This window comes from Ranitomeya variabilis, chromosome 4 (assembly GCF_051348905.1).
Source record: "Ranitomeya variabilis isolate aRanVar5 chromosome 4, aRanVar5.hap1, whole genome shotgun sequence".
Classification (NCBI taxonomy): Eukaryota; Metazoa; Chordata; class Amphibia; order Anura; family Dendrobatidae; genus Ranitomeya; species Ranitomeya variabilis.
Window position 1 is genome coordinate 426,585,784 of NC_135235.1, and position 1,129,300 is coordinate 427,715,083.

Consider the following 1,129,300-nt stretch of genomic DNA (forward strand, 5'->3'; position numbering starts at 1 on the left):
GCACATAGTCTACAGCAGAGGTGTCAAACTGCATTCCTCGAGGGCCGCCAACAGGCCATGTTTTCAGGATTTCCTTAGCATTCCACAAGGTGCTGGAATCATTCTGTGCAGGTGATTAAATTATCACCTGTGCAATACAAGGAAATCCTGAAAACATGACCTGTTGGCGGCCCTCGAGGAATGCAGTTTGACACCTCTGGTCTACAGTATATGTCATGAGTAGTGTTGAGCGATACCTTCCGATATCCAGAAGTATTGGTATCGGATTGGATCGGCCGATATTAAAAAAATATTGGATATCGCCGATACCGATACCAATGCAAGTCAATGGGACAATAATATCGGAATTAAAATAAACCCTTTCTTTCCTTGTAGGTTAATTCTACATGAAGGAAAACAACTAAGAATAATGTAGGATGTATTGGGGGAGGTGGAGGAGACATTAAAGGCATAGAGGTTTAGCCCAATCAAATGGAATAGCATGAATTAATTTATTTTTTTTAAGACGTTCAGAGTTACAAAGATATTGACTATGTTAAGATTTTTTATATTTTGTCAGATATTTATGTTTCACTACTTCCATGCTCTTCACCTTATTTTTTACTTCTCCCAATGAAACTACCGAGGACCAGCTGATGGTACTGGAACCCGGTTACTAAGCAGGAGGTACCCGTGCCAGAAAGCACTACCAAGGACCACCAGATGTTGGTGGAACTCGGATACCCAGAATGAGGCACCTAAGCCAAAGGCTCTGCCCGGAACCAGCTGACGGTACTGGAACCAGGATGGGGAGCAGAAGGTACAAGAGCAAAAGACACTGCCGAGAACCAGCTGACGGTACTGGAACCCAGATGGCTAGCTGAAGGTACAAGAGCCAATGGAACTACCAAGGACCAGCTGACGGTACTGGAACCCGGTTACTAAGCAGGAGGTACCCGTGCTAGAAAGCACTACCAAGGACCACCAGACGTTGGTGGAACTCGGATACCCAGAAGGAGGCACCTAAGCCAAAGGCTCTGCCCGGAACCAGCTGACGGTACTGGAACCAGGGGGACCTATTCAAGATTGTCATCCAAAGAACCAGCTAATGTGCTAGAACTCAGATAGGCAGCAGGAGGTCCACAGGATAAAAAAAAATTGCTAGGCCGCGAGCTGCCATAGTTACCAAAAACCCACAGTCCTACAGGGGGAGCTTGTCCTATTGGCACTACAGAACCAGCCTTCATTGCCAGTTCCCACAGCCCACATAGGAAGTACCTAAACTGCAGGCACCATAGAGTCGGCTAACCTGACCGCAACATGACTGGATAACGTATCGGAGGCAAAGTGACCTTGACACTACCCGGAAACAGCTGGCGTGCTGGAACCGGACTGGGCAGGAGGGAGTACTCGTGCCAAAGAGACTTATGAGCAGCAACTGGCGGTGTTGGAGCCCAGGGAATAAAGGAGAAGCAGAGTGTAGGCTGAGGCCTAATTGGAGCAAGTTGAAAGGGAACCTTTAACCCCCCAGGTGTTTGCAACTAAAGAGCCACCTTGTGCAGCACTGATGCTGCACAAGGAAAAGGTGGCTCTTTTAATTATGCTCCTTGCAAACGCTGAAGTTAACACTTATAATATGTGTCCCCTCATACACTGAAACCATCCCAGAGGCGGGACTTTCCATCTTAATGAGAAGCAGCACAGCCGTCATTCACACCCCCTTGGCGCCGTGTGCCGACTCCACATCGTTTGTTGTCAGGCTGGCTGCGCCTGTGAGGCTACCCTTACAGAGATCCCACCACGCAGTGTCTTCTGATTTATTCACACTGCGGTGATTCAGTCTGAAGAAGGCGGAAGGAGATGAGTGAGAGGCCAAGATATGCACTGCGCATGCTCAGGAATCCCTGCTCTGCAGTGTGAATAAATCTGAAGACACTGCGGGGCTGGGATTCATGGGCATGCGCAGTGCATATCTTGGCCTCTCACTCATCTCCTTCCGCATTCTTCAGACTGTGCACCGTCAGCTGATCCCGAATCGCATGCCACGGGGGAGCAGCTGATGTTACTGAACCCCAATAACACGGCAGCAAGTGTTGACTGTGCAAACGGCACTTCCGGGCAGCAACTGGCGGTGTTGGAGCCCAGGGTCAATCAGGGTGTAGGCCGAGGCCTAATTGGAGCAAGTTTCAAATCTGTAGTAGTGTGAATGTGAAGAGAGCAGGAGAAATTGCCGCACACACAGCAGGGGAGCATCTGGCGCTACTGAACCCCAATAACAGAGGAGCAACTGTTGACTGTGCAGACAGCACTTCCGGGCAGCAACTGGCGGTGTTGGAGCCCAGGGAAAGCAGGAGGAGCAGAGTGGAGGTATTGCTGCACACACAGCAGGGGAGCAGCTGGCGTTACAGAACCCCAATAACTGAGGAGCAACTGTTGACTCTGCAGACAGCACTTCCGGGCAGCAACTGGCGGTGTTGGAGCCCAGGGAAAGCAGGAGGAGCAAAGTGGAGGTATTGCCGCACACACAGCAGGGGAGCAGCTGGCGTTACTGAACCCAAATAACAGAGGAGCAACTGTTGACTGTGCAGACAGCACTTCCAGGCAGCAACTGGTGGTGTTGGAGCCCAGGGAATGCAGGAGTAGCAGTGTGGAGGTATTGCCTCAAACACAGCAGGGGAGCAGCTGGCATTACTGAACCCCAATAACAGAGGAGCAACTGTTGACTGTGCAGACAACACTTCCAGGCAGCAACTGGCGGTGTTGGAGCCCAGGGAAAGCAGGAGAAGCAGAGTGGAGGTATTGCCGCACACACAGCAGGGGAGCAGCTGGCGTTACTGAACCCCAATAACAGAGGAGCAACTGTTGACTGTGCAGACAGCACTTCCGGGCAGCAACTAGCAGTGTTGGAGCCCAGGGAATGCAGGAGAAGCAAAGTGTAGGCTGAGGCCTAATTGGAGCAAGTTGAAAGGGAACCTTTACCCCCCCCGGCGTTTGTATCTGAAAGAGCCACCTTGTGCAGCACTAATGATGCTCAAGGAAAAGGTGGCTCTTTTATTTATGCTCCTTGCAAAAGCAGAACTAAACAGTTATAAAATGTGTCCCCTCATACCGGGAAACCGTCCCGGAGGTGGGACTTTCCTTCGTAATGAGACGCAACACAGGGGTCATTCCTACCCCCTTGGCGCTGTGCGCCACCTCCTCAGCGTTGTTTGAATCTGTCCCGGAGCCTGCGCTGTTAAACCTTGGGCATGCGCACTTAGCGCTGCCTGTCTTCTGACATCATTTATTGTCAGGCTGATTGCGCCTGTGCGGCCAGGCTGACCGAGATCCCGCCTTGCAGTGTCTTCTGATTTATTCACACTGCGGGGCTGGGATTCATAGGCATGCGCAGTGCATATCTTGGCCTCTCACTCATCTCCTTCCACCTTCTTCACACTGTGCGGCGTCACGGCCGTGGCATGCGATTAGGGATCAGCTGACGGCGCACAGTCTGAAGAAGGTGGAGGGAGATGAGTGAGAGCCTGAGGTGAAGATATGCACTGCGCATGCCCATGAATCCCAGCCCCGTAGTGTGAATAAATCGGAAGACACCGCGAGGCGGGATCTCGGTCAGCACGGCCACACAGGCGCAGTCAGCCTGACACCAAATGATGTCAGAAGACGGGCAGTGATAAGTGCGCATGCCCAACGTTTAACATAACAGCGCAGGCTCCGGGACAGATTCAAACAACGCTGAGGAGGCGGCGCCTGGCGACAAGGGGGTAAGAATGACGGCTGTGTTGCATCTCATTACGAAGGAAAGTCCCACCTCCGGGACGGTTTCACGGTATGAGGGGACACATTTTATAAGTGTTAAGTTCAACGTGTGCAAGGGGCATAACTAAAAGAGCCACCTTTTCCTTGGGCAGCATTACTGCTGCACAAGGTGGCTCTTTCAGTTACAAATGCCTGAGGGGGGGACAGGTTCCCTTTAATTTCTGTAGTAGTGTGAGTGTGGAGGTAGCAGGAGCAATTTCCGGATACACAGCTGGGGATCAGCTGAGGTTACTGAAACCCAATAACGCTGGGTCATGTGTTGACTGTGCAGATGGCACTTTTGAGCAGCAACTGGCGGTGTTGGAGCCCAGGGATTACAGTTCAGGTGGTAGAAACATGAACACAACAGGAGACCTGGATACTGTAGCCAACCAATTAATTTAATCTGGGAGAGGAGTGGCAAATTCCTGCTAGATCCAGGCCTTGTTCATTTTCAGAAAAGTAAGCCAGTCAACGTTATCGGAGGATAGTCGCATGTGACGGTCTGTTAGTACACCACATGCGGCACTAAAAACGCGTTCCTATAATACATTAGCAGCAGGGCAAGCCAGCACCTCCAATGCAAACTGGCTAAGCTCTGGCCATGTATCAAGCTTAGAGCCCCAAAACTTGAAGGGGGAAGAGCCGTCTGGGAGTACACTGAGAGGGAAAGACATGTAGTCTGTCACCATCTGACAGAAACGTTGCCTCCTTCTGACTGGAGCTGCCTGTGATGGTGTAGACATTTGTGGCGGGCACACGACTTTGCCACTGTTGGGCCATAGTGGCCTTGCCTTGTGCTGAGGTACTGCTTCTGCTCCCTCTTTGTGCAGAGCTTCCTCCACTGCCTCGACGCACTGAGCTGCTTTGTAAAGCACTAGCAGCACTGCTCTCGATTGGACTGGAGAAGATGATGGACTGCACCAGTGTGTCTTGGTACTCCCGCATTTTACGCTCCCAGTTCAACGGTGTTATGAGGCTTTGACAGTTGTCCCGGTAGTGAGGATCTAGGAGGGTGTACACACAATAATCAGCCGTGTTGAGAATGTGGGCGATGCGGCGGTCATTTCTCAGGCACTGCAGCATGAAATCAACCATGTGCTGCAGACTGCCAACTGGCCAAGAAACGCTGTCCCCTGCTTGAGGCGTGATCTCTGCCTGCTCTGCATCACCCCACCCTCGCTCTACATACTGACTACTGGAGATTTGTGTAACTATCCTCTGGACAGATGTCTTCCTCCTCCACTGACTCTTCCTCATCCTCCTCACAAAGTGTCCCCTGCCTAGGACTTTTTGAGGAACCACGTTGCGCAGACTGTCCAGAAGCAGATGGCGTTTGTGACTCCTCATCCTCCACCTCTTCCACAACCTCCTCCCTTAGCGCTTGCAGTGTTTTTTCAAGCAGGCAGATAAGAAGGATAGTCATACTGACTAGTGCATCATCTGCACTCGCCATCCGCGTGGAATCATCGAAGGCACGCAAAACCTGGCAGATGTCCTTCTTAGTGGCCCACTCAGTGGTTGTGAAGTCTGAACGGCGCGCAGTGCGACTTCTTTGCGCCTGATGCAGCTGGTACTCCATTACTGCTGGCTGCTGCTCACACAACTGCTCCAACATATCCACGTAACGTGGAATTCCACCTGGTGGGTAGGTCACATATGATGCAATGTTCCGGAAGGCGGAATCGGCACTGCAGAGCTGCAATGCGCGATCTTGCCATGCTGGAACGCCGCAAGTGAGCACACTCTAGGCGGACCTTGTGCAGCAGTGCTTCAAGATCCGGATAGTCCCTCAAAAAACTGCACGACCAAGTTGAGCACATGTGCCAGACATGGGATGTGAGTGAGGTTGCCTAGGGCCAGAGCTGCCACCAGATTTCGGCCATTGTCACACACTACCATGCCTGGCTGGAGATTCGCTGGCACAAACCACATGACGCTCTCTTGCTTGATGGCATTCCAGAGCTCCTGTGCTGTGTGGCTTCGATTTCCCAAAGAAATTAATTTCAATACGGCCTGGTTGACGTTTGGCTACAGCTGTGCTCATATCGGTCGTAACAGGTAAGCGTTCACAGGTCCATGTGGAGGTGGACTGTGACGGCTCCTGCAGCGCTGATTCAGAGGAACTTGAGTATGAGGAGGAGTTAATGTGTACAGACTGGATTCCTGCAATCCTTGGAGTTGGCAGAACACGTACAGCGCCACTCTCATGATCTGTACCCGACTCCACAACATTTACCCAATGGGCAGTGAGAGTAAGTTATCGTCCCTGTCCATGGTGACTGGTCCACGCATCGGTGGTGAGGTGGACCTTGCTACTGATGGCGTTCAGTAGCGCGTATTTTAGGTTTCTCTCCACATGCTTGTGCAGGGCAGGGACAGGTTGCCTGCTGAAATAAAAGTGGCTGGGCACATTGTATTGTGGGACTGCCAATGCTATCAAGTTACGGAAGGTGTCAGTCTCCACCAGCCTGAATGACAGCATTTCAAGGGACAGTAGTTTTGCAATGCCAGCATTCAGAGCCTGTGCTCGGGGGTGGTTTGCTGAGAATGGCCACCTTTTCTCCCATGCCTGTGCTACCGATGGCTGTAGACTGGGCGGGGAGTGTGAGGATGACTGGGAACATCATGCTGTGGGTGGAATTACACTGGGTCTCTGGACAACAGTGCCAGAGGTTCTTCCATGGCGATCCTGTGAGGAAGCCGAACCAGCTGTGTGTGAGCTGGAGGAAGAGGCTACAACACGAGCTGAAGAGGTGGTAGGTGCCGCTGGAGGTTGGCCTAGGTCTTCAGTGTGTTTTTGTAACTCCACCGCGTTCTTGGTCCGCACATGTTTCCACATATTTGTGGTATTGAGGTTGCTGACACTTTTCCCTCTTTTGACTTTCTGATGACACACCTTGCATTTGACTAAGCAAATGTCATCTGCAACTGTGTCAAAAAAGGACCAGGCACTGCAAGTCTTGGGAGCGCCCGTTTTGGCTTTTGGAAGAGGCATGCTCCTAATGGGTGCCGAAGTGGAGTCTACAGGCACTGCAGTCTTCCCCCTCCCTCTCCCTCTTTGGGCCGTTCGGGGAATCTCTTCCTCAGAGCTGCTCCAACCACCTTCCTGTACCTCACGCCATGATTGGTCAAGGACCTCATCATCTACACCACACTCTTCCACCAACTGCTTCTCCTGGGTAGTCTCGGCAGCACAGTACGGACCTGAAAGTGGCACCTGAGTCTCATTATCAGATGCGTACTGAGGTGTGCTGACTGGAGGCACTGGCCCACCCGTCTCTTCAGATTCAGAGAGACAAAGCTGTTGGGCATCACTGCATACTGCCTCTTCTTCCATTTCTCCAATGCTGCTTGGCTGGCCCCCTGTTTCTAAGCCAAGGGATTCACAGAACAGAAGTAGAGATGGCTCCTGTCCTGGGCTCTCTGACTGCCTGGGCAATATGGCAGGTGGCGAAGAGACAGATGGGTGCTCTTCAGTGCTCTGTGCCTGAGAGGATGTGGCACTAATTGAAGTCGATGCATTAGCTGCCATCCATCTGACAACGGCTTCAATTTGTTCGTCCCACAGCAGCGGGGTACAGCGAGCTCCAACAAAGCTGCACATGAAGGACTGTTCCCTGCTAAAACTGGGGGATGATGAGTCACCGGTGCCCGCAGCAGGCACAGAATCCCCACGTACTCTCTCTGCTCCACCTCCACGCCCACGCCCATGTGCCTTACTCCCTGCCTTCTTCATCTTGGTAAATTGATAAAGATAGGCATAAAAGTACTAAGGGCTTAGTGTGCTTATTCCTGAACAGCTGCTAACAGGTATAAGAAACACTAATTTTATCAAGTGTGGACTAGACTTTAATATGAGCTAATGTGGCCTACACAACTGTAAAGTGGAGTGTTTGGTGAACTTTATAAACTTTTAGTTTTTTCCGCAGAACAGACTACAGGGTGAGTTGCACTCACACAGAGACCATGCAGACAGCCGTGAACGGCGCTGCAAGGCCAAAAAAAGCTCCTCTATGTAATCCTATATAGTGTTTTTCCACAATCTAGCAGGATACAGATGGAAAGCCACTAATAGTATAAATTTGAAAAAATGTGCAGCAGGCTGCACTAATTGAAAAATGGACAAAGGAACGGTATGAGGCAGTGATGCACCCTGAGCAGACTACAACCGGCTGTGGCAGCAGAACAGACTACAGAGTGAGCTGCACTCACACAGAGACCATGCAGACAGCCGTGAATGGCGCTGCAAGGCCAAAAAAGCTCCTCTATGTAATCCTATGTAGTGTTTTTCCACAATGTAGCAGGAAACGGATGGAAAGCCAGAAATAGGATAAATTTGAAAAAATGTGCAGCAGGCTGCACTAATTGAAAAATGGACAATGGAAGAGTATGAGGCAGTGACGCACCCTGAGCTGACTACAACCAGCGGTGGTGGCAGACCAGACTACAGAGTGAGCTGCACTCACACAGACACCTTGCAGACAGCCGTGAACAGCGCTGCAAGGCAAAAAACAAGGTTCTCACACAGCGGTTGCTAAATTAGCCTGGGTAAAGCACAATGAAGCAAATTGCTATCTCAAAACTGGCCCTCAGTCAGAACACAGCGTCCTGTCCCTAACTGAATTCACAGCAGAGTGAACCCAAAATGGCGGCGGCGACTTTTATACTGCATCATGACATCATTTCAGCAGCCAATCACAGCCATGCCAGTAGTTACATGCCTACCATGCAGAACAGGATGTGCCCACACTTCTATTGATTCCTCATTGGCTGAGTTCAGGCTCTTTGAATTATGGAAACTTCCGATTCCGGTATCCGATATACTGAAAGTATTGGAACTCGGTATCGGAATTCCAATACCGCAAATATCGACCGATACCCGATACTTGCGGTATCGGAATGCTCAACACTAGTCATGAGCATTTCCCTACTATATAGTGTAATGTTGCCATAGGCCCTCATTCAGCAGATGAAGGCCAAAGTATGTATAGTTTGTTTAAAGGGAAAGAAATAAGTTAGCCAGCTTTTGGAAGCTGGATCACCCTCACGATTTTTGGTTAAAGAGAACCTGTCACGAGGCATAACGCTGTTAACTTGCAGATATGGGGTTAATCTGCAGGTTAACAGCATTATTATGGTGTTCGGTGCCTGAATGTACCGAATGCAGCGGCGAGAAAATTATCTGTATTCTCCCTGCCAGCATTCTGTGTTCAGTCATAGGGGTGGGGGTGACACTGGTTCAGTAATGCTCTGAGTGTACAGACCAATGCTGCAACTACGCCCCAGGCCCTGACTGACAGCCGGAGACAATGTAGAGCCAGTGTCAGTCAGGGCTGGGGGTACAGTTCTGTATACTCAGAGCGTGACTGAACCAGAGCCGCCCCCACCCATACAACTGAATGTTGGTGGAGAGAATAAAGATCACCTTCTCCCTGCTGCATTCGGCTGTGTGCAGATACCAGACAGCATCATAAATAGCACGACCACAAGGGTCAGTCCAGCACACGGCACAACATAAATCAACAATGGGATGAAAAAAAGGGAAGACGGCCCTAATAGTAGGGAACGAGAGATGGGGCACCTCGTAACTCAGCCTGTGCCTATCCCTAAGCTCTCATAACGCCCTATGCGGGTCCTTCCGCCTGCCACCGTCAAAAACCTGGTCCCTAGCTGTCACCTCACTTAACCCTGGCTAGTGCACTGGCTGGCAAGGATGCTAGCCTCACTACTGCAAATGATACAAACACAGGGGATAGTGACAAGCACGAGACAGACAGGGAAAATACACAAGTAACTTAGCTCCAGGCACCACTTCAAAGCTCCACACCGCAGAGGACACAGAAACAGGACCCCGAACTCCACAGAAGTAGTCCACCTGGATAGCAAGGGCCATGTCGGCCTCCAATGACCCAGGAGTAGCATACTGCACCTAAGTATCCTGAAGCCTAGGTAACAGACCCTGACAAAAATGGAGCCTAGGAGCAGGGTCATTCCACTGTATGTCAGAGGCCCATCTCCGAAACTCTGAATAGTACTAGTTGGCCTGCCCTCCTGCTTGATCTTATGGAGTTGAGACTCCGCCAGGGAGGTGCTATCAGGATCCCTATATACCAGTGCCAATGCCACAAAAAACTTGTCCACCGCAAAGATGGTGAATCAGTCAACAGGGAGAAAGCTCAGGATTGGGGATCACCCAGGAGAAGGGAGACTATAATCCCCACACGCTGTTCCAACACTCCCTGAAGAAAGAGTCTGAAATATAATTTATAAGCCTCCTTAAAGACCAAAAATGTATCTCTCCCTCCAGAGAACCTGTCAGGGAGAGTTATCTTGGGTTCCTGTTGAGCCAAACCATGAACCGAAACCATGAACCCAGATACCTGCTGAAGCTACTGTACCACCTGAGACCACAGCTCTCTGCTTTGCCATAGGTTCACCGGAAGAATGGTACAGTAAAAAGGGGGCAGAAAGCCCTAATAGTAGGGAACGAGGGATGAGGCACCTCCTTACTCAGCCTGTGCTTATGCTTATGCTCCCCTAACGTCCTATACAGGTCCGTCCCCCACCGCCGTCACAAACCTGGTCCCTAGCTTTTACCTCACTTAACCCTGGCTAGTGCACTGGCTGGCAAGGCGCTAGCCTCACCACTGCAGATGATACAAACACAGGGGATAGTGACAAACACAAGACAGACAGGAAAAATACACAAGTAACTTATCTCCAGACTCCGCTGCCAAGCTCTACACCTCAGAGTATAAGGAAACATGACGCCGAACTCCACAGAAGTAGCCAAATCAGTGCTGACACCAGAGAGCTGCACACTCCAGGGCTGGTTTACTTAGAAAATTCTATCACCAACAGTCAGTTGATGCATTATGTGACTATTTAAAGGATGGTGGGAGTGGTCATCACCCACATCAGCTGACCTAGCAACTTGCAGAAACGAAAACTGACATTAACCCCTGCAAGCACGAAAGCAAAAATCAACGTTTAAATTAAAGCATAGCCAGAGCTGTAACAAATCCAAAAATGGATCATGACAATAACACTGTTAACCTGCAGATTAACCCCATATCTGCAGGTTAACAGAGTTATTTTGCTGACAGGTTGCCTTTAACAGTATATACACACATGGTCAAAATTGTTGGTACCCCTCGTTAAATGACAGAAAAACCGACAATGGTCACAGAAATAACTTGAATCTGACAAAAGTAAGAATAAATAAAAGCTCTATGAAAATTAACAAATGAAAGTCAGACATTGCTTTTCAACCATGCTTCCACAGAATTAAAAAAAAATAAAATAAAACTCATGGAACAACCCTGGACAGAAATGATGGTACCCCTGAAAATAATGTGACAAGGGGTAATGGGACATGTTCAATCAAGATGTGTCCACTAACTAGCATCACAGGAGTCTACAATCTCGGAATCAGTGATTGTGCCTGTGTATAGGGCTACAGATACTCACTCTGCTGTTTGGGGACATGGTGTGTATCACACTCAACATGGACCAGAGGAAGCGAAGAAAAGAGTTGTCTCATGAGATTAGAGAGAAAATTATAGATAAACAGGTTAAAGGTAAAAGTTATAACACCATCTCCAAGCAGCTTGGTGTTCTGGTGACTACAGTTGCACATATTATTCAGAAATGTAAGATCCATGGGACTGTAGACAACATCCCTGGACATGGCTGCAAGAAAAAAATTGATGACAAATCAAAGAGACAGATAATATGAATGGTAACAAAAGAGCCCGGAAAAACTTCTAAACAGATTAAATATGAACTTCAAGCTCAAGGAACATCAGTGTCAGATCGCACCATACTTCGTTTGAGCCAAAATGGACTTCATGGGTGATGACCAAGGAGGACACCATTATTGAAAAAAAATCATAAAAAAGCCAGACTGGAATTTGCCAAACTACACTGTGTTCCAAATTATTATGCAAATAATATTTCCTCATATTTTCTCTAAATTACCTATCTGAATTGCAGTCATTGTTATTTTCCAGCCATCTACTATTCTAGTATAATTGCAATGTTTTGGAACAAACTGCCTATGAAAACAGTATCTTTTAAAAAAAAATAAACACTCAAAATGCATGTTCCAAATTATTATGCACAGCAGAGTTTTCAACCTTTTTTATTTTATTTTGAACAAAAAAATGGCCAGTTGTGAAGTTATAAGCATTATCAGCTTATTACAAAATGAAATCAAACAGTTTTCAAGTGAAAACTTTATTCTAGGTGATGTTACATTTGCACATAGGACCCCTTGTTCGAAAGAAGCTTCTGAACTCTCTCGTCCATTGAATTTGTCAGTTTTTGGATGGTTTCTGCTTCAATCGTTTTGCATGTGGACAGAATACCCTCCCAGAGCTGTTGCTTAGATGTGAACTGCCTCCCGCCATCATAGACACTCCTTTTGATGATGCTCCAGAGGTTCTCAATGGGGTTGAGGCAAGGGGAAGATGGTGGCCACACCATAAGTTTGTCCTCTTTTATGCCCATAGCAGCCAGAGATGCAGATGTGTTTTTTGCAGCATGAGACGGTGCATTATCATGCATGAAAATGATCTTGCTGCGGAAAGCACGGTTCTTCCTCTTGAACCATGGCAGGAAGTGTTTTTAGAAACTCCACATAGATTATGGAGTTCATCTTTACCCCTTCAGGGATCATAAAGGGGCCGACAATCTCTCTCCCCATGATTCCAGCGCAAAACATTACTCCACCTCCTCCTTGTTGGCGCCTTAGCCATGTTTTCATGGGGTGTCCATCAACCAGCCATCCTCCACTCCATCTATCTTGACCATCGAGCGTTGCACGGCACTCATCGGTGAACAAAACAGTTTGGAAGTCAGTCTTCATGTATCGTTTGGCCCACTGGAGCAGTTTCTGCTTGTGTGCAGTGGATAGAGGTGGTCGACAGGATGGCTTACGCACCTCTGAAGGACCCTGCATCTTGTTGTTCTGGGGACGTTGGAGGCACCAGCAGCTTCAAAAACTTGTCTGCTGCTATGACCAGGCATTTTTGCAGCTGCTCTTTTAACCTTACGCAATTGCCTATTGGAAAGGGTCCTCAATTTTTCCTTATCAGCACGCACATGTGTGTGCTGGGAATCAGCTACATACCTCTTGATTGTGCGATGATCACGATGAAGTGTCTTGGCAATGTTGATTGTAGTCATGCCTTGACCTAAATACTCCACAATTTGTTGCTTTTCAGCAGCCGACACATCCTTTTTCGTTCCCATTTTGGCCAAAAATGTAGGTTGCTTAATAATGTGGAACAGCCTTCTTAAGTAGTCTTGCCTTTATTTGGACACACCTGCCAAACTAATGTGCACAGGTATCTGCAATTGCTTTCAGTGATATAAAGAGCCCTGACATACATCACCATCAATGAGTTTAAATGACAAACAAAAAAATTCTAACCTTATCACTCCTAAACACTTTGTGCATAATAATTTGGAACACAGTGTACATGTTGACAAGCCACAAAGCTTCTGGGAGAATGTCATATGGACAGATGTGACAAAAACTGAACTTTTTGGCAAGGCACATCAGCTCTATGTTCATAGATGGAAAAATCTATAATATAATGCTGGGAGCGTCACTCTGTCCGAAGCCTTTATAGACTGCGCAGGCGCGACGATCCTAGTGTTATATTATAGCCAGTGCCAGAAAAAAAATGGCATCGGAAAATGGCGCCGGAAAGAGCGGACTGCCAGGAGCAGGGGGACATTTATGATCTGTGGGGACACCGTGGACATGATTGCGCCCTGATGATGCTGTGGCAGTTCATGCCACAGCAATTTGGTACTTACGCCACCTGATTCCTTTCCGCCGACATTTTCTTGGTCCTCCTGCTGCCGGGATCGACGCCTGCGCAGTCCGCGCTTTCCGGCGCCATTTTCTTGAAGACACACTGCAGTGTGTCTTCAAGAAAATGGCGCCGGAAAGCTCGGACTGCGCAGGCGCCGATCCCGGCAGCAGGAGGACCAAGAAAATGGCGGCGGAAAGGAATCAGGTAGCGTGTGCACAGGATCCCTCAGCACCACCACGCACAGCCGCCCCCACTCAGCACCGCCACGCACAGCCACCCGCACTCAGCACCGCCACGCACAGCCACCCACACTCAGCACCGCCACGCACAGCCGCCCGCACTCACCACCGCCACGCACAGCCGCCCGCACTCAGCACAGCCACCCGCACTCAGCACATCTGCCCGCACTCAGCACCGCCACGCACAGCCGCCCACACTCAGCACCGCCACGCACAGCCACCAGCACTCAGCACAGCCGCCCGCACTCAGCACAGCCGCCCGCACTCAGCACAGCCGCCCACACTCAGCACAGCCACGCACAGCCGCCCGCACTCAGCACAGCCACGCACAGCCGCCCGCACTCAGCACAGCCACGCACAGCCGCCCGCACTCAGCACAGCCACGCACAGCCGCCCGCACTCAGCACAGCCGCCTGCACTCAGCACCACCACGCACAGCCGCCCGCACTCAGCACAGCCACGCACAGCCACCCACACTCAGCACAGCCACGCACAGTCGCCCACACTCAGCACAGCCACGCACAGCTACCCGCACTCAGCACAGCCACGCACAGCCGCCCGCACTCAGCACAGCCACGCACAGCTACCCGCACTCAGCACAGCCACGCACAGCCGCCTGCACTCAGCACAGCCGCCCGCACTCAGAACAGCCATGCACAGCCGCCCGCATTCAGCACAGCTCCGCACAGCTGCCCGCACTCAGCACAGCCGCCCACACTCAGCACAGCCGCCCGCACTCAGTACAGCCACGCACAGCTGCCCGCACTCAGCACAGCCACGCACAGCCGCCCGCACTTAGCACAGCCACGCACAGCCACCCGCACTCAGCACAGCCACACACACTCAGCACCGCCACGCACAGCCGCCCGCACTCAGCACCGCCACGCACAGCCGCCCACACTCAGCACCGCCACGCACAGCCGCCCACACTCAGCACCGCCACGCACAGCCGCCCACACTCAGCACCGCCACGCACAGCCGCCCGCACTCAGCACCGCCACGCACAGCCGCCCACACTCAGCACCGCCACGCACAGCCGCCCACACTCAGCACCGCCACGCACAGCCGCCCGCACTCAGCACCGCCACGCACAGCCGCCCGCACTCAGCACAGCCACGCACAGCTGCCCGCACTCAGCACAGCCACGCACAGCCGCCCGCACTCAGCACAGCCACGCACAGCCACCCGCACTCAGCACAGCCGCACTCGGGCAGTAGAGCCTGAGAGAGAAAGATGAGAGCAACATATGGCAGAATGGAAACAGGAACAGGCAGAATGGGTGCAGCACATTACAACAGAATGGGGGCACAGGATGGGAGCAGCACATGACAGAATGGGGGCGCAGGATGGGCGCAGCACATGACAGAATGATTGAGCACGATGGGAACAGCACATGACAGAATGGGGGCGCACACATGACAGCATGGGGGTGCAGGATGGGAGCACATGACTGGAAGGGGCGCAGGATGGGAGCACATGACAATGGGAGCAGCACATGACAGAATGGGGGCACAGGATGGGAGCAGCACATGACAGAATGGGGGCACACACATGACAGGATGGGGTGTAGGATGGAGCAGCATATGACAGGATGGGGGCGCAGGATGGGAGCACATGACAGGATGGGGATGCAGGATGGAGCAGCACATGACAGGATGGGAGAGCAAGATGGGAGCAGCACATACAAACATGGAGACCATATACCAATATAAATGCTCGCCACCCGGGCGTAGAACGGGTTCAATAGCTAGTTAAGCATATCAAGAAAAGAATACTGATCGTACTGTGAAACATGGAGGAGGCTCTGTTATGTTCTGGGGCTGCTTTGCTGTATCTGACATAGGGTGTCTAGAATCTTTGCAGGGTACAATGAAAACTCAAGACTATCAAGGGATTCTAGAGAGATATGTGCTGCCCAGTGTCAGAAAGCTTGGTCTCAGTCGCAGCTCATGGGACTTGCAACAGGATAATGGCCCAAAACACACAGCTAAAAACACCCAAGAATGGCTAAGAGGAAAACATTGGACTATTCTGAAGTGGCCTTCTATGAGCCCTGACCTAAATCCCATTGAGCATCTTCGGAAAGAGCTGAAGCATGCCATCTGGAAAAGGCAACCTTCAAACACGAGACAACTGGAGCAGTTTGCTCTTGAGGAGTGGGTCAAAATACCTGTCAAGAGGAGCATAAGTCTCATCGACAGTTACAGGAATCATTTGATTGCAGTGATGGCCTCAAAAGGTTGTGCAACAAAATATTAAGTTAAGGGCCCAATCATTTCTGTCCAGGCCTATTTCATGAGTTTTATTTTTTAAAAATTCTGTGGAAACATGGTTGAAAAACAATGTCTGACTTTCATTTGTTCATTTTCATAGACTTTTTATGTATTATTACTTTTGTCAGACTCAAGTTATTTTTGTGACCATTGTGGGTTTTTCTGTCATTAAACGAGGGGTACCAACAATTTTGACCACATGTGTAAAAGCGCTTTCCTACAGAGAGGGCCACTACAAAGAGACAGATAGCATGTACGATATGTTTCTTTACAATAGGTCCCTATGGTGGATGGATGTATCGGTACCTATCCTGAAAGTGGTCACAAGCGCAGTATACATCTAGCCTAAATGGGCCTTAAGAAATTGTATCCCAAGATTCGGAGATACATACAACAGACTGCATAGAACCTATATAACTACTGCATTTTACCCTAAACCACTACTATGAAAAATGGTTAGATCATGATAAAAGATCATCGTTTTTGGCAGCGCATTGTCCTGTGAAAACAGGACTCTTACTGCTAAGAAAAATGGCACCGAATGACCTACTATAGATTGTTCAGCTCACATCTGAAGCCCAGTCTATTAAATGATCACCACTTTGCAGTCATTTAAAGGGAACATATCATCTGATTTATGCTGCACGAACCGCTGGCAGCAGGAAAAAGAGCCTGGATGTAATATCACATTCATGTATACCATATTTTTCTCTGAAACAAAGAAGCAATAAACTAAAAATAAACTTTAAATATTAGGCACCGCCTCCTGACAGTTTGTTCCAGCGCTGTTGGGGTGATTGACAGGGCTCTCCCTATTTATGCACATGTGGGAGAAACCTGTTATTCTACCTACAGCAATGCTGGGAAGAGCTGGTCAAGGGCAGCACCAGACTAGTCTGTTATCTGGTTATGGTTCTCGGATCTGTAAAGGTTATTTCCTCTAAAACACAGAGAAAAATAGACCTGGCTTAAATCATGCACCCAAAATCTTATTCATGCTTCCCGCAGTTTAGGTAGCATGAATCAGATGACAGGTTCCTTTTAACATTGCTCACATTGAAAACTAAGGGGTCGGGCTTAACAATCTGTGTGTTCTACTGTAGACAGGAATGAAGAAGAAGGCTTATGCTCCAACCCGTTGCATTATAGGTAGCTAGACACAAAGATGATTTATTTAAAAAAAAATATCAGTTGTAATTGTGTAGGAAGATGGACCGGGCCGGTGATGCCTCTCTCATGTCGGTTCCAGAACTATCGGGGCTGTCACCATTGTTGCCGGTGGGAAAGCTTTCTGACCTGGACAGACCTTTGTACTCGACTGTAGGGGGTGTGTCAGGGATAAAAAGCACAGTGCGGAGGAAAGGGAGACACTTGGCGGGAAGACAGAGCGTGCAGCAGGAGGTTGACTCACTCTCCGTGGGGCTACGCGATAGTCCAGACCTGCACGGCAGCTCCTCAGCCCTTGCGCACACTGAATGTGAGGTTTGTAGATTTGTGTGCCCTCTCACCCCTGTGGCTGAGGGTCTGACCCGCATCGTTCTGCTGACTGCCATGAGTACGCGGTCTTAACCTGACCAGGCGAATCATCTAGAGCCGGGTAGCTTTATCCCCGTCACCGCCACTAGACTGAGACACTTTCCGGCTGTGTCAGAGACTGCTGCACAACACGTACTTCATTCTGGTAACCTAGGACCTCGCCTCGGGGAGCCAGGATAAGCCACTTCTGTCAAGAGACAGTGCATCAACTTTGTTCAGGAACAGGCCAGAGACTTCACGGCGCCACTGTGGGATTTCAAGCTTCCACAGCCAGGAAACCATCGGACTGATAAGTTTACCTGTTTCATAACCGTTTGTTCTCACCCTGACACTATACCCAATTTTACTCCCCCTAACCCTTTCTCTCCCTGCGAGGAGTATCCCTTGCAATACCGGTTAACTCTTGTTCTACCTCCTGCTCGTCACTACATCCCGCGTTCCTGCTATTCTACAATTGTAATTTGAGCCAATCGAAGAAAAGAAAGAAAAGAAGTGCTGGGATAGATTTCTGTACATTTTTTAGATATAGTTTGCCTTTGTACTATATAGCTACGATATTACTTATACATTGAAGAAAATCAGAAAGTGACAATTTTCTGTTACTTACCCCTATCATAGTTACATAGTTACATAGTTACATAGTTATTAAGGTTGAAGGAAGACTGTAAGTCCATCTAGTTCAACCCATAGCCTAACCTAACATGCCCTAACATGTTGATCCAGGGGAAGGCAAAAAAACCCCATGTGGCAAAGAGTAACTCCACCATGGGGAAAAAAATTCCTTCCCGACTCCACATACGGCAATCAGACTAGTTCCCTGGATCAACGCCTTATCAAGGAATCTAGTGTATATACCCTGTAACATTATACTTTTCCAGAAAGGTATCCAGTCCCCTCTTAAATTTAATTAATGAATCACTCATTACAACATCATACGGCAGAGAGTTCCATAGTCTCACTGCTCTTACAGTAAAGAATCCGCGTCTGTTATTATGCTTAAACCTTCTTTCCTCCAGACGTAGAGGATGCCCCCTTGTCCCTGTCTCAGGTCTATGATTAAAAAGATCATCAGAAAGGTCTTTGTACTGTCCCCTCATATATTTATACATTAACATAAGATCACCCCTTAGTCTTCGTTTTTCCAAACTAAATAGCCCCAAGTGTAATAACCTATCTTGGTATTGCAGACCCCTCAGTCCTCTAATAACCTTGGTCGCTCTTCTCTGCACCCGCTCCAGTTCAGCTATGTCTTTCTTATACACCGGAGACCAGAACTGTGCACAGTATTCTAAGTGTGGTCGAACTAGTGACTTGTATAGAGGTAAAATTATGTTCTCCTCATGAGCATCTATGCCTCTTTTAATACATCCCATTATTTTATTTGCCTTTGTAGCAGCTGCCTGACACTGGCCACTGAATATGAGTTTGTCATCCACCCATACACCCAGGTCTTTTTCATTGACGGTTTTGCCCAGAGTTTTAGAATTAAGCACATAGTTATACATCTTATTACTTCTACCCAAGTGCATGACCTTACATTTATCCCCATTAAAGCTCATTTGCCATTTATCAGCCCAAGCTTCTAGTTTACATAAATCATCCTGTAATATAAAATTGTCCTCCCCTGTATTGATTACCCTGCAGAGTTTAGTGTCATCTGCAAATATTGAAATTCTACTCTGAATGCCCCCTACAAGGTCATTAATAAATATGTTAAAAAGAAGAGGGCCCAATACTGACCCCTGTGGTACCCCACTGCTAACCGTGACCAAGTCCGAGTGTGCTCCATTAATAACCACCCTTTGTTTCCTATCCCTGAGCCAGCTCTCAACCCACTTACACATATTTTCCCCTATCCCCATTACTCTCATTTTATGTAACAACCTTTTGTGTGGCACCGTATCAAAAGCTTTGGAAAAGTCCATATATACTACGTCCACTGGGTTCCCTTGGTCCAGTCCAGAACTTATCTCTTCATAGAAGCTGATCAAATTAGTCTGACATGAACGGTCCCTAGTAAACCCGTGCTGATACTGGGTAATAAGGTTATTCCTCTTCAGATACTCCAGTATATTATCCCTTAGAATGCCCTCCAGGATTTTACCCACAGTAGAGGTTAAACTTACTGGCCTATAATTACCGAGTTCAGTTTTTGCCCCTTTTTTGAATATTGGCACCACATTTGTTATACGCCAGTCCTGTGGTACAGACCCTGTTATTATGGAGTCTTTAAAGATTAAAAATAATGGTCTATCAATAACTGTACTTAGTTCCTGCAGTACTCGGGGGTGTATCCCATCCGGGCCCGGAGATTTGTCAATTTTAGTTATTTTTAGACGCCGCTGTACTTCCTGCTGGGTTAAGCAGGTGACATTTAATGGGGAATTTTTATCACTAGTCATTTTGTCTGCCATGGGATTTTCTTTTGTAAATACTCATGAAAAAAAGTCATTTAGCATATTGGCTTTTTCCTCATCCTCATCCACCATTTCACCCAGACTATTTTTAAGGGGGCCAACACTGTCATTTTTTAGTTTCTTACTATTTATATAGTTAAAGAATATTTTGGGATTATTTTTACTCTCTCTGGCAATGAGTCTCTCGGTCTCAATCTTTGCTGCCTTGATTTGCTTTTTACAGAATGTATTTAATTTTCTGTATTTATTTAATGCCTCCTCACTACCTACTTCCTTTAATTCTCTAAATGCTTTCTTTTTGTCCCTTATTGCGCCCCTTACAGCTCTATTTAGCCATATTGGTTTCCTCCTATTTCTAGTATGTTTATTCCCATACGGTATATACTGTGCACAGGTCCTATCCAGGATGCTAATAAATGTCTCCCATTTTCTTTGTGTATTTTTGTGTCTCAGGATATCGTCCCAGTTAATTGCACCAAGATCCTCTCTCATCCGTTGGAAATTTGCCCTCCTGAAGTTTAGTGTCCTTGTCACCCCCCTACTACCCATCTTATTAAAGGTTACATGAAAACTTATTATTTTGTGATCACTATTCCCCAAGTGACCCCCAACCCTTATATTTGATATGCGGTCTGGCCTGTTGGTTAATATTAGGTCTAGCAGTGCCCCCCTCCTTGTTGGGTCCTGAACCAGTTGTGAAAGGTAATTGTCTCTCATAGTTGTCAAAAACCGATTACCTTTGCTGGAACTGCAGGTTTCTGTTCCCCAATCTATTTCAGGGTAGTTGAAGTCCCCCATAATAATGACTTCTCCTTGAGTTGCAGCTTCATCTATTTGCTTTACGAGGATATTCTCCATTGCTTCCATTAGTTTTGGAGATTTATAACAAACCCCTATCAGTAATTTATTATTTTTTCCCCCTCCCCTTATCTCCACCCACAGAGACTCTACATTTTTATTAGATTCACCTATATTATCACGCAGGATGGGTTTTAAGGTCGATTTTACATATAGACACACCGCTCCCCCTCGCTTATCTGTACGGTCATTTCTGAAAAGGCTATAGCCCTGCAAGTTAACAGCCCAGTCATGGCTCTCATCCAGCCACGTCTCAGATATCCCCACCATGTCATAATTATGCTCCAACAACATTAGTTCTAATTCATCCATTTTGTTGGCGAGGCTTCTGGCATTAGTATACATGCACTTGATGTTACTCTCTGTACCTCTATTCTTTCTTAAATTACTAACTGTTCTAACCCCACCCCCCATGCCACCACCACCCCCAACTTCCTTACTTGTGCCCAGGTCTCTATCTGCACTATCTTCCCCTCCTATAAAATGAATACCCTCCCCCCCAATCCCTAGTTTAAACACTCCTCCAACCTTCTAGCCATTTTCTTCCCCAGCACAGCTGCCCCTTCCCCATTGAGGTGCAGCCCGTCCCTAGCGTAGAGCCTGTAGCCAACTGAGAAGTCGGCCCAGTTCTGCAGGAACCCAAACCCCTCCTTCCTACACCAATTCTTGAGCCACTTATTAACCTCCCTAATCTCCCGTTGCCTCTCTGGCGTGGCACGTGGTACAGGCAGTATTTCAGAAAATACCACGTTGGAGGTCCTTGCTTTCAGCTTGCAGCCTGATTCCCTGAAATCATCTTTAAGGACCTTCCACCTACCTCTAACTTTGTCATTTGTGCCAATGTGCACCATGACCGCTGGGTCCTCACCAGCACTATCCATTAAACAAAAGGCTGAAATACTTCAATTTTTACACTGGCCATTGAAGACAGTACTCATACTTCCTTTTTATCTGAGCACTTTTCAACTTTGTTGTGTACTTTGGGTCAGAGTCAGCTGAGTCATCTCAGCATCATTAGAGAACAGGAAATGTAACAGAAATAATACAGGAGATAAATACACACAGTTTAAAGGCTATTGAATAGTGAAATAAAAATTAGATGAATTAAATTAAAAAAAAATGTTTTTACTCTTACAGCCATATACTTTAAGAGAAAAATGGTTTATAGTTATTGGACAAAGAATGAAGCTGATAGCTTATGATTTAAAGACATCATAAATGTAATTAAAAGGATCTGTCAGCAAGTTTTGCAATGTAATCTGAGAACAGCATGAGGTAGGAGTTAAAATACAGATTTCATCGATGTGTCACATATCTAGCTGTGTGCTGTATACTTACAGTGAAGGTTTTATCACTACGACATTATCATTGCTGTGACTAGCTGGCATTCGAGGAATTGTCTGACTCTGCCCCTTCCTGTGATTAGCAGCTCATTTTCTGTAGACAATGTAAATACAGAGCTTGGTGTGGGCGGGGTTAGCTTTCTCAGCTCTGCTGCATGCTAATTCTAAGAACTCTGTGTCAGAACCACTGTACACAGTAAACTAAGTGATACATCATTGGATTAGGCATTAAAAAACTGGTGGCAGATTCCCTTTAACAATTAAACCCCTATAGAGCCAAATATTCTGTAGTATTTAATAAGTCCTGTGGATAATTTATTCCAGTCAATAGTATAAAAATGTGGAAAGCACCAGAGAACTGTGGATCACTTGGGGCGCACTATGGTTAACAACTGGTACACTGTGAATGATTTGAGGGTACTATATATGACACTGTAACCATTATTGCTGGTACTGGAATAATAGCAGGAATCTTTGTAGCATGGAGCATTGTGATTTGTACACATGGAACTGTAGTCACTAATTGACTATGTATTGACATCGCCTAAAACTGAGTGATGTGTATAGATGATATCGTATGGATAGAGAATTCTGAGAGATTAAAGATTTCATCTTTGAAGCTTACAGAATTATAATTGCAGCTCTAGACTGTAACACAGGTCAGAACTAAAGATTAGTACATCTGATTAAATGCAAGTAATGCTGTATGTCAAGGTACTCAACATAAAATATGTGAAATGTCAATGGTGTTGGATGAAAAACACAGATTTATTTAAAGGATCATTTAGATAGTTTCAGTGTGCAATAAGAAAACACGTCTCCGCGTATTCTGCATGCATCTTATCAATTGATCATTAGATCTGCATGACTTTGTTATTAAGACAGAAGCCACAGGTCACAAACAAATACCAGAATAGCAAGTCCATTAGCATGGCTGTGAGTGACATCCAGGTCCCAGTACTGATTGTCTGGACAGCATAAGTATGTCAACACCCGGATCAATAATGCCAATATTTACAATGGTTTTTTTATGTTGTTTCCTCTCCAGTTTAACAAATTGTTGCTAAAGATTGATTGACAATTCATGACCGTATAATCTGGAGCCTACAAGAATTTGAAGCCCTTTGATTATCAGATTAACAAGAGTATTTGTCTTCTATCAAGACATATCCACAGCGCGCACCATATATAATTGATCGCTGGGAATCTTCTCCACACTTGCTGACTCTTCCAGAACTCCTGACTTATGGGAAAATGGGACTTCAGGAGGTATGGGGAGGAACATTTTCTACGTAGGAAGCACTTTCAGTCGTATCTTTGTCAAGCAGAGAGCTGTAGTTGTTTTTCCTGGCACTCCCATAGACAATGCATGGAGCAAAGTTTGAGCAAGAGAAACAGGCATTGCCCTGTTCTCAAGATCTCTGGCGGGTCCTATCCAGCAGACAGGGGTTGAGTCGTTATTTTGAGAATAACCATTAAGCAGTAAATAGGCTAAAGACATTTTGTAGAACCTCTCTGAGTACAGTCAATGTATAAACCTTCTGCTGTTAGCATTGTGCCCTGTTCTACATTGTATACTGACAACAGCATTTGAAGAAGTACATAGGACAAGGTTCTGAGCACCTCCTAATATAGTCATGGCTGAAAGTGTTGGAACCCTTCAAATTGTTCCAGAAAATTAAGCATTAACACATTTTGTTATACTCATGTTTATTTCCTTTGTGTCTATTGGAAGAACACAAAAAGCTGAGAAAAAAGGCAAATTGGACATCATTTCACACAAAGCCCTAAAAATAGGACAGACAAAATTGTTGGTACCTTCAACTTAATATTTGGTTGCACACCCTTTGGAATAAATAACTAAATTTTAATAACCATCAACAGGCTTTGTACACTTCTCAACTGGAATTTTAGTCCACTCTTCTTTTGCAAACTGCTCCAGGTTTCTAATATTTGAAGGGTGCCTTCTCCCAACAGTAATTTTGCAATCAATGGGATTTAAATCCAGACTCATTGCTGGCTACTTCAGAACTCTCCAGCGCATTGTTTCCATCCTTTTTTAGGTGCTTCTTGAAGTTTGTTTGAGGTAATTGTGCTGAAAGACCCATGACCTGGGATACAAACCCGTCTTTCTGACACTGGGTACTACATTGCGACCCAAATTCCATTGGTAATCTTCAGATTTCATGATTCCTTGCACACAGTCAAGGCACCCAGTGCCAGAGGCAGCAAAACAACCACATAACATCTTTAACCTCCACCATATGAACTTTATGTACTGTGTTCTTTTCTTTGTAGACCTCATTCCATTTTCGGGGATCAGTAGAATGTTGTGCTTTACCAAAAAACTGTATCTTGGTCTCATCTGTCCAAAAGATGCTTTCCCAGAAGGATTTTGGCTTAAGTACATTTGGCAAAATGCAGTCTAGCTTTCTTAAGGCTCTGTGTCAGCAGTGGGGCCCTCTGATGCATCCTGGGCCTGCAGGACAGCTTGAATTTCCTTGGAATGTGATTGGGGTTGCTTATTCACTTTCAGGGCTATCCAGTGTTGCAAAATTTCATCAATTTTCTCTGCCATCCACGTCCAGGGACATTAGCTCTAGTGCCATCAGTTGTATACTTCTTGATTATGTTGCGCACCATGGACAAAGGAACATTAAGTTCTCTGGAGGTGGACTTGTAACCTAGAGATCATTGATTGTTTTCAACCATTTTGGTTATCAAGTCCTCAGACTGTTATCTTCTCCTCTTTCTGTTTTCCATGCTTAGTGTGGCACACACAGACACACAATGCAAAGTTTGAGTCAACTTTCCAAATTTTTATCTGGTTTCAGGTGTGATTTTCATATTGCCCATATCTGTTCCTTGCATTTGGTGAGTTTGGATAAGCATCAGATTCTTGAAACAAAGTTGTTTACCGACAATTTTGGAAAGGTTCCAACAATTTTGTCTGGCCCATTTTTGGAGTTTTATGTGAAATGATGTCCAATTTGCCTTCTCTTTTTCTGCTGTTCCGATACACACTATAACAAAACATGTGTAATTGCAATAATGTTCTGAAACAATTTCAAGGGTGTCAACACTTTTGGCCATCACTGTGTGTATTTACTGGAGATTCAATTTCACCATATTCCCCAAAAATTCTATTTCACTCAAATAAATTTGCCATGAAGCGTGATCCTGAACAGCCATTATTTGTCCACAAAAGAGAAAGAAATCTGAGAGATTTAATTGTTGGGAGTTCCTACACAGTTAATCCATATTCAGCAAAGATTAAGTGTACTGGAAAAGCGAGAATAGCTTGTTGACGCTCCATGCTGGCACCATGCATCCAGAGCATATCCTCCCTTTAAACACCCCTGCGTCATAATGAGCATGCATATATAAATGTGTAAGAAATAAGGGGAATATAGTCAGTACATGTGGGTAGGTACTATTTAAAATAATTTAAACTTTCTGAGCTAGGTGGAGACCCACACTTACAAAACTGCCTGGAGCTCTTTCTACCTTTAATCCACTTATGCCTAGAGTGTCGATGCCAAGTTATAGAAAGTAAAGGAGTCCTCCTGGACTCTTGCAGGCATAGGCACATTGTCAGCACTTTCTACTGTATCTTTCTTCTCAGTGTATACAGTTGGAAACTATGTGGCCGATTCAGTAATCTAGATCTTAATGAAGGGCTTACGTTAGTTAATGAATTTGGCGCGTCTTCTCTGTGGTGTACAAGAACTGTAGTAGGATTTTTGGCATAAAAAAAAATGCTGGCACATTTGCTGAATTTAATGAGCAGTTGTGGCCATGCCCTGTCTCAATCACTTTGACGATGCTACTTCATATCCCAAAAGTTGTAAAAAGGTTTGTGCAACTTTGCATACAAGCTTTGATGAATTGCCCCCTATGCTTTTTCTCTTTACAATAGCTCTTTATCAAAGCCCCTAACATACTTTATCTCACTTGCTCCCCCAAAGTCCTTGATAAGGTTTTTCTCCTCTCCTGTCTCCTTAAGGTACCGTCACACTCAGCAACTTTGCAAAGAGAACGACAACAATCCGTGAGGTTGCAGCGTCCTGGATAGCGATCTTGTTGTGTTTGACACGCAGCAGCGATCTGGATCCCGCTGTGCCATCGCTGGTCGGAGCTAGAAGTCCAGAACTTTATTTCGTCACCAGGTCGGCGTGTATCGTCATGTTTGACACCAGCAAGGAGCATAGGGGGCGTCGCAGCGTCTCCTTCTAGCCAGTCGGTACACTCCGGCTGTTTGACATGGAGCTAACAACCAGTGAGAATGAGAAGTGAGTCGCTGTTACGTCACTGGACCGCTCCTGCATCGTTCTGGAGTTGCTGTGTTTGACGTCTCTACAGCGACCTAAACACCGACGCTCCAGCGATCTAGTTTAGGTCGGCTCGTTGTCTATATCGCCGCAGCGTCGCTGAGTGTGACGGTACCTTTACTCCACATAGTTTTGCAATTTTTTGACTCCTTGCCACTGAACTGCGGCAGCTTTCTCTGCCTAATTCACAAAGTATCTCCACTTTGTATTGTGAAAGCAACTGAATTTGCCAGTTGTTAGTGTTCAATTGAATTATGCGGCTGCATTTATAACCTTTTTGTGTCAGGTGGGGCAGGCACATTGCTGGTAGAGGGGCACAGATATGATATAGATATGATATAGAGTTAAGGCCAAACAAAGCAACCCATGTTGCAGCCAAAAACTACAGCAGCTATGTTTTTTTCTAATTGGTTGTAAACTTAAAGGAGTTGTCCACTACTAGGGCAACCCCTTTTCAATCTGAATGTTTGCCCTTTAATTTAAAAACACTCAGACTCACTTCCCATGCTGGCACCATTTTACCAGGGTGAGCACTTGCGTTCCCAGGTCTGATATGAGGTTATGTCAAGTGGGACCTGTGCCGAATTAATACTGACATCACCGTCCCCACTTTTGGATGTAAAAGTAATCAAGAAGAAGTGACAGAAGCGGTATAACGGTGCAAACATTCAGATTGAAATGTGGTTGTCCTGGTAGTGGACAACCCCTTGAAATACTCACTTTTTGAGGGGAGATGTGTATTAATTGTTCAGTTTTGTATATAATGCAGCCATTTCCTTGAAAAATCAAGTGATTGATTGAGGCAACAATCAATTGGAAAGCTACCGCTACTGCCATTGCCATTGCAGTTTTTGGCTGCATCATGTCCATATGACATGGCTGCTCAATCTGGTCCTAGCCCTAAGTGTTTGATGGAGGCAGCTGGGCGATTCCAAACTGAATCTTTGCCTTGGGTGCATGGAAGCTGCCTATCCACCCCTGTAGTTCATTCAATTTTACTTTTAAGCACATAATTGTCCTTTCATTTCTTGTGTGCTGCCTATGCGTAAAGAACACTACCATAAAGAATAGAAGTGTAAATGTATTCGCCCAGAAAAAATAGTGTGCGTTGTCCCTCTAAACCTCAGTTCTCAAAATCACAACCAATCAAGCAAGCAATCCACATTTTTGTCAAATTTGTATAGGAGTGCACTGATCTATTAAAATGGGAATATGTGAAACTCACTTAAATGTGATTGTCTAATACCTCTACAGGACATGTGTCAATGTGTTAATAAGCAAAATTGCCAGCGGGTACTAAATATAGATAGAATTAAAATATTAGTTACATTGAAGAGCAGGAACTATATGTTGTTATCACATATGGATCAAATTAGCATAAAATTGCTGTGTGCGGCACAAATAGTGACATTAGTGTGGGAGGATACAGCGTCAGACGCCTCATGACCTGCTCTGCTATACAAAGCTCGAAAGAAGTTTGGCAACGTTCAACTGAACTGCCTATAATAAAAGCATTAGTGAGCTCAAATTTTACAGTAGACTACATGTACTAAGCTATATGTGCCAGAATTCTGGTGTAATTTGTTGCCCCCCAAAATCTGTCTTATTACATGCCTTATACCACCTTTATTATGTTTCAGACACTTTTCATAAAAATGCCCAACTAGGTATGTGGTCCACTGGAAAAAGGTTTTGATTTTTGACAAAACTTAAAAGGTAAGCCACATAGGTGGTTTAAACTTCAATGAAACAGTCTATAGTTGTGCCAAATTTGTGGAGAAAGTTTGAGCCACTGTGATAGATTTGATACCTTTTAAGACTGTTTAGGATAAGTTTGGACTGTCTAAAACATAGACACCATTAGTAAATCATCTCTCAATGTCTGGCCCATCTTATGTTGAGTAAAAATATAAGTGTACTCATCAGAACTTTGTGAAGTTGCTGCAACTTTACCCTATAATTTGGCTGTTATACAAATATCTGAAATTAGTCTAAAAAATGATTCAACGCAAATACTGTAAAAGAAAAGATAAAGATACAAATAAATATAAAATATAAGAATAGTAGCCAAAATGTGACTATAGTCAACATGTCTGCAAAAAAATATGGGCAATATATATCTATATATATAATTGTCTAAGGGTCAACAGTCTGCCACAAATTCTGCTGCAGAGACACCATCACGTGTTTCTCAACGCAGTGATCCAGAACACTGCCCCCATCCCTTAAGGGAAATATGCAAATGCATGTAGAAAAGCCGCGGAGACACCATCACGTGTTTCTCAACGCAAGCAATGAATAGCCAGGTCCTTCACCGGGAAGGAACAAGTACGAGAAGGGCAGCATCCAATAAAGGAAAACCACCTATGCCAAAACATGGTATCCATCCACAGACAGCTGTTTCAGGGTATTTGCCCCTCATCAGGGTGGAGTAGGAAACTGGCTATTAGGAGCAGTGCCTAGTGAAAAGACTATAAACATAAGGATGAATAACCTCGGGGAGATCAAAACATCCAACACCGCAGAGACACCATCACGTGTTTCTCAACGCAGTGATCCAGAACACTGCCCCCATCCCTAAAGGGAAATATGCAGTGGGGCAGTGTTCTGGATCACTGCGTTGAGAAACACGTGATGGTGTCTCCGCAGTGTTGGATGTTTTGATCTCCCCGAGGTCATTCATCCTTATGTTTATAGTCATTTCACTAGGCACTGCTCCTAATAGCTAGTTTCCTACTCCACACTGATGAGGGGCAAATACCCCGAAACAGCTGTCTGTGGATGGATACCATGTTTTGGCATAGGTGGTTTTCCTTTATTGGATGCTGCCCTTCCCGTGGTTGTTCCTTCCTGGTGAAAGACCTGGCTATTCATTGCTTGCGTTGAGAAACACGTGATGGTGTCTCCGTGGCTTTTCTACATGCATTTGCATATTTCCCTTTAGGGATGGGGGCAGTGTTCTGGATCACTGCGTTGAGAAACACGTGATGGTGTCTCCGCGGTGTTGGATGTTTTGATCTCCTCGAGGTCATTCACCCTTATGTTTATAGTCTTTTCACCAGGCTCTGCTCCTAATAGCCAGTTTACTACTCCACACTGATGAGGGGCAAATACCCCAAAACAGCTGTTTATGGGTGGATACCATGTTTTGGCATAGGTGGTTTTCCTTTATTTGATGCTGCCCTTCCCGTGGTTGTTCCTTCCCGGAGAAAGACCTGTCTATTCATTGCTTGCGTTGAGAAACACGTGATGGTGTCTCCACGGCTTTTCTGTATACTGATCCCTTAGTGACCTGTCCCCTATTTTACATACTGCATATAAGGCCTCTTTCACACGTCAGGGTGTCCGGTACATGTGGTGACAGTTTTCACATGTACCGGAGACACATATACACGTAGACCCATTCAAATGAATGAGTTTATGCTCATGTTAGTGTGTTTCCACAGACCATGTGTCCCACACGTAGACATGTCCATTTTTTACTATCAGCACTGACGGCAAAATGTCCTGCACATGGAGAACACACATTGATGTCCTCCTTGTGACATGCATCGCCACTGGGGAAGTACTACAGTAAGCGCTGTTTCCCAGCGGCAGGTGCTGAAGCCAGCTCTTATCATTTTCCCCTGCTCTGCTGGCGATCGGTGCGAGCAGAGAAGAATGATAAGAATTACAATAAAGTCCAAACAATGACAGCAGGTGGGGGCTTTTGGGACTCTAACTGCCATCATCCGATACCTGTTGCCGCTAATAACAGTGACAGCAGGAGCGGATGATCGGGGTATTCCTCAGCTGCCAACTGCAATCTAACGAAATAAATGAATGAAAAACTGGAAATGAGTTCCCCCTATTTACTTGAAGCAATCAGGCAAAACTCACAGCTGGGGGCTGCAATCCTCAGCTGTCAGCTTCAGCAAGGTTGGTTACCAAGAATAGAGGTATCCCCACGCTGTTTTTTTAATTATTTAAATAATTTAAAAAAACAGGGGGGAGTCCCCCCCATTTTGACAAGCAGCATTGCTAAAGGTCACAGCTGGGGGCTGGTATTCTCAGGGTGGTAAGGGGCCATTGATATAGGCCCCCCAAGCCTAAAAACATTAGCCCGCAGCATCCCAGGAAAGGGATATCTATTAGATGCGCCTATTCTGGTGCTTTGCCCTGCTCTTCCCACTTGCCCTCTAGCGGTGGCATGTGGGGTTAATATTTGTGGGGTAGATGTCACCTTTGAATTGTCCGGTGACATCAAGCCCACGGATTAGTAATGGAGAGGTGTCTATAAGGCATATAAGACACCTCTCCATTACTAATCCTATAGTTATATGTTAAATAAAGACACAGCCAGAATAAAGTCCTTTATTTGAAAAAATGACAAACTTCTTTAATATTATAAATTAAACCATACTTACAACCTCGTCTAATTCCACTGAAGCCCTTGATATTCTGTAGTAAAAATAAAAATACAACAATATACCATACCTGTCTTTTGTTCTGTCACACGTCGTAATCCATGCCTACGGGCTAAATCATCGAGGTCAGGCTGAACTGCGGTGACCTCAGGACCGTGGAAAAATATCAATGATGATATCACCACTGGGGAATGATGCTGCACTCTCAGCATCTCATTCACCAGTGGTTTTCAGCTGGGACGGTCGAATCTTTTGTAAGATTTAAGCAAACACAAAGAGAATACCTGTGACACATGTTAATTACATATACAGGAGCTTCTCACAAAATTAGAATATCATCAAGTGAATTTATTTCAGTTCTTCAATACAAAAAGTGAAACCTATATGTTATATGGAGTCATTACAAACAGAATGATACATTTCAAGTGTTTCTGTTAATGTTGATGATTATGGCTTACAGCCAATGAAAACCCAAAAGTCTTTATCACAGTAAATTAGAATACTTTATAACACCAGCTTGAAAAATGATTTTAAAATCCGAAATGTTGACCTACTGAAATGTATGTTCAGTAAACGCACTCAATACTTGGTCGGGGCTCCTTTTGCATCAATTACTGCATGAATGCGACGTGGCATGGAGGTAATCATCCTGTGGCACTGCTGAGGTATTATGGAAGCCCAGGTTTCTTTGATAGCAGCCTTCAGCTTGTCTGCATTGTTGGGTCTGGTATCTCTCCTTTTCCTTTTGACAATACCCTAAAGATTATCTATGGGGGTAACATCAGGCAAGTATGCTGGGCAATCAAGCACAGTGATACTGTTGTTTTTAAACCAGTTATTGGTTCTTTTGGCAGTGTGGACAGGTGCCAAGTCCTGCTGGAGAATGAAATTTCCATCTCCAAAAAGCTGGTCGGCAGAGGGAAGCATGAAGTGCTCTAAAATTTCCTGGTAGATGGCTGCGCTAACTTTGGTCTTGATAAAACATAGTGGACCTACACTAGCAGATGACATGGCTCCCCAAACCAACACTGATTGTGAAAACTTCACACTAGACCGCAAGCCGCTTGGATTGTGGCCTCTCCACGCTTCCTCCAGACTCTGGGACCTTGATTTCCAAATGAAATGCTAAATTTACTTTCATCTAAAAACAGCACCTTGGACAGCAACAGACCAGTTCTTTTTCTCCTTGGCTCAGGTAAGAAGCTTCTGTCATTGTCTATTGGTCATGAGTGGCTTGACACAAGGAATGCGACACTTGGAGCCCATGTCCTGGATACGCCTGTGTGTGGTTGCTCTTGAAGCAATGACTCCAGCAGCAGTCTACTCCTTGTGAATCTCCCCCAAATTTTTGAATGGTCTTTTCTTAGCAAACCTTTCAAGGTTGCGGTTTTCCCGGTTGTTTGTGCACCTTTTTCTACCATTTTCCTTCCACTCAACTTGCCATTAAGGTGCTGTGAACAGCCAGCTTCTTTACCAATGATCTTTTGTGGCTCATCCTCCTTTTGGAGTGAGTCAATGACTGCCTTCTGGACATCTGTCAAGTCAGCATTCTTCCCCATGATTGTGGAGCATACTTAAACAGAATAACGGATCTTTCTAAATGCTTAGGAAGCATTTGCAGGTGTTTTTGTTAATTATTCTAATTTACTGAGATAATGACCTTTGGGTTTTCATTGGCTGTAAGCCATAATCATCAACATTAGCAGAAATAAACACTTGAAATAGATCACTCTGTAATGACTCTATATAATATATGAGCTTCACTTTTTGTTTTGAAGAACTGAAATAAATTAACTTTTTTTATGGGCAGCACGGTGGCTCAGTGGATAGCACTGCAGCCTTGCAGTGCTGGAGTCCTGGGTTCATATCCCATCAAGGACAACAGCAGCAAGGAGTCTATGTTCTCCCCATGTTTGCGTGGGTTTCCTCCCACATTCCAAAGACATACTGATAGGGAATTTAGATTGTGAGCCCCATCGGGGACAGCGATGATAATGTGTGAAAACTGTAAAGCGCTGCGGAATATGTTAGCGCTATATAAAAATATAGATTATTCAACTTTTTGATGATATTCTAATTTTGTGAGAAGCACCTGTATAGTGATCAACATAAGTGAGTAAACCCCTTTTGATTTGCAAGATTTTAATCAATATCTCACTGAACACGAACAATTTCCAAAAAATTGACAGATTTCACACAACATATTTATATCCCATGACATATTCATCCTCTGAATCAGTTTCATCAAATTCTTCTTCAGAAATACAACAGGTGTGTTTTGGATCATTGTCATGTTGGAAAAGTGCACGTCTACCAAGAGCACGGAGTGGTGGTGGCAGCTTCTCTTGCAATACAGAGCAGTACATCTGTGAAGTCATGATACCATCAATGTAATGTAGCTCCCCATACCAGCAGTGCTCATGCAGCCTCACATTTCTAAATGTATGGTGCCTACAGTGCAACATGGTGGTGGAAATGTCCCTATGTGGGGCTCCATGAGAGCGGCTCTGCCAATTGCCATTTTCTGGATTTTTTGATTCACCAAGGAAATTTCAATTTTCTTAATGTTTTGTAGAATGGCAAGTTATTATTTTATTATATACCCGCATTCTGTGCCTTACTGACCAAAGTAAAGTTAGCAAGTTTAAAATACCTTTAATTATTCCCATTTATTGTTGCTGTTTTTTTGTTTCTTTGTTTTCCAGACTAAACAAGGTTTTGTTCTAGTGAGTTAAATATATTTATCTCAAAGCCTTGTTTATTCTGAAAAAAAAAAAAAAATCAGATTCATATGGACGCCTCCAGTTTCTGCGAAAGGTATGACCTGTTAAATAAAGGCATAGCAAACTTGCTTACTTTGCTTTGGTCAGCGAGGTCCAGAGAGCAGAGGCATGGGTGTAATAATAATAATAATATGTATAATAATACCTCACTGGCCATGCTGTAAGACACTAAAGGTACCGTCACACTAGGCGATATCGCCAGCGATCTGTGACGTTGCAGCGACCTGGATAGCGATATCGCTGTATTTGACACGCAGCAGCGATCTGGATCCCGCTGTGAAATTGCTGGTCGCTGCTAGAAGGTCTGCACTTTATTTGGTCGCTAGGTCGCCGTGTATCGCCGTGTTTGACAGCAAAAGCAAGGATACCAGCGATATTTTACACTGGTAACCAGGGTAAACATCGGGTTACTAAGCGCAGGGCCGCGCTTAGTAACCCGATGTTTACCCTGGTTACCAGCGTAAAAGTTAAAAAAACAAACAGTACATACTCACCAGCGCGTCCCCCAGCCTCTGCTTCCTGACACTTACTGAGCGCCGGCCCTAAACTGAAAGTGAAAGCACAGCGGTGACGTCACCGCTGTGCTGTTAGGGCCGGAGCTCAGTCAGTGTCAGGAAGCAGAGGCTGGGGGACGCGCTGGTGAGTATGTACTGTTTGTTTTTTTAACTTTTATGCTGGTAACCAGGGTAAACATCGGGTTACTAAGCGCGGCCCTGCGCTTAGCAACCCGATGTTTACCCTGGTTACCCGGGGACCTCGGCATCGTTGGTCGCTGGAGAGCGGTCTGTGTGACAGCTCTCCAGCGACCAAACAGCGACGCTGCAGCGATCGGCATTGCTGTCGCTATCGCTGCAGCGTCGCTTAATGTGACGGTACCTTTAGATAACTGTTATTTCCCCAGAGAGTTACAGAATGCAGACAATGGCGGCCGGCAGCACATGCTGTTATTTACTTACTGGTTTCTTCCAGGAGAAGTATTTGTGTGATTATATCAGTGTCTGAAGAACCTGCAACTAAATAGGTTAATGTGGTAGAAGTAAATGATTAACCCGGGGGGCAGCAAGCTGCGCAGCACCGAGGTATCAGGAATAATGTCACCATTTCACACAGAAAGGTAAATAGCAGTAAACAAGGCGCATCCGCGGCCAGGGGGCTTATGCTTTATTTCCAGTCTTTGTGGGATACATTCTCGTACAGGGGAACCACTGAAGTGGAACATTGGATTAATGTGCTCCATTGTGCCCTGTGGAGTGATGCTCTTCTCATGCCGGCGTCTCGCCTGTGCCCCGGAAAAGTCTTCTGAAAGGCAATTCTAAGGGCTACAAATTTAGGTACAGTGACCCCCCATGATGCCAAGACAGGTGATTTGTGCCTGGAAAGCTTAACCTGAACTCACCCATTGAAGCAAAAAACTAGAGAGTTATACACTGTGGAGTGGAGAATGACATGTAGTGCAGAGCAGGTTAGAGACTGGAGAGTGGGGAATGACATGCAGTGCAGAGCAAGTTGGAGACTGGAGACAGGATAATGACATGCAGTGCAGAGTAGGGCAGAGACTGGAGACAGGATAATGACATGCAGTGCAGAGTAGGTTAGAGACTGAAGACAGGATAATGACATGCAGTGCAGAGTAGGTTAGAGACTGGAGACAGGATAATGACATGCAGTGCAGAGTAGGTCAGAGACTGAAGATAGGATAATGACATGCAGTACAGAGTAGGTTAGAGACTGGAGACAGGATAATGACATGCAGTGCAGAGTAGGTTAGAGACTGAAGACAGGATAATGACATGCAGTGCAGAGTAGGTTAGAGACTGGAGACAGGATAATGACATGCAGTGCAGAGTAGGTCAGAGACTGAAGATAGGATAATGACATGCAGTGCAGAGTAGGTTAGAGACTGAAGACAGGATAATGACATGCAGTGCAGAGTAGGTTAGAGACTGAAGACAGGATAATGACATGCAGTGCAGAGTAGGTCAGAGACTGGAGACAGGATAATGACATGCAGTGCAGAGCAGGTTAGAGACTGGAGACAGGATAATGATATGCAGTGCAGAGTAGGTTAGAGACTGAAGACAGGATAATGACATGCAGTGCAGAGTAGGTTAGAGACTGAAGACAGGATAATGACATGCAGTGCAGAGTAGGTCAGAGACTGAAGACAGGATAATGCAATGCAGTGCAGAGTAGGTCAGAGACTGAAGACAGGATAATGACATGCAGTGCAGAGCAGGTTGGAGACTGAAGACAGGATAATGACAAGCAGTGCAGAGTAGGTTAGAGACTGGAGACAGGATAGTGACATGCAGTGCAGAGTAGGTTAGAGACTGAAGACAGGATAATGACATGCAGTGTAGAGTAGGTTAGAGACTGGAGACAGGATAATGACATGCAGTGCAGAGTAGGTTAGAGACTGGAGACAGGATAATGACATGCAGTGCAGAGTAGGTCAGAGACAGGAGACAGGATAATGACATGCAGTGCAGAGTAGGTTAGAGACTGAAGACAGGATAATGACATGCAGTGCAGAGTAGGTTAGAGACTGGAGACAGGATAATGACATGCAGTGCAGAGTAGGTCAGAGACTGAAGACATGATAATGACATGCAGTGCAGAGTAGGTTAGAGACTGGAGACAGGCTAATGACATGCAGTGCAGAGTAGGTCAGAGACTGGAGACAGGATAATGACATGCAGTGCAGAGTAGGTTAGAGACTGAAGACAGGATAATGACATGCAGTGCAGAGTAGCTTAGAGAATGGAGACAGGATAATGACATGCAGTGCAGAGTAGGTCAGAGACTGAAGACAGGATAATGACATGCAGTGCAGAGTAGGTTAGAGACTGGAGACAGGATAATGACATGCAGTGCAGAGTAGGTCAGAGACTGAAGACAGGATAATGACATGCAGTGCAGAGTAGGTTAGAGACTGAAGACAGGATAATGACATGCAGTGCAGAGTAAGTCAGAGACTGGAGACAGGATAATGACATGCAGTGCAGAGTAGGTTAGAGACTGGAGACAGGATAATGACATGCAGTGTAGAGTAGGTTAGAGACTGGAGACAGGATAATGACATGCAGTGCAGAGTAGGTCAGAGACTGAAGACAGGATAATGACATGCAGTGCAGAGTAGGTCAGAGACTGAAGACAGGATAATGACATGCAGTTCAGAGTAGGTTAGAGACTGGAGACAGGATAATGACATGCAGTGCAGAGTAGGTTAGAGACTGAAGACAGGATAATGACATGCAGTGCAGAGTAGGTTAGAGACTGAAGACAGGATAATGACATGCAGTGCAGAGTAGGTCAGAGACTGAAGACAGGATAATGCAATGCAGTGCAGAGTAGGTCAGAGACTGAAGACAGGATAATGACATGCAGTGCAGAGCAGGTTGGAGACTGAAGACAGGATAATGACAAGCAGTGCAGAGTAGGTTAGAGACTGGAGACAGGATAGTGACATGCAGTGCAGAGTAGGTTAGAGACTGAAGACAGGATAATGACATGCAGTGTAGAGTAGGTTAGAGACTGGAGACAGGATAATGACATGCAGTGCAGAGTAGGTTAGAGACTGGAGACAGGATAATGACATGCAGTGCAGAGTAGGTCAGAGACAGGAGACAGGATAATGACATGCAGTGCAGAGTAGGTTAGAGACTGAAGACAGGATAATGACATGCAGTGCAGAGTAGGTTAGAGACTGGAGACAGGATAATGACATGCAGTGCAGAGTAGGTCAGAGACTGAAGACATGATAATGACATGCAGTGCAGAGTAGGTTAGAGACTGGAGACAGGCTAATGACATGCAGTGCAGAGTAGGTCAGAGACTGGAGACAGGATAATGACATGCAGTGCAGAGTAGGTTAGAGACTGAAGACAGGATAATGACATGCAGTGCAGAGTAGCTTAGAGAATGGAGACAGGATAATGACATGCAGTGCAGAGTAGGTCAGAGACTGAAGACAGGATAATGACATGCAGTGCAGAGTAGGTTAGAGACTGGAGACAGGATAATGACATGCAGTGCAGAGTAGGTCAGAGACTGAAGACAGGATAATGACATGCAGTGCAGAGTAGGTTAGAGACTGAAGACAGGATAATGACATGCAGTGCAGAGTAAGTCAGAGACTGGAGACAGGATAATGACATGCAGTGCAGAGTAGGTTAGAGACTGGAGACAGGATAATGACATGCAGTGTAGAGTAGGTTAGAGACTGGAGACAGGATAATGACATGCAGTGCAGAGTAGGTCAGAGACTGAAGACAGGATAATGACATGCAGTGCAGAGTAGGTCAGAGACTGAAGACAGGATAATGACATGCAGTGCAGAGTAGGTTAGAGACTGGAGACAGGATAATGACATGCAGTGCAGAGTAGGTCAGAGACTGGAGACAGGATAATGACATGCAGTGCAGAGTAGGTTAGAGACTGAAGACAGGATAATGACATGCAGTGCAGAGTAGGTCAGAGACTGGAGACAGGATAATGACATGCAGTGCAGAGCAGGTTAGAGACTGAAGACAGGATAATGACATGCAGTGCAGAGTAGGTCAGAGACTGGAGACAGGATAATGACATGCAGTGCAGAGTAGGTCAGAGACTGGAGACAGGATAATGACATGCAGTGCAGAGCAGGTTAGAGACTGAAGACAGGATAATGACATGCAGTGCAGAGCAGGTTAGAGACTGAAGACAGGATAATGGCATGCAGTGCAGAGCAGGTTAGAGACTGAAGACAGGATAATGACATGCAGTGCAGAGTAGGTCAGAGACTGGAGACAGGATAATGACATGCAGTGCAGAGCAGGTTAGAGACTGAAGACAGGATAATGACATGCAGTGCAGAGCAGGTTAGAGACTGAAGACAGGATAATGACATGCAGTGCAGAGTAGGTCAGAGACTGGAGAGTGGAGAATGAGATCCAGAGCAGAGCATGTTATTAACTGGGCAGCACGGTGGCTCATCAGTTAGCCTTGTTGCTTTGACTAAAAAACACACACACACACTATTACAAACCAATAAAATACGATTCATATATCTAAAAAATATTAAGAGATATAATATATATATATATATATATATATATATATATATATATATATATATATATATATATATATATATATATATATATATATATATATATATAAAAATACGGTGTATGGAGTGTGTGGTAAAAGTAAGTGGTTGTTGCTTTGCAGTGTTGGGGTCCTGGGTTAAAATCCCACAGACAACATATACAAGGATAAATCAAAAAATACACTGGAAGCTATATGCCACAAAATTACACAAAGATTTGTATTGATACAATAAGATTAAAGGTAAAACCAGTTAGTATGGGGAAACAATATGCAAAAAAACAGCCAAAAAAGGCTACACAAATTACAGGTGAATCTTCACTTTTAACAATGGAGCCGTTACTAGATTTAAAATAAAAATTAAGTATTTTTTAAATTTGTGGAGCAATGAAGCGTCCAAGAATTTTTTTATATATATATATCATGCATAGTAAAGCAGTCAAAACATAACAAGCCCCATAACAGTATTTGTAACATCCTTATATATATTCCATTGTCAATCTATATAACAGTAACTGCCTCCACATGATTCAGCCACAAAAAAAGTATGAAAAAGTTTTCAATTACTGCCGAATTGTGACATATGCAGCAAAAAGAAAAATCCATAATTAGGGGGCATGATAGCAAGGAACAGGGAAAGGAAACCTTAAGGATGGAAGCAAAGATAAATAAGTACTGTACGTTTAAATGACTGTGGCACCCCTGACGCGCGTTTCACGTTTAACCCCTTTCTGACATCTGACGTAGTATCCCGTCGAGGTGGGGTGGGCCCGTATGACCACCGACGGGATAGTACGTCATACGCGATCGGCCACGCTCACGGGGGGAGCGCGGCCGATCGCGGCCGGGTGTCAGCTGCATATCGCAGCTGACATCCGTTACTATGTGCCAGGAGCGGTCACGGACCGCCCCCGGCACATTAACCCCCGGCACACCGCGATCAAACATGATCACGGTGTACCGGCGGTATAGGGAAGCATCGCGCAGGGAGGGGGCTCCCTGCGGGCTTCCCTGAGACCCCCGCAGCAACGCGATGTGATCGCGTTGCTCCGAGGGTCTCCTACCTCCCTCCTCGCCGCAGGTCCCGGATCCAAGATGGCCGCGGCATCCGGGTCCTGCAGGGAGGGAGGTGGCTTACCGAGTGCCTGCTCAGAGCAGGCGCTGGTAAGCCTGCAGCCCTGCACAGCAGATCGCCGATCTGACAGAGTGCTGTGCACACTGTCAGATCACCGATCTGTAATGTCCCCCCCCCTGGGACAAAGTAAAAAAGTAAAAAAAAAAAAATTCCACATGTGTAAAAAAATAAATAAAAAATAAATTCCTAAATAAAGAAAAAAATATATATATTATTCCCATAAATACATTTCTTTATCTAAATAAAAAAAATAAATAAAAGTACACATATTTAGTATCGCCGCGTCCGTAACGACCCAACCTATAAAACTGTCCCACTAGTTAACCCCTTCAGTAAACACCGTGAGAAAAAAAAAAAAAACGAGGCAAAAAACAACGCTTTATTACCATACCGCTGAACAAAAAGTGGAATAACACGCGATCAAAAAGACAGATATAAATAACCATGGTACCGCTGAAAACGTCATCTTGTCCTGCAAAAATCGAGCCGCCATACAGCATCATCAGCAAAAAAATAAAAAAGTTATAGTCCTGAGAATAAAGCGATACCAAAATAATTATTTTTTCTATAAAATAGCTTTTATCGTATAAAAGCGCCAAAACATAAAAAAATGATATAAATGAGGTATCGCTGTAATCGTACTGACCCAAAGAATAAAACTTCTTTATCAATTTTACCAAACGCGGAACGGTATAAACGCCTCCCCCAAAAGAAATTCATGAATAGCTGGTTTTTGATCATTCTGCCTCACAAAAATCGGTATAAAAAGCGATCAAAAAATGTCATGTGCCCGAAAATGTTACCAATAAAAACGTCAACTCGTCCCACAAAAAACAAGACCTCACATGACTCTGTGGACTCAAATATGGAAAAATTATAGCTTTCAAAATGTGGTAACGCAAACATTATTTTTTGCAATAAAAAGCGTCTTTCAGTGTGTGACGGCTGCCAGTCATAAAAATCCGCTAAATAACCCGCTATAAAAGTAAATCAAACCCCCCTTCATCACCCCCTTAGTTAGGGAAAAATAAAAAAAATGTATTTATTTCCATTTTCCCATTAGGGTTAGGGTTAGGGCTAGGGTTAGGGCTAGGGTTATTGCTAGGGTTAGGGCTAGGGTTAGGGCTAGGGTTAGGGCTAGAGTTATTGCTAGGGCTAGGGCTAGGGTTAGGGCTAGGGTTATTGCTAGGGTTAGGGCTAGGGTTAGGGCTAGGGTTAGGGTTATTGCTAGGGTTAGGGCTAGGGTTAGGGCTAGGGTTAAGGCTACAGTTAGGGTTGGGGCTAAAGTTAGGGTTAGGGTTTGGATTACATTTACTGTTGGGAATAGGGTTGGGATTAGGGTTAGGGGTGTGTCAGGGTTAGGGGTGTGGTTAGGGTTACCGTTTGGATTAGGGTAAGGGGTGTGTTTGGATTAGGGTTTCAGTTATAATTGGGGGGTTTCCACTGTTTAGGCACATCAGGGGCTCTCCAAACGGGACATGGCATCCGATCTCAATTCCAGACAATTCTGCGTTGAAAAAGTAAAACAGTGCTCCTTCCCTTCAGAGCTCTCCCATGTACCCAAACAGGGGTTTACCCCAACATATGGGGTATCGGCGTACTCAGGACAAATTGTACAACATCTTTTGGGGTCCAATTTCTCCTGTTACCCTTGGGAAAATACAAAACTGGGGGCTAAAAAATAAGTTTTGTGGGAAAAAAAAGATTTTTATTTTCACGGCTCTGCGTTGTAAATTGTAGTGAAACACTTGGGGGTTCAAAGTTTTCACAACACATCTAGATAAGTTCCTTGGGGGGTCTAATTTCCAATATGGGGTCACTTGTGGGGGGTTTCTACTTTTTAGGTACATCAGGGGCTCTGCAAATGCAACGTGACACCTGCAGACCAATCCATCTAAGTCTGCATTCCAAACGTCGCTCCTTCCCTTCCGAGCTCTGCCATGCGCCCAAACAGTGGTTTACCCCCACATATGGGGTATCAGCGTACACAGGACAAATTGGACAACAACGTTTGTGGTCCAATTTATCCTGTTACCCTTGTGAAAATACAAAACTGGGGGCTAAAAAATAATTTTTGTGAAAAAAAAAATAATTTTTATTTTTACGGCTCTGCGTTATAAACTGTAGTGAAACACTTGGGGGTTCAAAGTTCTCACAACACATCTAGATAAGTTCCTTGGGAGGTCTAGTTTCCAATTTGGGGTCACTTGTGGGGGTTTCTACTGTTTGGGTACATCAGGGGCTCTGCAAATGCAATGTGACGCCTGCAGACCAATCCATTTAGGTCTGCATTCCAAATTGCGCTCCTTCCCTTCCGAGCTCTGTCATGCGCCCAAACAGTGGTTCCCCCCCCACATATGGGGTATCAGCGTACTCAGGACAAATTGGACAACAACTTTTGGGGTCCAATTTATTATGTTACCCTTGTAAAAATACAAAGCTGGGGGCTAAAAAATCATTTCTGTGAAAAATAAGAGGAATTTTTATTTTCACGGCTCTGCGTTATAAACTGTAGTGAAACACTTGGGGGTTCAAAGCTCTCAAAACACATCTAGATAAGTTCCTTAGGGGGTCTACTTTCCAAAATGGTGTCACTTGTGGGGTGTTTGAATGTTTAAGCACATCAGGGGCTCTCCAAACGTAACATGGCGTCCCATCTTAATTCCAGTCAATTTTGCATTGAAAAGTAAAATAGCGCTCCTTCCCTTCCGAGCTCTGCTATGAACCCAAACAGTGGTTTACCCCCACATATGGGGTATCGTCGTACTCAGGACAAATTGCACAACAACGTTTGTGGTCTAATTTCTTTTCTTACCCTTGGGAAAATAAAAAAATGGGGGCGAAAAGATCATTTTTGTGAACAAATATGATTTTTTATTTTTACGGCTCTACATTATAAACTTCTGTGAAGCACTTGTTGGGTCAAAGTGCTCAACACACATCTAGATAAGTTCCTTAAGGGGTCTACTTTCCAAAATGGTGTCACTTGTGGGGGGTTTCAATGTTTCGGCACATCAGGGGCTCTCCAAACGCAACATGGCGTCCCATCTCAATTCCAGTCAATTTTGCATTGAAAAGTCAAATGGCGCTCCTTCCCTTCCGAGCTCTGCCCTGCGCCCAAACAATGGTTTACACCCACATATGGGGTATCGTTGTACTCAGGATAAATTGTACAACAACTATTGTGGTCTAATTTCTTCTCTTAGCCTTGGGAAAATAAAAAAATGGGGGCGAAAAGATCATTTTTGTGAAAAAATATGATTTTTTATTTTTACGGCTCTGCATTATAAACTTCTGTGAAGCACTTGTTGGGTCAAAGTGCTCACCACACATCTAGATAAGTTCCTTAGGGGGTCTAATTTCCAAAATGGTGTCAGTTGTGGGGGGTTTCAATGTTTAGGCACATTAGGGGCTCTCCAAACACAACATGGCGTCCCATGTCAATTCCAGTCAATTTTGCATTGAAAAGTCAAATGGCGCTCCTTTCCTTCCAAGCTCTGCCATGCGCCCAAACAGTGGTTTACCCCCACATATGGGGTATTAGCGTACTCAGGACAAATTGTACAACAACTTTTGGGGTCCATTTTCTCCTGTTACCCTTGGTAAAATAAAACAAATTGGAGCTGAAATAAATTTTGTGTAAATAAAAATGAACATTTAACTTTTTTTCAAACATTCCAAAAATTCCTGTGAAACACCTGAAGGGTTAATAAATTTCTTGAATGTGGTTTTGAGCACCTTGAGGGGTGCAGTTTTTAGAATGGTGTCACACTTGGGTATTTTCTGTCATATAGACCCCTCAAAATGACTTCAAATGAGATGTGGTCCCTGAAAAAAAATGGTGTTGTAAAAATGAGAAATTGCTGGTCAATTTTTAAGCCTTATAACTCAATAACAAAAAAAAAATTGTTCCAAAATTGTGCTGATGTAAAGTAGACATGTGGGAAATGTTACTTATTAAGTATTTTGCGTGACATATGTCTGTGATTTAAGGGCATAAAAACTCAAAGTTGGAAAATTGCGAAATTTTCAAAATTTTCGCCAAATATCCATTTTTTTAACAAATAAACGCAAGTTATATCGAAGAAATTTTACCACTATCATGAAGTACAATATGTCACGAGAAAACAATGTCAGAATCGCCAAGATCCATTGAAGCGTTCCAGAGTTATAACTTCATAAAGGGACAGTGGTCAGAATTGTAAAAATTGGCCTGGTCATTAACGTGCAAACCACCCTTGGGGGTGAAGGGGTTAAGCGTCACACTTCCTTGGAAAAAAAAAATTATTCCTGTAATTTTATGGCATATAGCTTCCTATTTTTTATGTAATGTTTGGAAGTGCCATGGATCTAGGCATGGTATATACTCATTGAACATATACAAGGAGTTGGCATGTTCTCCCCATGTTTGCTTGGGTTTCCTCCCACACTCTAAAGACCCCTATGGGAAGTGATGATAACATCTTTAAAGCACTATGCAATATGGTGCTGTATAAGCAAAGCATAAAAATAAACTGGAAAGTAGATAATGATGTGCAGGGCAGATTAGAGACTAGAAAGTCTGTAGATGATGTGCAGTGTAGAGCATATTAGAGAATGTGATTTAGATAATGAATTCCACTGTCAATAAAGTAATAGTAGCAACTTGGAGAGTAACAAGCACTGCACTGCATGTCCTCTCTCTAGAAAGTAGATAATAATGTGCCCTGTCAATTATATAACCTGCAGAGCATGTAAGAAACAGGAAAGTAGATAATGACCTGCAGAACGTGTTAGGCTAGGTTCACATTAGCGTTTCTGTGTGCGTTTCATCTGCATGTGTAAATGCTTGCAAAAACGCATGTATACACAGCGTTTTTATCCGCATCATCTTACGAATGACGGCAAAAAAATGCTGTGTGTGGATGCGTTTTTGCATGCGTTTGCGTTGTTTATGCGCATGCATTCGATAGGACAATGCTTTTCCAGGAGAATTTCCTTGACACAAGACACACACAATGGGCGTGGCTTATAGGATTTCTATATATACACTGCACAGATGAAATCCTCGTCTTTTGCTGCTGCATCCAGCTGCAAGATGAACCTTAGCGTGGAGAGCTTCAAGCTTAATCTTGATTTGTCATTGAAATTGGCTGTAGCATTTGCTGTGGCTTGTGAAGAATGAAGAAGAAAGATGGAGAAGACATCATTGTCACGATTGGTAACTGGAGCTTACTACTCGTTGTAACACTGAGCTGTGTGAAAACCCAGAGAAGTTTTTCGAATACATGAGAATGTCTGAACAGAGCTTCAATGAATTGCTGCTACATGTCCGAGGATCCATCACCAGGCAGGACACACAGCTACATCGAGCAATTCCTGCTGAGGAACGTCTATTGGTGACCCTAAGGTATGTAATTTTGAAAAAGAAACACCTGTCATTAATATTATTGTTCTAAAAGCCATGTACTGATTTTTTTCCCATTTTCTGTTCCGCAGATTCCTGGCTACCGGAGAGACCTTATCATCTCTACATTTTCAATTTCGCATTGGAGTGTCCACCCTTTCTGGGATGGTTGGAGACATCTGCCGGGCTTTATGTTACATTCATGAAGAATTCTTTCCCCAATCCACAACTGAACTCTGGCTGGAAAATGCAAAATTTCTGGACATTTTCAATTTTCCAAATTGTTTGGGGGCTGTGGACAGCAAACACATTCGGATTATGAAACCAGCTGGAAGTGGATCCGAGTATTTCAATTACAAAAATACTTTTTGATTGTTCTCATGGAGATTGCAGATGCTGTCGATTTGTTGCCGTGGACTTGTTGCTGTGGAAGTTGACTCATTTGGACGAGAAAATGACTCCCAGACTTTCAAAAACTCAGTCATTGTCCAACGTTTGTATGGAAATGATTTCAATTTGCCACGACCTCTTCCAAACACTGAAGGACCGCCAATGCCATTTGTTGTGGGTGGGGATGAGGCGTTTCAAATGTGTGGCAACCTCATAAAACCGTACTCAAGTCGGGACTTGAATCACACAAAAAGGATTTACAACTACTGACTGACAAGGGCACGAAGAATTGTGGAGCGTGTCTTTCGATTGCTGGTATCTAAATGGCGCATTTTGTGTACAGCTTTCAATTTTAAAATTGAGACAATTGATGAGGTTGTGAAAGCGTGTGTTGTTATGCACAATTACATCCTGGCAAAAGAGCGACCCCACTTAGAACTTGAGGACCCTGTTAATACCACATTGCAGGATTACCAAGCTCACCCTCTGAGGACTACAGTGGAAGTTGCCCAAATGAGGGATAAATTTGCTGCATACTTTGTTTCGGATATTGGACGTGTGGCATGGTAAGATGAAATGGTTTAAGCTGCCAATTAAAATGTACCTGTAATGTTATGTACCTGTACTGTTTGCTGACTTTAATACTAACACCTTGACTGTAACACCCGTTCACTCAACAATACACACATGTTTAAATAAGGAGATAAAGAAAACACAGGGAGACAGGTATTGTGAAATAAAAGAATTTTTAATAACAACAATAAAAACAATTTGAAATTTAAGAAATAAATAATAAAAAAAAATAATGGGCTTTACTTTCAGGGTCTGTGGGAGGGAGTTACATTGTGGACCTGGGGGTGTCAGGCTGTGATGGTAGGCTTGGAGTGGTTGATGGAAGTTGTTAAAGAGGAAGTGGCAGTCAATTGGAGGATTGGGTCATAAACATTGGCAGAGGACACACTGGGGGAAGAGGACACATTAGGAGTGGAATACAAGTTGGAAGGGACTGACACATTGGATAGGAGAGGACAAAGAGAAGGTGTGGACAGACTTGAAAACAGACACATTCGGAGGTGAGGGAGGAGGGGGTGAGTAGTGTTTCTTTGCTACTTTTCTTTTCCTGGCCTTCATTTTGCTGGTACCTCGGCATTTTTTTTCCTGTTCCTGGGGTGCCAAACTCGGCTGCATGGTGGAAGTTGAAGGTTGGGCTGCTGCACTCAGATGCATGGTGTAAGTTGAAGGCTGGGCTGCTGAACTCGGCTGCGTGGTGTAAGTTGAAGGCTGGGCTGCTGAACTCGGCTGCGTGGTGGAAGTTGAAGGCTGGGCTGCTGGACTCAACTGTATGATGTAGCTGGGTACTATAGGAACATTCCTAATGTCCAGCGATGGTGGTGGTGGTGGATAGGTCACTTGTTGAGCCGACTAGTATCCAAGTCCTTGCGATGTTTGGAAAGGTGCTGGCGGATTCTGCCACTGATGCAGTGCTGTAGCTTGCTGACCTGTAGGGAAAAAGGTTTGTGCCTGCTGCTGATATCGGAATCGCTGCATGGCCTTGACAGGCCTTCATCACATAGAGCTGTAGTTCGGGTCTAAGGTTTTCCGACACGCCCCGCTCTACAGTGGAAAAACAATGTTGCACCGATCTATTAAGGTTGGCTTCCAGGCATCTGTGGACTTTCTGGAAAAGTGTGTTCACCTGAGTGAACCCACTATCCAGTCTTTCTACAACTGCCTTCATCCCATCCTGGAAGACCGAGCTTAAGTGAATTAACTCGGGCATGACTGACCTCTCCCAGGCCCTCTGCTGCTGGCAAGCAGACCCAAGTATTGCTAGAAGGCTGGGAGAGGGGAAAACCAGATGGACCGGCTTCATGTTCCCCAGCTTGTGAAGCCTGCCTGGTTGCTCCATCGCTGGTGGATGCTTGGGCCTGTTTGTTGGCTGGTCGATGAGGGGCAGCTCCAACAGGGGACGATCCAGGTTGTGTGGTGCTGCTCCAGGTTCTGTGTGGAAAATAAATGAAAAACATTAGTAAAAAAAATAGAAAGTTTAAATAATAGTAAGACAACACAAAAGATACTCACGTTCGCTGAGCAACCACAGGCCTCAGAAAAGAAAGCAGATGATGGTACTTATATTTTCGTATTGTTGAAGCAGAACAACTTCGAACCCGTATCTTCTCTCTCATGTTCTTATTGAAGCGATCCTTCACCGAGCACCAACGGACTTTTATTCTCTTCACTGTGAAGGGGGGGGGGGGAAAGGAAAAAATTAATTGTAAAACAATGCACCTATATTAACAAGTGCACTGCCTCGTCAGACAACATTGCAATACTTATGAAATTCCTTTTTGGCATGTGGCGTGGCACGGTCCCAATCACCCAGCAGCGATCTGGCCACTTCTTCCCAGTGTCATCGGATCAAGGCTGAGTTGGAATGATTCCGATCACGGGGGTCCCACAATGCTGCTCGCTCTTGCACAGATATCGTTATCAATGTTTGGTATGCCTTCCTCACGTTGTGGAACCTATAGATGAAGTAAAAAAAAAAATTGTAAGTAAAACTGAAAACAAATTCAATTACAACTCTGATAAAGGCTACTTACACCCAGTCTTTCCTCCTCAGCAACTTGAGGCCGACGACCCTGGGAAGAATCCTTTCCACTCGACTGCTCCTGCTCTTCTGCACTGTCAGGTACTGTACCTGTTAAGAAAATACATGATTTACCACATATCTAGTATTGACAGTCAATACATACCAATCTGTAAATCAAATGTGATTACATAATCAGTGTCATGTCCACTCCCGGAAGCTTCAGTGGATGACATGTTGGAAGAGCAGGCAGCAGTCAAGTGAAACACTAGAGAAAAGAACAAGATAAGAAAAATGAAACTTGTTAAGAGTCAAACACAACGTAGCCAAAAAAAAAAAACACGATGGACACCAATACTTACATTACAGGCAGTAGTCCAACAGCACAGCAGTCAGGCAGCACAGAACAGGGACAGCAGCACAGCACCAGGATGGACCGCAGCACAGTACCAGGTCCTGCAGCACCGGGACGGCAGCACCAGGACGGGAGCACCAGGATGGCAATCCGGGACCGAAGCAGCAAATAGTCTACAAGGAACAGAAAGCAAAATTAGTACAGAGTACAGACTGCAAAGACAGACATTTTCAAAGCTTCTATACTTACATCCAAAGTCTGGTGCTTGCATCCAGAGTATTGAGAGTAATGAAATAATAAATAATAAATAATAAAGATATGTACGCATGACGCATGCTGATCATACACTGTGCACAGATACGCTAATGTGAAACGCTAATGTGAAACCAGCCTTAGACTGGAAAGTTGATAGATGATGGACAGGACAGTGTGTGTTACTTTTCAGTTCTCTAACATGCCCTGCACTGTACTTTTATTGACTTTCCAGTAATAAAATGCTCTGCACTGTACTACTACTTTCCAGGCTCTAAAATGCTCTACATTGCAGGTCATTATTTGAGAATTGAAAGTAGATGATGTACAGGACACAGCATCTTACAGAGAAGAAAGTAAATAATTAAATTCAGCGCAGAGCTAGGTGAAGTGGAGATGAAGTACACTGCAGAGCACGTTAGTAACTCAAGAGAGCAGTGCACATGACGTACAGTGCGGAGCATGTTAGTGACTCGAGAGAGCGGTGTAGATGACTACAGTGCGGAGCACGTTAGTGACTGGAGAGAGCAGTGGAGATGACGTACAGTGCGGAGCACGTTAGTGACTGGAGAGAGCAGTGGAGATGACGTACAGTGCGGAGCATGTTAGTGACTCGAGAGAGCGGTGTAGATGACTACAGTGCGGAGCACGTTAGTGACTGGAGAGAGCAGTGGAGATGACGTACAGTGCGGAGCACGTTAGTGACTGGAGAGAGCAGTGGAGATGACGTACAGTGCGGAGCACGGTGACTGGAGAGAGCAGTGGGGATGACGTACAGAGCGGAACACGTTAGAGACTGGAGACAGCAGTGGAGATGACGTACAGTGCAGAGCAAGTTAGTGACTGGAGAGAGCAGTGTAGATGACGTACAGTGCGGAGCACGTTAGTGACTGGAGAGAGCAGTGTAGATGACATACAGTGTGGAGCACGTTAGTGACTGAAGAGAGCAGTGGAGATGACATACAGTGCAGAGCACGTTAGTGACTGGAGAGAGCAGTGGAGATGACATACAGTGCGGAGCACGTTAGTGACTGGAGAGAGCAGTGGAGATGACATACAGTGCAGAGCACGTTAGTGACTGGAGAGAGCAGTGGAGATGACGTACAGTGCGGAGCACGTTAGTGACTGGAGAGAGCAGTGGAGATGACATACAGTGCAGAGCACGTTAGTGACTGGAGAGAGCAGTGGAGATGACGTACAGTGCAGAGCACGTTAGTGACTGGAGAGAGCGGTGTAGAAGAAGTACAGTGCGGAGCACGTTAGAGACTGGAGAGAGCAGTGAAGATGACGTACAGTGCAGAGAACTGTAGTGACTGTAGAGAGTGGTGTAGATGACGTACAGTGCGGAGAATGTTAGTGACTGGAGAGAGCAGTGTAGATGATGTACAGTGCGGAGCACGGTAGTGACTGGAGAGAGCGGTGTAGATGAAGTACAGTGCAGAGCACGTTAGTGACTGGAGAGAGCAGTGTAGATGACATACAGTGCGGAGCATGTTAGTAACTAAAGAGAGTGGTGTAGATGACGTACAGTGCGGAGCACGTTAGTGACTGGAGAGAGCGGTGTAAATGACGTACAGTGCGGAGCATGTAAGTGACTGGAGAGAGCGGTGTAGATGATGTACAGTGCGGAGCATGTTAGTGACTGGAGAGAGCAGTGTAGATGACGCACAGTGTGGAGCACGGTAGTGACTGGAGAGAGCAGTGTAGATGACATACAGTGCGGAGCACGGTAGCGACTGGAGAGAGCAGTGTAGATGACAAACAGTGCGGAGCACGTTAGTGACTGGAGAGAGCAGTGGAGACGACGTACAGTGCAGAGCAGGTTAGTGACTGGAGAGAGCGGTGTAGATGACATACTGTGCCGATCACGTTAGTGACTGGAGAGAGCAGTGAAGATGACGTATAGTGCAGAGAACTGTAGTGACTGTAGAGAGCGCTGTAGATGACGTACAGTGCGGAGCCCGGTAGCGACTGGAGTGAGCAGTGTAGATGACATATAGGGTGGAGCACGGTAGTGACAGGAAAGAGCAGTGGAGATGATGTACAGTGCGGAGCATTTAAGAGACTGGAGAGAGCGGTGTAGATGACGTACAGTGCGGAGCATGTTAGTGACTGGAGAGAGCAGTGTAGATGACGTAAAGTGCAGAGCACGGTAGTGACTGGAGAGAGCAGTGTAGATGACATACTGTGCCGATCACGTTAGTGACTGGAGAGAACAGTGTAGATGACATACAGTGCGGAGCACGGTAGCGACTGGAGTGAGCAGTGTAGATGACATACAGTGCGGAGTACGGTAGTGACTGGAGAGAGCGGTGTAGATGACGTACAGTGCGGAGCACGTTTGTGACTGGAGAGAACAGTTGAGATGACGTACAGTGCAGAGCACGGCAGTGACTGGAGAGAGCAGTGGAGATGAAATACAGTGTGGAGCACGGCAGTGACTGGAGAGAGCGTTGTAGATGACATACAGTGCGGAGCACGGTAGTGACTGGAGAGAGCGGTGTAGATGACGTACAGTGCAGAGCACGTTAGTGACTGGAGAGAGCAGTGTAGATGACGTACAGTACAGAGCACTGTAGTGACTGGAGAGAGCGGTGCAGATGACGTACAGGGTGGAGCACGGTAGTGACTGGAGAGAGCATTGTAGATGACATACAGTACAGAGCACGGTAGTGACTGTAGAGAGCGGTGTAGATGACGTACAGTGCGGAGCACGTTAGTGACTGGAGAGAGCGGTGTAGATAACGTACAGTGCAGAGCAGGTTAGTGACTGGAGAGAGCAGTGTAGATGACGTACAGTGCAGAGCACAGTAGTGACTGGAGAGAGCTGTGTAGATGACGTACAGTGCAGAGCACAGTAGTGACTGGAGAGAGCAGTGGAGATGACGTACAGTGCGGAGCACGTTAGTGACTGGAGAGAGCGGTGTAGATGACGTACAGTGCGGAGCACGTTAGTGACTGGAGAGAGCAGTGGAGATGACGTATAGTGTGGAGCACGTTAGTGACTGGAGAGAGCGGTGTAGATGACGTACAGTGCGGAGCACGTTAGTGACTGGAGACAGCAGTGGAGATGACGTACAGTGCGGAGCACGTTAGTGACTGGAGAGAGCAGTGGAGATGACGTACAGTGCGGAGCACGTTAGTGACTGGAGAGAGCGGTGTAGAAGAAGTACAGTGCGGAGCACGTTAGAGACTGGAGAGAGCAGTGAAGATGACGTACAGTGCAGAGAACTGTAGTGACTGTAGAGAGCGGTGTAGATGACGTACAGTGCGGAGCATGTTAGTGACTGGAGAGAGCAGTGTAGATGACTTACAGTGCAGAGCAGGTTAGTGACTAGAGAGAGCAGTGTAGATGATGTACAGTGCGGAGCACGGTAGTGACTGGAGAGAGCGGTGTAGATGACGTACAGTGCAGAGCAGGTTAGTGACTGGAGAGAGCGGTGTAGATGACGTACAGTGCGGAGCACGTTAGTGACTGGAGAGAGCAGTGGAGATGACGTACAGTGCGGGGCACGTTAGTGACTGGAGAGAGCAGTGGAAATGACGTACAGTGCAGAGCACGTTAGTGACTGGAGAGAGCAGTGTAGATGACGTACAGTGCGGAGCACGTTAGTGACTGGAGAGAGCGGTGTAGAAGAAGTACACTGCGGATCACGTTAGAGACTGGAGAGAGCAGTGAAGATGACGTATAGTGCAGAGAACTGTAGTGACTGTAGAGAGCGCTGTAGATGACGTACAGTGCGGAGCATGTTAGTGACTGGAGAGAGCAGTGTAGATGACTTACAGTGCAGAGCAGGTTAGTGACTAGAGAGAGCAGTGTAGATGATGTACAGTGCGGAGCACGTTAGTGACTGGAGAGAGCGGTGTAGATGACGTACAGTGCGGAGCATGTGACTGGAGAGAGCGGTGTAGATGATGTACAGTGCAGAGCATGTTAGTGACTGGAGAGAGCAGTGTAGATGACGCACAGTGTGGAGCACGGTAGTGACTGGAGAGAGCAGTGTAGATGACGTACAGTGCAGAGCACGGTAGCGACTGGAGAGAGCAGTGTAGATGACACACAGTGCGGAGCACGTTAGTGACTGGAGAGAGCAGTGGAGATGACGTACAGTGCAGAGCAGGTTAGTGACTGGAGAGAGCGGTGTAGATGACATACTGTGCCGATCACGTTAGTGACTGGAGAGAGCAGTGTAGATGACGTACAGTGCGGAGCACGGTAGCGACTGGAGTGAGCAGTGTAGATGACATACAGTGCGGAGCACGGTAGTGACTGGAGAGAGCAGTGGAGATGATGTACAGTGCGGAGCATGTAAGTGACTGGAGAGAGCGGTGTAGATGACGTACAGTGCGGAGCATGTTAGTGACTGGAGAGAGCAGTGTAGATGACATACAGTGCGGAGCACGTTAGTGATTGGAGAGAGCGGTGTAGATGACGTACAGTGCAGAGCAGGTTAGTGACTGGAGAGAGCAGTGTAGATGACATACTGTGCCGATCACGTTAGTGACTGGAGAGAACAGTGTAGATGACGTACAGTGCGGAGCAGGTTAGTGACTGGAGAGAGCAGTGTAGATGACGTACAGTGCGGAGCACGGTAGCGACTGGAGCGAGCAGTGTAGATGACATACAGTGCGGAGCACGGTAGTGACTGGAGAGAGCGGTGTAGATGACGTACAGTGCGAAGCACGTTTGTGACTCGAGAGAACAGTTGAGATGACGTACAGTGCAGAGCACGGCAGTGACTGGAGAGTGTAGTGGAGATGACGTACAGTGTGGAGCACGGTAGTGACTAGAGAGAGCGGTGTAGATGACATACAGTGCGGAGCACGGTATTGACTAGAGAGAGCGGTGTAGATGACATACAGTGCGGAGCACGTTAGTGACTGGAGAGAGCAGTGTAGATGACATACAGTACGGAGCACTGTAGTGACTGGAGAGAGCGGTGCAGATGACGTACAGGGTGGAGCACGGTAGTGACTGGAGAGAGCGTTGTAGATGACATACAGTGCGGAGCACGGTAGTGACTGGAGAAAGCGGTGTAGATGACGTACAGTACGGAGCACGTTAGTGACTGGAGAGAGCGGTGTAGAAGAAGTACAGTGCGGATCACGTTAGAGACTGGAGAGAGCAGTGAAGATGACGTATAGTGCAGAGAACTGTAGTGACTGTAGAGAGCGCTGTAGATGACGTACAGTGCGGAGCATGTTAGTGACTAGAGAGAGCAGTGTAGATGATGTACAGTGCGGAGCACGTTAGTGACTGGAGAGAGCGGTGTAGATGACGTGCAGTGCGGAGCATGTAAGTGACTGGAGAGAGCGGTGTAGATGATGTACAGTGCGGAGCATGTTAGTGACTGGAGAGAGCAGTGTAGATGATGTACAGTGCAGAGCACGGTAGCGACTGGAGAGAGCAGTGTAGATGACGTACAGTGCAGAGCAGGTTAGTGACTGGAGAGAGCGGTGTAGATAACATACTGTGCCGATCACGTTAGTGACTGGAGAGAGCAGTGTAGATGACGTACAGTGCGGAGCACGGTAGCGACTGGAGTGAGCAGTGTAGATGACATACAGTGCGGAGCACGGTAGTGACTGGAGAGAGCAGTGGAGATGATGTACAGTGCGGAGCATGTAAGTGATTGGAGAGAGCGGTGTAGATGATGTACAGTGCGGAGCATGTTAGTGACTGGAGAGAGCAGTGTAGATGATGTACAGTGCAGAGCACGGTAGCGACTGGAGAGAGCAGTGTAGATGACGTACAGTGCAGAGCAGGTTAGTGACTGGAGAGAGCGGTGTAGATAACATACTGTGCCGATCACGTTAGTGACTGGAGAGAGCAGTGTAGATGATGTACAGTGCGGAGCACGGTAGCGACTGGAGTGAGCAGTGTAGATGACATACAGTGCGGAGCACGGTAGTGACTGGAGAGAGCAGTGGAGATGACGTACAGTGCGGAGCAGGTTAGTGACTGTGCTCATGAGTAAGCCCTGGAATAGGTGAGCGCAGAGCAGATTACTTTCACTGCCTTTATGTGTTACATAATCCAGCAATGTAGTAAATACTCAGCAGCATAATGTTTAGGGCAGAGCTGCAAAGATAAAGTGAAGTGTAAATCATGAAAGTAACCACAGAGCAGCACAGATGGAGTATGTAACAGAACACAATAAAAGTGCAGAGCATTTTGCTCCCTGGAGATGAAGTGCAGTGTATAGACGTCTAGGTGTAGAGACCTGCAGAACACTTCTGTGAATGATCAGCAGCTCACATTCTAGTCTGGCACAGGAGATGTTAATGAATAGCCAGCAGCCTTGTAGTGTAGAGCTGCACGCACAGCAGGCACAACCGCACAGGTAGCCTGAAGTGCAGAGCATTTAGCTGCCGATGCAGAACAGTGCACTGCATGTTATCAGCTGCACTGTAGATGAAGTGTACAGCAGATATGGTAGAGTGCAGTGCAGAACATTTCAGCAACAGAACAGAAAATGACGGCAGCAGCTGCAGAGCAAGAGCAGTGCAGAGCATTATAGCAGCAGCAGTGGAGTCCGTGGCATATGAGCATTGATCTTAGCAGCAGTAGTTACATGACAGCGCATCTCAGCATAGATGACGTAGAGTGCAGAGCCTGTGACCCAGCTGCAGAGCCTGTGACCCAGCTGCAGAGCCTGTGACCCAGCTGCAGAGCCTGTGACCCAGCTGCAGAGCCTGTGACCCAGCTGCAGAGCCTGTCACCCAGCTGCAGAGCCTGTGACCCAGCTGCAGAGCCTGTGACCCAGCTGCAGAGCCTGTCACCCAGCTGCAGAGCCTGTCACCCAGCTGCAGAGCCTGTGACCCAGCTGCAGAGCCTGTGACCCAGCTGCAGAGCCAGTGACCCAGCTGCAGAGCCTGTGACCCAGCTGCAGAGCCAGTGACCCAGCTGCAGAGCCTGTGACCCAGCTGCAGAGCCTGTGACCCAGCTGCAGAGCCAGTGACCCAGCTGCAGAGCCTGTGACCCAGCTGCAGAGCCTGTGACCCAGCTGCAGAGCCTGTGACCCAGCTGCAGAGCCTGTCACCCAGCTGCAGAGCCTGTGACCCAGCTGCAGAGCCTGTGACCCAGCTGCAGAGCCAGTCGCCTCGTCCCGTTGCACGTTGCCAGCAGACATGGCTAGCACTGGACTTAGGTTTGCGCTGCTCCAATTAAAAGTCCTCCAGTAGCGAGCGGCGGCGCCCCCCAGCGGCAGCAGAGCACAGCGCACCCTCTGAATGTGGTGACAGACAGCGGCGAGTCTCCCTGCTGAGCGGGAATGTGGAGCACACTGCCCTGCCAGCCTGCAGCCTCACCACTAGCCCCCCAGCAGTGTGGGCATAGGGGGAAGCAGCAGCCAGCACCTCGGGTAAGTTCTGTTCCTTTCATTGCATGCAGAAGAGCTGGCATTAGAGACAGGACCTTCCTCCACCCTGTGCAGCCCCTTACTACCCCACAGTACTGGGAGGAGTGGGCTAACAGCAGCCCCTGCCATAGTCAGTGTGTCCTGCAGCCATGATTTGCATGCTGTTATGCTCCGCTGTGGTACATAGCATGGGGCGGACATGCAGAGCACCTGAAGTCTCTGGGATGGAGCAGGAGCGCTGCCTGGGTCCGAGCAGTGAGTGGTGTCGGAGCGCCCCCTGCCGCCCAAGCGTGGAGAGACAGTCTTCAGAAATGAGAAAGCATTCAATACTCTGCAGCAGTCAGTCACATAGCATCACACTGCTGCTCCTGGGATATTCCTTTACTATTTGCCTTTCTGTTCCATCCATGTTATTTCCCTTTTTACTGCAGGAAGAATAAAACTATTCCAGGATGTCTGTGGGAACTACATTGTACGGATAAACTAAGAGCTTACTGTCCACCCTTGGGGAACGACTACACGGATAATGATCTCGCTGGTCAACTAGTAATTTAGCCGTATTTTACCGCCTAGCTCGGAGAAGATCTGGCTCCGGAGATTACCTTTATTGGCTTTTTCTTCTTTTTTTCTATTGTCTTGTGCGTTGTTTCCTCTTATTACCATTTCCTTTTCGCTTTCATGGGGAGAACGGAATCAAGTTAAGATCCTTGGCTGGATTTTTTCTATTTTTTTTGGGACATGTGTAAACATATTTGGAGAATCCCTTCAGGCACAGAGGGACCGTTGCTGATCCATTGGGAAGTGTTGTATTGATCGTTCCTCTGAGTGATGCAGGTGGTATGAAAATCATAGAATGGAAATTGTTTGGGAGGTGTTTTTTTTCCTTCAAGCAAATTTCATCGTTTGCATGTCAGGTATGGGCACACTCCTTTCTATATGTTCTGTTTCCGATACCATTTTCTACAGCCCTTACGCTTGTCAAAATGGGTGAGAACAGGATCTGATCAGATTCCGAGCCTCCGATTTCTGGTAATTCGGGGAATTGCCAAAGTGCATTTTCTGGGCAACCTAAATAGACTGTGCCTTGTGCTATTAAGGTATTTAGTTGTGAATATGTGGAAAAATCTAGACAGTAGGAGACACAATAATTAACCCTTTTCCAAGTCTATAGAGAGAGATAAGAAGATCCATAGCTAATTTATGCTGTGGATTAGATAAGTTATGGAAAGATGGAGATCTACAGTCCATACATATCTCTATGATTATACAACCTGTCACTTGTATTAAACATATATTTGTAGATTTGCTTTTTTTAACACCAATATTCAGGCGAATTTATTGTCTTATTCATTTACCCATAGCGGAGATTCAGGTGTATAACCAAAATGCAATGGATTATATGAATAATTTATCCAGCCCCCCGGGAGACGACCACAATTGTAGGGTCTCCATGGTAGAAATTAGACTACAACTCCCAGGAATCGTATAAGTTGGGTTGAAGGGGGGAAGTTGTGCTTAAAAAACCAGATTGGATTAACGAGCACCACATAGTTGGATTGGTTCCAAGATTGAGGATGAGAGGTATTCGAGTTTTTAGTTATTTCTACCGAGCTTCATTGCCAAAGGGATCTAAGTGCATTGAGTTGTACATGGAGTGCTTTCATAAAGGCAGTGGATTAGGAGAACTTTCACTGATATGGCTGGCATTGTGCAGTAATTCTGTGAAATTCCCATAACTTGTACGTGATCAGAAGTCCGAAAAAAAAGAAATGATTTCTTTTTATTTATTCACGTATGTTTTCTTACATTTGGCTTTTTATGTTGGCCGTTTTTTATTTTTTATGCACTAATCACTATCTATAACATCAGTATTGGAATTGCCTGCTTCCAGAGCATAGCTAATGCAGTATATAGCTTACGGATTGTAATGTAGCTTTCAATCACTTCTCCTCTGACAGTTGCCTAATCACTGATACACTCTATCATTCACTCACTGACACACTGTCACGACAAAGGCGAAAGACTTGTGTAGTGCACCCTATGTAAAAACACTGTCTTCGGCTTTCAGGGTCAGTGGACACATATGTTAAGCACAGCACTGCTATGATTATGGCCCATCTGTGCATCCAATATGGAATTTTTCAGCACAGTGTCATTGAGATAGCACTAAGCAAGCATCATTAATTCTCGTTTCTGGGCTAAATGCAATCTATTTATTTTTTTATTTGTACTTTTTATACAGAAATACATTTTTAAATTTTATATTATATATATATATATATATATATATATATATATATATATATATATATATATATATATATTTAATTATATATGTAATTTATTATTATTATTATTATTATTATTATTATTATTATATTGAGTATTTTCTTATTAACCTAACAGGTGCTTGTGTTCCAGATGTATCACCCACTAATGGCATCCATTAAATTGCCCACAGGGATTTTTAACCAGAACTCTCTGACCCGTACATGCTCCTTCTATCCTCTCGGTCTGTGTAAGGGTATGTTCACAAAAGGAATTTTTCCGTTTCTGCCGTAGACGTTTGTCTAATTTCTAAATAAAAAAAAATGGAAACATTTTTTTATCCTATTTCTAAATAAAAATCAAAAATTAGACGTGAATAAATAATAGATTTTGAGATATGACAAAAAAAAACAAAGTATTTGATCAATGAGCCAAGTTCCCTTTTTCCAGGAAAGAAATATTCATGTCTTAAAATGTATTGCAGTATGTGGGAGATAAAATGCTATTATTGTGTATAATGGGAAAAATTCCTTTTACACTCTGGCAAGTTTTGGTTTTTTTTTGAAATCTCATACCAGTTCTCCTCGCCTGCTCCCTAAGAAGTTTACAAACCCATAATTGCTATCACATCCCTGCCCCCTTCAACTTGGCCAAAATATCCTCGTGACACACCACCAACTCTTCTCCTCAACATGGGTGGCCGCGTGGAGGCCACATTCATCCGGCATATCGGTTGATCGGTTTCAGAGTCGGAACAGATAATTCTACATGCAATTATTTTCTGATCCGGCTGAAGACGATGGACCAGTGCAGACCTTATCATCAGATGGTCTGGCTCTGACTTCTACATTGACTGTCTTTAAATTCCCCCCCCAACACCACTCATAAATCAATAGTAGCAGTGAAGATCGGAAACGTGATATATTAGAGAAATCTGTTTCTTTCTCCTTCTGGAATGGTATTTTATTCTTGAATTCATGGATAAAATTTGTCTTCGGTGAAGGCGGATTTTCAGATCACTGCGGTATCAGATGACAACTGCTGTTTATAAAAGTCTATGGAGCGGGGAGAGGAGTAGGGTGGAGCTGGAGACAAGCAAGTTCACCTGAAACAACAATTACATTTTGAAAAAAATACTTGATGACAGGAAATTTGGCTTTCTTTGAAATCTAAATATGGAGCTACTTTAGTGGAGAATTTCTAGTTTCTATTTTTCTTACTTATTCTGGATCAACTACAACTATTGTGCTGTCACTGTTGGCATCGTATCAAATTCAAAGACTGTAAGTGTGTTTGTAATTATAGATATAGATTTTTTTTTGTATATTTGTACAGTGTGCATAGCTGGGGGTTCCTAAGGTAAAAATTAAACTGCGCATTCAGCCTTTATATAGTCTCACGTAGAGTCCCTATGGTTCAGCATTCCTATGTACGGTACCGCTATTAAGCGCTGTATCCTCCTATTGCTGTTAAAATACGTCATCTGATAAAACATTTTAACTTAAGGTGAAGTGGACATAAAAACCACACAGAAATCCAGAAATCGAGTTCAGTTTTATAAAAAAAATAGCCCTTCTCGCTTCTAGATATTCCTTGAAGTTTCGTTAATTTATTGCCTAATCATAGGTATGGTTTAGGGTCATGTAAAATCTGCCCTTGGTTATCTATTTCCACCTATGAAAAATGGTGCATAAATGCCAACCAAGAAAATAGAGAATAAAAAATTTGCTCAATTTGTACAATTCTTGTGTTTTTCTTCTTCCTTTAAGCTCAATATATAAAAAAAATCTGTTTTTATAGGTGAATATTTAAAAAAAAAATAGTATTTCCTTAATATGTACATGGTAATAAAAAGTGTCTGCAATAAGTATTCCAACGTTACCTCAGTTATATTGTCTGCACTCATCAGTATCCAGCTTGGGGAGACAACCCAAAAGGACAAAAAAAAATCTACTACTAGAGCTGAAGAAATAGTGCCTCATCCTGATGTCCTAGAAGCACGTGTGTGCGCCATCCATGTTTTTCATGGCTAGAATACATACGTATTATAGAATATGGTACAGTTCATATCTCCATTTTTTTTGTCCATAAAAAGATCATAGAGACGTCCATTTTTGAACTAAGTCATTGATCAAAATCACCCATTGAAGATTATGGGTCCATGAAAATCACAGTCAGCACGCAAATGCTATCCGTGTGCAATCCGCATGCTGTCTCTTCATAACATTGTAATGGGTAAGAGAAGCAATTTTACTTTTTTCGCAGAGAAAATCATTGATGTTAAAAACTGACACTGACCAAATATTGGTGTCTGATCAGATCAGATGAAATTGGTCCGTTTTTCGCGTACAAGAAAAATCCTTGAGATCTAAATGTCAGTAACAATTTACTTAATGTGAAATATCAGCATAAAAGGAAACCTACAATTTTCTGTCTATATATAAATTGGGGGAAATTCCTGACTCAGCGACTGTCCAACTCCACCAAGAATTGGCTTCACAGTGTTTATTTCTGGTTTGTAAAGCTTGTTCTCGAAGGTCTTGATGAGAAGGTTTGCTCGAGTCAGATGCTCCTGATTCATGAAGATCACTGGATGCTGGAGTAAGACTTGTGGCATAGCAAATGCCGCTATTTGTCATTAATTTGGCAGAGCTGGGAGAAACTAGGGTGAAGATGCCAGAAGTCACCAAGGTGCCGCTCCAAGTTGTGCCTAAATTTTGTGACTTTTCTAAGCTTTTATGCTGGAAATCTGGTGTAAAAGTTTTGATGAATTGGGCCAAAATAGTTAAATGAAACTGACTTTAAATGGCCTACATGATACAACAACATGGATATCTATGCCCCCAGAAAAAGTGACTGTGAAACGTGCGTTGGGGTGAGGGGGAAGCACCATCTTATTCCGGCTTTAACCTTAGGTACTGTACTTGGCTACTTGTCATGCATTCACATTCTTCTACCTGCTATTAGTGCACGTGCATTCTGATCTTTGACCTGCCACTAGTGCATATATATTTAGATTTTTAGATATCTGGTATATCTGTTATCCCCTCTTTGCAGTCGTATCTATGGGCTATATGGCAACAATATTCTCATTGATTGTTTATTATTTTTAATAGCCAATTGTTATGAATTCTACAGTCTTCACAGATTTTATATACTGGGTCGTTTGCACTTGCATTTTTTTCATCTACCATCAATTTTTTGATATATCCATTGGATATTTAGTTGCTAGAGATAGTTTCTGCTTTTTTCGCAGATTTACTAGTGACACATATGATAGGCACATTGTTATATATATATTTATTATTATTTATTTGATTGGCCATCTGATGTCATTGTATATCTGCAACTTTTTCAGATCCCTTCTACTGTGTCAATTGTTATAGCACTTATATACTATATATTATTATATACTTACATGATGTTGTTTTTCCCCCTTCTGGGCACATTGTCTTTTAACCTATATGTATTTTTAATTAATAAAATTAAATTTTATATCTGGCCTTTTGCTTACTTCATCAGCCATTGGTATGTAAGTATGAATCTTATGTAAAATCTGATATGAAGTTCTAGTTATCATTTTTCTTGGGCATACTTCGATAAATTAACATGGATATCTAGCCTAGCCAATGAACCCCTTAGATTTTATACTTTTTAAAATAAAAAAAAAATGAAAAAAATGTTGAAATATTATTGGTTTATTTAAAAAACTATTAATTGATAAATAGTAGAGATTATCAAATCTATTCAAATGGAATTTAATTCTACTTGAATATTTTAATAAATTCCGCACTTGCCAAAATTCCACGTGAGCCCCTCCACTCTTCACTGTCACCTGTCCAGTCCTCACCATATCATCTTATCACCGCCACAAGCACTGAAATCAATAGACCTCTTACACTGAGACGGGTCTTCCGGCTCTGATAAGTCCTGGGATGGTTCTGCACCTTGTGACCTTTCTTATGCCTGTGCATAACCCTCCTGGGCTTCATCAAAGCTTGAAGTCATGGCCTAGCACGAGCAAGCCCAGGAATTCAGTATTCATGGTGGTGATAAGAAGACGAGGAGAGGACCGGATGGTTGACGATGAGGAGCAGAGGAACCGGAGAGGCGAGCGGTAAGGTGAGTATATTTATTTTTTACATCTTAAATTTATAATGCAATAGGGTCTCGAGAACCTAGATAATAATATGGTAGATTTAAATCATGGAGAATAACTTCTCTGTGAGCCTAATTTTTCAGGAAAATCTGTGAGAACAGGCGAATTTAAGTTTTGACTGATGAACTCATCTCTAATATATATTGAATTATAGTTTATTGTTTAAGGAAGACCAAGTAGCCAAGACTCCAGCTGTAGATTTTCTATATCGTCTTTTATTTCTTTTTTTCTTTCTATCATCTGGTATCTCAGATATCATAGAGCCATTGACTATCAGTATATCATCACTGCGGCCCCTTAAGCCTGAGGTTCATGAGCAGTCCCAATTAGGATCGCTACTTTTTATCATGTGAATACCTGTTATGTAGCTTGGCGTCTTTTGTGTGGACTACAAATCACTTGTTAAAAAGTAAGTAAGGGAATACCAAGCTGATTTATGCTGATATAAAGCAGCTGCTACTAAGGTATAGCCATTAATTATGTACATGACAGTGTCTCTATATATTTTAGGTTTCGACTTCTGTAAACATTAGATCTAAGTCCCTACAATGAATGGGAAGAGTTCCTTGGAAGATAAACTGAGATGCTTCCTTGCATTGATGGGGGATGCAGTCATATGATAAATGAAGATGTTTCATTGTAAACCCAACTGGGAATGGTTTAATTAATTACTAGGGAATTGATTCTTGTAGTAACATGGCATTCGTTCAGGTTGAGATACAAATGGCTTCACTTCATCAAGAGACAATTCATGTTTCTCATAAGAAGATATTTCTACATGCAATAAAATGGTCAAAGTTACTGGAAAGCATTTAATAATACATTTTAAATTTATGAAGATTATGCTTTGGTCAATATGATTTTTTTTGCTTTTTATTATAAATCATTCTGAATGATATTACATCACATTGTGCTGAATAACCTAGTCCAGTGCAGCATAGAAGTAAAACACAACGGAGGTACAATCATGGCCACACTAACATTGCACAAGTAATGACACAAGTAGAAGTTGGAACATACAATTGGAGAGAGAACACTGCTCGTTAATCATAAAAATGAGAGTTTGCGTGAAGCGTTACTGACATAAATACATTGTCTGAGTCACTAAGCTTGTGCAATATTCAGACAGTACTTAGACTCGACAGCCTGAATGTTTTGATCCTGTATTTTCGTGCAATTCAATGCACCATTTACGCCACCTTTCCAGCTTTTTCAAGCAATGTGAAAACATGGTTAGAAGCATACAGTCCTGGCCAAAGGTTTTGGCACCTTTGAAATTGTTCCAGAAATATTTCTCCCAGAAGATTATTGCAGTTACACTTGTTTTGTTATTTTGTTTATTTCCTTTGTGTGTATTAGTAAAATAAAAAAATGAAAAAAAAAACAGAGAAAAAAGGCAAATTGAACATAATTTCACACAAAACTCCCAAAATGGGCTGGACAAAATTGGTGGCACCTGTCAAAATTCAAGCATGTAATGCTCGTTCAAATGCACCTGTGGCAAGTAACGTGTGGGCAATATGAAAATCACACCTGATACCAGATGAAAAGCAAACTCATAAATCAAGTAGGAAATGAATCCAAAGAGACAAAGCTTTGATGTACCCTAGATAAAAAGTAAAAAGATAAGATAAACAAAAGTGTATGCCAACAGTGAGCTTATCATCTGAGATTTCATGCACATTTTTCTGAGGAAAAGCTATAGCAGAAATTGACCAGCACTGCAGATTTAACATTCACAGCATGCCAGTGGATTTTCACAGCAAATTTTCACAGTTGCTTTCACCCTTTGAAAAAATGTTGGAGAGAACATGGTGGCTAAGTGATTAGCACTCTTGATATGGTGTGTTGTAGCCCTGGGTTCAAGAACCACCAAGGACCTCATCTATAAAGAAGCGCCAAGGACCACATCTATAAAGCGTTCTACCTGTTTTTGTTTGGGTTTCTTCCTACACTTGAGAGGTATATTAATAGGGAATTTAGATTGTGAGCCCTAATGGGCACACCAATGATAATGTCTGTAAAGAGCTGTGAAATATGGGGCTATGTAAGTAAAATGAATGCCTGAGAAGAGTAATATTTATGACTGATGTAAGAAACAAAGGTTGGAGGATTTTGTGTTCATTATGCTTTGATCACATGGCCATATGTTCTCCATCCAAGTAAATTAGTCCCATTATGCTAATCATACTATGATCAGACTGTGATCAGATTTACTCAGATATGGAGAATTAAAAAGAAAAGTTTCTCCATTTTCTCCATTCAGTCTGTCCATGAAAATCGAGCCATACTCAGATGTTATCCAAGTATGATCCGATATTTTCCACAGAGCCATAGAGTTGAATGGGCCAATGCCATCCGATTATCAGAAGCAAATCGTGCATGCTACAATTTTCGTGCAGACCGGCTTGGTCCAAGAAAAACGTCGGACATGTGCACATCCCAGTACAATAACTTTGAGACGAGTGCTATCCACCCAAATGACTCATTTGAGCTACAGTGTCATCTGCACGAGCCCTTAGTTTGGGCATTTTCTCTAGAATAGTTCAGGTGGAATGTAGACTGTAGATGGACAAGAAAAGGGACAATTATAGAATTTAGAGTAAATTGCTATTTAGGATGTTTGGAAGAGAATATGAAAGTTGAGTAGTAGCTAGAGAAGATTGAGGGATCTGAGAAGTATTTTTTTAAGTCTGGAAAATATTTTGCTATTTACACTGTGTTCCAAATTATTATGCAAATTACATTTTTCTCTGATTTTCCTAAATGGTTGGTGCAAATGACAGTCAGTCTAATAAAAGTAATCACCCGTTAGATTATACATCGAATTTTATTGAATAAACTTCCCAATGATAGTATAATCTCCAAAATGAATAAAAACTTAAAATGCACTGTTCCAAATCATTAGGCACAGTAGAATTTCTAAACATTTGATATGTTTTAAAGAACTGAAAATGCTCATTTGTGGAATTTGCAGCATTAGGAGGTCACATTCACTGAACAAAAAGCTATTTAACTCCAAAACATCCTAACAGGCCAAGTTACATGTTACCATAGGAACCCTTCTTTGATATCACCTTCACAATTCCTGCATCCATTGAGTTTCTGCTTGTATTTCTTTGCATGAAGTCAGAATAGCCTCCCAGAGCTGCTGTTTTGATGTGAACTGCCTCCCACCCTCATAGATCTTTTGCTTGATGATACTCCAAAGGTTCTCTATAGGGTTGAGGTCAGGGGAGGATGGTGGCCACACCATGAGTTTATCTCCTTTTATGCCCATAGTGGCCAATGACTCAGAGGTATTCTTTACAGCATGAGATGGTGCATTGTCATGCATGAAGATGATTTTGCTCCTGAAGGCACATTTCTGCTTCTTATTCCATGGAGGAAAGTTGTCAGTCAGAAACTCTATATACTTTGCAGAGGTCATTTTCACACCTTCAGGAACCTTAAAGGGCCCTACCAGCTGTTTCTCCATGATTCCGGCCCAAAACATGACTCCTCCACCTCCTTGCTGTTGTTGCAGCCTTGTTGGGACATGGTGGCCATACACCAACCATCCATTACTCCATCCATTTGGACCATCCAGGGTTGCTCAACACCTATCAGTAAACAAGAATGTTTGGAAATCAGTCTTCATGTATGTGTGGGCCCAATGCAACCATTTCTGCTTGTGAACACTGTTTAAGGGTGGCCGAATAGTAGGTTTATGCACCACAGCAAGCCGTTGAAGGAGCCTACACCTTGAGGTTCGAGGGACCCCAGAGGCACCAGCAGCTTCAAATATCTGTTTGCTGCTTTGTAATGGCTTTTTAGCAGCTGCTCTCTTAATCCGATGAACTTGCCTGGCAGAAATCTTCCTCATTATGCCTTTATCAGCACAAACACATCTGTGCTCAGATACAGCCACAAATCTCTTACCAGTACGATGATCACGCTTAAGTTTTTGGGAAATTTCTAATGTTTTCATCCCTTCACCAAGGCATTGCACTATTTGATGCTTTTCAGCAGCAGAGAAATCCTTTTTCTTTCCCATGTTACTTAAAAACTGTGACCTGCTTAATAATGTGGAACATCATTTTTAAGTAGTTTTCCTTTATTTAGAATCACCTGGAAAACTAATTATCCCATGTGTTTAAGATTGATTTCAGTGATCCATTGAGCCCTGAGACACAATACCATCCACAAGTTTATTTGAAAAACAATTAAATCTTTATCACACTTAAATCCAATTTGCATAATAATTTGGGACACAGTGTATGGATGTGGGAGAACCAGAGACTGAAAAATTAGTGTAACCATGGAAGAATTCTGAAATATTCAGAATAAGGTTGGAAGGGAATAGGATGAGGAAAGTAGTCGGTAAGATGGAATTTGGAAATTGGGTAAAAAACGTATTTTTGATTCTGCCATGAGGAGCCACGTAATCAATGTACTATATACAGGTCCTTCTCAAAAAATTAGCATATAGTGTTAAATTTCATTATTTACCATAATGTAATGATTACAATTAAACTTTCATATATTATAGATTCATTATCCACCAACTGAAATTTGTCAGGTCTTTTATTGTTTTAATACTGATGATTTTGGCATACAACTCCTGATAACCCAAAAAACCTGTCTCAATAAATTAGCATATTTCACCCGTCCAATCAAATAAAAGTGTTTTTTAATAACAAACAAAAAAACAATCAAATAATAATGTTCAGTTATGCACTCAATACTTGGTCGGGAATCCTTTGGCAGAAATGACTGCTTCAATGCGGCGTGGCATGGAGGCAATCAGCCTGTGACACTGCTGAGATGTTATGGAGGCCCAGGATGCTTCAATAGCGGCCTTAAGCTCATCCAGAGTGTTGGGTCTTGCGTCTCTCAACTTTCTCTTCACAATATCCCACAGATTCTCTATGGGGTTCAGGTCAGGAGAGTTGGCAGGCCGATTGAGCACAGTAATACCATGGTCAGTAAACCATTTACCAGTGGTTTTGGCACTGTGAGCAGGTGCCAGGTCGTGCTGAAAAATGAAATCTTCATCTCCATAAAGCATTTCTGCCGATGGAAGCATGAAGTGCTCCAAAATCTCCTGATAGCTAGCTGCATTGACCCTGCCCTTGATGAAACATAGTGGACCAACACCAGCAGCTGACATGGCACCCCACACCATCACTGACTGTGGGTACTTGACACTGGACTTCAGGCATTTTGGCATTTCCTTCTCCCCAGTCTTCCTCCAGACTCTGGCACCTTGATTTCCGAATGACATGCAAAATTTGCTTTCATCAGAAAAAAGTACTTGGGACCACTTAGCAACAGTCCAGTGCTGCTTCTCTGTAGCCCAGGTCAGGCGATTCTGCCGCTGTTTATGGTTCAAAAGTGGCTTTACCTGGGGAATGCAGCACCTGTAGCCCATTTCCTGCACACGCCTGTGCACGGTGGCTCTGGATGTTTCCACACCAGACTCAGTCCACTGCTTCCTCAGGTTCCCCAAGGTCTGGAATCGGTCCTTCTCCACAATCTTCCTCAGGGTCCGGTCACCTCTTCTCGTTGTACAGCGTTTTCTGCCACATTGTTTCCTTCCAACAGACTTACCATTGAGGTGCCTTGATACAGCACTCTGGGAACAGCCTATTTGTTGAGAAATTTCTTTTTGGGTCTTACCCTCTTGCTTGAGGGTGTCAATGATGGCCTTCTTGACATCTGTCGGGTCGCTAGTCTTACCCATGATGGGGGTTTTGAGTAATGAACCAGGCAGGGAGTTTGTAAAAGCCTCAGGTATCTTTTGCATGTGTTTAGAGTTAATTAGTTGATTCAGAAGATTAGGGTAATAGGTCGTTTAGAGGACCTTTTCTTGATATGCTAATTTATTGAGACAGGTTTTTTGGGTTATCAGGAGTTGTATGCCAAAATCATCAGTATTAAAACAATAAAAGACCTGACAAATTTCAGTTGGTGGATAATGAATCTATAATATATGAAAGTTTAATTGTAATCATTACATTATGGTAAATAATGAAATTTAACACTATATGCTAATTTTTTGAGAAGGACCTGTAGAACCTCCATGTCAACACAGTATCGGTACCATAAGCCTTTGCATAAAGGTAATTTATATATCTGCCCACTTTTCATCAATATGAAGCTGGAAGTTTAAGAAGAACAGTCAGTAAAGTAATTAGGAAGGTATTTGACTGTGTGTATTCTGCATCAATGGCTACAATTAATGGCCCCCTTTCGGATTAGCTCTTTTAGTACGCCATATGAAGAGAACAGCGCACCTCCCAAATTACTGTATGCACAGAATAAGCTGTAGCTCATTTTCTCCTAAGATTCCTAGAAACAAAGTACAGCCAGATGTTAATATAGTCGCACTCTGTTTTCCCTTTAATAAATGGGCTCCTATATTGAGCCGCTTGAGTCTTCTGCAGCACCTGATAATACATTGGGTTTGGGTGTGATAGGTTTTTTTGCACTAGAATTACTGCAATAGCTTTTTTTTCGGCAGACAAGCATCTCTTCTTTTTCCCATATTGGTAATTCCTTTGCAATTGGATATGTCTTTTCATCACAGATGACAGTGCTCATTGAACATTGTAAAGAATATTTTTCTAGAGAATAAAGATAAAATAAAGAGATGTACATTTTACATAGATTCTTATTTAGACCTAATTTATGCTCACGTCATAACCTCACTGTTCAGCGATTGCTCATCAAACAGCATTCAGATTGCTATGAAGCATCAAGAGCTTTGCAGAAATAAGAAATAAATCACTTCTTATTCATATGTTATGGTAAATTTGGAAATAACATGCAAAAGAGAAGACTTTATAAAGTCGTATTCCGCCATTTCGTCTCTATCCGTTTTCTGATAGCTAGCCATAAAAATTTAGAGGTAAAGAAAGCTGGAATTTGTAACAGAAGGATGAGGCGCAATGGAACTATTTTTACAGTGTCTCTATATATCTTACTAAGTGGATGCCTGGAATGCAGGGAAGAACATAGTGCAGAAGGATTGCTGGATTATTGCTCTACATCTCCCTTCCCTCAAGAGAAAGGATCTTCAATTGTTCTATTTTTCTTTTCTTTCTAATATTTCCAGAAAAAAGGGTGATGTGTCCCTTGTGGTCAACATCTTTTATGTGGAAACAGTGTGGTGCTTGGTCGTTGGCTTGGGTTAATTTCAGCTAAAATGTCCATTGGTCATAGTGTCTATGGTATGTACAGTTTGCAAAAAAATATGTACTTATTACTGATCATTTTTCCTTTTGTTCTATTTGTCATGGAAACAGTACAGCATAGTATACTGTATCCACAAAGCTTTAAAAGATGACTTCTATTTAGCATACTTAATTAGCTCAGAATTAGCCATCTGCCAATGTAACCTCCAAGAATAGGAATCTAATTAATCTATAGTAACATACTAAGGTTGAAAAAAGACACAAGTCTATTGAGTTCAATCTATTATCTTGCAGTGGTAATCCAGACTGGGCAAAGTCTGTTAGGATGTTAAAGGGTTATACCCAATTATTATCTAACTAGATTCTAACGCATCGGGTATTCTAGAATATGTATGTATGTACGTCGCGCTGTGAGTGGGGGTTAAATTCTGCGCCAATATCACTGATTGGTCGCGCCCGGCTGGCCGATCAGCGAAGCATGGTTCAAATCTAGCGCCAATTCGCGCCCGGACTTCGCCTGTCGCTGATTGGTCGAGGCCGGGCACGACCAATGACTGAAGCGGTGTTTAAATACCGCACCAATATCGCTGATTGGTCGCGGCCGGCCGTGAGCTACCAATCACTGAAGCGGTGTTTAAATCCCGCGCCAATATCGCTGATTGGTCGCGGCCGGCTGTGCGCGACCAATCACTGAAGCGGAGTGATTAAGTCAGCGAAGCGTGGCTTAAATCCCGCATCAATTCGCGGCTGGACTGCGTCTGTCGCTGATTGGTCGCAGGATGTCGGGGGTTCGGGGTGCAGGATATACAGTAGTACAGCCACGTAGTATATAGCACTGCCACGCAGTATATAGCACAGCCACATAGTATATAGCACAGCCACGTAGTATATAGCAGCCACGTAGTATATAGCACAACCTGTAGTATATAGCACAGCCATGTAGTATATAGCACAGCCACATAGTATATAACACAGCCACGAAGTATATAGCACAGCCACATAGTATATAGCAGCCACGTAGTATATAGCACAGCCACGTAGTATATAGCAGCCACGTAGTATATAGCACAGCCACGTAGTATATAGCATAGCCACGTAGTATATAGCAGCCACGTAGTATATAGCACAGCCACGTAGTATATAGCAGCCACGTAGTATATAGCACAGCCACGTAGTATATAGCAGAGCCACGTAGTATATAGCAGCTACATAGTATGTAGCAGCCACATAGTATGTAGCACAGCCACGTGGTATATAGCAGCCACATAGTGTATAGCAGCCACGTAGTATATAGCACAGCCCAGGCAGTATATAACACTGCCCACGTAGTATATATCAGTCACGCAGTATATAACACAGCCCACATAGTACACAGCAGTGTGGACACCATATCTCTGTTAAAAAAGAATTAAAATAAAAATAGTTATATACTCACCCTTCGGTGTCTGATGCGTGCGAGGCTGCCGCCAGCTTCCGTTCCCAGTGATGCATTGCGAAATTACCCAGATGACTTAGCGGGTCTCACGAGACCGCTAAGTCATCTGAGTAATTTTGCAATGCATCTCTGGGAACGGAAGCTGGCGGCAGCCTCGCCGCTCGCACGCAACGGACGGCGGAATGTGAGAATAGCACCATTTTTTATTTTTTTTAAATTATTTTTAACATTATATCTTTTTACTATTGATGCTGCATAGGCAGCATCAATAGTAAAAAGTTTGTCACACAGTGTTAATAGCAGCATTAACAGATTGCGTTACACCACGTTATGCCGCGGTGTAACTCAGTCTGTTTAACGGACTGCTAAAACGCTATGTGGGCGGTGGCCACTGACTGGGGGGGAGTATGGAGGGGGCATTGACAGCAGGGGAGTAGGGAGTGGCCATTTCGCGGCCGGACTGTGCCCGTCGCTGATTGGTCGCAGCCGGCTGGCCGCGACCAATCAGCGACTTGGGATTTCCATGACAGACAAACAGACAGACAGACAGACAAACAGACGAAAGTGCCCCTTAGACGATTATATATATAGATGGGGAAGGTTTACTTGGAAATTTTTGAAAATCCCCAAAAAAGGAACGGAGAACACTAAAGATGTGCAGTCACCACTCCATTCATAGAATCATAGAATGTTAGAGTTGGAAGGGACCTCATGGTCATCAAGTCCAACCCCCTGCTCAATGCAGGATTTACTAAACCATCTCATATGTCTGTCCAGCCTCTGTTTGAAGACTTTCATTAAAGGAGAACTCGCCACATCTAGTGGCAGCCTGTTCCAGTCATTGATCACTCTCAGTATCAAAAAGCTTTTTATAATATCTAATCTGTATCTTCTCTCTTTCAGTTTCATTCCATTGCTTCTTGTGTTTCCATTGTTCAAATGAGAATAATGATGATCTCTCTACACTGTGAAATCCCTTCAGATATTTGTAGACAGCTAGTAAGTTTCCTCTTAGCCTTCTTTTTTGCAAGCTAAATAGTCACAGATTCTTTAACCGATCCTCGTAGGACATAGTTTGCAGTCTGCTCACCATCCTGGTAGCTCTTCTCTGAACTTGTTCCTGCTTTTTATGTCTTTTTTAAAATGTGGTGCCCAGAACTGGACACAATATTCCAGATGAGGCCTGACCAAGAAAGAGTAGAGGCGAATAATTACTTCACGTGATCTAGACTCTATGCTTCTCTCTGTGTTTGCCTTTTTTGCTACTACATCACACTGTTCACTCATGTGCAGTCTGTGATCTATTAGTACACCCAAGTCTTTTTCACACGTGCTGTTGCTTAGTTCTATTCCTCCCATTCTGTAGATGTAGTTTTCATTTTTCTTGCCCAGATGTAGAATATTGCATTTCTCCTTGTTATAAAGCATTCTATTAGTCGCTGCCCATTGTTCCAGCTTATCTAGATCCTTATGAAACCTTTCTCTCTCTTTTCTAGTGTTAGGGTACCGTCACACAGTGCAATTTTGATCGCTACGACGGTACGATTCGTGACGTTCTAGCGATATCGTTACGATATCGCAGTGTCTGACACGCAGCAGCGATCAGGGATCCTGCTGAGAATCGTACGTCGTAGCAGATCGTTTGGAACTTTCTTTCGTCGCTTGATCACCCGCTGACATTGCTGGATCGTTGTGTGTGACAGCGATCCAGCGATGCGTTCGCTGGTAACCAGGGTAAACATCGGGTAACTAAGCGCAGGGCCGCGCTTAGTAACCCGATGTTTACCGTGGTTACCAGCGTAAAAGTAAAAAAAAACAAACCGTACATACTCACCATCTGATGTCCGTCTGGTCCCTTGCCGTCCGCTTCCCGCTCTGACTGTCTGCCGGCCGGAAAGTGAGAGCAGATCACAGCGGTGACGTCACCGCTGCACTCTGCTCTCACTGTACGGCCGGATCTGTCAGAGCAGGAAGCGGACGGCAAGGGACCGGACGGACATCAGATGGTGAGCATGTACGGTTTTTTTTTTTTTACTTTTACGCTGGTAACCACGGTAAACATCGGGTTACTAAGCGCGGCCCTGCGCTTAGTTACCCGATGTTTACCCTGGTTACCCGGGGACTTCGGCATCGCTCCAGCGCCGTGATTGCAACATGTGACCGCAGTCTACGACGCTGGAGCGATAATCATACGATCGCTGCGACGTCACGGATCGTGCCGTCGTAGCGATCAAAATTGCACTGTGTGACGGTACCCTTAGCTATCCTTCCTAGCTTTGCATTGTCTGCAAATTTGACTAATTTACCTTCAGTTTCCTTATACAGATTATTTATAAAAATGTTGAATAACACTTGGGCCAGGATAGAGCCTTGTGGTACCCCACTTGAAACAATATTTCAATTGGATGTGCAACCATTTATTACAACTCTTTGAGCACGATCACTAAGCCAGTCACAGTTGTGCTCAAAAGTTTACATACCCCAGCAGAATTTTTGCTTGCTTGGCCTTTTTTCAGAGAATAGGAATGATAACACCAAAACTTTTTCTCCACTCTTGGTTTGTGGTTGGGTGAAGCTATTGTCAAACTACTGTGTTTTCTCTTTTTAAATCATAATGACAACCCAAAACATGCAAATTACCCTGATCAAAAGTTCTCATACCCTGATTTTAGCCTGATAACATGCACAGAAGTTGTCACACATGGGTTTGAATGTCTACAAAAGGTAACATCCTCACCTGTGACCTGGCAAAAATTCTGCCAGGGTATGTAAACTTTTGAGCACAACTGTAACTGTATAAATCCACCTAACTGTATCCTTATCAATCCCATACTTACTACATGGTTGTGTTATATCTATTATATTAAGTGGTGACATAAAGCCATAAATCTGTTGCGAGATCACAATTGTGACCACATTCCTACTAATATAGATATAATATGGTCATATAGTAAGTGGTAACATAAAGTCATGGATGTGGAAAGACCACAATGGCAACCACATTACTTACTAATATAAATAGAATATGACTATGTAGTAAGTATTAGCATAAGGCCATAAATCTGTGGAGAGACCACTATGGCGACCACATTACTTACTATATGGCTATACTGTATGTATATTAGTAAGTGGTGACATAAAGCCATAGATGTGGATATACAACAATGGAAACCACATTACTTACATTTAATAAGGCCATTACCAGCTGTACACGACAGAGCCATGTTCCCAGGATTGAGACCTGCATCCATCAGCTATTTATGGCATACTCTCAGAATAAGCCACATATACAGTGGCTTGCAAAAATATTCACCCCTTTGCATTTTTTGTGTTTTGCTAGCTCACAACCTGTAATTTTACAGGGTTTTTTTGAGGGTTTGCATCAGTTCATGAAGATGTCTACAACTGTGAACATTTGGTTTTCATTTTTTTGTGAAGCAAGCAACAAATAGGACAAAATAACTGAAAACTTCAGTGTGCATAATTATTCACCCCCCTAAAGTCTGCACTTTGTAGAGCCTCCTTTTTTGGCAATTACAGCTGCAAGTCGCTTTGGATAAGTCTCTATGAGCTTTCCACTTCTTGCCCCTGGGATTTTTGCACATTTCTCAAGGTGAAACTTCTCAAGCTCCTTCAAATTAGATGTTTTCCTCTGGTAAACCGCAATCTTCAAGTCTGATCACAGATTCTCAATTGGACTGAGGTCTGGGCTTTGATTAGGCCATGCCAAAATATTTACACTTTTACCCTTAAACCACTCAAGTGTTGCTTTATCAGTATGCTTTGGTTATTGTCTTGTTGGAAGGTTAACATCCATCCAGGTCTCAAATCACTGACAGACTGAAACAAGTTTGCTCAAGACTATCCCTGTATTTTACACCATTCATATTCCTCTCGTCTCGACCATTTTCCTTGTTCCTAAAGCCGAAAAATATACCCACAGCATGATACTGCTACTGCCATGCTTCACTGTGAGGATGGTGTTCTTGGGCTGATGAGCTGTGTTGGTTTGACGCCAGACATAGCATTTACATTGGAGGCACAAAAGTTCAATTTTGGGCTCATCTGACCACAGTACCTTCCTCCATACATTTAAGGAGTCTCCCAAGTGTCTTTTGGTAAACTCAAAATGAGCCTTAAAATTTTTGTGTGTAAGCAAAGGCTTTTTCTGCCCACTCTTCCTTAAAGGCCATCTCTATGGAGTGTATGGCTTATTGTGCTCATATGGACAGATACTCCAGTCTCTGCTTGGGAACACTGCAGCTCCTCCAGGGTTACCTTTGGTCTCAATGATGCCTCTCTGATTATTGCTCTCCTTGCCTGGGCTGAGAGTTATGGTGGGCGGCCCTCACTTGGCAGGTTTGTTGTGGTACCTGTTGTGAATTTGGATTCTGGGCTCCCCCGGTGGCTACTGGTGGAATTGAACTGGTGTCTTCATCTTCTCTGTTCACCTGTTCCCATCAAGATGTGGGAGTCGCTATATAGCCTTGCTGCTCTGTTAGTTGCTTGCCGGTCAACAATGTTATCAGAAGCCTCTCTGTGCTTGTTCCTGCTCCTAGACAACTACTAGATAAGTTGGACTCTTGTCCATGTTTGTTTTTGCATTTTTGTTCCAGTTCACAGCTGTAGTTTCGTTACTGTGTCTGGAAAGCTCTTGTGAACAGGAATTGCCACTCTGGTGTTATGAGTTAATGCCAGAGTTTTAAAGTAATTTCTGGATGGTGTTTTGATAGGGTTTTAAGCTGACCATGAAAGAGTCCTTTCTGTCTTCTGCTATGTAGTAAGTGGACCTCAAATTTGCTAAACCTATTTTCATACTACGTTTGTTATTTCATCTTGATTCACCGCCAATACATGTGGGGGGCCTCTGTCTCCTTTCGGGGTATTTCTCTAGAGGTGAGCTAGGACTAATATTTTCCTCTGCTAGCTTTATTTAGTCCTCCGGCTGGTGCTGGGCATCTAGAATCAACGTAGGCATGCTACCCGGCCACTGCTAGTTGTGCGTTAGGTTTAGTTCATGGTCAGCTCAGTTTCCATCTTCCAAGAGCTAGTTCCTATATATGCTGATGCTATGATCTCTTGCCATTGAGATCATGACAGTTTGACCGGCCCACTAAAGGGTTAAAATCCTTGGCTGAGAAAGGAGAAAAATAAGTAGTCTGCTGAAATTTTTTTTTTTTTTTTTTTCCTCTCTCTTTGAATGGCTCTGTGTTCACCTGTTTGCAATGGATCTTCAGAGTGTAACTGCAGGTTTGAATAATCTCGCCACGAAGGTACAAAATTTGCAAGATTTTGTTTGTCATGCACCTGTATCTGAGCCGAGAATTCCTTTGCCGGAATTTTTCTCGGGGAATAGATCTGGGTTTCAGAATTTTCGAAATAATTGCAAATTATTTTTGTCCCTGAAATCTCGCTCTGCCGGAGATCCTGCACAGCAGGTCAGGATTGTGATTTCCTTGCTCCGGGGCGACCCTCAAGACTGGGCTTTTTCATTGACACCAGGGGATCCTGCGTTGCTCAATGTGGATGCGTTTTTTCTGGCCCTGGGGTTGCTTTATGACGAACCTCATTTGGAGCTTCAGGCAGAAAAAACTTTGATGTCCCTATCTCAGGGGCAAGATGAAGCGGAAACTTACTGCCAAAGATTCCGTAAATGGTCTGTGCTTACTCAGTGGAATGAGTGCGCCCTGGCGGCGACTTTCAGAGAGGGTCTCTCTGATGCCATTAAGGATGTTATGGTGGGGTTCCCTGTGCCTGCGGGTCTGAATGAGTCCATGACAATGGCTATTCAGATCGATAGGCGTTTGCGGGAGCGCAAACCAGTGCACCATCTGGCGGTGTCCACTGAGAAATCGCCAGAGAGTATGCAGTGTGATAGAATTCTGTCCCGAAGCGAGCGGCAGAATTTTAGACGGAAAAATGGGTTGTGTTTCTATTGTGGTGATTCTACTCATGTTATATCAGCATGCTCTAAGCGCACTAAAAAGCTTGGTAAATCTGTTTCCATTTGCACCTTACCGTCTAAGTTTATTCTATCTGTGACCCTGATTTGCTCTTTGTCATCTATTACCACGGACGCCTATGTCGACTCTGGCGCCGCTTTGAGTCTTATGGATTGGTCCTTTGCCAAACGCTGTGGGTATGATTTAGAGCCTTTGGAGACTCTTATTCCTCCGAAGGGGATTGACTCCACCCCATTGGCTAATTATAAACCACAATACTGGACACAAGTAACTATGCGTATTAATCCGGATCACCAGGAGATTATTCGCTTTCTGGTGCTGTATAATCTACATGATGATTTGGTGCTAGGATTGCCTTGGCTGCAATCTCACAACCCAGTCCTCGACTGGAAAGCTATGTCTGTGTTGAGCTGGGGATGTAAGGGGGCTCATGGGGATGTACCTGTGGTTTCCATTTCATCATCTATTCCCTCTGAAATTCCTGAGTTCCTGTCTGACTATCGTGACGTCTTTGAAGAATCCAAGCTTGGTTCGTTACCTCCGCACCGAGAGTGCGATTGTGCCATAGATTTAATCCCGGGTAGTAAATACCCAAAGGGTCGTTTATTTAATCTGTCTGTGCCTGAACATGCTGCTATGCGTGAATATATAAAGGAGTCCTTGGAAAAGGGACATATTCGTCCATCGTCATCTCCCTTAGGAGCCGGTTTTTTCTTTGTGTCAAAAAAAGACGGCTCTTTGAGACCATGTATTGATTATCGGCTTTTGAATAAAATCACTGTTAAATATCAATACCCATTGCCGTTGCTGACTGATTTGTTTGCTCGCATAAAGGGGGCCAAGTGGTTCTCTAAGATTGACCTTCGTGGGGCGTATAATTTGGTGCGAATCAGACAGAGGGACCCAATTCGTGTCTAGATTTTGGCGGGCATTCTGTGCTAGGATGGGCATAGATTTATCTTTTTCGTCCGCTTTCCATCCTCAGACGAATGGCCAGACCGAGCGGATTAATCAGACCCTGGAGACATATCTGAGGTGTTTTGTGTCTGCTGACCAGGATGATTGGGTTGCTTTTTTGCCATTGGCGGAGTTTGCTCTCAATAATCGGGCCAGCTCTGCCACTTTGGTGTCCCCGTTTTTCTGTAATTCGGGGTTTCATCCTCGATTTTCCTCTGGTCAGGTGGAATCTTCGGATTGTCCTGGAGTGGATGCTGTGGTGGAGAGATTGCATCAGATCTGGGGGCAGGTGGTGGACAATTTGAGGTTGTCCCAGGAGAAGACTCAGCTTTTTGCCAACCGCCACCGTCGTGTTGGTCCTCGGCTTTCTGTTGGGGATTTGGTGTGGTTGTCTTCTCGTTTTGTCCCTATGAGGGTCTCTTCTCCTAAGTTTAAGCCTCGGTTCATCGGCCCATATAAGATATTGGAGATTCTTAACCCTGTTTCCTTCCGTTTGGACCTCCCTGCATCCTTTTCTATTCATAACGTTTTTCATCGGTCATTATTGCGCAGGTATGAGGTACCGGTTGTGCCTTCCGTTGAGCCTCCTGCTCCGGTGTTGGTTGAGGGTGAGTTGGAGTACGTTGTGGAGAAAATCTTAGACTCTCGTGTTTCCAGACGGAGACTCCAGTATCTGGTCAAGTGGAAGGGATACGGCCAGGAGGATAATTCTTGGGTGAATGCATCTGATGTTCATGCCTCTGATCTGGTTCGTACCTTTCATAGGGCCCATCCTGATCGCCCTGGTGGTTCTGGTGAGGGTTCGGTGCCCCCTCCTTGAGGGGGGGGTACTGTTGTGAATTTGGATTCTGGGCTCCCCCGGTGGCTACTGGTGGAATTGAACTGGTGTCTTCATCTTCTCTGTTCACCTGTTCCCATCAAGATGTGGGAGTCGCTATATAGCCTTGCTGCTCTGTTAGTTGCTTGCCGGTCAACAATGTTATCAGAAGCCTCTCTGTGCTTGTTCCTGCTCCTAGACAACTACTAGATAAGTTGGACTCTTGTCCATGTTTGTTTTTGCATTTTTGTTCCAGTTCACAGCTGTAGTTTCGTTACTGTGTCTGGAAAGCTCTTGTGAACAGGAATTGCCACTCTGGTGTTATGAGTTAATGCCAGAGTTTTAAAGTAATTTCTGGATGGTGTTTTGATAGGGTTTTAAGCTGACCATGAAAGAGTCCTTTCTGTCTTCTGCTATGTAGTAAGTGGACCTCAAATTTGCTAAACCTATTTTCATACTACGTTTGTTATTTCATCTTGATTCACCGCCAATACATGTGGGGGGCCTCTGTCTCCTTTCGGGGTATTTCTCTAGAGGTGAGCTAGGACTAATATTTTCCTCTGCTAGCTTTATTTAGTCCTCCGGCTGGTGCTGGGCATCTAGAATCAACGTAGGCATGCTACCCGGCCACTGCTAGTTGTGCGTTAGGTTTAGTTCATGGTCAGCTCAGTTTCCATCTTCCAAGAGCTAGTTCCTATATATGCTGATGCTATGATCTCTTGCCATTGAGATCATGACAGGTACCATGTTCTTTCCATTTGATGATAATGGTTTGATGGCACACCGGGGATCACTAGAAATTTGGATATTTTTTTATAATCCAATCCTGACTTTGTCCCTGAATTGTTTGGAGATCTCCTTGGTCTTCATGGTGTTGTTTGGTTAGCGGTGTCTCTTGCTTAATGGTGTTGCAGCCTCTGTGGCCTTCCAGAAAAGGTTTGTATATACTGGCAGACTATGTACACTTAGATTGCACATAATTGGACTTCATTTCACTAAGCAAATGACCTGTGAAGGTAATTGCTTTCAACATAAATTTTTTAAAGGCTTCATTGCAAAAGGGGTGAATACATATGCACATGCCAATTTTTAGATATTTGATCCCATAAATTTAATTTATGGCTATATGTTTCTCACTTCACCAACGTAGACTATTTAGTGCTGATGCGTCACACACAAATCAGATTACAAAAATATTTAAACACAGGTTGTAATAGGTAAAAAGCCAATGGAGGTGAGTGTTTTTCCATGGCACTGTATATGGAATAGATCAATCCTTTTAGGTACAGAAAATATTAAATCCGAGACATTGTAGATCTCAAACCCTCTATTACAGATAACATGTAGGATCTTTTAGAAAAAAAAACAAAAACATTATGGACCACTTGTAGAAGATAATTTAAGTTCACACGTTCAGAATTGGCTGTGTTTATTCTGGTGTGGATTCTACATTGTGAATCCACAACAATTTACGGTACAAACCATTGCAGAAAAAAATCTGTTTAATTTTAAAACCATGGTGCGGATTTCAAGTGATCAGCATTCTTTTTCTTGATTTTAATTGTGGATTTTCCTTTATTCCATGCTAATGAAATAGGGTGAAATCAGCAGCCAAATCCGCAATGAAAACCGCAACTAGCAAATGCGGATTCTTTGCTTATTTGTGGCTACATTTTCCACAATGTATGAACATGGCCTTAAGAAATCAAACATTAAAACATCTTGTAGCGTTCCTCTGTTTGTGTTGTAAAAGTCCCTTTTTATGTTGATGCTGAAAGCCTATTTTCCTAGATGTGGATGCCCTCTTTCAGGCTTTGGTATGAAAAAATCATTAGTTAGTTTTGTATTTGTACATGTTAATTAGTTTAGCTTGAAAGGAATATTCTCATTTTATTAGTCTCACATGAGGGATCCTCACCGATCCTGCAAAAGAGAGGGCTGGTAGTGCTTATTTAGTGATTTGTCATCTTGTAAGTTCTCCCTTGCATTGTAGATTCTGTCCAGTTTTGAAATTTCACTAGCATTCCATGTGAATTGGGTTTTGTCTGCACTTTTATGATAGGCTGGATTGTCACCCTAATTTTAGCATGTTCAGGCTTCTCTATTGGGATTAGTTATAGATAATATTTAATGATATTTGAAGGGGTTGTCCAGTCCAAATCGATGTCTGCAGTCACTCTGCGTGACTTCAGACTTATGAATCCCCCCCAGCACATGCACTCTGCACTGCGGGGATTCACCCGTTTCTGACCCTGGACCGAAGAACATGCATGCATTATAGATACTCCCAGACAGGCCCATCTAGTGGACATGGCCTCTCTCCATACACTTGTATTGAGAAAGGCTGTGCCCCATTTAGTGACGCGGCCGTCCAGTGGGTGTGCCGACTAGAGGGTGCGACCTCGCCCCATACAAGTGTACCACTGTCCGGGAGTATGCATAACGCATACTCTCCAGTCCTGAGTCAGAAACTGGCGAATCCTTGCAGTGCACAGTGCATATGCTGGGAGGATTCATAAGTCTGGCCTGGACAACCCCTTTAAAGCATAGCATTGGAGCTTTACATCATCGGTAAATGTGTATATTTTTTGTAGGTTGCATATAACATTGGAGCTTGATCTTGTTCCTCTTGCATATGTTTGGCTACATTGGATTCAGACTTTATAATTTGTAAAATGTTCATTAGTCACGCGTATTCATTAAATTCAAATGAGCTAAAATGCGTGCAAATCAGCATGCGAATCAAAAATGTTTCTGCTGCATTTCATTGAATGCTATGATGGATTTATTTTTGCACATCCCATCTGTGTGACTGAAGCTTTATACACTGATTCCCTTAAATGAACACAATACCCTACATACATAGGATTCTTTCATTCATACAGTGTAGTAATGAGCAGACCCGTGGATGTTCATGTTCGGCAGGTTTGACGAACTTGTCCATGAACCCGAGCCCAATACAATAGTCAATGGAGACTAAACTTTGGTGCTGTAAAATGTAGTAAGGGCTAGGGGGCTGCAAAAGGAAGCATAATGGGGATAGGAGCAGGACAATTGCCCTGCAAACAAATGTGGATAGAAAAATGACTTAAATCCCTTAAATTAGTCAGTAAACATAGAGTTTGCTTACCCACCTGAGTGGATAGAATCAATTGAATGGTGTGAGGCTAGACAACACACAGTCCAAAAACAATGTAAGTCAATGTAAACTATTCTCATCAAGGTCATGTGTAAATATCCATCCATTCATTGAAACCCACCCAGAGTTAAATCACAATAGTAAGAAAAGCAGAAAGCTGTGAGCTGGTGTTATTATTCTGGGAAGGGGCCAATATCCATATAGGTTCCCAGCCTATTAATAACAGCTCACAGCTGTCTGCGTAACCTGTGCTAGTTATTAAAATGGGGGATCCCAAAAAAATAGATGTGGAGTTTCCCCTATTTTTAATGACCACAGCTGAGGGAAAGCTGACAGCTGGAGGCTGGTGTTATTATTCTGGGAAGAGGCTTATTCACATAAAGGTTCCCAACCTATTAATATTAGCTCACAGCTGTCTGCATAGCCTTTACTGATTATTAAAATGGGGGAACCCTCCAAAAAATGACATGGGGTAATAACAAGCAAAAGCTATGCAGACAGCTGTGGACTGATATTAATAGGCCTGGGATTTGGGAGGGATATTGGCCCCCTCCCAGACTAATAACACCAGCCCTCAGTCATCACAGAAATGATGCATTCATTAGTAGACCCTGGTACATCCAGATGCAATGCTGAGCTGTGACATCAAGTGACCACTCAGCACCGCGTCTGGCACACTCCAACACTAGCGTGTGAATCCAGCTGCTGTGAAGAGCGCTGACATCAGTAAGGTTATCGCAGTTCATAGCCAAAGTCACCGCTCACAGTGTGGGAAATTTCTTTGCTGGTTATTACATGTAGGGGGACCCACATCATTTTTGGGGGTTCACCCCATTTTAATTACCAATAAAGGCTATGCAGAAAGCTGCAAGCTGATATTAATCATCTGGAAACGGATATCGGCCCACTCCGAGACTAATAACACTAGCCCCAGCTGTCTGCTTTCCTTCAGCAGATTATTAAAAATAGGGGGGACCCCATGTAACTTTTTTTATTTATTTATTAACAAGTACAGTAAAATACACACCGAAGGTAACCTTAGTTCACAGCCTCCAGGTGTTCCATCATCTGGAAAATCCAGTAACCTTCAAGTGTCCCTCAAAGGTTCCCATGAGGTTTCCAGGTCTCACAGCTGTTGGTTATTAAAATGCAGTGACCAAAAAAATTATGTGGGGTAACAACCAGCAAAGGCTATACAGACAGCTGCGGGCTGATATAAATAGGCTGGAAAGGGGCCATGGATATTGGCACTCTCCAAGACTAATAACACCAAGCCTAAGCCACCCCAGAAATGGCAATGTAATGGCGATGTAAAAACAATCTTCTGTGCTCCAAAAGTCAAATGGTGCTCCTTCCCTTCTGTGAACTGTAGTTTTCAACCACATATAAGGTATCGGCGCACTCAGGAGAAATTCCACAACAGTTGTACGGTCCTTTTTTTTCTGTTACCCTATGAAAATAGAAAATTTGGGACTAAAGCAGTATTTTTGTGGGAAAAGTAAAATTTTCATTTTATCCTTCCACATTGCTTTAATTCCTGTGAAGCCCCTAAAGGATTAATAAACTTCTTGAATGTGGTTTTGAGTACTTTGAGGATTAAGCCTTCTAACGTCCTCACAAAAAAAATGTATGTTTCAAAAATGATGCTGATGTAAAGTAGACATGTGGTAAATGCTATTTATTAACTATTTCTGTGGTATAACTATCTGGGTTAAGGGCATAAAAATTCAGAGTTTGAAAATTGTAAATATTTTACACATTTTTATAAAATGTTCTATATTTTCATAAATAAATGCAAATTATATCAACTAAAATTTACCACTAACATGAAGTACAATATGTCACGAAAAAAACAGTCTCAGAATCATTGGAATACGTTGAAGTATTCCAGAGTTAGTACCACATAAAGTGACAGTGGTTAGAATTGAAAAAATTGGCTTGGTCAGGAAGGTGAAAATGGGTTTGGTGGTGAAGGGGTTAAATGCACACTGGGCATGAGATTTCATAAAATCACATCCACTTTTCTTGAATTTTTCAACGCAGCAGATTTTCTGCACAAAAAAATGCAATGGAAAAATTCTGTGTTCACAAGGGAACATGGCCTAAGACATCGATAATATATTACCTATCATCATTGGTACCCCACTATTTACTGTGCTATACCCATGATTATAACTACCTACAACTATTTCAGAATAACTTTGAATTCAATTTTTCAGATTTTATTTCACTTTTTTGGTTTGTGCAATTGGGTCATAATATTTAATGATATTATATGCAATCACAGCTATATTGTAAATTGGAGCATGTTAAACATTCTCGGTTCCGTCTGTCGATCTCTCTATAGCCGATAGTCTATGTGACACTGCGTTTCAGTATTGGATGACAGGTACAGAGATTGGCTCAGGAAATCCAATTCTTTGCCTAAGGCTTATTGACCTAGCATCTTGGCATTTTTCACAGACAGTTCTTTCTACATCCTTAAAGAAATTGCTTGAGACATGTCTATTTAGCTTAAAAATAGATATCATGAACACATTCCTGTCACCAGAAAATCCCCAACCGCCCTTAAAAAATAAAAAACAATCTTCTGTAAACCACCAGGCCATCTGAATCTGAAATAATATTTAGAAATAAAGTGAGATTATTGCGAGCTGTGTCAACCCGTCTGGGCTACTAGAGGACAAGTTCTAAGCTTTTACAGTGCAGCAAAAACGTAAAAGTTTTGAAGGTTTTGCGGGTGGTCCAGAGCATGTACTAAGAGAAAATGGGACATATTCCCTGTCTTCTATACTGTACGCCTTTGACTAAATGTAAGTCTAACCTGTAGCAGACAATGCAGCTCATCAGTATTTGCAAATTTACTGAAAATTTTAATAACAGATACAGTCGCCAAAAATTGATATGCCTCAGTTAATGAATCACTCCATTTAAATTTTTTTTAGTCCTGTGTATATGTGCATGTAGTGAATTGACATGTGTGTATTAATATACTCACATACCACACCGATGTCCACTACCGTTCTGTTCCTCTTTTGAGTGATGTCACTGCTCTGCAGAGTCTCCAGGTCACAGTGCACTCTGCTTGACCCGGAAGTGGCTTTTACAAAGTACAGTGGCATGTAAAAGTTTGGGCAAACCTGGTCAAAATTACTGTTATTGTGAACAGTTAACCAAGTTGAAGATGAAGTGACCTCTAAAAGGCCTAAAGTTAAAGATGACACATTTCATTTGTATTTTAGGCACAAAAACATATCTATTTTCATCTTTTACATTTTAAACATTTCAAAAAGGAAAATGTGCCGATTCAAAAGTTTAGGCAACCTTGGAGATTTGTTTGCTCAGATAACTTTGACTAAGGTTTCAGACCTTAATTAGCCTGTTAAGGTTATGGATTGTTTACTATCATCATTAGGAAATGCCAGGTGATGCAAATGTTCCAGCTTTATAAAAACCCAGTCTCCGCTAACCTTATGCCAAAAAACAGTAACCATGGGTTCTTATAAACAGCTGCCTAGCACACTTAAAATTAAAATGGTGGAGACCCTCAAAGCAGGAGAAGAGTATAAGCAGATAGCAAAACGTTTTTAAGTTGCCCTTATCCTCAGTTCCAAAAGTAATTAAGAAATAGCAGTTAACAGGAATACTGGAAGTCAAGATAAGGTCTGGAAGACCAAGCAAAATTTGAGTGAGAGCTACTCTTAGGATAGGGGAGGCAAATCAGAACCCCTGCTTGACTGCGAAAGACATTCAGAAAGATGTAGCCGACTCTGGAGATGTTTTAGATTGTTCTACTGTTCAGAGACACTTGCACAAATATGACCTCATGAAAGAGTCATCAGAAGAAAATGTCTTTTGAGTCCTCTCCTCACCATAAAGTTCAGCATCAGAAGTATGCAAAAGAACATCTAAACAAGCCTGATGCATTTTGGAAACAAGTCCTGTGGACTGATGAGGTTAAAATAAAACTCTTTGACTACAACGATCAAAGATATGTATGGAGAAAAAAGGGCACAGAATTTTAGGAAAAGAACATCTCTCCAAGCATGGGGGTGGATCAATCATGCTTTGGGTTTGTGTTGCAACCAATTTCATAACATTTCACTGGAAGAGGAAAGAATGGATTCAATGAAATTTCAACAAGTTCATAACCCAATCTGTGAAACAGCTGAACTTGATAGGAGGATGGCTTCTATGAATGGATAATGATCCTAAACACACATCAAAATCCACAATAGACTACCTGAAAAGGCTTTACAGTGGCCCTCACAGTCTCCTGATCTGAACATAATTGAAAATCTGTGGCTAGACCTCAAAAGAGCAGTGCATGCCAGACGACCCAGGAATCTCACAGAACTGGAAGAATATTCCAAGGAAGAATGGATGAAAATCCCTCAAACAAACTACAAAAAGTGTTTACAAGCTGTGATGCTTGCGAAAATGACTTTCTGCTAGGTACTAACCACGCAGGGTGCCCAACCTTTTGCATCGGCCCATTTTTCTTTTTGTAATTTTTAAAATATAAAACATGAAAAAATACATATATAATTTTTTGGGGGTTTTGCCTAAAATACAAAGGAAATTAAAAAATTATTATGGAAATACATATTTTTAAAGAGGTTTTCTAGGACTGTTAAATTTTCCATTTAGAATTTTTAACTACAGTTAATTACTAGACTCAGAGTGTGACACACCTGTCCTGCCTGAGTCAGGCGCTGCTCCCTTCCCTTATGACTGTCACCCTTTGCTGAGCTCCAAATAGGGATTTACAACATGTCTGGCAAGTATCAGTGGCATTACTTTCAAAGGCCTTTTGAGGCCCAATTTAACAGACACTTTTGTTTTAGGATTGAGACTCTTATGTTCAGTTTTTGTTTACAATGCTATATCATATATATATCATCAGCAGAACTTCCAAAGGCCTTTTGAGGCCCAACTTAACACACACTTGTGTTTTAGGATTGAGACTAGTGTTGAGCATTCCGATACCGCAAGTATCGGGTATCGGCCGATATTTGCGGTATCGGAATTCCGATACTGAGATCCGATACTTTTGTGATATCGGGAATCGGTATCGGGATCGATATTAATGTGTAAAATAAAGAATAAAAATAAAAAATATTGATATACTCACCTCTCCGACGCAGCCTGGACCTTACCGATGTAACCGGCAGCTTCCGTTCCTAAGAATGAGCGCTTGAAAGACCTTAGATGACGTCGCGGCTTGTGATTGGTCGCGTGGCGGTCACGTGACCGCTCATGCAACCAATCACAAGCCGCGACGTCATCTAAGGTCTTTCAAGCGCTTATTCTTAGGAATGGAAGCTGCCGGTTACATCAGTAAGGTCCAGGCTGCGTCAGAGAGGTGAGTATATCAATATTTTTTATTTTTATTCTTTATTTTACACATTAATATCGATCCCAGGGCCTGAAGGAGAGTTTCCTCTCCTTCAGAGACTCTGAAGGAGTTTCCTCTCCTTCAGACCCTGGGAACCATACAGGATACCTTCCGATACTTGGTGTCCCATTGGCTTGTATTGGTATCGGGTATCGGTATCGGTGATATCCGATACTTTTCGGGTATCGGCCGATACTATCCGATACCGATACTTTCAAGTATCGGACGGTATCGCTCAACACTAATTGAGACTCTTATGTTCAGTTTTTGTTTAGAATGCTATATCATATATATATATAGATATATATATATATATATATCATCAGCAGATCTTTCAAGGAACAAAAAAAACCTTATTTATTGCATAACAATTACATTTAATAAAAAGCCTTTGCAATGGAAAAGGTTTACATGATGGCCATGAAAGACTGACGCGTTTTAATAACGCCTTTATTGTCTAAATCAAAGAGTCATGGAAGAGTATGTAAAACCAAGACGGACCAATTAACCGTGAGAAATAAAAAACATAAGTATTTCAAGCTGTGGTATATTTCTGCATGAATCTATATAATCATCTAAGGGTTACTTCCGTCTGTTTGTCTGTCACGGAAATCCCGCATCGCTGATTAGTCACGGCCTGCACAGTCCGCAAGACATTACGGGGAACGGAGCGTCGCGACGAGCAGTGGTAAAGGCCTGGCCTGGATCGGGAGGCCGCCGGAAGGTGAGTATATAACTTTTTTATTTTAATTCTTTTTTTAACGGATATGGTGCCCACATTGCTACATACTACGTGGGCTGTGTTATATACTACGTGGGCTGTCTTATATACTGCGTGGGCTGTGTTATATACTGCGTGGGCTGTGTTATATAGTACATTGCTGTGCTATATACTACGTGGCTGTGCAATATACTACGTACCTGTGTTATATACTGCGTGGGCTGTTCTATATACTATGTGGCTGTACAATATAGTATGTGGGCTGTGCTATATACTACATACATATTCTACTGTAGAATACCTGATGCGTTAGAATCGGGCCACCATCTAGTACAATATATTGAGTGAAGCATGTTCTGCAGTTATAAGAACAGTAATGTTTGTGTTCTATATATACCGTATATAGATATAATGCAACAATCATTTACATGAAAAGAAAAAATATTTAAAGTTAAAAATACAAACACATGATCCCCTGTAGACACGGTCCATCGGATCAACGCTTGGATACCGCAGAATGAAACACAGTGATAAAAAAAATGTATTTTCTTAGTCCTGTTGATCTAGCTTATGTATCTTGAAATTAAAGTTTTCTAAATAACCAAATTCCTTATTATTTCTTGTCCTTTTACCTTTTTCAATCGTATTTTGTCTGCCTTCTTTTTTTCAATCTTTGATTTTGCTGCTGCTTGGATATATCTCATCTTCCTTCGTTTCATTGCCTGGAACATGGATGTATACTTAGTTTTTCGTAGTATGAATCAAGTTCTTTCTCTGGTGTGAAATTAGGAAAACATGTTGAATCTTACTATTTCTGTAAAAATTCCCCACAATAGACACCAACTTCATACTCTGACTCTGATCATTTATGTCCAGATTCCTATTTCCATAAATGACAATTACCTAGATGGCAGAAAAGTATATTGCATTTCTAGTAACATACGGGGCTTTCTGCATAGATATTCAGTGGTTTGAATTTTCATACCGCTTTCGTACATCAGTAATCATATAGCACCCAATACTATCGGGATTATTGTTCTTTCATTACACTACGGGTGATACAGTGGGGAAAAAAAATATTTAGTCAGCCACCAATTGTGCAAGTTCTCCAACTTAAAAAGATGAGAGGCCTGTAATTGACATCATAGGTAGACCACAACTATGAGAGTCAAAATGAGAAAACAGATCCAGAAAATCACCTTGTGTGATTAAGCAAGATTTATTTTGCAAATTATGGTGGAAAATAAGTATTTGGTCATTAACAAAAGTTCACCTGTTGCAAGTCTCAGAAAAGGACAACACATACGAGTACAATGTATTTGTTTCACAAACTAAAAAAAAAGTCACCGTTAATTTATTTTTTTTTAAATGGACATATTCATACTGACCTGGAGAATGACGCTGCCTGGTCATTTTTATTGCAAAATGAACACTGTGAAAACAAAACCACAAAAAAAAAAAAAATTCAATGTTATTTTATTTTTTGACATTTCACTACACTTGGAATTGTTGCCCATTTTCCACTACATTGTATGATAGAAGGACTGGAAATATTTAAAACTCAGATTGTACAACAAAAAAACAAGCCTTCATATGGCTATGGCTATTGGAACAAAGGGAGGAAAAAACAAACAAACAAACATAAAAAATTCCAGGTCCTTAAAGGTGTTGTCTGGTCTTATGATTTCTGAATCTTGACAGTGTGTGGTGTGCACATTGTTAAGATTCAACGATATTGCTGGAGAGAGCAGGCAGTCGCTTGACTACAAATGTGTGATTTACATACAGTACAGACCAAAAATTTGGACACACCTTCTCATTTAAAGATTTTTCTGTATTTTCATGACTATGAAAATTGTACATTCACACTGAAGGCATCAAAACTATGAATTAACACATGTGGAATTATATACTTAAAAAAGTGTGAAACAACTAAAATTATGTCTTATATTCTAGGTTCTTCAAAGTAGCCACCTTTTGCTTTGATGACTGCTTTGCACACTCTTGGCATTTTCTTGATGAGCTTCAAGAGGTAGTCACCGGGAATGGTCTTCCAACAATCTTGAAGGAGTTCTCAGAGATGCTTAGCACTTGTTGGCCCTTTTGCCTTCACTCTGCGGTCCAGCTCACCCCAAACCATCTCGATTGGGTTCAGGTCTGGAGACTGTGGAGGCCAGGTCATCTGGCATAGCACCCCATCACTCTCCTTCTTAGTCAAATAGCCCTTACACAGCCTGGAGGTGTGTTTGGGCTCATTGTCCTGTTGAAAAATAAATGATGGTCCAACTAAACACAAACCGGATGGAATAGCATGCCGCTGCAAGATGCTGTGGTAGCCATGCTGGTTCAGTATGCCTTCAATTTTGAATAAAGCCCCAACAATGTCACCAGCAAAGCACCCCCACACCATCACACCTCCTCCGTGGTTCACGGTGGGAACCAGGCATGAAGAGTCCATCTGTTCACCTTTTCTGCGTCCCACAAAGACACGGTGGTTGGAACCAAAGATCTCAAATTTGGACTCATCAGACCAAAGCACAGATTTCCACTGGTCTAATGTCCATTCCTTGTGTTCTTTAGCCCAAAAAAAGTCACTTCTGCTTGTTGCCTATTCTTAGAAGTGGTTTCCTAGCAGCTATTTTACCATGAAGGCCTGCTGCACAAAGTCTCCTCTTAACAGTTGTTCTAGAGATGTGTCTGCTGCTAGAACTCCTTGTCGCATTGACCTGGCCTTTAATCTGAGCTGCTGTTAACCTGCGATTTCTGAGGCTGGTGACTCGGATAAACTTATCCTCAGAAGCAGAGGCAACTCTTGGTCTTCCTTTCCTGGGGCGGTCCTTATGTGAGCCAGTTTCTTTGTAGCGCTTGATGGTTTTTGCCACTGCACTTGGGGATGCTTTCAAAGTTTTCCCTATTTTTTGGACTGACTGACCTTCATTCCTTAAAGTAATGATGGCCACTCGTTTTTCTTTACTCAGCTGCTTTTTTCTTGCCTTAATACAAATTCTAAAAGTCTATTCAGTAGGACTATCAGCTGTGTATCCACCAGACTTCTGCACAACACATCTGATGGTCCCAGCCCCATTTATAAGGCAAGAAATCCCACTTATTAAACCTGACAGGGCACACCTGTGAATTGAAAACCATTCCCGGTGACTACCTCTTGAAGCTCATCAAGAGAATGCTAAGAGTGTGCAAACCAGTCATCAAAGCAAAAGGTGGCTACTTTGAAAAACCTAGAATATAAGACATAATTTCAGTTGTTTCACACTTTTTTGTTAAGTATATAATTCCACATGGGTTAATTCATAGTTTTGTTGCCTTCAGTGTGAATGTACAATTTTCATAGTCATGAAAATACAGAAAAATCTTCAAATGAGGTGTGTCCAAACTTTTGGTCTGTATTGTACTTTCAGCTACGTTCCAACTAGATGTGCCTTGCTTCTCTCAATAAAAGTGGGTTGAGAGAAGCCTGTATACGTCTAGTCAGCATGTATGCAAATCACATACTTGCAGTCACATGACTACCTGCTCTCATCGACAATACCGGTGAATCCTGACAGCATGCATACTGCACGCTGTACAGATTTAGAAGTATCCAGTTATAGATTTTGATCAGAAAACTGGTAAACACCTTTAAGTCAATAAAGGATGCTCTATTGGATTGAGATCTGGAACATTTAGATGACAAGTCAACACCTCTAGCACTTTGTCCTGTTCCACAAACTATTCCTGAACAATCTTTTCAATTTGGCAGGGAACATTATACTGTTGAAAGTAGCTGCCAAAGTCATTAGAGAATAATATTAACATAAATTCATGTACATTGTCTGCAACAATTTTTAGGTAGGTGTAATGTGTTAAAGTAGTATTCAAATACATAGCAAGACAATGCCCAGAGCATCGCATGGCCTAGACCTGCTTGTATATCTCCTATATTGTATCTTGGTGTCAGCTCTTCAATGGATAAGCAATATAAAGTCATATCGAAATCCACAGGAAGTGCAAGAAAACTTGATTTATCAGACTTTTTCATTGCTCCTTTGTCCAATTATGATGGTTATGTGCCCATTTCACACATAAACCATGCTTCAGCAGACTGCGATAAATGAATGCATGAACTCCACTCTTGGCATTTCACATAAATAACGTGGCATACTTAAGTTAACAGTTTTCATCAAAAGCATAAAAGCCATGCATTCACGACAATGTTTATCTAAATGGGTAGTCCCTATCTCTAATGACTTTCAATGCCTCTCTATGTGCACAGACAGGTATCAAATGAAATGGGGAAAAGAGAATAATGAAACTTTTGGGTGAAAAAATGGTCGAATAAGGCACTTTTAGCAGTGAACAGGGAGCATCATAGAGATTTTTTGATACACTGTGTGTTCTGATATCTTTGTACAATAGCCTGCATTAACTTTTCCAGAAATCTTGTGCTATAGTAGTTCTTTTGTTGGGTATGATGGAATGAGCTAGCCTTTGCTACTCACGTGCATCGATGAAACTTGAAGGCACCTGACTCTCTTTCTGGTCACAGATAGTCCTTTTGGTGTCATTGGAAGGTATTAACCACTACATACTGGCAATACACCCAGAAAGTCTTAATTCTAGGAGCTGCTTAACCCATTTATCAATCAGATCCTTATTTTTACTGCTTGCAATATGTCAGCTTCTACTTGCTGCCTACTATATCAAACCCCTTGACTGCTGCAGTTGTAATAAAGTTATGTATTTTCATTAGAGATGGGTGGACCCCTGGATGTTCAGGTCTGGCAGATTCGGCTGATCAGGTAAAAAAAAGCTTGGTTCGGGTACCAGAACAGAACCCGAACCCAGACCACATTCACTTGAATGGGAGGCTCGAGCATCCAGTGTTGGCTGCACTGTCATGTACAAGCACTGCCTCTGATTTGTGTAAAATAATTAAAGTCAGTCAGAGAGCCGCGGTTCCCATGTTGTGAAATGACATAAGTTCACAGTTGTGATCGGAGGTAAAAAGTTTACCTCCGGCCACTGGCGTCGGCTAATGGGACTACTACTCGTCAGTTTGCCCATCTCTACTCTTCATCTGTCAAAAATTAAAATATGGCTGATCAGTGTAAATTACAGAGTTGAGCTTTCAAGATGAAACTAATGATGAGGCACATCAGAAGGACAGGCATGTGAACACTGCCACAGTATTATCAAAAACTTGACCGTTACGTTTAAAGAGGTTGTGTCTTGAATTCAAGGTTTATCTGTGGATTTCATAGTCTAGGGGAGTTTGATCACAACTCTCTTCTTTGAGCCAGAATAAAGTAGTGGTTCCTGCTCTGGTAGAATAAAGTCACTTGTGTATTAAATGTATAGCAATTCGTCTGTCAAGACTTACTTCTGCAAAGTCAGCCATTCAGATGATCACTGATTACTCATGCCAAGAAGTGTTGGATCTATTGAGACTGCCGCTATGAAGGCGTTGTCTTGGCTAATGATATTGATGACCTATTTTTGAGATATGTTATCACTATCAGGTTAATGGGGTCTGACTCCCAGCAACCCAACCAATCAGTTGTTATAAGCTCCTGTGGTGGATGGATGTAGACAGGGAGAATAAGAAAATAGGAACTGAGCCGCAGTCCATGGCAGGAGCCACTACATGGAAATGTGCTGTCCAGCTTTATTCACTTTATACACCATGGAAGCTGATAACTGATCAGAGGGGGTGTCAGGAGTCAGACCCCTACCAATCACATATTGATGACCTATTCTTAGGATAGGTCATCAATATCATTAGCCCAGACAACATCATAAATGGCTTACTGTTTTTTCTCTTTAACCATGCTTTCTTTACAGTAAAACTTTTCTTTTCCCATGCTATGTACCAGGCTCATTTTAGCTGTCAGAAAGTAGGTAAGACCATCATCAGCTAACAGCTGCAGTAAAACCTGAGGAGTTTTATATTAAACTTGACAGTGAACCGTTCACCTATAATAACAAGTGTATCAAAGCACAGCGACTTTCAATCTGTGTTCCTGCTGTAGTTTACAAATCGGGAAGGAAGCACATTCCAGTGGCAACCTGTCTACATGTAGACCACAATCTATTGTTTCTACCACTGACTAACTGTGGTACCAAATTCATATTTGTTGATGGCTGTTTTTCATATGAAGCCATATCTCAGTCTAAGTTTTGGGGGGAAAATATATCTTGGACCTTACCCTAAGTATTCAGTGACCTACCTGAGTGAAGCCAGTCACTAAAGTTCATAAAGGTATCGTAAACCCTATCTATATTAGAAATGACCATTTTAGTATAATAAATCACATCAAATTATAAAATGTATCCAAGCTTAGATAATCAAAAAGAATGTAAGATTTTATACCAAATTCTTTATTAAAATGTCACACAGATGCTGTCATTGGAAACTGGAGTATATTTGTGTTAAATAATTAGAAACCAAAAAATGTTCCGAAGCATTCTTGGAAGACTTTGAAATTATAATTAAGCCAGTTGTGACATTTATTTTTTAGTATTCACTATCTATTCTCTTAATTTCTGTTAAAATATAATCATGTATACTCATAATTGCTTTCCTCTGTTACCTCAACTTGTATGGCTTGTTACCCCGATTTTTCTGTAACGAGTAAAATAATTCCGGAAAACAATATTTTTTTTACTGGTAGAGTTCCAAATTATTAAAGGCCATCTTACATAAAATATATTCTTATGTTATAAAATTGGTAGAGTTAGACTGCATGAAAATAAAAAAAGTTTGCAGTTCATTAGCTTTTTCTATCTACTGTCATTCCCCAGCTATGACAGTCTTTATCTTACATAGTATACAGCTTGTTACCAATGAAACCAACCACTAGAGCCTTGTCATATGGGCAGTAGTTACATTGCAGGCTGAGGAGTTAACTCCTGAGATACCAGTCACCTCTCTACAGCCTTTGAATTTCTATACAGCAGTAAGCTGCTGTTGGCTACGGATCTAAAACTGTTATCAGTCTTGCAAAATCATAATCCTCTGACACCCTACCATTGGCCATTTCCAGAGAAGTTCTCTTATTCATTGTTTGGTTCAACTGTGGAATAGTGATAACAGTATAGACTTGAGAACCATCTTACTGATATCCTTGAGTGTGTCACAGTAGGAGAATCTGGAGACAGATTCTCAGGGAGATCTATATCCGGCCCATAGATCTTAACGACACATTTACATATTAAGAAAAACATGGATTTCTCTACATGGATTTCTCTGGAATAAGACATTGTATCTCAGATATTAAGGTGTCATTTTATTCAACTTCCTATGACCGCCATGCCCATAAAGATGGGCTGATTCTGACAGATTCCTTTTAATGCCACTTTCAAGAGCTCAGAAATAAAGTGTATGTACAGTGTATTGTGAAAGTATTCACCTCCTTGGCATTTTTCCTCTTTTGCTACCTCACAACTTGGAATTTTTTTTTTTTTGAGGGTTTGCATCAGTTCTTGTAAAGAACATGCCTACAACTGTGAACATTTGGTTTTCTATTTATTGTGAAGCAAACAACAAATAGGACAAAATAATTAAAAACTTCAGTGTGCATAACTATAAACCCCCCTAAAGTCAGTACTTTGTAGAGCCTCCTTTTTCCGGAATAACAGCTGCAAGTCACTTTGGATAAGTCTCTGTGAGCTTTCAACATCTTGCTATTGGGATTTTGCTAATTCCTCAAGGCAGAACTGCCCCAGCTCCTACAAATGAGATGGTTTTCTCTGCTGAACAGCAATCTTGAAGTCTGACCACAGATTCTCAGTTTGTGGTATTTCCTGATGTAGAAGTCTCAGTACTTTGAAACGCATTGAATAAAACCACATTTTATTTAATAAACCCGGATCTTCACTTATTCAGCAGCGCAGAATAAGTCCACGTTTTTTTCCCAATTTCTATTCTACCTGATCTGATATACTCCAGCTCGTCCTTTGTATCCCCACTAGACAGTTGGACTATGTCTTGTATAGGATCCCTTAAGAATATCTCATTTAACAGGGACGTACAGGGATATCTGGGGACAACTGCCGTTGATCGGGGGCGCCAAAAAACACATTATCTAGAGTGACAACCTCCACTGCTAGGTAGAGTCATTACTATAATACCTCAGGGATACATATATATACATATGTGGTATCACCTGGGATAAGCATACATTATCTTTGTGTATTTTCCAGTCTCCCTCTATGGTACCCATGATATATCCTCAAATGGGAAGGCAGTATGTATTGTATGTATATATGTATCATATTTTCAAGTCCAATTTTGGTCTGGTCTTATAGACTACTTTAGTGATCTGATCCAACAAACTGTTGGTAGCTCTCTTTTTTGTTATGCACTGATGGGATCTAGGTGCTCTTTTAGAAGTTTATTATTAAACATTAGCTTTTTAAAGGGCTATATTGTTTAGCATCTGACATAGCTTTCACCCTGATGGCCAAAAAGTTAAATTTTGGTCTCATCTGACCACAGCACCTTGTTCCATACATTTGAGGAGTCTCCCACATGTCTTTTGGCAAACTCAAAATGAGCCTTACAATTTTTGTGTGTAAGTAAAAGGTTTTTTCTGTTCATTCTTCCATAAAGGCCACCTCTATAGAGTGTATGGCTTACTGTCATCGTATGGACAGATAATCCAGTCTCTTGGAAGTCTGCAGCTCCTGCCTCCCCCTCCTTGCCCGGGCTAAGTGCCCTCTCTTGGCAGGTTTGTTGTGGTGCCATGTTCTTTCCATTTGATGACAATGGTTTGATGCTGCTCCTGGGAGTCATCAGAGATTGGGATATTTTTTTATAACCCAACCTTGACTTGTGCTTCTCAACAACTTTGCCCCTGACTTGTTTGGAGATCTCCTTAGTCTTCATGGTGTTGTTTGGTTAGTGGTGCTTCTTGCTTAATGGTGTTGCAGCCTCTGTGGCCTTTCAGAAAAGGTGTGTAATACTGACTGACCATATGTCACTTAGATTGCACACCGGTTGACTTCCTGTCACCACTCATGTGACTTTTGAAGGTAATTGCATCAGAAATTTTTATAGGCTTTAGCGTAAAACGATGAATACATAATCAAATGCCATTTTTTTGTTAATTGATCACATAAATTTAATTTATACCTATATTTTTCTCACTTCACCAATGTAGACTATTTAGTGCTGATGCATCACACGCAAATCGGATTACAAAAATATCTAAACACAGGTTGTAATGTAACAAAATAGATTATGCTTTCGCAAGCCATTGTATGTCACTATCTACAGGGATTTATTACATACTTTTTATTTCCCCATCAAATAACAAATAAAACAGGTTATATTTGTCCAGAGAAAAATGGTTATGCTAAAATTTTGCTTAAAGAAGACACCAACACAAGTGTGGAATATGGTCATATTTATCATAAGCAAAAGAAAATACAATAAAATAATACAGCAGATTATGGTATACATGTCCTAACAGCATATTTCACACAAAACAATTAGGTATTTTGCATTGCTGTATTTCCGTGCGGCTTTGATCTGTGAATCACACTTTTTGAGGCACATATACCTGCTTCTGTACAATGGTGATAAGTATAAGTTCACTCCAAAGCAGAAATGTGGAGTTGCAAAAAAATCAAAATTCAAAAGTAATCAATTGCCTGTTTAAACATAATTTTTGGACTGTAAAAAAAGATGTTTGGTAATTCAGCAAACAGTGTCTATATCAGTGTAACAATGGTGTTACATATCTGTGTAAATGCTAGAGAAATGTATAATCTTTAGTATGTATTTTAAATAAGCATTCTTCCCATCAAATTTTTTATCCTCTCAATATATTGCAATCATCATTACAGCACTGTGTACTTACAATTGCTCATTTTGCCTTTCTACCCAGCTAATTCTTCCCTTTTTCATTAGGTCTATGACATCACGTGATTAAAAACAGACTATGTGAATCCTTCTAAACTTGATGTAGAAGCATGAAGTCTCTTTTAACCGTATGAGTCATCACTGCAAAAGTCCCTGGCAGGGGGAGGAGAGCAGCTAGGTTAGGAGTTGAGTAGTTGGATGACTCATGTAGGGAAAAAAGACTTCCTGTTAACACATAGAGCTTAGAAGGATTCAGCTAGTCAGTTTTTAATCACGTGACGTCATACACCTAATGGAAAGCAGAAGAATCTGGGTAGAAAGACAAAATGAGCAATTATAAGTATATAGTGCTATTTACTATAATGTCTTAATTATATGAATAGGATAAAAGCTTTGATGACATTGCTTCTCTAAATTTAAAAAGGTCTTGCATAATTGGGAAGGGACAATGATCAGGTCACTACAATATTAAAGGGGCTGTCCCATATGAGAAATTCCTTATCTATATGTCATACCAAGTAATGGATTCATACAGTATAGACATTCGTTGCTGAAGATAATTGGCTCTGTGAATCATGTATATATAGTACATGGAGACTAGAGCTGAGTGATTATATTCAAGTGGAAAATAATTCTACTCCCATATTACAAAAATACGCATTTGCCCCAAAAATATTTTTTTGTAATTCGCTTCTGCTCAGATACAGCAAATCAGTGGCTAGCCATAATAGCCCATCAAAAGGTGAAGCAATAAGGACTTCTACTCCTAGCACACCTCTCCGGACCCTCTGCTCTTCACCATCACCCGCCCGGTCACATCTCCTTGTTACCGGCACGAGCGCCGAATCCCTCTTCACACTATGTCGGTCTTTTAGCTCTGATGAGGCCCAAGACATTACTGAATATGAGCACATAAGGGCACAGCGCACATGACTTTATGTGAGTATAAGTCTAGATAAATAATGTCTAAGTGTGTTCTTTACTTTTCACACCTTACATTTATTATGCTCCGAGGTCTGGAGAAACCCTGGAGTATAATAATGGACATTCAATTCATGAAGAATAAATTCAATTCAGGAAAACCCATCCAAACTGGAAAATTCGACATTTCCCTGATGTGCTCATTCCTTATGCAGAGCCAATTATTGATAAAGATTAATTGAGGGGCTTCAGCTTCTTCTGGCCTTGATACCAGATCACCTGGTTTCTGAGAACCTGAAGCAGCAGCAGTTAGTTGATCTCCAGTCTTTCTTTGTTGTTCAGGGTTATAATTGCATTGTTATTGAATTTTGTCCAACTCTATACTTTATTATTATTATTATTTCTTTTCTTTTGTGTGTCATTTAAGATGAAGTAAAGCAAGTGATCATGTTATGTCCAGATGATGAATATAATTTTATCTTCTACATCAATTATTTATATGCGGGCAAAGTCCTTTGGAGATTGATGGAGCTATGTGCATTGTATAGTCCATTCAATTAATTGCAACTATTATTGTGCAGGATTTAGATAATCGTTGGTAATGGGAACCTAGTGACAGATGCATTTTAATGTAGATAAATGCACATCTAGGCATTTGGATAGTAAACCTAAGTAGGTTAAATAAATGTCAAGTGATGCAGTCAGGTCGATTTATTGAAAGGATGGCTTTGATAACACATTAATGAAAACATATTACTCATGCATGCAGTGTCTTTCTGGACTGGTTGCCGACATTGATGGAAATCCTTGGCTTAAAGGTGTAGTCAAAATAACTGATAATAATTCTTGCATGGACTTTGCATTCATGTACTGATAACATATTGTATATTATAGTCAGTGCAACAAGTAATTTTATCATAATACTTTACAGAGTTTTTGCCTCTTAATCTGAGAGTAGCGTAATGCAGAGAGAGAGACACTGATTACAGTGATGTGTCACTTACTAGGAAGGTTATTACTAGAGTACTAGTAAACCTGTAGTCTTCTATATTCATGTATCACCCTGCCCTCACCAGTGGTTGACAGCTTTCTGCCTATGCACAGTGTATACAGAAAGCTGCCACTCAGCGGTGTAGGTGGGGTTATACAGAGCTCAGGATTCTGAGACCCGGTAGATCTGCAGAAGATAAAACTGTGATTTTCTCAAAGCGACAGCAAGCAGCCCAGTAAGTGATACATGGCTGGAACTAGAGTTTCTGCCCCTAAATCATGCTGGTCTCAACTAGAGGAGGAAAAATTTGGTGACAGATTCTCTTTAGGAGATCAAGGTATTGATTTGCATTCTGGAAACTATTATTATTTTTGTAGCTGCTATACAAGAATATGATGAAAAAATGTCCTTTTGTATTGCGGCAGCTAACCTAAGTTTGTCAGGACGCGTCTGCTAACAAGCTCGAGCCTAGTTTTCACTAACAATTGAATGCACCTGATGATCCCTCTTAGGTTCCCAGCGAAAACCTACACAATTGGTTTATTGTACAATATCTTTTCCAGTATCCGAAACATTCTTCTGGGGGTTTCGCAGCAGATACAGTATATTCATGAGAACATATAACAGATGCCATAATTTAGGACAGGTTGTCCCAGATTCTCATTTAGGGGAAGCATGAGACGAATGCACACAGATGCGAAGGGACCTAAATCACATAGAAACAGAAAGACATTGTTTTTTGCAGCAATAACCAGTTAATATATTATGCTCAACAAATATCTACTATCATTATTAACTATACTTTTAATGTGGACCTCCAGTAGGTAGGTGACCTATATACCCCCTAACAAAGATTGATTGGCATTTTTATTAAGAAAAAAATAGAAAATGGCTTATTGTGGTCATATTTCCATCAACTTTATATTTTTTTCTTTTAACCATGGCCAAATTGCAATGATCAAATGATCATTTCCATGCAGGGTGTTGGGTCCTGGGTCTGTATTTATTTAGAGGGTCTGGTCTATATTCTGTATTTATTTACTGCATCTTATCTGGCAGTCTCTATTTATTTAGGGTGTTTGGTCCCAGGTCTATATGTAGTTAGATGGTCTGGCCTTAATCTGTATTTGTTTAGGCTAGTTTGGGATCTGTATTTATTTAGATTGCCTGGTCTTGAGGGTGTATTTATTTAGGAGCGTTTGGTCCTGGTCTGTTTTAAGATGGTCTGTATTTATTTAGAGGTTTTGGTCTTGGGTCTGTATTTATTTAGAACAGTCTAGTCTTGGTCTGTTTTAACCCCTTCACAACATCCACCATACATGTATGGCGTAAGTTGGAAGTGGGTGTGTGGAGCGAGCTGTTTTAAGATGGTCTGATCTGTAGTCTGCATTTATTTAGAGGGTCTGTGTTGTGAACTGTGTTTCTGGGCTCCCTCTGGTGGTCACTAACGGTATTGTGTTAGGCATGTCTTGTTGCAGGCCTGAGCTCCAGCTGTATCGTTAAGCAGCGGGTGTTCCCTATTTAAGTCTCTTCTGGACTCAGTCTCTTGCCTGGCATCGTTGTATCCAGACCTATATGGTCTCCTCCGGATTCCTTTCAGTCTGTCTCATGCAAGAAAAGCTAAGTCTGTTTTTGTACTTTTTATCATTTGCATTTTCCAGTATTTTTGTCCAGCTTGCTTACATGTGATTTTCTGGCTCGCTGGAAGCTCTAGGGGGCTGATATTCTCCCCCCGCACCGTCAGTCTGTGTGCCGGTTCTTGAATAATCAGCGTGGATGTTTTTGAAGGGTTTTCTGCTGACCGCATAGTCCACTATCTTGTTTCTGCCTATCTAGACTAGTGGGCCTCACTTTGCTGAATCTAGTTCATCTCTACGTTTGTGTTTTCCTCTTGCCTCACCGTTATTATCTGTTGGGGGCTTTCTATCTCTTTGGGGTTCAATTTCTCTGGAGGCAAGTGAGGTCTTATTTTCCCTCTAGGGGTAGTCAGTTCTCCGGCTGGCTCGAGACGTCTAGAACCAACGTAGGCACGTTCACCGGCTGCTTTTAGTTGTGTGTGTTAGGATCAGGTATGCGGTTAGCCCAGTTTCCACTTCCCTAGAGCAGTATTTTGGTTTTTGCTATTTTGCCGGAATATCAGAGATCCTCTACCACTGGGATCATAACAGGTCTGGTCTTGGGTCTGTATTTATTTAGATGGTCTAGTCTTGGGTCTGTATTTATTTATATGGTCTGGTCTTGGGTCTGTATTTATTTGGATGGTCTGGTCTTGGTCGGTATTTATTTAGAAAAGTCTAGTCGTGGTTATTTTTAAGAGGGTCTGGTCTGGGGTCTGTATTTATTTAGATGGTTTGGTCTTGGTCTGTATTTATTTAGATGGTCTGGTCTTGGTTTGTATTTATTTAGAAGAGTCTAGTTGTGGTAATTTTTAAGAGAGTCTGGTCTGGGGTCTGTATTTATTTAGATGGTTTGATCTTGGTCTGTATTTATTTAGATGGTCGGGTCTTGGGTATGTATTTATTTAGATGGTCTAGTCTTGGTCTGTATTTATTTAGATGGTTTGGTCTTGGTCTGTATTTATTTAGTCAGTCTGGTCTTGGGTATGTATCTATTTAGATGGTCTGGTCTTGGTCTGTATTTATTTAGATGGTTTGGTCTTGGTCTGTATTTATTTAGATGGTCTGGTCTTGGGTATGTATTTATTTAGATGGTCTGGTCTTGGTCTGTATTTATTTAGATGGTTTGGTCTTGGTCTGTATTTATTTAGATGGTCTGGTCTTGGGTATGTATTTATTTAGATGGTCTGGTCTTGGTCTGTATTTATTTAGATGGTTTGGTCTTGGTCTGTATTTATTTAGAAGAGTCTAGTTGTGGTCATTTTTAAGAGGGTCTGGTCTGGGGTCTGTATTTATCTAGATGGTCTGGTCTTGATCTGTATTTATTTAGAAGAGTATAGCTGTGGTCAGTTTTTAGAGGGTCTGGTCTGGGGTCTGTATTTATTTAGAAAGGCTGGTTTAGAATTTGTATTTATTTAGAGGATCTGGCCTGGGGTTTGTGTTAAGGGAGTCTGGGGACAATAGTAATTACCGAAACTGGGCATTAGCTAGAATTTCAGGAAGGGCCCTGTGGTTGATCGAACATCCCACATTATGCCACATTATAGAAAATACTGTAACTGGTGAGGAGCAATTTAAAAGAAACAAAACAGCTGCCTTGTGGCAATATAAGTGACACCCACCTGGGAAATCCTGGCCTCCCCGAGAAAAGTTCAAGCACTATATAAATGGAAGTGACAAGTCCTTCCTGGGCCTTCCTAGGAACAGCTGGTGGTGTATAAATAATGTTTCCTCTTTTCTCTCTGGAGATAAAAAAAATCTGTCCTTTCTTAAACAGCGGCAAACAGGACAAGTGCATTCAAAATGCAACTTGGCAGTTCCCTTACCGGAGTTCTCTATGTCTTATAAATATATATGATAATATTTGCTTTAGAGGGTCATGAGAAAAATACATATATCCCAGATGGAGATGCTTATTTATAGGATGTGACAGAAAGATGCATTATAGAAAACGGTTCCTGGAAATAGCAGGATGAATTCCACATAAAGGGCATCTACCGCAGGATATAAGACATTATTGTATTCTGTATATTCTATATGAATAATCCCTTCTTTGCTGTATAAAAGCAGCTTTCACATTCCTGGTAAAAGCATGAAAATACCATGAGAGTAATCTCTCAGTAAATGGTAATAGCACACATGTACCTTAAAAGTAACAAATGTATTTTCCTGCTTATCAAGGAATATTGTGTTCAAAAAGCAGTATATATTGTTTCTATATATATCGCCCCTTTACTAAGGTCCTAATTTTAAAAAACACATATAGCTTAACATGAATTAAAAGATTACTATCTACAATACCATATTATTCAAAATGTAGCTAAATCTAGATTGTATCCTTTCTCTTTAAAGAAAGTGGCGAGTTGGCAGTCGTATGGACCGGGCTTTGCCCATTCAGATAGGTACTTGGGTCTCTAGTGCCACCAATTGGAAGTACCCACCTTAGCGGTCAGTAATATTATAGCTGACCATATAATGACCCTTGCTAGTTTACTTGCTTTAGAATATTTAGCCAAATCCGATTTTTCGTTTAAAAAAAAAAGAAAAGTTTTGCAGAAGCTTTTTATTCTTTTTTTCAACACCTGAGATTGTGCTGTCTACCCCAGTGCTCAGAACAATGTGAACGGTGACACACAAGAAAAGAATCGGTGTGCAAGGATGCGGTCTATCATAGTCCACCCCCGAAAAGACCTTTCTCCATCCCTACAGACCAGAAGGCCACAGTGAAGGACAGAAATCAGTGTCCTTCCCTCATCAAAGCTTAGGGTACCGTCACACAGTGCCATTTTCATCGCTACGACGGCACGATTCGTGACGTTGCAGCGTCGTATAAGTATCGCTCCAGCGTCGTATACTGCGGTCCCACGTTGCAATACACGGCGCTGGAGCAATAATTTCATGACGTATTTGCGATGTAGAAGCCGTTGGTTACTGTGCGCACATCGTATACAATATCGTGCACACCTTTGTTACACGATGTGATCATGCCGCCACAGCGGGACACTAGACGACGAAAGAAAGTTTCAAACGATCTGCTACGACGTACGATTCTCAGCGGGGATCCGGATCGCAGTAGCGTGTCAGACACAGCGATATCGTAAATGCATCGCTGGAACGTCACGAATCGTACCGTCGTAGCGATCAAAATTGCACTGTGTGATGGTACCCTTAGAGAGAGCAGGTTGTGCTCCCAGCATCCATTGGGCTGCCACCACAGTGAAACTAGGAGCTCAGTCTTAGTTGGCTTTCCTCCTGAAGGAGGGGAATCTGGAATTTACAGGGGCAGTGGAACTTGATTTCCGCACATTGCTAACCCCTAAACCAATCTGAAAGGAACCCTATAAGGGAACCCTAAAGAGTCCTTGTAAAAAGTGACACACTGTGAAAACAATAATAGTGAGAGACTTTGCAGTGTAAATACTGATCAGACCTTGCGCTGGGAAAGATAAAGTTAACGGGTGTATACTTAAAAGGTGAGAAAGAGAAGGGTGTGTGCTAATGTGCAATAAAGTTGGGGTTCCACATCCAGTGATGCCAGGCACCTCAGGGTCACTACTCTTCGGGCACTTCTGCACTTCAAGCTTTCCAACTGCACTCTGAAGATTCTACTCAGTACATCTGCCATTTGCATCAATGGGGGAGGCCAATCGCACTACACCACCCAACACTGCACTTGGGCTTAATCAAAAGGCCAAGAAGTGGCAGTTATTTCTGTGTTCATGTCACCCTTCAGTGCACGTCTAGGAGGTAAAGCACCTTCTTCCACATGCTGGCTGTGTCCCCTACATGGCATGTGGATGAAGGTACTCTGGTCATATGATACCAAAGTAGAATGTTTTGCACTAAATGCAAAGCGTTACGTGGGGTGGAAAACTGAAACTACATATCACCCTGAAAACACCATCCCCACCGTCAAACTTGTTGGTGGCAGCATCATTCTGTGGGGATATTTTTCTTCAGCAGGGACAGGAAAACTGGTCAGAGTTGATGGGAAGATGGATAGAGGTAAATAATGGGCAATTCTGGAGGAAAACCTGTTAGCGACTGCAAAATATTTTAGACTGGAGCATAGGTTCCCTATCCAGCAGAGGACAACATACTGCCAGAACTACAATGCAATGGTTTAGAGCAAAGCATATTCATGTGTGGGAATGACCCAGTCACAGTCCAGACCTAAATCCCTTTAAGAATCTATGAGAAGACTTGAAAATTGCTGCTCACAGACACCTCCATCCAATCTCACTGAGGTAGAGCTAGTTTGCAAAGAAGAGTGGGGAAACATTTCAGCCTCTAGACGTGCAAAGCTAAGAGACTTGCAACAGTAATTGCAACAAAAGGTGGTCCCACAAAATATTAACATAAGGAGGCTGAATACAAATGCACGTCACAATTTTCAGATTTAAATTTTTTTTAAATTTAGAAAACCATGCATCATATCCTTACACATCACAAATATTTGCTACTTTGCGTTGGTATATCACATAACATCCCAATAAACATTTAAGTTTCTGGGTGTAACATGGAAAGAATATAGAAAAGTTCATGAGGTATGACTACTTTTTCAAGGCACTATTTTCATATTACAAAGACTGCGTCTGTGTTAACGAGCTTGAAAGATGATGAAGAAAGTTCTAGGAGACCTCAGGGTATTATACACAATTTTTCAGGGTAATTGTTAAGAAAAAGTACCTGCGATTTGCTGCAAATGTATTTGCCGGGGAATTGAAAATTTTTAGAAAATTAAAATTTCAAAGGATTTGATAATCTCTAGACACGCCTTCTTTGAGTGGCGATTTTCAATTTGGAGAGGCTGATGGTCATTCTCTGTCATTTTGAGAACAAACTGCTCTATGTACCTTTAAAGCGTATACAGTATATTTGTAAGGGCTACAGAATCACATTCCTGACATGTTTTATAAAATAGGGATAAAATGGACGCCCCCTTTAAGTACTTTCTGCATTGTAACAAATCTCCTTATCATCCAGCTTGCCAACTTCTCTAGACCACTTAATAGTGAAGTGTAATTAAAGGTATTGTCCACTACTGGACAATCTCTTCATAATTGTTTAAGTGTCCCACATAAAATAAAAAAAATATATATGTATTTACCTATCGACTGGTGTCGCTTCTACGATGTTGGGGCTGTGATTCCAAGCAGTCATATGACATTATGTAACATAGCTGTTGCAAAAAATCAGCTATAGTCATGATTCACAGCTCCAATATCACATGAGCAGTGCCACTGCTGGAGGTAAGTACCGGTATATGTTTTTTTTTATTTTTTTTGTGACTTACTTTTATACCTTGCTATGTTACCAATAGCATGATATTATTTCCAATCTTAATCCTAGACTTGATAGACATTTGTAAAAAAAAAATTAAAAAAAATTGGCAAATAAATTTTCAGTCCTAGTCTCATTAGATGAAGTCTAATAGCCAGTCAGTATAGCACACAGTATATTCCAGTGGATGAAAAGGAAAAAATGGAGTTTCTTGTTAATCACGTAGTTTCTCCCAGTCTCTGTTCTATATAGAGGTCGTTGGAAGCTGGTTGGTATAGTATCTAATGGATGGGAGGGAACTATGACTGTGCTCTCTTCACATGCTTTCATTTCACTGTAACAGAACCAAAGTGAATATTCCTTAATGATGGCCGCTTCCTCAGGCACTCGCTGCCTTTGCACATCAAAAGCTAAATTCACTCCCAGTCTGTTCTCAGCTTAACGTAGACTAGAATGGTGAATATTTCTCTACCCTATATGTTTGATGGAATCTCACAGTATTTTTTTTAGTCTATGTAGTAAAGATGTAATAGATGTAAAAATAATTCTGCCATCTCGGAGTCCAAACGTATCAGTGGTGGTAGTACAATTGCTATGAAGTATGTTGGGTGTGGTGAAACGTTGTTATTTCTCAGTGAAATGGTGCAGTTAAAAAAAAGACTTGAATCCATCCATTTCATCCTATTACCCCATCAAATTCTTAGTGAGGCTAAAAAAAACTGTTCAAAGTAGAACTCATATTTAGATAATGGCCTCACCAGTTCCTACAGATTTCTTGGGCATAACATGCAGTTCTGCCACAACTCAAAGGTGATTATTGAACCAGTGCCTGGCCATTTGCATTTTACTGAATGTATTGACTAGTTTTGAGAAGCCAGCTTGAGATATTTTGTGTAAACCTGCTTGAAGGAATCTAATGTGTTATATTATTATTATTTATTATTATATTGCCATTTATTCCATGGCGTTTTACATGTGAAAGGGAAAACATAATAAAGCAAAACAAATACAAAAATCAAGAACAAAACGAGTCACTGATTGGTACAGGAGGAGAGAGGACTGTCTGTGAGGGCTCACAGTCTACAAGGGACAGGTGAGGACACAATAGTTGAGGGCAGAGGGTATAGTGGATCGAGGGTTGCTGCAAGTTGTAGGCTTGTTGGAAGAGGCAAGTTTTCAGGTTCCTTTTGAAGGTTTCCATGGTGAACAAGAGTCTGATAATTTTGGGTAGAGCTTTATAGTGTTTTTGCAGATTCTTGCTTAAAGGGAACCTATCATGTCCTTTTTGGCATGTAAACTGTCCCTACTGCATTGTTAGTGATGCAAGGTGCATCACTAACACGCTTTTTTCAATAAAACGGTCTAATCATGTGGAAAAAAAGCACGCCATATAGTTAGATCGTACCTGCTCATATAGTCATAGGGGTGTGCTTCATTTTAGTCAGTTACGGTTGTCTCCGCACACACAATTTGAATGTTGGTTCCGGGGTTGCACTGACATCACTCAAATCTGCTTTGAAAAAACGCGCTCTTGCGCAGTGTCGATTGAGGAGCCGCACATGCGCCTTGACGAGCAGCTCCCTGCGAATGCATTCTGAAGCTGTGTGTAATACCCCGCTTCACTGACTGTGTGCGGCTAGAGCTGCCAGTCACAGCGCAAGTGCAGGGAGCTGTTTGTTACAGTGCATGCGTGGCTCCCCGATCAGCACTGCGCAAGCTCAGCAATTCACTGGGGACAGTTTACATGCTAAAAAAGACATGATAGGTTCCCTTTAAGGAAAGTGCGAATCCAGGAAATATTTTTGAGTTGGAGTCGGCAGGAAGTGAAAAGGGCTTGGATATTTGGTTTGAAGGTGAGAGCAGATTCAAAAGTTACTCCGACATAGCGAATATGCAGCACTGGGCAGAGTAAGCAGCCATTGACTTTGATCGATAGGTCTGTTTGCGGGGTTGAGTAAGATGACCAATATTTGTCCTTGTGTTGTCATGTTGAAAAACAGCTCTTGAGACACTATGGAGAAATGGTTGTATATCTGACTCCACAACTAAATCAATGTAATGCCAAGTAGTTAGTGTATCTGGAATGAAAATGCAGTCTGGCTACCATACATTATAGCCCATCACACCACAATCCTGAGAGTAGAACCAAAGCCTTCAAGAGGTAATTGCAGGTAATGGAGAAGTGAATGTGTTAAATCTGCGCGCTGCCATGTGGAAACGATGAAGGATGCTAATCCAAGTGTAGGTGGTTTATTTGTCAACACGTTTCAAAGTATACATACTTCTTAGACTGTGAAGCTAGCAACGAGAGCCCAGGCTGCAGATCTCCCTCCTGCTTGTCTTCATCTTTTCCACATGGCAGTGCAGATTTAAGCCATACGCTTCTCCATTACCTGCACGTTCATACTTTTGTGGGTCTGCAGCAGCCTAAGCGTTACCAGTGGTTGTGTGCACACAACCCGACCAGGTGAGCACCCTTAAACAATTGATTTTGGCATTTTAGAGAAGACTCTATTTGTGCTTTTTGTCTTTCCAGTCTTCTTTTAGTTGGATCTTCCAGAGGGACTGTCACACCAGTCCTTCTCCCATGATTATAGAGTGGGGTGGCAATATGTACTGTACCTAGACCCTTGTAGTATTAATTCCAGGTACACTAATAGCTCGATATTACATCGGTTTGGCTGTTGGACCAATGGTATGGTCATTTCTCCAAAGTGTCTTTACAAGGCCACATGTTGCTTGTGTTATTATGAGTTGGCTTCGTGAACTAAATGTGATATCATAGCTTTCAGTTTCTGAAGACTTGTCTCCCATCAAGCACATCAAGTGCGTCATAGATCCACAATTGCAAAGAGAGCTGCCAGCAGTGGATCTTGATGATTTGTGTGTCCAAGTGCATTCAGCAAGCCAGAACAATCCTTAGACAACCATTAATAATATTTCTGCATGTGACCCTTTTACTCGATACTGAATAAATCAAGATGTTTTCAAAGTTTTGCTTCTGTTTTTTCATGTTTTCTATATCATAAACATGTCTATTGGTCCTGTGATTTCCAGATTTACAAGTCTTTTTCTTCTACGTGTTGAAATTTCATTGTTGAGGAGTGTAGATAGTTGGTGTAGAAAAAAAAATCAAATTTTTTTTTAAAAAATGTTTAACTTAAAAACTTGATTTTGATGCTTCAAATTGGTAAATCCTAATAAATACTACACAATCCCATGATTTATTCTTCGTTATTCGCTAAATTCAGGATAGTCATGAATTTAACTCATTTTGACTATTTCACATCATGAATATCTATTTCCATAGTTGTTAATAAAAAAATAGCATTATTTCTAATAGTTTAGAACATGTCATATATGATGTGTTTGAAAACACATTTGCTTAATAAGGTTAGAAGAAAAGTCTAAAGTAGTTCCAGTATGTTATAAATTACCAATGTGAATTAACATTTTTTATCTATGCATGTGCAATTAGACTGGATTGTTGAATAAGTATATCATAAATGAAATTCCCAATCCATCTGCATCATATTTACGTTTTCATTTCAATAGAACAGACAGCATGTTGATTAGTTTTAATTACACATGAGCGATGTGTATGTGGTATCTCTCAGCGCAGGAATATAATTACATTGTAAGCTCGATAAAAGACAAATGTCCATCAGCGTCAATCTGTTATGACTCTGAGCGCTACTGTTGTGTTTCTAGACTAATTGGGCTACAAGTGTTTCCCTATGGTATAGGATTTCATTTTTGGTATGAAAGATTCTAAAACTGAGTGCTGATCATTTGATCAAATACAGTAGATAAACATATATTGCAAGGCAAAAAATTTGCCCTATTATGTGTAGGTATCCTTCATCTAGGTCATGGTATGTCTAGTAGTAGTAGTAATATATCATAAATAGCTGGTTTTTGACATTTTGGGGCATCCACTTCTCATGTTACTTGTTCCATTGTTAAAGTGCTTGAAGTAAGGAATCCACTTAAAGGGAAGCTATAATCTTGCAATGTTCACAGTGGCTACTGAAGCTTTTTTAGACTCATACTTCTTGTCCTTTCAAGAAAAAGTTTTCTGCAAGATTCTTTACCAGCAGAGACAGGATTCCAACAACAGGTAACACCTCTTTACACCATTGATAACCATTCTCGATAGGCAGTGTCATGACTCACATGCCCTTTCACAAGAATCTTTTCCCAAACCTATTAGATGCTTCAATGCAAAGACAGGATCAGAGGCTCAATATATCAAGGTGTTTTCTCCAGAATTGTAGTGTAAGACACCTTGAAATATCACAATTTTTTGTGAAACTCAAAGTTGCACTACATTTTTATGACCTTTGTCATTTTTACACTAGTTCTGGCTGGATTAGCCTAAGTGGGTGGAATTTGAGTGGTATAGGGCATGGCAAGGCCCATCTGGAAAATTAATTATGTCAGAAACATCTTCCAAACCCTGATTGGCATGACATTTCTGGCAGAGGCGCACAGAAGTTGTAAGATGCACCTAATTTGTTTAGAGGTATGCCCCGTTATTATCTTACCCCAGCAGTGTCGTCATTAAGACTGAAGTAAAACAAAAAGAATTTAAAAGAATTAGGCAAAGTATTTGTTTATTTTGGCTAATGTTCATCTGTTCATTTTTTAAAACAACAGAAAGTTAGAATGCCAAAAGTGTAAAAAAAAAAAATAAAACGTACCATGAAAACAAGATTTAAACAATAGGTCAGTTGAGGACAGCTTCCTTTTAAAGTCGTGATAAAATGTCTCTTAGAATGACAAAAGCATGGTCATGCTTGATCACAGTGAAAGAGTTGTATGAAAACATCTAGGTCCCGATTAGTCAAAGAAATTATGCCAGAATCCTCAAGTACATTCTTTTGAAAAGTCCTCAAATTTTTGTGCAACACTGAGTTGTGCAAAAGTTTATGACCAAAATGGTGAAAAGACAAGGATGGGGTGGGGGTTATGTTCATGCCACAGTTACTGACTGGAGTAAGATTTGTAGGGAGGCGCGCGCCAGTCACACTTTGTTCACGCCGGTCATGATTCATCAGGGACCTAGAGTAATCTCACAAAAGTGTCCTTTTTACATAAAGGATAACTGGGCCATTGCATTTGATGCCCTAATTGTATGGTAAAATATATTTCAGGTTATTCTATGATTCTACTCTTCACTCTACTTAATATGTGACTACTCTATGGTTCTACTCTTCGGTCTACTCTACATGTGACTACTCTATGATTTTATTATTATTTTTATTGTTTATTTATATAGCACCATTAATTTAATGGTGCTGTACATGAGAAAGGGGTTACATACAGAGTTATAGATATTGTTTACAGTAAACAAATTTACAATGACAGACTGGTACAGAGGGGAGAGGACCCTGTCCTTGCGGACTTACATTCTATGGGATAATGGGGAAGGGACAGAAGGCCGGGGGTGTTGCAGCTCTGGTGGTGGTGAGGCGGCAGCTCTGGTGGTGGTGACGTGGCAGCTCTGGTGGTGGTGAGGCGGCAGCTCTGGTGGTGGTGAGGCAGCAGCTCTGGTGGTGGTGAGATAGCAGCTCTGGTGGTGGTGACGTTGCACATCTGGTGGTGATGAGGCGGCAGCTCTGGTGGTGGTGAGGCTGCAGCTCTGGTGGTGGTGAGGCGACAGCTCTGGTGGTGGCATCGTGGCAGCTCTGGTGGTGAGGCGGCATCTCGTGGTGGTGACGTGACAGTTCAGGTGGTGGTGAGGTGGCAGCAGAATGGTTATTGCAGGCTGTAGGCTTTCCTGAAGAGATGGGTTTTCAGGTTCTGTCTGAAGGATCCGAGGGTGGTGGATAGTCGAACGTGTTGAGGCGTGGAATTCCAGAGGATGGGGGATATTCGGGAGAAATCTTGGAGGCAGTTTTGTGAGTATTCATTCTACTCTACATGTGACTACTGTATGATTCTACTCTTCGATCTACTCTACATGTGACTACTCTATGATTGTACTCTTTATTGTATGCTTCATATGACTACTCTATCATTCTACTATTCGGTCTACTCTACATGTGACTACTCTATGATTCTACTCTTCGGTCTACTCTACATGTGACTACTCTATGATTCTATTCTTTACTCTATTTTAGAGTGAAGTGTAGAATGTGAAGAGTAGAATGTGAAGTCTTTTATCTGTCATGTGCAATTTATGTCTATGTTTTAGCATCTGAAACATAAAGTTTCATTTTTTCCATGAATATATTTGAACATACTTGAAAATGTCACTGTCTTTCATACTTAAGCCCTTCTGTACTTTAGACCTATTTAATTGAAATAATTGTTTCGTACAAATGCTGGTTTGACATTTTCTAGTTGTACTTAAAAGTGCTTTAATGATATTTCTTGATATAACGTAAACTCTTGACAGTACTATTTGACTTTGCTGTCATACTTCACACTTTACATTTTCAAGAGACCGTTCTTCAAAGGTTTGGTGGACATGCTACAAGCAGTAGGATATACTATGCATAGGTTCCCCTTTGGATAACCTGTCCATTTATGTTAGGATATGACAAATATGACAATTCCTTAAGATTATATAAATTGTTTCCTTTAGAAATGATACCCATCGTCAAGAAGCCACCATTATAATATAATAAGGCATGACAGTATTTAAAACAATTTTTTTTATTACATTTGACATTTGTTTTATATTTTGATGCTGTTCTGTGTTACTTTTATGCGTCTATTGAAATAAAAAAATATTCTAATGTTTTCTTCATTTCACAGTGGCAACTGGAGTTTAGCAATAGGCTTTTCTTTCTGTAGCTCAATTTTCAGATCTGCTGGGTAAAATGGGACAGTCGTTTTATAAGTACAATTAAATGGCAGCTTACGTCTCTATTGTGTTACTGAAGGCAACTTTATATAATGTACACACAAAGAAACTCTATTTGTACTCCTTCTCTTCCTGGAGAGTTTCTTAGTGTATGGACACTTTTCTTACCATTAGCTCCCATTCATTGCAGCTGCCATAAACTGCACATATAAACTGCTGCATTGTTAACACACACAATACAGGAATATGTTTGTGCATATGTGATATTTTAAACATAATTATTTTCATATTATTTTTTAAAAAAAATAATTAACCCCTTAATCCCCAAGGGTGGTTTGCACGTTAATGACCGGGCCAATTTTTACAATTCTGACCACTGTCCCTTTATGAGGTTATAACTCTGGAACGCTTCAACGGATCTTGGTGATTCTGACAATGTTTTCTCATGGCATATTGTAATTCATAACAGTGATAAAATTTCTTCAATATAACTTGCATTTATTTGTGAAAAAAACGGAAATTTGGCGAAAAGTTTGAAAATTTTGCAATTTTCCAACTTTGAATTTTTATGCCCTTAAATCACAGAGATATGTCACACAAAATAATTAATAAGTAACATTTCCCACATGTCTACTTTACATCAGCACAATTTTGCAAACAATTTTTTTTTGTTAGGGAGTTATAAGGGTTAAAAGTTGACCAGCAATTTCTCATTTTTACAACACCAATATTTTTAGGGACCACATCATATTTGAAGTCATTTTGAGTTGTCTATATGATAGAAAATAACCAAGTGTGACACCATTCTAAAAACTGCACCCCTCAAGGTGCTCAAAACCACATTCAAGAAGTTTATTAACCTTTCAGGTGTTTTACAGGAATTTTTAGAATGTTTAAAAAAAATGAGCATTTAACTTTTTTTCACAAAAAATATAATTTAGCTCCAATTTGTTTTATTTTACCAAGGGTAACAGGAGAAAATGGACCACAAAAGTTGCTGTACAATTAGTCCTGAGTACGCTGATACCTCATATGTGGGGGTAAACCACTGTTTGGTTGCATGGCAGAGCTCGGAAGAGAAGGAGCACCGTTTGACTTTTCAATGCAAAATTGACTGGAATTGAGATGGGATGCCATGTTGCGTTTGGAGAGCCCCTGATGTGCCTAAACATTGAAACCCCCCACAAGTGACACCATTTTGGAAAGTAGACCCCCTAAGGAACTTATCTAGATGTGTGGTGAGCACTTTAACCCACCAAGTGCTTCACAGAAGTTTATAATGCAGAGCCGTAAAAATAAAAGGTAATATTTTTTCACAAATATGATATTTTCGCCCCCAATTTTTTATTTTCCCAAGGGTAACAGAAGAAATTGGACCCCAAAAGTTGTTGTGCCATTTGTTCTGAGTACGCCGATACCCCATATGTGGGGGTAAACCACTGTTTGGGCGCATGGCAGAGCTCGGAAGGGAAGGAGCGCCGTTTGACTTTGCAATGCAAAATTGACAGGAATTGAATGGACGCCATGTTGCGTTTGGAGAGCCCCTGATGTGACTAAACATTTAAACCCCCCACCAGTGACACCATTTTAGAAAGTAGACCCCCTAAGGAACTTATCTAGATGTGTGGTGAGCACTTTGACTCACCAAGTGCTTCACAGAAGTTTATAATGCAGAGCCGTCAAACTAAAAAAATCATATATTTTCACAAATATGATTTTTCGCCTCCAATTTTTTATTTTCCCAATGGTAAGAGAAGAAATTTGACCACAAAAGTTGTTGTGCCATTTGTTCTGAGTATGCCGATATCCCATATGTGGGGGTAAACCACTGTTTGGGCGCATGGCAGAGCTCGGAAGGAAGGGAGCACCATTTGACTTTTCAATGCAAAATTGACTGGAATTGAGATGGGACACCATGTCACGTTTGGAGAGCCCCTGATGTGCCTAAACATTGAAACCCCCCACAAGTGACACCATTTTGGAAAGTAGACCCCCTAAGGAACTTATCTAGATGTGTTTTGACAGCTTTGAACCCCCAAGTGTTTCACTACAGTTTATAACGCAGAGCCGTGAAAATAAAAATTCTTTTTATTTCACAAAAATTATATTTTAGCCCCCTGTTTTGTATTTTTCCAAGGGTAACAGGAGAATCTGGACCCCAAAGGTTGTTGTCCAATTTGTCCTGAGTACGCTGATACCCCAGAGTTGGGGGGAACCACCGTTTGGGCGCATGGCAGAGCTCGGAAGGGAAGGAGCACCATTTGGAATGCAGACTTAGATGGATTGGTCTGTAGGCGTCACGTTTCATTTGCAGAGCCCCTGATGCACCTAAACAGTAGAAATTCCCCACAAGTGACCCCATATTGGAAACTAGACTGCTCAAGGAACTTATCTAGATGTGTTGTGAGAACTTTGAAACCCCAAGCGTTTCACTACAGTTTATAACGCAGAGTCGTGAAAATAAAAATTAATTTTTTTCCCACAAAAATGTTTTTTTAGCCCCCCAAATTTGTATTATCCAAAGGGTAACAAGAGAAATTGGACCCCAATAGTTGTTGTCCAATTTGTCCTGAGTATGGTGATACCCCATATGTTGGGGTAAACCCCTGTTTTGGCGCACGAGAGAGCTCGGAAGGGAAGGAGCACTGTTTTACTTTTTCAATGCAGAATTGGCTGGAATTGAGATCGGACGCCATGTCGCGTTTGAAGAGCCCTGATGTGCCTAAACAGTGGAAAACTCCAATTCTAACTGAAACCCTATCCCAAACACACCCCTAACCCTAATCCCAACCATAACCCTAACCACACCCCTAACCCTGACACACCCCTAACCCTAATCCCAACCGTAAATGTAATCCAAACCCTAACCCTAACTTTAGCCCCAACCCTAACTCTAACTTTAGCCCAAACCCTAACTGTAGCCCTAACCTTAACTTTAGCCCCAACCCTAACCCTAACTTTAGCCCCAGCCCTAACCCTAACTTTAGCTCTAACTGTAGCACTAACCCTAGCCCCAACCCTAGCCCCAACCCTAACCCTAGCCCCACCCCTAACCCCAACCCTAGCCCCAACCCTAGCCCTAACCCTAGCCCCAACCCTAGCCCTAACCCTATCCCTAACCCTAGCCCTAACCCAAGCCCTAACTCTATCCCTAACCCTAACTCTAACCCTAGCCATAATGGGAAAATGGAAATAAATTATTTTTTTTTATTTTTTTATTTTTCCCTAACTAAGGGGGTGATGAAGGGGGGTTTGATTTACTTTTATAGCGGGTTTTTAGCGGATTTTTTGATTGACAGTGTCACACACTAAAAAGACGCTTTTTATTGCAAAAAATATTTTTTGCGTTACGACATTTTGAGACCTATAATTTTTCCATATTTTGGTCCACAGAGTCATGTAGGTCTTGTTTTTTGCGGGACGAGTTGACGTTTTTATTGGTACCATTTTTGGGCATGTGATATTTTTTGATAGTTTTTTATTCCGATTTTTGTGAGGCAGAATGACCAAAAACCAGCTATTCATGAATTTCTTTTGGGGGAGGGGCGTTTATACCATTCCACGTTTGGTAAAATGGATAAAGCAGTTTTATTCTTCGGGTCAGTACGATTACAGCAATACCTCATTTACATAATTTTTTTACGTTTTGGCGCTTTTATACGATAAAAACTATTTTATAGAAAAAATAATTATTTTTGCATCGCTTTATTCTGAGGGCTATAACTTTTTTATTTTTTTGCTGATGATGTATGGTGGCTCATTTTTTCAGGACAAGATGACGTTTTCATCAGTACCATGGTTATTTATATCCGTCTTTTTGATTGCGTGTTATTCCACTTTTTGTTCAGTGGTATGATAATAAAGCGTTGTTTTTTGCCTTGTTTTTTTTTTCTTTTTACGGTGTTCACTGAAGGGGTTAACTAGTGGGCCAGTTTTATAGGTCGGGTCGTTACGGACTCGGCGATACTAAATATGTGTACTTTTATTGTTTTTTTTTTATTTAGATAAAGAAATATATTTATGGGAACAATATATATATTTTTTTCTTTATTTAGGAATTGTTTTTTGTTTTTTACAATTTTTTTTTTTTTACTTTTTTACTTTGTCCCAGCGGGACTTCACTGTATAGTGACAGATCACTGATCTGACACTTTGCAGAGCACTGTGTCAGATCAGCGATCTGACGTGCCCTGCTCCTGGCTTACCAGCACCTGCTCTGAGCAGGCACTTGGTAAGTCACCTCCCTGCAGGACCCGGAAGTAGCCCCGTGGCCATTTTGGATCCGGGGCCTGCAGGGAGGAGACACTTGGTACAAGGTGAGCACATCGCCTTGTACTGATCATCTCAGGGAAGCACGCAGGGAGACCCCTCCCTGTGTGATGCTTCCCTGTACCGCCGGAACACTGTGATCATGTTTGATCGCACTGTGCCGGGGGTTAATGTGCCGGGAGCGGTCCGTGCCGGATGTCAGCTGTGATAGTCAGCTGACACCCGGCCGCGATCGGCCGCACTCCCCCCGTGAGCGTGGCCAATCGCATATGACGTACTATCCCGTCACTGGGAATAAAGTCCCAGGTCACCTTGATGGGACAGTACGTCATATGGGATTAAGGGGTTAATGCAGTTGTATAAGCTAAATAGTGTGTCTAATTGATGATAAGACTATAATGAAATATGTTATACATTTCCTTTAAATTCACCAGAATGTCCTTAAAGGGGTTTTCCATCACTGGGACAAACCCTTAAATTATGTATTTATCCCCCCCATGTAAAATAATTAAAAAAAAACAATACTTACCTCCCACACGGTTGCCATTCTAGCAATGCCGACTCCGGTAAGAAAAATAGTGGGTATAATTGATGAGACAAATTAAATATGTTATACATTTCCTTTAAATTCACTAGAATTTACTTAAAGAGGTTCTCCAAAACTTGAACAAACCCTTAAATTATGTATTTCTCCTCCAATGTAAAATAATAAAAAAAAAAATACTTTCCTCCCACACTAGTGGCATTCTAGCAATGTCAGCTCCGGGTCTGCCGAGACTTGCATAACTTTGGCTGCAAAGTCATTTGGCTTACGTTGCCTAACAATCAGTGGCCGCTAATGCTCGCGTTTACAGGGCATGAGGAAGAGAGCAAGAACGCTCTTGAAACGCGTAGGCTCTAATAAACTACCTAAAATATATCCCGTGAGCGCGGTCTTCATTTTGCCTAAGACTTGTGTCTATCATAGCAGAAAAACAAAAATGACTACAGTAAGTGCCTAATCCGTTACATGACCAATTGATCCATAATGAAGTTTCCATTATTGATGTTAGCAAGAGACTCCAATGTTGTAATATAAGTTCTTATCAATTCTTTTTATTAGAATCAATCCATGACATTAAATGTATCACAAGGGGTTCAAATGGATCCCCAGGGATCAGCTGTAATCAGTGTCGGACTGGCCTGGTTGGGTATCGGGGAAATTCCCGGTGGGCCTTGCAGTGGACCAGGGAGATGGAAATGAGAAGAAGAAAAAAAAACTGTGCTTTTTTAGGGGCACGGGCACTTTAAAAGCGCTGGCTGAGTATGTGAAGCTTCTGTCACTCCAGCTCTATTTTCCTTCCAGTACCGAATCCTCCTGCTTGACTGACAGCTTCTATGCTTTGTGACTTCAGGCAAGGGAGTTTTCAGTCAGAAGTAGACAATAGTGGGCAGGGAATGGAGTTGGAGTAGCAAATGCTTCAGATCTTCAGCCTCATTTGCATATAATTTTTAACGCTGATTTCTCAGTAATGGAGGAATGGACTGGCCATGTAAAGGTATTACTAGACTTGGCTTTGAAAGAGCTACATGCAGATAGAAATGGTTTGGGGGGCTGAAATGATGCTGACAGATTCTCTTCAAGGAAGAGCAACCACATATGTTCTCGAGTTCTTTAGGTTCATTTCCACTGAACATATATTTTTGGCTAAAATTGTTTACACGGTATCTGAAATGTCAATATGGACAGTCTGAAGCAGGATGAAACCTTTATATTAGTAGAAGACAGTCTCTCCAGTCAACATTTGTGTTGAGCTTTGTACTTTAGATTGTAAAGTAGAGTAGAAATGTGTCATTATTTGAGGATCCTTGGCTCATTATTTTGTAAGAATGGATAGTAAAACACAAGTGAAACAATAGAACCATTATTTATCTTTTTTTGTAAAAATCACGACAACCCTCCTTTTGTTTTTTGACAGAGCAGTAGATAGTAATGCATCTCCGGCAGATTATCACTATGATTTATCTATTTTATTACTTGTTCTCCTTTCAGCATGGCTTATTCTTCTACAATGCTTCCCGAGCTTGTAAAATAAAGCAATAAAAACTGCAAATAAAAATATACTGTGTAAAGGGAAAAAACAGTGCCATGATTTGTGAAGACAATCCCTAGGTATCTCTTTTAGGTGACACAGCGTAACAGACCATTTTTCATTGAAGGTTGACAGTGAAAACAAACTGCTACCGTAGATTACCAGCTCCTTGTAAATTAGAACCCCGCTTAGGAGCTTTGCTGGTCATGAGATGAAAATGATTTTCAATCACTTTGGTCATTGCAGGATTAAAAATGAGGATGCAGAGATTAATGACCTGTTTTGACTAATCCATTAAGCCTTCCAGTTCTCTTAAATTGACTAAACCAATACAACATTAGCAAATGCAAGACAGTCTGAGAACCCGCACTCCTTCCCTATTGAATATCTTTTTAACTGTGTCTCTTGAGGCTGTGTTAAACAGACCTATATAAATGTAATGGAGAAATATAATGGTTCCTTTCTTCCTAATCCACTTGTATAATAATGGCATCCAATTAAACACACGCATCACTGGACACCATTTCTATTATTTTTGCTGCTACTTATAAGATTAATACATAAAATTGTGCTGACTACAAATGTTCCATGGATAATCTTTTACTCTAATGGCCAGAAAGTTTTATTTTTTATGCTGGCGTGTACATGTTAAGGTATAAATCAATATTTGGTAACCTTAGACAATGGGTTACCAACCTCAGATTCCTCCTCCTTAGGCCGGGGACACACTTAACGTATAAAAAAACGGTCCGTTTTTCACGGCCGAGAATCGCACAAATGTTTCAAAAACAGTGATCCGTGTGCAGTGCGAGGATGCGATTTCCTCGCATCAAATGATCCGTGTGACATCCGTGTGACATCCGTATGGCATCCGTATGCCGAGATTTTCTCGCAAGCTTGCAAAACCGACATCTAATGGATTTATGTGCTCAAATGTTCGGGAAAACATATATACAGTATATATATATATATATATATATATAGAGATATGTCATTGAGACACATATATATATATATAGTCTGTATTTATATTTACTTCAGCGCGATCTATGTGAAAAGCCGGTAATTCAATTGCCGGCTTTTCATTTCTCCTGCACAAACCCGACAGGATATGAGACATGGTTTACATACAGTAAACCATCTCATATCCCCTTTTTTTTTGCATATTCCACACTACTAATGTTAGTAGTGTGTATGTGCAAAATTTCAGCGCTGTAGCTGCTGAAATAAAGGGTTAAATGGCGGAAAAAATTGGCATGGGCTCCCGCGCAATTTTCTCCACCAGAATGGTAAAGCCAGTGACTGAGGGCAGATATTAATAGCCAGGAGAGGGTCCATGGTTATTGGCCCCCCCATGGCTAAAAACATCTGCCCCCAGCCACCCCAGAAAAGGCACATCTGGAAGATGCGCCTATTCTGGCACTTGGCCACTCTCTTCCCACTCCCTGTAGCGGTGGGCTATGGGGTAATGAAGGGTTAATGCCACCTTGCTATTGGAAGGTGACATTAAGCCAGATTAATAATGGAGAGGCGTCAATTATGACACCTATCCATTATTAATCCAATTGTTTGAAAGTGTTAAAAAACACACACACACACATGATTTAAAAGGATTTTAATGAAATAAACACAGCGGTTGTTTTAATATTTTATTGTTCTCTCAATCCATTTGCAATCCCTCGCTTGGATAAAATAATAAAAGCACAAGATACATACCCTCAGGTGAACCGTCACGTCCCACGCGGTAATCCATCTGAAGGGGTTAATTATTTTACAGCCATGAGCTGCGCTAATGCACTCGCTCGTGGTTGTAATCCCCGGGTTAATGAAGGAAAGCTGAGTGATCTGTACTTACATTGAGTTGCGGTGAGGCGCCCTCTGGTGGATGAACTCATGAACTGCAGCCTTGGAAAAGTTCCCACGCTCGAGTTCATATGAGTTCATCCACCAGAGGGCGCCTCACCGCAACTCAATGTAAGTACAGATCACTCAGCTTTCCTTCATTAACCCGGGGATTACAACCACAAGCGAGTGCATTAGCGCAGCTCATGGCTGTAAAATAATTAACCCCTTCAGATGGATTACCGCGTGGGACGTGACGGTTCACCTGAGGGTATGTATCTTGTGCTTTTATTATTTTATCCAAGCGAGGGATTGCAAATGGATTGAGAGAACAATAAAATATTAAAACAACCGCTGTGTTTATTTCATTAAAATCCTTTTAAATCATGTGTGTGTGTGTGTTTTTTAACACTTTCAAACAATTGGATTAATAATGGATAGGTGTCATCATTGACGCCTCTCCATTATTAATCTGGCTTAATGTCACCTTCCAATAGCAAGGTGGCATTAACCCTTCATTACCCCATAGCCCACCGCTACAGGGAGTGGGAAGAGAGTGGCCAAGTGCCAGAATAGGTGCATCTTCCAGATGTGCCTTTTCTGGGGTGGCTGGGGGCAGATGTTTTTAGCCACGGGGGGGGCAATAACCATGGACCCTCTCCTGGCTATTAATATCTGCCCTCAGTCACTGGCTTTACCATTCTGGCGGAGAAAATTGCGCGGGAGCCCACGCCAATTTTTTCCGCCATTTAACCCTTTATTTTAGCAGCTACAGCGCTGAAATTTTGCACATACACACTACTAACATTAGTAGTGTGGAATATTCAAAAAAAGGGGGATATGAGATGGTTTACTGTATGTAAACCATGTCTCATATCCTGTCGGGTTTGTGCAGGAGGAATGAAAAGCCGGCAATTGAATTACCGGCTTTTCAATAGAACACCGCTGCGTATTTCTCGCAATGCACACGCATGGTCCGTGTGTAATCCGATTTTTTCTCGCACCCATAGACTTGCATTGGCGAGTCTTGGCCGAGATACGCTGACAATCGCAGCATGCTGCGAGTTCCCTCGGATCCGAAATACGGTGGAGAAAAAATCGGATGATGGGAGCTGCACCATAGATTAACATTGGGCCGAGTGCTATGCGATTTTTTATCGCATAGCACTCGTCCTTATTACGGTCTAGTGTGACCCCGGCCTTAGCTTATAAATCTGCCATATTATCCTAAAGATAACAGAATATATTCTAATGGAATTGAATTCTACTCAAATTTTACAAAAATTCACATTTGCCAGAATGTGATTTTTTTCGTAATTCCTGATCCTGTACAGATTCAGTAAAATGACAGCCTGCTGGCCACCATTTTGCTGAACTGTAAAGGGCCATCAAAATGTTAAAAATAATAAAAATATTTATACTAACTTTACCACTTACCTGTCCAACCTCACCATTCCTCATTGTACCCTGTCCAGTCCTCATTTTTCACTTTGTCTGCAAGCGCTAAAATCTCAGACCTCTTCATGATGGGCTAGGACTTACAGCTCTCATGAGGCTAGGGAGAGTGTTGCCATCCGTGCGTCTTGTGGGCGCATGTTCAGATTCTTCCAGGCCTCATCACAGTTGGAACTCCCAGTCTATCGTGAAAGGGTATCAGCTCTTGCGGCGATAATCAAGAGATGTGATGAAAACCAGATGGCGGATTGTGAGGCACACAGGAACCAGTGAAGTAAGTGATAAGTAAGAGTATTTTTTTATTGTCTACATTTTATATTTATTAAGCTCTGGGTCTGAAAAGACTTCAGAGCATAATAAGGGATATTCAGTTTAGATAATAACTTGGCTTTAAATCAGACTTCCCTGGAAAATTTGCACAATCTTCAAATTTGAATTTTGCCGGATTTATCTATATAGGCTCTCTAGAAATCAGCTTAAAATGGACTCCAGATTAGAGGTTGGAAGTGGAACTCATAATGCATTTGATTTCCCCCTCCTATATTGTATTATTGTAGCACCTCCTAGTAATGGAAACAATGTTGACAATAAACTCACCCTCCCCATCTCCCGCCTCTCCATACCCATTAGATGGCTGTCATGTCAGTCAAATGATGCTGCAACCGATCGATCGGTACCATACACCAGAGTGCTCATTTGGCCATGCGCTCCTGTGATCTCTATGAGAATGCTGCCAACAATATCAATGGTGGCAGCTTATCTCCAGGAGAACAAAGTTATCAGCAATCCGAAGTTGGACATGGCCATTCCATATCTCCCCGAACAATTAGTTGGCGATCTCCCACATCCACATTAGAGTGTCGGCTGAACCAATCAATATCAGTTGACTTGGTCAACATTTGTTTAATGTGTATGAGGGGGTTTGGACTATGCTAGGGACTTGTTCATTACTTTGGGATTCAGGTCTGATCTCCAACTGATTTGCAGCCGAGAATCAGGACTATATCAATACTGGCTACAAACAGACAACGTAGTTATCCGATTTTAAAAAGATAGTTTGCCCATTTTCCAAAAATATTGCCACTTTTGTCTCATATAGCTGCTTTTTTTATTTTGAGTTAGTTTGCTTAGACACTTAGGACCTCTCAATTCAGCATGATAAAAATATTCCAAAATATCTCAAAAAAGAGATATAAGGGATTGGTCGTTATTGCAAGTTCCAGGCTCTTCCGGAGTTACTTGATGTCTATTTACCATAACACCATTCAAATTTTAGCTTACGACACCACCTTTCGTTGTGAGTTGATGGTGTAACACTTCTAAAAAGGCATTGATAGATTCCCCTTAAGCCTTATGCTTTATGCCAAGGAATTGCATTTATACTGACATGTAAGAATTTAATAGTGTAACTTAAGTCATTGACCTTTACAGTGTTTTGATAACTAGTAGAGCTTTCAACTGTTATATGTGTAATATATTTGTAAAAACCATCTCCGACAGGAGCAAGCAAACATTCAGTTGATCTAAATGCGTTCTCAATCAGCCGTGAAATGACTTCCAATTACCGCTTGCTACATCCAGTGACATTTTATTTAAGTAACGAGACCTAAATGATGGTAAACCGGCATTAATCACCATGCAATGCCCAATCCTTAATTGATTATTATTGGGGATTAGTCTTGAATTTGTTGCAATTACTTTAATGCTTTTCTATCATTTTATTTTTATGCTTTGATGTTTGTACACTTTTATATTTAAATGTGTATATTCCTAGGATTTAGAGCGCATTAGCTTTTTATGGGTTGTAGACTGCGTTTTAATTAAAATGCTATTAGCAACTCTATTGAGCTTATTGATGAAAAAATATGAAATAAATCAAACGAATTTAACAGGGAAATAAAATTGACACATTTCGAATGAGTGTAACCTTGTAAAATAAAAATGAAGACTTGATTGTCAATAAATCTTGATCTTGCCTCCCTCCACTAGTGATCTGAAGTAGTCTAGCTATTGTGACACATAGAAACTGCTTTTGCTTTGGCTTTCTCAGCTGATTTGAGCCCAAGTTGTCACGATTGGCCAAGTATCTTTTAGTCACTTTGTAGAGTACACTAGTACACCATGTGTTAATGCAAATTTCTGATAATAGTCAGTACCCTGAAGGACCTGCTGATATTGCTCAGACCAGACACCAGATTGTAAAGAAATGGGATTTGCATGCCTTTGACTGTACAATGATTGTTGGTGCCAGATGGAGAGGTTTGAGTATTTCGGAAAGTGCTGATCTCCTGGGATTTCCACACACAGCAGTCTCTAGGGCTTACCGAGGATAGTGCACCAGGCATTAAACATCCAGTGATTGCTTGTTCCGAGGTAAATGGCTAATATTGTCAAGCAAAATCAGCATCAAAGTTCACTCAATTTTTTTCCTAAATCTACTTAATTTACAGTTGTACAGTTGTATTAGAACAGCCTCAGTCCATGTACAACATCAGTGTATATTTCTGTCAAGGTAAGAGGAGAGGCTCTCCTGAAGATTGACAGTTCACACCAGTAGCATGGATGCACTCCTGGACCAAATTGAGCATTCTCCCATGTTGTTTGCAGAGGTAACTTTGCTTCTGCAGAAAAATGGGTCAAAGATCAGATCCAGTGATCCAGCTCGATTCAGAGTGGCACAAGGAGGCTCTAAGGCACTCTTCCCCAACTCCGGTCCTCAACAGCCACCAGCAGGTCCTATTTTCGGGATTTCCTTAGTATTGTCCAGGTGATAATTTCATCACCAGTGCAATACTAAGGAAATCCTGAAAACATGACCTGCTGGTGGCTGTTGAGGACCAAAGTTGGGGAAAATTGCTCTAAAGCATAGCGCCAGCAAGCAGCTCTTTTTTCTTACGGTAATTGGCCACTCTGTCACTGCAAAGTCGCTGGTAACACAGGCAACGAGTTGTAGACTATAGAGTTAAAAATCCCTCTGCAAAATTGCATGCTTTCCCACTAACTTTGCAATTTTAACTATTTAAAGGAAAGTATCTCCAGGTTTTTGTTACCTCATCTGAGAGCAACATGATATAGAGACAGCAAAACTCTAGTTTTGATAAATCACAGTTTTCTCTGCTGCTGCTCTACCCAGTTCTCTGAATACTGAGCTCTGTATAACTTCATCCACACCACTGATTGGAAGCTTTCTGTGGACACTGTGCATAGGCAGAATGCTGCCAATCATTGTTGAGGATGTGGTTATACAGAGCTCATGAATATGGAGAACTGCACGGCAGTGAGTTTACTAGTCATCTAGTGATAATCTCCTGCTGAGAAAACTGTGATTTTATCAAAACTACAGCAAGCAGCCCAGTAAGTGACAAGACACTGGAATCAGGCTCTCTGCCTCTACACTATGCCGCTCTCAGATTAGGTAGTAAAAACTTGAAGACAGATTTTAGTTAAGAACTTGAAACAGTTCTTTTAAGGATGCAGTTATCTTGGGAAATCAGGACTTTTTTGTATAACTGTGCCCCATATGTATATAATATGGTTGTGATAAATGGACATATAAAACACAATATAGCTGTTGTCCTTCAGCTTTTTCAGGACTAAAACCAGACAAATTTGCATACATTCATGTGAACCCAGCTGTACGGTGATACCAGGGGCATCAAATCCCATAAACTAGGGTGCCAACCTCCACTGCTAGGCAGGATCAGCCTAGCGGACATCCAAGGGACAAGTGGGCTGAATTACATAGAGCGGTATGACTACCTGTCGCAAGACAACTAGTCCTCTAGCGAAATCTCCTGCTGCCCCCCTGGCAGTGGGGCTCTCAGTGCATGCGCCAGGCAGGTTCAGAACACTATTAGCCTGCATATTAAGCCCATATTTTAAAGTTTATTGCATTTTTTACATGACAGGTTCCCTTTAACTCTTCTATTGCTGGACTGTTGAAAGTATTATTACTGAATGTTTGTCATACACTGTATCAGTATAGTGTGACTAAAGAGACATGTATGTGATTCATCACAAGGAGCCACATCTAATGCAAGAACACAGACTTTTACTCTTGTAATGGCTTGAGAGGATCATGTGATATTGCAGGGTATAGTTTACGGATTACTTGGTGTTATTTATGTAGGATAAAAGGCACAGGAAAGGATTTAATAACATTTCTATTATTACTTTTTTGTTCAAGTGGATTTTCTGCTCATAGCTCAAAATCTTTATTTACACTTATTTCATGTCCAAATGACTGACATTTGTCTTCTAGTTCTTTGTTTATCTGCCATAATAGCATTAAAGCAGCTCTCCTCCAAAATAATAACACCTACATGTTCTTACCACTGTATTTTTATAATGATGTACTAAGGAGTAAGGTTCAGGTAGGGCAGCAGCTCGATATTTCCTGTTACAACATCTGCTAATTAGAGATGAGAGGATGAATCCGTGGAGGGTCGAGTTCAAGTCAAATTTCCTGAAATTTGCAGAGAGTGGGTTAATGCCTTTTTGCATAGCTGCACAGGCCTTCCTATAATGCCCTGTAGCTATGACATGTTACGGATTATCATACCTCGCACAGTGGTGGTCAGTACCTGGGCCATCACAGATCAGCAGTTCCCACTGGAGCAGAGTTTTTACCGCAGAGTTCTTTCCATCTCTAGAGTCACCAGCAGCGTTTGATCATTTAGCTTTTAGATTGCTCGTTTGATCATTTAGCTTTTAGATTGCTGTGACTAGCTGTTCCTTTCCAACCCACCTGTGTTTTGCTGCAGTGAGCTGGTAGGTAATTAGCTCCATGCTAGGAGCCATGGGAAGGGCTACTTAAGGTTGTGCTCAAAAGTTTACATACCCCGGCAAAATGTTTCTCAGTGTCTGGATCCTAGAAACTCACTCTGCTTTTATGCACACACACTGCTAGGCCTCTTTCACACTTCCGTCTTTCTTTTTCTGTCACAATGCGTCGTTTTGTGAAAAAAACGGATCCAGGAAATGTTTCTGCTGGATCCTTTTATTTCTTATAGACTTGTATTAGCGACGGATTGTGACGGATGACCTTCATGCACTGGATCCGTCGTAAAATCGCTGTCCGTCGGGCAGAGACAATGCACAGAGGAAAGTTTTTGTGCAAGTCGGAAAATCGCTCAGCGACGGATCCTGCACCATCCGTCATTGGCTATAATGGAAGCCTATGGATGCAGAATCCGTCGCTGACTGTCAAAAGCAGGAATCCAGCGACGGGTTCCGTCTTTTGAAACTGAGCATGCGTGGAAGAATTTCCAGTCAGGGAAATTCTCTCTCGCTCGCTCTCTCTCTCTCTTTTTACTATTGATGCTGCCTATGCAGCATCAATAGTAAAAAGATATAATGTTTAAAATAATTAAAAAAAATAAAAAATCTTGACATTCTCACCTTCCGGCGTCCCTCGCAGCCTTCCCGATGCTCGTGATGCTCATGATGCTCCCGTTCCCAGTAATGCATCATGGCAATGACCCAGGTGACGTAGCGGTCTCGCAAGACCACTACATCATCGGGTCATTTTGCAAGGCATTACTGGGAACGGGAGCATCGCGAGCGTCACGAGTATCGGGAAGGCTACGGCTGACGCCAGAAGGTAAGAATAACACGATTTTTTATTTTTTTAATTATTTGTAACATGGGTTGTGTTGTGTATGTGTTTTTGAAGTGGAAAACCGCAGCGAAGACGCATACACAACAAGTGCACATAACCTCGACGGGTCCGTCAAAAAAGCAGACCCAGTGCACCCATTATTTAAAATCTGCACAGGATCCGTCTTTTCAACATTTTGACGGATCCTGTGCAGATTGTAAAAATGGAAGTGTGAAAGAGGCTTTACAAGGTCACAGGTAGGATGTTACCTTTAGTAGCCATTCAAACCCATTTGTGTCAACTTCTGTGCATGTTATCAGGCCAAAATCACCAGGGTATGTGAACTTTTGATCAGGGTCATTTGGATGTTTTGGACCTTTTGGGTTGACATTATGATTTAAAAAGAGAAACACAGTAGCTTGCCAATAAATGGCTTCACCCAACCATTAACCATAAGTGGAGGAAAAGTTTTGGTGTTATCATTCATATTCTCTAAAAAAAAGGCCAAGAAAGCAAAAATTCTTCTGGGGTATGTACACTCCAATAGACAGTATCTAGTTGTCAGCTGCTTTGTTCGTTGTAGCTAGACCTGTGCTCTTTGATATTTTGCTCCTGTGTGTGATTCTTTTATATCCAGTTGTCTGACCTCAGCCTCTATTTTCACCACCCCCTTGCCTCCTCACTTTGCCCATAACTTGACTTCTTGGTGTTGACCTCGCATGACCACCTCTTTTGTTTTTGGTTTTCCCCTCCAGCTGGCAGCCATTTGGTGTTAGCAATCCAGTGGACCTCATTGTAAGACCAAATCCCTCTACAGCGGTTAAAGGGTAACGGTCGGGGTTCCTCTGGAATCTGCCAAACATAATGGCTGACGCACAGTTTGTCCAAAGTAGCCATATTGAACCTGTGGCCCCTAACACACATAACACTAAGAAGTGTAATCTAAATAGCTGAAGATAAGGGCAGGTAGCAGAAGAGTCAAAGAGATGGGAAAAGTCAGCTCAGAAATTGGAAGAGAATAATGGAAAACAATTACTCAGGCAAGACCAATTGATGGGGGGGTCCCCTTAAGTATATCAGGTTTCTTGGTAAAACAAGAAGGATCAGAACCCTAGAAAGAGCCCCAGAAGTCCAAGTCAGCGAAGTATGAAGGCGACCACAGCAGGAAAGCCAAAGTACGGCAGGAACAGTAGAGCATTGGCAAGCTGGGATCCAGTGAATAGCGTGACAGTATTCGATGTGTCGGAACAAGCATTTTATGTCATATCCCTTTCTATTAAAGAACTATATCCTTTTCTTATCACATAGATTCCAAAAAAAATACATGCCAAGAAGCAGCCGCATCAGTTGCTATTTTTCTTGTCAGCAAGGTCTGTAAAACTAATTAGTTTTACTTTATTTGTTTTCTTTTACACAAAGAAATCCCTTAGCGTCTTCTACACATTAGACTCTGAGGAAGATTTACACATACTTAGCGTCGAATTAAACAAGTGCACAGTAAGCCAATGTGAAGGAATGTCTATCATAATTAAGAGAAAGCCTGACATAAGAAAGGAAATAATCCTTCGAAGCTGTGTTTTTCCATCTCGTCTTTGTCTTCTCTTAGCTTGTGCGACAGCATGCATAATAAAAGTCTCATATATTAGTGTCTGCATGGGGACGCTCTTGCTCTTGCTGGTTACTAGCATGATCATCTGGTTTAGAAAGCCTATTCCCTATTAAGAAATTCAGAGTAATTAGAGGAATATTCTCTGTGTCTACAAACGCATTTCATGTTCTTACAGATCAGCATTACATGGACAACTAAGGCCCCATTCACATTACATTTCTATGTTTACGCTAGGAAAACTGGGAATTCACATAAAACGTGGTGATTTGGGTAAATTAGCCAGAAGGAGAACATGATTGTGCTTTTGGTTTGTATCAGGCAGGTATATGCTCAGGACTTTACCACCTACTACTTTCAATTGCCTGATTTCTGTGAAAAGGGCATAATGCCCATCAATTCTCACAGACAGAAAAGGGCCCCTGTGCAAGAACAGTATATGGGCCCTTTGCAGTCCAACAGCTCATCATGATGCACAACTCAACCTGTTTTAGAGGTGGAAATAGGCCCCCTTCCCTCTTGGTCCCCTGTAGAGCTGCACAAATTGTACCAAAGATTTCTCCACCCCAATGCTTCTTTTATACTTTTTTCGGCACTATAGGGGAATTATATATTTGCTGTCAGGTTCCCCCTACATGTTCTAGCCAAATGCCAGAGGTCTCAGCAGATGCACAACATCAATTTGCCATCATATGACTATTGTGACAAAATGGAATAATCCAAAGTAATCAACCCACAAACTGCACCTAATAAGAAATGTTTATGGTTAAAATTATTAAGAGTCGTAATAAAGGGTTATTCTTACAATCACAAGTTAGCCTCTATCCTTAAGATAGGGGATAACTTACTGATTGCTGGGATGTAGCCCAATAATGATGAGAACTGGGCTGTAGATCCTTAGAACCAATGGAATGGAGATGTGTGTACGCAACCTCCACTCTATTAATTGACTATGGGACTGCCAGAAATACTGTGTTCAGCTTTCTCAGGCAGTCTAACGGCAATAAGCTGAGCATAGATCAAGTACTGACTGTTTGTGCACCTGTTTGCTCCAGTTCACCAAGATCACCATTCTGCCGTAAGGTGGACCACAAGCGATCATTAAAGTTATTCCCTCTCTTTTTGATAGCTGATAATTTACAGTTTTAGCAATAAGCCATTAAACTCAACAAGTCTGTCTACTGTAAGCTTCACTTGGTGACTACTTAATGAATAGGACAATCCCATCACTTTGGCTCCCTCCCCGCTTATTTGGCAGATATGCCGCTGAGAGTGTATTATGCTCCATTTCATGTTTATACAACTTTCCTTTTAACTCTTGAATGTATTCTCTTTATTATTTTTGTTATTGTATAAATTCAGCAATTTATCGGTTTCTCCATTTCCCACGAACGTCCCACTCACTGCACACTACACACAACGCGTGCCCACACACTGATTTCTATTAAGCAAATTCCATCTTTTACTTAGAACTCCGTATTTAATTTCACTTCACAACAGCTGTAGTTTTTATGGGACTTGCAAGCTTAGACATTCGTCAGATAGTTTGTGCCTTTACACAGCAATTCATTAATTAAGTGAATCGCTGAGAAATTGTAGGCACCAAATCACTCATTGACTGAGGATTGAAATAAATTCACTACAAATTCGCAAAGCAGGACACAGCTATTAAATAAATCCACTATGCTCAAGCACACAAAAACAGAGTACAATCCATTACAAGCCTGATGCTGTCTTCGCTCTGCACTTTTTCTGTAAACGCACAACTTTCACACAAACTTTCCTAAGCTAAAAGTCTTTTGTAAACCTACAGTATGTGTGTGTTTCTAAATATATACAAATTATCTTTTTATTTTCTATAATTCCCAGAGGAGCATTGCAAGGCTTAAAAGTCTCCTCACCTTGGCAAGTCAGGCTTGACATGTCACTCCTCGCAAGGAGAAATTCTAGTATTACGTAACTGATGTGTATTAATGTACCCTTGGTTCCCGATTATATATAAATAGTATTTTGCAAATATTCATAAAAAGGATCCTTACCACTCATGCCTATGCTTCACCTAAATGTAGATTATAGTTTATCACCTCCTGTGTGCACCTCTGCCGTAGAATTACCATTCCTAGGGTCCAATCAAACCAAATTGCCTATTCCGAAATGGCTATGCTAACAGTTTTAGATGTGTATCGCCTACTGATTCAATCGTATTCTAGAGTTTATTCTATTTTTTAGAGTATGGTCTGGGTTTTTCATTCTTGGCAACGAGTTTTAATATTTTTTCGGGATTCATTTTTGGTTCTGAATCAGTACCAGTATTCATTTTGATGTAAGGGTCTGTTATCAAGATTAATTTTAGGTTGTGATGAAGCAGTCATTTACTTTACATTACTTTAGCTTGGCGGTGCTTAAGAAGCAAGTAAACTTTTGGTTATTTTGGAGACAGGAGCATACAGCTGTCATCTAAGAGCTTACACTCAGAGTGGAGTATGGATTTAGAAAATCTATGCCTTTTAGTGCATTTCTACTCCACTGTGTCCATGCTCAGGCAAGATCTAGCTGCTTCTGTAATCCTAACCTGTGCATTTCTAAGGGGTCTTCTGAATGGGAGTTTAAAGACCCAAACCCCCATCAGTTTGTTTAGAATAAAAGAGCCTAAAACATATGAAAGGTGAACCAAAAGTTCACTAACTTTTTAAAGACATTGGCCCCAGATTCATCAAAGTGATCATACCAAAACCATGGCATAAATCGCTTTGAAAAATAGCAATATTTTTGCACAACTCCTCATTGCGACTTTGGCACTTTTTTACTAATTTCACCCAGCGTCACCAAAATGGGTATTGATGGGATGCAATGTGGATGTGACACCTCAGCTCATATAATTCATGATGAGCTGTGGCAGGACCTTACTACCTTACTGGTGTAAGGTTTGTGACAAGGCGCGCGGAGGCGCACACCACTTGTCAGATGCTCCTGTTTCAGTAGGAGGCATGAATCAAGGCCAATGTCAATATTTTTGGTCAATTACTCATCAGAACACTTTTGTATTAGTGCACCACTTATCTAGTTACCACTTTTTAATATCACATATTTGGGAATACTGCAAATCTGATCTTTTGAGAAATATATAACCATGGTTTTAGGGGCTTAACAAGTTGAAAAGATTTGTATAGGAAGCAACGTGCAAATTATGTCTTCAGAGAGGAAGATGACTAGAACTCTAGTGCTATCTATTGGAAGTCGTAATCCTAATGCAGCGCCCCAGAGTCCTGGTTGCTGCAGTGATGTCTCTCTTCCACCAGGGGGAGTGATATTACATCTGATAGTATTAAAGGAGTTCACCTTGCCAGTTATCACAAGTCACACACTACACTTCACACTCCAGTCCTTCAGGGGCTGCCTTGCTTCTATCTATTATGGCACTCCTCACACACAGGTAAAACTGGTGGGTTGGATAGAAAGTGAGTCAGAAGCTGCGTGGGTTTGACCCAGAGAGGACCTGTCAGGCAGACAGGGGGAAAGGAGGAACATCTGAGCTGCAGACAGAGGGTCCCTGTCAGGGGTGGGATCCTGACAGAGGCCTAGCACGAGATAGAAAGCTACGGAGCTGCGCCTGCCCCTACGTGCGGCAGTATCCTAAGAAAGGACAAGAAAGGAATTGCATTGTGGAGAGTGAGAAATGAAGTCACAGCACAAGGAGATAATACTGGGAGGAGTTCTGCCCCAAGATCGGCAGCCTCCTTCTGAGGCGTGTAGCCGGTGGCCGGAACACCGAGGGAGTATTTGACTCTACGCATTACTTCAGAGACCGGCAGGACAGTCAATTTCAAGTTGGCTGCCCGACCTTAATACCTAAGTAGACATGGTGGCAAATTGTGGGGGTCGGGGCATCTCTAGGGTCCTTACAAACAAGCCCCAGGCTATCCCAGTCATACGGGTTGTCCTATCCATACCATCTGGGGGACAGAGAGAGAGAGAGAGAACATCAGAAACATCTACGAAAGTTGTGAGGACTCTCCCGTGGTGCTCAACAGGGAGGTACTACAACACACAGGCACTAGTAGGAAGGCTACTGATTTCCACCTGGTTAAGAGAACTCTGGATATGCCTTCGGCGCAGCCAGACTCCGCCTGCCCTGTGAACGGTACTCTGGACTGTGGATGCTGAAGTCTTCAGTAAAAGGTAAAGAGATTGCACCCCTTTGTGTCCTCGTTATTCATTGCGCCTTACATCGTCCACCATCACCACCTACACATCAGGGAAGCCCTGGGGACATACTTCACCTGTGGAAAGGTATACCATCTAGCTGCCATTCCATCACCCCAGTGGACCCCTAAGCAGCGTCGGTCACCCTGACCGAATACCACAGGTGGCGTCACGAACACCAGACAAACTTCACCTTTAATTGGATGCCCCTCAGAAGGGCCACGGACTGGGTCGGGCCACCGTGGCATCCCCAGAACCGAGACAGAGGGACCCGCTACCGAGTACCCCATTGCCCTTACGCGTGGGGGCGCTCCACTAACAGTCAATGTCGACCCTTTAACAAGCCTTGTCACATGACTTAGGATAAAAGCCAAACCAGAATCTCAATTTGCAGACACTGTGTTTCGAGGTACTGCCTCTCGTCAGTGCAAAGTGGAGATCTGGCTTGGCTGAGTGAGAGGGGTCTGACCGGGATCCAAGAACTATTGTTTCTCCTCGAGGAGAGTGACATGTTAAGCATGTCAAGATGAGGAGGCTTAAAGCCACAATGCTCCTCTGGGAAATATGCAAATTGTCTCTTCAGAGAGGAAGAGGATGAGAACTCTAGTGGAAGCAACGACATTTACTTCCACCTTGGTGTTCAAAATTATATACTTGAAGGTCCTCCGGTATACCTACTTCCCTTCTTTTATTTTTCTACTATTTTGCTGTTAATAAAAGTTTCAACTTATGATTGTGGCATGGGAAGTCTAATATCGCAAGTCTAAGCTCTGAATGACACTGCCACCTGCAAGTAACATTAAAGCCTTTTCACACTTTCGGCAATTTAATTTGCCATCATCTAATCATGACACAATGCCCGTCATTGTGAATTGGACGAAACAAGGCTATCCATCAATGCGATATTCAATTAATTTAGAACCAGCTTATTAGCTGCCGCACAATCATTCAGGCTGTTTTACTGTAATGTAATGGACCGTTTCCAATTTAATTTCAGCGAACCACTCTTTTCAGTTGCTAGAATGCAAATCTGAAATAGTAATCACATTTCAAAATGAGAGATCTCACAAAAATATTTTGGACAAAAGGATGCTGGGCATTTAACTGTGATTTATTATCAGCGCGCGGCTGATAATATATTGTTACAAAAACTAATGCAAACCTGTGTAACATAATAGGATCCAACGTACATACTGCCTTCAAAGAACTACTGCGTTCCAAGTAGGATAGGATGCATTCCCTAGCCATTATTTACATCTGAATGATTACTATTTTTGTTACTAAGAAGTTCTATGTGTTGTACTGCTAACTCTTATGCCAAATATGCAATGGTTAAAATCAAATAAAAAAAATTAATTTAATGTGTTCTATATGCAAACTGATTTAGATTCACTTATGATTTGAAATAATGAGACATGATTCAGTAAATGAACCGGACACGTGCTACCATCCAACCAATCAAGAGTCTCTTATTCGTAGCTTAACCAATATCCTCTTGTATTGATTTCATTCATAATGAATCCTATCACGTAATATTACCTAACATATAGAGCTATGATTGTGTGGAGAGTGGCAAGAATGGAAACGGTCACGTTTAGGTGGGCTACTCTGCGGGAATGAAGAGCTTTGGGATTCTTAACTGGTTTTTATTAATGCCAACGCATTTCTGCAACGAACTGGCGCCTTGCCCAGGGTGTAAAATCCTTACCTTGAGAAAGATGCTGGTGCAGCCCAAAACGCATTGGTTTTAATAAAAAACTATTTGGAATCCCAAGGCTCTTCATTCCTGCAGCAAAGCCCTCCTAAATGTGACAGTTTTCATTTTTTCCATTACATATCTGAAGGAACTATTTTCTCCAGCCACAGGGCAACAGCTGCTGTTTTTCTTTGAGGTGATGTGCCTTCAGGTGAGCGTTACCATCGCTTATACGTATCCTTTACCAGATGATATTGCCCTATTTGTGTGTACTTCTGTTCCTCTCTAGAGCTCCTCATAGTGCAAAGAGTACTCATTTAAGCTTTAAGATATTAAATTATATGTTTTTATAGTTTTAAGTTTGAGAGGCAGGATCACGCATTGAGCAATTATATTATTGCAGTTATGACTCGTCTGACAGACGCTGTATGTAAATTTCTCAACAATGAAATTACAAAACCAAGAATGTCATAGAATTATGGAGATCCCAGGATAGATATGAATATGATGTGAAAATTATGAAATAATGTGAACAAGATTTTCAAAACATCTCAACTTCAGTATCAAGTATCAGTACGACGTGCAGAAATACTTACACTTGGTTTTATGAGGCATGTTCCTCCACACTGAATGCACTTGGACACACAAATCATCAAGATCTGCAGCTGGTAGTGTCACGGAGAGACTAGGTGGGCGAGAGCTTATAACCCGGGCCCCTGCAATTTCCCTTAAACTAGGGAAATACTGACTGGCCCTCTACCTGAAGTTTACACTGATGGTGTGCATGTTCAGGCCTCGAACCTCACCCTGCCTCCTGATACAACCCTGAGCTGGAAACCTCCGCCCTCCACCCAGTGAATGCAATACACCAGTACCCACAGTTAGCACAGACAAGGATAAAGGAAAATCATCACGCTGCAGTCACTCAGGAATACACTATAAATGTGCAGGGCAAAATAAACACAAATATAGGAAGGAGTAAATAAGACAAGGGAAAATACACCACCAGCAACGATACTCCAATGACCAGCTCTCCACTCCAGACCGAGATAACAAATGCGCAAGACAGAAGCTATAATCGGAGACACCCAATGATCAGGAGAACTATAAAAAGGCAATGGAAATGGCCCAGCCTCCAATCCGAGAATCAGGTAAATTAACCCCGGAACAGCTAGACAAAATCTAGCCAACGCCAATGAGCAAATAGTGGTCAAAAGCGGAACTACCGCTGTCTGTCGGATGACCTGGTCTGAACAGCGTCCGACATGACAGGTAGTTCCCTTTGCATTTGCAGACCAATAAATTCCTAGATGTGCTTCATTGGAGACAAGTCTGAAGATGCTGCAGTCCATGGTAGCCAATTTAGGCCACGAAGGCTATTTAAGGTGTACTCTGGGGAGATAAATTATCCCAATGCTCATACCTTCATAAACTATTAGGATAACATGAATAGTGATGTTTTCCATCCTCACAGTAGCTGTAATTCTGTGACGTAGGAGTTTCACCTCCCTTATGGGACATTACGTCAAACATCAAGGGGCATTGCCTGCTCCCCCTTGCTAGCAGCAGCCAACTCATATGGTTGATATAAAGATGACCACTTGATTCCACTTACATTTAGGTCTTTGGTATCATCTGCCACAGATTCCATCAGAGTTAATGGAGGAATACTCTATGTAGTGCAGGACTTGGCACACCCACAGGAAATGGAGTGGTGGGCAAGCATGCGCACTGCTACTCCATTCCAATGGGAATGAAAGTGACCCGTTCCGCTGATCGATGTGGGTACCAGCTGTCGGACCCTAGCCATCATTACGTTATTACCTGTCCTGTGGATAGGTGATAACTTGTTTAACCTCTTTAAGTCCAAAATCACGTCAATAATCAGAATAAACTTCTTTTTTCCAAAGTTGTTCTACAGTCCTGACAGACATCATCTCAACCACAGATATCACTGAAACTGGCCGTGTCTGCTAAAATCAAGCTGATTTCTCAGGAAACGTTTAAGAAATGAAATAGTTTCAAGGCAATAGCTCTAGTACGTAAGGTATTCTGTAATAGCACATATTTTAATTTGCGGATTTCCATTTCACACAGCTAGCAGCATCCAATCTGAATTTACAATAAGGATGAAAGGTAATGTATCTCAAGTTTGTGTTTTTCAGCTTTTTACTTCACACCAGCATTTGTGGGAGGTATAAATCAACTTTGAATTGTAAAGCTGCCATCTTCAGTATACACAAATTGATTGAAAAGTGAGTCCCATGGCTCACAAAAATATAAAATAACCTTCAATAAACAGGCAATTTAATTTCGAGAAGGAAGAAAATGTTTCATTTTCTTTTCCATACAATCAAGTTGTATGTCAACTATAATTTTATGTAAACTGTTACTTCACTCGCTCTCAACACTGATCTCGGTACAAAACAGCCTAAAATGCATGTTAAAAGTAGACGCATATTTCTTTATGTTTACATGACGGAAGCAAGGATTAGTCACAGACTGGCCTTTTTGTAGCTTCATCTAATGTAGACGGGAGCTCCAACCTCAAGGGCTACAATAAGAATGATGCAACCTGAAAAAGTTTTCAACTCTTTTTTTTTACATTAATATTGAATGTTAATGTGAACAGATAGAATGTCAGAACTGTTAGATTACTGTTGGGCCATAGACTCAACAAGTCTCAAGATGTTAGGAATTCCCTCCTTGTTTGGCCCCTACTTATCCAATGGCCAAGATATTATTTTTGGAAAATTATGATTAAATAAAATTATTTGTTGTCAAAGTCATTTACTATTTTTCAAAATACTGGTTCATAAAGGATTTGTAATCGCCAGAACCCTTCATAGAAATTGTCAAAAATCAGGTGAGCCTTATTAAGGGAATGAAGGATGTTGGGGCTAAAAAAAGTCTCATGATGCATAAATGAGATCTGAATAAATTGCCATAAACTGATAGTTTGTCCTTTTAGAAAGTAAAATTAGCATCTACTTCATGACTATTTTCTATAGTCATGTTCTGGATCAAAACAGCATGTTGTATGTTTTCCTAATACTTATACAGTTTTCTGTGACATATATATAAGATACTATGTCTTGGTTTTATTTAAGAGGGATCTGTTAGAAATATCAGTCCTCCTAAGCCATCTTCCTGGGCATGCATGTCATAGAAAGGTGAAGAAAACTTTACCTTTCTGTGTTGACTTATTGCAGAAAAATCCATGTTTGTTTTAAATATGTAAATGAGCTGTTGAGATCTTTGGGTGGGACAGAGATCTTCTCGTGAGTCTGCCTCTTGGTTACTGTGGGACTATTATTGAGCAAGGTTCAACTTATGAACAGTTGACTATCTACTGATCTATGTGGTTACATGCTACTAATGTCCTGTCTTGAACTGATTTTTGGTTACTACTGTATAATTTTTCGTAAAAAAAACAATTGCGTTGTTTAGCTCAAGATATGGGCTTACTAAATTTCACTACAAATTATTATCATCAAAAAGTATGTAAAATTTAGTATTTGTGAAAACTTTCAATAAATACACAGTTAAATTTAAAAATAAAAGATCTCTGAACTTGACAGAGATGTTCCCGAGTTTCTGCCTCCAGACCTTATTTTAATGCTTTTCTATACAAATAGCACTCCATGCTGCATATTGGATGTCAGGCTCCATTCATGAAATCTTGGTACAAAGATCACAGTGTTCTGCACTTGTACAGGCACTGACATGTGCCGGGAAAGATGTGGGCTCAGCGCCGGAGCCCACATCAAAGGCAGGGATTCCGACGTGGGCGTACTATTATGCTCAAAGTCGGAAAGTGGTTACATATAGTATATCAAGTATATAAGAGCTCAGTGCGCAAAAAATAAGCCCTCACCCAGCCCCAAATCATCAAAAATGGTATCAGAAAATTGCGCCATTTTTGATTTTTTTCTAACCAAAGTTTGGATTTTTTTTCACCACTTAAATAAAAAAGAACCTAGACATGTTTGGTGTCTATAAACTCATAATGACCTCGAGAATCATAATGATAGGTCAGTTTTAGCATTTAGTGAACATGGTAAAACAAAAAAAAGTGTGTAATTGCACTTTTTTGCAATTTCACTGCATTTGGAATTTTTTCCCCATTTTTCAGTACACGATATGATAAAACCAATGGTGTCATTCTAAAGTACAACTTGTCATGCAAAAAAACAAGCCCTCACATGGCCATTTTGACCTAAAAATAAAAAAGTTATAGCTCTGGGAAGAATGGGAGCAAAAAATGAAAACGCAAAAATGGAAATCGCTCGGGGGGGTTAAGGGGTTAATTAGATTCAAGAAAAAAATCTTTTACATAGACATATAACTTCAGAAAAAAATATATACATCCATGTAAATAGTAGATTTCCGCAAAATTTAAGTATAATCAATTATGACTGTCGTGTATCAACTATGACCATTTCCTCAAATGGATAATTCCTGGTATATTCCACTGGATTTTTGAAGAAATTCAAGTATAATCAATTGCGACTGCATTGTATGAACTGTGAACATTTCATAACGTTTCGGCTCTTCCCATGCCTTGTGCACATCAAGTCACTAAAATAGAAATTGGCTCAATCAATATTAATCTGTCAATAAAATAGTACACACATATGATGTGTGAGTTGAATATCAGTCTCCATAAATGGGACACACTTTTCCAGGAAAAATATTTGCATGAATCTGTATTTTTTTCTGAAGTTATATATCAATGTTAAAAAAAAATATTAAATCTAATTAAATATATCAAGCATATGAGAGTGCTGTTTCTTTACATTTACTTTTACTTTACTTTTTTATGATACCGTATTTTGTACAAACACCTCCTATAAATACCAAGTTCCGACCTTCTTTTTATGCATTATTAGGCAGTGGTTCTATAAGCCTAGTTGATGGTGTCCACTGTGGTGCATTAATATATTACTTTCTTGGCAAATAAAGCAGTTAAAACTTCTCAACTGAGCCAAAAAATATTAACCAAAAACAGCAAATGTCATCTAATAATGACTTGGATGGAAAATTCGCAAGATGACAATTTCCTTTCTTTTGTTTGCAACTGGCAGGTAATTCTGAACCGCTGTACAACATTTTGGCTTCACACATGAATAGTAATAACCCAAATGCAAGCAAAACGAGATGTAGAGGGAAATGTAGAGGGAAGCATTTCAATGAGTTCTTATGAGTTAGCCTAGTTTAGAAAGTCCATTATCATATGCATATTGGCCAGTATTTCTATGTTAATAAATGGAGATCTTTTGTTCTATATCTTGATTTTTTTTGGTCAGAATGTACAGGGTGGAGCATTTATATGGATACACCTAAATAAAATGGGAATGGTTGGTGATATTGTCCTGTTTGTGGCACATTAGTATATGGGATGGGGAAAACGTTTTAAGATGGGTGGTGACCATGGCGGCCATTTTTAAGTTGGCCATTTTGGATCCAATTTTATTTTTTCCAATGGAAGAGGTCATGTGACACATCATTATTGAGAATTTTACAAAAAAAGCAATGGTGTGCTTGGTTTTAGTGTAACTTTATTCTTCCATGAGTTATTTACAAAGTGCTGTCCATTGTGTTGGATTGTTAATGCAACCCTCTTCTCCCACTCTTAACACACTGATAGCAACACCGCAGAATAAATGCTAGCACAGGTTTCCAGTATCCATTGTTTCAGATGCTGCACATCTCTTATCTTCACAGCAATGACAATTGCCTTCAGATGACCCCAAAGATAAAAGTCTAATTGGGTCAGATCAGGATACCTTGGTGGCCATTCAACTGCTACATGATGATGTGTAGCCCTCTTTATGCACTGAAGATGGCACATTCCCTGAGATTTTCCAGCAAGATGGTGCACCACCACATTATGGGTGTCAGGTCTGAGCATTCCTACATGAACAGTTTCCTGGAAAGTGGTTTGGCCATCGTGAGCCAGTTGGCCACCAAGATCTCCCAATCTGACCCCATTTATCTTTGGGGTCATCTGAAGGCAATTGTGTATGCTGTAAAGATACAAGATGTGCAGCATCTGAAACAATGGATACTGGAAGCCTGTGCTAGCATTCTTCTGCGGTGTTGCTATCAGTGTTTCCAGAGTGGGAGAAGAGGGTTGCATTGACAATCCAACACAATGGGCAGCACTTTGAACACATTTTATAAGTGGTCATAAACTTGTAAATAACTCATGAAAGAATAAAGTTACATTAAAACCAAGCACATTATTGTTTTTCTTGTGGAATTCTCAATAAGTTTGATGTTTCCCATTGGAAAAATAAAGTTGGATCCAAAATGGCCGACTTCAGATGGCCGCCATGGTCACCACCAATCTTGAAAAGTTTTGCCCCTCCCATATTCTAATGTGCCACAAACAGGAAGTTGATATCACCAACCATTCCCATTTTATTTAGGTGTATCCATATAAATGGCTCACCCTGTAGAGTGGTTGCAAAAAATGTCTACCAATCTGAAGGACCTGTTCTGTTCTGTATAAGACAGACAACCCAATAGCTTAATGGTCATTATGTAATAGATAATTCCTTCTTGGGTTCTTCAGCACAGATATTTAGCCTACCACCATGTTTCCCCAAGGAATGAAAGTAAGGTATATAAAGATTGCCCATAGTAAAAATGACTTTAATTTGTTTAATCTGAACCTGTGAGTAGATTCATCATACCCAAACCATGACCAACATGAAACAGTCTGACGGCACGATTGCAGCCAGTTATGTTTTACACTGAAACACTCCAGCATTTCAAAGAAGTTATTGTTTGAAGGGCCAGGCCGAGGAGATCAGAGAGAGATAAGACAAATCTGGAGCCACCACTTTTGGCTTCTTCATGCACAGTCATAGTGGATTGACAGATCCCTATATACATACTGTACATGATAGAGACCTGTCAGTCACCTGGAGCGGTGGGCAGACACAACGTTTCTGAGTAAAACATAACTGGTGGCAATCATGTATCCAGGTTCTGATTCATCCTGCCTGTGGTTTGGGTAGCATAAATCAACTGACATGTTCCCTATAAGGTTTGCAAAAAGGAACACCTTCCAGAAATATTGGCTATAATTAGTGCTGACCGAATATGTTCAGCTCCCTCCTTATTTGGCAAGCTATAGCGCTTACCGAAGAAGCTGCAGTGGGAACCCGAATACCTGGATCTATATCATGCGTCAGGTGCCGCATATGACAGTCCCAACACACAGGCTCTCCATGTATGTGCTGTGAATGTCACACAGCCACTCTCAAACAAAAAGGCAGCACACTGTAGTGCCATAGCATGTAAATATGAAATATGAAATTGAATTGCATTACTGCATTAGAAATATGAAAAATATTAATATTAAAATATGAAAAATGAAATATGAAAAATTGAGAAAGTTTATCGCATAAATTGGCCAATTCAAGTGTACCTTGAAGCCATGATAAGGCATTTCTCGTTTCCAGGATGTAGCAATGCCTTTCCTCATTTAGATTAAAGTCTTCATCTGTATGGGAGCATAAATCCTCTGTTAGACTAAAATCTATATCTGTGATGGGGTAGTGGTCCTGCTGGGATTAAAAATACCTGTGGCTAAAAGACGGAGTGCTCAGTCAGATGGCTAATGAATACAAACTTCAAAAAACTGACTGTCACATCCAAACATAGACTAAGGGTACCGTCTCACAGTGGCACTTTTGTCGCTACGACGGTACGATCCGTGACGTTCCAGCGATATCCATACAATATCGCTGTGTCTGACACGCAGCAGCGATCAGGGACCCCGCTGAGAATCATACATCGTAGCAGATCGTTTGGAACTTTATTTCGTCGCTGGATCTCCCGCTGTCATCGCTGGATCGGTGTGTGTGACACCGATCCAGCGATGCGTTCGCTTGTAACCAGGGTAAACATCGGGTTACTAAGGGCACTCAGTCAGAGCGGGAAGCAGACGGCCAGGGACCTGACGGACACCGGAATGTGAGTATGTACTGTTTGTTTTTTTTTTACATTTACGATGGTAGCCAGGGTAAACATCGGGTTACTAAGTGCGGCCCTGCGCTTAGTAACACGATGTTTACCCTGGTTACCCGGGGACTTCGGCATCGTTGGTCGCTGGAGAGCTGTCTGTGTGACAGCTCCCCAGCGACCACACAACGACTTACCAACGATCACGGCCAGGTCGTATCGCTGGTCGTGATCGTTGGTAAATTGTTTTGTGTAATGGTACCCTAAGTGTGAACAGGTGTTGAACCTAGAGTCACCAACTCATATACTCTCAAACAAAAAGGCAGCACACTGTAGCCCCATAGCATGTAAATATGAAAATTGAATTGCATTACTGCATTAGAAATATGAAAAATATGACTATAAAAAAATATGAGAAATTAAATATGAAAAATGAAATATGAAAAATTTAGAAAGTTTAGCGCATAAATTGGCCAATTCATGTGTACCTGGAAGCCACGATAAGGCATTTCTCATTTCCAGGACCTAGCAATGCCTTTCCTTACTTAGGATAAAGTCTTCATTTGTATGGGAACATAAATCCTCTTTTAAACTAAAATCTATATCTCTGTGGAGGGGTAGTGGTCCTGCTGGGATTATAACACCTAAATAAAGATTTGATTCTATCTCCTACCGGATCTGCAGCATTATTACAAAAGGGTGGTAGAGGAAGAGAGAGGACACATATAAAGGACAGCTAGATAGCAGAATATGTGTGCCACTTACCAAGTGTTTGAATCGGAGTCAACATATTCATTTTTAATGAGGCCTTTTTACATTCTTGTACAAAACTGGTAATAACATTAAAATTATATGATTTTTAAAGGAAAAATAACTACGATGTATAATTATATGAATATTACCTTGTGGAGGCTAATAGCTTACAAATAAGTGTGATAATTAACTTACTTTCTAATGTATTATAAGTTTAGATTAGCATTTTCTCTTACAAATAGTCAATTTATACTAGTTTCCTCTTAGCTGTTCAGCCCTGAATCAGCACCATTCACACGCTAATCTTTTAAACACATCTACAATTTTCCTCCTAGGTATATAGAAGTATGAACATGCTGGGAGTTTTAATCCCATTAATTTTGATTTCTTTGAATTATTCAGAAATAATAAGCATCTGGTGAATAATGCTGAGATCAGCAAGAGGTCGTCAATGTAATCAGAGGTTCTAAGGCTATCTCCTCCTATTTCCTCTGTTTAAGATTAGGTCTTTGCACCATCTTCCTTTGTGTTGTGAATGATCTCTCAATGGGATTTTTCCTACAATAAAAAGAGATGAAGGAAGTGATTAATTGCTAGAAACCTGGAAGACATATTTAGTTAGGAAAATATCACAAGTTTTAATTACTGACTCAAGCAAGAGCTTAACTCTTACTCCTTCAAATCCTAAAAACGCATTTCTTAAGACTGGCCTATCACCTCTCCTCACTTCTCTAACTATCCCACGATCAAGGTAACAGAGCGCACTGCCAATGCATATTGTAAGACGAATACCACAGACCAGTGCTGCCCCTGTAACTGACATCACTTACGGGGTGGCACTAGTCTCTGCTTTTCCTGTGCTCTGGGTAAACCTCTTACAACACACAAAAAAAGTAGTTAGATAGTGCAGTTGGGGAAGGATAAAGACTTTTTCATTAAAGTATATTAGAAATTAGATTAGATTATGGTGTTAAATAGATAGGAATTTAGAATGAAAATTAATTTGTGATTCAGACCATACTTTTAACTCAAAAAATGTGTTTAAAAAAATCTTATATGGTATAGCGAGATTATAGTCACATCCAAGCATTGGAGTCTGATTGGCTCCAGGAAATCCTTGTACCACTTGGGACTACACCAGCAGTTTTAAGGACACATGATTGTTGAGGAGCCACGGGGTTACACATCTTATTCTCTTTTGTAGAACGATCTCAAGCATCTATACCTTGTTCATCAACATTGATACCAGAATAAGGGCTCCGATTTATGATTTTCTGTGCAAAAGCATCCAAATGCAGAACAACTTATTGTAGCCACTGAAAACTGTAGCAGTCGTTGAGATAACCCTAAACAGTATAATCTCCATAACAAGGGAGCATTATTACATGGGAGTTTATGCGACGGATGATGGTCCATGAAGTACAAGAGGGTTAAAGGGAATCCAACAGCTGATTCATGCTGTTTGCACCATGGGCTGTATGAATTAGGGACTCCCTTTAACCCTCTTGTTCTTCATGGAGGGTTAAAGGGAGTCCATCCATCAATGCTGGCTTGTTTTAGCGAAAAAACATCAATGCATTTCCATCAATGCTGGCTTGTTTTAGAGAAAACATGCTTTTAAAATGGATTATTAGTAGAAAAAACATGTTCCCACTGGAAAGACCTGATGAGTGGACAGGGGAGAAGCCACCGAGGACCTGTCCCTTGGAATAGTCATTTTAGTTCCATACTCCCAGTTGGCTTTTAAAAGTATGTTTCATCAGAAATGCTGAAGAACTTTCAGAGGGTAAATTATAGACGCCTCCAATAACAGAATTGGTTTCTGATTTTTGTTGTCCTTTGTTTCAGGTTCCCATTAAGGGATGGAATTGAATTATTTTTGTAGAGCTTTTTTGTAAAGATTAGTAATGGCTCAGGTTGGTGTATATCGAAAGAGGGAATGGATATGAGTTAACTTTAGAACTTTTGTTCATTATTGTGAATAAGAAGGTAAAAAGTAAATCAGAAGGCATAAGCTAATCTGCCTTCATTAACTATAGTGACAATCAGGCTAGATCAACATTCAAACTAATTCTAAATAGTTGCATGAGCGCCAATGTTATTTTATGCTAAAAAATAATTTAAAGTGAACATGTCACCTGCAAAAAAAGCTATTTACTTGCAAATATAGTATTAATCTGCCAGTACATAGCATGTAAATCATGTTAGACTGGTATACTGAAAATGTAGCCATTCACTACCAGTCATCAAGGTGGTACATGGGGCAGTTATAGTCACCACTCACTAAGGTAAGTGCACTGTTATAACTACACCTGCTCCTTCTCTGTTAGTCTGCTTTTCTGCATGTGTGCACAGAGTAGGCTGTCAGACAACTTGCAGGGGAAGTGATCAAAGCACACTGATTGTATAGGTCAGAGGTGAGAAACCTCTGGCCTGCAAGCTTTTTATGCCCCCAACAACATTTACTCCGGCCCTCATGCAGATGGGCAGCAGTACTTAGGCCACTGACCCCATTTTTTCCGACTGCCAGACATTTAATTCCCTAGAGTGTGCACACGCAACATTCACTACTGAATGCCGCAAGGCATGCAACTCTGGATTGCATCCTAATGCTGGTGATTGCCTGCATCAGGTCATTCTTTGAGAGTTGAGTTAGTGTGCTCTGCATTTCTGTCTCTCTCCTTGAGAGGCATTCACCATGTGATGTGTGAGCAGAAGCCTCAGTGTCTTCTAGGAGATATATATAGCAGTCTCAGTGTATCCTATGAGATGTAAAAACAACAGAGTCTTAGTGTTTCCTATGTGACATATGTAAACAGCAGTCAGTGTCTCCTATTTGATATATGTACAGAAGTCTGAGTCCCCCATGTGATGTTTATACAGTAGTCTGTGTCTCTCATGCAATGCATGCATAGCAGTCTCAGAGTATCCAACAGCAGTTGCTGTGACTTCTATATGATGTATATGCACCTCCAGCCTGACTGTCTCCTATGTGATGTATATAGCAATCTTGAGGTCTTCTGTGCCATATACAGTAGTGCCATATACAGCAGTATCTGTGTCTCCTGTGTGATGTATACAGCAGACCTCACAAATCGTCAATATCACCTAACTTAACATGCCTTGGGTGATGTATAAACAGCAGTCTCAGTGTCTCCTATGTGATGTATATATAACAGCCTTAATGTCTCCTATTTGATGTATAACATTAGTCTCAGTTAGTAGTCTATGTTTCTCCTTTGTGATACGTATACAGTAGTGGCAGTGCTTCCTATGTGATGTATATACTACAGTCTCAATAAATTAAATGATAAATGATATGATAGTTTTGTAGTTTGGGTCACTACAGATGCGGCAATGCCAGAAATGTGTTTGATTTTTTTTTCTATGAAAGTAAAGAAAAATCTTATCTTTATGAATTTTTCTCACTGTTTAACTGTGAAGTCATCTGATCACCTGAATAACACACTGCAACATTTCTTTATTGCATTATATATTATACATGTTTGTGATACTAATAGACTCACATCCACAGCAAACCATTTCACATTTGTGATGGAATTACAATTCTTTTTGGCCAGTCATTTAGGTGTTGTTGTCACTATTGATTGGGGCATCTAGGGGGTTAAATGGCAGAGAAGTCTTTGACTGTCATTGAACGGCCAATTACCCATTTCACCTACCAAGGAATATTAGTTACAGAGCTTCTGTCACTATTTTGTAAAAAATCAAAGCTGTAGTATAAAAAATTGTGTTTGCGGTCATTAATAAGTTATAAGCAGAGCACTATATAGTGTTATCTACTGCTAAAGCAAAAAAAGTGTTTGATGTATTAACATATTACAAAAAACGTAGAATAAGTTGCAACTATGCGAGAAAGAAGCTTCGGTTGGGGTTTCCTTATTTTGTTCTTCATGGTCTGTTTTGGGGCTGAGCCTCGTTATCATGTTAGAGCAGGATTTTTTGTTAATATGGAAAGTCAGTAATAAATCCTTGCTTGAATTTTCCTCTACCTTCAATACAATTCTATCAAATGCTGTGGTTAAATATCTGAGGATTGCTGATTTTTATTTTAGAAATGAAGCTAAAGTATAAATACATGTGAAAGTTTTCATATATGAAACATTCGGTGGTAAATCTAAGACCATTATGATGGATGTTTTACAGATGCCTATTATGTTGAAGACACTGCGTTTTCTAAAATTTTTACTCTTTACTGATTTTGCACAAATAATCCCTGCACCATCTTATGTAGCTTATTTCTGGCTTTATAAAATTATTCTCCCTAATAAAACAGTACATGAATGATTTGCAGACTTTTTGTAGATTTCCGCAGGCCTCATTTATACTTTTCACCTGTTACAAACTAATTGAGCCCCTTTCTCATTTTATTTTTGTAACAGTAGAATCACCAAATCAGACCCGATAAGGAAAAACAGTTTGACCTTGTAACAAAGCAATACTGTATCAATCAGCTGTGAAGACGGGTCATATAGATTAATTTAGATTGTCGTGTCAAACAGCAAAAGGAAACAGATCTAGGTCACTAAGCTTGGTCTTGTGTCAGCACCACGTATAGAAATGTTTTCAAGTTAATCAAGATTTTCCAGTCACGTACAGTTTATCTCTTCCTTGGCAGCTAAAATTTGGAAACCACATTACTTGGGGAATTGTTCTATATTTGTTGTGTCCTTAACTTCTTCAGTAATCCCCAACGACTTTAAACTTTAGAGCAGTCCGCATATAATTCTGCAGTTATGTCTTAGATTGACAGTACAGAGTTAGACATTGCACAGAATCACGCATTGGCAAGAGCAGGGAGTCGGCTGATAGACACAGCCAAATTGCCAAAGCAGAAATGGTTTATTACCATATCTGCCTTCCTGATCGCTATATACACAGTGATGATCTGCTCTGCAGTTCTAGAAAGAAGTAGAATTTCCCCTCTAATTGAGGCAAAAAATGTCAGCCTTACTTATAGGGAAAATCAGATGTAAAAAAGGTCTACTTGAATGTTAAAATGCACCCTAAAAGTTTTTTTATGACCTTATTGTGGACACAAATAAGATTCAACGTTGAGCAAAAATTTGAGGACTTTTGCGTTTTCACTCCACTTTGGATAAGCTCTGCTGGAATGTGTGGAACGGCGGATGAGTCAGGCCGGGACTGAGTGTGGCAACCACAACCCTTCCGATTCATGAAAAGTGCCAGCGTTTTTTTCCTCCAGAAATGCTAATCCAGTCCCTGTTCTTGACTGGGGTAGAATTTCTGGTGTGGCACACACCACTCAGTAGAAGCATCAAATCCATCAAGTGACATGCATCTCTTAATAAATTTGTCGCCTTTCGTACTCCATAAAGACTGATGTAGCCAGTTGCCAGTCCAAATCACTGTTTCTTCTCTTATCTCCATTAAGAACAAAACATATGTCTGACATATAATAATTGTTAGAGAAAAGGGAACACAGTTCAAATGCATGGCAATGATCCTCAGTGGTGTAGGAAAAAAATGTGAAAAACAGACACGTTTCCTTTTTTCTCTACATTATCCCCTGGTAATGAAAAAAAATAGCTGGAAAAATTAGATAAAATCCAAAAAAAAAGGCACAATTATTTCAATATCTAAACAAGAAAAATATGTATAGTTATTAAAATCAATTTAAAAAAAAAAGAGCCTGGTCTTGAACTGGTTAAAATTATATGATTTATTTTATTCTGATATTCAGAATGATTATTTACAGTATCACAAAATGTAAAAATCTCACTTCATGTTATTTGGAATATAGGACTATTGTTATAATTCATTTAATCACTTCTTTGATAAGTCTTAGTCTAGAGCAGTGGTGGTGGGGAACCTTTTTTCTGCCAAGTGCCATCCTTCGTGGGCCATCCAAAATTATCAACTTGAAAATTACCCTGCTATATTTGGTCAAACATTTAATTAACTCAGCTCTGATGTGATGGCTGGAACTGCTTCTCTTTGGTGCAACGTATGATGTGAGGTGGTAATGATGATGTTGCTACTTGTAACTGCTTATCCAGGTTTGCATTGGTCTGGAGCGCAGGTGACTTTATGTGATGATAAATATTGTAAAGATCTCGCAGCAGTAAGTCGTACCGAACACAGAGGTATATTACAGTATATGTTGCCATATTACAGTATATGTTGCCTCACAGTGGTAAATTTGTTACTGCTCAAGTTACATTTATGGAACTCAAGCAGAGGGGAGATCTGCAGTATACATCACATAGGAGACACTGACTTTGCTGTATATACATCACATAGGAGACTCTGGGGTTGAAACATATATATCACAAATAATATGTGCAAGAAAAGGAAGGCACTCACCGGTCTAAAAGTTAGCGATCTTTATTCAATCTTCATATAATAAAAGCTTCATGGCCGGGGGAGCGAGGAAAGGAGCTCCTGCGAGCAGGAGTAAACGACGGCCGTTTCTCGCTGTGCTTGCGCTTCTACGGGTGACCCGTAGAAGCGCGAGCACAGCGCATATTATTGGAATTGTTTTCTGTTTTTCTGAAGAGCACCCGGTCTGAAAATGTGCGGTGGGTGGTTCCATAAGGATTGATTGACACCTGGCTCCAGAAGCGGAGCAGCCTTGGCTTTGTTTGGACAGTGCCGTTTTTTGCTTTTTTGGCATACAAAATATATATCACAAAGGAGACACTGAGACTGCTGTATACATCATAAAAGAGACACTGGGGCTTCAGCACAGACATCACACTAGCAGAAAAAGAGTGAGAATAAATTAAAGGGTCAGCAGCCGTCAAAACACAGCTGCCAGGCCAAGCACTTCGGTCCCTGGGAATTAGCCCGGAGACCAGAGAAAAGGTCATTACGGGCTGCAAATGGTCCTATGGTCTAGAATTACATATTCAGTTAAGTGGATAAAGAGGAAAGAATTATTAGTCTTTCCTTTATCAGTCAGATCATTATTATTATATGTACATGTGCAGTACGTGTTAAAATCAGATACCGCTTACTGGTCAATGCTACTGAATAGGGCTGTTCAGATAACAGTTCTTTCACATAGACCTAGTATTCGTGTGAAAAAATGACAGCATTTACTAGTCCCCTCAGATGTGACTTGCCAATTCAAGTCCATGACGCCACAAAGAAAAATCAGATACCCCACGCATCAATCAATTTTTATGGATATATTGCAATTATTAACATAGGAAACAGTATTTGGCCTTATATATATTTTTTTTACTTTGATGAATAAAAACTGGAGCCATATACTGTAAATCCCAAAAGGCATATATACAGATGATAATATTAGGAAAATTACATTTCTTTTCCACATGGAAATTGAACGATTTCTCATGTTCGTGTCTGAACCCGGCCTTATATGCTTCCTGCTTTTCAGATCCGCTTCTTATTTTAGTTCAAAGCAGTACATAGAAATCTTCATCAAATACTGAATATGTGTTTTCAGCCATGTGATACCTGCTTTGGGTCTGAAATTACACCAAAAGCAGCTTGAAAAACTGCAATACAATGCTTATAGCAATTTTCCCCACAATAAGGAGGTCTGATCACTAGTCACTTATTAAGTGGAATCTGTCAGCAGGTTTTTGTATGTAATCAAAGAGCATGATGATGTTGGGGTTGAGAGACTGACTCCAGTGATGTGTTACTGTTTTAATAAAATCAGTATTTTATCAGCAGGAGATTATCACTACATTACAAGGTGTCTTGTGCTTCCTAGTCAACTGCTTTGTGTAACCAGGTCCTCACCACTTATTAGCAGCCTTCTGTCAATGAACAACGTACACAGAAAGCATGTCAATCAATGGTGTAGGTGGTGTTATAGAGAGCTCAGTGTTCTGAGCACTGCTAGATCTGCAGATGGGAAGACACTTAGGGAAGACGTATATTAGCTCTCAGAAAGAAAATTCAATGAACGATTAAAGGCAGCAGAGGTAGAAATGAAATCCATGCATGACCATCAACAATGTCTGGCACTCACACAGATGGAAAAAATTGAGTCAAAAGCCAGCCATATTGGCATGGAGTTCCATTTTCTGGGGGGACATTTAATGGCAAACATTTTTGGACTTGAAATGCCCCCCAACTGAGTACCTCCAGACTGACGAATCGGCTAGGAATATAGGACTAAGCCTTTGCTGTGGAGAAGGTTTGTTGGAATATTCAATAGCTGCAGGCTTATGCGGTGACAGGATTGGTTTTGTGATTGGTGCTCATTGTCAGAGTTCATTAATACTGTGCAGGGTGGCCTTTATTGCTTCATTTATGGTGCATATAATGGTTTCTGTATGCCCTAATTATTACCGTTCATGTTCAATACTCAGAATTTTGGAACAATACATTCATTTTGCTTCATTTTTTATTGAGTGGCATTTTCAATGCACATATTTCTTTTTGCACTGTACAAATTTTATGCCTCTGTGCAAAATGCCAAAAGTTGTGTGCCCATTTCAATATTTCTCTAAAAAAAAAAAGCCCGAATAACCCTAAGAAAACAGTTGACAACTATTTTCATAGTGAGCCTTTGAAGTTTCGAGGTTTTCATCCCACGATTTTATGAGGCAGCATGGAGCCTTAACCTAGTAAAAGCAAAGCACCACTGATCTAAACGGACCACAGTATTGTGTCCACCAGTCAGATAAAATGTACGGCACAAAAACCCATGTGATAGTTACAGAATAATGACTATCTTGTCTGCTTTTACCGCAAAGATCAAAGTGCCTCTAATCTAGCGGAGAAATACGCGTCAGGGCGTATAATGCCTCTCTAAGTGTGCATAAATGCATTTCTAACACATATATTGACTATAATGACCAAGTGAGGACTATTTACAAACCCAAGTTTTTTTTCTGATGGTTTATGACTCACAGTTTTTGAGTTACTGACAGAAACATTACTTGAATATGCAGGAACCGTGCGTGCCAGCACGCTTGTGTAATGTCAACCACTGTGACGTGCCACTGTGTGCGCTTGACAGCATCTGCAACACTGTTGGTTCCGAAAAGGTTTTGGTCATAAAAAATAAACAGCAGATGTACAATTTTGTCTGCCAGGAGACGCATGGAGTAGAAGTTACAAAGTATATCTCATTGTATAAACTTTCGAATCAATGGATTGAAAAGTGAAACCCAAGGAATCTCATTCCATGTACATAATATTATTATGTGCTCGAATATGAATTTATCAAATGAACCAATTCTAAGACAAATTAAATTTATCCTAAAATCTATTAGATTCTGCTTGTTTTATATAGTACCTGCAAATATTTCATCAAGTTTTGTGTCTAATATATTTTTTGCATATGACTACTGTCACATCCTGATCCCTCTGAAGAAGCTGACAGCGAAACACGCTTGTGTAATTTTTATCAATCTTTTCCTTACACATTTTCCGTTCCTGCTGGTCTTATTATAGTTTGCTTTTCCTAGATCTAGGCTTTCCCTTCATGGGTTTACTGTTTCGAACTAACTAAGCTTAGGGAGTATTTAGTTGTATATTTGTTATGCTATTTTTCAATTTTACATCAATATCAGTGTAATAACTTTATTTGTCACTTATTTAGGATTGTGTATTTTGATTATCTGGTTATGCTCTTCTATTCATTCATTGCATTGTACTGGACAGTGAGATGCTTAGAATGTATATTGTGTTCTTTTACTTTTGCGTTAGTAGAGAAGTTGGCTGTTTATTTGGTATGTAATCCTTAATTTGTAGGGTTTTTTTGTGGTGGTGCCATTTATAATTGGCTGGCTATTTTGGGGTCACTTAATTTCACCCAAAAGTCCTATGGATCAATAGTTTTTATTTTTTTGACATTTGTTATAGTTAGTTATTATTAAGGTTGAAGGAAGACTTTAAGTCCATTTAGTTCAACCCATAGCCTAACCTAACATGCCCTAACATTTGAGCATTGCCAGTACTATTTATATAGCGCTATGCGAATTATATAAAAAGTCTTTAGCAAAATTTAAAATGATCTAGGCTTTTATTCATTTCATTATTTGTGTACAGCTATTTATTATATAAATTTAAAGGGTTATTTCTAGACTCACATTCATTTTCATTTTCACAAAGCACTGTACATATTGCTAATATACAGACTAAACTAGCATAACATTTCTTGTTCTTTTGTGCCTTTTTTATCGCTTTTTGTCAGCTTTTATTATTGGTGGAAATCTGCCTGTTAAAAAGATCCCTCACTGCTGACTGTTTCCTGTAGGAATCTATTAGGGGTACTGATGTTATTGTAGGCTGTATATCAATATAATAAAATGTATTATTGTGTAGATATTTTATATATAAACTGTAAATTGCTATCCAAAGAGGAAAATACAGTTCAGCTTTATTAGTAGTGAGTTTGGACTGGCGCATGGATGAATGAAAGTGATGCGTATGCGAAACAAGGTGATAAATTGTGCTTGTAGTGCAGATAACAGACTAACCCTAACAAGGGTCATCCATTATGTCTTACAATATATGTTCTATGTATTTATTATCAAGTGGTTCAGAATCGATGTAATATATATGTACTATTTATCATTGCACCAATTTAAGGTGACCTTGCTTATTGATTGTTTTTCTTATTTTCTTTTCTCCCATCTAGCATTTATCTGCTCTCCTTTCAGCAGCCTCATAGCAATTTTTTGTCTCTCCCCATTTGCAAGAAATATTAAACTTTAATTCATGAGAGCAGTTTCTGCAAAGGTCCCATACCCCGCTCCTGTGCTAATATTGCATGTGAGATTTTAATTTCATCGTATTTTGCTAGGATTGCTTTAATTCAAAGGGAAGCGCGTTCTACTTTGCATTTTGCAGGTTTGAATCCAGACAATTGGTTTTCATGCGCTCTTAGCCTGTCACCTCGCTATGACAGATTCTGTCATGTGCTTCACCTTGGTATCAATACCTTACATCTCTTATTTCAGCCTATTAATCTTAGAAAATGCTTCTGCTCTAAAAGCCTAACCTTAAACTGTCAGATTGGATTCCTTGTATCTCTTCACTTTGAACCTGTATTTATCTATTAACCCCATATGCGTCACCCTCATGTTTCAGCTTACAGAATATTGTTAAAGGGCCACTGTCACCCCCCCCCCCCAGCCGTTATAAACTAAAAGAGCCACCTTGTGCAGCAATAATGCTGCAGTCTAACAAGGTGGCTCTTTTAGTTTTTGATTCATTTATTACCTCAAAAAAGCATTTTAAAAATTGGCCACAAATACCAGATATTATACCTGGAGGCGGTCCGAAGCGTCCTGTATGAATCCCCCAACTGCCGTCACTCATCTCTTCAGGGCCTATGGTCCCCGCCCCCTGAGTGCTGTTATCGTCTGAAATCCGGCGCCTGCGCTGTGCGTGCCTGCCTGGGGCCTGCGCAGTGTTCATTGTCAGTGCGGCCACCCTGTTACTGAATCCCCGCCCCGCACTGTGTTATTCATTATGCACAGTGCGGGGCTGGGGTTCCTGGGCATGCGCACTGCGCTGTTTAGACGCTCCCCAGCTCCGACGCTCCCCCGCCTTCCCAGGAACCCCAGCCCCGCACTGTGCATAATGAATAACAGTGCGGGGCGGGGGCTTCAGCAACAGTGTGGCCGCACTGACAATGAACACTGCGCAGGCCCCAGGCAGGCACGCACAGCGCAGGCGCCGGATTTCAGAAGATAACAGCGCTCAGGGGGCGGGGACCATCGGCCCTGAAGAGAAGAGTGACGACAGTTGGGGGATTCATACAGGACGCTTCGGACCGCCTCCAGGTATAATATCTGGTATGTGTGGCCAATTTTTAAAACGCTTTTTTGAGGTAATAAATGAATCAAAAACTAAAAGAGCCACCTTGTTAGACTGCAGCATTACTGCTGCACAAGGTGGCTCTTTTAGTTTATAACGGCTGGAGGGGGGTGACAGTGGCCCTTTAATGGCGCTTGCCCTAAAGGAATAGTAGAGAATAATCTCACTCTAAAAGAACCTTGTGATTTAATTCTCTTATTCTTGTTCCTGATTATTGACCGGCATAAATGTACCATTTGTGTCAAAAGAGGTCACCGATCACCCCACAAACGAGAAAAATGCTCTTTCGTCAGATGAAATTATAAGCTCATCATTCTCAGCAGCACATCATTCGGTGTAAACAGGAGATGAGCTGCCTATAATAATGATACGCTACTGTATGTGCATACAATGATTGTGTTATCAATTATTCTGTGTGCATAGAAGGCCGTTAGGCCTATTTAAAAGACCGTCAATCTGCTTGCATGTAGCAAATCAGCACTCACTTAAAGGGAATCCGTTACCAGTTTTTTTGCTATCTAATCTGAGAACAGCATAATGTAGAGGCAGAAAGCCTGATTTCAGCAATATATCATATACTAAACTGCTTGCTGTAGTTTTATCAGCTACAGATCTACCAGTTCTCTGAATGCTGAGCTCTATGTAACCCCGCCTACATCACTGATTAAAGAAGCACTCCTCCCATCAAAATTTTAGTCCTCTTAATATATTGCATTCATCATATTATTTGCACTGTGTACTTACAATTGCTCATTTTACCTTTCTACCAGTTAATTCTTCTGTTTTCCAGTAGGTCTATGACCTCACATGATTAAATCAGTCCAACTGAATCCTTCTAAGCTCTATGTAGAAACAGGATTTCAATTTTCCCTGTATGATTCATGAGTCACTGCAAAAGTCGCTGTAGGAGAAGGAGGAGGAAGCAGCTGGGTCAGGAGTTGAAAAGGGGAATGATAAATGCAGGGACAAGAGTCTTTTTGTTTCTACATAGAGCAGAGAAAAGAGAAGAATAAGCTGGGTCGAAAGGCAAAATGAGCAATTGTAAGTACAAAGTGCTATATAATTTGATGATTGCAATATATTGAGAGTATAAAAACTTTGATGGGAGGAGTGCTTCTTTAACAACTTTATGTGTACACTGCCTATAAGGAAAAAGTTGCCAATCAGTGGTAGGGTGTGCAATAGATATACAGAGGTCATGATTATGGAGGCCTGCATCGACAACATGACTAAGGGTATGTGCACACGTTGCAGAAATGTGTGTGGATTTTTCCTCACTGATTTTGGTAAATCCGCAGGAAATCCACACTGCGGATTTACTGTAGAATTACCGCGGATTTACCACGGTTTTTTTTCGCTGTTTTTGTGTGGATTCCACCTGCGGTTTTACACCTGCGGATTCCTATTATGAAGCAGGTGTAAAACAAAGCAGAATCCACACAAAGAATTGACATGCTGCGGAATAAACAACGCAGCATTTCTGCACATTTTTTTCTCCAGCATGTGCACTGCGGATTTTGTTTTCCATAGGTTTACATGGTACTGTAAACTCATGGAAAACTGCTGCGAATCCACAGCGGGCAATCCGCTGCGGATCCACAGCAAAATCCGCAACATGTGCACATATCCTAAGAGCATAGACTAAGAGCAGATACTGAGAATTATACCCATCACTAGATGGCAGCCCGATTCTAAAGAATCGGGAGTCTAGAATCCATATATACTTTATTTATTCAAATGTAAGAATAATACAATTAATAAATAATAGTAAGAAAGAACAAAAAATGGCTGCACTCACCAGCTCTTGACAATTCTTGTTATTTAAGGTACAGTTACACAGGATCCATGAACATGCTTATGAGGGGAGTGATGAAAGACATCAGACAACAACTTTGCGTGTTGTGGCAAATGCCACAACAATGGTTCTTTGCTTAAGAACAATAATGTAAATAATAAATAATATGTATCAATAACTATGTATATTGGTATGTTCTATGACATTTTAAAATATTTCATTATTATGTGGAAAAGCTCTTAGTACCCATACTGGCGCATACTTGTGTGCCCATCAGGTATTTTCACAGTAATTTTACATCTGATGGGTTGGTATGAAACGTTTTTAATCATCTCTTGGGCTTAGCTAAGCCTTCATTTTAAATAATTCTAATAAGTACAACAGAAATAAAAGCCTTTTTGTGTATCCAAATTTTTTGTGTTTATTTTTACAGAAGTGTAAAATTTAAGAAATCAACGTTCATAGTACACCGATGGGCTAATATAAGCATGCCCATCAACCACGTCATGGTAGCCTTTGAACTGATGGGTCCTAACTAACTGATTCCTATTTCTTAATACTCAAACCTCTTTCACATCTGCATGTTTCTGATATTTGCAGAAGTAATGTTAAAAACAATACAACTTCCACACTTGGCACCAAAGAACTGACCTACACCACACTTTCAGCAAGTGCCATGCAATGTAGATGAAGCTTGGAGTTAACTTGCAGTAAATGCGGCAAATGCGGCTTCGACAATTGCATTAAATGCAGCCACAACAAAAACACTGGTAAGTGGAGATTTTGTGGCGAAAACTGCAGAAACCACATGTGCCGCACCTGCCGCAAGTGAAGTATCATATCCTGAACAGTCAAGTTTTTTATGAACCGTTAAGGTTTTCTGGTTGAAGTAAAAAAAACTCTGAGTGTTTACAGTTTGAAACCATAAAATGTTGAAAAATTATGTCATTCTTGAGTATATCACTCAATGGTGCTCATAAACGTGTCAAATTTGATCTATAATATACTTTAATATACGTTACTTTAATCTTTAATATACTTAAGAACAGGGCCCCAGACATCACACAGGGGGTCTGAAACACCGCACAGTGGTCCAAAATATCGCTGTGCTCTGCCTGGGGCCCCATATGCTGCCTGGGGCCCCTGTGCTCTGCCTGGGGCCCCACATGCTGCCTGGGGCCCCTGTGCTCTGCCTGGGGCCCCTGTGCTCTGCCTGGGGCCCCATGTTCTGCCTGGGGCCCCTGTGCTCTGCCTGGGGCCACTGTGCTCTGCCTGGGGCCCCATATGCTGCCTGGGGCCCCTGTGCTCTGCCTGGGGCCCCATGTTCTGCCTGGGGCCCCTGTGCTCTACCTGGGACCACTGTGCTCTGCCTGGGGCCCCATATGCTGCCTGGGGCCCCTGTGCTCTGCCTGGGGCCACTGTGCTCTGCCTGGGGCCCCATATGCTGCCTGGGGCCCCTGTGCTCTGCCTGGGGCCCCATATGCTGCCTGGGGCCCCTGTGCTCTGCCTGGGGCCCCTGTGCTCTGCCTGGGGCCCCATATGCTGCCTGGGGCCCCTGTGCTCTGCCTGGGGCCCCATATGCTGCCTGGGGCCCCTGTGCTCTGCCTGGGACCACTGTGCTCTGCCTGGGGCCCCATATGCTGCCTGGGGCCCCTGTGCTCTGCCTGGGGCCACTGTGCTCTGCCTGGGGCCCCATATGCTGCCTGGGGCCCCTGTGCTCTGCCTGGGGCCCCATATGCTGCCTGGGGCCCCTGTGCTCTGCCTGGGGCCACTGTGCTCTGCCTGGGGCCCCATATGCTGCCTGGGGCCCCTGTGCTCTGCCTGGGGCCCCTGTGCTCTGCCTGGGGCCACTGTGCTCTGCCTGGGGCCCCATATGCTGCCTGGGGCCCCTGTGCTCTGCCTGGGGCCCCATATGCTGCCTGGGGCCCCTGTGCTCTGCCTGGGGCCACTGTGCTCTGCCTGGGGCCCCATATGCTGCCTGGGGCCCCTGTGCTCTGCCTGGGGCCCCTGTGCTCTGCCTGGGGCCCCATGTTCTGCCTGGGGCCCCTGTGCTCTGCCTGGGGCCACTGTGCTCTGCCTGGGGCCCCATATGCTGCCTGGGGCCCCTGTGCTCTGCCTGGGGCCCCATATGCTGCCTGGGGCCCCTGTGCTCTGCCTGGGGTCCCTGTGCTCTGCCTGGGGCCCCATGTTCTGCCTGGGGCCACTGTGCTCTGCCTGGGGCCCCATAGGCTGCCTGGGGCCACTGTGCTCTGCCTGGGACCACTGTGCTCTGCCTGGGGCCCCATATGCTGCCTGGGGCCCCTGTGCTCTGCCTGGGGCCACTGTGCTCTGCCTGGGGCCCCATATGCTGCCTGGGGCCCCTGTGCTCTGCCAGGGGCCCCATATGCTGCCTGGGGCCCCTGTGCTCTGCCTGGGGCCACTGTGCTCTGCCTGGGGCCCCATATGCTGCCTGGGGCCCCTGTGCTCTGCCTGGGGCCCCATATGCTGCCTGGGGCCCCTGTGCTCTGCCTGGGGCCACTATGCTCTGCCTGGGGCCCCATATGCTGCCTGGGGCCCCTGTGCTCTGCCTGGGGCCACTGTGCTCTGCCTGGGGCCCCATATGCTGCCTGGGGCCCCTGTGCTCTGCCTGGGGCCCCATATGCTGCCTGGGGCCCCTGTGCTCTGCCTGGGGCCCCTGTGCTCTGCCTGGGGCCCCATGTTCTGCCTGGGGCCACTGTGCTCTGCCTGGGGCCCCATATGCTGCCTGGGGCCCCTGTGCTCTGCCTGGGGCCCCATATGCTGCCTGGGGCCCCTGTGCTCTGCCTGGGGCCCCTGTGCTCTGCCTGGGGCCCCATGTTCTGCCTGGGGCCACTGTGCTCTGCCTGGGGCCCCATAGGCTGCCTGGGGCCCCTGTGCTCTGCCTGGGACCACTGTGCTCTGCCTGGGGCCCCATATGCTGCCTGGGGCCCCTGTGCTCTGCCTGGGGCCACTGTGCTCTGCCTGGGGCCCCATATGCTGCCTGGGGCCCCTGTGCTCTGCCTGGGGCCCCTGTGCTCTGCCTGGGGCCCCATGTTCTGCCTGGGGCCCCTGTGCTCTGCCTGGGGCCACTGTGCTCTGCCTGGGGCCCCATATGCTGCCTGGGGCCCCTGAGCTCTGCCTGGGGCCCCATATGCTGCCTGGGGCCACTGTGCTCTGCCTGGGGCCCCATATGCTGCCTGGGGCCCCTGTGCTCTGCCTGGGGCCCCATATGCTGCCTGGGGCCCCTGTGCTCTGCCTGGGGCCCCTGTGCTCTGCCTGGGGCCCCATGTTCTGCCTGGGGCCACTGTGCTCTGCCTGGGGCCCCATAGGCTGCCTGGGGCCCCTGTGCTCTGCCTGGGACCACTGTGCTCTGCCTGGGGCCCCATGTTCTGCCTGGGGCCCCTGTGCTCTGCCTGGGGCCACTGTGCTCTGCCTGGGGCCCCATATGCTGCCTGGGGCCCCTGTGCTCTGCCTGGGGCCCCATATGCTCCCTGGGGCCCCTGTGCTCTGCCTGTGCTCTGCCGGGGGCCCCATGTTCTGCCTGGGGCCCCTGTGCTCTGCCTGGGGCCACTGTGCTCTGCCTGGGGCCCCATATGCTGCCTGGGGCCCCTGTGCTCTGCCTGGGGCCCCATATGCTGCCTGGGGCCCCTGTGCTCTGCCTGGGGCCCCATGTTCTGCCTGGGGCCACTGTGCTCTGCCTGGGGCCCCATAGGCTGCCTGGGGCCCCTGTGCTCTGCCTGGGACCACTGTGCTCTGCCTGGGGCCCCATATGCTGCCTGGGGCCCCTGTGCTCTGCCTGGGGCCACTGTGCTCTGCCTGGGGCCCCATATGCTGCCTGGGGCCCCTGAGCTCTGCCTGGGGCCCCATATGCTGCCTGGGGCCCCTGTGCTCTGCCTGGGGCCCCATAGGCTGCCTGGGGACCCTGTGCTCTACCTGGGACCACTGTGCTCTGCCTGGGGCCCCATATGCTGCCTGGGGCCCCTGTGCTCTGCCTGGGGCCACTGTGCTCTGCCTGGGGCCCCATATGCTGCCTGGGGCCCCTGTGCTCTGCCTGGGTGTAGGACACTGGTGACGTCACTTATCTCCGGACATTAGCTCCGGACATTAGCTCCGGACATTAGCTCCGGACATTATCTCCGGACATTAGCTCCGGACAAAGCCACGGAAGTTGGCACAAATTGCAGGAAGTAGTATTCTAGGCAATTAATCTCCGGACATTAGCTCCGGACATTAGCTCCGGACATTAGCTCCGGACATTAGCTCCGGACAAAGCCACGGAAGTTGGCACAAATTGCAGGAAGTAGTATTCTAGGCAATTATATATTAGATATAAGACAAGATACAGTAAAGTAAAGACACATTTAGATGAGCTTAAAATTGCAGAACAAGCATTGAAGATTGTTCCTTACTAAAGATGAGCGAACGTGTTCGGAAAACATTCTCCAATCTCAAATTCAGCATGAGCATTGCACATTTGGATTCGTGTTCAGATTCCCAAGCATTTTTGCTAAAAATTGGAAGCATTCGACCACAGCTCGGTAAATGATCGAGTTTCCATTAATGTGTTTGTTAGGACTTTTGATAACATAGTGGTGCTGTATGATGAGCCATGGGGATGTGTTTGATGAGAAGAGGGGATGGAGACAGGACAGAGTAGAAGCAGACTGTATTTTTTTCTTTTTTTTCTTAACTTAATGTGTGGAGATTCCACCACATGTCCCTCTCCATATATAAAGCAGACATGTTGTTTTTGTGCCATTTTGTCAGTGTAACAGCGCAGGGAGGCTGCTCCTGCTGCAAGTAGTCTGATAGTTAGGCAGTTTATTGTCAGCTAGTTCAGGTAGATAGTATCCTGTGTCAAATCGACCTTCCAGCATCTCAATCGTTTGTGCCAATAGTGTGGTGCAGCCAGGAGTCCACATTGCATAATCTAAATCATTTGTGCTAATACTGTGGTGCAGGCAGGAGTCCACATTTCAGAATCTAAATCTTTTGTGCCCATACTGTGGTGCAGGCAGGAGTCCACATTTCAGAATCTAAATTGTTTGTACTAATACTCTGGTGCACCCAGGAGTCCACATATCAGAATCGAAATTGTTTGTGCTAATACTGTAGTGCAGCCAGGAGTCCACATTTCAGAATCTAAATCCTTTCTACTAATAGTGTTGTCCAGACACCAGGCCACATTTCTGAATCAAAATCATTTCTGCTAATAGCGTGGTGCTTTCAGGAGTCCACATTTCAGAATCTAAATAGTTTATGCTAATGTGTGGTGCAGCCAGGAGTCCACATTTCAGAATCAAAATTGTTTGTGCTAATACTGTAGTGCAGCCAGATGTCCACATTTCTGAATCTAAATCCTTTGTGCTAGTAGTTTGGTCTAGACTCATGGCCACATTTCAGAATCAAAATCCTTTTTGCTAATAGTGTGGTGCTTTCAGGAGTCCACATTTCAGATTCTAAATAGTTTGTGCTAATGTGTGGTGCAGCTAGGAGTCCACATTTCAGAATCTAAATTGTTTGTGCTAATATTGTGATGCAGCCAGGAGTCCACATTTCAGAATCAATATACTTTCTGCTAATAGTGTGGTCCAGACGCCAGGCCACATTTCTGAATCTAAATCCTTTCTGCTAATAGTGTGGTCCAGACACCAAGGCACTTTTCAGAATCAAAATACTTTCTGCTAATAGAGTGGTCCAGCCAGAAGTCCACATTTCATAACCTAAATCCTTTCTGCAAGTTGGATTGTCCAAACAGCAGTATACATTTCAGCATCTAAATCCTTTGTGCTAATTGTGTTGTCTAGCAGGATTCCACATTTCAGCATCTAAATCCTTTGTGCTTATTGTGTGGTCCTGACATCAGTCCACATATCGGCATTTAAATCTTTTGTGCCAATTATGTAGTCCAGCCACACCATCTCAGCAAATAAATGCAGATTGTTAATTTACTGACAGGTGGCTGACAGGGGTGGGCCTCGGGTTGTGAAACAGCTGATTAAAAGAGGGGAAGGGTACATTCAACATGAGTGGAGGAAAAAGGAAGGTCATGGTGGAAGTGGGAATAGGCTTGGTGTTTGAGATGTACGTGGGGTAGGTGATAATGTTATTAAAAGCTCTACTGAACGAACACTGGCTCATCCTATCCAAAGAAAACTGAAAACTTCTGTTGCTGGATGGGCTTCTCGACTCCCTTTCTTTGGCAGCTGCACAGCAGTACACATTATAGATGAGGGCCAGAAAGAGCATGTGCTCCAGTGGATGGCAAGCACTGCATCAAGTGACCTCTCCTCTTCTTCCTCCACCTTAACATCATACATAGTACAGTCCTCAGAGGTGGCTCCCCAATTACCTTTGTTTCCTCCCCTCGTCACAAGTTTCCAACTGCCAAACTGACCCCGAGTACAAATAGTATAATTGCGCAGCATGGATATATGGGACAAGGCTTGGACCAGCATTTCTACTTTAAACATTGTTCAGTAACAGGTATATGAGTGACAGGTGTAGACTTAGTGTCTAGTGACACCTTGGTGTCTAGTGGTTTAGTTCACCATCCTCTGGAGTGTAGTAGTTTAGTTCTCCATCCCCTGGTGTGTAGTGGTTTAGTACTCCAATCCTAGGGTTTTATAGTTTAGTACTCCAACCTCTGTTGTCTAGTAATTTAGTTCTCCATCTTCTGGTGTGTAGTGGTTTAGTTATCCAACCCTAGGTGTTTAGTTCTCCAACCCCTGTTGTCTAGTATTTTAGCTCTCCATCCTCTGGAGGGTGGTGGCTTAGTTCTCCATCCCCAAGTGCCTTGCAAGCCTTGAGGATTCCAAGACTTGTGGTGCAGACCCTTCCCTGTCTGCCCCCACAGCCACCAGAGTCACCCAGTGCCCAGTCACCGAGATGTAAGGCCCCTGGCCATGCTTGCTCGTCCAGGTGCCAGTGGTGAAATGCACCCTAGAAGACATAGATTTTTCCGAGGAACAGGTGATGCTGTCTGCGACATGCTGGTGTAGCGTAGTCACATCTTTCTTAGAGAAGTAATGGCAACTGGACAACTGGTACTGGGTAACTGAGACGGCCATCAACTTTCGGAAAGCATCTGCATACAGCAGGCGGAAAGGCAGCATTTCCATGGCCAACGGCCAACAGATTGGAGATAGTGGAGCTCAAACTCTTAGCTTTGGCATGTGTAGGAGGAAACAATCTTTTATGTGACCTCTGTAGCACGACTAATCCACCTGTCCCTCCGCTGCTCCTGCAATCCCTTCACTGGCTCCACATTACCAACAGCCTGCAGTTCAAAACCCTAACCATGGCATACAAATCCATCCACAACCTGTCTCCTCCATACATTTGTAGCCTAGTCTCTCAGTGCTTACCTGCACGCAACCTCCGATCCTCACAAGATCTCCTTCTCTACTCCCCTCTTACCTTCTCTTCCGACAATCGCATACAAGATTTCTCCCGTGTATCCCCTCTACTCTGGAACTCACTACCCCAACATGTCAGACTCTCGCCTACCATGGAAACCTTCAAATTAACCCGAAGAACCACCTCTTCCAATGAGCCATAGTCTCCGGACGTTGTTGTACATTGTAAGAACAGGATAAGACAGGCCAAATCCTTACACAGTGTCGACATTACACTCCCTATGCAGGACAGAACTGTTACTGTGAATATATATATATATATATATATATATATATATATATATATATATATAATTATTTTTTTTATTTTTTTTTCAGAATTCCACTTCTTCTGTCCTGTACACTAGGTGTATTTTCAGTTTCTATAATTCTGTATATATACAATGCACAGTACTGCTTCTCCTCTCCTTTATACTGGGTGTAATCCTCAGTATCTGTATTATTCTGTATATATACACTGCACAGTACCACTTCTCCAGTCCTGTATACTGGGTGTAATTTTCAGTATCTGTATTATTCTGTATATACACTGCACAGTACCACTTCTCCTGTCCTGTATACTGGGTGTAATTCTCAGTATCTGTATTATTCTGTATATATACACTGCACAGTACCACTTCTCCTGTCCTGTATAATGGGTGTAATTCTCAGTATCTGTATTAGTCTGTATATATACACTGCACAGTACCACTTCTCCTGTCCTGTATACTGGGTGTAATTCTCAGTATCTGTATTATTCTGTATATACACTGCACAGTACCACTTCTCCTGTCCTGTATACTGGGTGTAATTCTCAGTGTCTGTATTATCCTGTATATACACTACACAGTACCACTTCTCCTGTCCTGTATACTGGGTGTAATCCTCAGTATCTGTATTATTCTGTATATACAATTCACAGTCCCACTTCTCCTGTCCTGTATAATGGGTGTGATTCTCAGTATCTGTATTATTCTGTATATATATACACTGCACAGTTCCACTTCTCCTGTCCTGTATATTGGGTGTAATTCTCAGTATCTGTATTATTCTGTATATATACACTGCACAGTACCACTTCTCCTGTCCTGTATATTGGGTGTAATTCTCAGTATCTGTATTATTCTGTATATATACACTGCACAGTACCACTTCTCCTGTCCTGTATACTGGGTGTAATCCTCAGTACCTGGATTATTCTGTATATATACACAGCACAATACCACTTCTCCTGTTCTGTATAATGGGTGTAATTCTCAGTATCTGGATTATTCTGGATATATACACTGCACAGTACCACTTCTCCTGTCCTGTATACTGGGTGTAATCCTCAGTACCTGGATTATTCGGTACATATACACTGCACAGTCCCACTTCTCCTGTCCTGTATACTGGGTGTAATTCTCAGTATCTGTATTATTCTGCATATATACTGCACAGTACCACTTCTCCTGTCCTGTATACTGGGTGCAATTCTCAGTATCTATATTATTCTGTATATATACACTGCACAGTACCACTACTCCTGTCCTATATGTGGGTATAATTCTTTGTATCTGATCTAATTTTGTATGTATACCCCGCAGAGTATCCCTTCTTCTGTCCTGCATCATGAGTGTAATTGTATCAGTATCTGTATTGTTCTCGATAAATACACTGTATATATCCAGAACAAGAGAAGGTACTGAGAATTACATCCAGTTGGTAGCAGCAGAGCAAGAATAGATATTGAGAATTACACCAAGTATATAGGACATGACATAGGGGTTACACGTGACTCATGACCGCCTTCACCAACCTAAATACCCCTTCCTGTTCACTTAATAAATCACCCCGCATAATAAAAATACCCTAACGAGACATAAGGCCTCAAATAAAGACAAGAAACCAAATTTGGATTAAATGGCCACAGCAGCCTTTTATTAAACACAAAATACAACAATTCAACAATATCCATCCCCAGGGAGTGGTGGTCCTCGAAGCCTCAAAGTAAACACTGCAGATATGCAAATTATTTTATACCTTGGCCTCCAGGCTTAGTCTTACCCCCAGCCGCTGCGCACCAGCTCGGAGGCAAATAGTGACCAACCCGGCCAAACCAACCAATGACCACGCCCTTTAATCAACCCTTCCACGGGCTGATCTACCGCATCCACTCGCAATCCACTCAGGGGGAGTCCAGGACCACTAGAGATCCCCCCTACAATCTGCCATTCCCCCTTTTACCAACTTCGAGGACCTCCCTCCCCCGCCACCAACACAAATGTTTTGACCACTCAAACATTTGTGTCCCTCCACACCTTTAAACCGGTTTCAATACCCTCCTGAATGGCCAAACACCACATGTCGATACCGATCGCATTCAAGTGAATACCATATGATCTCAGAATTCACCCTTTCCCGATTCCAAATTTATGTGGCGCACTACCACCGCTCCATTTCTTGCCATGAACCACGAAACCGCCCTAATAACTTTAATACTGGCCTTATACCTTCAATGGAACGTGCCCCACGCCACACCCTTTTAGGGATAATGTCAGACCAGACAACCAACACTCTCGGAAACAACGCCCAAAGTCTTAACATGTCAAACTTAATGTCCTTTATTAACTCCCTACAAGGCCTCTTGCCCAAATCATTCCCTCCCAAGTGAACTACTACTACATCCGGTGCTTGATCTAAACGCACGAACTGGTGAAACTCCGGTAAAAATTGACTCCAAACCATCCCGCGCTTTTCGATCCAACGCAGAATCGCTGTCTCTCTTGAAAAACCCAGCTGCCGCCCGTCGGGCCGAACCGCAGCACTTAGCGCTGCCCAAAAAACGAAAGAATGGCCCACAATCCACACCAGCCGTTGCCTGCAACCTGAAAATAAATAACAAAAAAAACATAAAGATACAACCCACCAAAACTAAACAATCCTTAGACTAGATTCGGGCGGACGTAAGATTTAAATCTCGACTCCCACCACCCGATTTTCTTGACCACATCCTCCCCTAAACCCCTCCTGACTGCCTCAGTTGCTGCACCGATCCTAAAGGAATGCCCACTGTAGTCTCCGGGTGAAATTCCCCCAGAAACCAAACATCGTTTAAACACTTTACTACCCTTACCTTGAACATCTGTCTTGGAAAAAACGAAGACAAACTACCACTCTATCGCCATAGACATTCATGTCCTCCCTCAACAATATGCCTTTTGCCGATTTAGAAGGACTAACCAATTCCCCCAAACGAAACGCCCCAAAGAAGGCTAACGCAAAGGCCGCCTTAAAGAGATCTACTTCCCATTGTGATAAGCACACAGATGATAGCTGATTGCCCAAAATTAGTAACACCTCATAGGAAACAGGGCGTCTCCTATCCTTTACCGCCCAACCCTTTCTCCAACCTCCCAGGCAGCATCATCCAGACGCACATAATCCTCTTTTTCTCCCTCGCCTGCTTGACTAGTGACCGAGAAAGTAGTCGGAGGAGTGGCAGCACTCGACACTACAATATAATTTCTCGTGCTTTCTGTCAACCCACCCCTGGAGCTTTCCCCACTAAACCCTCTCAGCGGGCCCCCAAAAATGGGAATCTCCCCAGGATTCCCAATCCATGCGGCGGATGATGGGGACCCCCCATGTCCCCCCCCAAACCCCCATAACGAAGCCAGATCTCCAAGCCCGTGCATGATAAGAATTAAACCCCCCCAACCCCCCCATAACCATATCCCGACTACTATTCACAGTTCACAGAGGAAGTTAACACAGGGGTATATGAGAAAAGCAGATCGTTCTCACCTAGCTGCCCGAGCGCTGTGGACCCGGCAGCCGAAGATCCTGAAGCCTGACGCGTTTGTTCTTCTCCTGTACTCCTTCTCTGCTGATCTCCAGATAGCACGGACAACCTGCCGGAGTCCTGCGATGATGCATCTGTAGTTGCAGGGGCCCCTGCAGCCGACTCCACCGATGTCCTGTTGCCTAGGCCAACATACCATTGCCCGCGCTGAACATCGCCCTCTATATTATATATTATCGGTATTATAGGCAGGCGTGCCAAGCCCTGTCCTGGCCCGCGCAGCTGCGATGACCTCGACCCCGCTGATCCCTGCCCTGTCCCAGGCATGACACTGCTGACTGGGCCGGCAATATGACGTGCAATATGCTGTGCGGCAATATGCTGTGCGCCCCATGCCGAGAGGCCTGGGGATAAGGCCTCCATCTGCTGCTTCCACCAGATACTCCGCGCCGAGCAGGCTCACCTGAGCTGGCGCTGCCCGCTGCTCCTGCTCCAGATACCCTGTGCGTCCCAGCAGAAGGAGGGGAGGCCGACACCTCCCCTTGTTGCAGGCCCTGCCGTGTAGCTGGATTCCTCCCGGCTCTGCCACGGGTTGCCGCTGCACCGTTGACCACGCAGCCAGCCGGAGGGTGCTGAGAGGGGCTCCTGATATGGCGCCAAGCCCGGGGGGTGACCTTGGGGCTCAGGCACGTCGGAGGCCTGGACCTCCGCGGCCGGCGCCCCCCGGCAGGGACCGGGGCCGATCCCGTCACCGTCCCATCAAGAAGGCTGCTCACCGACCTCTGCAGCCATTTGTGCCCTGGGTGTCTGCTGCATCCCACAGACTCTGGAGTAAGGCCTCAACCTCTATGCACAGCTTCAGTCACACTAACGAAGGGGAGGTGAGTGTGCTGTAAAATTGGCGGTTTCCCTGATCCCTTACCCTAAGCTCCACTCCCTCAGTTCTCCCAGCCACCTCCGAATCCCACCTGTACCATATTTAACCCTGAAATGCCCCCAATTTTCCCTACACTTTTCACTCCCCCGTGACCCCATCATGCTGGCCTCCCTTAAGGGCCAGGGGCCCAGTATGGCCTTTCTGGAATGGTGTAGACACACGCACACCTAGACTACTTCTTAAGTCTTCTTGATGAATGATCAAGCTATGTGTGTAGTGTGCAGGCTTAAGTACTAATGCTACTAGCACATCACTAGCAGTCAATGACCATGGTGATAGTTGGACTCAGGAGCACAAAAGTCAGCCACAGACTAAGTTCCATGTTCATCCTTCGTGATCCAAAGTCTTTCTATCATGACTTTCTGACACAGGAGGAGATGGAGACAGGACTTCATCACACTCACCCACTGGGCCAGCACTAATGTTTCTTCTGAGTCACCTGACCCTGAAAAGTCAGATTACGTTGGGGTGTAGGCAGCTAGTTATGTGATTTGTTAAAGGAAAATACTATTAAAGACATGTGATAGTTGGGTTCCTGATTAAAATTTTGTACTGGTTTCCTCAAACCTCAAGTTTTGTCACTGCTTTCAATGTTTCACCAAAAAAAGAAACAACTTGACAAGTTCAAGGCTATTTTAAAGCTATGGAGGTGTAGGACAATAAGATAATTTTCTAAGGAATACTCCTAAATAGTAGTCATACAGTTAACATATAACAATTATCACCATATTCATACTGAACAAATCAGCTATAACAAAAATAATATACCAATAATAAACCACATAAATGGATAAATGATGCCACACCATGACCACATATTATCATTACATTGTGTCTTAGTATAACCACAATCCTATTACTGAGCAAAATCCACTATACCAAGACCAATATACCAATAATAACACATGCAAAAGATAAATACCACCATATCATGACCAGACCACTTGTTACCACCACACAGTACTGTGATTTTTTTTTATAATGAACAGTATTGTGATATTATTCAGTTACTAACACGAATATTTCTACCAATGACATTGTATATAGGAGCTCTTTAGTTTGTATGTGTATATAGTAAACCAAGAAAAAAAAACATAAAATATCATTTTTAATTTAATATAGTTAAAATCCCTCCAAATGACAAATATTATAGTAAAGTGTGTCAAAAATTAATTCACAGAGAAAATACACAACCATATAAAAAAAAGGGAAGCTATCATGCCATAATAGACCCTATCAAGTCCCTACCTGTCAATGGAGGTTGGCACCCTTAGATGTTCGATATGGCGCCTGCTCAACTATCCTTCAGGACCCTATTACACACCTAAATCTAAAGTGCAGGACAGATAGAAGATAAAAAAATAAAACAGTACCCTGGATGTGTCTCAGTGCTTGCAAGGTCCCCTTGCTCAAGAAAGCACATGTGCAGGCCTGTCTGAGGTTTGCCAATGAACACTTGGATGATTCTGTGCATGATTGGGAGAAGGTGCTGTGGTCAGATGAGACAAAAATTGAGGTTTTTGGCATTAACTCAACTCGCCGTGTTTGGAGGAAGAGAACTGCTGCCTATTGCCCAAAGAACACCGTCCCCACTGCCAAGCATGGAGGAGGAAACATTACGTTTTGGGGGTGTTTCTCTGCTAAGAGCACATGACTACTTCACCGCATCAATGGGAGAATGGATGGAGCCATGTACTGTAAAATCCTGAGAGACAACCTCCTTCCCTCTGCCAGGACATTAAAAATGGGTCATGGCTTGGTCTTACAGCAAGACAATGATAAAACTTTAATGATTTAGGGATGATCTGCAAAGAGGAGTGGACCAAATTTTCTCCTGACATGTGCGCAAACTTCATCATCAACTACAAAAAAATCTGACTGTTGTGCCTGCCAACAAGGGTTTTGCCACCAAGTAATAAGTCTTGTTTGCCAGAGGGATCAAATACTTATTTCTCACTGCAAAATGCAAATAAATTTATATAATTTATTCAATGTGATTTTCTGGATTTTATTTTTGATATTCTATCTCTCAATGTGAAAATTAACCTACCCTTAAAATTATAGACTGTTCATGTCTTTGTCAGTGGGCAAACTTACAAAATCAGCAAGGGATCAAATACTTATTTCCCTCACTGTATACACTTGTGAGCACGTGACGTGAGGTGCGGCTGAAAGGGTTAATTTATTTCCTCTCATTCAATCCAACACTCAACCTCTGTTCTAGGCCATAAAGTGAGCATAAATCGCATCCCAGTACAGTCCACACATCCCAGATGCATAACACGCTGCCACCACTCATCAAACACATGGGGTGACGAGTCCCCGAAATATGTTACTGTCTGACAATCAAAAGGTCACACACTTTCTAAAAGGCTACGTATCAAATTTATTACAGATTTTAAGCTTTAATATAAAAATATACAATGCTTACAATAAAAGTTTAAAAAGGTAAAAATAAAACAACACACACATGCAAAATAGTTATAAAATAAAAACGGAGAAATAACAGAAATGCCTATTGTTATTCTGCTTCCGTGGGGGAAGAAGAAAATGAATTATGGATCACAAGCAGCATCGGCAGCCACCAAATGTGAACAACTTTCTTTTGTGCCACCCAGCTTTTTATAGTCCTTACCATAGACTCATATTTCCAGAATGACCTGGATTGGCCCAGTTGCTGTTTGGGACTGGATGATGGGCTAATTTATGGCCTTGCTTTTAAAATATCCTGTGTCTCCTCTAGTCATCCTTATACAGTAAATGGGAAATATTCTGCCTAGTTACAGATCATTTGTTTCCCTTTGAAGCTCAGGGTCCAGGAGTTGAGATGCCATGTGTGACACCTCCAGCAAAAGCCCCTTCATTCTTACAGTACTGGTATATCCAGTTTACCAATTTTGTCAGCAAGATGTAACTCTACAACTGTTATACTTTTTGATTATTGATTATATATTTACTTCACACAGTCTAAAAATAACAGCTCATTGCTGTCTGTTTTCTCTAGGCTGGTTTTGAAGGTGACCGTATGTTGTTTACATTTTTTTTTTACTGTCAGGTTAGGTCAGGTGGTGCCATAACGTGACATGACTATGATTGAGCCGGAAGTGCCCACAGGCTTATAGCTTGTTGATTGGCTGAGCTACAGCCTTTCAACAAGCTTTGAAAGACTTCTGGATCTGAACAGAAAACTGAACATAAGTAGTCCGTGTTCGGGGTCCGATACTGGAGATTAGAAGCCCAGTACGAACTGTGAACTTTCCAGTTCAGTTTCGCTCGTCCCTAGTCCCTGCAGCTCTGGGTCATGGGGATATGACAGACTCCATTTTCTGTTGTAGAGCGTTCTGCATATGATTCTGCTGCGTCCATGAGGCCTTAAAAGTCATATTTTATGCAAACAGTAAGTAGATGCTTCAAATGTTCTAATATCAATTTATTCTGTTTAATCAGAGGAATGATTACTTCTGTTCAGTCTTCTCTTGGTCTTCAAATATTTGCATTATCTTACGGTTCTCTGACGTGTCGTGTCGAAATCTTTGCACTACTGGATAGACATTAATAGAATTTTACTGGATTTACAATGAATATTTGAATTATAAAATGGAATAACTATCCTTCAACATTTCTCTCCTGAATGATATGACTCTTCTTGTGCTACACATGCAGTTTTTTTTAAAAATGACCCTGATTAAATGGGAGGTGTAGTCACCTAATCTTATTCCGTCACGTCTGCCTTTGACAGATGAAGTCACATATATCATCTTGGTATCAATTTCTTGCATCTCACGTTGCAGTCTATTAATCTTACAAAGTACAAGTGTTCATCTTTTGTCTTTTCACTTTAATCCTGGCTTATGGTTTAGCTGTGAACGGTAACAGATCTTTATCGCCCATCAAACTAATACTATTTTTATCTGGCCCAGATTTAAAGTCTGTGTCTTTGAGACCTTCTTTATCTATGTCTTCGTCCTATAATCTACCCTATCATTTTAAACCACAGTGTATTGCATATACAAAACTTTATTTTGATATACTAAAAGCAAATATAATGAGATATACATGTATAATATGAAAATAAAAAAGTTAGGATGCATAAACGTGGGTTTCTTCCTCCCTTAAGTGCTTAGTAAGACTCAAGGCAGAATGCACATACAACATCTGTGGCTATACGTGGGATACAAAATATAAAGTACCAACACCTCCGTATGTGCATACATGGATAATTCCAGAAGGACAAATCAGAAAATATAATCATAAGCGAAGAAAACACCTGAAAAAACGTCCAGTAATTAAAAATAAAACCAAATCTTTAATTAAAGGGAACCTGTCACCCCCATAATTGAAGGTGATCTAAGCCCACCAGCATCTACATCATTCTGTAATGCTGTCCACAAAAAGTCCACAAAGCTGGTGATGCACAAGAAACCAAATTTGGTTGTACAATTACAGATATAAAATATACACAGCTATATACAGGGAAGACGTGCCTCGCTGCAGCTCCCGCTGCCAGCCACAGAATTTACCCCTTCTGACCCCAGGAAAAGTGATAAAAAGCCCCTCATAGGGAGTTGGACTTGGGAGAGGAGGTGAGGGACGGTGTGGAGAAGAGAAATCGATGCTCTCTGTGCGGGCACCGGGTCACAAAGCAGTCTCGTGGAAGACGCCTTGGCGCCAACAGGGGACAAGCGCCATTTTCCCATCTCCCTGCGGGGCTCGCTCGGGCTGCCTTACTGGGGGACCACAGAGCCCAGTGTGCCTGCGAACAGAGTCTGGACAGCAGACCGCGGGTGGACCCCTGCAGAGGTGGGAGGTTCGCGATCCCTGGTGGAGGAGCGGCTGCCAAGTACGGAGCGGACTCGCCTGCCGGAGGAAGGTGAGGTGAGCTGGGCGCACGCGCGCTGGAAGGGACACCGAAGGTCGGCGGTGACACCCGAGGGGCCCAGCTGCTCGGCTGATAAGCGGAGGGTGACCGGCGCCAACACACTGCTCGAGGGACCTGCGGTGGACACCTTTGCTAGATGCAGAAGCGAACATTAACCCTAACTGTGACTGTGGGGCCCGGTTTGGTGGTGGTCTCCTGTCCCACTGAGTGAGACGTTTGCTGGGGAATTGAGGCGACCTGGGGTCTGGGGGTGTCGCTCCCCCCTCTTAGAGACACTGAGACCTACCTAGACTTGTGCCACAGAAGAGGGGGCTATTTCACCTGGTGCATCGCACTAGAGCATTGGTACAGCTCTACCCCCACAGATATCTACATATGCTAGCACACTTTCTCCAAAACCGCATGGGGCTATTCTACCATATGATTATGCATTAACATACTCTTCCTGAATGCACGAGTGGTGAGTCAAACGCATGCTAAAATTGGAAAGAATGGTCAAATCTAATAAAGAGCGTGCAAAAACTTTGGCTACAGGTGTATATCAAGGCAAACAAAGTGAAATGGAAAAATTTGTGAAGCATAGATGCCAGCTAGATCCACACCTAAAAAGCTTCACACAAATACCGCTACAGAGGACCATGTTGAGGAATCGGAATCAAGCGATGAAGCTTCGGGCAGTGATATTACCCAATCGGACTCAGGGAAACTATCCCGATCATTTTTCAAAAAGCTGTTAGCTCAAGCCATAAAACCACTGGTCACTGAGATATCTGGTATGAGATCAGACTTATTACATATTGGCAATAAGGTGGAGTCTTTGGGATCATCCCAGACCTCTCATTGGCCACTCCAACGCTATGAGAGAACATTTGGATTACCAAAGAACACAACTTAACAACTTTTTTCTTGCCTTAGAAGACCAGGAAAATCGGAGTCGCATAAAAAAAAAAAAATAATAAAAATAAAAGGTTTGCCGGAGAGTGTATCTACAGAAATATTGGAAAAATCTACGAAAGAGATCTTTGCCCTTTTAATCCCACAAGAAAAATGTGACCAAATTATGATAGAGAGAGTTCACAGATCACTTAGACCCAAGCCTAAGCCTTCTGAACCTCCGAGAGATATGATTTGCAGCTTAGTGAGCTATTTAGACACCAATATTATTTTGTCTGCCTCAAGAGATATCAAAAACCTTTCCTATGAAGGATCTTCTATCCAACTGTATCAGGATATTGCACCATTGACCCTTGCAAAAAGTTTATAAAGTCATTATTACCCCACCTGGTGTCCTTATTTAATTCATACTTGGAGGGCCAGCTCCCTCCTAAGCAATCCTTGGAGGCTTTCATCACAGTTCTCCCGAAGGAAGGTAAAGACCCCAATCTGTGTGCCAGCTACAGGCCGATTTCACTGCTTAATGCAGACACCAAAATGTGGGCTAAAATCCTAGCCGGCAGAATAAGCAATTTTTACCCAAACTGATTCATGCTGATCAGGCGGGCTTTGTGAGGGGCAGGGAGGGGGAAGGACAACTCCACTAAGGCCATACAGTCTATAATATTCGCCAAGACCCAAAATGTTCCCTTAGTACTCCTGTCAACAGATGCCGAGAAGGCCTTCGACAGAGTGAGCTGGAGGTTCATGGAACAGGTAATGACTAAATTTGGCTTCCCCCTCAGTACATAACAGCAGTCCTTTCTCTCTACTCTCAACCGACGGCCAAAGTCCGGATCAATGGCACCCTGTCAAACAGCTTCGAGATTAACAACGATACCAGGCAGGGATGCCCTTTGTCGCCATCCTTGTTCACTTTAGTTATAGAAACTTTGATACAAAGCGTCAGACAAGAACAATGTATAGAGGGGCTGTCGGTGGGTAGAGGATCACTCAAAACACTAGCTTTTGCAGACGATCTGCTTTTTTTTATTAAAAACCCGTCCCAAGCCTTCCTGATCATCCTTCAAATTTTTCACAAATTTGGCCTCCTCTCTAACTTTAAAATTAATTTAACAAAATCTGAAGCGTTAAACATTACTCTCCCTCACTCTCAAGTCTCCTCCATTCGCACACAGACTCCATTCTCTTGGGCTAATACCTCCATAAAATATTTGGGAATAATAATAACTAGGGACCCCACCAACTTATTTCAAAGTGACTTCATTCCTCTAGCTAAAAAGGTCGAAAACCTGATGCATAAATATAACCTACCCACATTATCCTGGATGGGTCGCATCAATGTATTCAAGGCGTATATAATGCCTATTGTATTGTACGCCATGAACATGGTTCCGATTCAAATACCCCAGACCTTTTTTGGATCGCTAAAATCACTAATAAGAAAATTCATCTGGAAATCGAAACCGGCTAGATTGCCATATAGGCCTCTTTCATACCCTGTCTCCTCTGGGGGATTGGGTGTCCCAGACCTCCTTCTTTACTATAGAGCTATACATCTCAGCAGATGGTTAAAGGTGGTGTCTTGTGCTGAGAGAGGGCAGGGCGACTGTTTTGACCTAGTTTTATTGGGATCGGGGGGTTTGCCTTACCTCTGGACTAGGGCTAAACCACCAAGCACTCTTAGGTTAGATGAGATAACCTCAACTACACTGCGTATTAAGAGAATGGTAATTAGGGAACTCCCAGCGGACACTTTCCCCTCTGCTTTGACACCGATTGGCTCAATACCCTGTCTGATAGACTCAGATTTCCAAGATCCATATAAGTTATGGTCTACCCTACCTAGAGAAACGTTGAGTAGCTTTTATAGTAATAAAATATTACAAAGAGGGGTTTGGCCATTAAGTGCAACAGCTCGTCCCACAAATTTTCTCCAAAGCCAACACATTCGACGAACACTTTTACAATTTAAACAAAAATTCCCGGCTAAATCCAATTGGTCCTGGCTGGATGTTATGACCAAACTCCCACCCCCGCGGCTAAAAATTTTATCCCGTATTTACTTACATCATATTTCTCCGAGCACACATTTTAAACCCTCGTTTATTTACTCATGGGAAATGGAGCTTAACACTACGTTCACAGAGGACCAAATATTTAGAATGCTGTCCAATGCCCAGGGCTTTTCCAGATGCGTACTCCTACAGGAAAATTCCAATAAAATATTAACCAGGTGGCATCTGACTCCAGCAAGGCTCTTTCAAATGGGTCTTGCCGATAACGATTTTTGCTGGAGATGCCTAAACCCTGGAGGCCACCACTCACATATATTCTGGGACTGCCCTAAATTAAGGACTTTTTGGGGTGGTGTGGAGTCAGTTATCAAAAAATTGCAATTAATAAAAACAAATCTCAAGGCCACAGAAGTTCTCCTTTCATGCCCGTCAAAAGATTTCTTACGAAAAAAACATGGTCTTCTCCCACTGATACTAAGCGCTGCGAAACAGCTAATAACTACACATTGGAAAGATGTAGCTCCCCCCACAATGTTAAGATAACTCAAATCTCCCGTCTGGAGGAGCTATCTAGCTGGGAGATTTTTAATCATAGATCTTATGTGTCGACTTGGGCTTGACCTTGAGGATAATACTCCTTGAGAAGAATTCAGTGTTATTTGAAGCCTTCCTTTTCCAGAGTGCATCTATACTAATATACCTGGCTCCACTGCTCCTTTTTGAAAAGTCCGTCCACGCTATTGTCTAAGTACACCCATTGAATATTCGTGCGCATGCCATGTGTCACAGTTTTTTTATGTCGTTGATTTTGTTTATTATTATGTATCCCCTTCTCCCCTCCCTTGCCTTCCCTATTCTCTCCCATTACCCACCATTTCCTTCCTCTCTTTCCTCCCCTTTCATCCTAAGCCAACCCTTAATCAATGCTTTGCCAGATATATCTGTGAAAAAGTGTTGTATTTAACTGTGTTGTTTAAAATTGAAAATAAAGAGTTAAAAAAATATATACATACGCAGCTATAAGCAAGACTAATATTGACATAGGCAGTGCACAGCAAAGACAAAGCTCCATCAAAAGGACATGCAAAAACCATGAGAATAGCGGCATGTAATTAGCCAAGTTTGGGTGTCCCCAAGGTTGGTGCAAAAAACCGTATGCAAAAATAAACCAAGTGGTGTCCTCGGGCCCTATAGGGCTGGCTGTATGAAAACAACACAAGAGTAGGTGGTGAGTCACATCAATGGTGGTGTAATGAGAAGCCACTAAAGGGCAGTGAGAGAAAAAACCCTATAGTGTGGTGTACTGTAATGTCATAAACCCACAAAGGATAATAATAAATAGTATGTAATGCTGACTAGTCAATTCAGATAGTAAGCTAGAAGTGTATGGTATGTCACTGTAAGGAGCAGTCAAGTCATCAGGCCAAAGCTGTCAGAAGTCACCATGGTAAGTGAAAGAGCAGGTCCCAGGACCAAGGTGTGTGGAAAGCCCAACGCGTATCGCTGCCACCCGCAACTCTGTCAGGTAAGTGTGTCAAGATGGTTAAAAATAGTCAATAAATACAAAAAATTATGTGAACACAAAAGTTTACCGGTGTGTGCCGGAGCGCCAGGATATGCTTCATGCGTAGGAGTAAATGAGCATGTCAGCTGATTGCAGTAAGATGGCTGAATCAGTGCATGCGCAGAAATTACAAATGAAGTTGACAAGGACAGGAAAAACCATAACTAATGCAGTGGCTTGACCCGGCGCATGCGCAGGAGGCCGTTATGATTATTATAGCTAAACGAAAGTAAGTATGCTTAAGCCGGGCCTGCACATGCGCAGTAACGATATGATGATACGCCAGAGAAATGGAGCCACGGAGGAAACCATTCAAAAGGAATAGATACATTTTTAAGGAAGGGCTTAAATACCATGGGCTTCAATAGCACACATGGAATGAAGGGCAAAAAATGAATATTGTGCATGGAAATTTATATATTATAGTCCATAGAAAAAAGAAAAAGTATGACGGCACCAGGAAAGATGGTTTATGATGGTAATCAAAGTGGGCAACTTGCTGCAATAATCAAAGTCTCTTATGGCAAACGGACCCGCCGTGGAATACTATCGCACTGTGGTGCTCTACCAAGCAGTAATTCGTATTTGAACATCCAAAGAAAACAGAAAAGGTGGCACTCACCCAAGCGATGTATAAAAAGTCCTTTATTCATCCATATGTCGGAGTACGGACATGCCTTTCAGGCTACAGGTAAAACGAGAGGGTGCAATGAGTGAACCGGATGACGGCCTTTTCACGCACGTTGCGCTTTGACGGGTCCAGGTAACCAGGTATACCTGGACCCGTCGAAGACCAGCGTGCGCGAAACGGCCATCGTCCGGTTCACTCCTTGCACCCTCTCGTTTTACCTGTAGCCCGAAAGGCATGTCCGTACTCCGACATATGGATGAATAAATGACTTTTTATACATCGCTTGAGTGAGTGCCACCTTTTCTGTTTTCTTTGGATGTTCATTTATATATTATAGTATGAAGTAAGATAATATAACCCTCAATAAACAATTGAACAGATATAATAGAATATGTAATTCATTTATAAACGAATGTATAAGTGCAAAGATATAAAACATCCCTGATATAGGAAGCAGCCCTATTTAGTAAAGTAGGCAAGACCACAATCAGGGTGAATCCAGGTGAGCACCCAAGGGAATAGGGTACCCAATTATATGAACAAAACAAATAAAGTACAGTAAAGTAAAAAAAAAAAAAAAAAAAAAAAAAAAGGACCAAATGGAAATGCTGTAGCAGAAGCAAAGATGCAGACCAATATGGAAAGAAGGGTAAGTAGACAACGACAACGATATGCACATATCCTTGCAGTATTTTTGTTGATCATGTAGTGCACTCTTTTTTGCTGTCTACCCAACTTTTTTCCTCTCTGCCTTTCCACATTTCAGCAGTCATACCTTTTTTTTTAGTTTTTCATTTATTTGGCTATATGATGGCTTGTTATACTGTATGTTGAAGAAATTGTATAATTTTTTTGGGGGTGATATTTTTATGCACATATAAACTACCATAAATTAACAGAAAAATTTCCACCAAATCAAAATAATGGCACTTCAAATCAAATATAATCACATATTTTGGTACTTGGTAATACCAAAATTTAAGAAGAGATCCATAGAAAAGAATAAAAATTAATGAAACTTTATTAACAATTAATTAAAAAAATAAACAAAAAAAATAACAAAAATCGCAGAGTGCCTTACAGGGGAAAACCACATGAATAATAAATAAACAAGCTCAATTGCTAAAAACGTGAGTCAGTATAAGTTGATGTAAGTCCATGTATAAAATAGAAGACAGCAAAAATGAGACTAAATGTGATTAAAACAAATAATACATAAACAAAGGGGGGAGAGAAGTGAAACTAATTCTAAATCTCATCCAAAAAATTTCAATATAAAACCCCTCATGCTAATCATGAATCATCAGACATATTCATAATACTGCCACTGTGAATGTACTAAGAATGACAATCTCCACAGCCACAGACATGGTGGAGGGAGTTAAATTTCAAACAATTAATGCCATATTACTGTACCTCAGGTTATAGGAACGTGGACTCCCCACACCCCGACGCACGTTCCGCCACTGGCTTCTTCCGGGGGCGTCGGGGTGTGCCCATTCTAGAATTTAGAATTTGTTGTTCATTTTTTTTGTATCTTTTTTTTAGGTTATTTTCACTTTGAGTAAGTGACCTATTAAATAAATTCATTGTCAAAGCATGTATTCAGTACATAGCTCATTGAGCGCTATGTAGACTGCAAAAAGAGAAGACAGAAGTGGTAAAAATAAACCTACAGGCTCCTGGGTGTGTCTGACAGATGGGGACCTCTACCTGTTCCTGCTAGATTGCAAAAGTCTTAATCCCACGCTGTGAATTTAAAATGGTGCAGGATTAACCCCTTAACGACCGCCGATACGCCTTTTAACGGCAGCCGCTAAGGGTACTTAAACCACAGCGCCGTTAATTAACGGCGCTGTGGAAAAAGTGAATAGCGCCCCCCAGAGTCGGATTTTCTCTGGGGTCTCAGTTGCCGAGGGTAGCCGAGACCCCAGAGAACATGATTCGGGGGGGTTTTACCGACCCCCGAGTTGCGATCGCCGGTAATTAAAAAAAAAAAACGCGATTTGCCATTTAATTTCTCTGTCCTCCGATGTGATCGCACATCGGAGGGCAGAGAAATAGTGTCCCCGATGGCCCCCAATAGCCCCCCAATACTCACCTATCTCCCCCGGTGCTCCTCGTGGCTCCCGATGGGCGCCGCCATCTTTTTTCTGGGAAAAAATGGCGGGCGCATGCGCAGTGCGCCCGCCGCCTGGCACCCAGAAGATTTTTGGGGTCTCGGCTGCCGGGGGTAGCCGAGACCCCAAAGAACATGATCGGGGTCGGTTTTTACCGACCCCTGTTTTGCGATCGCCGGTAATTAACTGTTTACCGGCGACCGCAAAAAAAAAAAAAGCGATCTGTAATTCTCTGTCCTCTGATGTGATCGCACATCAGAGGACAGAGAAATAGGGGGATTCGGGGACCCTATCATACTCACCCGGTGTCCCCGGGTCCTCCTGCGTCTCCTCTTGCCAGCCGGCTTCTTCCTCTGCAAAGAAAATGGCGGGCGCATGCGCAGTGCGCCCGCCATCTGCTGCCATCTGCCGGCCGGCAGGAGAGACGAGTTGGGGCTAAAATTAGGGTTAGGGCTAGGGTTAGGGCTAGGGTTAGGGCTAGGATTAGGGCTAGGGTTGGGGCTAAATTTAGGGTTAGGGCTAGGGTTAGGGTTAGGGTTAGGCTACTTTCACACTAGCGTTTTTTGGCTTCCGTCGCAATGCGTCGTTGGAGAAAAAACTCATCCTGCAAAAGTGCTTGCAGGATGCGTTTTTTTCTCCATTGACTTGCATTAGCGACACATTGCGACGGATTGCCACACGTCGCATCCGTCGTGCGACGGATGCGTCGTGCTTTGGCGGACCGTCAGCACAAAAAAACGCTACATGTAACTTTTTTTGTGCGACGTGTCCGCCATTTCCGACCGCGCATGCGCGGCCGGAACTCCGCCCCTGCCTCCCCGCACCTCACAATGGGGCAGCGGATGCGTTGAAAAAACAGCATCCTCTGCACCCGTTGTGCGGCGCTTACAACGCTAGCGTCGGTACGTCGGCCCGACACACTGCGATGGGCCGAGTACGACGCTAGTGTGAAAGTAGCCTTAGGCTTCTTTCACACTTGCGTCGGTACGGGGCAGTCGCAATGCGTCAGCCCGACGTACCGACGCACGTTGTGAAAATTGTGTACAACGTGGGCAGTGGATGCAGTTTTTCAACGCATCCGCTGCCCAGTCTATGTCTTGGGGAGGAGGGGGCAGAGTTACGGCCACGCATGCGCGGAAATGGCGGACGCGACGTACAAAAAAAAGGTTACATTGCCCTTTTTTGTGACGATGGTCCGCCAAAACACAACGGATCAAGTGCACGATGGACGTGACGTGTGACCATCCGTCAGTAATACAAGTCTATGGGCAAAAAAGGCATCCTGTGGGCACATTTGCAGGATCCGTTTTTTGTCCAAAACGACGGATTGTGACGGATGCCACACGACGCAAGTGTGAAAGTAGCCTTAGGGTTAGGGTTGGGGCTAAAGTTAGGGCTAGGGTTAGGGTTAAATTTAGGGTTAGGATTGAGGCTAAAGTTAGGGTTAGGGCTAGGGTTGGGACTAAAATTAGGGTTAGGGTTAGGGTTTGGATTAGGGTTGGTATTAGGGTTACGGTTGGGATTAGGGTTACGTTTGGGATTAGGGTTGGGATTAGGGTTAGGGTTGGGATTAAGGTTAAGGTTAGGGTTGGGATTAGGGTTAGGGGTGTATTGGGATTAGGGTTAGGTTTGAGTTTAGGGTTGAGATTAGGGTTAGGGGTGTGTTGGATTTAGGGTTTTGATTAGGGTTATGGTTAGAGTTGAGATTAGGGCTGTTTTGGGGTTAGGGTTGTGATTATGTGATTATCGTTAGGGTTGTGATTAGGATTATGGATCGGGTTGAGATTAGGGTTAGGGGTGTGTTGGAGTTAGGGTTGGAGTTAGAATTGGGGAGTTTCTACTGTTTAGGTACATCAGGGGGTCTCCAAACACGACAGCCAATTTTGCGCTAAAAAAGTCAAATGGTGCACCCTCCCTTCTGAGCTCTGCCGTGCGCCCAAACAGTGGTTTACCCCCACATATGGGGCATCAGCGTACTCGGGATCTCGGGATAAATTGGACAACAACTTTTGGGGTCCAATTTCTCCTGTTACCCTTGTGAAAATAAAAACTTGGGGGCTAAAAATCTTTTTTGTGGGAAAAAAAATATTTTTTTATTTTCACTACTCTGCATTATAAACTTCTGTGAAGCACTTGAGCATTCAAAGTTCTCACCACATATCTAGATAAGTTCCTTAGGGGGTCTAGTTTCCAAAATTTGGTCACTTGTGGGGGGTTTCTACTGTTTAGGTACATCAGGGGCTCTGCAAACGCAACATAACACCCACAGACAATTCTATCAAAGTCTGAATTCCAAAATGGCGCTCCTTCTCTTCCGAGCTCTGCCGTGTGCCCAAACAGTGGTTTACCCCCACATATGGGGTACCAGCATACTCAGGACAAATTGGAGAACAAATATTGGTGTCCAATTTCTCTTGTTACCCTTGTGAAAATAAAAACTTGGGGGCTAAAAAATCTTTTTTGTGGAAAAAAAAATATTTTCTATTTTCACTACTCTGCATTATAAACTTCTGTGAAGCACTTGGGCATTCAAAGTTCTCACCACATACCTAGATAAGTTCCTTGGGGGGTCTAGTTTCCAAAATGTGGTCACTTGTGGGGGGTTTCTACTGTTTAGGTACATCAGTGGCTCTGCAAACGCAACATAACGCCTGCAGACCATTCTATCAAAGCCTGAATTCCAAAATGGCGCTCCTTCCCTTCCGAGCTCTGCCGTGCGCCCAAACAGTGGTTTACCCCCACATATTGGGTACCATTTTAAAATGCGCGCGTTTCCTGCCTCCCGTGACGTCACGGCTTGTGATTGGTCGCGTCGCCCATGTGACCGCGACGCGACCAATCACAAGCCAGAACGTAATTTTAAAATCCTGAAGGACCTGAAATTACGTCACGGCTTGCTGTGATTGGTCGCGTTGTGGCCACATGGGCGGCACGCGACCAATCACAAGCCGGGACTTCACGGAAGGAAGTAAACGCGCGAATTTTAAGCAAAGAACGCTGCCGGTTCCCTCGGTGAGGTCCAGGCTGCGTCGGAGAGGTGAGTATAGCAATATTTTTTATTTTAATTCTTTCTTTTACACATTATTACATTAATGTTGTTTCGATACCGATACCCGATACCACAAAAGTATCGGATCTCGGTATCGGAATTCCGATACCCGCAAGTATCGGCCGATACCCGATACTTGCGGTATCGGAATGCTCAACACTACCTGTTACCCTTGTGAAAATAAAAATTTGGGGGCAAAAAGATCATTTTTGTAGAAAAAAATGTGATTTTTTATTTTCACGGCTCTACGTTATAAACTTCTGTGAAGCACTTGGGGGTTCAAAGTGCTCACCACACATCTAGATAAGTTCCTTAAGGGGTCTAGTTTCCAAAATGGTATCACTTGTGGGGGGCTTCCACTGTTTAGGCACATCAGGGGCTCTCCAAATGCGACATGGCATCCGATCTCAATTCCAGCCAATTCTGCATTGAAAAAGTCAAACGGTGCTCCTTCACTTCCAAGCTCTGCGGTGCGCCCAAACAGTGGTTTACCCCCACATATGGGGTATCAACGTACTCAGGAGAAATTGCACAACAACTTTGGTGGTCTAATTTCTCCTGTTACCCTTGTGAAAATAAAAATTTGGGGGCAAAAAGATCATTTTTGTAGAAAAAATGTGATTTTTTATTTTCACGGCTCTACGTTATAAACTTCTGTGAAGCACTTGGGGGTTCAAAGTGCTCACCACACATCTAGATAAGTTCCTTAAGGGGTCTAGTTTCCAAAATGGTGTCACTTGTGGGGGGTTTCCACTGTTTAGGCACATTAGGGGCTCTCCAAACGCGACATGGCGTCCGATCTCAATTCCAGCCAATTCTGCATTGAAACAGTCAAACGGCGCTCCTTCACTTCCAAGCTCTGGGTGCGCCCAAACAGTGGTTTACCTCCACATATGGGGTATCGGCATACTCAGGAGAAATTGCACAACAAAATTTGTGGTTAAATTTCTGTTTTTACTCTTGTGAAAATTAAAAAAAATGGTTCTGAAGTAAAATGTTTGCAAAAAAAAGTTAAATGTTCATTTTTTTCTTCCACATTGTTTCAGTTCCTGTGAAGTACGTAAAGGGTTAATAAACTTCTTGAATGTGGTTTTGAGCAGCTTGAGGGGTGCAGTTTTTAGAATGGTGTCACACTTGGTTATTTTCTATCATATAGACCCCTCAAAATGACTTCAAAGGTGATGTGGTCCCTAAAGAAACCATGGTGTTATAAAAATGAGAAATTGCTGGTCAACTTTTAACCCTTATAACTCCCTAACAAAAAAAAATTTTGTTTCCAAAATTGTGCTGATGTAAAGTGGATATGTTGGAAATGTTATTTATTAACTATTTTTCGTGACATATGTCTCTGATTTAAGGGCATAAAAATACAAAGTTTGAAAATTGCAAAATTTTAAAAATTTTCGCCATATTTCCGTTTTTTTCATAAATAATCGCAAGTAATATTGAAGAAATGTTACCACTAACTTGAAGTATAATATGTCAGAATCAGTGGGATCTGATAAAGCGTTCCAGAGTTATAACCTCATAAAGTGACAGTGGTCAGAATTGTAAAAATTGGCTCGGTCATTAAGTACAAAATTGGCTCTGTCACTAAGGGGTTAAAGGCCACGACCACGTGCCTCCAACCTTTGGCTTTCTAGCTGTCGTAAAATTGTAAGGTTCTACCAAAACAGTATATGTAGTGCTTAAAGTGTTAATAGTTTTATATTGATGCAATGTATTGGCTCGAATTTTATAACTGAATGCTACCAATCTGTCTTTTTTTTATTTTTAGTGTCATTAAAATGTTTTGAATGATATTTCTCAGTCTTAGGAGACTTGCTTAATATTTCCTACTTCAGTCGGATTATCAGGAAGTTGCACTCTTCAAGAAATAATTGTGTTTTACACCTTGCTCAGTTTCCATTGGAAAAACAAATCAAATGCAATGACAACGATGTGCCTTTTCATAAAGGTGTGAAATTTCAATTTCACTGAAAATTACACAGAAAAATGATGTCTTCTCAAAACCATGTAAACAATCAATTTATTTTGCATTACCTGAACTAATCCACTAATTTCCTTTTTTTTGTAATTTTACATTCCCTTTTATTGTGTTGCTAGAGCCTACACTAGTTTGCCCTCAGAGACTTTGTGATCTAATGCATTCTCCATTATGACTCAACCAAGTATGTGTTATCTGTCATTTTACACAAGACTGCTGGTGAATGTGTTATAATATGTTCCAAAGTGTTTTGCATTTGCTTAGTTTAATTTTAGTCAAACACTGTTCAAACTTAATTGCAAAATATAAAGGAGTTTTCTTACTAAATACATTTCTAGGTTATTCACAGTATAGGTAATAAATGTATAATTGCTGGAAGTTCAACTGCAGAGACACCAACAAATCCTGAAGACAGGGGTTCCAAAGTCTACTGTGTAATGTAGTGACAATGTGTATCAAATGTCCATTCACTCCTATGGGACTGACATAGGTCATCACTCTGAATGGTGGCCACACACGCACACAACCACCTGATTAACAGAATGTCACGGGTTTACCGAAACAGAGAGGAGCCAGAAGACCGCAGGGACTGATTTCTCCTACTCCTGTGCTGATTAGAAGCACTTCACTTTCATATTAAACGGTGTACATTTCTTTTGGCAGTGCAGGGGTTAATCTGCTCAGTTGGGAGCTCATGGAGCATTAAGGCTCTCAGCACTTCACTGTTAGCCACTCCTATCCCCTATATAATCAGGGCCCTGGCTAACACTTATTGTCAGAATAGCTTATGCTGCATGGATGGAGGTTGTTGGTCATTATTGGAGAAGGTGTTTGCTGGATTTATCTGTGACTGTTGCTAGGTTTTCAGTGTGTGATTATTCCCTTTCTTCTCCTACTTTGGCTTAACCTCATCCTCCACTCCCTGGTGCATTCCTCTGTTATATGTACATATATATATATATATATATATATATATATATATATGTTTGTTATTTTTTCGTTACCCCTGTTCATATTACATTGTTAGTCTGGGTGTTTTGCATTGAAATCTATTGCGATGACCCGGGTACTGCGTTCACCAGATATCAACACAATTTCTATCCGCTCACGTGTTAACCTCTGCGACATGTCAATGACTGTAAACAAAGAGAAACTTGTAAATAACTCATGAAAGAATAAAATTACATTAAAACCAAGCACACCATTGTTTCTCTTGTGAAATTCTCAATAAGTTTGATGTGTCACATGACCCTCACATTGGAAAAAATAAAGTTGCATCCAAAATGTCCAAATTCAAAATGGCCGCCATGGTCACCACCCATCTTGAAACGTTTTCCCCCTCCCATAAACTAATGTGCCACAAACAGGAAGTTGATATCACCAACCATTCCCATTTTATGTAGGTGTATCCATATACATGGCCCATATACTTTTTTAAAATAGCAAACCTGTTGATGCTTCTATTAATGGTTGGCTTCAGAAAGAGCTATAGCTTCAAATAATAAACCTGCTGCTACTTCTAAATAGAGATTTTTTTGGACCAACACTTGCCAAAAATCCATTTTCTTCTTCTGTGTACACCTGACGTAAAAAGAGATAATTTTTGGACTATTTTTTAATTTTAAAAAGCATATAATGTCTGCTAGTTTAGTGTGCTATTAAATAGGCTGTGGGTTATCAATGGTTATATTATGCTAGTGTACCAAATCACGCGGCACAATAGGTAACACACTAAAAACTCCAACTGACTCTGACGGTTCCTGTACAGACTAGAGATCCTGTCCCCGCTGTCCATAGTAGTTCCTACAACAGCTGAGATAGCCCTAACCACAGACTGAACAATAGCAACTCTGACCTATGCTGCCTAAAAGGCCATCAAGCACTTCACATTCCCCCTAAAAAACTGGAGAACAGAGCAGAATGCAAATTACTGCTGAAATAGAGAAATATCACAGAGTGAGTAAAACAAACCACAAAATAAAGGATTAAGTATGTTCTGTTAGAGCAGTGTTCCCCAACTCCGGTCCTCAAGAGCCACCAACAGGTCATGTTTTCAGGATTTCCTTAGTATTGCATAGGTGATGGAATTCTTGCCTTTCCAGGTGATGCAATTATCACCTGTGCAATACTAAGGAAATCCTGAAAACATGACCTGTTGGTGGCTCTTGAGGACTGTAGTTGGGGAACACTGTGTTAGAGAATTGCCTAATTCCTAAAAAGAAACAGAAGATAGGTGCAGGGTAAAGAACATAAACAACAGAGAGATAAACCCTATCTGGTGTTTCACTGTCTGGCTTAAATTACAGAAGCATGGCTGAACATCTGAATGAGTTTATCACCAGCAGGATATACCAGCAGAGGGAAAATATATAAAGCTGCACCCAAGAGGTGATAGGGCAGACAAGTGAGTGAATGAAAACACCTGTTACCCTAAAAATACTGAAAGAAGGATGACAAAAACTAAACACCCAGAGAAAAGTTTTATCTGCTATGGCTTGACGGTCAAAGATACCAACCACAAAGCACATGCTCAAGGGTTCAAATACAGACACATGACAGGTTAGCATCTGGCATTTGCCATTAGCCATGTACTGTATGTTGAGGTCACTTCAACATTGCTATTATATTTGCATTAAAGACCTCGAAAAGTGATTCACTACAGTCTTAAGAGACCTCAGAGTGTTACACACATCTTTTCAGGCAATTGGGGCTTTACAGTATTGAGATTTGCAGCTAATCACTTCCCTTAAAAAATACAAAGAAGCTGGAGAACTCAAATCTTAAACTGTTTTCTCATCTTTACTGTGTGTTTATCTTTAAACATCATTCTAAAGTAAACCAACATACATGTGGTCTAAATTGTAGACATAATAAATCCAGTTAGTTCACAATTTAGCAGTCTATAGAGCTGACATTTTCCAGCATTTATTGCTTATTTATTGCTTGAACAGACCTTGCTTTAGTGATTTGCACTGTAGATCTGGCAATACACAATATCCATTGGCCAATGTGTATGTATTTATTTCAAAGTAGTGGAGAATAAGTCCCTGCCAAAGCTGCCAAAGATCTCTGGCAATGGTTTATATCCTATAGCAATGTTCCCCAAGTCCGGTCCTCAAGAGCCCCCAACAGGTCATGTTTTCAGGATTTCCTTAGTATTGCACAGATGATAATTGCATCACCTGCACAGGCAATAATTCCATCACCTGGGCAATACTAAGGAAATCCTGAAAACATGACCCGTTGGTGGCTCTTGGGGACCAGACTTGGGGAACACTGTCCTATAGGAACAAGAGTTTGGCATGCTGAAATTCCAAGCGCTGGAATATATGTGATATAATACTATATCTCTTATAATCTAATAGTAGAATATTGGAGCATAGTCAATCTTGGTCAGTGCCTATCAGCAGGCTTTGACTGTTAATGTTATAGCTGGGAGTACAGCTCTATAGTATAATATCGACTATTAGTGAAATTATGCAATGTATTTACAATGTTACTCTTTCTTGAGCTTACATTCCCCAGTCAGAGCTGCCTCCCCTTGCTTTACTGACAGCCTCTATGCTGTGTGACTAGAGCTGGAGTGGCAGAGGCTTTAGATCTACCACAGCCATTTGCTTATTAATTGAAACTCTGATTTTTTAGTAAAAGAGGAACACACTGACCATGTAAAGGTGTTGCTGGGCTTGTCTTTGAAAGAGCTACACATAAAAATAGTTTGGGGTGTGAAATCCTGCTAGTTTCTCTTCATGCATGTTTTCAGCAGTAGTATGAAAAAAGTGGTCCAGTGTTTGGGAATCTGCTGATCCTGAGTGTCTCGGCTCCTGCTCTCCTGTCTACCATTCTGGCATAACAGAAAGGAGATTTACAGTTTTGAGCAGGCAAGACATTTTGTATAAAAGAACTAGTGTTTTTAAGTTTGTATATATTCCGGTGTTTTCTACTATAGTTCAGTTACTTTCATCCTTATCCTCATAATTAGGGTACCAGGGTAAAAACTCCCCCAATCATACATTAATGAGTTGTGTTTAGCAGAGAACAATAGTATAAGATCTTTGAAAAAATAAATCACAAAAATAACATTAATTAGGCAATAATATAGTCACCATAATGACTTATTATTCTTTATACATGGCCTCGAGATGTGTTTAACAATTTCTTTAATTATGAATATTCTTAAATCCAATAACCGTGAGTAATAAGCTTCTGTAGTTTACGTTTGCCTTTAGGTAAGACATGATCTGCCTGTAAATGAGAAAATGAGGTTGATAATGACATTGTTTAACTGATCAATTTCTTGAAATAATATCCTCTTATCCCATTCTCCACAAAAGATTATAAAAAGTACATCAAATGAGCGTAATTACATGCAATCATCCTTTCGTTGGAGATGTGTAATAATGGAATTTGAGAGTGTAATTGCTCTTCTTGTACACAATTATATTTTATATGGTGCATATTGTTTTACCACCCAGTATATGGTGAATAACTGGAGTTACAGTATAGTCTAGAGCAGTGAGGCGCAGGCACACAACACACGCGGGTCTAGAATCACAATGATCCATTAACATTCGCTGCCTTCACGATAATGGTCACTTAAAAATACAAGATGTTATTTGAGACCCATCATTACTTTAAAAGCCTGACATTAGAAACAAAGGACATTGCTAACAAGGAGATATTATTTATAAGCAAATGGCATGCTGGCATTGCCATTAGCGGTCTCCTGTTAACCCTTTCAAATTTGAGAGTGTTTGAGAGGTCCTTATTTACTCTTGAAGACATGCAGTTTCTTTTGTTTTTATTGTATGTGTTGGCTGCTTTATATAAGTTAACTTATTATAATGTGTGCTTGGTTGTGTGGATTATGTTTCACCAGTGGCTTCTCCCTGACTATTTCCCTGGAATGACAGATCTCTCTCTATATATCTACGCAGGGAGAGACCTATCAGTCACTGGCATCGGGAAGGGATAAGCCGCCGGGTGGTGGCTTTTAGACTATGCTTTTCCCTGAAACACCACAGCGTTTCAGAGTCAAATATAACTGCCTGAAATCATATAGCCAGTGCCTAACAAATGCTGTCTGTGCATCAGATAGTCAGTTGTCAGGTTGCATTTAAAGTGGTTGGCCACTATTGGACAACCCCATATTAACTGGCGCAAGGAGGTGAAGAAAAACATTGATACTCACCTCCTGATTTGTGGCACCCATTTGTTCTAAGCGCTGAATTCTTTGATCTGCTTGGATCATGCAGTGGTGATATCACATGAGCTTTGCAGCCAATGAGCAGCAGATGATCAGCTGTAGTATTCAACATTTCTACAAACAGAAACCGCACTGATTACAGTGGAGTGGCACAGGTATAGGAAGTGTTGTGTCAATCTTGTTTATTTTGTTCCCCTCTATAGGCTCATCCACTCCTGGATGATCAGGGGTCATGCTTAAAGTCGAGACAAATAATTGATAACAAATGAAATTCATTATACGTTTCACAAAGAATTTGAATTCCGCAGAATTTAATTTTTTATGATTCAACTTTCATAAGTTCCTCTAAAAATGGCAACTAACCGCCTTCCAATTGGCTGGATTCTAACGACTGGGAAGAGGTTAAAAAATCTATCATCTATTTCATATTTGCCTATCCAACCATTTTTAAATCCAAAATACAGAAACAGTATTCATCTCGCACACAGATAATTTCTATCTAGAAATGAATGCATTTTAAATAGAGCGGTGATGAAGAATTATCAGATTGTTTATTTTTTTTCTAAAGACAGACAAGTTTGCTTTGGGATAACAGGAATTACTGCCTCGTCTGGGATTATTCCCTTTAAATTACTGTCTAAATTGATATTAAGGCTTCAGCAAATGAGACTACCTGTCATGTGCTTGAAATTCCATACATTTCTTTCTTTTATGTAGGTGATTGATAGGGCTGTGCTGAATGGAGAAAGTTGTTTACGGTACTCAACCGCCATGGCAGTAAATTCGGAAATGTTAATTTGCTGTAAGAATAGTCAGGATTCGAATATATGTGAAATAACCACAAAGCTTGAAATAGGAGAATTCACCTGCTTGGCCTTTTAGTTTACTATTCTTCTTATTATTATTTATTTTCAAGTTGAGGGTGTGAAAACGTTCAGAGACATATAAAACTAACGATACAATAATAAAAACACTTTAAGGCTTGATACAAACAACCATGGAACAATGACCTGACTTGGATCAGAAGAACTGACCACTGGGTCTCCTGATCTGAGGTAACTGCTCCATTTATTCCTGTGATGCAGTTTGCCCAGGTCGATGATCTTCTGATCCGAGCTTGGTCAATAGATGAAACTGACCCTATAGTAATGTTTTATCTACTATTAGTGTATTCTGAGTTAATATTGGGGATCTATCTTCAGGATATATGTAACGGAGTTGTTATAAACAGTATGACTGATGGGTCATCATCAACATACAGCAAGGAGGTGCACGTTCCAGCAAAACACATTGTAAACCCTGGCAAACATCATAGGCTCAGACTGTTTAGGCATTTTACGGATAGCTCATTGGTTTCAAAAAGACACTGTGTAAGGTGGCATTGAACCAATACACAGAAGACTTGCGACTGATACCTGGAAATGCAATAAAGAAACTCTGCGATCAGCTTATTTATTTTCTTTTTTCAGTTAGTAGTAAACCTTGTGTGTCTCAATTGTATTGACAAATGAAGGTGGGAATGGGGAAAGGTAGCCAGAAAATTTTTAGTGTCTGCCTAGTTACGTGGGTCTAAGGAGGAACTATTCTCATTGTGGAGAGTGATATGCCTGACATGCTGATGTAAGGAGACTTATAGGCCATGTAATGTTCCTCTGGGAAATTAATTATGCCAATAGCTGAGGAGTGGCAACACCCTGAAACACATATCTGCAAATTGAGATTTCAGTTTGGCTTCTTATCCAAAGTCATGTGCCAAGGGTCGATATTGACTTTTATAATTGTTACATCCAATAGATCGCACGAAATTCCTTAGGCTATTTGCTTTGTTATGCCCATTTTTTGTCTTCAGGAGAGCACAGCTCCTCTGGGTTCCTGGTTTCCTAGTTGCCTGGGGCCATGTGCCCCAAAAGATTGACAATTCAGACTACCTGCATGATGGCACCACTTGTCTGAACTGTGCACTATCTGATGGTGCTAATAGAGACAGCTTTGATTTTGCAACTTGGTTCTAGCACTAGGACGCAACAATCAGTAAAGAATAGAATTAAATCCCTCCATACTTAAGAATGGCAAGGCTTTTTCTTTTCTTTTTAATATCTTTTTTTACTATAGTCAAACATAAAAGGTTACAGACGTTGGTGACTTTAACAGTTATTGCAGGTACAAGTGAAAAAAACATCCACACTACAGAGTGCTCTTTAATCAAAAAGTAATAAAACAGGCACAGATACATTAGTTGTAAGAAAGTCTCAAGTGAATGTGTCGTCTGAAGCTTATCAAACTGGTGGTGGTGCCAAGAGATGAGTTTAAGTCAGATGTGACGGGAGGGAATGCACTGAAGATAACTGGCTATTATCCAGGCTGCTGTGTATTTTAACAAATAATTCAGTTATTCGCGGGGAGAACAATAAGAATTTCGTGACTAGGGTATAAATCGAGGAAGGAGGAGTTTCATTAATTGCAGATTGGTACCTAAGGTGATATTGTATGTGCACCATTAGCACGTGAATCATGATGATCATTCAGTTTGTGTATGTATCTTTTTTAGCCTAATGCCTCCAGATGCATTGATATTTGTAATGCAATCTAAGTTCTCAGTGTGATAATTCTTCTAATCTAGAGATTTGGCATCCTTTGTAAAATCCTTGATGGGTTACTGAGGATTTCCAGTGTGGTGAAATAAGGTAATGGGCTGCAGTCAGTAGAGGTGTAAGAATGACATGGTTCTGGAATTCGGGTGTGTCAAGCCAAATATAGAGGTGATCATTTGAGGACCTTTTGCCATAACGTACTCCTACCAAATGTGTAAGAAGGTTCTCTTCTCTACACATCACTGGAAGAGTAGTACATTTGTATCCGTTTAGTCAATCAGATACCACCTGGATAGAATTTTGTATGAATTTTCTTGCAAATTTATGCAGTGAATGGCGGCTTTCTGGGGCTTTAACGTATGTTTGAGTTCTAATAGTGAGAAAGTACAGGTAAAGTCACATGTCCATTCCTTAACAAATATGGGTCGAGAGAAAAGCCACTTGTATTCTTAGCAAAGAAAGCACCTTTCAAATGTACGGTGGTTCCGTTGCTGAGAGATGCCAACCGATAGCTTTACGAGAGTGGGCATTTTGCATGATATTGGGACAGTTTAAAGTTTGCTGTGCTAAGGATAGGGAGTGGAAGGTACCATCAGTAATTAATAAGTAAGGTAAGCTGTTTCTGAGATAAGCAATCTCATATTTGCATTACAAGAGAGGGAAAGGGAACAGAAATTTCTTAAAGAGGATTCTCTCTATATAGGGTGCATCAAAAGGCTGTGTTTGTGTGGAAAGGGTTAGACGAGGCCAGGAGTTTAAAGGGATTGTTCTGCACTAAGCAGTTTACCTAGTCAAAAATGTTTAAGAGGGATAATTTTTGGATTGTTTTTAATTTTAAAAACATTAACAGGCTGTCAATGCACTGTGTCATTAAATGGGCTGATAGTGAACACCAATTACCATTCATTTCTATGGTGAGGTCACTTTGACATCACTAAAGTTTTGGTGGTATTAACCCTTTCCGACATGCATCACTATAGTACTGCGTTCCCGCAAACAGTAGTACTAGTATAGTGCACCGATCGCGAGGACACATGCTGAGCTCCGCGGCGATTGGGTGCGGGTGTCAGCTGTATGTGACAGCTGACACCCCGCAGCAACATCCACGATTGGTGCTAGCACCGATCGTAGGCATGTAACCCGTCGGCCACTAGCAGTAGTGACAGCGACATAGAGGGGCATCGCGCAGGAAGGGGGCTCCCTGCATGCTTCCATGATGTGATCACGTTGTCCTGATGGTTTCCATGGAGATCCCCGGCCCCAAGATGGCCGCAGGGACCTTACGAGTCCTGGGGGAGGATGGCTTCCCAGTGCCTGCAGAGAGCAGGGCCTGAGACGCCTCCTTCCCTGCTTATCAGATGCTGCTCCGATGTTCTGCAAATTCAGAACATCAGATCAGTGATCCGATGTAGTACAGTAAAGTCCCATACTGGGACAATGTAAAAGAGTTAAAAAAAAATATTAAAAAGTGTTTAAATATTTTTTGCAAAATCCACAAATAAAGAAAAAAAGAGGAAATAAATAATTTTTATATAAATACATTTATTTATGTAAATAAAAAAAGTAAACAATAAAAGTACACATATTTGGTATCGTCACATCCATCGCACTATAAAACTGTGCCACTAGTTAACCACTTCAGTAAACACTGTAAAAATAAATAATGAGGCAAAAGACAATGCTTTATCATCATACCGCCAAACAAAAAGTGCAATAAAACGCGATATAAAAGACGAATGTAAGTAAAACTGGTACAGCTGAAAACATCATCTTGTCCTGCAAAAAACAAGCCATCATACAGCTCCATCAGCAGAAAAATAAAAAAAGTTATAGCTCTCAGAATAAAGCGATGCAAAAATATATTTTTTTCTTTAAAATAGTTTTTATTGTGTACAGGCTCCAAAACATTAAAAAAGATATAAATTGGGTATCGCTGTAATCATACTGACCTGAAGAATAAAGCTGCCTTACCAATTTTACCACAAGTCGAATGGTATTAAAAAAAAAAAAGGAATTCCTGAATTGCTTGTTTTTGTTCATTGTGTCCTACAAAAATGGGAATAGAGAGCGATCAAAAAATGTTTTGTGCCCGAAAATTGTACCAATAAAAGGCCATCACATGACTGTCAGCCGAAATATGGAAAAATTATGGCTCTCAAAATATGATGATGCAAAAACTAGTAAAAAAAGTAAAACCAATTCTTCAAATGCTGTTGATTTTTTCATTCTGCCTCCCAAAGATCGCAGTAAGGCTCGGCGCACATTTATCCTGCGTTGTGCGCTGAGCGCTTACATCGGGGTTTCCATGTAAATCTCTGAAATACGTGATTCAGATGGAACCTCTGGCGGAAGGTTGTGAATGCCATGGGACCTATGATTCGGCGGTGTCTGTCTTTTTAGGATTGCATAAAAGTGCCGTCAGCCACAGTTTTGTACACTTCTGAAAAGAAGGACACCGTTGAACAGAGGCCAGATGGAGTCCAGAGTAACTATGATGCCTCATAGTGAATGGATCCATCGGGGGTTTCATCTGTCATGTCACTCGGAGATTTAGATGGAAACCCCGATGTAAGTGCTCAGCGTAGAGCGCCGTATAAATGTTATGTAAAATGTTCCCAATAAAAGGTTCAACTCAATCCACACAAAAGCAAGTCCCCACTCAGGTCCATCATCTGTTATCCAAAATATAGGGGTTTCCACGTTACTGGTATTACAAAGGCTCTGGAAAAGCTAAATGGCTCCTCGCCCCCAAAAGAACTGCAGCAAATTCTACGCTCCCAAATCCAAATGCCCCCCTCCCTTCTGAGCCCCAGTGTGCCTAAACCACATTTAGCACCCACATGTTTGGCTTTTCTGTAGTTCTGTAGTAATGAGAGCCCGCCTAACTTAGGGGTGCATGTCTCCAGAAGCACGGGCTGGGCATAACGAACTGGTGACAGCATCATACTGGTCAATACAATTGCAGTCCACTGCTGCTTGTTTCTGGAAAATACCCATGGAGTCAAAATCATCACTACACCTGTAGTTAAATTCCTAAAGGGGTATAATTTCCAAAATGGGGTGATTCTGCTTTTCTACCACTTAGGGGCTCTGTATATGGAGTCTGCAAACTATTCTAGGAAAATCAGCACTACAGGAGGCAAATAGCATTCTATCCTTCCAGAGTCTCTTCGTATAGCTAAGCAGTACTGTACAGCCACGTATGGTGTATTTCTACATTCATCAGAAATTGGGGGACAAATGTTGGTGCCATTTTTACCATTTTCCCAGTATGAAAATGTAAAATTTGGGGCTATCACAAATTTGATGGCAAAAAGGTAAACAATTTTTTCTTTACAGCCCGATGGTATAAAATTCTGTGACACAACTGTGGTGTCAATATAATCACTGCAGCCCTAGATTAATTTATTGAGAGGTTTAGTTTGTAAAATGGGGTCACATATGGCTGGTTCTGCTGTCCTGGCACCTCAGGGGCTATGCCAATGTGACAATGGCACCCTCAAACCAGTGCAGCAAAATCTGCACTGTAATATGGTGCTACTTTCCTTCTGAGCTTTGCATTGTGCCTCAAAAGTAGTTTTCAACCACATATGAGGTATCAGTAAACTCAAGATAAATTACAAAACAATTTTTGGGGTCCATTTTCTCCTGTTACCCTTGTGAAAATACAAAATTTGGAGCTAAAAAAGATTTTTGCTGGAAAAATGTGATTTGTTTCATTTTCACGGCCTAACGTCAAGGTATTTAATACACATCTACTGTAGATAAGTTCTCTAAGGGGTCTAGTTTCCAAAATGGTGTCACTTGTTAGGGGTTTCCACTGTTTAGGTACATCAGGGATATTATTATAGTAGATTCTATATTCAATAAGTCAAATGACGTTGTTTTCCTCCACATATTGGGTATCTACGCACTCATGATAAATTGCACAACAAATTGCATGGATCAATTTCTCCCTTTACCCTTATGAAAATGCAAAATTTTGAGCTAAAAAAGAGTTATCTGGGTAAAATGTGATTTACGTTATAAACTTCTGTGAAGCACCTGTGGGTTCAATATGCTCAATACACATCTAGATAAGTTCTCTAAGGGGTATAGTTTCCAAAATGGTGTCAATTGTTGGGGATTTCCACTGCTTAGGCACATCAGGGGCTCTCCAATCATGACATGGACAAAGTCGGTGCATGCAAGCGTACAACAGGGCCAAGTGTTCATCTCGTAATATCCTTTTGTACAAGAATGGTAATGGTAAAAATCTTAGAATCAATAACCAAGTTAGGTTCATTACATACCACCATTCTCATTTTACACAAGTACTGGCAGCCCTACAAAGATCATGGTCTATACTTAAAATTGATCCAATCATCGCAAAACTAATACCCGATGGACCTGCTATTTCTGTTAGGCTTGCCAAAAATCTACACAATCATCTTACCTGTAGTCACTATATAGGTGAACAAAACAAAGGACCACCTTTTGGATAACTTTGGCCCCAGATGTGGATGTGCTCCATGTGGTCACTGCGTAGCATGTCCCGATATAGACTGATGTGATTCCTTTACGGACTCTTGTGGATCTAAAAATTTTAAGATAAAAAAAACAATCACGTGTACTTCACATTATAAAATTTATTACGCCCCAAGGGTGGTTTGCATGTTAATGACCGGGCCAATTATTAAAATTCTGACCACTGTCCCTTTATGAGGTTATGACTCTGGAACGCTTCACCGGATCCCGGTGATTCTCACACTGTTTTCTCGAGACATATTGTACTTCATGATAGTGGTAACATTTCTTTGATATTACCTGCGTTTATTTGTGAAAAAAATGGAAATTTGGCGAAAATTTTGAAAATTTTGCAATTTTCCAAATTTGAATTTTTATGCCCTTAAATCACAGAGATATGTCACACAAAATACTTAATAAGTAACATTTCCCACATGTCTACTATACATGAGCACAATTTTGGAAACAACATTTTTTTTGTTAGGGAGTTATAAGGGTTAAAATTTGACCAGCAATTTCTCATTTTTATAACACCATTTTTTTTTAGGGACCACATCACATCACATCACATTTGAAGTCATTTTGAGGGGTCTATATGATAGAAAATAACCAAGTGTGACACCATTCTAAAAACTGCACCCCTCAAGGTGCTCAAAACCACATTCAAGAAGTTTATTAACCCTTCAGGTGTTTCACAGGAATTTTTGGAATGTTTAAAAAAAAATGAACATTTAATTTTTTTTCACAAAAATAGGGTAACAGGAGAAAATGGACCCCAAAAGTTGTTGTACAATTTGTCCTGAATACCGCGATACCCCATATGTGGGGGTAACCAATGTTTGGGCGCATGGCAGAGCTCGGATGTGAAGGAGCGCCATTTGACTTTTCAATGCAAAATTGGCTGGAATTGAGATGGGACGCCATGTTGCGTTTGGAGAGCCCCTGATGTGCCAAAACATTGAAACCCCCCACAAGTGACACCATTTTGAAAAGTAGACCCCCTAAGAACCTCATCTAGATGTGTTGTGAGAGCTTTGACCCATCAAGTGCTTCACAGTAGTTTATAATGTAGAGCCGTAAAAATAAAAAATAATATTTTTTCACAAAAATTAACTTTTTGCCCCCAATTTTTTATTTTCCCAAGGGTACCAGAAGAAATTGTACCACAAACGTAGTTTGTCCTGAGTATGCTGATACCTCATATGTGGGGGTAAACCACTGTTTGGGTGCATGGCAGAGCTCGGAAGAGAAGGAGCGCCGTTTGACTTTTCAATGCAAGATTGGCTGGAATTGAAATGGGACACCATGTTGCGTTTGGAGAGCCCCTGATGTGCCTAAACATTGAAACCCCCCATAAGTGACACCATTTTGAAAAGTAGACCCTCTAAGAATCTCATCTAGATGTGTTGTGAGAGCTTTGAACCCCCAAGTGTTTCACTACAGTTTATAACGCAGAGCCGTGAAAAGAAAAATTCTTTTTTTTGCACAAAAATTATTTTTTTAGCCCCCAGTTTTGTATTTTCCCAAGGGTAACAGGAGAAATTGGACCCCAAAATTTGTTGTGCAATTTGTCCTGAGTACGCTGATACCCCATATGTGGGGGGTAACCACCGTTTGGGCGCATGGCAGAGCTCGGTAAGGAAGGAGCGTTATTTGGAATGCAGACTTAGATGGTTTGGTCTGCAGGTGTCACATTGCATTTGCAAAGCTCCTGATGTACCTAAACAGTAGAAACCCCCCACAAGTGACCCCATATTGGAAACTAGACCCCCCAAGGAACTTAACTACATGTGTTGTGAGAACTTTGAACCCCCAAGTGTTTCACTACAGTTAATAACGCAGAGCCGTGAAAATAAAATATCATTTTTTTCCTACAAAAATGGTATTTTAGCCCCCCAAATTTTTATTATCCCAAGGGTAACAAGATAAATTGGACCCCAGAAGTTGTTGTCCAATTTGTCCTGAGTACGCTGATACCCCATATGTTGGGGGTAAACCTCTGTTTGGGCGCACGGGAGAGCTCGGAAGGAAAGGAGCACTATTTTACTTTTTCAAGGCAGAATTGGCTGGAATTGAGATAGGACACTGTGTCGCGTTTGGAGAGCCCTGATGTGCCTAAACAGTGGAAACTGCCAATTCTAACTGAAACCTTAACCAAAACACACCCCTAATCCCAACCACACCCCTAACCCCAACCCTAACCACATCCCTAACTCCAACACACCTAACCCTAATTCCAACCATAACCCTAACCACACCCCTAACCCTAATCCCAACCGTAAATGTAATCCTAACCTGTCATGAATCCCCAATGGCTAGGGATAGCACAGGACAAACAAAGTACAAATAAATAACGGACGAGCTCTAGGGTGATGGAACCTGGGCTGACCGCTGCCCTACGCCTGACAAACGCAACTAGAGATAGCCAGGGAGCGTGCCTACGTTGGTTCTAGACGCCACGCACCAGCCTAAGAGCTAACTAGTACTGCAGAGAAAATAAGACCTCACTTGCCTCCAGAGGAATGAACCCCAAAAGATATAGTTGCCCCCTCACATGTATTGACGGTGAAATGAGAGGAAGGCACACACATAGAGATGATATATATAGCTTTAGCAAATTGAGGCCCGCTGTAAACTAGAAAGCAGAAAGATACAAAAGGGGACTGAGCGGTCAGCAAAAAACCCTAATCAAAAATACCATCCTGAGATTACAAGAACCCATGTGCCAACTCATGGCACATGGGGAGAACCTCAGTCCACTAGAGCTACCAGCTAGCATAGAGACATAATAAGCAAGCTGGACAAAAAACCAAACAACTGAAAATCAGCACTTAGCTTATCCTGAAAGATCTGGGAGCAGGTAGGCAGGAACCAAACAGAGCACATCTGAATACATTGATAGCCGGCAAGGGAATGACAGAAAGGCCAGGTAAAATAGGAAACACCCAGCCTCTGATGGACAGGTGGAAACCAAAGGCCGCAACCCACCAAAGTCACCCAGTACCAGCAGCAACCACCAGAGGGAGCCCACAAACAGAATCCACAACAGTACCCCCCCCTTGAGGAGGGGTCACCGAACCCTCACGAGAACCCCCAGGGCGATCAGGGTGAGCTCTATGGAAGGCGCGGACCAAATCAGTCGCATGAACATCGGAGGCGACCACCCAGGAATTATCCTCCTGACCATAACCCTTCCACTTAACCAAATACTGGAGTTTGCGTCTGGAAACACGAGAATCCAAGATCTTCTCAACAACATACTCCAATTCTCCCTCCACCAGCACCGGAGCAGGAGGCTCAACCGAAGGAACAACGGGTACCTCATACCTCCGCAACAACGACCGATGGAACACATTATGAATAGCAAACGATGCTGGGAGATCCAAACGAAAAGATACAGGGTTAAGAATCTCCGAGATCCTATAAGGACCGATGAACCGAGGCTTGAACTTAGGAGAAGAGACCTTCATAGGGACAAAACGAGAAGACAACCACACCAAATCCCCAACAAGAAGTCGGGGACCCACGCGGCGACGGCGATTAGCAAACTGCTGAGTCTTCTCCTGAGACAACTTCAAATTGTCCACCACCTGACTCCAAATCTGATGTAGCCTGTCCACCACCACGTCCACTCCAGGACAATCCGAAGACTCCACCTGACCAGAGGAAAAACGAGGATGAAACCCCGAATTACAAAAAAAAGGAGAGACCAACGTGGCAGAACTAGCCCGATTATTAAGAGCAAATTCGGCCAGTGGCAAAAAAGCAACCCAGTCATCTTGATCAGCAGAAACAAAACACCTCAAATAAGTTTCCAAGGTCTGATTAGTTCGCTCCTTCTGGCCATTCGTCTGAGGATGGAATGCAGACGAAAAAGACAAATCAATGCCCATCTTGGCACAAAACGTCCGCCAAAATCTAGACACAAACTGGGATCCCCTGTCAGAAACGATATTCTCCGGAATCCCATGCAAACGAACCACGTTCTGAAAAAATAACGGGACCAACTCAGAGGAGGAGGGCAACTTAGGCAAGGGCACCAAATGAACCATCTTAGAAAAGCGGTCACACACAACCCAGATAACGGACATTTTCTGTGAAACCGGGAGATCAGAAATAAAATCCATGGGAATGTGCGTCCAAGGCCTCTTCGGGATGGGCAAGGATAACAACAACCCACTGGCCCGAGAACAGCAAGGCTTAGCTCGAGCACACACTTCACAAGACTGCTCAAAGGTACGCACATCCCTAGACAAGGAAGGCCACCAAAAAGACCTGGCCACCAAGTCTCTAGTACCAAATATTCCAGGATGACCAGCCAACACAGAAGAATGGACCTCGGAGATGACTCTACTGGTCCAATCATCCGGGACAAACAGTCTTTCTGGTGGACAACGATCCGGTTTATCCACCTGAAACTCCTGCAATGCATGTCGCAAGTCTGGGGATACGGCGGACAATATTACCCCATCCCTAAGGATACCAGTAGGCCCAGAGTCTCCAGGAGAGTCAGGCACAAAACTCCTGGAAAGAGCATCTGCCTTTATATTCTTTGAACCTGGCAGGTATGAAACCACGAAATTGAAACGAGAAAAAAACAACGACCAACGAGCCTGTCTAGGATTCAAACGCCTGGCAGACTCAAGGTAAATGAGATTCTTGTGATCAGTCAAGACCACCACACGATGTTTAGCACCCTCAAGCCAATGACGCCACTCCTCAAATGCCCACTTCATGGCCAAAAGCTCCCGATTACCCACATCATAATTGCGCTCGGCGGGCGAGAATTTTCTAGAGAAGAATGCACATGGCTTCATCACCGAGCCATTAGAACTTCTCTGCGACAAAACCGCCCCCGCTCCAATCTCGGAAGCATCAACCTCAACCTGAAAAGGAAGTGAAACATCTGGTTGACACAACACAGGAGCAGAAGAAAACCGGCGCTTAAGTTCCTGAAAGGCCTCCACAGCCGCAGGAGACCAATCAGCAACATCAGCACCCTTTTTAGTCAAATCAGTCAAAGGTTTAACAATACTGAAAAAATTAGCAATGAACCGACGATAAAAATTAGCAAACCCCAAGAACTTCTGAAGGCTCTTAACAGATGTAGGTTGTGTCCAGTCACAAATAGCCTGAACCTTGACGGGATCCATCTCAATAGTAGAAGGAGAAAAAATGTACCCCAAAAAAGAAATCTTCTGGACTCCGAAGAGACACTTTGAGCCCTTCACAAACAGAGAATTGGCCCGCAGAACCTGAAACACCTTCCTGACTAGTGTTGAGCATTCCGATGCTGCAAGTATCGGGTATCGGCCGATACTTGCTGTATCGGAATTCCGATACCGGGATTCCGATACTCTTGTGGTATCGGGTATCGGGTATCGGAACAACATTAATGTTAAAATGTGTAAAATAGAGAATTAAAATAAAAAATATCGCTATACTCACCTGTCCGACGCAGCCGGGACCTCAGCGCAGGAACCGGCAGCGTTGTTTGTTTAAAATTCCCGCTTTTACATGGTTACGCGAAGTCCCGGCTTGTGATTGGTCAGGGCGGCCATGTTGCCGGGCCGCGGACCAATCACAGCAAGCCGTGACGAAAATACGTCACGGCTTGCTGTGATTGGTCCGCGTCCCGGCAACATGGCCGCCATTAACCAATCACAAGCCGTGACGTCACGGGAGGCTGGAAACGCGCTCATTTTAAAAAGGGCGCGTGTCCAGCCTCCCGTGACGTCACGGCTTGTGATTGGTTGCGTCGCGGTCAACCAATCACAAGCCGGGAGGCTGGACACGCGCCCATTTCAAAATGAGCGCGTCCAGCCTCCCGGCTTGTGATTGGTTGATCGCGGCGCAACCAATCACAAGCCGTGACGTCACGGGAGGCTGGACACGCGCCCATTTCAAAATGAGCGCGTCCAGCCTCCCGGCTTGTGATTGGTTGATCGCGGCGCAACCAATCACAAGCCGTGACGTCACGGGAGGCTGGACACGCGCCCATTTTAAAATGAGCGCGTGTCCAGCCTCCCGTGACGTCCCGGCTTGTGATTGGTCAGGGCGGCCATATTGCCGGGACGCGGACCAATCACAGCAAGCCGTGACGTAATTTCGTCACGGCTTGCTGTGATTGGTCCGCGTCCCGGCAACATGGCCGACCTGACCAATCACAAGCCGGGAATTCACGTAACCAAGTAATAGCGCGATTTTTAAACAAACAACGCTGCCGGTTCCCTCGCTGAAGTCCCGGCTGCGTCGGACAGGTGAGTATAGCGATATTTTTTATTTTAATTCTTTCTTTTACACATTTATATGGTTCCCAGGGCCTGAAGGAGAGTTTCCTCTCCTTCAGACCCTGGGAACCATCAGGGATACCGGCCGATACATGAGTCCCATTGACTTGTATTGGTATCGGGTATCGGTATCGGATTGGATTCCGATACTGTGACGGTATCGCCGATACTTTCCGATACCGATACTTTCAAGTATCGGACGGTATCGCTCAACACTATTCCTGACCTGTAGAACATGAGACTCCCAGTCATCAGAAAACACCAAAATATCATCCAAATACACAATCATAAACTTATCCAGATATTCACGGAAAATATTGTTCATAAAGGACTGAAAGACTGACGGAGCATTGGAGAGTCCAAAAGGCATTACCAAATACTCAAAATGGCCCTCAGGCGTATTAAATGCGGTTTTCCACTCATCACCCTGTTTTATCCGCACCAGATTATACGCACCGCGAAGATCTATCTTAGTGAACCACCTAGCCCCCTTAATGCGAGCAAACAAATCAGTTAATAATGGCAATGGATACTGATATTTGACTGTAATCTTATTCAAAAGGCGATAATCTATACAAGGCCTCAGGGAACCATCTTTTTTTGCCACGAAAAAAAAACCTGCTCCCAGAGGGGACGAAGATGGACGAATATGTCCCTTTTCCAAGGACTCCTTAATATAATTCCGCATAGCAGTATGCTCTGGCAGTGACAGATTAAATAAACGACCCTTAGGGAACTTACTGCCAGGAATCAATTCTATAGCACAGTCACACTCTCTATGAGGAGGGAGCGAATTGAGCTTAGGCTCCTCAAAAACATCCCTATAGTCAGACAAAAACGCAGGGATCTCAGAAGGAGTAGATGAAGCAATTGAAATCGGAGGTGCATCACCATGAACCCCCTGACATCCCCAGCTTAACACAGACATTGTTTTCCAGTCCAGGACAGGATTATGAGTTTGTAACCATGGCAGACCAAGCACTAGTACATCATGTAAATTATACAGTACAAGGAAGCGAATCACCTCCTGATGAACGGGAGTCATGCACATGGTCACTTGTGTCCAGTACTGCGGTTTATTCATAGCCAATGGTGTAGAGTCAATTCCCTTCAGAGGAATAGGAACTTCCAGAGGCTCCAGACTAAAACCGCAGCGTTTAGCAAATGACCAATCCATAAGACTCAGGGCAGCGCCCGAATCCACATAGGCATCGACGGAAATGGAAGACAGTGAAAAAATCAGAGTCACAGACAAAATGAACTTAGGCTGCAGAGTACCAATGGCAAAAGATTTATCAACCCTTTTTGTGCGTTTAGAGCATGCTGATATAACATGAGCTGAATCACCACAATAAAAACACAATCCATTTTTCCGCCTATAATTTTGCCGTTCACTTCTGGACTGAATTCTATCACATTGCATAGTCTCAGGTGCCTGTTCAGAAGACACCGCCAACTGGTGCACGGGTTTGCGCTCCCGTAAACGCCGATCAATCTGAATGGCCATAGCCATAGACTCATTCAGACCTGTAGGCGTAGGGAACCCCACCATAATATCCTTAATGGCCTCAGAAAGACCATTTCTGAAGTTTGCAGCCAGGGCGCACTCATTCCACTGAGTAAGCACCGACCATTTCCGAAATTTTTGACAATATATTTCCGCTTCATCATGCCCCTGAGAGAGGGCTAATAAAGCCTTTTCAGCCTGAATCTCCAGGTTAGGTTCCTCATAGAGCAATCCCAATGCCAGAAAAAACGCATCCACACTGAGCAATGCAGGATCCCCTGGTGCCAATGCAAATGCCCAATTCTGAGGGTCGCCCCGCAGGAAAGATATTACAATCTTGACCTGTTGAGCAGGGTCTCCAGAGGAGCGAGATTTTAAAGAAAGAAACAATTTACAATTGTTCCTGAAATTCAGGAAGGTAGATCTATCTCCAGAAAAGAACTCTGGAATAGGAATTCTAGGTTCAGACATGGGAGTGTGAACAACAAAATCCTGTATGTTTTGAACTTTTGCCGCGAGATTACTCAGGCTGGAAGCCAAACTCTGGACATCCATGTTAAACAGCTAAGATCAGAGCCATTCAAGGGTTAAGAGGAGGTAAGAAGCAGCTAGACAGCAATTAAGGGCTAGGCAGCAAAACTCTGAAGGGAAAAAAAAAAAAAAAATTTCCCTTAAACACTTCTATTTCTCCTGCTTCAGCCCAAAATATTAACACTTTGTGGGCCGGCTATACTGTCATGAATCCCCAATGGCTAGGGATAGCACAGGACAAACAAAGTACAAATAAATAACGGACGAGCTCTAGGGTGATGGAACCTGGGCTGACCGCTGCCCTACGCCTGACAAACGCAACTAGAGATAGCCAGGGAGCGTGCCTACGTTGGTTCTAGACGCCACGCACCAGCCTAAGAGCTAACTAGTACTGCAGAGAAAATAAGACCTCACTTGCCTCCAGAGGAATGAACCCCAAAAGATATAGTTGCCCCCTCACATGTATTGACGGTGAAATGAGAGGAAGGCACACACATAGAGATGATATATATAGCTTTAGCAAATTGAGGCCCGCTGTAAACTAGAAAGCAGAAAGATACAAAAGGGGACTGAGCGGTCAGCAAAAAACCCTAATCAAAAATACCATCCTGAGATTACAAGAACCCATGTGCCAACTCATGGCACATGGGGAGAACCTGAGTCCACTAGAGCTACCAGCTAGCATAGAGACATAATAAGCAAGCTGGACAAAAAAAACCAAACAACTGAAAATCAGCACTTAGCTTATCCTGAAAGATCTGGGAGCAGGTAGGCAGGAACCAAACAGAGCACATCTGAATACATTGATAGCCGGCAAGGGAATGACAGAAAGGCCAGGTAAAATAGGAAACACCCAGCCTCTGATGGACAGGTGGAAACCAAAGGCCGCAACCCACCAAAGTCACCCAGTACCAGCAGCAACCACCAGAGGGAGCCCACAAACAGAATCCACAACACTAACCCTAGCCCCAACCCAAACCCTAACCCTAGCCCCAACCCTAACCCTAGCCCTAACCCTAGCCCTAACCCTAGCCCCAACCCTAACCCTAGCCCTAACCCTAACCCTAGCCCTAACCCTAGCCCTAACACTAATGGGAAAATGGAAATAAATACATTTTTTTAATTTTTTTATTTTTCCCTAACTAAGGGGGTGATGAAGGGTGGTTTGATTTACTTTTATAGCGGGGTTTGTAGCGGATTTTTATGATTGGCAGCTGTCACACACTAAAAGACGCTTTTTGTTGCAAAAAATATTTTTTTGCGTTACCACATTTTGAGAGCTATAATTTTTCCATATTTTGGTCCACAGAGTCATGTGAGGTCTTGTTTTTTGCGAGACGAGTTGACATTTTTAATGGTATCATTTTCGGGCATGTGACACTTTTTGATCGCTTTTTATTTCGATTTTTGTGAGGCAGTATGACCAAAAAACAACTATTCATGAATTTGTTTTAGGGGGGGGGGGCGTTTATACCGTTCCGCATTTGGTAAAATGAATAAAGCAGTTTTATTCTTTGGGTCAGTACGATTACAGCGATACCTCATTTATATTTTTTTATGTTTTGGCGCTTTTATACGATAAAAACTATTTTATAGAAAAAATAATTATTTTTGCATCGCTTTATTCTGAGGACTATAATTTTTTTATTTTTTCACTGATGATGCTGTATGGCGGCTCTTTTTTTGCGGGACAAGATGATGTTTTCAGCGGTACCATGTTTATTTATAACTGTGTTTTTGTTCGGCGGTATGATAATAAAGCGTTGTTTTTTGCTTCTTTTTTTTTACGGTGTTCACTGAAGGGGTGTGTTCATTGAAGGGGTTAACTAGTGGGACAGCTTTATAGGTCGGGTTGTTACGGACGCGGCGATACTAAATATGTGTACTTTTATTGTTTGGTTTCTTTTTTTTAGATAAAGGAATGTATTTATGGGAACAATATATATATATTTTTCTTTATTTAGGTTTTTTTTTTTAACACATCTAAATATATACTGTATATTTTTTTACTTTATAACATTACCCCGGCGGGGGGGGGGGGCATCATGTTATAAGGTCAGATCGCTGACCTTTGCAATGCACTACGTCAGATCAGCGATCTGACGTTCACTGCTGCAGGCTTACCAGCGCTTGCTCTGAGCAGGCGCTTGGTAAGCCACCTCCCTGCAGGGCCCAGATGTAGCCCCGTGGCCATTTTGGATCTGGGGGCCTGCAGGGAGGAGATGCTCGGTATAAGGTGAGCACATCGCCTTGTACCGAGGGTCTCAGGGAAGCACGCAGGGAGCCCCCTCCCTGCACGATGCTACCCTATGCCCCGGAACACTGCGATCATGTTTGATCGCAGTGTCCCGGGGTTAATGTGCCGGCGGCGGTCCGTGAGCGCGGCCGATTGCTATCGTACTATCCCGTCCCTGGGAATTAAGTCCCAGGTCACCTTGACGGGATAGTACGTCATAAGGGATTAAGGGGTTAAGATTGTCCTTTTGGTTCTTCCTTCCCTCCATCTCTCATAGTTGACAATCAGTCCTCACCGAGTCCTGCCTATATGTGAGAGGTTACATATATTTTTTATATATCTGTGCCCCCTTCCTTTGGGTTATTTACAGTATAACATTTGAACATAATTCCTCTAGCATATCAATGCCTGTCATTAACTTTTTACGGTTTTATAAACTTCTGTGAAGCACCTGTGGGTTCAAGGTGCTCAATATGCCTCTAGATAAGTTCCCTAAGCACTCTAATTTCCAAAATGGTATCACTTGTTGGGTTGGGGTTTCCACTGTTTAGGCACATCAGGGGCTCTTCAAACATGACATGGCGTCTACTAATTATGCCAGCAAGATTTACATTCAAAATGTGAAATGGCGCTCCTTCCCTTCGGAGCCCTGCCATATGCCCAAACAGTAAATTTCCCCAACTTGTGGGAATCGGCATGCTCAGGATAAATTGTTCAACAAATTGTATGGTCCATTTTCCCCTGTTACTCTTGCAAAAATAACAAAAATTAGATCTAAAGGAAAATTTTTGTGAAAGAAAAGTAAATGTTTATTTTTTCCTTCCATATTTCAAAAATTCCTGTGAAGCGCACCTGAAGGGTTAATAAACTTCATGAATGTGGTTTGGAGCACCTTGAGGGGTGCAGGTCATAGAATGGTGTCACTTTTTAGTATTTTCTGTCATGTAGGCCCCTCTAAGTGACTTCAAATGTGATGTGGTTCCTAAATAAAATGGTTTTGCAAATTTTGTTGTAAAAATGAGAAATCGCTGGTCAAATGGAACCCTTATAGCTTCCTAACAAAAAAAAATTATGTTTCAAAAATTGTGCTGATGTAAAGTAGACACGTGGGAAATGTTATTTATTAACTATTTTGTGCAATATGACTCTCTGATTTAAGGGCATGAAAACTAAAAGTTTGAAAATTGCAAAAGTTTGGAAATTTTCGCCAAATTTCTTTTTTTTTCACAAATAAACGCAAATTCTATCAAATAAATTTTACCACTAACATGAAGTACAATATGTCTTGAGAAAACAGTCTCAGAAACACCAGGATACGTTGAAGCGTTCCAGAGTTATGACCTAGTAAATTGACAGTGGTCAGAATTGTAAAAACTGGCCTGGTCAGGAAGGTGAAAACAGGCTTCGGGGTGAAGGGTTTAAAGAGACTGAAAGGGGTTGGATACATTTTTTTAGTGCAATTGGATAACCTTTGAAAAAGTTGTAGAAGCTGGTGAATTTGAATTTGAAAAGATTCAATCATCTCTGCATTCTATATAATATAAAGTTCTAATATAATAATATGTTAAATATATTAATTTAACCACTTGGGTCCATCTCGTTTAGACTTTAGGGGCTAAGCTTTCTCCTTGTCTCCTTCCAAGAGCTTTCCGTTCATCTATGTGTTGTGTATTTCAGTTGTAACATGGTAATTTATAGTGCAGTTATTCTTTTTTATTAAGGGGAAATGCTAAATATTTTTTTCACTGTTTAATGTGTGGTACAAATGACAAGACTTTAGGCCTGTAATTTGCCACTGGTACCATCAGAGTGTGCACATAAGGGTGGCAGAAATTAGGGAGCACAAGCTATTTTAAAATTTTTATTATATATTTGTTAAAAAAAAGCAACTAGTACAGCTGAAAATGGTGCATCAAATCCATGTAGAGTGTAGACAGAATGTAATGCACAGGGAAGTGAGAAATTACTGTTATTGTGAACAGTTAAGCAAGCCTTTTTAAACATCATTCATCTTCAACTTGCTTAACTGTTCACAATAACAGTAATTTTGATCAGGTGGGCCCAAACGTTTACATGCCACGATATGCATGACAATACTACTGTCCACGCATTCAAGCTTCCATGCTTTCTGGTTACACTGTACTTGGGAAGAAGATGAATAGGCTTTGGATTAAAGCCAATGGAAGAAATATAAATATTAATTTAGACAGCCTGCCTCTACCACCACCACATTATGTCTGGGTATGAGCTAGGGGAGGAATGTGCAAGGTGACCAGAGTTCATCCATTGACAGCTCATTTATATTTAATCTTTGGATCCCAAAAGACCCCTGGTGTACAATTTTTCAGTAGAAAAACCACTCTCATGAGTGAAACATGTAGGACAGAACTTTAACACTTCACTGCATGGAGAAAGTAAACCAAAAACTGCATGATTGTGACACGCAGATTGCATGTGTTGTGCTAGAGTTAGAGATGAAGGAATTGATCTGCGTAAGATTTTGAAATTCAATTTGCTTCTTACATAAAAATTTGTTCTGCACCATCTTCCACACTTCTGTAGAATAAGGGTACGTTCACACAGGACTTTTTTGCTGCTTTTTTTTGCTGCTTTTTTTTATGCTAATTTTCAGCTGCTTTTTACAGTACCAGTAAAGCCTATGAGATTTCAGAAATCTCATGCACACACGTTGGTTTTTTGTTTGATCAGTATTTTCTGCTTTGCTGCTTTTTTTGGACATAGGGCATGTCACTTCTTTCAGCGTTTTTGCTGCGTTTTTGCAGCGTTTTTTCACCCATTGACTTGAATGGGTGATGAAAAAAAAGCTGCAAAAACGCTGAAAAAACGCATGTAGCATTATTTGCTGCGTTTTTTGTGCAGAAAATCATGGCCAGCAGGAAGGGATCTCACAGCCAAGAGCTTAGGGGTGTGGTTAGTGAGGTGTGAAGAGCCATTGTGAGTCATTGTGAGGTGTGAAGAGCCATTGTGAGGTGTCCTGATTGTGATCTATTGTGAGGGAGTTCCTGGTAGTAAGGTGTGAAGAGCCATTGTGAGGTGTGAAGAGCCATTGTGAGGTGTCCTAGCAGCTGAAAATTGGCATAAAAAAAGCAGCAAAAATCTGCAGCAAAAATCTGCAGCAAAAATCTGCAGCAAAAAAAAGCAGCAAAAAAGTCCTGTGTGAACGTACCCAAAAAACGCACCAAATACGCACCAAAAAAACGCACCTAAATTAGCATAAAAAAAAGCAGCAAAAAAAAGCAGCAAAAAAGTCCTGTGTGAACTTACCCTAAGAGTGCGGGTTAACATAATTTTGCTTGGCTACATGGCCTACTCATAATGCCCAGCGGCTCTGGTCTCTTATGGATTATCATACCTTGCATAGTGGTGGTTAGTACCTGGTCAATCACAGATCAGCAATTCCCGGCAATTTGTACGACAGAGTAATTTTATATGTGTTTCCCAGGTGGCTGCATTTTGCCACCCCCCAGAGGGGGATTCAATCATTCTCTGAGCTGGCTGTCAAGGTGACAGCCAACTCTTGGAATATGTAGCACACCAGCTCCCATCTTCAAATTGTACTCGCGTCTTTCGAGTGTGAGTCCAAAAGAAGCCTTAACCGCCAACACTTCCATGTCAGGGTAACGTCAGCAGCGTCATCAGGTCACCTGATCATGTGGTTGATATCACAGTCCTGTGCTGCATAGGCAGTGAACGTTGGTACTATAAGCACTCCAATGGAGCTGAATAAACCAAAGATTTATTTAACCCTGCTGTTCTGTTCGCATTTACTATACACTAGTTCTGTTCGGGTCACTATGACCCGGCTTATTAAACCTTGATTTTAGACACTCTAACTCATTTTTTTTATAACTTTTTGCTTACTAGACTGTTTGTGAACATGTTTGGTAGTAAAAAAAAGAAAAATGAAACAGAAATCTTTTTTTTTTTGTTTTTATTCTGAAAAAACAGATCAATGAGCAAAACGAAAATAGAAAAATACACATTTTTGTAAAAAAAAAAAAAATCAAAACAATCAAATCAAACATTTTGAAAACTTCTGAAAACAAGCAGATAAGCCAGGAAGACAGACTTACTTAGCCAAAAAAATTATTTGCAAGACTTTACAGCTCAGATTTACAAACAAAAACCGTCTTAGACAGCGCGTTCTGAGCAGTCCGTTCTGCGCAAAATATACACGTGTAGTGCACACCTAGTGATCTCTCCGGATGCACTCTACATTTTAGAATAGACTGCGCACCAAAAATAATCAATATAAAGCCATTTTTATGGTGCGCAGATCTCAATGCATACCCCCGGTAGAGCGCGCGTACGACCCCATTGAAATAATTTAGGAAAAAAATCAATTGATATACAATAGTAGATGCAATAAATAGACCCAACTGAGGTTATAAGTCCTTTATTTCACTGAAAATATGGCCTCACAGCTGTAAAAAACGATGCCGGGTCACTATGACCCGAACAGAACTAGTGTAACTTTTTTCGTGTAGCAAAAAGTAAACGAAAAAAAAATATATATATATATACTCATATGTAGGTCCCCCCAAATGAGGAAAAGTCAAGGAGTCTCAAGTTTTAGAGACTTACAGAGAAAAATCTACAGGGCCGCAAAAAGTCTGTTCGGGTCACTATGACCCGAACAGAACAGCAGGGTTAATTTAACTTATTGTGAAGAGACAACATAGGGGAAAGAGGAGTTTGAAAAGATAGTATGGGGAGCAAAATGTGTGAGGAAACCGTATGGGAAGGAGGGAAAAGTGTAGACAGACAGTATGGACGGCAGAAGGGGGGTTGTGTGAAGAGACAATGTGGGGACCGGGATGAAATGTGTGAAAAGACAATATGAGAATGTGGGTGATATGGGAGAAATGAGTGAAGAGACAGTATGGCGATCAGGGGGTGGTAAATGAGAGAGGAAACAGCATGGAGAGTAGGGGAATGTGTGAGAAGACAGTATCAGAAGCGGGTTTCATGCATAAGGCGACAGTGTGGGGAGTGCGAGGGAAGAAAAGAGGGGACAATATTGGGATGGAGGAGAAAATGTGTGAGAAGACAGTATGGGGAAAGAAGGGGAAATGTGTGATGGCACGGGACAGTATGGGGAGGGGAAAATGTGTGAGGAGACAGTATGGGGAAGGATGGGGAAATGTATGAGGGGACGAGACAGTATGGGGAGGGGGGAAATGTGTGTGAGGAGACAGTATTAGAAGGGTGTCACAGGGATTCCGCGACAGATATGGGCCAGAAGACCATGATGTCTGCGTTCACGAACACCTGCACTGGTTAGTAGTAATTCACCATCGTATTAAACAGTACAGGTTTTTTCATTGCTTGCAGTGCAAGGGTTAATCTGTTCAGTTGAAGCTCCTGAAATTGACAAATTTTCACCAAATTTCTGATACCTTTACAAATAAATGCAAGTTATATCAGACAAAATTTACCAATATCATGAAGTACAGTATGTCATGAGAAAACAGGTCTAAGAGTTGGTGGGATCTATTGAAGTTGAGTTATTACCTTATAAATTGACACTGGTCAGAGTTGTAAAATTTGGCCTGGTCAGAAGGGAGAAAACTGGTTTCAGGGTTAAGGAGATAAAGTCCCCTGTGCCCCACTCTGTTGTTTGGTGTGTGAATTTTGTATGGTTTACTTTTTATTTATCCCTGTCTGTCTTCCCTTGTTTTTCTGGTTAGTGTGTTCCTATACACTTCAAGTTTTCCACTACCCTGGGTAGGGGAGTGGACAGATCAGGGTAGATATAAGGCATGTGAACCCCGTGTATCCACCTTCAGGAGTAATTTGTGGGACATGGATAGGCTTGGCTGCCCCTAGTTCTCGGGACCTCCTTAGCACCCCTAGTTCCAACACCATCATAACAAGGAGGGTAAAATGAGTGAAAAGACAGTATGGAAAAGGGAGAAGGGGCTATGTGTGAGGATACCATAGGAGTAGAAATGTATGGTGGAAGAAAAGTGTGAGGATACAGTATGATGGTAGAAAAGTGTGAGTGGACATTATTGAAGGGAATAGTGTGAGGAGACAGTATAAAAAAAAACACACATTACACAAACTGGGTAATGAGAGGTTACATGACGATTGCTCAAGCTATAAGACTGGGTGCCAAACTGAATTCTTGCCCCTGGTGCTGGAAAACCAAGATCTGTCTTTGCACTCATCTCTAGTTAGTGTGTCATAAACATACATGTCCACAGCTGTAGTGAGTAAGCATACTGTGGGAAGGCTACTCACTTGGGTGTGTGGTAAGATAACACAGGAACAGTGCATTTATTTATCAAGGCTGGTTTATGTCTTCATAAATCAAGCCACAAGCAAAGAAAAAATAAACATCTTTTCAGTGCAGGCAAAAGAAAGTAAACAGTTCCAATAAAGTCATTTCAGATACAGTCCAGGACACAGTCTGGATAGCATCCAGCATACCAGCTCAGTCTGGAGACATCCCACAGGATGTCTTCTTACTTCCAGACACATATGCCATGTGTCAAACAAACAGACTCCATTTTATTTTGTGAACCACACCCAAAGGTGGAGATATGGTGAGCAGCCATTTCACCCCAGATCTTCAGCTGCTCACAATTAGAGCGACACCTAACATGGCTGATTAACCCCTCTTAGTACTTTGTGTTCAAGAACATTACTCTAGGTTTATATCACAGGGGACATGCAACTCTGTGATGCATATCTACCATCCACTATGTGTCTGGCAACCACCTTACTATATGTATGTGTGTATTGTAGTCCTTGCATGTAGTAAACCTAAGTATGGGTAGAAATCTGTAAGTAGTAGTGAGTAGTGTACATTTGTGTGTCTCTTCATACAATGACATATCAGTTTTCTAGCAGTTTAATGGCTACCGATGTAATTATTTGGACCCTGCGGATAATTTCTCTACACTGTATAGTGGTGCTGGTTAAGCACAGTTTGGCTGTATTCTTCGAGCACTTTATGGTTGTTCTTCAGCATCATAAGTTTTGTTATTTGGATGCTTATAGGCAGAATTACGTGGATAATGCTTAGTTGAGCAATGTTTTGCTGTATTTAGCATTTTATTATAGTAATTTTAAGCACTATATGGCTCCTTTTGTTGACCCTGAATGAGTGGTATAATTTCAGTAATAAAAGGCAAAATAGGCTTATATCTATGATGAGTCTTTGGAACTTTATTGGACCTTTGTCATTGATAAGCCCCTTGGACACCTTACAGTGATAGGCACTTGAATTCTCCCTCTGCACAGGATGGATCCCAAGCCTTGTCTTCTCCTGTGGTCCCCCATTCCGTCTCGACTGCAGTGAATACTGCTCAGCAAAGACATCGGTCTCAGTATCTTGCTCAGACTCGGGCTGTGCGCTTGGTTCCTGCTGCCTCTTCAGGTTCAGCTATAGTAACTGGCAATACTCAGCGGCAAGTAGTCACTCCTGAGGCTAAGTCCAGGATTCACCTTACTAAGCATGCTCATGAGGTGGCGCGCTCCCATTGGTAGTCAGTCATCAGCTGCTCAGGTCCTGCGGCGAGTACGGATTGTCCAGCAAGTAAGATCCTTTCTGACTGGCCTAGTCTATAAAAGGATCTCTGAGGCACCCGTCGGCGCGCTATGATAACTTTCATGTGGTGTCTGTCTATGTGTATGCGGTACTCATTCCCACCCTCTGTGCACGTGTTAGGGCCGGCTTCGTGCCAAGCATATTCCTCATCCTCCGGATAGGAGTTGTATGCATGCGTGCTACTACTGGCACTGCTAGAGTTCTCTGAGTCAGGCAGTGTAGGGTGGGAACTCCGGCTTGAGCTTAGCACCTGCACCGGGCGGCAGCGCTGCATGTGCTGACTTGCACAAACCGTGTGACAGGGCAGGCTCAATGAGTTATAGGGACCCCAACTAGCGTCCTTACTTCTGTGCACCTGTGACGTCGAACAGGGCACAGCTTTCTGTTTTGCTTCTGCTCTGTGAAGTAACAGAGTCAGGTTCTTTGTACTCTGTTCACACCAAGTGACCTCTAACTCGGGGTGTTTTCAGTGCTTATTCACAGCTTCGCGCCGCCATTGTTTCTTAGCTACGGTTTCCACATGACCGCACAGTGGACCCCTGGTTGCGATCGCACCTTATCTTAAGTTATATTCGGTGCGATCCGCTATCCTTAACACAGTCACATGTGGGAAATGGGGATGATCAAAGATTTCTTTGGCCCTGACTGTGGAGGCAGTATTCAGGATATCAATCACCACTAGGCTCCAGCTGTTTACCATACTGGCAATGAAAACTGTATATGAACGTCCATGTTTTATGTACGCAATCCACTATGTAGAAAAAATAATGTCTTAAGGGGTTAATTGTATTTCATTTTCGCCTTTCAATTTCGCCTTTATTATCTAAGCTCTTCCTAGAGGTGGTTACAAGAACACAGAGTTTTATTTAACTCTACAATTTCTCTATTAATCTTAAGCGTGGTAAAAGTGGAGCTCCAACTGTTATAAAGATATTTTCTTACATTAACCAACACAGAATTTTTGGCTTAAAGTTTTTTCCTAAATAATAATCCGATAGTTGGAATGGCTGTGATTCCCAACATGGAGCTCTGGGAGTCTTAAGATCCTTCTTGAATGATGCTGATGTGCACATGATCAACCCAAATTGCACATGCTTGATGCCAGTGGATGGAACCCATATGATAAAGAGAAGAGTAAGGCGCACCGCAATATAGATGTAATCCTCACTGGAGGGTGCAAAACAGTAATAAAGACAAAACCAATTAAATAGAAAAAAGCATTACTGCAAAAAATGCACACCTAACCAGACAATGATACATGTAGTAGAAATAACAAGATGATTTATTGACACATCTTAAAACACACCAACATCTAAAACATACTTAAAACAACCAAAAACAATAATGCACTGACCAGGTTGTGAAAGCCATATAAATAATGAACAAATTCCTAAACCTAACCCTACTGGCTCATGGGAAAATAATTTGGTTGTCTATAATAAGACAAACCCACGGATAATCCTAAGGGTAAAGAGGGAAAACCCGGATCCCATAGAACAATATAGCCATAACCCAAAGGATCGTAATAATATCAGATCCAGGCTAGACAGAGGGCTAAGTAGGCGGCCATAAAAACGGCACAAAAGCAGCTCATGGCAATAAAGTGTAAAAAACCTCCATGAGTATACAACCTAGTAAGGAGCAGGTGTCCCACGCGTATCACCCGGCGAACCAGGCTTCATCAGGGAAGGTGCCCAAAGACATGTGTAAACATCTTAAATAGTCTAAACAATAAATCTAAAGCGATACCGGTGTGAGGAGACGCGGCCGGCCTAGATAGTCTTCAATTATCCAATAAGGGGGCCCTCAAACGGTCCCTGTTACAGATGGAAGCTCGTTGGATCTTAATTTTTGGGCTCTGTTGCTCCTGCAGGTCTAAATGAAGAACTATTGTTCACTGGATTCCTAGGGTGACATCTTTCTGGATTTCTACTTTGGGCGGATCAGGGTCTATACATTGAGGAACTTCTTTCTGACTTCGCCTCATTGTAAAGTCCCATCAAACGGGTCAATCAAGAATCGGATATCAGAGGAATTTTGTTGCTATATAATATAAGTATTTACATATACATATTTTTTCTGGGCTCTTTCACAATCGTGTGTGGGTTTTGCCGTTTCTGGTCCAATGGTGTTTTTATTCTATGTACCATGGATTTGGGTCCATTGTTATGATGCTGTGGGTTCATAATGTTTGGGGCTCCACCATAGGCGTAGTGTTTAGTACTGGCGCATTAGGCAGGCTCCAACTGGCTATGGTCATGGCTTTTTGGCTGGCATATTTAACATTTTTTCTATAGATTAATATTGCTGGCCTCGCCTTTTAATAATAAATGCTTTTTTCCTATTAGGATCATGGTGTGCGTATTTATAGTGCCTACAGTTCGCTATTTGTGTATGACATGTATTTACATTGATGTGTATTATATATGCATTATTATATTTAATAAAAATATATACTGCCATACGGAATTGTTGAGGTTCCTATTTATGTTTGGATGACCATGTATGTTGTCATATATGTATGCCTCCCCGGTGGAGTGATTGGTGGTTGATTTTGGCATATGACATATTGTCTTGGCCCAGCCTGGCTCCGTTTTACAGGCCCTATTCATGGGCCTTGTAGTGGTGCCTATATGGGCTTAGCCTGCCTCTTACTTATACCTCTGGCTTAGCTCCCACTGCGCCGTCATTGTGGCTTGTCCCGGCAAATCCATTACCCTTTGGTTGTGATTTGTGCTTGCGCACGGCTTGGTCTTGCGTTTCATCTAGCGCAGGCGCCTTACTTCTCTATTCCTTGGTGGGGGGCGGATCTGCGATTGCGCGGATCCTCCCCGCCCTTCTTTCCACACATCGCTCTCATCTGCGACTGCGCGAGTCTCCTGTTCCTTCCGGCCAGCCGCGTCTCCTCACACCGGTATCGCTTTAGATTTATTGTTTAGACTATTTAAGATGTTTGCACATGTCTTTGGGCACCTTCCCTGACGAAGCCTGGTTCGCCGGGCGATACGCGTGGGACACCTGCTCCTTACCAGGTTGTATACTCATGGAGGTTTTTTATGCTTTATTGCCATGAGCTGCTTTTGTGACATTTTTATGGCCGCCTACTTAGCCCTCTGTCTAGCCTGGATCTGATATTATTACGATCCTTTTGGTTATGGCTATATTGTCCTATGGGATCCGGGTTTTCCCTCTTTACCCTTAGGATAATCCGTGGGTTTGTCTTATTATAGACAACCAAATTATTTTCCCATGAGCCAGTAGGGTTAGGTTTAGGAATTTGTTCATTATTTATATGGCTTTCACAACCTGGTCAGTGCATTATTGTTTTTGGTTGTTTTAAGTATGTTTTAGATGTTGGTGTGTTTTAAGATGTGTCAATAAATCATCTTGTTATTTCTACTACATGTGTCATTGTCTGGTTAGGTGTGCATTTTTTGCAGTAATGCTTTTTTCTATTTCAGTGGATGGAACCCAGCGATCAGTGAGTTAGGGCTCCCCTATGGATAGGGGATGACTTGTTATTTCGGGAATAACCCTTTAAAGAAAATGATGTTGAAAAGTGAACTCACTTTAAGACTGTTCTTATATGTTGAGTTTACAATTCTCAAAAATGTTGGCTTGTAAGCATTAGCATTCATTTCTCAGCTCGCTGCATAAGCTTCTGTATCTCTTTGGAACATGTAAGAATAATAAAAAAGCACGGATCAAGAAGACAGGAAACAGTTTTGCAATCTAGCACATCTGTTGTGATTTCCAACTAATCTCTAGCAGATTAATTTTGATTTGCTTATGTAGGTGGCTCTTTGGAGCTGTATTGTCTATGCCATAGGGACATATATAATTTGCAGCTGATGTTTTTTGTTTCTTTCTTGAGATTTTTAATGACTGCACGCTACATGAAAACAATTTTAAAAAGATTAAGCAAAGATTACAATATTCTGACCAATTGTTTCACAGTTTGAAATGTTTCACATAAGCAGGTTAAAAGCTTTAAAAACTGTGCATGATGGTCAGTTTTATTATGTGTAATATAATTGAATTAAACCGAAAACAGAGACTTGTATTTAGTTATTCTGCTCATAAAGCAAGCAAGATATTTTAATGATTGTATTTAAACTGGATGTCAAATTAATGATTTTAAACACAATACATCTATAAAACATGAAAAACAACCTTAACCACTTAGTGACATCCATTGTATGCAGGAGGTCTATGGAGCACGCTCGGGAGCGGTGCCCACTCTATATTCAGTGGCTGGAAGGGGAGCACATTTGTTTGGGATCATCCCTCCTGGACATGACCACAGGATGCACTGCAGACTAGTCAGGGCAGTTAGTTGCCACTGGAAGCCCCTGTATGTGCCATACCCATACGCCTATGAGGCCCAACAAGAGTAAATTGACAATACACTGTAATACAGAAGTATTGAAGTGTATTGTACAAATGATCTAGCAGTTAAAAATTGGGGGAAAAAATTGACAAAAATATTGGTGTATCTTTAACTATACTAAAACGCAGAAAAGAGATATTGCAATTTCACGAAGCGAAAACAAAATAAACAAAGCAAAACGTTTTTTTTTTCAACTTCATCACAAGGTTTTTTTTTATTTAATACAGTAAACTAAATGATGCTTCAAACAAATAGAACTTGTCTTGCAAATACCAATTCCTTATCCAACTAGAAAAAAAAAGTTGTGGTTCTTGTAATGTGAGGAAAAATAAATACAAAAGTAAAAGTTAAATGGGGTTTTCTTCTAAATGCATCATGTATCCATTGGATAGGTAATAAATGCATCATTTGTTTGAGATCCAACTGCTGGGACCCCCGTGATACCAACAACTGGGGGTCCAGGTGATGATGGAGCAGTAGTGAGTGTGACCACTTCTACATGCATTTCTTTGGGACTGATGGATATTGCAATTCTGTGAGACCCTATGAGATAAATGATGCATGAGCACTGTCATACCATTCACACAGGATGTCAGACCCCAATTTTGGTGATTGCAAGAGGACTTATAATTCTGTGGATAGCTGATACATGCATTTATGGAGTCAAGCCCTTAAAACAGTAAGTGTAGTTTAAGAGACCTAAGATTCCCAGCATCCAGTCAGTTCAGCAGATCACAGACATCAATGGCCATGGCCACTGATTGCAACTTAGCAGCACATCCTCAGACTGAGGACCTCCTCTGACTTCCTACACTACACGATTCAGGCAGTCAAAGGAGGCATCTGTGTGTGACACTAGTCACTACTAACGTACTAGCCATGAGGCAGAGTGGTTAAGAGGTTGAAGGTCAAAAGCCAGGAAGGTACATCATAAGCAGAAGGAAGAGACAAAGGCGTAGTCAGGTAACGTTCTGAGGTCGGAATACCAGGAGGATAGTGGTTCGGAGCAGAAGGGGTTAAACAGATGGATGGTCAGAACGAGGTCCAAAGTCAAGCAATGAAAGATCTACAAACAGAATGCAAGGCACAGAGAGACAAACCACACAGTATAATGTCCGTCTGGCAGAGGTCTAGGAGAAAGAGCCCAGTTAAGTAGCCTGGCAATCACCTAGAATAATGAACACCCGGAGACAACCAGCGCCAACCAGTGTCAATCAACACGCTGACAGCTCAGCACACCAGTGAACCTGACTGAACGACTGAGCTGTTAATCAAAGTACTGACAGCTTTAGCACTCCCTTGTACCAGATAGGATGGCTGAGCAGTCAGTAACTGCATCCCTGACACACCGAGGGGTGGAACTGTGGCACTATGTGGGATAATAGACTACTTTTCTAGGACCATGGGAAATATCACATTTTTCTGAAAGTCAATCTGCAAACGAAGTCAACAGAGCTAACACAAGCTTTTTTTCTAGCCATTTATATTGAACACAGTATATGACTCTATCCTCATGCACAAATGTAGCAATAATGCAAATCTTGCTAAATAAGTGCATAGAATACACAAAACTCTTAATGAATATAATTTGTAAATTGTCTTGCTTGCAATTGATAAACCCTTTAATACTAGAATATTGCAAGTTATGGATGTCCGTGTAATTTAGTGTTTCTAAATAACATTTTAGAAAATGTACAGTTAATAATAGCAAAAGTGAATTAATGGGAACATTCTATTCATCTTGTGGGACCCAATTTAATAAACCAAATTAAAATGGACTAAACTTGTAATAACAACTTGAATTGCAAAGAAAATGAGTAGTTTGGAAACTTAGTGGGAGATTTGGAAGGGCTTATATAATCTTACCAAGAGAGAAGACTTTCTTTAAGTGAGCTGTTTATGATTGCAGATTAAAGAGGGTGTTTAAGTGTTCCTCTCAGCATAAACTCATTGCCTTTCATCAGCCTCTGAGAACTAATTCCCAAGGTGGAAATATTTCATCTACTGAAAGAAGGCTGTCTCAAAGGACCTGCCTTCAACTCTCCAAACATGCACAATATCAATGGTTTGTTACAGGCATATTTTTGTAATCCACTTTCTTCAGTACTGGAAAGCAGAACACCTAGGAAATAAATCACTTCTAGTTCTTAGCACTAAAAGACTTATTCACAATGTCCCTAACTTGGACTGGAAATGTTCTTATATTTCTTAAATCCAAGGGGCTACATTTGTCTCTGTAATGTTCTGTTGGAGTCTTTCGTACATGTTTTGGCTTACTTGTTGTGCCACAGCTCAAAGAAATACGGGACTCATGTATCAGAATGCCTATAACAAAGTGATGTGAGAACTACAGGACATAGGAAGCTTCTTTCCCTTAACCACTTCTTGGGGACCATACTATTTTTATCTCTTAGAGATTGCATGAATACAAAAATTGCCGCTTTACATGGTCGGAAAAAAATATATGTACATCAAGTTGATTATTCCTTGCTTATTTCATTTGTTCCAGAAACAGTGACACAATTGTCCTTGGGCTTTAACTCATTCAAATTTATGGACACGTGTGGCACTATTTCTCCAAGTAGGTAGCAAGTTATTTTTTAAATTTTCTCTTTGATAGTGTTTAATGATTTTAAGAATAAGATGATTAATTTGTTACAATTTTCAATTATTTGACAGTCTTTCCAGGTGACGGGGGAGACAATGGGGATGATATATCAAAGCTTTTACACGATAAAAGTGGCTTTAAAACTTTGAAGAGTAGCAAAAATGTAGGAACTTTCGGCCTTTTTCACACCATTGATCAGCTCCACCAAAATGGGAGTTGGGGTGTGGCTACAGCCCTCATCAAATTAATCAAATCTCCCGCCATTTTCTGTTCCAAAAATACTAATCTCGTTGACAGTAGTAGCATTTCTGATACAGCACACGGAGGTGCCAAAAGGTCCCGACTCCCAAATTAATTTAGTGACACGTGCCTCTTAATGAATTCGGCACCATTTACTCTGATAAGACTGGTGTAGAGCAAGCTTGTGCTGCTCCAGTGTTGATGAATCGGTCCAAAAAGTATAATACATCCCTTTGACTTCTTGGATGGCACTTATAAAAAAAAGGGATGGAGTTCCCTTTAGCCGGTGTGCAGTGATATCTGAGCAGTACTTAGTAAGAATTGTCCAGGACAAAGGTCATTATAATGATAAGCAAGCATGCTCGCCGCTGCTCGAAACTCGACTGAGCATCGTGGTCCTCTGGTACGCTGGTTATTCGATTGAGTATAGCGTGTGCTCGAGTGCTATGCTCAAGTCCCTGCCCCGCATGTTTCATTATTGTTAGACAATAAACATGCGGGGATTGCATGCCATTCACGGTAATGCCGTAGCCTTGCTGGCTACTGGCATTACTGTGATTGGTGAGCTGCATTGCCTCATCAGCTCTTGTATAAAACCTGATGATGCTATGCTCGACATATTCTCCTGTGGAAGCAGTTCAGGGAGAGTTGATCTAGGAGGGAGAGCTTAGATTAAATCAGGCATATAGGCAGTGTTTAATTGCTATTGCAGTACTTGTATGCCGCTGCTGCACCATTAAAATAAAGTCCTTTTCAGGGCTACATACTATCCTTTCTCTAGTAATGATGGTGCACACAGAGGCCGAGGCGGTGGGCCAGGTGGAACTATGCCTGCTGCCAGCGCACAACAAACACTCATCCACGAGACCTAGCTTCCTCTCCCACTTTGCAGGGGGGCACGGGACACCACTCTTGAAGCCAGAACAGTGCATACAGGTGGTCGGTTGGATGGCAGATAATGCTTCCAGTATGCTTTCCAGCACCATTCTGTCTTCTACACAGTCCAGTCTCAATAGCAAAAAGTCTGGACCACATAGTCTTCACCTGGATCATCCTTTCTTCCACAATGGCAAGCCACAGGCAACAAGTGATCCCACACTCAGACACTCCGAGGAGCTCTTTACATTTACATTTTTTGATTCTGGCCTCTCACCCTGCATGTTTCAAGAGGGACTTGAAGAGATCGTGTGTATTGATGCCATATTTGATCAGCCATGGTCAGAAGAAGACAACGGTGGGGAACGGCATTTAATGTCGTAGATGATGATGGGACACAGTTGCCAACAAGTGATGTTATTAAGTCAGCAATGTCAGGAGGACCAAAGTTTGAAACTTGAAGACGAAGTGCTGGACGATGAAGTCAGTGACCCAATCTGGGAAAGTGCCATGCAGAGAGAGGATAGCAGTGCAGAAGGGGAGTGTCACGATCCATGTTTGGATCTGTGGCAGATCTGGCCTTTCAGATTAAAACATTTTTCTTTTCACGCTTTCGGGGGGTTAATGCAGCTTTTCCCTGGTGGCTGCTGGTGTAATTACATTGCTGCCTAGTCTGCTGATGTGGGTGGTGACCTCTCCTACCTTCCTTTTTAAGGTCACCTGATGCATCAGCTGACTGTTGGTTATACAGGTCCTTTTGGAGACATGTCTGGCTGGAGAAGCAGCTTGCTGAGTGCTGTTGTTCTTCAGCTGAATACTGATATCTGGTGCCTTACTCTGCTGTGCGGTGCATTGCAGCAGAGAAAGCTAAGTGTGATGTTTATTGTTGCTTTGTCGTCTGTAACTTTCCCCTGTGTTGTATTAGTGCAGCGGTGCGACCAGTGCTCTCACCTGTCAGTTCCCTACTTAGGGATAGGAGCAGGGCAAGTGAGGGATTAGGTATCCTGCTCGATGACAGGTTGAAAAAATCTGTATAGGGACGTCAGGGAGATCAGGGCACATCCTTAGGAGAGTGCAGGAGGTGTACATTTCCCTGTTCCCCATCCCAGGGCCCTCCGTTGTTAAAGTGACCCCGATGTACCCTTGTGTGTTTTGCCGTTTCATGACAGTCCACTCGTCGGGTCGTGTCATGCTAGGACAGTCACTTTGTGACAGGGAGGGAGCCACACCACCACAACAGGCTGGAAGAGGCAGTGGGTTGGCCAGAGGGAGAAGGCAGGCAACTGTTCCCCAGAGCACCCACATGCGGCAAGTTCCCAGGCTAAGGTTTAGGTGTTCCACAGTCTTGGGCTTTTTAAGGAAAGGGCAGATGGTAAAAGAATGGTAATTTTTAACCTGTGCAATACCAAGATCAGCAAGGGCTTAACCACCACCAGCATGCTTAGTCACTTGTCAGCCAACCACAAGACTAGTTGGGGCCAATACCCAGGTCCACAATCAGTGTCTGCGGGTGACGCCACTGCCTCTTTCCCTGTGCTATTTGCTTGCAAATCCCTTGTCCAGGATGCATGTGTGGATGCCTCCTGCCTTGCATCAGTCGTTGCACATTTGCAAGCACCATCATTAACCAGATCACTTCTCAGCTCTTCCTACCCCAGGCCTTGGAAGGCAAATGCAAATACCCAGCCACCCACCCACAGGACACCAAAGAATAAATGGGCACATTTCTACCCTGCTTGCCCTGGAAATGTTGCCATTTAGGCTTGTGGACACTGAGGATTTTCGCAACTCATGGCAGTACTCAGATCCCAACCGCCACTATGTTTCCCGGCGTGGCATCAATGCCTTAAACCAGCACGTGTCCCATAAAATCACCTGCGCCCTGTCCAATGCAGAGAAGGTCCACTTAACGACCAACAGAAGGTCAAGTGCTTGTGGCAGGGACTTTACATTACCCTGTTGGCACACTGGTTGAACCTTGTCAAGGCCAGTACTGAGTCAGACCCTGGGACAGCACACGATGCCTAGGATTGTAGGCCCTAGTTCCATCAGAGTTTCCTCCACCTTCTACACCAATTACTGCACCCCCTCCTCATCATCATCCTTCATCTCCGAATTGTCATCACAGAGCACGACGTCCATATCAGTCACAAGCTGGAAGCACTGCAGCTCTGCATCAGTGATGTGGCAACAGGCTCTGCTGAAATTAATTGGTTTACTTGACAAACAGCACACCTACAACCAGGCATGTTCATGTGTGATAATGGCCATAACCTGGTGGTGGTTCTGAAGCTTGGCAAGCTCGCACACAACACGTATTGTAACAAGGTGGCATGGGGTGGTAGTCATGGGCAAGTCTATTAAGCAACAGTCAGTGAACACCCCGGCACCATGCACATGGAGACATGGGTGCAGTGGAGTACTCACTTCTGCTGCTGGGATTCCCTCAGTCTCTGTCACTCCAGCCTCTGGCTTCCAGGTTCAATGAAACGCCAGAAAGTCACAGTTCTTTTCCAACAGTTGAACTTTACTAAACAGCAAGGCATCCATCACATCAGCAGCACAGTTCACACAGGGCAACGTTTCCTGTACTTTAACTGCCCTCCGGGCAGGCTCTTGTTAGAATCTGTTTAGTTTGTGACTATCCGCCATTTTCTTGTGGTGTTCTGGCTGCTGGTCTTTTCCCTCTGGTGCTGGGTTTGTCTTGGGTCAGGTGATTGTATTACTCTTTCTTAACCAGCTAACCAGCACCTGCCTCCCAGTCCTTGCTGAACAACAGTGTTAATCAGCTTTAGTTCTGGCTTGGTGCTTTGCTTTGTTTTCTGTGTGTATTATATGTGCAGTACTGGGACATCTGGTTCTGCTAGTCTAAGTTGCTGTTTTCAGTTGGTATCTGCAGCCTTCTCTGTGTTTTCTATTAGGAGGTGACCTGTTTTTGTACCCAGTCCTTAGATCTTTTAGGGAACCCCTTCCCCCTATCTATAGGTCTTTGCTTGAGATTAACCTAGGATCGTCCGTGTGTCTATTTGCAAGGAATGGGTCGCCCACTCCATCGTAGGGTATCAGCCTAGTCATAGTGCAGGGTCAGTTTCCCCCTTCTACCCTGTGTCCTGTGTTGCAGTTCTGTAACAGTTTGTCCAGCCACATATATATATAAAAAAAATCCTCTCCCGGATTCCTTCAATATGAATAGCGTCCAAGAACTTGCTCAACGCTTGCAAGGGTTAACTTTGGAAGTAGCCAACCTGCAACAGCACGTTAGTAATTACCCTGGAGCACGCTCTGAAGAACCAAAGGTTGGATTACCTGAGTTTTTTCTGGTAAACGGCAGGAATTTTTTATGTTTAAAAATGCATGTTTACTATATTTTCGGCTTAGACCTGGATCCTCATGCAGTGAATTACAGTGTGGGGATTATTATGTCTTTATTGCGAAGTGAACCCCAAATCTGTGCATTTTCATTACATCCTGATGATCCTTGTTTGACATCAGTACAAGCATTTTTTACTGCTATGGGGTTGTTATATGATGATCCTGATCAGGTCACAGCAGCTGAGGCAGAGCTCAGATGGCTTAAACAGGGTTCTGTTGATGCTGAGAGGTATTTTACCCAGTTCAGACGATGGCTTGCAGAAATTCAGGTGGAATGACCCAGCACTTAAGAGTCAGTTTTTAGCAGGTTTAAGTGAAAGAGTTGAAGATTTGCTCATTGCATATCCTGCACCTGATACTTTGGAAACTGCTATGCAGTTAGCTATCCGTGTGGATAGAAGATTGAGAGACAGGCAGAATGAAGAGAAGGCTCTTATAATGCTGGACCCAGTTTCTCAGGATAGCCCCATTGACAGCGGGGAACTGATGCAACTTGGGGGTGATGCCCTCTCGTTCCCAGGAGAGGGAGAGGAGGTTCTCGCTGGGGCTATGCTTGTATTGTGGCAAGGCTGACCGTTTTATTAAGCAATGCGAGGTTCGCATAAGGAAAGAAAAAAAAAGGTCAGTCAGCGTATCTCTCCCGTTCGCATTGCATTTTTACGGTCCGCAGGAGATTCTTTTTCTGGTAGTTCTACCTGTCGTGGTCATTCGATTTATTTTCAAGTGATGGTGGACTGTGGTTCTGCACTTAATTTGATTGATCAACAATTTCTAGACAAGTATAAGATTGATTCTGTACCTTTAACATGCCCTTTTCCTGTAGTGGCGATTGACAACACTCCTCTAGAGCAGGGGTGCATTTCTCGAAAGGTCACCGGGTTTCCACTCACTGTGAAAATGGAACACCAGGAATCTTTAGATTTGTTTGTACTTGATAAATTGCCTTTTCCAGTTGTTCTGTGGTTACCCTGTTTAAAGATGCACAATCCTGTACTGGACTGGTTGTCAAGTACGATAAGATCCTGGGGTCAGGAGTTTTATGGTAAATGTTGTGATGTACACATTGCTGCTGTGGTGAATATTGAGCTACCTGAAGCCATTCAGGAATTCTGGAAAGTATTTTCAGAGGTGGAGTGACAAGCTCTACGACCTCTAGAGATTATGATTGCGTTATTGAGTTCGTCCCAGGTGCTACTCTCCCTAAGAGTCGTTTATCTAATCTGACAATTCCCAAGAGGGAGGCCTTAAAGGAATACCTGCAGACTAGTCTTGCTGCAGGTCAAATAAGACCCTCCAAATCCCCTGTGGCTGTGGCATTCTTTTTGCAAAATAAAAAAATATGGGGGTCTTAGGCCGTGTCTGGATTTCAGGGAGATTAATAAGATCACTGTGCGCAATCCTTACCCCTTGCCACTAATTCTGGATTTGTTTAACCAATTAGTAGGAGCCAAATGGTTCTCTAAGATCGATCTCCGTGGGGCATATAATTTGCTGTGGGTAAAAGAAGGCGATTAATGAAAGACAGCCTTTAATACCCCAGAAGGTCATTTTGAGTGTCTAATAATGCGTTTTGGCCTTACAAATGCTCCGGCGTTCTTTCAAAATTTCATTAACGACATTTTGAAGCCGTTGATCGGTAGAAGTGTTATTGTTTATTTGGATGATATTTTGATTTACTCGCCCGATCTGGAGTCGCATTGGCAGAGAGTCCGCGAGGTTGTGCAGATTCTGAGAGAAAACACACTCTTTGTTGAACTGGAGAAATGTGAGTTTGCAGTACAGAAAATTAGTTTTTTGGGGTAATTTATATCCAGTTATGGTTTTGAGATGGACCCGGTGAAGGTTCAGGCGGTATTGGAGTGGCCTAGACCTGAATGCTTGAAGTGAATTCAGAGATTCTTGGGTTTTGCTAATTATTATAGAAAATTCATAAAGAATTTTTCTGTTATCACAAAACTTGTTACTAATCTGACTAAGAAGGGTTCCAATACTGTCCAATGGTCCCCTGAGGCTGTCAAGCCTTTTGAGCATCTCAAGGAGAGGTTTAGCTCTGCTCCTGTTTTGATCCAGACAGATGAGACTAAGCCCTTTCTGGTAGAGGTGGATGCCTCATCAGTAGGAGTGGGGGCTGTTCTTTCTCAGGAAGGAGAGGATGGGGTGCATCCCTGAATGTTCTTTTCTAAGAAATTTTCGGAGGCGGAGCTCAACTACGATGTTGGGAACCGAGAATTGCTGGCTATTAAGCTTGCGCTTAAGAATTGGTGACATTTTTTGGAGGGCGCCAGACATCCTATACAAGTCTTTACTGATCATAAGAATGTGATCTACCTGGATGCTGCTAAATGTTTGAATGCCCATCAAGCTAGGTGGGCTTTGTTTTTTGCCTGCTTCCATTTCTCTGTGACATATATTCCTGGAACAAAGAATGTTAAAGCTGATGCTTTGTCTCGTAGTTTATCCCAAGCAGTTAATACTGAAAAGGAGGAAACTATTCTGCAGAGAGGGGTGGTGGTGACAGCATTAGGTTCTGAGTTGGAAAATAGCATTCTTAAAGCCCAGGATGCGGCACCAACTAACACTCTGTATGGGAAATTATTTGTGCCTAAAGCCCTGAGGAGAGCTTTGTTTACGGAATGTCATGAGTCTCATTTGGCAGGTCATCCAGGGATTACCGAAACAAGAAAGTCGTTTGGTCGGAGTTTCTGGTGGCCGGGGTGGCTAAGAAAAATTGTCAAGTGGGTGCGTCAGTGTACTATGTGCGCTAGGTGTAAGGCTTCTCGTGCTCTGGTGACAGGGTTGCTTTACCCGTTGGAGGTTCCTGGTTCTCCATGGACGCATCTTGCAATGGATTTCATCACCAACCTGCCAGTCTCTGAGGGTTTTTCTGTCATCTGGGTTGTTGTGGACCAGTTAATAAGATGTGTCATCTGGTCCCGTTTAATAAATTACCCTGCGCTAAGACACTTGCCAGGGCATTTGTGAAAGAGATTGTCAGACTCCATGGTGTTCCCACTTACATTATCTCCGATAGGGGACCAGTTTGTGGCTCGCTTTTGTCGTGCTTTTTGTGACAGACTTAAGGTTCATTTGTCATTTTCGTTGGGTTATCATCCGGAGTCCAATGGACAGACCGAAAGGAAAAACCAGGACATTGAGCAGTTTTTGAGATGTTTTGTAGCCGACAATCAGGAGATGTGGTCGGAACATCTATCATTAGCTGAGTTTGCTCTTAATAATCATACATCTTCTTCGGTTGGGTGTTCTCCTCTCTTTTGTTGTACTGGGAAGCATCCATCTTTCGGTCCTTTTTCTAGGATGGGGGCGACGGTGCCTGAGGAGGAGAGTTTTTCTGGAAATTTGGAAAAGGTTTGGACCAGTGTACGTCATAATCTGAAACAGGCTAATAGGAGGTCTAAGAAATATTTTGACAAGAGAAGAAGGGAGGCGAGGTTTCTTGTTGGGGACATGGTTTGGTTGTCCTCTAGGAATCTGTGTTTGAAGGTCCCTTCTAAAAAGTTGGGGCCTAAGTTTGTAGGACCCTTCAAAGTGGTTCAGATTGTCAACTCGGCAGCGGTGAGATTAGACATTCCTTCTTCCAGGAAAAAGTTGACATGCCAGATAAGGTGGCTATGCCGTCTGCTCCTCCAATTGATGAGGACTGCGAGTTTGAGATTTCACGCATTCTTGATTCCAGGTGGCACAGAGGAGGGTTACAGTATCTTGTGTCCTAGAAGGGTTTCGGTCGCAAGGACAAATCCTGGGTGAAAGCTGTGGATGTCTCAGCCTCAAGGGTAATTAAGGCTTTTCACAGGAGATTTCCAAATAAGGCCCTCGTTAAAGGGAAGGTACTGTTAGAATCTGTTTAGTTTGTGACTATCCGCCATTTTCTTGTGGTGTTCTGGCTGCTGGTCTTTTCCCTCTGGTGCTGGGTTTGTCTTGGGTCAGGTGATTGTGTCACTCTTTATTAACCAGCACCAGCCTCCCAGTCCTTGCTGGACAACAGTGTTAATCACTTTTAGTTCTGGCTTGGTGCTTTGCTTTGTTTTCTGTGTGTATAATTTGTGCAGTACTGGGACATCTGATTCTGCTAGTCTTAGTTTCTGTTTTCAGTTGGTATCTGCAGCCTTCTCTGTGTTTTCTATTAGGAGGTGACCCGTTATTGTACCCAGTCCTTAGATCTTTTAGGGAACCCCTTCCCCCTATCTATAGGTCTTTGCTTGAGATTAACCTAGGATTGTTGGTGGGTCGATTTGCAAGGAATGGGTCACCCACTCCATCGTAGGATATCAGCCTAGTCATAGTGCAGGGTCAGTTTTCACCCATATTCCAGACAGCCGCCACACATAACAACTGACGAGTGGGCATGAGTCAGACATCTATGAGGTTCTGCAAAACTTTGAAGAATCAATCAAGATGGTCAGTAGCGATGATGCCATAATCGGTATAACCATCCCGTTACTGTGTCTATTCAAATGCTCGTTGCATGTGGACCAGGTGGAGAAGGAAGAGGAAAGTACACAGGGTGATACTACCCATCTCAGCCTCATCTCATATTCTCAGGGTGCATTGGGTGATAATGAGGAGGCTGAGGAGAAAGAGGAAATGGTTGCCTGCACTATAGAGGCTACTACCCTCACCATCTTCACAGGTTTCGGAGTCCCTACTTCAAAATTAAACAGAATGTGTCTGACCATGTCACACACACTACATGTCCAGATAAGTTAGTAAAATGTTAAAATTACATAAACCGGTAGCTACTGGTGGGTTTAGTTTTATTTCCCCCTCTACTATGTCATGTACTGTGGTTATAGGCTACGCGAAATACAGTGAGAGATTGCATGGCTATTAAAGGGTAGAGGAGGCAGGATTTTTTTTCTCTTTTTTAATTTTGCCTTATATACAAGTCATTATACAGAAACAAATGTTTCCTAACATTTTTTCATGTAAAATCCTTTTTATCTTTGATTTTGTATGCTTTATTGTCAGTCCGTAAAAGTTGTGTAATACTCTGACAACATTGCTCCCAGCAGCGAACTGGGGGTCAAAGATGTGTCCATGCATCTTCCGCATGCTTTTCCCATTCCAATTGAATGCTGTTTACATTCTATTCAGTAATTTTCCTGCCTCTGCAGCCCCCTAGTTAGGGTACTCTGGAAAAATGCTCAAGCTTCCCATTGACTTTCATTATTCCTAGTACTCGAGTTGACCCTGTCTGAGCGTCTGATCGTCTAGATTTGAGTACCGAGCCCTTGAGCATTTCAGTGCTCGATCAACATTAGTCATAATTTAAGATCTACACCTGAGTCTGTGTATGTGGAAATTTACAAAAATAATGAAAAGTGAAAGTCATCTGTTTCTAAGATAGATGTGAATTTTTGTTTCTGGACCAGTGAGTTACTCCATTGTAAATCTGCTCTATGAATTTTAAGATCTGCTCCTTGTTCCAATTTAGTCACTACTTCACCCTTCCGCTCAATTGGATACTTCTGAATGAGTTGTTCATGTTACTGGGTTCTAATGCATGATCAACAATCATCTACTCAGATCCCTGATGCGGCCTTTCCAATCTTTCTTCTCCTTCCAGCTTCAGGTACCCCATTACCAGTAAGTCTGCAATTTCTCCTCAAAAATATGTTGTCCTCAATATTATTTTTCTATTCTGCTGTGGTTAGGTATTTATTGCTTTTTTTACCAAGACCATTTGTCGCCCTGGCTCTTGTAGGACTTCAAGTTACAATACAGCAAAAGGAAAATGATTCGACACACTCTAAACAGAATCCAGTATTTATTTCAGTATCCAGGAAGAATGTTGCAGTATATAAAGTCACACCGTCCACCTACGCTTAAACATTTCCCACCTCTTGGAACTTATTTATGAAGTGGTGTGAATGACCCACCTAATTAAAACCATAGTGAGTAGCTAAGCATATGTTCAGGCCATAACGTGACATACAAGCTAATAATTAACCAGACACACAGCAACATCAAGATAAACTGTATAAGAGATAGGACTGAGAAGGACCATTGGCAGTTCTTTATTTTTATTAAACCCCTAGTGATCGGGTGAATTATCATCTCTTTCGCCTTTTCCACCCCCTGACGAAGCTGCATGGAAAACACACGTTGGGGTACTGGGCAGTGTGGTCCTTTGTATCATAATGGCACATAATAAGTTGTAATATTAACCCCTTTTTAACATTGGGCGTAATAATACGCCCATGTTGGAATCCCTCCCTTTGATGTGGGCTACGGCGCTGAGCCCACATCTTTCCTGGCACATGTCAGCTCTTTTGAACAGCTGATATATGCCTCTTACAGCCGCGGGTGGAATCGCGATCCACCCAGGGCTGTTAATCTGTTAAATGCCGCTGTCAATCTCTGACAGTGGCATTTAAAACGCGCTTACCGGGAGCGCGTCAGAAATCCCGCCCATCGGTGACCCCATCACGTGATCGCGGGTAACCGATGGGTAGGCATGACATCTGAAGCAGACCTCTATGGTTGTCATTTCTGGATTGCTATGAGCGCTGCCAAGTGGTCGGCACTCATAGCAAGTGAGCATTTCTGCTACACACAGGCAATCTGATCATCGCCTGTGTGTAGCAAAGGCGATCCTCGCGGGCAGAGTCCTCTCTCCTTCTGTACCTGTTAGTGGCTTGTTTTTGCTCATGTTTATTGTATTTGTCCATACTTGCCCCCTTTTCACATGTAAAGCGACATGGAATAAATGGCGCTATAAAAAATGTATAATAATAATCAGACAACTGCAGCTTCTAGTTTCCCATGGAGACTATTGAAACATACAAAAAGTAAAAAACAATGTTTTTAAAAATATTAAAAAAATTAATAAATAAAAGTTCAAATCACCCCTCCTTTCACCCCAGTCAAAAATAAAACAATAAAAAAAAAATCAAATCTACGCGTTCAGAATCGACTGATCAATATAAAAAAAAATTAACCCGATTTCTAAACGGCGTAACAAGAAAAAAATTCAAAACTCCAGAATTATGTTTTTTTGGTCGTCGCTACAATATAATAACATGCAATAACGGGCGATCTAAAGATTGTATCTAGACCAATATGGTATCAATAAAAACGGCAACTTGGCGCACAAAAATAAGCCCTCACCCAGCCACAGATCACAAATAATGGAGACGCTACAGGTCTCGGAAAATGGCGCCATTTTGTTAAACCCTTTTCTGCCATCGGACAGAATAGTACACCTGCACCCCATACCCTGAACATCGCCCCTATGTAGCTGAGCTGATCAAGTTGTGCCAGCTTCTTGCCTCCGATGGAGGCTATTGAAGCATGGCAAAAGTAAAAAAAAAAATGTTTTTAAAAACATGAAGAAAATAAAAAATATATAAAAGTTCAAATCACCCCCCTTTCTCCCCATTCGAAATAAAACAATAGAAATGAAATGAAACCTACACATATTAGGTATCGCCACGTTCAGAATCGCCTGATCAAAAATTACGCCCCCACATGGCCATATTAATGGAAAAATATAAAAAGTTATGGCTCTGGGAAGGAGGGGAGCGAAAAATGAAAACACAAAATCGAAAAAAGCTCCGAGGGGATTAAAGGGTTAAACCAAAGTGTGGATTTTTTTGTCACCGCTTAAATAAAAAAGAACCTAGATGTGTTAGGTGTCTATGAACTTGTAATAACCTGGAGAATCACAATGGCAGGTCAGTTTTAGCATTTAGTGAACATGGTAAAAAAAAAAACAAAATAAAACAACTGTGGAATTGAACTTCTTTTTGCAATTTCAGCGCACTTGGAATTTTTTCCCCGTTTTCTAGTACATGATATGCAGGGCCGTATTTAGAGTTTCTGCTGCCCTAGGCACTTTTCGTGCTGCCTCCCCCATTGGCGAGTATGACTAATGCAGACACTATCGGCAGTGACTTAGGCTACTTTCACATCAGCGATTTTTGACATTTGCGGCAGATCCGGCAGTTTTTCCACATCCGTAACGGATCACTTATGGTAACACTGTGTTCGGCCTCATTTATTCCCTATGGGACTTGCGGCACTTACGGTTTTGCTGCGATCCAGCAAATGCGGTACTTGCAGCAACAGGAAAAAAAAATGCTGCTAGCAGTGGGTTTTTTTTGTCTCACCTCAAGTGCTGCACATGTCCGCAAGTCCCATAGGGAATGAATGAGGCCGAACGCAGAGTTGCCGTAAGTGATATGTTACGCAACAGATGCAGAAAAACTGCAGTATCTGCCGCGAACGGAGAAAATCGCTGATGTGAAAGTAGCCTTAGCAAACCTTTCCATTAGTTGTAATGTGACAATCTGGTGGATCTCATACACAGTACATGGTCAGTTGATTCTGCCACGGTTGCAAGGTTTGGCTGACAGATTTTTAAGGGGAACCTGTCAGTCGACTCATATTACCAAAACCACAGGCAGCATCACTCAGACTGCAAGCAGGGAAGTTTATCTCTGCAATGCTCGGACGTTTCAGAGGGAATAGTATGAAGAGCTTGATGGGTAATTTAGTGAGAGAACGGACTAATCTGTTGCTATCGTCTGTGGGCTGTGGGCTTCTCACACCCCCTGACGAAGGAGCTGTGCGTCCGAAACGCGCGTCGTGGTGCACCATACCTCATTGGCGATCCGTCTAATTACCACATACAGTGGGGCAAAAAAGTATTTAGTCAGTCAGCAATAGTGCAAGTTCCACCACTTAAAAAGATGAGAGGCGTCTGTAATTTACATCATAGATAGACCTTAACTATGGGAGACAAACTGAGAAAAAAAAATTCAGAAAATCACATCGTCTGTTTTTTTATCATTTTATTTGCATATTATGGTGGAAAATAAGTATTTGGTCAGAAACAAAATTTCATCTCAATACTTTGTAATATATCCTTTGTTGGCAATGACAGAGGTCAAACGTTTTCTGTAAGTCTTCACAAGGTTGCCACACACTGTTGTTGGTATGTTGGCCCATTCCTCCATGCAGATCTCCTCTAGAGCAGTGATGTTTTTTGCTTTTCGCTTGGCAACACGGACTTTCAACTCCCTCCAAAGGTTTTCCATAGGGTTGAGATCTGGAGACTGGCTAGGCCACTCCAGGACCTTGAAATGCTTCTTACGAAGCCACTCCTTCGTTGCCCTGGCGGTGTGCTTTGGATCATTGTCATGTTGAAAGACCCAGCCACGTTTCATCTTCAATGCCCTTGCTGATGGAAGGAGGTTTGCACTCAAAATCTCACGATACATGGCCCCATTCATTCTTTCATGTACCCGGATCAGTCGTCCTGGCCCCTTTGCAGAGAAACAGCCCCAAAGCATGATGTTTCCACCACCATGCTTTACAGTAGGTATGGTGTTTGATGGATGCAACTCAGTATTCTTTTTCCTCCAAACACGACAAGTTGGGTTTCTACCAAACAGTTCCAGTTTGGTTTCATCAGACCATAGGACATTCTCCCAAAACTCCTCTGGATCATCCAAATGCTCTCTATCAAACTTCAGACGGGCCCGGACATGTACTGGCTTAAGCAGTGGGACACGTCTGGCACTGCAGGATCTGAGTCCATGGTGGCGTAGTGTGTTACTTATGGTAGGTAGTGTTGAGCGATACCGTCCGATACTTGAAAGTATCGGTATCGGAAAGTATCGGCCGATACCGGCAAAGTATCGGATCCAATCCGATACCGATACCCAATACCAATACAAGTCAATGGGACTCATGTATCGGACGGTATTCCTGATGGTTCCCAGGGTCTGAAGGAGAGGAAACTCTCCTTCAGGCCCTGGGAACCATATTAATGTGTAAAAGAAAGAATTAAAATAAAAAATATTGCTATACTCACCTCTCCGACGCAGCCTGCACCTTACCGAGGGAAGCGGCAGCGTTCTTTGTTTAAAATTCGCGCTTTTCTTTCCTTTACTGAAGTCCCGGCTTGTGATTGGTCGCGTGCCGACCATGTGGCCGGGACGCAACCAATCACAGCAAGCCGTGACGTAATTTCAGGTCCTTCAGGATTTTAAAATTACGTTCCGGCGTTGTGATTGGTTGCGTTGCAGTCACATGGGCAACGCAACCAATCACAGCAAGCCGTGACGTAATTTCAGGTCCTTAAGGATTTTAAAATTACGTCCCGGCTTTGTGATTGGTTGCGTCGCAGTCACATGGGAGATGCAACCAATCACAAGCCGTGACGTCACGGGAGGCTGGACACGCGCGCATTTTAAAATGGGCGCGTGTCCAGCCTCCCGTGACGTCACGGCTTGTGATTGGTTGCGTCTCCCATGTGACTGCGACGCAACCAATCACAAAGCCGGGACGTAATTTTAAAATCCTTAAGGACCTGAAATTACGTCACGGCTTGCTGTGATTGGTTGCGTTGCCCATGTGACTGCGACGCAACCAATCACAACGCCGGAACGTAATTTTAAAATCCTGAAGGACCTGAAATTACGTCACGGCTTGCTGTGATTGGTTGCGTCCCGGCCACATGGTCGGCACGCGACCAATCACAAGCCGGGACTTCAGTAAAGGAAAGAAAAGCGCGAATTTTAAACAAAGAACGCTGCCGCTTCCCTCGGTAAGGTGCAGGCTGCGTCGGAGAGGTGAGTATAGCAATATTTTTTATTTTAATTCTTTCTTTTACACATTTTTACATTAATGTTGTTTCGATACCGATACCCGATACCACAAAAATATCGGATCTCGGTATCGGAATTCCGATACAGCAAGTATCGGCCGATACCCGATACTTGCAGTATCGGAATGCTCAACACTAATGGTAGGCCTTGTTTCATTGGTCCCAGCTCTCTGCAGTTCATTCACTAGGTCCCCCTGCGTGGTTCTGGGATTTTTTCTCACCGTTCTTGTGATTATTCTGACCCCACGGGGTGGGATTTTGCGTGGAGCCCCAGATCGAGGGAGATTATCAGTGGTCTTGAATGTCTTCCATTTTCTAATTATTGCTCCCACTGTTGATTTCTTCACTCCAAGCTGGTTGGCTATTGCAGATTCAGTCTTCCCAGCCTGGTGCAGGGCTACAATTTTGTTTCTGGTGTCCTTTGACAGCTCTTTGGTCTTCAGTCTTCACCATAGTGGAGTTTGGAGTCAGACTGTTTGAGGGTGTGCACAGGTGTCTTTTTATACTGATAACAAGTTTAAACAGGTGCCATTACTACAGGTAATGAGTGGAGGAAAGAGGAGACTCTTAAAGAAGAAGTTACAGGTCTGTGAGAGCCAGAAATCTTGATTGTTTGTTTCTGACCAAATAGTTATTTTCCACCATAATATGCAAATAAAATGATAAAAAAAACAGACAATGTGATTTTCTGGATTTTTTTTTCTCAGTTTGTCTCCCATAGTTGAGGTCTACCTATGATGTAAATTACAGATGCCTCTCATCTTTTTAAGTGGTGGAACTTGCACTATTGCTGACTGACTAAATACTTTTTTGCCCCACTGTATATCCAAAAGTAAGTGACTTCATATGTTGATCCAACCATTAGCACTTTATCCATATAGGTTTTTTTGCACCTAATGCATGTGCACCTTTTCACTGATTGCACCTTATTTTGTTCCCTTCCATATATGCACATTGTTGCACTTTATTATAAAAAGAGCTTTTAGGCACATTTTTGCAAAAAATTCCTTCGTTTTTTTCACTACTATTTTTAACTATAGTAAGTAATTTTGAGTCCTTATGGGTATGAGCATACATATAATATATATGATGGCAGCCAAATAGGTATGGGCACTAATATAATTGTTACATATATGTATATGGAATGATATTTTGGTTTTTAATATTGGATTTTTTATAAATTGATCTATACCATGTAATAAATAAATATTTAATTATTCATATCCTCTGCTGTGAATGGTTTCTTGGCCTTACCATGCTATGAGCACGACCTCTTTCACTCCATGTCTCTAGATCAGGGGTGGGCAATTTATTTTCCCGAGGGGCCAGATGAAAGACCATGACTGTTGTGGATGCCGAACCAATAGCATGAAAATAATTCTACTCAATATTAATTAATATTAATTGTATCACTTAATATTGAGCAGAGGTAAGTATGCTGACACCCCCCTATATATCTTTAAACCCCCCACAGCCCCTTATATACATGAGCCTCACACAGCCTCCCCATATACACTGCATGAGCCCCACACAGCCTCCCCATATACACTGCATGAGCCCCACACAGCCTCCCCATATACACTGCATGAGCCCCACACAGCCTCCCCATATACACTGCATGAGCCCCACACAGCCTCCCTATATACAACATGAGCCCCACACAGCCTCCCTATATACAGCATGAGCCCCACACAGCCTCCCTATATACAGCATGAGCCCCACACAGCCTCCCCATATACAGCATGAGCCCCACACAGCTTCCCTGCATACAGCATGAGCCCCACACAGCCTCCCTATATACAGCATGACCCCCACACAGCCTCCCCATATACAGCATGAGCCCCACGCAGCCTCCCCATATACAGCATGAGCCCCACACAGCCTCCCCATATACAGCATGAGACCAGCCTCTCATCTCCTCTCCTCAGCAGCCTCCCCTCTCCAGCCTCTCATCTCCTCTCCTCAGCAGCCTCTCATATCCTCCCCTTAGCAGCCTCCCCTCTCACCTCAGCAGCCTCTCATCTCCTCACCAGCCTCCCCTCTCCTCTCCTCACCAGCCTCCCCTCTCCTCAGCAGCCTCCCCTCACCAGCCTCTCATCTCCTCTCCTCAGCAGCCTCCCCTCACCAGCCTCTCATCTCCTCACCAGCCTCCCCTCTCCTCACCAGCCTCCCCTCTCCTCAGCAGCCTCCCCTCACCAGCCTCTCATCTCCTCTCCTCAGCAGCCTCCCCTCACCAGCCTCTCATCTCCTCTCCTTTCCAGCCTCTCATCTCCTCTCCTTTCCAGCCTCTCATCTCCTCTCCTTACCAGCCTCTCATCTCCTCTCCTCAGCAGCCTCCCCTCACCAGCCTCTCTTCTCCTCTCCTTTCCAGCCTCTCATCTCCTCTCCTTTCCAGCCTCTCATCTCTCCTTTCCAGCCTCTCATCTCCTCTCCTTTCCAGCCTCTCATCTCCTCTCCTTTCCAGCCTCTCATCTCCTCTCCTTACCAGCCTCTCATCTCCTCTCCTTTCCAGCCTCTCATCTCCTCTCCAGCCTCTCATCTCCTCTCCAGCCTCTCATCTCCTCTCCAGCCTCCCATCTCCTCTCCTGCCTCCCATCTCCTCTCCTTTCCAGCCTCTCATCTCCTCTCCTTTCCAGCCTTTCATCTCCTCTCCTTACCAGCCTGTCATCTTCTCTCCTTTCCAGCCTCTCATCTCCTTTCCTTACCAGCCTCTCATCTCCTCTCCTTACCAGCCTCTCATCTCCTCTCCTTTCCAGTCTCTCATCTCCTCTCCTTTCCAGCCTCTCATCTCCTCTCCTTACCAGCCTCTCATCTCCTCTCCTTACCAGCCTCTCATCTCCTCTCCTTACCAGCCTCTCATCTCCTCTCCTTTCCAGCCTCTCATCTTCTCTCCTTACCAGCTTCTCATCTCCTCTCCTTACCAGCCTCTCATCTCCTCCCCTTAGCAGCCTCCCCTCTCCTCACTCACATCAGCAGACTCCCATCTCCTCTCTCACCTCACTCCTCTCTGCAGCTTCCTCTGAGTCCTCACACACTGCCCGCCTCCTCTCCCTGCTCACCGCCGACTTCATTATCTTCTCCCACAAACATGACCTACTTCTCCGCAGTCTGCTCCAGTGCTCCTACATTAAGAAGAGCGGCAGCGTGTCACATGGCCGGTGTCAGGACCATGATGCACTTGGGCCTGCTGCTGCTTAAAGGTACAGCACCCATTTCTGCCCCATACAGTAGTCAGGGCAGTAAAGCCCTGATGGTGGCCCTGCGCCCGAGACCCCCTCCCCCCGCAGCAGCCGGGACTGAGGTGGGTGGGCGGGGCGACCCCGGACTTTCAAAAAAAAATATTTTTTTTAAAGCTTGCTCAGGTGCCGCCCCCTGCATTGTCCCCACCCTAGGCACGTGCCCTCAAGTGCCTAGTGGCAAATACGGCCCTGATGATACGTTAAAACCAATGGTGACGTTCAAAAGTACAACTTGGCCAGCAAAAAAAAAAAAGCCCTCACATGGTCATTTTGACCAAAAAATAAAAAGGTTATGGAGTTGGGAAGAAGGGGAGCAAAAAGCGAAAGTGCAAAAAAACAAAAATATCTCATAAAAGGGTTAATCATAACACCATTAATTTTACCAGAAAATGTAATGAAAAACAGAAAAGCCGGGTGAAATGGTGAAAAATGGTGAAAAAATGCAGCTCCACCATTGTTATTTTCTTAAGGTTCATTTTACAGTGTTCAATCTGCTGTAAAAATTACCTATCAACATGTTTCTCCAGGTCAGTATAACAGCAATATTAAACTTCTTTATTGTAGTTCTTTGTGAGATTTAAACCTTTCTTTTGAGATAGCCATATGATAGGAAATGTTTTGTGTCTTGATTCAAATCAATTTTACCTTAAAATGTACTATACAATTTCTAACAAAAAAAAGTGCAATGAAAGTGTGAAAAAATGCAATTAATTGTAAAGCGCTGCGAAATATGTTGGCGCTATATAAATAAAATTATTATTATAATTCCACTATTGTTTTTTGCATTTTATTTTTATGATGTTTATTATGCAACAAAATTGACCTGACAATATCATTCTCGAGATCAGGACAAAGGAATACACCAAACTTGGCAAGTTTAAATTTTTATTTGAATGCTAAAAAAAATCTGAAATTTGTAAAAAAATAAATAAAAAAAAATAAATTAATTAATATTGTTTGTGGCCACTTTCTGATACCTGAAATGTTATCACTTTTCTACCAATAGAGCTGTGTGAAGGCTTGTTTTGTACACAGCGAGCTTATGTTTTATGGTACATATAAAGCATTGCTTCGCAGAGTCGCCAAAATACGCTGTGCCCTGTTAGTAGTCACAGGGTGCAGCTGCAAGACACTAGTGGGATCCCTATGAATCACCCCCACTAAACTGGTGATTGGACTCACTCTGACCCTCGGTGGCTATTAAGCCTTCGCCTGAGGATGCCCCGAGTCAGATGCAGAGTCCAAACAGGAATTCCCACCCTTGACTGACAGACTGTCAGGAAAGCGCACTGATTGCGCACAGTGCTGTACAGACGGGCACTGCAAAAAGGCACTGTAACGTGTGCTACGTGTGCAGGTAGGACTGTCGGGCACTAGATAGCTTCCACCATTCGCGAGCAGTCAACAACACTAGGAATGGGAATGATTAAGGAGCTTTCATCCATCGACAGTCATTCATCTACACACACATGTTATCAAGTTTATACTAGAGTATGGCCGTGTGGCCATGAGAACCTTTTATAGCGGAAGCTCTGACCTGAGCATGTGACCCCCGACCTCCAATGAGAGGTCGTCCCTTAGGCATGCTCAGTAGAGAAAAAGCAGGACTTAGTCCCAGGAGCGTCTGCTCGCCGCTGATCAGTGCTGGTTACAATGGCTGGACCTGGAAAAGCAGCAGTAACCGAGTGCACAGTATCTGCCTGAGCCAGATGCTGGGACCGACGTCTCTGCTGAGCAGGCTCCACTGTGGCTGCAGAAGAATAGGAGACCGCAGTGGACATGGTTCAAGATTCCCCCTGTGCAGCGGCTGGAACTCAACACCTAACACTATATAAAGTAAAAAAAATTATTTGGGATTTTATGTCAATATTTTCTCGGAATCATAAACTTTTGTATCTTTCCATCAATGTAGCTATATGGGAACTTGATTTTTGGATGTTTAGCTCTAATTTATATTGTCACAATTTTGGGGTAAATGTGAAGTTTTTATTACAATTTTTGGGGATGCAAAATAACCAACTAACGTTAATTCAAGGGTTTTGTAGTATTACTTGATGTCATTTAAAGGAATAGGTAATTAACATTTACAGATGCGACAATACCTAATATATTTCTTTTTTCTTTCATTTTTTTTAGATTGGGCAAAGGGTGGTGAATTAAACTTATTTTATAACTTATTTACATGCTTTATTTTTATATTTGTAAAAAGCTTTTTTCCACTTATTTATTTAGTTATCATAGGGGATTTAAACCTATAATAAATTGTACTTCAGTATTGCAGTATGCAGAAAAAAATGACAATTTCCTAGATTGCTTAACAACAGAACTGGGCCTCGTAGGAATAAAAATGTGGCGATAGGGTGCCTTCAATAGGCCTCTGACTGCCATAGTAAATGGAAATAGTTGAGGGGTTTCATAGACTCATTGGAACTATTTAAATGCCACAGTCCGAGACTGGAGACAGCGTTTAAATTGCTAAAGGGTTATAACTCGCTGAGGAAGTGACAGTGAAACGTGCGTTGTAGTCGACCTTGGGACGACGACCAATCCACTTTCTAGGAAACTGTTGATGTAGAAATGCTCGGACCTGACACCCATAAAGTGGTGGTGCACTATCTTGCTGGAAAAACTCAGGAAACATGCCATCTTCAGTGCATAAAGTGGGCAACACATCATCATGATGGTCATTGTGGGCCACTTGAATGGCCACCAAGGTCTCCCGATCTGACCCCTTAGACTTTTATCTTTGGGGTCATCTGAAGGCAATTTTCTATGCTGTGAAGATAACGGATTCTGGAAGCCTGTGCTATCATTTTTTCTGTGGTGTTGCTATCAGTGTGTCAAGAGTGGGAGAAAAAGGTTGCATTGACAATCCAACACAATAGGCAGCACTTTGAACACATTTTATAAGTGGTCATAAACTTGTAAGTAACTCATGAAAGAATAAAGTTATGTTAAAACCAAGCACACCATTGTTTTTCTTGTGAAATTCTCAATAATACACAATATCAAAGGGGTATATTGTGTAAAAGTTTTTTTCTTTTCATATATAATATATCATATAAATGCTATTAAACCTAAAGTGTTAGTGCAAAATATATATATATATATATATATATATATATATATATATATATATATATATATATATATATATATATATATATATAAATATGTGTAACAAAAAAATAAATTTAAATACACAAGACTCTCACAGCATATCCCTTTGCAATGGCAGAAACAAAGATATATATAAAGTGCAATGTCACATGTTCCAGACCAAAGGTCCTGTTGATGTTGTCTGTTGTGAATTCTGTTTTTGGGCTCCCTCTGGTGGTTACTGGTGGTACTGGCTGACTTTTGTCTTGCACCTGTTCCCATCAGGAAACTGGGAGTTTCCTATTTAGTCTGGCTTCTCAGTCATTCTAGTGCCGGCAATCAATGTTACCAGAGCACCTCTGTTGCTTGCTACCTGCTCCAAGTCTGCAATTCAGCTAAGTTGGATCTTTGGCATTTTTTGTGTTTGTTTGTCCAGCATGCATTTATATTTCTCTTGCTGCTGGAAGCTCTAGTGATCTGAAATTACTACTCCGGTGTCATGAGTTGATAACGGAGTTAAAGTAATTTCAGGTTGGCTGTTTAGGGTTTTGAGGTGACCGCGAAGTCCTCTTTTGTATTTTCTGCTATCTAGTCAGAGGGCCTCTCTTTGCTGAATCTATATTCATACTGCGTACGTGTTTTCCTCTTACCTAACCGTTATTATATGTGGGGGGCTACTATCACTTTTGGGGTTTCCCTGGAGGCAAGCCAGGTCTGTGTATTCCTCTACTAGGGGGTAACTAGATCTCCGGCTGGTGCGAGGTGTCTAGGGATAATCGTAGGCACACCCCCTGGCTACTATTAGTTGCGTGTTAGGTTCAGGTTGCCGGCCACAAATGTATTAAAGGTATTGGCTGAAGAAAGAGAGAAAAGAAGAAGTTTCTGACACTTTTTTTTTTTTTTTTACTCAGAAGTTCTGTCTAGCCATAATTGCAATCTGCTGCTTTTTTCTCTCCTCTTAAACCCCTGAATGGCTCAGATCTCAGCTGTTGAGAAATGGATATCCAGAGTTTAGCTACAGGCCTGAGTGCTCTTGCTTCTAAGGTTCAAAATATCCAAGACTATGTTATACATGCTCCTATGTCAGAACCCAAGATTCCTATACCTGAGTTATTTTCTGGAGATAGATCTCGTTTTTTGAATTTTAAGCACAATTGTAAATTGTATCTTTCTCTGAGATCTCGCTCCGCTGGAGACTCTGCTCAGCAGGTTAAAATTGTGATTTCCTTGTTGCGGGGTGACCCCCAGAATTGGGCATTTGCATTGGCACCAGGGGATCCTGTGCTGCTCAATGTGGATGCGTTTTTTCTGGCACTGGGGTTGCTCTATGAGGAACCTAATTTGGAGATTCAGGCTGAAAAGGCCTTGATAGCCCTCTCTCAAGGGCATGATGAAGCTGAAATATATTGTCAAAAATTTCGAAAATGGTCTGTGCTTACTCAGTGGAATGAGTGCGCCCTGGCGGCGAATTTCAGAGAAGGTCTCTCTGACGCCATTAAAGATGTCATGGTGGGGTTTCCTACGCCCACAGGTCTGAATGAATCCATGACTATGGCTATTCAGATTGATCGGCGTTTACGGGAGCGCAAACCTGTGCACCATTTGGCGGTGTCTTCTGAGCAGACACCGGAGATTATGCAATGTGATAGAATTCTGTCCAGAAGTGAACGGCAGAATTATAGGCGTAAAAATGGGTTGTGCTTCTACTGTGGTGATTCTGCTCATGTTATATCAGCATGCTCTAAACGCACAAAAAAGGTTGATAAGTCTTTTGCAATTGGCACTTTACAGTCTAAGTTTATTTTGTCTGTAACTTTGATCTGTTCATTATCATCTATTACTGTGGATGCCTATGTGGATTCTGGCGCTTCCTTGAGTCTTATGGATTTGTCCTTTGCCAGACGCTGTGGGTTTAGCCTAGAGCCTTTGGAAGTTCCTATCCCTCTGAAGGGTATCGACTCCACACCATTGGCTAGGAATAAACCACAATACTGGACACAAGTGACTATGTGTATGACTCCTGACCATCGGGAGGTGATTCGCTTCCTTGTGTTGCATAACTTGCATGATGTCTTAGTGCTTGGATTGCCATGGTTGCAAACTCATAATCCAGTCCTTGACTGGAAAACAATGTCTGTGTTAAGCTGGGGATGTCAGGGGGCTCATGGGGAAGTACCTTTGGTTTCCATTGCTTCATCTACTCCCTCTGAAATTCCGGCATTTTTGTCTGACTATTGTGATGTTTTTGAGGAGCCCAAACTTAGTTCTCTCCCCCCTCACAGGGATTGTGATTGTGCTATAGACTTGATTCCGGGCAGCAAGTTTCCCAAGGGTCGTTTGTTCAATCTGTCTGTGCCTGAGCATGCTGCTATGCGAGAGTATATTAAGGAGACCTTGGAAAAGGGACATATCCGTCCATCCTCATCCCCTTTAGGAGCAGGTTTTTTTTTCGTGGGTAAAAAAGATGGCTCCCTGAGGCCCTGTATTGATTATCGCCTGTTGAATAAGATTACAGTCAAATACCAGTATCCTTTGCCACTATTGACTGATTTATTTGCTCGTATTAAAGGGGCAAAGTGGTTCTCTAAGATTGATCTTCGGGGTGCGTATAATTTGGTGCGGATTAAGCAGGGAGATGAGTGGAAAACTGCATTTAATACGCCCGAGGGCCATTTTGAGTATTTGGTAATGCCTTTTGGTCTTTCTAATGCTTCTTCAGTCTTTCAGTCCTTTATGCACGATATTTTCCGTAAATACCTGGATAAATTTATGATTGTGTATTTGGATGATATTTTGATTTTTTCGGATGACTGGGAGTCGCATGTTCAACAGGTTAGGAAGGTTTTTCAGGTTTTGCGGGCCAATTCTTTGTTTGTAAAGGGTTCAAAGTGTATTTTTGGGGTTCAGAAGATCTCCTTTTTGGGGTATATTTTTTCCCCTTCTTCTGTTGAGATGGATCCTGTCAAGGTTTGGGCTATTTGTGATTGGACGCAGCCTACTTCCCTGAAGAGTCTTCAGAAGTTCTTGGGCTTTGCTAATTTCTATCGTCGATTTATAACTGGGTTTTCAAGTGTTGCTAAACCTCTGACTGATTTGACTAAGAAGGGTGCTGATGTTGCCAATTGGTCCTCTGCGGCTGTGGAGGCCTTTCGGGAGCTTAAGCGCCGCTTTTCTTCCACCCCTGTGTTGCGCCAGCCTGATGTTTCGCTCCCTTTTCAGGTCGAGGTTGATGCTTCCGAGATTGGAGCGGGGGCGGTTTTGTCGCAGAGAAGTCCCGATTGCTCAGTGATGAGACCATGTGCATTCTTCTCTCGAAAGTTTTCGCCCGCCGAGTGAAATTATGATGTCGGTAATCGGGAGCTCTTGGCTATGAAGTGGGCATTTGAGGAGTGGCGTCATTGGCTTGAGGGTGCTAGACATCAGGTGGTGGTCTTGACTGATCACAAGAATCTGATTTACCTTGAGTCTGCCAGGCGTCTGAATCCTAGACAGGCGCGCTGGTCGTTGTTTTTCTCCCGGTTTAATTTTGTGGTTTCATACTTGCCGGGTTCAAAAAATGTGAAGGCAGATGCCCTTTCTAGGAGTTTTGAGCCTGACTCCTCTGGTGATTCTGAGCCCATGGGTATCCTTAAGGATGGGGTGATTTTGTCTGCTGTCTCCCCAGACTTGCGACGTGCTTTGCAGGAGTTTCAGACTGATAGGCCTGATCGTTGTCCGCCTGGGAGACTGTTTGTTCCAGATGAATGGACCAGTAGAGTCATCTCGGAGGTTCATTCTTCTGTGTTGGCAGGTCACCCTGGAATTTTTGGTACCAGAGATTTGGTGGCCAGGTCCTTCTGGTGGCCTTCCCTGTCTCGGGATGTGCGTGCCTTTGTACAGTCTTGTGATGTTTGTGCTCGGGCCAAGCCTTGCTGTTCTCGGGCTAGTGGATTGTTGTTGTCCTTGCCTATTCCGAAGAGGCCGTGGACGCACATCTCTATGGACTTTATCTCGGACCTCCCGGTTTCTCAGAAAATGTCCGTCATTTGGGTGGTGTGTGACCGTTTTTCTAAGATGGTTCATTTGGTACCCTTGCCCAAATTGCCTTCTTCATCTGAGGTGGTTCCTTTATTTTTTCAGAATGTGGTTCGTTTACATGGTATCCCGGAAAACATCATTTCTGACAGGGGGTCTCAATTTGTGTCTATGTTCTGGCGAGCGTTCTGTGCCAGGATGGGCATTGATTTGTCTTTTTCGTCTGCATTCCATCCTCAGACTAATGGCCAGACGGAGCGAACTAATCAGACCTTGGAGACTTATTTGAGGTGTTTTGTGTCTGCTGATCAGGATGATTGGGTCGCCTTTTTGCCGTTGGCAGAGTTTGCCCTCAATAATCAGGCCAGTTCTGCCAATCTGGTTTCTCCTTTCTTTTGCAATTCAGGGTTTCACCCTCGTTTTTCATCTGGCCAGGTGGAATCTTCGGATTGCCCTGGAGTGGACACGGTGGTGGATAGACTGCACCGGATTTGGAGTCATGTGGTGGACAATTTGAAGTTGTCTCAGGAGAAGACTCAGCAGTTTGCTAATCGTCATCGTCGTGTGGGTCATCATCTCCGCGTTGGGGACTTGGTGTGGTTATCTTCTCGTTTTGTCCCTATGAAGGTCTCTTCTCCTAAGTTTAAACCTCGGTTCATAGGTCCTTATAAGATTTTGGAGATTCTTAATCCTGTATCTTTTCGTTTGGACCTACCAGCATCTTTCACCATTCATAATGTCTTCCATCGGTCGTTGTTGCGGAGGTACGAGGTACCGGTTGTTCCTTCTGTTGAGCCTCCTGCTCCTGTGCTGGTGGAGGGTGAATTGGAGTATGTTGTGGAGAAGATTTTGGACTCTCGCGTTTCCAGACGGAGACTTCAATATTTGGTTAAATGGAAGGGATACGGTCAGGAGGATAATTCTTGGGTGACTGCCTCCGATGTTCATGCCTCTGATTTGGTTCGCGCCTTTCATAGGGCGCATCCAGATCGTCCTGGTGGTTCTCATGAGGGTTCGGTGCCCCCTCCTTAAGGGGGGGGGTACTGTTGTGAATTCTGTTTTTGGGCTCCCTCTGGTGGTTACTGGTGGTACTGGCTGACTTTTGTCTTGCACCTGTTCCCATCAGGAAACTGGGAGTTTCCTATTTAGTCTGGCTTCTCAGTCATTCTAGTGCCGGCAATCAATGTTACCAGAGCACCTCTGTTGCTTGCTACCTGCTCCAAGTCTGCAATTCAGCTAAGTTGGATCTTTGGCATTTTTTGTGTTTGTTTGTCCAGCATGCATTTATATTTCTCTTGCTGCTGGAAGCTCTAGTGATCTGAAATTACTACTCCGGTGTCATGAGTTGATAACGGAGTTAAAGTAATTTCAGGATGGCTGTTTAGGGTTTTGAGGTGACCGCGAAGTCCTCTTTTGTATTTTCTGCTATCTAGTCAGAGGGCCTCTCTTTGCTGAATCTATATTCATACTGCGTACGTGTTTTCCTCTTACCTAACCGTTATTATATGTGGGGGGCTACTATCACTTTTGGGGTTTCCCTGGAGGCAAGCCAGGTCTGTGTATTCCTCTACTAGGGGGTAACTAGATCTCCGGCTGGTGCGAGGTGTCTAGGGATAATCGTAGGCACACCCCCTGGCTACTATTAGTTGCGTGTTAGGTTCAGCATCGCGGTCATCTGAGATTCCATCATTCCTAGAGCTAGTCCGTTTTTGCCTGAGTCCCTGCCATTGGGAACCATGACAGTTGTCAGAACATGAATAATACAAGACAGCAAGTCAAATTAAGCACTGCATATTTACCTCTAGAGTATAGGTATCCAGGTGCCCACCACACCGACGTACGTTTCGCTCTGAGAGCTTCGAAAAAAACTTTTACACAATATACCCCTTTGATAGCACTCTATATTTTCAGGTTGTTGTCTGCATGCTGCTCTGCTATTTCCAGGTGTCCCACTTGTATCTCTGTCCCTGTATGCTCCCACTATGGTACATTGTTATTATATTAGATCTCTTGGATCTCTCTGCAGCATTCGATACTGTGGATCATCAGCTCCTCCTCACTATGCTCCGCTCCATCGGCCTCAAGGACACCGTTCTCTCTTGGTTCTCCTCCTATCTCTCTGACCGATCCTTCACTGTATGTTTTGCTGGTTCCTCCTCCTCTCACCTTCCCCTTACTGTTGGGGTTCCTCAAGGATCAGTCCTAGGCCCCCTCCTCTTCTCTTTGTATACTGCCCCTATTGGACAAACAATCAGTAGATTTGGCTTCCAGTACCATCTCTATGCTGACAACACCCAATTATACACCTCTTCTCCTGTTATCATGCCGACCTTTTTAGAAAACACCAGTGATTGTCTTACCGCTGTCTCTAACATCATGTCCTCCCTCTATCTGAAATTGAACCTGTCAAAAACTGAACTCCTCATGTTCTCTACCTCTACTAACCTACCTTTGCCTGACATTGCCATCTCCGTGTGTGGTTCCACCATTACTCCAAAGCAACATGCCCCCTGCCTTGGGGTCATCCTTGATTCCGAGCTTTCATTCACCTCCCACATCCGATCACTGGCTCGCTCTTCTTATCTGCATCTCAAAAACATTTCTAGAATTCGCCTTTTTCTTACTTTCGACGCTGCAAAAAACTCTTACTGTCTCACTTATTCATTCTCGTCTGGACTATTGTAACTCTCTACTAATCGGCCTCCCTCTTACCAAACTCTCCCCGCTCCAATCTGTCCTGAATGCTGCTGCCAGGATCATATTCCTCACCAACCGTTACACCGATGCCTCTACCTTGTGCCAGTCATTACACTGGCTACCCATCCACTCCAGAATCCAGTACAAAACTATTACCCTCATCCACAAAGCACTCCATGGCTCAGCACCACCCTACATCTCCTCTCTGGTCTCAGTCTACCACCCTACCCGTGCCCTCCGCTCCACTAATGACCTCAGGTTAGCATCCTCAATAATCAGAACCTCCCACTCCCATCTCCAAGACTTTACACGTGCTGCGCCGATTCTTTGGAATGCACTACCTAGGTTAATACGATTAATCCCCAATCCTCACAGTTTTAAGCGTGCCCTAAAAACTAATTTGTTCAGACTGGCCTACCGCCTCAATGCATTAACCTAACTATCCCTGTGTGGCCAATTAAAAAAAAAAAAAAAAAACATAATCAGGTTCCTCGCATCATGTTCTCATACACTTTATGCAGTTAATAACACCCTGTGCCTGTACTGCTACATACTTAGGCAGTTAACTAGTTCATGCAGCTTTACATGAACACCCGAGCCTTACACTATGGCTGGTCCAAAAAACTAAAGCACTTGTCACCATCCACCTCTCATGTCTCCCCTCTTCCTCATAGTTTGTAAGCTTGCGAGCAGGGCCCTCATTCCTCCTGGTATCTGTTTTGAACTGTGATTTCTGTTATGCTGTAATGTCTATTGTCTGTACAAGTCCCCTCTATAAGTTGTAAAGCACTGCGGAATATGTTGGCGCTATATAAATAAAAATTATTATTATTAACATGATTATGTATTTTTGATATTGTGTATTAATAAAAATGTATTTTTTAACCCGCGTTTGGGAATGAGTTTTCCTTCTTTGGTGTAGATTGTAGTTTTTCTTTTCTTCCCGGAGGGTTTTTTTGATAGCAGGATTGAAGGATATTTTTGGTGTTAGAAATTCTCAATAAGTTTGATGTGTCATATGACCCTCTTCCCATTGGAAAAAATAAAGTTGGAACCAAAATGGCTGACTTCAAAATGACCGCCATGGTCACCACCCATCTTGAAAAGTTATCCCCCTCCCATATACTAATGTGCCACAAACAGGAAGTTGATATCACCAACCATTCCCATTTTATTTAGGTGTATCTATATAAATGGCCCACCCTGTGTATTAAATAGGCACATCATGCAGAAAATACCATTGATTCAGAACCTCTGTTGATTTTCTTTTTGGTTATATGGAAGCTATCCTTTCAGGTTTCTGTTGCTTTCTTTCTATGGACTTTGAGCACTGCAGTGATATATTAATCCTTCATACAGAACCACCGTTCCTTATTTTTCAGGACTAAAAATACTATTGCTTTCTAAGACCATTTCAAATTGAGTATGAACATCGCCTTACCAAAATTTACCAATTTTTATTTTGATCTTTATGGTATTCCGTCTTCTCAATATTGTGTTCATAATATCTGCACTTTGATTTTTCTTGGTGAAATATTCCTCTATTTTGAACAAACATTCTTGCTTACACTTGAAAATGTAAAGATTTAATTTAAAATGAATCTGTCAGTACAGTCAACCCTATTTTTCTTACTATGTAAATTAGCTGTTAAGATTCTATTGGTTGCACATAGATCTCCCTGAGAATCTGCCTCCAGGGCTTATTTTAGATAAAAATGACTGACAGTCTGCTCTCCTGATCTTCAAGACTCACACTGGTAATGCCCCCTTTCATTTCTAATAAACTCTGGAGGCAGATTCTCAGGGAGATCCATGTTCCTCCCATAGATCTTATCAGCTAATTTACATATTAATTAAAACGTGGCTTTCTCTGGAATAGGACATCAGATTACAGATATCAAGGTATCAGCTAATTCAGCTTCCTATGACCTACATGGCCATATAGAAAGGTTAGGAGGCATCACTCTGGAAGAAGACATCGGATCGCAGATATAAAGGTATCATTTTATTCAACATTCTATGACTTACATGTCTGTATAGATAGCTTTGGACGGTTGATCCTTTTGACAGATTCCCTTTAAGTACTTTAATGAAATATATGAATTTATCATAATTCCTAAATATCCCAACTGATGAATTTTACGTGTTAAAATAGACTTTTCCTTTGATAGTCTTAATCATTTCTTATTTAGCATTGCTTTGATTTCAACTTGAAATAAAAGCACATTAACCCCGATTTTTTTTTATTTTTTTCTTCCACTTGCAGGTGTCTATGACATGGTGCAGCCTCTAAGCCATTTATTTTATTTTATTAATTAGTGATTCATATCTGATCAAAAAAGAGGTTGAGAAGTAATTAAAAAGTATTTGGGATTAGAGAAATGTGAAATAAATTATTAGGATTGCAAAGTGACCGTTCTTTTGATGTGTGTTAAGATATTAAGTTCTGCGTAGTCATTCACTGAAGAGCAGCAAAGTATAATAACATATTCAGATAATACATATTCAATGTCCACTAATGACAAGTATACAAAACCTCTGATAAAAGTTGAGAGGAAAGTACAAAAGAATCAACATCCAATATGGAAACTATTGTAGTTCTGAGAGAGAAAGGCTAAAGAGTAGATATGAGCCACCTCCCTAGTGTTCGGGTTCGGTTCGGTTCGTCGAACAGGGACGTGTTTGACGAACTGTTCGTCGAACGTTCGACGAACACCGTCGAACCCCATTGAAACCAATGGCAGGCAAACACAAACACATACAAACACATGGAAAACACATAGAAAACACCTTAACCCCTTAAGCCCGTATGACGTACTATCCCGTCGAGGTGGGGTGGGCCTTAATTCCCGGTGACGGGATAGTACGTCATACGCGATCGGCCGCGCTCACGGGGGGAGCGCGGCCGATCGCGGCCGGGTGTCGGCTGCATATCGCAGCTGACATCCGGCACTATGTGCCAGGAGCGGTCACGGACCGCCCCCGGCACATTAACCCCCGGCACACCGCGATCAAACATGATCGCCGTGTACCGGCGGTACAGGGAAGCATCGCGCAGGGAGGGGGCTCCCTGCGGGCTTCCCTGAGACGATCGGTACAAGGTGATGTACTCACCTCGTACCGAATGTCTTCTCCCTGCAGGCCCCGGATCCAAAATGGCCGAGGGGCTGTATCCGGGTCCTGCAGGGAGCACTTCCGGGTCGGAGCAGGCTGCAGATGAAAGCTGCAGCCTGCACGGCTGTAAGTGAGATCGGAGATCTCACAGAGTGCTGTGCACACTGTGAGATCAGCGATCTGTAATGTCCCCCCCTGGGACAAAGTAAAAAAGTAAAAAAAAAAATTTCCACATGTGTAAAAAAAAATAAAAAAAATTCCTAAATAAATAATAATAAAAAAAAAAAATATTATTCCCATAAATACATTTCTTTATCTAAAAAAACCAAACAAAAACAATAAAAGTACACATATTTAGTATCGCCGCGTCCGTAACGACCCAACCTATAAAACTGGCCCACTAGTTAACCCCTTCAGTAAACACCGTAAGAAAAAAAAAAAAAAAAACGAGGCAAAAAACAACGCTTTATTACCATACCGCCGAACAAAAAGTGGAATAACACGCGATCAAAAAGACGGATATAAATAACCATGTTACCGCTGAAAACGTCATCTTGTCCCGCAAAAAACGAGCCGCCATACAGCATCATCAGCAAAAAAATAAAAAAGTTATAGTCCTGAGAATAAAGCGATACCAAAATAATTATTTTTTCTATAAAATAGTTTTTATCGTATAAAAGCGTCAAAACATAAAAAAAATGATATAAATGAGGTATCGCTGTAATCGTACTGACCCGACGAATAAAACTGCTTTATCAATTTTACCAAGCGCAGAACGTTATAAACGCCTCTCCCAAAAGAAATTCATGAATAGCTGGTTTTTGGTTATTCTGCCTCACAAAAATCGGAATAAAAAGTGATAAAAAATGGTCACGTGTCCGAAAATGTTACCAATAAAAACGTCAACTCGTCCCGCAAAAAACAAGACCTCACATGACTCTGTGGACCAAAATGTGGAAAAATTATAGGTCTCAAAATGTGGAGACGCAAAAACTTTTTTGCTATAAAAAGCGTCTTTTAGTCTGGTTTCACACTTGCGTTTTTATCTGCATGCGTTTTTTTAAAAAACCGCATGTGTGAAAAAATGCATGTAAACGCGGTAAAACGCATGCGTTTTTATAGAAAAACACAAGAAAACAAGAAAAAAAACAAAAAACCCTAACCCTACCCCTAACCTGAAATACGTGGCACTGAAATACGTGGCACTGAAATATACGTTTATATACGTATATACGTATATAAGTGCCACGATATTTCAGTGGCCACGTATATAAGTGCCACGTATTTAAGTGCCACGTATTTAAGTGCCACGTATTTAAGTGCCACGTATTTAAGTGCCACGTATTTACGTGCCACGTATTTACGTGCCACGTATTTACGTGCCACGTATTTACGTGCCACGTATTTAAGTGCCACGTATTTAAGTGCCACGTATTTACGTGCCACGTATTTACGTGCCACGTATTTACGTGCCACGTATTTTTCAGTGCCTGAAATACGTGGCACTGAAATACGTGGCACTTATATACGTGGCACTTACATACGTGGCACTTACATACGTGGCACTTACATACGTGGCACTTACATACGTGGCACTTACATACGTGGCACTTACATACGTGGCACTTACATACGTGGCACTTATATACGTGGCACTTATGACTGTCAGAAAATGTTCAGTAAACGGTTAGGGGTGAGGTTAGGGGTAGGGTTTCAGGTAGAATTGGGGAGTTTCCACTGTTCAGGCACATCAGGGGCTCTCCAAACGCGACATGGCGTCCAATCTCAATTCCAGCCAATTCTGCGTTGAAAAAGTAAAACAGTGCTCCTTCCCTTCCGAGCTCTCCCGTGCGTCCAAAAAGGGGTTTACCCCAACATATGGGGTATCAGCGTACTAGGGACAAATTGAACAACAACTTCTGGGGTCCAAGTTCTCTTGTTATCCTTGGGAAAATAAAAATTTGGGGGGCTAAAAATCATTTTTGTGGGAAAAAAAATATGTTTTATTTTCACGGCTCTGCGTTGTAAACTGTAGTGAAACACTTGGGGGTTCAAAGTTCTCACAACACATCTAGATAAGTTCCTTGGGAGGTCTAGTTTCCAATATGGGGTCACTTGTGTGGGGTTTGTACTGTTTGGGTACATCAGGGGCTCTGCAAATGCAACGTGACGCCTGCAGACCAATCCATTTAAGTCTGCATTCCAAATGGCGCTCCTTCCCTTCCGAGCTCTGTCATGCGCCCAAACAGTGGTTCCCCCCCACATAGGGGGTATCAGCGTACTCAGGACAAATTGGACAACAACTTTTAGGGTCCAATTTATCCTGATACCCTTGTGAAAATACAAAACTGGGGGCTAAATTTCATTTTTGTGAAAAAAAAAAAAAAAATTATTTTCACGGCTCTGCGTTATAAACTGTAGTGAAACACTTGGGGGTTCAAAGCTCTCAAAACACATCTAGATAAGTTCCTTAGGGGGTCTACTTTCCAAAATGGTGTCACTTGTGGGGGGGTTTAATGTTTAGGCACATCAGGGGCTCTCCAAACGCAACATGGCATCCCATCTTAATTCCAGTCAATTTTGCATTGAAAAGTAAAATAGCGCTTCTTCCCTTCTGAGCTCTGCTATGCGCCCAAACAATGGTTTACACCCACATATGGGGTATCGTCGTACTCAGGACAAATTGCACAACAACTTTTGTGGTCTAATTTCTTCTCTTACCCTTGGGGAAATAAAAAAATGGGGGTGAAAAGATCATTTTTGTGAAAAAATATGATTTTTTATTTTTACGGCTCTGCATTATAAACTTCTGTGAAGCACTTGTTGGGTCAAAGTGCTCACCACACATCTAGATAAGTTCCTCAGGGGGTCTACTTTCCAAAATGGTGTCACTTGTTAGGGGTTTCAATGTTTAGGCACATCAAGGGCTCTCTAAATGCAACATGGCGTCCCATCTCAATTCCAGTCAATTTTGCATTGAAAAGTCAAATGGCGCTCCTTCCCTTCCGAGCTCTGCCCTGCGCCCAAACAATGGTTTACACCCACATATGGGGTATCAGCGTACTCAGGACAAATTGCACAACAATTTTTGGGGTCCAATTTCTTCTCTCACCCTTGGGAAAATAAAAAATTGGGGGTGAAAAGATCATTTTTGTGAAAAAATATGATTTTTTATTTTTACGGCTCTGCATTATAAACTTCTGTAAAGCACTTGTTGGGTCAAAGTGCTCACCACACATCTAGATAAGTTCCTTAGGGGGTCTACTTTCCAAAATGGTGTCACTTGTTAGGGGTTTCAATGTTTAGGCACATCAGGGGCTCTCCAAATGCAACATGGCGTCCCATCTCAATTCCAGTCAATTTTGCATTGAAAAGTCAAATGGCGCTCCTTTGCTTCCAAGCTCTGCCATGCGCCCAAACTGTGGTTTACCCCCACATATGGGGTATCAGCGTACTCAGGACAAATTGTACAACAACTTTTGGGGTCTATTTTCTCCTGTTACCCTTGGTAAAATAAAACAAATTGGAGCTGAAATAAATTTTGTGTGAAAAAAAGTTAAATGTTCATTTTTATTTAAACATTCCAAAAATTCCTGTGAAACACCTGAAGGGTTAATAAACTTCTTGAAAGTGGTTTTGAGTACCTTGAGGGGTGCAGTTTTTAGAATGGTGTCACACTTGGGTATTTTCTATCATATAGACCCGTCAAAATGACTTCAAATGAGATGTGGTCCCTAAAAAAAAATGGTGTTGTAAAAATGAGAAATTGCTGGTCAACTTTTAACCCTTATAACTCCGTCACAAAAAAAAATTTTGGTTCCAAAATTGTGCTGATGTAAAGTAGACATGTGGGAAATGTTATTTATTAAGTATTTTGTGTGACATATGTCTGTGATTTAAGGGCATAAAAATTCAAAGTTGGAAAATTGCGAAATTTTCAAAATTTTCGCCAAATATTCGTTTTTTTCACAAATAAACGCAAGTTATATCGAAGAAATTTTACCACTAACATGAAGTACAATATGTCACGAGAAAACAATGTCAGAATCGCCAAGATCCGTTGAAGCGTTCCAGAGTTATAACCTCATAAAGGGACAGTGGTCAGAATTGTAAAAATTGGCCCGGTCATTAAAGTGCAAACCACCCTCGGGGCTTAAGGGGTTAAAAGGTGTCCAAAAGCTGACAAACTGCTCAGAAGACACAACAAACACATGGAAAAGTCACAACTACATATAGTCATGCGAAAAGAAAAGAGGTGAAGGAGTAAAAGGAGGAGGAGACACAGATTTAGGCATGTCATACCCTTCTAAAATCAAGAAAGGCTGGAGTAAAAATCTAAACTCACTCTACCAACACCCAGACGTCTTGACAACAAAAATAAAAAAAATAAATATATTTAGGTAGAATGGCGGCGGGTCCATTCAGAACACTTTCCTTAGAAGACGTAGTGGTACCCCCGTTGGGAGTTGTGCCAAAAAATGAACCCAATACATTCAGACTAATCCACCATTTGTCATATCCAAGTGGCAGGTCAGTAAACGACAACATCGACATGGAACCAAGTACAGTACTATGTACGGTACCTCCTTTGACGAGGCAATCAGGTGGGTCAAGAAGTTGGTAAGGGGCACCCTAATGGCCAAAACAGACATTGAGGGGGCGTTCCGGTTACTACCTGTGTCCTCCCATTGGGCTGCTTCTGTGAAGGAGCATACTACATAGATCGCTGTTTGCCCATGGGGTGCTCCACATCCTGCTCACTATTTGAGGCGTTTAGTTGCTTCCTTGAATGTGTCGTCATGGACGTTTGTAAGGCGGCACATATCCATTACCTCGACGACTTCTTATGCCTGGGCCCAAAAGATTTGCCACAGTGTTAAAACACACGGTAGTCCACTTGTGAGAAGGAGAGAGCTGGAGGGAGAGTGGACACCCCAGAGCCGAGGGGTTAGATTGAGAAAGAAAGAAGGCGGTGCTTCATGGGTGGGGTACTCTGCTGAGTAGCAGAAATTGCCACTAGGCTCAAAAGGATTTCCTGGGCCAGATGCCGTTACAAAATAGTAGTTAGGTAAAGAGGCAGTGTAGCTTGCGTCATGGGTGGGGTACGCTGCTGAGTAGCACTAAATTCTACTAGGCCCAAAAGGATTTCCCGGGCTAGATGCCATTACAAAATAGTAGTTAGGTAAACAGGCGGTGTAGCTTGCTTCATGGGTGGGGTACTGTGCTGAGTAGCACAAAATGCTATTAGGTACAAAACGATTTCCTGGGCTAGATGCAGTTAAAAATTAGTAATTAGATCAACAGGCGGTGTAGCTTGCTTCATGGGTGGGGTACGCTGCTGAGTAACACTAAATTCTACTAGACCCAAAAGGATTTCCTGGGCTAGATGCCATTACAAAATAGTAGTTAGGTAAACAGGCGGTGTAGCTTGCTTCATGGGTGGGGTACGCTGCTTAGTAGCACTAAATTCTACTAGGCCCAAAAGGATTTCCTGGGCCAGATGCCATTAAAAATAGTACTTAGGTAAACAGGCGGTGTGTTGCTGGGCTACTCTGCTGACTAGCAGACACTGAAGCTTTGGAGCAGACCTCTGAATCCCAGGCCATAGTATGAGTAAACAACTCTGCAGACGACCCCACACACCTGGAATTGACAATGGCAACGTCATGTAAAACTCAGCAAGGGGACTAAATAAAAGTCTCCATTTTTTCAAAAAATTCGGCCACAGACACCACTTAAGTGGCATCAATTTCGCCAGAGTTTTTTAAAATGGTTGGTGAGGTGATTTTCAAAAATCATCAAGCTTTTAGTCTCTCCAAGATGACACAGGGGTAGAAAAGTCCTTGCGGATCCAGGATTTGTTCATCTTGATGAACGTTAGTCTGTCCATTGTCACTGGACAGCCGTGTGCGCTTATCTGTCAGCACACCACCAGCAGCACTGAACACACGTTCAGAGAGAATGCTGGCTTCGGGGCACGACAAGATCTCCAAGGCGTGAGTGGCGAGCTCAGGCCACTTTTCAAGATTGGAAGCTCAAAATGAGCAAGGGTCCAGTTCCACAGTCATGGCATCGATGTTAACTTGGAGATATTCTTGTACCATCCTCTCTAGGCGTTGGTTGTGCATATAGGTGAGGTTTTTTTGAAACTGTGTACTCCCATGATCATTGGATTCTTACAAATGTGTGACCATCAGTTATTTCGTATTTTGGAAATTCCCTTGTCTTGTTTTATGTAAGATTTTATATTTTCTTTATTAATAAAAATATCTATTTTATCCATTTTTTGTCTTAGCCTCGGTATTTCACCAGTTATTTCTCTGGTGAAAATGAGTTTATTGTATTGATTGGAGGTGGCTGTTCCACTATTGGACCCCTTTTTTTGGTAATGTATATAACTGGATTAGATGCAGTAAAAATTGAGATACACAGGCGGTATAGTTTGTTTCACAGGCGGGCTACTCTGCTGACGTGCTCCTAGGCCCAAAACTATTAACTGGATTAGATGCTGTAAAAATAGAGATACACAGGCGGTATAGTTAGTTTCACAGGCGGGCTACTCTGCTGACGTGCCGACACTGCTCCTAGGCCCAAAACTATTAACTGGATTAAATGCAGTAAAAATTGAGATACACAGGAGGTATAGTTAGTTTCACAGGCGGGCTACTCTGCTGATGTGCAGACACTGCTACTAAGCCCAAAACCCCAAAACGATTTACTGGGTTAGATGCAGTAAAAATTGAGATACACAGGCGGTATAGTTTGTTTCACGGGCGGGCTACTCTGCTGACGTGCAGACACTGCTTCTAGGCCCAAAACTATTAACTGGATTAAATGCAGTAAAAATTGAGATACACAGGTGGTATAGTTTGTTTCACAGGCGGGCTACTCTACTGACATGCAGACACTGCTTCTAGGCCCAAAACTATTAACTGGATTAAATGCAGTAAAATTGAGATACACAGGCGGTATAGTTAGTTTCACAGGCGGGCTACTCTGCTGACGTGCAGACACTGCTACTAAGCCCAAAACCCCAAAACGATTTACTGGGTTAGATGCAGTAAAAATTGAGATACACAGGCAGTATAGTTTGTTTCACGGGCGGGCTAATCTGCTGACGTGCAGACACTGCTTCTAGGCCCAAAACTATTAACTGGATTAAATGCAGTAAAAATTGAGATACACAGGTGGTATAGTTTGTTTCACAGGCGGGCTACTCTGCTGACATGCAGACACTGCTACTAAGCCCAAAACGATTTACTGGGTTAGATGCAGTAAAAATTTAGATACACAGGCGGTGTAGCTAGCTTCACAGATGGGCTACTCAAATGACTATCAGACAATGCTACTAGCCCAAAAGGATTGGCTGAGCTAGATTACACCAAATACTGTGACTAAGGCCATGTGCACACGTTCAGGATTTTTAGAGTTTATTTCGCGTTTTTTCGCTATAAAAACGTGATAAAAACGCGAAAAAAACGCTAACATATGCCTCCCATTATTTACAGTGTATTCCGCATTTTTTGTGCAAATGTTGCGATTTTTTCCGCGAAAAAATCGCACCGCGGAAAAAAAAGCAACATGTTCATTAAAAATGCGGAATTGCGGGGATTCCGCACACCTAGGAGTGCATTGATCTGCTTACTTAACGCACGAGGCTGTGCACACCATGCGGGAAGTAAGCAGATTATATGCGGTTGGTACCCAGGGTGGAGGAGAGGAGACTCTCCTCCACGGACTGGGCACCATTAGTGTTGAGCATTCCGATACCGCAAGTATCGGCCGATACTTGCGGGTATCGGAATTCCGATACCGAGATCCGATACTTTTGTGGTATCGGGTATCGGTATTGAAACAACATTAATGTGTAAAATTAAGAATTAAAATTAAAAATATTGCTATACTCACCTCTCCGACGCAGCCTGGACCTCACCGAGGGAACCGGGAGCGTTCTTTGCTTAAAATGCGCGCTTTTACTTCCTTCCGTGACGTCACGGCTTGTGATTGGTTGCGTGCCGCCCATGTGGCCGCGACGCGACCAATCACAGCAAGCCGTGACGTAATTTTCAGGTCCTCAATGCCTAATTCTAGGCATTCAGGAATTTAAAATTACGTTCCGGCTTGTGATTGGTCGCGTCGCGGTCACATGGGTGACGCGACCAATCACAAGCCGTGACGTCACGGGAGGCAGGAGACGCGCGCATTTTTAAAATTACGTCACGGCTTGTGATTGGTTGCGTGCCGCCCATGTGACCGCGACGCGACCAATCACAGCAAGCCGTGACGTAATTTCAGGTCCTCAATGCAGAAATAGGCATCAGGACCTGAAATTACATCACGACTTGCTGTGATTGGTCGTGTCGCGGTCACATGGGCGGCACGCAACCAATCACAAGCCGTGACGTAATTTTAAAAATGCGCGCGTCTCCTGCCTCCCGTGACGTCACGGCTTGTGATTGGTCGCGTCGCCCATGTGACCGCGACGCGACCAATCACAAGCCGGAACGTAATTTTAAATTCCTGAATGCCTAGAATTAGGCATTGAGGACCTGAAAATTACGTCACGGCTTGCTGTGATTGGTCGCGTCGTGGCCACATGGGCGGCACGCGACCAATCACAAGCCGTGACGTCACGGAAGGAAGTAAAAGCGCGCATTTTAAGCAAAGAAGGCTCCCGGTTCCCTCGGTGAGGTCCAGGCTGCGTCGGAGAGGTGAGTATAGCAATATTTTTTATTTTAATTCTTTATTTTACACATTAATATGGATCCCAGGGTCTGAAGGAGAGTTTCCTCTCCTTCAGACCCTGGGAACCATCAGGGATACCGTCCGATACTTGAGTCCCATTGACTTGTATTGGTATCGGGTATCGGTATCGGATTAGATCCGATACTTTGCCGGTATCGGCCGATACTTTCCGATACCGATACTTTCAAGTATCGGACGGTATCGCTCAACACTAGGCACCATATAATTGGTAAAAAAAAAAAGAATTAAAATAAAAAATAGTCCTATACTCACCCTCGATGTCTTCTCGCCTCACCGCTGCATGCTGCCGCTTCGGTTTCTGTAGCTGGTGTGCGGTGAAGGACCTGCCGATGACGTCACTGTCTTGTGATTGGTCGTGAGCGGTCATGTGACCGCTCACGTGACCGCTCACATGACCGCGACGTCATGGAAGGTCCTGCGCGCACAGCAGCTATAGGAAGAGGAACGGACGCCGCTGAGGAGATGTCTGGGTGAGTATAACCATTTTTTTTATTTTTTTTATTATTTTTAAACATTCTATCTTTTACTATAGATGCTGCATAAGCTGCATCTATAGTAAAAAGTTGGTCACACTTGTCAAACAGTATGTTTGACAAGTGTGACCAACCTGTCAGTCAGTTTTCCAAGCGATGCTACAGATCGCTTGGAAAACTTTAGCATTCTACAAGCTAATTACGCTTGCAGAATGCTAAAAAAAACGGGAAAAAAATGCGGATTTCTTGCAGAAAATTTCCGGTTTTCTTCAGGAAATTTCTGCAAGAAATCCTGAACATGTGCACATGGCCTAAAGGTACCTTCACACGAAACGACGCTGCAGCGATAGCGACAACGATGCCGATCGCTGCAGCGTCTCTGTTTGATCGCTGGAGAGCTGCCACACAGACGACCACGACAGACTCCAGCGACCAACGATGCCGAGGTCCCCGGGTAACCAGGGTAAACATCGGGTTGCTAAGCGCAGGGCCGCGCTTAGTAACCCGATGTTTACCCTGGTTACCAGCGTAAAATGTAAAAAAAACAAACAGTACATACTTACATTCGCGTCCCCCGGCGTCCGCTTCCTGCACTGACTGACTGACTGAGCGCCGGCAGTAGCAGGGCACAGCGGTGAAGTCACCGCTATGCTGTGCTTTCACTTTCACTTTGCGGCGCTCAGTCAGTGTGGGAAGCAGACGGCGCGGGATGCGAATGTAAGTATGTACTGTTTGTTTTTTTTACATTTTACACTGGTAACCAGGGTAAACATCGGGTTACTAAGCGCGGCCCTGCGCTTAGTAACCCGATGTTTACCCTGGTTACCAGTGTAAAATATCGCTGGTATCGTTGCTTTTGCTGTCAAACACAACGATACACGGCGATCGGACGACCAAATAAAGTTCTGAACTTTATTCAGCGACCAGCGACATCACAGCAGGATCCTGATCACTGCTGCATGTCAAACTAAACGATATCGCTATCCAGGACGCTGCAACGTCACGGATTGCTAGCGATATCGTTTAGTGTGACGGTACCTTTAGACGTTTGCCTCTAATGAGAACACAAGGACAGGCATTTAAATTTAAGGTGTGAGAAACGTCTCTTCCCAGCCGTCAGGAGATATGTGACTCGTACTGGTGTGTCCCCAGTCGAGCTTCTCTTCTCCTCGCTCCTGATGGTTGACAGGTCTCTGCCATGTGTGTACATATTGAGGGACCTGTCAATCACCTTGAGCAGGGTAAGGAAAAGCCAGCCAGCTGCGCCAATGGACTACTCACGTCTTTCTTTTATGTTTTTTTCTGAAATACCATAGTTTTGAGAGAAAGATATACCTGGTAGTGATGAGCGAGCGTGCTAGAAAATAGAGTTATCAGAGCATGCTTGGGTGTTATCCGAATATCGCAGGGGCTCGAGTAATATATTCGAGTCTCTGTGGCTGCACGATTCGCGGCTGTTAGACAGCTGCAACACATGTGGGGATTACCTAACAAGCAATCCCTGTATGTGTTGTGGCTGTCTAACAGCTGCGAATCGTGCAGCTGCTGGGACTCGAACATATTACTCAAGCCCCTACGATATTCAGATAACAACCGAGCATGCTTGGATAACGCTATATATGAGCATGCTCGCTCATCACCAAATTACCTGGCTGCAATTGTGCAGCCAAGCTCCGATTCATGCTGCCCATAGTTCGAGCAGCATTATTGACAGGTTCCCCTTAAAATGAGGCTCTTCAGAGCCCAGTTCCCAAGATTCAGAGCCCCATTTTCGGGATTACTGGGGTTCTCAGAGGTTGGATTCTCAATAATCAGTAAGTCATTCCCTAAACTGTGTATTGGGATAACATACTATATTGGGAACAATCCTTTAACACTAGAAGTCCCAGAGACAGGTCATTTGACATTTCTACCTTTGAAACCCAGAGAAGGGTCAAATGACCTAAAGGATTTTATCTATAGCTTATCTTATCACTATTCACTGTCTTTTGTTCTGTAATTAAGGCCATTACTGTTGCATCACAGGAGGTTGTTTGGTGTTTTCCATAGAGTTTACCCATGTAGTTTCAAGTTTCAAGTTAGTTCTGTTCAGTTTATTGTATTTGATAATATAAAGACTATACATATTGTATTTAGTTTAGTTTTATTTGAGCAAAAAAGCACTGAAACAATGAATCATTTTTTATATATTTTAAATAGAGAATTAGAAATTTTAGAGCAAGGTACAGCTGTGAGTAATGACCAGAAGCATTTGTGCCTAAGGCTATGTGCACACTTTGCGGATTCAACTGCGGATTTTTCCTCAGCCAAATTCCAAAATCCGCAGTGAAAACCCGTTGCGGTTTTTACTGCAGATTTATCGCGTTTTTTACTGCGGTTTCTTCTGCGGATTTTCATCTGCAGTTTCCTATTGGAGCAGGTGAAAATCCGCAGAAAAGAAGTGACATGCTGCGGAATGTAATCCGCAGCGTTTCCACGCGGATTTTTCCGCAGCATGTGCACAGCGTTTTTTGTTTCCCATAAGTTTACATTGTACTGTAAACTCAGGGGAAACTGCTGCGGATCCGCAGCGGTCAAAGGTACTGTTACATGTTACGATCTCGTAGACGATATATGTCACGTGATCACATCGTTCGTGCAATCAGTTTCACACCGTCCAAGAGGCGTCACATGCAACTATCTTGTTAACGATGTAAATTTTGGCTCCGCGTTAGCCTCATTGCAAACGTTTGCAGAACGATTTTTCACAATGGCAGGAATAGGAGAATTTAGACCGACATCGTTCATCTCAGCGTTACACTGAACGATGCTGCACATCTTCTGACACATAATTGGACGAGGATCGTCAGATTTGAGATCCTGACCTCAAATCTGCGATCAGCGATCCAATGATGTGTTCGTCCGATATCTTCACATTACACGCAACGATGTGAAAACGACGTCGCATGAACGACGTGATCACGTGACGTTTTCAAACGATATGGTCAACGAGATCGTAACGTGTAACTGTACCTTTAGGCCTCAATCACACTAGCGAAAAAAAATCGCAGCATGTTCATTCTTGTGCAAATTTGGCACGAAAAAAATTCGCACAAGAGGACTGAAATTTTAGTGTAAAAAATATACAAAAGAACAACTGTTATTTGTTTTGATGCTTTTTATTTTTTTAAAAAACCAATAAGATTTTTTTTTCACTAAAGGGTTATTTCACACCAACATCAAACAAATAGTCACATTTTCAAGATGAGCAGTGTATAAGTGGCATGGCCAAACAAATGTGATAAAACAGTGAACAAGAAAACAATATAATCAAATTATACAACAGGGAGGGATGTTGGTGGAGGAGTGGGAAGAGGGGAGGCGGGAAAGGGTAAAGACAAATACATGGGGTAGGGGAGTAAAGGAGCACGCATCAAAGGATGCTTTTTATTTTTGTTATAAAAATGTTAAAAAAATACAAGGAATAAAACAATTCCACACATATTTTCAATAGGCTGCAGTGGGGGGCTGTGTGTGTGTGAGTGGCATGTCCTTGTGTGACTAGCATTTCAGCACTCACTCAGCAGTCTGTCTGAACATGTCGGAACATACCTGGCACTGCCTGGGTATGTCCCTGGTACATTTGCCACATGTGTATTTGTAGCAGTCAACACATCTCTCAGTTGCACAATTGTTCGTGCATCGATGGTTGACCTGACACTTCACCCTTTTGCCAGGGCTGGGTGTGGAAGGAAGTTGCCAAAGGAGTTTCTCCTTGCGTGCCTTCTTTTCAGTCACATGACGGCCACCTAACTCTTTTGCAAGCTCAACCAGGAAGTACACCCGTCTCTCCTGCACCCCAGTGCATGCCTGATAAAGAACATGAGCACTGAGTGCTGCCATGTCAATCATGTTGTAGAACATGGCGACTGGCCATCTCCGTGTTCCTGCACGCACGCTGTACTCCCGCACCATTTGGTCCATTACATCCACACCGCACTTTGTGTGGTTGTATTGTGTGACCGTGTTTGGCTTCCTTTTGTTGGTATCCTCAGTCTCAACCACGCTGTGCATGCTGCTGAGAATGTAGGCGGCCTTCTTTCGTTTGGGTGCATACACTGTCAGTGTGGCACCAGTGGTTGAAAACACCTGAGTGGTGAATTCAGTGCGGTCCATCTGTCTAGCGGATTGAGGAATTTCCCGGCGACTCTTGTTGACTGTGCCAAGGATAGTGGTTTCCCGGCTAAGCAGTCGTTGTGAAAGTGACAATGATGTAAAGAAATTGTCCGTGGTTACAGTTCTGCCCTTGTCCATGAATGGTTCCATCAGCCTCATCACTACAGTTTCGGACAGTCTCTCCCCGCTGGGACGACTGGGGTCCTTGCCAAGATATGGGAGGACGTTACAGATGTAGTTTGATTTCAAGTCGCAAGCCACCCAAAACTTGATGCCAAACTTGTCTGGTTTTGTTGCAATGTATTGCAGAAAACAGCAGCGAGTCTTTGACGGGAAAAGCTGTTCATCAATAGTGATGTGTCGACCAGGGTTGTAGGATGGGATGCAGTTGGTGACAAACGATCTCCACACATCGGAGATTGCAGCAAACTTATTGGTCTCCACTCGCTCACTGCGCGTGAACATGTCATCAAAGCGTAGGTGTTGCATGATGTCTTGAAAGCGGTTTTGGGTCATAGTGGCAATGATCCTTGGGTTTCCCAGGTTTGCTGACCAGCTGTCACGTAGTGATGGAACCTTGGTCACCCCCCGCAAGATAATGACTGAAATAAATGCCATTAGTTCCGGGAGACCCATGAACCAATCCACCTGCTCCATGTGACGTGCATGTTGAGTAGTCCATTCTTCAATGCTACGAAGCATGTAAAGACTGATAAAACAGAGGAAGCTCTGAAGCCGACTCTAGACACTTCGTCTGGCCTTAGCACTTGGCTCTCCATCTGTAAGGTACGGTTCTATTGGGGTCAAATGGAGATGTTTCCCCACTTGTACTTCATGCCACACTGTGTCATCTTTTGCGGTCTCTGTCGGCTCACTCGCCAACCGAGCTCTCTTTTTTGGTAGAGGCAGAGTCTCCTCATCTGCAAGATAAATAATTTCAAATAAGCATTTTGTTTTGGTTCAAAATAAAAAAGATAGTCAGGCACCACACCCACCCTGCACCGCAGCGTACTGCCCACGCACCACACCTGCCCCGCACCGACCCTTATCTGCACCAACCCCTGCAAAACATAGGATCCAAATGAACAGGCAAAAAAGGGAGTGTGAAGCCAGCCTAACCTGAAGACAGCTCAGAGTCCGAATCCGGTTGAAGGACTATGTCTTCTCCAGCTGAGTCAGAAGGGTTTGTGTTGCTCAGAATCAGTTCCAATGCCTCTTCAATAGGTTTCTCCCTCACAGCACATAAAGCTGCATGCAAATTTGCTAATGCAATGCAGCTGGGGGGGGTGGGCAGACACTTTGGAGCAGCTCACATTCTTTGGCTAGGGACACACTTCAGTTCCTGATCAGTTTTCTTTCAAGATTGACACCTGTTCTGGGTTTTGGAGTCACTCCTGGGCCCTAATGGGGCCGTCACATGGGGAGATAATTCCCAGTGATGTGCGGGCGATCACGTGCACGTGCACATCGCCGGGGCATCACTGGTGACATGACACATGCGGACATGTCGCCGGCGAACGTCTGTAAAGGATCGCCTCGGAACCAGCCTGTAGTTCAGAGGCGATCCTCGGGCCATTCTCTGGATGACTGTACCTTCTCTGCACCAACCCCTGCAAAACAGGATGCAAACGATCAGGCAAAAAAAGGCACTGTGAAGCCAGCATCTCTTTCTTGTGAGCAGCAACCCCCACACTCAGGAATAGCTTGCATTCTTCTGTTTACACACTCTTATATATTCCCCCCTGCAGATTCCTCAGGCAAGAGCACATTTACAAATGAAAGGATGCTAATTAAGGTGTCAATATGGACTGAGGGTCATTTGACCCTCTCTCAGAACTTCAGGGGGGATCTTGAAATTCCCGGGACTTCTAGTGTTTTTAATTGTTCTTCATAATACAACTAGTAGAATACCCGCGGCTTCACTGGCGGAAAATAAGTTAAATTGTTGGTTATTGTAGCTAAAGACAAAATTTTCAGTGTCACCCTGAAATTGACATTTTCAGAGTGCTACAGTAAAAAAAATTCCACTTTAAATTTTTATTATTTTGGCATTTTACTAATTTGTCGTAACATTGATGTGAGCAACAACTTTTTTTTTAGTATTATGACCCTTTAGTATTCACCTGACACTGATAAGAGATGTAATAGGATGAATAGTAAATGCAGAGCATCCCTCACACAGTATTACTATGACCTGAAGGAGCTCACATCTCAGTAATGAAAACCGCCTCACAGGCAGACTTGTCTAGTTGCCCATAGCAACCAATCAGAGCTCAGCTTTCACTTTACCTCAGCAGCTTCAGTGATGAAAGCTCCCTGTATAGCAATAATGACAATCTTACTATGAGGCATTTTTCGCCTGACCAATATTGCTGCTCAGTAATGTTCGTCCATGTGCATAGGGTGCATCCATCTGAGTGTGTGTGTGGTGGTGCAGCTCCTTTAGCAGCGACTCTTTGACGCCATCGCTATAATCCATCCCTGTCAGGCACAACTGTTGTTTTCCCCTCAGCACTTTTACTTTCACCTTCACACTTCTCCATTATATGTATATGTATAAGGCCTAACTTCAGGGGCCACAATCTCATGACGGGGAACGCTAGCGAGATTTAACATGTGCAGTATTCTGCTCCTGTGGGTGGAGAGGGGGCTTGCCAAATTTCACCCAAATCGGGCAAGAACTGTGGATTTGTATAGAGCAGGCTCCTACATATTTTGAGTTTTCTATATATAGATAATTAGCAATCTTGCAATGACTATGTTTCACGATTCATACATGGACTAAATCACAATAAAAAAAATTTCATATATGAAAATGCTCTTTTTAATTATTTTTTTAGGATGCATTATACTTTCTAAAACAGAGTTTTTCTGTTAAATAAAATATTTGTGTTTTTTTTTGCAGCACAACAGAATTCACCAAAAATCCATGAAGGCTGGTGGGCTTATAAAGAGGTTGTCCAAGGCAGTTTTGTTCCAGGTAAGATAACTTAAACATACATATATTTATATATACAAAGTATACTCAGCACTTAACACCAGTGAAGGGGTCCCTGGGTGTGTGACAATGTCCTTTTTGTTGATCTCACTTCAAGACTGTGCATAGTGGATGATGTAGCAAACCAGGACCCAGTAACCTCATAAGAGTCACTCCAGGATACACAATCAAACTGTTGCTTGCTCATGGAATAGGTATAACATAAGGACAGAAAGTAGCAGGAATTACACTTGACTTTTACATCTTCTCTACTAGGGTTGAGCGACTTTCATTTTTTTAAGATCGAGTCGGGTTTTGCGAAACCCGACTTTGTCCAAAGTCGAGTGGAGTGCAGTTGGCCGATTATCGCTAAAAGTCGGGGATCGACCGAAACACGAAACCCAATGCAAGTCAATGGGGAAGCATAGTCGGCAGTGAGTGGAGGCCAGGAAAACACCTACAGTGCCCATTTTAATGCCAAAAACATCCATTCTTGTTTTTGAAGCTTGTCAATCTTAATTAACTTTATAATAATAGTTGGGCATTGGAAATTGGGGGTCATTTGGCAAAAGTTGTGGGGGGTAGGGCTGGTTCAAGGTTTTAGTGGGCCCAGGAAACGTGGACTACATCACGGCGGTGGAGCAGGGAGAGGTAAGTATGTCAAGTTTGCAAGTGCTGTGATCCTAAGCAAGCAGGGGGGGCCCACTCATTGGCATTGGCACTGGCACAGGGCCCCTCAAAGTACAGCAGTGTGTTTGCACGGCGGGGGCGCCTCCCACCAGCAGCAACACTTTTGCGTACTCTGAGGGGCCCTGTGCCAGTGACGTCGCCAACGAGTATGCCCCCCCACCTGATGAAGGAACCTGCACTTTCATCTGCACCTTCCTCTTTGTCCCTGTGTAAGGTGGTATAACATGCGGGAAGGGGAACCTTACTTTCAGCAGGGTCAGATTCTGGCTGTGTAGAGTGCAAGGGGAATGTAGTGGTCTAGGTCAATGTACCAGCAGACTCATCTAGCAGTGGCTGGGCAATGGGCAGGATGAGGAGGAAACACAGATATAGGGCCAAAGAATAAAGTAGGCTAAATGCAGTTCAAAATTGGTAAAAGGACTAAACAGGCGGCATTGCTTTGTTCAGTGGAGTAGCAAACCCAGGAGCAGCAGACATTGTTTTAAGGGCCCAACCACACTAGTAGGCCAAATGCAGTTTAATATCTGCTACTATAGGCCAAAAGCCTAAAGACTGAAGCTCTGCTTTATACAGTGGAGGACAACACCATGGAGCGGCAGACACCGTTAGTAGGCCGTAACCACCAATTTTTTGTTAAAAAAGCACTTAATGAGAGCCAGAAGGTTGAAGCTCAGACAAGGCAACCTGGAGGAGAACACCAAGGAGGAGGAGAACACTCAGGAGGAGGACAACACCAGGGAGCGGCAAATAGAGTTATTAGGCCCCAACCACCAATTTTTTAAAAAAAAGCACTTAATGAGAGCCAGAAGGTTGAAGCTCAGATTTATTCAGTTGAGGACAACACCAGGGAGCGGCAGACACCGTTAGTAGGCCCCAACCACCAATTTTTTTTTAAAAGCACTTAATGAGAGCAAGAAGGTTGAAGCTCAGCTTTATACAGTTGAGGACAACACAAGGGAGCGTCAGACACCGTTAGTAGGCCGTAACCAAAGTTGAAGGCCAAATGCAGTTTAATATCTGATACTGATAGGTCAAAAGCCTAAATAATAATAATAATAATAATATTTTTTATTTATATAGCGCCAACATATTCCGCAGCGCTTTACAACTTATAGAGGGGACTTGTACAGACAATAGACATTACAGCATAACAGAAATCACAGTTCAAAACAGATACCAGGAGGAATGAGGGCCCTGCTCGCAAGCTTACAAACTATGAGGAAAAGGGGAGACACGAGAGGTGGATGGTAACAATTGCTTTAGTTATTTGGACCAGCCATAGTGTAAGGCTCGGGTGTTCATGTAAAGCTGCATGAACCAGTTAACAGCCTAAGTATGTAGCAGTACAGACACAGAGGGCTATTAACTGCATAAAGTGTATGAGAACACGATGCAAGGAACCTGATTATGTGTTTTGTTTTTTTCTATTTTAAATAGGCCACACAGGGATAGTTAGGTTAATGCGTTGAGGCGGTAGGCCAGTCTGAACAAATGCGTTTTTAGGGCACGCTTAAAACTGTGGGGATTGGGGATTAATCGTATTAACCTAGGTAGCCTAAAGACTGAAGCTCCGCTTTATACAGTGGAGGACAACACCAGGGAGCGGCAGACACCGTTAGTAGGCCCCAACCTAATATTAACCAACAGGCCAGACCGCATATCAAATATAAGGGTTGGGGGTCACTTGGGGAATAGTGATCACAAAATAATAAGTTTTCATGTCTCCTTTAATAAGATGTGTAGTATAGGGGTGACAAGGACACTAAACTTCAGGAGGGCAAATTTCCAATGGATGAGAGAGGATCTTGGTGCAATTAACTGGGACGATATCCTGAGACATAAAAGTACACAAAGAAAATGGGAGACATTTATTAGCATCCTGGATAGGACCTGTGCACAGTATATACCGTATGGGAATAAACATACTAGAAATAGGAGGAAACCAATATGGCTAAATAGAGCTGTAAGGGGCGCAATAAGGGACAAAAAGAAAGCATTTAGAGAATTAAAGGAAGTAGGTAGTGAGGAGGCATTAAATAAATACAAAAAATTAAATAAATTATGTAAAAAGCAAATCAAGGCAGCAAAGATTGAGACAGAGAGACTCATTGCTAGAGAGAGCAAAAATAACCCCAAAATATTCTTTAACTACATAAATAGTAAGAAACTAAAAAATGATACTGTTGGCCCCCTTAAAAATAGTCTGGGTGAAATGGTGGATGAGGATGAGGAAAAAGCCAATATGCTAAATGACTTTTTTTCATCAGTATTTACAAAAGAAAATCCCATGGCAGCCAATATGACTAGTGATAATAATTCCCAATTTAATGTTACCTGCTTAACCCAGCAGGAAGTACGGCGGCGTCTAAAAATCACAAAAATTGACAAATCTCCGGGCCCGGATGGGATACACCCCCGAGTACTGCAGGAATTAAGTACAGTCATTGATAGACCATTATTTTTAATCTTTAAAGAGTCCATAATAACAGGGTCTGTACCACAGGACTGGCGTATAGCAAATGTGGTGCCAATATTCAAAAAGGGGACAAAAACTGAACTCGGAAATTATAGGCCAGTAAGTTTAACCTCTACTGTGGGTAAAATCCTGGAGGGCATTCTAAGGGATGCTATACTGGAGTATCTGAAGAGGAATAACCTCATGACCAAGTATCAGAACGGGTTTACTAGGGACCGATCATGTCAGACTAATTTGATCAGCTTCTATGAAGAGGTAAGTTCCGGGCTGGACCAAGGGAACCCAGTAGATGTAGTGTATATGGACTTTTCAAAAGCTTTTGATACGGTGCCACACAAAAGGTTGATACATAAAATGAGAATAATGGGGATAGGGGAAAATATGTGCAAGTGAGTTGAGAGTTGGCTCAGGGATAGGAAACAAAGGGTGGTTGTTAATGGAGCACACTCGGACTGGGTCACGGTTAGTAGTGGGGTACCACAGGGGTCAGTATTGGGCCCTCTTCTTTTTAACATATTTATTAATGACCTTGTAGGGGGCATTCAGAGTAGAATTTCAATATTTGTAGATGACACTAAACTCTGCAGGGTAATCAATACAGGGGAGGACAATTTTATATTACAGGCTGATTTATGTAAACTAGAAGCTTGGGCTGATAAATGGCAAATGAGCTTTAATGGGGATAAATGTAAGGTCATGCACTTGGGTAGAAGTAATAAGATGTATAACTATGTGCTTAATTCTAAAACTCTGGGCAAAACCGTCAATGAAAAAGACCTGGGTGTATGGGTGGATGACAAACTCATATTCAGTGGCCAGTGTCAGGCAGCTGCTACAAAGGCAAATAAAATAATGGGATGCATTAAAAGAGGCATAGATGCTCATGAGGAGAACATAATTTTACCTCTATACAAGTCACTAGTGCGACCACACTTAGAATACTGTGCACAGTTCTGGTCTCCGGTGTATAAGAAAGACATAGCTGAACTGGAGCGGGTGCAGAGAAGAGCAACCAAGGTTATTAGAGGACTGGGAGGTCTGCCATACCAAGATAGGTTATTACACTTGGTGCTATTTAGTTTGGAAAAACGAAGACTAAGGGGTGATCTTATGTTAATGTATAAATATATGAGGGGACAGTACAAAGACCTTTCTGCTGATCTTTTTAATCATAGACCGGTGACAGGGACAAGGGGGCATCCTCTACGTCTGGAGGAAAAAAGGTTTAAGCATAATAACAGACGCGGATTCTTTACTGTAAGAGCAGTGAGACTATGGAACTCTCTGCCGTATGATGTTGTAATGAGTGACTCATTGCTTCAATTTAAGAGGGGACTGGATACCTTTCTGGAAAAGTATAATATTACAGGGTATATATATTAGATTCCTTGATAAGGCGTTGATCCAGGGAACTAGTCTGATTGCCGTATGTGGGGTCGGGAAGGAATTTTTTTCCCCATGATGGAGCTTACTCTTACCACATGGGGTTTTTTTGCCTTCCCCTGGATCAACATGTTAGGGCATGCTAGGCTATGGGTTGAACTAGATGGACTTAAAGTCTTCCTTCAACCTTAATAACTATGTAACTATGTAACCACCAATTTTTTTTAAAAAAGCACTTAATGAGAGCCAGAAGGTTGAAGCTCAGATTTATTCAGTTGAGGACAACACCATGGAGCGGCAGACACCGTTAGTAGGCCCCAACCACCAATTTTTTTTAAAAAAAGCACTTAATGAGAGCCAGAAGGTTGAAGCTCAGATTTATTCAGTTGAGGACAACACCATGGAGCGGCAGACACCGTTAGTAGGCCGTAACCACCAATTTTTTGTTAAAAAAGCACTTAATGAGAGCCAGAAGGTTGAAGCTCAGACAAGGCAACCTGGAGGAGAACACCAAGGAGGAGGAGAACACTCAGGAGGAGGACAACACCAGGGAGCGGCAAATAGAGGTATTAGGCCCCAACCACCAATTTTTTTTAAAAAGCACTTAATGAGAGCCAGAAGGTTGAAGCTCAGATTTATTCAGTTGAGGACAACACCAGGGAGCGGCAGACACCGTTAGTAGGCCGTAACCACCAATTTTTTTAAAAAAAGCACTTAATGAGAGCCAGAAGGTTGAAGCTCAGATTTATTCAGTTGAGGACAACACCAGGGAGCGGCAGACACCGTTAGTAGGCCCCAACCACCAATTTTTTTAAAAAAAGCACTTAATGAGAGCCAGAAGGTTGAAGCTCAGCTTTATACAGTTGAGGACAACACCAGGGAGCGGCAGACACCGTTAGTAGGCCGTAACCAAAGTTGAAGGCCAAATGCAGTTTAATATCTGATACTGATAGGCCGAAAGCCTAAAGACTGAAGCTCAGCTTTATACAGTTGAGGACAACACCAGGGAGCGGCAGACACCGTTAGTAGGCCATAACCAAAGTTGAAGGCCAAATGCAGTTTAATATCTGATACTGATAGGCCGAAAGCCTAAAGACTGAAGCTCAGCTTTATACAGTGGAGGACAACACCAGGGAGAGGCAGACACCGTTAGTAGGCCCCAACCACCAATTTTTTTTTAAAAAGCACTTAATGAGAGCCAGAAGGTTGAAGCTCAGCTTTATACAGTTGAGGACAACACCAGGGAGCGGCAGACATCGTTAGTAGGCCGTAACCACCAATTTTTAAAAAAACAGCACTTAATGAGAGCCAGAAGGTTGAAGCTCAGATTTATTCAGTTGAGGACAACACCAGGGAGCGGCAGACACCGTTAGTAGGCCCCAACCACCAATTTTTTTTTAAAAAGCACTTAATGAGAGCCAGAAGGTTGAAGCTCAGCTTTATACAGTTGAGGACAACACCAGGGAGCGGCAGACATCGTTAGTAGGCCGTAACCACCAATTTTTAAAAAAACAGCACTTAATGAGAGCCAGAAGGTTGAAGCTCAGATTTATTCAGTTGAGGACAACACCAGGGAGCGGCAGACACCGTTAGTAGGCCCCAACCACCAATTTTTTTTTAAAAAGCACTTAATGAGAGCCAGAAGGTTGAAGCTCAGCTTTATACAGTTGGGGACAAAACCAGGGAGCGGCAGACACCGTTAGTAGGCCGTAACCACCATTTTTTTTAAAAAAAGCACTTAATGAGAGCCAGAAGGTTGAAGCTCAGATTTATTCAGTTGAGGACAACACCAGGGAGTGGCAGACACCGTTAGTAGGCCGTAACCACCAATTTTTTAAAAAACAGCACTTAATGAGAGCCAGAAGGTTGAAGCTCAGATTTAGACAGTGGAGGACAATTTGAATTAGGGACTGCAGACAGACTTAGTAGGCTGTCCCCTGTGGACCATGCATCCACCACATTAACCCATTGCGCCGTAATGGACACGTAACCTTCCGTGGCCATGCCTACAGGTCCATGCGTCTGTTGTCAGGTGCACCTTTGTACTCACAGATTGCCAGAGTGCATGGACAATGCGGTCTTTTACATGCTGGTGGAGGGTTGGGATGGCTTTTCTCGCAAAAGAAGTGTCGACTGGTTAGCTTGTAGCGTGGTACAGCGTAGTCCATCATGGCTTTATTAATATTAAATAAAATATATAAATGGGCTCAATGCAGTTTTAAATCGGTTACATGGATACCCAGGCAGCATTGTGGGCAGTGGAGGAGGATTGCAAGGAGGGACCGCAGACAGGCTTACTAGGCCTAAAATAACTGAAAATAGGCTCAAGGCAGTTTTAAATCGGTTACATGGATACCCAGGCAGCATTGTGGGCAGTGGAGGAGGATTGCAAGGAGGGACCGCAGACAGGCTTACTAGGCCTAAAATAACTAAAAATAGGCTCAAGGCAGTTAGAGTTATCTCGCAGGGGTACACAGGCAGCAGTGTTGTGGTCAGTGGAGGAGGATTGCAAGGAGTGTCTGACACAGTTAGTACTCACAAAAAATAAATAGATGTTAATGTCTCGCAAAACAACAACAAAAAAAAAGTGTGGCATACGTAGGTACAGGGGTGGGCTCATCTGCTGAGTTTCTGACATAGTAATTTGGCAGTAAGTATTTACTGTTGTCAATATAGGACACTGACCCAGACTACTTTAACTAGCATCATACATATCAACAAATTGGTATTGTCAGTGCCAGGCATTGAATGATGTCAGCGCATAGACTAAACATTGGTGGAGCTGTGAGAGATAATTTTGCACGTGGTAGAGCACAGTTTGAGCTGGGAGGGGAACTCTCTTGTGGCCGGCGGTACTGTCCCAGGGCCCCTCATGTTACAACGGTGTGTCTGACATTGGGTGCGTGCCACCACCGCCAGAGACACTTTATTGTACTATGAGGGACCCAGTGGCAGTGCCGTCGACCAAAAGCGGGCACACCCACCTCTTCAGACAAACGCCACTCTAACGGGTGCTTGCGCCAAGTGGCGAGACAACGGCCCCGTGGGGGGAGTTTTCCCATTGAGGGAGGTGTAAACATGTCGTATGCTGGACAAACAGCTGCTGCAAATTAAGAGATTGGAACACTCAGTAAGACCAGTCCACAAGCAAGACCTTTTTATAGGAAAGCTAGGTGTCAGCCGGGAAAGGTGGGGCAAAATGATTTGAAATCCAGGAGTGGTTCATTTTAATGAAGGTTAGATCATCCACATTTTGGGTAGCCAGACGAGTCCTTTTTTCGGTTAATATTGAACCAGCAGCACTGAATACTCTTTCTGATAGCACACTAGCTGCTGGGCAAGCAAGCTCCTGCAATGCATATTCTGCCAATTCAGGCCAGGTGTCTAATTTGGATGCCCAGTAATCAAATGGGAATGACGGTTGAGGGAGAACATCGATAAGGGCTGAAAAATAGTTAGTAACCATACTGGACAAATGTTGTCTCCTGTCACTTTGAATAGATGCTGCAGTACCTGTCCTGTCTGCGGTCATTGCGAAATCACTCCACAACCTCGTCAGAAAACCCCTCTGTCCAACGCCACTTCTGATTTGTGCACCTCTAACACCTCTGCCCTGTAGCCCCCTGCAGCTCGTGTGAGAACCATCACCGGCGCTGTGTGCTGGGAATGCCTGAATCAAACGGTCTACAAGAGTAGCTTGTTTGGTTGCTAATATTTGTTCGAGTTTCTCATGTGGCATAATATTTTGCAATTTGCCTTTATAGCGAGGGTCAAGGATGCAGGCCAACCAGTAATCGTCATCGCTCATCATTTTAATAATGCGTGGGTCCCTTTTGAGGATACGTAAGGCATAATCCGCCATGTGGGCCAAAGTTCCAGTTGTTAAATCTGCGGTTGTGCTGGTTTGAGGGGCAGTTAAAGGCAAATCTACGTCAATTGTCTCCCTTAAAAAAACAGAACCCGGCCTTGCAACGCCACTAATTTCGGTTGGCCCAGGAGAAGCTTCCTCATTAAAAAAGTACTCATCCCCATCATCCTCCTCGTCCTCCTCTCCTCTTCGCCCGCTACCGCATCCTCTACACGGCCCTGACCAGACAATGGCTGACTATCATCAAGGCTTTCCTCTTCCTCGGCTGCAGACGCCTGCTCCTTTATGTGTGTCAAACTTTGCATCAGCAGACGCATTAGGGGGATGCTCATGCTTATTATGGCGTTGTCTGCACTAACCAGCCATGTGCATTCCTCAAAACACTGAAGGACTTGACACAGGTCTTGTAGCTTCGACCACTGCACACCTGACAACTCCATGTCTGCCATCCAACTGCCTGCCCGTGTATGTGTATCCTCCCACAAAAACATAACAGCACGCCTCTGTTCGCACAGTCTCTGAAGCATGTGCAGTGTGGAGTTCCACCTTGTTGCAACATCGATGATTAAGCGATGCTGGGGAAGGTTCAAAGACCGCTGATAGTTCTGCATACGGCTGGAGTGTACGGGCGAACGGCGGATATGCGAGCAAAGTCTGCGCACTTTGAGGAGCAGGTCGGGTAACCCCGGATAACTTTTCAGGAAGCACTGCACCACCAGGTTTAAGGTGTGAGCCAGGCAAGGAATGTGTTTCAGTTGGGAAAGGGCTATGGCAGCCATGAAATTCCTTCCGTTATCACTCACTACCTTGCCTGCCTCAAGATGTACAGTGCCCAGCCATGACTGAGTTTCTTTCTGCAAGAACTCGGACAGAACTTCCGCGGTGTGTCTGTTGTCGCCCAAACACTTCATTGCCAATACAACCTGCTGACGCTTGCCACTAGCTGTCCCATAATGGCACACCTGGTGTGCAACAGTGGCAGCTGAAGAGGAGGAGGGGGGGCGAACGCCTACAGCCAACTCTTTCCTTGACCATGGGCTAGGCAGAACTGTCCCAATATTGCTGTCCCCTGTGGACCCTGCATCCACCACATTCACCCAGTGTGCTGTGATGGACACGTAACGTCCCTGGCCATGCCTACTGGTCCATGCATCTGTTGTCAGGTGCACCTTTGTAGTCACAGACTGCCTGAGTGCATGGACGATGCGGTCTTTAACATGCTGTTGGAGGGCTGGGATGGCTTTTCTAGAAAAGAAGTGTCGACTAGTGTTGAGCGATACCGTCCGATACTTGAAAGTATCGGTATCGGAAAGTATCGGCCGATACCGGCAAAGTATCGGATCTAATCCGATACCGATACCCGATACCAATACAAGTCAATGGGACTCAAGTATCGGACGGTATTCCTGATGGTTCCCAGGGTCTGAAGGAGAGGAAACTCTCCTTCAGACCCTGGGATCCATATTAATGTGTAAAATAAAGAATTAAAATAAAAAATATTGCTATACTCACCTCTCCGACGCAGCCTGCACCTTACCGAGGGAACCGGGAGCCTTCTTTGCTTAAAATGCGCGCTTTTACTTCCTTCCGTGATGTCACGGCTTGTGATTGGTCGCGTGCCACCCATGTGGCCGCGACGCGATCACATGGGCGACGCGACCAATCACAAGCCGTGACGTCACGGGAGGCAGGAGACGCGCGCATTTTTAAAATTACGTCACGGCTTGTGATTGGTTGCGTGCCGCCCATGTGACCGCGACGCGACCAATCACAGCAAGCCGTGACGTAATTTCAGGTCCTGATGCCTATTTCTGCATTGAGGACCTGAAATTACGTCATTTTAAAATGCGCGCGTCTCCTGCCTCCCGTGACGTCACGGCTTGTGATTGGTCGCGTCGCCCATGTGACCGCGACGCGACCAATCACAAGCCGGAACGTAATTTTAAATTCCTGAATGCCTAGAATTAGGCATTGAGGACCTGAAAATTACGTCACGGCTTGCTGTGATTGGTCGCGTCGCGGCCACATGGGCGGCACGCGACCAATCACAAGCCGTGACGTCACGGAAGGAAGTAAAAGCGCGCATTTTAAGCAAAGAACGCTGCCGGTTCCCTCGGTGAGGTCCAGGCTGCGTCGGAGAGGTGAGTATAGCAATATTTTTTATTTGAATTCTTAATTTTACACATTAATGTTGTTTCGATACCGATACCCGATACCACAAAAGTATCGGATCTCGGTATCGGAATTCCGATACCCGCAAGTATCGGCCGATACCCGATACTTGCGGTATCGGAATGCTCAACACTAGTGTCGACTGGGTAGCTCGTAGCGTGGTACAGCGTAGTCCATCAGTGCTTTGAAAGCTTCGCTTTCAACTAACCGGTAGGGCATCATCTCTAATGAGATTAGTCTAGCAATGTGGGCGTTCAAACCCTGTGTACGCGGATGCGAGGATGAGTACTTCCTTTTCCTAACAAGAGTCTCATGTAGGGTGAGCTGGACTGGAGAGCTGGAGATCGTGGAACTAGCGGTGGTGCCGGTGGACATGGCAGACTGAGAGAGGGTTGGAGATGGTATTCTTGCCAGTGCCCTACATGCAGTGTTTCCTACTACGAACCTGGTGATTCCCTGACTGCTTTGGCCTGGAGACAAATGCTGCACAGATACTGCAGGTGTTGCAGGAAATGGTGGGCTTACAGTGAGGGAAGGGATGTAGCGTTGCTGACTAGCTTGATTGGCCGAGGGTGCTGCAACCTTTAGGCACGTTTGGTAGTTAGTCCAGGCTTGCAAATGCATGGTGGATAAATGTCTATGCCTGCAACTTGTATTTAGACTTTTAAGATTCTGACCTCTGCTTAAGGTAGTTGAACATTTTGGACAGATGACTTTGCGCTGATCATTTGGATGTTGTTTAAAAAAATGCCAGACTGCACTCTTTCTACTATCGGATACCTTTTCAGGCATTGCAGACTGAGCTTCTTTAACTGGATGGCCATGCTGTCCTCCAACTGGTTTTGGTTTTGCCACGCGTTTTTGGCCAGATACGGACCCGGCAGATGGAACCTGTTGTGATGTTGATGCCTGTTGCGGCTCCTCCTCCTCCTCCACTTCAGAACTACTGCCGCCTGCACCCTGTTCCCCCAATGGCTGCCAATCGGGGTCAACAACTGGGTCATCTATGACCCCCTCTTCTATCTCGTGTGCAACTTCGTCTGTGTCACCGTGTAAGCCGGTGGTATAGCGTTCGTGACGGGGCACCATAGTCTCCGCTGGGTTTGATTCTGGCTCAGTACACTGCGAGGGCAATGTTCTGGTCTGAGTCAAAGGAACAGCATAGTAATCTGGCTGTGCATCTGTGCACTCCATGTCCGATTCAACTTCTAATGGGCATGGCCTGTTAACTGTTTCACTGTCTAACCCAGGAACGGTATGTGTAAAGAGCTCCATGGAGTAACCCGTTGTGTCTCCTGACGCATCCTTCTCTCTTGTTCTGGGTGAAGAAGACAAGGAAGCAACTTGTCCCTGACTGTGAACATCCACTAACGACGCGCTGCTTTTACATTTTGCACTTTCAGAAGAGGAGGCAAAAGAGCTAGAGGCTGAGTCAGCAAGGAAAGCCAAAAATTGTTCTTGCTGCTCCGGCTTTAAAAGCGGTTTTCCTACTCCCAGAAAAGGGAGCGTTCGAGGCCTTGTGTAGCCAGACGACGAACCTGGCTCAACAACTCGAGACTTAGGTGCTGTACTGCTTTTACCACGACCACCTGATGCTCCACCACCACTACCATCATTACCAGCTGACAATGACCGCCCACGGCCACGACCTCTTCCACCAGATTTCCTCATTGTTTGCAAAACGTAACCAAAGTAACGGTATTTGTTACTGTAAAACAACTTATAAGGTGAACTCTAACTTCTGTAGGATTTATATACACCTTTATAGGTGCCTGACACTGAAAGGAAAATCAGGCCCAATGTTACACACTAGGTTTTCTGTGCCCCAATAATTTGAGACAGATGGCACACACAGGACCGGCACTCAAGCAGAAATGCCAATCTTAATCTCCCACTATTTTTTTTTTTCAGGGAGAATTAAAAAAAAAAAAAAAAAAAAAAGGCCCAGTATTACACACAGGTTTTTGGTGGCACACAATGAGAGACAGATGCCACACATAGCAATGGCACAGAGGCAGATTTGCCAATCTTTATCTCCCACTATTTTTTTTTTTTTTTTCAGGGAGAATTAAAAAAAAAAAAATTATGGCCCAGTATTACACACTGGTTTTCGGTGGCACACAATGAGAGACAGATGCCACACACAGCACTGGCACAGAGGCAGACTTGCCAATCTTTATCTCCCACTATTTTTTTTTTTTTTCAGGGAGAATTAAAAAAAAAAAATTATGGCCCAGTATTACACACTGGTTTTCGGTGGCACACAATGAGAGACAGATGCCACACACAGTACTGGCACAGAGGCAGACTTGCCAATCTTTATCTCCCACTATTTATTTTTTATTTTTTTCAGGGAGAATTAAAAAAAAAAAAATTATGGCCCAGTATTACACACTGGTTTTCGGTGGCACACAATGAGAGACAGATGCCACACACAGCACTGGCACAGAGGCAGACTTGCCAATCTTTATCTCCCACTATTTTTTTTTTTTTCAGGGAGAATTAAAAAAAAAAAATTATGGCCCAGTATTACACACTGGTTTTCGGTGGCACACAATGAGAGACAGATGCCACACACAGTACTGGCACAGAGGCAGACTTGCCAATCTTTATCTCCCACTATTTATTTTTTATTTTTTTCAGGGAGAATTAAAAAAAAAAAAATCATGGCCCAGTATTACACACTGGTTTTCGGTGGCACACAATGAGAGACAGATGCCACACACAGCAATGGCACAGAGGCAGACTTGCCAATCTTTATCTCCCACTATTAATTTTTTTTTTACAGGGAGAATTTACCCCCCCCCAAAAAAAAACGGCCCAGTATTACACACTGGTTTTCTGTGGCACACAATGAGAGACAGATGCCACACACAGCACTGGCACAGAAGCAGACTTGCCAATCTTTATCTCCCACTATTTATTTATTTTTTTACAGGGAGAATTAAAAAAAAAAAATGGCCCAGTATTACACACTGGTTTTCAGTGGCACACAATGAGAAACAGATGCCACACACAGCACTGGCACAGAGGCAGACTTGCCAATCTTTATCTCCCACTATTTTTTTTTTTTCAGGGAGAATTAAAAAAAAAAAATTATGGCCCAGTATTACACACTGGTTTTCAGTGGCACACAATGAGAGACAGATGCCACACACAGCAATGGCACAGAGGCAGACTTGCCAATCTTTATCTCCCTGCAGTAATCTCAGAAAAGTATGGCAGGCAGCTATAAAAAGGACTGTTGCACACAAAAGTGTGGATAAACAAACAAGATAGCTGTGCAGAAAGGAAGGAACAACAGGATTTGTGCTTTGAAAAAAGCAGTTGGTTTGCACAGCGGCGTACACACACAGCAACGCAGCTATCAGGGAGCCTTCTAGGGCAGCCCAATGAGCTACAGCGCTGAGGAAAAAAAAATGTAGCTTCCACTGTCCCTGCAAACAAAAGGTGGTGTTGGACAGTGGAAATTGCTACAGCACAAGCGGTTTGGGGGTGAATGTACCCTGCAAAACACTATCCCTGCTTCTGACGAAGCGGCACCTCTCCCTACGCTCAGATCAGCAGCAGTAAGATGGCGGTCGGCGGGAACGCCCCTTTATAGCCCCTGTGATGCGGCAGAAAGCAAGCCAATCACTGCAATGCCCTTCTCTAAGATGGTGGGGACTGAGATCTATGTCATCACGCTGCCCAGACTCTGCGTCCACCTTCATTGGCTGAGAAATGGCGCTTTTATTGTCATTGAAACGCGACTTTGGCGCGAAAGTCGCGTACCGCATGGCCAACCCCACACAGGGATCGGGTCGGGTTTCATGAGACGCCGACTTTGCCAAAAGTCGGCGACTTATGAAAATGAACGATCCGTTTCGCTCAACCCTATTCTCTACAATACAAAGGTTCAGTCTTTGTGGTTGAGCTTCAATTATTCACAGTTGCAGATAGGAGAACATATGTTGTGAATACTTTCATGCTATGTGCACACATTGCAGAATTGCCTCGGAAATTTCCGCAGCAATTTCCCTGCCACGGGAAATACGCATGCAGAATTGGCATGCATATTCCCGCTAAACACTAGCATTTTGCAAGCGTAATTAGCTTGCAGAATGCTAGCGTTTTCCAAGCGATCTGTAGCATCGCTTAGAAAACTGATTGACAGGTTGGTCACACTTGTCAAACATAGTGTTTGACAAGTGTGACCAACTTTTTACTATTGATGCTGCCTAAGCAGAATCAATAGTAAAAAGATATAATGTTAAAACAAATAAAAATTGGTGATATTCTCACCTTTCGGTGGCCCCTGCAGCCTTCCCACTCCTCGCGATGCTGCTGGCAGCTCCCGTTCCCAGTAATGCCTCGTCGCTATTACCGCAGATGACGTAGCATCACGTGAGACTGCTACGTCATCACAGGTCATTGTCACAAGGCATTAGTGGGAATGGGACCATCGCGAGGAGCGGGAAGGCTGCGGGGGCCGCCAGAAGGTGAGAATATCACGATTTTTTATTTAAATTTTTTTTTTACAAGTATATGGTTCCCAGGGCCTGGAGGAGAGTCTTCTCTCCTCCACCCTGGGTACCAACCGCACATGATCCGCTTACTTCCCGTATGTTGGGCATAGCCCCATGCGGGAAGTAAGCGGATCAATGCATTCCTATGTGTGCGGAATCGCCGTAATTACACACAAAGAATGAACATGCTGTGTTTTTTTTGGGAATGCGATTCCACCGCAGAAAAAAACGCAGCATGTGCACAAAGAATGCATTAAAAATAATGGGATGTTTATGTAAGTGTTTTTTAGCTTTTTTTTTCGGCTGAAAACGGCTGAAAAAAACGCTAAAAATCCTGAAAGTGTGCACATAGCCTTACAGTAGCACAGCACATTTTTAAGGGACCCTCCATCTTCAATACTTCAAAGGGGCCCCCCATAGTCACTTCCTCAGCTCACTCCCTTGCAGTACACGTACCACGTTCTAGGGACCTTTTCACCAATGCTTCCATGCCAACCTCAGTCCTCACTGTGCCATCTCAGTGTTCACACCAACTCCTTTAGGGCTGTCCCACACGTCCAGATAATTCCGGTACCGGAATAAATCGGTACCAGAGTTATCCGTGTCCGTGTGCCTGGGAACTCACGGAGGCCATACGTGCGGCACACGTGTGCCGCCCGTATGGCGAGTGGGTACCACACGGAGCGTGTGGTACCCACTCTGCATGGTGCTGAAGCTGCGATTCATATCTTCCCTGCAGCAACGTTTGCTGTAGAGAAAATATGAAGAATAGTGTTTAAAATAAAGATCTATGTGTCCGCCGCCCCCCCACCCCCTGTGCGCCCCCCCGCTGGTCAGAAAATACTTACCCGCTCCCTCGCTGCTTCCTGGTCTGGCCGCGGCTTCTCCTGCATGCGGTCACGTGGGGCCGATCATTTACAGTCATGAATATGTGGCTCCACCTCCCATAGGGGCGGAGCCGACTATTCATGATTGTAAATGATCGGCCCCACGTGACCGCATACAGTAGGAGGCGCGGCCAGACCAGGAAGGAGCGAGGGAGCGGGTAAGTATTTTCTGACCAGCGGGGGGGCGCACAGGGGGTGGGGGGGCGGCGGACACATAGATCTTTATTTTTAACACTATTCTTCATGTTTTCTCTATAGCAAACGCTGCTACAGGGAAGATATGAATACCGGCTTCAGCACCATGTGGGGGGGACAGCGCTTACTGTAGCGCTGTCTCCTGCACGCACACGGACCCCAGACGGAGAATGTCCGTGTGAGGTCCGTGTTTTACGCGGACCCATTGACTCTATTGGGTCCGTGTAATCCGTGCGCTCCCACGAACACTGACATGTCTCCGTGTTTGGCACACGGAGACACGGTCCGCAAAAAATCAATGACATCTGCACAGATGCATTGATTTTTATGGGTCTACGTGTGTCAGTGTCTCCGGTACATGAGGAAACTGTCACCTCACGTACCGGAGCCACTGACGTGTGAAACCGGCCTTAGACTTCTAGGTCTCTACTCCAGAAGCTGAGCTCTACAATGTACTTAGATCTTCTTTACACAAGGTACCCCAGGTTGCCTACTTTTTCCAGATATTTATGCCACTTCTTTAATTCAGTTACTGGCTTGATACTTATTTATCCAGATTGCCTAATTAACACGCACACCTTTATGTTGGTCTGGCAAAGACACTCTCTATGGAGCAAACTCTTCTCTTCTTCTCTCTGACATGCTGCAACCTACGTCCTGGAACTTCTAGCAACTACCCCTTTTCCTTCCTAAAAACCACTCCCAGCCACAAGTAGCTTCTTTTTCCCCACTCTCGCCTCTGCACTCATTAGACAAGAAAAGATTGTCAACAGTCAGGATTTTGCCCAGAAGCTGATATCCAACATGTCATGGCAAATTGTGGAATTCTTGAAAAATAAGGGTCAACACTGTAACTATTAAGTCTTTGCATAAACTTCATGAATTTTTCAATTAGAAATGCGACAATTGTACTTCAATTAGCATAGAAACATTGGACTAAAGTATCTAAAAGCACCGAAGCAGATAACTTTGTGAAAATCAAAATTATCTCAGTCTCAAAACTTTTGGCCAATGTAAGAATGCTTTAAAAAATAGAAGTGTTGATAGTTTAGATCAATTAATAAAATGCAAAGTGAATGAACAAAAGAGAAATGACAATCAATTCGATATTTGGTGTGGCTACATTACAACATGAATTCTTGTACTCTATAAAGCAGCAAATTGCATTTCAGTTCTTTGGACTCTGTTAGCTTTTTTAGGGGTTGAAAATCCCTAGAAAGAGAACTTGGGCTATGTGCACACGTTGCGGATTTTCCCACGGATCCGCAGCGCTTTTGACACTGCGGATCTGCAGCACTTTTCCATGCGTTTTACAGTAGCATGTTAACCTATGGAAAACCAAATCCGCTGTGCACATGCTGCGGAAAAAAACATGCGGAAACGCAGCAATGTTTTTTCCGCAGCATGTCAATTCTTTGTGTGTATCTGCAGCGTTTCTGCACCCATTGACTTGCATTGAGTCAGGCACATCTGCAGCAAAACTGCAAATGTAAAAAAGATCTGCGGTTTAGCTGCGGATGAAACGCTGCAGATCGGGAGGAGGGACGTGTGTGGGCGGAGTGTGGGCGGAGCTATGTGCGTGTCTGTGTGTGCGGGTGGGGTCTGCGTGTCTGTGTGTGTGGGGTCGGTGGGGCGGTCCGTGGGTGTGCGCGTGTCTGCCGGGGGTGTCCGTGGGTGTGCGGGTGTCTGCCTCAGGTGTCTGTGGATGGGGGGGTCTGCCAAGGCTGTCCGGGGGTCTGCGGGCTATCCATGGGTGTGCGGGTGTCTGCCAGGGCTGTCTGGGGGTGTCCGTGGGTGTGCGGGCTATCCATGGGTGTGCGGGTGTCTGCCGGGGCTGTCCGGGGGTGTGCAGGGGTCTGCCGGGGCTGTTCGGGGGTCTGCAGTGCTGTGTGTGTTGTGTGTGTGTGTGTGTGCAGGCATCGTCCGATGGGACTACAAGTCCCATCCGGCTATGCCTGCTACAGTGACAGTGATTGACACATTAGCTAATGATGGGACAGTGGTAGTCCCATCTTCCGGCTAATGTGTTGAATGTAAAAAAAACACATACACACATAAACAGTGCATACATATAGACATACAGTACATACAACATACAGTACATACAGTACATACAAAATACAACATACAGTACATACAACATACAACATACAGTACATACAACATAGAGTACATACAACATACAGTACATACAAAATACAGTTCATGCAACATACAGTACATACAAGATACAGAACATACATTACATACAGTACATACAACATATAGTACATACTCACCAATCACCTTGATCCCGAAGCCATTGATCACCTGTAAAAAAAATATTAAAACAATAAGCCAACAATATACTCCCTGATCCGCATTAATCCAATTAATATGAGTGTCCCACAACAATCTCCCATGGAGAGCTGCCACATCAGCTGATGCGACCGCTCTCCAGGGGCTCCGGCGATACAATGATGAAAGGTATCCTTCTGCACTGTATCACTCCGCCGCTGTGAATATTGTTCATACTCTCACCTGCGGCACTGTTGCTTGGGAAAATTCCCACACAGCATTGCCATAAAGTGAGAGCAATGAACTAAGGTAACCTCTTCAGTGATGCACTGCAGGAGCCATTGTCTCCTGTCACTGTTCTATAGGGGAGATCATCGTGGGACTACGGTGGAAAGGGAGTATACGGTTGGTTTATTATTTTTAGTTTTTTGCAGGCAATCGAGGGCGTCGCAGGAATTAGGCGTGTTTGTAAGTATGGTGAAATTAAGTATATTAAAATACTTTTTTCTGGCTGTGTCTTTTTTTAACTCTTTCACTACTATAGAATTAATAATTAATTAATTAATAATGGATAGGCATCTTATTGACGTCTCTCCATTACTAACCAGGCTTAATGTCACCTTACAATACAAAGGTGACATTAACCCCTTATTACCCCATATCCCACCGCTACACAGGAGTGGGAAGAGAGGGGCTAAGTGCTGGAATTGGTGCATCTTACAGATGTGCCATTTCTGGGGTGGCTGGGGGCTGGTATTTGTAGCTGGGGGGCAAATATCCATGTCCTCTCTCTAGGCTATGAATATCAGCCTGCAGCTGTCTGCGCAGCCTTTCTAGCTATAAAATATTGGGGGACCCCACTTCATTTCTTTTATTTTAATAGCCAATAAAGGCTACACAGACAGCTGCAGGCTAATATTCATAGCCTGGGAAGGGGCCATGGGTATTACCCCCTTCCCAGGCTACAAATATAAGGCCCCCGGCTGTCGGCTTTCCCCCTCTGGCTCAGAAAATTTCACTGGAGCCCACGCCATTTTTTTCCCGTTTTTTTAAAATAAATTTAACATGTTCACTAATAAACATCGGCCTTGCTATTATATATCTATTGATAGATGTAGATCGATATATGGATAGATAGATAGATAGATGATAGATGGATCTATAGATAGATAATATGTATTGATTTATGTATAGATCTATCTATCTATAGATCTATCTATCTATCTCATTCCTTCTATCTATAGATCTATCTATCTCATTCTATCTATCTATCTATATTTATATCTATTATCTATCATCTATCTATCTATCTATCTATCTATCTATCTATTTGTCTATCTGTGTGTAATGGAGTGTGGGTTGGACAAATGTAAAAGAGGAGGTTGGACAAGAAGTGACATCACAAATCTTTTTCTTTGTTCAATAATAGATCTTTATTTAGCTTTCAAAAAGGCACACAAATCCGCATAAAAAAAGCATCAAAAAGCGCATCAAAACTGTGCAAAAAACGCATAAAAAAGGCACCTGTGTTTTCTGCCAAGAGATGCGGATTCAGTGCGGAAAGATCCGCAGGCAAATCTGCAACGTGAGCACATACCCTTAATGTATTTTTTAATATAAAAATATTAATATTCTCATCTACATTTTTAGCTCCCTACAGTGTTCTTTGAAATCTTGCTTCTTTTTAAGTGATGATTACTATTATACAGTCAAAAATGTAACTAATGGCCATTTGTAGATTACTATCAACTTGATGACAGGATGTTGTGGAAATGTCTTTGATCTAAGACTAAAAGAAGTGAATGGTCACTGAACACACTGGAATATTTCAGAAAGAGGATTGCTTTCAGAAATGATTCATACCTCAAGATTATGTTATCTAAACACAAGACTTCAAAATGTAGAAATAAATTGCTGGTAGCATGGATCATATACACTGTTCAGTATTGAAATTACAACACCAAGAAGGGAACTTCATTGAATTACCCCAGCACCGCCGAGCCTGTTTTTACCTTCCTGACCAAGCCAAATTTTATAATTCTGACCAGTGTCACTTTATATAGTAACAATCCTGCAACGCTTCAATGTATCCCAGTGATTCAGAGACTGTTTTTTGTGACACATTGTACTTCATGTTGGTAGTAAATTTAGGCCGATATTTTTTTGTGTTTACATGTGAAAATATCAGAATTTTGGCAAAAAGTTTGAAAATTTCACAATTTTCACAAATCTTGAATTTTTTTCCTGGCAGCTCCATTTTCAATATCTGATCATTTATGTCTCAGATGTGCTCAATGGAAGACAAGTCCAGAAACACAGCATGCAATGATAGCACGTTTAGATCATGCAGTCTGCTCAGAGCAGAAACATGGTGATGTCAAATTGAAAAATGGATCATGGAAAACTTTCATGCTCCCTCGTGAAGGCTTCTTTATGGGGTTGTTCATGTGGAATCTAGACTAATCATCCAATACAACTGTGAAACTCATTGCTGAAGAGAATAGACCTCTGTGACGGATCGCACAGGGGAAGGGGTGTGTCAACTTCATTCACCTCTGGGGAGGGGAGAGAATGACCCAGCAGGGATCAGCTCTCTGGCGCTACCACTTGCCCCAGCTCAGTCAGGGAACTGCACCGAGGCCAAATAGTCGCCGGAGAGGCTTCTGTTATGGTTCTCAATGGCAAGAGAACATAGCCCAGCATACATAGGAACTAGCTCTTGGAAGGATGGAAACTTAAACTGACCATGAACTAAACCTGCCGCACAGCTAACAGTAGCCGGGTAGCGTAGCCTGCGTTTTATCCCTAGACGCCCAGCGCCGGCCAGAGGACTAACTAATCCTGGCAGAGGAAAATATAGTCCTGGCTCACCTCTAGAGAAATTTCCCCGAAAGGCAGACAGAGGCCCCCACATATATTGGCGGTGATTTAAGATGAAAATGACAAACGTAGTATGAAAATAGGTTTAGCAAAATCGAGGTCCGCTTACTAGATAGCAGGAAGACAGAAAGGGTACTTTCATGGTCAGCTGAAAACCCTATCAATACACCATCCTGAAATTACTTTAAGACTCTAGCATTAACTCACAACATCAGAGCGGCAATTTCAGATCACAAGAGCTTTCCAGACACAGAAACGAAACTGCAGCTGTGAACTGGAACAAAATGCAAAAAACAAACAAGGACAAAAGTCCGACTTAGCTGGAAGTTGTCTGGTAGCAGGAACATGCACAGAAAGGCTTCTGATTACAATGTTGACCGGCATGGAAGTGACAGAGGAGCAAGGTTAAATAGCGACTCCCACATCCTGATGGGAACAGGTGAACAGAGGGGATGATGCACACAAGTTCAATTCCACCAGTGGCCACCGGGGGAGCCCAAAATCCAATTTCACAACAGTACCCCCCCCCCTCAAGGAGGGGGCACCGAACCCTCACCAGAACCACCAGGGCGATCAGGATGAGCCCTATGAAAGGCACGGACCAGATCGGAGGCATGAACATCAGAGGCAGTCACCCAAGAATTATCCTCCTGACCGTATCCCTTCCATTTGACCAGATACTGGAGTTTCCGTCTGGAAACACGGGAGTCCAAGATTTTTTCCACAACGTACTCCAACTCGCCCTCAACCAACACCGGAGCAGGAGGCTCAACGGAAGGCACAACCGGTACCTCATACCTGCGCAACAATGACCGATGAAAAACATTATGAATAGAAAAAGATGCAGGGAGGTCCAAACGGAAGGACACAGGGTTAAGAATCTCCAATATCTTGTACGGGCCGATGAACCGAGGCTTAAACTTAGGAGAAGAAACCCTCATAGGGACAAAACGAGAAGACAACCACACCAAGTCCCCGACACAAAGCCGAGGACCAACCCGACGCCGGCGGTTGGCAAAAAGCTGAGTCTTCTCCTGGGACAACTTCAAATTGTCCACCACCTGCCCCCAAATCTGATGCAACCTCTCCACCACAGCATCCACTCCAGGACAATCCGAAGATTCCACCTGACCGGAGGAAAATCGAGGATGAAACCCCGAATTACAGAAAAAAGGAGACACCAAGGTGGCAGAGCTGGCCCGATTATTGAGGGCAAACTCCGCTAAAGGCAAAAAAGCAACCCAATCATCCTGATCTGCAGACACAAAACACCTCAAATATGTCTCCAAAGTCTGATTCGTCCGCTCGGTCTGGCCATTAGTCTGAGGATGGAAAGCAGACGAGAAAGACAAATCTATGCCCATCCTAGCACAGAATGCCCACCAAAATCTAGACACGAATTGGGTTCCTCTGTCAGAAACGATATTCTCCGGAATACCATGCAAACGAACCACATTTTGAAAAAACAGAGGAACCAACTCGGAAGAAGAAGGCAACTTAGGCAGGGGAACCAAATGGACCATCTTAGAGAAACGGTCACACACCACCCAGATGACAGACATCTTCTGAGAAACAGGAAGATCCGAAATAAAATCCATCGAGATGTGCGTCCAAGGCCTCTTCGGGATAGGCAAGGGCAACAACAATCCACTAGCCCGAGAACAACAAGGCTTGGCCCGAGCACAAACGTCACAAGACTGCACAAAGCCTCGTACATCTCGTGACAGGGAAGGCCACCAGAAGGACCTTGCCACCAAATCCCTGGTACCAAAGATTCCAGGATGACCTGCCAACGCAGAAGAATGAACCTCAGAAATGACTTTACTGGTCCAATCATCAGGAACAAACAGTCTACCAGGTGGGCAACGATCAGGTCTATCCGCCTGAAAATCCTGCAAGGCCCGCCGCAGGTCTGGAGAAACGGCAGACAATATCACTCCATCCTTAAGGATACCTGTAGGTTCAGAATTACCAGGGGAGTCAGGCTCAAAACTCCTAGAAAGGGCATCCGCCTTAACATTCTTAGAACCCGGTAGGTATGACACCACAAAATTAAACCGAGAGAAAAACAACGACCAGCGCGCCTGTCTAGGATTCAGGCGTCTGGCGGACTCAAGATAAATTAAATTTTTGTGGTCGGTCAATACCACCACCTGATGTCTAGCCCCCTCAAGCCAATGACGCCACTCCTCAAAAGCCCACTTCATGGCCAAAAGCTCCCGATTCCCAATATCATAATTCCGCTCGGCGGGCGAAAATTTACGAGAAAAAAAAGCACAAGGTTTCATCACGGAGCAGTCGGAACTTCTTTGCGACAAAACCGCCCCAGCTCCGATTTCAGAAGCGTCGACCTCAACCTGAAAAGGAAGAGCAACATCAGGCTGACGCAACACAGGGGCGGAAGAAAAGCGGCGCTTAAGCTCCCGAAAGGCCTCCACAGCAGCAGGGGACCAATCAGCAACATCAGCACCCTTCTTAGTCAAATCAGTCAATGGTTTAACAACATCAGAAAAACCAGCAATAAATCGACGATAAAAGTTAGCAAAGCCCAAAAATTTCTGAAGACTCTTAAGAGAAGAGGGTTGCGTCCAATCACAAATAGCCCGAACCTTGACAGGATCCATCTCGATGGAAGAGGGGGAAAAAATGTATCCCAAGAAGGAAATCTTTTGAACCCCAAAAACGCACTTAGAACCCTTCACACACAAGGAATTAGACCGCAAAACCTGAAAAACCCTCCTGACCTGCTGGACATGAGAGTCCCAGTCATCCGAAAAAATCAGAATATCATCCAGATACACGATCATAAATTTATCCAAATAATCACGGAAAATGTCATGCATAAAGGACTGAAAGACTGAAGGGGCATTTGAAAGGCCAAAAGGCATCACCAAATACTCAAAGTGGCCCTCGGGCGTATTAAATGCGGTTTTCCACTCATCCCCCTGCTTAATTCGCACCAAATTATACGCCCCACGGAGATCTATCTTAGAGAACCACTTGGCCCCCTTTATGCGAGCAAACAAATCAGTCAGCAGTGGCAACGGATATTGATATTTAACCGTGATTTTATTCAAAAGCCGATAATCAATACACGGCCTCAAAGAGCCATCTTTCTTAGACACAAAGAAAAAACCGGCTCCTAAGGGAGATGACGAAGGACGAATATGTCCCTTTTCCAAGGACTCCTTTATATATTCTCGCATAGCAGCATGTTCAGGCACAGACAGATTAAATAAACGACCCTTAGGGTATTTACTACCCGGAATCAAATCTATGGCACAATCGCACTCCCGGTGCGGAGGTAATGAACCAAGCTTAGGTTCTTCAAAAACGTCACGATAGTCAGACAAGAATTCAGGAATCTCAGAGGGAATAGATGACGAAATGGAAACCAAAGGTACGTCCCCATGCATCCCCTTACATCCCCAGCTTAACACAGACATAGCGTTCCAGTCGAGGACTGGGTTATGAGATTGCAGCCATGGCAATCCAAGCACCAACACATCATGTAGATTATACAGCACAAGAAAGCGAATAATCTCCTGATGATCCGGATTAATTCGCATAGTTACTTGTGTCCAGTATTGTGGTTTATTATTTACTAGCCAATGGGGTGGAGTCAATCCCCTTCAGAGGTATAGGAGTTTCAAGAGGCTCTAAATCATACCCACAGCGTTTGGCAAAGGACCAATCCATAAGACTCAAAGCGGCGCCAGAGTCGACATAGGCATCCGCGGTAATAGATGATAAAGAACAAATCAGGGTCACAGATAGAATAAACTTAGACTGAAAAGTGCCAATTGAAACTGACTTATCAAGCTTCTTAGTACGCTTAGAGCATGCTGATATAACATGAGTTGAATCACCACAATAAAAGCACAACCCATTTTTTCGTCTAAAATTCTGCCGTTCGCTTCTGGACAGAATTCTATCACATTGCATATTCTCTGGCGTCTTCTCAGTAGACACCGCCAAATGGTGCACAGGTTTGCGCTCCCGCAGACGTCTATCGATCTGGATAGCCATTGTCATGGACTCATTCAGACCCGCAGGCACAGGGAACCCCACCATAACATCCTTAACGGCATCAGAGAGACCCTCTCTGAAATTCGCCGCCAGGGCGCACTCATTCCACTGAGTAAGCACAGACCATTTACGGAATTTTTGGCAGTATATTTCAACTTCATCTTGCCCCTGAGATAGGGACATCAAGGCTTTTTCCGCCTGAAGCTCTAAATGAGGTTCCTCATAAAGCAACCCCAAGGCCAGAAAAAACGCATCCACATTGAGCAACGCAGGATCCCCTGGAGCCAATGCAAAAGCCCAATCTTGAGGGTCGCCCCGGAGCAAGGAAATCACAATCCTGACCTGCTGAGCAGGATCTCCAGCAGAGCGAGATTTCAGGGACAAAAACAACTTGCAATTATTTTTGAAATTTTGAAAGCAAGATCTATTCCCCGAGAAAAATTCAGGCAAAGGAATTCTAGGTTCAGATATAGGAACATGAACAACAAAATCTTGTAAATTTTGAACTTTCGTGGTGAGATTATTCAAACCTGCAGCTAAACTCTGAATATCCATTTTAAACAGGTGAACACAGAGCCATTCCAGGATTAGAAGGAGAGAGAGAGAGGAAGGCTGCAATATAGGCAGACTTGCAAGTGATTCAATTGAAAGCACACTCAGAACTGAAGGAAAAAAAAAAAAAAAAAATTTTTCAGCAGACTTCTTTTTTCTCTCCTTTCTCTGCCAATTAATTTAACCCTTTGTGGGCCGGTCAAACTGTTATGGTTCTCAATGGCAAGAGAACATAGCCCAGCATACATAGGAACTAGCTCTTGGAAGGATGGAAACTTAAACTGACCATGAACTAAACCTGCCGCACAGCTAACAGTAGCCGGGTAGCGTAGCCTGCGTTTTATCCCTAGACGCCCAGCGCCGGCCGGAGGACTAACTAATCCTGGCAGAGGAAAATATAGTCCTGGCTCACCTCTAGAGAAATTTCCCCGAAAGGCAGACAGAGGCCCCCACATATATTGGCGGTGATTTAAGATGAAAATGACAAACGTAGTATGAAAATAGGTTTAGCAAAATCGAGGTCCGCTTACTAGATAGCAGGAAGACAGAAAGGGTACTTTCATGGTCAGCTGAAAACCCTATCAATACACCATCCTGAAATTACTTTAAGACTCTAGCATTAACTCACAACATCAGAGCGGCAATTTCAGATCACAAGAGCTTTCCAGACACAGAAACGAAACTGCAGCTGTGAACTGGAACAAAATGCAAAAAACAAACAAGGACAAAAGTCCGACTTAGCTGGAAGTTGTCTGGTAGCAGGAACATGCACAGAAAGGCTTCTGATTACAATGTTGACCGGCATGGAAGTGACAGAGGAGCAAGGTTAAATAGCGACTCCCACATCCTGATGGGAACAGGTGAACAGAGGGGATGATGCACACAAGTTCAATTCCACCAGTGGCCACCGGGGGAGCCCAAAATCCAATTTCACAACAGGCTTCCCTTATAGGTACGAGTTATTGAGAAGCTCCCAGTGAGGGGGAAATACATCACCAGTCCAGGCTGGTGACACTGTACAGTATGCAGCAAACCAGTTCCTCATTATACATAAGCCCCGTCCGACAACAGACTTAGGTAGGGTCAGAAACCAACCCAGAGTAGTGTATAATTGACCAACCGAGCGTGCGGACGTGGGGATTCATGAATCAAGATAAAAGAGCAGCCCAAGATAAATTTTACATTTAATTGCCGAAAATGTATATACAGGTATATATATACAAATACAGGGGAAGGGGTGTGTCAACTTCATTCACCTCTGGGGAGGGGAGAGAATGACCCAGCAGGGATCAGCTCTCTGGCGCTACCACTTGCCCCAGCTCAGTCAGGGAACTGCACCGAGGCCAAATAGTCGCCGGAGAGGCTTCCCTTATAGGTACGAGTTATTGAGAAGCTCCCAGTGAGGGGGAAATACATCACCAGTCCAGGCTGGTGACACTGTACAGTATGCAGCAAACCAGTTCCTCATTATACATAAGCCCCGTCCGACAACAGACTTAGGTAGGGTCAGAAACCAACCCAGAGTAGTGTATAATTGACCAACCGAGCGTGCGGACGTGGGGATTCATGAATCAAGATAAAAGAGCAGCCCAAGATAAATTTTACATTTAATTGCCGAAAATGTATATACAGGTATATATATACAAAAGCAAATATACAAGTATACAATCAAGAGTGCAGTACAAGGGGAGGGTACAGATAGATTGCAATTACCGTGTTATTTAGCATGTGACCACAAGGAGGCGCTGATAGATCACAGGTCCAAATCTTTGTTACAGAAACTGAGAAAAAACTGAGTCCAAAATGAGGAGCTGCCTATTATCCCCTAGGCTGATCCTTCCCACACGTTGTGCCAACCCCTGGGCTGGGCAGTCTCCCTCTTCCCATATATGAGAGTATGGTTTCCAGACCAGAACTGTGGAGGTCAATAACTTTCCGCCCGAAGCTCTAAATGGAATGGCAGCAGCGCCACTGGGTTCTGCTGGATTTTATCTGTGCAGGGAGACCAAATATGCCTACCGTATGTAATTCCTGGTAGCTACGCTTTATAACTCAATAACGCAGAGTTCTATAGGTGGCTGCAGGGGACGGTCATGTGGGGGAAGGAATGCCAATTCCGATTATGTGCTCGGCTAGACTCAGAGATATTGCATTTTCTTATTATAGGTACTTTTCCAGTTTCAATATCTGAGAGCCTTGTGCTTATTTAGCCTGGGATCTGTGGTGCCACAATGTATCTGAGTCAAACAAAGGAAGCCAGTTCTGCACAAGAGTTCACACCCTTGTGATAATTGTGGAACTCAGTGCTGGGAGACGCCGGGTTTATGGTCTTTCAGCTCCCCCTGGAGAGAGCTTCAAAGGCCTGTTTGCTTGGGCTAATTAAAGAAAATCATTGGTCTTGGGGAATCCCAAGGGTGGGGGCTGAGTGGTATGGAGCAAGTATTCCTGGGCCAAAATGTATCTGACAGGGCATTCCATCAGAAATCAAAATTATATAAATTAGATATAATTTTCCCATATCTCACAACATCCATTCCAGCCTCCAATGTCTATACACCATGATAGTCTTTGAGAGAAGTGGCATTAGGTCAATGAAACACCTGTGGATGGACTTCTCCTTCTTAGCCCAATGTCATGCAAATATCTTCAGATGGTTTGTGTAGACTATGTATGATGCCTTAGACTTGGCATTAGATATCTAGTTTCACTTGCAGTACAGAATGGATTACTGCACTCCATTCTTGGAATCTGATGACACTATTGGGCAACACCATGAAGATGCTTTCACAAAGGCAACATCACACCAGTACTACTCCTGGGTTTATTGTGTGGGGTAATATAATGTACAGAAGCCAGAGCCCTGTAGGCTTTCCTTCCAGGCACATTAACAGCTCATTACAGTTACATTGACTTAGGGTACTGTCACACAGTGCAATTACGATCGCTACAACGGTACGATTCGTGACGTTCTAGCGATATCGTTACGATATCGCAGTGTCTGACACGCAGCAACGATCAGGGACCCTGCTGAGAATCGTACGTCGTAGCAGATCGTTTGAAACTTTCTTTCGTCGCTGGATCTCCCGCTGTCATCGCTGGATCGTTGTGTGTGACAGCGATCCAGCGATGCGTTCGCTGGTAACCAGGGTAAACATCGGGTTACTAAGCGCAGGGCCGCGCTTAGTAACCGAATGTTTACCGTGGTTACCAGCGTAAAAGTAAAAAAAAAAAAAAAAACGTACATACTCACCATCTGATGTCTGTCAGGTCCCTTGCAGTCTGCTTCCCGCTCTGACTGTGAGCGCCGGCCGGAAAGTGAGAGCAGATCACAGCGGTGACGTCACCGCTGCGCTCTGCTCTCACTGTACGGCTGCACTCAGTCAGAGCGGGAAGCAGACTGCAAGCGACCTGACAGACATCAGATGGTGAGTATGTACGGTTTTTTTTTTTTTACTTTTACGCTGGTAACCACGGTAAACATCGGGTTACTAAGCGCGGCCCTGCGCTTAGTAACCCGATGTTTACCCTGGTTACCAGCGAACCTCGGCATCGCTCCAGCGCCGTGATTGCAAAGTGTGACCGCAGTCTACGACGCTGGAGCGATACTCATGCGACGCTGCGACGTCACGGATCGTGCCGTCGTAGCGACGAAAATTGCACGGTGTGACAGTACCCTTAGTCAGGGATTCACTGGTACAGCCATTTCTCCAAAGTGTGTCAACAAAGCCAGAATGCATATTGCAGGTGCTAATCTAAGCAACCTGCATAATCTAAAGTGCTATAATGGGCTGCAGCATCTCTGGTCTTGTCTTCAATTAAGCACATTTGGGATATCATTGATCATCAATCACAGAAAGATCTGCCAAAAGTGGATCATGTTCATTTGTATACCCAAGTGTATCCTGCATAGCACAGCATTCCTTGCCAACCATTAATAACCTCTATAACTTATATCCCATGGCATGCATCAATAGGTTTATTACTAAGCAACAGATCCCTGAAACACAGATGCAAACCTTCCAATTTGTATCCATGTCTCATGGATGCCCATAGACTTGAATGACAAAGTCTGATCCACAAATTAAATCAGAATTAAGACAGGCTCTGAGTCACACAGATCTCACTCTCGGACCTGTGATTTTAACCCCTTTACCTCTGAAGGTGGTTTGAATGTTAATGACGAGACCAATTTTTACAATTTTACATTTATTTGATATGACTTGCGTTTATTTGTGAAAAAAAATGGAAATTTGTCCAACTGATCTAGATGTGTGGTGAGCACATTGAAACAGGTGCTTCACAGAAGTTTGTAACATTGAGCCATAAAAATAAAAAAATCATACTTTCCCGACAAATATGTATTTAGAACAAAATATTGCATTTTCATAAGGGTAACAGGAGAAATTGCACCATACAATTTGTTGTGCAATTCCTCCGGAGTATGCCAATACCCAATATGAGGAAGAAAACTACTGTTTAGGCGCACGGCAGGGCTCGTAAGAGAAGGAGCGTCATTTGACTTTTTGAATGTAAAATTTCCTGGAATCATTAGCGGACATCATGTCCCATTTGGAGAGCCCCTGATGTGCCTAAACAGTGGAAAACCCCACAAGTGACCACATTTTGGAAACTAGACCTTAGATGCATGGTGAGCACCTTGAACCCAGAGGTTCTTCAAAGAAGTTTATAGTGTTGAGCATTGAAAATAATAAAATCACATTTTTCTCACAAAAACTTTATTTTAGCCCCAAATTTAGCATTTTCATAAGGGTGTAACAGGAAAAATTGCACTATACAATTTGTAGTGCAATTTCTCCTGAGTATGCCGATGCCCCATATGAGGGAGAAAACTACTGTTTGGGCGCATGGCAGGGCTCAGAAGGGAAGGAGCATCATTTGACTTTTTGAATTAAAATTTCCTGGAATCATTAGCGGACATCATATCCCATTTGGAGAGTCACTAATGTGCCTAAATAGTGGAAACCCCCAACAAATGACCCTATTTTGCAATCTAGACCCCTCAAAGAATATATTTAGATGTGTGGTGAGCGCCTTGAACCCTCAGGTGCATCACAGAAGTTTATAACGTTGAGCTGTGAAAATACAAAAAATCTAATTTTTTCTATAAAAATGTTATTTTGGCCTCAAAATTTTGCATTTTCATAAGGGTAACAGGAAAAATTGTAACATAAAATTTGTTGTACAATTTCTCCCGAGTATACCGATATCCCATAAGTGGGTGAATACTACTTTTGAGGCACAGTGCAAAGCTCAGAAGGGAAGAGGTGCCATATTGGAGTTCGGATTTTGCTGGAATGGTTAGAGGGTGCCATGTCACATTGGTAGAGCCCCTGAAGTGCCAGAACAACAGAAACCCCCTATATGTGAATTCATTTTACAAACTACACTGCCCAATGAATTCATCTAGGATGCAGTGATCATATTGACACCACATGTGCCTCACAGAATTGTATACCTTTAAGCGGTGAAGAAAAAATAAATTATATTTTTACCACTGAAATGATGTTTTAGCCCCAAGTATTTAATTTTTCTAAGGGCTAATAGGAATTAGAAAACTAAGGTCCATTTTTTCCTGAGTGTGCCAATACCTTACATGTAATCGGAAAATATTTTTCAGGCACAGTGCAAAGCTCAGAAGGCAAGGAGTGCCAGATTTTACTGTTATGGGTTGCAGGTGCTATGACCCACTGGGAGAGCCCATGAGGTGCCAGAACAGCAGAACCTCCCCCCATAAGTGACCCCATTTTATAAACTCCACCTCTCAATGAATTCATCTAGTGGTGCAGTGATCATATTGACACTACGGGTATGTCACAGAATTTTATAACATTGGGCAATGAAGAAAAAATAACTTCATTTTTACCAACAAAATTTTCTTTTAGCACCAGATTTTACATTTTCACACAAGAAATGGGTAAAAATGGCACCAAAATTTGTACTGAACATGGCAATACCCCATATGTGTGTACAGTACTACTTGGGAGGAATGGAGCGCTATTTGCCTCCTGTAGTGTAGATTTTCCTAGAATAGTTTGTGGACTCCATGTACAGAGGCCCTAATTGCAAGAAGAGCAGAATCCCCCCTCAAGTGACCCCATTTTGGAAATATACCCGTTGGTGAATTTATCTACAAGTGTAATAATGATTTTGATTCCATGGGTATTTTTCAGAAACAAGCAGCAATGAATAGGGTTGAGCGAAACGGATCGTTCATTTTCATAAGTCGCCGACTTTTGGCAAAGTCGGCGTCTCATGAAACCGACCCGATCCCTGTGTGGGGTCGGCCATGCGGTACGCGACTTTCGCGCCAAAGTCGCGTTTCAATGACACTAAAAGCGCCATTTCTCAGCCAATGAAGGTGGACGCAGAGTGTGGGCAGCGTGATGACATAGATCTCAGTCCCCACCATCTTAGAGAAGGGCATTGCAGTGATTGGCTTGCTTTCTGCCGCGTCACAGGGGCTATAAAGGGGCGTTCCCGCCGACCGCCATCTTACTGCTGCTGATCTGAGCGTAGGGAGAGGTTGCTGCCGCTTCTTCAGAAGCAGGGATAGTGATAGGCAGGGTACATAAAGCCACAAACCGCTTGTGCTGTAGCGATTTCCACTGTCCAACACCACCTTTTGTTTGCAGGGACAGTGGAAGCTACATTTTTTTTTCCTCAGCGCTGTAGCTCATTGGGCTGCCCTAGAAGGCTCCCTGATAGCTGCGTTGCTGTGTGTGTACGCCGCTGTGCAAACCAACTGCTTTTTTCAAAGCACAAATCCTGTTGTTCCTTCCTTTCTGCACAGCTATCTTGTGTGTTTGTCCCCACTTTTGTGTGCAGCAGTCCTTTTTATAGCTGCCTGCCATACTTTCCTGAGATTACTGCAGGGAGATAAAGATTGGCAAGTCTGCCTCTGTGCCAGTCCTGTGTGTGGCATCTGTCTCTCATTGTGTGCAAGCGAAAACCACTGTGTAATACTGGGCCTTTTTTTTTTTTTTCTAAATTCTCCCTTTTAAAAAAAAAATAATTAGTGGGAGATAAATGTTGTGAATTCTGTTTTTGGGCTCCCTCTGGTGGTTACTGGTGGTACTGGCTGACTTTTGTCTTGCACCTGTTCCCATCAGGAAACTGGGAGTTTCCTATTTAGTCTGGCTTCTCTGTCATTCTAGTGCCGGCAATCAATGTTACCAGAGCATCTCTGTTGCTTGCTACCTGCTCCAAGTCTGCAATTCAGCTAAGTTGAAATCTTTGGCTTTTTGTGTTTGTTTTGTCCAGCATGCATTTATATTTCTCGTGCTGCTGGAAGCTCTAGTGATCTGAAATTACTACTCCGGTGTCATGAGTTGATAACGGAGTTAAGGTGGTTTCAGGATGGCTGCTTAGGGTTTTGAGGTAACCGCGAAGTCCTCTTTTGTATTTTCATCTATCTAGTCAGAGGGCCTCACTTTGCTGAATCTATATTCATACTGCGTTTGTGTTTTCCTCTTACCTAACCGTTATTACATGTGGGGGGCTACTATAACTTTTGGGGTTTCCCTGGAGGCAAGCCAGGTCTGTGTATTCCTCTTATAGGGGTAGTTAGCTCTCCGGCTGGCGCGAGGTGTCTAGGGATACAACGTAGGCACACCCCCTGGCTATTTTTATTTGCGTGTTAGGTTCAGCATCGCGGTTACCTGAGATACCATCTTCCTAGAGCTAGTCCGTTTTTGCCCATGTCCCTGCCATTGGGAATCATGACAGTATTGCCGGCCGTAATGTATTAAAGGTATTGGCTAAAGAAGGAGTGAAAAAAGAAGTTTCTGACACTTTTTTTTTTTTTTTTACTCAGAGGTTCTGTCTAGCCATAATTGCAATCTGCTGTTTTTTTTTTCTCTCCTCTTAACCCCTGAATGGCTCAGATCTCTGCTGTTGAGAAATGGATATCCAGAGTTTAGCTTCAAATCTTAATACTCTTGCCTCTAAGGTTCAAAATATCCTAGACTATGTTATACATGCTCCTATGTCTGAACCCAAGATCCCTATACCTGAGTTCTTTTCTGGAGATAGATCTCGTTTTCTGAATTTTAAGCACAATTGTAAATTGTATCTTTCTCTGAGATCTCGCTCCACTGGAGACCCTGCTCAGCAGGTTAGAATTGTTATTTCCTTGTTGTGGGGTGACCCCCAGAATTGGGCATTTGCATTGGCACCAGGGGATCCTGCGCTGCTCAATGTGGATGCGTTTTTTCTGGCACTGGGGTTGCTCTATGAGGAACCTAATTTGGAGATTCAGGCTGAAAAGGCCTTGATGGCCCTCTCTCAAGGGCATGATGAAGCTGAAATATATTGTCAAAAATTTCGAAAATGGTCGGTGCTTACTCAGTGGAATGAGTGCGCCCTGGCGGCGAATTTCAGAGAAGGTCTCTCTGACGCCGTTAAAGATGTCATGGTGGGGTTTCCTACGCCCACAGGTCTGAATGAATCCATGACTATGGCTATTCAGATTGATCGGCGTTTACGGGAGCGCAAACCTGTGCACCATTTGGCGGTCTCTTCTGAGCAGGCACCGGAGATTATGCAATGTGATAGAATTCTGTCCAGAAGTGAACAGCAGAATTATAGGCGTAAAAATGGGTTGTGCTTCTACTGTGGTGATTCTGCTCATGTTATATCAGCATGCTCTAAACGCACAAAAAAGGTTGATAAGTCTTTTGCAATTGGCACTTTACAGTCTAAGTTTATTTTGTCTGTAACTTTGATCTGTTCATTGTCATCTATTACTGTGGATGCCTATGTGGATTCTGGCGCTTCCTTGAGTCTTATGGATTTGTCCTTTGCCAGACGCTGTGGGTTTAGCCTAGAGCCTTTGGAAGTTCCTATCCCTCTGAAGGGTATCGACTCCACACCATTGGCTAGGAATAAACCACAATACTGGACACAAGTGACTATGTGTATGACTCCTGACCATCGGGAGGTGATTCGCTTCCTTGTGTTGCATAACTTGCATGATGTCTTAGTGCTTGGATTGCCATGGTTGCAAACTCATAATCCAGTCCTTGACTGGAAAACAATGTCTGTGTTAAGCTGGGGATGTCAGGGGGCTCATGGGGAAGTACCTTTGGTTTCCATTGCTTCATCTACTCCCTCTGAAATTCCGGCATTTTTGTCTGATTATTGTGATGTGTTTGAGGAGCCTAAACTTAGTTCTCTCCCCCCTCACAGGGATTGCGATTGTGCTATAGACTTGATTCCGGGCAGCAAGTTTCCCAAGGGTCGTTTGTTCAATCTATCTGTGCCTGAGCATGCTGCTATGCGAGAGTATATTAAGGAGTCCTTGGAAAAGGGACATATCCGTCCATCCTCTTCCCCTTTAGGAGCAGGTTTTTTTTTCGTGGGTAAAAAAGATGGCTCCCTGAGGCCCTGTATTGATTATCGCCTGTTGAATAAGATTACAGTCAAATACCAGTATCCATTGCCACTATTGACTGATTTATTTGCTCGTATTAAAGGGGCAAAGTGGTTCTCTAAGGTTGATCTTTGGGGTGCGTATAATTTGGTGCGGATTAAGCAAGGAGATGAGTGGAAAACTGCATTTAATATGCCCGAGGGCCATTTTGAGTATTTGGTAATGCCTTTTGGTCTTTCTAATGCTCCTTCAGTCTTTCAGTCCTTTATGCACGATATTTTCCGTAAATACCTGGATAAATTTATGATTGTGTATTTGGATGATATTTTGATTTTTTCGGATGACTGGGAGTCGCATGTTCAACAGGTTAGGAAGGTTTTTTATGTTTTGCGGTCCAATTCTCTGTTTGTAAAGGGTTCAAAGTGTATCTTTGGGGTTCAGAAGATCTCCTTTTTGGGGTATATTTTTTCCCCTTCTTCTGTTGAGATGGATCCTGTCAAGGTTCGGGCTATTTGTGATTGGACGCAGCCTACTTCCCTGAAGAGTCTTCAGAAGTTCTTGGGCTTTGCTAATTTCTATCGTCGATTTATAACTGGGTTTTCAAGTGTTGCTAAACCTCTGACTGATTTGACTAAGAAGGGTGCTGATGTTGCCAATTGGTCCTCTGCGGCTGTGGAGGCCTTTCGGGAGCTTAAGCGCCGCTTTTCTTCTGCCCCTGTGTTGCGCCAGCCTGATGTTTCGCTCCCTTTTCAGGTTGAGGTTGATGCTTCCGAGATTGGAGCGGGGGCGGTTTTGTCGCAGAAAAGTCCCGATTGCTCAGTGATGAGACCATGTGCATTCTTCTCTCGAAAATTTTTGCCCGCCGAGCGAAATTATGATATCGGTAATCGGGAGCTCTTGGCTATGAAGTGGGCATTTGAGGAGTGGCATCATTGGCTTGAGGGTGCTAGACATCAGGTGGTGGTCTTGACTGATCACAAGAATCTGATTTACCTTGAGTCTGCCAGGCGTCTGAATCCTAGACAGGCGCGCTGGTCATTGTTTTTCTCTCGGTTTAATTTTGTGGTTTCATACTTGCCGGGCTCAAAAAATGTGAAGGCAGATGCTCTTTCTAGGAGTTTTGAGCCTGACCCCTCTGGTGATTTGGAGCCTACGGGTATCCTTAAGGATGGAGTGATTGTGTCTGCTGTCTCCCCAGACTTGCGACGTGCTTTGCAGGAGTTTCAGACTGATAGGCCTGATCGTTGTCCGTCTGGGAGATTGTTTGTTCCAGATGAGTGGACCAGTAGAGTCATCTCAGAGGTTCATTCTTCTGTGTTGGCGGGCCACCCTGGAATTTTTGGTACCAGAGATTTGGTGGCCAGGTCCTTCTGGTGGCCTTCCCTGTCTTGGGATGTGCGTACATTTGTACAGTCTTGTGATGTTTGCGCTCGGGCCAAGCCTTGCTGTTCTCGGGCTAGTGGATTGTTGTTGTCCCTGCCTATTCCGAAGAGGCCGTGGACGCACATCTCTATGGACTTTATCTCGGATCTCCCGGTTTCTCAGAAAATGTCCGTCATTTGGGTGGTGTGTGACCGTTTTTCTAAGATGGTTCATTTGGTACCCTTGCCCAAATTGCCTTCTTCATTGGAGTTGGTTCCTTTATTTTTTCAGAATGTGGTTCGCTTACATGGTATCCCGGAAAACATCGTGTCTGATAGAGGATCTCAATTTATGTCTAGGTTCTGGCGAGCGTTCTGTGCCAGGATGGGCATTGATTTGTCTCTTTCATCTGCGTTCCATCCTCAGTAGTGTTGAGCATTCCGATACCGCAAGTATCGGGTATCGGCCGATACTTGCGGTATCGGAATTCCGATACCGGGATTCCGATACTTGCCGCGTATCGGATACCGGAATCGGAAGTTCTAAGATTCAAAAAGCAGAAATTCAGCCAATGAGATTGATTCCAAGTGTGGGCACATCCTGTTTAGCATGGAGGGCATGAAACTACTGGCAAGGCTGTGATTGGCTGGTGTAATGATGTCATGATGCAGTTTAAAAGTCGCTGGCGCCATTTTGCGATCACTCTGCTGTGAATTCAGTTAGTGACAGGACGCTGTTTGCTGACTGAGGGACAGTTTAGAGATAGCGATTTGCTTCTTTGTGCTTTCCAAAGGCTAATTTAGCAACCGCTGTGTTCACCTACTATTCACCTTGCTTTTGCCTTGTAGCGCTGTTTTCACAGCGATCTGCAGGGTCTGTGTGTGTGTGTGTGTGTGAGTGCAGCCCAGTCTCCAGTCTGAGTGCAGCCACATAGGCCATCCATAGTTGGTTGTATTCAGTTCAGGGAGGGTGGTTCATTGCCTCATACTGTTCCTTTTTTTTTTTTTTTCCCAAGTAGTGTAGTCTGCTGCTAATTTATTCAAAAAAATCCTATTAGTGTCTTTCCACCCGTCTCCAGCTAATTTGTGGAAAAACACTACATAGGATAAAGTAGAGGAGGGTTTTTGGGCCTTGCAGCGCCGTTTACGGCCGTCTGCACGGTCTCCGTGTGACTGCAGCTCGCCCTGTAATCTGTGAGCAGCTGTAGCCTGGTTGTCTCCAGCTCAGGGTTTTTCACTGCGTCATACCGCCAAATCAATTTTCTTTTTTTTCAAAGTAGTGTAGTCTGCTGCTAATTAATTTTAAAAAATCCTATTAGTGTCTTTCCACCCGTCTCCAGCTAATTTGTGGAAAAACACTACATAGGATAAAGTAGAGGAGGGTTTTTGGGCCTTGCAGCGCCGTTTACGGCTGTCTGCACGGTCTCCGTGTGACTGCAGCTCGCCCTGTAATCTGTGAGCAGCTGTAGCCTGGTTGTCTCCAGCTCAGGGTTTTTCACTGCGTCATACCGCCAAATCAATTTTCTTTTTTTTCAAAGTAGTGTAGTCTGCTGCTAATTAATTTAAAAAAATCCTATTAGTGTCTTTCCACCCGTCTCCAGCTAATTTGTGGAAAAACACTATATAGGATAAAGTAGAGGAGGGTTTTTGGGCCTTGCAGCGCCGTTTACGGCTGTCTGCACGGTCTCCGTGTGACTGCAGCTCGCCCTGTAATCTGTGAGCAGCTATAGCCTGGTTGTCTCCAGCTCAGGGTTTTTCACTGCGTCATACCGCCAAATCAATTTTCTTTTTTTTCAAAGTAGTGTAGTCTGCTGCTAATTAATTTAAAAAAATCCTATTAGTGTCTTTCCACCCGTCTCCAGCTAATTTGTGGAAAAACACTACATAGGATAAAGTAGAGGAGGGTTTTTGGGCCTTGCAGCGCCGTTTACGGCCGTCTGCACGGTCTCCGTGTGACTGCAGCTCGCCCTGTAATCTGTGAGCAGCTGTAGCCTGGTTGTCTCCAGCTCAGGGTTTTTCACTGCGTCATACCGCCAAATCAATTTTCTTTTTTTTCAAAGTAGTGTAGTCTGCTGCTAATTAATTTAAAAAAATCCTATTAGTGTCTTTCCACCCGTCTCCAGCTAATTTGTGGAAAAACACTACATAGGATAAAGTAGAGGAGGGTTTTTGGGCCTTGCAGCGCCGTTTACGGCTGTCTGCACGGTCTCCGTGTGACTGCAGCTCGCCCTGTAATCTGTGAGCAGCTATAGCCTGGTTGTCTCCAGCTCAGGGTTTTTCACTGCGTCATACCGCCAAATCAATTTTCTTTTTTTTCCAAATAGTGTAGTCTGCTGCTAATTTATTCAAAAAAATCCTATTAGTGTCTTTCCACCCGTCTCCAGCTAATTTGTGGAAAAACACTACATAGGATAAAGTAGAGGAGGGTTTTTGGGCCTTGTAGCGCCGTTTACGTCTGTCTGCACGGTCTCCGTGTGACTGCAGCTCTATCTGTTGTCAGTTCAGCCCCCAAAAAATAAATAAATAATAAAGTTCACCAAACACACCAGTTACACCACTTTACATTTCTGTAGGCCACATTAGCTCATATTAAAGTCTAGTCCACACTTTAGATAATTAGTGCTTCTTATACCTGTTAGGAGGAGTTGCTCAGGAATAAGCACACAAATCCGTTAGTACTTTTCTGCTTATCTTTATCAGTCAACCAAGATGAAGAAGGCAGTGAGTAAGGCACGTGGGCGTGGGCGTGGGCGCGGAGCAGGGAGGGGACGTGGGGATTCTGTGCCTGCTGCGGGCACCGGTGACTCATCAGCACCCACTTTCACCAGGCAACAGTCGTTCATGCGAAGCTTTGTGTCCGAGCGCCGTACACCGCTGCTGCGTGAAGAACAAATTGAAGCTGTTGTCGGATGGATGGCAGCTAATGCATCAACTTCCATTAGTGCCACATCCTCTCAGACACAGAGCACTGGAGAGCAGCCATCTGTCTCTTCACCACCTGCCAAATTGCCCAGGCAGACAGAGAGCCCAGGACAGGAGCCGTCTCTACTTCTGTTCTCTGAATCTCTTGGCTTGGAAACAGGGGGCCAGCCAAGCAGCATTGGAGAAATGGAAGAAGAGGCAGGGTGCAGTGATGCCCAACAGCTTTTTCTGTCTTCCTCTGAAGAGGCGGGTGGGCCAGTGGCTCCGGTCACCACATCGCAGGCCGCATCAGCTGATGATGACACTCAGGTGCCACTTACTGGTGCGTGCTCTGCTGCTGAGACTACCCAGGAGGAGCAGTTGGGGGCAGAGGGTAGTGTAGATGATGAGGTCCTCGACCCATCTTGGCGTGAGGGACAGGAAGGTGGTGGGAGCAGCTCTGAGGAAGAGATTCCCCGTACGGCCCAAAGAGGGAGAGGGAGGGGGAAGACTGCGGATCCTGCAGCCTCCGCTTTGGCACCCGTTAGGAGCATGTCTCTTCCAAAAGCCAAAAAGGGCGCTCCCAAGACTTGCAGTGCCTGGTCCTTTTTTGACACAGTTGCAGATGACATTTGCTATGTCAGATGCAACGTGTGTCATCAAAAAGTCAAAAGAGGGAAAAATGTCAGCAACCTCAATACCTCCAACATGTGGAAACATGTGCGCAACAGGCACCCGGCGGAGTTAGAAAAACACACTGAAGAGGTAGGCCAACCAACAGCGGCAGCTACCACCTCTTCAGCTCGTGTTGCCTCTTCCTCTACCTCACACGCAGCTGGTTCGGCGTCCTCCCAGGATCGCCGTGGAAGAACCTCTGCCCCTGTTGTCCAGAGACCCGCTGTAATTCCACCCGCAGCGCCACTTTCCCAGTCATCCACACACTCCCAGCCCAGTCTACAGCCATCGGTAGTACAGGCATGGGAGAAAAGGCGGCCTTTCTCGTCAAACCACCCACGAGCACAGGCTCTGACTGCAGGCATTGCCAAACTTCTGTCACTGGAAATGCTGTCATTCAGGCTGGTGGAGACTGACAGCTTCCGTGACTTGATGTCATTGGCAGTCCCACAGTACAATGTGCCCAGCCGCTTTTACTTCAGCAGGCAAGCCGTCCCTGCCCTGCAGAAGCATGTGGAGGGACACATAAAACACGCGCTACTGAACGCCGTCAGTAGCAAGGTCCACCTCACCACCGATGCGTGGACCAGTCAACATGGACAGGGGCGATACCTTTCCCTCACTGCCCATTGGGTTAATGTCGTTGAGCCGGGTACAGACCGTGCGAGTGGCGCAGGACGTGTCCTGCCCACTCCAAGGATTGCAGGAATCCATTCTGTACGCATTGACTCCTCCTCTTACACCAGTTCCTCAGAATCATCGCTGCAGGAGCCGTCACAGTCCACCTCCACATGGACCCGTGATGAACGTGTACCTGTTACGACCGACATGAGCACAGCCGTGGCCAAACGTCAACAGGCCGTCTTGAAATTAATTTTCTTGGGGAATCGTAGCCACACAGCGCAGGAGCTCTGGAATGCCATCAAGCAGGAGAGCGATGTGTGGTTTGTGCCAGCGAATCTCCAGCCAGGCATGGTAGTGTGTGATAATGGCCGAAATCTGGTGGCAGCTCTGGGCCTCGGCAACCTCACTCACATCCCATGTCTGGCACATGTGCTCAATTTGGTCGTGCAGAGCTTTTTGAGGGACTATCCGGATCTTGATGCACTGCTGCACAAGGTCCGCCTAGAGTGTGCTCACTTGCGGCGTTCCAGCACGGCAAAAGCGCGCATTGCGGCTCTGCAGCGCCGACACCGCCTGCCGGAACATCGCATCATATGTGACCTACCTACCAGGTGGAATTCCACGTTACATATGTTGGAGCGGTTGTGTGAGCAGCAGCAAGCTGTAATGGAGTACCAGCTGCTTCAGGCGCAAAAAAGTCGCAGTCAGCGCCGTACAGACTTCACAACCACAGAGTGGGCCACTATGAATGACGTCTGCCAGGTTTTGCGTCCCTTTGATTATTCCACGCGGATGGCGAGTGCAGATGATGCACTAGTCAGCATGACTGTCCCCCTTATCTGCCTGCTTGAAAAATCACTGCAAGCGCTAAGGGATGATGTTGTGGAAGAGGTGGAGGATGAGGATTCACCATTTCCATCATCTTCTGGACAGTCAGCGCCACGTGGTTCCTCACAAACGCGTAGGCAGGGGACCGTTTGTGAGGAGGATGAGGAGGAGTCAATGGAGGAGGAAGACATCCGTCCAGAGGAGGGAGTTACACAATTGTCCAGTAGTCAGTGTGTACAGCGAGGGTGGGGTGATGACGAGCGGGCAGAGATCACGCCTCCAGCAGGGGACAGCGTTTCTTGGGCAGTTGGCAGTCTGCAGCACATGGTGGATTACATGCTGCAGTGCCTGAGAAACGACCGCCGCATCGCCCACATTCTCAACATGTCTGATTATTGGGTGTTCACCCTCCTCGATCCTCGCTACCGGGACAACGTAGAAAGCCTCATCACACCGTTGAACCGGGAGCGAAAAATGCGGGAGTACCAAGACACACTGGTCAATTCCATCATCTTCTCCATTCCAACTGAGAGAAGTGCTGCTAGTGCATTCCAAAGCAGCTCAGTGCGTCCAGGCCGTGGTGGAGGCTCTGCACAAAGAGGGAGCAGAAGCAGTGCCTCTGCCCAAGGCAAGACCAGTATGGCCGAACTGTGGCACAGTTTTCTGTGCCCGCCACAAAAGTCTACACCATCACAGACGGCTCCAGTCAGCAGGAGGCAACGGTTCCGTCAGATGGTGACAGACTACATGTCTTGCCCTCTTGCTGTACTCCCAGACGGCTCTTCCCCTTTCAAGTTTTGGGTCTCAAAGCTGGATACATGGCCAGAGCTAAGCCAGTATGCATTGGAGGTGCTGTCTTGCCCTGCGGCCAGTGTATTATCGGAACGTGTCTTTAGTGCTGCAGGTGGTGTACTAACTGACCGTCGCATGCGACTATCCTCCGATAACGTTGACCGGCTTACTTTCCTGAAAATGAACAAGGCCTGGATCTCGCCGGAATTTGCCACTCCTCCTCCTGATTGAATAATTAGGTCACTGTATACGTTATCCAGGTCTCCTGTTGTGTTCATCTTTCTACCACCTGAACTTAAATTCCTGGGCTCCAACACCGCCAGTTGAGGCTCAGACGTGCCGTCTGCACAGTCAAAACATACGACCCAGTGTTATTGGGTTTCAGTAACGTCAGCTGATCCCCAGCTGTGTAGCCGGCAATGTGTCATGCGACCGCCACGCTGACACAACAACTGAAATGTAAGGGAATCTGTCCCCCCCCCCCAAGGCGTTTGTTACTGAAAGAGCCACCTTGTGCAGCAGTAATGCTGCCCAAGGAAAAGGTAGCTATTTTTGTTTAGCTCCTTGCACACGCAGAACTTAACACTTATAAAATGTGTCCACTGATACCGTAAAACCGTCCCGGAGGTGGGACTTTCCTTCGTAATGTGACGCAGCCCAGCCGTCATTCCTACCCCCCCGGCGCCGCGCACCGGCTCCTCAGCGTTGTTTTATTCCGTCCAGGAGCCTGCGCTGTTATGTTATCCCGTGGCCAGGCACACTTAGCGCTGCCCGTCTTCTGGCATCATTTGGTGTCTGGATGGCTGTGCCTGTGCGGCCGCGCTGGCAGAGAGCCCGCCTCGCAGTGTCTTCTGATTTAATCCCACTGGGGGCCTGGGATCCATGGACATGCGCAGTGCATATCTGAACCTCCACCTCTCACTCATTTCCCTATGGCTTCTTCAGACTGTTCGGTGTCAGCTGGTCCCTAACAGCATGCCACGGCCGTGACACCGCACAGTCTGAAGAAGCCATAGGGAGATGAGTGAGAGGTGGAGGTTCAGATATGCACTGCGCATGTCCATGGATCCCAGGCCCCCAGTGGGATTAAATCAGAAGACACTGCGAGGCGGGCTCTCTGCCAGCGCGGCCGCACAGGCGCAGCCATCCAGACACCAAATGATGCCAGAAGACGGGCAGCGCTAAGTGTGCCTGGCCACGGGATAACATAACAGCGCAGGCTCCTGGACGGAATAAAACAACGCTGAGGAGCCGGTGCGCGGCGCCGGGGGGGTAGGAATGACGGCTGGGCTGCGTCACATTACGAAGGAAAGTCCCACCTCCGGGACGGTTTTACGGTTGCAGGGGACACATTTTATAAGTGTTTAGTTCTGTGTTTGCAAGGAGCATGATGAAAAGAGCCACCTTTTCCTTTTGCATCTTTTGTGCTGCACAAGCTGGCTCTTTCAGCTACAAACGCCTTGGGGGGGGGGTTAAAGGTTCCCTTTCGACTTTCTCAGGCTTCGGCCTACATTGTGTTCCTCTGCTTTTCCACCTGTCCCTGGGCTCCAACACCGCTAGTTGTTGCCTGGTAGTGCTGTACGCACAGTCCCAACAGTCGCTCCTCTGTTATTGGGGTTCAGTAACGTCAGCTGTTCCCCTGCTGTGTGTGTGGCAATCCCTCCTACCTCCTCCAACCTCCTCCTCCTCCACCTGTCCCTGGGCTCCAACACCGCCAGTTGCCGTCCAGAAGTGCTGTACGCACAGTCAACAGTCCCTCCTCTGTTATTGGGGTTCAGTAACGTCAGCTGTTCCCCTGCTGTGTGTGTGGCAATCCCTCCTACCTCCTCCTACCTCCTCCAACCTCCTCCTCCTCCACCTGTCCCTGGGCTCCAACACCGCCAGTTGCCGTCCAGAAGTGCTGTACGCACAGTCAACAGTCCCTCCTCTGTTATTGGGGTTCAGTAACGTCAGCTGTTCCCCTGCTGTGTGTGTGGCAATCCCTCCTACCTCCTCCTACCTCCTCCAACCTCCTCCTCCTCCACCTGTCCCTGGGCTCCAACACCGCCAGTTGCCGTCCAGAAGTGCTGTACGCACAGTCAACAGTCCCTCCTCTGTTATTGGGGTTCAGTAACGTCAGCTGTTCCCCTGCTGTGTGTGTGGCAATCCCTCCTACCTCCTCCAACCTCCTCCTCCTCCACCTGTCCCTGGGCTCCAACACCGCCAGTTGCCGTCCAGAAGTGCTGTACGCACAGTCAACAGTCGCTCCTCTGTTATTGGGGTTCAGTAACGTCAGCTGTTCCCCTGCTGTGTGTGTGGCAATCCCTCCTACCTCCTCCAACCTCCTCCTCCTCCACCTGTCCCTGGGCTCCAACACCGCCAGTTGCCGTCCAGAAGTGCTGTACGCACAGTCAACAGTCCCTCCTCTGTTATTGGGGTTCAGTAACGTCAGCTGTTCCCCTGCTGTGTGTGTGGCAATCCCTCCTACCTCCTCCAACCTCCTCCTCCTCCACCTGTCCCTGGGCTCCAACACCGCCAGTTGCCGTCCAGAAGTGCTGTACGCACAGTCAACAGTCCCTCCTCTGTTATTGGGGTTCAGTAACGTCAGCTGTTCCCCTGCTGTGTGTGTGGCAATCCCTCCTACCTCCTCCAACCTCCTCCTCCTCCACCTGTCCCTGGGCTCCAACACCGCCAGTTGCCGTCCAGAAGTGCTGTACGCACAGTCAACAGTCCCTCCTCTGTTATTGGGGTTCAGTAACGTCAGCTGTTCCCCTGCTGTGTGTGTGGCAATCCCTCCTACCTCCTCCTACCTCCTCCAACCTCCTCCTCCTCCACCTGTCCCTGGGCTCCAACACCGCCAGTTGCCGTCCAGAAGTGCTGTACGCACAGTCAACAGTCCCTCCTCTGTTATTGGGGTTCAGTAACGTCAGCTGTTCCCCTGCTGTGTGTGTGGCAATCCCTCCTACCTCCTCCTACCTCCTCCAACCTCCTCCTCCTCCACCTGTCCCTGGGCTCCAACACCGCCAGTTGCCGTCCAGAAGTGCTGTACGCACAGTCAACAGTCCCTCCTCTGTTATTGGGGTTCAGTAACGTCAGCTGTTCCCCTGCTGTGTGTGTGGCAATCCCTCCTACCTCCTCCTACCTCCTCCAACCTCCTCCTCCTCCACCTGTCCCTGGGCTCCAACACCGCCAGTTGCCGTCCAGAAGTGCTGTACGCACAGTCAACAGTCCCTCCTCTGTTATTGGGGTTCAGTAACGTCAGCTGTTCCCCTGCTGTGTGTGTGGCAATCCCTCCTACCTCCTCCTACCTCCTCCAACCTCCTCCTCCTCCACCTGTCCCTGGGCTCCAACACCGCCAGTTGCCGTCCAGAAGTGCTGTACGCACAGTCAACAGTCCCTCCTCTGTTATTGGGGTTCAGTAACGTCAGCTGTTCCCCTGCTGTGTGTGTGGCAATCCCTCCTACCTCCTCCAACCTCCTCCTCCTCCACCTGTCCCTGGGCTCCAACACCGCCAGTTGCCGTCCAGAAGTGCTGTACGCACAGTCAACAGTCCCTCCTCTGTTATTGGGGTTCAGTAACGTCAGCTGTTCCCCTGCTGTGTGTGTGGCAATCCCTCCTACCTCCTCCAACCTCCTCCTCCTCCACCTGTCCCTGGGCTCCAACACCGCCAGTTGCCGTCCAGAAGTGCTGTACGCACAGTCAACAGTCCCTCCTCTGTTATTGGGGTTCAGTAACGTCAGCTGTTCCCCTGCTGTGTGTGTGGCAATCCCTCCTACCTCCTCCAACCTCCTCCTCCTCCACCTGTCCCTGGGCTCCAACACCGCCAGTTGCCGTCCAGAAGTGCTGTACGCACAGTCAACAGTCCCTCCTCTGTTATTGGGGTTCAGTAACGTCAGCTGTTCCCCTGCTGTGTGTGTGGCAATCCCTCCTACCTCCTCCAACCTCCTCCTCCTCCACCTGTCCCTGGGCTCCAACACCGCCAGTTGCCGTCCAGAAGTGCTGTACGCACAGTCAACAGTCCCTCCTCTGTTATTGGGGTTCAGTAACGTCAGCTGTTCCCCTGCTGTGTGTGTGGCAATCCCTCCTACCTCCTCCTACCTCCTCCAACCTCCTCCTCCTCCACGTGTCCCTGGGCTCCAACACCGCTAGTTGCCGTCCAGAAGTGCTGTACGCACAGAGCCAAACACCTCGCCAATGTGTTAGTGGGGTTCAGCACCGCCAGCTGTTCCCCTGCTGTGTATACGGCAACGTGTACTGCGACCGCCACGCAGACACAACAAGTTAAATGTAAGGGAACCTGACCCCCCCCCCCCCCCCAGGCGTTTGTTACTGAAGGAGCCACCTTGTGCAGCAGTAATGATGATGCAAAGGGAAAAAGTGCCTCTTTTCGTGATGCTCCTTGCACATGCTGAACCAAACACTTATGAAATGTGTCCCCACACAGCGTTACACCGTCCGGTAGGTGGAACTTTCCTTTGTCGTGTGACGCAGCACAGCCATCATTTTTACCCCCTTGGCGCCGTGCACCCCCTCCTCAGCGTTGTTTGAATCTGTCCCGGAGCCTGCGCTGTTAGGTTAGCCCTTGGCCATGCACACATGTTGCGCTGCCCGTCTTCTGACCTCATTTGGTGTCAGGCTGGCTGCGCCTGTGCGGGTGCGCTGGCCGAGATCCCGCCTCGCAGTGTCGTCTAATGTAATCCCACCGCGGGCCTGTGATCCGTGCCCGTGCGCAGTGCATATCCTCTCCTCTCACTCCCCTCCCTACGGCTTCTTCAGACTGTGCGATGTCAGCTGGTCCCTAATAGCATGCCACGGCCGTGACACCGCACAGTCTGAAAAAGCCGTAGGGAGGGGAGTGAGAGGAGAGGATATGCACTGCGCACGGGCACGGATCACAGGCCCGCGGTGGGATTACATGAGACGACACTGCGAGGCGGGATCTCGGCCAACGCACCCGCACAGGCGCAGCCAGCCTGACACCAAATGAGGTCAGAAGACGGGCAGCGCAACATGTGTGCATAGCCATGGGCTAACCTAACAGCGCAGGCTCCGGGACAGATTCAAACAACGCTGAGGAGGGGGCGAACGGCGACAAGGGGGTAAAAATGATGGCTGTGCTGCGTCACACGACAAAGGAAAGTTCCACCTACCGGACGGTTTAACGCTGTGTGGGGACACATTTCATAAATGTTAGGTTCCGCATGTACAAGGACCATAATTAAAAGAGCTAAGTTTACCTTTTCCAGCATTAGTGCTGTACACAATGGCTCTTTCAGCTACAAACGCCTGGGGGGGGGGGGGGTTAAAGGTTTCCTTTCAACTTGCTCGAGTGCAGGCTTCGGCCTACACTCCGCTCCCCCTGCTCCTCCTGCTGACCCTGGGCTCTAACACCGCCAGTTTTTGCCCAGATGTGCTAGCTGCACAGAGAAAAACACCAGCCAATGTGTCAGTGGGGTCCAGCACCGCCAGCTGTTCCCCTGCTGTGTAGCCGGCAACGTGTCCTGCGACCGCCACGCAGACACAAGAACTGAAATTGAAGGGAACCTGTCCCCCCTCCCCCAGGTGTTTCTATGTTTTACAGCTACCTTGAACAGCAGTAATGCTGCATGTGTTCAAGGTGGCTCAGAAACTTATTCTCCTTGCCCATGTTGAAGTGAACACGTCTAAAATGTGTCCTCTGTGACCATTAAAACGTCCCTCAGGTGTGATTTGACTTTGTATTGACACACGCAACAAGCTCCTTGGTAACGCTGCCCGTCTTCTGGCATCATTGTTTGGCTGGCTGCGCTTCTGCGGCCGCCCTGACCCACACAACGCCCCTCGGTGTCTTATTTATTGGGACTGCGAGGGTGTGATTGATGGGCAGGATCAGTGCATCAGTTCGCCTGTCCCTCCTCTCCTTCCGCCTTCTTCGGACTGTGCGGCTTCATGGCCGTGGCATGCGATAAGGGATCAGATGACGCCGCACAGTCTGAAGCGGGTGTAAGGACCCGAGTGTGAGAGGCGAACATATGTGCTGCGCCAGGCCCTGAATCCCAGCCCCGCAGTGTTTTAACAATGTTAAGACACTGCGGGGCTGGGATTCATGGTCATCGCGAACCGCACCGGCCGACATTACATGATGCCAGAAGATGGGCAGCGCTAACGGCGCTAGGCCAGGGGATAACACGACAGCGCAGACTCCTGTACAGCAAATAACAACGCTCGGGAGGCTGCACCCAGCACCAAGGTGGGATTCTTGACACCTGTGCTGCGTCTCATTACAAAGGGAACTCTCGCCTCCATTACACAGTTTGACTGTATAAAGGGCTAAATGTTATACGTGTTTCATTCAGCGTGTGCAAGGAGAAAAATTAAAAGAGCAACCTTTGACTTGTGCAGCACTACTGCTGCATAAGCTGTGGCTCTTCTACTTTCTAACCCCTGAGGGGGGGTTAAAGGTGACTTTTGAAATCGGTTCAATTAGGCTTCGGCCTACACTCTGCTCCACCTGCAGAGCCCGGGCTCCAACAACGCTAGTTGCTGTCCGGAAGTGCTGGCTGCACAGAGCCAAACACCTCGCCAATGTGTCAGTGGGGTCCAGCACCGCCAGCTGTTCCCCTGCTGTGTAGCCGGCAACGTGTCCTGCAAAAGCCACGCAGACACAACACACCCAAAGCTGCCGCCTGTGCAGGCTTCGGCCTACACTCCCCTCCCCCTGCTCCTCCTCCTCCTGCTCCTCCTCCTGCTGTCCCTGGGCTCTAACACACCGCCAGTTGGGGCCCAGATGTGCTAGCTGCACAGAGAAAAACACCAGCCAATGTGTCAGTGGGGTCCAGCACCGCCAGCTGTTCCCCTGCTGTGCAGCCGGCAACGTGTCCTGCAAAAGCCACGCAGACACAAGAACTGAAATTGAAGGGAACCTGTCCCCCCTCCCCCAGGCGTTTTTACGTTATCCAGCCACCTTGTACAGCGGTAATGCTGCATGTGTGCAAGGTGGCTCAGAAACGTATTCTCCTCGCACATGTGGAACTGAAAACACGTCCGCAATGTGTCCTCTGTGTGACCATTTAACCGTCCCGGTGGTGTGACTTTCCTTTGTAATGACACGCTGCAACCCCCTTGGTAGCGCTGCCCGTCTTCTGGCATCATTGTTTGGCTGGCTGTGCCTCTGCGGCCGCCCTGACCCGCACAACGCCCCTCGGTGTCTTATTTATTGGGACTGCGAGGGTGTGATTGATGGGCAGGATCAGTGCATCAGTTCGCCTGTCCCTCCTCTCCTTCCGCCTTCTTCGGACTGTGCGGCTTCATGGCCGTGGCATGCGATAAGGGATCAGATGACGCCGCACAGTCTGAAGCGGGTGTAAGGACCCGAGTGTGAGAGGCCAACATATGTGCTGCGCCAGGCCCTGAATCCCAGCCCCGCAGTGTTTTAACAATGTTAAGACACTGCGGGGCTGGGATTCATGGTCATCGCGAACCGCACCGGCCGACATTACATGATGCCAGAAGATGGGCAGCGCTAACGGCGCTAGGCCAGGGGATAACACGACAGCGCAGACTCCTGTACAGCAAATAACAACGCTCGGGAGGCTGCACCCAGCACCAAGGTGGGATTCTTGACACCTGTGCTGCGTCTCATTACAAAGGGAACTCTCGCCTCCATTACACAGTTTGACTGTATAAAGGGCTAAATGTTATACGTGTTTCATTCAGCGTGTGCAAGGAGAAAAATTAAAAGAGCAACCTTTGACTTGTGCAGCACTACTGCTGCATAAGCTGTGGCTCTTCTACTTTCTAACCCCTGAGGGGGGGTTAAAGGTGACCTTTGAAATCGGTTCAAGTAGGCTTCGGCCTACACTCTGCTCCACCTGCAGAGCCCGGGCTCCAACAACGCTAGTTGCTGTCCGGAAGTGCTGGCTGCACAGAGCCAAACACCTCGCCAATGTGTCAGTGGGGTCCAGCACCGCCAGCTGTTCCCCTGCTGTGTAGCCGGCAACGTGTCCTGCAAAAGCCACGCAGACACAACACACCCAAAGCTGCCGCCTGTGCAGGCTTCGGCCTACACTCCCCTCCCCCTGCTCCTCCTCCTCCTGCTCCTCCTCCTGCTGTCCCTGGGCTCTAACACACCACCAGTTGGGGCCCAGATGTGCTAGCTGCACAGAGAAAAACACCAGCCAATGTGTCAGTGGGGTCCAGCACCGCCAGCTGTTCCCCTGCTGTGCAGCCGGCAACGTGTCCTGCAAAAGCCACGCAGACACAAGAACTGAAATTGAAGGGAACCTGTCCCCCCTCCCCCAGGCGTTTTTACGTTATCCAGCCACCTTGTACAGCGGTAATGCTGCATGTGTGCAAGGTGGCTCAGAAACGTATTCTCCTCGCACATGTGGAACTGAAAACACGTCTGCAATGTGTCCTCTGTGTGACCATTTAACCGTCCCGGTGGTGTGACTTTCCTTTGTAATGACACGCTGCAACCCCCTTGGTAGCGCTGCCCGTCTTCTGGCATCATTGTTTGGCTGCCTGCGCCTCTGCGGCCGCCCTGACCCACACAACGCCCCTCGTTGTCTTATTTATTGGGACTGCGAGGGTGTGATTGATGGGCAGGATCAGTGCATCAGTTCGCCTGTCCCTCCTCTCCTTCCGCCTTCTTCGGACTGTGCGGCTTCATGGCCGTGGCATGCGATAAGGGATCAGATGACGCCGCACAGTCTGAAGCGGGTGTAAGGACCCGAGTGTGAGAGGCCAACATATGTGCTGCGCCAGGCCCTGAATCCCAGCCCCGCAGTGTTTTAACAATGTTAAGACACTGCGGGGCTGGGATTCATGGTCATCGCGAACCGCACCGGCCGACATTACATGATGCCAGAAGATGGGCAGCGCTAACGGCGCTAGGCCAGGGGATAACACGACAGCGCAGACTCCTGTACAGCAAATAACAACGCTCGGGAGGCTGCACCCAGCACCAAGGTGGGATTCTTGACACCTGTGCTGCGTCTCATTACAAAGGGAACTCTCGCCTCCATTACACAGTTTGACTGTATAAAGGGCTAAATGTTATACGTGTTTCATTCAGCGTGTGCAAGGAGAAAAATTAAAAGAGCAACCTTTGACTTGTGCAGCACTACTGCTGCATAAGCTGTGGCTCTTCTACTTTCTAACCCCTGAGGGGGGGTTAAAGGTGACCTTTGAAATCGGTTCAAGTAGGCTTCGGCCTACACTCTGCTCCACCTGCAGAGCCCGGGCTCCAACAACGCTAGTTGCTGTCCGGAAGTGCTGGCTGCACAGAGCCAAACACCTCGCCAATGTGTCAGTGGGGTCCAGCACCGCCAGCTGTTCCCCTGCTGTGTAGCCGGCAACGTGTCCTGCAAAAGCCACGCAGACACAACACACCCAAAGCTGCCGCCAGTGCAGGCTTCGGCCTACACTCCCCTCCCCCTGCTCCTCCTCCTCCTGCTCCTCCTCCTGCTGTCCCTGGGCTCTAACACACCGCCAGTTGGGGCCCAGATGTGCTAGCTGCACAGAGAAAAACACCAGCCAATGTGTCAGTGGGGTCCAGCACCGCCAGCTGTTCCCCTGCTGTGCAGCCGGCAACGTGTCCTGCAAAAGCCACGCAGACACAAGAACTGAAATTGAAGGGAACCTGTCCCTCCTCCCCCAGGCGTTTTTACGTTATCCAGCCACCTTGTACAGCGGTAATGCTGCATGTGTGCAAGGTGGCTCAGAAACGTATTCTCCTCGCACATGTGGAACTGAAAACACGTCCGCAATGTGTCCTCTGTGTGACCATTTAACCGTCCCGGTGGTGTGACTTTCCTTTGTAATGACACGCTGCAACCCCCTTGGTAGCGCTGCCCGTCTTCTGGCATCATTGTTTGGCTGCCTGCGCCTCTGCGGCCGCCCTGACCCACACAACGCCCCTCGTTGTCTTATTTATTGGGACTGCGAGGGTGTGATTGATGGGCAGGATCAGTGCATCAGTTCGCCTGTCCCTCCTCTCCTTCCGCCTTCTTCGGACTGTGCGGCTTCATGGCCGTGGCATGCGATAAGGGATCAGATGACGCCGCACAGTCTGAAGCGGGTGTAAGGACCCGAGTGTGAGAGGCCAACATATGTGCTGCGCCAGGCCCTGAATCCCAGCCCCGCAGTGTTTTAACAATGTTAAGACACTGCGGGGCTGGGATTCATGGTCATCGCGAACCGCACCGGCCGACATTACATGATGCCAGAAGATGGGCAGCGCTAACGGCGCTAGGCCAGGGGATAACACGACAGCGCAGACTCCTGTACAGCAAATAACAACGCTCGGGAGGCTGCACCCAGCACCAAGGTGGGATTCTTGACACCTGTGCTGCGTCTCATTACAAAGGGAACTCTCGCCTCCATTACACAGTTTGACTGTATAAAGGGCTAAATGTTATACGTGTTTCATTCAGCGTGTGCAAGGAGAAAAATTAAAAGAGCAACCTTTGACTTGTGCAGCACTACTGCTGCATAAGCTGTGGCTCTTCTACTTTCTAACCCCTGAGGGGGGGTTAAAGGTGACCTTTGAAATCGGTTCAAGTAGGCTTCGGCCTACACTCTGCTCCACCTGCAGAGCCCGGGCTCCAACAACGCTAGTTGCTGTCCGGAAGTGCTGGCTGCACAGAGCCAAACACCTCGCCAATGTGTCAGTGGGGTCCAGCACCGCCAGCTGTTCCCCTGCTGTGTAGCCGGCAACGTGTCCTGCAAAAGCCACGCAGACACAACACACCCAAAGCTGCCGCCAGTGCAGGCTTCGGCCTACACTCCCCTCCCCCTGCTCCTCCTCCTCCTGCTCCTCCTCCTGCTGTCCCTGGGCTCTAACACACCGCCAGTTGGGGCCCAGATGTGCTAGCTGCACAGAGAAAAACACCAGCCAATGTGTCAGTGGGGTCCAGCACCGCCAGCTGTTCCCCTGCTGTGCAGCCGGCATCGTGTCCTGCAAAAGCCACGCAGACACTTGCTCTTGTACCTTCTGCTCCCCATCCTGGTTCCAGTACCGTCAGCTGGTTCCGGGCAGAGCCTTTGGCTTAGGTGCCTCCCTCTGGGTATCTGAGTTCCACCAACGTCAGGTGGTCCTTGGTAGTGCTTTCAGGCACGGGTACCTCCTGCTTAGTAACCGGGTTCCAGTAACGTCAGCTGGTCCTCGGTAGTTCCATTGGCTCTTGGACCTTCGGCTACCCATCCGGGTTCCAGCACCGTCAGCTGGTTCTCGGCAGTGTCTTTTGCTCTTGTACCTTCTGCTCCCCATCCTGGTTCCAGTACCGTCAGCTGGTTCCGGGCAGAGCCTTTGGCTTAGGTGCCTCCCTCTGGGTATCCGAGTTCCACCAACGTCAGGTGGTCCTTGGTAGTGCTTTCAGGCACGGGTACCTCCTGCTTAGTAACCGGGTTCCAGTAACGTCAGCTGGTCCTCGGTAGTTCCATTGGCTCTTGGACCTTCGGGTAGCCATCCGAGTTCCAGTTCCATCAGCTGGTTCTCGGCATTTTCTCAGCCTTCTTGTACCTTCTGCTACATTTCCAAGTTCAAGAGACTAAACACGATGACCCGGAAGAACACCCCTAAGATGACGACGACACCAGAGACGACAACCACCGTGATGACGACGACCCTGGAGACGATGACCCTGAAGACCACCCCGATGACGACGACCCCGGAGACCACCCCGATGACGACGACCCCGGAGACGACGACCCTGGAGACGACGACGACCTGGAAGACCGAGAAGCAGAAGAACAAGAGGCTGCAGAACAAAGAGCAGAAGGACATTAAGCATAACACAAAATATCAGAGCAAAAAAATATTATGTAAATTATAAGCAGAAGAAGACTAAGCAGTGTATGGGGGTGAGTCCGTTCCTCCTCGTGGTGCCCCTGGATAAAGCCTGATGCTGCAGGCCAAACTGAACGCGGACAAATGTAACTGGTTTGTGACAGGCAGAACGGAAGGTGTAATCTTCAAACTTTTATAGATAACAACTACGGGAATGCCTGTCACAAATAAGAATATGATGAAGAAGTTGAATATGATGAAGATAATAGTAAAATAAAAAGAATATGAACAATGTAACCCAAAAAATAATAGGTAGAAGATGAAGAAGAAGATGAATAAGGTGAAGAAGTTGATGTCAAAGAAGCTGATGATGAGGATAATTAAGAAGAAAGCGTGGGAGAAGTAAAAAAGAAGGTGAAGGGCGTGGAAGTAGTGAAACATCAATATCTGACATAAAAAAAAAAAAAAATAACATAGTCAAATTCTTTCTAACGCCGAACTTCATAAAAAAAAATTAAAAATCCTGCTATTCTATTACATTGGGCTAAACCTCTGTCCCTTTAATATCTCCGCCACGTCCCCCAATACATCCTACATTATTCTTAGTTGTTTTCCTTCATGTAGAATGAACCTACAAGTTTATAAAGGGTTTATTTTAATTCCGATATTTTCGTCCCATTGACTTGCATTGGGATCGGGTATCGGTATCGGATTGGATCCGATATTTTGACGGTATCGGCCGATACTTTCCGATACCGATACTTTCCGATATCGGAAAGTATCGCTCAACACTAATCCTCAGACTAATGGCCAGACGGAGCGAACTAATCAGACTTTGGAGACTTATTTGAGGTGTTTTGTGTCTGCTGATCAGGACGATTGGGTCACCTTTTTGCCGTTGGCAGAGTTTGCCCTCAATAATCGGGCCAGTTCTGCTACTCTGGTTTCTCCTTTCTTTTGCAATTCTGGGTTTCACCCTCGTTTTTCACCTGGTCAGGTGGAATCTTCGGATTGCCCTGGAGTGGATTCTGTGGTGGATAGACTGCACCGGATTTGGAGTCATGGGTGGACAATTTGAAGTTGTCTCAGGAGAAGACTCAGCAGTTTGCTAATCGTCATCGTCGTGTGGGTCATCATCTCCGCGTTGGGGACTTGGTGTGGTTATCTTCTCGTTTTGTCCCTATGAAGGTCTCTTCTCCTAAGTTTAAACCTCGGTTCATTGGTCCTTATAAGATTTTGGAGATTCTTAATCCTGTATCTTTTCGTTTGGACCTACCAGCATCTTTCACCATTCATAATGTCTTCCATCGGTCGTTGTTGCGGAGGTACGAGGTACCGGATGTTCCTTCTGTTGAGCCTGCTGCTCCTGTGCTGGTGGAGGGTGAATTGGAGTATGTTGTGGAGAAGATTTTGGACTCTCGCGTTTCCAGACGGAGACTTCAATATTTGGTTAAATGGAAGGGATACGGTCAGGAGGATAATTCTTGGGTGACTGCCTCCGATGTTCATGCCTCTGATTTGGTTCGCGCCTTTCATAGGGCACATCCAGATCGCCCTGGTGGTTCTCATGAGGGTTCGGTGCCCCCTCCTTAAGGGGGGGGTACTGTTGTGAATTCTGTTTTTGGGCTCCCTCTGGTGGTTACTGGTGGTACTGGCTGACTTTTGTCTTGCACCTGTTCCCATCAGGAAACTGGGAGTTTCCTATTTAGTCTGGCTTCTCTGTCATTCTAGTGCCGGCAATCAATGTTACCAGAGCATCTCTGTTGCTTGCTACCTGCTCCAAGTCTGCAATTCAGCTAAGTTGAAATCTTTGGCTTTTTGTGTTTGTTTTGTCCAGCATGCATTTATATTTCTCGTGCTGCTGGAAGCTCTAGTGATCTGAAATTACTACTCCGGTGTCATGAGTTGATAACGGAGTTAAGGTGGTTTCAGGATGGCTGCTTAGGGTTTTGAGGTAACCGCGAAGTCCTCTTTTGTATTTTCATCTATCTAGTCAGAGGGCCTCACTTTGCTGAATCTATATTCATACTGCGTTTGTGTTTTCCTCTTACCTAACCGTTATTACATGTGGGGGGCTACTATAACTTTTGGGGTTTCCCTGGAGGCAAGCCAGGTCTGTGTATTCCTCTTATAGGGGTAGTTAGCTCTCCGGCTGGCGCGAGGTGTCTAGGGATACAACGTAGGCACACCCCCTGGCTATTTTTATTTGCGTGTTAGGTTCAGCATCGCGGTTACCTGAGATACCATCTTCCTAGAGCTAGTCCGTTTTTGCCCATGTCCCTGCCATTGGGAATCATGACAGATAAAGATTGGCAAGTCTGCCGCTGTGCCAGTCCTGTGTGTGGCATCTGTCTCTCATTGTGTGCCACCGAAAACCACTGTGTAATACTTGGCCATTTATTTTTTTGGGGTAAACTCTCCCTGTAAAAAAAAAAGAAAATTAGTGGGAGATAAAGGTTGGCAAGTCTGCCTCTGTGCCAGTCCAGTGTGTGGCATCTGTCTCTCATTGTGTGCCACCGAAAACCACTGTGTAATACTTGGCCATTTATTTTTTGGGGGTAAACTCTCCCTGTAAAAAAAAAAAAAAATTAGTGGGAGATAAAGGTTGGCAAGTCTGCCTCTGTGCCAGTCCTGTGTGTGGCATCTGTCTCTCATTGTGTGCCACCGAAAACCACTGTGTAATACTTGGCCATTTATTTGTTTGGGTAAATTTACCCTGTAAAAAAAATAATAATTAGTGGGAGATAAAGATTGGCAAGTCTGCCTCTGTGCCAGTCCTGTGTGTGGCATCTGTCTCTCATTGTGCGCCACCGAAAACCACTGTGTAATACTTGGCCATTTATTTTTTTAGGGTAAATTCTCCCTGTGAAAAAAAAAAATTAGTGGGAGATAAAGGTTGGCAAGTCTGCCTCTGTGCCATTGCTGTGTGTGGCATCTGTCTCTCATTGTGTGCCACCGAAAACCACTGTGTAATACTGGGCCATTTTTTTGGGGGGGGTAAATTCTCCCTGTAAAAAAAAAAAAAATTAGTGGGAGATAAAGGTTGGCAAGTCTGCCTCTGTGCCATTGCTGTGTGTGGCATCTGTCTCTCATTGTGTGCCACAGAAAACCTAGTGTGTAATATTTTTTTTTTTTTTTAAATTCTCCCAGAAAAAAAAAAATAATTAGTGGGAGATAAAGATTGGCAAGTCTGCCTCTGTGCCATTGCTGTGTGTGGCATCTGTCTCTCATTGTGTGCCACCGAAAACCACTGTGTAATACTGGGCCTTTTTTTTGGGGGGGGGGTAAATTCTCCCTGTAAAAAAAAAATTATTAGTGGGAGATAAAGATTGGCAAGTCTGCCTCTGTGCCATTGCTGTGTGTGGCATCTGTCTCATTGTGTGCCACCGAAAACCACTGTGTAATACTGAGCCATTTTTTTGGGGGGGGTAAATTCTCCCTGTAAAAAAAAAATAATTAGTGGGAGATAAAGATTGGCAAGTCTGCCTCTGTGCCATTGCTGTGTGTGGCATCTGTCTCTCATTGTGTGCCACCGAAAACCACTGTGTGATACTGGGCCATTTTTTGGGGGGGATAAATTCTCCCTGTAAAAAAAAAATTAATTAGTGGGAGATAAAGATTGGCAAGTCTGCCTCTGTGCCATTGCTGTGTGTGGCATCTGTCTCTCATTGTGTGCCACCGAAAACCACTGTGTAATACTGGGCCATTTTTTTGGGGGGGTAAATTCTCCCTGTAAAAAAAAAATAATTAGTGGGAGATAAAGATTGGCAAGTCTGCCTCTGTGCCATTGCTGTGTGTGGCATCTGTCTCTCACTGTGTGCCACCGAAAACCACTGTGTAATACTGGGCCATTTTTGGGGGGGGGGTAAATTCTCCCTGTAAAAAAAAAAATAATTAGTGGGAGATAAAGATTGGCAAGTCTGCCTCTGTGCCATTGCTGTGTGTGGCATCTGTCTCTCATTGTGTGCCACTGAAAACCACTGTGTAATACTGGGCCATTTTTTTGGTGGGGGGTAAATTCTCCCTGTAAAAAAAAAAATAATTAGTGGGAGATAAAGATTGGCAAGTCTGCCTCTGTGCCAGTCCTGTGTGTGGCATCTGTCTCTCATTGTGTGCCACCGAAAACCTAGTGTGTAATATTGTTTTTTTGTTTTTTTTTTAAATTCTCCCATAAAAAAAAAAAATAGTGGGAGATTAAGATTGACATTTCTGCTTGAGTGCTGGTCCTGTGTGTGCCATCTGTCTCAAATTATTGGGGCACAGAAAACCTAGTGTGTAACATTGGGCCTGATTTTCCTTTCAGTGTCAGGCACCTATAAAGGTATATATAAATCCAACAGAAGTTTGAGTTCACCTTATAAGTTGTTTTACAGTAACAAATACCGTTACTTTGGTTACGTTTTGCAAACAATGAGGAAGTCTAGTGGAAGAGGTCGTGGCCGTGGACGGTCATTGTCAGCTGGTAATGATGGTAGTGGTGGTGGAGCATCAGGTGGTCGTGGTAAAAGCAGTACAGCACCTAAGTCTCGAGTTGTTGAGCCAGGTTCGTTGTCTGGCTACACAAGGCCTCGAACGCTCTCTTTTCTGGGAGTAGGAAAATCACTTTTGAAGCCGGAGCAGGAGGAAAAAGTATTGGCTTTCATTGCTGACTCTGCCTCTAGCTCTTTCGCCTCCTCCTCGGAAAGTGCCAAATGTCAGAGCAGTGCATCGTCAGTGGATGCTCCCGGTCAGGAACAAGTCGCTTCCTTGTGTCCTTCACCCAGAACAACAGTGAAGGATGCGTCAGTCGACAGAACAGGTTACTCCATGGAGCTCTTTACACATACCGTTCCTGGGTTAGACAGTGCAGAATTATCTCGCACAGCTCCACCAATGTTTAGTCTATGCACTGACATCATTCAATGCCTGGCACTGACAATACCAATTTGTTGACATCTATGATGCTAGTTAAAGTAGTCTGGGTCAGTGTCCTATATTGACACCAGTAAATACTTACTGCCAAATTACTTTGTCAGAAACTCAGCAGATGAGTTTGCCACACTTTTTTTTTTGTTGTTTTGCGAGACATTAACATCTATTTATTTTTTGTGAGTACTAACTGTGTCAGACACTCCTTGCAATCCTCCTCCACTGACCACAATGCTGCCTGTGTATCCATGTAACCGATTTAAAACTGCCTTGAGCCTATTTTTTGTTATTTTAGGCCTTCGTTAGCCTGTCTGCGGTCCCTCCTTGCAATACTCCTCCACTGACCACAATGCTGCCTGTGTATCCATGTAACCGATTTAAAACTGCCATGAGCCTATTTTTTGTTATTTTAGGCCTTCGTTAGCCTGTCTGCGGTCCCTCCTTGCAATACTCCTCCACTGACCACAATGCTGCCTGTGTATCCATGTAACCGATTTAAAACTGCCATGAGCCTATTTTTTGTTATTTTAAGCCTTCGTTAGCCTGTCTGCGGTCCCTCCTTGCAATACTCCTCCACTGACCACAATGCTGCCTGTGTATCCATGTAACCGATATAAAACTGCCATGAGCCTATTTTTTGTTATTTTAGGCCTTCGTTAGCCTGTCTGCGGTCCCTCCTTGCAATACTCCTCCACTGACCACAATGCTGCCTGTGTATCCATGTAACCGTTTTAAAACTGCCATGAGTATATTTTTTGTTATTTTAGGCCTTCGTTAGCCTGTCTGCGGTCCCTCCTTGCAATACTCCTCCACTGACCACAATGCTGCCTGTGTATCCATGTAACCGATTTAAAACTGCCTTGAGCCTAATTTTTGTAATTTTAGGCCTTCGTTAGCCTGTCTGTGGTCCCTCCTTGCAATCCTCCTCCTCCGCTGACCACAATGCTGCCTGTGTATCCATGTAACCGATTTAAAACTGCCTTGAGCCTAATTTTTGTTATTTTAGGCCTTCATTAGCCTGTCTGCGGTCCCTCCTTGCAATACACCTCCACTGACCACAATGCTGCCTGTGTATCCATGTAACCGATTTAAAACTGCCATGAGCCTAATTTTTGTTATTTTAGGCCTTCATTAGCCTGTCTGTGGTCCCTCCTTGCAATACTCCTCCACTGACCACAATGCTGCCTGTGTATCCATGTAACCGATTTAAAACTGCCATGAGCCTATTTTTTGTTATTTTAGGCCTTCGTTAGCCTGTCTGCGGTCCCTCCTTGCAATACTCCTCCACTGACCACAATGCTGCCTGTGTATCCATGTAACCGATTTAAAACTGCCTTGAGCCTATTTTTTGTTATTTTAGGCCTTCGTTAGCCTGTCTGCGGTCCCTCCTTGCAATACTCCTCCACTGACCACAATGCTGCCTGTGTATCCATGTAACCGATTTAAAACTGCCTTGAGCCTATTTTTTGTTATTTTAGGCCTTTGTTAGCCTGTCTGCGGTCCCTCCTTGCAATACTCCTCCACTGACCACAATGCTGCTTGTGTATCCATGTAACCGATTTAAAACTGCCATGAGCCTAATTTTTGTTATTTTAGGCCTTCGTTAGCCTGTCTGCGGTCCCTCCTTGCAATCCTCCTCCGCTGACCACACCAATGCTGCCCGTGTACCCCTGGAACCTATTTAAAACTGCCTTGAGCCTAATTTTTGTTATTTTAGGCCTTCGTTAGCCTGTCTGTGGTCCCTCCTTGCAATCCTCCTCCTCCGCTGACCACAATGCTGCCTGTGTATCCATGTAACCGATTTAAAACTGCCTTGAGCCTAATTTTTGTTATTTTAGGCCTTCGTTAGCCTGTCTGCGGTCCCTCCTTGCAATCCTCCTCCGCTGACCACACCAATGCTGCCCGTGTACCCCTGGAACCTATTTAAAAGTTCATAGAGCCTATTTATATATTTTTTTTAATATTAATAAAGCCATGATGGACTGCGCTGTACCACACTACAAGCTAACCAGTCTACACTTCTTTTGCGAGAAAAGCCATCCCAACCCTCCACCAGCATGTAAAAGACCGCATTGTCCATGCACTCTGGCAATCTGTGAGTACAAAGGTGCACCTGACAACAGACGCATGGACCTGTAGGCATGGCCACTGAAGGTTACGTGTCCATTACGGCGCAATGGGTTAATGTGGTGGATGCATGGTCCACAGGGGACAGCCTACTAAGTCTGTCTGCAGTCCCTAATTCAAATTGTACTCCACTGTCTAAATCTGAGCTTCAACCTTCTGGCTCTCATTAAGTGCTTTTTTTAAAAAAAATTGGTTTGGGGACTAATACCTCTGTTTGCCGCTCACTGGTGTTCTCCTCAACTGAATAAATCTGAGCTTCAACCTTCTGGCTCTCATTTTTTTTTTTTTTTTAAATTGGTGGTTGGAGCCTAATACCTCTGTTTGCCGCTCCCTGGTGTTCTCCTCAACTGAATAAATCTGAGCTTTAACCTTCTGGCTCTCATTAAGTGCTTTTTTAAAAAAAAAATTGGTGTTTGGGGCCTAATACCTCTGTTTGCCGCTCACTGGTGTTCTCAACTGAATAAATCTGAGCTTCAACCTTCTGGCTCTCATTAAGTGCTGTTTTTTAAAAAATTGGTGGTTAGGGCCTACTAACGGTGTCTGCCGCTCCCTGGTGTTTGTCCTCAACTGTATAAAGCTGAGCTTCAACCTTCTGGCTCTCATTAAGTGCTGTTTTTAAAAAAATTGGTGGTTAGGGCCTACTAACAGTGTCTGCCGCTCCCTGGTGTTTGTCCTCAACTGTATAAAGCTGAGCTTCAACCTTCTGGCTCTCATTAAGTGCTGTTTTTTAAAAAGCTTGGTGGTTACGGCCTACTAACGGGGTCTGCCGCTCCCTGGTGTTGTCCTCCACTGCATAAAGCTGAGCTTCAGTCTTTAGGCTTTTGGCCTATAGTAGCAGATATTAAACTGCATTTGGCCTACTAGTGTGGTTGGGCCCTTAAAACAGTGTCTGCTGCTCCTGGATTTGCTACTCCACTGAACAAAGCAATGCCGCCTGTTTAGTCCTGTTACCAATTTTGAACTGCATTTAGCCTACTTTATTCTTTGGCCCTATATCTGTGTTTCCTCCTCATCCTGCCCATTGCCCAGCCACTGCTAGATGAGTCTGCTGGTACATTGACCTAGACCACTACATTCCCCTTGCACTCTACACAGCCAGAATCTGACCCTGCTGAAAGTAAGGTTCCCCTTCCCGCATGTTATACCACCTTACACAGGGACAAAGAGGAAGGTGCAGATGAAAGTGCAGGTTCCTTCATCAGGTGGGGGGGCATACTCGTTGGCGACGTCACTGGCACAGGGCCCCTCAGAGTACGCAAAAGTGTCGCTGCTGGTGGGAGGCGCCCCCGCCGTGCAAACACACCGCTGTACTTTGAGGTGCCCTGTGCCAGTGCCAATGCCAACGAGTGGGCCCCCCCGGTTGCTTAGGATCACAGCACTTGCAAACTTGACATACTTACCTCTCACTGCTCCACCGCCGTGACGTAGTCCACGTTTCCTGGGCCCACTAAAACTTTGAACCAGCCCTACCCCCCACAACTTTTGCCAAATGACCCCCAATTTCCAATGCCCAACTATTATTATAAAGTTAATTAAGATTGACAAGCTTCAGAAACAAGAATGGATGTTTTTGGCATTAAAATGGGCACTGTAGGTGTTTTCCTGGCCTCCACTCACTGTCGACTATGCTTCCCCATTGACTTGCATTGGGTTTCGTGTTTCGGTCGATCCCCGACTTTTAGCGATAATCGGCCGACTGCACTCAACTCTGGACAAAGTCGGGTTTCGCAAAACCCGACTCGATCTTAAAAAAATGAAAGTCGCTCAACCCTAGCAATGAATGTTGCCAAGTGAAAATTGCAAACTGCCGTTGTAGTGACCAGTATGCTGTAGTTAACAGTACGTTATGCCCTGCCCTTGCTTCTGGAGACATGCAACCATAAGTTGGGTGGACTATCATCGCTTCAAAAATGCAAAACGTGGACGCAATATGTGGTTTAGGTACACTGGGGTTCAGAAGGGAGGGGGCATTTGGATTTGAGAGCAGAGAATTTGATGAATTTCTTTTGGCGGGTGAAGAGCCATTTCACTTTTCTAGAGCCTTTTTGCTACCAGTAAGATGGAAGCCCCCTATATTTCCGTTAAAAGATGACAGACCTACGTGAGGACAGAGGCTAGAACTCTAGTGCCACCTATTGGAAGTAGCAATCTTAACAGTCAATGTCAAACCCTTTAACGAGCCTTGTCAGATGACTTAGGATAAAAGCCAAATCAGAATCTCAATTTGCAGACACTGTGTTTCGGGGTACTGCCCCTCATCAGTGCAAAGTGGAGATCTGGTTTGGCTGAGTGAGGCGTCTGTCCAGGATCCAAAAAGTATCGTTTCTCCTTGCAAGAGAGTGACATGTTAAGCATGTCGAGATGAGGACACTTAAAGCTGCAATGCTCTTCTGGGATATATGCAAATTGTCTCTTCAGAGAGGAAGAGGACTAGAACTTTAGTGCCACCTATTGGAAGTAGCAATCTTAACAGTCAATATCAACCCTTTAACGAGCCTCGTCACATGAATTAGGATAAAAGCCAAACCAGAATCTCAATCTCAAGACACTGTGTTTGGAGGGACTGCCTCTCATCAGTGCAAAGTGGAGATCTGGTTTGGCTGAGTAAGAGGCATCTGACCGGGATCCAAGAAGTATCGTTTCTCCTTGTGGAGAGTGACATGTTAAGCATGTTGAGATGAGGAGACTTAAAGCCGCAATGCTCCTCTGGGAAATATGCAAATAGTCTCTTCAGACAGGAAGAGGACTAGAACTCTAGTGCCACCTATTGGAAGTAGCAATCCTAACAGTCAGTGTTGACCCTTTAATGAGCCTTGTCGCATCTCTTAGGATAAAAGCCAAACCAGAATCTCAATGTGCAGACACTGTGTTTAGGGGTACTGCCCCTTGTCAGTGCAAAGTGCAGATCTGGTTTGTCTGAGTGAGAGGTGTCTGACCGGGATCCAAGAAGTATCGTTTCTCCTTGCGGAGAGTGACATGTAAAGCATGTCGAGATGAGGAGATGAAATGCAGTGTCTGTAAATTGAGATTCTGGTTTGGCTTTTATCGTAAGTCATGTGACAAGGCTCATTAAAGGGTCGACATTGACTGTTAGGATTGCTACTTCCAATAGGTGGCACTAGAGTTCTAGTCCTCTTCCTCTCTGAAGAGACAATATGCATATTTCCCAGAGAAGTATTGCGGCTTTAAGTCTCCTCATCTCAGCATGCTTAACATGTCACTCTCCGCAAGGAGAAACTATACTTCTTGGATCTCGGTCAGACGCCTCTCACTCAGCCAAACCAGATCTCCACTTTGCACTGACGAGGGGCATTCCCCTGAAACACAGTGTCTGCAAATTGAGATTCTGGTTTGTCTTTTGTCCTAATTCATGTGACAAGGCTCGTTAAAGGGTCAACATTGACTGCTAGGATTGCTACTTCCAACAGGTGGCACTAGAGTTCTATTCCCCTTCCTCTCTGAAGAGACAATTTGCATCTAAATCTCTAAGTGATGTGATTCAGCTGAAACCCCTGAGGGATCCATTCACTATGATGAGGCAGCATAGTTTCTCTGGACTCCGTCTGGCCTCTGTTCAGCGATGGCCTTCTTTTTAGAAGTGTATAAAACTGTAGCCGACGGCACTTTTTTACAATCCTAAAATGACGGACACCGCCGGATTACAGGTCACACGACATCCACAGTGCCTCCATCTGCCTCATTATAGGGAATTTTTCACCAGAGATTCCATCTGAATCACATATTTCAGAGTTTTACATGGAAACCCCAGTGCAAGCCCTTGGTGCAGAGCGCAGGATAAATACGCACCTTATTTGGAGGCAGAATATAAAAATCAACAGCATGTGAATGGAGCGGCCCCCAGACGCAGGACAGCTGGGTACTCGGTACCGGGTCTATCGGTTCTGAGGATGTCACGGTGGCCTGACCCGGTCCGTGGTCCTGCTAAGGGGCGCCCAATAAAAGGTGTAGGTGGTGGTGTAGGTCGCAGTAAATAACGAGGACACAGGGTTGCAGTCTCTTTACCTCTTTACTGAAGGCTTCGGCATCCACAATCCAGAGCACTGTTAACTAGGCTGGCTGAGACCGGCCAGTCCGATGGCACCTCCAGAGTTCCCTTTGCAGGTGGAAATCCGTGCCTACCTACTAGCGCCTGGGTGTTGTAGTACTTCCCTGCTGAGCACCACGGGATAGTCCTCACAACTGTTGTGTATGTTTATGTTCTTTCTCTCCGTCCCCCAGATGATATGGATAGGACGCACCCGTATGACGGGGTAGGCCTGGAGTTATTTTATAGGGACCCTAGAGACGCCCCTCTCCCACAATTGCCTTCGTTGTCTTCATTAGGTGATTTAGGTGAGACAGCCAACCTATAATTAACTGCCCTGCCGTTGGTTTGAAGTAATGCGTGGAGCCCAATACTTCCTCGGCGTTCCGGCCACCGGCTACGCGCCTCAGTAGGATGTTGCCGATCTCGGGGCACGACTCCTACTGGTTCTTTCGCCTTTGTGCTGTGATCTCGTTTCTCACTTCTCCACAATAAACCTCGCTTCTTATCCTTTCTTAAGATACCGCCGCAATGAAGTGCAGGCGCGGTTCCGTAACGATCTGTCCTTTTCGCTAGGCCTCTGTCAGGATCCCACCCCTGACAGGGACCCCCCTGAATCTTCCCAAGCAACCTCTTCTCTCACTAGGTGTTGCCTGGGCAAAACCCAGTCCGCTTCTCTCTCACTTCCTATCCAGCCCCCAGTTTTACCAGAGTGTGAGGAGTGGCCTAATCATAGAACCCTTTGCTCCCCCTAGTGGCCAGAGTGTGAAGTGTAATGTGTGACTGTGATACCTGGTCAGGTGAACTCCTTAAGTGCCATCAGACGTACCATCACTCCCCTTAGTGGCGGAGCGACAGTACTGCAACGACCAGGACTCTGGGGCGCTGCATGAAGAATTGGTTTTATTTTATTTTTTTACACTGTTCCTCATGCAATATTAATGATTAGATTACTTTATTCTTTGGGTCAGTGCGATTACAGCGATACCAGATTTTTATCTGGTTTTTATGTTTGTCTGCCGTCACACATTAAAAGACTCTTTTTATTGCAAAAAATTGTTTTTGCATCATTGCATTTTGAGAGCTGTAATTTTTCCATATTTTGTCCCACAGAGTCATATGAGGGCTTCTTCTTTGCGGGACAAGTTGACATTTTTATTGGTACAATTTTCAGGCACATGACATTTTTTGATCGCGTTCTATTCTGATTTTTGGGAGGCGGAATGAGCAAAAAACAGCAGTTCAGGATTTGTTTTGTTGGGGGGTTTGTGCTGTTCCGTGTGTGGTAAAATTGATACGGCAGTTTTATTCTTCGGGTCAGTATGATTACAGCGATATCTCATTCATATTGTTTTTAAATGTTTTGGCGCTTTTACACTAGAAAAAAATAATTATTTTTGCATCGCTTTATTCTGAGACCTATATCTTTTTTATGGAGCTGTATGATGGCTTGTTTTTTGCGGGACAAGATGACGTTTTCAGTGGTACCATGTTTATTTATATCGGTCTTTTTGATTGCGCATTATTCCACAATTTGTTCGATGGTATGATGATAAAGCATTGCTTTTTGCCTTGTTTTTTATTTTTTTATGGTGTTCACTAAAGAGGTTAACTAGTGGCTAGTGGGATAGTTTTATAGATCGGGTTATGGGGACACGACGATACAAGAAATTCACTTTTAATGTTTTTTTTTCAAACAAATATTTATTTATAGATACAATATGTTTTGATTTTTAAAAAAAATATTTTTACAATTATTTTTAAAAAATATTTTACTTTTTTTTTTTTTTTTACTTTGTCCCACTATGGGACTATCATTTTTTGCAGGCTGATCTCTTGTAAAGCATGTGAATGCAGCATCATCTCCATGCTGTATAAACTGTCAGCTCTGCACTTATAGAGAAAGTTTCTGATCATGCACTGCACATGATCAGCAAGTTTCCTAGCTATGGTGACCCGGAAGTCGTCATGACGACATTGGGTAACCATGGCAGCGATCGGGACCCCGAATCACGCTGCGGGGTCTCCAATCCAAATGCAGAGGGGCTGTCATCCCTCTGCCGGCTCCCAGAATGCCGCGATCGCGTTACATTGCAGCATTTCAGGGGTTAAAATGCCGATTGCAGTGCATGACCATTCCTAGCACTTAGTGCCGGGTGTCAGCTGTGAGAATCAGCTGATACCCGGTGGCAATTGCCCATGCACCACCCATGTGCGCGGGCAATCGAAATTAAGTAATAATCCATCCCTGGTCAAACAGGCCCAAGGACGGATTATAACACTAGATGTCAGAAAGGGGTTAATGGATGTGTGAATTCATCCATTCTACTTTAAGGCTGGGGTCACACATGGCGTAAGACAATACGCCACGTATTATACGTCCGTACTACGCGTTCAATACGCCAAAATGTCTCCGTAAGCGACTTCCGTAGTTCCTGCGTTGCTTAGGTGTGGTCACGTATTTTGCGCATGTGCTTGTGCGTGTGTAATCCGTATGTGATCCGTATGGCGTATTTAGCACGCACCATCACAAAATGGACATTTAACGGTTTTCAGGCCTGCAAATCATTTAAACCATCATTAACCACACTATTTAAGACCTCTACAACAGGTGGAGCCCTCCCATCTGCCCTATATGTTCTCTAGCATATTTTGGCTGTGTTGCTTTGAGATTACAAACATGTCTGGCCCTGTGTATTTAAGCACAACTCAGCGGGTGTTGCTTCACTGGGTGTTGTCTCGTCGCTTTGGCCAGCCATATCCGGTCAATGTGGATCCGCGAAGGAGGAGACGAAGATTGTGGGTACATCCTCTATTGACCCAACGCCAGAGTAAAGGCCATTTCCAGAGACTATATTCAGCTTTGAGGGCACATCCAGAGAAGTTTTACCAGTATACTCGAATGTCCATCCGGACTTTTGACATGTTGTTGGAGATCTTACGTCCTGGGCTCACCTTTCAGGACACCTGGATGAGAAAAGCCATCTCTGCTGAGGAGCGTCTGCTCCTAACCTTACGGTATGTATTCCACATTTTCCAATACTGGTTTTTTTTTGGGGTTCTTTCCAAATGTGTGTTGTCCTACTAGGTTTAATTAACTTCACTTTGACATGAAGCCACAAGCACATATCAAAGATTTTTGCCAATATTCTAGTCTAGTTATTTTGTCAACTGTAAATTTGTATACTGTAAATAATTTAATAGTAAATGAAATATACACTTTGGCTTATTCCTTTGTTCGTCGTCCTCATGTTTGTTTTTTTTTCCCTTTTTGTTGTATTGCAGCTTCCTGGCGACAGGATTGTCCTATGCGGGTCTACACATGGAGTTTCTGATTGGGTGGTCGACCATTTCAGGCATTGTTAGGACAACCTGTTCCCAAATCTGGCAGAAACTACATGAAGCTGTGTTGCCGGAGCCAAAACAGGACGATTGGCTTAAAATCGCCACAGGTTTCAGAAATAATTGTGACTTCCCTAATTGCATTGGAGCTGTGGATGGGAAACATATCAGGGTGCGTAAGCCGCCGAACTCTGGTTCCCAATTCTACAATTACAAGCAGTTTTTCTCTGTAGTTCTGTTAGCAGTTGCTGACAGTAACTACAGGTTTGTAATTGTAGACATTGGGGCCTATGGGCGAACTGGAGACTCTAGGGTCTTCAATTCGTCCATAATGGGTCGGCGGCTACGTGACAACCAGTTGAACCTCCCACCACCACAACAACTCCCAGGCTCCAATGCGGAAGCAGTGCCTTTTGTTTTTGTGGGAGATGAGGCCTTCCAACTGTCGAGCCACGTCATGAGGCCTTACCCCAGGCGCAACCTTGACCACCGGCGGAGGGTGTTTAATTTGAGACTTGCCAGGGCACGGAGACTGGTTGAGTGCGCCTTTGGGATTCTTGTGGCCAAATGGCGTGTTCTTCAGTCTGCCATCCAGCTGAGTGAGGCTACAATCAATGAGGTGATCAAAGCCTGTGTCATTCTCCATAATTTCACAAGAATACATGATTGTTCCTCTCCAAATTTTGAAGATAACCTCATGACCAATGTTCCTAGGCCTACCCCATATGTCCCTCCTCCGCGTCGTCCACTTTCTGGACTGAGAGTTCGTGATATCTTTACAAATTATTTTATGTCTCCTCAAGGTGCTACTCCCTGGCAAGACTATGCATTTTTGCATGTGTAATTAATTAGCTCTATAAAGTATGTGTTAATCAAGTTTCCAACTGTGTGTGTTTTATTTTCTTATTTCACATATGGTTATCAGCATATCATGTGTGTGTGATGGAAGAATGAATCCAGCGCATACAGACGGTGACTGGTAGTAAGAAAACGTTTTTTACTGAATAACTTTTTTTACTTTCTCGGTGTTTTTTTTTTCAAAACCTTTTTTTGGCCTTCTAAAGGCCTATTTTTCTTTTTTAACAAAAATAGCGTAAACAACCACAGTAAAACATGCTCTGTAGTGACAATACAAGCCTAAATATTGTATCCAAATAATATTTAAAACAAAAAAAAAAAAGGTTAAAATAACATTAAAACACAAACAAACAAAATTATAAGTCCTGGTAGGTTGGGGCAGGAGAAGTAGCTTGCTCATTGTCTGCATCAGGTGGCATTTGTACGGCCAACTGTCCAGCACCCTGTGCAGATGTTGTAGTGGCCTGAGGGACATTTGCCAAGCTATGATGCTGGGAACTTGGAAGAGTGGGGCGAGGATTTGGTAGATACCCCTGCTGGTGATAACCATATTGCCGGGAATCATAACCCAACCCAAAATGACCATATTGTCCAAACCCAGGTTGGGACCAGCCTCCAGCACTGGGTGTGGACAAGTGGCCATATTGGGATGGTTGAAGATATCCCGCCATATGTTGCTGAGGTGGCCATTGTGTGTTTGATGGGGGTTGGGGCTGAGGTGTTGGCTGTCGTGGAGGAGGTGCTTCAGATCCTTGTTGAGCTGGCAGGCCTTGTAATCTCTGAGGCCGCAGAAGATTTTCTGGTGACATCTGCCACTGTTCAATCATATGCATGAGATTGTATGGGTTATTTGGGGGGGTGCATGCGTCAACAAGGATCTGAAAACACCCTCTCACACGAAGCCTTAACTCACGCTCTAGGGACCTTAAGTAATGGGCCATGCTCCTGGTAAATCCCTCCTCCCCATCATCGTCTCGAACACGGGCCAAGCAGCTCAGGACCCCAGCATCCACGTTTTGGCGCCTTTGGAGCAATTCTCTTCTGCGGCGTGCACGCTGTGGTCTGCCTGCAGCCTGTGGGGATGGAGCCAGGGCAACAGTTGGGCTGCTGCTATTTCCAGGGTCATCCTGGCTAGGTGGTGGTGCTGCAGAAGAGGCAAAATGTGGGTCCTCAGGGTGTGGGACGGAGGCAGATGGAGCTGCCTGACCAGATGAGGATCCAGGAGGGATGGAGCCAGAGGGAGCATCAGATGGACCAGCCACCTCTTCAACTTCACCAACTGGGTCAATGACAAGTTCCGAGTCAGACCCTGTCTCCCTGTCAGTGAGGTTAGACTGAGTTCTGAAAAAGAAAAAATGTTTTAGGGCCACAAATAAGACAAAAACCCAAAAATACACAAAAAACAATGTTACTTACGGCCTGAGGTCCATGCTGGGATTCAGAAAGTTAAGTCGGTCAAAATATATGTATTTTTTTTTTTTGGGAGGTGCCCCGGCTCCACTTCTCTCCCGCTGCTGCCTCTCCCTCCTGTACTGGTCGCGGATACTCCGCCACCTTGTTGTAACATCACCCACTGAAACAACAAAAAATACACACATTCTTTAGGCCATTAATCAGTGAGCTCACAAAAGGTGGAACTGACTACAGAGATTTAAGTGTAGCATCCAAATAGGCCTTTGTGGAGAAGATTTAATCTTAAATATACCCAAAAAACAAAATTAGCAAGCAAAGCCACAAGGACAGAGTCCACTAACCTCTATCACAGAAAGGCCAAATAATGGGAAACACTGTTAGTAAGTAAAAGGGACACATATTCTAAACATTAATGAAATCCGTTTCTCTTGTACAACACCATGTATCTACTGGTGGGCTTTCTAGTTCCTTCATGACTATTTACTAAATTCGGGAAGAGAAATTCAAAGTAGTAAGGGCCTGATAATTCTCAAGAACATTACATTTAAAACATGGGTGTACTTACTTATCTGTCGCTGTGCCTGACGTGGCTGCTGGTCATAATGTGGGAAGAGGGCCACACACACACTCCTCCATGCTGCCTCTTTTTGTGCCCTTTTTGCATAATTAGGGTCTCTTTGGTCCCAGAGGACAGGCCTCTCTTGGACCAAAATGATCAGCATGTCCGCGTTGACAATGTTTGCCATGCTGAATATCACTCCGTGGAGGCGTGCAGCAGACTTCCGGGTTCACTGTCTGGCTTTTTCAGCTAATTAGCATGTCTCACCTGCCTGATTGAGGCCTTTGGACCTTTCAGGACATCTGCCAGTAAATCCGTATTTCGCGCAAGGCACACGCATGGTCCGTAAGCATTCCGTATTATACGCTCTCCCATAGACTTGCATTGGCGTATTTTTTGCGCGATACGCTGACAAACGCAGCATGCTGCGATTTTCTGCGCCCGTACAACTCCGTAAATTACGGATCCGTAATATACGCCTTATAGGACTAGACCCATTGAGAAGCATTGTGCCGTATGTAATGCGAGTTTTACGTACGTAGTTTTTGCGCTCTTACGTACGTTAATACACGCATGTGTGACCCCAGCCTTATAGTCAGTATGCTGTCCAAGAAAAAAATAAAACAACGTATGTGTGAATTATCCTAAGGGTATTAATAAAAATAATTTTGATGCTTTACTTTTATTAACATTTACATATCTATATTTTAGTTTCTGAAAGCTGTTAATGTGATGGTTTTGTACTACCTATGCATGCATAGACAGAACAGTCATTTCAGAAGCTTATTGATTCCAAAGGACACAGATGTTTCAGTTCTGTAATAATCAATTTTAAAATTCTAATAGTCCACACTTTGTTAGTAGCAATGATAATTGTCATTGTCATTATCCTAACTGTCCAGTTCTACTCTTTTGCAAGAGAGCAGCTGATGATATAACAGTCCAGTCCAGCTGGCTTCTTTCTATATCCTACATCTGCTCTTCAAAAACTAATGTATTGAACTCATGTAGAACTAGTGGGAGATTGGGATTAGATGTTGGCCTGAGCTTGAAATGGAACTGTATTTTCAAATAATGTTGCATAAATCAATACTACAAAAAATATATAAAACTTTGTAATATATCTTATTAGAGAAATCTGATTCCTTCCCCATGGGTAAGCCATTTCCCCTCCCACAGCCTTCTGAACTTGTTGTGCACTCTGAATAAAACAGCTCAACTTTGTTTTGTCCAGAAAAGATAGATTGCCATATCTGTGCGGTATCAGGTTATACAGTATATTGTGCACTATAGAGAGGGGAGGATAGTCGAAGAGCTAGTACCACAGTTAGGAAATAGGCAGAGGGAGACACAGAAAGATTGTGCTGAGCTTTTTAACAAGTCTTTTACCTCACCCCAGAGCTTGATGCACATCCACACAAAGTAATGAAGAGCAGGAATTCCTTTCTGTGTGTTCTTTTTTTGTATAGGAGAGTTCGCAGCAGCTAGTCTTTGCCCACCAGCTCAGAGTCAATTGCAAGTTAAGAGATAGAGCCTGCAGAGGGGAAAACTAGTCAAAATGCAGGTTACATGTCATATAATGCTTATACTTTAAGCATTTCATTTTAAATATAATGCATATACATGTTCTAATTATTATGGAACAGGTAACGCAGTATGTGAAGCAGAATACATGGGAAATATCAATTTCTCATTCTATGTATACGAGTAGTAGTAGGAAAGCTCAGTCCTTGACCTGATAAGACATATCGAAGCTTCATTATAAGCGTTCAAATACTGACTCTGGTTTGTAGATCTAGAAGGATTTCCTTACTGTTCTTTAACTGAGAGGTAGTATTTTTAAGGTTGTATGTGTTATTCTCTGCAACTAATTGTTAGGTGTCGAGTTCCCGCCGCTGCACAGGGGGAATCTCGAACCACCTCCGCTGCTGTCTTCCATTCTTCTCCGGCCACAGTGGAGTCTGCTCAGCGGAGACTTCGGCCCCAGCATCTGGCTCAGGCAGATACTGTGCGCTTGGTTACTGCTGATCTTCCAGACTCAGCCATTGTAACCAGCACTGTTCTGCGGCGAGCACATACTCCTGGGACTAAGTCCTGCTTTTCCTCTACTGGGCATGCCCAAGGGACGACCTCTCATTGGAGGTCGGGGGTCAGATGCTCAGGTCCTGAAGCAGTTCCTATTGGACCACTAGGAAGGTCCTGGAGAGCTTCCTCTATAAAAAGTTTGCATGGCCGCATGGCCCTGCGCTAGTATGAACTTAAGTTCATGTGTGTATGAGCTTAGCTACTTTTGTGGTCGCTGTCAGCATGTGCTCAGGGTCGGCTGTATAGCCGCTAGAATTCCCGCACCTCCGGAGAGGAGTTTGTGTGTATGAATTAAGGGCTGGCATATAGCCTCTAGAATTCCGGCACCTCCGGAGAGGAGTTTGTGTGTATGAATTTAGGGCAGGCGTATTGTCACTAGAATTCCAGCATCTCCGGAGAGGAGTTGTTTGAGTGCTGTTGCTGACTGTGTGACCACTATATGCTACTTTCTCCATTAGAGAGCTGTGTCCCTCTGTGAGGTTAACAGGGCACAGCATTATCTTTTATACCGGTGACTTAGATTTAGAGTTCGCTCCTATACAGACCGAGTGACGGAACCCGTGTCTGTTCAGGCGTAATACCGCCATATAGTGCCGCCATTTACTAGCAGCAGGTTCCACTCCTGCACGGTGGACCCCGGGCTGCAAATGCACCAATATTATCCCCATATTTACTCTGCCAGCCCTAACACTAATATAGCACGCAACTTGGATGGTCCTAATCTGCTGTAATTTTAAAGTGAGATAATAGGTGGATTCGTCTACTATTTTTCTGCTCAACAAAAATAATCTTCAAACATGTCAATTTGAGTTACCCAATGTGTCCAGGCTAAGAAAAAATTGTAAAGTAATGCAATCGGGCAGAATATTTTGCCTCTCCCAATAGTGGGATGTTTTTCAGAAGTAAGGAGGCTTAGTCTATAATTCTTGTTTACATTTAGCTTACATGTTGGGTACATCTTCAGAAGGTAAACCCCCAATTTATGCTACTGTTCTACATAAGTAGCCCATAGACGACCATAAAAATAAAATCATGCATAATGTGATATATATATGTTTCTTAGTGGAATGACTCTGCATTGAAAAGTTTAGTCAAATTTGCATTAAAACATGGCATGACAACACATATGTCCAGAATGTTTGTCAAAAATATAATATATTCCATACATAGGACTAATATGACACCGTAGATTTAGTGTACTGTATGTGCCATGAGCTTTTCTAGGCAAAAAGTTTTAATCTCCTTTGACCCCTTTTCATATTCCTTGTGAGCCAGATAGGGGAGTTGTTATAAAGAATAACTCCCACATAGGCAGAATCGTAACATCATGTATTACGTGGTTGGTCACCCTTCATTTAAACAGGATAATCAGGGGTTTAATTAATACTTTTACCTTAGCATAAGTCATCGGTATTAGATTAGAGGGTTCTAACTAACAGGACTGCTAAAAGAACAGCTGTGTAAGGATGTTGCGGCGTTCAGGTAATCAGTTCAGCATCTTCATGTATATATCAGGTGATAATTTGCTAATTTCTGGGCTCTGACCTGTGGGAGATCCACCCAACCTGAGAACAGGGCTATGAAATGCCTTGCTCGAATGAAGCTATGGCTGCAGTTCCTTTCCTACCACAGCTCTATTCATCATCTGTTATTTAGTCTCCTAAACAAGGGATAGCGTGGCTGTGCTCAGTGCACCAACTGCTTCATTCTAATGGAGGATTTCAGAGCCCAGTTCTTGGGTTCAGAGAATGAGTTACTCCCGGCCATCAGCAAGATATCACCTCTTCCGTGGATACCAGAATTGAGATAACCCCTTTAAACATATGAAAGTCTCTTTATATAATCAGTCCAGCTCTTTTGCAAATTAGACAAGATGAGGTCATGTTTTTTACCTGTAGATGTAAAGAAGAACTCTATTTATTTATTTTACACACTTATATAGCACCATTAATTCCACAGCACTATACATACTATATCATCTCTATCCCCATTGGGGCTCACAATCTAAATTCCCTATCAGTATGTCTTTGGAATGTGGGAGGATACAAATTAATTATTTGATTTTTATTACTGTGCTCCAACAGCCATAGTTTATTTTTTCATTCAATGTGGCTATATGAGAGTTTGTTCTTTTCAATTTTACTTTGAGGAACATTTTTCTAAAATTATTCCACAATTTTTAGACACAGGTAGTCACAGATTGGTGAACCTCCGACCACCCTTGCTTGTGAAAGACTTCCTCATTAACATGCTCTTTTCATACACAGTCATGTAACTTAGTTGAAAATTGACCATCAAGCTGTTTTTCAATCGTACCTAGAGATGGTCGGACACCTGGATGTTTGGGGCCGGCGGGTTCGGTTAAACAGATACAAAAAGTACAGGTTCAGGTACCAGAACCAAACCCGGACACTATTCACTTGATTTGGGGGCCTGAACATCCAGTGTTTGCTACACTGTCATGTGCATGACTGCATGGCAAACACCGCTTCTGATCAGTGGTGAAACCATCCCGCCGGTCAGACAGCTGCGGTTTCCACGCTGTCAGAAGACAGCGTGAGCACCCAGCTGTGATCGGAGGTATAAAATTTACCTCCGGTCACTGGAGTCAGTTGATGGGACAACTGCTCCCATCATCCGACACCTGCTGTCGCTAATAACAGAGAGCAGGAGAAGCGGATGGAAGTACTCATCAGCCGCTCCTGCGCTGTAAATAAATGATTTAAGAAAAAAAACCCGGCATGGGTTCCCCTGTATTTTTGTTAACCAGCCAGGCAAAACTCACAGCTAGGGGCTGCAACCCTCAGCTGTCAGCTTCAGCAAGGCTGGATATCAAGAATAGAGGGGTCCCCAAGCCGTATTTTTTAAATTATTTAAATAAATAATTTTAAAAAATGGCGTGGAGTCCCCCCCATTATTTACAACTAGACTTGTTAAAGCAGACAGCTGGGGGCTGGTATTCTCAGGCTGGTAAGGGGCCATGGACATTGGACTCCTCAGCCTAAAAATAGCAGCCTGCATCTATTAGATGTGCCGATTCTGGCACTTTGCCCAACTCTTCTCACTTGCCCTGTAGCGGTGGCAAGTGGTGTTAATATTTGTGGGGTTAATGTCACTTTTGTATTGTCTAGTGACATCAAGCCCACAGATTAGTAATGGAGAGGCATCTGTAAGACACCTATCCATTACTAATACTACAGTTGTATTGTAAATTAAAAACACAGCCAGCATAAAGTCCTTTACTAGAAATGAAACAAAATAACAGTTTTCCATTTTTATTTAAAAATAATACCAAACACAGTTATACTCACCAAACACCTATTCCACCGAAGCCCTTGTTCTCCTGTAATAAAGCTAAAATAAAAAACAACAATATCCCTCACCTCTCCGTTGTTCTGTCCCGCGCCGTAATCCATGTCTGAGGGAAAAACAGTTTTCAACCTGGACAGTGCCAAGATGCGACCGTCTAGGCTGAGGACCACTGGTGACAGAGATGCTGCAAGTGCAGCCTCAGTGATTAGCGGTGATGTCATCGAAGTTACCTTCTGTCACTGAGGCTTCATTCCCAGCCGGGCTGAACTGCCATGACCTCGGTGACATCCCCGCTAGCACCGTGAGAGTTTTTTTTTACTGTTTTACTGTTCAGGTTTGCCCATCTCTAATCATACCACCTACTTTTATAGTCTTCTGTTAAACCTGCTACAACTTTTTTTTATGTGATGCTACCTACCATCAGTTTTTAAATTATTTATTCTTTTCAATTGAAATGGAAACATGTTTTCACTTCAACTTCTATTGTTCTGTGTTTTTTACGTGAATAAATTATGTATATAAGATAGTTCCAAATCATTGCATTTTTGTGTTCTTTACATTATACATACATACAAATTATTTTGGAATTGGGATTGTACATACGTAAAAAAAATAGGCACAGATCCATCAAGTTTTAATTTTGTCGATCAATTTTATATAGCTGGATTATTTATAACGCACAATATTAGTTATTAGAAAAGCATTAAGACCTTTTATAAATGCTGATATAGTATCTACCATCGCTACATTCCACAGTCTGACTGCTTAAACTGAAAAGAACCCTTTCCTATTTAGATGTCAAAATCACCTTTCCTCCACAAGTAATGAATTTCCCTCAGTCATTTATATGGACCATGGAAGGTCGATAAGATCCCTCAGATGGCTCCTTTTTTCTAAGCTAAACTGGCAGAGTTCAACTAAACTCTCATTATAAGGCCAAATTCATTATCATTTATCATGGTCCGAGTACAGACCTCTACACGTGGACTGGCTACAAGTCTCCTAACTCGAACTAAACAGTCTTACAGGGGCTTCTCACTAAATTAGAATATCATCAAAACGTTAATTTATTTCAGTTCTTCAAAACAAAAAGTGAAAACAAAAAGTGAAACTCATACATTATATAGAGTCATTACAGACAGAGTGATCTATTTCAAGTGATATTTCTGCTAATGTTGGTGATTATGGCTACAGCCAATGAAAACCCAAAAGTCATTATCTCAGTAAATTAGAATTAACAAAAACACCTGCAAAGGCTTCATAAGCGTTTACAAAGATCCCTTAGTCTGTTTTAACGTTTTAATGATATTCTCATTTTGTGAGAAGCACCTGTTTATATGCTTGTAAGGCTCCTAAGTTCAGATCTGGAGACTAGTTGCCTGGCATTGAACCCTCTCTAGCTTTCCATTATCCTTTTAAGAATGTGGAGCCCAAAACTAATTGCCCCTTTTGTAGAGGGATAACATTACATTGGCATCATATCTCCTGCACAATATTATATTATGCTTTAATTTGTATATTTTATTACATTAATTTGTTTCACCATCAAAAATCCTTTTATGGCTTTGTTATGAGTCTTGTATAACAAAAGAATCATAAAGTTAATCCTTCTGAACCAATGTCTCTTATGAAGGTTCATCATGGAATATCGATATAACAACAATTCATGTTCTCTATTATGCTTTCTAAAACGGTTTTTAAATGGGTCTATTATATTATTTCATTATTCCTGTAACAGAAGTATCTCTAAAATTGCATGTTAATGACACAATTGTATGGCCCAGTTTACACTAAATATATAATAAACTAAAGTTTATAACAAAGTAATTAAAATGAAGCTATAATGAGAAAATTACCTTTAAAGGGATTCTGTCACCAGGTTTTCGGTACTCCATCTAAATGCAGCATCATGTTGGGGCAGAGACATTAATTCTAGTGTTGTCAGTTACTGGTTTTGATAAAATCACTGTTCTATCTGCTGAAGATCTACCAGTTCTCTGAATGCCGAGCTCTGTATAACCCCACCCACATCACTGATTGGCAGCTTTCTGTATGCACTGTGCATAAGCAGAAAGCTGCCAATCAGGAGAGAAGTGGTATTATGCAGAGTTCATGAATATGGAGGACTACCTGGCAGGTTTACTAGTCTTCTAGTAGCAATCTCTTTCTATTAAAGCAGAGATTTTATCAAAATCACAGTCAGCCGCCCAGTTTGTGAAACATTACTGGAATCGGGGTTTCTGTCCCTACAGCATGCTGCTCTCAGACTAGCTGTCTAAACCCTGGTGGCAAATTCCCTTTAAATCAGGTTTGTCATATATATGTATGTATATATATATATATATATATATATATATATATATATATATATATATATATATATATATACACCGTATATACTCGAGTATAAGCCGACCCGAGTATAAGCCGAACCCCCTAATTTTGCCACAAAAAACTGGGAAAACTTAGTGACTCGAGTATAAGCCTAGGGTGGAAAATGCAGCAGGTACCGGTGAATTTCAAAATTAAAAATAGATACTCCATACCGTTCATTATGGCCCCATACATGCTCCACATAAAGCTGTGCCACATATAATGCTCTGCACCGTTCATTATGGCCCCATAGATGCTCCACATAAAGCTGTGCCATATATACAATGCTCTGCACCATTGCCCCATAGATACTCCACATAAAGCTGTGCCATATATACAATGCTCTGCACCGTTGCCCCATAGCTGTGCCATATATATAATGCTCTGCACCGTTGCCCCATAGCTGTGCCATATATATAATGCTCTGCACCGTTGCCCCATAGCTGTGCCATATATATAATGCTCTGCACCGTTGCCCCATAGCTGTGCCATATAGTGCTCTGCACCGTTGCCCCATAGCTGTGCCATATATATAATGCTCTGCACCGTTGCCCCATAGCTGTGCCATATATATAATGCTCTGCACCATTGCCCCATAGCTGTGCAATATAATGCTCTGCACCATTGCCCCATAGCTGTGCCATATAGTGCTCTGCACCATTGTCCCATAGCTGTGCCATATAGTGCTCTGCACCATTGCCCCATAGCTGTGCCATATAGTGCTCTGCACCGTCCATTATTGCCCCATAGCTGTGCCATATAGTGCTCTGCACCATTGCCCCATAGCTGTGCCATATAGTGCTTTGCACCATTGCCCCATAGCTGTGCCATATAGTGCTCTGCACCGTCCATTATTGCCCCATAGCTGTGCCATATAGTGCTCTGCACCATTGCCCCATAGCTGTGCCATATAGTGCTCTGCACCGTTGCCCCATAACTGTGCCATATAGTGCTCTGCACCATTGCCCCATAGCTGTGCCATATAGTGCTCTGCACCGTTGCCCCATAGCTGTGCCATATAGTGCTCTGCACCGTTGCCCCATAGCTGTGCCATATAGTGCTCTGCACCATTGCCCCATAGCTGTGCCATATAGTGCTCTGCACCGTTGCCCCATAGCTGTGCCATATAGTGCTCTGCACCGTTGCCCCATAGCTGTGCCATATAGTGCTCTGCACCATTGCCCCATAGCTGTGCCATATAGTGCTCTGCACCGTTGCCCCATAGCTGTGCCATATAGTGCTCTGCACCATTGCCCCATAGCTGTGCCATATAGTGCTCTGCACCATTGCCCCATAGCTGTGCCATATAGTGCTCTGCACCGTTGCCCCATAGCTGTGCCATATAGTGCTCTGCACCGTTGCCCCATAGCTGTGCCATATAGTGCTCTGCACCGTTGCCCCATAGCTGTGCCATATAGTGCTCTGCACCGTTGCCCCATAGCTGTGCCATATAGTGCTCTGCACCATTGCCCCATAGCTGTGCCATATAGTGCTCTGCACCATTGCCCCACAGCTGTGCCATATAGTGCTCTGCACCGTTGCCCCATAGCTGTGCCATATAATGCTCTGCACCATTGCCCCATAGCTGTGCCATATAGTGCTCTGCACCGTCCATTATTGCCCCATAGCTGCTGCTGCTGCTGCAATAAAAAAAAAAAAAACACATACTCACCTGTCTTGCTTGCAGCTCCTCGGCGCCATCTTCCTGGCGTCTCTCCGCACTGACTGATCAGGCAGAGGGCGGCGTGCACACTATATGCGTCATCGCGCCCTATGCCTGAACAGTCAGTGCGGAGAGAGAGAGACGCCGGGAAGATGGAGACAGCGCCCGGCGTGTGGAACGAGGACAGGTGAATATGTCATACTTACCTGCTCCCGGCGTCCCGCTCCTTCCCCCTGCCTGTCTTCGGTGCCGCAGCCTCTTTCTCTATCAGCGGTCACCGGCACCGCTTCATTAGAGAAATGAATAGGCAGCTCCGCCCCTATGGGAGGCGGAGCCGCCTATTCATTTCTCTAATGAGCGGTCCCACGTGACCGCTCAGGGGAAGAGGCTGCGGCACCGAAGACAGTGTGACAGGCAGGGGGAGCGACAGGATCGCCGGGACTAGGTAAGTATATGACAGTGCTCACCCGCCGACCCCACCACCGATCATGACTCGAGTATAAGCCGAGAGGGGCACTTTCAGCCCAAAAATTTGGGCTGAAAATCTCGGCTTATACTCGAGTATATACGGTATATATATACTGTATATACAGCTCTGGCAAAAATTAGGAGACCACTGCAAAATTTTCAGTTTATCTGAGTTTTCTCTTTATAGGTATAATTTTGTATTTATTTTCTGAAAATAAGAAATGGTCAAAATAACAAAAAAATTAATTGCTTGCAGACCTCAAATACTGTAAAAAAACAAGTTCATAATCATTTAGAAACAACAATACTAATGTTTTAACTCAGGAAGAATTCAGAAATCAATATTTTGTGGAATTTCTTTGGAGGGCCGCACAGCCCTCCATGTGCTCGCCATAGGTAGCCTGACTGCCATTAGGTACCAAGATGAGATCCTCAGACCCCTTGTGAGACCATATGCTGGTGCGGTTGGCCCTGGGTTCCTCCTAATGCAGGACAATGCCAGACCTCATGTGGCTGGAGTGTGTCAGCAGTTCCTGCAAGATGAAGGCATTGAAGCTATGGACTGGCCCGCCCGTTCCCCAGACCTGAATCCAATTGAACAAATCTGGGACATCATGTCTCACACCATCCACCAGCGTCACGTTGCACCACAGACTGTCCAGGAGTTGGCGGATGCTTTAGTCCAGGTCTGGGAGGAGATCCCTCAGGAGACCATCCGCCACCTCATCAGGAGCACGCCCAGGCGTTCTAGGGAGATCATACAGGCACGTGGAAGCCACACACAATACTGAGCATCATTTCCTTATCTTGAGGCATTTCCACTGAAGTTGGACCAGCCTGTAACTTCATTTTCCACTTTGATTTTGAGCATCGTTCCAACTCCAGACCTCCATGGGATATTAGTTGTGATTTATGTTGATACTTTTTAGGTTTTAATGTTTTCAACACATTCCACTATGCAATGAATAAAGATTTACAACTGGAGTATTTCATTCAGTGATATCTAGAATGTGGGATTTTAGTGTTCCCTTTATTTTTTTGAGCAGTATATATATATATATATATATATATATATATATATATATATATATATATATATAATTTTGATATTTTTTGTAAAACAAAATTAGTAGTCTTGCAATTTCCACTTGGTCGCTGGGGCTTATTTTCCATGTATGCTTCCTGTCCTTTTAGGTAGTGTTTGTTCTTTGCTGCTAAAACAGGAAGTTGAAGTAAAAAAAAATCCTCAATGGCAAGTGTGAAAATTGTAAGATTTCTAATACAGATTGTGATTTGGAAAAAAAAAATATTGGCAACATTTTTAAAAATATACATTTAAGGAAAAAAAAGCCTGATTTATACATTTAGTGACAACCAATCCCCCTTTTTTCTGATCTGAGTAATAAAAGAATAGCGCCTCGCTAGTGGGCAAAAATGCAGTGGATGCTAGCTGTATAATACAAATGATATCCTGCTACTTCCACTACGATCAGTGTGAGCACCAATTGTGGCCATTTACACCCTTAGGTGTTGCTGTCAATATCATCTAGATGGCTAACATAGGAAGGGGGGCTCAGCCCTTAACCTTATCAGCACCTTGGTAATGGTTGCAGGTAGGGTTGAGCGAAACGGGTCGATCATTTTCAAAAGTCGCCGACTTTTGGCTAAGTCGGCGTCTCATGAAACCCGATCCGACCCCTGTGCTTGTCGGCCATGCGGTACGCGACTTTCGCGCCAAAGTCGCGTTTCAATGACGCGAAAAGCGCCATTTCTCAGCCAATGAAGGTGAACGCAGAGTGTGGGCAGCGTGATGACATAGATCCTGGTCCCCACCATCTTAGAGAAGGGCATTGCAGTGATTGGCTTGCTGTCTGCGGCGTCACAGGGGCTATAAAGGGGCGTTCCCGCCGACCGCCATCTTACTGCTGCTGATCTGAGCTTAGGGACAGGTTGCTGCCGCTTCATCAGAAGCAGGGAGAGCGTTAGGCAGGGTCCACTAACCACCAAACCGCTTGTGCTGCAGCGATTTCCACTGTCCAACACCACCTTCGGTGTGCAGGGACTGTGGAAGCTATTTTTTTTTTTTTTTCCCCTCAGCGCTGTAGCTCATTGGGCTGCCCTAGAAGGCTCCGTGATAGCTGTATTGCTGTGTGTACGCCACTGTGGAAACCAACTGCTTTTTTCAAAGCACATATCCTCTTGTTCCTTCCTTTCTGCACAGCTATCTTTTCTGTTTTTCCACACTTTTTATTTAATTTGTGCATCAGTCCACTCCTATTGCTGCCTGCCATACCTGGCTTACATTACTGCAGGGAGATAGTAATTGTAGGACAGTTTTTTTTTTTTTTTTGTTTTTTTTTTTTGTGGGAGATTAAGATTGGCATTTCTGCTACAGTGCCATCCCTGTGTGTGCCATCTCTCACTGAGTGGGCCATAGAAAGCCTATTTATTTTTTCCGTGATTTGTGTTCTAAAATCTACCTCAACACAAAAACAGTACATCAATCAGTGGGAGAAAAATATTGGCCTCAGTCAGGGCTTGTGTGCCACTGCTGTGTGTGCTATCTCTCATTCAGTGGGCTATAGCAAGCCTATTTTTTTTTTTTTTTTTTTAATATTATTTGGTTTCTAATTCTCCCTGAAAAAAAAAAAAAAAACCTAAAAAAACAGTGGGAGAATAATATTGCCCTTTCAGCTTGTGTGCCAGTCTTGACTCCTGGGTGTGCCACCTCTCTCCCTCTCATTCAGTGGGCCATAGAAAGCCTATTTATTTTTTTTTTTAAATATTATTGGGTTTCTAAAGTCTCCCTGAAAAAACAAAAAAAACATAAAAAAACAGTGGGAGAGTAATATTGCCCTTTCAGCTTGTGTGCCAGTCTTGACTCCTGGGTGTGCCACCTCTCTCCCTTTCATTCAGTGGGCCATAGAAAGCCTATTTATTTTTTCCGTGATTTGTGTTCTAAAATCTACCTCAACACAAAAACACTACATCAATCAGTGGGAGAAAAATATTGGCCTCAGTCAGGGCTTGTGTGCCACTGCTGTGTGTGCTATCTCTCATTCAGTGGGCTATAGCAAGCCTATTTTTTTTTTTTTTTTTTTTTTTAATATTATTTGGTTTCTAAAGTCTCCCTGAAAAAAAAAAAAAAACATAAAAAAACAGTGGGAGAGTAATATTGCCCTTTCAGCTTGTGTGCCAGTCTTGACTCCTGGGTGTGCCACCTCTCTCCCTTTCATTCAGTGGGCCATAGAAAGCCTATTTATTTTTTCCGTGATTTGTGTTCTAAAATCTACCTCAACACAAAAACACTACATCAATCAGTGGGAGAAAAATATTGGCCTCAGTCAGGGCTTGTGTGCCACTGCTGTGTGTGCTATCTCTCATTCAGTGGGCTATAGCAAGCCTATTTTTTTTTTTTTTTTTTTTTTTAATATTATTTGGTTTCTAAAGTCTCCCTGAAAAAAAAAAAAAAACATAAAAAAACAGTGGGAGAGTAATATTGCCCTTTCAGCTTGTGTGCCAGTCTTGACTCCTGGGTGTGCCACCTCTCTCCCTTTCATTCAGTGGGCCATAGAAAGCCTATTTATTTTTTGTTTTTTTTAATATTATTTGGTTTCTAAAGTCTCCCTGAAAATAAAAAAAAAAAATACATAAAAAAACAGTGGGAGAGTAATATTGCCATTTCAGCTTGTGTGCCAGTCTTGACTCCTGGGTGTGCCACCTCTCTCCCTCTCATTCAGTGGGCCATAGAAAGCCTTGTTTTTTTGTTTTTTTTTTAATATTATTTGGTTTCTAAAGTCTCCCTGAAAATAAAAAAAAAAAACATAAAAAAACAGTGGGAGAGTAATATTGCCATTTCAGCTTGTGTGCCAGTCTTGACTCCTGGGTGTGCCACCTCTCTCTCTAATTGTGGGCCATAGAAAGCCTATTTATTTTTTGGTTTTTTTAATATTATTTGGTTTCTAAAGTCTCCCTGAAAATAAAAAAAAAAAATACATAAAAAAACAGTGGGAGAGTAATATTGCCCTTTCAGCTTGTGTGCCAGTCTTGACTCCTGGGTGTGCCACCTCTCTCCCTTTCATTCAGTGGGCCATAGAAAGCCTATTTATTTTTTGGTTTTTTTAATATTATTTGGTTTCTAAAGTCTCCCTGAAAATAAAAAAAAAAAATACATAAAAAAACAGTGGGAGAGTAATATTGCCATTTCAGCTTGTGTGCCAGTCTTGACTCCTGGGTGTGCCACCTCTCTCCCTCTCATTCAGTGGGCCATAGAAAGCCTTGTTTTTTTGTTTTTTTTTTAATATTATTTGGTTTCTAAAGTCTCCCTGAAAATAAAAAAAAAAAACATAAAAAAACAGTGGGAGAGTAATATTGCCATTTCAGCTTGTGTGCCAGTCTTGACTCCTGGGTGTGCCACCTCTCTCTCTAATTGTGGGCCATAGAAAGCCTATTTATTTTTTGGTTTTTTTAATATTATTTGGTTTCTAAAGTCTCCCTGAAAATAAAAAAAAAAAATACATAAAAAAACAGTGGGAGAGTAATATTGCCCTTTCAGCTTGTGTGCCAGTCTTGACTCCTGGGTGTGCCACCTCTCTCCCTTTCATTCAGTGGGCCATAGAAAGCCTATTTATTTTTTGGTTTTTTTAATATTATTTGGTTTCTAAAGTCTCCCTGAAAATAAAAAAAAAAAATACATAAAAAAACAGTGGGAGAGTAATATTGCCATTTCAGCTTGTGTGCCAGTCTTGACTCCTGGGTGTGCCACCTCTCTCCCTCTCATTCAGTGGGCCATAGAAAGCCTTGTTTTTTTGTTTTTTTTTAATATTATTTGGTTTCTAAAGTCTCCCTGAAAATAAAAAAAAAAAACATAAAAAAACAGTGGGAGAGTAATATTGCCATTTCAGCTTGTGTGCCAGTCTTGACTCCTGGGTGTGCCACCTCTCTCTCTAATTGTGGGCCATAGAAAGCCTATTTATTTTTTGGTTTTTTTAATATTATTTGGTTTCTAAAGTCTCCCTGAAAATAAAAAAAAAAAATACATAAAAAAACAGTGGGAGAGTAATATTGCCCTTTCAGCTTGTGTGCCAGTCTTGACTCCTGGGTGTGCCACCTCTCTCCCTTTCATTCAGTGGGCCATAGAAAGCCTATTTATTTTTTGGTTTTTTTAATATTATTTGGTTTCTAAAGTCTCCCTGAAAATAAAAAAAAAATACATAAAAAAACAGTGGGAGAGTAATATTGCCATTTCAGCTTGTGTGCCAGTCTTGACTCCTGGGTGTGCCACCTCTCTCTCTAATTGTGGGCCATAGAAAGCCTTTTTATTTTTTTCCTTCATTTGTGTTTTAAAATCAACCTCAACACAAAAACACTACATCAATCAGTGGGAGAAAAATATTGGCCTCAGTCAGGGCTTGTGTGCCACTCCTGTGCGTGCCATCTCTCATTCAGTGGGCCATAGAAAGCCTTGTTTTTTTGTTTTTTTTTTAAATATTATTTGGTTTCTAAAGTCTCACAGAGAAAAAAAAAAAAATAAATTAGGTGGGAGATTAATATTGACATTAGTGCTTGAGTGACAGTCCTGCGTGTGTGTCATCTCTGTGATTTGGTGTCACAGAAAACAGAGTGTGTAACATTGTGCCTGATTTTCCTTGTGGTCTCACCAACCTGTTAAGGGATATTGAAATCATACTGAAGTTATAGCTCACCGTGTAAGTTGTTTGACAGCAACAAATAAAGTTAGTTTGGTTACGATTTTTAAACAATGAGGAAGTCTGGTGCAAGAGGTCGTCGTGGGCGTTCATTGTCAGCTGGTAATGATGGTAGTGGTAGTGGAGCATCAGGTGGTCGTGGGGATAAAAATATTCCACCTAAGTCTGGAGCTGTGGAGCCAGTTTCGTCGTCAGGCTACACAAGGCCTCGAACGCTCTCTTTTCTGGGAGTAGGAAAACCGCTTTTAAAGGCTGAGCAGCAACAGCAAGTTTTGGCTTACATTGCAGACTCAGCCTCTAGCTCTTTTGCCTCCTCTTCCGAAACTGGTAAATGTAAAAGCAGCGCGTCGCTTGTGGATGTTCACGGTCAGGGACAAGTCGCTTCCTTGTCCTCCTCAGCAAAAACTACAACAAGAGAGAAGGATGCAGCAGGCGACACAACGGGTCACTCCATGGAGCTCTTTACACATACCGTCCCTGGCTTAGAAAGTGAAACATTTAACAGGCCATGCCCATTACAAGTAGATTCTGACATGGAGTGCACTGATGCACAGCCACAGCCAGAGTACTATGCTGCTCCTTTGACTCAGACCACCACATTGCCCTCTCAGGGTACAGATCCACAATCAGACCCTGATGAGACTATGTTGCCCCGCCACGAACGCTATACCACCGACCGACACAGTGACACAGACGAAGTTGCACACGAGCTCGAAGAGGAGGTAATAGATGACCCAGTTATTGACCCCGATTGGCAGCCATTGGGGGAACAGGGTGCAGGCGGCAGTAGTTCAGAAGCGGAGGTGGAGGAGGGGCCGCAGCAGGCATCAACATCGCAACAGGTTCCATCTGCCGGGCCCGTATCTGGCCCAAAACGCGTGTCAAAGCCAAAACCTGTTGGAGGACAGCGTGGCCATCCGGTTAAAGCTCAGTCTGCAATCCCTGAAAAGGGATCCGAGTCTAGGAAGAGTGCAGTCTGGCATTTTTTTAAACAACATCCAACTGATCAGCGCAAAGTCATCTGTCAAAAATGTTCAACTAGCTTAAGCAGAGGTCAGAATCTGAAAAGTCTAAATACTAGTTGCATGCATAGACACTTAACCACCATGCATTTTCAAGCCTGGACTAACTACCAAACGTCCCTTAAGGTTGTAGCACCCTCGGCCAATGAAGCTAGTCAGCAACGCAACATCCCTTCCGTCACTGTAAGGCCACCATTTTCCGCACCACCGGCAGTATCTGTGCAGGTTTCTTTGCCAGCCAAAAGCAGTCAGGGTCAGGGAATCACCAGTTTAGTAGGAGGAAATATTGCATCTAGGGCACCGGCGGAAACAATACCGTCTCCAACCGTCTCTCAGTCTGCCATGTACACCGGCACACCCGAAAGTTCCACGATCTCCTGCTCTCCAGTCCAGCTCACCCTACATGAGACTCTGGTTAGAAAAAGGAAGTACTTATCCTCGCATCCGCGTACACAGGGTTTTAACGCCCACATAGCTAGACTAATCTCGTTAGAGATGATGCCCTACCGTTTAGTTGAAAGCGAAGCTTTTAAAGCCCTGATGGAGTACGCTGAACCACGATACGAGCTACCTAGTCGACACTTTTTTTCCAGAAAAGCCATCCCAGCCCTGCACCAGCATGTTAAACAGCGCATCGTCCATGCACTTAGGCAATCTGTGAGTACAAAGGTGCACCTGACTACAGATGCATGGACCAGTAGGCATGGCCAGGGACGTTATGTGTCCATCACGGCACACTGGGTGAATGTGGTGGATGCAGGGTCCACAGGCGACATCAATTTAGGGACAGTTGTGCCTAGCCCACGGTCTAGGAAACAGTTGGCTGTAGGCGTTCGCACCCCCTCCTCCTCCTCCTCGTCCTCCTGCAGAAGCTACAGCTCTTCCACAGAACGCAGTCGGCCAACCACTCCATCGGCAGATGACACTGTTGCACACCAGTTGTCCCATTATGGGCCAGCTACTGCCAAGCGTCAGCAGGCTGTATTGGCTATGAAGTGTTTGGGCGACAACAGACACACCGCGGAAGTTCTGTCCGAGTTCTTGCAACAAGAAACGCAGTCGTGGCTGGGCACAGTAGATCTTGAGGCAGGCAAGGTAGTGAGTGATAACGGAAGGAATTTCATGGCTGCCATCTCCCTTTCCCAACTGAAACACATTCCTTGCCTGGCTCACACCTTAAACCTGGTGGTGCAGTGCTTATTGAAAACTTATCCTGGGTTCTCCGACCTGCTCCTCAAAGTGCGTGCACTTTGCTCACATATCCGACGTTCGCCTGTACACGCCAGCCGTATGCAGACCTATCAGCGGTCTTTGAACCTTCCCCAGCATCGCCTAATCATAGACGTTGCAACAAGGTGGAACTCAACACTGCACATGCTTCAGAGACTGTGCGAACAGAGGCGTGCTGTTATTTATTTGTGGGAGGATACACGGGCAGGCAGTAGGATGGCAGACATGGAGTTGTCAGGTGTGCAGTGGTCGAAGATACAAGACATGTGTCAAGTCCTTCAGTGTTTTGAGGAATGCACACGGCTGGTTAGTGCAGACAACGCCGTAATAAGCATGAGCATCCCCCTAATGCGTCTGCTGATGCAAAGTTTGACGCACATAAAGGAGCAGGCGTCTGCACCAGAGGAAGAGGGAAGCCTTGATGACAGTCAGCCATTGTCTGGTCAGGGCAGTGTACAGGACGAGGTAGCGGGCGAAGAGGAGGTGGAGGACGAGGAGGATGATGGGGATGAGTATATTTTTAATGCGGAAACTTTCACGGGGGCACAGGAAATTGGTTGCGTGTCACGGCCGGGTTCTGGTTTTTTGAGGGACACAAGTGACGTAGATTTGCCTGCAACTGCCCCTCAACCAATCACAACCGGAGATTTGACAACTGGAACTTTGGCCCACATGGCGGATTATGCCTTACGTATCCTAAAAAGGGACACACGCATTACGAAAATGATGAACGATGACGATTACTGGTTGGCCTGCCTCCTTGATCCACGCTATAAAGGCAAATTGCAAAATATTATGCCACATGAGAACTTGGAACTAATATTAGCAACCAAACAATCAACTCTTGTTGACCGTTTGCTTCAGGCATTCCCAGCACACAGCGCACGTGATCGTTCTCACACAAGCTCCAGGGGGCAGCAGACTAGGAGTGTTAGGGGTGCACACATCAGAAGTGGCGTTGGACAGAGGGGTTTTCTGACCAGGTTGTGGAGTGATTTTGCTATGACCGCAGACAGGACAGGTACTGCTGCATCAATTGAAAGTGACAGGAGACAACATTTGTCCAGTATGGTTACTAACTATTTTTCATCCCTTATCGATGTTCTCCCTCAACCGTCATTCCCATTTGATTACTGGGCCTCCAAATTAGACACCTGGCCAGAATTGGCAGAATATGCATTGCAGGAGCTTGCTTGCCCGGCAGCAAGTGTCCTATCAGAAAGAGTATTCAGTGCTGCAGGTTCAATATTAACCGAAAAAAGGACTCGTCTGGCTACCCAAAATGTTGACGATCTAACATTCATTAAAATGAACCACAACTGGATTTCGAAATCTTTTGCCCCACCTTGCCCGGCCGACACCTAGCTTTCCTATGAAAAGCTCTTGCCTGTGAATTACTTTTCTAATGTCTAATTTGCTGCAGCTGATTGTACAGCATACGACATGTTTACACCTCCCTAAATGGCAAAACTCCCCACACGGGGCCGTGGTATCGCGACTTGGCGCAAGCACCCGTGAGACTGCTGTTTGTCTGAAGAGGTGGGTGTGCTCGCTTTTGGTTGACGGCATTGCTACTGGGTCCCTCATAGTACAATGTAGTGTCTCTGGCGGTGGTGGTGCGCACCCAACGTCAGACACACCGTTGTAACATGAGGGGCCCTGGGGCGGTCCCGCCGGCCTCAAGAGAGTTCCCCCCTACCCCAGCTCAAAATGTGCTCTACCACGTGCAAAATTATGTCGCACAGCTCCACCAATCTTTAGTCTATTCGCTGACATCATTCAATGTCTGGCACTGACAATACAAATTTGTAGACATCTATGATGCAACTTAAAGTAGTCTGTGTCTGTGTCCTATATTGGCACCATTAAATAGTTACTGCCAAATTACAATGTCAGAAACTCAGTAGATGAGCCCACCCCTGTACCTAAGTATGCCACCTTTTTTTTTTGTTTTGGTTGTTTTGCGAGACATTAACATCTATTTATATTTTGGGAGTACTGGGACAGACACTCCTTGCACTACTCCTCCACTCACCACCAAGCTGCCTGTGTATCCATGTAACCGCTGTAAAACTGCCATGAGCCTATTGTTTGTTATTTTAGGCCTTTGATAGCCTGTCTGCGGTCCCTACTTTAAATACTCCTCCACTGACCACCAAGCTGCCTGCCCGTGTATCCATGTAACCGCTGTGAAACTGCCATGAGCCTATTGTTTGTTATGTTAGGCCTTTGATAGCCTGTCTGCGGTCCCTACTTTAAATACTCCTCCACTGACCAGACCACTGCTGCCCGTGTACCCCTGGAACCAATTATAAAGTGCCTACAGCCAGCCCATTTTCTTATGTTAGGCCTTTGAAGCCTGTCTGCGGTCCCTACTTTAAATACTCCTCCACTGACCAGACCACTGCTGCCCGTGTACCCCTGGAACCAATTATAAAGTGCCTACAGCCAGCCCATTTTCTTATGTTAGGCCTTTGAAGCCTTTCTGCGGTCCCTACTTTAAATACTCCTCCACTCACCACCACCAAGCTGCCTGCCCGTGTATCCATGTAACCGCTGTGAAACTGCCATGAGCCTATTGTTTGTTATTTTAGGCCTTTGATAGCCTGTCTGCGGTCCCTACTTTAAATACTCCTCCACTCACCACCAAGCTGCCTGCCCGTGTATCCATGTAACCGCTGTGAAACTGCCATCATGAGCCTATTGTTTGTTATGTTAGGCCTTTGATAGCCTGTCTGCGGTCCCTACTTTAAATACTCCTCCACTGACCAGACCACTGCTGCCCGTGTACCCCTGGAACCAATTATAAAGTGCCTACAGCCAGCCCATTTTCTTATGTTAGGCCTTTGATAGCCTGTCTGCGGTCCCTACTTTAAATACTCCTCCACTCACCACCAAGCTGCCTGCCCGTGTATCCATGTAACCGCTGTGAAACTGCCATCATGAGCCTATTGTTTGTTATGTTAGGCCTTTGATAGCCTGTCTGCGGTCCCTACTTTAAATACTCCTCCACTGACCAGACCACTGCTGCCCGTGTACCCCTGGAACCAATTATAAAGTGCCTACAGCCAGCCCATTTTCTTATGTTAGGCCTTTGAAGCCTGTCTGCGGTCCCTACTTTAAATACTCCTCCACTCACCACCACCAAGCTGCCTGCCCGTGTATCCATGTAACCGCTGTGAAACTGCCATGAGCCTATTGTTTGTTATTTTAGGCCTTTGATAGCCTGTGTGCGGTCCCTACTTTAAATACTCCTCCACTCACCACCAAGCTGCCTGCCCGTGTATCCATGTAACCGCTGTGAAACTGCCATGAGCCTATTGTTTGTTATTTTAGGCCTTTGATAGCCTGTGTGCGGTCCCTACTTTAAATACTCCTCCACTCACCACCAAGCTGCCTGCCCGTGTATCCATGTAACCGCTGTGAAACTGCCATGAGCCTATTGTTTGTTATGTTAGGCCTTTGATAGCCTGTCTGCGGTCCCTACTTTAAATACTCCTCCACTGACCAGACCACTGCTGCCCGTGTACCCCTGGAACCAATTATAAAGTGCCTACAGCCAGCCCATTTTCTTATGTTAGGCCTTTGAAGCCTGTCTGCGGTCCCTACTTTAAATACTCCTCCACTGACCAGACCACTGCTGCCCGTGTACCCCTGGAACCAATTATAAAGTGCCTACAGCCAGCCCATTTTCTTATGTTAGGCCTTTGAAGCCTTTCTGCGGTCCCTACTTTAAATACTCCTCCACTCACCACCACCAAGCTGCCTGCCCGTGTATCCATGTAACCGCTGTGAAACTGCCATGAGCCTATTGTTTGTTATTTTAGGCCTTTGATAGCCTGTCTGCGGTCCCTACTTTAAATACTCCTCCACTCACCACCAAGCTGCCTGTGTATCCATGTAACCGCTGTAAAACTGCCATGAGCCTATTGTTTGTTATTTTAGGCCTTTGATAGCCTGTCTGCGGTCCCTACTTTAAATACTCCTCCACTGACCAGACCACTGCTGCCCGTGTACCCCTGGAACCAATTATAAAGTGCCTACAGCCAGCCCATTTTCTTATGTTAGGCCTTTGAAGCCTGTCTGCGGTCCCTACTTTAAATACTCCTCCACTCACCACCACCAAGCTGCCTGCCCGTGTATCCATGTAACCGCTGTGAAACTGCCATGAGCCTATTGTTTGTTATTTTAGGCCTTTGATAGCCTGTCTGCGGTCCCTACTTTAAATACTCCTCCACTCACCACCAAGCTGCCTGCCCGTGTATCCATGTAACCGCTGTGAAACTGCCATCATGAGCCTATTGTTTGTTATGTTAGGCCTTTGATAGCCTGTCTGCGGTCCCTACTTTAAATACTCCTCCACTGACCAGACCACTGCTGCCCGTGTACCCCTGGAACCAATTATAAAGTGCCTACAGCCAGCCCATTTTCTTATGTTAGGCCTTTGATAGCCTGTCTGCGGTCCCTACTTTAAATACTCCTCCACTCACCACCAAGCTGCCTGCCCGTGTATCCATGTAACCGCTGTGAAACTGCCATCATGAGCCTATTGTTTGTTATGTTAGGCCTTTGATAGCCTGTCTGCGGTCCCTACTTTAAATACTCCTCCACTGACCAGACCACTGCTGCCCGTGTACCCCTGGAACCAATTATAAAGTGCCTACAGCCAGCCCATTTTCTTATGTTAGGCCTTTGAAGCCTGTCTGCGGTCCCTACTTTAAATACTCCTCCACTCACCACCACCAAGCTGCCTGCCCGTGTATCCATGTAACCGCTGTGAAACTGCCATGAGCCTATTGTTTGTTATTTTAGGCCTTTGATAGCCTGTGTGCGGTCCCTACTTTAAATACTCCTCCACTCACCACCAAGCTGCCTGCCCGTGTATCCATGTAACCGCTGTGAAACTGCCATGAGCCTATTGTTTGTTATTTTAGGCCTTTGATAGCCTGTGTGCGGTCCCTACTTTAAATACTCCTCCACTCACCACCAAGCTGCCTGCCCGTGTATCCATGTAACCGCTGTGAAACTGCCATGAGCCTATTGTTTGTTATGTTAGGCCTTTGATAGCCTGTCTGCGGTCCCTACTTTAAATACTCCTCCACTGACCAGACCACTGCTGCCCGTGTACCCCTGGAACCAATTATAAAGTGCCTACAGCCAGCCCATTTTCTTATGTTAGGCCTTTGAAGCCTGTCTGCGGTCCCTACTTTAAATACTCCTCCACTGACCAGACCACTGCTGCCCGTGTACCCCTGGAACCAATTATAAAGTGCCTACAGCCAGCCCATTTTCTTATGTTAGGCCTTTGAAGCCTTTCTGCGGTCCCTACTTTAAATACTCCTCCACTCACCACCACCAAGCTGCCTGCCCGTGTATCCATGTAACCGCTGTGAAACTGCCATGAGCCTATTGTTTGTTATTTTAGGCCTTTGATAGCCTGTCTGCGGTCCCTACTTTAAATACTCCTCCACTCACCACCAAGCTGCCTGTGTATCCATGTAACCGCTGTAAAACTGCCATGAGCCTATTGTTTGTTATTTTAGGCCTTTGATAGCCTGTCTGCGGTCCCTACTTTAAATACTCCTCCACTGACCAGACCACTGCTGCCCGTGTACCCCTGGAACCAATTATAAAGTGCCTACAGCCAGCCCATTTTCTTATGTTAGGCCTTTGAAGCCTGTCTGCGGTCCCTACTTTAAATACTCCTCCACTCACCACCACCAAGCTGCCTGCCCGTGTATCCATGTAACCGCTGTGAAACTGCCATGAGCCTATTGTTTGTTATTTTAGGCCTTTGATAGCCTGTGTGCGGTCCCTACTTTAAATACTCCTCCACTCACCACCAAGCTGCCTGCCCGTGTATCCATGTAACCGCTGTGAAACTGCCATGAGCCTATTGTTTGTTATTTTAGGCCTTTGATAGCCTGTGTGCGGTCCCTACTTTAAATACTCCTCCACTCACCACCAAGCTGCCTGCCCGTGTATCCATGTAACCGCTGTGAAACTGCCATGAGCCTATTGTTTGTTATGTTAGGCCTTTGATAGCCTGTCTGCGGTCCCTACTTTAAATACTCCTCCACTGACCAGACCACTGCTGCCCGTGTACCCCTGGAACCAATTATAAAGTGCCTACAGCCAGCCCATTTTCTTATGTTAGGCCTTTGAAGCCTGTCTGCGGTCCCTACTTTAAATACTCCTCCACTGACCAGACCACTGCTGCCCGTGTACCCCTGGAACCAATTATAAAGTGCCTACAGCCAGCCCATTTTCTTATGTTAGGCCTTTGAAGCCTTTCTGCGGTCCCTACTTTAAATACTCCTCCACTCACCACCACCAAGCTGCCTGCCCGTGTATCCATGTAACCGCTGTGAAACTGCCATGAGCCTATTGTTTGTTATTTTAGGCCTTTGATAGCCTGTCTGCGGTCCCTACTTTAAATACTCCTCCACTCACCACCAAGCTGCCTGTGTATCCATGTAACCGCTGTAAAACTGCCATGAGCCTATTGTTTGTTATTTTAGGCCTTTGATAGCCTGTCTGCGGTCCCTACTTTAAATACTCCTCCACTGACCAGACCACTGCTGCCCGTGTACCCCTGGAACCAATTATAAAGTGCCTACAGCCAGCCCATTTTCTTATGTTAGGCCTTTGAAGCCTGTCTGCGGTCCCTACTTTAAATACTCCTCCACTCACCACCACCAAGCTGCCTGCCCGTGTATCCATGTAACCGCTGTGAAACTGCCATGAGCCTATTGTTTGTTATTTTAGGCCTTTGATAGCCTGTCTGCGGTCCCTACTTTAAATACTCCTCCACTCACCACCAAGCTGCCTGCCCGTGTATCCATGTAACCGCTGTGAAACTGCCATCATGAGCCTATTGTTTGTTATGTTAGGCCTTTGATAGCCTGTCTGCGGTCCCTACTTTAAATACTCCTCCACTGACCAGACCACTGCTGCCCGTGTACCCCTGGAACCAATTATAAAGTGCCTACAGCCAGCCCATTTTCTTATGTTAGGCCTTTGATAGCCTGTCTGCGGTCCCTACTTTAAATACTCCTCCACTCACCACCAAGCTGCCTGCCCGTGTATCCATGTAACCGCTGTGAAACTGCCATCATGAGCCTATTGTTTGTTATGTTAGGCCTTTGATAGCCTGTCTGCGGTCCCTACTTTAAATACTCCTCCACTGACCAGACCACTGCTGCCCGTGTACCCCTGGAACCAATTATAAAGTGCCTACAGCCAGCCCATTTTCTTATGTTAGGCCTTTGAAGCCTGTCTGCGGTCCCTACTTTAAATACTCCTCCACTCACCACCACCAAGCTGCCTGCCCGTGTATCCATGTAACCGCTGTGAAACTGCCATGAGCCTATTGTTTGTTATTTTAGGCCTTTGATAGCCTGTGTGCGGTCCCTACTTTAAATACTCCTCCACTCACCACCAAGCTGCCTGCCCGTGTATCCATGTAACCGCTGTGAAACTGCCATGAGCCTATTGTTTGTTATGTTAGGCCTTTGATAGCCTGTCTGCGGTCCCTACTTTAAATACTCCTCCACTGACCAGACCACTGCTGCCCGTGTACCCCTGGAACCAATTATAAAGTGCCTACAGCCAGCCCATTTTCTTATGTTAGGCCTTTGAAGCCTGTCTGCGGTCCCTACTTTAAATACTCCTCCACTGACCAGACCACTGCTGCCCGTGTACCCCTGGAACCAATTATAAAGTGCCTACAGCCAGCCCATTTTCTTATGTTAGGCCTTTGAAGCCTTTCTGCGGTCCCTACTTTAAATACTCCTCCACTCACCACCACCAAGCTGCCTGCCCGTGTATCCATGTAACCGCTGTGAAACTGCCATGAGCCTATTGTTTGTTATTTTAGGCCTTTGATAGCCTGTCTGCGGTCCCTACTTTAAATACTCCTCCACTCACCACCAAGCTGCCTGTGTATCCATGTAACCGCTGTAAAACTGCCATGAGCCTATTGTTTGTTATTTTAGGCCTTTGATAGCCTGTCTGCGGTCCCTACTTTAAATACTCCTCCACTGACCAGACCACTGCTGCCCGTGTACCCCTGGAACCAATTATAAAGTGCCTACAGCCAGCCCATTTTCTTATGTTAGGCCTTTGAAGCCTGTCTGCGGTCCCTACTTTAAATACTCCTCCACTCACCACCACCAAGCTGCCTGCCCGTGTATCCATGTAACCGCTGTGAAACTGCCATGAGCCTATTGTTTGTTATTTTAGGCCTTTGATAGCCTGTGTGCGGTCCCTACTTTAAATACTCCTCCACTCACCACCAAGCTGCCTGCCCGTGTATCCATGTAACCGCTGTGAAACTGCCATGAGCCTATTGTTTGTTATTTTAGGCCTTTGATAGCCTGTGTGCGGTCCCTACTTTAAATACTCCTCCACTCACCACCAAGCTGCCTGCCCGTGTATCCATGTAACCGCTGTGAAACTGCCATGAGCCTATTGTTTGTTATGTTAGGCCTTTGATAGCCTGTCTGCGGTCCCTACTTTAAATACTCCTCCACTGACCAGACCACTGCTGCCCGTGTACCCCTGGAACCAATTATAAAGTGCCTACAGCCAGCCCATTTTCTTATGTTAGGCCTTTGAAGCCTGTCTGCGGTCCCTACTTTAAATACTCCTCCACTGACCAGACCACTGCTGCCCGTGTACCCCTGGAACCAATTATAAAGTGCCTACAGCCAGCCCATTTTCTTATGTTAGGCCTTTGAAGCCTGTCTGCGGTCCCTACTTTAAATACTCCTCCACTGACCAGACCACTGCTGCCCGTGTACCCCTGGAACCAATTATAAAGTGCCTACAGCCAGCCCATTTTCTTATGTTAGGCCTTTGAAGCCTGTCTGCGGTCCCTACTTTAAATACTCCTCCACTGACCAGACCACTGCTGCCCGTGTACCCCTGGAACCAATTATAAAGTGCCTACAGCCAGCCCATTTTCTTATGTTAGGCCTTTGAAGCCTGTCTGCGGTCCCTACTTTAAATACTCCTCCACTCACCACCACCAAGCTGCCTGCCCGTCTATCCATGTAACCGCTGTAAAACTGCAATGAGCCTATTGTTTGTTATTTTAGGCCTTTGATAGCCTGTCTGCGGCCCCTACTTGCAATACTCCTCCACTGACCACAATGCTGCCTGGAGTGCCTGCCTGTGTATCCATGTAACCGATGTAAAACTGCCATGACTGCCTACTGTTTGTTATTTTAGGCCTTTGATAGCCTGTCTGCAGCCCCTACTTGCAATACTCCTCCACTGACCACACCAATGCTGCCCGTGTACCCCTGGAACCTATTTAAAAGTTCATAGAGCCTAGTTATATATTTTATTTACTATTAATAAGGCCATGATGGACTACGCTGTACCACGCTACAAGCTAACCAGTCGACACTTCTTTTGCGAGAAAAGCCATCCCAACCCTCCACCAGCATGTAGAAGACCGCATTGTCCATGCACTCTGGCAATCTGTGAGTACAAAGGTGCACCTGACAACAGACGCATGGACCTGTAGGCATGGCCACGGAAGATTACGTGTCCATTACGGCGCAATGAGTTAATGTGGTGGATGCATGGTCCACAGGGGACAGCCTACTAAGTCTGTCTGCAGTCCCTAATTCAAATTGTGCTCCACTGTCTAAATCGGAACTTCCACCTTCTGGCTTTCGGCCTATAGTATCAGAAATTAAACTGCATTTGGCCTTCAACTTTGGTTAGGGCCTACTAACGGCTTCTGCCCCTCCCTGGTGTTGCCCTCAACTAAATAAAGCTGAGCTTCAACCTTCTGCTCCAAATTACCATTTTGAAAAATGCAATAGGCTTTTCAGGCCTACTAAAGGAGTCTGTCTGTGTGCCCCTCCCTGGTGTTGTCCTCAACTAAATAAAGCTGAGCTTCAACCTTCCGGCTCTCATTATGTGGTTTTAAAAAAAAAAAAGGTGGTTAGGGCCTACTAACGGCTTCTGCCCCTCCCTGGTGTTGTCCTCAACTAAATAAAGCTGAGCTTCAACCTTCCGGCTCTCATTATGTGGTTTTAAAAAAAAAAAAGGTGGTTAGGGCCTACTAACGGCTTCTGCCCCTCCCTGGTGTTGTCCTCAACTAAATAAAGCTGAGCTTCAACCTTCCGGCTCTCATTATGTGGTTTTAAAAAAAAAAAAAGGTGGTTAGGGCCTACTAACGGCTTCTGCCCCTCCCTGGTGTTGTCCTCAACTAAATAAAGCTGAGCTTCAACCTTCCGGCTCTCATTATGTGGTTTTAAAAAAAAAAAAGGTGGTTAGGGCCTACTAACGGCTTCTGCCCCTCCCTGGTGTTGCCCTCAACTAAATAAAGCTGAGCTTCAACCTTCTGCTCCAAATTACCATTTTAAAAAATGCAATAGGCTTTTCCGGCCTACTAAAGGTGTCTGCCCCTCCCTGGTGTTGTCCTCAACTGAACAAAGCTGAGCTTCCACATTCTGGCTTTCGCCCTATACTATCAGATATTAAACTGCATTTGGCCTACTAGTGTGGTTAGGCCCTTGAAACAGTGTCTGCTGCTCTTGGGTTTGCTACTCCACTGAACAAAGCAATGCCGCCTGTTTAGTCCTGTTACCAATTTTGAACTGCATGTAGCCTACTTTATTCTTTGGCCCTATATCTGTTTCCTCCTCATCCTGCCCATTGCCCAGCCACTGCTAAATGAGTCTGCTGGTACATTGACCGAGACCACTACATTCCCCTTGTACTCTACACAGCCAGAATCTGTCCCTGCTGAAAGTAAGGTTCCCCTTCCCGCATGTTATACCACCTTACACAGGGACAAAGAGGAAGGTGCAGATGAAAGTGCAGGTTCCTTCATCAGGTGGGGGGGCATACTCGTTGGCGACGTCACTGGCACAGGGCCCCTCAGAGTACGCAAAAGTGTCGCTGCTGGTGGGAGGCGCCCCCGCCATGCAAACACACCGCCGTACTTTGAGGGGCCCTGTGCCAGTGGCAATGCGAACGAGTGGGCCCCCCCCCTGCTTGCTCAGGATCACAGCACTTGCAACTTTTAAATAATTACCTTTCCCTGCAACACCGCCGTGACGTAGTCCGCATTTCCTGGGCCCACGAAAAACTTGAGCCGGCCCTACTCCCCCCACAACTTTTGCCAAATGACCCCCAATTCCCTATGCCCAACTATTATTATAAAGTTAATTAAGATTGACAAGCTTCAGAAACAAGAATGGATGTTTTTGGCATTAAAATGGGCACTGTAGGTGTTTTCCTGGCCTCCACTCACTGCCGACTATGCTTCCCCATTGACTTGCATTGGGTTTCGTGTTTCGGTCGATCCCCGACTTTTAGCGATAATCGGCCGACTGCACTCGACTCGACTCTGGACAAAATCGGGTTTCCCAAAACCCTACTCGATCTTAAAAAAATGAAAGTCGCTCAACCCTAGTTGCAGGGTCTTACAGGTACGGTGGCCTGTTTTTCTCCACATTTTACTAGTGAAAAAAAATTTGGTTTTTAAAATGTTGTCATGTATGAGGAGTTTTCCAATATGCACACCCCTCAAAGTCACTTTCAAACTATATGGGCCTCTAAAAACATACATTTTATAAATTTGAAAAAATGTGTAGAAAATTGGCTCCAATTCATCAAAACTTTTAAGTCAGTATTCTGGCATAAAAAGCTTTGAAAACTCATATAAATTTGGAGACTGTGCTAAAATTATGCAACTTTTAGCATCCCCTATATGAATTTACAAGTGGTTTCATTTGAATTTTGGGAGGGACCGACTCCCTTTAAACCAAACGCCAACTTGTTGTATAAAGCAATGCCAGTCCCCAGCATTGTGTTATATAGGAAACTTAAAGAGAATCTGCCAGTAAGATCAGCCTCCCCCCAAAACCCACATATTTGGGCATGTAAGTCTTTCAAAGATAAATCCGTCAACACCTTTATATCTTCCATCTGTTGCTGCATTCTTGAAATTGGCAACAGATAGAATCAGTGGTTTAACTCATATATACATATATATATAAGGCATTAAGTGATCTAGGTGTAACAGAGTAGTTCAAGCCTCTGCCTACTTTACCCACTTTTCATGAGCCTCTTTAGCTTAATTGAAACTTGCTGCCTGTGCGATGTTGTGCACCAGAAAAGGCAATAAGACTGTGAGCTTGCAATCAAACTAAAGATGCTGGTACTAGTCAGGGAAATATCCTCTTGAGGCAAAATCACTTTTTCAAGCCCAGAGCATTTAACACCTAATTTGCAGATTAATTCAAACAATGATTTTTTAAGAATGCAGCAACATATAGAAGATATAAAGGTGTCAATAGAATAAGCTTTCAAAGAACTGCATGCCCCTATATTTGCTGTGGGGGATGATCTTACCATCAGATTTCCTCTACTCTGAACAGAAATAGATACTGAGATACAATTGTAGCAGAATTAATTGACGCTTACTACGACTGCCATGGTTTGTTGAGTAGGTCAATATTTTTGTCAATGGTGTTGACTTTGTTATAGAGCAGTTGATCATTATCGCTAAGAGAGAGTCGTGAGCGAGCCATACAAGCAGAACAGTAATCATGATAATGAACGGTGATAGAAAAGGTCATTACGAGCTTACATGGCTGAGAACTGGAGCTGGAATCAAGCACTCATTCTGTTATGACCTTTAAAATACCACTATCAGATCTCATTTTCCTTTTTAAAAGGAATGGTTGAAACAATTCACACTATAGTAAGGAGGTGACAGACGGTCCCCCTGTATCCACTCTTTTTTATTGCACTGAACACACGATGTAATTGTGGCTGCAGAAAGGAATAATAAGTATTCTGTTTTGTTTGTTTTTTTTCAATTTTGCCTTCTCATTGTGGAGATATTAGCAATCAAATATTGTGCACTTTAACACCCTTTGAACGCAACAAAAGTTATCAGATAGCACCTCATACAAGGAGAAGAAGTACATGAAAAGTATCACCAGGATGGCCTAACTAAAGTTTACTGGTCTGTTGCCAAATACTTAGTTTTTGAATACCCTTTAACTGATAGGCGACATAAAAAGGCTCTGCGGCCACTATCACGTCATTTGTCCAGCTCAACATGACAAATTTGGTGAAAGGCCCTCATTAAAAATTCAAAGAGTCAACTAAATATAAGCCTCCTATAACCTGTAAGGGAACCGGTCATGTCCCCAAATGCCATTAACCCTCAGATACTGGGTTAGTCTGCAGGTTAATAGTGTTCTAAAGACATTTCCTCCCAGCAGCGTCTAGCTTTTAGCCACAAAAGCCCGGCAACTTATTGGCCAGATATTTGGACCTGCCTTTTGGAATTAAGCCCTGCACTCTAGAGTGGCATGAGAAACACTTTTTATATAGGAAAATCACCTGTCTGCAACACATTACTGTGTTTATATATTTTTATATATAAAAATATTCTTTATTTAAAATCCAAAAATAATCTCAAAAACTCTACCAATCCAAAAAAGTTGGTTTACAGCAAGGTAGTAATGGTACTAATGGTACCACTTATTTAAAATCCACAATAATTAGACAACACAAGTAAAACAGCACAACGTTGCTGCAGTGTGCACCAAAGTCTGCAATAAGGGACCCGATGTGTTTATTTACTCCTTTTTCTTCAATTGGTCCTGCAACGCCTGCCCATGAGGAAAGAGACATAGCGAATCAGATAAACTATACCACATTTCTAATTGGAGATATTTGCTAATATTATTATTATTACACCTACTACATGTTGGGATAGGATCTTGGAGATGGGAATACCCCTTTAATCCTTACTAAGTCCAAGTGAACATTACCAGAAAGATTTCACTGAAGATGTGCAAGTCTCCCTCTTTTTGCTGCTGACTAATTATAAGCAGTACACAGGGGAAAGAAGTGCACCCCTCCAAATTAGCTTAAAACACACTCTGTGTGAGAAATGCATTGACAAACAGGCTGCTCTCTTCCCTGCAGAGTGATGACATGTGGTAAAGCACAGCAGATCTGAGTGCGATTTACTGACCGTTTCCACCTCTCAACTCTGTCAGACGTTTTACAAACACGTCAAGTAGCTCTCTTCTCATAGTCTTGTCAGCTCTGCCTCTCGTAAAGAAGCACCAACATACAAGATGAAAAAGAACATGTCCCCTCTGTTGCTTGGAACAGGCATCCTGCAATACAGTCTGCTGTCCTCACTGCAGAGTGATGATGTGCTAAAGCATAGCAGACCTGAGTGTGATTATCTGACAACTATTATCTCTCATTTCTGGTAGTCTCATTACAAACACTTCTACAAGCTCTGGTCTCATAGTGCTGTCAGCTTTGCTAATCATAAGCAGGCATCCACATGCAAGAGGGAAAAGAACATAACCCCATTATACAGTAGCTTAGGACAGGCTATGTGTGAGACATACTGACAAACAGGCTGTTCTCCCTGCAGATTAATTCCATGTTGTGAAGCACAGCAGACCTGAGTGTGATCAGCTAACAGCCTTATCTACAGCAGTTAGTGTGATTGAGGGGAAGTACTGCAGAGTTGTCAGTACTACACTTGCTTTGGCAATGCTTTTGTGTATTTGGTACTGCCAATAAAGCTCATTTGAATGAGAAGTGATGAGACTCATCTTCTGCAGTACTGCCCCTCCTCACATGCTGACTGCTAGCGATGAGAACTGAAAGTTGTTAGCTAATCACACTCAGTTCTGCTGAGCTCTAGCAGATATCATCACTCTGCAGTGAGGAGAACAGACTGTTTGTCAATGCTATTGTGGGGGCATGTTCTTCTTTCCCCAGTGTATTGCTGTCTTTTTATGATTGGTCTGTGTAAGAAAACGGAAGAAGTATACACCCCCATTGAAATCTCTCTGGTAATGCCCACTTGAACATAAAAAAAATAACTGTTTAGGTGCCAAATCAAATAATTTTATCACTAATATCTCTGCAACAGAGAAACTAAATTAAAAAGAAAAAAAAATTCTTCTCTGCAGCCACTATAACGTCATGTGTTCACTTCAACATGAAAGCTTGGTGAAAGGTCTTCTTTAAGTAGATATTCTTACAGCTCTCTATAATACTATGAGAGCATAAGTTAGAAATCAGTGTTCTCTTTTCAATTACCGAAATCATTCTTTGCTTTTGTTGGCCTAAACAGCCTAACCATGTATTTTTGTCTTCCTTGATACCATCATCCTCTGGGATGAAATGCTCAGACCAAAGTGGGCCCATTGGTTGTCAGCTGACAATCAAAGTGTTTGCTAGGCAACCATTTTAGAAACATATGCTCATCGTTTGTGGAATAAGCACCAATGTTGTCTATACCAGTAAAATTACAATTGCGCTTGTAGCAGTATGATGGTGGGATTGTGAAGTTAGAGTGCTTGTTTTTTGCACAGATGTCTATAAGGCTACTTTCACACTTGCGTCGGTACAGGTCCGTCGCTATGCGTCGGTCCGACGTACCGATGTACATTGTGAAATTCTTGCACGACGTGGGCAGCGGATGCAGTTTTTCAATGCATCCGCTGCCCATTCTGAAGTCCGGGGAGGAGGGGTCAGAGTTCCGGCAGCGCATGCGCGGTAGAAAATGGCGGACGCCACGGACAAAAAAAACGTTACATTGAACGAGTCACACTACAGCGAGATATGGCCGAGTCCGGGGAGGAGGGGTCAGAGTTCCGGCAGCGCATGCGCGGTAGAAAATGGCGGACGCCACGGACAAAAAAAACGTTACATTGAACGAGTCACACTACAGCGAGATATGGCCGAGTCTTGCAGGTTAAAAACAAGCTCTGGCACCGGCACTCCGGAGCGGAGCTTGCAGCTCCATGTATTGCTAAGCGGCCGCACGCTCCGCTCTGGAGTGCCGGTGCCAAAGCTTGGATTTAACCTGCAAGACTCGGCCATATCTCGCTGTGCGTGATCCCGGCCTTATAGAGAGCACAGGAGCGCTTGGCCAGCTCAGCTGCCCTGTGTATGGGAAAGTCAGCGGAAGTTCTGTTGGCTAAATTATTTACCAAATAATTATCCTGTCAACAGCTGATTAACCCCTTCACGACCTTGCCCTTTTCCGTTTTTGCGTTCTCGTTTTTCTCTCCCCTCATTCCCAGAGCCATAACTTTTTTATTTTTCCATCAATATGGCCATGTGAGGGCTTGTTTTTTATGGGACAAGTTGCACTTTTGAACGACATCATTGGTTTTAGCCTGTTATGTACTAGAAAACTGGAAAAAAATTCCAAGTGCGATGAAATTGCAAAAAAAGTGCAATCCCACACTTGTTTTTTGTTTGGATTTTTTGCTAGGTTTACTAAATGCTAAAGCTGACCTGCCATTATGATTCTCTAGGTCATTATGAGTTCATAGACACCAAACATGTCTAGGTTACATTTTATCTAAGTGGTAAAACAAAAATTCCAAACTTTTGTAAAAGAAAAAAAAAATTGCGCAATGTTCCAATACCTGTAGCGTCTCCATTTTTCGTGATCTGGGGTCAGGTGAGGGCTTATTTTTTGCATGCCGAGCTGATGTTTTTAATTATACAATGCTTGTGCAGATACATTCTTTGGACCGCCCGTTATTGCATTTTAATGTAATGTTATGGCGATCAAAAAACAGTAATTCTGGCATTTCACATTTTTTTCTCGTTACGCTGTTTAGCGATCAGGTTAATCCTTTTCTTTAATTGATAGATCGGGCAATTCTGAACGCGGCAATACCAAATATGTGTAGGTTTGATTTTTTTTATTGTTTTATTTTGAATGGGCGAAAGGGGGTGATTTAAACTTTTATATATATTTTTTTTCCATATTTTTTTTTACTTTTTTTTTTACTTTTGCCATGCTTCAATAGCCTCCATGGGAGGCTAGAAGCTGGCATAGCCTGATCGGCTCTGCTACATAGCAGTGATCATCAGATCTCTCCTACGTAGCTGAATTACAGGCTTGCCATAAGCGCCGACCACAGGGTGGTGCTCACAGCAAGCCGGCATCAGCAACCATAGAGGTCTCAAGGAGACCTCTGGTTGCTATGCTGATGCATCGCTGACCCCCGATTAAGTGACGGGGGTCGGCAATGCGCTCATTTCTGGCCCAATGGCTGGAAGCACCGGTTAAATGCCGCTGTCAGCATTTGACAGCGGCATTTAACTAGTTAATAGCGGCGGGTGAATCGCGATGTCACCCGCCGCTATTGCGGGCACATGTCAGCTGTTCAAAACAGCTGACTGTCCCAGCTTTGAGGTGGGCTCTGCGCTGGAGCCCACATCAAAGCAGGGGATCCGACTTCCGCCGTAATAGTACTGCGGAGGTCGGTAAGGGGTTAATATATGGGTGCTTTAGTCTGCCCCAGTTTCCTTTAGTAATTTATTTGACCCTTTATCTCTGCATTTCTTGGTAGATTTCACACTTTGAATAATAGGTGATAAACTTATTATACGAGAGCTATAAACAAAAGCAATTCACTGAAAAAGATATCAAATGAAAAAAAGCAGCTACACTTACCAATACCTGGTGTAAAATACTGATATAACAATCACTCGCAAACCTACTAATCATGGGAGTGTCACAAACCCACTAATAATAGAAGGATCACAAACCTAGTAATCATAGGAGGATCGCAAGCCCACTAATCATAGGAGGATCACAGACCCACTAATCATAGGAGGATCACAGACCCACTAATCATAGGAGATTCACAAACCTAGTAATCATAGGAGGATCGCAAACGCACTAATCATAGGAGGATCGCAAACCCACTAATCATAGGAGGATCACAAACCTACTAATCATAGGAGGATCACAAACCTACTAATCATAGGAGGATCACAGACCCACTAATCATAGGAGGATCACAGACCCACTAATCATAGGAGGATCACAGACCCACTAATCATAGGAGATTCACAAACCTAGTAATCATAGGAGGATCGCAAACGCACTAATCATAGGAGGATCGCAAACCCACTAATCATAGGAGGATCACAAACCTACTAATCATAGGAGGATCACAAACCTACTAATCATAGGAGGATCACAGACCCACTAATCATAGGAGGTTCACAGACCCACTAATCATAGGAGAATCACAAACCCACTAATCATAGGAGGATCACAAACCTAGTAATCATAGAAGGATCACAAACACACTAATAATGGGAGGGTCACAAACCCACTAATCATAGGAAGATCACAAACCTACTAACCATAGGAGGATCACAAACCTGCTAATCATAGGAGGATCACAAACACACTGATAATGGGAGGGTCACAGACATACTAATCATGGGAGGGTCACAAACCCACTAATCATAGGAGGATCGCAAACCCACTAATCATAGGAGGATCACAAACCTACTAATCATAGGAGGATCACAAACCTACTAATCATAGGAGGATCACAGACCCACTAATCATAGGAGGTTCACAGACCCACTAATCATAGGAGAATCACAAACCCACTAATCATAGGAGGATCACAAACCTAGTAATCATAGGAGGATCACAAACACACTAATAATGGGAGGGTCACAAACCCACTAATCATAGGAAGATCACAAACCTACTAACCATAGGAGGATCACAAACTTACTAATCATAGGAGTATCACAAACACACTGATAATGGGAGGGTCACAGACATACTAATCATGGGAGGGTCACAAACATACTAATCATGGGAGAGTCACAAATATACTAATCATGAGACGGTCACAAGTATACTAATCATGAGAGGATTACAAACCTACCAAGCATGGGAGGGTCAGAAATCTACCAAGCATGGGAGGGTCAAAATTCTACTCATCATGGAAGAGTCATAAACCAGCTAATTCTGAGAGGGTGGTTGTTTAGTATTCTAAATGCACATGGATAAGTCTTGTATAGGGCGTCGGTCACACATATGTGTAGGGCACAGTGTCTGACTTTCAGCCTATTGATCCTAACTATACTATTAGATCAGGCGGGCTGTATGGCATTCTGTAAGTTCAACCCATAGGAACAGACACCCCAATTCCACTCTCCAATACTGCAGAGTTTGGCTGCAACCTACCAAAAATGAGAAAATACATGAGGTATTGGTTGAAATTTGTGTGTGACCAGCATCCTATACAAGCCTTATCCGTGCTCGTAGATTATTATGCAACCACCCCTCCATGAATGGTAGGTGTTTGGGTGATTGCTTTATCAGTATTTTGCACGTGCACTACCTTTGTTTTTTTTATCATTGGGCTTGCGGCATCCAAGTGTGGCTGCTTTTTTCTGTGATTTTTTTTTATAAGAGCTATAAAGGCTGATGTTTCATGTAGCCAGGTTTTAATAACTCAAAGGGAAGAAACAGCATAACATGTAAAAAAATAAAAAAAATGATAAACCAAACAGACTGACTTAATTAAAGTTTTTGATGATCTCTTTTTTTATTGGAAATCTATGTTATAAAAATGTACTAAGTAGTTACAGTAAATTATTAGAAAATTGCTTTTGAAGAAAAATATATTTTGATTTGACTTTATTTGACAACAACAATCTATTTGCGGACATAATCTTATTTCAACTTTTGACCTCAGATAAAGCTTGTTATCTCTGCCATATGGGAACATCACGTTGTAATTTCGCTGGGACTGTCATTCTAATGCTCACATAACCTTACATTGGCTGAAGAGTCTTCAGAAAATGTTCCTCACAAGGTCAACGTCACATTTACCTAATCAAGAATGGCTAGAGCTGGAATCCAGAATATTACTTGCTAGAATTTAGTGAGGTTTATCTGCGACTGGAGGCTTTATAGTAATAACTACGGTATATTTATCAACATAGGATTAATAGTCAGTTCCACATCGCAGTTCTAAGTAATTAGTGAGAAGATATAATCTAAGAATTGACCTCATTGACTTTTCTGTCCACTAATTCTGCCATAACAACATAAAGCCTTAAAAACTAAGCACCGCTATCTAATTAAGGAACACATACAAGACAAATTTATACTATAAGGCTCACTTAGCTTCAATTAATTCAACAGTGGCATAAACCGAAGTGAGACCCAAGGGGGATTTTCACCACTCGAGGTAATATTCGCAATTGTGTTTTCAACACACTTTAAAGAGTATTTCATATTCAGGGATTGGAAGTTAGAAGAACACACATGAAATAATACTCTTCATGGTGCCATATAATGGAAAATTTAGTTAGAACAATATTTGTGTAGTAATACCTGACACCAAAGATAGTACTTAGAGAGTACCTGACAGGCGTCACATGCTGACCAATCCAGAATTCTTGAACTCAGCGAGGCATGTTTGCCTCTGACACACTGCAGAAAAACATGCCTCAGAAGCCGCCGGGGACCAAACCGGGCTCTAGACTAGTCCGACAGGTGGGTCCATGACAGCTTCTTCCCACCCATGGCCCTGGATTGACAGGTCTCTGCCAGGTCTCAAACCTGGCTGAGTTCCTACTGCCAGTGCTCCATACATCCTGCCCCTGGATCAGGCAGCGTGTGACAGCTGTCAGGTTCTCATTCGCAATTTGAAGAATGTTTTTAGCCAAGGACAAGTATTGAAAACATTGTTCAAAGCTTTCTGTTTATAAAGGATAGCTTCACTGTAACTTATAACCCAACTCCCATGCATAAACTAAATGTGTGTATATATGTATATATACATACATTGTAAGGAGGCTAATGGCCACGTAGTCGATGGGAGGTATGTGTCACAGAAATGGCTGCTCTCTGTGCTGTAACCCAGAGTATTTTCTTTAGTGCACGTAAGCATTAAGAGGTTCATTTAGTGCACCTGGGACCTGGTTGGGGTTGGCTATGACGATGGGTGGGTCTCGCTATCGACATACCTCACCTCTGGGTGTGGTTACAGCCTATATAATGGAGGCTGATGTTTGGCACATGGTCTGTGTGTTCAGAGGGAGAAGGTCTTCTGTGTGTTTGGCCCCAGACCGAGCCTGAGAACTGGACGCTAACCCAGCCTGTGTGCCCACAGGCCTGTCGGAGCAGAACCCTGCTATGGACATTGTTACTTTGTTTTGCCTGATCTAAAGGCTGATCCACATCCTAGATATCACTGAATGAAATATTCCAGTTGTAAATCTTTATTCATTACATAGTGGAATGTGTTGAGAACAATAAAACCTACAAGTTATCAATGTAAATCACAACTAATATCCCGCGGAGGTCTGGATTTGGAATGAAGCTTAAAATCAAAGTGGAAGATGAAGTTACAGGCTGATCCACCTTCAGTGGAAATGCCTCAAGACAAGGAAATGATGCTCAGTATTGTGTGTGTCCTCCACGTGATGGTATCACCTCCCTACAGTACAATGCCAGTACATGCTCCTGTTGAGGCGGCAGATGGTCTCCTGAGGGATCTCCTCCCAGACCTGGACTAAAGCATCCGCCAACTCCTGGGCAGTCTGTGGTGCAACGTGACGATGGTGGATGGTGCGAGACATGATGTCCCTGATGTGTTCAATCGGATTCAGGTCTGGGGAATGGGTGGGCCAGTCCACAGCTTCAATGCCTTCATCTTGCAGGAACTGCTGACACACTCCAGCCACATGAGGTATGTCATTGTCCTGCATTAGGAGGAACCCAGGGCCAACTTCACCAGCATATGGTCTCACAAGGGGTCTGAGGATCTCATCTCGGAACCTAAAGACAGTCAGGCTACCTCTGGCAAGCACATGAAGGACTGTGCGGCCCTCCAAAGAAATTCCACCCCACACCATTACTGACCCACTTCCAAACCGATCATGCTGAAGGATGTTGCAGGCAGCAGATCGCTCTCTATGGCATCTCCAAACTCTGTCATGTCTGTGAAGAGCACAGGGCGGCAGTGGCAAATTTGCCAATCTTGGTGTTCTGTGGCAAATGCCAAGCGTCCTGCACGGTGTTGGGCTGTGAGTACAACCCCCATCTGTGGACGTCAGACACTCAGACCATCCTCATGGAGTCGGTTGCTAACTATTTGTGCAGACACATGCACATTTGTGGCCTGCTGGAGGTCATTTTGCAGGGCTCTGGCAATGCTCCTCCTGCTCTCCCTTGCACAAAGGCTGAGGTAGTGGTCCTACTGCTGGGTTGTTGCCCTCCTACGGCCCCCTCCACGTCTCCTGGTATACTGGCCTGTCTCCTGGTAGTGCCTCCAGCCTCTGGACACTACGCTGACAAACACAGCAAATCTACCTGCCACAGCTCGCATTGATGTGCCATCCTGAATGAGCTGCACTACCTGAGCCACTTGTGTGGGTTGTAGAGTCCGTCTCATGCTACCACGAGTGCGAAAACACAACCAACATTCAAAAGGGACCAAAACATCAGCCAGAAAGCATTGGTAATGAGACGTGGTCTGTGGTCCCCACCTGCAGAACCACTCCTTTATTGAGTGTGTCTTGATAATTGCCAATAATTTCCATCTATTGTCTATTCCATTTGCACAACAGCATGTGAAATTGATTGTCAGTGTTGCTTCCTAAGTGGACAGTTTGATTTCACAGAAGTTTGATTTACTTGGAGTTATATTCTGTTGTTTAAGTGTTCCCTTCATTGTCAGTTACACATCGTCTTCAAAGGAAATATTCTTCAAAACCGATAGATAGAAAGGTACAGTAGATAGAATAAAAGCAGGCATTTCATGTGCCGCGTACAGTAAAATCACAGAGTGACAGGTTAGAATAGAATAGATATATACATAGAATACATAGATATATAGATGTCAGTGGCACACATATATATATTACATGATAGATTGATAGAAGAAAAGCCGGCAAATCAGCAGCCACGTAGTGTAAAATCACAGCAGGAGCCGACAGGATAGAATACATGGATTACATATGGTAAAGACACATAGAATAGTGTGAGGCAGTGACCAGTGTTATATGTGAGGGTCGCTATGTGTCCCCAAGGATGTGCAAAGAAGCATATGGAGGCCGTGGGAGTGCATTGTAGTCACAGGCATAGTTGTGATTGCAATGCAAAATAAAAGTGAGTATTGGTCTTGGGCATGCTATGTGTCCAGGGCAGATATAAGAAAACCTGTTCTGGGCTTTTATTTTTTAAATGGACAACAGGATGGCAGAGGGGCAGTCCATTTCCTTCCCGGCCCCAGACTTTCTATGTGGCCGAAGGCCACAGGTTCTTCTGTAAAAAACCCTTGCAGCAGAGACTTGGGTGTGTCAGTTTTGGTCTTGGAACCTACTGTGTGAGGCAACACAGGGCCAAGCAGAGCCAAAAGGCCTGTCACCCTCAGTATACATGGAGGTGAAGTCACCCACGGCAACTGGTCACGGACTATCTTTGTTTCCCTTGCTGCGATCTGGAGGATCCGAGTTATTTTCTATTTGTGAGTACGCTGATTATTAAAAGAGACTTTACTTTGAACTTTTCTTGAGTCACTGCCTCATCACTGCACAGCGTGGCACCACTGCACTACAATAGGTAGATAATATATACAGATGTCAGTGACAAATACAATTAGTACAATGTGTGCAGCTCACTGTACATGTATTTAATTATTAAAATATTGTTTTTCTGAAAAAAATGGCATGGGTTCCCGCTTAATTTTCTTAACCAGCAGAAGGAAAGCCGACAGCTGGGGGCCGATGTTTATAGCCTGTGATGGGTGTAATATCCATGGAGCTTCCCAGGCTATTAATATCAGCTCACAGCTGTATACTTAGCCTTTACTGGCTATTAAAATGGAGGACCCTACAAAGAAATGACGTTTGGTCCCCCTATAATTAAAAACCAGCAAAGTCTCTGCAGACAGCTTCAGGCTGATATTAATAGCCTAGGAAGGGGCCATGGATACTGCCCACCCCCCAGAATAAAAACATCAGCTCTCAGCCACCCCAGAAAAGGTGCATCTTGAAGATACCCCAATTCTGGCACTTAGCCTCGCTCTTCCCACTTGCCCTGTAGCAATGGCAAATGGGGTGATAGTTGGGGGGAGTTGATGTCACTTTTGTATTGTCAGGTGACATCAAGCCCAGAAGTTAGTAAAGGAGAGGCCACAATAAGACGCCCTCATTACTAACCCCATAGTCATATCATATAAAAACACACACACAGAAAAAAAGTCCTTTAATTGGAAGAATGACACAGACTCCTTTAATAAATGTTAATTAAACCACACTTACTGCATCGCCCATTCCACCGATGCCATTGTCATCTACAAAAGAGTTAAAATAAACAAACAACCATATTCCTCATCTTTCCGCAGAGGACATATTCCATTTGTCCCACGACGGGTCCAGCTCTGCTACATATAGATGGCAGGCTGCATGATGCAACCATACAGCTTGTCATCCAGCAGAGACACTGAGCAGCATCTCAGTGTATCTCTGTGAACTCCTATTCCCTGTCTGATGGCACCGCGAGAGTGACAAAGTACTTCAGTTGTCTTCCTCCTCTGATTTGGTTCCATTATTTTTTCAGCATGTGGTTCGTTTGCATGGTATTCCGGAGAATATTGTGTCTGACAGAGGTTCCCAGTTCGTTTCTAGGTTTTGGCGGTCCTTTTGTGCTAGAATGGGCATTGATTTGTCTTTTTCTTCAGCATTCCATCCTCAGGCAAATGGCCAAATGGAGCGAACCAATCAGACCTTGGAAACCTATTTGAGATGCTTTGTGTCTGCTGATGTCAGGATGATTGGGTGACCTTTTTGCCGTTGGCCGAGTTTGCCCTTAATAATCGGGCTAGTTCGGCTACCTTGGTTTCGCCTTTTTTTTGTAACTTTGGTTTTCATCCTCATTTTTCTTCGGGGGAGCTTGAGCCTTCTGACTGTCCTGGTGTGGATTCTGTGGTGGACAGGTTGCAGCAAATTTGGACTCATGTGGTGGACAATTTGACGTTGTCTCAGGAAAAGGCTCAACGTTTTGCTAACCGTCGTCGGTGTGTTGGTCCACGGCTTCGTGTTGGGGATTTGGTCTGGTTGTCTTCTCGTCATGTTCCTATGAAGGTTTATTCCCCTAAGTTCAAGCCTTGCTTTATTGGGCCTTATAAGATTTCTGAAATTATCAATCCGGTGTCTTTTCGTTTGGCCCTTCCAGCTTCTTTTTCCATTCATAATGTGTTCCATAGATCCTTGTTGCGGAGATATGTGGTACCTATGGTTCCCTCCGTTGATCCTCCTGCTTCGGTGTTGGTTGAGGGGGAATTGGAATATGTGGTGGAGAAGATTTTGGATTCTCGTTTTTCGAGGTGGAAGCTTCAGTATCTGGTCAAGTGGAAGGGTTATGGCCAGGAGGATAATTCTTGGGTTGTTGCCTCCGATGTTCATGCTGCCGATTTGGTTCGTGCTTTCCATTTGGCTCGTCCTGATCGGCCTGGGAGCTCTGGTGAGGGTTCGGTGACCCCTCCTCAAGGGGGCGGGTACTGTTGTGAATTCCGTTCTGGAGCTCCCTCCTGTGGTTGCTAATGGTATTTTTGTGAGTTCTGCCCTTGGGCTCCCTCTGGTGGTTTCGAGTGGAACTGCTGCTCCTTTAGGTAGCTGTAGCAGCTGCCTTCACTGATCGCCTTGCCTGGGTTTGTTATTTAAACCTGCTCTGGGCTTTAGTTCATGCCAGCTGTCAATGTTCTTGGTTGGATTTGGTTTTCTCCTTGGATTTCTCATATGGCCTGTCCTTGTCAGCAAAAGATAAGTTCTTGCTAGTCCTTGTTTGTCCATTTTTTTGGACTCTATTGCTCTGCAAATATTTCTCTTTTTGTCCAGTTTGTCACTATGTCATATTCAGGCTAGCTGGAAGCTCTGGGAAGCAGATTTGCCCCTCCACACCGTGAGTCGGTGTGGAGTTCATTTTTGTAAACTCTGCGTGGATTTTGTAGTTTTTAATACTGACCGCACAGTATCCTTTTCTCTCTGTCTATCAAGTTTAGTATTGGCCTCCTTTGCTAAAATCTGATTTCATTTCTGTGTACGTCATTTCCCTCTCCACTCACAGTAAATATTTGTGGGGGGCTATCTTTCCTTTTGGGGTTTTCTCTGAGGCAAGATAGCTTTCTATTTCCTTCTTTAGGGGTAGTTAGTTCTTAGGCTGTGAAGAGGTGTCTAGGGAGAGTCAGGAACATCCCACGGCTATTACTAGTGTTGTTGTTAGGATTAGGTCAGTAGAGATACCACCTTCTCAGAGCTCGTCCCATGTTGCATTTTAGCCACCAGGTCTTATCAGTGTGGCCTCTTAACCACCAGGTCATAACAACTTCTGCTTGCAGTGCCGTGAGACAGGTCCTGCAAGTTCACAGCCAATGAACGCACTATGTGAAGTTAGCTCCGCATTCAAGTAGTTCTGGCCAGCGGCCGCCGACATCGAGAACAGCTGATCGGCGGGGAGCCAGGTGTCGGACCCCAACCGATCAAACACTGATGACATTGAAAAAGTAGTGAATAACCTCTTTAACACTTGTTGATAAATGGACTGACCACCTCTAGTTTTAGAGTGATGGCTAAATATATCCAGTTAGAATAAACCTTTTAGACTGAGGCTGGCTGTGATCTCTGAAGTGAGCATTCCAGAGCATTCTCATTAGATCCTAATGTCAGCCACCATTGACTTCAATAGAAGAGTATGGTAAGTTATTTGATCACAGCGCTTCCGATGCTACAGAAACTGGCAAGGATACTTTATATGGCAACATTGCCAATGTACACTTTCACGCCAGATGCAAGCATGTTAAAGAGCACCCGTAACCTAACTATCCAGGAAGTCAGCAGGCTGGGGAGCGGTGAGCTCCTGAATAGAGATGAAGGGTGTTGCCCTCTGAGTCTTACAACCAGGACTGTGATTGTAAAGCCAGGGTTAGCAATTCATTGCTCTACATATAAGAGGGTGGACAAGGAGTTCTGTCCCCCTCAAGAAGACGTCGAGGCAAGTGTGCTTGAAGGTTATTTTTGTGCATGGTTAAATTTCTCCTTATATTATTTAAAAATGTATTTATACCTATCACTGTTGTTTGTGTCAGATTCCTGCAGTGTTAACTGCAAGGCTGGCCCCTGGAGGGAATGGAGAAAGGCGGCCCTATAGGGGAACCTGTGGGAAGATTTTAGGGATATAGGAAGTCAGTGGGCAGTGTTGGGTGGGCAGAGTGTGGGAGAAGATGTGAAAGGCAGAAGACAGGTTTACCAGTGGTGGAACTACAAGGTGGGGATGGAGAAAACTCCATTGTGTGAGTCTGTACAGCAGGATAGGCTCTGACTGCATTTGTTGCTTATCACGTCTCATATGTGTTGTTTCCTGCATCCATCACTTTGAGCCTGTCTTTGGGACTCTGTCAGCTGAACATTTAACACCATCTATGGCTATGTATCTTTTTTGACTACTGTTCAAGTAAAAGTTCATCTGTTTTACTGTTAAACTGTATCCAGATTCTCCTGTCTCCATCCATTACATTAACACCATGGGGAATGTCGTCAAACATCTTAGGGACTAGGGAACAGTATAACGCCAGTGTTAAGCCCCTGCACACCCACAGATGTGTGCCTATTTTCACTGCACTGGAGCATCAGGCACCGGGCACAGCCACTAACCCTCATGTGACAGCAAGAAGGATCCGACCTATATGGTGTACTGGGTTATCTGCGCTTCGGGTGTAACAGATACAAACAAATAAAAGAATCCAACAGCACTATGTAAGCACTTAGATGTATGCAAACATTTGATAAATAGATATGAGAATGATAGATAAATAGATATGGGATTGATAGATATGAGATAGATAGGTAGATAGATATGCGATATATATATAGTAGATAGATAGTAGATAGATAACACAGGTCAACAAAAAAAAATTTTTTTTCTGGTGTCCAAAATATTTTAATGAATTTGGGGTATTTTTGGGGTGCTGATTCTGAATATGTCATCAGTTTTGCCAGATTGGCTCAAGTTTTTGAGATTTTTGGTATCTTATTTATAGCACTTGTTGGTAAATGCGACGCATCATCTCATTAATTTCTTTGGATTAGTACTTGAACTGAGCAGTTCTCAATATAGTTTTGTGTTAATTAGTGTTCTAAAAGTTTGTTCATAGCTTGATTTCTGCACTAACTTTATGTTGTTGTCTGTTTTCCAGTGAAAAGCATGAACTCATCAAGAAGAAGTTGTCTTAACGATCCAGACTCATTCTGTTACATTTGTGGTGAATACACACTGCCAAAACATAGAAGAAACATAACAGACTTCGTCTGTGCAGTGCAAGTGCAAGGATTCAATAAGCATAAGAAACGAAAATGGGAGTAACATGGAATCTGCAAGAAGGCCTGTCCCTCATTGTGAAGATGTGCCTGTACCTGTGTTTACCATAAATAACAGTCATCATGATGATTTTTTGGCTCTCTCCACACCATTGGAACACCAAATTTGAAGCTTTTTCTTTGTCCTTTGCTCCATTTTCGTAATAATTCGATACATGCTTTGCACACTATGTGTGGTGCCCAAAACTTGTCTTGGTCCCCAAGCATAACCCCAAAATAGGCAAAATACACTTTTTTTACGAAGTCTGTTATGTTTCTTCTATGTTTTGGCAGTGTGTATTCACCACAAATGTAACAGAATGAGTCTGGATCGTTAAGACAACTTCTTCTTGATGAGTTCATGCTTTTCACTGGAAAACAGACAACAACATAAAGTTAGTGCAAAAATCAAGCTATGAACAAACTTTTAGAACACTAATTAACACAAAACTATATTGAGAACTGCTCAGTTCAAGTACTAATCCAAAGAAATTAATGAGATGATGCGTCGCATTTACCAACAAGTGCTATAAATAAGATACCAAAAATCTCAAAAACTTGAGCCAATCTGGCAAAACTGATGACATATTCAGAATCAGCACCCCAAAAATACCCTAAATTCGATGAAATATCTTTGGCACCAAAAATGCTGTTGACCAGTGTAATAGATAGATAATAAATGATAGATGATAGATATGAGATAGATTTATAGGTAGATAGATTGATATTTACTGTAGATATATGTAGATATGCACTCTTGTTTCCAATGATCTGTGGCTGTTTATCCGATCCCCTATTCCTCCAAACGCGGCATTACTCATCTATGTTTAATTATGTCTAAATAATTCTTTATGATGTCCTTTCATATACAATCCTTTATTCATGTATATTTAATTATACGGACTTGCATGCCTTTCAGAGCTTTACATTACTGCTTTTCTTCTCTTTGTGTTGTTGATAAAGTATCTTCAGTGCTATATTCCATATGTCTGGATTCTTTTATCTATTGGTTTGACAACCTATATAACGTAATAAGATTATCTCGACTTCATTCTCGATCCTATAAATTGTTCCCTAATACACAGTATGTGCTGTGTTATGACCCCAATGGCAGAGGGTCTCAGAAATAATTACTAAGTCTGCAAACACAATAAACCAGCTCATAGGGCAGTGGTAACTGAGCTGACCATATATCTAATCCTAGCACCACAAATAGCAGCAGCCGGGGAACGTGCCTACGTTGGTTCTAGACGTCTCGCGCCAGCCGGAGAACTAACTAACCCTAGAAGGGAAAAGAAAGACCTTTCTTGCCTCCAGAGAAAAGACCCCAAAAGTTGGATACAAGCCCCCAACAAATAATAACGGTGAGGTAAGAGGAAAAGACAAACATAAGAATGAGCTAGGTATTTAGCAAAGAGAGGCCCACTAGCTAATAGCAGAATATAGTAAGATGACTTATATGGTCAGCAAAAACCCTATCAAAATATCCACGCTGGATATTCAAGAACCCCCGAACCGTCTAACGGCCCGGGGGGAGAACACCAGCCCCCTAGAGCTTCCAGCAAAGTCAGGAATCACATATAGTACAAGCTGGACAAAAATAAGAGCAAAGCAAAAAACCAAAAAACAAAGAAGCAGGACTTAGCTTAATTTTGCACGAACCGGGACCAGCAGACAGGAGCAAACAGAAAGGATCTGATTACAATGATGCCAGGCACTGGACTAAGGATCCAGGAAGTTTAAATAGCAACACCCCTGGACTAACGACCCAGGTGAGTGCCAAACAGAGGAAAGACAATCCCAGAGTCATATCACTAGTAACCACAAGAGGGAGCCAAAAAGTCTAATTCACAACAGTACCCCCCCCCTTAAGGAGGGGTCACCGAACCCTCACCAAGACCACCAGGGCGATCAGGATGAGCAGCGTGAAAGGCACGAACTAAATCGGCCGCATGCACATCAGAAGCAACCACCCAGGAATTATCCTCCTGACCATAGCCCTTCCACTTGACCAGATACTGAAGCCTCCGTCTGGAGAGACGAGAATCCAAGATCTTCTCCACCACGTACTCCAACTCGCCCTCAACCAACACCGGAGCAGGAGGCTCAACAGAAGGAACCACAGGTACAACGTACCGCCGCAACAAAGACCTATGGAACACGTTGTGAATGGCAAACGACACCAGAAGATCCAAGCGAAAGGACACAGGATTAAGGATTTCCAATATCTTGTAAGGACCAATGAAGCGAGGCTTAAACTTAGGAGAGGAGACCTTCATAGGAACAAATCGAGAAGACAGCCATACCAAATCCCCAACACGAAGTCGGGGACCCACACCGCGGCGGCGGTTGGCAAAACGCTGAGCCTTCTCCTGTGACAACTTTAAGTTGTCCACCACATGATTCCAGATCTGCTGCAACCTATCCACCACAGAATCTACCCCAGGACAGTCAGAAGGCTCAGCGTTTTGCCAACCGCCGCCGCGGTGTGGGTCCCCGACTTCGTGTTGGGGATTTGGTATGGCTGTCTTCTCGATTTGTTCCTATGAAGGTCTCCTCTCCTAAGTTTAAGCCTCACTTCATCGGTCCTTACAAGATATTGGAAATCCTTAATCCTGTGTCCTTTCGCTTGGATCTTCCGGTGTCGTTTGCCATTCACAATGTGTTCCATAGGTCTTTGTTGCGGCGGTACGTTGTACCTGTGGTTCCTTCTGTTGAGCCTCCTGCTCCGGTGTTGGTTGAGGGCGAGTTGGAGTACGTGGTGGAGAAGATCTTGGATTCTCATCTCTCCAGACGGAGGCTTCAGTATCTGGTCAAGTGGAAGGGCTATGGTCAGGAGGATAATTCCTGGGTGGTTGCTTCTGATGTGCATGCGGCCGATTTAGTTCGTGCCTTTCACGCTGCTCATCCTGATCGCCCTGGTGGTCTTGGTGAGGGTTCGGTGACCCCTCCTTAAGGGGGGGGGTACTGTTGTGAATTAGACTTTTTGGCTCCCTCTTGTGGTTACTAGTGATATGACTCTGGGATTGTCTATCCTCAGTTTGGCACTCACCTGGGTCGTTAGTCCAGGGGTGTTGCTATTTAAACTTCCTGGATCCTTAGTCCAGTGCCTGGCATCGTTGTAATCAGATCCTTTCTGTTTGCTCCTGTCTGCTGGTCCCGGTTCGTGCAAAATTAAGCTAAGTCCTGCTTCTTTGTTTTTTGGTTTTTTGCTTTGCTCTTATTTTTGTCCAGCTTGTACCATATGTGATTCCTGACTTTGCTGGAAGCTCTAGGGGGCTGGTGTTCTCCCCCCGGGCCGTTAGACGGTTCGGGGGTTCTTGAATATCCAGCGTGGATATTTTGATAGGGTTTTTGCTGACCATATAAGTCATCTTACTATATTCTGCTATTAGCTAGTGGGCCTCTCTTTGCTAAATACCTAGCTCATTCTTACGTTTGTCTTTTCCTCTTACCTCACCGTTATTATTTGTTGGGGGCTTGTATCCAACTTTTGGGGTCTTTTCTCTGGAGGCAAGAAAGGTCTTTCTTTTCCCTTCTAGGGTTAGTTAGTTCTCCGGCTGGCACGAGACGTCTAGAACCAACGTAGGCACGTTCCCCGGCTGCTGCTATTTGTGGTGCTAGGATTAGATATATGGTCAGCTCAGTTACCACTGCCCTATGAGCTGGTTTATTGTGTTTGCAGACTTAGTAATTATTTCTGAGACCCTCTGCCATTGGGGTCATAACAGTATGCCAGGCCATAGGGCAGTGGTAACTGAGCTGACCATATATCTAATCCTAGCACCACAAATAGCAGCAGCCGGGGAACGTGCCTACGTTGGTTCTAGACGTCTCGCGCCAGCCGGAGAACTAACTAACCCTAGAAGGGAAAAGAAAGACCTTTCTTGCCTCCAGAGAAAAGACCCCAAAAGTTGGATACAAGCCCCCAACAAATAATAACGGTGAGGTAAGAGGAAAAGACAAACGTAAGAATGAGCTAGGTATTTAGCAAAGAGAGGCCCACTAGCTCCATGGAAATGTGTGTCCAAGGAGCTAGTGGGCCTCTCTGTGCTAAATACCTAGCTCATTCTTACGTTTGTCTTTTCCTCTTACCTCACCGTTATTATTTGTTGGGGGCTTGTATCCAACTTTTGGGGTCTTTTCTCTGGAGGCAAGAAAGGTCTTTCTTTTCCCTTCTAGGGTTAGTTAGTTCTCCGGCTGGCGCGAGACGTCTAGAACCAACGTAGGCACGTTCCCCGGCTGCTGCTATTTGTGGTGCTAGGATTAGATATATGGTCAGCTCAGTTACCACTGCCCTATGGCCTGGCATACTGTTATGACCCCAATGGCAGAGGGTCTCAGAAATAATTACTAAGTCTGCAAACACAATAAACCAGCTCATAGGGCAGTGGTAACTGAGCTGACCATATATCTAATCCTAGCACCACAAATAGCAGCAGCCGGGGAACGTGCCTACGTTGGTTCTAGACGTCTCGCGCCAGCCGGAGAACTAATTAACCCTAGAAGGGAAAAGAAAGACCTTTCTTGCCTCCAGAGAAAAGACCCCAAAAGTTGGATACAAGCCCCCAACAAATAATAACGGTGAGGTAAGAGGAAAAGACAAACGTAAGAATGAGCTAGGTATTTAGCAAAGAGAGGCCCACTAGCTAATAGCAGAATATAGTAAGATGACTTATATGGTCAGCAAAAACCCTATCAAAATATCCACGCTGGATATTCAAGAACCCCCGAACCGTCTAACGGCCCGGGGGGAGAACACCAGCCCCCTAGAGCTTCCAGCAAAGTCAGGAATCACATATAGTACAAGCTGGACAAAAATAAGAGCAAAGCAAAAAACCAAAAAACAAAGAAGCAGGACTTAGCTTAATTTTGCACGAACCGGGACCAGCAGACAGGAGCAAACAGAAAGGATCTGATTACAACGATGCCAGGCACTGGACTAAGGATCCAGGAAGTTTAAATAGCAACACCCCTGGACTAACGACCCAGGTGAGTGCCAAACTGAGGAAAGACAATCCCAGAGTCATATCACTAGTAACCACAAGAGGGAGCCAAAAAGTCTAATTCACAACAGTGCTGCAGACATAAGTCACATATGGAATCCTTATACCTTATGAAATCATGACTCTGCCAGGCTATGGTCACATTCTATTGGCATTCTATTAACTTCTAATATAACCTTTAGAGAGTTCACAATTCTATGTGAAAAAAATGATTATTTGACAGTGTCTTCAAATTTCTCCAGATATGTTTAATTACAAAGGATCAGCCACATGGGTGTGATTGCGATTGTCCAAGATTTTAAGAAATTAACATAATAGCAGAAAATGTTCTGAGAAAAAATTTGCTCACCAATGATATCTTTTGCCCCGATGGTCCCCAACAGTGTTTGTTCATTTTCCTGCTGTAATTATGTGGCCATACACCTACATGACCACAGCAGCCAATCCCTGGCCTCAGCAGAGAACCACTTCCAGCACAAATCATGTAAGGTCAGTGATTACCTGCAGTGGTCACAAGGATGTACGACATGACATAAATGTTATAGAAAAATCAAAACATGCAGGATCCATGAACGCACGAGTAGTGGTGGATTTCGAAGATGAGTAATGTTTTTCTTGTATTTTTTAACAGTTTCTCGTTAGGTTAATTTCCCACCCTCCTGGACAAGCCCCTTTAACCTCTTCTAGCTAGAGCGGTGAAATAGGAATAATAGTCCAACATTACCCAAAACACAGATAGTTATCTAAAACAGGACTTGTCCAATGTTTACTTCTGGGGCCTTAACAAGACAGGTCAAGGTGATGTCTTTGCATTTCCATCTGTGGTATAAGTCTAATGCAAAATTAAAATAATGCTTTTACATTTGCCTGTGTACAAAATGAGTCAATAATATAACTAAACCAGAGATTGTTTAAGTTAAAGAAAGGACTGGGTCAGCTTATAATCACTTCTGTGAAAACTATGTCCCCACATGGACCTGACCAACAGTCAACTTTGAGAAGCACTTATCTCAAGTACTTTGGTACTGTAATACCTGTCCATTACCCGTATTCTTCCTCTGTTCTGCCTTTTTGTTAGCGCCCCTTTACTTTCCGCAGTTCGAGTATACAGCCAAACTCATTTAAGATTAATGTATAAGTTTTTCAAGATCAAAGCCAAGAACTAGAGTATGCAGATATTAGACTGTATTAGTTGCTGGATAATGTTCAACTTTTTATTGCTTCTCGAGAACAGACATTGTATAGGAGACATGTATCCTTAGTAACTGTCTAACAAATGCTGAATCCACAAATTTGATTGAAAATCATTTCTTTTTACCCCATGAATATACATGCTCTGAGATTTTACTGTGTTCAATATTAAAAGGTCAATACTAGTGATGAGCGAGTATACTCATTGCTCGCGTTTTTCCGAGCACGCTCGGGGGGTATTTGTTAGTGTTCGGAGATTTAAGTTTTCATCGCCGCAGCTGAATGATTTACAGCTATTAGCCAGCTTGATTATATGTGAGGATTCCCTAGCAACCAGGGAATCCCCACATGTACTTAGCCTGGCTACTAGCTGTAAATTATTTAGCTGAGGCGATGAAAACTTAATCTCTGAACACTAACAAATACTTGGAGATCACCTGAGCGTGTTCGGGAAAAAATATTCGCTCATCACTAGTCAATACAAATACGAAGTTAATCTAGGAAACATTGGGTTCAATACATAGCCTATATTATACTTGACTTCTTTCAATACGTAATATATTCTAAAGCCGGATTAGCTATTGTGCAGACTCAGAACAAGGAGGGAATGTAGGACAATTTTCACTAGCGTTTTTCAGGTTCTTGAGGTTTATTACCTGTATTTAGTATAGACTCCCCTTTCTGATCAGCTGTTTAAAGGGGCTTTTACACTAAAGCAATTTGTCCCTACAGTCCTTTCTAAACAAGTGGTGAATGTACAAAATGTGTAGCTGAACCAGCTGTACAGGGGTCTATTGGGGAAGAGGGTTTAGTCGAAATGTATGCATCTCAATTGCAATCCTCCTGGTTTTACCTGTGTAGATTGTCCACCATATCAGAATGCTGGTGGGGAGGGATCCCAGAATCTTTTTATTCTCAGTAGGAGCCTTCATACTTAGCTAATTAGATATTTGCTTCATTTGAAAAATGGTCTTCTCCAGGATTCAAACTCACAACCTCTAGCATGGCAGGCTGTAATTCACGATCAGTTGAAATTATGTAATACCTATTTCAGGTAGAAAAAATTACTATTTACCATAAATTATAAAATAGCTAATTTGTTTCTTTAGTTGTGAGGGACCACTAAAGGGAACCTGTCATCTGATTCATGCTGCCCGAACCCCAGCCAGAAGGAATCAGACACTGACTGTATTATTGCAGCTGTGAATGTCTGAAACATGAAAACATAATTTAAAAAGGGGACTAAGTATCTTGAATGACTACTTAATTCATCAGTCCACCACAGTCCCTCCCATGCTGACAGGTCTCTACTAGAGATGAGTGAACCCAAACTTAAAAGTTTGGGGTCCGTACCGGACAGTTAGTGTCCAATGCTAAAATCAACTTGGGCTTCTCCCGGAAGTCAGTTTTGATGTTTGGAATGTTCCGGGGGAAGTCCGGCAGCAGAGAGAGAATATTTTCCTGCTCCAAAGTTCGGGTTCCCATTGTTTTCAATAGGGTTCAGGTTATGGTTCAGTTTTGGATGCAGTTCTGGTACCTGAACCGAACTTTGGACTCAAGTTTTGGTCGGGTACCAGAACCTGAACTTCTACGAGTCCGCTCATCCCTAGTTTCTATGTCACAGCGTTTCAGAGAATAACATGCACAGTTGCAATAACACAGCCAGTTTCTGATTCTTGCTGCACATGGTTTGGCAGCAGGAATCAGGTGACAGGTTCTCTTTTATGTTCAGAACTGGGAAACTTACACTTGAGGAAACAGAGTGAAATAAATCAGACCTGGTATGGACACTGGTGCATCCTTTTTACAAACTATGAAAGTTTTCTTGGAGTTCCACTTTAAGGAAAATGTATGGCAAATTGAAGTAAGTGGGAATAGAGGTTTGGGGAATCAAGAAACAATTCTCAGCTGCCATTGCTTTAAATTTATTTAAATAATTTAGAGTTTGGAAGTTTAGAAGTTCCACTCCATGGTTTCTTCTTCAATAAAAGCTCAATCAGGATAGTCGGAATTGAATCTATTAGAATGAGCAAGAGAGTTGAAAATTCTTAAATTAATGTGTCGCCAATTGTTCTGCTAAGACAGATCACTCTGAGAGTGAATGCCAATGAGGAAAAAGTGAGAGCTGAAATGAACAGCTGCCAGACAGAGTGAAAAATTCCTTGCAATACAAGATTAAATGAGAAATAGAGGTGAAGTAAGTGACTTTATTCTGCGCTGTTGTAGCTAAAATCAGGAAAGGAACATCTACTCCTCGTACAGAAAGTGATAAATGCATGTGATGTCTGTGCTCTAAGTGTGGTCAAAGCTATGGGATAAAAGTCAACCATTTTTGATCTATAATACTCATTAATTCTCTTGTTTCCAATCCAAAAATGATTATTTTTCAATGGACCATTTAGCGTTTATCAAGTCTGTTACTACTGTTAAGTCTGTTACTACTCATGTATGGACATGGCTGAAGCTATAAATTTTGCAGAGGTAGTAGTTGAACCCATGCCCTACTGTCTGAAGAGACCCAAAGGTCCTTCTGCCACATTATTGGAGCATTAATTCAATAAATCACACTTGGTAAGTGGGTCCCTTACAGAATTGGTATTGAAGGTTGGGCCTTGGACTGGGCTGGAACAATCTATCCTGTCACTTCATGTTGGACCTATAGAAATCTGCAGAATCCACCCAGAGTTTTTCTCAGCTTTACTTATATAGAGGGCTATGGAACTAATATACACCAGTATTAATTCAATGTCAAAACATTTTGGTGCAAGCATAAACAATGTATAGTACTTTGATGTAGCATAATACTGTTATTATAGTGGGCTACCCACCATAATGTCCATTGAATGACGGTCATTTTTATAGTAATGACTACAGAAAATTTGATTTGTCTGATCATACACATTTTTAAAATGTCAATTTTATGTAATTTAAAGTGACGTGATGATCACTTTACAGGCATGCTTTGACCCCAATCTGTCCAACCAAGAGATGTTTTGGTAATAATTTATCACATTGTAGAAAAAAAAAGTTCTCCTAAAATAGGATTATCCAACCTGATTAGCTACACTTCAAAGGAAGAATAGAGTGGTCGGCGCATCCAAGAGTGGGCTAATGCTGCTAAGCAAGAGGTAGGAGAATGAACGTGGAAATTAGATATGAAATGAAATTTAGTTCTTAGTAGCCTTTGATCAAAATGTATATGACCACATTCCAATTTTAGGTCATCCTCATTCAAGTGAGTTCCTAGCATTTTTTTTCTTGTGTATTACTTTACAATTGGAAACATTAAAGGAGCGTTACACATTAAGCAAATGAAGGTGATTGTTTCTATTATAAAAATAGTGCAACTTTCTAGTACATTTTGTGTATCAGTTCCTCAAGGCAGATAAAATATCTGCTTTTATTTATTCACTAGCAAACTTGGTTTAGTGGCAGTAGAGAGATTAGGGTTCTTTCACATGTTTAGCGGTCCTTTTGGGGCTTACATCTGAACTACTAAAGTTGTGGCCAAAAGTATTGACACCCCTGCAATTCTGTCAGATAATACTCAGTTTCTTCCTGAAAATGATTGCTAACACAAATTCTTTGGTATTATTATCTTTATTTAATTTGTCTTAAATGAAAAAACCCAAAAAGAATTGTTCTAAAGCCAAATTGGATATAATTCCACACCAAACATAAAAAAGGGGGTGGACAAAAGTATTGGCACTGTTCGAAAAATCATGTGATGCTTCTCTAATTTGTGTAATTAACAGCACCAGTAACTTACCTGTGGCACCTAACAGGTGTTGGCAATAACTAAATCACACTTGCAGCCAGTTGACATGGATTAAAGTTGACTCAACCTCTGTCCTGTGTCCTTGTGTGTACCACATTGAGCATGGAGAAAAGAAAGAAGACCAAAGAACTGTCTGAGGACTTGAGAAACCAAATTGTGAGGAAGCATGAGCAATCTCAAGGCTACAAGTCCATCTCCAAAGACCTATTCAAGTATTGGTTACAGGGAAAAATACATTCAAAATCATCTTCTCATATACAACGTATCTGCCAAAAATCTCCCTATACAAATTGCAAAACCCTCAACCACTTTATAGATATTTTAAGTTAAGAAAATCTGAAAAGAAATCATGGACAAAGGGACAAATTAATCAGTGGCTAAAATGTTGTCAGATTCATGGCATGACTACTGCTTGAGGTGCAAAATACTGTTTAAGTACAAAAATGCTTTTTTTAATCTATATAATGGTTTTGTAAAAATAGAGGAAAAACTTTGATTCCTGTGATCAAAGCAATGACATCTCTGAACAGTACCAAATGGGCTTGCCTTTTTCCTTTTTGCTTATCTAATGTAAACATGTAATCTCTTTTCTAATACAGTTTAATTAAAAAGTCCTTATCATTCCCTCACTACTAGAGATGGGCGAACCTGAACAGTAAAGTTCGGCATCCATACCGAATACTTACTGTTCACGCATGGACACTGAACACGGACTTCACCAGGAAGTTTGTGTTACTATTCGGGTTCGGCCCGTGCATGACAGTGTGGCAAACACTGCTTCTGATCGGCGGTAAAATCAACTCGCAGCCGTGAGCCCGCAGCTGTGATCGGAAGTATAAATGTTACCTCCAGTCACTAGCACAGGCTGATGGGACTACTGCCGTCATCAGCCTATGCCTGCTGCTGCTAATAACAGCGAGAGCAGGAGGCGGTTGATGGGAGTATTCATCAGCCGGCGCCTGCATGCTAAATAAATAATTTTTTTTCAAAACGGCATGGGTTCCCCTGTATTTTCATAACCACCCGGGCAGTACTGACAGCTGGGGGCTGCAACCCTCAGCTGTCACGCTAGCATGGTTATAAAGAAAAGAGGGGTCCCCCCACTGTTTTTTTAATCATTTAAATAAATAATTTAAAAAATGGCATGGGGTCCCCCCATTTTTGACAACCAGCCTTGGTAATGCAGATAGCTGAGGGGACGGTATTCTCAGGCTGGCAAGAGGCCATGGATATTGACCCCCCAGGCTAAAAATAGCAGCCCGCAGCCACCCAAAAAAGACGCATCTATTAGATGCGCCAATTCTGGCGCTTTGCCCGGCTCTTCCCACTTGACCTATAGCTGTGGCAAGTTGGTTTCATATTTGTGGGGTTGATGTCACCTTTGTATTGTCTGGTGACATCAAGCCCACGGATTAGTAATCCTATAGTTGTATGACAAATAGTGACTGGAGGTAAACTTTATACCTCTGATCACAGCTGCGGGTTCACGCTGTCACTGTGTTGGAACTGCAGCTTTCTGACCAGCGGTAATGATTTTACCACCTATTAGAAGCATCTTCAATGACCTCCGTTTTAGGAGCTGGACTAGTCCCTGCTCTACTCAGTTGTCAATTCCAACGTATGCTCAGCAGAATCTTGTCACTTAGCAATATGCACAGTGACAAAGCACTCCCTTGCTGGGTGTAGAGCTGGTCTTTGCTTTTCCTGCATGCTAGATTTTCTCCTTACAATGCATAATGACAGTGCGCTCTCTTGCTAACTTATCACTTTTCATCAGATCCGGCAAGGGAGCGCACTGTCACTGTACATTAAAAATAATATTGCATGGTGACAAGATTCTGTTGAGCATGTTAACGACTGACACATACTGATGCTTCCTTTGAGGGTGGGAGCAGAGGCTGCTGAAGTGACCTGATGATGGCTCTTTGAGTATACCAGCATGCACTGAGGTTGTCCAATGAAGTGTTATCAAAAAGGAAATAGTAAAAAAAAATATAGCAGATTGAAAAGATAGCATATTAGAAAAGAGATTAGAGTATGACACGAATTAGATGACCTTTAGGATTAAAATAAATGTTTGCTTGGGACCACCTCTTTAAGCTGAGTTATATTACATAATCTAGATATAGAAACAAATGGATAGTGTTCACAAAATGAAGAAATGCTGATGTAACTCATAATATTTATTTTCTTTTTGTTACAGTGCCTTCTTTTTGGGGATTGGTAAATTCAGCCTGGAATCTGTGTGCAGTTGGTAAGAGGCAGTCACCTATCAACATAGAAACCAGCCATATGATATTTGATCCATTTTTAACATCGCTACGTATAAACACAGGTGGACGAAAGGTAAAAACTTGTTTTTCAGTGTCAAATTGTATAGAAATACAGATAATGTTTTGAATGTTGTACAAAGCTCTTTATGCATTATCCAAATATTGATTAGTGTATTTTATCCAAAAATTTAAATCTAAAAATAGCATTGATCCTTATTTAATTTTCAGTTGCAAAATTCTGTAATTTTGTATTTCATGTTCTAGTGTGATAGGTGATGAAGATTCATTTTTTTGATGTAGAGCCAAATCCCCTGCTCCCCCATGAAAATGATTGCAGCCCCAGTTTACTATTAAATAAAACTTTCAAAGAAAGATTTATAAACCCCCACTGAAGCAAATAAATAAATCCATATTTACAATAAGCTCCACTGCTCCCCCCCAGTGGTTACAGTGGTTACTGCAGGCTGCTAGAATTATGACCACTATGGCAGTGTGAAGAACGACAGGGGATTTGTAGTTAGATGACAGAGAATATAGCTTCGCTTCTTCGGGTGAATATTTTCTAAGTGTAAGGTAAGAGTCATATTACAAAAGATGAACGACTAATCATTGGTGAGGATTAAATGGTGAACGGTCAGTGTAATCTACGGATGTGTGTAGCCCTTCAGAACTGTTCTTTCCCAATCCATATTACTTATATTGGTTCTACAAAATTGTGCCCATTTAACTGGAAGCTGTATCTGTTTCTGATGTCTCCAAATCTTTCATACAATTCATTTATAATTTATAAGACTTAGGGTACTGTCACACAGTACCATTTTGATCGCTACGACGGCACGATCCGTGACGTCGCAGCGATCGTATGATTATCGCTCCAGCGTCGTAGACTGCGGTCACACGTTGCAATCACGGCGCTGGAGCGATGCCGAAGTCCCCGGTAACCAGGGTAAACATCGGGTAACTAAGCGCAGGGCCGCGCTTAGTAACCCGATGTTTACCGTGGTTACCAGCGTAAACGTAAAAAAAACAAACAGTACATACTCACATTCCGGTGTCTGTCCCCGGCGTTCTGCTTCTCTCCACTGTGTAAGCGCCATAGCCGGCAAGCACAGCGGTGACGTCAGACGTCACCGCTGTGCTCGCTTTCCGGCTGGCAGACGCTCACACAGTGCAGAGAAGCTGAGACGCCGGAGGACAGACACCGGAATGTAAGTATGTACTGTTTGTTTTTTTACGTTTACGCTGGTAACCACGGTAAACATCGGGTTACTAAGCGCGGCCCTGCGCTTAGTTACCCGATGTTTACCCTGGTTACAAGCGAACACATCGCTGGATCGCTGTCACACACAACGATCCAGCGATGTCAGCGGGTGATCAAGCGACGAAAGAAAGTTCCACACGATCTGCTACGACGTACGATTCTCAGCAGGATCCCTGATCGCTGCTGCGTGTCAGACACTGCGATATCGTAACGATATCGCTAGAACGTCACGAATCGTACCGTCGTAGCGATCAAAATGGCACTGTGTGACAGTACCCTAAGGTTTCAGAAAAGTGCAATGATTAACTACTGGTGTAACATGCAAGCATCACGGATTATTAAAATGTGTTAGCAAATGAAAATCAAATCAATAATTAGTGTAAATTGGAGCTAAATCTATCCATAGTGTTTGCTAGCTGGCAAATCCTGCAGTGTGGGTTTATTTCTTTCTGATCACTTTCATCGCATGGAGTGGCTGATCCAATAGGCGTAGCTTTATGATTTTTTTTTTATAATATTGTAAACATATCAGTGGGGGAGCAGAGCTGTATCTAGGTTTTCTGGCACCCGGGGCAGGAATTCAGATTGGCACCTCCGCTCCCCATCCCATTTGCACACTTAGTCATGTGCCGACGAGCTGCTCTCCCTAATTGTCTCAATGTTCAGTGAAAAACTGAGAGAAGCACGATGAAAAGCTACTTTTCACATTAGCGTTAGTATGAAAATTGCATGAGTGAAGTGCCCATGTGATGACTGCTGGAACCAACAAGTAGAGCTGAATCCTGATAGGGAGTATATTACATGCTGTTAGGATTGGCTACAGAGCTTCATTATATAGTTAACGGGCTTCTCCAGGTTTGAGATGAAAGCCTGCAGTCACTCTATGTTCAAAACAAGTTGCCTATTCCAGCAGAAGGCACAGTCTTGTAACATTTTACAGGAAATGACAATTTGTCCACTTCCTGCATTTTGCTGTCAGTTCTTGCTGCACATTACATGCTCTACGGCAGTAGCTTGTAAGTCTCTCAATGATGTACTCCGCTGGGTCTCTCACATTTTCACTTACCAACCTTTCTCTTTTCTCAAGGGCTGCCACCCCCTTGGTCTTGCTTCTGTAGGGTGCCTGGGCATAAACTCTGTCTGGCTCATCGTTTTGCGCCAAAGCCTCACATGGCTTCACAGATTGGCCAGCGGTTAGGTCATTACCACTGGTCAGAACACTTCGGTTCCCATGCTGTCATGCAGATGACAGCGTGTGAGCTAGCAGCTGTGACCAGCGGTAAAAAGGTTACCGCCGATCACAGGCATCGGCTGATGAGAGAGCATTACTCTCATCAGTGTACGACTGCTGTCGCTGATAGCAGCGAGAGCAGGCGAGGCTCATGAGAGTATTCATTGGCCAGCACTTGTGCTATAAACAAAATAAAACATAAATAAAATTATGTGGGTTCTCTTCTATTTTTGATAGCCAGCACAGGCAAAACTGACAGCTGCGGACTACAATGCTCAGCTGTCAGCATTATCAAGAATAGAGGGATCCCATGCTAATTTTTTTTTTAATTATTTAAATAAATGGAATTCTCAGACTGGTAATGGGCCATGTATATTGGCCCCACAGACTAAATATATCAGCCCACAGTTGCACCAGGAAAGGTGCGTCTATTAGATTCTGTCTCTTCTCCCTGCTCTTCCCAATTTCACTGGAGAAATGGCAAGTGGGGTAAGGCTATGTGCACACGCTGTGAATTACTCTGCAGATTTTGGTAAATCTGCAGGAAAACCGCAGTGCGGATTTCCTGCGGAATTACCGCGTTTTTTTGCGTTTTGTTGTGCGGATTTCACCTGCGGTTTTCCACCTGCGGATTCCTATTTTGGAGCAGGTGTAAACCGCTGCGGAATCCGCACAAAGAATTGACATGCTGCGGAATAAACAATGCTACGATTCCGTGCGTTTTTTCCGCAGCATGTGCACTGCGGATTTTGTTTTCCATAGGTGTACATGGTACTGTAAATGCATGGAAAACTGCTGAGAATCTGCAGCGGCCAATCCACTGCGGATCCGCAGCAAAATCCACAGCGTGTGCACATACTCTAATAGGTTTGGGGTTGATGTCAGTTTTTTTATGGCCGCTGATACAAAGCTCAGTGGTTAGAAATGGCGAGGCGTCTATAAGATACCCACATTACTAACTCCAGAGTTAAACTGTAAAAAAAAAAAAACACAGCCAGAATAAAATCCTTTATTTAAAAAAAAATACACTGACACCTTTATTTGAAATAAAAAAGCAAAGTTATACTGACCTTTATGCCTAATCCACTGAAGTCCATGTCCCCTGTAAAAGACAAAAAAATTATAAAACACCATAATCCTCACCTGTCCGGTGAGTAGATAATCCTCCAATGCCCATGTCACCTGTAAAAGACAAAAAGTAATAAACAGCCATATTCCTCATCTGTCCGACTATAATTCATATCTGTCCCATGGAGATCTGGATGATTTGGATAGTACAGTAAAATACACACCCAAGGGTAACTTTAGCTCACAGCCTCCAGGTGTTGCACCAGCTGGAAACTTCAGTAGCCTTAAAATGTCCCTCAAAGTTTCCCATGAGGTTTCTGGGCTTTGCAGCTGCTGGGAGACCCAGTGGCTGTGAATTCTAGTTGCCTGAAGGTTACTTGAGTTCAATCCACTGGGTCTCACAGTAGCTCCAGTGCCAGACCATTGAATAATGGAGCGCCAAGTGCCGTACTCACAGGCGTTCATCAGTTCAACACTGTATATGCAAAGCAAGAGAAACAGCTTCTGTGAACTCAGGTGACCTTAATGTTCCTGATAATAAATAAAATAAATTGAAAAAAAAAAACGCTTGGGGATCCCCCTTAATTTTCATAATCAGCAGAGGGAAAGCCAGCAGCAGGGGACTAATGTTAATATTCTGGGAAGGAGACAATATCCATAAAGGTTCCTAGGCTATTAATATCAGCTTACAGCTGTTTGCTTAGCCTTTACTGGTTATTATAAGGAAGACCACCCTACCAAAAAAATGACATTGTATCCCCTTATACTCAATAACCAGGAAAGGCTAAACAGACAGCTGCGAGCTGATATTAATAGCGTAGGAAAAGGCCATGGATACTTTCCCTTTCCCAGACTAAAAGCATCAAATGTGTTATATCTTGCCCTTAGCCTTACTCTTCCCACTTGACCTGTGGTGGTGGAAACTGAGTTAATAGGGTTGGGGATGTCAGCTTTGTATTGTGAGCTGACATCAAGCCCAGGGGTTAGTAATGGAGAGGTGTCTATAAGGCACCTCCATTACTAACCACATAGTAAGTTTTGAAATGAACACACAGCAAGAATAAAATCCTTTATTTGAAATAAAGACACTGACTCCTTTATTTGAAATAACAATAAAAAAGTAAAGGTATACTCACCTTTACACCTAATCCATTGATGCTCATGTCCCCTATAAAAGACCAAAAATAATAAACAACCATATTCCTCACCTATTCTATGAGAAGATAATCCACTTGTCCTACGACGATTGTAGCTCTGCTAAACTAGTTACCATGCTGAACGTGGGCATGATGCGAGCGTTCAGCCTGGCTGCTAACAGAGACTCAACTGCGCATCATAGCGCAACATCAGTGTCTCGCGGTGACGAGAATAAGGTCAACGCTTACCGGAAGCGCGTCGGAAATCCTGCCCATCGGTGACCCTGTCACGTGATCTCGTGGGACACAGATGGGTTGCCTTGACAACCAGACGTCTCCAGCAGACCTCTATGGTTGTCCTATGCGGATTGCTATGAGCAAGTGAGCATTTCTGCTACACACAGGTGACTTGATCATTGCCTGTGTGTAGCAGAGCCCATCGGATTATGGCAGCTTCTATATCCAGATAAATCAAAAAAATAAAAAAAACAGCGCCTCAAAATGTAGTGAAGACTAAATCTTACATTTTATTGTGCCTCCTGTGGCGACGTTTCGGTCCAGAGACCTTTTTCAAGTCTCTGGACCGAAACGTCGCCACAGGAGGCACAATAAAATGTAAGATTTAGGCCGGCCTCACAATAGTGAGTATTATGGACGTATGAGAGGTGCAGAAAATATGGATTGCATACGGTACAATGATTCTCTATGGCCCAGCTCCTATCTGCCGTATTTTACTGATCCGTATTATACGGTCTTGTACGGCCATAGAAAATCGCAGCATGCTGCGTTTGTCACCGTATTGCGCAAAAAATCGCCAATGAAAGTCTATGGGGGCGAGAAAAATACGGATTTCACACGGACCATGCGTGTGACTTGCGAGAAATACGCACCGGTGTTATAGAGAAAAGCCGGTAATTCAGTGCGGTGTACAGTAAAATCACACTGACAGAATAGAATAGAATAGGTAGAATAAATGTGTACACATAGAATAGGTATATATATATATATATATATATATATATATATATACACATATATATATATGTCAGTGAGACATAGATATATATATATATGTTTATATTTCATACAGCGCTAGATATCATAAAAGCTGGTAATTCAATTGCCGGCTTTTGCTATCTCCTTCCCAAACCCGACATGATATGAGACATGGTTTACATACAGTAAACCATCTCATATCCCTTTTTTTTGCATATTCCACACTACTAATGTTAGTGGTGTGTATGTACAAAATTTGGGCGATCTAGCTATTAAATTAAAGGGTTAAATCGCGGAAAAAATTGGCGTGGGCTCCCGCGCAATTTTCTCCACCAGAGTAGGAAAGCCAGTGACTGAGGGCAGATATTAATAGCCTAGAGAGGGTCCATGGTTATTGGCCCCCCCCTGGCTACAAACATCTGCCCCCAGCCACCCCAGAAAAGGCACACCTGGAAGATGCGCCTATTCTGGCACTTGGCCACTCTCTTCCCACTCCCGTGTAGCGGTGGGATATGGGGTAATGAAGGGTTAATGTCACCTTGCTATTGTAAGGTGACATTAAGCCAGATTAATAATGGAGAGGCGTCAATTATGACACCTATCCATTATTAATCCAATAGTACGAAATGGTTAATAAATCACACACACATTATTACAATGTACTTTAATGAAATAAAGACACAGGGTGTTGAAATATTTTATTATTCTCTTAATCCACCTGAAGACCCTCGTTCTGTAAAAAAGGAAAAATAAAAAAACAACAATATCCCATACCTTCCATCGTTCTGGCAGGTCCCACGATGTAAATCCATCTGAAGGGGTTAAATCATTTTACACCCAGGAGCTCTGCTAATGCAGTTGTGCTCGTGGATGTAAACCCCCGGGGAATGAATGGAGTGCAGGGGAATGTCCTGTACTTACCTTGAGTCGCGGTGATGCGCCCTCTGCTGGATGTCCTCATATGAACTCGAGCCTGGGAATTTTTCCCATGATTTAACCCTTTAATTTAATGACTAGATCGCCCAAATTTTGCACATACACACTACTAACATCAGTAGTGTGGAATATGCAAAAAAAAGGGATATGAGATGGATTACTGTATGTAAACCATGTCTCATATCCTGTCGGGTTTGGGAAGGAGATAGCAAAAGCCGGCAATTGAATTAGCGGCTTTTGTGCTATCGCGCGCTGAATTAAATATAAATACAGTATATATATATATATGTCTCAATGACATATATATATATATATATATATATATATATATATATATATATATATATAGACTGTATATATGTTTTAACGAACATTTGAGCCCATAAATACATTAGATGTCGGTTTTGCAAGCTTGCGAGAAAATCTCGCAGTACGGATGCCATACGGATTACATACGTTGGATGCCATGGGCAAAATATGCTGACACACCCTGACTACGGATGAAATACGGATCACTATTTTGGGAACATTTCTGCGGATTACGGCCGTAAAAAACGTACCGTATTTTCATACGCTGAGTGTGAGGCCGGCCTTAATCTTCACTACATTTTGAGGCGCTGTTTTTTTGATTTATCTGAATATGGAACAGGCTCTGGGATGGACTCCCTGGTTTTAACATGCACCTCTTGGTCTTTAAAGACTTGGACATTTAAGGGTATGTGTCCACGTTCAGGTTTGCTTCAGGCTTTGTTCAGGATTTTATGCAGGTAAAATCCTGACCAAAAACGCACCTGAGGTCACTGGCAGGTCACCTGCGGTGTTCCTGCGTGTTTTGCTCATTGTAGCAACATGCTGCGTTCTGAAAAAACGCACCGCATGTGCGTTTTTGCAGGAAAAACGCATGCGTTTTTTAATGCACAGTGGAGACGGGATTTCATTAAATCTTCTCCACTATGCTGTAACATCTGGACGCTGCGTTTTTGACGCTGCGGCTCAGCGCTGCATCAAAAACGCAGCGTTTCCTGAACGTGGACACATACCCTAGGGGTGCGGTTAACAACTTTTCTTATATGGCAGCTTCTAGTCTCCCATGGAGACTATTGAAGCATGCAATAAGAAAAAAAAAGTTTTGAAAGATATTTTAAAAAATTAAAAAAATAAATGTTCAAATCACCCCCCTTCCACCCCATTCACAATAAAGCAATAAAAAAAATCAAATATACACATATTTGGTATCGCTGCGTTCAGAATCGCCCGATCTATCAAGCCATAAAAAGAATTAATCCGATCTGTAAACAGCATAGCGAAAAAGTTAAACCCAAGAATTATGTTTTTTTGGTTGCCGCAACATTGCATTAAAATGCAATGACGGTGATCAAAAGAACGTATCTGCACCAAAATGGTATCGTTAAAAATGTCAGCTTGGTGCACAAAAAATAAGCCCTCACCCAGCCCCACACCAGGAAAAATGGAGACGCTACAGGTCTTGGAAAATGATGCATTTTTTTTTCTTTGGATTTTTTTTTCACCACTTGATTAAAAAAGAACCTATACATGTTTGGTATGTACAAACTTGTAATGACCCGGAAAATGGTGAAAAAATCCAAAAAACTGTTGTGCACTTTTTTGGCAATTTCACGGCACTTGGAATTTGTTTCCCGTTTTCGAGTATACAACATGGTAAAACCAATGCTGTTGTTCAAAAGCAAAAAACAAGCTCTCACATGGCCATATTGATGGAAAAATAAAAAAGTTATGGCTCTGGCAAGAAGGGGGGAACGAAAAACAAATGCAAAAACGAAAAAGGGCTCCGTTGTTGTGTATGGGTTAAATTCAGTGTCTCAGCTGCTATATCATGCTGTCCTTGGTTTACATAGCAACAACCTGCTGATGGATCCCATTTAAATAATACTACTCATTTTTCAAAAAACAAACCCTCATAAGGCTATATTGACATAAAACATAAATATCGTAGGCTCCAGAAACACAGTAATGAAAAATGAAAAACAACCCTGTATGTCTTTAAGGTCCAAACAAGTTGTGCCATCAATGTGTAAAGCAAAACTACCAGTGGGTCTTGTAATGGACAAATCCTTGGCTTCTCCGTACAGGACAAGTTGATTCTCTGCTATGCCCAAGCCCCGATAAAGCAATGGGTTCTATCCACAACAAAGGGGATGTTCTCCCAAAGGAAAGTAGTAATGATGAGCGAGTGTACTTGTTGCTTGGGTTTTCCGAGCATGCTCGGGTGACCTCCGAGTATTTATGACTATTTACAGCTAGTAGCCAGCCTGAGTATATGTGGGGGTTGCCTACTTGCTAGGGAATCCCCACATGTACTCAGCCTGGCTAGTAGCTGTAAATCATTCAGCTGCAGCGATGAAAACTAAATCTACGAGCAGTCATAAATACTCAGGGGTCACCCGAGCAACGAGTACACTCGCTCATCACTAGAAAGTAGTTAAAACTTAGTCTTTAATCATGTAGAATAAAAAAATTGCCGTATTAAAAGAAAACCATAGTGCTTACACGTTTCGGGTCGAAAAAACCTCAATCATACATTGAATATGCGTTTATTCTGCCAATTTTTTTTTTAAATCTTGTATGATTAATGGCTAAATTGTATATACTTTCCTATGGTGGTAGAGAACATCCACTTTTGGACAATTGAGGGCTCTTTGACCAGTACATACCCCGTATTCCTCACCCAGACCACAAACTGTCTACCGGGGTACTTATTTCTATCACAGGAGTTGGGAGCAAAATTGACACTTTTTCTGTTTTTTTGTACAACAGGGCCTATTAAACATGTAGATTTTACAATGCAGCTAAAGAAAGCACAAGACAATTTTTTGGCGTGGGATGACGAGCCGCCAGTCTTATCTCTTATAGGCGCATATTAGTCCGGGCTAAAATGAACACTGCAGCAGGCCTATTATGCGGTGCCGTAGTGTATGATTATTGTAATACAATTGTATGCTACCAGAACAATACGCTTCGTACAGCTCCTTTATAAAGCGCAACCAAAGACACATTGCACAGAAAATCTATACGTTTACAACAAAAAAACTGTGAAGTGCAGAAAATAATAAAAGAGGCATTGTTTTCTATAAAACCTTTAAAACTGCCATTTCATTAAAAATTCCATTCTGTATCTGGTAACATAGTAACAGAAAATCAGAGATTACCATGCTCCGCCATCTGTGCAGATTAATGTTTTCTAAAACAAAGAGCTACAGATGAAAGGGATGGATTTGCAGATAAAGGATAAAAATATAAAATATTTGTTGATTTTTCACCCAGCCGGGTGACTTCTATATTTGTAATCACATTAGTCTGAGAATATGCAATGACAATCTTCTCCATTCTAGAAGACTATATACAAAGTTACCTGTAGGACTTCTAATATGGAGACGCTCACGTCCATAATTCCATAATAGGAATTCATAATAGGAATTATGATTGTATTCTCTTCTATACACAGGAGATTACTAAATGTTGTTTTTTGAAATTGCTATTTACTTTGTGCTGTATTAAAATTCTGAACGGTTTACCGTATTTTCTTTCAGATGGCTAGAATGGAATTTATCAATATTAGTCTCAATGGGCAGACATCGGCCTGTGTGCTTGTACTCTTAACAAGGGAGGGCTGACAACGCTCGGCCCAGAGGCAAGCACTAATAATTGGCCCATACTACCGCCACACACGTTACACTGGAATACTGCTATGTGAACTAACAGATATGTCATCCTGCAGGGTAATCGTGTCTGAAATCTTGTCAAGAAGTCATCAGAGTGACTGCTGGTAATAGTCATTGCTACATCAAGTCATAAAGAATCATAGATAGATAGATATAGATACTGTAGATAGATAGATAGATAGATAGATAGATAGATAGATAGATATAGATACTGTAGATAGATAGATAGATAGATAGATAGATAGATAGATAGATAGAAAAAGAAAACAAAAAGCAGCACCAAAAGAAAACAAAGGGTGCAAAAAATTATTCCAGGTATATACCAAACCTCATGCTATTGTCCAGAAAAATGAAGGCAGCACTCCAATAGAAAAAATAAAAGTGGTTTATTGGCCCATGTGCGACGTTTCAGTCCAGCTTGAGAAAGGTCCACATCCTGGACTGAAACGTCGCACATGGGCCAATAAACCACTTTTATTTTTTCTATTGGAGTGCTGCCTTCATTTTTCTGGACGATAGATAGATAGATAGATAGATAGATAGATAGATAGATAGATAGATAGATAGATAGATAGATAGATAGATACTGTAGATAGATAGATAGATAGATAGATAGATAGATAGATAATAGACGATAGATAGATAATATATAGATGATAGATAATAGATAGATAGATGATAGATAGATAGATAGATAGATAGATAGATAGATAGATAGATAGATAGATAATTTAATATACAATTACCAATCGGCTCTGTCACAGCTTCCGGCGATTGTGTCGCCATCCCACAATCCACCGCGGCCGGAAGGCCACGAACTGCACCTCCACAAGTGCCAAAAACAGCACCGCTATTCTGTCGGGAGATCACCGCTATTCTGTCGGTAGCCGCGGCTCATCTCCCACCGCAGGGAGGTCAGCAGCGACATTCAAATCTCCCTCCAAAGCTGCGCTGCTCTGCTCATTGGCTGAGCCGCCCGCCGGCTGAGGTTTGGCAGGGGATTCAAATCCTGCACGGCACCGCTCATTGGCTCAGCTGGTGGGCAGGGGATTTGAATCCCGAGCCGCTCTTTGGCTGAGCTGCCCCTGGCCGTGCATCTTGGCGGGGGATTTGAATCCCGCGTGGCACCGCTCATTGGCTCAGCTGGCGGGTGGCTCAGCCAATGAGCGGTGCCGCGTGGCTTTGGCTGGGGATTTGAATTCTCCGCTGCTCATTGGCTCAGTCAGTGGCAGCTCAGCCAATGAGCGGTGCCGCGCAGGATTCAAATCCCCCACCAAGGCTTGCGGCACTGCTCATTGGCAGAGCCGCCCCAGGCCGCACTGCTTTGGTGGGGGATTCAAATTCCACATGGCACCCCTCATTGACTCAGCCGGCGGGGTGGAGGATTTGAATCCCACACGGCACCGCTCATTGGCTCAGCCGGGGGGGCAGGGGATATGAATTTTAGTATATAGATAATAGATAATATATAGATAATAGATAGATAGATAGATAGATAGATAGATAGATAGATAGATAGATAGATAGATAATAGATAGATACAGGGGCATAGCAGGGGTTGCAATCGCACCCAAGTCATGGATCCTAGGGGGCACAAAAAGTCCCATTGGCCTATGAAGAGACCAATATTATTATAGACTTGCAATAATTGATGGCCCCATTAGAGTTTTTCCATTGGGGCCCATTAGCTTCAAGTTACGCCACTAGATGGGTTGATAATAGGTAGATAGATAATTGATAGATAGATTGATAGATAGATAGATAATAGATAGATAATAGATAGATAGTAGATAGATAGATAATAGATAGATAGATAGATAGATAGATAGATAGATAATAGATAGATAGTAGATAGATAGATAGATAGATAGATAGATAGATAGATAGATAGATAGATAGATAGATGATAGATAGGTATTAGATCAATGTAATATGTTGTGGATATGTTAAGTTTTTATATTTGATGCTCCTTAAAAGTTTAAAGGGGTAGTCTAATGAAGAATTTAATTAAAGGCCTGTGAAGCAGTTATCAGATCTCTATACTTTACGTTTTCATTTAGAACCATGAGAATTTAGCTGTAACGTCTAAGACAATTCTGCTAGTGTGAGAGCTGCTCTATGTTGGACGGTCTCCTCTCTGACACAAAATGGGGTCATATGTGGGTAACCCTCAATTGTGACATCCTTATGTTATAATAGTGCATATGAAAAGGGATTGTCTTCATAAGACAATTTGAATGATCTAAAAACTAAGTAGTAATAGATTAATATTCATTACATAGAGGAGAGGCATGGTGCGTCCGTGCAATTAGTGATAGGAATCTCTAAGAAACTGTTTCTATCCTTGCAGTTACTTTTTTTTTCATTAGCTTCAGAAAACCAGCCATACATAATATACTACAAGGTACAACGTGATAATTAGTATTGTGTGCATTAAATATACACGATACCACTTTTCTTTATAAACTATTTGATATAGTAATACTTTAAGCAAAGTAGCAAAGCCAAATCTAGTTGTCATACATGGAGTCTTTTTCCTTTTAATAGACCTCTGTAAAACCCACAACAAATAATGAGCTCAGCTCTGCTACATCTATAGCGGTATAGTAAATATTGGGATGTTATTACTTTGAAAAAAAAAAGTAATTTCTTGTGCAGTGCCTGTATCAAGCTGGACTTGGCAATGAGCTATTTCCTCCACACATACTGTTATTCATTCTGTCCCTGTCACAGAGCCAGGAGCAGAAGGGAATGGGGTGAGCGTTGTGCATGAGCACAGTCCTCATCCAGCACTCGTGATATAATACAAAGATGCTAAGTTTCTGGTATAAATATACGGTATAATGTGTGTATATATGTATGTTACATTTTAACCCTATGCATGATTAGGGTTAAGGCTCTGGCCAAGGCAAAGGCAAAGTTAAGGCTAAGGTTAGGCTTAGGCTGCCGTCACACTAGCAGTATTTGGTCAGTATTTTACATCAGTATTTGTAAGCCAAAACCAGGAGTGGTACAAATAGAGGAAAAGTATAGTAGAAACATATGCACCACTTCTGCATTTATCACCCACCAGTTACTGTACAGTATAGGAAACCTGCCATGCAATTCATGCTGCCCAAGCCCCTTTATGAATCAGAACCTGGTTGCACGATTGCAGCGAGGTACATTTTTGGTGTTGCAGAGAAGGTCACCAGGGATAAGACTCTGATGCCACATCCGGTCAGGTTTTTCCAGCACCACTCTAGGTTGACCGGTTTCTCTGAGGCCAGTCTCACACGTCCAGATAATTCCGGTACCGGAAAAATCGGTACTGGAGTTATCCGTGTCTGTGTGTCCGTGAGCTCACGTGGCACATCAGTGTGGCACACATGCAGCAGCCGTGTGCCGCCCGTGTGCCGCCCGTGTGCCGACTGAGTACCACACGGACCGTGCAGGAGACAGCGCTATAGTAAGCGCTGTCCCCAGCGTGGTGCTGAAGCCGCCATTCATCCCTTCTCTCCAGCAATGAAGCAATGAAAAATCAATGTTTTTTTATTTTTTTTGTGGTTAAAATAAACTTCCCGGCAACCTCCCCCCTCCCACCCCCTGTGCGCCCGCCCGCTGGAAATAAAATACTCACCCAGCTCCCTCGATGCTTCATCTCAGCACCGCAGCTTGTCCTGTATAAGCAGTCACGTCCTCTCAACAGGCCTGATATTGAGATACCTGTCAATCATCTGGCGCAGCAGTGGAAGAAGCTGGATGGGGCTGGTGCTCTACTAGTCTTGTTTTTGGCTATGCTCCCCAGCCAGATCTTCTAACTATATGTTCACAGAAAGTATACCTTGATTGCAATTGTGCATTCAGATTCTGATTCATACTTTTTATGGTTTGGGCTACATGAGTAGTATAACAGTTTACCTTTAAAGAAGAGGAAGGTAATTAAAAAACAAATAGTTTTACATTAATATACTTTAGTTGCGTAATATTAGAATTTTTAAATATTATATTCAAGGGGTAACATTTCTCCTTGCATAGAGTGACATGTCAAGCCTGACATGCCAAGGTGAGGAGACTTTTAAGCTGCAATGCTCCTCTAGGAAATATGTTTTTGCTTTTATCCTTTTACTCTCCTCTCCTTTTTGGAGTCTATATTGACTTTTAGGATTGCTACTTCCTATAGGTGGCTCTAGAATTTTAGTCCTCTTCCTCTCTGACGAGTAAATATTATATTACAATTTATAATGCAAGATTAAATATAGCATAGAGCAAAATGAAGCTATTGCTCCTGTTCAGCTCAGGGAAATAGAAACCACTTCAGAGGTAGACTTCATGTAGTACTGCCAAATACATGTTGGCATCCAGCCGTATTGTACTTTCAAGTTCTGGAATTTATAGCAAATGTCAAAAGCAGGTAGGTGGGTAGCAGGACCTGTCACAGCCTCTCTTTCCAGTAAAGGTTTTCCCCTTGATTCATGCTTTGTACAAGTTTCTTAGATAAAGCAACTAATCTTGTTACTTGGGCATAAAAGGTCTGCAGACAAGATGGGGTGAGCGGGATCAGTAAGCTACAGACACCTGGTTGCGAAGTTTGACCCATGAATGCTGTTTTGTTTATGTCTTGGTGAGGAAACATCTATTTAGTTCCCAGATAGTAAGTTTTTGCAAAACATTGTGCAACTTGGACTGAAAAGCTAGGTTTGGACTTTGTTCATGGACTTTTGGACTTTATGTAGAGCTGTCATTTGCAGCCTCTCACGCACGCACCATCCATATTCTAAAAGAACATGCATTATCAGAAAAACTAAGTACACCCTCTTTAAATTTGATGGTTTTATATCAGGACACTATGTGTACATAGTGTGTAAATGTGTGTAATGTGTATCCGTGTAAATAGTGTGTAAATGTGTATATGTGTGCATAGTGTGTAAATGTGTGTGTAATGGGTATATGTGTGCATAGTGTGTAAATGCATGTGTAATGTGTATATGTGTGCATAGTGTGTAAATAAGTGTGTAATGTGTATACACTCACCGGCCACTTTATTAGGTACACCATGCTAGTAACGGGTTGGACCCCCTTTTGCCTTCAGAACTGCCTCAATTCTTCGTGGCATAGATTCAACAAGGTGCTGGAAGCATTCCTCAGAGATTTTGGTCCATATTGACATGATGGCATCACACAGTTGCCGCAGATTTGTCGGCTGCACATCCCAAAGATGCTCCATACAAGGCAGGATGGATCCATGCTTTCTTGTTGTTTACGCCAAATTCTGACCCTACCATCCGAATGTCGCAGCAGAAATCGAGACTCATCAGACCAAGCAACGTTTTTCCAATCTTCTACTGTCCAATTTCGATGAGCTTGTACAAATTGTAGCCTCAGTTTCCTGTTCTTAGCTGAAAGGAGTGGTACCCGGTGTGGTCTTCTGCTGCTGTAGCCCATCTGCCTCAAAGTTCGACGCACTGTGCGTTCAGAGATGCTCTTAGGCCTACCTTGGTTGTAACGGGTGGCGATTTGAGTCACTGTTGCCTTTCTATCAGCTCGAACCAGTCTGCCCATTCTCCTCTGACCTCTGGCATCAACAAGGCATTTCCGCCCACAGAACTGCCGCTCACTGGATTTTTTTTCTTTTTCGGACCATTCTCTGTAAACCCTAGAGATAGTTGTGCGTGAAAATCCCAGTAGATCAGCAGTTTCTGAAATACTCAGACCAGCCCTTCTGGCACCAACAACCATGCCACGTTCAAAGGCACTCAAATCACCTTTCTTCCCCATACTGATGCTCGATTTGAACTGCAGGAGATTGTCTTGACCATGTCTACATGCCTAAATGCACTGAGTTGCCGCCATGTGATTGGCTGATTAGAAATTAAGTGTTAACAAGAAGTTGGACAGGTGTACCTAATAAAGTGGCCGGTGAGTGTATGTGTACATAGTGTGTAAATGTGTGTTAGGGTTGGCGGAACGCACTGAGTATATATGTATTATTAGGTGCGTTCGCAACCCGGGGTCCACCATGCAGGAGAGGAACCTGCTGCTGGCAAATGGCGCTATATGGTGGTATAAGCGAACTCTGTTAACTCCACAGAGTCGCTAGGAACAAGATGCTGTGCCTTGTTAACCTCACAGAGGTACACAGCTACCAACCAGAGCAAACTGTGTTCATGCAGTCAGAGAAAACAGACAAACAACTCCTCGCCGGAGGTGCCGGTATTCTAGCGGCTTATTTCAGCCAAGGCCCTGAATACACTCATACAAACTCCTCACTGGAGGTACCGGTATTCTAGGGGCTTATTTCAGCCAAACCCTAACCGCATCCAGACATGACCACACTGGCGCTGATCTCATAGACATTGGTTTTATACTAGCGCATGGCCGTGCGGCCATGCAAACCTTTTGTAGCTGCAACAACTTCAAGACCTTCCTAGAGGACCAATGGGAGCTGCTGCAGTATCTGAGCATGTGACCCCCAACCTCCAATGAGAGGTCTTACCCAGGGCATGCTCAGAAGGGAAAAAGCAGGACTTAGTCCCAGAGACTTCTGACCAGTACTGGCTACAAAGGCAGAGCCTGGAAGAACAGTAGTAACCAGTCGCCCAGTTTCAGCCTGAGCCAGATGCTGGGACCGACGTCTCCGCTGAGCAGGCTCTACTGCGGTTGGAGAAGAATGGGAGACCGCAGCGGAGGTGGATCGAGATTCCCCCTGTGCAGCAGTGGGAATTCGACACCTAACAATGTGTGTGTAATGTGTAAATATGTGTGTAGTGTGTATGTGTTCATAGTGTGTAAATATGTCTGTAATGTGTAAATGTGTGAGTAATGTACCGTATATATTACATATATACGTATGTATGTGAATATGTCATGTGTGCCTAATGTTACTGTACATTGGCATGTGTATGTGCTTGTCTATACATGGGTGGGTCATCATAAAAGGGGCAGCCATAACTCCTGCTCCGGTTAGTGACTTCTCTGACTAGTGCACTATTTTTCAGTTTTTGAAGAGGACCTTCTACTTTTTAATAAACCTTCTCACGTAGTATAGTATTTTGTTTTGTCTTTATTATATCACTTTTGATGATTTGCTGCATTTTAAAACTACATTGTTGATCCAGTCATTATTTTTGGCTATTATAGTATAGAGGTTTATATTCTTATGACTTTGTTTAGTTTCATTAATAGGAGAGCAATGTTTTTGCATTTCTTTTCTGTTTATATGTGAATTTGAATGGCTACCATGCAATACTACATTTGCGCCCTGCAGAACAGTTGGACCCTGGTGCTGAGGCCATGTTTGCACCCTCTATTTACCCCTGAGTTTCCACGTAACCTTATTATTGGCGTTTTCCATGGCTATCGGCGTTCTGCTATTTTTGAAGCAGTATGCATTATTCTTTCTCTCAAGTGTGAACAAAGCCTTAGAAATAGATAACCGAGAAAACAAACATCTACAGGAGGTGACTACTTCTTTAATACTTTCTTGGACCTGTATTCTTAAGATATTGTCTTCTTAATGTTTGCATTACCATGGGACACTGTAGGCACCAGTCATACTGCTGAGCTCACACACGGTTATTATCCAGAAGTATATTCCAATTCAGTCTCTCAAGTGAAACATTTAATATGCAAACACACCAGTTTTTAAAGAATATAATGGCTGCCGCATGAAGAATTTAAGTATTGCCTTTATTTTAAGCAATAAAGTAATACAATTTGCAGCAGGAATAGTGTATACAATAATGAAATCTTACTCATACATAAAGTTTAATGAAAATCAGTTCGTTATAAAACTTTCAGGACTTTGTTTTAATGTTTGAGACATGGTAAATGGATTTTACATTTTATTGCCATGAATTTGCTACTTAAATAGCATTACTTAAAATCATATGGAACAAGCTTTACTGCAGTTTTTAGTGTTGTAAGGTTACTTCTAGGATCATTTTAATTATAGCGCAATTTTAAAAGTGTTTCATTATATATAATATTAAAGTAAGCTTGCTTAGACAGTGTCCAATGAACAAGATCATATATATATATATATATACAGCTCTGGCAAGAATTAAGAGACCACCACATCTAAACCCTGTCATGGGCAGCCCAGTCTCCACACCTGAACCCCATTGAAAACCTCTGGAATGTAATGAAGAGGGTGATGGATAGTCACAAGCCATTAAACAAAGAGGAACTGCTTACATTTCTGTGCCAGAAGCAGTGTGAAAGACTGGTGGAAAGCATGCCAAGACACATGAAAGCTGTGATTAAAAATCATGGTTATTCCGCAAAATATTGATTTCTGAACTCTTCCTGAGTTAAAACATCAGTATTGTTGTTTCTAAATGATTAGGAACTTGTTTTCTTTGCATTATTTGAGGTCTGAAAGCACTGAATTTTTTTTTTTATTTTGACCATTTCTCTATTTCAGAAAAAAAAATACAAAATTTATTGCTTGTAAATTCGAAGACATGTTGTCAGAAGTTTATAGAATATAAGAACAATCTACATTTTAGAAAAATATACCTATAAAGAGAAACTACAGACAAACTGAAAATTTTGCAGTGGTCTCTTAAATTCTGCCAGAGCTGTATATATATATATATATATATATATATATATATATATATATATATATATACATATATACAGTATATATATATGTATACACACAGTGTATATATACATTTATATATGCACAGTATATATATATATATATATACGTATATATATATACAGTATATATATATATATATATATATATATATATATATATATATATACGCACACACTACATGGCCAAGCCAGTGAAATGTCACCTTCAGTCTGCTTGATTAATATCTCATCCAAAAATACTGTGCAGATTTATGGACATTGTTGTGTGGATTCATATCCATTCGACTACAAGAACATTAGAAAGGTTGATGTATGGCAGCCAGTGCTGACTCACAGTTGGTTTTCCAGATAATCTTGATTGAGGTTGAGATAAGGTCTTGGACAGTCAAGTTCTTTCACAACACCCTATAACTATGCATAGGAGAAGTTACAACTACTATATCAGTGGTGAGTGCCAGAACAGGGCACTTATATTCCCCACCCCCACATCCCAAAATGGAGCAGCAGTGCACATGCATGACCACTGATCCATTTGCTCTCTATCACATTGCAGGAGTCAATCATATCACTGCCACAGTTCCATGTAGAACAGAGTTATAAAAGTGCCCTGTTCCGGGAGGTGGAGGCTATGGATTAGTGATAATCTTGACTGAGGCTGAGACAAGGTCTTGGACAGGCAAGTTTTACATATCATTTAATTAGTATATTTGTCATAGATGTAATTGTAAAATCTATAAGCCATTTCATAGTTGATAGTGAATATTAAATCAAGGCTACGACCTCCAGATGACACCCAGTGCAAGGGGACCCCCTGATGTGAACAGGTTATCAAAGAGGATTATGTGATGGATGGGAAACCAGGCAGGACTGACAGAGGAAATTTGGAATACAACAGATTTATGGCCAATAGAGACAACCTATCGCCTCTAGCCTCAACTTTAACAGAAAGACAAGCTGATTATTTTGGTCTCCTTTGTTTTATTCCAGTTATGAATATTGTTTTTTTTTTATAAACGGCAATGGTCCTACAGTTATGAAAGACATATTTTTGACATTGTGATGAAAGTGGCGAATGAAACGCATTGTCTTACATCACTGGACAGTTGCGACAACACCTCCAAATTAATATCGAACATATGGATGATGATATCCATGCCAAGTCTCCAATCTATAGAAAGATAAAATCATGATTGGAAACATGACTATAATATCTCCCACCTGGAACCTACAGGGGAAAAGATATCGTGGAAGTTGGGGATCCATCAATTTTCTAAAATAAATAGCTACATCCCTGACCAGCCTTGTTATGAGTCACCATAGAGGAGGTATGTGGGCGAGACTTCTGTTAATAAAAGCAAGTGCCGAGCTATGATATTTGTCAGTAGAGCATAAAAGGCAATAAACATGTGGTAGATCACATACACAATAATCCAAAAATAAAAAGCTTATAAAAAACAAATAAGTGGGGTTTATGGAATGAAAGAACAGTAATCTGGATGAAAAATAACACTCCATAGATAAGGTCCAGCTACAAATATATGCTCATAGACACAAATGATAGTGTGTACAATAATAGTGAATTTTCATAGAGCCAGTAACTTTCATATGGTTGAATCAAATAGTAAGGATGCACTCCTGTGGCGATGACTTCCTGCTGTAATTTATATATAACACATAATGGTTATACAGGAGTTAGTAATAAACATGAATGTGTAAGTCATATAAGGGGATCGATTCACCATAAGAGAAATATAGACATCATGCATGGTAGTGGGGTCCATGACGCTCCATAAGACATTTGATAACTGAGGCTTAATACACCAATGCAAACACACAGTATCTATGTTACCAACCCTGAATGACGGATAAGGATATTAAAGTGCTATGCGCTCTCACTATGTAGGTATTGAAATACATCAATGGTTTATAACCTAGAAAGTGACAATAGTATCTCCAAGTGGAGCTAGTACCTAAATACCAATGTAATAACAAAGAATAAAGTGCTTCGTGCTACAGGACACAATGTATAGGTCATGTAGCTGCCTTCATGATGCGTAAGAGGCATCAAAGACCTTGTCATGCAGGGCCACCATAGCAATGTATCATCCAGCAGCCCTTGAAGCACCTTTTGCATCAAACTACTTAATCAGAATCAGAACGATGAAGTTTGATGCGAAACGTGCGTCAAGGGTGAAGTGAGTCATGAAGGTGGCTATATGATCTATACATTGTTAATGTATTTCAATGCCTATATAGTGAGATCGCACAGCACTAAGCACTTTAATCTCTTTATCCCCATTATTCAGGATTAGTAATATAGATATTGTGTGTTTATATTGATGTATTGTACCTCAGGCACCAAATGCCTTATGCAGCATCATGGACCCCACTACCATGAATGATGTCCGGATTACTGTTCATTCATTTGTTTTTTATCAGCATATAATTATTTATGTTTGTATATGTCAAATAAGGGTATTTGTTTTCCTATAAAATTCTTTTTGGGGTCTTATGTTCATTGTCAGTTCTAGGAAATATAGTGTGTTGTGGTTCTGTACCATTACCCTCTGCCCCAAAACAAAGAGCTCCCCTTCATAAGAGACAGAGCCAACCCTGCAACATCAGATATAGTACGTTTTCTCTGTTTATCCTTTTTATTTTATGTAACTGTTTATACTGTATTGTTTTGTCCATTTTGTAACACCTTTGTATATTTTTATGAACACTAACTACTTTTTGGATTAAATATTTAATAATTTAATAGCTTCTTCCTCTTGCTCTATAAACCGCACCACTGAAGCAACATGCTACCTGTAGCGAGTGTGCAATCGGCCTGTATAAACCATTGGTGGTGGCATCTAGTTCGTTTTGTTATTGTGCAATTTGGCAGTGACCGTACTGGGGTGTATATATATACATATATACATATATATATATATATATATATATATATATATATATATATATACACACAGTACAGACCAAAGTTTGGACACACCTTCTCATTTAAAGATTTTTCTGTATTTTCATGACTATGAAAATTGTAAATTCACACTGAAGGCATCAAAGCTATGAATTAACACATGTGGAATTATATACTTAACAAAAAAGTGTGAAACAACTGAAAATATGTCTTATATTTTAGGTTCTTCAAAGTAGCCACCTTTTGCTTTGATGACTGCTTTGCACACTCTTGGCATTCTCTTGATGAGCTTCAAGAGGTAGTCACCGGAAATGGTTTTCATCTCACAGGTGTGCCCTGTGTCATGATCTCAATGGCAAGAGAACATAGCATAAGCATATATAGGAACTAGCTCTTGGAAGATGGGAACTGAGCTGACCATGAACTAAACCTAACGCACAACTAGCAGTGGCCGGGTAGCATGCCTACGTTGATTCTAGATGCCCAGCACCAGCCGGAGGACTAAATAATGCTAGCAGAGGAAAATATCAGTCCTAGCTCACCTCTAGAGAAATACCCCGAAAGGAGACAGAGGCCCCCCACATGTATTGGCGGTGAATTAAGATGAAATAACAAACGTAGTATGAAAATAGGTTTAGCAAATTTGAGGTCCACTTACTACATAGCAGAAGACAGAAAGGACACTTTCATGGTCAGCTGAAAACCCTATCAAAACACCATCCAGAAATTACTTTAAAACTCTGGCATTAACTCATAACACCAGAGTGGCAATTCCTGTTCACAAGAGCTTTCCAGACACAGTAACGAAACTACAGCTGTGAACTGGAACAAAAATGCAAAAACAAACATGGACAAGAGTCCAACTTATCTAGTAGTTGTCTAGGAGCAGGAACAAGCACAGAGAGGCTTCTGATAACATTGTTGACCGGCAAGCAACTAACAGAGCAGCAAGGTTATATAGCGACTCCCACATCTTGATGGGAACAGGTGAACAGAGAAGATGAAAACACCAGTTCAACTCCACCAGTAGCCACCGGGGGAGCCCAGAATCCAAATTCACAACAGTACCCCCCCCCTCAAGGAGGGGGCACCGAACCCTCACCAGAACCACCAGGGCGATCAGGATGGGCCCTATGAAAGGCACGAACCAGATCAGAGGCATGAACATCAGATGCATTCACCCAAGAATTATCCTCCTGGCCGTATCCCTTCCACTTGACCAGATACTGGAGTCTCCGTCTGGAAACACGAGAGTCTAAGATTTTCTCCACAACGTACTCCAACTCACCCTCAACCAACACCGGAGCAGGAGGCTCAACGGAAGGCACAACCGGTACCTCATACCTGCGCAATAATGACCGATGAAAAACGTTATGAATAGAAAAGGATGCAGGGAGGTCCAAACGAAAGGAAACAGGGTTAAGAATCTCCAATATCTTATACGGGCCGATGAACCGAGGCTTAAACTTAGGAGAAGAGACCCTCATAGGGACAAAACGAGAAGACAACCACACCAAATCCCCAACACAAAGCCGAGGACAAACACGACGGTGGCGGTTGGCAAAAAGCTGAGTCTTCTCCTGGGACAACCTCAAATTGTCCACCACCTGCCCCCAGATCTGATGCAATCTCTCCACCACAGCATCCACTCCAGGACAATCCGAAGATTCCACCTGACCAGAGGAAAATCGAGGATGAAACCCCGAATTACAGAAAAACGGGGACACCAAAGTGGCAGAGCTGGCCCGATTATTGAGAGCGAACTCTGCCAATGGCAAAAAAGCAACCCAATCATCCTGGTCAGCAGACACAAAACACCTCAGATATGTCTCCAGGGTCTGATTAGTCCGCTCGGTCTGGCCATTCGTCTGAGGATGGAAAGCGGACGAAAAAGATAAATCTATGCCCATCCTAGCACAGAATGCCCGCCAAAATCTAGACACGAATTGGGTCCCTCTGTCAGAAATGATATTCTCAGGAATACCATGCAAACGAACAACATTTTGAAAAAACAGAGGAACCAACTCGGAAGAAGAAGGCAACTTGGGCAGAGGAACCAAATGGACCATCTTAGAGAAACGGTCACACACCACCCAGATGACAGACATCTTCTGAGAAACAGGCAGATCTGAAATAAAATCCATCGAGATGTGCGTCCAAGGCCTCTTAGGAATAGGCAAGGGCAACAATAATCCACTAGCCCGAGAGCAACAAGGCTTGGCCCGAGCACAAACGTCACAAGACTGCACAAAGCCTCGCACATCTCGTGACAGGGAAGGCCACCAGAAGGACCTTGCCACCAAATCCCTGGTACCAAAAATGCCAGGATGACCTGCCAACGCAGAAGAATGAACCTCAGAGATGACTCTACTGGTCCAATCATCAGGAACAAACAGTTTATCAGGTGGGCAACGATCCGGTCTATCTGCCTGAAACTCCTGCAAGGCCCGCCGCAGGTCTGGAGAAATGGCTGACAATACCACTCCATCCTTAAGGATACCTGTGGGCTCAGAGTTACCAGGTGAGTCAGGCTCAAAACTCCTAGAAAGGGCATCCGCCTTAACATTCTTAGAACCCGGTAGGTATGACACCACAAAATTAAACCGAGAGAAAAATAATGACCAGCGCGCCTGTCTAGGATTCAGGCGCCTGGCGGTCTCAAGATAAATCAGGTTTTTGTGGTCAGTCAATACCACCACCTGATGTCTGGCCCCCTCAAGCCAATGGCGCCACTCCTCAAAAGCCCACTTCATGGCCAAAAGCTCCCGATTCCCAACATCATAATTCCGCTCAGCGGGCGAAAATTTACGGGAAAAGAAGGCACAAGGCCTCATCACGGAGCAGTCAGAACTTTTCTGCGACAACACTGCCCCAGCTCCGATCTCAGAAGCGTCGACCTCAACCTGAAAAGGTAGAGCAACATCAGGCTGACGCAACACAGGGGCAGAGGAAAAACGGCGCTTAAGCTCCCGAAAGGCCTCCACAGCGTCAGGGGACCAATCAGCAACATCAGCACCCTTCTTAGTCAAATCGGTCAATGGCTTAGCAATATCCGAAAAACCAGCAATAAATCGACGATAAAAGTTAGCAAAGCCCAAAAATTTCTGAAGACTCTTAAGAGAAGAGGGCTGCGTCCAATCACAAATAGCTTGAACCTTGACAGGATCCATTTCAATGGAAGAGGGAGAAAAAATATATCCCAAAAAGGAAATCCTCTGTACCCCAAAAACACACTTAGAACCCTTCACACACAAAGAATTAGACCGCAAAACCTGGAAAACCCTCCTGACTTGCTGGACATGAGAGTCCCAGTCATCCGAAAAAATCAGAATATCATCCAGATACACAATCATAAATTTATCCAAATAATCGCGAAAAATATCATGCATAAAGGACTGGAAAACTGACGGAGCATTTGAAAGACCAAAAGGCATCACTAAATACTCAAAGTGGCCCTCGGGCGTATTAAATGCGGTTTTCCACTCATCCCCCTGCCTGATTCGCACCAAATTATACGCCCCACGAAGGTCAATCTTAGAGAACCACTTGGCCCCCTTTATGCGAGCAAACAAATCAGTCAGCAATGGCAATGGGTATTGATATTTTACAGTGATTTTATTCAAAAGCCGATCGATACATGGTCTCAAAGAGCCGTCTTTTTTTGACACAAAGAAAAAACCGGCTCCTAAGGGAGATGACGATGGACGAATATGTCCCTTTTCCAAGGACTCCTTTATATATTCTCGCATAGCAGCATGTTCAGGCACAGACAGATTAAATAAACGACCCTTTGGGTATTTACTACCCGGGATTAAATCTATGGCACAATCGCACTCTCGGTGCGGAGGTAATGAACCAAGCTTGGATTCTTCAAAGACGTCACGATAGTCAGACAGAAACTCAGGAATTTCAGAGGGAATAGATGATGAAATGGAAACCACAGGTACATCCCCATGAGCCCCCTTACATCCCCAGCTCAACACAGACATAGCTCTCCAGTCGAGGACTGGGTTGTGAGATTGCAGCCAAGGCAATCCTAGCACCAAATCATCATGTAGATTATACAGCACCAGAAAGCGAATAATCTCCTGGTGATCCGGATTAATACGCATAGTTACTTGTGTCCAGTATTGTGGTTTATTATTAGCCAATGGGGTGGAGTCAATCCCCTTCAGAGGAATAAGAGTCTCCAAAGGCTCTAAATCATACCCACAGCGTTTGGCAAAGGACCAATCCATAAGACTCAAAGCGGCGCCAGAGTCGACATAGGCGTCCGTGGTAATAGATGACAAAGAGCAAATCAGGGTCACAGATAGAATAAACTTAGATGGTAAGGTGCAAATGGAAACAGATTTATCAAGCTTTTTAGTGCGCTTAGAGCATGCTGATATAACATGAGTAGAATCACCACAATAGAAACACAACCCATTTTTCCGTCTAAAATTCTGCCGCTCGCTTCGGGACAGAATTCTATCACACTGCATACTCTCTGGCGACTTCTCAGTGGACACCGCCAGATGGTGCACTGGTTTGCGCTCCCGCAAACGCCTATCGATCTGAATAGCCATTGTCATGGACTCATTCAGACCCGCAGGCACAGGGAACCCCACCATAACATCCTTAATGGCATCAGAGAGACCCTCTCTGAAAGTCGCCGCCAGGGCGCACTCATTCCACTGAGTAAGCACAGACCATTTACGGAATCTTTGGCAGTAAATTTCCGCTTCATCTTGCCCCTGAGATAGGGACATCAAAGTTTTTTCTGCCTGAAGCTCCAAATGAGGTTCGTCATAAAGCAACCCCAAGGCCAGAAAAAACGCATCCACATTGAGCAACGCAGGATCCCCTGGTGTCAATGAAAAAGCCCAGTCTTGAGGGTCGCCCCGGAGCAAGGAAATCACAATCCTGACCTGCTGTGCAGGGTCTCCGGCAGAGCGAGATTTCAGGGACAAAAATAATTTGCAATTATTTCGAAAATTCTGAAACCCAGATCTATTCCCCGAGAAAAATTCCGGCAAAGGAATTCTCGGCTCAGATACAGGTGCATGACAAACAAAATCTTGCAAATTTTGTACCTTCGTGGCGAGATTATTCAAACCTGCAGTTACACTCTGAAGATCCATTACAAACAGGTGGACACAGAGCCATTCAAAGATTAGAAGGAGAGAAAAAAAAAAAAAAATTTCAGCAGACTACTTATTTCTCTCCTTTCTCAGCCAAGGATTTTAACCCTTTAGTGGGCCGGTCAAACTGTCATGATCTCAATGGCAAGAGAACATAGCATAAGCATATATAGGAACTAGCTCTTGGAAGATGGGAACTGAGCTGACCATGAACTAAACCTAACGCACAACTAGCAGTGGCCGGGTAGCATGCCTACGTTGATTCTAGATGCCCAGCACCAGCCGGAGGACTAAATAATGCTAGCAGAGGAATATATCAGTCCTAGCTCACCTCTAGAGAAATACCCCGAAAGGAGACAGAGGCCCCCCACATGTATTGGCGGTGAATTAAGATGAAATAACAAACGTAGTATGAAAATAGGTTTAGCAAATTTGAGGTCCACTTACTACATAGCAGAAGACAGAAAGGACACTTTCATGGTCAGCTGAAAACCCTATCAAAACACCATCCAGAAATTACTTTAAAACTCTGGCATTAACTCATAACACCAGAGTGGCAATTCCTGTTCACAAGAGCTTTCCAGACACAGTAACGAAACTACAGCTGTGAACTGGAACAAAAATGCAAAAACAAACATGGACAAGAGTCCAACTTATCTAGTAGTTGTCTAGGAGCAGGAACAAGCACAGAGAGGCTTCTGATAACATTGTTGACCGGCAAGCAACTAACAGAGCAGCAAGGTTATATAGCGACTCCCACATCTTGATGGGAACAGGTGAACAGAGAAGATGAAAACACCAGTTCAACTCCACCAGTAGCCACCGGGGGAGCCCAGAATCCAAATTCACAACAGCCCTGTCAGGGTTAATAAGTGGGATTTCTTGCCTGATAAATGGAGTTGGGACCATCAGTTGTGTTGTGCAGAAGTCTGGTGGATACACAGCTGATAGTCCTACTGAATAGACTGTTAAAATTTGTATTATGGCAAGAAAAAAGCATCTAAGTAAAGAAAAACGAGTGGCCATCATTACTTTAAGAAATGAAGGTCAGTCAGTCCGAAAAATTGGGAAAACTTTTAAAGTGTCCCCAAGTGCAGTTGCAAAAACCATCAAGCGCTACAAAGAAACTGGCTCACATGAGGACTGCCCCAGGAAAGGAAGACCAAGCGTCACCTCTGCTTCTGAGGATAAGTTTATCCGAGTCACCAGCCTCAGAACTTGCAGGTTAACAGCAGCTCACATTAGAGACCAGGTCAATGCCACACAGAGTTCTAACAGCAGACACATCTCTACAACTGTTAAGGGGAGACTGTGCATCAGGTCTTCATGGTAAAATAGCTGCTAGGAAACCACTGCTAAGGACAGGCAACAAGCAGAAGAGACTTATTTGGGCTAGAGAACACAAGGAATGGACATTAGACCAGTGGAAATCGGTTCTTTGGTCTGATGAGTCCAAATTTGAGATCTTTGGTTCCAACCACCGTGCCTTTGTGCGACACAGAAAAGGTGAGCGGATGGACTCTACATGCCTGGTTCCCACCGTGAAGCATGGAGTAGGAGGTGTGATGGTGTGGGGGTGCTTTGCTGGTGACACTGTTGGGGATTTATTCAAAATTGAAGGCATGAACCATGAACCAGCATGGCTACCACAGCATCTTGCAGCGGCATACTATTCCATCCGGTTTGCGTTTAGTTGGACCATCATTTATTTTTCAACAGGACAATGACCCCAAACACACCTCCAGGCTGTGTAAGGGCTATTTAACCTACAAAATATCTGTAGCCAGAATGGAATATATCCCCCTATGGCTAAATATGTATACCCAAAAATAGCTCAAAAGGAGCGACGCGATCTTGAATCTCTATGGTCAAAATAGTAATGGGCGACACCCTTGAAGCCCATATTAACATAGTAACATAGTAACATAGTTATTAAGGTTGAAGGAAGACTTTAAGTCCATCTAGTTCAACCCATAGCCTAACATGCCCTAACATGTTGATCCAGGGGAAGGCAAAAAAAACCCATGTGGTAAGAGTAAGCTCCACCATGGGGAAAAAAATTCCTTCCCGACCCCACATACGGCAATCAGACTAGTTCCCTGGATCAACGCCCTATCAAAGAATCTAATATATATACCCTGTAACGTTATACTTTTCCAGGAAGGTATCCAGTCCCCTCTTAAATTTAAGTAATGACTCACTCATTACAACATCATACGGCAGAGAGTTCCATAGTCTCACTGCTCTTACAGTAAAGAATCTGCGCCTGTTATTATGCTTAAACCTTTTTTCCTCCAGACGTAGAGGATGCCCCCTTGTCCCTGTCACCGGTCTATGATTAAAAAGATCATCAGAAAGGTCTTTGTACTGTCCCCTCATATATTTATACATTAAAATAAGATTACCCCTTAGCCTTCGTTTTTCCAAACTAAATAGCCCCAAGTGTAATAACCTGTCTTGGTATTGCAGACCCCCCAGTCCTCTAATAACCTTGGTCGCTCTTCTCTGCACCCGCTCCAGTTCAGCTACGTCTTTCTTATACACCGGAGACCAGAACTGTGCACAGTATTCTAAGTGTGGTCGAACTAGTGACTTGTATGGAGGTAAAATTATGTTCTCCTCATGAGCATCTATTCCTCTTTTAATGCATCCCATTATTTTATTTGCCTTTGTAGCAGCTGCCTGACACTGGCCACTAAATATGAGTTTGTCATCCACCCATACACCCAGGTCTTTTTCATTGACGGTTTTGCCCAGAGTTTTAGAATTAAGCACATAGTTATACATCTTATTACTTCTACCCAAGTGCATGACCTTACATTTATCCCCATTAAAGCTCATTTGCCATTTATCAGCCCAAGCTTCTAGTTTACATAAATCATCCTGTAATATAAAATTGTCCTCCTCTGTATTGATTACCCTGCAGAGTTTAGTGTCATCTGCAAATATTGAAATTCTACTCTGAATGCCCCCTACAAGGTCATTAATAAATATGTTAAAAAGAAGAGGGCCTAATACTGACCCCTGTGGTACCCCACTGCTAACCGCGACCCAGTCCGAATGTGCTCCATTAATAACCACCCTTTGTTTCCTATCCCTGAGCCAGCTCTCAATCCACTTACACATATTTTCCCCTATCCCCATGATTCTCATTTTATGTAACAACCTTTTGTGTGGCACCGTATCAAAAGCTTTTGAAAAGTCCATATACACTACATCCACTGGGCTCCCTTGGTCCAGTCCGGAACTTACCTCTTCATAGAAGCTGATCAAATTAGTCTGACATGAACGGTCCCTAGTAAACCCGTGCTGATACTGGGTCATAAGGTTATTCCTCTTCAGATACTCCAGCATAGCATCCCTTAGAATGCCCTCCAGGATTTTACCCACAGTAGAGGTTAAGCTTACTGGCCTATAATTTCCGAGTTCAGTTTTTGTCCCCTTTTTGAATATTGGCACCACATTTGCTATACGCCAGTCCTGTGGTACAGACCCTGTTATTATGGACTCTTTAAAGATTAAAAATAATGGTCTATCAATTACTGTACTTAGTTCCTGCAGTACTCGGGGGTGTATCCCATCCGGGCCCGGAGATTTGTCAATTTTAGTTATTTTTAGACGCCGCTGTACTTCCTGCTGGGTTAAGCAGGTAACATTTAATTGGGAATTTTTATCACTAGTCATATTGGCTGCCATGGGATTTTCTTTTGTAAATACTGGTGAAAAAAAGTCATTTAGCATATTGGCTTTTTCCTCATCCACCATTTCACCCAGACTATTTTTAACCCCTTTCTGTCATTAGACGTACTATTCCGTCCATGTGGGGTGGGCCCTACTTCCCAAGGACGGAATAGTACGTCATGCCCTTTAATGCGACACTGCGACTTAAGTCGCAGTGATCGCATTAAAATTCCGACGCCATCTTACCTGGAGGAAGATGGTGTCGGCATCCTAAGGCCTGTCGCCGCCCCCCCGGCCTCCCGATCGCTGTGATTGGCTGCTCAATTCTGAGCAGCCAATCGCAGCCTTTCTCATTGTTTCAGCCAATCAATTTGGCTGAAACAGTGAGGTCCCAGGCTAGGATCGAGTACCGATGTACTCGATCCTAGGCCGGTGCCTGGCAACGCCAGGCATCGGCTAAAACCCCCCGGATTGGCGCGATCGACGATCACATCGATCGCGCCAATCGCAGGGCACAGCGGCGGTGTTACCGCGCTGTGCCCTGCCTGTACATGCGCGCTCTGCAGCTCCGGAGCCCCTGCCATGGCTCCGGATCCCCTTCCACTCTGATTGGCGCGATCGATGTGATCGTCGATCGCGCCAATCACATGTGATCGTCGATCGCGCCCTGCCTCTCACGCGCTCCACAGCCCCCTCTGCGCCAATCACATATGATCGTCGATCGCGCCCTGCCTCTCACGCGCTCCACAGCCCCCTCTGCCCTGGCTCCTGTTCCGGATCCTCCAGCTCTGATTGGCGCAATCGACGATCACATCGATCGCGCCAATCAGAGCTGGAGGACACAGCAGCGGTGTGATCGCGCTGTGCCCTGATGGTGACCTGCCGGTCACCTGCCGGTCACCTGCTGGTGACCTGCCGGTGACCTGCCTATGATCGGAGCTGTGAGCTCCGATCATAGGCCGGTGCCTAGCAACACCGGCGTCACCAGGGCCCTCTCTGATTGGTGGGATCGATGTGATCATCGATCCCACCAATCACAGGTCACAGCAGCGGTGTGACCGCTCTGTGACCTGTCTCACCTGCCCCTGACCTGTGTAACTGCTCTGAAGGAATCCTCACACTTGGTGAGGATTCCTTCAGAGCGGTCACGCTTGAGAGATCCCCTCCTGTGCTGAGACTTGTGGTGCCACAGTAGCCTGTGACACCACAATTCTTGCGAAAGAAAGAAGAGAGAAGAAAGAAGAGAGAAGAAAGAAGAGAGACTACAAACCGTAAGTGTTGATACCCCGATCCCGGCCCGATCTCTCTTCATCCCCCCCTCCATCCCCCCTTGCCCCATCCCCCCCTCATCCCCCCTTGCCCCATCCCCCCCGCCCCACCTTGCGCCGTATCCGTGCCCAAATTTAGCAGCCGCCGAGCGTTGATTGGTGACGCAGTTCACCTATCAACACTCGTGCTCGCTTTTTTTCACCCCCTTAGCGCCGTCGAGCGTTGATTGGTGACGCAGTTCACCTATCAACACTCGTGCTCACTTTTTTTTACCCCATCCCCGTGCGCTCCCCCAGCCGCTGCGTCTAATCTCTGCCTTCCCTTTTTTTTTCCCCCCATCCCCGTGCGCTCCCACAGCCACTGCGTCTAATCCGTGCCTTTCCTTTTTTTTTTTCCCAGCCCCTTGCGCTCCCCCAGCTGCCGCGTCTAATCCGTGCCTTTTCTTTTTTTTTTTTTTCCCCATCCCCTTGCGCTCCCCCAGCCGCTGCGTCTAATCCGTGCCTTTTCTTTTTTTTTTTTTCCCCATCCCCTTGCGCTCCCCAAGCCGCCGCGTCTAATCTCTGCCTTCCCTTTTCTTTTTTTTTTTTTTCCCCATCCCCTTGCGCTCCCCCAGCCGCTGCGTCTTATCCGTGCCTTTTTTTTTTTCCCCATCCCCTTGCGCTCCCCCAGCCGCTGTGTCTTATCCGTGCCTTTTTTTTTTCCCCCATCCCCTTGCGCTCCCCCAGCCGCTGCGTCTAATCCGTGCCTTTTCTTTTTTTTTTTTTCCCCATCCCCTTGCGCTCCCCAAGCCGCCGCGTCTAATCTCTGCCTTCCCTTTTCTTTTTTTTTTTTTCCCCATCCCCTTGCGCTCCCCAAGCCGCCGCGTCTAATCTCTGCCTTCCCTTTTCTTTTTTTTTTTTTCCCCCATCCCCTTGCGCTCCCCAAGCCGCCGCGTCTAATCTCCGCCTTCCCTTTTGACATCCCCATTCGCACACCCAGCAGCCGCCGAACTCTGATAAGTGACACGGTTCACTTATCAGAGCTCTCGTGCCTGGCTTTTTTTCCACATCCCCGTTCGCACACCCAGCAGGCGCCGAAATTTGATAAGTGACGCGGTTCACTTATCAGAGCTAGGGCCTGCTGTTTTAGACTTTTCCTTTCACAGGTATTTTTTTCTCCCCATTTGCTTTTTTTTTCCTTTAGCTTTTTCTTTTCAGAATAGTTTGCACCAAACACTATCCCCCCACACGTACACATAGTACCAATAAAGTACACAAAAGCACCATACTCACACAAAAAAATGTCCCGCTCGTCCCGTTCGTCCCAACAGCGCTATTCAGCGGAGGAGGCATATGCTTTCCTTGCCTCCGACACTGATAGCGAGGGAGAGGATCCCACTTTTCTTTATTTTTCTGATTCTTCCTCATCCTCTTCCTCATCCTCATCCTCTTCCTCATCCTCTTCCTCATCCTCTTCCTCATCCTCTTCCCCCTCCTCATCTTCCTCCTCCGGCCCTGCGGAACCGCCACGCAGACGCCGCAGGACAGAAGCAGTGCCCATCATTCATGAAGATGAAGATGAGGCAGGGCCCACTCCTGAAGATGAACCAGTGCGCCCCTCTTCGGACCCCGTATGGACCTCGCCCCCCGAAAATTACGAGCCACTGATTCCTGATTTTGTGGCAGAATCAGGAATCAGGTTTGACACCACCGGCCTCACAGAAATAGACTTTTTCAAAGTCTTTTTCTCTGAGGATTTTGTTAACCTCATGGTGGAGCAAACTAATTTGTACGCTCGTCAATTTTTGGAGCAAAACACTGGTTCATCATATTCTAACTGGTCTCCTGTAGACGCAGTTGAAATGGTGCAGTTTTGGGGCCTGATGCTTCATATGGGGCTCCTGAAGAAGCCAGAAATTCGGCAATATTGGAGCGTTGATATTTTATACAACACTCCAGTGTTCCGAATGGTTATGGCCCGAACGCGTTTTGAGGTCATCCACAAATTCCTGCATTATTCCGATAATGCACAGTGTCCCGCACGAGATGACCCCAACTTTGACCGTCTGTTCAAAGTTCGTCCGGTCATCGAACACTTCAACAAAAAGTTTGGTGAAGTGTACGTGCCCAAAAGGGACATCTGCGTGGATGAGTCCTTGGTTCATTTTAAGGGGCGGCTCAGATTCCGTCAATACCTGCCCAGCAAGAGGGCCAGGTACGGAATCAAACTCTACAAGCTGTGTGAGAGTACCTCAGGGTACACCTACAGCTTTAGAGTCTACGAAGGGAAGGACACCAGGATTGAACCGCCTGAGTGTCCCCCTGTCATGGGCGTGAGTGGGAAAATAGTGTGGGATTTGGTGCACCCACTGTTGGATAAAGGTTATCACCTCTACACTGATAACTTTTATACCAGCGTCCCACTCTACAAATCCCTCTCTGCGCGAGGTACCGCAGCCTGCGGTACTGTCCGTAAAAATCAGAGAGGCCTCCCAAAGACGCTACTTGGGCAGATACTCAGAAAAGGTGAGAGCAGAGCCCAATGTAGCGACCACCTGCTGGTGGTCAAGTACAAGGACAAGAGGGATGTCCTTCTCTTGACCACCATACACGGTGATGGCAGTGCCCTCAGCACTGTACGGGGTACCTCTACACAGGTCAGCAAACCTGACTGTGTACAGGGGTACAACAAAAACATGGGGGGCGTTGATCTCTCTGATCAACTCCTCCAACCGTACAGTGCTCTGAGAAAGGCCAAGGTGTGTTACAAAAAGCTGTCCGTGTACATCGTACAAATGGCAATGCTAAACGCTTTCCTGCTGTCACGATGTGCACGCCACACCGATACGTCGTACCTTCAGTTCCAGGAGGTAGTGGTTAAGGCCCTGATATTTGGCACGAGGGAAGGAGCGGGCCCCAGTACTTCCGGAACTGAAGGTGCTTGTATCGTACCAGGTCAGCATTTTCCGGGGGAGGTCCCGCAAACTGCAAAAAGAGGTAAGTCGCAAAAAAGGTGCCGAGTGTGTTACAAAAGGGGAATACGCAAGGACACCATTTATCAATGCGACACCTGCCCCGAAAAACCTGGCCTGTGTATGAAGGATTGCTTCAAATTGTACCACACCTCCATGCACTACTAATTTACTTTACAGGAAACAGTAGATTAGTTCCAAAAGGGGGCACATCTATGTAAGTTCATTGGGGGTCTAGTTTACAAAATGTCACTTGTGGGTTTTTTTTTTACTGTTTGGGCACATCAGGGGCTCTGCAAACGGAAGATGACGCCTGCAGACCATTCCATCAAAGTCTGCTTTCCAAAACGTCACCACATCCCTTCCGAGCCCCGACGTGTGCCCAAACAGTATTTTTTCCCACATGTGGGGTATCCGCTTTCTCAGGACAAATTGGACAACAACTTTTGGGGTCCAATTTCTCTTGTTACACTTGGGAAAATTAAAAATTGGGGACTAAATGTTCATTTTTGTAAGAAAAAATAGGATTTTTTATTTTCACGCCCGGGCATTATAAATTTAAGTGAAACACTTGGGGGTTCCAAATTCTCACCACACACCTAGATAAGTTCCCAATTAGGTCTAGTTTCCAAAATGGGGTCATTTGTGGGGGATTTCTACTGTTCAGGCACATCAGGGGCTCTGCAAACAGAACATGATGTCCGCAGACCATTCCATCAAAGTCTGCTTTTCAAAACGTCACTACTTCCCTTCCGAGCCCTGAAGTGTACCCAAACAGTATTTTTTCCCACATGTGGGGTATCAGCGTTCTCAGGACAAATTGGACAACAACTGTTGGGGTCCAATTTCTCCTGTTACACTTGGGAAAATTAAAAATTGGGGACTAAATGATCATTTTTGTGGGAAAAAATAGGATTTTTTTTTTTTCACGCCTGGGCGTTATAAACTTTTGTGAAGCACTTGGGGGATAAAAGTGCTCACAACACACCTAGATAAGTTCCCAATTAGGTCTCGTTTCCAAAATGGGGTCACCTGCGGGGGATTTCTACTGTTCAGGCACATCAGGGGCTCTGCAAACGGAGCATGATGCCCGCAGACCATTCCATCAAAGTCTGCTTTTCAAAACGTCACTACTTCCCTTCCGAGCCCTGAAGTGTACCCAAATAGTAGTTTTCTCCCACATGTGGGGTATCAGCGTACTCAGGACAAATTGGACAACAACTTTTGGGTCCAATTTCTCTTGCTACCCTTGAGAAAATAAAAAATTGGGGACTAAACGATCATGTTTGTGGAAAAAATAGGATTTTTTTTTTTTCACGCCCGGGCGTTATAAACATTTGTGAAGCACTTGGGGGATAAGAGTGCTCACAACACATCTAGATAAGTTCCTTAGGGGGTCTAGTTTCCAAAATGGGGTCACTTGTGGGGGTTTTCCACTGTTTAGGCACATCAGGGGCTCGCCAAACGCGACATGGCGTCCGATCTCAATTCCAGCCAATTTTAGATTGAAAATGTCAAATGGTGCTCCTTTCCTTCTGAGCCCTGCCATGCGCCCAAACAGTGGTTTACCCCCACATATGGGGTATCAGCGTACTCAGGACAAATTGGACAACAACTTTTGGGGTCCAATTTCTCTTGCTACCCTTGAGAAAATAAAAAATTGGGGACTAAACGATCATGTTTGTGGAAAAAATAGGATTTTTTTTTTTTCACGCCCGGGCGTTATAAACATTTGTGAAGCACTTGGGGGATAAAAGTGCTCACAACACATCTAGATAAGTTCCTTAGGGGGTCTAGTTTCCAAAATGGGGTCACTTGTGGGGGGTTTCCACTGTTTAGGCACATCAGGGGCTCGCCAAACGCGACATGGCGTCCGATCTCAATTCCAGCCAATTTTAGATTGAAAATGTCAAATGGTGCTCCTTTCCTTCTGAGCCCTGCCATGCGCCCAAACAGTGGTTTACCCCCACATATGGGGTATCAGCGTACTCAGGACAAATTGGACAACAACTTTTGGGGTCCAATTTCTCTTGCTACCCTTGAGAAAATAAAAAATTGGGGACTAAACGATCATGTTTGTGGAAAAAATAGGATTTTTTTTTTCACGCCCGGGCGTTATAAACATTTGTGAAGCACTTGGGGGATAAAAGTGCTCACAACACATCTAGATAAGTTCCTTAGGGGGTCTAGTTTCCAAAATGGGGTCACTTGTGGGGGGTTTCCACTGTTTAGGCACATCAGGGGCTCGCCAAACGCGACATGGCGTCCGATCTCAATTCCAGCCAATTTTAGATTGAAAATGTCAAATGGTGCTCCTTTCCTTCTGAGCCCTGCCATGCGCCCAAACAGTGGTTTACCCCCACATATGGGGTATCAGCGTACTCAGGAAAAATTGGACAACAACTTTTGGGGTCCAATTTCTCTTGCTACCCTTGAGAAAATAAAAAATTGGGGACTAAACGATCATGTTTGTGGAAAAAATAGGATTTTTTTTTTTCACGCCCGGGCGTTATAAACATTTGTGAAGCACTTGGGGGATAAAAGTGCTCACAACACATCTAGATAAGTTCCTTAGGGGGTCTAGTTTCCAAAATGGGGTCACTTGTGGGGGTTTTCCACTGTTTAGGCACATCAGGGGCTCGCCAAACGCGACATGGCGTCCGATCTCAATTCCAGCCAATTTTAGATTGAAAATGTCAAATGGTGCTCCTTTCCTTCTGAGCCCTGCCATGCGCCCAAACAGTGGTTTACCCCCACATATGGGGTATCAGCGTACTCAGGACAAATTGGACAACAACTTTTGGGGTCCAATTTCTCTTGCTACCCTTGAGAAAATAAAAAATTGGGGACTAAACGATCATGTTTGTGGAAAAAATAGGATTTTTTTTTTTCATGCCCGGGCGTTATAAACATTTGTGAAGCACTTGGGGGATAAAAGTGCTCACAACACATCTAGATAAGTTCCTTAGGGGGTCTAGTTTCCAAAATGGGGTCACTTGTGGGGGTTTTCCACTGTTTAGGCACATCAGGGGCTCGCCAAACGCGACATGGCGTCCGATCTCAATTCCAGCCAATTTTAGATTGAAAATGTCAAATGGTGCTCCTTTCCTTCTGAGCCCTGCCATGCACCCAAACAGTGGTTTACCCCCACATATGGGGTATCAGCGTACTCAGGACAAATTGGACAACAACTTTTGGGGTCCAATTTCTCTTGCTACCCTTGAGAAAATAAAAAATTGGGGACTAAACGATCATTTTTGTGGAAAAAATAGGATTTTTTTTTTTCACGCCCGGGCGTTATAAACATTTGTGAAGCACTTGGGGGATAAAAGTGCTCACAACACATCTAGATAAGTTCCTTAGGGGGTCTAGTTTCCAAAATGGGGTCACTTGTGGGGGTTTTCCACTGTTTAGGCACATCAGGGGCTCGCCAAACGCGACATGGCGTCCGATCTCAATTCCAGCCAATTTTAGATTGAAAATGTCAAATGGTGCTCCTTTCCTTCTGAGCCCTGCCATGCGCCCAAACAGTGGTTTACCCCCACATATGGGGTATCAGCGTACTCAGGACAAATTGGACAACAACTTTTGGGGTCCAATTTCTCTTGCTACCCTTGAGAAAATAAAAAATTGGGGACTAAACGATCATGTTTGTGGAAAAAATAGGATTTTTTTTTTCACGCCCGGGCGTTATAAACATTTGTGAAGCACTTGGGGGATAAAAGTGCTCACAACACATCTAGATAAGTTCCTTAGGGGGTCTAGTTTCCAAAATGGGGTCACTTGTGGGGGGTTTCCACTGTTTAGGCACATCAGGGGCTCGCCAAACGCGACATGGCGTCCGATCTCAATTCCAGCCAATTTTAGATTGAAAATGTCAAATGGTGCTCCTTTCCTTCTGAGCCCTGCCATGCGCCCAAACAGTGGTTTACCCCCACATATGGGGTATCAGCGTACTCAGGACAAATTGGACAACAACTTTTGGGGTCCAATTTCTCTTGCTACCCTTGAGAAAATAAAAAATTGGGGACTAAACGATCATTTTTGTGGAAAAAATAGGATTTTTTTTTTTCACGCCCGGGCGTTATAAACATTTGTGAAGCACTTGGGGGATAAAAGTGCTCACAACACATCTAGATAAGTTCCTTAGGGGGTCTAGTTTCCAAAATGGGGTCACTTGTGGGGGTTTTCCACTGTTTAGGCACATCAGGGGCTCGCCAAACGCGACATGGCGTCCGATCTCAATTCCAGCCAATTTTAGATTGAAAATGTCAAATGGTGCTCCTTTCCTTCTGAGCCCTGCCATGCGCCCAAACAGTGGTTTACCCCCACATATGGGGTATCAGCGTACTCAGGACAAATTGGACAACAACTTTTGGGGTCCAATTTCTCTTGCTACCCTTGAGAAAATAAAAAATTGGGGACTAAACGATCATGTTTGTGGAAAAAATAGGATTTTTTTTTTTTCACGCCCGGGCGTTATAAACATTTGTGAAGCACTTGGGGGATAAAAGTGCTCACAACACATCTAGATAAGTTCCTTAGGGGGTCTAGTTTCCAAAATGGGGTCACTTGTGGGGGGTTTCCACTGTTTAGGCACATCAGGGGCTCGCCAAACGCGACATGGCGTCCGATCTCAATTCCAGCCAATTTTAGATTGAAAATGTCAAATGGTGCTCCTTTCCTTCTGAGCCCTGCCATGCGCCCAAACAGTGGTTTACCCCCACATATGGGGTATCAGCGTACTCAGGACAAATTGGACAACAACTTTTGGGGTCCAATTTCTCTTGCTACCCTTGAGAAAATAAAAAATTGGGGACTAAACGATCATGTTTGTGGAAAAAATAGGGTTTTTTTTTTTTCACGCCCGGGCGTTATAAACATTTGTGAAGCACTTGGGGGATAAAAGTGCTCACAACACATCTAGATAAGTTCCTTAGGGGGTCTAGTTTCCAAAATGGGGTCACTTGTGGGGGTTTTCCACTGTTTAGGCACATCAGGGGCTCGCCAAACACGACATGGCGTCCGATCTCAATTCCAGCCAATTTTAGATTGAAAATGTCAAATGGTGCTCCTTTCCTTCTGAGCCCTGCCATGCGCCCAAAAAGTGGTTTACCCCCACATATGGGGTATCAGCATACTCAGGACAAATTGGACAACAACTTTTGAGGTCCATTTTCTTTTTTTACCCTTGGGAAATTAAAAAAAATATTGCTGAAAAATCATTTTTGTGACTAAAAAGTTAAATGTTCATTTTTTCCTTCCATGTTGCTTCTGCTGCTGTGAAACACCTGAAGGGTTAATAAACTTCTTGAATGTGGTTTTGAGCACCTTGAGTGGTGCAGTTTTCAGAATGGTGTCACTTTTGGGTATTTTCTGCCATATAGACCCCTCAAAGTGACTTCAAATGTGAGGTGGTCCCTAAAAAAATGGTTTTGTAAATTTTGTTGTAAAAATGAGAAATTGCTGGTCAACTTTTAACCCTTATAACTTCCTAGAAAAAAAAAAATTTGTTTCCAAAATTGTGCTGATGTAAAGTAGACATGTGGGAAATGTTATTTAGTAACTATTTTGTGTCACATAAATCTCTGGTTTAACAGAATAAAAATTAAAAATTTGAAAATTGTGAAATTTTCAAAATTTTCGCCAAATTTCCATTTTTTTTACAAATAAACGCAAGTTATATCGAAGAAATTTTACCACTATCATGAAGTACAATATGTCACGAGAAAACAATGTCAGAATCGCCAAGATCCGTTGAAGCGTTTCGGAGTTATAACCTCATAAAGGGACAGTGGTCAGAAATGTAAAAATTGGCCCGGTCATTAACGTGCAAACCACCCTTGGGGGTGAAGGGGTTAAGGGGGCCAACACTATCATTTTTTAGTTTCTTACTATTTATGTAGTTAAAGAATATTTTGGGATTATTTTTGCTCTCTCTGGCAATGAGTCTCTCTGTCTCAATCTTTGCTGCCTTGATTTGCTTTTTACAGAATTTATTTAATTTTCTGTATTTATTTAATGCCACCTCACTACCTACTTCCTTTAATTCTCTAAATGCTTTCTTTTTGTCCCTTATTGCGCCCCTTACAGCTCTATTTAGCCATATTGGTTTCCTCCTATTTCTAGTATGTTTATTCCCATACGGTATATACTGTGCACAGGTCCTATTATATTGTAAATGTGTGTCCCAAGGATCGCAAAACAACAAGAGGGGATTAATATAATGCAAAAGTTAATTTTATTAAACATATAATAATACACAAAAATAGGACAAAATTACAAAAGCGGCATACTTTGAAAAAATGCAGCTAAAAAACCTATTGGCACCATAAGGTTACACAAATTGGTGCCAAAATTTAGAGAAAATGGAGGTGTCTCAGAGAGCACACACAAGATATAGAGAAGCAAATAGAAAAAATGAAAAAAGTATCCAACTTATGACTTACTATAATAGGTAGTCATATACAATCAGAGACAGTAAGTATTACATGGCTCTCTAAATACAGATACCACTGATGCATGTCAATAAAAACTCCTAACAGGGATAAACCCAATAATGGACATAGAGAATTACAGGGCAAAACACTCCACTGCTAATCACATCCTACAAGAAACCACGGAGTATGAATAAACCCCAAAAAGCGTTATATGCTAAAAGAGTAACAACTTTTATTAAATATTTTCATAACACGTAATTACAGACATAACATACAAGGTACACGTATAGCTCATGTACGGCAGACAAAAACCACTGTAAATAACACCTAGGGCGCAGAGAGGACAGAAGCCAATGGCTATTCAGGACATGTCAATCCATCAGTAACTTTAGAATATAACATTAAAGTGCATAGTGCAGAAAGAAAGCGCATGTGCCTGATACCACCATATAGGTCACTACTTATCAGACCAAAAGTAGGTTAGAATAATAATAGAGCTCTGCCTATCTTACCCAAAACGGTCAGTGCCAGTGTCTGTCCGGTGGCCCCGACGCGCGTTTCCGAGGAAGCCTTCTGTCCTCTCTGCGCCCTAGGTGTTATTTACAGTGGTTTTTGTCTGCCGTACATGAGCTATACGTGTACCTTGTATGTTATGTCTGTAATTACGTGTTATGAAAATATTTAATAAAAGTTGTTACTCTTTTAGCATATAACGCTTTTTGGGGTTTATTCATACTCCGTGGTTTCTTGTAGGATGTGATTCCATGGCTCTCTATAGTTAATTCCCATGCTCAATGATAGTTCAGACTATTAGCTACCAGGAGGCTGCATTGTTCACTAAGTGCTCAATAGAAATGCATGGCTGCTTTAAAACAAGGTAAACATCTAAGTGGTTAGCGGCAGTTAGTGAGCTCAAATTATAAATACCGGTATCCAGTGAAAAAAATGCAGTTTCTACAAAAGGCTAGCATTCGGGTCTGCCTACAATGCCAGAGCAGGTATTAGTCATGATAGAAATGAAGTACTTTACCTTGCGACATGGTACTCTCTGTGTGCTGCCGTGTCTGTGAGACACGCTATGCCTCGACGCGCGTTTCACCACCTAAGGCTTCGTCAGGGCTATTTGACCAAGAAGGAGAGTGATGGGGTGCTACGACAGATGACCTGGCCACCACAGTCACCAGACCTGAACCCAATCAAGATTGTTTGGGGTAAGCTGGACCACAGAGTGAAGGCAAATCTCTGGGAACTCCTTCAAGATTGTTGGAAGACCATTTCCGGTGACAAACTCTTGAAACTCATCAAGAGAATGCAAAGAGTGTGCAAAGCAGTCATTAAAGCAAAAGGTGGCTACTTTGAAGAACCTAGAATATAAGACTTATTTTCAGTTGTTTCACACTTTTTTGTTAAGTATATTATTCCACATGGGTTAATTCATAGTTTTGACGCCTTCAGTGTGAATTTACAATTTTCATAGTCATGAAAATACAGAAAAATCTTTAAATGAGAAGGTGTGTCCAAACTTTTGGTCTGTACTGTATATATATATATATATATATATATATATATATATATATATATATATATACTGTATATTCAATGCATTGGTATTGGATGTGCATATACTATACGCTCACTGTCAGTTCTACAATAAATGGCCTGGTAGTGAAAGCAGCTCTGGCCTCATCCATCAATCGTCAGTCAATTGTGTAATTGTCCTGACGATTGTAGGCGGCGGAGAGATATCTTATTCCAGTCAGGGATTGGAGCAATATTTGTGGCATAAGGTATGCAGCAGTGCATCATGGATTAGAAGTGTAAACGTCACCACCGTTACACCCCGACTCTGCCCATTTTGGCATTGCTGGCCAAAACTGGTTTGAAAATGCCAAAAGCCACAACATTTTTGTGCAACTCCTTGATGCGCAATTTTTTTTGCGACTTCTCTAAATTGTTTTAAGTGTAATCGCTTTGAAGACATGGAGCCATTATACGAATTATAAGAATAAGTTACTTTTGCAATTTTACATTTCTAATTACCAAGTATAGTGGGAGGATAATCTGTCTGTGCAACAGTTAATGATGGATAGACAGATGATAGATAGGATAGATAGATATGGGATAGATAGATGATAGCTAGCTAGCTAGATAGATAGATATATAGATAGATATGGGATAGATGATAGATAGATAGATAGATAGATAGATAGATAGATAGATAGATAGATAGATATGGGCTAGATAGATAGATATGAGATAGATAAAAGATAGATAGATACATAGGTAGATAGGTAGATAGATAGATAGATAGATAGATAGATAGATAGATAGATAGATAGATAGATAGATATGGGATAGATAGATGATAGATAGATAGATAGATAGATAGATAGATAGATAGATAGATAGATAGATAGATTATAATTTTTACACATCTCCAAGAATATTTTTTGCTATACTTGACAAACTGTTTCAACTAAGTTTTCATAAATATATGCAGCATTTTAAAATCCATTTAAAAAAGGATTTTTAATTTGAATTTATAAACGTCCATGTAATGAATATAAATTATATTAAATTGCACAGTCACACAGTAGAAAGAGAAAGGATTGCACTTCACAGATTAATATAATATTCCAAAAACTATTCCGTTTAATCACGATTAATTTTTAAGACATAAAAGTGCATTAATGCAGTTTGCACTGAATAGAAAATGTTCGCTGGTGGAGACTGCTCAGCGTTATACGGGTAATAGCACTAAGCACAACATGCCTCTAATAGTCTTTCTTAATCAATGTTCAGGATATATTTAAAAAATACTTTGTTAAAAGAAAGTTGTTTGAAGCAAAGACGTTTAAAATAAATATTTCAAAGAAAGCTACAATGTAAGTCTAGAAGGGCAATTATAAGCGGACGGTAATGTAATGGAAAAGCGCATTATTGCATACAATGCTCATTGCCCAATTCCTTTTAAATTACAATTTTAGATATGTCATCCTGTTCTGTGCCGCTGAACTCCATACATATGATGAATGTACTGACATCTATACATTACTATGGCAGCGTTTCAGTAAAATGATATTTTACCATCCTCAGAAAAGTGACAAACCTTTTGATTAATTATTTACAATCATTAGGGGTTATTTCATCTCCTACATTTATGGCATATCTATGGGTAGGGCTGTGCAATTGCAGCCAAATATGTCTGTTTCTAAAACGCTGCAGGTGCTTTAGAAAAAACTGTTGAAAAGCAGCGAGGGACGACAGGGATAGATATGACTTGTCTGGCGTGAGGTTGACAGGTCTCTCTCATGCATGTATGTGGGAGAGACCTGTCAATCACCTAGAGAGAGGCAGGGACAAGCCCGCAGAGGACTAGTCATGTCTTTTCCTATGGCCCCATTGTGGCAGCATTTCAGAGCAAGGCATACTTGGTTGTAGTCAGTCAGCCTGGCTCTGTCTCATGGTGCCCATCATTCAGGCAGCATTACTCCTTTAACCCCTTAACAACCAGGGGTATTTCAGTTTTTGCGTTTTCGTTTTTTGCTCCTCTTCCTCCCAGAGCCATAACTTTTTTATTTTGCAGACAAAATGGCCATGTGAGGGCTAAAACTGATCTGCCCTTATGATTCTTCAGATCATTATGAGTTCATAGACACCAAACATGTTTAGGTTCTTTTTTATCTAAGTGGTGAAAAAAAAATTCCAGAATTTGGTAAAAAAAAAAAAAGCGCCATTTTCCAAGACCTATAGCGTCTCCATTTTTCATGATCTTGGGCTGAGTTAGGACTTACTTTTTGTACACCGAGCTGACATTTTTATTAATTCCATTTTGGTTTATATACAATCTTTTGATCACCAGTTATTGCATTTTATTGCAGTGTAGCGGCGACCAAAAAAACGGAATTCTGACATTTTGAGTTTTTATTCTCATGACGCTGTGTAGCGATCAGGATAATTCTTTTTTTTATAATGATAAATCGGGCGATTCAGAATGCGGCGATACCAAATGTGTGTATATTTGATTTTTTATTGTTTTATTTTGAATGGGGCAAACGGGGGTTAAATTTAAACTTCTATTTTTTTTCTATTTTTAAAAACTTTTTTTTAACTTTTTGCATGCTTCAATAGTTTACATGGGAGACAAGAAGCTGCAGTGCTTTGATCTCCTCTGCTACACACAGGCGATGATCCTATCGCCTGTGTGTAGCAGAAATGCTCACTTGCTACTGTATGAGCGCCGGACATGTGCACAGCCCCATAGAATTTAATCAGTTCAAGTGCTGTCCTTGAAAATATATAATTGGTTGTGTGCACGAGCCCTAAGGACAAGAATATTTTAGCGCCTTTTTGATACTGAATAGAAAGGCAACAACCCACTGAATGGGAATAAAAACTAGTGATGAGTGAATGTGCCTGGATAACGTCTTATCCGAGCATGCTCGGGTGTAATCTGAGTATCTTGAACATGCTCGTATGTTATGTTTGAGTCCCCTGCATGATTTGCCACAGGGATTGAAAGATAATATAGCAGCACACACAAGAGACTAGGATAACACCCAAGCATGCCTGGATAAGACGTTATCCGAGCACGTTCGATCATCACTAATGAAAACCAGATAGTGATTGTAAGACTTTCCATTTGGAGAGGCACTAGGGCAGAAACATGGATTTTTCAGCTCCTGACAGCAACATTTTTATGCTTGAATAGTAAATTAATTTGAATCAATATCATCGGGTTCTCTGATATGCTTCTGGTTCTCCTATTCCTCTCTCGTCCAATCTCACCACTATTCCATTTACAGTTTCTTACTGCTATTATAGTGACCTTGTAGTTTTGGTAGAATATTTTATCCATCTACCATACTTGAATAATAGTTTAGATGTGGATATAAACTGTGTTCTAGATTTGAGGGCCATCTGTAACCTCCAAAGATCCTGAAATCAAACCTCTTAAGAGCTACGTCTTAAATATTGCTGAAATGCGCATACTTGACTTCTCTTCCAATTCATAGTTGATAGAACTGCTGGGGAAAGCTAAGTACAACTCTTCATCATTCAACATGGGAATCTGCAGATCCATGTTCTTGGTGTTCCTAGTATATGGGGTAACCTATGATTTTTGGGAAACCTCAATAAGCATGGAGTTGTTAGGTGGCACGGAGCGGTAGCCGTGAGAGATGTCTGCGTTTCTTTACGCCCCGGCATGCTACGTGAAAGAAGGTGTCCGAGCTGAGTGTGTGGTCATGAAGACCATATGTCTTGGCAGGTCGCATGATGCCATTGACTATGGCTGGCCAGAACCTGATGTTAACCAGTTCATGAAAGGAGACCACGAGTTATAACAAATGATGCCTTACTAAACAGCCATTGCGTGGCAACTATGTACACAGGATAGCGGGTACACACCTTCTCCCATGTTTTCATTAATACAGAGCATCACAATACACAGTCTTGTTACTTCCTCAGCCTCACACAGTCATGCCTCAACTGGTCTTATTTCCACCACCCAGCTTAGCACCACAGTGCAGTCTGTGAAAGTCATTTCATTCCTTTCTGTGCCTGATCCTCCTTATACAGTAGAGGAGAGAATTTGCCAACATGTCAGGACTCAGCGTCAAGCTCTCTGATGCTTAGTGAACTCCCGCCTGGGGCACTCACTTCACCTCATGTTCTATTCCATGCTGGCTGGCTACCTTAAGAGCTATAAGCTACTCGGGGCTGTGCTGATAGGCGTACCTTCTCCAAACCCTTCTCACTTGGTCACTCTGCTCTCTGGCCAGTAACTCTCTCTGTGTCTCGACCAGTTCCTCAGGATCATGCTATCTCTGTCCCGATCTCCTTTTTTTCTTGCTATAAAACACTCACTAAATGTGGCCTTGCTGAACACTCAGAACAAATGCCTGCTTTAGCTGCAAGCCCGGGCCTGTCTGAGCTTGTAAAAGAAAACTGTCTCTGTCCCTAGTCTATAGTACCTCCCACTATGCGCTAGTCCCAACACTTGACTGTCACGACTCAGCAGTCAGGTGACCCAGGACCAGGGGCTCCTTCCCTGTCCCTACTCTAGGGGGCACCCTAGCGTGCCCTATCCCCGAGATATTTCTGAAGGTGAAGATGCCGGGGCCAACACCCTTGCCTTATCTCCTGAGTTAGTGAATCGCCTGTCATGGGGTACTCGGTACCGGGTCCAGTCACAATTAAAGGGGTGGTCATGGTGGCAGTGACCCGGTCTGTGGCCCTGGGCGCCCAAGTAAAAGGGATGGTCTTTAAAGGGGTTTTTGGGAACAATGAAAGTTTGTGACGCCACCTGTAGTTCTCTGTCAGGGGTGACCGACGCTGCTTAAAGGGGTCCTCTGGGGGCGATGGTGCTGCAGCAAAGATGGTGTAGCTTTCCACAGGTGAAGCAGTGTCCCCAGGGCTCCCGGTGTATTTGGCAGGGATGGTGAATACTGGAAAATAAATAGAGGACACAGGGTTGCAGTCTTTACCTGGTTTACTGGTGTTAAGCAGCCTCAGTCCAGGGTACTGGCAACAGGTATAGATGGAGTCCAGGCAGCCTGAAGACAAGTGGAAACCACCTTGACAGGTCAGTTAGGGAGCCTTCCACTATGCACTGGTCTGTAGTCCCTTGCTGCCTGTAGTTAACAAGGTCCTCTTTCTTCCCTGTCCAGGGACAGTACCTGCATGGTAGGCAACTTGAGGTCTCTGTGCACGGTGACTCTGGGCTCTGATTGCTGCTATACCTCAGATATTATGTGGGCAAGTTCCTTTTAGTTTCCTGCCCTCCGGTTCTGCCATGGGACCTGTAGTTCCTCACAACCACAGGCTCCCGGTGCCCGGTTTCTGCGCTCAGCTTAGAGAGGCCCAGTTGCAGCCCTCCTCGAGCTCCTAAGTCCTTCTGTGCTCCTTCACTGTCTGCTACCAACTGTCAACTGTCTGCTTGTCTGCACCAGACTAACTGACTCCTCCTCCAGACCAGGATGTTTATAGGGAAGTTCCCCTTGAACCGGGTTTAGAGCTCCCCATTCTGGCCTGGAGTCAGAATTTGTTGCATGTAAGGTTACCTGTCAAAGAGATTCCTCCTGTCTCCAGGCATGGAATTACCCTCCCCGAGAGGAAGGCAATACCACTGTGGTACCTGAACTTCTGGGGTGCCACATTAGCCCTTCATCTGTTTACTTCCCCATCCAGAGAAGAGGGGCAGTACTGTGCTCCACAGTACACCAACCCCACAAACAAGGCAACACAAACAAGGGTAAACTGAAAACAACAGGTTTACAAATATTCACTCACATATAAGAGAGAAATGCACTGGGGAGTAGAGGATGGGGAAAAAAGCAAAGGAGGAGGGAAGGGAATTACCACACTTACAAACCACGCAACAGTCACATATAGCTCCTCCAACTCTCCTCACATGAACACCTCTTCCTCCTAAGCTATGCAGCAAATGCTTGCTCTGATGGGTTTGAATCAGGGTCCAGATTATAAAGGGGATGGGAGTGGCTAACCGAGCTCATCTGAGAGCTCAGAGTTTTTATGTGGCGCCCCAGGGTCCAGGTCATCCAGTGACATTACTTTCCTCACGGGGAGAGTGATGTTACACTTGGAGGCAAGGAAGGATAACTTTCACCAGGTAAACACAAACATGCAACATGTTCACACTCCAGGCTACAAGGGGGAGCTTTTGATCCTATTCCTAGGTGATTCCCCTATATATAGTGGTTTGGAGGGAAAGTTAGTCAGATAGTGCCAGAGAGCAGACAGGAGCAGTCTGAGGCAGGAAGAATGTATGAGGAGCCGTGCAGCCACGAGAAAGTGCTGCAGCTCCTGGACAGAGATAATACAGAAAGCAGGACAGATTGCAGCGAGCGTGTAGGAGAGCGAAGTACAGGAGAGTGATATCAGGGGAGACCAGCAGCAAATGGGCTGCCTCTCTCTGAGGCGCAGATAACCAGTAGCCGGAACACCGAGGTTGTAACTGACTATACGACTTACAGCAGAGACCGGCAGGACAGCTGAACTGCAAGTTATCTGTCTGCCTCAATACCCCGGAGGCACAGTGACACATAGAGCCTGGGTCTATCATCACCGCGCTAGAGGAAGGCTTTTAACTCCACCTGGATAAGGGGACTCCCAACTTGCCTCCAAGCCGGCCAGACTCTGCCTATCCTGTGATCTGGTACCCTGGACTGTGGCTGATTGAAGTCTTCAGTAAACCAGGTAAAGAGACTGCAACACTGTGCCCTCGTTCTTTACTACGCCATTCACCATCTTCCAACTACACACCGGGAGCACTGGGGATATACTTCACCTGTAGGAAGTTATACCATCTAGCTGTCATACCATCACCCCAGAGGACCCCTTAAAGCAGCTTCGGTTCCCACTGACCGAGTACCACAGGTGGCGTCACGAACAAACTCTATTCACCAAACCCCTTTAAAGACTTTCCCCTTTTACATGGGCACCCAGGACCACGGACCGGGTCGCCGCCACTGTGACATCCCCCTGTGAACAACGGACCCGGTACCGGGTACCCCACGGCCCTGGTGGGCGACTCATTTACATGGCCGATTAACCCCTGTTCTGCCAAGCCAAAATAAATCAACACCATTAAAAAGAAGAAGAAGTGCTTCTTTTCAGCGCAGGAGTAGGAGCAATCAGATGCTGTGGTCTTCTGGCTCCTCTCTTGTGATAACCCTGTGACATTAACTCTATGTTACTCTATTTGTGGTCAGTTGCTGGGCAGAACTCAGCTTCCTCACAGTTCATTGCTGCATATTACAATATAACACTTCACAATTCACATTACACATCACCATCACAATAACATTATGACATTATACACACTACATTTTACATTATACACAGCACTGATGTCCTCAAGGGCAAACAGGGCACAATGTCCATCGCTTTACAGAGTCATATCATCGTCTTTCATTCATACTTTTCCTTCTTTTTATATCCGTTTTTGTGTTTGACTCCTAAAACTGCATCAAAAACTGCATGTGTACTTGCAAACTAAGAGGTATTGTGTATAAATTTCTCCATTACGCTGTGACTAAGGTGTGTACAAATCAGATACTTTGGTGATGGAAATATGAAGATGTGGGGGAACAAGACAAATTGTAATTGATGTGATAGCTGTTCTAAAAATATTAAAACAAATCCATGAAAAGGGACTTTTGGCATAAATAATGCAAATATCACATTACAAACAAAATTACAAATAGCACAATGAGCTTCCTGCACGTTCTACAGGATGGTGAACTTCTTGCTTCCAACTGTTACAGTATGGAAAATGTCAAAAAGGTGAATGATCTTCATTATATTTTCATTTCTGTGTAAAGAAACAATGCAGGTCTAATAAAAGAATGACTGAAGAGTTAAATTATCATTTTGTTTGTGCCTACATTATGAAGCTGTAAATCAGAGGCACCGGCTGTGTGTAGGATTTCAATGATCTATAGCAGCCCTGAGTGACAGCGTGAGAAAATATATTGAATGATATTGAAAGAACCCTCCTGTGTGCTGTCTCCAGCAATTCCTCTGATTACAAACAGCTTTGTGACTTTCTTATAAGCATGTTTTTCTCGGCCTCAATTATATGAGCAGTAATGAAAGATACAAGGCGTCAGCTCTCCAATAAGGAGTGGGCGAGAAGCCTTTTAGAAATGATCTGACCTGAACAGGCGTCCTCTGTGGTCTGTCTAAACATCATCAAAAGGAAACGAAGGACTTTGTTCATTTAAGTTGTGGAACCAACAAGACCTAATTTGTGCTTTACTTGCTCTTATACTACATTGAAATGAAAAGGAAGTAAGAATATATTATGCCTTAAAGGTTACATGCAAGTCTTCAGATGCGTCATTGAGATACGTTGTCAGTGGGGGGTCCCTGAGCAAGGAACAAAGGGGTTGCACTATTCTGGGTCAGACTGTGCCATTTTTCCTCCTTCACTTTGATTTTTTTAGGAGTAAAGGTGACCAATAATAAAAACTAAATGCAGTGTGGGTTTTAGTTTGATTGCTGCCCTGAGCAATACTGTTCGTTGCATTCTCTTATTATTGTTTAATTTAATATTACACTGCCACAGTGTACAATTAATTATATTTTGCCTGGTTCAAATGCCAATGCTCAGCCATTACCTACTTCTGGACTGCCCATAGATGATAAACATCCATTCAGTCCGCCTTGTACTCGGTAGAAATGCTCTAAAATATCACTGCATAAAAGATCAGATGTCTGTAGGAGCGAGGAGCCTGCTATGAGACTCGGCCAGACTCCTCATAGAGAAGGCAGAGACAGATTATTAAAGGGAACCTGTCACCCTGTTTTTTGACGATGTGCTAAAAATAGCGTTAAATAGGGGCAGAGCTGGGCGTTACATTAGTGTCTTTTGTGTGCCTTTATTACCCACCTATGCTGCTGAAATACCTTTGTAAAGTCGCCGTTTTCTGCTGTCACTCACGCTGGCCTGCTCCTATGGGCGTGGTGACAGCGCTGTTTCTCCCCCAGATCAGGCTCATCATTACGTTGGTGGCGTAGTGGTGTGCGCATGTCCAACAGAGAATATCCACTGCCCAGGAGATGAAAAAGAGCGCGATCTGCGCTATTCAGCCGTTTACCGATGGGCACGGCCATCTTTCCTGTGGCCGCGCGCGCACAGATGGAGCGCTCGGCTGCCCGGGGCTTCAGGAAAATGGCCGCGGATTATCTTTGTTACTATTCCCTGTATTTTCTCTAGCCTACCCGAACCACCCAGATGGTTGATGTTGGTAGCATACATTTAAGTATATTTAATTGTCTACGAGAGTTTTAGATATTATTAATAAAGTATTTTTTAGGATAGCGTTCTCTTTGGTTGTTCAATCAAGTATATCCTTACATTATTCTAGTTGGTTTTGTATTGCTGTGCGACACTCCTCTCTAGGCGGGTGCACAAATAGGATGCCACTCCACAATAATGTTAAAAATAGATTCGGTAATCAAAGGTAGATGCAAGGAATAGAGGAACATTTGATTAGTACAGGTTCACCCCCTTTATGGGGACTGTAGTAGAAGAACTGTCTCATAGCGCTGTTGTTATGCACTGCCGAGCAGGGGATATGGCTACATATGAAGGCTGTGTGATCGTCCAAAACGTACATTTTTTACAGTGGATGAACCTGTACGAATAAAATATTCCTTTATTCCTTGCATCTACCTTGGAGTGCGAATCTAGTTACAAGGAAAATCAGATGAAAAATAAAAATCAGGAAAAAACATTAGAAAGAAGCTGCTGCTAATCCAAAGTCTGTTGCTATCCCCCATTATTCATTAACCTTTTAAATGAAAAACAAGATTATTTAACAACAAAAATCATTTCCAATTTGCTGCTGTTTAGTCTGCATAACTCTTTCACATAGCTGGCTTTCCTGCTGCTTGTGACTACATGAGCTCATACTGTTATTCTCTTTTCTCTTTGCTAAAGATAACAGCAGGAAAGAGGGCTATGTTGTACAAGGTTAATATACCTGTCAAATATGCATGTCAATCAGCAGATCAATAATCAATAGCATAATAAAAGTCAGATAACAGCTCCATAGAACCAATGCAGTGGACTAAACTATCCTACCTAATGGAGCATAAAGTCCCTAGTGCTATATGACCATACCCTGTCAGTAAGTCATTACCTTCATCTCCCAGGACCCAATAGAGAGTATATTGAACCCCAGCATGGAGACCTAAATGTGTTATCCAGCTCCCCAGCTTGGTTTCATGGAGCTATTATCTGACTTCTATTATGCTATTGATTAGTAATTTTCCGATTGACATCCATATTAATTTTTTATCGCACTGTAGCACTTTATTTTCTTTTTTTGCCAGTTACTTTGGTGAGCCCTACGGAAACCCTTCCTACCTATATAGGTTATTGAACCAGAAACACGTGGGCCACTTGCACATTGAACAAGTCTGTAGGAACCTGTTCACACCACCAGAAAACTTGAAGACACAAAAGAGCACAGTGAGGTCAAAAATACTCTGTTGTAAAAAAAAAAAAAAAATCACAGTAATCAGCAAGTGCTAGTCAAAAGATGTAAAGAAAACAGGGTATTTAGTTGATACGTTTTTTTGCAAAAAAATGTATACTAAGCTGCTCCACCAAATCGTCAAGGTATACCCTTATAGAGCAGTCCTTTTTTTTTTTTTTTACAACAGAGTATTTTTGACCTCACTGTGCTCTTTTGTGTCTTCAAGTTTTCTGGTGGTGTGAACAGGTTCCTACAGACTTGTTCAATGTGCAAGTGGCCCACGTGTTTCTGGTTCTATAATTGTTCTCTTGTTTCTACAAGACTGGGGAGTCCACCACTCCTCTGTGGGTCATTTGCATTTAAGCTGTTCCATCCTGCATGTCCACATGGATAGTCCTTCTCTGAACCCTGCTTATACAGGTACTATACCGATGATCAGGTTTTAAATACATCAGATAGGGATTCTATACATTAGTTAGGACTGCTCTATAAGGGTATACCTTGACGATTTGGTGGAGCAGCTTAGTATACATTTTTTTGCAAAAAAACGTATCAACTAAATACCCTGTTTTCTTTACATCTTTTGACTAGCACTTGCTGATTACTGTGATTTTTTTTTTTTTTTTTACAACAGAGTATTTTTGACCTCACTGTGCTCTTTTGTGTCTATATAGGTTATTGCATTTTGTTTACTAGACACCTTAGGCAGCCGTATTGCTCCCATCACCATGGATGATGTCCTGGATTATTTTGCACTCATACCCTTATACCGTATGTGCAATTATCATTGATCTAATATTGTATTTTTACGACTGAACCACTAAGTGGCACATGAACTTCTGGTATATAGGAATCATTGCATTTCGTTATTTGGTGAATTTGCATAATTTATTTGTATATACGTGACTTAAAACCTGTAACCAGCCTACATCTCTGGGATGGTATTGTTTATCCAGTATACCAGTGTTCCCCAACTCCGGTCCTCAAGAGCCACCAACAGGTCATGTTTTCAGTATCTCCTTAGTATTGCCCAGGTGATAATTGCATCACCTGGGTAATACTAAGGAAATCCTGAAAACATGACCTGTTGGTGGCTCTTGAGGACCAGAGTTGGGGACCACTGCAGTATACTGTTCTTTCATGGTTCATTATCCCAATATATGTGTTTTTATTGCTTTTAAGGTATTGTTTTGTGCAAAATAAGTAAAGATTTTTGTATTTGTATTTGAGTTATTTGGGGGTTGATTAATATTCATTTGATCTACCCAGTTTTTCACAGCCATTTAGGCTTCGTACATACTAACCGTGCAGAGTGCCCAAACTTTTGCATAGGCCCATTTTCGTTATTGTAATTTTTAGGCCATGTTCACACGATCCTTTTTTTGATCCTTTTTTTGATCCTTTTTTTTTCAGGTCCTGATTTGGAAAACCCGCAGTGCAAAACTGCACTGCTGATTTTCCTGCAGTTTCTTCTGCAGATTCCTCTGCGGGTTTTCAACAGCACTTTCCTATTGGTGCCTGTTGAAAACAGGAGCTGAATCCGCAGAAAGAAGTGACATGGTACTTCTTTTTTTCTGCAGGCAAATCCTCGCGGATTTGCCTGAGAAAAAAAGGATAGTGGGCACAGCGGTTTTTGTTTTCCATAGAGTAACATTGGACTGTACCCTGCATGGAAAAAGGACCTGAAAAAAAAAGGATAAAAAAAAGGATCGTGTGAACATAGCCTTAAAATGTAAAAGATGACACGGTATTTTTTTTTTTGGCCAAAACACAAAGGAAATGTGTCATCTTTAACTTTAAGTCTTTTAGAGACCATATCATCTTCAACTTGCCTAACTGTTCACAATAACAACAATTTTGACCAGGGGTGCCCAAACTATTACATGCCACTGTTTTCATAAGAACCCAAAGAAAAAAGCCCGAACACAGGGTCAAAAAACAATAGGACAATAAAGCATTATTATGGTTAAAATACCTTTATTAATAGCTGTATGTAGTACTACAAACACAAGAAGTGCCCGCACAAATAATAGCACATAAATCATGAAAATTACAGTATATCACATATATTGAATAAAAGATCACCTCCATGCCACGCCGCATTGATGCAGTAATTGATGCAAAAGGAGCCCCGACCAAGTACTGAGTGCATTTACTGAACATACATTTCAGGAGGAAAATATTTTGGATTTTAAAATCATTATTTCAAGCTGGTGTTATAAAGTATACTAATTTACTGAGAAAATGATTTTTGAGTTTTCATTGGCTGTAAGCCATAATCATCAACATAAACAGAAATAAACACTTAAAATAGATCACTTTGTAATGACTCTATATAATATATGAGTTTCACTTTTTGTATTGAAGAACTGAAATAAATTCACTTTTTGATGATATTCTAATTTTGTGAGAAGCACTTGTATATATCTTGCAGGCTTGGTGCACTGTTTATTTTAAGGATTTGTATAGCTGAGAATAAATCTCCCCTAGTTATGGAAGATTTGGTGTCTCTCTAGATGTTTTGGGAGGTGTTTTTTGGGCAAAAAGAATAAAGGGATTTTATAAAAAATGTGTTATCCTATTCTGAATACATTGTCTTCCAAAAATAGAACCAAACTGAATTAGCAGAGCCTGTTGAGTGATTCTGAAGGCTTGGTAGGCTGCAGAGCAGATGGATGGGAGGAAGGGTGAGTGGGTTGTTCAGGTTATGACTATATTAACCATTGTACATTCATATACAATAAGTGTTCAAAATGTGGATACTGGGTTTTATATGGGTAATTACTATTAAAGTATAAAATCAGATTTTTGTGGTTAAAAGAATTCACTGTACGTTTAAGTGTAAAAATATGATTGCTAAAAGAGTCTGTCCTCGACTTTAGCATTGATGGCTTATCATTAAGGAAAGGCCATCAATGTCTGATCGGTGGGAGTGCAACCCCGGCAACCCCAGTTATCAGCTGTTTCTGGCGTTCAGCTGTGACCAGAACTGCTTAGTTACAGAGCTGCATAGCACAGCTCCATCAACTGAATAGTGGCTGCGACTAGGTAGTGCACCCTTGCCCTATTGATTCGAATAGGTGGCAGATGTGCAGGACTCGGCCGTGGCCACTATACAGTCGATGGAGCTGTGCTATGCAGTTCCATAACTGAGCAGCTCCGGGAGCAGCTGATTGGCGGGGGTGCTAGGTGCCGTACCTCCATCGATCAGACATTGATGACCTACCCTAAGGATAGACCATCAATGTTAAAGTCCCAGATGACCTCTTTAACCCCTTCCCGACATTTGACGTACTATCCCGTCGAGGTGGGGTGGGCCCGTATGACCGCCGACGGGATAGTACGTCATCACCGATCAGCGGCGCTCACGGGGGGAGCGCGGCCGATCGCGGCCGGGTGTCAGCTGCATATCGCAGCTGACATCCGGCACTATGTGCCAGGAGCGGTCACGGACCGCCCCCGGCACATTAACCCCCGGCACACCGCGATCAAACATGATCGCAGTGTACCGGCGGTATAGGGAAGCATCGCGCAGGGAGGGGGCTCCCTGCGGGCTTCCCTGAGACCCCCGGAGCAACGCGATGTGATCGCGTTGCTGCGAGGGTCTCCTACCTCCTTCCTGGCTGCAGGTCCCGGATCCAAGATGGCCGCGGCATCCGGGTCCTGCAGGGAAGGAGGTGGCTTACCGAGTGTCTGCTCAGAGCAGACACTTGGTAAGCCTGCAGCCCTGCACAGCAGATCGTCGATCTGGCAGAGTGCTGTGCACACTGCCAGATCAATGATCTGTGATGTCCCCCCCTGGGACAAAGTAAAAAAGTTAAAAAAAAATTTTTCCACATGTGTAAAAAAAAAAAAAAAAAAAATCCTAAATAAATAATAATAAAAAAATATATATTATTCCCATAAATACATTTCTTTATCTAAATAAAAAAAACAAAACAATAAAAGTACACATATTTAGTATCGCCGCGTCCGTAACGACCCAACCTATAAAACTGCCCCACTAGTTAACCCCTTCAGTAAACACCGTAAGAAAAAAAAAAAAAAAACGAGGCAAAAAACAACGCTTTATTACCATACCGCCGAACAAAAAGTGGAATAACACGCGATCAAAAAGACTGATATAAATATCCATGGTACCGCTGAAAACGTCATCTTGTCCCGCAAAAAACAAGCCGCCATACAACATTATCAGCAAAAAAATAAAAAAGTTATAGTCCTGAGAATAAAGCGATACGAAAATAATTATTTTTTCTATATTTTAGTTTTTATCGTATAAAAGCGCCAAAACATAAAAAAATGATATAAATGAGATATCGCTGTAATCGTACTGACCCGAAGAATAAAACTGCTTTATCAATTTTACCAAACGCGGAACGGTATAAACGCCTCCCCCAAAAGAAATTCATGAATAGCTGGTTTTTGGTCATTCTGCCTCACAAAAATCGGAATAAAAAGCGATCAAAAACGGTCACGTGTCCGAAAATGTTACCAATAAAAACGTCAACTCGTCCCGCAAAAAACAAGACCTCACATGACTCTGTGGAGCAAAATGTGGAAAAATTATAGGTCTCAAAATGTGGAGACGCAAAAACTTTTTTGCTATAAAAAGCGTCGCTGGTTTCACACTTGCGTTTTTGTCTGCAGCGTTTTTTGCACAAAAAAACGCATGCGTTTTTTCCCTATATTTAACATTGAAAACGCATGCGGTTTTTTTGTACGCGTTTGGTCGCGTTTTCAAACGCATGCGTTTTTTTTCTGCATGCGTTCATTTTCAGAAATACAACCTGCAGTATTTTCTTGCGTTTTTAAGCACATGCGTTTGTTTGCGTTAAAAACGCATGCATTTAAACACACTGAAAAGCCACCCACCACCATCAAGGTGATAAAGGGATCCAAACCCTAACCCTAACTCTACCCCTAACCTCACCCCTAACCGTTTAATGAACATTTTCTGACAGTCATAGTGCCACGTATTTCAGTGCCACGTATTTCAGTGCCACGTATTTCAGTGCCACGTGTTTCAGTGCCACGTATTTCAGTGCCACGTATCACATATTTCAGTGCCACGTATCACGTATTTCAGTGCCACGTATCACGTATTTCAGTGCCACATATTTTAGTACCACGTATTTCAGTGCCACGTATTTCAGTGCCACGTATTTCAGTGCCACGTATTTCAGTGCCACGTATTTCAGTGCCACGTATTTCAGTGCCACGTATTTCAGTGCCACGTATTTCAGTGCCACGTATTTCAGTGCCACGTATCACGTGTTTCAGTGCCACGTGTTTCAGTGCCACGTATTTAAGTGCCACGTATCACGTATTTCAGTGCCACGTATTTCAGTGCCACGTATTTCAGTGCCACGTATCACGTATTTCAGTGCCACGTATTTCAGTGCCACGTATTTCAGTGCCACGTATTTCAGTGCCACGTATTTCAGTGCCACGTATTTCAGTGCCACGTATCACATATTTCAGTGCCACGTATTTCAGTGCCACGTATTTCAGTGCCACGTATTTCAGTGCCACGTATTTCAGTGCCACGTATTTCAGTGCCACGTATTTCAGTGCCACGTATCACGTATTTCAGTGCCACGTGTTTCAGTGCCACGTATTTAAGTGCCACGTATCACGTATTTCAGTGCCACGTATTTCAGTGCCACGTATTTCAGTGCCACGTATTTCAGTGCCACGTATTTCAGTGCCACGTATTTCAGTCACGTTTAGGGTTAGGGTTAGGGGTAGGGTTAGGGTTAGGGTTAGGGCTAGGGTTGGAGGTAAAGTTAGGGTTGGGGCTAAAGTTAGGGTTGGGGCTAAAGTTAGGGTTAGGGTTTGGATTACATTTACGTTTGGATTAGGGTTGGGATTAGAATTATGGGTGTGTCAGGGCTAGGGGTGTGGTTAGGGTTACCGTTGGGATTAGGGTTAGGGGTGTGTTTGGGTTAGGGTTTCAGGTAGAATTGGGGAGTTTCCACTGTCCAGGCACATCAGGGGCTCTACAAGCGCGACATGGCGTCCAATCTCAATTCCAGCCAATTCTGCGTTGAAAAAGTAAAACAGTGCTCCTTCCCTTCCGAGCTCTCCCGTGCGCCCAAAAAGGGGTTTACCCCAACATATGTGTTATCAGCGTACTCGGGACAAATTGAACAACAACTTCTGGGGTCCAAGTTCTCTTGTTATCCTTAGGAAAATAAAAATTTGGGGGGCTAAAAATCATTTTTGTGGGAAAAAAAAGATGTTTTATTTTCACGGCTCTGCGTTATAAACTGTAGTGAAACACTTGGGGGTTCAAAGTTCTCACAACACATCTAGATAAGTTCCTTGGGAGGTCTAGTTTCCAATATGGGGTCACTTGTGGGGGGTTTGTACTGTTTGGGTACATCAGGGGCTCTGCAAATGCAACGTGACGCCTGCAGACCAATCCATTTAAGGCTGCATTCCAAATGGCGCTCCTTCCCTTCCGAGCTCTGTCATGCACCCAAACAGTGGTTCCCCCCCACATATGGGGTATCAGCGTACTCAGGACAAATTGGACAACAACTTTTGGGGTCTAATTTATCCTGTTACCCTTGTGAAAATACAAAACTGGGGGCTAAAAAATCATTTTTGTGAAAAAAAAAAAGAATTTTTATTTTCACGGCTTTGCGCTATAAACTTTAGTGAAACACTTGGGGGTTCAAAGTTCTCAAAACACATCTAGATAAGTTCTTTGGGAGGTCTAGTTTCCAATATGGGGTCACTTGTGGGGGGTTTGTACTGTTTGGGTACATCAGGGGCTCTGCAAATGCAACGTGACGGCTGCTGACCAATCCATTTAAGTCTGCATTCCAAATGGCGCTCCTTCCCTTCCGAGCTCTGTCATGCGCCCAAACAGTGGTTCCCCCCCACATATGGGGTATCAGCGTACTCAGGACAAATTGGAAAACAAATTTTGGGGTCCAATTTATTCTGTTACCCTTGTAAAAATACAAAGCTGGGTGCTAAAAAATCATTTTTGAGAAAAAAAATAAAAATTATTTTCACGGCTCTGCGTTATAATCTGTAGTGAAACACTTGGGGGTTCAAAGCTCTCAAAACACATCTAGATAAGTTCCTTAGGGGGTCTACTTTCCAAAATGGTGTCACTTGTAGGGAGTTTCAATGTTTAGGCACATCAGGGGCTCTCCAAACGCAACATGGCGTCCCATCTCAATTCCAGTCAATTTTGCATTGAAAAGTCAAATGGCGCTCCTTCCCTTCCAAGCTCTGCCATGCGCCCAAACAATGGTTTACACCCACATATGGGGTATCAGCGTACTCAGGACAAATTGCACAACATTTTTTGGGGTCCAATTTCTTCTCTTACCCTTGGGAAAATAAAAAATTGGGGGCAAAAAGATCATTTTTGTGAAAAAATATGATTTTTTATTTTTACGGCTCTGCATTATAAACTTCTGTGAAGCACTTGGTGGGTCAAAGTGCTCACCACACATCAAGATAAGTTCCTTAGGGGGTCTACTTTCCAAAATGGTGTCACTTGTAGGGGGTTTCAGTGTTTAGGCACATCAGGGGCTCTCCAAACGCAACATGGCGTCCCATCTCAATTCCAGTCAATTTTGCATTGAAAAGTCAAATGGCGCTCCTTCCCTTCCAAGCTCTGCCATGCGCCCAAACAATGGTTTACACCCACATATGGGGTATCAGCGTACTCAGGACAAATTGCACAACATTTTTTGGGGTCCAATTTCTTCTCTTACCCTTGGGAAAATAAAAAATTGGGGGCAAAAAGATCATTTTTGTGAAAAAATATGATTTTTTATTTTTACGGCTCTGCATTATAAACTTCTGTGAAGCACTTGGTGGGTCAAAGTGCTCACCACACATCTAGATAAGTTCCTTAGGGGGTCTACTTTCCAAAATGGTGTCACTTGTAGGGAGTTTCAATGTTTAGGCACATCAGGGGCTCTCCAAACGCAACATGGCGTCCCATCTCAATTCCAGTCAATTTTGCATTGAAAAGTCAAATGGCGCTCCTTCCCTTCCAAGCTCTGCCATGCGCCCAAACAATGGTTTACACCCACATATGGGGTATCAGCGTACTCAGGACAAATTGCACAACATTTTTTGGGGTCCAATTTCTTCTCTTACCCTTGGGAAAATAAAAAATTGGGGGCGAAAAGATCATTTTTGTGAAAAAATATGATTTTTTATTTTTACGGCTCTGCATTATAAACTTCTGTGAAGCACTTGGTGGGTCAAAGTGCTCACCACACATCAAGATAAGTTCCTTAGGGGGTCTACTTTCCAAAATGGTGTCACTTGTAGGGGGTTTCAGTGTTTAGGCACATCAGGGGCTCTCCAAACGCAACATGGCGTCCCATCTCAATTCCAGTCAATTTTGCATTGAAAAGTCAAATGGCGCTCCTTCCCTTCCAAGCTCTGCCATGCGCCCAAACAATGGTTTACACCCACATATGGGGTATCAGCGTACTCAGGACAAATTGCACAACATTTTTTGGGGTCCAATTTCTTCTCTTACCCTTGGGAAAATAAAAAATTGGGGGCAAAAAGATCATTTTTGTGAAAAAATATGATTTTTTATTTTTACGGCTCTGCATTATAAACTTCTGTGAAGCACTTGGTGGGTCAAAGTGCTCACCACACATCAAGATAAGTTCCTTAGGGGGTCTACTTTCCAAAATGGTGTCACTTGTAGGGAGTTTCAATGTTTAGGCACATCAGGGGCTCTCCAAACGCAACATGGCGTCCCATCTCAATTCCAGTTAATTTTGCATTGAAAAGTCAAATGGCGCTCCTTCCCTTCCAAGCTCTGCCATGCGCCCAAACAATGGTTTACACCCACATATGGGGTATCATCGTACTCAGGACAAATTGCACAACATTTTTTGGGGTCCAATTTCTTCTCTTACCCTTGGGAAAATAAAAAATTGGGGGCAAAAAGATCATTTTTGTGAAAAAATATGATTTTTTATTTTTACGGCTCTGCATTATAAACTTCTGTGAAGCACTTGGTGGGTCAAAGTGCTCACCACACATCAAGATAAGTTCCTTAGGGGGTCTACTTTCCAAAATGGTGTCACTTGTAGGGGGTTTCAGTGTTTAGGCACATCAGGGGCTCTCCAAACGCAACATGGCGTCCCATCTCAATTCCAGTCAATTTTGCATTGAAAAGTCAAATGGCGCTCCTTTCCTTCCGAGCTCTGCCATACGCCCAAACAGTGGTTTACCCTCACATATGGGGTATCAGCGTACTCAGGACAAATTGTACAACAACTTTGGGGGTCCATTTTCTCCTGTTACCCTTGGTAAAATAAAACAAATTGGAGCTGAAATAAATTGTGTGTGAAAAAAAGTTAAATGCTCATTTTTATTTAAACATTCAAAAAATTCCTGTGAAACACCTGAAGGGTTAATAAACTTCTTGAATGTGGTTTTGAGCACCTTGAGGGGTGCAGTTTTTAGAATGGTGTCACACTTGAGTATTTTCTATCATATAGACCCCTCAAAATGACTTCAAATGAGATGTGGTCCCTAAAAAAAAATGGTGTTGTAAAAATGAGAAATTGCTGGTCAACTTTTAACCCTTATAACTCCGTCACAAAAAAAAATTTTGGTTCCAAAATTGTACTGATGTAAAGTAGACATGTGGGAAATGTTACTTATTAAGTATTTTGCGTGACATATGTCTGTGATTTAAGGGCATAAAAATTCAAAGTTGGAAAATTGCGAAATTTTCAAAATTTTCGCCAAATATTCGTTTTTTTCACAAATAAATGCAAGTTATATCGAATAAATTTTACCACTAACATGAAGTACAATATGTCACGAGAAAACAATGTCAGAATCGCCAAGATCCGTCAAAGCGTTCCAGAGTTATAGCCTCATAAAGGGACAGTGGTCAGAATTGTAAAAATTGGCCCGGTCATTAACGTGCAAACCACCCTTGGGGGTGAAGGGGTTAATGTATTAGGTCCAAATTCTCAGGTTGCACCACTGAGAGATTCTCACCAAACCACATTCCCATCTCATTTCTGACAGATGTAGTGTTATCATGGAAAAGGTACATATTGTACTGGATGTATGTGTGTGTACATTTATGTGAATGGTAATTTATAGAGATGCTCAAATCTTTTGCACTTCCAATTCGCTAACTTTAGTGAATTTTTCCCAAATATTAGTAACACTCAGAGGTCTCTTAGGACTGTATTCAACCGCTGCCAAGCTCCATAATGAAATCTCAGCCTTAGTAACGTCTTATATGGCTATGGATAAAGAAATGGTAACCACTCTCCAAAATGGTTGCTGCGCTGAATTCCCTGCATCAGCTTTTATACAGGCTGTGATAGACTGTATTCCATGATGTGCTATACTGTGTATTACGTGAAACCCATCCTGGGCACGCGTCATGTGATCCTTCTCAGGCTGATGCACTCTTTTACATTGTATAATGCATGTATCAAATTGCAAATTGTTGGTATTTGTCTCATCCTGCGAATTTCCTAAAATTCAACACAAATTCGATTCACATGATATCGATTCACTCATCTCTAGCAATTTACACTAAATGTTAGATCTAATGTGCTATATTGTTTTATACTTCCTATATTCATTTTGTATCAATTAGGGTTGACAATAAAACTTCAAAAGACAACTGAAATAACTGATTTACATGTAAAAATCTGTAATTACTGGGCAGCCATCCCAGAATAAAATCAGACTAAAAATCAGAATATAAATTCAGCCGAAACAAAGGCCTGATTGAAAATTCCCTCAGCTACCAATCTTTTTTAATCAGTGTTGTTTTTCTTTTTTTAGTCTTATGAAAAGATGAATGGCTAAAATGAGTCAAGTTGTATCAGATAACTGTAATCCACTTAGAATGTAGGAGTAGGGTAAAATCAACAGACAAGATCTTTTCTTAGTAATGATATAAACAATATTTGAAACCAAAAGTCAAAACAGAAATTATGTAACCGTTTAACTTCAAAATGCTTTTAAAGGGAATCTGTCAGCAAGTTTTTGCTATTTAATGTGGGAGTACCATGATGTAGGGCTAGGGCCCCTGTTTCCAAGGATGTGTCCCTTATTAGGCGGTGTGCTGCAGTTTCAATACAATCAGTGCTTTATCAGCAGGAGATTATCACTAGAGGACTTATGTGCAGACCAGTCAGGATAATCTATGAAACTCCGCTCCCACCACTGACTGACTCAATGTTTAGAGTATACAGGAGGCCACCAATCAGGGGTGTGGGTGGGGTTATACACAGTTCAGTATTCTTACCACTGCTACATCAACATTAGAGAAAAACAGGGATTTTATCAAAACTGTATAAAGCAGTCCAGTAAGTGATACATCACTGGAATCAGGCTCTCTGCCACAACATCAGGCTGTTCTAATATTATGTAGAAAAATACCGCTGACGAATTCCTTTTAATATATATAAATCACATTGAAATGAAACTAAGTGGTACAACAATATGAGAAGCCTAACATTCTATTTCTATTATGTCTTTTTACCTCTAGATTGTAAGGATCAGGATCTAGGATAGGTGATAAATGCATATTGCCTGAGTTATGACCACAGTGACCCCACCAATCCTGTAATGGGGATTCTAAAGGCCTTTGTGCAAATGACTAGTTAGTGTGCATGCAATACCACTTCTCCATTAATCTCTAAGGGATTAACAAAGGCTTTGTCAGTCCCACAGAAGTTAATGAAGCATTGGATGAACAAGCCTAACATTGCTCTATGTGACATTGGAACCCCTGTTATGACTCTCAGTTGGGGTTCCCAGCTTTTAAACACCCAACAATTATACTTTTTCACCAGTTCTATGAATGACTGAAAAAGCATTTAGTGGGGAAAAAAAATCCTTATTGTGATGTTAAAGTGACTGTCCACCCTTGAATTAAAGAAACTGTCCAGAATCATTAAAAATAAGAGTGGTCTTCCCAGTCTTTGTACTTCCTGTTCCAGCTGTAAACTTTCCATTGAGCCCAGTCCAGACCACCTTAGCCAATCAGTGGCTGCGAGGGTGAGGCATCGGTCACCACAAAAGACAGTGATTGGCTGCAGCAGTCATATGTCCATCCAGCAAGAAGAGGAAATGAGACTGATGGAAGGGCAGTGTTGGAAGAGGAATAGTGAGATGAGTATACTTTTATTTTTAGTTTATAACTTTTAAGCATTCTAAATATTTTTTAATATATTTTAGGGATGGACAATCTTATTACAATTCTAATTTCTTATAATTCAATTTTTAATTATTTTATTTGCCTAAACAATGTATGACATTTCCTGCTGATAAGTTTAGCCAGTGTTTGTGTGTGTGAACTGTAGGCTTCTTTATTATATTAATGAAGGATCTTATTGTGCCAGAATCATGGCTTATAACGAAAGCCATGATGGTGCTATAGATTTGTTTTTCAAGTGGGCCAAACTGACACCAGTGGTGTCCTTGCATACGTTTTGGGAGGGTTGTTTTGTTTTTTACTGGCAACACTGGTGCAGACTACGATATTGTTTTGCCTTCAAGAACACAAAATGGCCAATGTTCAGATGGTTTAGACTTACAACTACTAGCCATGAGATGATGATTGAAATCTTATGTAAACCAACATAGAACTTTTTCAGATAAACTTACATGGAGCCATTTGTGAATGTGTTTCTGGACTTGATTAAATTGCACCAGTAATGCACTCAATGCACTGATTCCTGTCTTAATGAGTAGCTATGGAGTAATTTTATGAGCTATTAGTGTCTGATTCATAATACATTTCTTTGCATATTTCATGGGGGTCTGGTTTATGTACCATAGGATATGTCTAATACTAGAATATAGCCTCCCTATCTGTGGCTTTTATATGAACATAAAGAGCACTCAGAAATAGTGAGTCCCACAATACAGTATGACTGCCATTACTGGTTTTCCATGCTGGTTTATACTTGAGACTAAGTAATTGTATTATTGCCTAAAATGCATATTTTTAATGATTAGCAACGTTGTTGCTAAGCAAAATTCACAAAAGTAGCTTGGCGTTACTTTTTTTGTCAAATTCATCTAAGATTATTAACAAGTCTGTGATTTATTTTGCAAATGTTTATGACATTTTTCAAATTAATTTAATGAATTAATTTATTTGTGTAAACTGTGTTTAAAGGGGTTTTCCAATGAACAAAAGCGAATTTTAATCAATAGATCTTGGAATAATAACTCCCACAATTGGATGTGTTTAAATAAAATGTCCCTGTGCTGAGGTAATGGATCACTTATTATACTGATTGCACCCATGTACTCTATGAGAGGGCAACTGTCAGACATCTGTGGCAGCAGCTTATCTGAGTGAGAACAAAAGGATCGGAAGTCCAAAGTCAAACATGCCAGAACCTAAACCACCTCATCGATCATCTCTTTGGGGTCTCCATGGACATTACACTGCCAGATTCTATGCTTCCTCAGCAATCATCTGTTTGTGGCCTTCATACACATTACACTGCCAGATTCTAAACTTCCTCAGCAATCATCTGTTTTGGGCCTCCATACACATTACGCTGCCAGATCCTAAACTTCCTCAGCAATCATCTCTTTGGGGCCTCCATAAACATTACACTGCCAGATCCTAAACTCTTTCAGCAATCATCTGTTTGGAGCCTCCATACACATTACACCTCCAAATCCTAAACTCCCTCAGCAATCATCTGTTTGGGGCCTCCATACACATTACACTGCCAGATCCTAAACTTCCTCAGCAATCATCTGTTTGGGGTCTCCATACACATTACACTGCCAGATCCTAAACTTCCTCAGCAATCATCTGTTTGGAGCCTCCATACACATTACACCTCCAGATCCTAAACTCCCTCAGCAATCATCTGTTTGGGGCCTCCATACACATTACACTGCCAGATCCTAAACTTCCTCAGCAATCATCTCTTTGGGGCCTCCATACACATTCCACTGCCAGATCCTAAACTTCCTCAGCAATCATCTGTTTGGGGCCTCCATACACATCACACTGCCAGATCCTAAACTTCCTCAGCATTCATCTGTTTGAGGCCTCCATGCACATTACACTGCCAGATCCTAAACTTCCTCAGCAATCATCTCTTTGGGGCCTCCATACACATTCCACTGCCAGATCCTAAACTTCCTCAGCAATCATCTGTTTGGGGCCTCCATACACATCACACTGCCAGATCCTAAACTTCCTCAGCATTCATCTGTTTGAGGCCTCCATGCACATTACACTGCCAGATCCTAAACTTCCTCAGCAATCATCTGTTTGTGGCCTCCATACACATTACACTGCCAGATCCTAAACTTCCTCAGCAATCATCTGTTTGGGGCCTCCATACACATTACACTGCCAGATCCTAAACTTCCTCAGCAATCATCTGTTTGTGGCCTCCATACACATTACACTGCCAGATCCTAAACTTCCTCAGCAATCATCTCTTTGGGGCCTCCATACACATTACACTGCCAGATCCTAAACTCCTTCAACAATCATCTATTTGGGGCCTCCATGCACATTAGACTTTCAGCAGAACCTGTCAATATTGGCAGGTTTGGCCATAGTTAGTAAAATGTGCATGGGGAGAATTACCGCTTCACAACCTGACATATATATACATTATAGGTCGTGTCCCTGCACTGCATGCGGGCTCTGGCACTGAACCCGCATGTTTTCCAGCACATGTCATCTGATTTCACCCCTGACCAGTGACAGTCGTAGGTGGAATTATGATTCACTAGCGGTTGTTAACATGTTAAATGCCGCTGTCAATTTCTGACATGTCCACTGTCTTTAACATGGCCAAACAAGAAGTATGTCACTAATCCCACCAATCGGCACCTGTAGGGTGCCAATGGGTTGGCATACCAATCCAGGGTTTGCAGGAGACCCCTGTGGTTGTCATTGCCAATCTGCTATGAGCGCTGCCCTGTGGCCGGCATTCATAGCAGATGATCGTTCTAGCTACACATAGCTGAAGCCCTGCTATGAGTAGCACAGGCAAGCAGATGACCGCAGTTTCTAGTCTCCCATGGAGACTATTGAAGCCAGTAAAAAGTTAAAAATAATGTTTTAAAAAATGTTAAAAAATATAGAAGTTCAAATCACCCCCCTTTTGCCCCATTCAAAATAAAACAATAAAAAAAGTCAATCAAAATATAAAAAGAATGATATCTGTAAACTCGTAATGACCTGGAGAATCATAGTAGCAGGTCAGTTTTAGCATTTAGTGAACATGGTAGAAAAAAAATGGTAGAATTGCTCTTTTTTTTGCAATTTCACCGCACTTCAAATTTTTTTTCTCATTTTACAGTACACTAAATGGTAAAACCAATCACGTTGTTCAAAAGTAGATCTCGTCCTGCAAAAAAACAAGCCCTCACATGGCCATATTGACCGAAAAATAAAAAAGTTATGGCTCTGAGAAGAAGGGTAGGATAAAACGAAAACACAAAAACGGAAAACTTCAAGGTCATGAAGGGGTTATAGTCTAGTGTCCTTTAAGTATACATTTTATTATCTAAATAGAAATATTAAGATATTGAAAATGTAACAGTGAAAATAAAGAATGATTTAGAATATATTTTAATGAATGAAAGAAAACAATGTAAAATAAATTATATGGCTTGGATTCAAAAACGCCCTGTACTATTATAGAATTTTGATTTTCTAATAATTTATGGCAATCCCAAAATATGATGTTTTTACCACACATATTATCCCTTTCATGGCTCATTTCCCTTTTTTTTACTTTTTTGTAGTTTTATTGAAAATTTTTTGCTTGCTATAATAAAACATTGTATTTTACCTCTTGTGACATAAGATAATATTGTTTATATAAAACTTGCCTTATTTTTCCTGTAGGTGAGCGGCACAATGTACAATACTGGAAGACATGTATCACTACGACTGGACAAGGAACATCTAGTAAATATTTCTGGTGGACCCCTAACATACAGTCATCGTTTAGAAGAAATTCGGTTACATTTTGGCAGCGAGGATGGTCAGGGCTCAGAACATCTCCTTAATGGGCAAGCTTTTTCTGGGGAGGTAAGGCTTCATTCTTTTTATTACTTCAAAAATAAAAAAAGATGTAAGATGCTGGTCCTTCCTTGATTTGCTGCCTATACAAATAGAAAACAAGAAACCCTGCAAATCTGTTATGTTTTCTCATCGCCTTTATTTACTGTTTTACTTATTGTTTAGTTTAGGATTACTCTATGTATGGAAACCGCACGGTGGCTCAGTGGGTAGCACTGTTGCTTTGCAGTGCTGGGGTCCTTGGTACTACCAAGAGCAACATCTGTAAGGAGTTTGTTTGCTCTCCCCTTGTTTGCACACTCCAAATATTTACTAGTAGGAAATATAGATTGTGATCCCCAATGGGGACAGTGATGCTAATGTATGTAAAGCGCTGTGGAATGAATGGCGCTATATAAGTGAGTATCATAAATACATTTATACACTACATTGCTGCAATATAGAATACTAACAAAAAACTTTTTTGTTGATTATTTCAATATGATTTTGCCTTAGCCCTGCTGTTCTGTTCGCATTTGCTATACACTTGTACTGTTCCCGGGTCAATATGACCCGACCTATTAATTCTTGATTTTTAGCTACTCTAAGTGTTTTATTTGAATACTTTTTTCATTATTATACTGTATGTGAACATGGTTGATCATAAACAAATGAAAAATTTAAATTCAAACTTAATAATTTATTTTTTTTTCATAAAAAGGTTACACAGGCTTTTTACAATTATCTTTGATTGTTGGCATTCTGCACACAAATAACAAAGAAGCTTTACATTACTATTACTAAAACATGAAATTTAACTTTTTGAAAACAATATTTATAAATCAACAAATGAAAAATCATAAAAACTTCAACCTTTTTAGAAAGAAAAAAGAAAAAACTGAAGATGTTCATGCGTTTTTACAATTACATTTGTAAATTACAATTTTACATCTACCAATATAAGCATTTAGAGCTGTCACATCTAATTTTTTCCATTTATCACCATAAGCTACTAGTCCCTCAATGTTTGTCATTTGTATTATAATATTTAGGATAGTCATATTTAGGAACAATGCGAATGCTGATCCTATATCAGATATTCTTGATGTAGCACACCTTGTAGGACCAGGAGTAGCTTTTATGATATTTTCAGAGGACAATCTACCAGCCTGACTGGGCTGCAAGTTCCAAGTTACACACTTGTTTTTAGAAGGGATTTCTTGCATCCGGCTAGTTGTCTGGGTATCATGTTCCTCTTCATACTCCACTTCAGAATCCGAATTTTCAACATTGCTTTCCATCTCGCTTATGTGGTCCTCCTCTTCGGACATTATTTCCTGTGGGACATCATCTTCTGAATCAGAGGCGTTGACAAGCTCTTCCAATTCAGCGTCAGTCAATATACTTTTTCGAAACATTTTTAGCTAAGTTTGGAAAAGAAAAGAATAGTTGTAAAGATATGTATTCACAGCGTCAGTCAATAGACATTTTAGAAACGTTTTTATCCAAGTTTTGAAAAAAAAAGAATACCTGTAAAGATGTGTATTCACAGCTCAGTGCTCTCTCTCTCACAGATTCCAGGGTCTCTTTCACAGGACTTAAGGTACCTTCACACTGAACAACTTAACAACGATATCGCTAGTGATCCGTGACGTTGCAGCGTCCTGCATAGCGATATCGTTGTGTTTGACATGCAGCAGCGATCAGGATCCTGCTGTGATATCGTTGGTCGGAGCTAGAAGGCCAGCACCTTATTTCGTCGCTGGATCACCCGCTGACATCGCTGGATCGGTGTGTGTGACACCGATCCAGAGATGTCTTCACTGGTAACCAGGGTAAACATTGGGTTACTAAGCGCAGGGCCGCGCTTAGTAACCCGATATTTACCCTGGTTACCATTGTAAAAGTAAAAAAAAACACTACATACTCACCTTCTGATGTCTGTCACGTCCCCCGCCGGCGGCTTCCCTGCACTGAATGTGTCAGCGCCGGCTGGCCGTAAAGCAGAGCACAGCGGTAACGTCACCGCTCTGCTTTAGGGCCGGCGCTTACACAGTGCAGGGAAGCGGACGCCGGGGGACACCACAGACACCGGAATGTAAGTATGTAGTGTTTGGGTTTTTTTACATTTACACTGGTAACCAGGGTAAACATCGGGTTACTAAGCACGGCCCTGCGCTTAGTAACCCGATGTTTACCCTGGTTACCCGGGGACTTCGGCATCGTTGGTCGCTGGAGAGCTGTCTGTGTGACAGCTCCCCAGCGACCACACAATGACGAAACAGCGACGCTGCAGCGATCGGCATCGTTGTCTATATCACTGCAGCGTCGCTTTAATGTGACGGTACCTTTAGCTTCAGGGTATAAGTCAAATGACTGGTGTCCAATTTATAAGACAACAGTGTCTTCTCTCACAAACTGAAAATGCATTTGACTAAATAAATACTTGATTACTCATAACAGTGAAACCCCCAGCCTTTGAATGATAGACAACAAGTCTCCTCTCTCACAAACAGCAAATGGATAATACTAGATAATTACTTGCTTACTGATAAGAACAGTCAAACCACCACCATTTTGAGATGAAGTACACATAAAAAAAACATAACTTTTGGAGTCAGAAATAATCAGAGACCTGTAGAACAGTATAAAATGCTATCGGGTCATATTGACCCGAACAGTACAAGTGTAACAATCAGCGTGTAGCAAAAATTAACAAAAAATAAATAAATATATATATATAGAGAGAGAGAGAGAGAGAGCTCCACAAATTAGAAGTCAAGATACCACTAGTTTCAAATCCTCATATAAAAAAATCTACAGGGTCTCAAAAATCATTTCCGGTCATATTGATCCTTAGAATAAGTAATCATTTTCAGATTGGAGGGGTCGGACATCTGGCATCCCGTCTAGTTTTCACCTCTAGCAGAAGCCGGATGTACTGTAAATATGGAACAGATCTAAATGGCAGAGCTCCAAGGGAATATTACAGTGTTAAAGGGAACCTGTCAGTTTGAAAATGACATCTGAGCTGTGTGTGAAAATTGGGGGAAACATTTTCAGTAAACCTTGCATTTTATTCATTGAATTTACTAATTGTAGGACCACCCACATATGAGTCCAGTCTAGTCTTACTAGTGATTGATAGTCTGATCACTGGGCATGCTGAGATAGCTGTCAATCACTAGTAGAACTGACCACTGGCTTCACATGCTACAAACAACAGAGATTTTAATGAATAAATTCCAAGTTATACTGAATCTTTTCCCACAAACCTATAAATCATTCTGTTCAGCTTCTCCTTCTCTATAACATGTTGTCCAGTTGCTTTCCCTGTAGAGGACGCTGCTTTGTTTCAACAAGGAGCTATCTTTGTTAAACAAATAATGAACAGGGATACATACAGTGGTGTACTGCCAATGGCGGCAGGCCAAGCGGTTTCTATGGGGCCCATGAGCCAGGGGTCCCAGTGGCACTGGGCTTCTCCTCATCATCGCATCCTGGATGCCGATGCAGTTGAAAGTAATGATGAAAGAGCGATCATCTGCTGACGCTTCCTCCTCCATCATTCTCCCTCAGAGTCTGGCATCTCAGTGGGCACGATGATGTCCCTACATGGCGCCTGCTGCACTGAGATGGGCGCACTTCTGAACACTCGCTGCAGAGCCCGCAGAAGCAGGGTAATGAGGCGGAGAGGTGAGTATTGTATATTTTTTTTACCTTAGTGACTATATTATGCTGGCTGTATGGAGTGCTATGGGGTGCATTCTATATGGAGGACTATGGGAAGTGCATTATGCTGTATGGAGGACTAAAGGGAATGCATTATACTATATGGAGGACTATATGGTGCATTATACTGTATGGAGGTCTATGAGAAGTGCACTATACTATATGGTGAATTATGGGGTGCATTATACTGAATAGAAGACTATGGGGAGTGGATTATACTATGGGGAGTGCATTATACTGGATGGAAGACTCTGAACAATGCATCATACTGTATGGAGGACAGTGGGGAGTGCATTATACTGTTTGGCGTACAATGGGGAGTACATTATACTATATGGAGGACTATGGGGAGTGTATTACACTACATGGCGGACTATAGGGAGTGCTTTATACTACATGGAGGACTATGGGGAGCGTGTTTACTTTGTGGAAGACTAGGGAGTTCATTATACGTATGGATAACTATGGGGAATTAAATATACTATATGGAGGGCTATGTTGTGTGTTATACTGTATAGAGGACTATGGGGAGTGCATTATACTATATGGAGAACTATGGAGAGCATTATAATGTATGGAGGACTATGGGGTGCATTATTCTGTGCTGTTTGGAGGACTATGGGGTGCACGATACTGTATGGAGGACTATGGGGAGTGCATTATACCGTATGGAAGAGTATGGGGAGTGCATTATACGATATGGAGGAGTGCATTATATTATATGGAGGACTGTTGGGTGCTTTACACTATATGGAGGACTATGGAGAGTGCATTATGCTACAGTGGGTATGGAAAGTATTCATACCCCTTTACATTTTTCACTCTTTTTTTCATTGCAGCCATTGGGTAAATTAAAAAAAGTTCATTTTTTTCACATTAATGTACACTTTGCACCCCATCTTGACTGACAAAAACAGAAATGTAGAAATGTTTGCTAATTTAATAGAAAAAGAAAAACTGAAATGTCACATAGTCATAAGTATTCAGACCCTTTGCTCAGACACTCATATTTAAGTCACATGCTGTCCATTTCCTTGTGATCCTTCTTGAGATGGTTCTACTCCTTCATTGGAGTTTAGCTGTGTTTAACTAAACTGATAGGACTTGATTTGGAAAGGCACACATCTGTCTATATAAGACTTCACAGCTCACAGTGCATATCAGACCAAATGAGAATCATGAGGTCAAAGGAACTGGCCAAGGAGCTCAGAGACAGAATTGTGGTAAGGCACAGATCCGGCCAAGGTTACAACAGAATTATAAACAGTACTCAAGGTTCCTAAGAGCACAGTGGCCTCCATAATCCTTAAATGGAAGAAGTTTGGGACCACCAGAAGTCTTCCTAGACCTGGCCGTCCAGCCACACTGAGCAATCATGGGAGAAGAGGTAAAGAAGAACCCCAAAAATGCAGTAGGGAGATGGGAGAAAGTTCCACAAAGTCAACTATCACTGCAGCCCTTCACCAGCCTGGCCTTTATGGCAGAGTGGCCCGACGGAAACCTCTCCTCAGTGCAAGACATATAAAAGCCCGCATAGAGTTTGCTAAAAAAACACATGAAGGATTCCCAGACTATGAGATATAAGATTCTCTGGTCTGATGAGACGAAGATAGACCTTTTTTGCTGATAATTCTAAGCGGTATGTGTGGAGAAAACCTGGCACTGCTCATCACCTGCCCAATACAATCCCAACAGTGAAACATGGTGGTAGCAGCATCATGCTATGGGGGTGTTTTTCAGCTGCAGGGACAGGATGACTAGTTGTCATTGAAGGAAACATGAATGCTGCCAAGTACAAAGATATCCTGGATGAAAACCTCTTCTAGAGTGCTCTGGACCTCAGACTTGGCCGAAGGTTCACCTTCCAACAAGACAATGACCCTAAGCACACAGCTAAAATAATAAAAGAGTGGCTTCAGAACAACTCTGTGACAATTCTTGACTGGCCCAGCCAGAGCCCTGACCTAAACCCAATTGAGCATTTCTGAAAAGACCTGAAAATGGATGTCCACCAACGTTCATCATCCAGCCTGACGGAACTGGAAAAGATCTGCAAGGAAGAATGGCAGAGGATCCCAAATCTAGGTGGGAAAAACTTGTTTCATCATTCCCAAGAATATTCATGGCTCTACTAGCTCAAAAGGGTGCTTCTACTCAATGCTGAAAAAAGGGTCTGAATACTTATGTCCATGTGATATTTCAGTTTTTGTTTTTTAATAAATTTGCAAAAATTACTACATTTCTGTTTTTTTCAGTCAAGGTGTGGTGCTGAGTGTACATTAACGAGAAAAAATTTTTTTTGAATTTACCAAATGGCTGCAATGAAACAAAGAGTGAAACATTTAAAAGGGTGTGAATAGTTTCCATACCCACTGTATATGGAGGACTATGGGCAGTGTATTATACTATATGGAGGACTATGGGGACTGCATTATACTATATGGAGGACAACGGGAGTGCATTAAACAATATGGAGGCGTGCATTTTATTACATGGAGTACTATGGGGTGCATTATACTATATGGAGGACTAGGGAGAGTGAATTATGCCATATGGAGGACTATGGGGATGCCTTATACAGTATGGAGGACTATGGGGAGTGTATTATACCATATGGAGTGACCAAGTGGTGAATTATGCTATGTGGAGGACTACGGCATTTTTCTGTATGTAGGTCTATGAGGAGTGCATTATACTATATGCAGGACTATGGGGCTGCATTATACCGTATAGAGGACTATGGGGATTGCACTATACTCTGTGGAGGATTATAAAGTGTATTATGCTATATGGCGGACTATGGGGAGTGCATTATACTATATGGAGGACTATAGGTAGTGCATTATACTATATGGAGGACTATAGGGGTGTATTATATGTATGAAGGACTGTTGGGAGCAATATTCTATATCGAGGACTATGAGGGTGAATTATACTTTGTGGAGGACTATGGGGTGCATTATACTGTATGGAGTACTATGGGGTGCATTATACTATATGGAGGACTAGGGAGAGTGAATTATGCCATATGGAGGACTATGGGGATGCCTTATACAGTATGGAGGACTATGGGGAGTGTATTATACCATATGGAGTGACCAAGTGGTGAATTATGCTATGTGGAGGACTACGGCATTTTTCTGTATGTAGGTCTATGAGGAGTGCATTATACTATATACAGGACTATGTAGTGCATTATACTATATGGAGGACTATAGGGGTGTATTATATGTATGAAGGACTGTTGGGAGCAATATTCTATATCGAGGACTATGAGGGTGAATTATACTTTGTGGAGGACTATGGGGTGCATTATACTGTATGGAGGACTATGGGGGTGCATTATACTATATGCAGGACTATGGGGCTGCAGTATACTGTATGGAGGGCTATGGGGTATATTATACTGTATGGATGACTGTTGGGTGCATTATACTTTATGGATCACTACGGGGAGTATTTTATACTATATGAAGGACTATGGTGCATTTATTATACTATATGGCGGACTATGGGGAGTGCAATATACTGTATTGAGGATTATAAGGAGTGCATTATATTCTATGGAGGACTATGGGATGCATTATACTGTATGGAGGACTATGGAGTGCATTATACAGTATTGAGGATTACAAGGCGTGCATTATAGGACTATGGTGGGTGTATTATACAATATGGACGCCTATGGGGAGTGCATTATGCTATATGATGGACTATGGGGTGCATTATACTATATGGAGGACTATGGGGTGCATTATACTATATGGAGGACTATGGGGAATGCATTATGCTATTTGGTGGACTATGGGGTGCATTATACTATATGGAGGAGTATGGGGTGCATTATACTATATGGACGACTATGTTGAGTGCACTATACTGTATGGAGGACTAAATGATGCAGTATACTATATGGAGGATTATGCAGTATACTATACGGAGGGCTATGTGGGAGCCTTTATACTTTATAGAGACTATGTGAGTGTCATTATACTCTATGCAAGAAATTATACAGTGTGAAAGTTTTTGTGGGGTACATCATACTGTGTGGAGGCCTGTGCAGGGGCCATTATACTGCATGGAGGGCCGTGTGGGGGTCACAGTTGGGGGAGCCTACTTTGTTGGGGTCACCATACTTTGTCAGGGGGGTCTAAGATGGGATTCAGTAGGGTCATCACACCGTGCATTTGGAGGTTACTGTGGAGGAATTCACTGTGGAGGTATCAAACAGTGTATGTGGGGCACTTTTGTTGGAATCATAATTTATGGGTGCAAAGAAAGGGGAGTTTAGGGCTTTAGTAGGAGGAAAATTACTTTGTAAGGACTGCAAAGTTGTGAGTAGGGTTGAGCGACTTTTATTTTTATAGGATCGGGTCGGGTTTCACGAAACTCGACTTTCTCAAAAGTCGGGTCGAGTGAAATCGGCCGATCCTATAAAAAAGTCGGGGTCGGCCGAAACACGAAACCCAATGCAGTGCAATGGGATACTATGGTTCCCAGGGTCTGAAGGAGAGGAAACTCTCCTTCAGGCCCTGGGATCCATATTAATGTGTAAAATAAAGAATCAAAATAAAAAATATTGATATACTCACCCTCGGACGCGCCCTGGTACTAACCGGCAGCCTTCCTTCCTAAGAATGAGCGCGTGAATGACCTGCGGTGACGTCGCGGCTTGTGATTGGTCGCGAGCGGTCACATGGGCGGTCACGCGACCAATCACAAGCCGCGATGTCATCTAAGGTCCTTCACGCGCTCATTCTTAGGAAGGAAGGCTGCCGGAAAGAAGCAGGGCGCGTCCGAGGGTGAGTGTATTCCTATTAGGTATATACTCACCCTCGGACGCGCCCTGATTCTTTCCGGCAGCCTTCCTTCCTAAGAATGAGCGCGTGAAGGACCTTAGATGACGTCGCGGCTTGTGATTGGTCGCGTGACCGCTCGCGACCAATCACAAGCCGCGACGTCACCGCAGGTCATTCACGCGCTCATTCTTAGGAAGGAAGGCTGCCGGTTAGTACCAGGGCGCGTCCGAGGGTGAGTATATCAATATTTTTTATTTTGATTCTTTATTTAACACTTAAATATGGATTCCGATACCGATTCCCAATATCGCAAACATATCGGAACTCGGTATCGGAATTCCGATACCAGATTCAGAAGATCGCCGACCTCATGGCCGACCCCACACAGGGGTCGGGTCGGGTTTCATGAAACCCGACTTTGCCAAAAGTCGGCGACTTCTGAAAATGGCCGACCCGTTTCGCTCAACCCTAGTTGTGAGTTATCCTCTTCTGTGGCCCAGATGAATATTTTTTTTTTTTGGAGGGGGGTGCCCAATTAAAAATTCTGCTTTAGGGCCCAATGATTTCTAAGTACACCCCTGGTTACAAACTATATGTGATATAATAGCCATGCTTAAAAATAATTACATTAAATATTGACAGTAGAAGTCTGCATTTTATTTTTCAGTAATATAGGCAGACTGCGATTGCTATGATACAAGTTTGCCTGTCAACATTTTTTTGTTCTATCAGAAACTGGAAAATTACCACTCAAAAGGTAGGTAAACGAATTGTAGGTGTGAAAAAAGTATATTAGTGATGAATATGAAAAGGAAGGTAGAGATTTACTAGAATATCCAATAATAAATAAAAGATAGGAAAAAAAATATTATATTAAGTAATAATATATTATTTAAGTATTCCATGAATTTGCTGCTATTTTACAATTTCTAATGAACTGTGTCATCATAGTTAAACATCAAACCGATAATACCAAAGTGGGAGAACAAAAAGGAAATGTCTGAGAAGGGAAAAGAGAATACGCTGACCTTAAGCAGAAAATTTTATGTGTAGGGTTTGTGTATATGTAACTAAAATTGAACGCTAAATTTTTACTTTATTTTGCTAAAAAATATATATTGTATTTATTCTATTTTTTGTACATATTTATTGGTATCACTTGGGGATTAATTGGCTATTACTTAACCCCTTCCCGACCTTTGACGCCACGTAGGCGTCATGAAAGTCGGTGCCAATCCGACCCATGACGCCTATGTGGCGTCATGGAATGATCGCATCCCTGCAGATCGGGTGAAAGGGTTAACTCCTATTTTACCCGATCTGCAGGGAGAGGGGGAGTTGTACTTCAGCCCAGGGGGGGTGGCTTTGCCCCCACGTGGCTACGATCGCTCTGATTGGCTGTTGAAAGTGCAACAGCCAATCAGAGCAATTTGCAATATTTCACCTATGAAAATGGTGAAATATTGCAATCCAGCCATGGCCGATGCTGCAATAGCATCTGCCATGGCTGGAAATCATGTTCTGCCCCCCCCCACCGCCCCCGATCTCCTCCCCAGTCCTCCGTTCTCTCCGGTACCCCCCTCCGTCCCCCTGTCCGCTCCCCCGTGCTCCTGTCCGCTCCCCCGTGCTCCTGTCCGCTCCTCCGGTCCTCCGATCCCCCCCCCCTGTGCTCCGATCCACCCCACCACCACCCCCTCATACTTACCGAGCCTCCCGAAGTCGGTCCGTCTTCTCCCTGGGCGCCGCCATCTTCCAAAATGGCGGGCGCATGCGCAGTGCGCCCGCCGAATCTGCCGGCCGGCAAAGTACATTTTGATCGCTGTGGTAGGTTCTATCACAGCGATCAAAATAAAAAAATAATAAATAAACCCCCCCCTTTATCACCCCCATAGGTAGGGACAATAATAAAATAAAGAAAATATATATATTTTTTTTTTTCCACTAGGGTTAGGGTTAGAACTAGGGTTAGAACTAGAACTAGGGGTAGGGTTAGGGTTAGGGGTAGGGTTAGGGTTATGGCATGTGCACACAGTGCGGATTTGGCCGCGGATCCGCAGCGGATCGGCCGCGGATCCGCAGCGGATCGGCCGCGGACCCGCAGCGGATCGGCCGCGGATCCGCAGCGGATCTGCAGCGGATTGGCCGCTGCGAATTCGTAGCAGTTTTCCATCAGGTTTACAGTACCATGTACACCTATGGAAAACCAAATCCGCTGTGCCCATGGTGCGGAAAATTCCGTGCAGAAACGCTGCGTTGTATTTTCCGCAGCATGTCAATTCTTTGTGCGGATTCCGCAGCGTTTTACACCTGTTCCTCAATAGGTATCCGCAGGTGAAATCCGCACAAAAAAAACACTGGAAATCCGCTGTAAATCCGCAGGTAAAACGCAGTGCCTTTTACCTGCAGATTTTTCAAAAATCGTGCGGAAAAATCTCACACGAATCCGCAACGTGGGCACATAGCCTTAGGGTTAGGGTTGGAATTAGAGTTAGGGTTGGAATTAGGGCTAGGGTTGGAAATAGGGTTAAGATTAGGCTTGTGGTTAGGGACGGTTACGGATAGGGTTAGGGGTGTGTTGGGGTTACAGTTGTGGTTAGGGTTGGGATTAGGGTTAGGATTAGGGTTAGGGTTGGAATTAGGGTTACGGGTGTGTTGGGGTTAGGGTTGTGGTTAGGGGTGTGTTGGGGTTAGAGTTGTGATTAGGGTTATGGCTACAGTTGGGATTAGGATTAGGGGTGTGTTGGGGTTAGTGTTGAAGTTAGAATTGAGGGGTTTCCACTGTTTAGGCACATCAGGGGTCTCCAAACGCAACATGGCGCCACCATTGATTCCAGCCAATCTTGCGTTCAAAAAGTCAAATGGTGCTCCCTCCCTTCTAAGCCCCGACGTGCGCCCAAAAAGTGGTGTACCCCCACATTTGAGGTACCACCGTACTCAGGACAAACTGGGCAACAACTGTTGGGGTCCAATTTCTCCTGTTACCCTTGCAAAAATAAAAAATTACTTGCTAAAACATAATTTTTGAGGAAAGAACAATTATTTTTTATTTTCACGGCTCTGCGTTATTAACTTCTGTGAAGCACTTGGGGGTTGAAAGTGCTCACCACACATCTAGATAAGTTCCTTCGGGGGTCTAGTTTCCAAAATGGGGTCACTTGTGGGGTGTTTCTACTATTTAGGCACATCAGGGGCTCTGTAAATGCAACGTGATGCCCGCAGATCATTCCATCAAAGTCTGCATTTCAAATGTCACTACTTCCCTTCCGAGCCCTGACGTGTGCCCAAACAGTGGTTTACCCCCACATATGGGGTATCAGCGTACTCACAACAAACTGGGCAACAAATATTGTGGTCCAATTTCTCCTGTTACCCTTGTGAAAATAAAAAATTGCTTGCTAAAACATCTTTTTTGAGGAAAGAAAAATTATTTTTTATTTTCACGGCTCTGCGTTGTAAACTTCTGTGAAGCTCTTGGGGGTTGAACGTGCTCACCACACATCTAGATAAGTTCCTTGGGGGGTCTAGTTTCCAAAATGGGGTAACTTTTGGGGGGTTTCTACTGTTTAGGCATATCAGGGGCTCTGCAAACGTAGCATGATGCCCGCAGACCATTCCATCAAAGTCTGCATTCCAAAACGTCACTACTTCCCTTCCGAGCCCCGGCATGTGCCCAAACAGTGGTTTACCCCCACATATGGGGTATCAGCGTACTCAGGAGAAACTGGACAACAACTTTTGGGGTCAAATTTCTCCTGTTACCCTTGCAAAAATAAAAAATTCTGGGCTAAAAAAATATTTTTGAGGAAAGGAAACACATTTATTATTTTCACGGCTCTGCGTTATAAACTTCTGTGAAGCAGTTGGGGGTTCAAAGTGCTCACCACACATCTAGATAAGTTCCCTTGGGGGTCTAGTTTCCAAAATGGAGTCACTTGTGGGGAGTTCCTACTGTTTAGGCACATCAGGGGCTCTGCAAATGCAACCTGACGCCCGCAGAGCATTCCATCAAAGTCTGCATTTCAAAACGTCACTACTTCCCTTCCAAACCCCGACGTGTGCCAAAACAGTGGTTTACCCCCACATATGGGGTATCAGCGTACTCAGGAGAAACTGGAGAACAACTTTTGAGGTCCAATTTCTCCTGTTACCCTTGGGAAAATAAAAAATTGTGGGCTAAAAAATCATTTTTGAGAAAAGAAAAATTATTTTTTATTTTCATGGCTCTGCGTTATAAACTTCTGTGAAGCACTTGGGGGTTCAAAGTGCTCACCACAAATCTAGATTAGTTCCTTGGGAGGTCTAGATTCCAAAATGGGGTCACTTGTGCGGGAGCTCCAATGTTTAGGCACACAGGGGCTCTCCAAACGCGACATGGTGTCCGCTAATGATTGGAGCTAATTTTCCATTCAAAAAGCCAAATGGCGTGCCTTCCCTTCCGAGCCCTGCGATGCGCCCAAACAGTGGTTTACCCCCACATATGGGGTATCATCGTACTCAGGACAAACTGGACAACAACATTTGGGGTCCAATTTCTCCTATTACCCTTGGGAAAAAAAAATAAATTCTGGGCTAAAAATCATTTTTGAGGAAAGAAAAATTATTTTTTATTTTGACGGCTCTGCGTTATAAACTTCTGTGAAGCACCTGGGGGTTATAAGTGCTCACTATGCATCTAGATAAGTTCCTTGGGGGGTCTAGTTTCCAAAATGGGGTCACTTGTAGGGGAGCTCCAATGTTTAGGCACACAGGAGCTCTCCAAACGCGACATGGTGTCCGCTAACGATTGGAGCTAATTTTCCATTCAAAAAGTCAAATGGCACGCCTCCCATTCCGAGCCTTGCCGTGCACCCAAACAGTGGTTTACCCCCACATATGAGGTATCGGCGTACTCAGGAGAAATTGCCCAACAAATTTTAGGATCCATTTTATCCTGTTACCCATGTGAAAATTAAAGAATTGAGGCTAAAAGAAATTTTGTGTGAAAAAAAAGTACTTTTTCATTTTTGCGGATCAATTTGTGAAGCACCTGAGGGTTTAAAGTGCTCACTATGCCTCTAGATAAGTTCCTTGGGGGGTCTAGTTTCCAAAATGGGGTCACTTGTGGAGGCGCTCCAATGTTTAGGCACACAGGGGCTTTCCAAACGCGACATGGTGTCCGCTAACGATGGAGATAATTTTTCATTCAAAAAGTCAAATGGCGCTCCTTCCCTTCCGAGCCTTACCATGTGCCCAAACAGTGGTTTACCCCCACATGTGAGGTATCGGTGTACTCAGGAGAAATTGCCCAACAAAATTTAGGATCCATTTTATCCTGTTGCCCATGTGAAAATGATAAAATTGAGGCTAAAATAATTTTTTTGTGAAAAAAAAAAAGTACTTTTTCATTTTTACGGATCAATTTGTGAAGCACCTGGGGGTTTAAAGTGCTCACTATGCTTCTAGATAAGTTCCTTGGGGGGGGTCTAGTTTCCAAAATGGGGTCACTTGTCGGGGAGCTCCAATGTTTAGGCACACGGGGGCTCTCCAAACGCGACATGGTGTCCGCTAAAGAGTGGAGCCAATTTTTCATTGAAAAAGTCAAATGGCGCTCCTTCCCTTCCGAGCCCTGCCGTGCGCCCAAACAGTGGTTTACCCCCACATATGAGGTATCAGCGTACTCAGGACAAATTGGACAACAACGTTCGTGGTCCAGTTTCTCCTTAACTAAAAAGTTAAATGTTCATTTTTTACTTCCATGTTGCTTCTGCTCCTGTGAAACACCTGAAGGGTTAATAAACTTCTTGAATGTGGTTTTGAGCACCTTGAGGGGTGCAGTTTTTAGAATGGTGTCACTTTTGGGTATTTTCAGCCATATAGAATCCTGAAACTGACTTCAAATGTGAGGTGGTCCCTAATCACTGGTCAAATTTTAACCCTTATAACTTCCTAGCAAAAAAAAAATTTGTTTCCAAAATTGTGCTGATGTAAAGTAGACATGTGGGAAATGTTATTTATTAACTATTTTGTGTCACATAACTCTCTGGTTTAACAGAATAAAAATTCAAAATGTGAAAATTGCGAAATTTTCAAAATTTTTGCCAAATTTCCGTTTTTTTCACAAATAAACTCAGAAATTATCGACCTAAATTTACCACTAACATGAAGCCCAATATGTCACGAAAAAACAATCTCAGAATCGCTAGGATCCGTTGAAGCGTTCCTGAGTTATTACCTCATAAAGGGACACTGGTCAGAATTGCAAAAAACGGCAAGGTCATTAAGGCCAAAATAGGCTGGGTCATGAAGGGGTTAAAAAAAACCTTGACATCAAGGGCAACATACATGTTTCTCAATTTACCTAGACTTCGGGGTTACAGGATAGATATAATGGGTTTAATGTATCAAAACTGTATTCACTATCCCACCATATAAGTAGGCTCTCTCCCACTGCCATGTCCATTATGATTTTTCTAGATCTTCACCCTAAGGATACTGTATGTCAAGCACTGCATTAAATTCAGTGTAAAACCTACCGGAGTAATTTAACAAAGAGGAGTCAATAAATATTCAAATTTCACAAATAGTAGTACGACACCCGCCTTTGATATAAACTCTTGCTGATGCAGTTTTATTAGGGGAGTACCTATTTGTAGGCCGTGTAATCTATAGTGTAGCCCAGTACTACAATCTCAGTTCCAAGTTACTAAAAAAGGCAAATAAACACTATATACTGTATATATATACAGTATAAAGATTTAGTCTTTATTAAAATAAAAATGGAAAAACAATAATTAAAATCGTGTGGCTCAGTAGGGGAGATGACTCGCACATCATGAGAATTCATGAGATAAGTAAATTATCACTGCGCACACTATAACAACAAAATACTGTAAGTATGTGGGACAACAGACAAACAAGGTTGTAAAAAACTAGAGTGACAAAGTACTAGTGTACATAGAAGAGCATATACCCATTATGTCCTCCACTGCTAGAATGGAATGGCCATTCTGGTCAAAAACTTGGTCAGGAGGTTGTGCCATCCCAGCACAGAACACTTCATATACTCCTTATGGCCAATCGTATGTCTACTCCGATCACATGTAAAAAGAAAACAGCTGAGATGTAACTCCACATTGTTAGGGCTAGCGGAATGCACCAAGTAATAGAGAGATTGATACGAGGTGTGTTCGCAGCCTGGGGTCCACCGTGCAGAGATCCCTGCTGCAAAGTAATGGCGGATGGACACTGAGCTCACACGTGGGTTAAACTTCACCCCGTGTGAAATAAAAGCGAGCTCTGTTGCCTCACAGAGTCACGCTGTACACAGGGAATAATACCCTAACTAGGGTTGTGCTTTGTCTGTAACTCTTCTGTGCTAACCGCACACATGAAGGAACCAGATGCTAAGCCAAGGCTAATTGCCCCCACTGACGCTAGCTGCCTACCTGAGTGTACAGCCCCAAGGCTAAACAGCCTCACACCACATATGTATAGAGTGGTATAATATCCACTGGCATAAGCCAAACACAAATGATATTAGCGCATGGCCGTGTGGCCATGCAAACCTTTTATAGTTGTAGCTCTCCAGGACCTTCCTAGTGGACCAATAGGAGCTGCTACAGGACCTGAGCATGTGACCCCCGACCTCCAGTGAGAGGTCTTCCCTTGGGCATGCTCAGAAGGAGAAAAGCAGGACTTAGTCCCAGGAGCGCCTGCTTGCCGCCGAACAGTGCTGGTTATAATGGCTGAACCTGGAAGGGCAGCAGTAACCAAACGTGCAGCATCTGTCCAAGCCAGGCGCTGGGACCGACGTCTCTGCTGAGCAGGCTCCACTGTGGCTGGAGAAGAATGGGAGACCGCAGCGGACATGGTTCAAGGTTTCTCCTGTGCAGCGGCAGGAACTCGACACCTAACACACATGACCATATGTCAGGTGCAGAGAAGGGGAAGTAGAAAGCAGCGGCGACACATTGCTTTTTAGACTTAGTACCTTTGTGACTACCTAAAACTGCTGAAATTTCATGGAAAAATAAAAAAATCTTACCTGTAACGTCTACTGCAAGCATGTGACAACACCAATTTAATCAACTGGTCCCGGTGGTAACCTGATATTATTGTGTCACGTTCAGGCTGCAGCCAATGAGCTGCAGTTTATCATGATTCCATCATGGCAGATGGCTGTTCTGATGAAATAGTAAAGGGCGCAGCTGACTAGTGGTCGCTCGCTGGCTGCAGAGTTCACGTGACACAATGATGTCACGTCATCACCGGGAACAGTGGTGCTGACATGACTGGAATGGTGTTGCTGCTGGAGGTGAGCATAGATGACGTTTCTTTTATATGGGGTCTTGAATTGATTAAACGAAGGTTGCACAGTAGTGGACAACCCCTTTAAAACTATAACATGATATTTTATGGTCTACGTGAATGGGTTAGACTGCTGCAGGAGTATTCACATAAGGATTTTATTTAATCTAAATAGATACTACATTTGTATAAGAGTCGTAACTCGGTGTTTCAAAATGCCAATGAACAAATTCTGTTTTCCTGAACCTGCCACTAAAGGGAGCTCACTGCATAAATGAATTTTATATTTAATAGCATCAAGACAAAAATGTTGTTTATTTAAAGGGTTAATCCTTGCTCAACATTTTTCACCATTCCACTGGATAGATACAGTTGAAACTAGAAGCTTACATACACTATATAAAAATACACCTATGTATGTTTTTCTCAATATCTGACATGAAATCAGGATAAACCTTTCCCGTTTTAGGTCAATTAGGATTACCATAATTAATAATATTTGCCAAATGCCAGAATAATGAGAGAGAGAGAATGTTTTAAAGCATTTTTATTACTTAATGCAAAGTCAAAAGTTTTTCATACATGTCATTACTATTTGGTACCACTGCCCTCAAACTGAATGACTTGGGTCAAACAGTTGGGATATCCGTCCACAAGCTTCTCACAATAGTTGGTCAGAATTTGGGACCATTCCTCCTGATTAAACTGGTGTAACTGATCCAGGTTTGTAAGTCGCCTTGCTCGCATCTGCCTTTTCAGCTGGGACACAAGAATCACAAGAATGGAGCAGTAGAATGCACTTAGGACCAACATTTCATTCACTTTGATGGGTCTTTTCGAGCAGTAGTGACCATCCTTGCCACAGACGGTGAAGATGGTCACTTATACTCATTAATCCTGTTCTACACTCCCTGACAGAAGTTATGTCGCTTATCCATGTTATGTAAATAAAAGCTTATAACCTGACGTTAAATTCATCCATTGGTTGTATAAATTATTCTTTTGAAAGCTGAAACCCTCCGAAATGTGGTTTAGGTTAAGAAAATAAATTGACATCAATGCAGAAATATTGATCAGTTAATGGACACAGAATGGTCAGATTTTGGCAAGACAAAAGTTTTGTCGCCCACAGAAAGTAATGTGATATTCAAACTAATAATTAACTTAAAATACAAATATATGTTGCATAACATTGGTGAATGAAGTTGTGGTGCTATTAGAGTCATATTTAATGTTTTGTGTTACTTCCATGAGCTTGAAGGACTGCATCCATGCGGTTCAACAATGATTCATACAATTTATTAATGAAGTCATCAGGAATAGCAAAGAATGCAGTCTTACATGCCTCACAGAGTTCATCTAGATTCTTTGGTTTTGTCTTCCAAGCTTCCTCTTTCATCCTACCCCAAACATGCTCAATGATGTTCAAGTCTGGTGACTGGACTGGCCAGTCCTTGAGCACCTTGATCTTTTTTGCCTGGAGGAACTTTGTTGTAAAGATGGGTGTATGAAATGGAGCACCATCCTGCTGCAGAATTGACCCTTTTATGATTTGGAATATAAGAGGTAGCTAATACTTTTTGATATTTTAGGCTATTGATATTGCCTTCCGCCTTGCGAATGTTTTGCACACCCCCATACTGAAGGTAACCCCAGACCATGGTCTTTCCACCACCAAATTTAACTGTTTTCTGGGTGTATTTTGGATCCATACGGGCACCAGTAGGTCTCCTGCAGTATTTACGGCAGCTGTGGTGTAATTCTACTGAAGATTCATCAGAGAAATCCACCTTCTGCCACTTTTCCAGCGTCCATCTGTTTAGCAGGCTGTGGGACTTTGCAAATGCCACATGTTTTTTTATTTTCCTTTTGTTTAGTGCTGGCTTCTGGGCACTGATTCGACCATGGAGGCCATTTCGAGACAGAATCCTACAAACTGTTCTAGTTGACACAGGGACTTGAGGTGACCAGGCCTGTTGGAGCTCTGCTGCAGTAGAAGAGGGGCTTGCTTTGGATTTTCTAACCAACAAACGTTCCTCCTGAGCAGTTGTATTGCGTGGTCTGCCGGACCTGGGCTTGTCAAACACATCTCCAGTCTCTTCTAATCTTTTTTTATTTCTTTGTACTTGACGCTGAGACACATTAATGGTACAAGCCAACTCTGCAGTGGATCTGGTCTTCAGCCTCTTCATAATCCAGGCTTTAGTCACAGGGTGGATTTTTGGCATGTTGTCAGAGCTCAAGTTGTAGTTCAAGTGAAGGTCTGGGGTGCTGGGTTTCTTTTTATACACACACACTAATTAACCGATCATTTACTGAGCACAGGTGAGGATGTAAACTAGGATTGGGTGCATTATATGACCAGGCGACAAAACTTTTGTCTTGCCAAAATCTGACCATTCTGTGTCCATTAACTGATCAATATTTCTGCATTGACGCCAATTTATTTTCTTAACCTAAACCACATTTCGGAAGGTTTCAGCTTTCAAAAGAATAATTTATACAACCAATGGATGAATTTAACGTCAGGTTATAAGCTTTTATTTACATAACATGCATAAGCGACATAACTTCTGTCAGGGAGTGTAGATACTGTATATGGGGGTCCTAGCAATCAGACTGCCAGTGATCATAATTTTATTATGGACCATTCTCTTGTACTGACTTTATATTGATCTATTTCCCAAGGGGAATAAACCTCATTTTTCTAGTCTCAAATTGAAACAGAAACTTTCCATCCCATTCATTAACCTAGTTCGTGCCTTTGAACTCTTCCTAGATCTAATATATCCTGCTAACAGTATAAATCTCAAAACTGATCTGATCACAGATATAAAGGACTTGGTCTTACAAGGAAGTTGTAGAGATTCATTATTGCTTTTGACTTACAGATTTTTATTTCTATTTTTATGTAAACCTGAACATTATGTTTGCTTATGTAGCAGCTGCTTGACATAGTGTGCAGCTGGTTACGGTAGTCTACTTGTAGCCAGTATGACCAAATCTTAGTCTGTGTTCACATGCAGTTGCCACTTTGCAGCAGAAAACCTTTTAAACTGCTCCTGAGTCCTGACACATCCAATTAATTGTGTTGTTCCTCTGCAAAATTAACTGATTGTGATGGGGGGAGGGGGTGGTACGTTAAAAGATTGCAGTGCCCCAAAACTGCTGCAGTTATCGGCTACAGTGTGGCCCCCGTGAGTGATCGCAGCCTTCCTTTTCCTTTGTTTGTCTCCTGCTGTATTCTATTAATGAACAATTATAGCTTTATTGCCGCCATATTGGATCATTTACAATTATCAGTCTAAATTTCATGTGAAATGCAGGGGTGGACGTATTATTTGTGCACAGGGGTATAAGGTATAATGGGGCCCACTTTAAGTCTTTGTACTTTTCTTGCACAAGGGTCCTCTTCTGTTTGTGTCCACCACTGTTTCAGTATTACTAGCTTAAAGCTACAGTGGAGCGGCCCCCAGACGCAGGACGACGGGGTACTCGGTACTGTGTCTCTCGGTTCTGAGGATGTCACGGTGGCCTGACCCGGTCCGTGGTCCTGCTAAGGGGCGCCCAATAAAAGGTGTAGGTTGTGGTGTAGGTCGCAGTAAATAACGAGGACACGGGGTTGCAGTCTCTTTACCTCTTTACTGAAGGCTTCGGCATCCGCAATCCAGAGCACTGCTAACAGGGCTGGCTGAGACCGGCCGGTCCGAAGGCACATCCAGAGTTCCCTTTACAGGTGGAAATCAGTGACCTTCCTACCAGCACCTGTGTGTTGTAGTACCTCCCTGCTGAGCACCACGGGATAGTCCTCACAACTGTCGTGTCTGTTTCTGATGTTCTTTCTCTCTCCATCCCCCCAGATATGGATAGGACGCACCCGTATGACGCTGTAGGCCTGGAGTTATTTTATAGGGACCCTAGAGATGCCCCTCTCCCACAATTGCCTCCGTTGTCTTCATTAGGTGTAAAGGTGAGATAGCCAACCTAAAGTTAACTGCCCTGCCGTTGGTTCAAAGTAATGCGTAGAGTCTATTACTTCCTCGGTGTTCCGGCCGCCGGCTACACGCCTCAGAAGGATGTTGCTGATCTTGAGACACGACTCCTTCTGGTTCTATCTCCTTTGTGCTGTGAACCCGTTTCTCACTTCTCCACAATATGCTTCGCTTCGTGTCCTTTCTTAGGAGTCTGCCGCTATAAGGCTCAAGCACGGCTCCGTAACGTTCTGTCTGTCCTAGGCCGCTGTCAGGATCCCACCCCTGACAGGTCCTTACTCGAGCTCTCCCCAGCTACTTTCTCCCTAACTTCCTATCCAACCCCCAATTTTATCCAAGTGTGAGGAGTGGCCTAGTAGACCTTTTGCTCCCCCTGGCGGCCGGAGTGTGAAGTGTACTGTGTGTCTGTGATACCTGCAAGGTGAACTCTTTTAGTGCAATCAGACGTACCATCACTCCCCCTGGTGGAAGAGCGACGTTACTGCAACGACCAGACTCTGGGGCGCTGCAACAGCATCTATCATATTTTGCATATGTTCTAATATATGTTTTCATCCTGTTTGCTATTTTAACAATTTATCCTTAAAGGCTGTGGACACCTTATGTAAAAAAAAAATATTTGTGCATGAAAAACAGGCACATTTAGTTAATAATATTAACTGCGATCTTCATTGAATAATTTTCAGTTTGCAACAGGATCAATGTTTCAGATTTCTCTCTTGTGAGAGTTTCTCTCACTGTAATATAGGCTGGATTGGAGATCTGTGTGTATTCAAGGTGCTACTTTCTTTACTTATTTTTATGGATCAGCACAGCTTCCGAACTGCACTTATTTCCTCTACATGTGCTTTCCTCCCTGTCTACAGCCTGTTTTCTCTACTCTCCATAAGGCTTTAGATAATTTTAACCCTGCCCATTGCAGATTTGTGCAGATTTGTGTACAATCCGCTCTCCCCCTTCCATGCTGCTATCTCTAACACTTAGAGAAGGGAGGGCAAGCAGAGAGGTCTCAGTTTTAAAAAACAACTCGGCTAGAAAAATGACTCACAGACATCTCTAGCAGCAAAATGGTAGATCATTTTTAATGATTGCTATTTATAAAGTTGCTTAACTTTGTATTTAGGAGCAAATTGACAATCTAAAAAAATATTTCCAAAGGTGTATATACCGTAGACTTTAAAATATAATCAATAATTGTGTTTGCATTTTTTTCTTGCAGGTTCAACTAATACACTATAACCATGAGCTGTATACAAATGTAACAGAAGCAGCGAAAAGCCCAAATGGTCTAGTGGTTATATCCATATTTATAAAAGTGAGTACATTTGTTCGCTGTGCTTTTTCATTAGCATAATTGGAATTTCATTCACTGAAGGTCAGATATGCAGAACAACATAATCAAAACTGTTCCCAGCAAAGAAAATGTATTTCAATGTTTCTTGTCATCTGTACAAAATGGCAAATGTCTAAATCTATAGAAACACGAGGTTTTGTGATTTATTGAGACCAGAGGTGTTTTTATTAATTTGATGGAATTGTTGTGTTGTGTTGCATTTTAGCATTTTCAAATAACCAATTTTAAAAAAAAAGTGATGTTAAAGAGTATCTTATTGGAATAGAAGTATGGTGGTGTTCTTATTAATGTTCGCAGTCCCAATCAGCTGTCTCCATGGTACCTGGAAGAAAGTGTGCTATTCTCATGTTTGAAAGCTACACCCTATCTATGTCATAGATGATAACTTCCTGATCACTCGGGGTCTTGCCTCTGCGATCCTGAGAACTGAGGCTCTTCAGAGCCTTCTGTGAATGGAGCAGTGGTCTATAATGCTCATTGACACACCTTTAAGTCTTAGCGGGACAAGTGGACATAGCCAAGCACTGCACTCGGTTCATCTTTTTTTTTATTATTATTATTATTTATTTATATAGCACCATTAATTCCATGGTGCTGTACATGAGAAGAGGTTACATCAAAATACAAACACACTTACAGTAAACAAAACTAACAATGACAGACTGGTGCAGAGGGAAGAGGACCCTGCCCTTGTGGGCTTACATTCTACAGGATTATGGGGAAGGAGACAATAGGTTGAGGGTTGCAGTAGCTCCAATGGAGTTGAGGTGGCCGTGTGGTCTTTACAGGCTGTAAGCTTCTTTGAAGAGGTGGGTTTTCAGGTTTCTTTTAAAGGATCCAAAAGAAGTGGATAACCGGATGTGTTGGGGCACTGAATTCCAGAGGATGGGTGATATTCAGGAGAAGTCTTGGAGGCGATTGGGTGAGGAGCGAATAAGTGTGGAGGAGAGGAGGAGGTTTTGGGAGGACCGGAGATTACGTGAGGGAAGATATTGAGAGATTAGTGTGGAAATATAAGGAGGAGAAAGGTTATGGATGGCTTTGTAGGTCAGTGTAAGTAATTTAAACTGCATACGCTGGGAAATTGGGAGCCAGTGAAGGGATTTGCAAAGAGGTGAAGCAGGAGTGTAGCGAGGAGAGAGATTAATTAGTCGGGCAGCAGAGTTAAGGATGGACTGGAGGGGTGTGAGAGTGTTAGAAGGTAGGCCACAGAGGAGTATGTTGCAGTAGTCGAGGTGGGAGATGATTAGGGCATGCACAAGCACTTTGGTAGAGTGTGGGTTGAGGAAAGGGCGGATTCTGGAAATATTTTTGAGCTGGAGGCGACAAGAGGTGGCGAGAGCTTGGATGTGCGGTTTGAAGGACAGGGCAGAGTCAAGGGTTACTCCGAGGCTGCGGATTTTGGGGACAGGGGAAAGTGTGATTTCATTTATTTTAATAGATAGATCAGGTAGGGAAGATACTGTATGCGTGATGGAGGAAAGATAATGAGTTCAGATTTGTCCACATTGAGCTTGAGGAAGCGAGAAGAGAAGAAGGGGGATATGGTTGATAGACACTCTGGGATTCTGGACAGCAGAGCGGTGACATCTGGGCCAGAGAGGTAGATCTGAGTGTCATCGGCATATAGATGGTACTGGAAGCCATAGGACCTTATGAGTTGTCCCAGGCCGAGTGTATAGATTGAGAAGAGTAAGGGTCCTAGGACAGAGCCTTGGGGGACACCAACAGAGAGGGGGTGATATGAAGAGGTAGTATTGGAGTAGGAAACGCTAAATGTGCGGTTGGCAAGGTATGAGGAGATCCAGGATAGGGCAAGGTCTTTGACCCCAAAGGAAGAGAGGATCTATAGTAGGAGGCAGTGGTCAACTGTGTCGAAGGCAGAGGACAGGTCTAGGAGGAGGAGTATAGAGAATTGTCTGTTAGCTTTGGCTGTAAGTAAGTCGTTGGTCATTTTGATCAGGGCAGTCTCAGTGGAGTGGTGGGGACGGAAGCCAGATTGTAGGTTGTCGAAGAGAGAGTTAGATGCAAAGTGAGAGGAAAGTTCAGCATGGACGTGCTGCTCAAGGAGTTTGGAGGCAAATGGGAGCAAAGATATGGGGCGATAGCTGGACATAGCGCTTGGGTCAAGGGAAGGCTTTTTGAGGATAGGTGTGATTGTGGCATGTTTGAAGGCAGAGGGGAAGGTACCAGAAGTTAGTGAAAAGTTGAAGAGATGGGTTAGGGATGGGATTAGTGTGGTGGTAAGGTTGGGGAGGAGGTGGGATGGGATGGGGTCAAGTGCACAAGTGGTGAGGTGTGATTTGGCGAGAAGATGAGCAAGCTCCCCTTCAGAGATTTTGGAGAGTGAAGTTATGGGGTTTGGGCATTGGTCTCTCATACAGAGGGGTTGTGGTGGTTGGACAACAAAGACTTGCCTTGTTTGGTCTATCTTATTTTTGAAGTGCGTGGCAAAGTCCTCGGCAATGATTAGGGAACTCGGAGGGGGCAGTGGTGGGCGGAGGAGGGAGTTAAAAGTGTTGAACAACTGTTTGGGGTTGTGGGATAAGGAAGATACGAGGGTTGTGAAGTAGGCCTGTTTAGCAGAGGTGAGAGCTGATTTGAATGCCAGTGTTGCCTGTTTGAGTGCAGTGAAATCATCTTGTGAATGCGTTTTCTTCCAACGCCGTTCTGCAATTCTGGACACTTGCCGAAGCTTTTTAGTGATGTTATTGTGCCAGGGTTGTCTATTGGTTCGTTGCATTCTGGTATGCATGACGGGGGCGACCGTGTCAATAGCTGTTGCAAGAGTGGCATTGTAGAAAGCAGTGGCAGTGTCTGTGTCGTGGAGTGAGGATATAGAGGACAGTGGTAGGATAGAGTCAGAGAGTGTGTGGGTGTTTAGGTGTGCGAGGTTCCTGCGTGGGTGCGCATGGTGCTTGACATGGGTGACAGGTGAGGAGGACAGGGATGAGAAAGTGAGTAGATGGTGGTCAGATAGAGGGAGAGGGGAGGTTGTGAAGTTAAATAGGGAGCATAAACGGGTGAAGACAAGGTCTAATGTGTGTCCGTCTGTGTGGGTGGCTGAGGAGGACCACTGAGTAAATCCAAAGGATGAAGTAAGGGACAGGAGTTTGGAGGCTGCTGACTGGTGGGTATCAATGGGGATGTTAAAGTCACCCATGATGATGGTGGGAATGTCAGCAGACAGAAAGTGAAGAAGCCAGGTGGAGAATTGGTCAATAAAGGCAGTGGTCGGGCCCGGAGGTCGGTATATGATGGCCATTTGGAGGTTGTAGGGGGAGTAGATGCGGACAGAGTGGACTTCAAAAGAGGGGAGGATAAGGGAGGGTAGAGGTGGGATTGGGTTAAAGGTACAGTTGGAAGAAAGGAGAAGACCCACTCCTCCACCATGTTTGTTGCCAGGGCGAGGAGTGTGGGTGATGTGGATGTTCAGCATTCACATATGAAGGAAAGGGGAAGTATATATAGAAAATACCATGTAGTAGGGCCCTTTAACAGAGCATTATTATACAGTGCATATCAAACTGCATCAGTATAAATGACATTATCTATGTAAATGTTTCTAGATGTTAGCAATAGAGTTAGGTGAATCCTAACGGTAAAATTCGTGGTCTGTACCGGACACCTAGGACACCCACTGTTTCAGGTTCGTCAGCCTGTTGAAAGGTTATTTTTGATAACCAGCACAGGCAAAATCTTGAACATCCACAAGTCCGTCCATCACTAGGAGCCAACATTTTTCTTAGCACCCTAAAACAAGTAAACAAGAACAAAATTGTGGTAAATGCAGATGTTGTATGTATTTACAAACACTGCAATGAATATTAGGCCCAAACAATGAAAAATGGCTAATAGTTGAAGTAATCTGTGATGCCATACAGTATTTGAAGAGCTGTAAAATATAAAATGGCTTACTTTTTCCAGAAACAGCACATTTTTTTGCCCTTACGTTTTCTCCTGGTCCTATAAATACATAAGGCTGAGCTGCAATAAGAATAAACCTGAAAATAAGAATGATGGATCAAAGACAAAGCAAACCCTTTTTAAAATCTCATACAAACAACATTACTAATTAACACAATAATTAGGTTTATTTTATATGCTTTAATATAACTTGTCTTTCTATCGTTAAGGTAACAGATTCATCCAATCCTTTCCTTAACCGAATGCTCAACAGGGACACCATAACCAGAATAACATATAAAAGTAAGTATCTAGCAGATCAGGGGGGGTTTATAGCCAATCAATAAATGACTGTCTAACTATTGTGATCCTTTTATACAATACATTTATGGTGATTGATAAGTGGTTTATTAAATTTAATAAAAATTACATAATTATTTCTTTTTTATGTATTTACCGTAACCAGCAATACCAGTTAATTTAAAAGTAACCCTTACAGTGCCTTGCGAAAGTATTCATCTCCCTGGAACTTTCAACCTTTTCCCACATATCATGCTTCAAACATAAAGATACCAAATGTAAATTTTTGGTGAAGAATCAACAACAAGTGAAACACAATTGTGAAGTTGAATGAAATTTATTGGTTATTTTACATTTTTGTGGAAATTAAAAAACTGAAAAGTGGGGCGTGCAATATTATTCTTCCCCTTTACTTTCAGTGCAGCAAACTCACTCCAGAAGTTCATTGTGGAACTCAGAATGATCCAATGTTGTCCTAAATGCCTAATGATGATAAATATAATCCACCTGTGTGTAATCAAGTCTCCGTATAAAGGCACCTGCTCTGTGATAGTCTCAGGGTTCTGTTTGAAGCACAGAGAGCATCATGAAGACCAAGGAACACAACAGGCAGGTCTGTGATACTGTTGTGAAGTAGTTTAAAGATGGATTTGGATACAAAATGATTTCCAAAACTTTAAACATCCCAAGGAGCACTGTGCAAGCGATCATATTGAAATGGAAGGAGTATCATACCACTGCAAATCTACCAAGACTCGGCCATCCCTCTAAACTTTCATCTCAAACAAGGAGAAGAAAACAAAAAAAGGCACAGTAAAACCAAAAAATACTCTTTTGCAAAAAATATCAGTAAACAGCAAGTGCTAATAAAAGTATGGAAAAACACAGGGTATTTGGTTAATACGTTTTTTGCATAAAATGTATATTAAGCCACTCTACCAAACGTCAAGCCGTTCTATGCTGCGTGTCCACATTGGACATTAGCTTTCTGAATCCTGCTCATACAGGTACTATACATATGACCAGGTTTTTAAATACATCAGATAGGGATTACATACATTAGTTAGGGCTACTCTAATAAGGGTATACCTTGACGTTTGGTAGAGCGGCTTAATATACATTTTTTTAAAAAAACGTATTAACCAAATACCCTGTGTTTTTACATCCTTTTATTAGCACTTGCTGTTTACTGATATTTTTTGCAACAGAGTATTTTTTTATTTTTTGGTTTTACTGTGCTTTTTTGTGTTTCAGTTTCTTGGTGGTGTGAACAATGTCCCTACAGGGTTGTTCACCGTGTGCACGGCTCATGTATTTCTGTTTCAAACAAGGAGAAGAAATGATCAGAGATGCAGCCAAGAGGCCCATGATCACTGTGGATGAACTGCAGAGATCTACAGCTGAGGTGGGGCTGTCTGTCCATAGGACAACAATCAGTCATACACTGCACAAATCTGGCCTTTATGCAAGAGTGGCAAGAAGAAAGCCATTTCTCAAAGATATCCATAAAAATGTGTCATTTAAAGTTTGCAACAAGCCACCTGGGAGACACACCAAACATGTGGAAGAAGGTGCTCTGGTCAGATGAAACCAAAATCGAACTTTTTGGCAACAATGCCAAACGATATGTTTGGCGTAAAGTCAACACAGCCCATGACCCTGAACACTCCATCCCCACTGTCAAACATGGTGGTGGCAGCATCATCGTTTGGGCCTGCTTTTCTTCAGCAGAGACAGGGAAGATGGTTAAAATTGATGGGAAGATGGATGGAGCCAAATACTGGACCATTCTTGAAGAAAACCTATTGGAGTCAGCAAAAGACCTGAGACTGGGACGGAGATTTGTCTTCCAACAAGACAATGATCCCAAACATAAAGCAAAATCTACCATGGAATGGTTCACAAATAAACGTATCCAGGTGTTAGAATGGCCAAGTCAAAGTCCAGACCTCAATCCAATCGAGAATCTGTGGAAAGAGCTGAAAACTGCTGTTCACAAACGATCTCTATCAAACCTCACTGAGCTCGAGCTGTTTGCCAATGAAGAATGGGCAAGAATTTCAGTCTCTCAATGTACAAAACTAATAGAGACATACCCCAAGCGACCAAGGTGGCGCAACAAAGTATTAAGTTAAAGGGGCCGAATAATATTGCACGCCCCACTTTTCAGTTTTTGAATTTCCACAAAAATTTAAAATAACCACTAAATTTCGTTCAACTTCACAATTGTGTTCCACTTGTTGTTGATTTTTCAGCAAAAATTTACATTTATAAAACAAGAGGGAATTATAGGGAGAGAAATGGGAAGCGCAGACTTCTGAGTGTAGCAGTTAGTCTCCAAAGGTGTGTACTCAGTGTGAATCCACTCACCTTTTTGGTGTCTTGATATACTGCGTATAGATCCAATCCATGGATCACTCCATTCATCTTTCCATTCAGTTTGCTGCAGAGATCTGGGAACTGATGAGCGCACTGAACAGTGCTTTCATAGGCGATAACACTTTGTAAATATTTCTCCCAGCAATATGCGCTCCTGAAGGATGATGATGGAACTCAATATTCTGATTCAAGGATGATTTTTATTTCAAACTAAAATACAACCGGTTTCGACTTCTTGGAGTCTTCCTGAGGTATAATGTCATATTGCTGGGAGAGATAGTTACAAAAATTTACATTTGGTATCTTTATGTTTGAAGCATGAAATGTGGGAGAAGGTTGAAAAGTTCCAGGGAGCCGAATACTTTCGCAAGGCACTGTACATATCTAAAAGAAAACGATAGATCACAACCTCATATAATGATGTTTAACTGGAAATGGGGAAAACAAAAATTCTTCTGGTTGTCTCAAGGGGCCAAAATTCACAAGAAAATATACTTAAGACATTTTTGTTTGTGTCCAACATATATTTTTGTGTAATGTGTAAATGCATGTGTAATGTGTTTTTTTTCATATGTGTATATGTACCTAATGCGAGTATGCATATGTACAGTGTGTATGTCTGTGTAGTGTATAAGCAGATTATGTATGATGGAGGGGAGCACAGGGGCCCTTCCCTTTTAGTGCACAGAGGCCCTTCACCTACACAGGGGCCCTACACTTTTAGTGCTTGCCTCTGATCAGATCAATAGTTGGTCCGACACATGGCACACTAACCAGTCAGCTCTGGCTACAGCCAAATGTACACAGTTTACAGAGCAGAAACGGCATAGCTTTCTAAACTATGTAGTAGGTATTCTCAGGTACTGGAGATAAGCTCCCATTTACTCCAATAGGAGCTAAGCTGCAATGTTCGATAATGTGCTCTACACAGAGCAGTGCTGTTACGACACATCACGCCACAGAGTGAGCTGTAAAGATCTGGTCAGTGGGGATGCCAGGTGTTGGACGTCTTCTGATCTGGCATTGATGAACAACTATGTCTCAAGGATAAATCCTAGAATCATAGAATGTAGGAGTTGGAAGGGACCTCCAGGTTCATCGTGTCCAACCCCCTGCTCAATACAGGATTCACTAAACCATCTCAGACAGATATCTGCCCAGCCTCTGTGTGAAGACTTCCATTGAAGGAGAACTCACACCTCCGATGGCAGCCTGTTCCACTCATTGATCACCTTCACTGTAACTGATATTAGGATTGTAGCACTAGCAAGTGATAATCGCATTGTTGCTTCACCGTATCCAGAAAATGGCAGACAATGATAACCTGTTAGTGATATGGAAAAAGGAACGGCCGAGCTTCGTAGGGAAAGGCTTCACAGAGATATTCTACATAGATTCTTATAGTAGAGTGTTGTGAAGTTTATATCTTGTGCTGTAGGCATGCTAATACAATGCATTTCTCAATTAGATAAAATTGTGATATCATAATATCATGTAAACCAGATTTTTTATCCGATTTGCAAACTATAGTTGCTACCAATGGTAGTAGTAGTAATAGTAAATTCAGATAACAGTGAAATGTTTTGTATCTTTCATGCTTCATCCTTCACAGTCTAACAGTATGTTACTGAATGTGTTTTCTTTACAATATATCCTTAGATGATGCCTATTTACTACAGGGGCTAAACATTGAAGAGCTTTATCCAGAGACCTCTAGTTTTATTACATACGATGGGTCAATGACTATCCCACCCTGTTATGAGACAGCAATTTGGATCATTATGAACAAACCCATCTACATTACTAGAATGCAGGTATGTAAGAAACTCATCTAGTATTACTCTCACTGGTCAATAGTAAATCATAGTGAATCGACTAAGTTGTTAAAAATGTTAATGTCATGATTACTCCTATCTGAATATCTGGATGTCCAGTCTAGGAATGGGGCTTGCTGAGCTGTCAGTATGGTGATAGGCATATCAGCGTGATGGACGTGCTGAGCTGTCAGTGTCTAGAATGACACTTTAGCCATCCATTCAGGACCAGTGTGTGCCAGGGCTTCATCCATGTGTCTCTTGTCTAGAGTAATTACCTGGCTATTTAACCAGCTCTCTGCCTCATGAGGTGTATGCTTGCTCTGTGCTCCTTGTCTGGTATTCTGATCTTTGCTGCTCCACATAGGATTTGTCTTGACCATCCCTTTGTCTAGCCCTTTTGTTGTGATCCGCTACCTTCTTAGAATATTGACATCGGACTGTTTACTGACTATGCCTTTGTCTCACCTCGCTGTCTATCACGTACTCTCTCGGCTTTTATCCTCGGACTTCTTGTTTACCCAGCCTCACGGTTTATCCATGAGTAGTGACTAGTGTCACAGTTAACCTATTCACGTGCTCTAAGTGAAAAGAAACACTCGTGTTCACTAGTGATGAGTGAGTGTACTCGTTGCTCGGGTTTTCCCGAATACGCTAGGGTGACCTCCGAGTATTTATGACTGCTCGGAGATTTAGTTTTCATCCCGGCAGCTGAATGATTTACAGCTATTAGCCGGCCTAAGTACATGTGGGGGCTGCCTGGTTGCTGGGGAATCCCCACATGTAACTAAGCAGGCTGGTAGCTGTAAATCATTCAGCTGCCGCGATGAAAACTAAATCTCCGAGCCATCATAAATACTCTGAGGTCACCCGAGTGTGCTTGGGAAAACCCGAGCAACGAGTACACTCGCTCATCACTAGTGTTCACATTTAGGAGCTGAGAACGAGCCCTCACTTATCCCTGCTTATACAACTGATTTTGTTACAACATGTTAATATATTTAGGAGAAATCAGACTCTTCACTCTGATGCCATGGATTGAGTTGATAATAAAAACCATGACCTTGATGTTCAAAGACGCTTGACAAAGAAGTGAGCCTAATCCTAGACAAATCCATTTTATTGGATTTAGTAATTCTTCATACAGATTGTTGGTTGTAAATGTGTCCCCATATAGGTAAATTTTGCTGGTAGTCCTTGAAGGAGGCCTGGTAATATCAACATATACTGAAACTTTGATAAATGTAAACTAATTATTGTTTTCCTTGGCAATTTATTTGATACTGGTGCATTTTAGTGTTCTGTGTTTAAAGTGACCCCCTTCTCAAGGACTATATTCACTACCCATTTGTTTCTGGCTGCCTGCTCCACAATGGTTGGTGTTCTGTTGTTCTTGTGTCCAAGATAGCCATCACAATGAAATTCGGAGCTCAGTGGTAACTCTGAACCACATATCCTCTGCTTTTACTTTGCGGTGTTATTGGAAAGGCAGGGAAGGTGTGATTTAGACATACTATTATGCTCTCCATGCCACTGCATATTGGAATCAGCAGTGGCATGGGGAGCAAAATAGTAGGAGGCAAATGGAGGGCATCAGGTAGAGTGAAAAATATAGTCATTTTCTTGCCCATTGTGGAGGGAAATGAAGAATTCTGTTTCTTCGACATCATCGGTGTGATAATATTATTTCATTTATTTGAAATTAACAGTACTGTGCCTTGCCTGGCATCGATGCCGATGCTAAAAAAGGACCCTGATTATAGCTGCAATAGTCATAACGATGAGGTTAGGGGGCACTTTTTCCTATAGAAACAGTTCCTTTTATCTTAGAAATTGGAAGAATTATTCAGAAATATCTTGGTTTTGAAAGAAAAAAAGAATTACACTTTAAAAATTAAGTTAGATAAATACTGCAGATGCCGAGTAGATTCCTTCTGGCACTGAAGGCTCTTGCCTAGGGCTCTTGTCTATCAGTTATTGAGAAGAGAATTTACATTGCAAATATTTTACCAAATCATCTATTATTTACAGCCATGTCCTTTTTTCTTTTTTTTCCTTTTTCTTAATCCTATATTCATTTTTCTAGGACAATACATTATTGTTATGTGAATATTAAGCCGATAAACATACTGTATATAGCCTCAACAAAGCACAAACAACCAGACAAAATCCAACGCTCTTTGAAAATACACAAGTAGAATAATTAGTATTTGGTATCATTATTTCTAAATTTAGTAAATTATCTAATCTTTGCTTTGTTTCTCTGAACAATATCCCAATCATTTTAACAAGGTGTAAGATTAGAGCTAATAATGTTGGTCCACTAACCAAGCCATGGTCTTCATGATGTCTTCGGACCAGAAAATAGGTCTAGTTTAGCCTGTATGCATACACAGGTTGTTCATTCCTGCCATAGTACAACATAACTTAATACTTTAAAACTGGCCATCGTGTCACGAACTGTGAGCTGGACTCATTAGTGGAGTGCTACCTAGTTGTTGGTGAGGTGAAGCTGAGGAGGCCGATTTCACAAAAGTGATTTTAAGCTGCATGGTCCTTTTTTGGCTGCAGCAAGATAAATAACTCATTTTATATTTTGCTTTGATTTTAGGAGACAAAAAGTAAATTGAGAGAAATTTTTTATTTTAGTATGGATGTGAACTCCAGAGAGTGAGGTCTGTCATCACCTGGTCTGTATGATGGTGGGGCCTCAGAAAAAAGAAAGAAACCTTTGAGAAGTCTTGCTCTAACGTATAGGGTATGAATGCGAGATAGTTTTCAATGTGAAATGGATTACAAATAAAAATAAAATGCCACTAATAAGACAAAATGTGAAATAATACTAGCGCTGCCCATTGGGTGGGTACATTTCCAGGGATCTGCTGCCTATATATTATGTCAGGTATGTGCCGTACTTTTCCTCATGTCCAATTGATTTATTAACTTTTTGTTTGACCACAGCAGGCAGATGCTTATATGGCTGTTTCTTAGACTAGCACTATAACCAAGCCTATCGATGTATGTCCACAGGGAAAATAAACTTCTCAATCCTGTTATCCAGCCATTTGCCTTTGTCGGTTTGAGAACATTCGGCTGGCACTATATATTGGTTATACATATGGTTTCATATATTATTTATGACTTTTTATTGCACATATTTATCATTGCTATCCAGCAGCTCTCTCCCTATATATATTTTTGTTATACATCCACACAGTATTTTAATTTTATGACTTTGTTTGTATTTTATATGTGACTCCTTTTATCCAGTTGTCTGTCCATTGCACATTAATTGTTTTTCATTAAAGTATAAAAAAATATATTATCATTTAATTTTTTGACCTTTTTTCGTCTTTTTCCGTTATTGGTTTTCTGATGTTTGGCTAAGTGGTCTTTCTCCCATTATGGTCAAGTGTCTATATGAACTTTCATAATATACATATACTATTGATATGTAGATATTAGTATTTACATTTATTACTGTATGTGCATATAGCTTTTACTTCACTCTGCCTTTGATTTCTCTTACATTTACTACATAGTGAGTGTGCTGTAATCACTCTCCCTGCTTATTGATTGTCAGCCTGCAGTGTTTGTATGCAGCGTATATTCAGAGCAGGCTACCAATCAAAAAGCAGGGGAGTAATTACCGTCGCACTCACTGCGTAGTGAGTGGTGACTGTATCTGCACTCTGCACTACCATGGTGACTTAAGTGAGTGGCTGCAGGGAGAATAAACTTAATTTCCCCCCTGTAGCCGCTGCTCCAATAAGCCAGCTGAGCAAAATGTAAATGTTATTTACCTATACATTAAACCTATATGTGCAGCTCAATAGCATTTATGGACATGACAGGTTTTCTTTAAAGAAAGTTGTTATTATATCTGCAGTTTTGTACAAATTGATAGGTTACTCTGGAATTACGCATGTGAGCACAAGCACTATAGTTTTTAAAGGGGTTGTCCACTGCTCAGACAACTCCTTCTGAATCCCTATGCTTCCCCTCAGTAAAATAATAACACCTATACCCATTTCCGGTGCCGGCGGCGTTCCAGCGGTGTTGATACTGCCTCTCTCAAGGATTGCATGACATTCTTATGTCACGCTATCCCTGTGGCCAATCAGCACCAGCTGAGTAGTCGGCAACAACTTTAATATTATAAAGTTATCATAGGGATTGAATGGAGAAGTCTTCATTTCCTTTTCCTGTTTTTAAACTCAGGTATTCTTTTATTTTTTTCCTTGAATATTTACCTTCTGACTCTTGGAATTGGAATGATGGATTGTTGTGTTATTGCTTTGTGCTATCAAGGTATACTATTAAAAGTTATATTTTATAATTTATTGTACGGACTCTAACCTGTTGGATCAATTAAAAAAAAATTATATGAAATTCCTTTTTTTAATTAGAATGTAGATTATAATTTACTCAAATCTTTCATTCTTTCCAATGGTGTTCAGCAAAAAAAAAGAAAAGAGAGCAGAAGACCAACACTTTAATTTAGGTCTGAATTAAGGAGAGAAATGTCAGAAATTTGATCCATATACAGTATAAGGATGTGCTGTGAAAAGTATTTTGGGTTAAAGGCTACATTGTAATATGCTTAATAATGATTTCTGTAAAAGCTGTTGGGAATCTGCGGCGGTAGATATTATCATTAGTCTTTTATTATGTTCTGAATCTAGATAGACAGAAACTCCTGCTGGCTCATATTTAATAGCCGACACTGGCGACATAAATTGGATTAAGTACAAAATGTAACATATTAAGAAACCAACTTTAAGCAGATTTCTAACTTTGTGGAACAACTTTTACAATTGTTACCCATCAAACCAGACCTTAATACAGAGATTCTGGGATGTTATAGCAGGGCTAAGTATTCTGGTTATACATATTGAACGTGAATTAGAAATGGAATTCAAATGCCTTACTGAGGAATACCAAGTTTACAAAGGCGTCCATGTCACTAAGTATCGGGGTATCCTTTACATACCACTTTATCCTTGTCATTACCGCTTAGTATTTTGGCTCAGGTCCTGATTCGCCCAGTATTCGACTAAAAGCTTCCTGTGCCCAACAGAAGAAATGATTCTGGGTTCCTACCTTTCATCCATGGAGAACACTTGAACATCCACTTTTATTACATTTATCTGTTTTATTTTTCCACATACAGTACATACAATATTAGTGATAAAATCTAATAGGTATTTTTTTTTAAATTTAGAAATAGAAGCTAACGATAAGTTCTAAAGTTCTCTGCTAGTTCAGTCCAGAAAGCATACAAGAAGGTTGTCTTTATCTTGTTATCTTCGCATGTTGCATACGTTATTCCTATAGTGACATTGCTAAGGTCATAATGTCTGTAGTCTGTATTAGGCTATGTTCACACGCAGCATTTTTGCTGCAGCCAAAGCCTGTTCTCTTGCTGCATTCAAAAAAAGTTTTTGATGAATTTCTGCTGCTTTTTTGCGGCGTTTTTCAGATGCGATTTTTTGGTGCAGAATACGTGTCATTTTATTGCACTAGATGTTTAATAAAAATGCTGCAAAAACACTGAAAAACCTGATCGCTTGCGTTTTTGCTCTTTCTCATTGTTTTCTATGAGCGAACAAATGTTGCAAAAAGGCTGCAGAAAAGCATTAAAAGAATTGACATGCTGAAGATTTAACCCCTTCATGACATAAAACATAAACTTACGTCATATGCCATGTCACTGCCTTTGATGCATGCTTCCACGCCGAGCCCACATCTTTCCCCACACATGACAGCTGATTTATTCAGCCATCAAGTACTGTTAACTGATTGCTTCCTGTTACCAATCTCTGACAGCTGCATTTAACATGCACCGTCAGGGGGAGGCACATCGTTCCATTCTCCCATCAGTGCCCCTATAACATGATTGCAGGGTGCCGATGTGTTGTGAAGCCAGCCCATGGCTAACATTAATAATGTAAAATCATAGGGAAATAAAAATATACCAATCTATAGATGTCTTCCTTAAAGTTTGCAAATTGTCTCTTTAGAGAGGAAGAGGACTAGAACTCTAGTGCCACCTATTGTTGACTCTTTAACAAGCCTTGTCACATGACTCAGAATCTCAATTTGCAGACGTGTTTCGGGTACTGCCCTTCCTCAGTGCAAAGTGTGAGATCTGGTTTAGCTGTGTGAAAGGTGAACCGGGATCCAAGAGGTATCATTTCACCTTGCAAATAGTGACATATTAAGCATTCCGAGATGCGGAGACTTAAATCCACAATGCTTCACTGGGAAATTGTCTCTTCAGAGAGGAAGAGGACTGACAAGGGGCAGTACTCTGAAACACGGTGTCTGCAAATCTAGTTTCTCGCCTTGGCTTTTATCCTGAGTCATGTGACAAGGCTCGCTAAAGGGATAACATTGACTTTTATGATTGCTACTTCCAATAGGTGGCACTCGAGTTCTAGTCCTCTTCCACTCTGAAGAGTGTTGTGAACTCTATTTCTGGGCTCCCTCTAGTGGTCACAAGTGGTACTGTGTGAGTGCTGTCTTTCTGCAGGTTTGTGACTGGCATCAGCTGTCTCGTTATCTGTGGGCTGGTTTTCTATTTAAGCTCACTTGGACTCTCAGTCTATGCCTGCTGTCGTTGTATTCAGTGCTATTCTGTTTGCTCCTGTCTACATCCGTTATCAGTCTCTCCAAGAGAAGCTAAGTTTTGTTTGCTTATTTTTGCTCATCTGTGTTCAAGATGTGTCCTAGTATATGATGTGTTTATTCCAGCTTGCTAATATGTGATTTCCCTGCTTGCTGGTGCTCTGGGGTGCTGAGTTGCTCCCCCCACATCGTTAGTTGGTGTGGGGGTTCTCGCATTCTCTGCGTGGATATTTTTGCATAGGGTTTTCTACTGACCGCACAGATCCCTTGCTATTTTCTGCTATCTAGCGTTAGCGGGCCTCATTTGCTTAATCTGTTTCATCTCTGTGTTTGTCTTTTCCTTTTGACTCACCGTTATTATTTGTGGGGGGCTTCTATATCTTTGGGGTTATTTCTCTGAGGCAAGTGAGGTCTTTACTTTCTCTTTAGGGGTAGTCAGTTTCTCAGGCCGTGAAGAGAAGTCTAGGATTTCAGGAAACGTTCCACGGCTACCTTTAGTGTGTTTGGTTAGGATTAGGTTTGCGGTCAGTCCAGTTACCACATCCCCAGAGCTCGTCCTATTATCTCTGACTTAGCTGGTTAGATTTGTGATCCTAAGCCACTGGGATCATAACAGTACAGCAGGCCTGAAAAGTGTTTAATGCATCGCAGAAGTGGGATAAGAGAAGTCCTGAGTACAATTTTTTTTTTTCCTCTCCCTTTGCTGCAGTCTGTCCAGCTTCTCTCATCCCCTTAATCTCTGGGTGGCTTTGAGTTCAGCTGCAGACATGGATATTCAGAGTCTGACTTCTAGTGTGGATCATCTTGCTGCAAGGGTGCAAAGCATTCAGGATTTTGTTGTTCACAGTCCTATGTCTGAGCCAAAAGTACCTATTCCTGAGTTGTTTTCTGGAGATAGATCTAGGTTCCTGAATTTTAAGAATAATTGTAAATTATTTCTTTCTTTGAGACCTCATTCCTCTGGTGATTCCGCTCAGCAAGTTAGAATTGTTATCTCCCTGTTACGTGGCGACCCTCAAGATTGGGCTTTCTCCCTGGCGCCGGGAGATCCTGCATTGCTGAATGTGGATGCGTTTTTTCTGGCACTTGGATTGCTTTATGAGGAACCTAATCTTGAGAACCAGGCAGAAAAGGCCTTGCTGGCTCTCTCTCAGGGCCAGGATGAAGCTGAGGTGTATTGTCAAAAATTTCGGAAATGGTCGGTGCTTACTCAATGGAATGAGTGTGCCCTGGCTGCAAATTTCAGAGAAGGTCTTTCTGAAGCCATTAAGAATGTTATGGTGGGGTTCCCCACGCCTGCAAGTCTGAGTGACTCAATGGCTTTGGCCATTCAGATTGATCGGCGTTTGCGGGAGCGCAAATCTACGCACCATCTGGCGGTGTTTTCTGAACAGAGACCTGAGACTATGCAATGTGACCGAATTCTGACCAGAATTGAGCGGCAAAATCATAGACGTCAAAATGGGTTGTGCTTTTACTGTGGTGATTCAACTCATGTTATCTCAGCATGCTCTAAGCGCGTAAAAAAAAAATCGCTAAATCTGTCACCGTTGGTACTATACAGCCTAAATTCATTTTGTCTGTTACTTTAATTTGTTCGTTGTCATCCTACTCGGTTATGGCTTTTGTGGATTCAGGTGCTGCCCTGAACCTGATGGATTTGTCGTTTGCCAGGCGCTGTGGTTTTGTCCTGGAGCCTTTGGAATTCCCTATTCCACTGAGGGGTATTGATGCTACACCATTGGCTGAGAATAAGCCTCAGTATTGGACTCAAGTGGCCATGGCATGACTCCTGTACATCAGGAGGTGATTCGCTTTCTTGTGCTGCATAATCTGCATGATGTTGTCGTTTTGGGTCTGCCATGGCTGCAGGCCCATAATCCAGTTCTGGATTGGAAAGCTATGTCTGTTTCAAGTTGGGGTTGCCAGGGGATTCATGGCGATGCTCCTTTGGTGTCAATTGCTTCTTCCACTCCTTCTGAGGTCCCTGAGTTTTTGTCGGACTACCAGGATGTATTTAATGAGCCCAGATCCGGTGCCCTGCCTCCTCACAGGGATTGTGATTGTGCTATAAATTTGATTCCTGGTAGTAAGTTCCCTAAGGGACGACTTTTTAATTTGTCTGTACCAGAACATGCCGCAATGCGGAGTTATATAAAGGAGTCTTTAGAGAAGGGACATATTCACCCGTCCTCCTCCCCTCTTGGTGCAGGATTATTTTTTGTTGCCAATAAGGATGGTTCTCTGAGACCTTGTATAGATTATCGTCTTCTAAATAAAATCACGGTCAAATTTCAGGATCCTTTGCCATTGTTGTCTGATCTGTTTGCTCGGATTAAGGGGTCCAGTTGGTTCACCAAGATAGATCTTCGTGGTGCGTATAACCTTGTGCGTATTAAGCAGGGGGATGAATGGAAAACAGCATTTAATACGCCCGAAGGCCATTTTGAGTACTTGGTGATGCCTTTTGGACTCTCTAATGCTCCTTCTGTGTTCCAGTCCTTCATGCATGACATCTTCCAAGAATATCTGGATAAATTTATGATTGTGTATCTGGATGACATTTTGGTCTTTTCTGAGGACTGGGAGTCCCATGTGAAGCAGGTCAGGATGGTATTTCAGGTCCTGCGTGCTAATGCCTTATTTGTGAAGGGCTCAAAATGTCTCTTCGGAGTACAGAAGGTTTCCTTTTTGGGTTTTATTTTTTCTCCTTCTACTATTGAGATGGACCCAGTCAAGGTCCAGGCTATTCATGACTGGACTCAGCCTACATCTGTTAAGAGTCTTCAGAAGTTTTTGGGTTTTGCTAATTTTTACCGTCGCTTCATTGCTAATTTTTCTGGCGTGGTTAAACCCTTGATGGATTTGACCAAGAAGGGTTCTGATGTGACTAATTGGTCTCCTGCGGCCGTGGAAGCCTTTCGGGAGCTGAAGCGCCGGTTTTCTTCGGCTCCAGTTTTGTGTCAGCCTGATGTCTCTCTTCCTTTTCAGGTCGAGGTTGATGCTTCTGAGATTGGAGCAGGGGCTGTTTTGTCGCAGAGAAGCTCTGATTGCTCTGTGATGAAGCCTTGTGCTTTCTTTTCAAGAAAGTTTTCGCCTGCCGAGCGGAATTATGATGTTGGTAATCGGGAGTTGTTGGCTATGAAGTGGGCATTTGAGGAGTGGCGACATTGGCTCGAGGGAGCTAAGCATCGTGTGGTGGTCTTGAATGATCACAAAAATCTGATTTATCTCGAGTCTGCCAAGCGGCTGAATCCTAGACAGGCTCGTTGGTCGTTGTTTTTCTCCCGTTTCGATTTCGTGGTCTCGTACCTGCCTGGTTCGAAGAACGTGAAGGCTGATGCTCTTTCTAGGAGTTTTGTGCCTGACTCTCCGGGAGTTTCAGAGCCGGCTGGTATCCCTCAGAGAGGGAGTGATTTTGTCTGCCATTTCCCCAGATTTGCGACGAGTGCTGCAGAAATTTCAGGTGGATAGACCTGACCGTTGCCCACCAGAGAGACTGTTTGTCCCAGATAGATGGACCAGCAGAGTTATTTCCGAGGTTCATTCTTCGGTGTTGGCAGGCCATCCTGGGATTTTTGGTACCAGGGATTTGGTGGCTAGGTCCTTCTGGTGGCCTTCCTTGTCGCGGGATGTGCGTTCCTTTGTGCAGTCCTGTGGGATTTGTGCTCGGGCTAAGCCTTGCTGTTCTCGTGCCAGCGGTTTGCTTTTGCCTTTGCCTGTCCCGAAGAGGCCTTGGACGCACATTTCCATGGATTTTATTTCGGATCTTCCAGTCTCTCAGAGAATGTCTGTCATCTGGGTGGTGTGTGATCGTTTTTCCAAAATGGTCCATTTGGTGCCCTTGCCTAAGTTGCCTTCCTCCTCCGATTTGGTTCCTCTATTTTTTCAGAATGTGGTTCGCTTGCACGGCATCCCTGAAAATATTGTGTCTGACAGAGGATCCCAGTTTGTGTCCAGATTTTGGTGGATCTTTTGTGCTAAGATGGGCATTGATTTGTCTTTTTCATCGGCCTTCCATCCTCAGACGAATGGCCAAACCGAGCGAACTAATCAGACCTTGGAAACTTATTTGAGATGTTTTGTTTCTGTTGATCAGGATGATTGGGTGACTTTTTTGCCATTGGCCGAGTTTGCCCTTAATAATCGGGCTAGTTCTGCTACTTTGGTGTCGCCTTTTTTCTGCAATTCTGGTTTTCATCCTCGTTTTTCCTCAGGTCAGGTTGAGCCTTCTGACTGTCCGGGGGTGGATTCTGTGGTGGATAGGTTGCAGCAGATTTGGAACCATGTGGTGGACAATTTGAAGTTGTCACAGGAGAAGGCTTAGCGCTTTGCCAACCACCGTCGCGGTGTGGGTCCCCGACTTCGTGTCGGGGATTTGGTATGGCTGTCTTCTCGGTATGTTCCTATGAAGGTTTCCTCTCCTAAATTCAAGCCTCGCTTCATTGGTCCTTATAAGATTTTGGAAATCCTTAACCCGGTGTCTTTTCGTTTGGACCTCCCAGCATCGTTTGCCATTCATAATGTGTTCCACAGGTCTTTGTTGCGGAGGTATGTGGTGCCTGTGGTTCCTTCTGTTGAGCCTCCTGCTCCGGTGCTGGTTGAGGGCGAATTGGAGTACGTGGTGGAGAAGATCTTGGATTCTCGTATTTCCAGATGGAGGCTTCAGTATTTAGTTAAGTGGAAGGGCTATGGTCAGGAGGATAATTCCTGGGTTGTCGCCTCTGATGTTCATGCGGCCGATTTGGTTCGTGCCTTCCATGCGGCTCATCCTGATTGCCCTGGGGGTCTTGATGAGGGTTCGGTGACCCCTCCTCAAGGGGGGGGGTACTGTTGTGAACTCTATTTCTGGGCTCCCTCTAGTGGTCACAAGTGGTACTGTGTGAGTGCTGTCTTTCTGCAGGTTTGTGACTGGCATCAGCTGTCTCGTTATCTGTGGGCTGGTTTTCTATTTAAGCTCACTTGGACTCTCAGTCTATGCCTGCTGTCGTTGTATTCAGTGCTATTCTGTTTGCTCCTGTCTACATCCGTTATCAGTCTCTCCAAGAGAAGCTAAGTTTTGTTTGCTTATTTTTGCTCATCTGTGTTCAAGATGTGTCCTAGTATATGATGTGTTTAGTCCAGCTTGCTAATATGTGATTTCCCTGCTTGCTGGTGCTCTGGGGTGCTGAGTTGCTCCCCACACATCGTTAGTTGGGGTGGGGGTTCTCGCATTCTCTGCGTGGATATTTTTGCATAGGGTTTTCTACTGACCGCACAGATCCCTTGCTATTTTCTGCTATCTAGCGTTAGCGGGCCTCATTTGCTTAATCTGTTTCATCTCTGCGTTTGTCTTTTCCTCTTGACTCACCGTTATTATTTGTGGGGGGCTTCTATATCTTTGGGGTTATTTCTCTGAGGCAAGTGAGGTCTTTACTTTCTCTTTAGGGGTAGTCAGTTTCTCAGGCCGTGAAGAGACGTCTAGGATTTCAGGAAACGTTCCACGGCTACCTTTAGTGTGTTTGGTTAGGATCAGGTTTGCGGTCAGTCCAGTTACCACATCCCCAGAGCTCGTCCTATTATCTCTGACTTAGCTGGTTAGATTTGTGATCCTAAGCCACTGGGATCATAACAGAAGAGACAATTTGCATATTTCCCAGAAGAGCATTGCGGATTTTAATCTCCTCATCTCAGCATGCTTAACATGTCCCTCTCCGCAAGGAGAAATAATACTTCTTGGATTCCTTAAAGTTTATAACTAAATTGAAAACTTTATAAAAAAACAAATCATAAAATATGCTGCAAGATTTACTCCAGGCTCATTCTGACATTAATGAGGACAGTAAATTTTGGAATTTTGGAAGTATTGTGTAATGAACAATTTTCAGTTTTTGGTTTGCTTGTTAATCTGAAGTTGATTAAGTTATATAACAGATTGTTGAACGAACCTTGCTTTTTTACTGTATGTTGTAAATTCGAGCTGGAAAATTTGCTATAAAGTAGAGTTTATGCGTTAAATTTTAACTGATATACAACTTGGCTTCAATTTTCTACAAAATTATACAGTCCTCCTAAAGTGAACCTGCTTTTCCACACTGAATTATAATAAGAGTAAGAATTAGCCAACTTTACAAATTACATAATCAAATAAAAACAAGTCAATTAAGCGGTGTTGATCATGCCGAAAAATAATACAATTAATAAAGTACAACAAATTAATTAAAGCCAACCTGGCTGTATGATGTACAGGAATTAGAAATACAAATTCCACTGCCCACGTAAACATTTATATACAACAAAAAGCATCGGAATTCAACACAGCTGTCTAGATAATGGCAGCTAAAACAGAAGTGACTTAGAGCGAGGTAAATAATCAGATGTGATGAATACGTCTTGATTGCACCTGGCTGTATACACAGTGTACAGACATAATTTTATGCACAAAGGCGTCCATGTTGTCAGGGTGAAATAATTGCTAGCAGCTTTATTGTGTAAATGTAATTTTGTGTAAACATCTGCATTTAGTTTTACCAACATCAGAAGGCAAAATAACATTAAAGAAAGTAAAAACCATCATAAAGTAGAGGGTTACAGCAATAAAATAAGAGCAGGTGGTCTAGACTCTAGATGAGAAAATTGCGAAAAAAATCTACACTTTATATCTTCAGCTTCTTTCAAATGTAATCTCAATGTTTTCTATTTGCAATTCTCATAAGTCCGATATACAGTATGTTTAAAGCACCACTCTGGCATTTTATTTTATTTTCATCCCTGGAGTGGCGTTTTAAATGTAAGCCCTCTGCCCTTGTTCTTTTACTCACCTTACTTGCAGCTTCACCTTTTACCAAAGCCACTCCGATCCCGCGACACCATCTTGTGAGCACAGCTTCTGACTGGTCGGAAGTCGACGAGAGCCAAAATGAGGCCAGAATGAAGCTCTCATAGACTTTTATTAAAAAAGTGACCCCCGACCGGCTCCAGCAAATTGCTTTTTCTTCCACTTCTACCAGATAAAGAAACCCTCCCCCTCCCATCAAAGTCTTTTTCCTCCTAGTATATTGCAATCATCATATAATATAGCACCGTGTACTTACAATTGCTCATTTTGCCTTTCTACCCAGCTAATTCTTCTTTTTTTCTCTTCTCTGCGAAAAGAAGTCTCTTTTCCCTGCATGAGTCATTCCCCTCTTCATCTCCTGATGCTGCATCTCCACGCCTTCCCCTGCCAGGGATTTTGCAGGGACTCATGACTCATACAGACTCCCTGTTTCTACAAAGAGCTTAGTAGGATTCTTCTATTCAGTTTTTAATCACACGATGTCATAGACCTAATGTGTAGACATCAAATGATAGTGTAGAAAGGCAACATGAGCAATTGTAAGTACACAGTGCTATGTAACATGATGACTGCAATTTGTTACGAGGATAAAACATTTGATGGGTGTGCTGCTTTAAGACTAGTGATAGAAGAGAAAGCAGTCAGCACTTGACTGAAAGTATGTGAATCACATATGATGATTGCCAAGAATGTGGAAACCGTAAAATACTAACAGTGAGTACATTACACACTATTAAGATTCTGCATCACTATCACAAGTGTAATATATGCGCTGCACAGCCCTTTAATGTGTTCACACCATAACCTGTCAACCATGGTTGATTGGTGGAGTTTCAGTCACCTAATTTGCTAAAAAATGGGTAATCAATGGGCCATTTGTATTCTGAATGGTTAGTTTCCAATTGACACAATTCATTTAGAACAGTAATTGGCAAGATTCACAAACCAATTTAACTAATTAAAGGGAACCTACCACCCCGTTTTTTAAAAATTAGATAAAAATAGTGTGAAATAGGGGCAGAGCTGGGCTTTACATTAGGGCCTTTTCGGTGCCTTTACACCCCCGTTAGGCTGCCCAAATACCTTTGTGAAGTGGCCGTTTTCTGCTGTCACTCAAGTGGGTCAGGTCGGATGGGCGTGGTTACAGCGCTGTTTGTCCCCCAGGATCCTGCTCATCATTACGTTGGTGGCGTAGTGGTGTGCGCATGTCCAAAGAAGATCCACTGCCCAGGAGATGAATAACGGCGCGGTCTTCGCTATTCAGCCGTTTACCGGTGGGCGCGGCCATCTTTCCTGTGGCCGCGCCTGCGCAGATGGAGCGCTCTGCTGCCCGGGACTTCAGGAAAATGGCCGCGGGATTCCGCGCGTGCGCAGATGGAGATCGCGGCGGCCATTTTCCTGAAGTCCCGGGCAGCAGAGCGCTCCATCTGCGCAGGCGCGGCCACAGGAAAGATGGCCGCGCCCACCGGTAAACGGCTGAATAGCGAAGACCGCGCCGTTATTCATCTCCTGGGCAGTGGATCTTCTTTGGACATGCGCACACCACTACGCCACCAACGTAATGATGAGCAGGATCCTGGGGGACAAACAGCGCTGTGACCACGCCCATCCGACCTGACCCACTTGAGTGACAGCAGAAAACGGCCACTTCACTAAGGTATTTGGGCAGCCTAACGGGGGTGTAAAGGCACCGAAAAGGCCCTAATGTAAAGCCCAGCTCTGCCCCTATTTCACACTATTTTTATCTAATTTTTAAAAAACGGGGTGGTAGGTTCCCTTTAAAGAGAACCTTATATTTCATTTTGAAATTTAAATTGCATACCTCCTCCAATTGGCGTTATTCCACTGATTCTGGAACAGTTTGTCTATTTCTTCTGTTCTCATCCATTCCAAAGTTATACCCCCTGGTAATAAATAGCAAATTTATTCTTCAACCAACTGGACTTGTATTACAGAACCTCCCTGTGGGCGTGGCTGTGTATTGATTGGTCAGAATCAGAGGAGGCAAAGCACACGCCCCACAGAGAAGTTTTTGCCCACTTGTCACAGAGTAAATTTGCATCTTTATTTTCAGGGGGCATAACTTTGAATTGGAGCTACACAAAAGAAATAGAAATACAATGTTAGGGGTCGAGTTCCTGCCTCTGCACAGGGGGAATCTCGGGCCATCTCCGCTGCGGTCTCCCATTTTTCTCCTGCCGCAGTGGAGCCTGCTCAGTGGAGACGTCGGTCCCAGCGTCTTGCTCAGTCCCACTCTGTACAAAGAGTTACTGCTGCTTTTCCTGCTTCTGCCATTGAAGTCAGTGCTGGGCAGCGGCGAGCAGACGCTTCTGGGACTAAGTCCTGCTTTTCTCGTTCTGAGCATGCCCTGAGTAAGATCTCTCAGTGGAGATCGAGGGTCACATGGTCAGATACTGCAGCTAAGCCCATTGGTCCCTTCAGGAAGGTCCTGTAGGTGCTAGGACTAAGTCCTGCTTTGCACACACTGAGCATGCCCAGGGCAAGATCTCTCAGTGGAGATTTAGGGTCACATGCTCAGGTATGGCAGTCTCTCATTGGTCCTTCTAGGAAGGTCTTTTTCTTGCTGCAGCTATATAAGGCTCGCATGGCCGCACGGCCATGCGCTAGTATCAATTCATATATGTGCTTTGCGCCAGTGTGGTTATGCATGAGTGTGTTTAGGGACCCGGCTGAAATAAGCCCCTAGAATACCGGCACCTCCGGTGAGGAGATTGTATGAGTGTGTTCAGGGACCCGGCTCAAATATGCCCCTAGAATACCGGCTTCTCCGGTGAGGAGATTGCATGTTGCATAACCACTGACTGCTATCAGCTTGGCAGTAAGCTTGTGCTCCTGTGAGGCTAACAGGGCGCAGTGCTTCCCCTTTCACGGCTACTCTGTGGAGTAACAGAGCTAGTCTATACTGCCAAACAGTGCTGCCATTCGCTAGCAGCTGGTTCCTCCTGCACGGTGGACCCCGGGCTGCGAACGCACCCATTATAATAAACATCTCTATTTACTTGGTGCGTTCCGCTAGCCCAAACATACAGTTCCAGAATCAATGGAGCAACGTCAATTGGAGGAAATATTCAATTTAAATTACAAAAATCCATTGAAAGGCCTATTTTAAGAGAGAAAGAAGAATAATGTATTAATTACAACAGTGGAAAATAAGAGCATTTTTTTTTTTTTTTACTAATGAGTCATCCAGTTTTTGACTAATAATCACAAAATGGCTGACACACTTAAAGGAATCTGCTGAAAATTGTTTACCAGCAAATGAAAAAATCTTTAGGGAAGCGATGAAGAATGGTAACGTTGTAGAAATTGCTGGCTGGCTGAGACTTGTCACAGAGCCGAACTGGTCATTTGGGGCCCATAAACATCAACTGACTTACATAAAATTTAATTAACTGCAAATTGGAATCTTTTTATAAGGCTATGTATCTTTCTATGGAGGCATAATATGTACATAAAGCACCATAGTGCTGACAAGTGGACTATCAAGCTACTGAACCCTCAATATATACTTTACCTGAGTAATCATCCAGAGCAGCATAAATGTCTACTTTTAGATCCACCATACATAGATATTGCCAAGGGAACTGTTGTCATGTAGGTTGTTATAGATTCAGTGTAATTACCTACAAGGACATTACGTACTGTTCAGTGTTATATGGTGCATGAGAATGTAATGTTTCAGGAGGAGCTGTGTTGATTTAAAACGCTAGACTGGCCTATATCTTTGCCTACAGTAAAAGCCCTACAGTCACAGTTAGTAATCAGAAAATGAACAAGTGGAAATATTTACTAAAAGTCTAAATAGGAAGAAAAAGCTTGATGCAAAACGCGTTTCGGGTGCATCCTTTACAGGAGAGGTCTTATTGATACCACTGTGTTTGTACTCCATTTATGGGTCATCCCCTCACTTTATTATTAATACTACTTGAAAGCATTGATCATTTTGGGCTCTTATTGCTTCAAGTAGCCGTCCCCAATGATTTGGTACCAATTATTTTGATTTTTCACTATTTTGTCTATGCACCTGGGAGTGTGGTGCCATGGCCTATCAAACTATTGTATGATATTATATGTTTGACGTTTTGTGTCTACCAATTGTTTTTAATCATTGTTAATTATTGAAATATACTTAGTTACTTTTTTTGGAGCTTTGCACATTTTTTGTAAAGGTTTTTTGGATACCACTGTACATATTAGCTTTATAACCAGAGACTTGGTATATCTTCGAAAGAACGGAATCTGAATTTTGAACAAAATAATTCTACAATGGTCATAATATTATTTTTCTTTTCCCTCTGGAGTTGTGCTATTAGGAAGAGAAACATTTGCTGCTGGGTTCCACCACTGACTACAGATGATTATTTAGAGTTTGAAAAGAAGGACACCACATGGCCGACAACTTGTCGTTGTGTCAAAGTGGACAACCTATTTAGAAATCCCTTATTTTGTTCAATATACCATATTTGTTCCCAAACTGTAAAAAGTTTTCCAACAGAACAAAATTAGATGTAAAAGGGCTCAGACCGCTTAACAGTAAAATAAATTAAGCCTACTCTTACTAATCCACCTCTGGTGCTTACCCTGCCCTTGCTGGTCTACGCTTCCTGGTTCTGACCTCAACACATCAACAATGGCCACTCAATCAATAACTTTGATAGACTGGAAAACCCTCTGTATGATTTGAATTCATTGTATACTTGTATCCATCCATATGCAAACCTTTACTGCCAAGATTAAATTTTCACTTTTAACACAGAACCAAATTAAGAAATGTTGTTAAATGTGGTCAGAAAGTCAAGTTTTCCTTCATGAGACTTATGACTGATACACACAAAGTTAGAGGCACACAGGTCTTTGACATGTTACACATAAATTCCTCCTTATGCTCCTGTAAACAATCCAGTAGAGGACAGGACTAAATTTATGGCTCATTTAGGCAAGTTTCACACTAGCGTTTGACAGGGCTGAGGACGAAAGCCTTCTTCCTCTGTGAAGCCCCACCCACTGCCGTGCCTCTTCCTTCAGCTCCGCCTACGTCGGTATGCGTCCTGCGTACCCTATCTTTAACATTGGGTACGCAGACCATGCAGATGTATGCGGATGCCTCTGCATGCGTCGTTTTAAAGCTGCGCCGAAATCAACAAAATCCTAACATGTTGCTTTTGACACAGGTCAGCACAGTGTCAAGACGACGCATGCAGAGGCATCTGCATACATCCGCATGGCCTGCGTACCCAATGTTAAAGATAGGGTACGCAGGATGCATACCGATGTAGGCGGAGCTGAAGGAAGAGGGGCGTGGCTTTACAGAGGAACTACGCAGCCCTCCGCAAAGCCCTCGTCCCCAAATGTGAAACCAGCCTTACATTGGCCAATTATCTGTCAGATTTTAAAGCTAATGACCCATCGGTCACGATAATTGTGTAATATGATTCAGATCAGTGATTTAACCATGGTCCAAAAACACTGGTTTAGTTTTCAAAAATTGTGTACTGTAAAATTGTATATTGTAAATGGGGATAGTTCGTTTGTTAAGCTATTTGACCGGCATAAGAGTCAAAACTCAAATCCTAAATAGGTATGTGGTTGGTTTTATGGATTCCAATGAAATTGTTCAGTAACAATTGAAGCGACTACAAATTCATTATTATTGCAAATGTTCATACAAAACTGTGAAATTGATTAACAATGCTGCAGTCATGGCTGCCCCGAGCAGACTGTTACGCTCAGTCGTGGATTTGTGGGCCCACTGTGCTACAAGACCAGGCCTACCCAGGAAGGGGTGTAACTAAGCGACTAACTAGTGGTGAGATCAGGCTTGTGCGGCAGGTAACCACCAGGTACCATTCCTGGGCAGAACCCGGTACTGCAGCTGCTGACCCCAGGGGTCAGGTATGCTGACACTACTTTATGACTTAGTTCAGACATGCCGGTCTAGGATTCAGGGTCAGGGTCAGGCCACTCATGGACCAAGAAATAGTGTTCATGCACTGGCCTCACTGGGACCAGGGAAATTCGGGAACAGGACTGATCGCTCCAGGGCCAGGGGACAATGTTGAGGCACTGGCTGCTCCGGGACCAGGGTACAGGGTTCAGGCACTGGCCGCTCTAGGACCAGGGGATGAGGTTCAGGCACTAGCTCCTCCTGGACCAGGGGGCAGGGTTCAGGCGCTGGCTGTTTTGGGATCAGGGGACAAGATTCAGGCACTGGCCGCTTCGGGACCAGGAAACTATGGACATAGGACTGACCACACCGTGACCAGGGGATAATGTTCAGGCTCTGGCCACACCGGAACCAGGGGACCTCACAACTCATTAGCAATACACCTTGCTAACTAATGATTCGCTAAGTTGCTTTGCGACTCCCTAGGGGAGAGGGAGTCTTCTATACAAGATGCCTCCCAGCAATTTGCTGGAAGCCATCAGGCAGATGTACTACTTATGCTAAATGCCTCTCAACACTAGGCTGAGAGCATTTAGCATAATGCGCGCACTGCCCCTCTAAGAACGGAGAAGCGTGGGCACGCCGCCGGACTGCAGCACGCACACACTGAAAGCAGGAGGTAGCAGGAGGGACACGCCGGGAGAAAACGCAGCAGGATTGGGGCATCCCTGCATGGAGGGGGAAGGGGACACCATGCAGGGGCCCCGTCGACAGTGTTGCAAACAAACGTTTTATCACTATTTTAAATACATTTTCTTTGCACGACATCAATGGGAAAGTTTGTTCAATAGTTTATGAATTCATGTAACAAAATAAATAGCATCACTTATGGGATTTGAATGTTGAACACACTTACACTTCAGATTATCTGTGTGAACACAGTGCACAATGTTACAACATAATGAGCGTTATTCACCAATTCAGGATTCTCAGCCTTCTTCTCTGCTAGATTTCTAAAACTTAACATGGACAAAACAGAATTCATTGTCTTTCCCCCATCTCACGCGACCCCCCCCAACGAACCTATCCATTACAGTAAACGGCTGCCCACTCTCCCCAGTCCCACAAGCTCGCTGTCTCGGGGTAATCCTCGACACTGATCTCTCCTTCAAACTGCATATCCAAGCCCTTTCCACTTCCTGCCGCCTTCAACCCAAAAACATTTCACAGATCCGTACATTCCTAAACCAAGAATCTGCAAAAACCCTAGTCCATGCCCTCATCATCTCCCGCCTCGACTACTGTAACCTCCTGCTCTGTGGCCTCCCCTCTAACACTCTCGCACCCCTCCAATCTATTCTAAACTCAGCTGCCCGACTAATCCACCTGTCCCCCCGCTATTCCCCGGCCTCTCCCCTCTGTCAATCCCTTCACTGGCTCCCCATTACCCAGAGACTCCACTACAAAAGCCTAACCATGACATACAAAGCCATCCACAACTTGTCTCCTCCATACATCTGTGACCTCGTCTCCCGGTACTATCCTGCACGCAGCCTCCGATCCTCAAAAGATCTCCTTCTCTACTCCCCTCTTATCTCCTCTTCCCACAATCACATACAAGATTTCTCTCGCGCATCACCCCTACTCTGGAACTCTCTACCACAACATATTAGACTCTCACCTACCATCGAAACCTTCAAAAAGAACCTGAAGACCTACCTCTTCCGGCAAGCCCACAACCTGCAGTAACCACCGATCGACCAAACCGCTGCATGACCAGCTCTATCCTCACCTACTGTATCCTCACCCATCCCTTGTAGATTGTGAGCCCTCGCGGGCAAGGTCCTCTCTCCTCCTGTACCAGTTGTGACTTGTATTGTTCAAGATTATTGTACCTGTTTTTATTAAGTATACCCCTCCTCACATGTAAAGCGACATGGAATAAATGGCGCTATAATAATAAATAATAATAATAATAATAATAATATATAAACACTTGTCTGACATCATTTACCAGTCATGAGTTATGATCGCATCATTCATTATCTGTTCGAGTAATTAAACCTTTAGTTTAACAGACCATCATAGACGTTTACCATACAATCAATGACTTAACTTTGTTTACGGAGTTTTTATACCATTACTTATATCTTACACTTTTAATAGGTAAAATCACATTTAATATAGATATCTAAAGAGTTCATTATGCAAAACTAAATACATCATATTTTTTTCTTTAAGATGCATTCTTTAAGACTACTAAGCCAAAACCAGCCATCCCAGATATTTTCAAGCATGAGTGATAACTTCAGACCAGTTCAACCCCTGAACAACCGCTGCATCAGAACTAATATTAATTTCAGTTTACAAGGGAAAGACTGTCCAAACAACAGGGCTCAGAAGCTACAATATAAAGGTAAGACCCTTTCACCTTGGTGTATTATAATAGCAATATTCTGTATACAAAATGAATTGATGATGGTAACAAACATATATAATGTCCAGTTTTTTGTTTTGTAGCATGGCCAGGAAATTACATACCATATTTTGCAGACTATAAGATGCACAAAACCATATGATGCACCACAAATTTTGGGGAGGAAATTAGGCAAAACATTTTATTAATTAAAATGGGGGTGCATCTTATAGTCCAATTTTACTGCAGCTAACCGGGAGGGGGGCAGCGGAGGAGCAGGGTCACAGGAGGCATGGTTGCTGCTTCAGGAGGCTAGCGGCAGGGTTGTGGTGATGCTGGAGCCCCGGCTTGGAAGGAGGGGATGTCCCAGAGGTGAAAGTCTACGGGCTCTAGGCTCTCACAAGATGTCGGTGGTGAGCGAAGTCCCCTTCCGCTTGATTTCCCTGCTGTGAGCTCAGGGAAAATGGCCACCGGAGTGAGATCTACATCTCCTCATGCGCCGCCTTCGACGCCCATATTCCCAGAGTCCATCACAGGGAAATCAACAGGAAGAGGATTTCTCTCACCGCCAACATCTTTTGAGAGCCCAGGGCCCACAGCCTTACGCCATTGGGACACCCCCTTATCTCAGCCCAGAGCCTGCAGCATCGCCCCACTCCTGCCGCTGTCGGCCTACTGAAGCAACGACCTGGCCTTCTGTGACCCCGCTCCACCACAGCCACCCCCCTGGTAAGCTACCTTTGGATTATGAGACTCACCCCCATTTTCCTCCCAAATTGGGAGGGGGAAATGCATCTTATAATCTGAAAAATACGATATTTCACAGATGGAAGATATTTACTGAAGAACAGAAAGTACCATAACTAAATACAGAACGAATCTCAGAGTCTTTCCCATCTCTTTGATAAATGGGTCTCTTTGTGTGTTGTGCCCTTCATGAAGGTTTACCCTGTGGTATATAAAGTTTAGTTTTCTATATTTTTTGATTTCCAGAAGCTTTAGCTCACCACATGACTATTACTAACCACAGACATTTGATGTTGGATGTAGGACTGTTATGGTTCTCAATGGCAAGAGAACATAGCCCAGCAAACATACGAACTAGCTCTTGGAAGGATGGAAACTAAACTGACCATGAACTAAACCTGCCGCACAACTAACAGTAGCCGGGTAGCGTAGCCTGCGTTTTATCCCTAGACGCCCAGCGCCGGCCGGAGGACTAACTAATCCTGGCAGAGGAAAATATAGTCCTGGCTCACCTCTAGAGAAATTTCCCCGAAAGGCAGACAGAGGCCCCCACAAATATTGGCGGTGATTTTAGATGAAATGACAAACGTAGTATGAAAATAGGTTTAGCAAAATTGAGGTCCGCTTACTAGATAGCAGGAAGACAGAAAGGGCACTTTCATGGTCAGCTGAAAACCCTATCAAAATACCATCCTGAAATTACTTTAAGACTCTAGTATTAACTCATAACATCAGAGTGGCAATTTCAGATCACAAGAGCTTTCCAGACACAGAAACGAAACTACAGCTGTGAACTGGAACAAAATGCAAAAACAAACAAGGACTAAGTCCAACTTAGCTGGGAGTTGTCTAGCAGCAGGAACATGCACAGAAAAGCTTCTGATTACAATGTTGACCGGCATGGAAGTGACAGAGGAGCAAGGCTAAATAGCGACTCCCACATCCTGATGGAAACAGGTGAACAGAGAGGATGATGCACACCAGTTCAATTCCACCAGTGGCCACCGGGGGAGCCCAAAATCCAATTTCACAACAGTACCCCCCCCTCAAGGAGGGGGCACCGAACCCTCACCAGAACCACCAGGGCGATCAGGATGAGCCCTATGAAAGGCACGGACCAAATCGGAGGCATGAACATCAGAGGCAGTCACCCAAGAATTATCCTCCTGACCATATCCCTTCCATTTGACCAGATACTGGAGTTTCCGTCTGGAAACACGGGAGTCCAAGATTTTTTCCACAACGTACTCCAACTCGCCCTCAACCAACACCGGAGCAGGAGGCTCAACGGAAGGCACAACCGGTACCTCATACCTGCGCAATAATGACCGATGAAAAACATTATGAATAGAAAAAGATGCAGGGAGGTCCAAACGGAAGGACACAGGGTTAAGAATCTCCAATATCTTGTACGGGCCGATGAACCGAGGCTTAAACTTGGGAGAAGAAACCCTCATAGGGACAAAACGAGAAGACAACCACACCAAGTCCCCAACACAAAGCCGAGGACCAACCCGACGCCGGCGGTTGGCAAAAAGCTGAGTCTTCTCCTGGGACAACTTCAAATTGTCCACTACCTGCCCCCAAATCTGATGCAACCTCTCCACCACAGCATCCACTCCAGGACAATCCGAAGATTCCACCTGACCAGAAGAAAATCGAGGATGAAACCCCGAATTACAGAAAAAGGGAGACACCAAGGTGGCAGAACTGGCCCGATTATTGAGGGCAAACTCCGCTAAAGGCAAAAAAGCAACCCAATCATCCTGATCTGCAGACACAAAACACCTCAAATATGTCTCCAAGGTCTGATTCGTCCGCTCGGTCTGGCCATTAGTCTGAGGATGGAAAGCAGACGAGAAAGACAAATCTATGCCCATCCTAGCACAGAATGCTCGCCAAAATCTAGACACGAATTGGGTACCTCTGTCAGAAACGATATTCTCCGGAATACCATGCAAACGGACCACATTTTGAAAAAACACAGGAACCAACTCGGAAGAAGAAGGCAACTTAGGCAGGGGAACCAAATGGACCATCTTAGAGAAACGATCACACACCACCCAGATGACAGACATCTTCTGAGAAACAGGAAGATCCGAAATAAAATCCATCGAGATGTGCGTCCAGGGCCTCTTCGGGATAGGCAAGGGCAACAACAATCCACTAGCCCGAGAACAACAAGGCTTGGCCCGAGCACAAACGTCACAAGACTGCACGAAGCCTCGCACATCTCGAGACAGGGAAGGCCACCAGAAGGACCTTGCCACCAAATCCCTGGTACCAAAGATTCCAGGATGACCTGCCAACGCAGAAGAATGAACCTCAGAAATGACTTTACTGGTCCAATCATCAGGAACAAACAGTCTACCAGGTGGGCAACGATCAGGTCTATCCGCCTGAAACTCCTGCAAGGCCCGCCGCAGGTCTGGAGAAACGGCAGACAATATCACTCCATCCTTAAGGATACCTGTAGGTTCAGAATTACCAGGGGAGTCAGGCTCAAAACTCCTAGAAAGGGCATCCGCCTTAACATTCTTAGAACCCAGCAGGTAGGACACCACAAAATTAAACCGAGAGAAAAACAACGACCAGCGCGCCTGTCTAGGATTCAGGCGTCTGGCGGACTCAAGATAAATTAGATTTTTGTGGTCAGTCAATACCACCACCTGATGTCTAGCCCCCTCAAGCCAATGACGCCACTCCTCAAAAGCCCACTTCATGGCCAAAAGCTCCCGATTCCCAACATCATAATTCCGCTCGGCGGGCGAAAATTTACGCGAGAAAAAAGCACAAGGTCTCATCACGGAGCAATCGGAACTTCTCTGCGACAAAACCGCCCCAGCTCCGATTTCAGAAGCGTCGACCTCAACCTGAAAAGGAAGAGCAACATCAGGCTGACGCAACACAGGGGCGGAAGAAAAGCGGCGCTTAAGCTCCCGAAAGGCCTCCACAGCAGCAGGGGACCAATCAGCAACATCAGCACCCTTCTTAGTCAAATCAGTCAATGGTTTAACAACATCAGAAAAACCAGCAATAAATCGACGATAAAAGTTAGCAAAGCCCAAAAATTTCTGAAGACTCTTAAGAGAAGAGGGTTGCGTCCAATCACAAATAGCCTGAACCTTGACAGGATCCATCTCGATGGAAGAGGGGGAAAAAATATATCCCAAAAAGGAAATCTTTTGAACCCCAAAAACGCACTTAGAACCCTTCACACACAAGGAATTAGACCGCAAAACCTGAAAAACCCTCCTGACCTGCTGGACATGAGAGTCCCAGTCATCCGAAAAAATCAAAATATCATCCAGATACACAATCATAAATTTATCCAAATAATCACGGAAAATGTCATGCATAAAGGACTGAAAGACTGAAGGGGCATTTGAAAGACCAAAAGGCATCACCAAATACTCAAAGTGGCCCTCGGGCGTATTAAATGCGGTTTTCCACTCATCCCCCTGCTTAATTCGCACCAAATTATACGCCCCACGAAGATCTATCTTAGAGAACCACTTGGCCCCCTTTATGCGAGCAAACAAATCAGTCAGCAGTGGCAACGGATATTGATATTTAACCGTGATTTTATTCAAAAGCCGATAATCAATGCACGGCCTCAAAGAGCCATCTTTCTTAGCCACAAAGAAAAAACCGGCTCCTAAGGGAGATGACGAAGGACGAATATGTCCCTTTTCCAAGGACTCCTTTATATATTCTCGCATAGCAGCATGTTCAGGCACAGACAGATTAAATAAACGACCCTTAGGGTATTTACTACCCGGAATCAAATCTATGGCACAATCGCACTCCCGGTGCAGAGGTAATGAACCAAGCTTAGGTTCTTCAAAAACGTCACGATATTCAGTCAAGAATTCAGGAATCTCAGAGGGAATAGATGATGAAATGGAAACCACAGGTACGTCCCCATGCGTCCCCTTACATCCCCAGCTTAACACAGACATAGCTTTCCAGTCAAGGACTGGGTTATGAGATTGCAGCCATGGCAATCCAAGCACCAACACATCATGTAGGTTATACAGCACAAGAAAGCGAATAATCTCCTGGTGATCCGGATTAATCCGCATAGTTACTTGTGTCCAGTATTGTGGTTTATTGCTAGCCAATGGGGTGGAGTCAATCCCCTTCAGGGGTATAGGAGTTTCAAGAGGCTCCAAATCATACCCACAGCGTTTGGCAAAGGACCAATCCATAAGACTCAAAGCGGCGCCAGAGTCGACATAGGCATCCGCGGTAATAGATGATAAAGAACAAATCAGGGTCACAGATAGAATAAACTTAGACTGTAAAGTGCCAATTGAAACAGACTTATCAAGCTTCTTAGTACGCTTAGAGCATGCTGATATAACATGAGTTGAATCACCGCAATAGAAGCACAACCCATTTTTTCGTCTAAAATTCTGCCGTTCACTTCTGGACAGAATTCTATCACATTGCATATTCTCTGGCGTCTTCTCAGTAGACACCGCCAAATGGTGCACAGGTTTGCGCTCCCGCAGACGCCTATCGATCTGGATAGCCATTGTCATGGACTCATTCAGACCCGCAGGCACAGGGAACCCCACCATAACATCCTTAATGGCATCAGAGAGACCCTCTCTGAAATTCGCCGCCAGGGCGCACTCATTCCACTGAGTAAGCACAGCCCATTTACGGAATTTCTGGCAGTATATTTCAGCTTCGTCTTGCCCCTGAGATAGGGACATCAAGGCCTTTTCCGCCTGAAGTTCTAACTGAGGTTCCTCATAAAGCAACCCCAAGGCCAGAAAAAACGCATCCACATTGAGCAACGCAGGATCCCCTGGAGCCAATGCAAAAGCCCAATCCTGAGGGTCGCCCCGGAGCAAAGAAATCACAATCCTGACCTGCTGAGCAGGATCTCCAGCAGAGCGAGATTTCAGGGACAAAAACAACTTGCAATTATTTTTGAAATTTTGAAAGCAAGATCTATTCCCCGAGAAAAATTCAGGCAAAGGAATTCTAGGTTCAGATATAGGAACATGAACAACAAAATCTTGTAAGTTTTGAACTTTCGTGGTGAGATTATTCAAACCTGCAGCTAAACTCTGAATATCCATTTTAAACAGGTGAACACAGAGCCATTCCAGGATTAGAAGGAGAGAGAGAGAGAAAGGCTGCAATATAGGCAGACTTGCAAGAGATTCAATTACAAGCACACTCAGAACTGAGAAAAAAAAAAAAAAATCTTCAGCAGACTTCTCTTTTCTCTCCTTTCTCTGTCAATTAATTTAACCCTTTAGGCCGGTCAAACTGTTATGGTTCTCAATGGCAAGAGAACATAGCCCAGCAAACATACGAACTAGCTCTTGGAAGGATGGAAACTAAACTGACCATGAACTAAACCTGCCGCACAACTAACAGTAGCCGGGTAGCGTAGCCTGCGTTTTATCCCTAGACGCCCAGCGCCGGCCGGAGGACTAACTAATCCTGGCAGAGGAAAATATAGTCCTGGCTCACCTCTAGAGAAATTTCCGCGAAAGGCAGACAGAGGCCCCCACAAATATTGGCGGTGATTTTAGATGAAATGACAAACGTAGTATGAAAATAGGTTTAGCAAAATTGAGGTCCGCTTACTAGATAGCAGGAAGACAGAAAGGGCACTTTCATGGTCAGCTGAAAACCCTATCAAAATACCATCCTGAAATTACTTTAAGACTCTAGTATTAACTCATAACATCAGAGTGGCAATTTCAGATCACAAGAGCTTTCCAGACACAGAAACGAAACTACAGCTGTGAACTGGAACAAAATGCAAAAACAAACAAGGACTAAGTCCAACTTAGCTGGGAGTTGTCTAGCAGCAGGAACATGCACAGAAAGGCTTCTGATTACAATGTTGACCGGCATGGAAGTGACAGAGGAGCAAGGCTAAATAGCGACTCCCACATCCTGATGGAAACAGGTGAACAGAGAGGATGATGCACACCAGTTCAATTCCACCAGTGGCCACCGGGGGAGCCCAAAATCCAATTTCACAACATAGGACATAACTAGGTATTATACCCTCTACTGTTAAGGCAAAGGATCAACAAGGAAAACTCCATCCTGTTTTGTGAGATCCTTGTATTTCTATATAACAGACATCACAGGGCTGATGTTCAAGATCACTTTGATTAAAGTAAATTTTATCAAAGTCAATGGGATCAACCAACTAAAATGGAATTTCTATGGTGGGCTGTTATGATCCTGGTGGCAAGGATCGCAAACTGACCTGCTAAGTAACAGAAATTCTTAGGACAAGCTCTGGGGATGTGGGAGCTATACTGACCGCAACCCTGATTCTATCAATACACACTATAGGCAGCCGTGGAGCGTTACCTAAAATCCTAGACGCCTCGTCACAGCCTGAGAAACTAGCTACCCCTAGAGAGAAAGCAAAGCCTCACTTGCCTCAGAGAAATCACCCCAAAGTTTGAGACAGCCCCCCACAAATAATAACGGTGAGTTAAGGGGAAAACACAAACGTAGAAATGAAAACAGGTTTTTAGCAAATGAGGCCCGCTAACACTAAATAGTCAGAAGACAGCAAGGGATCTGTGCGGTCAGTATAAAATGCTATCAAAAATAATCCACGCAGAGATTACAAGAACCCCCACACCGACTCACGATGTGAGGGGCGCAACTCTGCACCCCAGAACTTCCAGCAAGCGAGAATATTACATATAAGCAAGCTGGACAGAACTCATCATATACAGAGAAACATTTTCAAGGAAATAATGAGCAAACATGAACTAGCAAGACTTAGCTTCTCAGGAGGAGACAGGTCACAAGGAAAGTCCAGAGAGATCAGAACCAGTACTGAATACAAAGACAGCAGGCAAAAAGTGAAGGTCCTGGTGGAGTTAAATAGAGGCCAGACTAGCAGAAAACGAGGCAGCTGGATTCCAGCTACAGACCCGCAGTAAGCACAAAAGGCCACCAGAGGGAGCCCAAGAACAGAACTCACACAATACCACTCATGACCACAGGAGGGAGCCCGAGAACGGAATTCACAACAGTGGGCTGAACCTGCCAAGTTATTTCTGTTACTTCTGCCAAATTGTATTTAACCATGTAGCAGCATTACACAAAAACGAAGGTTTATTCACTATTTGTTCTGTTTCCAGCAAGAGGATGGGTAAGAACCGAACATCGGTAAGATCTCTCACCTCTAACTTTCATATAGTACAAGCAATGTCTTTCAACTAGTGAATTTAATTTTTTTCTACCCAGTGATCCTAAAACGTCATTTTAATTTCATGTAACTTGATCTTATTTAATAGATAAATTGCTACATAAACAATCTAAAAATCACTTTATTTTAACAATTATGTCATCTTGCCCCCTCTAAAATCACTCCAAAGTACAATCAATCAAATATCTACAGTGGTGGAAATAAGTATTTGATCCCTTGCTGATTTTGTAAGTTTGCCCACTGACAAAGACATGAACAGTCTATAATTTTAAGGATAGGTTAATGTTAACATTGAGAGACAGAATATAAAAAATAAAATCCAGAAAATCACACTGTATAAATTCTATAAATGTATTTGCATTTTGCAGTGACAAATAAGTATTTTATCCCCTACCAACCATTAAGAGTTCTGGCTCTTACAGACCAGTTAGACGCTCCTAATCAACTAGTTACCTGCATTAAAGACAGCTGTCTTACATAGTCACCATTATAAAAGACTCCTGTCCACAGACTCAATAAATCAGTTAGATTCTAACCTCTACAACATGGGCAAGACCAAAGAGCTTTCTAAGGATGTCAGGGACATGATCATAGACCTGCACAAAGCTGGAATGGGCTACAAAATCATAAGTAAGATGCTGGGTGAGAAGGAGACAACTGTTGGTGCAATAGTAAGAAAATGGAAGAAATACAAAATGACTGTCAATCGACATCGATCTGGGGTGCCATGGAAAATCTCACCTTGTAGGGTATCCTTGATCATGAGGAAGGTGAGAGATCAGCCTAAAACTACACAAGGGAACTTGTGGCAGCTGGGACCACAGTCGCCAAGAAAACCATTGGTAAAACATTACGCCGTAAAGGTTTAAAATCATGCAGTGCCCGCAAGGTCCCCCTGCTCAAGAAGGCACATGTGCAGGCCCATCTGAAGTTTGCCAATGAACACCTGGATGATTCTGTGAGTGATTGGGAGAAGGTGCTGTGGTCAGATAAGACAAAAATTGATCTATTTGACATTAACTCAACTTGCCATGTCTGGAGGAAGAGAAATGCTGCCTGTGATCCAAAGAACACTGTCCCCACTGTCAAGCATGGAGGTGGAAACATTATATTTTGGGGGTGTTTCTCTCCTAAGGGCACAGGACTACTTCATCGCATCAATGGGAGGATGGATGGAGACATGTACGGTAAAATTCTGAGAAACAACCCCATTCCCTCCTCCAGGACATTAAGAATGGGTCGTGGCTGGGTCTTCCAGCAAGACAATGAGCCAAAACATACAGCCAAGGCAACAAAGGAGTGGCTCAAAAATAAGCACATTAACCCCTTCCCGACCCATGACGCCACATAGGCGTCATGAAAACCCGTGCCAATCCGACCCATGACGCCTATGTGGCGTCATGGAATGATCGCGTCCCTGCAGATCGGGTGAAGGGGTTAACTCCTATTTTACCCGATCTGCAGGGAGAGGGGGAGTGGTGCTTCAGCCCAGGGGGGGTGGCTTCACCCCCCCGTGGCTACGATCGCTCTGATTGGCTGTTGAAAGTGAAACTGCCAATCAGAGCGATTTGTAATATTTCACCTAAAAAACAGGTGAAATATTACAATCCAGCCATGGCCGATGCTGCAATATCATCGGCCATGGCTGGAAAACCTGAAGTGACCACCCCCCACCCCACCGATCGCCCCCCCACCGCTCCGTTATGGGGTCCGGTCCCCTCCGTCCTGTGCTCCGCTGCCCCGTGCTCCTGCCCGCTCCCCCGTCCTGCTGTCCGCTCCCCCCATCCTCCGATCACCCCCCCTGTGCTCAGATCCACCCCCCCACCACCCCTTCATACTTACCGATCCTCCCGGTGTACGGCCGTCTCCTCGCTGGGCGCCGCCATCTTCCAAAATGGCGGGCGCATGCTCAGTACGCCCGCCGGCCGGCAGATTCCTTACAGGTACATTTTGATCGCTGTGGTAGGTTCTACCACAGCGATCAAAATAAAAAAAATAATAAATAAACCCCCCCCTTTATCACCCCCATAGATAGGGACAATAATAAAATAAAGAAAATATATATTTATTTTTTTTCCCACTGTGGTTAGGGTTAGAACTAGGGTTAGGGTTAGAACTAGGGTTAGGGTTACGGGTAGGGTTAGGGTTATGGCATGTGCGGATTTGGCAGCGGATCCGCAGCGGATCGGCCGCGGATCCGCAGCGGATCCGCGGCGGATCCGCAGCGGATCCGCGGCGGATCGGCCGCGGATCCGCGGCAGATCGGCCGCGGATCCGCGGCGGATCGGCCGCGGATCCGCAGCGGATCGGCCGCGGATCCGCAGCGGATCGGCCGCGGATCCGCAGCGGATTGGCCGCTGCGAATTCGTAGCAGTTTTCCATCAGGTTTACAGTACCGTGTACACCTATGGAAAACCAAATCCGCTGTGCCCATGGTGCGGAAAATTCCGTGCAGAAACGCTGCGTTGTATTTTCCACAGCATGTCAATTCTTTGTGCGGATTCCGCAGCGTTTTACACCTGTTCCTCAATAGGAATCCGCAGGTGAAATCCGCACAAAAAAACACTGGAAATCTGCTGTAGATCCGCAGGTAAAACGCAGTGCCTTTTACTTGCAGATTTTTCAAAAGTCGTGCGGAAAAATCTCACACGAATCCGCTACGTGGGCACATAGCCTTAGGGTTAGGGTTGGAATTAGGGCTAGGGTTGGAATTAGGGTTACGGGTGTGTTGGGGTTAGGGTTGTGGTTAGGGGTGTGTTGGGGTTAGGGTTGGGATTAGGGTTATGGCTACAGTTGGGATTAGGATTAGGGGTGTGTTGGGGTTAGTGTTGAAGTTAGAAATGAGGGGTTTCCACTGTTAGGGCACATCAGGGGTCTCCAAACGCAACATGGCGCCACCATTGATTCCAGCCAATCTTGCATTCAAAAAGTCAAATGGTGCTCCCTCCCTTCCAAGCCCCGACGTGTGCCCAAACAGTGGTTTACCCCCACATTTGGGGTACCAGCGTACTCAGGACAAACTGGGCAACAACTGTTGGGGTCCAATTTCTCCTGTTACCCTTGCAAAAATAAAAAATTACTTGCTAAGACATAATTTTTGAGGAAAGAAGAATTATTTTTTATTTTCACGGCTCTGCGTTGTAAACTTCTGTGAAGCACTTGGAGGTTGAACGTGCTCATCACACATCTAGATAAGTTCCTTGGGGGGTCTAGTTTCCAAAATGGGGTCACTTGTGGGGTGTTTCTACTGTTTAGGCACATCAGGGGCTCTGCAAATGCAACGTGACGCCCGCAGACCATTCCATCAAAGTCTGCATTTCAAATGTCACAACTTCCCTTCCGAGCCCTGACGTGCGCCCAAACAGTGGTTTACCCCCACATATGGGGTATCACTGTACTCACAACAAACTGGGCAACAAACATTGGGGCCCAATTTCTCCTGTTACCCTTGTGAAAATAAAAAATTGCTTGCTAAAACATCTTTTTTGAGGAAAGAAAAATGATTTTTTATTTTCACGGCTCTGCGTTGTAAACTTCTGTGAAGCACTTGGGGGTTGAATGTGCTCATCACACATCTAGATAAGTTCCTTGGGGGGTCTAGTTTCCAAAATGGGGTCACTTGTGGGGTGTTTACCCCCACATATGGGGTATCAGCGTACTCAGGAGAAACTGGACAACAACTTTTGGGGTCCAATTTCTCCTGTTACCCTTGCAAAAATAAAAAATTCTGGGCTAAAAAAATATTTTTGAGGAAAGGAAACACATTTATTATTTTCACGGCTCTGCGTTATAAACTTCTGTGAAGCACTTGGGGGTTCAAAGTGCTCACCACACATCTAGATAAGTTCCTTGGGGGGTCTAGTTTCCAAAATGGGGTCACTTGTTAGGGAGCTCCAATGTTTAGGCACACAGGGGCTCTCCAAACGTGACATGGTGTCCGCTAATGATTGGAGCTAATTTTCCATTCAAAAAGCCAAATGGCGTGCCTTCCCTTCCGAGCCCTGCCGTGTGCCCAAACAGTGGTTTACCCCCACATATGGGGTATCATCGTACTCAGGACAAACTGGACAACAACATTTGGGGTCCAATTTCTCCTATTACCCTTGGAAAATTCAAAAATCCTGGGCTAAAACTCATTTTTGAGGAAAGAAAAATTATTTTTTTATTTTCACGGCTCTGCGTTATAAACTTCTGTGAAGCACCTGGGGGTTATAAGTGCTCACTATGCATCTAGATAAGTTCCTTGGGGGGTCTAGTTTCCAAAATGGGGTCACGTGTAGGGGAGCTCCAATGTTTAGGCACACAAGGGCTCTCCAAACGCGACATGGTGTTCGCTAACGATTGGAGCTAATTTTCCATTCAAAAAGTCAAATGGCACGCCTCCCCTTCCGAGCCTTGCCGTGCACCCAAACAGTGGTTTACCCCCACATATGAGGTATCAACATACTCAGCAGAAATTGCCCAACAAATTTTAGGATCCATTTTATCCTGTTGCCCATGTGAAAATGAAAAAATTGAGGCTAAAAGAAATTTTGTGTGAAAAAAAAGTACTTTTTAATTTTTACGGATCAATTTGTGAAGCACCTGAGAGTTTAAAGTGCTCACTATGCTTCTAGATAAGTTCCTTGGGGGGTCTACTTTCCAAAATGGGGTCACTTGTGGGAGCGCTCCAATGTTTAGGCACACGGGGGCTCTCCAAACGTGACATGGTCTCTGCTAGCGATGGAGATCATTTTTCATTCAAAAAGTCAAATGGCGCTCCTTCCCTTCCGAGCCTTACCATGTGCCCAAACAGTGGTTTACCCCCACATGTGAGGTATCAGTGTACTCAGGAGAAATTGTCCAACAAATTTTAGGATCCATTTTATCCTGTTGCCCATGTGAAAATGAAAAAATTGAGGCTAAAATAATTTTTTGGTGAAAAAAAAGTACTGTTTAATTTTTACGGATCAATTTGTGAAGCACCTGGGGGTTTAAAGTGCTCACTATGCTTCTAGATAAGTTCCTTGGGGGGTCTAGTTTCCAAAATGGGGTCACTTGTGGGGGAGCTCCAATGTTTAGGCACACGGGGGCTCTCCAAACGCGACATGGTGTCCGCTAAAGATTGGAGCCAATTTTTCATTCAAAAAGTCAAATGGCGCTCCTTTCCTTCCAAGCCCTGCCGTATGCCCAAACAGTGGTTTACCCCCACATATGAGGTATCAGCGTACTCAGGACAAATTGGACAACATCGTTCGTGGTCCAGTTTTTCCTTTTACCCTTGGGAAAATAAAAAAAATGTTGCTAAAAGATCATTTTTGTGACTAAAAAGTTAAATGTTCATTTTTTCCTTCCATGTTGCTTCTGCTGCTGTGAAACACCTGAAGGGTTAATAAACTTCTTGAATGTGGTTTTGAGCACCTTGAGGGGTGCAGTTTTTAGAATGGTGTCACTTTGGGGTATTTTCAGCCATATAGAACCCTCAAACTGACTTCAAATGTGAGGTGGTCCCTAAAAAAAATGGTTTTGTAAATTTTGTTGTAAAAATGAGAAATCACTGGTCAAATTTTAACCCTTATAACTTCCTAGCAAAAAAAAAATTTGTTTCCAAAATTGTGCTGATGTAAAGTAGACATGTGGGAAATGTTATTTATTAACTATTTTGTATCACATAACTCTCTGGTTTAACAGAATAAAAATTCAAAATGTGAAAATTGCGATATTTTCAAAATTTTCGCCAAATTTCCGTTTTTTTCACAAATAAACTCAGAAATTATCGACCTAAATTTACCACTAACATGAAGCCCAATATGTCACGAAAAAACAATCTCAGAATCGCTAGGATCCGTTGAAGCGTTCCTGAGTTATTACCTCATAAAGGGACACTGGTCAGAATTGCAAAAAACGGCAAGGTCATTAAGGCCAAAATAGGCTGGGTCATGAAGGGGTTAAGGTCATGGAGTGGCCTAGCCAGTCTCCAGACCTTAATCCCATAGAAAACTTATGGAGGGAGATGAAGCTGAGAGTTGCCAAGCGACAGCCTCAAAACCTTAATGATTTAGAGATGATATGCAAAGAGAAGTAAACCAAAATTCCTTCTGACATGTGTGAAAACCTCATCATCAACTACAAAAAAAGTCTGACTGCTGTACTTGCCAACAAGGGTTTTACCACCAAGTATTAAGTCTTGTTTGCCACAGGGATCAAATACTTATTTCTTACTGCAAAATGCAAATACATTTATATAATTTATGCAATGTGATTTTCTGGATTTTATTTTTTATATTCTATCTCTCAATGTTAAAATTAACTGACCCTTAAAATTATAGACTGTTCATGAATTTGCCAGTGAGCAAACTTACAAAATCAGCAAGGGATCAAATATTTATTTTCCCCACTGTATTTCTCTCTGCTCCTGGTCTCCTGTATGTCAGGAGCAATGCATGCTGGGAAGTGAGGGAAACTTGTAAAATGAAGATGAAGAGGTATTTCCTATAAAAAAAAAAGATGATGGCAAGCTTCAGGGCATAAGAATCGGGCCAATTGCTAAACATTTTAGTTTGGTATGCTCTCCAAAATAAGTTGAAACATGTTCTAGGTATGAGTAAAGCAAGATCATGCGTTTCTACAGTATTTGAAAGCACAGGTAGGCTTTTCATAACAATTACCCCATTCACCATAATGACCTGTAAGTGGCTCTTTCATGTTGTTCTATCCAAAAAGAGCATACACTACAAAGGGAAATAAATCACTCCAATCAATCACTTCCTGCACCTATAACCATCAACAAGCTTCTTATACCTCTCAATTGGAAGTTTGGACCACTCTTCAGGTCTCTCATATTTGAAGGATGACTTATCCCAACAACAGTTTTAAGATCTCTCCATAGGTGTTCAAAGGGATTTAGACTGACTCATTGCTGGCCACTTCAGAACTTCCCAGCGCTTTGTGTCCATCCATTTTTGAGTGCTTCTTGAAGTATGTTAGGGGTCATTGTCAGTCTGGAAGACCCATGACCGAGGACCCAAACCCAGCTTTCTGACACTGGGCATTACATTGCAACCCAAAATCCTTTGGTAATCTTCAGATTTCATGATATCTTGCATACAGTGAAGGCACCCAATGCCAGAGGCAGCAAAACAACTCCAAAACATATTTGACCCTTCACCATATTTGACTGTAGGTTCTGTTCTTTGTTGGCCTTATTCTGTTTTTGATAAACAGTAAATGATATGCTTTAACAAAAAGCTTTATCTTAGTTCTCATTTGTCCTCAAGATGCTTTCCTTGAAGGATTTTGGCTTAGTCACATACATTTTGGCAAACTGCAGTCTAGCGTTTTTATGTCTCTGTGTCAGTTGAGGATCCTTCTCGGCCTCCTGCCATAGTGTTTAATTTTGTTCAAATGTCGACGGATAGTTCATGCTGACATTGATGCACTCAGAGGCTGCAGGACAGCTTGATTTTCTTTAGAACTTGATTGGCGCTGCTTATCCACCATCTGGACTATCCTGCGTTACAACCTTTCATCAATTTTTCTCTGCCATCACAGTCCAGGAAGATTAGCCACAGTGCCATAGGTTGTAAATATGTTGATTATGTTGCACACTGTGGACAAAGGAACATCAAGATCTCTGGAGATGGATTTGTAACCTTGAGATTGTTAATATTGTTCAACAATTTTGGTTCCTAATTCCTAAGACAGTTCTCTTCTAGTCTTTCTGTTCTTAATGTGTGGCACACACAGACACACAATGTAAAGATTTAGCCTCCCCTTTTTATCTGTTTTCATATTGCCCACACCTGTTACTTTCCACAGTTGAGGTTGAACGAGCATCACATGCTTGAAAGAAAGTAGTTTACCCACAATTTTAGAAAGGTGCCAACAATTTTGTCCTGCCCATTTGGGGGATTTTGTGTGAAATTATGTCCAATTTGCCTTTTTTATCTTTTTTTTGTGTTGTTCCAATGCACACAAAGAAAATAAACATGTGCATAATAAAACGTGTAATTGCAATAATGTTCTGGGACAAATACTTCACTTACTGGAACAATTTCAAGGGTGCCAACACTTTCTGCCATGACTGTATACAGAATTTTGCTGAGGAATCGTCATGGATTTGCCTCAGATTTGTTTCAAGATCCACTGTGTAAAAAGTTTCCTGATGTATGAATTATTCAGATGAAACCTGGTACAATTTCAATAATCGTGTACAAAAAAATATTGAATCAAATTATAGAAACCTATGGATGATAAATCTGTGTTAAATATTGTTTTGTTAGCATAGTTTTCCTATTAGAACTTCCCACATTACAAAGTCCTGAGACTCCTGACTTTCAATACATTACACAAAGACCTGGTAAATGGAAGAGTATTACAATTTCAAGTGATCTTCAAATCCAAAAGCCAGCTGTATCCTCTTTATGTGTAGTTTCTTACATCCATATAGTTTTGATGGTTTTCAGGGGATTTAAAATTACAGATAATGGAATAATAAATGAATTTGTGTCAATAATGATGATGAAGACATTCATTATAAGGCTCTCGATGACCCACATTTCTTTTCATTTGTGCAGTATTAAGGGATTCTGTTTTGTGTTATGGTTTCTTGTTGCAAATGGGTCTGATTGTATTCTATTCTTATTGTATTATGATGTTTGGCTTTCTTTTATTATTGCAAAGAGCTATTGATATAATGTGTTAGGTTCTCAGCAGATATTACTGGGGGGCTCAGCAAATGTAATTCCCAAAGGCTTTAGAATAGAACATAATGGTGGTACATTATTTATATTTTTTGTATCATAGTCTCATTTTCCAGATATGAAAGCCAAACTATTGGGAATTTATATAATATTGTTATACATGTGGGTTTATGTTTCTAGCATTATGCATTGTAAGGTTATGCTGTTAAATGACAGTTTTCATTATAAATGGTCTGATCTTGGTTTCCACAGAAACACTACATAAGAAGTATGGTAGAAATGATAGTACACTATTTCATTGTTCTGAAAGAAAGCATGTTCCCAAATAATGTGAGAGATTTCCACATTCCGATAAATAAATTGATAACTCATTTCCTTCTTTCATCATTCAGTGATCACTACTGACAATATGAGTAAAGAACTTATGGGCGGATGCCTCTTGACACAATATACGTATCGAAAACAATTGATAATCAATTACAATCGTCTTTATTGAGCATACAGTATTTCCAAATACACAACATGTTTTATACTCTGGAGACATTACTAAAAATAAAGTTTTTAACTAAAGCCTCTTTCACTGAGGTCAATGGAATTATAACCCATATAAACCCAACAACTGATTCATGTAATTGTTACCCAGCCTTGAGGTAATATGATCTTCTATAATAATAATATAATCTATTCTGATGATCTTAACTCAATGTATCATTATTTAACAATTACTCATTCAAATTTCATTGGTTATATAGATTGTGGTATCAATGGACTCCTAAGTTTTTTAAACATATAAACAACTCCATAAAACTATGGAAAATAACCCAAAAGACAGTCATAAATAAATATAATATTAATTACAATACACAAAAACTTAAAGGGACATTCCCATCTCCAAAATCCGATTCCAATATGTAGCAAGTTTGATAATGATAATAATAATTAAAATAATATTATTAGCAAATACCTCCAATTAGAAATGTAGTATAGTTTTTCTGATTGGCTATGTCTCTTTCCTCATGTGCAGGCATTGCAGGACCTTAGGTATCCATGGTTACATCCACTGACAAGCTAACTGTCACTTTATCAGTGGTCCTAACCATGGATACTCAAGGTAATGCAATACCTGCACATGAGGAAAGAGACATAGCGAATCAGAGAAACTATACTACATTTTTAACCCCTTTACCCCCAAGGGTGGTTTGCACGTTAATGACCGGGCCAATTTTTACAATTCTGACCACTGTCCCTTTATGAGGTTATAACTCTGGAACGCTTCAACGGATCCTGGTAATTCTGACACTGTTTTCTCGTGACATATTGTACTTCATGATAGTGATAAAATTTCTTTGATATTACCTGCATTTATGTGTGAAAAAAATGGAAATTTGGCGAAAATTTTTAAAATTTTGCAATTTTCCAACTTTGAATTTTTATGCAATAAAATCACAGAGATATGTCACACAAAATACTTAATAAGTAACATTTTCCACATGTCTACTTTACATCAGCACAATTTGGGAACCAAAATTTTTTTTTGTTAGGGAGTTATAAGGGTTAAAAGTTGACCAGCAATTTCTCATTTTTACAACACCATATTTTTTTAGGGACCACATCTCATTTGAAGTCATTTTGAGGGGTCTATATGATAGAAAATAACCAAGTGTGACACCATTCTAAAAACTGCACCCCTCAAGGTGCTCAAAACCACATTCAAGAAGTTTATTAACCCTTCAGGTGTTTCACAGGAATTTTTGGAATGTTTAAATAAAAATGAACTTTTAACTTTTTTTCACAAAAAATTTATTTCAGCTCCAATTTGTTTTATTTTACCAAGGGTAACAGGAGAAAATGGACCCCAAAAGTTGTTGTACAATTTGTCCTGAGTACGACGATACCCCATATGTGGGGGTAAACCACTGTTTGGGCGCATGGTAGAGCTCGGAAGCGAAGGAGCGCCATTTGACTTTTCAATGCAAAATTGACTGGAATTGAGATGGGACGCCATGTTGCGTTTGGAGAGCCCCTGATGTGCCTAAACATTGAAACCCCCCACAAGTGACACCATTTTGGAAAGTAGACCCTCTAAGGAACTTATCTAGATGTGTGGTGAGCACTTTGACCCATTAAGTGATTCACAGAAGTTTATAATGCAGAGCCGTAAAAATAAAAAATCATATTTTTTCACAAAAATGATCTTTTCGACCCCAATTTTTTATTTTCCCAAGGGTAAGAGAAGAAATTGGACCTCAACAGTTGTTGTATAGTTTGTCCTGAGTACGCTGATACCCCGTATGTGGGGGTAAACCACTGTTTGGGCTCATGGGAGAGCTCGGAAGGGAAGGAGCGCCATTTTACGTTTCAATGCAAAATTGACAGGAATTGAGATGGGACGCCATGTTGCGTTTGGAGAGCCACTGATGTGCCTAAACATTTAAACCCCCAACAAGTGACACCATTTTGGAAAGTAGACCCCCTAAGGAACTCATCTAGATGTGTTGTGAGAGCTTTGAACCCCCAAGTGTTTCACTACAGTTCATAACGCAGAGCCGTGAAAATAAAAATTATTTTTTTTCCACAAAAATTATATTTTAGCCCAGGTTTTGTATTTTTCCAAGCGTAACAGTTGAATTTAGACCCCAAAAGTTGTTGTCCAATTTGTCTTGAGTACGCTGATACCCCATATGTGGGGGGGAACCACCATTTGAGCGCATGGCAGAGCTCGGAAGGGAAGGAGCGTCATTTGGAATGCAGACTTAGATGGATTGGTCTGCAGGCGTCACATTGCGTTTGCAGAGCCCCTAATGTACCTAAACAGTAGAAACCCCCCACAAGTGACCCCATATTGGAAACTAGACCCCCCAAGGAACTTATCTAGATGTGTTGTGAGAACTTTGAACCCCCAAGTATTTCACTACAGTTTATAGTGCAGAGCCATGAAAATAAAAAATCCTTTTTTTTCCACAAAAATTATTTTTTAGCCCCCAGTTTTGTATTTTTCCAAGGGTAACAGTTAAAATTAGACCCCAAAAGTTGTTGTCCAATTTGTCCTGAGTACGCTGATGCCCCATATGTGGGGGGGAACCACCGTTTGAGCGCATGGTAGAGCTCGGAAGGGAAGGAGCGTCATTTGGAATGCAGACTTAGATGGATTGGTCTGCAGGCGTCACATTGAGTTTGCAGAGCCCCTAATGTACCTAAACAGTAGAAACCCCCCTCAAGTGACCCCACATTGGAAACTAGACCACCCAAGGAACTTATCTAGATGTGTTGGGAGAACTTTGAACCCCCAAGTGTTTCACTACAGTTTATAACGCAGAGCCATGAAAATAAAAAATCTTTTTTTCTCCACATAAAATTATTTTTTAGCCCCCAGTTTTGTATTTTCCCAAGGGTAACAGGAGAAATTGGACCCGAAAAGTTGTTGTCCAATGTGTCCTGAGTACGCTGATACCCCATATGTTGGGATAAACCCCTGTTTGGGCGCACAGGAGATCTCGGAAGGGAAAAAGCACTGTTTTACTTTTTCAACGCAGAATTGGCTGGAATTGAGATCGGACGCCATGTCGCGTTTGGAGAGCCCCTGATGTGCCTAAACAGTGAAAAAACCCCAATTATAACTGAAACGCTAATCCAAACACATCCCTAACCCTAATCCCAAAGGTAACCCTAACCACACCCCTAACCCTGACACACCCCTAACTCTAATCCCAACCCTAATTCAAACCGTAAATGTAATCCAAACCCTAACCCTAACTTTAGCCCCAACCCTAACCCTAACTTTAGCCCCAACCCTTACTGTAGCCTTAACCCGAGACCTAACCCTAGCCCTAACCCTAGCCCTAACCCTAGCCCTAACCCTAGCCCTAACCCTAGCCCTAACCCAAGCCCTAACCCTAGCCCTAATGGGAAAATGGAAATAAATACATTTTTTTAATTTTTTTATTTTTCGCTAACTAAGGGGGTGATGAAGGGGGGTTTGATTTACTTTTATAGCGGGTTTTTTAGCGGATTTTTATGACTGGCAGCCGTTACACACTGAAAGACGCTTTTTATTGCAAAAAATATTTTTTGCGTTACCACATTTTGAGAGCTATAATTTTTCCATATTTTGGTCCACAGAGTCATGTGAGGTCTTGATTATTGCGGGACGAGTTGTCGTTTTTATTTGTCACATTTTCTGGCACGTGACATTTTTTGATCGCTTTTTATTTCGATTTTTGTGAGGCAGAATTACCAAAAACCAGCTATTCATGAATTTCTTTTGGGGGAGGCGTTTATACCGTTCCGCGTTTGGTAAAATGGATAAAGCAGTTTTATTATTCGGGTCAGTACGATTACAGCGATACCTCATTTATATCATTTTTTTATGTTTTGGTGCTTTTATACCATAAATACTATTTTATAGAAAAAATAATTATTTTTGCATCGCTTTATTCTGAGGACTATAACTTTTTTCTTTTTTCTTTGATGATTCTGTATGGCGGCTCGTTTTTTGCGGGACCATGGTTATTTATATCCGTCTTTTTGATCGCGTGTTATTCCACTTTTTATTTGGCGGCATGATAATAAAGCGTTGTTTTTTGCCTCGGTTTTTTTTTTACGATGTTCACTGAAGGGGTTAACAGTTTCATAGGTCGGGTCGCTACAGACGCGGCGATACTAAATAATACTTTTATTGCTTTTTTTTATTTAGATAATGAAATGTATTTATAGGAACAATATTTATTTTTTTTGCATTTTTTTTTGGAATTATTTTTTTTTTACACATGTGAATTTTTTTTTTTTACACTATATCATTGCCCCAGGGGGGGGGCATGATGTTATAGTGTAAGATCGCCGATCTGACACTTTGCACGGCGATCTGACGTGCACAGCTCCCAGAGGCTTCCCGGCGCCTGCTCTGAGCAGACGCAGTGAAGCCACCTCCCTGCAGGACCCGGATGCTGCGGTTATCTTGGATCCGGGCCTGCTGCAGGGAGGAGGAGGTTAGAGACCCTCGGAGCAACGCGATTACATCGCGTTGCTCCGGGGGTCTGAGGGGAGCCCGCAGGGAGCCCCCTCCCTGTGCGATGCTTCCCTATACCGCCGGAACACTGCGATCATGTTTGATCGCAGAGTGCCGGGGGTTAATGTGACGGAGGCAGTCCGTGACCGCTCCTGTCACATAGTGCCGGATGTCAGCTGCGATAGTCAGGACGCACTATCCCGTCGGTGGTCATACGGGCCCACCCCACCTCGACGGGATAGTACGTCCGATGTCAGAAAGGGGTTAATTGGAGGTATTTGCTATTATTATTATTACACCTACTACATATTGGCATAGGACCTTGGAGATGGGAATATCCCTTTAAGACAAAATATATATAGAAAAACATCCAATAAAACCTGCAAAAGAGGCAGTGTGGGCAATGGTAAAGCACATTATGGCAAAGGACTATAACAAGTAACAAACATAATGACAGTCAAAAAATGAGAAGAGGAGCACGGGAAAGTATAAAAACTGCACAAAGTGACAAATATGACTAGGGAACCATAGACATATTGCATAAAAAGATAACAAAAGTAATCAAGATAAAAACTTAATTCATTAAATGACCCCACAATAGCCATAGATAAACATAAGAACCCTCTCAAAACTATTAAGGTGCAGTTGTGCAATTACACCATACCCACCAGCAAACGCCATAGTAATTTCACCAGTACAACAAACGGCACTGCCCATTGCCCCTACGCACATTTTGCATTAGAGTCATCAGTTGTCATCTTTAAAAAATCCATTTTCCAGTAGTCAGTAATATATGAAAGCCTCACATAACAAAAAACAGAACATCAGTAAACTCCTGCAGGAGAAATACATTTTAGGGTTGCTCAACTACTTTTGAATTGATGACCTATCTTTAGGATAGGTACCAGATCGGCAGATCAGTGGGCATCCGACACCTGGCACGCCATCAACTAGCTGTTCTCACTGCTGATAAAGGCCAGATGTTAGTGGGGTGAGCTGAACAGCTCTGTTCCACCAGCAATGATAACAGCTGATCGGTGCTGGTGCCGGGTGTCGGAACTCCACCCATCTGATATTAATGACTTATCCTACGGATAGCACATTTACATAAGAGTAGTGGAGCCAGACCTTAGACATTAGGGAAATGATAACATAGAAGTCAAAAGGTGAAGAAAGTAGATAGATATAGATCTATCTTTGAAGATAGATAAAGACATAACTTCCTTTATTACTATATTAATTTGTAACATTATATTTTATCATGTCATAAAGTCTCTGTAATTAAGTGCGAAGAGTGATCAGACTAATTTTTAAAGGGGTTGTCTTATTTTTTTTCTTATTCACTGGCTTCTTCTGAGTAAAAATAACAAGTTCGGCTGTACCTACGAACTGCAGCCCTAGTGTCAACTCTCACCTCTGGTCTTTACTGATATGACTGCAACGCTGACATCATATCAACATCATATGGTCCCGTCAGCCAATCACTAGGCTCATTGGTCTGATGCATCGGCATCACCAGTGAGCCTCTTGATTGGCTGTAGTAGTCACATGATGTAAGTGTAATATCAATTCTCCACTGCTGCCTCCAGGCTTCAGTAGTGATGCTGGAGTGGTGCAGTGGGTAAGTACAACTGTATTTGGTTTTGTGTACAAAAAGCCAGTAGAAGGAAAAAAAAATATTTACCGAACTACCCTTGAAACTATAAACTTAGGGTTTCATTTCTTTGTCTTCTTCAAAGGTTAAAAATGTTCCCGACATAAAAACACCTGTAGATATTTGTGCATGTTCAGTCAGTACCGTAGGATTTAGCTTGTGGCAGCAACCAGATGTTAGATTACGTGGAACTGAAATAGAAAATTCCATAGTTTTCTTAGAAAATCTCAGCAGAGTTTTCGTCTCTGGGCTGTATACACTCACCGGCCACTTTATTAGGTACACCATGCTAGTAACGGGTTGGACCCCTTTTGCCTTCAGAACTGCCTCAATTCTTCGTGGCATAGATTCAACAAGGTGCTGGAAGCATTCCTCAGAGATTTTGGTCCATATTGACATGATGGCATCACACAGTTGCCGCAGATTTGTCGGCTGCACATCCCAAAGATGCTCCATACAAGGCAGGATGGATCCATGCTTTCATGTTGTTTACGCCAAATTCTGACCCTACCATCCGAATGTCGCAGCAGAAATCGAGACTCATCAGACCAAGCAACGTTTTTCCAATCTTCTACTGTCCAATTTCGATGAGCTTGTGCAAATTGTAGCCTCAGTTTCCTGTTCTTAGCTGAAAGGAGTGGTACCCGGTGTGGTCTTCTGCTGCTGTAGCCCATCTGCCTCAAAGTTCGACGCACTGTGCGTTCAGAGATGCTCTTAGGCCTACCTTGGTTGTAACGGGTGGCGATTTGAGTCACTGTTGCCTTTCTATCAGCTCGAACCAGTCTGCCCATTCTCCTCTGACCTCTGGCATCAACAAGGCATTTCCGCCCACAGAACTGCCGCTCACTGGATTTTTTTTCTTTTTCGGGCCATTCTCTGTAAACCCTAGAGATGGTTGTGCGTGAAAATCCCAGTAGATCAGCAGTTTCTGAAATACTCAGACCAGCCCTTCTGGCACCAACAACCATGCCACGTTCAAAGGCACTCAAATCACCTTTCTTCCCCATACTGATGCTCGGTTTGAACTGCAGGAGATTGTCTTGACCATGTTTACATGCCTAAATGCACTGAGTTGCCGCCATGTGATTGGCTGATTAGAAATTAAGTGTTAACAAGAAGTTGGACAGGTGTACCTAATAAAGTGGCCAGTGAGTGTATATATATATATATATATATATATATATATATATACACATATATATTAAAGCTGGACCAAATACAGACAAGACTTTACAGAATTTTATTCCGTATAGAAAGGCTGGAAATAGCGATGACATTTTAAAAAAAGCACTATATAATATAAACTAGATCAATGAATTGATATAATTTTGCTGTTTTTTAATATATTGTGTTTTATTTTTCTTCTAGTGAATGAATGGCTCCTCAAGTGAAGAAAATAGTCAATGTCCCAAGGATTGTAGGTAGAAAGCCTGCTGCCCAGGACAAACAAAACTTGCTCAAAGCCCCATTCACATTCTTGGACTTATACTTCATTAACTGTATTCATCATGTGTGAAAGTATGGCAGGACAAAAAAAAAGAAAAACAGAAAAAAAAAGAAATAAAATGAGAACAATGTAACAAACAAACAAAACGTCCACAAACTTGTCTCGAAATATGAGACACATCTAGTACAGTATCTGTGAATTTACAAGCTACACAGTGGAAGACTTGATGGCCTTTGTAAATATACGGCTTTCTTTCTATAAAGTTGCTTTGAACAATTTCAGAGTGGATCCATGAGCCCATTCCATGACTATTGGGAGTCCCTTTGTACTGCTTTATCATACATGCATACTGGAAAATCCAAGCAAAGAAGAACATGAAAGAAAAAAAAAAAAAGATTTCAAGGCTGCTGTCGTTCTGTTTATTCCATAATGAATCAAGATGTTGAGCGATATATGTATAATATATAAATATATATTATTAAAGAGTATAAATACATTAAATTATTTCTTCTCCAATAGTTCCCAAAACAAAAACAGATTTTGTTATTCAGCTGAAAGTTTCTTTCTGTTGATTCTGTAAGTGTTACATCATCTTTTTATTATTATTTTATGCTACCTTTATAGACATTCTTTATATTTTTACGACTGTCTCCTCTACCAGTTCACCCATCTTCCCAAACTTCATATCTAATTTATTCAATTGAACAAAGCTTCAGTTTAAACTGCACAATGAATTAAAATTTCCAGTCTAGGTCCCTGTTCCTTTTTCTTTTCATTTCATTTGAGTAAAATTGATCTTTACTTTTTCTAAGACTACTCATTAATTGTGTTTGGTTACTGTCAGCATCTTAATAAATGTTAATAAAATATTGTATAAATTATAAAAATGGTTTTATGTCACATGAATGCCTGAAGCACCAACAATCGCATATATATATATATATATATATATATATATATACATATATATATATATATATATATATATATATATATATATATATATATATACAAAGCTAACAACTCTTATTTTACTGACCTTGGAGAGTGTAGACTGTAAAAGGAAATCCCACGCTGCACGCAATTGGGCTGGGTGATTTTACCCAGAGACGTCATGAAGGTACAGTAATAATCTTCATTCATATAATACTACCATATTGTGCAGAATATTACAATTCAGATATATATCTATATGTACTATATAAATATATATCTTCTATGTACAGTATATATACAGTTGTGCTCAAAAGTTTACATACCCCGGCAGAATTTTTGCTTTCTTGCCCTTTTTTCAGAGAATATGAATGATAACACCAACACGTTTCCTCCACTCATGGTTAGTGGCTGGGTGAAGCCATTTATTGTCAAACTACTGTGTTTTCTCTTTTTTAAATCATAATAACAACCCAAAATATCCAAATGACCCTGATCAAAAGTTTTCATACCCTGGTGATTTTGGCCTGATAAAATGCACAGAAGTGAACACAAATGGATTGGAATGGCTACTAAAGGTAACATCTTCACCTGTGACCTGTTTGCTTGTAACCAGTGTGTCTGCATAAAAGCTGAGTGAGTTTCTGGGATCCAGACAGACTCTTGCATCTTTCATCCAGCCACTGATGTTTCTAGATTGTGAGTCATGGGGAAAGCAAAGAAATTGTCAACGGATCTATGGTAAAATGTAGTTGAACTGTATAAAACAGGAAAGGGATACAAAAAGATATCCAAGAAATTGATAACGCCAGTCAGCAGCGTTCAAACTGTGATTAACAAACGGAAAATCAGGGGCTATGTAGAAACAAAACCACGGCCAGGTAGACCAACACAAATGTAATTTACAACTGCCAGGAAAATTGTTCAGGATGCAAAGAAAAACCCACAAATAACATCACCTGAAATACAGGACTCTCCCTAAATGTAACAGTGGCCTTAGATTTGTGTTTTGGATCAATGTCATGTTTGAAAGTGCACGACTATTAAGGGCATGGAGTGATGGTAGCATCTTCCCTTTCAATATATAAAAGTACATCTGTGAATTCATGATACCATGAATGAAATGTAACTCCCCAACACCAGCAGCACTCATGCATTCCTACTTAAGTACACTGCCACCACCATGTTTCACTGCAGGGAAGATGCATTTTTGATTGTACTCCTCACCTTTGAGATGCCACACAGTTTTGAAGCCATCTAAAAATCATCAATATCAATTATGTCATCACTCCGGAGTATAGAGTTCCAATAGTCTTCATATTTTTCAGCCTGGGCCCTGTAAAATTGTAGATGGATTGTCTGTGTATTGGCTTTAAGAAAGGCTTCATTCATGCTATTCCTTTGCAGTGTACGTCATATTGTGTCACGAGAAAAAATCATCCGTATTTGGCTTTCAACTTCAGTAGCTAGCTGCAGTGAACTTGCATGTTGATTTTCTTCAACACTTCTCATCAGAAGACACTCCTGTTTGCGTGTTAACTTGGGTGGTTGGCCTAGATGTCTCTGTGAGATGGTTGTAGTTGGATCTTTGTTACATTTTTTAATTACTTTTGCAGCAGTATTCGTTCTTATGAGTAAAGCTTTGCTGACCTTCTTGTAGCCTTCACCTTTTTTGGGTAGAGAAATAATTTTCTTTCTCGGGTCTTGTGACTTTTCTCTCCCTTGGGGTGCCATTGCGGACAAAATAATATAGGAAGGGCTTTCTTTGCTAAGGTAAAACTTGTGAGACAGTGGCCGGCATTGTTGTAAATGGCCGGTATGTGTCTCAGAAGAAGAGGTCATCTGCACTGTAAGCCTGAAATGTTGCTTTGGGACCTGTAGTTCCACGAGCCTTGTTTTTGTTTATAAAGGGGGCTTACAGGGTTACACAGAGAGCTGGGCAGGACTGGCTAACCACACACACCTCCCACCTATGGGGGTGGTTTCAGCTACATATTGTGACTGTGGTGTGGTCACATGAGCTGTGTTGTAAGTTCCTGAAAGAGGACAGGTCTCTGTGTGTTGAAAGGTCCTGCGAGGGGACCAGATTCCTGAAGAGCACAGGGTGAGACCATGTACCTGCAGAGTCTGTGACGGCTAACTGTATTGGGGAAGCTACCGACCTTTGGAGGGTCTGGAACTGTCGGGTGGCCTGTGGAGCAAGTTATCGTACCAGACAGTGATCCCAGTTAGGCAGCTTCCCCAGGAACATAGGACTGACAAGAAGTCAGCGTGTGGAGTGGAGCTCCTGGACGGTAACCCAGAGTATGGGGGACTGTGTGCACTGACAAGGGTCAGTGAATGAACTGTGCGGTCACCCACGGTAACTGGACGAAGTGAGGTCCAGCCTGTTTAGAGACTGCAATTTAATGTCATGTGGCATGGAGTAACGTTGTGAGAGACATTGGGACAGCGTGCGGTCGCCGGCAGTAACTGGACAAAGTGAAGTCTGGTATGTTTAGTGACTGCGATTTAAAGCCGTGTACTATGAGGTGCTATGGACTATCTGTTAGGTCTGTGATGTGTAACATAGCCTACAGTGGTTTATGCTGAGTCTCAATAAACCGCATGGACTGTTTAAGCAAGAAACGATCCTGGGTGCCTTAATCCCATTGCCAAGCGAGTGTCTCCCAACACATACAGTGAGCACTGCACTACACCCTCTATAATAGTCAACTGTCTGCTGGACACCTCTTTAATGAATAATAAGAATTATCTGTGGTTGAATTCCTGTTAATTAGAATTTTGGTGTATAAATTGTAGCTTTGAGCTTAAGGATTTCATTGGGCTGTACTCATTTTTGCAACATGGTCTTGAATTAATTAATTAGGAATATTACTTTTTTGAGCTGTGCAACATAACAAATCTAGTTTGCAATCAATGTATTTTGTAGCATAGTATTCCAGGTATCACATAAAAACTGTTGATTCTGAAATTAAACGAAAAAATGAACTTTTTTGAATTTACCAAATGGCTGCAATGAAACAAAGAGTGAAAAATTTAAAGGGGTTTGAATACTTTCTGTACCCACAGTATATACACTAGGGGAAATAAGTATTTGATCCCCTGCTTATTTTCTAAGTTTGCCCACTGACAAAGACATGAACAGTCTATAATTTTAAGGGTAGGCTAATTTTAACATTGAGAGATAGAATATCAAAAATGAAATACAGAAAATCATATTGTATAATTGTATAAATTATATACATTTATTTGCATTTTGCAGTGAGAAATAAGTATTTGATCCCTCTGGCAAAGAAGACTTGATACTTGGTGGCAAAACCCTTATTGGCAAGCACAGCAGTCAAATTTTTTTGTAGTTGATGATGAGGTTTGCGCACGTCAGGAGGAATTTTGGTCCACTCCTCTTTGTAGATTATCTCTAAATCATTAAGATTTTTTTTGTCACTTGCCAACTCAGAACTTCGACTCCCTCCATAAGTTTTCTGTGGAATTATGGTCTGGAGACTAGCTAGGCCACTCCATGATATTAATGTGCTTCTTTTTGAGCCACTCCTTTGTTGCCTTGGCTGTATGTTTTGGCTCATTGTCTTGCTGGAAGACACTGCCACGACTCATTTATAATGTCCTGGCTGAGGGAAAGAGGTTGTCACTCAGAATTTTATGGTACATGGCTCCATCCATTTTCCCATTTATGCGGTGAAGTAGTCCTGTGCCCTTAGTAGTGAAACAGCCCCAAATATAATGTTTCGACCTCCATGCTTGACAGTGGGGATTGTGTTATGGACCTGGTGGTTAGGTGCACCTGGAATGTCCTGATGGTTAAACTAGAAGACAGGACAAGCTCTGGGAAGTGGGAACTCTGCTGACCGCAAATCCTAATCCTATAACACACACACTAGAAATAGCTGTGGAGCGTACCTAACTCTCCCTAGACGCCTCTTCACAGCCTAAGAGCTAACTACCCCTAAAGATAGGAAAATAAGCCTTACCTTGCCGCAGAGAAATTTCCCCAAAGGTAAAGGCAGCCCCCCACATATATTAACTGTGAGTTAAGAGGAAAGTCACAAACACAGGGATGAAACAGGTTTCAGCAAAGGAGGCCAGACTTACTAGATAGACTGAGGATAGGAAAGGGATCTATGCGGTCAGCACAAAAAACTACAAAAAGCCACACAGAGTGAGCAAAAAGACCCCCGCACCGACTCACGGTGCGGAGGTGCCACTCTGCAACCCAGAGCTTCCAGCTAGCAAGGCAATATCATGTTAGCAAGCTGGACTAGAACTTAGCAAGTACTAAGAAATATATTCAGTACACAATGAACAACAAATGAACTAGCAGGGACTTAGCTTCTGCTGGAGTAGACAGGTCATCAGAAAGACCCGAGAGAGATCTGAACCAGTACTGATACATTGACAGCTGGCATGGAGTAACGATCTGAGTGGAGTTAAATAGAGAAGCCAGCCCAGCCTCAAACGAGGGCAGCTGAGGAAGCAACCTCAGAACCAGCAGTTCCACTCACAGCCACCAGAGGGAGTCCACGGACAGAACTCGCCGAAGTATCATTCATGACCACAGGAGGGAGTTCAAGAACGGAATTCACAACAGTACCCCCCCCTTGAGGAGGGGTCACCGAACCCTCACCAGAGCCCCCAGGCCGATCAGGACGAGCCAAATAAAAGGCACGAACCAACTCGGCCGCATGGACATCGGAGGCAAAAACCCAGGAATTATCCTCCTGACCATAGCCCTTCCATTTGACCAGGTACTGAAGTTTCCGTCTCGAAATACGAGAATCTAAAATCTTCTCCACCACATACTCCAACTCCCCCTCGACCAACACCGGAGCAGGAGGGTCAACGGAGGGAACCATAGGCGCCACATATCTCCGCAACAACGACCTATGGAACACATTATGGATGGCAAAAGAAGCTGGAAGGGCCAAACGAAACGACACAGGATTGAGAATTTCAGAAATCTTATAAGGACCAATGAAACGAGGCTTAAACTTAGGAGAAGAAACCTTCATAGGGACATGACGAGACGACAACCAAACCAAATCCCCAACACGAAGTCGGGGACCCACACAGCGACGGCGGTTGGCGAAACGTTGAGCCTTCTCTTGGGACAATGTCAAATTGTCCACTACTTAAGTCCAAATTTGCTGCAACCTGTCCACCACAGAATCCACACCAGGACAGTCCGAAGGCTCAACCTGCCCTGAAGAAAAACGAGGATGAAAAACAGAATTACAAAAAAAAGGCGAAACCAAAGTAGCCGAACTGGCCCGATTATTAAGGGCGAACTCAGCCAATGGCAAGAAGGTCACCCAATCATCCTGATCAGCAGAAACAAAGCATCTCAGATAGGTCTCCAAAGTCTGATTAGTTCGTTCGGTTTGGCCATTTGTCTGAGGATGGAAAGCCGAAGAGAAAGACAAATCAATGCCCATCTTAGCACAAAAGGACCGCCAAAACCTTGAAACAAACTGGGAACCTCTGTCCGACACGATGTTCTCCGGAATGCCATGCAAACGAACCACATGCTGGAAAAATAGTGGAACCAAATCAGAGGAGGAAGGTAATTTAGGCAAGGGTACCAAATGGACCATCTTAGAGAAGCGATCACAAACCACCCAGATGACCGACATCCTTTGAGAGACAGGGAGATCTGAAATAAAATCCATGGAAACATGCGTCCAAGGCCTTTTCGGGACTGGCAAGGGCAAAAGTAACCCACTGGCACGAGAACAGCAGGGCGGCCCGAGCACAAGCCCCACAAGACTGCACAAAAGAACGCACATCCCGTGACAAGGAAGGCCACCAAAAGGACCTAGCCACCAAATCTCTGGTACCAAAAATCCCAGGATGACCAGCCAACACCGAACAATGAACCTCAGAGATAACTCTACTAGTCCATCCATCAGGGACACAGTTTTTCTGCTGGACAACGGTCAGGTCTATCAGCCTGAAACTCCTGCAGCGCCCGCCGCAAATCAGGTGAGATGGCAGACAGAATTACCCCCTCTCTGAGAATACCAGCCGGCTCAGGAACTCCCGGGGAATCAGGCACAAAACTCCTTGAAAGGGCATTGGCCTTCACATTCTTAGAACCCGGAAGGTATGAAACCACAAAATTGAAACGGGAGAAAAACAGCGACCATCGAGCCTGTCTAGGATTCAACCGCTTTGTAGACTCGAGATTAGTCAGATTTTTGTGATCCATTAAGACCACTACGCGATGCTTGGCTCCCTCAAGCCAATGTCGCCACTCCTCGAACGCCCACTTCATAGCCAACAACTCCCAATTGCCAACATCATAATTACGCTCAGCAGGCGAAAACTTTCTAGAAAAGAAAGCACATGGCTTCATCACAGAGCCATCAGAAGATCTTTGAGACAAAACAGCCCCTGCTCCAATCTCAGAAGCATCAACCTCGACCTGAAAAGGGAGCAAAACATCTGGCTGACACAACACAGGGGCCGAAGAGAAACGACGTTTCAACTCCCGAAAAGCCTCAACGGCCGCAGAGGACCAATTCACCACATCAGCACCTTTCTTGGTCAAATCAGTCAACGGTTTAACAACACTAGAAAAATTAGCGATGAAGCGACGGTAAAAATTAGCAAAGCCCAAGAATTTCTGAAGGCTCTTCACAGATGTATATAAAGGATAGCTGGCCAACAGCACACGGATAAACGGATGCACGTCCTAGTTCCACTGGACCCCCATGGAAGATGTACATACCAGATAAGAAATGAGGGACAGCATCCAGTCCAGGTGAAAGTGTTAACAAAACGATTCCTTTATTAGCCAAAGTGCAAAGTGCAACTACAAAAAGCCACGCAGAGTGAGCAAAAAGACCCCCGCACCGACTCACGGTGCGGAGGTGCCACTCTGCAACCCAGAGCTACCAGCTAGCAAGGCAATATCATGTTAGCAAGCTGGACTAGAACTTAGCAAGTACTAAGAAATATATTCAGTACACAATGAACAACAAATGAACTAGCAGGGACTTAGCTTCTGCTGGAGTAGACAGGTAATCAGAAAGATCCGAGAGAGATCTGAACCAGTACTGATACATTGACAGCTGGCATGGAGTAACGATCTGAGTGGAGTTAAATAGAGAAGCCAGCCCAGCCTCAAACGAGGGCAGCTGAGGAAGCAACCTCAGAACCAGCAGTTCCACTCACAGCCACCAGAGGGAGTCCACGGACAGAACTCGCCAAAGTATCATTCATGACCACAGGAGGGAGTTCAAGAACGGAATTCACAACAGGATGGTGTTCTTTGGGTCATAGGCAGCATTTCTCTTCTTCCAAATACAGCGAGTTGAGTTAATGCCAAAGAGATCAATTTCTGTCTCATCTGACCACAGAACCTTCACCCAATTACTCACAGAATCATCCAGATGTTCATTGGCAAACTTCAGACAGGCCTGCACATGTGTCTTCTTGAGCAGGGGGACCTTTCAGGCTCTGCAAGATTTTAAACCTTTATTGCAAAATGTTACCAATGGTTTTCTTGGTGACTGTGGTCCCAGCTGCCTTGAGATCATTAAAAAGTTCCCCCATGTTGTTTTAGCCTGATCTCTCACCTTCCTCATAATCAAGGATACCTCATGAGGTGAAATTTTGCATGGTGCCGCAAATAGATGTTTCCTTCTTACCCAGCACCTTACTTATGGTTTTGTAGCTTTGTGCAGGTCTATGATCTTGTTCCTGACATCCTTATAAAGCTCTTTGGTCTTGCCCATATTGTAGAGGTTAGAGTCTGACTGATTAATTGAGTCTGTTGACTGGAATCTTTTATAAAGGTGAACATGTAAGACAGCTGTCTTTAATGCAGGTAACGAGTTGATTAGGAGCATCTAACTGGTCTGTAGGAGCCAGAACTCTTAATGGTTGATAGGGGATCAAATACTTATTTCTCACTGCAATATGCAAATACATTTATATAATTTATACAATGTGATTTCTGGATTGTATTTTTGATATTCTAGCTCTCAATGTTAATATTAACCTACCCTTAAAATTATAGACTGTTCATGTCTTTGTCAGTGGGCAAACTTACAAAATCAGCAAGGGATCAAATACTTATTTCCCCCACACTATATATATACAGTGGGTACGGAAAGTATTCAGACCCCTTTAAAATTTTCACTCTTTGTTTCATTGCAGCCATTTGGTAAATTAAAAAAAGTTCATTTTTTTCTCATTAATGTTCACTCTCCACCCCATCTTCACTGAAAAGAAACAGAAATGTCGACATTTTTGCAAATTTATTAAAAAAGAAAAACTGAAATATCACATGGTCATAAGTATTCACACCCTTTGCTCAGTACTGAGTAGAAGCACCCTTTTGAGCTAGTACAGCCATGAGTCTTCTTAGGAATGATGCAACAAGTTTCTCACACCTGGATTTGGGGATCCTCTGTCATTCTGCCTTGCAAATCCTCTCCATTTCTGTCAGGTTGGATGGTGAACGTTGGTGGACAGCCATTTTCAGGTCTCTCCAGAGATACTCAACTGGGTTTAGGTAAGGGCTCTGGCTGGGCCAGTCAAGAATGGTCACAGAGTTGTTCTGATGCCACTCCTATGTTATTTTAGATATGAGCTTAGGGTCATTGTCTTGTAGGAAGGTGGACTTTCGGCCAAGTCTGAGGTCCAGAGCACTTTGGAAGAGGCTTTCATCCAGGATATCTCTGTACTTGGCCACATTCATGTTTTCTTCATTGACAACCAGTCATCCTGTCCCTGCAGCTGAAAAACACCCCTATAGCATAATGCTGCCACCACCATGTTTCACTGTTGGGATTGTACTGGGCAGGTGACGAGCAGTGCCTGGTTTTCTCCATACATACCATTTAGAATTATCACCAAAAAGGTCTATCTTTGTCTCATCAGACCAGAGAATATTATTTCTCATAGTCTGGGAGTCCGTCATGCATTTTTTAGCAAACTCTATGCAGGCTTTCATATTTCTTGCACTGAGGAGAGGCTTGCGTTGGGCCACTCTGCCACAAAGGCCCAACTGGTGGAGGACTGTAGTGATAGTTGACTTTGTGTAACTTTCTCACATCTCCCTACTGCATCTCTGGAGCTCAGCCACAATGATCTTGGGGTTCTTCTTTACCTCTCTCACCAAGGCTCTTCTCCCACGATTGCTCAGTTTAGGTGGACAACCAGGTCTAGGAAGACGTCTGGTGGTCCCAAACTTCTTCCACTTAAGGATTATGAAGGCCACTGTGCTCTTAGGAACCTTGAGTATTGCAGAATTTCTTTTGTAACCTTGGCCAGATCTGTGCCTTGCCGCATTTCTGCCTCTGAGCTCCTTGGCCATTTCCTTTGACCTAATGATTCTCATTTGGTCTGACATGCACTGTGACCTGTGAGGTCTTATATAGACAGGTGTGTGCCTTTCTAAATCAAGTCCTAACAGTTTAATTAAACACAGCTGGACTGCAATGAAGGACTAGAACCATCTCAAGGAAGATCACAAGGAAATGGACAGCATGTGATTTATATATGAATGTCTGAATACTTTCTGTACCTACTGTATATATATATATATATATATATATATATATATATATATATATATATATACAGTTATATGAAAAAGTTTGGGCACCCCTATTAATCTTAAGCTTAATGTTTTATAAAAATTGTTTTTTTTTGCAACAGCTATTTCAGTTTCATATATCTAATAACTGTTGGACACAGTAATGTTTCTGCCTTGAAATTAGGTTAATTGTACTAACAGAAAATGTGCAATCTGCTATTCGCTCAACCCTACTCTTAACCAGTCCTAAAGACCATGGGTAGTGTGAGAATAAGGGAGGAAATTTGGGGCAGTGCAGGACTGTGAAGACCTATGTGGTTGACAGTGATAACTTTGAAATGTATTATAAAGTGGATAAGCAACCATTACAGTGACAGGAACAGAGTAATAGCAGCATAGGACCTGGACAGAAATAGGAGACTCGCTGCTGCGGTAAAGGTGACATGGAGAGAGGAAAGTTTACAGAAGGCAAGATTTAACAGTAATGAGTTACAGTAATCAATACAAAAAATAATCAGTAAGAGTTTTGTTTTGTTTGCTGAAAATATCAGGTTTTTCAGATGTTGTCCTGATTTGACCTGTTGCAGTCCAACTTCCTTCATGATTGGTTGGATTCTTAAATGTACTGCATCCTGATCCTTTTTGATGGTTTTAGCTAGACCTCACTTTTACCAGACTACACTTATATCTGCTTTATGGTACCACATCTTGTATTTGCCTTATCTCCACTACCCTACCCTAGATATGTTTGTCCTCTCTATGTACTCAATTCTCCTTCACAGCTGGCCTCTTTGACTATACTCTAATATTCTTGACTCATCATTCTCCTTCACTGGTATATTCTAAAATTGTCAATTCTCATTTACTTTGCTTACCCCTACACTAGATATTAAACAGGGCTTCCAACACCTAACTAAAGGACAACGAAAGTCTAGCTACCAAGACCCAAACCCCGCTTATGAACGCTAAAGATGAATTTTGCCATCTGGTTGATACTTTAATATATTACAGGAACCTGCTTGTTACATATACAATTTATTAGAGTTGGGTTGTGAGGCAAAAAAAGAGAAATGAACCAGGTGAAGTCCACATAGTCTTCATCTACATATCACACTGCATGGATTACTAAACTGCTATCCATCTGCAGGGAATTTGATATTTTCCAATATATTATATGATCAAAGAGGTATATCTATAAACATACAATAAGATTGAAAAAGCACTCCAAGGAAATCTTAAATTTGCTAAATCCATCTACTGATCGCAATCCTTAACAGCTCCAACACTGTTGCGTTCCTCCTCTCACTTAACTGACTGAAATTCCAATTCATCAGATTAACTAGGGTTTATGTGCAAATTGGAAGCACTTTTAGAGTAAAAGCCTATCCGCTTAGTTCTGAAGCTCTATAGATTTATTGCAAAAGCGGCTCCACAAACTTCATATGATCCAGAGAGTCAGAATTTCCATCAAATGAGTGAGAAGAGGATCAAAACAGCGCAGGAAACTCAGGGGAGAAGAGGTGATCAGTTGGAATTTGGACTGTGAATTCCGGTGGGCTCAGGAAACAATGTAAGTGATGCCAACATTGTGCTATGTAGAGCTCTGCAGAAAAGGTTAGCTCTGTAAATGAACAATATAAATAGTAATGGAAGTAATAAATAGGAGAAAGTCATACACTATTTTTGTAAAATTAGAAAGTTTCCCTAAAAGGGGAAAAGACAAAAGAATTTTGCCGTAATTTTGTGAAACATCTACCTCTGCTTACCAATTCCAACTGTCATCATGTGACCGTAATAGAACATTGCGAGACACGACTCAGGCTCTAGTTGGCAAGTGACCGAAAATAAGCAAAGCTCATACTTGCAGTCACATGATGACTGTTGGAACCTGGCAAGCAGAGCAAAATAAAGTAATGCACAGACCATTAGGATTCAGCAATCTCCAGTTGTTGCCGAAGATTTCACCATGGATGAACAACCCCTTAAATAATAAGTACGTCTTTTACAGTATACCATTGTATGGAATAATGGAGTCTACTATATTATTCCATAATCTTATTTGTAGTATATAGCATACAGTGGCTATAAAAAGTATACACACCCTTGTTATAATGTCATACCAAGAAGAATGTCAAAACTTTTTCCATAGTGAATGTGACCCATTATCTGTACTAATCCATTGAAAAACAAATAATTTTGCGAGGGAAAATAAAAATTGCAAGAATCTAAAATAATGCAATCAGTATCCTCTGATACTTAGGCATATTGTTGTGTTCAGAATTAAGCAATCACATTTAAACTCATGTTATCTAGTAGTCAGTACACAGCTGCCATCATTTAGAGCGATTCTGATCAACCCCATATAAAGTTTACTTGTTCTAGTAAGATTTTCCTAACATTTTCTTACTTGCGTTTTGCAGCAAATGCCATGGTCGATAAACAGCTAACAACACAGCAAAGGATCTCATTGTTGAAAGTTATCGGTAACAAGGGTGACATTAACTAGAACTGGATGTCCCTCAAAAATAGTTGAAATGGCAGAGGCTTTCAAGAAGCTCACAGCAACATTAAAGATCCTGCAGGAATTTCTGCATTAGCAGCTTATTATAGAAACTTGTGTTGTTCTGCACTTGATATGAGGCAACACCAAAAGCCTTCTCCTTCCTACCCCTTAACCTGGTCCTGAGCCGTGACATAGTGTAATTTTTGTCACCGCATCTTTTGACAAGACCAAAAACGGAAAGTATCTCCAGTTTTGATTACATCATTGGTGTATCTAAGGGAGCCTGTTTCAGGTGTGGCATTTGCCCAGGGTACCTTTGGCACGGTGTGCTGTTGGGACACCTGATGCAGGTGGCATCTGAAATGCAGCTGCATCTTGCTGCCCCTTGGAGTGGGTTTCGGCCATTCTCTGAGCTGGCTGTCAAACTAACAGCCAGCTCAGAGAAGTTTTATCTTTGGTCTCTAAATTCAATTGGACTTGCGTCTTCCAGGCAAAAGCACAATTAAAGCCTTGACTACCAGTACTTCCAGGTCAGGGTGACATCAGCAGCATGACCAAGTCATATGATTATGCTGCCTATGTCATGCTCCTGCACTGCATAGGTGGTTAACTTTGGTATGGTAAGTGCTCTAATGGAGCTGAAGAAACTGAAGTTTTATTGTCACTGGGAATCCTGTGAATGAACAGAATTGAGGAGGAAGAGTATTTTGGGGAGACAGTATAACGTGTGGGGGTAGGGAAATGTGTGATGAGAAAGTATGTAAAGTGATGCAGTGCAGGAATGCGTGAGGAAACAGTATGACGAGTGAGGATAGGGAAATGTGTGAAGAGATCGTATGGGAAGCGGGGGAGGGAATATGTCAAGAGACAGTATGTGGAGGGAGGAGGAAATGTGTGAAGAGACAGTATGGAGAGGGGGTAAAAGTGTGAGCAGTAGAGATGAGTGGATCAGTTTGTGTAAACCTGGTCCTAAGTTAGTGCTCTCTGGCCATGGACAGGAGCTGTGTGAATTTAATGACCTTTCAGGATCCAGGGCTCATCTTCATCATTTATTTGCTGTGTTAGTACATTGTCACCAGTGGGCCACGTCACACAGATGACGTCACACCAGACCGGTGAATCAAACACTACACTGAGGAACCTGGTAGCTCCTGTCCACGGCCAGAGATCAGTGACCTGGAACATGGACCAGGTTTACTCCAAGTGATTTGGTCCCTCTAGTGAGGAGACATTATGGAGAAGGAGGGGGAAATGTATGAGACAGTATAGGGAGGGATGGAGAAATATGTTAGAACATAGTATGGGGAGCAGGTGGAGAATAGCGTCAGGTGACAGTATGGAAAGGGTGAGGGGAGTGTGTGAGGGAGGAGTGTGGGGAAACAGTATCAGGGACAAATGTATGTAGGAAAAAATGTGAGAGGACAAAGTATAGACAGAGGGTAATGTGGAAGTAGAGTACAGAGGGGGAAGCATTGGGGACAGTGTGAGGACACATTAAGGTATGCAGAGGGAAACCCAACATAAAGGGCAGTATAGAGGAGACACAGTGTGAGTAGACAGTGTAAAAAGGGGGCCCAGTATTGAAAGACTAGAACAGTGTGGAGGCCATTCACCATAAGATAGACATATTGGGAGTCATATTTTGTACAGGTAGAACAGTGAGAGGCAATCATTTACTCAGGGACACAGCATGCACAGATATTTTTATTCCACAGCATTATAATCACACTGTTATTTTTAAGGGCATCATGTCAGATTGGGCTGCAAAAGACTGGAGAAAAGAGAAGTCTGCAGACATAAGCTGTGGATGTAAAAAGTCATCATAGCATCTGGACCAGATGGTGAAGAAAAGAAAGAGAATGACACCAATCAGAGAAGATGTCACCTATAAGGTGCCTGCGTCTCATCAGTACCGTGGTTCCTATATAGTCCACAGTCTAATGATGGTTACTAACAATAACTCTCAGTATCTCCTTACCATTGTTAAGACATACTTGGAATTGTAAGTTCATGTGGTACAATTGTATATGGGGCTGATCTGACATCACAATTGATGACTGTACTAAGATTGATGATGTATTCATGTGCTGATGGTGGTTCTGGTGATATATTCATGTATTGCTGGTAGTTCTAGTGATGTATTCCTGTACTGTTAGTGGTTCTGGTGATGTGTTTATGTGCTGTTATTGGTTCTGATCCTGTACACATTTAACAATTCATAACTTGTCGGGTTAAGTGATACATAGCCATGTTAAAGTATTGTGCCGTCTGACAAGTTAAGGTTTACTACATTTGTATTTATGTTAGGAGCATTAAAGGGGTTGTCCAGTTTTGTGATGAAAATCTGCAATCACTTTATGATACTGCAGACTTCTGAGTCCTCACAGCACGCTGCATACTTATGATCAGACTTTGGCTAGACGTTTGCGTCCTCGCTCAATACAAGTAAATTGAGCGATTCCACAAATGTCTTATTGGAATGTGGCTAGATGTATGCAAATCACATATTGATAGTCACATTACTGTCCGCTCTTGCTATACCAACAGGGGAGAATCCTGACACCATGCAGTGTGCACGCTGTGGGGATTCAGAAGACTGTAGTCACATAGCATGAATGCAGACTTTCATCACAAACTTGGACAACCCCTTTATTTCTAAAATGAAGCACTGTAGCATAACCAATCCTAACAGCGTGTGATATACTCACAGACAGGATTCAGCTCTGCTTCCCTCTTCCAGCAGTCATCATGTGACCACTCGTATATGATTTTCACGCTTATGGTCACATGCTGAAAAACTTCTTTTCCTGCTTCTCTTAATCAAGCAAGGTCATGGTATTTCAATGAAAATTGAGAGAATCAGGAAGAACAGCTAGTCAGCACATGACTTTAAGTATGCAAATTGCATATGAGTGGTCACATGACAACTACTCAAACTGCTTAAGCTGTGTATTAGATGGGGGCACCAAACTGAATTTTTTGCCACAGATACCGGAAAGCGTAGATCCACCTCTGAAGACATTGAAAAGATATGTTATAAATTTTGGTTAGTTGTGAGGGTTAGTAATAGGATCAAAATAGTACTTGGGTGAGTAACGTACCTGCACTAGGCCTTTTTCACAACCCCACCTCTGGTGGCCACGTCTTAGGACAGTTATTCCCATCTCAGCCATGAATGGTAGCGATGGGAATAACCCTTTAAGTAACCAAAATAAACATAGCTTCCACGCAATTGCTTTGATATATTTCATACAGGTCTTCATTTTATTATGTAATCCCTTTACTACGATCTCTCTATCACTATTATTATATGGCAGCATTTTTATACAGCACTTTGTAATGATTTACTATTCCCACTGTCAGGATATGAGTTTACTGTGAAGCTCTTTCCATCTTCATAACTTTTTTGGTGTTTTTACTATATATGTTTATGAGGCTTTCAGACTCCAATATCATTGTTGCGCTTCGCTTTATTACTATGTGCCTACATTTTATAGATGATAAATGTATTATCTTTAGTATATCTTATAGAGCGTGTCCCAACGCTATACATTAGTTTCTATGTAAAACACTTTTGAGCTTTATGAACAAAAAAAGTGTCCAAACTTTTTCAACTCATTATAATCAGAACACAGATTTTAATTTTTTATAATGAGTAAAGTTGTATCACACACATTTATAGGCTCAGATTGCTGTGCAGTCTCTGGTATAAGGATAACACTTCTCAAATTTCAGAACAAGCTTCCTGCAGACATGAGTCCACAAGAAACAATGGGAGAGTTCAGCTTTAACCCCTCCTCACTCTATGAAGCATACAGTGGGTATGGAAAATGTTCATACCCCTTTAAATTTTTCACTGTTTGTTTCATTGCGGCCATTTAGTAAAAGCAAAAATGTTAAGTTTTTTCTCATTAATGCACACTCTGCACGCCATCTTGACTAAAAAAACTGAAATGTAATAATTTTTGCAATGGTATTTAAAAAAACACTGAAATATCATATATTATATAATATATATTATATAATAAGCACGTTTTTGAGCTAGTACAGCCATGAGTCTTCTTGAGAAACATGCAACAAGTTTTTCACACCTGGATTTGGAGATCCTCTGCCATTCTTCCTTGCAGATCTCTCCAGTTCCATCAGGTTGGATGGTGAACGTTGGTGGACAGCCATTTTCAGGTCTCTCCAGAGATGCTCAATTATGTTCAGGTCAGGGCTCTGACTTGGCCAGTCAAGAATGGTCTCAGAGTTGTTCTGAAGCCACTCCTTTGTTATTTTAGCTGTGTGCTTATGGTCATTGTTTCATTGGAAGGTGAACCTTTAGCCAAGTCTGAGGTCCAGAGCACTTTGGAAGAGGCTTTCATCCAGGATATCTCTGTACTTGGCCACATTCATGTTTCCTTCAATGTCAACCAGTCATCCTGTCCCTGCAGCTGAAAAACATCCCCATAGCATGATGCTGCCAACCACCATGTTTCACTGTTGGGATTGTATTGGGCAGGTGATGAGCAGTGTCTGGTTTTCTCCACACATACCGCTTAGAGTTAATCACCAAAAAGGTCAATCTTCATCTCATGAGATCAGAGAATCATATTTCTCATAATCTGAGAGTCCTTCATGTGTTTTTCGTGGCAAACTCTATGCGGGCTTTCATATGTCTTGCACTGAGGAGAGGCTTCCGTCAGGCCACTCTTCCATAAAGGCCCGACTGGTGGAGGGCTGCAGTGATAGTTGACTTTCTGGAACTTTCTCCCATCTCCCTACTGCATCTCTGGTGCTCAGCCACAGTGATCTTCTTTACCTCTCTCACCAAGGCTCTTCTCCCACGATTGCTCAGTTTGGCTGGACGGCCAGGTCTAGGAAGACTTCTCGGGGTCCCAAACTTCTTCCATTTAAGGATTATGGAGGCCACTGTGCTCTTAGGAACCTTGAGTACTGCAAAATTTCTGATTAACCTTGGCCAGATCTGTGCCTTGCCACAATTCTGTCTCTGAGCTCCTTGGTCAGGTCCTTTGGCCTCATGATTCTCACTTGGTCTGACATGCTCTGTGAGCTGTGATGTCTTTTATAGACAGGTGTGTTCCTTTTCAAATCAAGTCCTATCAGTTTAATTAAACACAGCTGACTCCAAAGAAGGAGTAGAACCATCTCCAGGAGGATCACAAGGAAATGGACAGCATGTGACTTAAATATGAGTGTCTGAGCAAAGGCTCTGAATACTTATGACCATGTGATATTTCAGTTTTCCTTTTTTATTAAATTTGCAAACATTTCTACATTTCTGTTTCTTTTCAGTCAAGATGGACTGCAAAGTGTACATTAATGTGAAAAATTTTTTACTTTTTTGAATTTACCAAATAGCTGCAATGAAACAAAGACTGAAAATTTTAAAGGGGTGTGAATACTTTCTGTACACACTGTATTTCCATCATGGAACAGGTCTAAATGTGTGCCACAGGCTCAGGAGCTGAATTCACTCCATACAGATCAGATAATAATAATAATTGTATTTCTATAGCACCAACATATGCCGCAGCACTTTACAATTAAGCGGGGGACATGTACAGACAATCAATACAATACAAGGTAACACATAGTTCACTAGTTACAGGAGGAGTAAGGGCCCTTCTCGCAAGCTTACAATCTTCAGTATAAGGAAATAGAGGGGACTCAATAGATAGATGTGCTTGCTATGTACTGTCCAGCCATCATTATAATAAAAAAGGGTTTTCATATAAAGCCAGCAACAGCACTCAATCAACTCCTCTCCAGAAGTGCTGAAATTCTAATGGCTAGACGCCAGCCCTGAATCCATGCAGACAAACTCCTCTCCGGAGGTGACAGAATTGTAATGGTTCACCGCCGACCTTGAGCACATGCTAAAAAAGACCACACTGTTGCAATGTCTCATTCTCTCATGGAAAGAGGTTGATACTTAGCGCATTGGCGTACGAATCTGAGAACCTTTTATACACAAAGCTCAAGCCCAGAGCTGCCACATCACCAGAGCAGCTGACGACTGACACCAATGAGACGTCGCCACATCACGTACATGCTTATTATGGTGATTTCTGGACTTACCAAACTAGCCAGGAGAGACAAATAATACTAAAACATAACTTTTAATATATTCTCTAAAAAACAATGGATAAATCCATAACAAACAAACCAAGGTGATAAAGTGCAAATTGCTGAAAGTTACCAGTGCTCAATAATAAAGGTTAGATCTCACCCAAATCATAATCCTTTTTCTTATCAATTACAGATCTGCAGGAGCGCATACATCATTGTTCAAAGGGGAAGGGGAAAAGTTTCTAATAACCCCTGTCGTGCCCCTGTAGTGCTCCTGCCCTTACAATGGCAGTCCCCAAGTAATGCTACTAAGCTAGTGAGCTTACCTGTTATGGACCTGGTGGTTAGGAGCACCCGGAATGACCTGATGAGTAAACTAGTAATCGGAACAAGCTCTGGGAAAGTGGGAACTCTGCTGACCGCAAACCCTACTCCTATCACACACACTAGAAATAGCCGTGGAGCGTACCTAACTCTCCCTAGACGCCTCTTCACAGCCTAAGAGCTAACTACCCCTAAAGATAGAAATAGAAGCCTAACCTTGCCTCAGAGAAATTCCCAAAAGGTAAAGGCAGCCCCCACATATATTGACTGTGAGTTAAGAGGAAAGTCACAAACACAGGAATGAAACAGGTATTAGCAAAGGAGGCCAGACTTCACTAAATAGTCAGAGGAAAGAAAAGGAAACTATGCGGTCAGCACAAGAAACTACAAAAACCACGCAGTGTATGCAAAAAGACCCCCACACCGACTCACGGTGTGGAGGCGCAACTCTGCACTCCCAGAGCTTCCAGCTAGCAAGGAAATATCATGATAGCAAGCTGGACTAGAATTTAGCAGAACTAAGAAATATATTCAGGCAGCAGTAACAACAAATGAACTAGCAGGGACTTAGCTTCTGCTGGAGTAGACAGGTCCTCAGAGAAGTCCAAGAGAGATCTGAACCAATACTGAAACATTGACAGCTGGCATGAAGTAACGATCTGAGTAGAGTTAAATAGGGAAGCCAGCATAACAATAAACGAGGGCAGCTGAGGAAGCAAACCTCAGAGACCAGCAGTCCCGCTCAAAGCCACCAGAGGGAGTCCAAGAGCAGAACTAACCAAAGTACCATTCATGACCACAGGAGGGAGTCCGAGAAATGGAATTCACAACAGTACCCCCCCCTTGAGGAGGGGTCACCAAACCCTCACCAGGGCCCCCAGGCCGATCAGGACAAGCCAAATGAAAGGCACGAACTAAATCGGCAGCATGGACATCGGAGGCAACAACCCAGGAATTATCCTCCTGACCATAGCCCTTCCACTTAACCAGGTACTGGAGCTTCCGTCTCGAAATACGAGAATCCAAAATTTTTTCCACCACATACTCCAACTCCCTCTCAACCAACACTGGAGCAGGAGGATCAACGGAGGGAACCATAGGCGCCACATACCTCCGCAACAACGACCTATGGAACACATTATGGATGGCAAAGGAAGCTGGAAGGACCAAACGAAATGACACAGGGTTGAGAATTTCAGAAATCTTATAAGGACCAATGTAACGAGGCTTAAACTTAGGAGAAGAAACCTTCATAGGAACATAACGAGAAGATAACCAAACCAAATCCCCAACACGAAGTCGAGGACCAACACAACGACGGCGGTTAGCGAAATATTGAGCCTTCTCCTGGGACATCGTCAGATTGTCCACCACGTGAGTCCAAATTTGCTGCAATCTGTCCACCACAGAATCCACACCAGGACAGTCAGAAGGCTCAACCTGCCCTGAAGAAAAACGAGGATGAAAACCAGAATTGCAAAAAAAAAGGCGAAACCAAAGTAGCCAAACTAGCCCGATTATTAAGGGCGAACTCAGCCAATGGCAAAAAGGTCACCCAATCATCCTGATCAGCAGAAACAAAGCATCTCAGATAGGTTTCCAAAGTATGGTTGGATCGTTCGGTTTGGCCATTTGTCTGAGGATGGAAAGCCGACGAAAAAGACAAATCAATGCCCATCTTAGCACAAAAGGACCGCCAAAACCTAGAGACAAACTGGGACCCTCTGTCCGACACAATGTTCTCCGGAATGCCATGCAAACGAACCACATGCTGAAAGAACAATTACACCAAATCAGAGAAGGAAGGTAATTTAGGCAAGGGTACCAAATGGACCATCTTAGAAAAGCGATCACAAACCACCCAGATGACAGACATCCTTTGAGAGACAGGAAGATCTGAAATAAAATCCATGGAAACATGCGTCCAGGGCCTTTTCGGGACCGGCAAGGGCAAAAGCAACCCACTGGCACGAGAACAGCAGGGCTTGGCCCGAGCACAAGTCCCACAAGACTGCACAAAAGAACGCACATCCCGTGACAAGGAAGGCCACCAAAAGGACCTAGCCACCAAATCCCTGGTACCAAAAATCCCAGGATGACCAGCCAACACCGAGCAATGAACCTCAGAAATAACTCTGCTAGTCCATCTATCAGGGACAAACAGTCTCTCCGCTGGACAACGGTCAGGTCTATCAGCCTGAAACTCCTGCAGCACCCGCCGCAAATCAGGGGAGATGGCAGACAGAATTACCCCGTATTTGAGAATACCAGCTGGCTCAGGGACTCCCGGAGAATCAGGCACAAAACTCCTAGAAAGGGCATCAGCCTTCACATTCTTAGAACCTGGAAGGTATGAGACCACAAAATCGAAACGGGAGAAAAACAGTGACCATCTTGCCTGTCTAGGATTCAACCGCTTGGCAGACTCGAGATAAGTCAAATTCTTGTGATCCGTCAAGACCACCACACGGTGCTTGGCTCCCTCAAGCCAATGTCGCCACTCCTCGAATGCCCACTTCATAGCCAGCAGCTCCCGATTGCCAACATCATAATTACGCTCGGCAGGCGAAAACTTTCTAGAAAAGAAGGCACATGGCTTCATCACAGAGCCATCAGAACTTCTTTGAGACAAAACAGCCCCTGCTCCAATCTCAGAAGCATCAACCTCAACTTGAAAAGGGAGCGAAACATCTGGCTGACGCAACACAGGGGCCGAAGAAAAATGACGTTTCAGCTCCTGAAAAGCCTCCACGGCCGCAGAGGACCAATTCATCACATCAGCACCCTTCCTTGTCAAATCAGTCAAAGGTTTAACCACACTAGAAAAATTAGCGATGAAGTGACGGTAAAAATTAGCAAAGCCCAGGAATTTCTGAAGACTCTTCACAGATGTAGGCCGAGTCCAATCATAAATGGCCTGAACCTTAACAGGATCCATCTCGATAGTAGAATGGGAAAAAATGAAGCCCAAAAAGGAAACCTTCTGAACTCCGAAGAGACATTTAGACCCCTTCACAAACAAGGAATTAGCACGAAGGACTTGGAATACCATTCTGACCTGTTTCACATGAGACTCCCAATCATCTGAAAAGACCAAAATATCATCCAAATATACAATCATGAATCTATCCAGATACTTTCGGAAAATGTCATGCATAAAGGACTGAAACACAGATGGAGCGTTAGAAAGCCCGAATGGCATCACCAGGTATTCAAAATGGCCCTCGGGCATATTAAATGTTGTTTTCCATTCATCGCCCTGTTTAATACGCACAAGGTTATACGCCCCTCGAAGATCTATCTTGGTGAACCAACTAGCCCCCTTAATCCGAGCAAACAAATCAGACAGCAGAGGCAAAGGGTACTGAAATTTGACCGTGATTTTATTGAGAAGGCGGTAGTCTATACAGGGTCTCAGAGAACCATCCTTCTTGGCCACAAAAAAGAACCCTGCTCCCAACGGTGATGAAGACGGGCGAATATGCCCTTTCTCCAAGGATTCCTTTATATAACTCCGCATAGCGGCGTGTTCTGGCACTGATAAATTGAAAAGTCGGCCCTTAGGAAACTTACTACCAGGGATCAAATTTATAGCACAATCACAATCCCTATGAGGGGGTAGGATACTGGATTTGGGCTCATCAAATACATCCCGGTAATCCGACAGAAACTCAGGGACATCAGAAGGAGTGGATGAAGAAATTGACATCATCGGAACATCACCATGTACCCCATGACAACCCCAACTAGACACAGACATTGATTTCCAATCCAATACTGGATTATGAACCTGTAGCCATGGCAAACCCAACACGACCACATCATGCAAATTATGCAACACCAAAAAGCGAATATCTTCCTGATGTGCAGGAGCCATGCACATGGTCAACTGAGTCGAGTACTGAGGTTTATTCCTGGCCAAAGGCGTAGCATCAATTCCTCTTAATGGAATAGGATACTGCAAAGGCTCCAGGAAAAACCCACAATGCCTGGCAAACTCCAAGTCCATCAAATTCAGGGCAGCGCCCAAATCCACAAATGCCATAACCGAGTAGGACGACAGAGAGCAAATCAAAGTAACAGACAAAAGAAATTTAGGCTGTACAGTTGCAATGGTGACAGACCTAGCGAACCGCTTAGTGCGCTTAGGACAATCAGATATAGCATGAGTAGGGTCACCACAGTAAAAACACAGCCGATTCTGACGTCTGTGTTCTTGTCGTTCAGTTCTGGTCAAAGTCCTATCACATTGCATAAGCTCAGGCCTCTGCTCAGAGGACACCGCCAAATGGTGTACAAGCCTGCGCTCACGCAAACGCTGATCAATTTGAATGGCCAAAGACATTGATTTATTCAGACCAGCAGGCGTGGGGAAGCCCACCATAACATCCTTAAGGCCCTCAGAGAGACCCTTTCTAAAAATTGCTGCCAGGGCACACTCATTCCATTGAGTAAGCACAGACCACTTTCTAAACTTTTGACAATATACCTCCGCTTCATCCTGACCCTAACACAAAGCCAGCAAGGTTTTCTCTGCCTGATCCACTGAATTTGGTTCGTCATAAAGCAATCCAAGCGCCAGAAAAAACGCATCTACATTAAGCAATGCAGGATCTCCTGGCGCAAGGGAGAATGCCCAGTCTTGAGGGTCGCCACGTAACAAAGAAATAATAATCTTTACTTGCTGAATGGGGTCACCAGAGGAGCGGGGTTTCAAAGCAAGAAACAGTCTACAATTATTTTTGAAATTCAGAAACTTAGATCTATCCCCAGAAAACAAATCAGGAATTGGAATTCTAGGCTCTAACATCGGATTCTGAACTACATAATCTTGAATGTTTTGGACCCTTGCAGCGAGTTGATCCACACAAGAGGACAGACCTTGAATATCCATATCTACACCTGAGTCCTGAACCACCCAGAGATTAAGGGGAAAAGAGAGACAAAACACACTGCAGAGAAAAAAAAAATGGGTTCAGAACTTCTCTTATCCCTCTTTTGAGATGCATTAACACTTTGTGGGCCAGCTGTACTGTTATGGACCTGGTGGTTAGGAGAACCCGGAATGACCTGATGAGTAAACTAGTAATCGGAACAAGCTCTGGGAAAGTGGGAACTCTGCTGACCGCAAACCCTACTCCTATCACACACACTAGAAATAGCCGTGGAGCGTACCTAACTCTCCCTAGACGCCTCTTCACAGCCTAAGAGCTAACTACCCCTAAAGATAGAAATAGAAGCCTAACCTTGCCTCAGAGAAATTCCCAAAAGGTAAAGGCAGCCCCCACATATATTGACTGTGAGTTAAGAGGAAAGTCACAAACACAGGAATGAAACAGGTATTAGCAAAGGAGGCCAGACTTCACTAAATAGTCAGAGGAAAGAAAAGGAAACTATGCGGTCAGCACAAGAAACTACAAAAACCACGCAGTGTATGCAAAAAGACCCCCACACCGACTCACGGTGTGGAGGCGCAACTCTGCACTCCCAGAGCTTCTAGCTAGCAAGGAAATATCATGATAGCAAGCTGGACTAGAATTTAGCAGTACTAAGAAATATATTCAGGCAGCAGTAACAGCAAATGAACTAGCAGGGACTTAGCTTCTGCTGGAGTAGACAGGTCCTCAGAGAAGTCCAAGAGAGATCTGAACCAATACTGAAACATTGACAGCTGGCATGAAGTAACGATCTGAGTAGAGTTAAATAGGGAAGCCAGCATAACAATAAACGAGGGCAGCTGAGGAAGCAAACCTCAGAGACCAGCAGTTCCGCTCAAAGCCACCAGAGGGAGTCCAAGAGCAGAACTAACCAAAGTACCATTCATGACCACAGGAGGGAGTCCGAGAAATGGAATTCACAACACTTACCAGGCCTCATAGAGAGAGGAGTCCTGACCTAAATTGATAGGACTTAATATGTAAGCTGCCGGCCATTGCAGGAGCTCCAAAAAATTCCCACATTTGTATTTTTTACTCCCCTGATGAATCCTCTGAATGGGGGAGGAAACGCATAGGGAGATTCTACATGGTTTCATGCGTACAATTTAGTAGTCTTACTTGGGGACTTGTCCTTGTTAGGACAGGAGCACTACAGGGGCACGACAGGGGTTATTAGAAATGTTTCCCCTTCCACTTTGAGCTATACAACTGATGTATGCGCACCTGCAGATCTGTAATCGATAAGAAAAAAGGAATATAAGTTGGGTGAGATCTAACCTTTATTATTGAGCCCAAAATGGAGGATTGGCTGAAAATAGCCCATTGTTTTTCTGATGGTTGTCAATTTCCACACTGTATTGGGGCCCTGGATGGGAAACATATCAGGGTGCGTAAGCCGCCGAACTCAGGCACCCAATACTATAATTATAAGCAGTTTTTCTCTGTAGTTCTGTTAGCTGTAGTTGACAGTAACTACAGGTTTATAATTGTAGATATTGGGGCCTATGGGCAAACTGGAGACTCTAGAGTCTTCAATGCGTCCGTTATGGGTCGGCGGCTACGTGAAAACCTGTTGGACCTCCCACCACCACGACAACTCCCAGGCTCCAATGCTGAAGCAATCCCATATGTTCTTGTGGCAGATGAGGCCTTCCAATTGAGCAGGAATGTCATGAGGCCTTATCCCCTGCGCAACCTGGACCATTGGCGACGTGTATTTAATGTCAGACTTTCACGGGCACGGCGACTGGTGGAGTGCGCCTTTGGCATTCTGGCATCCAAATGGCATGTTCTCCAGTCTGCCATTCAGCTGAGTGAGCAAAATGTAAATGAAGTAAATAAAGCTTGTGTTGTTCTGCACAACTTCACAAGAATCCATGAGTGTTCCTCAGCTAACTGTGTTGAAGGCATTTTGGATAATGTGGGTAGGCCTACAACACAAGTCTTTCCTCCGCGGCATCCCCTTTCTGGCTTAAAAGTTAGGGATATTTTTACAAATTATTTTGTTTCTCCTCATGGAGCTACTCCCTGGCAAGATAATGTTGTTGTTGTTCTTTGCTGTAATGTTTATATATATATATATATATATATATAGATAGATAGATATCTTATTATTTTTTTGTCATAATGCATAAATTACTTAAATTAGTTGACTATGTGTGTTTCTGTGATTTATTTGCCTGATTGTTATCAACCGAGTAATTGAGTATGATATTGTAATGATTGGTCCAACAACATAAAATTTACTTTTGAATATATATTTTTACTTATATCAAAAGCCTTTTTTTTATATCATATGGTTTTATATCTAAATTTAAGCATCAAAAAACCATTTGTAAACAAAAACATACCAAAGGTCTATCACAGCAGAATAAAATAAAAATATTTTTTACAGCAAAATATAAAACCAAGCCTCATAAACCAATTTACCTTACAGATTTCTGTAAGTTGGTGGAGGTGATGGCGGAAGCTCAGGGTCCTGGTCAGGTGGCCTTTGTTGGGCCAATTGTACATCATCCTGTGAGTATGATGTATGACCCTGCTCTAAATGATTCCCTTGCTCATATTGGCCAGTTGTGTGTTGGCTCGAACAATAAGGGTTTTGACTATGGCCCTCATGATGTTGGAAATAAGGCCTTGCCTCATAACCTCCACCAATATGGCCATGTAGTCCAAACCCAGGTTGGGACCAGCCTCCAGCACTGAGTCTGGACAAGTGGCCATATTGGGAAGGTTGATGGTATGATGGCATATGGTAATGTGCTGGCCTTGGTGGGTTTTGGGTGGGAAGGGGTAGAGGTGTAGGCACACGTTGAGGGGGTGCTTCAAATACTTGTTGAGCATGCACCTGTTGAGATGATGGAAGGCGCAGGACGTTACGTGCTGACAGCTGCCATCTTTCAATGAACTCAAACAATTCATAAGGTTCATTTGGTGTGGTACATGCATCAATAAGTATTTGAAAACACCCTCTCACACGTAGCCTCACCTCACGGGGTATGGTACGGAGGTACCGGGCCAGGCTCCTCGCAATAGGCCTCCTCACCATCATCTTGTGCAGCCCTGGCCAAATAATCAAGGACCCCAATGTCCACATTCCTGCGATAGTCTTGCAGCTCTCTCCTTCTGCGGCCATGGCGGGAAATGACAGCAGGCTGTGGGGATGTCTCCAGTGGAACAGTAGGGCTGCTACTGTTTCCTTGATCTTTTTGGCTTACTGGAAGTGGCCCTGCTGTGGGTGGTGGAGCAGCTTCTTTGCCAGTTGTTCCCGGATGTTGTGGTGCAACTGAAGTTGATGCAGGAGTGATGTGACTAGAAGGATGAGAAGATGGGCCAGCCACCTCTTCTCCTTCCCCAACCAGATCTATCAGGGCAGCCGAGTCTGAGCCGGTCTCCCTCTCAGTGAGGTTGGACTGTGTTCTGTTTGTAAAGTTTATGAATATTTTTGTTAAATTTACAATTTTACCTTTATTAAAGATATGTGTTATATTTTATGATGTTTTTACTTACAGTCTCAGATCCATACTGGGATCCAAAAAGGAAAGTTTGTCATAATATATATATTTCTTTTTTTTTTTTTTAGGCGCTGCTGACCCACTCCTGGCCCTGCTGTCTTTCGCGCCTATATTGGTCCCGTATGCTGCGCCATCGTCTCATAACATCTTCCACTGCAATGAAAGGGCAAAAAATAATGTATAAGGCCATTGTGCCCAGTGGTACCACAATGTGTCAGTGATATAACAGATTTTAATGTGGCCTAGTAACCTGCATTTTTCAAAAAATATCATCAACATAAATATTGTAACCTCCAACAGCACAATATGATATAGTGTAAAATACATAGATTTTCCTGCCATAAGGACAGGGTCCTCTCCCCTCTGTAGCAGTATGTCATTGTAAATTTGGAAAATGTAAACGACATGTAAAGAAATATGAACGGAACCCCTTTCTCATGTCCAGCACCATGTAATTAATGGTGCTATATACACTGTGTTCCAAATTATTATGCAAATTGGATTTAAGTGTGATAAAGATTTAATTGTTTTGTTTTTCAAATAAACTCGTGGATGGTATTGTGTCTCAGGGCTCAATGGATCACTGAAATCAATCTTAAACACATGGGATAATTAGTTTTCCAGGTGATTCTAATTAAAGGAAAACTACTTAAAAATGATGTTCCACATTATTAAGCAGGTCACAGTTTTCAAGTAACATGGGAAAGAAAAAGGATCTCTCTGCTGCTGAAAAGCATCAAATAGTGCAATGCCTTGGTTAAGGGATGAAAACATTTGAAATTTCCCGAAAACTTAAGCGTGATCATCGTACTGTTAAGAGATTTGTGCACTGTTAAGAGCACAGATGTGTTTGTGCTGATAAAGGCATAATGAGGAAGATTTCTGCCAGGCAAGTTCATCGGATTAAGAGAGCAGCTGCTAAAAAGCCAATACAAAGCAGCAAACAGATATTTGAAGCTGCTGGTGCCTCTGGAGTCCCTCGAACCTCAAGGTGTAGGATCCTTCAAAGGCTTGCTGTGGTGCATAAACCTACTATTCAGCCACCCTTAAACAGTGTTCACAAGCAGAAATGGTTGCATTGGGCCCACACATACATGAAGACTAATTTCCAAACATTCTTGTTTACTGATAAGTGTTGAGCAACCCTGGATGGTCCAAATGGATGGAGTAGTGGATGGTTGGTGTATGGCCACCATGTCCCAACAAGGCTGCAACAACAGCAAGGAGGTGGAGTCATGTTTTGGGCCGGAATCATGGAGAAACAGCTGGTAGGGCCCTTTAAGGTTCCTGAAGGTGTGAAAATGACCTCTGCAAAGTATATAGAGTTTCTGACTGACAACTTTCCTCCATGGTATAAAAAGCAGAAATGTGCCTTCAGGAGCAAAATTATCTTCATGCATGACAATACATCTCATGCTGCAAAGAATACCTCTGAGTCATTGGCTACTATGGGCATAAAAGGAGATAAACTCATGGTGTGGCAACCATCTTCCCCTGACCTCAACCCTATAGAGAATCTTTGGAGTATCATCAAGCAAAAGATCTATGAGGGTGGGAGGCAGTTCACATCAAAACAGCAGCTCTGGGAGGCTATTCTGACTTCATGCAAAGAAATACAAGCAGAAACTCAATGGATGCAGGAATTGTGCAGGTGATATCAAAGAAGGGTCCTATGGTAACATGTAACTTGGCCTGTTGGGATGTTTTGGCGTTAAATAGCTTTTTTGTTCAGTGAATGTTACCTCCTAATGCTGCAAATTCCACAAATGAGCATTTTCAGTTCTTTAAAACATATCAAATGTTTAGAAATTCTACTGTGCCTAATAATTTGGAAAGGTGCATTTTAAGTTTTTATTCATTTTGGAGATTATACTGTTATCATTGGGAGGTTTCTTCCATAAAATTCTATGTATACTCTAACGGGTGATTACTTTTATTAGACTGACTGTCATTTGCACCAACCATTTAGGAAAATCAGAGAAAAATGTCATTTGCATAATAATTTGGAACATAGTGTAAATAAATTAGATTAATCTTAATTTAAAGAACATTATGACCACATTCCTGTTGGTAATGCAGTTTGCAATATTATTCAGAGTGTAAGACACATGAATGTACTTACTTATCTGCCTCTGGACCTCAAGTAGCCGCTACTCATATTCTGGGAAAAGGATCCCACATATGTTCCTCCATGCTGCCTCTTTTCTGGCCCGGTTGGAGTAATGGGCATCTCTCTGATCCCAAATTTCGGGCCTCTCTTGCACCAGGACCAGCAACATTTCCACATTAAGGGTATGTGCACATGCTGCGGATTTTGCTGCGGATCAGCAGCGGATTTGACGCTGCGGATCCGCAGCAGTTTTCCCTAAGTTTACAGTACCATGTAAACCTATGGAAAAAACGCTGTGCACATGCTGCGGAAAATTCCGCGCGGAAATGCTCGGATTATTTTCCGCAGCATGTCAATTCTTTGTGCGGATTCCGCAGCGGTTTTACACCTGCACCAATAGGAAACTGCAGTTGTAAAACCGCAGTGGAATCCGCAGAAGAAACCGCTGTAAAATCCGCAGTGAAAACCGCAGTTTTTCCAAATCCGCTGCGGAAAAATCCGCAGCAGAGTCTGCAACGTGTGCACATACCCTTATAATATTGGCCATGATGCAAGAGACTCCATGGAGGCATGCGGCAGACTTCCGGGATGTCTATCTGGCTTTTTCAGCTAATTAGCATGTCTGACCTTCCTGATTGAGGTCTTGGCACGTTTCCTGTCACCTGCTGTACTCTTGCGTATATTACGCAAGTCAAACTGTTGGTCCATATGTAATCCGTATTTTTCTCACCCCCATAGACTTTCATTGGCATATTTTTTGCGCAATATGCTGACAAACGCAGCATACTGTGATTTTGTACGGCCGTAAAATACGGATGCGTAATATACGCCAGATAGAAGCTGCCCCATTGAGAATCATTGGTCTGTGCAATGCATAGTTTTTGCGCATCTCATACGTCCGTAAAACTCTCTAGTGTGACGCCGGCCTTAGAATAAGTCCTGCTTATGAATAAAAAAAGCATCCAGATAGTGCAATACCCCTCAGTCTTTTGACTCGTACTGTAATACCCATTGAAGAAAAGATGAGAAGGCTTCAAAATAGTAGCAGGATAAGGAAAAATCCATGGGTAAACTTCTAGTAAAATAATATTTTTGGTCGAACTGGAAACCTAGGAAACTGAATCCACTAGGATTGACTAGAAGCAAACTGAAGGCTGATTTTCTATCTGCTTTAGGCACCTCTCCCATATAATCTCACCAAGTAAACTGCTTGGTCGAAGGAAGTATATTTAACTGATGCTTTATTGTCTATTATCTACTTCATCATTTAAAGATTGTCCCCTTAGATAAGAGAGGTGGTGTATAATCCTGAAAGAACCAAGATCTTTTTAAAGCACAATACCTACATGAGAAAACCTCAAATTCTGAAATGTAGGGGTGCTGAACATTTCAGATATTCTATCTAATTCTAACTCTGGCAATCTTTTTTCTGGCAACATTTTTATGAAATATAACGGAAGCCAAATTCTTAATCCAACAGCAGCCCTGACCTCTGAACTCAGGAACATAAAGAACATTGCATAAGCCTATAAAAATTAGCTCCACGTTCTCCCAATGTGGGAATAGCTCAAGCCAAAGCAGCATTTTTTTCAGTTTCACCAAAGTCAGCACTTTTAAAGAGTAGCTTTTTGGAGCTAGGCTGCTGTTGGGAAGACATTTAAAAACATTTGGACATAGGATGAGTGCCCCCACAAAAGGAGCACTTGTGCTGAAAATAGCAGTTATTCATCCATTTCCAAGATGACTCATTAAACGCAAAGCATATTCCCTTGTTACTAATCTGCCCGGAGGTTGGTTGTCTGGTAAAATTTCTCTGGCACAACATTACGTCGATCTATGGGCCAGCATCTTTAATGTCCCTCTTCATAGACGGGTGTACAGCTTGCTTTTACCTAAAAGGTTTATCATCATGAAACCACGCCATACAGCCAAAGTTGTGGTATGTCTCAATTATAAGTAGTGTTGAGCGATACCTTCCGATATCGGAAAGTGTCGGTATCGGATTGGATCAGCCGATATTAAAAAAATATCGGCTATCGCCGATACCGATACCCGATACCAATGCAAGTCAATGGGACCAAAATATCGGAATTAAAATAAACCCTTTCTTTCCTTGTAGGTTCATTCTACATGAAGGAAAACAACTAAGAATAATGTAGGATGTATTGGGGGAGGTGGTGGAGACATTAAAGGCATAGAGGTTTAGCCCAATCAAACAGAATAGCAGGAATTGTTTTTTTTTTTTTTTTTTAAGACGTTCGGAGTTACAAAGATATTGACTATGTTAAGATTTTTTTTATTTTGTCAGATATTGATGTTTCACTACTTCCATGCCGTTCACCTTCTTTTTTACTTCTCCGACACTTTCTTCTTCATCATCCTCAGCAGCAGCATCTTTGACATCAACTTCTTCTTCACCTTATTCATCTTATTCTTCTTCATCTTCTACCTATTATTTTTTTTTGTTACATTCTTCATATTCTTTTTATTAAACTATTATTCTTCTTCATATTCTACTTCTTCATCATATACTTATTTGTGACAGGCATTCCTGTAGTTGTTATCTATAACAGTTTGAAGATTACACCTTCCATTCTGCCTGTCACAAAAGAGTTACAACAGGATTTGTCCGCGTTCAGTTAGGCCTGCAGCAGCAGGCTTTTTCCAGGGGCACCACGAGGTGGAACGGACTCACCCCCATACACTGCTTAGTCTTCTTCTGCTTATAATTTAGATAATATCTTTTGCTCTGATGTTTAGTCTTGTGCTTAATGTTCTTCTGCTCTTTGTTCTGCAGCCTCTTGTTCTTCTGCTTCTCGGTCTTCCGGGTCGTCGTCTTTAGGGTCTTGAACTTTGAAATGTAGCAGAAGGTACAAGAAGGCTGAGAAAATGCCGAGAACCAGCTGATGGAACTGGAACTTGGATGGCTACCTGAAGGTCCAAGAGCCAATGGAACTACCGAGGACCAGTTGACGTTACTGGAACCCGGTTACTAAGCAGGAGGTACCCATGCCAGAAAGCACTACCAAGGACCACCTGACATTGGTGGAACTCGGATACCCAGGAGGAGGCACCTAAGCCAAAGGCTCTGCCCGGAACCAGCTGACAGTACTGGAACCAGGATGGGGAGCAGAAGGTACAAGAGCAAAAGACACTGCCGAGAACCAGCTGACGGTACTGGAACCCGGATGGCTACCTGAAGGTCCAAGAGCCAATGGAACTACCGAGGACCAGTTGACGTTACTGGAACCCAGTTACTAAGCAGGAGGTACTCATGCCAGAAAGCACTACCAAGGACCACCTGACATTGGTGGAACTCGGATACCCAGGAGGAGGCACCTAAGCCAAAGGCTCTGCCCGGAACCAGCTGACAGTACTGGAACCAGGATGGGGAGCAGAAGGTACAAGAGCAAAAGACACTGCCGAGAACCAGCTGACGGTACTGGAACCCGGATGGCTACCTGAAGGTCCAAGAGCCAATGGAACTACCGAGGACCAGTTGACGTTACTGGAACCCGGTTACTAAGCAGGAGGTACCCATTCCAGAAAGCACTACCAAGGACCACCTGACATTGGTGGAACTCGGATACCCAGGAGGAGGCACCTAAGCCAAAGGCTCTGCCCGGAACCAGCTGACAGTACTGGAACCAGGATGGGGAGCAGAAGGTACAAGAGCAAAAGACACTGCCGAGAACCAGCTGATGGTACTGGAACCCGGATGGGTAGCCGAAGGTACAAGAGCCAATGGAACTACCGAGGACCAGCTGACGTTACTGGAACCCGGTTACTAAGCAGGAGGTACCCGTGCCAGAAAGCACTACCAAGGACCACCTGACGTTGGTGGAACTCGGATGCCCAGGAGGAGGCACCTAAGCCAAAGGCTCTGCCTGGAACCAGCTGACGGTACTGGAACCAGGATGGGGAGCAGAAGGTACAAGAGCAAAAGACACTGCCTAGAACCAGCTGACGGTACTGGAACCCGGATGGGTAGCCAAAGGTACAAGAGCCAATGGAACTACCGAGGACCAGCTGACGTTACTGGAACACGGTTACTAAGCAGGAGGTACCCGTGCCAGAAAACACTACCAAAGACCACCTGACGTTGGTGGAACTCGGATACCCAGGAGGAGGCACCTAAGCCAAAGGCTCTGCCCGGAACCAGCTGACGGTACTGGAACCAGGATGGGGAGCAGAAGGTACAAGAGCAAAAGACACTGCCGAGAACCAGCTGCCGGTACTGGAACCCGGATGGGTAGCTGAAGGTACAAGAGCCAATGGAACTACCGAGGACCAGCTGACGTTACTGGAACCCGGTTACTAAGCAGGAGGTACCCGTGCCAGAAAGCACTACCAAGGACCACCTGACGTTGGTGGAACTCGGATACCCAGAAGGAGGCACCTAAGCCAAAGGCTCTGCCTGGAACCAGCTGACGGTACTGGAACCAGGATGGAGAGCAGAAGGTACAAGAGCAAAAGACACTGCCGAGAACCAGCTGACGGTACTGGAACCCGGATGGGTAGCCGAAGGTACAAGAGCCAATGGAACTACCGAGGACCAGCTGACGTTACTGGAACTCGGTTACTAAGCAGGAGGTACCCGTGCCAGAAAGCACTACCAAGGACCACCTGACGTTGGTGGAACTCAGATACCCAGAAGAAGGCACCTAAGCCAAAGGCTCTGCCCGCAACCAGCTGACGGTACTGGAACCAGGGGAACCTATTCAAGATTGTCTTCCTAGAGCCCCAACTAGCGGTGTTGGAGCCAAGGGTCAGCAGGGGGAGCAGAGTGTAGGCCGAAGCCTGCACTGGAGGCAGCCTATTGTCTGTTGTGTCTGCGTGGCGTTTGCAGGACACATTGCCAGCTACACAGCAGGGGAACAGCTGGCGTTACTGAACCCCACTGACACAGTGGCAGGTGTTTTTCTCTGTGCAGCCAGCACTTCCGAGCACCAACTGGTGGTGTTAGAGCCCAGGGTCAGCAGGAGGAGCAGAGGAGCAGAGTGTAGGCCGAAGCCTGCACTGGAGGCAGTTTAATATCTGTTATGTCTGCGTGGCGTTTGCAGGACACGTTGCCGGCTACACAGCAGGGGAACAGGTGACGTTACTGAACCCCACTGACACAGTGGCGAGGCAAGTGTTTTTCTCTGTGTAGCCAGCACTTCCGAGCACCAACCGGCGGTGTTAGAGCCCAGGGAATCAAGGAGGAGCAGAGTGTAGGCCGAAGCCTGCACTGGAGGCAGCTTAGTGTCTGTTGTGTCTGCGTGGCGTTTGCAGGACACGTTGCCGGCTACACAGCAGGGGAACAGCTGGCGTTACTGAACCCCACTGACACAATGGCGAGTGATTTTCTCTGTGCAGCCAGCACTTCTGAGCACCAACTGGCGGTGTTAGAGCCCAGGTAATCAAGGAGGAGCGGAGTGTAGGCCGAGGCCTAATTAGAGCAAGTTGAAAGGGAACCTTTAACCCCCCCCTTCCAGGCGTTTGTAGCTGAAAGAGCCATCTTGTACAGCACTATTGCTGCAAAAGGAAAAGGTGGCTCTTTTTATTATGTTCCTTGCAAACGCAAAAATAGCGTCTTATGTAATGTGTCCCCTCACACCGTGAGACCGCCCTGGAGGTGGGACTTTCCTTCGTAATGGGACGCAGCACAGCCGTCATTCCTCCCCCCTTGGCGACGTGAACTGCCTCCTCAGCGTTGTTTGATTCTGTCCCGGAGCCTGCGCTGTTATGTTATCCCTTGGCCATGTGCAGTAAGCGCTGCCCGTCTTCTGACATCATTTGGTGTCAGGCTGGCTGCGCCTGTGCGGCCGCGCTGCCCGAGATCCCACCTCGCAGTGTCATCTAATGTAATCACACTGCGGGCCTGGGATCCATGGGCATGCGCAGTGCATATCTTCGCCTCTCACTCCCCTCCTTCCGGCTTCTTCAGACTGTGCGGTGTCACGGCCGTGGCATGCTATTAGGGATCAGCTGATGGTGCACAGTCTGAAGAAGGCAGAGGGAGATGAGTGAGAGCCTGAGGTGAAGATATGCACTGCGCATGCCCATGGATCCCAGGCCCGCAGTGTGATTAAAGTAGAAGAGACTGCGAGGCGGAATCTCGGGCAGCGCATCCGCACAGGCGTAGGCAGCCTGACAACAAATGATATCAGAAGACGGGCAGCGGTAAGTGCGCATGGCCAAGGGATAACATAACAGCGCTGGCTACGGGACAGATTCAAACAACGCTGAGGAGGTGGCGCACGGCACCAAGGGGGTAGGAATGACAGCTGTGCTGCGTCCCATTACGAAGGAAAGTCCCACCTCCAGGACAGTCTCACGGTGTGAGGGGACACATTTTATAAGTGTTAAGTTCTGCGTGTGCAAGGAGCTAAACTAAAAGAGCTACCTTTTCCTTGTGCAGCATTACTGCTGCACAAGGTGGCTCTTTCAGTAACAAACGCCGGGGGGGACAGGTTCCCTTACATTTCAGTAGTTGTGTCAGCGTGGCGGTCGCAGGACACATTGCCGGCTACACAGCTGGGGATCTGCTGACGTTACTGAAACCCAATAACACTGGGTCATGTGTTTTGACTGTGCAGCCTGCACTTCTGAGCATCAACTGGCGGTGTTGGAGCCCAGGGATTACAGTTCAGGTGGTAGAAACATGAATGCAACAGGAGACCTGGATACTGTAGCCAACCAATTATTTAATCAGGAAGAGGAGTGGCAAATTCCTGCGAGATCCAGGACTTGTTCATTTTAAGAAAAGTAAGCCGGTCTGCTAGTACACCACCTGTGGCACTAAAGACACGTTCCGATAATACACTAGCAGCAGGGCAAGCCAGCGCCTCCAATGCATACTGGCTTAGCTCTGGCCATGTATCCAGCTTAGAAACCCAAAATTTGAAGGGGGAAGAGCCGTCTGGGAGTACAGTAAGAGGGCAAGAAATGTAGTCTGTCACCATCTGACGGAAACGTTGCCTCCTGCTGACTGGAGCCGTCTGTGATGGTGTAGACATGTGTGGCGGGCACACAAAACTGTGCCACAGTTGGGCCATACTGGTCTTGCCTTGTGCTGAGGCACTGATTCTGCTCCCTCTTTATGCAGAGCTTCCTCCACTGCCTCGACGCACTGAGCTGCTTTGTAAAGCACTAGCAGCACTGCTCTCACTTGGACTGGAGAGGATGATGGAATTCACCAGTGTGTCTTGGTACTCCCGCATTTTACGCTCCCAGTTCAACGGTGTTATGAGGCTTTGTAAGTTGTCCCGGTAGCGAGGATCTAGGAGGGTGTACACCCAATAATCAGCCGTGTTCAGAATGTGGGCGATGCGGTGGTCGTTTCTCAGGCACTGCAGCATGTAATCAGCCATGTGCTGCAGACTGCCAACTAGCCAAGAAATGCTGTCCCCTGCTTGAGACGTGATCTCTGCCCGCTCTGCATCACCCCACCCTCGCTCTACACACTGACTACTGGAGAATTGTGTAACTCCCTCCTCTAGACCGATGTCTTCCTCCTCCATTGACTCCTCCTCATCCTCCTCACAAAGTGTCCCCTGCCTAGGCCTTTGTGAGGAACCACGTAGCGCTGACTGTCCAGAAGCTGATGGAAATAGTGACTCCTCATCCTCCACCTCTTCCACAACATCATCCCTTACCGCTTGCAGTGTTTGTTGAAGCAGGCAGATAAGGGGGACAGTCATGCTGACTAGTGCATCATCTGCACTCGCCATCCGCGTGGAATCATCGAAGGAATGCAAAACCTGGAAGACGTCCTTCATAGTGGCCCACTCAGTGGTTGTGAAGTCTGAACGGCGCAGAGTGCGACTTCTTTGCGCCTGATGCAGCTGGTAGTCCATGACTGCTGGCTGCTGCTCACACAACCGCTCCAACATATGTAACGTGGAATTCCACCTGGTGGGTAGGTCACATATGATGTGATGTTCCGGAAGACGGAATCAGCGCTGCAGAGCTGCAATGCACGATCTTGCCATGCTGGAACGCCACAAGTGAGCACACTCTAGGCGGACCTTGTGCAGCAGTGCATCAAGATCCGGATAGTCCCTCAAAAAATTCTGCACGACCAAGTTGAGCACATGTGCCAGACATGGGATGTGAGTGAGGTTGCCTAGGGCCAGAGCTGCCACCAGATTTCGGCCATTGTCACACACTACCATGCCTGGCTGGAGATTTGCTGGCACAAACCACACGTCGCTCTCCTGCTTGATGTCATTCCAGAGTTCCTGCGCTGTGTGGCTTCGATTCCCCAAAGAAATTAATTTCAAGACAGCCTGTTGACGTTTGGCCACAGCTGTGCTCATGTCTGTCATAACAGGTAAACGTTCACGGGTCCATGTGGAGGTGGACTGTGACGGCTCCTGCAGCGATGATTCTGAGGAACTTGTGTATGAGGAGGAGTCAATGCGGACAGACTGGATTCCTGCAATCCTTGGAGTTGGCAGAACACGTCCTGCGCCACTCGCACGATCTGTACCCGGCTCAACAACATTAACCCAATGGGCAGTGAGGGAAAGGTATTGCCCCTGTCCATGGTGACTGGTCCACGCATCGGTGGTGAGGTGGACCTTGCTACTGATGGCGTTCAGTAGTGCGTGTTTTATGTGTCCCTCCACATGCTTGTGCAGGGCAGGGACGGCTTGCCTGCTGAAATAAAAACGGCTGGGCACATTGTATTGTGGGACTGCCAATGCCATCAAGTTACGGAAGCTGTCAGTCTCCATCAGCCTGAATGACAGCATTTCAAGGGACAGTAGTTTTGCAATGCCAGCATTCAGAGCCTGTGCTTGGGGGTGGTTTGCCAAGAATGGCCGCCTTTTCTCCCATGCCTGTGCTACCGATGGCTGTAGACTGGGCTGGGAGTGTGAGGATGACTGGGAACGTCGTGCTGCGGGTGGAATTACTGTGGGTCTCTGGACAACAGTGCCAGAGGTTCTTCCATGGCGATCCTGTGAGGAAGCCGAACCAGCTGTGTGTGAGCTGGAGGAAGAGGCAACAACACGAGCTGAAGAGGTGGTAGGTGCCGCAGTTGGTTGGCCTTGGTCTTCAGTGTGTTTTTGTAACTCCACCGCGTGCTTGGTCCGCACATGTTTCCACATATTTGTGGTATTGAGGTTGCTGACATTTTTCCCTCTTTTGACTTTCTGATGACACACCTTGCATTTGACAAAGCAAATGTCATCTGCAACTGTGTCAAAAAAGGACCAGGCATTGCAAGTCTTGGGAGCACCCATTTTGGCTTTTGGAAGAGGCATGCTCCTAACGGGTGCCGAAGTGGAGGCTACAGGAACCACAGTCTTCCTCCTCCCTCTCCCTCTTTGGCCCGATCGGGGAATCTCTTCCTCAGAGCAGCTCCCACCACCTTCCTGTACCTCACGCCATGATGGGTCAAGGACTTCATCATCTATACTACCCTCTGCCACCTACTGCTCTTCCTGGGTAGTCTCGGCAGCACAGTACGCACCAGAAAATGGCACCTGAGTCTCATCATCAGATGCGTACTGCAGTGTGGTGACCGGAGGCACTGGCCCACCCGCCTCTTCAGAGTCAGAGAGACAAAGCTGTTGGGCATCACTGCACACTGCCTCTTCTTCCATTTCTCCAATGCTGCTTGGCTGGCCCCCTGTTTCCAAGCCAAGAGATTCAGAGAACAGTAGTAGAGATGGCTGCTGTCCTTGGCTCTCTGACTGCCTGGGCAATTTGGCAGGTGGTGAAGAGACAGATGGGTGCTTTCCAGTGCTCTGTGCCTGATAGGATGTGGCACTAATTGAAGTTGATGCGTTAGCTGCCATCCATCCGACAACGGCTTCAATTTGTTCTTCACGCAGCAGCGGTGTACGGCGATCTCCTACAAAGCTTCGCATGAAGGCCTGTTCCCTGCTGAAACTGGGTGATGATGAGTCACCGGTGCCCGCAGCAGGCACAGAATCCCCACGTCCTCTCCCTGCTCCGCGCCCACGTGCCTTACTCCCTGCCCTCTTCGTCTTGGTTGACTGATAAAGATAAGCAGAAAAGTACTAAGGGCTTAGTGTGCTTATCTGGCCTACACAACTGTAAAGTGGTGTGTTTGGTGAACTTTATTATTTTTTTATTTTTTTTGCAGAAATGACTACAGAGCGATGTGCACTCACACAGAGACCGTGCAGACAGCCGTAAACGGCTCTGCAAGGCCAAAAAAAGCTCCTCAATGTAATCCTATGTAGTGTTTTTCCACAATTTAGCTGCATACGGGTGGAAAGCCACTAATAGGAAATATTTGAAAAAATGTGAAGCAGGCTGCACTAATTGCAAAAAAGGACAATGGATTTAACGGTATGAGGCAGTAACGCACCCTGAGCTGAATACAACTGGCTGTGGCTGCACACAGACTACAGAGCGATGTGCACTCACACAGAGACCTTGCAGACAGCTGTGAACAGCACTGCAAGGCAAAAGCAAGGTTCTTACACAGCGGTTGCTAAATAAGCCTGGGTAAAGCACAATGAAGCAAATCGCAATCTCTAAACTGGCCCTCAGTCAGAACACAGCGTCTTGTCCCTAACTGAATTCACAGCAGAGTGAGCCCTAAATGGCGGCAGCGACTTTTATAGTGCATCATGACATCATTTCAGCAGCCAATCACAGCCATGCCAGTACTTCCATGCCCACCATGCAGAACAGGATGTGCCCACACTTCTAATCAGTCCTCATTGGCTGAATTCGGGCAGTTTGAATTCTGGGAACTTCCGATTCCGGTATCCGATATACGGAAAATATCAGAACTCGTTATCGGAATTCTGATACCGCAAATATCGGCCGATACCCGATACTTGCGGTATCGGAATGCTCAACACTAATTATAAGGCAACTTTTCCCCAAGAACAGATGATTAACTGTCGCTTTCTGTCACTCCTTTCACTCTTCTTCTCTTTCTCATCCCCTTTGAATAGCTGATCTTTCCATGACGGTAATAAAGTAAATAAGTCAATAAATTCTTTATTCCATATGCGTTCCTTAAAGGGAACCTGTCACCTGAATTTGGCGGGACCAGTTTTGGGTCATATGGGTGGGGTTTTCGGTTTTTGCACAGGCGTGTACTCCGGAGGACAGAGAATGAACTTCAATCCAATATTGCGGCCAGCATGCAGCCAGTGGGTAAGGAAAGGGTGAATGAAACACCCGAAAACCCCGCCCATATGACCCAAAACCGGTCCCGCCAAATTCAGGTGACAGGTTCCCTTTAACTGAAGCGTTGAGGTGAAAGCCTAACTGTGAGATCTCACATGTCAAAGCTTCTTTCCAACAAGATTCAGATACCCCGCCAACAAAGTGGGATTACTGACCTGATTTAAAGGAAGTCCTATATTCGTGACATTAGCCCTCACATCTTGGTTTTCTAATATGTCCTTTACTGTCTAATTAAAACCTTCGTCTGACCTAAGGCATTATTACTATCAGAGAAAGCGAAGGAAAGAAAGGTTTTCTCACCACTCGCCCCTGCCTGGTGGCTTGGGCCTGGTAGCTTGTTGTCTTCGGTGTTGAAAAGCCATATACAGGGCATGCACAGGCATCACCTATACTTAGGTATCATGGCAGGTGTCTCGTCTTCTCCAGGTGATCCCATTGCCTCAGCAATGGTCACATCCCGATAACATTGACCTCGAGGTGGGCGGCAACTTCTTCCCCGTGCTAATCTTCTTTTGGCTGATGAGTGGAGGAGGTGAGTATGAATTCTTCTTTTCCTTTTCAGGTTTTCATAGCTTTCCTCCTGGATCCTCTCCTCTGTGTCAGTTGTTGCTTTGGTCTCGTCCTCTTCATCAGCTGCCGAAGATGGGTTTGGAAACTCAAGGAATCTTCTCATCCATTCCTCACTGTCGGCTTTGCCCACAATTTTCATCAGCTGCTGCAGTAAGCCTGCCTTCCATTCTTCTTGGTCATGATCCTGCTGTGAACAGCCAGCTGATCCACAGACCAGGGTTTAAATAGACCAATTTGTACTGCTGCATGTATGTCTTAACCATTGAACCACCAATAACATGGAGGGAAAGATATGGAATAACATAAGGATATTAGGGTTTGTCAGCACAGGGGCCTTGTCATTCTGTTCTGACAGAGTCCCTATAAATGGCCGTGAAGGGTGCCCCATTAATCTCCCCACAATGAAATTTCATGGTGTGGATGAGTTACCATGGCATCTGCAGGCCTTTTGAAGGCCCCAATCACTGCCATCTCAGTACTCCTGTGTTGCCCAGCAAAAAGTTGTGCTTCATAGGAGATTTTTCCTGTTCATAAGAACAAAGAATAAATAGTCATATTCAATGCTGCTAAGCACTAGATAAGGGATACACACCGATCAGCCATAAAATTGAAACAGGTTATGTAAACTGCAAGAAACATAAAAAAAAGTATTTCAGCTCACCAAAGATTTATTCAATTGTGGTCACTTCGGAGTTAATAGAACGCAGTGCACGGACATGGAGATCCTGAGCTGACTCCCAGGTGAATGTAACATATGCACAAAAAGGAGGAGGAAGTTCAGTCACCAGCAAGTGATGTATTAAGTAGATTAAAATTAGGCTATGATTTTAAAAAAATCTTTGTCCTTTATTGTAATTTCATAAAAACATCTTGCTTACGCCGTTTCAGACCACACAGGGTTCCTTAGACCCTGGCGCATTTGTCATGGTGGAGGAAATTATGAATAGTTTCAAATATCAGTACATTTTGCAATAAGACCTTTTGGCAAAAAATTTGAAGATGAATAGGAATTACACCTAACACAACGATAACAACCCTAAGCATACCTCTGAATCATCAAGAGAATTGCCAGAACAAGATTGAAATTTTGGAATGAGACAGCTAGAGCCTAGACATGAATCCAATTCATGTCTGAGTTCTAGCGGCTGCCAAGGCAAACAGGATCATGGGGTGCATTTAAAGAGGTCTGGATACACGATGAGAGCATTATACTGCCTCTGTACAAATCCCTAGTTAGACCGCACATGGAGTACTGTGTACAGTTTTGGGCATCGGTGCTCAGGCAGAATATAATGGAACTAGAACGAGTACAAAGAAGGGCAACAAAATTAATAAAGGGGATGGTTGAACTACAGTACCCAGAGAGATTAGCAAAATTAGGATTATTTAGTTCTAGAAAAAAAGAGGACCGAGGGGCGATCTAATAACCATGTATAAGTGGAGCGCCCCCAGACGCAGGGCCGCGGGTGACTCGGTACCGGGCCTCTCTGTCTCGGTCCTGGGGTTGTCACGGTGGCTAGACCCGGTCCGTGACCCTGCTAAGGGGAGTCCAATGAAAGGTGTGATGATGGTGCGTGGTGCAAGGTGCGATGAATAACGAGGACACAGGGTTGCAGTCTCTTTACCTCTTTACTGAAGGCTTCAGGATCCGCAATCCAGAGCACTGCTAACAGGGCTGGCTGAGACCGGCCGGTCCGAAGCCACATCCAGAGTTCCCTTTGCAGGTGGAAATTAGTGCCTACCTTCTAGCACCTGTGTGTTGTAGTACCTCCCTGCTGAGCACCACGGGATAGTCCTCACAACTGTTGTGTCTGTTTCTGATGTTCTTTCTCTCTCCGTCCCCCAGATGATTTGGCTAGAACGCACCCGTATGACGGGGTAGGCCTGGAGTTATTCTGGGACCCTAGAGACACCCCTCTCCCACAATTGCCTCCGTTGTCTGCTTAGGTGATTTAGGTGAGACAGCCAACCTAAAGTTAACTGTCCTGCCGCTGTTTGAAGTAATGCTTGGAGCCCAATACTTCCTCGGCGTTCCGGCCACCGGCTACGCGCCTCAGTAGGATGTTGCCACGATCTTAAGGCACGACTCCTACTGGTTCTATCCTCCTCTGTGCTGTGATCTCGTTTCTCACTTCTCCACAATAAACCTCGCTTCGTGTCCTTTCTTAAGATGCCACCGCAACGGGTGCAGGCGCGGCTCCGTAACGTTCTGTCCTTTTCGCTAGGCCACTGTCAGGATCCCACCCTTGACAGAGACCCCCCTGAATCTTCCCAGGAACTCCCTCTCTCACAGGATGTTGCCTGGGCAAAACCCAGTCAGCTTCTCCCTAACTTCCTATCCGACCCCCAGTTTTACGAGAGTGTGAGGAGTGGCCTAATACATAGAACCCTTTGCTCTGCCTGGTGGCCAGAGTGTGAAATGTAATGTGTGACTGTGATACCTGGTCAGGTGAACTCCTTTAGTGCCATCAGAAGTACCATCACTCCCCTTAGTGGCGGAGCGTCAGTACTGCAACGACCAGGACTCTGGGGCGCTGCACTAGTATATAAGGGGACAATACAAATATCTCTACGAGGATCTGTTTATATCAAGGAAGGTGACGGTCACAAGGGGGCATTCTCTGCATCTGGAGGAGAGAAGGTTTTTCCACCAACATAGAAGAGACAGATGGTGTTTGCTGTTTACTGTCTCCAATCCTTTACTGTTAGGGCAGTGAGAATCTGGAATTCCTTGCCTGAGGAGGAGGTGATGGCGAACTCAGTTGAGGGGTTCAAGAGAGGCCTGGATGTTTTCCTGGAGCGTAACAATATTGTATCTTACAGTTATTAGGTTCTTTAGAAGGACGTAGATCTGGGGATTTATTCTGACGGAATATAGGCTGAACTGGATGGACAAATGTCTTTTATCGGCCTTGCTAACTATGTTACTATGTTACATAATGTAATACTCGTACTAAATATGCAATTGAAATCTGTGGTTTGACCTGAAGAGGGTGCTGCACACAGGAGCACTTCCAATGTGACAGAATTGGAGCGTTATTGCAAGGAAGAGTGAGCAAAGATTTCCAATTCTAGATGTGTCATGCTAATAGACTCCTACCAAAAAAGACAAAATGCCATCATAATTTCAGTATGGTTCAAAAAAGTATTAGTTTAAGGGTGTGCATATTTATGCAACCACATTATTGTAGTTCTTTTTCTTTTTCCACCAAAAATGATTTCAGTGTATTTTTCAGTGGAATTGTACAAATTATAGGTGACAGTAAAGTGGATAAAGTTCTGAAATGATTCTTCACAATATTTTTTACACGACAAAAACCTGATATCTTAACATGTGTGTAGATATTTTATATGCACTGTACCTAAATATTTCTGCAGATCACGTACAATTTTTCATGTTAATTGTATTCCTCTGGCCTCTTTCAGCAGCCTGCCATACTGTTAAAATTGTTTAAGAAAAATTTGAGGAGTATTACTAAGATTGTTCAAGCTGTTGACTTGGCTTCCAAATGCATCAGATTTTGTGGAATGTTCTGCAAATTTTGACCCATGAAAATCTTACCCTGCAACTTACAGAACCTAAAGGGATTATCCACTACTGGGTCAACTCCCTCTGAAATGTCCAGATTCCCTGGGTAAAATAAGAAAATGTATATTCATATCGGAGCCAGGTGTCCCGGCTCTCGCATAACATTGTTATGCAGGGCTACCACTAGGAATTTCGGGGCCCCCTTGAAACTTCACCCAGGCTCCTCCCCAGCCCCGCCTCCACCCCTCGAACTGTCCACAGTCAAAAGATTTTTTAAACTGCCACCACGACAAGGTAGACTCTTTTGGCCAGGCCCTACTCTACTCTAACCTATTAAACATTTGTTAAAATATCCAATACAATTTAGGTATATTTTTCTTTATTTTTCAATTTTTAAAATGACCAATAATATCACATACAGGTAACAAATACCACCGCACCAAGACCAGACCACATATTACGACCACAGTGACCGAATAATATCACATACAAGGAACAAATACCGCCACACCATGGCTGGACAACATATTACCACCACATAGTGACTGAATACTAAAATACTGATCAGTAATAAAAAACAAAATACTAATATCACCATAAGTGCCATTATACACAGGAGATCTATGCTTAGTATGCAGTGTCTGTGTACAGGTAATACAGTGATCACCAATGACATTATACCCAGGAGCTCTGTATATAGTGTGTAGTGTAAAGGTAATACAGTGATCACTGGTGACAATTTACACAGGATCTCTGCATATAGCATACAATGTATAGTGTCAGTGTACAGGTAACACACTGACTCACCAGTAACATCTCTAGGTGAAGTCCTACATCTTTGCTTTTCATCTTCATCCAGCACAGACCACCATCACTTCTTCCAGCCAGAGCTTGTCTCTGCAGGAAATAACACAGCTATCTAGAGCACTGCTTGCAGAACACATTATTTTTTTCCCAAATTCTAAACTACATCAGATGAAGATAAAAAGGCGACAGTGTCGCTCTGCACAGTAACTGGACCGCCTCCCTCATTTAAAACAGTATTCTCAAAAAATAAAATAAATGCATCACTACAGTAATAATATCCCCCATCCTGGCCCCCTTGTGTCTCATTCCTGGCTCCAGCCATATGTTCTCCCATCCTGCCTCCATGTGATGTCTCATCCTGCCCCATGATCCTGCTCCATCTGTCCCATCCTGCCCCATTTGTCCCATGATCCTGCCCCATCTGTCTCCATCCTGCCCCATGATTCTGCACCATCTGTCTCCATCCTGCCCCATTATCCTGCACATGTGTCTCCATCCTGCCCCATGATCCTGCCCCATCTGTCTCCATCCTGCCCCATATTCCTGCCCCATCTGCCTCGTGTCTCCATCCTGCCCCCTGCAACTCCAATCCTGCTCCCCGTGTCTCCCATTCCGCCCCCAGTCTCCATTCTGCCCCTGTGTCTCCCATCCTGCCCAGTCTCCATTCTGCCCCATGTCTCCAATCCTCCCAATCTCCATTCTGCCCCTTGTCTCCATTCTGCCCCGTGTCTCCATCCTACCACCGTGTCTCCCATCCTGCCCCCGTGCCTCCATTCTGCCCTGTCTCCCATCCTGCCCCATGTCTCCCATCCTCCCCGTCTCCATTCTGCCCTGTGTCTCCATTCTGCCCTGTGTCTCCCATCCTGCCTCCGTGTCTCCATTCTGCCCCATTTCCCATCCTGCCCTGTGTCTCCATCCTTCCCCCGTGTCTCCCAACCTGCCAGTGTCTCTGATCCATTCATTCCTGACCCCGTGTTTCCAATCCTGACCCCGTGTCTCCCATCCTGGCTCCGTGTCTCCATTCTGCCCCCTGCCTCCATTCTGCCCCAGCTCCCATCCTGCCCCATGTCTCCCATCCTTCCCCATCTCCATTCTGCCCCATGTCTTCCATCCTGCCTCCGTGTCTCTATTCTGCCCCATCTCCCATCCTGCCCCGTGTCTCCTATCCTGCCCCCGTATCTCCCATCCTGCCCCGTGCCTCCATTCTGCCCCATGTCTCCAATCCTGTCCTTGTGTCTCCAATCCTGCCCCTGTGTCTCCAATCCTGCCCCGTCTCCATTCTGCCCTTTGTCTCCCATCCTGCCCCCGTATCTCCCATCCTGTCCCGGGCCGCTTTCAATAAAAAAAAACAAAAAGCTTTCTTCTTACCTTGCCGCGCTCCTGCGGCGAAGTTCTCTCCAGGCGCTTCAAGAGCTTACTCGCCGGTGAATGACAATGACATCATACGCCGGTGACGTGCGCGCTGACGTCAGCTGTCAGCCTCTGATTGACTGGCGGCTTTAACTATTGCCGCGTGGGCCCGGGCCCGCACGGCGATAGAGTAACTGAACCTGCGTCTCGGACACATGTTCAGTTACTGTACCGGCAGATGCCTGCCGCTGAGGTCCAATCAGCAGAAGAGATGGGGCCCAATGCGGGCCCCCTCTGCTGATCGGGCCCCATACACCAGTCAGGGCAGTAATGCCCTGATGACGGCCCGGTTGTTATGTCGCATGAGCAGCCAAAATGATGACTGCTGATATAACAATGTCAAGCGAAAGCTGTGACACCTGGCTCCTAAATTCCTGGAATGGCACATGTGTTTGAGGTGACTATACGCATTTATGAAGGGTTTATCAAAGTAGTTGTCAACCCCTTTAAAAAAATCAGTTTTTAATGTGACAGATATTACAGGGCATTCAGAGAGCTTTATATACGGTACTTCATGATCCAAGGGGTAACAGTTGTTTGAATGCTAAAGGTGGACTACACAACATTAAGCAGATGGATATCATACAATTCTTTTTTTGACCTAGATTTCAAATATGAAGTGGGTTTTGTATTTTGTTTATTCTGCAGCCAAGAACTTCAAAGTGCCATTAAAAACATAATGCATCCTTCTTCGTAGATACCAAGTGAGAAACCTTGTATAGAGACAATTTTAGCTAAATAATTTTTTGAACAACAATGCCATCTAGTGATGCAGGCATAACCATACCAGAAGAATATGGACAAGGCATAATATTATGTGGAGAGGTTGCTAAGGTGCAGAATGCCAAAGAACATCTATTTGCATCCATATCATTCAGTCTGTGCATCAGTAGAATTGCACACAGATGAGGTGGCAGCTGAATGGTGGTGTGCAGTTTACCACGCTCCTTTACAATGCATTAATTATTCCAACCACATGCAGAAAAGGCTTTACAAGGGTGTAGTTTATAAGCCATAGGCATTGTGAGGCAAAAGGCATGGCTCAGGCTACATTGTTAGAAAACATGCAGGAAAACAGCTGTACATCAGGCTGGTGTTAGGGGGTTAAACATAAGGAAAAATTGCCTCAATAAATTGCAATGCAGTGAGGTGCCCTGAGGTGAATACAACCGAAAGCAGCTACAAAAACTTTACAACTGGCACATAAACGGGCATTAAAGATAAGGATGCCGTACTTCAAATTAAATTGAAACCAGGCCAGCCTAAATGGGGTTTGGCCATAAATGCTGACATCAAATTGGGCAGGCAGACATATTTCACTGAACTGATCCAAATATGTAACTGATGTTTTAGAGCACCTCTCCTGCTATTTTTTATTTTTATTTCGGGGCTCGAATGGTGCAACTAATCTACGTTCCCTGACCCCAGTCTCATTCTCATCAGCTGCTGTCTTCCGCTGTCACCATCTTGTGTGTCAGATCTTTTGGAACTCCTAAAGTGAACCCTCAGAACCACAACAACGAACCTCCCAAGGGTGAGCTGACCTGGTGGACCTGACCTGGTGGACCACCCCCAATACAGGGAGTATTAGGGGCAGGCCCGAGGGAGACTATTGCCGCAGAAGCTGATACCCGGGGACAGGAAGTAGGAGTGGAAAAGATGCAGAACTGGCTATAACGGAGACACACAGGACAGACTGGCAGAAACACAGGACAGGCAGTGTATGGTGGAAACACAGGACAGGCAGGGTATGGCGGAAACATAGGACAGGCAGGGTATGGTGGAAACACAGGACAGGCAGGGTATGACGGACACTCAGGACAGAGCAAGGTACAGAGGGACCTGGGTCAAAAGAGGACAAATGACAATCAGGCATGAAGCAGAAGAAGGAGTTACCTTAAATAGATCGAGTGCTGCAGAACCTCTGGGTCAAGATCCTCCAGAATCATAGAGTGGAGGAATGGAGCGTCTGCAGACCAGAAACAGGAAGTGTGCGTAAGCAGGGAGAGGCGCGCACTCGCACCTGACGAAAGCCCGGGACCGGCGGCAAGTCAGGAGAAGAGACCGGAAGGCGTGCACACACCGCTGGTGCGCGCCGGGAAGGGTAAGTATGTCAGCGCGCAGAGAGAGCGGCAGGCGCGGTGGCAGCAGGTGGCGCCATGACAGTACTCCTCCCCTTACACCCCCTCCTTCTAAGACCGGAAATACGTTTGGACAAAATCTGAGGAGCCTGTATGTTTTCACGGGGTTCCCAAGACCTCTCCTCTGGACCAAAACCCTTCCAATCGACCAAAAAGAAAGTCTTACCTCTAGACTTTTTCATGGCAAGAACATCTTTAGCTTCAAAGACATCTTTAGCGGAAACTGGCAGAGGTGATTGACCAGGAGAAGCATGGAATTGATTGAAAATGACAGGTTTCAAAAGGGAGACATAAAAAAAAAATTGGGAATGCGAAGTGGAGGAGGTAGTTTCCGTTTGTAGGCAACATCGCTGATACGAGCCAAAACCTCAAATGGACCAATGTACCGTGGACTTAATTTATATGAAGGAACCTTAAGATGGATGACCCTGGACGATAACCACACAATCTCCAGGCTGGTATAACAGAGGATCCAGGCGTCTTTTGTCGGCATGTCTCTTAATCCTGTTCTGTGCCTGGTCTAACACGACTTTGGTCTCCAGCCAAAACCCTGGAGAACTCCTCGGACAGAAGATCTGCCGCCGGCACACCCGAGGAAGGAAGTACCGGCAGAGGGACACCAGGATGTTGCCCATAAACGATGAAGAAGGGTGATTTGGTAGAAGAGTCATTAATGTGGTTATTTGTTGTGAATTCTGCTCTTGGGTTCCCTCCGGTGGTTGTTGGTAGTAATGCAGTTGTCACTGGGTTGCAATCCTGGGCAGGTGTCCCTGCTGATTGCAGCTCTGACTGGGATATTTAGGTGTGCAGGATTCATTAGCCCTTGCCAGTTGTCCATTGTTCTTGGAGGTTTTGCATCTCTGTCTGGTTCCTCCTGCCCTGCTGCCAAATCAGCTAAGATAAGTGTCTGGTTTTGTTTTTGTAGCACACATGCTGTGTGCTTTAAAATTCAGTACTATTCAATGTTTTTTCTTGTCCAGCTTAGACTGTGTTTGGATATTTCAGTCTAGTTGGATTCTCAGGAGATGCAAATATACATTCCATGTCTTTAGTTAGATGGTGGAATTTTTGTATTAACTGCTGTGGATATTTTTAGGGTTTTAATACTGACTGCTTAGTATTCTGTCCTATCCTTTCCTATTTAGCTAGCGTGGCCTCTTTTGCTAAATCCTGATTTCTGCCTGCGTGTGTCTTTCCTCTAATACTCACAGTCAATATTTGTGGGGGGCTGCCTATCCTTTGGGGTTCTGCTCTGAGGCAAGATAGAATTCCCATTTCCATCTATAGGGGTATTTAGTCCTCCGGCTGTGTCGAGGTGTCTAGGATGTGTTAGGTACACCCCACGGCTACTTCTAGTTGCGGTGACAGTTTAGGGTTTGCGGTCAGTACAGGTTCCACCTAGTCCTGAGAAAGTCTCATGCGGCTCCAAAGTCACCAGATCATAACAGTACAACTGGCCAGCAATGAGTTAAATGCATCTCAGAAGAAGGGAAGAAAGAACCATTTTTTTTTCTGTAGCCTGCTTTGTCTTTTCTTCCCTCTTTTCCTCTGGGTGGCTGAGGAGCCTTGTGCTAGCATGGATGTTCAGGGATTAGTTTCTCGTGTAGACCAGCTTGCTGCTAGGGTACAGGGTATTTCTGATTATATTGTTCAGACTCCAGTTTTAGAGCCTAAGATTCCTACTCCTGATTTGTTTTTTGGGGACAGGTCCAAATTTTTGAGTTTTAAAAACAACTGTAAACTGTTTTTTGCTCTGAGACTTCAATCCTCTGGTGATTCCATTCAGCAGGTTAAAATTGTCATCTCCCTGCTGCGAGGCGATCCTCAGGATTGGGCATTTTCCCTGGAATCTGGGAATCCGGCCTTGCTTAATGTAGACGCCTTTTTTCAGGCATTAGGATTATTATATGATGAACCAAATTTTGTGGATCAAGCGGAGAAGACCTTGTTGGTCCTTTCTCAGGGTCAAGAAGCGGCAGAATTGTATTGTCAGAAATTTAGAAAATGGTCTGTGTTGACAAAATGGAATGATGATGCTTTGGCAGCAATTTTCAGAAAGGGTCTTTCTGAATCCGTTAAAGATGTTATGGTGGAGTTTCCCACGCCTTTCGATCTGAGTGATTCTATGTCTCTGGCCATTCAGATTGATCGGCGCTTGCGGGAGCGCAGAACTGTGCGCGCTGTGGCGTTGTCCTCAGAGCAGATGCCTGAGTCAATGCAGTGTGATAGGATTCTGTCTAGAACGGAACAACAGGGATTCAGACATCAGAATAGGTTGCGTTTTTATTGTGGCGATGCTTCTCATGTCATTTCAGTCTGCCCTAAGCGTACAAAGAGGATCGCTGGTTCATTTACCATCAGTACTGTACAACCTAAATTTTTATTATCTGTATCCTTGATCTGCTCATTGTCATCATTTTCTGCCATGGCGTTTGTGGATTCAGGCGCCGCTTTGAACTTAATGGACTTTGAGTTTGCCAGGCGTTGTGGTTTTCCCTTGCAGTCTTTGCAGAACCCTATTCCGTTAAGGGGCATTGATGCTACACCTTTGGCTAAAAATAAGCCCCAGTTCTGGACACAGGTGACCATGTGCATGGCGCCAGCCCATCAGGAAGATTGTCGATTTCTGTTGTTGCATAATTTACATGATGCTATCGTGCTGGGTTTTCCGTGGTTGCAGGCACATAATCCTGTGTTGGATTGGAAGTCTATGTCTGTGACTAGTTGGGGATGTCAGGGGGTTCATAATGACGTTCCTTTGATGTCAATCTCCTCTTCTTCCACTTCTGAAATTCCAGAGTTTTTGTCTGATTTTCAGGATGTATTCGATGAGCCCAAGTCCAGTTCCCTTCCACCGCATAGGGACTGTGATTGTGCGATTGACTTGATTCCAGGCTGTAAGTTTCCTAAGGGCCGACTTTTCAACCTGTCTGTGCCTGAACATACCGCCATGCGGAGTTATGTTAAGGAGTCTTTGGAGAAAGGACATATTCGGCCATCTTCTTCACCGTTGGGAGCGGGATTTTTTTTGTTGCTAAGAAGGATGGCTCTTTGAGACCCTGTATTGATTATCGCCTCTTGAATAAGATCACGGTCAAGTTTCAATACCCTTTACCTCTGCTTTCCGATTTGTTTGCTAGGATTAAGGGGGCTAGTTGGTTTACGAAGATTGACCTTCGGGGGGCATATAATCTTGTTCGTATTAAGCAGGGTGATGAATGGAAAACTGCGTTTAATACACCCGAAGGCCATTTTGAATACCTTGTGATGCCATTCGGGCTCTCTAATGCTCCATCTGTTTTTCAGTCCTTCATGCACGATATCTTCCGGACTTATCTTGATAAATTCATGATTGTATATTTGGATGACATTTTAATTTTTTCTGATGATTGGGAGTCTCATGTGAAACAGGTCAGGATGGTATTTCAGATCCTTCGTGACAATGCTTTGTTTGTGAAGGGGTCTAAGTGTCTCTTTGGAGTGCAGAAGGTTTCTTTTTTGGGCTTCATTTTTTCTCCCTCATCTATAGAGGTGGATCCGGTTAAGGTTCAGGCCATTCATGATTGGATTCAACCCACATCTGTGAAGAGCCTTCAGAAATGTTTGGGCTTTGCTAATTTTTATTGCCGTTTCATTGCTAACTTCTCCAGTGTGGTTAAACCCTTGACCTATTTGACGAAGAAAGGCGCTGATGTGACGAATTGGTCCTCTGCGGCTGTCTCTGCCTTTCAGGAGCTTAAATGCCGATTTACTTCTGCCCCAGTGTTGCGTCAACCAGATGTTTCTCTTCTATTTCATGTTGTGGTTGACGCTTCTGAGATTGGGGCAGGGGCCGTTTTGTCTCAGAGGGATCCTGTTGGTTCCTTGATGAAACCGTGTGCCTTCTTTTCCAGTAAGTTTTCGCCCGCTGAACGTAATTATGATGTCGGCAATCGGGAGTTGTTGGCTATGACGTGGGCGTTTAAGGAGTGGCGACATTGGCTCGAGGGAGCTAAGCACCGTATTGTGGTCTTGACCGATCATAAAAATCTGATTTACCTCGAGTCTACCAAGCGGCTGAATCCTAGACAGGCTCGATGGTCTTTGTTTTTTTCCCGTTTTGATTTCGTGGTCTCGTATCTTCCGGGTTCTAAGAATATTAAGGCTGATGCCCTCTCTAGGAGTTTTTTGCCTTATTCTCCTGAGGTCCTTGAACCGGTCGGCATTCTGAAAGAAGGGGTGGTCCTTTCTGCCATTTCCCCTGATTTACGACGGGTTCTTCAGGAATTTCAGGCTGACAAACCTGACCGCTGTCCAGTGGGGAAACTGTTTGTTCCTGATAGATGGACTAGTAGAGTGATTTCTGAGGTTCATTGTTCTGTGTTGGCTGGCCATCCTGGTATTTTTGGTACCAAAAATTTGGTTGGTAGGTCCTTTTGGTGGCCTTCTTTGTCACGTGATGTGCGTTCTTTTGTGCAGTCCTGTGGGACTTGTGTGCGGGCCAAGCCTTGTTGTTCCCGTGCTAGTGGGTTGCTTTTGCCTTTGCCGGTCCCTGAGAGGCCCTGGACGCATATTTCTATGGATTTTATTTCTGATCTTCCGGTTTCCCAGAAGATGTCTGTCATCTGGGTTGTTTGTGACCGGTTCTCTAGTCTAGTTGGATTCTCAGGAGATGCAGATATACATTCCATGTCTTTAGTTAGATGGTGGAATTTTTGTATTATCTGCTGTGGATATTTTTAGGGTTTTAATACTGACCGCTTAATATTCTGTCCTATCCTTTCCTATTTAGCTAGCGTGGCCTCTTTTGCTAAATCCTGATTTCTGCCTGGGTGTGTCTTTCCTCTAATACTCACAGTCAATATTTGTGGGGGGCTGCCTATCCTTTGGGGTTCTGCTCTGAGGCAAGATAGAATTCCCATTTCCATCTATAGGGGTATTTAGTCCTCCGGCTGTGTCGAGGTGTCTAGGATGTGTTAGGTACACCCCACGGCTACTTCTAGTTGCGGTGACAGTTTAGGGTTTGCGGTCAGTACAGGTTCCACCTACTCCTGAGAAAGTCTCATGCGGCTCCAAGGTCACCGGATCATAACAGTTATTGTACGCAAACTCGGCCAAGGAAGCAAATCAGACCAACTGTTGTGATGGACATTAGAAAAATTACGGAGATAGGTCATTAGAATCTGGTTTGTGCGCTCCGCTTGTCTGTTAGTTTGAGGATGGTAGGCTGAAGAGAAACCCAAAGTTACATTCATCAGTTTGCAAAGAGCACGCCAGAACCAAGAGGTAAATTGAACTCCTCTATCAGAAACTATGTGAAGAGGAAAGCTGTGAATCCGAAAAATATGAGCAATGAAGATTCTTGCCAATTCAGGAGCAGAAGGTAATCCAGGCAAAGAGACAAAATGAGCCATATTGGAGAATCGATCCACTACTACAAAAATGACCGTATGACCAAAAGACTGAGGCAGATCAGTAATAAAATCCATAGCAATGTGTTGCCAGGGGACTGAGGGAACAGGCAGCGGATGCAGAAGACCGGAGGGCAGATGTCTAGGAACCTTGTTCTTTACGCAGGAAGGACAAGATACCACAAAACTTCGGACATCTTGTAGAAGGGACGGCCACCAATAATAGCACGAGACAAGAGAGTGTTTTCTTGAATCCCACATGGTCTGCCAGCTTAGAGGCGTGACCCCAACGTAACACTTGACTCCTCTTGTTCTCCTTCACAGAGGTTTTACCCAAAGGTAAGGAAGTCATGCTGATAGGAGCTACAGGAAAGATCTTGCTGGGATCCACGATGTGTGAAGGTTCCTCCACAACGTCGGTTACGAGAAAAGATCTGGACAAGGCATCAGCTTTGCTGTTCTTATTAACAGGACAAAAATGTAGCTCAAAGTCAAAACGGGCAAAGAATAAAGACCACCTGGCTTGGCGAGGATTAAGTCTTTGTGCAGAGCAGATATATTCCAGATTTTTGTGGTCAGTGTAGATTTTGATATTATGAACGGCTCCCTTCAATATATAACGCCATTCCTCCAGCACCAATTTTATGGCCAATAGCTCCTTGTCACCAATAGCGTAATTCCTCTCTGAGATGGTGAAGATCTTGGAAAAGAAACCACAAGTAGCCAGTTGTCCGAAAGAGGACCTTTGGGAAAGTACCACACCAGCACCAATGGCAGAAGCGTTTACCTCAAGAATGAAGGGCTTGTTGACCTCAGGCTAATGGAGTACAGGAGCGGAGGCAAAGGTGTTATGATCTGGTGGCCTAGGAGCAGCATGGACGAGCTCTGGAGTAGGTGGCCTCTATACTGACCGCAGACCCTGAACTTAACACCGCAACTATAAGTAGCCGTGGGATGTTCCTGTCACTCCCTCGACACCTCGTCACAGCCGGAGGACTAATTACCCCTAAAGAAAGAAACAGGAAAACTATCTTGCCTCAGAGAAAATCCCCAAAGGAAAGACAGCCCCCCACAAATATTGACTGTGAGAGGAGAGGGAAATTAAAAACGCAGACTTAAAACAGAATTTAGCAAAGGAGGCCACGCTACCTAGAAAGAAAAGACAGGACAGAGTACTGTGCGGTCAGTATTAAAATACTACAAAAATACACCACAGAGAATACAAAAATCTCCACACCTAACTAAAGGCATGGAGGGTAACTCTGCAACTCCAGAGCTTCTAGCTTGGCTGAATAAATCCTTACACAGACAAAGCTGGACAAGAAAAAACATAGCAATTCACTGAACTATAAAGTCCACCGCATGTGGACTGCAAAAACAAAGCCAGGACTTATCTTTGATGATTTGGAAAATCCAGCAGGAGAAACCAAGCAGAGATGTGAATCCTCCAGAAAACAATTGACAACTGGCACTCACTAAAGGGTGAAGCCAGACTAAATAGCCCCGTCCAAAGTGGAAGCACCTGATGACTGCTGTGAAGGACAAACAGCAGCACTACCACTTATAACCACCGGAGGGAGCCCAAGAGCAGAACCCACAACAGAATTCACAACAGTACCCCCCCCCCTTGAGGAGGGGTCACCGAACCCTAACCAGAGCCCCCAGGCCGATCCGGGTGAGCCAAATAGAAGGCACGAACCAAATCGTCAGCGTGAACATCGGAGGCAACAACTCAAGAATTATCCTCCTGGCCATAACCCTTCCACTTGACAAGATACTGAAGCCTCCGTCTTGAAAAACGAGAATCCAAGATCTTCTCCACAACATACTCCAACTCCCCATCAATCAACACCGGGGCAGGAGGATCAACAGAGGGAACCACGGGCACCACATATTTCCGCAACAAAGATCTATGAAAAACATTATGGATGGAAAAAGAGGCTGTAAGGGCCAAACGATAAGACACTGGATTGATAATCTCAGAAATCCTATAAGGACCAATAAACCGAGGCTTGAACTTCGGGGAAGAAACCTTCATAGGAACATGACGAGAAGACAACCAGACCAAATCCCCAACCCGAAGCCGGGAACCCACACGCCGACGACGGTTGGCAAAACGCTGAGCCTCCTCCTGAGACAACACCAAATTGTCCACAACATGAGCCCAAATCTGCTGCAACCTGTCAACCACAGAGTCCACCCCAGGACAATCAGAAGACTCAACCTGCCCTAAAGAAAAACGAGGATGAAACCCAGAATTACAAAAGAATGGTGAAACCAAGGTAGCCGAACTAGCCCGATTATTAAGGGCAAACTCGGCCAATGGCAAGAAAGCCACCCAATCATCCTGATCGGCAGACACAAAGCATCTCAAATAAGTTTCCAAAGTCTGGTTAGTTCGCTCGGTTTGGCCATTTGTCTGAGGATGAAATGTGGAAGAAAAAGACAAATCAATGCCCAGCTTAGCACAAAAGGACCGCCAAAACCTAGAAACAAACTGGGAACCTCTATCGGACACAATATTCTCCGGAATGCCATGCAAACGAACCACATGCTGAAAAAACAACGGAACCAACTCAGAAGAGGAAGGCAATTTAGGCAAAGGTACCAAATGAACCATCTTAGAAAACCGGTCACAGACCACCCAGATAACAGACATCCTCTGTGAAACAGGAAGATCCGAAATAAAATCCATAGAAATATGCGTCCAAGGCCTCTCAGGGACCGGCAAAGGCAAAAGCAACCCACTGGCGCGAAAGCAGCAAGGTTTGCCCGCGCACAAGTCTCACAGGACTGCACAAAAGAACGCACATCCCGTGACAAAGAAGGCCACCAAAAGGACCTACTAGGCAAATCTCTGGTACCAAAAATCCCAGGATGGCCAGCCAACACAGAACAGTGAACCTCAGAAATCACTTTACTAGTCCATCTGTCAGGAACAAACAGTTTCCCCGCTGGACAGCGATCAGGTTTATCAGCCTGAAACTCCTGAAGAACCCGTTGCAAATCAGGGGAGAAGGCAGAAAGAATCACCCCCTCCTTCAGAATACCAACCGGCTCAAGAATCCCAGGGGAATCAGGCAAAAAACTCCTAGAGAGGGCATCAGCCTTAACATTCTTAGAACCCGGAAGATACGAGACAACAAAATCAAAGCGGGAGAAAAACAGGGACCATCGGGCCTGTCTAGGATTCAGCCGTTTGGCAGACTCAAGGTAAATCAGATTCTTATGATCGGTCAAGACCACAATACGGTGCTTGGCCCCCTCAAGCCAATGTCGCCACTCCTCAAATGCCCACTTCATAGCCAACAACTCACGATTGCCGACATCGTAATTGCGTTCCGCACGCAAAAACTTTCGAGAAAAGAAGGCACACGGTTTCATCAAGGAACCATCAGAATTCCTCTGAGACAAAACGGCCCCTGCCCCAATCTCAGAAGCGTCAACCTCAACCCGAAAAGGAAGAGAAACATCCGGCTGACGCAACACAGGGGCAGAAGTAAATCGGCGCTTAAGCTCCTGAAAGGCAGAAACAGCCTCAGAGGACCAATTAGCTACATCAGCGCCCTTCCTGGTCAAATCGATCAGGGGTTTAACCACACTGGAGAAGTTGGAAATGAAACGGCGATAAAAATTAGCAAAGCCCAAAAATTTCTGAAGGTTCTTCACGGATGTGGGCTGGATCCAATCATGAATGGCCTGAACCTTAACCGGATCCATTTCTATAGATGATGGAGAAAAAATGAAGCCCAAAAAAGAAACCTTCTGTACTCCAAAGAGGCACTAAGACCCCTTCACAAACAAGGCATTATCACGAAGGACCTGAAATACCATCCTGACTTGTTTCACATGAGACTCCCAATCATCTGAAAAAATCAAAATATCATCCAAATATACAATCATTAATTTATCAAGATAATTCCGAAATATATCATGCATGAAGGACTGAAACACAGATGGAGCATTAGAGAGTCCGAATGGCATCACAAGGTATACAAAATGGCCTTCGGGCGTATTAAACGCAGTTTTCCATTCGTCACCCTGCTTAATACGAACAAGATTATATGCCCCTTGAAGGTCAATCTTAGTAAACCAACTAGCCCCCTTAATCCTAGCAAACAGATCAGAAAGCAAAGGCAAAGGGTATTGGAAATTGACCGTGATCTTATTCAAGAGGTGATAATCAATACAGGGTCTCAAGGAGCCATCCTTCTTGGCAACAAAAAAAAACCTGCTCCCAATGGAGAAGAAGATGGCCGAATATGCCCCTTCTCCAAAGACTCCTTTACATAGCTCCGCATGGTGGCATGTTCAGGCACAGACAGGTTGAAAAGTCGGCCCTTAGGAAACTTAGAGCCTGGAATCAAGTCAATAGCACAATCACAGTCCCTATGCGGTGGAAGGGAACTGGACTTGGGCTCATCTGTCATGATCTCAATGGCAAGAGAACATAGCATAAGCATGTATAGGAACTAGCTCTTGGAAGATGGGAACTGAGCTGACCATGAACTAAACCTAACGCACAACTAGCAGTGGCCGGGTAGCATGCCTACGTTGATTCTAGATGCCCAGCACCAGCCGGAGGACTAAATAAAGCTAGCAGAGGAAAATATTAGTCCTAGCTCACCTCTAGAGAAATACCCCGAAAGGAGACAGAGGCCCCCCACATGTATTGGTGGTGAGTTGAGATGAAATAACAAACGTAGTATGAAAATAGGTTTAGCAAATTTGAGGTCCACTTACTACATAGCAGAAGACAGAAAGGACACTTTCATGGTCAGCTGAAAACCCTATCAAAAACACCATCCAGAAATTACTTTAAAACTCTGGCATTAACTCATAACACCAGAGTGGCAATTCCTGTTCACAAGAGCTTTCCAGACACAGTAACGAAACTACAGCTGTGAACTGGAACAAAATGCAAAAACAAACATGGACAAGAGTCCAACTTATCTAGTAGTTGTCAAGGAGCAGGAACAAGCACAGAGAGGCTTCTGATAACATTGTTGACCGGCAAGCAACTAACAGAGCAGCAAGGTTATATAGCGACTCCCACATCTTGATGGGAACAGGTGAACAGAGAAGATGAAGACACCAGTTCAATTCCACCAGTAGCCACCGGGGGAGCCCAGAATCCAAATTCACAACAGTACCCCCCCCTCAAGGAGGGGGCACCGAACCCTCACCAGAACCACCAGGGCGATCAGGATGGGCCCTATGAAAGGCACGAACCAGATCGGAGGCATGAACATCAGATGCATTCACCCAAGAATTATCCTCCTGGCCGTATCCCTTCCACTTGACCAGATACTGGAGTCTCCGTCTGGAAACACGAGAGTCCAAGATTTTCTCCACAACGTACTCCAACTCACCCTCAACCAACACCGGAGCAGGAGGCTCAACGGAAGGCACAACCGGTACCTCATACCTGCGCAATAATGACCGATGAAAAACGTTATGAATAGAAAAGGATGCAGGGAGGTCCAAACGGAAGGAAACAGGGTTAAGAATCTCCAATATCTTATACGGGCCAATAAACCGAGGCTTAAACTTAGGAGAAGAGACCCTCATAGGGACAAAACGAGAAGACAACCACACCAAATCCCCAACAGAAAGCCGAGGACCAACACGACGGTGGCGGTTGGCAAAAAGCTGAGTCTTCTCCTGGGACAACCTCAAATTGTCCACCACCTGCCCCCAGATCTGATGCAATCTCTCCACCACAGCATCCACTCCAGGACAATCCGAAGATTCCACCTGACCAGAGGAAAATCGAGGATGAAACCCCGAATTACAGAAAAACGGGGACACCAAAGTGGCAGAGCTGGCCCGATTATTGAGAGCGAACTCCGCCAATGGCAAAAAAGCAACCCAATCATCCTGGTCAGCAGACACAAAACACCTCAGATATGTCTCCAGGGTCTGATTAATCCGCTCGGTCTGGCCATTCGTCTGAGGATGGAAAGCGGACGAAAAAGATAAATCTATGCCCATCCTAGCACAGAATGCCCGCCAAAATCTAGACACGAATTGGGTCCCTCTGTCAGAAACGATATTCTCAGGAATACCATGCAAACGAACAACATTTTGAAAAAACAGAGGAACCAACTCGGAAGAAGAAGGTAACTTGGGCAGAGGAACCAAATGGACCATCTTAGAAAAACGGTCACACACCACCCAGATGACAGACATCTTCTGAGAAACAGGCAGATCTGAAATAAAATCCATCGAGATGTGCGTCCAAGGCCTCTTAGGAATAGGCAAGGGCAACAATAATCCACTAGCCCGAGAACAACAAGGCTTGGCCCGAGCACAAACGTCACAAGACTGCACAAAGCCTCGCACATCTCGTGACAGGGAAGGCCACCAGAAGGACCTTGCCACCAAATCCCTGGTACCAAAAATGCCAGGATGACCTGCCAACGCAGAAGAATGAACCTCAGAGATGACTCTACTGGTCCAATCATCAGGAACAAACAGTTTATCAGGTGGGCAACGATCAGGTCTCTCCGCCTGAAACTCCTGCAAGGCCCGCCGCAGGTCTGGAGAAACGGCTGACAATACCACTCCATCCTTAAGGATACCTGTGGGCTCAGAGTTACCAGGCGAGTCAGGCTCAAAACTCCTAGAAAGGGCATCCGCCTTAACATTCTTAGAACCCGGTAGGTATGACACCACAAAATTAAACCGAGAGAAAAATAATGACCAGCGCGCCTGTCTAGGATTCAGGCGCCTGGCGGTCTCAAGATAAATCAAATTTTTGTGGTCAGTCAATACCACCACCTGATGTCTGGCCCCCTCAAGCCAATGGCGCCACTCCTCAAAAGCCCACTTCATGGCCAAAAGCTCCCGATTCCCAACATCATAATTCCGCTCAGCGGGCGAAAATTTACGGGAAAAGAAGGCACAAGGCCTCATCACGGAGCAGTCAGAACTTTTCTGCGACAACACTGCCCCAGCTCCGATCTCAGAAGCGTCGACCTCAACCTGAAAAGGTAGAGCAACATCAGGCTGACGCAACACAGGGGCAGAGGAAAAACGGCGCTTAAGCTCCCGAAAGGCCTCCACAGCATCAGGGGACCAATCAGCAACATCAGCACCCTTCTTAGTCAAATCGGTCAATGGCTTAGCAATATCCGAAAAACCAGCAATAAATCGACGATAAAAGTTAGCAAAGCCCAAAAATTTCTGAAGACTCTTAAGAGAAGAGGGCTGCGTCCAATCACAAATAGCTTGAACCTTGACAGGATCCATTTCAATGGAAGAGGGGGAAAAAATATATCCCAAAAAGGAAATCCTCTGTACCCCAAAAACACACTTAGAACCCTTCACACACAAAGAATTAGACCGCAAAACCTGAAAAACCCTCCTGACTTGCTGGACATGAGAGTCCCAGTCATCCGAAAAAATCAGAATATCATCCAGATACACAATCATAAATTTATCCAAATAATCGCGAAAAATATCATGCATAAAGGACTGGAAAACTGACGGAGCATTAGAAAGACCAAAAGGCATCACTAAATACTCAAAGTGGCCCTCGGGCGTATTAAATGCGGTTTTCCACTCATCCCCCTGCCTGATTCGCACCAAATTATACGCCCCACGAAGGTCAATCTTAGAGAACCACTTGGCCCCCTTTATGCGAGCAAACAAATCAGTCAGCAACGGCAATGGGTATTGATATTTAACAGTGATTTTATTCAAAAGCCGATAATCAATACATGGTCTCAAAGAGCCGTCTTTTTTTGACACAAAGAAAAAACCGGCTCCTAAGGGAGATGACGATGGACGAATATGTCCCTTTTCCAAGGACTCCTTTATATATTCTCGCATAGCAGCATGTTCAGGCACAGACAGATTAAATAAACGACCCTTTGGGTATTTACTACCCGGGATTAAATCTATGGCACAATCGCACTCTCGGTGCGGAGGTAACGAACCAAGCTTGGATTCTTCAAAGACGTCACGATAGTCAGACAGGAACTCAGGAATTTCAGAGGGAATGGATGATGAAATGGAAACCAAAGGTACATCCCCATGAGCCCCCTTACATCCCCAGCTCAACACAGACATAGCTCTCCAGTCGAGGACTGGGTTGTGAGATTGCAGCCAAGGCAATCCTAGCACCAAATCATCATGTAGATTATACAGCACCAGAAAGCGAATAATCTCCTGGTGATCCGGATTAATACGCATAGTTACTTGTGTCCAGTATTGTGGTTTATTATTAGCCAATGGGGTGGAGTCAATCCCCTTCAGAGGAATAGGAGTCTCCAAAGGCTCTAAATCATACCCACAGCGTTTGGCAAAGGACCAATCCATAAGACTCAAAGCGGCGCCAGAGTCGACATAGGCGTCCGTGGTAATAGATGACAAAGAGCAAATCAGGGTCACAGATAGAATAAATTTAGACGGTAAGGTGCAAATGGAAACAGATTTACCAAGCTTTTTAGTGCGCTTAGAGCATGCTGATATAACATGAGTAGAATCACCACAATAGAAACACAACCCATTTTTCCGTCTAAAATTCTGCCGCTCGCTTCGGGACAGAATTCTATCACACTGCATACTCTCTGGCGACTTCTCAGTGGACACCGCCAGATGGTGCACTGGTTTGCGCTCCCGCAAACGCCTATCGATCTGAATAGCCATTGTCATGGACTCATTCAGACCCGCAGGCACAGGGAACCCCACCATAACATCCTTAATGGCATCAGAGAGACCCTCTCTGAAAGTCGCCGCCAGGGCGCACTCATTCCACTGAGTAAGCACAGAGCATTTACGGAATCTTTGGCAGTAAATTTCCGCTTCATCTTGCCCCTGAGATAGGGACATCAAAGTTTTTTCTGCCTGAAGCTCCAAATGAGGTTCGTCATAAAGCAACCCCAAGGCCAGAAAAAACGCATCCACATTGAGCAACGCAGGATCCCCTGGTGTCAATGAAAAAGCCCAGTCTTGAGGGTCGCCCCGGAGCAAGGAAATCACAATCCTGACCTGCTGTGCAGGGTCTCCGGCAGAGCGAGATTTCAGAGACAAAAATAATTTGCAATTATTTCGAAAATTCTGAAACCCGGATCTATTCCCCGAGAAAAATTCCGGCAAAGGAATTCTCGGCTCAGATACAGGTGCATGACAAACAAAATCTTGCAAATTTTGTACCTTCGTGGCGAGATTATTCAAACCTGCAGTTACACTCTGAAGATCCATTACAAACAGGTGGACACAGAGCCATTCAAGGGTTAAGAGGAGGTAAGAAGCAGCTAGACAGCAATTAAGGGCTAGGCAGCAAAACTCTGAGGGGAAAAAAAAAAAAAATTTCCCTTCAACACTTCTTTTTCTCCTGCTTCAGCCCAAACAATTAACACTTTGCTGGCCGGTCAAACTGTCATGATCTCAATGGCAAGAGAACATAGCATAAGCATATATAGGAACTAGCTCTTGGAAGATGGGAACTGAGCTGACCATGAACTAAACCTAACGCACAACTAGCAGTGGCCGGGTAGCATGCCTACGTTGATTCTAGATGCCCAGCACCAGCCGGAGGACTAAATAAAGCTAGCAGAGGAAAATATTAGTCCTAGCTCACCTCTAGAGAAATACCCCGAAAGGAGACAGAGGCCCCCCACATGTATTGGCGGTGAGTTGAGATGAAATAACAAACGTAGTATGAAAATAGGTTTAGCAAATTTGAGGTCCACTTACTACATAGCAGAAGACAGAAAGGACACTTTCATGGTCAGCTGAAAACCCTATCAAAAACACCATCCAGAAATTACTTTAAAACTCTGGCATTAACTCATAACACCAGAGTGGCAATTCCTGTTCACAAGAGCTTTCCAGACACAGTAACGAAACTACAGCTGTGAACTGGAACAAAATGCAAAAACAAACATGGACAAGAGTCCAACTTATCTAGTAGTTGTCAAGGAGCAGGAACAAGCACAGAGAGGCTTCTGATAACATTGTTGACCGGCAAGCAACTAACAGAGCAGCAAGGTTATATAGCGACTCCCACATCTTGATGGGAACAGGTGAACAGAGAAGATGAAGACACCAGTTCAATTCCACCAGTAGCCACCGGGGGAGCCCAGAATCCAAATTCACAACACTGATCGAAAACATCCTGGAAATCTGACAGAAACTCAGGAATTTCAGAAGAGGGAGAGGACGAAATTGACATCAGAGGAACGTCATCATGAACCCCCTGACAACCCCAACTAGTCACAGACATAGATTTCCAATCCAACACCGGATTATGTACCTGTAACCATGGAAACCCCAGCACAATAGCATCATGCAAATTATGCAACACCAGGAAACGACAATCTTCCTGATGGGCTGGCGCCATGCACATGGTTAACTGTGTCCAAAACTGAGGTTTATTTTTAGCCAATGGTGTAGCATCAATACCCCTCAAAGGGATAGGACTCTGCAAAGGCTGTAAGGGAAAACCACAACGTCTGGCAAATTCTAAGTCCATCAAATTTAAAGCGGCGCCTGAATCCACAAATGCCATGACAGAGAATGACGATAATGAGCAGATCAGGGTCACAGATAACAGAAATTTAGGTTGTACAGTACTGATGGTAAAGGAATTAGCGATTCTCTTGGCACGCTTAGGGCAATCAGAAATAACATGAGCAGAATCGCCGCAGTAAAAGCACAACCTATTCTGACGTCTGAATCCTTGGCGTTCAGCTCTAGACACAATCCTATCACACTGCATAGGCTCAGGACTCCGCTCGGAAGACAATGCCATAGTGTGCACAACTCTGCACTCACGCAAGCGCCGATCAATTTGAATGGCCAGAGACATAGAATCACTCAGACCTGCAGGCGTGGGGAAGCCCACCATAACATCTTTAACAGATTCAGAAAGATCCTTTCTGAAAATTGCCGCCAAAAGCATCCTCATTCCACTTAGTAAGCACAGACCATTTTCTAAATTTCTGGCAATATGATTCTGCCGCTTCTTGACCCTGACACAGGGCCAACAAGGTTTTCTCAGCATGATCCACAGAATTAGGTTCATCATACAATAACCCAAGCGCCTGAAAAAAGGTGTCTACATTAAGCAAGGCCGGATTCCCAGATTCCAGGGAAAATGCCCATTCCTGCGGGTCGCCACGCAACAGAGAAATGACAATTTTTACCTGCTGGATGGGATCACCAGAGGAACGGGGCTTCAGAGCAAAAAACAGTTTACAGTTATTTTTAAAGCTCAAAAATTTGGCCCTGTCCCCAAAAAACAGATCGGGGGTAGGAATTCTAGGCTCTAAAACTGGAGTCTGCACGATATAATCAGAAATACCCTGTACTCTAGCAGCAAGTTGATCCACCCGAGAAGCAAGTCCCTGAACATCCATGTCAGCGCCTAACTCTTGAGCCACCCAGAGGTGAAGAGGGAAAAAAAAAATGGCTCAGCACTTTCTTTCCCTTCTTTTGAGATGCGGTTAACTCATTGTTGGCCAGTTGTACTGTTATGATCTGGTGGCCTAGGAGCAGCATGGACGAGCTCTGGAGTAGGTGGCATCTATACTGACCGCAGACCCTGAACTTAACACCGAAACTATAAGTAGCCGTGGGATGTTCCTGTCACTCCCTCGACACCTCATCACAGCCGGAGGACTAATTACCCCTAAAGAAAGAAACAGGAAAACTATCTTGCCTCAGAGAAAATCCCCAAAGGAAAGACAGCCCCCCACAAATATTGACTGTGAGAGGAGAGGGAAATTACAAACGCAGACTGAAAACAGAATTTAGCAAAGGAGGCCACGCTACCTAGAAAGAAAAGACAGGACAGAGTACTGTGCGGTCAGTATTAAAATACTACAAAAATCCACCACAGAGAATACAAAAATCTCCACACCTAACTAAAGGCATGGAGGGTAACTCTGCGACTCCAGAGCTTCCAGCTTGGCTGAATAAATCCTTACACAGACAAAGCTGGACAAGAAAAAACATAGCAATTCACTGAACTATAAAGTCCACCGCATGTGGACTGCAAAAACAAAGCCAGGACTTATCTTTGATGATTTGGACAATCCAGCAGGAGAAACCAAGCAGAGATGTGAATCCTCCAGAAAAACAATGGACAACTGGCACTCCCTAAAGGGTGAAGCCAGACTAAATAGCCCCGTCCAAAGTGGAAGCACCTGATGACTGCTGTGAAGGACAAACAGCAGCACTACCACTTATAACCAACGGAGGGAGCCCAAGAGCAGAACCCACAACAGAATTCACAACACAAAGGCTTGTTTCAGAGAGCGAAAAGCATCTTCAGCCTTGGAAGACCAGATGTGAGGGTTAGACCCCTTGTGAGTCAAAGCAGAAATTGAGGTGACCAGAGTGGAGAAATGTGGAATGAACTGCCGGTAGTAATTTGCGAACCCGAGGAAGCGTTGAATAGCTTTCATTCCCTGGGGACATGGCCAGTTAAGCACAGCAGATACCTTTTCCGGTCCATTTGCAAGCCAGAGTCAGAAATGATGTAGCCAAGAAATAGTAGTGAAGACTGCTCGAAAACACACTTCTCGAGTTTAGCATAAAGACGGTTCTCTCTAAGACGAGACATCACTTGACGGACATCCCTTCTGTGGGAAGCAAGATCCGAGGAGAACACCAGAATGTCGTCTAAAAGTATACCACCACATAGGAGTAGAGTAGATCCCGTAAAACATCATTCACAAACTCCTGGAACACTGGAGCGTTACACAAACTGAAGGGCATGACTAAATACTCATAATGGCCGTCTCGGGTGTTAAAGGCAGTCTTCCATTCGTCTCCTAAATGAATACGGATTAGGTTGTACGCTCCACGAAGATCCAATTTCGTGAAGATACGAGCTCCCCTAAGGCGGTCAAACAACTCCGGAATAAGCGGCAGCAGATACTTGTTCTTAATCGTGAGATTGTTAAGACCTCGGTAGTCAATACATGGATGGAGGGAGCCATCCTTCTTCTTGACGAAGAAAAAACCTGCACCTGCTGGAGAGGAGGACTTGCGAATAAAGCCTCTAGCTAAATTCTCCCGGACATATTCGGACATAGCTTGCATCTCGGTGGGAGACAATGGGTAAATTCGGCCTCTGGGCAGAGTAGGACCCAGAACAAGATCAATTGGGCAGTAGTGTTGAGCGATACCGTCCGATACTTGAAAGTATCGGTATCGGATAGTATCGGCCGATACCCGAAAAGTATCGGATATCGCCGATACCGATACCCGATACCAATACAAGTCAATGGGACACCAAGTATCGGAAGGTATCCTGATGGTTCCCAGAGTCTGAAGGAGAGGAAACTCCCCTTCAGGCTCTGGGATCCATATTAATGTGTAAAATAAAGAATAAAAATAAAAAATATTGATATACTCACCCTCTGACGCGCCCTGGTTGTAACCGCCAGCCTCCGTTCATAAGAATGAGCGCTTGAAAGTCCTTTTAAGGCCTGTGATTGGTCGCGGAGCGGTCACGTGATCGCCACGCGACCAATCACAAGCCACGACGTCATCTAAGGTCTTTCAAGCGCTTGAAAGACCTTAGATGACGTCACGGCTTGTGATTGGTCGCATTGTGGTCACGTGACCGCTCCGCGACCAATTATAGGCCGCGACGTCATCTAAGGACTTTCAAGCGCTCATTCTTATGAACGGAGGCTGGCAGTTACAACCAGGGCGCGTCAGAGGGTGAGTATATCAATATTTTTTTTTTTTATTCTTTATTTTACACATTAATATCGATCCCGATACCGATTCCCGATACCACAAAAGTATCGGATCTCGGTATCGGAATTCCGATACAGCAAATATCGGCCGATACCCGATACTTGCGGTATCGGAATGCTCAACACTATTGGGCAGTCATATGGACGATGCGATGGTAAGATCTCTGCTTCTTTTTTATTGAAGACATCCTGGAAGGACCAATAGCTGGAAGGTAGATTGGAGGACTCCGGATTTGGACAAGAAGAATTTTTCAGCAGGACTGACCGCAGACAGTTGCTCTGGCAAAACAGTCCCCAACGCAGAATATCACCAGACCGCCAGTCAAGATAAGGTTCGTGAGTCCTCAACCAAGGCAGTCCAAGCAGAATTGTGTGGGACAAGGAAGGCAGCACATAAAAGACTATCTTCTTCTGATGCAAGATTCCTATTTGGAGTTCCAGTTCTTCGGTCACCAAAGTAACGTACTCCCGAAAGGGCTGACCGTCGACCGATGCAATCTGTCGAGGAGTCTCCTGGGATCTGACCAGAATCCGTAGTCTCCTGACCGCCTCGAGTTGGATGAAATTCCCGGCCGCCCCAGAATCTATATAAGCTAAATCAGAAAACCGTTTAGAACCCAGATGCAAAAGAACAGAAAGAGTCAGAGGTGGAGAGGATTCAGGAACACCTAGGGAGACCTCTCTTACCTGTCCTAGGTGGAGGCATTTCCCGGCCTCAAAGGACAGGAATGCAGAAGATGAGCAGCACTGCTACAATAGAAACAGAGACCTTGAGCCAGTCTCTCCTTCCGGCGCTGTTCTGCCTGTTTGAGACGATCCTCCTGCATGGGCTCTGGGTCAGAAACAGCAGAAGTCGTCACAGGACGCAGACGGGAAGGACTCAGAGTAGCCAAAGGAAGACGAGGAACTCTCCTCTCCCTAGTGGATTCTCGGGTACACTCTTGGAAACGTAAGTCTATGCGGGTTGCCAGGGATATAAGATCTTCCAAGGAAGTCGGAGTATCCTGACCTGCCAATTCATCCTTAATTCAAGACGAGAGCCCTCACCAAAAGGTTCCCACCAATGCCTCATTGTTCCATCCAAATTCAGACGAAAGTGTGCGAAACCGAATGGCATATTGACCCACAGAAAGTGAACCCTGGTGAACGTTAAAAAGAGACTCTGTGGTAGAGGCCAAACGACCCGGTTCGTCGAATACTTTACGAAAAGTATCTAAAAAGATGGATAGTTGAGAGACATCTCGCTCCCAAAGGGGGTTTACCCAAGCTAATGCCTCTCCCTCTAAGTGGGATCACAATCACAAAGGCCGCCTTTGCTCAGTCAGTAGGGTACTGCATAGGGAGCAACTCAAAATGGAGTTGGCACTGGTTCAGAAACCCCCTACATAATTTAGGATCCCCACTGTAATGAGGTGGTTTAGCCAGGTGAGGCAGTGGGTGAGGGGCCAAGGACTGAGAGGAAACAGGAGCAGGAGAGAGGAGGGCATGAAGACTATCATCCACGGATGCCATGAAATTAAGGATGTGGGCTTGAGTGTCACGCTGCTGGGCAAGCTCCTGTTGGAGACCTGCCAGCTGCAGAGCACTCCCAGGGTCGGAGGCCTGCAGAGACAAGAGACGAGACTTCATGGATTTCAAGAAAGACATGATCCTAGACTATTTCTCCCAGAGGAACAGTAGTTCCTTTTGGGTAGGAGTCGGGGTACCAGCGGGGTCCATGGCCTGATTGTACTGTCAGATCTTTTGGAACTCCTAAAGTGAACCCGCAGAACCATGACAACGAACCTCCCAAGGGTGAGCTGGCCTGGTGGACCACCCCCAATACAGGGAGTGTTAGGGGCAGGCCCGAGGGAGATTATTGCCACAGAAGCTGGTACCTGGGGACAGGAAGAAGGAGCGGAAAAGACGCAGAACTGGCTATAATGGAGACACAGGACAGACTGGCAATGACTGAGACTAAGAATAGGCAGGATATGGCGGATGCCCAGGACAGACTGGATATGGCGGAAACACCGGACAGGCAGGTTATGGCGGAAACACAGGACAGGCAGGGTATGGCGGAAACACAGGACAGGCAGGGTATATTGGAAACACAGGACAGGCAGGGTATGGTGGAGACACAGGACAGGCAGAGTATGACGGAAGCTCAGGACAGAGCAAGGTACAGAGGGACCTGGGTCAAATGAGGACAAATGACAATCAGGCATGGAGCAGAGGAAGGAGTTACCTTAAATAGACCGAGTGCTGCAGAACTTCCGGGTCAAGATCCTCCAGAATCATAGAGTGGAGGAACGGAGTGTCTGCAGACCAGAGACAGGAAGTGTGCGTGCACAGTGAGAGGCATGAATGAGCACCCAAAGAAAGCCAGGGACCGGCGGTGAGTCAGGAGAAGAGACCGGAAGGCGCGCGCACACCGCTGGAGCGCACCGGGATGGGTAAGTGTGTCAGCGTGCAGAGAGAGCGGCAGGCGCGGTGGCAGGTGGTGCTGTGATAGTGTGACTGCAACTTCCTACTGACCAGAAGCTAGGGGTAACGGTCACAAGATCTCAATGTAAGACTATGAGAGCCTTGTTCTGGCCTCATTCTGACTCTCATAAACACATTAAGTTGCTATTTCCATCTCGCCCAGCAAACACAGTGATCCAGCAGTTCTCAACCTGCAGAAGACTTATCGGAGTGGCGCAGATAACAGATAAATATGGCGATTGGTTAGTATAATACTGGGAGCAGAGAACTTTTATTAGTTGCACTACTCCAGCACTGCAATAAAAAATAAAACGCACAAGTGGTACTTTAAAGGGAATAAATGGGCGGACCCATGGATGTTTGGGTGCAGAAAATTCGTCCGAACAGTTACAAAAATTTTGTGTTTGGGTACCACATTAGTTCCCAGACCTGAACACGGACCCCGTTCACTTGAATGGGGGACCCGATCAACCATTGTTTGCCAAGCTGTCACGTGCATGACAGCGCTGCAAACACAGCTTCTGATTGGTGGTAAAATCAAGTGACAGTGTGAACCCGCAGCTGTGATCGGAGGTAAAAAGTTTACCACCGCTGATCACTGGCATATGCTGATGGGACTACTGCTCTGATCAGCCTACAGCTACTGCCACTTATAAGAGCAAGAGCAGGCGGTGGCTTATGGGAGTATTCATTATCCAGTGCCTGCGTTCTAAATAAATAATTTAAAAAAGTATTCCAAAGACATACTGATAGGGAATTTAGATTTGAGCCCATCGGGGACAGCGGTGATAATGTATGTAAAGCGCTGCTGAATATGATAGTGCTATATAAAAAAATAAAGATTATTTTTATTATTCTTTTTATAACCAGCCAGACAAAACTCACCGCTGGGTGCTGCAACCTTCAGCTGTCAGTGTTAGCAAGGCTGGTTATCAAGAATAGATTATTTAAATAATTTTAAAAAATGGCGGTAAGGGTCATTGGACTTTTCCTCCACCAGTCTAAAAACAGCAGCCAGCAGCCGCCTAAAAAAGGCGCATCTATTAGATGCGCCAATTCTGCCTCTTTGTCCAACTTTTCCCATTTGCCCTGTAGCTGTGCCAAGTGGGGTTCATACACTGTGTTCAAAATTATTATGAAAATTGGATTTAAGTGTAATAAAGATTTAATAGTTTTGTTTTTCAAATAAACTCGTGGATAGTATTGTGTGTCAATAGGGCTCAATGGATCACTGAAATCAATCTTAAGCACATGTTATAATTAGTTTTCCAGGTGAGTCTAATTAAAGGAATACTACTTAAAAATGATATTCCACATTATTAAGCAGGCCACAGGTTTCAAGCAATATGTGAAATAAAAAGGATCTATCTGCTGCTGAAAAGCGTTAAATAGCGCAATGCCTTGGACAAGGTATGAAAAAATTAGATATTTCACGAAAACCTAAGAGTGATCATCATACTGTGAAGAGATTTCTGATTGAAACAGAGCACAGACAGAGTTTATGCAGATAAAGGCATAATGAGGAAGGTTTCTGCCAGACAAATTCATTGGATTAAGAGAGCAGCTGCCAAAATACCATTAGAAAGCAGCAAACAGTTATTTGAAGCTCCTGGTGCCTCTGGAGTCCCTCGAACCTCAAGGTGTAGGATCCTTCAAAGGCTTGCTGTGGTGCATAAACTTACTATTTGGCCACCCCTAAACAGTGTTCACAAGCAGAACCGGTTGCAGCGGGCCGACATACATGAAGACTAATTTTCAAACAGTCTTGTTTACTGATGAGTGTCGAGCAACTCTGGATGGTCCAGATGGATGGAGTAGTGGATGGTTGGTGGATGGCCACCATGTCCCAACAAGGCTGCGATGTCAGCAAGGAGGTGGAGGAGTCATGTTTTGGGCCGGAAAGTTGGTAGGGCCCTGAAGGTGTGAAAATGACCTTTGCAAAGTAAATAGAGTTTCTGACTGACAACTTTCTTCATGGTCTGAAATGCAGAAACGTGCCTTCAAGAGCAAAATCATCTTCATGTATGACAATGCACCATCTCATGCTGCAAAGAATATCTCTGAGTCATTGGCTGCTATGGGCATAAAAGGAGATAAACTCATGGTGTGGCCACCATTTTCCCTTGACTTCAACCCTATAGAGAACCTTTGGAGTATCATTAAGGAAAAGGGTGGGAGGCAGTTCACATCAAAACAGCAGCTCTGAGAGGCTATTCTGACTTCATGCAAAGAAATACAAGCAGAAACTCTCCAAAATCTCACAAGTTCAATGGATGCAAGAATTGTGAAGGTGATATCAAAGAAGGGTTCCTTTGTTAACATGTAACTTGGCTATTAGGTTGTTTTGTCGTTAAATAGCTTTTTGTTCAGTGAATGTGACCTCCTAATGCTGCAAATTCCACAAATGAGCATTTTCAGTTCTTTAAAACATATCAAATGTTTAGAAATTCTACTGTGCCTAATAATTTGGAACAGTGCATTTAGAGGTTTTATTCATTTTGGAGATTACACTGTTATCATTGGGATGTTTGTTCAATAAAATTCGATGTATAACTGTGATTACTTTTATTAGACTGGCTGTCATTTGCACCGACCATTTAGGAAAATCCGAGAAAAATGCTGTTTGCATAATAATTTGGAACATGGTGTAATTGTGGGGTTGGTGTCACTTTTGTATTGTCCAGTGACACCAAGCCCACGGCTAAGTAATGGAGAGGCATCTCTAAGACACCAATCTATTACTAATCTTATAGTTATATTGTAAATATACACACGGCAAGAATGAAGTCTTTTATTTGAAATAAAAGAAAACACACTTTTACTTTTTTTATTTAAAAATAACAAACACAGTTATACTCACCTAACACCCATTCCATTGAATTCCTTGTCTCCTGTAATAAAACAAAAATAAAAAACAACCATATCCCTCACCTGTCTGACGTTCTGTCCCATGCCGTAATCCATGTCTGGGAATAAATAGTATTCAACCTGGACGGTGTCAAGATGCGACCGTCCAGTCTGAGAACCAATTGGGGAATGAGCTGCTGGGAGCGCAGCCTCAGTGACTACCGGTGATGCCACCGAATACAGCAGGGGAGCAAAAAACAGAAACACAAAAACGGAAAATGGCTCTCAAGTGCATGGGTTAATTATTACTTTTAATGAATATATAATATGGAAAATGTGCACAATTAAAATCACAAACAACGTGATGGCCTTCTCTTAAGTGGAGATCCATAATGATACAGTCAGCTGGTAATATGTGTGGCCTTTTGGGGTCTCTATGGATAATATCCATAATATGGATAATAAGATACAAGGCCATCACCTTGCTTGTGATTTTAATTGTGCACATTTTCTATATTACATATTTATTAAAAGTAATTATTACAAGTTAGTCACACATTCATGTGTCGCAGTCGGAGCATGGACTTGTTTGCAGGTTACCTGACCCAATGTGCACACATTGCATTTTTTGTCACTTGCAAATTGACATGCAGTACAGATTTTATAATCTGCATCATTTCAGTTGTATAGAGATGAGCGAATTTGTTCGGGTTCCCTCTTATTTGGCAAGCTATAGCACTTGCCGAATAAGCTGCAGAGGAAACCTGGCTTCTTGGATGGTGCCAGCAGATCAGCTGTCCGGCACCGCAGAGGCATGTGTCGCGGCTGTGTGACAGTCACAACATATGCATGGAGAGCCCAACACACAGGCTGAGTATGTAGTATGCAGAGAATGCCAAGAAATCCAAGTATGTTGCTCAATGGAGCGATGCAGTGAGTAACCCTGTTGCTGGGCACAGGAGAACGGCTGACAGGATAGCAGCCGAGTGGATCCCCCTGGGTGTCAGGAGAATGGCTGACAAGAAAGCAGCTGGATACCCCTCGAAAAGCGTTGGCCAGTTGCCCTCTCATGCACCCGTCTTAAGTGCTTTGTGACTTCACACAAGCTCTGTCCCCTCTCTTCACGCCGCATTCTCAGCGTTGCTTGTGGCTGGGGCAAGCGAGGCATCGGCGTCCTCCCGAGTCCAATGGGAGCCTATAAGCTGCTATCCTGTCAGCCGTTCTCCTGACACCCAGCGGGATCCACTCAGCTGCTATCCGGTCAGCCGTTCTCCTGTGCCCAGCAACAGGTTACTCACCTCATCACTCCATTGAGCAGCATACTTGGATTTCTTGGCATACTACAACCTGCACGAAGCTTCACCTGTCAGCTGGTCACTATCCCCTACACATTACAGGGCTTCTGCACACAAGCTGCATCACCATTCACCAATGACGGTACTAGTAAGTACAATTTAGCTATATTCAATATGTTACACCTATGTATGCTGCTTTAAAGTTTCAGTAATAAATCACATTACCTCATTTTATTATATTACTTTAGCAGCGCTACTTGCCAGCCGACCATCAGTGCCCATATTTTACTGATCTCGTTAGTACAGTACATTATCAACAATCACTACAAGTACAATAACGTTATTGATAATTGTGTGGAGTAAGGTCACTGCTCCCCTGTATTTTTACTGCTCCCTTTCTACCTCCATAAATCTCAGTTTAGCGTGGTGATCATTGTATATATACATACTCTGGCAGTCTGCAATCAACAGGTATAAACAGAGCCTGTTAAGATCACCAGCTGCTTCTAGGTGTTTTTTGTCCTATCCTCCCTGGTGAGAAGTGCCTGTGTAATTTGTTTATTCCAAAAATGCATTTTTGCCGCAGTATTCAATGCATTTTTGGACAGCAATGAATGCTATAGATAATAAATGTACAGACATACAGACAGACCGACAGAAATAATTGCACAACCCCTTCCCTGACATATTATAAAATAGCACCCTGTGGAGCTTTTGGACAGCAAAGGTAAAGCAGACAGCTGAGAGTTCAAATTATCAAGTTGTGAAGGTCCATGGTTATTGCGCCCTTCCAAGCCTAAAATTACTAGCCCTCAGCTGCCCCAGAAGTGGCGCATCACATTAGATGCACTAATTCTGGTGCTTCGATTTCTCTCTTCCCAGTTGCCCTGATGTGGTGACAATCGGGGTAATAGTGCTTGGGGTTGATGATGACAGCTGTGCATTGTCCAAAAACAGCTGACATCAAGCCCTTGTGCTAGTAATAGAGAGGTTATTTCAATAAAATATTTTTTGTGTGTGTTTTTTTTTTCTAACTGGGTTAGTAATGGGAATCTGATAAATAACACCTCAGACATTATCCCACAGTTACAGATTTTCAGGGTAATTAAAACCTTTCCTTCGTGATTTGTGGCAAATTTCTGCATTGAAAATTAACTTTTTGGGAATAAAATATATTAAACAAACCTCACTTTACTCACCATGTCTTTGTCAAAGAGCGCGCCGGGCGCCGCTTCCTCTTGCAGCATTATCGTCCCCGGCACCTGCACATTAAGTTTTTTTTTCGCGCATGCGCAGTTGCGCTGCCCTTCGTACTTACAGCGCAGGCGCCGAGGATGATAATGCAGCAAGAGGAGGCGGTGCCCGGTACGCACAGGCCCGGAGTGACGGCTGTGCTGCGTCTGATTAGGAAGGAAAGTCCCACCTCCGGGACGATTTCAGGGTATGAGGGGGCACATTTTATAAACGTTTACTTCAACGTGTGCAGGGAGCATAACTAAAAGAGTCACCTTGTCAGAATGCAGCATTTGTGCGCACAAGGTGGCTCTTAGTTATAAACGCCTGAGGGGGGTGACAGGTTCCCTTTAATGGTGGATGTCCTAGATGATGCTCAGAGTTAGGGCTTGTTTTCATTTGCGAGAAACACATCTGTATCTCGCATGTGGAAACCAAGCTGTGGCGCCGGCACTTTGGAGCGGAGCGTTCAGCTCCATGTGTTCCTATGCGGCCGCACGCTCCGCTCTGGAGTGTCGGCACAACAGCTTGGTTTGCACATGCGAGACACGGACGTGTTTCTCGCAAATGGAAACAAGCCCTTAAACTTGTAGTAGCTGTCTTTTGCCCATGATCAACATATAATTGGCTTACAGTGTATATATGTATCTTCACATTTATGTAATGTTTTTCCTTTCTTCACAGCGACATTATGAGACCCAGGCGGGGTAAAAATGTTAAAATTATATTCCTGCACCTTTTTATGTCTGTATTCCTGCACGTAAAATAGACTGTTTGCATATTTCTACCTACAGTTTACTGGGGTTATATCCCACTTCACCAGCACCTCCAACTACCCAACAGAGTGCACACAAATCTCTTTGCCTTTCTGATCTCAGCAGAGGCTGAGATTCACCAATAGACCCAGAAACAGTGAGAAAAAAAAGTGTTTTTTTTATAGCAAACTGTGCCCTACATTTCTAATAGTGAACAACCCCTTTTTGGCTCAGTTCACACTGGCCGTTTTTGCTGTTTTTTATGTCAATTTTCAGCTGTGTTTTACAGTACCAGCAAAGCCTAGGAGATTTCAGAAATCTCATGCACGCACATTGTTTTTTTGTCATCAGTATTTTGTGCTTTGCATATTTTTTTTGGACATCGAGCATGTCATTTTCAGCATTTTTCACTTATTGAAAGCAAAGGGTAATGAAAAAATATAGTCACTTACTGATAACGGCATTTCTCTGAGCCCATGACGGCACCACGGAGAGAGAGGATCCGCCCATTGAGGACAGGAAACCTACAGATAAAAAGGGGGTACCTCTCTCCCGCATCAGTTGTTCACAGAGCACGAGAGGAACTTCAAAACAACATAAATAACAAAAAAATACTTAACATTACTATGAAGCTTAACAGACACCGCATGGCTACTTCAAAATATAACATTAACCAACTAAGTATGCACACCCACATGTGAAGGGAAGGAATGTACGGATGCCGTCATGGGCTCAGAGAAATACCGTTATCGGTAAGTAACTATATTTTTCTCTGTCCCCCATGTCGGCACCACGGAGAGATTGCAGAGATTTTACATTAGGGGGGACTACCACTTCCAGAACCTTTTTCTCGAAGTTAAGGTCTGAGGAAGAGGCCAGGTCTAGCCGATAGTGCTTAAAGAATGTAGAGGGGGAAGACCAAGAAGTGGCTCTACATATCAGCTCTATTGAAGCACCTGCTCTTTCTGCCCAGGAGGCTGCAACTGCTCTCGTTGAATGAGCTTTTATTTTCTCCAGGGCAGCCGCCCCCCAGCGAGGTGCACGACAGGGTGATGGCATCCCTTATCCATCTTGCCAGTGTGCCTTTGGAAGCTTTTTGTCCCTTTCAGGACCCTGAAAACACACAAAGAGAGACCTATCCTTCCTACACTCCCGTGTGGCCTCTAAATACTAGATCAGGCATCTTTTGACGTCTAGTGTGTGCAAGACTTTCTCTTCCCTGTTTTTTGGAATTGGGACAAAAGGAAGGAAGAGAGATCTCTTGAGATCTGTGAAACCGAGATGCAACCTTTGGGAGGTAGGCTGGGTCAGTCTCAAGAATAACTCTATCCTCTAAAATTTGTGTGAAGGGAGGGTTGGCTGACGACGCCTGAATGTCACTGACCATACGAGCTGACAGGAGAGCTACCAGCTGTGATGTTTTGAAGGACAGGGTCCTCACAGAAGCCTTTTACATGGGTTCAAACGGGCCTTAGTTAGGGCGGTAAGGACCAAATTTAAATCCCACTGAGGCGCACAAGGGGAGGAAAGGGGTCTAGACCTGCCTGACACTTTTATGTACCTGGAAACCCATCGATTCCCAGCCAGGTCATAATTGTACAGAGCACCTAAAGCTGCGACATGAACCTTTAAAGTGCTAGTAGCCAGCCCCTGTTCCAACCCTTTCTGCAGGAATTCCAAGATCGCCTTTAGTGGAACCTCCCCTTCTAGACTGGAGCCTGAGAGGAACTTTTTCCAGATTTTTCCATAAAGCTTGGTGGTCACCGGCTTTCTACTTTGTAGTAACGTGTAGACTAAAGTTGGAGAAAACCCCCTATTACTTAGCAGAGCCCTTTCAAGTTCCAGGCTGTCATGTGTAAATGTGTTACCTGCAGGTGCACCACCGGCCCCTGGACAAGCAGGTCTGGAAGATCCGGCAGAACCCAAGGGTCGAAGATGAACATTCTCCATAGCCAGGAAAAGCATGTCCTCCTTGGCCAGAAGGGGGCTATTAAGATCACATGAGCTTTGTCTTCTGGTATTTTCCTCTAAACTGCCAGAATCAGGGCAATCGGAAGAAAGACATATGCCAGCTAGTAGTTCCAAGGAATCATGAAGGCGTCCAATGCAACAGGGTTCCCTATTGGGGCTATTGAGCAGAAGGAGTCTACCTTCCGATTCTGATTGTTGGCAAACAGATCTATGGTCAGGAGACCCACACCTTTCTGCAATCTGATTGAACACCCCCTGATTTAATTCCCACTCACCCTGTCTTAGCCGGGTCCGACTCATGAAATCTGCCCTGCGATTCTATACCCCCTTTATATGGAGTGCTGTCAAAGACCCCAGGTTGTCCTCTGCCAACTGAAAAATGGAACTTGTAACTTCCATGAGCGGCAGGGAACGGGTTCCCCCTTGGCGATTCAAATAAGCTACTACCACTCGGTTGTCCAAGAACACCCTGACAAGGTGTGACTGAAGGGTGGACAGAAATTCTAGGAGGGAGAACATCATTGCGAAAAGCTCCTTCATGTTTGAGGATACTGTTCTTAACTCGACTGTCCAGACCCCTGAGCTATCTGGTCGTTCAGGTGTGCCCCCCAACCCCTGGGGCTTGCATCTGTTGTCAAGATCTGTGAAACTGGGACCGCCCATGGAACACCCCGGGTCAGATTCTCTGTCTTTGACCACCATTCTAGAGAGCTGTTTCCAACTATAAGGAGAACCACCCTTCTAAATTTCCTTTTAGAGAATTTTGTGCTGACAATATCTCCCACTGCAACCCCCTGGTGTGTGCCTGAGCCCACTGAACGGCCAAAATACAGGATGTCCATGGACCCTAAGAGGGACATGGTTTTCTGCACAGTTATGGAGAGGAGATCTTTTGTTTGAGCTACCAACTCCACCATCTTCCAGACTTTCTCTATCGGGCAGCGACACTCCTGAATGCTGGAGTCTAGTATAATGCCCAGGTACTCCTGTACCTGGTTCAGCACTAATCTGGACTTCCCTAGATTCAAAAGCCAGCCTAAGTTGGTTAAGGAACTCTTGACCCTCTCTAACTGGTCTTTGCAATGTTGGGGGGTGTTGCAAAATTATCAGGAAGTCATCTAGATATGGAACTATTAGAATGTCCTGTTCCCTCAAGTGTGCCATTACTTCCGCCACTACCTTGGTGAATACCCATGGTGCTATGGCTAGTCCAAAGAGTAAAGCTGAGAACTGATAGTGTCTTACTACTTGTTGTATTAGGACCACTACCCTGAGGAACTTTTGATAGTCTTTGTGTATGGGAACGTGATAGTATGCATCCCTTAAATTCAGAACATCATGAAAGAGTGGAAACAGCATTTTCACTGACCGTCTTTATTGTTTCCATCTTGAATGATTGCACTTTCAGGCACCTGTTTAGCTTCTTTAAATTTATAATCATCCTGAAAGACCCATCTGGTTTCCTTCTCAGGAAAAGGGGGAGTAGAAACCTTCGCCTCTTTCTTGGAGACGGACCTCCTGAAGAACTCCCTTCCCCACTAGACCCAGAATCTCCTGTTCTAAGGCCAATTATTCTACTTCTGAAGACCGCTGAGGTGTCATTATGAAGGATGGATGGGGAATAATGTGGAAACAGTGTTTTAGGCCTGATTTTATTATGTCCAATATCCAAGAACAGTTGATTATCTGCTCCCAGGCCGGGAAAAAGAGAGATAATCATCCCCCCACCCGGGAGAAACCCTCATTGGGATTTTTTTTGCTGTCAGTAGGCCTGTTGAACATGAACCCCTTGTTTTTACTCCTCCTGTCTTCCCACTTATCCTGGGAATTTGGGGGTTTCCTCTGGAAAAATCTCCTGCTCCGAAAGGGCCGCTTGTAAGATGAATTAGAGAGGATAGGGAATCATTTTTTCCTGTCTCCCGTTTTATCCAGAATATCATCCAGTGTAGAACCAAAAAAGAACTCGCCCTCGCAGGGGATAGAACATAACTTAGATTTAGTCTGGAGGTCCCCTGGCCAATACTTAAAGGGAACCTGTCACCTGAATTTGGCGGTACCAGTTTTGGGTCATATGGGCAGGGTTTTCAGGTGTTTGATTCACCCTTTCCTTACCCGCTGGCTGCATGCTGGCCGCAATATTCTCTGTCCTCTGGAGTACACGCCTGCGCAAGGCAATATTTCCATGGTGCTGAATATGAGAAGGGGTTACATCAAAATACAAATATCACTTACAGTAAACAAACTAACAATGACAGACTGGTACAGAGGGAAGAGGACCCTGCCCTTGCGGGCTTACATTCTACAGGATTATGGGGAAGGAGACAGTAGGTCGGGGTTGCAGTAGCTCCGATGGTGTTGAGGTGGCAGTGTGGTCATTCCAGGTTGTAAGCTTTCTTGAAGAGGTGGGTTTTGGATAACCGGACTTGTTGGGGCACAGAATTCCAGATGATGGGGGATATTCGGGAGAAGTCTTGGAGGCGATTGGGTGAGGAGCGATTAAGCGTGGAGGAGAGAAGGAGATCTTGGGAGGACAGGAGATTACATGAGGGAAGATATTGAGAGATTAGTTTGGAAATATATGGAGGAGAAAGGTTATGGATGGCTTTGTAGGTCAGTGTTAGTAGTTTAAACTGGATACACTGGGAAATTGGGAGCCAGTGAAGGGATTTGCAAAGAGGGGAAGCAGGAGTGTAGCAAGGAGAGAGATTAATTAGTCGGGCAGCAGAGTTAAGGACGGATGGGACGGGTGCGAGAGTGTTAGAAGGTAGACCACAAAGGAGGATGTTGCAGTAGTCGACGCAGGAGATGATTAGGGCATGCACAAGCATTTTGGTAGAGTGAGGGTTGAGGAAAGGACGAATTCTGGAAATATTTTTGAGCAGGAGGGAACTGGAGGTGGCGAGAGCTTGGATGTGCGGTTTGAAGGACAGGGCAGAGTCAAGGGTTACTCCGAGGCAGCAGATTTTGGGGACAGGGGAAAGTGTGATTTCATTTATTTTGACAGATAGATCAGGTAGGGAAGATATGCAAGATGGAGGAAAGATAATTAGTTCAGATTTGTCCACATTGAGCTTGAGGAAGCGAGAGGAGTAGGAGGATATGGCTGATAGACACTCTGGGATTCTGGAGAGCAGAGAAGTGACATCTGGGCCAGAGAGTTTGATCTGAGTGTCATACATAGATGGTACTGGAAGCCATAGGACCTTATGAGTTGACCCAGGCCGAGTGTATAGATTGAGAACAGTAAGGGTCCTAGGACAGAGTCTTGAGGGACACCAACAGAAAGGGAGCGAGATGAAGAGGTTAGCTTTGGCTGTAAGTCGTTAGTAATTTTGGTCAGAGCAGTCTCAGTGGAATGGTGGGGACGGAAGCCAGATTGTAGGTTGTCGAAGAGAGAGTTAGATGCAAAGTGAGAGGAAAGTTCAGCATGGAGACGTGCTGCTCAAGGAGTTTGGAAGCAAATGGGAGCAAAGATATGGGGCGATAACTGGACATAGCGCTTGAGTCAAGGGATGGCTTTTTGAGGAAAGGTGTGATTGAGACATGTTTGAAAGCAGAGGGGAAGGTAACAGAAGTTAGTGATAGGTTGAAGAGATGGGTTAGGGATGGGATTAGTGTGGTGGTGAGGTTGGGAAGGAGGTGGGATGGGGTCAAGTGCACAAGTAATGCGGTGTGATTTGGAGAGATGAGCAAACTCCCCTTCAGTGATTTTGGAGAGAGAAGTTATGGGGTTAGGGCATTGGTCTGGTATACAAAGGGATTGTGGTGGTTTGACAACAAAGACTTGCCTTGTTTGGTCTATCTTATTTTTGAAGTGTGTGGCAAAGTCCTCGGCAACGATTAGGGAACTCAGATGGGGGCAGTGGTTTGTGGTTGTGGGATAAAGAAGACACGAGGGATGTAAAATAGGCCTGTTTAGCAGAGGTGAGAGCTGATTTGAATGCAAGTGTTGCTTGTTTGAGAGCTGTAAAATCATCTTGAGAATGTATTTTCTTCCAACATCGTTCTGCAATTCTGGATACTTGCTGAAGCTTTTTAGTGATGTTATTGTGCCAGGGTTGTCTATTGATTTGTCGCACTCTGCTATGCATGACAGGGGTGACCGAGTCGATGGCTGATGCAAGAGTGGCATTGTAGAAACTAGTGGCAATGTGTGTGTCGTGGAAGATATGGAGGACAGTGGTAGGATAGAGTCAGGGAGCGTGTGGGTGTCAAGGTGTGCGAGGTTTCTGCAGGGGTGCGCATGTAATATAGAATCTACTATAGTATAGAATATACTCTAATATAGAGTCTCTAGAAATTTTCTCCCTGAGCTAAGATTCTGTTGAGGGAGGATCTAAAGTGATCCTTCACGGTTAACTCAGTGATTTCCAAATTAATCTACAGGGCGTTGCTGGCAACTGAAAATGACCAGACGGAGACATGTGTCTCTGTTTGGGGGGGATCAAGCAGATCTCTGGGCCCCCGTTTATTGTGTATGACTTTTCATAGTCATAGAAATTATACTTCAACCAATCAGCAAAAGAACACGCTCACAATTCTTAACCTATAAGAATGCAGGAACAATCTGTACGTCAAAGTATCGTAGAACAATACACCCTCAGTCTCATGTTCTGTTCAGATTGCAACAATCAAGGTCTCATAACAGCTGTAAACTTTAGCCTAGTAACAAAATTTATCTTAAAACAGCAAAATGGAGTCGAAAAGCACAAAATGGAGAATCTTTCTTAATTTGTCCCTTCACAATTCCAGCTGGTCCAGCCTAACCATTAGCGATCTAGCCGTACATGTGGCAGCCACTGCAGGCTTTAGCCCTCCCCCAGCGGCTTCGCCCGACCCTTTCAGGAATGCATCTGCCTTCTTGTCCATGGGGTCTTTTAATACCCCCATATCCTTAAAAGGGAGGGCAAACTTTTTAGATGCTTTTGCGATTTCTACATCTAACTTTGGCACCTTCTCTCAGAAAAAACACACTGGGGCCTCAAAGGGGTATTTTCTTTTTGGTCAAGAGACCCTTCCTTTCTGGTTTCTTCCATTCTTTTTTTAATTAAAGCTTGGATTTTTTCATTCAGTGGAAAGGACCTCCTCTTTTTTTGTTCTAGCCCCCTGAACATAATATCCTGAATGGATTTTTGGGGGCGAGAATCTACCAGTCTCATGGTGGCTCTAACCGCTTTAACGAGGTTATCCGTCTCCTCTAAAGGAAAACAGCTGTGACTGCTTTTATCCCCAGAGGACAACGAAGATGTAGATGTAGATGAGCCGGATGTGTCTGAACCCCCATCCTCACTATCCGTACTACTGGATCCTGATTCAGGGGACCTATGCATGGATTTCTTCTTCCCCTACCCCTGAAGGAACTTGAGGGTGCTTTCTACCCGCGTTTTAATCAATGATCTAGGCTCTGAGGCAAACCCGGGAGTACCTTCGCAGATTGTCTGCTCTATATAGGAGCTGCAAAGTCTCTTTTCCCATGTGGAGGGTAATTCCCCGATACAAAGAGCACAACTCCTATGTTTAGTTTTCCCAAAACTCTTCCTTCCCTAATAGAGAAGAGAATAGGGGAGCTCAATCAAATGGTGAACTTTCTCGAAGATCACTTACCACCTTGACAGAATGAAGGGTACCGGTTGAGTAGGAACCATTCTCATAGAAGGACTTCCTCTTGTGCCAGACACCATGCTGGAGCCTTTGCTGCGCTGGGCTCCCGAATGCCCCACTGCGCTGCCATGCTGCTGGTGATGGGGAGTTTTCTTTCTTTTTTGCTGCTCCTGCTGCTGCTGTGACTGCCACTGTTGGAGAGGTGACCGGACCTGCTGGGCCTGCTCCAATTGCTCTAGGTCACTCATGGCCGGTGAGGAGGGCCGACTGAGCTCCATCAGAAGTGTGGTTTCAGTGCCTCTTCCGTTTAAATACATCCGGCGCCTCCTCAGATCACCTGAAGCATATTGGTGGCCATGGGGATCCATGCAATTGGGTTTCCCAGTAATGCATTGCGCATTCGCGTCATCGTGACCCCGTGCATGCTTCCTGACTGGCTACCCAGTATTGCATCACAGCAGCGCCGGCCTTGTCTTTGGCAAGTCTCATGTTCTGTTCAGATTGCAACAATCAAGGTCTCATAACAGCTGTAAACTTTAGCCTAGTAACAAAATTTATCTTAAAACAGCAAAATGGAGTCGAAAAGCACAAAATGGAGAATCTTTCTTAATTTGTCCCTTCACAATTCCAGCTGGTCCAGCCTAACCATTAGCGATCTAGCCGTACATGTGGCAGCCACTGCAGGCTTTAGCCCTCGCCCAGCGGCTTCGCCCGACCCTTTCAGGAATGCATCTGCCTTCTTGTCCATGGGGTCTTTTAATACCCCCATATCCTTAAAAGGGAGGGCAAACTTTTTAGATGCTTTTGCGATTTCTACATCTAACTTTGGCACCTTCTCTCAGAAAAAACACACTGGGGCCTCAAAGGGGTATTTTCTTTTTGGTCAAGAGACCCTTCCTTTCTGGTTTCTTCCATTCTTTTTTTAATTAAAGCTTGGATTTTTTCATTCAGTGGAAAGGACCTCCTCTTTTTTTGTTCTAGCCCCCTGAACATAATATCCTGAATGGATTTTTGGGGGCGAGAATCTACCAGTCTCATGGTGGCTCTAACCGCTTTAACGAGGTTATCCGTCTCCTCTAAAGGAAAACAGCTGTGACTGCTTTTATCCCCAGAGGACAACGAAGATGTAGATGTAGATGAGCCGGATGTGTCTGAACCCCCATCCTCACTATCCGTACTACTGGATCCTGATTCAGGAGACCTATGCATGGATTTCTTCTTCCCCTACCCCTGAAGGAACTTGAGGGTGCTTTCTACCCGCGTTTTAATCAATGATCTAGGCTCTGAGGCAAACCCGGGAGTACCTTCGCAGATTGTCTGCTCTACATAGGTGCTGCAAAGTCTCTTTTCCCATGTGGAGGGTAATTCCCCGATACAAAGAGCACAACTCCTATGTTTAGTTTTCCCAAAACTCTTCCTTCCCTAAAAGAGAAGAGAATAGGGGAGCTCAATCAAATGGTGAACTTTCTCGAAGATCACTCACCACCTTGACAGAATGAAGGGTACCGGTTGAGTAGGAACCATTCTCATAGAAGGACTTCCTCTTGTGCCAGACACCATGCTGGAGCCTTTGCTGCGCTGGGCTCCCGAATGCCCCACTGCGCTGCCATGCTGCTGGTGATGGGGAGTTTTCTTTCTTTTTTGCTGCTCCTGCTGCTGCTGTGACTGGTGCTGTTGGAGAGGTGACCGGACCTGCTGGGCCTGCTCCAATTGCTCTAGGTCACTCATGGCCAGTGAGGAGGGCCGACTGAGCTCCATCAGAAGTGCAGTTTCAGTGCCTTTTCCGTTTAAATACATCCGGCGCCTCCTCAGATCACCTGAAGCATATTGGTGGCCATGGGGATCCATGCAATTGGGTTTCCCAGTAATGCATTGCGCATTCGCGTCATCGTGACCCCGTGCATGCTTTCTGACTGGCTACCCAGTATTGCATCACAGCAGCGCCGGCCTTGTCTTTGGCCGTACCTCTGCGGGCTGGTTTCTGGAACCTCCGGAGTCCCAGCGTGGTGCAGACCAGGGAGCTGAGTCCGGTAGAGGCAGGCTGCAGGAATCTTCTTTGCTGCCTCTCCCCACACACCCTGAAGGGTCCGCTGACCCCAGCAGTGATGCCTCAGGCTAATGCACTGGCTGAGGCACGGAACCCCCTACTGCCTGGATTGGACCGGTCGGGCCTGGCATCCCACGACGTCCACAGGTATGTCCAGATGAAACTGTAGGTTCCCCATCAGGGACGGGAAACCGACTGATGAGGGAGAGGTACTGCCATTTTATCTGTAGGTTTCCTGTCCTTGATGGGCGGATCCCCTCTCTCCGTGGTGCCATCATGGGGGACAGAGAAAAAAGAAAGTACAGCAGTATATGAAACCCATTTATTTTTGTGATTTTTCCAGGTTTACCATCATGTCTTGGTCACCTGAGATGGCAGCTGGGATTAGAACACTTTAATTAAATTAGTGATGTGCACAAAGTAAACATTAGCCAACAAATGGTATGAGATTGAACAATGCCTGTGACTGACTGAGGTGTGAGATTGAACAATGCCCGAGTAACTCAATGGCAGATCGAAGAGTGAAAGTTCAACAGTGTCCTACAAACTCAATGCACTGCCAGCATCTTAGGTAAATTATTCCAGACCAATTCACCTCCACAAGCTGTTACATTTGTATGTGTATTTTTTCAAGAACATAGGTCTTGTATTGGGGACCAGTGTTTATGCTTCTGTGGTGGAAGCAAAGCTGAACTTTGGGATCCTGAAAAATGCACCAAAACATGCTTTTAGATGCTGCTTCTTTTCTGCCAAGGGTACACGTTTTGCTGCAGAAAAAAATGCAGCATAAACGCCTAGTGTAAACTTAGCCTAACACCATCCCTTGTGGCCTATGGAGTTTATTAATAGACATCCCAAAGAGGTCTGTGTCGTTTAGCTTGATGAACCAGTTTCTGTATTAAAGGAGATTAGTACATGATAGAAAGGCCTGTATGGTCATCGTCTGAAAGCTGCGGTCAGGCATAAGGAGTTTGTGCTTTTAAGAAACGCCATCAAATATTACTATATATAAATGTTTGGTCAAGATATATTATTTGATGTGCCATGGTCTTAGTGTAGTAAGTGGGACTGAAGATAACAATCTTATACAACTCTTTAATGGTTAGGATTGCAAAATAGCTCAATGCTCAGCAGATTTAAGGCTGGGTTCACATTGCGTTAACAGCAGCCCGTTCAACACATACGTTAATGGGCTGCTGTTAACGCAAGTGCCGGTATGGCTGTCCGCTAGCGCAGATAGAGTATCTGCTAGCTCTATCTGCGCTAGCAGTGACGGACCCGGAAACGCTGCAGCCCGCGTCTCAGGGTCGTCACTCAATGACGGAACATCGCTAGCGCACGCCCATTGTGGCCGTGTGCTAACGATGCGTCCGACATTGCATTCAATGGCGGCGTTAACGGACTACGTTACACCGCGTTATGCCGCGGTGTAACGTGGTCCGTTTAACGGACGCACAGAACGCAATGTGAACCTAGCCTTATCTTCAAAATCGAAGCAATTTGACATTTTAGAATATTTATACAACACACAGGAAGAATGTTATTTAAACAGAGAGAGACTAAACCGAATCTATGGTTGTTGTGAATTAACATTGACCTGTACCGAGGTCCGAGACTTTGCGCTCTATCACTAAGTTCTGAGTTTCTCAGCATTTTTTTTAGACTTTTTACTAAGATTTAGATTCCTATTGTTCACACGCAATAGACCTGATGCAGATAGCCACTGCAGCGTATACCTTAGGAACTTTGGACCAAGTTCCTCGCTGCCCCTGCTTTTCCCTCTCCTTCTGTACCAAGTCTTTCACAGCAGAGATCACCGGAAACGTCCGCCTCTTGTTTTGCAAGAGGCTCGCAAACATGATCTCCTGTGTGGTTCTAGCCTCTTTTGCCTCTGAAATCCCCATGGTACCTCTAAGGCTAGTTTCACATTTGCATTTAAAAATGCAGCGTTTAAAACGCAAACGCAGGTGGTGAAAAAACGCATGTAAACGCGGCAAAACGCCGCGCTTTTTAGATGCATGCGTTTTCGCATGCGGTAAAAAAACGTGGCGTTTTGCCGCGTTTACATGCGTTTTTTCCTGCGTTTGCGTTTTTGAAACGCATGCTGAGAAGTGTGTGACAGCTGCCAATCATCAAAATCAACAAGAAAACCCACTATAAATAAAAATAGCTAGGGTTGGGGTTAGGGTTAGGGTTAGGATCCCTAGGGTTAGGGGTAGGGTTAGGGTTAGGATTAGGGTTGAGCGACTTTTCCTTTTTTGAGGTCGAGGGTTAGGGTTAGGATTAGGATTGAGCGACTTTTCCTTTTTTGAGGTCGAGTCGGGTTTCGCGAAACCCGACTTTCTCAAAAGTCGAGTCGAGTGAAATCGGCCGATCTTCTTGAAAAGTCGGGGTCGGGGGATCGGCCGAAACACGAAACCCAATGCAAGTCAATGGGAAATATATATATTTTTATATTTACTTCAGCGCGATATAGCAGAAAAGCCGGTAATTCAATTGCCGGCTTTTCATTTCTCCTGCCTAAACCCGACATGATATGAGACATGGTTTACATACAGTAAACCATGTCATATCCCCCTTTTTCTGGCATATTCCACACTACTAATGTTAGCAGTGTGTATGTGCAAAATTTGGCCGCTGTAGATATTAAATTTAAGGGTTAAATTGCGGGAAAAATTGGCGTGGGCTCCCGCGCAATTTTCTCCGCCAGAGTAGTAAAGCCAGTGACTGAGGGCAGATTTTAATAGCCAGGAGAGGGTCCATGGTTATTGGCCCTCCCTGGATAAAAACATCTGCCCCCAGCCACCCCAGAAAAGGCACATCTGTAAGATGCGCCAATTCTGGCACTTGGCCACTCTCTTCCCATTCCCGTGTAGCTGTGGGATATGGGGTAATGAAGGGTTAATGTCACCTTGCTATTGTAAGGTGACATTAAGCCAGATTAATAATGGAGAGGCGTCAATTATGACACCTATCCATTATTAATCCAATTGAATGAAAGGGTTAAAAAACCACACACACACATTATTAAAAAGTATTTTAATGAAAAAAACACACAGGTTGTTTTAATCTTTTATTGCTCTCTCAATCCACCTGAAGACCCTCGCTCTGTAACAAAGGAAAAATAATAAACCAACAATATACATACCTTCCGATGATCTGTCACGTCCCACGATGTAAATCCATCTGAAGGGGTTAAAATATTTTACAGGCAGGAGCTCTGCTAATGCAGCTGTGCTCGTGCCTGTCAAACCCCGGTGAATGAAGGTAATGTAGGTCAATGACCTGTAGTTACCTTCATTCGCGGTGACTTTTGAAATTGGCCGATCTGTTTCGCTCAACACTAGTTAGGATCCCTAGGGTTAGGGGTAGGGTTAGGGGTAGGGTTAGGATCCCTAGGGTTAGGAGTAGGGTTAGGGTTTGGATCCCTTTATCACCTGGATGGTGGGGGGTGGCTTATGGGTTAGGGTTTGGATCCCTTTATCACCTTGATGGTGGGGGGTGGCTTATGGGTTAGGGTTTGGATCCCTTTATCACCTGGATGGTGGGGGGTGGCTTATCTGTGTGTATTCTTGTTTTTTTCTATTAAAACGCAACCAAACGCATGTGCTTAAAAACGCATGCGTTTACATAGACAGCAATATGCAAAAAAACGCCTCTAGAAATTACTACATGTTGCATTTCTGCAACCAAACGCAAGCATAGAAACGACGCATGCGTCGTCAAACGCGGCAAAACGCATACAAAAAAAACGCATGCGTTTTTAATGTTAAATATAGGAAAAAAAAATGCATGCTTTTTTTGCGCTAAAACGCAGCGGCAAAAAATGCAAATGTGAAACCAGCCTAACCGATTTTACAAGGTTATCAATACTCTCCATGGGGAAACAGGAACGTCCTTCCTCATCAGATGATGATGTTGAATGAGAGGAACCAGAGGACATAACCCCGGTCACTATCAGGAGGGGCTAGAAATGGGGGTAGCACTCCTTGCACTGGTCCTATGTTTCTTAGCTTTGCCCGAGCTTTTAAGAAATTGGAGCTCCTCCCTAATCATTGCTCGTATATCCGCCCTCTAGAGTCTGGCTGATACAATTTTGACACAGTCTCTTAATATAGGAGTCAGGAAGGGGCTGCGAGCATAAGATACATTCTCTGTGTTTAGTCTTTCTAGCTTTTTTAGCCTAAAAGGGGGCATACAGAAAGAAGGGGTAATCAGCTTAATAGGCAAGGTCATGTAACACTCACCCAGTGAAACTTGTCAATATGGTACCGGTTCTGGAGGTGGAGGCACAGCATGAGTTGTAGACTGCATGGACTTCTTGCATCGTACACTCTTTTCAGTGGAGTCACCCACACGGGAGCGCCCACTGTTGCTCTTGGACTTGCCATGAATCTGTACTTCCACCACCTGTGGGTGCACCTTGGAGTCTCCTGGAGAGGACATCTTTGGGGCATACCGGCAGCCGGACGCCGCCAGATTATATACACTCCGTCATTAATCCACCTCCAACTTGAGACACCTCCCCGATCCCCCGGAAGTGATCCCTGGCCATTTCCGGGTCAGGAGTGCTATCTGGCCATTGCGCATGCGAGGGGCCGAAACCTGGAAGCAAGGCACAACAGAGGAGCAGGGAGACTGATGCCCGCACCCCATTCCCCCAGGATGAGTGCCGGCCGTTCCAGCCGCACCGCGCTCCCATGTGAGCCATTGCGGCCCCTCCTGGACCAGGGCCATCCGACAGACGAGGGGGGAGACTGACCGGCAGGGCTCTCTCGACGCTGCTTCCGGCGTGCAGCCCCTGCCGCTCTCACACACACCGCACAGGCGGCATGCACGGACCCAGGTAACCTTTTCCCCTGCAGGTTCCCACAGGAACAGGAAACCAACTGAGGAGGGGGCCGCCCATTTTGTCTGTAGGTTTCCTGCTCCTAGGGGCGGATCCCCTCTCTCAGTGTGTGCTGTCGTGGCGAGAAGAAAATATAAAATACTGTAACAGAACAATTTCACACATGTGAAAACTTATAAGAGGAAGAAGTGCACACCCACACATCAAGGGAGGGAAGTGTGCGGTCATGGGCTCTGAAAAATAGGGATTTTTGTGTACTCACCGTAAAATGCTTTTCTCCGAGCCATTCATTGGGGGACATAGACTGTGGGTGTATGCTGCTGCCACTAGGAGGCTGACACTAAGTGATACAAAGAAAGTTAGCTCCTCCCCTGCAGTATACACCCTCCTGCTGGCTCTCAGCTAACCAGTTCGGTGCAAAAGCAGTAGGATATCAATAACAACATATGAGCGTATAGCATATCACATTATATATGAGAGTATAGCATGTCAAATTATAAAACAAGCACAAGCTAATAACAGGGTGGGAGCTGTGTCCCCCAATGAATGGCTCAGAGAAAAGGATTTTACAGTGAGTACACAAAAATCCCTATTTCTCCTTCGCCTAATTGGGGGACACAGACCGTGGGACGTCCCAAAGCAGTCCCTGGGTGGGGACAACATCAGATCTGGCCCTGTGTAACCTCTACTTACAAGTGCGCCACCACGGCCTGCAGAGTCCGCCTGCCCAGACTCACATCTGTGGAAGTCTGTGAATTATAGTGCTTCAAGAATGCATGCGAACTGGATGAACCCGCAAGCTTGCAGGCATGCTTTGCCGACGCCTGGTGCCTAGAACCCAAGAAACCTGGATAGATAGTGAGAATGGCTGACATCTAACACGGAAGGACTCCTGGATGGTGTAACAAATCCACCAGGTTAACAGGCCGATGAAATGGCTAAACCCTTCCTGTAACCATCAGGAAGCCTTCTTACCGTCAGGAAGCCCAAATAAAGCATCCAACCTTCGGAAGGAAGCCGTCCTCAAGACGTACCTACTCAGAGCACTCACTTCATCCAGAATATGAGGAACCCATTCCATTTTGTGGACTGGTGCCGAAAGAAATGAGGGAAGAATGATGCCCTCATAACAGTGGCAATACAATACCACCTTGGTAACAAGGGACGGGAATGGCCTGAGGACAATCTTGCCTTGAAGGTAATAAGGGAAAAAAAGTCTGAAAGAACAGAGCAGCTAGCTCTGAAGAGTTGTCAGGATGACGAGATCGCAGAGAAAAAGAGTGACCTTCCCTGATAGTAAAGTCTGTCCGGATCAAAAGGAGTCTGCTGTAAGACTCCCAGGACCATTAAGGTCCCAAAGATCTAACGGTATGTGATAGGGAAGAACCACATGTGAAAGTTCCCTGAGAGGAAGTCACTACTTGCACTTTTGTTGCAATAAGATGGAAAAATAATAGTTCCACAAACGAAAAAAAAAACCTGACGTGGTCAGTGCGGGTCTCCCAGGATTTACTGGGGCCCTTCCTGCTTCTGAAAGGCTCTCGGAAGTAGTGGAAGAGGGGTTATGGAAACTGGTGCCATTTAAGAACCAGACCATGCACTGTGATGCCTTTTGGATCTCGAGATCGAACCATGAACTAGAGTACATTGGTGTTCAGTCTGGACGCCATCTGACCTACATCTGGAGTGCTCTAGAGAAGGCAGATCAGATGGGAGACATCAGGGTGAAGTTCCCACTCACTTGAGGCGGGACCCTGACGGCGTCTGCCATCCAGAGTTCTACTCCTTGGATGTGTAGTGCCGAGATCACCTGAATGATAGATCTCGGCCCATCAGAGAATGTGAGGTGCCTCGACCATGATGCCTGACCGTGGGTACCTGCTAGATGATTGAAGTATGGCACAGCCGTGGCATTTTCTGATTGAATTTGGATGGGGTGACCCGCCAGAAGGCAGTGGACCTGCTGTAGAATTAGCCGTACCATTCGGATCCCCAGAACAATGATCAGGAGAAGGGGACTGGCATCAGTAGTCACTAATAACCATTGAACAGGGAAAAAGGATGAGGAAGGAGCTCAGAGACTACCCTCTGAAAGCCTCTTTGACCTTCAGAAAAAGAGAGGAGCGAAGGAAACTGCTTCCATTGTCGTCACCATTTTCCCTCGGAACCCCCCTAGCAAATAGAAATGGAATGAAGGGATGTGTGAACAAGTGCGCAAGCTCCCTGTTGAAGGGCCACGGCCTTGTCTCAAGGGAGAATTACCAACCTTCTGGAAGTGTCCAGGATCATCCTCAAAAGCATCCCGAATGTCGGTGGATGCCAGAAACTCCACTTTTTTCCGTTGAAGTAGTGGCTGAGCGGAGGAACTCCATCCGAAGAAGGGGGACCTTGTCAAGCATGGTAGAAGTTTGAGGTCCAGGATCCCCTTTTTAGAACCAAGATTCCTCAGATCTAGACCGTCCTGGTCAACTCATCCACTGCTGGTTGGGTCTATAGGAAACAAGCGATCCTTTGTTCCTGCGTAGGGAACGCTCCCAACTTCTCACCGAATAACCGATTACCCTGGTAAGGGAGTGATGTCAGAGGCTTTTTGAACGCAGAGTACACTTCCATTCTCTGAGCTATAAAGTCCTTCTGAGTGTAATGGTATTTGCTGCTGACAGCGCCGCGCAAGTAGCCGCATCCGAGAGGCGTGATGCAGCTAGTCTCCCACTTAAGAAATTTGATTGACCAGCTGTACTGTCTTCGGGAAAAGGTTACTGTTGTGAATCAAGGAAGTTATTGTCTCCGACCATTAGACCATTGCTGTAGCAACCCATGCGGCGGCTAAGGAAGGGTAGAGGGCTGAACCTGAGGCCGCAAGATGGAACGAACCAGATTTGCTATCTGACAGTCCGTGGTATTTCAAATTGATGACCCATCGGGCAGGGATACTGGAAGGTATGCCACAGGAGATTCTACCCGGTTAATCTGCAAAGTGGTAGAATGCATCTGGAAGGTCAGGAAAAGCCATCTCTTGCAATCGCTGCTCTCTTTTGACGGTGCGGAGTTAAAATGATGAACCCTCAATTCACCATCCTCTTAACAGGGGAGAGGGATCGTCCGCCTTCTTGCATCATCTGCTAAATAGGGGTGATGCAGAGGGGGATGTTCGGATGCCAAAAAGGGTGCCTCTGTACATCCACAGAGTTCAGGTCACTGGGTGGACAGGGCTGGTTATCTGGCGTTAGGCCTGGCTGCAGAAGAGGATACATGGAGGCGACACTCCATGTGCTCATCTATTGATGGTGTAGGGAGATCGGTGCCCTTTAAAAGGACCCGTCGCCCCTAAGAATCAGACCAGGCATGGCATCCCACGTCCTAGGGGGTATATGTGGAGGGGACACCCCACGTGTTTGCATATTGGCTGAAAAAGGATACCGCGCTTGCAGAGGCTTCTGTCCAGTGAATTGCTTATCCGGACGCTCCCTGTCCAGGTGAATGGCAAATGCTCTGCTGGGAGTTTAGTCTCCTTATGAGGGACACTGCGTGATCTAGAGTAGAACCGAAGTCCTCGTCAATCTACAGAGATTGGTTGATGATATTAATAGGCGAATCCATCCTTTTCTGAAGTTCTGGTGAGTCCAGAACAAGGCAATATCCGATCCATATTCAGAGTCTTGTTCTCAGCAAATCATTGGTGAGGGATCAGAAAATAAAACTTCATTTTTTTTTACGCTTGTACGTTTCTAGACGTCTGTACATATCTAGAATACTTGCGGCCCCTGCTAGCCGACGGCTCGCATGAAGGAGAAGGACCATCTATATCGGTCCTTCTGTTATGGAAATAATTTGGGTTGGATAAATATATCCCTGTGTGTGCTGTGGCCGCTCCCAATCAGACTTAGTATTTTGAGCGCTCAAGGAAGAATGAGACTGCACAACATCGTTGTGTCAATAACATTCCATCAATACTGATACTTTATTGTACATACATAGTTTTATATTTTCACATAGAAAGGAGTGGTTAGGGGTTGTCAGGGGTGGTTAGTTAATTACCATATTGTCTAGCTCCTCTGTCATTGGTTATCTAAACATATATGGAATATTGTGATTAATGCTCATATGACTGCTGACCAAGCAAGTAAAATGTAGCTCTCTGCATGTAGGACAGAGTTGAGACATTTGATCAGCAGTTAATACATCTGACACTATTCCGCTTTTTGGGATGGAAAACCCCATATGATCTGTCTGGTTTATATCAGGTCGTTTCAGCCATTTTATGATCTGTCTGGGTTATATCAGTTCGTGTCAGCCATTATAAACCATTTATTATAATGTATATATTAGCTGTGAGCATATGAGTATATATGATTATAGAGGGGTATACATGCAAGTGAGATCTACATGATATATATATTTCTATCACAAGCCCCCCTTAGATATCACTTGCCCTAATCCTAGCCTCCTGTCCCAAAGCGCTGCAACTCTTTTGTGCTGTCGGCGAACTGACACAAGCCTAACGCCTGTGCCCCACTCCGTACAGACTTTTCGCAAATGGGCGGTCAGGAGATCTGTCCCTAAAGGGGGTTCGTTGCAATCAGTCTCTTAGTCAATAGCAGGTGTAGTGCGCGATGTGTAGTCTTTATCAGGTAGGTCATCTATTCGGTCAGGCCACAACATCATTCTGGCTTGGATGTCATCTTCTGGTAGGGGAGCTTTCTTGCAATGCGATGAGTGGATCCAAGCGGGTCTTCCCTCCAGTTTCACAGAGTTTGGTGACATCAGCAGCACTTGAACAGGACCATCAAATCTGGGATCGAGTGGTGTTCTCCTTACAAACTTTTTCACCAACACCCAGTCTCCTGGCTTCGAGGAGTGCATACCGGACACTGAATCTGGATCTGGCAATGAAGAAAAAAACTCGAGAATGGATGTTAGCAAGTTTCTTGGTGATTTCAATTACATAAGCAGACAAAGTATCATATTACATAATCAGCTGCTGAGGGAAAGGATACCCCTAACCTGGGACTAGACCCAAATAAAACTTCATACGGTGACAGCTTTGCTGGGCCTCTGGAAGTGTGCCTAACACTGAGTAGTGTAATTGGGAGTGTATAGGCCTAAGTCTGACCCTACTGCTGACTAGATCTCTCGTGTGAGGTTTGCTATGAATGCGGGTCCCTGGTCACTCTCTATCACTTCTGGGACCCCATAGCTGTACATCTCATCTCTGAGTAGCTTCTTTGCAGTAGTCTCTGCTGACTGGTTCCTCACTCACTGGAAAGCTTCTGGCCATCCTGAGAACACGTCCACGACCACAAGGGCATATTCGAATCCTTCACTTGGTGGAATTTGGATGTGGTCTATCTGGATCCTCTGGGAGGGGTACGGTGGTCTGGCAAGATGATGTATGGGAACTTTCTCCATTCTTCCAGGGTTGCATTGGCCACAGGTCAGACAGCTGTTTATGAACTTGGCTGTTAGGGTGGAGATTTCTAGGGCGAACCAGTAAGCACCAATCAGATCATTCATCTGTGCCTTTAATCTGTGTGTGGGCACATGTGCCCACTGGACCACGATAAGGTACATGCTTCGGGGTAAACAGGGTTTGTAGTCCATTGAGTATACCCTTACTTCTTCATGTGCTGCTCTCTTCTGCATCCAGCATTCCTTCTTGTCCTTTGGGGCTTGCTCTTGCAGCTTTTTTGAGCAGATTCCAGGATGTCATCTTGTCAGGTTTTCTGTCTTCAGCCGTCCTGTAGTAGCCGTCCGGCTCTACGACCTCTTCCACTTTTCCATATTGTCTTCCTTTGACTGCTTCTTTGGTTGCCATATTCGCCATATTGTTGCCTCGTGCCTCTACTGTGTTTAGTTTTCCATGCGCTTTGACTTTTAGTACTGCCACCACTTTTGGAAGTTGAAGTGCGTTCAGCAGGTCCTTAATGGCTCCATGATGCTTCACGGTTGTTCTACTTGCTGTGATGAAGTCCCTTGCAGCCCAGATGGGTCCGAAGTCGTGTGCTATGCCATGCGAGTACCCCAAATCGGTATACATTTTCTCAGTCTTGTCTTCTGCCATCTGGTAGGCCTTCATCAGCGCTATCAGTTCTGCTTCCTGGGCTGACAGACTGGGCAGCAGACTTCTGGACCACAGGATCTCTTGATTGCTGGTCACTGCACATCCCGTGTGGAATCTTCCTTCATCATCTGCAAATCTGGAGCCATCCACATAGAGGATCAACTCTGGGTTGGTCACTGGCTCTTCTGCCACCTTGGGTAGTCCTGCTGTTTCCTGTGGCATGATGCCGAAGCAATCATGGTCATCCGTCCGGAGCAAATTCAGATCCCATGCAGACTTTTTATCTGAGGGTCCATATCTGTATCCCCCCTTGGGAGTGGGAGTAGAGTGGACGGGTTGAGGACTGTGCATCTGGAGATGGTGACATTGTTGGGCAGGAGTAGAGAGCACTGGAGGCGAAGATGCCTGGCGGTGGAGAGATGTTTTAGCTGGGTTTGGTTGAGGATTGCTGAGATGTCATGCAGAGCCAGGATTTCCAATGGTTTTTCCACTGATGTCAGTAGTCCTGTCCAGGAGGGCATGTGCTGCAACTGCTGCTCTCATGCGGGAGGAAGAGGCTTCCCTTGCAACTGGATCCAGGCAAGCTGAAAAGTAGTCCGAAAGTCTCTGCTTTCCCCCCTGAAGCTGTGTCAGGACTCCAGTAGCAAGGCCTTCTTTTCTCATCAAGTAGAGACGGAATGGCTTCTCGTAGTCAGATGGGCCTAGTGCTGGCGCTGAGACTACTGCGCCTTTTAACTTCTTGAACGAGCTGAAGGCTGCATCAGTCAGGAGGAACGGGGCCAAGGAAGGCCTGTAGAACCATCTTCTCCACTGTGGTCTTTCGGTCATCTGTCAGGTGTTTCGCCTGGTGAGCAATATAGTGTCTCTGGAACGTAACTTGCTTCAGACACCACTGGACTTTGTTCTTTGAGATCTTGCAGTGCTGCTCCGCCAGGTAGAGTAGGAGATACAAGGAATGGGCTTTACACGTGTCAAAGTCAACTGCACAAAGGAGTAGATCGTCCACGTATTGTAGCAGGGTTACTTCTGCATGTTCTGTGACCCAGTTGGTGAGGACTGTGGACATTGCTTTGGTGAACTGTGAAGGGCTGTTCTGGGCCCACTGTGGCATCACTGTCCATGTGTGGTGTCCCCCCTGGTGCATTAAGGCAAACAGGAACTGGTCTTCCGGATGAAGGGGAACACTGGAGAAAACATTAGCCAGGTTGTTCACTGTGAACACTTTTGCTGTGGCAGGCACATTTGAGAGCAGAGTGTGCGGATTCGGCATAATTGCAGTTTCAAACACCGTGGCGTCATTCACAGCTCTCAGGTCATATACCATTCTGAACTTGGCTGGCTCTCCTTTTACAGTCTTTTTCTTGACGGGGAAAAGTGGGGTATTGCAAGGCGATGTGCAAGGAACAATGATTCCTATTTCCAGGTAGACCTTCAGTTGGTCAGAGGCAGCTTGACTCTAGGCCTGGCCTGGGCCTTACGAGGGTACGGGGTACATGGCTTGAGTGACACCCGTACTGGGGCAACTTGAGGTTTTCTCACGTGCTGGGGTCCCTTAGACCACAGACTGTCTGGTTCTACATCCAGTACCTCCTTGGGTAGGCCTCATCGATTGTTTAATGTTCTTGTAGGGCCGCCAGCATGACTCTTCTCGAGTCAGGGATGAAGAAAGTGTCACTGTCCCATCTTCCTGGAACACTGTGGTTGCCTTCAGCTTCTGCAGTAGGTTCGCTCCCAGCAGGTTGAGTGGCAGGTCCTTTATACCACAAACTGGGACAGGATAGAGTGTCCTGGCTGAGTGCACCCGCTCAGTGGCTTTGTACGCTGAGAATGTCTGACTTGACCACCAATGCCCATGCGAGACACAGAGGATTCTGATAGGCAGGTGGGATCAGCGAGTTCCACAGGTGTCATCACACTTCTGGCTACACCACTTTGGATCTGACAACGCCATCCACTTTAAGGGTAATTTAAGGTATTGGTCTTGCAGATGAAGTTTTACATGTCAGGAGCGTAGTGTCTTGCGGACCTGGCTTGCTTGCCTCTGTCCTATGGACGGGGTACTTCACTGCTTTCTGCACTTCCTCCTTGACCTGTTTCTCTGGACCAACTCTTGGGTTGCATGGGTCCAGTCTCTTCGGGGGCGTGGGTGCTTTGCACTGGTTCAGGAAATGGCCAAACTCGCCACAGATGTAACACTTGACACTTCTTCTGTCTTTGTAGGGTGGTTTGCGCTTCCAGGTCAGTGGTCATCATGAGAGGGGCTGTCTTCTGCACCCCTGGTTGGGACTCAATCCCTTTGGCTACTGTGGACAACAGTATGATGGGTACTGTAGCGGCAGCGGGGTCCGGCCTGCTGATTGAGGCTGCGGTGGTAAGATGGGGCCTGCAGGTGCATTTGTGGCGAGGCCCGGGGGTGCCATGAGACCGGCGGCTGCATCCAACCCAAGGTCTTGGGGCATTACAGGGGCTGTGGCTGCATCTGCCATCACTTCTTCCCCATGCTCCGACATAGCTTCTCCCCTTTGCTAACCTTATTGAGGTCGATGTCTCCTCTCTGGAGTCTGCAGCGGTTCTTCTGGTGTGTTGGTCGGCACTTTGCAGCGTCTTCGCCTCTGGCTCCCCTTCTGGCGTTCTCAGCAGCACAGCACCCGTTTCCTTCTTCGCGCTCTTTGTGGTGCTATAATGGCGGCAGTTTTGGTGACAATTGGCAATAAACAGTCTCCTAGGTGCACATAAAACATTTTGCTGGGTCAGTCCACTGCTATTGACCTGTTCTCAGGCCTAGCCCCCACTTGGAATACTTGCATTACTCTGCCATGAAACTTCTTTACAGACTCTGTCTTGTCTTGGCTCATGTCATGGCTTGTCCTGCCAATCTGCCTTTGGCCCACTCTCTGAGCTGTTCAATTAGCTGTGGCCCTGACTCCCAAGCGTGTACATCTGATTCTGCTGGAAGTTTGAATTGTTCCTTCATGATTGGCCAGAGTGCATCACCTGCTTCTATTTCCATTTATGGCCCAGAGATCATTCCAGGTGGCTGCATATGTTCACTGGTTCTGCTACATTCTTCTGTAAAATGGCATGGGATGCATCCCTGGGTCTGGAAGATTGTCATCTGACTTGAAGTGCAGTGCACATAGTGTAATGGTGGTGCCTCTATCTGCCCTTGCATTCTTGGTGCCTGTGGGTTTCTTCTCCTAGTACTGGACAGCATGTATGATGTTCCCTCTTCATCTTCATCAGAGGAATAGTTGTGATAGCTTGTACTGGGGTCATACACTGACTGATTTTGGACTTAGAAGTTGCTGTGAGGATGTCTCCCACCTTGCTGAAGCTGTGATGGATTAGGCTTATAGTTCTATGTTGCTGTGAATGTAGACAGCTCTGACTGGTGCTGAAGTTGTACATTATCAATACATGGTGATATCAGTCCTCCCCCCTCTGCACCCAGGGCTGAGCTGTCTGCTACCTGATGTGTCTGGGGCTGCCCACTGTGGGGGGGGGGGCCTTTCACCTTCTTTCCCCGATATCACAAATGGCAATGGCTAGACTGTGCCAGGGACATGGAAGGGGAACCTTGTGCTGTAAGCACCATATTGTTTGAATTGGGCGTTGGCCCAGCCGGCAACGAAGAGGAAAGAAGAGGAAGAAGAAGGAGGAGGGGTTGATGAGTGAGACAAATGAATAGTAGGAGGGGAGAGAGAATGTGGACAAGAGGGAGGAGAAGATGTGAGGTGTGGAAGAGAGAGAGAGGGAGGAGAAGAGAGGAGTGGAGAAGGAGGGGAGAGAGAGGGTGAGGAGAGATGGGTGTGGAGAAGGAAAAGAAGGAGGAGAAAGGTGTGGTGGGGGAGTGGAGAAGGAGGGAGGAGAAGATGGAGGGTATGGAGGAGAGAGATAGAGAGGGGGAGAGAGAGAAGAGAAAAGTGTGGAGGAAGAGGAGAGGAAAGGAGAGAGAGAGAAGAATGCGGAGAGAAAAGACTGACAGAGAAAAAGGAGGATAGAGGAGAACAACAAGAATAATAGAGAGGAGCAATTATGCCTTCTCCCTGTAGGGAGAGACGGGGCGCGCCACATACTGTGCAAAAATAACTACCTACTGCGCAGATTCTCCCGTCTCATACCCACAAAAATCACTTCCTGGTTTGCTCACATAACTTTCTGTACCACCTAAACGATGTAAGCTCTGCTGCCACTTCATACCATGTACTAGTATTCAGCAATCTAACATCAGCTAACTTCCCTTATTTTCCTTTCTACGTCATGCCAATCCGCAGCTTGAAATCTGCCATTCTAATGAATTTCACGTACTTTATACCGTCCAAAAATCTTCACATACTTAACACCTTCGTGTTCTGCCACTATCTAGGGGCTGTTTGCTCATCAGGAAATAAAAGACTCTCCTGTTGCTTGGCCACTTTAATCCCCATGGCAAAAGCAAAAAATGAAAAACACACAAAAATGAAAAAAACGGTACTAAAAAAAACTTCTAAAAAGGAGTATATAAAACTCTAAGAAAAACCCAAAACGATAAGAAAAACCGTCAAAAACTTAGTTCACAACCAAAAACTCAAAATTTTGATACAAAAGGAAGGAAAAAAAAACTTTTTCCCCAAAAAAAGTAAAAAAGGTAAAGAGATTGAAGATTGAGGAAAACTTAATTAAATTTTTTTTAAATGCCGCAAAAAGAAAAAGACCCTTTAAGAGAGTAAAAAAAAATTAAAAATTAAAACGGCTTTTCTCTTCTCCTTTTTTCTTTTAGAATCTCTGCGCTCAAATACAGTCAGAGACACACTTCCTCTTTTTATATGCTGCTGTATCCAATGTCACTAAAATAACATATCTGAAAACACGTATGTCGCACCAAAAATGATAGATACAATCACTTCTTCACAAATAGCTACACATAGCCAGCATTGCAGCTGAAAACAGTCAGGAAAAAAAAACCCGATGTGACAGTGTGATTTACAATGCATCTCTGCTCGTAGCTGAAAAAAGAGGAAGTTCAAGAGAGAAGGAAAAAAAACCCAAAACTTTCTTTTACTATTTCATGCTTCTTAAAGAAGCAACACTTGACAGACAGAAACAGATAGACAATCCGAGAGATGCCCTTTTAAATTCTGTGACACGTGCAGGTTGCGCTGGGAACAGACAACTATCAATCGCACTGGCACGCATATGCCGGACTACCACCCTCCGCTCCGGTCGTCCTGACTGGCCGCCGGCTACGGGAATCTGTGGCAGCCCTCAAAGCTATCACCATCCGAGCCTGGAACATGGAACTGCCTGTCCCGAGACCTTCTGTCTCTCCTATTGCACGGGAATCTGTGATAGCTTATTCAGCGATTTGACCTCCTGCTGTCCGTTACCCAGCCACCACAAACAAAAGTCACTATTCCTTCTTCTCTTGGATTTTACACAAACACAGAACACATACACGGCACACAGCAGACACCTCCCAGGGTTAGGATTCGGCTTCGGACTTTTTACACTACCTGGGAATTGGTGACCACATCTGACCGGCAAGAGGCATAGACCCGGACTGGGCACAGGGGACTTTCAGGTAAGATGATAACATTTTCTTACCTTATGGAGCTGCGCAGTCTCCATCCCCTGTACCAAGGCCGCGGCCAAAACCTCCATGTCTCCGGTCAGAAGGATCCCGTGCGTTTTGTCCTTTTGCCTCGCTGTTGGGCGCCATTATGTTATGGAAATAATTTGGGTTGGATAAATATATCCCTGTGTGTGCTGTGGCCGCACCCAATAAGACTGAGTATTTTGAGCGCTCAAGGAAGAATGAGACTGCACAACATCATTGTGTCAATAACATTCCATCAATACTGATACTTTATTGTACATACATAGTTTTATATTTTCACATAGAAAGGAGTGGTTAGGGGTTGTCAGGGGTGGTTAGTTAATTACCATATTGTCTAGCTCCTCTGTCATTGGTTATCTAAACATATATGGAATATTGTGATTAATGCTCATATGACTGCTGACCAAGCAAGTAAAATGTAGCTTTCTGCATGTAGGACAGAGTTGAGACATTTGATCAGCAGTTAATACATCTGACACTATTCCGCTTTTTGGGATGGAAAACCCCATATGATCTGTCTGGGTTATATCAGTTCGTTTCAGCCATTTTATGATCTGTCTGGGTTATATCAGTTCGTGTCAGCCATTTTAAACCATTTATTATAATGTATATATTAGCTGTGAGCATATGAGTATATATGATTATAGAGGGGTATACATGCAAGTGAGATCTACATGATATATATATTTCTATCACACTTCGAGCACTCTGAGCTACAGAGGGTTCACGGAGGGATTCAATCTCTTGGTCAGAGAAGCCATGGGTTGCGGCAGTGACGAAGCCCACTCAGGGAACTATGTACTCTGGGATAAGCTGGGGTCGGCGGCAGAGGGCTCCTGAGCTCATTTAGAGTGACCGGTTTCGGACTGGTCATGTGCCTTTAAGACAGGGAATATTGGTCATGAGCCTTTAAGACCAGGGGATACTGGTTCTGTGACTTTAAGACGAGGTAATAATGGTCACGTGCCTTTAAGACCAGGGAATGCTGGTCATGTGCCTTTAAGACCAGGGAATGCTGGTCATGTGCCTTTAAGACCAGGGAATACTGTTCATGTGCCTTTAAGATCAGGAAATACTGGACGTGCTTTTAAGGCCAGGGAATACTGGTCATGCTTAAGACCAGGGAATACTGGTCATGTGCCTTTAAGACCAGGGAATACTGGTCATGCACCTTTAAGACTAGGGAATATTGGTCTTGTGCCTTTAAGACCAGGAAATACTGGTCATGTGCCTCAAAGCACAGGGGGAAGATGCAGGGGGGGAGAGCAGTACTTTCTTACCCGATTGCATGTGCCCCTTCAGAGCAAAACCATCGCCTCTGTGACTTCAATGAATAGGACCAAGCCAGGGCCTACATTTCTGCAGCCGGCGGGAGCATTACCAGGGGTAGAATAGAGGGACGTTGGTGGTTGGTCGAGAGAAGCGCCAGAAAAGGTGAGTGGAGCCGCCTTAGGTGGGCGTGGCTTCTGGGATGCGGCTTACACATCAGCTGAAGCCGGGGGCTAAATTTTTGTAGCTGGCCGGAGTGTTACCTCAGGAAGGTGGGCCACAGGGAAGCCATGGCTGAGGCTGCCTGTCAGCATGTGAATATCCCACTGCAGAGGCCCATCGCCGACTGGATCCACTCTCCATCGGTGCGCGTCCTGGCATGGAGCCGCCGCGATGACTGGGTTTCAGAGCCGAGGAAAGCGCGCGCACCCTACTGTTCTGCTGCAGGTCAGGTATTGCAGCGTGGACGGTGCAGGGATAGAGGGGTAAACCTCAATCCACCATCCTTTGTCAGGGAGGTGGAGAGGGACAATCCGCCTCCTTGTGCCATCCGCTTTAACCATGGTGGTGCAGTGGGAGCTGCTCGGACGGCGGACGCCGAAGAGAGGGGCCTCTGTACATCCACAGAGTTCAGCCCCCGGGTGCACAGGGCCAGTTGTCCGGCAATAGGCCTGGCCGGGGAAGAGGATACATGGAGGTGACACTCCATGTGCTCATCTGCTGATGGTGAAGGGAGTTCGGTGCCCTTGAAGAGACCCGTCGCCCCTAAGGCCGGCGTCACACTGGCGTGTTTTACAGACGTATGAGAGGCGCAGACAATACGGATTGCATACGGAGAATGATTCTCTATGGGGCAGCTCCTATCTGCCGTATATTATGGATCCGTATTATACGGTCTTGTACAGCCGTAAGAAATCGCAGCATGCTGCGTTTGTCAGTGTATTGCGCAAAAAATCCGCCAATGAAAGTCTATGGGGGCGAGAAAATTACGGATTACACACGGACCATGCATGTGACTTGCGAGAAATACGCAGCTGTGTTCTATAGAAAAGCCGGTAATTCGGTGCTGTTTTATTTTTATATAGCGCTAACATATTCCGCAGCGCTTTACAGGATGCACACATTATCATCGCTGTCCCTGTTGGGGCTCACAATCTAAATTACCTATCAGTATGTCTTTGGAATGTGGGAGGAAACCGGAGAACCCGGAGGAAACCCACGCAAACACGGAGAGAACATACAAACTTTTTGCAGATGTTGTCCTTAGTGGGGATATATATATATATATATATAGTGAAAAATGGAACAGCACAATGCTCACCGGTGGGTGCCTAGCCTCGTGGATAGAATAGTCCATTCATCTACCCAAAATGTATACAAAAATAGAAAAAGAAGGCAGCACTCCAAGTCCTTTCCAGGGTTTAAAATGTGCAGTTTATTCAACCCACATCTCTGTGCGACGTTTCGGCTCACACTGAGCCTTTCTCAAGCCTGTGAACTTTTCTGAATATTTTCCCACGCTCAAGTTCATATGAGTTCATCCAGCAGAGGGCGCATCACCGCGACTCGAGGTAACTACAGGACATTCCCCTGCATTCCATTCATTCACCAAGTTTTACAGGCAGGAGCACAGCTGCACTAGCAGAGCTCCTGGGTGTAAAATGATTTAACCCCTTCAGATGGATTTACAGCGTGGGACAAGACTGTAACGACGGAAGGTATGGAATATTGTTGTTTGTTTTTTTTAACTTTATTTCAGGTGACAATGGTCTTCAGGTGGATTAAGAGTATAATAAAATATTAAAACACCATGTGTCTTTATTTCATTAAAATACTTTTTAATAATGTGTGTTTTATTAACCATTTCATACTATTGGATTAATAATGGATAGGTGTCATAATCAACGCCTCTCCATTATTAACCTGGCTTAATGTCACCTTACAATAGCAAGGTGACATTAACCCTTCATTACCCCATATCCCACCGCTACACGGGAGTGGGAAGAGAGAGGCTAAGTGCCAGAATAGGCGCATCTTACAGATGTGCCTTTTATGGGGTGGCTGGGGGCAGATGTTTTTAGCCAGGGGGGAGCCAATAACCATGGTCCCTCTCTAGGTTATTAATATCTGCCCTCAGTCACTGGCTTTCCCACTCTGGCGGAGAAAATTGAGCGGGAGCCCACGCCAATTTTTTCCGGGATTTAACCCTTTAATTTAATAGCTAGAGACCCCAAATTTTACACAGAGACACTTGTTACATTAGTAAAGAGGAATATGTAATAAAAGAAGGGATATGAGATGGTTTACTGTATGTAAACCATGTCTCATATCCTGTCGGGTTTGTGAAGGAGATAGCAAAAGCCGTCAATTGAATTGCTGGCTTTTCTGCTATCTAGCGCTGAACTATATATATGTGTGTGTGTGTCTCACTGACATTATATATATATATATACACTGTATATATGTTTTTAAGAATATTTGAGCCGATGGATCCATGATATGTCCATTTTGCAAGCCTGCGTGAAAAAACGCCGCACGGAAGCCATACGGATGCCATGCGGATGACACACGGATAAATTTGTGTGTAAAAAATGCATCCTCGCTTTGAATACGGAACAGTGTTTTGGGACAATTTCTGCGTATTACGGCTGTAAAAAACAGACCGTATTTTCATATGCCTAGTGTGACGCCGGCCTAAGAATCAGCTCAGGCGTGGTACGTCGCAGCAGAGGATAAAGAGAGGCGACACTCTCCGTGCTCGCCTGTTGATGGTTCGGGGAGATCGGAGCCTTTAAAGGATCCATCACCCCTTCGTTGTAAAAAGTAAAATCAAAAATGTAAAAGGTAAAAATAAAATAATAAAGAGTTTTGGGTCTGAATAGCAGACCCGTCCGTGTGCCTCCTACAGACACTAAGCAAGCCAAGAACTGGTTAGCTGAGAGCCAGCAGGAGGGTGTATACTGCAGGGGAGGAGCTAACTTTCTTTGTATCACTTAGTGTCAGCCTCCTAGTGGCAGCAGCATACACCCACAGTCTGTGTCCCCCCAATGAGGTGAAGGAGAAATACCGTTACCAGTAATTGACTAAGACTTTATTTGGTCTCATGACCGCACCACAAGAGAATTACAGAGACGTATTAATTGCCTTAGGGAGGTACCACTGCCTGCAGCACCCTTATACCGAAGGTGAGATCTGAGGAGGCACCCATATCCAACCTATGATTATAAAAGGTGGAAGGAGACCATATAGCTGCCTTACATATCTGGTCGATTGAGACCTCTGACCTCTCCGCCCATGAGGTTGTCATGGCTCGAGTGGAATGCGCCCTTAGCCCCTCTCGTGCTGGTCTGCCACTCTATGTATATGCTAAAGAAATAGCCTCCCTAATCCACCTAGCTAAAGTACTCTTTGACACCGCATGACCCTTCCTGGTGCCCTGGAAGGACAAACAAGGCATTATCCTTCTTCCAAGGATTAAGGTAGCGTTACACTAAACGACTTACCAACGATCACGACCAGCGATAAGACCTGGCCGTGATCGTTGGCAAGTCGTTGTGTGGTCGCTGGGGAGCTGTCACACAGACAGCTCTCTCCAGCGACCAACGATCAGGGGAACGACTTCGGCATCGTTGAAACTGTCTTCAACGATGCCGAAGTCCCCCTGCAGCACCCGGGTAACCAGGGTAAACATTGGGTTACTAAGTGCAGGGCCGCGCTTAGTAACCCGATATTTACCCTGGTTACCATTGTAAAAGTAAAAAAAAAAAAAACACTACATACTCACATTCTGATGTCTGTCACGTCCCCCGGCGTCCACAGGGTTAAAACTGCTTTCGGCAGGAGCGATGGTAATGCACGCGCTGCTGCCGAGAGCTTCCCTGCACTGAATGTGTCAGCGCAGGCCGTAAAGCAGAGCACAGCGGTAACGTCACCGCTGTGCTCTGCTTTACGGCCGGCGCTGACACAGTCAACCCTGTGGACGCCGGGGGATGTGACAGACATCAGAATGTGAGTATGTACTGTTTTTTTTTAACTTTTACAATGGTAACCAGGGTAAATATCGGGTTACTAAGCGCGGCCCTGCGCTTAGTAACCCGATATTTACCCTGGTTACAAGTGAACACATCGCTGGATCGGTGTCACACACGACGATCCAGAGATGACAGCGGGTGATCAACGACCAAAAAAAGGTCCTGATCATTCCCATCGACCGACGATCTCCCAGCAGGGGCCTGATCGTTGGTCGCTGTCACACATAACGAGATCGTTAGCGGGATCGTTGCTTACGTCACCAAAAGCGTGACGTTGCAACGATATCGTTAACGATATCGTTATGTGTGACTCAGCCTATAGTAACTGACAGATCCTCTAGCAGGCACCTCCTAACGTCTAAAGTATGGAGCTTCCTTTCTTTCTGGTTAGTAGGATTGGGGAGGAAAGAAGGGAGAACTATCTCTTGCAATCTGTGGAATCTGGAGGCTACCTTCGGCAAGTAAGCTGGAACTGGCCTAAGCAGCAACCTGTCATCCAGAAACTGTGTATTTGGAGGGAGCCTAGAAAGAGCCTGGATATCACTCACCCTCCGCGCTGATGTTAATGTGACCTAGAAGGCTACCTTAAGGGACAGTACTTTCACCGAAGCTGAGATAATGGGCTCAAACGGGGGTTCTGTCATGGCTGTGAGAACCAAGTTCAAGTCCCGCCACTTGTGGATGGTAGACTGGACCCTGGGTGAGGAGATCCGGATGTTCCGGTAGCACCCATGGATCGGAGACAGACATAGTCCTTAGCCATAAGAACCATGCCCTCCTGGGCCAAAAAGGGGCAATTACTATAACCCTTGCCCTGTCATCCCTGATCTTCCCCACCACTAGAGGCAAAAGGTCTAAGGGGGGAAAGGTATACCTCAGTTTGAAGTCCCACTTTATTAAGAAGGCATCTACCACCAGCGGTTTCTCTCTGAGGTCGAGGGAACAGAACCGTTTCACTTTTCTGTTCTTCTTGGTGGCAAAGAGGTCTAGGTATGGCTGACCCCACATCCGTACAATCTGGTCGAAGACGGCACTTCTCAGCATCCATTCTCCTTGCCTTAGTAGGTTACAGTTCAAAAAATCTGCCCTGATGTCCTTTCCCCACTGAACCGCCGGGATGCAGGAGGTTAGCGAACCCAACAGGGACATAGCCCGCCAAAGGGACACAGTGGGATGGTTTGACGCTCTCAACACCTGGTGCCAAAGGTGGATCAACTTATCAGGCGGCAGATAACACTCCTTCCTCTCCGAGTCCAAAATGAGCCCCAGAAACTGCTGCACCTTTAAGGTCCTCTCTACCTAAACTAAGCAATGATCTGCTGACCTGCCTACAATAATAATAATAATTTTTATTTATATAGCGCCAACACATTCCACAGCAGTTTACAATTAAGCGGGGACATGTACAGACAATAAATTCAATACAAGACAATTTAAACAGTGACATTAGAAGTGAGGTCCCTGATCACAAGCTTACAATCTACAAGGCAATTGGGGGACACAATAGGTGAAAAGTGCTTGTTATTTCAGGTCTGGCAATTATAGAAAATAGAGATTTTCATATAAAGCTGCATGATTCGGTCATCAGCCCGTGTGTTTAAGTGCAATAGTCAAGTATCAAGTGCAGTTATCATGCGCATGGAGGGTGTGGAGACAGATGAATAGTAGGGTGCAGATTCAGAATAATATTTGGAAGGAGGAAACAGGGCAAAGTTAGTTTACTGAGTAGTTGATGTGGTAGGCTGTTTGAAGAGATGGGTTTTCAAAGCGAGCTTGAATAGGTCGGGGCTAGGTATCAGCTTGATCGCCTGGGGAAGTGCATTCCAGAGAGCTGGCGCAGCACTAGTGAAGTCTTGGAGACGGAGGTGCAAAGTTCGGATTACGGGGGATGTTAGTCTTAGGTCATTTGTAGAACAGAGGGCACATGTAGGGCGATAGACAGAGATGAGAGAGGAGATATAAGGCGGTGCAGAACTGTGGAGAGCTTTGTGGGTGAGATAGATGAGTTCATACTGGACCCTGTAGCCAATGGGTAGCCACAATAAGAAAGTCATTCAGGTAGGGAATAATCAGTACATTGATTTCGCGCAGTTTTGCTAAGACCTCGCAAACTACCTTTGTAAAAACGAGAGGGGCCACCGCAAGACTGAAGGGGAGAGCTCGAAAGTGAAAATGCCTAACCGCGTTCTTTATGACTACCGCCACCGAGGAACCGCTGGTGATTTGCATGAATAGGCACGCGGTAGTACGCATCTTTAAGATCCAACACCGACGCGTGGGAGATGGAACCGCCCTTTTGTATCTGTAGGTTTCCTGTCCCTGAAGGGCTGATCCCCTCTCTCGTGGTTCTGTCATGGAAGACCGAATAAAAATGGCTTTGCAAATTTTGTTGTAATAATGAGAAATCGCTTATCAACTTTTAACTTGCTAAATTTTCGCCAAATTTCCATTTTTTAACGCAAGTCATGTCAAAGAAATTTCACCACTATCATGAAGTACAATATGTCATGAGAAAATCTCAGAATCTGTCTGATCCATTGAAGTGTTCCAGAGTTATGACTTCATAAAGTGACACTGGTCAGAATTTTAAAAATTGGCTTGGTCAGGAAGGTGAAAACAGGCTTTGGGGCGAAGAGGTTAAAACCTGTGGTCATTTACCTTTTAATTTGTGTGTACATATATATGTCATAGTCCTCGTTTTTTGAGTATCTATTATCTTCCAACGGGGTCCATAAATAGCTATAATTATCTTTTTTTCCCTGCATTGCCAAAGTCACATGTATGCTGAAATCATGCTGGTGCTACTGATGTTGCATCCACAGTAGTGCAGCATTTCAAAGACCTGTGGCCGGAACTCTAGTCACAAGTGATAGATGTTATCCCTGCTCCACATGTGTCCAGACATGCCAGTCATGTGTAACAGTTGTAAGATTGTAGTAGCATCGTACGTAGTGAAGAGGCAGTGACCCACAAAGTTCCAACACAAAAGTCTCTTTAATGTGTTTCTTCACAGCAATTCACTCCAATTCACACAAATGCATACAACTTCAGTGTATATTATTAGGGTATGTGTCCACGTTCAGGATTGCCTCAGGATTTGGTCAGGATTTTATGCAGGTAAAATCCTGACCAAATCGGCACCTGAGGTCACCTGCGTTGTTTCAGCAATGCAAGGACATGCTGCGTTCTTAAAAGACACGCCGCATGCGTCTTTTACTACATAGTGGAGACGGGATTTCATGAAATCCCCTCCGCTATACTGTAACATCTGGAAGCTGCGTGTTTGACGCTGCGGCTCAACGCAGCGTCAAACACACAGCGTTTCCTGAACGTGGAAACATACCCTTATTGTTCAGTTCACACCAGTTCATAGCACTACATATCATATGGCTTTAGATTTGCAGTCCCTAAACAGGCCAGACATCCCTTGTCTAGTTTCCCTGGGCGACCGCACGCCATATTACAGTCTCCATCTACACAGCCTCATATGTTGCAGACACTACACACGCCAGCCCCCTCCGACTAGTTCCCGTGGGTGTCCTGCATCGCTGTATCACAGGCTCTTACAGTCTCTTTACTCACATAGCTGTACACAGCCCAGGATATCCTCCGGATAGCAGTTGGGCACCATATCAACCTGTTTGCAATTGTTACAATGCTAGTCCTCTTTCGGGCACAGGACATCCACCTCCAGGCACAGGACTGTCCACATCTGAGACCAGTACCATGGATGACTTGCATCGCTGTATATGCTGCGAGTGCCATGCTATTCAGCTGCCTTGGGGATGGCTCCGCTGGCCTGTGCCTCCATGCACTCAGCCAGCGCTTTGCAGGCCTCTGCTCTGCACACACCAGACTGACACTGACGTGCTCCTCACACACCTGACACACCCATACCTCTTACTGCAGGGCTTTTAACACCCACAAACCCGGATCGGAAATTCGTGACTCCCATGCACACCTATGGACTTCATCCATCTGCATGCACATTCTAGGGAGCACAAACAGCGCCCCCTAGCTGTAACAGGGGTCACAGCCTTACACAGTATTGTGCTTATGCATGTGAGGAATTTTGGTGTATCTAGCTTTACCATTTACTTATGACATCTTGATTATAGACATCCTGTATTTATTCACACTAACTACTTTATTTATTCATGTGCTAGTCGCTGTTTCTCCCATGTCTTTCTTGTATCAAATTCCACACTACTTTAGAGGCACTATGGCACTGATTCATCAATGTGGATTTTTTTAAGTCCTTTTTTTATGTTTTTTGCTGTTACTTGCTGTTTTTGGTGCCAGATTCTTCAAAACAAAGTACTATTATCTTTTTCTGTCTTGAAGTGTGTGTGTTTTCATGACTTTGGTGCAAAAACTGCTCCAAAATACTGAGGTACTCAAAAATAAAGTGTGTGTGTGTGTGTGTGTGTGTGTGTGTGTGTGTGTGTGTGTGTGTGTGTGTGTGTGTGTGTGTGTGTGTGTGTGTGAAATCGAGTGAGGTTGCACCATACAGTGAAACTTTTTTAAAAAGTCACAATTGATGAATGAGGCAAAAACTACTAGAATTGCGAAACTGCCTACAAAGGAAAAAACAAAACAGATGTGCACATATAAAATAGTACTAACCCCTTACCGACATCTGCCGTACTTTTACAGCAGAGGTCAGATCCCCTGCTTTGATGTGGGCTCCGCCGCTGAGCCCACCTCAAAGCCAGGACATGTCAGCTGTTTTGAAATGAGCGCATCGCCGACCCTCGTCACATGATCGGGGGTCAGCGATGCGTCGGCATAGCAATCAGAGGTCTCCTTGAGACCTCTATAGTTGCTGATGCCGGCTTGCTGTGAGCACCACCCTGTGGTTGGCGCTCATAGCAAGCTTGTAATTCAGCTACATAGGAGCGATCCGATGATCGCTGCTATGTAGCAGAGCCGATCAGGCTATGCCAGCTTCTAGCCTCCCATGGAGGCTATTAAAGCATGGCAAAAGTAAAAAAAAAAAAAAAAAAGTTTAAAAAAAAAAAATGAAAAAAAATAAATAAATATTAAAGATTAAATCACCCCCCTTCCGCCCCATTCAAAATAAAAAAAAAAATAAAAAATAAAAACATACACATCTGGTATCGCCGCATTCAGAATCACCCAATCTATTTTATTAATAAAAAAAGGATTAACCTGATCACTAAACAGCCTAGCGAGAAAAAAATTTGAAAACGCCAGAATTATGTTTTTTTGGTCGTTGCGGCATTGCATTAAAATGTAATAACGGGCGATGAAAAGAGCATATCTGCACAAAAGTGGTATCATTAAAAACGTCACCTCAACACGCAAAAAACAAGCTCTCACCCGACCCAAGATCATGAAAAATGGAGACGCTACGGGTATTGGAAAATTGCTTTTTTTTTTTTTTTATAAGCAAAGTTTAGAATTTTTTTTTACCACTTAGATAAAACGTAACCTAGACATGTTTGGTGTCTATGAACTTGTAATGACCTGGAGAATCATAATGGCAGGTCAGTTTTAGCATTTAACGAACCTAGCAAAAAAGCCAAACAAAAAACAAGTGTGGGATTGCATTTTTTTTCAATTTTACTGCACTTGGAATTGTTTTCCCATTTTCTAGTACACAACATGCTAAAACCAATGATGTCATTGAAAAGTGCAACTTGTCCCGCAAAAAACAAGCCCTCACATGGCCATATTGACAGAAAAATAAAAAAGTTATTGCTTTGGGAAGAAGGGGAGCGAAAAACGAGAACCCAAAACCGGAAAAGGGCAAGGTCGTGAAGGGGTTAAAAAAAGGCACAGAGTAATGGATGGAATGCAAACAAAAAAAAAGCCACAAAACATTTGCCTGTGTTTGCTACTTTGAATTATCAGTGATCCTACAGTTTCATTGTACCATTTCTTCTTTCTTGGTATTCACATGATCTGTTCTGCTTTTTAGTTCTGTTTTATATTTGTGATTATGAATAAAACATTTACATATCGGTGTATGAAGTACTTTTTTGTAAGTTTATCAGTAGTATTTTTTGTGAGACTGCACCACTCCAGGGACATTATATATAAATCTAGCTCTATCTGTAGATATATCTATCCAACTATAGATATCTATATACATCTCTCGCGCTCTCTATAATATATATATATATATATATATATATATATATATATATATATATATATATATATATATATATATATATATATATATATACGGGACCCGTAGAAGCACAACCAGGTGCGAAACGGCCGTCGTCCATTTCCTCTGCTCACACGGGCTGAGGCCCCCTCTCTCTCTCCCCCGGCCATAACGGCCCTCTGGATGTTGTCTTGTGAATAAAGGAATCATTTTTGGAAACTGGTGAGTGCCCTCTCTGCATTTTCTTATGGGATATTCTATTTAAAAGACTATTTTCCAAGATGGAGCACCTGAAAGTTTCCTCTTTGAGTGGCTGAGTAGGATACACGTCTGTAATCCCCACTGTCAAGCCGGCATTTAGCAAGACAGTGCCGCCTGCGAGTTTTTTGTTCTTTGTTTGTGATATATATATATATATATATATAATCACCGGATCAATAAGCAGCTGGCATGGATCGGCATATCTGTGCCCCTATGGCCTGCAGCTGATCTTGATGTCTTGATGATTTTCATTTTAGAACTTTGTGTGGACTAGTATCTTCAGTGCAAAAAAGGACAAGGAGTCCTGGAAGTGATGATATGGCCCTATATAATCCCGATGTCAGCATAATTGAGTCTGTGGGTGATAACATGAAGAGAGAGATGGATTTGCACCAGCCTACATCCACAGAAGATCTGTGGTTAGTTCTCCAAGATGTTTGGAACAACCTCTCTGCGGAGTTCCTTCAAAATATCTATTTTATAAATACATACAGTACAGACCAAAAGTTTGGATACACCTTCTCATTTAAAGATTTTTCTGTATTTTCATGACTATGAAAATTGTACATTCACACTGAAGGCATCAAAACTATGAATTAACACATGTGGAATTATATACTTAAAAAAGTGTGAAACAACTGAAAATATGTCTTATATTCTAGGTTCTTCAAAGTAGCCACCTTTTGCTTTGATGACTGCTTTGCACACTCTTGGCATTCTCTTGATGACCTTCAAGAGGTAGTCACCGGGAATGGTTTTCACTTCACAGGTGTGCCCCGTCAGGTTTAATAAATGGGATTTCTTGCCTTATAAATGGGGTTGGGACCATCAGTTGTGTTGTGCAGAAGTCTGGTGGATACACAGCTGATAGTCCTACTGAATAGACTGTTAGAATTTGTATTATGATAAGAAAAAAGCAGCTAAGTAAAGAAAAACGAGTGGCCATCATTACCTTAAGAAATGAAGGTCAGTCAGTCCGAAAAATTGGGAAAACTTTGAAAGTGTCCCCAAGTGCAGTGGCAAAAACCATCAAGTGCTACAAAGAAACTGGCTCACATGAGGACCTCCCCAGGAAAGGAAGACCAAGAGTCACCTCTGCTTCTGAGGATAAGTTTATCCAAGTCACCAGCCTCAGAAGATACCACATGGCTACCACAGCATCCCCTTTTGAAAAAGCAGACCGCGAAACGTGTGTCAGGGGGTGGCGTGTGGAGCGTGGTGAGACATCCAGACTAGATGGGTAAGCTGCGATACATGGCAATAGCTGATTAGCTTGGTTGGCACTGTGGCACTTTAATTATTGATGTAGTTTGCACTGTTGCACCTTAACCAGCGATGTAGCTATGAGGATTAGGGTAACCGCCATACAGTGCCCCTAAACTATGGATCTTATAGTAGCAGCCCCTGTGATGTGATAGGTTCTCTGCCACTATCATTTGTTTCCTCCTTCACTTATCCTGTCATACATGTATTTGTATTTATTACTGTCAACTCATTTGAGATATACTTTTTGATAAATAAATAAAAACTATATATATTTTAAAGTAAAATGCGTATTGGGATTTATATACTCCGTTCTTTGGTTTCTTATATATTGGGGAGTATCCTATACTGTCCCAGAAGTGTGGACAGAAATATTGGGAGACACATAATAATTCTTTGCTCTCGGCCACAAGAGTATAATAACAATTTCTGTGAGTTTTGTGTTGAGTACCACAGCATCTTGCAGCGGCATGCTGTTCCATCCAGTTTGCTTTTAGTTGGACCATCATTTATGTTTCAACAGGACAATGACCCCAAACACACCTCCAGGCTGTGTAAGGGCTATTTGACCAAGAAGGAGAGTGATGGGGTGCTACGCCAGATGACCTGGCCTCCACAGTCACCAGACCTGAACCCAATTGAGATGGTTTGGGGTGAGCTGGACCGCAGAGTGAAGGCTAAAGGGCCAACAAGTGCTAAGCATCTCTGGGAACTCCTTCAAGATTGTTGGAAGACCATTCCCGGTGACTACCTCTTGAAGCTCATCAAGAGAATGCCAAGAGTGTGCAAAGCCGTCATCAAAGCAAAAGGTGTCTACTTTGAAGAACCTAGAATATAAGACATATTTTCAGTTGTTTCACACTTTTTTTGTTAAGTATATAATTCCACATGTGTTAATTCATAGTTTTGATGCCTTCAGTGTGAATGTACAATTTTCATAGTCATGAAAAAACAGAAAAATCTTTAAATGAGAAGGTGTGTCCAAACTTTTGGTCTGTACTGTATAAACACTGTACACAAAAAATATCAAGAAGGTAAAAATTACAAAAGAAAAATATTTATTTTGGAGAGAAAAGTACACTGACAATATGATACAAAATGTATTCTTCGATAAAGGGGGCAACTAGACTTAATTCAATGCTAAAAACATTGTGTGACATATTAAAGTGTGAACATCAAGTTTATGGAAGAATGGTCATCTTCTGCTCTGCCGTCCAATATACCTGCAAAATAAAAAATAAAAAACAGGTGACCCATCACCTGAGATTGAAAATCCACGCAGGAAAAGATTCAGAGATCTAATCAGAGTAGTGAGAGACGTTCGATTCGGGGTATAAGCGGTTCACAATTTTGTTCAGTTGATCTGCATTAATGAATAATGACCACTAGATGTCTCTATTGTACACAAAAATTAAAAAACTAAGTATTACACAGATGGACCCCAAAACTAAAATACCTGCATAATATTGTGGAAGTCTGATAATTAAACTTCTTACATACAACAAACTTTTTTTTATCAAGTTGGGATCTGTTTTGTGATCACTGAGCATTCGAGGGAGTGAAGCCACCAGCAATCAAACAGCAGTTAACCTGTGACTATGGAGTCCATTAAAGGGGCCACCATTTAAAAGAAATAAAAAGTGTAATCCTGCCACATAACTACTGTACGTTGGGGAGAATCTGTTTTCCTGCACCCTGATATATCTAAAACAAATGAGTTTCGGAAAGGCCAATATTGAAAAATAAAAAAAACAACAGTGCAGCTTTCTTACCATTCATTCTTCATAATTAGAAATCAGAGTAATGTTTTAACCTATGAAAAAGAACAAGATGTTACAGCATTCCTGTGTATAACATTGCTAGGTTTAGGCCGCCAACATTTTGTCTTGTGACTTATGACTTCTTACCTGTACAGTAAGGCTTCACCTTTGTGGTTTCCTATGGAAAAGAAGCCGCTATGAGGGGAGAAATCCATTGCTCGGGGAAAGTGGATTATTTTCTTTTTCACTTGTGCGGGAAAATTTGAAAAAACAGTAAATGAAGGTATATGAACCTAATGATAAAAAATGTAAAATGAAGTATGTTAGCAATACAAAAAATGTTTAAATGAGCCTTTAAAATCGATAGCTTATATTTAGAATAGATAACACAGAATCAATGGGGATCCTGCCCTTGGAACAATCTGTAAACCAAAAAAAAAAAAAAAAAGGGGCCATGGTGATTCTTAATTGGGTTTTTTAAGAGGAAACCGTCAGCAGGACTTCACCATTCACCAGTGCATGTAGCTCTTTTAATGACAAGTCCAGCAATACCTTTACATGGCCAGTCCGTTACAGTTAGTGAGAAATCAGTGCTTGAATTGATATGCAAATGAGGGTGAAGATATGTAAATCTGATGTCACTCCAGCTCTATTCCCTTCCCACCGCTGCCTTCTCCTGTCTGACCGACGACTTTGTTTTGCCTGAAGTCAAAGAGCACATAAGCAACCAGTCAAGGAGGAGATGGAGCTGGGCAAGGAATAGAACTGGAGTGACATAGGCTTCAGATCTACCATAGCCCTTAGGCCAATTTGCATATCAATTAAAATTATGATTTCTCCGCAATGGAGGAATGGACTCACCATGTAACAGTATTACTGGACCTGGCTTTGAAAAGGCTACATGCACATATAAAATAGTTTGAGGTGTCAAATCCTGCTGACAAGATTCCCATAAGCTACAACACCTGAAATACAAGCGCAGCTGTGCCTTGTACTGCAGCTTAGCTCTGTTTACCTACATGGGCTGAGCTGCGCTACCAGGTACAGTGAAACTCATATGTAGTGTGCTTAGCCAGAATAAGCAATGAAGGGGTTGGATACTGCATACTGCTCAATACCACTGATATGAGGAAAATGAACGAATGAATGAAAAATACATTTTCAGTCCGCTATTTTACTTTAAAAGGGGTTTTATGGAACAATTTAATTTTTCTCTATTGGTCTAAGAACTGACAGTTGGTAACTACCTGCCTGTCCAACGCAAGGTCAAAGTAATGACTGGCGATTCTGATTCTTCACATCAACAGAACAGATCTTTGATGGGGCATGACTGCCAACGTCATGCAGATTGACAGCTGGCTCCCCACAGTTTATGCACCGGGAAGCCAGCTGTCAATCAGCATAACATCAGCAGCCATGTCAACAGAGCAGAGCAGATGGGAAACAGCTGCTTTTCAAAGTGATGTCACCGGAAGCTGCAGAATGGCCTGCAGGAGAGGTCTGTGACTGTTTAGAACCAGAAGAGATCTGTGCTGGGCACAACAGGCAGGAAGTTAACTACCTAAGTTCTTAGGACCAAAAGGAAGAAAAAATAGTCCTAGATACCCTTTTAAGGATTAGCTTTTAAACAGTTTATGTCAAATAATCTATCAAAACGCTCTTGCTCTAAGGGTATGTTCTCACGGTCAGTGATCAGCAGCACTTTGGATGCAGCACATGTCTGCTCCCTTCCAAAGTGCTGCCGGCTTTTGTACGTGCGGTGATTCCGGATGTGTTCATTGAACCATGTGGAATCACCGCGTCCAATACACTGTCATATATATCTTGCGGAGACGCTCAGTCTCTGCAAGATAAATAGACATGCTGCAGTCTGGAAAGACGCGCCGCATGTCCGTCTCTGCAGGGAAGCTGGAGGCGTCTGTGCACGCATAGTGGAGATGGGATTTCTTGAAAAGTCTGGCCGCTGTAGGTTGGACGCTGCGGATGTACGCAGCATCCAACCGTAGCGTTTACGGGCCATGAGAACATACCCTAAAGCTAATAGATGACAGACTTGGCATCACACAATTCAAAAAAGGCATACTTAGACATGGATTTACTAAAAGGGACAACCCTTTTAACCTCTGTAACACCCCCACCATATCTACTGAAACACATTGCAGCAATTCATCTTTATTTCCCAGTTGTCATTATGTGTCTATTATGGCACTTGGTGTTAAGGAACACTAAACCTATAAGAGAATGACAATAGTACACTGCATAGAAGATTGTTTGGCAGCAATTTGCAGGTGGGCTTAGAGAAAGGCTGGTGGGCCAGATTGCCGCTGCAGATAGAGGGCAGCTCTCACAACAGGTTAACTTCCAGAAAGGAACCAAGCAAATCTGATGTCAGTTTAAATGATAAGGAGACAAAATGGACATATTGTAAGATACCCATATACTTTTCAACCCAGTCATTGTTTTCCTCTGAGTCTAGTGTTTACAAGGCAGCCATGAATGGGGCTACTAGCCGTGGCCTACCTGCTCCAACAGCGGCGGTGCTGAGACCTAATATCAGCACAGTCTTTGAAGGCATCTTAGGTTACCCACGCCCCATAAAGGATGTGCAGGATGATGCCTGTGTGTGAAAGTATCAGCTATGCAGACTCTCTCTATTTTCCCAAACACTATTTTTTGCAAAGAAATGAAACACACTGATAAAAAAAAAAAAATTTTAAATAATGACAGCCCTTACCAGTTTAACAGCATCAGCTGTTTGGCTGGAGGCAACTGCCAAAATTTCTGAACATGGATTAAATACTTGTGTAGAGGCTGCTGTTACTAGGTTCATTACAGACTTTAGAGGTTTCGGGGCCGAACTCTGCAGACAGTCGTCATATCCGTACACATTCACAACACCAGATTCAGAGCTGAAACATGACAATTACAGCAAGTTACCAAAATGCGGAACGAAGAAAGCGTTAAGCTGCATTTTCCTACTTACAGGACTATTTTCTACAGCTGGTGAAATAAGGTACACAAAAAAATTACTCTTGAAACTACTGTACTGTATGTTTCATATTTACATACAAAATGAAAAGATTGTGAGTCCGCAGATAAAAAGGATTCTGCATTATTAACACTACAGACTGGACACGCTTCTGTTTCCACCTAAGAGGACGGAGTCCAACAAACCAGTCCAAAGGGATAGTCCGCCCCACTGTCCTGAATGGCTCTGTCTGACCCCATTTTTTCAGGGATTTACTCAGAATTTAAGATGCAAGTGCTCAGCGTAGAGCACAGTATAAATGAGAGCAGTCTTATTTTTACAAAAAAAAGTCAAATGACAATAGGAATTAACTGTAAGCGCATGACTTTGCATACTTTTCTTACATCGTATGCACAAAATTTCGATGCCATAGGCTAGGATCACGTTACATTTTTGCAATCTGTCAAAAGGCTGTGTTTTTATCCCCAAGATTAGAGGGAGGGAAAAAACAACTTTATTTGGCACATTGGTTGAAGAGCAATGGACACATCATAGGTGTATAATTAAAGAAAACCACATTTTTTTAGCTTACAAACAATAGAACTGCACTGGATGGGTGGGAAAAAAATAAATACAACTATACTTTATGAAAAGATAAGTTTAGCAGCAGAGAACGCCCTGAAAAACTCTATAGAGTATTGTGGATCAAGCCGGACTCTGCAGCACAATCAAATGAGGCTTAATTCAGGATTCCACAGTGTAATCATCACATAAATGACCAATGAAACCATCCGTGTCTATAGCAGATCTAGGTTTAGGTTGCTGTGGAGTAATGCAACTCAATCTCATAAGCAGGACACTAATCTGCTGTGACTGCATGAACAGTGTATAGCACAAAGCACGAAATAAAACTAAAAATTTTTTTTTGTTAAAGTAAACCTATGTAATTTCATCATGTTGCCACTGGATTTATCAATGTGATACAAAAGGAAGCCTAAATATTGGGCAGCACGGTGGCGCAGTGGTTAGCACAGCAGCCTTGCCGCGCTGGAGTCCTGGGTTCAAACCCCACCAAGGACATCTGCAAAGAGTTTGTATGTTCTCTCCGTGTTTGCATGGGTTTCCTCCGGGTACTCCGGTTTCCTCCCACATTCCAAAAGACATACTGATAGGGAATTTAGATTGTGAGCCCCAAGGGGACAGCGATGATAATGTGTGTAACCTGTAAAGCGCTGCGGAATATGTTAGCGCTATATAAAAATAAAGATTATTATTTTTAAATATTGTTTGATGTGGCTTCTTGGTATATCAGTACAGTAGACTCCATTAAAAAACAAAACAAAACAAACACATATTGGAGATGTGCAGATAGCTTCATGCATCCCCGCTCTACAGTCCGGGACAGTGCCCTCTGGTCATGAATAGTAAATATGCTTATTTCCTTAACGTCCAAGATCACAAGTTCAGCTTACAAGTGGCCAAGCTGGCGAGACTTCACCATTGTGTCGGGGAATCCTGACAGTAAGGGTGCTTTCACATTGCGTTCGGTGCCCCCGTTGGGTCATACTTCCAAAATCACCAGCAAAGCGGGATCCGGACGCATGCGGCATTGGGGCCATCGACTGTAATTGCAGAGTGAACGTGATCTCTGCCATGCACATTTTTGGGGAGTGTACACCAACAGGATGCGGACACTCAACGCAGTCTACTATGCCTGAGTGTCCGCCTCCTGTAGGTGTACACCTCCAAAAACAATGCACGGCAGAGAGCAAGTTTACTCTGCCGGCACCATCATAGTCTACAGCCCTGTCGGCGCATGTGTCCGAATCCAGGTAAGCGGGGGATTCCAGACGTATGCCCCGACAGGGACACAGAATGCAATGTGAAAGCACCCTAAGCTAGTCCACAAACAGAAAGCAGACATTAACCGTGGTTGCATGCTCATCTTTAGTACATGTATTTGATTCACTAAAAAAAGTTCAAGACGGGCCTGGATATTTAAAAAAAATAAATAAAATAGGACATTGTGAGCACTAGATTCCGTGATAGGACGATTCAGAATGCATTATGTGGAGTCGGGAAGGAATTTTTCTCCTAATATGGGGTCACTTAGCATCTTCCCAATACGGTTTGTGCTGTCCTCTGGATCAACATGTTAGACCAAAGGTTGAACTTGATGGATTTATATCTATGTCAACCTTAAAACGATATAGTACCTTTCAGTGGGATACAAAGGCATGGTATGAATTAAGCATGAAAGGTTAATACGCCATACAAGTGTTTGCCGACAGTACACTTACCCACAAGACACGTATCGGCCGTCTTTAGATACAGCAAGAGAGGTCCCACATAAGCTGCCATCATCAATAAACTTGTTGAGACACCGCCTGCTTTTTACATCCCACACGTACACATGACCTTCATCTAAAGTAAATCAGGTATAGCAGTGAGGTGGACGGCCGATCACCTAATTTATGCATAGAAAGAGGTCTGTAACACGAGATGTCTAAGGAGGTTACACTGGGGTTTGCCCATGGAAATGATGAAGGAACAGAGGGAAGCCATATGTACAGCACTATCTTTTCGCCTTCGCATTGCTGTAGGAGTGGTCAATGCAAATATGGTACATTTTATGCCAAGAATGAGACTGATTCTGAGTGGTCTTCATAACACTTGTTAAGGCGAGAAACCTTGGATTTCAATTGCTGATAAGACTAGATAGGGGTTGTTTATACACTATAATCATAATGACAGTCTGCATACAAAGAAAACAGTAAGAAATTCTTTTACGTGAGGTCAGACAAAAAAACAAGACTTAGCAATGTTTCATTTTTTATGTTTTTTTTGCGTTGAAAGCACAAAAGAGGTGTAGATATCCTTTGATGTAAAATTCTTACTGTAATGGTATTGATAAAACAAAGGGCTTTGGGGTCCAATTAGTCCAGGAGAGTCACTGTTGGGGCAATGACTTATGATCTTTTAGCAGCTTTACTGAGTGAAGTTAAAGAGGTATTCTCATCTCCAAGATCCTATCCCAACATGTAGGAGGTGAAATAATAAGATTAGCAAAGACCTCTAATTAGAAATGTAGTATAGTTTTTCTGATTTGCTATGTCTCTTTCCTCATCCTATAAAAAAAAAACCTGACCAGCACCTCCCAAGTGTGAATAGGTGCAAGCTGTGGTGACTGCAAAATATGTATAAAAAAGCACAGCAGCACTCTGAAAGCCAAGACATATAGTGTCAATGAAACTAACTTCCAACCATATTGTCCCTCAGCAAGATGTACTTACAAAAAAAAGCAAAGGTTCTCAGTGCATAAATTGGCCAGTTCATGTGTGCCCATCAACCACGGCAAGGTGACAATTGTCTGATGGATCCTATCATAAGCTTTTCCTATCCTACAGTACACGCCACTTTCAGGCTAAAAAGCCTACAATAATGGACAAACATGTCTCTCTTGGGCTGCAAGACTACAATTGGTTGAGAACACCTGCAGTTCAATGGGAGGAGTGCAGTGTCAGAGCAGAGGGAGCCACACCCTTCCTCATCATAGATATCCATGGTAACGACCACTGACATAGTGACAGTTAGCTAGTTGCTAAATGGTCGTAACCATGGATCTGTAAGTTCTTGCAATGCCTGCACATGAGGAAAGACATAGCGAAACAGAAAAACTATACTACATTTCTAATTGGAGATATTTGCTATTATTATTACTCCTACTACATATTGGGATAGGATCTAGGAGATGGGAAGACCCCTTTAACTAGACATACTTTCAACACATTAGATTATAGGAATTTGTGCAAACTCACTTTGAAGGGAACCTGTCAGACTGCACAACAGATAGGCAGTATGAAACGAAGCATGGCTGCATGAACCTTTAATATAATTTCATCACTTATCGCATTCTTTCAGAGCACCTTTAAAAAAAAAATTGTCCCCGTCATGCAACTAAAATGGCAGCTCCACCTTGTCAAGTAACAGGACAAGATATAGTCTTAAGAAACACACCTCTCAAGACTCATGTCAACTGACGAGGAGCTTTATCATAAGCACTCCTACGTCTCATCTTAGCAGAAGGACTGTTGTATCAGAAGAAATAATGCTTTTTCTCGGCTGACTGGACACGCAGGATTGAGGCTGGAAAAAAAATCATTTGTGCTCAGTCAGCCAAGGAGAAGATTTATTTCTTCTCCTGTAATAGCCCTTCTCTGGCAGCTCAGTGGTATATGTACTTATGATACAGCCCCTCTGACAGTTGAGACACAGCTCTCGGGAGCAGTGTTTCTTCAGATTGCTGCAACTCATCCTGACACACGACTAGGACGGGCTGCTGCTTGAATTATGTGGTGTGGGCCATTTTATCACATTATTAGAGAACCCATTTAAGTAATAAAAAAATAAACAGTCATTGTATTTACAAATCCTTTACCGCAATTTGAGAAGATTTTACTGTTGTCTGAAGAAAATACAGCTTGTACATACTCCGCGTTCATCTTCATACTTCCAATCAGCTCTTTGGTCTAATGAAAAAAAAAATGACCTGTTTGCATACTGTATACGCAGTAATCAACAGAGCAAAGGATCTGTCCATCTTTGCAGAACAGCTTGAGAAATCATCATTGTTTTACATGGTCTCCATCCCACATATTTAGTCATGTTGAGTCTAGGCAAGGACCCATTTTATCTGCCTAGGGTATGTAAAACACTGAAACAGCAACCACTTGGAAAACGCAGTACTTGACAGCTGAAGTATTCTCGAATACTGTCACCATTTATGGTAAATTTATGTAAATGAGAATTCTGGACTAGTCTTCTATTCCACCTAAAAATGTATGAATACATTCACATCTGAGTGCCACTGGTTTGGGGTATGTCTGTACACCGACTGACGCTGCCCAATCAGTGCTGACTATATTGAGACGCAACCCTTTAGCAAGGTGAATAAAATACCTTGTCAATTTATTCCTAAATTTCCAGGAGGAAAAAACAGAGGAATCACACAACACAAATTCTAAGAAAAGATTCTTAAAAATTTGTTACGTAATTACTACAACAGACATATCAAGATAGTGTTCAGCTACTTTTTAAAGCAGTCCAGTGGTCAATCACATAAAAAAAAAAAAAAAAAAACGGTTCCCCCAAGATAAGTGGATAACAGGTTGTTTCACGGCAGACATCACCAGTGATTACAAATTTAAAGGGACTGTCAGCATATGACTTCACACCAAGTACAGGCGTTCGGCGCTTCACAGCAGGGCCAATCATTTATATACACCTTCCTACCTGCTTGGTTTCCATCTATCACCTACCTTTTCTGGCTCTATGAAGCCAGAACTGTCAATCAAATAAGAGGGCAGGCGAGGAGATACAGGGAAAACAAGTAGGTCGCAAGGTGTATTTAAATGTTAGTTTGAACAATGTCCTGCCGCTCGGTGCTCCATGGCATTTCCAGAGTCCCTTTAACTTGAAGGGAAATGGGGACACATGTAAAATGAAGAATTCTACATAGCCCAATGATAGTAATGGGCTATCAGGTATATGCATATGGCAGGTCCCTAAACTGAGAAATTCCCTTTGTGAATGGGGTACTCAATTAAGAATTTCTAAAAATGCATTTAAAAAAAAGAATTTCACATATTCAACATCCCTTTTAAAATCAGAGATTTTAAACTAGTCCGGGCTTTTCAAATTTTGCCTCCTCAGGAAGCCTAATGCCCAGACTCATCATCTGTCCATAGCAAAATGAAAATATCTAATTTTGTTTCTTGAATCCAGTAGAACGTTACAATAAGTACAGAATGAGTCAATTATATGGTTAACAAGAGAATACTGCAGTCATAGCACCATATTGTCACTGCCTCACCAACAACTAGCTGGTGCCTCATCCTGACCCAACCTCACTGTTTGGGACGCAATCAGGTTACTGGGTTATTTTTTATTTTAAACATTTTGCTCATAGAAATAAAAGATATCATTAGTGAATAACCAGGGCCAACAAGAAGAGGATTTTTAATTTGCTTTGGATTAAAATATTACCTTCATGGAAAGCATATGTAAATATCCAGAGGAACCTCCAAGTAAAAGCAATGATCCATCTGGAGACACTTCAAAATGTTTTATGCACTTTTCCTCCAAGCCTGAAACAGCAATATATTAAGTAGAAAATTTAAAAAAATAAATAAATAAATCACATACATATTAACACAAAAACACCCTGTAAGACACAAAAAATATTATACACACAGCCATATTATATACACATATATCTTGCAAAAATTGTTTAATATCTATTTGCTTTCATGGGCTCAGTCTAGTGATCCTTTGTGTCATGGGATTACACTATCTATATATAATGTAGCCACAAAGGGAAGAGTCATCCCATGAGTAAAAATAGGGATATTTGTGTACTCACAGTAAAATCCTTTTCTCCGAGCCAATCATTGGGGGACACAGACCATGGGTGTATGTTGCTGCCACCAGGAGGCTGACACTAAGTATTACAAAAAAAGTTAGCTCCTCCCCTGCAGTATACACCCTCATGCTGGCTCCCAGAGAACCAGTTCAGTGCAAAAGCAGTAGGAGATCAATAATAACAGAGTATAACATGTCAAATTACAGAACAAGCACAGAGCCATTAACAGGGTGGGTGCTGTGTCCCCCAATGATTGGCTCGGAGAAAAGGATTTTACGGTGAGTACACAAAAATCCCTATTTCTCCTTCGCTTCATTGGGGGACACAGACCATGGGACGTCCCAAAGCAGTCCCTGGGTGGGGACAACATAACAGATCAGGCCCTGCGTAACCGCTATCTAAGAATGCGCTACCGGGGCCTGCGGAGTCCACCTGCCCAGACTCACATCTGCGGAAGTCTGGGTGTGAATATTTTAGTGCTTCAAGAATGTGTGTGGACTGGATGAAACTGCAACCTTGTCGGCCTGCTCTGCCGACACCTGGTGTCTAATGGCCCAAGAAACCACTATTGACAAAGTGGGGAGTGCCCTGATCCCCACTGGGATAGGCTGACCTCTGACGCGGAAGGACCCCTAGATGGAATAATGAATCCACCAGGCCAACATGACCGACGAAGCGGCTAAACCCTTCCTGCAACCATCAGGAAGCCCAAATAAAGTGTCCAACCTTTTGAAGGACACCGTGCTTGATACGTACCTTCTCAGAGCACTCACCTTGTCCAGAGTATGGGGAACCCATTCCGTTTTGTGGACTGGTGCTGAACAAGACGAGGGAAGAATGATGTCCTCGTAACAGAGAGCGTACGATACCACATTGGTAACAAAGGATGAGGACAACCTTGCCTTGATGGTAATAAAGAAAAAAGAGTCTGAAAGGACAGAGCGGCTAGCTCCGAAGACTCGCCTAAATGACGTGACCGCAGAGAAAAAGGCGACCTTCCATGACAGTAAAGTCTGTCCGGATCAAAAGTAGTCTACTGTAAGACCCCCCCAGGACCATTAAGGTCCCAAAGATCTAAGGGTAGGCGATAGGGAAGAACCACATGGGAAAACTCCCTGCGAGAAAGTCCCTATTTGCAGTTTTGTTGCAGTAAGACCGAAAAGGCTAAAATCTAGACTTATAGCGAGCTGAGCGCCCGGCCTGAATCTAGATTGTTTTGAAGGAAAGCTAAAAAAGGGGGAAAGGCGTCCGTGATCTCTGCCCCAAGCAAAATGCGTACCGAGGCGGGCTTACAAGCACTATTCGCTGACAACTTGTTGTGAGAGTCCCGCCTGGGTCAGAACCAGTTCCTGGAGAGCAGATCTGGACGATCAGACAACCGCCAGAGAAAATCGGCGACAAGTTGTACTAGCTCCGCTGACAAAACTGGACGTGGTCATTGCAGATCGCGCCCAGGGATCACTGGGACCCTTTCCACCTCCTAAAGACTCTCTGAAGCCTGCCGTCCAGAGTTCTACTCCTGGGATGTGTACTGCCGAGATCACCGAGTGATTGATCTTGGCCCATCGGAGAATATGAGGTACCTCGGCAATGGTCACCTGGCCACAGTTACCTCCTAGATCATTAACGTATGGCACAGCCGTAGTGTTATCCGATTGAATTCGGATGGGGTGACCCTCTAAGAAGGCAGTGGACCTGCTGTAGGACTAGTCGTACCGTTTGGATCCCCAGAACAATGATCGGGAGACTGGATTCCCGAGATGACCGGAGGGCTTTGAGCAGTGTGGTGACGCTCCCCAGGCCAGAAGACTGGCATCGGTAGTCACTAATAATCATTGAACCGGGAGAAAGGATCTCCCCTGGATGAGGAAGGAGCTCAGACACTACCCTCTGAAAGCCTGCCTAACCTGCAGAAAGCAAGAGGAGTGAAGGGAACTGCTTCCATTGCTGCCACCATTTTTCCTCAGAACCCTTATAGCAAATCGAATGGAATGAGAAATGAGGGGAGTGAGTGACCAAGTGCCGAGAACCCCATTTTTTTTTTTTATCTAACAGCGACTCTTCAAATTCCAGGCTGTCAAATGCAGCCCGGAATTCTGAGGGTGACTGAAGGGACCATGGGTTAGAAGGTCCTGGTCTTCCGGGAGTACCCATGGGTCCGTCACTGACATCATCCTTAGCCAGTAAAACCATGGTCTTTTTGGCCAAAAGGGAGCTATTACAATCACCCTGGCCTTGTCCTCTCTGATCTTCTTCAGAACTGCTGGTATGAGACATAATCGGTGGGAAGGCATACAAGAGTCCTGATGTCCATTCTATCCTGCTAACGGCCTGTCTGCTGGGTTTAGGGAGCAGAACTTCTGAACCTTTTTGTTGGCTTTTGAGGCAAAGAGGTCTACACTGGGTCTTTCCCACATGTGCACTCTCTGTTGAAAAATGGACTTTTTTATGGACCATTCTCCTTGCCTTATATGGTTCCTGCTTAGAAAGTCTGCCTTCAGGTTGTCTGCACCTCGGACATGCAGGGCCGATAATGAGAGGAAATGCTGTTCTGCAAGAGCCATGAGTCTTTTGGTTATCTGCATCAATGATCGAAAACGGGTGCCCCCCTGGTGGTTTACATATGCGACCGCTGTTCGATTGTCTGATAGGACTCTCAAGTGATGCCCTGTTAAGTGTGGAAGTAATCCCCTTAGCACTTTTTCGATTGCTAGAAGTTCCCAATCGTTTGATAGATTTCTTTCCTTCTGAGCCCAGGGATCCTGGATCCATAGTGTGTCTAGATGAGCTCCCCACCCCCAAGGACTGGCATCCGTCATGACTACTCTTCTGGAGGCTGTGTATGTCCCGGGGACTCCTCTCAGAGATGACTATCTGTAACCACCATCTGAGTGACTGGAGTAGAGACCGGGAGGGTGCGCTTCCGTTCTAACTGCCCCTGAAGTTCCAGGTCGTTCTGCAGCACACACCATTGCAGTTCTCTTGTTCTCTGGGCCCATTTTACCGCTGGTATGCATGTTAGGGATCCTAACACCGACATGGCTCTTCTTAAAGTCATCTCTGGCTTTTTTTACTGTTACAATTATCTGTTTGATTTTTTTTCCTTTCTCTTCTGGGAGGCGACACTCCTGCGCCACCGAGTCCACCGTTATCCCCAAGAAATTCTGAATCATTGCTGGTTCCAGCTTAGATTTTTTGAGGTTCAGCTGCCATCCTAGCGTCTGTAGTGTGGCTATCACTATTCTGACTTGCTCTTGACAGTAAGAAAGATCTCTCCCCACTATCAAGAAGTCGTCCAAATAAGGTATTATCAAAGTATTTTTCTCTCTGAGATGTGCTGTGACCTCTGCAATCAACTTTGTAAATACTCGTGGGGCTATCGCTATTCCAAAGGGCAGAGCCCTGTACTGAAAGTGACATAACTGTGACCCCATCTGAACTGCCACCCTGAGAAATTTGCGATCTTGTTGTCTGATCGGAGCATCCCTGAGGACTAGGACTGCCATGTAATACCGAGGATAGAGGAGTTTCACTGTTGATCTTATCGTCTTCATTTTGAATGATGGGACTATTCGATATCTCTCGAGGCCTTTCAAATTTATAATTGTCCTCCAAGAATTGTCCGGTTTCTTTATAAGAAAAAGGAAGGAATTAAAACCTTCCATTTTTTCCTGCACCAGAACCTCTTCCAAGACATGTTTGTCCAGGAGTGATGCTACTTCCTCCTACAGACTCCTTTGTATTTCCTGTGAGGACTGTACTGGAGTCTGCATGTACCTTCTTGGTGGCCAGTGGTGGAACTTTATCTTTAGGCCTGAACCCATAATTTGTCGGATCCAAGCGCTGGATGAGATCCTTTCCCAGGCTGGGAGGAAGTGAGAGAGCCTCCCTCCCACCTGAGAAGGACCGTCACTGGGAGGGTTTCTTGGTGTCTTTGGAGGGCTTACCAAAGTAGAAGCCTTTCCCTCCCCTGGATCGCTTGTCAAAGTTGCTTCTGTCTCGATCTTTGTACTGCTGTCTTCTGAACTTTCGGCCCCTCTGAAAGGAGCGCCAAAAGGCCTGGAATGGCTGTTTTGGGAAATTCTTCTTCTTGTCGCCGGCTTTCTCCAACACCTCATCTAATGCCGGTCCAAACAGGAAATTCCCTTCACATGGCAGAGAGCAAAATTTCATCTTTGCCTGTGTGTCCCCCTGCCAGCAATTAAGCAATATCACACGGTGTCCTGTATTGGCCAATGCTGCGGATTTCGCTGCCAGTCTAGCTGAAGCCTCAACTAGAAATACTGCCGCTGCTCTTATGGCTGGAATTGCTTCTAGGACAGTCTCCCTGGGAATTTTTTGTTCTAGCTGATCCTCCAGGTTATCTACCCTTATCTTTAGGGATCTAGCTACACAAGTAGCAGTGATAGCTGGCCTTAATGCCCCCGCCGAGGCCTCCCAGGCTGTTTTCAGGCAACTATCTGTTTTTCTGTCTAGAGGTTTCTTCAGAGAACCTAAATCCTCAAAGGGCAAGGAGGATTTTCTGGTGACCTTTGAAATCGCTACATCAATTTTTGGAGCTCTATCCCAAGATGAGGATGCCTCTTCTTCAAAAGGGTATCTCCTCTACAGGGAGTTGATTATCTGGGACTTCTTCTCTGGTTTTTGCCATTCCCTCCTAATAAACCCTAGTAGTTGTTCGTTAATAGGGAAGGATCTTCGTTTTTTCTTTTGCAGACCACTGAACATGAGTTCTTGGGCTGTCTTTTGCTTTTTCCTCTACCAGCCCCATGGTAGAGAGGACAGCTTTTATAAGCTTGTCTGAAGCCGCCACTGGGAATGTATCTTCCTCATCTGAGCTACTTTCTGAGTAACGCTATATATCCGAGTCTTCCTCGGATTCCGAAGAGTCCCTGTGAGATGCTACTGAGGGGCTGGATCTGTCCCTAGATCTGGTATCTGTGTCGACTGTCTAACGCTTTTACCGACTTACAGACTTCTGACTGGATTAGTGATCTCAGGTTCTCCGTAAAGGAGGGTGTTTCCTCTGTTACTGTTTTGTTAATACAATCCTGACACAGATTTTTATTCCAGGATGCTTTTAAAGGGTTTTTGCACAAGGGACATTCCTTATTCTTAGTTTTTGATTTATACTTTTTGGGGACCTCCTATACTCCACCCCCCAATATATGTAAGAAAAGAGGGGAGAGATGGAGACAAGAGAGGAGAAAAGAACAGACATTAGCGTGCTGGACTTTCTCGAAGTTCACTCACCACTCGGACGCTTAAAAGTACGGGTACCGGGTCCGAAGGTTGACTGGTTTTTCCAAAGTCTCCCAGTAAGACCAAAGATTCCTCCTTGGCATGACGATACGTCCGCACGCTGCCTGAGCGGCTTCCTCTGCTGCCATGGTGTATCTGGCTCTTCTCACTTGAGCGAGACCCCCTCACCTGCACCTCTTGCTGTGGCTGTAAATGTTCCGGTGAAAAACTCTCCATCCTACGAACTGCCTTGTGACAAGAGCAGTCACATTCAACCTGGAATGGTTAGTGACGAACGGCAGTACTTCTGACTGCCTATAAATAACAGCGTTTCCTCCCATTTTTTTTAAATTAGATTGATCACCTGGTTGATCCTGCCTCTATTGGCCACCGCCATTCTCCCTGCAGCTGGACCCGCAGTGCCTTTAGGGATCCTGCTCCCTGTCCGGGCCGTTCCGGACCCCGCAATCTCCTGCTATCTCTGATACTTTTCTGGAGCCTCTATGTCCGTCCATTGGACAGCGTCTTCTCCTATCGCTCGTCATTCTAAAGTGAGGTTTGATAAAGACCAAGGGGTCGAAACGTTACCTCAATTCTTTACTGATCACTGTGGTGCTATTCAAATAAATATTTCACGTTTTGACGCAATCTGATAATATTTCCTGAGTGCGGTTGTTTGCCTGAATTTATCAGTTTACTGGATCCTATCCAGGTTCAACCTGCACCAGCCTCACGCTTGCAGAGTGCACGCCTTTCCTCTCCGAACCAGTCTATTGGCCACTTAGCGCCCCGAAGCCTGCGCAGTGTAATTAAGTCTGTGCACGCACCCGGCAACCACTTCCGGTGCGCGATTCCTCCGGCCCTCCTTCCCCCTTCGTCCAACTGCAGTCGTCCCCCAGGTGCCCTGCGCACACAAGCAGCACACTATTTCCGGTCATGCGTCGCCGGCTGAGGAGGAAGTACACCGTGCCCCGGAATGTGACCATGACACGGGGCCGGATCTCAGGGAGGCAGCGCGGCTCTTACCCTGCGTTCCAGCATCCTAATGTTCCGCAGCACTGCCTCCTCCACACACCGCTCCATCTTTCTCTCTGGCGGGAACACCGCGCCTTGCAGGTACTGACGGGGGGGGGGGGGGGGGGGGGGACGGACGACGGCTGCATCCCGTGCTCGACAGGGAGGGCGCAAATACCTCCGAGGAGCCTTATCTAGCCTGGGCACCGATGTGCCTCACAGGCTGCACCGTAGGTTAACAGGGAGGGCACCATACAGTGACCTCCGTAGACCAAACAAAAAGTAGCAGGTTTTGTGATATCAGGGGGGAATCACTATATGTGGTGTGGCACCCTAGGCTTTATCTTCACCCGGGCATTGCCTCACGGGCTGTGGCCAAGCTTCGCTAAGGGGGGGCATGGATACACATGGCCCCCCAAGGCCACTACCGGCACCTGGTAACGGATGCAGCAAACTAAAGTCTGCCCAAATCCATCCGACCCAGGCCCGGGCAACCTCTTCTGTCCAGATCTTCCATCTTGAGGGATCCTCATCAAGGACAGGAAACCAACTGATGCGGAGAGGAGCCGCCACTTTTATCTTTAAGGTTTCATGTTCTTGAAGGGCGGATCCCCTTTCTCGTGGTGCCGTCATGTATGATGGAAAAAAAAAGTCTCTTACTATCGCCGCTCTCTTTTGACGGTGCAGAGTTAAAATGATGAACCCTTGATCCACCATCCTCTTAAGACAGTGTTCCCCAACTCCGGTCCTCAAAAGCCACCAACAGATCATGTTTTCAGGATTTCCTTAGTATTGCACAGGTGATTGAATGCTTGCCAGTCCAGTTGATGCAATTATCACTTGTGCAATACTAAGGAAATCCTGAAAACGTGACCTGTTGGTGGCTCTTGAGGAGTGGAGTTGGGGAACACTGTCTCAAAAGGAAGTGGAGAGGGATCGTCTGCCTTCTTGCATCATCTTCTAAATAGTGGTGATGCAGAGGGGGCTGCTCAGAGGCCAAAAGGTGCCTCTGTACATCCATGGAGTTCAGGCCCTGGGTGGACAGGGCTGGTTGTCCGGCGTTAGGCCTAGCTGCAGAAGAGGATACATGGAGAAGACACTCAATGTGCTCCTCTTGTTGATGGTGTGGAGAGATTGGTGCCCTTTAAAGGACCCGTCGTCCCTAAAAATCAGACCAGGCATGGCATCCCACGTCTTAGGAGGGTATACGTGGAGGGGATACCCCACGTGTTCACATATTGGCTGAAAAAAGATACTGCGCTTGAAGAGGCTTCTGTCCAGTGAATCGCTTATCCGGACGCTCCCTGTCCGGGGGAATGGCAAATGCTCTACAAGGGAGTTTAGTCTCCTTTTGAGGGACACTGCGTGATCTAGAGCAGAACCGGAGTCCTCGTCAATCTATAGAGATTGGCTGATGGTCTAAATAGGCAAATCCATCCTTTTCTGAAGCTCTGGCGAGTCCAGATCCAAGGCAATAGCCGATCCATACTCAGAATCTTGTTCTCAGCAAATCATTGTGAGGGAGATCAGGAAATGAAGCTCCCGTTTTCTAGACGCCTGTACGTTTCTAGAATACTTGCGGCCCCTGCTAGCCGACAGCTCCCATGTAGGAGAGGGACCATCTATATCGGTCCCGCGAGCACTCCGAGCCACAGAGGGATTCAATCTCTTGGTCAGAGAAGCCATGGACTGCGGCAGTGACGAAGCCCATTGAGGGGAACTAGGTACTCTGCAGCGGCGAAGGGCCCCTGAGCTCATTTGGGGTGACCGGCGTCGGACTGGTCATATGCCTATAAGACCACGGAATGCTGGTCAAGTGCCTTTAAGACCAGGGAATGCTGGTTGAGTGCCTTTAAGACCAGGGAATACTGGTCATGTGCCTTTAAGACCAGGGAAACACTACGGGGGGGGGGGGGGGGGGTAATGCACTGAGAGAGTACTTCCTTACCCGGGTACTGATGTTGCAGAGTCATTGTGCCACTTTAATGTAAATCCGTCACCCCTCTGTGAGCCGGCCGGGTTGACCAAGATGGCCATCGGGAGTTGCAGAGGCGGTAAAGTCTCGCAGAGAGCGAGGGGCGCCAATTCGGGGGGTGGAGCCACATCCACGATGTGGGCGGAGCCTCATGACTTCCAAGCCAGGGCCTAAACTTCTACCCCTGGTATTGCTCCCGCCGGCTGCAGAAGTGAGGGGGCGTTGGGGTGGCCGAGAAAAAATGAGAGCTACCGTGCCAGGTGAGAAGCGCCAGAACAGTGGGCGGAGCCGCCTTAGGCTGATTTCACACTTGCGTTTTGATCTGCGTTTGTACAGAAAAAAACGCATGCGTTTTTTCCCTATGTTTAACATTAAAAACGCATGCGTTTTTTTTGTACGCGTTTGGCCGCGTTTAACGACACATGCGTTTTTTTGCTGCATGCGTTCTGTCGCAGAAATGCAACATGTAGTAATTTCTAGAGACGTTTTTTTGCGGCAAAAAAAGTATTGTTGTCTATGTAAACGCACGCGTTTTTAAGCACATGCGTTTGCTTGCGTTAAAAACGCATGCGTTTTTATAGAAAAAAACAAGAATACACCCTGATAAGCCACCCCCCACCATCAAGGTGATAAAGGGATCCTAACCCTAACCCTACCCCTAACCCTAGGGATCCAAACCCTAACCCTAACCCTACCCTTAACAATATGACAGTGAATACTCTACGAGTTAATATTTTTAGTACTCTATAGCAATACCGTATATCTTGGGGTGTCCACATTGAACAAAGCTTTCTATTAGAAGAATGTCCTGGTCACCAGGTCAACATCCCTATGGATCCCTAGGGTTAGGGTTTGGATCCCTTTATCACCTTGATGGTGGGGGGTGGCTTATTAGTGACCTGGTGACCAGGACATTCTTCTAATAAAAAGCTACCCCTAACCCTAACCCAAACCCTAGGGATCCAAACCCTAACCCTACCCCTAACACTAACCCTACCCCTAACCCTAGGGATCCTAACCCTAACCCTATCCCTAACCCTAGCTATTTCTATTTATAGTGGGTTTTCTAGTTGATTTTGATGATTGGCAGCTGTCACACACTTTTCAGCATGCGTTTCAAAAACGCAAACGCATGAAAAAACTCATGTAAACGCCTCAAAACGCCACTTTTTTTACCGCATGCGTCTAAAAAACGAAGCGTTTGCACGAGTTTACATGCGTTTTTTCACCACCTGCGTTTTTTTTTTAAACGCTGCGTTTTTAAACGCAAATGTGAAACCAGCCTTAGTGCGCCATAGTGTGGGAGCGGCTTCCGGGATGCGGCCTACACATAGGCCGAAGCCGGAGGCTACATTTTTGCAGGCGGCCGAAGCGTTACCTCAGGGAGGTGGGCCACAGGGAAGCCATAGCTGAGGCTGCCTGTCAGCATGTGAATATCCAACTGCAGAGGCCCCATAAGAATCAGCTCAGGCGTGGCATCCCACGTCGCAGGAGAGGGTACAGAGAGGCGACACTCTCCGTGCTCGCCTGTTGATGGTTCAGGGAGATCGGAACCTTGAAAGGATCCGACGCCCCATTCGTCCGTGGAAAAATCAAAATCAAAAAGGTAATCAAAATTGAAAAGTAATATAATAAAGAGTTTTGGGTCTGAATAGCAGACCTGTGTTGCCTCCTACGGACACTAAGCAAGAACTGGTTAGCTGAGAGCCAGCAGGAGGGTGTATACTGCAGGGGAGGAGATCACTTTCTTTGTATCACTTAGTGTCAGCCTCCTAGTAGCAGCAGCATACACCACGGTCTGTGTCCCCCAATGAGGTGAAGGAGAAATAATTTTTCAAGCTGGTGTTATAAAGTATTCTGATTTACTGAGATAATGACTTTTGGGTTTTCATTGGCTGTAAGCCATAATCATCAACATTAACAGAAATAAACACTTGAAATAAATCACTGTTTGTAATGACTATATAATATACGAGTTTCACTTTTTGTATTGAAGAACTGAAATAAATTAACTCTTTGATGATATTCTAATTTTTTTGAGATGCACCTGTATATACGAGACTATTGCATTTGGGTTGGGAGACCTGTAGCTTGTCAGGAAATCATGGTCCGTCCATACACAGACATGTGAATGTAGAGGCCAGGTCATCTTTATAAATTTTGTTTGGAAACTTGTTTCTAGATGGCTACAATAGTTGAGTAGTTTGATGTGGCAGGTATAAATCACTCTAACTGTCTAGCCATACTTGCTACCCAACAAATGTACGTTGCCAAGAAGTAGGGGGCAGATACGTGGTCATTAGAAGGATCAGACTACACACAGGGTGTGCTTGTAGTCTGCTCCAGATTAGATGCACATGTGGGTAGGGAAGTAACAGAGAGACAATGGTAAGAGAATTTGATTAAAAATCTGATAAATTACTAAGATTTTATTTCATATGCATTGATAACCTTTAACACGAGTTTTACACCCACCTCTTATCCTGGTAAATGGAATAATGTTTCCACTCATCATGTCGTACGCATAAAATATTCTGTGCCACATTCCAGTGGCGATCACCTGTTCTCCATCAGCACTGAACCGGGCTTTAAAAACTGGAAATTTGTCTAAATAGACGCTCTGTATCTTTGGATTTAATTTGCCATCAACCTATAGGCAGAACATTGCAAAGAAAAAAAAAAGGGATATGCTTAATTTGCTGGAAATAAAATATCAGTTAAACTACAGTAAGGGTACGTTCACACAGGACTTTTTTGCTGCTTTTTTTTGCTGCTTTTTTTTATGCTAATTTAGGTGCGTTTTTTTGGTGCGTTTTTGGTGCGTTTTTTTGGGTATGTTCACACAGGACTTTTTTGCTGCAGATTTTTGCTGCAGATTTTTGCTGCTTTTTTTTATGCCAATTTTCAGCTGCTAGGACACCTCATAATGGCTCTTTACACCTTACTACCAGGAACTCCCTCACAATAGATCACAATCAGGACACCTCACAATGGCTCTTCACACCTCACAATGGCTCACAATGGCTCTTCACACCTCACTACCAGGAACTCCCTCACAATAGATCACAATCAGGACACCTCACAATGGCTCTTCACACCTGACAATGGCTCACAATGGCTCTTCACACCTCACTACCAGGAACTCCCTCACAATAGATCACAATCAGGACACCTCACAATGGCTCTTCACACCTCACAATGGCTCACAATGGCTCTTCACACCTCACTAACCACACCCCTAAGCTCTTGGCTGTGAGATCCCTTCCTGCTGGCCATGATTTTCTGCACAAAAAAAGCAGCAAATAATGCTACATGCGTTTTTTCAGCGTTTTTTTCATCACCCATTCAAGTCAATGGGTGAAAAAACGCTGCAAAAACGCTGCAAAAACGCTGAAAGAAGTGACATGCCCTATGTCCAAAAAAAGCAGCAAAGCAGAAAAAACTGATCAAACAAAAAACCAACGTGTGTGCATGAGATTTCTGAAATCTCATAGGCTTTACTGGTACTGTAAAAAGCAGCTGAAAATTAGCATAAAAAAAAGCAGCAAAAAAAAGCAGCAAAAAAGTCCTGTGTGAACGTACCCTTATTGTACACATTTTTTCAATGTATTTTTGTGTATTGACTGCTTATTCATTTCAAGAACTGTAACACACAGAACAAGTTGGAAGTTTAAAGGATTTTACCCATCTTTTACATTTATGGCATAACTGCAGGATATCCCAAAATCTATGAAGAATGAGGATCACGCTATCTATGGAAGGTAAAGTGATGAGTGATGAACATTTCTCTCTATTGTTTCCTATGAAAGCAATGGAAAATGTTTGGCAAACATTAAAAAACAAAACAAACCTGAAATAATGATATTGAACGATCATGGCCTGCAGTCATAAGAACTTGAGCCATGGGGTGGAACTGAACGGTAGTGAGTGGAGTTTTAGACGGCCTCTCGTAATTGCCATTCAAGCAATTTTTTATCTACAAAATAAAAAGGAAAAGATTCATTACAGAAGTTACTATGTTGATGTGTAGTGTTCATAGTTCTATGTGCTTGTCATGCAGGAAGAGCACTTATCGTACAGGTGTTAGTGTTCAGGCACACTGTAATCACTAGGTATTCCTCCGATATGGAATGGCATACTGCAGTGATGAGCCATCATTTACCATCAGTGAGGGTTTTCTGCAGCAACCCTCACAGATTCACAGAACCCCACTGCTCCTGGCCACCCACTGTGGGCGACAGGTAGTGTGCTACAGAGACCACGCATCTTACACTCGTTTTTAACAGGGACCCCAGAGAGGATACTGCTAGTGACTAATATTGTGGCATGTGCTACAATCCCAATTTCAAACAAGTTGGGACGCTGTGTAACATGTAAAGAAAACAAGAATGCAATCATTTGGAAAGCTTATAGCCAGATTTTAGTTGAAGTTGAAAGTTAGACATTTTTCCATTTCATCAGAAAATATTATTGTTCACCTTCTGATCTGTGTTCTTTGTTCGGTTGTGTCTAAAACATGGCTATAAGATTTCCAAATTGTTGCATTCTTTTCTTTATGTTTTACACAGCGCCCCAACTTATTGGAAGAAGGGTTTTCATTAGACGCTATAACATTATAAGATAGTAGAATGCAGGTTTATTTTATAGTACAGGTATTGGAATACAGATGGGTCCATCTACCAACGAATAAATCTATAGGTCTTTGGGAGAGTTTAACCTCGCTCCCCTCTAGAATTAGCAGACTGGTGGGGGCAGCATTTTCCCATTCATTACATTGCAGACTAAATCCTAACAGCTACACTACCAGGGAGCCAGACTTCTTACCTGTAAAATGCCCTTTGGGAGGTAGGTTGATTTTGCAAGCAAATTTCCTGTTTTACTTAACAGGTTTTCTTCACTGTCTTCTTCATCATCTTCATCGTCGTCATCATCATCTACGAAAAACGGAGGTGCTATAAATTATACATCATAAAACGTATGCGAGTCCTGTCAATGAGCTTGGGAATGCTAAAATATGCAAGAGTGATTGTACTACTTTCTGAAATTGTAGTGAGCCCCTATGTCCGCTTCACCTGGACTACGCTCGTTTGGCATTCTTGTAGACTGAACGTGGCACAACCATGAGCAAATATTTTACAGCAAGGCACTCTTTCCGTTCTCAGAGAACGAATGGAGAGGTAGTGCGCATACTCTACTCCAGGTCCATTTAAATGGATAAAAGAAGGCCCAGTCCAGGCAATCATGGGGGACTCCGTTATTGGATCCCCCCCCCCCCACAACCCCCCCCCCCGATCTGGTAGCCATAATCAATCCTGTGGATAGGAGATAGCTTCTTCCTGTAAGAAGACTGATAAACCAGTCACATAACGGAAATGACAGGTCCTCCTTAATGTAACTAGACTCTACATTAAATTGGAACGGGAAATGAGTCAACTCTTCTTAAATCGAACCACTGTTTACGAAATCCAATTTTTTCCACTACTCGAAGGGCTTAGGCTACTTTCACACTAGCGTCGGTACGCACGTATGAAATAAATGCACAACGGGGGCAGCGGATGCAGTTTTTCAACGCATCCGCTGCCCCATTGTAATGTCCGGGGAGGAGGGGGCGGAGTTTCTGCCGCGCATGCGCGGTTGAAAATGGCGGACACGACGCACAAAAAAAGTTACATGGAATGTTTTTTTGTGCCAACGGTCCGCCAAAACACGACGCATCCGCACGACTGATGTGACGTGTGGCCATATGTTGCAATGCGTCGCTAATGTAAGTCTATGGAGGAAAAAATGCATCCTGCAGGCAACTTTGCAGGATGCGTTTTTTTCCAAAACGACGCATTGCGACGTACGTCACACGACGCTAGTGTGAAAGTAGCCTTATTGACATTGTGCGCTTTTGCCACAGAAAAAAATTGTAACAATTTACAGTACCAGCAAAGATTTCTTAAATCTCATGTTCACGTGGCTCATCCTCTCTTTTGAGATTTGAACCTTCAAAGCGTTTGCATTTTGTTAAATCTGAGGCATCTCATTTCCTTCAGCGTCTTTGCCGCAGTTTTCAACGATTCAAATGCACAGGGAAAATACACACAAGAAATTGCATCAAAACCAGGCATGTGTTTTGCAGTCATTCAAGCAAACTCCGTTTTGCAGCAGAAAAATCTGCAAATACTAAACACGTGCACATACCCCAACAGTGAGGAATCTTTTAGGAAGATAAGGAGTTAACCCTTTTCACTCTAACCTCTACATTTTCTGGGCTACAAGGCTGATTGTAGCGGTCTAATAGTATGTCTAGATGGGTTGGCACATAGTTACTAAATGTAGTACCACCATGACAGAGGACTCACTGGCCACCATAAGATGCACAGGCGCCTATGTAACAGAGGCGTTACATTAAAGGGAGTCTGCCACCCCCAAAATTTATTTTAAATGGGCTATAGAGGGTTGTAGGGGACTTGGCCCATATAGCAACCATACTAGCACTGTGCCTGAGTAAGTAACTTATTATGAAAGTAAGGCTATGTTCACACGCTGCGGGTTTTGCTGCGGACCCGCAGCTGTTTTGCAGCTGCGGGTCCGCATCCTTTTTCCATGTAGGTTACAGTACAATGTAACCTAATGGAAAACAATACCCGCTGTGCCGACGATCCTTTTTTTCTGTGGAAAATCCGCGCAGATTTTCTGCAGAAAAAAAGAAGGACCATGTCACTTCTTGGTGCAGAATCGCAGCGATTCTGCACCCATAGAAATGCATTGAACCGCTAACTTCCCGCATGGGGCTGTGCCCACGTTGCGGGAAGTTAAGCGGATAATGTGCGGGTGGTACCCGGGGTGGAGGAGAGGAGACTCTCCTCCAGGCCCTGGGAACCATATTTGGGTGTAAAAAAAAAAGAATTAAAATAAAAAAATCATGCTATACTCACCTCTCAGCGCTGCCCGCGGCGTCCGGTCTCAGTTGCTGTGCCGAACAGGACCTGTGGTGACGTCGCGGTCACATGACCGTGATGACGCCGTGGTCACATGACCGTGACGTCACGAAGGTCCTTGTCGGCACAGCCGCTTGCAGCGCCGGGGAGATTGCGACGTCAGAGGGTGAGTATAGCCAATTTTTATTATTTTTTACATTACTATTGATGCTGCATATTGCTGCATATGCAGCATCAATAGTACAGCAGTAATCCCGCAGCGGAAACCGCGGAACAAACCGCGATAATCTGCAGGGATAACCGCAGCGGTTTTGCCCTGCAGATTTTCAATTCCGCTGCGGGATTAACCCGCAGAGGAACCCGCAGTGTGTGAACGTGGCCTAAGGAAGTTTTGGTGCATTGTTATGCCTCGTCATTTGCATATTGATGCCTTTCCTCGCTTTCCACTACTGTCTGAATGCTGCCGGCATGTGTACGGCCATGCACCTTCTCACTGTCTTCTTTTTTCTGATGTCGTTCGCTACACTTTCAGGTATGTAACGCTAAATTGCCTTCCCAAGTTTCTAGGGGTGGCTACGATGACGTATTAAGGAAAAATACAGGCTTAGCTATATGCTCACCTTCTTTAGAAACTCTTTTCTTTGGATCTCTGGAAGCCCAAGATGGCACCCCACCCATTGCTTTCTCAAATCTAGAATATGGATTTGAGAAGAAAAAAATATTAAAACGAGATAACACATTTATTGACTACATGTTACATGCAGATACAGAAATGATTGTTGCAATGAAGGCGTCACATTAGTCTTGTAGCAGCGCTCCTCCTGACTGTATACCGCTAGCTACAAGGGGAGACAGCCGTTACACACAATCTGCAGGCGCAAGCATGTACATTAACTACCTACTCTTGTTGCAGTCTGACTTGAAGCTTCTCCTTCTCCAGGGTGGTCTCAGCTTTGCTTTTCATCACGTGTTTCCTATAGCGATGGGTCATTTTAATGCTGCAAGTACAAAGTATGAAGATGTTCACAGCCAATCTCATTTACATCCAAAGAAATGGCCTCATCATAAAACCCATTTACTACACCATACCGTATACATTTACATACAGAAGATCCAGAAACATAACAGTACAATCATTGGGTGGCAGTATGTTGCCTTCAGAAGCCTAGCAATACTCCATGTCTGCCTTGGATGTTAACCTGTTTGGTCCTGTCTCAGTAAACCACTGGCATGCATAGTACAAAACAAGAGCATTGCAAATGAACATTACACGTCACATGAGTTGGATGGAAGGCTTTTAATGTTGACTGTACAATATTATAAAGGAAAAAACAAAATAATTTGATTCCAATCCCACAATGGTGCCAATACAAACTTAACGCTGTCAGGGAAAAAGAAATTACATGATTTTAAAAGTGTTCTTAGTCTGCACATCTGTGCAAATTTGACGCCACAATAGTGATATCGATCCATAGATCATAGTGTCACATGAATTATACTAACGCTGTTAAAACAAAGCACACAAAACATTGTTGGATTTGCCATTCCCCCCTCACCAAATTAGTAATAGATAATACATATAGACATTTAAAAAAATGCAATTAAAATGTATAACATCCTTCAAAACAACAAGCCCTCATATGGCTCTGTCAGTGGGAAAGTTAAGGATCTTGAAATGTAATGATGAATAAATTAATAATAATAAATAAAAAAAATCTACATTCTTGAGGTATGATTAACATGGCCAAAGAAATGATCAGGTCAATCGTGTGCAAACTGCGATTGGCTCTGTTTGCAGATCCCCGTGCTTATCAGGATTAGAGTCAGGTACAGGAGCTGCCTGTAGGTACATTCTCATCCATCACACATACTAGACTAGTTTATGCTGTGACTTATCGCTTGTGTGTACTGGCACGTAGGCCAGAACTTGTTAAAGGGCCTAATGGACCCAAAAGGAAAATAAATCCAGCAACAACTACCGTAATTCTTTTCTCTTGATCAGGCCCTTTTCCCATCCTGAATGATAGTGACTCTGCACAGGCGAACACGACCTTTCGCTCTGAGATGTGGAATACGACATGCCTGTCTCCTGGGAAAGCCTGTACAAAGACTTAGGCAGGTTTCACATTTGCGGATGGAGGTGCTGCAGAGGGCTGAAAAGTTCCTCCGTGAAACACCGCCCTCTGGTCAGCTCCGCCAACGTCGGCATGCGTACCCTATCTTTACCATTAGGTACTCAGGCCATGCCGATGTATGCGGATGCCTCCGCATGCATCGTTTTGACGGTGCGGCGACCTGCGCCAAACGCAACGAGTTGAAATTTGGTGCGGTTGCCGCACCGTCAAAACGACGCATGCGGAGGCATCCGCATACATCGGCATGGCCTGCGTACCTAATGGTAAAGATAAGGTACGCACGCTGCATGCCGACGTAGGCGGAGGTGACAGGAGGAGGTGCGGCGGTGGGCAGAGCTTCACAGAGGACATACGCAGCACCTCCATCCGCAAATGTGAAACCAGCCTTACATGACAGAAGTTGCTGTTTCACATCTTGAATGGTTTCCATAGACATTTTCGGACATCCTCCATCATGCCTATCCAGTAATGGTCTTCTACGTTCCAGCTTATTCACCAATGACAGAATACTCTGGACGATGGATTTCGACCTCCAAACTTCTTTAGAAACTCACTTTGGTACTTCTTTAAGGATTCAGTTTTCCAATAAGTTTTCACAATGAAAAAAAGCATCTCCAAACTGTATATGTGCATTGTTAGCAAATGAAAAAAGAATTAGGAGTGAAATGCAAGCACCACACAAACTACCGACGAGTAGAAACACGTGCAGGAAGTCATAGTAGAGACAACTGGAGGGGCGACAAGTTGGCGAGACCACTCAGTGCGAGGATTTTCCTCGTAGCTGCAGTTCACTGCACTCTCACTTCTGAACCAACGTTTGTACAGTCCAAATTTCATTACGGCCGACTGTCACTTTCAGAAGTTACAGAAATTTTGGGGGGTAAAGTAGCACTTGAGTCACCCTGTAATATAGCGACACAAGCCAATGTACTACCATTCAGACAGATACCAAAACCCTACAGTAATAAAAAACAGGTACAAATATAAAGCAGGAAAAATATTACTTGTGCCTGGTCTTCAAGATCATATGCCCATTTACCAGCGTACCTTTCCTCAGCCTCATCATCTTCATCAACCCAAGCTGGCTTCTTGCTGGGGACGTCAGTGTCCTTTTCCCTTTCATCATCGGAATCACTCTCTAGAAGATCTGTGCTGAGATAAGCTCTGGTCTACAAGACATAAAACACCCAGCAATGCCAGACAAGCAGAGGACTAGTACATACAAGCCATGTGTTTAGTAACCTGGTTAACCCCTCATAATTCACAGTACTAGTCTGTGATGTGTAAGGCTGGGATCACACAGCGTTTATCTCTATGTTCAGTGCCTGAGTTGGTACTAATGGCCGAATCCCTGTAAAACGGGCGTATGCGCCAATGGGGGCCATTTGCTATAATGATGCAGAGGGAGTCACAGTGTGCTCTGTCGTGCAACATTTTTGGCTGTATAAGTCTAACTGTCTGCCTCAAATAGGTGTATACAGCCCAAAATAATGCATACTGACTCTGTTTACATCATTATAGTCAATGCCCCCCGTCGACATCTTGGCCCAAAACCTGTTTTACGGAGGATCAGCCGTAAGCCCCGACAGAGCCACTGAACGTTGTGGCAAACGCTATGTGAACCCTACCTATGGCCCTGTTCATACAGAGGCTATTGCCATGACATCAGGTCAGTCACAGCAATCAATCACAATGCGGTGGGCATGAATAATTTTGAACAGGACCATGACTGACTGACGCGGTAAAAAGTGCCACCCCTAAGACTGACAATCTACTAATGATATTAAGTGCTTCTATACATATATACTGGAGCTTTTCTTTTACAAAATGTCAGTGGTGCCCATTGCATCACTAACACACTGGGGGCAGTTTAAAACACAAAAATGACATGACAGGTTCCCTTTAATGCAACTTTTACCAAATATTGCATTTTTTTGCACATCTCACTCCACTTTCTGCCTGGAGTAAAGTTTCTGGAGTATTTTTCCGACATTTCTAAAAATTTGTAACTTATGTCGCTTAAAAAAAAAAACCTGCAAAATCCATTAGCATTTTTGATTTTGCACCAAATTTGCAAACTTTTTGAAGAATTTGGTGGAAAAAAAAAACAACAGGGAATATATAGCAAGACTAAAAGAAAAGTCACATCAAATCGCAAGTGATGAATCGGTCCAATGTATTGAGTTTCACGATTCTCAATTACCAACTAACTGGCTGCAGTGTTTGTTTTGCAGAGAAAATTGTGCAAAAAACACAAAAAAACAAAAACAAACAAAAAAATCAGTAGCTCTCTTAAAAGTACTGTGTAAAGGCATCCTAAGTGCATGTTCCCACTGCGTCCGTTTATGGAGATTTTGGAGCAGCAAACACTCAGAAGAATGGACATATGCGCCTCTATTTAAAAAGGACTTGCAACTCATATGTCCAGGAATTGGAGCTAAAAGGGTATTCCCATCTCCAAGATTCTATCACAATATGTAGTAGGTGTAATAATGTTATTAGAAAATACCTCCAATTACAAATGTGGTATAGTTCTTCTGATTCACTACGTCTCTTTCCCCATGTACGGCATTGCATTAGTTTGGTATCCATGCTTACAACCACTCAGTGACAGCTACTGTAGATAGCCGTTAGTGGTCGTAACCATGGATACCTAAGGTACTGCAATGCCTCATACATGAGAAAAAGCAACATGGCGAATCTGACGAACCATTCTACATTTCTAAGAGGAGCCATCTGCTAATATTACTATCACACCTAGTACATATTGGATATGATCTTGGAGATGGGAATATCGCTTTAACAGTTAAAACAGTTAAAGGAAGTGAGGTCCATTCTTCTGGCCTTTTCTGCTAGAATGACTCCCAATACTTTAAAACAGGTGTTAATGGGAAAGGTAAAAGACTGCAAGGAGATGCCCAGACGTCTTTCTGAGCATTTTGTTTGCATCTTTGCTTACTATTTAAGTGATAATTTAAAAAAAAAAAAAAAAAAAAAGGACAAAAATAGGGATTTTTGTGTACTCACCGTAAAATCCTTTTCTCCGAGCCACTCATTGGGAGACACAGGACCATGGGTGTTATGCTGCTGTCACTAGGAGGCTGACACTAAGTTGAGACAAAAAGTACGCTCCTCCCCTGCAGTATACACCCTCATGCTGGCTTCCAGAGACCCAGTTCAATGCAAAAGCAGTAGGAGATTAATGTTATGTAATATATTGTTATTAGAGTATAACATGTCAGAGAAAGTCAAGAACCAAAAAGGTAACGAGCCATAAGGCAAACAGGGTGGGTGCTGTGTCCCCCAATGAGTGGCTCGGAGAAAAGGATTTTACGGTGAGTATACAAAAATCCCTATTTCTCCTTCGCCACATTGGGGGACACAGGACCATGGGACATCTCAAAGCAGTCCCTGGGTGGGGAACAATACAACCAAATAACTGTGTACCATCTGACTATAAATGCACAACAGCCGCCTGCAGAATACGTCTGCCAAGGGCCGCATCTGCGGAAGATTGAGTGTGGACATTGTAGTGCTTTGTGAAAGTATGCAGGCTAGACCATGTCGCGGCCTTGCAAACCTGCTCCACCGTTGCCTGGTGCCGAATGGCCCAGGAAGCACCCATCGACTGAGTAGAGTGTGCCCTAACCCCCGCCGGGATAGGTCTGCCCCTGACCCGATAAGATTCTTGGATAGCCGATCGGATCCATCTGGCTATCATGGCCTTAGACGCGGCTGAACCCTTTCTGTGACCCTCCGGGAGGACAAAGAGGGAGTCCAATTTGCGGAAGGGAGCAGTCCTAGAAACGTACCTCCTGAGGGTCCATACCACGTCCAAGGTGTGAAGGGCCTTTTCGACCCTATGTTTTCGGCTGTGGGCAGAAGGAGGGAAGAATGATATCTTCATTAAGGTGGAAGGATGAAACCACCTTAAAGAGAAAAGCCGGAGATGGGCGTAGGACTACTTTGTCCTGGTGGAAGGAAAGGAAAGGCGCCCAGCAGGATAGTGCGGCCAACTCCAAGACGCACCTGATAGATGTTACTGCCACAAGGAAGGCAACCTTCCAGGAGAGGATGGTCAGCGAGACATCCTGATGAGGTTCAAGCGGAGAGTCCTGAAGGACGCTCAGGACCAAATTGAGATCCCAGGTCTCTAACGGCATTCTGTAGTGGGGTACCACGTGGGAGACCCCTTGAATAAAGGTCCTGATTCGCAAGTTAGCAGCAATCACAACACCGATAACGCTGAGATCTGACCCTTGAGGGAACTGAGCGCCAGGCCGGAATCCAAGCCGGACTGGAGAAATTCCAGAATGGAGGGCGACCGCGGAGCCTGCACCATGAGAAGGCTATCCAGGTGCGGTGATAGATGCGAGCGGAAGACGTCTTGCGAGCGCTGGTCATGGTGGCGATAGATAAATAAACTCGTGCACTGCCTTAGTATTAGCGGTGCTCAGGTAGGTTCCAACACCATAACCATATATAAATAAACCTGGCACTCAACTTTCTTATCTGGAGATTTATTTTATTGTCAGCAACAACAAAACGTTTCGGTCTCAAACTGGACCTTCCTCAGTTACGTGCTATGTAGAGGTTTGGAGAAGAATGTGCCCGTGTAGGCAAATGAATGATTGCATCTTCATGGAAACTATCATTCATTTGCCTACACGGGCACATTCTTCTCCAAACCTCTGCATAGCACGTAACTGAGGAAGGTCCAGTTTGAGACCGAAACGTTTTGTTGTTGCTGACAATAAAATAAATCTCCAGATAAGAAAGTTGAGTGCCAGGTCATGGTGGCGATGACCTGCTGGGAGAAACCTGCTTGAGTTAGGATCCAAGTTTCAACAGCCAAGCCGTTAAACGTAGGGCCCCTGAGCTCTGGTGGAAGATCGGTCCTTGGCGAAGCAGATCTGGGCGGTCTGGTAACCGCCAGGGGACATCGGATACGAGATGAACGAGCTCCGCATATCATGCGCGACGTGGCCAATCTGGGGCGATAAGAATCACCGGAACCCCCTCCATCTTGATTTTTCGGATCACTTTCGGCAACAAAGGAAGTGGAGGGAACATGTACGGGAATTGGAACCGGTGCCATGGGGATATCAGTGCATCCACCCCGACGGCTCGGGGATCCCGAGAACGTGCTATGAAGTTGGGGACCTTGGCGTTCAGTCTGGACGCCATCAGGTCCACGGCCGGAGTTCCACAGCGAAGGCAGATTTGTTGAAAAACCTCTGGATGGAGTTCCCACTTCCCCGAGGAGAGATCCTGACGGCTGAGAAAGTCCGCCGCCCAGTTCTCGACGCCTGGAATGTGCACTGCAGAAATGGTGGAGTGGTTGGTCTCGGCCCAACGGAGAATGTGGGAGACTTCCTGCATCACCGCCCTGCTGCGGGTACCCCCCTGATGGTTTATGTACGCCACCGCTGTGACGTTGTCCGAATGAATTCGGATTGGGTGACCCGCGGGCAGGAAGTTAAAGCGTCTCAGGGCAAATATGATAGCTCGGATCTCCAGAATGTTTATGGGAAGTTTCGACTCCCAAAACGTCCAACCCCCCTGGGCAGTGTGGTGGCGAAAACCGCTCCCCAACCGAGGAGACTGGCGTCGGTAGTCACCACCAGCCAATGGATCGGGAGAAAAGACCTCCCCTGGTTGAGAGATGATTCCAAAGTCCACCATTTGAGCGCTTGCCTGATCCGCGGGGGCAGAGGACATGGCCGGTCGAGGGTTAAGGGACTCCTGTCCCAATTGTCTAGCAGGGCCTGTTGGAGGGGACGGAGATGCAGTTGAGCAAAGGGGACCGCTTCCATTGCGGCCACCATCTTCCCCAGGATCTTCATGGCAAACCGAATGGACTGCGGACAAGGGCGACAGAGCGCCCGGGCTCCCTGCTGAAGCGCTTGGGCTGAGGAAGTAAAAACCAGCCCCTTGGACGTGTCCAGGATAATGCCTAGGAAAGAGATCCGTCGAGCTGGAACAGGGGAGGACTTATCCAAGTTGATTAACCAGCCCAGGCGCGAAACGGAATCCAACGTAATGCGGACGCTTGCTTCGCAGGCATGATAAGACGGACCTTTGATCCGAAGGTCGTCTAAGTATGGCAACACGACCACTCCCCGGGAGTGTAGAATGGCCATGACAGCCGCCATGAGCTTTGTGAATACCCTGGGCGCAGTGGCAAGACCGAAGGGTAAGGCCGTGAATTGAAAATGGTCCTCTAGGATGGCGAAACGAAGGAACCTTTGATGTGGCGGAAAGATTGGATATGAAGATAAGCATCTTTGATGTCTATTGATGCTAGGAACTCGCCTCTCTCCATCAAGGAGATGACCGACCGGAGGGATTCCATCCTGAAGTGCCGTACTTGTTTAGGAGCTTCAGGTCCAAAATGGGGCGCACCGTCCCATCCTTTTTTGGCACGACGAAGAGGTTTGAGTAAAAACCTCTGAATCTCTCGTGTTCCGTAACCGGAACGATGACCCCGTTTTGGCGGAGGGATTCACTGGCGCAGTGAAGAGCGCGAGACTAAGCTCCCGAACCTGGGAGACGAGAGGGAAAAAAACGTGCTGGAGGGAAGGCGGAGAATTCTATTTTGTAACCAGAAGACACCAGGTCTCTGACCCATTCGTCGTGGATGACGGAAAGCCAGACGTGTCGAAAAAGAAAAGCGTTTTGGTAGCCAAACGCGATACCGGAGGATCTACCAGTGGTGGTTCCGTCCAATCTTTGACCAGATCTGTTATGACCCCAATGGCAGAGGGTCTCAAAAGTACATACCAAGTCTGCAAACATAAAAAACCAGCTCATAGGGCAGTGGTAACTGGGCTAACCGTATATCTAATCCTAGCACCACAAATAGCAGCAGCCGGGGAACGTGCCTACGTTGGTTCTAGACGTCTCGCGCCAGCCGGAGAACTAACTAACCCTAGAAGGGAAAAGATAGACCTTTCTTGCCTCCAGAGAAAAGACCCCAAAAGTTGGATACAAGCCCCCCACAAATAATAACGGTGAGGTAAGGAGAAAAGACAAACGTAAGAATGAACTAGATATTTAGCAAAGAGAGGCCCACTGACTAATAGCAGAATATAGTAAGATGACTTATACGGTCAGCAAAAACCCTATCAAAATTTCCACGCTGGATATTCAAGAACCCCCGAACCGTCTAATGGCCCGGGGGGAGAATACCAGCCCCCTAGAGCTTCCAGCAAAATCAGGAATCACATTTAGTACAAGCTGGACAGAAAATAAGAGCCATACAAATAACCAAAAAACGCACGAAGCACGACTTAGCTTAATTTTGCAAGAACCAGGATCAGCAGACAGGAGTAAACAGAAAGGATCTGATTACAACGATGCCAGGCACTGGACTGAGAAACCAGGAAGCTTATATAGCAACACCCCTGGACTAACGACCCAGGTGGGTGCCAAACTGAGAAAGACAATCCCAGAGTCATATCACCAGTGACCACAAGAGGGAGCCAAAAAAGTCTAATTCACAACACAGATCTGCGGAAAAGGGATACTTTGATTCCAGGGCCTTTTTACCCGTAAAGCGTTTATCCGGTCGCTCCCTGTGCCGCCGAACTATCTCTAGGAAGTCTGGATGGGAGGCGAACACCTTATGGGATCGATTGGTTCTCGTAAAGGAAACTGCGTGATCCGGAGCTGAATTAGGGTCATCATTAATCTTTAGCGCATGATTGACAGCCTCAATGAGGGAGTCAACAGTTGATCGGAACTCCGGAGAATCCGGGTCCAGGGACGCCTCAGACTCACTCAGAGTCATGATCGCTTCGAGCCCCTGGAGAGGGTGAGTGAGAAGTGGAGCTACCAGAGGCTGAATGGCGTGGTGAATGCTCAGGAGAGGTAGTGCGGATCCGTTTTTTGGATGGTCGTACCTCTTTCGGGTGAGAGCGGCCCCTGCTGGCCGATGATTCCCCTGTTATAGAGTGGTTAACCCAGGAAAACGAACACCCCGCTCCCCAGAGGGGTCATGAAGGAATTCAATCGCTTTGGCTAGCGAAGCCATGGATTGTGACAGTGACGCGGCCCACTCAGGGGGGCTAGATACACTGGGGTCGGTAGCGGCCGAGGGCTCTTGGGCACATTGGGCATCACAGGCAGGGCAGAGAGTGGGAGCTTTGAGGCCGAGGGAGAGGAGCCTGGCAGGTGTTACACACAGTAAAATAGGTGGTATGTACCTAAGTGGTCTTTTTAACTCTGGACTGCGACATGTTGAACCCCAATATGAGAAAAAAAAGAGGCTGCTAGTGGAAGCTGAGGGGTAACGCTGCAGAGAAGCACTTAGTGCTGTCTCCTTACCCAGGTCCTGTGCCCCGCAAGTCGGATAGGTGGCGTGGAAAAGAACCTCCAGAGCTGCTGGCGTGTGGAAGAAGCCGGCCGGCGCTGCTGTGCAGAGGGAAGATGGCTGCCGAGAGTTTGTGGGGTAGTCTCGCAGGGAGCGAGAAGCGCTAGGACCAGAGGCGGAGCCGCAAGAATGATGCGAGCGTGAGCGGGGCTTATCAGGATGCGGCCTGTACTAGTCCCAAAGCCGGGGACTAAACTTTCGGCTTCGGCCGGCGCGCACCCGCGGACCGCCGGGAAGACGCCACGGAGCCCTTACCGCCATGGAGCCCTCCCAAAATGCCGGAAAACACGACCCCTCTGAAGAGCCAAGGGTGACCTGGTGGGCAGGGCTGATGTCCGGCAATAAGGCCTGGCTGCAGAAGAGGATACTGGAGGTGACACTCCAGTGCTGGTCTGTAAAACAGGGGGGAGATCGGTGCCCTTGAAGGGGCCCGTCGCCCCAAAAGTCAGCTCAGGCAGTGGCATCCCACGTCGCAGGAGAGGATATGGAGAGGTAAAACTCCCGTTCTCGCCTGTTGTTGGTTCGGGGAGATCGAAGCCTTGAAAGGTTCCGTCGCCCCTTCGTCCAGAAAAGGTTTAAATCCAGTGTGCCTCCTACGGACACTAAGCTTGAACTGGGTCTCTGGAAGCCAGCATGAGGGTGTATACTGCAGGGGAGGAGCTAACTCTTTTTTTCTCAACTTAGTGTCAGCCTCCTAGTGACAGCAGCATAACACCCATGGTCCTGTGTCCCCCAATGAGGCGTAGGAGAAAATGACAGTAAAAGACGTCCAAAAACCACTGCACAAAAAGTTGCAAAAAAAAATTGAACGCTTAAAAAAAGTGATCAAAAACTTCAAGTTGACCACTGAACATACATTAAAGGGACAAGAGTTAATACACGACTTTTTCTAAAAACCTATTCCTGGGCCACAGTTTGGTGTTGAAGCTCTGCAGTATTAAATGAAATACAAACTGAAAACAGAAGTGGGGCGGTTTTTGGAATAAGGTAGCTTGTGCGACATTCACATGTTCAGTATTTTGTCAGTAATTTACCTCAGTATTTGGTCAGTATTTTGTCAGTAATTTACCTCAGTACTTGGGCAGCATTTTGTCAGTAATTTACCTCAGTATTTGGTCAGTACTTTACCTCCGTATTTGGTCAATAGTTTACCTCAGTATCTGTAAGCTAAAACCAGGAGTGGGTGATAAATGCAGAAGTGGTGACGTGTTTCTATTATACTTTTCCTCCGATTGTTCCTCACAAGGTTTTGGCTTACAGATACTGAGGTAAAATACTGACCAAATACTGATAGTGTGAATGTGGCCTAATTGTTCCAATGCTTGACAACCTTTCAGAAAAATATTTAAATGCAGAAAAAAAAAAAAAAAAAAACAACTTACCTTGGAATCACGGAGAAGTCTGTCCACAAATTCATCCTCGCCACCAAAGACCAAATCTTCCAAACATTTCTCTTCATCCAGTTTCTTAGCCAAAATCTGTAGGTTTCTAGCCTTCATCGCTGCCTCTTGTTTTTTGCACTGCTGCTGCTTGGAAACGCCTGGCTTTTTGCGAGAAGGACCATGGCCTTCTTCGCCCTTACGTTTGGCTGAATTATTCTTCAAAGTTTTTTTGGGAGGAGGGCCGAGACCTTCATGGCTGTCAAGTTTTGCTGACAGCATTTCACTTGACACCTAAAACAAAAGACATAAAAAGCAGCATTAGAAAATGATGATCCTAACCACTTGGCTCATATTGTGGTCAGGAACAGGCAATCACAAAAGGTTTCACCTTACGAGATCACCCCAACATTGCTTTATTATGAAAACCCCCTTATAGTGCTGGGATCAGAGCCCACTCCAGTCCACGCAGTTTAGGGAATGACTGCTGCAGGTGGCACAGGAGTACCTCCATGCCATCCTTCTGATGTCTGCATAGCCGGATGCAGCAATTAACATATCAGAACCTACAGTTACATCCTATAGGGAAAATGGACCTTTCACCATCGATTCTGTCAATGTGTGCCTTAGTTTACTGGATGCAGCACTTGTGATACAATCAAGAGTTAACAGACGCATCATGTAGCAGAGCTCAGAGAGCTAACCCTGCCCTCACCACAACATTCTGTGTACATTACATAGTGACAGCAAACTGCTAATCAGAGCCGGGGGTATCGTTGTACCACTTGGCACACACCAGCTAGTCTGACAGTGATAATCTCCTGCTGATAAAACACTGATAGTACTGAAATTACAGTACACAGCCTAATAAGTAACATCCCTGAAATCTGTGTCTGAGACCCCTACATACTGTTGTCCTCAGATTACATAGCAAAAAACTGCTGACAGATTCCCTTTAAGTCCAAGTGGGGTTTTCACTGCTAGCATGTACTTCCCCCTGTAGAAGTTGCTGATAACTTTAGTTAATGGGGTTTTCCAATGAACAAAGGTAATTTTAATCTATAGATCTTGGAATAGTAATATTTTCCACAATTCCCATACATACTTGTGTATAAATTGACCTGAGTATAAGCCGAGACACCTCATTTTGCCATGAAAAACTAGGAAAACTTGTCTCCCCGCCCTTGTCTGCATAGCTCCCCATCCCTGTATGCCTGGCTCCCCACCCCCGCCCTGGTCTGCCTGGCTCCCCACCCCCGCCCTGGTCTGCCTGGCTCCCCATCCACGCCCTGGTCTGCCTGGCTCCCCATCCATGCCCTGGTCTGCCTGGCTCCCCATCCACGCCCTGGTCTGCCTGGCTCCCCATCCACGCCCTGGTCTGCCTGGCTCCCCATCCACGCCCTGGTCTGCCTGGCTCCCCATCCACGCCCTGGTCTGCCTGGCTCCCCATCCACGCCCTGGTCTGCCTGGCTCCCCATCCACGCCCTGGTCTGCCTGGCTCCCCATCCCCACCCTGGTCTGCCTGGCTCCCCATCCCCGCCCTTGTATGCATGGTTCCTCTTCTCTGTCCTTGTATGTATGGCTCCCCATCCCGTCTGCATGGTTCCTCATCCTTACCCTGGTATGCATTGCTCCCCATCCCTGTCCCTGTATGCATGGCTCCTCATCCCGGCCCCTGTATGTGTGGTTCCTCATCCATATATAAAATAAATAAAAAAACACACACATCCTACTTACCTTCCCTGGGATCCCTCTCTGCATCTCGCTCCAGTGCCAGCAGCTCTTTTGGCTGAGCGATCACGTGTCCCTGCTCATTAAGGTAATGAATATTCATTACCTTAATGACAGGGCAACTGTGAAAGCCCAGCAGCAGCTGGAAGCCGGCAGCTGGAGCTGTAACTGTGCGCTCTGTAAGAGAAATTAATATTCATTGCCAGTGCAGTGAATATTGATCTCTCTTTAGCAGTGGGAACCGTTACAGCTGCAGCGGCCCTGTGACCCGCTGCTCCGCCACTCTGCTGCCCTGCCATTTTCTGTGACTGGGGGGGGGGGGGGGGGGTGTTTTCAGCACAAGTGATGAAAAACTCGGCTTATACATGAGTATATATGGTATATGTGTTTCAATATAATGTTCCTGTGCTGAGATAACCTTATAAATGTGCCCCTGCTGTGTACTGTGTAATGGCCGTGTCTGACAGTGCAGGAACATGGTCTGATCATACCACCGCTCCTGGGCAGGGGAGGAAGGAAGAGACTATACAGACAGGACAGACTTAAAGGGAATCTGTCAGCAGTTGTTTTGCTATTTAATTTGAGGGCAACAGTATGTAGGGGTCTCAGCCATAAATTTCAGATTTGTCACTTATTAGTACTATCATTATTTTAACAGCAGATTTTATTACTGCCAGACTAGCTCCTAAAGGCCCCGTCTCACTAAGCGATTTACCAACGATCACGACCAGCGATACGACCTGGCCGTGATCGTTGGTAAGTCGCTGTGTGGTCGCTGGGGAGCTGTCACACAGACCGCTCTCTCCAGCGACCAACGATCAGGGGAACGACTTCGGCATCGTTGAAACTGTCTTCAACGATGCCGAAGTCCCCCTGCAGCACCCGGGTAACCAGGGTAAACATCGGGTTACTAAGCGCAGGGCCGCGCTTAGTAACCCGATGTTTACCCTGGTTACCAAAAAAAACAAACAGTACATACTCGCCTTTCGGTGTCCAGGTCCCTTGCCGTCTGCTTCCTGCTCTGACTGAGATCCGGCCGTACAGTGAGAGCAGAGCGCAGCGGTGACGTCACTGCTGTGCTCTCACTTCTCACTGTACGGCCGGCAGTCAGTGAGAGCAGGAAGCAGACGGCGAGGGACCTGACGGACATCAGAAGGCGAGTATGTACTGTTTGTTTTTTTTACATTTACGCTGGTAACCAGGGTAAACATCGGGTTACTAAGCGCGGCCCTGCGCTTAGTAACCCGATGTTTACCCTGGTTACCAGTGAAGACATCGCTGGATCGGTGTCACACACACCGATTCAGCGATGTCAGCGGGGCCTCAACGACCGAAAAAAGGTCCAGGCCATTCCGACACGACCAGCGATCTCACAGCAGGGGCCTGATCGCTGGTACGTGTCACACATAGCGAGATCGCTATGGAGGTCGCTGTTGCGTCACAAAACTTGTGACTCAGCAGCGATCTCGCTAGCGATCTCGCTATGTGAGACGGGGCCTTAAGTGCCAAGTGGTCCAACCACACCCCCAGCTCTGATTAGCAGCTTACTGTCACTGCATAATGTACACAGAAAGCCGTGGTGAGGGCAGGGTTAGCCTTCTGGGCTCTGGCACATCTAAAACATACTCTTGATTGTATCACAGCTGCTGCACCCAGTAAACTAAGGTACACATTGCTGGAACTGCGCTGCCCAACTGTAGGCATTATTATTATTCCAAGATCTATTAATTAAAATGTACTTTTTCCCAGAGCCATAATTTTTTTTATTTTTCAGTCAATATGACCACGTGAGGGTTTATTTTTGTGGGACTTGTTGTACTTTTGAACGACACCATTGGTTTTACCATATCGTGTACTCAAAACCGCGAAAAAAAATTCCAAGTGCTGTGAAACTTCAAAAAAAATGCAATTCCACAACATTTTTTTGGATTTTTTTTTTTAACCATGTGCACTAAATGCTAAAACTGACCTGCCACTAAGATTCTCCAGGTCATTACAAGTTCATAGACACCAAACATGTCTAGGGTCTTTTTTAAGTGGTGTAAAAAAAATCCAAAGTGTGTTAAAAAAAAAAATTGTGACATTTTCCGAGACCCGTACCGTAACGTCTCCATTTTTCGTGATCTGGGGTTGGGTGAGGGCTTATTTTTTGCGTGCAGAGCTGACGTTTTTATTGATACCATTTTGGTACAGACACGATCTTTTGATCATCTATTATTGCATTTTAATGCAATGTTGTGGTGACCAAAAAAAAGTAATTCTGCCGTTTTGACTTTTTTGTTACGCCACTTAGCAACCAGGTGAATTTTTTTTTAATTGATAGATCGGGCGATTCTGAACACGGCAATACCAAATATGTGTTTGTTTGATTTTTTTTCATCATTTTATTTTGAATGGGGAGTCATTTAAACTTTTATATTTAAAAAAAAAAATTAAAAATGTATTTTTTACTTTGCCATGCTTCAATAGCCTCCATGGGACACTAGAAGCTGCCACAACACGATCGGCTCTGCTAAATAGAGGCGATGATCAGATTACCTGTATGTAACAGAATTGCTGACTTGCACTGGGCAGCGCGCAGAGCATTAAATTCTGCTGTCAAGAGTTTGACAGTGGTAAGTAAAGGGGTAATTGCTGCGGGTGGATCACGAGTCCACCCACGGCTGTTGCAGTCACATGTCAGCTGGTCAAAACATCTGACATGTACTGGGAAAGATGTGGGCTCACCGCCGGAGCTCGCATCAAAGGGCGGGAATCGACCTGAGCAGTACTAGTACGGCGGTGGTCACAAATGGGTTAAAAAGTCCAAGCGGATGTTAACTCATTAGGTGCCAAATACTTTGATTGCTACTATCTCCACAACAAAGGCCAATTAAAAAAAAAGTATTTTCTGCTCTGCAGCCACTATTACATGGTGTGTCCAGCTCACCACTGGAGAAATGCTGAAGTCAGTGATGACACTGGAGCGAGAGTGTGGACAGGGGGAGTTATGGTTTGGTTTTTTTTCTTAACACCGCTTTCACAGTGTAGGATAAATCATGCGACCACCCTGGGTGAAGGGGGTGTCCAGCGCTAGACAACTTATCAATGGCCCCAGAGTCCTGCCTAAACGACCAGGAATTATACTCGCCCAGAAGCCGGAGCAGTGCACATGACTGTTGCTGCCATACAGCCGACACAGGACCCACTGCACCAACCCGAAGGCCTACTGATCCTCCAGTCAGACAAGTCATGTGACACGGGCAGGTGTGGGGGGCACTTTATTAATGACATAGATCCTCAGCTGACACACTGGACCGATGCTGCAGAAAGCCAGCAGCAGGTATTCAGCACACAGCCTAACACAAGGGCTGGTGGGGAAGGAGGACTACAGAATACAGGGCCCAGTCACCGGAAGCAGTGTTACTCCCGCACCCATGCAGCACCCTGGGGCCACCGATCACGGTCCCCGGTGCAGGACGAGCCCTGGAAGCCGGCCCCGCAGCCATGACGTTACACTGGCTCAGTGACGGCACGGCTGGGGTCAGAGCCCGGCGGCCTCCAGGGCAAGCCGCTGAGTGCAGAGGACAGACTGCTGCCCAGCCGCCGAACTTACCTCTGCAAAACCACGTGGAGCTTCCTCTGACCTTTGAACCGTAGAGTGGAACCCCGCCCCCCGCAGCCCCGCTCCTGCCTCTACACTCCGCGCCACTAGTATCAGCACTGAACTTGTGTTCTGTGTAACAGCGACTGGGCGTCAGTGACTGAGAGCCCCGCCCACATCCGCCGCTGCTGCGGGACGCACAGCCAGCCTTCCGCCGGAAGTGGGGGTGGCCGCCAAGGGATGAGCCTATGAGAAGCCTCGGGGCGCGCAGGCGCAGTGGCGGCGTGCTGCTGGTTTTGTTGATGTTGTGCTAGAGTTCATTGTTTTTGTGCTGAGGTGAGATCACGTTTCTCTGCCTGGTTTCCACGGCGCTGGGAACTCACACACGGGACCTCCATGAGGGGCTGATGGAAAAGGCTAAGGAGCTGGTGAGTGGGGCTGGCCAGCAGCAGGCTTTGTTGTCATTCCTGTGCTGCAGCGAGGCCTGATGGAGCAGAACCCCAGACTGTGGGGGCAGAGTGTGTGCAGCTCTGTGCCCTGCCTGCATTCAGCAGGTGCTGCTGGGTACCATGCCCTCCCAGGACCAGAAACCGCACCTCACCTTATAGGCTGCTAATCCAGGGCATGTGTGCACTGCAGAGCTGCAATCACACTTCTCCTGCTCCCAGGTGGGACTCCTCTATGCATCCTTTACTGGGAAGGGTCTTATTATTGGTACAATGTCCTTGCAGGATATGAGAAAATATATATGCCTGTGATGTATGTGCATAATAACTGCTGCAGCTGAATTGTGAATGCAGCTCTAGAGTGTAATGTATAGGATGTCACTTATACTAGAGAAGTAATGTATGTGTATAATAACTGCACTGTCTGAATTATGAATGCAGCTCTGGAGTGTAATGTATAGGATGTCACTTATACTAGAAAAGTAATGTATCTGTATAATGACTGCACTGGCTGAATTATGAATGCAGCTCTGGAGTGTATTACTGGATGTCACTTATACTTGAGAAGTAATGTGTGCATATAATTACTGCACTGTCTGAATTATAAATGCAGCTCTGGAGTGTAATGTATAGGATGTCACTTATACTAGAGAAGTAATGTATGTGTATAATGACTGCACTGGCTGAATTATGAATGCAGCTCTGTAGTGTAATACAGGTTGTCACTTGTGCTAGAGAAGAAATACATGTGTATAATGACTGCATTGGCAGAATTATAAATACAGCTCTGGAGTGTAATTAGGATGTAACTTGTACTAGAGAAGTAATAGTAGTGTACAATATTTGTACGAATGCACAAGCTGAATTATGAACTCCATGTGATCCACGATCTCTTTACTTCCTGCAACCTTTCCTTCCTGGCTGACGCCCCCTGACACGGCCTCCCCTGCTGCACTGAGTTATGGTGGCCTCCACTTTACCCACACTCCTCGCTCTGGCAACAGACATGGTGGGGGAGTGGGTTTCCTTCTTTCTAAAAACTGCTACTCCAACCCTATCCAACCCCCACCCTCCCTTATCCTCCCTTCTTTCGAGGTTCACTCTGTCCATATCTACTCTCTTTCTAATCTCCAAATGGCTGTCATATACCGACCACCGGGCTCAGTCACTGCCTTCATTGAACAATTCTCCACCTGGCTTCTTCACTTTCTCTCTGCTGACATCCCCACCATCATAATGGGTGACTTTAATATCCTTACTGACACTTGCCAGCCAGCAGCCTCCAAGCTCCTGGCCCTTACCTCATCCTTTGGACTTACTCAGTGGTCCTCCACAGCCACCCACACAGACGGACATACGCTAGACCTCATCTTCACCCGCCTCTGTTCCTTATCTAATCTCACAACCTCTCCCTTCCCCTTATCTGACCACCATCTACTCACCTTCTCTTCCTTGTCCTCACCCGCCCCCACACATCCAGCCAGTACCACATCCTCGCAGAAACCTTGCACACCTAGACATTCACAGACTCTCAGACTCTCTTCTACCTCTGTCCTCCATATCTTCACTCCACGACACGGATAGCGCCACCGCTTTCTATAACTCCACCCTTACATCAGCCATAGACTCAGTTACCCCTCTCATGCATGGCAAGGTGCGACAAATCAATAGGCAACCCTGGCATAACGACCTCACCAAAAAAATCAGACAAGCATCCAGGGTCGCGGAGCGGCGTAGGAAAAAACACGCCTGCCAGACAACTTCACCGCTGTCAAACAAGATACACTTGCCTTCAAACTAGCCCTCACTTCTGCTTAACAGACCTATTTCACTAACCTTGTATCTTCACTATCCTACAACCCAAAACAACTGTTCAGCACATTTAACTTTCTTCTTCGCCCTCCACTGCCACCACCAACTCCTCTCATCTCTTCTGAGGACTTTGCCACCTACTTCAAAAACAATATCAACCAATTATTATTATTATTATTATTATTATTATTATTATTTATTTATATAGCACCATTGATTCCATGGTGCTGTGCATGAGAAGGGGTTACATACAAGTTACAGATATCATTTATAGTAAGCAAACTAACAATAACGGACTGATACAGAGGGCTGAGGACCCTGCCCTTGCAGGCTTACATTCTGCAGGATTATGGGGAAGGAGACAGTAGGTTGAGGGTTGCAGGAGCTCCAGTGTTGGTGAGGCGGTAGCTTCGGTAGTGATGAGGAGGCAGCGGGGTCAGTGCAGGCTGTAGGCTTTCCTGAAGAGATGAGTTTTCAGGTTCCGTCTGAAGGATCCGAATGTGGTTGATAGTCGGACGTGTTGGGGCAGAGAGTTCCAGAGGATGGGGGATATTCGGGAGAAGTCTTGGAGGCGATTGGATGAGGAGCGAATAAGTGTGGAGGAGAGAAGGAGGTCTTGGGAGGACCGGAGATTACGTGAGGGAAGATATCGGGAGATTAGTTCAGAGATATATGGAGGAGACAGGTTATGGATGGCTTTGTAGGTCAGTATTAGTAATTTGAACTGGATACGCTGAGGGAATGGGAGCCAGTGAAGAGATTTGCAGAGGGGGGGAAGCGGAGGAGTAGCGAGGAGAGAGATGGATTAGTCGGGCAGCAGAGTTAAGGATGGACTGGAGAGGTGCAAGGGTATTAGCAGGGAGGCCGCAGAAAAGGATGTTGCAGTAGTCAAGGCGGGAGATGAGGGCATGCACAAGCATTTTAGTAGATTGAAGGTTGGGGAAAGGACGGATTCTGGAGATATTTTTGAGCTGGAGGCGACAGGAGGTGGAAAGAGCTTGGATGTGCGGTTTGAAGGACAGGGCAGAGTCGAAGGTTACTCCGAGGCAGTGGACTTCCGGTACGGGGGAAAGCATGATGTCATTGATTGCGATAGATAGGTCAGGTAAGGAAGATCTGTGGGATGGAGGAAAGATGATGAGTTCAGATTTGTCCACATTGAGTTTGAGGAAGCGAGAGGAGAAGGAGGATATGGCTGATAGGCACTCTGGGATTCTGGACAGCAGAGCGGTGACGTCTGGGCCAGAGAGGTAGATCTGAGTGTCATCAGCATAGAGGTGGTACTGGAATCCATGGGACTGTATGAGTTGTCCCAAGCCAAGTGTATAGATTGAGAAGAGTAGGGGTCCTAGAACAGAGCCTTGGGGGACTCCAACAGAGAGAGGGTGGGATGAGAAGGTAGTGTGGGAGTGGGAGACGCTGAATGTGCGGTTGGAAAGGTACGAGGCGATCCAGGATAGGGCGAGGTCTTTGATGCCAAAGGAGGAGAGGATCTGTAGTAGGAGGCAGTGGTCAACTGTGTTGAAAGCAGAGGACAGGTCTAGAAGGAGGAGTACAGAGTATTGTCCAGTAGCTTTGGCGGTAAGTAGGTCGTTAGTGATTTTGGTCAGGGCTATGTCCAGCTATCGCCCAATATCACTGCTCCCATTCGCTTCCAGTTCAGCGTGGACGTGCTGCTCCAGTAGTTTGGAAGCGAATGGGAGCAGTGATATTGGGCGATAGCTGGACATAGCAGTTGGATCGAGGGTTGGCCTTTTAAGGATAGGCGTGATTGTGGCATGTTTGAACGCAGAAGGGAAGGTGCCAGAAGTTAGTGATAGGTTGAACAGGTGGGTTAGGGATGGGATAAGTGTGGTGGGGAGGTTGGGGAGGAGGTGGGATGGGATAGGGTCGAGCGCACAGGTGGTGAGGTGCGATTTGGAGAGGAGACAATTAAGCCCCCCTTCAGTGATCTTGGAGAGGGAGAATCCATCCCTTCCTCAGCACACAATCTACTAAAACTCTTGTGCATGCCCTCATCATCTCCCGCCTCGATTACTGCAACACCCTCCTCTGTGGCCTCCCCGCTAACTCCCTTGCACCACTCCAGTCTGTCCTCAACTCTGCTGCTTGGCTAATCACCTCTCTACTCGCTACACTTCTGCTTCACCCCTCTGCAAATCCCTCCACTGGCTCCCAATTCCCCAACGAATCCAGTTCAAACTACTAACACTGATCTACAAAGCCATACACAACCTGTCCCCTCCCTATATCTCCGAACTAATCTCCCACTGTCTTCCCTCACGTAATCTTCGATCCTCCCAAGACCTCCTACTATCTTCCACACTTATTCGTTCCTCACACAACCGCCTACAAGATTTCTCCCGAATGTCCCCCATCCTCTGGAATTCCACGCCTTAACACGTCCGATTATCCACCACCCTCAGATCCTTTAGACGGAACCTGAAAACCCATCTCTTCAGGAAAGCCGACAGCCTGCAATAACCATTCTGCCGCGTCGCCAGCAACCGCCCGAGCTTCCGCGTCGCCAGCAACCGCCCGAGCTTCCGCGTCGCCAGCAACCGCCCGAGCTTCCGCGTCGCCAGCAACCGCCCGAGCTTCCGCGTCGCCAGCAACCGCCCGAGCTTCCGCGTCGCCAGCAACCGCCCGAGCTTCCGCGTCGCCAGCAACCGCCCGAGCTTCCGCGTCGCCAGCAACCGCCCGAGCTTCCGCGTCGCCAGCAACCGCCCGAGCTTCCGCGTCGCCAGCAACCGCCCGAGCTTCCGCGTCGCCAGCAACCGCCCGAGCTGCCGCGTCGCCAGCAACCGCCCGAGCTGCCGCGTCGCCAGCAACCGCCCGAGCTGCCGCGTCGCCAGCAACCGCCCGAGCTGCCGCGTCGCCAGCAACCGCCCGAGCTGCCGCGTCGCCAGCAACCGCCCGAGCTGCCGCGTCGCCAGCAACCGCCCGAGCTGCCGCGTCGCCAGCAACCGCCCGAGCTGCCGCGTCGCCAGCAACCCCCCGAGCTGCCGCCTCGCCACCACCAGTTCTGCAACACACCGACCCCCTTTCTCTTCCCCATTATCCCGAAGAATGTAAGTCCGCAAGGACAGGGTCCTCTCCCCTCTGTACCAGTCTGTCACTAAATTTGTTTACTGTTAACAATATCTATAACCCTGTATGTAACCCCTTTTCACATGTGCAGCACCATGGAATTAATGGTGCTATATAAATAAATTAATTAATAATAATGAATGCAGCTCTGGAGTGTAATACATGATGTCACTTATGCTAGAGAAGTAATGTATGTGTATAATGACTGCACTGGCTGAATTATGAATGCAGCTTCGGAGTGTATAGGATATAATTTATACTAGAGATGTAATATATGTGTGTAATGACTAGAGAAGCAATATATGTGTGTAATGAATGCAGCTCTGGAGTGTAATTAGGATGTAACATTAGAAAAGTAATGTACAGTATGTGTATGAATATTGTACTAGCAGAATTATGAATGCAGCTTCGGATTATAAAGAATGTAACTTGTACTTTAGACGTAAATAAAATGTATAATGACTGCACTAGCTGACTTATGAATGCAGCTCTGGAGTGTAATGCAGGATGTCACTTATGCTAGAACAGTAATGTATGTGTATGACTGCACTGGCTTAATTATGAATGCAGCTCCGGAGTGTAGTATGGTCTTTATCTGTGCATCAGAGAAGTAAAGTCTTTACAGAGTTACTTAATAACTATCTTGAAACTATAAAAATTGTGTCCAAAGGTTAAAGGTGTTTTCCTATTTTATAGTGAAAAGGGCGTGTTCCTCACTCTTCATAGTAGAGCACTGCTTACTGTATCTTCTCAGCATGTACGCTGGTCCTCTCATATATGGAGGGACCGCTTTAAGCTTTTGATATCTCCTAATAAGGACACCATTCAACACTGTATTACAGAGATGCTCAGATCCTGGTTTGGCAGCTAGTGGATGGGGTGTATTGGTAGATCGGACAGGTCCTGAGCAGATTGGTGCGTTACCTGACCTAAGGGCAGGTATTGTAGCAAGGTAAACTGTGTGCTCGTCTGGTTCCCCCTGCTGTAGTGAGCCCACCAGTTTTGTTGACTTGTCCTGCAGTATTGAGCCGCTGATCCTGCACACGTAGGGGAGTCTGTGTATCTTTTGTGCAAGTTACAGTGTGATTCCCACAGGATGGGGCATAATGCTAGTAGAGGACATAGCACATATGTAGTAACCTGCACAGACTATCCGTGTCTTATCTATATACCACACTAGATGGAGGCCCGATGCTATCGCCGCGGGAGAGGGGTAATGTCACGATGGGGCAGGCATGTGGTGCTGTTGTTGCCTAATGGCATCCTGTGACAAAATCACTTTTGCATCAGGGAACTCGTGTGCTTGACGCCTACACTTATATGCATTGTTTTTGTCCCAGCGATGCTGTTGCTCTTCAAGGGTCTCATTTGCCCGTTGTTGTCTTCAACGTTGTGCCTTTGCTGCTTTACTTTCATTGTCATTGGCGTACTTTTTAGGAGGAGCCATGTTGGTGTTGATATTTGCTTTTTAAAGGGGTTTTCCCACGAACAAAAGTTCACTTTAAAAATTGTCTGTGTCTGATCATGTACCGAACATACCACAGCACCTGGGCAGGGGAGGAAGCATCAGTGGTTCTTTGGCTGGACGGTCGCATCTTGGCACTGTCCAGATTGAAAACTATTTGTCCCCAGACATGGATTACAGTGTGGCACAGAATGTTGGACAGATGAGGGATAGGGTTGTTTTTTATTTTTGGTTTATTACAGGAGACAAGGGATTCAAAGGAATGGGTGTTAGGTGACAACCTCTCCATTACTAATCTGTTCACTTGATGTCACCAGACAATACAAAGATGACCTCAACCCTACGAATATGAACCCCACTTGTCACCGCTACAGGGCAAGTGGGAAAAGTGCCTTTGCTGGGTGGCTGCGGGCTGCTATTTTTGGGCTGGGGGGGGGGTCAATATCCATGTCCCTTACCAGCCTGAGAATACCAGCCCCCAGTTGTCTGTTTTAGCAAGGCTGGTTGTCAAAAATGGGGGGACCTCACGCCCATTTTTTAAAATTATTTATTAAAATAATTTTAAAAAAACCTGTGGGGACCCCTCTATTCTTGATAACCAACCTTGCTAACACTGACAGCTGAGGGTTGCAACCCGCAGCTGTCAGTTTTGCCTGGCTGGTTATCAACAATACAGGGGAACCCACGCTGTGTGTGTTTTTCTTTTTTTTTTAAATTATTTAGAGCACAGGCACTGGCTGATGAATACTCCCAACAGCTGCACCTACTCTCGCTGTTATCAGTGGCAGCAGGCGTAAGTAGTCCCATCAGCTGACTCCAGTGACCGGAGGTAAACTTTTTACCTCTGATCACAGTTGCGGGCTCATGCTGTTATTTGACAGCGTGGGAACTGCAGCTCTTTGACCAGCAGGGATGATTTTACCACCGATCAGAAGCGGTGTTTGCCGTGCTGCCATGCAGCGCGACAAACACCCGGTGTTCGGGGGGCCAAACCTGAACAGTAGGTGTATGGTATGGGTGTCGAACTTTACTGTTCGGGTTTGCCCATCTCTACTTGTCTGTACTATGTAGGAAACAGTCATAACTCATAAGTCATTTGCTTATGAACTCAGCTCAGAGTCAATTGCTTATTGAAGGGGTTGTCCAGGTTTGGGATTCAAGTCTTCAGTTACTCTATGATGAGAGTACCACACGCTGTCAAGATTCTCTAGGGCCAGGAACAGGCGTTCCTGTGACTACAAGCATGTGATTTGCATACTTCCAGCCACATTCCGACTAGACATGTCTGACATTGCTCAATTCACTTGTATTGAATAAGCCGTGCATGTCTAGTCTGTCTGAGACCGCATATATGCAAATCGCATATAATAGGCACCTGCCTGTTCCCAGTCTGCAGTCACATAGATTGACAGCACCCTGGCACCACAAGCCTGGGCAACCCCTTTCAGGGTTCCAGCCAGCAAAATGGGAGACTGGTGATAATGCAGGATACACACACACACACACACACACACACACACACACACACACACACACACACACACGCGCACGCACCAGAAATAGGCCATATATAGGTCAGAAATAGTGTAATTCCTCATGTACACACAACAGCTTATTCTGAACAAGTTACTTGAAAGTGTAGTTACCCATAATTTGGGTTTCTGTTTGTCAGGTAAAAAAATACTGTTTCATTGTTTCAATTCTATAAGATGAAAAATATTTTTAAAAAATTATAGTCTTTAGTAAAAAAAAAAAAAATAGATCAACTCTCTTGTTGTTTCCAGCTCCTCTGCATGGTTATTACCATAAACAAACCATGTGTAGTCAGGTGTTACTACTCCTCCCTCTGCCAATGCTTGCTAGTAACGATGGAAGAGAATCTAATGGATGATGATGGACAGTGAAGCATTTCTTTTCATGACTGGTTTGGTGAAGATGAATGTTGGCTTCTTTCCCTCTTTGTGCTGTAGCCAGGCAGGACTTGTACTTCTCCTTCCTGCTTGATCCACTTCTGATTTTGTTTCAAAATCTGCATGTGCTGGCACTGCCTGAATTCCCATAGTATGTGTCCTGGGATGTTCTGCAGAGGAAGTAACCTGGTGTGCCTGTTCTGCCTCAAGCTGGGTGTTGGGTAACATAGAAGCAAAATAGACTCTGCCCTTCAGTGACCCAATATTAGACTGGGTCCCACGCCTGCAGCCTGTAATATTATATATGATGACACTCCCTTGTGCCTGAATCTTCAGTGGTAAAGGTGACATGATTGCGGGTATATTCCAGACTGTCTCTCCGAGGACTATCACTTTATGAAAACCCTGCAGACTGCTAGACTTTAGCTCTCTTCTAATTGTCAGCCTGCCCTCTTTACACATGAATTTGATGACATGCATTTTGTATGGATCTCCTGAGACCCAGGACTGCTGGTGATGGTTAAAGAGGAACTGTCACCAAACTTATGTTGAACTCAAAGCATAGTGGCTGTCCATGGAATAAATTTATTTTACTTTTTTTTTTTTTTTTTTTAAAGTTTTGTCTCTCTGTTGCGGAGTTATTAGCAATCAAAACATTTTGGCACCTAATGAGTTACCTTTTGTTAAGTCCAAGTGGGTGGTATCAGACAGTTTTCACTGGGGGCGTGTACATCTCCCTGTATAATGCTGACCAATCATAAGCAGGCAGCAACACTGAAAGGAAAGAAGAACACGCCCCTACCATAGCTTAGAGCAGGTTTCTCAGTGTGTGAGATTTCTAATGACAGACAGCCCTGGTCTAACCTCCTGCATGAAGCGATGCGAAAGCTTTGATGAATCAGGTCTCTTGTGCTCACCATAGGGATTTCAGATTATTACTCTTATCCTGATTCTGTACAACACATATGGCAGTTCTTGCAGTCTCTAAAGTTGTAACACATGTATTGTTGCCCATCCAACTTCTCAAGATCAATGAATGGCGTTTCTGTCTAGTTAGGGAGGAATCCCTACATAACTGGGCAGCCATGCCAACAGGAGGTCTAACTACCATCCATCCCTAGGTTACCCTAATCCTAGTCATAATGGAAAATATGCCAAGAAAAAGCTGAATTGTTATGAGGGGGTTGCCCAGGGGCTTATTTTTGTCATCTTCTAAGTTGTGTTATTTACATGGTGTTTGAAATGTCTTCTCAGGTTGACCTTTCTTCACACTGTGTGCGGAAAAGACGGGACTCATTCGGAATGTTTGACGGGTATGATAGCTGCAGTGAGGACACCAGCAGCAGCTCGAGCTCTGACGAGAGCGAAGAGGAGGTTGCCCCACTCCAGGCCAGTCTCCCCATTATTAAGAACAATGGTCAGGTGTACACTTATCCAGATGGGAAATCTGGCATGGGTAAGTAGAATTTGTTCTTAAATAGACGCTGATCTGGCTGTGGTTTTGTGCTCCGTGCACGGCTTACATCCAGCTGCTGCCAGAGATGATGGCTGGTTGGTGGAGGTGCAGGGTCTCTTTCCCACCAATCTGACATTGAGGATGGGGTCATAAATCTAAAAGTAGTGGACAGCCCGTTAAATGGGTTGTACACCTTCACTGCAAGTCAACTCTGAGCTGCAACCAATCTGTTTTTCATCTTTTTGCTTTATTTTGTTTGTTTCAGCTACATGTGAAATGTGTGGAATGGTCGGTGTCCGGGATGCTTTCTACTCTAAAACCAAGCGATTCTGCAGTGTCTCTTGTTCACGAAGTTATTCTTCAAATTCTAAGAAGGCGAGCATCTTGGCAAGACTACAGGTAGTGGATTGCAATGCTTGTGCCTAGGGCTGGGCCATTAATTCAATTAATTTGCCAAGTTGCCTTCTCAACGATTCTGATTTTTGTCAGAATTGAAAAATCGAATTTGACCCTGCCACTAAAGCAGCATTCACTTACCCTGGGTGGCAGTAGGCAGGAGATTTGTACCCAGCAACCGCACCTAACCAGGAAACTGGTGAGGGGTACATTGCCACATAAATGAGGGGAGTCTGGGCTATGCAGGTCAGCCGCCACTGTCTTCTGGGACACTCTGATAACTCCCAACATCTGGAGCATGGCACCGTCAGCTGTTTTATCTACAGGGAGAGGAGATCATTCTTAGCATATGCATCTCTGCAATTCCTCTTGGCTGATGGGAGATACAACACTTCATCCCTCTGTTATCACCCCATGCCCTCCATAATCTGCAATAAATATTATTTCAGATCCCTCAGTTCCTCTACACAATCTGACCTACAAGTTAAGAGAATTGTGCAAGGAGGGTTCATGTGTATAGGATGTGTCATGGAAATTCAGAAAGCGCGGGAAGATCCGTTGTGCAGATTTTGGTATGAATTTTTTTGGCGTATTTCTCCAGACACAAGCCAAGCAACCACAATGACACGTGACGACCCGTTACAGCTGAAGGGCGGGATACAGATACTGGCAGGAGTCCATGATTGTTTCATTTTAAATTCATCTAGACTAAGTTTACCGGGAAAAAAATCGCGATTAAGATTGAAAATTGTCTATAACGTAAACAAAATTGAGACTACATCTTTTGTCAAAATCGCCCAGACTCACTTGTACCTGATTCACCCATATTTATGGTCATTGATGGAGAACCATAAACTGAGTTATGAGGTTGTTGTGTTTCACAATGTGTTGACATGCCAACACCACACGATATTTGCCAGGATCCCTTGAAATCAGATCGATAATAAAATTAACTTTCCACCTCCTACTTCTCTGTACAAGTAGCTCATGCCTTTATAGCACAGTTTTCAGACCTGTGAATGTAGCTTTAGGCTTTAGTACACTCTCCTATTCAGGATCAGGAATGGGCACTATTTACACAGTTGTAGATCAAGATTTCAGCTGGAAACTAATGATCAATGTAGGAAAAACTGTTTAAACGGGTATTCCTATCCTAGACTTTTATGGCAACTCTCATAGAAAGAATGGGGAGAGCTGTGCACGTTTGGCTACCTCTCTGCATTCATTCTCTGCCAGAACATGGTGGAGAGGTTTTACCTCTGAGGATTGATGATCACCGTGTCTAATATGGGAATGCTGCTTTAAGGACATTTGCTTCACTTTTTACTGTGTGGCAAAGGTTATGTATTGTTTGAGCACATTCTTTTTACTTTTCAGGGTAAACCTCCCGTTAAAAAAGCAAAGGTTCTCCAAAAACAGCCATTAGTTGCGAAGTTGGCAGCTTATGCACAATATCAAGCTACCTTGAAGAATCAGTCATTAAGTAAAACTGGTAAGAATAAAATCGTTAACCCTACTTTTACTCTACGGTGCACCTTGGAGTTTAATTTAATCTATTTTGTGTTCCCCATAGTCATAACAGCAGAGGGTTTTAGCTGGGGAAACTACATCACTAGCAATAACTTGGTGGGTGCTCCAGTGTCTTGCTTCAAACATGTAAGTGGCTCTTTATTGTTAATAAAGTTTGTATTTTGATGTTGCTGAAGTCTTAATAAATAAGCTTTTACTTAACTTGTTCTTTTTGAAATACCCCTTTATCACAAGTCTGCAGAATAGGTGGTAACTACTGGATGAGTGGGGATCTAACCCTTGAAAACCCCACAGATTGCCACAATGGGGTACTTACTATTAATTTTTTTTTTAAGGCATCATTGATTACATGCTGCTGTTTATGTAGAGTGTTTACATACATACAGTGGGGAAAATAAGTATTTGATACACTGACGATTTTTGCCCACCTACAAAGAATGGAGAGGTTTAATTTGTATCGTAGGTAGACTTCACCTGTGAGAGACTGAATGTAAAAATAACCAGAAAATCACATTGTATGATTTTTAAATAATTTAATTGCATTTTATTGCATGAAATAAGTATTTCATCACCTACCAACCACCGAGAATTCTGGCTGTCACAGACCTGTTAGTTTTTCTTTAAGAAGCCCTCCTACTCTGCACTCATTACTTGTATTAATTGCACCTGTTTGAACTTGTTACCTGAATAAAAGACACCTGTCCACACACTGAATCAATCACACTTTAACCTCTCCACCATGGCCAAGACCAAAAGAGCTTTCTAAGGACACCGGGGACAAAACAGTAGACCTGCACAAGGCTGGGATGGGCTACAGGACAATAGGCAAGCAGCTTGGTGATGACTGTCAATCTTCCTCTGTCTGGGGCTCCACGCAAGATCTCGCCTCGTAAGGATGATTTGGAAAATGGTCAGGAATTGGCCCAGAACTACATGAGAGGACCTGGCCAATGACCTGAAGAGAGTTGGGACCACAGTCTCAATCATTACCCTTAGTAACACACACCGCCTTCATGGATAAAATCCCTCAGGGCACTCAAGGTCCCCCTGCTCACATGTCCAGGCCTTTTTGAAGTTTGCCTGTGATCACCTGGATGATGCAGAGAAGGCATGGGAGAAGGAGCACTTTTTGGGTATGAACTCCACTCGCCATGTTTTGAGGAATAAGGATGAGTACAATCCCAAGAATACTGTCCCAACTGTGAAGCATGTTGGGGGAACATCATACTTTGGGGATGCTTTTATGCAAGATGGACAGGATGGCTACACTTTATTGAAGGGCGGATGGATGGGGTCATGTATCGCTAGATTTTGGCCAACAACCTCCTTCCCTCAGTAAGAACATTTGAAGATGGGTCATGGTTGGGTCTTCCAGCATGACAATGGACCGAAATACAAAGCCAGGGCAACTAAGGAGTGGCTCTGTAAGAAGGATTTTAAGGTCCTGGAGTGGCATAGCCAGTCTCCAGCCTTGAACCCAATGGAAAATCTTTGGAGGGAGCAGAAACTCAATGTTGCCCATTGACAGCCCCGAAACCTGAAAGATCTGGAGGAGTGTGTGGTCAAGAACTACAGGAAACATCTGACCTCTGTAATTGAAACAAAGGTTTCTGTGCCAAATATTAAGTTTTGTTTTTCTATTGTATTAAACACTAATATTAAATACTTTTTATGCAATGAAATGCAATTTAATTTAAAAAACACGGTCAGCAAAGATCGAAGGCTCCAAAGTTTAAATATCTGTAATTTCACATGAGTTACCAGTTGTGAATAAGGGGGGAAGAGCTACAGGGGAATCCGGTCAGAGGACATGTACTACATGAAAGGTGATACAGTTTGCAATTTACTGTTTACATAGCAGGGAAGGAAATGAAAACCTACACATACTACCAGAAATGTAGCATTGTTGAGCTGTGCATAAGGAGGGGGATTCTGAAAATTTCAGTGGGTTCGTATGCATCTAAAATAACATTGTGCAGATACCCTGAGGCTGACCATAGACTTCTCAAAAAAACAAGCAGACAAATGAGAGGTGAACTGCGGCTCCCTTACGAACAACAACTAAAGCTGTACTTGCACACAGCAACTCTAGTGCTCGCACTCCGCCACTGTCTTTTCTGATTTGGGTGCAATGCTGACATGTTATGTAACCGCTGCATACAATCACTGGACTCAGCGGTGATGCACCTGAAAAATGTCCTCCTATAAAAAAAAAAAAAAAACATATTTGTGTTGTGTGTATGGCAACATAAGAGAATTGCTTGTGACTGTTCTACACAGCACCCATTACCACACATCCTTGAAGATCCTTCTAGAGTCAAAGATTGTATTCTTTAATGGTACCTCTAGCCTTAGGATGTAATTGGACCTCTATTGTATGTAACTGAAATTTTCATTTACTTGTCAAAACATTTAGATTTCTAAATCCATGTGAAAAGTCTTGATGACTTTCTAACCTTGCGTGCAGAAAGTATTGTGATCTTGAAATGATGGCCTTCTTTTACAGGCACCAATGGGGAACTGCTGGGGGGACATTTCAGAAGGTGTAAGAGTAGAAGTTCTCAACACCGATAACAGTTTATCTCCAAAAGTGTTCTGGATTGCGGTCATCGTGAAATTAGCAGGTCAGTGCTTAGTGTTCTTCATTCACTGTGCGTCCGCTCACTGCGATTACTGACTACATGCGCTCTACTACTGGTATTCATGTAAAAAAAAACATTCAACCATTACCATGTGCCCAGCCGGGCCTCATGTGAGCTGGGGAACCTAATTGGGAAAGATGGGTGGATAAATATGCATGCTACAAAAAATGCATAAATGCTTGTACTTTTTATATTGCTGAGCTATCATTATAATAGGTCAGCAATATAGGATCGTTTGGTGCAGCAACCCTATTCTGAGTGGTGTTTGCAGCCTGGTGTTAGAACTTGTGGAGCTGAACAGCATTTGAATAGGGGCAAATCTGCAGTACCCTGAAGCAGCCACTACACTGCTGATGGGGCTGTCCTGTTCAGCATCACCATTGCCAACATCTGGCTGCCCCTGGCAATTTAAACAGCTGACAGCGGATGTCTGTCCCCACCGAAGTGACACCGATGCCCTATCCTAAAGACAAGTCATCAATATAAAAGTAGTGGAATCCTTCTTCTTTTAATACCTCCTGTAACTTTCCTTGTCACTTCATAATTGTCTTCATCTTTTTATCATGTTTCTGCTTAACTAACACAATATTTTCATATGACATGCATACATATACTGTTCAGTGTGGTCAATTGTAAAATGCGGCTATGTACTCTTTAGGAAATGCCTAAATATCAAAAAGAGTAAAACGTGGAACAGTGAGAGTAAGGGTACTGTCACACAGTGGCACTTTGGTCGCTACAACGGCACGATCCGTGACGCTCCAGCGATATAGTTACGATATCGCGGTGTCTGACACGCTACTGCGATCAGGGACCCCGCTGAGAATCGTATGTCGTAGCAGATCGTTTGAAACTTTATTTCGTCGTCAAGTGTCCCGCTGTGGCGGCATGATCGCAGCGTGTAACAAAGGTGTGCACAATATTCCCAATGTCCCGTATGACTTCTACATCGCAACTACGTCATGAAATTATCGCTCCAGCGCCGTGCATTGCAAAGTGTGACCGCAGTCTACGACGCTGGAGCGATAATCAAGCGACGCTGCAACGTCACGGATCGTGCCGTCGGAGCAATCAAAGTGCCACTGTGTGACAGTACCCTTAATGTAGATGGCATGCTTTACTTAATTAAAGGGGCTGTCTGGCCTTGGGCTACAAGTCTGCAGTCACTCTGTGACTGCAGACTTGTGAATCCTCACATTATACATACTCCGGTGCTAGGAGCAGCAGACACATAACTGCAAGTATGCAAATGTCATGTATGCGGTCACATGCCAACTAGACGTATGTGTATGGCCTCATTCAGTGCAAGTTTATTGAGCAAGGCCAGACACGTCTAGTCGGAATGTACACTGAAGTATTCAAATCAAATCCCATCACATGACTTCCCGGTGTTAGCACTGGAGAATCCCCACAGCACATTGTGTCTGGAGTCTTGTGAATCTTCACATCACAGTGCACTTAGAGTAGCTGCAGACTTGAAGCCTAAAAGCTGGACAACCCCTTTAATGGATTTATATCTACATTAAAGTGGTTTTCCATGCTTGGGGTTTAAATCAGCGTGCAGTGTGAGGATTCATAAGTCTGCAGTCAGGATTCTCTGGTGCTAGTAGCTAGAAGCCGCTAGATCTGAAGTATACAGTTTGCATACATGCTGTCACTGGCTGGACACGTCTAGTCAGAATGTGGCCGGAAGTATGCAGATAGCATATGTGGGGTCACGCACCAGGGATTCCTGCCAGCGTGCAGTGTGGGATTCACAAGTCTGCAGTCAGGATTCTCTGGTGCTAGTAGCTAGAAGCCGCTAGATCTGAAGTATACAGTTTGCATACATGCTGTCACTGGCTGGACACGTCTAGTCAGAATGTGGCCGGAAGTATGCAGATAGCATATGTGGGGTCACGCACCAGGGATTCCTGCCAGCGTGCAGTGTGGGATTCACAAGTCTGCAGTCAGGATTCTCTGGTGCTAGTAGCTAGAAGCCGCTAGATCTGAAGTATACAGTTTGCATACATGCTGTCACTGGCTGGACACGTCTAGTCAGAATGTGGCCGGAAGTATGCAGATAGCATATGTGGGGTCACGCACCAGGGATTCCTGCCAGCGTGCAGTGTGAGGATTCACAAGTCTGCAGTCAGAGAGTGGACTGGAAAATCCCTTTAAATAATGTTACGCCTCAAAGTAAAATGTAAATATCCTTTTCATATATATTTTCTGTGTGTGTGTTTTTTTTTTTTTTTTTTTTTTTAACTTTCAGGTTACAATGCCTTGCTGAGGTATGAAGGCTTTGAAAATGATGCCAGCCTTGACTTCTGGTGCAATATCTGCAGTAGTGATGTCCATCCAGTGGGTTGGTGTGCTAGCAGTGGAAAGCCCCTTGTCCCTCCCCAAAGTACGTGTACAAAATTCATGGGAATCTCTTTATTGTTAGAATGATAATAAACCATTTCACAATGCATTTACATAAATTATTAAATATATCTTAACCTTCATGAGGTGTTCTTTGTAAATCTTTGTCCAGATGGCTGTATGTTATTTAATAGGTTTTCCTAGTTGTATCATGGCTGTCTACTACAGGCGTTACAAATTCTCATTTTAACTATCAGGCAGGAAAACTTTCCCATAACATTCTGCACACATTCTGACGTGTGTATATATACCAGCCTCATCATGTTGTGGTTTTGTTGACAAATCCAATTTTAAAAGGGCACTCTGGGGAGGTAAGAAACTGGAAATGGACGTGACTTCATAAACTATAAGGGTAACATCCATAGTGTTTCTTCTAACCCTGACAGTACCTGCTGTTAAATGGGATGGTGGATCTGCGGCCCAGTGCTCTTTCCCTTCTGGGAAGTCGCGTCACAGATCAGGGGTATACATTTTTTTTTTAAATGATTTGACAGATCAGGGGTATGGCCTGCTCCTGGCTTTAGTAACAGTATGTACCCTGATAACCTCTTCTGCCCTGCAGCCCGAGATCAGGGACTTTGCCAGTAGAGTTGAGTGAATTTCATAGGGTCCCTGCTTATTTGGCAAGTTATAACGCTTGCCAAATAAGCTGCAGAGGGAACCCGGATACCTGGAGCATGCCAGCTGATCGGCGCCGCAGCTGCATGTGTCGCGGCTGTGTCACGGTCACAGCACATGCATGGAGAGCCCAACAAGCAAGTATTTTGCAGAACCAGAGAACCTCTTGGAAACTACTTCTAATATCTTGCTGCTGTGGAGTGTCTGTAAGTCCTTTAACTAACTGCCTCCTTTTCAAGAGCACTACAAATCCCATTAAAGCTTTTGCTCCGTTCTGACTTTTCTCTGTGCACTCCCTTCTCTTGGTGTTAGAGATAGCAGCAGGGAAGGGCAGTGGGTTACACATAGATGCCCACAATGTGCAAGTGGTTCAAGCATCAACAGTTTGATTGGGCAGAGAAGATAACGAGGAAAGCAAATGAAGAGGAAATAAGTGCAGGACCGATGTTGTGCTGAAATGTGAGCTAATGAACACAGTACACGCCAGAAGCTCACAGAGCTCTCCTCTTTCCTATGTTCAGATCACTCTAAGGCTACTTTCACACTAGCGTTAACTGCATTACGTCTCAAAACGTCTTTTTTCAGAAAAAACGCATCCAGCAAAAGTTTTTGCTGGATGCGTTTTTTCCCCATAGACTTGTATTGGCGACGTATTGCGACGGATTGGCATACGTCGTGTCCGTTTTACGACGGATGCGTCGAAATTTGGCCACACGTCGTCGGCAAAAAACGTTGCTTGTAACGTTTTTTGTCTCCGCCTAAAAAACGTGTCGCGACGCATCCTGTGGCATACGTCGTTGGCTACAATGGAAGCCTATGAGCGACGGATGCGTCGGGACACGTCGTACGATGCAATGCAGCGCTGCAATACGTTTTTTTGCACTGAGCATGCTCAGAAGCTGGATTTTGTTGCCAATTGGCCAGACACCCCCAAATCTATATAAACCTGGCCTGGGCCTTCAACCCCACATATGCCAGCAAGACCCAGAGAGAAGACTGCCAGCCACAAGACCCCAGCCAGCCACGTATTTAAGTGCCACGTATATAAGTGCCACGTATTTCAGTGCCACGTACTATAAATACTATAACTACGTGGTTATACGTGGCACTTATATACATGGCACTGAAATACGTGGCACTGAAATACGTGGCACTGAAATACGTGGCACTGAAATACGTGGCACTATGACTGTCAGAAAATGTTCATTAAACGGTTAGGGGTGAGGTTAGGGGTAGGGTTAGGGTTTGGATCCCTTTATCATCATCCGTAGTTCATTAATCGGATGTATCCAGAGTCGCCTCCGTCTCCGTTGCTGCAGAAGCATCCTACGCCTTTCCGCTGCCGCCTCCTTCTCCCGCACTATGATATCCAGGCGATTCGTCTCAAAGATAATGTCGGTAACCAAACTAGCAATGCTCACAAGAACACCTTCCATCGCTGCCACAAAACTAAAACCCTCAAAGATGGGCTGTAAAAACAGTAACTATATAGTTTTCCATATTTTCCAGTAGCCAATCAAATTTGGGAGCCTCCCTTTTAAAAACGGATCAGTCGTAAAAACGGATGCAACGGATGGTAAAAACGGATGCAACGTATGCAACGCATCCAGTATTTTCGACGGAAACGTTTAACGGATTTGCGACGGATCCGTCGAAATGCTGTATGCGTTGCATACGTTTTTCACTTTTTTGACGCATCCGTTTTTTCGGCAAAAAAACGGATTTGCGACGTAATGCAGTTAACGCTAGTGTGAAAGTAGCCTAAGGGCTCATTTCCACATGAGAGTAAAAAATCGGTCCAATTTACAGACTGAAAAGACGGATATAAAACATGCGATTGCCATGCGAGTGTCATGCGATTTTCGTTTGATTTTTAATCGCACCATCCGTATTCCGTCCGTTTTACATTCGTATCACATCCGTATGCAATCCGTTTCTTTTCTCTGCAACTATTTTTATACAGTCATTTACAGGACCATTTACAGTGTTCTATGCCACAGAATGGTAAGGTATCCGTAAAAAACGGATGGAATACGGATAGTCCGTATTCCATGCGTTTTTTTTTCTCGCACCCATTGACTTGCATTGATGAGTTTCGTCCGAGAATCGCAGCATGCTGCGATTTTTTTCTCAGTCCGATTTCGGCTGAGAAAAAAATCACAAATGAAAAGACACCTATTGACTAACATTAGTCTGAGTGCAATCCGATTTTTTTTTTTTTTTTATCGGATTGCACTCGTCCGTTTTCATTGCAATTGGAAATGAGCCCTAAAACTTTGATCAGGCTGAATTTTTTTAATTAGAGTTCCTATCACAAAACTGAGGTTGCCCTTTTTATTTGAGTGGGCAGTCTCAATCTGGTGACTTAGCTAAATATACCGTAAGTTGGAAGTAAAACTGCTTCTAATGCCCCCCGAAAAGCACTCTGTTATAGTCAAGGCCGCACCTCTGGGTCATGAGATCCTTGTTCCCACAATCCGCCATAGTCTCGCTCGCAGTGAAACAGCGAGATCTTGCGCTTTCCGCTAACCCAGCGCTGCTGCATTCTGCAATAAGCTATAACCAAATGACAACATTAAACCTGTTAACATCCAGTAACCCCTTAGTAAAGTACATGGCAGCCCCTGTGAGAAGGGCCATGGAGGGTTGTGGGATCCCAAAATCCAGAAGTGCTGATTGAAAGTCTGGCCTTTTCTCGGGGGGCATTAGGTGCGCTTTTGACACTAACTTACATTTAGTAAAACCACCTTTCTACGACTGCCCACACATAAAAATGACAGCCCTAGATTGTTGATGGTTTCTCGAAGTGCTGCTCCTTTGTGAAGTACACTCTTCTGGACAGGCGTCATGTCACTCCTTCCTCAACATGGCTTGTTAGCAGAGCATGTGCCTTTACCCTTCCTTTGTCAAAATTATCATAAAATGGGATTATTAGAGATGGTGATGAATCGATTCGAAGGAGCAGGTCCAAGAAATCTGTGGCTGCCAGATGGGAACCCAGTGACCTGCTTCTTTCCTGCCATCATCCACTGGTCGTCTTTGATTAGCTCTCAGCATGCCATCACATGTGCGTCACTCCTCCACAGTGACATTGTGCCAGGCAGACTAATGGAAAGAGAAAACAGGAATACGGTCAGGCAGGAGGCTCCTGTGTGGTGGCCACTGGACCTGGTTCTGAGAATCAATTAGCACCATCTCTAGGGCCAATCCATTCAAGGGGTACCCTCTTTGCTAAAACTTTTTTTTTTTAGCACATTTGTGGCAGTCATCTGATGTGATGGAATTCCATTCTCTGTATTTTATATATACAGTAGCCAGTCTAAACGAGTGGCTGCAGTATAAGGCATGGGTGCCACGAAAGATTGAGCCGCTGTTCAGACGGGAGCTGTTTATCACATTGACTCCAGTTACATTAGGAAGTTAAGATGGAATTACTGGATTATAGCTGCATGGATTATTAAACAATAGCACAGATACTCTCCTACTGTTGCAGTGTGAATTCGGTGCAAGCCTCTCTTGTGGTCGATGTGCTAGATCCACAGAGTTGATTTCAAAGGAGTATCGCCTTCTTTCCCTTCCTTGTTACAGTACCACATTTAATATATTTCACCTGTTATTCGAAATGCTTTTCTGATTTCCTACCAGAATGGTTAAATACATTGCTGTTTTGTCTTGTCATTTATTTTATTTTATTTTTATTTTTTTTTTATACAGCGATACAACACAAATACTCTAATTGGAAAGCTTTTTTAGTCAAAAGACTGACTGGTGCCAAGACTCTCCCTCCAGATTTTGCTCAAAAGGTAGGTAAACATAAGAGACTGAAAAGCAGGCAAGAATCTTAGGATAAATCTGATTTAAGGCCCCGTCACACTGAGCGACGCTAAAGCGATCCCGACAACGATACGACCTGTCAGGGATCGTTGCTGCGTCGCTATGGGGTCGCTGGTGAGATGTCAAACAGTGAGATCTTCCCAACGATCGCTGCTGCGATCTCACTGTTTGACATCTCACCAGCGACCTGTAGCGACCTGTACAACGATGTCACATGGGAGCTATTATGGCGATTCAGTGTCTGAGTCGTCAACGAGGTCGTTGGTAAGGTGTCAAACACAGCGATGTGTGCTACCCAGCGGGACCTCAACGATCAAAAAACGGTCCAGGCCATTCCGACACGACCAGCGATCTCACAGCAGGGGCCTGATCGCTGGTACGTGTCACACAAAGCGAGATCGCTACTGAGGTCGCTGTTGCGTCACAAAATTTGTGACTCAGCAGCGATCTCGCTAGCGATCTCGCTTAGTGTGACGGGGGCTTTAGTCTTGGGACAAAATCCTTGCATTTAAACCTATTTGTTTCCGCTATGGCATCACTAGAGGTGGTTCATGGGGAGATATGGTAAGTGGTCGGGATCTTTCTTTGTGACACACATGCAACTTAAAAATCCTATCCCAACATGTAGTAGGTATAATGATATTAACTAATACCTCCAATTAGAAATATAGCTTAGTTTTTTGGATTCGCTATGTCTCTTTCCTCATGGGCAGACATTGCAGACCTTAGCTGTCCATGGTTACAACCACTAGCAGCTAATTGTCACTATATCAGTGGTCGTAACCATAGATACCGAAGGTTCTGCAATGAATGCACATGAGGAAAGACATAGCGAATCAGAAACTATACTACCTTTCTAATTGGAGATATTTACTAATATTATTATAATTTCTACACTTACTACATATTGGGATAGGATCTTCGAGATGGGAAAATAGGGATTTTTGTGTTCTCACCGTAAAATCCTTTTCTCCGAGCCATTCATTGGGGGACACAGACCATGGGTGTATGCTGCTGACACTAAGTGATACAAAAAAAGTTAGCTCCTCCCCTGCAGTATACATCTTCCTGCTGGCTCTCAGCTAACCAGTTCGGAGCAAAAGCATTAGGAGATCAATAACAACATATGAGAGTATAGTATGTCAAATTATATATGAGAGTATAGCATGCTAAATTATATATGAGAGTATAGCATGTCAATTATAAAACAAGCACAAGCTAATAACAGGGTGGGAGCTGTGTCCCCCAATGAATGGCTCGGAGAAAAGGATTTTACGGTGAGTACACAAAAATCCTTATTTCTCCTTCGCCACTTTGGGGGACACAGACCGTGGGACGTCCCAAAGCAGTCCCTGGGTGGGAACAACATCAGATTAGGCCCTGTGTAACGCTACTTACAAGTGCTCCACCGCAGCCTTCAGAGTCCGCCTGCCCAGACTCACGTCTGCGGAAGTCTGGGAATTATAGTGCTTCAAGGATGCATGCGGACTGGATGAACCCGCAAAGCTGACAGACGTGCTTTGCTGACGCCTGGTGTCTAGAACCCAAGAAAGCCTCGATTGATCGAGTGGAGTGAAAATAGGCTGACGTCTAACACGGAAGGACTTCTGGATGTGTAAAGAATCCACCAGGCTAACATGGCTGAAGAAAACGGCTAAGCCCTTCCTGAAAAAACGCCAGGAAGCCCAAATGAGGTGTCCATCCTCTCGAAGGATGCCGTCCTCGACACGTACCTACTCAGGGCACTCACATTGTCCGGGGTATGGGGCACCCATTCCGTTTTGTGGACTGGAGCCGAAAGAGAAGAGGGAAGAATGATGCCCTCGTAACAGTGGAAGTACGATACCACCTTGGTAACAAGGGACGGGGACGGCCTGAGGACAACCTTGCCTTGATGGTAATAAGGAAAAAAGGTCTGAAGGAACAGAGTGGCCTGCGCCGAAGACTCATCTGAATTGGCTTGGACAGTGCGGATCTGCCAGGATCACTGGGGCCTTCCTGCTTCCTAAAGACCCTTGGAACTAGAGGAAGAGGCGTGACGGAGCTGGTATCACAGAAGAACCAGAGCATGCACTGCGATGGCTTTTGGATCTCGAGGCCGAACCATGAACTCGAGTACATTGGCGTTCAGTCTGGACGCCATCCGATCTACATCTGGAGTGCTCCAGTGAAGGCAGATATGTTGGAAGACTTCCGGATGAAGTTCCCACTCACTTGAGGCGTGACCCTGGCGGCTGAGGGATACTGCCGCCCGAGGGATACTGCCGCCCAGAGTTCTACTCCTGGGATGAGTACTGCCGAGATCACTGAATGATAGATCTCGGCCCATCAGAGAGTGTGAGGTACGTAGGTCAAGGTGCCTGACCGCGGGTACCTGCTAGATGATGGACGTATGGCACAGCCGTGATAATATCCAACTGAATTTGGATGCCAGACGGCATTGGGCCTGCTGTAGGAGCTGAGGTACCGTTGGGATCCCCAGAAAATCTGATCGGGAGACTGGATTCCCGAGATAACCAGAGGCCTTGAGCAGCGTGGTGACGCTCCGTAGTCCCTAGCAACCATTGAACCGGGAGAAAGGATCTCCCCCGGATGACAGACGCTCAGAGATTACCCTCTGGAAACCTGTTTGACCTGCAGAAAAACGAGCGGAGCGAAGGGAACTGCCTCCATTGCTATTATTCTACCCAAGGATCCTCATAGCAAATCGGATGGAAAGAGGGAAGGTACGGACCGGGGCTGAAATTCGGCCCTGTCTTGAGAACCCACTTCTTTTAATGACGTAGCAGAAGAGAGAGCCCACGACCAGACAGGCCGTTCTGGCATTTGCCAGAGTTGCCGGATGATCATTCTGGCCCGGAACGAGGGGATGAGTGACCAAGTGCGGGGGCTCCCTGTTGAAGGACCACGGCCTTGTCTCAAGGGAGGATTCCAACCCTCTGGAGGTGTCCAGGATCATCCTTAAAAAGGATATCTGCTGGGCTGGAAATGAGGAAGACCTGTCTAAGCCTATCCGCCAGCCCAGGTGAGGAAGGGTATCGTAAGGTGTATATATAGACGGGCTCAGCGTAATCCTGGAAGAACAACTGGAAGTTGACCAGATAGGGGAGGACGGCCACGCACCCAGAGTGCCAGAGGGACATGACAGCTGCCATGATAATGGCGAACACTCTGGGAGCGGTAGCAAAGCCGAAAGGGCAAGGTCGTGACTTGTGAAGGTAGGCATCCCAAATGTCGATGGATGCCAGAAAACTCCCACCTTTTCCCATTGAAGTAATGGCCGAGTGGAGGAACTCCATCCAAAGAAGGAGGACCTTTTAAAGCTTGTTAGAAGTTAGAGGTCCAGGATAGGTCTTACTTTTGGGTCCCCTTTTTGGAACAAAGATCCCTTAGATCTAGACTGTCCTGGACAACCCTTCCACAGTTGGTTGGATCTATAGGACACCTGCGATCCTTTGTTCCTAAGTTGGGAACACCCCCAACTACTCACCGAATAAGCGACCACTCTGTAAGGGAGTGATGTCAGAGGTTTTTTTGAACGCGGAGTATGCTTCCATTTTCTGATCCATAAAGCCCTTCGGAATGAAATGGCATTCGCTGCAGACAGCGCTGCGCAACTAGCCGCATTCAAAGAGGCGTGCACCACAAAGTCTCCCGCTCAAGACATTTGATTGGCCAGCTGTACTGTCTCCGGAAAAGAGAGAACTGTTCTGAATCAAACAAATATAGACCAACACTGGAACAATCAGTAACAAAAGCTACATAGACCAAACACCCTGTGGTGAGGTGTATAGCACATTTACATAGGACACTCCTATGTGTTGCAGACACTACTCCAATTATTTCTGTTATTGCGAATCAAAGTTGCTAAGGTCTCCGGCCAGTAGGCCATTGGTCTGGCAACCCATGCGGGACTAAGGAAAGGTAAAGCGCTGAACTTGAGGCCGCAAGACGGAACGAGTCATTGTCTGACAGTCCATGGTTTTTTTAAAAGATGATCCAACGGGCAGGGATACTGGTAGGTATACCACAGGAGTTAAGCTGCAAGGTAGCAAAGTGCGCGGCTGCATCCGCCAGGTGAGGGGAAAAAAAAACATCTCTTGAGTTGCTGCCGTCATTGAACGTGCAGAGATAAAAGGATGAACTCTCAATCAACCATCCTCTTAACAGGGAGGCGGAGAGGAATCGTCCGCCTCCTCGCATTATCCGTTAAATAGTGGCGATGCAGAGGGGAACTGCTCGGCCGTCAAAAGGAGGACATCTGTACATCCACTGAGTTCATGTCCCCGTCTGGACCGGGTTGGCATTAGGCCCAGCTGTAGAAGAGTATACGTGGAGGTGACACTCCATGTGCTCATTTGATGATGGTGTGAGATCGGTGTCCTTTGAAGGACCCGTCGCCCTTAACAGTTAAACCAGGCATGGCATCTGGTGTCGCTTGAAGAGGTGTCAGTTTCTAGAGCAAGTCCATTTGCAATTGTTCATGGTGGGGCCGGAACCCTGGACTCCTATGCTGTACAAAACACCAGTGTTTACCACTGCGCTACCATGGTGCTCGCCAGTGAATCGCTTATCCGGACGCTTGCTGTCCAGGAAAATAGCGAATGCACTGCTAAGGATTTTATCTCTGTTTGGAGTCCTTGTCAATCCACAGAGATTGAATGATGGTCTAAATAGGCAAATCCAGCTTGTGCTGAGGCTTTGGAGAGTCCAGATCCAAGGTCACCTCCGATTTTAGATGCTTAGTCTAGTTCTCAGCAAATCATTGGTGAGGGAGATCAAGAAATGAAGCCTGTAAGTTTCTTGAATGCTTGTGGCCCTTGCTAGCCGACGGCCCCCGTATAGAAGAGGATCCATCTCTATTGGTCCTGCGAGCACTCCGAACCACCGCAGGTTCACATAGGGATACAATCTCTTGGTCAGAGAAGCCATGGATTGCGGCAGTGACGGAGCCCACTCAGGGGGACTAGGTACTCTGGGAAAAAAACTGGGATCGGCGGCGGAAGGCTCCTGCGCTCATTTGAACTAGGTACTCTGGGAAAGGTGACCGGCTTCGGACTGGTTATGTGCCTTTCAGACCAGGTCATATACCTTCAAGACCAGGGAATGCTGGTCGTGTACCTATAAGACCAGGGATTGCTGGTCGGGAGCCTTTGAGACTAGCTTTAGGGTCAGGGAATACTGGATATAGCCTGTATGCTGGTCGTGTGCCTTTAAGACCAGTTTTAGGACCAGGGAATACTGGACATAGATTTCCAATCCATTATCCCCCTCTGCATGCTGCCGGAGGTGGTGTGTGGTGAAAGGAGAGCGGGGGGAGGGATGGAGCAGCGTCTCCCTACCCGGATCCTGAGTCCCCCATCAGCGTTGGATTAGTCTCTCCAGCGCTGAATACCGCCGGGTCCGATGCAGCAGCCGCTTCCGGATGTACACAGCTCGTGTCCGGAAGCGGCAGGAGGATGAATATGGCCACCGAGAATATGCTGTGTTCTCGTCCTGAACGAGAAGCGCCTGAATAGGGGGGGCGGAGCCATAACGCGCGGCCTAGCATGGGTGGAGGCTCTGGGTTGCGGCCTACCCGAAGCCGGGGGGCTAAATTTTCGGTGCCGAGCGGGAAAAAGGGGGAAAGACCCATCGCTGCAAAAAAAGGAAGGGGGGGGGGGGGGGCCGCCGGTTGTGCAGAGCCCTCCAGCCGCTCGAGTCCCGGCACTTACCTAGGAATCTGCCGCAAGGCAGAGTATGCAGCTCTGTTCAGCAGGTCAATAAGAAGAGATCCTCTGCTGTCGCTGCTGTTTGGACGGTGCAGAGATAAGGGACAATGGAATGAGGTTTTCTCTTTAAGCAGGGAGGTGGAGAGGAACAGTCTGCCTCCTTGTACCATCCGCTTTCAACAGTGGTGGTGCAGTGGGGGCTGCTCGGACGCCACGCTGGAGATTGCCGCTGAACATCCGAGGGTAAAACCTGGTGGGCAAGGCAAAGTGTCCGGCAATAAGGCCTGGCTGCAGAAGAGGGTATGTGGAGGCGACACTCCATGTGCTCGTCTGTTAAGAAGGGACCCGTCGCCCCTAGAATCAGCTCAGGCAGTGGCATCCCACGTCGCAGGAGAGGATACGGAGAGGCGACTCTCCGTGCTCGCCTGTTGGTGGTTCGGGGAGATCGGAGCCTTGAAAGGATCCGTTGCCCCTTCGTCCGTTGTAAAAGGTAAATAAGATTAAAAAAATAAAATGGAGTTTTGGGTCTGAATAGCAGACCCGTCTGTACAGACACTAAGCAAGAACTAATTAGATGAGAGCCAGCATGAGGGTGTATACTGCAGGGGAGGAGCTAACTTTTTTTGTATCACTTAGTGTCAGCCTCCTAGTGGCAGCAGCATACACCCACGGTCTGTGTCCCCCAATGAGGCGAAGGCGAAATCCCTTTAACACTCTTTCATTATTTAACATGCCCATACAGAATCAGGATATGACTCTCTGCTTTCTACACCCTTCATATTATATTTAGAATATTGAGCCTGTTATTTGAAAGCTAGAATTTTGGGATTTTTATCTAAATGCCCATTTATACTGCCCAATATCCAGCATTAATTGATGGGCTATTAACCCCTTCCCGACATGCGCCGTACTAGTACTGCGCTGCCGGCACTGCATTAGTGCCAGCCGCAGTACTAGTACGGCGCCCCGATCAGTGGTCTCACGCTGAGCGCCGCGGTGATCGGGTGCGGGTGTCAGCTGTATATGACAGCTGACACCCCGCAGCAATGCCCACGATCGGCGCTATCGCCGATCGTGGGCATTTAACCCCTCTGATGCCGCTGTCAATAGTGACAGCGGCATAGAGGGGGATCGCGCAGGGACGGGGGCTCCCTGCGCTCTCCCACCGGAGCAGCGCGATGAGATCGCGCTGCTCCGGTGACCTGGAAGGAGTCCCCAGATCCAAGATGGCCGCGGGACTCCTTCCGGGTCATGAGATGCCCTAGCTTGCCGGCGCCTGCAGAGAGTTCCTAATAGCAGGCGCCGGCAAGCCTCTGCCCTTGTCCGTCAGATCGGTGATCTGACAGAGTGCTGTGCACACTGTCAGATCACCGATCTGTGATGTCCCCCCCTGGGACAAAGTAAAAAAGGAAAAAAAAAAAATTCCCACATGTGTAAAAAAAAAAAAAGAAAAAAAAAATTCCTAAATAAAGGAAAAAAATATATATATTCCCATAAATACATTTCTTTATCTAAATAAAAAAAAAATCACACAATAAAAGTACACATATTTGGTATCGCTGTGTCCGTAACGACCCCACCTATAAAACTATATCACTAGTTAACCCCTTCAGTGAACACCGTAAAAAAAAAAAAAAAAAAAAAAAAGAGGCAAAAAACAACGCTTTATTCTCATACCGCCAAACAAAAAGTGGAATAACACGCGATCAAAAAGCCGGATATAAATAACCATGGTACCGCTGAAAATGCCATGTTGTCCCGCAAAAAAAAAGCCGCCATACAGCATCATCAGAAGAAAAATAAAAAAGTTATAGCTCTCAGAATAAAGCGATGCAAAAACAATTATTTTTTTATATAAAATAGTTTTTGTGTAAAAGCGCCAAAACATAAAAAAATTACATACATGAGGTATCGCTGTAATCGTACTGACCCGAAGAATAGAACTGCTTTATCCTTTTTACCAAATGCAGAACGGTATAAACGCCCCCCCTAAAAGAATTTCAGGAATTGCTGGTTTTTGTTCATTCCGCCTCCCAAAAATCGGAATAAAAAGCGATCAAAAAATGTCATGTGCCCGAAAATGGTACCAATAAAAACGTCAACTCGTCCCGCAAAAAACAAGATCTCACATGACTCTGTGGACCAAAATATGGAAAGATTATAGCTCTCAAAATGTGGTGATGCAAAAACTATTTTTTGCAATAAAAAGCGTCTTTTAGTGTGTGATGGCTGCCAACCATAAAAATCTGCTAAAAAACGCTATAAAAGTAAATCAAATCCCCCTTCATCACCCCCTTAGTTAGGGAAAAATAATAAAATTTTAAAAAATATATTTATTTCCATTTTCCCGTTAGGCTACTTTCACACTAGCGTCGGTACGGGGCCGTCGCGCTGCGTCGGCCCGACATACCGACGCATACTGTGCAAGCGCCGCACAACGGGGGCAGCGGATGCTGTTTTTCCACGCATCCGCTGCCCCATTGTGAGGTGCGGGGAGGTGGGGGCGGAGTTCCAGCCACGCATGCGCGGTCGGAAATGGTGGACTTTCGGCACAAAAAAAGTTACTTGTAACGTTTTTTGCTGCCGGCGGTCCGCCACAACACGACGCAACCGTCGCACGACGGTTGCGACGTGTGTCAATACGTCGCAATGCGTCGCTAATGTTAGTCTATGGGGAAAAAAACGCATCCTGCAGATGACCTTGCAGGATGCGTTTTTTCGCCAAAACGACGCATTGCGACGTATGCAAAAAAACGCTAGTGCGAAAGTAGCGCTAGGGTTGGGGTTAGGGCTGGGGTTAGGGTTGGGGTTAGGGTTTCAGTTAGAATTGGGGAGTTTTCACTGTTTAGGCACATCAGGGGCTCTCCAAACGCGACATGGCGTCCGATCTCAATTCCAGCCAATTCTGCTTTGAAAAACTAAAACCGTGCTCCTTCCCTTCCGAGTTCTCCCGTGCGCCCAAACAGTGGTTCCCCCCAACATATGGGGTATCAGCGTTCTCAGGACAAGTTGGACAACAACTTTTGGGGTCCAATTTGTCCTGTTACCCTTGGGAAAATAAAAACGTGGGGGCTAAAATATCATTTTGTGGTAAGAAAAAATGATTTTTTAATTTTCACAGCGCTACATTCTAAACTTTAGTGAAACAATTGGGGGTTAAAACTGCTCACCACACATCTAGATAAGTTCCTTAGGGGGTCTTCTTTCCAAAATGGTGTCACTTGTGGGGGTTTCCACTGTTTAGGCACGTCAGGGGCTCTCCAAACACGACATGGGTTCCGATCTCAATTCCAGCCAATTTTGCATTGAAAAGTCAAATGGCGCTCCTTCCCTTCCGAGCTCTGCCATGCGCCCAAACAGTGGTTTATCCCAACATGTGGGGTATCGGCATACTCAGGACAAATTGTACAACGACTTTTTTGGTCCAATTTATCCTGTTACCCTTGGGAAAATAAAAAATTTGGGGCAAAAAGATAATTTTTTGTGAAAATTAATATGAATTTTTTTTTTACGGCTTTACATTATAAACTTCTGTGAAGCACTTGGAGGTTCAAAGTGTTCACCACACATCTAGATTAGTTCCTTAGAGGGTCTACTTTCCAAAATGGTGTCACTTGTGGGGGTTTCCACTGTTTAGGCACATCAGGGGCTCTCCAATTGCGACATGGGTTCCGATCTCAATTCCAGCCAATTTTGCATTGAAAAGTCAAATGGCGCTCCTTCCCTTCCGAGCTCTGCCATGTGCCCAATCAATGGTTTACCCCAACATGTGGGGTATCGGCATACTCAGGACAAATTGTACAACGACTTTTTTGGCCCAATTTCTCCTGTTACCCTTGGTAAAATAAAACAAATTGGATCTGAAGTAAAAATTTTGTGAAAAAAAAGTTGAATGTTCAATTTTTTTTAAACATTCCAAAAATTCCTGTGAAGCACCTGAAGGGTTAATAAACTTTTTGAATATGGTTTTGAGTACCTTGAGGGGTGCAGTTTTTAGAATGGTGTCACTTTTGGGCATTTTCTGTCATATAGACCCCTCAAAGTCACTTCAAGTGTGAGGTGGTCCGTAAAAAAAAGGTTTTGCAAATTTTGTTGCAAAAATGAGAAATCGCTGGTCAACTTTTAACCCTTATAACTCCCTAACAAAAAAAATTGTTTCCAAAATTGTGCTGATGTAAAGCAGACATGTGGGAAATGTTGTTTATTAACTATATTATGAGATATAACTCTCTAATTTAAGGGCATAAAAACTAAAAGTTTGAAAATTGCTAAATTTTCATAATTTTCGACAAATTTTTGTTTTTTTCACAAATAAATGCAAGTCATATCGAAGAAGTTTTACCACTATCTTGAAGTACAATATATCACGAGAAAACAATGTCAGAATCACCAGGATCCGTTGAAGCGTTTTAGAGTTATGACCTCATAAAGTGACAGTGGTCAGAATTCTAAAAATTGGCCGTGTCACTTAGGTGAAAACAGGCTTTGGGGTGAAGGGGTTAAATGACTACTGACCGGCACACATCTTGCCTGTCTACAAAGGCCGACCCCTTTTTCCCCATTTAAAAATTAAGAAGTAATTAAATTTAAAAAAATAAAATAAATAAAAAACACAAATGAGAGAGCTCAGTGTTCGTGAAAGTATGAACTGTAGAAGTATCAAATTAATCCAGTTTGATTAATATCAAACCTCCAAGATTGTGGGATTCTTTTTTTGGCCACTGCAGTAGTGCAATAATGTGTTAAGTGTTGATCAAAACATTATATCTACCCCAATACGGTATCAATATTTTCTTGACACTTAAATTAAAAAAAACAACTATCCGTGTTTGATATCACCATAATCGTACTGACCTAGAGAATCCTATAACCAGTTAATTTTTACCCTATAAAGCCATAAATAAAATATTTAGTAATTTTTTTTTTTATTTCTCAATACTTGATATTTTCCGGCTTTCCAGTACATTAGTGAGGAGTGAACGTGCTTGGATAAAGTCTTATCGGAGCATGCTCGGGTGTCAGCTGCATGATTTGTGGCTGTTAGACAGCCGCAGCACATGCGGGATTCCCTAACAAACAGGCAATTATGCAGCCACAGGGACTCGAACATAATATACGAGCACTCTCAGATACTCTGATAACACCCGAGCATGCTCCAATAAGGCTACTTTGACACTAGCGTCGTACGACGCACGTCACAATGCAACGTACCGACGCATACTGTGAAAAAAAAAAAACAACGGGGGCAGCGGATGCAGTGTTACAACGCATCCGCTGCCCCATTGTGATGTCCGGGGAGGCGGGGGGCGGAGTTCCGGCCGCACATGCGTGGTCGTAAATGGCGGACACGAAGCACAAAAAGTTACATGTAACTTTTTTTGTGCCGACTGTCCGCCAGAACACGACGCATCCGTCGTACGACGGATGCAACGTGTGGCAATACGTCGCAATGCATTGCTAATGTATGTGTATGGAGAAAAAACGCATCCTGTGGTCAATTTTGCAGGATGCGTTTTTTCTCCAAAACGACGCATTGCGACGTACGACGCTAGTGTGAAAGCACCCTTAGACATTATCCAAGCACGTTCACTCCTCACTACAGTACATCACATAATAAAATGGATTTTGTCATTCAAAAGTACAACTGGTCCTGTATATTGGTGGCAAAATAAATATGTTATGGCTCTAGGAAGAAGGGGGAACTAAAGCACGTAAAATGGAAAATTGGCATTGGGAGGGGGGATACAGGCATGGTGTATTGCTTGAGCCCTTTTAATTGAATTTCTCATTTCCTTTATTCACACCAGTACCATGGTCTTCTGTTTTTGTTTGTTTTGTTTTTTTTTAATATACATTTTATTTTTTTTGTAGGTATCAGATAGTATGCAGTATCCATTCAAGCCTTTAATGAAGGTAGAAGTAGTGGACAAAACACATCTTTGCCGGATGCGGGTTGCGGTGGTAGACACAGTCATTGGAGGTAGATTACGACTTGTGTATGAGGAAAGTGAAGACAAAACAGACGACTTCTGGTGTCACATGTATAGCCCCCTCATTCATCACATTGGTTGGTCTCGAAGTATAGGCCATCGCTTTAAGAGATCGGGTATGCAGGATTAAAACTTAATTATGCCACTATTTCTGTTCTTTGGTAATTCTAGACTTCCAATGCCCTGCTTTGTTTTATCTCCTAGATATATTAAAGAAACAGGAATCCCATTATGATGCCCCTGCCCATTTATTTAAAAAGGTAAATGTATACCTCTTAATGTATATGCTACATCATTCCCAACAGGGCACCGCTCACCAGTCATTCTGTGTTGACAGACTCCCTTTTGAAGGAAGTTTAAGGACTCTCAAATTTCGTCTTCTTTACTGACCATGACATTTTCTCCTAGAGTTTCCTGCTACTTGATTGAATCCATCTTGCCCTATACTTATTACGATTTCCAAAGTATCACTGAGCTGCTTCATTGTAGGCTGGGTGTTATTTTGAGTGTATGCTTCATTCTTCCTTCTCGTGTCCTACCAAAGATCTATAGACCTCAGAATGTCCAGTTTTGTTTAATCATTTCGCAAAACAGAATCCCAAAACTGAGGCTTGGTTTTATAGTTTTGAGCATATTGGAGCTAACTTCTCTTGTGCTTTAGGGTCAATAGAGGTGAATGTCTTTGCGTACAGCCATGGAGACCTTCAGCTTTTAGCACAAGCCTTACTGTGTCAAGTGAAATCTGGCGTCTGCTGCCACCAAAGCTCACTGCCAGACTCTTGTGGTCACTTTAAAATCATTTGACTACCTGAATCACCAGGAATCTGATGGTAGACAGTTATTGCTTCTTCTTCCTGCCACTTCCAGATAGTGCAACCACTGGTCCTTTAACTTTGCACTGGCAAACTGTTTACAACTGTATCTCTGGGAACTTTGAGTTTACCATCTTGTCGGTTCACTTTCTGGACCGTTGTCTTGAGGAATGGTCTAAGATTCCTCAGGCATGTTGGCAAAAGCTGTTGTCACTTTTGCAGAAGGTCCGAACAGCCAAAGGTTGCTCTACTAGGTGCTAAAGACGCTTGTCATGAAGGAGGTGCATAATTCTGAGACTGCAGTAGTCATTAAATGTGGACTTTTGTCTTGAATTTGGAGAAATCCCTTATGTTAGTGTAGTTGAAATACTTGTATATTTGTTTATTCCAAACAGCAGAACGTTTGTGTAACGAGAGGAATTACCACCACTTAGCAAAATGTACAGAGTACCAAACTGGTGTACAAACTCATATGCCAGGTTCACCCTTTCCACAATCTGAGACATTCCCCTTTAGACACCTGTCCAGAGGCATCTCATCCATCCAAATCAGATCTCTTGCTTTGCACTGATGAGGAGCATACAAACCGAAACACTTGTCTGATTTGCCCTTTATCCTAAGTTATGTGGCAAGGCTCGTTAAAGGGTTGATATTGCTACTTCCAAATAGTAGCACTAGTTTGAGTCCTCTTTAAGAAACCTTTTGCAATTAAACTTAAAAATTTGCATTGAGGTTTGAATAATTTTATATTACAGCTGTTTTTGAGGCCGAGAATTGAAAATCCAGCTTGAAAAAAATGTGTTCTACCCTCATTCCAAAGATGTTACTTCTTGTTTTCTCAAGTTAGAGTGGCTCCTCTGTAAATGTAATTTTCTAGGATTGCAGCTCTGCTCATTCAGCCAAGTGGCAGGTTGGACCCCTCCAATCCAGTATTGGTGGCCTACAGTTAGGAAAGCCATCAATGTTTTACTCCCAGAAATCTTTGCCTACTGTGTCATTTAGCACCACATTAACCATTTGTGTTTATTATTTTTGCACACTAAAATAATGTTTTTAATGGATAAGATGATTTTTTTGACTTGCCTAATGATCTCTTTTAAATTGAAGAAACTGGTATAACATAATGTATACTGTAGTAATACATTGACTAATCATTGTTTGTATTATTATTATTATTAGGTCAAAGATGTCGACCAGAGTTCTGAATGGTTCAAAGAAGGGATGAAACTGGAAGCTATTGATCCCCTAAACCTTTCTGCAATATGTGTAGCAACCATTAGAAAGGTGAGTAATAAAGGTAGATGTGTCCAGAAGTAAAAATACTGTCCACAAGATTAGCAACAGTCCTGCTACTCGCCCTTTTATCCTATTCAGCTGGAATCAGAGAAAAGTGACCGTTCGCTCCAGCGCCCCAGCATCTTGCTAGCCAGTATATTCACTACTTTTATTGTATTTCTTTAAGGTTTTGGCAGAGGGCTACCTAATGATTGGGATTGATGGCTCGGAAGCAGCAGATGGCTCAGACTGGTTTTGTTACCATGCGTTATCCCCCTCAATATTCCCTGTTGGTTTCTGTGAAATTAACAAGATTGAACTAACTCCACCACGAGGTAGGACTCGCACAGGGTTGGGCTGGTGCGCCTGGTCCGACCCTGTTGGCATTTCCCAGCTCTGCAGTTTCTGCTGTACATTTCAATAGAAAGTAGGTTAGGTCTGAATTTGGCCATATTTCCACTACAGTATATGTAGACTGGTGGTCCTGAATTGATGTCTTGTGAAGGATGACCTTACGACTAGCAGTCACAGCATACTGCCATGTGGGTTTTATAGTAAAGCAGCCCAGATTTGTTGTTAAAGGTTTATTCACTAGTGATGACCGAGTATGTTCGTTACTCAGGTTTCTCCGAGCATGCTCGGGTGGTCTCCAAGTATTTCGGCATGCTCGGAGATTGTTTGTCGACGCATCTGCATGATTTGGGGATTGCCTGTTTGTTAGAGAAACTTGAGCAACAAGCATACTCGCTCATCACTATTGTTCACCTTTTGTGGACTTTTTTTTTTTAATCCTTACTTAAATGCATGCACTTGGGGCTAAAAATCATTCATCGTGGTTTGCTTCCTTTAACCGCCGTAGTACATGGTCTATTGCTGGCTACAGAGATGTAACAAGGTCCGCCACTTTATCTTTACTGGAACAGATGTGTTGGGGGACCTGATTTTGTGGCACTTACTGTTATATACTGTAGATATGACCGGTTCTTATCCGGTTCTTGTCAGTGCAGCTTTCTTGTCCATATAATGGCTGCTGGTGGAGGAGCATGTGACCAGACCTGTCCATCAGTGTCCTCCAATAGAAAACCTCACATGAGAAGGCTGCTTTTCTATTGGAGGACACTGATGGACAGGTCTGGTCATATGCTCCTCCATCAGCAGCCACTGTATGGACTGGAGAGCTGTGCGGTCTACAAGGATGACTTCCCTAACTAGAGCAGGAGGAGAACCGGTCATACCTATATAATAAGTGTACACAATATCTAAAGATGAAGTGGGCAACCCCTTTAATTCCACAGCCAGCAATAGACCGTGTAATACAGCGGGTATTGGAGGCAAATAGTGCAACACTGTTAATGAAACCCAATTGCAAAAATGATTTTAGCCGCTATTGCATGTATGTAGGTAAGAGGAAAAAAAAATATTCCCAAAAGTGGACAACACTTAACGCCTAGCAACCTTTCATGTAAGTTAATATCTTGGTCGGATAGGGGTTCACGACCTATAATGTAAAAGTGCGTCATGACGAGCGCGTGAGTATAAGAACTGTGCATGCGCGATCGTCGCTGGGAGCACTACGTAAAATATAGCTGAGCTCCCTCTGTCATGGCGTTGCCCTCACCACTAGCAGGGTGGGAGAGAACAGTTCTGATTTGTGGAATAAAGTGCAGTATAAAGGAATCAGTGAGCGCTGCTTTGTAACCTCTTCTGCTTGTGTGCATCTCAAAATTCACTCTACATTGACATTGCAAAACCAAGAAGGAAAAGTTATGAAATTATGGAGATCACAGGATTGATAGACCTGTTAATGATATGCAAATGATGAAGAAAAAAAATGGAAACATCTGGATTTATCGAGTGTGGGTGCCACTTGCAGTATCACATGCCCTGGCATGCTATGAGCTTATTAATGGATGTCTGAGGACTGTTCCTCCACACTGAATGTACTTGGCAACACCAATCCTCACGATCCGCTGCTGGCAGCTCTCATTGCAATTGGCGACCAATAACGTCCCAAATGTGCTCGATGGGAGACAAGTCTGGAGAGGCTGCAAGTCAAGATAACTTGTTTAGGCCATGCAGGCTGCTCACAGTAGCATTGACAATATACGGCTTGGTGTTATAATGTTGAAAAATTCTTCCTGGACACTTGGGAAATGGTCGTACCACTGGTTCCATGACCAAATCAACGTAAAGCTGGGCTGTTCGTGGGCCTGGCATGACCACTAGGCCAATCTCCACCTATTGCTGCATCCAAGACAAAATGGTGACTCATTGCTGGAGACCACGTGTTTGGACTTCAACTTGTAGATACCTTCACGAGGGGATCTGCCACTGGTCCTACTCCTGAGAATGTAATACGGCATTTCAAATGTATGGTATCCAGACCCTTGTAGTCTTCATTCCAGGTACACTGACAGGTCGACGTTACACTGATTAGGCAGTGAAACCTGAGATGCATCTAATTTTCGAAAGTGTCCCAGGAGCTGTTTTTCAACACGATCTCACCAGGCCACATGTTGCTCATGGTACTGTGGTTAGCTTGTGTGGCCTAAATGTGCTATCATTGCTTGCAGCATCTCTGGTCCTGTAAAGCACATCTAGGATGTGAGTTAGTCGGCAATTTTAAAAGGAGCTGCCATCAGTGGATCTTGATTATTTGCCTACCCAAGTACACTCTGCATGGCAGAACATTACTCAGACAGCCATAAATATCCTCATTGATAGGAGCCAAGGCGTGTAAGTGCGGAGATTTCTGCATCTGGCTACTGAAGAAATCTAGATATTTTAAAAAATCTTGCTTAATTTTTTTCACATTTGCATATCATTAACATTTATCCATCCTGTGTTCCATAGGTCTGACTTTTTCTTCTTGGTGTTGCAGTGTCACTGTTGAGTGTATAATCAGAGATATGAAATGTGTTCTCGCATAGCATTTACAAATGTGATTTTGATTTTTTTTTTTTTTTTTTTAAGTAATTGATTGTTAACCTAAATCTGCTTGATTGAAAAATTGCCATATACACTGTGATTGCCAACCCAGACAAGATGACTAGCAATTATTTATTTTTCCAGGCTACGCAAAACTACCTTTCAAATGGTTTGACTACCTCAGGGAAACTGGATCTATAGCTGCTCCTGTTAAGCTTTTTAACAAGGTAATTTACACTTTCAAAGCCATATGGTGGATGTGCACTGTATATGTATGGAGCAAGCCCACTCCATGCAGCCCGGGGGCAGCACTAGGTGGAGCACTTTATTTTCATAGATTGGACTGTCAATCCTGATGGAGGCATTTAAAAGGCAGCAAATGTAAAGGACGTCCAATCGTTTCCCCATTGTCCCCCTCCACCTTGACACGATCGTAGATGGCATTCTTCATGGCAACCGGGCACTCACTGAAGGACCTTCTGTTTAGCACCTAAGTACACATATGAATCCCAGCATGTGGCTGGGTTAATTGTGACCGCAGTAAACACGGTCTCTGAATACCGGTCTCTGATCACAGGTTAAAGTCCCCAAAGGGGATAATGTTAAAAAAAAAAAAAAAAAAAAAGCGTGGGGAATATATACCAACAAAAATATAAACATCTATACCCTTATCCCCAAACATAATGATATCAATGTAACATATTTGGTATTGCCGCCTGTGTGATTGTCCTAATAAACCAATAAATATTTATCCTCTACAATAAATGCTGGAACTGAAATGTAAAAAATAATTGGAATGGAGGAATGGTTGTGTTTTTTTGGACATTTTAACTCACAAAACAATGGAATAAAAAGATTAGAAAATTGTATGAACCCCAAAATAGTACAACTAATGAGTACAACTCAATCTGCAAAACTGAAGCCCTCATACAAATCCACAACTGTTTTGACTTAAAAATAAGTTCTTGCTTTCTGAATATGGCGAATGAAATACTTAGTAGTTATTCTAATGCATCCTACTTAAACAAAAAAAGGTGCCAGAACAGTACCCAAACCCTGACCACATTCTCTTGAATGGGGGGCCCAAACATCCAGTGTTTGCAACGCTGTCATGTGCATGACAGCGTGGTAAACACTGCCTCTGATCAGCGGTAAAATCATAAGGGACAGTCAGACAGCTGCAGTTCCCACACTGTCAAATGACATCGTGAGACCACAGCTGTGATCTGAGGTAAAAAGTTTACCTCCGGTCACTGGCATCAGCTGATGGGGACTACTGCCATGGATATTGGCGCCCCCCCCAGCCTGAAAATAGCAGCTTGCAGCCGCCCAGAAAAGGTGCATCTATTAGATGCACCAATTCTGGCACTTTGCCCATCTTTTCCCACTTGCCCTGTAGCGGTGGCAAGTGGGGTTCGTATTTGTGGGGTTGATGTCACCTTTGCATTTTCCGGTGGCATCAAGCCCACATCTTAGTAATGGACAGGCGTCTATAAGACACCTATCCATTACTAATCCTATAGTAGTATTGTAAATAAACAAACACACACACACACACACACACACACACACACACACACACACACACACACACACACACACACACACACACAAAGTCTTTTATTTGAAATAATGAAAAAATCCTTTTTTATTTAAAAATAAGTTATACTTCCCTAACACCCATTCAATTGAAGCCCTTGTCTCCTGTAATAAAACAAAAATAAAAAATGACCATGTCCTTCACCTGTCCGTCATTCTATCCCACACCGTAATCCATGTCTGGGATAAACCGTTTTCAACCTTGACTGTGCAACGTCCAGGCTGAGAACCACTGGGGAATGAGCGGCTGCAAGCACAGCTTCAGTTACTAGCGATGACGCCATCGAGGTTATCGCAGGTCACTGAGGCAACGTTCCCAGTTTAGCCCCTGAACAGTGGTGACCTCAGTGAAATCACCGCTAGCACAGTGAGGGTCTCACTGTGCAATGCTGAGCTCAGAGTTCACTGGGAGAAATGAGAGATTTCTCTGTGAACTGTGATGAACTCGCCTCTGCATTATTTATTTAGAGCGCAGGCGCCGTCTGATGAATACTCCATCAATACTCTTCCGCCTACTCTCTCTTTTATTAGCGGCAGCAGCCGTAGGCTGATGGGAGCAGTAGTCCCATCAATAGACTTTTTCACATTAGCCCCACATACTAAAATGTATTTTATTGGGATTTTATGTGCTATATCAACACAAAGTAGTCAGTATTTGTGAAGTGTAAAGGAAATTATGCTTGGTTTTCAAATTATTTTAAAAATATAGATCTGAAAATTGTGACGCGCATTTGTATTCAACCCCCTGCTGTCTGACACTCTTAAGTACCAATAGACCTCCAGAAGTTGCATAATTAGTACATTGAGCCCACCTTTTTGGGTTATTCTCTGTATAACTACAGTTGTTCTGTTCAAATTTATTTGAGACGGCATCATGAAAGCAAAGGAACACACCAGACAGGTCGGGGATACAGTTGAGAAGAGTAAAGTAGGGTTAGGCTACTTTAAAATAAAAAAAAAAAACCCAAATTCTGAACATCTTATGTGGCACTGTTCAATCCTTCATCCAAAACTGGTTGGCGTGTGGCACAACTACACACCTACCAAGACATTGTTGTACTTCTAAATGGACATACCAAGCACGGGGAATAGAGCGGGAATACAGAGAAGCAGCCAAAAGGCCTATGGTCAATCTGGAGGAGCTGCAGAGATCCACATGACAACTATTTGTCCATTAGTATATTCAAAAAATGTAGCTTTTATGGAAGAGTTTCATAAAGAAGGCCATTTGTGAAAGCAAGCCATAAGAAGTTTGCAAAAAGTCTTGTAAGGGACACAGCTAGCATGTGGAAGAAGGTGCTCTGGTTAGATGAGACCAAATTAGAATTGCCTGGGCTAAATGCAAAACTGTGTGGTGGAAAACTAACACTGCACATCACTCTCAAAACTGCATCCCCACAGTCAAACAGGGTGGTGTCTGCATCAATGTTGTGGAGATGTTTTTTCTTCAGCAGGGATACGAAAGCTGGTCAGTGTTGATGGGAAGATGGATGGAGCTAAATACAGGACAACCCTGGAGGGACACTTGTTAGAGGCTAAAAAACACTTGAGACTGGTGCAAATGTCCACGATCCAGCAAGACCCTAAACTTTCTGCCAGAGCTACAATGGAATGGTTTAGTTCAAAGCATATTCATGTGTCCTAATGACCTAGTCACAGTCCACACCTAAAACTCATTGAGAATCTGTGGTAAGACTTGAGAGTTGCTATTCAGACACCTCCATCCAATCTCACTGAGGTAGAGCTAGTCTGCAAAGATTGGGCAAAATTTTCAGCCTTTAGATCAGGGGTGGGGAACCTCAGGCCCCAGGGCCATTTACGGCCCTCGATGAACTTTTATCAGGCCCCCTAGCAGATTCTCAGGGACTGCATTCTTGGGCAGGGAGATGTATTTTGATTGCCACCAGCTCATTAATTTCTTCTTGCTCTGTTAGCACACACACAGTGTTCACTACTGGACACTGAAGGGCATGCAATGAAAGATTACATCCTGAAACCAGTGCCAGAGTCAGGATGTACTTTGTGGATGGAGTTTGTACGGCCCCCAAAGGATGGTATAAATATCCAAATGGCCCTTGGCAGAAAAAGATTCCTCACCCCTGCTCTAGATATACGAAACTGGTAGAGACATACTCCAAAAGCTTTGCAGCAGTAATTGCAGCGAAAGGTGGTCCTACACAGTACTGACTCCATGTGATGCTGAATACAAATGCACTTCACAATTTCCAGATTTATATTTTTAAACTAATTAGAAAACCATGTATCGTTTCCTTTACACTTCACAAATGCTTGCTACTTTGTGTTGTTATGTCACATAAAATACATTTAAGTATCTAGGTGTAACGGGGGGAAAGTTCACCGTGTACAAATACTCTTTCAAGGCACTGTATGTATGTAAAAAAAAAAATTTAAATGGCTTGATAAATGGGACTAAGCTCCATGCAGATCTTGGCATATCAAACTGCAACTCTTCCTTCATTTTTTCCACGGAATCTCTTTCAAATCGGTTTGGGGTTTTTCCTACTTGAGTGTCAAGATATCGCAGCCTGGGAAGGTCACGCAGAACCACCCGCTGTGATCTTTGTGTCGAACAGCTCTCTGCTGTCCCCTATCATCTGGACAATTACACAATTGATCGATTAACGGAGGAGGCCGCAGGCTGTTTTCTAACAATTGGCTGGTTATCGGGAAGCTAACAGTTAATGTATGGTGTATATACACCTCCGATTCCAAGGCATGGAATATATGTATATTCCCCCGTCGCTGCAAACTCCACGGTAACCCGAGACTACCGCTACCACCATCCAGGTATGGACTGGGGCTGATATTCAGCCCTGGCATTTGAAATCACCCAGGCCCATGTTGTCCCCATGAACCAGATGGGATATACAACCCCTGGCAAAAATTATGGAATTACCGGCCTTGGAGGATGTTCATTCAGTTGTTTAATTTTGTAGAAAAAAAGCAGATCACAGACATGGCACAAAACTAAAGTCATTTCAAATGGCAACTTTCTGGCTTTAAGAAAAACTAAAAGAAATCAAGAACAAAAAATGTGGTAGTCAGTAATGGTTACTTTTTTAACCAAGCATAGGGAAAAAATTATGAAATCATAAAAACAAACAAACAAAAAATCACTCCAACACATCATTAGTATTTTGTTGCCCCACCTCTGGCTTTTATAACAGCTTGCAGTCTCTGAGGCATGGATTTAATGAGTGTCAAACAGTACTCTTCATCAATCTGACTCCAACTTTCTCTGATGTCTGTGATCTGCCTTTTTTTCTACCAAATTAAACAACTGAATGAACATCCTCCAAGGCCGGTGATACCATAATTTTTGCCAGGGGTTGTATATCCCATCTGGTTCATGGGGACAACATGGGCCTGGGTGACTTAGTATTCAACCCCCTGCAGATTTAGCAGGTTTAATAAGATGCAAATAAGTTAGAGCCTTCAAACTTCAAACAAGAGCAGGATTTATTAACAGATGCATAAATCTTACAAACCAAAAAGTTTTGTTGCTCAGTTAAATTTTTATAAATTTTAAACATAAAAGTGTGGGTCAATAATTATTCAACCCCTAGGTTTAATATTTTGTGGAATAACCTTTGTTTGCAATTACAGCTAATAATCGTCTTTTATAAGATCTGATCAGGCCAGCACAGGTCTCTGGAGTTATCTTGGCCCACTCCTCCATGCAGATCTTCTCCAAGTTATCTAGGTTCTTTGGGTGTCTCATGTGGACTTTAATCTTGAGCTCCTTCCACAAGTTTTCAATTGGGTTAAGGTCAGGAGACTGACTAGGCCACTGCAACACCTTGATTTTTTTGCCTCTTGAACCAGGCCTTGGTTTTCTTGGCTGTGTGCTTTGGGTCGTTGTCTTGTTGGAAGATGAAATGACGACCCATCTTAAGATCCTTGATGGAGGAGCGGAGGTTCTTGGCCAAAATCTCCAGGTAGGCCGTGCTATCCATCTTCCCATGGATGCGGAACAGATGGCCAGGCCCCTTGGCTGAGAAACAGCCCCACAGCATGATGCTGCCACCACCATGCTTGACTGTAGGGATGGTATTCTTGGGGTCGTATGCAGAGCCATCCAGTCTCCAAACGTCACGTGTGTGGTTGGCACCAAAGATCTCGATCTTGGTCTCATCAGACCAGAGAACCTTGAACCAGTCAGTCTCAGAGTCCTCCAAGTGATCATGAGCAAACTGTAGACGAGCCTTGACATGACGCTTTGAAAGTAAAGGTACCTTACGGGCTCGTCTGGAACGGAGACCATTGCGGTGGAGTACGTTACTTATGGTATTGACTGAAACCAATGTCCCCACTGCCATGAGATCTTCCCGGAGCTCCTTCCTTGTTGTCCTTGGGTTAGCCTTGACTCTTCGGACAAGCCTGGCCTCGGCACGGGAGGAAACTTTCAAAGGCTGTCCAGGCCGTGGAAGGCTAACAGTAGTTCCATAAGCCTTCCACTTCCGGATGATGCTCCCAACAGTGGAGACAGGTAGGCCCAACTCCTTGGAAAGGGTTTTGTACCCCTTGCCAGCCTTGTGACCCTCCACGATCTTGTCTCTGATGGCCTTGGAATGCTCCTTTGTCTTTCCCATGTTGACCATGTATGAGTGCTGTTCACAAGTTTGGGGAGGGTCTTAAATAGTCAGAAAAGGCTGGAAAAAGAGATAATTAATCCAAACATGTGAAGCTCATTGTTCTTTGTGCCTGAACTACTTTAGGGGAACCAAACAGAATTCTGGGGGGTTGAGGGGTTGAATAATTAATGACAAAAAACATGTAATAAAAACCCAAGAGAATCTTTATTATTAAAATAAAAGGCAAACCATGCCACCACAAAGTGACCAAACTCAAACAAAAACGTGTTCCACCCAGTTAAAAACTATGGGATGTAGCTAGCAATCCCTAAACCAGCTCCTAGATGATACCTGCCTGCCAGCGGAGGTTGACACCCTAGGGGGGAGCGTATTGGCGCCCCCGCTCAACGATGACTGACCCTAGGGGCCCTAATACACCCTACAACCACTGGTGAGCCCCACTGCCCATGGGCTAAAGGACCACAATGTCTATACAAACAGCTGCTGTTCTAGGGAAAGCTAACACCCAAAGAAATTTTAAAACAATATGAACACATCAGGACCAGACCGGTGAGCCATCTTTCTTGGGACACAAGGACATCAATTTATCGAGCCTCCTGATGAGCCTAGGCAGGCGAAACGCGTTGAGGCGCTAACTTTGAAGGACAGACGGTGTAGGAAGTCTGGCGTTATGCAGATGAGTATCAATGGCTCTTTTGGATATGGTGGCTGCTAAGCACCAACAGTGTGTATGTTGATATCAGTATTGATTTGGAGGCCGTCTTAAGGTCTTCTGTTCGGTCCTACCAACTATGATACAGGGGGATCCGGACTGTGCAGATACACACATATGGTGCTTAGTCAATTGAGTATCTGATTGATAATCGCAGACAACCCTGATATTGAGTGGTAGGGGTTTTTGACTATCTATCAGCCACCACAAATAGTAACCATTATCTGCTGAGATCTTCCGATTTATACACCGGTCTGGTCCTGATGTGTTCATATTGTTTTTAAATTTCTTTGGGTGCTAGCTTTCCCTAGAACAGCAGCTGTTTGTATAGACATAGTGGTCCTTTAGCCCACGGGCAGTGGGGCTCACCAGTGGTTGTAGGGTGTATTAGGGCCCCTAGGGTCAGTCATCGTTGAGCGGGGGCGCCAATACGCTCCCCCCTAGGGTGTCAACCTCCGCTGGCAGGCAGGTATCATCTAGGAGCTGGTTTAGGGATTGCTAGCTACATCCCATAGTTTTTAACTGGGTGGAACACGTTTTTGTTTGAGTTTGGTCACTTTGTGGTGGCATGGTTTGCCTTTTATTTTAATAATAAAGATTCTCTTGGGTTTTTATTACATGATTTTTGTGACTTGAAAAACCCAGTAATCCATTATAAACGTGATATTTTGAATAATAAATGACCCTCTGAAAAAACTTTTCCCAATTAAAAAAAAAAAATAAACAAAGAAATAACATTCTTTTTTGCTGCAGTGCATTTCACACTTCCAGGCTGATCTACAGTCCAAATGTCACAATGCCAAGTTAATTCCAAATGTGTAAACCTGCTAAATCTGCAGGGGGTTGAATACTACTTGTAGGCACACACACACACACACACACCGAAACATCACTTTCTGGGCTGATTAAATAGCTCCTTTTCGCTACAAACGGTGTGCTGCCTCCAATTATTCTGGATTTTTATAATTGAGGTTTGGGATTTCACCCGGACTCTTTCTTTGTGCTGTGTGTGTGTATGTGTGTATATGTATGTGTGTATATATATATATATATATATATATATATATATATATATATATATATATATATATATATATATATATATATATATATATAATTAAAAGTACAAAAGATTTTACAAAGGGGACAAAACAATACAACATATACAGTCAATAAAATAAAAAGTAATAATGGAAGATGCTTAATACACCGCTCAAAGATGAATCAACTTGGCCGAAGGTGAGCACTTCGATTTAGGGGATACTCTGTAAAGAAGATGTGTCTCGCTACAGGAACCAAGATCATAATGGGTCTTTACCTTTTATCTACCTGAGTTACACCCACACACACCCCACCCCTACCCCTGTGATGACCTCACATGAGCCAGGTTGTCGGATGTCTTCAGCTCTTAAGGATTTTATGAAATCCTCAACTTTTATGCTATTACTTCACTCCTGATGATCGCAGAAGTTCAAGATCTACGCCATATTTTTCATCAGGATTTTACCCTTTCCCTGAGATCAAACATGACATCGATGTTGTCCATTATCTGGCCACTATGGATTTGTGGCTTACAGGCAGGAGTTACAGATGAGAAAACATGCATATTCTTCCCCAATTAACCCTGAAGTCAGATTTATACAAGCCCAATATTCAGACTTTTCTCTTGGTGCCAGTCATCTGGCAAAGATGTTTGGATGAAAGGAATGTGTACCTGTGAAGACCAATAGAAATCTCTAAAGTGTGAGGTATTTGCTTTAATCCTCACTTCACAAAGGGGCTGGTTCTCTTCACACTATAGGTAATTCCCTACCTCCTTATGTTCATTGTACAGTCTATTCCAAGAGGCTGTCTGTCAGCTGTTTGCCTCCTCACTGGAAATTTGTACAACAGGGAGTGGTGAGAATGCCCCCTCACTAAAGAGGCTTAGAAAAATATTTTCTGTGACTGTGAATATGGCCATTTTAACCCATCAATGTCTTATTTATCTTTCTAGGAAGTACCAAATCATGGCTTCCGTGTTGGAATGAAGCTTGAAGCCGTAGATCTCATGGAACCCCGGTTAGTGTGTGTGGCCACAGTCACACGCATTATACACAGACTGCTAAGGATCCATTTTGATGGCTGGGAAGAAGAGTATGATCAGTGGGTAGACTGTGAATCCCCAGACCTCTATCCTGTTGGCTGGTGTCAATTAACAGGCTACCAACTACAACCTCCAGCGCCACAATGTAAGTTGTACCTTGCTGAGTCGTGGTTATCATTTTGGTATCCCTTCATTAGGCACAGTGTTAGAGTTCATCTTTCAAGTATTTGGGTTTTCAGCTAGTAAATGTTAAGACTTCTACCATGATAATCAGATGATTGCCACAGGTCTCACTAGGCTAATCGCTTGTAATCCGTTAAAACTCAGTTACAACTCAATCAGGATGATGTGTACATATGAATAATGGAAACATAAAAAATTGGAACAGCACTTTACCAATAGGTGGGTGCACGCCTCCCAGACAAAATATCCAAGACTTGCCTCAATCCAGACATGGGGGAAAAATTGCAGGCAGCACTCCATAGCTTAAAGGTGAAAAAAATATGGTTTTATTTCAAACCCACATGCTGTGGCAATGTTTCCGCTCAAACGAGCCTTTTTCAAGCCTTGAAAAGTAGGAATTAGTCCTACCGGTAATGTAATTTCCATGAGTCCATCCTGACAGCACCACCAGGAGGTTGTCCTTCATATCCTTGATAGGGACAGGAAACACAGAAGAGGTTAAATAGCCCCTCCCCACCTCCATCCTTCAGTGTCTTTTCCAAGTACCACACCAGGATGGATTCAACGCTATTTTATTAAATTTCCATTAAAAATGTTTATATCTCATCAGATAGGAAATATACGTGAGGGAATATAAGGGGTGCTGTCAGGATGGACTCCTGGAAATTACATTACCTGTAGGACTAATTCCTACTTTCCTAGGACGTTCCTCCTGACGGCACCACCAGGAGAAGTACGAAATCACTCCTATTAGGGCGGGATTACTGCTTGGAGGACTTTACTCCCAAAGGCCGTCTGTTGGTTTGACAGAATGTCCAGTTTGTAATGTATACAGAAGGTATCTATTTTGGACCAAGTTGCGGCCCTGCAAATCTGATCCATAGAAGCCCCTGCACTCTCTACCCAAGAAGCCGAGACTGCTCTCAGCGAATGAGCCTTGAGGCCTTCCGGCGGAATTTTTCCTGCTGAGGTATATGCTGTGGAAATGGCTAGTTTTATCCACCTAGCTAAGGTGGCTTTTGATGTCTTCCTTCCTTTATTTTTCCCTGCCATCTGTACGAAGAGATTTGAATCCAGTCTCCACCCTTCTGTGAGTTTCAGGTATTGTAGGACTGTTCTCTTAACATCCAACGAATGGAGTGTACGTTCTTTTTCGTTTTTATAGTCCTGACAGAAGGTGGGCAATATTATTTCCTGGCTCCTATGAAAGTCAGTTACTACTTTTGGAAGGAAGGCCTGATTTAGCTGAGAATGATACAGTTGTCTTGTATCTTTAGATATGGGTCTTTTATGGAAAGGACCTGAATCTCCCTTAAGCGTCTGGCTGAGGTTATTGCCACCAGAAACACTGTTTTAAGTGTTACTGCTCTGAGATCTGCGTTGTGTAGGGGTTCGTAAGGATTTTCCCGTAAATTATTTAGAACTAAATTTAGGTCCCAAGGAGGAACTGAGCTACGTATTGTAGGTCTAATCCGTTGAGTGGCTCTGATAAACCTTACCACCCAAGGGTGTTCTGCCAGCGGGTAATCCAAGAAGGAGCTCAGAGCCGAGATTTGTACTTTTAGAGTACTGGGCTTTAGACCTTTGTCAATGCCGACCTGAAGAAAATCTAAGATTTGAGGAATATCAGGTCCCTGTTTAAGGGAAATTGGGCCTGTACAATATGAGTAGATTTTTTTCCAGACTTTAAGATATATAGCTGAAGTGACTGGCTTTCTATTCTTTTGTAAGGTAGATATGACTGATTCTGAGAGAACTCTTGATTTTAGCATTTCTTTCTCCGGATCCAGGCTGAAAGCTGTAGGAACTCTAGATTGTGATGGGCAAGAGGGTCCTGAGTTGGGAGATCTCGCTGTAGTGGTAGAATGATTGGATCTTCTACTGCCATCTGCTTCAGTACTGGAAACAAGCTTCTCCTGGGCCAATACGGCACTATTAGGATAACTGTCGTCAGACTTTCCTGAATCTTCCGTAGAACTCTCAGAATTAAGGGCAGTGGAGGGAAGGCATAAGCCAGTTCCATATCCCAATTCTGGGCTAAGTCGTCCACTGCTGCCGGGTTGTCTCCAGGATTCAGCGAAAAGAAGCGTCTTGTTTTTGCGTTTATCCTTGAAGCGAATAAGTCTATCTCTGGGAAGCCCCAGGTGTTGGTAAGATGTAGAAAGACTTCTTGATTTAAGGCCCACTCTGTGGGTTGGATCTTCTTTCTGCTGAGAAAATCTGCTATCTGATTTCTTTCGCCTTTCAGATGTACCGCCGTTAGGGATTTTACGTTGAGCTCTGCCCAAGAGAATATGATGTTTGTTAGGTCCTGAAGATGACGGTGTCTCGGACCTCCCTGATGTAGGATGAAAGAGACCGTAGTTGAGTTGTCGGAGAATATTCTGATGTGAAGGTCGTTGAGCTGTTGCTGAGACCTGCTCAGCGCTTCCCAAACTGCTCTGAATTCTCTGAAGTTTGAGGAGCTGTTGCTTATCCATGAGGGCCATGTTCCCTGAAGATATCGACCGTTTATGTGGGCTCCCCAGCCGCTGAGACTTGCGTCCGTCGTTATATTTATGCATGGAGACACCCGCCAAGGTTTGCCCTGCTACAGATTTGGGATGTTGACCCACCAGGACGTCTTCCTTCTATGGTTAAGGATATCTAGTCGTCCAGTGACGTCTGTTTTCCGTCCCATCTGGCGAGTATGTCTCGCTGTAATGGCCTTGAGTGGAACTGGCTCCACTGGACGCACGGGAATACATGAGGTCATCAGACCCAGTAGTCTCATTGCTTTCCTGATAGTGGTGTATTGCTTTTTTCCCAATATCTGAGCCTCTCGTGAGACTGCTAGTTGTTTGTGAGCTGGAAGAAATGAATACTCTTTTTCTCCTTTGCCTCATTGGGGGACACAGACCGTGGGTGTATGCTGCTGCCACTAGGAGGCTGACACTAAGTGATCCAAAGAAAGTTAGCTCCTCCCCTGCAGTATACACCCTCCTGCTGGCTCTCAGCTACCCAGTTCTTGCTTAGTGTCCGTAGGAGGCACACGGGTCTGTTTCAGACCCCAACGTTTTTATTTTATTTTTTACTTTTCTGTAAATATTTTTTTTTTTAATTAACGGAGTAAAGGGGGTGACTGTTCCTTTCAAGGTTCCGATCTCCCCCGAACCATCAACAGGCGAGTATACCTCCCCGTACCCTTTGCTGCGACGCGGGAAGCCATGCCTGAGCTCACCTCAGGGGCGACGGTTCCTTTTTATGGTTCCGATCTCCCCACACCAGCAACAGGCGACCACATGGAGTGTCGCCTCCATGTATCCTCTCCTCGGAGCCAGGCCTAATGCCGGACAACTGGCCCTGTCCACCTGGACTGAACTCCGTGGATGTACAGAGGCCCCTCTCTATGGCGTCCGAGCAGCCCCCACTGTCCCACCACTGTGAAAGCGGATGGCACAAGGAGGCGGACGGTTCCTCTCCACCTCCCTAACAAACGGATGATGGATTGAGGCTTATCCCTGCACCGTCCACGCTGCACAGAACAGCACTGAAACCCACATCCGTGGCGGCTCCATGCCGGGACGCGCACCGATGGTGAGTGGATCCATCTTCAGAGGGATATCCACATGCTGACAGGCAGCCTCAGCCTCTTTCCTGTGGCCCACCTCTCTGAGGTAACGCTCCGGCCGGCTGCAAAAATCTAGCCCCCGGCTTCGGCCGATGTGTAGACCTCGCCTGGAACGCCCCGCTGGTGTCGCCCGCCTGCTACAGAAATTTAGGCCCCGGCTCGGGCCTATTCAACATCGTGTCGGAGGCCCCGCCCTCCGAATTGGCGCTTCTCGCTCTCTGCAAGATTTTATCCACTCTGCCACTCCCGGTGGCCATCTTGGTCCACCCGGCCGGCTTACACTGGGGCGACTTTTTTTTGCATTAAAGGGGCACATCGTCTCTACATCAGTACCTGTGTAAGGAAGTACCTGACCAGTCTCTTAAAGGCACACGACCAGTAGTCCCTGGTCTTAAAGGCATATGAACAGTATTCCCTGGTCTTAAAGGCGTATGACAAGTATGCCTTGGTCTTAAAGGTGCATGTCCAGTATTCTCTGGTCTTAAAGGTGCATGACCAGTATTCCCTGGTCTTAAAGGTGCATGACCAGTATTCCCTGGTCTTAAAGGGCATGACCAGTATTCCCTGGTCTTAAAGGCGCATGATCAATCCGAGGAGCCCTCCGCCGCCTACCCCAGCTTATCCTCTAGTTTCCCTCAGTGGACCGCAATCCATGGTTCTCTGACCAAGAGATTGAATCCCTCCGTGTATCCTCTGTGGCTCGGAGTGCTCGTAGGACCGATATACATGGTCCCTATCCTACATGTGAGCCGTCGGCTAGCAGGGGCCGCAAGTATTCTAGAAACATACAGGCGTCTAGAAACATACAGGCATCTAGAAAACGGAAGTTTCCTTTTCCTGCTCCCTCACCAATGATTTGATGACAACAAGCCTCTGAATATGGATTGGATATTGCCTGAACTTGCCAGAGCTTCAGAGAAGAGTAACCCGTCTCGGTACATTGACGAAGACTCTGGTTCTGCCACGCAGTGTCCCTCATAAGGAGACTAAAACTCCCTCGTAGAGCATTTGCCATTCAGTTCGGATAAGCGATTCACTGTACAGAAGCCTCTACGTGGGATGCCATGCCTGGCCTGATTTTTAATGGCGACGGGTCCTTTAAAGGGCACCGATCTCCCCACACCATCAGACGAGCACACAGAGTGTCGCTTCCATGTTTCCTCTTCTGCATCCAGGCCTAATGCCAGACAACCTGTCCTGTCCACCCGGAGACCTGAACTCTGTGGATGTACAGAGGCACCCTTTTTGGCGTATGAGCACCCCCCTCTGCATCACCACTATTTAGCGAATGATACAAGAAGGCGGACAATTCCTCTCCACTTCCCTGTTAAGAGGTTGATGGATCGAGGGTTCCTAATTTTTATCTCTGCACCATCAAAAGAGAGCGGCGATGGCAAGAGACTATGACCTGCTGGATGCAGCCACACATTCTGCCACGTGGCAGATTAACCGGGTAGAATACCTACCAGTATCCCTACCCGATGGGTCATCAATTAAAAATGTCCACGCACTGTCAGATAGCAAATCTGGTTCGTTCCGTCTTGCGGCTTCGGGTTCATTGCTCTATCCTCCCTAGCCGCTGCATGGATTGCTAGAGCAATGGTCTCCTGGCTGGAGACCTTAACTACCTTGATTCACACCAGTAACAACTGGCCAATCAAATCTTTTGAGCGGGAGACTGACAAAGGATTGTCTAAGGATTGTCCAGCACAGTCTAGAACTAAGGGATCTTGGTTCCAAAAAGGGGAACGAAAAGGTAAGATCGACCCTGGACCTCAAACTTCTAACAACCTTTGACATGGTCCTCTTTCTTCGGATGGAGTTCCTCCGCTCAGCCATTACTTCAACAGAAAAAGGTGCAGTTTCCGGCATCCATCGACATTCGGGATGCTTACCCTCTTCAAAAATTCCTTCACCTTTCCATTCGTCAACAGCATTTTCAAGTCACAACCTTGTCCTTCGGCCTGTTCGCACGGGTCATGGCGGATGTCATGTTTCTCTAGCACCCTAGAGGCGTGCTCGTCCTGCCCTGTTTGGTCGACTGTCTAGCCGCCCTTCCAGGAGTACGCTGAGTCGTCTATATCACTTGTGATACCCTCTCACCTGGGCTGGCAGCTACACTTAGACAAGTTCTCCTCATTTCCAGCCCAGCAGATGTCCTTTTTGAGCATGATCCTGCACACTTCTAGAAGGATGGTAATTCTCCCTCGAGACAAGGTCATGGCCCTTCAACAGGGAGCTCGCGCAAGGAGAGTTCTGAGGACTTGATTACTCACCCCCTCATTTCATTCAATTTGCTAGGGGAGTTCTGATGAAAAATGGTGACGACAATGGAAGTGGTTTCCTTCGCTCCGCTCATTTTCAGCAAGTCAAACAGACTATCAGACGATAGTCTCTGAGCTCCTTCTTCATCCAGGGCCTTTCTCTCGGTTCAATGGTTATTAGTAACTACCAATGCCAGCCTTCTTCTCCCTATCATTGCTCTGGAGATCCGAATGGTAGTCCTACAGCAGGTCCACTGCCTTCTGGCGGGTCACCCTATCCGAATTCAATTGGATAATGCCACGGCGGTGCCATACGTCAATCATCTAGCAGGTACCCACGGTCAGGCGCCATGACCAAGGTACCTCACATTCTCTGGTGGGCCGAGATCTATCATTCGGTGATCTCGGCAGTATATATCCCAGGAGTAGAACTCTGGACGGCAAACAAATTCAGCCGTCAGGGTTCCACCTCAAGTAAGTGGGAACTTCACCCCGAAGTCTTCCATCAGAACTGCCTTCACTGGAGCTCTCCAGTTGTAGGTTGGATGACGTCCAGACTGAAGGCCAATGTACTCGAGTTCGTGGTTCGGCCTCGAGATCCAAGAGCCATCGCACTCCATGCTCTGGTTCTGCCGTGGTACCAGTTTCCATAACTACCCTTCCACAACTTCCGAAAGCCTTTCGGAAGCAGAAAGGGGCCCCAGTGATCCTCCGAGATCTGCACTGACCACGTCCGTTTTGTTTGAGGAGCTAGTATCTTCCCGCTTATCACAGCAAAACTGCAAGTAGGGACTTTCTCACAGGGAGTTTTCACACGTAGTTCTTCCCTATCGCATACCGTTAGATCATTGGGACCTTAATAGTCCTAGGAGCCTTACAGTAGACTCCTTCTCATCTGGGCAGACTTTACTATCGGGGAAAGTCACCCTTTTTTCTCTGCGATATCCTCACTCTGACGTGTCTCTGGAGCTAGCTGCTCTGCTCTTTCAGACTTTTTTCCCTTATTACCTTCAAGGCAAGGTTGTCCTCAGGCCATCCCCATCCCTTGTTACCATGGTGATACTGTATTACCACTATCATGAGGGCATAGTTCTTCCCTCATCTCTTTCGGCTCCAGTCCACAAAATGGAATGAGTTCCCCATATTCTGGACGAAGTGACTGCTCTGAGTAGGTACGTCTCAAGGACGGCGTTCTTCCGACGGTTGGACGCTTTATTTGGGCTTCCTGACGGTAGAGGAAGGCTTCCTGACGTTTTCAGGAAGGGTTTAGCCATTTCATCACCCATGATAACATGGTGAATACGTTTCACCATCCAGGAGTCCTTCCATGCTAGATCTCAGCCTGTCTATCGAGGGTTCTAGGCACCAGGCATCGGCAAGGCACGCCTGCAAGCTTGCGGATTCGTCCAGTCCGCATGCATTCTGGAAGCACTATAATTCCCACACTTCCACAGATGTGAGTCTGGGCAGGCGGACGCTGCAGGCCGCAGTGGCGCACTTGTAAGTAGCGGTTACACAGGGCCTGATCTGATGTTGTCCCCACCCAGGGACTGCTTTGGGACGACCCACGGTCTGTGCCCCCAATGATGCGAAGGAGAAATAGGGATTTTTGTGTACTCACCGTAAAATCCTTTTCTCCGAGCCATTCATTGGGGGGACACAGCTCCCACCCTGTTATTAGCTTATGCTTGTTTTTATAATCTGACATGCTATACTCTCATATATAATAGGACATGCTATACGCTCATATGTTATTGATCTCCTACTGCTTTTGCACCGAACTGGTTAGCTTACTTTCTTTGTATCACTTAGTGTCAGCCTCCTAGTGGCAGCAGCATACACCCACGGTCTGTGTCCCCCAATGAAAGTCTCGGAGAAAAGGATTTTACGGTGAGAACACAAAAATCCCTATTTCTTAGTCCAGAAGGACCCCCAAGAAGAATTTCTTCCTTTCTGCTTCTAGACTTGATTTTTTTTTTTTTTTTTAGATTTATTACCTATCCTAGAGTTTCCAGAAGCGACAGTGTCTTTTGAACATTGTTCCATCTGCTGACCTGAGTCTGCCACCAACAACAAGTCCAAATACGGCACTATAAGGACATTTTTTGTCCGTAGAAATGCAATCGCCTCTGCCATGAGGTTTGTAAAGATTCTCGGAGCTGATGATAGTCCGAATGGCAGACACTGGAACTGGAAATGAAGAATTTTCCCTCTGTCTTTTATAGCGAACCTCAGGTATTTTTGGTGTATGGGATGAATGGGCACATGATAATATGCGCTTTTGAGATCTATTGTGCACATTACCGAATCTTTCTTTATTAATGGTATGACAGATCTGATGGTCTCCATTTTGAAGCACTTATAAAGGAACCACTGGTTCAGTGGTTTTACGTTTATTATGGTCCGGTATTCGCCTCCTGGCTTTTTTTATTGAAAAGAGACTGGAATAGTGGCCCTGGAATTGTTCCGACAAGGGTACCGGCACTATGGCTTTTATCTGTTTGAGTTCTCGTATGTATTCTAAAAGTCTTTGATGGACCTCTGGAGATTGGCTGCGGGTCAGACAATATCTTCTAGGGGGTATTTGGATAAATTTTATTTTGTATCCCTGAGAGACTGTTTGAAGTATCCATCGGTTTTGGGTAATACCCTGCCATCCTTTCCTGAACCGTTGAAATCTTCCTCCAGTGCGCTTGACGTCGTTGTTTACCTGACCCGGTTCCTTGTTCACGAAAGGAACCTCTACCCCTGCCTCCTTTAAGGTAGCTCCACCTTCCAGTTTTACCCTTGCCACTATAATCCTGCCTTGGATTAAATCGGGGCTTACGAAACACTGGCATTTTCTTTTGTTTCTGTTCTGGGAAACCCTTCTTCTTATCGGACGCTTTGTCCAGTAAATCATCCAATGCCGGGCCAAATACGTGGAGACCAGAAAATGGGATTGAACACGGTTAATTTTTGGATTGAGTGTCTCCAGACCATGATCTTAACCATACCGCACACCTTGCAGCATTAGACAGTGCATTGCCTCTGGCCACAAAGCGGACTGACTCCGCCGAAGCATCTGCCATAAAATCAGTTGCCTTCTTAAGCAATGTTAAGGATTTTAATATTTTTAGAGTTTTATTTTTTATTTGGGTTTCCAATTCTTCAACCCATATACACATCGATCTTGCTACTAAGGTCGCAGCTACATTGGCCTTTATAATTGCTGCAGAGGCTTCCCATGATTTTTTTAAGGAGATCCTCTGCTCTCCTATCCATCGGATCTTTAAGGCCTGAGGAATCCTCGAATGGGATGGCTGTTTTTTTTTCCACACTCTGGCTACTGGTATGTCAATCTTCGGAACGGTTTCCCACGTTTTAGTATCTTCCGGATTAAAGGGAAGTTGAAATTTAAAGTCTTTTGGGACTATAAGTTTCTTCCCCACATCCTCCCATTCCTCTAATATCATTGCTGATATGTGATTATCCCTATCTCTCCGAGCCCTTAGTCCTCCGAACATTTCATCCTGGACTGTCATTGGCTCTGTGGCTTCTTCCACTTTCATGGTATTTCGGACCGCCTGTAATAGTGTCCGTGTCTTCAGAGGAAAATGGATATCTCTTCCGATCACCGGAGAGTACAGAGGAAGATTCGCCTACTACTGAATCTAGATCAGAGTAGCCCGATACCTCTCCCTCCTCAGAGCTCGGATCCATGCACCATCTGGGTCTTTTAGGGGAGGGGACCTGGGCCGGTTCAGTAGTGGCTATAGTGGCGTGTACTTCCCCTCTGATCATGGTGCGTATATTGTCCAATAAGGATGATTGCTCCTGTTTGAGTAGCTTGGTGATGCATGACTCGCACAACTTTTTATCGTATGCGTCTGGAAGTCTCTTGGCACATAATGGGCACTTATTAGATCTTCTTTTGACCGCGGTTGTGTAGCGCTTAGAACCTTCCTTTCCGTATTTTTTAGGATAAGGAAACGTCTATAGCTAATGTATATATCCTGCCTTGGAAGATGCTATCGTAGCTCACTCACGTGGTCCAAGGGAGATTCAGACTGGACGTCAGGACGGCTAGCACTCTCCATTTTACTGGGTCAGTGTGTGCTGTCAGCTATCTGTCTTTAAATAGTCAATCGTACTCGCCTTCAAGACATCTGAATCGTCCTCCTTCCGATCAGCTACTGCTTGTTTAGATCCTGCTGTCGCTTCTGACAGCGCATGTGCTCCGTGGAACGCACCGTGGATCTTTGCTCAGAAGCCACACCCCCTCCAGGAGCGCCTACCGGCCCATTCAGTGCCGCCCCCCCCCCCCCCGGAATTCGTCACCACGCTACTTCCGGTGTCATGGCGCCGTACTGGAGGGAGACGCCGACCCGGCGAGCTGCAAATTCTCAGCCACCTGCAGTGGCGCCGGAATGAGCATTGCGGACACCCGCCGAGTGGGCACCGCGCAGCAGCTGCAGTCCAGGGTCCACGGAGGGAATGTGGCTGAACACGGGAGCATCTGCTCTACCGAACGCTGAGGGACCTCTCGCTGTATTAAGGGCATACCATCTCGCCCGCTCTCCCAACCCCACTGGAGGAGCTGGAGCCGGGGTAAACCGAATCTTCGCACGTCTGTGGTCCTCTCCCTTCGTCTGTCCCTGCTAGGGACAGGAAAAACACTGAAGGGTGGAGGTGGGGAGGGGCTATTTAACCTCTTCTGTGATTCCTGTCCCTATCAAAGATATGAAGGACAACCTCCTGGTGGTGCTGTCAGGAGGGACATCTGGGGAAAAAGCTCATTTGAGCCGAAACGTTGCCACAGCATGTGGGTTTGAAATAAAACCCCATGTTTTCACCTTTAAGCTATGGAGTGCTGCCTGCATTTTTTCCTACATATGAATGGGAGATGTGTACTTCGCATGCAGCTGGCAAAATAATGTGGTGATTCTACAATTCGGGTAATTATCCCTCTGTAACATTATTTTTGTTTTTCTCCCATATAAATTGTATTATATAAGGAAAGAGGGGCTCTGTTTCTTTTTTGTTTTCTTTTTTTCTAAACCCTTTATTTTGATTAAACTCCTCCACATGATCATTTTAATTGTTTTTATAGTGTGCAATGTATGACTCGTCAGTTATTAGGCCTTAATAAATTCTTATTCATTGTAAACCTGGGGGGCTCTGATCTGCAAGGGTGCTGATGGTCCTGCAGAATGGCTCTTCAGTGAATCAAAGGGGTTGTCCGTCCTTGGGGTAAAAGTCTGCGGTTACTCCTGCGACTGCAGACTTGTGAATACTCACGTCGCACACACTGTGTGGTGTTAGGATTTCCCGGTTGTCAGGAGCAGGCGGTCAAGTGAAGTCAAGTATGCAATTTGCATACTTTCAGCCATATTCCAACTAGACATGTCCAGCCTCACCCTATACACTTGCATTGAGGGAGGCCGCACAAGTCTAGTCGGCACTTGATCACATTTATGCAAATCGTATACTTGCTGTCACGTGCCCGCTGCTCCTGGCACCAAAGAATCCTCGCAGTGTGCGCCACATGAGGATTCACAAGTCTGCAGTCACTTAGGCTGCTAGTCTGCCAACACTCTAAGGCCGGACAATACTTTTTTTAACCCCTTCCCGACCCATGACGCCACGTAGGCGTCATGAAAACCCGTGCCAATCCGACCCATGACGCCTATGTGGCGTCATGGAATGATCGCGTCGCTGCAGAGCGGGTGAAAGGGTTAACTCAGATTTCACCCGTTCTGCAGGGACAGGGGGAGTGGTACTTCACCCCCCCGTGGCTACGATCGCTCTGATTGGCAGTTTCACTTTCAACAGCCAATCAGAGCGATTTGTAATATTTCACCTAAAAAACTGGTAAAAATATTACAATCCAGCCATGGCCGATGCTGCAAGATCATCGGCCATGGCTGGAAAACCTGAAGTGACCCCCCCCCACCCCACCGATCGCCCCCCCAGTGCTCCGTTATGGGGTCCGGTCCCCTCCGTCCTGTGCTCCGCTCCCCCGTCCTCCTGCCCGCTCCCCCCCGCTCCTATGTCACCCCCCCGTGCTCCGACGCCCCCCCCGTGCCCCGATCTCCCCCCCCCCCCCCCTTATACTTACCGAGGCTCCCGGTGCCCGTCCGCCTCCATCATGGGCGCCGCCATCTTCCAAAATGGCGGGCGCATGCTCAGTGCGCCCGCCGAATCTGCCGGCCGGCAGATTCATTACAAAGTACATTTTGATCGCTGTGGTAGGTTCTATCACAGCGATCAAAATAAAAAAAATAATAAATAAACCCCCCCCCTTTATCACCCCCATAGGTAGGGACAATAATAAAATAAAGAAAATATTTTTTTTTCTTTTTCCACTAGGGGTAGGGTTAGGGTTACGGGTAGGGTTAGGGTTAGGGGTAGGGTTAGGGTTATGGCATGTGCGCACACAGTGCGGATTTGGCTGCGGATCCGCAGCGGATTGGCCGCGGATCCGCAGCGGATTGGCCGCTGCGAATTCGTAGCAGTTTTCCATCAGGTTTACAGTACCATGTACACCTAAGGAAAACCAAATCCGCTGTGCCCATGGTGCGGAAAATTCCGTGCAGAAACGCTGCGTTGTATTTTCCGCAGCATGTCAATTCTTTGTGCGGATTCCGCAGCGTTTTACACCTGTTCCTCAATAGGAATCCGCAGGTGAAATCCGCACAAAAAAACACTGGAAATCTGCTGTAAATCCGCAGGTAAAACGCAGTGCCTTTTACCTGCAGATTTTTCAAAAATCGTGCGGAAAAATCTCACACGAATCCACAACGTGGGCACATAGCCTTAGGGTTAGGGTTGGAATTAGAGTTAGGGTTGGAATTAGGGCTAGGGTTGGAAATAGGGTTCAGATTAGGCTTGTGGTTAGGGTTACGGATAGGGTTAGGGGTGCGTTGGGGTTACAGTTGTGGTTAGGGTTGGGATTAGGGTTAGGGTTGGGATTAGGGTTAGGATTAGGGTTGGAATTAGGGTTACGGGTGTGTTGCGGTTAGGGTTGTGGTTAGGGGTGTGTTGGGGTTAGGGTTGTGATTAGGGTTATGGCTACAGTTGGGATTAGGATTAGGGGTGTGCTGGGGTTAGTGTTGAAGTTAGAATTGAGGGGTTTCCACTGTTTAGGCACATCAGGGGTCTCCAAACGCAACATGGCGCCATTGATTCCAGCCAATCTTGCGTTCAAAAAGTCAAATGGTGCTCCCTCCCTTCCAAGCCCCGACGTGCGCCCAAACAGTGGTTTACCCCCACATTTGGGGTACCAGCGTACTCAGGACAAACTGGGCAACAACTGTTGGGGTCCAATTTCTCCTGTTACCCTTGCAAAAATAAAAAATTACTTGCTAAAACATAATTTTTGAGGAAAGAACAATTTATTTTTTTATTTTCACGGCTCTGCGTTATAAACTTCTGTGAAGCACTTGGGGGTTGAAAGTGGTCACCACACATCTAGATAAGTTCCTTCGGGGGTCTAGTTTCCAAAATGGGGTCACTTGTGGGGTGTTTCTACTGTTTAGGCACATCAGGGGCTCTGCAAATGCAATGTGATGCCCGCAGACCATTCCATCAAAGTCTGCATTTCAAATGTCACTACTTCCCTTCCGAGCCCTGACGTGTGCCCAAACAGTGGTTTACCCCCACATATGGGGTACCAGCACACGCACAACAAACTGGGCAACAAATATTGGGGCCCAATTTCTCCTGTTACCCTTGTGGAAATAAAAAATTGCTTGCTAAAACATCTTTTTTGAGGAAAGAAAAATGATTTTTTATTTTCACGGCTCTGCGTTGTAAACTTCTGTGAAGCACTTGGGGGTTGAACGTGCTCACCACACATCTAGATAAGTTCCTTGGGAGGTCTAGTTTCCAAAATGGGGTCACTTGTGGGGGGTTTCTACTGTTTAGGCATATCAGGGGCTCTGCAAACGTAACATGATGCCCGCAGACCATTCCATAAAAGTCTGCATTCCAAAACGTCACTACTTCCCTTCCGAGCCCCGGCATGTGCCCAAACAGTGGTTTACCCCCATATATGGGGTATCAGCGTACTCAGGAGAAACTGGACAACAACTTTTGGGTCCAATTTCTCCTGTTACTGTTGCAAAAATAAAAAATTCTGGGCTAAAAAAATATTTTTGAGGAAAGGAAACACATTTATTATTTTCACGGCTCTGAGTTATAAACTTCTGTGAAGCACGTGGGGGTTCAAAGTGCTCACCACACATCTAGATAAGTTCCCTTGGGGGTCTAGTTTCCAAAATGGAGTCACTTGTGGGGAGTTCCTACTGTTTAGGCACATCAGGGACTCTGCAAAAGCAACCTGACGCCCGCACAGCATTCCATCAAAGTCTGCATTTCAAAACGTCACTACTTCCCTTCCGAACCCCGACGTGTGCCAAAACAGTGGTTTACCCCCACATATGGGGTATCAGCGTACTCAGGACAAACTGGACAACAACATTTGGGGTCCAATTTCTCCTATTACCCTTGGGAAAATAAAAAATTCTGGGCTAAAAATCATTTTTGAGGAAAGAAAAATTATTTTTTATTTTCACGGCTCTGCGTTATAAACTTCTGTGAAGCACCTGGGGGTTATAAGTGCTCACTATGCATCTAGATAAGTTCCTTGGGGGGTCTAGTTTCCAAAATGGGGTCACTTGTGGAGGAGCTCCAATGTTTAGGCACACAGGGGCATTCCAAAAGCGACATGGTGTCCGCTAACGATGGAGATAATTTTTCATTCAAAAAGTCAAATGGCGCTCCTTCCCTTCCGAGCCTTAGCATGTGCCCAAACAGTGGTTTACCCCCACATGTGAGGTATCGGTGTACTCAGGAGAAATTGCCCAACAAAATTTAGGATCCATTTTATCCTGTTGCCCATGTGAAAATGAAACAATTGAGGCTAAAATAATTTTTTTGGGGAAAAAAAGGACTTTTTCATTTTTACGGATCAATTTGTGAAGCACCTGGGGGTTTAAAGTGCTCACTATGCTTCTAGATAAGTTCCTTGGGGGGTCTAGTTTCCAAAATGGGGTCACTTGTGGGGGAGCTCCAATGTTTAGGCACACGGGGGCTCTCCAAACGCGACATGGTGTCCGCTAAAGATTGGAGCCAATTTTTCATTCAAAAAGTCAAATGGCGCTCCTTCCCTTCCGAGCCCTGCCGTGCGCCCAAACAGTGGTTTACCCCCACATATGAGGTATCAGCGTACTCAGGACAAATTGGACAACAACGTTCGTGGTCCAGTTTCTCCTTTTACCCTTGGGAAAATAAAAAAAATTTCGCTAAAAGATCATTTTTGTGACTAAAAAGTTAAATGTTCATTTTTTACTTCCATGTTGCTTCTGCTGCTGTGAAACACCTGAAGGGTTAATAAACTTCTTGAATGTGGTTTTGAGCACATTGAGGGGTGCAGTTTTTAGAATGGTGTCACTTTTGGGTATTTTCAGCCATATAGAACCCTCAAACTGACTTCAAACGTGATGTGGTCCCTAAAAAAAAATGGTTTTGTAAATTTTGTTGTAAAAATGAGAAATCACTGGTCAAATTTTAACCCTTATAACTTCCTAGCAAAAAAAAAATTTGTTTCCAAAATTGTGCTGATGTAAAGTAGACATGTGGGAAATGTTGTTTATTAACTATTTTGTGTCACATAACTCTCTGGTTTAACAGAATAAAAATTCAAAATGTGAAAATTGCAAAATTTTTGCCAAATTTCCGTTTTTTTCACAAATAAACTCAGAAATTATCGACCTAAATTTACCACTAACATGAAGCCCAATATGTCACGAAAAAACAATCTCAGAATCGCTAGGATCCGTTGAAGCGTTCCTGAGTTATTACCTCATAAAGGGACACTGGTCAGAATTGCAAAAAACGGCAAGGTCATTAAGGCCAAAATAGGCTGGGTCATGAAGGGGTTAAAAATAAAAAATTTGCTCGGTCACTAAGGGGTTAATTGTATAATTTCTTTATTTTTTGGAAGCATTTGGCGGTCGTACTTTGCGATTGATTGCTATTACTGTATGTACAGCCACAGAGGTAAGGCTGTCACCACTGAATGATTGCCTACATGGCCCCTAAGCTTGTAGAAAGCTTGCCTGGAGATCACTATGTTCTGATGTATGCAGCTCTCATTGAACTGATCAGCACTATAAATTTAAATTCCAAAATCTTCCTTCAGTGGCTGCTAAACACCTAAATATATAATATATTACAATATATTATATATATACAGTGGGGCAAAAAAGTATTTAGTCATTCAGCAATAGTGCAAGTTCCACCACTTAAAGTTGAGAGGCGTCTGTAATTTACATCATAGGTAGCCCTCAACTATGGGAGACAAACTGAGAAAAAAAAATCCAGAAAATCACATTGTCTGTTTTTTTTATCATTTTATTTGCATATTATGGTGGGAAATAAGTATTTGGTCAGAAACAAAATTTCATCTCAATACTTTGTAATATATCCTTTGTTGGCAATGACAGAGGTCAAACGTTTTCTGTAAGTCTTCACAAGGTTGCCACACACTGTTGTTGGTATGTTGGCCCATTCCTCCATGCAGATCTCCTCTAGAGCAGTGATGTTTTTGGCTTTTCGCTTGGCAACACGGACTTTCAACTCCCTCCAAAGGTTTTCTATAGGGTTGAGATCTGGAGACTGGCTAGGCCACTCCAGGACCTTGAAATGCTTCTTACGAAGCCACTCCTTCGTTGCCCTGGCGGTGTGCTTTGGATCATTGTCATGTTGAAAGACCCAGCCACGTTTCATCTTCAATGCCCTTGCTGATGGAAGGAGGTTTGCACTCAAAATCTCATGATACATGGCCCCATTCATTCTTTCATGTACCCGGATCAGTCGTCCTGGCCCCTTTGCAGAGAAACAGCCCCAAAGCATGATGTTTCCACCACCATGCTTTACAGTAGGTATGGTGTTTGATGGATGCAACTCAGTATTCTTTTTCCTCCAAACACGACAAGTTGTGTTTCTACCAAACAGTTCCAGTTTGGTTTCATCAGACCATAGGACATTCTCCCAAAACTCCTCTGGATCATCCAAATGCTCTCTAGCAAACGTCAGACGGGCCCGGACATGTACTGGCTTAAGCAGTGGGACACGTCTGGCACTGCAGGAGCTGAGTCCATGGTGGCGTAGTGTGTTACTTATGGTAGGCCTTGTTGCATTGGTCCCAGCTCTCTGCAGTTCATTCACTAGGTCCCCCCGCGTGGTTCTGGGATTTTTGCTCACCGTTCTTGTGATCATTCTGACCCCACGGGGTGGGATTTTGCGTGGAGCCCCAAATCGAGGGAGATTATCAGTGGTCTTGAATGTCTTCCATTTTCTAATTATTGCTCCCACTGTTGATTTCTTCACTCCAAGCTGGTTGGCTATTGCAGATTCAGTCTTCCCAGCCTGGTGCAGGGCTACAATTTTGTTTCTGGTGTCCTTTGACAGCTCTTTGGTCTTCACCATAGTGGAGTTTGGAGTCAGACTGTTTGAGGGTGTGCACAGGTGTCTTTTTATACTGATAACAAGTTTAAACAGGTGCCATTACTACAGGTAATGAGTGGAGGAAAGAGGAGACTCTTAAAGAAGAAGTTACAGGTCTGTGAGAGCCAGAAATCTTGATTGTTTGTTTCTGACCAAATACTTATTTTCCACCATAATATGCAAATAAAATGATAAAAAAACAGACAATGTGATTTTCTGGATTTTTATTTCTCAGTTAGTCTCCCATAGTTGAGGTCTACCTATGATGTAAATTACAGACGCCTCATCTTTTTAAGTGGTGGAACTTGCACTATTGCTGACTGACTAAATACTTTTTTGCCCCACTGTATGTATGTGTATGTGTATATATATATATATATATATATATATATATATATATATATATATATATATATATATATATATATATATATATAATTTTTTTTTTTCATCAACATTATGCGATGGTTCTGACAATGGATGGTAGCGTTTTTTAGGCTCCGTGGGTGAACACATGCAAGAAATATGCTGATGTGACTGTATGACTTCATTACTAAAGCAATAGTCTTCCTGTGCTTTATAGCAACGAAAGACAACCAGACGACGGTCTCCAAACAGAAGAAGAAGTCCAAGTCTCAACAGTGCAAAGGACATAAAAAGAGTAAGTCAGACTTGTTTTGTTTTTTTCATTTCTGAAAATCTGTTCCAAATCAAAACTTGTGCATTAATTAACATTAACAGTCTGATCTGTTAGGAGTTAATGCTTCTTGTATTCTTTTCAATATCATAAGCGCTATCAATCACTTTTCCGGGATTTACAAGATTTCTTGTGAATTCACACAGCAGTGAACTTGAGCTTTAGTTATTAGAAAGTAACCCTTTTTTTTTTTTCTTTTTTAATTAAAATGATTGACCAGCCTTTTATAGAGTTATGAATCAATGTAACTATAAAGTTCTTTAGCTTGTATTACACCAAGCTGAAAGTGCTGGCTTATCTCCCTAGTTCATGCTGTTTGAGTAGCTGATTTGAACTCCAATTCTAGCTAAAGCGGTTTCTACGAGAGCGCCGCTGCTAGACATCTCAGGCTGCCGCTTATCTCTTAGAGGACAAAAGGATCTGCAGGCCGAAATTAAGAATACTGGATCCTTATTCTTCTTCTCCAACAATCATCTGTGTCTGGACCTCATACACATTAGATTGTCCTCCAAACCCATCAATATCATTGGCTTTGGATGATGTTAGTCTAATTGTATGTAGCCTTAAGATAGCATGAGCTAGGCAGACAAGTTTACACTTTCAAATTGGTGTTAGAGATAGAAGGGAGCAAAATAAAATAATCCAGTATATTAGCCTTATAGTTATGATCCTTTCTATGTGCACACGTTGCGGATTTGTTGTGTTTCCGCAGCGTTTTTCCACATGGAAATGCTATGAATCCGCAATGATTATTAAAGCAATGTTAATCAATGGCATTGTTGTGCACATGCTGCGGAAATTTCTATCCTTAGTTGCAGCGTTTTATTTTCCTCAGCATGTCAGTTCTTTTTGTGGATCTGCAGTGCTTCTGCACCCATTGAGTCAGTCAAATCCGCAGCAAAACCACAGGTGTAAAAAGGTTTGCGGATTTGCGTGCCAAAAACGCTGCAGAAAGGAAATTATATCAGAAGGAGGAAGTGTGTGGGCGGAGAATGTGAGTGTCTGTCTGCGGGGGGGTGTCTGTATATATGTGTGTGCGGTAACGCTACCTCCAGTACTGTGGGTCACACCACTGCGGGATCAAGCTGGCAGATGTCAGCGTGATCCCGCAGCTGACTGTGACCCACAGCGGTGACCTACGGTAAAAAGCAGGCATGGGTCGATGAGACTGCTGCTCCCATTGGGTTATGTTTGCTGTCACTGATAATAGTGACAGCAGGTGCCGCTGATGGGAGAGTAGTATCTGCCGGCACCTGTGCTCAGTTAAAAAAAAAATAAAAATAAATAAATTATAATAAAATTGCATATATATTTACATAAAACTAAAAACCCATTATACTCACCTCACACCAAATCCCCAACGCCTTTGTCTCCTAGAAATAATGTAAAATAATAAACCAACATATACTCCCTGTCCGCCGTAATCCAGATTGTCCCACGACAATTTCATGTGTAGAACAGTCACATCGGGAGATGTGACCACTCTATCAGGCCACCGGCGACACACTGAAAGGAGCTAATCGCTCCCACAGTGTATTAGCTGATCAGCTCCTGTGCTCTCACTTGAGGCACTGCTGCATGGGAAAGTTCTCACACAGCGGTAGTGCCGTAAGTGACAGCACTGGAGCTGATGAACTCCGGTGAACTCTCATGACAGTGCAGTGATACACTGACAGGAGGTAATCCCTCCCGCAATGTATCACCGGAGGCCGGGTAGCGCAGTCACATCTCCGATGTGACTGTTCTACACACGAGATCGTTATGGGACACTTGGTAATGGACTATGTCGGACAGGGAGTATTTTATACGTTGGTTTAATATTTTATTTTTGTTGCAGGAGATGAGGGCGTTGGGAATTAGGCATTCAGGAAGTATGGTAAATTAAGATTCAATAAAGGAGTCTGTGTGATTATTTAAAATAAAGGACTTTATTCTGACTGTGTCTTTATTTACCGTATAACTGTAGGATTTGTCATGGATAGGTGTCTTATTGATGCTTCTCCATTACTAAGCCGTGGGCTTGATGTCACCGGACAATACAAAGATGACTGTAACCCCACAAATATGAACCCCACTTGCCGCCTCTGCAGGGCAAGTGGGAAGAGTGAGGCGAAGTGCCAGAATTGATGCATCTATAAGATGCGCCATTTCTGGGGTGGCTGAGAGCTGATGTTTTTATCCTGGGGGGGTGCCAATATCCATGGTCCCTTCCCAGGCTATTAATATCAGCCCGCAGCTGTCTGCCTAGCCTTTGCTGGTTCGATTTTATAGGGGGACCTCCATGTCAATTTTTTTTTCCGGTGTTCCCCTGTAAACTAGCCAGTAAAGGCTAAGCAAACAGCTGTGAGCTGATATTAATAGCCTGGGAACTTTTGTGGCTATTAAATCCTTCCCAGAATACTAGCATCAGCCGTTGGCTTTCCCTCTACTGGTTATGAATATTACGAGGGAGCCCATGCAATCTTTTTTATTTTTTTTTTGAAAAATAAACCGATATTGCGTTTGACTCAGATTTCGTGTGTGTGTGTGTCTTTAACGCTTTATGTACCGTTTTATCAATGAGGGTATCTGGCTGACACCTGTTCATTACTAAACCTCGTCGGGCTTGGTAATATAATGAGTGTGTGTATGTATGTATATGTATATATTATATATCTCTCTATATATCTCTATATACAAAACGCATACAGATCCACTTGAAAATCTGCATGAAAAAGTATCAAATCCACATATTTTCAACTGCGTTTTCTGCCAAGAGAGGCAGAATTTTACACAAGCAAATCCGCAACCTGCGCACATAGCCTTAAGGCTGATAAAGTGTAACAATTGTTTTTTTTATTTACCTGTTTACGTACTTGAATTCACCATGAAGCATCAATTTTGTAGCAACTTTAGCAACTTTTTTTTTTTCTGCATTATGCATTGTACAATTCCTCTGATCCTCCAAGAAATGTAGTTTAACTGGTAACATGCAGTTACAAATGTATGTCTGGCACGATCAGCACTGATTGGACAGTGATATGTAGTATGTTGGTGCCCACCCGCGAAGGAATTGGTACAATGCACTGTTCTAAGAAATGATCTTCCAGGCTTGTGATTACGTGAAGAATACAAGAATTTACTTAAAAAAGGCAGTAAACTGCTTTCTACATGAACATGCATGCATCCATAACGTTTAATATTTACTTTTTTTCGGACCACCCCCTTTATCTCAATCCCTATCTATTTGATGCTATAATCTAAGAAGTAATGAGCCAGGAACACAGCGAAGTTAAAATACCCAGCAGAGATCAGTGACCTCACTTGCGTGGGCGGCACTGATGTCCTGCCCGCCGTGTATTGTGACACCACTGTGTTGCCGGCTCATTACTGCAGATGTCAGCCGGCAAGTGAGTGGGCACTGTCACTGTGCACATCGTAAAGAGAAGTGACAGAGTAAGGACGACTAGTCCAGCCTCTGGACTGAGCATCTCTGATGACACTTCATTTAAGGGAGGGGGCTGTGGCAGTGACTGCCCCCTGCTCTGATGTCGCTTTGTCTTAGTATCCCAGGATGCACTGGGGACTCTCCAATGAATAGTCATCAGAGAGGAAGTAAAAATAAAAAAAGACTCCAAAAAAATAGAATAGCAGTTAGCTAGTGTAGTTGGGGAATGGTAGTGAATTTGTGAAGCAAGTATATTAGGAAATAGCTTAGATTAAAATAGATGGGGAATTAGATAAAATGTACTTTTGCCTTCAGATTACTCCTTTTAACCTTTTATTAAAAAAAATAATAAAATAAACAACCGTAGCAGCCTAAAGTGCGCTGAAGTAATTCAAATCCTGAGTATAACACCAAGAGATGACTAAAATATACACACAAAAAACAAGAAAAGGTCTGTAAGTACACAAAGGTACCACAATTATAATCGTATGCGTCATGTGAGATGTGAGGCATACCTAGTTGTGGTACCTTTTGAGTGACTTGCATTTCTTGGAGACCTTTTCTTGTTTGTTTTTTTGTTGAGTATATTTTGGTCATCTGGAGTTACACTCAGGATTTGAATTACTTTGGTGAACCTTAGATAGTCATATCTATTGTTATGGTGGTTTTAACTTTTTTGAATAAAGGTTAATTTTTATGGATGTGTCTTTTTCAGTGAATCTCTCGTTAATATCATTAATCTGGGATTGGATTTGAGATTTTTTTTTGTGAATTTTTTACATGAAAATACAGAATTAAATAATAGAAAATAAAGTATCCTCTATCTAAGCATCTCTCCGTCCAGTCTATGCTGCCCTCATATGGGGTAGTAAAGGTCATCTGCAGATCTGCTTTATGATGTGCCTATAGTTACAGAACATATGAATATATGACCTTTTGTAACCTATGGGGGTACTGTGGCATCTTCTCACGTTCCAGCCATCTGCATTTCCCGTTCTATCTGCTTCTGGAATGCTTACTGTAGATGAGCATGAACGTTTTCTGGGCTTTGTGCACTGCTGGTGTTTGTCTGCAGTCAGCTGTTTAGCACTTAGCGGGACCCAACGTAAATCTAAACTCTGGGATTCCGGTGCTGGCTGTGACCCCTGACCTCATCGAGTCCTGATTGGCTCAGGTCCTGATGATGTCAGTCACACCAGCCAATAAGGACAATCGCTGGGAACGTTTATTGTAGTAACAAACTTTCCCAGGTGACTTGCCTCAGAAAACACTGTTTCTCCTCTGATCTATCTGGTTAGTGAGCGATCAGAGGAGAAACCGTATGACGAGTGCTTCTGACTAGAGCTGTGTCAGTGAGCAATCTTGTCAGACTGTGATACACACACAAATCAATAGCTTCACCCACCTTTAACATCAATTTATTATTAGTGTTGAGCGATACTTTCCGATATCGGAAAGTATCGGTATCGGAAAGTATCGGCCGATACCGTCAAAATATCGGATCTAATCCGATACCGATACCCGATCCCAATGCAAGTCAATGGGACGAAAATATCGGAATTAAAATAAACCCTTTATAAACTTGTAGGTTCATTCTACATGAAGGAAAACAACTAAGAATAATGTAGGATGTATTGGGGGACGTGGCGGAGACATTAAAGGCACAGAGGTTTAGCCCATTGTAATAGAATAGCAGGATTTTGTTTTGTTTTTTATGACGTTCGGCGTTAGAAAGATTTTGACTGTTAATTTTTTTTTTATTTTGTCAGATATTGATGTTTCACTACTTCCACGCCCTTCACCTTCTTTTTTACTTCTCCCACACTTTCTTCTTCATTATCCTCATCATCAGCTTCTTTGACATCAACTTCTTCACCTTATTCATCTTCTTCTTCATCTTCTACCTATTATTTTTTTGGTTACATTGTTCATATTCTTTTTATTTTACTATTATCTTCATCATATTCTACTTCTTCATCATATTCTTATTTGTGACAGGCATTCCCGTAGTTGTTATCTATAAAAGTTTGAAGATTACACCTTCCGTTCTGCCTGTCACAAAACAGTTACATTTGTCCGCGTTCAGTTTGGCCTGCAGCATCAGGCTTTATCCAGGGGCACCACGAGGAGGAACGGACTCACCCCCATACACTGCTTAGTCTTCTTCTGCTTATAATTTAGATAATATTTCTTGCTCTGATATTTAGTGTTATGCTTAATGTTCTTCTGCTCTTTGTTCTGCAGCCTCTTGTTCTTCTGCTTCTCGGTCTTCCAGGTCGTCGTCGTCTCCAGGGTCGTCGTCTCCGGGGTCGTCGTCATCGGGGTGGTCTTCAGGGTCGTCGTCTCCGGGGTCGTCGTCATCGGGGTGGTCTTCAGGGTCATCGTCTCCAGGGTCGTCGTCATCACGGTGGTTGTCGTCTCTGGTGTCGTCGTCATCTTAGGGGTGGTCTTCCGGGTCATCGTGTTTAGTCTCTTGAACTTGGAAATGTAGCAGAAGGTACAAGAAGGCTGAGAAAATGCCGAGAACCAGCTGATGGAACTGGAACTCGGATGGCTACCCGAAGGTCCAAGAGCCAATGGAACTACCGAGGACCAGCTGACGTTACTGGAACCCGGTTACTAAGCAGGAGGTACCCGTGCCTGAAAGCACTACCAAGGACCACCTGACGTTGGTGGAACTCGGATACCCAGAGGGAGGCACCTAAGCCAAAGGCTCTGCCCGGAACCAGCTGACGGTACTGGAACCAGGATGGGGAGCAGAAGGTACAAGAGCAAAAGACAGTGCCGAGAACCAGCTGACGGTGCTGGAACCCGGATGGGTAGCCGAAGGTCCAAGAGCCAATGGAACTACCGAGGACCAGCTGACGTTACTGGAACCCGGTTACTAAGCAGGAGGTACCCGTGCCTGAAAGCACTACCAAGGACCACCTGACGTTGGTGGAACTCGGATACCCAGAGGGAGGCACCTAAGCCAAAGGCTCTGCCCGGAACCAGCTGACGGTACTGGAACCAGGATGGGGAGCAGAAGGTACAAGAGCAAGTGTCTGCGTGGCTTTTGCAGGACACGATGCCGGCTGCACAGCAGGGGAACAGCTGGCGGTGCTGAACCCCACTGACACATTGGCTGGTGTTTTTCTCTGTGCAGCTAGCAGTACCGGGCCCCAACTGGCGGTGTTGGAGCCCGGGCTCTGCAGGGGGAGCAGAGTGTAGGCTGAAGCCTAATTGAACCAATTTCAAAGGTAACCTTTAACCCCCCCTCAGGGGTTACAAAGTAGAAGAGCCACAGCTTATGCAGCAGTAGTGCTGCACAAGTCAAAGGTTGCTCTTTTAATTTTGCTCCTTGCACACGCTGAATGAAACACGTATAACATTTAGCCCTTTATACAGTCAAACTGTGTTGGAGGCGCGAGTTCCCGGCGCGAGTTCCCTTTGTAATGAGACGGAGCACAGATGTCAAGAATCCCACCTTGGTGCTGGGTGCAGCCTCCTGAGCGTTGTTATTTGCTGTACAGGAGTCTGCGCTGTCGTGTTATCCCCTGGCCTAGCGCTGTTAGCGCTGCCCATCTTCTGACATTTAATGTCGGCCGGTGCGGTTCGCGATGACCATGAATCCCAGCCCCGCAGTGTCTTAACATTGTTAAAACACTGCGGGGCTGGGATTCAGGGCCTGGCGCAGCACATATGTTCGCCTCTCACACTCGGGTCCTTACACCCGCTTCAGACTGTGCGGCGTCATCTGATCCCTTATCGCATGCCACGGCCATGAAGCCGCACAGTCTGAAGAAGGCGGAAGGAGATGAGGGACAGGCGAAGAAATGCACCGTTCATGCCCATCAATCACACCCTCGCAGTCCAAATAAATAAGACACCGAGGGGCGTTGTGTGGGGCAAGGCGGCCGCAGAGGCGCAGGCAGCCAAACAATGATATCAGAAGACGGGCAGCGCTACCAAGGAGCTTGTTGCGTGTCAATACAAAGGAAAATCACACCTGAGGGACGTTTTAATGGTCGCAGATGACTCATTTTTAGACGTGTTCACTTCAACATGGGCAAGGAGAATAAGTTTCTGAGCCACCTTGCACACATGCAGCATTACTGTCGTACAAGGTGGCTGTAAAACGTAAAAACGCCTGGGGGAGGGGGGACAGGTTTCCTTCAATTTCAGTTCTTGTGTCTGCGTGGCTGTTGCAGGACACGTTGCCGGCTACACAGCAGGGGAACAGCTGGCGGTGCTGAACCCCGCTGACACATTGGCTGGTGTTTGGCTCTGTGCAGCTAGCACATCTGGGCCCCAACTGGCGGTGTTAGAGCCCAGGGTCAGCAGGAGGAGGAGAGGGAGCAAAGTGTAGGCCGAAGCCTGCACTGGAGCAAGTTGAAAGGGAAACTTTAACCCCCCCCAGGCGTTTGTAGCTGAAAGAGCCATCGTGTACAGCACTAATGCTGGAAAAGGTAAACTTAGGTTCAGCATGTACAAGGACCATAATTAAAAGAGCTAACACTTATAAAAAGTGTCCCCTCCTACCGTGATACCGTCCGGTAGGTGGAACTTTCCTTTGTGATGTGACGCAGCACAGCCGTCATTCTTACCCCCTTGGCGCCGTGCGCCGCCTCCTCAGCGTTGTTTGAATCAGTCCCGGAGCCTGCGCTGTTAGGTTAGCCCTTGGCCATGCACACATTTTGCGCTGCCCGTCTTCTGACATCATTTGGTGTCAGGCTGGCTGCGCCTGTGCGACCGCGCTGGCCGAGAGACCGCCTCGTACTGTCTTCTGATTTAATCCCACTGGGGGCCTGGGATCCATGGACATGCGCAGTGCATATCTGAACCTCCACCTCTCACTCATCTCCCTACGGCTTCTTCAGACTGTGCGGTGTCACGGCCGTGGCATGCTATTAGGGACCAGCTGACACCGCACAGTTTGAAGAAGCCGTAGGGAGATGAGTGAGAGGTGGAGGTTCAGATATGCACTGCACATGTCCATGGATCTCAGGCCCCCAGTGGGATTAAATCAGAAGACAGTACGAGGCGGGCTCTCGGCCAGCGCGGCCGCACAGGCGCAGCCAGCCTGACACCAAATGATGTCAGAAGACGGGCAGCGCAAAATGTGTGCATGGCCAAGGGCTAACCTAACAGCGCAGGCTCCGGGACTGATTCAAACAACGCTGAGGAGGCGGCGCACGGCGCCAAGGGGGTAAGAATGACGGCTGTGCTGCGTCACATCACAAAGGAAAGTTCCACCTACCGGACGGTATCACGGTAGGAGGGGACACTTTTCATAAGTGTTAGGATCAGCATGTGCAAGGAGCACCACGAAAAGAGGCACTTTTTCCCTTTGCATCATTACTGCTGCACAAGGTGGCTCCTTCAGTAACAAACGCCTGGGGGGGGGGGGGACAGGTTCCCTTAAATTTAACTTGTTGTGCCTGCGTGGCGGTCGCAGTACACGTTGCCGGCTGCACAGCAGGGGAACAGCTGGCGGTGCTGAACCCCACTAACACATTGGCGAGGTGTTTGGCTCTGTGCGGACAGCACTTCTGGACGGCAACTAGCGGTGTTGGAGCCCAGGGACAGGTGGAGGAGGAGGAGGTGGAGGAGGTAGGAGGGATTGCCACACACACAGCAGGGGAACAGCTGACGTTACTGAACCCCAATAACAGAGGAGGGACTGTGCGTACAGCACTACCAGGTAACAACTAGCGGTGTTGGAGCCCAGGGACAGGTGGAGGAGGAGGTAGGAGGGATTGCCACACACACAGCAGAGGAACAGCTGACGTTACTGAACCCCAATAACAGAGGAGCGACTGTTGGGACTGTGCGTACAGCACTACCAGGCAACAACTAGCGGTGTTGGAGACCAGGGACAGGTGGAGGAGGAGGAGGTGGAGGAGGTAGGAGGGATTGCCACACACACAGCTGGGGAACAGCTGACGTTACTGAACCCCAATAACAGAGGAGCGACTGTTGGGACTGTGCGTACAGCACTACCAGGCAACAACTAGCGGTGTTGGAGCCAAGGGACAGGTGGAGGAGGAGGAGGAGGAGGTGGAGGAGGTAGGAGGGATTGCCACACACACAGCAGGGGAACAGCTGACGTTACTGAACCCCAATAACAGAGGAGGGACTGTTGGGACTGTGCGTACAGCACTACCAGGCAACAACTAGCGCTGTTGGAGCCCAGGGACAGGTGGACGTGGAGGAGGTAGGAGGGATTGCCACACACACAGCAGGGGAACAGCTGACGTTACTGAACCCCAATAACAGAGGAGGGACTGTTGGGACTGTGCGTACAGCACTACCAGGCAACAACTAGCGGTGTTGGAGCCCAGGGACAGGTGGAGGAGGAGGAGGTGGAGGAGGTAGGAGGGATTGCCACACACACAGCAGGGGAACAGCTGACGTTACTGAACCCCAATAACAGAGGAGGGACTGTTGGGACTGTGCGTACAGCACTACCAGGCAACAACTAGCGGTGTTGGAGCCCAGGGACAGGTGGAGGAGGAGGAGGTAGGAGGGATTGCCACACACACAGCAGAGGAACAGCTGACGTTACTGAACCCCAATAACAGAGGAGCGACTGTTGGGACTGTGCGTACAGCACTACCAGGCAACAACTAGCGGTGTTGGAGCCCAGGGACAGGTGGTGGAGGAGGTAGGAGGGATTGCCACACACACAGCTGGGGAACAGCTGACGTTACTGAACCCCAATAACAGAGGAGCGACTGTTGGGACTGTGCGTACAGCACTACCAGGCAACAACTAGCGGTGTTGGAGCCCAGGGACAGGTGGTGGAGGAGGTAGGAGGGATTGCCACACACACAGCAGGGGAACAGCTGACGTTACTGAACCCCAATAACAGAGGAGGGACTGTTGGGACTGTGCGTACAGCACTACCAGGCAACAACTAGCGGTGTTGGAGCCCAGGGACAGGTGGAGGAGGAGGAGGTAGGAGGGATTGCCACACACACAGCAGGGGAACAGCTGACGTTACTGAACCCCAATAACAGAGGAGGGACTGTTGGGACTGTGCGTACAGCACTACCAGGCAACAACTAGCGGTGTTGGAGCCCAGGGACAGGTGGAGGAGGTGGAGGAGGTAGGAGGGATTGCCACACACACAGCAGGGGAACAGCTGACGTTACTGAACCCCAATAACAGAGGAGGGACTGTTGGGACTGTGCGTACAGCACTACCAGGCAACAACTAGCGGTGTTGGAGCCCAGGGACAGGTGGAAAAGCAGAGGAACACAATGTAGGCCGAAGCCTGAGAAAGTCGAAAGGGAACCTTTAACCCCCCCCCCCCCCCCCCAAGGCGTTTGTAGCTGAAAGAGCCAGCTTGTGCAGCACAAAAGATGCAAAAGGAAAAGGTGGCTCTTTTCATCATGCTCCTTGCAAACACAGAACTAAACACTTATAAAATGTGTCCCCTGAAACCGTCCCGGAGGTGGGACTTTCCTTCGTAATATGACGCAGCACAGCCGTCATTCCTACCCCCCCGGCGCCGCGCCCCGGCTCCTCAGCGTTGTTTGATTCCGTCCCGGAGCTTGCGCTGTTATGTTATCCCGTGGCCAGGCACACTTAGCGCTGCCCATCTTCTGACATCATTTGGTGTCAGGCTGGCTGCGCCTGTGCGGCCGCGCTGGCCGAGAGCCCGCCTCGCAGTGTCTTCTGATTTAATCCCACCGCGGGCCTGAGATCCGTGGCCATGCGCAGTGCATATCCTCGCCTCTCACTCCCCTCCCTACGGCTTCTTAAGACTGTGCGGTGTCACGGCCGTGGCATGCTATTAGGGACCAGCTGACACCGAACAGTCTGAAGAAGCCATAGGGAGATGAGTGAGAGGTGGAGGTTCAGATATGCACTGCGCATGTCCATGGATCCCAGGCCCCCAGTGGGATTAAATCAGAAGACACTGCGAGGCGGGCTCTCGGCCAGCGCGGCCGCACAGGCGCAGCCATCCTGACACCAAATGATGCCAGAAGACGGGCAGCGCTAAGTGTGCCTGGCCACGGGATAATATAACAGCGCAGGCTCCGGGACGGAATCAAACAACGCTGAGGAGCCGGGGCGCGGCGCCGGGGGGGTAGGAATGACGGCTGTGCTGCGTCATATTACGAAGGAAAGTCCCACCTCCGGGACGGTTTTACGGTATCAGTGGACACATTTTATAAGTGTTAAGTTCTGCGTGTGCAAGGAGCTAAACAAAAATAGCTACCTTTTCCTTGTGCAGCATTACTGCTGCACAAGGTGGCTCTTTCAGTAACAAACGCCTTGGGGGGGGGGGGGACAGATTCCCTTACATTTCAGTTGTTGTGTCAGCGTGGCGGTCGCATGACACATTGCCGGCTACACAGCTGGGGATCAGCTGACGTTACTGAAACCCAATAACACTGGGTCGTATGTTTTGACTGTGCAGACGGCACTTCTGAGCCTCAACTGGCGGTGTTGGAGCCCAGGAATGAAAGTTCAGGTGGTAGAAAGATGAACACAACAGGAGACCTGGATAACGTATACAGTGACCTAATTATTTAATCAGGAGGAGGAGTGGCAAATTCCTGCGAGATCCAGGCCTTGTTCATTTTCAGGAAAGTAAGCCGGTCAACGTTATCGGAGGATAGTCGCATGCGACGGTCAGTTAGTACACCACCTGCAGCACTAAAGACACGTTCCGATAATACACTGGCCGCAGGGCAAGACAGCACCTCCAATGCATACTGCCTTAGCTCTGGCCATGTATCCAGCTTTGAGACCCAAAACTTGAAAGGGGAAGAGCCGTCTGGGAGTACAGCAAGAGGGCAAGACATGTAGTCTGTCACCATCTGACGGAACCGTTGCCTCCTGCTGACTGGAGCCGTCTGTGATGGTGTAGACTTTTGTGGGGGGCACAGAAAACTGTGCCACAGTTGGGCCATACTGGTCTTGCCTTGGGCAGAGGCACTGCTTCTGCTCCCTCTTTGTGCAGAGCCTCCACCACTGCCTGGACGCACTGAGCTGCTTTGGAATGCACTAGCAGCACTTCTCTCAGTTGGAATGGAGAAGATGATGGAATTGACCAGTGTGTCTTGGTACTCCCGCATTTTTCGCTCCCGGTTCAACGGTGTGATGAGGCTTTCTACGTTGTCCCGGTAGCGAGGATCGAGGAGGGTGAACACCCAATAATCAGACATGTTGAGAATGTGGGCGATGCGGCGGTCGTTTCTCAGGCACTGCAGCATGTAATCCACCATGTGCTGCAGACTGCCAACTGCCCAAGAAACGCTGTCCCCTGCTGGAGGCGTGATCTCTGCCCGCTCGTCATCACCCCACCCTCGCTGTACACACTGACTACTGGACAATTGTGTAACTCCCTCCTCTGGACGGATGTCTTCCTCCTCCATTGACTCCTCCTCATCCTCCTCACAAACTGTCCCCTGCCTACGCGTTTGTGAGGAACCACGTGGCGCTGACTGTCCAGAAGATGATGGAAATGCTGAATCCTCATCTTCCACCTCTTCCACAACATCATCCCTTAGCGCTTGCAGTGATTTTTCAAGCAGGCAGATAAGGGGGAAAGTCATGCTGACTAGTGCATCATCTGCACTCGCCATCCGCGTGGAATAATCAAAGGGACGCAAAACCTGGCAGACGTCATTCATAGTGGCCCACTCTGTGGTTGTGAAGTCTGTACGGCGCTGACTGCGACTTCTTTGCGCCTGAAGCAGCTGGTACTCCATTACAGCTTGCTGCTGCTCACACAACCGCTCCAACATATGTAACGTGGAATTCCACCTGGTAGGTAGGTCACATATGATGCGATGTTCCGGCAGGCGGTGTCGGCGCTGCAGAGCCGCAATGCGCGCTTTTGCCGTGCTGGAACGCCGCAAGTGAGCACACTCTAGGCGGACCTTGTGCAGCAGTGCATCAAGATCTGGATAGTCCCTCAAAAAGCTCTGCACGACCAAATTGAGCACATGTGCCAGACATGGGATGTGAGTGAGGTTGCCGAGGCCCAGAGCTGCCACCAGATTTCGGCCATTATCACACACTACCATGCCTGGCTGGAGATTCGCTGGCACAAACCACACATCGCTCTCCTGCTTGATGGCATTCCAGAGCTCCTGCGCTGTGTGGCTACGATTCCCCAAAAAAATTAATTTCAAGACGGCCTGTTGACGTTTGGCCACGGCTGTGCTCATGTCGGTCGTAACAGGTACACGTTCATCACGGGTCCATGTGGAGGTGGACTGTGACGGCTCCTGCAGCGATGATTCTGAGGAACTGGTGTAAGAGGAGGAGTCAATGCGTACAGAATGGATTCCTGCAATCCTTGGAGTGGGCAGGACACGTCCTGCGCCACTCGCACGGTCTGTACCCGGCTCAACGACATTAACCCAATGGGCAGTGAGGGAAAGGTATCGCCCCTGTCCATGTTGACTGGTCCACGCATCGGTGGTGAGGTGGACCTTGCTACTGACGGCGTTCAGTAGCGCGTGTTTTATGTGTCCCTCCACATGCTTGTGCAGGGCAGGGACGGCTTGCCTGCTGAAGTAAAAGCGGCTGGGCACATTGTACTGTGGGACTGCCAATGACATCAAGTCACGGAAGCTGTCAGTCTCCACCAGCCTGAATGACAGCATTTCCAGTGACAGAAGTTTGGCAATGCCTGCAGTCAGAGCCTGTGCTCGTGGGTGGTTTGACGAGAAAGGCCGCCTTTTCTCCCATGCCTGTACTACCGATGGCTGTAGACTGGGCTGGGAGTGTGTGGATGACTGGGAAAGTGGTGCTGCGGGTGGAATTACAGCGGGTCTCTGGACAACAGGGCCAGAGGTTCTTCCACGGCGATCCTGGGAGGAAGCCGAACCAGCTGCGTGTGAGCTGGAGGAAGAGGCAACACGAGCTGAAGAGGTGGTAGCTGCCGCTGTTGGTTGGCCTAGCTCTTCAGTGTGTTTTTCTAACTCCGCCGGATGCCTGTTGCGCACATGTTTCCACATGTTGGAGGTATTGAGGTTGCTGACATTTCGACCTCTTTTGACTTTTTGATGACACACCTTGCATCTGACATAGCAAATGTCATCTGCAACTGTGTCAAAAAAGGACCAGGCACTGCAAGTCTTGGGAGCGCCCTTTTTGGCTTTTGGAAGAGACATGCTCCTAACGGGTGCCAAAGCGGAGGCTGCAGGATCCGCAGTCTTCCCCCTCCCTCTCCCTCTTTGGGCCGTACGGGGAATCTCTTCCTCAGAGCTGCTCCCACCACCTTCCTGTCCCTCACGCCAAGATGGGTCAAGGACCTCATCATCTACACTACCCTCTGCCCCCAACTGCTCCTCCTGGGTAGTCTCCGCAGCAGAGCACGCACCAGTAAGTGGCACCTGAGTGTCATCATCAGCTGATGCGGCCTGCGATGTGGTGACCGGAGCCACTGGCCCACCCGCCTCTTCAGAGGAAGAGAGAAAAAGCTGTTGGGCATCACTGCACCCTGCCTCTTCTTCCATTTCTCCAATGCTGCTTGGCTGGCCCCCTGTTTCCAAGCCAAGAGATTCAGAGAACAGAAGTAGAGACGGCTCCTGTCCTGGGCTCTCTGTCTGCCTGGGCAATTTGGCAGGTGGTGAAGAGACAGATGGCTGCTCTCCAGTGCTCTGTGTCTGAGAGGATGTGGCACTAATTGAAGTTGATGCATTAGCTGCCATCCATCCGACAACGGCTTCAATTTGTTCTTCACGCAGCAGCGGTGTACGGCGCTCTGACACAAAGCTGCGCATGAACGACTGTTGCCTGGTGAAAGTGGGTGCTGATGAGTCACCGGTGCCCGCAGCAGGCACAGAATCCCCACGTCCCCTCCCTGCTCCACGCCCACGTGCCTTACTCACTGCCTTCTTCATCTTGGTTGACTGATAAAGATAAGCAGAAAAAAGTACTAACGGATTTGTGTGCTTATTCCTGAGCAACTCCTCCTAACAGGTATAAGAAACACTAATTTTCTAAAGTGTGGACTAGACTTTAATATGAGCTAATGTGGCCTACACAAATGTAAAGTGGTGTAACTGGTGTGTTTGGTGAACTTTATTATTTATTTATTTTTTGGGGGCTGAACTGACAACAGATAGAGCTGCAGTCACACGGAGACCGTGCAGACAGCCGTAAACGGCGCTGCAAGGCCCAAAAACCCTCCTCTACGTTATCCTATGTAGTGTTTTTCCACAAATTAGCTGGAGACGGGTGGAAAGACACTAATAGGAATTTTTTGAAAAAATTAGCAGCAGACTACACTACTTGTAAAAAAAAAAAAAATAGAACAGTATGAGGCAATGAACCACCCTCCCTGAACTGAATACAACCAGCTATGGATGACCTATGTGGCTGCACTCAGACTAGAGACTGGGCTGCACTCACACACACACACACACACACACACACACACACAGACCTTGCAGATCGCTGTGAAAACAGCGCTACAAGGCAAAAGCAAGGTGAATAGTAGGTGAACACAGCGGTTGCTAAATTAGCCTTTGGAAAGCACAAAGAAGCAAATCGCTATCTCTAAACTGTCCCTCAGTCAGCAAACAGCGTCCTGTCACTAACTGAATTCACAGCAGAGTGATCGCAAAATGGCGCCAGCGACTTTTAAACTGCATCATGACATCATTTCAGCAGCAATCACAGCCTTGCCAGTAGTTTCATGCCCTCCATGCTAAACAGGATGTGCCCACACTTGGAATCATTCTCATTGGCTGAATTTGTGCATTTTGAATCTGGGAACTTCCGATTCCGGTATCCGATACGCGGCAAGTATCGGAATCCCGGTATCGGAATTCCGATACCGCAAGTATCGGCCGATACCCGATACTTGCGGTATCGGAATGCTCAACACTATTTATTATACATTTCCTATCAATTTATTAGTTGGGATATAGTGTTAGTTGGGTAGGTGTTTAGTATAGTATAAGATGATTAGATAAATTAGATTATTCATAATTAAAATATTTATATTATTAAAATAAAAATAAAAAAAGCGTTCGGGTTAGGCTTGATGGCAATTGTTTTACCAATCATTTATTAGTAGTTCCATCAAGTATTTGATCAATTAGTTACATCAGTTAATTTGTTAATTATATATTTCTAGATGGAGGCCCGATGCGATCGCATCGGGAGGGCGGTAATGTCACGATGGGGGCAGGCTTTGCAGTGTTGAGAATCTCTCCCCCATGTGCTCACCCACCTATCCACTCTTTCCCCATGTGCTGACTTCTCCCGTCTGTGCTCTCTTCTTTCACCTGTCTACCCCATGTACTATATGCTCCTCCTGTACAAAGATGGCGGCGGTCAGTGAATCATTCGCCTGATCCCGGCGGCGGTGTGTTCGCGACTGTGTTCCGCTGGTGTACCGCGCAAGAGGCTGCGTACGGCATATACAGTGTGTGTGGTGCATACGGCATATACAGTGTGTGTGTATGGTGCGACGGTGTTCCGCTGGTGGTACCACACAAGAGGCTGGTACCACCAGCAGTTTCCATATTGAGACACCCATCACTTGGGTGTCCCAATATAGTGGTCGGTGAACTTCCACTGCTTGGAATTCTGGGATCCGGACACATCTGGACGGAACAGGATGTGACAACATTACAAGATAAGTATATATTAAGATACTATATAAATATAATTTGATAGTTTTATTTTAGTACAAAATATGTTCTTAATACTGTAGCGTGTTATTTCAGGAATTATCTTGGTTTTTATACGTTGATATATAAAAAGTAATAACGTGGTATGTCAGTCTTATACTGCAGAGCAGGCATATGCCCATTTATGTTCTGACAGTGAAGAAAGTGTAATGTCAAGTGGCGATGATTATTTGGAAGGCTTACATTTTAGTGACCATGATGGCTCAGAAATGAGCAGTCGTTCTGGTCCATCCTCATACATGAGAAGGAGCAATACAAGAGGGACAAATGGCGCTACTGGAGAAATGTCTCCAAATCAGGGAACAATGCCCAATACTACTGAATTGGCACATGCCAATGAACAAGGGGCTTTGCCACTTGATGTAGCAATTTGCCAGATGGGAGGCTTCGGATTTGGCTACTCCATTCATCCTTGATTTTAATGCAATTCCTGGTATAAATGCGGAGGTGGAAGATTTTGGACCAGTCAATTTTTTTTTAATTTGTTTGACAGACGGGTTGCTAAAGCATACCAATTTATACGCTTCACAATTTATCAGTCTTAACCCACAATCCTGTTATGCTAGGTCAAATTTATGGACGCCAACTAATCTTCTTGAAATGAAAACCTTTTTAGGACTTAAATTTGGCATGGGGCTTGTTAACCCCTTTCTGACATCTGGTGTACATATACGCCGATGTTGGACACCCTCCCTTTGATGTGAGCTCCGGCGGTGAGCCGACATCTTTCCCAGTACATGTCAGCTGTTTTGAACAGCTGACATGTGCCCGGAACAACCACTGATGGTATCGCGATCCACCCGCGGCTATTAACCTACTAAATGCCGCTGTGTTGTGGAAACCCTTTTGTTCCTAATGGGGCAGTCAGGGGCTGTACACAATGGAAAGCTACTTACCCTCAAATATAAGGAAAAGAAAGATGGTTTTATTCTCAGCTTGATCCACACAGATGTCACAAGGGCCATTGTAGAACTAAGATCCTCTGCTTCAAAGCAAAAACCAGTGTCTGTCATTGATTACAACAAATACATGGGGGAGTGTGGACCTTGCAGACCAGGTTCTACAGCTGTACCAGGTATCAAAAAAATCATGTACAGGTGCTTCTCACAAAATTAGAATATCCTCAAAAAGTTAATTTATTTCAGTTCTTCAATGCAAAAGTGAAACTCATATATTAGATAGCATCATTACAAACAGAGTGATCTATTTCAAGTGTTTATTTCTGTTAATGTTGATGATTATGGCTTACAGCCAGTGAAAACCCAAGTCATTATCTCAGTAAATTAGAATAATTAACAAAAACACCTGCAAAGGCTTCCTACGTGTTTGAAAAGGTCCCTGAAGTGACCCCATTTTGGAAATGACATCCCTCTGGGAATTCATCTATGGGTGTAACACTTTTAACATTTTCCAATTTACTTACGTTGCCATGTAAAATCAAGGGTTAAAACAACATTTTAGTGGTAAAAATGTAATTTATTTTTTCTTCACCACTCAGCAGTATAAAATTCAATGAAACAACTGTGCTATCAATATGATCACTGCACCACTGATGAATTAAGGGGAGTAGGTTTTAAAATGGGGTCACTTATGGGGGAGTTCTGCTGTTCTGGCACCTCGGGGGCTCTGATAATGTGACATGTCACCCACAAATCATATCAGTAAAATCTGTTCTCCAATATGGCTCTCCTTCCCTTTTGAGCTTTGCATTGTGGCCGAAATGTAGTTTCCGACTACATATGAGGTATTTGTGCTATTTCTCCTGAGTGTGCCATTGACTGTGGGGTCCATTTTCTCCTTTTACCCTTGTGAAAATAAGAAATTTGAGGTTAAATCAACTTTTTCATGAAAAAAACGAATATTTCATTTTCATGCCCCAATCTAATATATAATTGCCTAAAATACTACTTCCTGCAATTTGTGCCAACTTCCGTGGCTATGTCCGGAGCTAATGTCCGGAGCTAATGTCCGGAGCTAATGTCCGGAGCTAATGTCTGGAGATAAGTGACGTCACCAGTGTCCTACACCCAGGCAGAGCACAGGGGCCCCAGGCAGCATATGGGGCCCCAGGCAGAGCACAGTGGCCCCAGGCAGAGCACAGGGGCCCCAGGCAGCATATGGGGCCCCAGGCAGAGCACAGTGGTCCCAGGCAGAGCACAGGGGCCCCAGGCAGCCTATGGGGCCCCAGGCAGAGCACAGGGGCCCCAGGCAGAGCACAGGGGCCCCAGGCAGAGCACAGGGGCCCCAAGCAGAGCACAGGGGCCCCAGGCAGCATATGGGGCCCCAGGCAGAGCACAGGGGCCCCAGGCAGCATATGGGGCCCCAGGCAGAGCACAGTGGCCCCAGGCAGCATATGGGGCCCCAGGCAGAGCACAGGGGCCCCAGGCAGCATATGGGGCCCCAGGCAGAGCACAGTGGTCCCAGGCAGAGCACAGGGGCCCCAGGCAGCTTATGGGGCCCCAGGCAGAGCACAGGGGCCCCAGGCAGAGCACAGGGGCCCCAGACAGAGCACAGTGGCCCCAGGCAGAACACAGGGGCCCCAGGCAGCATATGGGGCCCCAGGCAGAGCACAGGGGCCCCAGGCAGCATATGGGGCCCCAGGCAGAGCACAGGGGCCCCAGGCAGAGCACGTGGCCCCAGGCAGAGCACAGGGGCCCCAGGCAGAGCACACACCAAATCGGAGGCCGAGGGGCCCCGCCAACCAAATCGGAGGCCGAGGGGCCCCGCCAACCAAATCGGAGGCCGAGGGTCCCCGCCCACCAAATCGGAGGCCGAGAGTCCCCGCCCACCAAATCGGAGGCCGAGGGGCCCCGCCAACCAAATCGGAGGCCGAGGGGCCCCGCCAACCAAATCGGAGGCCGAGGGTCCCCGCCCACCAAATCGGAGGATAAGGGGCCCCGCCAACCAAATCGGAGGCCGAGGAGCCCTGCCCAACAAATCGAAGGCCGAGCGGCCCCGCCCACCACATCGGAGTCCGAGGGGCCCCGCCCACCACATCGGAGGCCGAGGGGCCCCGCCCACCACATCGGAGGCCGAGGGGCCCCGCCCACCACATCAGAGGCCGAGGGTCCCCGCCCACCACATCGGAGGCCGAGGGTCCCCGCCCACCAAATCGGAGGCCGAGGGGCCCCACCTGTGAAAATTTTACTGTGAAAATACCTGATGGGCACACAAGTATGCGCCAGTATGGGTACTAAGAGCTTTTCCACATAATAATGAAATATTTTAAAATGTCATAGAACATACCAATATACATAGTTATTGATACATATTATTTATTATTTACATTATTGTTCTTAAGCAAAGAACCGTTGTTGTGGCATTTGCCACAACACGCAAAGTTGTTGTCTGATGTCTTTCATCACTCCCCTCATAAGCATGTTCATGGATCCTGTGTAACTGTACCTTAAATAACAAGAATTGTCAAGAGCTGGTGAGTGCAGCCATTTTTTGTTCTTTCTTACTATTATTTATTAATTGTATTATTCTTACATTTGAATAAATAAAGTATATATGGATTCTAGACTCCCGATTCTTTAGAATCGGGCTGCCATCTAGTATGTTATAATTCTATAAAGCGCTTGTGGTATCAAGATGGTCTACACCCCACCTGATGGATTCCTCAAGGGTTGTGGTTTCCAAAATGGTGTCGCTAAGGGGGGTTTCCACTGTTTGGGCACATCAGGGGCTCTCCAATGTGACATAGCGTCCACTATCTAATCCAGCCTTTTTGCATTCCAAAAGTCAAACGGTGCTCCTTCCTGCCATGTGCCCAAACAGTAGATTTACACCACATATGGGGTATCAGGAGAAAATGTGTTTTGCAATTATTCCTGTTACCCTTGTGAAAATGAAAAAATTTGGGGCTAAAGTAAGATTTTTATGGGAAAAAGTAAAACTTTCGTTTTTTTCCTTCCACATTGCTTTAGTTCCTGTGAAACACCTGAAGGGTTACTAAACTTCTTGAATGTGGTTTTGAGCACCTTGAGGGGTGCAGATTTTAGAATTGTTACTTTTAGGTATTTTCTGTCATGTAGACCCCTCAAAGTCACTTCAAATGGGACGTAGTCCCTAAAAAAAAAAAAAAAAAAAAAAAAAGTGTTGGAAAATTGAGAAATCGCTCAACTTTTAACCTTTCTAACTTCCTAATAAAAAAATTGTTTCAAAAATTGTACTGATGTAAAGTTGACATGTCGGAAATGTTATTTATTACTGTAACTATTTTGTGTAACATAACTCTCTGGTTTATGGGCATAAGAATTAAATTTTGACATTTTTACCAAAATTTCTTATTTTCATAAATAAACGCACGTCATATCAAACAAATGTTACCACCATCATGAAGCACAGTATGTCATGAGAAAACCATCTCAGAACCATCGGGATCCGTTGAAGCATTCCAGAGGTATAACCTCATAAAGTGACAGTGGTCAGAATTGTAAATGCTCTGGCGTGAAAGGGTTACGGTATCTAAAATACCTTGAAACCATCTAAAATGTATCTGGTCCTAAAGGACTGAAGTATCCTGAATGTGAATCGGTTAAATATAGGTTGCAAAGAGACCATATGTAATCTATGCATAGTCGCCATTGTACCCAATAATGGCTATATTTAGATCTAGGTAAAATCTGGGGAGATAATAGTCGATTCTAAAAGCTGTGAGCAAAAACGGGGTTCACATGTCTATGGGGCCCTTTCATTCTGTAAATGGCAGCCCAGTTAAACGATATGTCTGTGCATAGAAGCCAGACTGAGGCTAAAAGAACATGCTTTTGGCCTCCGCCTGGTGAATAGGATCCAATGGACATGTAAGAATATATGGCAGGCAAAGTTCCTGTTGTATAGATGTAAACTAAATGCAAATATGTAATGTACACAGTCATGTATCCATAAATAGTCAAATTTAAGGGCAAATGACTAGAGTCCGAGTGACAATCCTGGGAAAAGCTTCCATGCACTTAAAACACTTCAGCCTCATTTGCATATTCATTCAAACACGAACTTTTCATGAACAGGGGAACAAACTAATTTATTGGCGGATTTGTCTTTGGAATGGCTGAAATCCCGCTGACAGATTCCCTTTAAAGCAATATTACCTTTGCAGGAAATGTAAGTAAAACATGCACTCCTATTCCCCATGCGTATGGTAGCTTTGTTTTTTGTTTTGTTTTTTTTTTTTAAAGAAAAAAAGCCCTTATTTTTTCTAATGGTGTACTGTTTAGACCGTGTAAACTAATCATTTTTCAGTCTGTGTTGAGCTGCCGTTTCTGGCACAATCAATGTACAGGCATGGTGCTGTTCTTGGACATTAAGCCATGTTTGATCTAATCCCTAACAACCTGTTTAAGGAATGAGTAAACGTTGCACTCTGTAGTGCTAAAGCATTTCTATATGAAATTTGAATACCAATACTTCTTCTGGAAACTAGGAAAAAAAAGAGACACTTAGCACATAATTTGGCCAATTCATGCATGCCCAGCAACCAACGACAAGGCAGTCTCAGAACTGCTGGGAACCTACATGTCTAGTGTGAATACCTCCCTAAGGCCGGGGTCAGACTTGTACGTGCAATGCGAGAAACTCGTGCATCAATACCTGCCACTGCTGTCGGCACTCGGGACCGTAGTGTGCGGCTTCATGTATTTCTATGCAGCCGCACACTCTGGTCCTGAGTGAATGCGAGAGACTTGCGCGAGTTTCTCGCATTGCACACGCAAGTGTGACCCCGGCCTAAGACTGAAGTCTGAATTACTGGATAAGTGTGAATACCTCTCTTCAAAGTCTGATTTTATGGGTAGGCAGGACCCTGTTGCAATTAAAATCCACCAGATGCTGAAGGACGGAGTGCTCGGTCAGAGCGCTAATATACAGTGACAAAAAGACTGACTGGCACTTCCAAGCTAATGTTAACAGATGTAAAATAGGAGCAACTACCTCCATATACAATAAACAAAAGTTACACCTGTATAAGGAGTTATTTGGGACTTTAAATTGGCGTCTTCTCTTTAGAGTAGGTCATTAACCCATTCCTGCTACACTGCATACTTTTATATCAAGCAGCGGGTGCAGGCGAATGGAGCGAGCTCAAGAGGCGTCCACACCATACCCAGCATCTTCATCCTGCTTTCAATCTCATGTCGGCATTTATGGCACAGGTTCCTTGCACCTATCTGCCCACCCAAGTCGGGATCATTGGGTGCCATAGCGAAGTTTTCCTAAGAGACTGATTTTACCTGTATACTGTAATTCAATTGTATTACAGTATATAAAACAAGTGATCAAACGTCCACAGGTTCAATTACCCCAAAGGCACTTTAAAAAAAAAAACTAAAATTCGAATTACGTCCTCCCCCATTACAAGTAATGAAACAAAAAAAGTCATATTTAGTATCTCATTCTCTGTAAAAGTCTGATGTATCAAAATATAAAATTATTTAACCTGTGTGGCAAACAGGTATTGTAACACAAAAACAGCAATATACAATAGTTTCAACGTATCACATGATCCTACCAAAAATCTGAGAACATAGCATAAGCAGGAATTAAAACATAACTTTTAATATATAACCCAAAAAAACAAAATAATAATATTAAATATACTGTCACCTAAAGACCGTGTCAATAAAAAAGTACTAATAGGTATACCCTATCAGAGAATGTACCATACATATGTTAGTACTCCTTAAGGATTTTGTGAAGACACCAGCAGTGGCCCAGTGTCCTGTCACTCAACCCAAGGTACCTAATTTAATAGTGATAATGCCTGTATATAATAGCATTCATCAAGTGCCAATACAAATAAGCAGGTAACCTTGGTTGCATTAGTATCAGCAGTTATCACAGAATAAAGGGGTAAGATCAATTGGAGAAAATATAAACACATATATAATATTGGAACAATCTCACCAATTGCCAAAGACAGGTAAGGTGGAGCCCAAGCTTGCTGAAGTGGAAAAATCCATCAAGCCACAGCGTCGGGAGACAATTCCCTGTCAATCAGTACAGCATAGAGGGTGGCAGCTCTATATCTTTTATGTAGCACTGATGCACTTTATCTCCCTTGCAAGCTAGTCCCCTGATGATCTGGCTTGCAAAGAAACGCGTTGGGACACTCAAATAGTGAGAGTGCAGGGCATGTTATACTTCAGGGGTAGATGTGGACTGTCCTTGTAAGGGCAGGAGTTCGGGGATTCAGATTTATTGATAGCCCCCCAGGGATTGACAGGGCATTGTCTCCGGACGCTGTGGCTTGATGGAGTTTTCCACTTCAGCAAGCTTGGGCTCCACCTTACCTGTCTTCGGCAATTGGTGAGATTGTTCCAATATTCTATATGTGTGTGCCAAAACACAGCAATGTTTTTTGTATTATTTTTTTAATACAAATTATTTAAAAAATAAAAATAACCAGGCCAGTTTTGCACTAATCGTACTGGCCTATAGAATACTATTACCAGGTCATATTTACCGCATGATGAGCAAAATGGAAACAAAACCCTAAAACAATGTTTTGGGGGTTTTTTCTTGCCATTTTGCTGCACTTTGAATTGTTTTCCAGTATATTGTATGAGTGTCATTAAGAACTACAACTCTTCTTTTTGTTAAAAAAAAAGAAAACCTAAGAGGGCCTATTTTGAAGGGGAAAAATAGTGATGACTGTGGGGAATAAGAGAGGGGGAGGAAAAAAAAAAAAGGCAAGTGCAAAAATAGAAATTGTCCAATACGGGGTCTGATTACCTCCATCTCCCCCCCGCATCATCAAGACCACCATCTGTTTTCAGAAGACTGGGAACCATGCCTTTTATTATTTATCCACACACAAACCAGTATTAACAGTCATAGGGCCTTAAAGTTATGGCTTCTCCAATGTGCTGTACAAGTGGGGTTGGATCATGTAAAAGTCTAATTTTTATGTGTGAATACTTGTCAGCTGAAGTCTTGTGAGTGGCACCACTTCTGTTACGGGCGGGTGGAAGTTCTCTGATGCTGTCTGAACGTGGCAGCTTTGCCAAAACTATAGTGGCCGGTAGCTGGATCTGCAGTACACGGTCACATCTACGATAGACCTGATGGAGCTGCTGTGTTCCAGCAGAATCCGAGTGCCAGTAACAGCTGGTCAGCTTGTGGTAAGGGATAGTTCCTTGTATTGCTTATTGTAATCAATCGGCAGGCTGTAGTCATGCATACGAGATACGGAAGGGCTTCATTTAAGGCCAGTTTCACACGTCAGTGGCTCCGATACGTGTGGTGACCGTTTCCTCACGTACCGGAGACACTGACACACGTAGACACATTAAAATGAATGTGTCTCTGCACATGCCAGCGTGTTTTCACGGACCGTGTGTCCGTATGCAAAACACGGAGACATGTCAGTGTTCGTGGGAGCGCACGGATCACACGGACCCATTAAACTCAGTGGGTCCGTGTAAAACACGGATGCAGTCTGTGTGCTGTCTGTGCTTTTTGTTAAAGTCATAGGGTTAAAATTGAAACAAATTGTTTCAAAACAAGGACAGCACACTTATGGCCTACGTGCACACCCGGACACACGGATAGCTCCAGGACCGTTTCTTCATGTACCGGAAAAATCTGGACGTGTGAGACTGGCCTAAAAGTGTCTGTGTTGTCTGCACCATATTTGATCATTGTAAATGTGAAACCTGAAAGAAGAAAAGCGGTAGTACAATTACCTCTGCAATTTATATGATCTGTTAATTCTTCCATATTTAGCATGTAATTGAATGGTCTATTTTGGGCTACACCTGTAGACTGGCCTCTTTCTACGATGAGTTGATCTCTAAGGAGCCCACTGCAAAGCTCTTAAGTAACAACTGTAAGGCTCTGTGCTGACATGTAGTCGCGTGACATAAGATTTCAGAGAGGTAGAAATCCATACCTACTGCAGATCCACTCTCATTAGTTGTCAGCACCACATTTTCAATCTCGAGGTCACACGGCCCCGTGGCCACATCCTTAAGGCTTAAGAAAGTGTTTATTTGCCATTTGTTTCTACTTCAGCCACACCTAAGGTCAACTTTTAGCTTTGGGCCAAGTTCACACATTCACTATTTGTTCCTCTTTGTTTTGGCTTACAAATACTGAGGTAAAATACTGACCATTCTGATGAAAAGTATAAAACATGTCACCACTTCTGTATTTATCACCCACTCCTGGTTTTGGCTGACAAATGCTGAGGTAAAAAACTCACCAAATACTGACTGTGACCATATACTTGCATGGTAAATCTTGAAGTGGATGCATATCCATTTAATACATGGGACGACATTTGGCTCATCAGAATTAGAACCACTTTTTGAGGCTATTTAGGCTGACTGATGTCAGGCAATGTGCTGCCGACGACCATAATTTTTGTGCCGGAATAAATAATCGATCGCCCAACAGAAGGGTATTTTACCTGTTACGGTAGTTAAGTGATAAGCAGCCAAAAATAGGAAACCGAAAAATAGCTTGTTCACTGATTTTGGGCCATTAGAGAAATGGTAACTGTGTATTTTTCAAATTCTGCTGTGTACGTAGGTTTGTAAAAAATAGAAACCTATAAACCGAACTGTAAACTTTCAGTGTGACTGTAGTTAAATGCAGTACCCCACCCCCTGCACACTGACACAGGGGTCCAGGAAACAAATATGAGTGGGTGTTGGGTGAGGCTCTCGCTCTGTAGAGCTGCATTCATCATTGCCTGTGGTGTCTTTGAATCACTGGTGATTTTAAATATTTTTTTTTTTGTCCACCTCTCAATTCAAATTTAGAACTCAATGGTGAATCTATGAGCTGAAAAAACACCAAGTTAGGGTACGTTCACACAGGACTTTTTTGCTGCTTTTTTTTTGCTGCTTTTTTTTATGCTAATTTAGGTGCGTTATTTTGGTGCGTATTTGGTGCGTTTTTTGGGTACGTTCACACAGGACTTTTTTGCTGCAGATTTTTGCTGCAGTTTTTTGCTGCTTTTTTTATGCCAATTTTCAGCTGCTAGGACACCTCACAATGGCTCTTCACACCTCACAATGGCTCTTCACACCTCACTACCAGGAACTCCCTCACAATAGATCACAATCAGGACACCTCACAATGGCTCTTCACACCTCACAATGACTCACAATGGCTCTTCACACCTCACTAACCACACCCCTAAGCTCTTGGCTGTGAGATCCCTTCCTGCTGGCCATGATTTTCTGCACAAAAAACGCAGCAAATAATGCTACATGCGTTTTTGCAGCGTTTTTTTCATCACCCATTCAAGTCAATGGGTGAAAAAACGCTGCAAAAACGCTGAAAGAAGTGACATGCCCTATGTCCAAAAAAAGCAGCAAAGCAGAAAATACTGATCAAACAAAAAACCAACGTGTGTGCATGAGGTTTCTGAAATCTCATAGGCTTTACTGGTACTGTAAAAAGCAGCTGAAAATTAGCATAAAAAAAAGCAGCAAAAAAGTCCTGTGTGAACGTAGCCTTAAGGTGCATTTAAACTGCACGATTGTTGTGATCTAGAGCTCCTAGGAACGCTTGTTTCTCGGTAAACAGGCTGCCGATCACGCTCACAGGTTGGTTGATCACCTTTGTCTGCAGCACATCATCCTATGTAAATAGCACCTGTGCTGGTGAGAACAATGGCAGTCTATGGGCAATGAATGACCTGTTGCTAGAAGGTGGTAGTTTTATGCTGCGCATTGCACAGTGTAGATGGACCTTTACTTTTTTACTCTACCTGGCGGCTGTTTTATTAGCCAGGAATTTATGGCAGCCACTTTGTTACTGCCGGCTTCCTTGGCCTCTGTCAGTATGGCATTTAGTAAGTGCGCTGACACCTATCACAGTAGAACAAAATATAATATATAGTAGTTTGGATTTATTGCTAATTGGTATTTTTAAATTAAATTCCAGATATCAGAAACCTCCCTGGTAGCAAGGTCTAGACAGTGACCACTTCAGCCAAGCATCTGTTCTGTTCTGTACGCATGCAGACATTTTTTTTTTTTTTTTTTTAGTTTCTTGTGTCAAATGTATATCCATACATATATTTTTATTTTCTTACAAAATAAATGTTGATGTTAATATAATTTAGTTTTGTGGTTTTATCGTGTCACTGGGACCATATGCTGTCTTCAGCACCATTACCCCTATGGCCTTTTTTTTTTTTTTTTTTTACACAGGCTTATTTTTGGTCAGTATTGGTAAAGCTGCTTCACGCTTGCGTTCTGAGTTCTGCTCCTTTGTTCCATTATTTATAAGAAATTAAAAACCGAACTTGTGACGGCAACTGATCCTTTCCATAAGAGCAGGTGCAGATGCTTTTTTTTGCTTCCTGCATCTGAGAAAATCTGTTCCATTGTGCTGATCAGTCTCCTCATGGGGGCAAAAAAAAGAGGTTTCTCTCAGTCCTTGAAAATCGAACCACACTCTGTCGTTATTTGAGTGCAGGACGTGTGTTTTTTTTTTTGTTTTTTTTTTTTCCACAGACCTGTAGAGTTAAGGCCCCGTCTCACATAGCGAGATCGCTAGCGAGATCGCTGCTGAGTCACAAGTTTTGTGACGCAACAGCGACCTCCATAGCGATCTCGCTATGTGTGACACGTACCAGCGATCAGGCCCCTGCTGCGAGATCGCTGGTCGTGTCGGAATGGCCTGGACCTTTTTTTGGTCGTTGAGGCCCCGCTGACATCGCTGAATCGGTGTGTGTGACACCGATCCAGCGATGTCTTCACTGGTAACCAGGGTAAACATCGGGTTACTAAGCGCAGGGCCGCGCTTAGTAACCCGATGTTTACCCTGGTTACCAAAAAAAACAAACAGTACATACTCGCCTTTCGGTGTCCAGGTCCCTTGCCGTCTGCTTCCTGCTCTCACTGACTGCCGGCCGTACAGTGAGAAGTGAGAGCACAGCAGTGACGTCACCGCTGCGCTCTGCTCTCACTGTACGGCGGCTCAGTCAGAGCAGGAAGCAGACGGCAAGGGACCTGGACACCGAAAGGCGAGTATGTACTGTTTGTTTTTTTTTGTAACCAGGGTAAACATCGGGTTACTAAGCGCGGCCCTGCGCTTAGTAACCCGATGTTTACCCTGGTTACCCGGGTGCTGCAGGGGGACTTCGGCATCGTTGAAGACAGTTTCAACGATGCCGAAGTCGTTCCCCTGATCGTTGGTCGCTGGAGAGAGCGGTCTGTGTGACAGCTCCCCAGCGACCACACAGCGACTTACCAACGATCACGGCCAGGACGTATCGCTGGTCGTGATCGTTGGTAAATCGCTATGTGAGACGGGGCCTTTAAAAGAGCCAGTGCCATCCGATTCCTTGAGGCAAATTGTGCATGATGCAACTTTACTTTTTCCTTGCACCACTCAGTCCGAGGGAAAAGAAATCAGACATATGCACAGCCCCATAGAATATTAAGGGTACGAGTGCTGTCCATTAAAGCCACAGATGGCACTTGTCCGAGTTATACGTTCATGTACCTGAACCCTAATGGATGCAAACTGCCCCTTTCGACTATTTTTAGGGTCTGATCAATTTTCCCTTGGGTGTCCAAATCTTTCCATGATACTCTCTACTTCCCGTCACTTACCCCTCCATCCACCCCACTTGTGGCTTACAAATGCAGACCAAAATCCACCAGTGTGAAAGTCGTCTAACGCACAAGCCAAGGTAACGCCTGTCAATGGAGATGTAAATAACCATAATCAAATTTTGTTTAGTTGTTTGTTTATTTTTTTTATCCAGTACATTCTCATGTTACAAGTCAGCTATATAAATGCTAGTTTTAGAAGTTGTTCTTTCGTATGTATGGGAATAAAATTTTTGGTATATTTTTGATCAAATAGAATATAACTTTTATTCAAAATATCTTCAAAAATAAATAGGCAGACGACAATCACGGAACGGACATAAGGTTTTTGATCATGCGCAATGGACTCCAAGAAGGCCACGGAAAGAGGCATGATGCATTCCAGCTGGAACGCACACTATCAAAAGAAGTGATGCATCTACTCGTTACTCGAGCATGCTCGGGTGTCCTCCGAGTTTTTTTTAGTGCTCGGAGATTTAGTTTTTCTTGCCACAGCTGAATGATTTAACATCTGTTAGCCAGCGTAAGTATATGTGGGGAGTCCCTAGCAACCAGGCCACCCCCACATGTACTTATGCTGGCTAACAGATGTAAATCATTCAGCTGCGGTGAGGAAAACTAAATCTCCGAGCACTAAAAAAATACTCGGAGGACCCCCGAGCATGCTCGAGTAACGAGTATATTCGCTCATCACTAGGTCTGACGGCTTCCGGCACGATATAGGGGTCATCTCACCGGAAGCAAGAGCACGGACATATGGTTTGGCGCTATAATTGAAAATTCCAGGTGCATGATGCCATACTAATGAGGACTAAGGTTGGTAACTGAATAGCCTCAATATGTGATGAAAGAACAATGACCTCTAGTGGATGAAGGAAGTTGGTCTAATGGGAAGTGGGCCTTACACGTATAAAAGGCAACAGAATCAATCACCATGCAGCATCATATTATCCAGCCTCCTGATGATCCTTAAATGGAGAAACGCGTAGAGGTTTTCATGACGTCTGAAACATAAGTATCCTATATCTATGCTGTCATCATGCTGAGATTTCTCTGTTTATAGATGTCTTTATCTTCCGGATATGTGGGGATCATGGAGATCATTTGATTCATTAATGGGTGATCTGGTGTAGTAATACTTGATTTATCAATAATAGACTCGCCAACATTGAGGTATATACAGTTTAAATACCTCTGTTTACACATATATTTTTTTCATTTTGACATATCTCTTTGTATGTATTAAGATACATCCATTTTGTGGCTTACCTGCCTATATTATATTCCTGTGCTAGATAGCCTTGTGGCGGCTTAAGTTATGTATTGAAAAGGGACTCATAGGGTCAGCCGCCGTGGAGCAGGGGCGCCATATCCGCTGACACTTAGGGTGCCAGCCCCCGCTTGGAGGCAGGTTTTGACATAACAGGGAACAGCATAGTTAGGTACACATATTTTTAATGCACGTGTCACTTTATTAGTGCTAGTTTGCTCACCCTTTGTTTGCACATACATCAATTGTCAGTCCTCGGCTGCTATTTTATTATACTCCTTTTCCCTGCTTTGTCATAAAAGGCTGAATGAATGAAGCACCAACATAGGGTTATCTAGGAGGTGTTGGGGAGAGCTGTCGAGGAGCGGGGGCGCCACTTCTCATTTATATGTTTAGGGTGCCAACCTCCGCTGTCAGGCAGACATTCAACATAGGGTTCTGAGTGTTGAGTGAACATAGGGAGCACTATATCTGCACGGTGATTGTCGTCTGCCTATTTATTTTAGAAGATATTTTTGAATAAAAGTTATATTCTATTTTATCAAAAATATATCTTTTGTTTTTCTTTGATTCATTAAAGCCCCATTGATATACGCTTTTTCAAAAACTGAATAAAATTTTTGAAAAGGCAGTGTGTCTTTATTGTTCTGGTGTCTGGATATGACAATAGGGTATGAATGTGTATGGCTGAATGTCACATGGACTTTGACATATGCCATGCCCATTTGGCTGGAAGTCTGATTGTCATCTGTAGTGATCAGGTTATTCATCATATTTCAGTAGAACAAGTAATGTGTATAGATCAGGGGTGCACAACCTGCAGGCCAGAAGCCACATGTGGGCCATGATGCCAGTCTGTATGACCCTCCCAACCATATGGACAGAAAAATACTTGTGTGATTAATAGTTGAGCAGCTTCAGACAGAAGAGTAGTGGTCGGCAGCTGAGGAGCTGGGACTGGTGAGTTCTAATGGTGCGCTGGGTAGACCTCTCTGGATGCCTCCTACATCAGGGCAATGGGGTCTCTAGACCAGTTCACCTTTTCAGAAAAGAGTAGGCAGTAGTCCGGCTGCTGACCTTCAGTGTCTGCGGCTCCACTGTAGTTTGTGAGTTGTAAGACATTGGGCAGTAAGTACAAAGCCCATAACCTATTGTAGAAAGACTTCTTCAGATTTTTTTTTATGAGGCGTTCGAAGTAGTGATGAGCGAGTATACTCGTTGCTCGGGTGATCTCCGAGTTTTTGTTAGTGTTCAAAGATTTAGTTTTCGTCGCCTCTGCTGCATAATTTACGGCTTCTAGCCAGCCTGAATACATGTGGGGATTCCCTAACAAACAGGTATTCCTCACATGTACGCAGCCTGGCTAGCAGCCGTAAATCATGTAGCTGAGACGATGAAAACTAAATTTCCGAGCACTAACAAATACTCGGATATTACCCGAGCGTGCTCTGGAAAACCCGAGCAATGAGTACACTCGCTCATCACTAGTTAGAAGTGGATGATACTGCAATATCCACATTAAAAAATTGCGTCAAGTATTCTTAATAACATTCCTACTTGTTTCAATGGGAAATGATCAAAATAACTTGAAAAACACAGCACAATGTGCGCTACAAGAGATCTTCCCACTGAATATGTTTCCGACTGATTAGAAAGCGTATTTGATGCAGTGTTTGATGTGGATTTAGGAGCAGAATCTATTTCTAAATCTTCCTTAAAAAAAAAAAAAAAAAAAAAGCTCCACCAATCAGTACTGTCATAGTAAGCTCAGAGTCCTAGAAATCGAATTTGCACCTATCAGACATTTATGGTATATACAGGGTCGGCCATTTATATGGATACACCTAAATAAAATGGGACTGGTTGGTGATATCAACTTCCTGTTTGTGGCACATTAGTATATGGGAGAGGGAAAACTTTTCAAGATGGGTGGTGACCATGGTGGCCATTTTGATCCAACTTTGTCATGTGACACAACAAACCTATTGAGAATTTCACAAGAAAAACAATGGTGCACTTGGTTTTAACCTAACTTTATTCTTTCATGAGTTATTTACAAGTTTATGACCACTTATAAAATGTGTTCAAAGTGCTGCCCATTGTGTTGGATTGTCAATGCAACCCTCTTTTTCCACTCTTGACACACTGATAGCATTTTTCCTGCGGTGTTGCTAGCACAGGCTTCCAGTATGCGTTGTTTCAGATGCTGCCCATCTCCTATCTTCACAGCATAGACAATTGCCTTCAGATGACCCTAAAGACAAAAGTCTAAAGGGGGCCAGATCGGGAGACCTTGGTGGCCATTCAACTGGCCCACGAAGACCAATCCACTTTCCAGGAAACTGTTCATGTAGGAATGCTTGGACCTGACACCCATAATGTGGTGGTGCAACGTCTTGCTGGAAAAACTCAGGGAACGTGCCATCTTCAGTGCATAAAGAGGGCAACATATCATGATGGTCGTCGTGGGCTATCAGTGTGTCAAGAGTGGGAGAAGAGGGTTGCATTGACAATCCAATACAATGGGCCGCACTTTGAACACATTTTATAAGTGGTCATAAACTTGTAAATAACTCATGAAAGATTAGAGTTATGTTAAAACCAAGCGCACCATTGTTTTTCTTGTGAAATTCTCAATAGGTTTGATGTGTCACATGACAAAGTTGGATACAAAATGGCTTCCATGGTCACCACCCATCTTGAAAAGTTTTCCCCCTCCCATATACTAATGTGCCACACAACCACAAAAGGGAAGTTGATATCGCCAACTATTCCCATTTTATTTAGGTGTATCCATATAAATGGCCCACCCTGTACTTTGTCATGCTGAACCAATCCTGGGGCTGCACTAAAAATTAAAGGGTTATTACCTTCCGTTACATTTGTGACCCTTGGATCAAAAAAGGTTGTGCACCCCTGCTCTAGATAAAGTACCGTAGTTTGGATACCTGCACAATCTTGCAGATTATAGAAAACTTATCTGGGATCATCTGTAATGCCCAGTTGTAAGCGTATTCTTACATAATTATGTTGGAACATCCTATATTGCACGGTGAACCCTATAGTGTGCCATTCCTCTGTTGTAAGTGGTTTACATTTAGTAGACGCAACTCCATCATTTAAGTCACCAGTAATTTACTTAATGGAAAGCGCTTACTCCTGATAACTCGGCCTTTACATTTATTAAACTCCAACATCGGCGATTCCACACAAAGGTACAATTCCTCCTTTGCTCTTAAACTGATGTTCTACTTTTGTAACCTCTCTTTTATCATTGGGAGAAAAAAAATTGGTAAATAATTTTTCATACTGGTATCAATTAGTTGTCCTAGGACTATTCCACCTCCAGGATCTCTCTATCAGGGCTAATTTTGATGTCCCTTACAGGCAACACATTGGATTGGGAGGAGAGGAATGACAGACTACGGATGAAAAGAATACAGCTATAGGAGTTATTGCATTCATGTGAATTAGCACTGTTCTAGCTTATTTTAGTGCCAGTTCTAGGTGCAGATATGATGGAAATCCTGCTGTCAAATCTGTATCAGTATTCCATAGCGAGATACAACATAATATAGTATCACCGTGAGCTTAAATCGCAGTATACCAGAAACCCATCTGAAACAGCGGTCCACAAAAGGGTGTCTGGATTGGCTAACATCCTTAGGCCAGGTTCACACGAGCACATAAAAAAAATCAGGCATTTTTCATCCAGGAAAAATTGATGACTTTTCATTCATGTTGTCAACCACATGACACCTGTTGAGGCTAATGTGCAAGCCAATGTGGTTGGGGGGGTGGAATTGCAGACCATCTATCCATGTGTGAAACACAATTTCATTTTAAGTAGCACATATCGGGTTGACCAGCAAATGGCAAAAAGTGTTTTGACCAGTTTAAATTCTAGTGACCATCTGTGATAATTGTCTGGTTAAAACAAGCTATAAAACATATCCGCAGGGTAGGCTACTGATCAATGAGGGTCCGACTGCTGGAACCCGAACTGATCGTCAGATAAGGGAATTTTTATTCCAAATGGGAACTTTTATCCCCGTTACACAATGGCTGATCAAGTCCTACACCCGACCATCACTCCATTCATTCTCTACAGTGTTTGAGTGCATCACTCGGCAGCCCAATAGAGTATTAAATGGTGCGCAGGTATAACCTGCCACTCCATTCTAACTGGGCTAAAAGTGTCCTCTTCAGCCTGTCGTTTCTGATCCCAATCAATCAATAAGTTATCGCCTATCCTGAAGACGGGTGATACGGTACTTTGTTTCAATCAGACAACCTTATATATATATATCTCCTGGGAGTATGCAAATATTCTTGTTCAGTTACTATTGAAATAAATAAATGAGCCAAGTCCACCAATGTGGGAAGCACTTATAGGAAAATCCCTTTTTCTGATGTCCACTTGATCTGATGTAGAAGCTAGATCTAGGGGGGCACCACCGTAGGTACAATATCTGGGGTCTACAAATCACATAGTGTGAGCAAGATGCATGAAAACACCAGAAGGAAAGCACTATGTAAATGAAAAGTGATCAACTAAGAATAAACAATAACATTTATTATAACCAAACAAACCAAAAACACATGTTTTTTAAAACCTTTAAAAAGGACAGAGAAAAGCAAAATACTGGGGACTTAGACAAGATAGTGTCGTAAGTCGAGTCCTCAAATAGTACCACTCAATAGGATATACGGTAATATTGAACATGGAGGTCTGAATGACCAGACAATAAATTAGGCTCAGTTCACATTAGCGTTTGAGTCCGCAGTGTGGTGCTGCGGATTTTTTTCCTTAAGCTCCTCCTACTTCCGCATGCATCCTGCGTACCTATCTTTAGCATTGGGTACGCAGGGACATGCGTTGTATGCTACACGGGAGTGGGAAGAGAGTGGCCAAGTGCCAGAATAGGCGATCTTCCAGATGTTTGTAGTCAGGGGGGGCCAATAACCGTGGACCCTCTCTAGGCTATTAATATCTGCCCTCAGTCACTGGCTTTACCGCTCTGGCGGAGAAAATTGCGCGGGAGCCCACGCCAATTTTTTCCGCGATTTAACCCTTTATTTTACACGCTACAGCGCCCAAATTTTGCACATACACACTACTAACATTAGTAGTGTGGAATATGCAAAAAAAAAAGGGATATGAGATGGTTTACTGTATGTAAACCATGTCTCATATCCTGTCGGGTTTGTGAAGGAGAAATGAAAAGCCGGCAATTGAATTACCGGCTTTTCACATATATCGCGCTGAATTAAATATAAATACAGAATATATATATATGTGTCTCAATGATATAGATATATATATATATATATATATATATATATATATATATATATATATATATACTGTATATATGTTTTAACGTTTTAACATTTGAGCACATAAATCCATTAGATGTCGGTCTTGCAAGCCTGCGAGAAAATATTGCAGTACGGATTCCATACGGAGGATGCCATGAGCAAAATACGCTGCCACACCCTGCCTACGGATGACATACGGATCACTATTTTGGGGACTTTTCTGCGTATTACGGCCGTAAAAAACGGACCGTATTTACATACGCCGAGTGTGAGGCCGGCCTCAAAGAAAAATGTACATTTTTTTTTATTGGCACTGCTCAAAACACACAAATAACTCTATAGGTTCAAGAATATTACAGAGAGAACACAGATTCCTGCTGTCCGTTAGTAACAAAATATTTGACAGTAATATTGGACACACTGACAAAACACTGATGAGGTTAGGCTGTTTTTTTGTACAAAAAAATGCAATGAGCTTTAGATTTTATTTTTTTTAATAAATAAAGCCATTACCAGAAATATTCCTAGAACTGTCTTTCTGTTTGTAGAAAGGGGAAAAAAAAGTTTTGCATGTTCTCCCAGGTGTTAGAAGGGTGTACAAGTGTGTTTGCATGGTTTTATCTTTGGAGCTAAGGAGAATCCCAATATTAAGCGCGCACATTTTATTTTTTCTATCAAGTGCCCCGTGGAAAAAAGAGACATGGGGAAACTCCTCAAAAACACAGCCGTTTAATGGAGGTTAAAATGTGGCCTCATAGCTGTCATCTGAGTTAAGGCAGGGGTGGGGAATCTTTTTTTCTGCCAAGGGCCATTTGGATATTTTATACCATCCTTCGGGGCCGTACAAACTCCGACCACATAGTACATCCTGACTCTGGCACTGGTTTCAGGACATAATCTTTCATTGCATGCCCTTCAGTGTTCAGTAGTGAACACTGCGTGTATGCTAACAGAGCAAGAAGAAATTAATGAGCTGGTGGCAATCAAAATACACCTCTCTGCCCGGGGGCCTGAAAAAAGGTCATCGAGGGCTGTAAATGGCCCTGGGGCCTGAGGTTCCCCACCCCTGCCTTAAGGGGAGCCTGTCATGTGAAAAAAACGCTATTAGGCTGCAGATATGGAGTTAATCTGCAGGTTAATAGCGTGCTGAAGCCATGCGGCCGCAGCAACGGAAGCTGCTGGGAGGAAATTAATTTTATTCCTCCCGGCAGTCATAAAGGTGTGTCGGGGCACGACTTCAGTCACTGAGCGGCTGATGTAACAACATGCCGGCACTGACTAGAACGGACATGTCTCTCTGTGTTTCACATAGACACATGGTCTGTGAAAAACACAGATGAATGAACAGCACTATAGATTATAATGGGTAGGTATTGTATCCGGAAAAAAAAGGCAGACTTCTAGATCAGCTCCTCATTGGCAATATCTAGGAGGGAGGAGAGAAAGTGCTGTGAAGAACTGTCCAATTGGTCTCCAAACAGAAATTTCACATAGTGCCTTCCAAAATCAACACATGAATATTTATGTAATAAAGAGACATGTCAGAATCAGTGGGAGTCATTTGTACCTGGTTATCGCATATTATTTTATTTTTTAATTTATTTTGTTTGAGCAAGTGTCAGGTCCTCTTTAATTGTTCTTTAGACAACTAAAGCAAAACTATCAAAGGGGCTGTGTGATCTAAAATATGTCTGCAGTCACTGTGACTGCAGACTTATGAATCCCCCAACACACGCACTGTGTGCTGCAAGGATTCCCCGCTTTCTGAGTCAGGACTAGCGGTGGTGTATGCGTTATGCATACTCCCAGCCAGAACCCGTTTAGTGGGCGCAACCTCACTCCATACACTTGTATTGAGCATGGCCAGGCCCACTGGATGGCCGCATCACTAGACAGGGTGTATGGAGTGAGGTCAGGCTCTGGCCAGAGTATGCGTAACACATATATCACTGGCGAATCTTTGCAACAGTGTGTACACTGGTGAGATAAATAAGTCTGCAGTCACGCCGAGTGACTGTAGACTAATCATTTTTGACCAGACAACTCCTTTAATGTTTTAGAAATGTATACAAATGTGTACAGAGCTTAATATATACATAGGTAAAGATTACTAAAGGTCATGCATAAAAGGTGTAAAAACTGTTTCGAAAAATAAAAAGTGTACAATACTTGGCAGTCAATTCCATGTTGTAAATGTATTTGCTTGCTCCCAAGAACAAGAGCAGAAACTGTTGGCATAGGTCCTCAACTCATGTCAACAGACCATGATTTTTACGCATTTCAGCATTAGGTTGGGCTGATAGAACAACACCCTGCTCCATAGGGCAGCCTGCAGGAAGGGCAGATGATTCTTTGGGCTTAACACCACCTGCCCATTTCATCCAGCTGTTATGCCTAAGGAAGAAGTGGCAATGGGAAGCATCTTTTCATGAGGTGAAGACATGGAAGAATCCTAGGAAGAAAAGCCTAACAAACTTGGTTGCACAATTAACCCCGTCCTGATAGCCACTGTTTTTGTATGACGGATGTTGTGCCACACGTGTGGGGTTTCATCTACGCCTGCTCAATATTATTATCACACCAAGGTTTAACCCTTTTATATACCTCAGTCAATAGCAATCACTGCATCTAAGTTGGGGGAAGGGGAGCATCACCTTATAGCAGGGTCTGGATGGCTTTATCGATCTCCCACTGCCATCGTTGTGCTTCTTTGATGAACTTGTAGGCAGGGCATTAAAGGGAACTTGTCAGCAGGATTGTGCACAGTAACCTACAGACAGCGTCAGGTCGGCACCGTTATACTGATTAAAATTATACCTTGGTTGATGAAATCCGTCTTGTGGTTGTTGTTTAATCCTTATTGTCAGTGTTTAGTTAATGATATGCTCGTGCCCCAGGGCGGGACTGTGGGGGGTCTTCATGTGGTGCTCTGATTAGGTATTCATAATGCAGACTGCTGACAGGAAAAAGACCCCTTCTGCAGGCAGGCACCATCCATAATCGCATGTTTAGTGTCCTAACAATAACTGCTTGATGTTATTCAGATAGTACAAAAAAAATCCATTTGAAAATGGCTCCCGCCCCACCTGCGCAGTAGCAGCTAATGGTGTATATAGAGGACATCTGATAGCTGCTATTGCGCAGGCGGCGCCAACTTGCTAGTGAAGAAAAAAAATTTCCTGCTCCAAGATTGCTGTCTCCAAAAGCTGCTGCTGCTGCAGGGGTGGCACCATCTTGGAGGAGGATCACCTTTATATACACTGATATCTACTACTGCACGGGCGCCATTTAAAAAAAAAAAAAAATTTCACCTGCCTGCAGAAGGTTGGTTTTTTTGTTTTTTTTTTCTTCAGTATGTACAGATACTCATTATGTAAACTAGGGGGCAGGTCAGTGAGGGATCAGTGACCTGTCAGGAGGCTGCATTATGAATAGCTAATCAGGGCACCACATGAAGACTCCCCCACAGGCCGCCCTGGGGTACAAGCATATCATTAACTCAAAACTGAAAATAAGGATTAAACAACAACCACAAGACTGATTTCATCACCCAGGTTTTATTTTAATCAGTATAACGGCTCCGAACTGACACTGTCTGTAGGTCACTGTGCACAATCCTGCTGTCAGGTTCTCTTTTAAAAAAATATTGTTAAAATGGCAACATAGGAAAAAAGTATTGGGGTGTATTGTGCAAGGGTGCACAAAGACAAATCTATTAATTTTCCTTCCTTTATGTAAAAAAATTGTGTGTGTATAATATATTTATTTAGTGTCACCAAGTTCATAAAAGTACAATATTCAATCTGGCGTGACTTTTTAGTCACCTTGGATCAGAGTAAAAGAAAAAAAACACTCAGTCTGATGCACCTCAAGATACAAACTATGGCACATCCTGAAAAAGAAGAAAAAAAAACTGTTCATCACACAGATCCATCATTAAGAAAAAATAGTTTTTTAAAAGTTTTTATTTTTAAAAGCTGTAAAACATAAGAGTGATAAGTTTAATATTGGCGTACTAGAATAAAGACAATAAAGACGACAGCATTTTTTTTTACTGGAAGTGTACAATGAAAACCTACCAACAATTGTGGAATTGTGGGGTTTTTTTTGTTTGTTTGTTTGTTTTTTCCCTCTCCATTTCTCCCCACAACATTTTTTTACCCATTTTTTTTAGTGTGTAAAGTAACTGGTGGCGTTCAAACTTGTCCCACAAAACAAAGGACTGTACATGGATATGTCAATAGAAAAATAAAATGTTTTTTCTTGGAGAAGACTTGGAAACAAAGACGATTAATAAAAATGGTCACAGTGGGGAAAAGGGTGAAACAAGGTGTTGGAGGGGTGAGAGATGTAGGTCCATTAGCATTTCTAACAATCTATACTCTGTTATGTACTCTTAGGACTCATACTCACTTGCGCGAAACTCGGATGAGTCTCGCATGTTAATACCCGGCGCTGCTGCCGGCACACAGATCGGAGCGCGCAGCCAAATACATGCAGCCGCACGCTCCGCTCCTCTGTGCCAGGTGCAGTGCCGGACATTGCCATTCGAGACTCATCCGAGTTTCTCGCGTGTGAGTATGAGTCCTTAGGACGGGTTAACACTGCATAATTGCCTTGGTGAATTGAGCACTGACTGGCTACATTCAAGGCATTTATTGGACTGGCTGACTGCACTCCAGTGTGCACAGAACGATCATTAATATGATTATTCTGTGCACATAGAACATCATATTGTCAGCAGCGCATTACTTGTTTAGACAAGACAATGTGCTGCTGATATTGATAACTTCTGACTTTGCTTAAAAATCCCCTTACGTGACATGAGCGGTTTGCTCTTTCATCAGGTGTTTAGCACTCTGTTTAGACTGACTAATAGCCAGGAACTAATACTCTTACGAATGCTCACTTCTCTATTATCGGCTTGTCTGAATTGGGCAAGTGCTTGTATGTTTTGGACAATTTCTAAAAGGTAAACAGGTTCTTTAGCAAATGCTAATGAAATAAATGTCATCCTGCTGCGAACCCCAGGAAGAAACTGTAATCTGTGGGACCATCTAGAAGTAGGTGTTGAATTTCCGTGCAGCACCTCAACTGGAAAAATTAGTTATTGTATAGTCCCCACCTAAATCAATAGACTGTGCATTAGAGTTGGTGTGAATCTATTTGCATGATCCAGTAGCCATGTCCGTAAACTATGGCCTTCAAACTGAAGCCCTGAGGGCTGCCTCATACCTCTCTTCTGGCATCCGCAATTCTTCTTTTGATTAGCTGGCCTGGCACAGCTTCACGTGTGTCAAGCCTTAATGATGACATCGCACCAGGCCAGCTAACCGAAAGCCGTGGTTTCCAGAAGATAGGAGGAGATTATCAGGGCTCCTTTCCAACAGAACACTGGTCACAAATGAATGACTTGGCCAATAGACCAGGTAGTTCAAATCAATTGGCACCATCTCTACTGTGCATATGCTCTTTAGTGTAAGTACATTGCTACCAATCGTCAGTTTCCTTAGTTTTTCAGTCAGTTTTATGGATTTTTGAAAAGTAAACAATCATCCACACGAAATCATGAAAAAACGTTATACATAGTACATTTTGGTGAATAAAAACCAATTATATAAGAGGATATAAAGAAAGGGAGAAAGTTAATAAAGGGAGGAAATGTGGACAGGAGGAGTTGGGACATATGATAAAGAGAATTAGACAGATTAAGAATAAGAATCTGAACTTGGGGATCACTTGAGACTTGTAGGTGTTGTAGAAAATATATTTTGAGAACAGTCAGAGGGGGAGAAGGATTGTATACAAATGACTTATCATGGATCATTTTAGAATATTTCTATAGAGTGGAGAAGAAAGAATGGTCTCCCAAAGGAACCACTTATTAGTAGTAGTGGACCTCTATTGTTGAGTTTGGGCTATTATTGTTTCCATACGGTTGGTTGTGGATATCTCAGCAAACCATTCCTCCAAAGAAGAGGGGGTCTGTTGACCTCCAATGTCGGGGAATTATTGCTTTGGAAGCTTGAAGAACATGCCGTAGAAGGGATTTTTTGTAAATGGATTTGGACATAGGAAACCTATACAGCAGTAATGCTTTCTTGGAGGAGGGCACCAACATACCAGTAACCTCTTTTAACCATTTTAATCACCTCTCCCAAAAAGCTCCCAGAATGAGACAAAACCACCACATATGCTGGTGTTGTGGGACAGAAGAAGGAACAATAACACACAAGTTGGAGACTCCCGGATACTATTTATGCAAAGCAGAGGGAATCCGACACCATCTAGAGACCATTTTAAAACAGCTCGCTTGTGACTTGGTTACAATAACTGATTTATGGGACAAAAAGAAACATTTATCCAACTGCTCTCATGTGAAAGTTTTGTTTAGTTCAGTTTCCCAGGCCTTACCGAAGGGAGGGATAAGCTCCAGTTCTGGTTCTAATAATTTATAAATACTCAGAATGGTATGTGCAGAACCTGTAGCATCGACACATCTTCTCAAAAATTGATAGAGGGCGAGCGTAATCGAGTCTACCATTGAGAGAGGAGTAGAAATGTTGGAGTTTATCATATTCAAAACTATGAGGGATCAGCAGTGTCCGATCCCCCAGAATGGAAGGAAGAAGTAGGAGCTCACCTTCAGGTGAAGTCTAGTGAAGTTGAAGAGGTGATTTCCTAGTGCTGCTCAAAAAGGAATGTGTGGAGGAACCGGGGGAAATTCAAGATTGTCTGTTATTGGTTGTAAGGGCCCTTTTGGATCTACTAGAATGCCCTTCATGGATGGATAATGGATTGTTTTCAGTGTCTGTTTGACAGTATAGGACAAGGGAATATTGTTCTGTGATATAGAGGACCAGGTCCAGGGCACTGTAGCAGCTAATTGTGTACAAATATCTTGCGCGATATGGACCCACAATTTTGACGTATAACAATGTGATAAATAGAGTCTCCTCACATGTGCAGCTACTAAGTAATAACAACTACAGTCAGGCAAACTGACTCCTCCCATTTCTTTGGGGCAAGTTAGGATATTATTTCTAAGTCTTGGATGTCTTGCCAACCACACAAACCGCCCAAAGTTGCATTGAATTTTGATCCAAAAAGAGGAAGGTGTATATGCTGGGATGTTTTGTAGTAAGTATAACAGCCGAGATAGGATATTGATCTTGCCAAACCAGGAATATTCACTTCTGTCCCAGGAAATTAGATTTTCCTCAAGTTTGGACAAGATGGATGAAAATTAAGTGAGAGGTCGGAAGATATATGAGTGACTAAATCATTTATAGCATTATTTGAGGGTCATTTTAAGGGGTAGTTAGATTTTAGAGTGCTAATTAATCGTTGGGAAGTGAAATATTGAGTGGGCTCAAGGGTTTCCCAAAGTATCTGGCCTGAGGGCTCCAACGTAGTTGCTTATAGAGGTGTCTGATTCCCTTGAAACACAAGGGGGTCTTCAGCACACTCTTCATCAAGTTCTCCCCGATGTATAGTTGCAGGAGAAATCAGTTGGTGGCACAGTGGAAACCATGGGCCCGCAGGCTGGAGCACATGGGGAGCCAGAGGTTGTGGTTGTGCCTCGTGCTTCATGAGGTTGTTGGCCATCTTGTAATGGTGCTGTCTCCCTACCTCGAGTACCTGGTGTGGCTGGCTGAGGCTCCTGACGTCGGGGGGAACTCCCAGGGACCTGGCATTTCCTGCCGCAGAGTCAGGTGAGTGCTCTGCTGTCATTAAGCTGCTGGAACCTGGCAGCACGTTATCACCAGAGACCAATGGAGCTTGTGTGGGGTCCTCCTGCTCTGAGCGTTTGGAGCGAGTGAGTAGTGTGGGAATATCACCCTGGAAAGGGAAGTGTGTCTTGTAGCAGACTGGCAACTTGCCTTTCTCATGGAGTTGTCCATTATGCGGAGTGAATGTCGGCGTTTAGACATGCAAGTTCCCGAAGCTTAGGATCATGCCCTCCCACACACACTTCTTTAGTTATTAGCACCGCTTCAGTCATGTTCTAGCTCACATGGCCAGAAAGCAGACAAGTGTCCCACACAGGGGTTTATATGTGGACCAGATGTCACGTCTTCAAGGTAAGTCTATGGACTCACCACCCTGGCCAAGAAGTGAGGATCCTGAAGATAGGATTCTTCTTTTTTAAGTTACAGTTTCCTAGTAGGGTTTTTGAAGGTGACTTTTCTAAACCAGACCACCAATTTAAATGCTATTTTTCAAATGCTTAAAGTGAATGGCCTACCTTAAACGCCATATTTTTCACTTACCGTAATTTGGCCTAAAACAGTGTTCTGATGAATTTACTAATGTCTTTTTTTCAGCCAGAGTACTGCTTATTTGCTTCAGAGTTTCAAATGCCCTACGTAAGCAGTAAGCTACTGCTAATGGTGGCTACAGGCATCTGATATTGAGGATTTTTTTGAGTACCAGGCAGATAAAATAGATTTATATAGTGTGAAATTGTTTTTTGTACTTACTTGTACAGTTTCTTTATATTCTCAATATTACAATTTACATTACAGTGTATAATAAGAGAATAGCTGTGACTGTTCCTTTCTTTTTTTAGTACCAACGCTGCAGCTAAAGGAGGAGTTTCTTGACGGAGAAGACTATTCATTTCTGCAAGGAGCTTCAGATCAGGAAAGTAATGGATCTGGCAGCTATTACATTAAACAGGAACCTTGATGCAGATTTTATGATTCTTAATCATAATTTAAGAATGTTTTCATATAAAAGAAAAAAAAACTATTTGAAAAATAAAACACAAATGGACTCCTGTGCAGGGACACTCTGGGAAGTGACAAAGAAAATATTTTGGTGAAGAAAAAAAAAAAGATTTTACAGTTTATTAAATAACATTAACGATTTTGTGTTGTATTTGAAGTTTTTGAAAAGAATTTTAATATTTTAAAATTTTACAAATATTGTGCATTGTGGGCACTGCAACAAAATTCTTAGTTTTTTGGTACACTTAGCAGGGCTACATATATTTGTTTAGGAAGGGTGATATTTTGCAGAAAAAAAATAACAACAAAAAAAATTACACTTGGTACACACTGGGTAGCTTTTTTTTTCCGTGACCAGGAAATTTATTTTTAGTTGATTTTTTGTTTGTTTCGTTATTAAATGTTTCAAATTGTTATGTAAAACTTGCCCATCTATAATGATCCTTAAAATAACTATTGAGCTTTAAGCTCAGTCTAATTAATCGGAATACACCTGCTTCCTCGTTATTATAGTTCAGACCAATGTCTTTAATTTTCTGCCATATTTTAATTATTATTATTTTAACTTTTCATGTTTCAGTGACAAAACTATTAAACTAAAACACATACAAAGATCTTATTTTAACAATGTTTTTCTGTGCTTTTAGTTCCATTATAAGACTGTTTACTTCTCTTTCATTAGGAAGTGACTGAACTATACAGTGATCTTGATTTCTTTAGACTGAATACCACATAGCTCTGTCTATAAATGTGAATGTTCAACCATAAGTCAACAGTTGACCGTTCAGGTCAGATTGCAGATTTTCAAAAATTCCCGGAAAAAAGACTGTGCAGTGCTATTGATTCTAGCGGACCCTATTCTAGTCAGTTAGGTTCTGCTTTAGAGAAGCATTCCCAGCTAGTATTGTATTCCCTAATTGCTACTAAATATGTTTGTAGCGTAATGTAAGGACATTGACCGATCGCTGCTGTCTTCTCCGATTTCCAGTGGCACTTTGGTCCTCTTGTAGACCACATCACCTCAAATCCGACTAGCCAGCGCCCAAAGGGTATATGTGTGGACTAGAAGTCGCATTCCCAGGGTAAGTCTATGGAATCTGGCTCTGAGTTTCATAGGCTTGGATTGGGAAAGCAGTACTGTGTGAGGCCGCAAAGCTGAATAGTGGTCAAAAGATGGGTGCCAAGGAGGAGCAGTGCTCGAAACCTGAGAAGTTGACAATATTTAAGTTTTTCAATACACTTTCACTACAGTACACAAATATTTAGAGGGGTCTAGGGAATAAAAATGTAGCCAGGAAGTGGCTTTAACATTAGTAATATTTTCTAGTGTAGGGAATTAGTAACAAAATCGATCATCAGGTTTTTGCTACCTCATCTGAGAGCAGCATGATGTAGTCCCTGATACCAGCGATGTCACTTACTGGGCCTATTGTTGTCAATTTGATAAAATAAAGTGTTTTATCTGCTGCAGATCTACAAGTTCTCTGGATGCTGAGCACTGTATATCCCCGCCCACACCGCTGTTTGACTACTTTCTGTGTGCATAGTCAGAAAGCTGCCTATCAGTGATGGGGCAGGTATATGAAAGACTAATGAATATGGAGGACTACCTGACAGCAAGTTTCCTGCTTTTAAAACTGTGATTTTATCAAAACTACACCTAGTAAGCAACAGATACTAATCGCAGGACCTGTGCATTTCGACTTGCGACTGGTTGGCCATCAGTCTTTTATATGTATGAAAAGTGATTTAAGGGCATTCTCCTTGAGAATATCATTAACCAGTCAGAAGGTGTCATTAGTGCGAACAATACAACAAGAAAACAGATCTGTGATAAAAACAACATAATGACAAAAAGTAATCCAAAAAACACATTCAATATTGTAAGATCAGATCGCGTCTTAAATTGAGACCATAGGACAAACTGGTTTCTAACATAAAATCCAATAGGACTCTCTCTTCAGCAACTTGCGTTTAGGATCCCCTCCACGTAACGGTTTGTATACCTTCCCTATGCCTGAAAACCTAAAGTCAGTCAAATCACCATTGTGTATTCTAGCAAACTGTTTTGAAACTGACATTGCTAATGGGTTAATCGCATCAGAGAGGTGTCGTGTTATGTGTACTTTTAATTGACCAGTTGTGCAGCCTATATATTAAATTTTACATATAGTACCTTAAATGAGATGGATAACGTTGACTGTTCATGAAATCATGGATAATAAAATTCTGTTGACTAGAGATTGGAAATCACATCTATAGTGCAAAAATATGGTATGGTTGATTTATTGATGATCTCCTTATAGTGTGGGAGGGTACACATGATGAAGCCAAGGGATTTTTAGAATATATAACTAATAACAACCTTTCCACCTAAATTTTACCAACTTTTTTCATGATACTTGCAAGCATCAACGTCTTGGATTTACAGTTAAGATCAGATATCGTTTTCATACAGTTAGCATAGCACCTTATTAAAAGCCTACAGCTAATAACTCCATCCTTATAGCCCAATCCACATGTTAAAGAAAAAAAATTCCTTTTCTGGGAACTCCTCATGATAAACCGCAATTGAATCTACAAATGCTTGTATACGCTAATGGAAGGACCCATTTCTTTCCACGATAGGAAGGAAAAATATCTTAAGTCTAATCCAACCCAAATTTATGTACATATTCAACATGCTCCCCATCCTAATCCCCTCCTCCTTCCTAGCAAAAATCCATTCACTTTTCTTTAAATATATTTGGCATGAATGCAAACACCATATAAATTCTAAAACGCTCACTTTACCAAAAGATATGGGTGGAATGGGGCCCCCAGATATCGCAAAACACTACCAAGCGACGCAACTCACTAGAACAGTACACTGGATCAGGGGCACGGTAGATAAACAGTGGGTCAAATTAGAAGAATGCATGTCCCCACTCCCTTTGCGGTCGCTCTTGTTTGGACACTCCAATACTCAATTTTTGCCTCGTTGCATTAACACACACAAGCCAGCCACAATTAAAATTTGGAAAAGGTCATCTCGAGTTCTAGCACCCCCCCATTTCCCCACTAACAAAAATCACTGACCTATTAGATCTCGCCTCCCGACAACGGACAAAATACTGGTTGATCAGCTCTTCATGGACGGCACACTTCTCCTGCTAAATGAAATGCCAAACTTCTAGGACTCTCGGGTCTTACATTCCTACAGCATGGGACACTCACCTCTCTTTTTCGCCGACAGGAACACCAAGTGGACCTAGATAGACCTTTAACACCTTATGAAGTCCTTTGTGCAAAAACTAAGCCACCCACCAAAACTCTTTCAGTAATATACCAATTACTACTCAAAATTGATGTGCCTTTGAAACGGGCATATTTATCACAGTGAGAATAAGACTAAGGTATTTTCATTTCTGAAACGCAGGTAAAACATATCTATAGGGAATCCCATGGCCCTTCACATTGCGTACGAATATAAGAGAATTCCTTTAAAATAATAACTAGGTGGTATATCGTCCCTAAACAAATTCATAGATGGCACCGAACCTCGGCGGATATATGTTGGAGGTGTGGAAAGGATGATGGAAGTTATTTTCACATATGATGGTCCTGCCAAGTCCTTCAGGTATTTTAGAAGAAAATAGCCATGACTATCAAAGAGGTTCTAGGCAAACAAATCATTTTAATGCCAGAGACTGCACTATTAAACTTCCCAAAATGGCCGGACAATAAGAGAGCCACTAAACTGGCAGAATCTATCCTCGCAGCAGGGAGATCCTTGATCCCCAGTTGTTGGCACTCTTCTATAATACCCACTATTCAGCAACTTTATCTCAAAATTGACCAAATCTACAATATAGCAGAATCCGAAGCCTGTGTGATCCACAACACTAATAAATTCCAAGAAGCTTGGCAGCCTTTGGTCCGTTTCAGGTCCCAATCATCCTTTTACTCAACAATTGCATCCTAATCATACTCTAAATGCATCTCCCAAGGTGCTCCCTTCCTCCCCAAACCCCCCTCAACCCCTCTCCTCTCTACTCTTTCCCCTTACCATGCACCTCCTTCCCTTCCTTGTTCCTCTACTCCCCTCTCCCTGTCCCGTTCATCTTTCCCATAAAACTATCTTTATTATTTTTCATTTCCTGGTTATATCACTGGAACTTCACTCTGTTGATTTAATTTAGATCTGCATATATATAATTTCCTCTAGAGAAGCACTCCTAGGACAATGTCAGCTGTTAAATGGCCAAACAAACTTTTAAAGACTTGTTAATTGAACCACAGCCTTAAAGAGATATTCCATGATCTCATGGTTGCTGATTATTATTTCCCTATTTTTTTTTTTTTCTCTCTCCGAGAAACATCAGATCCTATGTAACACGTCAGTACTGGAGTGTCAGTTTTACAAGGTTCCTTTTTTTTCCCTCCCCTGTCCTATTTGCTAGATGTTTATCATTACTGTTTTATGTTATGCATATCATTGTCATTTGTTATTTCGTTTTGCAATAAAAAGAACATTGAAAGAAAGGATAAAACGCAATTGTCCTGATGGCCAAGCATTCATTAATGAGTCCCATAAAGCATTCGAGAGATTATATAAGGGAGGATATCCCAAATGGTCTCTGGACAGGGCGAGCATGGCGGTTTCTAGCATAGATCGTAAAAAATTATTAAGTACCGTATATACTCAAGTATAAGCCGACCCAAGTATAAGCCGACCCCCCTAATTTTGCCACAAAAAACTGGGAAAACTTATTGACTCGAGTATAAGCCTAGGGGGGAAAATGCAGCAGCTACCGGTAAATGTCAAAAGTAATAATAGATACCAATAAAAGTAAAATTAATTGAGACATCAGTAGGTTGTGTCTTTGAATATCCATATTGAATCAGGAGCCCCATATAATGCTCCATACTGTTCATTATGGCCCCATAAGATGTTCCATATTAAAATATGCCCCATATAATCCTGCATAAAGGTTAATAAAGGCCCCATAAGATGCTCCATAGACACATTTGCCCAATATAATGCTGCACAAATGCTGATTATGGCCCCATAAGATGCTCTATAAAGATATTTGCCCCTTATAGTGCTGCACAAACGTTATGGCCCTATAAGATGCTCCATACAGACACTTGCCCCATATGCCGTAGTGCCCTACAAACGTTAATTATGGCCCCATACAGACACTTGCCCCATATAGTGCTGCACAAACATTATGCCCCTATATAGTGCTGCAGAAACGTTATGGCTCCATATAGTGCTGCAGAAATGTTATGGCCCCATATAGTGCTACAGAAACGTTATGGCCCCATATAGTGCTGCAGGAATGTTATGGCCCCATATAGTGCTGCAGGAACGTTATGGCCCCCATATAGTGCTGCAGGAATGTTATGGCCCCATATGGTGCTGCAGGAATGTTATGGCCCCTTATAGTGCTGCAGGAATGTTATGGTCCCATATAGTGCTGCAGGAACGTTATGGCCCCCATATAGTGCTGCAGGAATGTTATGGCCCCATATAGTGCTGCAGGAATGTTATGGCCCCATATAGTGCTGCAGGAATGTTATGGCCCCACATAGTGCTGCAGGAACGTTATGGCCCCCATATAGTGCTGCAGGAATGTTATGGCCCCATATAGTGCTGCAGGAACGTTATGGCCCCCATATAGTGCTGCAGGAATGTTATGGCCCCATATAGTGCTGCAGGAATGTTATGGCCCCCATATAGTGCTGCAGGAATGTTATGGCCCCATATAGTGCTGCAGGAACGTTATGGCCCCATATAGTGCTGCAGGAATGTTATGGGCCCCATATAGTGCTGCAGGAATGTTATGGCCCCATATAGTGCTGCAGGAATGTTATGGCCCCATATAGTGCTGCAGGAACGTTATGGCCCCATATAGTGCTGCAGGAACGTTATGGCCCCATATAGTGCTGCAGGAATGTTATGGCCCCATATAGTGCTGCAGGAACGTTATGGCCCCATATAGTGCTGCAGGAACGTTATGGCCCCATAGATGCTCCATACAGACACTTGCCCCATTTGCTGCGATAAAAAAAATAAATCACATACTCACCTCTCCGTTGCTCAGGCCCCCGGCACTTTCAATAGTCACCTGCTCCTCGTTCCGGGCGCCGATCTGTCTCCAGCACTGACGTTCAGCAGAGGGCGCGCACTGACCACGTCACCGCGCCCTCTGACCTCAGCGTCACTGCTGGAGACAGATCGGCACCCGGAACGAGGAGCAGGTGACTATCGCGCAGCGCTCCCCTCCCCGTATACTCACCTGGTCCTGCCGCTGTGTAGATCCTGCTTCTCCGACGCCACAGCGCTTCATCCTGTACTCAGCGGTCACATGGTCCCGCTGATTACAGTAATGAATAGGCGGCTCCACCCCTATGGGAGGTGGAGCCGAATATTCATTTACTGTAATGAGCGGGACCATGTGACCGCTGAGCACAGGAAGAAGCTGAAGCTGCTGCTGCCGGCGCTGGGGAAGCAGGGACCGCGCCTGGACTAGGTGAGTATTTTTAGACAGACCCCGCTCCCCCTCCCCTGCCGACCCCCGGTATGACTCGAGTATAAGCTGAGAGGGGCAATTTCAGCCCAAAAAAGTGGGCTGAAAATCTCGGCTTATACTCGAGTGTATACGGTAACAGTAAAAATTATTCTAAAAAAGATCCAAACTCTATAATCACTTTTTCAACTGAATATCCATGTTTTCATAAACCTCAATACAACCAAGGTTATCCATTTCATTGAAGGTACTATGTGTAAAATTCAATAGATAGGCTGCACCACTAGTCCATTAAAAGTACACATAAGACAACACCTCTCTGATGTGATTAACCGTTTAGCAATGTCAGCATCATTTGTTTGGAAACACTTTGCTAGAATACAAAATGGTGATTTGACATTTCTTTAGGTTTTCTGGACGAGAAAACACAACGCAAGTTGCTGAACAGAGTCCTATTGGATATTTATGTTAGGCTACTTTCACACTAGCGTCGGGCTCGGTCCGTCGCAGTGCGTCGGGCCGAGGTCCCCGACGCTAGTGTTGTCTCCGCCGCACAACGGGGGCAGCGGATGCATTTTTCCAGCGCATCCGCTGCCCCATTGTGAGGTGCGGGGAGGTGGGGGCGGAGATCCGGCCGCGCATGCGCGGTCGGAAAAAGCGGACCGTCGGGAGCAAAAAAGTTACATGTAACGTTTTTTGGTCCCGACGGTCCGCCACAACACGGCGCAACCGTCGCACGACGGTTGCGATGTGTGGCAATGCGTCGCAAAAGCGTCGCTAATGTAAGTCAATGCAAAAAAAAACGCATCCTGCAAGCACTTTTGCAGGATGCGTTTTTTCGGCAAAACGACGCATTGCGACGTATTGCAGTTAACGCCAGTGTGAAAGTAGCCTTAGAAACCCGTTTGCCCTACGTTCTCAATTTAAGACACAATCTGATCTTACAATATTGAATGTATTTTTTGGATTACCTTATGTCATTATGTTGTTTTTATAAAAATAATGTTTTCTTGTTTTAATGTTCACCTTCTGACTGGTTAATCATATTGTCCAGGAGAACACCCTAAATCACTATCATACATATAAAAGACTGATGGCCAACCAGAAGGTCAGGCCATGAGTAAGACACAAGTCGAAATGCACAGGTCCTGCCATTAGTACCTGATTTGCACCATTGCCAATGTTATACTTGGAGGTTCTTCTAAATGGCCTAATAAATGCTAAGTATTATATATGAGAATAGAAGCATCTTCATAGCTGGATCGCATCCTGTACTTATTGCTCTCAGATTAGGTGGCAGAAACCTGATGACGGATTCCCTTTATGTAATAAAAGGCAGGATTTTAGAAGCTCAGTGTGAACTGTCATTTAATTTGTTGTACAATTTGTATGCAGCTAGCTCCTTGGCACCTTCTAGAAGAGTCACTCTTTGACATTGCAGTTTAGAGCTCTGAATAAGAAAAACTCCAACAACTGCAAAGATTTATTAGAAATTAATCAGCACAGAATTTTGGTGTTAATAGGTACCCTTATGTACAATTTAAATAAGAAACATGCATGAAAAGCACAGCAAGAAGTGTTGAGGGAAATAGTGCAAAGTGAGGCTGGGGTCCAGAAACCAATATGTCCATCATCCTAGAAGCACATAGATCAATGTGCCTTGCTTTGTATCAGTCACTGAACACAACATTGTAAAGATGAAAACTCTACATGTTTGGAGATGTTTATTTTTGTGTTAGTTTGCAAAACTATTCTTGGCCTTCATATTTCATAATTGTCCTGCATGGAAAACTTGGAAATGATGCTTTCATTATGGAAGTACCCATGCTTCTATATTACAGATCTGCAACTCTAGAAGAGGGCAGTCATAGACCCTTAGATGTCATCGGGACTGTTGCTTGCAGTCCATATTTTACTGGCGGGCATATACGGAGTAATGTAGCCCTGTAAAAAAAAAAAAATATATATATATATATATTTGGTTTGGTACGCGCAAATTGGCCTTTATTGAAATATTACAAAGTATTCTCTACTCTCCCTTGGTTCTTGAACTTTTGTGTGTGTGTCTGGTTTTATAGGCTATTTTATAGTCCAAATTTGTCCTAATTACAGGAAAGATTGCAATGAAACAAAGAAAACCAGAGCATCATCCTGTAGGCATCCCTAAAAATGTGTGAGCATTGTGCTGGAAGGAAGACTAGTTATAGCAGATGTAAAGGTTGAAAATCACAGTATGCCATTTCTTCAGGGCTCAATTTATCATGACAACTTCTACTCTCATGACCAAGTTATTATTATCCCCAGGGTGCTGCAGAAATGTAAAAAGTTACTAACCTCTTGGACCAGCGTCACTCTTCTGCAATCACCTTATGTTCCCCATCAGTCTCTTGACTTGATCACAAACTGCTGATTGGCTGCAGCCTTTATTTTTGTTTCCAAATTGAAGAACTGTTCTTCCTCTGAAATGGAGTTGTGAAGACTACAGCAGTCGCATGCCATTGTTTATGTGAGGTGACTGGAAGGGGACATAGCGCTGAGCGCAGAGGAGCAGCACCAGTCCAGAAGGCAAGTATGGATTTTGGAGCCATTAGTATTGTCTTGTAGCGGACAACACTTTAGCGTTTGCTAGTACCCCTCCATTATGTTTATAAACCCGAATTGGGAGCGCTCTTTATAATCCCAGTCTCCATTTATTACTCACAGGAGACCAGGAAGCTGAGATCATTGCCCGTCTTGCAATGTTGCGTCAGGCACCCGCTGCGTGAAATCAATGTGCTGCCTGTGTAATGTACACCAGAGGTCTCTGTTTTGGCTAAAGTCAGGTTTGCCTGAGAATATTTCACAGTTCTTGTACGGACCACAAGGCCAGTATGGCAGCAGGCCTGCAGATAAGAACTTACAGCCTTATATGTGCCTTTTGAGGCTGTAAGTGAGGATCAGGAGACCTGCAGTTAATCTGGTCATTGCATATCGAATACGAATACTGAAATACGCAAGTCAGTCGGACCTAATAGTGATATATCTGACTCCCATGTAATTGTACTTAATCCTTAATGCATAGGCTATGATTGAGCATGGCACAGATATAGGAGGGAATACAGTGCACGTGTCCTCCACATACATGCCAGTTCAGTAGGAATAAAAAACGCACACAAAGAATGTCTATTTGTGTAGAATATATTGTTCAAGAATGAGCATCATAAAATGCTGCTCTAGGTTCGGGATGACTGATTTTGTCTGGTTGTGTTTTTGATGGCGTTTTGTCCACGGTTATGTGGAAAAATTCTCGTGATAAATGTAAATAACGCTTTCATAGATGTCACAAATGATGAAAAACTTGGAAAAAATGATCATTTCATACTATGTAGTGATGATCTTCTGATCAGGAGCCCTCGTTAGCCTCTATTCACACTTTTATTAGTTCTGCTCTATCAATTTTTCGTTGGTCTGAATAGCATACTTTTTTATCCATTGTAAAAAATCTTTTAAACCCCAAAAATGAAGTTATATTCTCCCTGCAGCCAGTTATTGGGGCGATGAATGGACAAGTAAGTCACCACTCACTATGCAGTAAGCGCTGCTACAATCACTTCCTCTGCACCTTGACTGACAGCCTATTCCATGGTGTGTGTGCCAAGCAGAGGCAGGAGGCGCGATTGCAGTGTGCTCACCAGTAGTGATAGCCGACTGGTACTGCCACTGGCCCGCCCCGATGACTGGCACCAAGTGACTGCAGTGAGAATACAACTTCATTTTCTTCCAGTTAGACTGGCCAACATGTTTATAATGGTATTTTTCTGTAGATTACCACTATATCTGCATATAAATAGAATTTTGGGATTTTTTTTGCTCATAGGTTCCTTTGGAACCTAGACATTGCTTTCAAAATAAAGTCCTTTATTATTATTATTATTACTATTATTGTTATACTATTAATTTTCTAAATAGTTCTCAGATAAATCTGTGTTTGAACTATTTAAAGGAAATTTCCTTAATAGTCTCTCCTCTTATTGCTCTTTCTCATAAGAGAACCTCAAAAAAGTTTAAAGCACCCCCAAAAAATGCATTGTATGATTAGCCCCGAATCTTGACCACTAAATTCGACTCCCCGGCATCAGGGACTGGAAGTTCTGGAGCAGCTTATGACTACATATCTTTAGTTCTCCATCGGTATGCAAGTTCTAAACCTGGGTAAGAGCAAACTGACAATTACTACATAGTAAAGTTTATGGCGAACAGTGGATCAAATCCTTAATGAAGACTAAAACCGGCAGTGCTGGGATTTGGGAAGCTTTTTTATTTCTCATACTCCTCATTACGGCTAAGCACTGCAGCCCTCGTACATTGGTGGAACAAGGTTAGTGTATCCTGTAATTTCAGTATTCAGAGATTTCTCAAGAACGTCTAAAGCACAGTAATGTCTCAGAAATGTGCTGATTTATATTTTAACTTAAAGTATAATATTCAGTGCCTCCACTACTAGGGAATTCCTTCACATTTTCATTTTGTGATAAGGTAAAATGAGCAATAATGTATACAGAAAAAGCATGTACAATTTATAAATACATAAGTATTAAGATGTGACATTCTTTTTTTCACAAAAATGTGATTTTTTTTTTTCTGAAGAGTTCTATTTGCACTGAGATATATGGCAGCTAAAATATTGATTTTAAAATGTACTTGTCTCTTGGTCTCCTGATAGATTTCCTTATTCATCGTGTACAGTGCAATATGTCTCTTATACAAAGTAAAGAAAATGGAAGAATACATCATCAGAAAATGACCTACTGATTAAATCAGGTCTTTGTGAATAAATATATTGGGGAAAAATGGTATTTAGTCAGCCACCAATTGTGCAAGTTCTCCCACTTAAAACAATGAGAGATGCCTGTAATTGACATCATAGGTAGACCACGACTATGAGAGTCAAAATTAGAAAACAAATCCAGAAAATCACCTTGATTGATTTTGCAAATAAAGGTGGAAAATAAGTATTTGGTCATTAACAAAAGTTCATCTCAATATTTTGTTATATATCCTTTGTTGGCAATGACAGAGGTCAAACGTTTTCTGTAAGTCTTCACAAGGTTGGCACACTCTGTTGTGGTATGTTGGCCCATTCCTCCATGCAGATCTCCTCTAGAGCAGTAATGTTTTGGGCCTGTCGCTGGGCAACACAGACTTTCAACTCTATGGGGTTGAGATCTGGAGACTGGCTAGGCCACTCCAGGACCTTCATATGCTTCTTACGAAGCCACTCCTTCTATGCTTGGGATCATTATGCTGAAAGACCAATCCATGTTTCATCTTCAATGACCTTGCTGATGAAAGGAGGTTTGCACTCAAAATCTCATGATATATGGCCCCATTCATTCTTTCATGTACACGGATCAGTCGTCCTGGTCCCTTTGCAGAGAAACAGCCCCAAAGCACCTTTTGTGGCAGCCTGCTCCACTCATTGATCACCCTAACTGTCAAAAAGTTTTTTCTAATATCTAATCTGTGTCTCCTCCCATTCAGTTTCATTCCATTGCTTCTAGTCTTTCCTTGTGCAAATGAGAATAAAGATGATCCTTCTACAATGTGACAGCCCTTGAGATATTTGTAGACAACTATTAAGTCTCCTCTCAGTCTTCTTTTTTGCAAGCTAAAGAAGCTTTGGATGCAACTCCGCATTCTTTCTCCTCCAAACACGACGAGTTTTGTTTCTACCAAACAGTTCTACTTTGGTTTCATCAGACCATATGATATTCTTCCAATACTCTTCTGGATTATCCAAATGCTCTCTATCAAACTTCAGACTGACCCGGACATGTACTGGCTTAAGCAAGGGGACACGTCTGGCACTGCAGGATCTGAGTCCCTGACGGCGTAGTGTGTTACTGATGGTAGCCTTTGTTATGGTGGTCCCAGCTCTATGCAGGTCATTCACTAGGTCTCCCCATGTGGTTCTGGGATTTTGGCTCACGGTTCTTGTGATCATTTTGGCCCCACGGATTGAGATTTTGCATTTCAGCACCAGATCGAGGGAGATTCAGTATTCTGGTATGTCTTCCATTTTCTTATTATTGGTCCCACAGTTGATTTCATCATACCAAGCTGCTTGTCTATTGCAGATTCAGTCTTCCCAGCCTGGTGCAGGGCTACAATTTTGTTTCTGGTGTCCTTCAACAGCTATTTGGTCTTCACCATAGTGGAGTTTGGAGTGTGACTGTTTGAGGTCGTGGACAGGTGTCTTTTATACTAATAACAAGTTCAAACAGGTGCCATTACTACAGGTAATGAGTGGAGGACAGAGTAGCATCTTAAAGAAGAAGTTACAAGTCTGTGAGAGCCAGAAATCTTGAATGTTTTTAGGTGACTACTTATTTTCCACCATAATTTGCAAAATCAGACAAGGTGATTTTCTGCATTTGTTCTCTTATTTTGACTCTCATAGTTGTGGTCTACCTATGATGTCAATTACAGGCCTCTCATCTTTTTAAGTGGGAGAACTTGCACAATTGGTATATATAATATATATAAATTTTATTTTTGGCAATGTTTTTCCTCGTCACAACTGTATTAAAAATAATAAATAGAAATTTATATAATTTTTTACACTGGAAACTGGGGCTATTTTAGACTCACACTTCCTGTTGTTTCAATAAATTTACACGTACTTGAACAGACTCTGACCCTAACTTTTGTGTTGAAGCATCTAATGAGTGTGTATAAAGGTCATTGTGAAGGGATCAGGGTCAGATGTGACATCACCTATTGTGATTGGTTGATTCTGTTATCAGCTGTGTATAGAGGTGCTACCTGTCATTGTAATCTTAGGAGGTTTGGGAGTGGAAACTAAGTAGAATGTCACCAAATCTTCCTCGAACTTGCAAAAATGTTGCGTTTCTGCCCAGTTTCCCCTACAAAACCTTAGCAAAAAGTCTTTGTGTGCACATAGCCAATAGGTCATTTTCTGATGAATGATTAGAAGACCCACTCTTAATATTCTTCTTTGGATATAAAACATGTCCACGTAACGTATATGTTATAGTTTTAAGCACATGACCACAAACATTTTTTTTTACTTGGTGTAAATTTCAGTTTTTCCTGGCATGAGGTGTCTGGTTGGGTCATCAATATACTTTTTTCCACTTCACTAAAGCTAATTGATTTGTAATGGTATGGCGCTGTTCAACCCAAGACTACGATTTTGTGGTAAAAGTAAATTTTCAAGAATATTTTTGACATTCATGAATTACTGATACATTTTTATACTAATTGTATCATAGCATTCAGAAGGGCTTAGACTAGAAGGATGCACGAGTGTCATTTTTGTCCAAGTTTTACTGTACTATTTACTGTACTATTTTTTGTCCAAGTTTTTTAGTCAGATATAAGGAAAAAATATCTGACTAACATTAGGAATACAACGTCACGGTTGCTACAATTTGTGAAATTTTAATACGCATATACTAGGACATGCAAGGTTCATAAGTGTTTTTACATTTGATATGAGACCTAAGAGGTAACATTTTTCCTTATGGAGAGTGACAAGCCAGGCCTAGCATGTCAGAGTGAGGAGACTTATAGGCCATGCATGCTCCTCTGGGAAATTAAATATGCAAATTGCCTCTTCATAGAAGAAGGGGACTAGAACTCTAGTGCCATCTATTGGAAGTAGTAATCCTAAAAGTCAATATCAACCCTGTAACAAGCCTTGCCTTATGACTTGGGACAAAAGCCAAACTAGAATCTCAATTATCCTAAGTCATATGGCAAGGCAGGTTAAAGAGTCAATAGTAATTTTTGGGATTCCATAGTACATTTGATATGAAAACATCAGACTACTGATATCAAAAAACAGATTGCATACTCGGGTCTTGAAGCGAGAAGTTTTCTTTCTGCAGAATTCCCTTTTTTTTGTTTTGTTGGACATATGTTAACCAGTGAATTCTTTATAAGACAAAGCTGAGACAATCCCCCAGTTCACTTATATCATTTATGTATTAGAGTATCGCTGATATTGTGAAAATAGATATGTAAAAGTAGAAGAATATGAACTATAGAAACCAACTTCTATTTTTCTAATAAAAAAAAGTAAAATAAAATAAAAATGTAAAAAAAAAAAACTTTTTAATAAAATACATTATATATCTGAATACTATTATACCCTAATGCAATGTAAATATATAATTATAAATAAAAATGTATGGGTGGTAAATATGGCAAAGATGATGTTTAAAAATCTTTATTAATAGTGTCCTAATATTCAATTTTACCTGTTTTTATTTACTAGTCGGTAAATAGATATTGAGTAGGATAGAGTTTTTCAGTCTTTGCGCAAAATCCGTTACTCTTGTGTGGTTTTTGTTTTTGGCCACCTAAAAGCTATAGTTAATTCCAACAGGATGATAGTAATACCATAGAAAACATTTTCCTTCATCCCAGGTACCCCACACTGAGATGCTTTTCTCTTTACACGTAGAAAAAAACAGATGGCCATATACATAGGCTACTAGTCATCTAAACCCACCAATTTCACCTTGATTGGCCTAAAGTTTAGTTTATGTAAGGGCCACCCTTGCAGATGTTGGGGAGTAAGTGGATTTTGAGTTTTAGATTTTATTTGACCCTTTGTAAATATGAGAAATAAAGCACGACCAGAGATGTCTGGCAGCTATCTCATATGTTTTTGTAGATCAAACAAGTAATTGAGTTATCTGATGGCCCCAAAACACATTACAAGTGGTCCGAATCCACCAATTTCGGCAATGCTGGCTTATTTTTCTGGGAGTCTTCCAAATTTTACCCAACAGATGATGATGGGGGAGAAAAAGGATCAGTCGATCCTTTTGATTCCCCTAGAAATAAGTGACCTCCAGAACATGTCTGGCATTAGTTTCCGCTTTCTCTGAACATAGATGTCGGACTAATGAGCATGTAGCTGACCGCTATCTGATGTGGTTGATAAAAGGGGTTTGCTTTTTCTTCCCAGTAAGCGCACCACACATGTCAATAGGCTGTGTCTGGTGCTACAACGGTTTCTAATTTTGGACAACCCCAATAACCTGCGTCCCATTGACATCTGTATTGTGCACACAACTAGAAGTGTAAAAATGTTCTCTTTATCACACATAACCTAATACAAAAGTGACTTAGGCTACTTTCACACTAGTGTCGGGCACTGCACGTCGCAATGCGTCGTTGTGGAGAAAAAACGCATCCTGCAAAGTTGCCCCAGGATGCGTTTTTTCTCCATAGACTTTTATTAGCGACGCATTGCGACGCAGTGCCACACGTCGCAACCGTCGCACGCGTCGTGTTTTGGCGCACCGCCGCCACAAAAAACGTTATATGTAACGTTTTTTTGTGCGTCTAGTCCGCCATTTTCGACTGCGCATGCGCGGCCTAAACTCCGCCCCCTCCTCCCCGGATCTTGCAATGGGGCAGCGGAAGCGTCGTAAGACTGCTTCCGCTGCTCATGTTGGGCATTTTTTTCACAGTATGCGTCGGTACATCGGGCCGACGCAGCGCGACGGCCCCGTACCGACGCTAGTGTGAAAGCAGCCTAAGAAAGTCTTTACATTGTTATTTTCTCTACCGGCAGCAAGCACTAGCTGCATGTCACGGTCATCTTATGTGTAACGTAGTCTTCTCTCTTAGGTTCTGTTCACATGTCCTGTAATCATATGTTAGAACAGATCCAGCAGCAATCTGCTGTCAAAAAAGGTGCACAGATACAACTAAAAAAAGGATTTCAACTGGATCTGTGGTTTTTAACATTGAAGTCTATGGACAATGCATCTGTTAAATAGTCAATCCTGTTTTCTTCCATTTGAAACCGATCCAGTAAGCAAAAAACAGATCCTGAAAGAAAACGGCTATTTTCATAGAGTTCAATGTTTACGAAAAATGATAGTTGTAGTCACTTTTTTTTTTTTTTTTTGATCCATCAGAATAGTTGTGCACAACTTTTTTTTTTTTTTTTATTTTTTTTTTAATGGATTGCCTCTGGATGCGTTTTAGCAGAGGGTTACTGGACATGGCCTTACAACTATATATTAGCAGAAATTGGCGGCAGAAAAAAGTGGATGTTAAGTGAAGGCTGTTCCATTTTTTATTATTTTTGAATCAGGACAGAAAAAAGCTGTACCCCTAATTAGTATTAAGGATCCGAGTTTATACATGATAGACATTCTTATGAAAAGAAAGCAAAAAAGCAATATTTATCCACCATTTCTCAAGTACGTCAGCTCTGACCATCTCCACTAGGACTGGAAGTCATGAAGTCCTAAATACTACTCACATGACCCTGGAGGCAATCAATAGCATCAGCAGCCAAGTGACTGGTGGCCAGAGCGCCATAACTTCCGCTCTCGGGGAATACCAATGTAGTGGCAGCACTGATGTATGGGCTGATCCCATTGTTAAGTAAAGCTTCTTTTATAAAGATGCCTACCACCTGTAAGCCTATCAGAAGCCCTGGAATACCCCTATAAAGTAGTACAGTTGGAGAGTATGAATGATTTTAAATAGGTTACTTTCTGTAATCTACAGAGAATTATCGTTAATAATGCAAAATACTGCTCATATTTGCATAGATGACTTCCAGAAACGGTATTAGCATATTGATGTACCAACCTTTAGTAAAAAAAAAATAACCCCCACAGCTTAAACAATGATGTACTTTATTCTCAGGAATGGTGTAGTTTTTGATGTTGAATATCTGAACTTGTAGCAATAATCTGCACAATCAGTGGGAAGAGTGGGCATAGACTTTTCGATCCATAAAGGCTTTTGTAAGAGGATATAGTCAGGAGGAGATTTGAGCACAACAGTGTATTCCTTAGTTTTACAGTTGTATGGAAAATGTGTAATAAGTTATATGCTAGAATATACCGTATTTTCGGACTATAAGACTCACTTTTTTTCCCCAAATTGGGGGTGCGTCTCATATTCCAAATGTACCTTATCGGCTGGTGGTGCAGTGTGGTCACAGGAGGCAGGGTCACCGCTGCAGAAAGCCGATGGCGGCAGGTGTGAGGTGATGCTGTGGGCCCTGGGCTTTGAGGAAAGGGTGTTCTGACCGTGCGATGCAGGAGCCATTGATTTCCCAGTGATGGGCTTCAGGAAAGTGTCAGTGGTGCAAGGCAAGAGCTGAGTCCCCGCTGAGCACATTCCTCTACCGGCAGTGGGTTTCAGGAAAATGGCGCAGGTGCATGTGCAGATTTAGATCTTGGCTCACTGATCTCACCTACCTAGATCTCAAGCTGCGTGTGCGCAGCTTCCGGCGGCCATTATTCCGAAGTCCGTTGCATTGAAAACCATGGAAGTGCAGGAGCTTCGGGGTTTCACAAATGGCGGCCGAGCCCCCGCACTGCCAAACACCCCCTCCTACCAGCCTGGTACCCGCAGCATCGCCTACTCCTGCTATCGCCAGCAGCGACCCTGGAATCCCTCTCCACCGCACGCATCCAGGAAGCTAATAAGATTATAAGATGCACCCATAATTTCTCCAAAAACATTTTTGGGAAAAGTGCCTCTCATAGTCCCAAAGATATGTATTAGCATAACCATTAAGCACCACCGTACTATGTGGCCGAGAGCAAACAGGAATAGCTCTCCCAAAACACCACAGGGGTGTCAAGCCAAACAGACAACTCCAAACAGATATAATCCGAGAACAATGGAGTAAAAATGTCCAAAACACCATATTTGTCAGATAAAAAATACAAAATGTATTAATTTAACAATACAAATAATCAGAATGCACATATACATGCTGTGTACAATGTATAAGAACCAGGAAGTAGAATAGAGGAGACATGACGGTATACTGGGTCAGGGGAGGATAGCAAAATTCATCCCCGGGATATATCAAAAGTATGGGTTAGATGGGATGTGTGCAAACGCACGGGTTTCTAGTAACATGCATCATAATACATCAGTCATATTTAGCCCAAACACCCCACAATACCTTCATTCTTATTGCTTGCCCATCAGATAAATCAGGGGAGCGTCCCCACCTCGCCCGGCAGTCCCGACACGCGTTTCGTGGTTTAGCTTTTTCAACCCCTGTTGAGCCCGTGGGTTTGCATGCAACCTATCTAACCCATACTTTTGATGCTTATCTCCCGAGTTTATTTGAAAAACAAAACAATTACATCTTTATGACACTTAAATTCAATTTGCATAATAATTTGGAACATTGTGTAGAAACACTTCCCAGACACTGGAATCTGATCTATATACACTTCCCATATACTTGTGTATGTGGATTGCGGTGACTCCTGTAGGACAACACAAAGGTCCACAATGATTTGCACATCTGCGGTATAAAACATAATAAATATGCATTTGGCCTACAATTTTTAAATAACGTAATTGTTTAGAAGAGTAGTAATAAGGGTATACTATACTGGGGCATGCATGAAGATCTGGTAAATGACAGGACATAGATTGTAACATCTGTAAGCTGTGAGTTAAGGTAAATAACAAGTAACATTAAAGAGTCACTCCACCCAGGACACCACATTATTAGTTTGTATTTGTGTTACTAGTGCAGTTGATTTACATCTTTCATTAGGAGTTTAATATCTATTATACTTACAAATTGTGTCACTTTGTGTATTAACATATCTATTAAAAGAAATGACGGTATTTGTCATGATTATCAGGCTTACCCCTGACAAACATCAGTGAGTAGTTCATATGATCCTACTTAAAGTGGTTCTGTCACCAAATTTTGCAGAACACACTACACAAATTTCGAATGAAATCTCTCAGATCTGATAAGGATGAAATATTTACTTTAAAAAATCTATGACCGAAAGACTGTATAATCTAGCTGGGCTGTAAACCTAGCTTGTGTGACAGCTCCTCAGTGTCCCTCCTCCCTGCTGAGATCTCACACTGCTCTGTACCAGCTGCAGCTGTCAGTCATTCTGGGTGCATGGTCATTAAATACACTTCAACTCATGAGCTAGTTCATTCTTTAACTAGACTAAAAAAAATGTTTATCTTAACATCATGATTATACATCAATTCTGACACCGATTTTCAAAGTAAATACACCGTCACCAACAGGTCTAAGAGATCTATTTAACAATGTATACAGTTTATATTGTGAAGTCTATTGACCGTTTCGATTTAAAGCCCAAGTAACAATGTACTTATCATTAGATTATAGCTCTACTCTAAAAACAAGCTCCAGTGTCCAACTAGAAGATCAACACTTAAAAAGAAATGAAGTAAATAATTTGACATACCATACTCATTCACATTTATATTTCGGTTGTCGTTTTTTTCATGGCCAAGTATATAAAATCAAATTTTTTTTTCTTCTGGAAAAGGAGAGAAATGTTCAGTTTAGGAAATGTGCCCTTGTTCGCTCTTCTGGAATCTATATCCCAAATAGTCTGTTCCTATTAACACCTTTCCTCCTAAAATACCAATTTTTGAGCATGTTTTCATAGAACCTCTATCATCTTCCCTTCCTGTTATGCTTACTGGAAATGTTCTTAATTTTGTTAAATGCGAAAAATGACACCAAGCTGTCAATCAAGGCTAGGAACACACTTCATTTATGGCCATACTTGCAGAGGACAGCGACCACAGAGAGGACTGATGCCTTAGCATCTGTCCACCATGAGGACCCTTTGTAAAAAATAGGTATATCACATAGTATAATTTTTTCAGTAACCCCTTGTGTAGGATAGTACAGTCTGCAGTGCTTTCACATACAGTTAAAGAGACGTTACACCTGCAACAGGCCGATAGAACACACTTTTGGCCTCCTTCTGATCAATGGGAATATTGAAAAAATTACATTTATGCATAAAATAAGAGCGGAATGGCAATATTCCAAGTTCTAAGAAAGGATGGAAATCCAAGAATTTACAAATACAGTATGTCCAAAGGGATGACCGGTCTTCCATAAGGGCCGCCTGCATTTGTTGTTGTGCTGAATTATTGATGGAGCATTAACAGTCGCGTCTCTACGATATGTTGGTGTTGTCTCTAGTATGTCGGTATAGAATGTCTATCCTCAGTTTTCGTGTGTGTGTCTATTAGTCTCTGTTTTGTCGTGCACTGTGGGGTGTTTTTTTTTTGTTTTTCTTCCCAGGCAACGCTGACTGTTCCGTTTCTACATTACCTTGGGATTATTACATACTTACGTTTGTGTATAAGATGCAACCTGAGCGCGTTCCAGGACAGATTTTGGGGATCACTGTGTGTTATGGTATAGTTTCCTTTCAGCAGCTGCTTTAAAAAAAAAATCAACTTGTGATATATGCAAATGGGATTCTCTCGGCATCGAGGGGATATGTATGGTGTGATGTATTCTGCTTTATTTGGTTTACAATTTTTGCCTCTCCAATGAGCCATAGCTTACAATCTACTCCACGGAGTGATTGCAATTACCGTTCCTCTCTTCTAGAATAGCATTGGTTTATGGAAAATAAAATATGTATCCGCTCGGGATTTATAACCCACTCTAGATTTGTACATATGTAATGATGGAAATGCTGTTAAACCCGCTACGACCTTTTGTCATGAGGTTTAGTTTAATCGATAACCTTTCTAAGATGGAGATGAAATCTCCGCATCCATAACACAATTTCAGGTACCTATGGGATGTCGGTTGCTTAGTGTTCGCCGTTTACACCTTTTCCTTTTGGCTAATGTGATGTTAAGCTTTATGGGTTTTTTTAGTGATTGCAATGGCATTGTTCTACATCCGACCATCCAGTTCTGGGGCGGAACTTAATCAGACGGGGCATAAACATAGACGAAATAAATCTATATATAATCTGTATATGTTTTACCTATTTCAGTTCTTTTCTTTGCCTTCTATTATTTGTAAAATAAATACCTATGTCCTATATACATAAACACATCTCTATATATATATTTATATACATGGTGCTAAATTCCAGACAGCGACCCTCTTGATTATTTTTTAAATACTGTGATTAAGTCGTTTTATTTAATTTCATACTTAAATAAACCAGCAGTTTATTGTTAGGGCAAAGAAAATATACAACAGAAAGAGCTTTTAAAAAGTATACAGCAAATGATGATCACGAGAGAAATATCCTTTTTTACATTGGTATTGTATGTATTTGAAATATAAATTTATCTATGTCGAAAACTAATGCTATTTTCTGTGCGTAATTATGAAGAGGGATTCTACTGTACATAAATAAGTGAAATAAAGTTTGGACGTTTGTTCAAAGCATGAATGTGAAAACCTGATAATTGTAACTGTGTAATTCACAAACTTTGTTTTTATTTTCTTTTTCTTTTTTTTTACACAAAATAAATCTGTAAATATATTTCTTCTGAATTTGGTTTCATAGTTCTAATTCCACATTTCATTTACCAAACACTTAGTAATGGATCGTTTGTATTGGGGTATATGTGTGGCAAGTGGGAGAGGGTCTTCTACTCACTAAAGTGAAAGCTGCTCAAATAATCTCTTTTTCTGGAAGACCCCTAAATTGACTTTACTGCTACTATACTGCTTTGATGTACTCCATTCATACCTCAGATGGAGGTTTTCGCCTGCCCCAGGAAGAAAAACTCATCTCAGTGGAGTCCAAGTTGGTGTGGTCCCTTTTTTAAATGTATCCCATGGGTGTAAAGCCCCTTCTGCACTGGAGTAGGAGCTTATCGACTGTCCAGGTAAAGCTAACACTTGCACATAAAACTCATTAAGGCTTTGTGTACACTGTGTGTTCAAGCATTTCGTACTCGGATTTCTTGATTTACACTCCTGATGGAAGTGTCCTGTGTCGCCCATTCATGTCCAGTTGAAAAGAACGTCTACAGCACAGTATTCATAATTTTTTCAATGGTCCACTGTGTAGAAAAGCACGGTCTACAGTAGTAAAAATAAAAGAGCGGTGTCATGCGCTCCATCCACAAGACAAAAATCGGTGAGCTTACCCAACGTTCGTCGTATAAAGCTAAGCTGATTCACTTTTTATGTTGTCGACATGAACTTCTGGGTCCAGAAGCTTACACAGTGTACTGAAAAAGAGAGGCAGCCTTCACCTGGTTTCAAAGCCGTCACTGGCACAAGCGGATAGCAAAACAATTAAATGGAAATGTAACCAGGATTTTGTCGCCTAATCTGAGAGCAGCATGATGTAGAGACAGAGGCCCTGATTCCTGTCATGTGTCACTTAATGTAGTTTTGATAAAATCACTGTTTTATTAGTAGTAGATTAGCATTAGAGGACTGGTAAGCCTGCTGCCTACATGAGCTCTGTATAACCCCACACCCACTACTAATTGGCAGCTTACTACCCATGTACACTGTACACAGAAAGCTGCCAATCAGCGGTGTGGGTGGGGTTATACAGAGCTCAGCATTCAGAGAACTGGTAGATCTGCGGCAGATAAACACTGATTTTATCAAAAGTCTCTGCTCCTATATCATGCTACTCTCAGATGGGGAAGCACAGTTGACAGATTCCCTTTAAGACAGTAAAGGTAGAGCGCCGTACAGCACATAGACAGTGGGGAAAATAAGAATTTGATACACTGACGATTTTGCAAGTTTTCCCATCTACAAAGAATGGAGAGGTCTGTAATTGTTATCGTAGGTACACTTCAACTGTGAGAGGCAGAATCTAGAAATAATTACCAGAAAATCACACTGTATGATTTTTACATAATTTGTATTTTATTGCATGAAATAGGTATGAGCCAACAGAAAACACATAACTTAATATTTGGTACAGAAACCTTTGTTTGCAATTACAGAGGTCAGACGTTTCCTGTAGTTCTTGACCAAGTTTGCACACACTGCAGCAGGGATTTTGGCCCACTCCTCCACACAGATCTTCTTCACATCTTTCAGATTTCAGGGCTGTTATTGCGCAACATTGAGATCAGCTCCCTCCAAAGATTTTCTATTGGAATCAGGGCTGGAGACTGGGGCCAAGCCACTCCAGGACCTTGAAATGGTTGTTACGGAGCCACTCCTTAGTTGCCCTGGCTGTGTATTTCAGGTCATTGTCATGCAAGAAGACCAAGCCATGACCCATCTTCAATGCTCTTAGGCTGGTTTCATTTTTGCGGGCGGGAGGGCTACGAATGGCAGCATGCTTCCTCCCTTCTTCCTCCTTGAAGCTCCGCTTACTCTGCATGCGTCCTGCGTACATATCTTTAACATTGGGTACGCAGGGACGTGCATTGTATGCAGACGCATCCACATGTGGCGATTTGACGTGTGCGGCGACGGCACGGAAATGCTAAATTTTGCGTTTCCGTGCAGTCGCCGCACATGTCAAATCGCCACATGTGGACGCATCCGCATACAACGCACGTCCCTGCGTACCCAATGTTAAAGATACAGTTGTGGCCAAAAGTATTCACACCCCTGCAATTCTGTCAGATAATACTCAGTTTCTTCCTGAAAATAATTGCAAACACAAATTCTTTGGTATTATTATCTTCATTTAATTTGTCTTAAATGAAAAAACACAAAAAGAATTGTCCTAAAGCCAAATTGGATATAATTCCAAACCAAACATAAAAAAGGGGGTGGACAAAAGTATTGGCACTGTCCGAAAAATCATGTGATGCTTCTCTAATTTGTGCAATTAACAGCACCTGTAACTTACCTGTGGCACCTAATAGGTGTTGGCAATAACTAAATCACACTTGCAGCCAGTTGACATGGATTAAAGTTGACTCAACCTCTGTCCTGTGTCCTTGTGTGTACCACATTGAGCATGGAGAAAAGAAAGACCAAAGAACTGTCTGAGGACTTCAGAAACCAAATTGTGAGGAAGCATGAGCAATCTCAAGGCTACAAGTCCATCTCCAAAGACCTGAATGTTCCTGTGTCTACCGTGCGCAGTGTCATCAAAAAGTTTAAAGCCCATGGCACTGTGGCTAACCTCCCTAGATGTGGACGGAAAATAAAAATTGACAAGAGATTTTAACGCAAGATTGTGCGGATGTTGGATAAAGAACCTCGACTAACATCCAAACAAGTTCAAGCTGCCCTGCAGTCCGAGGGTACAACAGTGTCAACCCGTACTATTCGTCGACGTCTGAATGAAAAGGGACTGTATGGTAGGAGACCCAGAAGACCCCACTTCTTACCCCGAGACATAAAAAAGCCAGGCTGGAGTTTGCCAAAACTTACCTGAAAAAGCCTAAAACGTTTTGGAAGAATGTTCTCTGGTCAGATGAGACAAAAGTAGAGCTTTTTGGGCAAAGGCATCAACATAGAGTTTACAGGAGAAAAAAAGAGGCATTCAAAGAAAAGAACACGGTCCCTACAGTCAAACATGGCGGAGATTCCCTGATGTTTTGGGGTTGCTTTGCTGCCTCTGGCACTGGACTGCTTGACCGTGTGCATGGCATTATGAAGTCTGAAGACTACCAACAAATTTTGCAGCATAATGTAGGGCCCAGTGTGAGAAAGCTGGGTCTCCCTCAGAGGTCATGGGTCTTCCAGCAGGACAATGACCCAAAACACTTCAAAAAGCACTAAAAATTGGTTTGAGAGAAAGCACTGGAGACTTCTAAGGTGGCCACTGGCCAGCAATGAGTCCCGACCTGAATCCCATAGAACACCTGTGGAGAGATCTAAAAATGGCAGTTTGGAGAAGGCACCCTTCAAATATCAGGGACCTGGAGCAGTTTGCCAAAAGAAGAATGGTCTAAAATTCCAGCAGAGCATTGTAAGAAACTCATTGATGGTTACCGGAAGCGGTTGGTCACAGTTATTTTGGCTAAAGGTTGTGCAACCAAGTATTAGGCTGAGGGTGCCAATACTTTTGTCTGGCCCATTTTTGGAGTTTTGTGTGAAGTGATCAATGTTTTGCTTTTTGCTTCATTCGCTTTTGTGTTTTTTAATTTAAGACAAATTAAATGAAGATAATAATACCAAAGAATTTGTGATTGTAATCATTTTCAAGAAGAAACTGAGTATTATCTGACAGAATTGCAGGGGTGTCAATACTTTTGGCCACAACTGTACGTACGCAGGACGCATGGAGAAGTAGGCGGGGCTTCAAGGAGGAAGTACGCTGCCATCCGCAGCCCTCCCGACCGCAAATGTGAAACTAGCCTTACTGAGGGAAGGAGGTTGATGGGCAAAATCTCGCAATACATGACCCCATCCATCCTCCCTTCAATACGGTGCAGTCATCCTGTCCCATTTGCAGAAAAGCATCCCCAAAGTATTATGTTCCCCGAACACGCTTCACGGTTAAGACGATATTCTTGGAGTTGTACTCATCCTTCTTCCTCCAAACACAGCGAGTGGAGTTGATGCCAAAAAGTTCTATTTTGGTCTCATCTGACCACATGACCTTCTCCCATGCCTCCTTTGCATCATTCAGATGGTCATTGGCAAACTTCAAATGGGCCTGGACATGTGCTGGCGTGAGCAGTGGGACCTTGCACGCCCTGCAGAATTCTAATTTATGATGGCGCAGTGTATTATGAACGATAGTGTTTGAGACTGTGGTCCAAGCTCTCTTTAGGTCATTGGCCATGTCCTCCCATGTAGTTCTGGGCTGATTCCTGACCTTACTCAGAATAATCCTTACCTCACAAGGTGAGATCTTGCATGGAGCCCCAGACCAAGGAAGATGGACAGTCATCTTGTGTTTCATCCATTCTCTAAAAATTGTGCCAACAGTTTTTGCCTTCTCACCGAGCTACTTGCCTGTTGTCCTGTAGCCCATCCCAGCCTTGTGCAGGTCTACAATTTTGTATCTGTTGTCCTTAGACAGCTCTTTGGTCTTGGCCATGGTGGAGAAGTTGGAGTGTGATTTGATTATGTGGACTGGTGTCTTTTATAAAGGTAATGAGTGCAGATTAGGAGGGCTTCTTAAAGAAAAAGCTAACAGGTCTATGAGAGACACAATTTTTGCTGGTTGGTAGGTGATCAAATAATTATTTCATGCAATAAAATGCTATTTAATTGTTTAAAAATCATATAATGTGATTTTTTGGTTGTTAATTTTAGATTCTGTCTCTCACAGGTGAAGTGCACGTACGATAAAAATTACAGACATCTCCATTCTTTATAGATGGGAAAACTTGCAAAATTTACAGTGTATCAAATACTTATTTTCCCCACTGTACAATACATGTAGAGTAAGCAGACAGCAGTATATTTCATGGGTTAAGTCACAGATACTATTTTGATTACATTTACTGATCGGAAACATCCTAAATAAACCAAAAAGAGTTACTGGAGAAAGACATGGATTACAATTGAATTAAAGTCTATGAAGATATAGAGAAAAACAGGATTCGGGAAGGTATAAGTGGCAAGAAATCACAGATACAACACTAAAGTATGGCGATACAAAACTGAATGTTAAACTAGGACCAATCAATAACTTAAATAACTGATAATAAATAAGATGACTAATAATATATTAACTGATTAAAAATAGATGAAGTAACTCATGATAATTCCCTTGCGGAGCTGGCTGTCGTCTGGTAGTGGCCGCGGTAGGGTACTGCACATCCGTCTACCATTGATTTGAATAGGAGGAGGATGTGTAGTGCTAAGCCTCAGCCACTACAAGAAGACGGCCAGCTCCGCAAGTGACTACTTCCAGCCGTCAATACCAATAACAGCTGATCGACCCGCGTGTCGGAACCTGGCTGATCAGAAACTGATGACCTCTTTGAACATTGATAAAGCCCCTGGATTGTCTGGCATTCATCTATGGATATTGACGGAGTGGAGTTTGTGCCACAGGGATGGCTGATGTACCGATATTTAAGAATGGCAAGAAGGCAGATCCAGGCAACTATTGTCTTGTTTGTTTGACATTAGTGGTGTGAAAAGTTTTTGAGGGCATCATAAGAGATGATCTGTAAATATATATTTCAGAGAATGATATAACGGACAACCAGCATGAATTCATGAAAGATAGGTCGTGTCTAACTAACACGTTGGATTTCTATGAGAAGGTAAGTCCAAATCTGGATGTTGGAAAAGTGGCTAATGTGAAATATCAGAACTTCGGAAAGGCGTTTGATACTGTACCACATAACAGCCTTATACTGAAGTGCTAGAAGCAGGAACTAGGAGACGCTATATACTCATGGGTAAAAAACTGGTTAAAGGAAAAGAAATAAAAAGTGGTTGTAACTGGTACATTCTGGGTACAAATAAGCTAAGAAGCTATATTTCATATCAAACAGCAGCTTCAAAAGCAAACAAGATTTCAGGGTGTGTGCACGGCTGTGTGTAGGCAGGCATCGTCCGATGGGACTACTAGTCCCATCCGGCTATGTCTGCTGTCACATAGAACAGTGACAGCATTATCTGCTGATGGAATAGTAGTCCCGTCATCCGGCTACTGTGTTGAATAGTAAAAAAACAAACACATATACACATACAGTACATACATATACACATGCAGTACATACTCACCAAACAGCTAATCCCCGATGCCCTCAATCGCCTGCGAAAAAAATAAAATAATAAACTAACAATATACTCCCTGTTCCGATGTAATCCAATTAATACCGAGTGTCCCATGACGATCTCCCGTGTAGAGCGGTCACATCTCCCGATGTGACCGCTCTACACGGCTTCGGTGATAAAGTGACCGGAGGTGATCCTCTTGCAGTGGATCACTCCGCCTCCTAGAGGTCTCCGAAGTTTGTCCTGTCACTTGCGGCACCGCTGCATGAGAAAATTCTCACACAGCGGTAGTGCCGTAAAGTGAGAGCACGAACTCCGATAAACTACACTGCTGGAGTATTACCTCCTGTCAGTGTGTCATCGAAGGCCCTGTAGAGTGATAACATCCCCCGATGTGACAGCTCTACATGGGAGATCGTCGTGGGACACTCGGTATTAATTGGATTACATTGGAACAGGGAGTATTTGTGTTGGTTTATTTTTTGCAGGAGATCAAGGGCGTCGCAGGAATTAGGCTTATAATAAATATGGGAAACTTATGTTTTATTTCATTAAAATACTTTATTCTGGCTGTCTTTATTTAACATGTAACAACTATAAGATTAGTAATGGATAGGTGTCTTATTGACATCACTAAGCTGTGGGCATGATGTCACCTTACAATACAAAGGTGGCATAAGTCCCACAACTATTACCCTACTTGCCACCGCTACAGGGCAAGTGGGAAGAGAGAGAGAGGCTAAGTGCCGGAATTGGCGCATCTTAGAGATGCGCCATTTCTGGGCCGGTTGAGAGCTGGTATTTGTAGCCCGTGGGGGCAATATCCATGGCCCCTTACTAGGCTATTAATATCAGCCCACAGCTGTCTGCATAGCCTTTTCTGGTTATTAATTATAGGGGGACCCCACATCATTTTGGGGGGCTCCCCTATTTTAGTAGTCAGTAAAGGCTAAGTATACAGCTGTGAGCTTATATTCATAGCCTGGGAAGCTCCATGGGTATTACCCCCTTCCCAGGCTATAAACATTGGCCCCCAGTCACTGGCTTTCCCTCTCTGGTTTGGAAAATTGGGCGGAAGGCCATACCATTTTTTTTTTCATTTTTTTAAATTAAAGAGATATTTCGTTTAATACCGGGGTCACACTTGCGCGAAACTCGCACCTCAATACCCGGCACTACCTCCGGCACTCGGGATCAGAGTGCGCAGCTGCATGTATTTCTATGCAGCTGAACGCTCTGGTCCGAGTGCCGGAGGCAGTGCCGGGTATTGAGGTGCAAGACTCGTGCGAGTTTCTTGCAAGTGTGACCCCAGCCTAGCACAGATTTTGTGTGTGTATGTGTGTGTCTTTAACTCTTTATGTACCATTTTATTATATTTATTACTAAACATCGGGCTTGGTATTATCTATCTAAAGGTATATATATCTATAGCTATATATATATATATATATATATATATATATATATATCTGTGTGTAAACATTATTCTTCAATGGAGTATGTAAAAGAAGAGGTTGGACAAGGAAATTACATCACAATTCTTTTTTTTTTTTTGTTAAATAATATATCTTTAACTTACAAAAACGCATGATAATCAACATCAAATCCGCATCAAAAATACATACAAATCTGCATGAAAATCTGTATCAAATCAGCGCAGATTTTCAACTGCATTTTCTGCCAAGAGAGGAATAATCCGCACAGAAAATTCCACAGGCAAATCCGCAACGTGTGCACATACCCTAAAAATTGGCCTGGTCATTAACATGCAATCCACCCTCAAAGGGGTTAACAGACTGGGGAAATTTTTTTACCACTTAAAAAAGAACCTAGACATGTTTGATGTCTTTGAACTTGGAATGACCTGGCCAATCATAATGGCAGGTCAGTTTTAGCATTTAGTGAACATAGTAAAAAAAAACAACAACTGTGGGATTGCACTTTTTTTTTGCAATTTTGCCGCATTTGGAATTTTTTTCCTATTTTCAGTACACGATGTGTTAAAACCAATGATGTTGTTCAAAAGCACAACTCGTCCTGCAAAAAGCAAGCCCTCACATGGCCATTTTGACCAAAAAATAAAAAGTTATGGCTCTGGGAAGAAGAGAGCAAAAAATTAAAATGCAAAACCAAAAATACCTCTGGTCGTTAAGTGGTTAATAGCAAGGGAAGCCCCATGTTTATTGTCCCTTTCCCAGGCTATAAACATCAGCCCACCGTTATCGGTTTTCCCTCAGCTGGTTAAGAGCAATATGGGGGACCTCACGCCATTTTCTTTTAATTCTCAATTATTGCCTAAATACATGCACAGTAAACTACACATGCACTGCACTAATTATATAGCTCACTGACATATTTCTACCTATATTTGTATATAAGATTGTTTTATTAGTTAGAAAGCTAGCTTGAAATGACAGAATTACTGTATATAAAAGCTGATGTTAGAAGCGCATTGCGTACGCATGTCATACGGATGCTAGGTGAGGAAAAAAATGCACACTCGCATGGCATATAGATGCTAGGGGAGACTAGTTAGAAATACACAGGTGAAGAAGATCCAGCAGCTTGTATAAAAAATTTAATTTATTTATCCATAATTAACCCCTTTATCCCATATGACGTACTATCCCGTCGTGACCTGGGACTTAATTACCAGTGACGGGATAATACGTCATAGGCAATCGGCCGCGCTCATGGGGGGAGCGTGGCCGATCGCCGCCGGGTGTCAGATGATTATTACAGCTGACATCCGGCACTATCTGTCAGGAGCGGTCATGGACCGCTCCTGGCACATTAACCCCCAAAACACTGCGATCAAACATGATTGCAGCGTTCCGACGACATAGGGAAGCATCGCGCAGGGAGGGGGCTTCCCTGCGTGCTTCCCTGAGACCCTCGAAGCAACACGATGTGATCGCGTTGCTCCGAGGGTCTCCTACCTCTTCCTCCCTGCCGGCCCGGATCCAAAATGGCCGCGGGGGGCCTCCCAGATCCTGCAGGGAGGTGGCTTTCAAGCGCCTGCTCAGAGCAGGTGCCAGGAAGCCTCCCTGCAGTGCCTGTCAGATCGCTGATCTGACACAGTGCACTGCAAAGTGTCAGTTCAGCGATCTGTCACTATAATGTGATGTCCCCCCTGGGGCAATGTAAAAAAAAAAATACTTACATGTGTAAAATAAAAAAATATTCCAATAAATACATTTGTTTATCTAAATACAAAAAAACCCAATAAAAGTACACATATTTAGTATCGCCGCACCGTAACAACCAGACCTATAAAGCTGTCCCACTAGTTAACCCCTTCAGTGAACACCGTAAAAAAAAAAAAAAGAGGCAAAAAACGACGCTTTATTATCATACCTCCAAACAAAAAGTGGAATAACACACGATCAAAAAGACGGATATAAATAACCATGGTACCGCTGAAAACGTCATCTTGTCCCACAAAAAACGTGCCGCCAAACAGCATCAATAATGAAAAAATAAAAAAATTATAGTCCTCAGAATAAAGCGATGCAAAAATTATTATTTTTTATATAAAATAGTTTTTATCGTATAAAAGCGCCAAAACATAAAAACATGATATAAATGAGGTATGGCTGTAATCGTTCTGACCCGAAGAATAAAACTGCTTTATCAATTTTACCAAACGTGGAACGGTATAAGCGACCCCCCAAAAATAGAAATTCATGAATACCTGGTTTTTGTTCATTCTACCTCACAAAAATCGGAATACAAAGTGATCAAAAAATGTCACGTGCCCGAAAATGGTACCCATAAAAACGTCAACTCGTCCCACAAAAAATAAGACCTCACATGACTCTGTGGACCAAAATATGGAAAAATTATAGCTCTCAAAATGTAGAGATGCAAAAACTATTTTTTGCAATAAAAAGCGTCTTTTTGTGTGTGACGGCTACCAATCATAAAAATCCACTAAAAAACCCGCTATAAAAGTGAATCAAACCACCCTTCATCACCCCCTTAGTTAGGGAAAAATAATAAAATTTTAAAAAATGTATTTATTTCCATTTTCCCATTAGAGTTAGGGTTAACGTTGGGGCTAAAGTTGGGGTTAGGGTTGGGGCTAAAGTTAGGGTTAGGGTTGGGGCTAAAGTTAGGGTTAGGGCTACAGTTAGGGTTGGGGTTATGGTTGGGGCCAAAGTTTGGGTTGGGGCTAAAGTTAGGGTTTGGGCTAAAGTTAGGGTAAGGGTTGGGGCTAAAGTTAGGGTTTGGATTACATTTACGGTTGGGATTAGGGTTGGGGTGTGGTTAGGGTTATGGTTGGGATTAGGGGTGTGTTTGGGTTAGGGTTTCAGTTAGAATTGGGGGTTTCCACTGTTTAGGCACATCAGGGGCTCTCCAAACGCGACATGGCGTCCGATCTCAATTCCAGCCAATTCTGCGTTGAAAAAGTAAAACAGTTCTCCTTCCCTTCCCAGCTCTCCCGTGCGCCCAAACAGGGGTTTACCCAAACATATGGGGTATCAGCCTACTCAGGACAAATTGGTCAACAACTTTTGGGGTCCAATTTCTCCTGTTACCCTTAGGAAAATACAAAACCGGGGGCTAAAAAATAATTTTTGTGGAAAAAAAAAAAGATTTTTTATTTTCACGGTTCTGTGTTATAAACTGTAGTAAAACACTTGGGGGTTCAAAGTTCTCACAACACATCTAGATAAGTTCCTTGGGGGGTCTAGTTTCCAATATGGGGTCACTTGTGGGGGTTTTTACTGTTTAGGTTCATCAGGGGTCTGCAAATGCAACATGATGCCTGCAGACCAATCCATCTAAGTCTGCATTCCAAATGGCGCTCCTTCCCTTCCGAGCTCTGCCATGCACCCAAACGGTGGTTCCCTCCCACATATGGAGTATCAGCGTACTCGGAACAAATTGGACAACAACTTTTGGGGTCCAATTTCTCCTGTTACCCTTGGGAAAATACAAAACTGGGGCTAAAAAATATTTTGTGTGGAAATAAAAAGATTTTTCATTTTTACGGCTCTGCGTTATAAACTGTAGTGAAACACTTGGAGGTTCAAAGTTTTCACAACACATCTAGATAAGTTCCTTAGGGGGTCTTCTTTCCAAAATGGTGTCGCTTGTGGGGGGTTTCAATGTTTAGACACATCAGGGGCTCTCCAAACGCGGCATGGTGTCCTATCTCAATTCCAGTCAATTTTGCATTGAAAAGTCAAACGGAGCTCCTTCTCTTCCGAGCTCTGCCATGCGCTCAAACAGTGGTTTACCCCACATATGGGGTATCAGCGTACTCAGGACAAATTTTACAACAACTTTTGGGGCCCAATTTCTTCTGTTACCCTTGGAAAAATAAAAAATTGGGGGCGAAAAGATCATTTTTGTGATAAAATATGATTTTTTATTTTTACGGCTCTACATTATAAACTTCTGTGAAGCACTTGGTGGGTCAAAGTGCTCACCACATATCTAGATAAGTTCCTTAGGGGGTCTAATTTCCAAAATGGTGTCACTTTTGGGGGGTTTCAATGTTTAGGCACATCAGGGGCTCTCCAAATGCAACATGGTGTCCCATCTCAATTCCAGTCAATTTTGTATTGAAAAGTCAAATGGCGCTCCTTCCCTTCCGAGCTCTGCCATGCGCCCAAACAGTGGTTTACCCTGACATATGGGGTATCAGCGTACTTAGGACAAATTCTGCAACAACTTTTGGGGTCCAATTTCTCCGGTTACCTTTGGTATAATAAAACATTGGAGCTGAAGTAAATTTTTTTGAAAAAAGTTAAATGTTCATTTTTTTTTAAACATTCCAAAAATTCCTGTGAAACACCTGAAGGGTTAATAAACTTCTTGAATGTGGTTTTGAGCACCTTGAGGGGTGCAGTTTTTAGAATGGTGTCACACTTGGTTATTTTCTATCATATAGACCACTCAAAGTGACTTCAAATGTGATGTGGTCCCTTAAAAAAAAATGGTGTTGTAAAAATGAGAAATTGCTGTTCAACTTTTAACCCTTATAACTCCCTAACAAAAAAAATGTTGGTTCCAAAATTGTGCTGATGTAAAGTAGACATGTGGGAAATGTTACTTATTAAGTATTTTGTGTGACATATATCTGTGATTTAAGGGCATAAAAATTCAAAGTTGGAAAATTGCGAAATTTTCGCCAAATTTCTGTTTTTTTCACAAATAAACGCAGGTAATATCAAAGAAATTTTACCACTATCATGAAGTACAATATGTCACGAGAAAACAATGTCAGAATCATCAGGATCCCTTGAAGCGTTCCAGAGGTATAACCTCATAAAGGGGATAGTGGTCAGAATTGTTAAAATTGGTGCGGTCATTAACGTGCAAACCACCCTTGGGGGTGAAGGGGTTAAAAAATGTTCCATGGATGTACCATAAAGAATATATTGTGAACATCAACACATAGCAGCATATGCCACTACAGCAACTATAGCCTACACGTTTTGACAAACGTCTTATTCATGAGTAAGACTGCCTAGTGCAGTCAAAACGCGTCGACTGGGTCATGTCGACCATGTACATTTTTCTTTTGTATGCACTATAATTTCTTTTGAAAAAGAAAAAGAAAAGGAAAATCGAGTCCTGTTGAGCTGGACTCCAGTTTTTTCTATTATCGTTGATGTGAGGCCAGTGCGAGGCCGGTGTCTGAGCCCCAGGTGGATGAGCATAGAGCAACTGGGCAAGCTGGAATCAAGTTTCTATAATCGTTAGCAAAAAGTGGCTTGAAACCGGGCTTTAATTAATAGCTCTCAATGGTGCTAGGACATGTCAGTTAGGAACCGGTACACTTTCTATATTGTTAGAAGTCGGGAATTCTAAGGGTAGGTTCACACGACCGTATGAAAATCATCCAAAAAAGAACATTTTTTTCTCACTTGTCATCCTTGTGCAGTCCATATGCAAGTATTTTTTTTACAGCAGTTATTAAACATTTACAATTTCCTATGTTGCAGAAATACAAGGTATCCATAAAAAACGGGTGATATACTGTGACTTCATATGGCATCTGATTTTTATTTTGGCACCCATAAACTTGAATGGGTGAGTCACATCCGATTGACGGAAGAAACTCACAAACAGCCCCCAATATAATTAAGAACGATAATGCAAATTCCTAATAACGACCCTGATAGCCTCGAAAATAGTTTTCATCGCAAAAATCAAGTTTTAATATCACTCTTGGCACATACAGATGTGTTATGGTTCTCAATGGCAAGAGAACATAGCCCAGCAAACATAAGTACTAGCTCTTGGAAGGATGGAAACTAAACTGACCATGAACTAAACCTGCCGCACAACTAACAGTAGCCGGGTAGCGTTGCCTACGTTTTTTATCCCTAGACGCCCAGCGCCGGCCGGAGGACTAACTAATCCTGGCAGAGGAAAATATAGTCCTGGCTCACCTCTAGAGAAATTTCCCCGATAGGCAGACAGAGGCCCCCACATATATTGGCGGTGATTTTAGATGAAATGACAAACGTAGTATGAAAATAGGTTTAGCAAAATTGAGGTCCGCTTACTAGATAGCAGGAAGACAGAAAGGGCACTTTCATGGTCAGCTGAAAACCCTATCAAAATACCATCCTGAAATTACTTTAAGACTCTAGTATTAACTCATAACATCAGAGTGGCAATTTCAGATCACAAGAGCTTTCCAGACACAGAAACGAAACTACAGCTGTGAACTGGAACAAAATGCAAAAACAAACGAGGACTAAAGTCCAACTTAGCTGGGAGTTGTCTAGCAGCAGGAACATGCACAGAAAGGCTTCTGATTACAATGTTGACCGGCATGGAAGTGACAGAGGAGCAAGGTTAAATAGCGACTCCCACATCCTGATGGAAACAGGTGAACAGAGGGGATGATGCACACCAGTTCAATTCCACCAGTGGCCACAGGGGGAGCCCAAAATCCAATTTCACAACAGTACCCCCCCCTCAAGGAGGGGGCACCGAACCCTCACCAGAACCACCAGGGCGATCAGGATGAGCCCTATGAAAGGCACGGACCAGATCGGAGGCATGAACATCAGAGGCAGTCACCCAAGAATTATCCTCCTGACCGTATCCCTTCCATTTGACCAGATACTGGAGTTTCCGTCTGGAAACACGGGAGTCCAAGATTTTTTCCACAACGTACTCCAACTCGCCCTCAACCAACACCGGAGCAGGAGGCTCAACGGAAGGCACAACCGGTACCTCATACCTGCGCAACAATGACCGATGAAAAACATTATGAATAGAAAAAGATGCAGGGAGGTCCAAACGGAAGGACACAGGGTTAAGAATCTCCAATATCTTGTACGGGCCGATGAACCGAGGCTTAAACTTAGGAGAAGAAACCCTCATAGGGACAAAACGAGAAGACAACCACACCAAGTCCCCAACACAAAGCCGAGGACCAACCCGACGCCGGCGGTTGGCAAAAAGCTGAGCCTTCTCCTGGGACAACTTCAAATTGTCCACTACCTGCCCCCAAATCTGATGCAACCTCTCCACCACAGCATCCACTCCAGGACAATCCGAAGATTCCACCTGACCAGAAGAAAATCGAGGATGAAACCCCGAATTACAGAAAAAAGGAGACACCAAGGTGGCAGAGCTGGCCCGATTATTGAGGGCAAACTCCGCTAAAGGCAAAAAAGCAACCCAATCATCCTGATCTGCAGACACAAAACACCTCAAATATGTCTCCAAGGTCTGATTCGTCCGCTCGGTCTGGCCATTAGTCTGAGGATGGAAAGCAGACGAGAAAGACAAATCTATGCCCATCCTAGCACAGAATGCTCGCCAAAATCTAGACACGAATTGGGTTCCTCTGTCAGAAACGATATTCTCCGGAATACCATGCAAACGGACCACATTTTGAAAAAACAGAGGAACCAACTCGGAAGAAGAAGGCAACTTAGGCAGGGGAACCAAATGGACCATCTTAGAGAAACGGTCACACACCACCCAGATGACAGACATCTTCTGAGAAACAGGAAGATCCGAAATAAAATCCATAGAGATGTGCGTCCAGGGCCTCTTCGGGATAGGCAAGGGCAACAACAATCCACTAGCCCGAGAACAACAAGGCTTGGCCCGAGCACAAACGTCACAAGACTGCACAAAGCCTCGCACATCTCGAGACAGGGAAGGCCACCAGAAGGACCTTGCCACCAAATCCCTGGTACCAAAGATTCCAGGATGACCTGTCAACGCAGAAGAATGAACCTCAGAAATGACTTTACTGGTCCAATCATCAGGAACAAACAGTCTACCAGGTGGGCAACGATCAGGTCTATCCGCCTGAAACTCCTGCAAGGCCCGCCGCAGGTCTGGAGAAACGGCAGACAATATCACTCCATCCTTAAGGATACCTGTAGGTTCAGAGTTACCAGGGGAGTCAGGCTCAAAACTCCTAGAAAGGGCATCCGCCTTAACATTCTTAGAACCCGGCAGGTAGGACACCACAAAATTAAACCGAGAGAAAAACAACGACCAGCGCGCCTGTCTAGGATTCAGGCGTCTGGCGGACTCAAGATAAATTAGATTTTTGTGGTCAGTCAATACCACCACCTGATGTCTAGCCCCCTCAAGCCAATGACGCCACTCCTCAAAAGCCCACTTCATGGCCAAAAGCTCCCGATTCCCAACATCATAATTCCGCTCGGCGGGCGAAAATTTACGCGAGAAAAAGGCACAAGGTCTCATCACGGAACAATCGGAACTTCTCTGCGACAAAACTGCCCCAGCTCCGATTTCAGAAGCGTCGACCTCAACCTGAAAAGAAAGAGCAACATCAGGCTGACGCAACACAGGGGCGGAAGAAAAGCGGCGCTTAAGCTCCCGAAAGGCCTCCACAGCAGCAGGGGACCAATCAGCAACATCAGCACCCTTCTTAGTCAAATCAGTCAATGGTTTAACAACATCAGAAAAACCAGCAATAAATCGACGATAAAAGTTAGCAAAGCCCAAAAATTTCTGAAGACTCTTAAGAGAAGAGGGTTGCGTCCAATCACAAATAGCCTGAACCTTGACAGGATCCATCTCGATGGAAGAGGGGGAAAAAATATATCCCAAAAAGGAAATCTTTTGTACCCCAAAAACGCACTTAGAACCCTTCACACACAAGGAATTAGACCGCAAAACCTGAAAAACCCTCCTGACCTGCTGGACATGAGAGTCCCAGTCATCCGAAAAAATCAAAATATCATCCAGATACACAATCATAAATTTATCCAAATAATCACGGAAAATGTCATGCATAAAGGACTGAAAGACTGAAGGGGCATTTGAAAGACCAAAAGGCATCACCAAATACTCAAAGTGGCCCTCGGGCGTATTAAATGCGGTCTTCCACTCATCCCCCTGCTTAATTCGCACCAAATTATACGCCCCACGGAGATCTATCTTAGAGAACCACTTGGCCCCCTTTATGCGAGCAAACAAATCAGTCAGCAGTGGCAACGGATATTGATATTTAACCGTGATTTTATTCAAAAGCCGATAATCAATACACGGTCTTAAAGAGCCATCTTTCTTAGCCACAAAGAAAAAACCGGCTCCTAAGGGAGATGACGAAGGACGAATATGTCCCTTTTCCAAGGACTCCTTTATATATTCTCGCATAGCAGCATGTTCAGGCACAGACAGATTAAATAAACGACCCTTAGGGTATTTACTACCCGGAATCAAATCTATGGCACAATCGCACTCCCGGTGCGGAGGTAATGAACCAAGCTTAGGTTCTTCAAAAACGTCACGATATTCAGTCAAGAATTCAGGAATCTCAGAGGGAATAGATGATGAAATGGAAACCACAGGTACATCCCCATGCATCCCCTTACATCCCCAGCTTAACACAGACATAGCTTTCCAGTCAAGGACTGGGTTATGAGATTGCAGCCATGGCAATCCAAGCACCAACACATCATGTAGGTTATACAGCACAAGAAAGCGAATAATCTCCTGATGATCCGGATTAATCCGCATAGTTACTTGTGTCCAGTATTGTGGTTTATTACTAGCCAATGGGGTGGAGTCAATCCCCTTCAGGGGTATAGGAGTTTCAAGAGGCTCCAAATCATACCCACAGCGTTTGGCAAAGGACCAATCCATAAGACTCAAAGCGGCGCCAGAGTCGACATAGGCATCCGTGGTAATAGATGATAAAGAACAAATCAGGGTCACAGATAGAATAAACTTAGACTGTAAAGTGCCAATTGAAACAGACTTATCAAGCTTCTTAGTACGCTTAGAGCATGCTGATATAACATGAGTTGAATCACCGCAATAGAAGCACAACCCATTTTTTCGTCTTAAATTCTGCCGTTCACTTCTGGACAGAATTCTATCACATTGCATATTCTCTGGCGTCTTCTCAGTAGACACCGCCAAATGGTGCACAGGTTTGCGCTCCCGCAGACGCCTATCGATCTGGATAGCCATTGTCATGGACTCATTCAGACCCGCAGGCACAGGGAACCCCACCATAACATCCTTAATGGCATCAGAGAGACCCTCTCTGAAATTCGCCGCCAGGGTGCACTCATTCCACTGAGTAAGCACAGCCCATTTACGGAATTTCTGGCAGTATATTTCAGCTTTGTCTTGCCCCTGAGATAGGGACATCAAGGCCTTTTCCGCCTGAAGCTCTAACTGAGGTTCCTCATAAAGCAACCCCAAGGCCAGAAAAAACGCATCCACATTGAGCAACGCAGGATCCCCTGGAGCCAATGCAAAAGCCCAATCCTGAGGGTCGCCCCGGAGCAAGGAAATCACAATCCTGACCTGCTGAGCAGGATCTCCAGCAGAGCGAGATTTCAGGGACAAAAACAACTTGCAATTATTTTTGAAATTTTGAAAGCAAGATCTATTCCCCGAGAAAAATTCAGGCAAAGGAATTCTAGGTTCAGATATAGGAACATGAACAACAAAATCTTGTAAATTTTGAACTTTCGTGGTGAGATTATTCAAACCTGCAGCTAAACTCTGAATATCCATTTTAAACAGGTGAACACAGAGCCATTCCAGGATTAGAAGGAGAGAGAGAGAGAGAAAGGCTGCAATATAGGCAGACTTGCAAGAGATTCAATTACAAGCACACTCAGAACTGAAGGGAAGGGAAAAAAAAAAAAATCTTCAGCAGACTTCTCTTTTCTCTCCTTTCTCTGTCAATTAATTTAACCCTTTTTGGCCGGTCAAACTGTTATGGTTCTCAATGGCAAGAGAACATAGCCCAGCAAACATAAGTACTAGCTCTTGGAAGGATGGAAACTAAACTGACCATGAACTAAACCTGCCGCACAACTAACAGTAGCCGGGTAGCGTTGCCTACGTTTTTTATCCCTAGACGCCCAGCGCCGGCCGGAGGACTAACTAATCCTGGCAGAGGAAAATATAGTCCTGGCTCACCTCTAGAGAAATTTCCCCGATAGGCAGACAGAGGCCCCCACATATATTGGCGGTGATTTTAGATGAAATGACAAACGTAGTATGAAAATAGGTTTAGCAAAATTGAGGTCCGCTTACTAGATAGCAGGAAGACAGAAAGGGCACTTTCATGGTCAGCTGAAAACCCTATCAAAATACCATCCTGAAATTACTTTAAGACTCTAGTATTAACTCATAACATCAGAGTGGCAATTTCAGATCACAAGAGCTTTCCAGACACAGAAACGAAACTACAGCTGTGAACTGGAACAAAATGCAAAAACAAACGAGGACTAAAGTCCAACTTAGCTGGAGTTGTCTAGCAGCAGGAACATGCACAGAAAGGCTTCTGATTACAATGTTGACCGGCATGGAAGTGACAGAGGAGCAAGGTTAAATAGCGACTCCCACATCCTGATGGAAACAGGTGAACAGAGGGGATGATGCACACCAGTTCAATTCCACCAGTGGCCACAGGGGGAGCCCAAAATCCAATTTCACAACACAGATGAACCTGACAAAGCTGGTGGGCGTCACTACACTGAGAGCAGTCCGGCCATATATGCTGTCACCTTGAACCCTAGGTGTCCTTCAGACTCAAAGCATCCATCGTCAGCGTCACTATGTTGTTCTGGGCATGTGCAGTGAAGGGTCATTGCACATGCTCAGAAAGAAGGTGACCATGTGCAGGAGGACAGAAATCACACCCCAGAGGGTGTGATTACAGGAAGCAAGGCCACACCGCTCATGCAGTCTCAACTAGCTAGGTCCATCTGCATATGCCTCAGATCTCTCCTAATAAAACACAAAACAAGCCGCCCACTCTCCTCTCACCTGCTCGCTCCCAATCCTGGACCCCCACAGCTCATACCTCCCATTACTACCCCTCCTATCACTCCCAACCCAATACAAAAACACCCGAAATCTTGCCCACCTCAAATTTGTGCCCATGACGCCCACCCCCCTGCACCCTCTCTCTGGATCACTATGGAATGCCCGCTCCATCTGCAATAAACTCCACGTGATTCACAACCTCTTTACCTCTTGTAATCCTTTCTTTCTGGGCATAACCGAAACATGGCTGACATCCTCTGACAGCCTCCCCTGCTGCACTATGTTACGGTGGCCTCCACTTCACCCACACTCCTCGCCCTGGCAACAAGCATGGTGGAGGAGTGGGCCATCTCCTTTCTTCCAACTGTACCTTTAACCCAATCCCACCTCTACCCTCCCTTATACTCCCTTCTTTTGAAGTCCACTCTGTCTGCATCTACTCTCTCTCCAGCCTGCAAATGGCCGTCATATACCGACTTCCGGGCCCAACCACTGCCTTTATTGACCAATTCTCCACCTGGCTCCTTCACTTACTCTCTGCTGACATTCCCACCATCATCATGGGTGACTTCAACATCCCCATTGACACCCACCAGTCAGCAGCCTCCAAACTCCTGTCCCTTACTTCATCCTTTGGACATACTCAGTGGTCCTCAGCCACCCACACAGACGGACACAGACGGACACACATTGAACATGGTCTTCACCTGTTTCTGCTCCCTAACTTCACAACCTCCCCTCTCCCTCTATCTGACTACCATCAACTCACTTTCTCATCCCTGTCCTCCTCACCTGTCACCCATGTCCAGCAACATGCGCACCGACGCAGGAACCTCGCACACCTAGACACCCACACACTCTCTGACTCTATCCTACCACTAGCATCCAAATCCTCACAACACTGCTACTGCTTTCTACAATGCCACTCTTGCATCAGCTATTGACACAGTCTCCCGTGTCATGCATAGCAGACTGCGATGAACCAATAGACAACCCTGGCACAATAACATCACTAAAAAGCTTCGGCAAGTATCCAGAATTGCCGAACGGCATTGGAAGAAAGGCATTTGCAAGATGATTTTACTGCACTCAAACAAGCAACACTCGCATTCAAATCAGCTCTCACCTCTGCTAAACAGGCCTACTTCACAACCTTGGTATCTTCCTTATCCCACAACCCCAAACAGTTTTCAACACTTTTAACTCCCTCCTCCGCCCACCACTGCCCCCTCCGAGTTCCCTAATCGTTGCCAAGGACTTTGCCACACACTTCAAAAATAAGATAGACCAAACAAGGCAAGTCTTTGTTGTCAAACCACCACAACCCCTTTGTATACCAGACCAATGCCCTAACTCCATAACTTCTCTCTCCAAAATCACTGAAGGGGAGCTTCCTCATCTCTCCAAATCACCCCTCACCACTTGTGCACTTGACCCCATCCCACCTCCTCCCCAACCTCACCACCACACCAATCCCATCCCTTACCCATCTCTTCGACCTATCACTAACTTCTGGTACCTTCCTCACTGCTTTCAAACATGCCACAATTACACCAATCCTCAAAAAGCCATCCCTTGACCCAAGCGCTATGTCCAGCTATCGCCCCATATCTTTGCTCCCATTTGCTTCCAAACTCCTTGAGCAGCATGTCCATGCTGAACTTTCCTCTCACTTTGCATCTAACTCTCTTCGACAACCTACAATCTGGCTTCCATCCCCACCATTCCACTGAGACTGCCCTGAACAAAATTACTAACGACTTACTTACAGCCAAAGCTAACAAACATTTCTCTATACTCCTCCTTCTAGATCTGTCCTCTGCCTTCGACACAGTTGACCACTGCCTCCTACTACAGATCCTCTCTTCCTTTGGTGTCAAAGACCTCGCCCTATCTTGGATCTCCTCATACCTTACCAACCGCACATTTAGTGTTTCCTACTCCCATACTACCTCTTCATCTTGCCCCCTCTCTGTTGGTGTCCCTCAAGGCTCTGTCCTTGGGCCCTTACTCTTCTCAATCTATACATTTGGCCTGGGACAACTCATGAGGTCCTATGGCTTCCAGTACCATCTATATGCTGATGACACTCAGATCTACCTCTCTGGCCCAGATGTCACCTCTCTGCTCTCCAGAATCCCAGAGTGTCTATCAGCCATATCCTTCTCCTCTCGCTTCCTCAAGCTCAATGTGGACAAATCTGAACTAATTATCTTTCCTCCATCTCGCATATCTTCCCTACCTGATCTATCTATCAAAATAAATGAAATCACACTTTCCCCTGTCCCCAAAATCCGCTGCCTTGGAGTAACCCTTGACTCTGCCCTGTCCTTCAAACCACACATACAAGCTCTCGCCACCTCCTGTTGACTCCAGCTCAAAAATATTTCCAGAATCCGTCCTTTCCTCAACCCTCACTCTACCAAAATGCTTGTGCATGCCGTAATCATCTCCCGCCTCAACTGCTGCAACATCCTCCTCTGTGGCCTACCTTCTAACACTCTCACACCCCTCCAGTCCATCCTTAACTCTGCTGCCCGACTAATTAATCTCTCTCCTCGCTACACTCCTGCTTCCCCTCTTTGCAAATTCCTTCACTGGCTCCCAATTTCCCAGCGTATCCAGTTTAAACTACTAACACTGACCTATAAAGCCATCCATAACCTTTCTCCTCCATATGTTTCCGAACTAGTCTCTCAATATCTTCCATCACGTAATCTCCGTTCCTCCCAAGACCTCCTTCTCTCCTCCACGCTTATTCACTCCTCACCCAATCGCCTCCAAGACTTCTCCCGAGTATCCCCCATCCTCTGGAATTCTGTGCCCCAACACATCCAGTTATCCACCACATTTAGACCCTTCAAAAGAAACCTGAAAACCCACCTCTTCAAAGACGCTTACAACCTGTAATGACCACACAGCCACCTCAACACCATCGGAGCTACTGCAAGCCCCGGCCTACTGTCTCCTTACCCATAATCCTGTAGAATGTAAGCCCGCCAGGGCAGGGTCCTCTTCCCTCTGTATCAGTCTGTCATTGTTACTTAGTTTACTGTAAGTGATATTTGTATTTTTATGTAACCCAGTCTCATGTACAGCACCATGGAATTAATGGTGCTATATAAATAATAATAATAATATGCCAAGGGTGGCATGAAAACTTGATCTTTTGTGATAATACCAACTATTGACTTGGTTATTATGGACATTATTGGGACGCTGGAGTATTGTATTGGGGGCCAGTTTGTGATGCTTGGGGTCTGACAGGTTCCCTTTCATCCCCTATGTCGAGTGCAGATGTATAGAGCGTGCTTAGCTCAGGGGGCTGAGGGAAAACATTGACTGCAGGTGCCAGCTGTCTTATACAGCCATTATCTGCCTCTATAAGCACCTTCCCCCAAGTGGCCCAACTTTCTAACCACAGTCAGGCAAACTTCCAGATTGTGAGATCCTGGCATACAGAGCGTCAAGGACCTAGTAAAGTACGTGGCAGCACTGGGCTATTGCAAAATGGGTTTCTTTCACAGACAGGAATGTCAAAGGGGGTTATGGAATCCCACTCTAGAAACACTCATGAGCACTTTTTTTTATTTTAAAAACATTTTAACACTTTGAACTTGCAACCGCTAACCTCCACCAATCTGGGCTGGCAATTGTATTTAAAGGGAACCTGTCACCAGTTTTTTAGCCTATGAACAAATGGCACCATCTTTAACTGCTCCTGTGTAGCATCACACAAACTTGCCTATCAGCTCCCAACTCCCCCTGTATACCCCAAAAATACCATTTGATATGCTGCCGCGCTGTATGTAAATAAGGATTGTCCAGTCCGAGGGGCATCCTCGCTGCGGCTTATGTCCCTCCTCTCTGCGTCATCCTGCGCAGTAGCCTCACCGGACTGTGCAGGCGCACACTGCTCTGCCATACCGTGAGCAGAGGATAAAACAGCACTGCGCAAGCGTATAGCGACATCATCAAAGCCAGGCCTTTGCGCAGTGCTGTTTGATGCTCTGCTCAAGGTATGGCAGAGCAGTGTGCGCCTGCATGGTCCGGTGAGGCTACTGCGCAGGCGTGATAACTCCGTTCACAATATGGATGACGTGTCTACATCAATCAAAGCAGGAGGATGCAATTAGATGAATCACTTGCATTTTCCTCGACACAAAAATATGTACCATTAAGACAAAACCCCAAAACAATGGCACAGTTGTGTGTTTTCACTACACTTGTATTTTTTCCATTTTCCAGTCTATTATATGGTAATGTGAATGGCGTCATTCAAAACTACCACTTGTCCTGCAGAAATACAAGCGCTCGGCCTCAGACGCATCGTTCCCAACGTGATTTTTTTATTTTTTTTCTTGACTTCTCAAAAAAATCACAGACAGACTTACGAGGCTGAAGTTGGTTTCTTATTCGTTCAGTTTCTTATTCGGAGCTGAAGTTGGTTTCTTATTCGTCAGTTTCTTATTCAGCAATTTTTTCTTTTCTGTCTTTTATTGGTTTAACAACAAGAATAAGCATCACAATAATAACATACAATGCAGTGAGGTGCCCTGATGGGAATACAGCTAAAAACAGCTACAAAAACAATAAAACTGGCACAAAAATGGGCACCAAACTGCGTTGAAGAAAGGGTTAAATGACTTTGAGCCACTGATCTCACACTTCAGAGATATAAAATAGGGAGCCCCACATCAAAGTCAGGTATCTCCAGCCTGGCCCAAATGGGTTCTGGGCATCAGAACTAGCATCAAAGTGGGCAGTCAATTTTGGCCATTTGAATAAGTAACTGGTGTTTTTCAGGGGTTAAATGACTTTGGGCCACTGATCTCACACTTCGAATACACAGATAGTGATGCCTCGTATCAAACTCAGGTCCTTCTAGCCTGGACAAATGGGTTCTGGGCACCAGAACTGGCATCAAAGTGCGCAAACAGCCGATTTTCACTGATTTTTTAATAAGTAACTGATGTTTTTAAAGGGTTAAACGACATTGGGCCACTGATCTCACACTAAGAATAAATAGATAGTGATGCACCGCATGAAACCCAGGTCTCTCTAACCTGGCCCAAATGGGTTCTGGGCATCAGAATTGGCATCAGTGGCATACAGCCCATATTCACAGATTTGAATAAGTAGCTGACATTTTTAAGGGGTTAAATTACTTTGGGCCCCTCATCTCACAGTGCAGACATATAGAACAGGGAGGCCCACATCAAATCCAGGTCTCTTCAGCCTGGCCTAAATGGGTTCTGGACATCAGAACTGGCATCAAAGTTGGCAAACAGCTAATTTTCTCAGATTTGAATAAGTAACTGATGTTTTTAAGGGGTTAAATGACTTTGGGCCACTGATCTCACACTAAGAATATACAGATAACGATGTCCTGCATGAAACCCAAGTTCCTCTAGCCTGGCCAAAATGGGTTTTGGGCATCAAAACTGGCATTCATGCATGTGGGCAAACAGCCAATTTTCACAGATTTGAATAAGTAACTGATGTTTTTAAGGGGTTTAATGACTTTGGACCACTGATCTCACACTAAAAATACATAGATAGTGATGCCCTGCATCAAACCCAGGTCCAATTAGCCTGGCCCAAATGGGTTCTGGGCATCAGAATTGGCATCAAAGTGGGCAAACAGCCCATTTTCACAGATTTGAATAAGTAACTGATGTTTTTAACAGGCTAAATGACTTTGGGCCACTGATCTCACACTTAAAATACACAGATAGTGATGTCCTGCACCAAACCCAGGTCCCTCTAGCCTGGCCCAAATGCGTTCTGGGCATCAGAATTGGCATCAAACAGCCCATTTTCACATATTTGAATAAGTGACGTTTTTAAGGGGTTAAATGCCTTTGGGAAACTGATACCACAGTGCAAACATATAGAACAGGATGCCCCACATCAAAACCAGGTCTCTTCAGCCTGGCCCAAATGGGTTCTGGGCATCAGAACTGGCATCAAAGTTGTCAAACAGCCCATTTTCTCAGATTTGAATAAGTAACTGATGTTTTAAGGGGTTAAATAACTTTGTGCCACTGATCCCACACAAAGAATACACAGATAGTGATGGCCTGCATCAAACTCAGGTACCTCCAGCCTGGCCCAAATGGGTTCCTGGCATCACAATTGGCATCAAAGTAGGCATACAGCCCATTTTCACAGATTTGAATAATTAACTGATGTTTATAAGGGGTTAAATGACTTTGGGCCACTGATCTTACAGTGCAGACATATAGAACAGTGCACCCCATATCAAAACCAGGTCTCCTCAGCCAGGCCCAAAAGGCTGGAGGGACCTGGGTTTGATATGGGACATCACTATCTTGGTATTCTTAGTGTGAAATCAGTGGCCCAAAATTATTTAGCCCCTTAAAACAGGGGTGGGGAACCTCCGGCCCCGATGGCTTTTCATGCGGCCCGTGAGAAGGTCCCCGGTGTCCGCAATGTTTGGGCGGCAGCCACATCCTGCCAGCTGCCAGCCCTTTAACTCACAAGTACACGGTACGCAGCGTTCATCACAGAACGCTGCCTGCCCTGCACATGAATGATGTCATCGGGGTGCGCGGGGTTAGTGATGGGGTGGTCGGGGATAGCGCCAAATGCTCACCCGTCCTCCTGTCCCGGCTAGAGAGTCCAGAACGTTCACTGTGCTGGCAGCTCTGTGTCTGCAGGTGATCTGTGTCCCTCAGTTATGTGCCCACTGTGATCTCTGTGCCCCCCCACTATGTGCCTACTGTGATCTCTGTGCCCCCCGCTATGTGCCCCAATATGATCTCTATGCTCCCCCAACTATAAGCCCCCTGTGATCTCTGTGCCTCCCAGCTATGTGCCCCCATGTCATCTCTGTGCCCCTCCTGTGATCCCTGTGCCCCTCAGCTATGTGCCCCCCGCTATGTGCCCCAATATGATCTCTTTGCTCCCCCAACTTTAAGCCCCCTGTGATCTCTGTGCCTCCCAGCTATGTGCCCCCATGTCATCTCTGTGCCACTCCTGTGATCCCGGTGCCCCCCAGCTATGTGCCCCCTGTGATCTCTGTGCCCCACCGCTATGTGCCCCAATATGGTCTCTCTGCTCCCCCAACTATAAGCCCCCTGTGATCTCTGTGCCTCCCAGCTATGTGCCATGTCATCTCTGTGCCCTTCCTGTGATCCCTGTCACCCCAGCTATGTGCCCTGTGATTTTTGTGCCCCCCAGTGATCTCTCTGCCCCCCCCCAGCAGCTATATGCCCCCCTGTGATTTGTGGCCTTCAGCTATATGCCCCCTGTGATCTCTGTGCCCCCCAGTGATCTCTGTTCCCCCTGTGAGCTCTCTGCCCCTCCAGCTATATGCCCCGTGATCTCTGTACCCCCCCAGCTATGTACCCCCTGTGATCTCTGTTCACCCTGTGATTTATGTGCCCTCCAGCTATATGCCCCGTCATCTCTGTGCCACCCAGCTATGTGCATCCCTGTGATCTGTGGCTCCCACCTTTGTGTCCCCTGTGATCAATGTGCCCCCCTGCTATGTACCCCCTTGCAATGTTTGTGCTCCCATGTGATTTGTGCCCCCTATGACCTCTGTCCCCTCCAGCTATGTGCCCCTCCATGATCTCTGTGCCCCCAGCTATGTGCCCTCCTTTGATCTTTGTGCCCCCCTGTGATTTCTGTGCTCTCCAGCTATATGCCCCCGTGATCTCTGTGGTCCCCAGCTATGTGCATCCCGGTGATCTCTGTGGCTCCTAGCTTTGTGCCCCCCTGTGATCTATATGCCCCCCTGCTATGTACCCCCTGTGATATTTGTGCTCCCATGTGATTTGTGCCACGTGATCTTTGTCCCCTCCAGCTATGTGCCCCCAGCTATGTGCCCCTCCGTGATCTTTGTGCCCCCCAGCTATGTGCCCTCCTTTGATCTTTGTGCCCACTGTGATTTCTGTGCCCTCTGTGATCTTCGTGCCACCCCTGGAAAAGCAGCTGTGAGAAGCAACATGATCAGCATCACCTAACATGACAACTGCACCAAAAAGAGCAGCAGCTCCAGCCGTCACATTAAGGGTGAGTTACCGTAATTAATTGTTTGACTTAATATACTGGGGTAATTTTCAAGGTGATCATCTTTATGTGGGCCCCGGATGATGGTAGAAATGTCCAAATGGCCCCCGGCTGGAAAAAGATTCCCCACCCCTGCCTTAAAACATCAGTTACTTATTCAAATCTGAGAAAATGAGCTGTTTGCCAACTTTGACGCCAGTTCCAATGCCCAGAACCCATTTGAGCCAGGCTGAAGAGACCTGGATTTGATGTGGGGCTCCCTGTTCTATATGTTTGCACTGTGGTATCAGTTTCCCAAAGGCATTTAACCCCTTACAAACATCAACTACTTATTCAAATACGTGAAAATGGGCTGTTTGCCCACTTTGATGCCAGCTCTGATGCCCACAACGCATTTGGGCCAAGCTAGAGGGACCTGGGTTTGTTGCAGGACATCACTATCTGTGTATTCTTAGTGTGAGATCAGTGGCCCAAAGTCATTTAAGCCCTTAAAAACATCAATTACTTATTCAAATCTGTGAAAATGGGCCATTTGCCCACTTTGATGCCAATTCTGATGCCCAGAACCCATTTGAGCCAGGCAAACGGGACGTGGGTTTGAAGCAGGGCATCACTATCTGTGTATTATTAGTGTGAGATCAGTGGCCCAAAGTCATTTAACCCCTTAAAAACATCAGTTACTTATTCAAATCTGTGAAAATGGGCTGTTTGCCTACTTTGATGCCAGTTCTAATGCCCAGAATCCATTTGGGTCAGGCTATAGGGACCTGGGTTTGATGCGGGGCACCACTATCTGTGTATTCTTAGTGTGAGGTAAGTGGCCTAAAGTCATTGAACCCCTTAAAAACACCAGTTACTTATTCAAATCTGTGAAAATGAGCTACTTGCCCACTTTGATGCAAGACCTGATGCCCAGAACCCATTTGGGCCAGGCTAACAGGATGTGAGTTTGATGCAGGGCATCACTATCTGTGTATTCTAAGTGTGAGATCAGTGGCTCAAAGTCATTTGACCCCTTAAAAACATCAGTTACTTATTCAAATCTGTGAAAATGGGCTGTATGCCCACTTTGATGCCAATTCTGATGCCATGAACCCATTTGGGCCAGGCTGCAAGGTCCTGGGTTTGATGCGGGCCATCACTATCTCTGTATTTTTAGTGTGAGATCAGTGGCCCAAAGTCATTTAACCCCTTAAAAACATCAGTTACTTATTCAAATACGTGAAAATGGGCTATTTGCCCACTTTGATGCCAGTTTTGATGCCCAGAACCCTTTGGAGCCAGGCTAAAGGGACCTGGGTTTGATGCAGGGCATCACTATCGGTGTATTCTTAGTATGAGATCAGTGGCCCAAAGTCATTTGACCCCTTAAAAACATCAGTTACTTGTTCACATCTGTGAAAATGGGCTATATTCCCACTTTGATGTCGATTCTGATGCCAAGAACCCATTTGCGCCAGGCTGGAAGGACCTGGGTTTGATGCGGGCCATCACTATCTGTGTATTGTTAGTGTGAGATCAGTGGCCCAAAGTAATTTAACCCCTTAAAAATATCAGTTATTCAAATTGGTGAAAATGGGCTGTTTGCCAACTTTGATGCCAGTTCTGATGCCCAGAACCCATTTGGGCCAGGCTGGAGAGACCTGTTTTTGATGTGGGGCTCCCTGTTCTATATGTATGTACTGTAGTATCAGTGGCCCCTTAAAACACCAGTTGCTTATTCAAATGGCCAAAATCGACTGCCCAATTTCATGCCAGTTCTGATGCCCAGAACCCATTTGGGCCAGGCTAACGGGACCTGGGTTTGATGCAGGGCACCACTATCTGTGTATTCTTAGTATGATGTCAGTGGCCCAAAGTCATTTAACCCCTTAAAAACACCACTTATTCAAATGGCTAAAATCGACTGTCTGCCCACTTTGATGCCATTTCTGATGCCCAGAACCCATTTGGGCCAGGCTTGAAGGACCTGGGTTTGATGCGGGCCATCACTATCTATGCACTATCTATGTATTGTTAGTGTGAGATCAGAGGCCCAAAGTCATTTAACCCCTTAAAAACACCAGTTACTTATTCAAATCTGTGAAAATGGGCAGTATGGCCACTTTGATGCTGATTCTGATGCCAAGAACCAATTTGGGCCAGGCTAGAGGGACCTGGGTTTGATGCAGGGCATCACTATCTGTGTACTCTTAGTGTGAGATCAGTGGCCCAAAGTCATTTAACCCATGAAAAACACCTGTTACTTATTCAATGGCCAAAATTGATTGTCTGCCCACTTTGTTGCCAGTTCTGATGCCCAGAACCCATTTGGGCCAGGCTGGAGAGACCTGGTTTTGATGTGGGGCTCCCTGTTCTATATATCTGCAGTGTGAGATCAGTGGCCCAAAGTCATTTAACCCTTTAACGCCCTTCGGTGCCCACTTTGATGCCCATTTTTGTGCCAGTTTTATCATTTTTGTAGCGGTTTTTAACTGTATTCCCATCAGGGCACCTCGCCGCATTGTTTGTCATTATTACGATGCTTATTCTTGTTGTTAAACCTATATAAGACAGAAAAGTAAATATTGCCGAATAAGAAACCAATATCAGCCTTGTGACAGACTTCATCTTCGGCTTCAAAAATAATCATGGACATAACAATTTTTTGTTTTACAGTTGGGGAAAACGGTGCCGTATTTTTACTGTCTGTCCAGGAATTTTAGGACGGTTCGTGACTAGGGTTGAGCGAAACGGATCGGTCATTTTCATAAGTCGCCGACTTTTGGCAAAGTCGGGTTTCATGAAACCCGACCCGATCCCAGCGTGGGATCGGCCATGCGGTACACGATCTTCGCGCCAAAGTCGCGTTTCCTATGACGCTTAAAGCGCCATTTCTCAGCCAATGAAGGTGAATGCAGAGTGTGGGCAGCGTGATGACATAGGTCCTGGTCCCCACCATCTTAGAGAAAGGCATGGCAGTGATTGGCTTGCTTTCTGCGGCGTCACAGGGGCTATAAAGGGGCGTTCCCGCCGACCGCCATGTTACTGCTGCTGATCTGAGCATAAGGAGAGGTTGCTGCCGCTTCGTCAGAAGCAGGGATAGCGTTAGGCAGGGTAAATTAAGCCCCAAACCGCTTGTGCTGTAGCGATTTCCACTGTCCAACACCACCTTTTCTTTTTGGGACAGTGGAGGCTCGATTTCTGTGCAACAGCTCTGTAGGTTATAAGGCTCCCTGATAGCTGCGTTGCTGTGTGTACGCCGCTGTGCAAACCAACTGCTTTTTTCAAAGTACAAATCCCGTTGCTCCTTCCTTTCTGCACAGCTATCTTGTTTGTTTGTCCACACTTTTGACTTTTGTGTGCAGCTGTCCTTTTTATTGCTGCCTGACATACTTTTCTGAGATAACTGTAGGGAGATAGTAATTGTAGTACAGTCCCTTTTTTTTTTTTTCTTGTTATATCTCTTCAAGCCACTTATTGCCACAGAAAATATACTCTAATACAGTGGCCCCGATTTATTCACAATTCTCCCAGAAAAAAAAATAAAAGTGGGAGATTAAGATTGTCAAATCTGCATCAGTGCCAGTCCTGTGTGTGGCATCTGTCTTTGTTTTTCTGCCACAGAAAACCTACTGTCTAACAGTGGGCCTGATTTCTTCACAATTCTCCCAGAAAAAAAAGTAAAAGTGGCAGATTAAGATTGGCAAATCTGCATTAGTGCCAGTCCTGTGTGTGGCATCTTTTTTTTTTTTTCTGCTACAGAAAACCTACTGTGTAACAGTGGGCCTGATTTCTTCACAATTCTCCCAGAAAAAAAAATAAAAGTGGGAGATTAAGATTGGCAAATCTGCATTAGTGCCAGTCCTGTGTGTGGCATGTTTTTTTTTTTTTTCTGCCACAGAAAACCTACTGTATAACAATGGGCCTGATTTCTTCACAATTCTCCCAGAAAAAAAAAATAAAAGTGGGAGATTAAGATTGGCAAATCTGCATTAGTGCCAGTCCTGTGTGTGGCATCTGTCTTTGTTTTTCTGCCACAGAAAACCTACTGTATAACAGTGTGCCAGATTAAATCACTTGTCTCACATATCCCCCCAAAAAATTAAAATAAAGGGAGAATAATCTTGCCAAACCTGTGCATCTGTGCGAGTGCTGTCTGTGGTATCTGTCAGTCATTTTGTGCCACAGGAACTATACCGTGATATAGTGGGCCTGATTCAATCCCTTGTCTCCCATATCAAAAAAAGAGGGACATTTCTATTGCCAGTGTGTGCATCTGCGTCCGTCCTGTTAGTGTCATATCTGCCAGCCTCTGTCTGCCAATCAAACAGTGTAGTGTAATACAGTGGGCCTGATTTTTCACTGCATTCTCCCACACATAAAGAGGGACATTTCTATTGCCAGTGTTTTTATCTGCGTCACTCCTGTTAGTGCCATATCTGCCAGCCTCTTTCTGCTAATCAAACTGTGTTGTGTAATACAGTGGGCCTGACTTTCCCCTGCATTCTCCCACACATAAAGAGGGACATTTCTATTGCCAGTGTTTTTATCTGCATCACTCCTGTTAGTGCCATATCTGCCAGCCTCTTTCTGCCAATCAAACAGTGTAGTGTAATACAGTGGGCCTGATTTTTCACTGCATTCTCCCACACATAAAGAGGGACATTTCTAATGCAAGTGTTTTTATCTGCGTCACTCCTGTTAGTGCCATATCTGCCAGCCTCTTTCTGCTAATCAAACTGTGTTGTGTAATACAGTGGGCCTGATTTTTCACTGCATTCTCCCACACATAAAGAGGGACATTTCTAATGCAAGTGTTTTTATCTGCATCACTCCTGTTAGTGCCATATCTGCCAGCCTCTTTCTGCCAATCAAACAGTGTAGTGTAATACAGTGGGCCTGATTTTTCACTGCATTCTCCCACACATAAAGAGGGACATTTCTAATGCAAGTGTTTTTATCTGCGTCACTCCTGTTAGTGCCATATCTGCCAGCCTCTTTCTGCCAATCAAACTGTGTTGTGTAATACAGTGGGCCTGATTTTTCCCTGGATTCTCCCACACATAAAGAGGGACATTTTTATTGCCAGTGTGTTTATCTGCGTCACTCCTGTTAGTGCCATATCTGCCAGCCTCTTTCTGCTAATCAAACTGTGTTGTGTAATACAGTGGGCCTGATTTTTCCCTGGATTCTCCCACACACAAAGAGGGACATTTCTATTGCCAGTGTTTTTATCTGCCTCACTCCTGTTAGTGCCATATCTGCCAGCCTCTTTCTGCTAATCAAACTGTGTTGTGTAATACAGTGGGCCTGATTTTTCACTGCATTCTCCCACACATAAAGAGGGACATTTCTATTGCCAGTGTTTTTATCTGCGTCACTCCTGTTAGTGCCATATCTGCCAGCCTCTTTCTGCTAATCAAACTGTGTTGTGTAATACAGTGGGCCTGATTTTTCACTGCATTCTCCCACACATAAAGAGGGACATTTCTATTGCCAGTGTTTTTATCTGCGTCACTCCTGTTATTGCCATATCTGCCAGCCTCTTTCTGCCAATCAAACTGTCTAGTGTAATACAGTGGGCCTGATTTTTCCCTGCATTCTCCCACACATAAAAAAGGGAGATTTACATTCACAACAAGTTCACGCACACCTTGTACCTGGTTTTACTGGACCACATAACGGTTGTTAGTTTGGTAACATTTTTGCAAGAATGAGGAAGTCTGGTGGAAGAGGTCGTGGCCGTGGGCGTTCATTGCCAGCTGGTAATGATGGTAGTGGTGGTGGTCGTGGAGCATCAGGTGGTCGTGGGAAAAGCAATATAGCCCCTAAGTCTCGAGTTGTTGAGCCAGCGTCATCGTCTGGCTACACAAGGCCTCGAAGGCTCCCTTTTCTGGGAGTAGGAAAACCGCTTTTGAAGCCAGAGCAGCAGGAACAAGTATTGGCTTTCATTGCTGACTGTGCCTCTAGCTCTTTCGCCTCCTCCTCGGAAAGTGCCAAATGTCAGAGCAGTGCGTAGTCAGTGGATGCTCCCGGTCAGGAACAAGTCGCTTCCTTGTGTCCTTCACCCAGAACAACAGTGAAGGATGCGTCAGGCGACACAACTGGTTACTCCATGGAGCTCTTTACACATACAGTGCCTGGGTTACAAAGGGAAATTGTTAACAGGCCATGCCCATTACAAGATGAATCGGACATGGAGTGCACAGATGCACAGCCACAGCCAGATTATTATGCTGTTCCTTTGACTCAGATCAGAACATTGTCCTCGCAGTGTACTGATCCAGAATCTGACCCCTATGAGACTATGGAGCCCCGTCACGAATGCTATAGCACCGGCTTACACGGTGACCCAGAGGAAGGTGCACAGGACATAGAAGAGGAGGTCATAGATGACCCAGTTGTTGACCCCGATTGGCAGCCATTGGGGGAACAGGGTGCAGGCGGCAGTAGCTCTGGAGCGGAGGAGGAGGAGCCGCAGCAGGCATCAACATCGCAACAGGTTCCATCTGGCAGGCCCGTATCTGGCCAAAAACGTGTGGCAAAACCAAAACCAGTTGTAGGACAGCGTGGCCGTCCGGTTAAAGTAGCTCAGTGTGCAATGCCTGAAAAGGCATCCGATAGTAGGAAGAGTGCAGTCTGGCATTTTTTTAACCAAGATCCCAATGATCAGTGCAAAGTCATCTGTAAGAAATGCTCAAGGACCTTCAGCAGAGGTCAGAATGTTAAAAATCTAAATACAAGTTGCATGCGTAGACATTTAACCACCATGCACTTGCAAGCCTGGACAAACTACCAAATGTCCCTTAACGTTGTAGCACCCTCTCACAATGAAGCTAGTCAGCAACGCGACATCCCTTCCCTCACTGTAAGGCCACCGTTTACCACACCACCTGCAGGTAATGTGGCGGTTTCGTCGCAAGGCCAAAGCAGTCATGGAATCACCAGGTTCGTGGTAGCAAAAACTGTATGTAGGGCAACAGCAAGAATACCATCACTAACCCTCTCTCAGTCACCCATGTCCACCGGCACCCCCGCTAGTTACACCCTATGCAGCTCTCCAGTCCAGCTCACCCTACATGAGACTCTCGTTAGGAAAAGGAAGTACTCATCCTCGCATCCGCGTACACAGGGTTTGAACGCCCACATTGCTAGACTAATCTCGTTAGAGATAATGCCCTACCGGTTAGTTGAAAGCGAAGCTTTCAAAGCCCTGATGGACTACGCTGTATCACGCTACGAGCTACCCAGTCGACACTTTTTTCCACAAAAGCCATCCCAGCCCTCCACCAGCATGTAAAAGACCGCATTGTCCATGCGCTCAGGCAATCTGTGAGTAGAAAGGTGCACCTGACAACAGATGCATGGACCAGTAGGCATGGCCAGGGGCGTTACGTCTCCATCACGGCACACTGGGTTAATGTGGTGGATGCAGGGTCCACAGGGGACAGTAATATTGGGACAGTTCTGCCTAGCCCACGGTCTAGGAAACAGTTGGCTGTAGGCGTTCGTCACCCCTCCTCCTCCTCATCCTCCAGCAGAAGCGAGAGCTCGTCCACAGACCACAGTCGCACGACCACTCCATCCGCAGTTGCCACTGTAGCACACGAGGTGTCCAATTATGGAACAGCTAGTGGCAAGCGTCAGCAGGCTGTATTGGCAATGAAGTGTTTGGGCGACAACAGACACCGCGGAAGTTCTGTCCGAGTTCTTGCAGCAAGAAACTCAGTCATGGCTGGGCATTGTACATCTTGAGGCAGGCAAGGTAGTGAGTGATAACGGAAGGAATTTTATGGCTGCCATAGCCCTTTCACAACTGAAACACATTCCTTGCCTGGCTCACACCTTAAACCTGGTGGTGCAGTGCTTCCTGAAAAGTTATCCGGGGTTACCCGACCTGCTGCTGAAAGTGCGCAGACTTTGCTCTCACATCCGCCGTTCGCCCGTACACTCCAGCCGTATGCAGAACCATCAGCGGTCTTTGAACCTTCCTGTTGTGAATTCTGCTCTTGGGCTCCCTCCGGTGGTTATTGGTGGTAGTGCAGTTGTCTTGGGGTTGTAATCTGGGCAGGTGTTTCTGCTGATTGCAGCTCTATTAGGTATTTAGGTGTGCAGGCTCCATGAGTCAGTGCCAGTTGTCCATTGTACTTGGAGGGATTGCATCTCTCTCTGGCTTCTCATGCGGCTCCAAGGTTACCAGATCACAACAGTACAACTGGCCAACAATGAGTTAAATGCATCTCAGAAGAAGGGAAGAAAGAGCCATTTTTTTTTCTGTAGCCTGCTCTGTCTTTTCTTCCCTCTTTTCCTCTGGGTGACTGAGGAGTCTTGTGCTAGCATGGATGTTCAGGGATTAGTTTCTCGTGTAAACCAGCTTGCTGCTAGGGTACAAGGTATTTCTGATTATATTGCTCAGACTCCGCTTTTAGAGCCTAGGATTCCTACTCCTGATTTGTTTTTTGGGGACAGGTCCAAATTTTTAAGTTTTAAAAACAACTGTAAATTGGTTTTTGCTCTGAAGCCTCGTTCCTCTGGTGATCCCATTCAGCAGATTAAAATTGTCATCTCTCTGCTGCGTGGCGACCCTCAGGATTGGGCATTTTCCCTGGAATCTGGGAATCCGGCCTTGCTTAATGTAGATGCATTTTTTCAGGCTCTAGGATTATTATATGATGAACCAAATTCTGTGGATCAAGCGGAGAAGACCTTGTTGGCCCTGTCTCAGGGTCAAGAAGCGGCAGAATTGTATTGTCAGAAATTTAGAAAATGGTCTGTGCTTACTAAATGGAATGAGGATGCTTTGGCGGCAATTTTCAGAAAGGGTCTTTCTGAATCTGTTAAAGATGTTATGGTGGGGTTTCCCACGCCTGTTGGTCTGAGTGATTCTATGTCTCTGGCCATTCAGATCGATCGGCGCTTGCGGGAGCGCAGAACTGTGCGCGCTGTGGCGTTGTCCTCAGAGCAGATGCCTGAGCCTATGCAGTGTAATAGGATTCTGTCTAGAACGGAACAACAAGGATTCAGATGTCAGAATAGGTTGTGTTTTTATTGTGGCGATGCTTCTCATGTCATTTCAGTCTGCCCAAAGCGTACAAAGAGAATCGCTAGTCCGGTTACCATTGGAACTGTACAACCTAAATTTCTGTTATCTGTGACCTTGATCTGCTCATTGTCGTCATTTTCTGTCATGGCGTTTGTGGATTCAGGCGCCGCTTTGAACTTAATGGACTTTGAATTTGCCAGGCGTTGTGGTTTCCCCTTGCAGTCTTTGCAGAACCCTATTCCTTTAAGGGGCATTGATGCTACACCTTTGGCTAAAAATAAACCCCAGTTTTGGACACAGGTGACCATGTGCATGGCGCCAGCCCATCAGGAAGATTGTCGTTTTCTGGTGTTGCATAATTTGCATGATGCTATTGTGCTGGGTTTTCCATGGTTGCAGATACATAATCCTGTGCTGGATTGGAAGTCTATGTCTGTGACTAGTTGGGGTTGTCAGGGGGTTCATAATGACGTTCCTGTGATGTCAATCTCCTCTTCCTCCTCTTCTGAAGTTCCAGAGTTTTTGTCTGATTTTCAGGATGTATTCGATGAGCCCAAGTTCAGTTCCCTTCCACCGCATAGGGACTGTGATTGTGCTATTGACTTGATTCCAGGCTGTAAGTTTCCTAAGGGCCGACTTTTCAACCTGTCTGTGCTGGAACATACCGCCATGCGGAGTTATGTTAAGGAGTCTTTGGAGAAAGGCCATATTCGGCCATCTTCTTCACCGTTGGGAGCGGGATTTTTTTTGTTGCTAAGAAGGATGGCTCCTTGAGACCCTGTATTGATTATCGCCTCTTGAATAAGATCACGGTCAAGTTTCAATACCCTTTACCTTTGCTTTCCGATTTGTTTGCCAGGATTAAGGGGGCTAGTTGGTTTACTAAAATTGACCTTCGGGGGGCATATAATCTTGTTCGTATTAAGCACGGTGACGAATGGAAAACTGCGTTTAATACGCCCGAAGGCCATTTTGAATACCTTGTGATGCCATTCGGGCTCTCTAATGCTCCATCTGTTTTTCAGTTCTTCATGCATGATATCTTCCGGAATTATATTGATAAATTCATGATTGTATATTTGGATGACATCTTAATTTTTTCCAATGATTGGGAGTCTCATGTGAAACAGGTCAGGATGGTATTTCAGATCCTTCGTGATAATGCTTTGTTTGTCAAGGGGTCTAAGTGTCTCTTTGGAGTGCAGAAGGTTTCTTTTTTGGGCTTCATTTTTTCTCCTTCATCTATAGAGATGGATCCGGTTAAGGTTCAGGCCATTCATGATTGGATTCAGCCCCCATCCGTGAAGAGCCTTCAGAAATTTTTTGGCTTTACTAATTTTTATCGCCGTTTCATTGCCAACTTCTCCAGTGTGGTCAAACCCCTGACCGATTTGATGAAGAAAGGCGCTGATGTAACGAATTGGTCCTCTGTGGCTGACTCTGCCTTTCAGGAGCTTAAACGCTGATTTACTTCTGCCCCGGTGTTGCGTCAGCCAGATGTTTCTCTTCCGTTTCAGGTTGAGGTTGACGCTTCTGAGATTGGGGCAGGGGCCGTTTTGTCTCAGAGGAATTCTGATGGTTCCTTGATGAAACCGTGTGCTTTCTTTTCCCGTAAGTTTTCGCCTGCTGAACGCAATTATGATGTCGGCAATCGGGAGTTGTTGGCTATGAAGTGGGCGTTTGAGGAATGGCGACATTGGCTTGAGGGAGCCAAGCATAGGGAGCCAAGCATCGTATTGTGGTCTTGACTGATCATAAAAATCTGATTTACCTCGAATCTGCCAAACGGCTGAATCCTAGACAGGCTCGATGGTCCCTGTTTTTCTCCCGTTTTGATTTCGTGGTTTCGTATCTTCCGGGTTCTAAGAATATTAAGGCTGATGCCCTCTCTAGGAGTTTTTTGCCTGATTCTCCTGAGGTACTTGAGCCGGTCGGCATTCTGAAGGAAGGGGTGGTCCTTTCTGCCATTTCCCCTGATTTGCGACGGGTTCTGCAGGAATTTCAGGCTGGCAAACCTGACCGCTGTCCAGTGGGGAAACTCTTTGTTCCTGATAGATGGACTAGTAGAGTGATTTCTGAGGTTCATTGTTCTGTGTTGGCTGGCCATCCTGGTATTTTTGGTACCAGAGATTTGGTTGGTAGGTCCTTTTGGTGGCCTTCTTTGTCGCGTGATGTGCGTTCTTTTGTGCAGTCCTGTGGGACTTGTGCGTGGGCCAAGCCTTGTTGTTCCCGTGCTAGTGGGTTGCTTTTGCCTTTGCCGGTTCCTGAGAGGCCCTGGACGCATATTTCTATGGATTTTATTTCAGATCTTCCAGTTTCCCAGAGGATGTCAGTTATCTGGGTGGTTTGTGACCGGTTTTCTAAGATGGTTCATTTGGTGCTTTTCCCTAAATTGCCTTCCTCTTCTGATTTGGTTCCGTTGTTTTTTCAGCATGTGGTTCGTTTGCATGGTATTCCGGAGAATATTGTGTCTGACAGAGGTTCCCAGTTTGTTTCTAGGTTTTGGCGGGCCTTTTGTGCTAGGCTGGGCATTGATTTGTCTTTTTCTTCCGCATTTCATCCTCAGACAAATGGCCAGACCGAGCGAACTAATCAGACTTTGGAAACTTATTTGAGATGCTTTGTGTCTGCAGATCAGGATGATTGGGTGGCTTTCTTGCCATTGGCCGAGTTTGCCCTTAATAATCGGGCTAGTTCGGCTACCTTGGTTTCGCCCTTCTTTTGTAATTTTGGTTTTCATCCTCGTTTTTCTTCGGGGCAAGTTGAACCTTCTGATTGTCCTGGTGTGGATTCTGTGGTTGACAGGTTGCAGCAGATTTGGGCTCACGTGGTGGACAATTTGGTGTTGTCTAAGGAGGCTCAGCGTTTTGCTAACCGTCGTCGGTGTGTTGGTTCCCGGCTTCGGGTTGGGGATTTGGTCTGGTTGTCTTCCCGTCATGTTCCTATGAAGGTTTCTTCCCCTAAGTTTAAGCCTCGGTTTATTGGTCCTTATAGGATTTCTGAGATTATCAATCCAGTGTCTTTTCGTTTGGCCCTTCTGGCCTCTTTTGCCATCCATAATGTTTTCCATAGATCTTTATTGCGGAAATATGTGGTGCCCGTTGTTCCCTCTGTTGATCCTCCTGCTCCTGTGTTGGTTGATGGGGAGTTGGAGTATGTGGTTGAGAAGATTTTGGATTCTCGCTTTTCGAGGCGGAGGCTTCAGTACCTTGTCAAATGGAAGGGTTATGGCCAGGAGGATAATTCTTGGGTTTTTGCCTCTGATGTCCATGCTGCTGATTTGGTCCGTGCCTTTCATCTGGCTCGTCCTGATCGGCCTGGGGGCCCTGGTGAGGGTTCAGTGACCCCTCTTCAAGGGGGGGTACTGTTGTGAATTCTGCTCTTCGGCTCCCTCCGGTGGTTGTTGGTGGTAGTGCAGTTGTCTTGGGGTTGTAATCTGGGCAGGTGTTTCTGCTGATTGCAGCTCTATTAGGTATTTAGGTGTGCAGGCTCCATGAGTCAGTGCCAGTTGTCCATTGTACTTGGAGGGATTGCATCTCTCTCTGGCTTCTCATGCGGCTCCAAGGTTACCAGATCACAACACCTTCCCCAGCATCGCCTAATCATCGACGTTGCAACAAGGTGGAACTCCACACTGCACATGCTTCATAGACTGTGCGAACAGAGGCGTGCTGTTATGTATTTGTGGGAGGATACACATACACGGGCAGGCAGTTGGATGGCAGACATGGAGTTGTCAGCTGTGCAGTGGTCGAAGCTCAAATACCTGTGTCAAGTCCTTCAGTGTTTTGAGGAATGCACACGGCTGGTTAGTGCAGACAACGCCGTAATAAGCATGAGCATCCCCCTAATGCGTCTGCTGATGCAAAGTTTGATGCACATAAAGGAACAGGCGTCTGCAGCCGAGGACGAGGGAAGACTTGATGACAGTCAGCCATTGTCTGCTCAGGGAAGTCTACAAGACGAGGTGGCGGGCGAAGAGGAGGAGGACGAGGAGGATGATGGGGATGAGTATTTTTGGGATGAGGAAGCTTCTCAGGGGGCAATAGAAACTGCTGGCGGTGCAAGGCCGGGTTCAGGGTTTTTGAGGGAGACAAGTGACGTTGATTTGCCAGAAAGTGCTCCTCAACCCAGCATATGCACTGAGTTGACAACTGGAACATTGACCCACATGGCGGATTATGCCTTGCGTATCCTCAAAAGGGACCCACGCATTATAAAAATGATGACCGATGACGATTACTGGTTGGCCTGCCTCCTTGATCCTCGCTATAAAGGCAAATTGCAAAATATCATGCCACATGAGAACCTCGAACAGATATTGGCAACCAAACAAGCTACTCTTGTAGACCATTTGATTCAGGCATTCCCAGCACACAGCGCCGGTGAGGGTTCTCACACGAGATGCAGGGGGCAACAGGGCAGAGATGTTAGAGGTGCACAAATCAGAAGTGGCGTAGGACAGAGGGGTTATCTGACCAGGTTGTGGAGTGATTTCGCAATGACCGCAGACACGACAGGTACAGCAGCATCCATTCAAAGTGACAGGAGACAACATTTGTCCAGTATGGTTACTAACTATTTTTCCTCCATTACCGATGTTCTCCCTCAACCGTCATTCCCCTTTGATTACTGGGCATCCAAAATAGACACCTGGCCTGAATTGGCCGAATATGCATTGCAGGAGCTTGCTTGCCCAGCAGCTAGTGTGCTATCAGAAAGAGTATTCAGTGCTGCTGGTTCAATCCTGACCGAAAAAAGGACTCGTCTGGCTACCCAAAATGTTGATGATCTAACCTTCATTAAAATGAACCACTCATGGATTTCAAATTATTTTGCCCCACCTTTCCCAGCTGACACCTAGCTTTCATGTAAAAAGGTCTTGCTTTGGGACTGGTGTTAAGGTACTGTCACACTCTGCGACTTTCCAACGATCACGACCAGCGATACGACCTGGCCGTGATCGTTGGAGAGTCGTTGTGTGGTCGCTGGAGAGCTGTCACACAGACCGCTCTCCAGCGACCAACGATGCCGAGGTCCCGGGTAACCAGGGAAAACATCGGGTTACTAAGCGCATGGCCGCGCTTAGTAACCCGATGTTTACCCTGGTTACCAGCGTAAAAGTAAAAAAAAACAAACAGTACATACTCACATTCCGGTGTCCTTCAGGTCCCTTGCCGTCTGCTTCCCGCACTGACTGAGTGCCAACATAAAGTGAAAGCAGATCACAGCGGTGACGTCGCCGCTGTGATCTGCTCTCACTTTCCGGCCGGCAGTCAGTCAGTGCGGGAAGCAGACGGCAAGGGACCTGACGGACACCGAAATGTGAGTATGTACGGTTTTTTTTTTTTTACTTTTACGCTGGTAACCACGGTAAACATCGGGTTACTAAGCGCGGCCCTGCGCTTAGTAACCCGATGTTTACCCTGGTTACAAGCGAACGCATTGCTGGATCGCTGTCACACACAACGATCCAGCGATGACAGCGGGAGATCCAGCGACGAAAGAAAGTTTCAAACGATCTGCTACGACGTACGATTCTCAGCAGGGTCCCTGATCGCTGCTGCGTGTCAGACACAGCGATATCGTATGGATATCGCTGGAACGTCACGGATCGTACCGTCGTAGCGACAAAAGTGCCACTGTGAGATGGTACCCTTACTGACTGTTCCAATCTCTTAATTTGCAGCTGCTGTTTGTCCAGCATACAACATGTTTACACCTCCCTAAATGGCCTAACTCCCCCCACGGGGCCGTGGTCTCGCCACTTGTCGCAAGCACCCATCAGAGTGCCATTTGTCTGAAGAGGTGGGTGTGCCCACTTTTGGTCTACGGCACTGGCACTGGGTCCCTCATAGTACAATGACGTGTCTCTGGCGGTGGTGGCGCGCACCCAACATCAGACACACCGTTGTAACATGAGGGGCCCTGGGCTTGTACCGCCGGCCAGGAGAGAGTGTCCCCCCCCTAAGGTCAAACAGTGCTCTACCACTGGCAAAATTATCTGTCGCTGCTCCACCACTGTTTAGTCTATGCGCTGAAATTCTTCAATGCCTGGCACAGACAATAACAATTTGTTGACATGTATGATGCTAGTTAAAATAGTCAGGGGCCCTGTCCTACATTTACACCAGTAAATACTTTGAGCCCAATTACAATGTCTGAAAGTCAGCATAGAAGCACACCCCTGTACCTAAGTATGCCACCCTTTTTTTTTGTTTTGTTTTTTTTGGGATACATTAACATCAATTTAGGTTTTGGGACTCGGAGTACTTACTGTGTCAGACACTCCTTCCAATTGTCCTCCGCTGACCACACCAATGCTGCCTGAGTACCCCTGCCACCTACTGGAAGCTGCATAGAGCCTATTTTATTATTTTAGGCCAAGGAAGTCTGTCTGCGGTCCCTCCTTTGAATTGTCCTCCGCTGACCACACCAATGCTGCCTGTGTACCCCTGCCACCTAATGGAAGCTGCATAGAGCCTATTTTATTATTTTAGGCTGAGGAAGTCTGTCTGCGGTCCCTCCTTCGAATTGTCCTCCGCTGACCACCCCAATGCTTCCTGAGTACCCCTGCCACCTAATAGAAGCTGCATAGAGCCTATTTTATTATTTTAGGCCTAGGAAGTCTGTCTGCGGTCCCTCCTTCCAATTGTCCTCCGCTAACCACACCAATGCTGCCTGTGTACCCCTGCCACCTAATGGAAGCTGCATAGAGCCTATTTTATTATTTTAGGCCTAGGAAGTCTGTCTGCGGTCCCTCCTTCCAATTGTCCTCCACTGACCACACCAATGCTGCCTGAGCACCCCTGCCACCTAATGGAAGCTGCATAGAGCCTATTTTATTATTTTAGGCCTAGGAAGTCTCTCTGCGGTCCCTCCTTCGAATTGTCCTCCGCTGACCACACCAATGCTGCCTGTGTACCCCTGCCACCTAATGGAAGCTGCATAGAGCCTATTTTAGGCCTAGGAAGTCTGTCTGCGGTCCCTCCTTCCAATTGTCCTCCGCTGACCACACCAATGCTGCCTGAGTACCCCTGCCACCTAATGGAAGCTGCATAGAGCCTATTTTATTATTTTAGGCCTAGGAAGTCTGTCTGTGTTCCCTCCTTCCAATTGTCCTCCGCTGACCACCCCATTGCTTCCTGAGTACCCCTGCCACCTAATGGAAGCTGCATAGAGCCTATTTTATTATTTTAGGCCTAGGAAGTCTGTCTGCGGTCCCTCCTTCGAATTGTCCTCCGCTGACCACACCAATGCTGCCTGTGTACCCCTGCCACCTAATGGAAGCTGCATAGAGCCTATTTTATTATTTTAGGCCAAGGAAGTCTGTCTCCGGTCCCTCCTTTGAATTGTCCTCCGCTGACCACACCGATGCTGCCTGTGTACCCCTGCCACCTAATGGAAGCTGCATAGAGCCTATTTTATTATTTTAGGCCTAGGAAGTCTGTCTGCGGTCCCTCCTTCCAATTGTCCTCCGCTGACCACACCAATTCTGCCTGAGTACCCCTGCCACCTAATGGAAGCTGCATAGAGCCTATTTTATTATTTTAGGCCTAGGAAGTCTGTCTGCGGTCCCTCCTTCGAATTGTCCTCCGCTGACCACCCCAATGCTTCCTGAGTACCCCTGCCACCTAATGGAAGCTGCATAGAGCCTATTTTATTATTTTAGGCCTAGGAAGTCTGTCTGCGGTCCCTCCTTCGAATTGTCCTCCGCTGACCACTCCAATGCTGCCTGTGTACCCCTGCCACCTAAAGGAAGCTGCATAGAACCTATTTTATTATTTTAGGCCTAGGAAGTCTGTCTGCGGTCCCTCCTTCCAATTGTCCTCCGCTGACCACACCAATGCTGCCTGTATACCCCTGCCACCTAATGGAAGCTGCATAGAGCCTATTTTATTATTTTAGGCCTAGGAAGTCTGTCTGCGGTGCCTCCTTCCAATTGTCCTCCATTGACCACACCAATGCTGCCTGAGTACCCCTGCCACCTAATGGAAGCTGCAGAGAGCCTATTTTATGCCTAGGAAGTCTGTCTGCGGTCCCTCCTTCGAATTGTCCGCTGACCACACCAATGCTGCCTGTGTACCCCTGCCACCTAATGGAAGCTACATAGAGCCTATTTTATTATTTTAGGCCTAGGAAGTCTGTCTGCGGTCCCTCCTTCCAATTGTCCTCCGCTGACCACACCAATGCTGACTGAGTACCCCTGCCAACTAATGGAAGCTGCATAGAGCCTATTTTATTATTTTAGGCCTAGGAAGTCTGTCTGCGGTCCCTCCTTCCAATTGTCCTCCGCTGACCACACCATTGCTGCCTGTGTACCCCTGCCACCTAATGGAAGCTGCATAGAGCCTATTTTATTATTTTAGGCCTAGGAAGTCTGTCTGCGGTCCCTCCTTCCAATTGTCCTCCGCTGACCACACCAATGCTGCCTGTGTACCCCTGCCACCTAATGGAAGCTGCATAGAGCCTATTTTATTATTTTAGGCCTAGGAAGTCTGTCTGCGGTCCCTCCTTCCAATTGTCCTCCGCTGACCACACCAATGCTGCCTGTGTACCCCTGCCACCTAATGGAAGCTGCATAGAGCCTATTTTATTATTTTAGGCCTAGGAAGTCTGTCTGCGGTCCCTCCTTCCAATTGTCCTCCGCTGACCACACCAATTTTGCCTGAGTACCCCTGCCACCTAATGGAAGCTGCATAGAGCCTATTTTATTATTTTAGGCCTAGGAAGTCTGTCTGCGGTCCCTCCGTCGAATTGTCCTCCGCTGACCACACCAATGCTTCCTGAGTACCCCTGCCACTTAATGGAAGCTGCATAGAGCCTATTTTATTATTTTAGGCCTAGGAAGTCTGTCTGCGGTCCCTCCTTCGAATTGTCCTCTGCTGACCACACCAATGCTGCCTGTGTACTCCTGCCACCCAATGGAAGCTGCATAGAGCCTATTTTATTATTTTAGGCCTAGGAAGTCTGTCTGCGGTCCCTCCTTCCAATTGTCCTCCGCTGACCACACCAATTCTGCCTGAGTACCCCTGCCACCTAATGGAAGCTGCATAGAGACTATTTTATTATTTTAGGCCTAGGAAGTCTGTCTGCGGTCCCTCCTTCCAATTGTCCTCCACTGACCACACCAATGCTGCCTGAGTACCCCTGCCACCTAATGGAAGCTGCATAGAGCCTATTTTATTATTTTAGGCCTAGGAAGTCTGTCTGCGGTCCCTCCTTCGAATTGTCCTCCTCTGACTACACCAATGCTGCCTGTGTACCCCTGCCACCTAATGGAAGCTGCATAGAGCCTATTTTATTATTTTAGGCCTAGAAAGTCTGTCTACGGTCCCTCCTTCCAATTGTCCTCCGCTGACCACACCAATGCTGACTGAGTACCCCTGCCAACTAATGGAAGCTGCAGAGAGCCTATTTTATTATTTTAGGCCTAGGAAGTCTGTCTGCGGTCCCTCCTTCCAATTGTCCTCCGCTGACCACACCAATGCTGCCTGTGTACCCCTGCCACCTAATGGAAGCTGCATAGAGCCTATTTTATTATTTTAGGCCAAGGAAGTCTGTCTCCGGTCCCTCCTTTGAATTGTCCTCCGCTGACCACACCGATGCTGCCTGTGTACCCCTGCCACCTAATGGAAGCTGCATAGAGCCTATTTTATTATTTTAGGCCTAGGAAGTCTGTCTGCGGTCCCTCCTCCCAATTGTCCTCCGCTGACCACACCAATGCTGACTGTGTACCCCTGCCACCTAATGGAAGCTGCATAGAGCCTATTTTATTATTTTAGGCCTAGGAAGTCTGTCTGCGGTCCCTCCTCCCAATTGTCCTCCGCTGACCACACCAATGCTGACTGTGTACCCCTGCCACCTAATGGAAGCTGCATAGAGCCTATTTTATTATTTTAGGCCTAGGAAGTCTGTCTGCGGTCCCTCCTTCGAATTGTCCTCCGCTGACCACACCAATGCTGCCTGTGTACCCCTGCCACCTAATGGAAGCTGCATAGAGCCTATTTTATTATTTTAGGCCTAGGAAGTCTGTCTGCGGTCTCTCCGTCGAATTGTCCTCCGCTGACCACCCCAATGCTTCCTGAGTACCCCTGCCACCTAATGGAAGCTGCATAGAGCCTATTTTATTATTTTAGGCCTAGGAAGTCTGTCTGCGGTCCCTCCTTCGAATTGTCCTCCGCTGACCACACCAATGCTGCCTGTGTACCCCTGCCACCTAATGGAAGCTGCATAGAGCCTATTTTATTATTTGAGGCCTAGGAAGTCTGTCTGCGGTCCCTCCTTCCAATTGTCCTCCGCTGACCACACCAATGCTGCCTGTGTACCCCTGCCACCTAATGGAAGCTGCATAGAGCCTATTTTATTATTTTAGGCCTAGGAAGTCTGTCTGCGGTCCCTCCTTCCAATTGTCCTCCACTGACCACACCAATGCTGCCTGAGTACCCCTGCCACCTAATGGAAGCTGCATAGAGCCTATTTTATTATTTTAGGCCTAGGAAGTCTGTCTGCGGTCCCTCCTTCCAATTGTCCTCCACTGACCACACCAATGCTGCCTGAGTACCCCTGCCACCTAATGGAAGCTGCATAGAGCCTATTTTATTATTTTAGGCCTAGGAAGTCTGCCTGCGGTCCCTCCTTCCAATTGTCCTCCGCTGACCACACCAATGCTGCCTGTGTACCCCTGCCACCTAATGGAAGCTGCATAGAGCCTATTTTATTATTTTAGGCCTAGGAAGTCTGTCTGCGGTCCCTCCTTCCAATTGTCCTCCACTGACCACACCAATGCTGCCTGTGTACCCCTGTAATTAATTTAAAAATGCATAGAGCCAACTTTTTTAGTTAACACATACTACCTTTGTCTGTCTGCGGCGCCACTCAATCACGGTGTCCTCCACTGAAAAAGCTGAACTTCAACCTTCAGGCTCTCATTAAGAAGTTGTTTATATAAGAAAGCAGTTGCCCTACTACTTTGGTTGGGGCCTAGTAACGGTGTCTGCCGCTCCTTGGTGTTCTCCTCCTCCTTGGTGTTCTCCTCCAGGTTTCCTTGTCTGAGCTTCAACCTTCAGGCTCTCATTAAGTATTTTTTAATGTCACACTGCAGTTGCCCTGCTACTTTGGTTGGGGCCTAGTAATGGTGTCTGCCGCTCCTTGGTGTTCTCCTCCTCCTTGGTGTTCTCCTCCAGGTTTCCTTGTCTGAGCTTTAACCTTCAGGCTCTCATTAAGTATTTTTTAATGTCACACTGCAGTTGCCCTACTACTTTGGTTGGGGCCTAGTAACGGTGTCTGCCGCTCCTTGGTGTTCTCCTCCACTGAACAAAGCAGTGCCGCCTGCTTACTCCTGTTACCAAGTTTGAACTTCATTTGGCCCACTTTATTACTTGGGCCTACTAACTGTGTCAGCCTCTCATTACAGTTGTCCTCCACTGAACAAAGCAATGCCGCCTGGTTAGTCCTGTTACCAATTTTGAACTGCATTTAGCCTACTTTATTCTTTGGCCCTATATCTGTTTCCTCCTCATCCTGCCCATTGCCCAGCCACTGCTAGATGAGTCTGCTGGTACATTGACCCAGACCACTACATTCCCCTTGCACTCTACACAGCCAGAATTTGACCCTGCTGAAAGGTTCCCCTTCCCGCATGCTATACCACCTTACACAGGGACAAAGAGGAAGGTGCAGATGAAAGTGCAGGTTCCTTCATCAGGTGGGGGGGCATACTCGTCGGCGACGTCACTGGCACAGGCCCCCTCAGAGTACGCAAAAGTGTTGCTGCCGGTGGGAGGCGCCCCCGCCGTGCAAACACACCGCTGTACTTTGAGGGGCCCTGTGCCAGTGCCAACTAGTGGGCCCCCCCTGCTTGCTCAGGATCACAGCACTTGCAAACTTGACATACTTACCTCTCACTGCTCCACCGTGACATAGTCCACGTTTCCTGGGCCCACTAAAAGCTTGAACCAGCCCTACCCCCCACAACTTTAGCCAAATGACCCCCAATTTCCAATGCCTATTATTATAAAGTAAATTAAGATTGACAAGCTTCAGTAACAAGAATGGATGTTTTTGCCATTAAAATGGGCACTGTAGGTGTTTTCCTGGCCACTCACTGCCGACTATGCTTCCCCATTGACTTGCATTAGGTTTCATGTTTCGGTCGATCCCCGACTTTTCGCGATAATCGGCCGACTTCACTCGATTCGACTTTTGACAAAGTCGGGTTTCGCAAAACCCGACTCGACCCCAAAAAAGTAAAAGTCGCTCAACCCTATTCGTGACATCTGTCGGCGGAATGATAAAGAAAACGCTCTAGGAAGAATGGAAGGAAACAATGAAAATGTGTCCAGTCAGGGCAGAGCAAGGGACCTGAGGGAGAACCTGTGGCTCACAAGCTGGGGACATGTATATGACTACTGGGGGGAGCCGGCCACAGATGCTCCAGGACACCAGCCCTTGGCTACTGCTCCCCTCCCCCTGGCTGGAGCCCCTCTGCTCTCCGCACTCTCCCACTGCACGAACTGAACTAACTGACCGCCTCTTACTACAGGAAATGTCCTATCCCTCTCTACAGCCAATCACAGATCGTGTCTTCTGCGGTGGCGTGACGTAACGATCCACAACGCGCAGCAATTTGAGAGCGGATCACTGATTTGCTGAGCTACTTCCGTAGGCGGGGTCTCGTCTCTTTCAGCTGTGGCGTTTACTTCCGGTCCGGTTTGGCGGCTGCATCCGGAGTTGTCTGTCGGTGTAAGCCTGACACATAAGTCTGAGGTAAGCGGTAACGAGCCAAGGCACGGAACTGGCACTAAGGTTTCCTTTATGCTGCTGCTGGGATGAGTGGGGCATCTAGCCATACAACCCGGGGGAGCGTCATGTTAAAGGGGCGCCCCATACATCCTCAGTTATGTGTCCCTGGCTCTGCTGTGCAGGGAGTAACCCCTAACAGTCCGCGCCCAGTGCACACACACTGTCTCCATGCTTCTCATTAGTGCTGTGTGTTTGGGTGGGAGATATCTGAAATATGGTTAAAAAGATTGACCACCTTTGGGGGCATTTTTTTTCATTAATATATTTAGGGTTAAACATTTTTTTAATACATCACATTCGGTCCGGTCTATATTTTACAGTATATCCTGACCAGACAATCTCTCTAAAAGGAATCTGTCACAAGGATTTTGCTCCCCCCATGTCAGAGCCACATGATAGCGGAGCAGAGACACTAATTCCAGTGATGTGGTGGGATTACAGATTACATAGCAGCAGGTTTACCAGAATCTCCTCATGATAAAACTTTAATTTCATTCAATCTACAAAAAGCAGCCCAAGAAGTGACACATCGCTGGAACCAGGGTCTCTGTCTCTACATTATGCTGATTAGGTGTCAAAAATCTGGTGACTGGTTCCCTTTAAGCCCTTCTTGAGCTTATTTTCCGTTTTTGCGCTTTCATTTTTTCCTCCTCTTATTCCAAGAGCTCTAATTTTTTTCATATTTCCATCCACATAGCCGTATGAGGGCTTGTTTTTTTGAGGGAGAAGTTTTACTTTTGATTGATATAATCCATTATGTCATGTGATGCACTGGACAGCTGGAAAAAATTCCAAGTACGGTATGTGGAAATTGCAAAATAAAAGTGCAATTCCACAATTGTTTTTTTTTTTTATTTACCATGTTTGCTACATGGTAAACCTGACCCAGCAATATCATTCTTCAGGTCAGCACAAGTACAGATGCCAAACGTTATAGGGTTTTTTAAGTAGTGCAGTGAGAAAACATTATTTGCTTTGGTTGCCATTTTCCAACACCCGTAACAATTTCATTTTTCGGGATAAGGGGCTGTGTGATGGCTTAATTTTTGTCCCATGAGCTGACATTTTTATTGAAAGCATTTTGGGGTAGACACGATGTTTTGATCGCCTCTTTTTTAATTTTTTTTATTGCAGTGTTGTGGCCGGCCAAAAATCATAATACTGGTGTTTTTATTTTACTCTTGCTACGCGGTTTACAAATCGGATTAGTTTATTTTATATTTTGATAGATCAGACATTTCTGAAAGCAGCGATACCAAATGGTGTGGTTTTTTTTGTTTGTTTTTAATTGTTCTTTAAATGGGGCAATAGGGGGGCTATTTTAACTTTTTCATATTTTTTTTAAAACCTGTTTTTTCTAATTTTGTTTTTACTGACTTCAATAGTCCCTTTTACGAGACTTCGATCGTCTGACTGCCTGTGCTATACATAGCGTTGTTCAGCCCTGCTATATATAGGAGAAATCACCACGGAAAGGAATCGGCAGCACTTTGGATGCATCACATGTCCGCTCTGTCCAAAGCACTGCTGGCTTTTGAACGCAGGTGATTCCACATGTGTTCATTGAACCGTGCCAAATCACTACACCCAGTACATTGTATGTGGACATTTATCATGCGGAGATTTAGCGTCTCCACAAGATAAATAGACATGCTGAGGTCTGGAAAGACGTGCCACATGTGTCTCTCCGCAGGGAAGCCGTGGGTGCCAGTGTACACGTAGTGGAGATAGGATTTCTTGAAATTCCATCCACTATGTTGTAACATCTGGCCGCTGCGGATGTATTCAGCGTCCAACGCACAGCATTTACTGACCATGGGAACATACCCTTATGAATGCCGGCCTGGGTTCATAGGAGGAATGTAATGACAGGCATGGGGCTCATCAGTAGACCCCCAGCTGTCATGACAACCGATTGGCGTCACATGACAAGAGCGCTCTGCTCTCAGCTGTTAAAGGCACAAGATGTCTGATTAAATCAGTCATCATGTGAGTGTAAAGATGCGGGCTTGGCAGGAACACAACCTTTGCCGTAAATGTCATAGGTCATGAAATGGTTAAGGGAAAGACTAGAAGGAAAATGACTAAAGGAAATGACAGAAATAAATCCCTAAATTCCTTGACAAATCGTGACCTTCTTATCTAGGGAGGTAATGGCTATAGTGCATCAAAATGTCTTGCTACACTGATAGAAACTTGTCCTAATGGACAGTACAGTGAGCTGCCTCTTCTTTTCAGTGTTTACCTTCATTTAAACGTTCAGTGTTTGGTCAGTATTTTACATCAGTATCTGTAAGCCAAAACCAGGAGTCAGTGATAAATACAGAAGTGGTGACGTGTTTCTATTATACTTTTCTTATGATTGTTCCTCTCCTGGTTTTTGCTTACAAATACTGATGTAAAATACTGAATGTGGCATGTGTACTGTACACAGCTTTATTTCAGGAAGATTCTGCGTGAAAACTGCTTGAAAAAAGTGCCGCAAACCTGCCACAAAAATGAAGATGGTGAACAGCAATGTAAAAACGATATGCCTGTGTAAGTGACTAGTCTATTATTACCTCTTCATTTTTTCTGCAGCTTTGGTTAGGAAGCCGCTCGCTAGTTATGGCATCAATTACGGGGAAAAAAGATGCCAGTTGCAGAGCTGCTGCAAGAACAACTGCAAAGCCGCCAGCAAAGCGGGAAAAGGGCAGCAGTTGACCCCCTGTGTATAATATGATCCACTATATTCAGACCTTGTGTACAAGTAAATAATGTGAACCATTCATAGGCAGTTACATTTTTTTTTTTGCAGTGCAGAATATGACCCCAATCTTTAGATGGTTATGGGTGGACACCTGGTTTTCGGGCACATGACAGCGTGTCAAACACTGGATCTTCAGAGCCCACCCATTCAAGTGAATTGGTTCCGGGTACTGTTCTGGTACCCGAACCCAAACTTTTTGTAACATGACAGCATGGCAATCACCTCTTCTGATCGACGGTAAAATCATCACCGTCGGTCAGAAAGCCAGTTCCCACGGTGTCAGCTGATAGGACTACTGCTCCCCTCAACCAACGCCTGCTGCCACTAATAACAGCTAGAGCAGGTGGCGGCTGATGGGAGTATTCATCAGACTGCACTCTAAATAATTTTTTTAAAAAAGCAACGTGGATTCTCCTGTATTTTTGATAACCAGCCAGGCAAAAGTCACAGCTGAGGGCTGCAACCCTCAGCTGTCAGCAAGGCTGATTATCAAGGATAGAGGGGTCCCCACGCCGTATTTTTAAAATTATTTAAATAAATAATTTTAAAAAACGGCATGGGTTCCCTCCTTCATTTTTGACAACCAGCCTTGCTAAAGCAGACAGCTGGGGGCAGGTAATCTCAGGCTGGTAATGGGCCATGGATACTGGCCCCCTCAGCCTAAAATAGCAGTCTGCAGCAGCCCAGAAATGGCACATCTATTAGATGCGTCAATTCTGGCACTTTGCCCAGCTCTTTCCACTTGCCCTCCAGCGGTGGCAAGTGGGGTTGATGTCACTTTTGTATTGTCAGGTGACATCAAGCCCACAGCTTACTAAAGGAGAAGTGTCTATAAGACGCCTGTCCATTACTAAACGAGAGATGAATGGTTGCGTGAAAAATGCTTGTTTTAGTGAATCGGTGCCAAAGTCTATTCACATAAAGCTGTACATTTTGCATGGTGAACTTTCAAACATTTCTTTTCCACAGATCATGGACTCCCGCTTTAGCCGTGGAAAGTCTACCATTTTAGAGCGTTCACTCGCTAGACCAAAGACAGAGGTGAGCCTCAGTGCATTTGCACTTCTGTTCTCTGAAATAGTCCAGTACTGCCAAAATCGTGTCTATTCTGTTTCTGAGCTCCAAGCAAAACTATCTGAACTTGGCCAGCAAGTCGGATGTCGCATCCTTGATCCGCTGGTGATGAGAGAGAAGAACGGAAAACGAGAGACCAAAGTTATTAGTGCACTCCTTTTCATAAAAGTTGTCGCTTGGAAAGCTCTATTTGGTAAAGAAGCAGACAAGCTAGAGCAAGCAAATGATGACGACAAAACTTACTACATTATCGAAAAGGATCCTCTCATTAATTCATACATTTCTGTACCGAAGGAGAACAGTACTCTAAACTGTGCATCTTTCACCGCTGGCATTGTAGAGTCTCTGTTGACCTGTAGTGGATTTCCAGCAAAAGTAACTGCGCATTGGCACAAAGGAACCACCCTCATGATTAAATTTGACGAGTCGGTCATTGCACGGGACAAAGCACTGGATGGACGCTAGCCTGTAGATATTAATCACACTCTCCGATTTCTCTATTGTGAATGTTTGTTTCAGTTTAACTTCAATTTATTTGTAATGTTTTCCATACGCATGACACCTACATTGTGTAATTCGTATAGATTGTTTAAAGATCTCCAATCTTTTCTCTGTTTGCATTTATTAACTGAGACTATGTTTAATGTAGTCATCAAAACATACAGTAAATAAAAATCCCTTCTGTACACTGTCTGATTTTCTTTATGTGAAATACACACAAAAAAGTGCACAGAATTTGTGTCTGATGCAGTGGTCGGCTGGCTGTAACTGGTGCAATAGCTGTGTGTGATTGTTTTTGGCACAGTCACTGTCACGGAATCGTCCAAACAGTCGTCTGAGGAATGCCAGGTTCACGACTGGCACGATGTGTTGATTTCTGTTGGCTACGTGCAAAGGTCTCTTGAACCCTCTCACTGTTTTGCCTGTAACATAGTCATCCGGGGCTTTTACATTTACACAATCATTCTGTGTCCTTAAATTGAACGCTTTCTCTTGCATAGTTGCCATTTTGGGATCTGATGCAACCCTGCCACCTAGTAAGTCACGAGCGAGTCTGCACGCGAGTTACAAACTGACATGTGAACTTGTGATACATTATAATTGCAAATGAGTGAAATTTATACCTTTGCAATAATATGAATGTAAATCCAATTCAATCTTTTTTAACGATCCTGTATTTGTGAAGTGTAAAGGAAATGAGTCATGGTATTCTAAATATTTAAAAAATATTATTGTGAAAATTGTGACATGCATTTGTATTCAGCCCTCCTGAGTCAATACAATGTAGGACCACTTTTCTCTGCAATTAGTGCTGCAAATCTTTTGGGGGTACAGGTGTTTCTCACAAAAGTAGAATATCACCCAAAAGTTAATTTATTTCAGTTCTTCAATACAAAAAGTGAAACTCTTTCTAATATGAGTCATTACAAACAGAGTGATCTATTTCAAGTGTTATGTTAATGTTGATGATTATATCTTACAGCCAATGAAAACCCAAAAGTAATTATCGCAGTAAATTAGAATAATTAACAAGGAACACCTGCAAAGGCTTCCTAAGCGGTTTAAAATGTCCCTTAGTCTGTTTCAGTAGGCTCCACAATCATGGGGAAGACTGCTGACTTGACAGATGTCCAGAAGGCAGTCATTGACACCCTTCACTAGGAGGGCTGTTCACAGAGTGCTGTATCCAAGCATATTAATGGAAAGTTGAGTGGAAAGAAAAAGTGTGGTAGAACAAAGTGCACAAGCAACTGGGATACCTGCAGCCTTGAAAGGATTGCTAAGAAAAGTCCATTCAAAATTTGGGGGAGATTCACAAGAAGTGGACTGTTGCTGGAGTCATTGCTTCAAGAGCCACCACATGCAGATGTACCCAGGGCATGGGCTACAAGTGTCACATTCCTTGTGTCAAGCCACTCATGACCGATAGACCACGTCACAAGCGTCTTACCTGGGCCAAGGAGAAAAAGAACTGGACTATTGCTCAGTGGTCCAAGGTGTTTTCAGATGAAAGTAAATTTTGCATTTCATTTGGAAATCGAGGTCCCAGAGTCTGGAGGAAGAGTGGAGAGGCACACAATCCAAGCGGCTTGAGGTCTAGTGTGAAGGCTCCCCAAACCATCACTGATTGTGGAAATATTTCATCTGGTGTAGGTCCACTGTGTTTTATCAAGATCAAAGTCTGCACAGCCATCTACCAGGAAATTTTAGAGCACTTCATGCTTCCCTCTGCCGACAAGCTTTGTGGAGATGGAAATTTCATTCTCCAGCAGGACTTGGCACCTATCCACACTGCCACAAGTACCAATGCCTGATTTTAAAACAAGAGTATCACTGTTCTTGATGGCCAGCAAACTCACCGGACCTTAACCCCATAGAGAATCTATGGGGTATTGCCAAGAGGATGATGAGAGACGACAGACTCAACAATGCACATGAGCTGAAGTCTGCTATCAAAGCAACCTGGGCTTCCATAACACCTCAGCAGTGCCACAGGTTGATCGACTCTATGCCACGCCGCACTGGTGCAGTAATTGATGCAAAAGGAGCTCGATCAAGTATTAAGTGGATTTACTGAACATTTCAGTAGGCCAACATTTCGAATTTTAAAATCATTTTTCAAGCTGGTGTTTATAAAGTATTTTAATTTACTGAGATAATGACTGTTGGGTTTTCATTGGCTGTAAGCCATAATCATCAACATTAACAGAAATAAACACTTGAAATAGATGACTCTGTATAATATATTAGTTTCACTCTTTATATCGAATAACTGAAATAAATTAACTTTTTGATATTCTAATTTTGTGAGAAGCACCAATAGCTGTGTATAGGGGCCCACAGCTAGTAGGATGGGGTAGGACCAGTAAAACACTTGCACAAGGATTGCAGGTAAGAGTATAAGCTGTCTGTGGAAATAGGTGGAGAGCAATGTTGCAGACACGTGGTAGTTGACTGTATGTGGTTGGGAAGGTCTGAAAGATCCTAGGGTGAGTGCAGGAACGCACCAGAAACGCATTTCTGATCAAGTCCTTCATCAGAAGCGGTTTTGGTAAGAATTCATGGATAGCTGAACAGAAAGGACACTATTCTAGGTGTTTACTGTAGGCCACCTGTACAGACTGAAGATATGGATGAACTCTTTTTACATCAGATGTCTCTGTTCTCAAAAAAGTATGACATAGTGATCATGGGAGATTTTAACTATGTTAAAGATATTTGTTGGGAATCTCAGGCAAAAGTACTGGGTCCAGAAAATTCTTATGTTCTCTTGCTGAAAACTTTATCTTTCAAAAGGTAGAAGAGCTAACAAGAGGATCTGCAATCTTGAAACTAATTCTTACCAACAGGGAGGAAATGGTTGAGGAAATAAAAGTGGCTGTGAATTTAGGAGGCAGTGATCAATGCTATCCTTGAATTTGGGATTATAAGAGGAGGACGATCAACGAGGCTTTAAATCCTTCACCCTGAAACCTGTTTTCACTTTCATGACCAGGCCAATTTTTTTCAATTCTAACCACTGTCTCTTTATGAGGTCATAACTCTGGAATACTTCAATGGATTCCACTTATTCTGAGATTTTTTGTGTGTGACATATACCGTATATACTCGAGTATAAGCCGACCCGAGTATAAGCCGACCTCCCTAATTTTGCCACAAAAAACTGGGAAAACTTATTGACTCGAGTATAAGCCTAGGGTGGAAAATGCAGCAGCTACCGGTGAATTTCAAAAATAAAAATAGATGCTCCATGCCGTTCATTATGGCCCCATAGCTGTGCCATATAGTGCTCTGCACCGTTCGTTATTGCCCCATAGCTGTACCATAGAAAGCTGTGCCATATAGTGCTCTGCACATTCATTATTGCCCCATAGCTGTGCCATATAGTGCTCTGCACCGTTCATTATTGCCCCATAGCTGTACCATAGAAAGCTGTGCCATATAGTGCTCTGCACCGTTCATTATTGCCCCATAGCTGTGCCATATAGTGCTCTGCACCGTTCATTATTGCCCCATAGCTGTACCATAGAAAGCTGTGCCATATAGTGCTCTGCACCGTTCATTATTGCCCCATAGCTGTGCCATATAGTGCTCTGCACCGTTCATTATTGCCCCATAGCTGTGCCATATAGTGCTCTGCACCGTTCATTATTGCCCCATAGCTGCGCCATATTGTGCTCTGCACCGTTCATTATTGCCCCATAGCTGCGCCATATAGTGCTCTGGACCGTTCATTATTGCCCCATAGCTGTGCCATATAGTGCTCTGCACCGTTCATTATTGCCCCATAGCTGTGCCATATAGTGCTCTGCACCGTTCATTATTGCCCTATAGCTGTGCCATATAGTGCTCTGCACCGTTCATTATTGCCCCATAGCTGTGCCATATAGTGCTCTGCACCGTTCATTATTGCCCCATAGCTGTGCCATATAGTGTTCTGCACCGTTCATTATTGCCCCATAGCTGTGCCATAGAAAGCTGTGCCATTGCTGCTGCTGCAATAAAAAAAAAAAAAAGACATACTCGCCTCTCTTGCTTGCAGCTCCTCAGCGTCCCGTCCCGGCGTCTCTCTGCACTGACTGATCAGGCAGAGGGCGGCGCGCACAGTATATGCGTCATCGCGCCCTCTGACCTGCACAGTCAGTGCGGACTGAGAGATGCCGGGAAGATGGAGCGGCGCCCGGCGTGTGGAACGCGGACAGGTGAATATGTAATACTTACCTGCTCCCGGCGTCCCGCTCCTTCCCCCGGACAGCTGGTCTTCGGTGCCGCAGCCTCTTCCTCTATCAGCGGTCACCGTTACCGCTCATTAGAGAAATGAATATGCGGCTCCACCCCTATGGGAGTGGAGTCCGTATTCATTTCTCTAATGAGCGGTCCCATGTGACCGCTGAACAGGGGAAGAGCTGCGGCACCCGGAGACCGTGGGACTGCAGGGACAGCGCCAGGAGCCCCGGAAGCAGTTAACTAGTATGCCTCAGCGCCCCCTCACCCGCCGACCCTGCCGCCGACCGTGACTCGAGTATAAGCCGAGAGGGGCACTTTCAGCCCAAAAATTTGGGCTGAAAATCTCGGCTTATACTCGAGTATATACGGTACTTCATGATATTGCTAAAATTTCTTTGATATGACTTGCATTTAATTGTAAAAAAATCTGGTATCACTGTAATTGCACAGACCAATAGAATAAAGTTGCCTAATCACTTATACTGCATGAGGAATGGCGTAAAAAAATAAAACCACGTCTTCACCTGCTCTTTTGTTCATTCTGCCTCCCAAAGATTGCAGTAAGGTTCGGTGCACATTTTTTCTGCGCTGACCGCTTACACTGGGTTTTCCGTGTAAATTTCTGAAATATGTGATTCAGACAGAACCTCTGGCGGAAGATTTCCTATTATGTGGCAGATGGAGGCACTGTGGATGTCATAGCACCTGTGATCCGGCGGTGTCCATTTTTTTAGGATTTCATAAAAGTGACATTGGCTACAGTTTTGGGAACTTCTGAAAAGAAGGACATCACTGAACAGAGGCCAGACTGAGTCCAAAGTAACTCTGCTGCCTCATAGTGGTGTTTCATCTGAATCACGTCACTATGAGATTTGGATAAGTGTGATCCTAAACGTTATGTGAAATGTTCCTAATAAAAGCTTCGACTCCATCCACTAAAAAAGCAAGTCCCCACTCAGGTCTGTCATCTGTTAATGGAAATATAGGGGAATTCCACGTTACTGATAGTACAAATGCTCTGGAAAAGCGAAATGGCTCTTCACGCCTCAAAAGAAATTCAGCAAGTTTCGCACTCCCAAATTCAAATTCACCCCTTCCTAGTGAGCTCCACATATAGCGTCCACATGTTTAGCATTTCTGAAGCGATGAGAGCCCGCCTAACTTGCGGGTGCATGTCTCCAGAAACATGAGCTGGGCCTAACGTACTGGTGACTGCAACATACTGGTCACTATAAGGTACTGGTCAGTACAACAGCAGTTTGCAATTTTAACTCGGCAACATTCATTGCTGCTGCTTTCTGGAAAATACCCATGGAGTCAAAATTGTCACTACACCTGTAAATAAATTCCCAAAGGGGTATAATTTCCAAAATGAGGTCATTTGAGGGGGGATTCTACTCTTCCAGCCATTAGGGACTCTGCATATGGAGTCCGCAAACTATTCTATGAAAATCTGTGCTCCAGGAGACAAATAGTGCTCCATCCCTCCCGAGTGTCTCTGTATGGCTAGGCAGTACTGTAAAACCACATATGGGGTATTGTCATGCTCAGTAGAAATTGTGGGACAAATTATAGTGCCATTTTTACCCACTTATTGTGTGAAAATTTAAAATGTGGGGCTAAAACAATATTTTGGTGGTAAAATTGTAAATTTTTTTTTCACTGCCCAATGGTGTAAAATTCTGTGACACAATGGACTCAATATGATCACTACACCCCCAGGTGAATTTCTTGAGAGGTGTAGTTTGTAAAATGGGGTCACTTATGGGGATTCTGCTGTTCTGAGAACTCAGGGGTTCTCCTAGTGGGTCATGGAACCCGCAAACCATAACAGTAAAATCTGCACTATAATAATTGTGCTCCTTCCCTTATGAGCTTTGCACTGTGCCTGAAAAATATTTCCCCATTACATGTAGGGTATTGGCACACTCAGGAAAAAATGGACTTCAGGTTGTTGTAAAAAAAAAAACCCTATTAGCCCTTAGACCAATTAAAAACGTGGGGCTATAAAACAACAGTGTAGTGGTAAAAATGTACCGTATATACTCGAATATAAGCCAACCAGAGTATAAGCTCAGAACCCTAATATTGCCACAAAAAACTGGGAAAACTTAATCACGCGAGTATAAGCCTAGGGTGGAAAATGCAGCAGCTACCGGTAAATGTCAAAAATAAAAATAGATACCAATAAAAGTAAAGTTGATTGAGACATCAGTAGGTTGTGTTTTTGAATATCCATATTGAATCAGGAGCCCCATATAATGCTCCATACAGTTCATGATGGGCCCCATAAGATGCTCCATACACAATATTCCCCATATAATGCTCCATACAGTTCATGATGGGCTCCATATTAAAATATGCCCCATACAATTCTGCACAAATGCTGATTATGGCCCCATAAGATGCTCCATACAGATATTTGCCCCATATAATGCTGCACAAATGCTGATTATGGCCCCATAAGATGCTCCATAGACACATTTGCCCCATATGCTATTGCTGCGATTAAAAAAAAAAAATCACATGTCGCTCAGGCTCCCGGCACTTGCTATAGTCCACCGCTGGGTGCTGCTCCATCTTCCTCTGCACTGACGTTCGGGCAGAGGGCGGCGCGTACACTAATCGCATCATCGCGCCCTCTGACCTGAGCGTCACTGCAGAGGAAGATGGAGCGGCGCCCAGCGGTGGAACGTGGACAGGTGAATATCGCACAATGACCCCATACTCACCTGCTCCTTGCGCGGTCCCTGAACGTCCATGGTTCTCCGGGCGCCGGCAGCTTCTTCCTGTGTTAAGCGGTCACATGGTACCGCTCATTACAGTAATGAATATGCGGCTCCACCCCTATGGGAGTGGAGTCGGGTCCATATTCATTACTGTAATGAGCGGTACCATGTGACTGCTCAACGCTGGAAGAAGCTGCCGCCGTCCGGAGAGGCAGGGAAGTGCAGGGACCGCGCCAGGAGCAGGTGAGTATGATTAGACAGCTGCTGCTCCCCTGCCGACCCCTGGGAATGACTCGAATATAAGCCGAGAGGGGCAATTTCAGCCTAAAAAAATGTTGTTGTTTTTTTTTTTCACTTTCCAAAAATTCCTGTGATGCATCTGAAGGGTTAATAAACTTCTTGAATGTGGTTTTGAGCACCTTGATTTGCACATTAAGGCCGGGATCAAAACGTATGAAAAATCGGTCTGAGTCTACGTGCCGAGAGTTGCACAAGTGTTCTCCGTATGGCCATCTGTAGGTAATGCATTTGCAATGTGATTATTAGTGATGAGCGAGTATACTCGTTTCTCGGGTGATCTCTGAGTATTTGTTAGTGTTCGGAGATTTAGTTTTCATCGCCGCAGTTGAATGATGTAGGCCGGCGTCACACTCAGCGTAGGGAAATACGGTCCGTATTTAACGGCCGTAATACGCAGTAATTTTCCCAAAACACTGTTCCAATTCCATATATATATATATATATATATATATATATATATATATTATATATATATATTTCAGCGCAAGATAGCATAAAAGCCGGTAATTCAGTTGCCGGCTTTTGCTATCTCCTTCCCAAACCCGACATGATATGAGACATGGTTTACATACAGTAAACCATCTCATATCCCTTTTTTTATTACATATTCCTCTTTACTAATGTAACAAGTGTGTGTGTGTAAAATTTTGAAGCTCTAGCTATTAAATTAAAGGGTTAAAATTGGCGTGGGCTCCTGCGCAATTTTCTCCTCCAGAGTAGGAAAGCCAGTGACAGAGGGCAGATATTAATAGCCTAGGGAGGTACCATGGTTATAGGACCCCCCCTGGCTAAAACATCTGCCCCCAGCCACCCCAGAAAAGGCACATCTGGAAGATGCGCCTATTCTGGCACTTAGCCTCTCTCTTCCCACTCCCGTGTAGCGGTGGGATATGGGGTAATGAAGGGTTAATGTCACCTTGCTATTGTAAGGTGACATTAAGCCAGGTTAATAATGGAGAGGCGTCAATTATGACACCTATCCGTTATTAATCCAATAGTATGAAATGGTTAATAAAACACACACACATTATTCAAAAGTACAATACACAATGTGACACCCGCGCTACCTCACAGTGAGCACCAAAAAAGCTCCCTAAGCAGCAGGAAACAGGACAGGTAGGTGCCCCCACTGTCAATAATAGAAGCCAATAAATTTAGATGTAACTGAATCCGCGCTAAAGGGATGTGAAATGAGAAAAATTGAAAAATAGACTAATGTGCCAGTACAGACCCTAACCCCATAGGACCCCTAAATAGATACTCCAATGAGGAAATGTAGTGAGGCTGTACAGACAAATTGCGTATTACTATGCAGGGCACAAATAAAGATGTGCCCCGTGGGATCAGAGAAGTAGAGGTGAACACAGGAATAAAAACAACAGGTAGTACCCCCAGAACAAACTATAGTGCTGTAGAAGGCACAGTCCCTATCACGGTTCTGTGTGGGCGCTGTGGTCAGAGAATATAGTGGGGCTGTAAAATATAAAACGTGTGCGTAGTGGGCTGTCCTGTAGGACACAACTTGTGCTGTGCCCCGATTGGTCCGGAGAGTGGGAACAAGTATGAAACAATAAAAACAGTTATAGTGGTTAATGCCCTAACGAGCCAAAACTCACCAAGCTGCGATAGCCGCTGAGATAATGTTTTTAGCCAGGGGGGGTCCTATAACCATGGTACCTCCCTAGGCTATTAATATCTGCCCTCTGTCACTGGCTTTCCCACTCTGGCGGAGAAAATTGCGCGGGAGCCCACGCCAATTTTTTCTGGGATTTAACCCTTTAATTTAATAGCTAGAGCTTCAAAATTTGACACACAGACACTTGTTACATTAGTAAAGAGGAATATGTAATAAAAAAGGGATATGAGATGGTTTACTGTATGTAATCCACGTCTCATATCCTGTCGGGTTTGGGAAGGAGATAGCAAAAGACGGCAATTGAATTACCGGCTTTTATGCTATCTAGCGCTGAATTAAATATAAATATAATATATATATGTGTCTCACTGATAGGATATATATATATATATATATAACCTAACCTATGTGTACACATTTATTCTACCTATCCTATTCTATTCTGTCAGTGTGATTTTACTGTACACCGCAATGAATTGCCGGCTTTTCTAGAGAACACCGCTGCGTATTTCTTGCAAGTCACACGCATGGTCCGTGTGTAATCCGTAATTTTCTCACCCCCATAGACTTTCATTGGCGGATTTTTTGCGCAATACGCTGACAAACGCAGCATGCTGCGATTTTCTACGACCGTACAAGACTGTATAATACGGATCCGTAAGATACAGCAGATAGGAGCTGGGCCATAGAGAATCATGCTACCGTATGCAATCTGAATTTTCTGTTCCTCTCATACGTCCGTAAAACACGCCTTACAGCTATTAGCCAGGCTGAGTACATGTGGGGGTTGCCTGGTTGCTAGGGAATTCCCACATGTACTCAAGCAGGCTAGAGGCTGTAAATCATTCAACTGCAGCGATGAAAACTAAATCTCCGAACATTAACAAATACTCGGAGATCACCCGAGCAACGAGTATACTCGCTCATCACTAGTGATAATGCGATTTTCTCGCACCTGTGCATCCGTATGTCATGCGTATGGCTTTACATTTCTCACTGCTTTTCCCAATTGAATTTAATGGCTCAATGAGCTGAAATGAGGAAAATGTGTGCGTATTTGTCGCAAGCTAGATGAATGGTCCGTATGGTGTCCGAGTTTTTCTCGCACCAATAGGCTTACATTGGCGATTCTCGAACGATATTCGCGTACAATCGCAGTATGCTGCCATTTTACACGCACGTTGAATACGCCTGAGAAAAAATTCAGTGACATGAGCTGCCCCATAGATTAACACTGGTCCGAGTGCTATGCAATGTTTTCTCACATAGCACTCGCCCGTATTCTATGGTAATGTGACCTCGGCCTAATGACCAGGCCAATTTTTTTCAATTTTGATCACTGTCACTTTATGAGGTCATAACTCTGGAATGCTTCAATGGATCCCACTGATTCTGAGACTGATTTTTAATGACTTATTGTACTTCATGGTAGTGGTAAAATTTATTTGATATGACTTACATTTATTTGTGAAAGAAAAGGAAAATTTAGCAAAAATTTAGAAATTTTAACAATTTTCAAACTTAATTTTTATACCCTTAAATCAGAGAGTCTTGTCACACAAAGTAGTTAATAAATAACATTTCATACACGTATAGTTTACTATTTTGAAACAATTTTTTTTGTTAGGAAGTTATAATCCGCGCGGATTCACAGCCTTTTATTTTCCGCAGCATGTCAATTCTTTTTGCGGATCTGCAGCGTTTCTGCACCCATTGACTACCATTGAGTCAGTCAAATCCGCAGTAAAACTGCAGGTGTAAAAAGGTTTGAGGTTTTGCTGCGGAGTTGCGTGCCAAAAACGCTGCAGAAAGGAAGGAGGAAGTGTGTGTGGGTGGAGAATATGTGTGTGCAGAGAAGATGTGCATGCGGAGAAGATGTGTGTGTCTGTCTGCTGGTGTCTGTGTCTGCAGGTGTCTGTGTGTGTGTGTGTGTGTGTGTGTGTGTGTGTGTGTGTGCGCGGCTGTGTGTCTGTGTGCGGGTGTCTGTGTGTGTCTCTGTATGTGCGGGTCTGTGGAGGCAGGCATCATCTGATGGGACTACTGCTCCCATCCGGCTTTTCCCTTCCCCATGACAGCACCGCACATTGAGAGATGGTATCCGCTCCCAGAAACAGGAAACCCGTAACAGAGAAAAGAAGGGGGCGGCACCTCTCTCCTCAGTTTTGGTTTCCTGTTCCTGCAGGCGGATGCCTGTGGTTGAAATACCTCCAGAAGGATCCTCCTCTGATATTTCCGGTCCGGAGGCCTAGGTCCACGGGGGGATGCAGCTGGACGCGGTGGTGCGCTTCTGTAATCCCGGCGATGGGGAGCTGTCTATGCTGCGCTCGTCCCCTTACTGGACTCCCCGGCGGCCGCTCCTGTCAGGAGGTTGGGCCGGGGTGCAGGCGTGCCCATCACGATGCTGGCGCCGACTGAATGGGTGACGACTTCCGGTTGCACCAGAAGTGACGTCACACACCGGAGTGAGAGGGTGTGCTGGATGCTTCCGGGTGGGAGTTGTTCCAGGAGTGCGCACACCACTCCACTCATATAAAACAAAGCAGCTCACAGAACCAGCAGTGAGCAGCCTCAAGCATGTAAGACCCTGCTGCAGATGGCCGCGCACCAGTGGAGGACCCACAGCCTGTCGTATTCATGGGTTCGGTGGGTGAGTGCCTTTGTAAGGTGAAACACACCAGTACTGACGACCCTATATTATGTTTATATTTTAGGGTAAAAAAGCCGCAACCTAACAGAAGAATAGGGTGTGTGCGTTATGGAGGGAACCCTCCCTAAAACATACTAAAAACGGATCTGTCGGCCATGTATTGATAGAACAGTAGCCGAAGAGTCACCGTCCCTGCTTCAAAGCATTAAAACCATCATTAGGGATGAAGTAAAAATGTCAGTAAAAGAGCAAACGACGGTCAACCCTGAAAAACCCACCCCTCCCCTTACCTCTAAAAAACCCCAAAGTTCTGATATACACTCAGAGGAAGAGCTGGGAGAATTAACCACCTCGGAAATGTCAGAGCTAGACTCATCGGATGAGGAATGCGGCCACCCATATTTTTTATCCGAGAATATTGGGGAATTGCTAAAATTGGTGAGGTCCACTATGGGGGTTGAAACGCCCAAGGAACAACGTACTGTACAAGATTCCATGTTTAGCAATTTAGAGGGGAAAAAATGTAAGGTTTTTCCTTTTCATGAAAACCTCCTAAATTTAATAAAAAGAGAATGGAAAAAACCCAACAAAAAGATGTCGGTACCACAGACACTAAAACGTAAATTCCCGTTTGATGAGGAAGTCTGATAAATGGGAGAAAGCCCCAAAACTAGATGCGGCCATCGCCAGCACCTCTAGAGGAATAGCTTTACCATTTGAGGATATGGGTGCCTTAAAGGACCCCCTCGACAAGAAGGCTGATGCTTTCTTAAAATCCGCTTGGGAGGCATCAGCGTGGTCATTCAAGCCGGGGGTTGCCGCTACTTGCACAGCTCGTGCTATGGTTAAGTGGTTGGAGGAATTAAATGATCAAATTAAAAACAAATGCCTGAGAGAAAGACTGTTAGAGGCAATACCCTCACTACAGAAAGCTGCAGGTTTTCTAGCGGACGCGTCAGTGGACTCCGTTCGATGTGCCGCGTGAGCGTGCGCCCTATCAAACGGCGTAGGGCATTATGGCTAAAAAAACTGGAACGCAGACTTCCAGTCAAAAGCAAAACTTTGTGCAGTCCCTTGTGAAGGTCAATACCTTTCTGGGAAAGCTTTGGACGAACTATTGGAGAAAGCGTCAGATAAAAAGAAACGGTTTCCACTCCCTTCTATAAATGCCGTTGGGGTGATACTCGCTTATCCTTTTGAGGATCTGGAAATAGAGGTGGCTGGGGACGCTCTGATGATAGGTCCGTGCGAGGCAGACCCTGGAGAAAAGCTTGGGGATTCGTATTCAATAAAGCTCCCCCTAGATCACACTCAAAGCAGCAATGACGCCAGGCATCTGGTGGGAGGAAGGCTCCAACATTTCCTACATCAGTGGTTAGCGTTACCTGCCTCACATTGGATGACAAATTTATTATCCAAGGGCCTGCGACTAAATTTCATCAGGCCCCCACCACAGAGAGTAATTTTCACTCAAGTGTCCAAGAAAAATCAGGCCACACTAGAGAAAGAAATTCGAATCCTCCTACAGAAAAAAGTACTAAAAAACATACCATATCAACAAGTAGGAAAGGGGTTCTACAGTACCCTTTTCCTTACACCAAAACCAGACGGCTCAATGAGAATGATATTGTCACGGGAGATTTTGGTAGGAAAGAGCTAATAACCCGGGCCCCTGCGATTTCCCTCAGACTAGGGAAACCCTGACTGTCCCTCTCCCAGAGTTTACACTGATGGTGTGCATGTCTGGGCCTCCATCCTCGCCTTATCTCCTGTATCAACCCTAGGCTGATACCACTGCCCACCACCCAGTGAAGAGACCACACTCCAATACCCACAGTTAGCACAGACAAGGATAATGGAAAAATAAGCACCACGCCGCAGTCACTCAGGAATACACTATAAATGCAAAGGGCAAAACAAATACAAATATGGGAAGGAGCAAATAAGACAAAGGGAAATGCACCACCAGCAACGATACTCCAACTACTAGCTCACCACTCCAGACCGAGATAACCACGCACATGACAGAAGCTATAATCGGCGACGCCCAATGTTCAGGAGAACTATTTAAAGGCAGAGGGCATGGCCTAGCTTCCAATCCGAGTACCAGGTAAATTAACCCCGGACCAGCTAGATAAAATCTAGCCAACGCCAATGAGCACATAGTGGACAAAAGCGGAATTACCGCTGACTGTCGGACGACCTGGTCTGAACAGCGTCCGACATGACAGTACCCCGCCTTCTACGAGGGACCCCAGGGCCCTCACGGCTTATAGGACCCGGCTTGTCCGGATGGCGGTGATGAAACAACCTGACCAGCCGATCCGCATGAACGTCCGAGGCTGGTACCCAGGACCTCTCAGGCCCACAACCACGCCAGTGTACTAAGTACTGTAAAGTGCGGCGCACTACACGAGAGTCAACCACCTTGGAGACTTCAAATTCTAAATTACCATCCACCAAGACTGGAGAAGGCATCGGTGTCGTGTCCACAAGACCCACCACCTTTAACAACGATCTGTGGAACACGTGTATTTTATACACCGTAGGAAGCTCCAACCTGTACGCTACTGGGTTAATGACAGCGGCGACCCTAAATGGACCAATAAACCGTGGACCCAATTTAAGGGATGGTATTTTGTCTTATGTTTTTTGTGGATAACCACACCCAGTCATCCACACTCTTGTCCGGACCTGGCACACGCCTACTGTCAGCCACACGTTTGTACCTAGCACCCACACTCAACAGGCGCTGTTTAACACTCCTCTAGACTGATGATAATTGTGTTCCTAACTGGTCTTCCTCCAGGACGCCGAAAGAGCCCCCCTGACTCAAAGTACAAAATTGAGGATGAAGCCCGTAAACACAAAAAAACGGAGACTCCCCAGACGACTCCTGGCGGTGATTATTGATGGCAAACTCAGCCAAAGGAAGGAACTTCGACCACTCCTTCTGATTATCCGAAACAAAGCAGCGTAAGTACTGTTCCAAATTTTGGTTCATACGCTTGGTCTGACCATTTGACTGAGGATGAAACGCCGAAGAATGAGACAACTTGATCCCCAGCCGTGAACAAAATGCTTTCCAAAATTTTGTCACAAACTGAGACCTCCTATCAGAAACGATGTCAGAAGGAACCCCATGAAGTCTGACCACCTCCTGAACAAATACCTGAGCCAGAGTCTTAGCGTTAGGCAATGAAGGCAAAGACACAAAGTGCGACATTTTTGAGAACCGATCAACAATCACCAAGATGACCGTGTTCCCAGCTGAGGAGGGCAAGTCAGTGATAAAATCCATGGAGATTTCCGTCCATGGCTTACTAGGTACCTCGAGAGGAAGTAGTGTGCCAACAGGATGGGAGCGGGGCGTCTTAGTCCTAGCGCACGTGGTGCAAGCTGACACGTATGAGGCCACGTCCAGTCGGATCTTGGGCCACCAAAACCGACGTGACACCAACTCCAAGGTACCCCTAACCCCTGGATGGCCAGCCAGGACAGCATCATGATGCTCCGCCAAAACCTTTAAGCGGAGATGAAGCGGTACAAACGTTTTGTTGATGGGAAGCTCAGATGGTACCTCCTCCTGGGCCTCGGCAATCTCAGCCTCAACCTCGGTAGTGAGAGCCGAAACCACAACACCCTTTTGGAGGATGGGTACTGGATCTTCCCGAGGCTCTCCCCCCGGAAAACACCTGGACAGAGCATCCGCCTTAGTGTTTTTAGAACCAGGTCTGTAAGTGACAACAAAGTTGAACTGCGTGAAAAACAATGCCCAGCGAGCCTGCCTGGGAGACAGACGCTTGGCAGACTCCAAATAAAGCAAATTTTTATGGTCGGTAATAACAGTAACCTGATGAACCGACCCCTCCAAGAAGTGCGCCATTCCTCAAAGGCCAATTTGATTGTTAACAACTCTCTGTTGCCGATATCGTAGTTACGTTCGGCAGGCGACAGTTTCTTGGAAAAATAGGCGCAAGGACGCAAACCGCTCAAGGATGAGCCCTGTGACAGCACCACCCCCACACCAACCTCAGACGCATCGACTTCTACGACAAAGGGTTTCGATACATCTGGCTGCACAAGAATGGGAGCCGAAACAAACCTGTTCTTAAGAGATTCAAAAGCGCACACAGCAGCCTCAGGCCAAACGGAGAAATTGGTACCCTTTTTAGTCATGTCAGTTAGTGGTTTAGCAATGACAGAAAAATCCTTGATAAACTTCCTATAGTAGTTAGAAAACCCAAGGAACCACTGAAGTGCTTTCAGGTTATCAGGCCGTTCCCAATGCAACACCGCTTGCACCTTAGCGGCGTCCATTTTGAAACCAGAAGCAGACACAATATAGCCCAAGAAAGGCAACTCCTATACCGAAAATACACACTTCTCCAGTTTTGCATATAGCTTATTCTCTCTGAGAAGCTGTAACACCTGCCTGACATGATCTAAATGAGTATCACGGTCGCATGAATATATGAGGATGTCATCAAGGTACACAATAACGAATTTCCCCAAAACATGCGAGAACACATCATTTATGAAATGTTGGAACACTGCAGGTGCGTTTGTCAACCCAAATGGCATCACCAAATTTTCAAAATGACCCTCAGGGGTATTAAAAGCCGTCTTCCACTCATCACCTTGACGGACTCTTATGAGGTTGTACGCCCCCCTGAGGTCAAGCTTGGTAAACCACTTAGCACCTGCCACCTGGTTGAACAAATCCGGTATCAATGGCATAGGGTATGGATCACGAACCGTAATCTGTTTAACTCCCTGAAATCCAGACACGGCTGTAGTCCACCATCTTTCTTCTTAACGAAGAAGAACCCCGCAGCCACAGGTGAGGATGAAGGCCTGATGTGCCCTTTGCTCAAACTTTCAGAAATGTAATCCTTAAGTGGCCAAGCAATTCTCCTGACAGAAATCACTCCACTGAATTATGTCCTGAGTTTTCCAGTCAATAACCGGGTTGTGTGTAGACAACCATGGAAAACCCAGAACCAATTGTGCCGGAAGACTCTTGAGCACCTTACATGTAACCTGCTCAAAATGAAGAACCTCAATGTGGAGTTTAACCTCAGCCACAAACTCAGTAATCTCCCCCTGTGGGAGAGGAACATAATTGATGGTGACAACGCGGATAGGATGAGGCAGTTTTTCGATCCTAAAACCAGCAGTGCGCGCAAACTCCTCATCAATGAGATTTGTGGCAGAACCACTATCCACAAAAGCAGTGATTGGCAGCTCTCTGCCAGCGACAACAACTTTGGCAGGGAGCATGCACTGAGAAACCATCATGGAGGATATACATAAGCTCAGATTGGACTCCTCCACACCCTCTGAGTTTAGAAGTCTTTCCGCCGTTGCGTTTTTCTTTGACAGCAGAGGACAGATATTAATAAAATGACCAGTTTTACCGCAGTAAAAACAGGCTCCCTGCTTCCTGAGTACAGGGGCTTGATGCTTAACATGTGATACCCCTGCGATTTGCATAGGTTCCGTGGGCTCACCTGCAGCAACCTCACGTGAACCTAAACTTTCTCCCACAGGCGGCGTCTCATGATCCCCCTGACGCAAACGGCGATCAATGTGGACAACAAGACTCATAGCAGAATCTAGTGAAACAGGAGTCTCGTACATCAGGAGGGCTTTTTTAACCCTATTAGAAACTCCATGGAAAAGTGACTCCGAAGCGCGGAATCATTCCACTGTGTGTCGACCGCCCAGCGGCGAAATTCAGAACAGTAATCCTCTGCAACACGCTCTCCCTGGCAAATAGTGCGTATCTTAGACTCTGCTAGAGCCATTCTGTCCGGATCGTCGTAGATGTGTCCTAGAGCAGAAAAAAAACTCTCCACAGAGTTAAATGTAGCAGAATCAGACTGCAAGGAAAACGCCCACGCTTGGGGATCCCCGCTTAATAATGACAACACCAGGCCCACACGCTGAGCCTCCTTACCGGAGGAGATCGGGCGCATACGGAAATACAGATTGCAAGCTTCACGAAAAGAAACAAATTTACTGCGTTCCCCAGTAAACTTTTCAGGCAAAGGAAACTTAGGCTCGGCAACTTTACCTGTAACTCCGGCTTGCACATTTGATACTGCTAGTCCCTGTTGTTGCACTGCCCCCCTCAACTCAGTGACCTGTAGGGAGAGCGCCTTCAACTGGCGGGTTATGGAAATCATGGGATCCATGGAAATAATGTTGGCCGATTATAATGTCACGGGAGACCTTGGTAGGAAAGAGCTAATAACCCGGGCCCCTGCAATTTCCCTCAGACTAGGGAAACCCTGACTGTCCCTGTCCCAGAGTTTACACTGATGGTGTGCATGTCTGGGCCTCCATCCTCGCCTTATCTCCTGTATCAACTCCAGGCTGATACCACCGACCACCACCCAGTGAAGAGACCACACTCCAATACCCACAGTTAGCACAGACAAGGATAATCGAAAAATATGCAACACGCCGCAGTCACTCAGGAATACACTATAAATGCAAAGGGCAAAACAAATACAAATATGGGAAGGAGCAAATAAGACAAAGGGAAATGCACCACCAGCAACGATACTCCAACTACTAGCTCACCACTCCAGACCGAGATAACCACGCACAAGGCAGAAGCTATAATCGGCGACGCCCAATGTTCAGGAGAACTATTTAAAGGCTGTGGGCATGGCCTAGCTTCCAATCTGAGTACCAGGTAAATTAACCCCGGACCAGCTAGATAAAATCTAGCCGACGCCAACTGGCGGGTTATGGAAATCATGGGATCCATGGAAATAATGTTGGCCGATTATAATGTCACGGGAGACCTTGGTAGGAAAGAGCTAATAACCCGGGCCCCTGCAATTTCCCTCAGACTAGGGAAACCCTGACTGTCCCTGTCCCAGAGTTTACACTGATGGTGTGCATGTCTGGGCCTCCATCCTCGCCTTATCTCCTGTATCAACTCCAGGCTGATACCACCGACCACCACCCAGTGAAGAGACCACACTCCAATACCCACAGTTAGCACAGACAAGGATAATCGAAAAATATGCAACACGCCGCAGTCACTCAGGAATACACTATAAATGCAAAGGGCAAAACAAATACAAATATGGGAAGGAGCAAATAAGACAAAGGGAAATGCACCACCAGCAACGATACTCCAACTACTAGCTCACCACTCCAGACCGAGATAACCACGCACAAGGCAGAAGCTATAATCGGCGACGCCCAATGTTCAGGAGAACTATTTAAAGGCTGTGGGCATGGCCTAGCTTCCAATCTGAGTACCAGGTAAATTAACCCCGGACCAGCTAGATAAAATCTAGCCGACGCCAATGAGCACATAGTGGATAAAAGCGGAATTACCGCTGTCTGTCGGACGACCTGGTCTGAACAGCGTCCAACATGACAGATATTCAACCTAAAATCGTTAAACCAATATATCAGGGTGGAGAAGTTCAAAATGGAGACTCTAAAGTCAGCAGTGACGCTACTCAGTCCAGGTTGTTACATGGTGGTAATAGACGTAACCGACGCTTACTACTATGTCCCCATTTGCGAATAACACCAGCAGTACCTAAGATTGGTAGTGGAAATTGCTCAGGTTCCCACTCACCTACAATATCGATGCCTTCCCTTCGGGGTCTCAGTAGCTCCTCGTATATTTACAAAAATAATCTCTGAAATAGCATCTTACGTAAGGAAGGAAGATATACTGCTGGTACCCTATTTGGATGACTTTCTTGTTGTAGCAGACGACAAACAAAAATGCGAAAAGGCGGCCACAAGGGTACGAGAAATACTGACAAATTTGGGCTGGATAATCAACTTCAAAAAGTCAAGACTAAATCCAACCCAGATACAGGAATTCCTGGGGATCGAATTGGATTCAATCGAACATTGCATTCTCCCAGACAGAAAGATTCACACCATCCTTCAAAAAATACGCCAGGTACAGCCGTGTCAGCCCATCTCTATAACATCGGCGATGTCACTTCTAGGCGTCCTAACATCAACAATTCCAGCAGTCCAGTGGGCACAAGCCCATACAAGAGAGTTACAATATCAGATCCTGTCCGAACAGTCAGTGGTTCCATGCAATCTGAATCGGAAGATTCTCCTATCACCGCAGGTACAAGAATCATTAAAATGGTACAACCTATACTAGACATAGAGTACAAAGTCCAAATATGTAAAAATATATATCAATTTTTATTACAAAATTACAAGTAATAACTCACATATGTCGTAGCTGTTTTTGTTCTGACCCAGTGTCAGCTGACAGATCACCAGTGAGGCCTAATTGTGGATTTACGCCCTTAGTTGACAAGCGCTTGGAGACAAAAGACACCTCACACGTATCCTGTGAGCAAGTCACTTTTATCTGATAAATAAAAAGCCAAAGCAATGTTTTATACCATTTACACAAAATGCATTTCAATGTAACTCATGTAGCCCCCACCATCACCCAGGGTCATACTGACCTTTATTCCTCACAACGTACCAGAAACATGTTGTGACTGACTATTGAGAACATACATGATAAGAAGTGTAGTCTCCTTGAACGGGAGACCATCAGACTACTGCGTTAACAGATTCTAGTAATTCTAGCAATTAAAGGCAAGAGGCACTTAAAGGCAAGGCAGTTAAAGGCAAACTATTAACCCTTCTATAACACATATAATAAGAAAAGGCGATGGAAAAAGTGGTGCACAGTGTCAACAAATTCCCACTGCACAAATCCATACATAACGTATCAGGTATAGGGTAAGAGCCAACAAGACAATATACATAATCAATGATGGTATAATATGTAACAGTGCACATAATGCACATTGATCCACTACCAATGATCAGAAGAACAAGGTTTGATACAATAAACTGGAAAGTATCCACATCATAATAAAGTTGTATTGTCACATGTTATAAGTAAAAAAAAAGGGACAGCAAACCCAGAAAAAATCCACGTCATGGAGTCAGATCATGGTAGGGATAGTTAGCCAAATAGAGGCATCTCACCCATTGTAACCTGTGTATGGAAGTGCCAATGGAACCAGCCCCGACGCGCGTTTCGCGTGGGCTTCCTCGGGGGGCCGTCCATTTGGCTAACTATCCCTTCCATGATCTGACTCCATGACATGGATTTTTTCTGGGTTTGCTGTCCCTTTTTTTTACTTATAAGATGTGACAATACAACTTTATTATGATGTGGAAACTTCCCAGTTTATTGTACCAAATCTTGTTCTTCTGATCATCGGTAGTGAATAGTGTAGAGCATTCCGATACCGCAAGTATCGGGTATCGGCCGATACTTGCGGGTATCGGAATTCCGATACCGAGATCCGATACTTTTGTGGTATCGGGTATCGGTATCGAAACAACATTAATGTGTAAAATAAAGAATTAAAATAAAAAATATTGCTATACTCACCTCTCCGACGCAGCCTGGACCTCACCGAGGGAGCCGGCAGCGTTCTGTGCTTAAAATGCGCACTTTTACTTCCTTCCGTGACGTCACGGCTTGTGATTGGTCGCGTGCCGCCCATGTGGCCGCGACGCGACCAATCACAGCAAGCCGTGACGTAATTTTCAGGTCCTGGATGCCTAATTCTAGGCATTCAGGATTTTAAAATTGCGTTCCGGCTTGTGATTGGTCGCGTCGCGGTCACATGGGCGACGCGACCAATCACAAGCCGTGACGTCACGGGAGGCAGGAAACGCGCGCATTTTAAAATTACGTCACGGCTTGTGATTGGTTGCGTGCCGCTATGTGACCGCGACGCGACCAATCACAGCAAGCCGTGACGTAATTTCAGGTCCTGAATGCCTATTTCTGCATTCAGGACCTGAAATTACGTCACGGCTTGCTGTGATTGGTCGCGTCGCGGTCACATGGGCGGCACGCAACCAATCACAAGCCGTGACGTAATTTTAAAATGCGCGCGTTTCCTGCCTCCCGTGACGTCACGGCTTGTGATTGGTCGCGTCACCCATGTGACCGCGACGCGACCAATCACAAGCCGGAACGCAATTTTAAAATCCTGAATGCCTAGAATTAGGCATCCAGGACCTGAAAATTACGTCACGGCTTGCTGTGATTGGTCGCGTCGCGGCCACATGGGCGGCACGCGACCAATCACAAGCCGTGACGTCACGGAAGGAAGTAAAAGCGCGCATTTTAAGCACAGAACGCTGCCGGTTCCCTCGGTGAGGTCCAGGCTGCGTCGGAGAGGTGAGTATAGCAATATTTTTTATTTTAATTCTTTATTTTACACATTAATATGGATCCCAGGGCCTGAAGGAGAGTTTCCTCTCCTTCAGACCCTGGGAACCATCAGGAATACCGTCCGATACTTGAGTCCCATTGACTTGTATTGGTATTGGGTATCGGTATCAGATTAGATCCGATACTTTGCCGGTATCGGCCGATACTTTCCGATACCGATACTTTCAAGTATCGGACGGTATCGCTCAACACTAGTAGTGAATCAATATGCATTATGTGCACTGTTACAAATTATACCATCATTGATTATATATATTATCTTGTTGGCTCTTACCCTATACCTGATACGTTATGTATGGATTTGTGCAGTGGGAATTTGTTGACACTGTGCGCCACTTTTTCCATCGCCTTTTCTTATTATATGTGAGTTAATACTTGTAATTTTGTAATAAAAATTTATATATATTTTTATGTATTTGGACTTTGTACTCTATGTCTAGTATAGGTTGCAGGTTTTGATAGTGTCCGCTTTTTCTGTCCAATACAATGACACTACAGTGTGTCTTTAACGCTTTTAATTTTGGTTTGGTTGATATTGAATATATCATTAAAATGGTGGCTGACCACTGAAAACCTAAAAAATGCTGTACCATGGTCAATTCAAAACCCGGTAGTATTAACTACAGATGCAGGGCCATTAGGTTGGGGAGCGCACTTGCCAGATCTAGTTCTGCAGGGTCCATGGGAACCCTCAATGAGAGCAGCATCCTCCAACCTAAAGGAGTTAACAGCTGTGAGGCGAGCGCTTCTTCATGCAGGAAAAGAAGTCCAAGGGAAGCACGTCACAATACTGTCTGACAACAGTACCACCATAGCGTACATAAGACGACAAGGAGGAACAAGATCGGCATCCCTGATGTCAGAAGCCAAACGACTGTTTGAATGGGCAGAAAGCAACATTTTGTCCCTATCAGGAACACACTTAAGGCTAGGTTCACATTGCGTTAGGGCAATCCGTTTAGCGCTAGCGGATTGCGCTAACGCAATGTATTTGTAGGGGCCGCTTTTAGGGGTCGCGCTAACGTCCCCGCTCTCGCAGATCCCTGATCTGCGAGAGCAGGGAAAGGCGCGCCACAAAAGAACGGCACATCGCTAGCGCGAGCCGAAAAAGGCACGCGCTAGCGATGCGCTTCAGGCTGAAACAACATTGCTGTCAATGGGTGCGCTAACGGACCCGTTGCACGGCGTTAATTGCGACATTTTCGCCGAGCAACGCTGTCCGTTAGCGATCACCCACTAACGCAATGTGAACCTTGTGGCGGACTTAAGTCGTCATGTATTTCACCAGGGAGAGTGGTCCCTAAATCAAGACGTATTTGGGAAAATCTGTGCTATCTGGGGCATGCCAGATATAGATTTATTTGCCACAAGAAAGAACCGACAGTTAAACAGATTCTACTCCCTCAATCCAAGAGAACACCTGGAAGGATTAGAGGCACTGCTGCTGCAGCGCCCCAGAGTCCTGGTCGTTGCAGTATTGATGCTCCGCCGCTAAGGGGGGCTATGGTACGTCTGATGGCACTGAAGGAGTTCACCTGACCAGGTATCACAGACACCAATACACTTCACAGTCTGGCCTCCAGGGGGAGCTAAGGGTGCTATGTATTAGGCCACTCCTCACAATCTGGTAAAACTGGGGGTTGGATAGGAAGTTAGACAGAAGCTGACTGGGAATCGAACAGGCAACACCCTGTGGCAGAGGGTGTTGCGGGGAGAGACTCAGGGGGGTCCCTGTCAGGGGTGGGATCCTGACAGAGGCCTAGCGAACAGAGAGAACGTTACGGGACCGCGCCTGCACCTGATCGCGGCGGTACCCTAAAAAAGGACAAGAAGCGAGGTATATTGTGCTGAGTGAGAAACGAGATCAACGCAACAAGGAGAAATACCAGTAGGAGTCGTGCTGTAAGACGAGGCAACATCCTACTGAGGCGCGTAGCCGGTGGCCGGAACGACGAGGAAGTACTAGGCTCCAAGCAATACTTCAAACCTACGGCAGGACAGTCAGCTATAGGCGGGCTGTCTCACACAAATCACCTACGAAGACACAGGGGGGGCAACAACAGGAGAAAGGCAACAACAGGAGAAGGGCGACACTAGGGTCCAGGAAGAGCTCCGAGCCTCCCCGTCATACGGGTGCGTCCTAGCCATATCATCTGGGGGACGAAGAAGAACATCAGAATCGAGTTGTGAGGGAACACGAGAAACAGACACAACAGTTGTGGGGACTATCCCGTAAGCACAGCAGGGGAGGACCGCAACACACAAGCGCTAGAAGGTAGGCACAGATTTCCACCTGCAAAGGGAACTCTGGAGGTGCCATCGGACCGGCCAGACTTGCGCAGCCTGGTTAACCGTATTCCGGACTGAGGATCCTGAAGCCTTCAGTAAAGAGGTAAAGAGACTGCAACCTGGTGTCCTCGTTATTTACTGCGACCTGCACTGCACCATAACATCATCACCACCCACACCTTTCATTGGGCGCCCCCCAGCAGGGTCACGGACTGGGTCTAGCCACCGTGACAACCCCAGAGCAGAGACTCAGAGGCCCGGTACCGGGTACCCCTCGGCCCTGCGGCAGTGGGGGCGCTACAATTTGGCGTCACGAACAGGATCTACTTAAGCCTGAAGAATCGGGTCATGTGTGCCTTGGAACTGTGATTTATTATACTTGGACTGTGACTTATTGCAAAGACTGTGGATTGCCATTTACCGCCAAAACCAGCCGCCATTACAGTGCTGAGGAGAGCGCAGGAGGAGAAGAGGGGCGTGGAGTAGGCGTGGACCAGCTGAAGAGCGCGAAAGACAATGGCTGCCCAGTCTAAACATTTTTGCATCCTGAGGACGTGTCCGTCAGCAGCCGAGGTCCTCCTTCTCATCCTCCTTGGAGGGTGGAGACCATGGAGACGGGGCCACCCACGAAAGAGATCGCAGGAAGAGGACACTGGAGAGGAAGCAAAGATGGCGACGCCGGGAGTACCGCGTAGGGACGACCCGACCCAGCATGAGGCTGCACCCCCCGACACAGCCCCAGATGCGCCATCGTTGCAGGGACTGGCCCTTACGGAGTTACCGACGGGCAGACCCAACTGGCCGCCGTCTGAGGAGTGTGTGGCCGCAGCCGAGGCCCGGCAGATGGCACGCCGCCGGGAGGCCGACACCCGTGTGACCGCTCGGCTGGGCCAGCCTACGGAAGTCCGCCTAACTCCGGTGTCCCCTGCTTCCTCCATCCCGGCCGCGGCAGAGAGCGAGCTACAGGTACAGGGCCTGAGGATCCTGCCGGAGGCAGAACATCTGCGGCGCCTGATGACGGCGTGGAGGAATAGACCCCAACCTGCAGTCCAGATTGACCTGACGGATGCTGAGGAGGTTCCCCCATCACACTGGGGTGTAGTGGTGTTCTTCAACTCCCGGGAAGGACGGGGAGTTATACAAGAAATTGGAGAGCCACTGCGGGTCCATGTGGATCGGGAAGAGGTGGAACCCTGCGGGGGAAGGTAGTCACGACCTGGAGCCCGGAGACGCGGTAACTTACACCCGGTGGAGGAGGGAGGTTGGCTGGATAGCTCGGGGTGTCCAGCGGTGCGTCGCACTCCAGGCCGCTGCCGGGACATCAGAGGACGAGCCTCCTGCAGGGAAGATGCCGGAACCTGCCCCTGCAGAACCCCAGGGAATCCGGGTAGCTATGGGTCGTGCTCACCCACGAGCGAGGAGGGTGTCCCGACGAGGAATCCTGTCGTTGCTGAATCCAGGACCGGTCCTTGTCACGCCACCACGACCCGTCTGCCAGGTGAGGCCCAGAAGGAGGCCGCCTCCTGTCCAGCCAGAAACTGAGTAAGCAAGAATGCTTCATCACTTGTATATAGTTAACTGTTCGTCCTTTTATGTGTTTTTCTGCTGCTACAACCCGACTAGGGTTAACTCTTAAAGGGATCCCTTAGTTTACCCGGGATCCCTTCTTCTGCTTTTTGTTTTTGTTTCCTATTTTTATCATTGTTGAAAGAACTGCTGGATCATGAACACTGCATGATTACAAACTCCTTGTAAATAGTTTGCACCTTCTTAAAGGTGCCCTCTACTGGTTTTATAAAAGAAAGGACTCTTTGCGAAGAAACTGTTCCTGGAAGCAGTACCGGAGTCCTTGCTGCGTATGGACTTGCAGCTTGAGAAGTTGCACTACCTCATAGAGACTTGGTCCCCTCTTAAAGGGAACGTTCACCCATAGCACTTGAAGTATAATGATGCCTTAAGAGAAATAGTGATAATGCTTGCATGTAAAGTTATATGTAATCAGACAGTTGATAGTAAGAAATGTTTAATGATGTGTCAGAGAATGAGGACAGGAAGTGAACCCGTACGGGGTTAGCCGGTGGGTCCTCTTAGGAGCCATACAGAGATGGCTCGGTGATCCTGAACTGAGAGATGGATGATACGTTCTATACTGTGTATAGTAGCAGAAAGGCAGTAGGCCCGGGCTGAAAGGGGCGGTCCTGCAACAGAACGAGAGGCAGTAGGCCTGGGGCAGATAGACAGGCGGTCCTGCAGATGTAAAGATGGAAAATGAAGAAAAGTTGATTAAGCCTTATAGTGTTTTATAAGAAGGTCTTTAGTGGATTCAGCGTGTACGTCCTTAAAGGCAACGTTAAATTATTGTTCAAAATTTTGCACTTAGCAGAATACCCGGTTGGGTAAGAAAAGTTATTTATAGTATGCTATTTAAAGTATTCCACCATGTTTGTAACGTTTAAGTGTCCTCACCTCCCATAAAGGGAAGCTCTGTTAAATTTACTTATTGTTATTGCATTTCAAAATTGTATGTCTTTTTGCTGACATGTATTGTTGTTTTCTTCCCAGTCCAGGAGTACTGGATTTAACCGGGGGGGAGTGCAGCGCCCCAGAGTCCTGGTCGTTGCAGTACTGATGCTCCGCCACTAAGGGGGGCTATGGTACGTCTGATGGCACTGAAGGAGTTCACCTGACCAGGTATCACAGACACCAATACACTTCACAGTCTGGCCTCCAGGGGGAGCTAAGGGTGCTATGTATTAGGCCACTCCTCACAATCTGGTAAAACTGGGGGTTGGATAGGAAGTTAGACAGAAGCTGACTGGGAATCGAACAGGCAACACCCTGTGGCAGAGGGTGTTGCGGGGAGAGACTCAGGGGGGTCCCTGTCAGGGGTGGGATCCTGACAGAGGCCTAGCGAACAGAGAGAACGTTACGGGACCGCGCCTGCACCTGATCGCGGCGGTACCCTAAAAAAGGACAAGAAGCGAGGTATATTGTGCTGAGTGAGAAACGAGATCAACGCAACAAGGAGAAATACCAGTAGGAGTCGTGCTGTAAGACGAGGCAACATCCTACTGAGGCGCGTAGCCGGTGGCCGGAACGCCGAGGAAGTACTAGGCTCCAAGCAATACTTCAAACCTACGGCAGGACAGTCAGCTATAGGCGGGCTCTCTCACACAAATCACCTACGAAGACACAGGGGGGGGCAACAACAGGAGAAGGGCGACACTAGGGTCCAGGAAGAGCTCCGAGCCTCCCCGTCATACGGGTGCGTCCTAGCCATATCATCTGGGGGACGAAGAAGAACATCAGAATCGAGTTGTGAGGGAACACGAGAAACAGACACAACAGTTGTGGGGACTATCCCGTAAGCACAGCAGGGGAGGACCGCAACACACAAGCGCTAGAAGGTAGGCACAGATTTCCACCTGCAAAGGGAACTCTGGAGGTGCCATCGGACCGGCCGGACTTGCGCAGCCTGGTTAACCGTATTCCGGACTGAGGATCCTGAAGCCTTCAGTAAAGAGGTAAAGAGACTGCAACCTGGTGTCCTCGTTATTTACTGCGACCTGCACTGCACCATAACATCATCACCACCCACACCTTTCATTGGGCGCCCCCCAGCAGGGTCACGGACTGGGTCTAGCCACCGTGACAACCCCAGAGCAGAGACTCAGAGGCCCGGTACCGGGTACCCCTCGGCCCTGCGGCAGTGGGGGCGCTACACTGCACCAGTGGAAGTTTCATCTGGGGTATGCATTTCCTCCAATTCCATTGATTCCGATAGTCCTAAAGAAGATTCGAGAGGACAAGGCGCGGATAATCCTTGTAGCACCCTTTTGGCCGAAAAGGGCATGTCTATCTCGGACCCATGGATCCTCCCGGACATCCCAAATCTCCTACACCAGGGCCCAGTGCTACATCCTCAAGTGCATAGACTCCATCTCACCGCCTGGAACTTGAGAGGGGACTGTTACTAGCAAAGGGTTTCTCAAACTCTTTAGTTGACACCTTGCTCACCAGCAGAAAGAAAGTAACATCTGACAAATACCAAAAGATAAAGGAAAAATTCCTGGAATTCTCAGGATGGATGTTGTGCAATACGAGCCAGAAAGTCCCGGTAAAAGAAATACTGGAATTCCTTCAAAAAGGTCTGGAAAGAGGGTTATCTACTAACACCCTAAAAGTACAAGTCTCTGCCCTGGGTGCATTGTTCGACCAAAAACTTTCAGATCACCCCTGGGTCTACCGGTTCATCTGAGCTTCATTTGCAGCGAGACCCTCAAAATTATTACCTAAGGTGGCTCCCTGGGATCTAAATTTAGTCCTAAATGCCTTAACCTCTCCTCCTTTCGAGCCTCTTGCTTCTATCTTGGAAAAGGCCTTAACTTTAAAAACAGTGCTCCTGGTTGCCCTAACGTCGGCTCGGCGTATCTGCGAGCTGCAAGCTATTTCTGTAAATCCTCCATATACTACCTTTTTGGAGGACAGAGTGATCATAAAAACTGACCCGGCCTTCTTTCCAAAGGTCAATTCAAGATATCACAGGGACCAGGAAATAATTTTGCCCTCATTTTGTGCAAATCCAAAAATCAAAGGGAGAACAAGCTTTTCATTGCCTTGATGTAAGACGTTGCCTACTCCAATACATAGAAATCTCAAAATCATGGTGACAGTCATCAACCCTTTTTGTCTCCTTCCAGGGGGCAATCTGGGATTAAAAAGCTTCAAATCAACTATTGCACGTTGGCTTCGTATGGCTATTTCACTGTCTTACTCTTCCTCAGGTCAGACTCCCCCACTGGGTATAAGGGCTCACTCTACAAGGACCATAGCCACGTCCTGGGTTGAAAGGGCAAATGCATCTGTAGAACAGATTTGCAGAGCAGCAATATGGTCTTCACACTCCACTTTCTTCTGCCACTACAGGCTAGACCTAGGGCCTCAAATCTAGGCCTCGGTAGGAAAGTGTTATCTGCTGTTGTCCCACCCTAGGATTCTATTCTATTTCTTCCTCTCAATGTGCGGTGCTGTCATGGGGAAGGGAAAAAATGATAATTACTTACTGGTAATTTGATTTTCCAGAGCCATGACAGCACCGCATTAGTTCCCGCCCTATCTTGGTGATGGTTGTGTGATGCACAAAAAAAACCCCGTTAAACGTAAAAGAAGGTGTATAAGAGTGACCTTGTTAAATAATATACAGGTGTACTAATTTGGCGGCTACCTTGCATACTCTGAAACAAGAACTGAAGAGAGAGGTGCCGCCCCCTTCTTTTATCTCTGCTACAGGTTTCCTGTTCCTGGGGGCAGATACAATCTCTCAATGTGCGGTGCTGTCATGGCTCTGGAAAATCAAATTACCGGTATCATTTATGTCTGCTGTCACAGATTACAGTGACAGCATTAGCCGAAGATGTGGCATTAGTCCCTTCAGACAATGCTTGTGTTCAAATGCAAAAAAAAACCAAACATACAACATATAGTACATACTCACCAAACACCTAGTCCACGGCGCCCTCGTTCTCCTGTAACTAAAATAATAAGCCAACCTATACTTACTTTTCCGCAATAATCCATTTAATAACGAGTGTCCCATGACGATCTCCCATGTAGAACAGGTTATCTTCACACAACAGTCTTCTAACTGTCACAATGCTCACAGGTAACTTGACTGTCTTTGATAATGTCTTGTGACAAAACACAGTATTTGACAATAAAAGTCTTCACCTAACCACTAACCATGAGTGGAGAAAAAGTTTTAGTGTTATCATTCATATTCTCAGAAAAAAAGGCCAAGAAAGCAAAAAGTCTGCCGAGGTACAGTATGTAAACTTTTTTTGCAATATGGGGAAAAAATGAATATTTAACTTTTTTCATCAAAAATGTACTTTAGACCCAATTTTTTTTATTTTTACAAGGGTAATAGGAAAAAATGGACCCCAAAAATTATGTTGTGCAATTTCTCCTGAGCATGCTGAGGAGGAAAGCCACTGTTTCAGAGCATGGCAGTGCTTGGAGGGGAAGGAGCATCATTTGACTTTTTGAATGTAAAATTTCCTGAAATCATTAGTGGATGCCATGTCCCGTTTGGAGAGCCCCTCGTGCCTAAACAGTGGAAACCCCCAAAAGTGACCCCATTTTGGAATCTAGATCCGTCAAGGAATGCATTTAGATGTGTGATGAGCACCTTGAACCCCCAGGTGCTTCACAGAAGTTTATAACGTTGAGCTATGAAAATAAAAAAATCACATTTTCCCAATAAAAATGTTATTTTAGCCCCAAATTTTGCATTTTCATAAGCGTAACAGGAGAAATTACACCATAAAATTTGTTGTGCAATTTTTTCTGAGTACGCTAATACCTCATGTGGGAGAAAACTACTGTTTGGGCACATGGCAGGGCTTGAAAGGGAAGGAGCGTAGATTCACTTTTTGAATGTAAAATTTGCTAGAATCATTAGCGGATGCCGTGTCCTATTTGGAGAGCCCCTGTTGTACCTGAGGTTCCAGAACAGCCGAACCCCCCCCCATATGTGAAATTATTTTACAAACTACACTCAATGAATTCATCTAGGGTTGCAGTGATCATATTGACATCACATGTGGATACTCTGTGGTCTAGGCACACTGTGGGGCTCAGAAGGGAGGGGGGCATCTGGATTTGGGAGCACAACATTTTCTGAATTTCCTTTAAGGGGCAAGGAGCCATTTTGCTTTTCCAGAGCCATTGTACTACCAATGAAAACCTCCTGCCCCCTATATTTCCGTTAACAGATAACAGACCTGAGTGAGGGTTGGCTTTTTTAGTGGATTGAGTTAAAGCTTTTATTGGGAACATTTTACATAACGTTTGGGATCACATTTATCCGACACTTTACGCTGATCACTGACATTAGGGTTTCCATCTAAATCACCTAGTGATGTGATTCAGATGAAAACGCCTAGAGATCCATTCATTATGATGAGAAAGCAGAGTTACTCTGGACTCTGTCTGGCCTCTGTTCAGGCACTACCGGATCATAGGCCAGACAGCGTCCACAGTGCTTCCATCTGATTCATTATAGGGATTCTTCCCTGGGGGTTCCATTTGAATCATGTACAGTACAGACCAAAGACCAAAAGTTTGGACACACCTTCTCATTTAAAGATTTTTCTGTATTTTCATGACTATGAAAATTGTAAACTCACGCTGAAGGCATCAAAACTATGAATTAACACATGTGGAATTATATACTTAACAAAGTGTGAAACAACTGAAAATATGTCTTATATTCTAGGTTCTTCAAAGTCGCCACATTTTGCTTTGATGACTGCTTTGCACACTCTTGGCATTCTCTTGATGAGCTTCAAGAGGTAAGTCACCGGAAATGGTTTTCACTTCACAGGTGTGCCCTGTCAGGTTTAATAAGTTGGATTTTTTGCCTTATAAATGGGGTTGGGACCATCAGTTGTGTTGTGCAGAAGTCTGGTGGATACACAGCTGATAGTCCTACTGAATAGACTGTTAGAATTTGTATTATGGCAAGAAAAAAGCAGCTAAGTAAAGAAAAACGAGTGGCCATCATTACTTTAAGAAATGAAGGTCAGTCAGTCCGAAAAATTGGGAAAACTTTGAAAGTGTCCCCAAGTGCAGTGGCAAAAACCATCAAGCACTACAAAGAAACTGGCTCACATGAGGACCGCCCCAGGAAAGAAGACCGAGAGTCTCCTCTGCTTCTGAGGATAAGTTTATCCGAGTCACCAGCCTCAGAAATCGCAGGTTAACAGCAGCTCAGATTAGAGACCAGGTCAATGCCACACAGAGTTCTAGCAGCAGACACATCTCTACAACAACTGTTAAGAGGAGACTTTTGTGCAGCAGGCCTTCATGGTAAAATAGCTGCTAGGAAATCACTGCTAAGGACAGGCAACAAGCAGAAGAGACTTGTTTGGGCTAAAGAACACAAGGAATGGACATTAGACCAGTGGAAATCTGTGCTTTTGTCTGATAAGTCCAAATTTGAGATCTTTGCTTCCAACCACCGTGTCTTTGTGAACAGATGGACTCTACATGCCTGGTTCCCACCGTGAAGCATGGAAGAGGAGATGTGATGGTGTGGGGGTGCTTTGCTGGTGACACTGTTGGGGATTTATTCAAAATTTAAGGCATACTGAACCAGCATGGCTACCACAGCATCTTGCATCTGGATTCCATCCGGTTTGCGTTTAGTTGGACCATCATTTATTTTTCAACAGCACAATGACCCCAAACACACCTCTAGGCTGTGTAAGGGCTATTTGACCAAGAAGGAGAGTGATGGGGTGCTACGCCAGATGACCTGGCATCCACAGTCACCAGACCTGAACCCAATCGAGATGGTTTGGGGTGAGCTGGACCGCAGTGTGATGGCAAAAGGGCCAACAAGTGCTAAGCATCTCTGGGAACTCCTTCAAGATTGTTGGAAGACCATTCCCGGTGACTACCTCTTGAAGCCCATCAAGAGAATGCCAAGAGTGTGCAAAGCAGTCATCAAAGCAAAAGGTGGCTACTTTGAAGAACCTAGAATATAAGATATAATTTCAGTTGTTTGACACTTTTTTGTTAAGTATATAATTCCACATGTGTTAATTCAGTTTTGATGCCTTCAGTGTGAATGTGCAATTTTCATAGTCATGAAAATACAGAAAAATCTTTAAATGAGAAGGTGTGTCCAAACTTTTGGTCTGTACTATATTTCAGAGATTTACATGGAAACCCTGATGTAAGCGCTCAGCGTAGAGCACAGGATAAATGTGCACCGAGACTTTCTGCAATCTTTGGGAGGCAGAATTAACAAAACAACAGGTGAAGAATGTTTTATTTATTTTTTACACTGTTCCTCATACGGTATAAGTGATAAGGCAGATTTATTATTTGGGTCTGTGCAATTACAAAGATACCAGATTTATATTCGGTTTTTATGTTTGACTGCTGTCACACACGAAAAAACGCTTTTTATTGCAAAAATTAGCTTTTGCATCACCATATTTTGAGAGCTATAATTTTTCCATATTTCGGCCGACAGAGTCATGTGAGGTCTTGTATTTTGCAGGACGAGTTGACGTTTTTATTGGTACCATTTTCAGACACCTGGCATTTTTTGATTGCTTTCTATTCTGATTTTTGGGAGGCAGAATGAACAAAAAACAGTAATTCAGGAATTGATAAAGCAGTTTTATTTTTCGGGTCAGTACGATTACAGCGATACCCCATTTATATAATTTTTGTTATGTTTTGGCGCTTTTACTCTATAAAAACTATTTTATAGAAAAAAATTATTTTTTTTCATTGCTTTATTCTGAGAGCTGTGACGTTTTTATTTTTCTGCTGATCAAACTGTATGATGGCTTGTTTTTTGCAGGACCAGATGACGTTTTCAGTGGTGGCATGTTTATTTAAATTTGTCTTTTCGTTTACGTTTTATTATATTTTCTATGATGATAAAGTGTTGTTTTTGCCTTGTTTTTTCATTTTTATGGTGTTCATTAAAGGGTTTAACTAGTGGGACAGTTTCATAGGTCTGGCCATTCCAGATCGGCGGTATCAGATATGTGTACTTTTAGTGTTTATATTCTTTTTCATAAAAATGTTTATTTATGGGTACATATAATTTGATTTTTTTTATTACTAATTTTTTAAAAATATTTTTACAATTTTTGAAAACCTTTTTTAACTAACTTTCTTTAGCTTTTGCACTTTGTCCCATTATGAGACTTTCATTTTTTTCAGGCTGATCACTTGTATAGCATGGGGATGCAGCAGCATCCCTATGCTATGCAAACTGTCAGTGCTGCACTGACAGACAAAGTTGATGATCATGCTCAAATCTAGCAACTTTTCTAGTTCTGGTGACCCGGATGTTGTCATGATGACATCTGGTCACCATGGCAATGATCGAGACCCCGCAATGATGTCGCGGGGTCTCCGATACAAGGGCAGAGGAGCTGTGTTCCCTTTGTCTGCTCTCGGAATGCTGCGTTCGAGTTCAATCACAGCATTTAGGGGGTTAAAGTGCAGTGAGCAGTGCGGGACCGCTCCTGGCACTATGTGCCAGGTGTCAGCTGTCAGACACCTGGCTGCGATAGCGCGCTCACAGCCCGTGTGCGCGCAATGTCGCCAGAACATATGCATATGTCCCGGGTCAATAAGATCCAGGTCACGGAGATCTATGGAAACGTCTCAGGTGGGAAAGGGGTTATGATCGGTATAGGGACCCACACCTCTATCACGTCCATTATCATTCTCTTCAATAGACCCACAAGGGCCCGGTAACCCTCTAGATCCTCTTCCTGAAGACCCTGTCAATAACATTTTTCCCTGATCATTATGTAAAAAGAATTTTATTATGTTCATCTCTAGAAATGGAGTGCGAGGTCAGGTTTACAATTTGTCCCTTATCTAATTGTACTTTGCTCTCAGATAATAGCCTGTCCTCACACTCCGTTCTAAAAAAGAAGACTGCAGATGAGAGTGTACCCAAGGAATTTAAGAGAGGTGTTCCTACCTTCATATCGATATTGTTGTCTCTACCTCTTTTTCCATATCGTCCCTTGGAGTTTTGCTATTTCTGTCTAGGTGGCCTTTTCTATAATATTTGGGCTCACCTCGTGGGTGGATCCGTTCTTTCTGTGCCTGACGTGTCTATATCCAAGGAGGAGGCTTCAGACTACTTTTCCCTGTGGAAGTTATATGTCAAAAACTTAACTATATCGCACAGGCAGAGAATGTACCTTTTCTATGAGGCTGTATGCTCTCTAATTTGAGGTTATGTCACTGTCACTAACCCATTTTATTTGCAAATCAGGTTAATTGTCCTGATTTTTCTTTGATTTGACCTTGGGGTATAGGGTTTCCTTTAGTGCTGTAGGTGTGTTAATTGTTTAGTGCTAGTTGTTCCTTTATCATACATGGAGACACTTCATCAGCCATAGGAGATATTCAGGGCCTTCCTGAAGCAGAGTTCGCATCTCTGCTTCAGGAAAATGGCCGCCGCGATCTCCATCTGCGCACGCGCGGCATCCCGCGGCCATTTTCCTAAAGCCACGGGCAGCAGAGCGCTCCATCTGCGCATGCGCGGCCACAGGAAGATGGCCGCCCCCACCGATCACCAGGGGAATAGCGCAGATCGTGCTCTTTTCCCTCCCCTGTGCAGTGGATTCTGGACTTGGGCATGCGCAAACCACTACGCCACCAACGGAAAACTAAGCAAGATCTGGGGGAAGACACCACGCCCATCTGACCAGACCAGCCTGATTGACAGGCGAAAACGGCTACTTTGGTAACGTATTTCGGCAGCATAGGTGGGGAATCGGGGTCCACAAAATACACAATTGTAATGCACAGCTCAGGCCCTATTTAACAGTATTTTTATCTCATACGGAAAAAACAGGGTGACAGGTTCCCTTTAAGGATAACACATTTCGTTTGTATATTAGGCAAAATATGTATATTTATTGTCATTTTTTTTACATTTTACAAATTACAAAAAGGAAAATGAACTGATGCAAAAGTTTGGGCACCCTTGGAGATTTGTGTGCTCAGACAATGATGACCAAGGTTTCAGACCTTAATTAGCCTGTTGGGGTTTGGCTTGTTCACTATCATCATTAAGAAAGGCCAGTCGATGCAAATTTTTCAGCTTTATAAAAACCCAGCGTCCTCTAACCTTGTGCCAAAATCAGCAGGAATCTTGTAGAGGCCCACAAAGCAGGAGAAGGCTATAAGAAGATGGCAAAGCATTTTTTAAGTTGCCCTTTCCTCAGTTTGAAATGAAATTGAGAAATGGTCTACCAGTTAACATGAGCAGTGGAGATCAAGATAATGTCTAGAAGACCGAGCAAAATTTCAGTGAGAGATGCTTGTAGGATTGCTAGAAAGGCAAATCAGAACCCTCGCTTGACTGCAAAAGACCTTCAGAACAATTTAGCAAACACTGGAATTGTGGTACATTGTACATTTTGACATCCTGGAGTGCGATGTCAGGTGACCGATGTGCGCTCCAGCATGCGGTTCAGCGCGCACAAACCAGGAAGTCCTATTTTCCTAGATCCTTAGCTTCTACACTTTTTGAGCTGGATGAGGGCTTATTTTTTGCTCACCAAGCTGATGTTTTTATTTATACCATTTTAGGGTATATACAATGTTTTCTTCCCCTGTTATTGTATTTTATTGCAGTGTTGCAGCGACCAAATACAGGTCCTTCTCAAAAAATTAGCATATAGTGTTAAATTTCATTATTTACCATAATGTAATGATTACAATTAAACTTTCATATATTATAGATTCATTATCCACCAACTGAAATTTGTCAGGTCTTTTATTGTTTTAATACTGATGATTTTGGCATACAACTCCTGAAAACCCAAAAAACCTGTCTCAATAAATTAGCATATTTCACCCGTCCAATCAAATAAAAGTGTTTTTTAATAACAAACAAAAAAACCATCAAATAATAATGTTCAGTTATGCACTCAATACTTGGTCGGGAATCCTTTGGCAGAAATGACTGCTTCAATGCGGCGTGGCATGGAGGCAATCAGCCTGTGACACTGCTGAGATGTTATGGAGGCCCAGGATGCTTCAATAGCGGCCTTAAGCTCATCCAGAGTGTTGGGTCTTGCGTCTCTCAACTTTCTCTTCACAATATCCCACAGATTCTCTATGGGGTTCAGGTCAGGAGAGTTGGCAGGCCAATTGAGCACAGTAATACCATGGTCAGTAAACCATTTACCAGTGGTTTTGGCACTGTGAGCAGGTGCCAGGTCGTGCTGGAAAATTAAATCTTTATCTCCATAAAGCATTTCAGCCGATGGAAGCATGAAGTGCTCCAAAATCTCCTGATAGCTAGCTGCATTGACCCTGCCCTTGATGAAACACAGTGGACCAACACCAGCAGCTGACATGGCACCCCACACCATCACTGACTGTGGGTACTTGACACTGGACTTCAGGCATTTTGGCATTTCCTTCTCCCCAGTCTTCCTCCAGACTCTGGCACCTTGATTTCCGAATGACATGCAAAATTTGCTTTCATCAGAAAAAAGTACTTGGGACCACTTAGCAACAGTCCAGTGCTGCTTCTCTGTAGCCCAGGTCAGGCGCTTCTGCCGCTGTTTATGGTTCAAAAGTGGCTTTACCTGGGGAATGCGGCACCTGTAGCCCATTTCCTGCACACGCCTGTGCACGGTGGCTCTGGATGTTTCCACACCAGACTCAGTCCACAATCTTCCTCAGGGTCCGGTCACCTCTTCTCGTTGTACAGCGTTTTCTGCCACATTGTTTCCTTCCAACAGACTTACCATTGAGGTGCCTTGATACAGCACTCTGGGAACAGCCTATTTGTTGAGAAATTTCTTTCTGGGTCTTACCCTCTTGCTTGAGGGTGTCAATGATGGCCTTCTTGACATCTGTCAGGTCGCTAGTCTTACCCATGATGGGGGTTTTGAGTAATGAACCAGGCAGGGAGTTTTTAAAAGCCTCAGGTATCTTTTGCATGTGTTTAGAGTTAATTAGTTGATTCAGAAGATTAGGGTAATAGGTCGTTTAGAGAACCTTTTCTTGATATGCTAATTTATTGAGACAGGTTTTTTGGGTTTTCAGGAGTTGTATGCCAAAATCATCAGTATTAAAACAATAAAAGACCTGACAAATTTCAGTTGGTGGATAATGAATCTATAATATATGAAAGTTTAATTGTAATCATTACATTATGGTAAATAATGAAATTTAACACTTTATGCTAATTTTTTGAGAAGGACCTGTAAATGTAATTCAGGCGTTTTGATTTTTTTCTCATTACGCCGTTTACCGATCGGATTAATTATTTTTACATTTTGATAGATCATCATTTCTGAGCACGGCAATACAAACAAAATATGTTTTGGGGTTTTTTATTGTTTTATTTTGAATGGGGTAAAAGGGGGCTGATTTGAACTTTTCTTTTTTTATTTTTTTAAATATTTGTAAAAATATATATATTTTTACTTTTTCTTGCTTCAATAGTGTCCATAAGAGACTTGAAGTTACCATCTTCTGATGGTTTGTGCTACACATAGCAGTGCTCATCTCATAACAGATCAACAATGACAATCACAGGGGTCTCCTGTAGACCACCCTGGGTTGTCATGCTAACCCATAGACACTCCACAATCATGAGATTGACAGTGAAATTTTACCTGTTAGCGGCCACGGGTGGATTGCGATTCCACCCGCGGCTGTTAAGTGCACATGACAGCTCATCAGATCTGCTGTCATGTGCCTGAAAACATGGGTGTTCAGTACTGGAGCCTGCTTCAAATGCAGAGACACGAGCTATGATGTACCTATACATCATAGGTTGTGAAGAGGTTATTGATATAATACTACTGGGCCCCTATAGTTTATACATGCCCCCAAAAGAAGCATATGCCATCAGGTGGATGCAACATCTGCTATACCCTCTGGTGGATCTCCATCTATCATTGTTGTCTCAATTGTTTGCTACATGGGGATAGCTATGTGTTATCCCGGCACAAGTAACATGTAAGTTAGCAGTTTTCTTATGATTATTGAGATTGCACTAGCACTTTGATTATATAGCCTTTGTCATTGTGGCATATGCTTATATGTATTTTCTTTATACATTTTTTATGATTTTTTTGCACTTTATTCATTATACTTTGGATATGTCTGCAAATATAAAAGTCCTATCTGACTACTTTGATTGATAATACATAGCTAGTGTCCCCCCTCCTTTTTTGTAGTTGTGTTACTTATTTTTTAAATATTTTTTAATTTATGTTGTGACTGGACATTAAAATCTCTAAATATACGCCTTGATAAAAATATCCCTATGTAAGGCCTGGAAAAAGATTGTGAAGTCACTATTTAATTTTTGATATGTATTAGCGCCATTGAGAACAGATATCCTATCTCTTACCATGTGTCTTCCCTATTTCCTCATACCAGTAGCATAGCTACCAGGGGGGGTAGAGGGTGCGGACGCCCTGGGCCCGCTGCTCTGAGGGGGCCCACCCGGAGCTATGCTACTGTAACTGTATTGACGCGCGCAGTGCGCCGATACAGTTACATGCTGCGGCAGAGCAGGGAGAATCGATGTCCCTGCTCTGCCGCCCGGCCGCTATGGGGCCCCTGAGCAGGCGAGGGGGGCCCGGTGCCGGCAGTGGGCCCCCCCGCCGTCATCGGAAGATCAGCTGTACTGGCATTTAGCCGATACAGCTGATAGCATTGATAGAAGAAGGAGTGCTGCGCTCCTTCTCCCATCATCCCCCTGTCAGTGTCGGTGTCTGACGTCGCCGACACTGACAGCGGGCACGATGACTCACTGCCCGGCGCCCGCTGTCAGGAGATCAGCGGGAGCAGCGCAAGAACCAGGAAAAAAAGAGGTGAGTATTTATTTATTTATTTTTTTAAGGGTGCTGCTGCCTTATTACAGGGTCTGCCTATGGGGGGCTGCCTTATTACAGGGCCTGCCTATGGGGGGCTGCCTTACTACAGGGTATGACTATGGGGTCTTCCTTACTACAGGGTCTGACTATGGGGGGGCTGCCTTATTACAGGGTCTGCCTATGGGGGGGCTGCCTTATTACAGGGTCTGTCTATGGGGGCTGCTTTATTACAGGGTCTGCCTATGGGGATCTGCCGCCTTATTACAGGGTCTGCCGCATTATTACAGGGTCTGACTATTGGGGTGCTGCCTTATTACAGGGTCTGACTATGGGGGTGCTGCCTCATTACAGGGTCTGACTATGGGGGTGCTGCCTTATTACAGGGTTTGACTATAGGGGTGCTGCCTCATTACACGGTCTGCCTATAGGGGTGCTACCTTATTACAGGGTCTGACTATGGGGGCTGCCTTATTACAGAGTCTGACTATGGGGGTGCTGCCTTATTACAGGGTCTGACTATGGGGACTGCTTTATTACAGTGTCTGCCTGTGGGGGCTGCCTTATTACATGGTCTGAATATGGGGGCTGCCTTATGCTATAGAGTCTGCCTATGGGGAGTGTATTGGCAGGCACGGTACCGCATAGGGAATGTGCCTCGGACTGCAGAGCCCCTTATGGAAAAAGCTGATAGGAAATACCGTGCAGTGCCTATCCCCCCCCCACACTACTCCCCCCTCCCCAGGTGGTGCACTAATTGGGATGCCCAGCTGACCAACGGGAAGAGAGAGGAAGAGGCGTCCGGCCACACCCACAAGGGTTAAATCCAGGTGCCCGTGTCAGCACCTTCCTCTTTCTCCCCAGCTGACCCTCTGGAAGCAACTGGAGCGGCCATCGCCGTCATGTGCCCCAGCCCCAGCTGCCGGCAGGGGATACCCACCCTCATGTCCCCAGGCTAACGGCCAACATCAACGATGCACCACCACATCGGAAGACGGGAGAGTCACTCTCGCCCCGGCACATGGCTGTCTACAACCACGTGCGGCGGCTTTGGCTACCGGCTAGGGAACCACATCTCCACCTCCCTGGGCTTCCTGCCAGCAAGTTGTCGCTACGATGGGAGTCGGAGTCCCTCCACCATCGGGAGACACTCGGCCTGCGTCAGACAGCGGTAAGAGCTCTGAATTCGGCGAGCACCAGCGCCATACACATCACAGGGGAAGGAGAATTAGCATCCACTATCAGGGCGCTCGCCCTGACGGACAAAATGACACAAGGACAGCTCAATCAGCTAGCCTTCACAAAGACCCTTTTTTCTGCGGTATTAGTCCTTTAGGTACACACGTAGAGCCGGAGACAAAACAGAAAATATGGGATAATGGCTACGTAGATATATGGTCGCTATTGTCAGCAGACCAACAATCAGTGGATAAGGAGCGGGGGACAGGATACGAAAGAAACAAACCAAAGATCGCCCAAACCATGAACAACTGGCTTCAGGCCTTTGCAGTCTTAGGCTGCATTATGGGTCAAAAACACCTGGAACGCTGTTCCGAGCTATTCATATACCAGGACCTAGTATATAACTTATATAAGTATCACGGCGGGTCAGCGTGGAGGCGGTACGATGAAGAATTCCGCAGGCGGCTTTCCATGCAACCCGACCTAGGCTGGGGCGTTAAAGCGACGGATGTTTGGTTGCATCTTATGCTATCCCAAAAACAACCCCCTTTTCGTCATCAGCCACTAATTACCCAGCCACCGCAGGCCAAAATTCAGTGGTCGTACATAGACCAGGGGCCTGCTTGCTGTATAACAGGGGGTACTGCCGCTTCCACGGTTCCTGTAGATATAAACACGACTGCTCTGCCTGCGGTGGCGGACACCCTGCAGCGAGATGTATGCGCCAAGCACCTGCAAGGCATAACCCCGGTGAACATCACCGCAATGGGCACTTGGCTAAGCCTCTACCCCAATAAAGAGGCCACGCAGCAACTCGATCACGGTTTCAAATTCGGCTTCTTTATCCCCTTTTACTTTAGTCGCTCAACAAAATCGGCGAATAATCTTAAATCCGCTCGCGAATTTCCCGACATCTTACGGGAAAAAAATTCAAAAAGAGGTAGAACTAGGCAGGATGGCGGGCCCATTTACATCACTGCGTTTCAGGAATTTTAGAATCTCACCCTTAGGCATCGTCCCTAAAAAAGAACCGGGAAAATATTGGTTAATCCATCACCTCTCATACCCAAAAGGCGATTCGGTTAACGACGCGATACTCCCAGAAGAAGCATTGGTAACCTACGCTTCATTTGACAGGGCGGTCGAACTCGTGTGGACAGCCGGGCCCAGTGCCCTGCTGGCAAAATCGGACATAGATTCAGCATTTCGCCTATTGCCCGTTCACCCAGAGTGCTTCCACCTGTTAGGTTGTAAGGTGGACCAGCTCTTCTACTTTGACATGTGCCTACTGATGGGCTGCTCCATCTCCTGTCACTATTTCGAGCTTTTCAGCACTTTTGTTGACTGGGTAGTGCATTACGAAACCGGCAGCAATTCGACGGTTCAGTACCTCGACGATTTTTTGTTCGTCGGGCCGGAAGACTCGAAGCTTTGCTATTTCCTCCTCCAAAATTTAAATTTCTAACCAGTCATTTCGGCGTACCTTTCTCAACAGAAAAAACGGTCGGCCCGTGTAATGTGCTGCCTTTACTTGGCATAGAGATAGATACCAACGCAATGGTTTTTAGATTGCCAGAGGATAAATTGCAAAAAACTCTGAAAATGGTTGAAGATTTCTGCGTGGTTAAAAAAGTCACCCTCCAACAGATGCAGTCCCTGCTAGGTTTGCTCAATTTTGCTTGCCGCGTAATGCCGACGGGCAGAACCTTTTCACGCCGACTATCACTGGCGACGAAGGGCATCTCCCAGCCAGGCCATAGAAGTAGGCTTACTCGCACACTGAAGGAAGACTTGCTAGTCTGGAAAACATTCCTAAATTCCTACAACGGCCATACTTGCCTCATGTCTCAAGAAACGCTAAGGTAAGAGTTAGGACTAGCAGCGGGAGGAAACCTCAGAGACGGGTTTGTGGCAATCTACCAAGATCAATGGTGCAAAGCGAGCTGGCCAGCTTTGTGGGCCTCCGCCGACTGGGGCCGTGACCCAGCCCTGTTGAAGTCTTTGCGACCATAGCTGCAGTAGAGCTCTGGGGTGCACAACTAGAGAACAGAAACATAAGATTCTCAACAAAACACCCCGGCACAGCAAAGAGCTTGAACAGCATGTCTTCTTCATCCCCACCTTTTCTCGCCCTGCTACGCCGCCTAGCATTACTATGCTTAAAACACAACATCTGGTGTCGTGCCACAGTTACGTCGGTTGATGATAACCTTGTTAACGCTCTGTTATTTTCCGATTGGCAGGCCTTCAAAGCTCTCCTTCCGACCGCGCAACCATTGGGTGTCCAGTGTCCAACACTCCTTTTGGACATGGTAGCCAATCAATGATGCCACTGATCCGCGCATCAGTTACGCCGGCTACCTGGCAGGTTTACGGTAAGGCGTGGGACGAGTGGTGCTCATTAATTCACGGCAGACCAGTCAATAGGTGCGATCGGGCGAGATGTGAGGTGTTGGTCGATCTTTTGAATTTGCTCAGGCAAAGAGGCACGTCAGGAACATCGGCGCAGCGTCATCTTTCGGGAATAGCCTTTTTCTTCCAGCTATTGGGGTGGGCAGATGTGACGAAGTATTTTTTCATCAGACAAGCCGTTAAAGGCTGGAAAAGGCTCCAACCTAGTCAGGAGTGTTGTCGTCCCATTTCTTTGAGTCTACTGCACGATATCACAATTTCCCCGTCGGTATGCAATTCCCAATACGAGTCAATCCTAGCGCCAGCCGCGTTTGCCATCGCATTTTTCGGAGCACTTCGGATTAGCGAGCTGGTACCGCGTTCAAAAACCTCATCAGAGGGCGGACTAATCAACGAAGACCTCGTCATATGTAACTATGCACTGCGCATTAGGGTGCGTAAATCCAAATGCGACCCCGCCGGTAGAGGGATGTGGGTCCTCGTTAAGTCGTCGGATGGTCCCGTTTGCCCACTTAACGTAGTAAAAAGATACACGGCAACGAAACGCGTGGGTAGATTCTTTCTGTCACACGCAGACAGGTCCCCCCTTACCAAATACCAGTTCCACACAATTTTTAATTGGTGTCTCGAAGCCGTTAGCGTCGATCTATCAGAATACGGAACACATTCTTTCCGTATAGGGGCTGCTACCGAGGTGGCTAAGGCCGGGATCTCTGAGGCCGAAGTGCAGCGATTGGGTCGATGAAAATCCGCATGCTTTGCCAGATACATAAGACCTGACCTGCTTAAGTAACATATCTTGTCTTTTCCAGGTGTCCAAAAACCTGCAGTTTGTGTGGTTGGACATTCATACATCTACTGGGCAAAGAAACGGGCCGAACATTGGCCCGGTGGTGTGAATTTAGGTTTCAGGAATGTAGAGGTCAACTGGAGAGGGATAAGAGGCCTACAGTGGAAAAAAACTTCCCAGAAGTTGTTGACATCGCTAAGAGGGCCAAAGGGCCAGTGATACTAGTCTTGCATGCCGGCGGCAATGATCTGGGAAATCGGAGATGTATCGACCTCAGTTCTTCGATGACAGCCGACATTGAGCGTTTCTTCTACCTGTTACCTGATATGATATTGGTGTGGTTGGAGATGGTGCCACGAGCGGTCTGGCACGGGGACCAGGCAAGGACCCAAGAGCCTTAGAACGATCAAGAAAAAAGGTCAACCTGAGAGTGGCAAGATTTGTAAAAGAAAAATTTGGCATTGTAGTTCACCACTACCAACTGGAAGGCGACAAATCAGGATTGTTGAGGCCCGACGGTATTCATCTCACGGACATTGGACTCGATATATTTTTGTCAGGTCTACAAGACGGAATTGAACAGGCCCTAACGCTGATGGGTGGGGGTCGGAGTCACGTGTAGGTAGTACACATGATCCTCCGTGGCAGAAGTGGAGGGAGGGGCGAAGCTTCGTAGCCGCTCATTGGCTGGCCACCCGTCGGTCGCGGACTGGGCCCACGGCTGTGAGCCCGTTGCGAAATGTAATTTGCCCCTCTGCTTATCAAATTAATAAACTGTGACCGACTAGTTCAACCCATTTAAGCCTGTTCGTGTTGTCTTTTCGAGATTTGTGGTAGGGGGGAAGGCACTATTTACGACACACGGGTCTCTGCAGTCTGGCAGTGCCTATTCCCCCCTCACACTACTCCCCCCCCCAGGTGATGCACTTATTGGGACGCCCAGCTGACCAACGGGAAGAGAGAGGAAGAGGCGTCCGGCCACACCCACAAGGGTTAAATCCAGGTGCCGGGGTCAGCATCTTCCTCTTTCTCCCCGGCTGACCCTCTGGAAGCAATTGTCCCACCCTCCCTCGCCTATATATTTACTGATGTTTTTGTGCCGTTTAAAAAATGTTTTTAATACTTGAACCTTAAAGCTGACAATAATACTGTTACTTTTACTTCACAGCGGAAGTGGAGGGAGGGGCGAAGCTTCGTAGCCGCTCATTGGCTATCCGCCCGTCAGTTGCAGACTGGGCCCACGGCTGTGAGCCCATTGCGAAATGTAATTTGCCCCTCCCTGCTTATCAAATTAATAAACTGTGACCGACTAGTTCAACCCATCTAAGCCTGTTCGTGTTGTCTTTTCGGGATTGGTGGCAGGGGGGAAGGCACTATTTACGACACACGGGTCTCCGCAGTCTATACTATATTGTGGACTATTTGGTGCATTATGCTACTGTATATGGAGGCTATCTAGGGGGCCATGATACAGTATGGAGATTACAGTGAAGGGGCCATCATACAGTGTTGGAGCCATCAAACAGTTTGGGGGCTACTAAGGGGTCAGTATACTGTGTGGGTGGTACTATACAGTGAGGTGGCATTATACTGTGTATAGGGGAGCTTTACAGGGGGGGAGACTTGGGACATTATTAAATGTAAAATGGGCACTTACTGTTATAGGGGAACTCAGGTTACTATGACTATCAAAGGGGCACACGGCAATATTACTTTCTAGGGGGCAAAATATGGGCACTGTTTTCTAGGGCACTTGCACCTAGCATTACTATATTATAGAGGGGTGCTTTAGAATTTAGAGGGCACAGAGAACCACACCGCAGGTGCAGTAGGGACACATACGGCAGCAGCGGCTCAGTATTGGGGTATTAGGTGCAGTAATAGGGACACATACGGCAGCAACGGCTCAGTATTGGGGTATCAGGTGCAGTAATAGGGACACATACGGCAGCAGCGGCTCAGTATTGGGGTATCAGGTGCAGTAATAGGGACACATACGGCAGCAGCGGCTCAGTATTGGGGTATCAGGAGCAGTAATAGAGACACATACAGCAGCAGCGGCTCAGTATTTGGGGTACCAGGGGTAGTAATAGGGACACATACGGCAGCAGCGGCTCAGTATTGGGGTATCAGGTGTAGTAATAGGGACACATACGGCAGCAGCTCAGTATTGGGGTATCAGGTGCAGTAATAGGGATGCATACGGCAGCAGCTCAGTATTGGGGTATCAGCAGGATGAGGAGTTTGTGCAGGTTGGGAATAGATGGTGATGGCTGGAATATGAGAAGTGAAACGTGTCTTTGTTGTATTCTCTGCAGACGAGTTGTACTGGAAGAAGTTGTCATGTCGGTCTGGGCCAGATGGAAAAGACGGGAAAAATGACGACTCCATCATAAAGAATGTCAGCGGTTAAGTCATTATCTGTAACTGTGCTGTGATCTATGTTCTGTAGGACTGGTATCTACCACTGACCATATGGCGGTAATATCCATGTTGGTCGGTATATACAGATTATCTTCAGTAACAGCGCGGTCATCTGCTGAGGTTCTCCTCCACTATTAGGGTGCGTCACCAAGTTGTAATCAAGGTTACCTGGTTAGGGACCCACCCAGAAGTTTCGCCCCCCCTGAACCAACACCCTAGCTACGCCTCTGTCATAGACCATAAGCTTGCAAGCAGGCCCCTCACTTATTTTGGTATCTGTTGATGTGTTATTCTTTATTGTATTTATTGTCTGTATAAGTTCCCTCTAAAATGTAAAGTGCTGCGGAATATGTTGGCGCTATAGAAATACATTTTTTTAATCTCTCTGTAGATTGTGTTGTCAAGCAGCATGATATTGCCTCCTTTATCTGCTATTTGCATGATGATACTATTTTACCTTTTTATTTGGTCTTACCACACTGCAGGTACAAATTTAATCCCAAATGATTACCTGTGTTTTGATCATTCACTATAGCATATTTGTTATCATAAAATGCACTGGTGCATGAACTTTCTGGATTTTTTTTTTTTTTTTTTTAAGTCAACATGATTTGACACTCTGTTGTCATATTACATATGTGAGGGATCAATAAGAACACATTGTTCTTTGAATACCAAGTCCCGGTCTTAGGCTACTTTCACACTAGCGTCGGTACGGGGCCGTCGCGCTGCGTCGGCCCGACGTACCGACGCATACTGTGCAAGCGCCGCACAACGGGGGCATCCGCTGCCCCATTGTGAGGTGCGGGGAGGTGGGGGCGGAGTTGCGGCCGCGCATGCGCGGTCGGAAATTGCAGACCGTCGGCACAAAAAAAGTTACATGTAACGTTTTTTGCTGCCGGCGGTCCGCCACAACCCGACGCAACCGTCGCACGACGGTTGCGACGTGTGTCAATACGTCGCAATGCGTCGCTAATGTTAGTCTATGGGGAAAAAACGCATCCTGCAGACGACTAGTGTGAAAGTAGCCTTACGGGGTAAAAGACAAATTATTATTATTATTTCTTTTTAGAGCACCATTGATATCATAGTGCTGTACATGAGAAAGGGTTGCATACAAAATATAAATTACAGTGAACAAACTAACAATAACAGACTGGAATAGAAGGGAGAGGGCTCATACGTGCTTACAGTGTACAGGGAAGGTGACATTAGGTTAGGGGATTTCGGCAGCTCTGGTGGTGGCGAGGTGGCAGCGGGGTAATTGCAGGCTGTAAGCTCAAGAGATGCATTTTCAAGTTCCATCTGAAAGGTCCGATTAAACCTACATTCGGAAATGTTGGAGCACAGGTTGAGGATACTCGGTTTGAAGCCATTGAGTGAGGAATATATAGATGTGGAGTACAAAAGGACGTCTTGGAAGGACGAGATTAAATGTAAAAAGTCGAAGATATCGGGAGGTCAATGTTAAATTGATGATACTATTTGATAGATTTTCATGGATGGATTTTATGTACAATATTTTGCAGACTATAAGACGCACCCCAAATTTTTGGGAGGAAAATAGGGACAAAATTATTTAAATAAAATGGTGGTACATCTTATAGTCCAATTTTAGGGTGTCTTACTGAGGAAGGTTGTGGCAGTGGCCCTACCTCCTGTGACCCCACTCCACAACAGCCACCCCTCCCCCTGGTAAGCTGCCTTTGGATTATAAGACACCCCCCCATTTTCTACTCAAATTTTGGGAAAAAAGTGCTTCTTATAATCCAAAAGATACGGTATATATTTGGAAAGGGTTACAATCTCTGTCAGGTAGAATATCACCTGTTTTTTTTTTTATTTGAATAGTTGAAATTTGAATAGCTGCATCAATTTTCAGTGGTTATTACCCATGGCTTAAGTATCTTCCATTTATTCATTTCCAGTGGATTTGTAAAAAGTGGACTAAAGATATTAACTTTATTACTCAGAGTGAAGTTCTTAGTAAGCGCTTCAAAAAGAAGTAGCCCTCCGCCTTTGAAAGGCATTTAAACAAGCCAAAACACTGATGCAAAGGTCTCTGATACACACTAGAACCAATACTACGGCGTCTGAACAAGTGTATTCTTCAACTTCATTACACAATACAACTCAGCACATAATGACATTAAGAAGATCCTCAATAAACATTGAACAAAATTAAATACTGACACCTTTTTGAGAGAAGAACTCATGCCCCACCCTAGAGTCATAATTAGGAGGGAACAAAACCTAAAATCTTAGTGGACCACAATCCTTATAGGGAAGGGGTCCTGTACTAGTGAAATAGGCTGGTTCTTTCCCAGCTGGTTTTCACAAATAAGTTTTCTTTTGTGGCATCAGCCCTTTAGGGTTATACCTCGATGAGGATACCAAGAGGAAAATAACCAATATGTTAATACTAGCTGTTTCCAGCCAGCTAACGCTCGGCACGCTCATTGCTATCTAATTAACAGATAAGAACTAGAAAAAATGCGGCAGCACTCACCAGCTTCGGTGTGGTCTGAGTCCTTTATTGAGACATGTGATACATCACCATTATCTTCACGGCACGGGGGAGTGTGAAAGGAAAGGAGGTGAGCAGGGATCAACGACGACCGTTTCGCACCAACAACAGCGCTTCTACGGGTCTTATCTGCTGCATTGTTGTTTTTCATGCGAGCACCTCCATCTGGATGTCAGGCTCTCCAGTCACACCACTCATGGACTGTGGTAGCTCTTAGTGACAAGGGCTGTGCGGTTCAGCTTTTCGTCTCTATTTATGGCTATCTAATTAACGCTGCTGGCAGGGCCGGACTGGGCCTAAAATTCAGCCCTGGCATTTGAAGTTACACATTCCGACTTGTCGCCTGGTGACTGTATAATATCTTTGTACACTTGTAGGTTACAAGAAGCAAGGGGAGTGTAACACGACTATATAACATATAATCACAGCTGTATCCAGCATTACAGCTCAGCCCCCATAGAATGTAATACAGCACAGCCCCCATCGAATGTAATACAGCACAGCCCCCATAGAATGTAATACAACACAGCCCGCATAGAATGTAATGCAGCCAGCCCCATAGAATGTAATGCAGCACAGCCCCCATAGAACGTAATGCAGCACAGCCCCCATAGAATGTAATACAGCCAGCCACCATTGAATTTAATACAGCGCAGCCCCCATAGAATGTAATACAGCACAGCCCCCATAGAATGTAATACAACACAGCCCGCATAGAATGTAATGCAGCCAGCCCCCATAGAATGTAATGCAGCACAGCCCCCATATAATGTAATGCAGCACAGCCCCCATAGAATGTAATACAGCCAGCCACCATTAAATGTAATACAGCACAGCCCCCATAGAATGTAATACAGCACAGCCCCATAGAATGTAATGCAGCACAGCCCCCATAGAATGTAATACAGCCAGCCACCATTAAATGTAATACAGCACAGCCCCCATAGAATGTAATACAGCACAGCCCCATAGAATGTAATGCAGCACAGCCCCCATAGAATGTAATACAGCCAGCCCCCATAGAATGTAATACAGCACAGCCCCCATAGAATGTAATGCAGCCAGCCCCCATAGAATGTAATGCAGCACAGCCCCATAGAATGTAATGCAGCACAGCCCCCATAGAATGTAATACAGCACAGCCACCATAGAATGTAATGCAGCACAGCCCCATAGAATGTAATGCAGCACAGCCCCCATAGAATGTAATGCAGCCAGCCCCCATAGAATGTAATGCAGCACAGCCCCAAAGAATGTAATAGAGCCAGCCACCATAGAATGTAATACAGAACAGCCCCCATAGAATGTAATGCAGCACAGTCCCCATAGAATGTAATACAGCCAGCCACCATTAAATGTAATACAGCACAGCCCCCATAGAATGTAATACAGCACAGCCCCATAGAATGTAATGCAGCACAGCCCCCATAGAATGTAATACAGCCAGCCACCATTAAATGTAATACAGCACAGCCCCCATAGAATGTAATACAGCACAGCCCCATAGAATGTAATGCAGCACAGCCCCCATAGAATGTAATACAGCCAGCCCCCATAGAATGTAATACAGCACAGCCCCCATAGAATGTAATGCAGCCAGCCCCCATAGAATGTAATGCAGCACAGCCCCATAGAATGTAATGCAGCACAGCCCCCATAGAATGTAATACAGCACAGCCCCCATAGAATGTAATGCAGCCAGCCCCCATAGAATGTAATGCAGCACAGCCCCAAAGAATGTAATAGAGCCAGCCACCATAGAATGTAATACAGAACAGCCCCCATAGAATGTAATGCAGCACAGTCCCCATAGAATGTAATGCAGCACAGCCCCATAGAATGTAATGAATGCAGCCAGCCCCCATAGAATGTAATGCAGCACAGCCCTCATAGAATGTAATACAGCCAGCCACCATAGAATGTAATACAGCACAGCCCCCATAGAATGTAATACAGCACAGCCCCCATAGAATGTAATGCAGCACAGCCCCCATAGAATGTAATGCAACACAGCCCCATAGAATGTAATGCAGCCAGTCCCCATAGAATGTAATGCAGCACAGCCCCCATAGAATGTAATGCAGCACAGCCCCCATAGAATGTAATGCAGCACAGCCCCATAGAATGTAATGCAGCACAGCCCCCATAGAATGTAATGCAGCACAGCCCCATAGAATGCAATGCAGCACAGCCCCATAGAATGTAATACAGCCCGCCACCATAGAATGTAATGCAGCACAGCCCCATAGAATGTAATGCAGCACAGCCCCCATAGAATGTAATGCAGCACAGCCCCATAGAATGTAATACAGCCAGCCACCATAGAATGTAATACAGCACAGGCCCCATAGAATGTAATGCAGCACAGCCCCCATAGAATGTAATGCAGCACAGCCCCATAGAATGTAATGCAGCACAGCCCCATCGAATGTAATGCTGCACAGCCCCCATAGAATGTAATACAGCCAGCCACCATAGAATGTAATACAGCACAGCCCCCATAGAATGTAATGCAGCACAGCCCCCATAGAATGTAATGCAGCACAGCCCCATAGAATGTAATGCAGCACAGCCCCATAGAATGTAATGCAGCCAGTCCCCATAGAATGTAATGCAGCACAGCCCCATAGAATGTAATGCAGCACAGCCCCATAGAATGTAATGCAGCCAGTCCCCATAGAATGTAATGCAGCACAGCCCCATAGAATGTAATGCAGCACAGCCCCATAGAATGTAATGCAGCACAGCCCCATAGAATGTAATGCAGCCCCCCAAAAGCCCCACAATCCAGTTATCACTCATTGATAAATATATATAATAAAAAAACACTTCACTCACCTCTCTTCGTGCCCCGCGCTGCTCTTGGCTCCGGTCTCAGCAGCTGCAGTCTGCCCGCCCGACACACAGCAGGTGCTGTCATGGTTCCCAATGGCAAGGGAACGTGAAAAACACATAAGTAACGAACGAGCTCTCGGGTGATGGAAACTCGAGTTGACCGTGAGCTAAATCTACCACACAACTAACAGTAGCCAGGGAGCATACCTACGGCTTCCTATATGCCACGCGCCAGCCGGAGGACTAACTACGCCTGGTAGAGGAAGAAACAGACCTGGCTTACCTCTAGGGAAATACCCCAAAAGATGATAGCAGCCCCCCACATGTAATAACGGTGAATTAAGAGGAAAAGACATACACAGTATGAAAGTAGATTTAGCAAAGAGAGGTCCACTTACTAGATAGCAGAAGGATACAAAAGAGGACTTCACGGTCAACTGAAAACCCTTTCAAAAACCATCCTGAAATTACTTTAAGACTCCTGTGTCAACTCATGACACAGGAGTGGCAATTTCAGCCCGCAAGAGCTTCCAGCTACAGAGAATTACAAAAACTGCAAACTGGACAAAAGGTACAAAACAAAAGGACAAAGTCCACTTAGCTGATCAGCAGACTAGTAGCAGGAACATGCAACCGAAGGCTCTGGTTACAATGATGACCGGCAAGGAAATGACTGGAGAGCAAGGCTAAATAGGAAACTCCCAAACACTGATGGAAGCAGGTGAACAGAAGAAGCAAAGTGCAAACAAGTCACCAGTACCACCAGCAACCACCAGGGGAGCCCAAAAAGCGGATACACAACAAGGTGCGCGATGATATGGTGTCATCGCGCACCCGCAGTGTCAGCGCCAGGCAGAGCGGGGAATGATGGGAGAGGGAGCATCAGCAGACGCTCTCTCTTCCATCATTGCATTTAACTGTACCGGCGTCTGACACACGGTATAGTTGAATGCGGGGCGGGGACTGTGCCAACAGCGGGGGGGGGGAGTGCACCGACAGCGGGGGGAGTGCGCCGACAGCGGCACACTCGAGCGGCCCACTACTGCCACCGGCCCTTCTGGCATTTGCCAGAACTGCCCGATGGCCAGTCCGGCCCTGGTCTGAACTCATGACCTTGATGTGGGCGGATCTTGAGATTGTAGTTATTTTTTTCCCTGAAATAATTTTAGGTTGGAAATTATTCCACGGGTTACTTGTCAAGGTTCCAGGGATGCTTTAGCTGTAGAGACGGCATGTAGAGTAGTTAATTGCCAGGTTTTACATTTTGTTAAGTCCAGGGCGGGTGTGGTAATTCAGCACAGCAGTTAGAAGGGAATAATTGGGCTATCAGGGAGCAGCCACAGACAGGAGCAAGGATACCAGACTGCATATATAAAGAAATATGCATCCTATGCTCTTCCCATCCGGAGATATGTCCATCATCCTTGTATATGCACCCACATCCTGGTATGCGCAACCACATCCTGGTATATGCACCCTCATTCTGGTATGTGCACCAACATCGTGGTATATGCTCTCCCCCCATCCTGGTATATGCTCTCTCCCTCATCCTGGTATTTTCTCTCTCCCCCGTCCTGGTATATGTCTCCCCACCATCCTGATATATGCACCTCCCATCCTGGTATATGTTCCCCAGTGTAGTATGTGCTGCTCCTTCATCGTAGTATATGCTCCCCCATCGTTGTATATGCTCCCCCATCCTTGTATATGGCCCAATCCATGTATATGTTCCCAAAATTCATGTATATGCTCCCCCATCCTAGCATATGCTCCTCCATCCTAGCATATGATCCCCCATCCTAGTATATGCTCCCCCATTTTTGTAAATGCCCCCATCCATTTATATGCCCCCGTCCTTGTATATGCCCCCAATCCATGTATATGTCACCCCACCCTGGTATATGCAGCCCCATCCTTGTATATACTCCCCCATTCTTGGACAGCTTCCCCAAACCATGTATATGCCCCAGACCTTGTATATGCCCTTTATCCTGGTATATATGCTCCACCATCCTGGTATATGCTCCCCCAACCTGGTATATGATGCCCCCATCCTTGTATATACTCTCCTCATTTTTGTATATACTCCCCCATCCTTTTATATTCCTTGTATATGATGCCCCAAATCTTATATATGCTCCCCCAATCCATGTATATGCTCTCCCAAACCATGTACAACCCCTGGCAAAAATTATGGAATCACCGGCCTTGGAGGATGTTCATTCAGTTGTTTAATTTTGTAGAAAAAAAGCAGATCACAGACATGGCACAAAACTAAAGCCATTTCATATGGCAACTTTCTGGCTTTAAGAAGCACTAAAAGAAATCAAGAACAAAAAATGTGGTAGTCAGTAATGGTTAATTTTTTTTAACCAAGCATAGGGAAAAAATTATGGAATCACTCAATTCTGAGGAAAAAATTATGGAATCACCCTGTAAATTTTCATACCCAAAAATAACACCTCAATCAAATTAGATCTGCTTGTTAGTCTGCATCTAAAAAGGAGTGATCACACCTTGGAGAGCTGTGGCACCAAATGGACTGTCATGAATCATGGCTCCAACATGAGAGATGTCAACTGAAACAAAGGAGAGGATTATCAAACTCTTAAAAGAGGGTAAATCATCATGCAATGTTGCAAAAGATGTTGGTTGTTCACAGTCAGCTGTGTCTAAAATGTGGACCAAATACAAACAACATGGGAAGGTTGTTAAAGGCAAACATACTGGTAGACCAAGGAAGATATCAAAGTGTCAAGACCGGAAACTTAAAGCAATATGTTTCCAAAACAGGAAATGCATAACAAAACAAATGAGGAACGAATGGGTGGAAACTTGAGTCAACGTCTGTGACCGAACTATAAGAAACCACCTAAAGGAAATGGGATTTACATACAGAAAATCTAAGCAAAAGCCATCATTAACACCTAAACAGAAAAAAACAAGGTTACAATGGGCTAAGGGAAAGCAATCATGGACTGTGGATGACTGGATGAAAGTCATATACAGTGATGAATCACAAATCTGCATTGGGCAAGGTGATGATGCTGGAACTTTTGTTTGGTGCCATTCCAATGAGATTTATAAAGATGACTGCCTGAAGAGAACATGCAAATTTCCACAGTCATTGATGATATGGGGATGCATGTCAGGCAAAGGCACTGGGGAGATGACTGTCATTACATCTTCAATAAATGCACAAGTTTATGTTGACATTTTGGACACTTTTCTTATCCCATCAATTGAAAGGATGTTTGAGGATGATGAAATCATTTTTCAAGATGATAATGCATCCTGCCATAGAGCTAAAACTGTGCAAACATTCCTTGAAAATAGACACATAAGGTCAATGTCATGGCCTGCAAATAGTCCGGATCTCAATCCAATTGAAAGGGAACCTGTCACCTGAATTTGGGGGGTCCTTTTTTGGGTCTTATGGGCGGTGTTTTCGGGTCTTTTATTAACCCGTTTTTTTCACACTGGCCGCAGGCTGGTTGCGAAATTGACTTGACGTTGATTTGCTTTCCTCCCTAGTTATTTCAGTAGCATTGCCCTTAAAGTGAATGACTTGTGTCAAACATTTTGGTTATCCTTCCACAAGCTTCTCACAATAGTTTTTTTGGAATTGGGCCCATTCCTAGTGACAAAACTGTACTAATCTGTAATCTAATCTAATCTAAACAAAGCAATCTTGCCTTGCGCACGCGCAGTATGCTTTGCCCAACTGCGGGCAAAGCCAAAAACCATTAGTGTGCATGCGCCGGCGCACTATGTCCTGGAACACAGCGAAATACTTCCGGGACATAGTGTGCCGGCACATGCGCACTAATGGTTTTCGACTTTGCCCGCAGTTAGGCAAAGCATACTGCGCGTTGCCAAGGCAAGATTGCTTTGCGCACGCGTTAACTAGGGAGGAAAGCGAATCAACGTCAAGTCAATTTCGCGACCAACGTGCGGCCAGCGGGAAAAAAAGGGGTTAATAAAAGACCTGAAAACACCGCTCATATGACCCAAAAAAGACCCGCCAAATTCAGGTGACAGGTTCCCTTGAAAATCTTTGGTCGAAGTTGAAGAAAATGGTCCATGCCAAGGCTCCAACCTGCAAAGCTGATCTGGCAACAGCAATCAGAGAAAGTTGGAGCCAGATTGATGAAGAGTCCTGTTTGACACTCATTAAGTCCATGCCTCAGAGACTGCAAGCTGCAATAAAAGCCAGAGGTTGTGCAACAAAATACTAGTGATGTTTTGGAGTGTTTTTTTGTTTGTTTGTTTTTCATGATTCCATAATTTTTTCCTCAGAATTGAGTGATTCCGTAATTTTTCCCCTATGCTTGGTTTAAAAAAGCAACAAAAGTAACCATTACTGACTACCACATTTTTTGTTCTTGATTTCTTTTAGTGTTTCTTAAAGCCAGAAAGTTGCCATTTGAAATGACTTTAGTTTTGTGCCATGTCTGTGATCTGCTTTTTTTCTACAAAATTAAACAACTGAATGAACATCCTCCAAGGCCGGTGATTCCATAATTTTTGCCAGGGGTTGTATATGCTACTTCATCCAAAAAAAAGTGATTGCCATCCCCACATTAAAACATAAATTAAGTGTGGTTTATCACATCTTTGGAAAGCTGAGTACACATTCCCTAGCCACACCCAGGCCTGATTACTGCCACATTTGTTATCAATCAAGAAATCACTTAAATAGTACCTGCCTGACAAAGTGAAGTAGACCAAAAGTTCCTCAAAAGCTAAACATCATACTGCAATCCAAAGAAATTCTGGAACAAATGAGAAACAAAGTAATTGACATCTGTCAGTCTGGAAAAGGTTATAAATCCAGCGAACCACAGTGAAACACGTTATCTACAAATGGCAAAAACATGCAACAGTGGTGAACCTTCCCAGGAGAGGCCAGCCGACCAAAATTACCCCAAGAGTGCTGTGATGACTCATCCAAGAAGTCACAAAAGACTGCAACAACAATCAAAGCACTGCAGGCCTCACCTGCCTCAGTTAAAGTCAGTGTTCATGACTTCGCCATAAAGAGACTGTGCAAAAATGGCATTCATGGCAGAGTTCCAAGACGAAAACCACTGCTGAGCAATAAGAACATAAAGGCTTGTCTCAGTTTTGCCAGAAAACATCTTGATGATTCCCAAAACTTTTGGGAGAATACTCTGTGGACTGATGAGACAAAAGTTGAACTTTTTGGAAGGTGTATGTTCCATTACATCTTGCATAGCAGTAACACAACATTTCAAAATAGAAACATCATACTAACAGTAAAATATGGTGGTGGTAGTGTGATTAATTGACCTAGGGCTGTTTGCTACAGAACTTGGAAGACATGCTGTGATAAATGGAACAATAAATTCTACCAAAAAATCCTGAAGGAGAATGTCCAGGCATCTGTTCATGACCGCAAGCTGAAGCGCACTTGGGTTATGCAGCAGGGCAATGATCCAAAACACACCAGAAAGTCCATCTCTGAATGGCTTCAGACAAACAAACCTAAGACTTTGGAGGGGCCTGGTCAAAGTCCTGACCTTAATCCAATTGAGATACTGTGGCATGACCTTAAAAAGGTAGTTCATGCTTGGAAACCCGCCAATGTGGCTAAATTACAACACTTCTGCAAAGATGAGTGCGCTAAAATTCCTCCAGAGGGTTGTAAACGGCTCATATCCAGTTATTGCAAATGTTTGATTGCAGTTGCTGCCAAGGGTAGCCCAACCAATTATTAGGTTGAGGGTATGTTTCCACGTTCAGGAAACGCTGCGTTTTTGACGCAGCGTTTTTCCGCAGCGTCAAAAACGCAGCGTCCAGATGTTACAGCATAGTGGAGGGGATTTAATGAAATCCCGACTCCACTATGCGTTAAAAAACGCATGCGTTTTTGCCGCGAAAACGCACATGCGGTGCATTTTTTCAAAACGCAGCATGTTGCTACAATGAGCCAAACACGCAGGAACAGCGCACGCAGGTGACCTGCCAGTGACCTCAGGTGCAGTTTTGGTCAGGATTTTACCTGCATAAAATCCTGACCAAAGCCTGAAGCAAACCTGAACGTGGACACATACCCTTAGGGGGCAATCACTTGTTCACACAGGGTCCTGTAGGTTTGGATTTCTTTTTCCCTTAATAATAAAGACCTTCATTTAAAAACTGCATTTTGTGTTTACTTGTGTTATCTTTGTCTAGTATTGAAATTTGTTTGGTGATTTGAAACATTTAAGTATGACAAACATGCAAAAAATAGAAAATCAGGAAGGGGAAAACACTTTTTCACACAACCGTATATATGCTCCTCCATACTGGTATATGCCCTTCATCCTGGCATATGCCCTCCATCCTGGTATATGCTCCCTCATGTTTGTATATGTCCCATCCTGGTATAAGTCCACAATCCTGGAATATGCTTCCCCATCCTTGCATATTCTGTTCATCCTGGTATATATGCCCCCATTCTTTTATATGTCACCCCATCCTTGTAATTGTCATCCCATCATTGTATATGAGCCCCATACTGGTATAAGTTCCCCATCCTGCCTTTTCCGCTGTTCAACGCATAGAAAGAAAGAAAAAACCACAACACTGCAACTTACTTTTCTTCCTTTCTCTCCCCCGAAGCGACACATTGTCTTCTGAAGCGGGCAGCAGATTTCAGTGTCCAAGCAGTGGGACATCACTGCCATGCACCCAGTCGCTTGTACGCTGATGTCAGCTGCTGGCCTCTGATTAACCAGCAGCGTGTATTGTGGCGCACAGACCCGGCAAACTTGTGCACTGCAATACACTTCAGCTGGATGTGTGTCCGAGGATGCAGATCCGGCTGAAGTAAGGGTTGGCATTGCGATGTTCCTCACCCACTGGCCCCGGTTCACTGATGTGGAACAGCGATGGTGTGCGTGCCCACAGGGAGGCCTCTGTGTGCCCCCTCTTGCTCACATGTCATAGGTTCACCACTGCTGACCTAAATAATATAGACCTGGATATATTTCTTTCCAGCCTTCAGGATGGAGTTGAGCAGGCTTTATTTTTGTTAAGTGGAGGTTGGGGCTCGGTGTAGGTGTTAGATGCCCAAGCGAGGTAGTCGTGGGCAAGCTTCGGTCCCAATCACTTTGGCATCCTACAGACAAGGGGTGTCTCCATCCTGATGTGCTGCATTGTATGTGGTGCTTCCCACTTACTTCTGGCAGGCAGGCCTTTTCTGGGTCCAGGAATGCCTCTTCTGGACCCAGGGCAGCAAACAATCCAAGAGACACATGGTTAATAAACAACAAAATTTTACTTAGAGAATGGCAGTCTGTACAGTATTTACAAGCAGGTTTAAAGGATAAAGCCCAACGGTTTGTCATCTTTCCCACAGGTACCGGATACAACTTTAGCCCTGGTTCTCGGGATAGTTGGCATATCCCCTTTTCTGGCTTTCATAGTCCTTGGGGATCTTCCTCACCTCTAGCAGCATTTCTGGATTGCGATACCTTCCACCCCATGTAGTCTGAGTCCATCCTTTCATCTAGCTTCGCAAGCTGAGTGTGCCCCTGGCCCCCGATATCCATCTTGAGGTTGCCCTTGGCCATTAGGCGGAATCACATGGAAGGTATTTACAGCAATCTGCTGTAAGGAATATTGAGCTCATGTTATTCCTAGCAGCCCACTATTCCTGATGCATATGCACTCCTGCCCTCGCGTTAACTGAACTGTCACTTCCTGCCTCAGTCAGGGGGTGCTGTTTTTAAAATGGTATCCCTTTTGGGGGGTTTCCCAATATATGGGACCCCTAAAGGCACTTCAAACATGGATAGGTCCCTAAAAAATACATTTTGTAAATTTCTTTGAAAAAATTAAAAATTACTGCTACATTTTTAAACCTCTTTAAACGCTAAGAAAATAAAATAACATTTACAAATGGTGCTGATGTAAAACAGAGATGAGGGAAATGTTATTTATTCATGTTTTTGTGTGGTATGACTATCTGGATTAAAGGGATACTCATTCAAAGTTTAAAAATTGCTAATTTTTTAACATTTTTCTCAAATTTCTGATATTTTTTATAAATAAGCACAAAACATATCAACCTAAATTTACCATTATCATAAAGTATAATGTGTCACGAAAAAACAGTCTCAAAATCACTGGGATTTTTTGAAGCATTCCAGAGTTATTACCACATAAAGTGACACTGATTTAAAAAATTTGGCTCCGTCACTAAGGGGTTAAAAACAGATCACATAAACATTAACATCCATATGTCAGGCGTTTTTCGTGCATACATTACAAATAGGAAAAGAAACTGTATATGTCTATCATTATTTATTAAATTGTTACTAATACACAAATGTGCAAAATTAACATATGGTTTGCATCAGGATGTAAAAAGCAGACACACAGATGGAATACGGATTACATAAAATATGGATGATAAATTGTCATATTTTTCTTGACATAAAATGGATGATTTTGTATTCACTCGAACCCAACTTAAGACTGACAAATAGGCTATAAGATCTTAAGGGACTCTGTCGACACAAAACGCAGCTGATCGGTGCACTACAGAAGTTGAACTGTGCGATAAGCATAACATATATATCTGTATGGAGCACAAAATGACATGTACTCATGATGGATAAATACATCAAATAGCATTAAGGGGTTAAACTGGATCAGCGCTATCTTCAATCTCAGAAATTGAAACAGGAAGACTCTGCAGTCCAACAAGCTGTTGCTGTTGATTTTGTAGGACACGAGAGATCCACCTTACCAAAGTGTACGTCATGATGCTATAACCAGAGCTCTAATATAATTTCCAGTTTCATCATAGATTAGGTATATTGACTAATGTCTCTAACATCATGTCCTCCCTCTATCTGAAACTGAACCTGTCAAAAACTGAACTCCTCGTGTTCTCTCCCTCTACAAACCTACCTTTGCCCGACATTGCCATCTCTGTGTGCGGTTCCACCATTACTCCAAAGCAACATGCCCGCTGCCTTGGAGTCATCCTTGATTCCGAGCTTTCATTCACCCCCCACATCCGATCACTGGCTCGCTCTTCTTATCTGCATCTCAAAAACATTTCCAGAATTCGCCCTTTTCTTACTTTCGACTCTGCAAAAACTCTTACTGTCTCACTTATTCATTCTCGTCTGGACTATTGTAACTCTCTACTAATTGGCCTACCTTTTACCAGACTCTCCCCGCTCCAATCTGTCCTGAATGCTGCTGCCAGGATCATATTCCTCGCCAACCGTTACACCGATGCCTCTACCTTGTGCCAGTCATTACACTGGCTACCCATCCAATCCAGAATCCAGTACAAAACTACTACCCTCATCCACAAAGCACTCCATGGCTCAACACCACCCTACATCTCCTCTCTGGTCTCAGTCTACCAACCTACCCGTGCCCTCCGCTCTGCTAATGACCTCAGGTTAGCATCCTCAATAATCAGAACCTCCCACTCCCGTCTCCAAGACTTTACACGTGCGGCGCCGATTCTTTGGAATGCACTACCTAGGTTAATACAATTAATCCCCAATCCCCACAGTTTTAAGCGTGCACTAAAAACTCATTTGTTCAGATTGGCCTACCGCCTCAACGCATTAACCTAATTATCCCTGTGTGGCCTATTAATAAAAAACAACAACATAATCACGTTCCTCCATCATGTTCTCATACACTTTATGCAGTTAATAGCCTCTGTGTCTGTACTGTTACATACTTAGGCAGTTAACTGGTTCATGCAGCTTTACATGAACACCCGAGCCTTACACTATGGCTGGTCCAAATAACTAAAGCAATTGTTACCATCCACCTCTTGTGTCTCCCCTTTTTCCTCATAGATTGTAAGCTTGCGAGCAGCAGGGCCCTCATTCCTCCTGGTATCTGTTTTGAACTGTGATTTCTGTTATGCTGTAATGTCTGTTGTCTGTATAAGTCCCCTCTATAAGTTGTAAAGCGCTGCGGAATATGTTGGCGCTATATAAATAAAATTATTATTATTATTATTATTAAAGAAGATGTCTTCCACCTGCATTTTCATTAATTCTCAATTCTGAAGCTGTAAAAACTAAACTGTGTTGTCACATTCTCTACTTGCTGATCGGTGCCAACTCACTTTTCAGATGAAGATCGGAGAATGTAAATGACTCATAACTGTACTGGAACTGAGGCGACTGTAAAGAATGATAAAACCCAGCCTCCTTCCAACCTGCGCTAATAATCAGATAATTTAAGAAATACTTTTAAGTGGAAGCCCCTCTAAATATGCTGCTTACATATTTCTTTTTTTCTGAGCAACAATAATGTAATAACCTGCAAAATCTCCTTTGTCCTCCAGAGAATCTTCCGTTTTCAAAGACACTTGAAATTTTTCAATAATATATCCAGCATCAGTAAGCGCTTCCCTTAGAAATTCTTCATTAAGTGGTAGGCCGGAGAACCTTACCTCTCCGACCATGTAGTAGGAGTTTCCCAGAACACCTGTGAGCACTAAGTATCCACCCATTTTTAATAATGAAGTTATGTTTTTAAGAGCAATGACATATGATTCATAATCTTTACATGCTCCCTCCAGACACAGGCAACTCAGGACACAATCAACTTGGGGAATAATAACCGGATCTATGGGATTGGCATTGAAGACATCACACTTTAGGACTTGTCTTACGGCTTTTCTTAGTTTTTCTTCCTTTTCTTGGCAAGTTATTCTGTAACAGAAGAAAAATTGTTGCATAAAAACATTTTACCATTGGTTAACTTAGAATTTAGAAACTTATTGTGCGATTCTTCAAAGTATCAAAGCTAGAAAACTGGCAATTTTTGTCAATCGCACACCAATTTGAACTAACCGCCAAAATGGAGAGCTGGAGAGGAGTGATGGGGTATGGCTACCGCATACCATCAAATTCAACAAAAAATCTGGTTTGGTGTATTATGTAGTAAACGGGAAGGCAAGTAGTTGTGGCTGGACATTTAGGGCTTGGCTCACCCAGGCCTTTCTCTCTTAGGTAACAGGGTCCCTTCTTTGACCCGGCACACACAGCACTGCTCTGACTGCCGGCCATCTTCAGTTTTAAAGGAATAGAGGCACAGTCTAAAGCAACTTTTAACTAAACGGATTTATTCACTTCAGGAAGCAGCACATCCATGTGACTTCCAGCATTATCTTCACAGTCAAGACAGCACATCTCCTTATCTGTCCCTTCTCTCTTCTCTACATCACGAAGTGTTTCCACAGGTCGGAGTGCCTCTTGCAACCCCTCAGTGTCTCCCCGGTAGAAAATCACTACGATATAGCCTTCTTCTGCCTGTTTCGCCCAAGACGTGAGATATACTACTCTACTTCCATAGCCTTCCACCTCTTAATGGGATGACCTGCCCGTACACTTACGGTGACCACTTATCTTCCTTTGTCAGCTTCCTCTGTCTCTTCTCTGCTGGTGCTCATACTGTGCCCTCTTCTTCGCTCTACTCTCCAGATCCCCTCCTTGAATGGCTGGGCACCTACTTCAAACTTTGCGGGAATAGTGAAGCAGCTCGGGCCATAGGCTACCTGAGGACATGGGTCAAGCCCCGACTGACTCTAACTAGGAAATATTCCTGCCTTATTCCCCAACTATCCCCTCCTACAATTAACTCCTTTGTGTCCTACAACTAAACCTATCATACAGTGAACTCAGTGCCCCCATCTAGTGACCCTTTCCCAAACTGCACTGTCCCTATTAATCCCTAGTATAACATATAGGCAATATGACATAATGGAATACATGACAACACGTAACAACGGCATAAAATATATAAATATTCACATACAAGTACAACAACATAGGGGTTTAAAGGGGTAAAACACTCAACCCCTTACAATTACACCAAAAATGCTACGAGTCTCAGACTGGAGTAGAATGTCTGATGAGGTGCATGGAGGTGCACGCCACTGAGAAGATGCGCCAAATTCATTAAGGTAGTAGGACAACTGAACACAAGGACCTTTTATTCTAATTATTTTATTTTATCAGATTGGCCAAAAGTGCAGAATCATCATTATCATTACCACTAGTGCACATGCAATGTAAATTACACCCATTTCAGTCACTCAACGAGGGGTGGACATATCATCGGTGCAACATGTGCAGCTGCACAGGCCCAAGAGTTAAGGGAGCCCATTTCCACCTCCAAAACTGGTGGATTTGCACATTATCATGAGCTATTGGACTGCAAAGGGCCCATAAGTTGTCCTTGCACAGTGGTCCTTTCCGGTCTGTGTCCACCAGTGCACTTAACACTACTGGTGTAACCTGTGCAGCCGAACCAGGGTGCGGAGAATACGTTGGCCAAACTTTACCTCTACAGCAGCAAGCAGCATAAATCACAGACACATTATTGAATTGCTTTGCATTTTGTTCATATATTGCAGTGGATTTTTGGCGCTTTTTCAGGCAGAATCGACCTGAAAAAAACATTATATGTACGTACCCCATGTTAGGCACTGTCCAATCAAAAGGCTGCAAAAAAATCTTCTGGGAAAAAAAGGCTTTAGGAACAGAAAAACTCCCTTTTTTGAAGCGATTTATTTTTATAAGGTTGTATGCCAAAGATGAGTTTTTGGGAGTTTCTGATACTGTGCACTTTTGCTGCGCAAAAAAAAGCAGCTCCTTACAGATCCAATAAAGTGGATGGGATTTAAAAATATCATGCCAACTGTGCTTTTATTTCACTCATTGTAAGCTAACCTTCGGTGTGTGTTTCCAAGCTGCAATATGTTAGTCTCTTTTGCGCATGCGCTGAGTTTTACAGTGCCTTGCGAAAGTATTCGGCTCCCTGGAACTTTTCAACCTTTTCCCACATATCATGCTTCAAACACAATGATACCAAATGTAAATTTTTGGTGAAGAATCAACAACAACTGGAACACAATTGTGAAGTTGAACGAAATTTATTGGTTATTTTACATTTTTGTGGAAATTCAAAAACTGAAAAGTGGGGTATGCAATATTATTCGGCTCCTTTAACTTAATACTTTGTTGTGCCACCTTTTGCTGTGATTACAACTGCAAGTCGCTTGGGGTATGTCTCTATCAGTTTTGTACATCGAGAGACTGAAATTCTTGCCCATTCTTCCTTGGCAAACAGCTCGAGCTCAGTGAGGTTTGATGGAGATCATTTGTGAACAGTAGTTTTCAGCTCTTCCCACAGATTCTCGATTGGATTGAGGTCTGGACTTTGACTTGGCCATTCTAACACTTGGATACGTTTATTTGTGAACCTTTCCATTGTAGATTTTGCTTTATGTTTGGGATCATTGTCTTGTTGGAAGACAAATCTCCATCCCAGTCTCAGGTCTTTTGCAAACTCCAACAGGTTTTCTTCAAGAATGGTCCTGTATTTGGCTCCATCCATCTTCCCATACAATTTTATCCATCTTCCCTGTCCCTGCTGAAAAAAAGCAGGCCCAAACCATGATGCTGCCACCACCATGTTTGACAGTGGGGATGGTGTGTTCAGGGTGATGAGCTGTGTTGCCTTTACGCCAAACATATCGTTTGGCATTGTTGCCTAAAAGTTCGATTTTGATTTCATCTAAACCAGAGCACATTCTTCCACATGTTTGGTGTGTCTCCCAGGTGGCTTGTTGCAAACTTTAAACGACACTTTTTATGGATATCTTTGAGAAATGGCTTTCTTCTTGCCACTCTTCCATAAAGGCCAGATTTGTGCAGTGTACGACTGATTGTTGTCCTATGGACAGACTGTCCCACCTCAGCTGTAGATCTGTAGATCTCTGCAGTTCAACCAGAGTGATCATGGGCTCCTTGGCTGCATCTCTGATCAGTCTTCTCCTTGTTGGAGATGAAAGTTTAGAGGGACGGCCGGGTCTTGGTAGATTTGCAGTGGTATGATACTCCTTCCATTTCAATATGATCGCTTGCACAGTGCTCCTTGGGATGTTTAAAGTTTTGGAAATCATTTTGTATCCAAATCCGGCTTTAAACCTCTCCACAACAGTATCACGGACCTGCCTGTTGTGTTCCTTGGTCTTCATGATGCTCTCTGTGCTTCAAACAGAACCCTGAGACTATCACAGAGCAGGTGCATTTATACAGAGACTTGATTACACACAGGTGGATTATATTTTTCATCATTAGGCATTTAGGACAACATTGGATCATTCAGAGAACCACAATGAACTTCTGGAGTGAGTTTGCTGCACTGCAAGTAAAGGGGCCGAATAACATTGCACGCCCCACTTTTCAGTTTTTGAATTTCCACAAAAATGTAAAATAACCAATAAATTTCGTTCAACTTCACAATTGTGTTCCACTTGTTGATTCTTCACCAAAAATTTACATTTGGTATTTTTATGTTTGAATCATGATATGTGGGAAAAGGTTGAAAAGTTCCAGGGAGCCCAATACTTTCGCAAGGCACTGTATATGCAGATTCTTCCTGAAGATTTGCATTAGATGCAGAATATCCATAGGTAAAAAAAGCATATGGGTTTTTAGTGCACTTCCATGCAGAAACACACTAAAAATGCATGTAAACTACACATGATTTTTTTGTCAAAGCTAAATACCAGGAAGTATAAAAAACAGAGCGGCTTTAATTAACTCACGACATACAAAAAATAGAAATAAATCATAGTGTAAAAAATGTGATAAAAACGCATGTAAAAATAAGAACCCAAAAATGCTATGAAAAAATGCAGGCCACTTAATTTACATAATAGGTGCAGAAAATCTGCAACATCAAAAACTCAAATACTCAAATACTCCTCATGCCTAAAACTCATGTTTTTTGTCCGCCTCAAAAAACTAAGTGTACACATACCCTTGGGGTGTGCTCACACTGAGTTTTTGGAGTGTAAGGCTATGTTCCCATGATGAGAGTTTTGATGAGTTTTTGATATAGCTGATGTTCTGCACCATTTCTGCACCTAGCAAATAAAATAGGTTACTTAAATTTTTTAAAGAAAATCTGCAACATCAAGACACTGCAAATTTTTGCTGCATCAAAAATGCAGCATCTTATAGGTCCAGCAATGTGGATGGGAGTTATAGATATCTCATCCCCACTGTGCCATTTTTTTACTCAGCATAAACTGACCTGTGGCGCGTGTTTCAAATCCACAACATATCAATTTCTGTTGTGGGTTCTCTGAGTTTTCTTTTCAGATTTTTCCCATAGACTAGATGCAACAAAAACGCATGTAATCCGCACATGACTGTATCAATAAAGCTTTGTCAAAGCCAAATACCAGAAAGTATCAAAAACAAGGCAGCTTTATTCAAAGCATGACACACCAACAAGAAATGAAAAAAACAGTGGCAAAACGTGATAAAAATGCATGAAAGAAAAACAGACTCAAAAATGCAATGAAAAAAAATGCAAAAGGAACCTAATTTACATAATAGGCGTAGAAATGGTCCAGAAATTCTGCAACATCAAAAGCTCACCAAAAGCTCATTGAGGAAATGTAGCCTAAAGCCACGTGCATATGTTCAGTATTTGGTCAGTATTTTACATCAGTATTTGTAAGCCAAAACCAGGAGGGGGTGATAAATACAGAAGTGGCGACTTGTTTCTATTATACTTTTTCTTTTATTGCTCCACTCCTGATTTTGGCTTACAGATACTGACCAAATCGTGAATGTGAGAACGTGGCATAAAGTCTCCAACATCTTCCTGAAAACTTGACGTTTCCACCCTGTCATTTGCACATACAAGTGCTTCTCACTAAATTAGAATATCATCAAAAAGTTAATTTATTTCAGTTCTTCAATACAAAAAGTGAAACTCATATATAGAGTCATTACACACAGAGTGATCTATTTCAAGTGTTTATTTCTGTTAATGTTGATGATTATGGCTTATAGCCAAAGAAAACCCAAAAGTCATTATCTCAGTAAATTAGAATACTTTATAACACCAGTGTAAAGACACACACACACACTATGTGTCTTTCTGTGGGTCGCTGTTAGTAAAGAAAAATAGGAGACGAAAAAGCGCAAATAGGGTCTTATCCCCAGGATTGTTTCCAATCAACCTGATGGTGCAGAGTAAAAGCGTGTAGATGTCAGCTGCTGTAGATCCACAGTTCGACGCTGTGACCTCTCAGAACCGTTATAATAGATAAATGTGGATAAAATCCGAGCTGCTGTGACAAATGATGAATCCAGATATACAGTAGTTATTCTGGTGGTTTATTCAACGCGTTTCAAAGCTCATGGCTTCTTCTTCAGGAAATGTCCACAGAAGGATAATGGGTCGGTACACATGAAACGCAGGACAGCCAGGGGATGCACGGACACCACAGTGTGCGAGGAAAAGCTGAACAGGACCTGGCAGATCACGTGATGGCCGGGAAGGCGCCGAGAGGCAGAGCCAAGCCCCAAGAACAGACGAGAGCCGACAGCTGGGTGAATGCTGGGTACGTAGTCAGGCAAGCCGAGGTCAGAAGCCAGGAAGATGGGCAGAAGCCAGGGACGAGACAGAAGGATGGTGGGGGACAAGTCGAAGTCAGTAGCCAGATGGGAGCGCAGGACAAAAGAGCAAGACAGAGGGTGATCAGAGACAGAGACGGGGGTCAGAACTAGAGAATACAGAGCAGTACCGAATCAAGAGGCAGAAACAGAAACAGAGTCTAAGCAGGGTCATACACAGGAAACACAAGCACACAGAGGCACAATGATATCTGAACAATAAACTGGGTCAACAACTCAAGTCGGGTAAGCAAAAGTATCACTGACACAGAACCAGGCCAGCAGCAGATCTACATAACTCTCCCTGAACCAAAGAGAGGCCAAACAAGGTTAACCCCTACCCGACCAGGATGGGAGAAAAACCCCATCCTATGTCATGACAACTAGCTTGAAAAATGATTTTAAAATCTGAAATGTTGGCCTACTGAAATGTATGTTCAGTAAATGCACTCAATACTTGGTTGGGGCTCCTTTTGCATCAATTACTGCATCATTGCGGCGTGGCATGGAGGCAATCAGCCTGTTGCCCTACTGAGGAGTTATGGAAGCCCAGGTTGCTTTGATAGCAGCCTTCAGCTTGTTGGCATTGTTGGGTCTGGTGTCTCACATCTTCCTCTTGACAATACCCCATAGATTCTGTATAGGGTTAAGGTCAGGTGAGTTTGCTGGCCAATCAAGCACAGTGATACTGCTGTTTTTAAACCAGGTATTGGTACTATTTTCAGCGTGTACAGGTGCTAAATCCTGCTGGAGAATGAAATTTCCATCTCCAAAAACGTTGGCAGAGGGGAAGCATGAAGTGATTTAAAAATTCCTGGTAGATGGCTGCACTGACTTTGGTCTTGATAAAACACAGCAGACCTACACCAGCAGATGAGATGGCTCCCCAAACTATCACTGATTGTGGAAACTTCACACTAGACCTCAGCAGCTTGGATCGTGTGCCTCTCCACTCTTCCTCCAGACTCTGGGACCTTGATTTCCAAATTAAATTTAACAGTTACTTTCATCTGAAAACAACTCCTTAGACCACTGAGCAACAGTCCAGTCCTTTTTCTCCTTGGCTCAGGTAAAATGCTTCTGGTGTTGTCTATTTGTCATGAGTGGCTTGACACAAGGAATGCGACACTTGTAACCCATGTCCTGGATATGTCTGTGTGTGGTGACTCTTGAAGTAATGACTCCAGCAGCAGTCCACTCCTTTGTTAACCTTCCCCAAATTTTTGAATGGCCTTTTCTTAACAATCCGTTCAAGACTGCAGTTATCCTGATTGCTTGTGCACCTTTTTCTATCACACTTTTTCCTTCTATTCAACTCTCCATTAATATGCTTGGATACAGCACTCTGTAAGCAGCCAACTTCTTTAGCAATAACCTTTTGTAGCTTACTCTCCTTGTGGAGTGTGCCAATGACAGCCTTTTGGACATCTGCTAAGTCAGCAGTCTTCCCCATGATTGTGGAGCCTATTGAAACAGTCTAAGGGATCTTTTTAAATACTTAGGAAGCCTTTGCAGTTGTTTTTTTGTTAATTATTCTAATTTAATTTAATTTGTAATGACTCTATATAATATATGAGTTTCACTTTTTGTATTGAAGAACTGAAATAAATTAACTTTTTCATGATATTCTAATTTTGTGAAAAGCATCTGTAGCTAGTTTCTCCTCTAAAAACTCAGCAAAAATACTCAGTTTTCACATAGTCTTTGGGTATGAGCAGATGATATCTTTTTCAGGTGGATTCCACATCTGAAACCCCTGTGACAAAATGCTCTATGTGCTCCATAGAAGGAACATATACATTTTTATGGAGAATGATTTGCTGTTCATCTGTTCAGTTTTTGAATGTCTTGTAACGCTTCACAGTTGCCAAGTAGTTAAAAGAAGTGACATGCCCATTGTTCTGGTATTTTCTCTCTGAAGATGCTCTGTACTTTACAATATGGGTCAATGGGAAAGCCCGGAAGGCAGTTCAGCATCTTTTTGAGCATCTTTTTGAGAATTTCCCAGCTTTTTTCTTTAAAAACACTAGCAGTTTCTATAGAGTGAAAATAACAACAACCGGAAAATGATAGGAAAAAAACCCACAAGAAAACCTTCCAAAAATTCGTCAGCTGCCAAAATCGTTGATAATACGCTCAGAAAACAAGTGACCAAATCAATACAAAAGAGACTTTGGGGGTAAAAATGGCAGGGATTTCTTGAATTTTTTTCTTCTTGAAAAACTCAGCGGGTTCTCCTGAGTTCAACAGACCTCATGTGCACATCCCTTTAATAGAAAAGGTATTTCAAGCATTTTTTTAGCAAGTTTTCAGATGCTTCTTTGGAGAAGACCATTTTTAGGACTGAGTATCCTGCCTTTACCAGCATATCTGTCTGCAAACATTTTTTTAGAAATATCTTCTTCTTATTTCTGAGAGTATGATCCTCCTCAGCGAATGTAATTTTTAAAATATATGATTTGGCATGGTATCTATTCCTTACCTGTCACCTTCCAGATGGCATATACGTTTAACCGTTAGGCTCCAGTCAAATGCTTCAGGCTGATTCTTAAGCCATAAATTAAATTCCTCCCTGTTTTTGTCTGCAATATCGGAGACAATGATGTTTTTGAAGGCTTCACAAGCTGATAAAAGCTGGTATATGCATGGCCCCGTTCCAATGTCAATCAGCATTTCACCTTTCACTTTTCCTTGTATGAGAGAAAAAACATTGCAACAAAATGTGTTAATCTGTAGCTTAATATTTTACAGCTTTCACATACCGGTCAACATTTGCATCACCATTCACGGGAATGTCATCAAAAGATAAGCTATTGTTCAAATCAGATTTTTATGATAAATGTATTTAAATAGAATTTGACTTTTTTAAATGTTGCATATTATTATTACTATTATTATTTATTTTTTGAGCACCATTGATTCCATGGTGCTGTAAATGAGAAAGGATTACATACAAAAAATACAAAATAAAATATAAAATATATAAAAAAAATAAAATAAAATACAAATAGAAATTACGGTGAACAAACTAACAATGATAGACTGATTCAGATAGGAAAGGACCCTGCCCCTGCAGGCTTAGATTCTACAGGATAATGGAGAAGGAGACAGCGGGTTAGGGGATTACGGCAGCTTTGGTGGTGGTGAGGTGGGCTATTGCGTACTGTAAACTTTCTTGAACAGATGCTTTTTCAGGTTCTGTCTGAAAGTTCTGAATGTAATAGATAATCAGACATGTTGGGGCACAGAATTCTAGAGGATGGGAGATAATCTGGAGAAGTTTTGGAGGCTATTGGATGAGGAAAGTATAAGTGTGGAGGAGAGAAGGAGGTACTAAAAGAACCGGAGATTACGTGTTGGAAGATATCAGCAGATTACATGTTGGAAGATATAGGGAGATTAGTTTGGAGTTATGTAGGGAGGTGTACCAGGGCAGCAGTCCCTCTTGCGTGTCTGGGCCAGAACTGTCGGGACTGTCACCATTATTCCTGGGGGGGGAGAGTTTTCTGACCGGAACAGTTCAGGAGACCTGACTGGTGGGGGTGGGTCCGATTTAAGCAGCGGTGTGAGCGGGAAGACGACACACTTGGCAGGGAACGAGCTTGTGAGCAGAGACAGTTGACTCCCTCTCGACGGACCCATGCTAGCTAGCTGTGCCTTCACGCCTGGCTAGCAAAACTGCTAAGACGTGCTACCCACAGCCCAAAGAGACACCTGCACCATGTAGTGACCAGTACAGAGTGCATACTTTTGCTCCGCTCACCACCATGGAGGCACTGCTTAGTCGTATCCCTGCAGTGCTCATTGAGAACCAGACCGCGCCTGTGGCTGTGTCCACTGGACTGTGCGCTCTACTGCGGCATTGTTTACTGAACTTTCTGCTTCATCCGCTGTGCTGTGGACTTCCATCTCAACTCCACCACATGCCCGGACCAGGACACCAGGTGTCGAAGGACCTGCAGGATTCATCACCGCAAGGAGACAGTGCATCGCCTTTCTGCGGGACCAGATCAGAGACATCTTGCGCCGCCTACAGCGCCACAAAGGGATCTTCCAACCACCTTCCTCCAGTGCACAGAGACTGATAAGCTAACTCGTTGTTACCTGCTACATTTGTCTTTCCCCATCCGCAAATTCATATCCTTTACCCCCCTGCTTATTCCATCACTGTTTTATATAAAGAACCTGTTAACCCTTGTTCTGTCTCTTGTGTGTGTCACTGCATACTACGCACCTTCTAGCATCTTACAGATATACGGAAGATACAAATTATGAATGGCTTTGTAGATCAATGTTAGTAGTTTTACCTGGATACATTGGGGAATTGGGAGCCAGTGAAGGGATTTGAGGAGGGGAGAAGCGGAGGAGTAGCGAGGAGAGAGGTGGATTAGTCGGGAAGCAAAGTGAAGGACAGACTTGAGAAATGTGAGAGTGTTAGCAAGGAGACTACAGAGGAGGATTTTGCAGTAGTCAAGGCAGGAGATTATAAGGGCATGTGCAGCGCCCCAGAGTCCTGGTCGTTGCAGTACTGGAGCTCCGCCGCTAAGGGGGGCTATGGTACGTCTGATGGCACTGAAGGAGTTCATCTGACCAGGTATCACAGACACCAATACATTTCATAGTCTGGCCTCCAGGGGGAGCTAAGGGCACTATGCATTAGGCCACTCCTCACAGTCTGGTAAAACTGGGGGTTAGATAGGAAGTGAGATCAGAAAGCTGACTGGGTTGGAACCAGGCAACACCTTGTGGCAGAGGGTGTTGTAGGGGGAAGATTCAGAGGGGTCCCTGTCAGGGGTGGGATCCTGACAGAGGCCTAGCAACCAGAGAGAATGTTACGGGACCGCGCCTGCACTTGATCGCGGCGGTACCCTAAGAAAGGACAAGAAGTGAGGTATATTGTGCTGAGTGAGAAACGAGATCAACGCAACAAGGAGAAATACCAGTAGGAGTCGTGCTGTAAGATCGAGGCAACATTCTACTGAGGCGCGTAGCCGGTGGCCAGAATGCCGAGGAAGCATCAGGCTCCAAGCAATACTTCAAACCTACGGCAGGACAGTCAGCTATAGGCGGGCTGTCTCACACCAATCACCTATGAAGACATGGGGGCATACTAGGAGAAGGGCGACACTAGGGTCCAGTAAGAGCTCCGAGCCTACCCGTAGCCATATCATCTGGGGGACGAAGAAGAACATCATAATACAGTTGTGAGGGAACATGAGAAACAGACACAACAGTTGTGGGGACTATCCCGTAAGCACAGCAGGGAGGACCGCAACACGCAAGCGCTAGAAGGTAGGCACAGATTTCCACCTGCAAAGGGAACTCTGGAGGTGCCATCAGACCGGCCGGACTTGCGCAGCCTGGTTAACGGTATTTCGGACTGAGGACCCTGAAGCCTTCAGTAAAGAGGTAAAGAGACTGCAACCTGGTGTCCTCGTTATTTACTGCGACCGGCACTGCACCGCACTACCACCACCATCCACACCTATTATTTGGGCGCCCCTCAGCAGGGTCACGGACCGGGTCTAGCCACCGTGACAACCCCAGAACAGAGACTCAGAGGCCCGGTACCGGGTACCCCTCGGCCCTGCGACAGTGGGGGCGCTGCAAATGCACTAACATTTTAGTAGATTCAGGGATGAGGAAATGATGGATTCTGGAAATATTTTTAGTTGGAGACAACAGGAGGTGCTAAGAGCTTGGATGTGCGGTTTAAAGGACAGGTCAGAGTTGAGTGTTACTCCAAGGAAGCAGACTTCCGGTACAGGGTAAGGCATGATGTAATTTATTGTGATAGATAGATCAGGTAGGTGAGTTAGGTAAGATGGAGAAAATATGATGAGTTCAGTTTTCTCCACAATGAGTTTTAGGAAGCGTGATAAGAAGGAGGATGTGGCTAATAGACACTCTGGGATTCTGGACAGCAGAGATTTGACATCTGGGCTAGAGTGGTAGATCTGAGTGTCATCAGCGTATAGATGGTACTGGTGAACTCATCTGGAAGGACATTCTTTGGACAGATGAAACCAAGATCAACCTCTACCAGAATGATGGAAAGAGAAAAGTATGTGGTACAGCTCATGATCCAAAGCATACCATATCATCTGTAAAACATTGTGGAGGCAGTGTGATGGCTTGGGCATGCATGGCTGCCAGTGGCACTGGGTCACTAGTATTGATGATGTGACACAGGACAGAAGCAGCAGAATGAATTCTGAGGTATTCAGAGACATACTGTGTGCTCAGATCCAGCCAAATGCAGCAAAACTGATTGGTCGTCGTTTCATACTACAGATGGACAATGACCCAAAACATAAAGCCAAAGCAACCCAGGAGTTTATTAAAGCAAAGAAGTGAAATATTCTTGAATGGCCATGTCAGTCACCTGATCTCAACCCAATTGAGCATGCATTTCACTTGTTAAAGACTAAACTTCATACAGAAAGGCCCACAAACAGCAACTGAAGGCAGTGAAGTCCTGGCAGAGCATCAAAAAGGAGGAAACAGTGTCTGGTGATGTCCATGAGTTCAAGACTTCAGGCAGTCATTGCCAACAAAGGGTTTTCAACCAAGTGCTAGGAATGAACATTTTATTTAAAATTATTGAATCTGTCCAATTACTATTGGTCCCTTTAAAAACAGGGTGGCACATGTTAAGGAGCTGAAACTCCTAAACCCTTCATCCAATTTTAATGTGGATACCCTCAAATGAAGGCTGAAAGTCTGAACTTCAACTGCATCTGAATTGTTTTGTTTAAAATTCATTGTGGTAATGTCTATAACCATTATAAATTAGAAAAATGTTGTCTCTGTCCAAATATATATGGACGTAACTGTATCTATAGATAGAAGGAATGAGATAGATAGATATATAGATAGATCTACATATAGATAGATCTATAGATATATGAATAGATAGATCTATGTATCTATAGATATATCTATGGATAGATGTAGATAGATATATGGATAGTTAGGCTACTTTCACACATCAGTTTTTTTCCTTCAGGCAAGATCCGGTGAATTTTTGAAAAAAACGGATCCATTGCAAATAGTGAAAAATTGATCCATTTTTTTTTTAGAGAGACAGAGAACGGAAAATGTGCATGATTTGAATGGAAAAGTGCATGAAAAACCGGATTCGGAGTCCGGATTCATCATTTCACATGTCAGTTTCATACGTTTTTTGCTGGATCAGTCACTGGGCATTTTTTTACCGGACACAAAAAACGTTCCTCTGTACGTTTTCTCTGTTGGCCGGAAACATTTTTTTTTATAGATCCGGCAAAAAATGGATAAAACATGTGGCCATCAGGTGCAATCCGGCACTAATACAACTTTATGAGAAAAAACGGATCCGGCGGAAAAAAACGGATCCGTTTTTTTCAAAACTCGCCGGATTTTGCTTGACGGAAAAAACCTGATGTGGGAAAGTAGCCAGATAGATATATGGATAGGTATATATGTATCTATAGATATATCTATCTATAAATATATCTGCACCATGTAGTGACCAGTACAGGTGCATACCTTTGCTCCGCTCACCACCATGGAGGCACTGCTTAGTCATATCCCTGCGGTGCCCATTGAGAACCAGACCGCGCCTGTGGCTGTGTCTGCTGGACTGTGTGCTCTACTGCGGCCTTGAACTTTCTGCTTCATCCGCTGTGCCGTGGACCTCCATCTCTATTCCACCGCATGCCCGGATCAGGAGACCACATGTCGAAGGACCTGCAGGATTCTTCACCGCAAGGAGACAGTGCATCGCCTTTCTGCGGGACCGGATTGGAGACATCTTGCGCCGCCTACAGCGCCACCGAGGGATCTTCCAACCACCTTCCTCCAGTGCACAGAGACTGAAAAGTTAACCCGTTGTTACCTGCTGCATTTGTCTTTCTCCATCCGTAAATTCATATCCTTTACCCCCTGCTTATTCCATCACTGTTTTATATAAAGAACCTGTTAACCCTTGCTCTGTCTCCTGTGTGTCACTGCATACTTTGCACCTGCCAGCATCTTACAGATCTATGGAAGATACAAATTATGAATGGCTTTGTAGATCAATGTTAGTAGTTTTACCTGGATACATTGGGGAATTGGGAGCCAATGAAGGGATTTGAGGTGGGGAGAAGCGGAGTAGTAGCGAGGAGAGAGGTGGATTAGTCGGGAAGCATAGTGAAGGACAGACTTGAGAAATGTGAGAGTGTTAGCAAGGAGACTACAGAGGAGAATTTTACAGTAGTCAAGGCAGGAGATTATAAGGGCATGCACTAACATTTTAGTAGATTCAGGGATGAGGAAATGATGGATTCTGGAAATATTTTTAGTTGGAGACAACAGGAGGAGCTAAGAGCTTGGATGTGTGGTTTGAAGGACAGGTCAGTGTTGAGTGTTACTCCAAGGAAGCAGACTTTCAGTACAGAGGAAGGCATGATAAGCAGACCCTATATTATAATACAGCCCCTGACTATATAGTATAATGCAGCCCCATGGGCAGACTCTATACAGTATAATGCAGCCCCCCATAGGCAGATTCTATAGTATAATGCAGCCCCCTATAGGCAGACTCTATAGTATAATACAGCCCCCTGTAGGCAGACTCTATAGTATAATGCCCCTCAATAGCAGACTCCATAGTATAACACAGCCCCCCATAGGCATACACTATAGTATTATGCCCCCACAGGCAGACTCTGCAGTATAATACAGCCCTCCCCACCGTATGCAGACTCCATAATGCACCCTCCCACAGGCAGACACTATAGTATAATACAGCTCCCCCCCAGTAGGCAGACTCTATAGTATAATGCAGCCCCATAAAAACAATAAATACTCACCTCTATTCCTCCTGGTTCCTCCGCTGCTCCGAGCGCCTGCACATCTCTGGACAGCAAGCGCCGAGTAGTGACGTCATCACGCCCACTGTCAGTGGCGGCGTCAGTGGCGTAAGACGCTGAGAGGGAATGATGGGAGAGGGAGCGTAACACTCCTTTTCTCATCAATGCGGTCATCTGTATTGGCATCCAGCCATTACAGTTGAACCTGCGATGATGGGCGGGGGATCCACTGCTGGCACCAGGGCCCCCCGGCTGCTCAGAGGCCCCATAGCGGTCGGGCGGCAGAGCAGCGAGATCGTGTCTTATAAAGTCCACCACCTTATAAAGTCCACCACCTTTTTCATCATTTATTGGAGTGCTGCTTCCTTTTTTCTTTATATATACAGTGTATATATATATATATATATATATATATATATATATATATATATATATATATATATATATATATATATATATATATATATATATATATATATATATATATACAGTTGTGGCCAAAAGTATTGACACCCCTGCAATTCTGTCAGATAATACTCAGTTTCTTCCTGAAAATGATTGCAAACACAAATTCTTTGGTATTATTATCTTCATTTAATTTGTCTTAAATGGAAAAACACAAAAAGAATTGTCCTAAAGCCAAATTGGATATAATTCCACACCAAACATAAAAAAGGGGGTGGACAGAAGTATTGGCATTGTTCGAAAAATCATGTGATGCTTCTCTAATTTTTGTAATTAACATCACCTGTAACTTACCTGTGGCACCTAATAGGTGTTGGCAATAACTAAATCACACTTGCAGCCAGTTGACATGGATTAAAGTTGACTCAACCTCTGTCCTGTGTCCTTTTGTGTACCACATTGAGCATGGAGAAAAGAAAGAAGACCAAAGAACTGTCTGAGTACTTGAGAAACCAAATTGTGAGGAAGCATGAGCAATCTCAAGGCTACAAGTCCATCTCCAAAGACCTGAATGTTCCTGTGTCTACCGTGCGCAGTGTCATCAAGAAGTTTAAAGCCCATGGCACTGTGGCTAACCTCCCTAGATGTGAACGGAAAAGAAAAATTGACAAGAGATTTCAACGCAAGATTGTGCGGATGTTGGATAAAGAACCTCGACTAACATCCAAACAGGTTCAAGCTGCCCTGCAGCCCGAGGGTACAACAGTGTCAACCCGTACTATCCGTCGGCATCTGAATGAAAAGGGACTGTATGGTAGGAGACCCAGGAAGACCCCACTTCTTACCCCGAGACATAAAAAAGCCAGGCTGGAGTTTGACAAAACTTACCTGAAAAAGCCTAAAACGTTTTGGAAGAATGTTCTCTGGTCAGATGAGACAAAAGTAGAGCTTTTTGGGCAAAAGCATCAACATAGAGTTTACAGGAGAGAAAAAAGAGGCATTCAAAGAAAAGAACACGGTCCCTACAGTCAAACATGGCGGAGGTTCCCTAATGTTTTGGGGTTGCTTTGCTGTCTCTGGCACTGGACTGCTTGACCGTGTGTATATGGCATTATGAAGTCTGAAGACTACCAACAAATTTTGCAGCATAATGTAGGGCCCAGTGTGAGAAAGCTGGGTCTCCCTCAGAGGTCATGGGTCTTCCAGCAGGACAATGACCCAAAACACACTTCAAAAAGAACTAGAAAATGGTTTGAGAGAAAGCACTGGAGACTTCTAAGGTGGCCAGCAATGAGTCCAGACCTGAATCCCATAGAACACATGTGGAGAGATCTAAAAATGGCAGTTTGGAGAAGGCACCCTTCAAATATCAGGGACTTGGAGCAGTTGGCCAAAGAAGAATGGTCTAAAGTTCCAGCAGGGCATTGTAAGAAACTCATTGATGGTTACCAGAAGCAGTTGGTCGCAGTTATTTTGGCTAAAGGTTGTGCAACCAAGTATTAGGCTGAGGGTGCCAATACTTTTGTCTGGCCCATTTTTGGAGTTTTGTCTGAAATGATCAATGTTTTGCTTTTTGCTTCATTCTCTTTTGTGTTTTTTTTATTTAAGACAAATTAAAAGAAGATAATAATACCAAAGAATTTGTAATTGCAATCATTTTCAGGAAGAAACTGAGTATTATTCTGACAGAATTGCAGGGGTGTCAATACTTTTGGCCACAACTGTGTATATATATATATATATATATATATATATATATATATATATATATATATATATATATATACAGTACAGATCAAAAGTTTTGACACCTTCTCATATAAAGATTTTTCTGTATTTTCATGACTATGAAAATTGTAAATTCACACTGAAGGCATCAAAACTATGAATTAACACATGTGGATTTACCGTATATACTCGAGTATAAGCCAACCCGAGTATAAGCCGACCCCCCTAATTTTGCCACAAAAAACTGGGAAAACTTATTGACTCGAGTATAAGCCTAGGGTGGAAAATGCAGCAGCTACCGGTGAATTTCAAAAATAAAAATAGATGCTCCATGCCGTTCATTATGGCCCCATAGCTGTGCCATATAGTGCTCTGCACCGTTCATTATTGCCCCATAGCTGTGCCATATAGTGCTCTGCACCGTTCATTATTGCCCCATAGCTGTGCCATATAGTGCTCTGCACCGTTCATTATTGCCCCATAGCTGTGCCATATAGTGTTCTGCACCGTTCATTATTGCCCCATAGCTGTGCCATAGAAAGCTGTGCCATTGCTGCTGCTGCTGCAATAAAAAAAAAAAAAGACATACTCACCTCTGTTGCTTGCAGCTCCTCAGCGTCCCGTCCCGGCGTCTCTCTGCACTGACTGATCAGGCAGAGGGCGGCGCGCACACTATATGCGTCATCGCGCTCTCTGACCTGCACAGTCAGTGCGGACTGAGAGACGCCGGGAAGATGGAGCGGCGCCCGGCGTGTGGAACGCGGACAGGTGAATATGTAATACTTACCTGCTCCCGGCGTCCCGCTCCTTCCCCCGGACAGCTGGTCTTCGGTGCCGCAGCCTCTTCCTCTATCAGCGGTCACCGTTACCGCTCATTAGAGAAATGAATATGCGGCTCCACCCCTATGGGAGTGGAGTCCGTATTCATTTCTCTAATGAGCGGTCCCATGTGACCGCTGAACGGGGGAAGAGCTGCGGCACCCGGAGACCGTGGGACTGCAGGGACAGCGCCAGGAGCCCCAGAAGCAGGTAACTAGTATGCCTCAGCGCCCTCTCCCCCTCACCCGCCGACCCTGCCGCTGACCGTGACTCGAGTATAAGCCGAGAGGGGCACTTTCAGCCCAAAAATTTGGGCTGAAAATCTCGGCTTATACTCGAGTATATACGGTATATACTTAACAAAAAAGTGTGAAACAACTGAAAATATGTCTTATATTCTAGGATCTTCAAAATAGCCACCTTTTGCTTTGATGACTGCTTTGCACACTCTTGGCATTCTCTTGATGAGCTTCAAGAGGTAGTCACCAGAAATGGTTTTCACTTCACAGGTATGCCCTGTCAGGTTTAATAAGTGGGATTTCTTGTCTTATAAATGGGGTTGGGACCATCAGTTGTGTTGTGCAGAAGTCTGATGGATACACAGCTGATAGTCCTACTGAATAGACCATTAGAATTTGTATTATGGCAAGAAAAAAGCAGCTAAGTAAAGAAAAACGAGTGGCCATCATTACTTTAAGAAATGAAGGTCAGTCAGTCCGAAAAATTGGGAAAACTGTGAAAGTGTCCCCAAGTGCAGTTGTAAAAACCATCAAGCGCTACAAAGAAACTGGCTCACATGAGGACCGCCACAGGAAAGGAATACCAAGAGTCAGCTCTGCTTCTGAGGATAAGTTTATCCGAGTCACCAGCCTCAGAAATCGCAGGTTAACAGCAGCTCAGATTAGAGACCAGGTCAATGCCACACAGAGTTCTAGCAGCAGACACATCTCTCCAACAACTGTTAAGAGGAGACTTTGTGCGGCAGGCCTTCATGGTAAAATAGCTGCTAGGAGACCACTGCTAAGGACAGGCAACAAGCAGAAGAGACTTTTTGGGCTAAAGAACACAAGGAATGGACATTAGACCAGTGGAAATCTTTGCTTTGGTCTGATGAGTCCAAATTTGAGATCTTTGGTTCCAACCACCGTGTCTTTGTGCGACACAGAAAAGGTGAACGGATGGACTCTACATGCCTGGTTCCCACCGTGAAGCATGGAGGAGGAGGCGTGATGGTGTGGGGGTGCTTTGCTGGTGACACTCTTGGGGATTTATTCAAAATTGAAGGCATACTGAACCAGCATGGCTACCACAGCATCTTGCAGTGGCATGCTATTCCATCCGGTTTGCGTTTAGTTGGACCATCATTTATTTTTCAACAGGACAATGACCCCAAACACACCTCCAGGCAGTGTAAGGGCTATTTGACCAAGAAGGAGAGTGATGGGGTGCTATGCCAGACCTGAACCCAATCGAGATGGTTTGGGGTGAGCTGGACTGCAGAGTGAAGGCAAAAGGGCCAACAAGTGTTAAGCATCTCTGGGAACTCCTTCAAGATTGTTGGAAGACCATTTCCGGTGACTAATTTCCGGTGTATATATATATAATTATAAGGTAAGCTGTTACGAATTACGAATCCTGTGCTATCTACTGTAAATAGAGGTGTTCTTTTTTATTGTAGTCTTGCCTGTAATGATAATGGCTGCTGAAAAGTGTCTGTGCAGAGCAGGAAGTATCACTTTACTATTAGAGTTAGTGGCCAGTGTAAAAATTAAATTTCTGATTTTTTTAATTGCAATTATAGAACAGGGATTGGACGCTTTCTCCACCCAAGCTATTTTTAAGTTACTACTTTCAGCATTTATTGAAAATTACAGGCTTCTGTCCAGACATGTTAGGAGTTATTGGCAGCCCTGCATGGACCCCTTATTGTCCTCCATCCCACGTATTGGATGCTGAGTAGGGGCCTGAACATGACAACTTTTCTTTGGCATTCCTGGAATTCTGACAAATTTAGAAAGTAACATTTTTGGATTTAATTAGCTTTTCTATATACTTAATGTAGGAAAATTTATAAACAAGAACATTTTAAACTTATTTATTTAAAAAATGGGGAAAAGACTCTCCGTTTCTACATAGAGTTTAAAAGGATTCCGCTAGTCAGTTTTTAATCAGACCTATATCAGATGCTATATATGATTGCAATATATTAAAAGGATAAAAAATTAATAGGAGTGCTTCTTTAATTTGCAGTTGACTCTGAGCTGGTGGGAGATTAGCCTCTATGACGCCTCCCATGCACATCACAGCACACAGAGAGGGATTCCTGCACTTCATTCACATGTACAGAAGCAGCAGCAGCATGGAAGACATTATGTAGCAATAAAAGGCAGTGTAAATGTGAAGGCAGCTCTTAGGTGAGATACTATACTTATTAGCACACCTTTAATGTTTCCCTCTGCCTGATTTTCACTTTGCTTTTCACTCTTCCTCTCCTTCAGCTCTTCATAAGTATATAGGATGTGTAACCTGATTCCTAACTGTACTGACAGCCCACATGGTCTTGAGCAAGCCAGAGAAAAGTGAAATCTATCAGCAAGAAATTTACCCCTTTCCCACACCCCTACTCCCCCTGCCCCCCAACCTCATGTATGGGCACACAAATCTTTAAAAGCTAAACCTATTATAACCTTTATATATTTTATCTATTGCTGTATTCCTGAGAAATCAGCATTTTAATCATTTGCAAATGGGGAATTACATGCTGTGGACATAATAGTGCGCTTTCCATGGTTCAGCCTCATGAAGTTGTTTCCCTACCTAGTGTAAAGTAGTGGACAAAAGAGAAGACAAGTATTATAATGTCTAGATGATTGACTGCAAGCGAACACCACCATCTGCTGGTCAAAGGAGAAATTTAATGGAAGAATTACAGTAGTAGGCAGGGGCTGACTGGCACGTTTCAGCCTGGGGGGCAATCACAAGGCATTGGCCCTCAAGTTGCAGTCGCCCACCTTTGCCCTACTTATCGCTGGCTGCTGCATTAAAGCAACAGAGATAACAGGCTTTAAAAACAGGCTTGTAAAGAGATATATAAATAGAATGGAGCTTGCTGCATAGATATGGGAGCAGAACCAAGCTTAAGGTACCTTCACACGAAATGATATCGCTAGCGATCCATGACGTTGCAGCGTCCTGGCTAGCGATATCGTTTCGTTTGACACGCAGCAGCAATCAGGATCCTGCTGTGATGTCGCTGGTCGCTGAATAAAGTCCAGAACTTTATTTGGTCGTCCGATCGCTGTGTATCGTTGTGTTTGAAAGCAAAAGCAACGATACCAGCGATATTTTACACTGGTAACCAGGGTAAACATCGGGTTGCTAAGCGCAGGGCCGCACTTAGTAACCCAATGTTTACCCTGGTTACCAGCGTAAAAGTAAAAAAAACAAACAGTACATGCTCACCTGCGCGTCCCCCGGCGTCTGCTTCCTGACACTGACTGAGCGCCGGCCCTAAAGTGAAAGTGAAAGCACAGCGGTGACATCACCGCTCTGCTGTTAGGGCCGGAGCTCAGTCAGTGTCAGGAAGCAGACGCTGGGGGACGCGCAGGTGAGTATGTACTGTTTGTTTTTTTTACTTTTACGCTGGTAACCAGGGTAAACATCGGGTTACTAAGCGCGGCCCTGCGCTTAGCAACCCGATGTTTACCCTGGTTACCCGGGGACCTCGGCATGGTTGGTCGCTGGAGAGCTGTCTGTGTGACAGCTCCCCAGCGATCAAACAGCGACGCTGCAGCGATCGGCATCGTTGTCGCTATCGCTGCAGCGTCGCTTCGTGTGAAGGTACCTTTACTGCCTACATAGATACTGTAACAGAAGCAAGCTGACTACATAGACACGAGAAGGATGGATTACTACGTAGATAAGGGAGCAGAACCGAGCTTACTCGAGGGGTATAGGAGCAGAACCGAGCTTACTACAGACATATGGGAGCAGAACCGAGCTTACTACAGAGACATGGGAGCAGAACAGAGCTTACTACAGTGATATTGGAGAGGAACTGAGCTTACTACTACAGAGATAAGGGAGCAGAACTGAGTTTACTACAGAGATATGGGAGCAGAGCTGAGCTTACTACAGAGATAAGGGAGCAGTACCAAGTTTACTACAGAGATAATGGAGCAGAACGGAGTTTACTACAGAGATAAGGGAGCAGAACTGAGCAAACTACAGAATTAAGGTAGCAGAACCAAGATTACTACAGAGATAAGGGTGCTGAACGGAACGGAGTTTTCTACAGAGATAATGGAGCCGAATGGAGTTTACTACAGCGATAAGGGAGCAGAAGAGAGCTTACTACAGAGATATGGGAGAACAACCGAGCTTACTACAGCGATAAGGGAGCAGAACCGAGCTTACTAAGTCTACTACATAGATACGGAACAGAACCAAGCTTACGGCATGCATATGGTACCAGAATCTAGATTACTACATCGATACAGTACCTGAACCAAGCTTACTGCTTAGATATGGTACCATAACTGAGCTTACTTACAAACATCCATATATCTCTAGAAACACTGACAAGTAAACACACACAGTACGGCAGGGATATTGCTAAGGTTCTTAAAGATCAGGGGTCCAAGCCCCAAAGTGCATGTCTCTCCATCTAACTCCCTTATAACCATTTAAAAGAGCATCTATACATGTATAATTACAGTATACCACTGCTGCTAACCAAAAACATACAATGCAAAGACCAATATTATCAAAATTACTACTATAAAAGACCAAAACAATAAAACTACTCAATGTCCACCACCATCACCACTACACAGCGAATACATAATATAATATATGACCAGAGACCAATAACACCACCATAGACCTTCTACTACATAATGACTGAAACAAATTCATCTGTAACTAAATAAAAAAAGACTACTAAAAAGAGCAATATTACCACCTTGCTATAACCGTATATTGGTAGATACCAGTCCCGCAGAACATACACGTGAGTACAGTACAGTTAATATATAGTGACTTACACATGACAATCTTTCTGATTTGGGTCGCTCACTTTTCCCGTCTTTTCCATCTCGCCCAGACCTCCATTACCACTTCTCCAGTCACAACTTGTCTGCACAGATTACAACAAAACACATTTGACTTCTCACATTTCTAGTGATGTCTCCATCTATTCCCAACCTACAAAAACTCCCCACAATATTTAAAAAAACTGTGTCATTACTATGATTACTCCCTCAAAAATTAAAGTGTCCCATAGAAAGTAATAATACCCCCACTATGCAAAGGCCTGTATGCTCCTTTGAAGGATATAATATGCCATGTGCCCCCTTCCAGCAACAAATACCCTTGAGTGTCCATTTCAAGTTAACAATGTCCCCACCCAAAAAAAAAAATACTGGAACCTGAGTGCCCCTATCAAAACTATTAATGTTCCCATTTATAACAAATAATGTCCTGAGTACCCACACAGCTCTGTATATACAGAATTGTGGTCTTACAGCCCCCAATACACAATATGGTGGTCCCCAAAGCCCGTTATTATACATTGAGGACCTCATAGCTCCCCATATAGTAAAATTGCTACATAGCTCCTATATACAATGTGATGTCCCCACTGCCCATATGTATAGTATGATGGGCCCCACTTCCCCCAGTATATACAGTAGTATCATTGTCCCCACTGCTCCTATATATGGCCCCAGTTTTCACCACGTATATAGTATGATGGCCCTAGTTCTCCCAGTTTTCCCATATATATAGTAGGGTGCCCCAGTTCCCCCATATACAGTATATAGTAGGATGGTTCCAGTTCTCCCCATATAAGTAACAGAAAAACTGACTGAAACAACAAGACCTAGTCTGAATAGGTGCATACCAAAAAACGACTTGTATATCAAAATGCGAAAAATGGTTGCACTCAATAGTGTTAAAGCATGTCAATGTGAAATACATTAAGTGTGAATAGCACAATGGCTTTTTAAATTTAGGAAAAGTGCATGAGACGCTTAGCACAAAATTTGCCCAAATAATGTGAGCTCATCCACTATCGTCAAGGTAATCTCATAAATCGGATGGGTCCCCAACCTAACTGCCCAGTGTGAACACTTACCTATGGCTAATCTCTGAATGTTTGGGTGAAAATAAACACCTCTCTCAGTAAAGCCTACATTTATGAGTTGGTCAGAACCTGATGTGATCAGATGTAATTAAAATCACCGCATGGTGAAGGGCCAAGTGCACCTATTCAGACTAGTTCTCGTTATTTCAGTCATTTTCTCTGTTAGGCCGGGGTCACACTTGCATGTGTGATGCGAGAAACTCGCGTGAGTCTCTCACATCAATACCTGGCACTGCCGCCGGCACTCGGACTGGAATGTGCGGCTGCGTAGAAATATAGAACTCAAGCCCTAGTGAGTCGCCCATCAGGGCTGTGGGGTACTCGGTACCGGGTCTAGTCGCAATTAAAGGGGTGGTTACGGTGGCAGCGACCCAGTCCGCGGCCCTGGGCGCCCATGTAAAAGGGACAGTCTTTAAAGGGGTTGTGAAAATAATGAAAGTTCGTGTCGCCACCTGTGGTTCTCGGTCAGGGGTGACCGACGCTGCTTAAAGGGGTCCTCTGGGGGCAATGGTGCTACGGCAAAGATGGTGTCACTTCCCACAGGTGAAGCGGTGTCCCCAGGGCTCCCGGTGTATTTGGCAGGGATGGTGAATGCCGGCAAATAAATGGAGGACACAGGGTTGCACTCTTTACCTGGTTTACTGGGGTTGAGCAGCCTCAGTCCAGGGTACCGACAACAGGTATAGATGGAGTCCAGGCAGCCTGAAGACAAGTGGAAATCCCCTTGACAGGTCAGTTTGGGAGCCTTCCACTATGCGCTGGTCTGTGGTCCCTTGCTGCCTGTAGTTGTCTAACAAGGTCCTCTTTCTTCCCTGTCCAGGGACAGTACCTGCACGGTAGGCAACTTGAGCCATTTCTTTGAGGTCTCTATCCACGGTGACTCCGGACTCTGATTGCTGCTATACCTCAGGTATTATGTGGGCAAGTCCCTTTTAGTTTCCTGCCCTCCGGTTCTGCCATGGGACTTGTAGTTCCTCACAACCTCAGGGACCCGATGCCCGGTTTCTGCGCTCAGCTTAGAGAGGCCCCGTTGCAGCTCTTCTATAGCTCCTAAGTCCTTCTGTGCTCCTTCACTGTCTGCTACCAACTGTCAACTCCAACTGCCTAGCAACTGACTCCTCCTCCCGACCAGAGAGAGCAGCTCCCCTGAAGTCAGTGTAGAGCTCCCCCTTCTGGACTGGAGTCAGGACAGTGTTCTATGTGCTGAATACCTGTCAAAGGGACTCCTCCTGCTTCCAAGCATGGCATTACCCTCCCCGAGAGGAAGGCAATACCACTGTGGTACCTGAACTCCTGGGGTGCCACACTAGTTTTCCCATATATAAAGTATGATGGCCCCAGTTCCCCCCACATGTATATACAGTGCCTAAAAGTAGTATTCAACCCCCTGCAGATTTAGCAGGTTTAATAAGATGCAAATAAGTTAGAGCCTTCAAACTTCAAACAAGAGCAGTATTTATTAACAGATGCATAAATCTTACAAACCAAAAAGTTTTGTTGCTCAGTTAAATTTATATAAATTTTAAACATAAAAGTGTGGGTCAATTATTATTCAACCCCTAGGTTTAATATTTTGTGGAATAACCTTTGTTTGCAATTACAGCTAATAATCGTCTTTTATAAGACCTGATCAGGCCGGCACAGGTCTCTGGAGTTATCTTGGCCCACTCCTCCATGCAGATCTTCTCCAAGTTATCTAGGTTCTTTGGGTGTCTCATGTGGACTTTAATCTTGAGCTCCTTCCACAAGTTTTCAATTGGGTTAAGGTCAGGAGACTGACTAGGCCACTGCAACACCTTGATTTTTTGCCTCTTGAACCAGGCCTTGGTTTTCTTGGCTGTGTGCTTTGGGTCGTTGACTTGATGGAAGATGAAATGACGACCCATCTTAAGATCCTTGAAGGAGGAGCGGAGGTTCTTGGCCAAAATCTCCAGGTAGGCCGTGCTATGCATCTTCCCATGGATGCGGACCAGATGGCCAGGCCCCTTGGCTGAGAAACAGCCCCACAGCATGATGCTGCCACCACCATGCTTGACTGTAGGGATGGTATTCTTGGGGTCGTATGCAGTGCCATCCAGTCTCCAAACGTCACGTGTGTGGTTGGCACCAAAGATCTCGATCTTGGTCTCATCAGACCAGAGAACCTTGAACCAGTCAGTCTCAGAGTCCTCCAAGTGATCATGAGCAAACTGTAGACGAGCCTTGACATGACGCTTTGAAAGTAAAGGTACCTTACGGGCTCGTCTGGAACGGAGACCATTGCGGTGGAGTACGTTACTTATGGTATTGACTGAAACCAATGTCCCCACTGCCATGAGATCTTCCCGGAGCTCCTTCCTTGTTGTCCTTGGGTTAGCCTTGACTCTTCGGACAAGCCTGGCCTCGGCACGGGAGGAAACTTTCAAAGGCTGTCCAGGCCATGGAAGGCTAACAGTAGTTCCATAAGCCTTCCACTTCCGGATGATGCTCCCAACAGTGGAGACAGGTAGGCCCAACTCCTTGGAAAGGGCTTTGTACCCCTTGCCAGCCTTGTGACCCTCCACGATCTTGTCTCTGATGGCCTTGGAATGCTACTTTGTCTTTCCCATGTTGACCATGTATGAGTGCTGTTCACAAGTTTGGGGAGGGTCTTAAATAGTCAGAAAAGGCTGGAAAAAGAGATAATTAATCCAAACATGTGAAGCTCATTGTTCTTTGTGCCTGAACTACTTCTTAATACTTTAGGGGAACCAAACAGAATTCTGGGGGGTTGAGGGGTTGAATAATAAATGACCCTCTGAAAAAACTTTTCACAAATTAAAAAAAAAAATAAACAAAGAAATAACATTCTTTTTTGCTGCAGTGCATTTCACACATCCAGGCTGATCTACAGTCCAAATGTCACAATGCCAAGTTAATTCCAAATGTGTAAACCTGCTAAATCTGCAGGGGGTTGAATACTACTTGTAGGCACTGTAGTAGGATGGCTCCAGTTCCCCATAGATGTATAGATATATAGATGTATATATGTATAGATGCTCTTTCAAATGGTTATAGGGGAGTAAGATGGAGAGACATGCACTTTGGGGCTTGGACCCCTGATCTTTTAGAACCTTAGCAATGTCCCTGCCGTACTGTGTGTTTACTTGTCAGTGTTTCTAGAGATATATGTATGTTTGTAAGTAAGCTCAGTTATGGTACCATATCTAAGCAGTAAGCTTGGTTTTGGTACTGTATCGATGTAGTAATCTAGATTCTGGTACCATATGCATGCCGTAAGCTTGGTTCTGTTCCCCTATCTATGTAGTAGACTTAGTAAGCTTGGTTCTGCTCCCTTATCTCTGTAGTAAGCTCGGTTTTGCTCCCATATCTCTGTAGTAAGCTCGGTTCTTCTCCCACAGCTCTGTAGTAAGCTCAGTTCTGCTCCCATACCTCTGTAGTAAGCTCGGTTCTGCTCCCATATCTCAATAGTAAGCTCTGTTCTGCTCCCTTATCACTGTAGTACACTCAATTCTGCTCCATTATCTCTGTAGTAAGCTCCGTTCTGCTCCCTTATCTCTGTAGTAAGCTCCGTTTTTCTCCAATAACTCTGTAGTAAGCTCTGTTCTGCTCCCTTATTGCTGTAGTAAACTCCATTCGACTCAATTATCTCTGTAGTAATCTTGGTTCTGCTCCCTTATTTCTGTAGTAAGCTCAGTTCTGCTCCTTTATCTCTGTAGTAAGCTCAGTTCTGCTCCCTTATCTCTGTAGTAGTAAGCACATTTCCTCTCCAATATCACTGTAGTAAGCTCTGTTCTGCTTCCATGCCTCTGTAGTAAGCTCGGTTCTGCTCCCATATCTCTGTAGTAAGCTCGGTTCTGCTCCTATATATCTCTAGTTTGGTCAGTTCTGCTCCCTTATCTACGTAGTAATCCATCCTTCTCGTGTCTATGTAGTCAGCTTGCTTCTGTTACAGTATCTATGTAGGCAGTAAGCTTGGTTCTGCTCCCATATCTATGCAGCCAGCTCCATTCTATTTATATATCTCTGTACAAGCCTGTTTTTAAAGCCTGTTATCTCTGTTGCTTTAATGCAGCAGCCAGCGATAAGTAGGGCAAAGATGGGCGACTGCAACTCGAGGGACAATGCCTTGTGATTGCCTCCCAGGCTGAAAAGTGCCAGCCAGCCCCTGTTTACAGATCTACCATTGTCCTTGTTTGACTAGCTGCTAAAGCTGTTAACAGACTTTAGATAGTTGTAGGTATTTAACAGTTATTTATCCCAATTCCCCCTACCCTTCATGCTTCTAGACACTTGACTAAAGGCCCCGTCTCACATAGCGAGATCGCTAGCGAGATCGCTGCTGAGTCACAAGTTTTGTGACGCAACAGCGACCTCCATAGCGATCTCGCTATGTGTGACACGTACCAGCGATCAGGCCCCTGCTGCGAGATCGCTGGTCGTGTCGGAATGGCCTGGACCTTTTTTCGGTCGTTGAGGTCCCGCTGACATTGCTGAATCGGTGTGTGTGACACCGATCCAGCGATGTCTTCACTGGTAACCAGGGTAAACATCGGGTTACTAAGCGCAGGGCCGCGCTTAGTAACCCGATGTTTACCCTGGTTACCAGCGTAAATGTAAAAAAAAAAAAACAATACATACTCGCCTTCTGATGTCCGTCAGGTCCCTTGCCGTCTGCTTCCTGCTCTCACTGACTGCCGGCCGTACAGTGAGAAGTGAGAGCACAGCAGTGACGTCACCGCTGCGCTCTGCTCTCAGTGTACGGCCGGATCTCAGTCAGAGCAGGAAGCAGACGGCAAGGGACCTGGACACCGAAAGGCGAGTATGTACTGTTTGTTTTTTTTGGTAACCAGGGTAAACATCGGGTTACTAAGCGCGGCCCTGCGCTTAGTAACCCGATGTTTACCCTGGTTACCCGGGTGCTGCAGGGGGACTTCGGCATCGTTGAAGACAGTTTCAACGATGCCGAACTCGTTCCCCTGATCGTTGGTCGCTGGGGAGAGCGGTCTGTGTGACAGCTCCCCAGCGACCACACAGCGACTTACCAACGATCACGGCCAGGTCATATCGCTGGTCGTGATCGTTGGTAAATCGCTAAGTGAGACGGGGCCTTAAAACCCCCGTCTCACTAAGCGAGATCGCTAGCGAGATCGCTGCTGAGTCACAAGTTTTGTGACGCAACTGCGACCTCAGTAGCGATCTCGCTATGTGTGACACGTAGCAGCGACCAGGCCCCTGCTGTGAGATCGCTGGTCGTGTCGGAATGGCCTGGAGCTTTTTTTGATCGTTGAGGTCCCGCTGGGTAGCACACATCGCTGTGTTTGACACCTTACCAACGACCTCGTTGACGACTCAGACACTGAATCGTCATAATAGCTCCCATGTGACATCGTTGTACAGGTCGCTACAGGTCGCTGGTGAGATGTCAAACAGTGAGATCGCAGCAGCGATCGTTGGGAAGATCTCACTGTTTGACATCTCACCAGCGACCACATAGCGACGCAGCAACGATCCCTGACAGGTCGTATCGTTGTCGGGATCGCTTTAGCGTCGCTAAGTGAGACGGGGCCTTAAGACAAGCATGCATCTGTTTTCGCTATGGGAGAAATCCACTGACAGACACCTCTAGAACAACTGATCTTGCTTAACAAATTTCTATGGCAATCTCACATTTACAAAATGATCCAAATGTGAGTATAATAACTTATAATACTTGTCAACAATATCATGTAATACAGAACATTTTAATGAATGATCCTTTCACCAAACAGTATATTTGTAACCATCCCACCTATAAACATTCAAGTTCAGTTTAGCATAGATCAATATTTCATTACCTGGGGCATAACGACCATGATCAGCACAATTTTTTACTCTTACTGACCAAATCAACTTCAGAGAAAAAGGAATGCAATTCTGACCTACCTGAATTAAATGTTTCCGCCAGTTGCTTGAGTACAAATTGTAAATATTCATCTCCCATAGACCGTGCACCCAGTACGAAAAATGAATCTAAATATGCCCTCGGGTTGAATAATTCCTGGTATTCTTTTTTCCCTGTAAAATCAGACATGTTTTTTTCTCTGTAGATCCTTGCTGAAGTAAGTGCCGTGTCTGACTGCTGAAAATGTCCTCAGTGCACTGATAGTCTTCTTTATGAATTGTCTGAAAACAACTTGTTCTGCCAGGAGAATGTGGGTGGGGAGCCAAAGCTCTCAAAGTCCTAAATAAAAATCTGCACTGACCAAATACTGATCACTTGGAAAACAAGATTTTTGGCATAATATCTGGGTTGTATGTGAAGCACATCTGCTTTAAACTTTTTATTTCTAATTTCAATCACTATATATACTGTATATAGTATTGTGAAAAAGTTTGTGGCAGCTGTGGAAAAAAGCTGCAAAGTAAGAATGCTTTCAAAAGTATATAGGTGTTAACAGTATATTTGTTATCAATTTAAAAAAGTGCAAAGTGAATGGACAAAAGAAAACTGTAAATCAAATCAATCTTTAGTGTGACCAATCTTTGCCTTCAAAATAGCATCGAAGCATCAGTTCTTCTAGGTCACTTGTGCACAGATGGAGAAGGAACTCATAAGGGAGGTTGTTCCAACTTGGAGAACTAAAGGCTGAGTCACACATAATGATATCGTTAACGATATCGTTGCAACGTCACGCTTTTGGTGATGTAGCAACGATCCCGCTAACGATCTTGTTATGTGTGACAGCGACCAACGATCAGGCCCCTGCTGGGAGATCGTTGGTCATTGGGGAATGATCAGGACCATTTTTTGGTCACTGAACACCCGCTGTCATCGCTGGATCGGCGTGTGTGACACCGATCCAGCGATGTGTTCACTTGTAACCAGGGTAAATATCGGGTCACTAAGCACAGGGCTGCGCTTAGTAACCCAATATTTACCCTGGTTACCATTGTAAAAGTAAAAAAAAAACAGTACATACTCACATTCTGATGTCTGTCACGTCCCCCGGCGTCCACAGGGTTAAAACTGCTTTCGGCAGGAGCGCTGCTAATGCACGCGCTGCTGCCGAGAGCTTCCCTGCACTGACTGTGTCAGCGCCGGCCGTAAAGCAGAGCACAGCGGTGACGTCACCGCTGTTACTGCCGGCGCTGACACATTCAGTGCAGGGAAGCTCTCGGCAGTAGCGCGTGCATTAGCAGCGCTCTTGCCGAAAGCAGTTTTAACCCTGTGGACGCCGGTGGGGGATGTGACAGACATCAGAATGTGAGTATGTAGTGTTTTTTTTTTTTTACTTTTACAATGGTAACCAGGGTAAATATCGGGCTACTAAGCGCGGCCCTGCACTTAGTAACCCGATGTTTACCCTGGTTACCCGGGTGCTGCAGGGGGACTTCGGCATCGTTGAAGACAGTTTCAACGATGCCGAAGTCTGTTATGGTTCTCAATGGCAAGAGAACATAGCCCAGCAAACATAAGTACTAGCTCTTGGAAGGATGGAAACTAAACTGACCATGAACTAAACCTGCCGCACAACTAACAGTAGCCGGGTAGCGTTGCCTACGTTTTTTATCCCTAGACGCCCAGCGCCGGCCGGAGGACTAACTAATCCTGGCAGAGGAAAATATAGTCCTGGCTCACCTCTAGAGAAATTTCCCCGATAGGCAGACAGAGGCCCCCACATATATTGGCGGTGATTTTAGATGAAATGACAAACGTAGTATGAAAATAGGTTTAGCAAAATTGAGGTCCGCTTACTAGATAGCAGGAAGACAGAAAGGGCACTTTCATGGTCAGCTGAAAACCCTATCAAAATACCATCCTGAAATTACTTTAAGACTCTAGTATTAACTCATAACATCAGAGTGGCAATTTCAGATCACAAGAGCTTTCCAGACACAGAAACGAAACTACAGCTGTGAACTGGAACAAAATGCAAAAACAAACGAGGACTAAAGTCCAACTTAGCTGGGAGTTGTCTAGCAGCAGGAACATGCACAGAAAGGCTTCTGATTACAATGTTGACCGGCATGGAAGTGACAGAGGAGCAAGGTTAAATAGCGACTCCCACATCCTGATGGAAACAGGTGAACAGAGGGGATGATGCACACCAGTTCAATTCCACCAGTGGCCACCGGGGGAGCCCAAAATCCAATTTCACAACAGTACCCCCCCCTCAAGGAGGGGGCACCGAACCCTCACCAGAACCACCAGGGCGATCAGGATGAGCCCTATGAAAGGCACGGACCAGATCGGAGGCATGAACATCAGAGGCAGTCACCCAAGAATTATCCTCCTGACCGTATCCCTTCCATTTGACCAGATACTGGAGTTTCCGTCTGGAAACACGGGAGTCCAAGATTTTTTCCACAACGTACTCCAACTCGCCCTCAACCAACACCGGAGCAGGAGGCTCAACGGAAGGCACAACCGGTACCTCATACCTGCGCAACAATGACCGATGAAAAACATTATGAATAGAAAAAGATGCAGGGAGGTCCAAACGGAAGGACACAGGGTTAAGAATCTCCAATATCTTGTACGGGCCGATGAACCGAGGCTTAAACTTAGGAGAAGAAACCCTCATAGGGACAAAACGAGAAGACAACCACACCAAGTCCCCAACACAAAGCCGAGGACCAACCCGACGCCGGCGGTTGGCAAAAAGCTGAGTCTTCTCCTGGGACAACTTCAAATTGTCCACTACCTGCCCCCAAATCTGATGCAACCTCTCCACCACAGCATCCACTCCAGGACAATCCGAAGATTCCACCTGACCAGAAGAAAATCGAGGATGAAACCCCGAATTACAGAAAAAAGGAGACACCAAGGTGGCAGAGCTGGCCCGATTATTGAGGGCAAACTCCGCTAAAGGCAAAAAAGCAACCCAATCATCCTGATCTGCAGACACAAAACACCTCAAATATGTCTCCAAGGTCTGATTCGTCCGCTCGGTCTGGCCATTAGTCTGAGGATGGAAAGTAGACGAGAAAGACAAATCTATGCCCATCCTAGCACAGAATGCTCGCCAAAATCTAGACACGAACTGGGTTCCTCTGTCAGAAACGATATTCTCCGGAATACCATGCAAACGGACCACATTTTGAAAAAACAGAGGAACCAACTCGGAAGAAGAAGGCAACTTAGGCAGGGGAACCAAATGGACCATCTTAGAGAAACGGTCACACACCACCCAGATGACAGACATCTTCTGAGAAACAGGAAGATCCGAAATAAAATCCATCGAGATGTGCGTCCAGGGCCTCTTCGGGATAGGCAAGGGCAACAACAATCCACTAGCCCGAGAACAACAAGGCTTGGCCCGAGCACAAACGTCACAAGACTGCACAAAGCCTCGCACATCTCGAGACAGGGAAGGCCACCAGAAGGACCTTGCCACCAAATCCCTGGTACCAAAGATTCCAGGATGACCTGTCAACGCAGAAGAATGAACCTCAGAAATGACTTTACTGGTCCAATCATCAGGAACAAACAGTCTACCAGGTGGGCAACGATCAGGTCTATCCGCCTGAAACTCCTGCAAGGCCCGCCGCAGGTCTGGAGAAACGGCAGACAATATCACTCCATCCTTAAGGATACCTGTAGGTTCAGAGTTACCAGGGGAGTCAGGCTCAAAACTCCTAGAAAGGGCATCCGCCTTAACATTCTTAGAACCCGGCAGGTAGGACACCACAAAATTAAACCGAGAGAAAAACAACGACCAGCGCGCCTGTCTAGGATTCAGGCGTCTGGCGGACTCAAGATAAATTAGATTTTTGTGGTCAGTCAATACCACCACCTGATGTCTAGCCCCCTCAAGCCAATGACGCCACTCCTCAAAAGCCCACTTCATGGCCAAAAGCTCCCGATTCCCAACATCATAATTCCGCTCGGCGGGCGAAAATTTACGCGAGAAAAAGGCACAAGGTCTCATCACGGAACAATCGGAACTTCTCTGCGACAAAACTGCCCCAGCTCCGATTTCAGAAGCGTCGACCTCAACCTGAAAAGGAAGAGCAACATCAGGCTGACGCAACACAGGGGCGGAAGAAAAGCGGCGCTTAAGCTCCCGAAAGGCCTCCACAGCAGCAGGGGACCAATCAGCAACATCAGCACCCTTCTTAGTCAAATCAGTCAATGGTTTAACAACATCAGAAAAACCAGCAATAAATCGACGATAAAAGTTAGCAAAGCCCAAAAATTTCTGAAGACTCTTAAGAGAAGAGGGTTGCGTCCAATCACAAATAGCCTGAACCTTGACAGGATCCATCTCGATGGAAGAGGGGGAAAAAATATATCCCAAAAAGGAAATCTTTTGAACCCCAAAAACGCACTTAGAACCCTTCACACACAAGGAATTAGACCGCAAAACCTGAAAAACCCTCCTGACCTGCTGGACATGAGAGTCCCAGTCATCCGAAAAAATCAAAATATCATCCAGATACACAATCATAAATGTATCCAAATAATCACGGAAAATGTCATGCATAAAGGACTGAAAGACTGAAGGGGCATTTGAAAGACCAAAAGGCATCACCAAATACTCAAAGTGGCCCTCGGGCGTATTAAATGCGGTCTTCCACTCATCCCCCTGCTTAATTCGCACCAAATTATACGCCCCACGGAGATCTATCTTAGAGAACCACTTGGCCCCCTTTATGCGAGCAAACAAATCAGTCAGCAGTGGCAACGGATATTGATATTTAACCGTGATTTTATTCAAAAGCCGATAATCAATACACGGTCTCAAAGAGCCATCTTTCTTAGCCACAAAGAAAAAACCGGCTCCTAAGGGAGATGACGAAGGACGAATATGTCCCTTTTCCAAGGACTCCTTTATATATTCTCGCATAGCAGCATGTTCAGGCACAGACAGATTAAATAAACGACCCTTAGGGTATTTACTACCCGGAATCAAATCTATGGCACAATCGCACTCCCGGTGCGGAGGTAATGAACCAAGCTTAGGTTCTTCAAAAACGTCATGAAATTCAGTCAAGAATTCAGGAATCTCAGAGGGAATAGATGATGAAATGGAAACCACAGGTACGTCCCCATGCGTCCCCTTACATCCCCAGCTTAACACAGACATAGCTTTCCAGTCAAGGACTGGGTTATGAGATTGCAGCCATGGCAATCCAAGCACCAACACATCATGTAGGTTATACAGCACAAGAAAGCGAATAATCTCCTGATGATCCGGATTAATCCGCATAGTTACTTGTGTCCAGTATTGTGGTTTATTACTAGCCAATGGGGTGGAGTCAATCCCCTTCAGGGGTATAGGAGTTTCAAGAGGCTCCAAATCATACCCACAGCGTTTGGCAAAGGACCAATCCATAAGACTCAAAGCGGCGCCAGAGTCGACATAGGCATCCGCGGTAATAGATGATAAAGAACAAATCAGGGTCACAGATAGAATAAACTTAGACTGTAAAGTGCCAATTGAAACAGACTTATCAAGCTTCTTAGTACGCTTAGAGCATGCTGATATAACATGAGTTGAATCACCGCAATAGAAGCACAACCCATTTTTTCGTCTTAAATTCTGCCGTTCACTTCTGGACAGAATTCTATCACATTGCATATTCTCTGGCGTCTTCTCAGTAGACACCGCCAAATGGTGCACAGGTTTGCGCTCCCGCAGACGCCTATCGATCTGGATAGCCATTGTCATGGACTCATTCAGACCCGCAGGCACAGGGAACCCCACCATAACATCCTTAATGGCATCAGAGAGACCCTCTCTGAAATTCGCCGCCAGGGCGCACTCATTCCACTGAGTAAGCACAGCCCATTTACGGAATTTCTGGCAGTATATTTCAGCTTCGTCTTGCCCCTGAGATAGGGACATCAAGGCCTTTTCCGCCTGAAGCTCTAACTGAGGTTCCTCATAAAGCAACCCCAAGGCCAGAAAAAACGCATCCACATTGAGCAACGCAGGATCCCCTGGAGCCAATGCAAAAGCCCAATCCTGAGGGTCGCCCCGGAGCAAGGAAATCACAATCCTGACCTGCTGAGCAGGATCTCCAGCAGAGCGAGATTTCAGGGACAAAAACAACTTGCAATTATTTTTAAAATTTTGAAAGCAAGATCTATTCCCCGAGAAAAATTCAGGCAAAGGAATTCTAGGTTCAGATATAGGAACATGAACAACAAAATCTTGTAAATTTTGAACTTTCGTGGTGAGATTATTCAAACCTGCAGCTAAACTCTGAATATCCATTTTAAACAGGTGAACACAGAGCCATTCCAGGATTAGAAGGAGAGAGAGAGAGAGAAAGGCTGCAATATAGGCAGACTTGCAAGAGATTCAATTACAAGCACACTCAGAACTGAAGGGAAGGGAAAAAAAAAAAAATCTTCAGCAGACTTCTCTTTTCTCTCCTTTCTCTGTCAATTAATTTAACCCTTTTTGGCCGGTCAAACTGTTATGGTTCTCAATGGCAAGAGAACATAGCCCAGCAAACATAAGTACTAGCTCTTGGAAGGATGGAAACTAAACTGACCATGAACTAAACCTGCCGCACAACTAACAGTAGCCGGGTAGCGTTGCCTACGTTTTTTATCCCTAGACGCCCAGCGCCGGCCGGAGGACTAACTAATCCTGGCAGAGGAAAATATAGTCCTGGCTCACCTCTAGAGAAATTTCCCCGATAGGCAGACAGAGGCCCCCACATATATTGGCGGTGATTTTAGATGGAATGACAAACGTAGTATGAAAATAGGTTTAGCAAAATTGAGGTCCGCTTACTAGATAGCAGGAAGACAGAAAGGGCACTTTCATGGTCAGCTGAAAACCCTATCAAAATACCATCCTGAAATTACTTTAAGACTCTAGTATTAACTCATAACATCAGAGTGGCAATTTCAGATCACAAGAGCTTTCCAGACACAGAAACGAAACTACAGCTGTGAACTGGAACAAAATGCAAAAACAAACGAGGACTAAAGTCCAACTTAGCTGGGAGTTGTCTAGCAGCAGGAACATGCACAGAAAGGCTTCTGATTACAATGTTGACCGGCATGGAAGTGACAGAGGAGCAAGGTTAAATAGCGACTCCCACATCCTGATGGAAACAGGTGAACAGAGGGGATGATGCACACCAGTTCAATTCCACCAGTGGCCACCGGGGGAGCCCAAAATCCAATTTCACAACAGAAGTCGTTCCCCTGATCGTTGGTCACTGGAGAGAGCTGTCTGTGTGACAGCTCCCCAGCGACCACACAACGACTTACCAACGATCACGGCCAGGTCGTATCGCTGGTCGTGATCGTTGGTAAGTCGTTTAGTGTGACTTAGGCTTAACCTCAGATCTTCTGTGAATGTAGGCTTGTGCAAATCCCTTTGTCTCTTCATGTAATCCCAGACAGACACAATGATGTTGAGATCAGGGCTTTGTAAAGGCCATATTATCACTTCCATGACAAGGGGTCATACTTATGTTACCTCTGTCCTACCTCACCCCCCTTTTTATTTTCCCGAAATAAATACCCGTATATACTCGAGTATAAGCCGAGATTTTCAGCCCAAATTTTTGGGCTGAAAGTGCCCCTCTCGGCTTATACTCGAGTCACGGTCGGCGGCAGGGTCGGCGGGTGAGGGGGAGAGGGCGCTGAGGCATACTAGTTACCTGCTTCTGGGGCTCCTGGCGCTGTCCCTGCAGTCCCACGGTCTCCGGGTGCCGCAGCTCTTCCCCTGTTCAGCGGTCACATGGGACCGCTCATTAGAGAAATGAATATGGACTCCACTCCCATAGGGGTGGAGCCGCATATTCATTTCTCTAATGAGCGGTAACGGTGACCGCTGATAGAGGAAGAGGCTGCGGCACCGAAGACCAGCTGTCCGGGGGAAGGAGCGGGACGCCGGGAGCAGGTAAGTATTACATATTCACCTGTCCGCGTTTCACACGCCGGGCACCGCTCCATCTTCCCGGCGTCTCTCAGTCCGCACTGACTGTGCAGGTCAGAGAGCGCGATGACGCATATAGTGTGCGCGCCGCCCTCTGCCTGGATCAGTCAGTGCAGAGAGACGCCGGGACGGGACGTTGAGGAGCTGCAAGCAAGAGAGGTGAGTATGTCTTTTTTTTTTTATTGCAGCAGCAGCAATGGCACAGCTTTCTATGGCACAGCTATGGGGCAATAATGAACGGTGCAGAACACTATATGGCACAGCTATGGGGCAATAATGAACGGTGCAGAGCACTATATGGCACAGCTATGGGGCAATAATGAACGGTGCAGAGCACTATATGGCACAGCTATGGGGCAATAATGAACGGTGCAGAGCACTATATGGCACAGCTATGGGGCAATAATGAATGGTGCAGAGCACTATATGGCACAGCTATGGGGCAATAATGAACGGTGCAGAGCACTATATGGCACAGCTTTCTATGGTACAGCTATGGGGCAATAATGAATGGTGCAGAGCACTATATGGCACAGCTATGGGGCAATAATGAACGGTGCAGAGCACTATATGGCACAGCTTTCTATGGTACAGCTATGGGGCAATAATGAACGGTGCAGGGCACTATATGGCACAGCTATGGGGAAATAATGAACGGTGCAGAGCACTATATGGCACAGCTATGGGGCAATAATGAATGTGCAGAGCACTATATGGCACAGCTTTCTATGGTACAGCTACGGGGCAATAATGAATGGTGCAGAGCACTATATGGCACAGCTATGGGGCCTGTTATGGTTCTGGTGGTTAGGAACACAAGAACTGACCTGATAAGTAAACCAAAAATAAGGACAAGCTCTGGGAATGTGGGAACTTTACTGACCGCAATCCTGATCCTATCAACACACACTATAGGCAGCCGTGGAGCGTTCCTGACAAGGCCTAGACGCCTCTTCACAGCCTGAGAAACTAGCTACCCCTAGAGAGAAACAAAGCCTCACTTGCCTCAGAGAAATTTACCCCAAAGTATAGGCAGCCCCCCACAAATAATAACGGTGAGTTAAGGGGAAAACACAAACATAGAAATGAAAACAGGTTTTAGCAAATGAGGCCCGCTAATAACTAAATAGTCAGAAGATAGCAAGGAATCTGTGCGGTCAGTATAAAATACTACAAAAATTATCCACGCAGAGAATACAAAAAGACCCCCACACCGACTCACGATGTGAGGGGTGCAACTCCGCCCCCAGAGCTTCCAGCTAGCAATCAAATAGCATATAAGCAAGCTGGACTGAACTCATCATATACTGAGAAACATTTTCAAAAAGCAATGAGCAAAAATAGACTAGCATGAACTTAGCTTCTCCACGAGGAGACAGGTCACAAGGGAAGTCCCAGAGAGATCTGAACCAGTACTGAATACAACGACAGCAGGCAACAAGTAAAGGTCCAGATGGAGTTAAATAGGCAGCAAGCCTAGCAGGAAACGAGGCAGCTGGAGTCCAGCAAGACAGCCATAACACTCAAAGCCACCAGAGGGAGCCCAAGAACAGAACTCACAAAGTACCACTCATGACCACAGGAGGGAGCCCGAGAACGGAATTCACAACAGTACCCCCCTTGAGGAGGGGTCACCGAACCCTCACCAGAGCCCCCAGGCCGATCAGGACGAGCCAAATGAAAGGCACGAACCAAATCGGCAGCATGGACATCAGAGGCAACAACCCAGGAATTATCCTCCTGACCATAGCCCTTCCATTTAACCAAGTACTGAAGCTTCCGTCTCGAAATACGAGAATCCAAGATCTTCTCCACCACATACTCCAATTCTCCCTCGACCAACACCGGAGCAGGAGGATCAACAGAAGGAACCACAGGCACCACATACCTCCGCAACAATGACCTATGGAACACATTGTGAATGGTAAAAGATGCTGGGAGGTCCAAACGAAATGACACAGGATTGAGGATTTCTGAAATCTTATAAGGACCGATGAAACGAGGTTTGAACTTAGGAGAGGAAACCTTCATAGGAACATAACGAGATGACAGCCATACCAAATCCCCCACACGAAGTTGGGGACCCACACAGCGACGGCGATTAGCAAAGCGCTGAGCCTTCTCCTGTGACAACGTAAAATTGTCCACTACGTGGTTCCAAATCTGCTGCAACCTATCTACCACAGAATCCACCCCAGGACAGTCAGAAGGCTCAACCTGTCCTGAGGAAAAACGAGGATGAAAACCAGAATTACAAAAAAAAGGCGAAACCAAAGTAGCAGAACTAGCCCGATTATTAAGGGCGAACTCAGCCAATGGCAAAAAAGTCACCCAATCATCCTGATCAGCAGAAACAAAACATCTCAGATAAGTTTCCAAGGTCTGATTAGTTCGTTCGGTTTGACCATTCGTCTGAGGATGGAAGGCCGAAGAAAAAGACAAATCAATGCCCATCTTAGCACAAAAGGACCGCCAAAATCTGGACACAAACTGGGACCCTCTGTCAGACACAATGTTCTCCGGAATACCATGCAAACGAACCACATTCTGAAAAAACAGCGGAACCAAATCAGAGGAGGAGGGCAACTTAGGCAAGGGCACCAAATGGACCATTTTAGAAAAACGATCACAAACCACCCAGATGACAGACATCCTCTGAGAGACTGGAAGATCCGAAATAAAATCCATGGAAATATGCGTCCAAGGCCTCTTCGGGACAGGCAAAGGCAAAAGCAATCCACTGGCACGAGAACAGCAAGGCTTGGCCCGAGCACAAATCCCACAGGACTGCACAAAGGAACGCACATCCCGCGACAAAGAAGGCCACCAAAAGGACCTAGCCACCAAATCCCTGGTACCAAAAGTCCCAGGATGACCCGCTAACACCGAAGAATGTACCTCGGAAATAACTCTACTGGTCCATCTATCCGGGACAAACAGTCTCTCCGGTGGACAACGGTCAGGTCTATCGGCCTGAAATTCCTGCAACACCCGCCGCAAATCAGGGGAGATGGCAGATAAGATCACCCTCTCTCTGAGGATACCAGCCGGTTCAGAAACTCCCGGAGAGTCAGGCACAAAACTCCTAGAAAGGGCATCAGCCTTCACATTCTTTGAGCCCGGAAGGTACGAAACCACGAAATCAAAACGGGAGAAAAACAGCGACCATCGAGCTTGTCTAGGATTTAACCGCTTGGCAGATTCGAGATAAATCAAATTCTTGTGATCTGTTAAGACCACCACGTGATGCTTGGCTCCCTCAAGCCAATGTCGCCACTCCTCGAATGCCCACTTCATTGCCAACAACTCCCGATTACCAACATCATAATTCCGCTCGGCAGGCGAAAACTTTCTAGAAAAGAAAGCACATGGTCTCATCACCGAGCCATTAGAGCTTCTCTGTGACAAGACAGCCCCTGCTCCAATCTCAGAAGCATCAACCTCGACCTGAAAGGGAAGAGAGACATCAGGCTGACGCAAGACAGGAGCCGAAGAAAACCGACGCTTCAGCTCCTGAAAGGCCTCAACGGCCGCAGAGGACCAATTAGTCACATCAGCACCCTTTCTAGTCAAATCCGTCAAAGGCTTAACCACACTAGAAAAATTAGTGATGAAGCGACGGTAAAAATTAGCAAAGCCCAAGAACTTCTGAAGGCTCTTCACCGATGTAGGTTGAGTCCAGTCATAGATGGCCTGGACTTTAACTGGATCCATCTCGATAGTAGAAGGGGAAAAAAAAAAGCCCAAAAAGGAAACCTTCTGGACTCCAAAGAGACATTTAGAGCCCTTCACAAACAAGACATTGGCACGCAGGACCTGAAACACCATCCTGACCTGCTTCACATGAGACTCCCAATCATCAGAAAAGACCAAAATATCATCCAGGTACACAATCATAAATCTATCCAGATACTCTCGGAAGATGTCATGCATGAAGGACTGAAACACGGAAGGGGCATTAGAAAGCCCAAAAGGCATCACCAAGTACTCAAAATGACCTTCGGGCGTATTAAATGCTGTTTTCCATTCATCGCCCTGCTTTATACGCACAAGATTATAAGCTCCTCGAAGATCTATCTTGGTGAACCAACTAGCCCCCCTAATCCGAGCAAACAGATCGGACAGCAGAGGCAAAGGGTACTGAAATTTGACCGTGATTTTATTTAGAAGGCGATAATCTATACAGGGTCTCAGAGAACCATCCTTCTTGGCCACAAAAAAGAACCCTGCACCCAAAGGTGACGATGACGGACGAATATGCCCTTTCTCCAAAGATTCCTTTACATAGCTCTGCATAGCGGCATGTTCTGGTACAGACAAATTAAAAAGTCGACCCTTAGGGAACTTACTACCAGGAATCAAATTTATAGCACAATCACAATCCCTATGAGGAGGTAGGGCACTGGATTTGGGCTCATCAAATACATCCTGGTAATCCGACAAAAATTCAGGGACTTCAGAAGGAGTAGAAGAAGCAATTGACACCAAAGGAACATCGCCATGTACCCCTTGACAACCCCAACTTGACACAGACATTGCTTTCCAATCCAGGACTGGATTATGAACCTGCAGCCATGGCAGACCCAACACGACAACATCATGCAAATTATGTAACACCAGAAAGCGAATAACCTCCTGGTGTGCAGGAGTCATGCACATAGTTACTTGAGTCCAGTACTGAGGCTTATTCTTGGCCAATGGTGTAGCATCAATTCCCTTTAGTGGAATAGGGAATTGCAATGGCTCCAAGATAAAACCACAGCACCTGGCAAATGACAAATCCATCAAATTCAGGGCAGCGCCTGAATCCACAAAAGCCATAACAGAGTAGGATGACAGAGAGCAAATCAAAGTAACAGACAAAATGAATTTAGGCTGTACAGTACTAATGGTGACAGACTTAGCGAACCTTTTTGTGCGCTTAGAACAGTCAGAGATAACATGAGTGGAGTCACCACAGTAAAAGCACAACCCATTCTGACGTCTGTGATTTTGCTGTTCAATTCTGGTCAGAATCCTGTCACATTGCATAGACTCAGGCTTCTGTTCAGAAAACACCGCCAGATGGTGCACAGGTTTGCGCTCCCGCAAACGCCGATCAATCTGAATGGCCAAAGACATTGACTCATTCAGACCCGCAGGCGTGGGGAACCCCACCATAACATCCTTAAGGGCTTCAGAAAGACCCTTTCTGAAAATCGCCGCCAGGGCACACTCATTCCATTGAGTGAGCACAGACCACTTCCTAAACTTCTGACAGTAAACCTCTGCTTCATCCTGACCCTGAGAGAGAGCCAGCAAAATCTTTTCTGCCTGGTCTACTAGATTAGGTTCCTCATAAAGCAATCCAAGCGCCAGAAAAAACGCATCCACATTTAGCAATGCAGGATCTCCTGGCGCCAGGGAGAATGCCCAATCTTGAGGGTCACCACGTAACAAAGAAATAATAATTTTAACTTGCTGAGCAGGGTCACCAGAGGAACGAGGTCTCAGAGAAAGAAACAATTTGCAATTATTTTTGAAATTCAAAAACCTAGATCTATCTCCAGAGAACAGCTCAGGAATTGGAATTTTAGGTTCTGACATAGGACTGTGAACTACATAATCCTGAATGCTTTGTATCCTTGTAGCGAGCTGATCCACACAAGAGGACAGACCTTGAATATCCATATCTGCAACTGAGTCCTGAACCACCCAGAGATTAAGGGGAGGAGAGAGGCTAAACACACTGCAGAGGAAAAAAAAAAACCTCAGAGCTTCTCTTATCCCTCTTTTGCGATGCATTAACACTTTACGGGCCTGCTGTACTGTTATGGTTCTGGTGGTTAGGAACACAAGAACTGACCTGATAAGTAAACCAAAAATAAGGACAAGCTCTGGGAATGTGGGAACTTTACTGACCGCAATCCTGATCCTATCAACACACACTATAGGCAGCCGTGGAGCGTTCCTGACAAGGCCTAGACGTCTCTTCACAGCCTGAGAAACTAGCTACCCCTAGAGAGAAACAAAGCCTCACTTGCCTCAGAGAAATTTACCCCAAAGTATAGGCAGCCCCCCACAAATAATAACGGTGAGTTAAGGGGAAAGCACAAACATAGAAGTGAAAACAGGTTTTAGCAAATGAGGCCCGCTAATAACTAAATAGTCAGAAGATAGCAAGGAATCTGTGCGGTCAGTATAAAATACTACAAAAATTATCCACGCAGAGAATACAAAAAGACCCCCACACCGACTCACGATGTGAGGGGCGCAACTCTGCCCCCAGAGCTTCCGGCTAGCAATCAAATAGCATATAAGCAAGCTGGACTGAACTCATCATATACTGAGAAACATTTTCAAAAAGCAATGAGCAAAAATAGACTAGCATGAACTTAGCTTCTCCACGAGGAGACAGGTCACAAGGGAAGTCCCAGAGAGATCTGAACCAGTACTGAATACAACGACAGCAGGCAACAAGTAAAGGTCCAGATGGAGTTAAATAGGCAGCAAGCCTAGCAGGAAACGAGGCAGCTGGAGTCCAGCAAGACAGCCATAACACTCAAAGCCACCAGAGGGAGCCCAAGAACAGAACTCACAAAGTACCACTCATGACCACAGGAGGGAGCCCGAGAACGGAATTCACAACAGGGGCCATAATGAACGGCATGGAGCATCTATTTTTATTTTTGAAATTCACCGGTAGCTGCTGCATTTTCCACCCTAGGCTTATACTCGAGTCAATAAGTTTTCCCAGTTTTTTGTGGCAAAATTAGGGGGGTCGGCTTATACTCGTGTCGGCTTATACTCGAGTATATACGGTAGGTTGAACACCAGGGTGGATTAAAATGGCCACAGCAGCCCTTTATTATAACAAACAACAAATGTAACACCGTTTAGGGTATGTGCACACGTTGAGGATTTTGCTGCGGATCCGCAGCGTTTCTGCAGCTGCGGGTCCGCAGCAGTTTCCCATGAGTTTACAGTTCAATGTAAACCTATGGGAAACCGAAAACGCTGTGCACATGCTGCAGAAAAAAAGGCGCAGGAACGCAGCGGTTTACAATCCGCAGCATGTCACTTTGTGCGGAATCGCGGCGATTCTGCACACATAGGAATGCATTGATCCGCTTACTTCCCACATGGGGCTATGCCCACCATGCGGGAAGTAAGCGGATCATGTGCGGATGGCACCCTGGGTGGAGGAGAGGAGACTCTCCTCCAGGCCCTGGTAACCCTATTTGTGTAAAAAAAAAAAGAATCAAAATAAAAAATAATGATATACTCACCTCTCAGCACTGCACGCGGCCATCCGGTCGCAGGGTTGCTATGCGAGCAGGACCTGCGGTGACGTCGCGGTCACATGACCGTTACGTCACGAAGGTCCTTCTCGCGTAGCATCTTTGGAACCGGACCGCCGCGTGCAGCGCCGAGGATATCGGGACGTCGGAGGGTGAGTATAACCATTTTTTTATTATTTTTAACATTACTATTGATGCTGCATATGCAGCATCAATAGTAAAACAAGTGCAGGAGTAAACCCGCAGCGGAAACAGTAAGACAAACCGTGATAAATCTGCAGGGATAACCGCAGCGGTTTTGCCCTGCAGATTTATCAAATCCGCTGCGGGACAACCCGCAGAGGACCCTTCCTACGTGTGCACATAGCCTTAAGAAGAGGTGTGTTGCCGGCACTTGCTTCTGTGGTTATCTCAGCTACATTGAAATCTACCTGGGTGTAACACAATAATCCTATTAACATTGGAGGATGGTCCTTTCCTGCCATGCAATGGACAGTATATATAGTGGGGGAAATAAGTATTTGATCCCTTGCTGATTTTGTAAGTTTGCCCACTGACAAAGACATGAACAGACTATAATTTTAAGCGTAGGTTAATATTCACATTGAGATATAGAATATCAAAAATAAAATCCAGAAAATCACATTGCATAAATTTTATAAATTTATTTGCATTTTTCAGGGAGAAATAAATATTTTATCCCCCCACGAACCATTAAGATTTCTGGCTCCTTCAGACCAGTTAGACGTTCCTAATCAACTCATTACCTGCATTAAAGATAGCTGTCTTACATAGTCACCTTTATAAAAGACTCCTGTCAACAGACCCAATTAATCAGTCAGACTCTAACTCAGGGATCTCAAACACGTGGCCCGAGGGGGCTGCATGCGGCCCCTACGGCTGCTTCATGCGGCCCGCCGGCACATAGACCCCGTAATGATCGCGCTCGCTCCAGCAGCTGCCGACATCCGCGCTGTAGTGCAGTGTATTGCCGCGCAGAGACCGGCTCTCTGCACAGCAATACTAGTGTCAGCCGCCGGCCTATCGGGCCAGCAGCTGAAATCTGTGCATGGCAGTGACGTCATGCACCGGGACGCAGATGTCAGCTGCAGGTCTCTGCGCGGCAATACACTGCACTACAGTGCGGATGTCGGCGGCTCCTGGACTGGGCTGCGATCATCAAGGGGTCTATGTGCCTGTGGGCCACAGGAGCAGAAAGGACACCGAGGGAACGGAGGACAGGTGAGAAGAATCTTTTTTTTTCTTCTCTGTTTTGTCTATGTGAAAATGGGGGGGACATGTCTGCAATATGGGGGGACCTGGATAAGGCACATGTCTGCAATATATGGGGGAACCTGGATGGGGCACATGTCTGCAATATATGGGGGAACCTGGATGGGGCACATGTCTGCAATATGGGGACATGGATGGGGGACATAACGAAAAAATGGTATCACTAAAAATATCATTTTGTCATGCAAATAATGCGGCCCCCGAAATTAAATGTTTTTCTGTGTGCGGCCCATATACCCAGTCGAGTTTGAGACCCCTGTTCTAACTTCTACAACATGGGCAAGACCAAAGAGCTTTATAAGAATGTCACGGACAAGATCATAGACCTGCACAAAGCTGGAATGTGCTACAAAACCATAAGTAAGATGCTGGGTGAGAAGAAGACAACTGTTGGTGCAATAGTAAGAAAATGGAAGAAATATAAAATGACTGTCAATCGACATTGATCTGGGGCACCATGCAAAATCTCACCTCGTGGGGTATCCTTGATCATGAGGAAGATGAGAGATCAGTTTAAAACAATATGGGGGGAACTTGTTAATGATGTCAAGGCAGCTGGGACCACAGTCACCAAGAAAACCATTAGTAACACATTACGCCATAAAGGTTTAAAATCATGCAGTGCCCAAAAGGTCCCCCTGCTCAAGAAGGCACATGTGCAGGCCTGTCTGAAGTTTGCCATTGAACACCTGGATGATTCTGTGAGTGATTGGGAGAAGGTTCTGTGGTCAGATGAGACAAAAATTGAGGTCTTTGGCATTAACTCAACTCGCCATATTTGGAGGAAGAGAAATGCTGTCTATGACTCAAAGAGTTGGAAACATTATGTTTTAGGGGTGTTTCACTGCTAAGGGCACAGGACTACTTCACCGCACCAATAGGAGAATGAATGGAGCCATGTACTGTAAAATCGTGAGTGACACCCTCTTTCCCTCCACCAGGACATTAAAAATGAGTCGTGGCAAGACAATGACCCAAAACATACAGCCAAAGCAATAAAGGAGTGGCTCAAAAAGAAGCACATTAAGGTCATGGAGTGGCCTAGCCAGTCTCCAGACCTTTATCCCAAAGAAAACGTATGGAGGGAGTTGAAGCTCCGAGTTGCCAAGTGACAGCCTCAAAATCTTAATGATTTATGTTGTGAATTCTGCTCTTGGGCTCCCTCCGGTGGTTATAAGTGGTAGTGCTGCCGTCTCTGGATCGCAGCATTCATCAGGTGTGTCAAGTTTTTGCAATCCTGACTGGGCTATTTAGCCTTGCTTGACCATTTAGTCAGTGCCAGTTGTCCATTGTTCCTGGAGGATTCACATTCCTGCCTGCTCTCTCCTGCTTTGCTGTTCATTTTAACAAAGATAAGTTCTGGCCTTGATTTTTGCTGTCCACATGCTGTGGCCTTATTGTTCAGTTCTTTTACATGTTTTTGTCTTGTCCAGCTTGGTCTGTATAAGGATTTTTTTAGCCAAGCTGGTATCTCTGGAGATGCAGATATACCCTCCATATCTTTAGTTAGCTGTGGAGATTTTGTATTTTCTGTGGTGGATATTTTCTAGTGTTTTAATACTGACCGCATAGTGCTCTGTCCCATCCTTTCTATTTAGCTAGAAGTGGCCTCCTTTGCTAAATTCTGATTTCAGTCTGTGTATGTTTTTTCCCTCTCCTCTCACAGTCAATATTTGTGGGGGGCTGTCTGTCCTTTGGGAATTTTCTCTGAGGCAAGATAGATTTCCCTTTTCTATCTCTAGGGGTAATTAGTCCTCCGGCTGTGTCGAGATGTCTAGGGAGTGATAGGTACATTCCACGGCTACTTCTAGTTGCGGTGTTAAGTTCAGGGTCTGCGGTCAGTACAGGTACCACCTTCTCCAGAGTACGTCTCATGCTGCTCTTAGGCCACCAGATCATAACAGTACAACTGGCCAAGAATGACTTAACCGCATCTCAGAAGAAGGGAAGGAAAGTGCTGAGCCATTTTTTTTCTGTAGTCTGTTGTGTTTTTTTTTTTTTTTCCCTCTTTACCTCTGGGTGGCTCAGGAGTTCGGCGCTGGTATGGATGTTCAGGGATTGGCTTCTCGTGTGGATCAACTTGCTGCTAGAGTACAGGGTATTTCCGATTATATCATTCAGACTCCGGTTTTAGAGCCTAGAATTCCAACTCCTGATTTGTTTCTTGGGGACAGGTCCAAATTTTTGAGCTTTAAAAATAACTGTAAACTGTTTTTTGCTCTGAAACCCCGTTCCTCTGGTGATCCCATCCAGCAGGTTAAAATTGTTATATCTCTGCTGCGTGGTGACCCCCAGGATTAGGCATTTGCCCTGGAACCTGGGAATCCGGCGTTGCTTAATGTAGACACCTTTTTTCAGGCGCTTGGGTTATTGTATGATGAACCTAATTCAGTGGATCATGCTGAGAAGACCTTGTTGGCCCTGTGTCAGGGTCAAGAAGCGGCAGAATCATATTGCCAGAAATTTAGAAAATGGTCTGTACTGACTAAATGGAATGAGGATGCCTTGGCGGCAATTTTCAGAAAGGGTCTTTCTGAATCCGTTAAAGATGTTATGGTGGGGTTCCCCACGCCTGCTCGTCTGAGTGATTCTATGTCTCTGGCCATTCAGATTGATCGGCGCTTGCGCGAGCGCAGAGTTGTGCACACTATGGCATTGTCTTCCGAGCGGAGTCCTGAGCCTATGCAGTGTGATAGGATTGTGTCTAGAGCTGAACGACAAGGATTCAGACGTCAGAATAGGTTGTGTATTTACTGCGGCGATTCTGCTCATGTTATTTCTGATTGCCCTAAGCGTACCAAGAGAATCGCTAGTTCTGTTACCATCAGTACTGTACATCCTAAATTTCTGTTATCTGTGACCCTGATCTGCTCATTATCGTCATTTTCTGTCATGGCATTTGTGGATTCAGGCGCCGCTCTAAACTTAATGGACTTAGAATTTGCCAGACGTTGTGGTTTCCTCTTGCAGCCTTTGCAGAGTTCTATTCCTTTGAGGGGCATTGATGCTACACCGTTGGCTAAAAATAAACCTGTTTTGGACACAGCTGACCATGTGCATGGCGCCAGCCCATCAGGAAGATTGTCGTTTTCTGGTGTTGCATAATTTGCAAGATGCTATTGTGCTGGGTTTCCCATGGTTACAGGTGCATAATCCGGTATTAGATTGGAAATCTATGTCTGTGACTAGTTGGGGTTGTCAGGGGGGTCACGTTCCTTTGATGTCAATTGCCTCCTCCCCCTCTTCTGAAATTCCTGAGTTTTTGTCAGATTTCCAGGATGTATTCAATGAGCCCAAGTCCAGTTCCCTTCAACCGCATAGGGACTGTGATTGTGCTATTGACTTGATTTCAGGCTGTAAGTTCCCTAAGGGCCGACTTTTCAACCTGTCTGTGCCAGAACATACCGCCATGTGGAGCTTTGTTAAGGAGTCCTTGGAGAAGGGGCATATTCGGCCATCTTCTTCACCATTGGGAGCAGGTTTTTTTTTGGTTGCCAAAAAAGATGGCTCCTTGTGACCCTGTATTGATTATCGCCTCTTGAATAAGATCACGGTCAAATTCCAATACCCTTTGCCTTTGCTTTCTGATCTGTTTGCTAGGATTAAGGGGGCTAGTTGGTTTACTAAGATTGACCTTTGAGGGGCATATAATCTTGTTCGTATTAAGCAGGGTGACGAATGGAAAACTGCGTTTAATACGCCCGAAGGTCATTTTGAATACCTTGTGATGCCATTCGGACTCTCTAATGCTCCATCTGTGTTTCAGTCCTTCATGCATGATATATTTCGGAATTATCTTGATAAATTCATGATTGTATATTTGGATGATATTTTGATTTTTTCAGATGATTGGGAGTCTCATGTGAAACAAGTCAGGATGGTATTTCAGATCCTTCGTGATAATGCCTTGTTTGTGAAGGGGTCTAAGTGCCTCTTTGGAGTACAGAAGATTTCTTTTTTGGGCTTCATTTTTTCTCCCTCATCTATAGAAATGGATCCGGTTAAGGTTCAGGCCATTCATGATTGGATCCAGCCCACATCCGTGAAGAGCCTTCAGAAATTTTTGGGCTTTGCTAATTTTTATCGCCGTTTCATTGCCAACTTCTCCAGTGTGGTTAAACCCCTAACCGATTTGACGAAGAAAGGTGCTGATGTAACGAATTGGCCCTCTGCGGCTGTTTCTGCCTTTCAGGAGCTTAAACGCCGATTTACTTCTGCCCCTGTGTTGCGTCAGCCGGATGTTTCTCTTCCTTTTCAGGTTGAGGTTGACGCTTCTGAGATTGGGGCAGGGGCCGTTTTGTCTCAGAGGAATTCTGATGGTTCCTTGATGAAACCGTGTGCCTTCTTTTCTCGAAAGTTTTCGCCTGCGGAACGCAATTATGATGTCGGCAATCGTGAGTTGTTGGCTATGAATTGGGCATTTGAGGAGTGGCGACATTGGCTTGAGGGGGCCAAGCACCGTATTGTGGTCTTGACCGATCATAAGAATCTGATTTACCTCGAGTCTGCCAAACGGCTGAATCCTAGACAGGCCCGATGGTCCCTGTTTTTCTCCCGTTTTGATTTTGTGGTCTCGTATCTTCCGGGTTCTAAGAATGTTAAGGCTGATGCCCTCTCTAGGAGCTTTTTGCCTGATTCTCCTGGGGTCCTTGAGCCGGTCGGCATTCTGAAGGAAGGGGTGATTCTTTCTGCCATCTCCCCTGATTTACGACGGGTTCTTCAGGAATTTCAGGCTGATAAACCTGACCGCTGTCCAGTGGGGAAACTGTTTGTTCCTGACAGATGGACTAGTAAAGTGATTTCGGAGGTTCATTGTTCTGTGTTGGCTGGTCATCCTGGGACTTTTAGTACCAGAGATTTGGTTGGTAGGTCCTTTTGGTGGCCTTCTTTGTCACGGGATGTGCGTTCTTTTGTGCAGTCCTGTGGGACTTGTGCGTGGGCCAAGCCTTGCTGTTCCCACGCTAGTGGGTTTCTTTTGCCTTTGTCGGTCCCTGAGAGGACTTGGACGCATATTTCTATGGATTTTATTTCGGATCTTCCGGTTTCCCAGAGGATGTCGGTTATCTGGGTGGTTTGTGACCGGTTTTCTAAGATGGTTCATTTGGAACCTTTGCCTAAGTTGCCTTCCTCTTCTGATTTGGTTCTGTTGTTTTTTCAGCATGTGGTTCGTTTGCATGGCATTCCGGAGAATATTGTGTCCGATAGAGGTTCCCAGTTTGTTTCTAGGTTTTGGCGGGCCTTTTGTGCTAGGCTGGGCATTGATTTGTCTTTTTCTTCCGCGTTTCATCCTCAGACAAATGGCCAAACCGAGCGAACTAATCAGACTTTGGAAACTTATTTGAGATGCTTTGTGTCTGCTGATCAGGATGATTGGGTGGCTTTCTTGCCATTGGCCGAGTTTGCCCTTAATAATCGGGCTAGTTCTGCTACCTTGGTTTCACCCTTCTTTTGTAACTCTGGTTTTCATCCTCGTTTTTCTTCGGGGCAGGTTGAGCCTTCTGATTGTCCTGGGGTGGACTCTGTGGTTGACAGGTTGCAGCAAATTTGGGCTCATGTTGTTGACAATTTGGTGTTGTCTCAAGAGGGGGCTCAGCATTTTGCTAACCATCGTCGGTGTGTTGGTTCCCGGCTTCGGGTTGGGGATTTGGTCTGGTTGTCTTCCCGTCATGTTCCTATGAAGGTTTCTTCCCCTAAGTTTAAGCCTCGGTTTATTGGCCCTTATAGGATTTCTGAGATTATCAATCCAGTGTCTTTTCGTTTGGCCCTTCCAGTCTCTTTTTCCATCCATAATGTTTTTCATAGATCTTTGTTGCGGAAATATGTGGTGCCCGTTGTTCCCTCTGTTGATCCTCCTGCCCCGGTGTTGATTGATGGGGAGTTGGAGTATGTGGTTGAGAAGATTTTGGATTCTCGTTTTTCGAGGGGGAAGCTTCAATATCTTGTCAAATGGAAGGGTTATGGCCAGGAGGATAATTCTTGGGTTGTTGCCTCCGATGTTCATGCTGAGGATTTGGTTCGTGCCTTTCATTTGGCTCGTCCAGATCGGCCTGGGGGCTCTGGTGAGGGTTCGGTGACCCCTCCTCAAGGGGGGGGTACTGTTGTGAATTCTGCTCTTGGGCTCCCTCCGGTGGTTATAAGTGGTAGTGCTGCTATCTCTGGATCGCAGCATTCATCAGGTGTGTCAAGTTTTTGCAATCCTGACTGGGCTATTTAGCCTTGCTTGACCCTTTAGTCAGTGCCAGTTGTCCATTGTTCCTGGAGGATTCACATTCCTGCCTGCTCTCTCCTGCTTTGCTGTTCATTTCAACAAAGATAAGTTCTGGCCTTGATTTTTGCTGTCCACATGCTGTGGCCTTATTGTTCAGTTCTTTTACATGTTTTTGTCTTGTCCAGCTTGGTCTGTATAAGGATTTGTTTAGCCAAGCTGGTATCACTGGAGATGCAGATATACCATCCATATCTTTAGTTAGCTGTGGAGATTTTGTATTTTCTGTGGTGGATATTTTCTAGTGTTTTAATACTGACCGCATAGTGCTTTGTCCTATCCTTTCTATTTAGCTAGAAGTGGCCTCCTTTGCTAAATTCTGATTTCAGTCTGTGTATGTTTTTTCCCTCTCCTCTCACAGTCAATATTTGTGGGGGGCTGTCTGTCCTTTGGGAATTTTCTCTGAGGCAAGATAGTTTTCCCTTTTCTATCTCTAGGGGTAATTAGTCCTCCGGCTGTGTCGAGATGTCTAGGGAGTGATAGGTACATTCCACGGCTACTTCTAGTTGCGGTGTTAAGTTCAGGGTCTGCGTTCAGTACAGGTACCACCTTCTCCACAGTACGTCTCATGCTGCTCTTAGGCCACCAGATCATAACAGATTTAGAGATGATCTGCAAAGAGGAGTGGACCAAAATTCCTCCTGACATGTGCGCAAACCTCATTATCGTCAAGGTTCCTACAGACTTGTTCAATGTGCAAGTGGCCCATGTGTTTCTAGTTCTATAATTGTTCTCTTGTTTCTACAAGACTGGGGAGTCCACCACTCCTCTGTGGGTCATTTGCATTTAAGCTGTTCCACCCTGCATGTCCACATGGATAGTCCTTCTCTGACCCCTGCTTATACAGGTACTATACAGATGATCAGGTTTTAAATACATCAGATAGGGATTCTATACATTAGTTAGGACTGCTCTATAAGGGTATACCTTGACGATTTGGTGGAGCAGCTTAGTATACATTTTTTTGCAAAAAAACGTATCAACTAAATACCCTGTTTTCTTTACATCTTTTGACTAGCACTTGCTGATTACTGTGATTTTTTTTTTTTTTTTTTTTTTACAACAGAGTATTTTTGACCTCACTGTGCTCTTTTGTTTCTTTAAATTTATAGAGTGTATATAATGTGATTTTCTGGACTTTATTTTTGATATTCTATCTCTCAATGTTAAAATTAACCTACCCTTAAAATTCTAGACTTTTCATGTCTTTGTCAGTGGGCAAACGTACAAAATCAGCAAGGGATCAAATACTTATTTCCACCACTATATATATATATATATATATATATATATATATATATATATATATATATATATATATATATATATATATATATATATATATATATATACATACATACAGCTCTGGCAAAAACTAAGAGACCACCACACCCAAACCCTGTCATGGGCATCCCAATCTCCAGACCTGAACCCCATTGAAAACCTCTGGAATGTAATCAAGTGGATGATGGATATTCACAATAATAATAATCTTTATTTTTATATAGCGCTAACATATTTCGCAGCGCTTTACAGTTTGCACACATTATCATCGCTGTCCCCGATGGGGCTCACAATCTAGAATCCCTATCAGTATGTTTTTTTGGAATGTGGGAGGAAACCGGAGAACCTGGAGGAAACCAATGCAAAGACGGGGAGAACATACAAACTCCTTGCAGATGTTGTCCTTGGTGGGATTTGAACCCAGGACCCCAGCGCTGCAGTGCTATCCACTGAGCCACCGTGCTGCCCATCAATTCACAATCCATCAAACAAACAAGAACTGCTTACATTTTTATGCCAGAAGCAGTGTGAAAGACTGGTGGAAAGCATACCAAGACGCATGAAATCTGTGATTAAAATCATGGTTATTCCACAAAATATTGATTTCTGAACTCTTGTTGAGTTAAAACATTTGTATAGTTGTTTGTAAATGATTGTGAACTTGTTTTCTTTCCATTATTTATTTATTATTATTATTATTAGAGGTCTTAAAGCACTGTTGTTTTTTTTATTTTGACCATTTTTCTTTGTCAGAAAAAAATACAGAAATTATTGCTTGGAAATTCGGAGACCACAACTGCTCAAGGTTGACTTTTACCTGTAGCCATTTTATCACCAGCTCAAGTCACCTGGTAAATAACCTGGCTTTCCCGACCATGGATTCTTAGGGTTAATACAAAAGGAGTGCAGAATAATTTATTGGCTCCTATGGAACTTTAAGGCTACCTTAGGAAGGTAGGCCAGGTCAGGTCTTATTATAACCCTATCCTTCAAATAGTTGTGCAAAGGGAGGACATATGGACAGGGTCTGAATATCACTCATCCTACGGGCCAATGTCAATGCCACTATCATAATGGTTTTAAGCTGACAATTCCTGTAGGGGTTCTAACGGGTCTCTGATTAATGCTTCTAATACCAGATTTAGATCCCATGGAGGAACTCTTGGGATTTGACTTCATGAATCATGACAACCACTTATATGCCCACAATATTACAATTGTACAATGCGTCTAAGGCTTAAACCTGCTCCTTGAGGGGACTAGTCGCTATCCTAGCTCCAACCCTGACTGCAGGAATTCCAGAATGGGATCTACTAGGCTTTCCTCCACTGAATGGTCATAGATATATATATATTATAGCAGTGTTCTCCTGACATCTAACATATGGAATATTTCCTCCCCCGGATGTTAGGTGTCGAGTTCCCGCCGCTGCACAGGGGGAATCTCGAACCACCTCCGCTGCGGTCTCCCATTCTCCTCCATCCACAGTGGAGCCTGCTCAGCAGAGACGTCGGTCCCAGCGCCTGACTCAGGCAGATACTGTACATTTGGTAACTGCGGCCCTTCCAGGCTCAGTCATTGTAACCAGCACTGATCAGCGGCGAGCAGGCGCTCCTGGGACTAAGTCCTGCTTTTCTTCTTCTAAGCATGCCCAAGGGACGACCTCTCATTGGAGGTTGGGGGTCACATGTTCAGGTCCTGTGGCAGATCCTATTGGACCACTAGGAAGGTCCCGGAGTTAATCTGCTGTAAAAGGTTCGCATGGCTGCACGGCCATGCGCTAGTATAAACCTGTAATCGTATGTGTGTGGATGTGCGCCTGTTCTGGTGATTGCTCCTTAATCATTCCCATTCCTAGAGTTGTTGAATGCCTGCGAATGTTGGAGCTACCTAGCGCCTGACAGTGCTATCCTTAACACAAGAGCATGATCCTTACTGCGCCTAACCAGCAGCGACCGCCAGGGCAGCGCCGTGTGCATTTAGAGCGCTTTCCTAACCCTTGTAAGGGTGGTTAGTGGTGTCCGCCAGAGCGGCGCTGTACGCACTCTGTGCAGTAATCTTTGTTTAGTCCTGACAACCGGTCAGTGTAGGGTGGAAACTCCCGCTTGATCTTAGCATCTGACTCAGGGTGTCCTCAGGCGCGGGCTCAAAAGCCACCGAGGGTCAGAGCGGGATCAATCACCAGCATAGTGGGGGTGAATTTCAGGGATCCCCCTAGCGTCCATATGCTGCACCCTGTGACTGCTAACAGGGCACAGCGTTTCCTTGGTTTCCCTGTGACTCTGTGAAGCAACATAGTTTGCACCAGTTCATACCGGGTGACGGAACCCGAGTTTATTCCAGCGTAGTACTGCCATATAGTGCCGCCATTACCTAGCAGCAGGTTCCATCTCTGCATGGTGGACCCTGGGCTGCGAACACATCTTTTACTATCTTTATATTTATTCGGTGCGTTCCGCCAGCCCTAACATTATACTAGCGCCAGGGTCTAGCTAGTAATGGCGGACGATCAGCGTCTACAATGGTACATTCAGCAGCTGGAGGGTAGGTTGACGGCTCTTGGCACAACCTCAGCCGTGGATGTTACCGCAGTCGCTGTTCAGGCTGCTAGCGTAGCTGCAGCTAGTTTGTCCACTGCCACCCTTGCTCCAACATTATCCAGACTCCTGTTACCAGACAAGTTTGCTGGTGGCAGCAATCTGTGTCGGGGATTCGTGAGCCAGTGTGCCATACATCTTGAGCTCCTGGCTGCACGTTTTCCCATGGAACAAACTAAAGTGGGATTTATTATATCCCTTCTTTTAGGGCAGGGCGTTGGAGTGGGCAACACCGCTGTGGGAGCGTGAAGATCAAGTGGTGCAGAGTACTCCTCACTTCCTGGACTCTCTGAAATGGGCCTTTATGGGACCTCATGTCACCCATGATACGGCGCTCCAACTGCTGGCATTGGTACAGGGCTCGTCCATGGTCAGTCATTTCGCCGTCCACTTGCGGACTTTGGCATCTGAGCTGGAGTAGCTGGATAAAGTCCTTATCCCTGTATTCTGGAAAGGACTGGCTGACCATGTGAAGGACGCCTTGGTCACTAGGGAGATTCCCGCCGCAATGGAAGTGCTTATAACCAGGGGCGTAACTACCGCGGTCGCAGCGGTCGCCATTGCGACCGGGCCCCGCAGGTCAGGGGCCCCGGGCCGGCAGGTCTGAGCAGGGCCGGACTGGCCACCGGGCACTTCTGGCAAACACCAGAAGAGCCGATGCCAGTAGTGGGCCGCTGCACTGTTCCTCCCCCGGAACCCCCCCCCAGTGCCGCCGCCGCCACCGCCGCCGCATTTAACTATACCGGCGTCTATGACACCGGTATATGAATTGAAGAAGTTGACACGTCACTCCTCTGTCATATACGCTGGTGCCTGAGACAAGGGTCACCACTCCCTTACTAAATAGAATAAGAAAAACAGTCTTGGCACTCAAAATAGCACTCTTTTCCAAAAAAGGTTTTTTATTGAGGAAATATGTTCCAGAAATTTCGTAACGTTTCGGTCTTTTTAATGACCTTCATCAGACTGGAATGTACAAACAGAATACAAAAATGAATATTTGAAAGTATACATATCCATCAATTGTGCATTTCATGAAAATACAAATTTATAACGCTTCCTTTGAAAATCGAACGACTTTCTCCTCAGAGAGCGATATAATAGAGAATAAAAGAAACCAAAAACATAGAAAACAACACTATACTATTGTGCCAATATAATGGTAGGATAACGCCCAACAGGTGGCTAACTGCAAGGGGGTCCCATATAGGACCAATGTCTGTCTGGTAGTCTCTCAATAGTGGGTTCCAAAGCAATCTGGTCACAAAATCACTATGACTGATCATGCTCAAAGCCTCTATAGAATACAAAGAAGTCTCCTAGTATGCACAAAATGAACAAAAAAACAAAATAAAAACAGAAACCAAGGAAGAAAAAAAAGGAAAAAAAAAAAAAAAAAAGGAAAACAAAAAGCCAAAGGATGAATCCAGAAATCGTAAGATATAGAAAGTAGCTGGTTATCTTACCAAAGACTTGTAGAGCATATATGCTCATGTATGTAGACCCATGAGTTCTCTATAAGAAAGAGGGGCCATCCATGTAAACGTCCTAAGGCAAAACAACGATCAAAATGTAATGTGTAAGTCACCCCATGTTATAATGCAGGCATTCAGTGGCAGTGCTTACAGAAACGTCCCTATTTTAAAAGTAAAGCTCCTTACCAGTCAAAAAGTATAGTGATGGGAATCCGACGCTGCCGCGTGTGAAGTACAGGGAATGGTACATGGACGCCATGAACATCCACAGAGCGGCTCCCACCTTATATGGTGTCTAAACCGGAAAGATTAGGTGGCAGCGCTTAAGTGACATGGTGTGTGTCACTGGACCGCATATGGCACGCATACCTGCCCTGTGTCGCGCTCATAATATGCATCACTGTTGTGAGGAATCCTGTATATCGCAGTGCGTCTCAAACCGGAAGTGCGTCACAGTGCTCCTCGGTCCGCCGGAAGTGCTTAGTGAAACGCTCTGGTGGAGCGCAAACATTGCTCGGAGGTGAAGGGGAGGGGAAAAAAAGGGGCGGTGTAGGAGGTAGTCCTCATCGCTGAAGTGCTGGATAAGTGTAATGTTCCAACAGACAGAAAGGAAAAGATGCAAAGGAGAGGAATATCATAAGTTGACCTAGGAGACATTAAAGAAAGATCAATCAATATATGAAATACATAAAGTTGCAGTAATATATGGCAAATTTTGCGTAGACATTGTAATATGAGAGTAAGTATATAAACATTAATACATACATACTTTAAAGAGGAGGGACGGGCAGTAAACAATCATATTATAAGAATCAAAATAGGCTAATGACATCAAAGTCTCTATTGAGCCCCCGTGGTTCCATACTCTGTAGGAAATGGATCCAATAAGCCTCTCTTGTTAGTAATCTCTTAGTTATGTCACCGCCCCTTCTATTCATAGAAATTTGTTCCAATACCAAAAAACGCAGCTGAGCTATTGAATGTCCTTCTGTATTAAAATGAAATGGTACTGTAAGGTGGTTCTTTTTACAGCGAATGTCAGACTTGTGATGGGAGATGCGGTCTTTAATTGCCTGTGTGGTTTCGCCCACATAAATCTTGCCACAGGGACACTTGATTGCATAAATTACTAATTTTGAATCACAAGTAAAAAAGCCATTGATTGGAATATCTGCTCCTGTCTGGGGATGTGATATCTTAGGGCCCTTCAGAACATTGGCGCATTGCGCACATTGTAAGCAGGGAAACGTCCCCTTGCGCTGAGTCGATAGGAAGGTTTGACTGGAACTTACCCGGGCTGAGCCTATATCTGCTCTAATGATCCTATTTTTTAAGTTCTTTGGTCTCCTAAAACAGGGCAAAAATGGTTTTTGGAATTCCTGAATGTCAGGGAAGCTTTCTTTTAGAATGTGCCAATGTTTGCGAATTTTCCTGTGTATCTTGTACATAAATGGGTGAAAAGTATGTACAAATGCCACACGGTGGGAGGAGTCTAATCTTGCAGGTCTGGTCTCATTATTTTGTGCCTGACGGAGGAGATGTGGAGGATATCCTCTTTGCAGAAATTTGTCATTCATCTCTTTTAGTCGCTGTACGCGTGTTTGAGGATGACTCACTATCCTCCTCACTCTCTCGAACTGAGAGATTGGTACTGACCTCTTCACAGCTGTGGGATGACAACTCTGAAAAAGTAATAAATTATTACGATCAGTGTCTTTAGTATAAAGATCCAAGGTCAAGTTGCCATCCTCTCCCTGTATGACTTTAGTATCTAAAAAATTAATTTCATTTTGATTGAAGTTAAGTGTAAATTTTAATTCTGGCCAAATCGAATTAATGTCATCTAAGAATTGTAATAGGCTCTCACTGGTACCGTTCCACAAGCAAAAGACGTCGTCTATATAGCGACGCCATAGAAGGCAATGTGCTTGATAGAGTCTATTAGGATAGATATAATCCAGTTCAAAACGAGACATGAAACAATTGGCATAGGGTGGGGCCACATTGGACCCCATCGCAGTACCTTGTAATTGAAGATAAAATTGATCCTCAAACATGAAAAAAATTTTTGTGAGGACAATTTCTTCCAATTTCTTTTTATGACACCGATATAGTTCAATGCAATGATGAAAGAGAGAGCGTCACCTGACGCCCCCTCTGCCATCATTCCCCGCTCTGCCTCTGACAGTACACTGCGGGTGCGCGATGACGTCACATCATCGCGCACCTGCAGTGTCCTGGGCAGACTTCAGCCGCCGGGAGCAGCGCGGGCAAAAGGAAAGGTGAGGAGAGTTTTTTTTTTCTTTTTAACCGGACTGTGGGGCTATTATCGGGGGGGGGGGGAGATGAGATGTGGGATGTGCTGTGTATACCCCTGTGCTGTATATACCCCTGTGCGGGCTGTACTGTATATACCCCTGTGCTGGCTGTGCTGTATATACCCCTGTGCTGGCTGTGCTGTGTATACCCCTGTGCTGGCTGTGCTGTATATAACCCTGTGCGGGCTCTGCTGGATATACCCCTGTGCGGGCTGTGCTGTATATACCCCTGTGCGGGCTGTGCTGTATATACCCCTGTGCGGGCTCTGCTGGATATACCCCTGTGCGGGCTGTACTGTATATACCCCTGTGCTGGCTGTGCTGTATATACCCCTGTGCGGGCTCTGCTGGATATACCCCTGTGCGGGCTGTGCTGTATATACCCCTGTGCGGGCTCTGTTGGATATACCCCTGTGCGGGCTGTGCTGTATATACCCCTGTGCTGGCTGTGCTGTATAAGTGCAGCGCCCCAGAGTCCTGGTCGTTGCAGTACTGTGGCTCCGCCACTATGGGGAGCTATGGTGCGTCCGATGGCACTGAAGGAGTTCATCTGATCAGGTATCACAGACACCAATACATTTCACAGCCGGGCCTCCGGGGGGAGCTAAGGGTGCTATTCATTAGGCCACTCCCCACCATAGTGGGTAAACTGGGGGTCAGGCAGGAAGTTAGATCAGAAGCTGACTGGGTTGGAACCAGGCAACACCTTGTGGCAGAGGGTGTTGTAGGGGAAGATGCAGTAGGGTCTCTGTCAGGGGTGGGATCCTGACAGAGGCTTGGCAACGAGAACGAACGTAACGGGACCGTGCCTGCTCCGGGTAGCGGCGGTGCCCAAGAAAGGATTAGAAGAGAGATAGATTGTGCTGAGTGAGAAACGGGATCACGCAAAGGAGAAATATCAGTAGGAGTCGTGCTGTAAGACCGAAGCAACATCCTACTGAGGCGCACTACCGGTGGCCGGAACGCCGAGGGAGTAGAATAACATTCAGCTTCAAGCAATACTCCAAACAGCGGCAGGACAGTCAGTCTCAGGCGGGCTGTCTAACTCAAATCACCTATGAAGTCTTGGGAGGCAATTGTGGGAGAGGGGCGTCTCTAGGGTCCCGGAAGAACTCCAGGCCTACCCGTCAAACGGGTGCCGTTCCTACCCGAACCTCAGGGAGGGACGGAGGATTAGCAGAACATCATCTAATCGAGTTGTGAGGGAACATCAGAAACAGACACAACAGTTGTGGGGTACTTTCCGTAAGCACAGCAGGGAAGGACTACAACACATAGCGCTAGGGGGAAGGCACAGATTTCCTCCTGTGAAGAGAACTCTGGAAGTGCCATTGGACCGGCCGGACTTGCGCAGCCTGGTGAGCCGTATTCTGGATTGAGGACTCAGAGATCTTCAGTAAAGAGGTAAAGAGACTGCAACCTGGTGTCCTTGTTATTTATCGCGACCTGCACCCCACAACTGCACCGTTACAACACCTCTTATTTCACAGGACGTCCCCCACTGACAGACAGGGCCACGGACTGGGTCTAGCCACCGTGACAACCCCAGGACTGAGACCTAGAGGCCCGGCTCCGGGTACCCCTAGGCCCTGCGGCGGTGTGGGGGCGCTCCATATACCCCTGTGCGGGCTCTGCTGGATATACCCCTGTGCGGGCTGTGCTGTATATACCCCTGTGCTGGCTGTGCTGTATATACCCCTGTGCGGGCTGTGCTGTATATACCCCTGTGTGGGCTCTGCTGGATATACCCCTGTGTGGGCTGTGCTGTATATACCCCTGTGCGGGCTCTGCTGGATATACCCCTGTGCGGGCTGTACTGTATATACCCCTGTGCTGGCTGTGCTGGATATACCACTGTGCAGGCTCTGCTGGATATACCCCTGTGCGGGCTGTGCTGTATATACCCCTGTGCGGGCTCTGCTGGATATACCCCTGTGCGGGCTGTGCTGTATATACCCCTGTGCGGGCTCTGCTGGATATACCCCTGTGCGGGCTGTGCTGTATATACCCCTGTGCTCGCTGTGCTGTATATACCCCTGTGCGGGCTCTGCTGGATATACCCCTGTGCGGGCTGTGCTGTATATACCCCTGTGCTGGCTGTGCTGTATATACCCCTGTGCTGGCTGTGCTGTATATACCCCTGTGCGGGCTGTGCTGTATATACCCCTGTGCGTGCTGTGCTGTATATACCCCTGTGCTGGCTGTGCTGTATATACCCCTGTGCGGGCTGTGCTGTATATACCACTGTGCGGGCTGTGCTGTATATACCCCTGTGCTGGCTGTGCTGTATATACCCCTGTGCTGGCTGTGCTGTATATACCCCTGTGCGGGCTGTGCTGTATATACCCCTGTGCGGGCTGTGCTGTATATACCCCTGTGCTGGCTGTGCTGTATATACCCCTGTGCGGGCTGTGCTGTATATACCCCTGTGCGGGCTGTGCTGTATATACCACTGTGCGGGCTGTGCTGGATATACCCCTGTGCGGGCTCTGCTGGATATACCCCTGTGCGGGCTGTGCTGTATATACCCCTGTGCTGGCTGTGCTGTATATACCCCTGTGAGGGCTGTGCTGTATATACCCCTGTGCGGGCTGTGCTGTATATATCCCTGTGCGGGCTGTGCTGTATATACCACTGTGCGGGCTGTGCTGTATATACCCCTGTGCGGGCTGTGCTGTATATACCCCTGTGCGGGCTCTGGTGGATATACCCCTGTGCGGGCTCTGCTGGATATACCCCTGTGCGGGCTGTGCTGTATATACCCCTGTGCTGGCTGTGCTGTATATACCCCTGTGCGGGCTCTGCTGGATATACCCCTGTGCGGGCTGTGCTGTATATACCCCTGTGCGGGCTCTGCTGGATATACCCCTGTGCGGGCTGTGCTGTATATACCCCTGTGCTGTATATACCCCTGTGCGGGCTCTGCTGGATATACCCCTGTGCGGGCTGTGCTGTATATACCACTGTGCGGGCTGTGCTGTATATACCCCTGTGCGGGCTCTGCTGGATATACCCCTGTGTGGGCTGTGCTGTATATACCCCTGTGCTGGCTGTGCTGGATATACCACTGTGAGGGCTGTGCTGGATATACCACTGTGCGGGCTGTGCTGGATATACCACTGTGCTGGCTGTGCTGGATATACCACTGTGCGGGCTGTGCTGGATATACCACTGTGCGGGCTGTGCTGGATATACCACTGTGCGGGCTGTGCTAGCACCCAACACCATGTTGCAGTGCAGGAGATTCCTGCAACAGTCCAAGGCGTATCTAGGGAAAGGTGGGGGGGGTAGGGCGGGGCGGGGGTAGGGGGGGGCCCCATTTGGAAGTTCGCACCGGGGCCCATAACTTTGTAGTTACGCCACTGCTTATAACTATATCCACCTGTATCGACCTTCGTTTTAACAAATGAAGGTTGGAGCGAACCCAGTGTAGGCAGAGGTTTCGGTTGGCTCCTACCTTCGCCCGGCCTCTGGAATCTCCAGTTCAGGTGTCCGAGCCCCATGAGGCCATGGAGGTTTCTCGAGCGGGACCTAAGTCCCGGGCCGCTCGAATACCCATGGTCTGTAACAGGGCCGGGCTGGGACTAAAATTCAGCCCTGGCATTTGAAGTCACACAGGCCCACTTGTCGCATGGTGACTGTATATCTTTGTACACTTGTAGGCTACAAGAACCGAGGGGAGTGTAACACGACTATATAACATATAATTACAGCTGTATCCAGCATTACAGCTCAGTCCCCATAGAATGTAATACAGCACAGCCCCCATAGACCATAATACAGCACAGCCCCATAGAATGTAATGCTGCACAGCCCCCATAGACTATAATACAGCACAGCCCCCATAGAATGTAATACAGCACAGCCCCCATAGAATGTAATACAGCACAGCCCCCATAGAATGTAATACAGCACAGCCCCCATAGAATGTAATACAGCACATCCCCCATAGAATGTAATGCAGCCAGCCCCATAGAATGTAATACAGCACAGCCCCCATAGAATGTAATGCAGCCAGCCCCATAGAATTTAATGCAGCACAGCCCCCATAGAATGTAATGCAGCACAGCCCCCCTAGAATGTAATACAGCCAGCCCCCATAGAATGTAATGCAGCACAGCCCCCATAGAATGTAATGCAGCACAGCCCCCATAGAATGTAATGCAGCACAGCCCCATAGAATATAATGCAGCACAGGCCCATGGAATGGAATGCAGCCAGCCCCAAAGAATATAATGCAGCACAGGCCCATGGAATGGAATGTAGCCAGGCCCATAGAATATAATGCAGCACAGGCCCATAGAATGTAATGCAGCCAGCCCCATAGAATATAATGCTATAATGCAGCACAGCCCCATAGAATATAATGCAGCACAGGCCTATGGAATGGAATGCAGCCAGCCCCATAGAATATAATGCAGCACAGGCCCATGGAATGGAATGCAGCCAGCCCCATAGAATATAATGCAGCACAGACCCATGGAATGGAATTCAGCCAGCCCCATAGAATATAATGCAGCACAGGCCCATGGAATGGAATGCAGGCAGGCAGCCCCCATAGAATGTAATGCAGGCAGGCAGCCCCCATAGAATATAATGCAGCACAGGCCCATGGAATGGAATGCAGGCAGGCAGCCCCCATAGAATGTAATGCAGGCAGGCAGCCCCCATAGAATATAATGCAGCACAGGCCCATGGAATGGAATGCAGCCAGCCCCATAGAATATAATGCAGCACAGGCCCATGGAATGTAATGCAGGCAGGCAGCCCCCATAGAATGTAATGCAGGCAGGCAGCCCCCATAGAATATAATGCAGCACAGGCCCATGGAATGGAATGCAGCCAGCCCCATAGAATATAATGCAGCACAGGCCCATGGAATGGAATGCAGCCAGCCCCATAGAATATAATGCAGCACAGGCCCATGGAATGGAATGCAGGCAGCCACCATACAATATAATGCAGCACAGGCCCATAGAATATAATGCAGCACAGGCCCATAGAATGGAATGCAGCCAGCCCCATAGAATATAATGCAGCACAGGCCCATGGAATGGAATGCAGCACAGGCCCATGGAATGGAATGCAGCCAGCCCCATAGAATATAATGCAGCACAGCCCCATAGAATATAATGCAGCACAGGCCCATGGAATGGAATGCAGCCAGCCCCATAGAATATAATGCAGCACAGGCCCATGGAATGGAATGCAGCCAGCCCCATAGAATATAATGCAGCACAGGCCCATGGAATGGAATGCAGCCAGCCCCATAGAATATAATGCAGCACAGGCCCATGGAATGGAATTCAGCCAGCCCCATAGAATATAATGCAGCACAGGCCCATGGAATGGAATGCAGGCAGGCAGCCCCCATAGAATGTAATGCAGGCAGGCAGCCCCCATAGAATATAATGCAGCACAGGCCCATGGAATGGAATGCAGCCAGCCCCATAGAATATAATGCAGCACAGGCCCATGGAATGGAATGCAGGCAGACAGCCCCCATAGAATGTAATGCAGGCAGGCAGCCCCCATAGAATATAATGCAGCACAGGCCCATGGAATGGAATTCAGCCAGCCCCATAGAATATAATGCAGCACAGGCCCATGGAATGGAATGCAGGCAGGCAGCCCCCATAGAATGTAATGCAGGCAGGCAGCCCCCATAGAATATAATGCAGCACAGGCCCATGGAATGGAATGCAGCCAGCCCCATAGAATATAATGCAGCACAGGCCCATGGAATGTAATGCAGGCAGGCAGCCCCCATAGAATGTAATGCAGGCAGGCAGCCCCCATAGAATATAATGCAGCACAGGCCCATGGAATGGAATGCAGCCATCCCCATAGAATATAATGCAGCACAGGCCCATGGAATGGAATGCAGCCAGCCCCATAGAATATAATGCAGCACAGGCCCATGGAATGGAATGCAGGCAGCCACCATACAATATAATGCAGCACAGGCCCATAGAATATAATGCAGCACAGGCCCATAGAATGGAATGCAGCCAGCCCCATAGAATATAATGCAGCACAGGCCCATGGAATGGAATGCAGCCAGCCCCATAGAATATAATGCAGCACAGGCCCATGGAATGGAATGCAGCACAGGCCCATGGAATGGATTGCAGCCAGCCCCATAGAATATAATGCAGCACAGCCCCATAGAATATAATGCAGCACAGGCCCATGGAATGGAATGCAGCCAGCCCCATAGAATATAATGCAGCACAGGCCCATGGAATGGAATGCAGCCAGCCCCATAGAATATAATGCAGCACAGGCCCATGGAATGGAATTCAGCCAGCCCCATAGAATATAATGCAGCACAGGCCCATGGAATGGAATGCAGGCAGGCAGCCCCCATAGAATGTAATGCAGGCAGGCAGCCCCCATAGAATATAATGCAGCACAGGCCCATGGAATGGAATGCAGCCAGCCCCATAGAATATAATGCAGCACAGGCCCATGGAATGGAATGCAGGCAGACAGCCCCCATAGAATGTAATGCAGGCAGGCAGCCCCCATAGAATATAATGCAGCACAGGCCCATGGAATGGAATGCAGCCAGCCCCATAGAATATAATGCAGCACAGGCCCATGGAATGGAATGCAGCCAGCCCCATAGGAATATAATGCAGCACAGGCCCATAGAATATAATGCAGCACAGGCCCATAGAATGGAATGCAGCACAGGCCCATAGAATATAATGCAGCACAGGCCCATGGAATGGAATTCAGCCAGCCCCATAGAATATAATGCAGCACAGGCCCATGGAATGGAATGCAGGCAGGCAGCCCCCATAGAATGTAATGCAGGCAGGCAGCCCCCATAGAATATAATGCAGCACAGGCCCATGGAATGGAATGCAGCCAGCCCCATAGAATATAATGCAGCACAGGCCCATGGAATGTAATGCAGGCAGGCAGCCCCCATAGAATGTAATGCAGGCAGGCAGCCCCCATAGAATATAATGCAGCACAGGCCCATGGAATGGAATGCAGCCATCCCCATAGAATATAATGCAGCACAGGCCCATGGAATGGAATGCAGCCAGCCCCATAGAATATAATGCAGCACAGGCCCATGGAATGGAATGCAGGCAGCCACCATACAATATAATGCAGCACAGGCCCATAGAATATAATGCAGCACAGGCCCATAGAATGGAATGCAGCCAGCCCCATAGAATATAATGCAGCACAGGCCCATGGAATGGAATGCAGCCAGCCCCATAGAATATAATGCAGCACAGGCCCATGGAATGGAATGCAGCACAGGCCCATGGAATGGAATGCAGCCAGCCCCATAGAATATAATGCAGCACAGCCCCATAGAATATAATGCAGCACAGGCCCATGGAATGGAATGCAGCCAGCCCCATAGAATATAATGCAGCACAGGCCCATGGAATGGAATGCAGCCAGCCCCATAGAATATAATGCAGCACAGGCCCATGGAATGGAATTCAGCCAGCCCCATAGAATATAATGCAGCACAGGCCCATGGAATGGAATGCAGGCAGGCAGCCCCCATAGAATGTAATGCAGGCAGGCAGCCCCCATAGAATATAATGCAGCACAGGCCCATGGAATGGAATGCAGCCAGCCCCATAGAATATAATGCAGCACAGGCCCATGGAATGGAATGCAGGCAGACAGCCCCCATAGAATGTAATGCAGGCAGGCAGCCCCCATAGAATATAATGCAGCACAGGCCCATGGAATGGAATGCAGCCAGCCCCATAGAATATAATGCAGCACAGGCCCATGGAATGGAATGCAGCCAGCCCCATAGGAATATAATGCAGCACAGGCCCATAGAATATAATGCAGCACAGGCCCATAGAATGGAATGCAGCACAGGCCCATAGAATATAATGCAGCACAGGCCCATGGAATGGAATGCAGCCAGCCCCATAGAATATAATGCAGCACAGGCCCATGGAATGGAATGCAGCCAGCCCCATAGAATATAATGCAGCACAGGCCCATGGAATGGAATTCAGCCAGCCCCATAGAATATAATGCAGCACAGGCCCATGGAATGGAATGCAGGCAGCCACCATACAATATAATGCAGCACAGGCCCATAGAATGGAATGCAGCCAGCCCCATAGAATATAATGCAGCACAGGCCCATGGAATGGAATGCAGGCAGCCACCATAGAATGTAATGCAGCACAGGCCCATGGAATGTAATGCAGGCAGCCCCAATAGAATGTAATGCAGGCAGCCACCATACAATATAATGCAGGCAGCCACCATAGAATGTAATGCAGGCAGCCCCCATAGAATGTAATGCAGGCAGCCCCCATAGAATGTAATGCAGGCAGCCACCATACAATATAATGCAGCACAGCCCCCATAGAATGTAATGCAGGCAGCCCCCATAGAATGTAATGCAGGCAGCCCCCATAGAATGTGCTTGTGCTTGGCATGCAGAGGCTCCCTCCCTGTCCCTGGTACCGTGGTACGTACCTGGCTGTAGTTCACCACCACAGCTCCTCGCACTGCACACCCGATGCTAGCTCAGTGGCTCCTATTAGGTCTTGCTGCAGCCACTATTGCGACACCTTACACTCCTGTCTGGCGCTGCAGGGGTTAATGAGTTCTCCTACCCCCATCCTGGTCAGGTGACCGCAGCACCCGCACACATTTTCACTGTCCTGCGGTGCCTCATCCCGGAAGACACTGCAGTGAGTGCAGAGTGCAGACACATTGTTCTCTTCTCTGTCAGGAATTGATCATGTGACCTCCAGCCAGGCTCCAGCCCGGCTGCTGGTATTCTAATCCCGCCTACTCATGCATGTGACTGATCACATGCTCGTGAGTAGTGACATCACCGAAGGTCCTTTACCTTTATCGCAAGTTGTAACTATTTATAGTACCGACTTCCCTGACACCAATAACGGATCAAGCGGCCCACTACTGCCACCGGCCCTTCTGGCATTTGCCAGAACTGCCCTATGGCCAGTCCGGCCCTGGTCTGTAATGTCTGCCAGCAGTCAGGACATTATGCCAAGAAATGTCCCCAGCGGTCGGGAAACGGCCACGTCTAGTAACCGTAGGAGGAGGTTCACTAGACACAGCGGCGTTTTCCTCCAAACTGTCCATCAAAGGGACCTTAGGCTCATCCACTCTTACAGTGGAGCTTTGTGTGGATTCCAGGGCAGAGGGGAATTTTATGTCCTCTGCCTTTGCCCAACGCCGCGAAATACCCTTGATGATGCTCACCAAGTCGGTGACTGTACGAGTGGTGAATAGGTCGACACTGCCCTCACAAATAACACACCAGACCATCCCATTTACGTTGTCTATGTCTCCATCCCATCAGGAGATTATTTCCCTTCTTGTCATTCCCGAGAGAATAGACAAGATCCTGCTAGGGATACCCTGGCTACGTTACCACTCCCCTCATATAGAGTGGTCCTCAGGGAGAATTTTGGGATGGAGTGAATCTTGTCAGGGCAGATGTCTGAATGAGTGCATTCAGGTTGCCACTACAGAGGTATCCGCAGATCTTTCCTCTCTCCCCAAGCGCTATTGGTCCTATGCGGACGTGTTCTCCAAGAGGGCTGCAAAGACCCTTCCGCCTCACCGCCCCTATGACAGTCCTATTGATCTCTTGCCTGGGTCAGAGCCTCCCCGGGGTCGGGTCTATCCCCTGTCTCTCCCGGAGATGGAGGCAATGACTCAATACATCCAGGAGAATCTGGCAAGAGGGTTCATTAGGAAGTTAGTGTCACCTGCAGGGGTGGGGTTCTTCTTGCAGAAGAAGAACGGAGAACTGCGTCCATGCACAGACTACAGGGGTCTTAACGCATGACCGTTAAGAATAAGTACCCTTTGCCCCTGATATCTGAGCTCTTCGATAGGCTATGGGTAGCAAGGGTATTTACTAAACTAGATCTGTGGGGTGCTTACAACCTGATACGCATCCGTGAGGGGGATGAATGGAAGACGGCTTTTAACACAAGGGATGGGCACTATGAATACCTGGTGATGCCCTTCGGGCTCTGTAATGCCCAAGCCGTTTTCCAAGACTTTGTGAACGATATCTTCCGGGATATGCTCTCCACCTCGGTGGTAGTCTATCTGGATGATATTCTCAACTACTCTCCAGATTTGGATTCCCACCGGAGAGATGTTTGCAAAGTCTTCGACCTCCTACGGGCAAACTCTCTCTATGCCAAGTTGGAGAAGTGTGTGTTTGAGCAGGAGTCCTTGCCTTTCCATCAATATTGTCATGTGAGAGTTGTATGTCATGTCGGACGCTGTTCAGACCAGGTTGTCCGACAGACAGCGGTAGTTCCGCTTTTGACCACTATTTGCTCATTGGCGTCGGCTAGATTTTGTCTAGCTGTTCTGGGGTTAATTTACCTGATCCTCGGATTGGAAGCTGGGCCATCCCCATTGCCTTTAAATAGCTTTCCTGATCATTGGGCATCGCCGATTATAGCTTCTGTCTTGCGTTGTTATCTTGGTCCGGAGTGGAGAGCTGGTTGTTGGAGAATCGTTGCTGGTGGTGTATTTTCCTTTGTCCTATTTACTCCTTCCTATATTTGTGTTTATTTTGCCCTGCACATTTATAGTGTATTCCTGAGTGACTGCGGCGTGGTGTATATTTTCCTTTATCCTTGTCTGTGCTAACTGTGGGTATTGGTGTATTACATTCACTGGGTGGAGCGCGGAGGTTTCAGCCTAGGATTGTAACAGGAGGCAGGGTGAGGTTCGAGGCCTGGACATCCACACCATCAGTGTAAACTTCAGGTAGAGGGTCAGTCAGCATTTCCCTAGTCTGAGGGAAATTGCAGGGGCCTGGGTTATTAGCTCTCACCCACCTAGTCTCCCCGTGACATTGTACTTTTGAACAAAACCATCTATTTTATCAGATATTGTATTGGAAAATTGGAACGTTCTTTTATATTTAAGTGGTGGAAAAAAATCTAAAGTTTGTAAAAAGTAAAAAAAAAATTACGCTATTTTCCGAGACCCATAGCTTCTCCATTTTTTGGGCTCTGGAGCTGGGTGAGGGCTTATTTTTTGTGCACCAAGCTGATGTTTTTATTGATACCATTTTGGGTATATACAGTGTTTTCATCGCCTGTTATTGCATTTTATTGCAATGTTGCAGTGACCAAATAAACGTAATTCGGGCGTTTTGATTTTTTTCTCATTATGCTGTTTATCGGATTAGTTATTTTTATATTTTGATAGATCGGCATTTCTGAACACGGCGATACAAAATGTTTATTTTTTTATTGTTTTATTTTGAATGGGGTAAAAGGGGGTGATTTCAACTTTTCCTTTTTTAACCCCTTAACAACCAGAGGTATTTTTGGTTTTGCATTTACATTTTTTGCTCCCCTTCTTCCCAGAGTCATAACTTTTTTATTGTTTTGTCAAAATGGCCATGTGAGGGCTTGTTTTTTGTGGAACGAGTTGTACTTTTGAATAACATCATTGGTTTTACCATGTTGTGTACTCAAAAGCGGGAAAAAAATTCCAAGTGCGGTGAAATTGCAAAAAAAGTGCAATCCCACAGTTGTTTTTTGTTTTTTTCCACCATGTTCACTAAATGCTAAAACTAACCTGATATTATGATTCTCCAGGTCATTACAAGTTCATAGACATCAAACATGTCTAGGTTCTTTTTTTTAAGTGGTGAAAAAGAATCTAAATTTTGTTAAAACAAAAACTTTCGCCATTTTCCGATACCCATAGCGTCTCCATTTATCGTGATCTCTCGGATTGGGTGAGGGTTTATGTTTTGCATGCCAAGCTGATGTTTTTAATTATACCATTTTAGTGCAGATATGATCTTTTGATCGCCCGTTATCGCATTTTAATGCAATGCTGCGGCAATAAAAAAACCGTAATTCTATTGTTTTACTTTTTTTCTCGTTACGCCATTTAGTGATCGGGTTAATTCTTTTTTTATATTGATAGATCGGGCGATTCTGAATGCGGTGATACCAAATATGTGTATGTTTGATTTTTTTATTGTCTTATTTTGAATGGGGCGAAAAGGGGGTGATTGGAACTTTTATATATTTTTATTTTTTTTATATTTTTTAAGACTTTTTTAAATTTTTGCATGCTTCAATAGTCTCCATGGGAGACTAGAAGCTGCCATAATCCGATCGGCTCTGCTATATACAAGCGATGATCAGATCGCCTGTATGTAGCAGAATTGCTGACTTGCTATGAGCGCCGACCACCAGGCGGCGCCGGCGCTCATAGCAATCCGGCAGTGACAACCATAGAGGTCTGCAGGAGACCTCTGGTTGTCATGCCAACCCATCGGTGACTCTCAATCACGTGACGGGGGTCACCGATGGGCGGATTTCCAGCGCGATTGCTGGAAGTGCATGTTAAATGACGCTGTCAGAGTTTTACAGCGGCATTTAATGGGTTAATAGCACCGGGCGGTGCTCATAGCAGATCAGCAATGGCAACCACAGGGGTCTCCTGCAGACCCGGTGTAACAGGCCAGATTAACCCCCCCCCCCCCCCCCCCCGCCCAGAATATACCCGGGTTAAAGTGGCCTAGGCCAGATTATACCCTGGGTATATTCTGGCCTAGCCCAAACTATACCCCGGGGTATAAATTGGACTAGTCCAGTTTATACCCCTCTGGGACAGATTATACCCCGGGTATATTCTGGCCTAGCCCAAACTATACCCCGGGGTACAAATTGGACTAGTCCAGTTAATACCCCTCTGGGCCGATTATACACCAGGTATATTCTGGCCTAGCCCAAACTATACCCCGGGGTACAAATTGGACTAGTCCAGATTATACCCCTCCAGGTCAGAATATACCCCAGCTGCTGTAGATCAGATTTTTCAGGCTTTTGAGAACCATTGAGTGATATAATCAATAACAAAGACCCAGGCAGCAAACGGGGCCCCAGGCAGCGCACAGGGCCTAAGGCAGTGCACAGGGCCCAAGGCAGTGCACAGGGCCCCAGGCAGCACACAGGTGCCCCAGGCAGCGCACAGGGCCCCAGGGAGAGCATAGAGCCCCAGGCAGTGCACAGGGCCCCAGGCAGCGCACAGGACCCCAGGCAGCCCACAGGGGCCCCAGGCAGCCCACAGGGCCCCCGGCAGCCCACAGGGCTCCAGGAAGTGCACAGGGGCCCCAGGCAGCACACGTGGCCCCAGGCAGTGCACAGGGCCCCAGGCAGCACACAGGTGCCCCAGGCAGCACACAGGGCCCCAGGGAGAGCATAGGGCCCCAGGCAGCACACGTGGCCCCAGGCAGTGCACAGGGCCCCAGGCAGCACACAGGTGCCCCAGGCAGCACACAGGGCCCCAGGGAGAGCATAGGGCCCCAGGCAGTGCACAGGGCCCCAGGCAGTGCACAGGACCCCAGGCAGCCCACAGGGGCCCCAGGCAGCCCACAGGGCCCCCGGCAGCCCACAGGGCTCCAGGAAGTGCACAGGGGCCCCAGGCAGCACACGTGGCCCCAGGCAGTGCACAGGGCCCCAGGCAGCACAGAGGGGCCCCAGGCAGCACAGAGGGGCCCCAGGAAGAGCACAGGGGCCACAGGAAGTGCACGGTGCCCCAAACAGCGTACGGGCCCCAGGCAGCGCACAGGACCCCAGGCAGCCCGCAGGGCCCCAGGCAGCGCACAGGGGCCCCAGGCAGCCCACAGGAACCACAGGCAGCCCACAGGACCCCAGGCAGCCTGCAGGGGGTCTCAGATAGCGCACAGGGGGGCAAAGACAGTGAGCAAGGGGGTAAGAGATAGCGCGCAAGGGGGGAAATAGAGTGCATGTCCCCTGTGCGCTGTCTGGGACCCCCTGTGCGCTGTCTGGGACCCACTGTACGCTGTCTGGGACCCCCTTTGTGATGTCTGGGGCCCTGCTCTTGAGTATATCACTCAATCCTGTAAGGCTAGTTTCACATTTGCGTACAGCCGTGCGCATGCGTACGCTATCAGTGAAGCCTTCACCACTGCTGCGACCCACCAGTTAAGCTCCGCCCACGTTCTTTTGACGGTGCTGCAACCCACGGCGAAGGCAACAAGTTGGATTTTCTTGCGTTCAAAACAACGCATGCGGATGCAAATGCAAACATCCGCAGGGCCTGCGGACCCAATGATAAAGATAGGGTACGCAGGCCGCATGCGGCCGCAAGTGCAGCGCCCCAGAGTCCTGGTCGTTGCAGTACTGTGGCTCCGCCACTATGGGGAGCTATGGTACGTCTGATTGCACTAAAGGAGTTTCTCTGACCAGGTAACACCTCACTACACTTCACACTCCGGCCACCAGGGGGTGTGGTCCTATCTAGTAGGCCACTCCTCACACTCTGGTAAAACTGGGGGTTGGACAGGAAGACAGGGAGAAGTAGCTGGGAAGAGCTAGTGAGAGGACCTGTCAGGGATGGGATCCTGGCAGACTCCTAGGAACAGAACTAACCAGTGCACAACGGGAATACAGTAAAGAGGAATTAGGACCAGAAGGAGTCGTGCTGTTAGGCCGAGGCAACATCCTTCTGAGGCGCAAACAGTCGGTGGCCGGAACGCCGAGCAAGTAAGAGACTTTAAGTACTACTGCAATCCACGGCCGGACAGTCAATTATAGGTTGGCTGTCTCACTTAACACCTAAGCAGACAACGGAGGCAGCTGTGGGAGAGGGGCGACTCTAGGGTCCCGGAAGAACTCCAGGCCTACCCCGTCATACGGGTGCGTCCTACCATATCATCAGGGGGATGGAGAGAACGAACATCAGAGACAGAAACAGTTGTGAGGACTACCCCGGGAGCTCAGCAGGGAAGAACTACAACACCCAGCGCTAGAAGGTAGACACTGATTCCCACCTGTAAAGAGAACTCCTGATGTGCCTTTGGACCGGCCGGTCTCAGACAGCCCTGTTGACAGCGCTCCGGACTGAGGACTCTAAAACCTTCAGTAAAGAGGTAAAAAGACTGCAACCTGGTGTCCTCATTATTTACGGCGACCAGTTCTTCACAACTACACCATCACTCACTTTACTATCACCGGACGTCCCCCACTGACCAGCAGGGTCACGGACCGGGTCTAGCCACCGTGACAACCCCAGAACAGAGACTCAGAGGCCCGGTGCCGGGTACCCCTCGGCCCCGCGGCAGTGGGGGCGCTCCAATTTGGCGTCCTACCATATCATCAGGGGGATGGAGAGAACGAACATCAGAGACAGAAACAGTTGTGAGGACTACCCCGGGAGCTCAGCAGGGAAGAACTACAACACCCAGCGCTAGAAGGTAGACACTGATTCCCACCTGTAAAGAGAACTCCTGATGTGCCTTTGGACTGGCCGGTCTCAGACAGCCCTGTTGACAGCGCTCTGGACTGAGGACTCTAAAACCTTCAGTAAAGAGGTAAAAAGACTGCAACCTGGTGTCCTCATTATTTACGGCGACCAGTTCTTCACAACTACACCATCACTCACTTTACTATCACCGGACGTCCCCCACTGACCAGCAGGGTCACGGACCGGGTCTAGCCACCGTGACAACCCCAGAACAGAGACTCAGAGGCCCGGTGCCGGGTACCCCTCGGCCCCGCGGCAGTGGGGGCGCTCCACATGCATACCTGGGCGGAGCTTAACTGGCGGGCGCGGCAGTGGGCGGGGCTTCACTAAGAGCGTAAACAGCCGTGCGCAAATGTGAAACTAGCCTAAGATGTCTAGGGCCCCTGTGCGATGTGCGATGTCTGGGGCCCCTGTGCAATGTCTGGGGCACCGTTCTTGAGTACATCACTCAATGGTTCTCATAAGCGTGAAAAATCTGATCTACAGCAGCAGGGGTATATTCTGGCCTGGAGGAGTATAATCTGGCCTAGGTATAATATACCCATGGTCTATACTCCTCTAGGGCAGAATATTAGTATGCTTTTGCTGCTGTAGTGCTACAGTATATATAGATGCACATACACAAACCATATACCATTTCATGCAGCCAGGGCCGCCATCAGGGCATGACAGCCATGACTGGCGTATGGGTCCCGGTGAGCAGAGGGGGCCCGCATCGGGCCCTGTCTCATCTGCTCACCGGGCCCCCCCCCCCCTGCAGGCGCTGCAGCACACTATTGACGTGCGGGCCCGTGCCTGCACGTCAATAGTTAACAGCGGCCGCCAGCCAGTCGGAGGCTGGCAGCTGACTTGAGCGGCTGCAGTGCGCAGCTGCAGTCTCACTTCGCCGGCATCTGACGTCATTGTCATCCGAGTGCGTCCTTCACCTGCGTGGAGGAAGAGAGCTTTGCCCGCCGCAGGAGCATGGCAAGGTAAGAACTCTTTTTTTTTTTCTTTGAGCGCGGCGATCCAGGGGGGGCCCGGGGCAGAGATGCTGGACACAGGGGCAGAGATGCTGGACACAGGGGCAGAGATGCTGGACACAGGGGCAGAGATGCTGGACACAGGGGCAGAAAGCTGGACACGGGCATTATGCTGGACACAGGGGCAGAGATGCTGGACACAGGGGCAGAGATGCTGGACACAGAGGCAGAAAGCTGGACACGGGCATTATGCTGGACTCAGGGGCATTATGCTGGACACAGGGGCAGTATGCTGGACACAGCGGCAGTATGCTGGACACAGGGGCAGAGATGCTGGACACAGGGGCAGTATGCTGGACACAGGGCACAGGGGCAGTATGCTGGACACGGGGGCAGTATGCTGGACACGGGGGCAGTATGCTGGACACGGGGGCAGTATGCTGGACACGGGCAGAATGCTGGACACGGGCAGAATGCTGGACACAGGGGCAGAATGCTGGACGCAGGGGCAGTATGCTGGACAGTGGACACAGAGGCAGTATGCTGGACAGTGGACACAGGGGCAGAATGCTGGACACAGGGGCAGAATGCTGGACACAGGGGCAGAATGCTGATACGGGGTATGATGAAAGACATGGGGTAATGACTGGAGACAGATGGGGAAGGATTGGAGACAGATGGGGCAGAATGGAGACACAGGAGGCATGATTGGAGACAAGTGGCAGGATTGCAGACATGGGGGCATGATTGGAGACACTGGGGGCAGGATTGGAGACAGATTGTGCAGGATCATGGGGCAGAATGGATATGATGGAGACAGATGGGTCAGGATGGGGAGATCATATGGGGCAGAATGGATACTCATGAGGGCAGGATGGGAGAACATATGGCTGACGCCAGGAATGAGACACACGTTGGCCAGGATGGGGAATATTATTACCATAGGGACTAATTTAGGGATATTATTACTACAGTGATGTATTTATTTTATTTTTTGAGGATACTGTTTTAAATGAGGGGGCGGTCCTGTTACTGTGTAGAGTGATACTATGTCGCCTCTTTTTCTTCATGTGGTGTAATGTAGAAGTTGGGAAAAATTAAGTAATGTGTTCTGCAAGCGGGGCTTGAGATAACTGTGTTATTTCCTGCAGAGACAAGTCCTGGCTGGATGAAGTGATGGCGGTCTGTGCTGGATGAAAGATGAAGGACTTCACCTAGAGACATCACTGGTGAGTCAGTGTTACCTATACACTGACACTATACACTGTATACTATATACAGAGGTCCTGTGTACAATGTCACCGGTGATCACTGTATTACCTCTACACAGACACTGCATACTAAGTACAGATCTCCTGTGAATACTGGCACTTATGGTGATAGTATGGTGCTTTTTTTTTTTTATTACTGATCAGAATTGTAGTATTCAGTCACTATGTTGTGGTAATATGTGGTCTGGTCATGGTGCGGTGGTATTTGTTCCTTGTATGTGATATTATTCGGTCACTGGTGGTAATATGTGGTCTGGACATGGTGTTGCGGTATTTGTTCCTTGTATGTGATATTATTGGTCATTTTAAAAATTGAAAAATAAATAAATAAATCTTTATTTATTCGGACTCCCATGACAGCACTACGAGAGAGGGGATCCGCCCTTCAGGAACAGGAAACCTACAGATACAAAAGGGCGGCACCTCTCCCCATGCATCAGTTGGTTTCCTGTTCCTGGAGGGACAGATTCCTACAGATCCTGGGCGGAAAGGTCTGGAGTATCAATCGACCAGATATGTAAGGCAGCTACATGGTCGTCTCCTTCCACCTTTTTCAAACACTATCGGTTGGATTTAGGGGCCTCCTCTGATCTCACCTTCGGGTTAAGGGTGCTACAAGCTATAGTCCCTCCCTAAGGTAGTTTTACATCTCTGTAATTCTCTCGTAGTGCTGTCATGGGAGTCCGAATAAAGCATTAAGCTACTTACGGGTAGCGGCATTTTTCGGAGGCCCATGACAGCACCCTTAGTTCCCTCCCTTTTCACGTGGGGGTTGCACTTCCTATAATATATATAAAGAGATATATAGATCTCACGTGTGATTTCTAGTTATATTACAATGGATTGATTTGGTATATAATCTGTATATAATGTATATAATGTATATTTGTGTGCTACTCACCGCGGTAGTCCTCTCAGGCTCTAATATACAACTGATGCATGGGGAGAGGTGCCGCCCTTTTGTATCTGTAGGTTTCCTGTTCCTGAAGGGCGGATCCCCTCTCTCGTAGTGCTGTCATGGGCCTCCGAAAAATGCCGCTACCCGTAAGTAGCTTAATGCTTTTTATATAGCGCTAACATATTCCGCAGCGCTTTACAGTTTTGCACACATCATCATAAATAAAAATATACCTAAATTGTATTGCATATTTTAACAAATATTTAGTAGGTTATAGTAGAGTAGGGCCCGGCCAAAAGTGTCTACCGTGTTATGGTGGCGGCTTAAAAAATCTTTTGGCCAAAACAAAAGCTGCTGGCTATATGTGTGATCTGGTGATGGGAACTGTTAATGTGTGATAGGTGAGAAGTGGAGTTTTTTCAAGAGAGAGCAGTGGGACTGTGGACAGTTTGAGGGGTGGAGCATGGAGGCGGGGCTGGGGTGGAGCCTGGGCGGAGTCTCAAGGGGGCCCCGAAAATTTTGCCAGTATGGGGCCCCGAAATTTCTAGTGGCAGCCCTGCATGCAGCTTTTGTCAGATTTTCATGCAGTCTGCAGCAGATTTCCCTCTTCCACGTGACACTGAGAAATCTGCTGTGCTTCTGCACACAAAAATCCACATCGTTGGGATGCGGATTTTGATGCGGATTGACTGCTGATTTTTTTCCCTGTTGAAAATCAGCAGCAAATCTAGTGCAAGGGAACGGGTGTACTAAACTTATAGCATGTGTTTGAGGCATTACATTGAACTGACAGTAGATGGTAACAAACCCAAACACCAGTATTATGGATGCACCAGGGAGACCAAACTGGATTATAAAATAATTTCTTTATTAACTAATAGTAGCAATACAGAAAAAAATAATTTTTAAAATAACACCGACTGTTGTGCGAATCAGGACAGTATGTATAATAAAAGTAAACCCATAAACGCAATTCATATAAGTGCCACCAATGGGCATGTGCAAGGTAATGATTCCCCTTTAAGGAATATAGGCAATTCCCTGAAATTCTTGTGTTATTGTGCCAGAAAAAGTTTAAACAAATATGTATATAACAAGTATAAAATATATATATATATATATATATATATATATATATATATATATATACACAATATATATAGCAATGGGTGGAGGTCACACACAAAAAAGCCGTGCAAAATTGCAGCAAGTAATACAGGTCCTTCTCAAAAAATTAGCATATAGTGTTAAATTTCATTATTTACCATAATGTAATGATTACAATTAAACTTTCATATATTATAGATTCATTATCCACCAACTGAAATTTGTCAGGTCTTTTATTGTTTTAATACTGATGATTTTGGCCTACAACTCCTGATAACCCAAAAAACCTGTCTCAATAAATTAGCATATCAAGAAAAGGTTCTCTAAACGACCTATTACCCTAATCTTCTGAATCAACTAATTAACTCTAAACACATGCAAAAGATACCTGAGGCTTTTAAAAACTCCCTGCCTGGTTCATTACTCAAAACCCCCATCGTGGGTAAGACTAGCGACCTGACAGATGTCAAGAAGGCCATCATTGACACCCTCAAGCAAGAGGGTAAGACCCAGAAAGAAATTTCTCAACAAATAGGCTGTTCCCAGAGTGCTGTATCAAGGCACCTCAATGGTAAGTCTGTTGGAAGGAAACAATGTGGCAGAAAACGCTGTACAACGAGAAGAGGTGACCGGACCCTGAGGAAGATTGTGGAGAAGGACCGATTCCAGACCTTGGGGAACCTGAGGAAGCAGTGGACTGAGTCTGGTGTGGAAACATCCAGAGCCACCGTGCACAGGCGTGTGCAGGAAATGGGCTACAGGTGCCGCATTCCCCAGGTAAAGCCACTTTTGAACCATAAACAGCGGCAGAAGCGCCTGACCTGGGCTACAGAGAAGCAGCACTGGACTGTTGCTAAGTGGTCCCAAGTACTTTTTTCTGATGAAAGCAAATTTTGCATGTCATTCGGAAATCAAGGTGCCAGAGTCTGGAGGAAGACTGGGGAGAAGGAAATGCCAAAATGCCTGAAGTCCAGTGTCAAGTACCCACAGTCAGTGATGGTGTGGGGTGCCATGTCAGCTGCTGGTGTTGGTCCACTGTGTTTCATCAAGGGCAGGGTCAATGCAGCTAGCTATCAGGAGATTTTGGAGCACTTCATGCTTCCATCGGCTGAAATGCTTTATGGAGATGAAGATTTCATTTTTCAGCACGACCTGGCACCTGCTCACAGTGCCAAAACCACTGGTAAATGGTTTACTGACCATGGTATTACTGTGCTCAATTGGCCTGCCAACTCTCCTGACCTGAACCCCATAGAGAATCTGTGGGATATTGTGAAGAGAAAGTTGAGAGACGCAAGACCCAACACTCTGGATGAGCTTAAGGCCGCTATTGAAGCATCCTGGGCCTCCATAACATCTCAGCAGTGTCACAGGCTGATTGCCTCCATGCCACGCCGCATTGAAGCAGTCATTTCTGCCAAAGGATTCCCGACCAAGTATTGAGTGCATAACTGAACATTATTATTTGATGGTTTTTTTGTTTGTTATTAAAAAACACTTTTATTTGATTGGACGGGTGAAATATGCTAATTTACTGAGACAGGTTTTTTGGGTTATCAGGAGTTGTAGGCCAAAATCATCAGTATTAAAACAATAAAAGACCTGACAAATTTCAGTTGGTGGATAATGAATCTATAATATATGAAAGTTTAATTGTAATCATTACATTATGGTAAATAATGAAATTTAACACTATATGCTAATTTTTTGAGAAGGACCTGTATAAAGTGCTTAAGTGTGGAAATAGATTCAGGGAGGAATCCTCACATGTGCATAGGGAAATCCCTGAGAGCTGTGTGAAATCCCTGAGAGCTGTGCAAAACTGCAGAATCACAAAGTGCAATGTGCTGAAAAAGTGACACAGGAAAAAAAATTATATCAGGGGAAGATACTATTAGAGCATTACCTTAGGGTGCCTCACTGTCCTGTAAACGCACACACACCCGACGCGCATTTCGGAAATCACTTCCTGCGTCAGGGGGTGACGCGCGTTTCGGAAATCACTTCCTTCGTCAGGAAGGTATCTGACAGTAGATGGTGCAGTTCCATCAGTGCATAGTTAATGTTATGTGTTGTAACTAGTGTTGAGCATTCCGATACCGCAAGTATCGGGTATCGGCCGATACTTGCGGGTATCGGAATTCCGATACCGAGATCCGATACTTTTGTGGTATCGGGTATCGGTATCGAAACAACAATAATGTAATAATGTGTAAAAGAAAGAATTAAAATAAAAAATATTGCTATACTCACCTCTCCGACGCAGCCTGGACCTCACGGAGGGAACCGGCAGCGTTCTTTGCTTAAAATTCACGCGTTTACTTCCTTCCGTGAAGTCCCGGCTTGTGATTGGTCGCGTGCCGCCCATGTGGCCGCGACGCGACCAATCACAGCAAGCCATGACGTAATTTTAGGTCCTTCAGGATTTTTAAAATTACGTTCTGGCTTGTGATTGGTCGTATCGCGGTCACATGGGCGACGCGACCAATCACAAGCCGTGACGTCATGGGAGGCAGGACACGCGCGCATTTTAAAATGCGCGCGTGTCCTGCCTCCCGTGACGTCCCGGCTTGTGATTGGTCGCGTCGCCCATGTGGCCGCGACGCGACCAATCACAGCAAGCCGTGACGTAATTTCAGGTCCTTCAGGATTTTTAAAATTACGTTCTGGCTTGTGATTGGTCGCGTCGCGGTCACATGGGCGACGCGACCAATCACAAGCCGTGACGTCACGGGAGGCTGGACACCCGCGCATTTTAAAATGCGCAGGTGTCCAGCCTCCCGTGACGTCACGGCTTGTGATTGGTCGCGTCGCCCATGTGACCGCGACGCGACCAATCACAAGCCAGAACGTAATTTTAAAATCATGAAGGACCTGAAATTACGTCACGGCTTGCTGTGATTGGTCGCATCGCGGCCACATGGGCGGCACGCGACCAATCACAAGCCGGGACTTCACGTAAGGAAGTAAACGCGCGAATTTTAAGCAAAGAACGCTGCCGGTTCCCTCGGTGAGGTGAGTATAGCAATATTTTTTATTTTAATTCTTTCTTTTACACATTAATATGGATCCCAGGGCCTGAAGGAGAGTTTCCTCTCCTTCAGACCCTGGGAACCATCAGGGATACCGTCCGATACTTGAGTCCCATTGACTTGTATTGGTATCGGGTATCGGTATCGGATTGGATCCGATACTTTGCCGGTATCGGCCGATACTTTCCGATACCGATACTTTCAAGTATCGGACGGTATCGCTCAACACTAGTTGTAACTTGTTATATATGTTTCTCCCTGCTCTCTATGATATGCACCTGAAGTTCTCCAGTGTGAGTTCCTATTCTATCCTGATAAGGTACATAAAGTGAACTTGGAACACCTCCAACAAAAAAAAAAAACGTTTTCCAATTTTGACAACAATGGAAGACCAACTATATGATCAGCTTTTGAGATTCTACACTGCAACAGAACAAAAGTACCCCCAGTGGATCTACGATCTACCTCCAGAGAAACGTTCAAATGCCAAGTCCCAGTTTAGACAAACATCTAAGCCATATCGAGCAGAGAAAGGGATAATTTACTATGGAAAAAAGGAGGTTGTCACTAAAAGCCGACTGCCAAATATCCTGAAGGCCTGTCACGACAACCCAACTTCTGGTGGCCATTTTGGCAGAGATAAAACATTTGCCAAAATTTCTGACCGTTATTACTGGAAGGGAATGAAGAATGATGTTTACCAACATGTCAAAGCCTGTCAAAAATGTTTTGTCACATGTCCCAAAATCAGCAAAGAAGCTCCACCACTCAACAGTATACCAGTGCCTGGAAAAGTATGGAGCTTAGTTGGGATTGATATGATCGGTCCTCTTCAGGAAACATCAAACGGCAACAAATATATAGTTGCTGTCACTGATCATTTCTCGAAGTGGACTGAAGCAACAGCTGTTCCAGACAAGAGTGCCATGTCAGTAGCAAATTTTTTGTACAACATTATTTGCCAGCCTAGACTGTATGGACACTTTGATTAGCGACCAGGGAAGAGAGTTTGTGAACTCGATCATCGACAACCTGATGGATAATTTTAAAACAGATCACCGCATTTCATCTGCCACCACCCACAAACAAATGGCCAGTGGGAACGTGACAATCGAACACTCAAAGAATCTCTTTGCAAGCTTGTCAATGACTAAGGGTACCGTCTCACATAACGATTTACCAACGATCACGACCAGCGATATGACCTGGCCGTGATCGTTGGTAAGTCGTTGTGTGGTCGCTGGAGAGCTGTCACACAGACAGCTCTCCAGCGACCAACGATGCCGAAGTCCCCGGGTAACCAGGGTAAGCATCGGGTTACTAAGCGCAGGGCCGCGCTTAGTAACCCGATGTTTACCCTGGTTACCGTCATAAATGTAAAAAAAAAAAAAACAGTACATACTCACATTCCGGTGCCCGTCAGGTCCCTTGCCGTCTGCTTCCCGCACTGACTGACTCCTGGCCGTAAAGTGAAAGCAGATCACAGCGGTGATGTCACCGGTGTCACACACACCGATCCAACGATGACAGCGGGAGATCCAGCGACGAAAGAAAGCTCCAAACGATCTGCTACGACGTACAATTCTCAGCAGGGTCCCTGATCGCTGCTGCATGTCAGACACAGCGATATCGTATGGATATCGCTGGAACGTCACGGATCGTACCATCGTAGCGACAAAAGTGCCACTGTGAGACGGTACCCTAAGGAACCAACTGGGACCAGTTCATCCCTGGTGTTTTGTTTACCTATCACACATCTGTGCATGCCTCAACCAATTGCACTCCATTTGAGGTCATGTATGGACGAAAGGCTAAGCTTCCTATTGACCTCAATCCATCAGCAAATGACACTGTGGATGTCATGTCTCTTTCAGATGATGCCAACCCTGATGTGCTAAATACACTCACAACCATTCATAACAGAATCCTCTCAACTGTAAGTACCAACATCCATTCTGCTCAGGAACACAAAAAGTGTGCCTTTGATCACCGACACAAGAGCAACAAAGAAATCACTGCTGGCACCATTGTTTATATCAAGAATCAATGTTGCATTCATCGCATGGGTTCAAAGATGGCACCACGCTGGGTTGGACCCTACCTAGTTGTGGAATCCTTAACCAAGGGACGAGTAAAACTTAAGAATAAGACTGGTAAAATACTAAGCAACACCTACCATGCCAGCAACCTTAAGATTTACCAGGATGAAGAGACTTCTCTACCACCCCAGTCCCCTGGTGACTGTCCCAGTGACTCTGCCACACAGAAACACCAGCAATCCAAGACTTTCAACCCACTACCAAGTTAAGGAAGGAAGTATCTTACCACCACTCTTGACCTTACGTTTAATAGGGTTGTGTACTTTGGAGGCACAAGAGATCTTGGACAACCACGGCGTACATATAAAACCAAAGGTGATGGGAACTGCTATTTTCGGGCCATCAGCTATTTCCTGACAGGAACAGAGGACAACTATTCCCTTCTCAGAGCTAAAGTCATCCACCAAATGAAAACTGACTTGTCCAAAAAACTACAGGGCTACTGTAATCAAGATGTGAATGAATATGTGAACACCTCTGGCATCTCTCGTGATGGAGTCTGGGCAACTGATGCTGAAATCATGGCCACAGCAAATCTGTTGAGTTGTGACATAACTGTTGTTATCAGTGATTACTGATCATTTTAATGTTGTTATCAGTGATTACCTTTGAACGTTTATATTGTAGTGTCCTGTCACCAGCCATGTGTACGATAATCAGCCGAAAGCCTCTCTGGAACCAATAATCACCCCATGTAAAAGTACCTTTATAAGTTGAAGTTTCAGAATGTTATAACTTTTATTATATCCTGAACAGTTTTTTTATGAACAGTCAAGGTTTTCAGGTTGAAGTAAAAAAAGTCTGTGTGTTTAGAGTTTTAAACACTAAAATGTTGAAAAATTATGTAATTCTTGAGTATATCACTCAATGGTGCTCATAAACGTGAAAAATCTGATCTTTACTATGCTTTAATCTTTAATATACTCAAGAACGGGCCACAGACATCACATAAGGGGTCCAAAACAGCGCACATGGGATCCCAGACAGCGCACAGGGGCCCTGCGCGCTGTCTCTTCCCCCTTGCACACTGTCACTTCCCCCTCCCTTGTGCATGGTCTCTGCCCCCCTGTGCGCTGCCTGGGGCCCTGTGTGCTGCCTGGGTCCCCGTTCACTGTCTCTTCCCCCCTTGCACGCTGTCTCTTCCCCCTCCCTTGTGCACTGTCTCTGCCACTCCATGTGCTGCGTGGGGCCTCGTGTGCTGCCAGGGACCCCTGTGTGCTGCCTGGTGCCCTGTGTGCTGCCTGGGGCCCCATTCGCTGTCTCTGCCCCGTGTGCTGCGTGGGACCCTGTGCGCTGCCTGGGGCCCCTGTTTGCTGCCTTGGGCCCCGTGCGCTGCCTGGAGCCCTGTGGCCTGCATGGGGCCCTGTGTTCTGTCTGGGGCCCTGTGCACTGCCTGGGGCCCTGTATGTTGCCTGGGGCCCTTGTGCGCTGCCTTGGGCCCCTTTGCACTGCCTGGAGCCCCGTGCTCTGCCTGGAGCCCTGTGGCCTGCATGGGGCCCTGTGTTCTGTCTGGGGCCCTGTGCACTGCCTGGGGCCCTGTACGTTGCCTGGGGCCTTTGTGCGCTGCCTTGGGCCCCTTTGCACTGCCTGCAGCCCTGTGCGCTGCCTGGGGCCCTTGTTTGCTGCCTGGAGCCCTGTGGGCTGCATGGGGCCCTGTGTTCTGTCTGGGGCCCTGTGCACTGCCTGGGGCCCTGTACATTGCCTGGGGCCCTTGTGCGCTGCCTTGGGCCCCTTTGCACTGCCTGGGGCCCCTGTGCGCTGCCTGGGGCCCTGTGGGCTGCATGGGGCCCTGTGGGCTGCCTGAGGCCCTTGTGGGCTGCCTGGTGTCCTGTGCGCTGCCTGTGGCCCCTGTGCGCTGCCTGGGGCCCCTGTGCGCTGCCTGGGGCCCCTGTGCACTGCCTGGGGCCCTGGGTGCTGCCTGGGGCCCCGTTATTAAGAATGTCACTCAATGGTTCTCAAAAGCCTGAAAAATCTGATCTACAGTAGCTGGGGTATATTCTGACCTGCAGGGGTATAAACTGGACTAGTCCAATTTGTACCCCGGGGTATAGTTTGGGCTAGGCCAGAATATACCCGGGGTATAATCTGGCCTAGGCCACTTTAACCCCAGGTATATTCTGGGCGGGGGTTAATCTGGCCTGTTACACCGGGTTGTCATGCCAACCCATCGACACTCCGCGATCATGAGATTAATAACAGCATTTAACCTGTTCCCCCATCCATGCATAACCAAATAAATATGTATGAGCTGGCAACACCTAAAAATAAATCGGGATTACCAATTGCATATCAATAGTAAACATAGCAACAAGATAAGAAAGTATATGCACACAAAACAGGGATCACCAAAAGATAAATAATTCTTTATCAGGCCAGCGTCACACTAGCGAGTTTTACGGACTTATGAGAGGCGCAGAAAATACGGATTGCATACGGTACAATGATTCTCTATGGGGCAGCTCCTATCTGCCGTATTTTGCAGATCCGTATTATACGGTCTTAAACGGCCGTAGAAAATCGCAGCATGCTGCGTTTGTCACCGTATTGAGCAAAAAAATCACCAATGAAGGTCTATGGGGGCGAGAAAAATACGGATTACACATGGACCAGCAAGTGTGACTTACGAGAAATACGCCAGACATCTCCAGGTGCCAGGAATTGTGCCAAGCCCTCAATCAGGAAGTTCAGACAATAATAAGCTGAAAAAGCCAGACAGACATCCCGGAAGTCTGGTGCTCGCCTCCACGGAGTTCCAAGCAGCATGGCCAGCATAATCAACGTGGATATGCTCCTCATCCTGGTCCAAGAAAGGCCAGAAATCTGGGACCAGCGGGATCCAAATTATGCCAACCGGTCCAGGAAAGGGGAAGCTTGGAGGACCATCTGTGGGATCCTATTCCCAGATTATGCCCAACGGCCACGTGAAGAGCAAAACACAACTTTGTAAGTACACTCATGTTGCGGTATCGCCCCCACGCATAAAGGCAATGGGGTACTCGGTACCGGGTCCTTCGGTTCGGGGGATGTCACGGTGGCCTGACCTGGTCCATGGCCCTTTGAGGGGCATCCAATTAAAGGTGAAGTTTGTATAATGTTCGTGATGCCACCTGTGGTATTCGGTCAGGGTGACCGACGCTGCTTAGGGGTCCGCTGGGGTGATGTTATGGCAGCTAGATGATATACCTTCCCACAGGTGAAGTGTATCCCCAGGGCTTCCCAGAGTGTAGATGGTGATGGTGTATGGCGCGGTGAAAAACGAGGACACAAGGTTGCAGTCTCTTTACCTTTTACTAAAGGTTTCAGTGTCCACAGTCTCGGGCGCCGGATCACGGGTAGGCAGAGTCCGGCTGGTCTGAAGGCAAATCCAGAGTCTCCTTATACAGGTGGAATGCAATAGCCTTCCTATGCGCACAGTAACACAGTAGGTCCTCACTTGCTTAAGCTCTAATGAAGTCCTCACTGTTATTACTCCTCTCTCTGTTCCCCGTGGTCGGATAGAACAAAACCCGCATGACTGATGGCCTGAGGCTTGTTTATAGGGACCCTAGAGACGCCCCAACCCCCACAAGTTGCCACCGTGTCTTCTTAGGTATTAAGGTTGGGCAGGCAACTTGGAATTGACTGTCCTGCCCGTCTCTGAAGCAGTGGCGTAGAGCACTTTACTCCCTCGGTATCCTGGCTACCGGAACGCGCACCAGAAGGATGCAGCTCCTCTCGTCTACTATCCTCTCTGGTATCCACTTGTTGCTATGCCTTCCTTTCTCACTCACTAGAACATGCTTCCTTTCAATGTCTCTTCCTTTGGATGCTGCCGCATGGGGCGCAGGCGCAGCTCAGTGTACCCTCGTCCTCCTCAGACCGAAGTCTGGATATGCTGGAGATCACACCAGACAGCTCGGCCTGGAGACCTTTCTCTCTGTCTCCAGCCAGGAACCCTCTAACTTTTTAACCAACCCACCAGTTTTACCTAACTGTGAGGAGTGGCCTAATAGATAGAACCCTTTGCTCCCCCTGGTGGCTGGAGTGTGTGGTGTGTTTGTGATACCTGGACAGGAGATCTCCTTTATTGCCTCCAGACGCAATCACTCCCCCTGGTGGAGGAATAACATTACTGCAGCAACCAGGACTCTGGGGCACTGCATTGCGACATTAATTAACCTTGAAAAATGCTTTACCAACATGATTACAGGAAGAATATTTTTATCCTTAGTACAGTTTTTTTGTTTTTGTTTTTGAAAAACCAAAGATGATTAACATGATAAAGTGTTTACGTACATAGCTAATATTGATGTTGCGTTGCTTAATTTTTTTTTTTTACGCCAAACTTCTACAGAGAGGTGTGGACCCTGTCCTTTTTTTTATTAAATATTTTTTGTTTTTTTAAGCAATTGTAACTTTACGCAAATCATTTCATTATTCGTTTTATTATCATCGTTGAAATATGATCAATCAATGCCAACTGATGTAAGCAATGTGCAGAATGAGCTTAAACAATATTTGTGACCATATCATTTCAGTGGATGATGTTATGACACGATGGCGCAGCATCAGAGACCAGTACCGGCAGGAAAGGCAGCAGCGGGCAAGAAGTGGGTCAGCAGCACCACCCAAAAAAAGGAAATACATTTAATACGATCGTCTGTGTAGCAATATGTTATATGTTCATGTGGCCTCTAGGGGTCTCACTACTTTTATGTGTGTTCTATATTCTTTGTTTGGAACTTGTTGTACAATGGATTCATGTAATGGAGGTTGAGACATGATGTGAATAAAGAGCCTGGAGTTACTCAAAGAGTGTGATTCATGACAGGATTCATCAAACAGAACATGGTGGCAGCCGGGCACAGAACCTGCAAATTCTCAGAGTTTATATGAGGCTGGAACTGCACAGATCACTGCAGCTGTAAGTACAGATTCCCTGACAGTACAGCAAAATGGATACTGGTCTGAAGCCCCCTCAGAGACTGGATGTCACTTCATGTAATCTGTCCCAGACCTGGAGACATTGGAAGGAAGAGTTTACACTGTATGTGGATCTGACTGTGGGCCCCACTGATGACAAACGGAAAGTAAAGCTGTTTTATTACCTAATTGGGGAAAATGGCAGAGAATTAGCCCACACCTTGCTCCCAGACACAGACAACCTCCTCCTAGCAGACATTGTGCAGGTATTTGATAAACACTGTGACCCAAAGAAGAATGAGACAGTGGAAAGATATAAGTTTTTCACAAGACATCAGGAGGATGGTGAAAATGTGGACAGATATCTGACAGAGCTGAGGAGACTTGCAGAAACATGTGGCTTTGGAGAGATCAGGGACAGTCTAATCAAGGACAGAATGGTGTGTGGCATAAAGGACAGTCATCTCAAAGAAAGATTACTGAGAGAGGAAGGCATGACTTTAGAGAAATGTATGCAAATCTGCAGGGCTGCTGAGCTCACACAGCACAGCCTGAAGATGATGGCAGGCACCAGTGAGAATGATGATGACAAGGTACATGCAGTATCTATGAAAGGAAAGACAGGACCAGACTACCCTATAAACACTGTCCACTGCAAGTATTGTGGGAAAAGACATGAGAGAGACAAAACCAAGTGTCCAGCATATGGGGAAACCTGCAGGTCATGTGGCAAGAAGAATCATTACTCTGCTGTCTGCAGGCAGGGAAGAGGCAAACAGTACAGACAGCTCCACTCTGTGACACCAGACACTGACAGTGCATAGGACATTACATGGCTACAAATGCAGTCTACAACAGAGAAAGTCAATGTAGTCGGGCAGTCCGTAGTGAAGGATGCCAAGCAGCTTTATGCAACATTCTTGTTGGATGAGAAGCCCATTAGATTTCAGCTGGATTGTGGAGCAAGCTGCAATGTAATTTCATTTGATCTGCTAAACAAACAGGTTTCTATTGAGCCAACTGACAAGGTACTGGTGATGTACAACAAAAGTGTTCTGAAACCAATGGGGACATGTAAGCTAAAAATACGAAACCCATGTAACAGAAAGAGTTACAGAGTTGAATTTACCATGTTACGGGGTGGTAACCATGTACCATTACTGGGAGTAAAAGCAGTTCAGGCAATGGACTTAATAAAAGTACAGTCTCAGAACATTATGTCTGTTGAAGTTGCCCAGGATATACAAAATCCAAAACTAAATGCAGAGCACAACTTGGACATGCAGAAAATAAAAGCAGAGTATGCTGATGTATTTGAAGGTGATGGGTGCTTTGAAGGTAAATATAGGCTAGAAATTGACAACACAGTGCAGCCCACCAGATTACCCACAAGAAGAGTGCCTGTAGCTTTAATGCAACCGCTTAAAGTAGAACTGCAAGATCTACAGAGAAGAGGCATGATAGCACCAGTCCATAAGAGCACAGATTGGATCAGCAGTTTGGTCATAGTGCAGAAACCATCGGGCAAGTTAAGAATATGCATTGATCCCAAGCCACTCAACAAGGCGCTGAAACGAAACCATTACCCAATGCCAACATTAGATGATGTCCTACCAGATTTATCAAAGGCTAAAATATTTTCTGTATGTGATGTAAAAAATGGATTCTGGCATGTGGCCCTGACTGAAGATTCAAGTTTATTGACAACATTTTCTTCACCATTTGGACGCTTTAAATGGCTGAAAATGCCCATGGGACTAAAACCTGCTCCAGAGATATTCCAGCAGAAATTGATGCAGGCTTTGGAAGGACTTACTGGAGTGAAGACAATAGCAGATGATATCCTGGTAGTGGGAGAAGGTGAAAATATGGAATCTGCAATCAAGGATCACGATCAGAAGATGATACAATTTTTGGTCAGATGCAGAGAAAAAAACATAAAGCTGAATTTGGACAAATTCAAATTGAAAATGACAGAAGTGGCCTATATTGGTCATCGACTGACTTCAACTGGGGTCAGAGTGGATCCTGAAAAGGTGAGAGCAATACAAGATTTGCCTACCCCTACTGATGTTTCTGGAGTACAACGATTTTTGGGCATGGTGAATTATCTCTCAAAATTTTGCAGACATCTGACAGACATGTGTGAGCCACTGAGACAGCTAACCCACAAAGATGTGCGCTGGGAATGGACAAAAAGCCAGGAGACTGCTTTCCGAGCAGTAAAGAATGCCATTGCAGATACAGCAACCCTAAAGTATTTCGATCCAGATCGAGAAGTGGTGATTAGTGTTGAGCGATACCTTCCGATATCGGAAAGTATCGGTATCAGAAAGTATCGGCCGATACCGTCAAAGTATCGGATCTAATCCGATACCGATACCCGATCCCAATGCAAGTCAATGGGACGAAAATATCGGAATTAAAATAAACCCTTTCTTAACTTGTAGGTTCATTCTACATGAAGGAAAACAACTAAGAATAATGTAGGATGTATTGGGGGACATGGCGGAGACATTAAAGGCACAGAGGTTTAGCCCAATCTAATAGAATAGCAGGATTTTGTTTTGTTTTTTATGACGTTCGACGTTAGAAAGATTTTGACTATGTTAATTTTTTTTTTATTTTGTCAGATATTGATGTTTCACTACTTCCACGCCCTTCACCTTCTTTTTTACTTCTCCCACACTTTCTTCTTCATTATCCTCATCATCAGCTTCTTTGACATCAACTTATTCACCTTATTCATCTTCTTCTTCATCTTCTACCTATTATTTTTTTTCTTACATTGTTCATATTCTTTTTATTTAACTATTATCTTCTTCGTATTCAACTTCTTCATCATATTCTTATTTGTGACAGGCATTCCCGTAGTTGTTATCTATAAAAGTTTGAAGATTACACCTTCCGTTCTGCCTGTCACAAAAGAGTTACATTTGTCCGCGTTCAGTTTGGCCTGCAGCATCAGGCTTTATCCAGGGGCACCACGAGGAGGAACGGACTCACCCCCATACACTGCTTAGTCTTCTTCTGCTTATAATTTAGATAAAATCTTTTGCTCTGATATTTAGTCTTATGCTTAATGTTCTTCTGCTCTTTGTTCTGCAGCCTCTTGTTCTTCTGCTTCTCGGTCTTCCAGGTCGTCGTCGTCTCCAGGGTCGTCGTCTCCGGGGTCGTCGTCATCGGGGTGGTCTTCAGGGTCATCGTCTCCAGGGTCGTTGTCATCTCGGTGGTTGTCGTCTCTGGTGTCGTCGTCATCTTAGGGGTGGTCTTCCGGGTCATCGTCTTTAGTCTCTTGAACTTGGAAATGTAGCAGAAGGTACAAGAAGGCTGAGAAAATGCCGAGAAACAGCTGATGGAACTGGAACTCGGATGGCTACCCGAAGATCCAAGAGCCAATGGAACTACCGAGGACCAGCTGACGTTACTGGAACCCGGTTACTAAGCAGGAGGTACCCGTGCCTGAAAGCACTACCAAGGACCACCTGACGTTGGTGGAACTCGGATACCCAGAGGGAGGCACCTAAGCCAAAGGCTCTGCCCGGAACCAGCTGACGGTACTGGAACCAGGATGGGGAGCAGAAGGTACAAGAGCAAAAGACACTGCCGAGAACCAGCTGACGGTACTGGAACCCGGATGGGTAGCCGAAGGTCCAAGAGCCAATGGAACTACCGAGGACCAGCTGACGTTACTGGAACCCGGTTACTAAGCAGGAGGTACCCGTGCCTGAAAGCACTACCAAGGACCACCTGACGTTGGTGGAACTCGGATACCCAGAGGGAGGCACCTAAGCCAAAGGCTCTGCCTGGAACCAGCTGACGGTACTGGAACCAGGATGGGGAGCAGAAGGTACAAGAGCAAAAGACACTGCCGAGAACCAGCTGATGGTACTGGAACCCGGATGGGTAGCCGAAGGTCCAAGAGCCAATGGAACTACCGAGGACCAGCTGACGTTACTGGAACCCGGTTACTAAGCAGGAGGTACCCGTGCCTGAAAGCACTACCAAGGACCACCTGACGTTGGTGGAACTCGGATAGCCTGAGGGAGGCACCTAAGCCAAAGGCTCTACCCGGAACCAACTGACGGTGCTGGAACCAGGATGGGGACCTATTCAAGCTTGTCTTCCTAGAGCCCCAACTAGCGTTGTTGGAGCAAAGGGTCAGCAGGGGGAGCAGAGTGTAGGCCGAAGCCTGCACTGGCAGCAGCTTTGGGTCTGTTGTGTCTGCGTGGCTGTTGCAGGACACGTTGCCGGCTACACAGCAGGGGAACAGCTGGCGGTGCTGAACCCCACTGACACATTGGCGAGGTGTTTGGCTCTGTGCAGCCAGCACATCTGGGCCCCAACTGGCGGTGTTAGAGCCCAGGGTCAGCAGGAGGAGCAGAGGGAGCAGAGTGTAGGCCGAAGCCTAATTGAACCAATTTCAAAGGTAACCTTTAACCCCCCCTCAGGTATTACAAACTAGAAGAGCCACAGCTTATGCAGCAGTAGTGCTGCACAAGTCAAAGGTTGCTCTTTTAAATTTTCTCCTTGCACACGCTGAATGAAACACGTATAACCTTTAGCCCTTTATACAGTCAAACTGTGTTGGAGGCGAGAGTTCCCTTCGTAATGAGACGCAGCACAGCTGGCAAAAATACCACCTTGGTGCTTGGCGCGGCCTCCTGAGCGTTGTTATTTGCTGTACAGGAGTCTGCGCTGTCGTGTTATCCCTTGGCCTTGCGCTGTTAGCGCTGCCCATCTTCTGACATCATTTAATGTCGGCCGTTGCGGTTTGCGATGACCATGAATCCCAGCCCCGCAGTGTCTTTACATAGTTAAACCACTGCGGGGCTGCGATTCATGGCCTGGCGCAGTACATATGTTCGCCTCTCACACTCGGGTCCTTACACCCGCTTCAGACTGTGTGGCGTCAGCTGATCCCTTATCGCATGCCACGGCCATGAAGCCGCACAGTCTGAAGAAGGCGGAAGGAGATGAGGGACAGGCGAAGATATGCACTGCTCATGCCCATCAATCACACCCTCGCAGTCCAAATAAATAAGACACCGAGGGGCGTTGTGTGGGTCAGGGCGGCCGCAGAGGCGCAGGCAGCCAAACAATGATGCCAGAAGACGGGCAGTGCTACCAAGGGGGTTGCAGCGTGTCATTACAAAGGAAAGTCACACCTCCGGGACGGTTAAATGGTCACAGAGGACAAATTTTTGACGTGTTCAGTTCCACATGTGCGAGGAGAATAAGTTTATGTGCCACCTTGCACACATGCAGCATTACCGCTGTACAAGGTGGCTGTAAAACATACAAACGCCTGGGGGAGGGGGGACAGGTTCCCTTCAATTTCAGTTCTTCTGTCTGCGTGGCTGTTGCAGGACACGTTGCCGGCTACACAGCAGGGGAACAGCTGGCGGTGCTGAACCCCACTGACACATTGACGAGGTGTTTTTCTCTGTGCAGCTAGCACATCTGGGCCCCAACTGGGGGTGTTAGAGCCCAGGGTCAGCAGGAGGAGCAGGGGGAGCGGAGTGTAGGCCGAAGCCTGCACTGGCGGCAGCTTTGGGTCTGTTGTGTCTGCGTGGCTGTTGCAGGACACGTTGCCGGCTACACAGCAGGGGAACAGCTGGCGGTGCTGAACCCCACTGACACATTGGCGAGGTGTTTGGCTCTGTGCAGCCAGCACATCTGGGCCCCAACTGGCGGTGTTAGAGCCCAGGGTCAGCAGGAGGAGCAGAGGGAGCAGAGTGTAGGCCGAAGCCTAATTGAACCAATTTCAAAGGTAACCTTTAACCCCCCCTCAGGTGTTACAAACTAGAAGAGCCACAGCTTATGCAGCAGTAGTGCTGCACAAGTCAAAGGTTGCTCTTTTAATTTTTCTCCTTGCACACGCTGAATGAAACACGTATAACATTTAGCCCTTTATACAGTCAAACTGTGTTGGAGGCGAGAGTTCCCTTCGTAATGAGACGCAGCACAGCTGGCAAAAATACCACCTTGGTGCTTGGCGCGGCCTCCTGAGCGTTGTTATTTGCTGTACAGGAGTCTGCGCTGTCGTGTTATCCCTTGGCCTTGCGCTGTTAGCGCTGCCCATCTTCTGACATCATTTAATGTCGGCCGTTGCGGTTTGCGATGACCACGAATCCCAGCCCCGCAGTGTCTTTACATAGTTAAACCACTGCGGGGCTGGGATTCATGGCCTGGCGCAGTACATATGTTCGCCTCTCACACTCGGGTCCTTACACCCGCTTCAGACTGTGCGGCGTCAGCTGATCCCTTATCGCATGCCGCGGCCATGAAGCCGCACAGTCTGAAGAAGGCGGAAGGAGCTGAGTGACAGCCTGGCGAAGATATGCACTGCTCATGCCCGTCAATCACACCCTCGCAGTCCAAATAAATAAGACACCGAGGGGCGTTGTGTGGGTCAGGGCGGCCGCAGAGGCGCAGGCAGCCAAACAATGATGCCAGAAGACGGGCAGCGCTACCAAGGGGTTTGCAGCGTGTCATTACAAAGGAAAGTCACACCTCCGGGACGGTTAAATGGTCACAGAGGACACATTTTTGACGTGTTCAGTTCCACATGTGCGAGGAGAATAAGTTTATGAGCCACCTTGCACACATGCAGCATTATTGCTGTACAAGGTGGCTGTAAAACATAAACACCTGGGGGTGGGGCGACAGGATCCCTTCAATTTCAGTTCTTGTGTCTGCATGGCTGTTGCAGGACACGATGCCGGCTACACAGCAGGGGAACAGCAGGCGGTGCTGAACCCCACTGACACATTGGCGGGTGTTTTTCTCTGTGCAGCTAGCAGTACTGGGCACCAACTGGCGGTGTTAGAGCCCAGGGTCAGCAGGAGGAGAGGGAGCAGAGTGTAGGCCGAAGCCTGCACTGGCGGCAGCTTTGTGTCTGCGTGGCTGTTGCAGGACACGTTGCCGGCTACACAGCAGGGGAACAGCTGGCGGTGCTGAACCCCACTGACACATTGGCGGGTGTTTTTCTCTGTGCAGCCAGCACTTCGGGGCACCAACTGGCGGTGTTGGAGCCCGGGCTCTGCAGGTGGAGCAGAGTGTAGGCCGCAGCCTGCACTGGAGCAAGTTGAAAGGGAACCTTTAACCCCCCCCCCAGGCGTTTGTAGCTGAAAGAGCCATCTTGTACAGCACTAATGCTGGAAAAGGTAAACTTAGCTCTTTTAATGATGGTCCTTGCACATGCTGAACCTAACACTTTTGAAATGTATCCCCTCACACGGTTAAACCGTCCGGTCGGTGGAACTTTCCTTTGTCATGTGACGCAGCACAGCCATCATTCTTACCCCCTTGGCGCCGTGCGCCTCCTCCTCAGCGTTGTTTGAATCTGTCCCGGAGTCTGCGCTGTTATGTTATCCCTTGGCCAGGCACACTTAGCGCTGCCCGTCTTCTGACATCATTTGGTGTCAGACTGGCTGCGCCTGTGCGGCCGCGCTGGGCAAGATCCCGCCTCGCTGTGTCATCTAATGTAATCACTCTGCGGACCTGTGATCCATGGGCATGAGCAGTGCATATCCTCGCCTCTCACTCCCCTCCCTACGGCTTCTTCAGACTGTGCGGCGTCACGGCCGTGGCATGCTATTAGGGATCAGCTGACAGCGCACAGTCTGAAGAAGGCGTAGGGAGATGAGTGAGAGGTGGAGGTTAAAATATGCACTGCTAATGTCCATGGATCACAGGTCCGCAGTGGGATTCAATCAGAAGACACTACGAGGCGGGATCTCGTCCAGCGCGGCCGCACAGGCGCAGCCATCCTGACACCAAATGATGTCAGAAGACGGGCAGCGCTAAGTGTGCCTGGCCAAGGGATAACATAACAGCGCAGACTCCGGGACAGATTCAAACAACGCTGAGGAGGAGGCGCACGGCGCCAAGGGGGTAAGAATGACGGCTGTGCTGCGTCACATGACAAAGGAAAGTTCCACTGACCGGACGGTTTAACCGTGTGAGGGGACACATTTCATAAGTGTTAGGTTCAGCATGTGCAAGGAGCACCACGAAAAGAGGCACTTTTTCCCTTTGCATCATTACTGCTGCACAAGGTGTCTCCTTCAGTAACAAATGCCTGGGGGGGGGACAGGTTCCCTTAAATTTAACTTGTTGTGCCTGCGTGGCGGTCGCAGGACACGTTGCCGTATACACAGCAGGGGAGCAGCAGGCATTACTGAACCCCACTAACACATTGGCGAGGTGTTTGGCTCTGTGCGAACAGCACTTCTGGACGGCAACTAGCGGTGTTGGAGCCCAGGGACAGCAGCAGGAGGAGGAGGTGGAGGAGATAGGAGGGATTGCCACACACACAGCTGGGGAACAGCTGACGTTACTGAACCCCAATAACAGAGGAGGGACTGTTGGGACTGTGCGGACAGCACTTCTGGACGGCAACTAGCGGTGTTGGAGCCCAGGGACAGCAGCAGGAGGAGGAGGTGAAGGAGATAGGAGGGATTGCCACACACACAGCTGGGGAACAGCTGACGTTACTGAACCCCAATAACAGAGGAGGGACTGTTGGGACTGTGCGGACAGCACTTCTGGACGGCAACTAGCGGTGTTGGAGCCCAGGGACAGCAGGAGGAGGAGGAGGTGGAGGAGATAGGAGGGATTGCCACACACACAGCAGAGGAGCAGCAAGCTTTACTGAACCCCAATAACAGAGGAGGGACTGTTGGGACTGTGCGGACAGCACTTCTGGACGGCAACTAGCGGTGTTGGAGCCCAGGGACAGCAGGAGGAGGAGGAGGTGGAGGAGATAGGAGGGATTGCCACACACACAGCAGAGGAGCAGCAAGCTTTACTGAACCCCAATAACAGAGGAGGGACTGTTGGGACTGTGCGGACAGCACTTCTGGACGGCAACTAGCGGTGTTGGAGCCCAGGGACAGGAGGAGGAGGAGGAGGTGGAGGAGATAGGAGGGATTGCCACACACACAGCTGGGGAACAGCTGACGTTACTGAACCCCAATAACAGAGGAGGGACTGTTGGGACTGTGCGGACAGCACTTCTGGACGGCAACTAGCGGTGTTGGAGCCCAGGGACAGCAGGAGGAGGAGGAGGTGGAGGAGATAGGAGGGATTGCCACACACACAGCAGAGGAGCAGCAAGCTTTACTGAACCCCAATAACAGAGGAGGGACTGTTGGGACTGTGCGGACAGCACTTCTGGACGGCAACTAGCGGTGTTGGAGCCCAGGGACAGGAGGAGGAGGAGGAGGTGGAGGAGATAGGAGGGATTGCCACACACACAGCTGGGGAACAGCTGACGTTACTGAACCCCAATAACAGAGGAGGGACTGTTGGGACTGTGCGGACAGCACTTCTGGACAGCAACTAGCGGTGTTGGAGCCCAGGGACAGGAGGAGGAGGAGGTGGAGGAGATAGGAGGGATTGCCACACACACAGCTGGGGAACAGCTGACGTTACTGAACCCCAATAACAGAGGAGGGACTGTTGGGACTGTGCGGACAGCACTTCTGGACGGCAACTAGCGGTGTTGGAGCCCAGGGACAGCAGCAGGAGGAGGAGGTGGAGGAGATAGGAGGGATTGCCACACACACAGCTGGGGAACAGCTGACGTTACTGAACCCCAATAACAGAGGAGTGACTGTTGACTGTGCGTACAGCACTACCAGGCAACAACTAGCGGTGTTGGAGCCCAGGGACAGCAGGAGAAGCAGAGGAACACAATGTAGGCCGAAGCCTGATTGGAGAAAGGGAACCTTTAACCCCCCCCCCCCCCAAGGCGTTTGTAGCTGAAAGAGCCAGCTTGTGCAGCACAAAAGATGCAAAAGGAAAAGGTGTCTCTTTTCATTATGCTCCTTGCAAACACAGAACTAAACACTTATAAAATGTGTCCCCTGAAACCGTGAGACCGTCCCGGAGGTGGGACTTTCCTTCGTAATATGACGCAGCACAGCTGTCATTCCTACCCCCTTGGCGCCGTGCCCCGGCTCCTCAGCGTTGTTTGAATCTGTCCCGGAGCCTGCGCTGTTATGTTATCCCTTGGCCAGGCACACTTAGCGCTGCCCATCTTCTGACATCATTTGGTGTCAGGCTGGCTGCGCCTGTGCGTCCGCGCTGGCAGAGATCCCGCCTCGCAGTGTCGTCTAATGTAATCCCACCGCGGGCCTGGGATCCTTGGCCATGCGCAGTGCATATCCTCGCCTCTCACTCCCCTCCCTACGGCTTCTTCAGACTGTGCGGCGTCACGGCCGTGGCATGCTATTAGGGATCAGCTGACGGCGCACAGTCTGAAGAAGGCGTAGGGAGATGAGTGAGAGGTGGAGGTTCAGATATGCACTGCGCATGTCCATGGATCTCAGGCCCCCAGTGGGATTAAATCAGAAGACAATGCGAGGCGGGCTCTCGGCCAGCGCGGCCGCACAGGCGCAGCCAGCCTGACACCAAATGATGTCAGAAGATGGGCAGCGCTAAGTGTGCCTGGCCAAGGGATAACATAACAGCGCAGGCTCCGTGACGGAATCAAACAACGCTGAGGAGCCAGGGCACGGCGCCAAGGGGGTAGGAATGACAGCTGTGCTGAGTCATATTACGAAGGAAAGTCCCACCTCCGGGACGGTTTTACGGTATCAGTGGACACATTTTATAAGTGTTAAGTTCTGCGTGTGCAAGGAGCTAAACAAAAATAGCTACCTTTTCCTTGTGCAGCATTACTGCTGCACAAGGTGGCTCTTTCAGTAACAAACGCCTTGGGGGGTGGGGGGGGACAGGTTCCCTTACATTTCAGTTGTTGTGTCAGCGTGGCGGTCGCAGGACACATTGCCGGCTACACAGCTGGGGATCAGCTGACGTTACTGAAACCCAATAACACTGGGTCGTATGTTTTGACTGTGCAGATGGCACTTCTGAGCCTCAACTGGCGGTGTTGGAGCCCAGGAATTTAAGTTCAGATGGTAGAAAGATGAACACAACAGGAGACCTGGATAACGTAGACAGTCACCTAATTATTTAATCAGGAAGAGGAGTGGCAAATTCCTGCGAGATCCAGGCCTTGTTCATTTTCAGGAAAGTAAGCCGGTCAACGTTATCAGAGGATAGTCGCATGCGACGGTCAGTTAGTACACCACCTGCAGCACTAAAGACGCGCTCCGATAATACACTAGCCGCAGGGCAAGCCAGCACCGCCAATGCATACTGGCTTAGCTCTGGCCATGTATCCAGCTTTGAGACCCAAAACTTGAAAGGTGAAGAGCCGTCTGGGAGTACAGCAAGAGGGCAAGACATGTAGTCTGTCACCATCTGACGGAACCGTTGCCTCCTGCTGACTGGAGCCGTCTGTGATGGTGTAGACTTTTGTGGCGGGCACAGAAAACTGTGCCACAGTTGGGCCATACTGGTCTTGCCTTGGGCAGAGGCACTGCTTCTGCTCCCTCTTTGTGCAGAGCCTCCACCACTGCCTGGACGCACTGAGCTGCTTTGTAATGCACTAGCAGCACTTCTCTCACTTGGAATGGAGAAGATGATGGAATTCACCAGTGTGTTTTGGTACTCCCGCATTTTTCGCTCCCGGTTCAACGGTGTGATGAGGCTTTCTACGTTGTCCCGGTAGCGAGGATCGAGGAGGGTGAACACCCAATAATCAGACATGTTGAGAATGTGGGCGATGCGGCGGTCGTTTCTCAGGCACTGCAGCATGTAATCCACCATGTGCTGCAGACTGCCAACTGCCCAAGAAACGCTGTCCCCTGCTGGAGGCGTGATCTCTGCCCGCTCGTCATCACCCCACCCTCGCTGTACACACTGAGTACTGGACAATTGTGTAACTCCCTCCTCTGGACGGATGTCTTCCTCCTCCATTGACTCCTCCTCATCCTCCTCACAAACTGTCCCCTGCCTACGCGTTTGTGAGGAACCACGTGGCGCTGACTGTCCAGAAGATGATGGAAATGGTGAATCCTCATCCTCCACCTCTTCCACAACATCATCCCTTAGCGCTTGCAGTGATTTTTCGAGCAGGCAGATAAGGGGGACAGTCATGCTGACTAGTGCATCATCTGCACTCGCCATCCGCGTGGAATAATCGAAGGGACGCAAAACCTGGCAGACGTCATTCATAGTGGCCCACTCTGTGGTTGTGAAGTCTGAACGGCGCTGAGTGCGACTTCTTTGCGCCTGATGCAGCTGGTACTCCATTACAGCTTGCTGCTGCTCACACAACCGCTCCAACATATGTAACGTGGAATTCCACCTGGTAGGTAGGTCACATATGATGCGATGTTCCGGCAGGCGGTGTCGGCGCTGCAGAGCCGCAATGCGCGCTTTTGCCGTGCTGGAACGCCGCAAGTGAGCACACTCTAGGCGGACCTTGTGCAGCAGTGCATCAAGATCCGGATAGTCCCTCAAAAAACTCTGCACGACCAAATTGAGCACATGTGCCAGACATGGGATGTGAGTGAGGTTGCCGAGGCCCAGAGCTGCCACCAGATTTCGGCCATTATCACACTCTACCATGCCTGGCTGGAGATTCGCTGGCACAAACCACACATCGCTCTCCTGCTTGATGGCATTCCAGAGCTCCTGCGCTGTGTGGCTTTGATTCCCCAAAGAAATTAATTTCAAGACGGCCTGTTGACGTTTGGCCACGGCTGTGCTCATGTCGGTCGTAACAGGTAAACGTTCATCACGGGTCCATGTGGAGGTGGACTGTGACGGCTCCTGTAGCGATGATTCTGAGGAACTGGTGTAAGAGGAGGAGTCAATGCGTACAGAATGGATTCCTGCAATCCTTGGAGTGGGCAGGACACGTCCTGCGCCACTCGCACGATCTGTACCCGGCTCAACGACATTAACCCAATGGGCAGTGAGGGAAAGGTATCGCCCCTGTCCATGTTGACTGGTCCACGCATCGGTGGTGAGGTGGACCTTGCTACTGACGGCATTCAGTAGCGCGTGTTTTATGTGTCCCTCCACATGCTTGTGCAGGGCAGGGACGGCTTGCCTGCTGAAGTAAAAGCGGCTGGGCACATTGTACTGTGGGACTGCCAATGACATCAAGTCACGGAAGCTGTCAGTCTCCACCAGCCTGAATGACAGCATTTCCAGTGCCAGAAGTTTGGCAATGCCTGCAGTCAGAGCCTGTGCTCGTGGGTGGTTTGACGAGAAAGGCCGCCTTTTCTCCCATGCCTGTACTACCGATGGCTGTACACTGGGCTGGGAGTGTGTGGATGACTGGGAAAGTGGTGCTGCGGGTGGAATTACAGCGGGTCTCTGGACAACAGGGCCAGAGGTTCTTCCACGGCGATCCTGGGAGGAAGCCGAACCAGCTGCGTGTGAGCTGGGGGAAGAGGCAACACGAGCTGAAGAGGTGGTAGCTGCCGCTGTTGGTTGGCCTAGCTCTTCAGTGTGTTTTTCTAACTCCGCCGCGTGCCTGTTGCGCACATGTTTCCACATGTTGGAGGTATTGAGGTTGCTGACATTTCGACCTCTTTTTACTTTGTGATGACACACCTTGCATTTGACATAGCAAATGTCATCTGCAACTGTGTCAAAAAAGGACCAGGCACTGCAAGTCTTGGGAGCGCCCTTTTTGGCTTTTGGAAGAGACATGCTCCTAACGGGTGCCAAAGCGGAGGCTGCAGGATCCGCAGTCTTCCCCCTCCCTCTCCCTCTTTGGGCTGTACGGGGAATCTCTTCCTCAGAGCTGCTCCCACCACCTTCCTGTCCCTCACGCCAAGATGGGTCAAGGACCTCATCATCTACACTACCCTCTGCCCCCAACTGCTCCTCCTGGGTAGTCTCAGCAGCAGAGCACGCACCAGAAAGTGGCACCTGAGTGTCATCAGCGGATGCGTCCTGCGATGTGGTGACCGGAGGCACTGGCCCACCCGCCTCTTCAGAGGAAGAGAGAAAAAGCGGTTGGGCATCACTGCACCCTGCCTCTTCTTCCATTTCTCCAATGCTGCTTGGCTGGCCCCCTGTTTCCAAGCCAAGAGATTCAGAGAACAGAAGTAGAGACGGCTCCTGTCCTGGGATCTCTGTCTGCCTGGGCAATTTGGCAGGTGGTGAAGAGACAGATGGCTGCTCTCCAGTGCTCTGTGTCTGAGAGGATGTGGCACTAATTGAAGTTGATGCATTAGCTGCCATCCATCCGACAACGGCTTCAATTTGTTCTTCACGCAGCAGCGGTGTACGGCGCTCTGCGACAAAGCTGCGCATGAAGGACTGTTCCCTGGTGAAAGTGGGTGCTGAGGAGTCACCGGTGCCCGCAGCAGGCACAGAATCCCCACGTCCTGTCCCTGCTCCGCGCCCACGCCCACGTGCCTTACTCACTGCCTTCTTCATCTTGGTTGACTGATAAAGATAAGCAGAAAAGTACTAACGGCTTTGTGTGCTTATTCCTGAACAACTCCTAACAGGTATAAGAAACACTAATTTTCTAAAGTGTGGACTAGACTTTAATATGAGCTAATGTGGCCTACACAAATGTAAAGTGGTGTCACTGGTGTGTTTGGTGAACTTTATTATTTATTTATTTTTTTTGGGCTGAACTGACAACAGAGAGAGCTGCAGTCACACGGAGACCGTGCAGACAGCCGTAAACGGCACTGCAAGCCCCAAAAACACTCCTCTACGTTATCCTATGTAGTGTTTTTCCACAAGTTAGCTGAAGACGGGTGGAAAGACACTAATAGGAATTTTTTGAAAAAATGTGCAGCAGCCTGCACTACTTAAAACAAAAGGAAAATTGATTTTACGGTATGACGCAGTGAAGAACCCTGAGCTGGATACAACCAGGCTATGGCTGCTCACAGACTACAGGGCGAGCTTCAGTCACACGGAGACCGTGCAGACAGCCGTAAACGGCGCTGCAAGGCCCAAAAAACCTCCTCTACTTTATCCTATGTAGTGTTTTTCCACAAGTTAGCTGGAGACGGGTGGAAAGACACTAATAGGAATTTTTTGAAAAAATGAGCAGCAGACTACACTACTTAAAACAAAAGGAAAATTGATTTTATGGTATGACGCAGTGAAGAACCCTGAGCTGGAGACAACCAGACTATGGCTGCTCACAGACTACAGGGCGAGCTGCAGTCACACGGAGACCGTGCAGACAGCCATAAACGGCGCTGCAAGGCCCAAAAACCCTCCTCTACGTTATCCTATGTAGTGTTTTTCCACAAGTTAGCTGGAGACGGGTGGAAAGACACTAATAGGAATTTTTTGAAAAAATGAGCAGCAGACTACACTACTTAAAACAAAAGGAAAATTGATTTTATGGTATGACGCAGTGAAGAACCCTGAGCTGGAGACAACCAGGCTATGGCTGCTCACAGACTACAGGGCGAGCTGCAGTCACATGGAGACCGTGCAGACAGCCGTAAACGGCGCTGCAAGGCCCAAAAACCCTCCTCTACGTTATCCTATGTAGTGTTTTTCCACAAGTTAGCTGGAGACGGGTGGAAAGACACTAATAGGAATTTTTTGAAAAAATGTGCAGCAGCCTGCACTACTTAAAACAAAAGGAAAATTGATTTTACGGTATGACGCAGTGAAGAACCCTGAGCTGGAGACAACCAGGCTATGGCTGCTCACAGACTACAGGGCGAGCTGCAGTCACACGGAGACCGTGCAGACAGCCGTAAACGGCGCTGCAAGGCCCAAAAACCCTCCTCTACGTTATCCTATGTAGTGTTTTTCCACAAGTTAGCTGGAGACGGGTGGAAAGACACTAATAGGAATTTTTGGAAAAAATGAGCAGCAGACTACACTACTTGAAAAAAAAAAAAAAAAGAACAGTATGAGGCAATGAACCACCCTCCCTGAACTGAATACAACCAGCTATGGATGGCCTATGGCTGCACTCAGACTAGAGAGTGGGCTGCACTCACACACACACACACACAGACCTTGCAGATCGCTGTGAAAACAGCGCTACAAGGCAAAAGCAAGGTGATTAGTAGGTGAACACAGCGGTTGCTAAATTAGCCTTTGAAAAGCACAAAGAAGCAAATCGCTATCTCTAAACTGGCCCTCAGTCAGCAAACAGCGTCCTGTCACTAACTGAATTCACAGCAGAGTGAGCGCAAAATGGCGCCAGCGACTTTTAAACTGCATCATGACATCATTTCAGCAGCCAATCACAGCCTTGCCAGTAGTTTCAGGCCCTCCATGCTGAACAGGATGTGCCCACACTTGGAATCATTCTCATTGGCTGATTTCGTACAAATTTGTGCAGTTTGAATCCTGGGAACTTCCCATTCCGGTATCCGATACGCGGCAAGTATCGGATCTCGGTATCGGAATTCCGATACCGCTAAGTATCGGCCGATACCCGATACTTGCGGTATCGGAATGCTCAACACTAGTGGTGATACAATGTGATGCTTCGGAAAAAGGCCTTGGAGCCACATTAATGCAGAACAAACAGCCAATTACATTTGCAAGCAGAGCCCTTACAACAACAGAGCAGGGATATGCGCAGATTGAGAAGGAACTACTGGCTGTGCTATTTGGGATGGAGAAGTTTCACCAGTACACCTATGGTCGACGGGTAACAGTGCAGTCAGATCACAAACCATTGGAGAGCATTACAAAGAAACCATTACTAAATGCCCCAAAGAGACTACAGCGCATGCTGTTGCGACTTCAGAAATATGATGTTGACATCGGGTACTGTCCAGGAAGAGACTTACTGATTGCAGATACGCTAAGCAGAGCTTACCTTCCTAGCACAAAGGATGAGGAGGAAGACATTGAAACCATCAACATGTGTAACTACCTTGCAGTGTCAAAAGAAAAGGTCAAGCAAATCCAGATTTTTACAGAGAAGGATAAAAGTCTCCAGAGTTTAAAAACTGTCATCTTGCAGGGCTGGCCAAAATACAAGCAGCATGCTCCGAGGGAAGTCTCACCATTCTTCCACATAAGAGATGAATTGTCAGTGCAGCAAGGAATCATCTTTAAAGGAGACAGGGCTGTTATACCAGAAGTTCTCAGAAGAGACATATTGAAAACATTGCCCTCTTCTCACTTAGGCATGGAAGGATGCCTACGTCGTGCACGAGAATCAGTTTATTGGCCAGGAATGAATGACCACATAAAAAATTACATAGCACAATGTGAAATATGTGCATCCTGCAATGATAAGCAACCAAAGGAGACATTGCAACCTCATGAAATTCCACATAGGCCTTGGTCAAAAATAGGAACAGACTTGTTCACATGGAATGACAAAGAATACCTGATTACAGTGGACTATTTCTCTAACTTCTGGGAGGTTGATTTGGTGCAGGACACAAGGGCGAGAACAGTGATTAAAAAACTCAAGGCCCATTTTGCCAGGTATGGCATTCCAGATATCATTTTCTCTGACAATGCGGCACAGTTTACGTCAGAAGAATTCAAAACTTTCAGTAAGAAGTGGGAATTTGAACACCAGACGTCTTCTCCGAGATATCCTCAGAGTAATGGGAAAGCAGAGTCAGCAGCAAAAACGGCCAAAAGACTCATGCAGAAAGCTAACCAGGCGGGTGCTGATGTATATCTGTCTATACTGGATCATAGAAACACACCCACCCAAGGTCTAGACAGCAGTCCGGCACAGAGGCTCATGAGTAGGCGTACAAAGACACTCTTACCAACTGCGTGTCATCTGTTAGAGCCAAAGCTGCTGGGAAACATCGAAGCTAAATTACAGAAGAATCAAGCGAGGCAAGCTTTCTATTACAATAAATCTGCAAAGGATCTGCCTGAGCTCCAGAGAAATGACAACATTCGGTTGCAGCCAAGCAGCGCATTTGACACACACTGGCAAAAGGCAAAGGTTGTCCAGAAACTGGGACCTCGGTCCTACGAAATTCTAACAGACGACGGAAGAAGACTAAGGAGGAATCGGAGATATTTGAGGAAAACGCGAGAAAGAGATGATTCATGGCCTTTTGAACAGTATCCAGACACCCAAGACAACGAGGCAGAAAGTACAAGTCAGGCACCAACAGTGACAGCTGATCATCAGGGTGAGGACTCTGGCCAGAGACAGACAATATCAGAAGAACTACCGGATATACCAGATGTAGAAAGGGACACATCTTATATTACCAGAGCTGGCAGAATTAGCAAAAAGCCGGCGCACCTCAAAGATTATATCTAACTGGACGTGCTAGGTTAATTTCTAACTTTGTCATAGTATACTTTAGTTTAGTATCTTTTATTGTTCCTCCAGTTAAAAGAGAAAGGATGTAGCAATATGTTATATGTTCATGTGGCCTCTAGGGGTCTCACTACTTTTATGTGTGTTCTATATTCTTTGTTTGGAACTTGTTGGATGTTGTTGTACAAAGGATTCATGTAATGGAGGTTGAGACATGATGTGAATAAAGAGCCTGGAGATACTCAAAGAGTGTGATTCATGACAGGATTCATCAAACAGAACAGTCTGTCCTTTTTAAATGCCAGTATGGATCTAAGGCAGTAAGTGAAAAGAACAATACACATTTAAAAAAAATATATATGATTATTAATATTATTGTTTCTGGTTATTCCATGGCGCTTTACATGTAAGGAGGGGTAAACATTTTCATAAAAATATTTTCAAAAATAATTTTTTGAAAAAAGAGGTCCAGGAGGAGAGAGGACCCTGGCCGCAAAGCCTCACCAGCTCCAACAAGGGATGGGTGAGAATACAGTAGGCGAGGGTATAGCTGTTCATGCAGTGGTTTTGTAGATCGGTGGTTACAGCAGGTTATCTGATTGTTGGAAGAGGAGATAAGAGGGAAGTAGAGAAGTAGATCTTGTGAGGATCGGAGGTTGTGTGTTTGTAATTATCGGGAGACGAGGTCACAGATGGCTAATAAAATTATGTTACCAAATGACTCAACTATTTATGTTTTTTTTATTAATTTATTGTTTACTAACAGAACACAGTCCAACCTCACAGAGAGGGAGACCGGGTCTGATTCGGAGGCTCTAATTGATCCTGTTAGTGTGGAAGAAGAGGTGGCAGGCCCATCTTTGGCCTCTTCTACCGCCATCCTTCAAGGTCCATCGTCTTCGGCATCATTCCAGACAGCAGCAAGTGTCGAAGATGCAGCACCACCACCCTCTGCAGCACCTGATCTTGTAAGCCATGAAGAGCATGGCCACAGCAGCAGCCCTACTGGCCCACTGGTGTCCTCCCCACAGGCAGCTGGGGCTTTACGCAGAGGCTGCAGAAGGAGAGAGCTGCAAGCCACTAGGAGGGATGTGGACGCTGGTGTCCTCAATTATTTGGCCAGGGCAGCCACGGATAATGGAGAGGAGGCCTTTGCTCGGAGCCTTGCCCAGTACCTTCGTCCCCTTCCCCGTGAGGTGGGGCTACGTGTGAGAGGGTGTATTCAAATCCTGATTGATTTAAGCACCCCTCCAAATAACCCCTATGAGGTGTTTCAATTTCTAGAGAGAAGACAGCTTTCACAAAATAACCTCTTGCGCCTTCAAATAACTCCACAGGTGCATGATCAATCAGGATTTGAAGCACCTCCTCCACGTATGCCTACACCTCAACCCCTCCCAACCCAAAATGTACAAAGGCCAGCTCTGTACCAAATGGCACCCTACAACCCACATTCCCAATATGGCCACTTTTCCAGACCCAGTGATGTAGGCTGGTCCCAATCTGGGTTTGGACAACATGGCCATTTTGGGGTTGGGTATGAGTCCAGCCAAAATTTCTGTCAGCATGAGGGCCAGAAACAATTCACTTATGGCCAACACCAAACTGGCCAATATGGACAAGGCCTGTATTCGGCTCAGCAACCCACAGCATCCTCACAGGGTGAAGGACAGTTGCCCCAACAAAGGCCCCCTGAACAGGACCCTGAGCTGCCGCCATCTCCACCGCCAACTTACAGGGATCTGTAAGGGGTTTTTTTTGTTATTATTTTTGTTGGTTATGCAAACCCATGTTTTGGGTTCTTTTGTGCATTATTTGCACTTTGTTGTGTTTTGTTGTTGGCCAAAAAAAAAAGAGTTAAACAAAAAAACATATGATAAAAATATGGTTAAAATTAAAAAAAAAAAGGCTTTTGCTATTAGTAAAAAATGTTGTCAAAAGCCAAATGATGTTTGTGGACCAATCATTATTACATAACACATATATGCTCTGTTCATAATCATATGGTAATTAAGTAAATTCAACACACACAGTACTGTTTCTTTGGAAAAAAAATTATATTTTGATAATATATTTTTAAAATAAGGAAATCACAACTGAGAAACAGCATTATCTTGCCAGAAAGGGGACGGCGTGGAGGAGGGCCATGTGGTGTAGGCCTAATCACATTGCTCACCATGTGTTCAGCAATATCAGCTGAGGAGCAATCATGTATGCGGGTATAATTGTGCAAAATTACAGAGGCTTTGATTACTTCATTGACTGTATCCTCACTGAGCTGAATGGCAGACTGGAGGACACGCCATTTGGCCACCAGAATACCAAAGGCGCACTCCACCAGTCTCCGCGCCCTAGAAAGCCGCAAATTAAAGATCATCCGCCGGTGGTCGAGGTTGCGCCGGGGATAAGGCCTCATGACGTGTCTCGTCAGTTGGAACGCCTCATCTCCAACAAGAACAAAAGGCACTGCTTCCGCATTGGAGCCTGGGAGTTGTTGTGGTGGTGGGAGGTCTAACTGGTTGTCACGTAGCCGCCGACCCATAATGGACGAATTGAAGACCCTAGAGTCTCCAGTTCACCCATAGGCCCCAATGTCTACAATTATAAACCTGTAGTTACTGTCAACTACAGCTAACAGAACTACCCTGATATGTTTCCCATCCACGGCATCCAATGCAGTTTGGGAACTCACAATTGTCCTTGAACCCAAGGGCTATTTTGAGCCAATCAGCCTGTTTTGGCTCAGGCATCACAAGTTCCTTGAGTCTATCCCATATTTGAATACAGGTTGACCGCATAATGCCCGAAATTGTCGACCGGCCAATCAGAAACTCCAGGTGTAGTCCTGCATACGACAAGCCAGTGGACAGGAAGCTGAAAGTGTAAAAAAAGGAAGATTAGGTAGGTTACAAGAGTTCACACAAAACATGAAGAACCACAAGTAGATTGTATATTTTCAAATACATGCTTTATGCTGTAAAATGAAAAATGTACCATGGGTACTTAACTATAACATTACACAAACTTTTTAAGATCTGCTTGTGACCTAATGTACACATATACATGAATAAACCTGCTAGAACAGAACACATAAAAAAAAATCATCAACATCCAGTATGTGAGGATGTTGAATACATACCGTAAGGTTAGGAGAAGACTCTCCTCTGCGGATATGGCTTTGCGCATCCTTGTGTCCTGATAGGTGATACCTGGACGTAAGATCTCCAACAATATATCAAAGGTTCTGATGGTCATGTGACAGTACAGATAGAACTTATCAGGATGTGCCCGCAGAGCTGTATAGAGCCTCTGAAAATGTCCTTTAGTGAGGCGTTTAGTCAAAAGAGGATGCATCCACATTCTTCTTCTCCTCCTTCGTGGATCTACAATCACAGGGTATGGCTGGCCAAACCGACGCGACAAGACCCAGTTAAATAAAACCTGCTGAGTTGGGGTGAAGTGCAGTAGGTCAGACATGGTGCAAACGTTACCACAACACACCAACAGATGCACAACCACAAAATTGCCATATGGGAGGGTGACACCTGTTGTTGAGGCCTTAAATAGGGTTGATGATGGTCATTTAAATCAATTTCAGCCTCAAAATCCGTTAAATGTCCATTTTGTCAGATTGAATGAAAAATACGCATTACGGATGTCATACGGATTACATACGCAACAGTACATGCGCAAAATACGCGACCACACCTTGCTTACGGATTACATACGAATCACCATTTCTGGAATTTTGTGGCATATTACGAACGTATAATACGGACCATATTTCCCTATGCTGAGTGTGACGCCGGCCTTAGAGAAAACATACAATTTAAAAACACTTAAAATAGTCCACAACATGAGCTGAAAAAATCAAGATCCATAATAAAGAATATAATACTTGAGGACCCGTTAGCCTAATAAATGACAGTCAGAGTATCAAGCAATATCCCTGGGATAAAGGGCATAAATGTGTAATTCTTATCAGATAGAAAAATATGCCCTATTTACCATATATACAGTAGATGCTGTTAGCACAATAGCTGAAGCATGCCCCAGTGAGAGTAGAGCAATCTATGCAATATCAGCACAAAATGTGCATAATCACCAGTGGCAAGGTAAAATGAAAAACCATGAGAACATGGTAAAGAAAACACAAGGATATAGCAACATATACATATACATAAACAGATACTCAGCCCTGACCAGGTCCTACAGTCGCCCTTGTGTACAAAGCAGTCTGGCTAAACTTGTCCATGGACCCACACATATCGACACCTGAAGTGTCTTCCTCAAGGTACGTATACCAACAATGGAGTGTTCAACTTATATATAGGGTATGTACTCAAAGGATAATAAATGAGTAAGTCATACCAGCTGTTGCGGCAATGAGGTAAAAAATCTTTTGTTAGCTCCAAATTTTGTATTTTCACAAGCGTAACAGGATAAAATGGACCCCAATATTTGTTGTGCAATTTCTCCTGAGTTCACCGATACCCCATATGTTGTTGAAAACTACTTTTGAGGCACAATGCAAAGCTCAGAAGGGTAGAAACGCCATATTACAGTGCAGATTTTGCTGCACTTGTTTTAGGGTGCCATGTTACATTAGCAGAGCCCCTGAGGTGCCAACACAGCAGAACTCCCCCATCAGTGACCCCATTTAACAAACTAAACCTCTCAATGAATTCATCTAGGGGTGCAGGGATTATATTGATACCACAGATGTGTCACAGACTTTTATACCATTGAGCAGTGAAGATAAAATAATTTACATTTTTACCATCAAGATTGTGTGTTAGCCCCAAGTTTTACATTTTCATGCTGGGAAATAGGTAAAAATGGCACCAAAATTTGTCCCACAAATTCTACTGAATGTGGCAATACCCCATATGTGGCTGTACAGTACTGCTTAGCCATACGGAGAGACTCGGGAGGCCAGAGGCGTAGCTAGGGTTTTGGTTCAGTGGGGGCGAAACTTCTGAGTGGGCCCCTAACCAGGTAACCCTGATTACATCTGGGTGACGCACCCTAATAGTGGAGGAGAACCTCAGCAGATGACCGCGCTGTTACTGAAAATATTCTCTATATAAAGACCAACATGGGTATAACCGCCATATTGTCAGTGGTAGATACCAGCCCTACAGAACATATGAGAGATTACAGCACAGTTACAGATATGTTGTGAATTCCGTTCTGGAGCTCCCTCCTGTGGTTGCTAATGGTATTTTTGTGAGTTCTGCCCTTGGGCTCCCTCTGGTGGTTTCGAGTGGAACTGCTGCTCCTTTAGGTAGCAGCTGCCGTCACTGATCGCCTTGCCTGGGTTTGTTATTTAAACCTGCTCTGGGCTTTAGTTCATGCCTGCTGTCAATGTTCTGGGTTGGATTTGGTTCTCTCCCTGGAGTTCTCATATGGCCTGTCCTTGTCAGCAAAAGATAAGTTCTTGCTAGTCCTTGTTTGTCCATTTGTTTTAGACTCTATTGCTCTGCAAATATGTCTCTTTTTGTCCAGCTTGTCACTATGTCATATTCAGGCTAGCTGGAAGCTCTGGGAGATGATTGGGTGACCTTTTTGCCGTTGGCCGAGTTTGCCCTTAATAATCGGGCTAGTTCGGCTACCTTGGTTTCGCCTTTCTTTTGTAACTTTGGTTTTCATCCTCGTTTTTCTTCGGGGCAGCTTGAGCCTTGTGACTGTCCTGGTGTGGATTCTGTGGTGGACAGGTTGCAGCAAATTTGGACTCATGTGGTGGACAATTTGACGTTGTCTCAGGAAAAGGCTCAACGTTTTGCTAACCGTCGTCGGTGTGTTGGTCCCCGGCTTCGTGTTGGGGATTTGGTCTGGTTGTCTTCTCGTCATGTTCCTATGAAGGTTTCTTCCCCTAAGTTCAAGCCTCGCTTTATTGGGAATTATAAGATTTCTGAAATTATCAATCCGGTGTCTTTTCGTTTGGCCCTTCCACCTTCTTTTTCCATTCATAATGTGTTCTATAGATCCTTGTTGCGGAGATATGTGGTACCTATGGTTCCCTCCGTTGATCCTCCTGCTCCGGTGTTGGTTGAGGGGGAATTGGAATATGTGGTGGAGAAGATTTTGGATTCTCGTTTTTCGAGGCGGAAGCTTCAGTATCTGGTCAAGTGGAAGGGTTATGGCCAGGAGGATAATTCTTGGGTTGTTGCCTCCGATGTTCATGCTGCCGATTTGGTTCGTGCTTTCCATTTGGCTCGTCCTGATCGGCCTGGGAGCTCTGGTGAGGGTTCGGTGACCCCTCCACAAGGGGGGGGGGGTACCTTTGTGAATTCCGTTCTGGAGCTCCCTCCTGTGGTTGCTAATGGTATTTTTGTGAGTTCTGCCCTTGGGCTCCCTCTGGTGGTTTCGAGTGGAACTGCTGCTCCTTTAGGTAGCAGCTGCCGTCACTGATCACCTTGCCTGGGTTTTTTATTTAAACCTGCTCTGGGCTTTAGTTCATGCCTGCTGTCAATGTTCTGGGTTGGATTTGGTTCTCTCCCTGGAGTTCTCATATGGCCTGTCCTTGTCAGCAAAAGATAAGTTCTTGCTAGTCCTTGTTTGTCCATTTGTTTTAGACTCTATTGCTCTGCAAATATGTCTCTTTTTGTCCAGCTTGTCACTATGTCATATTCAGGCTAGCTGGAAGCTCTGGGAAAGCAGATTTGCCCCTCCACACCGTGAGTCGGTGTGGAGTTCATTTTTGTAAACTCTGCGTGGATTTTGTAGTTTTTAATACTGACCGCACAGTATCCTTTTCTCTCTGTCTATCAAGTTTAGTATTGGCCTCCTTTGCTGAAGTCTTATTTCATTTCTGTGTACGTCATTTCCCTCTCCTCTCACAGTCAATATTTGTGGGGGGCTATCTTTCCTTTTGGGGTTTTCTCTGAGGCAAGATAGCTTTCTATTTCCTACTTTAGGGGTAGTTAGTTCTTAGGCTGTGACGAGGTGTCTAGGGAGAGTCAGGAACATCCCACGGCTATTACTAGTGTTGTTGTTAGGATTAGGGACTGCGGTCAGTAGAGATACCACCTTCTCAGAGCTCGTCCCATGTTGCGTTTTAGCCACCAGGTCATATCAGTATGGCCTCTTAACCACCAGATCATAACACAGATAATGACTTACCGCTGATGGAATCGTTCATTTTTCCCGTCTTTTCCCTCTGGCCTAGACCGACATGACAACTTCTTCCAGCCAGGACTCAGCTGCAGAGAATACAACAAAGACACTTTTCACTTCTCATATTCCAGCCCCATCACAATCTATTCCCAACCTACACAAACTGCTCATCCTGCTGATACCCCAATACTGAGCAGCTGCTGCTGTATGTGTCCCTATTACTGCCCCTGATATCCCAATACTGAGCCGCTGCTGCCGTATGTGTCCCTATTACTGCCCCTGATATCCCAATACTGAGCCGCTGCTGCAATATTTGACCATATTACTGCACCTACTGTGTGGTTCTCTGTGCCCTCTAAATTCTAAAGTAACCCTCTATAATATAGTAATGCCGGGTGCAAGTGCCCTAGAAAATAGTGCCCATATTTTGCCCCCTAGAAAGTAGTAATGCTCTCTATGTGCCCCTTTGACAGTAACAATAACCTGAGTTCCCCTATAGCAATAAGTGCCCACTTTACATTTAATAATGTCCCGAGTCTGCCCCCTGTATAGCTCCCCTATACACAGTATGATGCTCTCTTATACACAGTATAATGCCCCCTCACTGTATAGTACCATCCACATAGTATACTGACCCCTTTGTAGCCACCAAACTGTTTGATGGCTCCAACACTGTATGATGGCCCCTTTACTGTAATCCCCACACTGTATGATGGCCCCCTAGATAGCCTCCATATAGTATAATGCACTCCCCATAGGCAGACTCTATAGTGTATAATACACTCCCATAGGCAGACTCTATAGCATAAAGTAGCCCCCATAGGCAGACTCTATAGCATAAAGTAGCCCCCATAGGCATACTCTATAGCACAAGGCAGCACCCATAGGCAGACTCTGTAGTATAAGGCAGCACACCTTAGGCAGACCCTATAGTGTAAGACAGCACCCCATAGGCAGACCCTGTAGTATAAGACAGCACCCCATAGGCAGACTGTGTAGTATAAGACAGCACCCCATAGGCAGACCCTGTAGTATAAGGCAGCACCCCATAGGCAAACTCTGTAGTATAATGCTCCCCCATAGGCAAACCCTGTAGTATAAGACAGCACCCCATAGGCAGACCCTGTAGTATAAGACAGCACCCCCATAGGCAGACCCTGTAGTATAAAGCAGCACACCCCCACAGGCAGACTCTATAGTATAAGGCAGCCCCAAATAGGCAGACTCTGTAGTATAAGGCAACACCCCCATAGGCAGACTCTGTAGTATAAGGCAGCACCCCCATAGGCAGACACTGTAGTGTAAGGCAGCACCCCCTCACAGGCAGACTTTGTATTATAAGGCAGCACCCCCCTACAGGCAGACTCGATAGTATAAGGCATCACCCCCCTACAGGCAGACTCTATAGTATAAGGCAGCAAACCCCCCACAGGCAGACTCTATAGTATAAGGCAGTACCCCCCCACAGGTGGACTCTGTAGTATAAGGCAGCACCCCCTACAGGCAGACTCTATGGTATAAGGCAGCACCCCCACACAGGCAGACTCTGTAGTATAAGGCAGCACCCCCACATGCAGACTCTAGTATAAGGCAGCACCCCCCACAGGCAGACTCTGTAGTGTAAGTAAGCACCCCCCGCAGGCAGACTCTGTAATATAAGGCAGCACCCCCCACAGGCAGACTCTGTAGTATAAAGCAGCACCCCCCATTGGCATACTCTGTAGTATAAGGCAGCCCCCATAAAAAAATAGATACTCACCTCTCTTTTTCCTGGTTCCTCTGCTGCTCTGAGCGCCTGCTCACCTCCGGACCGCAGGCGCCGGGCAGTGACATCATCGCGCCCGCTGTCAGTGTCAGCGTCGGTGACATCAGACGCTGACAGGGGGATGATCGGAATAGGAGCATAGCAGTCTCCCTGCTCTGCCGCAGAATGTAACTGTATCAGCGCTCTGTGCACGCCAATGCAGTTACAGTAACGTAGCTCCGGGTGGGTCCCCTCAGAGCGCTGGGCCCGGGGCCACCGCCCCCTCTGCCCCCCCGGTAGCTACGCTACTGTATGGAGCACTGTTTGCCTCCTGGAATGCAGATTTTCCAAGAATAGTTTGCGGATTCCATATAAAGAGACCCTAAGTGCAAGAAAAGCAGAATCCCGGACGGTGATGAAGGTTCTAGACGAATATGCCGGTATATATGGGATCTGCATTAACTGGGATAAGTCCGAATTGTTGCCGCTGGATAGTGGGACTCTTGTTGTAGGAGATCAGCCAACTCCGATTCAAGTGGTTACAGAATTCACTTACTTGGGCATTAGGGTGTCAAATAATATTGAAAATTATGAAAGACTTAATTTGAACCCGCTGCTAGGTAAATTTAAACAGATTACGGCATGGAGGAAATTAAATTTAACAATGGCTGGGCATGCTAACTTAATAAAGAAGATACTTATGCCTCAGCTTTTGTATGTGCTACACAATGCACTGGTTTGCCTGCCTCAAAATAGATTTTATAAAATTAACGCCATTTTCATGATTTGATATGGAAAGGAGGTCGAGCATGTATTAAGTTGGAACTGTTGCAACGTCCAAAAGATGATGGAGGTTTGGCTGTTCCCAACCCATGGCTGTATCATATTGGGTCCCTATGCCAGCATTTGATAGGATGGGGGGATCATGATATTATAAGCTCAGTGGGGGAGGTTATTTCTCATGTGGTGGGGAGGGACCCTTTGCTAGCTGCTCTGGAGGTGGATAAATTTTGTCTGAATCCTAAAAGGTTTCCAACGTTGGCGTTGCTTGAAAAACTGTGGAAAAAAATAGCGCTATGGAGGTGTATAGGGGAATACACGAGATACACATCCATTTGGTTTGACCCCCGGCTGACTGAACTGCTAAATCTATGGAATTTTGGACAGTGGAGAAGAATAGGTATATGGTATGTGCCGCAGCTGCTAGATGGTGAGACATTTAAAACATTTGAAACACTTAGGAAAGAGTTCCCTTTGGGGCATACTATGTTTTACCAGTATCTGCAGTTGCGACACGCATTCTCTAGACAGTGGAGAAGGTCACCGATAGTGATACAGAGTGACAGTATGTTGAATATACTTGGTCGCCAGAGGGGTACTAGGGGTCTTATATCGCTAATTTACAGGGGATTGCTGGATACGTTTTTGGATAGACACCCACTGACAGCTAGATCCAAATGGACAAGGGATTTGGGAGACATATCGGATGATCAATGGGAGTCGATTTTACAATATGTCTCTAGAATATCTATAAGTGAATCTGGGAGGGTGTCACAGTTATTCACTATACATAGGGTATACAGGACACCTGTGTGGATGAAAAAGGCTGGACTAAGGACGGACTCTGGATGCCCGAGATGTACAATGGATGAAGCAGATATTCTTCATATGCTATGGTCTTGTCCATGTTCACAGACTTTCCAGTGGAAAAGCCAAACTTCACATGGCAGAAATGCAAGCTTGTGTCCCTGTTGGAGGAAAAGTTGCAAAATCTAGAAGAGAGATTAGCTACATTGAAAACCATTAAAGGGAACCTGTCACCTGAATTCGGCGGGACCAGTTTTGGTCATATGGGCGGGGTTTTCGGGTGTTTGATTCACCCTTTCCTTACCCACTGGCTCCATGCTGGCCACAATATTGGATTGAAGTTCATGCTGTGTCCTCCGTAGTACACGCCTGCGCAAGGCAATATTACCTTGCGCAGGCGTGTACTCCGGAGGACAGAGAATGAACTTCAATCCAATATTGCGGCCAGCATGCAGCCAGCGGGTAAGGAAAGGGTGAATCAAACACCCGAAAACCCCGCCCATATGACCCAAAACTGGTCCCGCCAAATTCAGGTGACAGGTTCCCTTTAAGGAAGGTGAAGAGTCCTTAGACAGAGCAGAATTATCTCTTCATGTTACAGAAAGAGAAGAAATTCGAAGTGCACCTGAAGAAACAGATAAATGGAAGCATGTGACACAGAGAAGCAGGAGGATCGGGAGGCAGTCAGCACCCATACTGCTCAGGGACCAGTACCAGGCTCTCACGCAGGAGAACGACGAACAAATACATGAAGATAAAACTTTACCCATAAAGAACAACCTTGCATGCCCTCTGAGTCCTCCTGGATGGAGAAAGAAAAATGTTGTGAAGAAGAAACGGAGATTTGTTGTCATGGAGGATTCCCTGTTGAGAGGAACAGAGGCCGCTATCTGCTGACCGGATATAACCTCAAGAGAAATGTGCTGTCTCCCAGGTGCAAAAATTAAAGATGTGTCTGACAGGATATCAGGACTCTTCAGACCTACAGATGACTACCCATTACTGCTAATACATGTGGGGACAAATGACCCCGCAAAAAAGGACCTGGAAACCATCTGCAGTGACTTTGAAAACTTAGGTAAGAAAGTGAAAGAACTGGGAGCACAGGTGGTCTTCTCTTCCATCCTCCCAATGAATGGCCATGGAACAAGGAGGTGGAATAAGATTCAGCGGGTGAACAACTGGCTACATCGATGGTGCCATCAGCAATGATTTGGATTTCTGGATCATGGAGTGAATTAACTATAGGATGGACTACTTGCTAGAGATGGGGTGCACCTTACGAAGACTGGAAAACATGTATTTGGAAGTCGCCTTGCTACACTCATCAGGAGAGCTTTAAACTAGAACATTGTAGGAAGGGAAGCAAAAGGCCAGAAAAATCCATACACCTGACAAATACTACTGAGAACTCTGCTATTAGAAGTGGAAAGGAAGAACAAAGACAAAAAAAATCTAAATAATAAAAATATTGGAAGAAGAGAAACCAATCACAAACTAAAATGTTTCTGTACAAATGCACAAAGCATGGGCAACAAACAAGGAGAATTGGAACTACTAACACAGGAGAAGAAATATGATGTCATTGGAATCACTGAAACTTGGTGGGACAATACACGATTGGAATACAAGACTAGAAGGATACAACTTATTTGCAATAAACAGACTTGATAAACAAGGAGGAGGTGTCGCATTGTATGTTAGAAAAGCGTATATCTGCACAGATTTTGGAGCTTCAGAGACTGGGAGTTCTGTGGAAACTGTTTGGGTAAGAATACAAGGAGAGAACAACGGAAAGGACACCATTGTAGGCATTTACCACAGGCCGCCTGTGCAAGCTGGAGATATGGATGAACTCTTTATGCATCAAATGGCCAAGTTCTCCAAAAAATAGCACATAGCGGTCATGTGAGATTTCAACTATCCAGACATTTGTTGGGAATCTCTCTCAGGTAAAACAGATCAAGCAAATTCTTATCCTCTCTTGCTGACAACTTTATCTTCCAAAAAGTAGGAGAGAAAACAAGGGGATCTGCTATCTTGGATCTAATCCTTATAAACAGGGAGGAAATTGTTGAGGAGGTAAGAGTTGCTGGGACCCTAGGAGGTAGCAACCATGCTATTTTAGAATTTTGGATAACTAGAGGAGGAGGACCTGTGAAGACTCAGACTTCAAGGTTAGATTTCAGAAAGGCAGATTTTAAGGAACTCAGAAAGAGAATCAGTGGAATCCAATGGCTGGATATCCTTAAGGACAAAAATGTCCCGGAAGGTTGGGAAATCTTGAAAAATGAGATTCTCAAAGCACAATCGTTAACAATTCCACAAAGAGGGAAGAATACAAAGCATTTAAGGAAACCAGGATGGATGAACACAGAACTTAAACACATGCTAAAAAGCAAGAAAGAAATGTTTATCAAATGGAAAGAGGGAGGCATAGCTAAAGAAGAATATAATGCTGTCTGCAGAAGCTGCAGGGCACAAATCAGATTAACTAAAGCTGACAATGAATTAAGGCTTGCAAGAAATGTCAAAAGCAGTAAAAAAGGATTTTGGGGATATGTCAAAAGTAAAAGAAAAGTAAAAGATGCTATAGGATTTTTACAGGATGAAGATGATGAAATGGTAAGAAAGGATGTTGAGAAGTCTGAACTTTTAAATTCCTATTTTCCATCTGTTTTCTCTCAGAAAGGAAATGTAAGATCAACTTATCTTCACTGTCCTATTAAAGGAGTCGAAGAATCCAGGATATCTATAAACAGAAAGATAGTGAGGAAACACTTAGCTAACATAAATTAATTCAAGTCTTCAGGTCCAGATGAATTACACCCCAGAGTGCTGAAGGAGATAGCAGAAGAAATTTTTGAACCACTCTCCATAATCTTTGAAAATTCTTGAAGAACAGGAGAAGTCCCAGAAGACTGGAGAAGAGCAAATGTCGGTCCTATCTTCAAAAAGGGGAAGAAGGTGGACCCAGGGAACTTTAGGCCAGTGAGTCTGACTTCCATACCAGAAAAGATCTTTAAACAAATTATTGAACAACATGTATGTAAGTATCTGGATAAGAATGAAGTGATTAACCAGAGTCAGCATGGGTTTGTAACTAATAAGTCATGTCAGACTAACTTAATTTCCTTCTATGACAGAATCACTGACTGGGTGGATCAGGGAAATGATGTAGATATAGTATATCTTGACTACAGCAAAGCATTTGACAAAGTATCTCACACCATCCTTATTGAAAAAATGACTAAGTATGGAATTGACAAGGCAACTGTTAGGTGGATTCATACCTGGCTTAGTGATCGGACCCAAAGAGTGGTCGTAAATGGCTGCACATCCAGTTGGAAGAATGTCTCAAGTGGGGTACCACAGGGTTCTGTCCAGGGCCCTGTATTGTTCAACATCTTTATCAATGATTTAGATGAAGGAATTGAGGGTACACTAATTAAATTTGCTGGTGACGCAAAGCTAGGAGGCATAGCTAATATTAGAGAAGAGAGAGGATTCAAAAAGATATAACTAAACTGGAGCAGTGAGCAGCAACTAACAAAATGGTTTTTAACAAGGAAAAATGCAAAGTACTACATCTGGGTAATAAAAATGAAAAAAGCATTTACAGAATGGGAGGCATAGGGCTAAGCAACAGCACATGTGAAAAAGACTTGGGTATACTAATAGATCATAAACTGAACATGTGTCAACAGTGTGATGCAGCAGCCAAAAAGGCAAATGCAATTCTGGGATGTAATAACAGAAGCATACAGTCTAGATCACGCAAAGTCATTATTGGCCTCTACTCATCGTTGGTCAGACCTCACCTGGAATACTGTGCCCCACATTTTAAAAAAGACATCAACAAACTGGAGCAAGCTCAGAGAAGAGCGACCAGAATGGTGACCGTTCTGCAAACCATGTCCTATGAGGAACGGCTGCAGGATTTGGGAATGTTTAGCTTGCAGAAAAGAAGACTGAGAGGAGACTTAATAACTGTCTACAAATACATCAAGGGCTGTCACATTGTAGAAGGATCATCTTTATTCTCATTTGCACAAGGAAAAACTAGAAGCAATGGGATGAAACTGAATGGGAGGAGACACAGATTAGATATTAGAAAAATCTTTTTGACAGTTAGGGTGATCAATGAGTGGAACAGGCTGCCACGAGAGGTGGTGAGTTCTCCTTCCATGGAAGTTTTCAAACAGAGGTTGGACAGACATCTGTCTGGGATGATTTAGTGAATCCTGCTTTGAGCAGGGGGTTGGACCAGATACCAAGGAGGTCCCTTCCAACTCTATCATTCTATGATTCTATGAAGATTACAGGCATTTTGGATTGTGGTCCTAAATTTAGTGGAAAGAGTGATGGAAGCAACTATTACTCGAGAGCCATTGACGTGTATTTAGGACATGTAGAGGAGGTTGCGTCAGATGAATGGGGTAGGCTAGCAATAGCCAGAGTGCTTTATGTTGCAAGGAAGACTATCACATTGCACTGGTTAGATGAAAATCCTCCTACTAGGAAGGAATTGGTAAATAGAGTTAATTTTGTAATCTTTATGGTACGAAGTGTATACATGAAAAGAGGCAAGATGAACCACTATGAGAATATTTGGAGGGGCTGGTTGGACTTTCCCGGATTGGCTTCCGCAGAACTCGTCAAAAGTAGGATATTAGGGTTATAAAAGAGTGTACAACATTGTAATACATGGATAAAGATTGTAGAAGCGTGACGGGGCGGGGGATGTGTTTGGTGTATTTACATTTATTAAAAAATGGGGAAAGTACTATCATTTGTACTCTAATGCATGCTTATGTATGTAATGTTATCCTTTCTGCTTTCTTCAATAAAAAGTATTTGATTAAAAAAAAGAAAAGAATCCCCCTCAAGTGACCCCATTTTGGAAATTTTAACTCTTTGGGAATTTATCTACAGATGTAGTAACAATATTGACTCCATGGGTGTTTTCCAGGAACAAGCAGCGGTGGATGTTGCTGAGTGAAAATTGCAAATTGCCATTGTAGAGACCAGTACATTATGCCTAGCTCATGCTTCTGGGGGCACGCACCTGTAAACAGATGACGGACCTGAGTGAGCGCTTGCTTTTTTGTGGATTGAGTTGAAGCTTTTATTGGGAGCATTTTACATAACATTTATGATCACATTTATCCGGCGCTCTACGCTGAGCACATACATCAGGGTTTACACCTAAGGCCGGAATCACACTTGCGAATGTGATGCGAGAAACTCGCGCTAGTCTCTCGCATCATTTCCTGGCACTGCCGCCGGTGGTTCAGACCGGAGCGTTCAGCTGCATAGAGATACATGCAGCCGCACACTCCAGTCCCGAGTGCCGGCGGCAGTGCCGGGAATTGATGCGAGAGACTCGCATCGCACTCGCAAGTGTGACTCTGGCCTAAATCTCCGAGTAACGAGACAGATGAAACCCCGATGGATCCATTCTCTATAATGATGCAGCAGAGTTACTCTGGACACTGTCTGGCTTCTGTTCAGCGGTGTCCTTCTTTTCAGAAGTGCACAAAACTGTAGCTGACTGCACTTTTATGCAGTCCGGACACCGCCGGATCACAGGTCCTTTGGCGTCCACAGTGCCTCCATCTGCCTCATTATAGGGAATCTTCCTCCTGGGGTTCCGTCTGAATCAAGTATTTCAGAGATTTACATGGAAACCCCGGTGAAAGTGCTCAGCGCAGAGCGCAGGATAAATGTGCACCGAGCCTTACTGCGATCTTTGGGATGCAGAATGAAAAAATCAACAACATGTGAAGAATTGGTTTTATTTATTTTTTACGCCTTTCCTCATGCAGTATAAGTGATTAGGTGACTTTATTGTTTGGGTCGGCGCGATTACAGCGATAACAGATTTACAGTGCCTTGCTAAAGTATTCGGCTCCCTGGAACTTTTCAACCTTTTCCCACATCATAAAGATACCAAATGTAAATTTTTGGTGAAGAATCAACAACAAGTGGAACACAATTGAGAAGTTGACCGAAATTTATTGGTTATTTTAAATTTTTGTGGAAATTCAAAAACTGAAAAGTGGGGCGTGCAATATTATTCGGCCCCTTTAACTTAATACTTTGTTGCACCACCTTTTGCTGCGATTACAGCTGCAAGTTGCTTGCGGTATGTCTCTTATCAGTTTTGTACATCGAGAGACTGAAATTCTTGCCCATTCTTCTTTGGCAAACAGCTCGAGCTCAGTGAGGTTTGATGTTGATGGATATCGTTTGTGAACAGCAGTTTTCAGCTCTTTCCACAGATTCTCGATTGGATTGAGGTCTGGACTTTGACTTGGCCATTCTAACACCTGGATACGTTTATTTGTGAACCATTCCATTGTAGATTTTGCTTTATGTTTGGGATCATTGTCTTGTTGGAAAATAAATCTCCGTCCCAGTCTCAGGTCTTTTGCAGACTCCAACAGGTTTTCTTCAAGAATGGTACTGTATTTGGCTCCATCATCTTCCCATCAATTTTAACCATCTTCCCTGTCCCTGCTGAAGAAAAGCCGGCCCAAACCATGATGCTGCCACCACCATGTTTGACAGTGGGGATGGTGTGTTCAGGGTGATGAGCTGTGTTGCCTTTATGCCAAACATATTGTTTGGCATTGTTGCCAAAAAGTTCAATTTTGGTTTCATCTGACCAGAGCACCTTCTTCCACATGTTTGGTGTGTCTCCAAGGTGGCTTTGTTGCAAACTTTAAATTAAACTTTTTTTTTAATATCTTTGAGAAATTGATTTTTTCTTGCCACTCTTCCAAAAAGGCCAGATTTGTGCAGTGTACGACTGATTGTTGTCCTATGGACAGACTGTCCCACCTCAGCTGTAGATCTCTGCAGTTCATCCAGAATGATCATGGACCTCTTGGCTGCATCTCTGATCAGTCTTTTGAGATGAAAGTTTAGAGGGACGGCCGGGTCTTGGTAGATTTGCAGTGGTATGATACTCCTTCCATTTGAATATGATCGCTTGCACAGTGCTCCTTGGGATGTTTAAAGTTTTGGAAATCATTTTGTATCCAAATCTGGCTTTAAACTTCTCCATACCAGTATCACGGACCTGCCTGTTGTGTTCCTTGGTCTTCATGATGCTCTCTGTGCTTCAAACAGAACCCTAAGACTATCACAGAGCAGGTGCATTTATACGGAGACTTGATTACACACAGGTGGATTATATTTATTCATCATTAGGCATTTAGGACAACATTGGATCATTCAGAGATCCACAATGAACTTCTGGAGTGAGTTTGCTGCACTGAAAGTAAAGGGGCCGAATAATATTGCACGCCCCACTTTTCAGTTTTTGAATTTCCACAAAAATGTAAAATAACCAATAAATTTCGTTCAACTTCACAATTGTGTTCCACTTGTTGTTGATTCTTCACCAAAAAATTACATTTGGTATCTTTTTGTTTGAAGCATGATATGTGGGAAAAGGTTGAAAAGTTCCAGGGAGCCGAATACTTTTCCAAGGCACTGTATATCGTGTTTTTATGTTTGGCTGCTGTCACACACTAAAAGACGCTTTTTATTGCGAAAACTAGTTTTTGCATCACCATATTTTGAGAGCTATCTATTCCGATTTTTGGGAGACAGAATGAACAAAAACCAGCAATTCAGGAATTGCTTTTTTTTTAGCTTTTTTATACTGTTCCACATGTAGTAAAATTGGTAAGGCAGTTTTATTCTTCGGGTTAGTACGATTACAGCGATACCTCATGTCTTTTTTTCATGTTTTGGCGCTTTTACAACAAAAACTGTTTTATAGAAAAAATAGTTATCTTTGCATCGCTTTATCCCAAGAGCTATAACTTTTTTTATTTTTCTGCTGATGAAGCTGTGTGATGGCTTGTTTTTTGCGAGACAAGATGACGTTTTCAAATGTACCATTTTTAATTACAATCATCTTTTTGATCGCGTTTTATTGCACTTTTTGTTCGGCGGTATGATGATAAAGCATTGGTTTTTTATATCGTTTTTATTTCTTTTATGGTGTTCACTGAAGGGGTTAACTAGTGGGACAGTTTTATATAGCGGTGATATGTGTACTTTTATTGTTTATTTTTTTATTTACATAAATGTATTTATTGGAAAAATCTGTTTTTCTTTTTTCTTTTTTTTTCTCTGGGGATTTTGAAAAAAAATATTTTTGCACTTTTCAATATTTTTTAAAACTTTTTTACATTGTCCCAGTTTGGGACATTACTGTATATCGTATCGCCGATCTGATGTTCTGCAATGCATCTGCACTGCAGGGCATCAGAGCAGTGTCTGACAGGCAGGGAAGAAGGTGTCTCAGGTCCTGCTCTGAGCAGGCACTAACACACCACCTTCCCTGAAGGACCCCGCGGCCGAGGGCCATGGAGACCATCAGAACAATGAGATTGTTTCGCGTTGACCTGATGGAAGCATGCAGGGAATGAGTTCTCTATGTCGCTGTCACTACTTACAGCGGCATCAGAGGGGTTAATTGCCCACAATCGGTGCTAGCACCGATCGTGGGCATTGCTGCAGGGTGTCAGCTCTCACACAGAGCTGACACCTGCACCTGATCGCAGCGGCGCTCAGCTACTGGATACTGGAATTTTTCCTATTTGTACTTTTTGCACTGCATTGATCTTTGTTACATTGGTGAGTAGGGTTGAGCGACTTTCATTTTGTTAAGATCGAGTCGGGTTTTGCGAAACCCGACTTTGTCCAGAGTCGAGTCGAGTGCAGTCGGCCGATTATCGCTAAAAGTCGGGGATCGACCGAAACACGAAACCCAATGCAAGTCAATGGGGAAGCATAGTCGGCAGTGAGTGGAGGCCAGGAAAACACCTACAGTGCCCATTTTAATGCCAAAAACATCCATTCTTGTTTCTGAAGCTTGTCAATCTTAATTAACTTTATAATAATAGTTGGGCATTGGAAATTGGGGGTCATTTGGCAAAAGTTGTGGGGGGTAGGGCTGGTTCAAGGTTTTAGTGGGCACAGGAAACGTGGACTACGTCACGGCGGTGGAGCAGTGAGAGGTAAGTATGTCAAGTTTGCAAGTGCTGTGATCCTAAGCAAGCAGGGGGGGCCCACTCATTGGCATTGGCACTGGCACAGGGCCCCTCAAAGTACAGCGGTGTGTTTGCACGGCGGGGGCGCCTCCCACCAGCAGCGACACTTTTGCGTACTCTGAGGGGCCCTGTGCCAGTGACGTCGCCAACGAGTATGCCCCCCCACCTGATGAAGGAACCTGCACTTTCATCTGCACCTTCCTCTTTGTCCCTGTGTAAGGTGGTATAACATGCGGGAAGGGGAACCTTACTTTCAGCAGGGTCAGATTCTGGCTGTGTAGAGTGCAAGGGGAATGTAGTGGTCTAGGTCAATGTACCAGCAGACTCATCTAGCAGTGGCTGGGCAATGGGCAGGATGAGGAGGAAACACAGATATAGGGCCAAAGAATAAAGTAGGCAAAATGCAGTTCAAAATTGGTAACAGGACTAAACAGGCGGCATTGCTTTGTTCAGTGGAGTAGCAAACCCAGGAGCAGCAGACACTGTTTTAAGGGCCCAACCACACTAGTAGGCCAAATGCAGTTTAATATCTGCTACTATAGGCCAAAAGCCTAAAGACTGAAGCTCAGCTTTATACAGTTGAGGACAACACCAGGGAGCAGCAGACACCGTTAGTAGGCCGTAACCACCAAATTGTTTTAAAAAAAGCACTTAATGAGAGCCAGAAGGTTGAAGCTCAGATTTATTCACTTGAGGACGACACCAGGGAGCGGCAGACACCGTTAGTAGGCCCTAACCACCATTTTTTTTTAAAAAAGCACTTAATGAGAGCCAGAAGGTTGAAGCTCAGCTTCATTCAGTTGAGGACAACACCAGGGAGCGGCAGACACCGTTAGTAGGCCCTAACCACCATTTTTTTTTTTTAAAAGCACTTAATGAGAGCCAGAAGGTTGAAGCTCAGCTTTATTCAGTTGAGGACAACACCAGGGAGCGGCAGACAACGTTAGTAGGCCCCAACCACCAAATTTTTTAAAAAAAAAGCACTTAATGAGAGCCAGAAGGTTGAAGCTCAGATTTATTCACTTGAGGACGACACCAGGGAGCGGCAGACACCGTTAGTAGGCCCTAACCACCAACTTTTTTAAAAAACAGCACTTAATGAGAGCCAGAAGGTTGAAGCTCAGCTTTATTCAGTTGAGGACAACACCAGGGAGCGGCAGACACCGTTAGTAGGCCGTAACCACCAACTTTTTTTAAAAACAGCACTTAGTGAGAGCCAGAAGGTTGAAGCTCAGCTTTATTCAGTTGAGGACAACACCAGGGAGCGGCAGACACCGTTAGTAGGCCGTAACCACCAACTTTTTTAAAAAACAGTACTTAGTGAGAGCCAGAAGGTTGAAGCTCAGCTTTATTCAGTTGAGGACAACACCAGGGAGCGGCAGACACCGTTAGTAGACCCTAACCACCATTTTTTTGTTAAAAAACACTTAATGAGAGCCAGAAGGTTGAAGCTCAGCTTTATTCAGTTGAGGACAACACCAGGGAGCGGCAGACACCGTTAGTAGGCCCCAACCACCAATTTTTTTTTTAAAAAAGCACTTAATGAGAGCCAGAAGGTTGAAGCTCAGCTTTATTCACTTGAGGACGACACCAGAGAGCGGCAGACACCGTTAGTAGGCCCTAACCACCATTTTTTTTTTAAAAAGCACTTAATGAGAGCCAGAAGGTTGAAGCTCAGCTTTATTCAGTTGAGGACAACAACAGGGAGCGGCAGACACCGTTAGTAGGCCGTAACCACCAACTTTTTTAAAAAACAGCACTTAGTGAGAGCCAGAAGGTTGAAGCTCAGCTTTATTCAGTTGAGGACAACACCAGGGAGCGGCAGACACCGTTAGTAGGCCGTAACCACCAACTTTTTTAAAAAACAGCACTTAGTGAGAGCCAGAAGGTTGAAGCTCAGCTTTATTCAGTTGAGGACAACACCAGGGAGCGGCAGACACCGTTAGTAGGCCCTAACCACCATTTTTTTGTTAAAAAACACTTAATGAGAGCCAGAAGGTTGAAGCTCAGCTTTATTCAGTTGAGGACAACACCAGGGAGCGGTGTCATGATCTCCATGGCCAGAGAACTAGCATAAGCCTCAATAGGAACAAGCTCTTGGAAGATGTAACTATACTGACCATGAACTAAACCTACCGCATCATCTAGAAGTAGCCAGGTAGCATGTCCTACTTTTTATCCCTATATGCCCAGCGCCGGCCGGAGAACTAAATAATGCTAGCAGAGGGAAATATAAGACCTGACTCACCTCTAGAGAAATGCCCAAAAAGGAGACAGAAGCCCCCCACATATATTGGCGGTGATATGAGATGAAACAACAAACGCAGCAGGAAAATAGTTTTAGCAAATTTGAGGTCCGCTTTCTAGATAGCAGAAGACAGAAAGCATACTTTCATGGTCAGTAGAAAACCCTAACAAAACACATCCAGAAATTACTTTAGGACTCTGGCATTAACTCATAATACCAGAGTGGCAATTCCTGATCAACAAGAGCTTTCCAGACACAGTAACGAAACTGCAGCTGTGAACTGGAACCAAAATACAAAAACAAAACATGGACGAATGTCCAACTTATCTAGTAGATGTCTGGGAGCAGGAACAAGCACAGAGAGGCTTCTGATAACATTGTTGACCGGCAAGCATCTAACAGAGAAGCCAGGTTATATAGCGACACCCAGATCTAATCAGAACAGGTGAACAGGGAAGATGATGTCACAAGTTCAATTCCACCAGTAGCCACCGGGGGAGCCCAGAATCCAAATTCACAACAGAGCGGCAGACACCGTTAGTAGGCCCCAACCACTAATTTTTTTTTTTAAAAAGCACTTAATGAGAGCCAGAAGGTTGAAGCTCAGCTTTATTCAGTTGAGGACAACACCAGGGAGTGGCAGACACCGTTAGTAGGCCGTAACCACCAAGTTTTTTAAAAAACAGCACTTAATGAGAGCCAGAAGGTTGAAGCTCAGATTTATTCACTTTGCGCCGTAATGGACACGTAACCTTCCGTGGCGATGCCTACAGGTCCGTGCGTCTGTTGTCAGGTGCACCTTTGTACTCACAGATTGCCAGAGTGCATGGACAATGCGGTCTTTTACATGCTGGTGGAGGGTTGGGATGGCTTTTCTCGCAAAAGAAGTGTCGACTGTTTAGCTTGTAGCGTAGTACAGCGTAGTCCATCATGGCTTTATTAATATTACATAAAATATATAAATAGGCTCAATGCAGTTTTAAATAGGTTACATGGATACACAGGCAGCATTGTGGTCAGTGGAGGAGGAGGATTGCAAGGAGGGACCGCAGACAGGCTAACGAAGGCCTAAAATAACAAAAAATAGGCTCAAGGCAGTTTTAAATCGGTTACATGGATACACAGGCAGCATTGTGGTCAGTGGAGGAGGATTGCAAGGAGGGACCGCAGACAGGCTAACGAAGGCCTAAAATAACAAAAAATAGGCTCAAGGCAGTTTTAAATTGGTTACATGGATACACAGGCAGCATTGTGGTCAGCGGAGGAGGATTGCAAGGAGGGACCGCAGACAGGCTAAAGAAGGCCTAAAATAACAAAAAATAGGCTCAAGGCAGTTTTAAATCGGTTACATGGATACACAGGCAGCATTGTGGTCAGCAGAGGAGGAGGATTGCAAGGAGTGTCTGACACAGTTAGTACTACTCACAAAAAATAAATAGATGTTAATGTCTCGCAAAACAACAAAAAAAAAAAGTGTGGCATACTTAGGTACAGGGGTGGGCTCATCTGCTGAGTTTCTGACAAAGTAATTTGGCAGTAAGTATTTACTGGTGTCAATATAGGACACTGACCCAGACTACTTTAACTAGCATCATAGATGTCAACAAATTGGTATTGTCAGTGCCAGGCATTGAATGATGTCAGCGCATAGACTAAACATTGGTGGAGCTGTGCGAGATAATTTTGCACGTGGTAGAGCACAGTTTGAGCTGGGGGGGGGAACTCTCTTGTGGCCGGCGGTACCGTCCCAGGGCCGCTCATGTTACAACGGTGTGTCTGACGTTGGGTGCGCGCCACCACCGCCAGAGACACTTTATTGTACTATGAGGGACCCAGTGGCAGTGCCGTCGACCAAAAGCGGGCACACCCACCTCTTCAGACAAACGGCACTCTAACGGGTGCTTGCGCTAAGTGGCGAGACCACGGCCCCGCGGGGGGAGTTTTCCCATTGAGGGAGGTGTAAACATGTCGTATGCTGGGCAAACAGCTGCTGCAAATTAAGAGATTGGAACACTCAGTAAGACCAGTCCACAAGCAAGACCTTTTTATAGGAAAGCTAGGTGTCAGCCGGGAAAGGTGGGGCAAAATAATTTGAAATCCAGGAGTGGTTCATTTTAGTGAAGGTGAGATCATCCACATTTTGGGTAGCCAGACGAGTCCTTTTTTCGGTTAATATTGAACCAGCAGCACTGAATACTCTTTCTGATAGCACACTAGCTGCTGGGCAAGCAAGCTCCTGCAATGCATATTCTGCCAATTCAGACCAGGTGTCTAATTTGGGTGCCCAGTAATCAAATGGGAATGACGGTTGAGGGAGAACATCGATAAGGGATGAAAAATAGTTAGTAACCATACTGGACAAATGTCTCCTGTCACTTTGAATAGATGCTTGTCATGATTCCCAATGGCAGGGACTTAGGCAAAAAACGGACAAGCTCTAGGAAGGATGGTATCTTAGGTAACCGCGATACTGAACCTAACACGAAACTAAAAGTAGCCAGGGGGTGTGCCTACGTTGTCTCTAGACACCTCGCGCCAGCCGGAGATCTAACTACCCCTAGTAGAGGAATACACAGACCTGACTTGCCTCCAGGGAAGCCCCAAAGGTTATAGTAGCCCCCCACATATAATAACGGTTAGGTAAGAGGAAAACACAAACGCAGTATGAATATAGATTCAGCAAAGCGAGGCCCTCTGACTAGATAGCGGAATATACAAAAGAGGACTTCGCGGTCACCTCAAAACCCTGAACAGCCATCCTGGAATTACCTTAACTCCGTTGTCAACTCATGACACAGGAGTAGCAATTCCAGATCACTAGAGCTTCCAGCCGCACAAGATATGTAAATGCATGCTGGACAAAACAAACACAAAAAAGCCAAAGATTCAACTTAGCTGACTTGCAGACTTGGAGCAGGAAGCAAGCAACAAGGTGCTCTGATAACATTGATTGCCGGCACTACAATGACTGGGAAGCCAGACTAAATAGGAGACTCCCAATTTCCTAATGGAAACAGGTGCACTGGAAAAAACAAGACACAGTCAACCAGTACCACCAGTAACCACCAGAGGGAGCCCAAAAACAGAATTCACAACAGTACCCCCCCTTAAGGAGGGGGCACCGAACCCTCATGAGAACCACCAGGGCGATCTGGATGCGCCCTATGAAAGGCGCGAACCAAATCAGAAGCATGAACATCAGAGGCAGTCACCCAAGAATTATCCTCCTGACCGTATCCCTTCCATTTACCAAATACTGAAGTCTCCGTCTGGAAATGCGAGAGTCCAAAATCTTCTCCACAACATACTCCAATTCACCCTCCACCAGCACAGGAGCAGGAGGCTCAACAGAAGGAACAACCGGTACCTCGTACCTCCGCAACAACGACCGATGGAAGACATTATGAATGGTGAAAGATGCTGGTAGATCCAAACGAAAAGATACAGGATTAAGAATCTCCAAAATCTTATAAGGACCTATAAACCGAGGCTTGAACTTAGGAGAGGAGACCTTCATAGGGACAAAACGAGAAGACAACCACACCAAGTCCCCAACACGGAGATGATGACCCACACGACGATGACGATTAGCAAACTGCTGAGTCTTCTCCTGAGACAGCTTCAAATTATCCACCACATGACTCCAAATCTGGTGCAGTCTATCCACCACAGTGTCCACTCCAGGACAATCCGAAGATTCCACCTGGCCAGATGAAAAACGAGGGTGAAACCCCGAATTGCAAAAAAAAGGAGAAACCAGAGTGGCAGAACTGGCCCGATTATTGAGGGCAAACTCTGCCAACGGCAAAAAGGCGACCCAATCATCCTGATCAGCAGACACAAAACACCTCAAATAAGTCTCCAAGGTCTGATTAGTTCGCTCCGTCTGGCCATTAGTCTGGGGATGGAACGCAGACGAAAAAGACAAATCAATGCCCATCCTGGCACAGAACGCTTGCCAGAACCTGGACACAAATTGAGATCCCCTGTCAGAAACGATGTTTTCCGGGATACCATGTAAACGAACCACATTCTGAAAAAACAAAGGAACCAACTCCGATGAAGAAGGCAATTTGGGCAAGGGTACCAAATGAACCATCTTAGAAAAACGGTCACACACCACCCAAATGACAGACATTTTCTGAGAAACCGGGAGATCCGAGATAAAGTCCATAGAGATGTGCGTCCACGGCCTCTTCGGAATAGGCAAGGACAACAACAATCCACTAGCCCGAGAACAGCAAGGCTTGGCCCGAGCACAAACATCACAAGACTGCACAAAGGTACGCACATCCCGAGACAAGGAAGGCCACCAGAAGGATCTGGCCACCAGATCTCTGGTACCAAAAATTCCAGGGTGGCCTGCCAACACAGAAGAATGAACCTCTGAGATGACTCTACTGGTCCATTCATCTGGAACGAACAATCTCCCAGGCGGACAACGATCAGGCCTATCAGTCTGAAACTCCTGCAAAGCACGCCGCAAGTCTGGGGAGACAGCAGACAAAATCACTCCATCCTTAAGGATACCCGTAGGCTCAGAATCACCAGAGGAGTCAGGCTCAAAACTCCTAGAAAGAGCATCTGCCTTCACATTTTTCGAACCCGGCAAGTATGAAACCACAAAATTAAACCGGGAGAAAAACAAAGACCAGCGCGCCTGTCTAGGATTCAGACGCCTGGCAGACTCAAGGTAAATCAAATTCTTGTGATCAGTCAAGACCACCACCTGATGTCTAGCCCCCTCAAGCCAATTACGCCACTCCTCAAATGCCCACTTCATAGCCAAGAGCTCCCGATTACCGACATCATAATTTCGCTCGGCGGGCGAAAACTTTCGAGAGAAGAATGCACATGGTCTCATCACTGAGCAATCGGGACCTTTCTGCGACAAAACCGCCCCTGCTCCAATCTCGGAAGCATCAACCTCAACCTGAAAAGGGAGCGAAACATCAGGCTGACGCAACACAGGGGCAGAAGAAAAGCGGCACTTAAGCTCCCGAAAGGCCTCCACAGCCGCAGAGGACCAATTGGCAACATCAGCACCCTTCTTAGTCAAATCAGTCAGAGGTCTAACCACACTTGAAAACCCAGTTATAAATCGACGATAGAAATTAGCAAAGCCCAAGAACTTCTGAAGACTCTTCAGGGAAGTAGGCTGCGTCCAATCACAAATAGCCCGAACCTTGACAGGATCCATCTCAACAGAAGAAGGGGAAAAAATATACCCCAAAAAGGAGATCTTCTGAACCCCAAAAATGCACTTTGAACCCTTTACAAACAAAAAATTGGACCGCAAAACCTGAAAAACCTTCCTAACCTGTTGAACATGCGACTCCCAGTCATCCGAAAAAATCAAAATATCATCCAAATACACAATCATAAATTTATCCAGGTATTTACGGAAAATATCGTGCACAAAGGACTGAAAGACTGAAGGAGCATTAGAAAGACCAAAAGGCATTACCAAATACTCAAAATGGCCCTCGGGCGTATTAAATTCAGTTTTCCACTCATCTCCCTGCTTAATCCGCACCAAATTATACGCACCCCGAAGATCAACCTTAGAGAACCACTTTGCCCCTTTAATACGAGCAAATAAATCAGTCAACAGTGGCAAAGGATACTGATATTTGACTGTAATCTTATTCAACAAGCGATAATCAATACAGGGCCTCAGGGAGCCATCTTTTTTACCCACGAAAAAAAAACCTGCTCCTAAAGGGGATGAGGATGGACGGATATGTCCCTTTTCCAAGGACTCCTTAATATACTCTCGCATAGCAGCATGCTCAGGCACAGACAGATTGAACAAACGACCCTTGGGAAACTTGCTGCCAGGAATCAATTCTATAGCGCAATCACACTCCCGGTGAGGGGGAAGAGAACCAAGTTTAGGCTCCTCAAAAACATCACAAAAATCAGACAAAAATGCCGGAATTTCGGAGGGAGTAGATGAAGCAATGGAAACCAAAGGTACTTCCCCATGAGCCCCCCGACATCCCCAGCTTAACACAGACATTGTTTTCCAGTCGAGGACTGGATTATGAGTTTGCAACCATGGCAATCCAAGCACTAAGACATCATGCAAGTTATGCAACAGAAGGAAGCGAATCACCTCCCGATGGTCAGGAGTCATACACATAGTCACTTGTGTCCAGAATTGTGGTTTATTCCTAGCCAAAGGTGTGGAGTCGATACCCTTCAGAGGGATAGGAACTTCCAAAGGCTCTAGGCTAAACCCACAGCGTCTGGCAAAGGACCAATCCATAAGACTCAAGGAAGCGCCAGAATCCACATATGCATCCACAGTGATAGATGACAATGAACAAATCAAAGTTACAGACAAAATAAACTTAGATTGTAAGGTGCCAATTGAAAAAGACTTATCAACCTTTTTTGTGCGTTTAGCGCATGCTGATATAACATGAGCAGAATCACCACAGTAGAAGCACAACCCATTTTTGCGCCTATAATTCTGCCGTTCACCTCTGGACAGAATTCTATCACATTGCATAATCTCTGGTGCCTGCTCAGAAGACACCGCCAAATGGTGCACAGGTTTGCGCTCCCGTAAACGCCGATCAATCTGAATAGCCATAGTCATGGATTCATTCAGACCTGTGGGCGTAGGAAACCCCACCATGACATCTTTAACGGCGTCAGAGAGACCTTCTCTGAAATTCGCCGCCAGGGCGCACTCATTCCACTGAGTAAGCACAGACCATTTTCGAAATTTTTGACAATATATTTCAGCTTCATCATGCCCTTGAGAGAGGGCTATCAAGGCCTTTTCAGCCTGAATCTCCAAATTAGGTTCCTCATAGAGCAACCCCAGTGCCAGAAAAAACGCATCCACACTGAGCAGCGCAGGATCCCCTGGTGCCAATGCAAATGCCCAATTCTGGGGGTTGCCCCGCAACAAGGAAATAACGATTTTAACCTGCTGAGCGGAATCTCCAGCGGAGCGAGATCTCAGAGAAAGAAACAATTTACAATTGTGCTTAAAATTCAAAAAACGAGATCTATCTCCAGAAAAGAACTCGGGTATAGGGATCTTGGGTTCAGACACAGGAGCATGTATAACATAGTCTTGGATATTTTGAACCTTAGAAGCGAGAGCATTTAGGTTTGAAGCTAAACTCTGGATATCCATTTTTCAACAGCAGAAATCTGAGCCATTCAGGGGTTAAGAGGAGAGAAAAAAAAAAAAAACAGCAGACTGCAATTATTGCTAGACAGAACTTCTGAGTTAAAAAAAAAAAAAAAAGTGTCAGAAACTTCTTTTTTCTCTCTTTCTTCAGCCAATACTCTTAATACATTAGGCCGGCAATACTGTCATGATTCCCAATGGCAGGGACTTAGGCAAAAAACGGACAAGCTCTAGGAAGGATGGTATCTTAGGTAACCGCGATACTGAACCTAACACGAAACTAAAAGTAGCCAGGGGGTGTGCCTACGTTGTCTCTAGACACCTCGCGCCAGCCGGAGATCTAACTACCCCTAGTAGAGGAATACACAGACCTGACTTGCCTCCAGGGAAGCCCCAAAGGTTATAGTAGCCCCCCACATATAATAACGGTTAGGTAAGAGGAAAACACAAACGCAGTATGAATATAGATTCAGCAAAGCGAGGCCCTCTGACTAGATAGCGGAATATACAAAAGAGGACTTCGCGGTCACCTCAAAACCCTGAACAGCCATCCTGGAATTACCTTAACTCCGTTGTCAACTCATGACACAGGAGTAGCAATTCCAGATCACTAGAGCTTCCAGCCGCACAAGATATGTAAATGCATGCTGGACAAAACAAACACAAAAAAGCCAAAGATTCAACTTAGCTGACATGCAGACTTGGAGCAGGAAGCAAGCAACAAGGTGCTCTGATAACATTGATTGCCGGCACTACAATGACTGGGAAGCCAGACTAAATAGGAGACTCCCAATTTCCTAATGGAAACAGGTGCACTGGAAAAAACAAGACACAGTCAACCAGTACCACCAGTAACCACCAGAGGGAGCCCAAAAACAGAATTCACAACAGATGCTGCAGTACCTGTCCTGTCTGCGGTCATTGCGAAATCACTCCACAACCTGGTCAGAAAACCCCTCTGTCCAACGCCATTTCTGATTTGTGCACCTCTAACACCTCTGCCCTGTAGCCCCCTGCAGCTTGTGTGAGAACCATCACCGGCGCTGTGTGCTGGGAATGCCTGAATCAAACGGTCTACAAGAGTAGCTTGTTTGGTTGCTAATATTTGTTCGAGGTTCTCATGTGGCATAATATTTTGCAATTTGCCTTTATAGCGAGGGTCAAGGATGCAGGCCAACCAGTAATCGTCATCGCTCATCATTTTAATAATGCGTGGGTCCCTTTTGAGGATACGTAAGGCATAATCCGCCATGTGGGCCAAAGTTCCAGTTGTCAAATCTGCGGTTGTGCTGATTTGAGGGGCAGTTACAGGCAAATCTACGTCACTTGTCTCCCTTAAAAAAACAGAACCCGGCCTTGCAACGCCACTAATTTCTGTTGGCCCAGGAGAAGCTTCCTCATTAAAAAAGTACTCATCCCCATCATCCTCCTCGTCCTCCTCCTCCTCTTCGCCCGCTACCGCGTCCTCTACACGGCCCTGACCAGACAATGGCTGACTGTCATCAAGGCTTTCCTCTTCCTCGGCTGCAGACGCCTGCTCCTTTATGTGCGTCAAACTTTGCATCAGCAGACGCATTGGGGGGATGCTCATGCTTATTATGGCGTTGTCTGCACTAACCAGCCGTGTGCATTCCTCAAAACACTGAAGGACTTGACACAGGTCTTGTAGCTTCGACCACTGCACACCTGACAACTCCATGTCTGCCATCCAACTGCCTGCCCGTGTATGTGTATCCTCCCACAAAAACATAACAGCACGCCTCTGTTCGCACAGTCTCTGAAGCATGTGCAGTGTTGAGTTCCACCTTGTTGCAACGTCGATAATTAGGCGATGCTGAGGAAGGTTCAAAGACCGCTGATAGTTCTGCATACGACTGGAGTGTACGGGCGAACGGCGGATATGCGAGCAAAGTCTGCGCACTTTGAGGAGCAGGTCGGGTAACCCCGGATAACTTTTCAGGAAGCACTGCACCACCAGGTTTAAGGTGTGAGCCAGGCAAGGAATGTGTTTTAGTTGGGAAAGGGCTATGGCAGCCATGAAATTCCTTCCGTTATCACTCACTACCTTGCCTGCCTCAAGATGTACAGTGCCCAGCCATGACTGAGTTTCTTTCTGCAAGAACTCGGACAGAACTTCCGCGGTGTGTCTGTTGTCGCCCAAACACTTCATTGCCAATACAGCCTGCTGACGCTTGCCACTAGCTGTCCCATAATGGCACACCTGGTGTGCAACAGTGGCAGCTGTGGATGGAGTGGATGTGCGACTGCCATCTGTGGACGAGCTCTCGCTTCTGCAGGAGGACGAGGAAGAGGAGGAGGGGGGGCGAACGCCTACAGCCAACTCTTTCCTTGACCGTGTGCTAGGCAGAACTGTCCCAATATTGCTGTCCCCTGTGGACCCTGCATCCACCACATTCACCCAGTGTGCCGTGATGGACACGTAACGTCCCTGGCCATGACTACTGGTCCATGCATCTGTTGTCAGGTGCACCTTTGTAGTCACAGACTGCCTGAGTGCATGGACGATGCGGTCTTTAACATGCTGTTGGAGGGCTGGGATGGCTTTTCTAGAAAAGAAGTGTCGACTGGGTAGCTCGTAGCGTGGTACAGCGTAGTCCATCAGCGCTTTGAAAGCTTCACTTTCAACTAACCGGTAGGGCATCATCTCTAATGAGATTAGTCTAGCAATGTGGGCGTTCAAACCCTGTGTACGCGGATGCGAGGATGAGTACTTCCTTTTCCTAACAAGAGTCTCATGTAGGGTGAGCTGGACTGGAGAGCTGGAGATCGTGGAACTAGCGGTGGTGCTGGTGGACATGGGTGAGTGAGAGAGGGTTGGAGATGGTATCCTTGCCGGTGCCCTACATGCAGTGTTTCCTACTGCAAACCTGTTGATTCCCTGACTGCTTTGGCCTGGCGATGAAAGCTGCACAGATACTGCAGGTGGTGCGGGAAATGGTGGGTTTACAGTGAGGGAAGGGATGTAGCGTTGCTGACTAGCTTCATTGGCCGAGGGTGCTGCAACCTTTAGGGACGTTTGGTAGTTAGTCCAGGCTTGCAAATGCATGGTGGATAGTGTTGAGCGATACTTTCCGATATCGGAAAGTATCGGTATCGGAAAGTATCGGCCGATACCGTCAAAATATCGGATCCAATCCGATACCGATACCCGATCCCAATGCAAGTCAATGGGACGAAAATATCGGAATTAAAATAAACCCTTTATAAACTTGTAGGTTCATTCTACATGAAGGAAAACAACTAAGAATAATGTAGGATGTATTGGGGGACGTGGCGGAGATATTAAAGGGACAGAGGTTTAGCCCAATGTAATAGAATAGCAGGATTTTTAATTTTTTTTTATGAAGTTCGGCGTTAGAAAGAATTTGACTATGTTATTTTTTTTTTTTTTTATGTCAGATATTGATGTTTCACTACTTCCACGCCCTTCACCTTCTTTTTTACTTCTCCCACGCTTTCTTCTTAATTATCCTCATCATCAGCTTCTTTGACATCAACTTCTTCACCTTATTCATCTTCTTCTTCATCTTCTACCTATTATTTTTTGGGTTACATTGTTCATATTCTTTTTATTTTACTATTATCTTCATCATATTCAACTTCTTCATCATATTCTTATTTGTGACAGGCATTCCCGTAGTTGTTATCTATAAAAGTTTGAAGATTACACCTTCCGTTCTGCCTGTCACAAACCAGTTACATTTGTCCGCGTTCAGTTTGGCCTGCAGCATCAGGCTTTATCCAGGGGCACCACGAGGAGGAACGGACTCACCCCCATACACTGCTTAGTCTTCTTCTGCTTATAATTTACATAATATTTTTTTGCTCTGATATTTTGTGTTATGCTTAATGTCCTTCTGCTCTTTGTTCTGCAGCCTCTTGTTCTTCTGCTTCTCGGTCTTCCAGGTCGTCGTCGTCTCCAGGGTCGTCGTCTCCGGGGTCGTCGTCATCGGGGTGGTCTCCGGGGTCGTCGTCATCGGGGTGGTCTTCAGGGTCATCGTCTCCAGGGTCGTCGTCATCACGGTGGTTGTCGTCTCTGGTGTCGTCGTCATCTTAGGGGTGTTCTTCCGGGTCATCGTGTTTAGTCTCTTGAACTTGGAAATGTAGCAGAAGGTACAAGAAGGCTGAGAAAATGCCGAGAACCAGCTGATGGAACTGGAACTCGGATGGCTACCCGAAGGTCCAAGAGCCAATGGAACTACCGAGGACCAGCTGACGTTACTGGAACCCGGTTACTAAGCAGGAGGTACCCGTGCCTGAAAGCACTACCAAGGACCACCTGACGTTGGTGGAACTCGGATACCCAGAGGGAGGCACCTAAGCCAAAGGCTCTGCCCGGAACCAGCTGACGGTACTGGAACCAGGATGGGGAGCAGAAGGTACAAGAGCAAAAGACACTGCCGAGAACCAGCTGACGGTGCTGGAACCCGGATGGGTAGCCGAAGGTCCAAGAGCCAATGGAACTACCGAGGACCAGCTGACGTTACTGGAACCCGGTTACTAAGCAGGAGGTACCCGTGCCTGAAAGCACTACCAAGGACCACCTGACGTTGGTGGAACTCGGATACCCAGAGGGAGGCACCTAAGCCAAAGGCTCTGCCCGGAACCAGCTGACGGTACTGGAACCAGGATGTGGAGCAGAAGGTACAAGAGCAAGTGTCTGCGTGGCTTTTGCAGGACACGTTGCCGGCTGCACAGCAGGGGAACAGCTGGCGGTGCTGGACCCCACTGACACATTGGCGAGGTGTTTGGCTCTGTGCAGCCAGCACTTCCGGACAGCAACGAGCGGTGTTGTAGCCCGGGCTCTGCAGGGGGAGCAGAGTGTAGGCCGAAGCCTACTTGAACCAATTTCAAAGGTAACCTTTAACCCCCCCTCAGGGGTTAGAAAGTAGAAGAGCCACAGCTTATGCAGCAGTAGTGCTGCACAAGTCAAAGGTTGCTCTTTTAATTTCGCTCCTTGCACACGCTGAATGAAACACGTATAACATTTAGCCCTTTATACAGTCAAACTGTGTTGGAGGCGCGAGTTCCCTTTGTAATGAGACGCAGCACAGGTGTCAAGAATCCCACCTTGGTGCTGGGTGCAGCCTCCCGAGCGTTGTTATTTGCTGTACAGGAGTCTGCGCTGTCGTGTTATCCCCTGGCCTAGCGCCGTTAGCGCTGCCCATCTTCTGGCATCATGTAATGTCGGCCGGTGCGGTTCGCGATGCCCATGAATCCCAGCCCCGCAGTGTCTTAACATTGTTAAAACACTGCGGGGCTGGGATTCAGGGCCTGGCGCAGCACATATGTTCGCCTCTCACACTCGGGTCCTTACACCCGCTTCAGACTGTGCGGCGTCATCTGATCCCTTATCGCATGCCACGGCCATGAAGCCGCACAGTCCGAAGAAGGCGGAAGGAGAGGAGGGACAGGCGAACTGATGCACTGATCCTGCCCATCAATCACACCCTCGCAGTCCCAATAAATAAGACACCGAGGGGCGTTGTGTGGGTCAGGGCGGCCGCAGAGGCGCAGGCAGCCAAACAATGATGCCAGAAGACGGGCAGCGCTACCAAGGGGGTTGCAGCGTGTCATTACAAAGGAAAGTCACACCACCGGGACGGTTAAATGGTCACACAGAGGACACATTGCAGACGTGTTTTCAGTTCCACATGTGCGAGGAGAATACGTTTCTGAGCCACCTTGCACACATGCAGCATTACCGCTGTACAAGGTGGCTGGATAACGTAAAAACGCCTGGGGGAGGGGGGACAGGTTCCCTTCAATTTCAGTTCTTGTGTCTGCGTGGCTTTTGCAGGACACGTTGCCGGCTGCACAGCAGGGGAACAGCTGGCGGTGCTGGACCCCACTGACACATTGGCTGGTGTTTTTCTCTGTGCAGCTAGCACATCTGGGCAAAAACTGGCGGTGTGTTAGAGCCCAGGGACAGCAGGAGGAGGAGCAGGAGGAGGAGGAGCAGGGGGAGGGGAGTGTAGGCCGAAGCCTGCACAGGCGGCAGCTTTGGGTGTGTTGTGTCTGCGTGGCTTTTGCAGGACACGTTGCCGGCTACACAGCAGGGGAACAGCTGGCGGTGCTGGACCCCACTGACACATTGGCGAGGTGTTTGGCTCTGTGCAGCCAGCACTTCCGGACAGCAACTAGCGTTGTTGGAGCCCGGGCTCTGCAGGTGGAGCAGAGTGTAGGCCGAAGCCTAATTGAACCGATTTCAAAAGTCACCTTTAACCCCCCCTCAGGGGTTACAAAGTAGAAGAGCCACAGCTTATGCAGCAGCAGTGCTGCGCAAGTCAAAGGTTGCTCTTGTAATTTTTCTCCTTGCACACGCTGAATGGAACACGTATAACATTTAGCCCTTTAGACAGTCAAACTGTGTAATGGAGGCGAGAGTTCCCTTTGTAATGAGACGCAGCACAGGTGTCAAGAATCCCACCTTGGTGCTGGGTGCAGCCTCCCGAGCGTTGTTATTTGCTGTACAGGAGTCTGCGCTGTCGTGTTATCCCCTGGCCTAGCGCCGTTAGCGCTGCCCATCTTCTGGCATCATGTAATGTCGGCCGGTGCGGTTCGCGATGCCCATGAATCCCAGCCCCGCAGTGTCTTAACATTGTTAAAACACTGCGGGGCTGGGATTCAGGGCCTGGCGCAGCACATATGTTCGCCTCTCACACTCGGGTCCTTACACCCGCTTCAGACTGTGCGGCGTCATCTGATCCCTTATCGCATGCCACGGCCATGAAGCCGCACAGTCCGAAGAAGGCGGAAGGAGAGGAGGGACAGGCGAACTGATGCACTGATCCTGCCCATCAATCACACCCTCGCAGTCCCAATAAATAAGACACCGAGGGGCGTTGTGTGGGTCAGGGCGGCCGCAGAGGCGCAGGCAGCCAAACAATGATGCCAGAAGACGGGCAGCGCTACCAAGGGGGTTGCAGCGTGTCATTACAAAGGAAAGTCACACCACCGGGACGGTTAAATGGTCACACAGAGGACACATTGCAGACGTGTTTTCAGTTCCACATGTGCGAGGAGAATACGTTTCTGAGCCACCTTGCACACATGCAGCATTACCGCTGTACAAGGTGGCTGGATAACGTAAAAACGCCTGGGGGAGGGGGGACAGGTTCCCTTCAATTTCAGTTCTTGTGTCTGCGTGGCTTTTGCAGGACACGTTGCCGGCTGCACAGCAGGGGAACAGCTGGCGGTGCTGGACCCCACTGACACATTGGCTGGTGTTTTTCTCTGTGCAGCTAGCACATCTGGGCAAAAACTGGCGGTGTGTTAGAGCCCAGGGACAGCAGGAGGAGGAGCAGGAGGAGGAGGAGCAGGGGGAGGGGAGTGTAGGCCGAAGCCTGCACAGGCGGCAGCTTTGGGTGTGTTGTGTCTGCGTGGCTTTTGCAGGACACGTTGCCGGCTACACAGCAGGGGAACAGCTGGCGGTGCTGGACCCCACTGACACATTGGCGAGGTGTTTGGCTCTGTGCAGCCAGCACTTCCGGACAGCAACTAGCGTTGTTGGAGCCCAGGCTCTGCAGGTGGAGCAGAGTGTAGGCCGAAGCCTAATTGAACCGATTTCAAAAGTCACCTTTAACCCCCCCTCAGGGGTTACAAAGTAGAAGAGCCACAGCTTATGCAGCAGCAGTGCTGCGCAAGTCAAAGGTTGCTCTTGTAATTTTTCTCCTTGCACACGCTGAATGGAACACGTATAACATTTAGCCCTTTAGACAGTCAAACTGTGTAATGGAGGCGAGAGTTCCCTTTGTAATGAGACGCAGCACAGGTGTCAAGAATCCCACCTTGGTGCTGGGTGCAGCCTCCCGAGCGTTGTTATTTGCTGTACAGGAGTCTGCGCTGTCGTGTTATCCCCTGGCCTAGCGCCGTTAGCGCTGCCCATCTTCTGGCATCATGTAATGTCGGCCGGTGCGGTTCGCGATGCCCATGAATCCCAGCCCCGCAGTGTCTTAACATTGTTAAAACACTGCGGGGCTGGGATTCAGGGCCTGGCGCAGCACATATGTTCGCCTCTCACACTCGGGTCCTTACACCCGCTTCAGACTGTGCGGCGTCATCTGATCCCTTATCGCATGCCACGGCCATGAAGCCGCACAGTCCGAAGAAGGCGGAAGGAGAGGAGGGACAGGCGAACTGATGCACTGATCCTGCCCATCAATCACACCCTCGCAGTCCCAATAAATAAGACACCGAGGGGCGTTGTGTGGGTCAGGGCGGCCGCAGAGGCGCAGGCAGCCAAACAATGATGCCAGAAGACGGGCAGCGCTACCAAGGGGGTTGCAGCGTGTCATTACAAAGGAAAGTCACACCACCGGGACGGTTAAATGGTCACACAGAGGACACATTGCAGACGTGTTTTCAGTTCCACATGTGCGAGGAGAATACGTTTCTGAGCCACCTTGCACACATGCAGCATTACCGCTGTACAAGGTGGCTGGATAACGTAAAAACGCCTGGGGGAGGGGGGACAGGTTCCCTTCAATTTCAGTTCTTGTGTCTGCGTGGCTTTTGCAGGACACGTTGCCGGCTGCACAGCAGGGGAACAGCTGGCGGTGCTGGACCCCACTGACACATTGGCTGGTGTTTTTCTCTGTGCAGCTAGCACATCTGGGCAAAAACTGGCGGTGTGTTAGAGCCCAGGGACAGCAGGAGGAGGAGCAGGAGGAGGAGGAGCAGGGGGAGGGGAGTGTAGGCCGAAGCCTGCACAGGCGGCAGCTTTGGGTGTGTTGTGTCTGCGTGGCTTTTGCAGGACACGTTGCCGGCTACACAGCAGGGGAACAGCTGGCGGTGCTGGACCCCACTGACACATTGGCGAGGTGTTTGGCTCTGTGCAGCCAGCACTTCCGGACAGCAACTAGCGTTGTTGGAGCCCGGGCTCTGCAGGTGGAGCAGAGTGTAGGCCGAAGCCTAATTGAACCGATTTCAAAAGTCACCTTTAACCCCCCCTCAGGGGTTACAAAGTAGAAGAGCCACAGCTTATGCAGCAGCAGTGCTGCGCAAGTCAAAGGTTGCTCTTGTAATTTTTCTCCTTGCACACGCTGAATGGAACACGTATAACATTTAGCCCTTTAGACAGTCAAACTGTGTAATGGAGGCGAGAGTTCCCTTTGTAATGAGACGCAGCACAGGTGTCAAGAATCCCACCTTGGTGCTGGGTGCAGCCTCCCGAGCGTTGTTATTTGCTGTACAGGAGTCTGCGCTGTCGTGTTATCCCCTGGCCTAGCGCCGTTAGCGCTGCCCATCTTCTGGCATCATGTAATGTCGGCCGGTGCGGTTCGCGATGCCCATGAATCCCAGCCCCGCAGTGTCTTAACATTGTTAAAACACTGCGGGGCTGGGATTCAGGGCCTGGCGCAGCACATATGTTCGCCTCTCACACTCGGGTCCTTACACCCGCTTCAGACTGTGCGGCGTCATCTGATCCCTTATCGCATGCCACGGCCATGAAGCCGCACAGTCCGAAGAAGGCGGAAGGAGAGGAGGGACAGGCGAACTGATGCACTGATCCTGCCCATCAATCACACCCTCGCAGTCCCAATAAATAAGACACCGAGGGGCGTTGTGTGGGTCAGGGCGGCCGCAGAGGCGCAGGCAGCCAAACAATGATGCCAGAAGACGGGCAGCGCTACCAAGGGGGTTGCAGCGTGTCATTACAAAGGAAAGTCACACCACCGGGACGGTTAAATGGTCACACAGAGGACACATTGCAGACGTGTTTTCAGTTCCACATGTGCGAGGAGAATACGTTTCTGAGCCACCTTGCACACATGCAGCATTACCGCTGTACAAGGTGGCTGGATAACGTAAAAACGCCTGGGGGAGGGGGGACAGGTTCCCTTCAATTTCAGTTCTTGTGTCTGCGTGGCTTTTGCAGGACACGTTGCCGGCTGCACAGCAGGGGAACAGCTGGCGGTGCTGGACCCCACTGACACATTGGCTGGTGTTTTTCTCTGTGCAGCTAGCACATCTGGGCAAAAACTGGCGGTGTGTTAGAGCCCAGGGACAGCAGGAGGAGGAGCAGGAGGAGGAGGAGCAGGGGGAGGGGAGTGTAGGCCGAAGCCTGCACAGGCGGCAGCTTTGGGTGTGTTGTGTCTGCGTGGCTTTTGCAGGACACGTTGCCGGCTACACAGCAGGGGAACAGCTGGCGGTGCTGGACCCCACTGACACATTGGCGAGGTGTTTGGCTCTGTGCAGCCAGCACTTCCGGACAGCAACTAGCGTTGTTGGAGCCCAGGCTCTGCAGGTGGAGCAGAGTGTAGGCCGAAGCCTAATTGAACCGATTTCAAAAGTCACCTTTAACCCCCCCTCAGGGGTTACAAAGTAGAAGAGCCACAGCTTATGCAGCAGCAGTGCTGCGCAAGTCAAAGGTTGCTCTTGTAATTTTTCTCCTTGCACACGCTGAATGGAACACGTATAACATTTAGCCCTTTAGACAGTCAAACTGTGTAATGGAGGCGAGAGTTCCCTTTGTAATGAGACGCAGCACAGGTGTCAAGAATCCCACCTTGGTGCTGGGTGCAGCCTCCCGAGCGTTGTTATTTGCTGTACAGGAGTCTGCGCTGTCGTGTTATCCCCTGGCCTAGCGCCGTTAGCGCTGCCCATCTTCTGGCATCATGTAATGTCGGCCGGTGCGGTTCGCGATGCCCATGAATCCCAGCCCCGCAGTGTCTTAACATTGTTAAAACACTGCGGGGCTGGGATTCAGGGCCTGGCGCAGCACATATGTTCGCCTCTCACACTCGGGTCCTTACACCCGCTTCAGACTGTGCGGCGTCATCTGATCCCTTATCGCATGCCACGGCCATGAAGCCGCACAGTCCGAAGAAGGCGGAAGGAGAGGAGGGACAGGCGAACTGATGCACTGATCCTGCCCATCAATCACACCCTCGCAGTCCCAATAAATAAGACACCGAGGGGCGTTGTGTGGGTCAGGGCGGCCGCAGAGGCGCAGGCAGCCAAACAATGATGCCAGAAGACGGGCAGCGCTACCAAGGGGGTTGCAGCGTGTCATTACAAAGGAAAGTCACACCACCGGGACGGTTAAATGGTCACACAGAGGACACATTGCAGACGTGTTTTCAGTTCCACATGTGCGAGGAGAATACGTTTCTGAGCCACCTTGCACACATGCAGCATTACCGCTGTACAAGGTGGCTGGATAACGTAAAAACGCCTGGGGGAGGGGGGACAGGTTCCCTTCAATTTCAGTTCTTGTGTCTGCGTGGCTTTTGCAGGACACGTTGCCGGCTGCACAGCAGGGGAACAGCTGGCGGTGCTGGACCCCACTGACACATTGGCTGGTGTTTTTCTCTGTGCAGCTAGCACATCTGGGCAAAAACTGGCGGTGTGTTAGAGCCCAGGGACAGCAGGAGGAGGAGCAGGAGGAGGAGGAGCAGGGGGAGGGGAGTGTAGGCCGAAGCCTGCACAGGCGGCAGCTTTGGGTGTGTTGTGTCTGCGTGGCTTTTGCAGGACACGTTGCCGGCTACACAGCAGGGGAACAGCTGGCGGTGCTGGACCCCACTGACACATTGGCGAGGTGTTTGGCTCTGTGCAGCCAGCACTTCCGGACAGCAACTAGCGTTGTTGGAGCCCGGGCTCTGCAGGTGGAGCAGAGTGTAGGCCGAAGCCTAATTGAACCGATTTCAAAAGTCACCTTTAACCCCCCCTCAGGGGTTACAAAGTAGAAGAGCCACAGCTTATGCAGCAGCAGTGCTGCGCAAGTCAAAGGTTGCTCTTGTAATTTTTCTCCTTGCACACGCTGAATGGAACACGTATAACATTTAGCCCTTTAGACAGTCAAACTGTGTAATGGAGGCGAGAGTTCCCTTTGTAATGAGACGCAGCACAGGTGTCAAGAATCCCACCTTGGTGCTGGGTGCAGCCTCCCGAGCGTTGTTATTTGCTGTACAGGAGTCTGCGCTGTCGTGTTATCCCCTGGCCTAGCGCCGTTAGCGCTGCCCATCTTCTGGCATCATGTAATGTCGGCCGGTGCGGTTCGCGATGCCCATGAATCCCAGCCCCGCAGTGTCTTAACATTGTTAAAACACTGCGGGGCTGGGATTCAGGGCCTGGCGCAGCACATATGTTCGCCTCTCACACTCGGGTCCTTACACCCGCTTCAGACTGTGCGGCGTCATCTGATCCCTTATCGCATGCCACGGCCATGAAGCCGCACAGTCCGAAGAAGGCGGAAGGAGAGGAGGGACAGGCGAACTGATGCACTGATCCTGCCCATCAATCACACCCTCGCAGTCCCAATAAATAAGACACCGAGGGGCGTTGTGTGGGTCAGGGCGGCCGCAGAGGCGCAGGCAGCCAAACAATGATGCCAGAAGACGGGCAGCGCTACCAAGGGGGTTGCAGCGTGTCATTACAAAGGAAAGTCACACCACCGGGACGGTTAAATGGTCACACAGAGGACACATTGCAGACGTGTTTTCAGTTCCACATGTGCGAGGAGAATACGTTTCTGAGCCACCTTGCACACATGCAGCATTACCGCTGTACAAGGTGGCTGGATAACGTAAAAACGCCTGGGGGAGGGGGGACAGGTTCCCTTCAATTTCAGTTCTTGTGTCTGCGTGGCTTTTGCAGGACACGTTGCCGGCTGCACAGCAGGGGAACAGCTGGCGGTGCTGGACCCCACTGACACATTGGCTGGTGTTTTTCTCTGTGCAGCTAGCACATCTGGGCAAAAACTGGCGGTGTGTTAGAGCCCAGGGACAGCAGGAGGAGGAGCAGGAGGAGGAGGAGCAGGGGGAGGGGAGTGTAGGCCGAAGCCTGCACAGGCGGCAGCTTTGGGTGTGTTGTGTCTGCGTGGCTTTTGCAGGACACGTTGCCGGCTACACAGCAGGGGAACAGCTGGCGGTGCTGGACCCCACTGACACATTGGCGAGGTGTTTGGCTCTGTGCAGCCAGCACTTCCGGACAGCAACTAGCGTTGTTGGAGCCCGGGCTCTGCAGGTGGAGCAGAGTGTAGGCCGAAGCCTAATTGAACCGATTTCAAAAGTCACCTTTAACCCCCCCTCAGGGGTTACAAAGTAGAAGAGCCACAGCTTATGCAGCAGCAGTGCTGCGCAAGTCAAAGGTTGCTCTTGTAATTTTTCTCCTTGCACACGCTGAATGGAACACGTATAACATTTAGCCCTTTAGACAGTCAAACTGTGTAATGGAGGCGAGAGTTCCCTTTGTAATGAGACGCAGCACAGGTGTCAAGAATCCCACCTTGGTGCTGGGTGCAGCCTCCCGAGCGTTGTTATTTGCTGTACAGGAGTCTGCGCTGTCGTGTTATCCCCTGGCCTAGCGCCGTTAGCGCTGCCCATCTTCTGGCATCATGTAATGTCGGCCGGTGCGGTTCGCGATGCCCATGAATCCCAGCCCCGCAGTGTCTTAACATTGTTAAAACACTGCGGGGCTGGGATTCAGGGCCTGGCGCAGCACATATGTTCGCCTCTCACACTCGGGTCCTTACACCCGCTTCAGACTGTGCGGCGTCATCTGATCCCTTATCGCATGCCACGGCCATGAAGCCGCACAGTCCGAAGAAGGCGGAAGGAGAGGAGGGACAGGCGAACTGATGCACTGATCCTGCCCATCAATCACACCCTCGCAGTCCCAATAAATAAGACACCGAGGGGCGTTGTGTGGGTCAGGGCGGCCGCAGAGGCGCAGGCAGCCAAACAATGATGCCAGAAGACGGGCAGCGCTACCAAGGGGGTTGCAGCGTGTCATTACAAAGGAAAGTCACACCACCGGGACGGTTAAATGGTCACACAGAGGACACATTGCAGACGTGTTTTCAGTTCCACATGTGCGAGGAGAATACGTTTCTGAGCCACCTTGCACACATGCAGCATTACCGCTGTACAAGGTGGCTGGATAACGTAAAAACGCCTGGGGGAGGGGGGACAGGTTCCCTTCAATTTCAGTTCTTGTGTCTGCGTGGCTTTTGCAGGACACGTTGCCGGCTGCACAGCAGGGGAACAGCTGGCGGTGCTGGACCCCACTGACACATTGGCTGGTGTTTTTCTCTGTGCAGCTAGCACATCTGGGCAAAAACTGGCGGTGTGTTAGAGCCCAGGGACAGCAGGAGGAGGAGCAGGAGGAGGAGGAGCAGGGGGAGGGGAGTGTAGGCCGAAGCCTGCACAGGCGGCAGCTTTGGGTGTGTTGTGTCTGCGTGGCTTTTGCAGGACACGTTGCCGGCTACACAGCAGGGGAACAGCTGGCGGTGCTGGACCCCACTGACACATTGGCGAGGTGTTTGGCTCTGTGCAGCCAGCACTTCCGGACAGCAACTAGCGTTGTTGGAGCCCGGGCTCTGCAGGTGGAGCAGAGTGTAGGCCGAAGCCTAATTGAACCGATTTCAAAAGTCACCTTTAACCCCCCCTCAGGGGTTACAAAGTAGAAGAGCCACAGCTTATGCAGCAGCAGTGCTGCGCAAGTCAAAGGTTGCTCTTGTAATTTTTCTCCTTGCACACGCTGAATGGAACACGTATAACATTTAGCCCTTTAGACAGTCAAACTGTGTAATGGAGGCGAGAGTTCCCTTTGTAATGAGACGCAGCACAGGTGTCAAGAATCCCACCTTGGTGCTGGGTGCAGCCTCCCGAGCGTTGTTATTTGCTGTACAGGAGTCTGCGCTGTCGTGTTATCCCCTGGCCTAGCGCCGTTAGCGCTGCCCATCTTCTGGCATCATGTAATGTCGGCCGGTGCGGTTCGCGATGCCCATGAATCCCAGCCCCGCAGTGTCTTAACATTGTTAAAACACTGCGGGGCTGGGATTCAGGGCCTGGCGCAGCACATATGTTCGCCTCTCACACTCGGGTCCTTACACCCGCTTCAGACTGTGCGGCGTCATCTGATCCCTTATCGCATGCCACGGCCATGAAGCCGCACAGTCCGAAGAAGGCGGAAGGAGAGGAGGGACAGGCGAACTGATGCACTGATCCTGCCCATCAATCACACCCTCGCAGTCCCAATAAATAAGACACCGAGGGGCGTTGTGTGGGTCAGGGCGGCCGCAGAGGCGCAGGCAGCCAAACAATGATGCCAGAAGACGGGCAGCGCTACCAAGGGGGTTGCAGCGTGTCATTACAAAGGAAAGTCACACCACCGGGACGGTTAAATGGTCACACAGAGGACACATTGCAGACGTGTTTTCAGTTCCACATGTGCGAGGAGAATACGTTTCTGAGCCACCTTGCACACATGCAGCATTACCGCTGTACAAGGTGGCTGGATAACGTAAAAACGCCTGGGGGAGGGGGGACAGGTTCCCTTCAATTTCAGTTCTTGTGTCTGCGTGGCTTTTGCAGGACACGTTGCCGGCTACACAGCAGGGGAACAGCTGGCGGTGCTGGACCCCACTGACACATTGGCTGGTGTTTTTCTCTGTGCAGCTAGCACATCTGGGCAAAAACTGGCGGTGTTAGAGCCCAGGGTCAGCAGGAGGAGCAGGGGGAGCGGAGTGTAGGCCGAAGCCTGCACTCGAGCAAGTTGAAAGGAAACCTTTAACCCCCCCCCCCCCCAGGCGTTTGTAGCTGAAAGAGCCATTGTGTACAGCACTAATGCTGGAAAAGGTAAACTTAGCTCTTTTAATTATGGTCCTTGTACATGCGGAACCTAACATTTATGAAATGTGTCCCCACACAGCGTTAAACCGTCCGGTAGGTGGAACTTTCCTTTGTCGTGTGACGCAGCACAGCCATCATTTTTACCCCCTTGTCGCCGTTCGCCCCCTCCTCAGCGTTGTTTGAATCTGTCCCGGAGCCTGCGCTGTTAGGTTAGCCCATGGCCATGCACACATGTTGCGCTGCCCGTCTTCTGACCTCATTTGGTGTCAGGCTGGCTGCGCCTGTGCGGGTGCGCTGGCCGAGATCACGCCTCGCAGTGTCGTCTAATGTAATCCCACCGCGGGCCTGTGATCCGTGCCCGTGCGCAGTGCATATCCTCTCCTCTCACTCCCCTCCCTACGGCTTCTTCAGACTGTGCGGTGTCACGGCCGTGGCATGCTATTAGGGACCAGCTGACATCGCACAGTCTGAAGAAGCCGTAGGGAGGGGAGTGAGAGGAGAGGATATGCACTGCGCACGGGCACGGATCACAGGCCCGCGGTGGGATTACATTAGACGACACTGCGAGGCGGGATCTCGGCCAGCGCACCCGCACAGGCGCAGCCAGCCTGACACCAAATGAGGTCAGAAGACGGGCAGCGCAACATGTGTGCATGGCCATGGGCTAACCTAACAGCGCAGGCTCCGGGACAGATTCAAACAACGCTGAGGAGGGGGCAAACGGCGACAAGGGGGTAAAAATGATGGCTGTGCTGCGTCACACGACAAAGGAAAGTTCCACCTACCGGACGGTTTAACGCTGTGTGGGGACACATTTCATAAGTGTTTGGTTCAGCATGTGCAAGGAGCATCACGAAAAGAGGCACTTTTTCCCTTTGCATCATTACTGCTGCACAAGGTGGCTCCTTCAGTAACAAACGCCTGGGGGGGGGGGGGGGTCAGGTTCCCTTACATTTAACTTGTTGTGCCTGCGTGGCGGTCGCAGTACACGTTGCCGTATACACAGCAGGGGAACAGCTGGCGGTGCTGAACCCCACTAACACATTGGCGAGGTGTTTGGCTCTGTGCGTACAGCACTTCTGGACAGCAACTAGCGGTGTTGGAGCCCAGGGACAGGAGGAGGAGGAGGAGGTGGAGGAGATAGGAGGGATTGCCACACACACAGCAGGGGAACAGCTGACGTTACTGAACCCCAATAACAGAGGAGGGACTGTTGACTGTGCGTACAGCACTTCTGGACGGCAACTGGCGGTGTTGGAGCCCAGGGGCAGGTGGAGGAGGAGGAGGTTGGAGGAGGTAGGAGGAGGTAGGAGGGATTGCCACACACACAGCAGGGGAACAGCTGACGTTACTGAACCCCAATAACAGAGGAGGGACTGTTGACTGTGCGTACAGCACTTCTGGACGGCAACTGGCGGTGTTGGAGCCCAGGGACGGGTGGAGGAGGAGGAGGTTGGAGGAGGTAGGAGGGATTGCCACACACACAGCAGGGGAACAGCTGACGTTACTGAACCCCAATAACAGAGGAGGGACTGTTGACTGTGCGTACAGCACTTCTGGACGGCAACTGGCGGTGTTGGAGCCCAGGGGCAGGTGGAGGAGGAGGAGGTTGGAGGAGGTAGGAGGAGGTAGGAGGGATTGCCACACACACAGCAGGGGAACAGCTGACGTTACTGAACCCCAATAACAGAGGAGGGACTGTTGACTGTGCGTACAGCACTTCTGGACGGCAACTGGCGGTGTTGGAGCCCAGGGACGGGTGGAGGAGGAGGAGGTTGGAGGAGGTAGGAGGGATTGCCACACACACAGCAGGGGAACAGCTGACGTTACTGAACCCCAATAACAGAGGAGGGACTGTTGACTGTGCGTACAGCACTTCTGGACGGCAACTGGCGGTGTTGGAGCCCAGGGGCAGGTGGAGGAGGAGGAGGTTGGAGGAGGTAGGAGGAGGTAGGAGGGATTGCCACACACACAGCAGGGGAACAGCTGACGTTACTGAACCCCAATAACAGAGGAGGGACTGTTGACTGTGCGTACAGCACTTCTGGACGGCAACTGGCGGTGTTGGAGCCCAGGGACGGGTGGAGGAGGAGGAGGTTGGAGGAGGTAGGAGGGATTGCCACACACACAGCAGGGGAACAGCTGACGTTACTGAACCCCAATAACAGAGGAGGGACTGTTGACTGTGCGTACAGCACTTCTGGACGGCAACTGGCGGTGTTGGAGCCCAGGGGCAGGTGGAGGAGGAGGAGGTTGGAGGAGGTAGGAGGAGGTAGGAGGGATTGCCACACACACAGCAGGGGAACAGCTGACGTTACTGAACCCCAATAACAGAGGAGGGACTGTTGACTGTGCGTACAGCACTTCTGGACGGCAACTGGCGGTGTTGGAGCCCAGGGACGGGTGGAGGAGGAGGAGGTTGGAGGAGGTAGGAGGGATTGCCACACACACAGCAGGGGAACAGCTGACGTTACTGAACCCCAATAACAGAGGAGGGACTGTTGACTGTGCGTACAGCACTTCTGGACGGCAACTGGCGGTGTTGGAGCCCAGGGGCAGGTGGAGGAGGAGGAGGTTGGAGGAGGTAGGAGGAGGTAGGAGGGATTGCCACACACACAGCAGGGGAACAGCTGACGTTACTGAACCCCAATAACAGAGGAGGGACTGTTGACTGTGCGTACAGCACTTCTGGACGGCAACTGGCGGTGTTGGAGCCCAGGGACGGGTGGAGGAGGAGGAGGTTGGAGGAGGTAGGAGGGATTGCCACACACACAGCAGGGGAACAGCTGACGTTACTGAACCCCAATAACAGAGGAGGGACTGTTGACTGTGCGTACAGCACTTCTGGACGGCAACTGGCGGTGTTGGAGCCCAGGGGCAGGTGGAGGAGGAGGAGGTTGGAGGAGGTAGGAGGAGGTAGGAGGGATTGCCACACACACAGCAGGGGAACAGCTGACGTTACTGAACCCCAATAACAGAGGAGGGACTGTTGACTGTGCGTACAGCACTTCTGGACGGCAACTGGCGGTGTTGGAGCCCAGGGACGGGTGGAGGAGGAGGAGGTTGGAGGAGGTAGGAGGGATTGCCACACACACAGCAGGGGAACAGCTGACGTTACTGAACCCCAATAACAGAGGAGGGACTGTTGACTGTGCGTACAGCACTTCTGGACGGCAACTGGCGGTGTTGGAGCCCAGGGACAGGTGGAAAAGCAGAGGAACACAATGTAGGCCGAAGCCTGAGAAAGTCGAAAGGGAACCTTTAACCCCCCCCCAAGGCGTTTGTAGCTGAAAGAGCCAGCTTGTGCAGCACAAAAGATGCAAAAGGAAAAGGTGGCTCTTTTCATCATGCTCCTTGCAAACACAGAACTAAACACTTATAAAATGTGTCCACTGATACCGTAAAACCGTCCCAGAGGTGGGACTTTCCTTCGTAATGTGACACAGCCCACCCGTCATTCCTACCCCCCCGGCGCCGCGCACCGGCTCCTCAGCGTTGTTTTATTCCGTCAAGGAGCCTGCGCTGTTATGTTATCCCGTGGCCAGGCACACTTAGCGCTGCCCGTCTTCTGGCATCATTTGGTGTCTGGATGGCTGCGCCTGTGCGGCCGCGCTGGCAGAGAGCCCGCCTCACAGTGTCTTCTGATTTAATCCCACTGGGGGCCTGGGATCCATGGACATGCGCAGTGCATATCTGAACCTCCACCTCTCACTCATCTCCCTATGGCTTCTTCAGACTGTGCGGTGTCACGGCCGTGGCATGCTGTTAGGGACCAGCTGACACCGAACAGTCTGAAGAAGCCATAGGGAAATGAGTGAGAGGTGGAGGTTCAGATATGCACTGCGCATGTCCATGGATCCCAGGCCCCCAGTGGGATTAAATCAGAAGACACTGCGAGGCGGGCTCTATGCCAGCGCGGCCGCACAGGCGCAGCCATCCAGACACCAAATGATGCCAGAAGACGGGCAGCGCTAAGTGTGCCTGGCCACGGGATAACATAACAGCGCAGGCTCCAGGACGGAATAAAACAACGCTGAGGAGCCGGTGCGCGGCGCCGGGGGGGTAGGAATGACGGCTGGGCTGCGTCACATTACGAAGGAAAGTCCCACCTCCGGGACGGTTTTACGGTATCAGTGGACACATTTTATAAGTGTTAAGTTCTGCGTGTGCAAGGAGCTAAACAAAAATAGCTACCTTTTCCTTGGGCAGCATTACTGCTGCACAAGGTGGCTCTTTCAGTAACAAACGCCTTGGGGGGGGGGGGACAGATTCCCTTACATTTCAGTTGTTGTGTCAGCGTGGCGGTCGCATGACACATTGCCGGCTACACAGCTGGGGATCAGCTGACGTTACTGAAACCCAATAACACTGGGTCGTATGTTTTGACTGTGCAGACGGCACGTCTGAGCCTCAACTGGCGGTGTTGGAGCCCAGGAATTTAAGTTCAGGTGGTAGAAAGATGAACACAACAGGAGACCTGGATAACGTATACAGTGACCTAATTATTCAATCAGGAGGAGGAGTGGCAAATTCCGGCGAGATCCAGGCCTTGTTCATTTTCAGGAAAGTAAGCCGGTCAACGTTATCGGAGGATAGTCGCATGCGACGGTCAGTTAGTACACCACCTGCAGCACTAAAGACACGTTCCGATAATACACTGGCCGCAGGGCAAGACAGCACCTCCAATGCATACTGGCTTAGCTCTGGCCATGTATCCAGCTTTGAGACCCAAAACTTGAAAGGGGAAGAGCCGTCTGGGAGTACAGCAAGAGGGCAAGACATGTAGTCTGTCACCATCTGACGGAACCGTTGCCTCCTGCTGACTGGAGCCGTCTGTGATGGTGTAGACTTTTGTGGCGGGCACAGAAAACTGTGCCACAGTTCGGCCATACTGGTCTTGCCTTGGGCAGAGGCACTGCTTCTGCTCCCTCTTTGTGCAGAGCCTCCACCACGGCCTGGACGCACTGAGCTGCTTTGGAATGCACTAGCAGCACTTCTCTCAGTTGGAATGGAGAAGATGATGGAATTGACCAGTGTGTCTTGGTACTCCCGCATTTTTCGCTCCCGGTTCAACGGTGTGATGAGGCTTTCTACGTTGTCCCGGTAGCGAGGATCGAGGAGGGTGAACACCCAATAATCAGACATGTTGAGAATGTGGGCGATGCGGCGGTCGTTTCTCAGGCACTGCAGCATGTAATCCACCATGTGCTGCAGACTGCCAACTGCCCAAGAAACGCTGTCCCCTGCTGGAGGCGTGATCTCTGCCCGCTCGTCATCACCCCACCCTCGCTGTACACACTGACTACTGGACAATTGTGTAACTCCCTCCTCTGGACGGATGTCTTCCTCCTCCATTGACTCCTCCTCATCCTCCTCACAAACGGTCCCCTGCCTACGCGTTTGTGAGGAACCACGTGGCGCTGACTGTCCAGAAGATGATGGAAATGGTGAATCCTCATCCTCCACCTCTTCCACAACATCATCCCTTAGCGCTTGCAGTGATTTTTCAAGCAGGCAGATAAGGGGGACAGTCATGCTGACTAGTGCATCATCTGCACTCGCCATCCGCGTGGAATAATCAAAGGGACGCAAAACCTGGCAGACGTCATTCATAGTGGCCCACTCTGTGGTTGTGAAGTCTGTACGGCGCTGACTGCGACTTTTTTGCGCCTGAAGCAGCTGGTACTCCATTACAGCTTGCTGCTGCTCACACAACCGCTCCAACATATGTAACGTGGAATTCCACCTGGTAGGTAGGTCACATATGATGCGATGTTCCGGCAGGCGGTGTCGGCGCTGCAGAGCCGCAATGCGCGCTTTTGCCGTGCTGGAACGCCGCAAGTGAGCACACTCTAGGCGGACCTTGTGCAGCAGTGCATCAAGATCCGGATAGTCCCTCAAAAAGCTCTGCACGACCAAATTGAGCACATGTGCCAGACATGGGATGTGAGTGAGGTTGCCGAGGCCCAGAGCTGCCACCAGATTTCGGCCATTATCACACACTACCATGCCTGGCTGGAGATTCGCTGGCACAAACCACACATCGCTCTCCTGCTTGATGGCATTCCAGAGCTCCTGCGCTGTGTGGCTACGATTCCCCAAGAAAATTAATTTCAAGACGGCCTGTTGACGTTTGGCCACGGCTGTGCTCATGTCGGTCGTAACAGGTACACGTTCATCACGGGTCCATGTGGAGGTGGACTGTGACGGCTCCTGCAGCGATGATTCTGAGGAACTGGTGTAGGAGGAGGAGTCAATGCGTACAGAATGGATTCCTGCAATCCTTGGAGTGGGCAGGACACGTCCTGCGCCACTCGCACGGTCTGTACCCGGCTCAACGACATTAACCCAATGGGCAGTGAGGGAAAGGTATCGCCCCTGTCCATGTTGACTGGTCCACGCATCGGTGGTGAGGTGGACCTTGCTACTGACGGCGTTCAGTAGCGCGTGTTTTATGTGTCCCTCCACATGCTTCTGCAGGGCAGGGACGGCTTGCCTGCTGAAGTAAAAGCGGCTGGGCACATTGTACTGTGGGACTGCCAATGACATGAAGTCACGGAAGCTGTCAGTCTCCACCAGCCTGAATGACAGCATTTCCAGTGACAGAAGTTTGGCAATGCCTGCAGTCAGAGCCTGTGCTCGTGGGTGGTTTGACGAGAAAGGCCGCCTTTTCTCCCATGCCTGTACTACCGATGGCTGTAGACTGGGCTGGGAGTGTGTGGATGACTGGGAAAGTGGCGCTGCGGGTGGAATTACAGCGGGTCTCTGGACAACAGGGGCAGAGGTTCTTCCACGGCGATCCTGGGAGGACGCCGAACCAGCTGCGTGTGAGGTAGAGGAAGAGGCAACACGAGCTGAAGAGGTGGTAGCTGCCGCTGTTGGTTGGCCTACCTCTTCAGTGTGTTTTTCTAACTCCGCCGGGTGCCTGTTGCGCACATGTTTCCACATGTTGGAGGTATTGAGGTTGCTGACATTTTTCCCTCTTTTGACTTTTTGATGACACACGTTGCATCTGACATAGCAAATGTCATCTGCAACTGTGTCAAAAAAGGACCAGGCACTACAAGTCTTGGGAGCGCCCTTTTTGGCTTTTGGAAGAGACATGCTCCTAACGGGTGCCAAAGCGGAGGCTGCAGGATCCGCAGTCTTCCCCCTCCCTCTCCCTCTTTGGGCCGTACGGGGAATCTCTTCCTCAGAGCTGCTCCCACCACCTTCCTGTCCCTCACGCCAAGATGGGTCGAGGACCTCATCATCTACACTACCCTCTGCCCCCAACTGCTCCTCCTGGGTAGTCTCAGCAGCAGAGCACGCACCAGTAAGTGGCACCTGAGTGTCATCATCAGCTGATGCGGCCTGCGATGTGGTGACCGGAGCCACTGGCCCACCCGCCTCTTCAGAGGAAGACAGAAAAAGCTGTTGGGCATCACTGCACCCTGCCTCTTCTTCCATTTCTCCAATGCTGCTTGGCTGGCCCCCTGTTTCCAAGCCAAGAGATTCAGAGAACAGAAGTAGAGACGGCTCCTGTCCTGGGCTCTCTGTCTGCCTGGGCAATTTGGCAGGTGGTGAAGAGACAGATGGCTGCTCTCCAGTGCTCTGTGTCTGAGAGGATGTGGCACTAATGTAAGTTGATGCATTAGCTGCCATCCATCCGACAACAGCTTCAATTTGTTCTTCACGCAGCAGCGGTGTACGGCGCTCTGACACAAAGCTTCGCATGAACGACTGTTGCCTGGTGAATGTGGGTGCTGATGAGTCACCGGTGCCCGCAGCAGGCACAGAATCCCCACGTCCCCTCCCTGCTCCGCGCCCACGCCCACGCCCACGTGCCTTACTCACTGCCTTCTTCATCTTGGTTGACTGATAAAGATAAGCAGAAAAGTACTAACGGATTTGTGTGCTTATTCCTGAGCAACTCCTCCTAACAGGTATAAGAAGCACTAATTATCTAAAGTGTGGACTAGACTTTAATATGAGCTAATGTGGCCTACAGAAATGTAAAGTGGTGTAACTGGTGTGTTTGGTGAACTGTATTATTTATTTATTTTTTGGGGGCTGAACTGACAACAGATAGAGCTGCAGTCACACGGAGACCGTGCAGACAGACGTAAACGGCGCTGCAAGGCCCAAAAACCCTCCTCTACTTTATCCTATGTAGTGTTTTTCCACAAATTAGCTGGAGACGGGTGGAAAGACACTAATAGGATTTTTTTAAATTAATTAGCAGCAGACTACACTACTTTGAAAAAAAAGAAAATTGATTTGGCGGTATGACGCAGTGAAAAACCCTGAGCTGGAGACAACCAGGCTACAGCTGCTCACAGATTACAGGGCGAGCTGCAGTCACACGGAGACCGTGCAGACAGCCGTAAACGGCGCTGCAAGGCCCAAAAACCCTCCTCTACTTTATCCTATGTAGTGTTTTTCCACAAATTAGCTGGAGACGGGTGGAAAGACACTAATAGGATTTTTTAAAATAAATTAGCAGCAGACTACACTACTTTGAAAAAAAAGAAAATTGATTTGGCGGTATGACGCAGTCAAAAACCCTGAGCTGGAGACAACCAGGCTACAGCTGCTCACAGATTACAGGGCGAGCTGCAGTCACACGGAGACCGTGCAGACAGCCGTAAACGGCGCTGCAAGGCCCAAAAACCCTCCTCTACTTTATCCTATGTAGTGTTTTTCCACAAATTAGCTGGAGACGGGTGGAAAGACACTAATAGGATTTTTTAAAATAAATTAGCAGCAGACTACACTACTTTGAAAAAAAAAAAAATTGATTTGGCGGTATGACGCAGTGAAAAACCCTGAGCTGGAGACAACCAGGCTACAGCTGCTCACAGATTACAGGGCGAGCTGCAGTCACACGGAGACCGTGCAGACAGCCGTAAACGGCGCTGCAAGGCCCAAAAACCCTCCTCTACTTTATCCTATGTAGTGTTTTTCCACAAATTAGCTGGAGACGGGTGGAAAGACACTAATAGGATTTTTTTAAATAAATTAGCAGCAGACTACACTACTTTGAAAAAAAAGAAAATTGATTTGGCGGTATGACGCAGTGAAAAACCCTGAGCTGGAGACAACCAGGCTATAGCTGCTCACAGATTACAGGGCGAGCTGCAGTCACACGGAGACCGTGCAGACAGCCGTAAACGGCGCTGCAAGGCCCAAAAACCCTCCTCTACTTTATCCTATGTAGTGTTTTTCCACAAATTAGCTGGAGACGGGTGGAAAGACACTAATAGGATTTTTTTGAATAAATTAGCAGCAGACTACACTACTTGGGAAAAAAAAAAAAAAAAAGGAACAGTATGAGGCAATGAACCACCCTCCCTGAACTGAATACAACCAACTATGGATGGCCTATGTGGCTGCACTCAGACTGGAGACTGGGCTGCACTCACACACACACACACACAGACCCTGCAGATCGCTGTGAAAACAGCGCTACAAGGCAAAAGCAAGGTGAATAGTAGGTGAACACAGCGGTTGCTAAATTAGCCTTTGGAAAGCACAAAGAAGCAAATCGCTATCTCTAAACTGTCCCTCAGTCAGCAAACAGCGTCCTGTCACTAACTGAATTCACAGCAGAGTGATCGCAAAATGGCGCCAGCGACTTTTAAACTGCATCATGACATCATTACACCAGCCAATCACAGCCTTGCCAGTAGTTTCATGCCCTCCATGCTAAACAGGATGTGCCCACACTTGGAATCAATCTCATTGGCTGAATTTCTGCTTTTTGAATCTTAGAACTTCCGATTCCGGTATCCGATACGCGGCAAGTATCGGAATCCCGGTATCGGAATTCCGATACCGCAAGTATCGGCCGATACCCGATACTTGCGGTATCGGAATGCTCAACACTAATGGTGGATAAATGTCTATGCATGCAACTTGTATTTAGACTTTTAAGATTCTGACCTCTGCTTAAGGTAGTTGAACATTTTTGACAGATGACTTTGCGCTGATCATTTGGATGTTGTTTAAAAAAATGCCAGACTGCACTCTTTCTACTATCGGATACCTTTTCAGGCATTGCAGACTGAGCTTCTTTAACCGGATGGCCACGCTGTCCTCCAACTGGTTTTGGTTTTGGTTTTGCCACACGTTTTTGGCCAGATACGGGCCCGGCAGATGGAACCTGTTGTGATGTTGATGCCTGCTGTGGCTCCTCCTCCTCCGCTTCAGAACTACTGCCGCCTGCACCCTGTTCCCCCAATGGCTGCCAATCAGGGTCAACAACTGGGTCATCTATGACCTCCTCTTCTATGTCGTGTGCAACTTCATCTGTGTCACCGTGTAAGCCGGTGGTATAGCGTTCGTGACGGGGCACCATAGTCTCCGCTGGGTTTGATTCTGCCTCGGTACACTGCGAGGGCAATGTTCTGGTCTGAGTCAAAGGAACAGCATAGTAATCTGGCTGTGGCTGTGCATCTGTGCACTCCATGTCCGATTCAACTTCTAATGGGCATGGCCTGTTTACTGTTTCACTGTCTAACCCAGGAACGGTATGTGTAAAGAGCTCCATGGAGTAACCTGTTGTGTCGACTGACGCATCCTTCACTGTTGTTCTGGGTGAAGGACACAAGGAAGCGACTTGTTCCTGACCGGGAGCATCCACTGACGATGCACTACTCTGACATTTGGCACTTTCCGAGGAGGAGGCGAAAGAGCTAGAGGCAGAGGCAGCAATGAAAGCCAATACTTGTTCCTCCTGCTCCGGCTTCAAAAGTGGTTTTCCTACTCCCAGAAAAGAGAGCGTTCGAGGCCTTGTGTAGCCAGACAACGAACCTGGCTCAACAACTCGAGACTTAGGTGCTGTACTGCTTTTACCACGACCACCTGATGCTCCACCACCACTACCATCAGTACCAGCTGACAATGACCGCCCACGGCCACGACCTCTTCCACTAGACTTCCTCATTGTTTGCAAAACGTAATCAAAGTAACGGTATTTGTTACTGTAAAACAACTTATAAGGTGAACTCAAACTTCTGTTGGATTTATATATACCTTTATAGGTGCCTGACACTGAAAGGAAAATCAGGCCCAATGTTAAACACTAGGTTTTCTGTGCCCCAATAATTTGAGACAGATGGCACACGCAGGACCAGCACTCAAGCAGAAATGCCAATCTTAATCTCCCACTATTTTTTTTGTTTCTGGGAGAATTAAAAAAAAAAAAAAAATATATATATATATTACACACTAGGTTTTCTGTGGCACACAATGAGAGACAGATGCCACACACAGGACTGGCACAGAGGCAGACTTGCCAATCTTTATCTCCCACTAATTATTTTTTTTTGACAGGGAGAATTTAGAAAAAAAAAAAAAAAGGCCCAGTATTACACAGTGGTTTTCGGTGGCACACAATGAGAGACAGATGCCACACACAGGACTGGCACAGAGGCAGACTTGCCAATCTTTATCTCTCACTAATTATTTGTTTTTTGACAGGGAGAATTTAGAAAAAAAAAAAAAAAGGCCCAGTATTACACACTGGTTTTCGGTGGCACACAATGAGAGACAGATGCCACACACAGGACTGGCACAGAGGCAGACTTGCCAATCTTTATCTCCCACTAATTATTTTTTTTTTGACAGGGAGAATTTACCCCCCAAAAAAAGAATGGCCCAGTATTACACAGTGGTTTTCGGTGGCACACAATGAGAGACAGATGCCACACACAGGACTGGCACAGAGGCAGACTTGCCAATCTTTATCTCCCTGCAGTAATCTCAGGAAAGTATGGCAGGCAGCTATAAAAAGGACTGCTGCACACAAAAGTGGGGACAAACACACAAGATAGCTGTGCAGAAAGGAAGGAACAACAGGATTTGTGCTTTGAAAAAAGCAGTTGGTTTGCACAGCGGCGTACACACAGCAACGCAGCTATCAGGGTCAGGGAGCCTTCTATGGCAGCCCAATGAGCTACAGAGCTGAGGAAAAAAAATGTAGCTTCCACTGTCCCTGCAAACAAAAGGTGGTGTTGGACAGTGGAAATCGCTACAGCACAAGCGGTTTGTGGCTTTATGTACCCTGCCTATCACTATCCCTGCTTCTGAAGAAGCGGCAGCAACCTCTCCCTACGCTCAGATCAGCAGCAGTAAGATGGCGGTCGGTGGGAACGCCCCTTTATAGCCCCTGTGACGCGGCAGAAAGCAAGCCAATCACTGCAATGCCCTTCTCTAAGATGGTGGGGACTGAGATCTATGTCATCACGCTGCCCACACTCTGCGTCCACCTTCATTGGCTGAGAAATGGCGCTTTTAGCGTAATTGAAACGCGACTTTGGCGCGAAAGTCGCATACCGCATGGCCGACCCCACACAGGGATCGGGACGGTTTCATGAGGCGCCGACTTTGCCAAAAGTCGGCGACTTATGAAAATGAACGATCCGTTTTGCTCAACCCTATTGGTGAGCTGACCTCTCTTTCTATTTTTGTAAACCAAACCATGTAAACCATGTGGACTGCTCCACATAGTTTGTTTCTACCTACTGAATTGTAATTTTGACCAATAATCTTTTCTTCTAAAACCAAAGATATGAGGGCTCATATTCTGCAGTTTTTAATATCACCACATTGTGGGGTACATATGACTTTTTGATAACTTTCTGTTCCATTATTCTGTGAGTCTGGTTGAACAAATGCCAGTAATTTTAACATTATTTTCTCTCTTTTTCTCTAACGATGTACAGGATAATTAATGGCATAGTTTTTGGGATTGGTCAATGCAATTACAGTGATACCCAATTTCTATATTTTTAATTATGTAATATTATTAATCAGTAACCGGATAGAAACAGCACAAGGGCCAATACAAATCAGTGGACTAGTTTACATGAACGTTTTTACACACGGACTGATGATCTCAGCTATAATAAGTCAATAGGTGCATTAAAAAACGGATCACGTAAAAGGTTAATATCTGTATGTCGGGCATTTTTCGTGGGTACATTACAAATAGAAGGTGTCAGGACTCTGGATTCCGTTTCATCTGTGGTACTTTTCGCCTTTTTCCAAGATGGGGTCTGCTGCCTCGCTTCTGCTCATGTGATCCGCCTTCCCTGTCTTTATAACCCTGGTTCACATCCAACTCTTTGCTTGTGTATTCTGCTAGAATTCCTGGCTTGTGCTACAAGAGACTTTCCTCTTCAGATACTCTGGCTACGCCTCCTCAGCAAACCTGCTCAGCTCTCAGTGGTCTCTGTGCTGAAAGCTGTTTTTGTCTGTGTCTATCTGCAATCTTCTCCTGCCTGCTAGGACATGTAAGCTCTGCCTGCTACAGCCAATCTAGTTTGGTATCCGCTGCCAGTTTGTCTGTTTCTGGACTCAACGCTCTGCACTGCTTCTGGACTCTTTTCTAGTGACTGCCAAACCTAGCATGAACTGTGTCTTATTATCTGCTTCACCACAGAGGGTGCTACACCCATAAGACTTTGCCCGCAGCAGAGCTGCAAATGAACTACTCCTAAGAAGGACCTTGTTTGCTATTTACTTGAACTGTTGTGCACATGCTGCAGCCAAGCTTGTGCATATAAACACTGACTTTGCCTGCAGTAGAGCTGCTAAGGCACTTCTCCTGATATCATCTTGTTTGCTGTGTTTGAACTTGCTCACGCCTTGCACCTGTGTTTATTTGAATAATACAGACTTTACACTGCACTTTGGTTCTGTTGCCTTATTTGTCTCAAGCCAAGAGATTCCTGAGTGTACCACTATATTTGTTACAGGATACACAAGCCAAATAAGGAATCTGCTGAGACAATGGCTACTGACCCTAAGTTGGAACAATTGTTCTCTATGATGAGATCTCTGCAAAAAGAGATGGGCACTCTGCAGAGTAAGGTGGGAGGCTTGGAACGTAATCAGCAGGTGTTTGGACAGACTCTGCAGGATTTGAGTACTCGCATGGATGCCCATGAAAATAAATTTAAGAGCATGGAGTCTCAGTATGGACAGGCCTTTCAGGACTTAAGTGCTTTGATGGCCACTCAGGCGGTCTCACCCCCAGGGCAACCGCAGGCAGCCAGTCCTCCTAAGCTGCAATTTAGATACAATGGCGATCGCGACAAATTTCGTGGCTTTGTAAACCAATGTATGTTGTATTTTGATGTGCACGCCGACCGCTTTCCCACTGATCATTCTATGGTGTTGTGTATAATTATGTTACTGACATCACGAGCACTCGCCTGGGCGAATCCAATGATAGAGTCTTGTGACCCACGTCTAAATGTTTTGGAAGACTTTTTAGCTGCTATGGCCTTAATGTTCGATGATCCTAACCGTCGTGCCTCAGCTGAAACTGCCTTACTGTCTTTACGCCAGGGTAAACGTTCAGTAGTTGAATATGCCACTGACTTTGGAAGGTTAGCAGTGGATACTAATTGGGATTGTTATGCACAGTTGCCTATTTTCAAGAGAGGTCTGTCTAGTGTTATAAGGATGAGCTAGCTTGTTCTGAGTCACCACAAGAACTAGAAACATTTATCCAACATTGTGTACGCATTGATATTCGCCACTGAGCGGAGACAGGAGAAAATGGCAGTATTTAATCGCATGTCTAACTATTCCCTTTCTCCCAAGGAACCTGCAGGTAAAGCCACTCGGGAGTCTGAGGTGGTGCCTATGCAAATTGACTCAGTGCAGAAGCGTGAGAGTAATGAACGCCGGGAACACCGCTTCCGTGAGAGTCTATGCTTCTATTGCGGCCAATCTGACCACTTCCTGATCAATTGTCCCAAGCGGCCTAACAAGGTGTTAGCAGCAGTAGGGGAATATGATAACTGTGATGCTGAGTCAGATGTCTCTGAATTTAGTCTACCAGTGAATGCTGTTTTCCATGCACTCTCAATGACTACTTCTTCTACTGAGCGGAAGGAGAGGCATTCTCACTGTTCACTTCCTACAAGAGTTTTATGCTCTGGACAGTGGATCTCTAGTGCAGCCATGATTGACTCTGGTGCAGGGGGTAATTTCATGGACATTGCTTTTGCCAAGAAACATGGTATAGATATTCTGCATAGAGCTTCCCCAATTGCCATGGAGACAGTGGATGAGTCCCCTTTAGTCTCTGGGCCTGTCGATCAGGAGACCGTATCTCTTACCATTGTATTGGAGCCAGATCATCAGGAGCAGCTCTCCTTCTTATTAATTTCTTCTCCTCATTTTCCTGTGATTCCAGGCATTCCCTGGCTGCGTTCACAGAATCCAACAATCAACTGGGAGACCAGAGAGATTACATTTCCAACAAGAAGTGATTCAACATTAACTCTACCAAAGTCCCTTGATTCGGAACCTCCAGAACCCGTATTCACTTTACCTTCGGTGTATAAGGTATTCTCGGATATCTGTGATAAGAAGAAGGCAGATCAGCTTCCACCACATAGGTCTTATGATTGTCCTATTGAACTGCTTCCAGGGGCAGCCATTCCTTTCAGCAATGTATATCCATTAGCGGCTCCTGAACTCCAAGCTTTGATGGAGTATATAGATGAGAATTTGGCCAAGGGCTTTATACGTCCTTCTTCCGCCCCAGCAGGGGCGCCTATTTTTTTTGTGAAGAAGAAGGATGGGACTCTGAGGCCCTGTATCGACTACCGGGAACTCAACAAGGTGACCATCCAGAATAGATATCCTTTGCCTTTGATTCCAGAACTACTGGAAAGAATCCGTCATGCCAAGGTATTTTCTAAATTGGATCTTCGCGGGGCATACAATCTGGTACGTATCCGTCCTGGTGATGAATGGAAGACTGCTTTCAGATGTCGGTATGGACTCTTTGAATACTTGGTGATGCCTTTTGGGCTGTGCAATGCCCCTGCAACCTTTCAACATCTTGCCAATGATATCTTTAGAGATTTACTGGACCAGTTTGTCGTAATCTATCTGGACAACATCCTAATTTTTTTCTGATTCTCTACAGGAACATCAAGAACACATCAAGGTGGTTTTGAGACGTTTGCAAGAAAACCATCTTTATATCAAACCAGAGAAGTGTGATTTCCATCGTTCTGAAATACAATTCTTGGGGTATGTCATCTCTCCTCAAGGGATAAACATGGAATCTGGTAAGATTCAAGCAATCCTTGATTGGCTGGCACCCAAAAATGTTAAAGAAGTTCAACGCTTTATCGGCTTTGCAAATTTCTATAGACATTTTATCCGAAATTTTTCAGAGATTGTCCGTCCCATCACTTCTCTAAGAAGGAGAAATCCTTTAAGTGGTCTTCACAGGCTCAGGAAGCCTTTGATCGGCTTAAATCATGTTTCACTTCAGCTCCGCTCTTGATTCATCCGGATCCAGCAATTCCTTTCATCGTGGAGGTGGACGCTTCTGATTGGGCATTGGGGGCCATTCTCTCTCAAAGAACTGGAGAGAAGGCCCTGTTACATCCTTGTGCTTTCTTTTCTCTTAGGCTTACCCCTGCAGAGAGGAACTACGACGTGGGAGATAAAGAACTTCTAGCGATTATTGCAGCCTTTAAGGAATGGAGGCATCATCTGCAAGGGGCTGCAGAACAGATCATAGTGCTGACCGATCATTGCAAGTTACAGTTCCTCAGATCTGCTAAATGTCTATCTCCACATCAGGCTCGGTGGAATTTATTTTTAAACCAATTTAATTTTGTGATTTCGTACCGTCCAGGTTCACGTAATGGGAAGGCTGATGCTTTCTGCAGATTCCGTACCTGGAGCCCCACCCAAGACCATTTTATCGGATGCCAACTTCATCGGAGTAATCCATGATCCGGACCTGTGGATGGAGATCAAGGAGGCCTATGATGGTGATGTATATCTTGCTAACCCGCCTGTGGATCTCAATCTTGTCCTTAAAGGAGGCTTGTGGTTCCATGATCGGTGTATCTACATAACTGAGGTCGTACGTTTGCAGGTTCTCAAGTTGGTACATGATTCCAAGTTGGCTGATCATAGGGGGTACAGAAGACACAAGAATTCTTGAGCCGATTCTTCTGGTGGCCAACTTGCCTGAAGGACACTAAGGACTATGTTATTTCTTGCGAGGTATGTGCTTGTTATAAGACTCCTTGTGCTTCTCCTACGGGTCTACTTCAACCACTACCAGTTCCATCTCGCCCATGGGGCTCAATTTCTATGGACTTCATTGTGGATCTTCCTACTTCTGGTGGTATGAATATAATCCTAGTGGTGGTTGATCATCTGACTAAGGCTGCTCATTTTGTTCCTTGTGCCGGCCTCCCCACGGCGAAAGACTGTGAACTTAGTGATTCAGAATATTTTTCGGCTGCATGGGGTCCCAGATGAAGTCATCTCTGACCATGGAGTACAATTCACATCAAGATTCTGGAAGGGGTTTTGTGCTGCACTTAATATTAATGTTCGTCTTTCTTCGGCATATCATCCTCAGATGAATGGTCAGACCTAGCGAACCAATCAGACTTTGGAGCAACATCTGCGATGCTACATCTGCCATCTTCAGGATGATTGGTTGGAGCTACTTCCTTTAGCAGAATTCTCATACAACAATTCTCAGAGTGCCTCCACTATATTAACTCCTTTCTTCGCTAACCTAGGTTATCATCCGAGCATCTTTCCTAGATCTCCGATTGATGTTCCAGTTCCGGCAATAGAGGAGAGGTTGACTACTATGAGGGAGAATCTAGAAGTTCTTAAGGAATCTTTAACCTCAGCCGAGGAACGTTACAAGAAATCAGCTGATAGATTCCGGAAGCCGGCACCCATGTTTAAGGTAGGAGACTCAGTGTGGTTATCCACTAAGAATCTAAGACTGAACGTTCCCTCACAGAAACTGAGACAGAAGTTCATCGGTCCTTTCAAGATCAGCGGTATCGTGAGCTCTGTGGCCTGCCGTGTAAAGCTGCCAAGGACTATGAAGGTACATCCAGTATTTCATGTGTTGTGAATTCCGTCTGGGCTCCCTCTGGTGGCCTTTAGCGATACTGCGGGTCTGTAGCAGGGCTCAGTTGCCTCATTTCCTGCTATGACTGGTCCCTATTTAATTCCACCTGGACCTTCACTTGTTGCCTGCTGTCGCTGTATTCAGTCCTGTTTCTGAGAGCTCTTGAATATTCCTTGTGACCACTCTCCTGCTGGAGAAGTTAAGTTTGTTTGTTCATTTTGCTCATTATTTCCTTGAAAACGTTTCTCTGTATATGATAAGTTCAGTCCAGCTTGCTTATATGTGATTTTTCGCTTGCTGGTTAGTTCTGGGGTGCAGAGTGCGCCCCTCACATCGTGAGTCGGTGTGGGGGTTCTTGTATTCTCTGCGTGGTTTATTTTTGATAGTTTTGTACTGACCGCACAGACTCGTATCTATTTTCAGTCTATCTAGTGTTAGCGGGCCTCATTTGCTGAACCTGTTTCATTTCTACGTTTGTCCTTTCCCCTTAACTCACCATTATTATTTGTGGGGGGCTGACTATAACTTTGGGGTTATTTCTCTAAAGCAAGTGAGGTCTTTGCTTTCTCTCTAGGGGTAGTCAGTTTCTCAGGCTGTGAACGAGGCGTCTAGGATTTTAGGAACGCTCCACAGCTGCCTTTAGTGTTTGTGGATAGGATCAGGATTGCGGTCAGTATAGCTTCCACATCCCCAGAACTTGTCCTATATTCTGGTCATATGTGTCAGGTCAGTTTTGAGATCCTACCACCGGATCATAACATTCATGTCTCTCTATTGAAACCTGTCTCTCCTAATAAATTTCAGGGATACAGTGTGCCCCATCCACAACCCGTACTGGTAGATGGGCAGGAACAATTCTTGGTGGAAGACATCATCGATTCCAGGATCCGCAGGAATCGACTTCAGTATCTAATAAGATGGCAGGGGTATCCACCTGAGGAGGACTCCTGGGAACCCGTGGCTAACATCTGTGCCCCACAGAAGATTGCTCAGTTTCATCAAATATACCCAGAGAAACCAGGTCCAGGATCGTCCTGAGGCCGCTGTTAAGGAGGGAGTAATGTCCGGACTCTGGATTCCCTGCTTCATTTGTGGTACTTTTTGCCCTTTTCCAAGATGGCGTCTGCTGCCTCGCTTCTGCTCATGTGATCCGCCTTGCCTGTCTTTATAACCCTGGTTCACATTCAACTCTTTGCTTGTGTATTCTGCTAGAATTCCTGGCTTGTGCTACAAGAGACTTTCCTCTTCAGATACTCCGGCTCCGCCTCCTCAGCAAACCTGCTCAGCTCTCAGTGGTCTCTGTGCTGAAAGCTG

General features: G+C 44.6%; 5 protein-coding genes across 8 annotated transcripts; 3 read left to right on the forward strand and 2 right to left on the reverse strand.

Moving 5' to 3' along the window:
- The first annotated feature begins 55,594 nt into the window (after positions 1-55,594).
- On the forward strand, positions 55,595-549,906 carry CA10 (carbonic anhydrase 10). Of its 2 annotated transcripts, XM_077251361.1 has the most exons (10): positions 55,595-56,350; positions 56,779-57,261; positions 273,217-273,291; positions 403,042-403,184; positions 472,310-472,495; positions 494,494-494,589; positions 498,765-498,837; positions 502,873-503,027; positions 524,621-524,795; positions 549,464-549,906. In XM_077251361.1, the coding sequence occupies exons 2-10, from the start codon at positions 57,201-57,203 to the stop codon at positions 549,484-549,486; spliced, it is 987 nt and encodes a 328-aa protein (XP_077107476.1). In that variant the 5' UTR covers positions 55,595-56,350; positions 56,779-57,200; the 3' UTR covers positions 549,487-549,906. The 2 variants fall into 2 exon arrangements, with proteins under 2 accessions (XP_077107476.1, XP_077107475.1); XM_077251360.1 differs by lacking the exon at positions 55,595-56,350 and having other exon boundaries at positions 56,484-57,261; positions 549,464-549,625.
- A 117,060-nt stretch (positions 549,907-666,966) lies between these two features.
- Positions 666,967-709,584, reverse strand: UTP18 (UTP18 small subunit processome component). Its single transcript, XM_077251364.1, has 15 exons — positions 709,445-709,584; positions 704,122-704,412; positions 695,413-695,534; positions 693,133-693,228; positions 692,851-692,921; positions 690,129-690,238; positions 689,155-689,280; positions 687,780-687,954; positions 676,699-676,799; positions 675,092-675,182; positions 672,954-673,077; positions 670,420-670,594; positions 667,833-667,978; positions 667,698-667,738; positions 666,967-667,148 (listed from the first exon to the last, which is right to left on the reverse strand). Exons 2-14 carry the CDS (start codon positions 704,398-704,400, stop codon positions 667,714-667,716), a joined length of 1,641 nt encoding a protein of 546 aa, XP_077107479.1. The 5' UTR covers positions 704,401-704,412; positions 709,445-709,584; the 3' UTR covers positions 666,967-667,148; positions 667,698-667,713.
- A 115-nt stretch (positions 709,585-709,699) lies between these two features.
- MBTD1 (mbt domain containing 1) lies at positions 709,700-820,134 on the forward strand. Of its 2 annotated transcripts, none has more exons than XM_077251362.1 (16): positions 709,700-709,860; positions 719,410-719,611; positions 719,877-720,010; positions 721,385-721,499; positions 721,581-721,663; positions 724,044-724,161; positions 726,434-726,568; positions 730,918-731,006; positions 742,620-742,854; positions 742,943-742,998; positions 744,730-744,834; positions 745,013-745,160; positions 747,898-747,980; positions 756,677-756,911; positions 774,900-774,977; positions 819,835-820,134. In XM_077251362.1, the coding sequence occupies exons 1-16, from the start codon at positions 709,840-709,842 to the stop codon at positions 819,951-819,953; spliced, it is 1,956 nt and encodes a 651-aa protein (XP_077107477.1). In that variant the 5' UTR covers positions 709,700-709,839; the 3' UTR covers positions 819,954-820,134. The 2 variants fall into 2 exon arrangements, with proteins under 2 accessions (XP_077107477.1, XP_077107478.1); XM_077251363.1 differs by lacking the exon at positions 819,835-820,134 and adding an exon at positions 802,992-803,165.
- A 70,742-nt stretch (positions 820,135-890,876) lies between these two features.
- Positions 890,877-895,553, forward strand: TRAPPC5 (trafficking protein particle complex subunit 5). Its single transcript, XM_077251365.1, has 2 exons — positions 890,877-891,008; positions 894,763-895,553. The coding sequence occupies exon 2, from the start codon at positions 894,766-894,768 to the stop codon at positions 895,330-895,332; it is 567 nt and encodes a 188-aa protein (XP_077107480.1). The 5' UTR covers positions 890,877-891,008; positions 894,763-894,765; the 3' UTR covers positions 895,333-895,553.
- Positions 895,554-954,314: 58,761 nt separating this feature from the next.
- LOC143765075 (nicotinamide N-methyltransferase-like) lies at positions 954,315-987,569 on the reverse strand. Of its 2 annotated transcripts, none has more exons than XM_077251367.1 (3): positions 987,369-987,569; positions 966,013-966,214; positions 954,315-957,758 (listed from the first exon to the last, which is right to left on the reverse strand). In XM_077251367.1, exons 1-3 carry the CDS (start codon positions 987,514-987,516, stop codon positions 957,323-957,325), a joined length of 786 nt encoding a protein of 261 aa, XP_077107482.1. In that variant the 5' UTR covers positions 987,517-987,569; the 3' UTR covers positions 954,315-957,322. The 2 variants fall into 2 exon arrangements, with proteins under 2 accessions (XP_077107482.1, XP_077107481.1); XM_077251366.1 differs by having other exon boundaries at positions 966,013-966,220.
- Between the last annotated feature and the right edge of the window lie 141,731 nt (positions 987,570-1,129,300).

Coding starts and splice junctions, on each gene's coding strand:
- CA10 (XM_077251361.1), top strand. CDS start 57,201: ATGGAAATTGTTTGGGAGGTGTTTTTTTTCCTTCAAGCAAATTTCATC. Junction 57,262..273,216: donor TTTCATCGTTTGCATGTCAG/GTATGGGCACAC, acceptor TTTTTTTTGCAG/CACAACAGAATTCACCAAAA. Junction 494,590..498,764: donor TTATATCCATATTTATAAAA/GTGAGTACATTT, acceptor TCTATCGTTAAG/GTAACAGATTCATCCAATCC.
- UTP18 (XM_077251364.1), bottom strand. CDS start 704,400: ATGCTGTCAGCAAAACTTGACAGCCATGAAGGTCTCGGCCCTCCTCCC. Junction 690,239..692,850: donor GAAAAGAGTTTCTAAAGAAG/GTGAGCATATAG, acceptor CGTTTTTCGTAG/ATGATGATGACGACGATGAA. Junction 689,281..690,128: donor TCCCAAAGGGCATTTTACAG/GTAAGAAGTCTG, acceptor TTTATTTTGTAG/ATAAAAAATTGCTTGAATGG.
- MBTD1 (XM_077251362.1), top strand. CDS start 709,840: ATGGAAAAGGCTAAGGAGCTG. Junction 721,664..724,043: donor CAGTGTCTTGCTTCAAACAT/GTAAGTGGCTCT, acceptor CTTCTTTTACAG/GCACCAATGGGGAACTGCTG. Junction 756,912..774,899: donor ACAACCTCCAGCGCCACAAT/GTAAGTTGTACC, acceptor TGTGCTTTATAG/CAACGAAAGACAACCAGACG.
- TRAPPC5 (XM_077251365.1), top strand. CDS start 894,766: ATGGACTCCCGCTTTAGCCGTGGAAAGTCTACCATTTTAGAGCGTTCA.
- LOC143765075 (XM_077251366.1), bottom strand. CDS start 987,516: ATGTCTGATTTTACAGGGAAAAAAGAATACCAGGAATTATTCAACCCG. Junction 966,221..987,368: donor GGCGGAAACATTTAATTCAG/GTAGGTCAGAAT, acceptor CTCTCATACAAG/GAAAAGTGAAAGGTGAAATG. Junction 957,759..966,012: donor TGCCATCTGGAAGGTGACAG/GTAAGGAATAGA, acceptor CTTCTGTTACAG/AATAACTTGCCAAGAAAAGG.